Genomic DNA, 1,153,433 nt, shown 5'->3' on the forward strand with positions numbered 1-1,153,433 from the left:
ATAAATTTTCAACACGGAGTAAATCAGCTTTAAAATTCGATTTTCGGAAATTTTCTTAATCTCCCAACTTCAGCTTCTTGAGTAGATGCGGTTTATGCAAAAAACTCATTTTCAAAAAAAATGGTCTTTAGACCACTCTGTTCCGCAACGGCTCAATTATCGATGTGTTAACACGCGCTGTAATGATCATACATCAATAATTTATAAAGGAAAAGTTGCATTTTCAATCATTTGAAAGTCGAAAGTCAATTTGACGCATGATTATCCTTTTATGCATATCAAAATTTATTATATTCCGGGCAATGAGAAAGTGGACACTTTGGCTGAGCTGGGCGCAACAAACGGTGATATTTACACAGACCAATAGCCTACAATGAATTGTTAAAATTTTCACGTCAGAATACACTTATCAACTGGCAGGCCTCGTGAGATAAGGGAGAACTGGGGAAGTGGCTACACAGCATCATTCCCAAGGTTTCAACCAAACCTTGGTTTCGGGGGTTGGATGTAGGACGAAATTTCATTCGCGTGATGTCTCGGATTATGTCCAACCACTACGGGTTAGATGCACATCTCCATCATTGCGTTTGTGGATCGGGGTATCAAGACATTGAACACGGTTTGGGTGTGTGCTGAATTCCGCGGCGCCAGATCTCTACTTTTGGGTACCCTCAAGGCCCGAGGAATACAGCCCTATGTGCCAGTTCGTGATATCCTCGCTCAGCGAAACTTGCCATACATGCTACTTGTTTATAGCTATTTGAAGAGCATAAGGTGCCCATTTAACAGCGAAACGAATCTCGGATAAAAAAAAAACATGTTAGTTTTAGTAATAGATTTAGTATCAGCTCGTAGTCGGCAGCGAGGATAAAAAATTTGCCTTGAGCTTATAAGATTTTTTAGACCATAAGGCATTAGACTCCGTAAAACATTAATTTGTATTGTGCCGGGTCAAATAAATGTTGTGTGAACAAAAAAAATATTAGGGGAACTGCTCCATTATTCATCTCATTAAGCCGATATACGCGAAGAATGCACGGATTAAACACCAAATTTTCACGAAATCATTTAACAAATAAACTAAATATGCTTACGTGCTCTTATGGAATCGTTTAGCATTGTATATGGGTCATTCCATGTCAAGTGTCCGAGGAAATGCATCGACCATCACCGATTTCGACCAAAATTTGTGAGTCGATGTATTTTGGGCCGGAACTTATAAGTACAAAGTGTTGATTGGTGAACCCCTCGGCCAATGGGACTGCCTTCCCTTTTTGCGAATTTAGCAAAACACCTTTTTTATTTTGTGAATAACTCGGGACCCTGAAGAGCTACAGGTGATATTGACATATTATTTTACAGAATTTGAGACGTAGAATCGAACTACGTAATCAATTTTTTCCTGCAGTGTTGCCAACATTGCATTTTTTTCGATTCAAAGCTTAATTTGCAATTTCCTCGAAATGCCCCCTCTTCGATTCTGATTTTGACCACGCCAATATGTTAAGCAGACGATTTTACATAGGAATCACTTATCAGCAAAAAAACAAAATGTAGCGTTCCAGAGATACAGCATTTTCAAAATTGCGAGATTTTGGATTTTGTCTACGCACGAGAGCGCTTCTACATAAATTGCTGCTATCTCAATGGTATCCTAGCAGGCGTTTGTGTAATCGAAGAGATGGAGGAGATGAATGGAGCATCCGTTAATGATGTAACGCATAAAATCCCGTTCTAGAATCATTTTCACGGAAAGTTACAGGACAGTTTTGTGATAAGTGATTCCTATGTAAAATCGTCTGCTAAACATATTGGCGTGGTCAAAATCAAAATCGAAGGGGGAGGTATTTCGAGGAAATTGCAAATTAAGTTTTGAATCGCAAAAAATGCAATGTTGGCAACACTGCAGGAAAAAATTGATTACGTAGTTCGATTCTACGTCTCAAATTCTGTAAAATAATATGTCAATATCACCTGTAGCTCTTCAGGGTCCCGAGATATTCACAAAATAAAAAAGGTGTTTTGCTAAATTCGCAAAAAGTGAAGGCAGTCCCATTGGCCGAGGGGTTCACCAATCAACACTTATAAGTTCCGGCCCAAAATACATCGACTCACAAATTTTGGTCGAAATCGGAGATGGTCGATGCATTTCCTCGGATACTTGACATGGAATGACCCATATTTAGTTGAATTAGTTAGATTTATCCTGAATTTTGTAAAGCAAACCATTTTTCACAACGCTTCCATACTGCCGGTACCCGCATACTGATTTTGGTCACTTTTGAGTTATCATCGGGAATCGACTTAACTGTTATCATATTTTCTGGAAAAAAATTAAAATTGATACTTTTGTATGGAAAAACATGTAAAAAAATACCAAGTTGTTTTTGTCCCATATTGAAAGAACCCGCATTACAGTCCCACTGCATAGTGGTACAAACTGCAAACATATAATTTTGCTCCAGATTAGTGTATATCGGATTATTTTAGGCATATAGAAGTATGTCATTTAATTAACTAGACTAATGTTGTTTTTCTGTAGTACAATCTACGTTGCCAATGATACTGCCGGTTGCTGATTTAATTTATATGTGATGGGACAAAATATGCGAGTACTTTTGAAATGTACCCGCATATTTTGTCCCATTTTGTCTTTTTTTTTTTCAAGTTATATAACGTAAAACCAATTCCATCCATGGTTGTTTGTTCTCAACGATAAACTTGTGGTGCCATGAAACTGTTATGGTCATTGGTTTTGAATGTAATTGCTGGAAATCCGAGAATTAACGGATAATATTAAATCGCGTTTTTTCAACATGTTGTTTTTCATTATGGGACAGTTATCCGGGTACCGGCAGCATATCCATCTCAAAATTTGAATCACTGCCCAATTATTCATCTCACGACACCCCCATATTCATCGCACTGTTAATCATGAATGCAACACATTATCATGAATGAACGTAGCCGCAGCCCGTCGTAGTAGGTTACCTAGATATCCGCTGCAGTTGTTTACGTGCGAAATTGGTAACCTAGGTAACCACTACAGTGCTGTAGATTTATGTCAATTATATCGGAATAATTCAACATTTTCAGTATGATTTTTTCGTATTAACAGAAACTGATTTGGCAACTTTTGATTTTCTTCAACGCAGTGAAAGCAGATGAAAATACATACAGTTGAAATTTAAGAATTGTAGAAATTCATCTCATATATTTTTGCTAATTCAAGCTTGTTTTAGGAAATTTGAGGTGAACATTTCAAAGATTAAAGTATTCTTAGTGTAGGGAGTGATTTTGTTTAGTGATTTAAATAAAAAGTGGTCCGCTAGTGATGAAAAAAACTTTGATTGGCTGTTAAACGAGTCCCGTTGTAGCTGTATTGAACAATGCGCGGATTTAGATTTCTGAGGTAGGTGATTGAATTAAATGAGTTTTCGAGTGCAGATGCCCGACTATAATATCAAATTTAGTGCCTTCAAGTGAGTTTTTGAGGATTATACTTTATGAGGAATTTAAAGTGAACTAAGAAGAATCAATTCCATGCATTAGCAGATTGGTTTAGGAAGAAAATATGCGTTTTTTCCTGTTTTCAATTGTGTTTTCATGTTTTATGAGATGAATATATGGGCTGAGATGAATAATGGAGCAGTTCCCCTATTATCTTTTCAGGGTTGAATAAATTCAAAATACAGCTATTCCGTAAAAACAACAATTGATAACTTGTCAAACTTGAGGCCTTCCGTGACATCGTGGCTCAGTGACACACACCATATGGCTACTTGAACACCAACGGACAAAAACATAGAACCACTGATCAGAAACAACATGTTAACATGATTTAATTAGATTCAATTCTAGCTCGTAGTCGGCAGCGAGGATAAAAAATTTGCTCTTAGTTTATAAGATACTTTATAAAGTAAGACACTAGAAATAATTGGCTCTGTAAAACATAAATATGTATTGTGCCGTGTCAAATAAATGCTAATTGATTAAAAAAAAAACTTGTCAAACTTCAACGAGATTCTCGGTGATATTTTACCGAGATACTCATGAAATAATTCCCAAACTCGTTTTAATATGCATAGCACTAGGAAGTTTTAACAGTCAATTTATATCGAGAAATTCAATATCCATTACTCTGCAGCTTCTATCCTGCGCAGCGAGTCGACAATTTACAGAATCGAGTAAAAAAAATCATCATTTTCTTTTATTGGGTTGAGTCATAAGTAATTTCGGTTTTGAACAAAAGATTCCTACACTTGTATTTTCAACCAACTGTCTTCACTCCAACCATCTAACCATTCTAATACCATTCGGAAGTAGACACTTCAATTGTCTTTATCACAATACAAATAACTGAATCGATTCAGTAGTGATCATACAACAGTGGCTGAAGATGGAATAGGAAAGTGAGGAATATCGGTATGTTCTATTGTTCTATTACCGAAAGGGGAAGAACGCAGTACAGGTACATAAAATATTGTTCGATGTGTACGGTGCAGACTGCTTAACAGAACGCAAATGCCAGAATTGGTTTGCCAAATTTCGTTCCGGTAATTTTAATGTAAAAGATGCGCCACGTTCAGAAAGACCAATTGTAGCTGAGGACGACAAAATAAAGGCAATAATCGCGGCAAACCGCCATTACACGACACGAGAGATGGCAAAAGATCATCGACAAAAATGGAGAATACATAATTGAATAAAATTATTTCCGTCTATAAAAATGTTGCCTTTGAATATTATAGAAAAACCGTAATGACTTATGACTCAACCCAATAAGTTTGCTGTACACTTCATATCACGAGTAACAACCAGGGTAACCAAGTTAGCAGATTTGTTTGCAAAACGTAGATTTTTAGAGTCTATGCGCAGATTTTTGATTTTTTTTATGTGTAATGACAAGGACGGTAACCTGCTTACTCATAAACCGACGGTTGCCAGATGGAAGGAGCATTTTCAGGCACTATTGAACGGTGTGGAGCCGGATGAGCAGAGCAGGAACAGGATGAAGATTATGAGTGACGAACAAGCTGTGGAACCACCAACACAGGAGGAGATGAAAAAGACGATTAGTGAGCTAAGAAACGGCAAGACCGCTGGGAAGGACAGTATCCCGGCTGAATTTCTGAAAGCGCGAAGCGACTGGCTACACTATGCAATCTATCAGATAGTATAAGAGACTGGGTGAATGAACAAATGACGAACGACTGGTTGGAACGCCTCATAATGTTTGCGTTAAAAAAATGGACAAAATTTGACGATTTTTCATGAGTTCACCTTTACACGCACTGACGAAACTACGCATGTTGTATCAATCATATTAATCCATGAGTCAGCAGAAAAAATTGCTCTATGCATCGAACTCTAACCGTGATGGCGAAAACAGTGAAACTACTCCATTCAGAAGTGTGCGCGTTCAAAGAACGGTACCATTTCGCGTCGAAAAAGGATATCGTTCGGCAGCTCATAGGCACCGAATATGCCCGTTCCGGACGGCCGACGACCCTGAGCGACAAGAAGCTTTAAAGGATGCTAGAGAGGAAACCCGAGGGAAGAGTGCCTACATCGCTGCGTGCGCTCGGCCAGGAGGTCGGTGCAACCGGCTAAACAGTTAAACAGTACCTGGCGAACATGGAGATACATGTCGGGAAGCAGCTGTCTCACCCTGGATGGCAACGACTAGCACTTCGTATCTACCTCACCCACGAAGGAAGTGAGCACCGAGCTGAAGTTTAGTTCACACACCAAATTCCCCAAGAAGGTGTTGCTGTGGCTGACATTTAGCGAGAAAGGGATGTCAATGTTACTCTTCTTTTGCTCCGGACTGGCCGTGAACGGAAAAAATTATAGTACGAAGTACCTGCCGAAAGTTGCGTCGTTCATCAAGAAGTACCAAAAGGCAGAAGACGCGGTGTTTTGGCCGGATCTGGCGTCGGCCTACTACTCGAAGTGATCGTTGGAGGAGATGGAGCTGCTGAATATCGATGAGGTACCAAAGTTGGTGGACCCGTCCAACGTCCCCCTTTGCGTCCCATCGAGTATTTCTGGCCAAGCCTGATGTGTAAGATCTACTCCAACAATTTTGTCGCGAAAACTGAAGAGGAATTGGTAAATGTATCGTCGAGAAAATAAAAAAAAACATACCTACATGCATGTTTTCGTCCGCCATGGCAAATGTTCCGATTAACTGCCGGAAGACCGCACGCAAGGACGTAAAACTTTTTTGCGAGGAAGCTAACATAATTACCTTCCATCGAGGCATTACGTTGCTCAACTCCGCATATAAAGTGCTCTCCCGTGTCCTGTTCTTCAGATTGAGACCGTTAGCGGAATCCTTTGTAGGCAAATACCAGGCTGGTTTCCAACAGGGGCGTTCCATTACGGATCAAATTTTCACCCTGCGACAGATCCTCGATAAGTTCCGGGAGTATAACCTGCAGACCCATCATCTGTTTATAGATTTTAAGGCGGCATACGATTCAGTGAAAAGAAACGAGCTGTGTCAGATAATGCTGGAACACGGTTTTCCGACGAAACTATCTAGGCTGATTCGTATGACGCTGGAGGGATCGAAACAATGCGTGCGGATAGCGTTAGTAACATTAGATGGACTAAAACGGGGGGATGCGGTCTCTAACTTACTATTCAACTTCGCCCTTGGAGGTGCAGTATGAAGAGCAAACGTGCACAGAAATGGTACGATCATCACGAAATCTCACATGCTCCTTGGTTTTGCGGACGACTTTGATATTGCCTTTCAAGAGGGATGCAGCGAGATTGGGACTCGTCATTTACTCTTCCAAAACAAAATACATGGTAGCTGGTAGGGAGCGAGGGAATTCCCGTGGTGTTGGTGCTAAGGTGGAGATAGATGGGGAACGATTTGAAGTGGTTGATGAATTCGTTTATTTTGGTACGCTTGTGACATGTGACAACGATATGAGCCGAGAAATGAAACGACGAGTTGCAGCTGCAAACAGGGCCTTCTACGGACTACGTAATCAGCTATGGCCCCGTAGTTTGCACTGTATAGGACGCTGATACTCCCGGTGGCACTTTACGGACATGAAGCATGGATGCTGGAGAAAGCTGATCGACGAGTGCTCGGAGTTCTCGAGCGTAATGATCTGCGGTCGATACTTGGCGGTAAATTGGAAAATGGAGAGTGGCGCAGACACATCAAGCACGAATTGTACCAGGTATACAAACATGCTGATATAGTGAAGGTAATACAGCGGGGCAGGCTTCAGTGGGTTGGACATGTAGCCAGAATACCTAACGAGAGAGCCGCCAAAACTATCCTAAGTAGAGAACCATGAAGAGGCCGTCGACTCCGTGGTAGGCCTTGCACACGGTAAATGTGCGCGGTGGAAGAATATGCACGATCTGCTGGTGTACGCGGAGACTGGAGAACGGCTGTTCAAGACAGGAGAAGCTCTACATCTTCAATTCGTTCGGCAACATAGAAAAAGTAAAGTAAAGTAAGCACAGATTTTTGATGATTCGCAGATATTTACAGTTTTTCACAAGTTCTGCAGATTTTTGTCAGAATCTTCATATATTCTCGCAGATTTCCTCAAAATGTGTGTAGATTTTTACAGACGAGCGAATTTTTTTGGAATCACGCGTAGATTTTTTTCAGATTTCAGGCAGATTTTTCCGGTTTTTCAAGCAGTTGCAGACAATTTTCGAAAACATCTGGCATCTCTGGTAACAACAACACATTGTGATTTTCATTTGCGGGATACTTGCCACGAAATTTACAAAATTGAAAAAAATATTCTTAAAAGTTTTCCCTGCGGCGTAAAAAATCATTCACTATAAACGATGTACGATAAATTATTTTTGACAATTGGTCGTCGTGCGACCAGATCGAACCAAGCGCCACTTTTTTGAAAATTGAGTTTTTAACGCCAGTGGATGTCAAAATTGATAATCTATCTTTCATGAAAAAAATGAATTCATTTGAACAGTTTATAATGGTATTATAACATAAACTCTCTGCAGCAGCTTGCAGGAAACATACGGGGTGGTTAAACTTTGATCGCCGATTACTAGAAATAATGTTTTTGGCGCTTGGTTCGGTCTGGTCGCACGCCGACCAATTAGAATTCGACTTTTTTTACGCTGACATTGTAATAATTATCTAACTAAAACAAATCTCCTTCATATCCGTGATACTTGTGGAGTGTGCAGGGGTATATTCGGCCTCTTGTAGCAACAAGTATCGAACTAACTTTCCTTTCCTTCCTTCCTTTGATCTACAGGTCCCCACGATTATGGATCACTTAAGAAGATGTATGAATTCAAAAAATCATTTCTGACCAATTTTATTGTTTATAAGTAATCTCTAAATGTTTTCAGTCACAGAAATATGTAATCTTTCACTTCATTGAGCTATACTGTTTATTTTCGTCCAAAGGCAGGAGTGAATTCAAAGCTATTAAACATACTGCAAATTTCTAAAGACCTGACGAAGGGGTACAAGGCCGTGACCGAAATTTCCAAGGTCCGACCTAACAAGCTCCGTGTCGTGGTCAGTGATCTGGCACAGGCCAATGCTATCGCTTGCTCTGAGCTCTTAACACGCGAGTATCGCGTTTACATACCCGCACGAGACGTGGAGATCGACGGTGTCATAACCGATTCGAGTCTGTCTGTCGAGTGTATCCTTAAAAGCGCAACCGGTTGCTTCAAAAATACCGAAACACAGGCGAAGATTTTGGATTGCAAGCAATTGCGGTCCATGTCTCTCGTCGGCGGTAAAAAAGTTTACACTCCGTCAGACTCGTTTCGCGTTACGTTTGCCGGATCTGCACTCCCTAGCCACGTCTCGATCGACCGGGTTCGTCTGCCTGTGCGATTGTATGTACCCCGTGTTATGAATTGCACCAATTGCAAGCAGTTAGGCCACACAGCCGCCTACTGCTGCAATAAGGCACGATGTAGCAAGTGTGGGGAGACTCATGCGGAAGATTCTTGCAGTGTTAATGCTGAAAAATGTATTCACTGTGGGGAAAACCAGCATGAGCTCTCCACATGCCCGGTGTACATGCAGCGCAGAGATAAAATCAAGCGGTCACTTAAGGAGCGTTCAAAGCGTTCTTACGCTGAGATGCTGAAGAAGACCGTGACCACTTCTACCATAACATCGAACCCCTTTGATCTGTTGCCCTCCGATGAAACCGATTCTGACGATTCATCAGCGGGAACATCTTATGCCAATCCTGGGGAGTCTAGGAAGAGGAAAAATGTTTCTTCTCCTAAACTTCCCCGTAAAGGTCCTAAGATTTCCCAAAGTGTAATGAAAAGTACCAACAAACCAAACAGTGCTGCGGAAAAACCGAAGCAAACTCCTCCTGGGCTTGCAAATTTAAAGTCCCAGAAGGAGTTCCCAGCACTGCCAGGAACATCTAAAACCCCAGTTGTTCCTTTTGCACATCCAGTTGATGAAACAAACTCTGGATTAGTGAAATTTTCTGACATTGTGGACTGGATTTTTGAAACTTTCAATATACCCGATCCAATTAAAATTTTTCTTACAGCATTCCTCCCAACAGTTAGATCATTTTTAAAGCAGTTGACTGCCCAATGGCCCCTCCTTGCAGCGATTGTATCCTTCGATGCCTAATTCAACTGCGTATATGAAGGATTCTATCTCTGTCTTACAGTGGAATTGTAGAAGTATTTTACCAAAAATTGATTCGTTTAAAGTTTTGATAAATAAAAACAAATGCGATGCATTTTCCCTTTGTGAAACTTGGCTTACTTCAAATATTGATCTCAACTTCCATGATTTTAATATTATTCGCCTTGATCGAGACACCCCATATGGAGGAGTACTTTTAGGGATTAAAAAGTGCTATTCTTTCTATCGTATTAACCTCCCCTCGATTCCAGGCATCGAAGTTGTCGCATGTCAAATGACAAAGAGGTAAAGAGCTTTGTATTGCCTCAATATATATTCCTCCCAGAGCACAGGTTGGGCAACGGTTGCTCTTTGATTTAATAGAACTTCTTCCCTCGCCACGTTTGATTTTGGGAGACTTCAACTCTCATGGCGTGGCTTGGGGTTCCCCATACAATGATAACCGCTCCTCTTTAATCTATAACCTTTGCGATGACTTCGACATGACTATTTTAAACAACGGTGAAATGACACGTATCCCGAAACCTCCAGCGCGCCCAAGCGCTTTGGATCTATCCTTATGGTCGACGTCGCTACGGTTGGATTGCACATGGAAGGTAATCCTTGATCCTCACGGTAGCGACCATTTGCCTATTCTTATTTCAATTAATAACGGGTCGACTCGCATGCGACCAATTGACATTCCGTATGACCTCACACGGAATGTCGATTGGAAGTTATACGAGGAAATGATTTCAAAAGCGGTCGAGTCGATTCAACATCATCCACCACTTGAAGAATACAACCTCCTCGCGGGCTTGATTCTCGACGCCGCGTTGCAAGCCCAAACGAAAAAATATCCCGGCGTAACGATCAAAGAACGGCCTCCCACTCCGTGGTGGGACCAAGAGTGCTCAGATGTCTACACGCAAAGATCCGACGCGTTTAAGGCCTACCAGAAAGGAGGTATACCTGGCGACTATTTACGGTATTCGGAGCTTAATACCAAGCTTAAAAGTTTGGCTAAAGCAAAGAAACGCGGATATTGGCGTCGGTTCGTGAACGAGACGTCGAGGGAGACATCGATGAGCACTCTTTGGAACACAGCCCGAAGAATGCGGAATCGCGTAACGGTCAACGAAAGCGAGGAGTCTTCAAGTCGGTGGATATTTGATTTTGCCAGGAAAGTATGTCCGGACTCTGTTCCTGAGCAAAACATTGTTCGCGATGCGTCTCCGGGCCACGACGCGATAGAATCACCTTTTACGATGGCAGAATTTTCAGTTGCCCTCCTGTCCTGTAACAATAACGCGCCTGGGTTAGATAGAATCAAATTCAACTTGTTGAAGAATCTACCCGGCAATGCCAAGAGGCGCTTGTTGAACTTGTTCAATAAGTTCCTGGAGCAAAACATTGTACCGCAGGATTGGAGGCAAGTGAAGGTGATCGCCATCCAAAATCCAGGGAAACCAGCTTCTGATCACAACTCTTATAGGCCGATTGCAATGCTATCCTGTATCCGGAAATTGATGGAAAAAATGATACTCCGCCGTTTAGACCATTGGGTCGAATCAAATGGTCTACTATCAGATACTCAATTTGGCTTCCGCCGTGCCAAAGGGACGAATGATTGTCTAGCGTTACTTTCAACAGATATTCAGCTGGCGTATGCTCGCAAAGAACAAATGGCGTCTGCGTTCTTGGACATTAAGGGGGCTTTTGATTCCGTTTCTATTGACATTCTTTCGGGTAAACTTCACCGACAAGGATTTTCTCCAATTTTGAACAATTTTTTGCACAATTTGTTGTCCGAAAAGCACATGCATTTTACGCACGGCGATTTGGCAACTTTTCGCATTAGCTACATGGGTCTTCCCCAGGGCTCATGTTTAAGCCCTCTTCTTTACAACTTTTATGTAAATGACATCGACGAATGTCTGGCAAATTCATGCACGATAAGACAACTTGCAGACGACAGTGTAATCTCTGTGACAGGAGCCAAAGCTGCCGATTTGCAAGGACCATTGCAAGATACCTTGGACAATTTGTCTGCTTGGGCTTTACAGCTAGGTATCGAATTCTCTCCAGAGAAGACTGAGATAGTAGTTTTTTCTAGGAAGCATGAACCTGCTCAGCTTCAAACACAATTAATGGGTAAAACGATTTCTCAGGTTTTGGTACACAAATATCTTGGTGTCTGGTTCGACTCTAAAGGCACCTGGGGTTATCACGTTAGGTATCTGATGAAAAAATGTCAACAAAGAGTGAATTTTCTTCGTACAATAACCGGACAATGGTGGGTAGCCCACCCAGGAGACCTTATAAGGCTTTACCAAACAACGATATTGTCTGTCATTGAGTACGGGTGTTTCTGCTTCCGCTCCGCAGCAAACACACATTTGATCAAACTGGAGCGAATACAATATCGTTGTTTGCGTATCGCCTTGGGTTGCATGCAGTCGACCCATACGATGAGTTTGGAGATCTTAGCTGGAATACTACCATTGAAAAACCGCTTCTGGAGCCTGTCTTCTCGTATTCTAATCAAATGTGAGGTCTTGAACCGTCCCGTGATTGAAAATTTTGAAAGGTTAATCGAACTTAATTCTCAAACCCGTTTTATGACATTGTATTTCAATCACATGTCCCAAAATATTAACCCTTCTTCGAATATTCCAAATCGTGTCGACTTATCAAATACTTCTGATTCTACTGTGTTTTTCGATACATCCATGATAGAAGAAACTCGTGGAATCCCGGATCATTTACGCGTGCAGCAGATCCCTAAAAATTTTTCCAAAAAATATCGAAACATCAACTGCGACAATATGTACTACACTGACGGATCACTTCTTGATGGGTCCACTGGCTTCGGTATCTTCAATAACAATTTAACCGTCTCCCATAAGCTCGATAATTCTGCTTCTGTTTACGTCGCAGAATTAGCTGCAATTCAGTACACCCTAGGGATTATCGAAAAAATGCCCACGGACCATTATTTCATCTTTACGGACAGTCTCAGTTCCATTGAGGCTCTCCGATCGATGAAAGATGTTAAGCACTCTCCGTATTTCCTGGGGAAAATACGGGAATATCTGAGTGCTTTATCCGAAAAATCTACTCAGATTACCTTAGCGTGGGTCCCTTCTCACTGCTCGATACCGGGTAATGAGAAAGCGGACTCTTTGGCTAAGGTGGGCGCAACAAACGGTGATATTTATGTAAGACCAATTGCCTTTAATGAATTTTTCGCATTTGTACGTCAGAATACGATCATCAGTTGGCAAAATTCTTGGACCAAGGGGGAACTGGGAAGGTGGTTACATTCCATAATCCCCAAGGTATCGATGAACCCGTGGTTCAAGGGGTTGGATGTAGGTCGGGATTTCATTTGCGTGATGTCCCGGCTTATGTCCAATCACTATAGATTTGACGCGCATCTCCGTCGTGTTGGGCTCGGGGAGAGTGGTATCTGTGCCTGTGATGAAGGTAATCACGACATAGAGCACGTTGTTTGGTCATGCCCTGTACACCGTGACGCCAGGTCTAGATTAATAGCTTCCCTGCAGGCCGAAGGTAGGCAGCCGGCTGTTCCTGTTCGTGATGTCTTGGCGAGCCGTGACCTATCCCACATGTCCCTTATATACGTTTTCCTGAAATCCATCCACGCCCCAGTTTAGTCCTATCCCCTTCCGCCTACATCCAACGACAAGAACACGTTAAGACCCCGGAACACGACAAGAACACGTTAAGACCCCGGATCCGGAAACAGCAATCAGACCCGCACGATACTCTCAAGGCCCGATGGAAACAACCCAATATGCCAGTCCGTAATATCTTGGCCCAGCAGCGGAACAAATTTAATATGCTGCTTACCTATGGCAATGAAAACCATCAAACAGCAAACCTGTGCTTTTAATGCAAAATATTCTAGCTTTAAGTTAGATTTAGTTTCAGCTCGTAGTCGGCAGCGAGGATAAAAAATTTGCTTTTAGTTATTAAGATACTTTAAAAAGTAAGCTACCAGATATAACTGGCGCCGTTAAACATTGAATTGTATTTGTGCCGTGTCAAATAAACTATAGATGAAGAAAAAAAAACTTACCAAATACACAATTATGGATCACTTTTGAGAGCGGTTCTAATTATGAGACAATTCGCATCATATTATGGATCAGCATAATAAAAACAGCTTTTGGCAACGAATTTATCCAATAAACCTTATTCAAATTATTTAATTTGAAGAAATATCATATTTCAAATCGTATTAAAGATCCCGCATGGCCTGGCCACATTTTATGTGGCTTTTGAAGTTGCAGTTAGATCGAGAGTCCAGGTCTGTCGCTTCCGAAGATAGCAATGAACCATTGTATACGATACATCATAACAGTTTCCCGCTTTACGCAGCTTTCCTGACCCTCGTGCCTTGGAAATAATATTTTTCAAAGGCTCAGCACTGTTAAGCTTCCGTTTAGAGCTCGAAAGAAGTTGAGAGGGTGTTGTAATTGGTGAAAATCACATTTGAATCGAAGTGATCCATATTTATTGAGAACTGTTTTGTCTCGGTCCTTATTATGGAACACTTAAAAATAACTAGTTTCTACAGAAAAATCGTTATCAACCATCAACATTTTGATGAATCGTGAAGAACTTACCTTGATCTTTGTGTATGAGTTATTTTTTGCACGAGAATTAGCGATAACATCACATATGAACCTTATGAATGATGAGTGTGCTACTTACGCTGATTGAGAAAAACGACAAATGTTTTGATAGATTCGCTTATGAAAAACAAATCAATCTAGGAATAAAAACGATGTTTTCTGGGTTCAAAGCTAGCAAATATGGCATATTTTACTGCAAAAATGTTACATGCCTTTGAACCGTTAGTTTAACTGAGTTAAATAACATGAGACACAAAAGTGATCCGTAATTGTGGGAGTTCCATAATTGGGGGGGGGGGGGAGTGTACGTTCTGGACCAGCAGGCGTTGGTACTGATCAGCATGCAGGGATCACTAGAGATGCAAATCGAATAGCTAAATCCCAAGCAATAATTGATAAAATCGATTTTTCACACTTTTTGTATTCCGATCAAGCCCTCTTAAGTGCAATCCCTTCTGATTTCACTGACATGTTCCTAAATTGAATCTTGTTTTTAAATAATCATTTAATATTTCACTCATTTTTACCTAAAATAAAATGTTCAATGCAAAACTGGCATGACACATTCGGTGAAAGCCTAACAGTAGCAAAATTGAGCGACTAGCAGACACATAATATGATTACCGGATAGAAAACTTCTATTTTAACCAAAAAACCTGTTTTGGAATTCGGAAAGCTCCTGATTCCACCTCAAAAATTATCCGAACTAAAAGGCTCGTACTTGATTACTACAAAGTAGTCATTTTCCCGTCATCCCGTCACACACGTTTTGAAATTGAAATTAATAATCCACTAATCAGCTTATATTTACTGTAATACGCATTTATCTCCACCATGAAATTCAATACGAAAATATTTTGTTTGTACTCAAGACATAATAAACGTGTCTGGTGCTGAATGAACTCTGCAATTACGTTTTACATTAAAGTAAATTGGACTGACTATCTTTGCGTTCCTTGTCTTTCTCCGTTGCTGTTTTCTTGATTCTAATTCCGTAGACGTATATGTGAAAGTGGAAGCCCTTGCCGTACTGTCCTGCCACATCGATTTTAGCCCAGTTGGAACCCATAGAATTGTAGGCTGGAACACCTCCAGAGCCGTCGCGAATTTGGTCTATTGCTCGCACACAGGTGATGTTTACTGGTGCATCGATGTAAATCTGTAAAGCACAGCACAACCGATTTTATCTATTACACAAGGAAGGAGTCCAGTTTGAGACAGGCCTACCTCAAGCGTTCCATTCAATATGCTTGGTCCGGAGTTCTCAATTAGCGTATTATCGAAATAGATTAACTCACCCGGCTCTGAGCAGTCTCCAAAGACTAAATCATTGCCGGGAACTGGTACAAACTTTTTCGTAGTGACATCGACCCATACATAATCATTATTCATTCGACCACTTTCAAGAAATGCTGCCACTTCATTCTTAACCTCGGGTTGATTACTCGGGCTGCCACCACTAATGACGTTCACTTGACGTTTAGCGACGTGTTTCAATACATGCTGAGAGTCTGCTTCTCCTAATTCCAAGACCGGTAAAGACCGACTGCAGTGAAGACTCAGTATGACGTAACAAAGCGAGCACAACAAATAACCGAAAAACGTCATTGTTGATAGTTGTCCACTCGAAGGTCCGAAGGCACGTTCTAACTCAACAAATTCATCTGCTCAACTGATCTAGTTAGATTGCTTAGAGCTAACGGGAGAAAATAGAGCCAAGTCGAGAGAGCTCACGGCTACTAGAACGAACGAAAACATCGCTGATACGGGAGATAATAACAGGCCATTTCATATTTCCTTTACGCGTAAACTTGGTGATTCTCACTTTCACGACAGTTATTTAACGAATCCACCGAAACAACATAAAGCAAGAGCTGATAGTGTGCAGGACGGGGTCAAGACCAGTTGACTAATTGAACGCCGTGCACTTCAACTAGAACGGCTGAGTGTTTCCATACCAAAATTAGAAACCCGAAAAAAAATCATCAATGATCTAAAACATGATTTCTGTCATTTTAATAATAGTGCAAGAAAAATCAAGTGGGTAAAATTTCATCAACTCATACGGTAGGATTGTTGCAATTCATGCTGGCAACCGTGTTCGCATACTCCATGGATGTGACATATAATAAATCATTTTAATAGCAATATTTCCTCTAGCATCGTCGAAACGGCAGTAATCAGCCCGATTTCTTTTCAAGATTGTATGCCATTGAGATTGCTCTCTTTAAAGATGAGATGATGGCAATAATAGCAGTAACAAAAGTAACAATAAATAGGCCGGCACGATTTCTACCTCGTTCCCTAGCCTTTATGGATTGGGACGCTAATCAGCGTGCGGCAATTATGTTAGAACTTCCGTCGTTCCCTTCGGCACAAGCGAGTCACCATTGAATTCCGTTTTCAGCACCGCATGGATCCACCTGAGGAAGGAGCCGACGCGTACGTACACTCCAGGGAGTCCTTCGCTGTCAATTTTAGACTAAAACGTTAAAAAATCAATACAATTGCGACCATCTTAACAAATGTAACAATTAACCTTAGCTAGCGCGTACGAATTCAGGCCTACAACGTGATACCGTCCACTGAGCTTCGTCATTAGCGGTCCCCCGAGATCGCCCGTACAGTTATCTCCCGTTTCGTCCCAAGCACAAAATTCCTTTGTGCCCAGCTCCGCCTTGTGCCGCTGGAACAGAATATGACAATCCGTTTGTGCTAGTGACGTCACGGCCACCAGTTTACTGGTCGTATTAGCCCTATTGAGCTCGGATCTCTCTTTCTTGCAAACATGGAAATACAGCTCAGTATAATTGTATCGATCGGAAGTCGGCAAACATACTGGTCGCACTTTTTCGGTAAAATTCACACGTTCGGCTAGCCTGATTACGGCAATATCTTTTTTCTCGTGCAAAAACACATTTTTAATAGGCACTGACAAAACGTCCCGTTTTTTGGCTTTAATCTTTTTGCCACCTTCCACAAATGCCCACGTTGGAGTATCACCTAGACGGACTCCCGTCACTACCCAGAACGGATACGAATTGTGGATGCTGGAGATTGTCGTCAAAACGTGGCGCTCATCAATAAGTACGCCCTTGCTCAATGTCTTTTTGCGCACATCGTCATCCTTGGGACTTGTATGCTCCAAAACCGCAATCCATGGAATGTCATCTCCGTTAAGCTCCCCACAACCCGGCGCTGAAAGTTTTCGCAGTTTTGTCTTCAACGTAGTTAATGTAAGGTTTTTGGTTGGTACCGTAACAGTTACCAGTTCGGCTGCAAACGTTGTGCTACTGGACTCTTCTTTACTGTTTGGTTGAATTGTAGTAGATGTCGCCATTGTCGTAGATCGAGTACGCTTCGATTTCCATGTAGTCTTTGTTGGTATGGTCACTGCAGGAGCTGCAGTCGTATCCGTTTCAGTTCCGTTTATCTCTGTGACAAAAGTTTCTGTAGTAGACCAGATTCTCAAATTGAATTTGCTGCGCACAAATACGGGTGCTTTTTGACTATCATCATCCGGTGGTGATGCACTATCCTCAGCGAGTACTCTGAATTCTATTGATAGAAAAAGTATGTTCAATAAATTCCACTCACTCGTTATCCGATTGTTATTGTCAAACTTACGGCTAGATCCGGCGAGTAGTATTGAAACTGCCAGCAAATATAGAACATGCATTTCCAAACCGATCCAAGATCACGCACAAGTAGAACTGATTAGAGCGCGGGATACTGCAAGCGAACTGATAGAAATTAATACCGGCAGAGTTGGCCAATCAAAACATAATTCATTCACGGATTTTTTTCCGCTATCAATGAATGAGGTTCAAACAACAAAGAAAATATAAACAACGCACGCATCGGCAGATTATGTAAACAGGTTGGTAGTTTGGTTAGGAATTTCTTCGTCATGCGGTTTTGGATTGTATATATGAGCAGTAAATTACACAAAACATTGTAATCTTTTTTAAGTTTTCAATTTTAAAACTTTTCTCACCATAGAAAAAGTTTAAAAACAAAGCTAAACCCAGACTGACAATTTTGTATTCATCATCGACGATGCCAATCAATTAGGAGATTTGGCGGACCTCCACACAGAACACAGGCGGACACAGGAGTCTTTTCCAGACCTACGAATTGTATCCAGATTTAGGCAGTTGGTAGTGATTCCTAACAGAATCCACCATGTCACTAAAAAGTTTCGCTAGTTTTGTTATGAACTACCGGACTTAAAAAAAAGGTAATAATTACAGATTTGTTCAGAATGTTCCATGGAATTTATTTATGGAATAATTCTTGAGCATAATTTGATACTGTTTAAAAAGTTTATGATCTTATAGATTTTAGAATATAGATTTTTAGAAAAGAATTTCTTGTATGCGAAACGTTTTTTTTTATTATTTTGAAAAGAAAAGTTTCATAGTGACTATTTTCCCAACTTTGCTTTTTCACAACTTTGCCACAAACTGACTCGGTGAATTGAAAATTGAACATCAAAACAAGAACGATTTTGTGTTTCATATTAATTGATATTTTTCGGAGAAATTAACGATGACTAGAACAAGATACCTGACTTCCAGTTTTTTGTCCACTTGTTCCATTTTGTCCACGACATCTTTACAACGGTTAGTGCTGCCTGATGGCCTGATCTGATGGCTTAAATGCGCATAAAACTGGTCATTACCAAAATCAATTTATCGTGCATAATCCACCAAATAAAAATGAAAACTCGATGGCAGCACCATATAGGGATATTGAAAATTAGATGGCCGCACCGTGCAAGGATATTTAAAATTAGATGACAGGACTGTACAAGGATATTGAAGGAAAAATGGACAAAAATTGCCCATTTTTAATGAGTTTACCTTAACCCTATCCCCGCGGAGAGAAATCAGTTTTTTCATCGAAAAATAACATTCAAACTCTTATCACTCAGCAACCGCATGCATAATTGGCACAAACTATATTGCATGTTGAAGATCAATCTGCTTACAATATTTTCATAGCAAAACATTTCAAGTATAGTTGTTAAACTGTTATCAAAGGTAATATGCTAGATGATGCCATATGGCATCACCCGCCCTTCTAATTTTCAAAAAATCGATTTTTTTATTGCATCATCTCAAAGTACAACATCTGGAGAACAGCTTTATAAATTTTAATAAAGATCTGGGTAATAGGAAGTAAGTTAGAGTAATTTGCAGCGCGCCTCGCCACAGCCGCATAAGCTAAAGTTAAAACTTTATACGCGGGAATGGTGTTCCTCACAAAATGACTGCCGTGTTTACGATTGCGGTGAAACTACTGAATCGATTTTCTTTATCTATTTGTGTGTGTATGTGAAACTTTTTTTTTTCACTCACTTTTCTCAGAAATGGCTGTACCGATCAACCTCCCCAGCTGGTCTCGGGGTAACAAGCCAGTCGTCGTAGGTTCGAGTCTTGACTCGGGAGAGATTGTTAGTGTCAGTTGGATCGTAGCGCTAGTCCCGCAATTGTCCTGTATACTTAACGGTTGGCTGCGAAGTCTGTGTATTGTAAACAGAAGGTCAAGTTCCGAATCGGAATGTAGCACCAAGGCTTTGCTTTGCTTTTTTTGGCTGTACCGATTTTCATGAAATTAATTGCTAATGAAAGGTCTAGTTGGGCCATAGGCTGAATTTCATTGAAAACAGATTTTTTAGTTCAAAGGTTATGTATCAAAATGTAAAAATCACGAAACATCAATATCTCAGAAACCACCGATTTCTATCGAACTGGTGTTGAATGGACGAGCTGTCTCCAAAACCCTCAACATATAAATTTTGTAATGATTAAACATATGGTTCAAAAGTTATGTAAAGAAATGTTATCCAGAGGCTCACTCATTTTTCTCATAGATGGTTGAATCGATTTTCACAAAATCAGTATCAAATGAAAGGTCTAGTTGGCCCATAGGTTGCTATTGAATTTCATTGAAATCGGACTATAACTGTCCGTCATTAATAAACATGTGAAATCACGTTATAAAAAGAAACATATTCCAAAGACTGCTTCCTCAGAGTTGGCTGAACCGATTTTCACGAAATCAAGAAGCCGTAATTTCGGAAGTTGATTGCCGGCCTCTACCTGAAAAACCCGCAGGACAATCATAAAAAAAAAATTCGTCCAATATATTCGGAACATTATTCTTCAAATGTATTTTGTATGTGCGTGTATCTGTACATGTTTATATGTGTGTTCATGTGCGATGTTTAGTTGAAAATGCTTGGTATAATTGTGCTGTTGGCGACCCAATTTTATGATTTAGAGTAAACTATGAATCCAGTAGAAATTATCAAGATGTGATTTTTTTTCGATTTTTTTTTTTAATTTGTTTCAACTCGCCGCTAGGTGAATTAATTCGTGTTTTTTCGGGAAAAAACGTTCACGTATGCACTGAAAATAAAACACTTATAAAAATGATCGTTTAGATACCCAGCACACTTCTTACTTTACTTTACTTTACTTACTTTTAAGGCGACAGACCGATTGTCGATCCAGTGCCGAATCCAGAATACGTCGCAATGTCCCTCGGTCTTGGGCTGCTATCCTCCAATCGCCCCTAACACCTATTTCGCGTGCATCCTCACACATCCAACGAGTGCGGGGTCTACCCCGAAGTCGACGACCTCTATCGGGATTCCTGCTAAATATAGCCTTGTATGCCTGGTACACTTCATTGTTCATGCGTCTGCGCCAAACACCATTTTCTAGTTTGCCGCCAAGGATTGAACGCAAAATCCTACGCTCAAAAACACCAAGAGCTCGCCGATCAGCCTCTTTCAGCGTCCATGATTCATGGCCGTAGAGAGCCACCGGAAGAATCAGTGTTTAATAGAGTGCAAGTTTAGTACGGATTTGCAGACTGCGGGACCTTAGCTGGTTACGTAGTCCGTAAAAGGCCCTGTTTGCGGCTGCTATCCGCCCCTTTATCTCACGGCTAACCTCGTTGTCACATGTCACTAATGTTCCCAGGTAAATAAATTCGTCGACTACTTCAAATGTTTCCCCATCTAGCACCACCGCAGCACCAACCTCCGACGGACTACCACGCACTCTGCCAGCCACCATGTATTTCGTTTAGGCAGAGTTTATGACAAGCCCTAATCTCGCAGCTTCTCGCCTGAGAGGTCCGAAGGCCTCTTCCACAGCTCTACGGTTGATACCAATGATGTCCATATCGTCCGCAAAACCGAGAAGCATGTGCGACTTCGTAATGATGGTGCCGCCCGGCACACTTCTAAACTAATAAAATAGTATGAGTTTTTTTTATTTCAGTTGATCTGTTGCGTCGATATCGTAAACATTGCAAACCTCTGCAAAAAAAAGAAACGGCCATCACTCTCCAAATAATTGGTATTTCTTACGAGCAAACGTGTTTTGTTGTTGTTGAATAACTGAACTTTAAGAAAATAACTGCTGTTATACAATAAAAAAAGGTGCTACACGCTTAAAAAAATTCCAAACTTTGCTCTTTTTTATCGAGCAGAGAGGTATATAACCCCTTTAGCCCTATTTAGAGTTCCAAGCGAAGTGAAAATCTCATACAAAATGTTCATTTTTTCACGCTCGTGAAAAATGCAACCTGCAAAAATTTCACTTCGTTTGGAACTGTAAACAAATTTGATCCAGCGAAATCGAAGGTTGTGGATCTCATCTTTTTCACTTGGGTTTACTTTTTTCAGACATGCAAACGCTATTGAAAAAAGCAGCAGCAAGCGAAAACTTGCGTGCGTTTATATTCTGTCAGTTGCAGCCAATTTTCATTTCGCTCGGAGTGTAAACTCGTGAATTTCACTTTATTTAAACTGTAAACTGCAGGCTGGTGAAATACCTGCGTGTTCCACAAACGGGTTTTCACGACAGATTTCGCAAGCGAAAATTTACGCTTTTTCACTTATCAAATTTTTCACTTCGCTTGGAACTGTAAACTATGCTTAAACACGCACTGATGAAACTAAACATGTAGCATCAATCATAGTAACCCATGAGTCAGCTGAAGAAAAAATTGATAGCTTTATCAGTCGAACTCTAATCCTGATAGCGAAAACAGTGGAAATACTCCGTTCAAAAGTGTGGCGTTCAAAGAACTATACCCAGTCGCTTCCAAAACGGACATCCTGCGACCCTTTTTGAACGCCAGGTGTATACGTTCCGGCATCTACAAAATCATGACACTATTGGAAATCAATCAGAGCATCGATAGGAAACCCGGTTACGGACGGCAGACGACCCTGAGCGACAAGAAGTTCCAAAGGATGCTGTAGAAGGAGACCGAGAGAAAAGTGGCTATATCGCTGCGTACGCTTGGCCGCGAGGTCGGTGCAACCGGCCAAACAATGAAAAAGTACCTGGCGAACATGGACATACATGACAGCGAGCGGCAGTCCCGAATCACGATTCGGCGGTGATGATGGACGACGAGACCCATCTTACCCTGGATGGCAACGACTGGCAGGGCACTTCATATTTCATTTCTCTCTTTGATGGCGAACAAAGTAGTGCATGTTATTTTGTGGTGATATTTAATTGAAATAGTGAAGTGATTCCCGGTAGATATATTCTAACGTATATCGGTAGTCAATCTACACAAGGCTAAGTTCAAAAATAGTTGCTTCAACAGCTTGTGCGCATAAAAGTTTGATTAACATAAAATCACTCCAGCGCAGCGGTATCGATACTTTGCCAACGATACTTTAAAACGATACCGATACCACCGATGCCTTCTATTGGGGATAGGCGATACCAGTATCGGTACCAACGGTATCGATACTTCGACCAAAATTATCGAGCACGTTGGCATCGATACTTTCTATACCGATACCACGATACTTGGTATCGTTTTGTGCAAAAATATTCGAGTACTCAGGTATCGATACTTCAGACAGTATCGCCCATCCCTAGGAATGGCAATTGGGTATTCTAGGGGTATATATATTATTATTTGATTTGATAGAAAATGTCGAAAAAAATACATATTTCTTTGACCGTTTTTTATTTAAGCAGCAGAACTATTTAAAAAAGCAATTTCAAAATTTAACAACCAAAAGTAATTTTAAGACAACTTCACTCTGTAGCTCCATGGCATATTCTACCTTAAACCAGACTACACCGAATAACAAAGCAACCATCATTGCACAGGTAATCGGCTGATTTCTTTTGACAAGCCCTGATCGAAACATTTAATAAATTCAACTGAGAGATTCGCAAGTAAGCTTGCCGTTTTTGAGTTTATTACATTTAAAGAATGTTTTATGCATGAAAATCGTAAGATGATCGAGTGTTGTGTTGTGAATTGTTATGTGAGCAAAATTTAGTGGCCAGCTATTCATTTCTTTGCGATGCCGCAGGAACCGGAACAGAGAAAAATTTGGCTGCGGAGAGCAGGACTATACGCGGAAAATCCAATGCCTGAAAATCTGGCCAAACAACGCCTTCATGTGTGCCAAAACCATTTCGATGTAACTGGACAATACGTGAACAAATAACTGGAATAACTTGTTGTTTTTTCTTGACAGTTAATCGACTTCAAAATAGTAACCGTGAAGGCCGGCAATTATTCACAACGATACATTTTAGGTAAAGATATTTTGCCACATAAGCATTTGCCGTATTACTCAGGTAGCGTAAATAAATAGCTACTAACATAATAGAGTCCTAACAATTCTTTTCTTTTAAATGTTTTATAGGTTGTGAAAATTATTTTTTTAATACCGGTGGCGAGGAAAAATCTACAGAAGGTATAAAAGGGCACTAAGCTTAATATTATTACCAAAGCGCACTATTTTTCATCTTTTAGGAGAAGTGAAAATAACTCAGGATATTCCTGATGAGGATATTCCTATTGAGGATATTCTAGCCGTAAACTATGATGTGGGTGTTACAGAAAACGGTAATCTGAGAGACAAGGCAACATTGACCGACATCGTTGGTACAGTTCCCGTGGCCGTACAGTGTAGAGCTATTATGGTCAGCAAAGAGGTACAAACAAGCAGAGCCCTTAACTTTCATCAGAAACTTATGACGTCTCCTAGACAAACGTCTGTAAGTCCAAGAAGTGAGTTGTTTAAAAATAATTTACCATAATAATTGTACGTACGCAGCTATTAGTTCTACTCTATCCAACTAGGTAAATGTGAAAATTGCTCTTTTCGTCTTATTTGGCGAAATTTTAACTCTCTTCTTCCCATAGTTCCATAGGTGATTCACTAATTTTACGAGTTTCTCATGTTTGCCAACCAACTGTTAAGCAGTCAATAGTTATATAAACTTACTTTATTGAGACAATGGAAAATACTTTATGTTCAAGCTCTTTTCATGTCAGAGCTATTTTATTATTCTAATCACCGGAAAAAGTTTTGAAAATTAGCAGTTTAAGAAAAAAACAAAAAAAAAGGATTTCTGTATTTGATTGGATTGATTAGGGTTAACAGTACGTACGACAATACGGCCAAGTACAGACTAATGAAATTGTTGTCGGTTGTTTCCAGGTCATACATGCTCATCTTTGCTTACATCATCTTTCCTAGCGCCAACGTTCCGCGAGTACATTCCAAACCATCAAAGTGACCTTGAATTTGAGGCTGAACTAAATCGAACTGAGAATAAATTTCGATATGTTGCTTTTAGCAACAAGTTGATGAAAAAGCATCCTATGCGATATCTTGGTGTTCCGGATGACAGCCTGTATGTATTGGACGCGGTGGCTGAGGCCACTAAACTCAGTGAGAGGGACATTATGATTGTTTTACGTAAAATCAGAATGAACGAGTCCTTCGATATACTTTCCGATGTATTCGGATTGAGTTGTTCCAGAATTTCTCAAATTTTTAACAATTCCGTTCCCATAATCGCTGCGGAAATGAGGGACTTGTGTTTTGGCCAATGTCCGAGAATATCAAGAAATTTCTACCAGTTGCATTTTTACAAAATTACAGCAACGTAGAGAGCATAATTGATTGCTTCGAAATACAAGTACAAAAGTCTTCAGATCCTGTTATTCAATCTGTAACCTACTCTCTATACAAGTCATGCAATACTGTGAAATACTTAGTGTCGTGCACTCCATGCGGGTTGATTAACCTTATTTCAAAAGGATTCCCTGGGCGTGCGAGCGATCAAAAGATTGTAAACAAATCGGGATATTTGAATCGTATCCGACCTGGAATGGGCGTACTGGCTGATAGAGGTTTCAAGAACGTGGCATCAGATGTTTCTAAGAAAGGTGGTATATTGATTAGACCCCAAAGCGTCTCCAACGAAGCGTCTCTTTCTAAAGAGGATGCTATTCATGCGAAAGAAATTGCGAGTGTTCGTATTCACGTGGAACGGCTAATTAGACGGTATAGAGAATATAGCATGGCTGCCTCGCATGCTGAGCTGCCCATTCTGTTCTTCGATAAATTGGACGATATCATCGATATCATCACAGGAGCAGTGAATCTGCAAAGTAAATAAATCAAATAATCTAAGTTTTGAACACTTGCACCAGATTTGTGATTATATACCTAAGAAACTCATTTTATAATACCAAATATGTGTGTATATGAAAATGCTATAATCATTTGAATTAAACCAAGGCATTCCCAATAGTATTTAAAAAAACTCATTTTGCAGTTTCAGTTTTGAAACATTTTTGAGTGTTTATTTTCAAGTTTATATTGTCCTCCGGTTTTTTCACTTTCAGATTCAAAATAACAAATATAGTATTAAGTAATTTGTTTGAAAATAATGTTTAAACTAGGGTAATCTGAAACTAAATTTTAGTCATTAAAACTTTTCAAATAACTTATCATATACATTTGCTGCCCAGAATTTATAACTATCCTTCATGACACATGTGATGTAGTTCACGTCTTGTTCTTCCTCGTGAAATTGTACAAACTTTTCTGGTTTCCTGCTAGATTCAAACCCAGGAAGCACTAATACCAAAACTCCTTTGCCTCCATTGGCAATAATCATTTGCAGCTGGATTTGCGACTTAACCTTATCCGTTAATTCATCCGCATCATTGATGTAGTATGCAGTGTTTTTCTTCTTGCTAGGGCTCTTGATTTCAAAGACAGTGGTTGCGTTAACGGCGTCAGGTAATGCTCCAAATGTCGGATATATGGGGTTCAGGAAAAACCCGCACCGCCTAACGTTAGGATAGTGCTTCTTGATGATGGTAACCACCTTACCTTCTAAGCGCAGCCCTCTTCGCATCGCTTCGGTTGAAATCGATAACTGCCCCAATATGGAACAAACTAACGACCGATCCGGAGTTTTACACCGCGAGGCTTCATAAATTTTTGAAGCAGAAACCCGCCCAAATTTGAGAAGATGCCATTTCGAACAGGCACTCTGATGTTTGGTAACCGATTCTAATTCTGCGCATACTGCATGTACCATCCTGGATTTACAGTAATCGACAAACGCTTTGCAGCTGTATGAAGGTTGACCAGCTCGCTTAAAATCAAGAATCAAGCAGTGCATAGCGTAAGATTCCACTTGCGGATACGACTGATGGTATTTTAAAAATGTGTTTGTTTGAGCTTCCGGACACTTTTCGAGAAGTAATTGCAAAAACCTTCCGCTGTCATTTCCTGTTGTTTTTACCGCTGTTACTCCAGATCGATTGCATTTCGCCAAGTCAAAGTTATCAATATTTTCGTCCACTTTCGCAAGCTGCGGGATTTTCCAAAGACAAGATAATTCCGTTGGCGATGGCTGATTATATTTATCGTAGAGGAAGAATAAAAACGCGACAGCGTGCTTGCAACCGCCTGCAGCAGCTTTGCAGCCATCAGATTCACTTTCACAATACACGTCGATTACTTCCTCATCAGCCGTGTTGATGATGGCCACTACACTATATTGTCGCTTCGTCACCTTGTGCTCCGGGACAATCCTGGCCCTGATGGTGTATATGCTTCCGTCGATCTTATACTGGACTTTTCCTACAGCGGATTTCAAATAATCCGGGTTTTGCGATCTAGGTACAGAATGTCGGATTTAAGAAACTTTCATGCTTCTCCACAGCGATATTTTGCATACCTTTCAATCTTTCCTTTCTCGTTTGCATTTCTGAACTTATCACTTGTCGCCAGAAACTGTTGAACCATAACAAAGTCAACTTTAGGAAGAGCATTTATGTCGGCTTTCGTATAACCAGGATTCATTTTGGAAGTAGTTTAGACGACCACAACCAACGACAGTGCGAGACGTCAAAGTTGGCATCCGTCATGACAAACATCCCTGTCATAGAGAAATACTACAAGGTATACAGCCCTAGGGGTTGTATGAAATGGTGACGTAGGACTAAATATTTAATATTTACTTTTACGAACTAATTTTATTTTTTGTCATATTGACTTACATTTTAAGTTTTAGTAAAGCGGGAAATGTATGTAGTTTCGCGGGAATGCGAAGATGAACGGGAATAGAAGGTGTGACTAGAATTAGAAAAACGGGACCCGTCTGGACGAGGGAAATTTTTTTCTAATTCTAGTCACACCTTCTATTCCCGTTCATCTTCGCATTCCCGCGAAACTACATACATTGCCCGCTTTACTAATATTTAATATATGCTAAACTAAATATTATTATATGCTGCGCTTAACTATTCATAGGTAACACTACCGTTTATTTTTGATAGTCGTTATTTTAAAACTAACGATGCATGAATACATGAAAATTTTACACAAGTAGTAGTTGCGAAAATTCTCATAACTCTTATCTTCAAGCATCTATAGTTCTGAAAAGAACCGATTCCATAATATTCAGTTAAAAATTCGTGCTACAGAACGCTGATAATCGCACCATGAATATTTTGAGTTGACTCGTATGCAGCTCTCGTTTCTCAATGTCGCGTACCTTTAACAGCTGCACTGCTCTCGCTTATGTGTAACGAACTAAACTGAAGCTGAATTTTCTACACGCAGTCTTTTGTATCGAGTTCAGAGCAGATTTTTGCAATTAAGGCGTGGCTACGTAGCTTCGAGAAAGAGGAACAAACCAAAACACCTTCGATACTACTGAGTGATTTTCATAAGCATCAAAAGAAAGGTTTTGCTTTCCCGATGCGCAAATCACCCTGGTTCTTAGATTAACTAATTTTCGTTTCTAACATTTGACTGATAACGGTGTTCGAGTGAACACAAACAAACAATTAAACCGGAAAATCACTCAATTTAGCAGTGAAAATTTTTGAAATGAGGGTTATGTTTTGTTGTGATAAACTATTCATAGGCAACACTACCGTTTATCTTTGGTGCGCCCTGGTCGTTATTGTAAAAATGATTATTGAGAAATAGATGGACATTTCACACTAGGAGTAGTTGTGAAAATTCTCGTAACTCTTATCTTCAAGCATTTATAGTTCTAAAAAGAACCGATTCGATAATCTTCAGCTCGAAATGTATGCTACAGAATGCTGATAATCACACCACCACCGGTAGCATCGATTATTTTGTTGGCCGCGTATAAAATTTGCTCTCCGCTGTGCCCTACAGCAGCTGTGCCAGCAAAATATCCTGCAGCGTACAATGGTTATTATTGCTGCCGTGTGCAGAATACAGGTAACATGCTCCGCGGTGCCTGGAAGTTGACTCGTATGCAGCTCTCGTTTCTCAATGTCGCAAAGCTTTAACAGCAGCACCGCACTCGCTATTGTGGAACAAACTAAACTGAAGCTGAATTTTCCACACACAATCTTTTGTATCGAGTTCAGCGTCGATTTTTACCATTAAGGCGTGGCCACGTAGCTTATAGAAAGAAAGAGAAACAAACCAATACATCTTCAATACTACTGAGTGATTTTCATAAGCACCAAAAGAAAGTTTTTGCTTTCCCGCTGCGAAAATCACTCTGGTTCTTAGATTAACTAATTTTCGTTGCTAATATTTGACTGATAACGGTGTTCGAGTGAACACAAACAAACAATTAAACCGGAAAATCACTCAATTTAGCAGTGAAAATTCTTGAAATGAGGGTTATGTCTTGTTGTGATAAACTATTCATAGGCAACACTACCGTTTATCTTTGGTGCGCCCTGGTCGTTATTGTAAAAATGATTATTGAGAAATAGATGGACATTTCACACTAGGAGTAGTTGTGAAAATTCTCGTAACTCTTATCTTCAAGCATTTATAGTTCTAAAAAGAACCGATTCGATAACCTTCAGCTCGAAATGTATGCTACAGAATGCTGATAATCACACCACCACCGGTAGCATCGATAAAATATAAAATTTGCTCTCCGCTGTGCCCTCCAGCAGCTGTGCCAGCAAAATATCCTGCAGCGTACAATGGTTATTATTGCTGCCGTGTGCAGAATACTGGTAACATGCTCCGCGGTGCCTGGAAGTTGACTCGTATGCAGCTCTCGTTTCTCAATGTCGCAAAGCTTTAACGGCTGCACCGCACTCGCTATTGTGGAACAAACTAAACTGAAGCTGAATTTTCCACACGCAGTCTTTTGTATCGAGTTCAGCGTAGATTTTTACCATTAAGGCGTGGCCACGCAGCTTAGACAAAGACAAACAAACCAAAACCATTTGTTGAGTCAAAATATGTAGGCAGTGGAATTTATTTCGTCCATGTTATTGTTATCTGTGCTTGGGAAGCAAGCCAAGAACAAGGGAAATGTATGGGAAAGCTTGACCTTGGAACTTTTCACCTTTTTCGACCATTAAGCTGTAAAGCAACAATGTTGAACATAATATCAAAAAATTGTTACACATTTTATCTATCCACCGAAATATAAATGACTAAGATGCATTAAGTCGTTCGCTTGCTATAACCGTTTGAAATCTGACGCAACATTTGCCAGTTTCATTTTCATTTTCACAAAGTGTAATCTAGTATAGAAAACAAAGACGTAGTCCTACGTCAAAAATGACGCATGACCAGGGTTATGTTTCTCTTAGGCATACCAGCTGTCATTTAATAAAAATGTCACTTTGTACACTACTTGCCAGTTAGTGAAAATTTAAAAAAATGTGATTTTGCAATTTTAAAATCAGAGAAAATCGTAGAGATATAAGAAAAATTACATAGTGCTTACTGAAAGGCAGGTCATCGATTACTTAAAGAAAAACCAAGTATTTTTTTAAATTAAAACCCCCTATTGTCCTTTCGGATTTGATGTTGAAATGTGTGGGCTTCAACTGTACACGTTTGTTTCACTACAACTGTACTGGACTTACCAAGGAAACGGCAAAGATTATAACAGATAACGATAATCTTTGCTTCAAGTGTGATGAATGTTTATCAAATCAGTGTTGTGTACAGTCCATATATTTACAGTATGGCGGAGTGGATTTGGGAACCAATTTAAACTGTTATAACGGAAACCAGCCGTATAGAATCTCCATTGACTGGTTCCCGGTTTAACAGTTTAAGTTGGTTCCCGAATCCACTCCGCCAGACTAGTAAATGACTATAGAGTTGAATGTTGATGTTTTTGATGACGACGTAACTTTTGCGGAAGTCATTAAAAGACACAGTAAAGGCAAAAAAACGAGTACAAGTCAAAATAAAAGTAATATTAATAATTGTTTTAAACCGGTCAAACCTAAGACCGGTTATTAAACCTAAAGAGTCCAAACAAGCTTGCGAGGAAACTAGAAAGTTTTTTAAAACTACACATCTAAGTACACGTCTACTGTTTTGAAATTCGTTAATTGATTGAACATAAACAGAGTGCGTAAAATGAACCCTGATGTCAACCATGCCGCATTCAGTTCAGAATGCATGATTTATAGAAGACGTAATTTATTCAAAAGGAAAGCAGCGTGCGTTTCAATAAATAGCAAACATTTTCCAAGATGACCATGAATCATATTGATTTTCTGTATTTTAATATTGCGGGGTTGACAACAAACTACGTTGCATTACGTCAGTTTGTTGAAGATATACGTCCACTTATAGTGTTCTTATCAGAGACTGTCGATACTGAGACTGTCGATATTGAAGCATTTGATCAATATAATATCGCGGGTAGCAACAAAAACGGCAGCGGATAGTTGCAGTGGCAGAAAAGTTAATACAGTTCTTTTTCGATTTCATCACGGTCTTCACAAAAACGGTTGTAAATTCGACTTCATCTCCATGTCTCCGCCTCAGCACGAACTGATTTTTTTCCTTCAGCAATATGCAACACCCACGGGGCGCAATAAAGTAAAATGCTACATAACTGAGTGCTTCCTCTTCTATCATCTGCTTCCATAAGACATAAAAACGCATAAGCAAGCCTTGAAAATTGTCGCAAATAACTGTAACCATTTTTAGTAGGTCGAATTTTGTCGAAACGCAAATTTCGGTTGCTCTGATTGAACGCTTATGTCGAATTCGTTTTTACGGTAAGACTATACCGTCCCGGACTACACTTTGCAGCTGAAAAAAACACTTTCCGAGCAGTTTCAATGGTGCGCGTGATACCAGAGGTAGCTGTTACTTTGTTTTGTTTTGGTCATTATCGCCATTGTCTATGTCATTGTCGCGTTTGTGCTACTGTATGAAAAATTTGCCAATTCACTGAAAAATGATGGAACTTAATATTAATTTGCAAGAATTTGCATTGGTAGTGAACGATGATGGTACGGTGTAAAAATCAATAATAATCAAAGCAAACCGATTTTGACACATACGTGTGAATGTGTTGGTGTGTTCAAAACTGCACTCTGTTTCATTCGCGGATTGTCCGGGACAGAAAAAGGGTAGTCCGAGATAGTCCGGGAAATGAAAAAATAAAAACATTCATAGGACAAAGTTTAGTCCGCGGTGTAGCTACACCGCAATAATGAAAACGACATTAATGATTGCTTTCCCTAACACAGTTGACAGAATTTAATACCTAGTAAACCGGAAATGAACTATTTGGGCTATGTAAGTCCAGCTTCTGCTCAAACGATTCATTTTACTAGTGTATGACCACTAGGACGGCCCTAACTAAATATCAGCGGGTCCCGGCAGCGGCACTATTTCATACTCTAGTAAAAAGTTGCCCTTGTACGTTAGCGGCAACATCAACAGTAGGTGCATTGCAGCAAACAGCTTTCCACTGGGTTATCAGAATAATGCCTTATTCCCACTGTCGGAGATAGCACAGCGATGCGATCAGCATCATATCTGATATTTAATGAAAGAATAACTTTTCCTTTTGACGACAAATTGAATTGAATACTAATACTAATACCGTTTTGAATCTTTTTTTTTTGTGTCATCACATTATTTCCAGAGAGTTATTTCATTAGTTCTGGATAGAAGTTATTGTTATTGATGCAATGCAAGTAATGTAACAAACAACCTTATATGGTTCTATGTCAAACTTGCGGTCGTGGATTTGTGAACCACCTTTCTATCTTTTATTGAAGACCTCGAGTAAATCATAGAAAACACAGAGTAAAACACAGTCTAGGTGCTTTTCTAGGTAGACCATCTCACCGAGTCTCTTTAACCTCGCTTTTCTGACAGTTAGTGGTAACCTTGTTTACGTTTTGAACTTTTTGTTTTGTTTTCTGGTGGAGCAATCGTGTGCGTAGTGGAAATGTTTCCCAATTAATAATTGTTCTTAGTGTACTAGCACCTCTTGCTTAACATGTAAAGGGCACTGTGATCAGTTCAGAATTGGTTTGTTATAATTGAGAACAAAACTGCATCGACTGAAGGTAAACAAAGTTACCAGTAGCTGTCAAACTCAGATGCGTGACGTCACCGTGCGATGGTCTTTATGTAAAAAATAGCGAACTTTTGATGTTCAATTTCGTTTTGACAGAAGCAAAAAAATACTGACAGTGTGGTAAAAATCAACAGAAGTTCAGTAAAACAATTATAGGGTTTTCCGCAACATCCAGGTAAATGCTGATAGACCATCAGATATTCAATGAATTATACAAAAAAAAAACAGTTTCTATTTTAGTTTACAGAAGAGCTCAGTAATGTAACTTTTCTATAACAGCAAATTTCGAGGAAATTACAGAATAATCAGCTGGATGATTGAATTTATTTAATATGGCCGTAAAAAAATTACCGAACAATTAAGACGCTTTTAATTGGTTTCGCAATAGTCTTTGGTAACTCTGGTCGCATTCCGTTTAATCATTTAACATTCTAATTAGGATCTAGATGACAAGTGAATTACAATAATGTACAGGTCTGCGGTGCAGGTTTCAGTTATTCTTCCGTATTAATTTTATTACCGTCGTACCTCAGAGGCCTGGTTTTTTGTTACGTTCTTTAATTTAGATTGCTTTGTAAAAAAGCTAAAAAAGTTTCCTAAATCAGATAAAATCAATCGGCTATGTTCAACATGGAAGCTTCAGTGGAAAGACGCAAAAAACGGCTTTTTGAATTGTGAATCTAATGCAAAATACAAAAAAAGGGTTTTGAATCAGCAGTGTTTATTGATTTACCTATCTCTTCAAGTTATTTTTAACCAGCTGTCTTTGGATTGTGCTTCGTGTAATAAGTGAATGTTATATTTTTTTAATAATAATGTACTTAAACTCAACATTTTATTACATAACAATGACTTATAGCAAAAAATAGCAGTACACTGCTATTAAGATAAAAAAAGAATATTATTAAATGTATATCACCGCCAAAAAGACCGGGTTTTTAAATACAATAATTTTCAATTTAATTATTTTAGAACACATCTCATATCCACAAGTTTATTGCACGACTCTTAACAATGGATTAATAATTAATCCAGTCTTAATATTTTCAGCTACTGTGGAAACGATTTCACACATTGTGTGTTATTTTTTCTCAGAGGTAAGCTCGCGTAAAGTGCTGTTATGGGTCAGCATTAAACTAAGCTGATAATCGTGTTACAAATCACGAAATAGTACCGCAGAATGACTTTCTTTCTAGTCACTTTCCATCCAATTACTAATCCAGAACACATTGTCAAGAACACCACAAGTTTTTGTTTCACTTTTTTTGTAGAATAATACTCATTTTTTTAAACGTTACGATCTTTCTACCGCTTCGTTTTCCTCCTGATGCTCCGTAACCGGTGCTGGCTCTCTGAGTTGCACTGGGTTAGATTCGTCGACAGCTATTGTCGCAGGATCGGTACTCGCTTCCTCTTCCGTGTATTCTGTTGTCGTTTCCAATCCCTCGTCAGCAGACGGGTCAGTAGAATGACTTGAGGCAGTCGGTAACGGTCCAGCCGGAACTACTACGGCCTGTCCTCCTGGTAAGTAATGAATTGCAACAGCTGGAACTGTCTGAATATGAACGGAGCCCACTGATGCCGGCACGAGCGCTTGAAAGGCTTTCCCTTCCGAGATGCTGTAGTCGTATTTACCGCCCAACTGCTGAATATTGACCACCGGTGGAATGTCTTTATTGGGAGCACGAACCCACAAAGGAGCAAGCGGAATCCACGAACACACGACAGTATTACTAATCGAACCGATCGTTACTATCGCTGCAACTATGATAAGACATTCACGCATTTTGACTGGCATCAATATCACAGTTATACACAACAAAGAACTTTCCTTAAAGCTGCGTACGCGAGGCGGGCACTGAACAAGTGCTGTGGGACAAGAAATTATCCTCTATTTATAAGCAGCTTAAAATGCGAGCAACTCCACGCGGATTGCAATAGATCCAGAGCTACTTCCAGATCGGTTTGTAATATATTCTGTAAGTCAGGCTAATCTTACAGATAACAACCGCAAAGTGCGCAAAATGATACGGCACAGATCACGTACAGATCATTCGAAGTTTAACAGACGATAATCAAGTCCTTAACAGCAACCTCAAGAATAGTACCGCGTCATTTTACCATCTGTGGCACAGAACCAGACGAATTGTTGTCATACACTACTGTTTCGTCATCCGAACAACTTTACAAGTTTCCTGCATAAACTGCTGCCTACATCAGAGGGGTATAAAAATTTGCGCCAGCACCGACTGACAACGATTCCGGTGGCTAGCATTTGTCTCATTTTTCATCGAACCAAATCCAGTTAGAATGTAACCATGTGATCCCGAAGCGCAAACGGGTTCAGATGATCTGACAACGTTTGCCCAAAGGAATCACCGTAAATATATTGTCTAGTGCCAGGGTAAGAGGAACAATGGCAGGCGATCTACGAGTGAATATGAAACCGACCCTTTTCCATATATTATCAATTCAAGTAAGATGCGGTTTGATAATCGTTATTGCGATTGCAATCATTGATGTGCCTTTTGTCATTATAGGTTGGATCCCCAGGGTTTGACGTTGAAAACCTGTTTGTTAATTTGTTGTAAGTGATGAAGGTACCATGGTTTGAGAAACTCGAAAAATATTACTGAAAAACGAATTTCTAGAAAATATTGCACGGTGTCCGTTCGATTATTTCGTTCAATGCTATAAAATAACACTAAAACGTCGCACACGTCCAGTTTTTACATCTTCGCAATCCAATCAACATAAAATATTCTAAATCCTAATATTAATCATACGAAAACGCGAAAACTTTTGAAGTTTCACAAAATGTCGCAATTTGAAATAAAAAACATCTTTTGTAACATGATTTATGAGTAAACTCAAACAACGAATGGATCTAGTTTCAGGAAAGCAATCATCAGTTGACCAGCCTGGAATGAGGAGGTCTCGACGAATTTTCAACTGACCGAAAAATAAATGAGAATAATGAAGGGTATTTTAGGAGTTAGGAACAACCTACGCAACTAATTTGAGCATGAGAAGAAGCATCATGCAAAAAATAGCTTCGTAGGCTGTTCCTAACCTTTGAGATTTTATTTTAATCACTGACGAAAATACCATCTCTCACCCTGATATCACAATAAGCAGTGCTTTTGCTTAAGCTCAGTTATCGAAATTCAAACCACAAACTATTCGCACCCTCACAAAAAAAAACGGATTATTAGGTGCGAGATAAATTCGGATACGAAACCTTGAAGTTGGACGCAGTCATACGCCAAAAACATTCAAACAATGAACCGAATTAACTAAAAACATAATATGCGTGCGTTAGCAGTTAAAATATTATATTTTACTAGTCCTGTGCGCCGCCACGCCGCCGATGATTTCGAGTCGGCGCGCCGCCAAGGAAATTTTTATCGCGCCGATAGTCATTTCTTTGCTGATTATTAAATTGTTTGTTTACTTGATTCCTAACCATTCTTATTTCTTTTTTTGACATCCTGTCAAGCAGGATGAACATACTTTTAATTATTTGTGTTGAATAAAAAAACCGAACATGAGAGTGTACACATTACACGCATTATTTTAGAATTGGTAATTAGTGTCACGCCGGTACACGCCGCCGCCGATAAATACCATCCGGCGCGCCGATCGCCGCCGAGGTAAAATGTTTTCTACGCCGCCGCCGCCGATGATATGGTCGGCGCACAGGTCTATATTTTACAAATAGAAAAAGTTTCTAATGAATTGAACTAAAAATTCAATTGCACTTTTTATAGTAGAATTCAATGAAAACCTTTCCAATTTTCAATATTAAATACAATTCTACTGGAACACTCAATGATAAATTATTTTTGATGTTATAAATTATCCCACGCAACTGCTGTGATATGTTGATGTTCTTGATGTATTGTTAAGATTCTCGTAGATATGAACTGATTCCAATTGAAAATTAGGAAAAAAATAGATCGACATGATGAAAAGTAAAAAAAATAGCAGACTATATTATTAAAATCAAAAACGCTAAAAATAAGTCATTTTTTTGTAGAGTAAAAGTTACGCTTCTTTTAATGTTTTCATTGGTCTATCTGGCTAAACGAAAAATCTAGAAATTTCTTAACTGCGACTGAGTGAAAAACATTTGATGTCATCGTTACAGGGCTGTAAATAAGATATTCACCTCGTTGGCAAAATTTTACGCTAAAACGGAGAGTTCTCATCGCAAAATATACAGAGTGTTCGGGAAATTTTTAAAGAAATTACACCACCGGTTTTGAAGCAGCTTTAATGCAGCTCAAAAATTTGATAGTTTTTTCTTCCGCTCTTGACACGATTGCAATGAGGATTTTTCAATAATTAATTGTCAATGTTCCGACACGAGTTATTCTAGTCACGACGTTTGTCTACTATTCTAGTCACTAGTTTAAGAAACTTTTATGTATTTATTGTGTGTTGTCTTCAGTATTTTATAACCAAATGTAACCAATTTTAAGTAGCATTCAATAATTAGCAAAGCACTATCTGTGAGTATAGTTTTCTACTATTTTAAGTATTATTTTAATCTTATTCCACGGTAAATATAGGCAAATTGAAAAAATATTCTAACCGACACGTTTCTGCTTTTTGATCGCTATTGTTTTAGATGTAAACACCCAACGACGACGCTGCTATTGTAGACCGGCGTCGCATAGATCTAGCTTCTATCACTTCTCACTCTATATCACTTTGATCGTGAGTACAGTAGATGCTCGGTAGGTTAACACACCCCAGCCCGTAACTCCGGTACCCTTCCTTCAGGAGTTCCGGATTTACCATGAACCTCCAGCACTGCAAGATTGGCTACGCCACGGCGAAATATGCCACTCATTGTACGAACATCTGCCTGCCGAACTCTGCCATCCGATCCTACGATTACTTTTTCGACTATTCCTCTAACCCAACTTTTACGATTCTGTCCATCCACAACGAAAACCAAATCTCCCTCCTTCAACGACCTACGTTCAGCAAACCACTTGGTGCGCTTGTTGATTGTCGGTAAATACTTTTTGTACCAACGCCGCCACATCTGGTCCGCCAAATATTGCGAACGTTTGTATAGATCGCGCAATGCTTCACCGTAGTCTGTTGACTTATCCACATGAACATCGACTGGCTTGAACATACCTCGGAGGAAATGGTTCGGTGTTATCGCTTCGTAGTCCGCTGAATCTTGGGGAACATAGGTTAGCGGTCGAGTGTTCACCATGTCTTCCGCTTCGGCCAAATTAGTCAGCAATACTTCATCCGTCAGTCGGCTTCCGTCATCCAGTACTTTCATCGCTTCTTTAACAGAACGAACCATCCTCTCCCAAATACCTCCCATGTGTGGAGTACCAGGAGGATTAAAATTCCATTTGAGTTGGCTACTAACTACTGAATCGGCACATTCCAAATTAATCCTTTTCACCCACGAAATCAGCTCCTTACTGGATCCTTTGAAATTTGTGCCGTTGTCGGAGAAGATTTCGTCTGGAGCTCCCCGTTTACAAATGAATCGTCGAATGGCCATTAAACAAGCTTGCGTCGACAATGCATGCACCACCTCTAGATGCACTGCGCGGATAGCCAAGCATGTGAACAGTGCTATCCACCACTTTTCTCTTTTGCGACCCACGATAACCACTGGCCCTAGATAGTCGATACCAACAGCACTGCATGGCCGAAGAGGTTGACTAATTCGCTGAACCGGAAGGGGTCCCATCATCGGAATTTCTGCATAACAACGGTTCACCTTGCACCAGATGCAGTCAGCTGCGACTTTCCGGATTTCAGTTCGCAGATTTGGAACATAGAACTCCTGCCGAAGCTCATTGAAGACCGTTTCCCGGTTTGCATGGCCAAACTTTTCGTGGTAATGTTGTATTAATCGCTTAGTTACTGCATGCCCTTTCGGTAGAATAATGGGAAACTTCGTGTTGAAAGATATTGTCTTCGAATTTGCCATCCTGCCTTCCATCCAAAGCACACCGTTCTCGTCAACGATCGGAGTAAGTTTATGCAATAAGCTCCGTTTTCCGATCTGCATTGGTTTCCGGTTCTTTTTCGATAAGTCGTTTCCCAAAGGCGTTACTACCTCATCCGGAAACGCCTCTAGTTGTGCCTGCCTCCATAAAATTAATTCGGCCTTCAGGAACTCGTCTTGCTGTAATGGTTGTAGCGTTGCTTTATGGTTCGACTTTAACAACTTCTTCAGCTTCTGAATTGCCTGCAGCGTACGTATTGGAAGTCCCTTCACTTTGCGACGGAGATTGTCAATGAACCTAATGACACACGCACCGATTCGCAATAGTTTACGCCAGCACCACGTCACTTCCACGTCGATTACGGACTCAGAAAGTTCCTTCATTTCGTGGTGAACAGGCATGCTTTCATTTCGACTTCCGTATTAGATTGCGGCAGTTTCTTTGTTGGTCAGTTTTCTGACGATTGATACAGAAAACTTGGGCCATTAAACCACTCTGCATCGGAAATCAACGGTGGTCCTTTGCCCCATTTTGTCAGCGTATCTGCGATATTGAGCCGAGACGGAATCCAGCGCCAGTCAGTTAATGAGGTTGTCTCCAAAATCTCCCCAATTCTGAAGGCGACGAATTGTTGATATTTTCGCTGATCTGACCGCAGCCAACTCATAACGGTTTGAGAATCCGTCCAGAAAAAGCGACGATTGATGGGAATCGAATGAGTAGCTTCGACAGTTTGTAGCATTCTTGCCCCAAGGACGGCTCCTCTCAGTTCCAACCGGGGAATGGACTGCTGCTTAAGAGGAGCTACTTTAGATCTGGACATTACCAACGATCATTTAACTCGATCGCCATCTGTTGCACGAAAATACGCTACGCAACCATAAGCGTTGATGCTGGCATCGGTGAATATGTGCAGCTTAAGATTGTCGATTTCCGAAGAGGGCGTTTTGCTGAAGTATGGTCGCGAAATACGAATCTGCTCCACAAGCGGCAACAGCTCTATCCACTTCTTCCATTTAACCAAACTCTCGTCGTCAATATCCTGGTCCCATTCGCAGCCAGTACGCCACAAATCCTGTATCAGCATCTTTCCATGCACAATAAAACATGAAAGAAGTCCCCTTGGATCAAAAAAACCCTTGACACAACTCAGGACGATGCGCTTGGTCGGGATCCTGCGGCCCTGCGAATAATCTTGCATATCTTTACGTTACTTACTTTACTTTACTTTACTTTTTTGGCTAACGGACCGTTCACCGGTCCAGGGCCGAACGAATTAGAGATGTCCATCTTCTTCTGTCTTGAGCAGCCGTTTTCCAGTCTCCCCGTACACCAGCAGATCGTGCATCTTCTTCCACCGCGCACATCCACCGCGTGCGAGGCCTACCACGGAGTCGACGGCCTCTTCCTGGTTCTCTACTGAAGATAGTTTTGGCGGCTCTCTCGTCAGGCATCCTGGCTACATGTCCAGCCCACTGCAGCCTGCCCCGCTGTATTACCTTCACTATATCAGCATGTTTGTCTACCTGGTACAACTCGTGATTCATGCGTCTGCGCCACACTCCGTCTTCCAGTTTACCGCCAAGTATCGATCGCAGAATTTTACGCTCAAAAACTCCGAGCATTCGTCAATCAGCTTCCTTTAGCGTCCATGCTTCATGTCCGTAAAGGGCCACCGGGAGTATCAGCGTCCTATACAGCGCTAGTTTTATGCGAGTTTGCAAACTACGGGACCTTAGCTGGTTACGCAGTCCGTAGAAAGCCCTGTTCGCAGCTACAACTCGTTGTTTCACTTCACGGCTCATATCGTTGTCACATGTCACAAGCGTACCAAGATAAACGAATTCGTCAACCACTTCAAATCGTTCCCTATCTATCTCCACCTCAGCACCAACACCACGGGGACTCCCACGCTCTCTGCCAGCTACCATGTACTTCGTTTTGGCAGAGTTAATGACAAGTCCCAATCTCGCTGCTTCTCTCTTAAAAGGTACGAAGGCCTCCTCCACGGCCTTACGGTTGATACCGATGATATCGACGTCGTCCGCAAAGCCAAGAAGCATGTGAGATTTTGTGATGATCGTACCGTTTCTTTCGACGTTTGCTCTTCGTACTGCACCCTCAAGAGCGATGTTAAACAGTAGGTTGGAGAGCGCATCCCCCTGCTTCAGTCCATCCAACGTTACGAACGCGGCTGATGTCTCGCCAGCTATCCGCACGCACGATTTTGATCCCTTCAGTGTCATACGACTCAGCTTTATTAGTTTCGCAGGGAAACCGTGTTCCAGCATGATCTGCCACAGCTCGTTTCTTTTCACTGAGTCGTATGCCGCCCTGAAGTCCACAAAAAGATGGTGAGTCGATAAGTTGTACTCCCGGAACTTATCGAGGATCTGTCGCAGGGTGAAAATTTGATCCGTCGTGGAACGCCCTTGTCGGAAACCAGCCTGGTATTCGCCAACAAAAGATTCCGCTAGCGGTCTCAATCTGAAGAACAGGACGTTACGTTACTCGGTCGAAAAGGATAAAACGATAAATTGTATTCCAAATGATACCAAGCACCCGCTCGTTTCCCGTTTCTTTGTCCTGGTTAAAATGTATTGTTTGGACGGCGCTCGTTTCCCCAAGACTGCTGAGAACTACTCCTGAGTTAGAAACCCAGTTTCGAATTTCAAATCCCCCTTTGGAATGGATGAGTTATACCTGCTCTGCGCGCTGAACCGCTTCTTCGATGGTATCCACACTGTCGAAGTAGTCATCGTAGTAATGTTTCTCAACGATTGCTGCAGCGGCTTCCGGATATTGCACTGCAAATTCCATCGCGTGTTTGTTCTTGACGAACTGGGCCGAACAAGGAGAACTCTTTGATCCGAAAATTGTCCATCACGTAGATACTAGGTTCGTCCTTGGTGCTCCGGCGAAACAAAACCGTTGCACCCTTCTGTCCGCCAAACGAATTAGCATCTGATGGTACATTTCGCGGATATCACCTCCAATAGTGATTGGTCGTTCCCGGAACTGACAGAACACCGCCAGAATGGACACAAGAAGATCAGGACCCGTGAGGAGTAGAGAGTTTACCTCTTAGGCTAGCTGCACACATAATACGAACTTTTCCGGGCTTTTTGGGATTGACCACGACGTTGAGTGGAAGATACCACGCTTTGCCTGGTTTGGTTTCAGCCAGTTCTTCAGCGGTCGCAAGGTGCGCGTAGCCCTTTTGCTGGTACTGCTCAATCTGGTTGCATACGTTCTCGAACAGAGCGGGATCCTTCAGAAGACGTTGCTCTAAACATTTCATCCTCTTGAGAGCCATCGGATAACTGTCTGGAAGCTCAGCATCTTCGTCGTCCCATATCAACCCCGTTTCAAACCGAACCCCAACCCTTCTAGTGGTCCTTTCCATAATTTCGCGGGCTCTACGATTCTCGTCCGATTCTGGTAGCTTCACGGCCACGGAATTCTCTAGAGAATAATGACTTCTCAGCAAATCGTGAAGGTCTTGATTGCTGACTGGAAGTCCCCGAAGATTTTTCATACGGCTGATTACCTCGGAAGCATCGAACGATTGCTTTGGAAGCAACAGCTCTTCGACTGTTCTGACTGCGCTGAGTTGATGTTTCTCCGTACTTCCTCGTCTGGATATCAGCAAGCTCATACGCCGTGATTTTTTCTCAACGCGCATGATGTCAGCCGTCCATTTAATAGTCAGCTTTTCCTTCGTACCTTGAGCACCGAGTTGCTCGGCTAAAACATTTTCGATGAGGGTTACAGACGCACCTTCATCCAGGAACGCCAAGGTGTCAACTGACCTTTCACCGCAATATAACGTCACAGGAAGCATACGGAAGAGAATGGTTGTGGTACTCCGAAAGTGTGCGTTGATTGCCACGGACTTGGTGATGGAATGAAGAAGAGGATTGTGTCGCTCTCTGCAGTTGTCAATGTTGCAACGAATTTTGAACTTTCACGGAGCGTTACCGTGATCGTTCAAGCAAATAAAACAGAGTTTACCCTTTTCGACCAGTTTCAGACGGTCCGACTGAGACACCGCTTTGAAATCTTGGCAAAATCTGAGACGGTGATCAGTCCTTTTGCACGCTCTGCATGGTTTGGGATGATTCCCACTGGGTAGAGAGTCATCGGTTTCGTTTCCGATCTGAACTCCATCTTCACGTTGGCTTCGCAAGCTTCTGGGACGATTTCCGATACAAAGTCGGTGAAAGTACGAAGATTCACTATCTTATTTCGGTTTTTAAAACGGACCCATTCACGTTTGTCGTGAGCCGGGAGTTTATCGACTAAGTCCTGGATAAGAATAGGATTGATCAGATGTTGCTTCATATTCGCTGCCTCTAGATGGTCGCACAGCTGCTCTACAGCATTACCAAACGGGACATACGTTCCCAATTTGTCTGCCCTCGGGGCATCTAAGCGCCGTACCTTGTCAAGGTTGCATTGCAGGAGCTGTTCCGGGCGCCCATACAGCTGGCGAAGTTTGTTGACGACTTTTGGCACTGATTTTGGGAACAGCAACTGTCCCCGAACGCTTTCCAAAGCTGACCCCTTTAAGCTATCTTGAAGCCTAACAAGATTTTCCACATCCGTGAAACCACAAGCCTCATTCGAAGCTTGGTAACACCCAATAAAAAGCGGCCAATCTTCCGGTTTTTCGGAAAATACGGGAAGTTTTTTACATATTCCATTCCGAGCTGCCAGTTGTGCTTTAGAAGGAGCACGCCCCTGTCCATGCTGTGTCCTCGGCTTTTCTGACTTAAACTGCTTCTTGAGCTTATTCTTCTTTCTCCTGTCAGTCAGAGTATCTACTTTCGGCACGTCTTTTGAGCTTCCTTGTACAGGTGTATTTGCTTGTGTAACAGCTTTCAGATTTGAAATGTCGTGTTCAACTTTATCCATTTGGTCCTGGTACAGCCCTCGCAATTTCCTCAATCGATCCAAATGTTCCTGCTTTTCGCACAACGCTTTCTACAGTAATTGTTCTTCCTGCTGCAGTTCAATGGCACGAAAGTCTTTCTCCATCTGCATTCGCTGCTCCTGAAGGCTCCGTTCTATTTCAATCCGTTTTTTCCTCAGAATTCGCTCATTTTTCATCTCCAATTCCATCCTTTTGCGTTCCCTGTCTAACGCTTTTAATTCCAGTTCCAAAGATGAATCTGATTTTCCGTTGGGTTTTTTGCTCGACTTATCTTCTTTTTGGCTCCTGTCCTGGTAGCTTCTTCTTCCAGCTTCTTCTGGTTCTGACAAACTTCATCAGGACAATACCAATTTTCCTCATTCTCTACTGCTTCAGTGACGTCTACGCAGCGGAAATGAAACCAAAGATTGCAGTTGTAACAACCCACCATGCCTTCATCCTCCTGGGATACCAATCCACAGAATCCGCAGGGGGTACTTGTAAGATCCACTAATCCTTTCATCGTTTTGAGGTTAGATCCCTATCTCCTATCAAGTTTTTGAGAATGTTCGGGAAATTTTTAAAGAAATTACACCACCGGTTTTGAAGCAGCTTTAATGCAGCTCAAAAATTTGATAGTTTTTTCTTCACCTCTTGACACGATTGCAATGAGGATTTTTCAATAATTAATTGTCAATGTTCCGACACGAGTTATTCTAGTCACGACGTTCGTCTACTCTTCTAGTCACTAGTTTAAGGAACTTTTATGTATTTATTGTGTGTTGTCTTCAGTATTTTATAACCAAATGTAACCAATTTTAAGTAGCATTCAATAATTAGCAAAGCACTATCTGTGAGTATCGTTTTCTACTATTTTAAGTATTATTTTAATCTTATTCCACGGTAAATATAGGCAAATTGAAAAAATATTCTATCCGACACGTTTCTGCTTTTTGATCGCTATTGTTTTAGATGTAAACACCCAACGACGACGCTGCTATTGTAGACCGGCGTCGCATAGATCTAGCTTCTATCACTTCTCACTCCATATCACTTTGATCGTAAGTACAGTAGATGCTCGGTAGGTTAACACAGAGCCTACAGAAACTCTCCGCTTTGGTATGACATTCACACCAAAACACAGTGATCGAAAAATTATGGTTGACGGCCAAAATTGTTTTCTGGTGTCAAATTGTTGGTTTTCTAGTGTTCATGATTTTGTCATATGAGAGAAATGTTGTAATGACAATGAGCTGCCCATAAACTATGTACGTAAACTAGGGTACCGCGCCCTTATTCTGCACGGCTCTTAATTCTGCACACTTCGTTTTGAAATGTTTTAACATTTGAAATTTCATTTAAAAGCTGATTTTCATGTTTGGTGTTTGGAAGTGATTTCCTATATATTAACTGTCAACTTTCTGCTTATATCCTTTTCTACTAAACGGCATCAACATTTTGATACAAATAGCGCAAAATTAAAAGCCGTGCAGAATTAGGGCGCCGCACGCTAAATATTATATTTTTTCGAAAAACAAAAATAACTCGTCAATATAAACAAATGAATAATTATATTAATTATACGTTTTCTCAATGTGTTTTGGACAGAATTGTTATAAAATTTTGTTGATAAGTCCCCCAAAAAAGAATTTCGTCCCTCAAAAATTCAAAACTTGCAAAATAATGAAAATTTTTCAATCATCTCTTTTTACAAAAAAATGCAAACGAACTATGAAAAACATAGAATTTTGGAGGACACAAGTAGGACTCTCTGGTAAACTATCAGGAACTGTGCTTGCACGTGCTTACATTTGATGTTTTTGATGGTCGAAATTATGAAAATTTCACATATTTTCTACGTGGCTTACGGCAGACTCTGTAGGACTAACTAATATAATAAGCTCTTAATTTTATGCAAGCATACCATAACAGTATAACAGATGGGTTTTTTATGTTCCAACATGTTCAGAAGAACTATTTTTCTTCATTTCTGAAAAAGATAACTTTGGAGGCGTGTTCCAACATGAACCGTTTCATACATCAAAGTTTCGTCCAGAAATTATGAAAATATAGATAAAAAACTACCAGTAAGTAGAAATGCTCCCGTTATGCGGCGCTCGCATCACTTACAAACCAAGTACTGATATCGATAAAATATCGATACGGCAATATTTATGCAGTGCAACTGGGGCACCACCAGATAGATGTCGTTAGCGTATTAACGTATTTTGACTCAATTTTTTACACACGATTTTCAAATTGCTTAATTTGAACATAAATGTCTGTTCTCTGTGCTGCAACTGCTATCCTGTGAAGCGATTCATTAACCGTCAAAACTGAGTAAAGAAAGATTTAATCGTTTTTTTTTTCTAGTATTATTTACAATAAACACATAAGATCTGAGAAAAAATAGTGTATTTTCACTCAATATTTTAGCACAGACAAACAGACGTGCCACTCGATGACGATTTCATCGACCTAAGAAATAACGGTAATTTTGAAATTGTGCTTAGTGGGCAATAATGCCGCTAGCGTCACTATAAGCAAGCATGCCTTTTCATTATCAAAGACAAAAACCATCAGTAATGCCGCTTGTGTTGATTTGAGTAAGCGTGCACACCCATTAGCAAAGACAAATACCGTTTTACGAAAACAAGTTAGTAGGCAAATCAGCTCACATGGTGGCGCATGAGTGTAACGTTTCGAATAAGGACAACAAATTTAAGGATAACAAATTTACGGTATTCTAGTAAACACATTCGGTTTCCGATTTCTCAGTTATTTTTTTACGAAACAACGGTAAATGAAAATATTTTTAAGTAGTTCGATATTTTACTTTATCGAGAAAACAGTATGCAGTTAAGTGTGTATAAATGTAGCGTAAGCGTACGTAATAAACATGAAAGTACCTTCGTCAGAACTGTCAAAATTGTTACAGATTTCTATTCGTATACATAACGTAAGATTTTGAAAGTGAACGCAAATCAATCGTACAAATAAACGCTGTATCATGTGAGTAGTACGAAAAATTAATAAGCTCACGCTACTACATTATACGAAATCAAATATAACAGAACATCCATGTTCCTCATTCGTACGAAAGTACATTCGTGAATTGTACAAATTATGCGTAGTGTTGCGATTCTATTCGATAACATGCAATACGAATGTTCTATACAATCAACAAAAGTGCTGTACTATCTACGAATTCCATGTTTGCGAAGTGTGCGTGTGTGGAAAAACGAAAAAATATTTTTAGTGTATTTATAATAAAAAAATACTTCTTTGTGAGGTTTCCTTTGCATAATGGACCGGAGCAGAACAATCCGCACAATTACACTAAAGCAGGTATTAGACGAAGCAAATATTTGCTATTTTTGGTACGGATTTAATTTTGTGCAAATAAAATACGTAAGAAAAATAGCAAATATTTGCTTCGTGTAATGTCCGCTTAAGGCTAGATTTCTAGCCTAGAAGAAGAAAATACCTATAAAGGAATGATCCTTACTTGAACCTATCTGCTAAAGGTTGATATGTATACGCCTGAATGTTTCCTAATGATGCAATGTATTTTGAACAGCGATTCCGGCGAAAACAATGCGTTGCAGCGTTACTCCAGATTAATTCAGTCAGACAAAAATCAACGCCTAATTCATAGAGGGGTTTTAACTCAATATGTCTTCGGTTTGGTTTGGGTGTCGGTCAAATGTCTTGCGTTTCAAGAATATTAAAATTCCAAACTTTCTCACTGAGGCAGCGCTTGACATATATTTTACTAACTGATGTACTTTCGTTGTCAACTGTTTACAACTGTTTGAACTACTTCTAATGCATAAAAATGGAATTGGGTTGTTTAGCTATATCAGTTTTTATGTCATCTGAAAGAGCTGCGTTTTCTAAGCAAAACGCGGTTTTCAAAAATTTTCTATCATTGTCATCCAATTTTTAAATCACGAATTAAAACTGCTCGAAATCGCTACAATGACAGTTCGCCCATATACCAACTGTCATTGTAGCTATTTGGAGCGATTTTTATTTTTCATTCAAAAATCGAATGACAATGATATAAAATTTAATAAAAAATCCCACTTTTATATAAAAATATAAAAATATATAAAAATCGAAAATCCGTGAGTAGCTAAAAAACCCAATTTTTTTAATGCAGTTGATCTTATTGATATCATTCCCTCCGATTCTGAGGTGCGCAGTAATCACCATCATCTTAAATCGTACTAAATAAAAAAAATAAGCGGTGACATGTAGATTTTTTTACATGAAAATGTTCGTAGATGTCGAAGAATCATTTGCGAAAAAATTTTCAATGAATTTTTAAAATTGAAATAAAAACTGGAAAATAAACAAAAATATTTCCGTTCTTATTTTTTAAATGCGGGTATTGAATAGAAGAATCTCTTAGCTGAGAAAAAATGAAATTGCAGCCGCAATTTTTTTTTCTATAAACAGAATTGCTTAAGGGGGCGGTCTTACACAGCTTACCCCTAGTACTTTAGGAAAGAAGAATCAAACAATTACAGGCATTCAATAATTCATACATAAATCTAGTGAGACATCTTTACAAAACATTAGATGCTTTTTTATTATAGAAATTTTGATTGTTTTATGATAATTCAAACCACAAAGTGATGGAATGATCGTCTTAAAAACTTATCTGAAATAAATTCTCAGCAAATGAAAAACACAAATCTGCAGGAACCGATCTCCTCACCATGCGATTCGCCGAGATCGTTCAATTTTCTCTAGCTTCTTTCGCAAAACCTACAAATGCTGTGTTATTTCACTCAGTTAAATAGGTAAAAAATGATTGCAAACCTGATTTGCGATGTCGATTTGGCGTTGCTTCTTCTTGCGGTTGACAGCTGCACTTGTAGTACGAGAAGAATTAGTTACCGGCTAAAAGGGGCAAATCAAAATCAAGTGTTTATGAATTATCCAAATTAACAACTTTACCGTGCTGATTGGCCCCGCATTTGACTTTGGCATGGTTTTCAAGGTTGGTTTTGAAGTCATAATCCTTTGCAGCAAGAGCTGATTGTGTCTTTCGATTTCACGTACACGGTCCTTTGTAAACGACATATTCTGCGTGCTCTTTGCTTTGCCGGAAATAGTTTTACTGGACGAGGATAGGGAAATGTCACTCAAACTGTTTTTTATAATGTCCATGTGAAAAAGATGTCCACTTTCGTCGAAATCTTCTGGCTCGGAACTTAATAAATCCACCTCAATGCCGCTGTTGTCTTCTGTTCCAAGCGTTTTCCCTCTTTGAGAGAGGTATTCACCACGCAGCGATGACGAGGATGAGCCGGATATCGAGCTTAGTGCATCATCGTCGTGTGAGGTGAGTTTTTTCGCTTGGAAAGAGTCGTATTCTGTTTTATCCCAGCTGCTACTGGTACTACCGGAACATGAGCTAGAATCCGGAAGTAACGAATTGGTCACCGAAGTGCACTTGTCGAGATTTTTGCTGCGCGAACTCATCGTTCACCTGGCGGGAGGTGAGTCCGGGGTAAACTTCAAACAATAATCAGAACACCGCAGATAACCTACCAACCTATCTTGACCGGCAAACGTAAACAAACCGGGAAACGTTCGAAGGATCTTGATAAGGGAAAAGTTTCTTTCTTCCGTCAGGAACCGCAAACGCTGTATAAAAGTGTAACCACAGGGAGACAAACAAACGATTGTTTCTATGCAACGTTACTGTGACTTTTTGTTTTGGGGCGTTGCCTAGCAATCGAAGGAGTTTGATATGGCGCGAGAATAGACAGAAGTACTGCGTGACCATCAGTAGAAACACACGTGTGAAAATGTGATCGTATGTGGTATTTAGAATGTGATGTGTGAGAAATTTATAATAGGGGTCTTCACATCGAGCTCGCATACGAATACCGAGCCGTAAACTGCGTATCTTTCATTACTCGTCAATGGAGGTGAGTATTTTTACTGCTGGGTATTTGTTTACGAGCTCGACATGAATCCCCCTAATATGTTATGGTAAATATTGTTTTGGTATACTGACTACGTAAAAAATACTTTTACTGAAATTCGTCATACATTTCGTAGAAACTAAAATCGGTATGTAACGTTTTAGAGGTTGAAGATTACAAATGCTTATAACTTTCATATAACTGTTCACAACGTAATAGTCAATATATCTATCTGTAGATAGCAAAAATGTAGGTGCAAGATTTTAATGATATGATGAGTCATGAGCTTTTTCAAATTTGGTACCTGTGGGGGAACCAGGAACTTCGTCGAGCCTACGTTTGTGCACCTAAACACATATCCATATCCTTAGTTTGCTTGTCTTGTAATTCGAGATTGATTCTATATTTTTATCGCTATACAGTCGACTCTCAACAGCTTAGAAATCAGTGTTTACAATCAAAAAATTGCAAGCTGCAATCTAACAAAAATTAATAATATTAGCAATGATTTGTAATTATTGAAAAAATCGAAAATTGTTTGCAAATTGACATCGTATACAATACAAAAAGCGATGGTCTGGCGAAACTCAACAATTACTGGCGCTATTCTGAGCATGTCTACTTGCTGCCAGACGATGTCGAACAACTGCTTTGCAATTACTACTTACCCAAGGTTACATATGCTTACTAATAGCTTGCCTAGGGTACCACTAAAATGTATATTGTGCATATATCTACTCAACATAACCCCGTAATGATTAACGTGATAAGTACAGTTATCCAACATAAATGATTTCAATCGCTTCAGTGACATTTTGAGTAAAACCCGTGCGAAAACATGTCCAAAACCCAGAAAAATAAATAAAAAAGAGTTAGCCATCGGCAAAGTTTTCTTCATGTTTACAGACAGCAATACATTGTAATCGATGATTGACCGGTTAGCAACAGTAGGACCATATCAACACACGTAAATCGGCTGTGAGTCGCTTTGGACCGTGCCGTGCAGGGTCTGCGTCGTACAAAAGAGCCACCAGCACAAGAGGGGCTAGCAAGTAGGGACGGCAAAGGGAGGGTATCTCTCGAGTTAAACCAAAATCGCAATCCTTTTGCTTCAGTCTGTCTCGAACTTGTGCCGCGTGTGTTTCTTCCAAAGGTAAACTCTCGGCCTGAACCGTGTTTGTTGTTTTGTTTCGGAGCATTTGTTTTGATTCGACCTTTTCGACTGGTAGTGCGTGAAACAATCATAATTATTGTCAGAGTGGAGTGATAACCCAATAATGTCAGTGGTACGAATTGTTTGAGGCTCACTATTAACCGACGACGCACTGTCTGTGCTAGTGCTTTTCCATTTGTGCAAAAGCGGTTGCTATAATTGCAGTACGGCAGAATTGCATTGCTGACTACACTTGCTGCGGGCGTCGTTGAATATGAATGTGAATCGAGAGACACAGACGAAGATTGTTAATAGTTGGCTGTTAAACGATCGTTGAAATCAGTGGAACATTTTTTTTTTAGTTCACACAACATTTATTTGACACGGCACAATACAAATTAATGTTTTACGGAGCCAATTAAATCTAATGCCTTATGGTCTAGAATATCTTATAATCTAAAGGCAAATTCTTTACCCTCGCTGCCGACTACGAGCTAAAACTAAATCTAATACTAAAACTAACATGGTTTTTTTTTGTTTCGCTGTTAAATTGGCACCTTGATGCTCTTCAAGTAGCTATAAACATGTAGCATGTATGGCAAGTTTCGCTGAGCGAGAATATTACGAACTGGCACATAGGGCTGTATTCCTCGGGCCCTGAGGGTATCCAAAAGTAGAGATCTGGCGCCGCAGAATTCAGCACACACCCAAACCACGTGTTCAATGTCTTGATACCCCAATCCACAAACGCAATGATTACTGCTCGCCAGCCCAATACGCAAGAGATGTGCATCTAGCCCGTAGTGGTTGGACATAATCCGAGACATCATGCGAATGAAATCTCGTCCTACATCCAACCCCCGAAACCAAGGTTTGGTGGAAACCTTGGGGATGATGCTGTGTAGCCACCTCCCCAGTTCTCTCTTATCCCACGAGGCCTGCCAGTTGACAAGTGTACTCTGACGTGAAAGTTTTAAAAATTCATTGTAGGCAATTGGTCTGTTGTAAATATCACCGTTTGTTGCGCCCACCTTAGCCAAAATGTCCGCTTTCTCATTGCCCGGAATGGAACAATGAGAAGGGAACCACACTAAGGTAATCTGAGAAGATTTTTCTGATAAAGCACTCAGATGTTCCCGTATTTTCCCCAGGAAATACGGAGAGTGCCTTACATCCTTCATCGATCGGAGAGCCTCAATAGAACTGAGACTGTCCGTAAAGATAAAATAATGGTCCGTGGGCATTTTTTCAATAATCCCTAAGGTATACTGAATTGCAGCCAATTCTGCGACGTAAACAGAAGCAGGATTATCGAGCTTGTAGGAGGCGGTAAAATTATTGTTGAAGATACCGAAGCCAGTGGACCCGTTGAGAAGTGATCCATCAGTATAAAACGCATTGTCGCAGTTGATGTTTTTATATTTGTTATAAAATATTTTAGGGATCTGCTGCACGCGTAAATGATCCGGGATTCCACGAGTTTCTTCCATCATGGATGTATCGAAAAACACAGTAGAAACAGAAGTATATAATAAGTTGACACGATTGAGGGGTGTGAGGAAGGATTTATACTTTGAGACATGTGATTGAAATACACAGTCATGAAACGGGTTTGAGAATTAAGTTCAACTAGCCTATCGAAATTTTCAATTACCAAGGGGTTCAAAACCTCACATTTGATGAGAATACGAGTAGTCAGATCCCAAAAGCGGTCTTTTAATGGGAGAACGCCCGCCAAAACTTCCAAACTCATCGTATGGGTCGAATGCATGCAACCTAAGGCAATACGCAAACAACGATACTGCAATCGTTCCAGCTTGATTAAATGGGTGTTTGCAGCGGAGCGGAAGCAGAAACACCCGTACTCAAGCACCGACAATATCGTTGTTTGGTAAAGCCTTATTAGGTCTCCTGGGTGGGCGCACCACCATGATCCAGTAATTGTCCGGAGAAAATTCACTCTTTGTTGACATTTTTTAATCAAATACCGAACGTGACATCCCCAGGTGCCTTTCGAATCGAACCAGACACCAAGATATTTAGATACCAAAACCTGAGAAATCGTTTCACCCATTAACTGTAAGTGGAGCTGAGCAGGCTCGCGCTTCCTAGAAAAAACTACTATCTCAGTCTTCTCCGGAGAGAATTCGATACCTAGCTGTAAAGCCCAAGCAGACAAATTGTCCAAGGTATCTTGCAATGGTCCTTGCAAATCGGCAGCTTTGGCTCCTGTAACAGAGACCACGCTGTCGTCTGCAAGTTGTCTTATCGTGCATAAATTTGCCAGACATGCGTCAATGTCATTCACATAAAAATTGCAAAGAAGGGGACTTAAGCATGAGCCCTGGGGAAGACCCATGTAGCTAATACGAAAAGTTGCCAAATCGCCATGCGTAAAATGCATATGCTTTTCGGACAACAAATTATGCAAAAAATTGTCCAAAATTGGTGAAAATCCTTGTCGGTGAAGTTTGCCCGAAAGAATGTCAATAGAAACGGAATCAAAAGCCCCCTTAATGTCCAAGAACACAGATGCCATTTGTTCTTTGCGAGCATAGGCTAGCTGAATATCTGTAGAAAGCAACGCAAGACAGTCATTCGTTTCTTTGGCACGGCGGAAGCCAAATTGAGTATCTGATAGTAGACCGTTTGATTCGACCCAATGGTCTAAACGACGGAGTATCATTTTCTCCATCAATTTCCGGATACAGGATAGCATTGCAATCGGCCTATAAGAGTTGTGATCAGAAGCTGGTTTTCCCGGTTTTTGGATGGCGATCACCTTCACTTGCCTCCAATCCTGCGGTACAATGTTTTGCTCCAGGAACTTATTGAACAAGTTCAACAAGCGCCTCTTAGCATTGCCGGGTAGATTCTTCAACAAGTTGAATTTGATTCTATCTAACCCAGGCGCGTTATTGTTACAGGACAGGAGGGCAACTGAAAATTCTGCCATCGTAAAAGGTGATTCTATCGCATCGTGGCCCGGAGACGTATCGCGAACAAAGTTTTGCGCAGGAACAGAGTCCGGACATACTTTCCTGGCAAAATCAAATATCCAACGACTTGAAGACTCCTCGCTTTCGTTGACCGTTATACGATTTCGCATTCTTCGGGCTGTGTTCCAAAGAGTGCTCACCGATGTCTCCCTCGACGTTTCGTTTACGAACCGGCGCCAATATCCACGTTTCTTTGCTCGGACCAAGCTTTTGAACTTGGTCTCAAGCTCCAAATACCGCTTAAAGTCGTCGGGTTGACCTTTCACCCAAAAGAAGGCCTTAAACGCGTCGGATTTTTCCGTGTAGACATCGGAGCACTCTTTGTCCCACCACGGAGTGGGAGGCCGTTCTTTGATCGTCACGCCGGGATATTTCTTCGTTTGGGCTTGCAACGCGGCGTCGAGAATCAAGCCCGCGAGGAGGTTGTATTCTTCAAGTGGTGGGTGATGTTGAATCGACTCGACAGCTTCTGATATCATTTCCTCGTATAATTTCCAATCGATATTCCGTGTGAGGTCATACGGAATATCAACTGATCGCGTGCGAGTTGAACCATTATCAATTGAAATTTGAATAGGCAAATGATCGCTACCGTGGGGATCAAGGACTACCTTCCATATGCAATCCAACCGTAGCGATGTTGAACATGAAAATAAATCTAAAGCACTGGGGCGCGCTGGAGGTTTCGGAACGCGTGTCATATCCCCGTTGTTTAATATTGTCATGTCGAAGTCGTCGCAGAGGTTATAGATCAAAGAGGAACGGTTATCATTAGAAGGGGAACCCCAAGCCACACCGTGAGAGTTAAAATCTCCCAAAATCAAACGTGGCGAGGGAAGAAGTTCCATTAAATCACAGAGCAGCCGTTGCTCAACCTGTGCTCTGGGAGGAATATATATTGAGGCAATACAAAGCTCTTTACCTTGTATTGTCATTTGACATGCGACAGCTTCGACGCCTGGGACCGTGGGAAGGTTAATACGATAGAAGGAATAGCACTTCCTAATCCCTAGAAGTACTCCTCCGTAAGGGGTGTCTCGGTCGAGGCGAATTATATTAAAATCATGGAAGCTAAGATCTACATTTGAAGTGAGCCAAGTTTCACAGAGGGAAAATGCATCGCATTTATGCTTATTAATCAAAACTTTAAATGAATCAATTTTGGGGATGATACTTCTACAATTCCACTGCAAAATAGAGATAGAATCCTTCATCTCAGCCGATGAATTAGCCATCGAAGGAAACGATCGCTGCAAGGAGGGGCCTTTTAGCAGTCAACGGCTTCAAAAACGTTTTAACTGTTGGTAGAAATGCCAGCAGAAGACTTTTAAGAGGATCAGTTATGTTGAAATTTTCACGAAAAAGAAGGAACAGTTGGGTTTTTTGATGTTCCTGGAAGTGCCGGAAACTCCTTACTTGAATTCAATTTTGCCAATCCCGGAGGAGTTTGCTTCGGATTTTCTACAGCACTTTTTTGTTTCTTAGTATCAGTCACTTCAGATGGAGACCTTCTCTGTCCTTTCCTAGGAAGCCTAGGAGAAGAAAGGTTTTTCCTCTTTCTAGATTTCCCGGGTTCAACAAAAGAAGATTCCCCAACTGAATCGTCAGAATCAGACTCATCGGATGGCAAGACCTCGAACAGATTCGGGGAAACCAGTTTGGTGGCAGCGGCCTCTTTGAGCATTTCTGCGAAAGTGCGCTTAGAGCGCTCTTTCAGAGACCGCTTGATCTTGTCTTGGCGCTGTTTGTACGCGGGACATGCAGACAGCTCATGCGGAGTCTGCCCATAATAAAGGCACTTTTCAGCACCCTTATTACAGGCGTCATCCGCATGTTGCTCTCCGCACTTGCCACAACGTGCTTTATTGCCACAGTGGGAGGCCGTATGGCCCAACTGTTTGCACTTGAGGCAATTCATTACCCGCGGTACAAACAAGCGCACGGGCAGACGCACCTTGTCCACGAGCACATAGCTCGGCAGAGCAGACCCGGCGAAAGTCACGCGAAAAGAGTCTGAAGGGGTGTAAGTTTTTACACCCTTGTCGAGCGATACTGAATGTAATTGCTTACATTCAAGTACCTTGGCAGGTTCAAGGCTAGAATCCTTGAAAAGGCCTTTTCCAGCCTTCAACAGGTCCTCGACAGTCAAACTCGATTCGCTGACCACACCGTCAATCTCAACTACGCGAGCTGGAATGTACACGTGGTACTCCCGCGTGAAGAGCTCACAAGCAGCAATCTCGTTTGCTTGCTTGAGGTCGGACACCAAAACACGCAGCTTATTCGGGCGTACTTTGGTAATTTCAGTCACGGCTGTAAACCATGCCAGATCTTTACATATTTGCATTGTGTTCAATGCTTTCACTTTCGGCCGGAAAAATACGGCCCCAATACCAGCTTCGCCCTCCGGATACTGCTTAAGCCGATGGGTAGCTTCCTGCGGTGTTCCATTCTTAACCCTTGGAACTTTGTATCCGGGAGGGCTAGGCGGTAGAACGAGCGGGTTTTCATCCCCGCGTTCGTCGTCCATGTTGGACGCGTAAGCCACACACGCAAAATGCCAATTAACACATAATATTGTAGGAAAAAAACCAAGAAAAAAAAACTACTTATCTTCTGCAGCCGCTCTCCACCGCAATCAGCGCACGGGCGATGCCAATCTCCAGTCCTTCACACAAGAGTCCGGTAGCAAAAGCTGCAGCCGCTCCAGCCACACAGCAGCACCAGTACAGCCAAACAGCAGTACGCCGGGTACTGGATCTCTCGCAGTAGCGACACAACGTACAGTCTGTGGCGTACGGTAGCAATAGGCGATGATGCGTTCTTTTGTCTTCAATAGACGACGGTAACGAGCAGCAGTGCACGCAATACAATGCACGGTGACCTTGAAGGCGATTAACTGGTCGGCACTATCGAGATCGAAATGAAATTGCGACCGAACACGACGAGAGCACAACTCGGAATGAGTGGAACATTTTTCTCAACCGGGTTTCACTCGGAATGCAAAATTAACGATGGTTTTTTTACGCGGATTCCGGAATTTACGCGGTTTTTTTTACGCGTATTACGGAATTTACGCGGATTCCGGAATTTACGCGGTTTTTTTACGCGGATTCCGGAATTGCGGTTTTTTTACGCGTTTTTTTGACGCGGCACGTATCCCCCGCGTAAAAAGCGACTTTATTTTTTTTTCTTCATCTATTAAGAAAAAAAGCGACTTTAGTGTATTCATATTTTACCCACATATCAGTTCGAACAATATCATTGCAAACATGGAGTATTATTGCTAAAACATTACACGATTTCCCGTTCTCCAAGGAAAGCTCTTTCACAAATGCTATTCCGGTGTTTTGAACTAATATATAAATAAACTTTTTTATATCGATCGATATCGATACAATCAAATATGATCTTCCGGAAAAATTTTTGTTCAAGCAGGATGTTATGAGTAACAATAAAAATGGAAGAATATTAGAGAGATTTTTTATTTCAAAATTTTCACTTTCTCTTTTGAATTTTAATTTGTTTCGAGAAGTTCATGAAAATGTGTTTCCAAGTGATACCAAAAATGTTACGAAAATGCAAGACATTAATTTCTGACAACTTCATTGATGGAAACTTTAAACATTCGTAGAAATATTTCTAAATGTGTGTAACTGTCGTTCCCCTTTAGAGATTTTTATCTTTTGGAAAAATTATTACGAAAATGTTTGCTTTTTGATTAAAACCATCCTAACAAGTAAATAAAACCTTGTAGTATCATCAACTTTAAGGTGTTCTATATTTCTTCAATATTAATCCTCATTTCTGTGAGTTTTGATTGGCTGTTCTCTCTTTCACCGTAGTTTCTCTCTTCTAATTAATTTTGACCCGTTTGATGGAGCAGATAATGGCGCGCTGTACCTATCGCTATCAAGCAGATCCGTACCACAAACAACACAAAACGTAACAGATTAGATTACATTTTCAGTTCAAATATGACCTTTATTTACCTCGACTGTTGATTCGCACTCGCATCTAATCATCTTAACTTTGTGAATTGTTTATTATCAAAGCATATAAATGTTTGAAAAAAACATCAATATTTTTTATTCCAGGTAAGGGTCTTTTATTCATGAATTTGCAACCATAATTTCCCTGAGTTGCCGCCAAAAGAAAATTTATTTTTTAAACATTTAACTGAAAAAAAAATTATTATCAACTTAACAAACGTTATTTTAAATGAAGAAAAAAAAAACAAACGTTATGTTAACTAATTAATACATTAGGATTGTATTCCACCAATTGAGTTTGACTGAAGATTGTTTGAGATTAGCATAACATTGGACCACTAGATTCTGCTTAAGATCCTGTTCGGTTGCCTACTGAGTACTGATACGATAATATCGAAATCTATTTTGGAGATAGATCCATCGAACGGTGTTTTATGTGGCATTAAGGTTGTACAGAATTTAAATCCACACACACAAAATGAATTCCCAAAACTAAGGTTTATACCCGATGATTATCAAACTTTGAGCTTAACCGACCACACAATTTGTAACTGTTCCTCCGTGATGGATCTGAGATAGTAAAGTTGTAAAAATCATTAATTTCACTCATTCATATGCCCGCACTTTTGCCTTCACCCCAGCCATAAAAAATTACACAACCTCGAAATCGGCATTCTTCTTCGTATTTACGCACGCTTTCTTCATGTTCTAAACTATCTTCACTGTTCAGAATGTTTCAAAAAATGCTCCTTCGTAATGGCCCAGGATTTCTCGATTAATCGCAGTTCCGGTGTAAATTTTCGGCACGAAATCGACAATATTCGTATTCTTTGTGAAGTGGCATGATGCCAAATCCGGGTCATTGGAGCGTTATGAGCCTACAAGAGAGGGAGAAGCCGCTTTCGGAGACACTTCTCCAAATACACCATAGTGCTTGAGGTAACTCCGCTTTTCGCAGGAACTAATCACTTACCAAATCGAGAAATTCTTGATGAACTTCGACATCTGCATTCGGAAGTTCTCTAGAATATCTAACTTATCCTTGGCAGCAACTTTTATGGCCGCCTTGATGGCCAAGTTAGGTCCCAGTGCCTCACTCACCTTCAAGGAGTTGGCGATCACGATGAGTTCCTCATCTGTAACCCTTACCTCATCCTCGATCTCGGCACAGCTGCCGTACCTCAGTGATTGGATGTTCGGCAGGTTGGCCGACCATCCATGGTCTTTGTCTGAGATACTGGATCGTCGGACGTGAGACTCAGCAGCCGGAGGCCAAGGATTTGGCTCGTGGCGTGGAAAGAGTCCCTCGATGGTGCACTCCAGCATCGCTGGTGATTGCTCCACAGGCGCTAACACGCCTTTGATCTTGACTATTACGATCCTGTAGGTGTTACCCCAGGGATTCGCACTTTATAGCATTCTTAGGCTGTTTTAAGTCCGCCTTAACATCAGCGATGGAAAAAAATCAGCTCAAGTGGCTTTGAATACATATGAAGCAATCCTAAGATACGTTCACATCGTTGTCAGTATGCGAATAACAAAGTACCGGTGTTGGTGCACTCTCTTTGCTTTCCACCTAACGATATATTTCTTGTTATTAGTGCACACCACAACACGTGGTTCTCAATGTGCACAATTTAGTATATGAAGTTATTCGTCCGAAGCACACAAAGCGAATACACTCGCTTTTTACGCGGTTTTTTCACGCGGGTTTTTTTTACGCGGATTCCGGAATTTACGCGGTTTTTTTACGCGGATTCCGGAATTTACGCGGTTTTTTTTACGCGGATTCCGGAATTTACGCGGTATTTTTTTTGTCCGGATTTCGGTTTCGTTTCACTCTGAATGCAAAATTAACGATGGTTTTTTTACGCGGATTCCGGAATTTACGCGGTTTTTTTACGCGGATTCAGGAATTTACGCGGTTTTTTCACGCGGATTCCGGATTTCACGCGGTTTTTTTACGGGGCACGTATCCCCCGCGTGAAAAGCGACTTTAGTGTAGTTCTTATCTATTCGCACTCATTTGACTAATGATCATGATTTTTTTTATAAGGAGAGTAAATGACAGTGTATGCTCTCCTACTCTCGCATAAACTAAACCCCAACCGAAGTACAGGTCGGACTCGATTATATACAGTCTCCGAAAAATTTTCACTATATATAATCGAATCCTGTATATAATCGAATCAGAAAAAAAATTTTTTTTTTGTTTATTTTGCATGAACATTTTGTTGTTTTTGAATAAATAAATAGGATTTTATTGACTAACCCCCTTAAAGTCGCTAAAAACCTTTCTTACAAAAATATATGTATATATAATCGAATCAGAAAAAAATTTTTTTGTTCATTTTGCATACATCTTTTGTTGTTTTTAAATAAATAAGTAGAATTTTTTTGACTAACACCCTTAAAGTCGCAAAAAACCTTTCTTACAAAAAATCATGTATGTATAGATTTCGCAGTCATTCTTTATGTTATTGCAGTCAGCCATGGCAAGAACACTACACCGTGCTGCACGTGTGCCACTTTTGCATAGAAACACTACACGGCGTGTATTGCAACTTGCACAGCGTGATGTGTATCAGCTAGATTAGCGATTTGCGTATTGGGAAGATAGTAGTGGCGTCGGGTTCACCTGTGCAACATGTGCACTGCACAGGTACCCGTTTACCTAATATCCGAGCATGTGAAATTATCGAAATATTATAACCCATAAAAACAAGTAAGCATACTAGCGAAACCCTTCAATTAAAAGCGTCAAACACTTTGGTTAGATTGTCTTATTTCACGCGCCGCTTCTGGTAGATAGTATTTAGATTAGCTAAAAACATTGCCTTTAATTTATTTAAATTTTTGCTCACCAGTATTGATTTCAACTTCATAAAAATAAGTATTTGAAAAGAGTCAATCTCTATCACCTCAACCTTAGCATTGAAATAGTAATATTAGGGTTCATTCAAATTTAACGTGACATAAATATTGGACTTCCGGAAAACCCTCACCAATTTGTCTAGCATGTTTCCAATACTCAGCACAACAGGCATAAAAAATTTCCTCAGCCCTGCTTGCGTTATGTAACATTTGAACGGACTTTTATTAATCAATTAGGAAGCGCTTATTTATAACGTAACGCAAGAATAATTATTGTTGATCTCCTTTCCCCCTTTGCCATACTTTTTGTTTAAATTTTCCGTATGGGTTGCAACACTTTGCCAACCCAACACTCTTCCCCGTTACCTGAGCGTTACATAGTTTGTAAACTTTCCCTCGCGATATTTCTGTTTAATATCAGCTTTACTTTACTTGAAAAATTATGGCTCAAACGTTTCCACGTTTTGAGTCAAAAAATGTTGCGTTACGTCATATTGGACTGAAGGGAACGTCCATTAATTACGTACCGTAAATAAAAACTATTTTCGACCCCCTCTTTAGAGATGGTAGGGTTTCGGGTTTTCAAACCCGAAAACCGACCCGTACCCGTCGGGTTCGGGTTTGAAAATTTTTGGAGGTGTCGGGTACGGGTCGGGTTCGGGTTTGGTGGGAAAAAAAATTCGGGTTCGGGTTTAAAAAAGGTCGGGTTTAGGTCTGAAAACCCGTAACCCGACTATATCAAATAAACATTTTTGTAAAATAATGATGTCTAATTTCATGAAACTGCAAAATCACTAACATTTCAATACCATTTGAGGCTCAAAGCTTCAGGGTAACCTCAAATTGGTAAAAAAAACCTACCCCTAAAAAAATCTCGGGTTCGGGTCGGGCTCGGGTTTCACAAAAATAAAATTTTCGGGTTCGGGTCGGGTTCGGGTTTGATCGAAAAAAAAAAATTCGGGTTCGGGTCGGGTTCGGGTTTCAACCGAAAAAAAAAATCGGGTACGGGTCGGGTACGGGTTTGAAAATAGCCAAACCCGACCATCTCTACCCCTCTTTCCTCTAGAAAGATAGATCTTCAAAATTTTTAGTATTGATTGCGACGTTTTGTCAGATCTCTACCTCCCCCTAAGCGTTACGTATTTTTGGACGATCCCTATACGACATTGCTGCTTTAGGTAAGTTATATTTATATTTAATTGAAAAAAAGAATTTTTTTTATGATCAGATTATATACAATTTTATATATAATCGAATCATATATAATCGAGTCAATATATAATCGAGTCTGTATATAATCGAGTCCGACCTGTATTCTCTTTCCCCACACTTTCCATCTCACCGCACTATACCTCTGCTGTAGTTTTTGACTTATTTCGAACAGATGCGTTGGATTTTTGGTTAAAAACTTTAACTTCTCGCTTATGATCCTTGTCACTATACAGACGTCTTTTTTCCCAAATCTTGGCGATTGGCTCCTAATCAGGCTTATAAATGGTCATGGTATTTAGTACAATTATTCACTACAATAATCGACTTCTTTCTCTTCTGATGTTGGCAAAGCTCGCTGTGTAAATACATTCTTGAACAAATATGTCAAATAAATATTTACCACAACGAGTTTTTTTTTTCAAAACCTATTTTGACATTTTTTCTAGAAATGAGAATTACGTAAGTTGCATGCGGAGATATTCCTCAACAGAAATACAATTGAGTAGACGAAAATAAAACAAAAAAAAAAACATTGCCAAACGAATGACAGTATGCATCCAATCGCATGCGCTAATGTCATATCACCATTCGGTCTGTGTGCGAGAGCCGACGGTCGTTTTAAATTTGCGAGCGAAAGCCAACTGGAATGCACACTCACTAAGCGAATCAAATAAAAGTGTTGACTGTTTACGAGTCCACTCCTAACTGTATTGTATGGAGGTACTGATAAGAATAGATCAAAGTCAAAAGTCAAGTGAAAAAGAAATTGAAAAACAATGACTTTGGAAAAAGCAAAGCCTTGGTTCTACATTCCGTATCGGAATTCGACCTTTTGTTTTACTATGCACAGACTTCGCAGCCGACTGTTAAGTGTACAGGACAATTGCTGGACTAGCGCTACGATCCTATTGACACTAACAGTCTTTCCCGAGCCGGGACTCGAACTTACGACGACTGGCTTGTTAGGCCAGCATCGTACCTAGAGACCAGCTGGGAGATTTGCCTTTATATTTGTTCGAAAATCGTCTGCTCATCAGAACCATTTCTATCATATCTTTGAAAGAATAGGTTTCACCAACTAATTCCAGTTGCGACTAAATTCTTAAATTTTAAAAAAACCTGATGTTATGTATATTGGTTAATAACGGATGACAACCAAAGTTTCGGCATTTTTTTTAGGTCTGGTTCCTAAAATTAAAACCAATAGCCCAAAATGGCCCATCTTTTGCCCATAAAAACGTCTCTGAAAAGTTTCAGCCAAATCAAAAAAAGTCGATTAAATTGGTTGTCCTTTTTTTCCGTGGAATTGCACAATTGTAAATTTGTTCATTCCACGATTTATCAGGTAATTAAAAAACTCTTTCTTGGAAGCATCGATTACCTTAAAATCTGAATCTTGCCGCTAGGCAGCCTTTTCGTTTCTCCTCAAAGAATCACTAGAGTTCAGGAGAATATATTTCACTGCGGAAACAACTATTCTCGCACTCACGTGTGAGCACGTGCTTGAAGAGAACATCATGTGTATCTGAGCAGTTTGCAAAAAAAAACCTTGGTGGAATCTGAAATATCTCTCCTGAAAGATAATTAACTGAGGTTAGCTTTCTCACACAAAAGGGACCTTACGCACAGTAACTATTCAACAAGGCTTTGATAGTGAGTCTCTAGAGCATGTATGAAATGAACGGAGCATCTGGGTAGGAAAGTAGATTGCGTTTTTTGTAGAATTTGCTGTACATCTCAAAACAGAAAAAAATCCATATGCAGGTTTGCAGATTATACATAGTCGAAACTGGGAGATTTTCGTTTCTAGAATGAACTTAGAACTGTACAATGTGCTTGCGCAATGGTTATTGTTACGGGGCCATTTTGAACAGAGAAACAGAACAAAAAATACTTGTATGAAGAAAAGAGAGAACCCTCACATACAGATACGCAAAAACTAAAAAAAAATTGATTTCTTCCTGATCGGTTTTCATTGTTTAGATAATCTTTGCAGTTTTTATTAAAAAAAATATTTTTAAAAAACGAGCGTTTTAGATAAGTAACTTTCAATTCTTCTTTAAATTTTTTCTTAGAAAAAAAAAATAATTTTTTCTCGAGTGTATATAATCGTTCTGGCTCTCAAAATATTTGTAATCATCAATACCTTCACAAAATAGCATTTTAAAATTACTTCTCAAAAATAGGTCGTGTTCTTAAACATTGAACCAATAGCCCAAAATGGCATCTTTTGCCCATAAAAACCGCTTTGCAAAGTTTTGGTCAAATAAAAAATAACGGTTAATGAAATTAGACCCGGGACATTCTCTTAGCAGTGCTCAATTGTGACGAATCTGGCTTGTTTTTTAAATGACTACTCGAGAACCATTAACTCAATCGGGAGTTTTCGTCGGTTCATTTTCGGGGGTTTGATGATTTCAATGCCATGCTCGAAAGTATTTTGGGGCTCATAAATCACCGTTATTGCTAGATGGAAGATCAGGAAAGCATAATCACTACGAAAATATAACGATTCCATTCCATAACGCCTGGATGAATCGAAAACTTTTCAGTAATTGGTTACAAGAATAGTTTGTTCCTCAAGCTCGTGAATTTCTTGCTCGACGGGTTGATACAAGCCTCTTTTTCTACCACCGAATGTTACATCGATTGCTCAACTGATGAGCCAATATTCAATTGATCTATCACAAAAAATTAGAAATGTTAGTACAGTCGAACTCGATTATCCGGAGTTTTGAAAAACATTTTGCTCCGGATAATTGAATCCTCCGGATAATCCAGCCATTTTTTATTTTTTTATTTTTAATATCTCTCATTTAAAACAGTGAGTTTTCTATTATAGTATGTTGTACGCAATACATGTGCCGACGAAATTAATTTAAAATTGTCTTTAGACTGTTTGTCGGCGTTTGTTATACATATATACGTAATAATAAATTATGTTATATTGATTATCTCGAAGATGTAAAAACCAAATAAAATAAATCAAAACTACCATTAGAAAGACAGCTTTTGCTTCGAGAGATTAAAGGAAATATTTTCCAAAAAATATAATAGAATTTGATTTGATTTTGGTAATTATCTGTTTTATTATCTTAAATATTACGAAGAAGAATTGAGTTGTTACATATACAGGCCCTGTTCGATTTTGACAACACTCATGATTTTTTTTTCTATCTCTTAAGTGACCTATAACGACCTAGACGCTCGATATGGCCATTAATGGACTACTTTGCGGATTTCAAATCGTTATTGATTTCGCTTGTTTAATTTTGGTTCAATAATCTACACGCAAAAGTTGGATGGTGCGAAACCAGTACAAAATTGTGCGTTTTTAGAGCAATTGTTGATGTAATTCGGAACCAGTACAATGATTGCGTGTTGGGCATAACGCAATCAATGCTCTAGCGTTGTATTCGGCAGCTCCAAACTACTACACCTAAACAGTTCAAGCAGCATTGCAAAGCGAGCGAGAAGCAAAACCATTCTGTCTCGCTCATTTCGTAAAACAAAGAGGTATCGCCCTGCGCGTCGCAATCCGAACCGAAAGAGAAGCGAAAGAGCAACCTGCAAATTGTATGTGACGAAATTCTACGAGCGAGAGAGAAATTTCCCTCGTCGCTTGCACTGCACTTGCTGCTTGCACTGTTCCATGAGTAGCAGTCACTAATACACTCGACGTGAGAAATAAAGTGTCGGTATATGATATATATTCTGATTCCATTCTATGTCAATGTATTCGCAGTACAACTGTTGCGTTATGCGTTTCACACATTTATTGTGCGATTTATGTGCAACATTTGTGCGAATCGGGAAGACACAATGATTGTACAAGACTTCAACTTTTGCGTGTAGTAGTATCCGAAACACCACCGAAACACGCCAGCTTGTGGTTCTAAGTACTGCATTGATCATGGCCATTAAATTACCGAAATATGTTCCGGCCATTTATTCGAAACCGGTTGACCAATAGTGGTTGTCCTCATCGGCAACAAAAAACCATAATACCTTGCTTTTGGAGGTTGTTGAGTAAGAATTGGTTGAAGGAACGACGAGATAACTGCTAAAAACTAACTACCTAAACAGAACGGGGCATTGTTGTTACCATTTTGAACAACCCCGAAACTCCCAATGACCCGAAAGACAAAAGTACATTATAGAGATACAGAAGAAAAAAAAATACTCCGGATAATCGAGCCAGTTTCTCCGGATAATCGAGCCCCGGATAATCGGGCCCCCGGATAATCGAGTCTCCGGATAATCGAGTCCGACCTGTAATGGCGAGTTCAGAAACCCTAAATAACGCACAGAAAAATTAACATTGAAACCTATGGTGTTTCAACCCTATCAGTCTTGGCAGGACTTTTTTGTCTTCCACGATCATAATTACAAGTTCTCTATATTGTCAATGAACAATCAGAACGTTTCAGCGAGAGCAACACCAATAACGAAGAGGATGATGAATAAATAATGTCAGTAGAAAAAGGCCATTAAAGGGACATTAACAGTATTTTTTTCTTACGAAAAATACGTGAAATAGCCATGAAAAAGTTTTTACATCAGTAGTTCTTTGAAGGTATTATTAACCCTATCCCCGCGGAGAGAAATCAGTTTTTACGTCAAAATTTGACATTCAAAATCCTATTACCCAGCAACCACATGCACAATTGGCACAAACTCTATCGTATGTTGAAGATCGATCGGGTCTCTAACCGTATTGAATAATTTCATCCTTAAAAAAAATAAAGTATATTTGTTAAACTGTAATCAAAATTTAGATGTCATATGGCATCACCTGCAGGGAATGGTTTAATTTCGATTAGTTGAAAAAATATGTTTGTATTATAAACAGCTTAAAATATGCATGTTCATTAAGCAGACAATGTGTGCAGCAGGAAATATGATACAGATTCGGAAAAAATATACCGCATCCCGACGGGTCCCATCGAAAAATATGCATATTTCAGATACAAATTTTTGTGTGGTTCAAATATAACACACAAAAATTCTTTTTGAACGTGATATAATATTAAAACATCACACAAAAAAACAATTTTTAAAAATCCAAATTTTTTATCAAAAAACTACAGAATATAAACTGAACATTAATAGTTGTTTAAACTTGGAATAACAAAAAATTAAAAAGGTAAAATTTTTTTTTATTTTTTTACAGCGTATATTTTTGGAACTACAAAATTCTTCTTTAAAACTTAGTTGAAAGCACTATGCCGATCAAAGAAGCTTTTTCGTTAATGGGCACCCGCCTCATGAAAAATTCGTGGATTTAGATTTTCCGTTAGCATATAGAACGTTGTGTTGACATAATAAACGAATTGATTGCCGAGTTAGAGAGTGGGATTCTAGAGAGATTTAATGTATAATTTGTGTTTCTTACTTCTTGTCTGAATCCTGGCTCAAGCCTAATTAGTTGACTAGAATCAAGAGATGCATTCGAAAAGTCGACATGGAGGGCGTGCATCGGTCTTATGCCGGCATTACCATTTTTTATCCTATTGTTTTTAATATTATTTTCGTTTGAAATGAATGAATCTTCATTCATTTTTTTTTCTAAGTGTATTCACTTTTTTCGACAGTGTTAGAAAAAAATCTAAGTTCTTAGTCGTCACCCGTTATTCAAAGTTTCCTTGATTAAAATTATCGAAGATTTGTCATAGTCAATGTTATGAATGAATGTGGTAGCCGTGTAAGGAAGGTATGCATTTCCAGTGTAAACGGTCCAATGTTTTTGTTTTCGCATTGATATTGTGAATAAAAAATGTTTAGATCCCTTAAAACTCATGGAATTAAACTGAAGTAAAGAAAAACTACTGGAGCGGTGTTGTTTTTTGGTTGATAATCGATTAGGAAGCAGTTTTTTTTATATTTTTATTGACTAATCGAATTGATGGGCCCGAAATAAGATCGTTGCTATAATAGCGATTTTCGACCAGAGCAACCAAGCGCAAAACAAATTGTTTTTATTTGAGAACTGTTTCTTCGTTAGTGACCACTGTGAAGCATTAATTTTTTTTTTCATTAACAGCTTACAACACGTTAAGGTGTTTTCAGATACAAACAGCCGGCGGTCATAGTTTAAGTTTGGTTTTTATTATTCATTGATCAACGGCAGAGTTCATTAAAGTTTTTAGGCTAACACAAAGGACCAATAGCAATCCTTTTCGCTGGCTCAAGTATTAGATAGGTATTAGGTAGGTTTAGATAAGTATTAGTAGGTTTTAAAACTACGTTGAATACCGTCACCCACTTGTCAAAATTAAATCAAAGCAAATGGGCACACGACGTACTGATCGAAACATTAAACGACAGTGTTTTTGATTCTACCCTTGAAACGTCATACCGCACAGATACATAATTACTTCCAAGCAGATCAACTAATGCCTACCTGTGATTAGATTCTTTTAAGACAGTTCATGCGAGTTGAAAGCACACATTCATCAATCAACGGGTGCGTTGGATCTGGACATTCATGATATGTACTTCCTATTTACATCTAGAGCGAAACTGGTACCAATACGTTGCTCGGACTTATTAGCACAAAACAGTAACGTTCCAGCAGGTGCCTCGACCGGTAGTGATTAATTAACGCGACGTACAAAAACTGAAATTAATACAAAGTTACAGAGTGTAAACCGCGTAGCAAAGCGGTGCCAGTGCTAAAGCTCAAGAACTCGGTTGACCGATTCAGCCGATTGTGTGATTCATCTGTCACAGGACCCAGCCAGACTAGAATCCGGTAGCCATGGGCAACAATTGCTCGAGCAACTCCAAAATCCAATCACCAGTGCCCGGGTAAGTTTTTTGACATTTTTTATCTTCCATATTAAAATTAAATCTAGTAATCAACAACTTAAACTTACTAGTAGAACATTGTAAACAAATGTTTTCTAGCGTGTAAGCTGATGTTACAACTGAGCAAATGCAGTAACATTAATTCTTGCGTGACAATAATTAGTCACACATCATGCATCGATTCACGCCATGCCGTTGTTTTCGATCCATAAACGATTGGCGCGATTCAAGGTTGAAGGTTTTTTTTCTTGCCCAGACAATCAAGAGTTGCTGAGGAGCAACCTTCCAAAGTTCGTCATTGGAAATCCACACGTCGCGAAGCTGCTTCGATAACTTATAAAATCACTCTGATGATATATATAAAACGGTCATGATACAATTTTATGCTAACACTGGCGCTTATGTTGTATCAAAGACCATTTTAATGTTCAACTTAGAAATCAGTGCTGAATATTATGAAATATACAACGCTACGTCATAAAATTGAAAGATTGTAAAATCTCGCCCTCTTGAAATTTACGATATACGGAAATAGGAAAGGTAAAACCCAGGTCTCTTTATTGTCCTTCTACTCGAATACGCGAATTTTATCCGTTATCCGCAACTTGCCTATCCTCTTAAAAGCCATCGAAGGCTGTGTGAAACGGAACAATCCTGTGCGACCCTGCAGTCGGCAATAATAATAATGATAGTAAAAACTACAAAGCTAGAGGGAAAATGAACTCCTCTAGGCCTGAGTCGGCATCCACAGGAAGCTGTGTCGTGACTGTTGCGCTCGACCCGCGGTGTCCTTGTGCAGATCGAACATTACACTATCTACCGCTAGACTCTGCTGCTGTCACGCAGGTTGACGTGTGTTGAAAAGCACCGACTCAATGCGTACCTATATACACAATTCATGAAGTAACCTTTTATGTTACATTTATTTCACACAGTACTATAAACACATCGAACCCCCTCTCGAAATTGGATCACACCATAGCAGCGATACTTTTGCCCGTAGCTGAGGGATTGTTTTTAGCCATACCGATTCTTAGACCATACCATACGACATTGTTAACATGGCAGTTCTAAGCATTTTTCTCTGAGCGTTATGTTGTTAATTTATATTTCCAATGATCGCTCTCTGTTAATATATAGTTAATATATATTTTCATGAAATCCATTGACGTCACTCCCTGATATTTTTGTAGCTTTTCAAGTGTTAGTTGCCGTTGAAATAACGTTGGGCCTATTTTTGTGCATATAATTCCATGTACCACTTTCTCCTAGTACGCCAGACTATACTTTTGCCAGCTAAGCTGCAGTCGAAAGTTCAAATCTAAGTCGTAGCTATTATTTATACGTCATAATACACCAGCCATAATATACTAATCGTAGGCATACGTAACACGTGATTGAACACACCGGGAGCAGTGAATACGATCACACTGCACTACACGTAAAGCACAACCGCAAGATCAGTGCATAGAACGTTTGCACAAGGGTACGGCCAACAGTACTGCAATCCTTCAAGGTGCAATTGACTCTGCCGCGGTCAGGTGACACGTTTCGTGAACATGTGATCATCATCTTCACTTTCGAGGTGCTATCTTTCGAAAGCAAACTACATTGACCTTTGCGTTGATGATGGGAAAATTTCGAATTTCACCTTTTTGCTTATCAGCTTTCGTGTTAGTCGTCACTCCGCGAATATAGGTCGCTACAGAGCGAAAAAAATCGGCGCATGAATGTGCATCATTGTAGTGCGCGTGCAGTGTCCTGATAGACGCTGCGTTAGGTACGAGTGTACTATTGCAAGGAAAATGTGAGTTAGATGTGGTCTACCAATAATTCTGAATGTATTAGAGTTCAATCTAATTCTTTTTTCATTGAAATTGAGTTTACAAACATCGATTATTTGTAGGAATTAACAACAAAAACTTAGTAACAATTCATCAGTTTTTTTATGGTATGGAATGATCATTGTTGAAAATTACATTTTGACGTAGGACTATTTTTATTTTTTTTTTTTTGTAAGATTTGGACCACTGCGACCATTATTTTGATCTTTTGTGGTATACCTCTTCTTTAGTCTAGGTACTCGTGGCAGACATACCACTATTGATGGAAGTGATCGTCGTTGTCCTAGGACTACGTCTTACCGCACTATATTGAGATACATTCTGCGGAAACTAAAAACATGGTGTAACGTTGGAATGAAAGATTTCAAACGGTAATACTGATGTAATCACATGATGGATCACAATAATCAATATGTCGTTGGATTGATAAAATAATGGATAATTTTGTGATTCTTCAGTTAACATTATCACTGCATTGTTAAATAGTGAAAATTTTATAAAAGTTTCAAGGTCGAATGTTCACGAACAATGTACCAATTACATGCGAGCACACCTGGCACAGACTTTATGATTTCCCCTACACAGACACCAACTGCCTGTGTAGGAGAATTGTGGGTAAAATGAACAGGGGTGGTAAAATGGACACCCGTTTAAATCTCGACTATTACGTTGAAAAATAGTACAAACTTCTTCGGCACCTTATCTTAGAGGCACTAGGAGCTATTTGAGACAAAGTATGCGACATGAAACAGTAGAACAGTCAAAATAATTCACATAATTAACGGATGCTCCTCTAAGGTACATCTCTTCGATTACACAAACGCCTGCTAGGATACCATTAAGATTGCAGCAATTTATGTAAAAGCGCTTTCGTGCGTAGACAAAATCCAAAATCTTGCAATTTTGAAAATGCTGTATCTCTGGAACGCTACATTTTGTTTTTTGCTGATAAGTGATTCCTATGTAAAATCGTCTGCTAAACACATTGGCGTGGTCAAAATCAAAATCGAAGGGGGGTATTTTGAGGAAATTGCAAATTAAGTTTTGAATCGAAAAAATGCAATGTTGGCAACACTGCAGAAAAAAATTGATCACGTAGTTCGATTCTACATCTAAAACCCTTCAAAATGATATGTCAATATCACCTGTAGCTCTTCAGGGTCCCGAGATATTCACAAAATAAAAAAGTGTCTTGCTAAATTCGCAAAAAATGGAGGCAGTCCCATTGGCCGAGGGGTCCACCAATCGGTACAACACTTTGTACTTATAAGTTCCGGCTCGAAATACATCGACTCACAAATTTTGGTCGAAATTGGTGATGGTCGATGCATTTCCTCGGACACTTGACATCGAATGACCCATATAGTTTTCATTGAAAACTCAACCATTGCACAGTGTTTTATTTTGGCGTTTTCGTTCGTTTAATTGAATAGTGATTCAAGCTATAACCTATATTTATATATTTTTTATGCTAGTAAACAACGCATCTTTTAGTATAGAAAAATGAGTGATCAATTCACCTCAAAGTTAGATAGAAAATTTCCTTCTTCATTTTATTGAGATAGACGCATAGTGTCTTAAGCAATAATCTTACATATTACGAACCATATGAAGTTTTCTTTCAAAAGGCACTAAAAATCCCAATTTTCGTTTTAGCTTTTTCCCACATTTTTCCGAATTTTTAAACCTCCAACAAGGTGTATGTATGAGATATGTATGACACTAACAGCACAACTTCACAGTTTTATGCAAACACTAGTATCTAACTTCCAGAGGAGGGAGGGGTGTCAGGTTACATTGACATATTTCTTACTCCTATAAATCTCACCATGTCAAATTTGGTTCCATTTGCTCAATTCATTTTCAAGTTACGCAAAAGTTTGTGTTATATTCGTATGGGAGCCCTCCCTTTAAAAAGAGGGAGGGGTCTCGAGCTACTCTAATAAACTTTTCCGGCCTCAAAAATCCCTACATAAAAATGTTCACACCGATTGGTACAGTAGTTTCCATGTCTATAAGGATCAGAGAGACAGACAGACAGATAGAACTGCTTTTTCATATGATTAGATTTCTTGTAGTAATTTAAAACGCTTATTTTACGCATTAAATTATTGGTTTACCATTTTTTATAACAAAATATTAATAAAAAAAAATTCCCGATTTTATCACTTTCCCTATTTTATCACCCCAAACATCATCAAGGGGGGTGTAATCGGGTGATCACTGTATTTAGGTATTTTCAATAATTATGTGCGGGTAAAATGGACAGCCCATGGTGATGGTGAAAAAATTGTGTTAATTTCTATTGAAAAATCTAGATGCTTCGTGTTTATATCAGAAAAACGCAAAGGTAAACTCGGACCGATGAACAGATGACCGCGGCTAAACGTACCGTTGAATGCGGAATGTCCGTAAAAAAAGCTTCCGCCATTTCTCAGTTTCTTGCGGATATGGTCATGTATTGTTATTAATTCTACGACAAACGGTGAAAATTTAACTGTTGGTGAATTCATAAATGTGTCACGTGCTATGGAGCAACATTTTACTATCTGTAAAAGGATAATTAATGTTCACGCCCAAGGTGTTCATATTACCACCTCCATTTACCCACACGTGTCCATTTTACCCTCAAAAAACTGCTTTCGAAAATACTCATGAAAACTACGAAAAATACTATATTTGAGTACTTCTTCTTATTTTTTGTATATCATTGACTCAGTTAATGTGCGCTATCGACTCATAGTTGTAGTGTTAAACTGTGGAGAAAATTGGGAAATGGATTTTTTCCCTTGTAGGAGCCTATGACCACTGCTACCATTAGTTAGATATATTGTGGTATACTCCGCGTTACTTTATATGCACTGTCAGTTCGTTCCATCACAATGGGTATCAGTGATAGTCGCCCCCAGACTTTGCATTTCACCCCAAGAAGGTATGGCTTCTTTGATGAAGTTCCTTACCTTCGTAAGTTCAGCAGACCATATCTCGTTAGGCGTAAGGACACCTTTTCCAAGAATACGCAGTCTTCGCTGAATCAATGCGCGGCATTGGCATAGTAAGTGTTCCGAGGTTTCTACTTCAGAATTACAGAAACGACATATGTCATCTGTCACTCTACCTATTGTTTTAAGGTGATACCTACTCGGACAGTGTCCAGTCAGTAGGCCAGTTAACGTACTCAGACCAGCTTTATTCATACTGAGTAGGTTCCGTGTGATTCTATTACATGGTGTAATGAATAGTTTAGATTGTCTTGCTTTGGAGTAAGCCCTCCAGTTAGCATCAATCATCATTGATTCCCAGCCTCTGAGCTCAGATTTCAAACAGGATGAAGATACCCCACAGAATGGCTCCGTCCCGATGAATTCAGTTGACGAAATAATTCTTGCTAAGAGATCGGCTTTTTCATTACGTCCTATACCACAGTGACCAGGCACCAAGTATAGATTAACGTTTGTTGCAGTTAGTTGTCGTAGGGATTGAATACAATCCCATACCAACTTCGACTGGCATGTATATGCTTTTAATGCATTGAGGGCTGCTTGACTATCTGAGAGAATACAGATATTGGCATATTTATATTTCCTAGCTAAGCAAATATTTGTGCATGTTAAAATAGCATTTATTTCAGCTTGAAAAACTGTGGGCCACTGTCCCATTGGAATTGATACATTTATTCCTGGTCCAATGACCCCAGCGCCTGTAGACTCGCCCATTTTAGAGCTATCTGTATAAAAGAATGACTGATCCTGGACGAACTTTAGGACTTCCTTCTTCCCATTCGGTGCGATTGGATTCAATCACTTTTAAAGGAACACTGAAGTTAGTCCTAGAGTCCATCCGATCTTCATTCATGGTTACTAAGGTGTTCAGTTGGAAATTTTTGAGGATTCGTAAATGTCCCTGTAGATCTCCTCCCTGAAAAAATTTAACACGTTTGAGCCTAAGAGCACCTTTTTCGGCTTCAAGTTGTACATATTGATGCAAGGGTAGAAGATATAAAAGACCTTTTAAGGCTTTGGATGGTGCACTGGCCATTGCTCCTGTTGTTGATAAGCATGCCAGACGTTGTAGTTTATCTAGCTTCTTCTGAGCTGATATTTGCGTGGTTTTGGACCACCACACTAGCGAAGCATATGTTACTCTGGGTCTCACTATTGCTTAGTATATCCAGTGGATCATCCTCGGCTTGAGTCCTCACTTTTTGCCAAATGTGTTGCTGCAAGCCCAATGAGCGTTGTTTGCCTTTGAGATTGCATACTCTAGATCAGGCCTGTCCAACCTCTATAAAGCGCGGGCCAAATTTCACAATCCACAATAGCTGTCGGGCCAAAACTTGGAAAACTTTGAAATTTCTGCTGAATTTTAGATTATTTGCAAATATATGTTGAAATATCATGCTGGTTAACTTTGATTCGATACAAAATTAGTCCGTTTTAAATTCAGAAACAAATGTTGTTATCAGTTGGGGCTTACCACAATAAAAGTAACTTTACAAGCCACAGCTATAACAAATAAAAAATACAAATAATGATTTTTTGGAATTTTTTCTATGGTGTAACAGGGTTTATATTTATTGTTGTCAGATTTTAAATTTACATGAGTTTGGTGAATTAATGAGAAACTTGAAACTGTTGGCTGTCTTCTAGAACACGAGCCATGTTGAAATCAAAATCTGATACCGAAATCCGCAAACATGATTCTAAATTTTCGTCTGATAAAGATGAACGACAACTATTTTTAACTGCCTTCATTTTTGAAAACAGCTGCTCACAGAGATATGTACTTCCAAACAGCGAGAACATTTTATTTGCATGCTTGCGGAGAACAGGATAACTTTCTTCGTTCAAACAGTCGCGATAGAAATTGATGAGAGAACTCTCCTGAAACTTAGATTTGAGCGCATCGTTACATTGAAGATCGATTATTTCTAACTGGAATTTGTCTGGTACATTGTTCACATCAACGGCAAATGGCGTTGAAAAAATTGTAATTTCTGTGCTATGCTCTATCAAATCTTTGAAACGCCTAGCAAACTCTTCTTGAAGGGTTTGGATTTTGTGAGAGTATTTATTAAAATTGCAAGGAATTTTCTCCGCAAGAAGAGGAAATGTAGCAAGTTGCCAGCTTTCACTTGACTGTGCCAAAGCATTAGTTTTGTTTCGAAAGCTTTGACGTGAGAAAACAGCAATCCAACATGCTGATCTTTACCTTGTAGTTTAGTATTCAAATCGTTGAGATGTTTTGTGATGTCCGCCAAAAAGGCTAAATTACACACCCACTCAGGGTCATTGATTTCGGAAATAATTTTTCCTTTCTCTTGCAGAAACAATGCAACTTCCTTACGTAGTAAATAAAATCTTTCCAACATAGTTCCACGGCTTAACCAACGAACTTCACAATAATACAACAAGTCGCCGTATTCAGCTTCAATTTCTTTCAACATCGATTGGAACTGGCGATGGTTAAATCCTCTGGCTTTGATGAAATTGATTGTTTTGACGACTAACGACATGACCCCAGGAATGTTAAGAATTTTCGCGCAAAGGGTCTGTTGGTGAATAATACAGTGAATCGGAACAATGTCACCACCTTGCAATTGTTTCTCTTTCCTAATTAGTGCCACAACACCAGTGTTTTTCCCTGTCATTGATGGTGCTCCGTCAGATGTTAAACCACTTAGATTTGCGAGAGAGAGTCCGAAATCCTGCATGCAGATCATGACTGCTTCCATCAGGTCTTTCCCAGTAGTAGTTCCTTTCATTGGGAACAAGGCTACCAATTTCTCAGTGATTTGGAAATTACTGTCGATTCCTCTAACAAAAATAGCGAGCTGAGCTGTATCTCTCACATCAGTGCTTTCATCGATTGCTAGCGAGAAAAATGTAAAGCTAGATATCCATTCACGCAATGTTATTTTCAGATCATCACCGAGAACTTTAACTCTTCTAGCCACCGTGTTCCGCGATAAACTGATGTTATCAAACTCAGCTTTTACTTTGGGGCACATTATGTCAACGACCGCAGATATACACTCCTTTATCAACTCTCCGTCTTGGAAAGGTTTAATTTTTTTAGCCAGTATTTTACTCACAAGAAAACTGGCACGGACTGCATTTTCACTTTTCGTGTTTTCCCGAGAGAACAAGGTCTGCTGCTTTGATAATCCGCTGTTCGACGAATAATTTGAATCAATACTTGATATGAATAAAATTTTCAGAAAACACATACCTCTTAAACTCGTCAAACTTCTGTTTTCTTTTCGATCCAGTGACACAGTCGTACTTATGTCGTTTTCGTTTTTGCGGTGTAGCTACCCCGCGGACTACACTTTGTCCTATCACTGTTTTTTTTACATTTTCCGGACTATCCCGGACTATCCTTTTTCTGTCCCGGACAGTCCGCGCAAGAAACAGAGTGCAGTTTTGAATGGCACCAACACATTCACACGTATGTGTCAAAATAAAAAAAATGTGTCAAAATCGGTTTGCTTTGATTATCGTACTTCGCGTGTCGAACATCAGGTTGAATTTTATTTATTTTATTTTGTTATTTTGTAATTTTTCAGTAAATTGGCAAACTTTTCGTACAGTAGCACAAACGCGATAAAAGACAATGGCGATAATGACCAAAACAAAAGTGACAGCTGCCTCTGGTATTACGCACACCATTGCAACTGCTCGGAAAGTTTTTTTTTCAGCTGCAAAGCGTAGTCCGGGACGGGATAGTCCTGCCGTAAAAACGAATTCGACATTAGTAGAATGCTTCGTTTCGTAATGCCGCCTGAGGTTGTACTCTTTTACTACAGAAATGCTTTCTGAACAAACCAAGCAAATTGGCTTTTCTTTGTGCAGTATAAATAAATACTTCTCCTGCCATTCTTCATGAAAAAGGCGGTGTTCCGCATCAATCTTTCGTTCTCTGGACATGCAACACTTAGCCAAACTACTTCCAAAATACAGCGACAGTTCTTTCCAAAATTCGTCAACAAGTGCAATTATGCAAGTGTAAACGTCAAAAACGAGCATACTACTGAATAATATCAGCAGGGATGCCGTTTTTGTTTTTGTTATGTAGAAACAGATTGGAAGTTTCAACACACTAAAAATAGAAAACCATTACTCGTGTAATATAAACTTATACAAAGGTTTTTTTTATCACAACAAATTTCAATCCGAATACATCGGAATACGAATACATGAATACGGGGGCCAGATGCAAAACGTGTTTCAAAACTTAACGCGGGCCGCATGAAATGAAGCCGCGGGCCGTACGTTGGACAGCCTTGCTCTAGATGGTCGTTCCAGTTGAGCTTATGGTCGAGCATTACACCTAGGTACTTAGTGCTCTTGGATAGCACACCAACTGTGTTTCTCCCAACTTAAGAGTTGCAATATTATATTTTCTCTTACCTGTAAATGGGATTATGACTGTTTTAGGAGGATTGACGTTTAGTCCTTCAAGCTTGCACCTTGCTTGAAGTATTTGAGTACTTCTTCTTATTTTTTGTATCAACCATTAATGACTCAGTTAATGTGCGCTATCGACTCATAGTTGTAGTGTTAAACTGTGGAGGAAAGTGGGACATGGCTTAGGGTGTCCTTCCCCTATAGCAGTGGCAAAAAAAATTGACAGAATCTCTCCGTCCCAATAGGTCAACTAATGTTTGCTTCCATAAGCCTAGACTATTTTGATGTCTTGAAGATGAAGCTTTTTCGGAGAGTCCGTAACCACCTTTACTACTCTGCTGTTAGAATGTTATTGAAACTGATGTCTTGGAGGAAAATCTGCAGGCACAGGCAACAGTACTGCACCGAGCAATGTATGAATAGAGCGCTGGCCACTCGTCATCTACCAGTGCAGAAGAACTCGATATTCATTTGTGTGTAGCCAAGCCAAGTGAAGACTACATTGCCACTGCCGACGCACAGTGAGGCGTGTTCCCGACCAACCACTCTTTAAATTTCTTCATGAAACGAGAACGATCGCTATCAATTGGTTTTGAACCTATATCGATAGATTTCAGTTGTTGTCGTTTCATAAAGGTGCATAAAGAGTGGTTGATCGGGTTGGGTTAACGGTAATCGAATTGCCTTTTGAATTGTCTCCTTCTTCTTTTTGTTTCGTAGAGTAGCAAATATCAGTACTGCTTTGATCATGATCATTATATTACCGAAACATGTTCCGGTCATTTGTCAGGAACCGTTTTAACGATTCCGGTCATCCGATTCGGCAACATAAAGAACCAAAATACCTTTCTTTTGGAGGATATTGAGCTTAAATTGGTTGAAAAAATCAAGAAAACTAAGAAAATGTGATCAAACATAATCGATTGTTTTTGGCAGATGTGTGCCAAAATCGAACCGTGCCAAAAGTAAAACGAGCTCAAATCAAACAAAGCCTCAAAAGGAAATATAAAACTATTGTAGTCCTAAGTCAACTATGCGGTCGTGTCTTGGATACCACCCTCCTTTATTTTTATCAGTCGATGATTAACTGTACCGTAGATGGTTCTAATAGTAGGTAACTCACTTTCTTATTAAGATTGATCGTTGAACGCCTTTCTAAAAATTTTCTTCGGAGTTTCAAGTCAGAAACCGTGTTGTACTGCAACATCTATAACATCACATGGTTAATGGAAAAGTTAATAATTATAGCCTCGTTCGGTATGAAAAATATTTCCGTATTGAGAGAATGCTTCGCCAGGAGAACTGTGTATTGTTAAAAAAACATATTACGTTTGCTCACATAAAATAGAAAATGATTTCACCAATGTAACAACAAAATTAACCGCACGATCTGTCGAAACTAATATTGTTTACCTTTGTTTTGGCTAGAAACCCAGCAGCAGACCCCGAATGGGACTCAAATGGAAAAAATGCTTCATCACCTTAACCACAGCACGAAACTTCGTAGTAATTGCTATGTTCGACATTTTTTTTTTTTTTAAGGGGGGATTTGTTAGTAGCTTAAGTATTTATGATAAATATTAGTAAAGAATGAGTATGTGTGTCCAATCACAAATGGTGACTTCTCAACACTGTTAGAAATTTGTAATTTTAATTGTTAGGATTTGTTTGCTTTCGCAATTAGGACTTATCATTCGTAGGGATTTAAACCTACTTGTCAGAAAAGGGGAAGTAAACTTACAACTAACTTAATTGCTAACTTATTGGCTATAAAGAGAGCTTATCGTAGCAATTGAGGATTGCAACGATTTTTGTCGAAAATTGTTAATAATTTTATTTGACATAATTTCTAATGGTTCAACACCAGTAAGTCTATGTAATTCGAGTGTACCAAACCAAGGAGGACGCTTCAAAATCATTTTCAGAATTTTATTCTGAATTCTTTGGAGCGTTTTCTTCCTAGTTGAACAGCAACTTGACCAGATCGGTAAAGCATAAAGCATTGCTGGTCTAAAAATTTGTTTGTAAATCAAAAGTTTGTTCTTTAAACAAAGTTTAGAATTCCTGTTAATGAGAGGATATAAACATCTCGTATATTTGATGCACTTGGCTTGTATACTCTCAATGTGCTCTTTGAAAATAAGTTTTTTATCATAAATTAGTCCCAAGTACTTAACCTTGTCGGACCAACTTAAAATAACCCCATTCATCTTGACAACGTGATTATTGTTTGGCTTGAGGAAAGAAGCCCTAGGCTTATGCGGAAAAATTATCATTTGAGTTTTAGAAGCATTGGGAGAGATTTTCCACTTTTGCAAGTAGGAAGAAAAAATATCTAAACTTTTCTGCAATCGACTGCATATGACACGAAGACTTTTTCCTTTTACGGAAATGCTTGTGTCATCGCAGAACAATGACTTTGTGCATCCTGGAGGCAAATCAGGAAGATCTGAAGTGAATATGTTGTACAGGACTGGACCCAAGACTGAACCTTGAGGCACACCTGCTCTGACAGGAAATCTATCAGATTTTGAATTCTGATAGACAACCTGCAGAGTTCGATCAGTAAGATAATTTTTTAAAATTTTGATTAGGAAAATTGGAAAATTAAAAGTTTGCAATTTCGCAATCAAACCTTTATGCCAAACACTGTCGAATGCTTTTTCTATGTCTAAAAGAGCAGCTCCAGTGGAATAACCTTCAGATTTGTTAGCTCGTATCATATTAGTAACTCTGAGCAATTGATGAGTTGTGGAATGCCCATGGCGAAATCCAAACTGTTCATTTGCAAAAATTGAATTTTCGTTGATGTGTGACATCATTCTGTTAAGAATAACTCTCTCAAACAGTTTACTTATTGAAGAAAGCAAACTGATTGGTCGATAACTTGAAACTTCAGCTGGGTTCTTATCCGGTTTTAAAATGGGAGTAATTTTTGCATTTTTCCATAATTTGGGAAAATATGCAATTTTGAAGCAGCAATTGAAAATTTTCACTAAAAAATCCATTGTGCTCTCAGGGAGATGTTTGATTAGTATATTAAAGATTCCATCGTCACCAGGTGCTTTCATATTTTTGAAATTTTTAATAATTGATTTAATCTCATTCAAGTTAGTTTCAATTATTTCTGCAGGTAAAAAATTCTGGGAAGAAATTAAATCAAATTGACGTGTGACTTCATTTTCAATTGGACTCACAAAATTCAAATTTGAGTTATGAACACTCTCAAACTGCTGAGCAAGTCTTTGAGCCTTTTGTTCATTGGATACAAGAAAACGTTCACCATCTTTTAAAACTGGAATAGGCTTTGAAGGTTTCTTAAGAATCTTCGACAGCTTCCAAAATGGTTTTGAATATGGTTTCAATTTTTCAACTTTAGTCTCAAAATTTTGATTTCTCAGAAGAGTAAATCTATGTTTAATCTCTTTCTGTAAATCTTTATAAATAGTTTTAAAAACAGGGTCACGAGAACGTTGATATTGACGTCTGCGGACATTTTTCAAACGAATTAGAAGTTGAAGATTTTCGTCAATTATTGGTGAATCAAATTTCACTTGGGCCTTTGGAACAGAATAATTCCTGGCATCAACAATTGCACATTTTAATGCTTCCAAAGCGGAATCAATATTCACTTCGTTTTGCAAATCAAGCTCATTATTGAAATTTCTCTCAATATAATTTTTGTATCTTTCCCAATTAGCTTTGTTATAATTAAAAACAGAGCTCATAGGGTTTAAAACTGATTCATGTGATAAAGAAAAAGTTATTGGAAGATGGTCAGAATCAAAGTCAGCATGTGTGATCAAATCACTACATACATGACTTTGATCTGTCAGCACCAAATCAATTGTTGAAGGGTTTCTTACAGAAGAAAAGCATGTAGGACTATTCGGAGACAAAATAGAATAGTATCCTGAAGAACAATCTTTGAATAAAATTTTGCCATTGGAATTACTTTGAGAATTATTCCATGAACGATGTTTAGCGTTAAAATCGCCGATTATGAAAAATTTCGAACGATTTCTGGTGAGTTTTTGTAAATCAGTATTAAAATAATTTTTGAGCTCGCGTGTGCATTGAAATGGTAAATATGCTGCGGCAATAAATAAAATCCCAAGTTCAGTTTGAACTTCAATTCCCAAAGTTTCAATAACTTTCGTCTCAAGATGGGGAAGAGCACGATGTTTGATTCGGCGATGAATAACAATTGCAACTCCACCGCCGGAACCCTGAATCCTATCATATCTATGAACCACGTAATTGGGATCATATTTTAATTTTATGTTAGGTTTCAAAAATGTTTCAGTAATAATTGCAATATGCACATTATTTACTGTTAAAAAATTAAAAAGCTCATTCTCATTGGCCTTCAATGAGCGAGCATTCCAATTTAATATTTTAATTGTTTTATTTAAAATCATTGCTAAATTTTAAATTAGAAACAATTTTAATAGTAAAATTTGTGCCTATTTGAATGGCTTCAAACATTGATTTTGCCTGCAACATGGCGTTCATAAGATCGAACATTGCCTGTTGCAAAAAAGAAAGTTTACCTGCCGTAATAGGCCCCAGGCAGTTGACATTAGAAAAAATATTATAATATTAGCTGGAGTAATAGGTGTACAATTATTTTCTAGCGTGTTTTGCTTACCCATATTAACGGTCATTTTCGAACTACCAACACTAGGCGGTATAATGTTCGAACTACCTGTAACCTGTGCATAAGTTAAACGGGTATGCAAAGGAGTAGGTAAACTATGCGTCACTGGTACGCTTGGAGAATTTTGTTTTGAAGTTGGTTTTAATTGAGAAATTGAATTTTGTTTACCTTGCCTTGCCTTAACAATTGCTAAACGGACTGGGCATTGATAAAAATTTGACATATGGTTGCCGTTACAATTCGCACAGCGAAAATTTTTACTCTCTTTCACAGGACATGTGTCCTTTTTGTGAGAAGAGTCTCCACAATTAAGACATTTTTGGTCCATGTTACAGAATTTGGAACCATGGCCATAACGTTGACAAGTACGGCATTGGGTGATATGCTTTTCACCTCCGCCATACTTCCTATAAGTTTCCCACTTTACACGCACATTATACAAAGCATGTGCTTTTTCAAAAAATTTTAAGTTGTTAACCTCATTGCGGTTAAAATGAATTAAATAATTAACAAGGGAAATTCCAGTTCTCTGACTGTTTTCGCCTCGTGATTTTTGTTTCATTAGAATTACTTGGGTAGGGGCTATGCCAAGTAATTCTGTTAAAGTAGGTTTGATCTCATCAACGGTTTGATCGTTGGTGAGACCTTTCAAGACAACCTTGAACGGCTTGGCGTTCTTGGTGTCATATGTAAAAAATTTGTACATCTTGTCAGTAAAATACTGAACAAGACGATCACGACCCTTTACTGAGTCGGCTAATAAGCGGCATTCACCTCTACGGCCAATTTGATAGGTAACTTTAACGTCAGAAACAAACGTTGAAAGTTCCTTTTTGAATATATTAAATTCAGAAGAAATAGTTACCACAATAGGTGGAACTTTCTCCTTTTTTAAAGATTTTATATTTTGTATAGTTTCATTATTGGTAACTTCCATTTCACCAGCTTCTTGCTCAGGCAAAATATCAAAAGGATTGTCACTACAGACACTCGATGTGTCAGAAAGAGATGCCTCTCTTTTCCTCCCCGCAGCGATGCGAGGTTTCTTTTTCCGTCCAGCCATTTCAGGTGATACGAAAAAAGTTAAAACAAATGTTAAATTCAAAAGTAGGTAGTCTTGAGAAAGACTGATGGGAAATAACTTTCAGGTAGTCTTTAAAAGACACACTGACAAAACACAAACTTTGAAGCTATAGGCAGTCAAAGACCAGTCCACAAGCAACCGAAAAAACGTCTGATCTGTAGGACAGTTCAAGACGCACTGCTATGTTCGACATGTTTTGTATCCAAAAACCAAGGTGTGTCTTAAGCGGGTATTAGACGAAGCAAATATTTGCTATTTTTCAATACAGATTTTACTTTGTGCAAATAAAAATCGTACCAAAAATAGCAAATATTTGCGTCGTCTAATACCTGCTTTAGACAGAAAGTATTAACTAAAAACATAAAATCATCCAATTTACTGTCGAAGTGGCCATCTCATGAATTAAATGACTTCTCCTAGCGCACTATTAAATTATACTGCTAGTGCTAGTGGATGGATTTCATAATTCGCTTGATCGATGCGTCTTAAGTCGTTAGAAGTTCTCAAAGGCACTAACACCATCGAGATTGGTACCTAAGACGGCAATACTGCACGGCAATCTCGTCATTAGCCGTGACAGTGATTAAACACCGCGATCACGCCTTTACCTTATCAATGCACGACCGCGTGGATGCTCGCGTCAGTTTCGACCGGCTTTTCGACAGACTATACCACAGTTAGGCTTATCATATCATCAGCTGTTTTACCGAATTCATCCGTTAAAAACCGACTGCAGTGTAGCCAACGGAATCAGTCCTTCTTCGGGAGCCATCCTACAAGGAGCTTATAGAGCTTTGCAATTTCCGCGAGTTAATTCTCGGAAAACCTAATTAAGTTGCGTTGATCGCAGCATACGACTGTTGATCAGTTTCTACCTAAGTTAAAAGTTAGTGTTCTAAGTGAGTGAAAAATCAGTTCCAGAATGTCCACTAGAGTGTACAACTATCCCAGCAGTAAAGGCTTGCAGGGGTAAGTTTCCAAAAAATAATGACAGCCAATAGCGGCAGGGAGATAGCGAAAATGCAAGTCATTTTGGCTTCGCAATTTACGTCGCACTGCCCCAGACGAAACGAAAAGCGAACGAAACCTTGAACGAAAAGCGAACGAAACGCGAACAGTTGTAAGCGAAGAGTGCTAAAGTTTTGCACGTTGCTGTGAAACAGCGTTTACCTGAAGAAGGTCAAAATTAAATAACTTTGGGATAACGTAACATGGGTTTAGTTTCTTAATAGTTGGTACACCCTTAGGCATAATGCAGAAAGCTAAACGTAGATCGAACCAAAAAAATTATATATAGAATTGTCAAGGTTCGATTAGTGACAAAATACAAACTTTTTAAATTGCAAATATCAAACAATAAAATAACAGTCGAAACACATGTCGGTGATGCTCCTAGTTGTCATCAGACAACCAATCAATCATCAACTGATACAGAGTGTGAATGTTCAATGCGTGAAGACTGATGATCACGAACGAATGAGTTGCGCAGGACGTGTCCTACGACCGCATGATCGCCGGCATGTCTGCCGTACGACGATTTTTAACAATGCGAATTTCATCAGAAAACGAAGCAGAAAATCCACAGTTAGCAACAAACAAACAAACAGATGGTCTCGAGTTTGCACCACTCACACTCCTGTGCGTAGCGATGCCAGCTGGGTTACACGCTACTGATCATAAGCAAAAATTTTACCAATACGATACCGCCACTCGGGTGGCGTGATACAAGCGCGAGATCATCGCATATCGTCGGTTTCGTGCAACACTGGCACAACTCAAAATTCAGAGTTTCGAGAAAAATCTGAAAACCGATGATAAAATAATTGTTTGCATTTTCACAATGACATCAATTTTTAAATCCATTTTATTTTATTTATCAACAAAAATTGAACAAAGCGCTGAATTTTAGCGCTTTTTTCAAAAAAAATAAGTTGTTCCCAATATCATGCAAAACAAAAATATTGGTTTTGGGTTGTAAAAAAGAAATCTTTTGAGTACAAATATTTGTGTTTAAACATCAATCAAACATCAGAAAATCAAAACTGAAAAAATATATGATTTGTGAAATAAATTGATTTTGTTGACCTTTCTTCTTATTTTCCGGAGGTTAACATTTGGTGCACAATGCTGAGTATAAATAATAAGGATTTTTTTTGGTGTGCTTTTACTGTTTTTTTTTTCTTTAAGCTTTTTTTTGCCTAATGAATAAATGTTGCCTATCCTCGCTAAATTTCGTGTTTTCGTTGGCAGCTGGTTTACATCGCAAGTTAGAAGACTTATTACGCGCTTAAATTTAAGTCTAAATCAGTTATTTGATTCACACACGTTAAGATATGATTTCGCATAACAGCGTGTTATCTGCTAAAGAAATAAAACATCAATCAAATATTGTACTAATTTCACACAGTTTAAATGTAATATCGTATTATCAAACAAAAACAATAATATCAGTAAAATCAGTAATAACCAGATACGTTAGTACACAGGATGATTATTGGAAGGAAAAAATGCGAAAATTCAAAAAAATAACTAAGACAGATAATTGAGTTTGATAAATTTCCCATGAAAGGTAAGTATGTTAACTTACTCGCAAAAAAAATCTACGATCTTGCGTGCGGCCTTCTAGTAGTTAACCAGAACATTCGCCATGGTGGACGAAAACATGCGTGTAGGCATGCTTTTTAATTCTTGTTTCGTTTTATTTATCAATTTCGTAGCCGCATCTTAGTTGAATTCAGGCCATGTCAACGGACTTGAGCATGGGTTTGTTCTCAGGCTCCCCACTAACCCTTCCTTTAAGTTGAACTCTGCAAAATCTCGACAAACACCTCTTGACAAAAATAAATTTCTATAACAATACAACTGGCCAGACATTCAAATGAAAGCTCTACGGGGAATTGTAATTGGCGATAATATTGGCCGGAGGCAATGAGATCCGGAGTAGTGAACGTAAAAAAGAAGGGTGAAAAAACATACACACAAGCAGGAATTATAATAAAAATGTCACTTGCTCTCAATAGAGATAATGCTAATGATAGAAGTGCGGAATACAGAAAACACCCGGGCGATATCACAGAAGATCAAACGTTTCTGTCGCAGTGATGAGTCCTTACAGTAAAAAAAAATATTTTTATTATAATTTTTGATTCGGCTGAAACTTTGCACAGATGTTTCTGTGGACTGAAGGATTAGTTTTGTGCTTCTAGTATTTTTTTTGAAATCACGGCTAATTTTGCAGAAAGGTTACAGATAACAACTACCAGAATGGTTTGTTTGATCGGAGAGACATCTTCAACAAAACTGTAGATTGTAATTCGTTCTATAAAAAAAAAGGAGTCCGTGAAAAAAGTTTTTTTAGAAAAAAATATCAATAAAAAATAAAAATAACCTATCTGAACAGGCTCATTTTTCAAAAATCTAATCTTTTTTAGTAAAAACTACAAATAACTAGCTAAACAATGACAATTGTCCGATCATGGAAAAATTACTCAAAAAACCTTTTTTTAAATTGATTTTTTTCTACTAAAAACTAAACAATGAGCTTTAGCTTGACGACCGCCCATTTCGTAGTTGCTCCACCGTGATCGATCTGAGCTAGTGAAGTTGAACAAGGAACCACGTATACTGCCGTGGGCTGGCGTTTTGACGTAAGCGCCAGAAACACAAAATCGCTCCAGAAGCATCGAAGCACTCCTATCTCATCGTCATTTCTATACAAAATGGCGCTAACGTCACTTCTTGTTTTTGATATTTCTCAGCTATTTTTCAATATTTTTAAAAACGGCAACTAGCATTTCGAAGTGGGTTGTTTATACTATAGTATTACGTAAAAAAAGAAAATTTGAAAGCTTGGCGTTTACGTCAAAATCCCAGCCCACGGCAGTATATGCCTACTTGGGATTTGTTTGCCATCTTTAGTGTACAACAATTCAGTAGCTTCCGCTTTGTATAGATCGATAAAGGCGCCGGCCACGTCCTCGCGGTCGTTAGGGTAAAGAAGGATGTTGTAAGGAAGGAAGTGTAACAATCGTTGTTGTCGGAGACCGCGTTTACCTCTGCATCTCCACGACTGCGACGAAAAGGTAGAGTTTGGTCACCGTGATAAGTGACGGACTTTTCTACTAAAAACTACACAATGTTAGCTAAAGTTAATTATTGAAACTTGGAAAAAAATTAAATTTGAAAAAAAAATTGTTAGTGTACATTTTTTTAATAGGATACAAAACAGTTCTTTAAAGTGTAAACAGAAAAGGCAATGACGTCATTCGTATCGTCAAAATAAACAGTATTTTAGACCCATATGCATATTAATGCAAGCCACGTACTGGTGCATCTGCAGAGCCAATTTTCACTAACCGGTACTTCATTCGCAACTATGTAAACTATGTTTTCTTCAATCATTTGCGTTGAATACCGAATAGCAGTACAGATTATGTATTATATTTAAAATTATCATCATTCAAGCCACGTGGTAATGGCTTTCCGTAATAGCAATTTACATCGCATTAGCTTTGATTCGTTTATTCAACGACTCAGATGACGACAATAAAAATGACCGTTCTGGAGTAGCTAGCCTTGCTTTTGTGAGCCACGCTAACAGACCAATAAGCCTTTGAGCTTTTCATTCGAGACATCAAATTAGTGGAAATCAGAAACTTATGGAAGCAAACATTAGTTGACCTATTAGGATGAGGAAATCCTGTCAAGTAGACTTTTAGTGTCTACTTTTGACGTCTGTGCTGGCACGTGATTAATTTCCATAACTGAGCAACGAAGAAACGTCAATTTCTGTACTATCATAGCAAGTCATGCAATGCACATGCTGTAAAACAAAATTAGCTATATTGTAGTAAAGTTGATTACTTAAGAATAGTTGTAAGGATGAGTGCGCCGGAAAAAATGTGCTGTACGGTATTACCCACAGGTACGGTATCATGTTTTCAAATCAACAGATTCCCTGAATTGGCGCGCAATCTGCTTATAAGCACCGATGGAAAAAAATCGCTTCTAGCGACTAATGAATACGTATAAACCAAGCCTATGATGCGTTGACATCGTCGTCAGTGTGCGAGTTATTGTTATTCTTCGCACATTTGCAAACAGAACTCCATGGTAGGTGAATAACGAAGATCACAAAAGAGCACCATATAAAAAAATCGTTACTGGTGCACTCTCTCCGCCTTCCTTCTTACGATGTACTTTTCATCGTGGGAGCACGCAATATATGTTATTCTCTATGTGCACAGCTGAGAATATAAAGTTAGTCGCGTTATGAACAAGAAATGAATAAGAGAAATTGGATCGTAAATATTTACTCAATGATGGGGATTTTTTTTCAAGAAAGAGAGTTCGTGTTTTCCTACTCTCACTCAACTCAACGGGTTTTTTTTGGTGGTAGCTGGTAGGTGCAAGCGCAAGTGCAAATTGCTAGTTGGTTAGAAGCTTTTGTCGGTATAAGGCGTCAAGATGGACAAAGGGCTAAGAAAAAATAATGTATCCGAAAAAGTTCGGCAAATGTTTGTGGCGGAGAATGGCAATTTCCGATGCACGGCGGTGGAAAATTGTAGCTATCGGCCAAAAGTCATTAACGTTACGAACTGCCATCGTAATATTTTCCATGATCAGACAACAAATATTTAGCTAACCGTTTATAGTGTTTACATAACAAAAAATGAGATTTCGGAAATATTAACTTAAACAACTTTTTTAACAATTTTAAATTTTGTGTATTGATAATGTAAAGCAATGCCTTGCTACATTCCGTCTTGAAATTTGAACTTCTGTTTATTATACACAGACTTCGCAGCCAACTGTTGAGTGTACAGGACAATTGCGGGGCTAGAGCTACGATCCTTCTGACACTATTAGTTTTCCCCGAGCTGGAGAGAGAGATTATTTCAAATAAAGTTGTTCCTTGATCATTGACAAAATTGATTTTTTTGACGTAGAATACGTCTTACGGCAACATATATAGGGGTTCAACTTCAATACAGGGATCCAATTTCGAAAACCGAAAACATGGAGAGCGTCACGAAAATTGTCCAATTTCAAACGTTCTAAACTCAGTCAGTTTTCAACCGATTTCCGTCATTTTTGCAGCAATCGATTGGAAAATCATTTAAGCAACCGTCCAAATGCAGAAAATTGTAATCTGACTGTTCGAACTCTTGTACTATTGATAATTGTTGAACCTTGTCGAAACGTAAATGTCGACCTTTGATTGGTTGCTTGCTGCCTTTGCCTAAAAAGGACGACAGAATGGAGTACCTAGTTAGCCAGGAATGCACTCGTTGGGCTATATAAGAGACTTCTTCTCCTCAAGCAATCTCAGTTTACTAGCAGCAGGCAGCAGCGGCGGACAGTAGCAGCGATGGCAGTGGACAAACGCGGCGTGGAGCAGCAGCGGGCAACAGCGGCGGCGGTAGTGGTTAGCTGCAGAACCTAACTTTTTCAGTTCGGCTCCCTTTTTATCTGAGTTGGACCCCACCAGTGGTAATTCAATTCAGATATCGTTGGGTGAATACAGCTAGAAATTAAATGAGACTCGCACCGCCAGGTGGTTTGAGAAGCCACCATCTTCCAGGGTGTATATATATATAGGGTGTGTGCACATATATAATGTGTGTGAATATTTATAGCGTGTGTCGCTAGCGTGCGTGGCTAGCTATATAGCGCAGGCATGTCTATAGCGTGCGTGGCTTGCGTGTGCATGGTTATATAGTTTCTGTGCTTGTCTATAGCGTGTCTGTGCATGTTTATAGCGTGCGTGGCTAGCTATATAGCGTCTGTGCATATCTACAGCGTGCGTGGCTAGCTATATAGCGTGCGCGACTAGCAGTATAGCGATAAAAATTATCATATATAGTTTCAAATAAATCATCTCATGTTGATTTTACACAGTAAATCATTCAGAACTAAATCAAAAATTTGCCATGTCAAAAAACAATATTCAGTTGTCAATAAATGGCATTGACAAACATTATTAACCTCTTTTGACTTCAGCTAAGCCTCAAAGTTTACTGAGTGTATTTTAACATTTATTTGAAGAATGTTTGCGCCAGTGAACCTGAATCACATAATTTTTCGCTCAAGTCCTACTATTTGCAGCGATCAGTTTTAAAATTATCTACGCTACTGCAAACTGCAGAAAATTGTTCGTATTAAACCTAGGTTACCGGGAATGCACTATTGGCCCTCATCGTAGCCACTGCCTAAATTAAGTTTTCTCAGTGCAACTTGATACAAAAGACAGCCACAAAACAATACAATTTCATTCTTGTTTTGGATATGGCGTCAAGTGAAACTGCTTAGCTGCACATAGCTTCTGCTGTTGTTCTTTGTCGTTACCGGTGCCGTCTGTAGAGGTAAACGTCATCTGGAACAGAGAGACCATTAAATTGATTAACCCCATTGAGTGTATTCCCAAACCTATTGCAAGAAATACATTGACTTAAGACAGGCTGTCGTATTCTAGGTTAACTCTGCGGTCGTGTCTAATAAACAACCCCTTCAACTTTTTCACGATGGGTAATTCCTTACATATAATTAGTTGGTGTTAAGTCAGATTAACATTTTAATATAAACAAATTCTAGATTTACTACTCTTTGAATTTCGAAGTTTTCAAGCTTTTGTTCAAGTTTTGATGTTACGGGCCCGTTTGATTTATCACTAACAGCATGTTTCTCCTACTTGACCCATTATGGCCAAACAACATCTGTCGTTACAAACCCAACCAACTTTTCAGAAACAAACCCCCTGTGGTCAATGAAAGCAAATAAATATGTTACCAAAATCGAACCATCGAACCGCACTGTGTCAACAGGGTGTGTTACAACTGATTCAATTGTGACGTACGGAGAACTTACAAAACAAATTTCTTCTAAATATGTATTAAGAATTTTTTCCTTACTGTTACAAGTGTATACAAATTTTAATTACAGTTCAAATATTCCCAAAACAAATAAAAACAAAGGTTCAAACTGTAACTGTTTTCAGTACAGAGCATATAGCTCTGAAACTAACCTTATAATCGTTGTGGCAATGCTTTTCGGTCGGAGGGCTGTGGAATGAGCGCGAAGCCTTTTAAGACCACTATTGTTGGCCCTAACTAGTGTTTCTTGAACTGGTACTCCGCGAACATTCGACTAATTGAAATCAGACCAATCAGGAAAAAAGCTTCGATGAGCTTTTTATCATACCAATTGTTTCTCCTCTATGTTTTTTGAACTGTTGTAAAAGATAGAAAAAGTTTTAATGATTTGCAAAATATTGCAGATTTTATCAGGTATTAATCAGGCATTAGACGTAAAAAACACTTGCCATATTTTGTTAGGATTTAAGTTGCATAACATTTTTACTAGGGTAAATATGTTTGTTAAATTAGCCGTTACAAATTTGATCTGTAAAAACTTTATGTCATTTGTACTCAGAAATATAGAAAATTGAAAAGGAAGGGAAAAAAAGATCTGAGTTGTTATGCTTATATTCCAAGTTCCTTGTTGAATTTAGTATGAATAAAAAAGTCCAGTGATAATAAAAATGTCGTTGCCAGCATATGTTTAATAAGAATGATAATTCTACAAACCTCTACAAAATTTTGCTAAAGATTTTGCTAAAGAAGCCTTATTTTACCTCTCGGTGTTATTTCTGTACTTCTGTACAAATATATTCGGTTCAACACAATTGGCATACAGCACTAAAACCTGAAAATCGCAGCATTGAAACGTGAAAATGCAGTATCAAAATCTGCAATAATGCATCCAAAACCAGTTCAAAAGCAAGTCAAGCATTATTCAAAGATTTTCAAAACTCCATCCCCTCTCACTCTTCCATAACGTTACTACCCAAATCAGTATGAGGAAAATATTCCATTCACTAATCATAACAAAAACTAGTGAGTAATGTCATTGACGAAATCGCAACGCAATACAACAAACGTATGATTTCTCGGTAACAAACATAGCACATTTTGGTATCTGTTTGGCTGCTATAGAAAACCTGCTGAAAAAAATACCATCCGAACTACTTACTCTCCCTCCCATCATCACCGCACCGCATCATCGCTGCTGCGTCACTGCGATGCGAGATGCAATCCAACCAACATTTATGGGACTCTCAATTATTCTTTTGCTTGTTAACAATTGATTAATTGCTATCGTTTTTTTCCTACGATGCGCCACGTACGAAGAGAGAATTACAACGGAGCAACGCGCATCACTCTATTCTCAGAGTTGTATGTATAGTCAACTGTTGTATTTGTCATCTCCGAGTGACCAAGGAACCAACATTTTATTACGTATTGAGAGGATACAATTTTAGTCATGAACTGTGCACTTCATGATGTGCACAACTCAAGATGAAAAAACAATCAGCTCAAAATCATTTCATTTCCTTCACTGCTTATAAGTAACAATAGAACAAGTTCAACAGTTCCATTACTTGTATCCCATGTAATTTTTTGACACGCTCATGTTTCCGATCTTGTCGTCAGCAATGTTAGAACATCGTCCTGAAACTATAGAATATCTGATCTTCACAGATAAAATATTTAACGATTCATCGTACACGAAGACCCATTATTCTATCTTCGATGCGTTTTACAATTCTCATTTCGTATCACAGTGTTTTAGTAGTTGAAATGTTCGAGTCACGCAATGCGTTTGGAACAGTTTTTCAACAATACACGAGCAAATACTGATAACTATACACCAAAAAAGTTAATAATTCTACCAAACAAATGTAGTTAAAGTTAATACCCTATGTATCGAACAGCGGCACTTCTCTGGCAGAACGAATTTCGTCACAACACATGACGAAGTGTGGTGAAACGATGACGTTTCGCCAATTTTCAACCAAAATAAAACCACACATAGACTGTTTATTTGGTAGAGTATTCATAACCGTATCGTTGCGACGTATTCATTATATCAGCTCCATTCTGGCTGGTTACACACACATTCACATTCATTGAATGAAGAAGATATGCGCGCTTATTCGATACTCCTATATCGAACATATGATTGCTGCATACTACTGAACAGTGCACGAGCAAATTGCAAAGGGGGCATGCATTCGTGCTTGATTTTTGCTAAATGCATTTGATAATTTGATTTACAAGAAATGTTATGTTTAGTCGAAAAACATTTTCAGAAAATACTAACACTAGGGCATTCAAGGATGCGCAGATTTTCATCTCTAACTACGACGACATGAGAGCACAGAGTGATAACTTATCAATCCATTGTTAGCATTTGTACATAAGCATACTTAGACGAGAAAAAAAGAGGGAAACTCAATGGGAAATGCGTAAATATCGAGTGCTCATTGTCAGTTTATTATTGGAAAGAAGGCAGGGACGAATGACGTCTTCCAAAAGATTTGGAAACTGGTGATATAACTCATTTTTTCGCCTCATTTGAAGCAATCCGGTTGGACGTGCAGTTCAGTGCGACTTAGTGCAGTGCATTTGAAGAATAATAAAGTTCTATAGATTTATCGAAAATGTTGCAGAAATACGGTAGACTAATTCGTTCATCTTCCCTTTGCCAACCTTTCAGTGGTAGATACCAGCCTGAGAACGCTGGCAGCGAAAAAACACACACCACGCCAACCTGCATGACCAACGGCATCGGCAGCCTGAGCACCATAGCCTCCCGTAATGCAGCAGTCTGTGGTGAACTGTCAAACGGCAAAGAAGCACTCCGAAGTAAGTCGGCTACAGCAGCGGGCAATACCATCTGTAACACCAGCATGAGTGAAGCAAGTCGTGACCGTCTTGGCCAATGGCCAGTAGAATCCGACGCCGAGGTGGCCGGCGGAGTGCCCGGATTTGCACGTCTACGCAACGGACGCTTCAACAAGGTGAGTACCATGGACTTCCGGTTTTCTGCGTCCATTTGTAGGATGTACAGATATTTGAAATAAGGGGTCGAAATCAAATTTTACTGCTCAATTGGAAAAATTGTTTCGAACGATGAATTTCGAATAGATTAAATTACTTGGATGTTTGTGTACTGACGTTAGTTTCCAGTGGAAAAGTGTACAGTCATCTTCGGTGACACACAATGATGGATCGCGTGTTCCAATCGATAACTACACAACCGTGTCTTTTAAAATTCAAATTGCCAGCCAGTTTAAACTGGCCGAAACAAATGTACTCTTTGATCTTCACTTGAAGCGAACCAGTTCCAGTTGTTCCGTTCTAACCTCAGGACACCTTGACCTTGACCTAGTAGTAAGGTTAGCAAACTCTGAAATTTCCTTAGCGAAACCTAGAGCAGCCATTAAACGAATGCTAACTACTAACAAAACTTTGGCAACATCAGTATTTTCACAACATTTGCTACTAGTATTGCGGAAAATTTAGATCAATCAGGCCACTGGCCAGACAAGCTAGTTTCGTCACGATGTTTTCATTTTCCTTTTGCGCTCACGCTGCAAAGTCCAATGAGTGCGATAAAATGAAATGGAATCCTCGCTCGATTAAGGGGTTATTTTTTATTATTTTCGTGAATGCCCGTTGTGGTACCTGCGCAAAGCGTCGTTCCGTCAGCGGGCTGATTGTTTGTGTATTCGTCCGACTACCCTGCTTCCGCACTCTACCAAGTCTATGATGAAATGACATTTTTCAATTTCTTTGCTCTCATTTCTATACACAGATGTTTTGTCGTGTTGAATTTAATGCATTTGAATAATTCCTTCGACAAACTTACGATCGCAAAGTACAATAAAGTTTCGAATTGGTATTTCTTTGCTTATCATGATAATTCTTAACGCACTCGAAGCCTCGTAATGACAAAATAATGATGAATCAGTGTAACAGCTGATTGGAAGAGATTTGCCCAACACTGAAGGTCAAGATAGTGCTATCAATCTTTTTTCCGCTTTGGTGCCTGTTATCGGAGCTGCCCTGCTGGTACCGTCATCCCATTAACTTATTCAAACAGTAGATGAGAAATTTTCGCCAATTGTGTCCGATGATTATCTTGTTAGGCGAACCTAACCACATTATGTTATCTCGAAAACCGATTAGCCACTTGAGAAAACAAATCATTCTTGGTGCTAGAGTCTGGACAAATTGGGAAACCAAAGTGAATTTGGCAGTAAATAACCTACAAATGATCTTGAGCAGATGACCGAGATGGAAAACGCACAAGCTCTCTGGGTCGCAACAGCGATCATATCGAGTCGTGCGTCCGCGCGCGTTATTAAGGTGCGCGCGCGAGAAAGGGATTGCTGTGCTAGCGATACGATCAAAAAGACAGAAAGGAAAAATTGTTGATCTTTTGTTTATGGCCCTTTTGAGCATATCGTTTTTGATCCATTCTCACAGTCAAAAATTTTATAAATAGAATCAGAATAGTCTTGATTTTCAAAATTCTGGCATTCGGCTGAATTACAGCTGTAATATTTACAGATAGAAACTACAGGCACAAACCCAAGAATATTGATTTTATCATGCGAAATGTACCGAAAAATCACATTACGCGTTTAAAATGGTAGTTTTTGAATAATATTTTATTTGGCTATTGTTATGCACCGTAAAATATCGAAGCTATTGGAGAAAAAATAAAATTATTCCTTAATATTTAACTGGTGGCCATAGTCGTCTGGTAATTATCAATCAATGAGAATTCATACCTAGAAGTTCTTTCAGAACTGTAAGTGTAGAACCAAATGCAAAATTCGTTTCGGGCTGAATTATTCCTCAGTTTTTTCTGCCGAATTCAGCACTTTCACCAAATGATTGTAAAGTAGCAGAACTGCCTCTCACTATGCGAAGTGACTAAGAGAATGGAGCCCCAAATCTAACCCACACCATAAACAACATTCAAAATGTCTAGTTTTCATATGCAATGACTGCAATAACTTTGGATTAAACTTTTACAATTGATATACAATTTTACCAGAAACAAAAATTCGAACATGATTACAAAACTTCAAGTTCATTTATGGTACGATATGTCCAACAGTTAGACTGTCACCAAATCTAGCTTATGACAGGAAACACCAGCACAGACATGACCTTCATACAAGGAAGGTTATAACAAATTACAGGAAATATTAATTTTTGAACTTTTTTACGTTATATTTTTCTTTTCTATTTATTATACTAGACCAACTAAAAAAGGTCGCTTTGGTGCCTGTTATCGGAGCTGCCCTGCTGGTACCGTCATCCCATTAACTTATTCAAACAGTAGATGAGAAATTTTCGCCAATTGTATCCGATGATTATCTTGTTAGGCGAACCTAACCACATTATGTTATCTCGAAAACCGATTAGCCACTTGAGAAAACAAATCATTCTTGGTGCTAGAGTCTGGACAAATTGGGAAACCAAAGTGAATTTGGCAGTGAATAACCTACAAATGATCTTGAGCAGATGACCGAGATGGAAAACGCACAAGCTCTCTGGGTCGCAACAGCGATCATATCGAGTCGTGCGTCCGCGCGCGTTATTAAGGTGCGCGCGCAAGAAAGGGATTGCTGTGCTAGCGATACGATCAAAAAGACAGAAAGGAAAAATTGTTGATCTTTTGTTTATGGCCCTTTTGAGCATATCGTTTTTGATCCATTCTCACAGTCAAAAATTTTATAAATAGAATCAGAATAGTCTTGATTTTCAAAATTTCGGCATTCGGCTGAATTACAGCTGTAATATTTACAGATAGAAACTACAGGCACAACACCATGAATATTGATTTTATCATGCGAAATGCACCGAAAAATCACATTACGCGTTTAAAATGGTAGTTTTTGAATAATATTTTATTTGTCTATTGTTATGCACCGTAAAATATCGAAGCTATTGGAGAAAAAATAAAATTATTCCTTAATATTTAACTGGTGGCCATAGTCGTCTGGTAATTATCAATCAATGAGAATTCATACCTAGAAGTTCTTTCAGAACTGTAAGTGTAGAACCAAATGCAAAATTCGTTTCGGGCTGAATTATTCCTCAGTTTTTTTCTGCCGAATTCAGCACTTTCACCAAATGATTGTAAAGTAGCAGAACTGCCTCTCACTATGCGAAGTGACTAAGAGAATGGAGCCCCAAATCTAACCCACACCATAAACAACATTCAAAATGTCTAGTTTTCATATGCAATGACTGCAATAACTTTGGATTAAACTTTTACAATTGATATACAATTTTACCAGAAACAAAAATTCGAACATGATTACAAAACTTCAAGTTCATTTATGGTACGATATGTGTCCAACAGTTAGACTGTCACCAAATCTAGCTTATGACAGGAAACACCAGCACAGACATGACCTTCATACAAGGAAGGTTATAACAAATTACAGGAAATATTAATTTTTGAACTTTTTCACGTTATATTTTTCTTTTCTATTTATTATACTAGACCAACTAAAAAAGGTCTGAGCTGGTTATTTATTCATCGATAACACTTACAAAATCATGCCTACGTAAAATATAACCACACGAAAAAATAAATTACTTCGATGCACCAGCAGCGCTAAACATTAAACCAATCGCGAACAACGCCTACCTGTTGCAGCACCTACCTAACCTTTCAATAGTTGGTTAGTTTGTGCCATTCTAAACGCTCATTTCTGCTGGTAAGTAATGGAGCTCAATCATGCCGCCCCTTAACAAGCCTATTTAATCTAATTAGATTTGCTGCTAAACAAGGTTGATAATTTTTTGTGATTTGTTGGTATTTTCGTGATTTGTTGGTATTGCGAAAAAAATCTGACACGCCCAACGTGGGGCTCGAACCCACGACCCTGAGATTAAGAGTCTCATGCTCTACCGACTGAGCTAGCCGGGCACATTCCTTCGAACACATGGCATTGAGTATCGCGTGAAATAATTTCGACCGCAGCGAATCTTCTCACTGACCTTGCACAGCTTGTGTGCATGATTGTACCTTTTGCCTGCACCTGATCAGCGTCATTATCGCGACTAACAGCGGTATGAATGAAACGGATCGTTTGATCTGTGAGCCATCGTGCGAAATCGCGCACAGGGGGTAAGCTTTTCAAACACGCCTGTTATTTAGTCATTTTCGGACTTTGGTAAAGCGTCAAGCGTGCCATTCGTTCACACTTTGTTATCATTTCATATTTTTTTTATACTTGATCCTTTCTCTTGGCTGGTATAGTTTCAAGTATTTCAAACCACCTGTAGAGTTGCTAAGTCCAATCACTCTCGAAGCTGGTGACATTCTACTAGTTGTAACTAAATCTATGATTTAGAGAGGTGTTCGCGCACTGGATGTATTTTTATTGAATAATTTATTTTTATTTTATGACATCTGCTCTAGCGAGCATACCATTTCCGCGATAGTCGCAGAAAAATCAAGGTTTATATTCTTGAAATTATATGAAACTAGAAATTACGTTGTCGATAATTTTCTACATTTTAAAACATACATCATCTTTTCTTCGTATTCGTAACAGCTAACTTTAAACAAAAAATAAAAGTTGAAACAATGGCTCTCATACTTATTTTCGTACGAATCATGTGCGGAAGCATCAAAAATTCGCATTCCTATTTACGTGCGAAACAGTTTGAACGTTCGCTCAAAAAGAAAAAAAAAATTCAAGATCAACGTTTCAATAATTCAAACGTTTTTTGCCTTTCTCCTAGTTGCCTTTCTCCTAGAAAGGTATAGCAATCACTTGCAAAACCGAATGTATAAAAGTGCTCCAAAGGGCCGGATGGCATATATCACTCGACTCAGCTCGACGAGCTGAGAATTTTCTTTATGTGTGTGTGTGTGTGTGTGTGTGTATGTGCAGTTTTTTTTTCTCACTCACTTTTCTCAGAGATGGCTGGACCAATTTTCATGAAATTAAGTGCAAATGAAAGGTCTTGCTGTCCCATAAGACCCTATTGAATTTTATTGTAATCGGATTTTTAGTTTAGAGGTTATGTATCAAAATGTAAAAATCACGAAACATCATTATCTCAAAAACTACACAACCGATTTGAACAAAATTAATTTCAAATGAACGGGCTACCTAAAAAACCTTAACTTTTGAATTTTATGAAGATTGAATTTGTGGTTCAAAAGTTATGAAAAGAAACGTGTTCTGAAGACTGTTTAATCTCACTCATGTTTCTCAGAGATGGCTGGACCGATTTTCATGAAATCAGTGTCAAATGGAAGCTCTAGTTGCCCCATGAGACCCTATTGATTTGTTTTGCAATCGGACTATTACTTTGCCTGTTATGTTTAAAAATGTGGAATCCAGCTATGAAAAGAAACATATTCCGATGACTACTTGGACTCACTCACTTTTCTCAGAGATGAATGAACCGATTTTCACTAAATTAGTGTCAAATGAGAGGTCTAGCTACCTCATAACACTCTATTGAATTTTACTATGATCGGACTGTAACTTTGTTTGTAATGTGTCGAAACGTGAAAATCACGAAACTTCATTATCTCAGAAACTACACAACCGATTTGATCAATATTATCAATATTATTATCACATGAGCAGGCTAAGGGTTAACTGATGAATTATGATTGAACACGTGGTTTCAAAGTTTGGCTGCCCTATACGTTCCCATTTTATTTGATTATAATCGAACTTAAGCAACCGTTATATATTGAATTGTTAATAAAACAACTAAAGTCTATTATCTCAAAGACTACATGACTTATTTGAACATAACTAGTGTCATACGAAGGAGTCATCTCTCGAACTTACAAATAACAAACTTCATAACAATTTGATATGTGGCTCAAAAGTCATGGAAAGAAAAGAAATTCGAAGACTATTTAAAACTATACCTGCTTTGATCGATATATGTGGCCTCAACATAATTTAAATGTGGTATCGTACTATTTGAACGTTCAAAATTCATTGATTCCTTGCGATATGTTAAAAGTTTGCAAATGCACGACGAATCGGCCATAGGATATGATCAAAGTCGAATAACAAATCGTTTGAAATGATTGGGTTTATCGAAATGACAATATCCTCGATTTTTGGCTTCTGTACATCGCCCTAATTCTGAATATATTCATATTGGGTGGTGTTCGGTCATTTGCAGCAGATTTTCTGGTATCAATCTGCACCGGAAATACACATATTGGGAGGTATTTAGTCATTTTGGTTGTTTTCCAGAAACTTAAAATTGGTCGTCTTTAAATTCAAAATGGTGTCCAGGGTCAATGTTTGGTTTCTATGCATCATCTCGATTACGGATATATCCATGTTGAGTATTATTTGGTCATTTTCGACTGCTTCCTAAAAGTTGCCATTTAGCAATTCAAAATGGTGCCTGAGGTCAATTGTTAGCTCTTTGCATCATTCTAGTTCCAGAGATACTCATATTGGATGGTATTTGGTTATTTTAGGCTGTTTTTCACAAACCGGAAGTCGCCATCTTGGATTTCAAAATGGTATTTAAGATAATTTCTAGCCTCTGAGCGTCATTCTGGTTGAAGAAACACCCATATTGGGTGTTATTCGATAATTTTCGGCTGTTTCCCAGGAACCGGAAGTCGCCAACCTAGAATCCAAACTGGGATGTGTGGACGATTTCAGCTGCTGTAAATCATTCTAGATCCGGAGATACTCATGTCAGACGGAAATCGGGCATTTTTGGCTGTTTTCCAGTAACCAGAAGTTGCCATCCTACAATTCATAGTGGTGTTTTTGCAACATTCTGGCTCCGGAGATACTCATATTGGGTGGTATTTGGTCACTTTGGGCTGTGTTTCAGAAACCCAAAGTTGTCATTTTGAACTTTAAAATTGCCTGTGAAATAAATTTCTGTCATCTGTGCGTAATTCTGGTTCCGAAAACATTCATATTGAATGGTATTTGGTCATTTCCGGCTGTTTGCCAGACACCGGAAGTCACCATCTTAAAATTCAACATTGTGTCTGTGATCAATTTTTTTGCTTCTGTGCATCTTTCTGGTTCCGGAGATACTCATATTTAATGGAAATCGTCCATTTCAGGCTGATTTCCAGAAACCGGAAGTTGCCATCTTACAATCCAAAATGTTGCCTGAGGTCGATTATGGAACATAGTTGATACCACTAAAACATTCACCTGACAAATTTGGTTCTATTTAGTTGGTTAGCTCTCGAGATGTGCAGAAATTTGTGTTTCATTTGTATGGCATTCCTCCCTTCCAAAAGAAGGAGGGGTGTCAAAACATTATGGACATATTTTTTACCCCATTTTACCCATCTACATGCCAAATTCGGTTTCATTTGCTTGGTTTGCTACCTGTTGCAGCACCTACCTAACCTTTCAATAGTTGGTTAGTTTGTGCCATTCTAAACGCTCATTTCTGCTGGTAAGTAATGGAGCTCAATCATGCCGCCCCTTAACAAGCCTATTTAATCTAATTAGATTTGCTGCTAAACAAGGTTGATAATTTTTTGTGATTTGTTGGTATTTTCGTGATTTGTTGGTATTGCGAAAAAAATCTGACACGCCCAACGTGGGGCTCGAACCCACGACCCTGAGATTAAGAGTCTCATGCTCTACCGACTGAGCTAGCCGGGCACATTCCTTCGAACACATGGCATTGAGTATCGCGTGAAATAATTTCGACCGCAGCGAATCTTCTCACTGACCTTGCACAGCTTGTGTGCATGATTGTACCTTTTGCCTGCACCTGATCAGCGTCATTATCGCGACTAACAGCGGTATGAATGAAACGGATCGTTTGATCTGTGAGCCATCGTGCGAAATCGCGCACAGGGGGTAAGCTTTTCAAACACGCCTGTTATTTAGTCATTTTCGGACTTTGGTAAAGCGTCAAGCGTGCCATTCGTTCACACTTTGTTATCATTTCATATTTTTTTTATACTTGATCCTTTCTCTTGGCTGGTATAGTTTCAAGTATTTCAAACCACCTGTAGAGTTGCTAAGTCCAATCACTCTCGAAGCTGGTGACATTCTACTAGTTGTAACTAAATCTATGATTTAGAGAGGTGTTCGCGCACTGGATGTATTTTTATTGAATAATTTATTTTTATTTTATGACATCTGCTCTAGCGAGCATACCATTTCCGCGATAGTCGCAGAAAAATCAAGGTTTATATTCTTGAAATTATATGAAACTAGAAATTACGTTGTCGATAATTTTCTACATTTTAAAACATACATCATCTTTTCTTCGTATTCGTAACAGCTAACTTTAAACAAAAAATAAAAGTTGAAACAATGGCTCTCATACTTATTTTCGTACGAATCATGTGCGGAAGCATCAAAAATTCGCATTCCTATTTACGTGCGAAACAGTTTGAACGTTCGCTCAAAAAGAAAAAAAAAATTCAAGATCAACGTTTCAATAATTCAAACGTTTTTTGCCTTTCTCCTAGTTGCCTTTCTCCTAGAAAGGTATAGCAATCACTTGCAAAACCGAATGTATAAAAGTGCTCCAAAGGGCCGGATGGCATATATCACTCGACTCAGCTCGACGAGCTGAGAATTTTCTTTATGTGTGTGTGTGTGTGTGTGTGTGTATGTGCAGTTTTTTTTTCTCACTCACTTTTCTCAGAGATGGCTGGACCAATTTTCATGAAATTAAGTGCAAATGAAAGGTCTTGCTGTCCCATAAGACCCTATTGAATTTTATTGTAATCGGATTTTTAGTTTAGAGGTTATGTATCAAAATGTAAAAATCACGAAACATCATTATCTCAAAAACTACACAACCGATTTGAACAAAATTAATTTCAAATGAACGGGCTACCTAAAAAACCTTAACTTTTGAATTTTATGAAGATTGAATTTGTGGTTCAAAAGTTATGAAAAGAAACGTGTTCTGAAGACTGTTTAATCTCACTCATGTTTCTCAGAGATGGCTGGACCGATTTTCATGAAATCAGTGTCAAATGGAAGCTCTAGTTGCCCCATGAGACCCTATTGATTTGTTTTGCAATCGGACTATTACTTTGCCTGTTATGTTTAAAAATGTGGAATCCAGCTATGAAAAGAAACATATTCCGATGACTACTTGGACTCACTCACTTTTCTCAGAGATGAATGAACCGATTTTCACTAAATTAGTGTCAAATGAGAGGTCTAGCTACCTCATAACACTCTATTGAATTTTACTATGATCGGACTGTAACTTTGTTTGTAATGTGTCGAAACGTGAAAATCACGAAACTTCATTATCTCAGAAACTACACAACCGATTTGATCAATATTATCAATATTATTATCACATGAGCAGGCTAAGGGTTAACTGATGAATTATGATTGAACACGTGGTTTCAAAGTTTGGCTGCCCTATACGTTCCCATTTTATTTGATTATAATCGAACTTAAGCAACCGTTATATATTGAATTGTTAATAAAACAACTAAAGTCTATTATCTCAAAGACTACATGACTTATTTGAACATAACTAGTGTCATACGAAGGAGTCATCTCTCGAACTTACAAATAACAAACTTCATAACAATTTGATATGTGGCTCAAAAGTCATGGAAAGAAAAGAAATTCGAAGACTATTTAAAACTATACCTGCTTTGATCGATATATGTGGCCTCAACATAATTTAAATGTGGTATCGTACTATTTGAACGTTCAAAATTCATTGATTCCTTGCGATATGTTAAAAGTTTGCAAATGCACGACGAATCGGCCATAGGATATGATCAAAGTCGAATAACAAATCGTTTGAAATGATTGGGTTTATCGAAATGACAATATCCTCGATTTTTGGCTTCTGTACATCGCCCTAATTCTGAATATATTCATATTGGGTGGTGTTCGGTCATTTGCAGCAGATTTTCTGGTATCAATCTGCACCGGAAATACACATATTGGGAGGTATTTAGTCATTTTGGTTGTTTTCCAGAAACTTAAAATTGGTCGTCTTTAAATTCAAAATGGTGTCCAGGGTCAATGTTTGGTTTCTATGCATCATCTCGATTACGGATATATCCATGTTGAGTATTATTTGGTCATTTTCGACTGCTTCCTAAAAGTTGCCATTTAGCAATTCAAAATGGTGCCTGAGGTCAATTGTTAGCTCTTTGCATCATTCTAGTTCCAGAGATACTCATATTGGATGGTATTTGGTTATTTTAGGCTGTTTTTCACAAACCGGAAGTCGCCATCTTGGATTTCAAAATGGTATTTAAGATAATTTCTAGCCTCTGAGCGTCATTCTGGTTGAAGAAACACCCATATTGGGTGTTATTCGATAATTTTCGGCTGTTTCCCAGGAACCGGAAGTCGCCAACCTAGAATCCAAACTGGGATGTGTGGACGATTTCAGCTGCTGTAAATCATTCTAGATCCGGAGATACTCATGTCAGACGGAAATCGGGCATTTTTGGCTGTTTTCCAGTAACCAGAAGTTGCCATCCTACAATTCATAGTGGTGTTTTTGCAACATTCTGGCTCCGGAGATACTCATATTGGGTGGTATTTGGTCACTTTGGGCTGTGTTTCAGAAACCCAAAGTTGTCATTTTGAACTTTAAAATTGCCTGTGAAATAAATTTCTGTCATCTGTGCGTAATTCTGGTTCCGAAAACATTCATATTGAATGGTATTTGGTCATTTCCGGCTGTTTGCCAGACACCGGAAGTCACCATCTTAAAATTCAACATTGTGTCTGTGATCAATTTTTTTGCTTCTGTGCATCTTTCTGGTTCCGGAGATACTCATATTTAATGGAAATCGTCCATTTCAGGCTGATTTCCAGAAACCGGAAGTTGCCATCTTACAATCCAAAATGTTGCCTGAGGTCGATTATGGAACATAGTTGATACCACTAAAACATTCACCTGACAAATTTGGTTCTATTTAGTTGGTTAGCTCTCGAGATGTGCAGAAATTTGTGTTTCATTTGTATGGCATTCCTCCCTTCCAAAAGAAGGAGGGGTGTCAAAACATTATGGACATATTTTTTACCCCATTTTACCCATCTACATGCCAAATTCGGTTTCATTTGCTTGGTTTGCTCTTGAGTTGTGCAGAAATTTATGTTTCATTTGTATGGGACCCCTTCCTTCCAGAAAAGGGAGGGGTCTCAAACTATCATAGGAACCTTTATCGGCAGCAAAACCCCTACATACAAATTTTCACGCCGATCGGTTCGGTAATTTTCGAGCCTAAACGGATCAGACAGACAGACAGACAGACAGACCGGATTGCATTTTTATATGTATAGATTACAACATCAATATTTTTTAAGAGTGAATATACATTCATTGGACATTTCTTCCCAAAACATGCTAAAATATGCTATAACTTTATAAGAAAAAGTCCTGGAGATATATGGTCTTCAGTAAAAATGTGGGTTTTATGTGCCCCTAAAATTCCTATGAACAATGTTTTTTTTTGTAAAAGGCAAATAACAAAATTTTAAGTACCATGGAACGTGGTGAAATTGATCAATTTTTATAACAATTTCCAATTAACTAGCTTCATGTACATTTTTCCCGAAATAGTATAATTTTAAAACAAGTACTGGTATGTGCTCCAGTAAACCTCCATGGCTATTGGTGAAATGTATATCGTCTACTTCATGAAATAAAATCGATAATTCTATAAGGCACTATGAGGTAAATTGGGGTGAAATTGATCACCATTGAAATCCATACATTCTTTTGGCAATGTGCTTTTTTTCAATATGCTAAAGATAAATGATGATTTCTGTACTAAAAAATATCATTTACAGCTAGTTTGGACACGAAAATAATGATATTTCAAGTTAAAATTTGTTTACTTTGGTTCACGAGCTGCTTGTTGCTAAATTTGCTCTTATTTGATCGTCGTTAGACCGATTTCAATTCGGTTTGTTGCAAAAGCTCAAAAACTAGCTCTGAAAATCTTTATGGTTTCCTGCGAATTCATCAGTATTTCTTTAATGGTAAGGAATGATCATTGTTGAAAATTACATTTTTTGAGCTTTTATCAAAATTTACTCACTTCTCCAAATTTAACGTAATTAACCCTCAACTAAGATTACTTTAAGTAAACTTAATACTTTTTTTTGTTATTTAGAAACTTGTTTGATCAAATTCGATTGAGTTTTGACTGAGTTAGAAGAATTTTTCGAAAATATGGAAAATTGCACCGGGCATGCAAGGGTTAACTTTGACTGGTATGTGAATCATGCGAAAGTTGCGTTTAAGGATACGTTAACATTGCCTAGTGTTGTAAGAGCAATATCTTTTGATTAGTATTTTTTATCACGAATTTTCAGGTGATCAATTTCACCCCACTGATCAATTTCATCCCATTCCACGGTAACTTCTTTATAATATACTTTATTACTTTGTACTCAATGAGGATAGAAATTTTGTTGGTTCATCGAAGTTTCATATTTTTTAATCTTCTACAACTTTGCCAAATAAACCATTCCTTTATCTCTTAACACAAAAAAGTTAGTTTTTTTCTTTCATTTTTCAGTTAATTGTTATGCGGGTCATTCATATATACAATTGTTCCGAAGACATCATCAATCAATACAATCTTTTTGAAAACTGCATTTTGGTTGTGAAAAAAAGAATTCTGAAAACTATTAAATTTCTGGAAAAATTATAAAATTGTATTTTTTAAGTTGACTACACCCTGCAAAGATTTTTTCTCATCCTGTTAGTCGAAATTTTGTTAACTTAAAAACTATACTTACTTACTTTACTGTTTGCTATTTTTGGCAACAGTCCTTATAATCCAATGCCGAGCGAATAGTAGATGCTAGCGTTTGACGGTCTTGGTCAACTATTCTCCAGTTTCCTCGAAAGTCAGCAGCTCGTGCGTCTTCCTCAACAGCGCACAATTACCGGGAGCGAGATCTACCTCGGCATCTACGGCCTCTTCCTGATTCTCTGCTGATTATAGTTTTGGTGGCTTTTACGTCATGCATCCTGGTTACATACCCGGTCCACGGTATCCGGCCGCGTTTTTTCACCTACACTTGGTACAACTCGTGACACATGCGTCTGCGCCACACTCTATCTTCTAACTTGTCGCCAAATATTGAACACTAAACCTTACACTCAAACCACCGAGCACTCGTCTATCAACTTTCTAGCGCCCACGATTCATGGCCGTAAAAACAATCGGGAGGATCAGCGTTCTAAAAAGCGCTAGTTTTGTGCGTGTCTGGAACCCTTTTGGAAGCGGCGAGACATGATGAGTGACGTAACCTCCAACCCCACTTCGATATGCCGTGAATCTTCTTGAAGATATCCGGCTGTCACGCTGGCCTTTAGGTATGCCTTATATTCTTGCTATTTTGTTGTTTCAACTCAGTGTTACGTGTTTACGTGATCTAAATGGGTGAAATTCCTCCTTTCATCTGGCTGCTGGGTTGCTGAATTTATACGACGGGGTACAGGCGAAGTAAGACGGGAGGGGCGGGTCTGGTCATCGGAGGATTTCATCAGCTTATCTGGATACCATTATAATGCTCGTCTGTTGTCTTCCGCGTATACCCCTTCGCGCCTGGTTTTTGGTCCTGTCAAAAGGTTCGGTGGATGCCAGTGGTCCCGTTGTACAATGAAGTCAGTAGCTTGATGCCCTTGACCGACCGTGCAGGGTTTCAAAAGACCCGCTTCCATTACTTCGCATGTCGGCGATCCAATAGAAATAGTATTTTGTGGGTCGTGGCGCTCTGATCGTTTAGGATTTTGGTTTTTCATGCTTAGTTTCCCCTCGAAGATCGCTCTTACGTCTTCTAATAACGAGGAGAGATCTCATTCCTATAACCTCAATTTGTATCGCCTATTAAGTCTGCGCAATCGTTTTTCAATTCATACCGTTCGACACTGTGTTGAAGTTGTGGCGGAATTGCCTCCGTCTGATCGTTACATGTGTAAACTCGACCTCGAGCTGTGCTGCCTTCGGCCTAAGCTTAGGAAAATGACTGGAGAGCGACACTATACTGACGACTTTTCTCTCTCTTCACTCTAACAGCCTCATGCATGAGCTATTCAAGAGAGCTCACATACAGCTACAGCTTAAATAAGGCAAAGAAACTGTCTTGTGTTGCGTACGACAGCTCATTCTTGCGCATGTATTTTGTTCGTTCGGACATGACAGCCTAGTTTGCTCATTTTGAGGATGTCCTGTTCCTGTTGACAGCCTGCTGATCGGCTGCGGCTGTCGTCGACTTGCATTTTTTCGTTTCTCCTTTTTCACAGGCCGGTGGCATATTGAATACAAAGCAAACCGTTTCCATTGTTGATATTATTCCCCACGTAAGAAAAAACGTGCTTCGCACCATCTCTCTTTCATTCTTTCATCGGCCTTACTGTCGTGATCATAATCACCTGACATCCCGCTCGGATTCGTGTTGAAGGATGTCGGAAGATTACAGGCTGTCATTCGCGACAGCATGGAAACACCAACAGACATATGAAGATGAAAAATAACAATCCGTATGGAGTTGCATGTGTGCTGTCGTCAGTTGCTGTCGAACTGTTCACCGAACGTGTGGGGAGCAGAGAGCGCTGTGCAATACAATGAGAGCCGGATCAGTTGAAAATTTGCTGTCATTGTCTTGCAGTCATTTTCATAACACTGCTTCGGCCTACTTCTAGTCTTCTTCTCTGCTTGTCCCCTTTTTCGACCGTCGACAACCTATCGTACAACTCCCCGCAACAGCCGCTTTCTTCTATGATTTATACTGTGACCGGCGTTCTACAAAACACTCCCCTCAACTTCGCTTCGGAAATCACCGGTCAACGTTTTTTGGAGTTTTAGCCCTAAACACTCGCGAAATTCGGTTATCTGTCCTATGTTTTACTTAACTAAATGCCCGCAACAGGTTCATAATAACCATAGTTCGTGCGATGGAATTGGTTCAAAAGCATCGAAGAGGGCCTCAGCATACGTTGAGATGCACGGAAATTCATCAATGACAGCATCTTCGGGGAATCCAGTTCAGCGTTTAGAATCTTGGCAATGCATACAGCCTGTTGTACTTTGCGGCGGTGCTCTAGAGTGTCAAGTCCTAGCAAGCGGCAACGATCCGGGTAGGGTGGCAGATTTGTAGGATCACGCCAAGGTAGTTCATTCAGGGCCAATCGGATGAAACGTCTCTGTATACGCTCGAGGCGCAGGTTCCATGAAAGCTGGTGCGGACTCCAAACCACACTTACGTTTTCTAGTAGGGGTCATACAAGTGAGCAGTATAAAGCTTTCAGACAATGGGGATCCTTGAAGTATTGGCCGTTCAATGCGGTGAAAGGTTATCACTTCACATTTTGTAGTACTTAAAATTAGCGAGTTTAGTTTACACCACGTCACGAAAGTATTTAAAAGTGATTGTAGACGATAACAATCCACGATGGTGCGAATCGTCAAGTAAATTTTTAAATCATCGGCGTAAACTAATCTGCAACCAATCCCAAGTGCATCAGCAACGTCATTGAAGAAAATAATAAAAAGAAGCGGTCCTAGGTTACTACCCTGTGGTACACCAGACTTGTTCGTGAACGCAGACGATACACCTGATCCAAGCTTAACTTGCAAAATTCTATTGCACATGAATGATTCAAGCCATTTAACGAACCGTGATGAAGCACCAAGACGGGAAATTTTGTTCAGCAGTATTCGATGATCAATTCGGTCGAAGGCAGCTTTGAGGTCAGTATAAATAACGTCAACCTGTACGTTTCGTTCGAGTTCAGAAATGCAATTCGACGTGAAATCCATCAGATTTGTTGTTACAGATCGCCCAGGAACAAAACCATGCTGGTCCGAAGAAATGTAGTTGCGTGTGCAATTCAATACAATAGAGCTTACAATGATCTCGAACAATTTAGACGCAGCTGACAGATTAGTTACTCCACGGTAGTTTTTGACATTTCGTCGATCACCACTTTTAAAAACCGGAAACATATAGGAGTGCTTCCATACCTCAGGAAACTTCCCTTGAGCCAAAGATTGGGTGAAAATTGTGCAAAGTGGAGCAGCCAGAATATCAATACAACGGCACAAAAGAACGGCCGGTATTCCGTCAGGACCAACAGTGTACGAACATTTAAGTTTCTTGGCGGCGGTAGTAATCATGTCATTTTTGTTTATGTATTATTTCAATCAAAGAAATAGTTATCGGTTTCCGTTATACTCTACTAAATTTTTTGGAAATAAATATTGAAATTCAGTCCGCAAATATATATTTCGACTGTGACTTACAGTCTTCCTCAGTGCTTATGTGGACTGGTAAAGAGCAAAGCGTAAATCCTGTTTTTTTATTTGTAGTAGGTAAAAATGAAAATTTAGCACCCTTAATTGGAGTTAGGTAGGGAATTATGCGGTCGATTGTTTACCGTACCATGTCTGGGGTTTTTGGGAAGCAGATTGAATAGCCATGAGGGGTGATTACCTGCGTCTTTATTGAGAAGCGTGCATGAGTGTTGTTTATAAATTTCTAAACTTTCAGCTACGTCTAATTTCCATAAATTATTAACGGGGCGGAGGAGGTGAATGTTATCCGAAGTTAGTGGATGTTCCTCGTTAAAAATATGTTCAGCCACTTTTGATTTGAAATTGTGTGGTGGGGCATTTGTTGAAACTTTACTTGCTTTGGTCACTTCTGCGAAATGTTCTTTGAGACGTATCCCTAGGTTACGTTTAGTTTGTCCAATGTAAACCATGTCACAGTGACTGCATGCAATTTTATAAATTCCAGCTTTGTTCAGGGTATCAATAGGGTCTTTGGTAGACCCTTTCTATGTGAGCTCTTCATGGCAAATATAGAAAGTACATTAGAGAAGAGGAACATCTTACCGTTTCGATGGTGGAGGTATGTGGATGATATTTTTTGTATTTTGAAAAGGGCGGATCTTGAAACTTTTTTCATATCCCTTAATAATACCCGATACCCGATAAACCGATAACTATTTCTTTGATTGATCTCAATCACTCTGCTGAGACGCTCGTTATAGATTTTCTAGATATGTATTATTTGTTTTTTGGATTTGCAAACATAGCATTTAATTATCTATTGATATTGAAGCTTTTATGATATTGGATGCTCAATGAATCCATTACGTTACAAATATTCTCTGTGTTTTTTTTTGTCTCAAATGAAAAATTCTTTTCGGAACTTATCCGATTTTCGTTCATGTTATCTCACCGCTGTCGCCACGAATGTATTCAACAACTTCGAAGATTTCCCCATCTAGCTCCACCTCAGCACTAACACCACTAGCACTCCGACATCTTTGACAGTTACCTGCTACCATGTCATCCGCAAAGCCAAGAGGCATGTGAAATTTCGTAATGATGGTGCAGTTTTTTTCCACGTTTGCTCTTCATACTGCACCTTCCAAGGCAATGCTGAACAGAAGGTTTGAAAGCGCGTCCCCTTGCTTCAATCCATCCAACGTACGCATGATGTAGATCCCTCCTGCGTCATTCGAATCAGTGTCATCGGAAAATCGTTTTCTAGTATTATGTGCCACAGCCAAGGATGAAAATTATCACTCGCGCTCATTTTTTTCACAAGGCGATAGCTCATTTAATAAGCAAATTTTTGAATTACTTTGTATGACGAATTTGAAGTCCTCAAGTAGTACTACAACTTTGTCGAAGAGAGTATTGCTTGTAGTCAAATACCGGAGCCGTGAGAGCTCATTTAAGAAAATTATCGCGATATTTATCGCGATAATTTAAGAGAATGTGCTCTCATAGTTTAGATGTTTGATAACATTTTTCGAATCTCGTTTAGCAGTTAGGTGCAAAAGTTTTGTCTTTTTCAGCCATTTCAGCGCAATCCAACTTGGGGAGGTAGTGCATCAAACCGGTCAAAGTTTCACTTTTTCGACTTATATAGAAAAGCACAGATAGTGTAGTTCATGAATTGGTCGATATCGAAAAAAATTTCTTCGATACCAAATATCCTAGAAATGCATAAAACGTCGAGATCTGGTGTTATCTTGAAAAAAATCGACTGACAAAGTAGCAACTGAAGTTAATACCCTGTCTCTAGGCATCATTCATACTAATTATACTATATACTTCCTAGCTGGTCTCGAGATACAAGCGGAAAATCGAGCATACGACGACTGGCTGACAAGCTTCGATTTACCACTCGGGGGAGACTATTAGTATCAATAGCATTGTAGCGCACAATCCTCCAAAATTAAGAATTGGAAAGTTTTTGTGCTGTTCTATTTCAATAAATAATAGATATGCAAAGAGAAAGGCCAAATCACAAATGTAGTACATACTTTCCGACGTTCATCGATTTTTTTTTTTAAAAACGAATACGTGATTAGAAGTACATTTTCTCCTACATTTGTTTATCTTGCCATGTTTGAACAAAATTTCAAAAAATATGTTTTTTGGAAAAAATGCATCTCGTTTATGTTAAAATTGTTTAAAAAAAAACATTAAAAGCTTTTCCTAAAAGACGAAAGGATGCCACCAGCATTGCAATGATGTAAAATCCCCCTAGTGTAGAAAGCACAGAGCTTTGTTTCTTGTCTTCGCGGTGTCACTTCGAAAGGGATCTGAAATTATCACTCTGACACTTGCATGATTGGCAAAATTTAATTTATTTTACAGTTTGTCGAAATAACCGCAAACAAACAATTTAGCGATTTCTTGTAGGCTTGCCCCAAAACAAATACAAATTTTATCTCACCCAACAATTGAACGATTGTCAAAAGTTTACCCTGGACACGTAAACATCTTGATTTTATGGAAACAGGTAAACTTGAAACTTGTTCTAGCGTTAGCAACACTAGAAAACTACATCCAACCAAGTATCGAATGGCGAGTTCTACGAGGTGTCAGAACAATGATGATACAAGCCGCACATAGCAAATACACATTTTTTTATTCCATGTAAATCTGTTTACGATGATTTGCACAATTAGCCATATATTTCCTGGTGAGACAAAGTGATACCAAGACGCTACTGGAAATTATCAATTCCATGTGTATTGGAAACTATCCACCTTTCGCTGTTGCTAACTTCAGATTGCCTTTTTGAATAGCCGTTGACATGATTGCACCTTGCGCCGATTATTCTGTAATTATTATTCATTTTTACCAACGCATTGAAAACCACGCAAGTTGATAGCTATAATAAAGTCATTATCACTTAGTTTATCGCTGAGTGATTTTATGGTTCACGTTATGCTTGATTACTATAATCAGAACATTGAGCTGCAAACGAACGCAGGATGACACTAGCATGGTTTGCTCTGGTAGTGCGTACGGCTGATCGTCAGGTGACGGATTACGGTGCCCCTGTATAATTTTATTACCTGTTAATGATTTTTCACAATCATTTTAAATTTGCATCGGTAAACTTGCCCTCAAGCTACAGCGCGATTAACAGCTTTAATGGTGAAGTGGCCACTTGGGTAAAAATTGCCGTAATGTTAAAATTTTATCAGCCACAATCGCTGTAACATCAACTTTGGGTCAAGGTCGTTACGGTGCATACTTGTCCGCACAAAAGGTAGCAAAAATAAACAAAACGCCGTTTCAGTTTCGTGGCGAAGCTGATTTCTACTGTGAGCAGCGCCTACGGTGCAACGCTGATTTCATAATAATCGATTTCTCTTTCCTCTCTTTCCCAGGGTCTTGCGTTTACGATCGAAGAACGGCAACTGTTAGGGATCCATGGTTTACTTCCTGCCAACGTTCGCTCCGAGGAGGAGCAACTGAAGCACTGCTTGATTCTGCTGAATCGCTACGAGAACGATCTGGATAAATACATTTATCTGGTTAGCCTGATGGATCGTAACGAGCGCCTGTTTTACCGGGTACTGGCGTCGGATATCGGCAACATGATGCCACTAGTGTACACGCCAACCGTAGGTTTAGCTTGTCAGAAATACAGCATGATTTTCCAGCAGCCGAAGGGCATGTACATCACAATCAACGATAAAGGACACGTGTACGATGTTCTGAAAAACTGGCCTGAGACGGACGTGCGTGCCATCTGTGTTACCGATGGTGAGCGTATCTTAGGCTTGGGAGATTTGGGTGCCAACGGTATGGGAATTCCCGTCGGAAAGCTTGCCCTCTACACAGCTCTGGCGGGTATCAAACCCCACCAGTGTCTACCAATTACGCTGGACGTGGGAACCAATACGCAAAGCATTCTGGATGATCCGCTTTATGTTGGACTCCGGCATAAACGTGTCACTGGGGAAGCTTACGATGAGTTCATCGACGAATTCATGCAGGCTGCTGTTCGCCGTTTTGGCCGTAATTGCTTGATTCAATTTGAAGATTTTGCCAACTCAAACGCTTTCCGATTCCTTGATAAATATCGTGACAACTACTGTACCTTCAACGATGACATCCAAGGGACGGCATCGGTCGCCGTCGCTGGACTGCTGGCATCGTTGCGCGTGACCAAAACTAAGCTGAGTGACAACAAGGTTCTTTTCCAAGGTGCTGGAGAAGCCGCTCTCGGTATTGCTGAACTATGCGTCATGGCCATGCGCAAGGAAGGCATGTCCGAGCAGGAAGCCCGTCAGCGAATTTGGTTAGTAGACAGTAAAGGTAAGTTTTGAAAGCAATCCAATAGCGTCGAACTAGTTTATTTATTCTATTACTAATCGTTCCAGGTCTGATTGTGAAAGATCGCCCGAAGGGGGGAATTTCCGGCCACAAACACCGATTCGCACATGAACACGCTCCTGTCGATACATTGGCTGAGGCCGTTAAGGAATTGAAACCGACAGTTATCATCGGAGCGGCAGCAATTGCTGGCGCTTTCACGCCGGAAATTCTTCGTTCGATGGCCGAAATCAACGAGCGACCGATTGTCTTTGCTTTGTCCAATCCCACAAGCAAAGCCGAATGTACTGCGGAACAAGCTTACGAAAACACCGATGGTCGCGCAGTCTTCGCTTCCGGATCGCCATTCGCTCCAGTAACTTATAACGGAAAAACTTACCACCCAGGACAAGGCAACAACTCATACATTTTCCCTGGTGTTGCTCTCGGAGTGATTTGCGCTGGTGCAGCAACCATTCCGGAGGACATTTTCCTCATCTCTGCTCAACGCTTAGCAAAGATTGTCACCGAGGCTGATCTGGAACAAGGCAGCCTGTACCCACCGCTGGAAGCAATCCAGGATTGCTCGATTAAAATTGCCGTCCGCATAATGGAGTACGCGTATAAAAATGGTCTTGCCTGCACAAAGCCAGAACCGAGCGACAAGGAGGCTTTCGTACGTTCCCAGATGTACGACTTAGGCTACAAGTCATCTCTGCCTGCGATCTACCCGTGGCCTAAGTTGTAAACTACACAGGTTATCTTTTTGTGACGTTGTTTTTCGTATTTTGCCTAGCAAACAATTTCAAACGCGGGTTCCACATCTGTGAGCGATAAGTTGGTTTATTTGAGGAAGATTGTAAGAAGAAACACTATTGTATATTGTTTTAAGAGTTGTAGGCTAATTTAGGTGAAATGATTTCTGTCAGATTTAAATGAACAAGTACTAAAATTGTAGCGTTCGTCTTTTGTTTCTCATTTAAATTCTGTTGTATTATCATTCTGTTTTGTTTTTGTCATTGTACGCATCTGCGTACCCCCTGCATCACGTAAACCATAAGAAAAGCTTCAAACCTGTAATTTATTCGATTCAACCTATTTCGTAAGATAATATCTGCTGATGAATAAACTGTAAGATGTATGGTAGAACGATGAGTAACTAAATGGTATCACAAATAAATGTATAAATGGCTATTAACTCGGTAGATTGTAGTGTTTTCATGGCGCTATAAACACGGATTTGAAACTTTCCCAAACCTCTCAGGATCGTTGATTCATGTTTATTCGCATGTTCCAGGATAGTCTCTTCGTTTAATCTGATTAAAATGTGTTTGAGAAGATCACCAACCGGGAAATTATTTTTGGTAACAATGAGAGTAGATAGAGCATAGAAATTTTCAAAGGGATACATACGAGAGTAACTTTTTTTTCACAACATACGCTGATAAAAACATTATTGAGAAGGTAATAATATCGAACAGTCAACAATTTAATGTATACTCACGGTAAACTCCAAGCGATTATTCCAAAACATCCTCGTTAACGATGCTACTCATCGGTCTCAGTGCAAACAAACTCATCTGTTCTTTAGCGGCAAGGAAACCACGCATATCATCATACCGTTGTTCATTTTTCCTAGACCTTCTGGCTTCCTCTCCCTCATCCTCCGAATCACTACCGTCAGCCAGGTTTCTTGTTGCAGCAATTTCCTCCATTTCTTCATCCAATCTGTTCAAATCAATACCTTTGTCTAGTAAAACTCGCTTTTCGCGCTCTCTAAAGTCCGCCCCGATAGGTTTTATCCGTTCACGAAGCTGTTTCAGTACCGGTTTGAAGTGCCTCTTAACAATCTTTGCGTTAATTCCTTCCAGATCATCTAGGAAACCAATCGATTCACGCCTACCCTCACACAGATTTGGCTCGGTACCATCGACAGCAAAAAACTCATCTCTCAGTACTGGTTTATCCTGCTCGGAATAAACTTTATCTTCGCCCTCTTTATATTCTGATGTTGCTTCCGGTTGGCTCAACGAGTCTAAGTTCCCCTGTACACAATCTTCCTTGTTTATCAGTTTCCTCACTGTAACAAGTAAACGCTGACATTCCTCACTGGATCCTACAATATCGTTTGCGATGCATTCCAAAGGATTTTCCAAAGTTTCAAGGGACGTCACCAGAATCTGCTGATCACAGCGGTTCAAACTATCTTCCAGTGTCTGATCCATCGTGCTAAACTGGTGGACAACATTGAGTAGCTTAGCAAAAACCTCCAGCGACAATGTCCTCAAATTGGACACTTCAGGAGGCAACTTTTTCCTACAAGAACGCACTCGTGCTACCCGTTGCCGACCGTTCTCGACAATGATGCTCAACTGTCTGAGGCAGTCATTTGTTGTCTTCGAAATAATGCACGTAAGTTGTGGCAAATTGCATATGAATAAATTGGAAGCACCACTTGCAATACTAAGGCCCAACCGAGTCAGGTATTGAGATTGCACATAAGCGAAAACGTTGTAAATATCCTAAAAATCTAACTATCAAAATATATTCTCATTCAACTGAATGAAGTACCTTAATGGTTCTCAGATTTAGTTGACTCATATCGGTATTTGCATCAAACAAGTCACAGTCCTCTAGTTCTTCCATTGGCACGTATAAGTGACTGAACTTATCATCAAGCTGCCAACAATTTTCCAAAGCTTTCAGGGCAGTGTGAATAGATTTGATGATTTCCTTCAAACACCGAAACACCTCTCCCGCGTAGACTTTGTCTTCTGCAACCTGAGGGGTGTTGATATATTGGCTTTCATGCAGAAAAAGAATATTTTTTCTGATTGCTGCCTCAAAATTATTAAGTGATTCAATTAGTTCTGTAACCATTCGATGCTGTCGATTGTAATGCCATGTTTTGATCCAATTGTAAAAACAAGCACTTCCGCAGGCCACAGTAAGTCCCAGAAGAGAGAAAGTCCACTTAGAACGGTTTATGCTGGAAAGCCAAACAGCAGCCCCTGATACCGCACTAAGCCAAATGAATGTGGTTTCTGTGCGGTGTGCGTTTGCAACTTTTGTATTGTATTCATAACTTTCTAAACATTCCTCTAATATTTCTACATGATCAACCAAAAGGCGCTTCGAGTTAAGAATTTGTAGAATGGTATTAACTTTGAAAAACTGTAAAGAGCAATAATTTAGCTACTTTTCTCTAGACTTAGGAATAACTTACATTTGCATCTTTTGTGCCGAAATCAAACAGCATCTTAACGTAAAACTATGAGACTTTATTAACTTAAGCAAATCATAATTATAAAGTGAATTTTCTCACCGAACGTTTGCCGGTTTTGCTTTCAGAAGAATGCAAATATAAACAAAGGAACGGTGACCAGACTGAATGGTTACCAATGCAACAGTACTCCTCTGATAATGTGTCCAAGTAGGAATGAACAACGAACGAACGTTTTTTTTATTTTGTTCACCCGAGATGTATTTTGCGGTGAAAACAGTAAATGGACAATGTTTTTTGTTGCAACCATTAAAAACATGGTAATTCTACAGTAAGCTTGCAAACGTTTTTTGTCATTACATGTTCTAACAACGTTTTTTGACGTAGAATACGTCTTAGGGCAACAATTACAGGGACCCATTTTCAATACAGGGATCCAATTTCAAAACCGAAAACATTGAGAGCGTCAGAAAAAATGTCTAATTTCAAACGTTTTAAACCCAGTCAGTTTCCAACCTATTTCTGTCATTTTTGCAGCAATCGATTGAAAAATCATTTAAGCACCCGTCCAAATGCAGAAAATTGTAATCTGATTGTTCAAACAATTGTAATATTGAAAATTGTTGAGCATTGTCGGAACGAAAATGTCAACTTTTGATTGGTCGCTTGCTGCCTTTCCCTAGAAAGGACGACAGAATGGAGTACCTAGTTAGCCGGGAATGCACTCTTTGGGTTATATAAGAGACTGTTTCACCTCAAGCAAATCAGTTTACTAGCAGCAGGCAGCAGCAGCGGACATCAACACCGATGGCAGTAGGCGAAGTGGATCAGCAGCGGGCAACAGCGGCGGTGGTGGTGGTTAGCTGCAGTTCCTACCTCTTTCAGTTCGGCTTTCCTTCGATCTGAGTTGAACCCCACCAGTGATGATCTAATTCAGATATCGTTGGGTGAATACAACCCGACAACTGAATACAACTGAAAGAGACTCGCACCGCCAGGTGGTTTGAGAAGCCACCATTATCCAGCGTATGTATATATAGGGTGTGTGCACATAACGTGTGTGAATATCTGTATCGTGTGTCCCTAATATATAAGGTGTGTGGCTAGCGTGTGTGGCTTGCTATATAGCGTGTGTGGCTAGCGTGCGAGGCTAGCGTGCGTGGCTTGCTATATAGCGTGTATGGCTAGCTGTATAGCGTGTGTGTATGTTTATGGCGTGTATGCATGTCTGTAGCGCGTGTGTGCATGTTTATAGCGTGTGTGGCCTGTTATATAGCGTGCGTGGTTTGCTGTATAGCGTGTGCATGTCTGGCGTGTCTGTGCATGTCTATAGCTTGTGTGGCTTGCTATATAGCGTGTGCAGTGCATGTCTATAGCGTGTCTATGCAGCGTGTTTCTTGCTATATAGTGTGTGGCTGGCTATATAGCGTGTGGCTAGCATGCGTGGCTTGCTACATAGCCTGTGTGGCTTTCTATATAGCGTGCTTGGTTAGCTGTATAGCGTGTGTGTATGTTTATAGCGTGTGCATGTCTGTAGCGTGTGTGTGCATATTTATATCGTGTGTGGCTTGCTATATAGCGTGCGTGGTTTGCTATATAGCGTGTGCATGTCTAGCGTGTCTGTGCATGTTTATAGCATGTGTGGCTTGCTATATAGCGTGTGTGGCTAGCATTATAGCGATTGAAATTTTCATTTATAATCTACTATATAAAAATGGAATTCCGTAACGCTTGATCTTATTGATATTATTCCCTCAGTCTCTGTGGTGCACAGTAATCATCATCATTTTGAATCGTTCTAAATCAAAAATAATAAGCGGTGACATGTAGGTTTTTTAACATGAAAATGTTCGCTGATGTTAAGGAAAGACATTAGTTATAAAAAAATAGTTATCTAATTACTAAAACTTGAGATATTATTCACAAAACTACGTAAAACTTGCAAAATTATGACTTTCTGTGCTAAATTTGCCTCTAAATCAAAATTCAAAGCGATGACATATGATTCTTTTTTCACTAAAATGTTTGTTAATGTTCAGGGAAGACATTCGAGGAAAAATAATTAGTATCTGATTACTAAAACTTGAGATATTATTCACAAAACTACGTAAAACATGCAAAATTATGACTTTTTATACTTAGTTCGTCTCCAAATCAAAATTCAAAGCGATGACATGTGATTCTTTTTTCATTAAAATGTTCATTAATGTTTAAGAAAGATATTTGAGAAAAAATAATAGGTATCTAATTACTAAAACTTGAGATATTATTCACGAAAATACGTAAAACACGCAAAATTATGACTTTCTGTGCTAAATTTGCCTCTAAATCAAAATTTAAAGCGTTGACATATGATTTTTTACACTAAAATGTTTGTTAATGTTCAGGGAAGACATGTGAGAAAAAATAATTAGTATCTGATTACTAAAACTTGAGATTTTATTCACAAAACTACGTAAAACAAGCAAAAATATGCTGAATTTGCCTCTAAATCAAAATTTCAAGCGATGACATGTGATTTTTTTGCATTAAAATGTTTGTAAACGTTGAGAAAAGACATTTGAAGGAAAGTAACAAGTATCTGTTTACTAAAACTTGAGATTTTATTCACGAAACTACGTAAAACTTGCAAAATTATGACTTTTTATGCTGAATTTGCCTCTAAAACAAAATTTAAAGCATGTGATTCTTTTTTCATTAAAACGTTTGTTAATGTTTAGGAAAGACATTTGAGGAAAAATAAATAGTATATGATTACTAAAACTTGAGATATTATTCACAAAACTACGTGAAACATGCAACTTTATGAATTTTTATGCTGAATTTGCCTCTAAATCAAAATTTAAAGCGATGACATGTGATTTTTTACATTAAAATGTTTGTAAACGTTCAGGAAAGACATTTGAAGGAAAGTAACAAGTATCTGTTTACTAAAACACGAGATTTTATTCACAAAACTACGTAAAACTTGCAAAATTATGACTTTTTATACTGAATTTGCCTCTAAAACAAAATTTAAAGACATGGCATGTGATTCTTTTTTCATTAAAACGTTTGTTAATGTTTAGGAAAGACATTTAAGAAAAAATAAATAGTATATGATTACTAAAACTTGAGATATTACTCACAAAACTACGTGAAACATGCAACTTTATGAATTTTTATGCTGAATTCGCCTCTAAATCAAAATTTCAAGCGATGACATGTGATTTTTTTTACATTAAAATGTTCGTAAACGTTTAGGAAAGACATTTGAAGGAAAGTAACAAGTATCTGTTTACTAATACTTGAGATTTTATTCACAAAACTACGTAAAACAAGCAAAATTATAACTTTTTATGCTGAATTCGCCTCTAAATCTAATTTCAAAGCGATGACATGTGATTCTTTTTTCATTAGAATGTTTATCAACGTTCAGGAAAGATATGTAAGGAAAAATAATTAGTATCTGATTACTAAAACTTGAGATATTATTCACGAAACTACCGAAAACACGCAAAATTATGGCTTTCTGTGCTAAATTCGCCTCTAAATCAAAATTCAGAGCGTTGACATATGATTTTTTTTCACTATAATGTTTGTTAACGTTCAGGAAAGACATTTGAGTAAAAATAAAATGTATATGATTACTAAAACTTGAGATATTATTCACAAAACTGCGTGAAACATGCAAAATTATGACTTTTTATGCTGGATTTGCCTCTAAATCAAAATTTAAAGCGATGACATGTGATTCTTTTTTCATTAAAATGTTTGTTTATGTTAAAATATAAAATGTATGTTTGAAGATGATTTTCTGTATACAGCACAACAATATTGCAGCCTTCTAATAGCGCTCTCGATCAACCAGATTAGTTGAGAAAATTCGTTATCGATATTGTTTTAGCACATTTTGCATGTTGTAGGATAAGAACAACGATATCCCGTGCCCCAGAGCTGAGTCGAGAAAAAATGCAGTTCGAAAAGATTCTCGACCTGATCGGGGATCGAACCCGATATCACAACCCTGTGGGAGCGAATCGACATCGCTAACCACAGAGCCACGAGGACCATATACAGCATACAGAATACAGAAAATCACCGAAAAATTTTTTTTTTTAATTTATACGTTTTTATACGATAACATGCGAAACTTTGACTTTTTATGCGCAATTCGCCTCTGAATCAAAATTCAATGATTTGTTTTTTTTTGCAATAAAATGTTCGTTGTTCTTTCATCTACAATTTTTTTTGCAGAATAACCCATATCTCGAGCATGAGCATTTTACATTTCTGATGTTTTCGTAGTTTTGTGAATAGTTACATTTTACGGCATTCGATTTACTTTTGTACTTTTGAATTTGAATTTGATTTTTATTAGAGAGCTTTTAACCAGAAGGTCATTCAGCTCTTAATCTTACTGTTTTACTTTTTTTGCGTTAATCCAAACTAGAACTCACATCTAGCTGCAGGAAAGGTTACGATTCATTTGTTTGAATATCGATTAAGAGGCAGCTTAAGCATTAAAAATCTTTTACTTTCTTATTTTCTACAAAGTTTTGTGGATTAAAAAATGGCGACTTCCGGTTTCAGGAAAATAACCTAAAGTGATATATGGCCAACAATTTCAATACTTCCGAAAGTGGACCTCCATACGTCATTTTATAGCGATGACACATTTTTTTTTCATTAAAATGTTTGTTAACGTTCAGAAAAGACATTTGAAGAAAAATAACAAGTATCTGATTACTAAATTTGAAATATTATTCACAAAACTACAAGAAACATGCAAATTTATGACTTCTGAAGTGATATTTGGCCAACAATTTCAATACTTTCGAAAGTGGAACTCCATACGTCATTTTGAAATCCAAAATGGTGACTTCCAGTTTCTGTAAATCAGCCCAAAATCACAAAAAAACAATCCAATATGGGTATTTCCGTTCTGCGCGTTCTCAGAATATTGAAGTAGGGTATCGAACGTCTTCGTCAGTGGTTTTCTTCGGTAGTTTTATTGGCGCAATCTTATGCAAAAAAGGTCCGAAGAAAACCACTGACGAAGACGTTCGACACCCTACTTAAAGTGATGATGGAAGTATAAGATGTAAATTATATTTATGAAGTGAGTTGAGCTAATGCAGCAATGAAATATAAAAAAAAATCTATCTTTGAAACCTTTGATCCCGAGCATCGCCGGGAATGTTCAACTAGTTGCTAATAAATCACCTCATGTAGAATTTTATTATCACTGTAAATCATTCAAAACTAAATAAAAAATTTGCCATGTTGAAAAAAAAAATTCAGTTGTCAATAAATGGCATTGACAAACACAATTAACCTCAAAGTTTATCTGAAGAATTTCTGAGCTAGTGAGCCTGAATCACATAACTTTTCGCGCAAGTCTTACTAATTGCAGCAATCAGTTGTAAAATTATCTACGCTATCGTAAAATGCAGAAAATTGTTATTTGAACTGTTATATCATAGATGGGGAATGCACTGTTTGCCCATGTATATAGCCTCTTCGTAGCCACTGCCTAAATTATGATATCTTAGTGCAACTTGATACAAAAGACAATTTTCACTAACTGGCAAGTAGTGCACAGAGTGACATTGCTGTTGCTGGCTTTTGGGGAATATAACCCTGATAGTAAGCAAAGTGACATTTCTGCTGCTGGCTTGTGGAAAATATAACCCTGGTTTACGTGTCATTACAGGGATGCCAGATGTTAAGACATGTCCTAATATTGAAAACATTTGAGCGCGTGTGAATAAGTGGAAGCCTAATAGTCGGTTGATTAACCGCACTCGATTTAATGTGTCACTGGAAGTTTGTAAACTTTCAACGGGGACCGTGTTCACAGATTTCCTATGTATAAAGACATTGTTTTGTGGAGTGTGAAGATATTTGAAAAATGACCTGGCCTTCCTGTATCATGATTTCTTGACGGTAGGGTATGTCTTAAAACCACTTACAGTTGTTAAAATTCGAAATCGATTTTTTCAATAGTTTCGCTGTTTAAATTAAAAAAAGTCAGTGGAATATATATTTCTTTTGACATTCCTTATCAAAAGAAAATATAATATACATACCCCTAAAACACCCTACTGAGTGTGTTTCCAAACCTATTCCAAGAAATACATTGACATAAGACAAGCTGTCGTATTCTACGTTACCTCTGCGGTCGTGTCTTATAAACAACCTCTTCAACTATTTTTGTTGTTGAATCTACCAACGACAATAATTTTACCACATACATAAGACATACGTAACACCCAGGAAGAAATCTTCTAAAAAAGTTGGTACAAAATGATTTACTCGAAAGTACCAACCTCTGTAAAAAAAACCTCTGTTTGAGTAGTTTATGGAGGTTGTGTACGTGCGCAGCCCTGCATTTGTCTCGTTCCCACTCGAAAAATGCAGCATTGATTTTGTAAACAACTTTTTGACAGTTTCGTAAGGGATTTTGTTAAGGGCTCGAGTAGAGCCGCGATGAAGAAAATTCATTCCGTTCATTTTCGTCGAGCAGTTCATACTGGTGTTGGTACCGAGTGATGTAGGGCAAAGAGTACCAAAAAAAATCGCCAGTGTTACGTATGTCTAAGTATGTGATTTTACCATGAAAAACAGTGTCAGTGACTTCTAAATGTATGGGAAAAATGCCTGAAAAAATGCTGTTAAGATACATAACAACCCCCCTTTTTCATGGTAAAAATGGCAAAAACAATAGGGGTCTTCACATCGAGCTCGTATACGAATACCCATCCGTGAACTGTGTATCTTCCATTACTCGTCAATGGAGGTGAGTATTTTTACGGCTGGGTATTTGTTTACGAGCTTGACATGAATACCCATAATGTTTTTTATGGTTCTAAACAATGATATTCAATGTAAAATTGATGTATTTACATTGAAAAACATAGTATTATCACATACATAAGACATACGTAACACTTAGGAAGAAATCTTCCAAAAAAGTTGGTACACAATGAACTACTCGAAAGTACCAACCTCTGTAAAAAAACCTCTGTTTGAGCTGTCTTTGAAGGCAGTGTACCTGCGCAGCCCTGCATTTGTCTCGTTCCTACTCGAAAAATGCTGCATTGATTTTGTAAAAATTTTTTTGACAGTTCCTTATGGGATTTTCTTTGGGGCTCGATTAGGCCGAGAAAAATAAAATTCATTTTGTTCATTATTTATCGAGCAGTTTGACAGGGCGAGGTGCGTAGTACTATGGGGCAACGTGTACCAGAAAAAAACGCCAGTGTTACGTATGTCTTATGTATGTGGTATTATGGTATAACCACATACATAACACTCAGGAAGAAATCTTCCAAAAAAGTTGGTACAAAATGAACTACTCGAAAGTACCAACCTCTGTAAAAAATAAAACCTCTGTTTGAGTAGTTTATGTAGGTTGTGTACCTGCGCAGCCCTGCATTTGTCTCGCTCCCACTCGAAAAATGCAGCATTGATTTTGGAAACAACTTTTTGACAGTTTTGTAAGGGATTTTGTTGAGGGCTCGAGTAGAGCCGCGATGAAGAAAATTCATTCCGTTCATTTTCGTCGAGCAGTTCATACTGGTGTTGGTATTGGGTGATGTGGGGCAAAGAGTACCAAAAAAATCGCCAGTGTTACGTATGTCTAAGTTTGTGGTATAACCACATACATAAGACATACGTAACACTGGCGTTTTTTTTCTGGTACACGTTGCCTCATAGTGCTCCGTACCTCTCCCTGTCAAACCGCTCGATAAATAATGAGCCAAATGAGTTTTCTTTTTCTCGGCTTTATCGAGCCCCAAAGAAAATCCCATAAGGACGTGTCAAAAAGTTATTTACAAAATCAATGCAGCATTTTTCGAGTAGGAACGAGACAAATGCAGGGCTGCGCAGGTACACTGCCTTCAAAAACAACTCAAACAGCGTTTTTATTCAAGGTGTGGTACCATTCGAGTAGTTCGTTTTGTACCAACTTTTTTGGAAGATTTCTTCCTGAGTGTTACGTATGTCTTATGTATGTGGTATAACTATGTACAATTACAGCAATTTTCCAGGTTATTTTGATGTAATTATTTTTTTCGGGCAGGGATACCAGATTTGTCTTTTAGAGTTCCTGTACAGTTTTAAATTGATTTGCAGATATTTGAGTTTTCTACGCAAACGGTTACCAGAGTCTTTGTCTTTGCGCAGACTTTCCCAAATGTGTGCAGATGTTTGTAAACTGTCAAAGGGTGGCAAATATTGTGCCGTGTCAAACGAGGGGTAAGACAGTGACTAAATTTTAGGTTTTCCGAGTTTTGCTGAGAAAACCTTAAAAATTAAAGAGCAAATCTGAGTAACTCTCGTGTCTCTAAATATACCTCGCAGAATCAATAACCATAAAACGTGCCTAACAACTAGTTCGGAATATAGTCCCGACTGTATGGGGTATCGTTAAACCACATACATAAGACATACGTAACACTCAGGAGGAAATCTTCCAAAAAAGTTGGTACAAAATGAACTACTCGAAAGTACCAACCTCTGTAAAAAAAACCTCTGTTTGAGTAGTTTATGGAGATTGTGTACGTGCGCAGCCCTGCATTTGTCTCGTTCCCACTCGAAAAATGCAGCATTGATTTTATAAACAACTTTTTGACAGTTTCGTAAGGGATTTTGTTATGGGCTCTAGTAGAGCAGCGATGGAGAAAATTCATTCCGTTCTTTTTTTTACTCGAGCAGTTCATACTGGTGTTGGTACCGAGTGAAGTGGGGCAAAGAGTACCAAAAAAATCGCCAGTGTTACGTATGTCTAAGTATGTGGTTAAACCATATGTATTGTCAGCCGTTTATGGTTATTGATTATGCAGGACATCCTTAAACCATAGACAAACAGACGTATGGATTGATTTCCGTGGATCAAAATAACGGTCATTTTAAATGAGTTTCAGTTATGCGGAATATTCCCACCGCAGCGGTGGTGTCGCTGATGTGCCTTTTCCTTTGAACTCAGTTGACAGTATTCGAGCACCGTGCTGCCAAAATCAGCAGAAAAGCTGAAAGTATATCTTTTGCGGAATATGTCCAGTAGGTGTCGCACAAGTTAGTCGGAATCACAATTTCCTTAGAATTTTGTATGCAGTGGTACGTCTGTTTGCCTGCGATTTAATAAGCTGTAAATCAACAAAATGTTTGCTGGGTACGTCTAATGCTTATCCTCAATACAAATATAATAATCTTGCATTTACACGATTTTGAACTACACTTTTTCGGGTTCTTGCCACTTTCCACGAATCTGTACTACATGGCTACCGGCTTGCGTAAATACCTGTAGGTGTCACGGATCTTGCTGATGATGATGTAGCTTTTATTAAACTCCAAGTGAACCGTCAAATCGAGGCTTCAAGTGTGCAAAGTAAACAAACTCAGTAGTGTTACTTTTCGTACAGAATGTGTATTGCAATCAGTATAAATGTTGTGAATCACGTGCAATTGGGTTGTTTAGCTATATCAGTTTATTATATCATCTGAAAGATCTGCATTTTCTGAGTTAAACGTGATTTAAAAAAAAATTCTATCGTTGTCCTTCGCTTTCGAAATCAAGATTTAAAAATGCTCGAAATCGCTACAATGACAGTTCACCCTAATACCAACTGTCATTGGAGCGATTTGGAGCGAATTTCAATTCTTCATTTAAAAATCGAAGGATAATGATATAAAGTTTTAAAAAATCATGTTTTGTTTAGAAAAATACACTCTTTCAGATGATACATAAAAATCGGAAATCCGTGAATAGCTAAACAACCCAATTATGGTTTGAACGGAAAATGTGTTCGTTATGCTCGTATTATGTTTGATGCATTGAACATTAAAAAATTGTATGAACAAGCTTTGAAACTTAGTAATATATTCTTACAAAGTTTCGGAATTTCATTACACTTTCTAGTGCATATGAAAAGTCATGCGAAATTAAATGTGGTTGCCAGATTTTTTCCGGAATAGAATATTAGCAACGGGTTGCCATATTTATTGCTTTTCTCTTTGCGTATCTCTTTATAACACAGTCTCTAGCTCTTACGTGCGTTTTGTCAGCGGTTCCGAGCTTTCTGTCAAAATTTCACTCATGAATTGAGTTCAGAAACGTCTCGTAAAATGGTCTATTGCTGCCAGGGGGCTCCTGTGGCTGTCAAACTCCATATATTTTCCATTTACCACTCATTGATTCTGGTACCAGCGTTTCTGGTACCCACTTTTTGGTTGGTTTGCCCTAAAACAAGTGAAATAGAGTAAACGTCCCATTTTGTCGGTAGACTTATTCTCGAGTAAATGTCGTTTTAGATGCGAAAAAACAAGAGCTCAACATTTGTTTTTAGTACAATGTGCACATTCAATGAATAAGATAAGTTTTGTAAGCATTTGAAATGAAATATTACCGCCGTGATGAATTTATGAATGGTGGGCAAAATGTTGACGTTTATAGGCCCCTGATTGCTGCTTCCTGTATGTTCGCCCGTAACCAGAGATGCTGGATGTTTTTGAAAAATGTCTGAAACTGCTCGAAAAACCGGAAAAATCTGCTCGAAATCTTAAAAAAATTTGCTCGTGATTCGAAAAAATTTCGCTCGCGTAGGCAAAAGTCTGCAAAAATCTGCACACATTTTGAGAAAGTATGCGCAAATGTACGGAGACTCTGACAAAAATCTGCAGAAACTATGAAAAATCTGCAAATATCAGCGAATGAATAAAAACCTGCGTTTTGCAGACAAATCTGCACATCTGCAATCCCTGCCCGTAACACGCACAAATTTGATCTGAAAAAATGGCGGCCAACTTATTCTTGAGAATGACAGCTGTATTGCCGAAACACGGCAACGAGCAAAATTCGTGCCGAGATACCAGTAATATTTTTGCTGACGTCGGCATCAACAGTGTTTAACGATAAATTCGGCAAAAAAATATAGACGAAATTGGTCAAACTTAGTTCTTTTGGTGAAATCTCGTCAAAATGGTCTATTATTGTTTAAACCTGATTTCTCAAAATTTAATATCATTGTCCTTCAATTTTTAAATGAAAAATAAAAAATCGCTCCAAAACGCTACAATGACAGTAGGTATATGGGCGAACTGTCATTGTAGCGATTTCGAGTAGTTTTGATTTGTGATTTAAAAATTGAATGACAACGATAGAAAATTTTGAAAACCACGTTTTGCTTAGAAAATGCAGCTCTTTCAGATGACATAAAAAAACTGATATAGCTAAACAACCCAATTATAATAAACACTTCCAGAATATGCTGGTGCTTTCATCACGATGTGCTTTCCATCTATAGCGCCGATGCAATGAGGAACATTCCATCTATTCATGAAATTATCAGCTAATTCCAGTCAATTTTCTTCAGTTGATGGGAACTATGACATAAATAACATCGGTAATTGTTGAGCTGGAAGATGTTTCAGAGAGTTTTACCTTCAAAAAATCAGGCTTCAAAGTTTTGTATAAGTGTGTATATTGCGTCACAAAGCTCGGGAATTCTAGTTGATATTGTTGAATGTGGGATACGAAAGCGATATTGTAGCGACATGAAAATATTACCTGTTGCCAGAAAGCGCAGTGTGAGAGCTAGCCTTCCGCCGGCAGAAAAAGCTTCTCGCATATTGGAATCCTGCTTTTTGACTAATGGAGATACCAATTCCAAAAGTGTGTGAAAATCGTCTGCGTTCATACGCAGAAAGTTCTGATATAACAGCGGCATCTCATCTTTATGTTCTCGAAGAAGTTGATTTTAAGCACGCACCCACACGCTACGAATGTGACGTTTCCGATTCTCACCATTTTCAATAGTGAATTGGCAAGCATGACCATAAACGAAAACCAACAACGAATCTTCTTCTTCAAAATCAGCCATTCTCACTTGAAACAAAATACATAATGTCGGACTCTACCGTTATTGAATCAAAACGCGGAAATAATGTTTTCGATTGACAGTTGAATTGTTGTTCCGCAAATGAAAACTAGATTTGCTTCTGATTTTTCGCAGTTTATATTTTGAAAATAATTCGCATCGTGTAATAGCATAGCAAATATATTTACCATAAAATTAACCAAGAGACTTTGCTAGCATTCAAGCAAGCGGGTTTTTAAGCAAATATTTGCTGTAGTGTAATAGCACAACAAATATATTTGCTCATAGAAAAAAATTGCACAAATAAATCTGGTATCAAACATATCAAATACTTGCTTCGTCTAATGTCTGCTTTCTCTGCTTTAGTGCGGCCGGTGAACCGGTAAGCCATAGATTGAACACACTGATCAGCAGCTTATTCATCCACCTGAGAGGACTCTTTTAATTAGTTCATTAGTGAATCTATTTGAACGAGGAGGCTCTGTAGAATTTTTCACTGACAGAGATTGCTTTATCATACATGACAATTTGGTCTTAAAGCTTTTTATCATTTTCGAATATCTACAGACCATGCTTAATTATTAGTGCCGTACATATCTTGTAGAATACATTATTCGAATGGTGCAAAAGCATGGAATTCGTCGTTCAATTTTAATACAACTATCACCATCGAAGTCCAAATCAAGAAAGAACCAAGAACAACAACTAGCTTCACTGTATATTAGTTACCTGCAGTGCTGATACTAGACAACAATTGTTTACATTATTGGTTTGCAAGGCTACTTATGTCGCTTATTCGTTTCTTCTGCTTCAGTGATTCATTTTGAGTACGAAGAAACCAATCAAACGAAGATTGCGCACGTTTCTATCATTATTCCTTTCCACCGTAGATCGCATTGCAAATGGTTTACATTAATGTTTTCAGCGAATCACCGATTATTAAAACAATCATTGGATGGAGTTCATTCATGTTTGTAATATTAAACGATACTTCAAATCATATTCTCAATGCGCGTGCGTGATAATTTCAGTCTGTTAAAAGCATTCTTTTGAATAACGCACTTAACTTGCACCGTTCGTTTAATGCCGCAGAAGAAGATAAAACAATTTTGAGGGATGTTTATCGAATTTTCACTATTGCTGGTGATCATAGCAAGGTCAGGGACAAAATCTGAGAGTGTAAATGATCAGCCTGTTATCTCTGCAAGTTTGCAACAGTTCCACAAAGAGTGGAGTTGCTTCCGAAACGCTAGTGATTGCAAGTTAGAAGTGCTGGTTAACTATCAGGAACGAAACACCGAATATGCAATATACTTTAATTGCGCCGAAGAACCGAGATTTACACCATACTCGAACAAAGTGTTTAGGAATGTAAAAAGTTACAAATTGATTGGCAGCGGAGCGGCTCTGGACGATGTGGGTGTAAAATATTTACATTTTCCGGAGAGCATTGAACGTTTAGAAATCTGCCAGTTTTGCTTGCATAAGATTAGTACAGGAACTTTTTCGAGGTTTGTGAAGTTGGGATTGTTAGCTTTAAAAAATAGTTTTGTGAAATTGTTAGAAGATGGTAGTTTCGGCGGGTTAAGCAACCTGCACACGATGATCATGGAAAACTTCAGTGTCGAGGCAGTTGAACCAAATACATGGCAAGACCTTTCCAGTCTAGCTCGATGGTTAGTTTCAAACAGTAGTCTACCAGTAGTAAACTTAAGCTCTTTTGAAATACTATCAAATATAACAATCATAAATTCATCTGTTGGAAATATTACTGCCATGTTAAGGAACTTACCATTAAATGTAGAAGTTGTTTATATGTATAACGTTAGAAGTGAAAATTTTGCAAGTATTGACTTGATTAATAACCAATCGAATGCAAAACTGTTGGAGTTAATTGTGAAAAAATCTCATATAGAAAAAGTAGCAATATACAATCAAAGCTCTGTAGTAACAATAAATCTGATGAAAAATCGATTGAACGAGTTCAGGTTACAACTTCATTTTCTTACAAAACTAAAGTGCATTGACCTCAGTTATAATGAATTTACAACACTTAATCGCTTTAATATCTATGGTTGTTGTAATGTGGTTGAATTCAACATCAGTAATAATAATATTTTGAATTTTCAAGGTAACGTTTTTGATAGCCTAGCTGCGTTAGAGTTACTCGATGTTTCGAATAACAAATTAAAAACATTGGCCATTTCACTGGATTCAAGGGCAGCGATTTTACAAGTGGATCAAAATCCATGGGAATGCTTATGGTTACATCGAGTTATTGAAGAACAGCCAGAGCTTTTTTCGCGCTTCAAATATTATAAAATCCATAACAGCCTAAGCGCACGTGGTTTACCTTGTATTATTTCACCAATATATAATAGCTCTACCACAACACTGAAAATACCACCAACAACTACATTTCATCCGCATCACCCAGAAGGTCTCATACAACAGCATCCGAAGAAAACCATAGTTGAACCGTTCTACATCCCTTCTAAGTTCAAAATATGTCTCGTAACTATAGCAATCGGAATATTTGTATCACACATCATTTTACTATTGTACAATCGGTACAAACAGAACCACTTCACCCCGTTTTACCGCCAACTACCGAAGGAAACCAACATCGTGAATATTCGAGACACAATAACGACGCGAACCGATTCGTTTTTATACGAGGTTCCGGTGAAAGAGGAAAACTGTGGTGAAGGGCTACCGTTGAACAATATTTACGAAGAGATTTCAGATGAGCGAGCCGCAGAGGAGTCCACGTACGATCACCTACAGTTTCAGCTATTCGACATTGATCAGGACGTAGTTGATGTTTGAAACGTTTCAGTTAAAATAAAGAAATGGTGATATAGGGTAGGCTTTTGTAACTTTGTAGTTTTCTAAATATTAAAAACTCTATTCTAAATGTAATTTCAAATGTAAAATTGTCCAAAAGTAAATTTAGTCAGATCAAGATGAAAAAAAAATATATGTATGCTGAACAAATATGTGCTAATCTTAAAATTTCTTTCTCAAAACAGAAAAAAAGAGACTGTAATGAAAGAACAAACTTAGTTTTCTATCAAAAAATGATTATGAAATAATGTTTTATACATAGAATTTGACACATGTTCAGTGGAAAAATTTTCGAAAAATCGTACGTATTTTTAGCAGGTTCAGTTTTATTAAACCCTCTGATTTTGCTTTCTTTCAATTGTATGTAATATTTCTCACATGAAAAGTTTTGTTCCCTGTCATACCCTGTATGTTTAAAAAAATGTTTTACAGTGTGTATTTTTTGCGGTAACCGTCTCTTATTTCTGAGAGTGCTGATTTTCGTTTGGGGGCTCGAGGATGCATTTTTGCATGCTGCAAGAAAAATTTATCCAACACCGAACAACCGAATATGGATAAACCTAAGACAAGACGTGACAGCTGGCCACCGTTACATTCAACCAATTTGAACCGGCTGCTGATTGGCTGAATTCGATAACGCAATCGTCACGTAGAAAATACAACGAGGTTACTTTTCACTGTAAAGCAGTGATACTGGAGAGTCATAATTTAGCTATTATAATTGTTCTTAAATAATGATGCAAAAGTATGCAAGGTACATGATATTACCGAGTAATGTATTTCACTGTTATAACTTCAAAAATGAATTGATAAATCGTTTATTACTATTTCGGTCGAAGTCCAAGAAACTTAGAAAGAAAAAATTTGGGTACCAAGAAACTTAGGAAGAAAAAATTTGATAATAGAAGTATGCTTTATTGAACATAAAATAATATATAAGAATTGAGTTTTATTCGCCTATATATTGCAATTTTAATTTGTTTTATTTGCATTGACCTGCAGAAGTTATTAAAAATAATTATTCTGGCATCAACGGTATGGAACGTTCAAAAAAATTTCGACGGGGATGACGGCCGTTACGAAAAGAAAAATAAGAAGCCAGCTGTCACGTCTTGTCTTAGGGATAAACGATTATAAGGAAAACCCGGGCAAACAAAGAAATAAATAATTTGCATTTGAGAATGATGGTTTTCCTCAAGCAGCTTCTCATGTATTTTATTATTTCATTTACTTTTCGAACATCATTGGGAAATAAAAATAACACTCAATCGAAAATTAATCAACAAAAAATCTAATTTTACGATTTAAACGATGTAAAAAAACAATGAATTCAACAACAAAATTAGAAGCAAAGTTCTTCAAAATGCACGTTTAATGCCTTGTTCGGACTACGCCGGATATCACCTGATATCGCCAGATGATATCGGGTATCACCTCGAGCGTTCACACTACAGTGAGCTGATATGATTTGACATTTGCTTTGGTAATTGAAAACAGAAGAAAACAAAAACAGGTTAAAGCTAAAACAAGACAACAAGAGAAAAGGGATTAGGATAGAGATGTCAGTTAGTTGGCTCGCACCAACGGGAACTCTCATATGCAATTGTCAACATGTGCGGGATGAAAATAGCAAAAATATTTCCTTCCCTTTTTCTCGCATGCAACGCGAAGTGCGAAATTAGCAGGGTTGCGTCAAATGTCTGTTGGCCGTGTTTCCAACTGCTTGAAATGTGGTTATTATTGGTTTTCGAACATGATATCCGCGATAGCATGTAGCCGAGGTGATATCCGTTGACAGCTCGATTGTATGGGATATCAGGTAATATGGATGGTGATATGGCCTCGACAGCACGAATCGCCTGATATCAAGTGATATGCGGTGTAGTGTGAACAGGGTATAAGCCATTCTGCTTCCATTATCTTCGATCGCAGTGCATTTAAGCGGCAGATTTCGACAAGATCATGCTTCATGTAGTGAAGCAAATAATCACTGATTTCATTGCATCAACAAAACCTGTATTTTCTGCATTAGTATCAGAAGCATTTAGAGTGTTAGCTACGTCCGTTGTGTCTTCCAGCCATTTTTGTTCATCTGCGATTGATCTTTATTCAGAACTGATGACACAATTTCCTGCACCTCAACCAATCTGGGTTGAGGTCTACGTCGTGTATCTGGTCATTGATCCACAGATTAATTTCCGGGTCCGATGTTTTTTTCCAGCCAGATTATCGATATTGAACACCAGTGCTTTGAAATCGTCATCGTCTCCTGTCGAATCTTCATCACGAAGTTCAACTGACAAACCGTCGAGTATTGTGGCGCCAGCACTAAATTAAAGTCCGACCTTACAAACTTCCGACCTAACAAACACATAGAACAACTGCGTATTCACACAACATGAACTGCAGGAATGATTTCTCGACTACTTTGTGATAAGCTCGTATGTCTAAACGTAAACAAAACGAGTGAGAGTTATATTCCTTGTACTTTAAAAGCACAAATCATCTCTCACTCGTTTTGTTTACGTTTGGACATACGACCTTATCACAAAGTACTCCAGATTTCAATTTATTTGTTTTTGTATATTGTCCTTTCACAAAAAAATTAGAATGCAGGGTATTTTTAAGAAAAAGAAGAAGCAACACCCGCAACTGACAGACATCTCAAACACTGGCAAAAAAGTGCTGTAAGGAATAGCACTCGATACACGTTCAACAGGAGATAGTGAAATGTTCGTAATTGAAGTACAAAAATATCCGAATAAGTTTTATTCTCTACACCTCATTAGTTAATTAGAGTCTTTTTATTTGTTTCTTAGGTTTTCGTTTGTCTTGATCGAGCAAAGAATATCATATTCATCATCAAAGGCATGTACGATTTATTGCCATCAGCGATGGGCACCATTCCGTCTATTTTTAGATCGGTTAGTGAATATGACACGACAACATCGGGTACGGGTTTGTTAAAGTTCGCATGCTTTTGGCGATTTAATGTATTTATCACAACAATGCCATGATATATAAAATAAAAGTCTTGGGACAACTATGTCTATAAAGCTCAATTTTGAAGATGCAGGAGACAGACATAGAAACGATGCGCTGTACACTTTTGCGGTACTGGAAAACATATATGTTATCTCAGGAAACAAATTTTCAAAAAAAAGACTTTCTGAAGCATAGGAATTCTCAAGCTGGAACCAACAGAAGTTATGGGGAAACTATGCCTTCGAATTTCGTTTAGCGGTAGGGCTCAGAAGCTTCGGTTTTTCGAAAAATGTCCTCAGTGGTAAAAATAAATTAAAGCTGAGAGAGTTTCCCAGCTGAAAAATATATAAATATTTTTTTTTTACCACAAAAGATCAAAATAATGGTCGCAATGGTCCAAATCTTACAAAAAAAAACACTAGATTTTAACGTTTATTGCATCTCAAAAGAATTTGGCATCACAATTTTTATTTTATCGAACATTTTTTTATTTATTAAAAAGTATAATTTTACCCGCACGACTTCCCGTAGTCCGATTGTGCTGAAATTTAGAATAGTGACTTCTTTCGAGAAGACGAAACTCTTGAGCCGTACCTCTTAATTTCTGAACGAAATTCAGAGGTCTTTTTCCCATATATCTCATCGACACATTTTTTTGTTGAGGTTTTAACCGGCGGTCATTCACCAGTCAATGAAAACTATGTTATATTGCATACTGTTTAAGCAACATCAAATAATGGATTATAACTAGTTTATTCGTAGAACATTCCGATTGCAAACCATATCAATGTGGCTCTGCTGCATAGTCGAGGGCAAGGAATCAAGGCGGCTTCAATGCTATCCAATTTCAATTGAAGTAAATTAAGAGTGCATACGCTTTGACAAACAAGTTCATGAGTCGCATTTTTTTCGGTGCTGTCTGAGATTGTCATTTTCGGTTGTCAGTTAGAGCGCAAAATTCTAATTTTTCTCTGAAATCACAATATTCCGGAGTGACAGCGCAGTAGCGGCTGAGATGGTTGCAGTGTCTGAAGGGAGCCTGACTGCCAGTTTATCAGCGACGTTTTAATAATTTTTATTTAAATGCACAATAACTTCTTCCACGAACTACGTATGGTTTTGTCAGAGATTTCCTCCCAAGAAGTAGTCAACCATGAAATGCACTAGAGAAAAGAAATTCAAGATTCCATTTTCATAAAATTTGTTTTTAAATTTATGGAACTTTTGGAAATAAACCAGCTAAAATCATTTGAAATTACCTCCAGTGCTCGTTTCCCGGAATCAATGCAAGGATCAACTTTCTTTTATATTTTCGCTTGATCGCATTTATCACCGTTTGATCCATCAACTGACATTCCGCAGTCACATTTGGAGGAGGGTAGATAACTTGAATAAGTCCATCGTCGCTTTGTAGAGGTTCGACAACATCATAATGATTGGTGCAATTGTCAAGAACCAGCGATGCCAGCCCATTTTCGGTTTAAAATTTTCGAATTTTATTAGAATGAAAATAGGAGGTTGTATCCAAGACACGACCGCATAACTGACGTAGAACTACGCACACTATTAACAAATGCATTGTTGTAGGTGTTTCATTAATGAGTCAAAGTCTACTAATGCTTGCTTTGTGCTGCCTCAACGGTGGGGTAATAAAGACACTGAAAACATGAGCTGTAAAAGCTGTTTCACATTCTGAAATTAGACGGCTGCTACAGATTTAAATTGCTACTATCCATCACAGATTGCTCGCTTGAGTTGTCAAAAAATTATTAACCTTCAAATATTTGTTTATTTGCCTTGAGAAAAGCATTTTTCTGCCCAAAATTGGATTTGCTGATGGCAACGGCAGTCTGACGACACACGCTGAGAAGCGAGAAGAACCGCGCTGCTCCTGAGATATGGTCTAACCACAGGGCAAGTGCTTAATTTGAAGGCAGCCACAGGCTCGACCCGCTGCTATGGTCTGTTACTGCAACTGCTGAGCATGCTTGTCTCTTCTCCTCAGTAAACCTCTAGAGTGCAGGAGAACATCTTGCACTGCGGAGACAACTGCCGTCACACTAAAGAGCAAATCAATACGCTCATGCTAGAAGAGAGCGACAAACGATTTTTATCTGTTGAGCTACCTGAACGCACTGCGGTGAAATCTGAAATCTCTCTCTTGCGAGACAATGAACTATGGTGTACTTTCTCACACGTGTGGACATCACGCACAATAATTACACTGCAGAGCTATCTGCGGTGCGTTACACAGTTGGTTTCTTGAGCATGGCAGAAGAGGAAAAGAGATTGGGAGGAAAAAAAAAATAGACTGCGCTGCTCGTGCCGGCCGAATTCACTCTGGTGGAATTCGTTCGTAGCTACACGAGGACTACATTTTTACCCGGTTGGTTTTTTTTTTCACCTTCCCGACTACTCGCCAGTGGACACTGTTGTGCACTTCTGCTTTTTCTCTGTAGAGTGATTCACCCCTCTTGTTTCTATCAGATGTGGGGTGAGCTGGAAGTGTGTTTGTCTCTCTGTAAGCTGGTTGAGACACTTTGGAGTGAGAAAGAAGCAGTGTGGTGAAAGCATTTGCTACACGCAGGCACATACTGGAAGGGAAGTGCGCGGTGAATTTTTTCTCCTCTCCTTTCACATACTGAGGAGAATGACAAGCATGCTGCTGAGTGCCGATATCTGCTGCTACTGCTGTTAACGTTGTGGACGGTCCATCCAGTTCACCTTCCGACTAATGAATGTAGCTAGTTTTCCCAGAAACACTCTTTTATAGCCGAAGGGTTCTACGTAATAGGCCACGCCTTTCAGTTGTCTAATTCTCTAATATTCTTTAGACGAATTATTCCACAATTCGCATTTGATATTTGTTTCCAGCGAATAAACACCGATGGTGCTCTCACACACGCAACGGTTTTAACCCGTATCTTATTGCGGTTTGTAACATCAAGCGATTTCGTTTGCTCGTTGTTGCGTGTTGCATCATGTTACAACTTGGCAGCTGGGAGACGACAAAATTCTGTTAATGCTGATTGATTGAATCGACTTCATATTAGATCTGCATATTCGAATTAACTGCCTTTGTGAATGCGTTCTAACAGGGCAGTTTGTTATTCAAAATCGGTTATGTTGATCGCAGCCTTTGTGCTGTCCCAACAGTGGGGGTATTAACTAAATAAACTACACACTTAAAACTGGATCTCGAGCTCGGCATAAAAACATCCGAGTTCACTCGGCAACTTTGGATTCAACCGATACTTCAGCAAAAAAAATGCTGGTTGCCGAAAGTCGTCAGATCATTTTGCCGAGACTCCGTCCAAAAACTAAGCTTGACGAATCTCGTCTCTATTTTTTGCCGAACTTATCGTTAAACTTTGTTGATGCCGAGGTCAGCAAAACATTACTGATATCTCGGCATAAATTTTACTTGTTGCCGTGTTTCGGCAATACAGCTGTCATTCTCATGAACGAGCTGCCGCCATTTTTCTTAGTGCAAATTTATGCGTGTTACATGTGAGCAAACAGGAAGCAGATACAAGTTTGACTGAAATTTGTGCAAATTACAAGTGTTTACGATCCGGTAGCCGAAAAAAATGTAGTTCAGATTGGTGGGAAGTGGCTGGAACTAAAAAAGTGTAGTTTCAAATCGTGTGAATACAATATCGTATTTGTTTTAAGGATAGGCATTAGATGTAGTTTTAGACTAGATGTTTTGCTCAATGCCCTACTGGCGAGCAAGATAAAGATAAGTATTCAAGATTTAGTATGAATAAATTTCTTCACTTACTAAAACTCATCGAGCTTATAATTTATCTTTTGAAAGAAAACTACCGAATTCACAGCGAAACTATTCTCTGCGATTGGATTCCACTGAATAAAACGGCTCTTCACTGTGCCGAACATTCAGCTTCTATAACCGAAAGGTCGTTAGACTGGTTTTCCGCTCCTCGGCTGGATTTGCCGAGAGCACAGTCAACTGTGTACCGCGATTCTCGGCATAGGATGACATCTGTCAAATATTGGTTTTCCGAGATTCTCGGCAAGAGAGATCCAGCCGAGATGGTTGCCGAGCACTCGGCTGTCCAAATCTCGGCACAAACAATGCCGAAATTTGGCGAAATATTTTAAGTGTGTACAACAAAATTTGATTGCTAGGATCCCGCGAAGAATGTTTGCTTGTGTTGATGCTAGGAAATTTTCACCCTTCAATTACTTGTTTATTTGCCTTGAAAAAAGGCATTTTGCTGTCCAAAATCGGTTGCTGATCGCAACCTTGTGCTGCCCCAACAGTGGGGGAGTTAAGATACACGGACAACATGCACTGTGGAAGCTATTTCACCTTCTGTAAATTAGACGGCCGCGACAGATGTAACTGCTAGAATCCGCACAGAATGCTTGCTTACGTTGTCAAAAATTATTAACTTTCAATGACTTGTTTATTTGCCTTGAAAAAAGGCATTTTGCTGTTCAAAATTGGAATTGGTGATGACGATCTTTATGCTGCCCTAACACGGGGGAATAATGGCAGTCTGGCGACACACGCTGGGACCAACCACAGGGCTAGTGCTGCTGCTAAGGAAGGACGACTGCTGTTGACAACTTGTCGCTATCCAGAACTATTATGAGCGGCTTCGGCTGAAACAGGCTCTTATATAGGCCAAATAGCAAGTTTTCAATTGCAAGGTATATGATTCTGTCGACCGTGCTTGGGAAGCAATCATAAAACGACCAATCAGAGGACGTAATTTTCGTTTAAACAAGGCTTGACAATTATCAATAGTACAATAGTTTGCATAATCAATCAACAATTTTCTACATTTGGGTGAATGCGTGTATAATTTTCCAAACAATTGCTGCAATAATGAAGGAAATCGGTTGAAAACAAACCGATTTATAAGCATTTAAAAAGGGACATATTTCGTCCCCTTTTCGTTAATAGTTTTTTTATTTACATCCCTATGTGGTAGGCTAAAGAAAAACGTAGTTCTACGTCAAAAAGACACGAGAAGATCTTCGACGTCGAATTCCTGCGGTTTGGCAGCAGTTTCAATGGAATACAACGGAAGCTAAGAGACCCGTCTATGTTGGCGTAAGGCATAAACAGGGTGGCGAAAAAGTTTTCGAAACCAAATTCCCTCATTTTCCCTGATATTCCCTGAATTATAACAACAATTTCCCTGATATTTTTCTGCATTCGGCGCAAAAAAATTAATCGTAGATTAACTCAACTCTAAAATCATAGTGACAAAAGTATTCAATCGGATATGAAACAGAACCGTAGAGGTCGCGAATCAGCCTTTTACGCTGAAAAATTAGTTTTTGCCCTAGAGAGTCGTTCAAAAAATAATCGCGTTTCGGTTAAAAAAATTCCATGAATATTTTTCAGTTTTCCTTGATTTTCCCCGATTTCCCTGATCGAAAAATGAATTTTCCAGGTTTTCGACACCCTGATAAACGGGTACCTCCTTTTGTTTTGCTTTCGTCATATATAATAAACAAGGCAGACTCATCAGCATTACAGATTGGGGATATTGAGGACTGCATTTACTGATTTTTTTTTTACAGCCGAACCGTTTTAAACTTTAGGTACGCTCCAACAATTTGCCTTTTAATCTGCTACAGCTTCGACGCGCAAAGCCGTTCCTTGAAGCAATGCATCCAGCCGCCCAAAGAAGCAAAACTGTTCACCGTAAAGAGTCTTCGATCCTGTAATATTTTGAACAACAGCTCCGGCTTTGCCTTAAAAAAAGCAAAGCCTGGGTGCTACATTCCGGTTCGGAAATCGACCTTCTGTTTATTTAAACACAGACTTCGCAGCTGACTGTTTTAGTGTACATGACAATTGCGCGGCTAGCGCTACGATCCTCCTGACACTAACATTCTCTCCCGAGCCGAGACTCGAACCTACGACGACTGGCTTGTTAGGCCAGCATCGTACCTCGAGACCATCTGGGAGATATCTTACCTTTGCCTTAGGGACTGTCGAAAATTGGGAAGCTGCTACTGCAAAATCCAAATTAAAGAGCTTCTTCCAGCACAGGAAACGTTTGCTCTTTTAGCGTCTTTCGATTAGTTACTCCCTTATTCTTTAAATTTATCAGTCGCCCCACAGCCGCCAACAGTGTAAGATCCTATTCCATTGTTCTTACCAAGATAGTCATGGGTACCACCCCCTGCTTCGAAATCTTCAATAACATGAATCTTCTCCACGAGTGTCTAGAAATTACTCTTCCATTCCGATGAACGTTTGACCTTAATCAAAAACATCATATCAAGAAGACTGGGAACTCTGCCTGAGATTGAGCGGCAGTTTTGGCAGCGCAGTCTTCTGAGTTAAAGTGGAACTGACACATGCTAGTGTGTGTGCTGGCGATGCGAATGCAAGCCGAACGCATAGGCTGGACCACCACATACACACACTCTGTTTTCGCAACGATGTAATTAGCAGCACTTTTATAGCAAACTTCCACCTTTAATAGATGGAGTGCGCTGTTTGATTTGACGCTTGCCATTTATATGGGATCGATTCAGAGAGGCCGTCTTCTTGATATGATGTGTTTGCCTTAATCCATCCATTTCTAATTCGGTTATCAATGTGTATTCTTAAACTGCTTAAAATTCGCTCTGAATTTATGAAACAATTTAAACTAAAAACGAAAATGAACACCGAGGAAAAAAATCAAACAAACATCGCTGCGTTTACATATAATATCAACCATTACACCAACAAACATCGGTGTGTCCCTCCATCAATTTGCAACTTTGACAAATTGGGTTGTTTAGCTATGGGATCAATCAAATAATACATAACGCGCTCAGGATTGGGGGGGGGGTATTCAGCGAAGCGTTATATTGCGGGTGACAAACATGAAAAATTGCGTTACATGGGGGTGGGTGAGTATTGAAAATTGCCAAACTCCGCGTTACGTAATATTTGAATGGTTCCTATTCACGGATTTCTGATTTTTATATATCAGGTAATAGAGTGTAATTTTTTGAGCAAAACGTGATTTTTTAAAATTTTATATCATTGTCCTTCGATTTTTAAATGAAAAAAAAAATCGCTCCAAATCGCTACAATGACAGTTGGTATATGGGCGAAATGTCATTGTAGCGATTTCGAGCAGATTTCAATCAGATTTGTGATTTAAAAATTGAATGACAATGATAGAAAATTTTTCAAAATCACGTTTTGCTTAGAAAAAGCAACTCTTTCAGATTACATGAAAACTGATATAGCTAAACAACCCAATAGGGTGTTTTAGGGGTATGTATATTATTTTTTCTGTTGATAAGAAATGTAAAAATAAATCATATTCCACGGACTTTTTTTATTTCAAACAGCCAGACTGTTGAAAAATATTCGATTTCGAATTTTAACAACTGTAAGTGATTTTAAGACAAACCCTGCCGTCCAGAAATCATGACACAGGGGTGCCAGGTCATTTTTCAAATAACTACTTCACACGAGCTCTAATGTCTTCGAAATTGAGACATGTCATTACATTTGGCATCCCTGTCATAACACGCGAACCAGGGTAATATTTCCACAGGCTAGCACTATTAATGTCACTTTGTGCTCGGCCAGGGTTATATTTTCGAGCAGCAGAAGTGTCACTTTTAAATCTAATTTTTCAATTTGAAAATTAAAGAAAAATCGTAGAGATTTAGGAAAAATACGTAGTGCCTACTAAAAGGTCGGTCATCGATTAGTATAAGAAAAAGCAGGTATTTTTTTCAAACCCCTATTGACTAATAACTTACGTAGACCTACACTATAAAAAATCGACACGTTACTGCCAAGTGGATTACACTTACTTCTGTGCTAATAGATGAAACATTTTATATCTACGTGGAATACACTTGCGTTTTAGTGCACAGCATAAAATCAAGTGTCTTACACTTCGTTTTGCCATGTCATGCATCCCAAAATCAATCTTTTCACACTCAGATCTCAATGCTAAACCACGTCAAATGCTAAAACACGTCAAAATATCGTGGATTCAAATAAAAATCAATATGGGTCGACATGTTAAAATGATTGGGTTTGTTTATTGTTATTCATGTGCAACGAGCATTTGTTATGAGCGTGTGATTTTTTTTTTCAGTGTAGGGAGAGATATGCAAAGAGAATGTTGTGAGCCAAACGAACATGTAAAAATCTGAGCCAAACGAACAAGAAAGGTAACACTTGAAAGCTATCGCAATCAGGTACAATAAAGGATATTTTTTGTTTAACACGTTTTTCATGTTCTGTTTCTGAGCAATGAATTGGGAATGCTTCAAAATTGCTTTATCACAGTTATTTTCAATTGGTGGTTCATAAACCTTTTGTATGGTAAACAATACAATAATAAATTAATTATTAAAGAAAGTATATAACATTAAACATAAACTTTAACACCTTCACGGTTTTCGTGATGCACTTCATTATATCCCAGGACTTCCACCGTCACCATCAGTTATACGAGTCGAATGAAAAAGCAAGTCAACATTTCCGCATAATCAATAATCTTAAAACGTGCCTAACAACTAGTTCGGGATTTAGTCACGACTGTATGGGTTATCGTAACACCATATGTATTATCATCCGTTTAAGTTTTGCAAAGGCCTAAAGCCTGTAGTACACTCTTTGTCTAATGGTCAAATATTTGACCTTCTGACATAATGGTCAAATTTATTTGACGTCATGGTTGTTGTTTGCTCGTGTTTGCCCCATGTCAAAATCGGAGAGTGACAAATAATTATCTTTGACCAAATTTTTATCTGTCAAAAAGAGACAAATATTTGACGCTCGGTCAAAGAGTGTACTACAGGCTTAAGCAAAATCGATACGTTGCGGCTGCGTTTGCAGCAATTTGACAGTTAGCCCATACATTTTCGTTCAAATTGACATCAACGCAACGCAAACGTATGCATTGTGTTTGGGCCACAAGAGACTGAGTTATTGCGATTTCTATTCGATCTTTTGTTGTCACTCTGGTTTATTCTTTCAGCTGGAATTGGTGATTTAACGCAAAACTAAAAACAACCGTGCGACTTCTGGATTTGAACTCCAGAACTAGAAAAATGAAAAAATCTAAATTTTTAAAGTTTCCCGCTACGTAAACTTGTGATAACTCACTGCAAATGGAATCTTGATAGATTAAAATGGTTAAAATGCTGCCTACAAATCATCAACAAAATTTTTACTGCAGCGCTAGCTGTCAGTCGAACAATCATTTTAATTGCCCGTAGTGATACATTTTTATTTATTTTTGCGCCCAAATCGCGACTTACTCCAGACATACTTGCAAACTGATCGAAAATTCGTGCAGATATAAAAATTCACCTACAATTTTAACTGAGCGCACTGTTACTGTCAGATTTTAGCTGCTGAAAGCAAAGCAACGAAAACAGTTTCTGTCTCTGTACTTTAAAATAGTTTTTCGCAGAAAAAGTGAATCAAAATGGTGAGATAATAATGCAAATACTAGTAAAATGTGCTTTCAGCATGAAAGTTTTAAATGATAGTTCAGTTACCACAGCTTACAAGGATTCGAACGCTAAAATTAAACTTTTTTGTGCCGGGTGTCATCCGGCACTCGCCTGTAGCTACACGTGAGGAAGTTTAGGAACATTTTATTATGGCCGATAAAAGCTTTTTTATTACATTATTGTCTAAATCAATTCAATGAACTGTGGCCAAAACTAATTTTCACAAATAATTGGTTCTAGCCATAAGTAGGGATAAAAAACATGTTAGATTGAAAAATACAAACGAGGTTATGTTTCCTCAGATGAGTAATCTTGTTTCTCGATCGTTTACCTTTTTTTTCGTAGGTGTCGTTGAATCCAGTACGTATCTTGAAAAATGAAGCCGAGGAGGAAAAAGGCGAAATTGCTCGTTTATCATCGTTTGTGGGTGCAATAGCAATCGGCGATCTTGTCAAGAGCACACTTGGTCCGAAAGGAATGGATAAAATTTTAGTCGCTCACGGTCGCAGCGCAGGCCAAGTTGTGGTTACCAACGACGGAGCAACGATCCTGAAAGCCGTTGGGGTGGATAACCCTGCAGCTAAAATTTTGGTTGACATGAGCCGCGTTCAAGATGATGAGGTTGGCGACGGTACCACTTCGGTGACGGTTTTGGCCTCGGAGTTGTTGCGGGAAGCGGAGAAGTTAATTGAAATGAAGCTACATCCGCAGACGATTATTGCTGGATGGCGGGCTGCCACTCAGGCGGCGAGAAGCGCCTTAATCTCAGCTGCTCAGGATAATTCGCAAAATGCGGAAAAGTTCCGGGAAGATTTAATGAACATTGCGCGTACTACGCTGAGCTCGAAGATTTTGTCGCAGCACAAGGAACACTTTTCCAAATTGGCTGTCGATGCCGTACTGCGATTGAAAGGTTCTGGCGAGTTGACTGCTATTCAGAGCATCAAGAAAACCGGTGGATGTTTGGAGGATTCCTTTTTGGACGAGGGCTTTTTGCTGGACAAAAAACCTGGAGTACACCAGCCAAAGCGGGTTGAAAACGCAAAGATACTGATTGCTAATACACCGATGGACACGGACAAGATTAAGGTGTTCGGTTCAAGTATTAAGGTGGACTCAATGTCAAAAATTGCCGAACTGGAGGTGAGTGTCTGCTATGGAACATTTTGTTCTATTATAAACTTTTTTTTGTTTTATAGGTGGCTGAAAAAGAAAAAATGAAAGATAAGGTCAATAGGATTTTGAGCCACAACTGTACCGTGTTTATTAATCGGCAGTTGATTTATAACTATCCAGAACAACTGTTTGCCGACGCTGGAGTGATGGCCATCGAACATGCAGATTTTGATGGCATCGAACGTTTGGCACTGGTTACTGGTGGAGAAATTGTGTCCACCTTTGATAATCCGGATATGGTAAAGCTAGGTCGTTGTGATCTGATCGAACAGGTGATGATTGGGGAGGATACGTTGCTGCGTTTCAGTGGAGTTCCCCTGGGAGAAGCTTGTACGATTGTCATTCGTGGTGCTACGCAACAGATTATTGATGAAGCAGAACGTTCACTGCACGATGCGCTGTGTGTGCTAGCTGCAACTGTGAAGGAATCACGAATTGTGTATGGGGGTGGCTGTTCAGAAACATTGATGGCCACAGCTGTTTTCAAGCTAGCTGCCGAAACACCTGGCAAAGAGGCAATGGCTATCGAATCGTTCGCTCGTGCTCTTCTTCAACTGCCAACGACTATTGCTGACAATGCTGGTTATGATTCTGCACAGCTGATTTCGGAGCTACGGGCCGGTCATTCGCAGGGTAAAGCCTCCCTTGGGTTGAATATGACCGAGGGTAAGGTGGGTTGTATGAAAGAGCTTGGTATAACCGAATCGTTTGCCGTCAAGCGACAGGTGCTTCTGTCGGCATCGGAAGCGGCTGAGATGATACTACGCGTGGACTACATTATCAAGAGCGCCCCTAGAAAACGCGTGCCTGATCGTGGCTACTGCTAAACATGTATTTTTTTGTTTTGCTTTTTACTGTAATAATCGTTTAGTTGGTAAACTTCGACACACGGTTTTCTTTAGATAACCTACATTTAGCTTCTGCTATAACTTATCACAAGCACACTTATTAAAAAATTGTATCATCATAACAAGCACGCTATTATCGAAATTGTGTATCATCGTTACCTGTCTATTCCGTTCTAATAACACGCTAATTGAATGAATTATATTCTTCAGTGAATAGAAAGGTTTGATATACATTAGCTGTTCGTTATAACCTTTTTATCCGAAATCCGTAATGGAACATGTATTGTGTCCTCGTTAAAAAACGTTTTGAGTCATCGAGTGATGAATATATACATTGGTAATAACAAACTGTGACATCAAATTATGTACTTATTAATCATGCACAAACAAGGCTAAGTGTGTTATCATTTTTTTTAAAATTTATTTTTAATTTAAAAATATGTAACATCAAGTTGATTTGACAAACTTTTTTTTCGTATACATCAAAAAGCTTTGTCATCTTGTGTTGAAGAGCAATCAATTTTAATGTAAAATTAGGCACACCTTTGGTTACATTACCATTTTTGAAGCAGTATCCTCGGTAACCTAGTGTTTTTGAGTGGAAATCACAATTGGAGTACATATTTGTTTGTCAATTGCATTGTTCATGATATTGAGTGTGTTAAAAATTGCTTTGTAAATTTTTATTAAAATCAAAATGAAACATAGAATCTAAAAAGTATGGGAATATTTTTCTGCTGAAAATAGCGAGCCTTTGGCATCCCTATACCGAGTAACAGTGAATGACAATGAACTCATGTCCTGGGCACAAATTAATTTGTGCCCGCTGTCAGCAGTAAGATAAAGATGTATGAAAAGAAGCGGTAATGTGCTATCTCGTTTACACATATGTTGAGATGTTAGCCCTTGACATATGGCGTTGATGCCAAAGGGGTGGAAAATAGCGAATGAATGGCTAAAAGTTTATTCAATTGTAAAGAATTTTTATGTTGTTTCTTCGGTAGAGTTTAATTAAGACGGCATTCTATTTGTATATAAAGAGCTCTATTACAGAAGACGAGTCGACTCGACTTGCATGCCAAGTGCAAGTTTCTAACAAATTATTCAATGAGATGTTATGAAAGTAGAAAAAAATATAACATCTGTTACATACTGTTTTCCAAAAAAAATATTTTTATTTTGTGTTTCGTCCCCTGACTTTGTCTATTTTTTTGTTTGCTTTTTCTATTTTTGATTAGGATAGAACTTTGATGCGTACACACTATATGTACAATGTACATGTACAATGTACATACTATAATCATCAGACTGCCATTTGAATTATGGGTTAACTCCGGGGGGAGCTCCGTAGCCGCAAGGTTACAGAGTCCGCTTTGGTAAGCGGGTGGTTGTGGGTTCGAATCTTAGTAGAATCAGGCCATTTTGGTTGTCAAAGGACTTTAAGCATGAGTTTATTCTCAGGCTCCCCACCACGTACCCTTTCTTCAATCTGGATTCTACAGTACCCCTGGTGACTCTCCTCCTTACAAAAATAAGTCCCTATTATAATAAAACTGGTGTGAGTAACATATGAAAGTTCTCTCCAGGGAATTTTAACTAGGCGATATTGTTAGGATGGACAGAGGCTCGGTATAGTAGAGCAGTAAGCTTGAAACGGAAAGGTAATTACACACAAGCACTGATATGAATGATAATGAAGCGTATCACTTACTTCAATAGTGTTACTGCTAATAATATGAAGTGCGGAGTACAGAAAACACCTGGGCAATATCACAATAGATCTAAGCTCTGGTCGCAGTGATGAGTCCACACAGAAAAAAAAATGGGTTAACATTAAAACACGTTGGACTTTAGCGGGCAATGTGGGTGAATCATCAAAATTTATTAGCGGAGTCGAGAAAATTATTTTTCAAACGGAAGTAAACAGTATTTGAATCGAAATGCGAATTTTTTATAGTGTATATAATATACATGTGCTGCAGTTACCAGCAAATCTTGGTAGCACGCGACAGGCGAACGTTTGACAGCGAGCACCGAAAAGTCATCGACGGCCAGCTCATTGCTTTCGTGTCTGTCAAAAGGAAGCGCATCAAGCAAAAGTTCGGTGTAATAAAAGCAGATAACTTTCATTTCTATCCAGCAAATAAAAACAAAATTGTGGTATATCCTCACCGATTGAGTGTCGCTTTTGGAGCCGAGTAGTATCGTTTAGTTATATTTAGGTTCATTTAAGATGAATAGCCTACTAAAAGCTGTTTTGTTGTTACTGTTCGGTGTGTATCAGTCGCAAGCGATTATGTTTCGACTGCAGCCAAACTTGCAAAAATGTCTCAGAGATGATATGCAGGGGAATCAGATCGTGGCCGGTGAATACGAGGTGACCGGGGCGCCCGGGCAGAAAATCAACTATGTTGTAAGTAGGCAGAGTACGCGGGTTGGCGTTGTAACGTACACAATGATATTTAATGCATTCCCTCAGGTACGGGACAGTAAAGGACACATTATGTCCCAGAAAGAAGACATCAGCAAGGGGAAATTTACGTTCACTTCGGAAATGTACGATACATTTGAGATTTGCTTCATTTCAAACGTTCCCCCAAGTAAGATAAATATGAGCACATGCAAACATTTTGTTCCTGACGTTTCACTGTTTCAGCACATCGCGGTGTGGAGCAGGATGTTTCGTTAGATATCAAGAAGGGTATCGAGACCAAAAGCTATGAAGGTGTAAGTACCTAAAACTATTTTTTTTCTTTCTCAAGACTGGATGGTATCAGGATGCTTATCTAGTTTTTTCTTTCTTCTTTCTTCCTCGATTGGTGTCACCTCTTGGGGTTTCTTGTTATTTTTTATCGTACTTGAACAATCCAACTGATAAACAACTGTCGCATCGTTTTTGTATATACATGCGCTATCAATCAATGTGCCATTTATTTCAGTTTATGAGTGCAGTAAGTTCCGTTTGACGTTGCCATTTCCCGGATTTTTTTTATGCTTGTGTTTTAAATAGTTTGTGTATTTATTTGAATATGCGTTGATGATTTCTGTATTTTGGTGTAATTCAAACACAAAATTCAATAATATCTAGATGTGACAGACAAAAAGTGTCCAACAAAGTTGTATAAAATACCAAACAGTTGAAATACTTTATTCTTTTTGATCAATTTTATGAAACATAACTCTAACATTGCTACATTTCCACAGTCACCTCACCAAATGAGAGCAAATTTGCGAATATCACGGTCACTCAGTGATTGTTAACTAGCTCTTGCCAATAAGGTGCCTGTGAAAAACGGGCTCACCAAGTTATAAAAACTACTTTTTTGTTAGCCGCTTGCGTTTGCTGTTAAGTTTTCTTTTAACCCACTAACACAACCCGTCAAAATTTGCTGTTTAAATCGCACACACGCACCTTCCTCTACTTCAGATTGGCGAGGCTGCTAAGCTCAAACCCCTGGAAGTGGATCTAAAGCGTTTGGAGGATCTCTCCGATGCGATCGTACAGGACTTTGCGCTGATGCGGAAGCGCGAAGAGGAGATGCGTGATACCAACGGTAAGCAGAGGTTTTTTGTCTAACATTGGAAAACTATATTGTGTTTTTTTTTTGTTAATTCCGTTACAGAGAGTACCAATAGCCGTGTGCTGTTTTTCAGTATCTTCAGCATGTGCTGTCTGCTCGGATTGGCCACGTGGCAGGTGCTGTACCTCAGAAGGTACTTCATCGCCAAAAAGCTCATCTAAGATCGCGGTTGGTGCATCGGCCTGACCGGACGCGAGTCGAATCGTATGAGTATGAACTGGACCTTTGTGTATAAGCTATCGAGAGTGTGAGAATGGTGCGTTTTACCGATCGAAAATACATCGTGAAAGACCACACGCATGGGATTCACAATTTGAACCATCCTTCAATCTGTTAGAATAATTGAACAAACACTCATGAGTCTCACGACTACCAGGTTTTAGCAAAATACGCATTAAGCAGAATACTTCTCAAATTGCGTTTGTATTTAATTGGTTCCGTTTTTCCTGAAGACTGGTGCATGTCCAACAGTGCTATATGCCTCGATATTTCCTTTTTCGAAACAGGAATATTTTTTATAAAATTTCGTTTGGTTACCTAACACCAGGTAGGAACGAAATACTTAAAAAAAAACTTCGATACTATCAGTTAGTAAGCTCAAATATTTTTTTTGTTTTCGGTTTGCAATAATGAAATATGTTTTATAGGTAATTTAGGTTTCAGCAGAATAGATTTGATACACGCCAACACTCAGCGGTTCTTCTGATTTAGTGCTTTCGAAATGTCCTCGATTTTCTCAGGGTAAAATGTTTCTTATACTTCTTTTGGTTTTCGCTAGAATACAAGAAAAGTTCCTTTTTTCTTGTTATAGTTGTTGTAGTAAGGAATGTACCTAAAATGAATGAACTTAAAATACAGTGTTACGTACCGCGAACTGAAAAATTTAACATCGCTAATTACTAAACGTAAAGCGTCATAGGGCTTGTCTCGTCTTCCACTTGATCGGACCACCTTGCTCGCTACGCACCTTGTTACAGTCGGGCCGTTTTCGAGAACCAACAGCAGCTGATGCAACGTCTGATTCATCCGCCTCAGTCATGATCCATCTTCCATCTGCACTCCACCACAGACGGTACGCAGTATCTTCCGAAAGAAAACCCCAAAGACGTGCCATAAGGCGTCTCCGTCATCTTCTCAAGGGTTCGTACTACGATGTCTATGTTATCGACGAAGCCAAAGAGCTGAACAGACCTCCTGAACATCGTATCACTCGTGTCGATACCCGCCCTTCGCATTGCACCTTCCAAAGCGATATTGAATAACAAGCACGATAATCCATCACCTTGCCGTAATCCTCGTCGAGAACCGAAGGAACGCCAGAGTGTCCCTGAAACTCGAACTACGTACATCACCCGATTCAACGTCGACTTGACCAATCGTGTCAGTTTATCCGGAAAAACCGTAATCGTGTATACTTAATCTGCCGTAGCTGATCACGATCGATTGTATCGTACGCCGATTTAAAGTCGATGAACAAATGGTGCGTGGGCACTTCATATTTACGGCATTTCTATATAACTTGCCTTATCGCGAATACTTGGTCCGCGGTGGCGCGGACACCCCTAAATCCCGCTTGGTAGTGCCCCACGAATTCCCTCGCAAACGGTGATAGTCGACGGCACAGAATTTGAGAGAGTACCTTGTAGGCGGCGTTCAGCAACGTGATCGCGCGGTAGTTGCAGTAATCCAACTTGTCACCTTTTTTGTAGATGGCGCACACTGTTTCTCCTAATACGGCTAGATAAAAAGATTGATTATTGAGAAGAGATTTGACCATAATACGAAATCATGTTTCAAGCAATCGTGTATCATTCATTGGTAGGGATACCATCTGGTCCGAGCTTAAAATCAGGACACCTTCAATTTTGGCACAAATTTTTATATTAGATAAACTAGCAAACCGGCTCTACCAGGCGGGATTCATGGGTGCACGCGCCACCACGGATCAGATATTCGTGGTTCGGCAAGACATACAGAAATGCTGCGAATAGAACGTGCCCACACATCATTAGCTCATCGATTTTAAATCGGCGTACGACACAATCGATCGAGACCAGCTATGGCAAATTATGCACGACTACGAATTTCCAGACAAACTAAGGCGGTTGGTCAATGCGATGATGGATCAAGTGATGTGTGTAGTTCGAGTATCGGGGGCACTCTCGAGTCCCTTTGAAACCCGAAGAGGTTTAAGGCAAGCGTATGGTCTCTCGTGCCTACTGTATAACATTGCCCTGGAAGATGACACCCCGTTAAGCTTACAGACGCGGGGCATACGGACACGAGGCATATGGACGCGAGGCCGAATGGACGCAAGGCAGTATGCCTCGTATCCATTATGCCTTACATCCATTATGCCTTGCGTCTGCATGCCTAGCATACTATGCCTAACATCCATATGCCTAGCGTCCATATGCCTCGTGTCCCGCCCAACAAACAATTTTGTTGAATTATAGCTTGTTAAGTTGCTATTCGGTGGATTTTGGCTGTACTGAAGCTTAATAAGCCGTCTACCGCCCTGGAAGGTGTCATTAGAAGACCGGGACTTAACACGAGTGGCACGATATTTCAAAAATCGGTTTAACTGTTTGGTTTCGCCGACGATATCGACATTGTGGCTCGGACCTTTGTGAAGGTGGCGGATACGTACATCGGACTAAAGCCCGAAGCCAAACGGATTGGACTGGTCGTCAATGCATTGAAGACGAAGTACATGAATGGAAGGGGCTCACGAGAAGACATGCTAACCTCCCACCTCGAGTTCAAGTTGATGGCGATGAAATCGAGGTGGTCGATGAGTTTGTGTATCTGGGCTCACTGGTAACTGCCTACAACGATACCAGCAAAATAAATTCAACGGCGCATTACGGCAGGAAATCGTGCATACTTTGGTCTCCGGAGGACGCTCCGATCGAGTATAATTCGTCGCCGCACCAAGTTAGCCATCTTCAAGACGCTGATCAGACCGGTAATCCTCTACGGGCATGAGACATGGACTATGCTTGTGGAGGACCAACGCGCCCTTGCGTTCTTCGAGCGGAAAGTGTTGCGTACCATCTTCGGTGGAATGCAGATGGAGAACCACGAACTGCAGGAGTTGCTTGGGGAACCATCTTTCACCCACACCGCTAAAATTGGCAGGTTGCGGTGGGCTGGGCATGTTGTAAGGATGTCGGACGACAGACCGGTAAAGATGGCACCATCAGTTATACGAGTCGAATAAAAAAGTATAGTCATCATTGCGCTTTTTGAAGAGATCTGGCACCTCTGACATGTGAAACCTGGTTGCCAAATTGGTGGTTTTTTCATCGCTTATCTCTCTCTCTCTCTCTCTCTCTCTCTCTCTGAGTATCTCTAGTTTTGATTAATTTGTCAGAGATACCAGATGTGCAGGTTTGTCTGCAAAGTGCAAATTTTTAGAGTCGCTGTGCAGATTTTTATTGATTCGCAGATAATTACAGTTTTTCCATAGTTTCTGCAGATTTTCGCAGACTTTTGCCTGCGCAAGCGCAATTTATTCAAATCACGGATAGATTTTTTTTTAGACTTCAAGCAGATTTTGTCGGGTTTTCGAGCAGTACATTTCTCAAAAACACCTGGCATCTCTGTAATATGTAGATATCCGCAGTATTTTCCGAGTCCCTGAAGATTCTGCCGTCTGTGGTGACTACCAGGTTTTGTATACTGCTGTCGCTCCATCTTAAAAACAGGACCAATCGTTCCAAGAGTCATCGTGTGAATAACACAGTGCAATAATTTTTTTGCCTTGGCTTCTATGCATGATTTTTTATGAAGTTTAATGCGAAAATAAATTTCCCCGAGTTTGAACATATTTCAACTTAAGGGGCAACAATGGCGCTATTTTGAATTTTTGAGAAACCGGAAATTTCCGATGTTTTTTCGACGCCATTTTGTTTTAAGACCAGATATCAAAATTCTAAGAGTTTGTCCACATACTAGCATCTTCTTACCCATATTTTAAAAGAAACAGATCTTAAATCGGACAAAAACTGAGCTCAAAACGGTGACTCTACGAAACCGGTTTTGGCATGGTTTTAGCACATACAAAAGACATACGTGACAATCAGGAAGAAATCTTCCAAAAAAATTGGTACAAAATGAACTACTCGAAAGTACCAACCTCTGTAAAAAAAAACCTCTGTTTGAGTAGTTTATGGAGGTTGTATACCTGCGCAACCCTGCATTTGTCTCGTTCCCACTCGAAAAATGCAGCATTGATTTTGTAAACAACTTTTTGACAGTTTCGTAAGGGATTTTGTTGAGGGCTCGAGTAGAGCCGCTATGAAGAAAATTAATTCAGTTCATTTTCGTCGAGCAGTTCATACAGGTGTTGGTACCGGGTGATGTGGGGCAAAGAGAACCAAAAAAATCGCCAGTGTTACGTATGTATAAGTATGTGGTTTTAGTATATTTCACAAAGCAACATTTTACCACATACTTAGACATACGTAACACTCAGGAAGAACTTTTCCAAAAGAGGTTGATACAAAATGAACTACTCGAAGGTACCAACCTCTGTAAAAAAACCTCTGTTTGAGTAGTTTATGGAGGTTGTGTACCTGCGCAGCCCTGCATTTGTCTCGTTCCCACTCGAAAAATGCAGCATTGATTTTGTAAACAACTTTTTGACAGTTTCTTAAGGGATTTTGTTGAGGGCTCGAGTAGAGCCAGGATGAAGAAAATTCATTCCGTTCATTTTCGTCGAGCAGTTCAAACTGATGTTGGTTCCGGGTGATGTGGGGCAAAGAGTAAAATCGCCAGTGTTACGTTTGTCTAATATGTGATTATACCGAGTATGCCTGAGCATAAATGGTCATGCGCTAATATCTAAAATTGGTAGTCAAATTATATCTAATATCGAGTAAAAAGTCTCAGGGATCGATTGGTAGGTGTCTGATCTACGTAAAATGTCAGCAAAATGTCGATTTTGTCCCAATTCCCCTAAAATACTTAAATTGGTTTATCTCGACGTTAAATTAACTTATTTAAAATCTGTTTGATGTAATATCAAGAATGTAAGTGATACTTAAAGATACAGTAACAATTTGTCTTCATATAATCCTCCCATGTTTATGATTTGACCGGTCCTGGCCAAACATGCAACTCCCTCCCGCAAAAGGAGGAGGATCATGTAAAGACAAATTGTTATTGTATCTTTGAGTATCGCTTACACTCTTGATATTACATTGAACAGATTTCAAATAAGTTAATCTAACGTCGAGAGAACCTAATTTAGTATTGTAGGGGAATTGGGGCAAAATTGATATGTTGCTGACATTTTACGTCGATCAGACACCTACCAATCGATTCCAGAGACTTTTTTACTCGATATAAGACATAATTTTACTTAAACTTTTAGATATTAGCGCATGGTAATGATGATGCTCATACATATTTGATATTATTTTGCTTTGTGAAATATACTAAAACCATACCAAAACCGGTTTCGTTGAATCACCGTTTTGAGCTCAGTTTTTGTCCGATTCAAGATCTGTTTTTTTAAAAGGTGAGTAAGAAGATGCTAATATGTGGACAAACTCTTAGAATTTTGATATTTGGTCTCAAAAATTGAAAATGGCGCTATTGTTGCCCCTTAAGTTGAAATATGTTTAAACTCGGGGAAATTTGGTTTTGCATCAAAATACACAAAAAATTATGTCTCTAGCTTTCCACGAGCGGTAATGGCGGACAGTGCACGCAGCCCTTTTTGACGTTTTCTGTAGGTCAGGGAATTTTCAATCGCAGTAACGGAGTAGAAAATATCACAACATCGTAACGTAGCGTAGCAACTTCAACAAACAATGGGCGTTTTGTTATTTTAATTTCGTCGTGCGCATGCTCGGATCATAATAAACAAAACTGTTCATTAAAGTTGCTATGCTACGTTACAAAATTTTTATGTTTTCACTCCGTTACTGCGATCAGCGTTGCCATTGTGCCAGATAAATCTGGATTTTGCCAGATTTCTGTTTGCGCGCCAGACAAACAGATAAACCTCAGAATCTGCCAGATATTTGTAAATGAGCCAGATATTTTATCCGATATAGCCAAATTTTATCCGCGTCGTCTCGCAAAAAGGTCATTACTGCGAGATGGGCCGTGCCTGGCCATCACTTTCAATTCTGCCAGGAATTTTATCCAAAAATGAGTGAAAGATTTTTGCCAGACTTTTTATTTTCGTTTTGCCAGATTTCAGAAGTTTTTCGCACGCTACGCGATCTTTCGCCATTCTCGATTCGTACGAAAGAAAGAGTTCGACACATGCGAAGAACGAAGAATACGAACTAGTGGACTGAAGCTACCTCTTCCTCACGTAACTCTTCGTGTTTGTTGGTTTTCCTTTGTCCGAAGTACACACTTAAAATTTTTTGCCGGGTCTCGGTAATTTATTGCCGAGAACGGCACCACCACATACATAAGACATACGTAACACTGGCGTTTTTTTCTGGTACATTTTGCCCCATTGTACTCCGTACCTCGCCCTGTCAAACTGCTCGATAAATAATGAACAAAATGAAATTTCTTTTTCTCGGACTTATCGAGCCCCAAAGAAAATCCCATAAGGAACTGTCAAAAAGTTATTTACAAAATCAATGCAGCATTTTTCGAGTAGGAACGAGACAAATGCAGGGCTGCGCAGGTACACTGCCTTCAAAGACAACTCAAACAGAGTTTTTTTTACAGAGGTTGGTACTTTCGAGTAGTTCATTTTGTACCAACTTTTTTGGGAGATTTCTTCCTGAGTGTTACGTATGTCTTATGTATGTGGCACCACTGAGTGCTCGGTTAAAAAAATAATGACAGCTGTCACATTTTTTCGTGAATCTCGGTGCACCTAACTGATATTTCGGCTCGTTAATATTTTGTGCCGAAACTTCAGTTGGGTTGAACCGAGATTTTCGAAAAAATGTGACAGCTGTCATTTTTTTTTCTAACCGAGCACTCAGTGGTGCCGTTCTCGGCAAAAATTACCGAGACCCGACAAAAAAATTTAAGTGTGTAACACTTTTTTTAGGGGCTTATTACGGGAGTCACTTCACGGTGAAGTGACAACCGGAATGGGCACGGTGAAAGTGATTCCCATTTGATTTGCACGCGTCTTTTTTCACTGTGAGATTTTTTTACTTCGTTCTCACCGTGAGATGACATCCGTAATTTTTTTTTTCTTCATCTATAAGACATCCGTAATAAACCCATAAACTTCCGTTTTCGAATGCATCATGCTCTGAGACTGAGAATGTGAGAGTTATCGAAGGCTAGTAGGCACAACATATCCAGGGTGATATGCACTTGTATACATATGACGATAAGAATTAGAATAAATGTATTTAGATGCAATCGACTTTAAAGGATTTGTACAGGCTACAACTTTTCAAAACACTTATCATTGTTCAGAAACACCAAAAAACTGTAAATGTTGTGAAATCCTCCGTATATTTGACAGTGAGTAAGATTTCCTTAATTTGTCTCACAAAAGGGTCATCACGTCAAATTCTGCATCAAAATTTGCAATTGGATATTGCATACTATAAGTCGGGATGAAATTATGTCAGGTACGCATACATTCAACCGATGACACGTCAATTTCAACAAGCAGTTTTGTCGGGCAACAGTTATACAGTTTATAAATGTTCAGTTTGTACTACAGAATGGGTGAAGTTACAAACAAATACATGAATATTGTGGGGTGATATTCTTTATAACAATTTATAAAGACAAACAATAATCTGCTGAAACCATGGTATTAAACTGAATTAATTTTGTTTTTATTATGATAAGCTACAGACCCTTTATGTGAAAGTGCATGAAATTTAGATGTACTAATTTAAGTTACATACTATAAGCTATTTGAGACATTCCATTTGGATATAAACTTTTGCTCGTATTTATCACTCTCTAATTTAGAACATCATTCAAGTAAAATAGTTCTTTTAATATCATTTGTGTTCCATGTTATGAATTTATATGGTGTTAAACTTGAAGCATTAGTTTCTTTAAATCTTGAGTATTTTCAGTTTTCCACAATCTTTCGTCGGGAGACAGTTTATCCCAGGGGCTCTTGTGGCTGTCAAACTTCATACATTTTCCATCTACCACTCATTGATTCTGCTACCCACTTTTTGGTTGGTTCGCCCTAAAACAGTTGAAATAGAGTTAACGTCCCATGATTGTTCATTGACTTATACTCGAAAAAATACGTTTATAGTTGTGAAAAATCAAGACTCAACGTTTGTTTTCAAAACAATGTGCATTTTCAATGAATAAGATATTTTGCGTAAGCATTTTAAATGAAATTTGGACACATGATGAATTCATGATTGGTAGGCAAAATTTTGACGTTTATACTCCCCTGGTTTATCCACATTTTTGCAGGTTCTATTTGTAACCTGGTGGCAACCCTGCCCACTAAGAGCAAGCCCACCAGTGACTAAATTGAAGTTTCTAAAGCTAGTTTGGCAACTCCCACCATAACGCGGCAACCGCACCGGGCGTTGCCATGTTGGTTTGGGAAATAACAATCCTCACCTCGGATAGAAGCGAGTTATTAAATTTGGCAACGCGATAGCTACGAGCCGAATCGTTGCTATTTGATGAAATGTCAAACTGTTGTTTTTTTGTGCTCGATAGTGAATGTTCGTAATAATATTACGAAGATGATGAGTGTTTCGAATGCGGACTCAATTGGTCGGCCTCGGAAGACGAAGCGTTTTTGTTAAACACGTCGTAGGACGCAAGTGTCGGCGTGAACCACTACTCAATTTTATTTCCGATTGAGCTGAAATTTTGGACAGGGTGTTTTTTCGGGCAGGTAAACATTTTGTATAGGTTTTTTATTGAGATGGCCATTTTGGTTGGCATTTTGGTCTGCAACCTACACGATGCGGAAAGCTCAAATTCTCACAAGATTGGCCAATATTATTCAATAAACCTGGAAGGTTTGAGCAAATCTGCTCGGGAGTATTACCAACTATTTTCCCGTTTCGTTCGGTCGTTTTATAAATAAACATTTTTCTCCTTTACCGCTGTTTCAATCTTCAAAAATAACCTAAGATGCGTTCGAAAGCGGCGTTGGAAATGGTCATCGGTATAGACCGGTGTTTCCGATGAAAACATTGTTAAAACGCTGGATGGCACCTTCCTCCGCATGGACGCCCCGAATCTTTCCAAAAACCATTTTCTTAATCGCGTATAAGAGAATTTGTTCTGCGAAATCATTTTCTCCATCACCAGAATCAACCAAATACTCGAAAACAATTTACGCGTTCTTTATTTAAGTTTTATTTTGGCGGAAAATTTTCAAATATTAATAGCAAACTGTGGGAACCGAGACAGCATGAAATACAGAAATCAACTAATGACAGTTCGCCAGCTTTGAGTAGAATAGTCATTTAAGCCAACGTTGCGGGACGTGCCCAGTTTTCCGGAATTACTTCGAATAAACATATAAGGATGAAAAAATCCATGTACGCACAGGTAAAAAAAAACCTGCAAACGAATTATGCTATCGCTAACTTGGGAAAACGGAAACAAAGTTAAAACAAAGTTTCGTGAAATGGAGGGAACATTTTATGAAGTAGAAAGAACGTAGCTCATTCTGGAAACGATTGACTGACGGATAAGTTGGTTTTTACTAGATCCGCAAAAAATATGCGAAATACATCACAAACAAACATTTTGCCAACGCTGGCTAGTGACGGTCTTCAGAAATTGGCAACTGCCGGTGTGAAAAAGAAATAGTGGAATTGGTAATCCCCATTAGAGCAAGCCCACCAGTGGCTAAATTGAAGTTTCTAAAGCTAGTTTGGCAACTCCCACCCTAACGCGGCAACCGCACCGGGCGTTGCTATGTTGGTTTGGGAAATAGCAATCCCCACCTCGGGTAGAAACGAGTTATTAAATTTGGCAACGCGATAGCAACGAGCCGAATCGTTGCTATTTGATGAAATGTCAAACTAATGTTTTTTTTTGTTCTCGATAGTGAATGTTCGTAATAATATTACGAAGATGATGAGTGTTTCGAATGCGGACTCAATTGGTCGGCCTCGGAAGACGAAGCGTTTTGTTAAACACGTCGTAGGACGCAAGTGTCGGCGTGAACCACTACTCAATTTTATTTCCGATTGAGCTGAAATTTTGGACAGGGTGTTTTTTCGGGCAGGTAAACATTTTGTGTAACGTGTGCAAACGAGTAGGTGTTAGGACTGAATATATGTTTATTGCTTGTGTTGTGATACAAGATAGATAATGTTGTAAGGTATGTCAATAATGATATTTGATAGTACATGTACGTTACTACGTCACATCTTCCTTCTTCAAAAGCTCAATAATACTCAAAATCTTTATATTTGAATGGCCTGCTAATTCTGCCGGAGCGTGTTGTTTGCGGCTGGACATCGCCCGGTGGTGGTTCGGCTATTGCCGCTGGTTGAGCAGCACGACAGTTCCCGGTAATGTAATTCGTTGCATCCGCTTCGTCCTCTTGTACTAGTTCGTCTGACCCATCTGCTGTTCTTGTAGATCGCAAATGATGAGTGTTTCTCCTGAACACCTTATCTCCGTCATTAACCGCGTATGATCTGTCATCTACTTGTGTTAGAATAGTTGCTGGTCTCCACGTTTTAGTGTTGTTATCTTGCAACAAAACTGGATCCCCTTCATTAAAGTTTTCAGGCTTAATGGCACCACGATCTGCATAAAACTTTTGCAGCTTCCGCTCTCCACCGAGCGCCTCAGTGACCCCTGTGACTAGCTTTGGTTGTAGACTCCACCGTGATGGGTAAGTTGCTTCGAAGCAGCCGACCCATTAATCTTTCACTGGATGCCGGTAGCCCATTCGACCGTGGAGTATTCCTGATATGCAACATCGCTAGGTGAATGTCTGATCCATCCTCGGCACACTTCTTAAGCATAGCTTTGGCGGTTTGTACGAATCGTTCAGCCAATCCGTTGGCTCTCGGAAACATCGGGCTAGACGTGCAATGATCAAAGCACCACTCTTTTGCAAACAACTTAAATTCTTGGGACGAGTACTGCGGACCATTGTCTGACTCTAGAACTCGAGGCACTCCATGAATAGAGAACCATTCTTTCAGGCACTGAATAACATTACAAGAATTGGTGTTTGATAACATCTTAAATTCAAAAAAAACTAGAATAACTGTCCACTATCAGGATATACTCTCTTCCATGGAAGTGAAACAGATCAGTGGCCACTCTTTCAAATGGCAATGAGGGAATCTCTTTTGATAAAACAGTGTGCTTTACATTACTACGCGCGTGCTTCTGGCATACATGACATGTATCAACCATTTCTTGGATATCCGTTGTCATGTTTATCCAAAATAGTAGCTGTTTAGCCCGTCTGATACTACTCTGCAAACCTGGATGGCCACTGTGTATTATCGCTAGCATTTTGCGTCTCAATGAGCGCGGTATAACCTCTTGATTCGCTTTAAAAATCAATCCTTCGTATACTGCGAGTTCGTCTCGAAAACCCCAGTATTTTCTGAGCAGTGGTTCTACTGACTCTCGTTTTTCTGGCCAGCCAAGCATGATTACCGATTTCAATAGCTGCATTTCCTGATCGTTATGTACGTGCTCTCTTAGTTCGTTGGCTGACTTTTTTGACATTTGCAAAACAATGTGCACTTCCAGTTCCTCTTCATCTTCTGAATCGGCAGAGTTCGCTATATCTCGAGAGAGCAAATCGGGAATCGGAATATATTTCCCTTCAACGTAGACCACTTTCGGGTTGTACTGTGCAACGTCCAGTCTTATTCGCTTCAAACGTGGAGGAGCTTTGTCGAGAGGCTTGCGAAAAATTGACTCAAGAGGCTTATGGTCGCTTTCTATTGTTAAATCTTTACCGTATATGTATTGGTGGAACTTTTTACACCCAAATCGTATAGCAGCTGCTTCTTTTTCTATCTGCGGATAGTTTAGCTCGGATTCCGAAAGAGATTTTGAGGCGTAAGCGATCGGTTTTCCTTTTTGCATCAATACAGCCCCCATGGCTTTGGAGCTTGCATCAACTGATAATGTTACGGGTGCGTTAACGTCGTAGAACGCTAAAATGGGAGGAGAAGTCATTAGTTGTTTGATTTTTTCAAACGCTTCCTGCTGTTCTACATTCCAATTCCAAGCAATGTTTTTTACTAAAAGCATTCTTAGAGGCGCACTTATTTCTGATAGATTGTTGATGAACTTACCGAGATAATTAATCATTCCCAACGCTCGCTGTAATTGTTGCTTGTTCTTAGGCGTCCGAAGGTTTTTTATTGCATCCAACTTCTCCTCATCTGCCCTTAAACCTTTTCGAGAGATTACATGACCCAAAAATTTCACTGTGGACTGGTCAAAGAAACATTTTTCTCGATTAAGCTTCAGTCCCGCAGCACTAATTCGATCTACAATTTGTTTTTTTATTTCTTGTAATTCCTGTGAATTTTTCGCGTGGATCAAAATGTCGTCCATTGAACATTCAACGCCTTTTATATCGCCTACCGTATCCTGCATCACGCTCTGGAAGATCTCAGGCGCTGATGCCAGCCCGAAAGGTAGCCTCTTACAACAGTAGCGTCCCCACGGAGTGCTAAATGTTAAATACTTCGACGTTCGCTCTGTAACTTTAATCTGCCAGAAGCCTCTTTTACAGTCCAAGATAGTAAAACGGTTGGAGTTTTTCAGACGAGCGGCAATTTCCTCAATCGTTGTTAATGGATGGTGCCTCCTCAACAAATTCTGATTGACCTGCGAGGGATCAATACAAATCCGCAGCTTTCCATGTTTTCGTACGATAACCTAGCATTCACTACTGGTGTGGGCTCATGAATTTTTGCTATCACACCCAAACGCTCCATGTTCAACAGTTCCTTTTTAACGCTATCTCTGATGCTATACGGTACGTTTCTGGAAGGCCGTATATCCCATTTTGGACTATCTACGAGGTCAATGTCGTATACAAAATTTTTGAGACATCCCAGTCCTTCGTACAGTTTTTCCTCATGATCGATTGCATGAACCCTTGCTATTAGTTGGAAATCAGTGCAGGCTTTCCGCCCCAACACAGGTGTTACATTTTCTTTAACTATTTTAAATAACAGTGGACTGCATCTACCTTTTATCCGACACATTGGAATAATTTCTCCAAGCACCGGTATTTTATGACCATTATACGTTAACAGATTTTTAGTGCTTGATGATTTTAACGCAACGTGTATGGCTCGAATAACGCTCTCTGGGAGTACATTACACTGAGCACCTGAATCTAATTTCATTGATATTTTTCTTCCTTGAACTTCAATGGTCTCGAACCAGTCTGCTTCGCCATTTGTTTCCACTGTGTGCACATAAAACTCTTCTGCATCTTCGGAATTATCGTATTCGTTTATTTGCTGTAGCTCATTCACTTTCTTCTCTTCTTTTCTTTTCTCTGTCAACCTTTTCGCAACGCACATCACCGCAAAATGACCCTTCATTCCGCACGAATTGCACGGTTTATTATAAGCTGGACAAGTAGCTCGTCTGTGTTTCCGCCCGCAACGTTTACAATCGAACATTTCATCACTTATCTGTCCAATATTTCGTTTAAATTCTTCTTGCTTTTTACCCGATTTGATCACTTCAACTTTCACTGTTTTGCTCAATTCCTTCGATTGCATCGACGTCAATTCAAAGTTGCGGCATAACTCTATAGTTTTCTGCAGCGAATGCTCATCGTTAAGTAGCTGTGGCACCAACTTTGTAAACTTTGTGCCAATAATTAATTTGTCCTTAATAAGTGAATCGTGTAAAATGCTGAACGAGCACTTTTTTGCTTGTTCACGAACTCGCGTAGCAAACACATCAAACAATTCATCTTCATTTTGTTCAATTTTGTTGAATTGGTACCGTTCATATGTTATGCAAGATTTCGGAGTGAAGTATTCTGTGAGTGAAGTATATTAATTTTGTCACAATCACATTTATATCTTCTTCTTGTTCCGCACGTAGTCCGAAAGTGTCAAAAATTCTGATACAGTCAGCACCAACCGCACCAACCTGGTTTTTCGCACAGTTACGTTGCGATGGAAAACCATTTGAATTGGCGATACCATTTCGCCCACTGATCGGCCATATTGTCACTAAGCACGAGTGGTTTCGGTGGCCTCAACCCCGATCCGACTGAATCTATCGCAGCCGCCATCTTGTAGACCTGTTTCAATTTCAATTAATCACTTCTATTTTCACATAAATTGCCTGTTTGCGCCTTGCAACACACGGCGACTCTTGTTTGCTGTTTGATGTCGACAAATAATCATATTTTTGCACTCGCGATAACCGCAATGCACTCAAATTTCTTTTCTGACACCATGTAACGTGTGCAAACGAGTAGGTGTTAGGACTGAATATATGTTTATTGCTTGTGTTGTGATACAAGATAGATGATGTTGTAAGGTATGTCAATAATGATATTTGATAGTACATGTACGTTACTACGTCACATTTTGTATAGGTTTTTTATTGAGATGGCCATTTTGGTTGGCATTTTGGTCTGCAACTTACACGATGCGGAAAGCTCAAATTCTCACAAGATTGGCCAATATTATTCAATAAACCTGGAAGGTTTGAGCAAATCTGCTCGGGAGTATTACCAACTATTTTCCCGTTTCGTTCGGTCGTTTTATAAATAAACATTTTTCTCCTTTACCGCTGTTTCAATCTTCGAAAATAACCTAAGATGAGTTCAAAAGCGGCGTTGGAAATGGTCATCGGTATAGACCGGTGTTTCCGATGAAAACATTGTTAAAACGCTGGATGGCACCCTCCTACGCATGGCGGTCAATATTTGGCTATTTACTAGGCTGAGAGCCACCCCGAATCTTTCCAAAAACCATTTTCTTAATCGCGTATAAGAAAATTTGTTCTGCGAAATCATTTTCCCCATCACTAGAATCAACCAAATACTCGAGAACAATTTACGCGTTCTATATTTAATTTTTTTTTTGGCGGCAAATTTTCAAATATTAATAGCAAACTGCGGGAACCGAGACAGCATGAAATACAGAATACAACTAATGACAGTTCGCTTGCTTTCAGTAGAATAGTCATTTAAGCCAACGTTGCGGGACGTGCCCAGTTTTACGGAATTACTTTAAATAAACATATAAGGATGAAAAAACCATGTACGCACAAGTAAAAAAAACCTGCAAAAGAATTATGCTATCGATAACTTGGGAAAAGGGAAACAAAGTTAAAACAAAGTTTCGTGAAATGGAGGGAACATTTTATGAAGTAGAAAGAACGTAGCTCATTCCGGAAACGGTTGACTGACGGATAAGTTGGTTTTTACTAAATCCGAAAAAGATATGCGAAATACATCACAAACAAACATTTTGCCAACGCTGGCTAGTGACGGTCTCCAGAAATTGGCAACTGCCGGTGTGAAAAAGAAATAGTGGAATTGGTAATCCCCATTAGCAACGACCGGTGCGAAAATCGGTTGCTATCCAAAATAGCAACGGCCAGCGTTGTGAAAATAGCAACTCAAATGGCAACTCATCGGTGCGCTTGCTCTAATGCAACTACACCGAAAATGTTTGTAAATCGAAACATGTTCTGTGTTGTTGCAGTGCCAAGTATGATGACAGTTCTTCAAGGTATGCTACATTTTTGTCTATCCACGCACACAAACAAATCTCGTTATGAAAAATTTCGCGTTTTGTATGGAATTCAGAACATTTTTGGAAATTTCTCGTTTTATGTTGTTTTATATCTGATTTTTTTGGTTGGAGAGTGAATCTCCAGTTAAAACACACTAGAAATTTATATTCATTTAGATTTAGTGTGAAAAATTGCGACAATATGTCGAAATAAAATAAATAAAAATGCTATATTTCTAATAGTTGGAGCATAATCTTAGTCATTGTCATAGTTCATGACTTTTGTTGCTGTATGAAACATAAGCGACTCTATTTAGAAGCGCTATTAGAGTACAAGAAAAAAACGAAAAGTGCAAAAAGGTTACCGGCAAATTGATGAAAAACAGCATATTTTACCTAAACCGCAGCATGTTTATGTATTCCCCACAAATAAAACATGTTTCAACATCATTTCTATAACTTTTCAGGAAAGTATGTTTTATAAGTTTAATTTAAAATGTAAAATCATTTCAAATTTCATACAAAATTGGAAAAAGTTCATAACGATCACTAATACTGATGCATCGACGTGAATAGCATACCTTGTAGAACTGTCATCATACTTGGGTTGCAGTGTTGCACCACCCCAAGAACGAAAACGACATTAGTAAACGTCAGCAACAAATTGATAAAAATAATCATCTTAAATGTAAACAACATTAATTAGTTATAATTCGGTGGTGTCAATTGCCCACTTAACGTATATCGAACCATCACTTTTTGTTGATATTATTAATCGATATAATTTGTTAGTTCAGTAGTATCAAGTAAAATGCGTAAAACATGGGTCAAACGGGACAACATCTACTACAAGCCGTTTTACAAACAAAAGCTAAAGATGACCTTGCTAGGAGTGTTGCTGATGGCCGTTGTCTTCTTTGGTTACCAGTTTTTCTACATCAGTCAGTTGCAAACAGAATCGGGCACGGGGAACATTGTCCGGGTGGAGGCAGACCAACATCAGGCTAATAATCAACGTGTTAATTCAATAGGGAACGACGCTGGTTCGGAAGTGGACGGAATTCGGGACGAAGGTGGAGGACTATCGGCCAGCGTTAACCAGAGTGGCAATTCCAAGGGTCCATCTCAGGACAGTCGCTACGTTTTCGTAGAGAAGGTAGGCAACTACGAAAAGAAGATACTCAGGTAGGTTTGGAAAACAGTTCTTTTCCATAACCAGTGGGTTTAATAGATTGTATCTATATTAAAGGGGCATTCGGTTAAGTGATTTGGACCTATACTCAGAGCGTTCGCGGTCATCTTTTCGTTGCTTGCAAGGAAAAAGTCGGCTAATCGATTGGGAGAGAGTTAATGATGATTATTGCGACTGTCCAGAAGACGGAAGCGACGAACCGAGTACGAATGCTTGTGCCCAAGGACGCTTCTACTGTCGATTCCAGAAACGGCACCTAACCGGACGAGGTGGCTACACTTCGATACCTAGCTCCTGGGTGAATGACGGTATTTGCGACTGCTGTGATGGATCGGACGAATGGCTGCGGAAGCAGAATGATGGCATTATGTGCCAGAATATTTGCAAACAGAAGTTTCCATATTAGATGGCAGAAAAGTTATGTCTAGAACTGATTCGTGATTAGTAGGCATTTCGATGAAAATATGCGTATGCGAGAACTGGTGCGAAAGGATGTGAGTTTTTCCTACGTTAAACAATAAATTAATTTAGTATCATATATTTACGAATAGTATCTACTCGCAAATGTTGATGACACGATCCTGCCTTTCTTTATATTCTATCGGATTAAAAGACGCTGTAAGATTCAAACGTGACAAATCGCTTACATATTCGCAATAAAATTTCTTTTTTTTTTTAGCAAACATTACTTTTGACCATTCATTCGAAAAAATTTAAATTTTGTTTTGATTGTTTTATATTTTTAAAATCTGTTTTAATTTCATCAAGATACAATTTTAGATATTCTCGAATTAACAAGATGCATCTACACCTAATGAAAAATAGGTTTAAGCTTCGGAAAAAACTTTTCTGGCTTTTCAAAAACTTTGATCCAAAATTAATACTTTGAATTTTGTTGCTATTTTTGTTGTGTTTGTTTTCACTGCTTAACTTAGTCAGAAATATCGATTCCCCTGTGAACTCACCAACGTTAGCTAGTTTTGGCTAGTAAGTTGTTTAACATAAACCTAATATCGTCCAAAAGAAAATTATATCAAAAATATATTATCATACGCCTCTCACACGATCCTGCATTTTAAAGTATCTTTAAAAAAAAAATATAATCTATACTCCGGAAAATACAATCTGTATTGACAGATATTCACGCAAAATAAATGGCATGCTAGAAGAGTTATACCGATAGCATTAGCTGTACAATTGCTAGATCACCTAGTACAGCATACTAATGGAGTTTGCTGCGTGATCCGTTTGCCTGTTTTTACCGACGTAACTCAAATAGGAAATGCTGCTGGAGAAAATGACTTGGTTGGTAGAGAAGAGTGAGCGATCCTGTAAGTACATAGAAACGTGTTGACGATGAGGCCGAAGTTAGCTCGCTACTGAAATGTGTTAGAGTTTAAACTTATTCAAACATTTTAAATTCATAGCTGACAGAGGTATGTTATGAGTAGGACAGACTTGAATTGAATACAGTAAGTAAATAATTGTTATTAAACATTACAAGTTTATCATTGCATACTTAAGACTGAGGCATTACGAAACTGGGATGAATAAAACTTTTGATGAATAAAAACATATACTGAGGTGAGAAGGGTGTGAAGAAAGAACGTAATCGAAACCAAAGAACCTTACGGGTGGCCTCTTGCAAACACACGACTGATTATCTGGTTTCGTAGATTTACTATCACTAGTTCGAACGAGTGACAACAGTTAAAAACAATAAGCTCCTCAATCGAGTTGTCGGCTTTTTGTGAAAAAAATAATTGTAGGTATAATAATACCATCAATTTCGTCACGAAGTTCTTGTTCTTGCAGTTTTAAAACAACTAAATTCTGCAATAATCGTTACTTAAAAAACAACTTTTATTAAGGTGAAACGGGATTGTGGCCTTTTCCTATACAATTTTGAGGTTAGAGTTCTTTTTACTTCTGTATTTTGATCGTAAAAAATTCGGCTTCCACTAAATAAACAGCACTCAAATTGCTACTTCGGGCATGCAACAGTTGTGAAAACAATTGATCAAAGTTTAATGTACGTAGTCTTCATAAATCAAGAAAAAATTAGATTGCAAAATTCGAGTTGATCGCGACCACGTCCCGATTCATCTTAAGTAGCCCGTAAAATGTAGAATTACTCAATTTTCCGAGATCATATTGCTTCTGTTTTTGGTAAAAAAATTGGAAAAGGAAGGTCCCAAACTCAATAGTTTATCCGTACACAAAAGAGGGCTTGAGTGGCGAATGACCCCAAGGGTTAAAACCACTATAAAAAAGGTGGGCTTGTGGAGTTGCGTGATGATCAACTAAAACAACAGTTACTTTAAATGTATGTATTATTATAACCGGCAATCTCGAATTGATACAAAACGAACACAGCTGCGATTTCATTCAATGTAATTTTCACTTTTATATATCTTATGCTTTAACAAAAAATGCAATGCACACGTACGGGCTTAAAATTGAAATTTCAATAAAAGAGATCTATTACAAATGTACACATGTAGAGTAATCAAGTACGTTTAAGTCAAACTAAAAGGTTTAAATGAAAACATCATAAAAACGTGATTTTCAATATCGATCTCGTTATCATCGATAGCCCTTGCATAAGCATGAAACAAAGGAGAAATTTAAAACTTTCGTTTAAATCGAATGATTCAATATCATTGATTAAAACAAGTTGGATTCGGTTGGGGTACTCTGATTGACCTACCTCCGAGAAACGCTCATCACTGGAATCACATACATTGGGAAATACGATTCACTGGCCTCGTGCACCGAGCATTATTCACTTAGAGCCGTTCTCCTCATCATCGTCGTCCGTAATCTTGTCATCGTCAATGTCCGTATCGTTACCGGTAATCATTTGCACGGGTTCGCTAGTTTGATCAGTTTCCTCGTGGCTAACCAGCATAGCCTGTGGCTGCGGTTGCCCATGCACGCTGTCTTCTTCAGCTGGTGAAGCCGTCGTTGACAAGTTTGTAGCGGTTAGCTGCTGTTGCTGCTGTAGATGCTGTTGTGCGAAAACGTTGATCTGGTACTGCCGGAATCGGTTCAGCACCTCGAAGTGCGTGAACAAATTGGTTGAATTGGCCTCGCTGGGGTAGAGGTGGCGATCAAAGGGCGCACCAAGACGTTTCAGCAGGTCAGTGAACGCTTTCTCCTCTTTCCGTATCCAGGGCCGGTGGTCGTCTTGGATCTGATATGGCGTAACGTGCACGTGGACACTGATCCCCAGCCGGCACAGCGTCTCCAGCAGACTTCGTGACGTGATCCAAGTGTTTTTCCCACCCCCGTGACCGCCGTCCAACCAATACATGTCCTTTATTCGTGAAACCAACCGCATCATTGTGCTGTCGTCCGGTGTCAGTGTTTTATAGTAGTGAAACTCGTAGATAAACTGATTGAGGACGACGCAGCCCTTGCTGAAACCCATTAATGCGAGGTTTGCCTTATCGAGGTTTAAATTTTCTCGCCACCACAGAATCTCACTGATGTCCGCTGCGCTGGCATTGCTGCTGTTGATGGCTGAGGTCGATGTATTGGCTTCCGACGACGCTGTACTATTTTGCAGATCGGACTATAAAAGAGAAAAAGTAAAAAAAACTACATAAAAGCATTTGTTCTGCAGGCAACGTTACCTGTAGAACGTCTACATCTATTTCCTGACTACCATCTAGACTCGTCCCACAGAGTGTTGAGTTTGTGGCTGCTATTAGCTTATGCAGTAAGTCCGGTTCTAACACAGGCTTTGTCAGTTTTTTCGTTAAATTGATAAGCAATCTAAAATTTCAATGAACAAGCTTTGTAAAACAAAGAATATATTTAAAAAATGTTTTCTCACTCTTCTAAATGTTGCAGTGAATAGTGCATTGGTGTATGATCGGGAATGCCTGCATTGTTTCCGCGGACAAAATTATCAAAACAGCTAAAAGTGCTATACTCCATGCGCATCGGCCGTACGACTACTATGTGCGCTCTGGGAAACGAATCTCTCAACAGCAGGGCAGTGTTTTCCAGATTCCATTTGATGTAGTTTTTGTTGTCCCGGTTGGTTTCCATTTTTTCCGGGATATCCTAGTGCAATGAATAAATATTGTAGAACTGATAAAAATTAGTCGCTACCATTACATGTCAGACCTGCACATCACCACCGAAATAGACGACCGCCGTACATTCATCTTTGGAGCGTAGCAGCGGTGGACAGTAAATGATATGGTTGGTTCGGTTTTGGTAGCCTTTGATACCGTTGAGCCGAACGGGACCTCCTTTTGGTAGTTGTGACCCTGGCTGCTGCTGCTGAGGCTGAAGCGGGGATTGCTGTTGAAGCTGAAGGATTGATGTTCCTGCTATACCGGCAGTACTACCGCCACCTGTCACCGGTCCTCCACCGGCAACACCAGCAGTACTTCCACTTCCACTGGTTATGGCACCTGCGGCGGTAGCCGTTGTCGTGGTCGTGTCGCTACACCTCAGCGTATGCATCGCACACACGCCTTCTGGTGCTGGAAGCTCAATGTGACTATTATGCGGTCAAATCTAGGGACGGAATAGAGAACTGAGCAGCTTTAATTATTTTGAAAAAAAAAAATGAATTGAATATTTCGAACGGAGTATTAGAGCATTGAAACACTATTACATGATGTTTAAAGTGAAGAATGCTGGATCACATTTCGATTTCAGTCACGTATTATTTTATTTAGATTTTTTTGTCGAAAGTAGTACTTCAAAAGTCGATCGCCTGTTTATTCAGACTTGCTTTAGTACTACTAGAATGTCGAATGTATTGATTGCTTTCTATCGAATGTATAAAAAAATCGTGAACAATCAGGTATTAAAAATAAAGCAAAACCATTGCAAAAGAGCATCGAATAAATCAAGCAGATTGTAGATTTCTGTCCTCCCAGTCTGGTCCCGAGGTACGATACCGGGCTAACAAGTCGTCGTATACTCGGGTCCCAGCTCAAAACTAGACTGTTAGTATCAGTAGGATTGTGTAGCACTAGTTTCTGTGGACGCTGCTGACAAATGCTCTGGAACTCTGCCCCCTCTATCTTTCTACTTGAGTATAGCCTTCAAAATCCGATCAATCGGCCCTTGATAAAGACAGTAATCAACCTTTTTAACGAACATGACACTATTATCGGAAAGCCATAGCAGAGTATATTTGAAGTAATGAGCCATTGCCAAGTTTCGTCAAATTTTTCGGTGTAAATAGACGTTCTCTCTTTCTCAAGGATTTTTTATTCCCATATCGTATAGAACTGTGGTCCTGGCAATGTTTTATAGTCTAGTTTTACATAGGTCTCATCATCCATTTTTACATCATTTCAGTGAAAGATGTCGTCAAGCGAACTTTCCTTCCTCTTGGTTTAATCGATGCTCCTTGTTTTGAATTTCTTTTCGGCATACGTTGCTTCGTGTATGTCTTCAGGCAAAGTCTCTTCTTAGCACGTACAACGTTCGATACAAATGTACCTTTTTCGCCACATCACGTACAGACGCTGAGCTTTTACGCATGGATGCCAGGTTATTTTTTCAAATATCTTCACGTACCGAGAAAAAATATCTTCACGTGTCTTTCAACCCGAGATGGCCCGTTAAAACCTAAAACCGACTGAAGGTTGCGAAAATTACCGGCATATCGAAAGTGAGCAAAGGAGAAAAGGTCACCACCTCTGCAAAATGCGGGTCGTAATCATATTTTCAATGTCTTCCATCTTCACACATTTTTGTCTTCACACACAATGATGTCTTCACCACTGGGTAAATGTCTTCGGTTTGAAGACTGCTTTTACGATCAAACATTTCCTTGATTTTCTAGTCAATTTCCAGACACACAGTACCACGTTTTTGACCACTTTTCGGTAAATCCTGGAAAGAGTTCTCTTCAGCATACTTGCGGCTTTGACGCTTACTCCTTTATCTTTCGTCAACTTTCTCAGCGACAGTCCTAGCACACTTCCCCATTTGTGCACGATTTTTGTTACATTCCTTGGCTTACAACAATCTTGCATGCACAAATCACAATGTCTAATCAATTGTTAGATTAAATTTATTGTAAAGAAAGAACCAATAACAGCTCCAGGGGAGGTTTCTATTTGGCAAACTATCCTTGCATCAATTCGCTGACCTTTTCTATCATGACTTGCACTTGGAGTGGTTTTGCTTAAGGATTACCGGCAGCAGTTTTTATGTTTGAGACGGCTCACTAGCAGTTCCAATCAAAACAAAGCCACGCGCATCCCAGAGAACCGATGCCATGACGATTCCAGCGAATGGGACTGTGGAATCCATTGTTTAAATTGTTCATTCTCGGGTGTTAAATGATAGTCCCAGGGTTTGTTTATACCTTACCTTACCAAACAGTCCCAAGCCGTGGTGTGGCCTTTAGTGTACGTAAGAGTCGTCTCCATTCCACTCGGTCCATGGCAAATTTTTTTCGTTAGCTGTTTTAGAATATTTTTTCTTTTTTGCTATAACATTCAAGTGTCTAAATCCAAAATTTGGGCGCAATATCATGAAATCTGAATTTTTTATGACTTTTCAAAGCTTGGCGAACTGACGTTTTTTGTCTTTTTTTTTTTTTGAAAAAAGTACATTACTTTGAAACGCTCGGTAGCTTCAATGATAGCTTGGATTTTTTTGATGTCAAAGAAAAAGTTGTTGTAAATATTGTGCAAAACAAACCCTGCAAAGATATTGTAAAATTTGGTCATAATAGGCCTGACACTAGAAAAAAATTGAAAAAAACGTGTTTTTTGTAGAAAAGTAGCTTAAGAGTTTAGTTGCCGCAGTTTGCCACGGTTGTGACTACATTCAATATTTAGGTAAAAACGTAAGCTTTCAAATGAATACTGTCCGCTGCTGCGCAAAACTGCGCAAATTGCCACTTTAGTGAAAAAAGCGATAGCAGTTCTTTTAATTTTTTTTTGAGGTTGAAATTTCATCCAGGATTAATTTTATACATAACCATTATACCCTATTAATGGAAATTTATGATATCGAACTCAATCCGTGAGAATAAAATAAAAATTTGGGCAAAAATTACAAAATTTATCAATTAAAAGTTATAAAATAAGTGTTTAATAAGAAATAGTAAAAAAATCTTTATGAAACTTTTAATTATGTCAAATTTTATCGCTTTCTGCAAATTTAAAACAATATTAAAAACATTCAGCCCTTTTCAATTTATGATCATGAAATTCGCTAAACTGATTGAAGTGTTGAATACTAGCAGCAAATTCATACCATCAAACTCCGGCTAACAATAGCCCGTTTGAAGATTGCTTTCGCTTCGCACTCGTTGGCATACAAAAGTAAAGCACACATTTTGCTTTACGAGAAAAAAACAAAAAACAGTCGTCGCCCTCCGCATCTTTTCGTATTCATTTAGAACGTTGTGTCATTCCAGTGTCTTGGCTTTCAAATTTATAAATTCGTTGAATTTTATTATGGAGCCTTCAACTTCAGCGGCACCACCTAATTCAATGTCTAGTAAGTTGTCAATTCATGGTGTTATACATGTATTTAAATGTCCTCTTCAACCATAGAAACCGGATTAGAAAGATAACATATATATGAAACAATAAAACATAGAAGAAATGAACATTGCAGCGGAAGACATTTTTCCTGCTGATAAGTATAATGAACTTCAAATTTTCTGGAAACAATTCAACACGAGATTTAAGCGATCACAGCGGAAGATGATAATGCTGATGATGATTTTTTCAATTTGTAATTAGTTTGTATTACTTATGTTGTTTTAGTTTATTTAAAGAAATATATATATATATATATATATATATATATATATATATATATATATATATATATATATATATATATATATATATATATATATATATATATATATATATATATATATATATATATATATTTCGGCAAAATTTGTTTAGTTCAAGGGGTTGTCCATAAATTACGTATTTTTTCAATGGGAAGGACGCCCGGTGGCACTACTTGTGGTCAAAGATCATATAATTCTATAAAAAAGGAAAAAAGGGCCAAAAAATATTAAAAATTGGATTTCGTGCTTTATGGACGGCCCCAAACAAAAAATTGATGCCAAATTCGTGTTCAGCGCCCCAAAATTATGTAAATACCAAGTTTTTGTCGCATTTTTCGACACTTTTTTTGCTTGGCCAGCCTTTGTATGGAGTCGCCCCACTGTGCAAGGGTGCATTGGTCCTCCACAAGCATAGTCCGTGTCCCACGCCCGTAGAGGACTACCGGTCTGATCAGCATCTTGTAGATGGTTAACTTGGTGCGGCGACGAATTCTACTCGATCGGAGCGTCCTCCGGAGACCAAAGTATGCACGATTTCCTACCATAATGCGCCGTTGATTTTTTTGCTGGTATCGTTGTCGGCAGTTACCAGTGAGCCCAGATACACGAACTCATCAACCACCTCGATTTCATCACCACCAATTTGAACTCGAGGTGGGAGGTTAGCACTGTCTTCTCGTAAACCCCTTCCTTTCATGTACTTCGTCTTCGATGCATTGATGACCAGTCCAATGCGTTTGGCTTCAGCCTTTAGTCCGATGTACGTATCCGCCATCTTCACAAAGGTCCGAGCCACAATGTCGATATCGTCGGCGAAACCAAACAATTGAACCGACTTTTGGAATATCGTGCCACTCGTGTTAATCCCCGCTCTTCTCATGACACCTTCCAGGGCAATGTTAAACAGTAGGCACGAGAGACCATCACCTTGCCTTAGACCTCTTCGGGTTTCGAAGGGGCTCGAGAGTGCCCCCGAAACTTGAACTACACACATCACTCGATCCATCGTCGCTTTGACCAACCGCGTCAGTTTGTCCGGAAATCTGTAGTCGTGCATAATTTGCCATAGCTTGTCCCGATCGATTGTGTCGTACGCCGATTTAAAATCGATGAACAAATGATGTGTGGGTACTTATATTCGCGGCATTTCTGCATAACCTGCCGAACCGCGAATATCTGATCCGTGGTGGCGCATGCACCTATAAATCCCGCCTGGTAGTGCCCCACAAAGTGCTTCGCAAATGGTGATAGTCGAAGGCAAAGTATTTGGGAGAGTACCTTGTAGGCGGCGTTCAACAGAGTGATTGCCCAGTAATTACAGCACTCCAGTTTGTCGCCCTTATTGTAGATGGGACACACAATACCCTCCATCCACTCCTCCGGTACACGTTCTTTCTCCCAAACCTAGACAATGACCCAGTGCACGGCTCTAGCCAGTGTTTCTCCATCGTATTTCAAAAGCTCGCTGGGAAGTTGGTCCACTCCAGCAGCTTTGTTGTTTTTCAGCCGATCAATCTCCTTCTCCACCTCCAGAAAATCGGAGGCTGGAATTCTGATGTCTTCTGCTCGCGCACCAAGATCAGTTGCCATACCGTCCTCGCGCTCTACTGCATCGCCGTTTAGATGCTCGTCGAAGTGCTGCCTCCACCTTTCGATCACCTCACACTCGTCTGTAAGGAGGTTGCCGTCCAAGCTCCTGCACATATCGGTTGTGGCACGAAGCCTTTACGGGAGCTGTTCAGCTTCTTGCTGGCGCTTCTTCCTTCGGAGGACTGAGTTTTGGCTGTTCCGTGCCTGTCGGTATCGTTCCACGTTCGCTCTCGTACGGTGTTGCAGCATTCTCGCCCGTGCTGCATTCTTCTCCTCGACTAACCGTTTGCATTCGCCGTCAAACCAGTCATTTCTATGATTCAAGGCCCTTGTACCTAGTAGCGCTACAGCAGTGCTACCTATGGCGGATCGGATGCTCCTCCAGCCATCTTCAAGGGTAGCTGCACCAAGCTGCTCTTCCGTATGTAGCACTGCCTCCAGCTGCTGCGCGTACTCCTGTGCAGCCTCGGCGTCCCGCAGTTGCTCAATATTTGGTCGCGGCGTTCGAGTTCGGCGGGTGTTATATACCGTCGATAGTTTTGAGTGCATACACACAGCTACAAGGTAGTGGTCCGAATCTATATTCGCACTGCGGTAGGTGCGAACGTTGATGATGTCGGAGAAAAACCTGCCGTCGATTAGAACGTGGTCGATTTGGTTCTCTGTCTGTTGGCTGGGTGATCTCCAGGTGGATTTGTGGATATTTTTGCGGGGAAAAAAGGTACTTCGGACTACCATACCACGGGAGGCCGCAAAGTTTACGCACCGATGGCCGTTATCATTAGACACGGCATGCAGGCTATCCGGTCCGATTACCGGTCTGTACATTGCCTCCCGTCCTACCTTAGCATTCATGTCCCCAATAACAATCTTCACGTCCCGTCGCGGGCAGCTATCGTAGACCTGCTCCAGCTGCGCGTAGAACGCTTCCTTCTCGTCGTCTGGGCATCAAATGGTGAGTTGACAACCTGGAAGGAGCGTCAAACAAAGCTTCGGCCATCACAAGATCCTATCTCACACCTCCACGAGTCATATGCTTACACTAGACTGCCGGTTGAAACATGGATACAACTGGTTGGTGTTGCCTAGGCAATGTTGTCATCCGACAATAGCTAAGTGAGGAGGTGCGACGCGATCTGCAATAACTGGTAAAATTATTCAAAGATAGCTTTTAATAAACGGCGATGGAAGAGTTCAATCACAACAAAAGATAACTTAGAATTTAGAGCTTTTTATTATTTAAAGCTAGAAGGCTCATTTGCAAATTGTTTTGTAAACAGGCGGAACTACATTGTTTTCAAAGCGCTGCACACTGGGAAAAAATGAACCCAAATTTCCACTAATTAGATGCCGCTGGACTGGCATCCTGAAATATAGCATTTCTTATGTAAAATTAGTCAATAAATCGATTGGTGATATTTTCATTCTGTGCAGGGCACGGAAAAGGGTCTATATTTCAAAAAATACGCAAAAATAGGGTGGAAAGGGACAAAATAGACCATTTCCTGTGCTTCGCCCAAAATAACACCATCACCAATCGATTTGTTGACCAAATTTTACATAAGAAATGCTATATTGTATTTTTTGGAATATAGACCCTTTCCCGTGCCCTGCACAGAATGAAAATATCACCAATCGATTTATTGACCAATTTTACATAATACTATATTTCAGGTTGCCAGCCTAGCGGCATCTAATTAGTGGGAATTTGGGTTCATTTGTTCCCAGTGTGCGCTGGCGGATTTATAAAGGCTAAACCAAATAAAAAATGATGACCAGGTCACGGTGCTCCTCTGACTGTTGTGATAAAAAAAAATACCATGAAAACGGTGAACGTTAGTTTTTTTGCTATGTGTTCTACGTCTACGGGTAAATTTTCAAAAAAATTGTTGGTATAATTTTGAGTCATGTCCATTTTTTATGTTAAAATATTCGATATCCTTAGAGAATTCATACCAACTTGACCAGCAATTCGTCTTAGTCTCTCAGATTTCAATGAAACATTGTAGGAATAAATATTTTGCCTGCCGATAGGCCATTTGTATTGCAATAAAACAATTCTAAGCTTCGAAAAAGACGTTGATTATATAAGTTTTATTTACATGAAGAAGTTCTTCATGCAAATGAAGCTTATAAAATCTAGCGGTAAAAAGTTTTTTTTTTTTTTAATTATGATACGGTTACTTCAGTAAAACTCTGAATCGTAGTAGTCGTAAAGACTTGACAAGAATGTCAACAGCTTGTTTTCGGTGTGGTTTGGTGTGGTTTCATCAACGCTAGCATCGGTTTATTGAAAAAGTGTGGATAATAATGAAAACAATAGAAGGAAGGTTTGTGTTCGGTGCTTTACTCAAAACAAAAAACGTAAGACCAATTCCTATCGAAACGAGGAAATTGAAAGATATTTTTTTTTCACACAACATTTATTTGACACGGCACAATATTTGGAAGATATTGATACGCGAAGAAAATATCATCCCACATCGATCTGTCAAACATGTCGAATCAAGTGTAAAAGTGCTAGTGAAATGATGCAGTTGTACATATATCAGTATGATAATAGACAATTCACGAGGTCTAATGATTCCGGAAGTTGTGAAATTTGTTAGGCAGCCAATGTGTTCATTGGCAGAAATTTACCGAACCCAAAAAACTTGAAAAAACTTGTCCGATGAGGCCAACACCATCAAAATTTGCCTGACAGCAGCATTCATGCGGAACGTTTCGAAAATTTAGGTAATATCCTGAAGGATGATTCGTCGAGAGCAAAGATGAAAATCTACTCAAAAAAGGCATAAATGACGAAATACTTTTTTTTTAATTTTTTATCATGCTGGAGATAGCTTTGAAGACAGGCTTTTTCCAGATTGTGGAAATTGTAGCAATTTATCTCAGTTTTTTTAGGGGGGGGGGGGGATTTGTTAGTAGCTTAAGTATTCATGATAAATATTAGTAAGTAATGAGTATGTGTGTCCAATCATAAATGGTGACTTCTCAACACTGTTAAAAATTTGTAATTTTAATTGTTAGGATTTGTTTGCTTTCGCAATTAGGACTTATCGTTCGTAGGGATTTAAACCTACTTGTCAGGAAAGGGAAAGTAAACTTATAACTAACTCAATTGCTAACTCATTGACTATAAAGAAAGCTTATCGTAGCAATTGAGGATTGCAACGATTTTTGTCGAAAATTAATAATTTTATTTGACATAGCTTCTAATGGTTCAACACCAGTAAGTCTATGTAATTCGAGTGTACTAAACCAAGGAGGACGCTCCAAAATCATTTTCAGAATTTTATTCTGAATCCTTTGGAGCGTTTTCTTCCTTGTTGAACAGCAATTTATCTCAAATAATAGTTTTCCTCAAAAGCCGATAAAAGTTACGCAGTTTATGAGTACCATTTGCACGATAATTTAAATGTGTTTCATAACACCATTTGAAATAGGTTCCATAGCACCAAAAGTTGCCTTTAGCATATAAGATATTTTAAACCATAAGGCATTAGATATAACTGGCTCCGTAAAACATTAATTTGTATTGTGCCGTGTCAAATAAATGTTGTGTGAACAAAAAAATAGTACCAAAAAATTACTTTCATTTTCAGTTTTTCCAAATTATTAAAAAAACTCAACTCGTTTTTTCTTTTTAGCGTGATTTTTGCAGGACGATAAAGCGAGAACTCGCAGAGAACATCCCTAGAGAAAATAATACAAAGTTAATCGGCAAGGGAATTGAGGAAGCAAAAAAAATAGCTCCCTCCGTGACAATGACCGTTCGGTCATTGCCGTGACCAGGATTCGAACCTGGGTTACTACGGCCACAACGTAGGGTCCTAACCACTAGACGATCACGGCTATCGGAAGACCTGTAGGAAATGAATTAAATAACTGAATAAAACCGCGAACTTTCAACGCAGTCCAGATAGCGTGAGCAAACTTAACTCTAGGTCGCTCATGAAAACGAAATTTCACACAAATTGATATTGTTCTTCAATTTACTGCAGAATGTCAGTGAATTTTGTTTTCGGAGTACTTCATAAAATATATGTTTTAAATAACATAATAACTACATTACATTATCCACATGAAAGCAGCGAAGAGCCTTGCTGGGCCAGACCTGCAAGAGATAAGGCATTTCGTTTTCCAAGTGAATGTATAATCATTCTCAATGAAGTTACTGCTTATTAGAGTGGCTTTTCGATTAAAAAAAATGTGTTATTTATTTGGGATAAAAATCATAAAAATCTTCCATTTTTAAGATGCAAAAAGTGCACTCAAGGAATTAGGCTACTTATAATTAACTAAATCTGAAAAAGTGCTTCGAGTCACTCTATTGTTCAAAGCAAATTGTGCCTGAGTAACGTACTCCTACACAGACTGAAATCGAATTTATTTTTAGCTTGCGTTCGTTTCACTGCCAAACCAGTTCGATTCTGCCTTTCTGCTTACATTCATCGCGATATGACTGGACTACTATTCGGCGAACGCTGAATGGTCACTTTCCAACGCTAGCCCACCTGACGGTGCTCGAACACCCGTACGTAAGTAGACCAGTGTGAAACATGACTGATTTGGTGTTTGTTTACGGTGCTTCAGATAAGGCCAAATATAAACAAGCGAACGTATTCGCGATTGGAATTCTCGACAGCAGCAGTCAAGACAAACGCTTTAAAAAATCATCACAGAAATTGCGTGGGAGGCCCCACAGTGCGAATCTGATATTGCTTTTGTCTGAGAAAACAACGAACTCAAGAATCATTGTGTGATAGACAGTCCCATCTTTTTCTAGCATATTCCTATTCATGAGAAAATTCATGTGTCAATGAAATTTTCTTCAAAAAGTTCCCTCCGTGACAATGACCTCCACAGCTCCGGGTCGGAGTTATCGGTCATTGCCGTGACCAGGATTCGAACCTGGGTTACTACGGCCACAACGTAGGGTCCTAACCACTAGACGATCACGGCTATTGGGAGCGCTGATACAGTCAACAAAATTACTCAACTACCTAAGTGATATGACAGTAAGTGCGCTTCAATATACTTTGTTTATATGTCGTCTGATACTGGTGCTGTAAGTACAGACTCTGCAAAAAAAAACAAACAAGCCAAAAATCAGGCTTCAAACGAACAAAAGTAATGAGCCGAAGTTTCAAGTGAACGTTTTTGCAAGGTAAGTATTGCGATCTTGAGCATGTTATGCAAAGTAAAATATTGAAAGTTGGAAATACAGTCATCCCAGTATTATGGGCCAACCAGTCAATAACTATGTCAATAACTTGTAATTGTCAAATTTAAGTTTTGGGAACGTTGTTCACTAAACTTAAGTTCGACTATTGAAAGTTATTGAAATATGTTAGAAACCAGTATAAACTGTAGACTGGCCCATAATACTGATTAGCCCATAATACTGGGATGACTGTAAATGAATCAAAATTTAAGTGTATAATCGACTGCTTTTTTGTTACGTCTCCCTTCTTATAACAAAATGAATTCACTGTTATCGCAGCCAATTGTATAACAATCTTTGAAAATATTAAATTGAATTGCATTCAGCACAGACTGTCTGTGATCTAGTCTGTTTCCTTTAACTACAAAAGGGAAATTATTTGGTTATGTGGATACACAAATACCCGATCTGTGTAAATCTTCTGCAGCAAAATACTAGGAAATTGTTTCCATGGAGCCAATCATGCTTCAAAAACTGCGTAACTTTTTGTCATATTTATAAAACAAACCCGGATTATCAAAAATGGAGTCCTCGATTTGATTCCAACAATTTTCATTCATTGCTGTTAGCAAATTATTATATTTGCATTCGTTGCAATTCGTTTTGCAGTAGTCTTCTAAATCATCAATGCATAAAAATGTAACGGTTCTAAGATTTTACTTTGTGGCACTTCCGAATAATATTTACATTCACACCTAGTTGGTCTCAAAGTACGACGCTGGCCTAACAAGCCAGTCGCCGTAGGTTCGAGTCTCGGCTCCGGAGAGACTGTTAGTGTCAGTAGAATCGTAGCGCTAGTCCTTCAGTTGTCATGTACTGCAATGTTGCAGAAGCGATAGTCATCACACACTTCCGAAGTTTTGAGGTGATAAAGATCAGGACAGTGTTCTACGTAGATGCGTACTTAACTACTAGTGCTGGGACTTTTAACCGGATATATTCGTGATCCGGTTATCCGAAGCTCGGATCACGGATGTGTAAACGAATACTATTCGGATGTCCGGATATCCGGATACGGATAATCGAATAGTCGGATATCAGGATATACTATCCGGATTTTTTTTCTGTCTTCTAGGCCCGTTCGAATGAAATGTAACGCGAAAAATGGCTTTTTCCACAATCCCCCATCCCCTCCTAAGTAATTATTTACATAATTCTCATTAAACTATGTTTGGATACAATATCCGGATATCCGACTGTCCGAAAATCCGGATATCCGACTATCCGAAAATCCGGATATCCTGTCGGATAATATACGGATATCCGGTTGATCCGGATTTTGGATATTTGTCGGATATCCGAGGTCAGATATCCGGATATTTTAATCCGGATAGTCCCAGCACTATTAACTACCTCTACAGGCTTTGGAGAGATAAACTGTGCAGGTTGTCTACAACTGTGTCTATTGTTTCGGTTCGGTTAGCTATTTCTAGCATTCTTCGAACTTAAAGCGCTTGACAGTGGATTTGGAGGTTCACGAGATGGTTCAGGTCCTATGAATTGCCGTGCTGACTGTTGTCTTACGAGGTAATTTGGCTGTCCGAGAAGGTACCAATTTCTGCATGCCTTTAGTTACATTTGAGACATATCAGATGAGTGTACCATACACTTTTGCTATATTCCATATATGGTAGACCAGTTATCGGACTCGTGAACTGCGGAACCACTATTTTTGAAGCATCTGTTTTTAAACACATACTACCTAATGTAAGGACCACCCTACTGATTTCACTTAGAACCATTTTTTATGAAACAGTCAATTTACATCATATTTTTAGAACAATGTTGTTGCCTTTATTTACTATTCCGAAGACTAGCTACCATTGACACCAGTTACGGCTTGGAGATATCGGTTATTGCCGTGATCAGCATTCGAACCTGAGTTACTACGGCGACAATGTAGGATTCTAAGCAGCATACGATCATAGCTATCGAGAGCGCTGAATCAGCAATGAAATAAATCCATTAAGTGTTCTTTTGATATGGTTAAAAGATGCAAAGCTGGTTTGTATATCACCTGACTGCTGCTAATGCAAGTTGAGCAAAACGTGTTCTAATTTTATATTGAACTATTCTAATTATAAGATGAGACATTGATTGAATGGTTTCACAAGGAAAAGCATTTCCTCTTAATCATTTGGGTAAAATTTCATTCATTTTTCCAACAGTGTCTATTGACAACGTTGTAAGAATGCCGGACAACAATCCCGCAAAAATGGTGTTCGCCTGGTACAAGACGTAGAGGCGCGCAACGAGCTACCCAAGCAGCACACATTGTTGCAATGAAGCAAATGCAACTCTCAATGCAGCATTCAAAGATTGTAATAATTCGCATCCGTTACTTTTATTCAACTTGTAAATAACCGAAAAAGCGCAAGAGGTAGAGCCTGTATGCAACTATCAGTGCTATGTAAAATCATCATCTGCATCGATAGCCGCTGCAGTATAGAAAGAAAAGAGAGGAGAAATAAAATTTAGTTTGTTTACCTTTCCTCTCATTACTCTTCGGTGATGGTGTCGCGAAGTTTCATATATCTACAAATACATCGAATTTTTCTCTACTTATACGCTTCTGATAGGCATGTAATTCTACCTGCGATTCAAAATTTACCGTGCAAAAAATGTTTTTACTTCGTGATTATTAACGCGCCTTTTTATAAAGTGTTGTAAAAGAAATTTCATGACTCAAACTCGCCAAATTATAAACAATGTTTTGGGAAACGATAGTTCAGAAAACCTTGCTCAGTGAATATGCAGTGTTAATCATGCGAAATATGGATTAACAAAACTATATTTCCAACTATAATCATTTATCATTCATTTATATTAAAGATGGCTGTTTACTGTGGGGTAATTTTAGCAAATACATGGTTTAACAAGATGTTGCTTTACATTTTCATCACTAGTTTGCTTTCCTCAGAAGAAAACATTCTTGAAACAACAATATGCAACATCATGTGACATTATCGTTATTCAATAGCATCATGAAATATGCAGTTGGAAATAGATTGCAGAAAACTATTGAGCAATTTCTAGTGTTCAGTTACGAGAATGATACACGTAAGTAACAAAATGTTGCTCAATTCTTTTAAATTTCTTTAGAATAACCGGAAAATTTTCTTGCACCGTTAAAAAAGTTTTAAAACAACAAACATTGAGTTGTGTCATTCGAAAACATGTTGCAAGTGCTGCTTGGGTAGGTGGTTGGACCAAGTGGAGCAAGATTTCGGAAATGTAGGACGCCCATGGAACAAGCTGCCATGGGCCGAGTGCGTTGGCGTAACATTTTGACGCTGGTGGAATCCTGAAGGAAGTTTCATCAGGATAGTAAGTAAGTCTATTGAAAGAAGGCTGATTTGCCCAAGGGTTGATAAAGAAAAAAAAATCAATACGAATTGCGAATGGGTCAATATAAAGACAAAACAGTTTCGCAGTATTGATTGTTATGTTATGTTATGTAAACATAGCAAATATATTTCAATTTTAAAGTTGCCCAATTGATGGAAAGCGACGCATTTTTATTGTGTGTTTCCATTTTATGGAATATTAGTATCTCATTCTGGAATGCACTGACGTCTTCTTCGGTTCTTATTTTCACAAAGAGCTTCATATCGTCTGCCTGTATTAATACTTTTAGATTTTTGAAAATGTCGTTCATGTAAAAATGAGGTACTTCATCCAAGCCGTGAGGAACACCAGAAATGGCTTGCATTGGATACAAATTTTGTCCGTTGAATTTGAATATTTGTTAACAATTAGTTAAATATGATTCAAATCATTTCCCGATCCTAGGTCAATACGATTTTTCGCCATTTAAAACGTAGTATTGGTACGTCGATGAGATTAAATGCCTAGCCTAAAAACCGTCAAGAACTTCACGCAGTTTGGCGACATCCATAAACTACGCAACGCAAAAAAAAAACACTTTTCGCCCTCCCATATGTAACGAAACGTAATGCCAACAACTGCCCCCCATAAAATTACGTAACGCTGTTGAACGATTTGCTTGATGAAAATGCTCGTTTTTTGAGTCTCTCTGGAGGTTTTTTTGTTATGTAACGCTGAACTCACCCAAGGACATCCCCCTCCCCCCCTATGAGCGTTATGTAATTTATGGATGCCGCCTTTCCTTCAAGTATATTTGGTGATGTTGAACGAGCTTTGAGAGCCGCACTGGCGTTCCTATGCGAGATTTTGATGTTGCATAGATATTGCAAAGATTTCTTCGATTAAACAATCCTGGCTGCTGATTAGATGTTTATAAAACAGGGAATCACAGAGAGAGTCAGGTTGGGAGGCAGGAAGTTACTTAAATCAACTACTATCATGTCACCAAACGGCATTAGAAAAACTGGCGCGCTCACATCACTTACTTCAGTACGGGTTGCGTTGAAGTAGAGAAATGAGTGCGAGACAATATTGAAGAGAGAGTGTAGAAGAGAACAACTTAGGAAATGAAGTGTTTCTCTGCTATTATTAGCGATGCCACTTACCGTGCAACGCACGTGCTGCTTAAATTAACTGCTTTGTTCAGTCAACGATTATTTCGAAAACAACATTCAAAACAACTTTTCGTTTCGTTTAGCTTTAGTTGGTTCAAAAAATTTTTTCTTCTCACAAAAAAGGCCATGCAAAATTCCAAATCAGTCTTGCGACAGCCTTTTTCCCAGAGGTAAAGTCACAAAATTCCATTCACACATTTAGACCTTGTAACCTTCTGTTGCATAGTCTAAAATAGTACACTAAGATCGTTTTTTACGCGGGGGATGCGTCCCAAATGTGTATGGGCCCGCGTAAAAAACAACTTTTTTGAGTTACAAATATAACATAGAAAACCGTCCTTAAACGTTAAAACCTCCTTTGAATATGATAGTGGCCAATCTAGAGACCAAAATTCAATATTTTAAATTTTGAGTATTTACACCAAAAATTGTGAATTTTTTTGAAAACTGATATATGATCACTCGTGGCCTAGAACGGAAAACGTGACTGAAATAAAGTCGATATCTTGTACCGTTTTTGAGTAATGGAGGAAACCAACCCGGGTAAAAAAACCGCATAAAAACGACCTTACTGTATACTTTTCCGACATTCATTCGCCAAAATAATGTGCTGATACTAGACGGGAGAAACAACGATGACCGCATGACAGCGCAATGGGTAGGCTATAAAAAAAAATGGCGGTAAATTTTTCAAAGCCAAAAAATAAAAAGTTATAAAAGGACAGGCGAAAAATTTGGAAAAGAAAATTGTTTCTTTTCAGAAGCCTTTGCAATTGGATTTCCGGAAGTCGTGTCTCAAAGCGGTTAAAGCTTTACTTTTTTGGCCGATAAAAGCATAAAATTTTTGATATCGAAAAAGTTGTTAGTGCCAAATGTCTTAGAAATGGATGGATCGTCGAGTCAGTAGGTTTTCAAACTGGTAGACAGAAAGCCAATTTCTTTTTCTGACACTACACCAGATCTCGAAGAAAAAGAGTTCGGCTTCGATAATTTCATATCGACATTTTTTCGTCAATCATATGAGAGAAAATTTGAGGCTACAATCCTGAATAACCATTAGGTCGAAATTTTGCACTTAATCTTATTCGAGAGGACGAAGCATTTCAACCCTACTGCTAAAGCGGGAGTGACTCGTCCATAGGTGCAACCTGTAAATTGCACATGGGAACGCCAGACAAAAAATAAATTTCAAATCCAAACTTATATTCATATTTTATTATTTTATAGTGATGTTTTTAAATAGTAACAAGAAGAATAACTTTCGTTTTTTCGCGGACATCATTGTGATTATTTCCCCAAACTGTGATTTCCAGAACTTATAATTGAACAGGCAGATCAAATGCTCTGGAAGGAGGAGGGGGTTGAACCATAGCCCCCCTCACCCCGTTTGGTTACGCCATTGTACTGACTGCTGAATTCAATTCGCGAAAAAAAATTTAAAATGAAACAATATGTGCAAGCTTTTTCAACAAATTTTCCAAAATACTTCCAGCTGAGATCTATTTAACTTTATAGTTTTCATTTGAAGTACAAAATAAAAACAAATAGTTTTCTCGAGTGAAGTAGCATATTTTTTTAAAATTTTTTTGAAACTTATTGGAATCTTTCAAGAATTTCAGGTAAAATAAAATGTAATTCAAAATCATTTTTTCAAAACCTCCTGAGGCACTTTCAACTAAGCTGTGAGCTAAATTTAGAATCTTTTGCCTTTAGTATCATCCTATGGAATCTCTTTTAGTTATATTTGGAATTAGTTTCTGTTTTGCCGTTTTCCTTGATTTAGAAACGTGCTTCAAACATGAGACTGATTTTGAATCATTTTTTGGCCTTTTCCTCTCGTTAGAACTGCTTTATAATTTTATACCAAATTTAACCCTCTAGTGCCCAAGTTAATTTCTAGACAAGCTTCGGTAAAATCAATATGAATAAATATGAATGAACACTTTTTAAGTATTTATTGAAGCTTTTTAGAGATTTTACTGAAGCCCGCCAAATGGCGGCATTGGGCCCTAGAGGGTTTAGATTATGTTTTATTTTTGGTTCTTTATTTTTGTGAATTCCAGGAGCCTTTCCAACCATTTTCAGTCGATTTGGAATTTTTAGTTTGCTTAACCCTTTTTTCAAAGAAAGTTTTTATTTTATTTTAATTTGATATGTAATTGGTCATGACTTCAAATCTTAATAGAATCAGATCGTTCGGTGTCAGAGGGACTTTTACGCATGGGTTTATCCTCATGCTCCCTCCCGTCCCGGTACTTGACTCTTCCTTAACACTAAAATTCTAGAAAAAAAGCCACACACAGTTAAATGAATACTTCACCAAACAGTTATAATTGCTGATACTCGGCATGGTAACTAACGAGGTTAGGTAAAGATCAGTAGAGTCTATATATGAAGGTGTAGAGAGAAGGGTAGAAGAATTTTTAATCCGTCGTTTAGCACGGTGACAAAGTAACCTTTCTTTCCGTTATAGTTGATAGAGATGCAGAGGTAAACTCGGTCTCTGGCAACAACAGATGTAACGCTCCCGTCTTTCCTTCACTAACCGACCGTAAGACGTAGTAGCCGGCACCGTTATCGTTCTTTACAAAGCGATAGCGATTGAATTGTTGTAATCTGAAGAAAGTAAATTAAACGTAAGCAGAGATAGACTTAAATGTGCTCTTAATCTAACCACAATGTGGTGTGAAAAAGAGGAACTATAGATAAATCCAAAGAAAACTAATATTATTCCATTCACACGCAGGAAGAAAATTTAAATCCCTGATTGTTATCTCAATGGAACGAAATTAGAACTTTCTCTAGAGGTAAAGTACTTAGGAGAAACCCTAGATATCAAATTAAATTGGAACTTACACACAGACAAAGTAATAAGTAAGGTTACAAGTGCCTTATGGATTAGTAAAAAAAAAACTTTTGGTAATAAATGGGGATTAAACCTTGGCTGTTAAACTTAAAATTGTATCGTGCCGTGTCAAATAAACCATATTTAAATCATAAAAATGGGGATTAAGGCCGAAAATGATTCACTGGATCAATACGGCTATCGTTAGACCCAGAATAACATATGCCTCTCTAGTTTGGTGGCCTAAGATAAATGTTATATATGCTCAGAAAAAGTTGGAAAAGTTGCAAAGACTTGCTACGATTTCCATCACGGGAGCAACTCGAAGTACGCCTTCGAAAGCATTGGATGCTATGTTAAGTATACTTCCATTGCATTTATTTGTACAATTAGAACCTCTTTGAAGGAGACCTTAGGGGACACCTTAGTGTTCTTTCAAGATCAATGCGCTGCTAACTCAGGAAGACTGGATGGATAGGTAGTATAACTTTGAACGACTATTCCAAGTGACTGAGCCAAGTCGTACTGAATGGAAATCAGGAGGGCCTAGTATTCAACCAGGCTCAATAGTAGAGTTGGGTAACAGGTCCCGGAGTCAACATATCTATACCGATGGGTGAATGGCCAACTGTGTTTCATGCAGAAATACAAGCAATAATTGAATGCGCTATAGTTTGTTTACGACGCAACTATAGACATGCAAATATATGTATTTTTTCGCATAGTCAAGCTGCTCTAAAAGCACTGAAATCCGCTTCCTGTACTTCAAAGTTGGTTTGGAATTGTATTCAATTAATACAACAGGTAGCTAGAAATAGTGAAGTGGGTACCTAGACATTCTGGTATTGAAGGGAATGAAAGAGCTGATCTGTTGGCGAGAAATGGATCAACGCAACCATTCATAGGACCAGAACCATTTTGTGGAATCTCAGAATGTGCCCTCAAAATGGAACTCAAGACATGGGAAAAATCAACAATAGATAACATCTGGAAAAACAATGAACCAGCTCGACAGTCGAGGAGATTTATATCACCCAACAAAACAGTAATTTAAAAACTACTCAATATCTCCAAAAAAAAATCTTTTACCTTCAGTGGCCTAGTGACGGGTTACTTGAAGCAGATAGGTAAGTTGCAAGATAATGCCTGTCGCTTCTGTAACCTAGATAGAGAAACATCGGAACATTTACTATGTGACTGCGATGCACTCTTACACAAGAGGAAGAAATTTTTTGATAAAAACATATTACAACCATTAGATGTTTGGATGATTTCTCCAACTAAGACAGTGAAATTTATTCGTTCAATAATACCTTATTGGGACGATGCCTAAAACCAGCAAGTGGAAACCACTCAATCAAATAGTGGTAGGACACCCAGATGAGGCTAACATCAAACGGGACCCGCCACAATAGATCAAATAACTGGTCGCAGTGGAGATTTTTTGATAACCTTCACTAGCATGATCCATTACGGAGGAGCAATTACGAAATGTACGGTCGTTTAAGCATAAATTTTGATCCTACTTTATTTTGACGTTTTCTGTCAATTTAAAACATTTTAAACTATTATTTCTAACAAAAGATTTTTCTAGCCTCCAGAGACATTATTCAATTGTTTTAAGCTGAATTCGGAATTCATTCTTTTTTATTCTATCAAGCCTTTCGAAGTCTTTTCAGATGTTTCAAGCTACATATACGAGAGTTTTCAAGCATTTTAAATTATGTTTGATTTAGTTTTTTTCTTGAGTTTGATATTTTTTCCGGTTTATACTTACTTAAACCACCTGTTATACTGAGCTACAAATGAAAAAAAAAACATACAAGAACTTCTGAAGCGATCTGGTGTAGGTTGCAGGTCTTGTTAGTTTCAAACATCCCTAAAATTTGAAATTATAGTCAAAATACTGTTTTTTGGACCGAAGCGCATACATTTTTTAGCTCTGTTATTTCTTGGCCGATTTTAAAACTTTTAGCAGTTTTGAAAAACAGAAAGATAGAGCTTTCAAAATATATACAAGTTTGTACAATTTTGATCAAAATTTGAGTTTAAATCTATTTTTTTTATACTTTTAATTGAATTTAGCCGCTTATTTTTGTGAGAGAGTACTACAAATACGAATCAAATAAAAGTTGTTATATGAAAATCGGTCGATATTTTACTAAATTATAAAACAGATTTTTTGGCTACAATGACAAATTTATTGTTGGTCTGTTAACACGATCATTTTTTATCCGATTCTTCATATATTGGCCGCTTTGAAAAAAGGAAAAGAAAGGGCTTTCGAAATATACCGATATAACTATCGACTTTATCTATATGTAATGAACTGTTTTCAAATAAATAAGATGTTTTGTTTTTTCTTAATTTTTTCGCAATTTTTAACACACTTTGTAACGATTATGCCACAGTTATACTGAAATATTGAAAAAAAAAACATTCAGATCTGAATACAAAAACTGTTGTTGTACGAAAATCGGCTGAGATTTGGCTAACTTCTGATATTTTTCTGATTTTTAGGCTTTAATTGCACAATTGCTCTGTCCAATAACGTTTATAATAATTTTTTTAATTATATATACACTGAAACCAATAGATGAAAAACAGTTATAACAAATAAAGTTAAACCAAGATGCAAGTAAAGGTAACAGTATTAATAAGATCAACTATGGTTTGCTCAATTCATCATGGCTTACTATCAAATCAAGCTTATCTAAAAAATAACCAATTTAGAAATGCTTACTCGATCTGTCGCGTTTGTAAGTCGTTACCGAAGTGTCATCTTGAAGAAGCCAGTAATACCATACTGCACCATATTTCGAACACTTAAGCAATAGTGTAGCTTCTTGCAATAAAAATGAATTTCCTCGTTGATCTTAAAGGTTTAACATGTTGGTTATTTTGTTTTTGTTGCAATTAAGTGCTATTTATATAGATTTGGACATGTTTTGTGTATGACATCAACAATAATTTAAAACTCGACTTTGACTCAAATTCCGAAACACTTCAATGTAAACATTAAGAGATAGATAAGCAAACCGTCTAAACACTGACTGTCACCTTTGCCAACGCCTGCTGTTCTTAGGAAGTAGTTCTATAGTAAAGAGCTATACATCAAAGGGTAAAGGGCATTCTAAGGAACAAAATGGTTTATAATCATACTTTACATCACACTAGGTATAATAATTCGACCTTTATCGTGAAGTGTTCGAAGTTTGAGTCAAAACGGTAGTTTGCAAGCATTATGGATTCACTCTTACCTTAACTTATTTGACTCAATAAAGTTGTATAAGAAAATCAAGTGGTCCGCTCCAAAGGATTCAGAATAAAATTCTGAAAATGATTTTGAAGCGTCCTCCTTGGTTTGGTAGAACCATTAGAAGCTATGTCAAATAAAATTATTAACAATTTTTGACAGAAATCGTTGCAGTCCTCAATTGCTACGATAGGCTCTCTTTATAGCCAATAAGTTTGCAATTAAGTTAGTTATAAGTTCACTTCCCCTTTTCTGACAAGTAGGTTTGAATCCCTACGAACGATAAGTCCTAATTGCGAAAGCAAACAAATCCTAACAATTAAAATTACAAATTTTTAACAGTGTTGAGAAGTCACCATTTGTGATTGGACACACATACTCATTACTTACTAATATTTATCATAAATACTTAAGCTACTAACAAATCTCCCCTTAAAAAAAAATCAAGTTTTCTGATATAAATAGATTGCATATAGTAAAAGTAACTACTAGAAAGCTAGAATAATATAAAAACAGCGTAACTAAAAGCAGTTTTTCCGGTCATTAAGTAAAATGCTCATAGAAATTTCGATTTTACTACCACTACCACTACAGCGCCATCTCTTAGCATTGAACATTGTTTCGGGTGTCCCATTATCCAACGAAGTTAACAAATTCTACAAATCTCCTAAGAACGGCACCACCTGATCCTTTTTATTCGAGTCAGTTTTCTCCGATTTGCGAGAAAATTAGTCCGCTATTTCCGAAAAATATTTTTTTTTCAAAATTCCCCACGTACAAGCATAGAATACGCGCTTGAAAAAAGTTGGTTTTTTTTTGTTTTAATTCAACTCAATGAAAAAGTTCCAGATGTGGTTTTCATCTATTTTATTCCCGCAAAACTTCAATCATTTGATGACTCAAGGACTAATTACAAATGCGTTTCAGAACCATGTATACCACGGTCACGTGAAAAGAAATTTCGTCAGCGAAAAACAAACATGACGACGATTTGAATTTCATGATTCCGAAAGAAATTCCTGATAAATCAGTAGTTTGTATGATTAAGTCAATAGATTGTATAAATAATAAGGAAGAACTATCTAAAAGAGTTCCCTATCTCTTCTAGATTATCCAGCAATTCCCTTATTTACAGCAATGCACATAATTTAGGGTTAAAAGTTGAAAATTTCATTCTCACGCCCAGAAACCTGAACCAAACAAACTCATGTAATTTGACAAGACTGGTCGTAAATCATCTCAAAACCATTGTAGTACAAGCGACGATACTGGAAGGCAAATTCAAGGGTAAGGATGTTCTCAATTCGAAAACGATTTGACTTTTGAGTTTAACGTGATGTTTGGATTTGGAATGTCTATTTAAAAATGGCAAGGTCAATCTTTGAGAATGTCTGGAATCAATTTAGAATTCCCATGCTTTTCACACGTCCTGTAATATATTGGAAAATCTTCCTGTTTATTTATTCTTTAAAAAGGTCGTCTTCCAACTGAACAAATTCAATTTGTTTCTTTCTATGTGATCTTAAAAACTGTGTTTTTGTGTGTAAGCAGAAGAAACTGTTTCTTTTCAATAGCTAATAAAAAAACCTCGAATATTTGAAATGAAAACATGTGGAATCGTGAACGTTCAAAATTAAATAAAAGAAAAATAGGTGGGACAAAGTCTGCCGGGTCAGCTAGTTCTAGTATTAAAATGATTAGCACAAATGGTCGGCGTGCGACCAGACCGAACCAAGCGCCAAAAATATTATTTCGAGTAATCGGCGATCAAAGTTTAACCACCCCGTATATTTCCTGCAAGCTGCTGCAGAGAAATTTTGTTATAATACCATTATAAACTGTTCAAATGATTTCGTTTTTTTCATGAAAGATAGATTAAGAGCGCCGACCAAATAACAAACTTGAAACTGTTGCTTTCAGTAATAAAAATAAGTTCAGCATCAGTTTTTTTCGATATTCATCTACTTAAAACCACCGTCACAATTCCGTCGTTCTCGTAACATACTTCGAATATTTTCCTTCGTGTTTGCGCGGTCCACCCCCCGACGTCACTTTTAGTTAATTAGTTATGACCGCAAATGCAACAGTTATTAGCACTGGTAATGGCGACTAGTAGACGGGAGAACGGGGCAGGAAGACTTCGAGCAGACAAAAATCTCAAGTGGTGGAAACTTCGCTCGAAATTTTATTTGCTCTGCTCATCGCTGGTAGAAACGTGGTGTATCACACACGCGCACACTGATGTATAGGCACGAGCGGTGAGTTTCACGCAGTTCAGCACGAAACCTATTGCTGCGAAAACGCGTTTTCCTCATAGCTCGAACGTAAGAAGATCGTCATTAGTACCGAGTACCTTCAAAAGTGGAAATATCGCCAATCTCCGGAGCTTTTCTGCTAATGTTGCTAAACTGATGTGATATTCGGGTTAGAATTCACGATTGTGACATTTGATTGCACTGAACGCGCTATTGATGACCGAAAAAGGAACAAATGTTGAACCTTTTGACACAAAGTGACAGTTCAGTTTCATGACGGAGAATTTAAAACCGCGAGTGTGAAAAGTCGGAGAATGAGCGCAGCCGTAGATATCGATGAGAGGAAAATCAAACGATTGTAAGCGCTTTGGAGAGTGGGAGAAAAACTACGCTGAGCGAATCGTTAGCGCGTCCTAACTAGGCAGATCGAAATGGGTGGAAAATGATGATCAAGGTGGAAAGAGCGACATATGGAAATTGGGCCTTATGAAAAAGTCTCAGTCTTGTTTGCATTTATAATTAGTGGTGGTGAGAAAGCACGCAGAGTCCAGAGGCAGATCAGGCGGAATAAACAAATTAGTGGGAAAAGTGAAGGCCGCAAGTTTGAAGATGAATCGTCAGCGGTCGTCGGTACGGAGTAAAGGCTCTTCTTCGACCACCACCAGTGATCCGCGCGAGAAGGTGAAAGATTGCTGCCGCAAGTTTATTGCGTTTATGTGCACTCAGGTCGGCGTCGGAGGATTAATTGTTGTATACGCTCTGGTCGGAGCGGCTAGTTTTATGTCTATTGAGACTCAGGAACCAAATCCATTGATAGAACATGTCGCTAATTTGCGGCGAAATTGCGCTGCCGAACTGTGGGATGTAACCGAACAATTGAATCTGTTCAATAGTTCCATTTGGCATATAGAAGCGGATGTGGTGCTGAAATACTATCAGGGTAATTTTACTGAAGCCGTACGCCGCGGCTACGATGGACGAACACCGGAAGAGACGTGGAACTTCCCAGCCGCGTTAATGTTTTGTTTGGCTGTGTTTACAATGATCGGCTATGGAAATATGGTACCACGAACGGCTTGGGGTAAAGGAGCAACCGTAATTTATGCCACCTTTGGTATACCGTTGTACATTTTGTACTTCATGAATATGGGAAAAGTCCTCGCTTCGACCTTTAAGTGGCTCTACACGTGGTTGCACGAATGTAGCCACGATCAGGATGATGATCTCGGAGTCGAGGATGGTAGCGGGTTGGCGCAACGGAAGCGGATCATAGTCCCAACGACGGCCTGTCTTTGGGTGATTTCGATCTATATTGCCACCGGTACAATCATGTTTGCGGAATGGGAAAAGTGGTCCTACCTGGACTCAGCGTACTTCTGCGTAACCAGTTTGTGCAAAATAGGGATCGGTGATCTTGTGCCCGGAGCGAATATTCTCGACTCGCAGAGCGGAAAACCTACCAAGCTAGTAATCAATTTTGTTTACATGCTGCTCGGCATGGGTTTAGTCGCCATGTGCTACATACTAATGCGTGAGGAGGTGCGGATAAAGATGCAGGAAATAAAGGAAGACACCCGGCTTTGTTTAGAAGACATGAGCTCCAAGTTCGCGAAGTGCTTCGGCAGTAATAAAGATTCCCAGTACTACGATTGAAATTCCAACAATAGCAGAAACGTAACTACTATAAAACTAATAATTTTATGTGAAATTTTTTTTTCTATCCGATACTTAGTGGAATTGTTGTCTTAAATTAAGTGAGGAGAGTAATAAAGTTCGATATCTACGAAAAAACGGAGTATGTAAATTCGAAGAGAAATTTATGAATTGTTTACATTCCAGCCGCCGGCCGGCGGAAACGGTTGAATACATCGGTCAGTTGACGTCTCGTGCTAGCATTGTTCATTTAGATTTTGTAGATGTAATAATTTTGGGCAGCGGGGCGGATTTATACGTGCTTTAGAAGCAGTTTGTGAGTGGGTTATGTCAGATACGTCGAGTGAGTGACGAGTAATACAGCGGATTAGTCAAGCTAAGGAACTTACTAATTGCACTCTTTTATATCAACTGAAACTACGTCAATTGCGACGTACAGCAAGTTTTCAACAGGAAACGTAGAAACTCATGCGCAACATGAGCCGCTTTTTCATTCCGCAGGAAATTAGATCGGTTCAATTGGATTACGTTGTTTCAGTGCAGAGGATAGTGCCTTGTAGATATGAGCATTAGTTCTAGGGGTTTTCAAATTCCAACATTCTTGTTTGTTCGGAGTTTAAAAGAAACAAATCGGTAGTTTTGATTTTTATAATAAACTTTTTTTTGTGTGCGAACTGAAGAACCTTTCAATGTGAAAATAAGGCAAAACGAATATGATATAGTTGTTTTTGTTTTCCACTATGGGTAGCAATCTTTGAAAGCGAAAATAAAATTGCTTTCATCCAATTTTAAATGATATAAACTGTTGAACCACCTACTGGGCTGCAATAAACTATAAGTCATGAGATAAATAAAATGTAGAGCAATGTTGTGACACGTTGGTTATTATTATAACTTCATTGCTTACCAGTGAAAATTAATGTAAAGTTTCAGCAGGTAAAAATTATGGAATAATTACATTATAGTAAACGTTTCATGCAATCAAAATTAAAACGATGGAGTTATGTCGGTTCAACTGTTTTTTATGGTCACCAGCCAATTATTTTTTTGCAGGTTTGAATTGATTCATTTCGGTGATATTAAAAAACCTTTTAATTATTTCTTTAGAATAAGAATTTTTCGGCCTGAAAAGCGTGGTAGTTGTTCCGTAAAGTTTTCAAAAGCAAATTCCCTGATTTTATCTGAAAAACAACATTGATTTCCTTATATTCTTCAGCATTCGGCACAGAAAAGTGCAACGTAGATAAACGCAACTCTGAAATCGCAGTGAAAAAACTCTTCAATTGGAAAGGAAAAAAACCGTAGAGGGCCCGAAATAGCCTTCTATGCTACAATAATCAGTTTTCGCGCTAAAGAGTCGTTTAAAAAACAATCGCGTCCCGGTTAAAAAAATTTCCCTTTTTTCTGCACTTTTCGTAATTCTGTTCAATTCCCACATTTTTATGTATATTTTTCAATTCTGGAGGGTTATTTTTGATTTTTTGCATGGTTTAGTTCAGCATCACATTTAGTTGTTTGACTCACAGATTCGATATCACAAATAAGTAAATTTTGTCCACAATTTTTAGAAAAATCCCTTCAAAACACATATATTTTTTTTCGGTGTAGAACTGATTTTTTTACTGCAAAGCGGGATTCATGACGGAAATTTGCATGTAAGAAGATCCTTGGTATCTAAGGGGGGGGGGGGGGGTGGAGGAGGACTGAGATATTGGCATTTTCATGTGTGATGAAAAACTAAGCATTTTTACAGAAATGTCAAATAGCATTTTTATTTTGAGAGATAAAACATAATGTTCAGGAACAAGTACACAAAGGTCGCTTTTTACGCGGATTCCGGAATTTACGCTTTTTTTTACGCGGATTCCGGAATTTACGCGGTTTTTTTTACGCGGATTCCGGAATTTACGCGGTTTTTTTTTGCGCTGATTTCGGTTTCTTTTCACTCGAAATGCAGAATTAACGCGGTTTTTTTACGCGGATTCCGGAATTTACGCGGATTCCGGAATTTACGCGTTTTTTACGCGGATTCCGGAATTTACGCGGTTTTTTTTTACGCGGCATGTATCCCCCGCGTAAAAAGCGACTTTAGTGTACATGTTTGAATGCCTGATAACTTACTAGAACGTTTAAAAGTTTGAAAAAATCTGTGAAAATAGTTAGAACGAAAATGAAATTTTTAGTGCATCCTCATCGAAAATTTAATATTGTTCGTAATATGTAAGAGATAGAATTATGATGTTTTCGGTTTCTTGTTTTGAGATAGAGTAGTGAGGGGCATAAGTACGCATTGGCCTTTTCGAAGCATACGAGCGAAATAAACTGACAACATTGTATGAATTTGCAGTATTATAATGTCAGTTAATCACACATGTAAACACTCCGTTTAAATGGGACGAAGCTATGAGGAAAGTTGTGTTGTGAGCTGTTTTGATCTAATTTTCTTAGTTTTGGGAACTATGATTGACATATTCGGAAACTACAGAAACTCGAAAACAACAGAGTCCAAAAACTCTTGTATAATTGTGGTTTGTAGGGTGAATTTGTTTGGCCGGAAATATTTTGATGTTTGTCTTAAAACTCAAACCAGTTGGAAAACTCATTGTGGGCATTGTACGCAGAAACCGCGGAGCAAAAGTACGCACTAAGTGCCATTAACCGTAATTAAAAAATGTGTTTAATAACGATGTTTTTGTACGGAAATTACTTAAAAATAACTAGTGATATGCAATGTGCTCCGAAACTGAAGAATATTATGGTTTTATGATATTTGAAATGGAATCTTACAACCATTTTGATAGTTTTGTTGATATGCTTTTAGAATGGTCCTTCCGGAATAGATAGGGGCTTCTAGAAGCCAAAGAAACAATGAAAAATACAAGGCCAAATACCATTCAATATTTATTTTTGCAACTGTGATGATGTCCACAGATCGGAAAATGGCTCAGACGCCATTTTGAATTTCAAGATGGATACTTCCGGTTTCTAGAAAGCAACATAAGATGGTCGAATACCCTCCAATATGTGTATTTCCGTAATCGAGATGATGTCCAGAGACTGGATAACGACCCCAGACACCATTTTTGATTCCAAAAGGCGACTTCTGGTTTCTGGAAAACAACAAAATGTGATCAAATACTAGGTAATATGAGTATTTTCGGAATCGGGATGATGCTCTGAGACCATTAAATGACCCCAGACGCCCAGAGACCGAAAATCGACTTCAGATGCCATTTTCAAATTCTAGATAGTGACTTCTGGTTCGTCTGATGTCGTATTCAGGTCTTTTGGCATCATACTCATATGCGAAGGTATTTGGTCAATTTTGGATGTTTTCCAGAAACCGGAAGTCACCATCTTGTATTTCAAAACCGCGTTTGAAGTTTATTTCTGGTGTCTGCGCTTCATCCTGATCCCGGAAATACTCATATTGGTATTCGGCCATATTAGGTTGTGTTCCGGAAACCGGAAGTTACCATCTTGGAACTCAAGATGGCGTCTATTTACCGCAAACCGGAAGTCACCATCTTTAATTCAAAAATAACGCCTGAAGTTGATCTGTGATCTCAGAGCATCAATTCGATTCCGAAAATACCAGTATTGGGTGGTATTCAACCATTTTTGGTTGTTTTTCGGAAACCGGAAGTCGCTTTTTTGGAATCTGTGTATCACCCCGGTTCCGAAAATAAATTTTATTAATTTGTTTCTATGGCCTCTAGAAGCCCCAGTGGAATCTCTTCTGGAAGGTCCATTTTTGGGATAATCACCAAAACACCCAAACATATCCCCAGAAAACCGAATTTCCGGAAGTAAGAAAATTATTTCGGGGCACTGCTCTAACGCAGCTAAAAAGAATCAGTGCAAAACCAGCGAAAAACAATTAACTTTTTTAAGCATAGTGTAATAAATACACTGTTCATACAGTGCGAACTTTTGCCCTGTAAACTGCGTACTTTTGCCCCGCATGCTGGGTAAAAGTTCGCATCTGAGTATTTTTTCTAAAAAGTGAAATTCTCATGCTACAAACAAAATTCGAAAAACTCTGGTAATACATTTTGAAGGTGAAAGGTACATGTACCGCTTGGAAACAAAACCGAATTTTATGATAATTGTTTGCAATAGTTCTGTTGCAAAAACAATTAAGTGCGTACTTTTGCCCCTCACAAAAAAAACTACTAAAAACTTATGATTCAACATGGTAAAATTAATACCATCTTTAAAATGTCATGCTGATATGTATAACTTGTTTGTATTTAGCTTAAAACGCAGGACAGTTGACTTACTGCGGCCATGTTTAGGAATGATGCTGACCAAAAATGTTGTTTGGAAATTCTTATATACAAAGGTAAAATGCTCGTAGCACCGATATTTTCTCGTTGAAAAGAGTATGATTATGACGAGTAAAATTCCTGTGAGACATAAGTTAGACATAAAAAGTGAAAATTGAATGACGAGATTTTAGAGATGTGGGTTTTTTTTTTTTTTCTTCACATAACATTTATTTGACACGGCACAAATACAATTTAATGTTTAACGGCGCCAATTATATCTGATGACTTAAAAACTAAAGCAAATTTTTTATCCTCGCTGCCGACTACGAGCTGAAATTAAGTCTAACTTAAAACTAGCATGGGATTTCCAATCAGTGTTTTGTTGTTCAATGGTCGTCTGATAATCGTCGAATGGCATGTATGGATTCGTTCTGCTGAGCCACGATGTCGTGAGTTGGGACAGAGGCTCGTAGTCCTTGGGTCCTGGTTCTATTGTGCGGGGTCTGGTTGCTGGTTTTGTGCTTAAGGTTCAAACGTGTTCTTGTCGTTTTGTTGGGTGTAGACGGAGGGAAACGGGACTAGACTGGGGCGTGGATGGATTTCAGGAAAACGTATATAAGGGACATGTAGGATAGGTCACGGCTCGCCAAGACATCACGAACAGGAACAGCCGGCTGTCTACCCTCGGCCTGCAGGGAAGCTATTAATTTAGACCTGGCGTCACGGTGTACAGGGCATGACCAAACCACATGCTCTATGTCGTGATAACCTTCACCACAGGCACAGATACCACTTTCCCCGAGCCCAACACGACGGAGGAGCGCGTCAAATCTATAGTGATTGGACATAAGCCGGGACATCACGCAAATGAAATCCCGACCTACATCCAACCCCTTGAACCACGGGTTCGTCGATACTTTGGGGATTATGGAATGTAACCACCTTCCCAATTCCCCTCTGGTCCAAGCATTTTGCCAACTGATGATCGTATTCTGACGTACAAGTGCGAAAAATTCATTAAAGGCAATTGGTCTTTCATAAATATCACCGTTTGTTGCGCCCACCTTAGCCAAAGAGTCCGCTTTCTCATTACCCGGTATCGAGCAGTGAGAAGGGACCCACGCTAAGGTAATCTGAGTAGATTTTTCGGATAAAGCACTCAGATGTTCCCGTATTTTCCCCAGGAAATACGGAGAGTGCTTAACATCTTTCATCGATCGGAGAGCCTCAATGGAACTGAGACTGTCCGTAAAGATGAAATAATGGTCCGTGGGCATTTTTTCGATAATCCCTAGGGTGTACTGAATTGCAGCCAATTCTGCGACGTAAACAGAAGCAGGATTATCAAGCTTATGGGAGACGGTTAAATTGTTATTGAAAATACCGAAGCCAGTGGACCCATCAAGAAGTGATCCGTCAGTGTAGAACATATTGTCGCATTTGATGTTTCGATATTTATTGGAAAAAATTTTAGGGATCTGCTGCACGCGTAAATGATCCGGGATTCCACGAGTTTCTTCTATCATGGATGTATCGAAAAACACAGTAGAATCAGAAGTATTTGATAAGTCGACACGATTTGGAATATTCGAAGAAGGGTTAATATTTTGGGACATGTGATTGAAATACAATGTCATAAAACGGGTTTGAGAATTAAGTTCGATTAACCTTTCAAAATTTTCAATCACGGGACGGTTCAAGACCTCACATTTGATTAGAATACGAGAAGACAGGCTCCAGAAGCGGTTTTTCAATGGTAGTACTCCAGCTAAAACCTCCAAACTCATCGTATGGGTCGACTGCATGCAACCTAAGGCGATACGCAAACAACGATATTGTATTCGCTCCAGTTTGATCAAATGTGTGTTTGCTGCGGAGCGGAAGCAGAAACACCCGTATTCAATAACAGACAATATCGTTGTTTGGTAAAGCCTTATAAGGTCTCCTGGATGGGCTCCCCACCATTGTCCGGTTATTGTACGAAGAAAATTCACTCTTTGTTGACATTTTTTCATCAGATACCTAACGTGACAACCCCAGGTGCCTTTAGAGTCGAACCAGACACCAAGATATTTGTGTACCAAAACCTGAGAAATCGTTTTACCCATTAATTGTGTTTGAAGCTGAGCAGGTGCATGCTTCCTAGAAAAAACTACTATCTCAGTCTTCTCCGGAGAGAATTCGATACCTAGCTGTAAAGCCCAAGCAGACAAATTGTCCAAGGTATCTTGCAATGGTCCTTGCAAATCGGCAGCTTTGGCTCCTGTAACAGAGATTACACTGTCGTCTGCAAATTGTCTTATCGTGCATGAATTTGCCAGACATTCGTCGATGTCATTTACATAAAAGTTGTAAAGAAGGGGGCTTAAACATGAGCCCTGGGGAAGACCCATGTAGCTAATGCGAAAAGTTGCCAAATCGCCATGCGTAAAATGCATGTGCTTTTCGGACAACAAATTGTGCAAAAAATTGTTCAAAATTGGAGAAAATCCTTGTCGGTGAAGTTTACCCGAAAGAATGTCAATAGAAACGGAATCAAAAGCCCCCTTAATGTCCAAGAACGCAGACGCCATTTGTTCTTTACGAGCATACGCCAGCTGAATATCTGTTGAAAGCAACGCAAGACAATCATTCGTCCCTTTGGCACGGCGGAAGCCAAATTGAGTTTCTGATAGTAGACCATTTGATTCGACCCAGTGGTCTAAACGACGGAGTATCATTTTTTCCATCAATTTCCGGATACAGGATAGCATTGCAATCGGCCTATAAGAGTTGTGATTAGAAGCTGGTTTCCCTGGTTTTTGGATGGCGATCACCTTCACTTGCCTCCAATCCTGCGGTACAATGTTTTGCTCCAGGAACTTATTGAACAAGTTCAACAAGCGCCTCTTGGCATTGCCGGGTAGATTCTTCAACAAGTTGAATTTGATTCTATCTAATCCAGGCGCGTTATTGTTACAGGACAGGAGGGCAACTGAAAATTCTGCCATCGTAAAAGGTGATTCTATCGCGTCGTGGCCCGGAGACGCATCGCGAACAATATTTTGCTCAGGAACAGAGTCCGGACATACTTTCCTGGCAAAATCAAATATCCACCTACTTGAAGACTCCTCGCTTTCGTTGACCGTTACGCGATTCCGCATTCTTCGGGCTGTGTTCCAAAGAGTGCTCATCGATGTCTCCCTCGACGTCTCGTTCACGAACCGACGCCAATATCCACGTTTCTTTGCTTTAGCCAAGCTTTTAAGCTTGGTATCAAGCTCCGAATACCGTAAATAGTCGCCAGGTATACCTCCCGTCTGGTAGGCCTTAAACGCGTCGGATCTTTGCGTGTAGACATCGGAGCACTCTTGGTCCCACCACGGAGTGGGAGGCCGTTCTTTGATCGTTACGCCGGGATATTTCTTCGTTTGGGCTTGCAACGCGGCGTCGAGAATCAAGCCCGCGAGGAGGTTGTATTCTTCAAGTGGTGAATGATGTTGAATCGACTCGACCGCTTTTGAAATCATTTCCTCGTATAACTTCCAATCGACATTTCGTGTGAGGTCATACGGAATGTCAATTGGTCGCATGCGAGTTGACCCGTTAGTAATTGAAATAAGAATAGGCAGATGGTCGCTACCGTGAGGATCGAGGATTACCTTCCATGTGCAATCCAACCGTAGCGACGTCGAACATAAGGATAGATCCAAAGCGCTTGGGCGCGCTGGAGGTTTCGGGATACGTGTCATTTCACCGTTGTTTAAAATAGTCATGTCGAAGTCATCGCAAAGGTTATAGATTAAAGAGGAGCGGTTATCATTGTATGGGGAACCCCAAGCAACGCCATGAGAGTTGAAGTCTCCCAAAATCAAACGTGGCGAGGGAAGAAGTTCTATTAAATCAAAGAGCAGCCGTTGCCCAACCTGTGCTCTGGGGGGAATATATATTGAGGCAATACAAAGCTCTTTACCTTGTATTGTCATTTGACATGCGACAACTTCGATGCCTGGAATCGAGGGGAGGTTAATACGATAGAAAGAATAGCACTTTTTAATCCCTAAAAGTACTCCTCCATATGGGGTGTCTCGATCAAGGCGAATAATAATAAAATCATGGAAGTTGAGATCAATATTTGAAGTAAGCCAAGTTTCACAAAGGGAAAATGCATCGCATTTGTTTTTATTTATCAAAACTTTAAACGAACCAATTTTTGGTAAAATACTTCTACAATTCCACTGTAAGACAGAGATAGAATCCTTCATATACGCAGTTGAATTAGGCATCGAAGGATACAATCGCTGCAAGGAGAGGCCATTGGGCAGTCAACTGCTTCAAAAATGATCTAACTGTTGGGAGGAATGCTGTAAGAAAAATTTTAATTGGATCGGGTACATTGAAAGTTTCAAAAATCCAGTCCACAATGTCAGAAAATTTCACTAATCCAGAGTTTGTTTCATCAACTGGGAGTGTAAAAGGAGCAACTGGGGTTTTAGATGTTCCTGGCAGTGCTGGGAACTCCTTCTGGGACTTTAAATTTGCCAGCCCAGGAGGAGTTTGCTTCGGTTTTTCCGCAGCACTGTTTGGTTTGTTTGTAACTTTCATTTCACTTTGAGAAATCTTAGGACCTTTTCTGGGAAGTTTAGGAGAGGAAATATTTTTCCTCTTTCTAGACTCCCCAGGATTGGCGTAAGATGCTCCCGCTGGTGAATCGTCAGAATCGGTTTCATCAGAGGACAACAGATCGAAGGGGTTCGAAGTAACGGGAGAAGTGGTAACGGTCTTCTTCAGCATGTCAGCGTAGGAACGCTTTGAACGCTCTTTGAGAGACCGTTTTATTTTATCCCTGCGCTGCATGTACACCGCACATGTCGAGAGCTCATGCAGATTTTCTCCGCAGTGAATACACTTTTCAGCGTTAACACTGCAAGAATCTTCCGCATGAGACTCCCCACACTTGCCACAACGTGCCTTATTGCAGCAGTAGGCGGCTGTATGGCCTAACTGCTTGCAATTCAGGCAGTTCATGACGCGGGGCACGTAGAGCCTCACAGGGAGACGAACCCGGTGGATCGAGACGTGGCTTGGTAGTGCAGTCCCGGCGAACGTAACTCGAAACGAGTCTGACGGAGTGTATACTGTTTTGCCACCGATGATCGATGCTGACCGCAATTGCTTGCAGTCGAGCACCTTTACTTCGGGACACGTTTTGTTCCTAAAGCACCCTTTGGCACTTTGCAGTATACACTCGACGGACAGACTCGAATCGGTTATGACACCGTCGATCTCCACGTCTCGTGCGGGTATGTAAACGCGATACTCGCGTGTGAAGAGCTCAGAGCAAGCTATATCGTTGGCCTCTTTCAGGTTACCGACCACGACACGGAGCTTGTTAGGCCGGACCTTGGAAATTTCGGTCACGCCCTTGTACTCCTTCGTCAGGTCTTTAGAAATCTGCAAGAGGTTCAACTTTTTCGATTTCGGTCCTGCCTTTGGCCGAAAATAAACAGTATAGCTGCCCTGGGCTCCGTCTGGGTAAAGCCTGGGGCGAGGGGGGACTGAAGAATGAACAGGGGAGGGGGTAACAGAAGGGTCAGGGTCAGAGGGGTTCGGGGATGGTGGCGCGGGAGGCGAGGGATCTACATCCATCGCGCTAAGTCTAGCGCACTAGCGCTGACAAGAACACGTACCTTTTTATTTCTCCCTTCCAGTAAGGTTGGTTGTCCGATCGTTCGAAGTAGCAGCCGTTACAGCCAGCAGCACCAATACAGCAGCACCAAACAGCCACCAGCAGCGAGCCAGGTGTGAGATCACTCCACACAGCGATACAACTCGCTGACACTGATGGCTTCTTCTTTTTCCTCGTTTGTGTCTCGTCCACTGCTGTAGCACAATCCAGCCAGCAGCCAAATCGGCTTACGCACCAGCTGGCAGTCACGATGCGAAACAGTTGCACAAAGGCACGACCTTGAACCCGGATTTATTTCACTCGACCAGGCAAACAATGCCAACACTTGTTCACACGTCTTTTGTTTTATACTCTGTCGGACCGATCACCAAACACGTCCAGTACTGATGCGTGTTCGGCACAGAATGAGAGATGTGGGTTGAGAGGTTCGATAAATACTCAAGATATGAAAAGTGATGGATAACCATTTAATCCCGTATATTGTCGGAACATTCAACAAGTAAATAATAATTTTCGTGAGTTGCAAACCATAGGAAGTTTTACTTAAATTTGCAGAAAATCTTGTTGAAAATAATTCGAAAGGACGAGATAGGTTTTAGCTAGAGAAAAAAGGTTATTAATACGATTAGGTATGTCAATTATCAATTATATTTTACATTTATCATATATCAATTTTAAATGTTTACTTTTATCCTTGCAAGAATAGTGTTATGAAAACTACGAAAAATATTTCTCCTTCAAAAATTTTTCTTCCTTTAACTGTTTATCGACTTTAGCAAATACCTTCATAGAGACCTCCTGCACAATTTGCGCCCTTTTCATCTAAAAATCGTTGACAATCTTCCTTCTGCTTTTTCTCTCTGTCAACCTGCTCTTGAATGCCAATGGAATTTATGGAAAAAAATTGAACATCGATCATTTTACATTAGAGCTTAGACGCAAAATTTGTTCTCAAGCGAACTTCGGGAAGAAGAGCCTCAAAGTGACCAATGGAAAAATTCACATGGAACTGTTTTTTTATGGTAAATATGATGGAAATTCATAAAACGTTGAGATCTGTCATCACGAAACATTTTTTTTTGTGAAAAGTTTCGATTCTGAAAAGAATGTTATTCAAAACAATCGGTATAAAACGCGAATTTTCCTGAAAATCCGCATGATAAACCACGAAAATTCCGAAATTCGCATTAAAAACTGACGTGAAAAAAACAAACCAAAAACTGCGTAAAAAGCAATTTTAATACATTTTTAAACGAAAGCATGACAGTTTTTCAGGAATTCAATAAATTTGAGCTCCTTTTTTAAAACAGTATACAACGAAATCGTCTTTAAAATTCTAAGATATATCAAAAAATTGTATTGTCAAAATAGTTTTTTAATGACATCAATTTTAGATCGTTATAAATTGGAAAAAAATAATTATAAAAAAAAAAAGAATAATATTCTCTTTTAATCCGCAATGTATATATTTTCCAGATCTAGGAATTAATTTGCTACAACTTTTTCATTGGCAACATTAATAGAAGACATACAGGAGGATGATTTTCCTGATGTGAAGCCTAATTTCCCGCTTTTCCCGTCTTTTTTCCGGTGATTTGAAATTCCCGTCTTTTTCCCGCCTTTCCCGGTAGAGTGGCCATAATTTATTAATGTACGTAAACATTTTTGTAAACAAAGCTTCAAACGACGATTTGATGCAACTGTTAAGAAGGCGTCTCAAGGTACGATGCTGGCCTAACAAGCCAGTTGTCGTAGGCTCGAATCTCGGCACGGGAAAGATTGTTAGTGTCAGTAGGATCGTAACGCTAGCCCCGCAATTGTCCTGTACACTTAACAGTCGGCTGCGAAGTCTGTGAATAATAAACAGAAGGTCATGTTCCGAATCGTATTGTAGCACCAAGGCTTTGCTTTGCTTTGGTAGCTTTGTTTACTTTTGTACCTAAACAAACAGTTTGAAATTAACAAAAAATAAAACATCAACAATATTGGATATTTGCATTTTAAACAAATTTGAGATTTTCAAATAGAGAAGTTTTTGTTAGAAAATTTTTTTTCTTAAGGCCGTTACAAATTTTATTTTCATTTTATGTCACCCCCCTCTTCAAAAATCTTGAATATTGGAAGGGGAAGAAAAAAAAGCTCAAACCGTTTTGTTCATTTTATTGGTTTTCCGACAGCATAAATGCTTATTATAGCAACAAACAAGTCCAGTGGCAACGAGAGTGTCGTTAATAGGCAAGCGAAAAAAATAATAATAACAATAAAGGGTTATTTTTCAACATTTATTTGAGTGCAAGTTACAAACGTCATAACTTGCATACAAACTTTGATCGAAGATTTTTCTTTTTTTCGTCTCGGTGTTATTTATTTTTTGCCACCCCCTTTGCTAACTTTGATAACCTTGGACATAAAAAGAATTCGAAATTTGTATCAGCCTGAGAGTGACCATGTTGAAATGTTCAGAAGAGTTTCAATGAATGATCAATGAATTTCAGACAGTTTTCAATACGCCAGCACTTTTCTCTAATTCTTGTCATTACTGACGTCGATGAGACGCATGTGATTTAAGAACTCGTTAAATTAAAAAGTAATATATACGGTTATGGGTATTTCCGAAATCAGGATGACCTCAAATCGACCCTAGACGTCGTTTTGGAATCCAAGGTGGCAACTTCCAGTTCATGAAAATCAGCCAAAAATGGGCAAATACTACCCAATTTGAGTATTTTCGGAGCCGGGATGACATTCATAGGCCGTAAATCGACCACAGTTGCCATTTTGAATCTATTCAGGACCACCACATAACATCCAAAGAGTTATGTTATTAGTGAAGCCCCAGTAGAATCTTTTCGGAAAGGACCATTTTGGGGGCACGTAAGGGTGTTTTATTGTGGAGCACATAACGGTTACGATGAAATTTTGTCAATATTTTCAAATGGAAATTCAGACAACTTTCTCAAAGTCATTCCTTGATGACTTTTTTTCTCTAGTCATTATCCAGATATATCGATTTACAAAAAAACTTCAGTTCTTTTTGAATGTAAGTCTAAATAATTTTTAAAAAAATCACAGGAGGGTTGTGTGCAAAGCCACGACCGCAAGGATGAAGTAGAATACTTTTACAAGAAAACCCGGCTGCTTGCGTGTCAGTCATTTTTTAATTTGTTGTTCAATTCAATATCAGATAAGATACCGATCACATCTTGGCGTTATCACTGACAGTGCGAATAAAGTATTCCTTGTGATGAAATAAACAGTGAAAAGCTGATTCAACACTCAAAACTAGACGGCTCATGTGTTGTCAAAATGAGTCAACTTTTCATTGAATGCATTTATAGTGCCCGCTATCGCACAAAGACTGCATTTCACTAAAGTGCCTCACTGCATCAGCTGCTATCGATGCTAAACCCGCTGCAACTGCTACGCTATCCGTGGCCATGCTAATGTTTTGTTCCATCTATGCTGAGATCCGCTGCAACTAGTGCACTATCCATTGCCATGCCACAGCTGTGGCCGCTATCCGGCTGGTATCCACTTGTCGCTGTATAGAAATATTATGAGAGGCTTCGACTGAACAGGCTCTAATATAGGGATGAAAAACCTATCGATAGTAGTAGGAAATCATCGCTAACTATCGATAGCCATTTCAATCGAAAATTCCCATCCTTAGGCCTCTGTCATAGTGAACGCAAACGCGAGCGATGGGGCGAGAAACTTGCCGTAGGTAATTAAACAGCTCTCTTTACGGCTGTTCATTTACCTACGGCAAGTTTCACGCTCCATCGCTCGCTTTCGCGTTCACTATAACAGAGGCCTTACTCTTATACTGACAAATAGCAAATTTGAAATGGCAAGGTCTATGATTCTGTCGACCGTGCTTGGGAAGCAATCATATTAACGACTAATCAGATCAGTCAAATTTCGCGCTCCAACAAGAATTGACCAATCTTAATAATATAGTTGCTTGTCATGATTAAAACTTGATAATTTTTGAATTTTGATTATGCGAAAAATTAATTTTTATGCTGATAATGAAAACTTTTCGGATGTTGTAACGGAGATGAAACCAAATACATATATATCTGTTCCAAATTTCTTGAAAGTGTAAATTGATTTAAGAGAAAATATTAACTCTTCAATTAGGTTTTTATTTCATCCTGAAAAGGACAATTTGTTGTTTAATTCAATGTTTGATAAGATGCCGATCACATCTTTGCGTTATCACTGGCAGTGGAAAAAAGTATTCCTTGGGGGAAAATAAACACTGAAAAGCTTTCCAGAACGTTCTGTTCATTGGATGCATTTGCGAGTGTGCCTGCTACCGCTCAGAGACAGCATTTCACTAAAATGCCACACTGCATCTGCCGCTGCGCTATCCCCGTTGCCACAGTAGTGGACGCTTCCGTTGCCATTGGTATCCGCTGCCCTGCACCACCTGGTCCTGCTATCGATGCTGAGACGCGCTCCGCTATCCGTTGCCATACCACAGCTGTGGCCGTTGTCCGCTGCACTGCTACTGCTGCTGTATCCACTGTTGCTGCTAAGGGAGGACTGCTGTTGTTGCAGTCTAGAATTATAATGAGCAGCTTCGGGTGAAACAGGCTCTTATATAGGCCAAATAGCACATTTCAAATGGCAAGGTCTATGATTCTGTCGACCGTGCTTAGAAAGCAATCATATAACAACCAATCAGAGGCCAAAGTTTTCGTTTCGACACGGCTTGACTATTTTCAATAGTACAATAGTTTGAAAAATAAAATTACAATTATCTGCATTTGGGAAGAATCTTAGAAGATTTTCCAATCTATTGCTGCAAGAACGAAGGAAATCCATCGAATACTAACCGATTTATTAGCATTTGAAATTGGACATATTTTTCACTTTTTTCGGTTTTAGATTTTCATTTCACATCCCTATGTAGCCGAACTTCCTGAGAGAAGTATTCTACTTCAAAACAGTATATGCAAAGTTGCTCAGTTTAGTAAAGTCTACATACTAGGATGCCAACCAAAATGGTAATTTTAAGAAACCATATACAAAATTTTCACCTGCCCAAAAAAACACCTAGTGAAAAATCGAAAAAGCGATTGAAGTTTGGTCTTTAAAAATCCAAAAATTCACCCAAAGCGTGGGTTGGCCGCATGAATTTTCGGTTTTTGAAAAAAAATTTGGTGTCAGGTACCTTAAAAATGCATGAAACGTCGAGATCTGGTATCATCTGAAAAAAATCGTGATTTTTGTGATTTTTAGGATTTCTCGAGGTCTAACTTCATTTCGCGCCACCCCATTTTGAATCCAACGGAAATTTTGCACCGGGTGTAAACATTTTGTATAGGGTTTTTGCCTAAATTTTTTTGATTACTTTTTTCTCATACAAGTGATTGGCACCCTACTACACACCCACCATGTTTCATTGAACTCTGAAAGGGTGCTGCCAGCCCCTCAGTCAATATCCTGATTTTTAGGTAATTGAAAGCAGGGTTGCAAGGCTTTCCGCAAAATCCGCGCCATGGAGTAGTAAAAACGCGCCAAATCCGCAAAAAACGCAAAATCCGCAAAAAACGCGAAATCCGCGCCGACTGTAACAACCCTGAAAACGTCAAAATAAAACACTGTGCAATTTGAGCTTCAAGGGCATTTTTGTAAATATGGTTAGTTTTCCATCACATGTAAAACTACCAATATCTCAGCTCCCCGGCAAGATATCAAGGATCTTTTTGCCTTTCTTATAGAAAGGTATAGCAATCGCTGGCAAAACCGAAGATATCAAAGTGCTCCAAAGGGCCGAATGGCATTCATCACTCGACTCAGCTCGACGAACTGAGCATTTTCTGTATGTGTGTGTGTATGTGCAACTTTGAAATCTCACTCGCTTTTTTCAGTGATGGCTGGACCGATTTTCATAAAATTATTCTCCCTATTAGACCCTATTAAATTTTGACGTGGGACTACGTCTTTGTTTTCTAAACTGGTATGCATTCTGTAAAATTAGAATTGGTAAATGTTGCGTCAGATTTCAAACGATAATAACAGCATAACCACAAAATGGAAAATAATAACCAATATGCTGGTGGATAAATAAAATGGTGAACAGCTAGTTATCATTATTTTTTCATCGCGAAGCGGTGAAAATCGATAAAAAGTGTCAAGGACAAATTTTTCGCGAACAATGAACCAATCGGATGCGGGCATTCCTAGCACAGACGACATGAATACCAACCATTCCCTGTGATATTCTTTGTATCAATATCCAAAAAAAATTGACAAAGTCTCCCTGTCCCAATAGGTCAATTTATGTTTGCTTCCATGAACCTAATTTGGTGTCTCGCAGGTAAAGGTTTTTCGAAACCCCTTTTCTTGAACAATTTCTAAACCTTCTGTCGAAGCGTAATAAAAACTGATGTCTTGAAAGAAAACTGGTAAAAGCAACAGTACCGTAGAGTATATATGGAGCAGAGCGCCGCTAGTTTCTCGTCGTCTATGATTGCAGCGTGCACGACTTCTATTCGCGTGCAATCAAAACTGCAATGCTGCGTCTGATGGTGATTGAAGGTTTATCTCATGAATATGATTACCATAAAAACCATAAATTACTCAACAAGAATTGAACATTTTTGCAACGGTTATAAGTTAATTTCATTTATTTTTTTTACCTTCGATATTCACCAAATAATCGTGACCGACATAATATCGAACGAGTAATGTTCCTAGAAATACTAATTTATAGAAGAGTAAGAGCCGGCGAGTGCTTATGAATTTTTTGTTCGTTTATTAAGATCTATTCAGAATCTTTTTTTTACATTTCAATATTGTTAGATATTTTTTTTTATTATTGACTTATTGAAATAAAATAATTTACTTATATTAGCTGTCTTCGTAATACAGTATGTAACAAACTTGTGAAAAAAAGAATGTTTTTAAACTTTAACTTCGTTGTAATTGTTGAATGTTGTTTCCACAAAAAAAAAAAAACATTACAGGCACAACATCACCAGATGTAAATGAAGGGCTTTCGAGTGTAATTGAATCTGAAAAAATGAAGGGAGGGTGAGAACAAAAATACGTAAATCACTGAACAAACGAATATATTGTGTTTGTAATTACAGTAATTACACCGTTTCATACAACCCTAGGGCTGTATACCTTGTAGAATTATTGTAATCGGATTTTCAGTTTGTATGTTATTCATCAAAATGTGAAAATAACGAAAGTTCATTATTTTAGAAACTACACAACCGATTTTACCAAAATTGGTTTTAAATGAACGGGCTACCTAAATACCCTTAACTTTCGAATTTTATGAAGATTGAACATGTGATTCAAAATTCATGGAAAGAAACGTATTCTGGCGACTATTTAATCTCACTCATGTTTCTCAGAAATGGCTGGACCGATTTTCATAAAATCAGTGTCAAATGGAAGTTCTAGTTGCCCCATAAGACCCTATTGATTCGTTTTGTAATCGAACTATTACTTTGCCTGTTATGTTTAAAAATGTGAAATCCAGCTATGAAAAGGGACATATTCCGAAGACTACTTGGACTCATTCACTTTTCTCAGAGATGGCTGAACTGATTTCCACAAAGTTAGTGTCAATTGATAAGTCTAGCTGCCTCATAACACCCTATTGAATTTTACTGTAAACGAACTGTAACTTCGTCTGTAATTTACCGAAATGTGAAAATCACGAAACTTCATTATCTCAGAAACTACACAACCGATTTGATCAGAATTAACTGATGAATTATGATTGAACACGTGGTTTCGAAGTTTGGCCCTAAACGTTTCCATTTCATTTGATTATAATCGAACTTAAGCAACCGTTATGTATTGAATTGTTAATAAAACAACGAAAGTCTATTATCTCAAAGATTACATGACTTATTTGAACATAACTAGTGTCATACGAACGAGTCATCTCTCAAACTTACAAACAACAAACTTCATAACAATTTGATATTTGGCTTAAAAGTTATGGAAAGAAAAGGAAGTTCAAAGACTATTTGAAACTATACCTGCTTTGATCGATATTTGTGGCCTCAACATAATTCAAGTGTGGTGTCGTACTATTTGAACGTTCCAAATTCATTGATTCCTTGCGATGTGTTTAAAATAACACCCATATTGGGTGTTATTCGATCATTTTCGGCTGTTTCCCAGGAACCGGAAGTCGCCAACCTAGAATCCAAAATTGGGGCTGTGGTCGATTTAAGCTGCTGTGTATCATTATGGTGTTTGGTCATTTCCGGCTGTTTTCCAGAAACCGGAAGTTGCCATCTTACAATTCAAAATGTTGTCTGAAGTCGATTTGTGGCTCCAGTGCATCATTACGATTCTGGAAATACCCATATTGGGTGGTATTTGGTCGTTTGCCGCTGTTTTTCTGAAACCGGAAGTCGCCATTTTGGATTTCCTAATAGCATTTGGAGACAATTTCTGGATTTTGAACGTCATACTGGTTAAAGAAACACTCACATTGGGTGGTATTTGGTCATTTTCAGCTGTTTTTCAGAAACCGAAAGTCGCCATCTTAGAATTCAAAATGGTATCTGTGGTCGATTTTAGCTCCTGTGTATCATTCTAGATCCGGATATTATTATATTGGGTGGAAATCGGCCATTTTTGACTGTTTTCCAGAAACCGCATGTTGCCATCTTACAATCCAAAATGTTGCCTGAGGTCGATTATGGAACATATCTGTTACCACTAAAGACATTCACCTACCAAATATGGTTCCATTTAGTTGATTAGGGACCATCCACATACCACGTGGACAGTTTTTAAACAATTTCAACCCCCCCCTCCCCCCCCCGTGGACAACCGCTTATATATATTCTGAAAATTTTGTATGGACCGTGGACATTACACATACCCCCCCCCCCCCAAAGCTGTCCACGTGGTATGTGGATGGTCCCTTAGTTCGCGAGATGTGCAGAAACATGTGCTTCCAGAAGAGGGAGAGACGTCGAACCATTGTCGACATATTTATTACCTCTAAAAACATTCACATACCAAATTTGATTGTATTTTCTACATTGGTCCTTGAGCTGTGCGAAATTTGTGTTTCATTTGTATGGGACCCCTCCCTTATAGAAAAGGGTGGGGTGTCAAACCATTTTGCACATATTTGTTACCTCTAAAAACATTTACCTACCAAATTTGGTTCCATTTAGGTGGTTAGTTCTCGAGATGTGCAGAAATTTGTGTTTCATTTGTATGGCACCCCTCCCTTCCGAAAGAAGGAGGGGTGTCAAAATATTATGAACGTATTTTTTATCACTAAAAACATTCACCTGCCAAATTTGGTTTCATTTGCTTGGTTTGTTCTTGAGTTGTGCAGAAATTTATGTTTCATTTGTATGGGACTACTCCCTTCCAGAAGAGGGAGGGGCTTAAACTATCATATGAACCTTTTTTTTCCTGTATGGACTTCCTCACTGCGTCCAGAATCGTAGATCTATTGTGAGATATGCCCGGGTGTCTGCTGTATCCCGCACTTCTGTTAATAGCAATACCGCTATTGAGAAGTGGCATGCTTCATTCTGTGCCGAACACGCATCAGTACTGGACGTGTTTGGTGATCGGTCCGATAGAGTATAAAACAAAAGACGTGTGAACAAGTGTTGGCATTGTTTGCCTGGTCGAGTGAAATAAATCCGGGTTCAAGGTCGTGCCTTTGTGCAACTGTTTCGCATCGTGACTGCCAGCTGGTGCGTAAGCCGATTTGGCTGCTGGCTGGATTGTGCTACAGCAGTGGACGAGACACAAACGAGGAAAAAGAAGAAGCCATCAGTGTCAGCGAGTTGTATCGCTGTGTGGAGTGATCTCACACCTGGCTCGCTGCTGGTGGCTGTTTGGTGCTGCTGTATTGGTGCTGCTGGCTGTAACGGCTGCTACTTCGAACGATCGGACAACCAACCTTACTGGAAGGGAGAAATAAAAAGGTACGTGTTCTTGTCAGCGCTAGTGCGCTAGACTTAGCGCGATGGATGTAGATCCCTCGCCTCCCGCACCACCATCCCCGAACCCCTCTGACCCTGACCCTTCTGTTACCCCCTCCCCTGTTCATTCTTCAGTCCCCCCTCGCCCCAGGCTTTACCCAGACGGAGCCCAGGGCAGCTATACTGTTTATTTTCGGCCAAAGGCAGGACCGAAATCGAAAAAGTTGAACCTCTTGCAGATTTCTAAAGACCTGACGAAGGAGTACAAGGGCGTGACCGAAATTTCCAAGGTCCGGCCTAACAAGCTCCGTGTCGTGGTCGGTAACCTGAAAGAGGCCAACGATATAGCTTGCTCTGAGCTCTTCACACGCGAGTATCGCGTTTACATACCCGCACGAGACGTGGAGATCGACGGTGTCATAACCGATTCGAGTCTGTCCGTCGAGTGTATACTGCAAAGTGCCAAAGGGTGCTTTAAGAACAAAACGTGTCCCGAAGTAAAGGTGCTCGACTGCAAGCAATTGCGGTCAGCATCGATCATCGGTGGCAAAACAGTATACACTCCGTCAGACTCGTTTCGAGTTACGTTCGCCGGGTCTGCACTACCAAGCCACGTCTCGATCCACCGGGTTCGTCTCCCTGTGAGGCTCTACGTGCCCCGCGTCATGAACTGCCTGAATTGCAAGCAGTTAGGCCATACAGCCGCCTACTGCTGCAATAAGGCACGTTGTGGCAAGTGTGGGGAGTCTCATGCGGAAGATTCTTGCAGTGTTAACGCTGAAAAGTGTATTCACTGCGGAGAAGATCTGCATGAGCTCTCGACATGTGCGGTGTACATGCAGCGCAGGGATAAAATAAAACGGTCTCTCAAAGAGCGTTCAAAGCGTTCCTACGCTGACATGCTGAAGAAGACCGTTACCACTTCTCCCGTTACTTCGAACCCCTTCGATCTGTTGTCCTCTGATGAAACCGATTCTGACGATTCACCAGCGGGAGCATCTTACGCCAATCCTGGGGAGTCTAGAAAGAGGAAAATTATTTCCTCTCCTAAACTTCCCAGAAAAGGTCCTAAGATTTCTCAAAGTGAAATGAAAGTTACAAACAAACCAAACAGTGCTGCGGAAAAACCGAAGCAAACTCCTCCTGGGCTGGCAAATTTAAAGTCCCAGAAGGAGTTCCCAGCACTGCCAGGAACATCTAAAACCCCAGTTGCTCCTTTTACACTCCCAGTTGATGAAACAAACTCTGGATTAGTGAAATTTTCTGACATTGTGGACTGGATTTTTGAAACTTTCAATGTACCCGATCCAATTAAAATTTTTCTTACAGCATTCCTCCCAACAGTTAGATCATTTTTGAAGCAGTTGACTGCCCAATGGCCTCTCCTTGCAGCGATTGTATCCTTCGATGCCTAATTCAACTGCGTATATGAAGGATTCTATCTCTGTCTTACAGTGGAATTGTAGAAGTATTTTACCAAAAATTGGTTCGTTTAAAGTTTTGATAAATAAAAACAAATGCGATGCATTTTCCCTTTGTGAAACTTGGCTTACTTCAAATATTGATCTCAACTTCCATGATTTTATTATTATTCGCCTTGATCGAGACACCCCATATGGAGGAGTACTTTTAGGGATTAAAAAGTGCTATTCTTTCTATCGTATTAACCTCCCCTCGATTCCAGGCATCGAAGTTGTCGCATGTCAAATGACAATACAAGGTAAAGAGCTTTGTATTGCCTCAATATATATTCCCCCCAGAGCACAGGTTGGGCAACGGCTGCTCTTTGATTTAATAGAACTTCTTCCCTCGCCACGTTTGATTTTGGGAGACTTCAACTCTCATGGCGTGGCTTGGGGTTCCCCATACAATGATAACCGCTCCTCTTTAATCTATAACCTTTGCGATGACTTCGACATGACTATTTTAAACAACGGTGAAATGACACGTATCCCGAAACCTCCAGCGCGCCCAAGCGCTTTGGATCTATCCTTATGTTCGACGTCGCTACGGTTGGATTGCACATGGAAGGTAATACTCGATCCTCACGGTAGCGACCATCTGCCTATTCTTATTTCAATTACTAACGGGTCAACTCGCATGCGACCAATTGACATTCCGTATGACCTCACATGAAATGTCGATTGGAAGTTATACGAGGAAATGATTTCAAAAGCGGTCGAGTCGATTCAACACCATTCACCACTTGAAGAATACAACCGCCTCGCGGGCTTGATTCTCGACGCCGCGTTGCAAGCCCAAACGAAGAAATATCCCGGCGTAACGATCAAAGAACGGCCTCCCACTCCGTGGTGGGACCAAGAGTGCTCCGATGTCTACACGCAAAGATCCGACGCGTTTAAGGCCTACCAGACGGGAGGTATACCTGGCGACTATTTACGGTATTCGGAGCTTGATACCAAGCTTAAAAGCTTGGCTAAAGCAAAGAAACGTGGATATTGGCGTCGGTTCGTGAACGAGACGTCGAGGGAGACATCGATGAGCACTCTTTGGAACACAGCCCGAAGAATGCGGAATCGCGTAACGGTCAACGAAAGCGAGGAGTCTTCAAGTAGGTGGATATTTGATTTTGCCAGGAAAGTATGTCCGGACTCTGTTCCTGAGCAAAATATTGTTCGCGATGCGTCTCCGGGCCACGACGCGATAGAATCACCTTTTACGATGGCAGAATTTTCAGTTGCCCTCCTGTCCTGTAACAATAACGCGCCTGGGTTAGATAGAATCAAATTCAACTTGTTGAAGAATCTACCCGGCAATGCCAAGAGGCGCTTGTTGAACTTGTTCAATAAGTTCCTGGAGCAAAACATTGTACCGCAGGATTGGAGGCAAGTGAAGGTGATCGCCATCCAAAAACCAGGGAAACCAGCTTCTAAACACAACTCTTATAGGCCGATTGCAATGCTATCCTGTATCCGGAAATTGATGGAAAAAATGATACTCCGTCGTTTAGACCACTGGGTCGAATCAAATGGTCTACTATCAGAAACTCAATTTGGCTTCCGCCGTGCCAAAGGGACGAATGATTGTCTTGCGTTGCTTTCAACAGATATTCAGCTGGCGTATGCTCGTAAAGAACAAATGGCGTCTGCGTTCTTGGACATTAAGGGGGCTTTTGATTCCGTTTCTATTGACATTCTTTCGGGTAAACTTCACCGACAAGGATTTTCTCCAATTTTGAACAATTTTTTGCACAATTTGTTGTCCGAAAAGCACATGCATTTTACGCATGGCGATTTGGCAACTTTTCGCATTAGCTACATGGGTCTTCCCCAGGGCTCATGTTTAAGCCCCCTTCTTTACAACTTTTATGTAAATGACATCGACGAATGTCTGGCAAATTCATGCACGATAAGACAACTTGCAGACGACAGTGTAATCTCTGTTACAGGAGCCAAAGCTGCCGATTTGCAAGGACCATTGCAAGATACCTTGGACAATTTGTCTGCTTGGGCTTTACAGCTAGGTATCGAATTCTCTCCGGAGAAGACTGAGATAGTAGTTTTTTCTAGGAAGCATGAACCTGCTCAGCTTCAAACACAATTAATGGGTAAAACGATTTCTCAGGTTTTGGTACACAAATATCTTGGTGTCTGGTTCGACTCTAAAGGCACCTGGGGTTGTCACGTGAGGTATCTGATGAAAAAATGTCAACAAAGAGTGAATTTTCTTCGTACAATAACCGGACAATGGTGGGGAGCCCATCCAGGAGACCTTATAAGGCTTTACCAAACAACGATATTGTCTGTTATTGAATACGGGTGTTTCTGCTTCCGCTCCGCAGCAAACACACATTTGATCAAACTGGAGCGAATACAACAATATCGTTGTTTGCGTATCGCCTTAGGCTGCATGCAGTCGACCCATACGATGAGTTTGGAGGTTTTAGCTGGAGTACTACCATTGAAAAACCGCTTCTGGAGCCTGTCTTCTCGTATTCTAATCAAATGTGAGGTCTTGAACCGTCCCGTGATTGAAAATTTTGAAAGGTTAATCGAACTTAATTCTCAAACCCGTTTTATGACATTGTATTTCAATCACATGTCCCAAAATATTAACCCTTCTTCGAATATTCCAAATCGTGTCGACTTATCAAATACTTCTGATTCTACTGTGTTTTTCGATACATCCATGATAGAAGAAACTCGTGGAATCCCGGATCATTTACGCGTGCAGCAGATCCCTAAAATTTTTTCCAATAAATATCGAAACATCAACTGCGACAATATGTACTACACTGACGGATCACTTCTTGATGGGTCCACTGGCTTCGGTATCTTCAATAACAATTTAACCGTCTCCCATAAGCTCGATAATCCTGCTTCTGTTTACGTCGCAGAATTGGCTGCAATTCAGTACACCCTAGGGATTATCGAAAAAATGCCCACGGACCATCATTTCATCTTTACGGACAGTCTCAGTTCCATTGAGGCTCTCCGATCGATGAAAGATGTTAAGCACTCTCCGTATTTCCTGGGGAAAATACGGGAACATCTGAGTGCTTTATCCGAAAAATCTACTCAGATTACCTTAGCGTGGGTCCCTTCTCACTGCTCGATACCGGGTAATGAGAAAGCGGACTCTTTGGCTAAGGTGGGCGCAACAAACGGTGATATTTATGAAAGACCAATTGCCTTTAATGAATTTTTCGCACTTGTACGTCAGAATACGATCATCAGTTGGCAAAATGCTTGGACCAGAGGGGAATTGGGAAGGTGGTTACATTCCATAATCCCCAAAGTATCGACGAACCCGTGGTTCAAGGGGTTGGATGTAGGTCGGGATTTCATTTGCGTGATGTCCCGGCTTATGTCCAATCACTATAGATTTGACGCGCTCCTCCGTCGTGTTGGGCTCGGGGAAAGTGGTATCTGTGCCTGTGGTGAAGGTTATCACGACATAGAGCATGTGGTTTGGTCATGCCCTGTACACCGTGACGCCAGGTCTAAATTAATAGCTTCCCTGCAGGCCTAGGGTAGACAGCCGGCTGTTCCTGTTCGTGATGTCTTGGCGAGCCGTGACCTATCCTACATGTCCCTTATATACGTTTTCCTGAAATCCATCCACGCCCCAGTCTAGTCCCGTTCCCCTCCGTCTACACCCAACAAAACGACAAGAACACGTTTGAACCTTAAGCACAAAACCAGCAACCAGACCCCGCACAATAGAACCAGGACCCAAGGACTACGAGCCTCTGTCCCAACTCACGACATCGTGGCTCAGCAGAACGAATCCATACATGCCATTCGACGATTATCAGACGACCATTGAACAACAAAACACTGATTGGAAATCCCATGCTAGTTTTAAGTTAGACTTAATTTCAGCTCGTAGTCGGCAGCGAGGATAAAAAATTTGCTTTAGTTTTTAAGTCATCAGATATAATTGGCGCCGTTAAACATTAAATTGTATTTGTGCCGTGTCAAATAAATGTTATGTGAAGAAAAAAAAAAAAAGTGGCATGCTTATTATTATTTTTGATCAGTGCTTGTGTGTTATGTACTTCCCCTCGTTTTTACACGCTTACTATTCTTCTATACCGAGCCTTCTTCCTCCTGCCAAATATCGCCAATTATAATTCCCTGGAGAAGTTTCGTCGTGCGTCCTTCTGGCCAGTTTTATTGATAAGAGGGACTTATTTTTTGTTAAGAGGAAGTCACGCAAAGGTATTATAGAATTCAGCGTAAAGGAAGGGTAAGTGGTGGGGAGCCTGAGAATAAACTCATACTTAAAGTCCTTTTTGACATCGAATGGCCTGATTCTACTAAGATTCGAACCCTCGACCATCCGCTTGACAAAGCGGACTCTGTAACCTTGCGGCTACGTAGCTCCCCTCATATGAACCTTTATTCGGTAGTTTTTGAACCTATATGGATCAGACAGACAGACAGACAGACAGACAGACAGACAGACAGACAGACAGACCGGTCTGCATTTTGATATGTTTAGATTACAACATCAATTTTTTTAGAACCTAAAAAGTGAATATACATTTATTGGATTGAAGCGTTCGTGTAATCTATTTTCATGAATAATAAGTTTGAACGAGAAAGGCTGGGTCTGACCGCTAGGTGGATTAATTAAGGTTTTTATTTTCAACTTTACAAATAAAAAAAAAAAATACTTATCTTAGCTGTCTTCGTAATAGCGAATGTAATTGTTGGCAAATGTAACAAACTTGTGAAGCAAAAAATAAAGAATCTTTTAAACTTTAACTTCGTTGTAATTGTTGAATGTTGTTTCCACAAAAAACACTACAGGCACAACATCACCAGGTGCAAGTGAAGGGCTTTCGAATGTAATTAAATATATTGCTGAAAAAAATGGAGGGTGAGAATTAAAATACGTAAATCACTGAACAAACGAATTTATTATGTCTGTAATTACAGTAACTACAGTGTTTAGTCCCACGTCACCGTGTCATACAACCCTAGGGCTGTATACCTTGTAGTATTTTAACAAAATTGGTTTTAAATGAACGGGCTACCTAAAAAACCCTTAACTTTCGAGTTTTATGAAGATTGGACATGTGGTTCAAAATTTATGGACAGAAACGTATTCTGGCGACTATTTAATCTCACTTATGTTTCTCAGAGATGGCTGGATCGATTTCCATAAAATCAGTGTCATATGAAGGTGTAGTTGCCCCATAAGACCCTATTGATTCGTTTTGTAATCGAACTATTACTTTGCCAGTTATGTTTCAAAATGTAAAATCTAGCTATGAAATGAAACATATTCCGAAGACTACTTGGACTCACTCACTTTTCTCAGGGATGGCGGACCCGGTTTCCACAAAATTAGTGTCAAATGAAAGGTCTAGTTGCCTCATAACACCTTATTGAATTTTATTGTAAAGACTGGAACGCGCAAAAAATGGTCGACTTCAAATTGGTGTATTTCTGTTAAAAATGCATTAAAAAAACCATGTAATGTTGCATTTGAAAGTTGAGTGTATATACAATGGATGCTAAAATGAGTTTTCACCAGTTGCTCTCCAATTTTTAAAATGGCGTCCAAGCAAGAGGAACAGCGTGTCAAAATTTTGCTCGCGCAGCAAGAGAATCCGACATTCTCGCATCTCAAATTGGAATAATTGCTGGATGTGGCCAAATCGACCGTAACATATATCTTAAAAGTGTTCGGGGAGCGTCTGTCGACCACCAGGAAGCCTTCAAGCGGCGGCAATCGTAATTAAGACGCGGCAGTGACGATGAAGAAGGTGGCAGCGAATCATATGCGGAATCCTAATCTTTCCATCAGGTACGTCACTGGCAAGCTCATTGTCTCCCATATATATGTGCAGCGGGCTAAGAAACGAGCCGGGTTGTCGATGTTTAAGACGGTGAAGGTGGCGAACCCAGATTTCGAACAAAACACCTCGGCAAAGCGGTGGTCCGGAAAACTGTAATCTGCTTACAAAGTTCGACCGTGGGTGACGAAACTAATGCGAAGGTTGATTTACAGCAGCTTCCGGGACAGGAATTTCATACCGTACCACGAAAAGGGAAGGTGGCCTAAATTTTTAAAACCATCAAACTATCGAAGTTCCCGAAAAAATACCTCGTCTGGCAGGCCATATGCACGTGTGGTCTAAAAAGCAGCATTTCCATTACTACGAAACCGTCAATCAAGAGATCTACGTCCAGGAGTGCCTGGAAAAGCGGCTGCTACCATTCCTAGAGCAACATAACAGGCCTGTGCTGTTCTTGTCGAACTTGGCAAGCTGCCACTATGGGAAAAAGGCAATCGAGTGGTAGGATGCGAACAACGTGGTTGTGGTACCCTAAGACCACAACTCTCCCAACAGCCCAGATTTCCGCCCCATCGAACAGTATTGAGACTTGGTCAAACAGAATATCAAAAAAACTAATAAATCCATCAAAAACGAGCAGCAGAATAAATCCATCTGGCGTTTGGCGACGAAAATGGTCGATAAGACCACTGTACAAAATTTAATGAAAGGGGTTAAGCGGAAGGCACGGCAGTTTGGATTTGGCATACCAAAATAATAAACGAATATTTTTTCCTTGAAATATGTGAGTTGAACTATCAACATAGAAATAGGAAGATTTTTGTATCACGAATTTTGACTGAAAGAAACCATTTTTTTGTCGACCAATTTTTGCGCGTTCCAGTCTTTAGTCGGACTGTAACTTCGTCTGTAATGTATTAAAATGTGACAATCACGAAACTCCATTATCTCAGAAACCACACAACAGATTTGAACAATATTGATATCAGATGAATGATTGAACACGTGGTTCCAAAGTTTGGCTGGCCTATAGGTTCCCATTTCATTTGATTATAATCGCACTCATATTTCAACCGTTATGTATTAAATTGTAAAAACAACAAAAGTCTATTATCTCAAAGATTACACGACTTATTTGAACATAACTAGTGTCATACGAACGAGTTATCTCTCAAATTTACAAGTAACAAACTTCATAACAATTTGATATGTGGTTCAAAGTTATGGAAAGAGAAGAAATTCAAAGACTGTTCAAAACTATACCTGCTTTGATCAAAATATATGGCCTCAACATAATTAAAATGTGGTATTATACTATTTGAACGTTCCCGGCATTGCTCGTGATTAAAGTGTTCGAAATTATGAGTCCTTTTTTTTATTTCACTTTTTCTTAAGCACTAACATTATGTAAAATTTCATATTTTATACTTCAAATATTACTTCAGAAACAACATCAACATTTTGGAACCTTAAAAGTGAATATTTTGTTTGCAGTAAAAGTTTCAGTTCCTTACTGAAAATTTTTTTTTGTGTGTTTTGAAGAGCTTTATCTGAATCTGATAATTTACGAAAATGTTTGTTGGTGGAAACTTTTCTGTAAATTTATAGGCAATATACGAAGCTGCTAAAAAGTCAGATAAAACAATCATTATTAAAAGTAAAAAGTTTTTGTTTGGATATTCGAATTGTAAGAAAAAATCTACTAAAAGGCTAATTTTGAAATTGTGCATGTGTCAAGGGATATATTTGCAAGATACTTTCAGCATGATTTTGCTACGGTATTTCAACAAGTTATTCTACACGATACGGAGAGTAATCAAACAAATCCACAAACTTAAAGCGTAATATTTCAAGTATACATACTGTATTTTAAACGTTCGTTGGAAGAAATAATACGCAAAGTTATAATCTTTAAACAGATTGGTCGTTTTGATCGAGATGTGTGCTCTAAAGTCGTTACAAATCCAATATCTGAATTCATAAAAATTCGATCCAAACTCTATCCGTAATTTTCGATTTCGACAAACATTCATATACGCACCTAGTGTCTGATGACTGTGTGATGTTGAAAGTAATAACAAAAATCACTGTATTCTGTCATAAAAGTGTTATCTAAATTATCTCAATGCACTCACAAGCTCTTATTACTCAATAATTACAAGCATAATTGGTAGAAAGTGTTTTGCGTATATGTTGTAGAATAAAATTAAATCCTTTCCCATGAATGAAGAAACCAAAAAAAAAAACTATCATGTTTCCGCCCGGGATCGAACCGGGGGCCTTCCGCGTGTTAGGCGGATGTGATAACCACTACACCACGGAAACACTGCCTGAGCAAGCAAAAGCTATCAGCACATGTAATGCGAGTAAATTTTTTTTTCTTTTCGTCTGCATCGGGTGAAATATCGTATACGTGTTGCATGAGTGCGCGGTGCAGCAATCATGTTTACTAACGGATTTGCTTCATTTTCGGGATTTACGTTTCCTTCTAATTAGGAAAAAATATAAATAGGACAACTGTCTTTTTAAGTACAACACAAGAAACGCAGTTTCATACGAACTTACGTTTCGCCGCATATATCAAGATGGCTTGACAAAGTAATTTTTTTCAATTCTTTTATCACCAATATTTAGTGGTTAATTTGTGAGTTCGAAATCCAATTTGTGGTAATTTGTGGTTAAGTGGTTTCCGAGAAATTTTCAAAAAACTGAGTCAAGCCATCTTGAAACATGATTTTTCTTCAAATGAATCGGACAACGATGATATATACATCAATCGAAAGCTCTTAATTTGTGGTTCACGAAATGTAAATTTTAAAGTCATAATTACTAGTGTTTGTACAGAAATTTGTGTTTCATTGTTCACGTAGTTCTACCACAGAGAACAGACATTAATGTTCATATAAAGAAATTTGAAAATCATGTGTAAAAATTTGAATTGAAATACGTTAATATACTAACGACATCTGTCTTGTGGTGCCCCAGTTACACTGCATAAATATTGCCGTATCAATATTCTAACGATGCCAGTGCTTGGTTTGTAAGTGACAAGAGCGCCACATAGCGGGAGCATTACCACTTACTGGTAAATGACGGTTGCAAGTTTTTACACATCTTTTGAAAATAAGATGAACGTCTGTTCTCTGTGGTTCTACGTTTTGTTTATTTGTTGATGACGCTGCTGGCCGCTAGTGGCGTTGGCTGTTTGCGGTGTTTGTCATTGCCATACTGAGCGTGCGTGTGGAGAATATGGTAAATATCGATATTCGAGAAACTTAGCCAACACACTTGCTACTACAGGTAGCCCAATAGGCGCAGAATGGATATGTGTAAATTTGTTGTCAAAAAGGATACCGGTAACGAAAATGTACTTTCGAAGGAAAGCAATCTAATTCGACGGATTATTTTTCAGAACCAGTACAGTAGGAATGGCGAACAACAATTATCCCTTTTCATCGCCTAGATTCTGAGAAATGTTTCGGAAATATTCAAACAAATGTTCAAATAAACTGCCGGGATCCAACTTAATGTTGCTCCTCTGTTATTTTTTCATGCATATGTGCTAACTTATGAGTAAAGTTGTAAAGAAGATGTCTGCTGTCCGCGGGTCTTTTAAGTTACTAGTGGCAACGTCGCACAGAGGAGTACATAGAACAAAAATCTGGCCAAAATGAGAAAAAAAATTTTGTCGCTTTTTGGTGCCGCTATTTTTTTTTCTGCAGCTTAAATAAATGCTTCACAATATACCATCACTCGATTAACGTTAAGCGGTATTATCATATTCTGTGAGCGCTGTAAACATTGACAAATTTTCAAGCATTTTTGGGAATCGAACCAAGCTGTGCCAGGCGTTAAAAAATGACAATTGATCAATATTATGCACCAAATGAATTCTTTATGCTCAATGCTAATAAACCGGTTGATAAAAATTTCGATGTTAAAATTTATAGCTACTCTTAAGAAGTTTTCGAAATTGGTGATTTTTACGTATTTTCGAGCGTTTTTATTATTGAAAGAATTATCAAATCTCGCGGGATCCGATCATATAATCATCGGGGGAATGGAAGTTCCACGAGGCATCATATAATCTGTGAGCAACGAATTTAAAAATACAAAATGAAGATATTTTGCTACATCATTTTTCTTGTAAATTCTCTGATTTGTTTCGCAGCCCGTTTTGCGAACACAAATTATACGAGCGTATTTCTTCATCTATTCAATAACATTAATGAAGCCACATAGGCTATGTAATTGTAAACACCAAGTTATGTGCGTGATATTTAGAGTTACTCTTTGATACAATACTCGAAGCAGCCACTTCCACTTCTCACTCAAATATTTTCCAACATATTACTAAACAGTAGCGAAAATAATTTTGGCCAGGTTTCCACTCGAGTTACTTCTCTGTGCGCTCGAAAAATAATCCGTCGAATTTGGATTGCTTTCCTTCGAAAGTACATTTTCGCTACCGGTATCCTTTTTGACAACAAATTTACACATATCCATTCTGCGCCTGTTGGGCTACCTGTAGTAGCAAGTGTGTTGGCTAAGTTCCCCGAATCTCGATATTTACCATATTCCCCACACGCACGCTCAGTATGGCAATGACAAACACCGCAAACAGCCAACGCCACTAGCGGCCAGCAGCGTCATCAACAAATAAACAAAACGTAGAACTACGTGAACAATAAAACACAAAGTTCTGTACAAACACTAGTAATTATGACCTTAAAATTACATTTTCGTGAACCACAAACTAAGAGCTTTCGATTGATGTATATATCATCGTTGTCCGATTCATTTGAAGCAAAATCATGTTTCAAGATGGCTTGACTCAGTTTTTTGAAAATTTCTCGGAAACCACTTAACCACAAAGTGGATTTCGAACTCACAAATTAACCACTAAATATTGGTGATAAAAGAATTAAAAACAATTATTTTGTCAAGCCATCTTGATATATGCCGTTTCGCCCACCTAAAATCCCCTTTAGATAGGCACACAGTCATTATAAAAAATTAACTACCTTCGTTTTTACAAATTAAAATTTAAATAAACATTCGTGTGTCGCTCGGTTCGAGATTTCTGCTGCCAGGGGAGTGTTTTGGTTCGTACCGGATTTCGGTCTCATCCATGCCAGCTGAGTACACAACACAATCCGTTCTCCGCCGGAGACTTCGAGGCAAGAGCAGTGAGATTAATTCCCTCGCGGTCGGTTGCTGCACCGTAAAATGGCATAAATTAGCCACCATCAAACCACGGTAGCATCGCCACCAGCGTTTGACTCTGGTGTGTCGTTTGTCGAAACTGCACCGGCCCCGGGAATGAACCGATTTCCGGTGGTGATGTTCTCTGGCAGAACGGTTGTGTAAATACAATTTCGCGTTTCCCATCTTGTTCCCATTCTGTGCAGGAGTGCACTTAGTTTACCGTCGAAGATACTTCCGCCATTACCAGTGTCTAGGCGAATTCGGGATGCACAGTATGGTTCAACGCCACCTGGCGTTGCTCGTTTTCTTGCGCTCGACGTTGACGTTGCTTCCCGAGTGCCGTGCAAAAGAAACCAGCAAGTTTGCTTTTCTTTTCGCGCTTGATTTCCAAGTCTAAATCCCTATTGTTATGCATATCTTTCTGCGGGACCGACGGATTCCACCGACTGTTGGGATGCAAATTGTTTGTTTTGCCTTATAGCCACCCCGAATGAACAGTCGCTTTCTGTTCTAGGTGTATTTGCATTATGGAACCATTTTTATTCTTGCTGCTGTCATCAACCATTTGAATTCGAGGCAACAACATGAGAATTCGATTTTCGAAAAAAAAACTTCACTACTTTATCGAATCGCTTTGATGAAACGAAAATTATCTTCTGTGAGTAAACTTTTTTTAAATATAAGAAAGCGACAACGCATTGTAAACGATTTAGACTGATTGTTTGCTCTTGTTGGCATAATAAGTACAGTACTAATTAGAATAATAAACAAGAATTCTAATTCCACTGCTTCCACATGGAAAGTAATGACGGTTTGTTGCTGCGGTTACTTTTTTCCATAGTTACTAAAACAAGAGCAATAATTTGAGAACTAGCTAGTTAATAACATGTTGTGAAATTAAGACAGCACTCTAGTTAAAGTTGATACAATCGGACAAGAAGATTTTTGATTCATTCATTTTGAATAATATTAACAGTTTAAATAACGGAAACAAAAACACCGTTTATCACAGAGAAATCTTTGAGTGAACATCAAATGAAAATACTACAAGGTATACAGCCCCAGGGGTTGTATGGAATGGTGATGTTGGACAAATATAAATATTGATTTTAACTCTTGTGACGAACAAGAATGAAGCTGAATTTTCTACACGCAGTCTTTTGTATCGAGTTGAGCGTAAATTTTTGCATTGAATGTGTGGCCACGCAGTCTCGAAAAAGAGAAACGAAACAAAACACCTCCGATACTACTGAGTGATTTTCATAAGCACCAAAAGAAAGTTTGTGCTTTCCCGATGCGAAAATTACTCTGATTTTCAGATTAACTAATTTGCGTTATTGATATTTGACCGATAATGGTGTTCGAGTGGGCACAAAGGAACAATTGAACCGAAAAATCACACAATTTAGCAGTGATTTTTTATTAAAATGAGGGTTTCATCTTGGTGCCCTCGTCGTTATTGAAAAAATGTTTATTGTGAAATACATGAACATTCACACTAGTATTAGTTGTGATAATTCTCATAACTCTTATCTTTAAGCATTCATAGTTCTGAAAAGAACTGATTTCACAATTTACAAATAGAAATGTGTGCTACAGAACGCTGAGGATCGCACCTCCGGTATCATCGAATATTTTGCTTGGCCGCAGATAACAAATTTGCTCTCCGCTCTGCCCTCCGGTAGTTGTGCCAGCAAAATATCCTGCAGCATACGATGGTGCCAGTTGCTGTTGTATGCAAAATAAAGGTACGGTACTCGTACGCAGCTCTCGTTGCCTAATGTCGCGTACCTCTAACAGCCATACTCATCTCGCTACCGTGTCACGAACAAGAATGAAGCTGAATTTTCTACACGCTGTCTTTTGTATCGAGTTGAGCGTAGATTTTTGCGTAGAAGGTGTGGCCACGCAGTCTCGAGAATGAGAAACGAAACAAAACACTTTGTTAAGTCAGAATATGTAGGCAGTGGAATTTATTCGGTCCATGTTATTGTTATCCCTTGAAACTTTTCACCTATTTTCACCATTAAGCAGTAAAGCAACAATGTTAAACTTTATATCAAACAATTGTCATACATTTTATCTATCCACCGACACATAAATGACTAAGATGCGTTAAGTCGCTCGCTTTCTATAATCGTTTGAAATCTGACGCAACATTTGCCAGTTTCATTTTCAATTCTACAAAATGTATTCTAGCATAGAAAACAAAGACGTAGTTCTACGTCAAAAATCAACTCAAATTGTTGCCATTTATGCGCCATTCGGGTGCTGAGGAAACTCCCCTGAAAAACAAAGGCAACATTCTTAAAATAGGTTCGGGGTGCTAAATCAGTTTTGTAAACTGGAAATAAGTGATAGATAAAAATATATTGAAAAATTTGATATACTTATGTTTGTATTTCTCTTTACACATTTAGAGTATTTCGTCTCAATATACAGAAGGCAGCATAGGCAGCTCAAGAGTTTTCCCACCCTATATATGTAAATCAATTAAAATATTAAATTCTATCAATAACGGATAAAGCTAAAGGATCATAAAAAAATTTGTCTTGGTGGAATGAATTGAAGTCGTGCATATTTATACATCAGTATTAGGTAAGTGTTCAGTAATAATTAATTTGCAAATAACTCATTCTGGAAATGAACAACGTAAACGTTTTAACATTGTGTTCTGATCTTTGTCAATAGTTGCCAGTGCTACTAGCAAATTTTGCTCGCATTTTATGTTCTGATCGAATTTTATGAATTAGCATGTCAGCATCATCTGGTGAGTCTCAACAGTTTTTATCAGACTTTTAATATTCCATTTTTTCGTTTTTGTTTGCTTCCTTGGTGAAATTCATTTTTCGGTAGATATTCTTTTAGTGAAAACTTCATCCGGTACCGGCTAAAAGTCGGCTCATAGAGCGCGAATTAATGCAACTTGAATGTGGAATTCTGTTTGACCATCAATTCAAAATGACAAATGAAATGTACTTTGAATTTATGAACGACTCGACGGTAGCAATTGCATTCTTAGGTCGGTAGGTAACGGCAGAAACCAACTCGTTCGAGTGGGACTTCGCCAGTTCTAGCCCATTATGTCGGACCGAGCCGCCCAAGTGCTAAGCGAAATGGAAATTTATTCATAATCGCAATACTGTACAAGTTAAACTAGGACCCATCACCATCAACATCGTCGTCCGGAGTCGTTGTACGTTTTATCAGAATTTGCTTTGACGAAACGGGGGACTAGATAGCAGAACTGGAATGAGCTTTTCGCGGAATGGATTTGTATTTATGTAAATTCTTTACATAAAAAGTGACGCCGAATGCACTGTGGTCACCGTTCAGAGTAAAATATGAAAAAAATTGACTGTGAAAGATTTCAATAAGTTTACTTCAAGATTATCAGATAACTGTCAATGGCGCAAACGTTTAAATTAAATCACATTAATCGCAAGATTACAGTGGACACAAGAAAATTTTATTGCGTTATTTCTAAATAAAGAAATTGTTTCTGGATTCAGCAACTTTACTTCGTCTTGCGTTGGTAATGTCTGTGTCCAGTACAAACTATTATCTGTGGTTAACAATGACAGGATTATGCTGCTTAACAATTCCTTTTATTGTGAGCTTTTTGGAGGAAACATTTAATCTTGCAATAGGCTTTTCCACGTCCATGGATGAAGTCGTATCCAGCACCACTGACGATTATGGCAACGCACCCGTCTTGCCGGACATATTTCGCATCTCGTCATCGTGGCGGTAGCATTTGTCGTGATGCTTTTTTCGCACTGCTGCAGATTTAGCATACTAGGAAAAATATGCAAAAACAATAGAGGCGGCACATTTCTTCCTTTGCTCGCTGGTTGCACCGCTGCGGGTTGCATTGAATTCTGTGTCGTTAAACAACGGCGGAATCTCAGGATCCGGCAGAAGTTATTCCCAAAGTTGTACGATGGAATTTATGGCTCAATAAACCTGCAGCAAAGTATGGAGAGATAACATTACGTTCAGAGGATGAGGACACGCTTAATGAAATTGAATTCCAGCGCGCGACTGTAATGGGAAAACAGCCACAACTGAGATGAATGAATGCAAGGTCATACTGGAGATTTTTTGTCCACACTAAACGATTATACATTTTTCTGCGAGTCTGTAAATCGTTGATAAATCCTCAAAGCGAAATTGGAGGAGAGTTTGAAACATTGTAGGAATGACCGTGAGTAAACTGTGTTTTTTCTTTGGAAGCTTTCATCATAACTCGCTTCTAAACCACGTGGTCATGTTAAGATCAGTATCGTAAATGTTTTAACTAAAGTGCATGCAAAATAATATACGTGCATTCCAAAAAAATTTTATGCGTCTTGTAGAATGAAAATTAATATTGTCTTTTACAGCAAAGCTTATACATAAATCAACATGATTTTTTTTTTATTTGCCCCATTTAAAGATATTAACCTTTGAAAAGGGCGTATTTCGAAAATTAAAACATCAACTTTTTACCCGTATAAAAATTCTTGAAAAATTTAACCACCAAAAGTTATTTGAATTTTATTTGAAGACAAATTTGAATTTAGAAAAATAGAGCAAAAAACTGGTTTATTAAAGCCATCCTACGCAAAATTGCTCTAATTCAGCCGATTCAAGAGCTACAAAAAAGTATTCTTCCACAAAGTTGCTCAAATTAACCCATTCACCGCGGGTGATGCAATATGGCATTAACTGACGTTTAAACTTTGAGTATCGTTAGAGAACAGATTGATCTTCTATATGCAATACAGTTTGTGTCTATTGGGCATACAGTTGATTAGTAATAAGAGTCTTTTTTAATAGGGGGAGATGTTTTGTTATGAATTAATTATTTACTAATATTTGTTTAGAATTTATATTGTGTGTTCTGCCACAAACGGTGACATATCAACACTATTACATATATTTTAATTTTTATTTCATTAATTAGGAAAATTGTAAACCTACTTGTCAAGAAAAAAAATGAATTTAAAATTGAACCTTAGCCTATTCTTACACCTATCTTACTGACTTTGAAGCATCGTCTTTCTGGTTGTACAACAACTTGTCCAGATGGGGACTGCATATAACATAGCTGGTCTAAATATTTGTTTGTAAATTAACAGTTTATTCTTGAGACAATGTCCAGAATTTCTGTTGATAAGAACATACCGTGGAATGGGGTGAAATTGATCACCTGAAAATTCGTGATAAAAAATACTAATCAAAAGATATTGCTCTTACAACACTAGGCAATGTTAACTTGTCCTTAAACGCAACTTTTGCATGATTCACATACCTGTCAAAGTTAACCCTTGCATGCCCGGTGCAATTTTTCATATTTTTGAAAAATTCTTCTAACTCAGTCAAAACTCAATCAAATTTGATCAAACAAGTTTCCAAATAACAAATAAAGTATTGAATTTACTTAAAGTAATCTTAGTTGAGGGTTAATTACGTTAAATTTGGAGAAGTGAGTAGTTTGATAAAAGCTAAAAAAAATGTAATTTTCAACAATAATTCGTTTCCAAACTAGCTGAAAATGATATTTTTCAGTACATAAATTATCATTTATCTTTAGCATATCGAAAAAAAAGCACATTGCCAAAAGAATGTATGGATTTCTATGGTGATCAATTTCACCCCAATTTACCTCATAGTAGAATTATCGAGTTTATTTCAAGAAGTAGACGATAGAAATTTCACCAATAGCCATAGAGGTTTACTGGAGCACATACCAGTACTTGTTTTAAAATTATACTATTACGGGAAAAATGTACATGAAGCTAGTTAATTGGAAATTGTTATAAAAATTGATCAATTTCACCCCGTTCCATGGTACAAACGTTTTATATATTTATTGCACTTTGTTTGGATATTCTTAATGTGCTCCTTGAAAGTAAGATTTGTATCATAAATTAGCCCTAAATATTTAACTTGGTCAGACCAATTTAAGATTGCACCGTTCATCTTAACAACATAATTATTGGTGGGTTTGAGAAAAGAATCTCTTGGTTTATGAGGAAAAATAATTAATTGTGTTTTTGATGCGTTTGGGGAAATCTTCCACATCTGCAAATATGAAGAAAATATATCTAGACTTTTTTGCAGCCTACTGCGTATGACACGAAGGCTTTTTCCTTTTACGGGCATGCTTGTATCGTCACAAAACAGATTTCGCACATCCTGGTGGTAAATCAGGAAGATCAGAAGTAAAAATATTATATAAGACTGGGCCCAAGATACTTCCTTGAGGTACACCAGCTCTAACAGGCAATCTATCAGATTTACTATTCAAATAGTTAACCTGAAGAAATAACTTTGTATCATTTTTGTGATGTAAAGAGGAAATCGGGAATTGGACATTTTAGCTATCAAATCTTTATGCCAAACACTGTCGAATGTTTTTTCTATGTCTAGAAGAGCAGCTCCAGTGGAATAACCTTCAGATTTATTAGTGCGAATCATATTAGTTACTCTAAGTAGGGTGTGGGGGGGGGGGGGGGTAGTCGAATGCCCATGGCAAAATCCAAACTGCTCATTTGCAAAAATTTAATTTTCGTTAATATGTGTCATCATTCTATTAAGAATTATTCTTTCAAAAAGTTTGCTTATAGAAGAGAGTAAACTAATTGGACGATAACTTGATGCTTCAGCTGGATTTTTATCAGGTTTTAAAATTGAAGTGACTTTGGCATTTTCGCATTTTGAGAGAAAATATGCTAATTCAAAGCATCTGTCAAAAATTCTCACCAAGAAATTTGAAGAGCTTTCGGGAAGTCTCTTGAGGAGGATATAAAAAATCCCATAAATGATAATAGTTCTTATTTCATTCAAGATTGTTTCCAGTACCTCTCCAGGAAGAAATTCTTGAGTGGTGACCTGATCATACTTTTGTGATACTTCATTTTCAACTAGCTGACCCGGCAAACTTCGTCTCGCCTATTTTAGTGTTTAATTTAATTATTTTAAACAATTCAAATTTATTGATTCCTTGCGATTTGTTTATATCGTTTGAAATGATTGGTTTTATCGAAATGACAACATCCTCGATTCTTGGCTTTTGTACATCACCTCTAAAATGGTGTCCAGGGTCAATGCTTGGCTTCTATACATCATTTCGATTACGGAAATATCCATATGTAGTAGGGGCCATCCACATACCACGTGGACAGCTTGACGGGGGGGGGGGGGGGGTTGGCTAATGTCCACGGTCCATACAATTTTTTTATAATTTATATGGGCAATTGTCCACGGAGGGGGAGGGGGGGGGTCAAAATCGTTAAAAATCTGTCCACGTGGTATGTGGATGGCCCCGTAGTATAAGGCAACCCACGAGACAGTTGCGATCAGCTGATTTCAGTTTGTTTTCATCTTTTGACATCTTCACGTTTGTACGAACGGTCGCAACTTGGATGCAATGCGGATCGAAAAGCGTGAGAAACAACAGTTGTCCGATTGGTTGCTCTAGTATTGCGTGGGGCAATCCTTTACCCAACAATTCGCGTTGACTGCACTGTTTTTGACGTTTCGTGTGCGTGAAGCCAGTGGTAAACAAACGGTTCATATAATTATTAATTTTTTGCAAGGTTTTGCTCGTTTTTCAGAACTTTTTGATTACAATGGTAAGTGAAAATCAATTAAGGAACTCCCGTTCAACTTTCTTGTAGTGTTTACCGAATATTTTCTATCAACGATAACGTGAAATTGCCATCAAAGAAAAGTGTAATTTTCTATTTCGGAAATTTGACCCTGCTACTGGATTAAAAAACTTGATTAAAATTAATTATTTGGAGCTTTTTGTTTGGTGCAATGTAAAATCACAACCTTTGGTTATGATAATTAAGTGAAATACAGTTCCTGTGATGTTTCGAATGTATAAAACAGGTGAATGAAAATTGCTTCTTTTTCTCAAATTCAGGCATCTAACGATGAAATCCATTCGACGTGCGCGGTGAAAATACAGCTCGCTGACATTCTTCAGTATGTCGCAGGAGGAAGCAGGCTTATAATCGAAGGTGAACGGGTATTCAAAGCCAACCATCTGCTTCTCGTGGGAGTTCAAACTGTGCATGCGGACGGCCTATCCGTGTTTGCAACTTGCTTGAAATCATCTTCACCCAAGTCAGACCCACACAAAATTTCTATCCGGACCAGGCCGGTATTTCAAAATTGGTCCTTGCATTGCTCATGTAAGGCCGGGATGGGAAAGTGTAAGCACGTCATGGCTGTTTTAAACCACCTATTAATGTAAGTTCCATAACTTTGTTAAACAAGCCTTACAATATTATTGAAACAAATTGCGTTTCAGGTTTCCTTCGATTCCTTTACTAACTACAACAGACGTGCAGCAGAAATGGGGTAAAATTGCCGAAAAAGTTGCTGCTGATATATACAAGGCCACTATGTTAACTTCATTCTGCAAGAAGTCGAAGATAACCGAAAATCCGTCTCAAGCTCATACTTCTATGGCATCGGCTGCTGCACCAATGGATTTAACTAGAGAAGAAAAGGCCAATATTCTCCATATTTTTGTAGATAGTTAGATATTAAAGCAATAATCAAAATTGTGTGTTAGATGTAACGCTTCATCAAAAATTTTAGGTTTCCCTGAAAGTAATTTAGCATATGAAATGAGAGGACGACCGGAAATAAGAAAAAAAGAGAAAATGGATGGAACTGAGAATGAATCGAATGTTTTGCATAACCTGCTTGGTTTAGATAAACAGAATAACTTGTCAACTGTTTCGATGGTGTCATTGATTTCCGTTGAAGAAGACCTAGTATCCTATTTGCTGAAATCGTTTTTAAGGAGATCATTTTCTTCGGATAATTTCACGATGATTGACAATGAAATAATGAAATTCGTTGGCCCACTGGAAGAGAACTTGCATCTTTATTTCGAAGTAAACGTGAACGTTTCAGAACACGAATCATTGAATATTTGTACAGAAACTGTCAACCAGAGTACGTCATCGAAGTGGAAAGAAGAGCGTGCTCGTCGGATCACTGCATCTAGGGCTTATTTTTTGTATACATATTATAAAACTCAACCCGAAAAAGTCAAGGATTGGAAAAGGAAAATAATGAGTATGGTGATACCTAGACATGTTTCAACACCTGCAATTGAACATGGTCTCCGATGTGAAAAGCAAGCAGTAGCAGCATATGAGCGAGATTTCGGAAAAGACGTTCTGAGATGTGGTTTTGTTATACCTCCTCATATACCATGGTTGGGGTGTTCTCCAGATGGAATCATTGTCGATGAAGAAAAAGTGATCGAAATCAAATGTCCGGAAGCCGGTAAACATAAATGTTTGAACGATTTCATTGGCGAGCTTCCCTATCTCACGAAGCTCTCATCTTTAAGGAAAAGTCATGCGTACTACGCTCAAGTCCAGCTAAATATATTCATTTTAAAATGTAAATCAGCAGATTTTATAATTTATTCAGCATATGAAGATAAGTGTTACGTCCAAGAAATCAAATTTGACACGGAATACGTTCGATCATTGACGGCAGTACTGAAAGAAGTTTATTTTAATGTTTTTCTTAAGTACTTATATTCTGCTACTTTTGAGGGTTAATGAATGTACATGTTTATTAATTAGAAATAAAAGCAATTTTAAACATTTTTAAAACCGTACATTAGACAAAATTGGCTTCGAAATGTTCACTATTCCACAAGCAATGTAAACAAGATCGTCCAATACAGGAAGAAAACGTGTATCTATTTTGTTGTTGAATATTTCAAAAATTTTAATGCGTTGTATGGCCCTTTCAACATGCACTCTTGCCGCTGCTATAGATACGTTTTCGAACGCATCCGTGGTGCTCAACTGATACTGTGGTGCCGTCAAAAACGGAGGTCGCACGAGCTTCACCCCGAGGGCTTTACATTCAGCGTCAATGCTGAAACCTTTGTCGGTCATTACTGCCTCTCCTATATTCACCATCTCAAGCATTTTTTCCTCCGCAACTATCTGCTTATCAGAAGCCTTTCCGCCGTATCCACGACTAACATATGAAATCGTCCCACCAGGGGTAACTGCAATTAAATACTTTGCAGTCTCGCGTCCTTTATAATGCGAATATGCGTTAATTCTGCAGTGGAGACAGGTTGGTTTTTTTATCGCCATTTCAGTGCAATCGAGCACTGTGACAACATCGGTATAATTTGGCCGAAAATAATGCGGCATATTACGTCTAACATTTTCCAGCGATGGCCATGGTATCAAAGCAGTGCAGATCATCTTCAACTGCGGAACTGTCCGGTAAAATACTAACGAAATAGTCTGATATTGCAAATTGAAGAGGGTGCTCATGCAAGAAAATGACAGATTCGTTTTCATTTTTATAAGTACAACCAGCACTTCCTCTTCAACAGAAACAGTAGAATGTGGTCGCTTCTTATAAGTAGCCAACGAGCTTAAGCTTTCAACAATGGTACTCAGCATTTTGAGAGATGCTAGTCCAGTCCATGAATTTAACTCCCGGTCACGTTTAAACCGCACAGACATTGTTCTCCGACGACCGACAAAAAGTTTATCTAAGTTCAAAGTATCAACCTGGACAGCTGCTTCCATTAATACAGGTGCTTGGTTCACTAGGTTTTTATCCCCAGTAACCATACAGATGGGCATCCGAATGCCTTCTTGAGTGTCACTTCGTTCACTTCGTTCACGTCGCCTATCCGCTCGTTCGGCACGATCCATTGCAGCTTTATCCTTTTTCGGATCAATAGCTGGACGGGGAAGGTTGATATCCGGTACAGCTGTACTTTTTAATATCATTCGATCGGTGCACCGTTTCGAAGCTAAGGCGAAGATGTTGCACTTCACTATTTCAATAAGTATAATTAAACCGAATAGAACTCACTTGGACTAATAAAGTTTTCAATGCTGAAATGAGAACTGCAAACTCTAGACGTCGAAGTCGGCTCAAGCTTCAATCGCAGTTTCGCCACCCACGCATTCATTCTCTTTTTATCTTTTTTCTTTGGGAATGTGTGGAATGAAGCACCTCGACCATAGCGTTGATTGCATCCAGGAACTATGCACACCGTTCTATTCGCCTTTGTCTGGGTGGACACAATTTGGTCATGGTCTTCGCATGGGAAATTTTCTTTAAAATCGGCCATATTTCCTCATGAAACGTATTCTAAAATCATCGAAAAAGTAACGAAATTTTTCTTAGGATAAAGTTTTGCAATTTTGTTGATGAAGAGTAGAGATGTATCGATAAATTCTGTTTAGAAGCTTCAATTCTTTCGACTTTCTATCAGTTTTTTTTATCTGTTAAAGTTACCTGCAGAACTAGGTCATGAAAGAACGTCTAACTTTTTGCCGTCTGCACACTATGGAATCAACTCAAACTGCTTCAGTTTCGCTGGAATCTGATTCCTGGAGCTCACACGACAGTTATATGCACACTTTTTGTTGAAAAGTCAAATAAATACTACTAAAAATCGAAGCAGGAATTTTCACTTTTTTCCGATTTCTGTTTACATTTCAATCACGCACAGAGCAAACTATCCTAGATGGCAGCACCGTTGCTCTGTCATAGCGAATAGAATACAACTTTAGATTTACTTTCCGACACTCAAAGGTCTCGTGTTCGGTTGTGTTTTGGTTTTGCAACTTGAAAAACAACAACAATAACAAACGTACAAGCAACGGAACGTCACCCGTGGATTGCCTTATTCGGTTATTTTCGGCTGTTTTCCAGAAGTTGTTATTTTACAATTCAAACTGGTGTCTGAGGTCGATTTTCAGCTCCTTGCATCATTCTGGATCCGATGATACATATATTAGGTGGTATTTGGTCACTTCAGGCTATTTTTCAGAAACCGTAAGTCGCCATCTTGGATTTTAAAATGGCATTTGGAGACAATTTCTGACCCCTGAGCGCAATTCTGGTTCAAGAAACACTCATATTGGGTGGTATTTGGTCATTTTCGGCTGTTTTCAAGACACCGGAAGTCGCCACCTTCCAATTCAAAATGTTGTCTGAGGTCGATTTGTTGCTTCAGTGCGTCATAACAATTCCGTAAATACGCATATTTAAGCGCTGTTTTTCGGAAACCGGAAGTCGCCATCTTGGATTTCGAAATGGCAATTGGGAACAATTTCTGGCCTCTTAACATCATGCTGGTTAAAGAAACACTCATATTGGGTGGTATTTGGTCATTTTCGGCTGTTTTCCAGACACCGGAAGTCGCCATCTTACAATTCAGAATGTTGTCTGAGGTTGATAGGTCGATTTGTGGCTTCAGTGCATCATAACAATTCCGGAAATACCCATATTGGGTGGTATCTGGTCATATGCCGCTATTTTCGGAAACCGGAAGTCGCCATCTTGGTTTTCAAAATGGCATTTGGAGACAATTTCTGGCTTCCGTACGTCATTCTGGTGTAAGAAACACCCATATTGGGTGTCATTTGGTCATTTTCGGCTGTTTTACAGACACCGCCAGTCCATCCACCATCTTACAATTCGAAATGTTGTCTGAGGTCGATTTGTGGCATCAGTGCATCATAACAATGCCGGAAATACCCATATTGGGTGGTATTTGGTCATTTGCCGCTGTTTTTCGGAATTCGGAAGTCGCCATCTTGGATTTCAAAATGGCATTTGGAGACAATTTCTGGCCTCCGTACGTCAATCTGGTTAAAGAAACGCTCATATTGGGTGGTATTTGGTCATTTTCGGCTGTTTTCCAGACACTGGAAGTGGCCATCTTACAATTCAAAATGTTGTCTGAGGTCGATTTGTGGCTTCAGTGCGTCATAACAATTCCGGAAATACCCATATTGGGTGGTATTTGATCATTTGCCGCTGTTTTTCAGGAACCGAAAGTCGCCATCTTGAATTTCAAAATGGCATTAGGGGACAGTTTCTGGCCTCTGAGCGTCATTCTGGTTAAAGAAACACCTATATTAGGTGGTATTTGGTCATTTTCGGCTTTTTTCCAGACACCGGAAGTCGCCATCTTACAATTCGAAATGTTGTCTGAGGTCGATTTGTGGCTTCAGTGCATCATAACAATTCTAGAAATACCCATATTGGGTGGTATTTGGTCATTTGCCGCTGTTTTTCAGAAACCGGAAGTCGCCATCTTAGATTTCGAAATGGTATTTGGAGATATGTCAGAAGAAGGAAGGGTGTCGAAACATTATGGACATGTTTGTTACACCTAAAAACATTTGCTTGCCAAATTCGGTTATATTTGCTCCATTGGTTCTCGAGCTGTGCGAAACTTGAGTTTCATTTGTATGGGACCCCTCCCTTATAGAAGAGGGAGAGGTGTCAAACCATTATGGATATATTTGTTACCCCTAAAAACATTCACCTGCCAAATTTGGTTCCATTTAGTTGGTTAGTTCTCGAGATAAGCAGAAATTTGTGTTTCATTTGTATGGAACCCCTCCCTCACAGAAGAGGGAGGGGAGTCAAACCATTATGGACATATTTGTTACCTTTAAAAACATTCACATACCAAATTTGGTTGATTGGTTCTCGAGCTGTGCGAAATTTGTGTTTCATTTGTATGAAACCCCTCCCTTGTAGAAGAGGGAGGGGTACCAAACCATTATGGATATATTTGTTACCCCCAAAAACATCCACCTATCAAATTTGGTTCTATTTGCTTGGTTAGTTCTTGAGATGTGGAGGAATTTGTATTTCATTTGTATGGAACCCCTCCCTTCCAGAAGAGAGAGGGGTGTCGAACCAATTTGGACATATTTGTTACTCCTAAAAACATCCACATGCCAAATTTGGTTCCATTTGCTTGGTTGGTTTTTGAGATGTGCAGAAATTTGTATTTCGTTTGTATGGGACCCCTCCCTTCCAGAAGAGGGAGGGGTCTCAAACCATCATAGGAACCTTTCTCGGCCCCTAAAACCCCTATATACAAATTTTCACATGATCGGTTCGGTAGTTTCCGAGCCTATATGGATCAGACAGACAGACAGACAGACAGACAGACAGACAGACAGACCGGACTGCATTTTTATAGGTAAAGATAGGACTCATTACGTTAAATTTGAAATTATGAACACTCTCGAACTGCTCGGCAAGTTTTCGAGCTTTTTGTTCATTCGTAAGAAAGTAATGAAAGCTTAAAGTTTGTTTTTTGAGGTAAAAACAGATTTGTCTCCGCCGGTAATGGGTTAACGTGATCTACAACTTTACTGAAAACAATATATGTACCATTTTTGAAGTAGAATACTTCTCTCAGGAAGTTCGACTACATAGGGATGTGAAATGAAAATCTAAAACCGAAAAAAGTGAAAAATATGTCCAATTTCAAATGCTAATAAATCGGTTAGTATTTGATGGATTTCCTTCGTTCTTGCAGCAATAGATTGGAAAATCTTCTAAGATTCTTCCCAAAAGAAGATATTTGTAATTTTATTGTTCACACTATTGTACTATTAAAAATAGTCAAGCCTTGTCAAAACGAAAAATTCGACCTCTGATTGGTCGTTATATGATTGCTTCCCAAGCACGGTCGACAGAATCATATACCTTGCAATTGAAAACATGCTATTTGGCCTATATAAGAGCCTGTTTCAGCCGGAGCCGCTCATAATAGTTCTAGACAGCGACAACAGTGCAGTGGATACCAGCGATGGCGGAAAGCGGCCATAGCTGTGGCGTAGCAATGGATAGCGAGCGGATTCCAGCAACGATAGCAGCAGGGCCAGCTGATGTAGGGACAGTGGATACCAATGGCAGCGTATAGCGGCCACAACTGTGGCATGGCTATGGATAGCGAACTAGTTGCAGCGGATCTCAGCATCGATAGCGGCTGATGCAGTGATGCTCTTTAGTAAAATGAAGTCTCTGTGTGATAGTGGGCACTAGTAAATGCATTCAATGAAAAGTTGACTCATTTTGACAACACGTGAGCCGTTTAGTTTTGAGTGTTAAATCAGCTTTTCACTGTTTATTTTTTTACAAGGAATACCTTATTCGCTCTGTCAGTGATAACGCTAAGATGTGATCGGCATCTTATCCGATACCAGAATGAATAACAAATTGTCCTTTTTAGGATGAAATAAAAACATGATTGAAGAGTTAATATTATGTAATGAGTTAATTCACATTTATAAATTTGTAAAAGTAATAAATTTTACTTTATCTCCGTGTCTCAAAACGTACTGAATTATCTTTTCCTTCAGTCATGAGCACAACATCCGAAAAAAATTCATCTCAAAATTTAAAAATGGTCAAGCGGTCAAGCCCCAACCATGACAAGCAACTTACTATATTTTTAAAAATTGTCAATCCTTGTTGAAGCGAAAAATTTGATTGATCTGATTAGTCAATGTTTATTTACTAGAAAAAATGACTGACACGCAAGCAGCCGGGTTATCTTTCTTGTAAAAGTATTCTACTTCAAACTTGCGGTCGTGGCTTTGCACACAACCCTCCTGTGATTTAACACTTTTTTTTCAAACAAATATTTCATTTTTTTTTTTATTTCGCTGAATTTAAGACCACCCTAGTTTTCATTTCAATTGAAATGTAGACCTACTTATAAAAAGCAACTTCTTCATAGAAAGTATGGCTCTAAAATCACAAGAAAAAATCGAAAATTCCATTTCCGCCTAAATTGTCGTTCTTTACCACTGTGCAAGGTACTAAAATAATTCTCTCCCCCTCAAAGCTATTGATCTTTTTTTTTAATATTGGGGTTCTTCATTACTTTTTATTAGGGTGCCAATGGAATGTATGTAAGCTTTGTCTTTTCGAAAAAAGTCCTCATGCAACTACGTGTTTTAGAAATACATAAAACTTCGAGATCTGGTGTTGTCTCAAGAAAAAAATTTCTGACTCTTAAAAAGATTATTCTAGAAAGATAATTTTTAGAGACAGCATTATATCTCAACGATGCATATAATTCTAAAACGATTAGCATATAAAAGTTCATGCCTTTTTTTCATATATCAAAAGAATGAAACTTTAACAGTTTTGAGAAACGACTTCCGGAAATCCGATTACAGAGGCCCCGAAGGCCTTTGCCAGAGACTTGCGGAGAAAATACCGACCGGCCTGAAGAGCAGGAATTCTCTTTTGCGATTTATTTATTTATTGCTTTTTTATTTCTTTGTTCTGTTTTTCTCACCAGGAAAGAACACTTTATCGCTATTCGTTGTTTCTCTCACGGGAAACAAGATTTCTAGTATCAGCAGAATATTCCGGCGAATGAATAACGGGAAAAAAACCTTTTATCAGACTACGCAACAGAAGGCTGCTTCGAATGTTTGTCTGTCTATGGGAATGGAATTTTTTAACTATACCTGGTTCTGGAAAGAAGGCTGTTGTACGATAGAGTTGGAATTTTCATGGGGGCTTTTTTCGAGAAGACAATTTTTGGTACCTACCACTAAACGAAATTTGAAAAGTCGATTTCCACTGGCTTCCTATTGTACATACTGTGTTGTTTTTGAATTGACCATTGATGGAACTATGCAACGGTTTATTTAGCAGCACGTGCGTTGCACGGTAAGCGGTATCGCTAAAGACAGCAAGAAAACACTTCATCTTTTACGTTATCCTATTCTCTCTTTTTATTATTCTCCCGCATTCATATATCTACTACAACACAACTCGAATTGAGGGTAAGTGATGTGAGCGCGCTAAACCACTGATTTTTAAATCCCGTTTTGTTACAGTTCAGTCATGGATTTAAGTCACTTGCTCTTCAACATTCTCAAAATTCTCACTTGTTATCAAAACCTCCCCCAGAAAAAATTTCTGGCTATACCACTGGTGCAATCCATGATACGAGTGTATAGAATTACAATAGTGGGTTATAAATTTGTTTGTGCACATCATGGCTTCACCTAAAAGTAAGTTCACCAAGTCATGCACACTGAAAACGATTTGCTACTCTCATGCATAATTTTGACGATTCTTTGTGCAATTTCAGCTATCATGAGCATGGCTCCACCAAAGTAGGTGCATCGTAATTTCATTCTACCAGCCTGAAACGAACTTTTGAAATTTCCGAAATCCACGGTTCTAAAACGCTCAGAAAAAATTACTGCCTTTTCTGCAGAAGAATGAGTTAGAGCAGCGGTTCTCAACCTGGGGTACGCGTATCCTTAGGGGTACGCGAGAGAAAAATCGGTAATGGCGGATAAAGCAATTTTTTTATAATACTTTATTTGTTGTTCAAACTTCCTCCTAGAACACGACTGTAGCAATAAAACAAATCACAGTTCAATTTTAAACCTAAACTAGACTACCAGAACATGATCTACCACTACTCTCTCCCACTCTGCGAGAACATTCTAAGCCAGGGGGTACAATTGATTTGGGAAATATCGCCAGGGGGTAGGCGGACAAAAAAAGGTTGAGAACCGCTGAGTTAGAGTATCTTTTCTGGTAGGACATGGCAAGCTCATATAACTCCAATTCCAGTAAACACAGGTAGTTAAAGAGTCGTTCCCCGACTACTCTAAAACTGAACTCAACAGAGGAATACTGATCAATTGTGAAACACATACTAAAGGAAGAGTGGAACTGCAATCGAACTGAAGGTTTTCAAAGCAAAAGAAATTCGGCAGTCGAGCAATTGAGAACAAGGGTCGTGCAGGAGATGACCGACCGTGTACATAGTTCAAACAATGGTTTGTGTTCTGTGTTATCACTAACACCTTCTTATGTATCTCATTGCATTGAAATATGGAAAATAATACAATTTTTGAACCTTAACATGGTATTCGTGTCCGGATTTTTTCGTGTTTAACCTTTAACTGTTTTCTTAGTAAGCATGAAATATTTTTTCATTGGCTAACACCTTGAAAAAATTGAATTGAAAATTTTTGATAAATGTCTGAGAGTATTTCTAGATCAAATAGCAAAGTTGAAAGCGATTGTCGTCGATCCGGATTAAATTTCGACTACACACTTAAAAATTATTCTAGAGCTCGGTAAGGAGACGTGGATAGAAAAATCGTGTTTTCAGAATCAGCCATATGGCATCAACCGCGGGGAATGGGTTAAGAAGCCCCAAAGATAACTAGAACAAGATACCTAACTTCCATATTTTTCATACATTTTGAATGCGACTTTTTTCCGACGGTTAGTGCTGCCATCTACTGACTGAAATTCTCATAAAATTGTCACTATGAGCAAAACCGATTTATCGTGCATAGTGTGTCATCGATCGTTGAGCTGTTCAAGATTGTATATGAAAATGGTGTAGCAGTTTGGTCAGCTCGACGCTTAAGATAACATGCAGATTAATGATATTACCATTTTTTGCACTTAATGCTATTGTCATATTTTTTGCACATTCAAAGTACGAAAGAAAAGTGTGAAATTGACTGTCGGAGTGGGGGTTTATATTGAGGGGTTATATTTATTTTCAGGTCCCATTCTACCAAAACTTCAAGTTTGATATGTCGCAAGCCAGGTTTCAGCATTGTGCATATGGACAGGTTCACCGGGGCACCCGATTTTTGCTCTTAACCTCTGCAAGAGTGGAAAACTTGGCTGTAGAGCGTGCTCAGAGCGGTTATCAGGAATTTCTGATGGTACGCTCAATTTTAAATGATGCGCTGATTATTCTTGATTCTTCCGGAAAGTTCCATGTTTGAGAACTAAACATTCGTACACATCATTATCATTTTTCGGATGGCAGCACCGAACTTCGTCCATGGATACTGCAAAAATTGTTTCACCTTTCAGCAGTCATGTCTTGGCCTTGTCGTCAGTTGATTTTGACGTTATGTATACATCATATTAACAGTGTATAAATTAGTTCGACTTTTACTCACGACAATCATGTCCGATGAATTCTGCAAGAGTCAGGTATTTTGTTATAGTCATCTTTGGAAGCCCTCACAATACAACGGAAAAGTACAATTTTGATTATTTTCGACGGAGATCCATCCCTGCAGGGTAACTGTAAAGAACAATTTTATTCGATGCATTTTATTTTCAAAAATTCATAACTTTGAACCAGTTGATCGATGTTCGATCTTTTTGGATCAAATTAAAGATATTTTTTCTAGTTTCAAAAAAAAATTAATCTATGTGCTTTTCCATGAAAAATATATAAAATTATTACCGTTTTTGTTATGTTTTCGAATTAAATTTACTCAAATATAAAAAAGCATGTTTTAAAAAAAAATTCCAAATATAGAGTCAAATGTGCACTTTAAATTGAGACCTAAAGATATTTTTTATGTTTGCCTAAAAAAAAATATTTTTTTTATGGAAAACAATTGTCCTATTTAACACAAAAAAAAAAGATTCGAAAATTATCTCCAGAATAGCTCACAGCAGAACTCTATAAACCAGAATATCTGTAGATTTTTTGTTATAAGCCAAACACTTTATCAGGCTCCAACTATTAATATTTTTTTTGCAACTCCACAATAATCTCAATAATCTTTTGAATCCTTTCAAAATTTGATAAGCTTGAGCGGTTTAATATCTTGATGCACAGAAACTATCATGAAGCTTCGTAACCGGAAGGTTAGAAAGTCCGAAGTGGGTGTCCAAAATAAATTTTCAGTTCGTTGATTTCTTGAAGTATAACTACTCTCTCCTCTCTTTTGATGGCATCGCAGAACATCGGCTAGTGTACAAAGCGTGATCAACATCTGTTTTCTGCAACACAAAATCACACCTAATTACAAGTTCACTCTTCTGCTGCCCCAGTGCACTGCATCGAGCTGCACGTGCTTTTTCAAATGCACTATTAAGCGTTAATCACTACTTGCAGAACAACCACGAACAACGATTATGTTTTTGCTGTGGCAATGTCATGCGATAGCCGCCGTTCAGCAGCCCATCATTAGAATGGTTCGTTTGCTTTGCTATACAATCATAATTTGAACCACCGAACCAATCTATTCATCAGATGATGACACCGATTCTTCTTTTGCTGCCGATTGGTTTCGTGACAACTATAGGTAATTTATTTTCACGAAACAATGCGACTTTTCTTCAGGAAGAAAAAAACAAAAAGACGTTTTGCTTAAAACGCTTTTGCAACGATTCCATTCATATCCATTAGAAAACTCCGACCGTGCTGCTGTCTCCGTGCCGGTGGCGCCCGGAATTTTATAAACTTCGTTAATCGTCAGTACTTGACTCCGAGGAAAGCTTCCAATTTGTTTCCTCCTGAAAAGGCACTTATCAGACTTCCGAAATGAAAAATTATACATCGCCACAGGCTGTCCGTTTCGCAACTATGATAAATTGTAAAAATGATTTCTGTTATTTAAGTCAGCACGCGCCTTTTCTAGCAAATGGAATAATTGTTACTTCCTAGATCTGCTCGACACAATGGGAGGGGGCGTGGAGAAACGTTTTCCTTCCGATTGCACCTTGGGAAGAGTGACATGAGAAATGACTTCAACGGTTGCCCTGCTCCGACCGGGACGCGGTGGACGGACGCAAAAGGCTTATTAAATAGAACAATTTGCTTGTTCGGCAACAACTTCAAATGTGCGCACGCTGAAAGCATTATGTTTTTCCGAAATTAACATAATTAATGCAAATGACTTTTGCTCACTTCCTTTTCGAAAACTGTCGTTTGTCATTTCAGCGGATCCGGATGCTTCAACGTGCCTTCGGCGTAAACTTTCCGGTACAGCTTCGCAAAGTGTGTGTTGTAGAAACAGACCCCAGTCGACTGTCAGTCTCAGTTCCCGGCGCGTAGAGATCTGCATTCGAAATGTTTTAATCGGTACATTAAGTGCAGTATCGTTTTTTTTTAAACCTTTGAGTGACTGGATTTATTTGCTGACGTTAAAAGATAACAGTCGGAAAAAAGTTGGTTGATCCTCAGAAAAAATACATATTATTATCAATAATTATTAGGAATTGATTACAAGATGTCGAGTAGTGAGAATTGATTTAAATTATTTGCAAACTGTGAACAAAATCTTAGGATCAAATTTAAATTCGGCATTATTTTTATGATTTTTTTAAAATTTCATGAGAAACGGGTGGCAACTAAAATTTTGGATTTTTTTCTACTACTGTCAAAACATGTTAGATTTTTGAGAAGCAGACATTTGAGAAAGGTTCGTAATCGGTTTTCGGATGAAACCTCTCCATGGTGCTGGAGCTGGAGCGGTGTACGAGCCTCACGTCGACTTTTTGTTATTTTCCAGCTATTTTTGTACACCAAGGAACTCAAAACCTCGAAAGAATCCCGGATTCACTTATATAAAAATTTGATTTATGAGCTATTAATTTTTAAATACAAAGTAGGTACCTGAAAAAATAGAAAAATATGGTGGAACGGAAAACCTTTATTGCAGAAAACGCTTTTTTATAGGTTGGATAGTAGTTTTTAAAGTTATGACATGCAAAATATAGTTGTTTTGACTTATAATATAGATCATAAAACTTGGTCACTCTATCACTTGTTGCTAAAAATACACTCCCCGATATCAAAAACAGGCAGTTCAATTTATTTAGAAAAAAATATTTTTTCTTGTGTTTTCATTAAAGAGGCTTAAAGCTGGTGCTCCTCGAAAAACTTCGTAAAATAACTGTTGCGAAAACGTTCGGAAAGGTCCTGCAGAATAATGTTAAATGCGAAAAACGTTATAGTTAGTTTTTCAAATATCAAAATGGTAACAAAAATTTTATACTACTAAAAACGTTTTGCTCTACAGTGAATATTTAGGCACCATTTAATTTCCAAAACCCGTATTGCCCGCATAACAGTCCCATAAGATTTATCATTAATTTTTAAATTAAATTAATTAATTATTTGTACTTTCTATAAAAAAAAAACATTTTTGTACCTTAATGATGTAAATAAATCAAAAGTTGTCAATGCCATGTTGCATTTGAATTTATTCGATATAGAAAAATATGCAGTTGTTTCATCTGCGTTTTATTTAGCTGTACGTAGGTACATAGGTTTAGCAGTAATTTCTTTCTATATTCCACTATGCATATCAGCATAAAATAATAGCAAACAGTAATTGACTAAATTGAAATCGTGTTTATGCCGATTGTGTAAAATGTGTAACGGTCATGCCGACCATAGTGATATTATGTTGTCTTTTAGTCCTTCGCAATTTTCAAGACAGTCATTTGCAACACTCCATTTACATTGTTGATGTTCCTAAAAAATACTGTTGAGTTTGACTAACACCGAATTTCACTGTCCAAAATCGTCGAAGTGTTAGACTAATTTAATTTTTCCTGAACTAAAAAGAAAAATGAAGAAGATTTATTTAGTTGGTGGCAAATCAATATCATTTATGATTTACTAATGTTGACCCGAATATGTAGACTTTATTGATTTCATATCGCTATTAATTTTACACTGGTGGACATGGCATGTCATATTCTGAGCGATATTTGAAATAAATAAATATATTCAAATCCAAGAAAATGATGAAACTGTTTGTGACGACTTGTTGAGCTTGCTACCTTGTGTAAGACACAATCTATTCAAACTGCTTCTGTTATTAGCTGTCGTATTATTAAAAACTGTTTATTGAATTAATTACTGATACATGTGTAATAGTGCTGTGTCAAATAAACTATCTAAACTAACTGATACATGTTGTCGTTTGTAACTCTCATTAAAACTACTGGTTGCTAAATTTCTGTTAATAAAAACAATAAATGTTTGGCGAGTAGGGAGAAATAAAGCGCTCGTTAAATTGTCCACTGATTTAAAACAGGATAGAAAAATATTCATTTGGACTAGTTTAACAGGTAAATTATACATGTTCAAATAGCGGCTACTCTCTTTCATTACTGTAAAATTACTTAAATAAACGGCTTACGGTTCACAATGTTTTTGTAAACATTATATTTCAAACCATCGCTTTTAGTGCGCTCAAAGAATCATGATTAATTATCGTGAACCGTTCGCTTGCTCATTTTCTATGAACCGGTTCGGCTCGTGAGCCGCTTGTCTACATATTCTTAATGTAAACAAGGATTTTGATGTTAACAATGGCATGATAAAATTACTCATTTGCAATAAACTCAACATATTACTTTTAACAGTGTAGGTATATTAGAATTTCAACTCAAGCACTGTAAAAACAGTTAACTTGCGAATATTTCTATTTTTTTGCAAATTTTATATTTTTTTGTATCGATATACAAAAAATTTCTTTCAAATATCGAACAAAACAAACTCCAACACATTTCTGTTTCGTTTCGCAGGCAAGCATTGTCAACAGCAAAGTTATACACACAGTCAGCAACCGCCATCGCGGTGGTGGTCTGTGCATGTCTCCACTGTAAACTTTTTTTTTGTACTCCAAGCCTTCCCCGCCGGCCACAATCACCCAGCCGATTATTGGCAACAGCCTCCAGGAGTCCAATAACTTTGCACTTCGGCCTTGAACATTTCCAGGTATTCATACGACTGTGACAACTCTTCTACCGCGCTGTAAGAATTTTGCATCGCCGCTAGTGTATTTACAAACAGGCGCTCATTTTTATTTTGTTTTGCTTTCTTTTGTTTTCAGAGCACACAGCACAACAAAAATGGCTTGTGTACTTTTCGAGGTTAGAAATTTTCCACCTCCACCGACGAAAACGAAGCGACTTTTTACTCACGGTTTTTATGTTTTGGTTGCCGCTTGCAGTTCGTTTGAAGGCGTGAAATCCACAATTCTGCTGTTCCTTGGTGTAGCACTCACTTTCCGTCGTAGAAAATACACATTTCCACCCGGTTACCGTTGAATTTTATCGAGAAAATAACGCGCACAGATTTCCCCCTTGATTTCGCGTATACACAAAATAATCGCGAAAAAGCAATTTTCAGACAGAACGCTGTTATGTTGATATTGCGCATACACTCGGTGTGTCGTCTCTGGACACATACATTGGAGTAAAAAAGACTGAACGATAACCGCTACATTGGAGCGACGAAGATAAACGACCATGCTAACAACATAGACCCACGTGGCGAAATTTGACAGATTCATGCATGTATTTTGAAAAGGGCTAACCGATAATTATTTGATTAATGATTATGCGGAACTAATGTGTTCGATGTTTGATCATTTGGTACATAGGGTTATTCGCGTTGAAAGAGATTTTGAAGGCTCGCACCTACGTGAACACTCATATGTAATTGTCAAAATGTGCGTGATGACAAAAGCAAAAATATTTCCTTCCTTCTTTTTCGCATGCAAAAACCCAACAAATATCAACAACAAATACAACGCGAATTGCGCACTTCTCACCAAAATGGACTGCACAGTTTGAAGGTGCAACAACCAAGGGGATGGCAACAAAGAAGTGTGCATCAGAGTGCTCATTGATACTTATGAATTCGTTTTCACGATGGTACTACACCGTTCCCGGAATTACAAGGTGAAAAGTGTAACACGAGTGTAGCTACACCACAAAAACGAATTTACCATCACCCACCATACTTTTTGACAGCTTGCTTTCATTCGTGTGCGGCAGTGCTGTCAAAATACATGATTAGAAAAAATTATAAAAATATTGGAAATTTTAAAACTCTTGTTTGTGGTTGTAATAATTTATTCATGTACGGGCATCTAATAAGTGTTACGCAATACATTCAATAAATTCCACTCTTGATTGAACATTGAAATAAATTGGTTAGAGTTTGAACACATACATAAGACATACGTAACACTCAGGAAGAAATCTTCCTAAAAAGTTGGAACAAAATGAACGACTCGAATGGTACCACACTCTGAATAAAATCACTGTTTGAGTTGTTTTTGAAGGCAGTGTACCTGCGCAGTCCTGCATTTGACTCGTTCCTACTCGAAAAATGCTGCATTGATTTTGTAAATAACTTTTTGACAGTTCCTTATGGGATTTTCTTTGGAGCTTGATAAAGCCGAGTAAAAGAAAATTCATTTTGTTCATTAATTGTCGAGCAGTTGGACAGCAGGAGGTACGTACGGAGTACTATGGGGAACGTGTACCAGAAAAAAAAAACGCCAGTGTTACGTATGTCTTATATATGTGTCATTATGTTGTTTGAATCGGTATAAGATAGAAGTTAGATTTTTGTCCCTAAACATTCTAGAGAAAGTTGCTATTCATTCCTTACACAGGAAATAACTCTGGCGCTTATTCCAAATGCTTTTACACATGAACGTTAATGAACTAGATCAATCATTTATCCATATTGACCCCTTTCTGTTTTAAATGAAATCCTCGGTACTTTAACGTGTTTTGGCATTGTGATCTATATTTACCCATTAACGGGTATACCGATCAAACGTCAAAAACTGGTACAATTTTACTCATTTTGAGAAATAAATTTTCTCAAGAAAATGGGTGAAACTTTACCCATTATTAAATAAATGGTGATTTTTTAAGAATTTGGTTTTTCTTTAAAAAAAACGGCTACGTTTTAAATGGTCCATACGAAAAGTTCAATTTTGGGTCACTGTTTCGAGCATTTCGGCTGGTATATGTAATGTTGTCTTCCAAGGCTGGAATTGTTGTTGGCTCATCCGCATAGACGAGAGACTTAACATAGCCCCACAAAAATAATCTAGCGGTGTTAAATCGCATGATCTAGGCGGCCAATTCACCGGTCCATTTCGTGAGATGAATTGCTCACCGAACTCATTCCGCAATATGTCCATTGATTCGCGCGATGTGTGGCACGTTGCTCCGTCTTGCTGAAACCACATATCAACAAGACCCAGCTCTTCCATTTCCAGCAAAAAAAAAATCAGAAATCATCGTGCGATAGCGAGCGCCGTTGACCGTAACGTTGCGATTTTGATCATCTTTGAAGAAGTACGGACCAATGATGCCTCCAGCGTGTAAACCGCACTAAACCGTGCATTTTTCTGGGTGCATTGGCGATTCTTGTACTGCCTCTGGTTGCTCTTCGATTCAAATGCGGCAATTTTGCTTATTAACATACCAATTTAACCAGAAATGAGCTTCGTCACTGAACACAATTTTTCGGTAAAAAAGTTGATTTTCGGTTAGTTATTCTAAGGACCATTCACCAAAAATTCGACACTGCGGCAAGTCGTTCGGCTCCAATTCTTGTACGAGCTGTATTTAGTAAGGCTTTACACCAAGATCCTTTCGTAAAATCTTTCATGTAGTCGAATAATACAAGCCCAATTGCTGCGAACGGCGTCGAATTGACATTTCACGGTCTTCCACTAAGCTGGCTGATACGTCAGCAATATTTTCTTCTGTACGCACTCTATGTATACATGTTGGTGGGTTTATGTCTAACAGAGTAAAACTGGTTTGAAATTTCGTCACAATAGCTTGAATAGCTTGCTCAGTAGGTCGATTATGACGACCATAAAATGGTCGTAATGCGCGAAAAACATTTTTCACAGAGGACGAATTTTGGTAATAAAATTCGATTATTTGTAAGCGTTGTTCAGGCGTAAGTCTGTTCATGGTGAAATGGCAAACCAAACTGAGTACATTAGACTTTGACAGCTGTCAGAATTCCCGCGTGAACTGTCAAATCTGAATACACGAAAAACCAAATAGCAAAAAAATCACCCTTTAAAAACTGCATCCATGCAAAAACGGAAAATTTGTGATTATCACTCAAAAAAGTGAAAAGAAGTAAAGGGGATTTCAATTATATTTGTTTATTTGCAAATGTAGAAAAATAACTCTTATTTACGAATACAGGAGTATTTTATCTGCTATCATCAATTGTCAGAATCGCAATTCTCTGCAAAAAGTTATTGCAGCCAGATAGTGGACATTCTATACTTAAAATATTTTTCACGTTATTGTTACGTAAAATTTCCTGTACTTATTTATTTTCTGTCATTTTGCATGATTTATGTGACAAACATAACATCTACGTGAAAATCACATGCATACTATGTTTTATCACGTAACACTGTGGGGCAGAACCTAGAAAAGTCGCGACAAAACTAAAAAAAATGAAATTCAGTTTTCATGCCTCATTTTATTTTCTACTTGCAGTAGACATGTTATCGACTAGAAATCATGATAATTCACTTTGAAAAATAATTTAGAAAATGTGCTATAATATTGTAAAAGTGAGGATTTACAAGGCTTGTAAAATGGAAGAAAAAATTTTCTCAGATATTTTCCAGTAGGGCATGCAAATACTTAGAAATTAATTAGCTAACTCATATGATCCTCATAAAACAGAGTATAAACTAATAGGTAATGTGATATTAAGACAGTTTTGTTAAAAATAGGTTCGTAGGAGGCATAGTATGTAAAACAAGTTTTTTTTGTAATTTTTCCTCATTTTCGGCAATATGAAAAACATAAAGTTCTACGTTGTTCTGCTATGACACTATTATTGTAGTACTAAAATACAAGGTATTGGCTAGTACTAAACCAAAAATTAGCTGCTACTAGTTGCGACTTACCGAGTAATTCGAGTTTTCGCAACGATTGTTTTCATGTCAATTCATGTAAAAAATCGTCATTCAGCAGTGTCCGTATCGATGTTTTTCCTACAATAGGCTTTGCTGAATGCCGGTGTATGCAACACGACCATGATAATGTTCGGGGTTCTTTCGAAACTGACGTCCAGTAGTATTAAGACCCTTCGGAAATGATTATCAGTACTAGGAAACAGTTTGTTATTGGGTGAACAGTGTTTTAAACAAAAGTATGCGTTTAGTATTCATGTTAAATGGTATTAAATTAAACAAGAGGAGCTCTTAGAAAGGGAACATGACCAACTAATCTTTAATTGAACAAAGTTCCTATTTGTAACATTTTATCACAAACAATAACATTGAAATTATATTTTATATTCTTTATTAAATATGATGACACATCATAGGTTGACAAAAAACTATACAAAGGCAACTACGAACCTTCAATAATTCATTTCATGATGACTCGAAAGTTCGAATATATCTGAAATTGAAATAAATGTACTTAAGTCCCAGTTATAATTCATTACTGAAATTTTGGGTTTATAAATAAGTAAATTAATTTTATCTCGTTAACGGTCAGTCCTACAGTTGTAATATGTTCGACAACTTTATGTCAATTGATGATATGAACAACTTTCCCGAAGAAACAAAATGGCTAGCACCATTTATTCAAAAGATAGATGCCAGCGCCATCTGTAGAAAATAATTAAAGCTTCCTGAATACACTTTTCAAGAAGATGTTTTTATGGTGAACAACATTGCCAAAGATATGAACACTGTGAAAACAACTGTTAAGGAGTTATGAGGTTTTGTCACGCCAACGGACCAATTTGCCCCACTGTGCGTAGCTACTCCGTTTTGCGTGGGGGGGGCAGAGAACTTTTATTTAAGAAAATGTTATTTTTTTAATTTTAGTTTAAAACCGTCATGTGCTCGACCAAAAAAAAGTACTTTTACACTCAAAATATTTTTTACGTTATGATTCCCGGTAAAGTTATGTGAATATTTTCGCTACACAAATTATTAATTGGTGGGCAACCTCGTGCCAGTGTGCCTTGTGATCAGGTTTAACGTATTTACTGAACAGCTCCCGTGTAAAACGAAATACGTAACCGAAGGTGACCTATCTGCATCGATAAAGACATTTGTGTTTTACATGTGAGCACCGGGCGGAAAGAAGTTTAGTTGTTCGATTCGCGCCGCGATCGGTAAAATAGCAATCAAATCCAAAAGGTACGTCTCGGTGCCCTAAATCGGCGTGTGCGAACATTTGCGTCGACTGCGATTATACAAAGACACCTACTAAAGATGGCTACCAAAAATAAGAAGCTGAGGAAAAAATTTACTGCACGTAGATCGGCACTGTCATCACTTGAGACAGTTGAAGCATTCATCGAAAGCTACGAAGAAGAGCGCGATTTCCAGCAAATTCCCGTGTGGTTAGATCTAATCGATCAGGTGTTTCGTGAAACTATGAAGATACAGTCGAAAATCGAAAGACTGGATAATGGTGATGCTCCGTTGGTGAAACACTTCCAAGAAAGAAGAAATTTTGAATCCAGGTACTGTGCTGCAAAAGGGTGGTTGATGAACCTAATAGCTTCCACCTACGTCTTCCAAAAATTGATTTGCCTAAATTTGATGGAGACTATTCTCGATGGTTGGGATTTAGAGATACGTTCAAGTCAATGGTTCACGAAGTGCCCGAAATCCCGTTGGTAGCGAAATTGCAATTTCTGCTTCAAGCATTGGAAGGTGAAGCACGTAAGCCATATGAAACCGTTGATATCGAGTCTTCCAATTACATCACCACATGGGAGGCTCTCCTCAAACGGTATGACAATCAACGGTTCCTCAAAAAGCAACTGTTCAGGGGACTGCATGATCTAAACCCAGTCAGAAAAGAATCCCCCCAAGATATTCATTGTCTTGTTGACGACTTTCAACGTCATGTCAAGGGTTTGGCTAAACTGGGCGAAGCAGTCGAAACGTGGGACACTCCGCTTATATGTTTGCTTTCCTATAAGCTTGATTCAGCAACCCTCAGAGCGTGGGAGGAACACGCATCTAAGCTCGAAACAATCACTTACAACACGTTTGTAGAGTTTCTTTATCAGCAAGTTCGAATTTTGCAAACGGTTTCGTCAGAAATTCAGCATCGCAGCCAAATGACACCGGCCAAGGTGGCCGGGCCAAATGCATTATTGGAAAGGTCTTTCCCAAGAACGGTAGCCCATCCAGCAGTTTCTAATTCCCGCTTAGACCCTCCAAATTGCCATTCATGTTCGGAAAAACATTTGCTAGTTCAGTGTCCAACATTCCAGAACCTGACGGTTGGACAAAGGCGAGAACTAGTTTCCCAAAAACGACTTTGCTGGAACTGTTTCAATTCGTCGCATATCGCTCGAAATTGTGACTCAAAGTACAGGTGCCGTAATTGTCACGAGCAACATCATACACTGCAAACCCATCCGCTTCGTCCAAAGGGACATCCAGCTTACCATTGAAGCAGTCCATCACTCATACCCCGGGACAACCCTCAACCAGCAGATCGACGGAAGTCTGCATGGCAGCGCAAAGCTCGCCTCATAGTACGATTTTCTTAGCCACGATCGAAATTCGGATTGAAGATCGTTTTGGTAATTTACACTCCGCTAGAGCCTTGATCGACTCTGGTTCACAATCAAACTTTGTCTCCAAGAAGTTGTCACGTCGTCTGTGCTTGCATCCTAGAAGAGTTAACGTTCCCATTACCGGCATTGGGGAGGCAACAGTCACGGCAACACAATCGATCAGTTCTACCATTTATTCCAAAGATAAGGTGTTCTTCAGCGCCCTGGAATTTCTCGTTCTTCCAACACCAACAGCACAGCTTCCCTCCTCGAACGTAGATGTTACTTCCTGGAATATTCCCGAAAATTTACCGCTTGCTGATACGAAGTTTAACGTTTCCGGAAGTATCGATGTGCTACTTGGTATCGATCAATTCCATGAGTACCTAAAGGATGGCAAAATAATCGGTAATAGTGTATCTTCGTCTCCTATCTGCCACACAGCCATTACCAAAAATACATTAGAGTCTGCAATGGAAAAATTTTGGGAGCTGGAGGCTCTTGAGTTTGATCGATTTCTTTCACCGGAGGAAGCGTATTGCGATGCGTTTTATAAAAAGACAGTTAAACGTAATTCAAGTGGGCGTTATGTTGTCCGCCTACCTCGGACAAAGAATCCGAAAGTTATACTTGGCGACTCCAAGGGCATCGTTGAAAAACGTCTGTTCAGTCTAGAATGCAGGCTTAATCGAGATGAAACTATCAAGGCTGCCTGTCAGGAATTTTTGGACGAATATATGCAACTTGGCCATATGCGCCAAATCGTAGACACTTGTTCAGAAACAACCCCAAGTAGTTATCTCCCACACCACCCGGTTTTTAAAACAACGAGCAGCACGACAAAAACCCGGGTCGTTTTCGACGCGTCCTGTCGCACTTCATCCGGTTATTCGCTGAATGACACCCTTTTTGTCGGGCCAGTAGTGCAGGAAGATCTTGTTTCCATAGTGATGCGGTTTCGGTCCAAGGCAATTGCACTTGTTGCGGACATTGAAAAGATGTACCGCCAAATCGGAGTTCATCCAGACGACCAACCCCTCCAGAAAATTCTTTGGCGAAAAAACACATCTGATCCAATTGCCACGTTTCAGTTACAAACCGTAACGTATGGAACCGCATCCGCGCCTTTTCTCGCTACCCGCACACTCGTTCAACTCGCCGAAGACGAAGGCGAGGCATTTCCTTAGGCAAAAAGGGGTGTGCTGGAAGATTTTTACGTCGATGACTTCATCAGCGGTGCAAATGATGTCTCAACTGCTCGTGTTATTCGTCACCAAACAAGTTTTTTACTTAAGTCCGGAGGATTCTCATTGAGAAAATGGGCGTCTAACTCATCAGAGGTGCTGGCAGATATACCCGCAGCCGATTTGGGTATGCGACCGTTCTACGATCTCTCTGACAACCAATCTGTAACTACCCTTGGTTTAATCCGGGAACCTGCATCAGATACGCTCCGTTTCAAAATCCAAATACCACTACCAGCAGCAACCCTCACGAGGAGAAATGTCCTCTCATACATCGCACAGATTTACGACCCATTAGGGATAATTAGCCCAGTTATATCCACCGCTAAGCTTAAACAGCAACGTTTATGGTATTTAAGGACATCCGACGGGAAAATGTATGCTTGGGATCAACCCTTACCGGAAAAACTACAACGAGATTGGAGAGTATTTCACGCAACTGTAGACATGCTGAGTAGTATCCGAGTTCCAAGATTTGTGTCGATGATTGGATATTCCAACGTCCAACTACATTTTTTCTCCGACGCGTCGGAACACGCGTATGGGGCATGTGTTTACATGCGGTCTGAAAACGTAACTCACGATGTTTGCATTCAACTGCTCGCGGCTAAGTCAAAGGTCGCACCCCTTAAACCCGTCACAGCATCGCTCGTCTGGAGCTTTGCGGAGCACGTCTTGCAGCGCTACTGTTTAAAAAGGTAACCTTGTCATTAAAAATACCTGTTAGTGCTTTTTTTCTGGGTAGATTCTATGACGGTACTTCAATGGTTGAACTCCTCACCGTCTTGTTGGAAGACATTCGTGGGAAACAGGGTGTCTCAAATTCAAGAACTGACCACTGGAAATCCTTGGAATCACGTGGCTGCTAGGGAAAAACCGGCTGATGACATATCGCGTGGTCTAACACCATTACAACTCGTGCAAAACTCACGCTGGTGGGTAGGTCCAGAATGGCTCCGGCTCAGTAGCGACAATTGGCCAAGTCGTCCGTTAAGCAGCGAAAAAACATTACTCAGCGAAGAACGTAAAGTTTGCCTGCCAGCGATAGCAGCACCAACCAACGTTTTCGGGCAGCAGCTATTCAATAAATTTTGGTATACTCTTTAACATTTGAATCGTATACTTATCCGGCGGAACGAGGGTTTTCTTTCATAGGCGGTGACGGAGTTGACGAAAGTCAAAACCGTTCGCAATGATAACACCTCTTATGCTTAAAGCTATTCCGGTGAGACGAACTGGAGTAGACCAGTCGCTGCGGAATGCTCATTGATAAATTCTCTCGCTTTATTGAAAATCATTCGCTTTTATAGGCAAATGCAATTGCCAAAATATTTAATTCTATGTTTACATGTGTAGCCAGCTTGGGCCCCTACTGGAAAACAGCTGGAGAGACGAGCATTAAAATTGCAACGCTGCATTTTGCGTGCTGTATGAGTCAGGCGCCAAACGTTGCGGTACACTCGGCATGGCATGGTAGCGAGTGTGCTGTAACGCTTAGGCTTTCAGTGAGTAACGGAACTTACTTGCGTGGGTCAGTGGTTTGAATCGAAATTTGTTTGTTTATGGTTTACGGTGCCGTACAAAAGAGTTGGTATACGACACCATCCCTCTTTACGAGAGCAATTTTATGAAAAATGAAATTGCTCTAAAAAAAAGTTTAGACGTCTGTCTCCAGTTGTTTTTCACAAATTTTGATAAGTTTGATAAATTTGTATAATTTTGTTTTGTAGTTCATGAAATAACATATAAATACTTCTTAATATGTAGGTTTTTTGGTTCTATTTAATTTATCTAATAATAATTTGATTGTGTTTGTCATACTTGAATCGAAAGATTTTGTTCATGTTTTGATTAGCCTGTTTTTGTGTACAATTACTGAGGTTGTTGTTCTTGTATGTTGAATTCTGCAATTGGGGTCTAAAATTTCTTTTACTATATATGGACCTTCGTAAAATGGCTCAAGTTTTCTTCTGTTTTCTATTTTTAAATAAACTGTGTCATTGATTTTTACATGGATTGGGTTATAATGTACATTGGAATTTTCTGTTCTTTGTATTTTATGCTCGATTAATTTAGTTCTTGCTATTTCGTTTGCTTTTTGCAGCTTAAATTTCAATTCCTTACTGTATTGATCGAAGTTGTATACGGGGTCTATCTAGGGTGGTTTACCGGTAAAACAAAAACCGGTAAAACCGATATTTTTTTCAGTACCGAAATACCGGTATTGGAGAGGCGAAAAAACCGGTATTTTTGGTATTTTTCTTTAAATTGAAATAAAAAAACTTGTCACAACATTCATAAATCATTGTTAGGCTAATGAATGTTACTCACTTAGGTAGGCGTTACAAATCACATGATGATGTATACAGGGTGTAAGGTAGCTCACTTTCAATCAAATCCTTTAAGGGGTGGTTGAGGACCCTATTTGCTGAAAAAAATCCTTCTGCGCATATGGTCAAAATTTAACTACTGAAGAGTTATTCTCTTTTTCTAGTTTTCGGTTATGTTCATCTCAACGAGGTCTATCACAAGAAGTATGATAGCTAGCTCAGTTATGTTGGTTCTTTTGGAGAGCTGAAAAAAATTTCGTAATCAATAGTGTCTCAAAAATTCACAATTTTCTGCTCGTTGAAGGCAAACATAACCGAAAACTGAAAATAGTGAATAACTCTGCAGTAGTTGAATTTTGGCCACATGTGTAGAAGGATTTTTTTTCTTATCAAATATGGTCCTCTATCGCCCCTTAAAGTATTTTATGTGAGCTCCCTAACATCCTGTATAATAAATACATTTAGACAGAAGCAACATTAAATATTAATCAACCCTTGCCTATGTATCAATTTTTGTTATTTTCTAACAATCTGCTCGGATTCAGACGATGTGTTTGTGTGTATCGATAATATGTCAAAAAACTTCATATCAATAAAGCAACACATTCATTGTTTAAGTATAACAGCTAATCTTTTTACACATTCATACTCACAGAGGCAACGCGTGGGTTTTAAACCTACCAGTTAAACTACAAATTATGAAAATCATAGTTTGAGGCAGTAATCACAATCATGTCAGCGAAAATACGCAAGTCATTATTCATTTTGTGCTATTTAAAAATAATAAATAAATATAAATAAATAAATAAAATTTGGATTAGGAATTTATTTTTGTTGATACAAAGTGTTCACAGGATGAAATAATCAACCAATGAAGAATTTCATCCTAAAAATTACTGCTCCTTGAAAAAGTGAAATTTAAATAACTGTAGCCTGTAGCATGGTCAAAGCTTCTTCGCCCGTATCGCAGCGGCATCTAGCTGAATGAATCCGGCCTTACTCGTGTAAAAGTTTCTGCTTTTTCTATCATTTTCTATATTTTTATATATTTTTTACCAACCTCTCATTTCAAATATTTATTTCTATTTCAGTTACAAACTTGTTCATATGCCACATTTTTCGTTTCTCCATCAGGAGCTAAAGTTAATAAAATAATTATAATAATAAATAATTTGGACGAACTGTTTCAAGAGCATCGAGCAGAATAAAGAAGTATTTACCTTCGATTCATTCGGATTCGTGAAAAGTAAATTCTGGTCTGATCGTGATTTCTTTTTTTTTTTTACTTCATTCATATACTCTTCTCAACAGTTTCAAATATTTTTCTACGAATTTTAAAGTTATTCACTAATTTGAAACTAAGTTTTGCGATGCGATAAAAAGTTAAAATAAAAATCTGCATGTTTTTTTTTGTTATTACATGAGTTTTGAAATTATGTTCTTCGTAATCATATCACTAGATTCATTCATTGGAGTTTTTCAAACGCTGTTATCCAGTGTTGTATCTGGATCGTATGCCACAAGAGATCAAAACAATGGTTGCAGAGGTCCTAATCTTACAAAAAAAATCTGGATCGTAATGGAGCATAGATACTCATAAATGCAAAAACATAATCATGCAGCGACACGTCCATACATAGATGCAACCTAAAACGCTAAGCAATAAATAAATTTCAAAATTAAATTTATGTAGGTAACGTCTTCGGCAGTGGCTTACTTCGGCAGGTTTTTGCATAAGACTGCAGCAGAAAACCGGCCAAAGAAAACCACTTCCGGAGACGTTCGACACCCTTTAATTATTTTTCAGTTTTATTTTTAAATAGTACAGAGTTTTTTTTTCGAAGACAATCATCATTACTTCCCGAAACGTAAGAATTAAGAATGTTGTGTTGAAAAAGTAGGTTTAAAGACCATGAGTCACCCCTGGTTTGTATTAATATGAAAAAAATAAAAATACCGGTTTTTTACCGGTTTTACCGGTTTTTATTTTTATGAATACCGAAATACCGGTTTATCGAAAAGTCGGTAATACCGACCACCCTAGGTCTATCCCTTGTTTGAATATATCCTGAGGTAACTTTATTTCATTTTCAAAAACGAGTTCGTGTGGTGAGTATCCGTGGTCTGAGTGTGGTGTTGAATTGTAATCAAATGAATAAAATTTCCACCATTCATCCCAGTCAGATTGATGTTCGTTGACAAAGGATCTCAGATATTCGTTCAAACATCTGTGATTTCTTTCCAACGAACCAATTGTCTGTGGATGATAAGCTGTGCTAAATTTTTGTCTGACTTTTAACATTTTGCATATTTGTTCCAAAATTTCATTGTTGTATTCTGTTCCTTGATCTGATCGTAAGATTGAAAATGTTCCGAACGTAAGTAAGAAATCGTCAGCTAAGGCTTTGGCTATTACGTTAGCTTCTTTTGTAGGTACAGGGATTAGTACGACATATTTAGTTAAGTCGCATTGGATGCTAACGGCATATCTATTGTTATTATTGCTTTTTGGTAGTGGTCCAATGGTGTCTATTGAAATAATCTCGAATGGGTGTGAAGGTGTGGTTGTTATTATTTCTTTTTCCTTAGTGTGTTTTATGACTTTGTTTCGTTTGCATAATTCGCAGGCCTTTACGAATTCTGCAATCGAACGTTTCATATTATTCCACGTGTATATTTCTCTTATTTTGAGGTACAGTCGGTGCTGACCGATGTGTCCTCCTGTAGGTGTATTATGAAAATCGTGTAAAATTTTTTCGTATCATTTCTTGTTTTGTCACCTTTGTTGAGGATCTGGCATTCCTGCTGCCGTGTCATGTCGCGTTTTTAGAGGTGGTGAAAATGGTTCACTATAGTGAGCGGATCAGAGCGGTTCCGCTCACTAAGATGAACTAGTTCTTTTTAACAGCTCACTCGCTCTTTTCGTTCCTACATAATTTTTGGTTTTTATCAGTGTAGCTATTATCCGACACCGCAAGCGAAAGCCAGGTGAAAGCCTTACACCCGATTAGCCAAGCGCAAGGTCGCGCGCAAAACTACAATAGAACTCCCAGAAACAAGCTGCCACCAAACGTCTGCCCTGATATGCATAACCTGCATTTCTCATCACCCAGCCACCAGCTAGTCGCAAAAGCATGCAAAAAAAAAAATTGCAACAGTCCATACACAGGTACACGGGTTGGCTAACGCCGACTACGCACACGAATGTGGAACGAAAAGAACGAAAGAACTGATTCACTGATCTTCTGGCAATCCAAAAGACTCAGTTCTTTGAAAGAGCGAAATCTTTCGCTCTCAAAAGAACTGGTTCTTCCGATGGCTCTTTTGTTCAGCTCGCAGGCAATCCGCTCGCGATCAGAAGATTTCGATCTTTTAAAGAACTGATTTTCTGATCAGTTCACGAGCGGATTGTCTGCATAGATTCAAAAGATCAGTGAACCAGTTCTTTCGCTCTTTTTGTTCCACTTTTCGGGTGCGTCCCGGCGTTAGCCAGCCCGTATGCTGTGTGTGAACTGTGGTAAGAAGATTTCAATTTTTATTCCCGCGGCTGGTGGATGGTTATGCCGGCACGTTCATCGTAGTGCTCTGAGTGTCACACCAACCATCGACGCGACGCAGATAGTGATGATGATGATGATGTTGATGGTGACGCCACAGTACTCCCCTCCTAGACTAGGTTCCATCAGCGGTAGCGAAGCGGAATAACAACTTGTCGACCCGAACGAGTGACCCTAGTCGGTGGATCCGTAGTGGGTGTTGTAGCGGCTGTGCCAGGAGAATTTGTTTGTTGTTGCTCTTCCGGTGTGTAGGCGGGTTTTAGTCGATCCACGGAAACGTTGACTGTCCGCCCTTTTATATTGACTTTGAAGAACTTATTTGATCGGCTTACCACCTCGAACGGCCCTTCGTATGGAAGCGATAGTGATGGTCGCACTGTATCGTTGCGTACAAAGACGGTCTTGCACGACTGCAGGTTCTGATGAACAAAAACTTTTCGACTACCGTGCCATGCAGTCTCTTTCGGGCGCAAATTCCGCATCGCTTTGCGCAAGTTAGCGACGAATTCAGCTTCGTTAGGTTTCTCCGGATTGTCCACGAAAAATTCAGACGGTATTCGAAGAGTGGTTCCGTAAACCATCTCGACAGGCGACGCCTTGATGTCCTCTTTATAGGCGCACCGCAGACCAAGCAGTATCACTGGCAGATGTTCGCTCCAGTGATCGGGATCGTGACAAAGGATTGCAGATTTTAAAGTCCTGTGCCACCGTTCGATGATGCCATTTGATTGTGGGTGGTATACTGTCGTGCGTAGGTGGGTTGTTCCAAGCAAGCGGTTTAGCTCGGAGAACAAATTTGACTCGAACTGTCGTCCCTGGTCGGTCGTGACGTAGTTTGGGGTGCCAAACCGTGCAATCCACTTGGTGAATAAAGCCTCAGCTATAGTTGGAGCAGTCATGTCCGGAATTGGGAACGCCTCCGGCCAGCGAGTGAACCTGTCGATGGCTGTGAGGCAGTAGCGGTTGCCCTTACTTGGAGGGAAAGGTCCAACAATGTCGATATTGATGTGTGAAAATCGACTGTCGGGCGCTGAGTACCGAGTCTCAGGTGATTGTATGTGGCGAGTCACCTTCGAGCGTTGACACTGCAAACAACTCCTGGCGAAAGAAATGCTGTCTTTCCGTATGCTCGGCCAAACGAATCGCTCTGTCATCAGTTTAGTCGTTGCACGCGTGCCAGGGTGAGAGAGGTTGTGCGTTGCTTTTAGTGCGGTATTACGAAAGCGTTTCGTAACGTATGGGCGAATACGATCGTCTAAGCAATCACAAAACAGTTGTTTTGCACTGCCTGGAACGGTAAAAGCTTTTAGCTTTAAGGAAGATTTAGAATTACCTTTCAAAATGTTTTGAAGTTCATCGTCGGTCCTCTGGTCATCGGCTAGGGCGCTGAAGTCGAGCGAAGGCAAGGCCTTGATGGCTCCGATGCGGGACAGCAAATCTGCGACGATATTCTCCCTGCCGACAATGTGCCGGATATCCGTCGTTATTTGTCCGATAAAGTCCAACTGGCGAGCTTGGCGGTCGGAAGCCTTGTCGGACTTTTGGTGAAACGCAAAGATGATCGGCTTATGGTCGGTGTAGATGTGGCAGTTTCGTCCTTCTAACATAACCTTAAAGTGCCGCACTGCTAGGTAGATCGCAGTCAGCTCGCGATCGCATGTACTGTAGCGAAGCTGAGTTTTATCGAACTTTTTGCTGAAAAATCCCAGCGGCTGAACTTCACCATCGACGATTTGGTGTAGCACTGCTCCTGCTGCAATGTCGGAGGCATCGGCCCAAAGGGACAATTCAGCGGATTTGGAAGGGTGCGCTAATAGAGTTGCCTGAGCGAGTTGTTGTTTGCATCGCTCGAAGGCTGCGATATTTTCCTCTGTCCAAACTAGCGGCGAACGATCGTTGCGTTTGTTGCCCGGGGTCATTTTCAGCAACGGGATTTGGGCTTCGATGGCGTTGGGAACAAATCTTCGATAGAAGTTTATCATGGCCAAAAAACTCTTTAATTCCTTCACTGTAGCTGGTAACTTGATGTTCTGAACAGCTTCTACACGTCCCGGCAAGGGTCGGATACCTGCGACGGAAACGAAATGTCCCAGAAACTCCAGCGAGTCCCGTCCGAATTCGCACTTGGCGACGTTTATCGCAAGATTGTACTGTTTGAGCCTTTCAAACAGTTGGCACAGATGTTCTCGGTGCTCTTCGGAAGATGACGAGGCGATGAACAAGTCATCGATGTAGGGAAACACGAAATCCAGCCCTCGGACGACCTCGTGGATTAGCCGTTGGAAGGTTTGGGCTGCATTCCGTAAACCAAAGGTCATGAAGGAGAACTCGAACAGACCGAGCGGCGTCGTTATGGCTGTTTTCGGGACGTCGTCGGGGTGAATCGGTACCTGGTGGTAGGCCTTCTGCAAGTCAACTTTTGAGAATATTGTTTTCCCTTGCAAAATGGTGGTGAAGTCCTGCAGGTACGGTAAGGGATAGCGATCCGGTACGGTTTGGGCGTTCAGGGCACGATAGTCTCCACATGGGCGCCAGGAGCCATCCGCCTTCTTCACCATATGGAGTGGGCTGGCCCAGTTGCTGCTGGACGGGCGACAGATTTCCAGCTTCATTAAATGCTCGAATTCGGTACGAGCGGCGTCCAGTTTGTCCGGCGCGAGACGTCGGGGCCTGGCATAAACTGGTTGACCGGTCGTTACAATCCGGTGCACGATCGAAGATTGGCTAACTGTTCCCGTAGGTGCTAACCGGGTGATACGAGAGAATTCTGCCAGTATGCTGGCATATGGTGACACGGCACTAAAAGTCTTTATTGAATAGTCGCTAGTGAGAGTGAGGGAACCGACCGACTCGAGGCGAGTAGTATTGTCTATAAGGCGGTTTCGTTTCAAATCGATCAACAGATCAAAGTTGCATATAAAATCTGCTCCGATTATGCCCGACGCAACATCGGCGATAATAAAAGTCCACAAAAACTCGCGGCGGAGACCGAGATTAACTTTAATCAACACCTCACCGTACACTTCAATAGCAGTCCCATTTGCGGCGTACAATTTAACTGCTGATGGTTCCACTTTGTCTGATTTCATATTTATCGGCACCACAGACACGTCAGCGCCGGTATCGATGAGAAATTGCATAGATGTAGAAGAGTCTGAAATTTTTAGGCGATAGATTGCGGCTGTGTTGGAAACTTCACTAATTTCCCCCACAGGACCAGCAATATGGCGTCATTGCTGGTTGGACGAGGACTGCCGGCCGTTGGAGCAGGGTTTGCGACACCGGCGGGCATCGTTTCCGAACGTTCGATGGTACCAACACAATCCTACTGATGGTTCTCTCTCGCGACAAGAATTTCGCTGCTCAGCTACACGAGAATGTGAACGAGACCGACCGCGAGCATTCCTCTGACCGGGCAGCACTTTTTCGAGTCGTTTGGTGAGCTCAGCGATCTCACGTTTCAACTCTTGGATCGGATCGATGGCTGCAGTTTCCATAACGCTGGAGGACGCCATCGCTGAATTTTGTCCATTGTATTCGACGACGTTAATTTTTCGTAGGCCCATTGAATCCACAATGGCGTCGGCGATGGTGGTTTTGTCTGCCGCGTTTCCCTTTGAAGCGACTACCGCAGCTTGTGCATGTGGCGGCAGTCTGGGCGCCCACAGGTCTAGCAACACCTTGTCCCCGAGGGAATCGCCAGCCACCCGTTTCATCTCATTGTAGAGTTGACTGGGTTTTAGATCCCCCAGAGGCATGTCGGACAGAACACGTTGCAGACGGCGTTGCTGACTATCGGCAAAGTACTCGATCAGCTTCGCTTTGATGTAAGTGTACTTCTCGGCAGCAGGAGTGGCCTCGATAATCGACCGGAGCTCGGACAATTTGTTTGGTGGCACTTGTGCCATCACGATATTATACTTGCGGGAATCCTGCTGAGGATGGGAACCGATTCCCGATGCAGCGAACCAGAATTCGAGCGACATGAAATATGTCTCGATGCTCGTGTCGGCCATGCTGGGCGGATTGAGCCGCGGCGCGTGTATCGGCTCAACGATGGTTTTATTGTCCTCCGTCGTCATTTTGCGTTTGCACTAACCGACCGTAAAACTACTTCGACTGGCGATTCTCGGTACCCGTTGTCAAAAAGAAAGATCAGCGATTTCGTGCCCTATCACGTCGGGGTCACCACTTTAGCGTGCTATCAGATTGGTTGGGCAGTTTCTCATAAAAAGATGTGCTCCGTTTGAGTAGCAGGCTAAGACTAATTGGTTTGGATTTATTAAATTATATGAGTGTACAATAGATTGGTTTTGTGTGTGGATTGGTAGAAAGAATATCGAATGATATAAACGGGAACAATAGTGTGTCCTATATAAAAAGAATGTAGCACGTTCATCGTAGTGCTCTGAGTGTCACACCAACCATCGACGCGACGAAGATAGTGATGATGATGATGATGATGTTGATGGTGACGCTACATCTATATTCCATTCAGACGGACTGAGTCTAAATTGAAAAGTTTTTAAGATTTTTTTGTACCGAGAGAAATTTTCCTCTAATTGCTGTTTCTTGAGCAGAATATTTTCAAGCGTTCTGCTTCTGTGTTTGTTTTTCTTAAGGTTAGAGTATTCTTTTTTGATATTGTGTTCAATAGTTCTTAGTTCTTCCATTTAAGTAGGAAATTGGTCGAACATGTTTGTGTTTGATGCTTAAAAAAAATTTTTACTCACGACATTATAATATATTGTTTCTCGGTCATTGTTATTTATTTGGTTGCTGCTGTAGATGATGATGTTACTGCTGCTGCTGTTTGATGACGCTGCTTCTGCTATTGCTGTCTGCTGCTTGTTGATGACGTTGCTTCTGCTGTTGCTGTCTGCCGTTGGTACCGTATTCTTCTTGCTGGGTTTCTTTTGGCGCTTTTTAGCCGTCTGACAAGTTCCTGTATGCGGTTTATGTCGAGCACTTGACGAATTCCCCACTGTTGCTGTGTTGATTGGCTTGCTCGTTGATGATGTTGTGGTTGCTGTTGTGGAGATAGCTTTTGATCGATTTGTAGAGGCTGCTGGTGCTGTCGATTGTTCTGTTGCAAATGCTGTCGCATTGTTGCTGCTGTTAGTTTTTTTTTCTCTTTTTTTTACACTTTTTATCTCTTCAGTGGGCGAGATAGATGCCCTTTAATGTTCTTAAGCACTGCACTTTACTTGGTTTGTTTTCGGGAACTCGCATTTTTCTTCTTTTGGTAAGGAGCAACTTTGGAAATAGTTTATACTTTGTTCTCTATGCGCGTACTTTTCGCGGACATTTTTAGTTCATTATTTCGCGATCACCTCGTTAAGCACAGCGACAGATCTAGCTGCTTTCAAAGCGTTTTTACGTTCGCGTGCTTTATACAGTATGATTATTAACTGCATAGCAACCATTATTAGTATTACCCGTAACAACAGGTTGGTTTCTTCATGATAGGCGGTGTGCTGTTCCTGGTTGTTTAATATTAGCACTTGGGGATCACCAATAATTTTTCCGTTTTACTTTGTGATTTACCCATTTTCGTGGCGCTGTTACAATGCTTTCATGCGAGTATTATTATTTTGTTTGTTTGTTTGCACAATTTTCACGTGTTCTTGAGCACTGTACATAGTGAAGCTGTTCTAACGCCGTCTTCACCTAGCTCACTTAGGCGGTTTTTTACTGTTTAATTTAGTCAATCAAGTTTGATTCTATATAACGACATTCACTTATGTTGAATTCGTTTCCGCGTTCTGCTGCACTACACTTGGTTTTTTTTGTTCCTTTTTAGTTCATCAGCACATTTCAGTTTACTGTTGAAAGCTTTAGTAACTAATATCACTCTAATTTGTCTTCTCTTGATCGGGGAAAGATCGCGTTCACTGTTTTTACTATCGCGAACTTCTGCAATCCGATGATTGCAAGTTATTTCTCACGGTCGCCATTTGGTAAACTCTTTAACATTTGAATCGTATACTTATCCGGCGGAACGAGGGTTTTCTTTCATAGGCGGTGACGGAGTTGACGAAAGTCAAAACCGTTCGCAATGATAACACCTCTTATGCTTAAAGCTATTCCGGTGAGACGAACTGGAGTAGACCAGTCGCTGCGGAATGCTCATTGATTGATTCTCTCGCTTTATTGAAAATCATTCGCTTTTATAGGCAAATGCAATTACCAAAATATTTAATTCTATGTTTACATGTGTAGCCAGCTTGGGCCCCTACTGGAAAACAGCTGGAGAGACGAGCATTAAAATTGCAACGCTGCATTTTGCGTGCTGTATGAGTCAGGCGCCAAACGTTGCGGTACACTCGGCATGGCATGGTAGCGAGTGTGCTGTAACGCTTAGGCTTTCAGTGAGTAACGGAACATACTTGCGTGGGTCAGTGGTTTGAATCGAAATTTGTTTGTTTATGGTTTACGGTGCCGTACAAAAGAGTTGGTATACGACAAAATATTCGTCTTACAATAAACTGCATAGAGTTGTCGCGTATTGTTTCCGATTTATGCACAAGTGGCACCAATATACAGCCAAAAAACGTCCTAACGGGGCATGTGCGGCATCACCCAAAGCCTGGAATGAACCACCTGAGTACCTTACTGCGCTTGAGGTACAGACTGCTGAAGTGATTTTGTGTCGACTGGCTCAGAGTGACACTTGTCCTGAAGAGCTGAAAACATTAAGAAGAAATCAGTCAGTTGATAAAAACTCTCCGATGAAATGGCTTAAACCGGAAATTTCTAGTGACGGTCTAATCAGAGTCGGTGGGCGCATAAGGCACTCTGAAGCTACCGAAGCGACAAAGCATCCGATCGTTATTTCCGGCAAGCATCGATTGGCACAGTTGTTAGCCGACCACTTTCATAAGAAGTTGCTGCATGCAGGTCCGCAGCTAATGATGACATCCTTGAGACAAAAATTTTGGATACTGAGTGGCAGAAATCTACTTAGACAAATATATCATCAATGACACACTTGCTTCCGTCGAAAACCAATACTGCTTCAGCAGACTGTAGCAGACCTGCCCAGTTCCAGAGTAACACAGTCAAGGCCATTTGCGGTTTCCGGTGTAGATTACTGTGGTCCAATTTATTTGCGAGGTGCTCATCGTCGATCTGGGCCTGTAAAGGCCTATATAGCGGTCTTTGTTTGTTTTTACACTCGTGCTGTCCATTTGGAACTAGTTGCAGATTTATCAACAACGGCATTTCTTGCCGCGCTGCGGAGATTTGTCGCTCGACGCGGCAAGGTTCGAGAATTGCATTCAGACAATGCTACAAATTTTAAGGGCGCCGCAAATGCGCTACATGATCTATACAAACTACTAAAATCTGATGACAACTGTCGTAAACTCCTTTTCGATTGGTGTGCCAACGAAGAAATCACTTGGAAGTTCATTCCACCGCGCGCTCCCCACTTTGGTGGATTGTGGGAGGCGGCGGTGAAATCTGCAAAAAATCAGCTGCTAAAGCAAATCGGCAACACCGTAGTTACCCAAGAAGAAATGCAAACACTTCTCACCCAGGTCGAAATGTGTTTAAATTCTCGGCCACTTACCGAACTATCCAGCGACCCGTCCGATATGGAGGCTCTCACCCCTGGCCATTTTTTGGTTGGGACTAATTTACAAGCGATACCCGAACCTGACTGGAAACAAACTGCGGACAACAGGCTAACCCGCTGGCAATTGATGCAGAAGGGGCTCCAGGCTATTTGGAAGCGCTGGCAAATCGAGTATCTGCAGCAGTTGCAGGCCCGGTCGACAAGAGGGCTCAAGTCAGCTGTAGATATCTAAATCGGCAGACTGGTCATCATAAAGGACGACAATCTTCCTCCAGCTCAGTGGATGTTGGGCCGAATCACAAAACTTCACCCTGGTCGAGACGGCATAGTACGTGTTGTGTCATTGAAGACTGCAGGATCCAATGAGGTCATTCGTCCTGTGGTTAAAATTGCTTTGCTACCATCCTGTTAAGAATACAACTTTGCAACGAAACTGATTCAATATAATATAATTTTGTTTTCCTGTTTTCGGCAACCTGCTGCGAGCTAGATACCTACTTATATTAAAAACAAATAATACATAGAATTCAGACGATAGGAATAGACACTTGTAGACGTATTAAATCAGCATAGCTGTTTTAAGGTGGCCGGAATGTTCGGGCGAAATACCGAACTATAATCATTATAATATTAAAACGCAACACACTGATATACTACACATTATAGCAAGAAACAAACACCACATCAAAAGTTATAACATACAACGTTTAATTTAGTACGCATTGATCACTCGAAGAATATAGTTCTAGTTCACTATCGCTGCGGTTTTATTTCTTTGATTCCGAGTCCAATTCCACTCCAAGGCTGGCCGTGTGGAATTTACTGATCCATCTCCTTGGCCAGAACAACGGTTCTGGAAGCCCGATTTCTTTAGACCAGTTAGTGTCCGCGGAAGACGGGAGTGAAAACCTCCACAACGACTGTGAGTTTGGGCGGCTATCATTGGCAGAGACCGCGTGTCGTTAAGCAATCCTTCGTTAACCGGCATTTAATGTTACGATCTGAATATCTGAGAAAATTTTTTCTTCCATTTTACAAGCCTTGTAAATCCTCACTTTTACAATATTATAGCACATTTTCTAAATTATTTTTCAAAGTGAATTATCATGATTTCTAGTCGATAACATGTCTACTGCAAGTAGAAAATAAAATGAGGCATGAAAACTGAATTTCATTTTTTGCCTTTCTCCTAGAAAGGTATAGCAATCTCTGGAAAACCCAAAGGTATAAAAGGGGTCCCAATGGCCGAATGTCATATACCACTCGACCCCTTTTGACGAACTGAGCATTTTCTGTATGTATGTATGTATGTATGTGTGTGTGTGTATGTGCAACTTTTTTTTCTCACTTATTTTTCTCAGAGATGGCTGGACCGATTTTCATAAAATCAATTGCAAATGATAGGTCTAGTTGCGCCATAGGTTGCTATTGAATTTCATTGTAATCGGATTTTTAGTTTAGAGGTTATGTATCAAAATGTAAAAATCACGAAACATCAATATCTCAGAAATCACATAAGCGATTTCAATAAAACTGTTTTCAATTGATCGGGCCTTCTCCAAAACTCTTAACTTTCAAGTTTCGTTATGAATGAACATATGGTTCAAAAGTTATGTAGAGAAAAGTTATCCTGAGGTTGTTTAAACTCACTCATTTTTCTCAGAGATGACTGAACCGATTTTCACAAAATTAGTGTCAAATGGAAGGTCTAGTTGCCTCATAGGTTGCTATTTAAATTCATTATAATCAGATTGTAACTTTGTCCGTTGTTCGTAAAAATGTGAAATCACATAATGAAAGTAAACATATTGACTTTCTCCTAACGATCACTGGATAATTAAAAGGTAGAAAAGTGATCCAAATGGCCGAATGTCATATACTACTCGACTCAGTTCGACGAATCGAGCATTTTCTGCATGTATAGGTGTATATGTGTGTGTGAGTGTGTGTGTTTACGTGTGTATGTGCATCTTTTTTTCGCACTTACTTTTCTCAGAGATGGTCTGACCGATTCTTTCTATCTTGGTGTCAAATGAAGGGTCTATTTGCCGCTTAGGTTGCTATAGAATTTCATTGTAATCAATGTTTAAGTTTTGGCGCTGTGTTAGAATCTGAAAATCGCTCTTATATCTCAGAAGCTATGAATATAGTTGAATTCAAATTAATGGGCTTTTAAACCCTTAAACAACGAATTTCATAATGTTTAAACATGTGGTTTGAAAGTTATAGAAAGAAACGTAACCCGCAGACTCTTTAAAACTACAGCTACGAAGTTGAAATTAAAAGCCATGATAGAAACGGCATCATGGTCACTTTTTGCCGTTCTCCTAGAAAGGTATAGCAATCACTGCAAAAACTAAAGATATAAAAGTGCTCAAAAGGGCCGAATGTCGTATATCATTCGAATCAGTTTGACGAGCTGAGCATTTTCTGTATATGTGTGTGTATGTGTGTAACGCTCTCTCAATTTCACTCGATTTTCTCAGAGATGGCTGAACCGATATCAATGAAAATAATTGCAAATGAAGGGTCTAGTTGCCCTATGAGACCCTATTGAATTTTATTGTAATCTGATTTCTAGTTTAGAGATTATGTATAAAATGTAAAAATCACGAAACATCAATACCTCAGAAACTACACAACCGGTTTGAACAAAATTGGTTTCAAATGAACGGGCTGGGCTACCTAAAAAACCCTAAACTTTTGAATTTTAGAAGTTATGGAAAGAAACGTGTTCTGGAGACTATTTAATCTCACTCAAAATCCGTGTCATATGGAATGTCTTGTTGTCCCATGAGACCCTATTAATTTTTTTTTGCAAACGGATCATTACTTTGCCTGTTATGTTTAAAAATGTCAAATCCAGCTATGAAAAGAAACATATTCCGAAGACGACTTGGACTCACTCACTTTTTCTCAGAGATGGTTGAACCGATTTCCACAACATTAGTGTCAAATAAAAGGTCCAGCTGCGTCATAACACCCTATTGAATTTTGCTGTAATCGGACTATAACTTCGCCTGTAATATATCGAAATGTGAAAATCACGAAACTTCATTATCTTAGAAACTACACAACCAGTTTGAACAATATTAATATCAGATGAACGGGCTAGTTAAGGGTTAACTGATGAATTATAATTGAATACGTGGTTTCAAAGTTTGGCTCCCCCATACGTTCCCTTTTCATTTGATTGTAATCAAACTTAAGCAACCGTTATGTATTAAATTGTTAAAACAACGAAGGTCTATTATCTCAAGTATTTCACGACTCATTTGAACATAACTTTGGGAACCACTCGCTGATTGGTTGAAATTGAAAACCCCGAGAGCGTTAAAATTTATTATCAGGCTTGCTAGCAGTGTTGCTGAACAACATTTTTCGTTGTTTTGATTTATGGTTTTCTATGATGTCACCTGTTATAATCTAAAACAATTTCAAATGAATATTAAAAAAAAGTACAAATATGGGCGTAGTAAGAGATCCGACTTGGATCATCACTAATATCAATTACCAAAAGATCCAAAAGAGCGCAAGGAGTTATTACGGTTTTGCATGAAGCATAAGAACAGCATATTGAGCAGCGGCAATGTCGGGAGTAAATAGTGTAGTGTGAGCTTATTTCTACTTTTGAATCCGTTTTGGATTAAGTTTGGAACATACCTGTTGCGGCATATTGCTTGTGCGGAAAGTACAATTCAGATGGGTCAATGGATGGAGCATAATCATTGCTGACACGTTCGATTTTAAGTATATTAAAGATGCAGATTCTCCGGTAACCCTCAGACGGTAAAACTATCGCCTGCAGGAGGGATTGTGCATAATGGTGATAAAAAGCATTAAAACATTCAAGTATTTTCCGAGTGAATGGCATCACTTACGAAAAGTACAACAGGGATCATCGAGGTGGATGAGGAAGAAGAGTAAGAAGCCAGATGTCGCCCCTTAGGTAGGCGCTATAATGAAGAGTGGGAATATGTTACCCAACTTTTTGAAAATTCTGCTTACGTCAATTGGTTGGTGAATGGCTGAAAACGTGTCACTTGAGACTTTAATGTGGTCATTAACCTCTGTCCAGCAACTCGTATCCAACCTCCACGAGGTGCTGACCGGAATATGAGTAATCTTAGCGGAGATCGGGTAATCAACCTCCGGTGGAAACTTTGGTCGTATGCTGACTGGAAAGGGGGTCGTACGACAGTGTCTGTCCCAGAACGGGCGACTGAATCATTGCAATGCTGTATCCCGCCAGCTACACCCAATATGATAGCCCCATCAGCAGGATGTAGGTATCGCGACTATGGAAGGTAGCATACCGAAACATCTCCTAACCACGAACAACGAAATTAGAAACATGGCATCGTTTAAAATCTGTCCACGTCGTGGATGGCCCAATACTACGCATCGGTTCAATTAACCCATAATTGGTCCTTGAGGGCAGGATGTGCAACAAAGTATGAGAGCGAGTATTGCGGCGCCATATGTTTATGTCAAGAAGACCCAGTAGAGTATGACAGTCGATGAAGTTCAACTGAGAAGAGGCCTTGGAAACGATATATGAAACGTGTTCCTTGAAGGTCAGTTTTGAATCCAGCAGCACTCCGAGATCTTTTACTGTCGTCTCACGCTTCAGCTCAGTGCCGAATAGCCAACAGTTGTGGTGATGAAGAGTGTGCTTACGTCCAAATGAAATTGCTGGGCATTGAGTCACACTAAGAGACATCCGGTTGATGCGGCACCAGGCTCCAAACAAGACGGAGGATGCAACGCGCGCATTCCGACGAGCAAAGAGAGGAACGCGGTGCCGCATTCAGATCCGCTAAGGCAACGGTTAAGAGCGCAATCAGAGCCAGTAAACGAGCCTGTTTCGAACGACTATGCGCCAGTGCCAATTCGAACCCGTGGGGTGACGCCAACAGGATCGTTATGACCAAGACTAGAGGTGCGCTAGCCCCGGCTGAACAATCACCAGCGATGCTAGAAACGATCATTCAGGGCCTCTTCCCAAGCCACGAACCAAGTCCCTGGCCTCCGGCCGTCACCGCCAACCGTGAGTGACGGCAGTCGTGCAGAGGCAGACGATGCGGTAAGGGTGACAGCAGACGAATTGATCGAGATCGTAAACTCCCTAAAGATAGGCAAGGCACCGGGACCAGATGGAATCCCGAACTTGGCCATCAAGACGGCCATTAAGGAAGCCCCCGGGTTGTTCAAGGCGGTCATGCAGAAATGCCTTGACGACTGCCTCTTCCCGGACGTGTGGAAGCGCCAGAGGCTGGTGCTGTTGCCGAAGGTCGGGAAACCAGGTGACCCATCGGCATACATACCAATCTGCCTGCTGGACACGGCGGGCAAGGTGCTTGAGAGGGTAATCCTCAATAGACTGGTGAAATACACAGACAGTGAGAACGGTCTATCAAGCAACCAGTTCGGTTTTCGAAAAGGTGAGTCCACGGTGGATGCTATTCTCTCCGCCATCAGAACGGCTGAGGTTGCAATCCAACGTAAAAAGAGGGGCATTCGTTACTGCACGATCGTCACGCTCGACGTGAAGAACGCGTTTAACAGTGCCAGCTAGGACTCCATAGCCTTAGCGCTACAGAGCTTCAGAGTGCCGGCGCCGGTGTACAAAATTCTGGGTAATTACTTTCAGAGAGACTTTCAGAGCCCGGTACTGTGGAATGCCATGTATGACGACGTGTTGAAACTCCCTCCAGGGGTGGTGATTGTGGGCTTCGCCGACGATATAACTCCTGAGGTCTATGGCGAGTCAATTAGAGAGGTGGAGTTAAAGGCCACGCTATCCATACGCGTAGTGGAAGATTGGATGCCTCCAGAAAACTGGAGCTAGCGCACCATAAGACAGAGGTTATCGTTGTTAATAACAGAAAGTCGGAGAAGGAGGCATCGATCATTGCTGGTGCAAGCACTATCGCCTCAAAATGCTCATTGAAGCTTCTGGGGGTTATGATCGACGACAAGCTCACGTTCGGGAGCCGCGTCGATCATACCTGCAGGAAAGCTTCCATGGCTGTAGCGGCGCTATCTCGCATGATGACAAACAGCTCGGCGGTCCGTAGCAGCAGGCGCAAAGTCCTTGCTAGCGTGACATACTCAGGTATGGAGGGCCAGTGTGGTCCAAGGTATTGGGTACCTCGTGCCATCGCGGCAAACTCGAGAGTACGTACAGGCTAATGTGCTTAAGGGTCGCGTGCGCATACCAAACAGTGTCGTACGAGGCGGTTTGTGTCTTGGCTGGCATGATGACCATCCGCATCATCGTCAAAGAGGATGTACACACTTAAAACTGGATCTCGAGCACGGCAAAAAAACATCCGAGTTCACTCGGCAACTTTGGATTCAACCGGTATTTCAGCAAAAAATGCCGGTTGCCGACAGTTGTCAGATCATTTTGCCGAGACTTCGTCCAAAAAACTAAGCTTGACGAATCTCGTCTCTATTTTTTGCCGAATTTATCGTTAAACGCTGTTGATGCCGAGGTCAGCAAAAACATTACTGGTATCTCGGCACAAATTTTACTCGTTGCCGTGTTTTGGCAATACAGCTGTCATTCTCATGAACGAGTTGCCGCGATTTTTCTTAGTGCAAATTTATGCGTGTTACGGGTGAGCAAACAGGAATCAGATACAAGTTTGGCTGAAATTTGTGCAAATTACAAGTGTTCACAATCCGGTAGCCGAAAAAAATGTAGTACAGTTTGGTGGGAAGTGGCTGGAACTCAAAAAGTGTAGTTTCAAATTTTGTGAATACAATATTGTATTTGTTTTAGGGATAGGTATTAGACGTAATTTTAGATTAGATGTTTAGCTCAATGCCCTACTGGCGAGCAAGATAAAGATAAGTATTCAAGATTTAGTATGAATAAATTTCTTTACTTACTAAAACTCATCGAGCTTATAATTTATCTTTTGAAAGAAAACTACCTGATTCACAGCAAAACTATTTTCTGCGATTGGATTCCACTGGAAAAACGGCTCTTTACTGTGCCAAACAGTCAGCTTATATAACCGAAAGGTCGTAAGACTGGTTTGACGCTTCTCGGCTGGATTTGCCGAGAGCACAGTCAACTGTGTACCGCGATTCTCGGCATAAAATGACATCTGTCAAATATTGGTTTTCCGAGATTCTCGGCAAAAGAAATTCAGCCGAGATGGTTGCCGAGCACTCGGCTGTCCAAATCTCGGCACAAACAATGCCGAGATTCGGCGAAATTTTTTAAGTGTGTAGAGTGCTTCGACCAACGCGACACGAGGGGTATACGCAACACCATACGGTCATCTTCAATGGCTAGGTGGCAGCGGGAGGGGTTCAACACCACAAAAGGTAGATGGACACACCGACTCAGTCCTGAGTTAGCATGCTGGATTAATAGGCGCCATGGGGAAGTAACCCTCCATCTGACACAAATCCTGTCAGGCCATGGCTGCTTTAGTACCTGCATAGGTTTGGGTACGCCGGGTCCCCTATGTGCCCCGCATGTACGGGTGAGGAAGAAAACGCGGAGCATGTGTTCTTCACATGTCCGCGTTTCGAGCGGATAAGGTGCGAAATGCTGGCAATAAGTGGGACAGACACCACGCCAGAGAATATTGTGCGCAGGATGTGCGAGAATAGGGAAATCCGGAGTGCGGTCATCAAGGCCGCATCACAGATCGTAAATATTTTGCAGGGCACCAATCGACGGGAAGCAATGGACGTGCCCCAGTTAGTTAGTAGTTAACTAACTGGCCTGAGTAGGTTGCTCTTCAACCCGTAGAGGTAAGTGGTAAAAAGCACGACTGGTCCTCTCCTTGAAGTAATGCCTAACGGCGGTCCCGGGGAGACCAAGGGCTTAGCTGTCCAGCTTAAGGTACAGTTTACGTCGTTCATATGAAGTGGGAAAAGGAAGGAACCGAGTTGGCTCCCTTGAGGAACTCCAGATGTGACGGAAATTGGCTATGAAATAACATCACCAATCTATACTGATATGTTACGGCCTAAAAGGTAGGAGCGCGACCAGGTCAACAAGCTATTGTTGATGCCTATACGATCAAACTTCGCCAGTGCTATTTCGTGGTTCATCTTGTCAAAGGCTGTGAAGAGATCGGTATAGATGGCGTCTATCTGATGTCCATTTTCTATTTCTCGCATGAGGAATGACGTGAAAGTTGCTAGATTAGTCGTAGCTTAGGCATGCTGTTCCGGCGAAATGTTATGCGAGTACCATTGGAATAATGTTTCAAGAACAATAAGCTCGAAGAGCTTAGAGGTAGCACTCAATGTAGCTATACCGTGAGAATTCGAAACCCTGCGTTTGCAACGTTTCTTGTGCACAGTAAAAATAAAAGATTCTTTCCAGCACGTAGGAAAAATGCCAGATGATAACGACAGATTGAATACAGTTGTTAGCGGTGTAGTGAGCGAGCCAAGGCAGCGTTTCAAGATTGGCGACGGAATTTCATCTGGGCCGCAACCTATCGAGGATTTGAGCTGTTTACCTGCCTTAGTCACCATTTCGCTAGTAATGAACATTGGTAGACTAGGATAAGAGACTCTAGATACATTATTAACGGTAGGAACGAAGGGGAGCTGCGTAGCCGCAAGGTTACAGAGTCCGCTTTGTCAAGCGGATGGTCGTGGGTTCGAATCTTAGTAGAACCAGGCCATCCGATGTCAAAAAGGACTTAAGCATGGGTTTATTCTCAGGCTCCCCACCACTTACCCTTCCTTTACGCTGAAATCTACAATACCTTTGCGTGACTTCCTCTTAACAAAAAATAAGTCCCTCTTATCAATAAAACTGGCCAGAAGGACGCACGACGAAACTTCTCCAGGGAAATCATAATTGGTGATATTTGGCATGAGGAACGAGTATCGGTATAGTAGAACAGTAAGCGTGTAAGGAAGAGTATCACATTACACACAAGCACTGATGAACAATAATAATAAGCATGCCACTACTCAATAGCGGTATTGCTATTAACAGAAGTGCGGGATACAGCAGACACCCGGGCATATCTCACAATAGATCTACGATTCTGGTCGAAGTGAGGAAGTCCATACAGGAAAAAAAAACGATATCTTCAGTACTAGGGATCTCACTTAAAAATACGCTGCTAAGCTGCGAACGAAAAAGGCTAGCGATACCAGGGTTGAATTCGCTTCATTTGTACCGTTGGTCATGCATGAAGGCAATCCAGATTCCTTTTTTTGTTCGTTCACGTGATACCAGAAGTTTTTCGGGTTGGACTTGAGGCGTTGCTGAGAACGGAAACTAGCACTGTAGAGGACGCTGAAACCCCCGGCCCTTCACGGACATGAAGCATGGACGCTGATCGACGAGTGCTCGGAGTTTTTGACCGTAAAGTTCTGCGATTGATACTTGGCGATAAACTGGAAGATGTAGTGTGGCGCAGATGCATGAATCGCGAGTTGTACCAGGTATACAAACATATAGTGAAAGTAATACAGCGTGGCAGGCTTAAAAGGGCTGGACATGTAACCAGAATGCATAATGAGCAAGCCGCCAAAACTATCTTCAGTAGAGAAACAGGAAGAAGTCGTCGACTCCGTGGTAGGCCTCGCACTCAGTGCATGTGCGCGGTGGAAGAAGATGCACGGTCTGCTGGTGTACGAGGTGACTGGAGAACGACTGCCCAAGACAGAAAAAAAGGACCCCTCTAAATTGTTTGGCCCTAAACCGGTAATCGGTCCGTCGGCCAACAAAGTAAAGTTAGTAAGCTTACGTCAGTTTTTAATGTATTGTAAATAAAAGCAAAGCCTTGGTGCTACGTTCCGATTCGGAACTTGACCTTCTGTTTATTTATACACAGACTTCGCAGCCGACTGTTAAGTGTACAGGACAGTTGCAGGGGCTACGATGCTACTGACACTAACAGTTTCTCCCGAGCCGAGACTCGAACCTACGACGACTATCTTGTTAGGCCAGCATCGTACCTCGAGACTATCTGGGAGACAAAATGTATTGTAAATATTAGATTCATTATTTACATTAGAGAACCAATTATTCTGACAACATTTGTGTCGCTAAATTAACCTCATGAAATCCGAAAAGTTGCTTTCCCCACTAAGCAAGTTTAATAATAAAATATATAATAATAAGATCTACTAATTCAGCACACCGTAGCTCATGAAATAATGGTAACTGTTCTAACTTATTTTTGACGCTGATTGCAGATATTTAATATAACAATGGTTTGGGAATCTTCATTAGTACTTACCCATTATCTTCGCCGCGTTCGACTTGAAAATACTTAACCCTCGGAGTATTTCTCTAGCTGAAACAACGTCTTCAAACTACAAGTCGTGTTTTTAACGGGATCGTTCAAATCAATACAATCAATCAGAGGACAAAAAGATCAATCTAATAAAACAAAAGTTTGCTTGCGTTTTTTAATTCTGATTCATAGTTTAGCTCGGTTTTACGTAGGTTAAAACAAGACTGGGAATTATTTTAAAATCTGTTTATTGTTAGTTTCTATTGTAAATTTCAAAAATAGGTTTTCGTTATATAGTTTTTTGTTTTGTTTATTTGTTTTGCATAAATGTATACGAATTTTTGTTTTCTGCTGTAGCGCATCACTTCGGCTATGTTACGAATCGGTTAACCGGTTGTCTGACTGGGGTGGGAAGAGTCGGCCAACGGCTCGCTTTAATTTTCAAATATTTCACCGAAAGTTGCTTCAGCTGGGGCAAGAGTGATGACAATTCTAGAAGGGGTAGAAAACTATTTTATACAAAACATATCAACGTCAGGCGTTTTGAATCGGGTTGGGTTTCCATTAATCGATTACGCCGGATGCTGATCGTTCGCCGTTTAATCACACGCCGCACTCCTTGTATGTGCGGGGTGGTCATGACTTACTTTTGGTTGGTTTCATCCTTTGCTTTCATCTGCTTGTCAGTGGTAATTTTTTGCGAAATCTAAGGTACACCTTAAGATAAAAAATATCACATAAATTTTTCTCCAGTACATCAAAACATGTATATTCTTTTCCTGTGTGTGCTTTCTTTTTTTACTTAATATATGGTTTACTCGTACAGTCTGATCTGGTAGTTAGTGAACAGAAACAATACTTTTTTTTTAGATTAGATCTCTTTTCTTTTCACTGTGAAGCTGATAAGTCGATTACAAACTAGAAAATTGAACTGTTTCCGCGATTCCAGCTGGTCTGCTTTTCTCTGCCATAAAATTTGGAAGGAATGGTAGAAATTTACTTTATTTTTACATGCTTTTACTAGTTCTTGTGTAATTTTAGATTTGCCTTCCGACAGATGCTAAGAGCCTAACCTCACTTGTCCTAAAGTACTAGTGGAGGCCTTGAATAGTTGAAATGGAGAAGAAAAAAGTTGCCTACTGATATACTGTGTTGAGTGATTCATAGATTTCATTCGTTCTGTACGCATACTAGTGTCCTGGTTTATTATTTTTTGGTTTGTTATAATCTAATAAGAGCAAGATTGTTGAAGTTGAGAAGAGAATAACTTGTGTCTTTGATTTTCTACGTGTATTGATAAAAATATCTAGCTGTTGTTTTTTTTATACAGGAGGCTTATTGAAATATACGCTCGTTTAGTTTAAAACTTCTAAAATTTCTATGCTTAGAGAGGTTCTGTTCAAATCAGTTTGATTCTAGTTGCGAACTTTTAGATTGTTGCTTTCAATGATGGAAATTCGGATTTTCCTTTTTACAATGAGAAACGAAACCTAAATATACCGTCCAGTTTACTACTTGATTTTTGCCGTTCAGATGCAATCAGTTGGTGAGTGATTTTCCGACTAGGACCTCTTCTATTAGTTTCATGTGTGTACGTGTCACTCACACCAAACGCCGCCCGTTCGTTGTTATAATATCGTCCGGCTAACTGTTTCAAACTGGACGACCGCCGCTCGTCAAATTTGGGATATATGATTTATAATATTTGCATGGTCTCGAGCGGATTGATACTACACCGGGATCCGCGGGAGATTTGATACTAGAGTTCTCACAGAGCTTTGATGATACCAGTTCATGGGTGCGGTAACCAGAGATGTCTAAATCCCTGTCCGCAAATATACACGTGTTTATGCATGTTCGTGTGTGCGAGTGTGTCTGTGTGTTTGTGAGATAGTGAGTAAAATGGCTGGTTGAGGGGTGGGGAAAATATGAATGATGGAAGAGGTGGGGGAAGAGGTGAAGCATATCAGTCGGTCGATTCAACCAAATAACATGATTGACTACATTTCCAGCTAATGCAAGTACAAATTGCAGTAGGCCGTTTAAAAAATTATCTAGATAAGCTCATGTTTCGTTGGAAACAGTTCCACTCGAAGGTTTGGCCCTTCGATCATCATTGTCCACAGGAAAACAAAAAAAAAAAAACAAAAAAAAAAACGATCAAACAATGATTTGGACGCTCGTGTGACTTTATTTATAATAGTCTGGCTAAGTGGTAAAAATACTAAAAGTGAGTAGAAAATATTTTTTGTTTTGCGCGTGCACGTGTTCACTCACGAACAATATATTTGTATATGTACAGTAACTTAACTTAAATGACTACTTTGAAATAAATTGCAATGTTCGAACCTGGTTGGCTAGTAAAAATGATTCATCAAAAGCCTAAACGTAATAAACAAGCTTATAACTACGCACCCGTTCTTGTTTTTTTGTGTGTTTGATTTCTTAGCGGTTAAAAGTTACTTTTTACCTTACACTGTCTGCTTCTACTGTCATTTTAAATATGCGTTTATGGTTTATTTCCTATTAATATCTGCTCGTAAACTTAGCGTCCCTAAAGGAAGAAACAAATTGAACTTAAACAGCATTCGGCATTAAGGAATAAACCACATCGTTTGCTAGTACATAACCTATGAGGGAAAAATGCAACAAAAGGTATCGAAAAATAATAACCTGATAAACTTACGTCCTATTAGTACAATGGTTGCTTTGTGAGTGATTACGTTTGCGTGTGTGTGTGTTGTTCGCGCGCAGCAAACACACCATTTTTTCTGAACGTGTAAGGTTGTTTGCAGTAGTATTCGTGTACGAACGAGACTTGATTGCGTCAACTTGAGCCGCAACTCAACAGCCGGTGAGTTTTGAGTAGTTCTTACATTATAGGTAACATTTTCAGGAATTTCTTGTGGATTTAAACCGAAACAATTGTTTAATGTTAGAGTAGTAGTTTTTTTTAATAAATGGAGATCATTGGTATTCTGCAACTGCGCTATTAGTTGGTTAAATTTTGACAAAATAAATTATGCTAAATGCTTGCTTCTCGCTGATTCGTCGAGAGTGAGCCTATAGGTAGAAATAATCGATAGAGAGAGTATACGCTCACAGTTTGCTGTACACTTATGCATATGGCACTTGTGGAAGAGACTTGTCACAGCTTCTTGCGTGAAATAGAATGACGTTTTTGTAATATGACTGACGAATGCTCGGAAATGGGTCAGACAGAGGGAAAGCTACACATTCGGAGTTAAAAACATTTTCAGGAGTAATTTTCATTGCTCGACATTTTTAAAATAATTCTGTTGTATTAGAAGAGAGATTACGTTTCTCTTCCTTAAACTAGGGTACATTTTGAGAGCACGAAAATGACCAGGTAACGTTGCGAGAGGTACATTTTAAGTGCCAATTGCTTTCATACAACTGTACGGAATGTAGTGAACAATGTTTCTTTACATAGCTTAAATGTACAAATTTGTGGTATGAAAATGATCACTAACTTGTTTTTACATGACGAAAATTGAGGAAAAGTTTTGAAGCTGAATATTCCCATACTTTTTCCATACGATCGGCTCATTTTCCTAACACAGACTTCAAAAAGTTAGACCAAATGATATTTTGAACATTATGTATAGTATGCAGATGGCATCTTCTCGTCGGCTCCGTGTAGTTGTGTTTGGCCAGACATTTCTACTTTTTGATGAAACAATATCGATGGGATTTTATTTTGAATTGTGATTTAAAATAATGCGCTGTCTGTATCGTCGGTTAGTTCTAACTTCAGTGAGTATATGCTCTATTGCAAAATTAAAATCTATTGTGAAATAAAAGGGTTCCAAAATCGGCTCGAAGGCAGGCGCCATCCGTGCGAGTACAGAAAAGTGTAACATAGGCGATAAAATCAGTAAAGCATACCACCACTGGCCGCATTTATTGCCATTATTCATTTATTCTATTCGCTTGATTTGTGGTTCAATCAACCGTAAATATCATATTATTACCGATCAAATAAATATGACCGGGTCGCATTCGGAAGCAAGCCGAAAAAATATCACTCCGTCAAAATAAAAGTGGCCAGTCCCAGCTGACGACAGAGTGGCAGTACATATTTGCCATGTCACCTCTGTACTGCTCCTCGGCCCACGGCTCGAGTGCACCAGCGGCTCGATGATAATGATATCCAATTGAATGTTTAATTTGGTCTCGGTTGACCTGCTCCTCTTCACTTCGCGTTAATATCACTCCATTTGGAGAAAGAATTATTGATTGATAATTACCCTCCCATAAAAAGCGAGTGCAAAAAAACAAAACGAAATGGGAAACCAATTCTACAAGTGCATACACGGAAAATATCAATGGCGTGACTGATGGTCTTTCTTTCCCATCCCTTCTCGAATGTATCGGTTGTCCGGTGGAACAATTTACATTTCCGGTGCTTCCGTTTCCAAAATTCGGTTGCAAACGTGTACGAGAGGATGGAAGCGATAAATTTTGGATAAAATATCGTAAAAATTATAGCCAACACCCACTTTGGTGTTTATGGTGAGTTTGAAAATGATTTGGGGTTATTCTTTTGACTTTTTCCTAGAGAAATTTGCATTCATAAAATCATTAGAATTTTGAAAGGAGAAAAATCTAGTATTAAATATTGTTCATTCTATTTTGAAATAGAAACGAAAGATAGAAATTTTCCAGAACGGTAGTTCATAGGGTTTTCGGTCACGTTGCAAGGCGCGCAAAATTTAGTCTCCCTAAAAACACTTTGATAGTTTCCGATGGGGGGGCAGTTACTGTGCCAGTGCTATTTGTGACGAATAGGAAACTCTTGGGATCTGTTCTTTAAGCTGAGTAACTGAAACTCAGCACGTTGTAAGCAGCACACGCATTCCAGCTTGTCTTTTTTCCATTTCTGATAATCTGAATTAAGCACAGTGTTACCGTTACCGTAATCTGTGATTGCTAATTTTTTGCGCATTGCGATTTTTTTGTGATTCAACTTGACTATTTGATTTTAAGTATTGAGCAACACAGAAATGGTTGCATTTTTCGACTTGTTTACTACCAGCTAAGGTTTAAGTAAGAGTCAGTTATAAGCCAATAATAATCCAAAGTGAAGGTGCAGGGCAGAGCTGTCAGCAGGGTTGTTAGGTTTCAATAAATTCTGCGAAACACAGATAAAAAACCCGGCAGCACAGACTACAGACTTAACACTGGAACCTAGCTTCAGCGCCACAAAAAACGATCATTTCAAATTTCCAATTGAATAACAATCATCGCGCGATAACGCTGTCTGGGGCGCTATCGTGCAATCTCTTACATATTTTGTAGTTCCCAATTTGACACATGCACGAACGCTAGCGCTGATGTCAAAATACAAGACGCAGAGCGAATACGACAGCAGATGGTCTTAGTGTTATTAACGTAAAGTACTGATATCACCCGAACGATTTTATCGAAAATTAGTTTATACCTTTCTGCGAGATAACGCGAAGGGAATCTGGCCAATTGTCAATTATCTAGAAGATTTTAATGTTTATCCGGTGCAAATGTTTCACATATTCTCATAATATTGCTGATATAAATTTGTTGTTTTTCATTCAATTTTTTGAAAAATTTCCTTTTCTGGTGAAATTTTGTGTTCGCTGCAAGCAGAAAAATATTTATAAATGTGTATTTGCCACAGTGCTAAGAAATCATTTGCACATGCGAAATTCTTCGAGAATAGCAACCAATTTTTTTTTCAAATTTTTTGTTCCAATGAACGGAGCATTTCTTGTAGCTGTCATTGAAATGTTGAGCTGTCGATGAAATGTGTCACGTGCATCGCTCACGGTCACGCAATGAAATTGGCTGAAAATCCAACCAAATAATCTTTTTCGTTTCTTTGGTAAACCGAGAACTAAAATCAGACTGTAAGCCAGGCTTGCCAGATCCACCGATTTCTTCGTAGTTCTAAAATCTACGATTAGTTGAAAATACCTCGTTAATTTTCAGATTTTTGCAAATATCTACTAAAATCTACGGATTTTTTCAGTTCGCAATTCCGGGATGAATGTATTTTAAAAATTTAAAGAAAATTCTCCCTCGATCCCGTTCGAAAAATATGGCTGTTAGTGATAATAAAATTATGTATTTCTTTCTTAACATTTCATTCGAAATTTTACTAAAATGAAAAAATCCGTAAAACGGATTTACACGAATTGTTCTGTCGTTTCTGCTGCGTTATAAAAATGAAAAGCCAAAGTTGATCCGTATTTTCCCCATCCGAGACTAGACTCGTACCGTACACAAGCCGAAATTACAAAATTACAGTTTACATAACAAAACTCAGAGTATAAAACTTTTTCAGGAAATTTGTAACGATGAAAATCAAATGAACCCGGTTTCACTGCGGCTGACACTTGACTTTATTTGATGCAGAGATGCCAGATGTTTTTGAAAAATATCTGCAACTGCTCGAACCGGAAAAATTTGCTCAAAATCTGAAAAAACCATCTGTCATTCGAGAAAATTTCACTCACATCTGCAAAAATCTTTACAGATTTTGAGAAAGTCTGCGCAAATATAAAGAGACTCTGACAAAATTTTGCAGAAATTATTAAAAATTTGCAAATATCTGCTAATCAATAAAAATCTGCACAAGGACTCTTGAAAACCGGCGTTTTGCAGACAATTCTCGACTACTTTGTGATAAGGTCGTATGTCTAAAGGTAAATAAAAGGAGTGAGAGTTATATCCCTTGTACTTCACAAGCACAAATTATCTCTCACTCGTTTTGTTTACGTTTAGACATACGACCTTATCACAAAGTACTCCAGAATTCTGCTTATCTGGTATCCCTGATGTGATGGAAAGCAAAGGCAGAAACAATGAACATTTCATGATAGTGAAATATTTCTCTGTCATGATAACACTGGTAACGCTAATAGCTAGGACGAGCAATAACAAGACACACAACTCCTTGCATGTGACTGGAAACAAGGTCGAAACGTCCTCAACGCGTCCAAGAAACACCAACTGTGTCTGTTGTGCGTATTATCGGTTTGGCACGTTCGACAAGACATTTCTGTAGTTGTTAGTGTCAAGCTCGTATTCGATAGTTTATGCACACATCCACCATTAATGTTTCTAGGAGTCGTTCGGGGGCGTCACATTACTGGAAGTTGCAACTATTTGCCATATTTAAACAAGCCAAATTTTCTCGTTTTATGATTATTACAAGTATAATCTACTCTTGCCAATAGGTTCCGATGATTGAAGAACTTTATTTCAACTAAACAATCTTATTAGAACGAGTAGATTAAGCTTGTATTCATTGAAAAATCTGAAACTTTGGGTCCTTTTCACACGTTTGGCGAGGAATATGCAGCAGAGGTAGTGACCATTTGTTTGCTCGACATCTTTCGATTTCCCGGTATTGATTCTACAGGGTGAGGAATAATTATCCGTGTTTTTTGTTTCAGTGTATAACTAAGATTTGACAGATGTTGAAATGAGCTTACCAATACAATTTTTAACCTTGGCTATGTGTAAACAAAACCACGAAATCTCCTTTGAGACAGTTAGCATTAAGTGTCATAATGAAGTCAAGTCCATTACGCAGTGCGGTGATCGAGTTGTATAAACTAGGAAAGCGTCCAGTAAGTATCGCTAGTATGTTAAAAATGCCTATACAAACCATTAGAGACGCTATAAAACGATATAATGAGCTGGGAAATTTAGAGGACCGTTCAGGAAGAATCAGAAAAAGAACCGATAGAACCGATCGCCGGATTAACCGTGATTCTAGAAGGTCAATTCGAAAAATGGCAAAATCATTGAAAATTGACCCAAAATCTGTACGAACTATTTTTTACAAGGATTTAGGATTACGTTGTTACAAATTTTCAAGAAACCATTACCTAAATGACAGTATGAAAGAAAATCGGTACCGAAAATCGAAGATTCTGTTGAAAGAATTCATCGATGGACGCCATCGCACAATTTTATTCACCGATGAGAAAATTTTCACTGTGGAGTGAAGCAATTTTATAACCACCAAAATGAGCGTCAACTTTTACCTAAAGGCTCTAAGCGTATGAACGTAGCTTGATCACATCATCCAGTTTCGGGAATGGTTTGGGCGGGAATTACGGCCGCCGTTAAAACCACTTAATATTCATTGAAATGAGTGTAAAAATCAATCAATTCGTGTACCAAAAGCTTTTAACCGACATAGGGGCACCTTGGGCATGTGTACATTTCGGTAAAACTAAATGGACATTACAACAAGATTTGGCTCAATCGCATGGAGCGAAAAAAAAAATCAATGGTTATGATTCATTCATTGACCCAACTGCATTGTACTCTCCGCTCAAGCAATATGCCTCAACAGGTGTATTTCAAACTTAATCCTGAACGGATTCAAAAGTAGAAATGAGCTTACACTACACTATTTACTTCCGACATTGAGCAGCGGTATGCTGTTCTTATGCTTTAGGGGCCATCCACATACCACGTGGACAGATTTTTAACAATTTGGACCCCCCCCCCTCCCCCTCCGTGGACAACTGCCCATATAAATTCTAGAAAAATTGTATGGACTGTGGACATTAGACAACCCCCCCCCCCTCAAAGCTGTCCACGTGGTATGTGGATGGCCCCTTACGCAAAACCGTTTTAACTCCTTGCGCACTTTTAGATCTTTTGGTAATTGATATAAGTGATGATCCAAGTTGGATCTCTTACTTCACCCGTATTTGTACGCTTTGTACTTCATTTTGGATATTCACTTGGAAATATTTTATATTATAACAGGTGACATCATAAAAAACATCAATTAAAACAACGAAACATGTTGTTCATCAACACCGCCAGCAAGCCTGATGATAAATTTTAACGCACTCGAGGTTTTCAATTCACCCATGGTTCCAAAAGTGGATGCAAATCTATACCCAGTTGTCTCCCCTTAGGTCTATACCGCTTTGATCTGTCTGTCAATTCAGTAAACGTAAACATTACAACCAGGGGTGCCAAATGTGAAAACATGTTTTCATTTGGATGGAATTTGAGCTCATGTGAAGACGTTTGATTTTGTTAAAACCTTTTGAAGCCATTCCACTTTGGAGTCTATTAATAGACCATTGTACGAACTTTCGAGCTTTCTGTCAAAAAATTCACTCTTGAATTGAGTTTAGAAACGTCTCGTAAAATAGTCTATTGGCAACGAATAGTACGAGAACAGTGTTGCCGAGTCGATAGATCTTCTCTATGTGCGACTTTATATAAACATAGACTCTGATTTGAAGTGTATCTGCCGTCAACTTATTCGGGATTACGCAGCTGCTGATATTTGTTTGGTTTGATGCAAAAGAACATGAAGGTAGTGAATAATTTTGCTTTTGTCACCACGCACATTTGGATTATCTTTCTGAGAGATTACGTTAGTGCGAGCAAACAATAAACAATATAGCACGCTAGCCTGGGGGACTAATGCGGTCTGGATTAACTAGATTAGTTGAGAGAATTCGTTATCAATATTGTTTTCGGCACATTTTGTATCCAGCTTTAAACGCACCATAATGGCGGTCGCTATAATTTGATTGGTTTGATTTGATTGAGATTTGGGATTTCTACAAAATTGGCAACACAAATGTTGCCAGACATATTTTTCTTGTGATAAAATATATGAAGACTTCATATTGACGTAAGCAGAGTTGTCAAAAGGGTATGTAATTTATTACGAACTTTGCATTATAGCGTTCGCCATTATGGCGCGTACAAAGCTGCATATTGTAGGATAAGTACAACGATACACCGTGCCCCAATGCGGAGTCGAGAAAATTTCAAGCTCGAAAAGATCCTCGACCAGATCGTTTGTATTCACTCGCAAAAAGGGCATCTCGTTTGATTATACCCAACATTTTGAAAATTGCCAAATTCCGCGTTACCAGGGCCGGATTTGGTTGTTAGGGGAGCCGGGGCAGATACTTTCGTGGAGCCTTCTTTCAGAACATTTAGAGCAAAAGCAGGCCTTCACTTTGTCTTCCAATTTGTTATATCTCCAGTTTCCCCCGTTGACCCCCCTCCCTACTGAATACGGGCCTTGATGTAGCAAAGACGAACAGACTTAACACTTTGATAAAATTCCCAATAAATTCATCATTCAAATAATAAGAGTGCTTTACGCAAGTTACACCAATTGAAACAATTGATTTACTGTTGCATTTTGCTGGACCCAGGAAGAAATATCTCCCTGGATATCATGTTTGTGCTCAGTACCGCAGTATTTGCTTTCTCTCTCTCTAACCTTTGTTTCGCTCGTGACAGTCATATTATTACGTTTTTGTTTTGCTTCGAGAAGTATTGCAAACATAAAACTGCAGCCAATTTGGCTGACGAATTAAACTAGTGTCTGTTTTTCTAGGTGATGTTGAGGTGTGTGAGTGTGTGAGTGAATGATATGCCGCCCAACGAAGCTTCCAAACGATGATTGAAGCTTTTGTTGTTGTTTTTGTTTTTAATTTACAAAGGAAATTAATTCTAGCTCTTCGAACACTGTCACAAACATTTTCCAAACTACAAATGCTGTGCTGGTCGTTGCAGACATGACTTACCGCGCTCACAGCTCTTAGTTATTTGGTAACACAACAAACATTCAGCAACATTACAAGGCCAGTTGCTGACCAGGCTTGAACAGCATCATGTTGCTACGTGGAGTAGTCAGATAGTTTAAAACGAAACTAAAAGCCTTAATTAGGAACTTGAAAACATAATTTCTTATGGCATCGCTAAGCTAGGCTTTATGGTTTGACATAGAAAACGATATAATTTTAGTGCTAGCGGAGATTACGTCAAACATGTACCATGATGGGCCAATCAAACGGTGTTCTCTCTTGCGGGCTGTAGTCTTGTGACAGTGCGAGTCTTTGATTGGCAGATCGTCGAAAATACGTAGTTTTGTGTATGATCGGTTTACACAATAGCGTCGTCTTGTTCCCTGTAGTGATCCGGTTTATCTCGGTGCAGTTTACATCTGCATCTTACAATTGGTTGGCGTGCCGAACTTGGGTGCGTTCAACCGATCGGCATGCTTTATCCGTAGGTGCGAACGCAGCGTATCTATCCGGCTGTAGGAAGCTGGACAGTAGGGACAAACGGAGCGCTGCGGGGTATGTGAGTGGAAGTGATGCCATCGGTTTGTAACTTCCTTGCCACACGAGCGGCACCGCCAGGCCGTTCCAGGTTCCCGCGACGGAGTAAACATGTTATGGTAGGACATCTGGTGATGCATCGGATAGTGAGGATGGTGCGCCAGTTCGCCACCTCCGCCGTCCGGCGATGCCACGAGACTTGACGAGAGAATGCTGCTGGCGTGACGGGATAAATGGTGCTCATAATGTCCTCCCCCCGGCCCTGCAACCAACAGAGGAACAAAAACACACCGATATGGGCAAAGAAACGTGAAGGCCCCTTGGTAACTTACTACACTCGGTTGTGTGTAGGTGAGGGTGATTGGGTTCATGTTTATGTGTGTGTTTGCGGTGTATCTGTAGGTGTGAAAAGGCTGATAAGGTAGATATAGCGGGATAAAGCGGTCCGAGGATCAGATTGCATGTAGCGTTAATGGTCTATGAGTGACGCTAATGTAAAATATGAGAAACAAAAACGAATGAATAAAAAAGCGGATGAACAATGACAAAAACATGGCTAGTGATTTTGGTAATTTAGGGTCTGTCATGAGGATTTTCACAAACTGAAACCCGAATCGGTATCGATTTGATTATTGCAGAGAGCGAACGCTCTGCTATACATAACATAAGACAGATTTTGTTTTTGGACAGAATATAGCATTTGAAATTCAAAAAAATAAATAAATCAATCGAATTGAAAATGATTATAATGAAAATGATTACAGCAGGTGTTGCATGAATATTTTCCTCTGAGAAAGCTTATACAATCTATCGCGTGCGCCACATTTAGTTGCGTTTTAATTCTCGAAATATGATTATCTTCTGAGTGGAAAACACAAAACCGAATGAAACTGATAACGATGGTATCCTAATACGTGCCACGCCATTTTTAAACTTTACGCGGTTTTGCTGGTTGACATGTGTTTATGCTGGTTGGTCGAAGGAACTTAAAAACTAACGAAAACACTGGGGGGAACGATAAAAAAAGTGAATGGGATGGGCGACGTTAACACTCGCTGTATGAGTGAATCAGCATTTGCTGTAAAGCCGGGACTCCAGGGTACGGAATTTAAACTGAAACTAAGCCCGAGTATTACTTTTGGATGTTGTCGCTAATGTGGATAATATGTGGTATTCTTGGTAAAATTTCACAAGAGAACAAGAAACTATTTTTAGAGATAATTAACTGAACATACAAAAAATTGTGAAAGAAAGAGAGGGTAGAATGTAGTTTACGAATTAGTTGGTAAAAAGGTGAGCAAATAGAGCATAACATAGTGGAAGTTTAGCAGAAAAAAAATAACAAAAATAGCTACAATTAGCATAGAAAAATGAAATTTGGTTGCGGAATTTAGTGATATCAAACTGGTCTACGTCGGTTGGCAGGATTTTCTCAGTACAATGCGATAAAATGAAACTAAACAGAATTTGTCCAATTGAGGAGGATGAGCGCAGGCTTGGTGGTTCTGCGATGCCTTTGGAAGTGCGATCGAAGTTTTCGATGTTAACTCGATGGTATCGTTACTTACTGCTTACGCAACTGAATTGGTCTAGCGCCATCTTTCCTTCAGTCTGCGAGGCTACGATCTTTTGCGAATGAATGCTAGTGAGTCGCCCGATAACATTCAAAATTTGATGTTCTTATTACCTTTTTAGAGAAAAACGCTAGTTCACATTAATAAGACAGAGATGGCGCTGGTACCGTGGCTTCGCAGTTTGATTGCATTCACTTTCTACAACTATTTTACGATCATCTTTAGCATTAAAATGTAAGTTTGTGGAGATTAAGCAGGTAGCAAACGGAAGTTAGAGTAAATTTTAGAAGTTGTTGAATAGTGCAGAATTCACTGAAAACTAAAGTTGAACAGCAAAGAATAATAAAAAAAAAAACAAAGAGGAAGAACAATGGATGAATTTTGTATTACTCGATAGTATGAGAGTGGTAGTGAGAGCGAATGTAAAGTGCACTAAAGTTTGACTTGTAGTTCAATTTTGTCCGTTTTGTTTACTAAGCGAGAGGAGCTGGGCCGGGAGGCATACTTTTCCGGTGTACAGTACAATTTTCGTAGGTGGTCATGTTCGCTTCGTTTAGCGTTATTATTTTATGAACAAGAGCTCGCGGTTATGCATTCTACTATCGCGTCCGGGTTGCCAGAATCATCTTCACACATTTAGCTCGGGATGTTTGGAGCGACAGTGCATTAGCAGCGTGTCACTGCGTGTATAGACAGCTGTGCATAAGCTGCAGGCATATTTGCCAGGAAAGTGCACGTAATAGTGGTTCCGTACGTTGCACACAATTTTCCCGCACAGCAGGCAGCGCTTCCGTTCGTCCAGCGAGTTCACTTTCTCGAATATCTGCGCAATTCGAAAGGTCTTCAATTCTGCAAGTGTAACAGGAGAAAATGACAGAGACGCACACACGCACACAGACAAAGAGAGGTGAAACTGCGAGCCGGAGTGTAGCTTTTTTGACGTTTGGTTGTTGTTTCAATTTTTGCGATTGGTCTTTGGTGGGTGATTGGTTCTGAAAGGTGGAGGAGGAGCAAAAGGACGTCAAAAAATCCTAGCGCTAGTTTTTTCAGCTCGGGATCCGGATGATCGTATCTTCACTGCCGAGCGAATATTACTTTTTTTTCTTATTAATGTGAAAAGCGTTTTTCTGAAGGGCCAAAAGGAATAAAACTTGATAAGACTGGCAAGATTATAGAGATCGTAAATACTGAGCAAACACTTTCCAATACATGAGCGGCACGTGGAAATGGTTTCTGGTTTAAGTGAAAAAGTGATAGATTTACTGAAAAGTTGGTGATGAATATAAGATAAAAAGAGCTTATTGTATGCAGCAGTCGAAAATACTTTGCTGTTGATTAACCTAAAATCGTTTTTAACGAGAAAAAGGCAAAACGGTAATGAAAAAAATATTGAAATAGAATAGAGAAATAGATAGATTGGAATAACAGGAATACAAAAAGTATAGAGATCATGAACAAATTTAATATGCTTGTTTATATATTCACACGAATTCGAATCAATTGGGTTTCGGCGGAGTTTAACCAAATTTAGTGCAAATTGTTTTTCGAATCTTAGTTCTTTTTTTTTTGGCTTCCGTTAGCCAGACTGTTGTAGTAGAATTATAGATGATCATCGAGAAAAAGTAATTTTCGTACCTAAAATCTGTAATGATTACCGAGCAAGCAGAAATTTCAAACCAAGCAAAGTTTTGTTTTGTAAACAGTTAAGTAAAAAAATTTGCGCAAGTGTAATTATTGCCAAACAAAATTATACAGATTTAAATCAAAATGTGTACTTTAACAGAAAGAGTTGGTTCAGTTTTTTATTGTTGATACCCTAACATTAACGGTTTTGATTTCAACCCGCTGACAGTTAAACGAATGTTTATATCAGCATTTTTTCTAGTAACATTTATATGTATCACCAAAATAATTCTGTAGAAGTAATGACATCATTTCACGAGTTTTGACCAAATACACACACGCATATAACCGAATACTACTTTTCGCAGGAATCATGCAATCACACTTGCACACAAAATTGTTTCCGCTGCAATTAATTCAATCGAACTTCAGCTGCTATACTTTCAGCAGTATTTAAACGGAATTCAATCCCATCGCCAAAAATAATAACGCTTGATTTATATCCGTCAGTTGAAATCTACTTTCGAACATGTCTGTTAGCAGTGGAATGAAGTAATACGCAAAAATACTGACTGGACTGTTTTGCTCGGGAAAAGTTTTCTTTTCCCAAGTGCTGACCATAGAGACGCGACTACTTAAATCCTAGCAACACTTCCTCCACATTCGGAGCTGTTGGAAAACATACTAAACCACGACGGTAACGGTTCTATTTTTATTTGACGAACCCAAAAGCAAGTGCCGACTACTTTTACTTTCTTTTGCCGTTCTTCTGTTTTGGACAAACAATCAAAACAAGGAAAACAATGAAAACCATATTTTGCGCCAACAAGTTTTCTTAGTGGCGCCACCAGAATGAATTTCTCTCAATGACTTGTTGTTAGTTTTATTAATTAGTGGCGACTGTATTTTTTGTCAAACTATAGAAATAAAAATATATTTTTCTCATTAATTGTAACATAAATAATTTAAAGAAATGATTATTAAAAATAATCACCGACTTCTATTTTTTTAATATAATCACCTTAATACGATAACACTATCTTCAATTAAATGTAAGTCAGGTAAGTATTGATTAATATCAAAGAAATAGCAATTAATTTATTTAATAAATTTTGTAAAAATACAGCGACTAAGAAAACATTACACTTTTCATTTTCAATATTTTTATTTTTTTATCATTCATTTTTTTTACTGGTTTAGCAGCTTTTGCCTTCATTCTATTAGTAGTTAAGGAGTTCACATTATTTGTTTTTCTTTCCTCTCTTTTTATGTGTAACCAATGCAAGTTATTTCCAATTTTCTTGGGATGGAGGGTAACATAAATGACGATCGGCTTGTTTGTTTGCTTTTTTTGTTCACAATTACTAATTACAGCTAGCGGAGCTGAGCCGACTCCACTCAGCTGAAGTATCTCGTCCCTAATTTGTGTTTTTCACCTGCATTATAAATAATCATAACTAGTCAATATTGCACGTACGGTTTCTTCGAATGGGTTTCTGTTTTCTTGTGTTTTTTACCATTATAACTTACATTTACACGTTTTTTTATCGTTAAGGTTTGCCGTATTACACTCATTCAATTTTCATTGTGACATTTATACTCATATTAACTTCTTTCTGCCCGATTGACTGATCAATCTGTACTCACAATTCATCTTAATTTTCGCATTTAGCACCATCATCCGTTCGTTCTTGCTTTACACAACACCATCATATTTTACTTTCAATTGCGTAGATGTAGTTACGGTACATATTAATCGCTAAAATCACTCATTGGCTTTCCTAACCAGATTTGCTGTTGCCCATACGTGATTAATTGTTCGAGAACCATTAGAATCGAGAGCATAACACGATCGGGTAACAAATATGATATTTTAAACATCAAATAATTTTCCTATCACACGCGTTTTGTTGTTTGTTTGCCCTAACGAACGAGCAGAGCATAATTTCGAGAGCAAAATTGTGCTTCTCGGAACAGTTTGTCGATTTTCGATTCGCTGCTGCGGAAAAGCTGACTGATTTCATATTTAACGTTGATGTGCCGGCGCGAGTAAAAACATATAGTAAAATATATGACATGAAGAGGACGCTTGGGTATCAATGGATGTAATATAATGCCAGAGATTTTGCCTGTTCAGAATTGTATTAAATTCTATTGTCCTTTGAAGTTAAAAACATAATTTAAAAATTAAAAAGAACGAGCCGTCTTCCAATTAGAAGCAAACTACTTCTCTCCTATTCTTTCGCAATATCTTGCGGAAAGCTTTCATTCGACATGTCGGAACTGCCCACGACAACAACGCTGGTGGCGGCGGCGGCAATTAGTTTGCCGCAGCCCGATAATTAAAATTCAAACGTCTTTCGACCGTACATTTGATTTCTGACCCGCTGCACAATTACAACTTCGGAATACTAATTCGTACCGGAAAACCGCATCCACCCTGGTGCTGTCATCAGCGGATAAAGTCGAAAAGTTTTGCTTGTCCAACCGCAGCAATTATCTTCGGACTGTGTCGCCACGATTGAGCTCTGCGGATTTTTTGGGGACTTATTCCAGAGTGTTCCAGTCTAGTCGGGTTAGCAAGACGTGCAAAACCAACTGCGACTGGTTTACGGCAAAAGTAGTAAGTTTTCGCCCAAAAGAGACCCTGCTGCTTCGTTGCTGCTAATTGTTCACGGGGAAAACAATTATCGTCCGTGCGGTTGAAGTATTTACAGCCGGTAGGGAGGTCTGCCGCTGGCAGAAACATCGCCACTTAATCCTGCTGTTGCTTCGAAGCTTTTGGACGGACATGAACTTGAACAATAAAGGTTCTGATACGACGAGAGTATATTTAATAATGCGGCCTTCAAAAGTATTGTAGACTATAGGATTTTCTATATCGTTGATCTAGTCTTAATTGAGTTCAGTTACTTATAGGTACAATCAAGATTAACTGAATAGAATCGAATTCATCAGTTTGATTAGCTTAAAACTCGGCTTGCATTTCGTTTGTTGCATGCTTCGTATGCAGTGGTGGGCACCGCTAGCAAAAAAAAAAAAAATAGTGGCAATAAACGCTAATCCCCTCGAATTTTAGCGGGGCTTTCGCTAATCGTTAACCCATTATTATGTAGATTGTTATATAGTTGAATTTATTGCTCACTAAACATAATAAAAATAATCACTTTTGAGTGCGGCTCAAAATTCACAAAATGGTTTTCATACTTGAGGGTTTTGTTAAAGATGGCTAGAGCAAGATTAGTGACTTCGAGTTTCTCTATAAATTTTAGTCGCGACCACCTACCGTTTCGGAATCAAAATTTGTAACGAAGCTAATCACCACAAAAGTTAGCGAAATCGATAGACCGCTAACTGAGAATTAGCGCCGCTAGTCAGACCTCAAATTGGATCTTTTTTTTTTCTTTATTAGATAGGCTTTCAGCCTTTGGCTGGTTCGCATCCCAAAATTGGATCATTTATTACCCAACGAATAGTTATTGTTCAACTTTTCGTTCTGTTTTTAAAAATTATAGCAGATTTTTATAGACATTTTGAGTATTTTGGTACAGGTGGCATCATCCATTTTAATTGTGACAACATTTCAAACCACTCATTACAACATAAAATCAACTCATTTAGCCGCATAATTTACAACCAGTTAAGGAGTAAAAAATTACCCCTATGGCATCACGCCATGTTTCAAGGGCTAACATCTCAACTTACGTGTAAACGAGATAGCATATCACCGCCTCTTTTCATACATCTTAATCTTACTGCTGACAGCGGGCACAATTTAATTTGAGCCCAGGACGTGAGTTCATTGTCATTCACTGTTACTCAGTATAGGGATGCCAATGGCTCGAAAAAAAAACAAAATTGGAATTAAATTTCGCTTATCGACAGCTTGTGTTGATTTTTTTCTTTTTTTTCTGGATTTAAGTACTTTACAATACGATTGTTAAATTGTACTATATAATAGCACCATTTAATAATACCACAGAGAACAGATGTTTATCTTATTTTCAAAGGAAGAGTAAAAACTTGCAACCGTAATTTAACCGTAAGTGGTAATGCTTCCGCTATGTGTCACTCGTGGCAAACCAAGCACTGATATCGATACGGAAATATTTATGCAGTGCAACTGGGGCACCACCAAACAGATGTCGTTAGTGTATTATCGTACACACTTAATTTATCTCGGCAATCTTCGCTACTGCTGATCGAGCTCGGCGAATGTAACAAATGAGCCGTTGCGGAACAGAGTGGTCCATGTATATAGATTGGTGTAATACCATCATGTAATATGTAACATACTACATGTCACATGTGATTTGTGATCTGTTTCGGACGAAAATTCAACATGGTATAAATCAGTTTAAAAGTTTGGTCTTTTGAAATTTCCATGATATCCTAACTTCATTATTTTGAGTAGATGTAACTTATGCATAAAACTTATTTTTTTTAAAAATGGTTTATACACCACTCTGTTCCGTAACGGCTCAAATATCAACTATATATTCCGTTCCGACGAACATTCAACAGATATATCGATCTACTGTAAACCAGTAGGTATCGACACTTTGTTTGCCGAAGTTCTTGAAAATTCAGCCGAAAACTTGCACAGCATTTTGCTAAATTTTTAATCTGTTGAGTCCTCGGTAATAAAATCTAAGTGTTTATTTTGATTCAAATTTTTACAGACGATTTTCAAATTTTCTTTTATTAACATAAATTTCTGTTCTCTTTGATGATACGAACTGAATAATATCAACTGCAATTCAATTATACTCGCTTTTGGGCTACATTCAGTATTCAAATAATGTACCAATATCTCTGCGATATGAGTTCGAGAAACATTGCTTGAGGTATCAGTGGATATAAGTACCCGACCAACCACTCTTTAAGTTTCTTCATGAAACGAGAACGATCGCTATCGATTAGTTTTGAACCTATATCGATTGATTTCAGTTGTTGTCGTTTCATAAAGGTGCATAAAGAGTGGTTGATCGGGTAAGATATTAAGCTACTCTCTAATAGGTGTGATTCAGAACTAGTTCTTGTACGAATTCCATCGTACAAATACAACTCAATCTAAATGGATTTAAGAATATTCATTCATAGGAATAATCCAAAAAATAAAGGCATTAACTAAAGGTAAACAACATTTTACCACGATACAGAATATCACCGATATTTACCCAACAAATGAAACATCCGCACTATCTGGTGCGCTCTTCGTTCGACTGCAGCGCCAGCGTTTGTAGATGTGTCAGATTGAGAAACTGGTGCCCAAACAGTGTTATTGCTCGATGACTGGCATTTGGGTGCAAATTTTAAAGAGTAATTTTTTATTGCGATGAAGCAAAAAAAATATTTTAGGGTAAAATATTTTGTGAAAAATCAAGGTAATTTTCAATTGCTTTCAATGGAAACTAATGAAACAAAATCCAACCGAGCGCAAATAGCCTTAACTATTTGGAACGTTGTTTTCAATACCTTTGCAGTAAAGCCACCAGTTATTTTTTGGCCTAAAAAGTAATTATAATTCAAAGATGTTATTTAACAGATTTTAGAAAAACGGTGTTCGAGATATTTGTGTAAAAATTATGCTCAATTAGTTTTAACCTTGCTTTCCACGTGATGCGGATAAAATCTAAAAAAAAAAATTATTTCGAATTGTTTTTTCCAAAAACCTGTGATTCAGAATTTTCAATAACCAAAACATAAAAAGCTTCCATTATTTCTCCACAATAGAAACAGCAAATTGCAGCACATGTTAAGAACGAAACAGCCTACTTTGGTTTTCGATTTGTAGCCTCAAACACAATCGGTGTCGGTTCTGCTACCTTGCAGTAATTCGACGGTGTTATCGTTAAATTTAAACTCTCGGGCAGTGGTGGGCACCGCTAACCGAAAATTTAGCGACGCTAATCGCTAAGTCGCTAACCGGAAAATTTAGCTCGATAATCGCTAAACGCTAAACCCACATTAGCGGAACTTTCGCTAAACGCTAATCGCTAACTTTTTAATATGTAAATAGTCATATCGCTATATTTATTACTCGTGTTCTGTAAGTTTTGGACCACTTTGATCTGTTTTGGTTAAACAAACGAAAACAATTACTTTTTAAAGCTATTTACAGTAAGAGGTTCACGAAACGGTATTCATATTTGATTTTGTAAAAACAAGAATAACAAAAGTTATTTAGCTTGCATTGAAAATAGATACTCTTAGGAATGTTTTCATGAAAATTCAATTATTATCTGAATCGAAAAAGTAAAACCAAAGTTGTCATAATTTCAAGCGCATTGCAATTTACCAAAGTTCTTGGTGTGCCAAAAATTCAATCTAGACCTTGTGCTTGTTCTTCAAAATGCTCCTGTGGCTTGTACTGGAACTCCATTCTAACTGGAACTCCATTCTAGGGTAAAAAAACTGACAAAAGTAACTTTCGCAGTAAAGTATGTTCATCATCTTAGCGAATTAGCGATTAGCGTTTCAAAGGCCAAAATTTAGCGACGCTAACAGTTTCGCTAACCAGTTCAAAAATAAGCGAAATCGCTAAATCGCTAACTGAATTTTAGCGTCGCTAATTAGCGAATTAGCGAATTAGCGGAATGGTGCCCACCACTGCTCTCGGGAATGTAGAAAAACCGTTTTACTAGTTGGGTTAAATTCAACCACACCAGCCAAAGGAAAATCAACCTGTTACGTATATTGCTTAGGTTTTTGATAACTCTTGGTTGTTCCGAAAGTCGGAAGTTGCAGTATAGAAGCACTTAGTTTTTTAACGGAAAGTGAGTGATTTATCAGAATTCAGAATTCCCGGTTGATAAACGGATAACAACTACTGTTATTTGCGGTACTATCCTCTATAGCATGTGTTTTACGACTTTACCCTCTTTCTCTCTCTTATTTCTTCGTTCTCGATATTTTGTCGGCTCTGCCGTGCTTGCGAGTGTTCACTCTATTGTTTTTTCCTCTCTATCGATGTGAGTGTATTACACTTATAACTTTCTGTATAAGTAGTTGTTGTGTGGTAATGAAATACATTATACTGCCAAGCTCAATTCGAGTGTCACCGTCGCCACTCTCGCAAGGGAGCGAAAAGCAAGAAAAAAAAAATCAAAAATAAAAAAAGAAAGAAAAACGAGAGTGAGATGACGATGGCGGCACTAATACTTTCGCCTATCGTTCCCCTCGAATGGGACAACAGCATCGAAATTTTCTTAATCTCTGGTTCTGTAGACTGTACGCGATAATGAACTCTTAACATTTAAAGGTTTAAAGAAAATTCAAGGAAAACAGATCCTTTCGAATGAAATAGATAAATAAACGAAAAACAAATATTGCATAAACCTAATAGGAATAATTATTTACAATAGCACATTGTGACAGCCGTATAAATGAGGTAGTATTCACACAAAGTTAGGTTTTTTTTACGTTTCTCGCGTTTCGTTGAATAAGTTAAGAAAAAATTAAGAGCGAGTTGTGTCTTTTGAGAACAACTAAAATCCTAAACAAACTTAACAATTAATATGTGTAACACAACGCTGATGCTTTTTAAAATGAAGCTAAAATAAAAAAAAATGGTAATTATATCATATTGCACGTTGTTAGTAAAAATAATCAGGTTGTCTGCTATACAGTTATTCCTTAAACGTATGTAATTTAATCATTAACGACTGAATGCTTGCTCTCGTGAGCTGTGTCAGGGTTGTCTCCTAATGTCTATATTATTCTGAGTATGTAGCTCTCTGTAAATGCCTTCCTTTTCACGTCTTATCTGGCCTTTCGGGTGACTGGTTGTGTTTGCTGTGTTTGGGAATGGTTCGCTTGTGTGTGTGCTTGTTTACCTTACTGTCCTCCCCTGCCCGCTATCAGACAGGGGAGTTGGCGGCAGTAGAATGTATTTCATGTTGTATTTAGCTAGCTTAACTCTAACGTTACTTGTGTGGTTTGCCTTAGTCAAACAACTATGTACAATTCTCAGCTTTGTTCGGGCCCAAAATTTGCGTTTTCTTTGATCTTTTTGTTTTTCATTAGTCAGCTCAGTTTGTAGTAAATATTTTTCCTTTTTTTTCATAAATATTTTTTTTTTCATATTTTGTTGCCTTTTTATAAATATAAATATATTACTTTTACGCCTTTTACTTGTGTTAGTCAGCTGCTAAACCTACAACTCATTACGTCCATTTTAGTGTTTTTCTTTTGCTGGGGGGTGGAAACGAACAATTTTCCATCGTTCCGAAACAAAGTAACCTTTACTGTTTGTTTAGTCTATAAATCGAATTGCTCGGGTGATTATAAATAATGAATAAATTATTACAACTGTATAACTTTTGTCTATCCATTAAACTGGGTTTGTTGCATCATTTTAACTCAACTAATTCCTAATATGCCCGCGTTTCAACAGTCAATCGAACTGCAGAAGGGAGTCGAATTTTTTTTTGACTGGCGTGTGATTGAGGATGTAAATGCTGCTCCAAAAAATTGTGACACCGTTTACACTTGCGCATCGCAAACGCAAACTGGGTTTTTATCTGGGACAAGCTGCTACGGGAAGGCTACGAATATTTCGAATTGAAATGTAATAACCCTTGAGCAGCTTTATTTACTGACTAATTGCGCTCCGTAGACATTTGAAAAATTAACGGAAAAAAGTGATCTACTTCTTGTGCAACTGAACTACGCATTAGCACGATTGCGTCCTACCGTATATCCTAATGTCGACAGCGTAAATCAATCGATACAGAATATAGCTGTGTATGTGTGCATCAGGTTCCCTTTTGTATATTTACGACCCTGTTGTAACGGAAAGTAACGAAGCCGAGGCACACACTTCTGCACCGATCGGCTCGATCATAGATTCACAATGCATGGAGTAGAGTTTTGCTAAATAAACGAAGCTCGCTTTTTCTTGTTTCCTACAGGCTGAAACTGTGACTTGTGGCTGTGTGCAACATAACCTCAAATGGTGTCTCTCTTTTTTCGTGCCTAAACGCGACCGACCTTTTAAACTAGAAAAACTCTAGAGTGTAGCTTGCGCACATAATGATCTAGGTTAGCAAATATAAGAAAACTCTGTCTAGGTCTACAGTCTAGTATCTCAGTAGGGTTTTGTCCACCAAAACCGTAGGGCTGGGACAAAACTGGATACAAAAATTGTGGGAGCTTCGTTTAGAGTGTGGAATGGATTAGAGAGAGGTCAGAACGAAAACGTGAGCTATTCGTCATTTGTGAGCAATCTCTAGATGAGCTCGCCACTACTACCGATAGAATGTTATTTTGCTATACTGGCTTGTCTAGTTATTGGTTAGTGTATGGTTTGCTAGATTAAGTGTATACAGATCATTATGTTTCTAGTATTGTACGCGGCTCTAGATTTGTTTGATCTACTAATCAGCAGTGCGGCCGATTAGCGGGTGTGCTTGGTGGACGTTAGTTGAGCACACAGTTTGGGAAGATCCATTGTGAATTTCTGAGTGTCCAATGAAGGGAGGGGACGAAACACGATTGTTTCGCTGATGACACCCTGTGGCACAGTTTTAGTGGTTTAGCGCACAGTTTCCAGTACAATTTCGCGCTGGCTGGTAAACGATATCAAAATTTTTCCAAGCCTAATTTGACCTTTTATAACAAAAGATATAAGTTTTTCTTTTATTGTGTGAGTATAAAATCTATTAAAATAAAACAAAAAGAAAAAACGAAAATCTAAACGTAAGTAAAATTACAAAACAAGCAAGGCCTCTGTTAAAAAATTAACAAACATAATATTTAGTGTGGCTGTATCAGATTTTCTTCCCGCGAGAAAAGCTAAACTCATGATTCCAATTAGTGTTTAAGTTGACCGATACGTTACGTTACGGTTTGGTTGGCTATCGTACCCCATCCCGTTCTCGGACTCCGTCGGAAAGAACGGGCGATGCAGCGGGTTGCGCCGGAAGGTCCGGCCGCGGAGAGCTGGCCAGGTACTTGGAGCAACCGCTGCCTCCAGGGTGTCGATCGGGGTTCCGTTTCGGTTGGCAGCTGTAGTCTGGCCGGTCGTAAAAATCATCGCCACTGTTCATGCTATTAGTATACAGATTCCCAACGCTACTGCTACGCCTACCGTAGAGACCATGACCGTTCTCGAGATTCTTCCAATTGCCGCCGAGGTCAGTATCGTCGCCGCGAAGACTGTCCAGATAAGACGGTGAAATGCTAGCCGCCAACATGTTGGTGGTGGTGGTGGATCTTGCGACGGCCATCCGTTCGCTAACAGGTACATTGGTTGTTGCTACCATGTTGGTATATTGGTTGGTGACTACTGCAGAGGAACTATCTATTTCTACGCTGCTATCACTAGCGTACTGAATGTGATTACTACTGTGACGTCTACTGTATTGTTGTGATGAATGATACTGCTGTTGTTGTTGCTGCTGCTGCTGCTGCTGTTGTTGGTAGTAGCCATAGTCGGCTGAACTGCCTCTGCTGGAGTGAGATTGGCCGTAGGCGGGAGGCCAATATTTTCTATATCAGTCGGACGTTCCACTTTGCGAGTTTACACCCGGAGACGAGGAAGCCGCGGAAGCTGCCGCCGCCGCTGCTACTGCCGCCGCGGCCGTTGCATTCGGAATGGGAAAGTCGGCTTTGAATGGATTTAGTCCGTAGTTTGCATTGGCGGCCGCTGCGGCAGCCGCTGCGTTCAGCTCGGATTTCAGACTGTTCGCCACGGCGGCTGCCGCCGAGAAATCGGACTTGAAACTGTTGGCAGCGGCCGCAGCCGCCGAGATTGCGGCAGCCGCTGCAGCCGCCTGCGACGCCATCGCCGGCGACATCATGTTATCGAACTTGCGCGTGTCCGGATTAAACATCGGATGCTTAAATTTGCAGTGGGTTCGCAGGTTGTCGCTTCTGGTGTACGTGGCCCGGCACAAAGGACACTCAAAGCGGCCCGGAAAGTGGACGTGATAATGGTTGCGTATGTGCGTCACTACTTTACCGCACAGCTTACAGCGATGCAGATTACAGCCGCCCGAGAGACGTTCAAAGGTCAGCCGCATATGCCAGGCCTTCGAGCCTGTTGGGAAGATAACACACAAAGAGACGGGGACAGCAAAACAAAGAGAGAGAAGAATGTCACACGCAGTTCGACTGGTTCTTATTCTGATGTAATAGTAGTTGTAGTAGTAGTAGTAGTGGTTTTTGTTGGTTTAGGTTAGATTGTTGACATTGGTTGGCTTTGAGCGTACGATGTCGAGCATCCCGAAGGAAGGGCTGTGCTCTACTCGGACTTGGATTTGAAGAAATAGAAATAAGGCAGGAACAACAAAAACATACGAAGAACAAAAAAAAGTTATAACGAAACACAAACATAAAGAAACAACAAAAAAAAAATACATGAATTGAATATGACAGAACAGTAAACAAAACCATAGCTTAGAATGAACGAAAAAGTGAAAGGAAAATAGGAAAATGAAAACAACCAAAACTGTACAAAAATTACATAAACAGGTTAGGTGTTGCTCGTTCGCGGGGAATGCAAGTTTGGTTGTTTGTTTAAACTAGGTTTTAGTTCGTTTTAATATTTCGCCGGTCTCGTAGGGCTTAATTTGCAGTTCTGCGGCTAGAGAGGTGTTATTAAATACATCGTTTTCTAGTTTTGGTTTCGTTGGCAGATTAGAGCGTAAGATATGAATCCAATTAGGTACAAAATACACTTAGAGAAGGAAAAGTAATATGTAATACGATATGTTTTGGGCGTCAGTTGGCGAAAGGGAAATGTATAAATTAATAGAGAGAGTAATTGTTCTTTTTTTTAGCAATACACTTATTCCGAAAACAACATAACTTTGGTTAAAGTACATTATGCGGACGCAAAGAATAGAAGAATATCGGAGATCAAACTATATTGCTTCATTCTTGCACTGCCGATTTAGTAAATGTGTATGTGTGTATAGGTATGTGTATGTGTGTGAAGGATGAGAAATCTTTAGTATTTGTTTCTTCTTAGGAATAAATAAAAAATTCACCAACCAGCACCAACGTAAAAATAGTCAATCGATAATTATATAAAATAATAATTACAACTAAACGCTGAGGCACACGCTCGATTTGTTTTTGGTTAAAAATAAAATAAAAAACTGCACAGATGATCGTGACAAAACGAAAGGAAGAAAAAGTCAAACCGAAACATTGGTTCACATTTTGCTAAAAGCAAAGTACACATTTATAGTATTAGTTGTAAAAAAATATTATTTACACAGATGAATATATTAAATATGCTAGCAAAGAAACACTTAGAACGGCTTGTTTTTTTTTTTACTTCTGAGGTAACAACAATTAAAAAAAAGTTAGGGATTACCCGCTCCCGCGTTCAGAGTAGGTACAGCTGGCGCCCTGGAACGTGAATGTGTTTTCCCGTGACAGACGGACAGAGCGTGTGCGAGGGGGACCGGCCAGCAGGGAGCAAAAGAGACAGATAGAGTGGAGTGGTGGGGGAGGGCGGTTGGTCCGGACAAACCCTTCGTATTGTTTCGGCGTGGAGGGGGAGAGAAAACAAAGAATTTGACAGGAACGGCAACTAGTTTACGCTATAGAAGAAACAGAGCGAGAGAAAGGGACACATCAGCGAGAGAAGGGGAAATCAAACAGAAGAGATAACATTTTTTTTAATGAATAACAGCAATAAGATTCATATTATGGGTCGATTGTGAGCTTCACATTTAGTGTGTAATCATTGGAAGAATAATAAACACGACATCAAGGTGTTGAATTTCTGTTTTGATTGAGTTTGATACAGCCATGCTTTCGATCAGTAAAACTGTGAACGGAATATGAACCCATAAAAGAACAGAAGAAAGAAAGAGAAACAAAACAATGGAATCAAATATACTGAATAACGGTCGCCATGTTGTTCAGTGGTTAGTTTGACAATCGCTCATCAAACGGTGGACTGGCGATTGCGGCCATTTACTTCCATATCAACTGTGCCACAAAGTGAACCTGGTTTGGTTTGGTTTGATTTCGATGAAAACAACACAGATCAACTTAGCGAGTGGATGCCGGGTTTTACCGGGAGAAAGATTTCGATGTCACGGGGATTTCCGTTGCACTGCGTTAGCATATACAACTTTATGTTACTATTTTACAATAATTATTATTTTGTATAGTATGATTACTCCTAATGCCGCTGGACTACTGTTTGTTTTTGTTCCTGTACACAGTTTTCTCGTGGTTCTCTCTAATTTGGGTTTCCTGTTTTCTTTACATGTGTTGTCACCATATTTCATTATTCTTTTTTTTTATAAATATAGTTTTCTATATAAAAAATATATCTATATTTTAATCTACTTATATTAGTCTACTGTGTATATGGTTGTTTTATTTTTGATCCTAGGTTATGTTTATATTTTGTATTGCAAAAATGGGAGACTATCGAAAATCAGGACTAGAAGTAACATTCAACTGATTCAACTACGAATTTCCAAACCGAGTGTTTGAAGTCAATTGAATCGAACGTCGTAGATAGTAGCAAAAGTTGGTTCTACATTTGCTTGCAGAGTAATCTCTAATATACAGTCCATCTACCGTTGCTTGTTTCAAACAAATACTACTGGCTGTTGCACTAGTGTGGGTGGTATAGTGGCATCGCTATGCGATTGGCCAAAAGGTAAGTTTTCTAAACATACTTGACTTGCTGGAATCTCTCGTAGACGAGAATTCGCTAGGTTAAAAACAGAAGACAGGACGCTATCGACTAGAGCATTATTCTTAGATAAAAGCATTTTTCTTATACTTTAGCCGCTGCTTGTTTCTGGCGGCGTTTAATCACATATGTACGATGTGATTGTAGAACCGATCTCTAAGCTCGGGATGTTTGACCTTGCAGTGGGCTTTCATGTTATCGCGGCGGGTAAACTTTTGGCCACAGACAGGACACTCGTGGCTCTGTGGTCGGTGAATGTTTGCGTGGTGCCAGCGGTTCGAGACCGTTTTGTGACAGCTGACGCAACTGTACAGCGTTGGGAAGGTCCCGGTCAGCTGAATAAACAGGGACGAGTAGTCAATGTTGTGATCGCGACGCGTGGAACTCGAAGAGCGACTGTTTTCATTGCTGGAGCCACCACCCCCGCCAAGAGCGGACGACGATGAGGACGACGTGGGACCGGAAAGGCCCCCACAGTGGCCCCCGCCTGTGGCACCGGTGGAGCTGGCACTTGGCGGTGTGCTGGAGATCATAGACGAGCAAGTCGGTTGTTGTTGCTTGCTAATGCCGTTCATACGATGATGATCGAGTAAACTGCTCGGACCACTGCTGATCGAACTTCCATTGCCGACCATGTGGATTCCACTCCCGGGATCGTGATGCAACAAAGTCGGATGGTGCCGGGAGGCCATCGCTAGGCGCAACATTCGGTCACCTGTAAAGCACACAGGCACACAAGAACTGGCGTCACCGGTGCGCCTCACCACAAACGCACACACACAACAGAGACAAACAGAAATATGCAGTATTTTGTGGGCTTTCAACTACTACTTGATAGTCGTTCAGGCGTCAACTAGATTGTTTAGCATTTATATATATAGATATATGTATATATGGTGAATAGAACGATCACTATACTAAGTTTGATGCTTGCTGATTTCGGTTGACGTTTTGGGTGTATTTTTTTAACTTTCTTAGGATTGATATTGCGTACTTTTGAACATTGGCGTTATTCAATACTTGGGTTGTTGCATTTTTTTTTGGTTTTTGGTGAACTCGGATGCACTAACACTCAGTAAATACTTCCAGTAATATTTGTAAATAAAAATCAAATCAAACGAAAAGTTTTTAACTCAACTAGTAACTCATAACTGTCTAAAAGTTTAATAGTTTGTTTTTATCTGGCACTAGGGAATGGTATGGCCACACTGATTCATTAAAAGTATGAACAAAATATTGCTTCTTACAGCTGAATTACAATGTAGTGGTTGAATAGGCTAAGTGTGTGTGGTCCAAGGAGGCGTGAGGAGAGAACTAAGGACGGTACAGTGGAATTGTGCCTTCGAAAATGTCAGTCAGCGCTTCTAATGAATTTACAATTTTGTTTAGGAACTATGCTAACCTATAGCAGGTAAGACGGTTTAAAGCGTTTCTGATAATAAGGTTTTATGGTCTAAAACAATCTAATTGCAGGACGGGAGTATGAGGAATGTGTGAAATTGCATCTAGTATGGTCTAAACCATACACAACATCTGATATTGCTTAGTTATTTAACAAAAAAAGTTGCTCCAGTTTTGCTTGGCTAGTACATTGTTTTACAAAAAAATAAATCAATTCGCACCATTAGTTCGGTTCTTTTTTTCATAATTCAACACTAAATAACGTAAGGTATTGTTTGTGTTCTGATTCATCCATCAACACAAGCTTCAAATCAAAAACAAACGATCAAACGAACGGAAAGAGGACCAACGAACCAAATCAGTCTGGAAGCAGAAAATGTTCGTCGTGCAGGATGATCAAGCATCCGGCACTGTGGCACGCATTAGAATGTGACCAGTCGTGAAGTGTTCCTAATACTCGTCAAAAACATCCCGCACCCCTGCCTTCAGCTATTTTCTCCACAACAAGCAAACGAATCGCGGAACCGTTTACTGCGCTGCGAAACAAACAAAACTACCGGCAAAAGGGTAATCTTCACCCGATTCCCCCAGCAGACAAAACAACCGTTCTGCACACAAATGGAACGCAAATTTACTTTCGGCAAACTAAACTTCAATCCGTGTGTACGGGTAGAATCGCGTGCATGCAGGCAGACGGCCAGGTTTCAGCGAAACTCCCGACCTCCGCCTTCAGGCACACTGCACACTAAATTATTCATTAAATGCATAAACCAAACCAACTTTCTCAAACTCCCAGGAGCGATTTGCGCTCCTTCATCTCCTTCAGTGGAACGCAAATCGGGGGAATCCCTTTCGCTAGTCGTTTGTCCTCGTCATCATCGTCGGTACCGGTTGCTGGTTGCTGGCTGGGCGCCCTCTGGAGACGAGACAATTTCAATTATATAATTACACCATTCTGGCCGTCTGCCTGCTTCCTTCTCGCCTCACCATGATCCGGTGCTTTTATCTTTCGCGTTCGTTTAAAGGGATCCTACTTCCTGCTGCTGCTGCCATCATGTTTCGTTGCAGGTAATGATGATTCGATTATTTACGAACGTGCTCATCTTTGCATCCACACGCACGTGGGGCTGAAAACACAGTTTCTTATGGGGTGTAATTTTTGGGCGCCACTTTCAGGGCGAGTGTGTCAGGCAAGTTCCACGTTCGACACAAACAGCAGCACAAACAACGAACGACGTGGTCACGTGTCACCTCTAGTGGCGTCGACGGGATTTATATTGATTTCTTATTTTCAAGATAGTTATGTTTACTAGAGACGATTACGAAAGTGATAGTGATTGAATTCAAGTGTGCAAACTGCAACAATCGAGCATTGAAAAACATTCGACATGGCTGAATGTGAACATGTCTGGAGTGTAAGCAGGATATCGCTAGTCCGTTCATCGAAACAGTACGTGGAGACCGCTTTACTTCGATTCGACACGGCCAGCACGGCCATGCGAATGAAAGCAGGAAGAAAGAGACAAAACTTGCTAAGTATTCCTGGATATTCTTTTGTATTATTAGATGGTCGTGCGATGTATTTGCGAGAGCGACAATGACAGCAGTCCGGCAACATAGCTTGCGTTGACATAAAGTTCCTTGTGGGATTTCCAATAGGATTTTTTTTTAACTTGTTGCATTGGTGCTGGTGAAAGATGATGGACGTGATGCACAAATGATTGCTTCAATTTTGTTGTATTGTAGGTGCTTTGTTTACGACACAAGTATCATAAGGATTGCTGCCAAACGCGTTTTGTGCTGTTATCTTGTTTGATTTTTCTAGCTTTTGAGCAGATGTTTCATATGGACATTTTTATTATTGATTGGGATCATAACTGATTATGACTAGTTTGGCAAGAGTGTCAAAAATATGGGTTATATTTTGGTACACATGTATATGGTAAGATTTATATTGGACAATGATATGTCGTGTATTTCTATATATTCATTTCATCCATTTTATTTAAGCACAACATAACGGACACTTTCCATACATTGAACAAAACTAGATAAATTTTTCATATTCCGCCATACAAACATCATTGCATAGTATTATTATATACGGGTCGATTTCTTTGATACGGAAGTAACATCAAATAAATCGAAAGTCTGAACACAATAGCAGAATCCCAATGACTCTACTATTGTTTTCGGGCGGGGCTTGCCGACGGGAAAAGGATTTCGGAATGCGCTGCAAGTACTCAGTCATTCTGTCATGGATCTTTGGAAAATCGGTAGAGCTAACACCTTCTTGATCCCGAAACAAAGAAAATTGCAGAAATGAAATTATACTGCAGCTGTCTTTGTTTAACATTATCACTGCCAGACAGTGGGAGAGAGATAGGTTCCACACACACAGTTATGTTTACTAGAAACGTTTCTTACTCCAAAAATATGCGCGGATTTCAAATTTGACAATTTCATCGTGTTTTTGAAAAAACTTTTCTTGAAAGACATTTATCACTCAGAGGTATTATAAGCAAAACTCGAGTTACAGCATTTTCAAGAAATTTGGTCAAATTTACTCTGATTTACTTTTAATTTCTAAGCCTCTTTTGCTAAAATCTTTGTTTTAATTGTTGCCTTTCTAGATGACGAATTTGAAGAAAGTTAGCCAAGGAATACTGAAAATATAAAAATTTTGACCGGAAGTGTTGCCAGGATATCCATAAAAAACAATTTTGTTTTATTAATTTGGATTTTTCAAGTTTTAAGCTTAACAAAGTTTTTTTTATGGATGAAGTTTTTTCTAGTAAAAGTTGTTTTTCATGATATAAATGTTTTTTTCAATTTTGGCAGAGATTGTGTTAAAATATTCTATTGAATACTAGTTGAACCAGCAAAATTCGTCTCGCTAATTTTTTTTATTTATATTATTCAACATTCCTAATTGATTCCACATACAACTGAAGATTGTCGTTCAAACTCAAAAGACAGATCGTTTGTAATTATTGGTTTTATCAGAATGAGAACATCCTCGCTTTATTAGTTTCTGTGAATCACTACGATTCTGAAAATATCCATTTTGGGTGGTATTTTGTCACTTTCAGCTGTTTTCCAGAAACCGGAAGTCGCCGTCTTGTATTCAAAAATGCCATGTGGAGTCCATTTCTGGCCTCTGGGCATTATTTTGGTTGCAAAAATATCAATATTTGGTGTTAAAAAACCTGAAGTTATCATCTTGGATTTCAAAATGGCGTATGGAGTCGATTCTTGGCTGCTGTGCATTATTCCGATCATTTTATGCTGTTTCCCGGTAAATTGGTTGAAATATCTGATTTGTATTGGAGCCTACTCTGAAAGGGGGAGTATGGTGGGGTGTCAAACCATCTTAGAAACTTTTCTTGCTCCCAAAAACCTTCACATGCCAAAGTTTGTTTCATTCGCCTGATTAGTTCTTAATGTGTGCAGAAATGTGTGTTTCATTCATATGGAGCCCCTTCCCTCCAGAAGAGAGAGGGGTTGTGTAGAAATTTGTGTTTTATTTGTTTGGGCCCTTCTCTTCCAGAATTGGGAGAAATACAAATACAAATTTTCACGCGGGTCGGTTAAGCAGTTTTAAAGTCTATATGGATCAGACAGACAGATAGACAGATATAATTTTTATAAATTTAGTAGATTGATGAAACATCATTGTTCATCAAACATAAAACAGCAATTGAGAGCCTCTATAGTAATCGTTTGAAACATACTTCAATTCATTTAAATCGTAAGTATTTTTGGCAATATAACCAAAAGAAAACTAGGGAATTTCACCGAAACTGAGAAATTGGAAGTTATTTACTGTAGATGCTATATCGCGTGTAAAAATCAAGACTCGCATTGTAAAATAAAACTTCAAGGTTCGAAAGACTATTCCAAATCAGAATTTTATTAATAAAAAACTTTACTTTGTGATGTTAAAACAATAACTTAAAAATCCAAACTAAACAAATCTTTTTTTGTAGATATCCAAGCTGGTGACAATTCCGGTCAAAATTTCTATATTTTAAGAAACCCTTGGAAAATTCCTGCAAATTGAATCATCAAAACTATAACCAAAATACAAACAGGAACAAAAAGCAAATTTGACTTTTTTTCTCAAAAATACGAGCGATTTAATACGAGCTTTGCTCATAACACTTCTGAGTTAAATGTTTTCAGAAACACGAAAAAATTGTCAAATTTGAAATAAGAATACATTCGTTTGCCAAAAACGTAATTTAATTTTTTTTCAAATGCAAAAATAATGTGAGGTAAATATGTATAAAACGCCCCCCCCGGGGCATAACGCCCCAGTGCATTTATTCGGAAACACACAAAAAATAAGACATGAGACTATTGGGAATCCGTAGTGGATCATAGGACAACCTTCTGTGCAAGTTTGATGATTGTCACTAGCAGCAAAAAATAAACACAAATCAATTTTGATTTGAGCTGCTTCAGATCTAATTTCTTGCAGCGTTTCCGTAACGTTTTTTCACTAATGTATAAAGTTCATTACCTGGTTTTATACTCATATATCTCGTATGAACCTCTAAGCAGCTGTATCTAGTGAAGAAACGATGAAAGTTGTATAATTTGCTTAAGTATTCAATGCTTTCTGCTACACTGCAGCTCCCGGGCAATATGCCCCACCGCTAGCCCGGCTGATTTGTTCATTGCTTTAGCGTTTGCTTCTGAGACTTCAAGCGCTGTTTCATTTCGCATGCTGAGCTGGCATATGAAGCTACTGCATGGGGCATATTATACTGCATCTGGGGCGTTTTGCCCCGGTAGATTGGAAAGCTTGCAATTTAGTCACATTTTTTAATAAAATTATGGCATTTTTGTGTAACAGTAATTACAAAACAAAATAATAGCAGTGCATTACCAACTAAATAGTGTATCCAACTGCATGAGAGATTTGTTGTTTGTAATAAACATAGCTACAATATTGACGATGTTCCTTGGGGGGGCGTATTATACCTGTTTACCCTATCTGGTAACACTCCTGTTTTTTTGTGTCTATTCCTTGACTAATTCCCTTCAAAATTGAATTTTCGGAATGTTTATTGATATAAAATATTGGCAGATAAAAATAAACATAGAATAGAAGACTGCTTAAAACCAGAGAAATTAAGACTTTATTTTTTAAAAATACTGTAACTCGAGTTTTGCTTATAATACCTCGGAAGGATAAGTGTTTGCTGTGTTAAATTTTCTCAGGAACACGACGAAATTATCAATTTTGAAATTAGAACATATGCATTTGCCAAAAAAATGTAACTTAATTTTTTAAGTGCAAAAAGAATATGTCTGGTAACTCTTGCGCCTAAAATTTTTATTGGTTTTGAAGCCCTTGATTAATTTTCTTCAAAAATAACGTTTTAGCTTATGCCAAAATTATTGACGCAAAATGGCACTTTAGTCAAAAATGGGACGGTCCCACGAGGCTTTTTATACCCTTCAATATTTGGAAAGAGCGGACTGAATATTCACCGCTCTCTTCTTTCCCAGCGCTGCGTGTAGCAGTTCTGCTTTGTGCAGTGTTTCTGCTGCACGCAGAAAAATCCATACACTTGTTGCTTACACCACAGCTGAGCGAAACAAATGTGGTGAATCACTCTAGTGAGAATACAAAGAAGTGAACCACGGTGCACTCTGCTGAAATAAATTCGATAACATTCGAATAGCAAACATGGGTGACGGGCGGCTGAATTTTTTCCAGTCAAGACATGCAAAGAAACAACGCAATCTACTTTCCTACCTAGATGCTTTTCTCATTTGATATAAGCTTAGGAGACAAATAGTAAAAGCACTGTATTGAGCTTTGTTGTGTAATTATAGAGCGTAATCGAATGAGAAAGTGTTTATTTTCTCTATTTTAGATTCCAGCTCTTCAGATACACAAAGTTCGCTGCTCTCTCCAAGCAAGTGCGTCGCTTTAGTCACTATAGTGAGAGTAGTTGCTTTCTCATTGAAAGATATTCTCCTACAAGCTAGTGATTCTCTGAGGAGATAAGACAAGCCTGGATTCTTCGATCAATCGACACCAAAGTTGGGATTTTTTGCATAGTGAACTTATCTGAAAAATTCTCTAATGTTTAAGATGCTCGTATATTTTGCACACTTGGAAGGAATGGAGTGACTCATATGCATACCATAGACTAACAGGCGTAACACTGGAATCTAGCGCCATCGCCACAAAAAACGATAATTGGTGTTGTCATGTGATAATTGAATAACAATCATCACATAATCACGCCGCTGTCAGACAATCTCATACATATTTTGTGCTTCCCAATTTAACACATGCGCGTATGCTAGCGCTGATGTCGAAATACAAGACGTAAAGCAAACACGGAGGCAGATGGTGCTAGCGTACGCTAGCTAACGTACTAACGTCTGTGTGCATATATTGAATGCAAATTAAACATTTATAGAAAAAATCTAATATTTGGTATTATTCACTAGTGGGTGTATCATCTAACATTACATTGACATGGTATGAAACCTAACTAAATGCTTTTCTAACTTCAAAAATTGCTAGAATTCGTAGTATCATGTAAAATCACTGATGTATTTTTTTTTGTCGTTTCTGTGATTTGCACCAAAGATTTCTAGAACAAGATACCTGACGCTTGCAGTATGCAGCGGACACGATTGTCGCTGCGTGTGAACGAAAGTCGAACTAATTTGTATACTGGTAATATGATGGAATTTTCTTTTAATATCCTTATATGGTCCTGCCGTCTAATTTTCAATATCCTTACCCGGTGCGGCTATCTAATTTTCAATATCCTTATACGGTGTTGCCATCTGGATTTCATTTTCATTAGGCAGATTATGCACGATAAATCGATTTTGCTGATAACCAGTTTGCTGTGCATTTAAGTCATCAGATGGCAGGACTAACCATTGTAAAGGTGTCGTGGGCAAAATGTATGAAAAAACTGGAAGTCAGGTATCTTGTTCTAGTAATCTTTGTTTGCACTTTGTATCGAATTTGTATTTTCACTTGTTCCATTTTTCTGCGTGGCGAACAATGAATCAGTTGCAGTTACATGATTTTCTTTTTTGTATAGTTATTTTTTTCTGTTTTTCATTTGTTTATATTATGTTATTCTTCGCCGAAGCTATTCCGTTTCCCCCGCTACTTTTATTTTCAGGTGTTTTCTATGTTTTATTTGTTCCATGGTAAGTTGGTGTTTTATGCATGTTTGTTTTTTGGGATTTCCTTTTTTTCTTTAATTTTATAATTTCAGTTTCCAATCTATGCCTTTTTTTACTATTTACTGGTTTCGTTATCTTTGGGTTCACTCTATGTTCCTTTTCTGTCTCCTTTTAAAGTGAATTTTTTAAACATCTTGTTTCTCATTTTCTATGTTTTCAGATTTTGCAACATTGTATTGTTTCGGATTTTTCTTTTTTTTTAAATTTTATTTCATGTTTTACAGTGTCTTAGTTCATCCCTATTTATTTTTCTGCGGTTCATCCGCTTTTTTGTTTCTATATCTATACATTCTATGTTTTTTTGTTTCATTCGTTTTGCTTAGCATTATCCATACCAGCACTTTTTTCTTCGTTTATTCGCTTGTTTTTATCTTTTGTTTGGTTTCTTCACTCGATTATGTTTTTTTGATTCGCTTTTTTGTGTGTGTTATTCTCTCTATTTCTTTAATTTTTTCATATTTCGATGATTCAAACTTTGTATTTATGATGCTCTATATATGTTTTCTTCATTAATCCACCTGCTTTGTTTTTTTTGTGTTTGTTTACAGTGAACGGTTTTTACTTTTCTATATTTACACTTTCTGACTTTCTGGTTCTTAGTTTTCAGTTTATTCGGTATGCTCATTCTATTTGATTTTTTTTTTCAGTTAAGTTCTTTTTGGTTTTGTTTTTTGTTACGTTTTTATTCATTTTATTTTTCTATTGTAATGTTTATAATGTTGTGTATTTTTTGACGTAGGATTACGTCTTACGACAAAATTGTGGGATATAATGTTGTGTATTTTTTGTCGTAGAATTACGTCTTACGACAACATTGTGGGATATTGGTGCAAATTTGAATACTGAAATCATCTAGACTCTAGAGCGTCACGAAAATCGTTCAATTTCAAGTGCTTATAACACAGTCAATTTCAAACGGATTTTTTCATTTCGCAGTATTCAATTGGAAAATTAGCTAAGCGACCACTAGAATGTAAAAATTTGTGATTTTGTGATGTACTTTTGAAAAGTGTAGAGTCTTGTTTTGATTTAGGCTGGAAACGAGGCCAAATACCATTTTATATGGGTAATAATAATATAGTACCGTGACGATACCCAGAGGTTGAAAATTGACTTCCGCTTTCTGTAAATCGACTTAACATGGCCGAATTCCACCAAATATGGATATTTCTGTAACCAAAATGATGCCCAGAAACCAGAAATCAACTTTAGAAGCTATTTTGAAGTTCAAGATGGTGACTACCGGTTTACGTAAAAGTTTAGCTCAGTTCAAAAAGACCAAAACTCCCTGATGTGAGTATTTCCGGAACCAGGGTGATATCCAGAGGCCGTAAATCAACCTCAGATTCCATTATAAATCGTTTTAAGGCCGCCCCAGATCAGATAGTCTATCGTAATCTTACCGTTAACCTTGCAATCGTGTCTTATACACAACCTTTTCAACTTTTTTTTTGTTTCTCGCATTTTTTTTTAGTCACACTTCATGTTTTTTTCTCGTTTTCTCTTCCGTGTGTTCTGTGTGTTTTCCTTTTTTATAATTTTTTTTATGTCATATTATTTTTCTGTTTTCTGTAACTTATGATTAATTCACAGACAAACAGACGTGCCACTCGATGACGATTTAATCGACCCGAAAAATAACGATTATTTTGAAATTTTGCTTAGTGGACAATAATGCCGCTAGTGTCGCTATAAGCAAGCGTGCACATCCATTATCAAAGACAAAAACCATCAGTAATGCCGCTTGTGTTGATTTAAGCAAGTGTGCACACCAATTAGCAAAGACAAAAACCGTTTTATGCAAATAAGTTAGTAGGCAATAAGCTCTCATGGTGGCACATGAATGTAACGTTTCGTAAAAGGACCAAGATTTTTCAGGATTTTTGTTCGAAAAGGCACGTCTGTTTGTCTGTGATTAATTCATAACTTTTTATTTAATATTTTGTATATTCCATTTCCTGTCGACTATATTTTTGCCTGTAGTTCATTTTTGTTATTGTTAATTGTTACGTGTGTTTTTTTGTTTTGTTTTGCTCACTTTTCATATTGCAGCATTTTCGGGATATTCATATTTTCTACTACCTTCGTCTCTTTCTCAGTTTAGGCGTCATCCACTAATTACTGAATAATTTTTTTAAACATTTTCAACCCCCTCTTCTGTTATAATCAGGTTTTGTAAGATTTTTCATTGCCCCCCTCCGCCCAACAAATTTTTATGTAACATTTTCTTTCTATGTAAAATGTTTTTTAAAAGAACATTTTTTTATATAAAGTATATTCGCAGAGAATAAAAACAAAACAAGTTAGCCAATTTAGTTTATATCATGGTAAAGTGAATAAAAGTAAAAATTAAGTAAACAAATTAAATTACATATTCATTCAGCTAAGGTGGATTCACTGCTTTTAGGTTTAGCTGTTAGAATTCTAGCGGGAAATATTTGTAACTTGTTTTAATTTAAGATTTTTGAAGCTTACGCAGGATTTTCTCGAAAACCCCTCTCTCATTTCGTAAGCATTTGTAAAAAAAATGGATACTTCCCTCTCCCCCTAAACCCTTACGTAATTTGTTGATAACCTTTTATTGATTAATTATTTTTTAGTCAATTTTTATGCTATGCGAATGAAAGAAAAAACTGGTTTAAGTCCAAATGGAACAACTAATTGGGTTACTTTTTCGAAGTGTAATGATGCGATCTAGTTATTTTCACGAATACTTGTGGAGTAAATATTCGGTAAACAAATAATTAACCAGAATATAATAATTAAAAAAAAAAATCAGGAGCCTTCACATCAGAATTTATATTACATACACAGACATAGACGCACATAAATGTGCACGCGAATTAAAGAATTGAATTCGTTTTTTTACGGAAAACATTTTTGACGAAAAAGATCCCAGACGGCTTCCCTGAGCAACACCACCCTTTAGGACAGGTCAGTATTAGACCAGGTCTAATGTTTTAGTATGCAGGTGGCGTTTTATCAGCCTAGCCTAATTTGATAGTAGGTCTGAATATCTTATTAAAAAAAAACAGTATTGAATTAGAGGATAATATTCCTATGCAACTTTTGTTTGCATAATGTCACCTGACGAAAATGTGCAATATTTGAACTACATCAAATTCAGACGGAATTCTTTTGGATGGTAACATAATTAATGCTTTCCTATTTTTTTTTTGAAAGACTAATTCAAAAGAACACCAACGCTCATCCCAGACCTAGCGCTCATCAAAACAGATTTGTTCATCATTAGCTGCAGAATTTACTGAAACCGCATTCAATGGTCTCTTTCATTACTGGCAGCGGTGTCGTAACAGACACGCAATCATCATTCGCCTCCAGGGCGCGGAAGGAGGGAGGGGGATGGAGGTTCCCATCTGTTGTGAAGAGACCTTATTTGCGAACCCTTTTCTAGTGCACAGTTTCAAATACACTTCTGGGATCATTCCGAGCTAGCGGAGCTGGCGGAAATCCTAATTGATTAAAATATGAATAATTAATTCTGCACTCAAAGGTATCTGAGATGCCAGACAGTTCGCAGAGCAATTGCATGGTGGTATTTCGAGTGAAGAGAAAAGCCGTAATCAAGCGACAGGTGACGATGCGATATTTTCCGCCAGCTTAGTCGAACGTGCGCCAGCCAGCTTCGGAGGGCGGAGGGTGAGGGCTGAGTGCAGCGGGGTTTGTTGATTTGCAACCGTCGCGTCGCTCTTTCATGTTGCTGCCCCGTTGTAAAATGGGCGCCGATGTAATGCTGGTATCAGAGTCTAACCAGTTGACAAGCCCAATCCCGGGTGCTTTCAGCCAAATCCAGCTGCAATCGGTTCTTACAGACGGATTTAGCTTGCTGTCTAGATGGCGATGTGGAATAGCGCAAGCGGAACGGTTTTGCTGCATATAAGGTTTGTGCTAGCGGTTCAGTATAAATATTTATACTGACTTACAGTGCGAGTTCTTTAGAGCAAATTTTTTTCTCTTCAGCAGTATGGAATTAGCTGAGATTTTAGAGCATTTTCACCGCCAGGTCAACAATATCTCTCTTTTTTCCGGTTTGGGGCACCTTTGTTGACCAGTATAATCAATTAATATTTTTTCTAGAGATTGTGGATTTTCATATATTTTTGTCACGATTTATACATCATTATTTCTGTCTAGTGAGTTTGTTTCAAGAAATACATGTCATTGAATTACAAAAAAGTTTGTAAACAAGGTTTCTGATTCGTGAAGTATAGTTTTTGATATCATCGGTATTGAATTCATACAGGAGTATTAACGCTGTTACTAAAGCAAAGCAAAGCCAGCGCTGTTACTATTACATATTACAAAAATAAAATAAGCCTTAATCTTTAGTGTGTTTCGTTATCAATAATTCACGAAATCGTCTAAGACTCGTTTACCACAAACAAAAAATTTATAATAATTTATATCTACTGAAAATGATGAAATTAGCCATTTTTGATGCATGGACCCATCAAGTAACATATCTATTAGTTTTCTGTGTATATAGGAGTGTATCCTTGAATTATTCCACATCAAACAGATTTAGTGTCAAATAATCATAATTTGCGGGAAATGGTAATATTTCTTGTTTTATTCAAATAAAACGGCGGCTGAAGCGCATTGAGAGTTAAAAAAGTATGAGGAAACGCTGTTCTAAGTGAAACAACGGTTCCGTCCAAACGGTCCAAAACGGTGGCTCAAAAAGAATTTGAGAACACTGAATTGGAGGAATTGCTCGCTAATTGGGGATAGATCCCTGCTAAATACAGGAACAGCTTGTTTCGGTATAAGGAGTTACCTCAGGAACAACTGCCAGAGCAGCAAAAATGAAGAAATTTTATTATCGCATCGTGATCGGGGATGAAAAATCAATTCATTACAGTAACTCAAAGAAAAACAGTCATGGGGATTGCCCGGTCATGATTCTACGTCGTTGGCTCGGCCGAATTTACACGCTGCGAAGGTTGTGCTGTGTATCTGGTGGGACCAGGGCATTTATTATTAGCTATTGAAACGGAATGAAGCCATCACTGGGGAACGGTGTCGACTTCAATTGATTAAGCACTGGGTTAAAAAGGACGAAAATACGAGCAGAAGCACGAAAAGTGATTCTACTGCATGACAACACTCGGTCTCATACGGCCAAAGTCGTTAAAATTTACATTGAAACACTCAGATGGGAAGTACTATTCCTTGGGTATTGCGCTGTCCAAGCCGTCCAATTGCTTGTTTCGGTTGATGGTACATGAGCTGGCTGATGAGCAGTTTCGTTTACATGCAGACATCGAAAAATGACTTGATTCGTAGACCCAAAAGACGAACACTTTTATCGTGACAGTATTCGAGCTTTGTTGAAAAGGTGCGACCAAGTTACAGCTAGCAATAGCCAATACTGTTTTTTGTAAGTTTTTTTTAAAGAAAAAAACAGCGACAACTTGTGCACCTGAATGAATAAATACCAAGAATGGATCCGGAGATGTTTTAAATTCAAGACTTTGCTGAAAGTGTATAACAATTCGAGGTCACTAGATTTGGCAGTCTTGTGAGAGAAGATGTCTTTAATAATATAAACACTTAATTGACGGTGGTCTATTCGATAATTTAGTTGGCATTTCTTTGCAAAACAAAATAAAATAAATAAATAAATTAAATAAATTTTTACATTCGCTGTATTACGAAGACAGCTAATATACGTTTATTATGGTTAAGCTTAGAATAATAATATATCATCTAACAATTTTGAAATGTAAAAAGAGATTCTGAATGAATCTTAGCAAATAAACAAAAAAATCACAAACGCAGGTTCTTAATCTTCTATAAATGTATATATTAAGGAATTTACTCTTTCGATAATATCTAATATTATTTAGTGAAAATCGAAGATAAAATTAAATAAATATCTGTTGCAATCATAGACCACGAGAGACCTGCGGTTCTTTACTCCAATAATACTGTTGCTTTTACCGGCATGTTTTCTTCCAAGACATCAGTTTTTATTACGTCCTGAAAGCAGGTTTAGAAATTGTTCAAGAATGGGGACTGTTTCAAACTTTTTGGAAAACTTTTACTTTCGAGACATCATATTAGTCTAAGCTCATGGAAGCAAACATAAGTTGACCTATTGGGACGGGGGGATTCTGTCAATTTTTATTTCGATATTGATACAGAGAATATCACAGGGAACGGATGGTGTCCATTCACGTCGTCTGTGCTAGGAATGCTCGCATGTAATTGGGTCATTGTTCGCGTAAATTTGTTATTGAAACTTTTTATCAATTTTACCGCTTAGCAATGAAATTAGAATGATAACTAGCAAATTAAAAAATTGTTACACAATTTTTGTCTATCCAACAACATATTGGTTATTGTTATCCATCATGTGGTTATGCTGTTATTACCGTTTGAAATCTGACGCAACATTTGCCAGTTTTATTTCCAATTTTACAGAATGCATTCCAGTATAGTAAACAAAGACGTAAAAAAAATTACTCTTCTCCAGGTGAAACTAATAATATGGAAATTAGGGTAGCGAACGGCTTCGGTACGTTTTCTGCAGCAATCTTATGCAGAAACTTGCCGAAGTTTAAATATAGTTTTAATTACCTAAGCAACACTATTTGAACGTTTAATTTTAGCAAAAGTTTAAGCATAGGTGTCTCAACGAAACTTTCTGACACGTTTTGTGTTTTAACAATGTTTTGGAAGTAAGCAAATAGGAAACCTAATATTGCTTTATATAGTTTAAACGCATTATAATCAGCAGAACTTTTCCATAAATTATTATTTCTAAGGGTAACTGTACTTAAGCTATTGCAAGCATTAAAACTGGAAATTATGCTTTATGTTAAAAATCATAGAATACTAATTTGGCAAGATTTTCAAATAATAAAACTCGAAGTATTTCCTTTAAAAATTTTTGAAGAAACAAATGTAGTAATTCCTTTATTATTATTTTTTAATTATTTTGCAAATTCCACTTTCGTTATAAAATAGCATACGTCCGCTTTGAATATAATTAGAATTTATGGCCGTGAAATTACGATTTTGCTACCAGGAAATGATTTTTTTTTGCAATATAAGCAGCTTATATTTTATCATTTCTTTCTAGTTATCGCATCTGAAAAGGTTGAAATAAAAAAAAGGATATTTTTCGGCGTTTGGAAGGTAATATTATGTATACTATTTATCATCCGAAACATAATGTGAAAAACTAGTTGATCATTGAAAATATGTACTTAGTTTGAACCCAATCTTTTTGACTCTTTTATCAAAAATTTCATGATTATTAGATGTTGTAAATACGAAAACAAATAACATTGGTTTTATTTTTAAACATCACAAAAATACAAAATTATAAATCCATTACAAACTCTAGACTGGAACAACTTTACGGAAAACCATGCGACTCCGTTAAGCTCTCATGTTAAGCAGATTATCATCCGCCTCCATGTTAAGCAGATTATCATCCGCCTCCATACAACGGTGACCTTTTGGTGTATCCCGAACTACGAATTTACCTCGCATACGATAGTAACCAGTAGTATAATTGAAACCAAATTAAATCCGAAAAGCACAATTTAGGGTTGGCCGCCCGCATGAACGAGAGCCTATTACAAACGTTGAAATACCTTTATGCCTAGTACATAGTATCCTCACAATCAACCTAATATAATGAGTTGTTTGAGTGCAGAATAATTCCCAACAATAAACACAATTTAACGGTCCCCACGATTATTAGTAATATTACAGCAATTTTTCGCAATTCCCTGTGAACTTGCAATCTCCGCTGGTGAATTGGTAATTTGAACCATTCATCGAAACGAACGAACGGAAAATGTACTCGAACGACCACACACACACACACATACCCACGCACACATACCATCACTTGCCCGTCTAAGCACCAAGGATGCACTGATTGCTGTAATTTCCAGCAATCGAGCGACTAATGAAATAACTGCCCACGGTGCCGCATTCGGAATCAATTTCAGTTTTTCTGCTGAAAAACTAATGTTTACCCTCTCGGCTACCCCCGTTCCGGCTCGCCGGTTAAGCACGCCCCAAAGCTTGTGCTTGCTGGTTGTGGTTGCGTTTTTTGTTTGTTTTTTCTTTTTCTCAACAAGGAATTTTTAATTGCCACCGTCGTCGTGTGTGCTAGGAATGCATTTACGTGAAAATTACATAGATGGGGTACCGGATTATTTGTTTTTGTTCGCTGGTTCGGTGCTGTCGGTGCGAATAGGATGTTCTTTTTTTTTCGTTCGCTACTGCCATGTCGTGTTGGTTTCACTTATCGTAATTGCAGGTGGTGCTGGCAATCAGTAAAGGTGGCAATTTCCAGATTTGGTGTAATGTGCGGTGCAAGCGATTAGTCGGTCTCAAGCGTCCTTCGGCCACTGGTGATATCGTGTTTTGAGCGAAATTGCAATCCTTTCGATCCTGAGTCAGCGCCGGAAGGCTCCATTTTCAGACGGTAGCTATGCATGTTTAGTCGTATAAGTGAATACCCATAAATCCACTTGGAACTTTGGTTGAAGTTCATTACACAGGGTAGGACAAAAAAGAAACCCGTATGTGATGATATGGTTGCGAGAGGCCATTAATCATTTCTTATTGCTCCTCGGCTTACGATTCTGCTGGACGCTGCTGCTCTCTTTTTTTGCTTTGTAGATGAATACGTGTATGCATCATAAGAGCTGGAACGTCCGAGGCCGAGTGTATGGCACCGGCGGCACTCAGTAATGTGAGATCACCGTAAGGAGCACTTCATAAGCACCCTTACGGCCCGGTGGATGACCTTGGGAAAGTGTGAATGAATAAGGAAAATTGCACTATCAGCCACAAATCACTTCGGTGTCACCTTGCCGAGTGGAGTGCATGAAGCCTTACTTAGCGGAAAAATGAATATGCTGACTATTTCTGCTTCCAACTCTAGACAGTGGAAGATTATTCCACCAGCTTGAAGATGGAAAATTCAGTTCGATTAGCGGGTGAAGATTTTGTGTACGCGATATCCGGTTCAATTAAAAGTTTAGCCGATGGCAATGCACCGGGAAAGGTTCGTGCTCGAAAGAAAGAAAAACTTCTTCAACCCTGACAGCCGATTTTTCTTATCGATACAGTTTGTCGTCGGCTTCCGATGCGAGGACGTTTAATTGACGCAAACACGTAAAACTTGCTTTTCAAATGCATTCAGCTTTTTGGCACAGAAAGTTTTGTGATTTTCCCGCAGCATCACATGACTTCAACTGACAGTTCTATTAACTCGCATCGCCTCTTCTCGATTGTCTGTTTTCCATACGAGAAAGGACGCGCGGTCCAGTACGTGAGAGAGGAGCGCACTGCTCCAGGGTATGATCAAATACGAAATTCGCCAAAAACAAGGAACAAAACCGAAGTGGAAAAAGAAGAGTAGCAATGGAAAGTAAAATGGCTAATTGACGCAACATAAGCAAACAAACAGAAAAGAAAGAACCACAAGCAAAATCAGGGCGGAACGCATGACTGAGAAGGAATGAAATCAGAATCAAAGAAGAATAGACAGAGGGGGACTGAAGAACTAAAAAATACGAAAGAATACTTGCGTAAAGTAGCACTAGAGAAATGGAAGAAAAAACATTCACATTCACATTCACAAACTGTCTCTACTACTAGCGCGGTAAGGCTAGGGGAAGCGTAGAAAGCAATGCACACGATGCAGCGCAAACAAATGAACAAATGGGCAGAAAAACAACACTAATCAAACAATCACAGCACATGCACATGAATCACAGAGAAATCTGGCCGAAGAGAGAGTTTGCAGACGGTCGCCAATACGGTGAGCCGATTGCGCGGTACGATTATTGTCGGCATGTCGAATTGTGTGCAACGCTCTCTCGCTCTCCCGATGTTGCAATTTCTGTTCGTTTTCTCTGAAGTAGGCGGAGCGCTATCGGTTCTGGTCTACTTAATCTATTGTGTGTTCGGTAGGGATGAAGTGAAGTGGAGATAGCATGCAGAGATATTTTGAATGATGTAAAGATAATACTATTTAAGAAAAAACACCAAATTACCCACATTTTTCTTTTGATTCAACGGTTTTTTTGTTTTTTTTTTGTACACTTTACCGCGATAACCTTCAACGGCGCAATCGTATCTACACTACAGCTTTTGGTTTCTCTAGGTTTTTTTTCGCTTGGTTTTGGAATATATTTACATTAGACAGGTTTTGTTTTGTTGTCAACAAAAGGAGAGGGATTCAAAACATAACGGGTTACGAACCTACCGGGAAGCTTTCTGGTAGCGGTTCGCTCGTGAAGCCCGTTGCTTCATTCGCAACCGACGATCAGAACTACGGAAGAGACTCTAGGGGTAAAACATATTTAAAAATGTGCGTGGCGAGGCGTATCAGATTCATTAGGCTTGCGGTTTTTTTGGAGCTTACGAGAGATAAGAGTTAGTGCAGTGGTTGTTGTTGTTTTTTTGCTGTTTGGTTTATTTTAGCTATAAAGCGGTGCGGGTGTAGTTAGGTCGGATGATTCAAGCCTTGAGTAAGAGTCAGGTGGGGCTTTTACTGTGGCACAACAGGGGCACCGTAAGAATGTGGATGAGGGGGTGGGCAGGGGTTGAACAAAATGTACAGAGAAGAAATCAATCGTTACCAATTCAAACATGTCTTTACAGCGCGGAGAAAAGTGATCGAACAGCGGTGTTAATGATTTACTAGATTATTATGGTTTTAGACGACGAAATTCAATCACTTTTCCGCCCATATGGGGTTAGGTAATTAACTCAAACTTACGGAAATTATAGACAAATTTGTAAAAATTTCTTAGGAAAACTCAAGTTGACCGATGCGTAATTTTGTATAGTTTTGGGGTGAATAAACAACGAAAATGACGATATGTAGATGATGAGGTAAACAAATTATAAAAAACATATGAATAAAAACGAAATGGTAGAAGAACTGAAAAGATACGGAAACGAAGAGATGAAAACGGGGGAAGATAGACGATGCTTTCGGTGGGACAATAGAGAATCGAATTGTTGAAATATTGAAAAGTTTAAGGGTGTGCATCGTTGTTACTTTGGGACAGTGGCGGGGGAAAAATACACTTGGGACAAAATATTCCGATTAGGATTGTTGGGGAGAGGTTTTGCAGTATAGAAACAAGAGAGTGAGGGAGTGAAAGAACTTGTAGCAGAGTCAGGGAGATAAGTAAATAGTACTACGGAAGGGGATAATACTGTTGGAATCATTTCGCTCACCGTCGATGTTGTCCGGGTGGTCCGGGTGTGAGAGGTGGCTCTCCCCGTCGCCTGACTCACTCAACGGGGGCATGTTACCCTGCGCTAGCATGCTGCTCATCTCCTCCGAGTTCAGATTCATTGGCATGGGCTAGAAGAGAGTGGGTAAATGATTGGTTAAGCTGGGTGTGGTATTATATGATTATTTTTTTATCTAAATTTATTAAGAAAACGCTATCAGAAAAATCGAACAAAGTATCAGACATTATACTACATAATAAAAAACAAATAATAAAACTGAATTTAAATACTAAAAGTGATTATACTTTACTGTAAGTGAGTTATCATGAGGCTGTAAAAAGCATAGCTTTTAGCTAAGCTATTAAATTCTTTATCTATACTGGTCAACACAGGTTCTGCTCTAGAGCTTAAACTGGAAAAATAAACGTTGTAGCTTTTTAACCGTTCCTGTGATTTTTTGGTACTGCTAGTTAGCCCAGAAGTGCGACAAGTCTTCAGAGACCTCAATGAAGTTTTCCCTTAAATCAAAAGAGAAAGGACGACACCAAAACTCACAGGAACGGTCAAAATGTTACAATCTTTCAGGTTTTTCTAGTTCAAGCTCCGGTGGTATGGGCTGTTACCGAAACGCGCTGTTTGTGTAGTGCCGCCACGAACGTCTGCATAGAAAACATCTTCTTTCTTTTACATTCGCTATTCCGAAGACATCCTGCAAATAATGCCGAAATTCATTTTTCATTTTTTTGTAGTGTTCTGTTACCAATACGTTTTTAATGTGATTACTCGACTGCTGGCGCGGGTAGCTGTTACAAACACGCAGCAACATAAAAAGTATTTTGAGGAGACAGCAAAAAAGGATGTACTTCTGGAATGCCTGATTACCTCTAGCGAGAACGTTCCTATCTCAACTTTTGCATGCTAACTGGGATACGAGTAACCTTAGTACAAAGCGGTTCCTAACCTGGTGAGAGCTTTGGTCGTATGCTGTGCCTTGTAGCGTGAGAACGATCCGGAAAGCAGCCGTGATGACTGCTCTCCAGGTGCTCTCGTCGTTGCACATCCTTCTCACTGAAGTAGTATCCGACCCACTCACTGTCAACATTTCGCTTTTTACCGAAACTTTTTACCGAAACGAGGACATACGAATAGCACATGCTCAGCTGTTTCCTCCGTACCCGCACATTGTGGACACATAAGTGACTCCGCGTGCCCAAACTTGTGCAGGTACTGCCTAAAGCAGCCACGGCCTGACAGTATCTGTGTCAGGTGGAAGTTAACTTCCCCATGGCGCCTCTCGATCCATCCGGCTATTTCCGGGATAAGTCGGTACGTCCCTCTACCTCTGGTAGAATTGGAGCATTCCCGCTACAACCTAGCTATCGAAGTTGAACCTTTGGTGATTCGTATGCCTCTTGTGTTACGTTGGTCAAAGCACTCCACATACTCTTTAACAATGATACTGATAGGCATCATGCCAGTCAGGACGCATATTGCCCTGTATGACACTGTTCAATACGTGCATGCGACCCTCAGGCTCATGTGTCTGTAAGTCCTTTCCAGTTTTCCACGGTAACTATAAGTACCCAACGCTTTCGATCACACGGGTCCGCCATACCTGAGTATGGCCGTTGCCACACTAGCTAGCAGCTTCCGCCTGCTGCCAAACATCGCCGAGCAATTTGACATCATAATGCCGCTATAGTTGTGTAAGCTCTCTTGCCGGCATAGTCGACGTGGCTCTCAAACGTGAGCTTCAAAGATAGTTTTGAGGCCGCCTTCTGCTCCGATAAACAGTTGTTCACTATGGTGACCTCTGTCTTATGATGCGCTAGCTCCAGTTTCCTGTGGTGCATCTAATCCTCAACCACGCGTATGGATAGCACGGCTTTCAACTCGATCTCGCTGACTGACTCGCCGTATACTTCTAGAGTTATGTCGTCCGCAAAGCCCATAATCAACACTCCCGGTGGAAGCTTAAGCTTCAGCACACCGTCATACATGGCACTCCCAATACCGGTCTCAAGATGAAACCTTGTGGTACCCCTGCGGTTATCGGGACGCATTGCTGACCCCCGTGTGTGTTGTAGACCAGCACTCGATTCTGAAAGTAACTTTACAGAATCTTGTACAGTGGCATCGGCACTCTGGAACTCCGCGTAGGCACGTTGGCTATAGAATCCCAGCAGACGCTATTGAACGCGTTTTTCAAGTCTAGCGTGGCAATTGTGCGATAGCGAAAGCCCCCCTATTCTACGTTGGAGTGCTACCTTGGCTGTCTCGGTGACGGAGAGAATAGCATCCACCGTGGACCTACCTTTGCGGAAGCCGAACTGGTTACTTGACAGACCGGTTTCACTCTCGGTGAATCTCCCAAGTCTGTTGAGGATTATCCTCTCAAGCACTTTGCTCGCTGTGTCTAGCAGACAGATTGGTCTATATGCCGATAGGTCACCTGGAGGTTTCCCGGCCTTCGGCAGTAACGCGGGAACTGCAGTCGTCTAGGCATTTCTGCATGACCGCCCTGAACAACCCGGGGGCTAGCTTTATGGCCAGGTTCGGGATTTCGTCTGGTCCTGGTGTCATGCTCATCTTCAGGGAGTTTGCGATCTCAATGAGTTCGCCGTCCGTTACCCTTGCCGCCTCCTCGACCTCTGCGCGGCTGCCGCTGTTTGTGGTGACTCAGCAGCCGGAAGCCAGGGGTTTGGCTCGTGGTGTGGGAAAAGTCTCTCAATGATCCGCTCCAACATCGCTGGTGATCGCTCTGCCGGGGCTGACGAGCCTCTGGTCTTGGCCGTAACGACACTATAAGCGTTCGTATTTGCAATGTCGCAAAGTCTATTGAAACAGGCTCTTTTACTCGCCTTTATGGCGCTCTTAAGCGTTACCTTAGTGGATTTGAATGCTGCCTGGCGCTCCGACCTTTGCGCATCGGTGCACGCGCGTTGCATTCTCCGCCTCGCACGAAGGCACGCACTGCGGAGGTCTATCGCGTCGATCTAACAGAATACTCGAGGGCCTTCTATTTCTAGGCTGACAAGACCTAGGCGCGGGGGCGTCGCACGCCCGCGATATTGTAGCAACAAGTTGGTCCGCACTCAGGGGGGTCCTCTCCCTTTCGAGATCCCAACTTATTACTTCCGCAAATACATCGGCATCAAAATGCGATGTCTTCCAGCCGCGAATGGTTGGGGTATTGGCCCTACCCGTCGCTTGCCGCCTCGTGTCCACGCTATAGCTGATCGACTGGTGGTCGCTACTAGTGTGGCCGTTGTCTAGCCTCCAGTTCGTGATCAGTCCCGGGCTGCTGAACGGCACGTCGATGATCGATTCCACACCGTTTCTGCTGTAGGTACTTTTAGCACCGACATTGGATAGATATAAGTTGAGCTTCGTCAAAGCTTCCAACAGGATCTGGCCCTCTGGTTAGTGTAGCGACTTCCCCGTTCAACAACTCAAGCGTTGAAGTCACCCGTCACCACCACTGCACCGGCTTCAGATCCGTTCGTTTCACGGTTACAACAATCAGCGTCTGGAGCCGACGAATGGTATGAGAAATACGTCGCGAGGCAGGCAAGGCAGTATGCTGAAAGATCCCTACGAGGAACAATTCAATATTGGAAGCTCGCTACTTGGAACATCAGAACCATTTCTCGAGCCGATACGCATCTTAACCAGGGAACTGCTATGACTGAAGGTACCATTAGGTGAAGGCACGTCAATGACCGCTTATGCGTGTTGAGAATTATAGGCAGATTCTTGAACCCGATGTCGTGAAGAGGGAGTTTTATGATCTCCTCGATAAATCCTCGAAATTTGAATTTTGAAAAAAAATCAATGTCAGTTTCCGAGTGTAAAAACACTGCCTTCAAAACTTCAACTTTTTCTATGGTTCGCACTGTGAAACAGGATTTACAGGAGATAGAGAAAAAATTTCTTCTAAAAAATTGTGCAATATGATGGAGCGCACATTTTCCAGAAATCACAAATTAGGGTTCCAAATTTTCGATGAAATCGAAATCTAACTTTCTTATCTTTGCAGATAGTGTTATACGATGTTCTACAATGTTATAGCCTCGTCAATTTTGCGCAACTTTGTAGAGAAAAGTTTTTTTTTCTATCTTTCAAAATAACCCATTTAGAGTTATTTTAGAAAATCACTAGAATAAAACTACAAGAGCGGCTCTTCACCCCAAACTGGAAAAAATTGCAAGATTATACCTGTTTAACAGTTCCTGTGAGTTTTGGTGTCCCTAGCCATCATCAAAACGCGACAAAAGTTCCCCCCACTCCAACGCGAACGTTAATCGTGCGCCTGCTTTCACTGTTGAATCGGATGAGACGCCTAGTACATCGTTATAGGGAATAGGTGTAGGGGGAAATTAAGATCTAGAGCTCGACAGTAATATTAAAGAGAGAAACTTTCTTCTACAAAATTGTACAATATGATGAAGCGCATATTTTCCAGTAATCACGTATTGGGGTGACCCAAATTTTCGATGAAATCTAGCATCTAACTTTCTTATCTTTGCAGATAGAGTTATACGATGTTCTACAATGTTGTTGCCTTGTCAATTTTGTGCAACTTTGTGGTGGAAAGTTTGTTTCTATCTTTTGAAATAACCGATTCAGAGCTATCCCACTAAATCACCCGAAGAAAACTACGGGTGCGCTTTCAGAGCTTAAACCGGAAAAAAATTAAAGATTGTAGCTTTTGAACCGTTCCTGTGAATTTTGAGGCTCCTAGCCAGCTCGGAAATGCGTAAAGTCTTTAGAGACTACAATGAAGTTTTCCCGTAAGCAAAGGTAGAAGCGATTAACCCGAAGAGCAATTACTCTTCCGAGTTTGCTACAGGCACCAAAATTCCCAACAACAGTTATAAAGCTATAATTTTATTTATTTTCAATTTGAGCTCTAGGGCAATTTTTTTTTTTCACTTTTGCCAACCATTAAAATAATCGAGATAAAAATAATATTTTTTGGTCTTTACAATCTTCTCTCAGGTAGGTTTCTTGATTTTGCATAAAGTATTCTTTGTATCGATATCTTTCAGAAATATAAAATAAATCTGTCAAATAAACGCGTCAACTTAAGTCAAAGTGTCTCTTGCTTGCCGGGTTCGTTCCTTCAACGTTATGTTTACGAGAAAACTTATTTGAGTGTCTGAAAAAATGTTGGAAACCAAGGGCGCTTAATTTCAAAGGGATGGTTAAAAAGCCATAATCTCTCATTTTTTCCAGTTTGAGCTGTGTTGACCAATGTTATGAGAGACCGTGTGATGATAACGCATTATTGGTGAAGTCTGTTACATGGTCTTACAGTGAAAAATATTTGCACACTAAAATAAAATAAAAGCATAAGGGTCGAAAGTTCAAAGAGAGTTTTTGGGCTTAAGATAAAAAAAAATATCACTCTCATATGTGGTAGACTTAAAACTACTTCAAAACAAGCGAATAGTTGCATGAATTATCTTAAACTTCGTGAATATTGGAAATATGACAAATTGATTTCGTATTTGATTCAAAAATCGCAGTTTTCGTGAAACATTTTTGCTGAGAAACATAATATTTTACATTATTTCTATATTCTAACCAAAAAATATGCATTTTGCACTAATTCACAGGTGCTTTCTAATAACGAATAATCAAACAGCAACATAATTATAAATTATAAGTATGAAAAAAAAATCACTTCGAACATCGAGCAACATGCAGTGCGAACAATCGAACGAAAGGCAAATAGTTGCACGCTTCGATTCCAACAAAGCAAGTCGAACAGAAATAAAAGAGGAAAAACACTTGAAGCAAAAGCAAAATCGCGTAAATTTGTTTCCGCTCAGTGGCATCGTATTTACATGTTTCGACTTGTAGCGGATATGGTTCAGATGTGGGTGTGACGAATGCGGAGGCGGTGGTGGGTGTTCGTTTCCCGGACTGGAGGGTGTCAATAAGCTGGACATCTCCTCCGCGTACATTGGCATCTTAAGGGGCTAGAAAGAGAGAAAGAGGTAAATTCGTGAGAGGGCGGGCGGAGTCAGCGTCAAAACGTGCGCGGATGAAGGGAAGAAGGGCGGTGCAAACGCATGGCTGTTCACAGTGAATAGGCAGGGAAGTTAATTTGTTTTGAAAATCGTAACATAACTCCAACAACACAAATTAAATAAACATGATTTACTCGTTATTTGTACAGTGAGTAATATGAATCTGCTGTTGTTTACCGCTTTAATATGAAACGATAACCTCAATTTATAGATAAATTGCTGATTGGGTGGAGGTATCATCAATTTTGCCGATTTCTGCTGGTCTCAAAATTAGCTTTACAATGAGTGCCAGTGTCTGTTACACAGACCTTCATTCATTCAGACATTCACCTCTTGGACCTTCATCTATAGTCGGGTCACTAATAAAGAATTAGAGTGATTATCGTGTGTATGGTTGAAAAGTAATTAGGGATAAGCTCACTCGCGTGAATGAGAGAAGGGTTTTCAGCCGCCTAACGTGTGAATGTTGCTAATTTTAAACTTTTGATCGGGTCAATGCAAAAAAGGCTTCTCACCACAAGTAGCGTAGAAATAATCTCACACTAATTTTACATCTAGTCAATCTGGTAGAAAAAAAAAAATAGATAAGAAAGGACAAAGTATGCAAAGCAACCACCCGTTTTCAATTGCAAATATTAATTGCTCAACAGTTTGAGCTATTTAAGTTTAAAATACAATAAACGCGCCCGCCGCGGTCCGCTTCGACCGACCTTAGAGTAGTTATTCATTCATGCTCATCAAGAATTTCTCACGTGTTCCGCAGAGTTTATTCATTATACTTCTCTCCAACTATTTGCTCTTCCCGTTTTCGTCCTGACCACGGACCACGGACCTGCCGTCGGGCGATCTTCCGGATGAATTTTTGTCCGCTGCCGCTTAGAGTGGCACCTTCGTTTCGCTTCTTCGCTTATGTCCTGAACGAGCGGCTGACAGTGTGAAAAACCGCCACCGAGATAAAAGCGACAACAGGAATGTCCGTTTTTCTGTCCTCACTCGTGCATCGTTAGGAATGTTCCTCCCTTGCACCGTCGCCATCTGCTGACACTGGAGCAAGTTAAGCAGGAACGAGTTTGTAAGCCGTTCAAACTATTGAAAAAGTGTAATTTATTATAATTAACATGAAAGGAATGTGTTTGCTCGGATCTCTTCTTCTGGCCCTTATCCGCCTGGAAGAAGGAAGACAGAATGGAGCCAACCACATCCCGGAAGGTTACCGGCAATCGGCAGGTTGAGCGTTAAATTGGACAGTTGGTGTGTCACCGCACACAGCTGGAATGAACCGCACTTAGACTAGAGATTTTATGGTTTTGTCATCCGTGCAGGCTGTTTGGGTTGGGGAAGTGTCAGCAGCAGATCATTCGAAACTTTCTCGTAACAGAAAGATGGGAAAGATACCGATTGAATGTAAACAATAAACTGAAAAAAAAAGAATCCACGATCCACAACACAAATATTCGACTGCACGGGGACATTTTTTTTCTTAGTTCCCAAAACAGAATGTGAGAAAACACTTTCATATAGCAGAGATAATAGCGAATAAACCAGATTACGAGCAGGTGTTTCTGTCGATAATCGCTCCTTAGAAATCTAGCGTCTTGTTGCTTCAGCACACTTACATCTTGTATTTGAGCTGCCACTAGTGCTAGGAACTTTTTTTTGTTTGTTCAAAAGATACTGTTTCTAACGGGATGTGGTACAATGAAGAGAAAAAAAGGAACCCGAAAGCTGGAGCAAGTATCCAACAGCGTATTACGGTGTATTACATCCTATCGTTAATCAAAGAGGATTGGTGGATTGAATTGGACTGGGCTAAAAAAAGGTAGAAATATCTACACCATGTTTGTATAAACAACTGTACAGTGCAACAGGTAAAGCAGAGATTTGTTATGGGGCTTCATGGTTTTGTCCATGCTGGGCTTCGTGACTGGTACTTTATTTAAATAATTTCAAACATTCCAAATTATTTGATTCCCTGCGATTTGTTTATAGTCTGCAAATACATAACGACATTCTGTGCCGAACACGCTTCAGCATCGGTTGTGTTTCGAATTCGCTCCGATAAAATTCAAAACGTGTGCACAAGTGCTGGCATTCTTTGACCGGGCCCGGTGTCTTTTGTTTAGATTGCTGTTTCGCATTCAAGGTCAAGTGCCTTTGTGTAACTGTGTCGCTTTGTAGCTGCCTGCTGTCGAACGATTTGGTGGTGAGTGCAGTGTACTCCTGTGGACGTTTATCCAACACGAAGGAGAGAAGGAAAGGAAGGTACGTGCTTCTTGTCTGTCCCATCGGCGCGCTAGTTTTAGTGCGATGGATGTAGATCCCCCACCTCCCGCACCTCCATCCTCGAATCCCCCCGACCCTGTCCCTCCTGCCCCTCCTTCTACTGTTAATTCTTCAGCTTCCTCACGTGTCAGGTTGTATCCAGACAGATCGACGCTTCCAGTGGCAGTTTACCTCAGGCCTAAAGCAGGGCCGAAATCGAAATCATTGAATATATTACAGATTTCGAAAGACCTGACGTCGCACTATAAAGCTGTGACTGAAATTTCTAAAATCAGGCCGAACAAGTTCCGTGTTGTGGTCAATGACCTTAAAGAGGCCAACGATATAGCTTGCTCCGAGCACTTTACACGGGAATACCGTGTCTATGTACCCGCTAGAGATGTGGAGATCGACGGTGTCGTGACCGATTCGAGTCTTTCCGTGGAGTGTATATTGAAAAGTGCTAAAGGGTGCTTCAAGAACAGCACATGTCCCGATGTGAAGGTGCTCGACTGCAAGCAATTGCGGTCGGTATCGCTCGTCGGTGACAAAAAAGTTTACACTCCGTCAGACTCGTTTCGAGTTACGTTCGCCGGGTCTGCACTACCAAGCCACATCTCGATCCACCGGGTTCGTCTCCCTGTGAGGCTCGACGTGCCCCGCGTCATGAACTGCCTGAATTGCAAGCAGTTAGGCCATACAGCCGCCTACTGCTGCAATAAGGCACGTTGTGGCAAGTGTGGGGAGTCTCATGCGGAAGATTCTTGCAGTGTTAACGCTGAAAAGTGTATTCACTGCGGGGAAAATCTGCATGAGCTCTCGACATGTGCGGTGTACATGCAACGCAGGGATAAAATAAAACGGTCTCTCAAAGAGCGTTCGAAGCGTTCCTACGCTGACATGCTGAAGAAGACCGTTACCACTTCTCCCGTTACTTCGAACCCCTTCGATCTGTTGTCCTCTGATGAAACCGATTCTGACGATTCACCAGCGGGAACATCCTATGCCAATCCTGGGGAGTCTAGAGAGAGGAAAAATGTTTCCTCTCCTAAACTTCCCCGAAAAGGTCCAAAGATTCCCCAAAGTGAAATGAATGGTACAAACAAACCTAAAAGTGCAGCGGAAAAACCGAAGCAAACTCCTCCTGGGCTTGCAAATTTAAAGTCCCAGAAGGAGTTCCCAGCACTTCCTGGAACATCTAAAACCCCAGTTGTTCCTTTTGCACATCCAGAGGAAAAATCAAATGCTGGACTGGTGAAATTTTCTGACATTGTGGACTGGATTTTCGAAACTTTCAACGATCCAATAAAAGTTTTTCTTACAGCATTCCTCCCAACAGTTAGAACATTTTTGAAGCAGTTGACTTCTCAATGGCCCCTCCTTGCAGCGATCGTATCCTTCGATGCCTAATTCATCTGCTAATCTGAAGGATTCTATCTCTGTCTTACAGTGGAATTGTAGAAGTATTTTACCAAAAATTGATTCGTTTAAAGTTTTGATAAATAAAAACAAATGCGATGCATTTTCCCTTTGTGAAACTTGGCTTACTTCAAATATTGATCTCAACTTCCATGATTTTAATATTATTCGCCTTGATCGAGACACCCCATATGGAGGAGTACTTTTAGGGATTAAAAAGTGCTATTCTTTCTATCGTATTAACCTCCCCTCGATTCCAGGCATCGAAGTTGTGGCATGTCAAATGACAATACAAGGTAAAGAGCTTTGTATTGCCTCAATATATATTCCTCCCAGAGCACAGATTGGGCAACCGCTGCTCTTTGATTTAATAGAACTTCTTCCCTCGCCACGTTTGATTTTGGGAGACTTCAACTCTCATGGTGTGGCTTGGGGTTCCCCTTACAATGATAACCGCTCCTCTTTAATCTATAACCTTTGCGATGACTTCGACATGACTATTTTAAACAACGGTGAAATGACACGTATCCCGAAACCTCCAGCGCGCCTAAGCGCTTTGGATCTATCCTTATGTTCGACGTCGCTACGGTTGGATTGCACATGGAAGGTAATCCTCGATCCTCACGGTAGCGACCATTTGCCTATTCTTATTTCAATTACTAACGGATTAACTCGCATGCTACCAATTGACATTCCGTATGACCTCACACGGAATGTCGATTGGAAGTTATACGAGGAAATGATTTCAAAAGCGGTCGATTCGATTCAACATCATCCACCACTTGAAGAATACAACCTCCTCGCGGGCTTGATTCTCGACGCCGCGTTGCAAGCCCAAACGAAGAAATATCCCGGCGTAACGATCAAAGAACGACTTCCAACTCCGTGGTGGGACAAAGAGTGCTCCAATGTCTACTTGCAAAGATCCGACGCGTTTTTGGCCTTCCAGAAGGGAGGTATACCTGGCGACTATATACGGTATTCGGAGCTTGATACAAAGCTTAAAAGCTTGGCTAAAGCAAAGAAACGCGGATATTGGCGTCGGTTCGTGAACGAGACGTCGAGGGAGACATCGATGAGCACTCTTTGGAACACAGCCCGAAGGATGCGGAATCGCGTAACGGTCAACGAAAGCGAGGAGTCTTCAAGTCGGTGGATATTTGATTTTGCCAGGAAAGTATGTCCGGACTCTGTTCCTGAGCAAAACATTGTTCGCGATGCGTCTCCGGGCCACGACGCGATTGAATCACCTTTTACGATGGCAGAATTTTCAGTTGCCCTCCTGTCCTGTAACAATAACGCGCCTGGGTTAGATAGAATCAAATTCAACTTGTTGAAGAATCTACCCGGCAATGCCAAGAGGCGCTTGTTGAACTTGTTCAATAAGTTCCTGGAGCAAAACGTACCGCAGGATTGGAGGCAAGTGAAGGTGATCGCCATCCAAAAACCAGGGAAACCAGCTTCTGATCACAACTCTTATAGGCCGATTGCAATGCTATCCTGTATCCGGAAATTGATGGAAAAAATGATACTCCGTCGTTTAGACCATTGGGTCGAATCAAATGGTCTGCTATCAGATACTCAATTTGGCTTCCGCCGTGCCAAAGGGACGAATGATTGTCTTGCGTTGCTTTCAACAGATATTCAGCTGGCGTATGCTCGCAAAGAACAAATGGCGTCTGCGTTCTTGGACATTAAGGGGGCTTTTGATTCCGTTTCTATTGACATTCTTTCGGGTAAACTTCACCGACAAGGATTTTCTCCAATTTTGAACAATTTGTTGCACAATTTGTTGTCCGAAAAGCATATGCATTTTACGCATGGCGATTTGGCAACTTTTCGAATTAGCTACATGGGTCTTCCCCAGGGCTCATGCTTAAGGCCCCTTCTTTACAATTTTTATATAAATGACATTGACGAATGTCTGGCAAATTCATGCACGATAAGACAACTTGCAGACGACAGTGTAATCTCTGTTACAGGAGCCAAAGCTGCCGATTTGCAAGGACCATTGCAAGATACCTTGGACAATTTGTCTGCTTGGGCTTTACAGCTAGGTATCGAATTCTCTCCGGAGAAGGCTGAGATAGTAGTTTTTTCTAGGAAGCATGAACCTGCTCAGCTTCAAACACAATTAATGGGTAAAACGATTTCTCAGGTTTTGGTACACAAATATCTTGGTGTCTGGTTCGACTCTAAAGGCACCTGGGGTTGTCACGTGTGGTATCTGATGGAAAAATGTCAACAAAGAGTGAATTTTCTTCGTACAATAACCGGACAATGGTGGGGAGCCCATCCAGGAGACCTTATAAGACTTTACCAAACAACGATATTGTCTGTTATTGAATACGGGTGTTTCTGCTTCCGCTCCGCAGCAAACACACATTTGATCAAACTGGAGCGAATACTATATCGTTGTTTGCGTATCGCCTTGGGTTGCATGCAGTCGACCCATACGATGAGTTTGGAGGTCTTAGCTGGAGTACTACCATTGAAAAACCGCTTCTGGAGCCTGTCTTCTCGTATTCTTATCAATTGTGAGGTCTTGAACCGTCCCGTGATTGAAAACTTTGAAAGGTTAATCGAACTTAATTCTCAAACCCTTTTTATGACATTGTATTTCAATCACATGTCCCAAAATATTAACCCTTCTTCGAATATTCCAAATCGTGTCGACTTATTGAATACTTCTGATTCTACTGTGTTTTTCCGATACATCCATGATAGAAAAAACTCGTGGAATCCCGGATCATTTACGCGTGCAGTAGATCCCCAAAATTTTTTCCAATAAATATCGAAATATCAACTGCAACAATATGTTCTACACTGACGGATCACTTCTTGATGGGTCCACTGGCTTCGGTATCTTCAATAACATTTTAACCGTCTCCCATAGGCTCGATAATCCTGCTTCTGTTTACGTCGCAGAATTAGCTGCAATTCAGTACACCCTAGGGATTATCGAAAAAATGCCCACGGACCATTATTTCATCTTTACGGACAGTCTCAGTTCCATTGAGGCTCTCCGATCGATGAAAGATGTTAAGCACTCTCCGTATTTCCAGGGAAAAATACGGGAACATCTGAGTGCTTTATCCGAAAAATCTTCTCAGATTACCTTAGTGTAGGTCCCTTATCACTGCTCGATACCGGGCAATGAGAAAGCGGACTCTCTGGCTAAGGTGGGCGCAACAAACGGTGATATTTATGAAAGACCAATTGCTTTTAATGAATTGTTTGCATTTGTACGTCAGAATACGATCATCAGTTGGCAAAATTGTTGGACCAGAGGGAAACTGGGAAGGTGGTTACATTCCATTATACCCAAGGTATCGACGAATCCGTGGTTCAAGGGGTTGGATGTAGGTCGAGATTTCATTTGCGCGATGTCTCGGCTTATGTCCAATCACTATAGATTTGATGCGCATCTCCGTCGTATTGGGCTCGGGGAAAGTGGTATCTGTGCCTGTGGTGAAGGTTATCACGACATAGAGCACGTTGTTTAGTCATGCCCTGTCAACCGTGACGCCAGGTCTAAATTAGTAGCTTCCCTTGAGGCCGGAGGTAGGTAGGCCAGCTGTACCTGTTCGTGATGTCTTGGCGAGCCGTGACATACCCTACATGACCCTAATATACGTTTTCCTAAAATCCATCCATGCCCCAGTCTAGTCCCGTTCCCCTCCGTCTACACCCAACAAAACGACAAGAACACGTTTGAACCTTAAGCACAGATTTTGGAATCAGCAACTGCACCTGACAACCCGAGGCCTTCAGTGATATCTTGGCTCAGCGGCACATACCATATGGCCACTTGAACACTAGCGAACAACAACAACGAACCATAACCAGCAACTAGACCCCGCACAATACTTCCAGGACCCGAGGATACAAGCCCCTGCCCCAGCTCATGACATCGGCCATTCGAAGAGCACCAGACGACCATTCAACAACAAAACACTGATTGAAAAAATCATGCTAGTTTTAAGTTAGACTTAATTTCAGCTCGTAGTCGGCAGCGAGGATAAAAAATTTGCTTTTAGTTTTTAAGTCACCAGAAATAATTGGCGCCGTTAAACATTAAATTGTATTTGTGCCGTGTCAAACAAATGATATATGAGGAAAAAAAAAATACATAACGAACCAAATATTGGATGCGATTAAACTCAAAAGACAAATCATTAGCTCGATTTTGGAAATATCCATATTTGGTGGTATTCGGCTGTTTTCAGCTGTTTGCTAGAAACCGCAAGTTGTCATCTTTTAATTCAAAATGGTGAGTTTACAAACTGGAAGGAGCCCCAAACTTAGCTCCGGTCGCCACAAGTGTCTATCCCACGCCTTCACGAGTCATATGATACAATAGACTACCAGTTGAAACATGGACACAACTGGTTGGCGCTGCCTGGGCAATGTTGTCATCCGATAATAGCTAAGTGAGAAGGTGCGACGCGATCATTGGCGCGTAAACCATGTTCCGGCGGTAGGGGAAATGCTTCGCCAACCCGAGCGTCTGTTCACCAAGATGAGGCGGCTCAAAACAGTGTCAGATCTCCATGTTAGGAGCGGCTGACCAACGTCCTGCCGGCATCGTGGGGCTCTTAACAGAACTTACACGATGGTCCTCCAGTGAGACAAGGAATCGGGGAAGGCCCAACGAACCGCCCGGAAAACAACATGCTACAAACAACGTAAGAGAGAATACAGATCGGAGCAATCGGCATGGACCTAGGCAACGAAATATAGACTACGGTTGGAAACATGGGACATTGAACTGCAAATCGCTCGGCTTTCCAGGATGCGTCAGGATAATCTACGACGAGCTACATTCACGCAACTTCGAAGTAGTAGCGCTCCAAGAACTTTTTTGGATAGGACAGAAGGAATGGAAAACGGGCACCGGGCGGCTACTTTCTACCAGAGTTGTGGCACCTTCAGCAAGCTGGGAACCGGCTTCATAGTACTGGGCAAGATGCGCCAACGCTAATGAGGTGGCAGCGTATCAACGCAGGGATGTGCAAGTTAAGGATAAAGGGCCGGTTCTTCAACTACAGCGTGCACTGCCCACATGAAAGAAGACCCGACGACGAGAAGGAAGCGTTCTACGCGCAGCTGGAGCAGGTCTACGATAGCTGCCCGCGACGGGACGTGAAAATCGTCATTGGGTACATGAATGCTAAGGTAGGACGAGAGGCAATGTACAGACCGGTAAGCGGACCAGATAGCCTGCATGCCGTGACTAATGATAACGGCCATCGGTGCGTAAACTTTGCGGCCTCCGGTGGCAGGGTAGTCCGAAGTACCTTCTTCCCCAGCAAAGGTATCCACAAATCCGCCTGGAGATCACCCGACCAACAGACAGAGAATCAAATTGACCACGTTCTAATCGACGTCAGGTTCTTCTGTGACATCATCAACGTTCGCACCTACCGCAGTGCGATTATAGATTCGGACCACTACCTAGTAGCTGTGTGTATGCGCTCAAAACTATCGACGGTGTATAACACCCGCCGAAGTTAGACGCCGCAACCACATATTAAACAACTGCGGGACGCTGAGGCTGCACAGGAATACGCGAAGCAGCTGGAGGCAGCACCACCCATGGAAGAGCAGCTTGGCACAGCTACTCTTGAAGATGGCTGAAGGAGCATCCGATCCGCCATAGGTAGCACTGCTGTAGCGCTCCTAGGTACATGGGCTCCGAATCATAGAAATAACTGGTTTGACGGCGAATGCAAACGATTAGTCTAGGAGAAGAACGCAGCACTGGCGAGAATGTTGCAACACCGTAAGAGAGCGAACCTGAAACGATACCGACAGGCACGGAACAGCCAAATCTCAGTCCTCAGAAGGAAGAAGCGCTAGCCAGAGGACCGAGATCGCGTAACGATGGAAGAGCTGTACCAAACAAACGACACTCGGGAGTTCCACGAGAAGTAGAACAGCTCCCCTAAAGGCTACGTACCGCAAGCCGATATGTGCTGGAGCTTGGATGGAAACCTCTTTACAGACGAGTGTGAGACGTTCGAAAGGTGGAAGCAGCACTTCGACGAGCATCTAAACGGTGATGCAGTAGGGCGCGAGGACGGTATTGTAACTGGTCTTAGTGCACGAGCAGAAAAGATGTTGAAATGATGAAGATGGAGGAGGAGATTGATCGGCTGATAAACAATAAAGCTGCTGGAGTAGACCAACTTCCCAGCAAGCTATTGAAATACGGTGGAGAAACACTGGCTAGAGCCGTACACGGGGTCATTGTAAAGGTTTGGGAAGAAGAGCGAGTACCTGAGGAGTCAATGGAGGGTATTGTGTGCCCCATCTATAAAAAGGGCGTCAAGCTGGAGTGCTGCAACTATCGGGTGATCACTCTGCTGAACGCCGCCTACAAGGTACTCTCCCAAATACTCTGCCATCGACTATCACCATTTGCGAAGCAGTTCGTGGGGTACTACCAAGCGGGATTCATGGGTGTCCGCGTCACCACGGATCAGGTATTCGCGGTTCGGGAGGTTATGGAGAAATGCCGCGAATGCAACTGTTCACACATCATTTGTTTATCGATTTCAAATCGGCGTACGACACAATCGATCGAGACCAGCTATGGCAAATTATGCACGACTATGGGTTGGTCAAAACGACGATGGATCGAGTGAAATGTGTAATTCGAGTATCGGGGAACTCTCGAGTCCCTTCTTTCGAAGGGGTTTGAGGCAAGGTGATGGTCTCTCGTGCCTATTGTTTAACACTGCCTTGGAAGGTGTCATTAGAAGAGCGGGGATTAATATGAGTGGCACGATATTCCAAAAGTCAGTTTAACTGTTTGGTCTCGCTGACGATATCGACATTGTTGCTCGGGCCTTTGGGAAGATGACGGATACGTACATCATCGGACTAAAGACCGAAACCAAACGGATTGGTCTGGTCATCAATGCATCGAAGACGAAGAACATGGAAGGAAGAGGTTCAGGAGAAGACAGTGCTTACCTCCCACCTCGAGTTCAAGTTGGTGGTGATGGAATCGAGGAGGTCGATGAGTTCGTGTATCTGGGCTCACTGGTAACTGCGGACAACGATACCAGCAAAGAAATTCAACGATGCATTATGGCAGGAAATCGTGCGAACTTTGGTCTCCGGAGGACGCTTCGTTCGAGTAGAACTCGTCGCCGCACCAAGTTAACCATCTATAAGACGCTGATCAGACCGATAGTCCTCCACGGGCATGAGACATGGACTATGCTTGTGGAGGACCAACATGCCCTTATGGTCTTCGAGCGGAAGGTGTTGCGCTCCATCTTCGGTGGACTGCAGATGGAGAACGGAGTGCTAATAGGGCGAATGAACCACGAACTGCAGGAGTTGCTTGGGGAGCCATCTATCGTCTACACTGCTAATATCGGCAGGTTGCGGTGGGCTGGGCGTGTTGCAAGGATGTCGGACGACAGCCCGGTAAAGCTTCAAAATAGAAATTAGGAACAAACAGAAAAAAATATTTCGGATAATCGAATCCGAAATTCCAGATATTCGAATACCGGACAATCGAGTCCCCGGATAAAAGAGTCTCCAGATAACAGAGTCTCCGGATAATCGAGTCCGACCTGTATTCGGTTGTTTTCCAGACACTGGAAGTCATCATCTTGTATTCAAAGTGGCATGCGAAGTCAACATCTGGCCTCTGGGCGTCATTCTGAATCTTATCGGATAGTATTTGGTGATTTTCGGCTATTTGACAAAACCCGGGAGTCGCCATCGGGTACATTATCCCGATTACGAAAATACCCGTATTTGGTGGCATTCGGTCACTTTGTGCCGTTTTTCAGAAATCGAAAGTTTTCATCTAAGATTTCAAAATGGCATGTGAAGTCCATTTCTGTCCTCTGGGCGTCATTCTGGTTTCAGAAATATTCATATTGGAAGGTATTAGGCCATTTTCGGCTATTCTACAGAAAGCGGAAGTCGCCATATTGGCTTTCAAGGTGGCATTTGGAGTCAATTTCTGGCCTCTGAACATCTGTTTGGTTACGAAACACCCATATTGAGTAGTATTCGGTCATGTTTGGCTGTTTTCTAGAAACCGGAAGTTTCCATCTCAAATTTAGAATGGTATCTGGAATAGGTTTTAGGCTCCTGTGCATCATTCCGATCATTTTAGACTGTTTATCGGAACCAGACATCCGCTTCCGGTGCTTTGAGGGAGGACATTAGTTCTGGACCTGCGGGGGGCCCGATGCTGGTTATGCAGGCGATGTGGAGGTGCAGGCCATAAAGCAAAGGACTGTGGGGAGTCTCCCAAGTGCATGGTATGTTCCGGGAAACGGGACGCCAAACACCTTATGGGAGCCCCAGGTGCCCGGTAAGCCGGCTACGAAACAACGGGCGTAAGAGTGTCGCAACTGAACCTGAACCATTGCTTCACGGCCCAGAAGCTGCTACACCAAGCAGCCACTGAGTCGCTGTCGGACATCGCCATCATATCAGACCCATATCTTTCGTTTCTTTCCCGGAAGAGGTAACGGGGTCGCGGTTACGTGTGGCGGCGACGAGCAAGTTCCCGGTTCAGGAGGTTGTTTCAATCTCAGAAGAAGGATACGTAGTTACCAAGGTGAACGGAGTGTTCTACTGCAGTTGCAATGCTCCGCCACGTTGGTCTACCGCCCAGATAGTCGACCTGTTATCCATGGAGCTAACGGGCCTAACGCTGTTGGTGGTGGCGGGCGACTTCAACGCTTGGGCTGTTGAGTGGGGAAGTCGCTTTACGAACCAGAAGGGTCAGATCTTGTTGGAGGCCTGGGTAAAGCTCAACCTGGATCTGGCTAACGTTGGGAACAAAAGTTGGCTCCACCCGACTACTGATGAACTAGTTGCCATGCTACCGCGGGCGTGTGATGCCACCATGCAGAGGATTCACCAACCTAGTAATGGGAAGCCACCGGTTTACTGGTGGACGGACGTGATAGCCGACCTTCGCAGTGCGTGCCTCCGTGCAAGACGAAGGATGAAGCGTGCGCGAAACGAAGAAGACAGAACAAAGCATCGCGCAGCATTCGGTTCTGCAAGATCGATGCTAAAGAGTGCGATAAAGGCTAGTAAGGGGCCTGCTTCGATAGGCTATGAGCGAGTGCAAATACGAATCCGTGGGGTGACGCCTACAGGATCGTAATGGGCAAGACCGTATCATCGAAAGACTCTTTCCGCACCACGAGCCAAGCCCTTGGCCTCCGGCGGTCGAGTCTCACTTCCGACGTTCCAGTATCTCAGACATAGACCAGGGATGGTCGGCCAGCCTGTCGAACATCCAATGCGTGAGCGACGACAGCCGTGTCGAAGTTGAGGAGTAGGCAGGATTACGAATGAGGAACTCGTCGTGATCGCCAAATCCCTAAAGGTGAGCAAGGCACCGGGACCGGATGGTATCTCTAACCTGGCAATCAGGCTGGCGATAAAAGCGGCCCCGGGCTGTTCAGGGCAGTCATGCAGATGTGCCTGGATGACTGTCTCCTTCCGGACTGGTGGAAGCGGCAGAATTTGGTCTTACTGCCGAAGGCTGGGGAACCGCCAGGGGTCCCATCGGCATATAGGCTCATCTGCCTGTTGAACACTGCGGGCAAGGTCCGAAGTACCTTCTTCCCCAGCAAAGGTATCCACAAATCCGCCTGGAGATCACCCGACCAACAGACAGAGAATCAAATTGACCACGTTCTAATCGACGTCAGGTTCTTCTGTGACATCATCAACGTTCGCACCTACCGCAGTGCGATTATAGATTCGGACCACTACCTAGTAGCTGTGTGTATGCGCTCAAAACTATCGACGGTGTATAACACCCGCCGAAGTTAGACGCCGCAACCACATATTAAACAACTGCGGGACGCTGAGGCTGCACAGGAATACGCGAAGCAGCTGGAGGCAGCACCACCCATGGAAGAGCAGCTTGGCACAGCTACTCTTGAAGATGGCTGAAGGAGCATCCGATCCGCCATAGGTAGCACTGCTGTAGCGCTCCTAGGTACATGGGCTCCGAATCATAGAAATAACTGGTTTGACGGCGAATGCAAACGATTAGTCTAGGAGAAGAACGCAGCACTGGCGAGAATGTTGCAACACCGTAAGAGAGCGAACCTGAAACGATACCGACAGGCACGGAACAGCCAAATCTCAGTCCTCAGAAGGAAGAAGCGCTAGCCAGAGGACCGAGATCGCGTAACGATGGAAGAGCTGTACCAAACAAACGACACTCGGGAGTTCCACGAGAAGTAGAACAGCTCCCCTAAAGGCTACGTACCGCAAGCCGATATGTGCTGGAGCTTGGATGGAAACCTCTTTACAGACGAGTGTGAGACGTTCGAAAGGTGGAAGCAGCACTTCGACGAGCATCTAAACGGTGATGCAGTAGGGCGCGAGGACGGTATTGTAACTGGTCTTAGTGCACGAGCAGAAAAGATGTTGAAATGATGAAGATGGAGGAGGAGATTGATCGGCTGATAAACAATAAAGCTGCTGGAGTAGACCAACTTCCCAGCAAGCTATTGAAATACGGTGGAGAAACACTGGCTAGAGCCGTACACGGGGTCATTGTAAAGGTTTGGGAAGAAGAGCGAGTACCTGAGGAGTCAATGGAGGGTATTGTGTGCCCCATCTATAAAAAGGGCGTCAAGCTGGAGTGCTGCAACTATCGGGTGATCACTCTGCTGAACGCCGCCTACAAGGTACTCTCCCAAATACTCTGCCATCGACTATCACCATTTGCGAAGCAGTTCGTGGGGTACTACCAAGCGGGATTCATGGGTGTCCGCGTCACCACGGATCAGGTATTCGCGGTTCGGGAGGTTATGGAGAAATGCCGCGAATGCAACTGTTCACACATCATTTGTTTATCGATTTCAAATCGGCGTACGACACAATCGATCGAGACCAGCTATGGCAAATTATGCACGACTATGGGTTGGTCAAAACGACGATGGATCGAGTGAAATGTGTAATTCGAGTATCGGGGAACTCTCGAGTCCCTTCTTTCGAAGGGGTTTGAGGCAAGGTGATGGTCTCTCGTGCCTATTGTTTAACACTGCCTTGGAAGGTGTCATTAGAAGAGCGGGGATTAATATGAGTGGCACGATATTCCAAAAGTCAGTTTAACTGTTTGGTCTCGCTGACGATATCGACATTGTTGCTCGGGCCTTTGGGAAGATGACGGATACGTACATCATCGGACTAAAGACCGAAACCAAACGGATTGGTCTGGTCATCAATGCATCGAAGACGAAGAACATGGAAGGAAGAGGTTCAGGAGAAGACAGTGCTTACCTCCCACCTCGAGTTCAAGTTGGTGGTGATGGAATCGAGGAGGTCGATGAGTTCGTGTATCTGGGCTCACTGGTAACTGCGGACAACGATACCAGCAAAGAAATTCAACGATGCATTATGGCAGGAAATCGTGCGAACTTTGGTCTCCGGAGGACGCTTCGTTCGAGTAGAACTCGTCGCCGCACCAAGTTAACCATCTATAAGACGCTGATCAGACCGATAGTCCTCCACGGGCATGAGACATGGACTATGCTTGTGGAGGACCAACATGCCCTTATGGTCTTCGAGCGGAAGGTGTTGCGCTCCATCTTCGGTGGACTGCAGATGGAGAACGGAGTGCTAATAGGGCGAATGAACCACGAACTGCAGGAGTTGCTTGGGGAGCCATCTATCGTCTACACTGCTAATATCGGCAGGTTGCGGTGGGCTGGGCGTGTTGCAAGGATGTCGGACGACAGCCCGGTAAAGCTTCAAAATAGAAATTAGGAACAAACAGAAAAAAATATTTCGGATAATCGAATCCGAAATTCCAGATATTCGAATACCGGACAATCGAGTCCCCGGATAAAAGAGTCTCCAGATAACAGAGTCTCCGGATAATCGAGTCCGACCTGTATTCGGTTGTTTTCCAGACACTGGAAGTCATCATCTTGTATTCAAAGTGGCATGCGAAGTCAACATCTGGCCTCTGGGCGTCATTCTGAATCTTATCGGATAGTATTTGGTGATTTTCGGCTATTTGACAAAACCCGGGAGTCGCCATCGGGTACATTATCCCGATTACGAAAATACCCGTATTTGGTGGCATTCGGTCACTTTGTGCCGTTTTTCAGAAATCGAAAGTTTTCATCTAAGATTTCAAAATGGCATGTGAAGTCCATTTCTGTCCTCTGGGCGTCATTCTGGTTTCAGAAATATTCATATTGGAAGGTATTAGGCCATTTTCGGCTATTCTACAGAAAGCGGAAGTCGCCATATTGGCTTTCAAGGTGGCATTTGGAGTCAATTTCTGGCCTCTGAACATCTGTTTGGTTACGAAACACCCATATTGAGTAGTATTCGGTCATGTTTGGCTGTTTTCTAGAAACCGGAAGTTTCCATCTCAAATTTAGAATGGTATCTGGAATAGGTTTTAGGCTCCTGTGCATCATTCCGATCATTTTAGACTGTTTATCGGAACCAGACATCCGCTTCCGGTGCTTTGAGGGAGGACATTAGTTCTGGACCTGCGGGGGGCCCGATGCTGGTTATGCAGGCGATGTGGAGGTGCAGGCCATAAAGCAAAGGACTGTGGGGAGTCTCCCAAGTGCATGGTATGTTCCGGGAAACGGGACGCCAAACACCTTATGGGAGCCCCAGGTGCCCGGTAAGCCGGCTACGAAACAACGGGCGTAAGAGTGTCGCAACTGAACCTGAACCATTGCTTCACGGCCCAGAAGCTGCTACACCAAGCAGCCACTGAGTCGCTGTCGGACATCGCCATCATATCAGACCCATATCTTTCGTTTCTTTCCCGGAAGAGGTAACGGGGTCGCGGTTACGTGTGGCGGCGACGAGCAAGTTCCCGGTTCAGGAGGTTGTTTCAATCTCAGAAGAAGGATACGTAGTTACCAAGGTGAACGGAGTGTTCTACTGCAGTTGCAATGCTCCGCCACGTTGGTCTACCGCCCAGATAGTCGACCTGTTATCCATGGAGCTAACGGGCCTAACGCTGTTGGTGGTGGCGGGCGACTTCAACGCTTGGGCTGTTGAGTGGGGAAGTCGCTTTACGAACCAGAAGGGTCAGATCTTGTTGGAGGCCTGGGTAAAGCTCAACCTGGATCTGGCTAACGTTGGGAACAAAAGTTGGCTCCACCCGACTACTGATGAACTAGTTGCCATGCTACCGCGGGCGTGTGATGCCACCATGCAGAGGATTCACCAACCTAGTAATGGGAAGCCACCGGTTTACTGGTGGACGGACGTGATAGCCGACCTTCGCAGTGCGTGCCTCCGTGCAAGACGAAGGATGAAGCGTGCGCGAAACGAAGAAGACAGAACAAAGCATCGCGCAGCATTCGGTTCTGCAAGATCGATGCTAAAGAGTGCGATAAAGGCTAGTAAGGGGCCTGCTTCGATAGGCTATGAGCGAGTGCAAATACGAATCCGTGGGGTGACGCCTACAGGATCGTAATGGGCAAGACCGTATCATCGAAAGACTCTTTCCGCACCACGAGCCAAGCCCTTGGCCTCCGGCGGTCGAGTCTCACTTCCGACGTTCCAGTATCTCAGACATAGACCAGGGATGGTCGGCCAGCCTGTCGAACATCCAATGCGTGAGCGACGACAGCCGTGTCGAAGTTGAGGAGTAGGCAGGATTACGAATGAGGAACTCGTCGTGATCGCCAAATCCCTAAAGGTGAGCAAGGCACCGGGACCGGATGGTATCTCTAACCTGGCAATCAGGCTGGCGATAAAAGCGGCCCCGGGCTGTTCAGGGCAGTCATGCAGATGTGCCTGGATGACTGTCTCCTTCCGGACTGGTGGAAGCGGCAGAATTTGGTCTTACTGCCGAAGGCTGGGGAACCGCCAGGGGTCCCATCGGCATATAGGCTCATCTGCCTGTTGAACACTGCGGGCAAGGTGCTTGAGAGGATTTACCTCAACAGACTGGTGAGGTACTCGGAGGGAGTACACGGTCTGACAAGTGACCAGATCGGCTTCCGAAAGGGCCGGTCCACGCTGGATGCCATCTCCTCCGTCACCAAGACGGCGGAGGTAGCACTCCTGCGCAAGAGAAGGAGAATACGCTTTTGGGCAATCGTCACGCTCGACGTGAAGAATGCGTTCAATAGCGCCAATTGGGACTCCATAGCGCTCGCGCTCAGGAGCATCCATGTACTGGTGTCGCTGTACAAGATTCTGGAAAATTACTTCCAGAATCGAGTACTTGTTTACCACACGGAGGAGGGTCAAGAGGAGGTTCCGTAAGGTTCTATCCTGGGTCCGGTGAAGTGGAATGTCATGTAATTTCGTAAGAGCGAGGAGTGACATGATGGCTGTGAGCGGGTCTGCAACTACTCCGGACAATCTAGTCCGGAGGATGTGCGACGACCCGGACATCTGGAGCGCGGCCTGTGCGGCCGCCTCCCAGATTGTCCTGGAGCTGCAACGTGTGTGGCGGGTGAACAGCCAGCACGCCAGAGGTAGCTAACTACCAGTCTCCAGCTCTTGTATCCGAATAAGAGGGTGCATCACGCACAAAAGCCATTTTCCGATGTAATACTTAGCCGTCTGTCCGGGAAGACCAGGGCAGGAGACTTGAGGGATTTTAATGGGTCGAAACAAGGATCAGTAGGTGTTTGGGGGAGTGTAACTACCTTAGCATACCTCCCCTCTCACCTTAAATCTCGAGTTGTGCTGAAATTTGTGTTTCATTTGTGTGGAACCCCTCTCTTCCAGCAAAGGGAGGGGTGTATGGCTACCATATAATTGTTTCATGCCTTTCAAAACTTTCGCGTGCCAAATTTCGCTCTATTTAATTGATTAGTTCTCGAGGTGTGCAGAAGTTTATGTTTTATTTGTATAGGACCCCTCCTTTACGGGGGAGGAAGGGGTGTTGAACCACCATAGACATATTTGTAACTCCTAGAAACATGCCAAATTTGGTTTTATTTGCTTGATTGGTTCTCGAGTTGTGCTGAAATTTGAGTTTCATTCGTATGGGACCTCTCCTTGCCATAACAGGGAGGGGTCTCGTACTATCTTAGTCACCTTCCTCGGCCCCTAGAACCCCTATATGCAACATTTCACGCCTATCGGTTCAGTAGTTTCCAAGCCTATATGGATCAGACAGAGATAAAAATGGTAAATTGAAAACAGCGCTATAAATGTAGTTTTTCAAATAACGAGAGTTGAATAATCGGATTTTTTTTTCAAAACGGTAAGCATGCAGACAAAAAAAATTGTACTTCACTTTGAAGTATTCGCGTCGTACAAATTTAGCAAATTTTAGTACTTTTATTTTAAAACTATATTCGGTGTTCGTAAACTTAAATTTGTGAAACGTCAGTAGGTTTCAATGCCTTCAAGAAAGAATCCTCCAATTACCAGATGAATCATGGCTTGACTGCCGATCAAATTTAATCTAAAATCAATTGTGACGGTCCGCGTAAAAAAAACCGCGTAAATTCCGGAATCCACGTAAAAAACCGCGTAAATTCCGGAATCCGCGTAAAAAAAACCGCGTAAATTCCGGAGTCCGCGTAAAAAAACGGCGTCCTTAGTGTATTTCAAAAAATGCAAATACTATACTGAAACATGCTCGACTACCGAGAAAAATATTACTCTTTGAAACAAAACGCTACAATTTATTCAATTGACAATCTTCGTTTCGATCCGCACAATTTAGTGCAGACATCAATATATGCATCAAACTGGATGCAGTTAAGCATAGCCGAAATTATACCGATCAATCCGTGTGTGCTCTATCGAAGCAATGCACCTGTTTGGTTGATAACAGCAAAACAATTTCAGCCCGAATAAACTGCAAAAATTTCCGACAACGAACAGTTGTCCCACTCAAATCTTGACATTGATGAACGGTTCCATTTTATTGATTTATTCCTCCCCGGAAGCGAGAATTGGTTCTTCGAATCCACTTCGCAAATGCTGCTCGAATTCGGCAGGTGCACAGTACGGAAAATGTTTTATTTACTTGTTTTTAATGCAGATGGAATTCAAAATTGGCAGCAATTTTTATTTCAGCTTAGTTAGGTATAAATCTTTGATGTTAGAAAATCTAAAATTTTAAATACCTGTTCTAATTTTTTTTGTGAACGGTGTCGTTGCGAAACAAATAAAAGACCCAGCATCTGTTTTCCAAACCATTCCTTCACAGCTAATCCCTTGCTTCCGGAACTCGGCACTGTCGGCTCGGCGGAAACCGGGGATCCAGCAGCGGATAGTCTCTTTTCGTTGCTATTGTTTTAATTAGTTTTTTTTCTGCCCAACTACCGCAACGGCACGGTCCCGGATTCCAGCCGTGACAATACGCTTACTTAGGCCCGAATGAAGAAGCATGGCGCACTTGACAGCAGTTTTGACTTCCACGCTCTGCGTCGGAGTTTCGCCGGCAGTCGTCTTTTGCGACGCTGCTCGGGCACTGGCTGTATCTTTGCAGTCGCCGAGGGACTTAATTTTGCCGGTGTCGGCATCCGTGCTTTCGACGGCAGTCGGACGGACGTTACGGCAGAGATTTCGTTCCCCGTAGGAGGGCAAAAGACTAAGGCTCCGAGCAATGTAAAACACGTCTTACTCGGCAGTTTCAAGTTCTCATAACATAAATTCTGCAAATCCACCCTTAGCAGCACGGCGAGAGTGATGTCAGAATCACACACGTTGGGGTGCACGAGAATTTATAAAAAAAAATGATTTTGGAGTTTAACCCAACTCCTGCTAACATATTATTTCTTTAATTTCGAAACTTGCGTTAAAGATGACGTCCCAAAACAATATACACCCTCCAGGAAGCAATCCTATTTCCCCCCCCCCCCCCCTCAACCAAGGAACGAGACCAGCCGAAACAGCAACGATGGAAATTTCATATTTTAAAAATCCTCGTCTATTCTTTCTGTTCGCTGGCTCAATGGAAATACGGCATTTTCCATCCACAAACCTGCGCTGCAAAGCAGCACTGGCACGTGTAGTAGCGCAAAAAAAAACACAACCTTCACGTATTCGAGACTCTTGTTGATTTTCGCGTCAGGTCTTCACAGAGCCACTTGCACTTGATTATAATATCTGCAAATAAAAAAAAGCTTGTCAGCTCGTCGCTCTTTTGCGGGTGGTTACTCGTGTGACCACGCGAACCGTGAGTCTGAATGGAATGTGTGGAGTTGTGTGGCCAAAATTTCAATACCGCTCTCATTACTGTGCTTTTTTTCGATGTCTTGAACATTGTAAGTTGACATTATCAATTATTTTTGATAGAAACAAATCTAAAATTCTATATCTAAAATCATTGTTTACAAAAAAAAAAACTCAATCGTCCGTTTCGCGACAATTTTGGAACCCACTTTTAACCCAACACTCGCAACCCAAAGCTCACAGTGACACAGCAGCATATGGTAGAAGAACAACAGCCGCGGCAAGTAGATAGAAGCAATTATTACCACGATTCATACGGTACTTCAGCGGTTACTGGTTTTGATTTCTTTCTCTGTATGTTTTTTTGTTCCGCAAGAAGTCATGCGCGAATCATACTTGACATGTAATCCTATTTCAAAGCATGTTCTAGTGTTTTGCGGGAAAGTAAAGTACTATAAAAATAAAACAAGAAGCTCGACCAGCACACGAGAAAAAGAAAACGTTCCACGTGGCTGCACTGGCTTGTAGCAGCTGCCTGATGCCTGGCACCACCTACAGCACCCAACTAAATATGTGTGTGTATGTGTGCGAGAAGGGGGAGAAATTAACTTTTTAAACTAGCTGTCGGGAAATCCCAAGCGGCGATTTGTTCACGGCTTATGGGGCGTGTGACAGAAACAGCCACGATGTGCTTGAAGGTAAGTGGCATCTTTTTTTTCGTTGCAAGTTTCTCCCCAGCATGTGTAATCAAATATTCATGAACGATCGTGCTGTATGAAAATCAGCGGTTCGAAAGGACTTCCCTGTGGAACACCGATTTAGTATTTCCGATTTCGAAAAGTGATCTGAATAGCAAGCTAAGCTCGCACACATTTTTCCTCAGCTCTCCAATGATGGTGTCAAATTTAAAATCGGTGGTTGCAAACTTACCCAAACACACGTTTCTCTGATAAAGATGGCGAACAATTTTTTCTACTTCAAATGAAAGCTCTATCATTCCTCTTCAAAACTACTGGCCGTTTGTAGAGGGTTTATGCAAAATTTAAGGGAAATAGATCATGAAAAAATCAAGAATTACTCAAAATGCTACTTTTTAAAACACTTTTCGATCCCGGTGTACGAATGAACTAACCAAAGTGGTTTTCTCATTTCTTACACTTTTTTTCAATCGTTTAGACCCAAAAATATCCTTTTTGAAAGACCTCGTGTCACCAGTGGGACGCACAGTGGACCAATGAGGCAAAAAGTGGAACTTTATTCCATAGCGCCTTTCACCTTCATCTTAGCTTAATAGTGTTTTTGGAACAATTGCTTGGGTAAATGACCCGCATAATCGTAAATTGTCAAAAATTATGAAAAGTTTACTATTCTAAAAATAAAAATAAAACTAACTTTATTGTGTTAAGAGATAAAGTGAAGGATTATTCACGAAAGTTGTAGAAAATTCAAAAATATAAAACATTGTGGAATAAATGAAAATCCTTTCTTTAATCGGTACAAAGTTGTAAAGTATATTATTTGGAACTTACTTAAAATTTAGTTTTTTTGTACTCAAATTTTGTCAGTTGCATTTTACACGAAAGTGTTGTTCAGAGAAATTATCATGGCATACAAACACACATTTTTGCAAAAGACCATGCATCTCCAGGACTTTTCCTCAAAAAGTTATATCATATTTTAGCTTATTTTTTCGATTACTCCAAGAACATATAGGTTAAAAAAGGGCAATCATGATGTCAATATTTTTTCCTGAAGTTGAGCTGAAGTACTTTAAACTCTCGTAGGTTCCATTTGTTCCAATCCACTCATATTAGAGTATCATTTATTAAAATATATTAAATATTAGTATATTAAAAGTGCTAACTTTTTTGTGTTAAGAGATAGAGGAACGGTTTATTTGGTAAAGTTTTAGAACGTGCAAAAGTACGAAACTTTGCTGAACAAATAAAAATCCTATCTCCATTAGGTACAGAGTTACAGAGTATTTTATTCAAAAGTTACTTAAAAGTTAGTTTTTTGTGCTTCACTTTTGTTAGTTACGTTTTACAAGAAAGCGTTGTTACAAAAAGCATTTGAGCATACAAAATACACGTATTCGTTGGAGACCACACATCTTCAGGACTTTTCCTAACAAATTCCTTATAATATGCCACTAGCTTACTTTCCCGATAACTTCAGCAACGTACAGAATAAAGAGTGGATCGATTGGGACGAGTGAAACTTATTATAGTTTTGGGTACTGCTAAACTTTGAGAAAAAGTATTGACATCATGATTCAGCTGACCACTTTTTACTTTATACGCTTTTGAAATTATTGAAAAAATAAGCTAAAAATGCTACAACTTTGTAAGGAAAAGTCCAGGAAATGTGCGATCTTTAACAAAAACTTGTATGTTCTATGCTCAAATGCTTTTTAGAACAATGTTTTCTTGTAAAATGTAACTAACAAAAGTTAGGTACAAAAAACTAACTTTTGAATAAAATACTCTGTAACTCTGTACCCAATGAAGATAGGAATATTAGTTGTTCAGCAAAGTGTCATATTTTTGCACGTTCTAAAATTTTTCCAAATAAGCCATTACTCTATCTAATTAAATTTAGACGCTTTGTTTAGTTTTTTGTAACTTTTCCAAATATTTCTAATAAGGTAGCGAGTAGGAAACTATGATAATAATAATAGGGGAAATTCGACGACTTACTTAGTGAAAATAGCATGACGAGAATAGGTAGATTACACGATGTGATTCGCAAGCCTTTTTATTCACCATATAATAGCTTTTCTTTTATAGAATCATTAAAAATGTGGCAATTATAACAATTATAAGAGTAACTAGTGTCGAAGCCCCTTTGAAAATAACACAATCTATGAAATTTTCAAAAACTAAAATATTTATTTAATCCACACAATCTAATAGAGCTATATTCATATATAATTTAGAGAATCTCAAGAATCGATTAAAACAATAAAATTTATTAAGAAGGATTTCGTGCCAACTGGACTGAGGGAATGGCAGCATCCTCTCAGAATACAATGAAGCTTTGTGGGTGCGTAGGAAACTTTGCATATTTTGCTTTTTGAAAATTTATCTGTACCAACATTTGAAAAGGGCTGCTTTTTGACGTAGAACCGCGTTTCTCAGAAAGTTCGGCTACATAGGGGTGTCTAATCAGAAGATTAGTTTTCAATGAATTTCCTTCGTTATTGCTGTGATCGTTCGATAAATCATCTATGCATCCGTCCAAATGCAGAAAATTGTAATTTGGTTAATCGAACTATTGTATTATTGAAAATTTTCAAGCCTTGTTGAAAGGCAGATTTTGATCTTTAATTGGTCGCACGGAGCTTGCTTTCTCTAGTACGGTCGACGGAATTATATACAGACCCCGTTCGTTTTTGACACGTTTCGTTAATGGCACGGTTCAATTTTGGCAGCATAAAAAAACTGGACGTGTTACCAAGAGAAAATGCCAAAAGCAACCATCCAAGCGTTGAATTGAATTTTCGCTTCAGTCCGGTAGGCAACGAACAACACCGGTTGGATCGGCTATTGAGATTTCTCGTAGTCCGGAGGCATCATAAAATATTAAAATTTGGACGTGTTGCCGAAATCGAACGGGACCTGTACCTAGTAAACCAGAAATGCATTCATTGGGCTATATAAGAGCATGCTTCAGCTATAACCAAACATTTTACTAGTTGATGGCCATTAGGACGGTCCTAACTAAGCAACATCGGGTAACAGATTGTTGCAGCATTTGCATTGTTGCATTCGGGAGTGATCACGTATATTTTAAATGAGGAGGATTACGATAGACTATCTTCTCAATGTTAATAACTTTTATTACGTAATTTACGTAATTTGTGTACGACGCCTAACAAGTCTGTAATAATCGATTTTCAAATAATTTTCTTTGCAGAAAATATTTTTCTGGGTCCCGGGATTTGAATAGAATCACCCGGAAATAACTTTTTCTTCAAGTAACTTAAATTTTCGACTGGAAATGATGTATTATTTAAGGGATTTATATTTCGGCTTGCAGTCTAATGAATTGCGTTGATTTCTATCTGCTCATCACCAACGTTTCGGTCCTTCTATGGGACCATCATCAGGGCCTAAAATATATTTCACATTTTACGTACAAATTGATTTACATTAGGACAATATTACACTATATGACATTGAAAAACTCCTCACTCGAAAACAGTAAACAACAAGTTGAAAAGTTTGTGCAAAACATAAAAAAGTCGGCTCGTAAAGGGTTTAATGCCGTACATCCGAAGCGCAGATTAAAATTTGGTTCATTTTGGTGAAAAAAAAGGCTCGTTGCGCCTTATAGTCTTCAGAGGAGTTTTTCTTCGGAAAATTCCCAACAATTATAATGTGTCGATATATTTTTAGAAGCCAACTGGACATCTCTGAAGAATCAATTTTGAAAAGGTGAATTTTCCCAAATAAAATCACATGGAAATTTGAAAAAATTGCTCTTTCGTCATTATGTCATTATGATAATAAGAAATTGTATTCGAATTTATTATGCACAGTGAAACGGCGACAACTCAATGGAGCATTCAATTTTATTCAATTTATTGTAGTAAAAGTAGATTGAACAAGTTTCATAAGCTCTCTTCTTGTCATCGATTTCAAAGAAAACTAAATTTTGTCGAAAATAAAAACGCGTCTGCCAATGATAGGACTAATAGTGTCAGCTTTACAAATGGTGAGTTGACCACCTTCTTCAACTTCAGTTCTCACAAGTCATCTGGCGTCCCTCAAGGAAGCAAATTGGGCCCATTGCGTTTTGTACTATTTTTTAATAAAAGTGAAGCGAAATAAAATCTTGCAAGAGTTGAGATTATATATCAACTATGTTAGTTAAGTTAACGATAAAATCGATGTTGAAGCAATAAATTTCCATTTTCAATGTGAAAGTTAACTATTTGTAAATAATATTCTAAGATCAGATAAATGAACTAACATTATTACAAGAAAAAAAAATGGTGTGACGATACTTCTTGCGAATGGTAGAATATTCTTTTATGCTGACGATTTGAAAATCGTCCTTAATATTCGAAATGAAGTCGATTGCAGGGAACTTCGAAAGCTACTGGATAACTTCGGTCATTGGTACAACTTCCTCGAAATTAGCGTGTTGAAGTGTTTCGGGTCTCTTATCGGCGACTCAAAAGATCAATTCTCTACAACTAGGTACGTCATAAATGATTAGGTGTTTGATGTGATGAAGTCAAAGACCCTAAGGTGTTACTGGATACCAACTCTCATTCAAGCAACATTATTCCACTATCATCGTTTTTAAAATGACAAACGACTTCAGTGACCCAAGCAGCTTACGAGCCGTTCGTTACTCGCTAGTTCGAGCAACGCACGGATTTGTCTCGGTCTTTTGGTCATCATATGAAACTTTGTAGATGATATTTGAAAATTGTACTCGAATTTATTATGCACAGTGGAACGGCGACAACTCAATGGAGCATTCCATTTATTGTAGTAAAAGTAGATTGAACATGTTTCATAAGCTCACTTCTTGTCATCGGTTTAAAAGAAAACTAAATTTTGTCGAAAATAAAAATGCATCTGCCAATAAAAGGACTAATAGTGTCAGCTCTCCCAGATGGTCTCGAGGTAAGATGCTGGCCTAACAAGCCAGTCGTCGTGGGTTCGAGTCTCGGCTCGGGAGAGACTGTTAGTGTCAGTAGGATCGTAGCGCTAGCCCCGCAATTGTCATGTACACTAAACAGTCGGCTGCGAAGTCTGTGTATAAATAAACAGAAGGTCAAGTTCCGAATCGGAATGTAGCACCAAGGCTTTGCTTTGCTTTCAGTGTCAGCTCTACAGATGGTGAGTTGACCACCTTCTTCAACTTCGGTTCTCACAAGTCATCTGGCGTCCCTCAAGGAAGCAAATTGGGCCCATTGCTTTTTGTACTATTTTTCGATGAAAGAGAAGCGAAATAAAATCTTGCAAGTGTTGAGATTATATATCACAGAATCAAATACATCCAGCACAAGTTTATTCGTCGTGCGTTGAGAAGACTGTCGTTCAATCAAGCTGTCGTTGGTGCTAAAATTTTGCAGGAAGAAATCGATAGTTCCATCTTGCTGGAGGGCATGAGAATTTACGCCCCCTAACGAGTACTACGTCCACGACAACTTGTTCTAATAGAACAGAAGAACGCCGTATATGTTAACAAGGATCCAGTACGTACCACGCAGCCACAAGTAAGCAGACGATTTCAAGAAGGTTATAACGTTATTCGACTTCAATGTATCTTGTGAAAGTTTTAGGCAACACTTGTGGACTGTATTTTAAGTTTTGGACTAATTTTTGGAGTATTAAATGCTAAATGTCGAAATTCCTATCACACTCCTCCTCGTGATGTAGCCTGGGCAACGTTGTCAATGTGGCAATAGCAAAGTGAGGAAATGCTCCACCAAACCTGAGCGTCTGAACATCAAAAAGATGCGGCTCAAAACAGCGTCCGTGCTTCATGTTAAGAGCGGCTGATTATCGTCCTTGTAGCAGCTTGGGACTCTGAACAGAGTTACCACGACGACCCTCCGGTGAAACAGGAGGTTGGGGAAGACCCAACAAGGAGCCCCGGGAAACAATATGTATATTACTAAAAAAACTAAAGAATAATACGAATCGGAATAATCGGCATGAACCTATGCAACGAAATAAATACTACAATTTGAAACTCGGTACATGGATCTGCGATGGTTGCGACAGAAAATCCACGTGACTTCGAAGTCGTGGCGCAGCTGGAACTTTGTTGGACAGGACAGAACTAGTGTGTTTTTTTTTCTTAAGTAGATTTTTCCAATTTTTCCAACAGGATGGAACTATGAAACTTTCGATTCACTTTTTTGTAATCCCATCGGGCCGCCACTGCACAAGAAATAAAAGAAATTTATTCTCGTACTCTAATCTGCTGAAAAAACTCACTTCTTTAATATTTTAAACTTAGTTCAGTGATCATTTCAATAACATGTCTGGTAGAATCCCATTGTCTAAACTCAGTCGTCCAACCGGTTAATCGATTCTCTTGACTGCTGCTAAAACCGTCTAGTAGACGGATTATCCCTGTGATGTGTCCTTGCTTTTCGTTATCATAATTCTTCGAAACAGGATGTGTGATGCGTCGTGACATCTGGGGGTACGTCACCTTAACCTTCATAACGAGCTACCAATGCCAAATCCTGGTCCCTCTCCTCATCAGCGGTCCCTCGCCGTGAATACATCAGACCGTGATTACAATCCTCAACCGCAGCGATTTCCCACTCCCGACATCATTATAAATGCATAACTCAATCCATAAACAAACAATCGAAATTACATTATTTGAAACTGTTCATCCCCATGCAAAACAGGCTATTGCGCCACACCGAATCGCACATCGGCAGACGTGAAACGGGCGCAAACGAGTTGCATGTTTGCTGCAATCATTTCTCATTTCACAGCTTGTTCACCGGGAGGACGCGGTTCCGACTCTCCGCACTCGGTGGCACTCGTCGTCCTATCCCCGGTTCGTCTCCAACTTCAACTCCATCGCAACGTGCGCCAGTAGAAGAACGAAGGATAACGATTGTATGCTAATAATGGTAAAAGGCAGTGGCGCGCGCTAGGATTCGCTTTTTGCGGATGCAAATCGGCTCCGGTTGCCGCTTCGATTGAAAGCGAAAATTCCAGCCTGGTTGTGACGAACCAAAACAACTGCACTTTACGAGATTTGTTTGGAACTTTCCCTCGCTCCCGCCACTGCCCGGTTCGATTGGTTTTTCGGCTCGCAGTGCGAATACTGCGAATTGCAATCGGCGTTGCATCTGAGACGTCCGACTGTGATGCACCAACCGACGTCAGCGACCAAATATTGCCAATTCATGCCCAGCTTCGTCGGTCATATGGCTACTCGATTCGGTCGCCATCGAATCTGATTTGTGATAAATGGGTATCGCGAAGCAGGACGGACGAAATGGACACGTGCTTCGCAGATGGTGGCAAACTTTTCTCCTCGCCCTCTGGGCGAGCAATGTGCTGGGGTCGATTTTAGCCTGCTATCGCAATAATACGATTATGCTGAATGGAGGATGTGACTTTCAGACGTGGTATCGGAATGATTGCGGCATAAGAACACCGGTACAAGCGTATGGACAGCGTCTTGTGTTGGATACGTTTGCCAAATTCAGTTTAAAGTGAATTATGATTGGCGATTGTTCCTATTCTGTGTTCTCCCAGCCAGCCATCCGTGATGCATTGTTTAATTTGGGAACAAGGACAACGTGTATCCTAGTTTTTTTTAAATTCGATTTAATTATTGAATGTCAGTATTCGTTTTCAATTGCGTCATTATTGGTGGCATCTGTATCAATTCCGTCGCTTGAAACCATTCACAAAAACAGATCTCGCGCTCGCAGTAATATAGGCTTGTGTGACGCGAGCATTATGCCAGCTTTAGCACGAGGGAATCCGTACCGTGGCACGGGGCAAAATGACCAGACAGTTTACTTGCACAACCCGTTGCCCCATCATCGCCAGAGGCCACCTCGTTTGCACTTTGGTTGACTTAATTTTCGTGAAAAGGGATTATTACATCATTCCGCCGAGGGGCCTTTTCGCGGAACAATTATAATTACGTTGATAATAATTGTCGTTTAGTCGGCTTCCAAAGGCGGGCTTCGGTGGTCCCTGTATGCAAACGTACATGCAATGCAGTGAAGGGCGTATCGGTGTTTGCTTGGCGGTCCGTCACCGAAAATTGATGACTGGTGTGGATAGGGTGATGGTAATATGTTAACCTCGCGTGAATTCTTCCGGTCATGAAGCACTTTCGTGCAGTTCATTTGTTTATGACGTTGAAGTGTGATTCTCGATGATGAATTTTGGTTCGATTCAAATTATTTTGTATTCTCTCACTATCATGTTAGAAAAAAAACGTCATGAAACTTGGTGTTTTCATCGATGACATTTCCAAGTAACACACGTTTTTATGGAATAGTTGACATCACCTACTCCATGACATCTCTATCACCAGAAAAGCGCAAAAATTGAAGGCTATTAGAGCAACTACCGATACTACAGTTGAATCCCTCTTAAACGACATTTTTAATAGCGACAAATCTCGTTATAGCGACATTCTCAAACGCGCCTCAGTTTTATACTAAAATTCTTCGTTTTATTGCGACATTTCGCTATCACGACCTTCCTCTAAAACGGCATACCAAAACTTATACTTGTCATTCTTTATTGCGACAATACTGCCGTGGGCTGGGATTCTGACGTAAGCGCCAAATATTCAAATTTCGTTTTTTTACGTATTACTATAGTAAAGCTAGCCCACTTCAAGATGCTTGTTACCGTATTTAAAAATATTGAAAAATAACTGAGAAATATCAAAAATAAAAAGTGACGTTAGCGCCTTTGATATAGAAATGACGATGAGATAGGAGTGCTGCGATGCTTCTGAGCGATTTTGTGTTTCTGGTACTTACGTCAAAACGCCAGCCCACGGCAGAATAGTATATTCGAATCTCTCTATGACGACATTGCTAAATCTATAACGACATTCTCAACGGTACCTTCTGTTTTACATTACAAAAATTCTTCGTATTATTGTGACATTTCGCTATAACGTCAGTCCCTTGCGAAGTCGCTATGAAGGGATTCGACTGTATATGAAGTATTACATGACTGCCTGAGAGCAAGCCAACTTGATAGAATGAAGTGGCAAATTACATCTCGAATACTAATACGGCAATGCGCAAATCTGTTTCTATGACAACTGTTAACAAGCGCAGTTTTTTCTTTCGCTTGAATATTAAAACTGTTTTCGCATAGTTTCAACGTTATTTGGACATAAAATCTAACAAAACTAGAAAAAGTTTTTAGATATAAAATAACAAAAATTGGAGTGATATTGGTAACACGTATTTTTGATTATTTAAATTGATGGAATTGGTGGCAGATTGTAATTGATGTAACATATTAGTGTTTACATTTAAGAATAAGTGAAACTGTGATTTGGTCGTTTGGGTTTCCATTGATTAAAGCTCGGAGAATTTCTGGCATATTGCGTTGAGAGGCGCCATTTTTTGTTTCAATCCGCGGTAATTGTGTGGAGAGGTGAAGCAGAGAGCATTTCAGCGTGTACCACCAGACCATCCTACATCAGTGGAAATTAGAATTAAAAGAATGAAAATAGATTTAGGGCCGATAGGGGGGTGACAAAAACCAAGAACTAAATTTGTAACTTCCTAATTATGTAGTGTAAATTGACAAAGAAGATATGCTTCGCTCGCCATTCGTATACGCTCTCAGTTTTTATGCCAAGTGAACTGCAGTATTAGTAAAGTAAGAGTAAAGTTGACAGTTGAGCTTTGTTGAGCTTTGTGCGTAACAAAAAACCTTTTTTGCATCAGCTGTTTCTGTTGTTGTTCGTGCGATGCTGCTCGCAATAATACCATAGTCCACAGGGCAGACATGAATCAGAAGATAAGTATTGGTGTTGATGATATATAACATGCTCGCATCGCATGGGGTTTGAAATGGGATCGATAAACGGCCGATTTTAGGATCCTCTCGGTCGACCACCGTCTCGTATGCACAATAGGATGATATCGGTAGGAGAAGATGCGTTAAGCAAATACCACCAACTGGTATTTTTTTGGTAGACCTAACAAATAGGGCGTTATAATCTTTAAACACGCTAGACAGACAGAACTGACAGTTACACAATATAGTTAAAAAAACATCAATAGAGCGCGACAAGTATCTAATCATATCGCCTTCCACGGTGAGTCCTGACCGGGCGGTTACGGACATTTCACATAGTTATATGCTCTTGATTTATGATTTTCCTAGCTTTTGGACAAATGTTAATACACATAAACAATTTTAATTTAATATGGGAAACCTTGTCGGTCGGCATGACAAAAGACCATAACGGCTGAATTTTGACTGAGATTGTTTTGTCAGTTTTTGTACTCAGAAGGTGTCTTCGGCCCTGATGAGTTTTGCTCAACAACAGGTTTTCGGAATTTTGTGACTTTACGATACACCTATTTTATTTATTCATTTCTCAAAGTAACCGTTCAGTCGACAAACATGAAAAAAAAACTATAAATAGGGGAACTGCTTCATTATTCATCTCATTAAGCCGATTTTTACGAAAAATGCACGGATTAAACAACAAATTTTCATGAAATCATTGAACAAATAAACAAAATACGCTTACGTGCTCTTATAGAACCGTTCAGTATTGTATATTTAGTAAACTTAGCTAGATTTATTCTGAATTTTGTGAAACAAACCATTTCGCACAACGCTTCCATATCCATCTCAAAACTTAAATCGCTGCTCAATTATTCATCTCACGACGCCCCCATATTCATCATACTGCAGTGCACTGTTAATCATGAATGAATCACATTATCATGAATGAACATAGCCGCAGCCCGTCGAAGCAGGTTACCTAGATATCCGCTGTAGTTGTTTACGTGCAAATATGGTAACCTAGGTAACCACAGCAGTGCTGTCCATTTATGTCAATTATGTCGGAATAATTCAACATTTTCAGTATGATTTGTTCGTATTAACAGAAACCGATTTGGCAACTTTTGATTTTCTTCAAGGCAGTGAAAACAGATGAAAATACATACAGTTGAAATTTAGGAATTGTAGAAATTCACCTCATATATTTCTGCTTATTCAAGCTGTTTTTAAAAATTTGAGGTGAACATTTCAAAGATTAAAGTATTCTTAGTGTAGTTAGTGATTTTGTTTAGTGATTAAAATAAAAAATGGTCCGCTAGTGATGAGAAAAACTGTGGTTGGCTGCTGAACGAGTCCCGTTGTAGCCGTACAGAACAATGCGCGGATTTTGTTTTCTGAGGTAGGTGATTGAAATAATTGAGTTTTCGAGTGCAGATGCCTGACTATTATATCAAATTTAGAGCTTATAAGTGAGTTTTTGAGGATCCTACTTTATGAGAAATCTAAAGTGAGCTAAGAAGAATCCATTCCATGGATTAGCAGATCGATTTAGTTAGAAAATATGCGTTTTTTCTGTTTTCAATTGTGTTTTCATGTTGTATGAGATGAATATATGGGCTGAGATGAATAATGGAGCAGTTCCCTTGTCATAATTAATCTAACGACTACGCAACATACATATACATCCGTTTGCCTTCGAAATAAGTTAATTTTGTGCGTAAATTTGTTCGATGCGTCACTTACCATGGTGATCAAACCCTATCTTTCCGTCGCAATTGTGGAGATACAGAGGTCGGTTTCCGACAACAACGACTGTGGAACCTCCTTCTCCTTCCTTACTCTAACGACCGTAAGGACGTGACCAGTGCCGTTATGGATCTATACAAAGCGGAAGCTACTAAGTAATTATACATTGAGAATGGTAAACAAATCCCAAGTAGCCTTATCCCAGTGAACTATAAGTAAAGTAAGATAACATTTCTCAGGGCATCTGAATAACAAGACTTTTTGGGTATCACGTCATGTTATTATTTTGTTGTCTAACTTTACTCGGGACACGTGATTCTCTGTGCTATTTAATTAGCTCAGGTGCATCACGGCGGAGAAGGATGAACAAGGGCTGAGGGTGTGATTAAGAGTTAGAAAAAATTTCCCTCGTTCAGACGGGACTAAACTAAAACCTAAAATGTAAGTCATAAGATAATTGTAATTAGTTTATGAAGTAATGACATTGGTACTGCTCGCAGATTAGCAGTAATAGTAATGAGTTTCACTTTTCATTTTATTCAAAGAAAACAGCGACTGAAGCGCATCGAGAGACGATTGTCACTGCTTGTGAACGAAAGTCAAACTAGTTTTGATACTAGTAATTTGATGATGGCAGCAAGGTGGCGAGATGTGAAGTATTTTTTTTTCAATATCCTTGTATGCCATTGAATTTTCCATTACTTTGCACGGTGTGGCCATCTCATTTTCAATATCGTTATATGAAACTACCATCTAGTTTTCATTCTAATCTGGCGGATTATGCACGATAAATCGATTTTGCCAATAATCACAATTTTATGCATTTTCAGTCATCAGCACTAACCGTTGTAAAGGTGTCGTGGGTGAAATTTATCTTTGTCATCTTTGATTACAGCAACCCAAAGGTAAGAACGTGAACATCTGTCCGGTCATGCTTTTAAGTAGTTGGCTAGGGCGATCATACACACTGTGAAGATTATGTTGTGCATTTGGTAGGACAAGGTCGGTATTATTATGAAAAAAAAAAAAGATTCTACTACATGACAACGCTCGGCCTCATACTGACTAACCGTTAAAACTTACATAGAAACGCTCAAATGAGAAGTCCTATCTCACCTGACATATTCCTCAGATATTGTGCCGTCCGATTACTCTGGTTTATCTGCATTTCTGCTCATATAAAGATATCGAAAAATGAGTAGATTTGTAAATAGTTTCAAAAGATGGACACTTTTATCGGTATTCGAGTTCTACCAGAGAGATGGAACGAAGTTGCAGCTAGCCAAACACCACCGAATATGGGTATTTTCAAAGTTAGAATCAGGCTAAGAAGCCAGAATTCAATTTAAGATGTCAGTCGAAATCCAAGATGGCGACTTTAGGTTCTTAAATACAGCCTAAAATGGCACACTATCACTATGTCTGGATAATTTTTGGAAGCAGGATGACGCCTAGAAACTCAGTTTAAGATACCTATCTGAAGGCTTCTTTCGGTTTCTGGAAAACACTTTAAAATTGATGAATAACTCCGAAAGTTTTTTTATGTAGAAAGAGGGATAATGATCCAAAGACGCCATTTTGAACTCAAATATGGCTATTTCAGCCTGATATGACCAAATACCAATCAACACGGGAATTTTACGGAGCGGAGCTGAATTTTTAAATCCAAGATGGCGACTTGCGGTTTCATAAAAACAACTTAAAATGGCCTAATGTTACCCAAAATAAACATTTTCGGAAGCGAGATGCTGCCCAAAGGATGGAAATTGATCCAGAAGGCCGAGGACGTTCAACTAGTTTTGAATATTTTTTTGAATGACTAGATAATAATATACATATTCATATTCTTGTGTTTATAACATAATAATTGCGATAATGGGGAGGGAAGAAACTTTTGTAAATAAATATATATATATAGTAGTATGATTATTATACAATGTGGTAAAAATTGAGAAAAAGTTTCAAGATCTAATTATTTCAACTGGTTTCCTTACAAGATTGATTTTGTTAGGATCTAACTGTTTAGTTCATAATACCAGTGTTGAGAATTATCAACCAAAATTTGAGCGTCGCTAATCACTTATCCACTATATGAAAAATATAGTGTCGATTACCGATAATCGCTAATAATCGCTAAACGTGATAAATTTAGTTTTTTGTATCAAAACTCCTATCCTCTGAATTGTTTTTAGGAAATTGTAGACAGTCTGCAGTAACTGCGGATTGAAATATTTGAAGGAAAATCACGATAATCAAACTTTTGCGTGTTTTTTAATAAGGTAATATCGATAGGTTACTTACACAGCTTCGATCATAACACGAATATATTCCAGAAGTTGTTGATTCAAATTGCAGGTTCCTTTATATATTATAGCATTATTTTACACAATTCGAAAAATGTTTTTTTTAAGTCTCACGCTTTCACAAATAAAACTTGCCTCATTTTGTAACAGTGTATCATATTTACAGGAATATTCATTGAATATATAGGGTATCGAATGTCTTCGGCCGATTTTTGCATACGCCTGTCAAAGACGCACGACACCCTATTATATATAAGTCAAGTATTTGAAAAACGTAATATTGAAATTTGATAACAGAACTACAAAATAATCCAATTAGCCCGAAAAATGTGGCAGTAACCCTTTATCACAAATTTACATCGTTATGCTGCCCAGGATTGGCGGACCGTGTTCATGCAAAAACCGAAGCAATAATAAGTGCACTATGAATTATAGCCCTCTTCCGGGGCTCTAGGGAGCTGACGGGTCGTCCCAGTCCGAGCCCAAACTTTAAGCTAGGTTTTAGCGATCGATTAGTGTTTACGGAATTGGTCAAACCCCTGACCCTGGACCGTACCTTCCGACCGGCTGGACGGAAGAGAGTAATTTGATAAATTCAAACATAATTAGCTATTGTTTTGTGAGAGTGGGCCCGCATCGGTCTGGAAGGCCAAAGTACCGATACCGCATGCGTGTGTTTGTATTAGGAAGCGAGGTTTCCCGAAGTTGCAAAAGCGCAAACGGCGCTGTGTGTGTGTGCGAGTGGGCCATTGCACAGATGAAGAGCTTAATTAAAAATGTAAATGCTGCTGCTGCTGCTGCTGGCTGCGGACATGTGCCGTATTGCCGAATGCATTGGTCTCAAACGGTTGAGCAGTGGAATCGTGCAAGAGCTGGCTGTGAAGGGATTTATTTGTCACAGGCAACGCGGACCAGATTGTGACAAATGACGGCGGAGATTGACGGATAATTAGTTTTTACTAGCCGGAAGGGCTAATCGTTTTGGAAGTTAATTGGTCAATTAGGGTGCTCTCCCGGGGCCGAAAGCCTCGATTTTCCTCCGTAGTAACGTGATCATTAACATGCGTTATGTTTATTACATCTTTTATTACATCATCTGTCCATTACATCCATCTGTTCTCTTCTCGCAAAATATATGATATTCTCTCTAATCACTAATGAAGATTGAAAGTATTTCTACAGCTCTGTCTCTTCTACGGTTAAAACAAAAACACTTTATGGACTTTATCCCTTCCGCAGAGTAGAAGCGGACGACTAACACTACTAACTAGCCTAATCTGAAAACGCCAGCATGGTTGGCGTGATGGCTTCCACGGGAACGGGTTTGCATTATCACAACACTTCACGGTCTTCTCGGCGGTCTTACCGCTGCGTATAACTCAGGACGGCGCTAGTCCTCCACCATCCGGGCCGACATCCATGCGAGACAACTCCAGTTCACGGAGCTCACGTTCCTTGCACAGCCGGTGCGCCTTGCAGCGGTCGTGATGGTTTACGATTTCCAACCGGAAGTTAGAATTACCTTCGACGAAAGACGTCCGGATATCCGGTATGTCGTTGCTCCAACGGCGGCAGAAGGCACAGTACATGTAGTTCTTGTCCTCGTCGTATTTTAGCCAGTCGAACTGATCAAGCCAATTGGGTCGGAAACGGCCACCCTTTCGGGATGAAGTAGCTGCCGGGGGAGCTCCAGTAGAATCACGACCCCGGCCCACTGTTGCGACTCGCGGATGGCTTTGCGGTTTTGCGTGGGGCGCCGGCGGTCGAATGATCTCTGTCAGCAGGGATTCATCGGAGATATTATTGGCACTGATTGATCCACGGTTCGATTGCTGGTGTTGCTGCTGCTGCTGTTGCTGTTGCTGGAGTAGATAACGATGAAGATTCGTTGGATTGTTCCAGTCGGAGAAGTTTCTGGTTGCAGCAGCGGCATTCGAATAAATTGAAATTGTACTTTGCGCCAGCTGAAGCTGGTTCTGGACAGAGGACTGCTGCTGCTTTAGCTGTTGCAGTTCTGCGAGCGACGACAGAAGGCTTTGCTCTTGTGGTTGGTGTTGGGGTTGCTGCTGGCGGTGATGATGGTGAAGTTGTTCAGAGGGAGACGAGGAAAGGGATTCTTCCTTAATGGCAGTCGTGAGTGTAATCGCCAGGTTGCCGGATGTCGACGGCGAGGATGACGATTGCGAGTGCGGGCTTGTACTGGGAGGAGCTTTGCCTGCCGACGACGATTCACCGCCCCAAACATTTTTCTGTCAAACATAGGAAGGGAAGGATTCAATGTATCATTGCCGAGTCTGTAAAGTGTGTATTGTCCGACAAGCGGAGCGTCTTCGGAAATGTGATCAAAGCGTTTACATCTACCGACAAGTGGTGGGAAGGGACAATGCATTGTTGAAATCTGAACTGGCGTTTGTTTATTTTTTTGTGTTTGTTTTGGCGATACAGGATGCGTTGAATTCTAGTACGTTTCGCAAGGGGACAATGAACACATTGTTTAGATTTTTTCTTTTGCACAGTCGATTCTTAAGAATGGTTTATACATCAATTTATCAATAAGATATAATTTTGATCGATCCGCATCAATTCCTTCATCCTTCGAATGAAATGACGAGAAAAATGTTTGGCATCAACTCAGGATACGTTTCCAGTCACTTGTTATTATTATTTTTTTGTTTCATTTCTAACACTTTTGAATGCCGATGACAGTGTTGACAGATTTTTTTTTGTTTTCGTGCTTTTGAAGCAATATTGGGGGTAGTACTGTTTGATAAATTAAGACCGAAATTATATATAAAAAATATGATTGCTTCCGTTTTTTTAATGGAACCAAAAGAACCGGCTCAAAGAAAAAACCTAGACAAAGTTCCAATTGATGAGAAAACATATGTACATAAAACAAGATATTAAGGGAAAATAAGTATAAGGTAGAAAAGAGACTTAAAAGAAAAGTTTTCAGCTTCACAAGCATCTGAATTATAAACACCAGCCGTCCAATAAATCACAGATGTTAGCTCTAATTCAGATGCCGGCTTGTCAGCTGAAAACATAAGTAAGTAAACCATACACCTAAACCAGAGTTAATATAAGAAACAGGCAATTATTAGAAACGTGGGAATGACGCAACTGCTTAGATTAAGGTGTTAAGGGAGTGATATCTAGCAAATAAAAGGGATTAGAACTCACCTGTAGTAGCTCTGGAGGTAGCGAGTGATGGCGGCCGGGCAGTTCGGGCAACTCCTGTTTAATACTAGACTGAATGATCGGATGACCGGTCAGCGTGTGCACCGGGGCCGGCGAACTGTCCTTGAACTCGTCGTCTGGCTTTGGACTTAGCTTGAAACTACTGTGTGATGACGCCTGCAACGGGAGGGGAAAATTGATTTAGAAAAAAAACATCTTTTTCCTCGAACCCTCTTTCACGGTAGGCGCATAAACAAACTGTTAGGCAGTCTACTGCTGTCGCCTATCGTTATGCAACACTCCATCACGACAAAGTGAGCAATGGCTTCTTTATTCACGAAACCCTCAGGTGAAATTATGACGAAACTGGGTGAGTTGGTTGCATTTTATTATGCTCTTTTTGATGCACTTAGTCTGGCCAAGATTTTTTTGTATGTGTATATGCCCTCCATTCAGCCAGAGCCGGATTCAGAATGGAGAGTAACTACTAATTATTCCGTAGCAACAAAGTGTCTCGCTAGACTCGTCAAACACAAGAGTCTGGAGGGGAATATTCGGTAAACCTTAATCTAACACTGCCATCCGAGTGCTAGGCTGGCAACTAAGGCCAGTGATAATCTAACCGGTGAACGGAAGTAGCGGAAGCAAGCCTGAAATGAAGGCTTCTTCTGTACGCTCCGGTGATGAAAGTTATTCATGTTTATGTAAATATCATCGCGTGAGCTCTCGTTTTGGCAGTCCGACAGGGGATGGTGGATTTTTTTTCTACTTGCAACACCCCTTGCAGGGATGCAGTGTTCGTCGTTTCGTCATTCATAATTTGTTTCTTTGCAAGTGCAGAATGCAGGCACAGCACCAGCCTCCTGTCGGAATGTATAGAGGGATAGAAAGTTTTACCCAACGCCGGAACAAGAAAAGCTTAAATGGAATTTTAATATATTTGTTTGTGGAAGCGCAGCACAAGTGCTGTTGAGTTTTTTTTCTTCTGTCGAGAGGCTGTGAGATGTTTGCATATCTCGTCACGACACAGTGAACAAAGATTGCTATGAACAGTAAACTTGCCGTAGTTTTGGCGCCTCTTATGGAGAGAGAGGACCTCAACTCACCTGCGATTCGTATCCGCCTTGCCGATCGTTGATCAGGCTCGGTGTCGAGGGCAAAGAATTATCACAGATGCTGGACATTTTACGTTTTTTCTTACTGTCTACTGTCATTTCTCGGTCGTCCGAGGGCGAGTAGTCCCGTTCGTCGGCGCCCATCGGCGTCAGCAGATCGGCACTGGCGCTGCGCTGCTGTTCGCGCACCTGGTGCTCTCGTTCCCGTTGCAGCTCTCGCTGAGCCTCCCGCCGTTCTCGGTCTCGCAGCTCTTCCCGCTCGCGAAGTTCCTTTTCCCGCAGCGACGGGTGGTGAAGAGTATTGTTGTTGTTGTTGTTGTTATTATTATTATTGTTGTTATTGTTGTTACTGCTGATTGTGTTGTTGTTGTTGACACCAGCTGGAGGTACGGAGTCACGGCCATCGCGGGAATCGCCCCTCGCTCGGTCCGCTCTGTTTTTGTCAGACTCGGACGAATACCTATCGGCGCTGCTTTCGGTGAGACCCCGCACCTGTGTGGATTGGCAACGATTAGTTCCCGATTGTAACGATCAATCAACAAGGCGAAACTTACCTTTAAACTTTCCGCCGTCTTGAGAAAGTTCTGCAGATTGTGCTGACCAACGTTCACCTCGCCCTGGTACATGAAATCGAGCAGTGCACGCATTTCGCTAACCTCAACGTCGCGCAGGTAGATGATGGGATGCGGGTGTTTGTTCTCAACGAAGATCTGCTCGAAGTAGGGACTGCACGCGGACAGTATCGCCTGGTGGGCCTGAAATGGAAGGGGAGAAAAAGCTGGTTAGTTACTCGGCCCATGGGTGAAAAATTAAAACAAATTATTGAATTTTACATCTCGGTTTTTCGTACACTAAAACACCAGATACCATGAGTCTCCATCGCAAGCAAGCTTTTTCCCGGTTGTAGGCTTATTTTCATGTGCTTCTAGTATCGTTTAGGTTTACATTTGCTCTTTTGTCATGGTTTTAAAGTCAAGTTGTTTGGTTTTGTTTTCCCGTTAACATATTTTATTAGAATGCTCTCGCCGTTTGTGATTATTTATTATTTTATATCATTTGTACACCTACTATGCAATTGAGCAAATTTAATCCTACTCGGGAAAAAATTAAATTATTGCAATTAAGTAGAGCTCGCCAACGAGCCTAGAAAAAAATTAAAGGCCTTGAAAATGTTCTACGACTCGTGAAACTTATAGATTTCTAAAATATGAGCTCCAGGATGATTTGAGTAGTTCCACTTACACTTCTGCATATCATATGATATGACGAGATCCATTGGAACTCTGTAGTAATAAAGTAGAAGTTTAATCGTTATGTACTCGCCAATTTTAACATACGTGACGTAAGTACTCGGCCACCAAAATGAAATGCTTCTTACTTCTTCAGATCTTGAACGGTTTTCGATCTTGACCCATCAAAAGATTGGAAAATTTCATTATACGGGACCTACAGAGCCATTGGTCTCCATATGGTTCCCGTTAATCCGGACCTTCGGGGCCATGTTCAAGATCGGGAATCTGCTCCGAAATGGCCATTTCAGACAACTTATCAAATGGACTCAAAAGGAATGAAAACCTACTCCTGGAGTGGATTAATGAATTTTGATACCAATGTTGGTTGGTTTTATCGACAATTGTACTAATTTGTTGCACCAGAACATGCTCTCGAAGATCTGGATTTACAAGAACCAGATGTGATCGCTGGTTCATGTCGGTCTCGGGTTCTAGAAGTAGACAGATTTTCCAAGTTTTTGACAGGCCAAGATCGAAAATCGGCCAAGAAATGAAAAAGCAAGAAGCATTTCATAATGTCATAACCTCGACGCAAATTCCTTTTCTATCGTTCTGAGAATGACAGTCCCTGTGGTAGTATAGGTTAGATGTTGGCAACACGTTCCCGGGATTTTCAAACCGCTATCCACATGCTACTGTCCGGGGAGCTAGTCAACGAGAACCGTAACAAAGTACATCCACACCAAACAGATAAAAAAACTGAGAGTTTCTTGAGATGAGATTTCCTCCTACGATCGTCCAGCAGACAATGAGAAGCGCTGGACTTCATGTCTTCAAGGTAAGAAATGAACCCACTGCATTAAAAGCGGACGCCAAGGGAGTTATCCATCATGGAGCTTACGTCGATTCCTGGATGTTCGGAAAAAAGGTCGACGAATTTGCCAAGAAATACGCAACGGCCGGCACCATCAACGGTCAAATATATAAAGAAGACAGGAAGGTGACACTCTGTTTTGGCCGGATCTGGTATCGTGCTATAACGCTAAACCATTGATGAAGTGCTACGGTGCCAACGATGTTGTTTTTATGCCGAAGGAGGCAAAACCACAAAACTCGTCAGAACTTCGGCCAATTGAAAAAAAATCTGGGCAATTATGGAGGGCAAACTCGCGAAAATAGGCAAGTCTGGTAGGTTGCGTAGCCGCAAGGTTATAGAGTTCGCTCTATATCCTCTACAAGCGAGTGGGCGTGGTTTCGAATGTCAACCGACTTAAGCATGGGTTTATTCTCAGGCTTCCCAATAAACCGTCCTTCAAGTTGAATTTTACAAAATCTCAAAAACCTACAAATACCTTTTGACAAAAATAAGTCCCTTTTCACAATCAAATAGTGTTAATGTCGTATCTATACACACCCTAAAAAAGAAAGAAGATGAGATGACCCTTAACATGAGTGTCACTGTACGACTTCAACCTTAGTTACAACAACAACATAAACAAATGAGTCAATACCCAATATACCTAACCCACCGTATGAGGTCCTGTCACGGTCGCCATGTAAATGTTGTATCTATACACACCTCAAACTAACATCTCGGGAGCATCTGATTATTTTGGGACTTGTGATACAGCTTTGTAAGTAAAGACTTGTGATTGCGAACAGCTGTGTGTTGCATAATTGGGTATTGACTCGTTTATGTTTTTGTTGTAATGCTGATGTCGTACAGTGATTCTCATGTTAAGAGTCACCTCAATAGGCCACAAGGACATTCAGTTGTAACCTCTCCAAGGAATTGTCATTGTTGAGGCAGCGAGGCTCGGAGTAGCAAGCGTAAAAAGGAAGGTCTTCCTTCCATGGAAGGGAGTTTCTTGGGATCAACACCAACGGAAGCGTTCTAAGCAACGCAGTGTTCATTCCTAGTTCTGGTAGTGCCCGGGAATTTAAACTTTTTATGGCACTACGATGGTGCTCCTGAGATAAAGTGGGGTTGGTCGCTGGCCTTGCAAGTCCACATAATTTAAACAAACAATAGCAATGAATGCAATGACGTTACGGACCGGAACATTTGTCTAGGACCTAGGCAACGAAAACGGACTAACGATTGGGTACATGGAATATGGAACTGCCGATCTCTCAACTTCCTAGGAAGTACCCGCGTCCTTTCCGAGGAATTGAGGACCCGCAAGTTCGACACCGGAGCGCTGCAGAAGGTATGGTGGGAAGGAGCGATGGTGCGTACGTCCAGAATTGGTCATATCAGAGTTGTAGAAGCATACGAGCTGGGAACAGATTTTATAGTGATGGGCAAGACACAGAAGCGGGTGATCGGAAGGTGGCTGATCAGTCCTAGAATGTGCAGGTGGAGGAGTAAAGGCCGTTTCTTCAACATTAGTATCATTAACGTGCATAGCCAACACCTCGCAAGTACCGATGACGACAAAGACGAATTTTTCGCGCAGTTGGAGAGTGAATACGACCGTTGCCCAAAACATAATGTCAAGATCATAGTCGGAGATTACAACGCATAGGTTGGCCAGGAGGAATGTATACCAGCTGACAAATGAAAATGGCCTCAGATTAATCGGCTTTGTCATCTCCACGAACATGGCCATACTTAGCATCTTCTTCCAGCATCCAGCAAACAGAACAGAAACACAAATCGACAACGTTTTAATAGGTGGTCGGCACGTCTAGGACAGTATCGATGTCAGAGCACATTGAGGCGCTAACATCGATCTGGACTACCTAGTGATGGTTAAAATACGCCAAAAACTATCCGTTCTATATAATATATGGTACCGTCATCCGCCGCGGTATAATCTCGCGCGACTGAAACAACACGACGTCGCAGCACAGCACACGTCATCGTTCGAAGCTGCGCTGCCCGAAGAAGCCCGTCTAGGGGATCGTTGAAACGCCGTTAAAACAGCTATAATCAGTGCTGTGGTGAGAGTCCTGTAACACGTGCGACGTAACGAGTGATTTGACGAAGAATGCTGGTAGATATTGGTGGAGAAAAACTCAGCGTGAGCAACGATGCTGCGTAGAGCCACCCGTCAGGATGTGGAGTGCTATAGACTGAAACGAAGTCCAACTCTTCAAGGAATGGAAAGCGCCGCCAGAACGAGGAGGAATGCGAAGAACACCGTACACACGAAACACGAAAATTTTACCAAAAACTCAACGTATCCCGCGGAGGTTTTGTCCCAAGAAGCCGAAATGTGTAGGGATAAAGAAGGAAGCATTGTGAGAATGATCGTGATGTGATCGAAAGGTGGGAGCAGCACTACGATGAACACCTCAATGGCGTGCAAGCAAGAGAGGGGAGCAACAGGAGCGGAAAAGACGTGGTCGGTGCAACGAACGACGAAGATGTGCAATCCTCATCAATAAGCGAAGTTAAGCATGCTATCCGACAACTCGAGAGTAATTAATTGGCCGGAAAGGACGGCATCGTGGTGTAACCTATAAAAATGGTCCCCGACAAATTGGCCAGCTCGTTGCATCATCGAGATCTGGGAGATAGAATAGCTACCGGAGAAAATGGAGAGAAGGGATTGTCTGCCCCATCTACAAAAAGGGCGGTAAACAAGACTGCGAGAGCTATCGAGCGATCACAGTCCTGAATGCTGCCTACAAAGTGTTACCCCAGCTCATCTTCTAACGCCAGTCACCATTATCCAGTAGATTTACAGGAAGTTACCAGGCTCCAAGGAAGGACGGTCTATGACTGACCAAATCTTTACACTGCGGCAGATCCTCCAAAAGTGCCGCGAGTTTAGAGTCACTACACATCAACTTTTCGTCGATTTTAAAGAGGCATACCTACAAAATAAACCGGCAAAAGTTATGGAGAATTATTGACGAACATGTCTTTCCGGGGAAGCTGGCAAAGACTGAATAAGGCTATAATGGAGAATCCGAAGCGTTGTGTGAGGATTTCGAGTGGAACGTCGGATTTTTTCGAGTCCCACAACGGGCTTCGACAAGGTGATGGTCTCTCTTGCCTAATTTTAACCGTCGATTAGGCATTATGGTAACTTTCGACGGGGGTGCGTTCGAGGTAGTCGACGAGTTTGTGTACCTCGGTTCTATTATCAGAAAAAGTCGTGCCTACTTTGGACTTTATTAAAAACAACGGTCGCAAAACCTGAGTCTCCGCACCAAGTGTATTCGGTACAAATGTTAGTGTGACCGGTCGTTTTTTTATGGGCATGAGACGTAGACTATGCTTGAGGATGACTTGCGAGCCCTCGAAGGTTTTGAACGTCGGCGTTGTGCAGAAGACGAAGTCTGGGGTCGTGGGATTAACCACGGGCCTACGCGCCTCTCCGGCAAACCCAGTATTCAGAAAGTAACTGAAGCAGGAAGAATACGCTGGGCAGGGCATGTAGCTAAAATGCTGGATAGCTACTCTGCAAAATTTGTGTTTTTTTTTAAATTTTTTTTTATATTTTTTTTTATTTATTTTTAAATTTTTTTTAAATTTTTTTTAAATTTTTTTTTATTTTTTTTTAATTTTTATTTTTTTTATTTATTTTTTTTATTTTTTTTTTGTGTTCGCTTCAAATCCGGTAGAAACGATAAGATGGGGCGCACAAAGAGGGTTGGACCAGATGGAACACGATCTGCAGAGCACCGGGTGCCCGGGGAATTGGAGGACGGCAGCCATGGACCGAGAAAATTGGTAGAACTGCGTTATACATGCCATGTCTTAGGACGTGCCTTTCAAGTAAGTAAGTAAGGATGAAAGTGTGTTAGAAATATGACCTAGGAGAGGAGCTTGAATAAATTCTAGCTTTGCAAAAACATAGCTAATATGTGTTTATTTATTTGCTGGGAGTTTCATTGGGGGATTTCACTGATCACTTAGTCTAGAATCGATTTCAGGTATCATCCCGGTTTTGACAATATCCATATTGGACGGTTATTGGTCATTTCAGAGTGGCCTCCAGGGAGTCGGTTTCGGTATTATGGAATTCAAAATGGCTTCTGAAGTTAATTTTCGGCTTCTGGTTATCATCGTGGCTTAAAGACGAACGTTGGAGTGCTGGCCTACTTTCATCATCCATCCGGGTCCAGAGATTCGATTGGTTTGATAGTATTTGGCAATTACAGGCTGTTTTCCGAATACCGAATGTCGCCATCATGGATTTCCTAATAGTCTCAAGGCATCATTCCGGTACCACAAATACCCATATTTTCAGAGACCGGAAATCGCCATGTTGAATTCAAAAATGACGTCTGGGGTCGATTTCCAGTCGATGGGCATTAATTCAAAATGGTAATCTAGAGTAGATTTTTAGTCTCTGGACATTATCCCGGTTCCGCCAATACCTATAAGTATGATAATCGGCAATTTCAGGTTGTATTTCAGAAACCAAAAAATCGCCATCTTGAAATTCAGAATGGCATCTGGACTTGATTTTTGTCCTCTTGGTATAGTTCTGGTTCAGGAACTCTAGAAAAAAAAAATGGATTTCAATGTTTCACACCGCTCTAAGACTTTTCAGCGTATACATTCTTCAATGGATTCTATTTTGCCACCCACGTAGGTTTTTAAAGTAGGACTATGTCTTAAATTAGTAAGCCGGCATACTGTGGAAAGTGTGACGAAGCCAAGCCCTCTAAAAATGCAAATTATGTTACCACCTATAAACGAATTTGAAACGCTGTTGTCTTAATCGAAATTATTCAAAATTATTCAGAAATGAAGTTGAAAATCAATCGTTTTTGGTTTGTTTTTGCAGCATCCTTTAATTACCAGTTGGCTTCTATAACTGGGGAATCGCAGGTGCCATGGGCCGTTCTGAAGGCATGCATTCTAACTTTCATCAAACAGATCTTGAACGCCAATGTCTCAATCGATATGTAAAGTTTTCTTCAAACTTTTTGTGTAATAATTAGCATATCATACACCTTCCACTTGGTCTCGCGGTACGATGCTGGTCGAACAAGCCAGCCGTCGTAGGTTCGAGTCTCGGCTCGGGAGAGACTGTTAGTGTCTGTAGGATGGTAGCGCTAGCCCCGCAATTGTCCTGTACTTTTAATAGTTTGCTGCGACGTCTGTATAATAAACAAATGGCCAAGTTCCGAATCGGAATGTAGCACCAAGGCTTTGCAAAATTAGCATATCTTTTCAATTGAAAAACAGTGAAGAAATGAACTAAAAATCAATAAGCAAAGAAGCGGCTTATCAATTACAAGGTCGCTTTCTGTTCGCGATATTCATTTCAGACCCATGTTGTGAGTGGCCCCATCTTTTTTTCAAGTTACGTCATTTCTCCAGTTTCGCAAGACGTAAACAGTTTTTATTCCGTAACAAGAATAATAACACGCTGTATCCTGTTGGGGATTTGAAGGAGGCAAATGCGCTAGTACGTGTTGCATCTTGCGGCTGCCGCTGGAGGATAACGAAATTCAGTTTGCTGTGAAGTCGAACTGGAACCGCCTTTCTTGGGACGTTTTGATATTTTATATGAAGTGTAATGAATTTTCAAAAATGAAGCTAACATTGTTTACAGAAAATGATCATCACTTTCGGAAGCAGCCATTGCCATTTTCATCCAAATAAATAATAAAAACGGTCCTTATTAGTTAACAATGAGGTCGCTGCTTGAATTTGGCAAGTTATTAAAAGGTGCTCTAAAGGACTCTCTTACACGTTTCAACAAGTTGAACCAGTTTTGGAACTTTGAAATAGAGAATTAAGGGATTTCAAGCTCAAGACCATTTATTTACTAAGTATTTACTGTCTGTATTTGTACTTCTTTTCAACTTGAGTTTGCTTTCACTTTTTTGCGTTGATCATCACTGTTTTGCAGTTTCATTTCCTGATTTGACGTTTTAGTGATTATAAAGCTTGATCCATTTGATATTTGGTCGCACAAAATGGGACATATCTTCGTCAAAAACACGTAGAAAAAATCAGCAAATTGATTGACCTTCAAAGGACAAATATTCATCTGAGTTTCGGATGAATTCCCGCACTTTCCGTTTTATACCGTCCATTATCTACTGCACAGTGGAACTTTCAACTCGATCCGCCATTTTGTTGTGTTTTCTTTTGATGATGTTTTTATGTTTTAGAACCTTTTTTGGTTATTTTCCATTATTGCATTCAATACTTATTTGAGACATTTTCCATGATATGTTGGTGCAGTAGTTTTCTACCAAATCACTCAATCGAATATTGGGTAATATATACCAAACGGGAGTACGTCTTTACGAAACTTCACCTAGCTTTTTACGTGCTATAATGGCGGAAACTATAACGCAGCTTCGTAAGATAACGACTACTCAGTTCTGATTTAACATGTATTTTGGAAATCAGTAATTTAAACTAAACAGTTTTTAAAAAAACTTATGACGTAAGCAAAACAAATTACATATTATAAACGCATTTTATGGAGTCCGCCATTGCAATACGTGAAAGCTGGATAAAAATAGCTTCTAAACTTAACATCTAGGATTTCGGCTACCCCTTAATCTAGTGATACTTTCAGTAAAACAATCCTTCCCACTCATTTCTCCCCGTTTGCCGATTAACTGTCATGGGTACTTACTTTGACGATTCCCTTGTCGCAGGCGAGCGTAACGTCACACAGTTTCTCATCTTGCAGCAGGGTTGTTAACACGGTAGTCAGATTGGACTGATGGTTGTTCCAGCGTAAACAGTACTGCTGGTCCATTGTTCCTGTGTCAGTGCTGTTCCTGTAATGAAAATGCAACATAAAAAAAAACATCTGTTAGTTTCGATGCAACTCGTTTACTGGACGCCTGGACTCGAGACTGATACATCTGTGAAAACAAGAATCAAAGAACGAATTACGGCCTACGGCCTGCTTGGATGTGTATAGGTGTGTGTATGTGTGTATAAGCTTGCTTCGGCTGTCTATTCTCACGACACTGTAGAACTTTGGCACGATGCTTATGGCAAGCGGATGGAACTCTTATTCGGAGAACCAGAAAAGAAGCACTTTCACGCTTTTACTGCTTGGTTCTGATGGGTTGCTGGTAAACAACCGATTTTTTGTCGTACCTGTCCGTCTAATTTGTTTGCTGGTTTGTGACAGAAGAAAACAGAGGTGATTGATGTTGGTTTCCTTTTCGTTGAGAATAGATCGAGAGAAATGGTTACAACAGTTGAAGGCTTCGTTTCTGTGAAGCTGGCTCTCGACTGGTTAATTTAAACTCGGAATGCGATGTCCGAAATTGGGGGAAACGTGATGACAAATTAAATACACCTTTCCGGCCACAACATTGGGGTGTCTAGCAACCATCAATCGAAAATAATGCAAAGTCTGAACGAGTTAGCAGAGGATTCATTCGTTATGCGGAAGGCGAAGCAAAAGTCGCGGTAAAAACGAACAGATTGGGGTACGGGTAGAACCGAGAGGATAAGAACAAGATGCTCAGAATTCTGCTGACGAAGCCGTAATCAGGGCCAATTGCAGATATTGAGGACCCGGATGACTGTTTGCATGTGACACTCTTCGTTGTGTAAATAGGTGAACTAGTGCTCATCCTCTAGCTGGTTCTTGTCTGCTGCTTAAGTGGTCGATGATGGTATGTGAAAGACGAAACCCCCTGCTGAAGTGCGAACGGTGCATGAGGTTCAGACGGAACGGTCTGGAATGCCAGACTATTCAGTTTCTGTCAGGTCATAGATTGCGGAAAAGTACCTGCCAAGACCTGGGGCCCTAGCTTTTGCGTCGGCCACAAAGAAACTAAAGCAAATCAAACATGATTTTTAGTGTCTTAACAGTCAGTTTTGGGTTTGTTTCAAAGTACTTTGTGTTGGCCAAAGGCAAATATCTTAACTTTCGGTTGGCTTTCAAGGATTTCGTTTGTCTTCGGCACATTGGAAATTGTCTTTTCTTTTGACTTTGATGTGGGTAACTAACCGACCTTGGCGAATTTATGATTTAGTGAATTTGGAAACTTTTCCCAATATTACATTTGATAAATTACCTATTAATTCATGCAGAAATATTCTTCATCATTTAGTCATGTATTCATTATGTTTTGCACACGCAGTTAGTGCTTCCCGTTTCACAAATGATGCTCCGTATAGTGCTGTCCCTCTGCATTTCAACAGCTTTCACACGAAACATAGGCTGTCAAAATGAATAAATTTACTCTCGCTGCTGCTCGCAGAGCCGGCCTTAACCTAAAATTCGAAATGTTAACTGTAGCAAAGTATAGCAGCAAGCGTGTGTTTGCAGAAAAATAAAACTTCCTATGTAGTCCACTTTGGCTGGCACGGCAAACGGCGTTCAGAATTCAGTCAATGTCAAACTCCTGTCAATCGGTGCGTTTGGAAAAGGGTTCGGTTTCTATCGCGGCCGACCTTGGCCGATCGTTTGGGAAAGGAGTTGTTTTTTTTTTCGCGAAATCCACCGTGACACGGCACATGACCGCCAAGTTCGTACGAGTTTTATTTTTATTTTGATACGGTGACCAACAAGCACACGGAATAACTGCGAAAGGTGACGAAGGTTGATAACTTGTACACAAACAAGTAGATCGGGGTTGGTGTGAAAAAAAAGGTTTTTTTTCTAAGCAGTCAAGTAGAGGACGGATGATGTAGCTGTTGATCGGAAGGCAATTGATTGCATAATTGAAAATGGAGAAAAATAATTTGGATGTATGCTATTCTGCAACTACAACAGATATGTAGACATCGGCAGCAAAATACAAATCCAGAGCAATTCGGCATTAGTCGAATTGAATGGGGTTTTAATCATATTTTTACAACAACAACACTTGCTATACGAGCGGCGAATGACTCAAAGTTAAAGTCACTTTAGTTAGATAAAAATAAGAAATACCTGCTATCTATTTATATGCCAATGGTGACATCCATAAATGAGGCAACGTGATTTTTTTAAATAAATATTTTATAAGCTCAAGAAAAAAATGATTGCTTAAATTTAGTGTTTGTTCTAACATTTCGAAATCCTTTCATTAATTCCTCTGCTCATTCAGCCTTATTGGATTTCGAAAATGGGTTTGGGGTCGAATTTTGCCTTTCAGCTTCCTTTCGATTCAAGAAATATTCATGTATTTCTCACTATTAAATGTAGTGGATTCCAAGCCACCACATTCAATAGTGGAGTCAATGGGTAATTTTTGGCCTTAGGATGGATTTGGTCATTCTAGGCTGCTTTCAGAGACTGAAAGTCGCTATCTTGGAAATCAAAATGGCATCTGATGTTTATTTGTGGCCTATGGGCGTCATACCGGCTACTTTCCCATAATGGAAGGTTTTTAGTCGTTTTAGACTGTATTCCAGAAACCTTGAATCGCCATCTTGGATTCCTAAATAATTCTATGAAATCTACATTTCGGCCTCTGGGCATCGTCCTGGTTCAAAAAACAGCATTTTCAGGCTGTTCTCCAAAAACCAGTAGCCGCCATTTTCAATTTAAAAATGGTGTCTACGGTCGGATACTGACCAAATTTTATTTTTTAAATATTTTTAAATGACAATTTCCTAAAAAACATTCCTTGACAACTTTTCTCCAACTCTTATCATTACCAAACGGTCTTGAAACAAATGGGCGTTCTGAAGCAAAAAACATGAAACTGCGTTAAACATGAAAAACTTGTTGTAACGAGAAACATTTTTTTCCGCTTTAAACTGTTTTAATCTGAAATGATTTTTTTTTAAATAACTTTTTTTAATTTTTGTTAGTGTCTCAAATTTAATTTTGAAATATATTTTTGTACGATTCCAAACAGTTTTCTAAAAGTCATCCTTTGACAGTTTTTCTCTATCACTTGTCATTATTCAGATATGTCGATTTAAAAACAAACTTCAGCCCTTTTCAAATGTTAGTACCGATGAAGTTTCAAAAAAATATGAAAATTTGCTTATAGTAGTATGGCCTCGTACACGAATTACGTAACGCTAAAAATCTAGATTTCGACTCCCTCCTCCCCTATGTAATGATAGGTGACGTTCGACATGACCTAAAATTACGTAACGCTGATCAGCCTGAGCTTCTTCGAAAATTTCGAGTAAACATCACAGTTACGTAACTGTCTCTATTACCACCCTTCTTCCTACGTAAGAATAAGTAACGCAGACTCAACCTACCACTCCTTCTCCCCTTCATGCATTACGTAATCTGTTTTCGACGCCTAAGGCTTATTCACTCACCAAGTTTTGGCAAATTTTGAGAGGGTCCTGCCAACATATTAAAAAAGAACAATGATTTCAAATACTTGTGTAAAAATGAGTTTATTTATGAGTTTAATTTATTTTGGGTATATCAACCATTGTTATTATTGAAAAAATATTGAAAAAGTAGGCCAGTTGGCTTCGAGGGTTTTTTAGGTTATTACCGCAACTACCGCAACTATGAAAATTGCCAAGCCTCGTTAAACGCAGATTTCGGCCTCCGCACACTGTTTCCAAAGCTTCAAGAACGTGATCGATAATATTTTGACAAAAAAAAAAAATTTCAGAGCCACAGTGTCTTCAGTAAAGTTGTTCCATTGATTATTCTCCATGTTATAGAAGTTGCAACTTTGTGATTTATCCAAAAGGATAGTGAGGAATGAATTTTTGCTTTTCTCATTTTGAAGTATAAAAATCCACTTTGTTCAGTAAAATTATAGCACATTTTGAAAGAAACAACTTTGTTGAAGACGTCATACGTCTATCTACCTATTCAAATGAACTTTGTGGAGTTTTCTATAGCTCACCCATAAAAATCAGTTGTTTTTAATTTAACTTTCTATAGTGATTTTCTACATCTTTTCAATGTTCTGCAATATTGTTTACTATACCGAAACAAACAGTTTCTTTGAAAGAAGTTAATTTTTGTACTACATATTTTTTTGGTTATTGACGATTTTCTTGAATAATGCACTAATTTATACGAACTAGTTTATACTCAAAAAAAAATTAGTTTGGAGCAAAAATATTTTGTTAATTATTTTCCATTTTATAAAAGTTAGAGTACTGTGATTAATACACCCAACAGTGAGAAACGAATTTTATTTTATTCAGTTTTGCATATAAAAATCTACTTTGTTGAGTAAAGTTGTAGCCCATTTTATGGGAAAAACTTTGTCAAAGACACCATACTTATATCTGCCAATTTAAATAAACTGAAGTTTTCTTCAAAATGACCCTTAAAATCTTTTTTTTGTGTATAACTTTTTTTGTGATTTTCTAAATTTTTTTAGTGTTCTACTGTCTTGTTTACTATAATAAGGCATACAAGTTCACTGAATAAAGTTTAATTTTATCCATTAAATTTATTTAGTTATTGAAGATATTTATCAAAATAATGCACTAATTTACTAACAGATATCTACACAGGAGACAGCGAGAGACAAATGCGTATATCTGGATTGAACGATGTTTTGCTTATACTTTACTATAGAAATCGTTTTGTCTGCAGATGTTTACAGATTTTGTAGATATTTGTAAGTAAATTAAAGCATTATTTCAATTAAAAACCGTCAATAACCGAATAAATATGAGAGGTAAAAATAAACTTTCTTCGGTGAAATTGTTTGTTTTCTTATAGCAAACAACATTGTACAATACTGAAAAATTGTAGAAAATCACAACTAAATGTTATATTTAAAAAGTTGATTTTTAGTGACAATCTGTAGGAAACTCTACAAGAGTCCATTCAATTCAGCGGATAGAAGAAGCATGGTGTCTTTGACAAAGTTGTTTATTATAGAATGTGCTACAACTTTGCCTAGCAAAGTGAATTTTTACATGCAAAAATGAAAAAAGTAGCGTTCGGTTCTCACTGTTTAGTGGATTATTCACAATATTGCAACCCAGATAAAATGGAGAATAATCAATGGATCAACTTTGCTGAAGGCACTAGGTTCTAAAACCAAGTTTTTTTTGGGTCAAAATAATTACGATCACGTTTTTGCAGTTTTGAAAACAGTGTGTTTCGATTGATTGCATAATACTCGCTTCTCTAGCAAGGACGACAGAATTATACACCTAGTATACCTGAATTGTACTATTTTGACTAGTCTACTTCTGCCTAAATCATAATATTACTAGTGGATGGCGACTGGTCCTAATTATGCAGCAGCTGTGGCAGCGAATAGAGATGCGATCAGCATCATATGAGATGTCAAAGTAGGCAACAAACCGTATTTTCCAAAACAACCAAACAAATGAATGGAAGATATAATATCTTCTCGGTTTATTAAGGCCACATAGTGTTTCTTTCATTCTTGTTTAGTAATGTCGTATTTACAAGTGCAAATTGAAATTCGGTAGCACTTCAACTCCACTTTTACATAAAACTTCAAAAATATTCAATACAAGTAATGTAACAAACAGCCTTATGAAGTTCTACGTCAGCCTTGCGGCCGTGGCTTTGCGTACAAGCGTTTTATTATATTGTTTTCGAAATAAAACTGCAATCGAACGTATTGCGAAGAATCTATTTCTGATAACATTTTTGCATGGAAACTGGTAAGGATTGTAATTTAATAATTCTTATAACTCAAAAAGTTATGGAAATCAAATTCTAAAACTAGTTTTTTTTTGTACGTAATATTATAGTTTTAGTTGCATTAGAATGTTACAATAATTGTTGTTTAGAGGCTGTTAGATCAATTTGTACAAAAAAGTAATGGCCCAAATCACCAAAAAATATTTTTGTCAATATTTCTATGAGAAACAAAATGTACTTGACAAATTCGTAAAACCGTTTACCTTATGACCCCGGTAATAACATTGCCAATCCAACCGCTCAAATCGCTGTTATGATCGCTACATTAAAACATATTGCTGTATTAAAGCGTAAACGTCGGCGCTCCACTCTGGTCTGTGCACCGACCGGCCTGCAAAAGCTTCTTCCGACGACGGCGATGGATTCGTTCTTGCTCACCACTGGTCTCTCGACTCCGGCGTTCGTAGAGAATATATTTTACCGCTTCATTACCGAGCGATGGAAGTATAAATTACTGCTCAGGTAAGGGCTTGAAATATTAATAGGTTAAAATGCTGTAATAAATATTCCCCGGTGTTTCCCGGTGTCTGACAGCCGAAGAAACGAGAAGAAGAATAGCCCGGGTCTCGCTCCGGGTGCATCCGCTTGGCTAGGAGGAAGTCAATTTGCGAATGCACAAACACTCGGGCTGCTGTGAACGAAAATAAGTTTTGCCGAAGCCCAACAGATTACCTAAATTTCTGTAAAGTATAATTTTTTTATTCTATCGGACAGTTTTTGGTGAAGATTCCGAACCGATTTACGAATTCTTATTTTGATTTTTTTGCAATAACATTCTACCATCACAATGAGATGACGCAACCAGGGGAGGACCCCCTGGAAGAAGAAGCGTCCGGCTAACTTCGTACAGTGAAGTGCAGTTCACACAGGAACAGGAACAATATAGAGTGTATCCTTCAGGACGTTCAATGAAGTGTGAATCATTGTCGCTACGGTATCGCCATACACACTTGCGAGAACCAGTTCGAGTCGATAGCGACAGGAGAAGAAGCGAGTGTACCGTCCGACACTCTTAACATCCTTGCCGGGCAGGAAATAAGCAATTCCTGCACGAAGTCAAGCATACCGGCTGCCAACCGGCTAAACTAACGTTATCGTAGCGTGGTTTTGCTGTGGCTTTTACGCCATCATGGAGTTTATACCGAGGACGATGCTAAGTACTGCAAGAAACTACTGACGATCAGTTAAATTGATGAAGTAAATATTTATATTCGCTACAGAACTAAAAGCATTTTAAGAGAGGTACGGGAAAAGTTACAACCAGAGGCTGATCAATTTTGAGTGCAAAATGAAATTATTTCAATTATTCCTAGGTCATTGTTGTTACTCCGTCACAATTTTAGCTGTAAACTTCATACAATTCAAAAAAGCTGACATAGACTGTAGCGTGGATTGTTAGTCCAACCAAACTGCTCAACAGGACAATTCAAACAAATAGAAGAGTACATAACCAATCGGGTGTCAAACTAGTTCAAAGCGCGCTGCAAAGCTCTTCTACCAATACCAACTTAGCATTTGGTCGCGCGTTGGCGAGTAGACCTGATTCCGTGTTATTTTAACTAATCGCCAGAATGTCCCAAGTGGCCCACAAAAAAAAAACACACGCACTAATACAGTGTCACGGTTAACCAGCTCGAATGCTGCGGCAGCAGCAGCCAACTGCCAGACTGAAATTTGAATTTCAAACATTTCGAAGGTCAAATTGTGTGCGAATTTTTTTTCGGCATTCTCACATTCGCACACACCATCCAGCCGGAGCAGGCCGAACCGGGCGTGATCGTCGCGGAAGGTTTTCTGGTTAGTAGTACACACAATTTTCGCGTCGCTTCTTTCTATTATTTGTTCCTATATAAACACAGTTTAGAATACAGTGGTTCGTGTGTTGTATATATTCTGCATGCATTTGTTTTTTTTTTTCATTTGTAGTTCCTCGTCCATCTGCGACGGCCATCGGATCGAATGGAAGTTAGCGAAAGAAAGAAATTAGGACACAATTGTTGCTGTTGTCTCTGATGTGTGCAAGATTAATTGCTGGCTATTAAAGTTCACCACGGGGAATTAGATGAATTCGGTGGCTGGCGGCCGCGGCTGCTGATGGGCCAAATACTTTTAACTCTGCTGTGTGTTTACTGGTGCGATTGTTGCGCTAACTGAGCCGCTCACAGCAATCGGGGACAGTTTTGTTTTTCATTTTGGCCAAGTGAAAGGACATTTGTTGGGCACTTATTGGCGGAAATTTATGTTTTTCTTTTTTCGGTTCGCTAATGGATTTCTGCCCCTGACTTCGTTATCTGCTCTTCGGTGCCATTGTTGGAATGGGAACTTCGTTACTGGCTGGTTTATAGATTAAAGCGAAAATCAAATGAAAGTTTTGTTTTGTATAATTAGTTGTGGGTAACAGCCTTGTTGTAATTGGGAAGGTTTCTTTGGGTTGCCAAACAGGTCTATGTCAAAATTAGTGCTTGATCTCTCGAAAGATGATCGCAACTAAACAACTGTTTAGCGGCTAGCAGATTAATCAGCTTGAGTGGTTGCGTGATAATTACCAGTTAAATATTATCCACTATCGATTAAATATAGAAGCAGAATTTTCTTATTTATATTTTATATAATCTATAGTGAATTAATAAAAAAATGAAACTAAGACCGCCACAAACAATGAAGTCTTGTATTGAAACAGATAAAATATCTAATTTAGTACCATATATAATATAAAATTAGTGATAAACGTTTTTTTGTTCATTTTTGTTTATCTTTTCTCAAAAATTATAATGATTTACTACGAAATAGCTATGAAAAGAAATATGAAACATAACAAATTATTTAGAAACGCTTCTTTTGTCAAACACAAAATAGCACCCGTGTGGAAATAGAATGGGACAATTAACTGGGAATTCACGATTGTACGAGACAACATAATCGTGTTTCTGTATTTAAACTTAAAGCTATAGTAAGCATCCTGATAAAAAAATAGATACAGTAACCTACAAAAAAAAAAAAAAAAATGTAATTTGACCGTGTCTTTTTGTTTTACCGATTGTCAACAAGAATGAACACAGTCTAATGACATTTTAACGTAAGCAAATTGTTACTTTGAGAATAATACCAAAAATGCATTCTATTGCAATAAATTTGTCATTAGAAAGCAATAAGAATCACCTTCGTTCAAATCACAACACATACTATCGTATATTTTGCACATGTTACTATTTTTTTTTTTTTTTTGAAAAAGGAAATGAAATGCATTCGAAGTTTGGCATATATTAGTTTTTTTCCTTTTCCTAGATTTTTTCTTCACTAGATTTTTTTTTCTTTTTAAACTTTATCGTGATAAAGACTCGTTAGAACTTGTTCGATTATATGAAACTCGTGCCAATCTAGAAAAAACATATTCGCTTTTTCAACGATATGCAATGATAACTGACAACTCCGGTTGAAACGAAATAGCTTTTTATTTCCAATCGGTAAACAGTGAGGTGAGCTATTGAACAAAACACTGGCGTTCAACATTTGGGGTTGGTACGCTGCGGAAGAAATTCTGACTTTGGGTTATAGGTTCTCCTGTAGAAACACATACAAGCGTGTAGCTGTAATTAATTTTGTTACCTTAAGTTTGTTACTTTTTGTCTAATGTGCGGTCAGAAGACACAAATAGTAATAAAACTCAAAAGCAACATGCTTCCAGTGGTTTTATTAACTAAAAAACAGGTTGTTCTAATATATGTTGTCGATCTGCCTAAAAGCGTTCGTTTTGAAGACATTTGAATTTTAGTTCAGCAAATTTACCTTATTCAGAAGGTGTAGCTAGATAGATATAGATTTCCGCATGTCTAATTATGAAAATCTTTCGGAGAGGTCTTAATTCTGCGAATCATTGATACTACGCTTAGCTTTTGATATAACGCTAAAGTTGAATGGTGAGAAATCACATCAACATTGTGCAAAATAAGCGCAACTTTTGATCAAGTTTGAAACCCAGATATCGAATTTGTCTCAGCTATAACGCATTATATGTACAATCAAGATTTTGTTCTCGACAAAAAATACTTAAATAACAAAATGTTCACCAGTATCGTGTTACTTGTTTCTACCAAGATTTACCATTTAATTTGCAACTCGCGGAAAATACATTTTTTATTATTTATCGTCCCGGAAATACTGTTATCTATAACGAAATTTTATTTTTATTTTCGCTTATTTTGTGCCAATCATCGACGCCTGTTGAGGCGATTCCACCAAGGACCCTAACTTACGACCCATTGATTAACGAACCGGCGATGACACCCCGTTAAGCATACAGACACGAGACATACTGACGCTAGGCATAATGGTGGGTAGGCATACGATTCTGCTGAAATTCTGTGTATGTTTTCTACTGGTGGATTTTTACTCAAGCACTTCGAACAATTTTAACTCTAATTTAATTGAATTGGATTGTCTGAAGCAGTATATTTCAATAATAATTTTCTTTAACTCTCTTTAATGCTCGGATTACGAAAGACTATCTTGTATCAGTTTATGTCAGTAACTGTTATCCAACACTCACAAAATAACTCTCTGAAAATTATGTAGCGACTCTGAAGAGATTTAGGAAGATAACTGGGATCCATCAATAGCCTCTGAATATCATCCCGGATCAGGAAATACTCATATTGCTCGGCCATTTTAAAGTGTTTTTCAAAAACCGAAAACCGCCATCTCCTGTGCATCATTTCGCTTTCGGAAGTACCTTCTCGTATATCAGAAACCGAAAGTCGTCATCTTGAACGCCAAGTTGGCTTCTGGAGTCCTTGGGCATCTTCTCGGATCCGGAAATATCCATATTGGGTGCTTTTGGATCATATTTAGCAGTTTACCAAATATCCGAAACCACCATCTTAAATTTAAAAATGGCGTCTGGAGTGGATCTCTTGCCTCAGGATCATATTAGGTGGTTTCCGACCATTTTAGACCGTTTTCCAAAAGCCGAAAGCCACCATAATGGAATTCAAAATGGCGTCAGGAGTTGATTTTCAGTTTCTGGGCACCATTATGGTCCCAGAAAATTCATCTTGGGTGTAAGGTTTGCAATCCCGAAAACTATTTTTCGGGAAATAGCTTTTCCTGAGGTTCCCGGATCCCGGGAACAGGAGTTTTGATTTTTGGGATCCCGGGATTCCCGATTCCCTGTAGATAGGAAAATATACTACATGATACATGAAAACAGCATTGCGAAAAGGGCCGTTTCACCCCATTTGGCGCACTTGGCTTATACATGAAATTAAAGCTCTTGAGTTGCTCTACAAAACTCTATATTCAGATATTTTTTCTAGCGAAGTTGAGAAGAGTAGAAAGATCCTAAAAGTTGACAATTTTTAAACGGAAAATGCATTTTTTTCGTCTTGTTACCTCTTTGCCATATACTGTTACCATTCGTTTTGAAGTACTCTTAGTGAAGAATAATAACACAATTTTTTCGAAAAATTTATCAAGTTTAGCACTATTGAACATTATGTGATTTGGACATTTTTGGACATATCATCTTTAAGGACCGTTTCACCCCACTTAACCTTGATGAAAAAAATTGGTAGAACTTTCTACTTTGAATAGACAAAAAAAGGCCAAAAATTTCAGCTCAGTCCGAGAACATAAAAACAACGTCCCTCAGAAAGGTGGTCGCGCCTCTCGCGAACTGCCTCTTAAGCGAAGTTTTACAGAAGGAAATTGCATTATTTGGGCTTAATGTAAAATTGTCACCGGATCTGAAGCGATTGTTTGACGTCATGAAACCTTCTCTTCTGCAAATATTCGCAACAAAAATCTATCGCGAATTTCTGATGTGAACTTGAATATGTTTTGTTTTTTTTTTTTCAATTCGTTTTCTATGCGAATTGATTGTGAAATTATAAACGATTTTTTGTTACTTTCTATTAATATGCTTTATTTTGAACCACATTTTTAAGACTGAGTTATAAGTATTTGAAATTGGACAATTTACGTGACGCTCTCAATGTTTTCGGTATTTCAAGTTGCACCCCTATCCCAAAATGTTGCCATAAGACGTAGTTCTACGTCAAAAAAGCGCATATGCCTTAGTAGGTTAAATCTTTCAAAAATGGTATTTCAATGTTGTTTATTAGGGTACTGTCAAATTTCTAAAAACCGTTACATGGTCGGTTTTTTTTTGTTTATTGACCCGAAATAATGATCTGTGCAAAATTTCAGCTCAATTGGAAATGATTTAGGGGTACCTAAAAGCGGTCATAGTTGTGATTTTTTGATCCTCAAAAATCTTCTAATTCTAAACGAAAATTCTAAAAATTCTACTTCTAAATACATAAAAAACACATTTTTTCTCAAAAAAATTACAAGGGTTGTATGCAAAGCCAAGACCGCAAGTTTAACGTAGAACTACATAAAGTTGTGACAGTCCAAATAAAGTTGTTTGTTGCATTACTTTTACTGAATAAGTTTAACCCTTTTCGACCGAGCCTACACAATTGTGTAGGTAAAAAAATGACGGATAACAGAACCTAAGCCGAAGCAAAAAATATATAAAAAAAACCCTTGCTTGCTCCGGTTTTTAATTTTTTGTAGCAGCTGCGATGTTAAAATTAGCAATAAATTACTGAGTACGACGTTCAAAAAGCGAGAGAGAAAGTTTTGTTTAAGTCACCTTCTACCTACGCTATTATATGGGTCCGGTCAGAAAGGGTTAAAGTTTTGTGCAGAAGAGAAATTGAAGTGCTACTGAATTTTAGTTTGGGCATACATCACTGAACAGGAATGAAACAAACACTATACTGCTCATAAAAGCATAACTGTCCCATAAGAAAAACATGGAGAGCGAGAAAATGCGATTTAAATGTTAGACTTACATTCACATTTCATGTTCTTCAAGAAGAGAATTATAATACTTTCTTTGAGGATAAAACTACCTTATTCAGGAATTTCTAAGATGGGACTGTTATACATTTATTCATGGTCGCCAGCTGTAAAATAAATACATGTCAGTCCCAACGGCATTTCATTTTGATAGATGAGAAGTGCGTTTAGTTTCAAAATATAACACTTGAACAGTAGTAGTGTGAAAGTTCGGCAATATCATTATCTTATAAAAGTGTAACATAAATATTATTGGTATAGGGTAACCGCTCCTATATTCATCTCAGTACCTATATTCATCTCATCACGCCTTTTTGATCAATGTATCGTCAAATTTTACCATATTTTCTACGTAAAACTTTTAGCCACTTGAGAAAATCGAGAAGCAAATAGATTTACTTTCAAAAATTTGTAGAAATTTGACGGTAAATTGTACAAATGAGAGAAATAAGATGAATATAGGTGCACCAAACTATTGAGATGAATGATGGAGCGATTACCCTAAATAAAGTTAATTCAGCAACATGTGTCGGATTTGGATACAGCCAACGAAGATTTTTTGGAGTTTGCAAATAATTTCATGAAACAATATTCGGCAGGATATTATTTGTTGTCAAACAATGAAGAACAAGGCGATGGTTGCAGTACAAATTTTAGTGGAGGTTTTTGCGCCGATGCAGTGACAAAAACAGTCCTGCTGGAAGCAATTTTGCCGGTAATCGCTTGAAATAAACGTGTATTTTGGGAAGCACTGTCCGTGATGGGCAAGCTCCAAAACCAACTTTTGCAATTATTTTTGGCTCTTCAACGTGCAATAATGATCTTATATAATATTAAACTTTTCTGATTGCTTAATTCAGAAAGAAAATGTTTATAATGGGCTGAAATCAATATGGTACTGTTATGCATTTATTCTCCATATGGGACAGTTCGGGTGGTATGTTTTTTCGAAAAGTTTTCGGATAAATCCGATCTAAATTTCAGTTTTTTCGGTGGATTACGATGTAAACAAGCTACTTTTATACTTAACTCAAAATCGATAAAAATCCAAATCGTCAAAATACGGCAACTTTTCATTAGAGAAGGTGCCGACTAATGGTGTTCTGAGGCATAGAGATGAAGTCAAATTTACAACTGTTCCATCATCTGAAGGTGTAATTAATTAAAGAGAAATTATTACTCGTTTAATGAGTCATTTATTTTATCCTGAAAAGGGCAATTTGCTGTTGAATTCAATATCGGATAAGATGCTGGTCACATCGTTGAGTTATCATTGACAGTGCGAATAAGGTATTCCTTGCGATAGATAACACAGTGAAAAGCTGATTTAACACTCAAAACTAGACTGATCATGTATTTTGAATGCCAGCTTTTCAGAACGTTTGCGTGTTGTCAAAATAAGGCAACTTTACATTGGAGGCATTTATACTAGTGCCCGATATCGCACAGGGACAGCATTTTACTAAAGGAAATGTCCTATTGCATCAGCTGACCCTGCTACTATCGATGCTTAAACCCGCTGCAACTGCTGCGCTATTCGTTGCCATGCCACAGCGGTGGCCGCTATATGCTGCCATTGGTATCCGGTGCACTGCTGCTGCTGATAAGGAGCACTGCTGTTGTCTCTGTCCAGAACTAATATAAGCGGTTTCGACTGAAACAGGTTCTTCTATAGGCCATTTCAAATTACTAGGTAACTCTGACGACTGTGCTTGGAAAGCAATCATATAACGACCAATCAGAGGTCGAACTTTGCGTTTTGACAAGGCTTGACAATTGAAATTGGACATAGTTTTCACTTTTTCTGGTTTTAGATTTTCATTTTACATCCCTATGTAGCCAAGTATGTAGCCGAACTTCCTGAAAGACGTAGCTCTACGTCAAAAAATGTTCGGTTGGAAATCGACTTTCTGTAGGGTGTTTGGAGACAGGGAAAGTTTATTCATTTCGTCAATCAGAAGTAGGCAATATACAATATTCTAATATTCTAATACAATGTTTACTTACAAACTATTTTTTATTCCATAAGCGTTGCGATTACGTATTGAGCTAAAAAAGTGTTCAAGTTCAAGCCGATACATTGTAAGATCAATGGTTTCGCAGTATTGATTGTAAGTGGCCATCATACGATTCAAGGGTCCAAATTTTTTATAATTTGTGCGGTAATAATTGGTGGCAAACGTGTTTCGATGTTGAAGTTGTCTAATAGGTGCGTAGAAATGGAGCTTAGATAAAAGTGTAGCTGAATCAATGCGCTGCGAAACGATGTCGTTTACAAATGACACTATTGCAAATTCACGACGCTCTTTCAATGATTGTATGTTTATGAGCATGCAACGTGCTTCATATGATGGAAGAGGAAATGATGTCCAATCTAATTTACGAAGAGCATTTTTTTTCCTGTGTAGACTCATCACTGCGACCAGAGATTAGATCTATTGTGATATTGTTCAGGTGTTTTTTCTGTACTCCGCACTTCATATTATTGGCAGTACCACTATTGAAGTAAGTGATACGCTTATCATTCATATCCGTGCTTGTGTGTAAGTTCTACCTTTCCGTTTCAAGCTTACTACGCTACTATACCGAGCCTCTGTCCATCCCAACAATATCGCCTGATTACAATTCCCTGGAGAGCACTTTCATACGTTACTCACACCAGTTTTATTATAAAAGGGACCTATTTTTGTTAGAAAAAGAGTCAACAGAGGTACTGTAGAATTCAGATTGAAGAAAGGGTACTTGGTGAGAAGCTTGAGAATGAACCCATGCTAAAGTCTTTTGGCAACCAAATGGCTTGATTCTACTGAGATTCGAACCCACGACCACCCGCTTACCAAAGCGGACTCTGTAACCTTACGGCTACGGAGCTCCCCGAAGTTGTACGAAGAGCATACAATAGAAATTGCTTTAGTACTGATTCAATTCTTTCTTCGTGCGTGATTGTACAGGGTGACAACACAATGCTGCAGTATACCAGTATTGACTTTACATAGGCTATATATGATGTTTTGATGATATACGGATCCTGAAAGTTGTAATAATAGCGCTTTATAAATCCAAGCATGTTACTAGCTTTGTGGATTATTGTGTTGTAGTGGTCATTGAGAGTCAGTTTGAAGTCTCAGACAACTCCTAAGTCCCTATCTCTTTCACAATTTGCTACAGTTTGGTTTCCTAATGATATTGTAATGTTCGGTGTTGTTCTTTTTCGACAGAATGATATGTAGTTGCATTTTTTTACATTTAACTCTAGTAAGCTTTTTTTACACCATGCGTAGAATATGTATATTCCATTCTGGAATGCATTGATGTCTTCTTCATTTCTTATTTCCAAAAAGAGCTTCATATCGTCGGCATGAATTAACACTTTCAGTTTTTTAAGAATAAAGGAAATGTCGTAACGTACAAGATGAAAAGAAGAGGTTCTAAATAAGTGCCTTGGGAAACACCAGAAATAACTAAAATCGGATTTGAGTTTTGTCCATTAAATTCAACTATTTGTTGGCGATTGGTTAAATATGATTCGAGCCACTTCAGGAGTTCTGGCTCATTTTTGCAATTTGAAAAGTAGCATTGATATGTCTATGCGATCAAATGAAATCTGTGTAAAGAGCTTCTACATGGTTTTCATAATCCATTGCATTCAATGAATAATTTATAAATTCAAGTAAATTGGTCGACGTTGAACGGCCCTTGAAGAAGCCCTGTTGCTTCTCAGTAATTCGGTTTTTAATTTGGAAAAATAGTTTTTCATTTACAATTGCTTCGAATAGGTTAGGAATCCAAAAAATAGGACTATTCCACGATAATTACGTATGTAGGATTTTCGGCCTGATTTGAAAATAGGCACTAGAAACGAGCTTTTCCAATTTATCGGGAAGCGCCCATATCCCAGTGACATGTTGAAGAGCCAGAACAATGGAGCAGTAAGTTCCGTTGAAAGATTTTTCAAAAATACTGGCGGGATTCCGTCAGGTCCAGGTCCTTTTGAGGCATCCAAGCTGTTCAATGCCTGAAAAATATCCTGCACATGAATTTGGTTTACACCAATAGCCCTCGAGAAGTTTGGATAAATTGCAAAATAATCGCGGTCGCGATCCTCTCTAGTAAATGTTTTAGTTTAGTTTTCACGTAACTATAGAAATTCTTCGGCAGGATTTTATTTCAAGTTCAGTTTTTGCATTATATTCATCAATCGCATTACTGATGGTAAGATTAAGTTGATCGCATATATCCAAATAGATTGCTAAATTTTCGCTACTGTTGTGTCTTTTATTGGTTTTATGTGCTTGTTGTTTACGGTTTTTCAAATTTTTCTTATGACTATTATACCAGACAGGATTTTTTGTATTTCCAGTACCTACTTATGATGGTTTGAGATCACACCCTTGTCTGTAAGGGAGGGCTCCCATACAAGGGAAACACATATTTTTGAATAATACGAGAACTAATCAAGCGAAAGGAACCCAATTAGTCATGTGAAGCTTTTTGAGTATTAGAAATGTTCCTATGGTAGCTTGAGACCCTTCCTTGCTCTAGAAGGGAGAGCTCTCATACAATTGAAACACAAATATCTGCGTAACTCGAAATCTAATCATGAAAATGGAACCAAATTTAGCATGTCGGTGTTTTCGTATGCAAGAAATATTGTTGTGGTAGATAGACACCTCTCCCTTATCGAAAAAGTAGGGCTCCCATATAAATGGAACGCAAATTTCTGCATCACGCGAGAATGGTTATTACTCTTTGTGTATAATGCGCGTTCATAAGACACAATAAATAAGAAAAAGTTGCTCAAAAGTAACAAAATCTCCCCCGTTTGTGTTGGGTGCAATAAATATGGGTATTTTTGAAACCGAAATGGAGCACAGAAACCAAGAGGCGTGAATGTTCTCGTTCCGGTAAAACCAATCATTTCAAACGATTCAGCTTTTGAGTTTTAACGTATCCGATATCCGATTCGTCATGCATTTGCAGACTATAAACACATCGCAAGATCAATCATTGAATGTATGTGGGAACAATTTAGAACGTTTATAATTATTGAAGTAAACGAAAAAATGGGCGGGACGAACTTTGCTGGAACAGCTAGAAACATTTATAACGCTTTCATTACAGGTAATACAAAAAAAAATGTTTTGGGGGCATCAAAATGCACAGGAATGGTTAAAAAGCTATAATCTTTCATTTTTTCCTGTTTGAGCTTTATGGCCACACCTGTGTCGAACAGTGTTATGCTTGGCCCTTCAAGTTTTTAATTTAAAAAAAAAATTGTTACCTTTGATCGATTTTCTATTTTTTGCCGTCAAAATTAAGATAATGATGTAATTAAGCCTTTCCAGCTGGGGAGCTGCGTAGCCGCAGGGACAGTGGGTTCGAATATTATGTCAAAAAGGACTTCAAGCATCGGTTTATTCTCAGGCTCCCCACCAGTTACGCTTCTTTTTCTTTACGCTGAAAACAACAATACTTTTGCCTTTTACCTTTTTTCTACTTCTCCAGAGAATTATAATTGGTGATATTTGGCAGGAGAAACAAGGCTCGGTATGGGAGGTAGCGTGTAAAAGGAAGGGTAGCACATTACACACAAGGACTGACAAAAAAATTTCAAAATAAGAATGCCACTTTTCAATAGCGGTATTGATACAGCAGACACCCGGGTATATCTTATAATAGATCAACGATTCTGGTTGCAGTGAGGAAGTCCATACAGGAATAAAAGCCTTTCAAGGGTAAATACCAAGCTGTACCTTAAGTAACGATAACTGTGCCAAAGAAATGGTCTAATCGTTTCAGTAATGATTCATTGGCTTCCGCAACTCATATTACATACAATAAACACATATTAAAAGGTTTTTCGTATTGGGGATAGTAATACACTAAGGTCGCTTTTTACGCGGATTCCGGAATTTATGCGTTTTTTTACGCAGATTCCGGAATTTACGCGGTTCTTTTTTACGCGGATTCCGGAATTTACGCGGTTTTTACGTGGATTCCGGAATTTACGCGTTTTTTTTACGCGGCCCCGTGTATTTTAATCTTCAGTACCTAAATGAGATGCGTCTCCATCAAGCATTACAGTTACCAAGCGCCTCCATCAAAGGGTTATCTTTATAATGGAGGCGCTTGGTTGCAGTGCAATACTTGATGGAGATGCATTTGATATACTACCCGGACGAACACATACGATTCGCATAGATTCTCTAGGATTCCACACATTGGATTCGTGAGCGTCCTTGAAAAGGATTCCTGAAAAAAGAATCCTCAGGAATGCCCTGTACATGACTCTAGGATTCTTGAATAAGAATCCTTAGTGGGAATCCTCCGGATCGTGTTTGCGATTCCTTTCACGATTCCGTCACCGTGTTAATCGGTATCCTGGGGATTCTTACTCAGCATTCTCTGCGTGTCAGTAAGGGTAACGATTAAAATATTTCTACCCAAATTCAATTTTGTGTATAAAATGCGCTGAGGAATCCAAAAGAGGTAAAACGATAGAGTCTCTTAGTTTTTCATCCCTCTAAATAGCAAATTATGGTTTGTATCATTCTTTTGATACATCCATTATCATTTTGAATTACTTTCTAGTATTCTTCTTTGAAAGGCCTAATTGACGGCGAAAAATTGAAAGTCGGTTAAACTGTTGTAAAGGTAATTTATTTTTAAATTTGAAAATTTTGGAGGTAGTCGATTTTTTGGACCACTCAAAGAATGTCGGCCCCAAGAGTCAAAAAAAAAAAATCCGGTTTGTAACTTTTAGGTAAAATCAACTAATAGCGATTTTAAGCATAATTGGAGAAAATAACTCGGATCGGATTTTTTGCTGCTTATTTGATTGCAAAAGATTATTTCTCTTTCTTCACATATAAAAAAGCAGCACTCGGGGGTGGTGACTGTTGGGCAGACCCCTTCAAAACAGAATAGAGAAAGGCTGAGTATTAAAATTGATAATTCAATTATCAATTTAAAAAGAGTAAAAACGCGTGATGCCACGAGGAGGTTGTAAGCGTTTTAAACTCAAGCCGTTCGCCAATCCGCAGTCGGGCCCAAAATACTTTGTTTCATTTTTCTTTAGTTTAGATCAACAAAAAGTTTAGGAGATTAGGTTGAATGTTTAAGAATGCTTATTTTCTTAACTTTGTTCACCTATTTTGATTAAGAAAACAAGAAACTCACGATTTACAGTAAGACCAAATGCATATATCAGGTTAGAACTAACTACTTTATCATAGTTTGGCGCTACCTTAATGAATCTGACCAACATTACTCCGAGTATTCACGCATTTTCATACGTTACCATAAATTAACGCGGCTCATCGCCTACCCTCTTAAACCGTATCGAATGATAATCCTTAGCCAGTGTCGTTAACCACTGGCTGAATAGCTACTCCCCCGCTAGGTGCCAACGCATTGCACACGATGCTAAAGAGCCATTCTCGTACTCGGGCTTGAACCACACGGTTGGCCACAGCAACCATAGCCCGAAACCTGCCCGTTTAGAATCCACCGCAACAATCAACGTTTTACTTGTCAAGATCTACCGCACAGCCAGGAAAGCGTTTACTACCATCAAAAGACCATTCATGGATCCAGCCGTCCGTAAAACGGGTGCACAATGGGCGCATTATAATGTTTGCAGAGCTGAAGCTTCCGAAATATGTGCCCCTCCCCCCACTTCCTACTCCAAAAAACATCAAGCAACAGGTACCGCAAGGTACTCTTATACGGTCGTATTTTCGAGTTTCGCAAGTCGTTCAAATTATGTCCAACCATTTGATTCCGGCTTTAGCGTGTGAAGTGGGACTGCATTCGATTAGCTCCCACCGTGCAAGCTTCGTTCCCGTTGCAGACGATGCCAAGTGGTTTGCACTTTAAACGGATCCGGTAGCCGCGTGAGGTGTGCGGTTCAGTATGTGTGGTATGCGTGTGCATGCCTCGGATGCAATGTGAGTTCGTTTGCTGCCGTCGTTGCTGCATATGGGCACAGAGAACACAGGGATGTGAATTTATATGTGTATAGTTTACAAGTCCAATGAGCGGAGGTACGTACGGGAAAGGATCTCTGAAAGATTTTTTGCTACAGAAATCTGGCAAATTGAAACTCATTTTGAATGCCTGAAATAGAGTGTACCGGTTGATCTGAGTTTAATTCGGTTGAGCTTGTAGCTAAGTTCATATTACAGACCATTCAGTATGAATTCGTTGTGTGATAAACGAATGGAAAACCATGGAAATATTAACGAGGCAATGGAGGCTGCGAAGCGGAGAAACATTTCTAATCATCAAAGGTTTCGTGTTGAATTGTTTTGCCACCGCAACTGCAACGATGTTCGACAACATTTCAACAAATATCCAATTTTCGTGGTTTAGCAGGGAATGCTGAATTTATTGCCTTTTGATTAATTCGATGAGGCTAATAGTTCGGTTTCAACAAACTAGATCTCTTCGAGTGGTTGTCATCAGCTTCAATCTCAAGGATTCATTCAATGACATTGGCTGTTATTAGATTATTCGAAATTCAAAGTTGACTTCTTCACACAATCACGTTTGGCAAACACAAAAGGATATGAAATCAACTCACGTTCAGAATTGTTTCCAACACTCCACCTGAACACATCGAATGAATGACTTTTACATTTTTCTCAACACTTTTCTCGTTTGGAAGTGTGGCATGCCAACCTTCGTTTAAATTAGAACATAGTCAAGAAATCAATTTTTACGTACATACTCCTTCACAGATATGGTTCATCAGATCAAATCAGAAACACTAGAGTGGAGAACGAATGCCGTCCTACCGCTGTCCATCCCAGAGCACGGGCTGTCACTCCGTTCGAGTTGAGGTCGGAATCCATTTCCCCGTTCGCTTCCTAGTTGTGAATTTCAAGTTGAACGTCAATCGTTCGGGTCAGGGTTTCTCAAGTGGGAACTTTGTTTGCACGAAACAAAATTATGTAATCTCAGCGAAAAAGTTGAATATGTAAAGAGCAGACACGTTCGAACACGAGCGCCACTATTGATACAGGTGACGAGGAAGATCAATTAGTGGATGGCTGTCAGATAATTTTTGGCAGTAAATAAAGCAACCAAGCCAATTTACGCCTTCATCGATGCACGCACAAAGTATACTTTAGGCAATTATCAATGCACTTTTTGTCATTCGTATTACAACTTGGAACTGATTTTAAGTTACAACCGAGAAACATATTTTTCTCGGTTGATTGACTGTATTTAATTATTACAATTGGGTAAATTATTCATTCAATCTGTTTACTGGTAACAAATGAATCGTGTTATATTGATCATGCATCTCATGCTCGTTGCTCGAGAACTACGAAGAACCTACCAAAAAGGTATATTTCTACATTTTCCAACCTTGTTTTGGAGATTTTTTTTGAAGTGTTCATTTTTTACAAGGCATTATTGCTTCTCTACAACTCATTTGTAGGCAGTTTTCTGAGCTACAATGCTGGGAAATGAATTGAGAAAAATACTCTTGAGTTTAAAATAATGCCTCCACTTGTAAAAAATAATTAGTCAAATACGTGGGCATTCAAACAAAAAATTGTCAATTGAATTTTTGCGTTTTTTCAGATCATTTAGAGTGGTTTTGTTGTTATACATCATATACCAAGCGTCTCCATCGCAACGATTCCTTTAATGCGTTGTCCGCTGATAAGAGCGCCTAATTATAGCTATAACTTGGCTTGCGCAACAATAACTGTCACACGTCAAATTGTATGCCAAAACATTGAAAAGTAATCAAACGATAATATATAACCACTATGCTAGCTCAAGCACGATGAACACAGTTTGTTACAAAATACTACAAGACTGTAATTATTTACCAACATATTTTCTATTTACTCATTCTTCTCAGCTAATCTTACCGAACAATTTACACACATACACAGCTCGAGCCGTGTTAACCCGCTGATCACGAACCTTGTCCTGTTTGTGACTGCCACCGTAATGTACAATAAACCTTTCTATTTCAACCAGAAACACGTGCTAGCGCTAGTGTATTTCCTAGTTTCATTCCTCTAATCAAACGAACTAACAAAAATACCCACACCAAGCGTTTTTTCAAGGCATAGCGCGGCGAACACTTCGTTGTCGTACCGGCCGACGCTACAGAACACAACAATGATCGTTCAGTTTCCACAGAATTCGGCACCTCCATCCAGGGCCCACTTGATCATTCGTTGTCTCGTTTATCGCACCCACCCGTGTGCGCTACGAGCCGCGCCCGCTGCCCTTGATCTACACACAGTTTCGCGCATTGGTCGCGGTTTGTTTATTTTTTATTTATTTACTTATGTCTATCTGCTGACGCGCTCTGCTCCTTCATCACACCAGATGGAGAGCGAGAGGGAGAATGCTTCTTTCTCGTTGTATCGGGTTCCCCTCTTGCGCGCTCCTAAGCTTTGAGCTTCGCGTTCGTTCGAAGTTCGAACATATTTTTGGCAACTCGACTTATTGTTATTATACAAGCAGTTAACATGTTTCTTCTGTATGCCATCCATACGATCTAACTAAACGACCGTGTGTGTATTTGAGGGGGGTGTGTGCGTATATGTTGGGTCGCGAAATAATGCAAATACAAAATAATAACAAATCATAATCCGGAAGCGACGAAAGAGGAGAGAGAGAGAGAAACAAAGCAAGAGCATGAGTTCCCCGGAGAGAGTCTCTCCCTCCGAACGCTCGCCCGTTCGTTCGATCGCGAATTCTCTTACGTTCTGTTTCGCACAAGGCAGGCGTTAGGTGCAGGTTTTTCGGGGGTTTCGCGATGTGTTTGGATGTGTGAGCGAGTGTGTTGTCGAGGTCACAACGGTGCAGAATTCTTTTTTCTTTACTTTGGATCTTGTGCCCTTTCGAAACCGTCGAAGTGAATGCGATCCATAGTGATGAACATCCCTTGACCGACCGTCCGTATTCGCGGTGTGGGCGTCCGTTCGTATCGGATTAGAGCGTGTGGGCGAACTTCCTTCCAAATGTTTTCGCTAAAAAGTCATAAATGAGAAATTGGGCTTATATTGGCAGTGTGCCTCCCATACCATCACACCGCTTATGCCTGCCTGGGTAAGGCAGCACTCGGTTGTGCCTCGTCTCTTTTTGGCAGCTTAAACTTTTTGCTCTGTTCGCTGGAACTGTCGTGTAGTTGTTACTTCGCCAGGGAGCGTCCGGCATCGAAGCATATCATCGACGTCATGATTTAATAATGAAGTGTTGGTATAATATATTAATTGGAGATATTTAAACAATTCATGATTCCCTTCACCCCGAACGGGTGCTTCGGTTTTTTTTGCGCTCACTGCATAAATATTTGTGTGTCATGCATACCACGAGCACAACACGGACCTGCAGATAGTGTGGGTGTGGGCCAATTTTAGCACTATTTAAAATTGATTCGTCCGAATGGAAGCTTATGCGATCCGATACGGTCGTGCGATTGCTGCTGCTGTCGCGTTCTCGGACTGGAATTACGAAAAAACTCATTTAATGCAATTGTTTTGTTTGCGTGTGAATGTCAAATGGCAGGCGGAGAATTTAAATCGATCAATGAATATTGCAAATCGTTTGTTAGCGTTTTGTTCACTCGAACCCGAGATTGCTGATTATTGACGAAAGGTTTAACTATTCTGGAGTGATAAATTAAATTATAATGTATCATGTTATTGAAATATTGAAGATTAAGAATAACTAAACTTCAGCGATATCAGAAGTTGAGGGTGATATCAGGGTGCTCAGAAATTGAAAAATTTATACGAGCGCTAACATGCAGTTCAAAAAGAAAATTTAGATAAACATCAGAAAACTAAATAAAACAAGTATAAACCATACAGAAAATTGAAATAAGCTTCAAAATTGAATAACCAAGGTGTTTGCAGTGGAACAACTTTTGAACGCGACAGAGCGGTTACAGCAAACAGCCTTAAATGAAAATAGTAAGGTTATTAAAATTAATCATGCGTTAGGAAACAGAAACTTAAACTAAAGCGCGGAGAATAAATTAAAATTTGCTTAAACTGAACAGATTAACAAAATGGTAAATGAAGTCATCAAAAATTACCGAAATTGGCATGGAAGGCTAATGGTGAAAATTTGGTTTCATCATTGTTCTGATAGAAAACCAATGCATAATTTCCAAATAAATGTGGTACTAACTCAGATTGGTTGAAGCTATAGATGGTTCACATGTCTCTAACTTAACCAAATTTTAATTTAGAGATATCTCAAATAAAAACGGATTCAGAAGTCGATTACCAAGAGCTTCTGGATTTGTACGACAAGAATCTTGATACTTCATTGAAATATTAAGGAGAAATTGATCTGTTTTGAAATGCAAAATTGGGTGCCTGTTATAAATATAAAAAAAAACTTCGTAGGTATATTTTTTTCGTGTTAGACAGGTTTTCTACACAACCAATAGTCCTTATACAAGTTTTAAATAGAGTATATGCTAGAACGCTTCTGAATTATTTATCCAATCTCTATGGTTGCAAACTGTGAATTGATATTCGTTGCTGGAGCATTTTTACAAAATTACTAAAAAAATAACTAGAAAAACGATAAAAAATAACATTGATTTTACAATGGTTTGCAATGTTGGTTTTTTGGTACTTTTTGCTTGCAATCATTTTAAAAGTCTATTGTTGGTAACTGTTCAGTGTAATACTGTCTAATGATCACGTTATATTGCTCCTACAAATTTATTAATTTGTGTTCTCGCAGTTTCTTTTAACAAAAATTCAACTGTATTCTGAAAAAGCATGCAATCGCTTGGAAATAGTCTCCTCGTTCCGGAGCAAGCTGTTCCTGCGTTTGGCATGGATCCGTATCGAGCAATGTGTCCATTTGAGCGTTTTTGAAGGTTTTTGGCGTTTCTTCACGCGGACCGTCTTTAAAGCGATGACGGCACATTGTTAAACTCAGAGCAGCGTTTTCGTAAACTTTTTTCAACTCTTTATTACTTAAGCCGCCGTTTTCTCTGAATAATATGAGGTAATTTCAACATTCGAAAAAACCACATGGAGATCACCTAACGAACGTACAGCAACCCGGTTTTTAATAGCAGTCATTACCATCGTACGCATTAATCGCGCCGGAAATTGGCGACTGTGTACCACGTATGGCGTAGCCGAACTCCGCGGGTTAGCATTGAGCATCTCCGGAACTCCCACTCTACGGAGGAATACGCTCATCAGCTAGAAGCGGTATTATCCTCGGTGGACAAGCTTGGCGCATCGCCTCTCGTCGACGGCTGGTGCAGGATTTGTACAGCTATCAGGGATATCGCAACGGCGACACTTGGAGTGGAGGCATCGATCGGCAGAAACAGCAGCGGTGAAAGAGAAGAACATGACCTGGGCAATATACCTGGGCAAGTCAACGAGTGAGAACAAGGCCAAGTTATACCGGACACGGAATTACATAACAACGACAAAAGAAGTTGACCCTTGATACGTGAAAATTCTATGGCAAGGTGGGCCAGTCTCGCAGGAAACTCCGACGAGCACCTTAATGGCAATAAAGCAAGCAGAGGTCGAATTTTCCTGAACTATCGTCGTCGAAAAACCTGGGACCGGGACGCAATAGAGTTGGTATTATGGAAGCTCTCGATCCTCCCACTGCAGTCGCGCCTTTTCTGCCAACGACCTGTAGCCGTCCCAGACCTGCGCGTGGGGATGGAGAAAGGGTCTTCCAGCATCCTAATCAAGGCAAGCACGATTTTGCACCGTACCCGACAAGACCCGATCTGCCTATTTCTTATAGCGTTTCTCCGTTGCCGCTTGCCGTAGCTCATCCGCCTTCTGAATTAATCGAGTTAGGACGTCCTGAAGCTAATACACGAGAGCTACGAATCTTCTACCAAAACGTACGCGAACTTCAGACAAAAAACGACACCTAATTGTTCTAACGGAAAAACGCCTGGACGAAAGCATCTTATCTCCGCAGCTTTTTGGGAGCTCATTTACCGTTTTTCGAACGGATCGCAGTAGAGTGAACAGTCGAAAGACACGTGCTGCTGGAGTCTCAAAAGCCGTTGCCTCGTTGCTGCTGCATCGATCTAGCCCCGATAAGCAACATGCTCCGGCAACTGTGGGTGAAAATCAAACGGGAAAGTTCATTTGCCACCCAATCGGAGTTATCTGACTCTATTGAATCTGTCCTAACACACTTGAATCTACATGACATTGCTCTTTCATTTGGGGATTACAACCATCGCGAACTGCACTGGGTACCATCGGAAGGAAGTGGACTTTCCGGGATACTAGCAGATCACGTTGGACCGCAGCTGGGAGTGCCCTGTACAACGCATTCTTTCTCCATGGTTTGACGCAAACGAATACCGTCGAGAATTCTCGCTCTAGAATCTTACCCGAATCATCCTGTTCTGGACGTGACGGTTGCCGAAAAGGCCACTTCCAAATTACTTTTCTTGTGACCAACAAGAATTTCACTCAAGAGATCCGTCAGTCGCTACAAATCTGTCACAGTTCTGTTCATTGTGTACTCATTCAATGGATGCGGGATTGCAAGTGGATGCTGTGTACAAGGTAGCGATCGATCGTGTAAATCAAGACATCCTTCTCCGAAAACTTAATAAACTTGGGCTCTCTGCCGTGCTTGTGAGATGGTTCCGATCCTACCTGACTGATAGAGATGTATATGTTGGTCGTCACATTCTGAGCCATTTATTACTTCTTCTGGAGTGCCGCAAGGAAGTAATACAGGCCCACTTTTGTTCTCACTCTTCAAGTCGTTCTGCTATATCACCGCTGGGTACACAGCTCCTCTTGGCGGAAGATGTCCAACGCACAAGTCATTTTCGTAGCAATGGTCCTGACCAACGAAACTGATTCGCCTGCTATTCACGCGGAATTGAGCGTGTTAAGACGAAACATTGTCAGATAAAATTTCAAATATAACATAACAGAATATAACTAAAATTGGAACAGGAACTGACCTAGGAGCAGCAGTAGCAAATCCGAAGCCGAAGAACAACGAAGCCACCGGCAAAGACGGATTGCCGAACGAGCTCTTCAGGTAGGGAGACGAGGAGCTGGCTAGCACGCTCCAGGATCTTGGTAGAAGAGAAGCTTTTAGACGAATGGATAGAGGGATTCGTATGCCTCATCAACAAAAAGGGTGACAAGTTGGAGGTAACGCAACTACAGCAACATCTCACTTATCAATGCCACCTGCAAAATACTCTCAGGTCAGTAGCAAGCGGTCTTTATGGGAGCCCGCGTCACCATAATTCCGAACTTCTCAATACGACAAGCTCGGTTCAGTTTCGTGGTTTCGCAGATGACTTTGACATCATTGCGCGTAGCTTTGCGACAGCGGAGGGAGCCTATGCCAGACTAAAAGCCGAAAGCAGACGAATCGGACGGCAGTTAAATGCGTCGAAAACTCAACACATGCGAGCGAGAGGCTCCAAAAAGACTGGCATTAGTCTCCCAACTCGGTTTTCTGTAGTTGGCGACGAACTTAAAGTAGTCGACGAGCTCGTGTATTTTGGGTCACTTGAGACCGCCGACAATAGCATCAGCAAAGAGATCCAAAGACGCATCCAGGCTGAAAATCGTACCTGCTTTTGATTTCGGACGACGAATCGAGTGCGTCGACCCACGACCAGTAGTTCTCTACTGAATTGAGACAACAACTCTTCTTGCGGAGGATCTGAGCGCTCTTAGAGCATTCCAATGGAATGTGCTACGAACTACCTATGGCAGCGGTTCTCAACCTGGGGTACGCGTACCCCTGGGGGTACTCGAAAGCCTTCAGGGGGTACGCGAGAGAAAAATCAGTAATGGCGGACAAAGCAATTTTTCTCTATAATAGTTCATTTGTTGATCAATCTAGCCCCTAAAACATGACTGTAGCAATCAAACAAGCTACAGTTTGATTTGGAACCCTAACTAGACTACCACAATATGATCTACCATTACTCTCGCCCACTCGGCAAGAACATTCCAAGCCAGGGGGTACAATCGATATGAAAAATATCGCCAAGGGGTACGCGGACAAAAAAAAGGTTGAGAACCGCTGACCTATGGTGAAGTAAATACAGTGGGACGATGTAGAATGGCGAAGACTAATCCTGGTGAAAGTCAATAGATTGAGGTGGACCGGACACATGGCGAGGATGGCGGACGACAACCTGGTGAAATAGCTTCTTTCCAGTAACCCGGAAACAAAGGGATGACTGCACGATAGCTTGACCACATCGAAGAAGACTTGCGGTTAATGAGACACCTGTGAAACCAGTGAAACCAGAGCCCAGAACCAAGCACAGCACGAGCCGCCACGGCATCCATTTAGTTGGTAAGATAATCTCAAAACGTCCTCCAAAGTTGTGTTAGAAGTTCTTGGAGTCTAATTCCCGAACATCAATAAAGAATATGATATATTTCAAAAAGTGGTTTTTTATTGCAGTTTCAAATAGGAATAATATAAATTTAAAAAAAAAACACAACCGGAATGCCTAATAATCAGACAAATAAATACTAATTTCTAATATTTTTCAACTTTTACTCTGAACTTTTCCAACAAATTGGGATATCAGAGATCAATTGCCGCAATATTAAATCTCACTTTTAGGGTCTAACCTAAGCTAATCAATAGCATAAAGTTCGAATTAGTTTCGTCCGTGATCAGCTCACTGCGTCTCCCCAACCAACAAACTGGCGAACCGGCTTTGTTGCATCGGCATTTGGTACTAGCGAAGGTATCAGCGAGAAGCAAAAAAAATTCGCAAAATGGCAAACTTGCTTGTTAGCAAAAAAAAAAAAACAGAAAAAAATGAAAAACTTTATTTTTAGCAGTGACTCAGTTACTGATGCGTGCACACATCCAAACCTACTCATATGCCAGTTTAGGCTAGTTAGTATATAATGTATGCACGAGGTCCCGCTCAGAGCCGCGCGTCATTAAGAGGATAAAAATCCGAAAAAGATGTGAAATAATGCGAAGGGAAACAGGATCCCATAACTACACATCTTTTGGGACAAACAAACTGCGCTGTTCGGCAGTTAGTAATCTGCCGGGCCCGGTTTGGCCAGCAGAAATTTTGGCGGACAGAAACGAAAAAAATCGCACTTTTCCAGTTCGTGGGTGCTAACAAGTAATGGCTGCAGATGGCCGCCACCACACGTGCGGTGCGGTCCCTTTGGAAGTGAAGGGGGGTTTCTAATGCCGAAGACGACAAATTCATTAGTGTGTGTGTGTGTGTGTGTAGGAAATATTCAAATTTTCAACCGAAGCGTGTGTGGACTTTCTCTGTCTTTTTTTTCTCGTATGTATTTTGCATATTTTAGGTTAGATAATGACTGACTGAAATGACTTTTTAAGCAGGATTGATTTCGCTCCGAGAGGTCTACCAGGATATCATATAGCATTCAAATTTTATATTATAATCTTTGAAGGTATTGGGAAAAGGATTGGATAGCTTTATGCGAAGATGAAACCGCCTTAAATCTGTAGATCATAGGCGAAGGAACAACTTTAAGCAGTCGGGGCTGATGAGACTAAATAAAACATGATATCGTCTAGCTCTGGTAACTTCCTGGTTATCAGGAATATCAAAGCAGTCGAGTGAGTTTGCCGTTTATTCGTATCGAAATATATTTCTCAACCGTTTACGTCCAACGGAGCATGTTCATCTATATATAGTGTCCGCAAAAGCCTACCTTCTGGGCATCAAAATTGCCGCAAAGCATCGCGGTCACTCGAGCGCTTTTCTGCGCCAGTAAATCATCAGCTAAATATTCACCACTTTGTACGTCATGAGCTGGTCGAAAATAACCTCACTCACGAGGCACCCTACCACGCTAGTCGTAATGAGGCAGCAACGGAAAAAATATCTAATCAAATCAAATTAGCGATTCCTTAAACCTAAGCGAGCATAACACACGGTGGTCATTTCCTAGTGCATAAGTTAGCTTGAAAGGAAAGAAATTGTAACATCCGTTCGTCATTAAATTGGCTAAAGAGTCTCATATCACAACGAAACCGGCCCAAAAAAACCGGCTGATCAGCAAGCTAACCGACTGTCAAAATCCGCTACCTGCTGCTAGTTTGCTCTGCTGTCGGTCAATGCTAGACAGGGCCCCCAACCAAACCAAGTTTGGTTATTTGATATTAATTCACACTTACCGCACTGCCAACGAGCCAAACATGGGTGCCCTGTTTTAGTCGCTAATTATATTGCAATCATAAAAATTTAATGGCGTTTTTTTTCTGCCGAGTTTCGCCAATCTCGTTGTAAGCTAGCAGCCACTACTGCAGGTTTTGCCCTAGGGAATCCAAAAATGAAAGAAATAAAAAACGAACGAAAACCGCAGGCAATGGCAACTATTCAATTAAATCCCTTCTTTTTCTTTCTCGAAATGAGGGAATCGAAAGCGGTTTAAATTTCGAGGAATTCCGTCTTCAGCATTCTGGTATTGCCAATGTAGGACGAAATTATGTTTGCTATGAGAGTTTCAGAAAGCGCTTTTATTCTGGTCCACTTTTGTGACCTTTATAAACAGCATTTGAATAAAACAACGGAATATCAATTTACGAAACGGGGGGTTAATAGACAAGGCGTTAGCTAGAGTTTACTCTGCACGTTTTTTTTGGAAAAAAGGTTCTGATCTACAAATGACAAGGCCCGTGTATGGAATAACATGTGTATGGTAACAATGCTGGTGTGATTCTATAATTCAAGATGGCGAAACATTTTTGTTAATAATCAATATCTTTATAACCGTTATTTATACAACCGGCATGATTTTTCAAAAGCTGGATACCCTACATCTTTTTTCAATCTATGATAGAGGTAAATGAATATTCACCTTTGAAACTAAAAGACAATTTTATTTATTATGATCCAAAATGCAGTGCAAAATGCTAATTTTTGTTATCTTGAGATAAATTTTCAACTAAAATAAATCACTCAGATGTAATTCCGATTTACACAAAGACCTGGTTACGTGATTCACTGTATATTAATGTCATTTTCTAAACATTTCAGAAAGCTCAACCTCCATTGTTCGATTTTCTGTGAACCAATCAATGGACTCATCAGAACGACCAAATATAAAATTCACAGGATTTATCCGCGTTTGTGCTCACGCTCTTTCGAAATCGAGGACAAAAATTTCCAAAATATCATGTAGAGAAATGGTTCCAAAATCACCTGACTGCCAAAACTAACATTTATATAAATATACTGAATTTCAACCAAAAAATATTACTTAAATTAGAAAACTTAAAGGCAACTCTCAAAAAAAAAAAAAAAAAAAAACCTGCAAATATCATTAAAATGCAAAACTACCACGTTTAAGGGTGAAACTTCATGCAAGCTTTATTTTTAGCGAAATCGCTGACACTACTTTATGTCACTATATTGTTGCAACACGGTACCAGTGGCGTCCAGTGGAGCCATGTGCCGGCTATCCAATCACGGGCTCGTTTTCTGTTTACGATATTTATTTGGTTTTTGTAAGTGGCTCTACCTTTTTTTCAAGTTACGTCATTCCCCCGGTTCACAAGACTCAAAGTGATTTTATTTCGTAACAAAAAAATACAACACGTTGTATTCTGTTGCAGCTTTGAAGAAAGACATATAAGTTCTTCTCATGTCGGATGTAAGCAGATCGCAGCACTCTCAGCCTTGCAACAGTATAATACGCTATTGCGTGTTCCATCCTGCGGCTGATGGATATCGAAGTTGTGTTCTGAGTTCGAAGTACTGCTGTGAAGTGTGCTGTGTGTGTCTTCTTTCTTAAACCGCTTCAAATATTTCGAGTGCAATGAATTTTCCGAAACAAATTCAACGTTTTAGTAAAACACGCCAACTTTTGATTGACATCGGATTAGCTTTGTGCATGCCGCTGTTCAGCTCGTTATACAGAACAAAGCGGTGTGTGGGTGGGGGTGGCTGCTCCCAGCTAATATGTTGTAAAGGTTCTCAATAAACATTGCCTCAATCACGATTGACTCAGACAGGAGTATTATTTTTTAACGCATTTTTAAAGTGTATTCGAACTTATTGAGCACCCTGTATACGTTTTAAATGAAACTTTAACAGAGTTCGAGTTGTTACGTGACTCGTGACTATCGAAAATAGTGAGAAATATTCCTGCAATCATCGTTGGAAAATTGTAAACAGCACTTGGAGAATTAAATATTGATGAGAAAAACCGGCAGTTTTGAAGTTTTTACGTTGAGGGTAAATTCAAATGAGCAATTTTGTAATATCAGTTGCTGTTGTGCTTAAGTATCAGTTCTGTAATAAACAATTGCATGTAGGTCGAGTATCTTGGAACGGGGTGAAATTGATCATAGGGGTTAGGTTGATCACCCGAAAATTATTGATAAAAAATACGTACGAAGAACTGAATCAAGTTTGATAAACGCTGAACAAATATAATTTTACCATACCACACAAATGTCAATTCCAAAGCTAGATTTTGACCTTGCGTGATAACCCGAATCGAAATCGGTCGATTGATGATCAAATGAGAGCAAAATTAGTAAGTTTAATCTCGTGAGCTACTGTAAAGCGATTTGAAAATCAAATAACTTTTTTTTCGTTTCCAAAGTAGCTGAGATTAAGACTTTTCAATTTAGAAAACATTATTTACCGTGCGAACAATAGCACATTTTGAATGTAATGCAGGGATCGACATAACAAAACAAGTAAGGGTGGAAGGTTGCTTATCCTCAGTAGTAAATGTAACATCTGGTGTGCCACAAGGATCTCATCAGATCCACTACTATTTGTTTTATTTGTAAGCGACGTAGAGCATCTTTTAAGTGCATTGAACGTTTTGATACCCGCAGATGACCTGAAACTTTTGTATGTTTTACGAAAGCTAGTTTGGACTATTTTACTTTTACCGACTTTATGGTCAATTTAAAATTGACGACAAAATGGAATAAAAAGAAAATAAAATAAGTTAAAAAAAAAAAGAATAGGGTAAGGAACGGCTTAAGCAGTGGTGCCCATTTTAATCAGTCAAAATATACTTCTGAATGATGTTCAACATCGACAGTTTCAATGATGAGAACGAAAACTTTGATTAACTAGCTGTCTTACGAATACATAAAATTCTGTTCAATACAGAAAAATCTTCGAAAAAACATCAAACGAATAAAGTTGCAGATATTCAGGCGCTATTTGGGTGCTGAAGAAAATCCCCTGCAAAACAGACATAATAAAAATATAAAAAAATACAATAAAAATAAAATAAATATAGAATAAAATAAAAATAAATTGGAAATAAAAATAAAAATAAAATGAAAACAAAACAAGAATAAAATTAAAAATAAGTAAAAATGAAATAAAAACAAAATAAAAATAAAATAAAAATAAAATAAAAATAAAATAAAAATAAAATAAAATAAAATAAAAATAAAATAAAAATAAAATAAAAATAAAATAAAAATAAAATAAAATAAAATAAAAATAAAATAAAAATAAAATAAAAATAAAATAAAAATAAAATAAAAATAAAATAAAAATAAAATAAAAATAAAATAAAAATAAAATAAAAATAAAATAAAAATAAAATAAAAATAAAATAAAAATAGAATAGAAATAAAATAAAAATAAAATATAAATAAAATAAAATAAAAATAAAATAAAAATAAAAATAAAATAAAAATAATATGAAATTAAAATAAAATAAAATAAAAATAAAATAAAAATGAAATAAAAATAAAATAAAATAAATCTCAATCCGTTTTCATGTGAATGCCATGTATGCGGGTTATCAGGCTTGTTATTCTGCTCAATGTGAAAAGAGTAGAGAGAATATTCACCGCTCACTTCTTGCTCAATATGAGCGCTGCGTGTAGAATTTTTCTTTTGCACTGAACTTTTTGCCTTTGCTTTGTGCTGTGTTTGCACTGCTCGCAGAAAACATAATTCACTTGCTGTTTACACCACAGCTGAGTGAAGGAAGATTGGTGAATCACTCTAGTGGGAAAACACAGAAGTACACCGCGGAGTGCACTGCTGAGATAACTTCGATAGCAATCGTATAGCAAATATGCGTGACGGGTGATTGGATTTATAAATTCTCGGTTGCGAGACGCAAAGTACACAATGCAATCTACTTTCATATCTAGATGCTCCTCTAGTTTGATATATGCTTAAAAAAAAACACAGTAAAAGCATTGCAATGAGTTCTGTTGTGTAACTATTGAGCTTAATGTCCCTTCGTGCGAGAAAACTCACACCAGTTATTATCTCTTTGGAGAGATATTTCATATACCACCGCGGTGTTTTTTGCAAGATCCTCAGATACACAAGATTCGCTGCCCTCTTCAACCAAGTGCAAGCAAAAAGAGCAAAAAAAAAAGATTTTCCAGATTGATTTTGGAAAAAAAAACGCAAAAACACTACGGTCGTTTTTTTTCGCGGGGGAAGCGTTTCAAATTTGTATGGGCACGCGTAAAAACGACTTTTTTGAGTTGCATATATAACAAAGAAAACCGTCCTAAAACGTTAAAACCTCGTTTAGAAATGATAGTGGCCAATCTAGAGACCAAAATTCAATATTTTAAATTTTGAGTATTTACACCAAAAATTGTTAATTTTTTTGAAAACTGATATAAGATCACTTGTGGCCTAAAACGTGATTGAAATGAGGTCGATATCATGTACCGTTTTTGAATAATGGAGGAAAGCAACCCGCGTAAAAAGCGACCTTACTGTACAATGTAGATATCGACAGGTTTACAAAGTCGAGTTAACACAATATCAGTTCTTTTTAATTTTGTTAGCAACTAGTGGAATTTGTATCAAATTTAACGAGAAAACAAAACTTCTACTTTCATGGTTTACGCGTAATTACTAAACATAAGACTAATAATTTTGTACATATTACCATCCCGTACAATCTTGAGGGATGCACATATAGATTTTTTTTATTCCTAGTTAATATGAAATAGTTACATTCATTCCAAAAACGTCTGTAACACTCAGTACGCACTCTTCGGAAATGGGTCAAATTCAATCATTCATAATACTACGAAATTTCGAATAATACACCAAAGTACAGATTTTTGGCTCACGAACAGTTTGAATAACTCCGAGCAGCCTGAGGACTGCACTTTTACTTCACCAGTCGAGTGAGAGTAAAACTAACTTTTCCCTTGCCACGAAGTGAATCACGATGAATCCCTGAATAATCTACAGGAAAAAAAAAACCAAATGCGAAAAACTAACTCGCGCTAGAAAACTCCATAAAACCACGTAAAGTGTTAGATCACGGCCACGAGCAAATTCAGACCTTTTGTCGCAGCCCGTCGTTCCTTGCGATTGAATGCAAACCACCATTTCGAATGTGAGCGCGGTTTAGTTCGTGCCATTATTTTGATGTTTGTATTATCCAAATATTTGCAAGCATCTCATCGCGAATCAGCACCGATTTCGGGTGATTGATACAGGCAAACGAGGCATCGCACCTCTGGTCCCCGCATGGTTCGATCCTGCCGCACCCTCAGAACAGCGAACCGAAGGCGCATCGAGGCGAAACGGCTTTAAAAGTTTGCAAATGTGCAAAAATTTGCATTGGAGCGATGTGTTTAGCTATAAAATCGAAGGCGATTTTATGACCCCCAAAACTGATCGTTTCGCGGGACAGAGCTGGCATTTCGGAAATTTGCGCGATTTTTTGCCTGGTGGTTTTCGGCTGGTGCGATTAGATTTCACACTTTTTTGCAGCGCCTGTTGGATATGGAGATTGTAAAGCGGGGCGCGATAGCAAAGCAAGCCGAGGTTCGGTGATAGCAATTGCTTGTGGCGAGCTTAACTCCCCCCTCCCGCGCAAAACGACCACGTAACCAATCGGTAGGCGAAAATGGCTGGGATGACTTTAAGATCTGTCACCATAAAGCAGCGAACCAGCTGGATGATTAGTTGTGCAGAATATGAAATGGGTAGAAAGTTGCCCCTTGCCGAATTTAATCAATGACAAGCGATGTTGCAAATCCCGCCCAATTGAGCAAGCGTCGTTGCGACGCCACAGTGATGCCGAAAGCGTGGGCGGGTAAGCGAGGTTAAGATGTGTTTAGGACGTTTATGTTAATCGGACGCGATAATGCGAAATGACTGCAGGTAGCAGGAAGTTGCAGGCCGCCATCTCTGCACATAGAGTGTAACTTTCTAATCAGATTGCACCAATGAATTGGCAATTGCAGCGGCACGTTTGAACCGGCGGTGATTTGGAATGCAAGCGGCAGAAGCCATCTTGGCTTAAAATAAACTTCGGCTAGACAATCGCAAGTGGATAGATTACAAGATTAGAGGATAGTGTGGGATTGCAATTCAATGCTGTTGGAAGCCAAACCGCTGAAAATCGATTATGTTCTTCCCGAACGTCGACATTACGTCTGTCAAATGGACAATTTACGATCCAACTCGATCTTCGCTATAAAACATCTTATTTGCGATTGCAATCTCATACAGCGTTTTCGTTGCTGGTCTATTCCATAATAGTTGATAAGTGTATTTTGATTATTTCTTCGATAATTACGTGTAAATTTGGTATTTAATCGAAAGATGAACATCGTTATACGAACAAAAGACGGCAGTAATAATTTTAATTCCGTAAAGAAACATGAACGCACTGAAAATTTGCATTTACAGAGAACATCAAACGATCAATCATTGTCTCATTACTAAGGCGAACTTTCTAATCGAGCGAAGGAAAGCAGCTTTTCAAGCGGCCATCGACCTCCCGGTTCTAGACGGTTGACAAAGAATCACATTCACAGTGGGTTAAGTCTTTCCATCAACAAGAGACTCATTAGCTTACTCAAATATTTATCGGTTCGGAAGACTTAGATTGGTCTTCGCGAGCCAAACACGCTCCAAGCTATCGTGCGTTACCTCAACTGAGAACTCGGGCTTCGTACGTACACTAGCAGCAAAGCAATTTTGCGTATGAGAAATGAATTAACTGAAATAATCTTTTAATAGTTCTTTTCGTTTCCTCGTTGTGCGTTGAACGTCCCTTTTCAAAATAATAACATAAAACAGAACCTTCCATCAACCTTCCGGCGTCCAGCTGAACGGCCGCTAGCAATCTGCTGAGTCATCCTTGCCTCCTACGCTTTCACAAGGTATAGCTTTTATTGGCCCTGATCCGAGCCCGCCTGCCGCTCCGCTGTTAACGCTTCGAAACTTGTTCCCACTGAGGTGCGGATTTCTTACCACGTTCGACGGCGGACCCTCCTGGCTGACTGGTTCACCAATTAGGTGGCCTCGAAGGGAAGAACCAGAAGGTGAAGGTAATGAGTGCGTTTGCCAACAAACGGCTTGTTTTCAGCTTGAGCTTACACCAGTGAAGATGAGATCATTATTGCGTGCTCGCACGGCCCCATGGACCAGGTTCACCTGATGACGCGGTCTAACTGTGCAAATTACGATGCCTGGGCGCAGGTGTTTGTGTGGTGCGGCTTATGAAGCGGGTCACAGAACGAGCGTTGACAATTTGGCAGATCTGGATCCGGGTGAGTAGTGCGGGGTTTAGTTGGTGTTAGTGACGCACTTTGGCACTCGAAATTAGAATATTTCAGGAATTCAAATTTTAACTTTTTAGGTTTGGATATTCAATGATTCACAATCAGTACAAATTATCACTCGTTTTCAAGAAGCTGGGCACTAAATTAGTCCAATTTGATATTTCTCTCCAGACTAAATATGGTTTTGCTCATTATTGCGATTTAATTAGTATTTTTAGGTGGGTTAAAGCTTACTTTGGCTGTTTTACATTGGATTATACTTCCTAGAATTTTAAATAGTTTCAAGCTCATTTCTGCCTTGAGTGCCTTGTTTCACTTCTTCTCGTAAATTAATGCTCAACTTACCGCTTCTGTCCAATTTTTTTAAATGATCCTTCGGAGTTAATTTGTGTTTTTGCTTTGCAGTTTGAGACGCCATTTAACCATTTATATTTTAATAATATACAGCGGTGTCGTATCATTTTCTTACTTTCCAAAATCATTAAAGAATTTTAGCTATACGTGTTAAAAGTTTTGGCTTTTCTTCTTTTAGCGAAACGAGATATTATCATAATATTATCACAAAAAAAAAACACACAAAACAAAATTCAGCGCTTCGCTTAGTTATGACGCTTGATAGAAAAAAGTGGTCATAAATAAGAAATAAGTTTTGAATTGAATTATCAGGGATATGAACTAGACATTCTATGAAACTCTTTCATTCATCGGTATCATAAATTCGCGACCTCAGACCCACTGAACTAGCATAAAAAAAACCAAACAGTGCGATCGATAAGAAACATGGGTCTGCAAGAGATAAGCGCGTATTGAACAGACAGTTATATGCCTATTTTGTACACAGTAAAACATTCTGAATGTTACACGTCACGTAAAATATTTCCTCATTTAAATTTCAGTTGACTCTGACTTGAATCACGATTTTGTTTGAAAATTAGGTGCAATATCATTCAAATTCCAGTTGCTTCTGACGTAAACCACGGTTATGTTTGAAAATTGTGTTCAATATCATTTAAATTTGCGTGGAATATTATGAAATTTTCTATCATAAGCGATGGAAGCACATGCGATTCGACATAAAGTTTTCTTACTGTGTAGTCCCGACTATGCAAGATAACTATTAATAGAGATTAATAGAAAACACCGCGATGAAATATCTTTCCAGAAAGATATTGAACTGGTGCGAGCTCTCTCACACGAAAAGACATTACGCACAATAACTACACTCACAGAGCCTCTTGAGTATATATCAAATGAGGGGAGCTTTTAAGTAGAAAAATAGATTGCGTTGATTGCTCTGTGTCTCGAAACTGAACTAAAAATTAAAACCAGCCGCCCATCACGCATCTTTGCTCTTCGAATGCGATCGAATTTGTCTCAGCAAGTGCGCACCGCAGTGTACTTCTGTGTATTATAACTAGAGTGTTTGTTTTGCTCAACTGTAGTGTGAGCAGCAAGTGTATTGTTTTTTCTGCGAGCGGCAGAAACACAGCACGAAGCAGAAGCTGTGGTGAAAAATATTGCTATGCGCAGCGCTTATGCTAGGCAAGAAGTCGACGGTTAATATTCACTCTGTTCTACACACATATTGAGGTCTGTAAAGAGCTGTCATACACCGATAAAATAATTTGTTTTTAATGCTACAGTTTTTGACGTAGAACTACGTTTCTCAGGAAGTTCGGCTACATGGGGATGTAAAATGAAAATCTAAAACCGAAAAAAGTGAAAAATATGACCAATTTTAAACACTAATAAATCGATAAGTTTTCGATGGATTTTATTCGTTCTTGCAGCAATAGATTGGAACACCTTTTAAAAATCCTCCCAAATGCAGAAAATTGTAATTTCATTCTTCGAACTTTTGTACTATTGAAAATTGTCAAACCTTGTCAAAACGAAAAATTCGACCTCTGATTGTCGACAGAATTATAGACCTAGTGATTCGGGATGCTGAAACTGCAGTATAAGTAATGAAACAAACAACCTTCTATAGTTCTACGTCAACCTTCCGGTCGTGGCTTTGCATACAACCCTTCTGATTTTTCAGATATTCTCGAAATCTAATTTTGAGAACTAGTGTTATATATTAATAGCTACACATTTGCTGAAGACATATTTTTTCTAAAATGCAAGACTGAAACTTTTTATTTTGCAGCGCCACTAGCGCCGGAATTCCGAACTAAAACTTATCTTTCTTTGCGGCTTTTTTATATTAAATTTCTTCTGAAAATATTGTTTCAATAATACTGGTATTTGGAGAGTAAACGACATATGTTAACGATTTTATGCTCATTTTTTGACAATAACTGGGTCTGTGTAAAAGCTGTCTTTCTTGCGTCTTCTACAAAGCTGTGTTTGTTTTATTATATACAAATTTATGCCGAACATTGTTGCCTTTTAAATGCTACATTTTAGTTTTACATATTCAAATTGAATGAATTGTAAGGACTAGGGGAAGCGTACCAGTTATGGCAATACCAAAAAAATGCACCAGTTATAGCATGAACCAATTATGGCCTATGGAGTTTAAACGGAGTAGTGCCATAATTGGTACCGTTGAACTTATACGATATAACTGGTGCACTTGCCATAATTGACTCATCTACCCTAGTCATATATGAAACGATATATCTTTAAAACGAGTAAAGTAAGAAGCAAAAGTTTTCTGCAAAGTTTTTTGTGACACAATCATCTACAACTTTGCTAAATACACCATTCTTTTCTTCATTTCTCTAAAGTGTAAAACTAAAAAGTTAGATATTGCAGCGACACCAGAGGCAGAGTTCCGAAATAAAACATGTTGTCATTCTATGTGGCTTCCTATATACTGAATATCTTCTGAAAAAAGTATGTCACCAAAACCAGCACCAGGGTGGTAATTGAAAATAGTTCAAGATTTTCAGCTCTCGTATAATTGTGCATTGTATGTGTTTCCGGCTGAAAAGTCCCAAAAAAGTAGAACGACCAAATTTTTTATTGTCCGACGTTTCGTCACCGATCAGTGACATCTTCAAGGGAAACTGCGGAGATTTCATCACTGATCAGTGATCCCTGAACGTCGAACAGTAAAATAATAAATAGTCCTACTTATATGAGACTGCTCAGCCGAAATTTGATTTAAAAAACTACCCGAATCGTTAAAAATCATTGGAATTAAAATATTTTGAATTGCATATTTTTTCAAACCATTTGTCTTTCATTTCTCCATCCTGGACCTTCTACCAAAAGTTTTGTTATAATTTCCAGTTTCTTTAGAAAAAATTTTTTTATTCAAACTCTTTCTTTTGTAAGATAAAATGTTGTGCTCATTTTGAATTTTTCGTTGCACAAAATTTTGCTCTATGACGTCATCCATAAATTATGTAAGGGCTTTTTTCGAAATTCTCGACCCCCCCCCCTTTCTTCTCATAATAAGGCTTAGTAAGATTTTGCATTAGCCCCATCCCTCCCACGAATCTTACGTAAGATTTTCTTTAAAGAAAAAAAGAAAATATATTTTCGAAGATGAAACATTTTACAAATAGCGTATTCATAGAAGATAAAAACAAAACGAGGCAATTCAGTTTATACCATATTAAAGTAAATAAAATTCAAAATTAAGTAGAAATGAAGTAAAGTACATAATTATTCAGCGACGGCGAATTTACTGCTTCCTCAAGGCTTAGCTGTTAAGATTGCAGCGAGATATAATTTAACCAATTTTAATTAATTTTAGTTTCGTGATTTTTTCTTTTAGTTTCTTAAAATTTTTCAATCTTACGTATAATTCTCTTGAATCCCTCTCTCCCCCTGAACGCTTACGTAATTTGTTTATGACCCCTATATATGTTTTTACAAAGAATAATTAATTCCCTTAAATTCATTCATAGACTGTTTTTTCTATATAAACAAAGGTTTCTAAGCTGCAATGCTTCAAAATAAACTTATGCGAAATTGCATATGCCCTCATAAAAAGTAATTAGTTATAATGGTCATCCGCGAAAAATACTCAGTTTGCTAAGTCAGATAGGCGTGTAAAATTTCATTTTAATGAAGGCTGTTTGAATAATTTTTCGGGTATTTTCTGATCATTTGGCGTGGTTTTACTTGTAATTAAAAAGATTACTAAATATGTACGTACAAGATCAGTAAATTGTTTATGAATTGGTTTTATCAATATTTCATGGTAGTTTTATCAAAATATTACTGAATGTAATAAGTTTCATATTTAATTTTTTTTAAGTTTTTTCTAAGTTTAATCATATTTTTTTTAATGATTTTTTTAATCAACAGTTCTCAAGAGAACACTTGAAGAATACTTCACGTAATGACACAATGGACGCCTATGAGTGGAAAACGAACGGATTGCGTCTTCAACTCACAAGAAATTTATATCCAATTTATTTTTTTAAGTATCTTAATTTATTTTTTTAAGTATTTTTTTTTTTTTTTAAGTATCTTAAGTATTTTAAGATATTTTTTTAAATATCTTGTCCATTGTGACCAGGGCCGGATTTAAACGGGCCCGGGGCAGATTTGTTTGTGGGACCCTCTTTACTAAAAACATTTAGAGGTAACGTTCTGGAAGGTGACGAGCAAAAAAAAGTCGCCCCAGGACTAAGAGGCCCCTCGAATCGGGAGGCCCGGAGGATTTGCCCCCTTTGCCGCCCCCCCCCCCTCAAATCCGGGCCTGTTTGTGACTGAATAAGTTTTAGTTGCTATTAACACACTTCACGTATAATGATCAATTTTTTTTTGTAAGCAGTTCGGCTAAGTTTTTTCCCAATATCAGAAATGAAATTATTAACTCTCTACAACCCAGTGCCGCTTTTAGACGGTCTGAAGATTCATAGTGATTTTTTCGAAGTCTTATTACAAGTTTCAATTGGTTTATTAGGAGCAGCTTTAACATTATCATGTGTTTGATAAAAATGGCAGCGATGAAATAAGCGGAAGATGCTCACTCATATCACTGAAGATAGTGTGATCTTGCAGTCTCGCAGTACGGAATGGTTTTCGCTAATGAAAAATGAGCGTCACTAATTACTGAATTAGCGATGTTGAGGAATAGCGTACACCTCTGGAAACAGTTTATAACAAGGGTAGCTAAAAATAATCGACAATCTACAATCGTGACTTGTTTTCAATTCAGTTTTTAATGTGAAGGTGGCATAACGTTTAATTTATTTCATCTTAAGCTAACTTTTGAGAAGTGTAACGTTATGAATTAGACGCGTTCAAAGAAGAGTAGAAAACAATCTTAAGAAAAAAATGTCGAGGTTCAGTAGAACTTGAATCCACAGCGAACCAATCTCATTCAGAACTGAATCAAGAGGCCTCGACAATGTTAATGCAAAATACCTGCGACAAAAGGGTATTTTACATGCAACGCTTGTTGCACCCGATAGATCCTTTCCAAGAACGCCTAACCGTCGGCAATCACATCGCGATCCCGTCGATCAACGGCGATGGCTAAGGCGGCGGCTCCAATGCCGTTCATGCGACCATAGATCACCTAGCGACGGCATCGGTACGGGGGAACCGGTCGAAGAAGCGCTCCATCATCATTGCTCCACGAGTCCCCGCCTCGGAAATGTCTAGCCTTGCGAGTGTCGATCATCGTTCGCCTGTTTGCGCTTCGTGGGCTAGGAAGGCAAAACAACGCGAAGGAGGAGAAGGATGGCAGATTCGCAAAATTACTGGCAATAAAACCAGTCCCAGTTTAGGAGCAGTTAGCGAATTTTCGGCAGCGGCGTTCATCACCATCTTCAACACCGTCATCATCATCATCATCATCATCAAAGTTACCATCATTTTCAACGCCTCGAGCGATGTTAAAGGAGCTGAACCTATTGTCGCTTGGTCAAGCTCTAGAGACACCGAACAAACATGATCCAGATCGGTAACATCGGGTTAAACCCTGCAGAATTAAAACTAGTAATGATACAGAGAAAAAAAGTGAATTACCTTCAGCTTTACAACAAAGTTTATCTCCTCAGCTTCTTTCTGCTTGCTGGCTGCTATCTGCCACTGGGGTGGCCTCGGGTTGTGTCGATGGTTTGGCAAATTTTTTCCTCCAGTCGCAGTCGCCCCCTTCGCTTTGGGTTGTGTGTTGTGAATGTAAAATCAGCCAAAACCAACGTGGTGAATAGAAAATAATACGTTGACAGCGACGACGAAAACGACAGCCAAACGGGTAACGAAACAAAGAAGCAAACGAAAACAAGAAACACACCAAAACGCGTCGCTGTGACGCGACGTGTTCGTTACACGGCTGTGGCTGGGTATGCAAGCGAGCGATCGCGGCGCGTTTTGCCGCCGCGCGCGTCGTTTTCGGAGGTAGATTTTGGTGGTGTTTTCAAACGTGTGATTCGAGCGAAGAAGCCGCCCTCTGTGTGGGTCCGGCACCAGCGTCCGGAGCGGGGTAGAGACGGAGCGATTACAAGTTTGCGAAAAAATAATATGTATAATCCAAGGTTAAACTTTGGGTTCGTCGTCGGTGTGCTCTCTGCTGCGTACACCCCCGTAACCGTTTCACGCACCACCGCACCCGTAACGTTCTATATGGTTAGCCGGTTACGCTGAGCATCCGCTATTTCACTCGCACTAACGTCTGTCTCATCGCGCACTATTTTTATCTTGTTCTCCTCTTCTGGGTTCGATGACGGTTTCGAAGGTTTGAGGTTGTGTCACTTTACCGACTCCCGCTCTGCCACTTGTCCCCGTTGGGGATCGGGGAGCACGGGGTCTACTAACTTCGCAAGTTGAACTGATGTTTTATTTATTTTCTTCTCGCTTCTCTCCGCTGTGGTAGCGTCCGGGCAGAGGGTTTAGGCTGATCAGCAGAAAAATAACATGCAGAACGACCGCCGGAACTCGTCGCCGGGACTCGAAATGCAGTATATATTTATATTGATAACTATTAGAAAGATGGCCGAGCTGGGCTGAACACTGATGTGTGTGCACTTTTGTTACTACAGTACAGCATATCACACCGCTCCGATGGGTTAGCTGATAAACTGCAGATCCTGTGGGAAGACAGTTGCGTTGGGGATTGAGAGTGTGTATTTTTGTGTCTATGGATTGGTGTGAACAGAGCACTTTTTTGCACGGACACGTGACAGCTGCGGATAAAAAAATCCCAGAACAACGGGAGGCTTGCCTGTGTGTGACGTGGGCTCGCGGCGGAGAGAAGATCCTACGTGATGATGCGCGATCGTTTGGGGCAGCTTTTCTGCCTTCGAGTGGCCAGGGCGGACAAGTGCAGTCGGACAGTTGCGCGTGGGACAAGCAGGAGAAAAAAAATTAGCACGGATGTTTGTTCCGAGCGATGTAAGCTGGATATTCGGCCTGAAATAGCGCGATCAGATAAAATAGCAGAGTAATGCTGGTCAAGCTAACGGATTTTGTAATATTATTCGTAGACATGAAAAATAAAAATTAGTGAAATATTTGTTTCAATGGAGCGAATATTCCAAGAATTATAAAAAAGGGAGTAGCAAATACAACAGCAAAAACCGCAATTAGAATACAGTGATGATAACAGAAGTTTCATAACTAAGCTAACGTAGATGCGCTTGTGTTCCGGCGGTATTTCTTAAGATCAACAAAAGTAGCATACTTTTGATGTAGCGAACAAAAATGTTAATTAATTGCTGACGTTTTTGTTATGCCGGATAAATTAAAAGCTGTTTCGTGTTGAACCGCCATTGTCCATTATCTGTACGTGGTCATACATTCAATAAATCAGTATCATTGCATTTAGCTATGAGTATCATATACGATATTTCACTGAATCGCTAATTAGCTGTGACAATTTCCAGTTAGTCAATCAGCGATTACGCTAATCAGTGATCGCTCTTTTGAAGTAATGCTTGAGAATAAAGTTCTTCAAACGCCAGAAGAAAATTCAAGTTTCCTTTTGTCGAAATCATAAACTAAGTTCATGTTTCATCACTCAGCGATTTTCCATTGGAACTGTCAATTTGCAACAACGTGACAATGTACAGTGGTACGAGTGCTCAAAATCGTGCACATTTATCATTTCCTCACCAAGTACTGGTTTTCTTGGAATACTATCTTCAGAAGAAATTTAATATATTAAAAGCCTTAAAGAATGACAATAACGTTAAGTTCGGAACTACACCGCTAGTGACGCTGCAAAATCTAACTGTTCGAAAAATTATAGAAAATGTTATCACGAAAAACTTTGCCGGAGACACTTTTTTCCTAACTCCTCCTGTTTCAAGATAAAAAGTTTTTTATTAGATTGGACCTTGAGATCAAATTTTTCAAGTAAAAAAACTGTATCTTTTAGAAGGCAACAATGTTCAACATGTAACATGTACATCATCAATCAAAAGAGATAGCTTCTTCACAGACGGATTTTTTGTACATTCCCACATCACATTTTTGCCAAAACTGGCAGACAAAACATGCATAGGATGAATTATTATTATAATCACTCTGCGAAATTGACTGAATTGTTTGTCCTTCCAGTATCTTAATCGCCTAAGTTTCGTTTAATCTTAGCAATGCGTTAATTTTACTCCTTGCTTTTAGTGACATTGCCCTCTTCTTTTTTGAATAGTGCGAATCCGTTCTTGTTTTTTCAAAAACTGAATATTGGTATTTGTTATCTATCGATAAAAAATTGTAAACAAAAACTTGCATTTTAAATGATTAAAATCCATGCATCAATTTAACGCTAGCATAAGTCTATCTTTCCAAGGTTGAAGAAAGCCTTGTTTTACTTTTTCGAAGGCAACACACGACAAAACGTTGGCCAGACTACTAATCACAGCAGGCTTTTCTTTCGTCTGTTGCATTGTAACAACAATTGAATTACCTATATTTTTATATATCAATCTATTACATTAATTTGTATATTAAAAATAAGTTGGAGTTCGCAAATCACGATTTAATTCAAAAACAGATCAGCGGATCGGAGTGAAAATTTGTACGAACAGGTTCCTGGGCCCGAGGAAGGTAATCATGCTGGTTTGAGGTCCCTCCCTTTTCTAGAAAGGAGGGCTATCATACAAATGAAGCACACATTTCTGCAAAACTCAAGAAACAATCAAGAAAATGGAACCAAATTTGGCATGAGGGGTTTTTTGGAAGCAAGAAATATTTCTATAATGGTTCAACATCCCTCCATTTTCTAGAAAGGCGGGGTCCCATTCAAATAAAGCACCGATTTTCGAGAACTAATAAAACAAATGGAACCAAATTTGGAATGTGAGGATTTTAGAGTAGAAGACATGTTTCTATAATGATTTGACATCCCTCCGTACTCTGGAAGTCCGCATTAAAAAAATTTCGCTCGTAAAAAGTTGTCTGCTTAATACTTTCGAAGAACTACGGCTTTTCGGTAGCGCTGTACACCACGTAAAGTGTTCCATGTAACGTACAAAAAATGTCGTAGACGTTTTCTCAAAATATCCACTGATTCACTCCACTAAACTTAAAATATAATTGAGAGTCATTATGTGCTTCATGTTTTCTGCATATTTTACATCCTTTTCAATTTATTTTGAGCAACAATTCTTCGAAAAATTTCTGCCATTTCAGACTTCCAGAATTTATTGCACCGCTTCAACTAAACTGTTTAACAGTGATTTGATGTTGGTGACTTTCTACTCTTTTTGGTATGGTTTTTCTGCACTTTGTGAAGTCAGTTTTTGCTTTTTGAAGAACTCGCAATATATATTCATTAATGATGAATTTAACTCAGAATCATTTTGAATGCTGTTGAGCTCAACGACAATTCTTCGTATATATTTTCTATCATTTCAGATCTCGAAAGTTTCATCAACTGTTTTTATGATTTCTTCCGGATGTTAGCTGATTTAGAGTGATGATTTAAAAATGAATCAAATTCATTCGAAATTATTTCCACTAAAATAAAAATCTAAGATGTAGTTAAGGATTAATATATAGAATTAATTTTAGAATCTTTTTCGGAATTTCTGATTTTCTGCAGATTGGAATTCGATGAATTTAAGTTGAATTTGTATTTTTAACATTTCTAGCTTTATTTTCCTTTCTCTAATTCCAATCCTCATAAAAAATACTGCCGAAATTCCGAAATTCGCGTCAAAAACCCGCGGGAATTTCGAAATCTGAGGGCGAAAAAACACGTTAAGTCCAAAATTCGCGTAAAAAATGCATAATTTCCGAAACCCTTATAAAAAAACTCGGATATGCCGAAATCCGCGAATAAAAATGCGTAAATTCCGCATAAAAAACGGGTAAATTTCAAAATCTGTGTAGAAAAACCGCGTGAACTTTGAAATCCGCGAAAAAAATGCGTGAAATCTAAAATCCGCGTGTAAAAACAGCGTAAATTCCGAAATCCGTGTATACAAACCCTATAAATTCCGAATTTCGCATACAAATCCGTGTGAACTCTGAGATTCGCGAAAAATGCGAAAATTCCGAAATCCGTGTAGAAAAACACGTGATTTGCGATATCCGCGGAAAAAATACGTAAAGAATACCGCGTAAATTTTGAAATTCGCGTAAAAACGCGAAAATACTAAAATCCGTCTAAAGAATGCGTAAATTTCGAAATCTGCGCGCGAAAAACACGTAGTTTCCAAAATTTACGTAGAAACTCTGTTATTTTCGAAATCCGCGTTAATTTCGAAATCCAAGTAAATTCTAAAATTCTCGTAAAAAACTCGCATAAATTCTAAAATCCGCGCACACAACTCGGTAATTCCGAAAAATGCCTAAATTCCGAATTGCGCGTAAAAAAACGGGTGAATTCCGAAATCCGGGCGTATGTTTCGAAATTCTCGTAAAGAAAACTGCGTAAATTCGGAAATTCACGTAAATAATTCGAAACCCGCGTGAAAATATAACGTGAATTTCGAATTGCGTGTGAAAAATTCGTGATTTTCGAAATCCACGTTTTGAATGTTTTGAATCAATTCTGTTAAATATTTTCGAAAAAAAAAATCAATCAAAGAATAATATCAAGTAGGGTGTCGAACGTCTTCGTTAGTGGTTTTCTCCGGCCTTCTTTTGCATAAGATTACTGCAGAAAAACTGCCGAAGAAAACCACTGACGAAGACGTTCGATACCCTAATAGGATTAAGTAAAATAAAAATGAATGAACGGTTTGAAAATGCAAATACATCAAAACATACCGGGTAAAAACCGGCATTCCGGAAAAATGTGCGTTATAAAACGCGTGAATTCCGAAGTCAGAGTGGAAAAACCATGTAAATTCCGAAATCCGTGTAAAAATACCGCGTGAATTCCGAAATCTTCGTAAAAACCGCGTAAATTCCTGAATCCACACAAAAAACGCGTAATTCCTGAAATTCGCGTATAAAAACCGCGTAAATTCCGAAATCAGTGAAAAAACGCGAAAATTCTGAAATTAGCGTAAAAATCCGTGTGAACTCCGAATTTCGCGAAAAAAATGTGTAGATTCCGAAGTCCGTGCAGAAAAACGCGTGAATTATGAAACCTTCGTAAATTCCAAATGCGCGTGGAAAATTTATGAATTCCGAAACACGCGTAAAAAACCGCATACATTCCGAAATCCGAGAAAGAAGCGTAAATTTTGAAACCTACACGCAAAAGTTCAAGCTTACATCAACCGATGTGTCCTCTCAAAACGCACATTGAATGCTCTGGCTTTGCACAACAAATGTGTCAAAAGGATAACGCAACAGTTGCGTAATGAATACATTGGCCATTGGATTGGCATTACATTGGCCACCAGAGATCGAAATTAGAATATGGGTCATTCCATACGAAGTGTACATGCCACTTGGACATGACCATCACAGATTTTGTTCAAAGTTGGAGGAATTGTTCATTTACTGTCTCTTTTGAAAAATCCCAATTTTGGTGTCTAGCACCCCCCTCTTTATTGCAAAGTCGCGAAGTTTACAACTTTTTTTCGTAAAAATTTTATATCTCGAGATTGACTCATATTACTTCGGGATGACAGTTTCTTATGAGAAATTTTCCATGAAAAACGATGAAATTATCAAATTTAAAATCAAAATGGCTGCATTTGCCGAAAAATGTAAATTTAGTTTTCAAATAGAAAAATAATTTATCTGGCAACACTTCCGTTCAAAACTTATATTTTTTCTGGATTCCTTGGTTTGTTTCCTTCTAAAATTATCTATCAGTATTTTTCGGACATCTTACGTCTATGAATTGTAAGAAAAAGGAAAAAGAGGTTTTGAACAAAAAATGCGTGACTTTGCAATAAACAGGGGGGTCCAACAGAGCGGGGGGTATTCCAATCGACACCAAATTTGGGATTTTTCCAAAGTGACAGTAGATGAATAATTCTCCCAACTTTGAGCAAAATCTGTGATGGTCGTGTCCAAGTTTGTGCTTTTTCGTGGTCACTTCGTATGGATTGACCCATATGTAAAATACACACAAAATCGTCGTGTTTCGGTAGACTTCGGTTTTGGGCAAACGATCAGTTTTGGGGCGCTCGGTTACTTTTGCGAGTCGGTGCGTATCAAAGGCTCGTGCATCCCTAATCAGCGTCAGCAACCGAGACAGCCAATAGCGAGCCTTGTTGCAACAGAATTTACTGACACTGGTGCCAAAAACGTGGAACCGAGTGCATATGAATAAAACCAGAATCGTCGTTAAATGCAAAATGTTTGGAATAAATCCAATGTCTCTTTAATTGTTATTGATTCGATGCTGTTTTTGAATGACCGGATTCATGATAGTGAACCGATCAGTTCATATTTGCATTAACCTAGTCAGTACCAAGATCATCAGTGCTGATTACTGCTTGCACTGCCTTAACGATAGCAGCATTCTGAAAAATATTACTAATACCAGTACAAATCATCATGGCAATACTAGCAAAAGTGATTTGATTTTCAGCCGTCCAATACATTGAACATGCGCTAGAACAACAAATGCGTTATGAACAACACACATTCCTTGTGCTGGTTCCGAAACAGTACAAAAAATGTTGTAACAAGACGCAATATTGATGTGGTTACACATAGTCCAACTTTTGCGTGTACGTTGAAATAAAGCCGCATAAATTCCGGAATCCGCGTACAGAATACCGCGTAACTCCGAAATTCGCGTAAAAGCCTGCGTGAATTTCGTAATCCGCGTAAAAAACTCGTTCGAATTCGGGAATCCACGTGCAAAGAAAACACATAACCTCCGGAATCCCGGAATCCGCGTAGAAGAATGCCTAAATTTTGAAGTGCGCCTAAAACCCCGTAAATTCTGGGATCCGAGTGAAAAAAAAAATTTCTTCGTTAAAGGTTAACCGCAATTTGTTTTGTGTTTCCTGACACCGAAATGAAATTTTATTTACAATAATTAGAACATATTATTTTAAAATATAATTCATAAAGGCCTTAAAATGTTTTGCTACCGGAACTATTTTTGCCATTTCAGACCTCAAATTGAAATTTGATTTCTGCTGGTTCCGGCTCTAGAAACATTTTTATCGAAGATTTTTAACAAAATTGCAGCATATTTTCCTTCGTGAGTCGTCTTTAAACTGTAAACATTTGTCTACTCTGCTATCTAAACTGTCCACGGAGGCCCTACGAGTACTACGTGCAGTCATTGTGACATAACAAGCATGTTTATCTCGATTTCCTGATCTGAAAGATCAACAGGTTAAAACAAACAGCTTTGATGATGGAATCACATTAATGAATTGACTCTCTGCAGAAATGGCCTATAGGACAGTTTTGCGATTAATTGAAAATGAAATGTCCCAGGCATAACACATCTTTTTATATAATAAAAAATAAGTTGAAGTCCGCAAATCACAATTTAACTCAAGAGCAGATAAGTGGATCAGCGTGAAAACTTGTACGTAAGGGTTTCTCGGGTCGAAGACGGTTATTATGCTGGTTTGAGACACCTCCCTCCTCTAGAAGGGAGAGCTGCCATACAAATATAACACAAGTATCTACAAAACTTAAAAACTAACCAAGTGAATGAAACCAAATTTAGCATGGGGAAGTTTTTGGAAGCAGGAAATATTTTCATGGTGATTTGATATCTCACTCATCTCTGGAAGGGAGGGGTCCCATACAAATGAATCACAAGTGGTTTTTAAAAAGATAAAAAAAAGTTGGTGTGTTGATAAACCCTTAGCTTTTTATTATTTGGCTTCAAAACAAAATGGCGTCGAAAAAACATTGAAAATTCTCGATTTCTTAAAAATTCTAAATAGCGCCATTGTTGCCTTTTAAGGTGAAATGGGTCCAATTAGAAAATTTGTCTTAACATCAAAATACATAAAAAATCATACAAAGAAGCCGAAGCAGAGGAAAAACTAAATTTTTTTGCACTGTGGTATTATTTCATAAACTTTGAATTTAATTTAAAATCATTTTCAAAGCTTTTGGTCACCAGTTTTTGGAAATAATTTTCAAATATTCTTAGACGATTCCAAGCATCTGTTACTATTTTCTCTGATTTTCGCTTGTTTTTCGTCGTTATAGTTCCGCAGCTTTGAGATCAATTACCGACCATTAATCTTCCCCGGGCCTTGTTAGTTTTTTGATAGCGATTTGTAACCTAAATCGCTTTGTTTTTTAAACACTTATAATAATATTGTCTAGTTCTGGCTTTGAATTGTTCAGAATAATTTCATGTCATTTCAAGAGTACAACTATTTTCACATAGATTCGTCACAGACTTTGCAGCCAACCGTTAGTGTACAGGACAATTGCGGGGCTAGCGAAGTGTGCATTGACTCTAACGGTCCCTGCTAGAAGAGATTCGAACTTATGACGACTGGCTTGTTATACCTGCATCTGATTTCGAGACCAACTATAAAGTGCTTGGAATCTTCTAGTATTTGTAAGATAGTAGAACATGTATGAAATGAATCAAAAATAGTATTTCAATGCAACATGATAAATTTCCCGGTTCTGTACGAGCTATGAGTCACACATGTTTTATGGAGAAATAAATTGCAAGTAATGCTTTAAAATATTCACCAAACGGCGCCAATTTCTTGATAGGGGACTCCTAGAACCTCGGAAAATATAAGCTAGCTCTCCGAACAATGTTTTGAATTTTATTCGCTGCATAACACCGCAATGGGACAATGCCATCAATTGCAATGTTAACTAATAAAACAGAAGGTAGTTGTCTTTACAAGAAAAGGCTTAAAGCTAGCAATAGAGAACCCACCACAATAAATCAAAGTACTGGTCGCAGTGGTACTCAATATCTCACTAATTAAAAAATGTCTCAAAAAAAATATTTTAATCACTGTATGTCATTTCGCCTAAATTTCTCTTCGATGCTGGATCGATGTTGACACATTTGAAATGACTTTTCTAAGTGATGGTTTCGATTCCTACCGAGTCGAGCGTTATTCGAAAGCACAACAAGTCCGAATTTGGTTTTATCACTGTTGTAGTTTGTGGCCAATTCCAGGATAAAAAAGTTACTAGATTAACCCACAAAATTTCCCAGTTAACACTATGTTTTCATCATTTATCATTTATTAAACCTATCTATATCAATAGGAATGAGAATTGAAATTTTGCATGCATTTCTGCGTAAAAAAACCAATAATTCATAGAAGAATCTGATACATCGAAAAAAAACCTACTTGCTCTCGGGAAATTCACGGTTAATTTGACTGACTTTATAAAATTTCATTAGTTTCACATTTATTCACATTTCATTATCAGATTATAACCTGCAATTTTTCTAACTTGAGTATGTAAACTTTACGCTAAAAAAAAAACTTCAGAACCCGCCGCACCAAAACTGGCGAAAGCATCGGCAGCTTACATCATACAGACAAACTGTTGATAAAGGTTGAACCTTTTCGGGGTGTACGTGAAGCGGCAAAAACTTTCGAGCGGCCGTTTGCCAATCTTATCAGGGCTCTTCATTTACGTAAACTGACAAACCCAAGATAATGCGACCTTGCGGTGCAGATTTTTTTCTCACAAAGCCCTGCTGCAGATAGATTCTATTTTTGTGCCCACAGACACACAGGGTCGAGCTCAGCTGGAAGTCGCAATTGAATGCGCAAATTGTTCCGCCAAAGATCTGAACTCAGCGCGTGCCGTTATCCTGAGCAACACCAAACCTAGCCATAAATAGCCGGACGGATGTCATAGTGGATTCCGTCGGATTCGCAAATTGTTTACCGCTTGGCGGATATTTTGGGCGAACAACGGCGGCCCGGCCCTGCGTGTCCCCGTATACTTATCAATTGTTCGCTTCTTGGTTTACTCACATGCCGTGATCGTTAGCTTGTTGTTTTGCAAAAGCAAAACAAAGTGTGAAAATTTCCAAATTTTTCCCCCAGAACAAGCAACTGCCGGCGGCCTTCCGGCTCACTTGCTCGCTCGCTTGTTTGTAGACTTTAGTGGGTCAACCGCGGCGCTCTGATCTATCTTTCCCAAGCATCCTGTGCGCTAATCTCCGCTGCTGCGCCGCTTCCTTGCTTCACCCGAATGTGCGAATGTTTTGCGTATATGTGTACGGGGTCTGCTCGCATAATCGCTGTCGTTGTTTTCTTTTATCGCTCAGCAAACCTTCTGCGATTCGCGAATGTTTGCCATTTTCTTCGCTCCGCGTGACGCGTTCTGTCCGTCGCATATCATTTGGCCTATTCGTTTGTCTTAAAGTTTTCTTCGGGTTTAGCGAATAAAGGGAACGGTTACTCCCGTCACCCCAAACCCGCTTCTCGGTTCGGCGGTTGCTGGGTTGCCTTCAATCCAACGGGCAACCAGTTTCGCGAAGGCGAAGGGAATAGGCGAAATTGGACGATAAAATAAACTTCTTTTACCCCGCGCTGTTGTGTGGCTGCTGCCGTTCCTTGGCCCCCGCAGGCAGGCAGGTCCAAGTTGTCGTACTTTTTTTTGCTGCTCCGGCCATTCCATCTTTGGGCTGTACGATTATTTTTTTCTTTGGGCTGTACGATTATTTTTTTCACGCGAGTAGTTCTGCTCGCGGGTTGTAAAAGCGCAAAAATCCGTTAGGTTCGAGTGCGAAGAAAACTTGTTTTCGCTTTTTTATTATATATATATTTTTGCGAGCGAACGTTAGAGCGGCGCACAAGTGGACCCCTAATCCACCACCAGGAGGAGCAACTTCGCACTAAGGCCACTTTGGGTGGAACAAGACGAAGCAGAAACAGTGGAGATTGGCGATCGAAAACTAACCCCAAACGATCGCAGAGATTGTGAAAGACCGAGCGCAAAAAAGGGACTTAAACCTGCTGGGTACATACTAACACTTGTCACGAGTTCTGGGCTCTTCTTGAATGTTTGCTTTTTGTTGAGTTTTATTCCAAAGACTGCACACTTGTGGCTCTATTCAAACGTCCACCGTTGAGATTCCACACGGTTCAGTCCCGTAATCGAGGTAGATTGTTAGTTTCACTGTGGCACTTGTACTAAAAACGGGTTTCAACTTAAGTCTATGTTCCTAAGAGAGAGGTAGTTGTTTCCGGGGCAGGTAGCCTTGAGGGTTTCTATTCACTAATTACTAGTAAAAGGGCTCTCTTCAAATGACTAATCACATCTGGACTAATCTCTACAAGGGAACGCGCAAAATGACCATCCGCGAGACGCGCAACGCAAACTAAAACTGTTCGAGAGCGATCAAGTGAGAGTGCCGATTTTGCACATAAGGGTCCAACCCCGGCTCAAATCGCCGCCACCGCGAGATATTTCGCACACCGAGCACAACTCACAGAGACTTGATCACATAGCCGGGGGTCGCCCCGCGCGCAGGAACTAGACACACATTTTTGGTTGATTTTTTCTGTGTGTGCTGTGTGTGTACATCTCTAAGACACCAAAATCGCATATCGTCCCTTCCTGCTTACACTAACGGTCCCAAGGCCTCTCTGGAGAGCTGCTGTGCCCTCGATGTCACGATGAATACGAAGATAACGAAGATGAGGGGCCAGTTTGCCGATTTTTTACTGTGCTGTCCTTTTTGACAAGTCCCGCGCGATTAGACGCAGCGGGCGAAAACGAGACGGGTTGATGCCCAAAATTTGCAAACATTACGACGACAGTCTGCTCCACCGCAAGCAAACAAGCACGCACGCACACACAGAATCCTACGCGTGTGAATGCACATGTAACCGTGCACGGGATTGTCACTTTGGCCAAACACTGCCGAATATGCGAGCACACACGTGATCGCGCAAATTCGTACACCAAAACTGGTCGCAGAGTTCGCAAATGGAATCAAAGCAAATCCCATGGATGCATGCAACTACGTAGTTAAGCGAGATCTTCAACCTTGACGGTACTTAGGCGCTTCGATCGGTCCCTCCGAGTACAATCGAGAGCGCCCACCGTTTGACGGTTCAAGGTGACACAACTACACTCACTTCTCTTCGTCGCACGATATTGAGCGCAAAAAACGTTCACGTCACACAAAACCCGAAACAAACCAAAAAAAAAAAAAAAGATTAGAACTCGCCGATTCTAGTGTTCTACGGGTGAGCGAAAAAAAATTGCACTTCTCCCGTTGCTTCTGCGCGCCGGTTCTTCTCGCGTAAATCGCGGAAAACGCACGCCACCGCCACCGGTTTTGCAAAATTTTACGATCTTCCTGGCCAGCACTTTTTTGTTATATTCTAGTTGAACGCACAACTCTTCCTGCTTTTGCGATTGCCTCGAACTTATGCCGTGCCGGGCCCGCGGACGTTCTGCTCGGGACTGATTCGGCAAATTCCCGTGCGCAGTCAGATTAGGTCCCGTGCTGGTTGGTACTCTGGAGGAGATCTGTTTGCTGCTTCTGCTAACCACCACCGGTAGGTAGGCTGCTGAGGTAGTGGTGGTGGCGGTGGTGGTGGTGATAGTTGCGGTAGCGGTGGCTTCGGGGTGGCAGCCGGGAGGTTTACTTGGTTTGGTTTGATAGGTCTGCCTCCTACCCCGTGTACACGCGGGCGACCGTGCCTCCTTCGATTGATCATCGGAGAGATTCCACGCGGTTCCTCTCCCTTCTGGTGCTCGTGCTCTCGCTCTCGCGTTCGCTCACTCGCAACTCAGTTCGCTTCCATTCCGTCCCATCGCATTCAAATTCTCCTGCCAACCCATCCATCCACCCACCATGAATGGCCCTTCCACCGACCGCGCCGGTTTATGCTGACGGTAGAATCATAAAAATAAATGCGAACGAAAAAAAAGAAAAAAAATCTGCTGCCGGTTTAGCATTTTTTTTCGCGCATTCGTGCTTCTAATACCAACAACGCATTTAATCGCCGTGCGTCATCGGTGCCCATTCGCGCAGCGACATTTTCTCTCACCACAGGGAATAAATCGCGATAGTAATTGCAGGTCGCGCTCGTTCGGTCGCCTGTGACTTGTCTAAAATTTTTGGCCTCCGAAATATTTTTGTGTGTGCGAGCGCGCGCGTGTTGTGCACTACGCGGAAGGGAAGGGGAGAGATAACCGAATGATAACGATTGGGGCCTCAGTGTGTGCGCAGCTGTCTTTTTTTTGTTTTTGGAATCTGATGCACTGGAGTGCGGCAATTTTCAACGCTACCGTTTCCCCGCCTTACCCCGTTCTACTCAAAGCGACAGATTCTCCGATATCGGTCAAACTATTAGCTAATTTTATAAGTAATGTTACAGGACTCTTTCTAGCTTAAACCGTCAAATAGTATATCGTACATGTTGCGACGAAGGAAAAAAACGGTTTCACCAATTATGATTTCGCAACTAATAAAAGCAGCTCAGTTGAGAAGCGATTTTAGATGTTAGGTTGATCGACGTTCGGCGGAAACGGTTGCTTTTGGGGTTAGTCGAAAAAACACTTCACCATCTATCGGGTTGAAGATTGATTTTTTTTTGCTGACAACTTTATAAGCTCTCCGGTTGCTCTGTTGAAATATTTTTCGAGGACAGACATTATTGTTAGGCTATAAACTGCGTTGTGAATGTAGCATTAATGTGCTGATGGCACAATAAAATCCAAGCTGACGAGTCTCTGGTTAACAAAACATTCGATTCATTTTTGTAAATATATTAAAAATCAAGAAGAAGCATTACCACTGTATTAGACTCTATGTCCTAAAGGATTTGAATTGTGGCTGGCAACACTCCTAAACATCTCCAAAAGGGAAAAGACGTATACATCCTTGTGTGGTGCATCGCACATGATGAAACAAGTTTCTACTATTAAAAAATGCTGGCCCAAGGCTCAAAATATTTGCCTGAGAAAGATTATAGCTTTCAACCAGTCTTGTTATTATGGTGCCTCTAGCCAGTGTAGGAATCCGGCAACTTACGTCAAAGTGTCGCATAGTAATTGCTCGCCGGATTCGTCGTTTCAACGTTATATTTACGAGGAAACTCATTTAAGTCTCTGGAAAAATGTTGGTGGCTACAAAATGCACAGAAATGGTTAAAAAGCTATAATCTCTAATTTTTTTCCAGTTTGAGGTTTAGGGTCACACCTGTGTTGACCAGTTTTAACTACTTTAAAAGCTTATTTCGAAAAAAAAAATCTGAGATCACCGATATTTTAAAATCTCTTTGTTTTTAAAATAAGTTTTCAGTGTATGATTTCAAATATAGCTTTTTCAACAATTTCATACAATTCTTGAGGACCATTGACAACTTTATTCTATTTAATCAATCTAGTCAATATTTAGATATATCGATTAAAAAAATGTTTGAAAATTTCAGACTTTTTCAAATGTTACTCCAGATAAATTTTCATTAAAAAAGATATGCAAAGTTTTTAGGGTAAAGCCTATACACCCACAAAGTTTTATTAAATTTTGTGAGGGTGCTGCCAGACCTCTGTTAAGTTGGCACAAAATATGTTATATATTGTGTAAATCTACCCTTGTGTAAAAATTAAACCAAAAAAAAATTGACCAAATACCATCTCATATGAGTTATTTCGGAATCGAAATAAGGCCAAGAGACCTGAAAACGATCCCAGACGTCATCTTGAATTCCAAGATGGTGACTTCCGGTTTCCGGAACACAACATAAAATGGACGAATACCAATTTGAGTATTTCAGGGATCGGGCTGATGCGCAGCCACCAGAAATAAACTCTATTGGGGGGTACTCGACCATTCTGGGTTGTTTCCTAGAAACCGGAAGTCGACATCTTGGGATATAAAATGGCACCTGGGGTCATTTAATGGTCTCAGAGCATCATCCCGATTCCGAAAATACTCATATTACTGAGTATTTGATCATATTTTGTTGTTTTCTAGAAATCGAAAGTCGCCTTTTGGAATCAAAAATGGTGTCTAGGGTCGTTATCCAGTCTCTGGACATCATCTCGATTACGGAAATACACATATTGGAGGGTTTTCGACCATCTTAGGTCGCCATCTTGAAATTCAAAATGGCGTCTGGGCCATTTTTCGATCTGTGGACGTTATCTCAGTTGCGAAAATAAATATTGGATGGTATTAGGCCTTGTATTTTTCATTGTTTCTTTGGCCTCCAGAAGCCCCTATCTATTCCGGAAGGACCATTTTGAAAGCATATTAACAAAACTATTACAATGGTTGTAAGATCCCAGTTTCGAAGCACATCCGCATACCACTAGTTATTTTGTACAAAAACATCGTTTTTTTCTTCACAAATCCTACAAAAACATCGTTATTAAACACATTTTTTCATTATGGTTCATGGCACTCAGTGCGTACTTTTGCCCCGCTGTTTATGCGTACTTTTGCTCCACAATGAGTTTTCCAACTGGTTTGAGTTTTATGACAAACATCAAAATATTTCCGGCAAAATAAATTCACCCTACAAACCACAATTATACCAGAGTTTTTTGGGCTCTGTTGTTTTCGAGTTTCTGTAGTTTCCGAATAGGTCAATCATAGTTCCCAAAACTAAGAAATATATATCAGAACAGCTCAAAACACAACTTTCCTCATAGCTTCGCCCCATTTAAACAGAATCTTATGTGTTTACATGTGTGATTAACTGACGTTAATCACATCCCTGTCACGAACGTCATTCCCATACATTCTACTTGAAGCCGTTTTTCTCTGGCTCTCTGGCTCGATTATACGTCAAAAGGCTGTCAGTACTCGCGAAACAGCCAGATAAGTTCCATTCATGCGAGATCAACTGTTGCTGCAAGTGGTATGTAGAAATGCGAAGCGTCAAGAACGTTTGTTTCGTTTCGAAAGTTTTATGGATTTTGTGCAAGACATGAATGGTCACGTTCAAATATGTTCTAACACGTTCCGAACAACCCTACATTCAATATAATTAGAAGCACTCAAAAAAACCATGTGTTACTGATGCGGCACAATGAACGGATCTTAAGACCATATTTTTAACACTAGCGCCATCATCGTCAGCGGCGGCTTCAGGAAACAGTTGCCATGACATGGATCTGGTTATAATACTGCAAATTCATACAACGTTGCCAGTTTATTCTGCACGTATGCTTCGAAAAGGCCAATGCGTACTTTTACCCCGTGCGTAATTTTGCCCCTTACTACTCTATATTTACTAGTTAATATTCCAGTTTTGGTTGTCCAAATGTCCACCCACATTGACTTGATTTTGAATTATAGGTTAGTTTTGAACGGTGAGAGTTTAGTTCCTTTATAATATTTTAACTTTAAAATTTATCGTTATTTTCAGATATTTTATGAGGTTTAAGTCTAACTTTTTATTTATTTTTCTATTTTCGTCATTTTTTGCTTATTTGGGATGCGATTCAAAAGTTACAGCTAAAAGTATGGGATCATCTAGGGAGTATTAGCGGAGACGTTTTATATTGCTCTGTTCAAACATTGCACGCGCATTTTCTGCCCAAATATATCCTATGAGTAACGTTTAGTTGGACCCAAATTTACAAATATATTTACACAGACATATTTAAACCCAAATACACGTGGTCCCCGTGGTTCTGTGGTTAGCGATGTCGGTCAGCTAGCTCTCCCACACGGTTGTGATATCGGGTTCGATTCCCGATCAGGTCGAGGAACTTTTCGAGCTGGAAATTTTCTCGACTCAGCACTGGGGCACGGTGTATCGTTGTACTTATCCTACAACATGCAAAATGTGCCGAAAACAATATCGATAACGAATTCTCTCAACTAATCTAGTTGATCGAGACCGCATTGCCCCCCCAGGCTAGCGTGCGATATTGTACATATATTTACACACACATATACGCAAAGTGCAAGAAGCACCAGGTAATAAAGTGCACTGAAAATATATATTAGTTTATTCCACGAAAACGTGTGTATTATGTACAAAACATTTTGTTGTTTCCTGCAACGAAACCAATGCGTAATAAATATGAGGGTACTTCCGTCAGAAATGTTAAAGTACGTATTCGTAAACGTAACGAAAGGTTTTAAAAATGAACGCAATCATTCGTACAAACAAACGCTGCATAATGTCCGGAGTGATTCGCGATTAGGGCTCAACTAACAATATGTAAACAAATGGTTTTATTACACTATTGGTTTCGAAAAGACTTACGAAATTCATGGCAAGAATCCTTTCTTTGGTATAAATCGATAAAATTATTTAAATCAAGCTTTTAGTGAAGGGCGATAAAGCAGTTTACCCAAAACAAAAGATACTTTGGAACTAGGCCCTTTACATTGTTTTGAGGCGACGGGCTCATTTGCGAAATATTTCGTAAACAGGCGACAGTAAAGGGCGGATCAACTTTTGTTTTCAAAATAAAGGCGCATTTAAACGGGCGCAACTGGAGAAAAAATAAAAACAAGGCGAAAGAAAGATGGGCGTATCTCGTTGTCAGAATGCTTTAAGGCGAAATAGAGGTGGGCGAATCTCGTTGTCAGAATACTTTAAGGCTCAATAGAAAAAGGTTAGAAGAAAAGTGCAGATTTAAGCCATAAATGCACAAATTTAATGTAGTATTGTTAGGAAACTATAAGCCAGGTATATTTTATGTCGATTTTTGGTATTGATTTTAATGTTAGTCACTTACTTTGAAATTACGATTTGAAAATGTACTTGCAAATTTTCAAACTGATATTCCCCAATGTTTATCTTTTGCAGTTGCGCTCTTATCGCAAATCACTCCGGATGTAAATAGTACGAAAAATTAGTAAGCCTACGCAATAACATACAAAATATACATTTTACGAAATCAAAAATAACAGAACACAAAAATTTCGTTCAAGTAAATAGGCGTGCTTTCGTTTTTTTGTTCGTTGTTATTCACGTTCGTACGAAAGTACATCCCGGAATTGTACAAATTTTGTGAAATGTTGCAATTCTATTCGATAACTTGCAATACAATCTACTTGCAATATAATCTACGAATTCCATGTTTACGAAATGTGCGTACAGAGAATAACGAAAAGATATTTTCAGTGTGTACGAAGTTTATTGTAGATTTTTGATTGTTCATACACACACAAACACACACACACACACACGCGCACACACACACACACACAAAGTGTGGTGAATCGAAGAGGATAAATCAGCAGTATTTGTGCACTTGCTGATTTGGTGTTGATTATTTTGTTGTCCGGTTTTTCGATCGCGTGTATTTCATGCGGTACGTTTCGCCATTTTTTTTAAATATTGTACCAGATTCATATTCGGCGACCTTGGAAATAGTAAGTAACACATTTCTAGACAATTATTCATTTATTCATTTATTATAGTATAATCGTTGTTTAAAACTCTAAACGCGTTTTTCTCGGAACCATATTTTTTAACCAGTTTTTCTCGACATCTACTGAGCCGATTTGGCTGATTTTTTTGTTCAGCATGTCAAAATAAATTATCTAAATTGTTACGTAGCCGTTTTTGCGATATTTGAGTTTTTCAATGCTTTATGATTTTTGAAATAGTGCATTTTCATGAAAAAAAAAACAATTTTCACTAAAATGGCCGCCAAAACGGCCATCGATAATTTAACGAAGAATGTACCACGTCGTTTACAAATTACGTAACGCTAAAAATCTAGATTTCAGACCCCCTACACTCTATGTAACGATAGGTAACTTTCGATATGTTTCCCCCCTCCCCTAAAATTACGTAACTCTGATCAGCCTGACCCCCTCCGAAATTTTCAATTTCGAGCAAACATCACAGTTATGTAACTGTCTCTACTAAACCCTACGTAACAATGAGTAACGCTGACTACGCCCCCCCATCCCCTCCCTTCATGCGTTACGTAATTTGTGTACGACGCCTTAGGAACTGTAGCATAGAGGCATCTACGTTCCCAGCTGCCATCAAATTGACTATATTGCCATATTGGCTACCAGATCCTGACAAAGTTCATCAGGTGGTAATGATGCTGTTAACCGTCGCTTTCAATTGAAAAACGTTTGTTTCATTTTCGAGAACTTTCTGAGTTATATGAAAACTGCTCGAATACTCTTTCGTTGAGTTTGACAGTTGAAGCAAATAGGAAAAAGTGATTTTCAACGGAACATTTCACGACCTGACAGAAGACAATGGTTTTGCTGATATTGGTGTTCAGTGCTGATAAAAGTCATTTTCCCCAGCAAAATTCTTCGAAAATTACAGCCAATCATTTTCAATTTTTACTCTTTCAGATACACTAGATTTTCGTCCTAGTAACGTGCTGTTATACTCATATGAAATAGATCGCGCGCATCGTTCACGGTTACGGAATAAAATTTGACGACAACCCAACCAAATGATCTTCACTTCATTGCGAAAAAGAAAAACAAACAGTCCACTCAACCAAAATGAACCACACCGAAACACTTTTTCACTGACACTGACCGATGCTTTGAGAATCTTCGTTAACTGATAAACTGATTTTGTTGTCTTGCTTCCATGGCATGAAATATAATGAGGTGTTTTGACAGTTCACTTCCATGCTAAAAGCGGGAAGGGAGAACTCTGAAAGGATTGTAAAAAAATAACGTTTATGGATGCTTTTTTTCACTTCCACTCAAGAGTGTCAACAAATATCAACCCTGTTAGAGTTACTTTTACGTACGATATGGTATGGTTTTTATTCATAAACGTCTCGTAAAATGGTCTTTTGAAAGCTAAGGTCACTGTCTCCTGACGATTGTGAACTGAAAATGATTTCATACAATATTTCACATATCCAAACGACAAGAACACGTTAAGTCCCCGGATCCGGAAACAGCAACTAGACCCGCACGATACTCTCAGGTCCCGAGGGAGACAACCCAACATGCCAGTCCGTAATATCTTGGCCCAGCAGCGGAACATATTCAATATGCTGCTTACCTATGGCGATGGAAAACCATCAAACAAAAAATCAGTGCTTTTAATGCAAAACATTCTAGCTTTAAGTTTGATTTAGTTTCAGCTCGTAGTCGGCAGCAAGGATAGAAAATTTGCTTTTAGTTATTAAGATACTTTAGAAAGTAAGCTACCAGATATAATTGGCGCCGTTAAACATTAAATTGTATTTGTGCCGTGTCAAAAAAATTATAGCTGAAGAAAAAAAATAAAAATATTTCACATAGAATGTGGAAATCGGGACGATATGTGACGTAACAGGGAGGTACCGGGATGTAATAAAAACTGCATGACGTCACATGAAATACGTTTAGAAATCAAAACATAGATTGGGAAAAATATTTTATTTTGACTCAAAAAAAATGATTATAGAGACAGAGTGTATTCAGTCACGTTACTGAACGCTTGGGAGCGTACCAGCAGTACACCCTAGTACGGCATGAAATAGACCCCAGTGTGTCCCTAGCATAATGCCCAGCAACTCCTATCCCTACCTCCACGTGGTACCGACTGGGATACGAGCAACCAAGGGAAGATCGGTGAACCGGTGGAAACTTGGTCATATGCTGACAGGGAAGGGGGAGTTGTTCTCCTTGAAGAGCAGCTTGCCTAAGCGTCTGTTCCCCTGGTTATGGGCGTCTCAAACAGCGACTGAAATGCGGTGTCTCGCTAGCTACACCCACGACGACAGCCCCGTCGAGAGACTAGACATCGCAGCCCTAGTAAGGTAGCATGCTGACATTAACATATTATGAGCAATCCAGAGAATGATACGAATCGGAACAGCCGGTATAGGCCTAGTCAAACGAAAAAGAACAGCGATTGGAAACTTGGCACTTGGAATGTTGGGACTCTGCTTGAACCGGCACGCTTGGGCATCTTGCCAGAGAGCTACGGAAGGCAAAAGTGGAGGTAGCAGCGTTGGCATGGAACCTGAGAACGTGAATTCCGAGCGGCTTATCCGACCGCGGGCACTTCTTTCAAGTACTACATCTACTACATTGGCGGCGACAGAGCGGACTGGGGCGTCGGTTTCATGCTACTCGATAACCAAATGAACCGCTTTTGCGCATTGAGGATAAAGGACAGATTCTTCAAGTGCAGCCCAATCAACGTGTACACGCCGACAAACGATAAAACCGATGGCGTAAAGAAGGAGATCCTTGAGGAAATGAGTGCCCACAACACGAAATAAAGATCGTCATCGGGCGTTCTTTCGTCCCATTATTGGTAGGGAAAGCCTTCACTTTAACACCAACGACAACGACTTGAGGCTAGTGAACTTCGCCGCGGCCAGGGGAATGGCCATCTGTAGTACCCATTTCGCAAGCCTGAACATTCGAAATTACACTAGGAGACACTCCAATGAAGAGGTCAACTTCTAGATCCACCACATGCGGATCAACGGCCGGCACTTTTCGGACGTCATAGATGTGCGGTCCTTTCGAGAGCCATACATCGACTGGGATCATTGTCTCGTGGTAGGCAAGATTCGCGCCCAGTTGCCCAACGTATTTATATCGAGATCGGCGAGGAAGACACCTCTGGACATCCAGAGGTTATCAGCGGAAGGAATTGCTGCAGAGTATAGTCGGAACAATCGGCACAGACCTAGGCGACGAAATAAGGACTACGATTGGAAACTCGGTACATGGAACTGCAGATCGTTAGGCTTTCACGGCTGCGACAGGATCATAGATGATGAACTAAATCCACACAACTTCGAAATCGTAGCACTGCAAGAACTTTGCTGGTCGGGACAGAAGGTATGGAAGCAGCGGACATCGAGAGGCTACCTTTTATCAGAGCTGTGGCACTACCAACGAGCTTGGGACGGGCTTCATAGTGCTGGGTATGATGCGCTAACGCGTGATCGGGTGGCAGCCGATCAGTGCGAGTTTGTGTAAGTTGAGAATTAAGGGCCGGTTCTTCAACTACAGCATCATCAACGTGCACTGCCCACACGAAGAAAGAACCGACGATGAGAAAGAAGCGTTCTATGCGCAGCTCTAGCAGGTGTATGATAGCTGTCCGCAACGGGACGTTAAGATCGTCATCGGTGATATGAACGCTCAGATAGGACGGGAGGCAATGTACAGACCGATGATAGGGCCGATTAGCCACACGCCGCATCAAATGATAGCGGCCAACGATGTGTGAGCTTTGCAGCCTCCCGCGGTAGTCAGAAGTACCTTCTTCCCCCGCAAAGACATCCACAAAGCCACCTGGAGATCACCTGACTTACAAGTGGAGAACCAAATCGACCACGTTCTAATCGATGGTAAATTCTTCTCTGACGTCATCAACGTTCGCACCTACCGCAGTGCGAATATTGATTCGGACCATTACCTTGTTGCAGTATGCATGCGCTCAAAACTTTCGACGGTGCGAAACACGCGTCAAAGTCGCCCACCGCGACCAAACATCGGGCAACTACGGGACGCCGAGGTTGCACGGGAGTACGCGCAGCAGCTGGAAGCAGCATTGCCAACGGAAGAGCAGCTTGGCGCAGCTACTCTTGAAGATGGCTGGAGGGACATTCGATCAGCCATAGGTAGTACTGCTGTAGCGGCGCTTGGTACTATGGTTCCGAACAGGAGAAACGACTAGTTTGATGACGAGTGCAAACAGTTAGTGGAAGAGAAGAATGCAGCACGACCGAGAATGCTGCAACACCAAACGAGGGCGAATATGGAGCGCTACCGACGCGCACGGAACAGGCGAAACTCGGTCTTACGGAAGAAGAAGCGCCAGGATGAAGATCGAGATCGCGAGGCGATGGAGGAACTGTACCGTGCGAATGACACACAAAAGTTCTACGAGAAGCTGAACTGTTCCCGCAAAGGCTATGTGCCACAAGCCGACATGTGTAGGAACCTGGGCGGAAACCTTCTCACGAACAAGTGTGAGGTGATTGACAGGTGGAAGCAGTACAACGGTGAGCACCTTAATGGCGATGTAGCAGAGGTCGACGACGTAGTGGTAGTAGATCTCGGTGTACGCGCAGATGACGACAGAATCCCAGCCCCTGACCTCCAGGAGGTTAGAGAGGAGATCGGCCGGCTGAAAAACAATAAAGCCGCTGGAGCTGACCAACTCCCCAGCGAGCTGTTAAAACACGGGGGTGAATCACTGGCTAAGGCGCTACACTGGGTTATTGCCAAGATTTGGGAGGAGGAGGTAGCACCGGAGGAGTGGATGGAGGGTACAGTGTGCCCCATCTACAAAAATGGCGAAAAGTTGAATTGCTGCAACTACCGCCCAATCACGTTGCTGAACGCCGCCTACAAGGTACTCTTTTAAATTCTGTGCCGTCGACTATCACCGTTTGCAAGGGAATTCGTGAGGCAATACCAAGCGGGATTTATGGGTGCCCGCGCCACCACGGACCAAATATTCGCGGTACGGCAGGTCCTACAGAAGTGCTGTGAGTATAACGTGCCCACACATCACTTGTGCATCGATTTCAAATCGGCATACGACACTACGTTCGAGACCAGCTATGGCAGATTATGCACGAATACGGCTTTCCGGATAAACTGACACGGTTGGTCAAGTCGACGATGGATCGGGTGATGTGCGTAGTTCGAGTTTCCCGGACAGTCTCGAGTCCCTTCGAATCTCAAAGAGGGTTACGGCAAGGTGATGGATTATCGTGCTTGCTATTAAACATCGCTTTGGAAGGTGTGATACGTAGGGCTGGTATCGACACGAGTGGCACGATTTTTAGAAGGTCTGTTCAGCTCTTTGGCTTCGCCGATGACATTGATATTGTAGCACGAACCCTTGAAAAGATGACGGATACGTACATCAGACTGAAGGCTGAAGCCGGACGAATTGGACTGGCCATAAACGCATCGAAGACCAAGTACATAAGAGGAAGAGGTTCCAGAGAAGACAGCGTCAACCTCCCGCCACGAATTCATATTAGCGGTAATTAAATCGAGTTGGTAGACGAATTCGTGTACCTGGGCTCACTGGTGACTGTTGACAACGACACCAGCAGAGAAATTCGTCGACGCCTTATGGCAGGAAATCGTGCCTACTTTGGACTCCGGAGGACGCTCCGCTCGAATAAAATCCGCCGCCGCACGAAGTTAACCATCTACAAAACACTGATCAGACCGGTAGTCCTCTACGGCCACGAAACCTGGACTATGCTCGTGGAGGACCAACGCGCCATTGGGGTTTTCGAACGAAAGGTGTTGCGTACCATCTGTGGTGGAGTGCAGATGGAAGATGGATCATGGCGAAGGCGGATGAACCACGAGTTGCATCAGCTGCTGGGAGAACCACTCATCGTACAAACGGTGAAAATCGGGAGACTACGGTGGGCGGGGCATGTCGTTAGGATGTCGGACGACAACCCGGTGAAAATGGTTCTTGATAACAACCCGACTGGAACAAGGCGACGGGGCGCGCAGCGAGCAAGGTGGCTCGATCAAGTGGAAGACGACCTGCGGGGCCTCCGCAGACGACATGGCTGGCGAGCTGCAGCCATGGACCGAGTCGAATGGAGACGATTTCTTCGCACAGCAAGGGACACTTCGGCCTGGAGCTCGCTGGTAAGGTAAGGTAATAGTCGGACAGTTGATAGACGGATCGGTGAACAAGCTGGAGTGAGCCTGAACGAGCAGTGGAAGCACATACAAGATGCGGTTAGTGCAACAGCGCGAGAAGTGATAAGCATGACAACGGGAACCCCGCGTAGTGAGTGGTTCGATGCTGAGTGCCTCGAGGTGACGGAAGAGAAGAACAGAGCCAACGCCAACACGTAAATAGCAGCTAATCGAGTGACGCGTCACATGCGGGAGAAATACCGGGAGGCAAGATCTGCCGAAAAGAGGCTTCACCGCCGTACGAAACGTGAGCACTACGATAGCGTCCTCGCGGAGGCAGAGAATCGCTTCACCAGGCACGACACGAGGAGCTTCTACAGAACGATCAACGGAATCAGAAACGGGACCGTGCCAGTACCAGCCATGTGTAATGACAGAGAAGGGAACCTGGTTACCGATAAATCGCAGGTGGCCAGGCGTTGGAAGCAACATTTTGAAGTGGTGTTGAACGGTGAGGAAGGCAGGAGAGTCGTCGAGTGGAACAGGATAGAACTTGGGAAGGACGGACAAACTGTGGACCCACCAACATTGGACGAGATGAAGGATGTTTGCAAAGAGCTGAAGAACCACGAAACCGCTGGGAAGGACGGCTTACCGGCCGAGCTTTACAAAGTGTAGTGCAATTCACCAGATTGGTCATAGGAACAACTACCTACGGACTGGTTGAAAGGACTCATATGCCCTTTTACAGAAAGGAACATATGCTCGGCAGTAGTAATTATCGAGACATAAACCTCCTCAATTCCGCTTACAAAATTCTCTCCCGTATCCTGTTTCAGCAATTGAGGCCGTTGCAGGAAGCCTTTGTTGGAGAATACCAATGCGGTTTTCGAGTGGGACGATCTACAACGTACCAGATGATTATCTTGAGACAGATCCTCGACAAGTTTCGGAAACACAACTTGCAGACACATCATCTGTTAATTGACTTTAAGGCGGCGTACGATGCAGTAAAACGCAACGGGCTGTGGCAAATAATGCTTGAACATGGTTTTCCAGCAAAACTAATTAAACTGTTACGTGCCGTCGCACGGTTTCACATCATGCGTCAGGACAGCGGGTGAATTTTCGGACGCGTTTGTGACGTTAGAGGGTCTGAAGCAAGGTGACGGGCTCTCGAACTTGCTGTTCAACATAGCTTTGGAAGGTGCAATACGAAGAGCAGGTGTGCAAAGGAGCGGCACCATCATCATGAAGTCCCACATGTTTCTAGGTTTCGCGGAGGACATTAATATAATTGGTGGTAGCCGTAGAGCAATTGAGGAAACCTTTACGGCTCTCAAAAGGGAAGCTGCGAGAATTGGACTCGCCTCATAAGCACTGCCAAAACGCAGTACATGGTGGCTGGCAGAGAGAAGTGGTCGACGAATTTGTTTATCTTGGTACTTTAATGACATTTGACAACGAGGTGAGTTGTAACAAGTTGTAGCACATTTTATAATAAAGAACTTTGCACAAGACGCTATACCTTTATTCGCCTGTTCGGTGAAATTGTATGTTTTGTTATAGTAAACAACATTGCAGAACATTGAATAATTGTAGAAAATTATTATAAAAAGTTATGTTAAAAATAGATTTTAGGGAGCATTCTACAGAAAACTACACAAAAGTTCATTTAACTAGGCAGATAGAAGTATAGTGTCTTCGAAAAAGTTGTTTGTTAATGAAAGTACCACAGCTTTTCCGAACACAGTGGATTATTGTATGCGAAAATAAGAAAAACAAAATTTGTTCCTCACTTTTAGATAAATCAATCACAAAATTGCAACTAAAATAAAATTGGATGATAATGGATGAACGCTTTTTTGGTCAACGTTTTGTCATTAGTTTGAAATGAACCAACGAACACCAGACAGGAAAAAAATTGTAATCAAACCCGTTTGAGAGCAAAGATTTTAATTGTTATTCGATGACAGTAGCCGAAAGAATCAAATGAAAATGAAACTGTTTGATTCAAAAGAGATGTGGAGCCCTATTTGTTACAATGTTTTAGGACTTAAGAATTTCATTGCTTTGTTTTACATGACTTTCATTGCATCATTTTTATTGACTTAACTTTTTTCTTTTGGGTACTTCTGTTTACTCGTTTTGTTCAATAATCCTTAACACAGCATTACGAGTGTCTGTACTGCTTGAATGAAAATTTTAATGACATAAAAGTGAATTCAAGACATCATTCAACGATCACCTGAGATTATTGAAAAACCTGCGTTTTTAGGTAGCCACGAAAACAGACACAAAAATATGTGAATATAAATTGTATGAATTGAAATTAATCTGCGCTTATGTCTTTTACAAAACTAATAACTTTGATGGCAGCACGGCACCGCTGTCAAATCTTATATATTTGCTGCGTATCCACGGTTCCCCTGAAAAAAGTCTTGCGAAAATTCCATTCAACTTGAAATGGTTGCAGGAATAACTCTTCATTCTCACATTAGAAAAAGATAGCATATTATCACCCTCTTGGTTAAATGCAACCTACAGCTTTGTCATCTGATGCTCCTGTCAAAAACGTAAACATGATCGTTCCGTCTGCAACAAGATGTTCTGGTTGTACTTTCGAAGTGAGGTCCTTACAAAGTTCAAGAATCATTGAAAACAATTCCCGGGAGTCGCTTATTTAAAATGTTCATCAATTCTTTTCGAGCATTGAACAATATAGACCAATTCTGCATCTCAGTATAATGCATTTAATTTCATATATTTCGGAATTAGGGGGCTGTGATAGGCTGACTGGTTGTTGAGTTGGAGCTGCAACGGAAAATACTCCGAAACTTTTAGTGACGTTCGCGGATTGATAATTGGTGTTTGATTCCCCAGACTGTGAAACCCCTCTCAGTTCAAAAGGGTCTACCTATGTGCGCAAACCCTAGCTTACAGCCCCGTCGGTCGATGATCCGCAGGGCATGTTCTAGCTCATTCGCCCCAAATGGAACTAATTAACAAGATAAGTGCAAATTTGTGGTTTTGAAAATCAGTCGGCTTTATGAGCCTAAGCAACTATTAACGAAACGGATCTCCCACCCAGCGCTTCACGAGAAGTGTTCGAACCTCCACGGGACAGCTGTCAGCTCGGTGTACTTCATCTTCGAAGATATCTCCGTTCGGTACATAAATTGAAGTCCGCCAGCCAATTAGGCCAGCTTTCGGCACAGTTGATAATGGCGGCAGTTACATGAACATTTGACAAGCAGTAAAAAAATAGAACAGATAAATTTGACTGCCTGCATATTTTTTTCCACTGGACTACGAATTAATTCTATGATTCCGCAACCGTAACCCTCTAAATTTGGTGAGAAAGATTTATAGAAATATTTATAACTGTGCCTGTGAGCCTCGTGGAGCCGCAAAGTCGAGGGATCACAAAAACAGTTCGCGCGCCGAAAATAGAGAACAATTAAGTGATTCTCCCGCCAGCCTTCCTCTTTTGTGCCTTTGCAGCCCCGGTTGTGTTTTATGCCCGGAATGGTTATAGCTAACTTTTCAAAGCTTTTTGGCTAAATTGCGATCGCTGATAATATGTTCTGTTTTTTTTTGTTACTTCTCGTTGTTACTCGGCGTGGCTTCCCTCGGTATAGTAGTACTATTAATACTTTTGGCACTTGGCTACTGGAGAATGGACTTTGGTTGCGGCTTCAAGAGTGAAAGGTTTCGGAATTTCGCACGCTTAACGGTACTCTCAATGGTTTCGAATAATTAATGGTGGGTCAAATATAAAAAATAACTCACCATCATTACACCTTGGTCGCACTTGAAGTCGAACGAGGAGCAGCCACATTGCATTGCGTAGAGAACATGAAAAAATACTGAAGAAGCTGCCACAACATAGACCAGCACCAGTTGGCCAGAAAGACAGCGGAGCATCACCGATTGTGCGGAAAATTTTACTGCCTGCGATAACGAAGTGTAATTTCGGGGTTTTGGCTACCGGCTTGGCGGCGCTGTGGACTGTAGTTACAAATTCCAAGACAAATGTGCTAATTGCGAAGGAAACTAATGCCTGCTAATTAGTTTTGATAAATTGAGTCGATTTTCGGGCCAGGCGAGCTGAGCTGCGCTGGCCGGCCAGTTTGCGCCAGTTTGGCTGTAATTGCTATCTTCTAAGAGACTCTCCGCATGATTACTGTATTTGTCGCAAGTGAATGTTTTTGGCGGGCTTTTCACCAGCGGGTGTGCTTCAATGGGCCGGCCGCACGATTACACTTGGAAACTATAACTATACAACTTGGAAACTATGGAAATTGTAAGAACTCACCTATTATTCCGTGATAGCCATTTTTTGTAAAGCATGAAAAAAATAAATAAAAGTAATCATTAGAAAAATATATTTTATATTATATTGTGTTGAAGAAGATAGCAAATTATAGTTTTCAGCGATTCAATTTTTTATGAAATATATTCCAATTTAAACGAGTGTATAACGCAATATTTTCGATCAAATCAAAGGGTATTGGCATAGATAATCTTCCACTAAGATTTAAAAATATAGTTTATCTCTAACTTTACCTACCTAACGTACATTATTTTTAAATATTGTTATTAAAACCTCAGTATGTCCACAAACCTGGGAAGAGCATAAAAAATCCAATGGAAAAGCAAGGTTACTTCTATAACTAATCTGTGCCCCAGCCTTCTGACGCAGTATCAAAATTCTTAATTTATCAATGACAACAACATGTTACATCCAATTCAACTTGTTTTTTTTTGCAATGAGTACGAATACTGCTATGACCATGGAGCATGATGATATGGCGATCGTAATCGACAATAGGGAAGGAGTTGTTTTATTGCCGATCGACATTTCTAACGCGTTTGATCAAGTTTCTCATTGTAAACTGATCAATACGTTGATGCCAACAATATTGCCCCTTGCATGACTATTTAGACCTCTGTGATAATCATTCATTGCCCAATTTCTTGTTTCGCTCTCTTGAACTGACACCTTAGTGGCGCAGTGGTAGTTTTATTTTCTTAATTTTTTGTTTTTTTATTCATTTGCAACATTTAATATGTATTTTTGAGCTTGCTTTAGTTGACAAATAAATTTTACAAACAAAACAAACTTAAGTGTTACATGATTGATTGGGTGATACTGAGTATTGATACTTTTGAATCACGGTACTTTTTCAATTATCATTGTGTCGATATATCGGTTTCAAGATTCAAGTATACTTCATGGTTTCAAGTATACTTAATGCTTTATGTATCAAGCACTGAGCATTGCTGGAGTGATTTCTTATTAACCTACTAAGGTAGAGACAGTGGTAATTTTTTTTTTTTTTTTTTTTCTTCACATAACATTTATTTGACACGGCACAAATACAATTTAATGTTTAACGGCGCCAATTATATCTGATGACTTAAAAACTAAAGCAAATTTTTTATCCTCGCTGCCGACTACGAGCTGAAATTAAGTCTAACTTAAAACTAGCATGGGATTTCCAATCAGTGTTTTGTTGTTCAATGGTCGTCTGATAATCGTCGAATGGCATGTATGGATTCGTTCTGCTGAGCCACGATGTCGTGAGTTGGGACAGAGGCTCGTAGTCCTTGGGTCCTGGTTCTGTTGTGCGGGGTCTGGTTGCTGGTTTTGTGCTTAAGGTTCAAACGTGTTCTTGTCGTTTTGTTGGGTGTAGACGGAGGGGAACGGGACTAGACTGGGGCGTGGATGGATTTCAGGAAAACGTATATAAGGGACATGTAGGATAGGTCACGGCTCGCCAAGACATCACGAACAGGAACAGCCGGCTGTCTACCCTCGGCCTGCAGGGAGGCTATTAATTTAGACCTGGCGTCACGGTGTAAAGCACTCAGATGTTCCCGTATTTTCCCCAGGAAATACGGAGAGTGCTTAACATCTTTCATCGATCGGAGAGCCTCAATGGAACTGAGACTGTCCGTAAAGATGAAATAATGGTCCGTGGGCATTTTTTCGATAATCCCTAGGGTGTACTGAATTGCAGCTAATTCTGCGACGTAAACAGAAGCAGGATTATCGAGCTTATGGGAGACGGTTAAATTGTTATTGAAGATACCGAAGCCAGTGGACCCATCAAGAAGTGATCCGTCAGTGTAGTACATATTGTCGCAGTTGATGTTTCGATATTTATTGGAAAAAATTTTAGGGATCTGCTGCACGCGTAAATGATCCGGGATTCCACGAGTTTCTTCTATCATGGATGTATCGAAAAACACAGTAGAATCAGAAGTATTTGATAAGTCGACACGATTTGGAATATTCGAAGAAGGGTTAATATTTTGGGACATGTGATTGAAATACAATGTCATAAAACGGGTTTGAGAATTAAGTTCGATTAACCTTTCAAAATTTTCAATCACGGGACGGTTCAAGACCTCACATTTGATTAGAATACGAGAAGACAGGCTCCAGAAGCGGTTTTTCAATGGTAGTACTCCAGCTAAAACCTCCAAACTCATCGTATGGGTCGACTGCATGCAACCTAAGGCGATACGCAAACAACGATATTGTATTCGCTCCAGTTTGATCAAATGTGTGTTTGCTGCGGAGCGGAAGCAGAAACACCCGTATTCAATAACAGACAATATCGTTGTTTGGTAAAGCCTTATAAGGTCTCCTGGATGGGCTCCCCACCATTGTCCGGTTATTGTACGAAGAAAATTCACTCTTTGTTGACATTTTTTCATCAGATACCTCACGTGACAACCCCAGGTGCCTTTAGAGTCGAACCAGACACCAAGATATTTGTGTACCAAAACCTGAGAAATCGTTTTACCCATTAATTGTGTTTGAAGCTGAGCAGGTTCATGCTTCCTAGAAAAAACTACTATCTCAGTCTTCTCCGGAGAGAATTCGATACCTAGCTGTAAAGCCCAAGCAGACAAATTGTCCAAGGTATCTTGCAATGGTCCTTGCAAATCGGCAGCTTTGGCTCCTGTAACAGAGATTACACTGTCGTCTGCAAGTTGTCTTATCGTGCATGAATTTGCCAGACATTCGTCGATGTCATTTACATAAAAGTTGTAAAGAAGGGGGCTTAAACATGAGCCCTGGGGAAGACCCATGTAGCTAATGCGAAAAGTTGCCAAATCGCCATGCGTAAAATGCATGTGCTTTTCGGACAACAAGTTGTGCAAAAAATTGTTCAAAATTGGAGAAAATCCTTGTCGGTGAAGTTTACCCGAAAGAATGTCAATAGAAACGGAATCAAAAGCCCCCTTAATGTCCAAGAACGCAGACGCCATTTGTTCTTTACGAGCATACGCCAGCTGAATATCTGTTGAAAGCAACGCAAGACAATCATTCGTCCCTTTGGCACGGCGGAAGCCAAATTGAGTTTCTGATAGTAGACTATTTGATTCGACCCAGTGGTCTAAACGACGGAGTATCATTTTTTCCATCAATTTCCGGATACAGGATAGCATTGCAATCGGCCTATAAGAGTTGTGATTAGAAGCTGGTTTCCCTGGTTTTTGGATGGCGATCACCTTCACTTGCCTCCAATCCTGCGGTACAATGTTGTGCTCCAGGAACTTATTGAACAAGTTCAACAAGCGCCTCTTGGCATTGCCGGGTAGATTCTTCAACAAGTTGAATTTGATTCTATCTAATCCAGGCGCGTTATTGTTACAGGACAGGAGGGCAACTGAAAGTTCTGCCATCGTAAAAGGTGATTCTATCGCGTCGTGGCCCGGAGACGCATCGCGAACAATATTTTGCTCAGGAACAGAGTCCGGACATACTTTCCTGGCAAAATCAAATATCCACCTACTTGAAGACTCCTCGCTTTCGTTGACCGTTACGCGATTCCGCATTCTTCGGGCTGTGTTCCAAAGAGTGCTCATCGATGTCTCCCTCGACATCTCGTTCACGAACCGACGCCAATATCCACGTTTCTTTGCTTTAGCCAAGCTTTTAAGCTTGGTATCAAGCTCCGAATACCGTAAATAGTCGCCAGGTATACCTCCCGTCTGGTAGGCCTTAAACGCGTCGGATCTTTGCGTGTAGACATCGGAGCACTCTTGGTCCCACCACGGAGTGGGAGGCCGTTCTTTGATCGTTACGCCGGGATATTTCTTCGTTTGGGCTTGCAACGCGGCGTCGAGAATCAAGCCCGCGAGGAGGTTGTATTCTTCAAGTGGTGAATGATGTTGAATCGACTCGACCGCTTTTGAAATCATTTCCTCGTATAACTTCCAATCGACATTTCGTGTGAGGTCATACGGAATGTCAATTGGTCGCATGCGAGTTGACCCGTTAGTAATTGAAATAAGAATAGGCAGATGGTCGCTACCGTGAGGATCGAGGATTACCTTCCATGTGCAATCCAACCGTAGCGACGTCGAACATAAGGATAGATCCAAAGCGCTTGGGCGCGCTGGAGGTTTCGGGATACGTGTCATTTCACCGTTGTTTAAAATAGTCATGTCGAAGTCATCGCAAAGGTTATAGATTAAAGAGGAGCGGTTATCATTGTATGGGGAACCCCAAGCCACGCCATGAGAGTTGAAGTCTCCCAAAATCAAACGTGGCGAGGGAAGAAGTTCTATTAAATCAAAGAGCAGCCGTTGCCCAACCTGTGCTCTGGGGGGAATATATATTGAGGCAATACAAAGCTCTTTACCTTGTATTGTCATTTGACATGCGACAACTTCGATGCCTGGAATCGAGGGGAGGTTAATACGATAGAAAGAATAGCACTTTTTAATCCCTAAAAGTACTCCTCCATATGGGGTGTCTCGATCAAGGCGAATAATATTAAAATCATGGAAGTTGAGATCAATATTTGAAGTAAGCCAAGTTTCACAAAGGGAAAATGCATCGCATTTGTTTTTATTTATCAAAACTTTAAACGAATCAATTTTTGGTAAAATACTTCTACAATTCCACTGTAAGACAGAGATAGAATCCTTCATATACGCAGTTGAATTAGGCATCGAAGGATACAATCGCTGCAAGGAGAGGCCATTGGGCAGTCAACTGCTTCAAAAATGATCTAACTGTTGGGAGGAATGCTGTAAGAAAAATTTTAATTGGATCGGGTACATTGAAAGTTTCAAAAATCCAGTCCACAATGTCAGAAAATTTCACTAATCCAGAGTTTGTTTCATCAACTGGGAGTGTAAAAGGAGCAACTGGGGTTTTAGATGTTCCTGGCAGTGCTGGGAACTCCTTCTGGGACTTTAAATTTGCCAGCCCAGGAGGAGTTTGCTTCGGTTTTTCCGCAGCACTGTTTGGTTTGTTTGTAACCTTCATTTCACTTTGAGAAATCTTAGGACCTTTTCTGGGAAGTTTAGGAGAGGAAACACTTTTCCTCTTTCTAGACTCCCCAGGATTGGCGTAAGATGCTCCCGCTGGTGAATCGTCAGAATCGGTTTCCTCAGAGGGCAACAGATCGAAGGGGTTCGAAGTAACGGGAGAAGTGGTAACGGTCTTCTTCAGCATGTCAGCGTAGGAACGCTTTGAACGCTCTTTGAGAGACCGTTTTATTTTATCCCTGCGCTGCATGTACACCGCACATGTCGAGAGCTCATGCAGATTTTCTCCGCAGTGAATACACTTTTCAGCGTTAACACTGCAAGAATCTTCCGCATGAGACTCCCCACACTTGCCACAACGTGCCTTATTGCAGCAGTAGGCGGCTGTATGGCCTAACTGCTTGCAATTCAGGCAGTTCATGACGCGGGGCACGTAGAGCCTCACAGGGAGACGAACCCGGTGGATCGAGACGTGGCTTGGTAGTGCAGACCCGGCGAACGTAACTCGAAACGAGTCTGACGGAGTGTATACTGTTTTGCCACCGATGATCGATGCTGACCGCAATTGCTTGCAGTCGAGCACCTTTACTTCGGGACACGTTTTGTTCTTAAAGCACCCTTTGGCACTTTGCAGTATACACTCGACGGACAGACTCGAATCGGTTATGACACCGTCGATCTCCACGTCTCGTGCGGGTATGTAAACGCGATACTCGCGTGTGAAGAGCTCAGAGCAAGCTATATCGTTGGCCTCTTTCAGGTTACCGACCACGACACGGAGCTTGTTAGGCCGGACCTTGGAAATTTCGGTCACGCCCTTGTACTCCTTCGTCAGGTCTTTAGAAATCTGCAAGAGGTTCAACTTTTTCGATTTCGGTCCTGCCTTTGGCCGAAAATAAACAGTATAGCTGCCCTGGGCTCCGTCTGGGTAAAGCCTGGGGCGAGGGGGGACTGAAGAATGAACAGGGGAGGGGGTAACAGAAGGGTCAGGGTCAGAGGGGTTCGGGGATGGTGGCGCGGGAGGCGAGGGATCTACATCCATCTTAAGTCTAGCGCACTAGCGCTGACAAGAACACGTACCTTTTTATTTCTCCCTTCCAGTAAGGTTGGTTGTCCGATCGTTCGAAGTAGCAGCCGTTACAGCCAGCAGCACCAATACAGCAGCACTAAACAGCCACCAGCAGCGAGCCAGGTGTGAGATCACTCCACACAGCGATACGACTAGCTGACACTGATGGCTTCTTCTTTTTCCTCGTTTGTGTCTCGTCCACTGCTGTAGCACAATCCAGCCAGCAGCCAAATCGGCTTACGCACCAGCTGGCAGTCACGATGCGAAACAGTTGCACAAAGGAACGACCTTGAACCCGGATTTATTTCACTCGACCAGGCAAACAATGCCAACACTTGTTCACACGTCTTTTGTTTTATACTCTATCGGACCGATCACCAAACACGTCCAGTACTGATGCGTGTTCGGCACAGAATGAGACAGTGGTAATTCGCGGCAAAAAAATTAAAAATTCGCGAGTGGCAAAATAGAAAATATTTAAAATTCGCGGGTATTTCGCGGCAACCTTCTTCTCAGGAAAACCCAAAATCAAGGAGGAATTTTTTTGGAAGAAACGAGGAACAACTGTTTTATTTAATTCAATATAAGGTAATTTAACCGTACGATTCATGATTTCTTTGTATCTTTGTCAATATAATAAAATATTTCTGTCAAACGTTTCGATATCGCTAGTATCGATACCTATCGCCCATAACTGCGGAATCGTATGCGAGATTCGACTGTGATAATCGTTACGGGATAGTCTTAACTGCCCCAACTAACACGCTGAGAATCCTGCGTAGGAATTCCCAGTTTTCCTATAACGCGGTGACGGAATCGTGAGAGGAATCGTTTCTGCGATACGGACAGAATCTATACGAATCGCATATGGAAAACCTTCTCAAGAATCCTTCAGAATCCAAATGAATCGTAAGAGGAATCGTTTCTGCGATACGGACAGAATCTGTTCGAATCGCTAATGGAAAACCTCAAGAACCCAAATTTAGGAATCTCGGCGACTCGGCGACAGAATCGTGAGAGGAATCGTCTCCACGGTCCGGACAGAATATTTTTACGCGGGTTTTTACGAGGATATTTTTTACGCGGTATTTTTAGGCGCGGGATTCCGAATTACCGCGGTTTTCCAACGCAGATTTGATTTCCGCGTATTTAACGTGGTTTTTTACGAGGTACGTATTCCCAGCGTAACAAACTGAGTGTATAGCATAACACTGAGGAAAACGTGTCGTAATGTGTCTATCTCTCTTTTCCAAATGAAACTGAAGAATCTAACCAACATCATAAAGAATATTATACACATCACGAGAGACGGTAAACTTGCTCCTGTTTTGGACCAAATTGCGTTTCTGGGTCTGGAATTGATATTGACCAAACAATCGTGTAACTGATGGTTAACAAATGAAAATTTCTCTCTTAAAAAGATTCTTTTTCAGCAGTCCACATAAGCACTGATGATGGTTTTAAGTAATAACCGAAATATGTATCTGCGGACGTTTTCAGCGGTATTCGATTTTTTGTAGTACTATTAGAATTAAATGGAAACATTGCATATTCTGAATATCTAATTCTATTCTACTGAGACGCTCAATGAAACATTTATTATATTTCAGCCAAACTAGACTCCCCTTTTTTGGTTTCCTCTGATCTGAACCTCAAATGATATGATTCAGAAAGACCAGAAATCAAACATATATGAGTATCACCAAAGTAAACTGAACACTGCGACTGTACATGGACCTTGCGTCCTTCTAGCATCAAGCCGAAGTTGTTTCAACCTATTAGAATGCGAAAGAAACTTCTTTGAATATGCGAACAGAATTACAAATTTGAACAACTGACTTTAACGAGGACAGACTATTCGACATAACTGACGTCCCGGTTAGAATAAACCCATATATACGTTAGTCGCACCCATAGGTTTCGCATAGATTCCCTAGGATTCCTCACATTGGAATCGTTAAGCGACCGCTATAAGGAATCCTGACGAAAGAATTCTCAAGAATGCCCTGTATATGGAACTGGGATTCTTGAGTGAAAATCGTGTTATGAGAATTCTTCGGATAAGAAACCTTTGACTTTAACCGTTTTATGCTCGAAATTATTATTTCTGTTGTGATTTTCATTTGATTTCGATGGCACCAAAAGATCCAGTAACCTACCTACTTTGAAATTAGCGTCAGCGGTACCCAAGAATTCTCTCATACCCGGAAATTAAATATTCCGAAAACCAAGGAATTTCATGAACATTTAGACAAAATTAACAATTATTGGTTCAAGATACATAAAATTACTTTAAAAGGCCATTTGTAAGATTTTGGGTATTTTGGTCTTTCCGGAATTTACATTTAGATTACACTGGCGCTTCTAGTGATCATACAAACAAATAAATAAAACGAGGTCAAATACCATCCAATATTGGTTTATTCGGAACCGGGATGATGCCCCTAGACCGGAAAACGACCTCAGACGCCATTTTGAATTTTGAAATGGTGACTTCCGGATTCTGGGAAATATAAATATCTGGTCGAGTACCTCCCAATATGAGTATTTCCGGAATCTAAATGATGCACAGAGACCGAAAATAGACTCCAGACGACATTTTAGAAATCAAAATGGCGTCTGGGTCGTTTTCCAGTCTCTGGGTATCATCTCGGTTCCGGAAATACCCCTATCGGATGATATTCGGCCATTTTAGGTCTTTTCCAGAAACCGGAAGTCACTATATTGAATTCAAAATGGCACCTGGAGTTGATTTCCGGTCTTTGAGCATCATTACGCATCCGGAAATACTCATTTTGAGAGGTATTCGGCCAGATTTTGTTATTTTCAAGACACCGGAAGTAACTAATAAAGAAAACAAAATGGCGTCTGAGGTCGTTTTCCGGCCTCGGCGCATCATCCCGGTTCTGAAAATACTCATCTTTGATGGTATTCAACCTTGTCTTATTTAATAGTTTTTAACGGCAATACAAGCCCCTCTGGAATCTATTCCGGAAGGACCATTTTGAAGGCATATCACTTAAACACTCAAAAGCTAGCAAATGACCTGTGGAAGTAATTTTAAGAACTTTGAACCATTGATTGTAAGATAAAGTTCGAATATGCATAAAATTCCCCAGTTTCGAAATATATCCCTTACAAACCGGATATCCGGCTATGAGAGATTTTTTTCGGGGCACTTTGAATTTATTTGAAACCCCTCCAGGGAATCGTAATTGACGATTATTATATTGGCAGAAGGAACGAGGCTCAGAACAAGAAGCGTAAAAGGGAGGATGAAAGCATATACACGAGCACGGATAACAATTACCACATGTCATTTGCTTCAATAGAGCTAATAACGGAGGTGCGGAATGCTGCAAACATCCAACAAGTTTGTTACTGGTCACAGTAAATAGTTCACCTACCACAGCGATTCACATCCTTTTTTGTCCGCGTACCTCTTGGCGATATTTGCCAAATCAATCGTATCAATTGTGGCATGGAATGTTCTCGCAGAGTGGGAGAGAGTAGTGCCAGATCATGTTGTGGTAATCTAGTTTAGGTTTCAAATTGAAATTTGTTTGATTGTAACACATGACTGTTACAATTTAAGAACAAGTTTGAACAACAAATGATGTATTATAAAAAAAAAATGCTTTGTCCGCCATTACTGATTTTTCTTTCGCGTACCATCACATTCTTATTGTCACTTTGAACTCTGTATTTGTGATTCCCAAAACTGTATTGTACCGTATCTTGCTTGTTTTTAAAATTTAAGGATTAGTAGGTACCTGGGCTTTGCCTCCGTATACTTCTGAACGCAAAAATGATCAAATAATAAAAAAAAATTGAGTCCTATGGAGTAGTGGGCCCCGTGGTTCTGTGGTTAGCGATGTCGGTCGGCTAGTTTTCCCACACGGTTGTGATATTGGGTTCGATTCCCGATCAGATCGAGGAACTTTTCGAGCTGGAAATTCTCTCGACTCAGTACTGGGGCACGGTGTATTGTTGTACTCATCATACAACATGCAAAATGTGTCGAAAACAATATCGATAACGAATTCTCTCAACTAATCTAGTTGATCGAGACCGCATTAGCCCCCAGGCTAGCGTGCGATATTGTTATTGTCCTATGGAGAGTTGACAATCGAGAAGGACCATCAAACTTACAGAGTACAGCAGATAAAAATGCGAAAATGTAGACTACTTCTCCCAATCCCATTTCCAACTACTTTAAGCAATGATATCAAAATTTCCGAGTTCAGCTATCTTTATTAGGTTCTTACAAACAAATGTCCTCGATGTGTCCTTCTTTCTATCAATGACATCCACAAGACAACGCCGGAAGCAGGCCTTTCGAACGCAGCTCTCGGGTATCGCTAAACACATGCGCGTTATGACAGACTTCAAAGTCTTCCAACAAGGATAAAATATTTTACATATGCCCTAACTAAATAATCAAACGGGTTACGGTCCGAACCTATTGGAAGCCACAAATTTCTCGACCAAAACGATGTCGATCAGCCATTGTTGGGTCCGCTTTGACCCGTGACGTGGCACTATTGTGAAACCACGCATTGATCCTCAGGTAAGTCGGATTTCACCCTGAGAAGCACTTGATTCTTTGAAATAACGATACAGACTACGGTATTGATTCTAACAAAAGCATCAATAAAAACATGCAACATTTTCAAACCGTTGGACACCACCTAGCCAAACATCATTGAGCTCGCTAGATATTCGATTTTGAATTTAGAAATCACTTTCTCCGGATTATCCTCGACTTTCGACAGTGAAAAGAACCGGTATGTGTTACTATAGGACACAACCTCTGAAGCTTGTCGTCGAAAAACGCGATTATCATTTCAACCATTTACAACAAAAAAGCATTCTCTTCGAAAGAGTCACTCGTAGCTCCATTAACCGCTCCGTTATGAAGTGGTGTTTCATGCTCTGGAAGATACGTGAAGTCTTCTATGATGATTCTTCGCATTGATTTTACAGAAGTGTTGGCTTTCTTGGCAAGTTTTCAGGTGGAACGTACCGGATAGTGAGGTTGGATCACATTCAGCGTACGTGCAAATCGCTGGCCACCACTTTCCAGATTCCGCTGCTTAGGACAATCCTGAAGAGACTTCTTGATGCAATAAACTATGACCAAATAACCATTCTGAAAACCTCTTTCGGCTTCTTCTGGGCGAGCACTGAGCTTTTGCAATGGAATAATTGTGATGCTCTGAGGCACCAATTTCATTAAAGTTTGCTTCATTTTAAATTGGAACAAACTTTTGCTCATATTGTGGATCTCCTGGTGGACGGATTTGGAAGTTCATTGCGCGCACATGTCGGGAACTTTGTTAGCTTCATCTATGTTTTTTTTTGACATTCCGCAAACCGACCCTATTGTGTAAACAATCAACGTGGAAGCCGGAAAAAGGGAAAAAGTTGTGCATAGTTATTTGGAAAATCTATTGTGGGCTAGCTAAAAAAATGAAATGACCCAGAAATGCCGTTTTCAAACAGTATAAAAAAACATTGACGACGATTCGGAAGCTTCGAGCCAATCATCGCAGTGAAACTATCGACCGGAAACTGCGTGGTAAGAAGACCATCCGAAGGAATCCTACTCTGTCGTACTGTTATTTGGCCAGACAATTCGGTGTTGCCCATAGTACCATAAAGAGAATTCGACTACGGAAAGGAATCAAGTCGTATAGAGCTAGCAAACAGCCAAATCAGACCATAAAACAGAGTAGTGTGGCTAAAATCCGCGTCCGGAAGACCAGGTGCTGACCAAGTTCGACGGGTGAAGATACCCGATGGACGATGAAACCTTTGTCAAGGCTGGCTTCGGGGAAATCCCGGGTCGAAAATTTTACTTGAAAACGGCTCAGGGGGAGATGTTCCAGCCCAATTTATAATTTGTTTTCGCCGACAAAACTTTCACGAAAATTTCTGATTTGGTGAGGCATTTGCAGCTGTGGCAGAAAAACGAAAGCAGACAGTTTTTTTTAAACGAATTAGACAACGACAACGGAACTGTACCAAAAAGAGTGCTTGCAAAAACGGTTTTTGTCGTTCTTTCGATCCCACGACCATCCCGTGATGTTTTGGCCAGATTTGGTGAGCCGCTAGCACACGTACTCGTTCAAGAATGGTATGCAGAGAAAGGGCTCCAGTTTGTTCTGAAAAATTTTAACCACCGTCTAATGAGCCGTATTAGAGAAAAAGTTCGAGAATTCCTTCGAAACCGTAATAAGTAATTATATCCGCATTTTTTCTTCCAAGTATGAAGGAAATGCTGCATTTATGTGAGAAAAAATCTTGAATCCAATAATATATAACTAAACTACACGCAATTGTTTTTGTTCCAATATTATTTGAAGCAAGCTTCATTAACAAAAATAAGTCATTGTGACACACATCAAATAATATTTAAGTTTAAATATTTTCGCATTTTTTCCTGCCGCACCCTGTAGCTCGAGCTATCACTAGTTCCAAGGCTGCCAGCTTAAATATGGATTTTTCTTTTCTTTGTGGACTCATTACTGCGACCTATTGTGATGTTGCCCAAATGTTTTTTTGTATTACGCGCTTCATATTATAGGCAATATCACTATTGAAGTAAGTGTTACTCATATCATTCCCATGCTGAATAAACCCATGAATAAACCCATGCTGAAGTCCTTTGACAACCAAATGGCCTGATTCTACTAAAATTTGAACCCACGACTACCTGCTTATCAAAGCAGACTCTGTAACCTTGCAGCTACGAGGCTCCTCCAAAAACATGGATACAGTTGGTTGGCGTAGCCTGGTCAATGTTGTCAATCTGGCAATAGCTAAGTGAGAGGGTGCGACGTGATCTTTTTTTATAAAATTTGGATCACCGTGACCATTGTTTTGATCGTTTGTGGTATACCTCTTCTTTAGTCTAGGTACTATTGATAGAAGTGATCGTCCTTAACATATCGCACCGCACGTGATCATGAGGGCGTTAATAATATTTCGGCGGTAGAGAAAAAAAATGCTTTGCCAACCCGAGCGTATGTTCACCAAGATAGTGCGGTTTAAAACAGCGTCTGATCTACATATTAGGAGCGGCTGATCAACGTCTTGGTGCCAGCGTGGGGCTCTAAATATTGCTGTCACGATGGTTCTTCGGCAAGACAGGAAGTTGGTTCAAGCTGTAGAAGCCAGCCGTAAAAATGATCATTCATGCTGTTTCTCATCATTCACCGCATTCAAACCGTCAAGAAACCGTCTTCATAAGGTTCTGCACAGACGCTCTTTCAACGGATCCAGTCTTTCAGGAATTTTTCCACTGTATCTGCTGCTCTGAAATGTTTTTTTGAGGTTTGCCTTCACTAATGCCAAAATTGGGCGTATTTTCGGGCAATTTGGCGAATTCATGTGCTTTGCCACAAAAATGACATCGTTGTCCTCAAATCATTTCTGATTGACTTTCGCATAGTGGCAGGATGCCAAAATAGGCCAAAACACTACTGACCCTGTATGGTGACGATGGTCGCGGTCTCATCATCTGTTATAATGCAGTCATCCTTTTTGCAAAAGAGGTCTTTTTTTTTATTCTCGCTTATTTTCCGTCGGTCTAGTTCCGCCACTGTTGTGGCCAATCACCGACGCCCAGGGAGGCGACACCACACCCAGGACCCTAACTCACGACCGTTTATCAACGGACCGGCGCCAACGGCTTTACTTCCTCATGCGATGGAAGGCGTGATCCCAGAGATTTTTCGCCTCAGAAAATCTCCCGGTGTCGGCTAGGATTGAATCTAGACCAGTCGAGTTGGTTGTGAGTGGATCACGCCACCTCACAACCATCGACACCTATGTAGGCGGTGGGATTCGAACCCAGGCATCGAGCGTGGTTGGCGGAGACGTTACCAACCACACTAGGCCCCCGCTCTTGCAAAAGATGTCGTCGTACAACTTTTCTATCTCTTGGTTTGATCGATGCTGCTTGTTTTGAAATTCTTTTCAATATACGTTGCCTCCTTAAGTCTTCGGACCAAGTCTCTTCTTAGCACGTACAACGTTCGATACAAATGTACCCACTTTTTACGCCACATCACGTAGAGACGCTGAGCTTTTACGATCAAACATTTCCTTGATTTACTTGTCAATTTCCGGACATGCTGGACCACGTTTTCGGCCATTTTTCGGTAAATCCTGGAAAGAGTTCTCCTCAGCATACTTGCGGATCGCAGTACGAGTAGCTTTGACGCTTACTCCTTCACAGTACCTCATTTGTGCAAGATTGTTTTTTTTTTTTGCATTTTGTAACTAGACTGCCGGCCTACAAACACTGTGTCCGCAGGGAGATGACAGAACTAATGTGAACAAACATACGCAGCCAATTCGAAGCACTGATCTTTCACGTTTGAAAGGCGCTTTCTGAACCATACTTACAGATACCATACTTACAGAACAGCTGTCGGAGAAACGGAAGTAGAGAGTTACTCGCCAAATTGTGTAGAAGGATAACAAGTTGGAATAATAGTACTACCAAGCGATCAAGATTTTCAACGCTGCCTACAAAGTACTCGCCGTCTCGTTTTTGTGGATGGACGATTGACAACGGACCAAATCTTTACGTCCGATTCTCCACAAGTGTCGCGAATATTATTATACGAAAAATTTTTGACTAAAATGGTTTCCCTGAAACCCTGATGGTGTACAGTGTTTTGTAAAGATTCCGGAGGCGTTAGCGAACGCACGCTCCTGCTCAAAATTAAGCTTATAAGTGTCATGAACCGTGCCACCTTCAACATGCGGGGCACAATATTCAATAAATCCAGTCAGTTTATCTGCTCCGCTGACGGCGTGGAGCTTGTCTGAAGGACGTTTCAGATGGTTGCTGAACAATACACGGGTTGAAGCGTGAAGGAGAAAAGGTTGATTGAGAGTAAATACGTCGAAGACCAAGTATCTGCTAGCAGCGGAAACCGAGCGGGATAGGGCTCGCATAGGCGAGAGCATAGTAATCGACGGAGATCAGTTCGAAGAGGTTGACGAATTTGTGTACCTCGGATCATTGGTAACCTGCTGTTTACGCTGTTCTTCAAAGACGTTGTGAGCACGAGTGCAAAAAGGATTCGCGCTGCTTGTGTTAAGAAATTTTCCGTTGCATGACCCGATTAACCTGCCTCCATATTCTGATCTATTTGGCATTGACACTTTACACAGGCGCAGAAAAGTTCTTTAAGTGGTGTTCGTGGCAAAAGCTCTAAACTCCAAAATCGACCCGAAATTATTTTTCTTAAAAGTGCCTATTTCCAAATGTTCAAATAGTTTCAAAACATCAGCCCTTTTCAAAAGTAAGTCCAGAAAATTGCTTAGTTTAGTAAGGTCTACATACCCTCTAATTTCATTGATTTAATGTGAATTATGATATTGAAAAACGGAAAAAATAAACACTCGAGGCTCACTCTTTATGACCAACATTTTTTGGTATACGAACAAATCTTCAACTGCTTCAAAGCGAAGCTTTGTCATGAAACGCATCGCGTAAAAATGCTCGAGCCACAACTTAAGGTGCGAATCAATTGTCACCGGTTTGTTGCAAACACGGGAAGGCAAAAACTATAGGTACTTGAATCAGTATTACTTTTAAGCAATTCACTTTCATAGAATCGCTTCTTTGCAAGATTTGTATCACAAAGCAGGATTACCTTTGACTGTTATTTATTGTTTGTTTAGTTTTTGACATTACCAAGTTGCACATAATTATGCAGAAATTTTGTGATGTAACAAATAGACGCTTCACGACTTTTTTGATGAATTAAAAAATATTTTTTTTTTTTAGTTTATTACTGTCAAAGTATCTAAGTAAGAACTTTGAATGGTTCTCAATTTAGCATTTCAACTCCAACTCAACCTGTTGCAAAATATGACGATAGAATGGGAATCTTTGGAACCCGGAAATCCTTGCAAAAAATATCATAGAAACCAGAAAACTCACAACTAACGAGAACTTGCACTGCCGAACAAGTTCTCTGACCTCACAAATAGACCCTCACTAAATTCGCTCCTTTGTAGCGACCCAAGCGTCACAGATGTTTTCCAAAGTGCACTTAATAAACCATATGTACGAAGCATGTACGCAAACATCCGTGTACACCCGCATAACTGACGGTCTAAATTGGTTTCAAGACCATAGCTAGTGTAGTACGCGATAATCACCACCCGGTCCGTTGCGTCAATACAGCCAGGGAAACCCCTGAGCTGTTGCCCGATCGCAATCCGACCCCGGTTAATAGTAATATTTTCTTCTATAAATCGCGGTATTGCGCGAAAACTGCCCAAATACCTACATTCAAAGTAGAACCAATTTCCATATAGCAGTAACTACGAGAAACGCAGTTCCGCAGCGATCTGGTTGGAATGCTCCCGTACGATATGGGAATAATTACTTCCATTAAAACCTATTTGTTTTTCACACCTGTGAGTAAAAATCCGAAAAACTCTGCTTGCTCTGAGCAACTGGAAAAGCACGCAAAAACGTTGGACTAAATGGATGCAATTATTTGGAAGCCCCCAATAGATGCGATGATTTGGCGCGTTTGTACGATCGCTCGGACAAGCTTGTTATTTGTTGAGCGCGAAACACTCCGGACAGTTCCTTCTGTTGTGTACCGACGGAACGCCGTCCCCGTTGCCGTCTTCCTTCTACGCATACTACTGCTGCGGGGTAGACTTTCATGCCGCCTTCTGCCTGGATCATTATCAACAGTTGCAAGCGCATTCCAACCGCAACGTGAACGCTATCATCTGTTATCTTTCGCGCGTTTGTGCTAGGGGTAATCGGTACCGATCCCACAACCACCTACCCCATCATTCGTTTCGAGGATCGCTACAGGGGACGGCGCTGAAAAGCGTCCATTTTCCAACAGCTATATATTCACGCGAGCAGCACTGCATTTTCAAGTCCTGTTAGCACTAATAAGAGGCACGCTTTCGAAAAAACAACCATCCAAAAGAAGCTTAATTTGCCTTCGTACGGCACTCTGTGCTCTCGGTAGCCAAGTGCCTCACAGAGGCAAACGCGGGCACCGGTCTGCAGTTTGAAGCAAGCAAGTGCCTCTTTCTCCACCCCTGCCAAAATACCAACGACTAGGACCCGCAGCTCGTGACAAGTTGAAGTCAGCGCGGATGCTCCAGATAAGTAACCTGCGGTCTGAGCACATATACTTGCCATAACCGCCGACTCAAATACGATCGACTAAAACAAAAAGTAAGCAAATTCGACCCTCGATGCATATTTGATCCCGGTACATAACGTTTGGACGCAAGTTCGGTACAAGTGAAGTGCCAAAAAAAACATAACTCAACTGTAAATATACTTCCCTGAAAATGATAAGAAGCGAATAGTTTGCCGAACTTTTCCAGTGCCAGCCATTCTTCGCTGCCGGTTTGCGTGCGTACGTAAGAGGTGGCCTCAGAGCCTGCGCCAGCAAGCAACCAGCAGCCGTCGGCCGCCCGACCATCATCATCACCATCCTCATCATCTTTCGTTATTACCATTATCTGCTTCCCGCCCTGTACTAATAACCGAAACCTGCTCGTCTGCCTGCCCGCAAGCCAGCCGATATCGGAATCGGATATCGGAAGGCGCATCAATCCATCGGCGTTGGCATTGGCGCCCTCACTCCTGCCGCGTGTTGCGCCGCGTGGCTTTTGCTCGCTCTCTGCGCACCGGTACGGCAAAGGAAGACGGCAACCGGGGACGGGAGCTGCCGGCGGAGAACACGCATTATCGCGAGCAATTTCAGTACATTTGAATAGTTCTATTGAGCTTTTTAACTTAATTTCCCCCTTTCTCATTCGGCTGGCCGGAGGACCATGCAGCGGCGCAGCGGACTGGGGCAGGCGCAGTGGTGAAATATCGGAACTGCTGCAGCACGGCCGACGGAGTAGTCCGGAACTGAAAAGTGGCGGCACACGAGCGCACCTGTTCGTTCGTTTGAGATCAAATTTTCATTTCCTCCGACGGAATTTGGCTCGTCATGGTAGCGAACGGAAGGTGCGCGGGAGGTGTCAGCGACGCACTGGTGACAATTCTTGCGCACGATGCGGTTGCATCGCAGAGTGGGGAATGGGTGGATTGTCAACACCGATGCTTCGTGGTTCTGGGCAGTTAACACATTTGACGTGTTGAATGATAATTAGGAACAGTTTCGAGAGAAGCTGTTTGCCAATAATACCGATGGTGTTCTTCTATATTCTTATACCTACATTCTTAGACTTTTTATTACTCTGGTAGAAGAAACCTTGATACGGATTGAATTATAATCAAAATTAGCAAATTCATAACCAATGCTAAAATTACCTAAAAAAACCCAAATTAATCCACCTAGCGGTCAGACTCAGCCTTGCTCATTCAAACTTATTATTTGTAAAAATAGATTTACATGAATGCTTAAATCCAATGAATGTTTATCCACTTTTTGGGTTCTAAAATATTGATGTTTTAATTAAAGTATAAAATATGAAATTTGACGTAATGTTAGTACTTGAGAAATAACGAAATAAAAGCAATGACTCTTAATTTCGAACAATTTAATCACGAGCGATGCCGGGAACGTTCAGATAGTCCGATACCACATTTAAATCATGTTGAGGCCATATATATTGATCGAAGCAGGTAAAGTGTTGAATAGTCTTTGAATTTCTTTTCTTTCTAAAATTTTAAAACAGCATATCAAATTGTTATGAAGTTTGTTATTTGTAAGTTTGAGAGATGACTCATTTGTATGATACTAGTTATGTTCAAATAAGTCGTGTAATACTTGAGATAATAGACTTTCGTTGTTTTACAAATTAAAACATAACGCTTGTTTAAGCTTGATTACAATCAAATGAAAAGGTAACGTATGGGGCAGCCAAACTTTGAAACCACGTGTTCAATCATAATTCATCAGTTAACCCTCAACTAGCCCGTTCATCTGATATCAATATTGTTCAAATCGGTTGTGTAGTTTCTAAGATAATGAAGTTTCGTGATTTTCACATTTCGATACATTACAGACGAAGTTACAGTCAGATTACTGCAAAATTCAATAGGGAGTTATGAGGTAGGTAGACCTTTCATTTGATACTAATTCTGTGGAAATCGGGTCAACCATCTCTGAGAAATATGAGTGAGTCAAAGTAAGTTGTCTTGGAATATGTTTCTTTTCATAGCTGGATTTCACATTTTTAAACATAACAGGCAAAGTAATAATCCGTTTGTAAAAAAAATCATTAGGGTCTTATGGGGCAACAAGACCTTTCATATGACACTAATTTCATAAAAATCGGGCCAGCCATCTCTGAGAAACATGAGTGAGATTAAATAGTCTCCAGAACACGTTTCTTTCCATAACTTCTGAACCACATGTTCAATCTTCATAAAATTCAAAAGTTAAGGGTTTTTAAGGTAGCCCGTTCATTTGAAACTAATTTTAATCAAATCAGATGTGTGGTTTCTGAGTTATCGATGTTTCGTGATTTTTACACTTTGATGCATAACCTCTAAACTAGAAATCAGATTACAATAAAATTCAATAGGGTCTTATAGAGCAACTAGACCTTTCATTTGCAATTAATTTCATTGAAATCTGTTCGGTCAGACCATCTCTGAGAATAGTGAGTGCGAAAAAAGGTGCACATACACACGTACACACCCACACACAAACATATACACCTATACATGCTTATATGCAGAAAATGCTCGATTCGTCTAACTGAGTCGAGTAGTATATGACATTCGGCCATTTGGATCACTTTTCTACCTTTTAATTAGCCAGTGATCGTTAGAAGGAAGTCAATATGTTTACTTTCATTATGTGATTCCACATTTTCATGAACAACGGACAAAGTTAGAATCCGATTGCAATGAAATTCAATAGCAACCTATGGGGCAACTAGACCTTTCATTTGACACTAATTTTGTGAAAATCGGTTTAGCCATCTCTGAGAAAAATGAGTGAGTTTAACAATCTCAGGATAACTTTTCTTTACATAACTTTTGAACCATATGTTCAATCATTACGAAATTCAAAAGTTAAGGGTTCTGGAGATAGCCCGATCATTTGAAACCAATTTTATTAAAATCGGTTGTGTGGTTTCTGAGATATTGATGTTTCGTGATTTTTACATTTTGATACATAACCTCCAAATTAAAAATCCGATTACAATGAAATTCAATAGCAACCTATGGCACAACTAGACCTTTCACTTGCAATTAATTTTATTAAAATCGGTGCAGCCATCTCTGAGAAAAGTGAGTGAGAAAAAAAAGTTGCACATACACACACACACACATACACACACACACACACATACACACATACATACATACATACAGAAAATGCTCAGTTCGTCGAAAGGGGTCAAGTGGTATATGACATTCGGCCATTGGGACCACTTTTATACCTTTGGTTTTTCCAGTGATTGCTATACCTTTCTAGGAGAAAGGCAAAAAGGTGACTGTCGACTATATTTTTAAATTTTGGTTTATCTAACTTTTCTAAATAAAAAATAAATTTGGATCACCAGCGATAATTGTGTTAATGTATTGGAAACGAGTATACAAATTGCTCTCAAATTCGTTAGATATCCAATGTGGTATGTTAATATAGACCAATCTTAACTAACAGAACTGAGAAATATCGTTCTGTGCAGACAACAGCTACTGTACTACAATACTGAGTAGAATTATTCCTTCATTTCAATCATAATTTAACTTAAGATTTTTTGATATTCTTTGGTTTAAAATTTTGGTGAGAGTAAATCTTCAGTTGAAACACAAAAACATGGTTCATTCAGCAGTGTTATTATAGTACAAAAACAATGAAAAGTGAGAAAAGCTTGCAGACAAAATGATTGGAAACAACAACGCCAGTTTGATAACTTTTCAAGAAAGTATATTTTGAACGTTTCCATCGACCGGGCGGATACAAGTTACGGAGTTGTTTACATTCAGTTTTACCGTTTTAATTTTTTCTCTTCGATCTTCTAATATCGTGATAGTTTAAACATCATAGACAGTTCATTCAACACTACTTTGTAGAATAGTGAGAGGCAAATGTATGCATTGGCCTTTTCAAATCATACGAGTAATATAAACTGGCAACATTGTTTGATATGCAGCATCAGCTGATGTTATAGATCACACATGTCAACACAAACAATTTCGCTCGTGTGGTGCGCAGTTATGAGGTGAGTTGTGTTTTGAGCTGTTGTTATCTAATTTTCGTAGTTTTGGGCATTATAATTTTCCTATTCAGCAACTGAAGAAACCCAGAAATAGCAAAACCTAAAAGTTTTTTGTGTAGGTATGGTTTGAAGTAGAGAAAGTGCGCACTAAACTTCTGCAACCGTAAGGAAAAAATGTGTTAAACCATTTTAAGTGACGATATTTTTGTACAGAAACTACAAGGTACTCCGAAATCGAAATATGTTTGCCGCATAAATTATGCGAAATTCAGACCATTGAAGTGATTGTTGGCCATTTACAATCAATTGGCTTCACAATGTCTCGGCATGGACTTACATGTTCTTAGCTCAATGCGCAATCGCAACGCTATTTAACACGGTAGTATCTTTTGATAGATTTCCTTATCGAAATATGTTCTTCTGTAACCAATTGTTGCCCTTATCTTTAAAGAATTTTTTTTTATTTATAACTAGTGATATGAAGAAACTTGAAAAATTGCAAAGGGTGGCCATAAAATGCTTCAGTATTCCAGTATTGATCTCACATAGGCTATATATAGTGTTTTGATGGTAGGGTAATCGCTCCTATATTCATCTCAGTACCTATATTCATCTCAACACGCCTTTCTTATTAATTTATCGTCAATTTTTACCAAATTTTCAACGTAAAGCTTTCAACCACTTTACAAAATCGAGCAGCAAACAGATTTACTTTCAAAAATTTGTAGGAATTTGACGGTAAATTGGACAAATTAGATAAATAAAATGAATAAAGGTACAGCTAGCTGTTGAGATGAACAATGGAGCGATTACCCTATAAGAGACCATACTTAAATGAAGTAGCATTTATGGGGGGAGGGGGGATATCATCATTTTGTGACAAGCTGTGACAAGGGGGGGGGGGGGGGGGGGGTTGTAGTAAAATCGACGTAGCATTTTTTCTAAAGACTGATTTTTTTGCAGGAAAAATGTATTCTGAAAATACACTAAAATATTGCACAAAGAATTGCAGCGAGATCTGTCGAAATGTTTTTATCTGTGGCATTCTGAAATCTTCTAAAAGCTCTGCTACATAAACAATCACTTGGATTTCCAAACACACAATCTGTTTTGAATACAAAAATTGTTGTTTTTTTGTGGCTTTTAATAGTGAAAATACAAGATACTCGTTTCATTTCCGGACTATTTGCTGTGTTTTCTGCAGACATGGATCATACTAAGTTGTTTAAACACCTTTAGTAAAGTCCTTTACTCCTTGTACCAAAACACAAGCCCTTCGAAGCAGAAGATGCAGTCACGAGTCTATAAGTTGTGAATAAATTGAATTACGGCTTTTTTTCAAGTATTTTTTGTATGTGTGTTACTACAGTCAGGTTTTTATTACGTACCTCGTAAAAAAACCGCGTTAATTCGAAAATCCACGTAAAAATCGCGTTATTCAAAAATCCGCGTAAAGTGAACCAGTAAGATGGGCTTAGAACAAACCCGAGACGCTCTAGAACCAGTATTTAAAATTGTCCTCTTTGACGGTCATTCCGGATCTTTCGGAGGGCGGTGGGTATTTTTTGGACTAAGTCTTCTACTAGATAAACACTTAAACGTTACTGGTTCCAAACCCACGTTAATTCGAAAATTCGCGAAAAAGTTCTTGAATTAGCGCAGTATCGCGTAAAAAAATCGCGTTAATTCAAAATCCGCGTAAAAAACCGCGTTAATTAAAAAATCCGCGTATAAAAACCACGTGAAAAACCTAACTGCACGTATTTCCGTAGGTTTTTCAGAAGCGGAAAGGGGGAGAGGGGTATTCGAATGCTACGTTTTTTTTCAGGGGGGGTTTAGGTTTTGTGACAAAATGCTACGAGGAGGGAGGGGGGGCTTAATCATGAAAAAAATGCTACGTCATTTAAGTATGTTCCCTAACGGCCCAGGCTTGTAAACGGTCAATACTTTCATTTGATTTTACCTCGTTAGCGCGCGTCGCAGTGGGCTTCCGCTCGTAAATAAAAAACGACCGTTGGCTCTCGTACAAAGAACAGGTTGTCAATTGACATTCGCAAATCGAAAAGATGCACACTTTTATTTGGTCGGTGATATTATTTTCTTTTATTTCTATCTACTTAATCCTTTTTTAGTTGAGAAGTATTGTTACAAGATCAATGACATAAGTAATTCCTAAAGATCCCGCATACAACGTGCGTAATTTTCACTTCTACCAAAAATCTCAAAATACGTTTAGGAAAAAACATCTTGGTGACGAGTAGTCATATGACATATTTGTTCATGAATGTATTTAGACAGTGAGCCTTGCCACCGTCAGAAGCAAAAGAAGAGAAACTGCCCAACCAATCTGATAGCACGCTAAAAAGGCGACTATCGCAGTGAAAAATCGCTCTACCGCGACCTTGTACAAGCCTTGTTATTAGCATTGTGTATTATTGTGTTGTAATGGTCAATGAAGGTTAGTTTGGAGTCTAAATCCCTAACTTTTTCATAATTCTCTGCAGGTTGATTTCCTGAAGATATTGCAATGTTTGGTGTTATTCTTGTTCAACTGTTTTTAGGTTAAAATTAGGTTTCATTTTTTACATGCAGTTCTAGTAAGCTTTTTCTGCATCATGTGTGGAATACGTGTATTTCATTCTGGAATTCATCAATGTATTCTTTAGTTTATTTTTCAAAAAGAGCTTCATATCGTCTGCATAAATTAAAAATTATAAATTTTTGAGAATAGAAGAAATGTCGTTATCGTACTAGATAAAAAGAAAAGGTCCTAAATAAGAGCCTTGGGAGACACCAGAAGTAGCTAGAATCGGATTCGAGTTTTTTTCGTTAAATCTAATAATTCGTTGGCGGTTAGTTTTTCGATTAGTTAAACATGATTCAAGCCATTTCAAAAGCCCGGGTCTAATTTTTGCAATTTGAAGAGTTGCACTGGTATGTCGATGCGATCAAATGCCTTGCTAAAGTATGCATAAATGTCTTCTACCGGGTTTCCGTTATCGATTGTATTCAATGAATAGTTTATGAATTCCAATAAATTCGTCGATGTTGCACGGCCCTTGAAAAAGCCATGTTGCTTCTTAGTATTTTTGGTTTTTGAACTAAAGAAATATAGACCGCACCAAAGAGTATGGGCACACTTAGAAAAAACTGAATAATTGGTATTTTGATTCCTATGTTCAAATTTCATAATGCAAACATTCTATCTAATACTGCTTTATGCTGTTTCTCGTCATTTACCCTATCCAAGATGGCGGACTTTTTTTTACCAGTCTTTATAAGGTTCTGCAAAAGTTCAAATGACAAAATATTCAAACGTCCATAACTTTTTTGTTTTTCATTTTACCATCACCAAATTTTGACAGACAGTAATAAATATTGTCGTCTTCAATGTGTAAAAAATTAGATTTTTAAAATAGGTACTTCTTGAGATATTTTGGATTTTGTGACAGTTTGGAATATTTGGCCCAGAATTTTTTTTCCAGAAATTTTTCTTCAGTGTATATATTTCTTTTAGAATCGCAATTTTACTACCTACAACTTTGCTGTAGACACCATTTCAATCAAACAAGTCGTTTTTCTGATACAAAATATTTCATTCATCAGTCACATTTTTGGATAGGCCCTTTTGAAACAGCAGTCGTGAGTCTACATGAAGAAGTGATAGTATAGAATGACCCCTTTACCAACTGGAAACAACTGTGCAATGTTTTGGAAGAAATCGGAAATGGTCGATCAGAATCGATTTGCGGAGTAGCGTGGACTTGCTTATATTGCTTGTCATACCATAGCGAATTTTCCGGTGTAAAAAGATTTGTCATCCTCAAGGGTTTATCCTTTCTGTACCGTATAGAACTGTTGCCCAAGCAAAGTTTTATAATCCAGTTTTACGTAGGCCTCATCATCCATTGTAATACAAGCATCATTTTTGCGAAAATTGTCGTCGTATAACTTTCTGGCTCTCGGTTTGACCGATACTGCTTGTTTTGGACTTCTTTTCTTCTTGTATGTCTCCAGAACAAGTCTCTTATTAGCACGTACAACGTTCGATACAGATGAACTCACCTTTTCCACCCCATCACGTACAGATGAGCTTTTATGATCAAACATTTTCTTGATTTTCTTGTCAATTTCCGGACATACTGGACCATGTTATCGGTTACTTTTCGGTAAATCCTGGAAAGAATTCTTCTCAGTATACTTGCGGATCGCAGAACGAACGGCACTGACGCTTACTCCTTCATCTTTCGCCAACTTTCTTAGCGACAGTCTTAACACAGTGTGCACGATTTTCTACGGCGTTCTGGCGAAAGTCCTCGCATTTTGAAACTAAACCGGAAAAAACACTGTGTACGCACGGAGATGATTGAATTAATATAGACAAACGTACGCAGCCAATTCGAAGCACGGAGGTCGACTCACGTTTGACAGGCGCCATTTTTTCAGTGTGCCTATTCTTTCTGGTTCTACAATTTTTCGTTCACAATTGCTTCGAATAGGCACGACAAATTTGTTTTTCAAGTTTCTGGCCAGACTTGAAAATAGGCACTTGAAATGAGATTTTTCAATTTTTGGAAAGTATTCATATTCCTATGACATGTTGAAAATAATGGATCAGCCAGTTTCAAGATTTTTCATAAACACTGGAGAGATTCCGTCAGGTCCACATTTTGAGGCAACTAAATTATTTGATGCCTGTAAAGTATTCAGCGATGGAAAACAATCACCTCTAGTGATTTTGAATACATATAAAGCAAGCCTAAGAAGCGTTGACATCGTCGTCAGTATGCAAATAACAAAGTATCGGTGTACTTTTTTTGCTTTCCTTCTTACGATATATTTCTTGTGATTAGTGTACACCACATTCTAAAAATGATTTTGAAGCGTCCTCCTTGGTTTGGTACACTCGAATTACATAGACTTACTGGTGTTGAACCATTAGAAGCTATGCCAAATAAAATTATTACAAATTTCCACAAAAATCGTTGCAATCCTCAATTGCTACAATAAGCTCTCTTTATAGCCAATAAGTTAGCAATTAAGTTAGTTGTAAGTTTACTTTCCCTTTTTTGACAAGTGAATGATAAGTCCTGATTGCGAAAGCAAACAAATCCTAACAATTGAAATTACAAATTTCTAACAGTGTTGAGAAGTCACCATTTGTGATTGGACATACATACTCATTATTTACTAATATTTATCATAAACACTTAAGCTACTAACAAATCCCCCTCTTTAAAAAAAAGTGTACACCACAACACGTGGTTCTCAATGTGCATAACTCGGTATATGAAGTTACTCTCCCAATTACACAAAGCGAATAGATCGTGTTATATTCGTTCTCATTTGAATCATGAATAACATTTTTTGTCAGAAAAAGAAAGAAAATGACAGTGTATGCTCCCCGACCCTAGCTCAACTCAACCGTTGCCGAAGTAGTCCCTTCCACCACACTTTCCCTTTCACCACACCAGGTGACATGATATTCTCCTGTTGCTATTTTTTCTTCCCCTAACGACCGGCGTATGGAGAGTCAAACACAACGAACGAATCGCTGCTCAGAGCTGATGTAGTCTAATCATGTGTCTGTTTTCTCCCAGAAACCTATACACCATCATCATCATCATTTCATTATGAGTTGAGAGGATTCGAGTTTAGTCGCGGTCTGTAACACGTCAGGATCTGGACAAATCGAGATTAAACGACGATTGCATCATATTCGTCTCATTTCCATCACTGATCCTCCATATGAAATTTGTTTACGCCAATATCCCTGAGAAGCTCTTCATTCGACTCGTTTAATTAGTAAAAACCGTGGAGGTGTTGAATTTTACGTTTATCATAATTTTTATGAATGATCATTTGAGAATCACTGGAATAATGGGATTGTGGAGCATTTGTAATTCATAATCTAGCAATAGAAAAAAAAAATTGAGTAAGAAATAGAAACGTTATCTCTTTTGTTGGTTTGGCTAAGATTTAAAAATTCGTTTCACAACATTCTCACCGCAAAGTTGCAAAACGTCATCGGTTGGAATGAAAACGAAAGGTTGTTTTTTCGACCAGTTTCTCATTAAACGAAATGCAATGAGAGGCAATCGGCTCAGTCAGTCAGCAGTATGATGCAGTGGTGATGGGGGAGATTGCTTTTTAAAAGAAATAAATCCACTTTTTTCCAAGCATTCCTTTAATTCAACTGCGTCGCGTCACTAACCACAATAATGACAGATTTTAATGACAGTGTTTCTAGTAGTTACAAGCCACACAGCGAAACCATTTGACTAATAGAACGACTGCGTTTGATTTCGAGTAGTTCAAAAAGTCATTGAAACCCTGTTGGTGATTAAATTGACCGAATGAAGTTGTCGACTATGACATCACTCGAAGTTAAGGGACTTTTTCAATCGAAATCATAGAGAAACTCGTTTAATCTTTACATTGTGATCGGCTCAAAAATGTTTGTGTCGAATAAAAATCCAATTTTCACCAATTTGTTGTTTCGAAATGGTTTTGAATTTAACAGGTTTATTGCAATGTTTAATAATATTTTCTATACCAAATTGGATTAAATGAGATGTTATCAAAGAGAGAAACATCAGCAAACCTTGTAAGTGCTTACATAAGTGTGAAAATAGTTAAACGATACCCGCAAAGAGGCGCGTTGTCTTTTCTACTGTGGTGTTTAATATTTATTTGATGATTATCTCAAAAAACTAATAGATAGAGGCTTTGTACTAGTTAGATTCACTGATGATATAGTCATTATTGTTCAAATGCAAATTGCGCTAAACATTATTTCCTTGGGGTGCGATAGGGATGGCTTAAATATAAATCCTTCAATACACGTTCGTTTACTGAGGGGCGAACACTTAATCAATTAGGAAAATTATAATCTGAATTAAAAATGAAAAAACCTCTCAAAAACTTTTTCTAACATGTTTCGCATAAACGTTGTTCAGTTTGATTGGGCACCACCAACTGCAGCTAAGTTCAGATGTTTTGTCGCATCGATCGCTGCACGCTTTCATAAATCGCCAGAGCATGTAATCTGCACAAATCAGTAACAAGCAACTCACATACAGAACACACAAACCACAAACACCAGCAGTATACCAAGACGTGCGCGGTTGGTGATCGAGACTAAAATCGACAGCCACGGCACGCTACCGCTCTCTTCGCTGCTGATGATGATCACATCGGGTTATATTTTTTTTTTGGCAAACAGGCCTCCGCCGACCGCCACCGACAGTCACTTGGCCCTTTGTCTCTACGTTGACGTTGTCTCTATATAAGGTCACATTTCGCAGTTTCTAAACCACGCACAAAGACGAATACATACAGCCACATTTCGGCGCTCCGAGCTACTACGGCACTGTGCAAGCTTGGGGTATACATTTTATACGTTTGACCTATGGTCGTCCTTCTATATTAACCAATTCACAGCTTTAGCGAATTCTGCCGCCAAGCTGTTCCCTTGCCACCCTTTACCGTGTCATCGAGCCGAACCGGCTCCACGCGCAGTCGGACCTATTGCGCCCTCGAGTCCTTCGCTAGCTAAACGATCATTAGTTCCATATTGGTGACTGTATGAGTGAGGAGCACAGAGCAAGCGGATCACGTAGCACAACAGTTGCGAAAACAAAATTGCGAGCTGTGAATTTAGGAGATTGCATAACTTAGTCAAGCCAGTATTTTTTTTTCGTTTACTCATTTTTTGGATCCCTCCGCTGCGCGCTTGCACTCCTCATCTCACCGATTTTATTTTGGAGAGTACTAATTTGCGGGTTTGGCGATCACTTCTGGTCTCACTCACTCCTCGGGGCTCTTTATGGATCATGGCGCGGGTTTCCCTTTGGTACCCAGCGGCACCTTCTTGAAGTGGATTTTTTTTTCTGCCAAGTTTCGGTGACTGGTTCTGTATAATCTTTATTTTTGCGGATCCCTTTCTCTTCGTGTTGATGTCGTTGAGATCCACTTCTCAACTTATTGAAGCTGTTTTACAAACAAAAGAGCTAGGCACACTGTGGCTGAGTAGGATCTCTAACCCTTTCCCACGATCGCGCATTTGCGGGCGGAGGGCCCCGGATTCGGATGTATGAACTTACCGGCGGCTGAGTCCAATTTTTGCTGGGTTCGCTGTATTAATTGGACGCGCGAAATGAGACGATTTATGGATTTCCGGTCAACCCTGTGAAAATCGGTGTACCCTCCACCGTTTGGCGAAATATTTTACGGTGCAATTTCCAAGGTTAGCCCCGATACAGGTGCTGTAAGCCAGCTAGCGATGCGCAATCTAGTTTACAGCCGCACTATCGGGCACCGAGCGGAACGTTTGATAGCACTTGATTGAACCAATCTCGGAAGGCTGGTGGCGTATTAGTTACATAAAACAGCGCTCTTTTGGCCGGCAGCCGTTTTTGCACTTAGGATGTAACGGCTGTACGGTGAGGTTAGGGAAAGTCAACATAGAGTAGAAAAAATCTCACGGCGCAATTTGGGTAATTGGATTGATAACGGGACAGGGGGTCCCAGGCGGCGACGTATCACCCGAATTTTCACCGCCGCTCATCGTACGATCTGCTGACCATGGTTTGGATGTCTTATATTTTGTTCGATTTCCAAAAAAAAAAAAAAATCGTAAAGCCCAAGAATCAGCCGGTCGAAGCAGAAGCAGATCACTGGAAGTGATAGGACAACTTTCGAAACTACTTTGGATGGCACTATTTTTTGTTATTTACAGCATAAAAGATTACTTTAGCAATTATGTTAATTTGTCACTAAATATTTTCCGACCCAAAAAAAAATCGGTGCGGCGCATCTTTTTCATGTAGTTTTTATTAACCTCATAAGTGACCGCCATATAATATTTTTGCACAGTATTGATCTATGTTTTACTTTACTTACTAGTACATGTTACTTTTATTCAATGGCTGATAATTGGTAGTATTGCTTCGAGTTAGTTGCAATTTATTTAAAGGATGTTTCGCATCAAACTACACTACGGAAAAACACCATAGAAAATTACCCATTGGGTATTTTCCTTTGAAAAGTTGGGTAAAAGTAGTTTAAAGTGTATTGTTTACACTATATTCTTATGACCGTCAGTTTTTCGGAAATTGGAAAAATTGCGTAACCCGAAAAGCAATGTCGCGTGTTGATTTTGTGCAAGCACCTGGAAAATCCTCAACTCGGAATTGTGCAGTCAACAGTTAGTCGTGTATTTGAATATTACTACGAAACTCTTATCCCAAAAAGTTGAATCGGTCCAAGCAGCGGCGCAGCCAAGGGGGGGGGTTAGGTTCCACCTCCCTCCCCCGGAGCCTTTGATCTTAATTTTTTTACAATATTAGAGAGTGGGAGTGTAAACATTTGACCTACAAATTTCGTTCAGCAGTAGAGTTCAAATGTATCGCCTTCTCGAAAAAAATCCCCATGAAAAATTTCAGCCCAATCAACCTTCGGGATGTGGAACTTTAAAGCGGTTTCACTTTTCGATCGATGTAAAAATAGACAAAAAAAATTCATAAAACAGTTTAATTGTTTCTAGTAAAATAACCGAAATCGATTTTTTTTGAAACCGAATGTCTAAGAAATGCATAAAACATCAAGAATTGGTGTTGCCCCAAAAAATATGTTTTGGAAAAAAATGACTCTCTGGGAGAGTTTTACAGTTCAAAAATTTTCTGATTTCCAGAAAAGGCTTTCTTTGAAACAGTTTTTTTTAGAGACAACAGCAGACCTCGAAGTTTCGTCAATTTTCAAGACATTTGGTGTCAAAAAAAGGATCGGAAATCGAAAAATTCATGCTTTTCCGGAAGCTTCCGAGCTCAAACCTTGACGGCGAAAACAAAGAAGCTACTCCGTTCAGTAGTGTGCGCGTTAAAAAACGGCACCCCGTCACATCGAAAATGGACATCGTGCGGCAATTCGTGGACACTGGATACGCCCGGTCTGGCATCTACAACATCTTGGCACTATTGGACAGTAAACAGTGCATTGAAAAAAAGCCCGGTTCCGGACGGCCGGAGACCCTGAGCGAAAAGAAGCTCCAAAGGATGCTGGAGAGGAGGACCAAGGGTAAAGTGGCTACATCGCTGCGTGCGCTTGGCCGGGAGGTTGGTGCAACGTACCAAACAGTGAAAAAGTCCCTGGCGAACTGGGACATACATGCCAGGAAGCAGCAGTCATGTCCACCAGTGTCAATTGGTGATGAAACCTATCGCACCCCCTGGATGGCAACGATTGGCAGGGCACTTCATATATTACTTCCCCCACCAAGGAAGTGAGCTCCGAGGTGAGGTTTATTTTACACATCAAGTTCCACAAGAAGGTGCTGCTGTGGCTGACAATCAGCGAGAAGGGGACGTCAAAGCGACTCTTTTTTGCTCCGGACGGCTGTTAATGAGGAAATTTATAGTACGAAGTGCCTGCCGAAAGTTGCGTCGTTCATCAAGGAATACCGTAGGGGCGAAGACGTCATGTTCTGGCCAGATCTGGTATCGGCCCACTACTCGCAGCGATCGTTGGAGGAAATAGAGCGGCTAAATCTCGATGTGGTACCCAAGTAGGCGAACCCCCCGAACGTCCCCAAGTTGAGTCCCATCGAGGATTTCTGGGCAAGCATAAAGCGTAAGATCTGCGCCAACAATTTTGTCGCGATAACTGAGGAAGAATTGATAAATTGAACGAAGAAAAAATTAAAAAACATGCCTACACGGATATTTTCGTCCGCCATGGCGAATGTTCCGGTTAACTGCCGGAAGACCTTCCATACCTTTGATGGGAAATTTATCAATCTCAATTATCTGTCTTAGTTATTTTTTATCACCATTCGAAAAAAAGTCCATTTTTGTAATGCATACGTTATGTGGACAAACTCTTAGAATTTTGATTGTTGCCCCTTTAGGTGAAAAGTGTTCAAACTCGAGGAAATTATTTTTGTATCAAAATACATAGAACAATCATGCATAGAAGCTAAAGCAAAAAAAATGTTGCAATGTGTAAACTCGCTCTGGTTTCAGTCCAGTTTCGTTTTTTTTCAGCTCAGTATTAATTTAGTTTCAGCTCAGTCTCAGTATCGATTCAGTTGAGTTGCAGTTCCGTTTCTGTTCAGATTTGATTCGATTTACCTTCAATTCATGTTCAGTTTAGTTTAAGTTTTGTTTCAATGTTGTTTTAACTCAGATTCAATTCATTTTAAGTACAGTTTATATTAAGTTTTGGTTTAGTTTTAGTTAAGTCTCGGTTTAGTTTCAATTTATTTTTTTTTCTTCATCTATAGTTTATTTGACATGGCACAAATACAATTCAATGTTTAACGGCGCCAATTATATCTGGTAGCTTACTTTCTAAAGTATCTTAATAACTAAAAGCAAATTTTTTATCCTCGTTGCCGACTACGAGCTGAAACTAAATCTAACTTAAAGCTAGAATATTTTGCATTGAAAGCACAGGTTTGCTGTTTGATGGTTTTCTTTGCCATAGGTAAGCAGCATATTAAATTTGTTCCGCTGCTGGGCCAAGATATTACGGACTGGCATATTGGGTTGTTTCCATCGGGCCTTGAGAGTATCGTGCGGGTCTGATTGCTGTTTCCGGATCCGGGGTCTTAACGTGTTCTTGTCGTTTGGTTGGATGTAGGCGGAAGGGGATAGGACTAAACTGGGGCGTAAATGGATTTCAGGAAAACGTATATAAGGGACATGTAGGATAGGTCACGGCTCGCCAAGACATCACGAACAGGAACAGCCGGCTGCCTACCTTCGGCCTGCAGGGAAGCTATTAATCTAGACCTGGCGTCACGGTGTACAGGGCATGACCAAACAACGTGCTCTATGTCGTGATAACCTTCACCACAGGCACAGATACCACTTTCCCCGAGCCCAACACGACGGAGATGCGCGTCAAATCTATAGTGATTGGACATAAGCCGGGACATCACGCAAATGAAATCCCGACCTACATCCAACCCCTTGAACCACGGGTTCATCGACACCTTGGGGATTATGGAATGTAACCACCTTCCCAGTTCCCCCTTGGTCCAAGAATTTTGCCAACTGATGATCGTATTCTGACGTACAAATGCGAAAAATTCATTAAAGGCAATTGGTCTTTCATAAATATCACAGTTTGTTGCGCCCACCTTAGCCAAAGAGTCCGCTTTCTCATTACCCGGTATCGAGCAGTGAGAAGGGACCCACGCTAAGGTAATCTGAGTAGATTTTTCGGATAAAGCACTCAGATGTTCCCGTATTTTCCCCAGGAAATACGGAGAGTGCTTAACATCTTTCATCGATCGGAGAGCCTCAATGGAACTGAGACTGTCCGTAAAGATGAAATAATGGTCCGTGGGCATTTTTTCGATAATTCCTAGGGTGTACTGAATTGCAGCTAATTCTGCGACGTAAACAGAAGCAGGATTATCGAGCTTATGGGAGACGGTTAAATTGTTATTGAAGATACCGAAGCCAGTGGACCCATCAAGAAGTGATCCGTCAGTGTAGTACATATTGTCGCAGTTGATGTTTCGATATTTATTGGAAAAATTTTTAGGGATCTGCTGCACGCGTAAATGATCCGGGATTCCACGAGTTTCTTCTATCATGGATGTATCGAAAAACACAGTAGAATCAGAAGTATTTGATAAGTCGACACGATTTGGAATATTCGAAGAAGGGTTAATATTTTGGGACATGTGATTGAAATACAATGTCATAAAACGGGTTTGAGAGTTAAGTTCGATTAACCTTTCAAAATTTTCAATCACGGGACAGTTCAAGACCTCAAATTTGATTAGAATACGAGAAGACAGGCTCCAGAAGCGGTTTTTCAATGGTAGTACTCCAGCTAAGATCTCCAAACTCATCGTATGGGTCGATTGCATGCAACCCAAGGCGATACGCAAACAACGATATTGTATTCGCTCCAGTTTAATCAAATGTGTGTTTGCTGCGGAGCGGAAGCAGAAACACCCGTACTCAATAACAGACAGTATCGTTGTTTGGTAAAGCCTTATAAGGTCTCCTGGGTGGGCTCCTCACCATTGTCCGGTTATTGTACGAAGAAAATTCACTCTTTGTTGACATTTTTTCATCAGATACCTAACGTGACAACCCCAGGTGCCTTTAGAGTCGAACCAGACACCAAGATATTTGTGTACCAAAACCTGAGAAATCGTTTTACCCATTAATTGTGTTTGAAGCTGAGCAGGTTCATGCTTCCTAGAAAAAACTACTATCTCAGTCTTCTCCGGAGAGAATTCGATACCTAGCTGTAAAGCCCAAGCAGACAAATTGTCCAAGGTATCTTGCAATGGTCCTTGCAAATCGGCAGCTTTGGCTCCTGTAACAGAGATTACACTGTCGTCTGCAAGTTGTCTTATCGTGCATGAATTTGCCAGACATTCGTCGATATCATTTACATAAAAGTTGTAAAGAAGGGGGCTTAAACATGAGCCCTGGGGAAGACCCATGTAGCTAATGCGAAAAGTTGCCAAATCGCCGTGCGTAAAATGCATGTGCTTTTCGGACAACAAATTGTGCAAAAAATTGTTCAAAATTGGAGAAAATCCTTGTCGGTGAAGTTTACCCGAAAGAATGTCAATAGAAACGGAATCAAAAGCCCCCTTAATGTCCAAGAACGCAGACGCCATTTGTTCTTTGCGAGCATACGCCAGCTGAATATCTGTTGAAAGCAACGCAAGACAATCATTCGTCCCTTTGGCGCGGCGGAAGCCAAATTGAGTATCTGATAGTAGACCATTTGATTCGACCCAATGGTCTAAACGACGGAGTATCATTTTTTCCATCAATTTCCGGATACAGGATAGCATTGCAATCGGCCTATAAGAGTTGTGATCAGAAGCTGGTTTCCCTGGTTTTTGGATGGCGATCACCTTCACTTGCCTCCAATCCTGCGGTACAATGTTTTGCTCCAGGAACTTATTGAACAAGTTCAACAAGCGCCTCTTGGCATTGCCGGGTAGATTCTTCAACAAGTTGAATTTGATACTATCTAACCCAGGCGCGTTATTGTTACAGGACAGGAGGGCAACTGAAAATTCTGTCATCGTAAAAGGTGATTCTATCGCGTCGTGACCCGGAGACGTATCGCGAACAAAGTTTTGCGCAGGAACAGAGTCCGGACATACTTTCCTGGCAAAATCAAATATCCACCGACTTGAAGACTCCTCGCTTTCGTTGACCGTTACGCGATTCCGCATTCTCCTGGCTGTGTTCCAAAGAGTGCTCATCGATGTCTCCCTCGACGTCTCGTTCACGAACCGACGCCAATATCCGCGTTTCTTTGCTTTAGCCAGGCTTTTAAGCTTGGTATTAAGCTCCGAATACCGTATATAGTCGTCGGGTATACCTCCCTTCTGGAAGGCCAAAAACGCGTCGGATCTTTGCGTGTAGACATCGGAGCACTCTTGGTCCCACCACGGAGTGGGAGGCCGTTCTTTGATCGTTACGCCGGGATATTTCTTCGTTTGGGCTTGCAACGCGGCGTCGAGAATCAAGCCCGCGAGGAGGTTGTATTCTTCAAGTGGTGGATGATGTTGAATCGAATCGACCGCTTTTGAAATCATTTCCTCGTATAACTTCCAATCGACATTCCGTGTGAGGTCATACGGAATGTCAATTGGTCGCATGCGAGTTGACCCGTTTGTAATTGAAATAAGAATAGGCTCATGGTCGCTACCGTGAGGATCGAGGATTACCTTCCATGTGCAATCCAACCGTAGCGACGTCGAACATAAGGATAGATCCAAAGCGCTTGGGCGCGCTGGAGGTTTCGGGATACGTGTCATTTCACCGTTGTTTAAAATAGTCATGTCGAAGTCATCGCAAAGGTTATAGATTAAAGAGGAGCGGTTATCATTGTAAGGGGAACCCCAAGCCACACCATGAGAGTTGAAGTCTCTCAAAATCAAACGTGGCGAGGGAAGAAGTTCTATTAAATCAAAGAGCAGCCGTTGCCCAATCTGTGCTCTGGGAGGAATATATATTGAGGCAATACAAAGCTCTTTACCTTGTATTGTCATTTGACATGCGACAACTTCGATGCCTGGAATCGAGGGGAGGTTAATACGATATAAAGAATAGCACTTTTTAATCCCTAAAAGTACTCCTCCATATGGGGTGTCTCGATCAAGGCGAATAATATTAAAATCATGGAAGTTGAGATCAATATTTGAAGTAAGCCAAGTTTCAAAAAGGGAAAATGCATCGCATTTGTTTTTATTTATCAAAACTTTAAACGAATCAATTTTTGGTAAAATACTTCTACAATTCCACTCTAAGACAGAGATAGAATCCTTCATATACGCAGTTGAATTAGGCATCGAAGGATACAATCGCTGCAACGAGGGGCCATTGGGCAGTCAACTGCTTCAAAAATGATCTAACTGTTGGGAGAAATGCTGTAAGAAAAAATTTAATTGGATCGGGTACATTGAAAGTTTCAAAAATCCAGTCCACAATGTCAGAAAATTTCACTAATCCAGAGTTTGTTTCATCAACTGGATGTGCAAAAGGAACAACTGGGGTTTTAGATGTTCCTGGCAGTGCTGGGAACTCCTTCTGGGACTTTAAATTTGCAAGCCCAGGAGGAGTTTGCTTCGGTTTTTCCGCAGCACTGTTTGGTTTGTTCGTACTTTTCATTACACTTTGGGAAATCTTAGGACCTTTACGGGGAAGTTTAGGAGAAGAAACATTTTTCCTCTTCCTAGACTCCCCAGGATTGGCATAAGATGTTCCCGCTGATGAATCGTCAGAATCGGTTTCATCGGAGGGCAACAGATCAAAGGGGTTCGATGTTCTGGTAGAAGTGGTCACGGTCTTCTTTAGCATCTCAGCATAAGAACGCTTTGAACGCTCCTTAAGTGACCGCTTGATTTTATCTCTGCGCTGCATGTACACCGGGCATGTGGAGAGCTCATGCTGGTTTTCCCCACAGTGAATACATTTTTCAGCATTAACACTGCAAGAATCTTCCGCATGAGTCTCCCCACACTTGCTACATCGTGCCTTATCGCAGCAGTAGGCGGCTGTGTGGTCTAACTGCTTGCAATTGGTGCAATTCATAACACGGGGTACATACAATCGCACAGGCAGACGAACCCGGTCGATCGAGACGTGGCTAGGGAGTGCAGATCCGGCAAACGTAACGCGAAACGAGTCTGACGGAGTGTAAACTCTTTTACCGCCGACGAGAGACATGGACCGCAATTGCTTACAATCCAAAATCTTCGCCTGTGTTTCGGTATTTTTGAAGCAACCGGTTGCGCTTTTTAGGATACACTCGACAGACAGACTCTAATCGGTTATGACATTGTCGATCTCCACGTCTCGTGCGGGTATGTAAACGCGATACTCGCGTGTGAAGAGCTCAGAGCAAGCGATAGCATTGGCCTGTGTCAGATCACTGACCACGGAGCTTGTTAGGTCGGACCTTGGAAATTTCGGTCACGGCCTTGTACCCCTTCGTCAGGTCTTTCGAAATTTGCAGTATGTTTAATCGCTTTGAATTCACTCCTGCCTTTGGACGAAAATAAACAGTATAGCTGCCCTGTTGAGATCCGTCCGGGTAAAGCCTGGGGCGAGGGGGGACTGGAGAATGAACAGGGGAGGGGGTAACAGAAGGGTCAGGGTCAGGGTCAGGGGGGTTCGGGGATGGTGGCACGGGAGGCGAGGGATCTATATCCATCGCGCTAAATGTAGCGTACCTATTTACTTCTTCCTTCCAGCAGTGGTTGTCCGATCGTTCGAAGCTGCACCCAAAGCAGCCAGCAGCACCAGTACAGCAGCAAAAATACAGCCAGCAGCAGTGAGCCGGGTGTGAGATCACTCAGCACAGCGCACGACTCGACTGTCAACTGATGGCCTTGAATTAGAAAGATCTATTCACTGTGCACAGATTGAAACTGCAGCTGGTATTTTGCACCAATAAAGCCAAAGTTGCGAGCCGGGTACAGAGCGTAGCGACACAACTCACAATCTAGTTGGCCTTTAGCGCGAATAATACACTCTTTTGTTTGGCTATTCGTACACACGGACCGGATTGTAATAGAACGACCACTTTGCACGTCCGTTTCGGTCGAGTGTTCGACGCGGAATCCAGTTTCAATTTAGTTTTAGTTCAGCTTCAATTTTACTTCAGTTCCAGTTTAGTTTCAGTTCACTTCCTGCTCAGTTCAGTTTAGTTCTGATTCAGTTTCAGCTCAAGTTTTGTTCAAGTTTCAATTTGAATTCAGTTTCGTTCCTGATCAGTTTCAGATCAATTTAGGTTCAGTTTCAATTGAATGCCAGAAATTTTTTAGTTCGGTTTATATTCTAATAAATAAATAAACAAGATGAAGGTAAAAAAATCGGTTTCAGTTTAGTTTAGGATCAGTTTTAGTTCAGTTTCGGTTAAGTTTTGGCTCAGTTTAAGTTCATTTCCAGTGAAGTTTCAGTTAGTTTTAGTTTAATATTAGCTGAATGTACCCGGCTTCGCTCGTGTAAGAATTTCTGCTTTTCATATATTTCCATATATTTTTTTGCAACCATCATTTCAATTAATATTTCGATTCTAGTTATAAACTTGCTTATATACCACCTTTTCTTGTTGACTAGCTATCGATACAGAGGCATTCCAGCTGGGTCAAGTGAGTTCAGAAATTCTGTTGGAAAATGGATTGCCTCATCAACATCTTCGACGGTACCGATTGACTTACAATAAACTCAAATTAGACTGAAAATACATAATCAATAGCCTAAGCTCACCTCTGATAGTTAAAATTATTGCTTACTATGCCCTCTCGTTTTACTATTTTGTGTAAACAATATCAATATCATTCTTATGGTTGAACATTAGTCTTCATGCATTAATTAACAATTTGAAGATAAGGTAACTAACTGCCCATATTCCTCAAGTTTTGAATCACTTCCAATGCAGAAAAACAACCCTCACTATACCAAACGTTTGGACACCAATTTTCGGTTTTGGGGAGTCAGCTCTGACCTATGAACCTAATTCAGGGAGTATTTGAATATTTTTTTTTTGAATTTGAAAATAGTTTTGACAACGGGTGTCGTCATTTTCTGAACATAGTTCTCTTTCTAGAAATATTGACAGTATTTAACCATTTAACTTAGTTTTACACAGCTAGACAGAAAGCAGAAATCGCGGAATTCACTTCAAAACAACGTTTCAATATTACGTCCAAGTCTTCTTCTGTATTCTAGTAAACTTTCCAGAAAATGCAATATACCATGTACGATTTAAAAATTCGCGCCGGACATGAATATTTGGATTGTGGACGTCATCTTGATATCGAAAATATACAAATTGCAGAGTATATATTCGTTTTTCACAAAATTCTGAAACTGGAAGTCACCATATTGAATTTAAAAAATGTAGTTGGACTTCTATTTCTGGTTTCTAAAGGTCATCCTGGTTCCGGAAATACCAATGTTTGGAGGTTTGTAAACGTTTTCTACTGTTGTATACAGTTTCTCAGAAACCAAAAATTGACATCTTTGTTTTAGAAAAACATCGGACATCATATTCCGGTCCCTAGACATTAACTTCTGACCATGACCGACCGAGGGCATGAAAGTTATCGTACCTTTTCAAGAAGTTCCCATAGGGCACTAAAAGACCTGTTTTTCTCTATAAATTAAGACCCCCTCCCTCTTTGATAGCTGCCCCTTTCTCTTTTCGACATCATGTTTCGGTCTCTGGAAATCAATTTTTGGTCTCCAGACATGACCAAATGCCTAAAAATTATCGTATTCATTCAGAAAGTTCCCATAATGCATAAAAAAACTTGATTTTCTGACCAATTAAGACCCCCTCCTCCTTTGCTCCTTTCTCTTCCCAATATTTCTATGACCACTTCCTCTGTACAAAAAACACGTATGCCAAGTTTAGTTGAGAACGGTTCAGGCCTTCGAGAGTTATACTGGAACATACATACATACATACATACATACATACATACATACATACATACATACATACATACATACATACATACATACATACATACATACATACAAAACTTCTTTTTTATATAAATAGATAGAAGATTAGTGCTTTTTCAGTTTAGTTTCAGTTCAGGTCCACTTGAGTTTCAGTTCAATTTCAGTTCAGTTTCAGTTCATTTTCAGTGAAATTTCAGTACAATTTCAATTTGATTTCCGTTCAGTTTTCGTTTTAATATCAGTGCCTTTCCAGTTTAGTACCAGTGCAGTTTCAGGTGAGTTTCAGTTTAGTTTCAGTTAAATTTTAATTCAACTTCAGTTCAGTTACAGTTCAGTTTGAGTTAAGTTTTACTTCAGTTTCAGTTCAATTCTGGTTCAATTTCAGTTCAGTTTTGGTTTCTTTTAATTAGGTTTCAGTTCATTCTCAGTTCAGCTTCATTTAAGTTATAGTTCTGTTTCTGTTAAGTTTCAATTCAGTTGTAGTTTATTTCTAATGAAGTTTCACTTCATTTTGAATTAAGCTTCAGTGTCGATTCAGTTTAGTTTTAGTTGGTTTTTAATTCATTTTAAGCTCAGTTTAAAATAAGTTTTAATTCAGTTTTAGTTTAGTTGCAGTTCAGCTTTATTTGTGTTTCAGTTCAGTTTTAGTTCAGCCTCAGTTGACATTCAGTAGAGCCTCAGTTGAGTTTCAATGCAGTTGCATTTCAGTTTCAGTTAAGTTTCAGTTCAGTTTCAATTGCGTTTCAACTTAGTTTCTGCTTAATTTCATGGCCTTTTCAGTTTAGTTTAAGCTAGGTTCCAATTCGGTTCCAGTGCAGTTTCAGTTCAGTTCTGGTTCAGTTTCAGTTCAGTTGGGGTCCAGTATTATAAATTCTTCTTATTTCCACTCCCATTTCTAGAGTAGTTCCAGTTAAATTTTAGTTCAGTTCAGTTATAATTCAATTTTGATTCAGTTGAGTTTCAGGTCAGTTTTAGTTTAATTTCAGTGCAGTGTCATTTTAGTTTCAGAGCAGTTTTACCTCAGTTTCAGTTCAGTTTCAAATCAGTTTCAGTTCATCCTCAGTTCTATTTCAGTTCAGTTTGAGTTCCGTTTCATTTCAGCTTTAGTTCAGTTTCAGTTCAGTTTTAGTTCAATTTCGACTCAGTTCCAGTTCAGTTTTATTTCAGCTTCAGTTAAACTGTAATTCAGTAGCAATTCAGTTTCAGTTCTGTTCCAACTCAGTTTCAGTTCAGTTACAGTTCAGTTTCAGTTTGGTTTCAACTGAGTTTCAGTTGAGATTTAGTTCAGTTTCAGCTCAGTTTCATTTAAGCTTAAATTCAGTATACATTCAGTTTTAGTTCAGTTTTTATTCAGTTTAAGTGTATAGTTAGGTTTATCACAGACAAACAGACATCCCACTCGATGACGATTTCATCGACCAGAAAAATAACGATATTTTCGAAATTTTGCTTAGTGGGCAGTAATTATCAGAAACAAAAACCGTTAGTAATGTCGCTGGTGTTGATTTAAGCAAGCGTGCACACCCACTAGCGAAAATAAAACCGTTTTACGAAATAAGTTTGTAGGCAATCCCGAGCAGGAGAACATAGCAAAATCATAACCTATGAATAGCATGTTTTGTTATGAGATCTTATCGTGCTATTATAAAGATATTCACGTTTCCAACACGCATATCAAGGGAATATCAAACTTTGATATCATATCTTTTTATACCTTTCATAAGATATTCGAACTTATTTTATATATCTCGTTGAAGATACGTTTTAAGTAAAAATAGTTTGTTATTGATTATTTATAACATGTTCAGTTAGGCGTTCGATGTTCAATAATTGAAATAATAATTCAAAAATTTCGGAACCGGCTATTTTCGCGATTTTCAATGCAAGCTATTGGTTTGCTATTCACAATATCATGATTTGATATTTATATCGTCTTGGAGGAATGATATATTGGTATTAAATTTTGCTATTCTACCAATTATATCAACCTTATCAAGATCAAAATGAGGTGTTGTGACATAGAGTTTCCAATGTCTGATTATGATATTATGATGCTATTTTCTTCTGCTCGGGATAAGCTCACATGGTGGCGCATGGGTGTAACGTTTCGAATAAGGACGAGAATTTTTCAGGATTTTTCTTCGAAGAGGCACGTCTGTTTGTCTGTGGGTTTATGTTCACTTTCAGTTCTGTTTTGGTTCAGATTTAGTTCAGTTTCAGTGGTTCAGTTATAGTTCAAGTTTTATTTCACTTGCAGTTAAGTTTTAGTTTAGTTTCACTTTACTTTCAGTTGCAGTTCAGTTTTAGTTCATTTTCAATTCAGTTGCAGTTTAGTTGCAGATCAGTTTCTGTTGAGTTTCAGTTCGCTTTCAGTTAAGATTTACTTTATTTTCAGTTTAGCTTAAGTGCCGTCTCAGTTCAGTTTAGTTCAGTTTCAGTTCAGTTGTAGTTTCAGTACCGTTTCGGTTTAGTTTCAGTTTAGTTTCACCTCAGTTTAGGTTCAGTTTCTGTGCCGTTTCAGCTGGTTTTAGTTCACTTTCAGTAACGTTTTAGTTCGGTAGCAATTTAGTGACTTACGTGAGAGTTCGCATAGTAATGACTCGCCGGGTTCATCGCTTGAACGTTATGTGTACAAGAAAACTTATTTAAATTTCTGAAAAAAAAGTTGGTGGCTAGGGACACCAAAATTCACAGGAATGGTTGAATAGCTACAATCTTTCATTTTTCCGATTTGAGCTTTTGGAGTGCACCTCTGTTGACCAGTGTCATTAGCAATACAGGTCGGACTCGATTATCCGGAGACTCGATTATCCGGGGGCCCGATTATCCAGGGCTCGATTATCTGGAGAAAATGGCTCGATTATCCGGAGTATTTTTTTTCTTCTGTATTTCTATAATGTACTTTTGTCTTCCGGGTCATTGGGAGTTTCGGGGTTGTTCAAAATTGTAACAACAATGCCCCGTTCTGTTTAGGTAGTTCGTTTTTAGCAGTTTTACTGAACAACCTCCAAAAGCGAGGTATTATGGTTTTCAGTTGCCGATGAGGACAACCACTATTGGTCAACCGGTTTCGAATTTATGGTCGGAACATATTTCTGTAATATAGTGGCCATGATCAATGCAGTACACTAAGGTCGCTTTTTACGCGGGTTTTTTTACGCGGATTCCGCAATTTACTCAGTTTTTACTACGCGGATTCCGGAATTTAAGCGGTATACTTTTTACGCGGATTCCATAATTTACGCGTTTTTTTTACGCGGATTCTGGAATTTACGCGGTTTTTTACGTGATACGTATCCCTCGCGTAAAAGGCGACTTTAGTGTACTTAGAACCACAAGCTGGACTGTTTTGGTGGTGTTCCGGATACTCCTGGACTATTGAACCAAAACTCATCAAGCGAAATCAATAACGGTTTGAAATCCGCAAAGTAGCCCAAAGGTCACTTAGGAAATAAAAATCACAGGAAGGTTGTATGCAAAGCCACGACCGCAAGGTTGAAGTAGAATACTTCTACAAGAAAGATAACTCGGCTGCTTGCGTGTCAGTCATTTTTTCTAGTAAATAAACGTTGACCGTTCATTGGCAGTATTGTAATTTCTTTTTGTTTGATATTTTGAATGAAGTTCATTGAATATTTTTTAATTTTGTGCAAATGAGAAGTTGAAGTGCTGCCGAATTGCAATATGCACATTTAATACGACATCATTAAACGGGAACGGAACAAAGGCTATGGTTATGCAGAACGCGAATGACGGCGCGATTAATTATAGCGCAAAACGAGAAAATATTAACTCTTCAAATATTCATTTTTGTTCTTCAAATTTCTGTTGTTCAATTTACTATCCGATGAAATGTCTGTTTATTAGCTGATAAAGTTCTTATATAGGCCAAATGATGCATTCCCAATTTACTAGGTCCATAACTCTGCCGACCGTGCTTGGGAAAGCAATCGTATAACGACCAATCCGAGGTCGAATTTTGTGTTTTGACAAGGCTTAAGAATTTTCAATAGTACAATATTTCGAATAATAAAATTGCAATTTCATGCATCTGGTAGAAATCTTAGAAGATTTTCTAGTCGATTGCTGCAAAAACGAAGGAAATCCATCGAAAACTAACCGATTTATTAGCATTTGAAATTGGACATATTTCTCACTTTTCTCAGTTTTAGATTTTCATTTCACATCCCTATGTAGCCGAACTTCCTGAGAGTAGTATTCTACTTCAAAAAAACATGAGTGTTGTCAAAATCGAACTGGTTCTGTATATGTAACACCTCAATTCTTTTGAACATTTAAGACAATAAATCAGATAAATACCTAAATCAAATCAAATTCTATTATATTTTCTGGAAAATATTTCCTTTAATCTCTCGAAGCAAAAGCTGGTTTTTACATCTTTGAGATAATCAATATAACATAATTTATTATTACGTATATATGTATAACAAACGTCGACAAACAGTCTGAAGACAATTTTTAATTCATTTAGTCGGCACATGTATTGTGTACAACATACTATAATAGAAAATTCACTATTCTAAATGAAAGATATTAAAAATTAAAAAATAAAAAATGGCTCGATTATCCGGAGGATTCGATTATCCGGAGCGAAATATTTTTCAAAACTCCGGTTAATCGAGTCCATCACCAATTACAATTTTCTGGAAAGGTTCCAAGTGAATATTCCTCTGGTCAGTTTTATTTGTAAGAAGAACTTGTTTATGTGAGGGGAGGGTTAGTAGTAGTAGGTGCGTAAATCCATAAACATCGAATGACCTGGAGTAGAAAAATTGTGAAATTTTGAGTCCAATTCAATAGCCCAATATATGTGGTTTAGAAGAGTTTGTCTCAGATTTTTATTTGATTTTTTGGCTGAATTTTTTCTTCATATCTATTTAATATCGACACCTCAGCCACCAGTCGATGGCTGTGTCGTAACGGACGGGAAATGCCGGTGGGAGGTGAAAATCTCGCGAAGGAACGATCTTAACCGGGTAAGCGCCACCGCACTAGCAAAAGCAGCTTGCGGGGCGGAGCAAAAGTGAAGTGTTTTATGAAATTGAAAACCATATGCGTACAGCACCGCGCACTTTCCGCCCGCTTACTCTAGATGATACAGAACCGCTCTGAACAGTAGAAGCGCCCGTCGGCCGGAACGGGAACGTTGCAGCGAGCGGGAGTCAATTATCCGAAGAAGATTACCACCTTCTGGAAAGCCTACTGGAGATGCCCAGTAACAACGAAATCAATATACACACCTAATAGAGGGTAATTAACGAAACAACGTACACTCTTACGTGCGAAACAGGTTCAACCGAACGACGCAACTGTCAAGTGTTGCTTGATAGGCGCGATGAACCTGCTCTCGTTGAGCGGCCCGGAAATTGGGAGCGCCAGCTAGAAAATTATCGTTCAAACAAAGTAGAGTTAATCTGTTTAAAACCGATACGCAATGGTTGTACTCTAACGTGCTCTCTTATTCTCTAAACTGCTCGATATTTACTCGGATGTTTGAATCGCTGCTAAACTTTGAATACTCAATTAACAAAACACGACCTATAACCAGGAGCGAGTAACTTCTAAGCCAACTACCGCATCGTATCGTTAGATGAAACCGACGGTGGGTAAGGGAGAGAGGCAATGAAACAAACAAAAAAGGTGTTAGCTTTTTCCGGGACTATTAGCGCACCTGTCCAGCAGAGACGGGAAACTGGCGCCGGACTGCAGTGCAACCGAGGCGAAAAGGTGTTAATACTCTCCCAATATCGGGGCAAAGTTGCGTTATCAGTAATCCAGTTGTCATTGAACTCTCGAGCTCCGATTCAGATAAACGTCCATCTACGTACGGCGCGGGCTGATTGGAGCAAACCAGGAGGGGGTGCTAACGGATGCTCGGAAAACCATTCGAAAAAAAAAACATCATCGTAAGGAGATATAATTAGAGGATCGTTATCTCATTGCTTCCCTGGAAAAGTGGAATAGCGCCAATTGGAAGCAGAAACAGCAAATAGAAACTTAAATGGTAGCAAATTTTGTACCTTCCGTTGTAGGGCAGCTCAGCTGCAGGGAGGAGAGTGACAATTGCTGGGTTCAAGCGCAATTCTTTGCAACTCATTTTGGCCTACTGAATCGTACGCCGCTTTGAGGTCTATAAACACATTTGTTATAAACCATAGTAAACTAGTAAATTTGAATAATTGTGATCTCCATCAAACACTGTCTCAAAGGTCTCAAAACCCTTTTAGGTTTGTGAAGCAAAATTTAACATTTCTTTTTAAAAATTAAGTCTATTTTCAGCAGTTATAGTAATGCAAAATCTACTCCAGTTGTGGCGCAAAGATCCTCGAAAAAAATCACCTTTCCAAACTTGCGCACTGCTTTATGAATTTTGTCAGTGACAGTCCCTTTTTCACAATATTTGCGGTTCCGGGAAAAGTTCTTTCATTTCGAAAATTAACGAAGAAAATTACTAACTTACAAAACTAATGTCAACAAACGAACGCAGCCAATCTGACGCACAGAAAATGATTCGTGGTTAAATGGTAGCGTTTTTCAGTGCGCCCATACTTTCTGATGCGGTTTATCTTACAGCTGACAGACACCAGGCAGAATCGGCTGGATTTGTTTAAATAATTAAATATAGCTAACAAGTTTTAAACTAGTTTAGGCTAGTTTTGAACATTTTTTGTAAAAAAGCCATCTGTAAAAGTAAACAGTGCCACTAATAAATTTTTATCTTAAATTTGTTTCTTCCAACATTAAATAAACAATGTTTGAGTCTCTCCTGTTATTATTTGTTGTTATGATCTACAATGATCTTCAACTATACGTCATATTGAATGGAATCTGTCAATAAAAAGGCACGTTGTCTCATTGATAATACGAACAAAAGAAAGCTTATCAATTAGGTGAAAATGGCTACTTTTTGTTTCAATTCAAAACAGTTCATTTAATGCATTAATTAAAAGCAATGAACAATTACAATAATTAACGCCAAGCATATATATTCTCACGATGAAGTGTTCCCATAAGAACGACACTCGAGGGATGAATCAAACACTTCTGAGTATTTTCTGATATCAGAGCAGGAACTTTACGAAGAAACTAACCAAAATTGCTCGGCAATCTTCTTCCTAATATTACATTTATATCACTCAGTCAATCCTCCTCGCAAGCAAGCCAGAATTTCTGTTTTCGCCATTTAATAATCCGGAAATTCTTTGTAAAATTTCGATGCAAACATTGATTTTGCCTTAGCGTGTCGTGACGGGTGGAGAATATGGCTAAGGGAAAAAATAAATAAATTCCATTTACCTCGAGCCTGTTTGACAGGGCAAGGGCCTGTTAGTTAAACTATGTGGGGAGGCGAGAGGGTGCCACCCGGTGGTGGGGTGGTTGTAGGTAGCAAAGTGCCAAAACACGCTGATGTTGTTAGACGGTTCGCTAACTGGCCCCGGGAGAGGCTAAGGGTTACATGATTGTGTGCGTTGGCGATCGTTGATCGTTGATTTCGGGTTTTTTTTTCGGTCGCTGTTTTGTTTTGGCTGTGTGTGCTCGAGAGCTCATGGAAGACAAGTTTTTAAACTAGCTGTTCATTCGCGATTTTTTTCGCCAACTTTACAGCAGCAACAGCACTCTGCGCCCTGCTTCGCGTTCGTTGCTGGTTTGTTGTTCTTTTTATTTTCGCTCGCCCGAGAGACATGACGCGCGTAGGTTTTAGAGAAGGTCTCGCTCGTGTTTTTTTTCACGAATGTTTGTCTAAATGTTGGCTGCATTTGTATGTTTGCTGGCTCTTATCGCCTAACGCTGTTTTTGAGCGATCGTTGTTACGATTTTTTCTTCTTCTTCGAACGTGTGTTCGCTAAACTACTGCGCGCATTTGAGTGTGTATTTTAACACTGATCTACGGGAATGTGCGAATATATATGCCGAAGGTCTTGGTGTTTTCAGTGCTTTTGAAAGATGTTTTTTTTTCATATGTGCTAGTTTCGCGCATTTTTGGGACAGTCCTTGAAAATCTATTAGTCGCTGTGACATTTTAATGAATCGGAATGGAAATTTCTTTCGTTCGGTTGCCGCAGCCAATTCGGTGGCCGATTTTTGTATACTGTTATGATGCTGGTTTCTGAATAAAACTCCTGCAGTTCGAATAATTTTGATGACAGGCATTGGAAATAGCGTTGGTACGTATGTTTTGATATATTTCCTATAAATGGTTAATTCAATGAGAAGCACAAATTTTTGAAAGAATCAAGAAACTCGCTATACATTACTTTAACATCTAAAAATTCAAAACACAGAATTGGATTCTGTGTTATCAAATTATGCGAAAAATAAAACATGTTATTAACCGTGTTAATAAGTTGTGGCGGTTAGCAGAAAATAATCGATCAAAGAAGATTGGACGTTTTGAAATGCTTCTCGTAAAATATTTGCAAGTCTAATGATCTCTGCAAGCAGCAGCACTACCCGCTTTAAATATTCCCAAAATATATAGCTGCTGTCTGCCAAATGACCAAATAGTTATCGAAATTTGATTTCAAAATGTCGTTAGATGTTACATTTCGGTTTTGACGTCATTTTGGCTCCGGGAATCCGGCATATTGAAGAATTTTTGAGTATTTATTTCAATTTATCCAGATTTCCAGAAAACGGAATTCACCGTCTTGGATTCTAAAATTTCATACATCGATATTTGGTTACTCTGGCATCGCTCTCTGCTCACTCTGGCATCCCGCAAGGCAGCCACGTCGGGTCATTGATTTTTATAATCTACCTGAACGATGTTAACTTCCGGCTCTAAGGCTCTCAACCGTCATTCGTTGAAAATCTGAAGCTATTCGAAAAAGTGAAGGTGCGTTCTAAGAGCAGTTGGACGTCAACGTTTTCAAAAAAAAAAGCTTAGCCCAGTGACATTTGATTACAACATGTTAACCACACCTCTACGACACACACATTGCGTCAAGGACTTGGTAGTAGTAATTGACTCTGACCTAACGTTCGAAAAACATATGATATTCACTGTTGTAGCTAAAAAAATTTCAGCGATATTTTTTGTTTAAAATATTGCACTTCAGTACGGTCTAGCTTAAAATACTGTGCTTCAGTGTGGAGTCCCTACTATCTGAACGGCGAAAACAGAATCGAGTTAGTGCAACGAAGGTGCGTACGCCTTGCTCTCCGAAGACTACCGTGGATTGACCCCTTCCAACTACCATGATACGAACTGAGTTGCAGACTTACCGATTAAGGCACCCTGCAAATTTGTCGGGATGCAGTCAGAGCTATGTTCGACTCGGGCATGTTGACTTCACAGGTAGATTGTCCTGCCTCTCCTTTCTCGTGCGGAGTACGTGAACAAACCACAGAAGCTTCGGCACGATAACCGGTCTACAGCGTCATTTTAAGGGGTTATATACCTTTTTGGTCGAGAAAATTGAGGAAAGTTTGAATTTATTTTTCAATGCATAGCACCATTTTCATTGCATCAAAGTGGTATTTTTCTGAAAGTACAGTTTATCAACAACAAGAAAATACGTTTGATTTTGAGATATATCAATTATTACTGGAGTAATGGCCGTTTCCCCGAAACGCTATTTTTTGCAGAGGCTTGCGGTGATCCTGATAGAGACTCAGCGGATCAACCGACATCAAAAAACTCATATTATTTCATTAGTTTGGAAGTGTGCCGGGTCCTTGAACGATCGTTTTTATGAGTATTTTGTTTCCAGTGCAAACGGGAACGTTTTTCCCAAAAAATGCACGTTTTGAGCGCAAAAAATTGCATTAAAAATTTTTTTGCGGCAAAATGTAACTGTATGTTTCAAAAAGCGATCATTCAAGGACCGGCGAAATTTGAAAAAAAGAATGAAGGAAATCGGTTTAGTAGTTTTCCCGCAATCAGGATCACGGCAAAGTCATTTTCCGGAAAAAAACTATTCCGAGATAATCGCGTGTAAAGTTTCAAGTTTAGCTTATGCGGCCGTGGCGAGGCGCGTTGCAAATCGCTCTAACTTTCTTCCTATTGATCAGATCTTTATGAAAATTTGTGGAAATGTTCTCAAGATGTTGTATTTGAAGATAATGTAATAAAAAATTTTCCGGTATATAACCTAAAAAGGTATTTAACCCCTCAACAATTCCATGCCATTCTTCGACTTTGGCGCTAGCCGCGAGAGACTGATGAATCGGTTTTCAACGCTAGCACGTAGTTCTTAGATTAAGGAAATCAGGTGGGCCACAAGGCATATTGATGAATATTTTCACAAATAAACACCCTACACGGTTGTGATGTCGGGTGCGATTCCCAATCAGGTCGAGGATCTTTTTGAGCTGGAAATTTTCTCAACTCTGCGCTGGGGCACGGTGTACGTTGTACTTATCCTACAACATACTAAATGTGCCAAAAAACAATAGCGATTACGAATTTTCTCAACTAATCTAGTTGATCGGGACCGCTATTATCCCTCCAGGCTAGCGTGCGATATTGTTTGTCACCGTCTTTGGCTGGCAGATCCGGTTCATACACCAATGGGTCACCTGGTGGTTTCCCAGTTTACGGCAATAAGACCAGCCTCTGTCACATTCACCTCTAAGGGAAGAGGCAGTCGTACCGGCTTTTCATACGCCCACGCTAGTCGAAAGTCGGCCACTTGGGTCCCCACTGGATCCTTTCGGAGACGGATTAACTCAGTGGTTACCTTTACCCCGCACTTCTCTTTGAGGGCTTGTGCAACGTCGCACCCCTTGCTGATTTCATCCAAGTTTTTAAGCTGGAGACCCACCTCCGAGATGAGTGCCCGAGTCTGCACATTTTTGCCCTGGAACTGCTCGGTTATCGCCTCGTAGGAGCGCCCTTACTCTTCACATCCATTCGGAGCTCAAGAGTCATCCCATCTCAGTGTGAAATCGACGGATGCTTCGCGGATCCACTCCTAAATCCTTGATTCGGGTTTCACCCTTCTTTTAATAAAAACTTCAGAGTAGATTCACCAGTCTTGATATGAAGGTGTTCCCATGTTTTGCGCCTTCTTGACTCTTGGTGTCGCCACTCCGTGTTGGTGCTTCCTGCCTTCCTGGCGCCCTTTTCCTACCACGGTAACCCATGGATTGCTCGTAGCCGCCGCTCCAGTCGACTCTTCGGCCTTTGAGCCTGCCGGTGTGCTATTTCGAGCTAGCCCTCAACCTGCTGCTTCTTCACATTCTCGGGGGCCGCTTCTTCCGGAGACTGTCTTATTCGCTTAGCGACCTGCCCCGTAGAGCAGATCGCTGCAAACTAGAATGCAATGGTTAGAACCGTTTTTAGATTTTGTCACCCTCTTAGTCCTCTCCTCCTTTTCAAAGCCTTCTGCCCGAGCTAAAAGTTCAGCTTTGCTTCAGATCCCTGGCGATATTACTCTAGTTCGCTCGAGCTCGATGATTCAATCGAGCTGTTCGGACTGCGCCGCAAATCTTGGCCGCTTGTTCCTACTCTTTTCGATTGCCTTGGCTAGTAAGAAGCCGTCGACCGTTATGTCCGGTGTGGAAACTGGCATGTTAGCCTTTACACCAGTCACGCGAAAGGATTTGGTAGTCCCTCCGCACCCGACACTTGTTTCCTATTCGTTGGATTCATTTTTGTTTAATGGGTCCCCCTTCCAGCCGCTAACCTTGTACATAGTGGAGTAGTGGCCTATGCGGTCCCATGGTGGTCTATGCCGGAGCTATGAGGTCATGGCTAGGGTAGGCCACCGTAGCGCCTTATAAGCAATTATGACGCTCTCGTCCGGCGTAAGTTAAGGGAAAGAATTTGGTTCTAAGACTGATTCCCACCATCTCATCCTTCTCTTACCCGATTCCTACCAGGTAATGAACGCGGAACGTACTGGAAGGCCCGCCAGGTTTTACGGGACGGAGACCCCTGCACCGCCACTGTCACACGGCTTTACTAGGAAGCTTGATGCGGATGCCAGTCCAGAGACGTGGTACCATAACCGAGTCCACCTCAAGTCCGTTTCTACGTAACCAGTTACAATAATTGGGACTTTACTCGCATCGGTCCCGATGGACGAGGTAATGCATTTTGGTCGATGGGAGTGACACTACTCGCTCCGTCAAAGATGCTTTCGGGTACTTGTGGCTTTTGCGAGGAATCTACTGTTCAATGTTCGACCTTCACCACCCCCAAGCGATCTCCCGCTGCTGGTCCGGGACTATCGGGTACTGTCAGTGGTCACACACATATTGCTTGACCTCGGCGATCGCCATGCGCCGATCTGTGGGGGCATGCAGCTTTGGTATTTTTTTTTTTTTTTAAGGGGGCTGTGATATCTGCGACCAGACACCTGAGAAGAGAACTCAGGGTGTGGGGATGAAACTAGGGGAGAGATGCTGGGGTAGTTACACTCCCTCAAACACCTGCTGGTTCTGTCCCGACCCACTAGAACCCCTCCAGTCTCCAGCCCTGGTCTCCACGGAACGACGGTTAAGTATTATGTTTGGGAGTGGCTTGTGTGCCCTCTTTACTCGTATAACCTCCTAGCTAACTACCAGGAGACTGGAAAGATGTCCGGGTCGTCGCACATCTTCCGGAATAGATTGTCCGGAGTAGTTCCCGCTCACAGCCATCCTGTCGCTCTTCGCTCTTACGAAACGGGAGCATACGAAGAAGATATGTTCAGCAGTCTCCTCCGCCTCCACGCATTCGGGACACATGAGGGACCCCGTGTCCGAACTTGAGTAGATATTGCCTGAATCAACCGTGGGCTGACTGGATCTGTGTCAGATGGAAGTTCACTTCACCATGGCGTCTCCCGACCCAACCGGATATCTCCGGAATGAGTCGGTGTGTCCATCTGCTCTTTGTGGAGTTAGACCATTCCCGCTGCCAGCGGAGCATCGAGAATGACCTTCTGGTACCTCGTATGCCCCTTGTGTCACGTTGGTCGAAACATTCTCTGTCCTCCTTGATGGCGATGCTGATAGGCATTATGCCGAATAAAACACAGATTGCATCGTATGACACCGTACGATACGCACTCGCAACTCTCAGGCACATGAGCCTGTAGGTACTTTCCTGTTTACCACGGCAACTGTTAGTACCTAGCGTCCTGGACAACACTGTCCCGTCATACCTAAGTATGGACGAAACCGCGCTGCCAAGAATTATTCGCTTGGTGCCATAAATCGCTGAGCTATTGGACATCATACGAGATAGTGCTACAATAGCCGATGAGGCCCTCCTACAGGCATAGTCGACGTCAGGGCTGGAATTCACCTCAGTGCAGACAGAACCACACAAATTTATACACAACACATTTGCCATCAAACCGTGCGTGCCTCTCCCGATATTTCGTTTGTGTTCTCTTCTCCCTATTCGCTCTTTTGTATTTCTTTCGCACCGAAAAAATGCGATTGAGTACACTTTGTACATTTGCCCAAATGTGCGACACCACACATTGTGTCTTACTTTGTGTGTTGCTTGGGGCAATGATTATCGGATTTGACAAACGAGCGATTATAGTATTAATTTTTTTTTGGTTTTTGCAACTTCATTCCACTCCTACTGAAATAATTAGGAGCTTATTTCCAGTGCTGCTCAATGGGTTTTGTTTCAAAACTAAAAATGGTCTTTTTCCGGAGATAGCCGCAAAATGTCTCGTACATGAACAGTAGGGTGGCAATAAAAATCGACTTTTCGTATTTCGTTTAGAAGTAGGGCTCAATAGTTTCGTCTTCGAAAAAAGTTCCCATACTAAGCTTCAGCCTAATCTGACTTCGGGAACACGAAAGCATTATTTTGTGACCAATGAAAAAAATGCACAGGTAGTTAATAAATTTCTGAATATCAAAAAATTCTGTTGCCAAATGTCTTAAAAGTGCATGAAACATCGAGATCTGGTGTTATCCAAAAATAAAAAAAAATCGATAGGTTAAGGTGAAACGGGATTGTGGTCTTTTCCTATACAATTTTGAGGTTAGAGTTTTTTTATTTTTGTAGTTTGAGCGTAAAAAAATCGGCTTCCACTAAATAAACAGCACTCATATTGCTACTTCAGGCATGCAACAGTTGTGAAAACAATTAATAAAAGTTTCATGTACGTAGTCTTCATAAATCAAGAGTAAATTAGATTGCAAAATTCGAGTTGATCGCGACCACGTCCCGTTTCACCTTAAAGTTTCACTTTTCGACTGAATGAACTTCTAAATGCGACGAAGGACAATTTTTTTTCATACAAGTCATTACCACCCTAATGAACGATATCAGTAGTGAATGCATGTACCGATTGTATATGAATAACAGAGCAGAAACATGTCTGGACGTGCGTAATATGTCCTAAGAAACTCGTCCACGCCATTGAGAATCGTGTTTAAATGAATTCTCAAAAATGTATATGGTCCTTTCTTGGTTCCTTTGCTCTGCTATTTTTTCTACGCAACGCAAACTGCTTAAACTGAAGCTCTTTGTTCTCACACAATGTGTCACAATAAGCAGCACAAAGTGTTGTTCCGTTCTCCCTCTCTTGAAATATTTCTCACTTGGTGATACCTTTCATAGTCGTTTCGTTTTCGCTCTTTCTCTTTGGGCCTGTTGGTTGTCAAAATGTGTAAGTACCGTTCTCGTTGTGCCTTGACGTAAAATTAACACACTGAGCGCAATGAGTGTGCGAATGCCAGCCCTGGTCGACGTGACTCCCGAACGTGAGCTAATCGTCAACCATAATCCTCAAAAGCTTCAGAGATCGCTTTGAGGTGGTGGTGCAGTTTCCGACTCTGACCACCACCTTTTGCTCCGATTTACGGTTGTTCGCAACCGTGACCTTCGTCTTATGATGCACTAGCTCCAGTTTCCTGGAGCTTCGGTGTGGAAAGAGCGAATCGCTCTAGCATGGCTAGCTATCGCTCTGCAGGTGCCAACACCTCTTTGATCTTAACCATTACAACCCTACGGATTCGTATCGGCACTCGCGCATAGCCTCTTGAAACAGGCTCTCTAGCTCGCCTTTATCGCACTCTTAGGCCGACGTCATAGTAAGTGTGAATAGCGTTGCGAAGCGATTCACCTTGCCGTAGTTAAATGTACAGCTTTGCTTAGGGCTGTACGTTTACCCACGGCAAGGTGAATCGAATCGCAACACTAACCGTGCTTGCTATGTCATCGGCTTTAGACATCAATTTTGCAGATCCAAATGCTGCATCTATGTTCTTCAGTATGCGCATCTTGCATCCTTCGTCTTGCACGGAAGTTCGCTACCGCGGCAAACCACCAGGATGTGATTATTCTTATAATCACAGTGTGTGATAAAAGAAATCTAAATAAAATATATAAGTTTCCCCTGATGAAGGCACCAACAAGTGCTAAAACGTTGGGACGAGTAAAAACAATTTCGTTCTGAATTTTAGAGATTGAAAACTGCTAAGCCGGAATCATTAAATAAAATATTTTCAATCGTCATCCAAATAGGAGCTTTTTAGAAAAACTCATTCAAACATTGCCTAATCATTTGTTATAAATATTATAACTTGGAATGTTCAAATTCGTTCAAAATAGGATGTTGATGACAAAGTTGCAAAAACTAGAATGTTCTTTTAGGAAAGAAATAAAAAAAAATAAGAAAAGTTAGAAAAGTTAATCCCTATAACTTTCTGATTGCAAATAACTGCTAAAATCGTTTAAAACAATCGAAATACGAATGTTCTGTCATTCCTGAAATCGCCTCAATTAAATTACATTAGCCGTAGCCAGCAACGTTATTGATCAATTGAAAGTAGAAAGGTCTAGGGCTAAGTGCACAAACGCGGGCTCAACGTGGGCCTACGGATAATATAACAGGGTGGCGAAAAAGATTTGCTGTGAAGGTCGTACACACCTTGAACGTTACCAGGAATACTGCCCACTGACAAAATTTGCCCTCTACGAAATTGCTTTATACTATCGAAGTGTTTTCAGCTTCTTCCAGCATTTACCTTTGAATATTAAGTCTTTAACACACACGCTAACAAATAAAGTTTACTACAAAGGCTGTGCAAATCCGTATGGGCCAGCAGGAAGATGTCAGATGATAAAATTTGCACAATTTAATGGCATTTGCACTTCTTGCTTGTTTCAACTGAATCCAGTGGTGGATTGTTGCCTACTAAATCGGATTGTTAGTTCTTCACTGCACCAAAAAGCAGTAGTTCTACGTCAAAAAAGCAAGTTCATTAGATGTTTGCACAGACCATGTGAAATCTCAGCTATAATTTGTCAAGCAGTATGCTTTTACTTGACACTCTGGTTGTTGATCACAATATGACTACCTGATTTTAGTATTCTCAAATGAGCATTCAATTGGAAATATTTTCTCCCGAAAATTATTTATATTTGTTAAACAATAATATCATAATAAGTCCTAAACAGTCTTGCTCCACTACATCTATACACCAGCCACCGCAGCACGTTTTGGCTGACCGTGCGAAACAGCACCGTCCACGGATAGGCATTTCACTTCCGAGTGACAGCTCGACAGAACACTAGTAATCTGTGATTTCGCTAATTGCATTAGATCTTAATGAGCCATTGTTGTAGCTGTCCAGTGGACCATGGTGGGTCGACTCCGGCAACCAAGACCTAGCATCTATTGGACTGGGAATGTTACTATCGTTCGCATTCAGTTCAGTGTCGTTCCCAGGTGAGTTTAAGCATGGGGCTTCAAGTAAATAACGCTATAAAATCGGGTCTAGTTTGTTAACAACACTACACAAGAGGAACAGCTTGTTCTGGCTAAAATTGCATTTTATAGCCGTCTCTCCGTTCAAAAATCTTTAGCAGACACCTGTCAGCATTTCAATTACTCTGACTTGTGTCCCAGTCCCGTTTCCCATCATCTGCCTGCTGCCCGCTGCGTCTCTCCGAAGGTAAAAACCTTTCTTCCGGTTGGCGTTTTCAACTGACCAACCGCAAACAGGAAGATTGGTGGCCAGCGCGCGCACCTCTGTAATAAGCGGTAAATAAGTTAATTTTTACAATAATTCATTTTTCATTCGCCCGTTTATTTTCTTTTTATTTTGTGCCTCACGATGTGCGCGATTTCCGTTCTTTCTCTTCCCCCGAGAATGACTCTGTGCCTGGGTTTTGCGAAGAAAAACCTTCACTTGCATCATTGGGCGAATCTTTGTTGCAGCTTCCGCACCTCTGCCGCCTAGGCTGGCTGGTGGCGGCGTCAGGCGAAAGACGTCAAAAGCAGCACGCCACAGCGAAGAAACCCGTGTAGAGCGCAGAAACGGATCCCCAGCACGGCAACACTCAGCAACAGGCGTGCCGGTTGCATTAAATTAAAGGGGGTATGAATTTGCGTTTAAATTGTTACAAATTGCTTTCAATGCTGCTGCGTCGAATCGAGCTCCCCACTTTCCGCGGTGCCGCTCTGGTGCACCTCCCACAAAATTTTTATCAGTTTTTTTTTCTTCTCCACTGCCAGGAACTGTGTTCATCACTCTATTCATTTGTCATGCGGGTTCGGGGTGGTACAGTTGATGATGGAATTTCGGCGCCCAATTTGTCAAACTTTGCCTTGTTTGGTTTCTGGTCATGTTTGATTAAAGTGACTTTCGATCAGATGGCCAACCTGTCGCAGCAATCGCGGGTCAAAGTATTAAATTTAATTAGGATTCTATATCATAGATTTTGCATTATGAAAAATTATTTTTTTACTAAATGTAATAGTGAACTTTGAACTTAATATGTAATCAAAATAAACGTTAGTAGAACAATTACGTGTATTAAAAATTAAAATCTCATGAGAAATTATATGCTGTGAACAAATAAGCTTTTTTTGATAAGCCGAGCAGGCATTTAAAACAAAAATGTTGTATGATCTTAATGCACAATATTGGCAATAGCCTATCAGATTATTAAGTTATCATGTATAAGAAAATTTAACGGAATTGTTTCGAAGCACATTGGATTCATTATAGTTATTAGGTTAAAAACGGTTCTCTTGAAAATTTTTGATTTTGCACGAACAAAGTGTTTTCGATAATAGATTACATAATCTTTTAATTTAAAACATAAAACAAAGGACTCATTGTAAACCAGCGCAGAATATATAAAAGTCTAGTTGTTACGTAAACTTTTCATGCAAAATCAAATATTTTTGTGAGTATCAAAGTGGCAATGGATACTCGATAAAATTTTTCACGCTTATTTTCCGTCGGTCTAGTTCCGCCACTGTTGTGTGCCAATCACCGACGCCCAGGGAGGCGACTCCACCCAGGACCCTAACTAACGACCCGTTGATTATCGGACCAGCGCCAACGGCTTTACTTTCTTATGCGATGGAAGACGTGTCCCAGAGATTTTTCGCCTCAGAAAATCTCCTGGTGTCGGCTAGGATTGAAGCTAGACTAGTTGGGTTGGTTGTGAGTGGAGCACGCCACCTCACAACCATCGACACCTATGTCGCCGGTGGGATTCGAACCCAGGCGTCGAGCGTGGTTGGCGGAGACGTTACCAACCCCGCCACGTCCCCGCTTTGATTTGGCATTTTAGAAGTTATTAATTATTTAAAAATAAAAATAATTTTGGAAAATATAGTTTTTCTGAAATGTGTAACGTGGTATTTTTTCTGGTAGTCTTTCAAAGAACAATATTCTCCTCTCTAAATTTAAGCAAAGTATTCTTTACAAGGACAATACTGAAATAAAGTATAAAACATCTAATAAAAATAACGTTTCTTTACATTTCAGTTACAATTCTGGAAGCCGGTTTAGGCGCTTTAGAGTTATGATGGAACAAGCCAAATTAAGTAGGCATAAAGATACGCATCGCTTGCCTTCGTGAAGAGTTAACATCGCGCGTAACATTGTTTGATTGCATCACTTACTACGGTGACACAACTATTCCTTACCATCGCAGTAATGGAGATGCACAAATAAACTCGGTCTCCGACAGCAAGAATTGTTACACCTCGTTCCTTTCATCAATCTCCTTTTGAAGTAGAATACTTCTCTCAGGAAGTTCGGCTACATAGGGATGTGAAATGAAAATCCAAAACCGAAAAAAGTGGAAAATATGTCCAATTTCAAATGCTAATAAATCGGTTAGTATATGATGGATTTCCTTCGTTCTTGCAGCAATAGATTGGAAAATCTTCTAAGATTCTTCCCAAAATAAGATAATTGTAATTTTATTATTCACACTATTGTACTATTGAAAATAGTCAAGCCTTGTCAAAACGAAAAATTCGACCTCTGATTGGTCGTTATATGCTTGCTTCCCAAGCACGGTCGACAGAATCATATACCTTGCAATTGAAAACATGCTATTTGGCCTATATAAGAGCCTGTTTCAGCCGGAGCCGCTCATAATAGTTCTAGACAGCGACAACAGCAGTCGTCCTTCCTTAGCAGCAGCACTAGCCCTGTGGTTGGTCACCACGTCTCAGGAGCAGCGCGGTTTTTCTCAGCGTGTGTCGCCAGACAGCCATTATTCCCCCCGTGTTGGGGCAGCATGATGATTGCCATCAGGAAATCCAGTTTCGGAAATCAAAATGCCTTTTTTAAGGCAAATAAACAAGTCATTGAAAGTTAATAATTTTTGTCAACGCAAGCAAGCATTCTGTGTTGCATCCTAGCAATTCAAATTTGTCGCACCCGTCTAATTTACTGAATGTGAAATAGCTTCCACAGTGCATGTTGTCCGTGTATCTTAATTCCCCCAATGTTAAGGCAGCTCAAAGGTTGTAATTAGCAACCGATTTTGAACCGCAAAATGCTTTTTTCAAGGCAAATAAAAAATAATTGAAGGTTAATAATTTTCTGGCATCAACACAAGCAGACATTCTGTGCGGGATGCAATCAAATTCTGTTGTAGTTGTCTAATTTTTACTTTATTTAGTAAACTCCCCACTGTAGGGGCAGCGCAAACGCTGCGATCAGCATAACCGACATTGAATAATAAACTGCCCTGTTAGAACGCATTCACAAAAGCAGTTAGTTCGACTATGCAGAGCTTATATGAAGACGATTCAATCAATCAGCGTAAACAAAATTTCGTCGTCTCCCAGCTGCCAAGTTGCAACATGATGCAACACGCAACAGCGAGCAAACGAAATCGCTTGATGTTACAAACCGCAATAAGATACGGGTTAAAACCGTTGCGTGTGTGAGAGCACCATCGGTGTTTATTCGATGGATACACTAGCATTGGCCGATATCGTATCGATACTTGCGGTATCGATACCTCGGGGCCTGAATATCCTTATTTTTTATCGATACAAGCGACTTTGATATCAAGCTGGATCGATACTTTCACCCCGATATTTTTTCGTTAGTGAAGGGAAACTATAAAATCGGAAAATATTGTTGATTGCTACGAATTGTCTAACGGAAAATCCTTGGAGAAGTGCGCGGATACGGTCCATCGCGTTAAAGTCTGCAGAAACTTGATTTGTGCTCTTTTTGTAAAAGACGCCAACAGGATTGAATATACCCGCTCATTTCTAAGGCGGTATTTCATGCCTCTTGCAAAAAAAATTCTCCCGCATTTGATAATACTGTCTGTGCAATGCAAAATCGGAAGCGCCGAGTTTTTGCAAAAAGGCAGACAATAAAGAATAAGAAGCCAGATTTTTCGTGCTGCCCCATATTTCTAATAAGGCCGTAGACGCGCTTATGCTATTGCATTGATTTGTGTGTGTGTGACATATAATCCTGTCCCACCGTGGTCCCATTAGATCTATTGACCACAGGGATACAAAACGCAGATTTTTAGAGTCGGTGTGCAGATTTTTATTGATTTGCAGATGATTATATTTTTTCTAGAGTTTCTGCAGATTTTTGGCAGAGTTTCCTTTTATTTGCGCAGACTTTCTCAGCATCTGTGAAAATTTTTGCAGACTTTCGCCTGCGCGAACGCAATTTTTTCAAATCACAGACAATTTTTTTTCAGACTTTCAGCAGATTTTATCAGTTTTTCGAGTGGTTGCTTACATTTTTTAAAAACACCTGTCATCTCTGATTTCCCGTATTAAAGATCAAGAAAAAGTGGTAGCTTTTCATAGACCTGTTTCAAGTAGCAGGCAGGGTATCGATACAGCTGGTATCGATGCTCCGCCTTCGAAATCAGCCTGGTATCGATACCATCAGGGAAAAATTATCGATACTCCAGTATCGATACTTCTGCAATCTTTGGCCAATGCTAGGATACACTAACTACTGTCTACTAAACGCAATAATCTGCTTACATGCGACACGGGGACGGGAACATATTCTTCAACCAAGCTGCACAACACGACACAAAACATGTTATTTTGTTGCTTCAATGAGAGTGCTATCGGTCCGGCTCGACAAGAAATCATTTTTGTGCATCCGTGCTACGAAACTGAGGAAAAACTTTAGAAACTGAAAAAAGAGGTGGAGCTTATCAAATGATCGCTCTGAGCCGGAATGAAGTCACACATATTTTGAAGTAGAATACTTCTCTCAGGAAGTTCGGCTACATAGGGATGTGAAATGAAAATCTAAACCTGAAAAAAGTGAGAAATATGTCCAATTTCAAATGCTAATAAATCGGTTAGTTTTCGATGAATTTCCTTCGTTTTTGCAGCAATCGATTAGAAAATCTTCTAAGATTCCTACCAGATGCATGAAATTGCAATTTTATTATTCGAACTATTGTACTATTGAAAATCCTTAAGCCTTGTCAAAACACAAAATTCGACATCTGATTGGTCGTTATACGATTGCTTTCCCAAGCACGGTCGGCAGAGTTATGGACCTAGTGAATTGGGAATGAATCATTTGGCCTATATAAGAACTTCATCAGATAATAAACAGACATTTCATCGGTTATTAACTTGAACAACAGAAATTTGAAGAACAAAAATGAATATTTGAAGAGTTAATATTTTCTCGTTTTGCGCTATAATCCAAAGTTAATTATCTTCATCTACATGCATACTCTGACTATTGTTACGTGTTACGTGCGTCGCTTAGTGTTTGGCTACGGTTATGCAGAACGCAAATAACGGCGCGATGCGATTCGGCAAGACGAAATGTGTTGAAATGTATAGCTCTACTTCGCCTTAAAAAGAGCTGTACATTTCACCACGGTAAGGCGAATCGCATCGCGCCGTCATTCGCGTTCTGCATAACCGTAGCCTTTGTTCCGTTCCCGTTTAATGATGTCGTATTAAATGTGCATATTACAATTCGGCAGCACTTCAACTTCTCATTTGCACAAAATTTAAAAATATTCAATGAACTTCATTCAAAATATCAAACAAAAAGAAATTACAATACTGCCAATGAACGGTCAACGTTTATTTACTAGAAAAAATGACTGACACGCAAGCAGCCGAGTTATCTTTCTTGTAAAAGTATTCTACTTCAACCTTGCGGTCGTGGCTTTGCATACAACCTTCCTATGATTTTTTACCCTAACGACCGTAAGTACGTAGTCGGTGCAGTTATCGATCCATACAAAGCGAAAATTACTGAATTGTTGTATATGGGTCAGAATTGTAAAACGGGTCACTAAAATCGCAATGTCTAATAGTTTTCGAAACTCTCCAGATTTTCCAGTTTTTATTGAATTTGAGTTGGTTTCCAAATTGTTACTGTCCAATATGTTAAAATGTTTTTTCAATAGTGACTATTTAAAACAATTGGAAGTTGTGGGTTCGAGTCCCACCTGCTGAACTATATTTTGACGTGGGACTACGTCTTTGTTTACTATACTGGGATGCATTCTGTAAAATTGGAAATGAAACTGGCAAATGTTGCGTCAGATTTCAAACGTTAATAGCAGCATAACCACATGATGGATAACAATAACCAATATGTTGTTGGAAAGATAAAATGTGTAAAAATTTTATAACACGCTAGTTATCATTATTATTTCACTGCTCAACGGTGCAAATTGATAAAAAGTTACAGGGAAACTTACGCGACAATGAACCAATTACATGCGAGCATTCCTAGCACAGACGACGTGAATGGACACCATCCGTTCCCCGTGATATTCTCTGTATCAATATCGATATAAAAATTGACAGAGTTTCCCCGTCCCAATAGGTCAATTTATTTTTGCTTCCATGAGCTTAGACTAAAATGATTTTTTTTTTTGTTCACACAACATTTATTTGACACGGCACAAAACTAGACTAAAATGATGTCTCGAAGGTAAAAGTTTTCCGAAAAGTTTGAAATAATCCCCATTCTTCAACAATTTCTAATCCTGCCTTCAGAACCTAATGAAAACTGATGTCTTGAATAAAAACATGCCGATAAAAGCAGTACCAGTACCAGTGGAGTAAAGAACCGCAGGTCTCTCGTCGTCTATGATTGCAGCGGTTCGCTTCTTTTCGTACATTTCAGCGGTACACTTCTATTCATACTGCAGCGGTACTATTCGTATTGCAGTGGTACACTTTCGTTCGTACATTTCTATTCGTGTGCAATCGAGGAAAAACTGCAATGTTGCTGTTGATGGTGATTGAAAGTTTATCTCATAAATATGATTACCATAAACTATTCAACAAGAATTGTAAATTTTTGCAACGGATATTTATTCAATTTTATCTTCGATATTCACTAAATAATCGTGACCGGATAGTATCGAAAGAGTAAATTCCACATATACACATTTATAGAAAAGTAAAAGCCTGCGAATGCTTGTGAATTTTTGGTTTATTTACTAAGATTCATTAGAATTTCTTTTGACGTAGGACTACGTCTAACCGCACTATATCGTGATTCCGCGAAAACTAAAACCAAGATGTAACGTCGGAATGAAAGATTTCAAACGGTTATACTGATGTAACCATATGATGGATCACAATAATCAATATGTCGTTGGATTGATAAAATGATGGACAATTTTGTGATTCTTCAATTTTTATTATCACTTCATTGTTAAACAGGGAAAATTGAGTAAAAGTTTCAAGGTCGAATTTTCACCAACAATGTACCAAACATATGCGAGCACGCCTGGCACAGACCTTATTAATAGACACCAACTGCCTGCTGTGATATCCTGTATAGCAGTGGCAAAAAAAAATTTGACAGAATCTCCCCGTCCCAATAGGTCAACTAACGTTAGCTTCCATGAGCCTAGACTATTTTGATGTCTTGAAGGTGAAGCTTTTTCGGAAAGTTCGTAACCACCTCCACTATCAGACAGTATAACGTTCTGTTGTTAATAAATATGTTAATGTTAATAAAACTGATGTCTTGAAGGAGAATATGATGGCACAGGCAACAGTACTGCACCGAGCAATGTATGAACAGAGCACTGGTTACTCGTCGTCTATCAGTGCAGAAAACTCGATATTCATTTTTGTGCAGTCTAGCCAAGTGAAAACTACATTGCCGCTGTTGACGCACAGTGGGGCGTGGAACACAATCGAATTGCCGTCTGAATTGTCTTCTTCTTCTTCTTGTTTCGTATAGCAGCAAATATCAGAATTCAATATGATTTTTCGGGTGCTGCAAAATAGGCTGCGCCGCCGGGGACAAGAAAATGCGTTGTTTAATTTTGAACTCTACACTCTTTTTCAGATTTATTTAAATAACTAAATATAGGGTATTAAAAAGACAATAGAAAACCAAAATGCTCCGTACAGATCCAATCAATAGTCCAATATGACAATTGAATTGGCATTAAAAGGAAATATTATTTTCCATAAACTTACTTGTAATTGAACAACGCTATGCAAACATTAATTGCTGAGGCTAATGTTGTGCAACACTCTAGCCCAGTTTATTTTCGAAGATACCAGACATATAACTTTCAAATATGGTATCTTCGTTGTTTTTTGGTATCTTGAAATTGATCAATTTTTTTCTAAGTGATTTTGTGTACTGATAAAATTTTTAAATTGACCTGAATTGAATGTTCATAAAATTCTATGTCAATTTCAAATTTTCTGTGAATATACATTTTTTACTAAAACTGTACTTCGTTATCGATATTTTTTCCACGAGCTTGTAACTGCAGGAAAAAATTCATGTGACATCTTTGCCGCTTTGTGATCGGTGAGTGAGTCATCTTCAACAAGACAATTAGATATTGAAGGAAGTTTAATTCTACTAAATCGTACTCAATTAAATATTTTATTGAAGGTTGACTTTTCGCGTAGGTATTAAAGAAAATTCGCTGTATTAGAATGAAAGGTATTCATCAATAGTCCAGAAACCAAATTTAGGGGGAAATTTGGATTTAGAGCTCTATAGCAATATTTTAGAGACACTTGAAAAAGTATCTAAAATTAGGGTGATCAAAATTTTCGATGCTATCAAGTATCTAACTTTTTTTTTATTTTTGTAGCTAGAAAACCTTGTTCTACAATTTCATAGCTCCAATAATTTTAAGTTACTTTGTAAAAAAAATTTTTTTCTCTAAAACATTGCTATAGAGCTCTAGACCCAAATTTCCCCCCAAATTTGATTTCCTGACCATTGTGAATGTTAAAGAGAATATTTTTTCTTCTAAGATAGAGTGCTGCAAAGAAATAATCAAAATACAGGCCCATCGATTTTGGCAACACAAAATCGAACCATGCCAATAATGAACGGTTCTTTTATCATGACTTTTTTGACTTTTTAAATGATCAAAGACGACCTTAACAGTAGAACGGCCATCAATGAACTAGTTTTAGTTCCAAGTCTTTTGAGTTGTCGCTTGATGAATTTGGCCTGACGACCTAGATACTTGATATTACCGCCCGAACCAAAATACCTTCCTTTTGGAAGATGCTGAGCTTAAATTGGTTAAAACAAATCAAGCAAACTACAAAAGTAAAACGAGCTAAAATCAAACTTACTTACTTTTACTTTTTTGGCTAACGGACCGTTCACCGGTCTAGGGCCGAACGAATTAGAGATGTCCAGCTTCTTCTGTCTTGGGCAGCCGCTCTCCAGTCTCCTCGTACACCAGCATATCGTGCATCTTCTTCCACCGCGCACATCCACCGCGTGCGAGGCCTACCACGGAGTCGACGGCCTCTTCCTGGTTCTCTACTCAAGATAGTTTTGACGGCTCTCTCGTCAGGCATCCTGGCTACGTGTCTAGCCCACTGAAGCCTGCCCCGCTGTATTACCTTCACTATATCAGCATGATTGTATACCTGGTACAACTCGTGATTCATGCGTCTGCGCCACACTCCACCTTCCAATTTAGCCAAGTATCGATCGCAGAACTTTACGCTCGAAAACTCCGAGCACTCGTCGATCAGCTTCCTTCAGCGTCTATGCTTCATGTCCGTAAAGGGCCACCGGGAGTATCAGCGTCCTATACAGCGCTAGTTTTGTGCGAGTTTGCAAACTACGGGACCTTAGCTGGTTACGTAGTCCGTAGAAAGCCCTGTTCGCAGCTGCAACTCGTCGTTTCACTTCACGGCTCATATCGTTGTCACATGTCACAAGCGTACCAAGATAAACGAATTCGTCAACCACTTCAAATCGTTCCCCATCTATCTCCACCTCAGCACCATCACCACGGGGACCCCCACGCTCTCTGCCAGCTACCATGTACTTCATTTTGGCAGAGTTAATGACAAGTCCCAATCTAGCTGCTTCTCTCTTAAAAGGTACGAAAGCCTCCTCCACGGCCTTACGGTTGATACCGATGATATCGACGTCGTCCGCAAAACCAAGAAGCATGTGAGATTTCGTGATGATCGTACCGTTTCTTTCGACGTTTGCTCTTCGTACTGCACCCTCAAGAGCGATGTTAAACAGTAGGTTGGATAGCGCATCCCCCTGCTTCAGTCCATCCAACGTTACGAACGCGGCTGATGTCTCGCCAGCTATTCGCACGCACGATTTGGATCCCTCCAGTGTCATACGACTCAGCTTAATTAGTTTCGTAGGGAAACCGTGCTCCAGCATGATCTGCCACAGCTCATTTCTTTTCACTGAGTCGTATGCCGCCCTGGAGTCCACAAACAGATGGTGAGTCGATAAGTTGTACTCCCGGAACTTATCGAGGATCTGTCGCAGGGTGAAAATTTGATCCGTCGTGGAACGCCCTTGTCGAAAACCAGCCTGGTATTCGCCAACAAAGGATTCCGTTAGCGGTCTCAATCTGAAGAACAGGATACGGGAGAGCACTTTATATGCGGAGTTGAGCAACGTTATCCCTCGATAGTTGCCACAATCCAATCGATGGCCCTTCTTATAGATGGGGGAATAGGAGGCCTTCCAACCAGTCGTTCGGCATTTGTTCGTCCGCCCAGATTTTTAGTATTATCTGGTGGATCGCATAGTACAGCCGCTCGCTTCCCGCTTTTAGAAGTTCGGCCGGGATACCGTCCTTCCCAGCGGCCTTGCCGTTTTTCAGCTCACTTATCGCCTTTTTCACCTCCTCCTGTGTCGGTGGCTCCACAGCTTGTTCGTCACTCATAATCGTCATCCTGTTCCTGCTCTGCTCATCCGGCTCCTCACCGTTCAATAGCGCCTGAAAATGCTCCTTCCACCTGGCTGCAACCGTCGGTTTATCAGTAAGCAGGTTGCCGTCCTTGTCATTACACATGACCGGCACAGGGAAATTCCTGCTTCTGACTCTGTTGACAGTTCTATAGAATCTCCGCACATCGTTTTCAGCATAGCTGTCCTCTGCGCTGGCGAGCACCTCCTCCTCGTACTCGCGCTTCTTCCGACGGTGAGTTCTATTTTCGGCAGCTCTTGCCACCCTGTACCTCTCTCTGTTCTGACGCGTAGCCGCAGTGAGCATGCGGCTCCTGGCGAGGTTCTTCTCATCTGTCGCTCTCTGGCACTCAGCATCGAACCAGCCGTTAGGCTGTCTTCCACGCGTCGTACCAACCACCTCTCTCGCAGTCGTTTCGATGGCGCCGTGAATACTGCTCCACAGCCTATTTATGTCTTCCACTCCTTCCTCCTGCTGTTCTGCGATCCGTTGATCCAGCTCTCTGGCGTATTCTGCTGCCACGCCATCAGCTTTCAACCGCTGAATGTTGAAACGCGTCGTCCTCTCTGTACGAGATTTCAGCACGTTCGACAACCGTGCGCGGATCTTACAAACGACGAGATAATGGTCAGAGTCAATGTTTGGTCCCCGAAAAGACCTAACATCAGTAACATACGAAAAGTGCCGACCGTCAATCAGTACGTGATCGATCTGGGAGCAGGCTTCTCCATTTGGATGCCTCCAGGTGTGTTTCCAAATATTCAAACGTGGAAAATAGGAGCTACATATGGCCATTCCTCTGGCCGCGGCCAAGTTTATCAGCCTCAGACCGTTTTCATTGGTTGACGAGTGGAGGCTATGCCTTCCAATGACCGGACGGAAGAATTCCTCCCTCCCAACCTGTGCGTTTGCGTCTCCGATGACGACTTTTACGTCGTGTTTTGGGCACTCGTCATAGATTCGCTCAAGCTTGTCATAGAACTCATCTTTGACTTCATCGGATTTGTCGTTTGTCGGTGCGTAGGTGTTGATTAAACTGTAGTTGAAGAATTTGCCCTTAAACCTCAACACGCATATACGGTCATCTACGCGCCTTCACCGGATGACTCTTGTTTTCTGATTTCCCAGCACTACGAAACCGACACCCCGTTCCGCTGCTTTGCCGCCACTGTAGTAGATGTGGTACTTGAAAGAAGTGCGTGCAATAGGGTCTACTGCACGGAGTTCCCTTTCTCCGGAATTTGGCCACCGAACCTCCTGAATCGCTGTCAAATCAAACATAGCTTCAAAATAAAAGTTTAAAATTATTGTAGTCCTACGTCAACTATGCGGTCGTGTCTTGGATACCACCCTCCTACTATTTACATTTCAAAATTGTTAGATGATATTATTTTATTCAAAGCTTTACAATAATGAACGTCTGTATATTAGCAGTTATCGTAATATAGCGAATGTTTTTTGTTAGACATATCTTCTTATGTTTGCCAATTAATGAACCATTGTAAGGGCTTCTATATTATTTTGAAAGTTAGAACCATATTATAGATTTGATTTAATCAGAGTTAAATAAGACAAAACTATTTATTATAATAACGTAAGCATTATTGGAAAAGGTTTTCGAGGATATAGAGTTAATTCTGACTTTGACGCATTACGAGAAATTCTTGGTGCTTTTTCAACAAGAATGATATGCTTGTGCCTTGTCAAATACATGTTGTTTGCACAAAAAAATACTACAGGTTAATACTAATATCGGCAAATATATACGATATTCTTTCGAGTGTTGTTGAATATATTTCAAAAATTGATTTCCAGGGGAGGCTGAAAATAAAAATACGTACGGCCGCTGAGCAAACAACTTGATTCTGTCTGCAGGCTCTGTATATTTTGTAACAAGAGATCCCCTAATTACAACCCTAGGGCTGTATACCTTGTAGTATTTCGTAGTTTCTACAATCATATTTTCAGTTAGTTTAATTTTCTATCTTCCTTACTACATTTACTCCTTAAATTAAAACAATATGTTGAAAAATTAAGTTCTTGGGCACTGAAAATTATGAAAAAAATCACAATTATTTTTGACATAATTTAGAAAGTTTCCTAAAAGTTTCGAGTTGGTATTATGTTTTACATAAAATGCTATAAGGTTTCAACTTTGGTACCGCAACGTATTTCTGAGCGAGAAGCGGGCAAGTGGTAGTACCAAACTCAACAAGCCTTTTTAAGTAAATTTTTACTGCAATCCGGAATTGTTGCAGAAAACTTAAGCACAGTTTTTTTTCTGAAGAATATCACACTCATTAGAATATAGAACAGTAAAGAGTGAAATTTCGCATTGGGTCCTTTGAAGCATGTGAGCAAATATACTGGTAACAGTGTATGAAATTCCAACATTATAACGAAACGCGTGTGTTCCTAAAATATTTCATTTGAGTGGTACGCAGTTATGAGATGAGTTTTTTTCGATCAAATATTCTTAGTTTTGGGAATTGCTTTGCCAAAAATCTCTTGATGATTATCATAAAAATCAAACTTTTTGAAAACTCATTGTGGGGAAAAAATTCGCACTTAGTTTCTGCAGCTGTGAAGAGAACATGTGTTTAACAATTTAATAAAACGATATTTTTGCACAGGAATTACTATAGAATAACTAGCAGGGCGACTCATGGCTGTTGGACCTACTACTACTGTTCAACTTAAAATTTTGTAAAGTAAAGCTTGGGGAGGCAGTTACAATCATGTCCGCGAAAAAAAAATTGTTTTTTGCCTGGCGTCCGCACCTATGAATGAGTCGCTCCTGGTAACTAATAGAAAATCTCAGGAGCAATGCACACCAAAGATGTTCGTTACTAACTGGCTCAGGACATATGACAATAAGCTGCGGAAACGAACGGACGTGAAAGATTGTCGTGTAACAGTTATCAGAATTTCGGTTGTGCTGTGCGAAAATTACAAGTAATCAGACAAATCGTACTGGTCAACTGATCAGGTTTTTTTAAGCGTTATACTACGTCCGATCAACCTGCGTTTAAGACCTTCATGTTCATGTGTAGCTGTTCATCGAGAATGGCCGCGTCGTTTTAATACTGGAATGCTGTGGGTCGCATAAAACAAACTTCGGTGAATTCTCACTTTAACACAATAAAGGAAACGATAAAAGGTCGAGTGCTAAGAGTGCTCCTGCGTACGTAACTTTAGCGGGCTTAAGACCTTCCAACTAAAGAAGGGTTTATAACGTAATTAAGGCCAAAAAAGTTTAGCGTTAACCTGAAGGATCGACTGGGCCATACATTGTGTTTTTCCGACCCGAAGGTGATGCAATAAATTGAATGCAAATTTCACGGGATCTGGTAAAACCTTATCCAGAAATGCAGAAATTTTTACAATCTGCTCAAACAAATTGTGTCTTACTACCGCAGCCCAGAAGCAAGCAAATGAGTTGTCTGGTTGTGAGATTTTCATGCAAGAATACCGCGTATACGGCCCTGCTCACGCCAACGACGGTGCTGTCACAGAGGATCAGCTTGTTAAACTTTGGCGTTAGTCGTTTTGAAGACGCCATCATCGACTCTGCGTTTTCTACAGATATTGACGTGAAAATGGCTCGTTAATCTGTGGATCTTTTTACACCGCTTAAATTGCATATATTTTCTCTAGAATCGCAATTCTATTACCTACAACTTTGTTGAAGGGACCACTTTAATCAAATAAGATGTTTTTCTGATTTAGAAATTTTTATCTAACAGTCACTATTTTGAGTAGGCCCTTTTGAAGCAGCAATCGTGAGTCTACATGAAAGACTGTTATAAAACGACTTTTCTATCAAAAAAGAAAACAACCGTGGAAAGTTTCAGCGAAATCGGAAATGACATGCAAAAAAAATATTTTTTTACCAATTTTCCATGGCACTATATCCGTAATCGTAATGAAACACAGAAGCCAACTATTTTAAGCTCTGGTGACTTCCGGTTTCTGGAAAATGGAATGGCCGAATACCACCCAATATAAGTATTTCCAGAATAAAGATAACAGAGGTTAGAAATCGACTCCATATAGCATTTCGAAATCCAGGGCCACGACTTCCGGTTTCTATTGGGGGATTTTCGTAATCGGGATGATGTATGGAGACCAGGGATCGACCCTGAACATTCTAAGATGGCGACTTTCGGTTTTTAGTATTTCCGGAATCAGACTGATGCTCAAAGGTCAGAAATTGACTCCTCACGCCATTTTAAAATTCAAGAAAACAGCCTTCTGGAATACAGCCGAAAAAACCCGAATACTACTCAATATGGGCATTTCCAGGATCTAGGTGATGAACGGAAACCGAAAGGTGAAGATGCTCTTATTCCGATAAAACCAATCACGATTTTTCTTCTGAGCATGAACGTATTTAATATCCGATTCGTCATGCATTTGCTGACTAAAAAAAATCGCAAGGCCAATCTTTAGACGTATGTGGAATTGATTAAAAATGATTAAAATATACAAATAAAGAAAAAATGGGCGTAACGAAGTTTACCGGGTCAGCTAGTATAATATAATAATCAGACAACTTGGTTACTTGATCCCGTTTTTTAAAGCGTTTCACTAAGACCAATCAACTTGCTCTTAAGACCTTTATATTGAGTAAAATGCTGTACATTGAATAAGACAAACTCAGTGGATTCTCGCTTCTACACAATAAAGGAAATTAAAAGAGGTCGTTCTGCGTTCCTGACTTTGGCGGGCGGTCAGCGTGATGGAGGTGGACGAGTGCTTAAGCCAGTCCAAGTCTGTAGAAACATGCACAAAGAAGAGTTTATAATGTCATTAAGGCCAAATAAGTTAAGTTTTACCCAGAACGATTGACTGGTCCATACGTTGTGTTCTTCTGGACTGAAGGTAAAGTATTAAATTTCACGGGATCTGATAAAATTTTATCCGGAAAAGCAGGAATTTTCAAAGTCTGCTCCAACAAATTGTGTGTTATTACCGCAGCACAGAAGCCAATAAATAAGATGGCTGTGGCTGTGAGTTTCGTGTGGCTGTGTGCCCTGCTCACATTCTAGAAATCGATGGTGCTGTCACAGAGGGTTTGACAGTTGAGGGGCTGTTGGGTTTTGGCGTTGGTCGTTTTTAAAACGCCTCTATTTAAGTGATGAATATACTAGACCATAAGCAGTTACTACACGTTTCATGTGGCTTTCGCCGAGTCTGCGTTTTCTACCCATATTGACGTGAACAGGGCTAGGAAACTTGTTAGGCATTTCGTACCGTGGTTTAAAAACCTGAAGTAAACTTCTTTAGAGTTAATAAATTTGAATTCTGAAACGGAGTTTGCATCACTCCCAGGAACACAAAAAAATATAGTGGCCGGGATTTTCGAAACTTTCAATCTCTTTATCCTCCTTAAAATCTTCTACCTCTCACCGGTTCTAGGTATAGAAGTATCAAAGCTCAAGCGTTGGGAGGAACACAAGGTGAGTTGGCTGCCAAAAAGTGTGCCCAATTTGAGAGAGCCCAATTTAGCAGCAGCAAGTAGCGCCAGTATCAGCTGGCTTTCCGAATTTTCTTTTGACTTAAACAACGGTGCGGTAGCAGTAAACGTTACGGTTTGCCTGTTGAGGGCTTAGGCCTTTTCCCCGCGATGAAGCTTTGCTCTATTTTGGCAACAACACAAGCAAACATTCTGTGCTGGATAATGGCAATCAAAATCTACCGCAGCCGTCTAATTTTCTGAATGTGGAAAATGCTGGTCAGAGTGCCTTTTTTCCCTACTGTCGGGGCAGCACGAAGGTTGCGTCCAGCATCAAGTTCATTTTTGAACAGCAAACTGCCCTCCTTAGAGTAACTAAACAAGTAATGAGTTTCTAGATTTAAGCAAGCAATATGACATATGACATATGACTTAATGACTCAATTAAGAAGCTCTCTCAACAATGCGTTTGTTGATAGTTTGCGTAGTTTTATGCTAGTTATGCGGTCGTGTCTCGGATAGAACCTCCTGCTATTTTTTTTCTTCGATTTGTTCTTACTTTTTGCAGAGCTTGCAAATTTTCTCAGCGAGAGAGAGAGAGAGAAGAGTGGTGAAAAAATATGTATACCCAGAGAAAAGATAGTTAGGTTAAAAATGAGAATAGACTGTAAGGATGATAAGTAAAAAAAAGGTAAAGTCAGTTCATTAAAGTCGTGTGGTGGTCCTTACACCTGGTAACAATACCCGTCAATGTGGTGTTACCTTTCTTGTTCGTTTGGCTCCGAATTGACGGTTCGTTTGGCTGACCGCTCGTCTATCCCTCTGAGTATTTCTAGTGTTATTTCATTACAATAGCATTTTGTCGAACGATGAAAAATCCATTTTACTGTCAACACTTACGATTAAGAATAAATTAATTGTACAAGTGGTCGCAATTGAAACTCTCTTCCAATAATTATCGTCTTGTTATTCTTCTCTCCTGTATTGATTTTTCGCTTCTATCAGTGACCAGTTCGTAAAGCTATTGTAAATTCAATTTTTAAGAGAAATATCTCAGCGCATCTCTGAATTCGTTCACTTGAAGTGATATTTACCACAACCGATTGATAGACGAAGGTAATTCACATACTGAAAAAGTTCGAACAGTTATCGCCGGCCACCAATATTGAATGTGGATAACACCAAAACAATAAATATCGTGCATTTGGAGAAAACATTTCACGGTGCTCCAACAAACCGTTTTAATAAAAAGATACATCAAAAGATCTGGCACACCTTCTCTATTCTTTACTGCATCTCTGGTAAAAACTTCAAAAACTGACGTACAAAATGTGATATGAAAACGACGAAACACTGAAAAGCACATATTTCAACCACTATTTCATGAAAAAACTTCCAAACCAGTATCTACACATCCTAAGTATTTATGATATTTATATCTAGATGAAAGATTAAGAATGCCCTAATCTGAATTAGTTAGAAAAAACAATACGTTTTTGCCAAAACCCTACACGTGAAATTTGTGAGTAATATATTTCTATTGAAGCTGGTGAACAGTGAACAAGCTTCAGAGTCCAGAGAATAACTTTCTGCTGAATATTATACCAAGATTAGCGATAAAACTCAAACTTGTTTGAGGTCTTGGCTGTTCAAAGTACTACAAGAATCTTTCAATAAATTATCATCAATCTTTCTTTTGTGGGTGAGCTCATCGATTGTAGCTTCTTCATACCATTCAAGCAACATAACAGGCGGCAGAAATAACATTCAGCTCCCACTACCCACTTTTCGCACCTTTCATCATCAAACGCATAAAAGGGTGAATAAATAATGACAAAATGTTCGGATTTGATACAAAGTTGCAGACGTAAAGCTCTGTTACGCTATATTAACCTCCGCTTTGCGTGTTAATTTTGACTTGCTGAACTTTTCGTTTAGATAATTTACTTAGTATCAAGTCAATATTGAAATCATGATTCGAAAACATTGTTTTATTTTAATCTATGGGCAATAATGCATTTTTTGTATTTATCCAGCTCCGGTAGTTTCCAGTAGCACTTGCTGCGGTCCGAGATCAGGGATCCAATCTTTATCGATCAGTAAGCCTACAACACCGTTTAACTGTTTGCTTCCTAGCACACGGGTTGGATAATAAAGGGGCCACTTGCGAATAACCAGCCAATAAATCAATATCCGCTAGCCGTCACCACACAACTGCACCATTCGGAGGCAACTTTCAGCTCATTAGGCATCAATCTATTAATATCCTAATGCAGTGTTGTGCTGGGTTAGGTTTCGTTAGCCACCCGAAGAAATTTTCTTCGAGAAATTAACACCCACCCCCTTCCCCATTAAGCTGTCACAAGCCCTCGAGCGTGGGTCGCTCATGGCCAGGATCCACAAACAGTCTCCGGTTTGGCTCGGGGCCAGCAAACCCGTTCCACAACGGGTGAAAAACTTGATATCAAAATCAGTTTTGTTCATGCACAATCCTCTGCATTTTATTGTTGGGTCCGAGTCCAGTTATTTTCGCTGCAAACAAATCTTCTCGCAACAGGTTCTGTGAAGGCCGGTTCTAGTCCGAATAAGCGAATAAGCTAGCACGCATTTGCTGAAACAGTGAAACATCGTTGGAGCAAGGCGAAACTAATCAGTGGTCATGTCATATTATAAGTTAGGGTGGCTTTCAAAGTAAGTTATTTATAACCAGGCTCAGCCGTTGCCACCCTAACAAATCAGTCCCGGCTGAAGAAAACATCTATTTCGCGACACGAAGATACCTAAGTGCAGTTTCTTTCGACCTTTGCTATTTCTTGTGATAAACTTCTTTCTGGGTGGCTGGCCCTGAATTATGCAGGCAGACGATTGCCGAGCGGGCTGCCTAACTGGGTTAACCGAAATTTGAATTTTAAATTTTTTGCATAGGTGGACAGCGCGATGTGGATGTGTTGTTCGTACTTTGATGAGTTATGACTGTAGAGACGGGGCGATAGGCACATATATAGGCAGAAAAATATATTTGGAGTTTCGGTCTGACTGAAAAAACTTGTTCAGAAAAAAAACAGAAAGTAAAAATAGAAATAAAAAAAATCATAAAACAGAAATAAGGAGACAAAAAATAAAACGGAAAATTGAAAACAGAGAGTAGTTGATTTATCTTGAAATATAACAGATCTATTCATACTAAAAACGAGTTTAGTATGTATAGTACATAGGTTTCACCATTACTCATGAATGCTTGAACCGATTCACTTAAAAGTTGGCATACAAGTTCCTTTAACAAAGGAGGTTGTCATAGATTTCATGCATTATGACATTATTATTATGACTTTCAGGCCTCGGAAATGTCTAGAGGCCGAGAGTTAATGTCCAGACATCATTTCTAAATCCAAGATGGCGAGTTACGATTTCTAAGAGTCATATAAAACAGTGAAAAACGATTGCAAACCCCTCAATATTGGTATTTCTGGAACTAGGCCGACGCTTACAAACCGTAAAACAGTGTCCGATATTTTGAAAATCAAGGAGGTGGTTTCTGGTTTCCGGAATTCTATGAAAGTCGGATCTACAATATAAGTATTTTCGGAATTGGGATGACGTCCAAGGACGAAACATAGATGTTCGACATTATTCGTTTCAGGAAAGCCAAGTAAAACTAAAGAAAGTGTTACATTAATCAATAAATCGATGCCCAACGACGTTTTGAAATTCAAGATTGAAACTTCTTTTTTCAGAAAATCCACTGAAAGAATTCGTAATATTTTTTTTTTAATTTTTGTTTCATGACAAAATTTACATACCTTTTTATTTATTTCTGCTAATTTAAACAATTATTATTGCTGAATTAACATTGTGTAGTTTTCGTAGAAAAAAAAAGAAACAAAAAACAGTTTTTTCTTTCTGAGATATTGTACCTATAGTAATATTTTTTTTAAATATTTTACTGTGTAACGGTGTATATTTACTAAAAGGATAAAATAACTGTGTCTGTTTTCGCCGAAGACATCATACCAATTATTATTTTTAGAACTTTAACATATTTGTTTTTTGTTTCCACACAGCACTTATTGACACATTCTCTGCGAAGCTACACCAACAAACCAATTTTTGAAATGCATATTTCAGCAATGCGAATAATTTTTCAAGATTCTTTAGTGTTTGAACCTTCCAAAAACGTTAATGTCAAATTTATAGTGTTTGAGAAACTGTAGAAAACTAATTGCAAAGTTCATGTAAAATAAACAAAAAACAAGCGTTTTTAATTACATATTTTTGAAATGGTTACAAATGATCAGGAGTATGTATTTATAATACATTTTTTATGTTATATGACTGTGAAATAAGTGCTTTATTCGATGCCTAAAGGGTTTCGAAGTGAAATTTAAAATATGTTGATCTTAGGCCAATATGACAACAGGGGTAATTTAGCGTTGTAACGTCACGAAAAAAGTACAGTTTTTTACTTCATGGGGACTCCTTACATTTAATCAAAGTAATATTTTGTTTTTTTCTTTTTACTCAAAAATACCTTTAATTTGATACTAAAAGATCGCATCTAGGTTGAATACAACTTGAGTTACAACCGGGTTTAGTTTGCGTTGTAACGTCACGAATTTTTTTTCTCTTCTTATATAACATTCGTCTATGTTTAAAAACATACTTGATGCGTCTAAATTAGTTCACGTTACATCTGTCATATAACAGAGAATAAATTTTGTAAAATGGATTAATGTTTTTAATTATTAAACTATGGGTCATCCATGAGTAACGTTACATTCTAAAAAAAACTAATATTATTCTATTATATTATATTACAATGCATTGCGTGAGGGGGAATTGAAAATTGTCAACTTCCGCGTTACGTAACATGCGAATTTTCCTTAAGAGAAAAACTATTGACGCAAGGTAACCGTATTAATGAAATGAATTGGTACTTCGTCCGCATCGCTCAAGCCAATCTTCCGAATGTGATGGTTATCGCAATTACGGGAAGTGACATCACCACATTTAACGATGAGAAGAACATTTTTGAACGACCAACACTATATCGTGGAATAAGCCAGCTATTTATTTTTGGGGCAAGTCTAGATGAAAAAATCTTCAGCGGCAAAAATGCACTCGAATTTTCTTGAATAAGTAGTGTCAGGTTCAAAAAATCAAGGAAATATTACGGGAGCGAAAAAAGCTAACAAGCGGCATTTTTGTGTTATTATTATTATTTTTGAAAGGTTTCTTGTATTTATTGGAATTAAGGACACATTTGTAAACTTAAGGACACATTTGTAAACTTTAATATAAATGCTGAATAAACTGCTAACGTACTCTAACATTGTGAAAAAACTACAATAAAAATAAATTAATATGTTTTACACATAATGTCATATAAGACACTTTTGAGAATATTTATGATGCATATGTCACTTATGAAAAGAATTGATTTGATCATAACTCACATTCCTTCACTGAAAATCTCCAAGTTTAAGTTTGGTTCTTCATTACCAAACATTAAACGACAAAGTAAATTTGTTACGTAATTTATGGATAACCCCACAAACCAAGTGCATAAAGTAGAAGTAGAAATATATAAAATCAGATATTGAACTATTTCATATGAAAATATCTAAGAAATATGTGATAAATAATGGATATCGACTGATTCATATTTTCGTGACGTTACAACGGAATGAGAATACCCCTTGCTGAAAAATGAGCGTTGTAACGTCACGAAATATAAAAGCTTCTCAAATATAGATGTTACCAGTTATAGGCACTCTAAACATGGCAAAATGTTCGATTATTATTTGTTATCAAATCGTGGAAGAAGGAAGGAATCGTGGAAGAATTATTATAAAATTCCAAACAGAGCAGAGTTTTTGACTTTTGTAAGAAAAGCCCCGACACCTCAATTTCTCGCGCGTTGTAACGTCACGCTACATTTTTACTCCCCAAGGTAATATAAACAAAGTAAACAAATATCTTATGCATCATTCTTGTAGGAAATTTTGTCTACTTTCCGAATCTGTAATAATATCAAAGGGTTTCATGAAAAAAATACATGTTAGAATTAAAATGATGCCAACAGAATAGTCAAAACGTTGTAACGTCACGGTAGAATGTGTCTATTAATAAGTTACCCTTTTGTAGTTTTTTTCACATCAAAACTAAAATTTTGAAAAAAATGCCTTTTGAAATATTTAAATTTCAATTTGTTTTTGTTTTTTCAAATTTTTTGGATATTTTTTTGGAAACACTAAATTATTATATACAACTTTGCCGGAGATGCCACACCGATCAAACAAACGGCTTTAAAAACATTTGGCAAATTCAATACCATTTTTCAATTTTTTTTCGACGAACAGAACTTTGTCTTCCTTGCCACAAAACAAACTGCTATAATATTGCCATAAAACTGCAAACTATATAATTAAAAATGCGCATGCTTTTCTCAAAATCAACGGAGAAGACTAACGCAAAAAAGGCGGCGCGGTGTAGGTGATAGAATGAGGGAATTGAAAAAAGAGGATGGACTGTGATGCACACTGTGTGTAGGCATAGCCAAATTAATACTTCCGTATATATGCTGTACCAGGAGAGTAAGTCAAGCACGCTGGTTCCGAAACTAAAGCTGTTATGAAATACACTACTTTGAAATTGTTTCATTAAAGGAGCTCGTAGCAGTAAGCGTATCTAAGGGAGGAAATACAAGCACGGATACATAATAAGCATACCGCTTTTCAACAGTGGTATTGCAAATAATAGAACAAAATACAAATTACAAATTATAACTGGCTCTTCTCCGGGTCACAAACACACCCTTGAAGCAATGTTGAATTTTATTATCTTACAAGTTATGCAAGATTCGACCGCATTTCTTAATTTTTTCCGAGTGAATTAAAATAAAGGGCGCTAAAAGTCCTTGAAATAGAATTGTTCATACCTGAATGCGATCAAATTATCGAACTAATTTGAATTATAAAACTTTATAACGTAGATTAAATCATTAGTTTCATGCAATGACTAGACTCGGAAAAATCGTAGAATGAAAAAATGAAAAAAAAAAAAAAAAAAAAACAAAAAATCGATAATTATTCCGCGTCAAATGCAAACGGTAAGCCGCATTGCCCAGAAAGTTAACAAACTTGCCGAGCGCTACTTTTCGAACAATATCAATGACGCATCTAAGCACCCCAAATCTATTTCATTGTGAAGCAGTAGATGGCTACAATGTTCAGCATATAATGTGCATATAGTTCATTGAAATACACAACTTTTTAGAAGACGCAAACATGATAGCTTCTACACAGACTGAGTTATTGCCAAAAATGAGATCAAAATCGTGTTTTATTTTCATTTGCTCTCAAAATACTGGTTTCATTGACATAATACCTGTGGAAGATATTTAATAAATAACTTAAAGAATGACAACAAACTTCAATTTGGAACTCCACCACTAGTGGATTTAAACAATAAAATAATCCTCAAAAGTAGATTTTTTCAAATATCCATAATAATGTAGTATTTAGAAGGCAACAATGTTTAGCATATATTTGTTTATCATTCATGCACACAACTTTTTAGGAGACACTTAAAAAAACTTCTACATGTTATTGCCAAAAAATATAAAAATAGGGGAACTGCTCTATTATTTATCTCAGCCCATATATTCATCTCATTTCAAACTAAATCGATCTGCTAATCCATGGAATGGATTCTCCTTAGTTCACTTTAGATTTCTCATAAAATAGAATCCTCAAAAACTCACCTGAAAGCTATAAATTTGATATAATAGTCAGACATCTGCCCTCGGAAACTCATTTAATTCAATCACCTACAGTACTGGACATAAAAAAGTACGCACCCACTATCCTAATGTTGAACTTCCTGTATCTCTTTTAATATAAAGTATATGAACTCGATGAATTCGGATAAGTTGTAGTATTTCTAATATACTAACGATTGGTTTTATAATTTTGTCAAAGAATTGCATATTAAACTCGCACTTCAGCATAATTGTAATTAAGCTCTATTTTCGCTTGGTCAAAATAAAGTACGCATTCTTTATATCATCATCAGTTTACTATTTCTCAGCTCGGACGGAGCCGTAGCTACTCCGTTTTGCGTGGGGGGGCAGAGAATTTTTTTTTAATAAAAAGTAATTTTTTGTGGAGCAAGCAGTTTAAAACCGTTATGTGCTCGACAAAAAAAAGGATCTTTACGCGTCCAACGGAGTACCCGGGTACTCACAAATTAAAATTCTAATACCGTTTGCAGCTTTCGTCCAATTTCGATTGTTTTAGCACCTAAAGATTCAGAAGCTAATTTATTTTCAAATAAGCGTTAGGGGTGTCCCGTAAGAATTTTCTGATTCCCGAAAGTCCGGTTTTCCAGGTTTATATTCCGAAAAAAAAAAACGAAACTGCGAATGTGCGTATAATTGAAATAAAGCAGGGATATAAACTTTATCATTTCTGTCTAACAGTGGTGAGCCAGCTTGTGGTTAAAAACCTCCTTATTAAAGAAAAAAAAAAACATCTACAAATTTTAATGAATTTGCTAACTTGAATGAGCAGGTTTACATTGTGTAATTGAGTTTCAGGGGACCAATTTCTTACGCAGGTTCAGCTAATTTCACTCTAACTTAGTAAGAGCTTCGAACATTAATTTTATATTCATACCGAGCTTGTATTCAAATACCCAGCCATAAAAAACTCACCTCAATTGACGAGTAATGGAAGATATACAGTAGGGCGCCAGTGAGATATATGAAAAAAGGTCTTTCGAATATCGTTTAGCGGTAGGGTTCAAAAGTCCCCATGCAAAATTTCAGCTAAATCGGCCTATGGGAACACGTCCCTCAAAGCGATCAATGTTTCAACTTACTGGCTGATGAAATGCACAGGTAAAAGTTCATGAAATCGTCGATATCGAATTTTTTTTATGCCAAATGTCTAAAAGATCTGGTGTACCTTATCGGGAAAAAAATTTTTTGGATGTTTTTTTTTCGAGAAGACGAAACTTTTGAGCCCAATCGTTAAACGAAATTCGAAAATTGATTTTCATTGGTACCCTAATACACAGGTTACGGCTAGGTATTTGTATTCGAGCTCGACGTGAAAACCGCTATTGATTAGCGTAACTGTGTATCTTTTGGTTCAAGGAGTAAATGTAGTCAAGAAGGTAGAAACTTAAATTATCTGAAAATATGATGGAACCCACAACTTCCAAACTGTGTATCTTCCACTTAATTTTTTCAAATGTCTTGAAGGTGCGACCATGTGCGATCGAAAAACTAAGAACTGAAGAGAGTTTTTAAAAGTTCTACTCTGAAGCAACAAATGCATTGAAGGAATTACAGCGTTATAAAGCCAGCTTCGGGATTCGCCGATCGATGTCAACCAACGATACTGAGAGAATCTTTTCGCGAAGAAATACTGATAGAATGGAGCGATTCAACCGTCAGCCCAAATTCTAAATTTTATGATAAGCTTTGTTTGATCAGTGTTTACCATCAGACCAGGTAGAGTGTGGAATGCCTAGTCCAAAGTCCGGCCAGACTACAATTTTTATAGTCTGATTTTATTTCGGACCGAACCGGAACAGAGTTGTCCGGGCCAGGTAACGGTCTGAGTTATGCTTCCGGGATGTGGAAAAGTCTGGCCACAATATATTGAACTGAATATGAACATGAATCACAAAATCATATTGCAGGAAGTTAGGATACTGGCTCACCAAAAGATTGAATAACTTATCCTTTTTGGCATATTTGCTCGACCAAAAAATTGACTGATACCGTAAACATTGAAAAAAATGGTGACTATTCAATAATGCTTATTGCTAATATTTCCGATTTTTCTTTTGGATTTTTTCACCTAGTATCAATCACATACATGAGAAAATTGCGTGGTGGGGCAATACAAACGCGTGGGGGGCTAAGCCCCCCCGGTACCTACGGGCCTGAGCTCAGATAATTTATTTTTTATTGTGTCCTACTCCTCGTAAGTCCAATAAGATTCCTATTGCTGCAGAGAAACGTCGAAACAATGTGTTTGATTATTTGTTTATCATTATTAGTGCGCGGTACAATCGGATAAGATGGGGAAAAAGCAAATTTCCGTAGATATCCGTAAACTTATAGTTAACAACCGTCAGGAAGGTCTTTCTTATAGAGAAATAGCTCGAAAATACGATTTAAGTGAAGCAGGAACACGAGAAATATGCAAAAAGCATGGAGAACTGGGAAGCGTAGCCGATCGGACCGGTAGAGGAAGGAAGCGGAAAACTACAACTAGCGATGATCGCCGAATTTCTCGAGAAGTGGCAAAAAATCCTTTCGCTACCAGCCGAGTGATTCGTGAAAACGATGATTTAAATATCTCTGAACGAACTGTGCGCAGAAGACTACAGGAAATGGGTTATAAGAGTGGATTTGCCCAACGACGACCTTTGATTCGAAAGGTTAACAGGTTTGTTTACTTCGTATTCAGCATACATTTTTGGCTGAGATTTATTTCTGCAGGATCAAACGCCTCAAATTCGCTCAAAAATACATCGACAAGCCGATAGAGTTCTGGAAACAGGTTATCTGGAGCGATGAAAGTAAATTTGAACTCTTTGGCCACAAACAACGAGCACGAGTTTGGACGAAACCTGGTGAGAAACTTGCCGATAAAAATATTCAGAAGACGGTCAAGCACGGAGGTGGCAGTATCATGGTGTGGGGGTGCTTTGCTTGGTCGGGTGTTGGTAATATTGAGAAAATTGATGGCATAATGACGGCAGACTATTACATCAGCATTTTAAAGAGAAATCTTACAGAGTCGGCGCGAAACGTTGGCTTAGAGAAGAAGTTCACTTTTCAACAAGACAATGATCCTAAGCATACCGCCCACAAAACCACTGCGTATTTCCGTGCTTCACGTATCAAGCTATTGGAATGGCCATCACAAAGCCCGGACTCAAATCCGATAGAAAATTTGTGGTCGATTTTGGATCAAAATGTCGACAAGAGAGATGTCACCAACCGCGACAAACTGATTGAAGCTTTGGAAAAAGCTTGGACAAATATCGACTCCCAACATATTAAAAACCTCGTTGAAAGTATGCCTCGACGCCTGCAATCCGTGATTGAAGCTAAAGGTGGCCAAACTAAATACTAAAATAAAGAAAAATCAGTTTGAACGTTGAATCACTATAATGCGTACCTGATTTTGTCCACAAGAAAAATGACAATTTCCAAATATAAGCTCTTTTTATATGTCGTTCTCATGTCGCTTTATCTAACATTTTTCGAAAGTACAACTCCAGTTCACACATGCAAAAGTTTGTCTCTGCAATTTGTTATTAACAATAGCAAAGCTTGGAATAACGAAGTACTGTCCTCTTTTAATCATTGATAGGTAGTTCAAACCCCTTTCTAATACTCTGACATGACTTTACACATGATAAATTACGCGCATGAAACATCTGTCATCTGTCAATAATCCTCATTCCATCACCAAAATTGAGAATTTAATGTCGATATTCCAAAATATCTTAAATCAAAATAGTTGATCAGATTTTACATAATGTTTAAATATAATGACCAACAGCTTAACCTGATCCCGGCGGAGAGAAATCAGTTTTTACCTCAAAAAATGAACTTCAAACTCTTATTACTCATCAACTATATACACAATTAACACAAACCAATCTGTTCTTTAAACTTACTGAATAATTTCATCGTGAAAATTTTCAAGTATAATTGTTGAACTTTAACCAAAGCTTGAATGTCACCCGTCGGGAATGGGTTTATCTCATACTCTAATTTTTTTTGAAACAGCTAAAATTTTCACGTATCAGCAAAATAATTATCCCTTTCTCCGTACATCTTGAACGTCGTAGTATACTTAAAGAATTAATTTGAGGTACAATATGTGCAGCATGTCTTGTGTAGGTTAAATGTATTTTATATTTTTAAAAATATCGAAAAATATGTATTGCTCTATCTTTAAGTATAACTGCTTGAGAACATTTTCGTAAATTTTGCTAGAGCTTTGAGTAATAGGGAGAAAGTTGGATAGATTTCAAGTGCGGATTGTTACGCGCCATAAGCTAAACTTAAAACTTGATATGGTGTTTTGCATAAAATGGCTTTGCCGAGTTACAGCCGGTTATCTTCAATTTTTTATAAATGTTCGTTATTAACGTCTTCGGTCATAATTGATTTTTTCAATAAACAAACAACTTTTTTTGCTATCGGATAACTGTTCTCTTGAAAAATTACAGTTTCAATGCATATAAAAATTGCTACACACTTAACAAAAATCCAAACTGCTTATTTTCTTGCGCATCATGTTCCTGACTTTTTTATAGTCTATCCTCAATGAATTACAACAGGTACAGCCTTATTCCATCACTTGACAACCTAATTTTAATAACAATGCCATGACATTACAGAACTTATTGGACATGCAATTATGAAGTAACGTTCATAATCAACTGCCAGTGGTTTGGCTAACTTTAGATTTCATTTACATGCTTGATATCTTTGATACTATGTCTTTCTTACATCATGAAATTGGCTTCCGCCCTTTATTACGTTTTTGGCGGTTTTTGCCGATGCACCTGCATCAGAACCTATAGCCATGTGCTAATTTAACACGTTTTTCGAATATTAGTTAAGACGCAGTTAGCTTTGATTTCCTTACGACTGACTTCATACCAGGCGAGAGGAGGTGAGTGGAGGACTAAAAGCAAAGGTAACTTGTAGTCAGAACAGGAATATTTGCGTTGCTACACTTACAAAAATGACAATCTTTAGTGTATCTCAGGTTCAGAATTTGCTTGGGAAAAAGGCAATTTGAGTAACTTTCGTTTGTTGTGCGCGTGACTGAAAGACAAGCAAACTATATATATTCCGATTTCTACAATTCCTAATTTTCAACTGTATGTATTTTCATCTGTTTTCGCTGCCTTAAAGAAAATCAAAAGTTGCCTAATCGGTTTCTGGTAATACGAACAAATCATACTGAAAATGTTGAATTATTCCGACATAATTGACATAAATGGACAGCACTGCCGTGGTTACCTAGGTTACCATAATTGCACGTAAACAACTACAGCGGATATCTAGGTAACCTACTACGACAGGCTGCGACTACGTTCATTCATGATAATGTGATTCATTCATGATTAACAGTGCACTGCAGTGTGATGAATATGAGGGCGTCGTGAGATTAATAATTGAGCAGTGATTTAGGTTTTGAGATGGATATGGAAGCGTTGTGCAAAATGGTTTGTTTTACAAAATTCAGGAAAAATCTAGCTAAGTATACTAAATATGCAATACTGAATGATTCTATAAGAGCACGTAAGCATATTTTGTTTATTTGTTCAATAATTTCATGAAAATTTGTTGTTTAATCCGTGCATTCTTCGTGAATATCGGCTTAATGAGATGAATAATGGAGCAGTTCCCCTATGTCTTTTTAAATTGCATATCAGGCAACGAAAATACTGGGAAAAATACTGAAAAGGACAATAAACTTCGTAGAGTGATTATGATAGTTTTTCATCCTATGCAGGTTTTGTTTGCTAGTTTTTGCTTAAATTTGATCTGGGAATGAACAAAAAATTATATTTATTTTTATTTTTTGGCAATAACGCGGTCTTTGCAAAAGTTATCTTTCTTGTGTCTTCTACCAAGTTGTGTGATTCAATTGCTTTCTAAATGTTACAGTTCTTTAGATATTATAAACAAATTGAATTTTAGGACTAGTATGATACGAAACTGTGTGTCTCCAGAATCAGAGAAGATAGAAACAAAAAGTCTTTAGCAAAGTTTTTGCGACAATATTATCTACAAGTTTGCTGAAGACTCCATTTCTTTAAAGAGTTAGATTGAAAAGTTAGACTTTGCAACGCCACTAGCGGCGAAGATACAAACTGAAACTTGTCATTTTTGAGAATTTTTATGTAACAAGTATCATTTGCATACAGTAGTAAAACCAGCATGTGGCGAGTAGATGAAAAACCGGTTTGAGCTCTGGTACTACTTTGCACTCACGCGTTTTGCTATATTTTGTTGTCTATTCACTAGCTGTTAAGGACAACTTAGCAGCTAATAAACTACTGAAGCCGAGATAACAACAGAACAAAAATCACTCCACATATCGTGCAGAAGACATTCTGCAACGAAGAGAAAATAGCTTCTTAGCAGCCCAAAATCATTTGAATGTAAAGTAGTTGAAAATTTTCTGCCACTCGCGCATTGTACCCTAACTTTTCTTCTCAGTATTTAGTTTTCGATTGCGCTTTCTCTTTCATTCTGTCGTCTGGGAGGCACCTCCTTATTTAAGAGTTTTCTACAAAACCTGGTACAGTCAGTTTTTTTTACGCGGTTTTTTATACGCGGATTTTTGAATTAACACTGTTTTTTTACAAGGATTATTGAATTAACGCGGTTTTTTTACGCGATACCACGCTAATTCCCAGCTTCCTGTCTCCAGCTGTCTCCCAGCTGGCCTCGAGGTACGATTCTGGCCTAACAAGCCAGTCGTTGTATGTTCGAGTCCCGGCTCGGGAGAGATTTCTTAGTGTCAGTAGAATCGTAGCGCTAGCCCCGTATGAGTTAACGCGTTTTTTACGCGGATTTTTGAATTAGCGCGGTTTTTTACGCGGATTCTCGAATCAACGCGTTTTTTTACGAGGTACGTATCCCCCGCGTGAAAAAAATCTGACTGTATTAAATCTAGCAAAAAAAAAAAGAAAAATTTTTACTCCATTTCTAATTTTAAGACAGTACCAGTACCAACGCACATAGGAGGATTTGAACCAAAAAGCTGGCCAAAAGTCCAATTTGCTCTATTTTGGTAGTAATTGTATCTATTTATATCAAAAACGTGTTATTTTCGTATAATCAACCAATAAAACTAGAGAAAGTACAAAACAAGGTGATATCCATAAAGTACGTCACGCAAATTTTGATCAAAATTCATTTTCACGTTTTGTCACATATTAATAACCCCTACCAAAAGAACCATTTTCATATATATATATGTTCATTTATCAAAATGTCAATAAAATAAAAAAGAGGAACCAGGAGAAAGATTTTTCTTTCCGTAAATAGTAAGTAGGATTTGACCTTTCCTTACTAAATCATAAAATTAATTTTACAATATTATGGATTTTTCGCGGTCGGCTTTCACTATCACTTTTTTCGTAAACAATCTGGGATTGTTTTATGCATTTAACTTTTGAAATATTGCAAAATATTCTACTTATGTTGTACATTATGTCCCTTGAGAGAAAAAAAACTATTTAATATAATTTTTCAATTTATAGCACGTATTTTTCAAACTGATCAATTACCTGTGGAATAACTCTGGAATATAACCGTTTGGTGTATGTGATTAGGCACCGATGGGTTCTGGGATAGCATGAGGGTATGTTTCAACTGAAATCAATACAAAATAATGGAAATCATGTGTTTTGTATGTCGGACTTTTGGTCAGCTTTTTGAGTCAAATACTCCTATGTGCCTCCCCAGCTGGTCTCGAGGTACGATGGTGGCCTAACAAGCCAGTTGTCGTAGGTTCGAGTCTCGGCTCAGGAGAGACTGTTAGTGTCAGTAGGATCGTAGCGCTAGCCCCGCAATTGTCCTGTACACTCAACAGTTGGCTGCGAAGTCTGTGTATAGTAAACAGAAGGTCAAGTTCCGAAACGGAATGTAGCACCAAGGCTTTGCTTTTACTCCTATGTGCAACGTTAAGGTCTGGTCACGACAATCAGAGTAATTTGTTTTGTATTGAAGCGCCCGTATATCTGCTAGCTGTTATGAAATACTTTGTAGCTGAGAAAGTTCTGAAAGTGATAGAAAATAAGATAACAACAGAACAGAGAATCATTAAGGTCATATGCGAATGGTGATTTGCAATTACGAGAAATTGGCCAGAATTGACGCGTAGCACACACCACTGGCGCTTCTTAGGGCCCCAAAATTATTTACCTGTGGAGTAATTAACAAAATTTATGTTGCTGTTAAACTCAATTTTATCTTCAGCACTTCATTTCTTTCCGATTTATTGGAAATTGATTTTAATCTATTAAACCTAGATAGGTCAAATGAGGATGGGATGTTTTCATTTTTTTTGGAAATTACTTTACTGTACTTACTTACTTTTATGGCGACAGACCGTTAAGATCCTATGCCGAATCCAGAATACGTTTCCACAAAACTCGCTCTTGGGCTGCTACTCTCCAGTCTCCCCTTACACCCACTGCTCTGGCATCCTCGTCGATAGCACACAAGCGCGTGCGCGGTCTGCCTCGAAGTCGTCGGCCTCTATCCGGTTCTCTGCTAAATATTATCTTTGCCGGTCGCTCATCCGCCATCCGTGCTACATGGCCAGCCCACTGTAACATACCATGTTTCATCAGCTTGACAATATCAGCGTGTTTGTACACTTCGTACAGCTCGTGAGTCATGCGCCTGCGCCACACCCCGTTCTCTAATTTGCCTCCGAGTATTGATCGCGATCGATTGATCCGAGGATTCTACGCTCGAAGACCCCAAGTGCTCGTCGATCGGCCTCCTTCCACTTCCACGATTCATATCCGTAGAGCGCCACCGGGAGGATAAAAGTCCTATAGAGCGCAAATTTCGTACGGATCTGTAGGCTACGGGACCTAAGCTGGCTACGCAATCCGTAATAAGCCCTATTCGCCGCCGCAATCCGCCTCTTCACCTCGTGGCTCACCTCGTTGTCACATGTCACGAGAGTACCAAGATAAACAAATTCGTCGACCACTTCGAAAGTATCCCCATCCATCTCTACCGCAGCACCAACACCCGCAGAACTACCACGCTCTCTGCTAGCCACCATGTACTTCGTTTTGGCAGTATTTATGGTGAGTCCAATTCTCGCAGCTTTTCTTTTGAGAACCGTAAAGGCCTCCTCAACTGCTGTACGGTTAACACCAAATATAACAATGTCGTACGAAAAGCCTAGAAGCATCTGAGACTTAGTGATGATGGTGCCGCTCCTCTGCCCACCAGCTATGTTGAACAGCAAGTTCGAGAGCCCGTCACCTTGCTTCAGACCATCTAACGTCACAAACGCGTCCGAAAATTCACTCGCTGTCCTGACGCATGATGTGAAATCGTGCGACGGCACGTAACAGTTTAATTAGTTTTGTTAGGAAACCATGATCTAGCATTATTCGCCAAAGCTCGTTGCGTTTCACTGTGTCGTACGCCGCCTTGAAGTCTATGAACCGATGATGCGTCTGCAAGTTGGGTTATCGAAGCTTGTCGAGAATCTGTCTCTAGGTAAACATCTGGTCCGTTGTAGATCGCCTCACCGAGAACCGCATTGGTATTCTTCAACTCTTCACCTCGTCCAATGTTGGTGGGTCCACAGCTTGTCCGTCCTCCCCAATTTCTATTCTGTTCCCCTCGATGACTCTCCTACCTTCCTCACCGTTCAACACCACTTCAAAATGTTGCTTACAACGCCTGGCCACCTGCGATTTATCGGTAATCAGGTTCCCCTCCCTGTCATTGCACATAGCAGGTACTGGCACAGTCCGGTTCTTGATTTCGTTGATCGTTCTATAGAGGCTTCTCATGTCGTGCCTGGTGAAGCACTTCTCCGCCTCCGCGAGGACGCGGTCGTAGTGCTCACGTTTCTTACGGCGATGAAACCTCTTTTCGGCAGCTCTTGCCTCCCGGTGTTTCTCTCGCATGTGACGCGCTACACGATTAGCTGCTACTAACGTGTTGGCGTAGGCTCGGTTCTTTTCCTCCGTCACCTCTAGACACTCAGCATCATATCATTCACTACGCGTGGTTCCCGTTGTCATACCTATCACTTTTCGCGCTGTTTCGCTGAAGGCATCATGGATGTGCTTCCACTGCTCGTTCAGGCCCACTCCAGCTGGTTCACCCGTCTATCAACTTTCCGAGTATACTCTGCAGCAACTCTTTCCGCTGATAACCTCTGGATGTCCAGATGTATCTTCCTCGCCGATCTTGATTTGAATACATGGACAACCGGGCGCGAATCTTGCCTACCACAAGATAGTGATCCGAGTCGATGTTTGGCCCTCGAAAGGACCGCACATCTATGACGTCTGGAAAGTGCCGGCCGTCGATCAGCATGTGATCGATCTGGAAGCAGGCCTCTCCATTGGGGTGTCTCCAGGTGTGCTTCCGAATGTTCAGACGTGCAATATGGGTACAACAGATGGCCATTCCCCTAGCCGTGGTGAAGTTGGTGGTAGAGTGAAGGCTTTCCCTACCAATAACGGGACGAAGGAACTCCTTTCGTCCGACTTGTGCGTTCGTATCTCCGATGACGGTCTTTATATCGTGCTGTAGGCACTCTCCATACGTTTTCTCGAGGAGCTCATAAAACTCCTCTTTTACGTCATCAGTTTTATCGTTTGTCGGCGCGTACACGTTGATAAGGCTGTAATTGAAGAATCTGCCCTTGATCCTCAATACGCATAGACGGTCATTAATAGGCCTCCATCTAATAACACGCTTCATTTGGTTTCTAAGGAGCACGAAACCGATGCCCCGTTCCGTTCTATCGCCGCCACTGTAGTAGATGTGAAACTTGAAAGAAGTGCCCGCGGTCGGATCTTGGAAATGTAAATGGTAATTTCCAACAACAATTTTCAAACCCGTTATCATCGAGGCTATAAATTATGAGTTATTCCAGTTTCGAGGGAAAACGACGATATCTCAATATTGTGTTGTGACAGTTACACATTAAAAAATTATCGCCAATTCTCGGTAATTTTTGCCGAGAACGGCACCACTGAGTGCTCGGTTAAAAATAATGACAGCTGTCACCTTTTTTCGTGAATTTCGGTTCCTAACCTAACTGAAATTCCGGCATAGAATATTACCGAGCTATCACTACCGAGAGTCTCTGTTTATAGCGACACCAGCAACATTACTGACTATTCTTGTCTTTGCTAATAAAAATGCGCGCTTGCTTCTAGCGACACCAGCGGCATTACTGCCTACCAGAAACAAATTAAAACCTTAGTTTTTTCTTCTGGATAAAGAATTCGTTTACGAGTGGCACGTTTGCTTGTCTGTGCTATAGTTCTAGTATCAATTTTTTTTGGTCAGCAATTTCGATCACATTTTTGCAGCTTTAGAAACAGTGTGCAGCGACGTTACTGACGTTTTTTGTCTTTGCTAATGAGTATGCACGCTTGCCTATTGCGACGCCAGCGCACAGTGGTACAATGAAGCAAAAAGTGGAACTTGATTCTATAGCGCCGTGTCTTCGGAACAAACTTCGAGATAAAGTATTGACAGATGTGTGGCCTCCAACAAAAACATGTGTTTTGTATGCCCAAATGCTTCTTCAGAATAACGTTTTCTTGTAAATGTAACTAACAAAAGTTACGCACAAAAAAACTAAATTTTAAGTTACTTTTATATAAAATACACTTTAACTCTGTACCCAATGAAGATAGGAATTTTGTTTGAACAGCAAAGTTCCTTATTTTTGCACGTTCTAAAACTTTGCCGAATAAACTATTCCGCTATCTCTCATCACGAAGAAGTTAGTATTACCTATACCTATACCTTCTGTAACATATGCTCGCCGTACTCTAATATGAGTGGATTGGGACAAATGGAACCTACAAGAGCTTATAGTACATTAGCTTAACTTCGAGGAAAAGTATCGATATTATGATTCCAGTTGCCCCTTTTTAACATATGGGTTCTAGAAGTTATCGAAAAAATAAGTTAGAATATGATATAACTTTGCAAGATGTATGGTCTTTGACAAAAATGTGTGTTTTGTGTACCCTAACAATTTGTCCGAACAACTCTTTCATGTAAAATGCAACTAACAAAAGTTAAGTACAAAGAATAAAATTTAAGGTAAGTTCCATTTAATATATTTTACAACTTAATACCCAATGAAGATAGTATTTCCATTTGTTCAACAAATTTCCATATTTCTGAATCTTCCACAGCTTTTCTGAATAAACCATTCCTTCACCTCCTAACACAAAAAAGTTGTTTTTTTTTATTTTTAGTATGGTAAACTTTTCATATTTTTTGACAATTTGAGATTATGCGGATCATTCTTACAAACAATTGTTCCGAAGATACTATTAAGCTAGGATAAAGGTGAAAAGCGCTATGGAATTAAGTTCCACTGTTTGCCTGATTGGATCACTGTGCAGCGACATAACTGCTTACTAAACGAAATTTCAAAATAATTGTGTTTTCTCTGGACGGGAAAATTGTTATCGGGTGGCACGTCTGTTTGTCTGTGCTTCTAACATTTCTGGTATTTGTGACATTTGACATTTCATACCTCACTTTTATTGCTATTGCTTTTATTGCTATTAGGATATATTCGACTCAATTTTCGGTTATTAATCTTTTCATGGCCCGAATTTTCACATTCTTCACTTTTTAAACCAAAACAGAAACGAAAAGGAAAGCCTCCGTTGGTTTGTAAATTTAAGGCCAATCTGCAAGGAAATCTATGATGGTGAAACAGTTGCAAATACAATTCAAAATTTACTAGAACTCTCAACTGGTCTCTTGTAATCTTCAAGGTGACATTAATGTGTTTGTCTTTTCCAAATAGTGCTCAGGTGACCTTAACCTAGTTTATTTACTAATTCGATTGAATTGTGTCAGTCATTCTATTCACATGAAACAGTTTGAATTATGGCTCTCTTGAAATGAAAATAACAATAATAATACAAAATTGCAAAATTTTTCGCACGTGGCTCGATATGTTAAAGTAGATGTTTCACAAAATTAAACACAAAATGATAACAGAAAAAAGTGTGAAAATTCAAATTACTTACCAAATTTTGGCAGTCAGTTGTTCCGTACTTATGATTGTAATTCTCCAAAACCTGTCGAAATTCGGTTTAACCCAAATCCTACTGAAGGCTCATTTACACCTTGCCTGAGCATTCTTGGCTGTATGCATTCTCAGCACACTGGACGCACATTCCGCGAGGCGCAAACCAGAATCCGCCATCATTCGGCGACGTTCCGTTCGTTCGTGCCTTCCCTTTCCCCCTGCTATGGCAAGAACGCGGAAGGAAAATTGCTAAACTGACTCCAATCGGAGGCAAGTTGGAAGCGAAAACCGGGCGGCTATCCAGGAACATATGGATGTCTGCCAGTCCCTCCCAAGCAGCACCCATCCGGAGGCGCCTGATTTCCCTTCCCTCCACCCATCCTGCTGCTGATTGTGGTGTAAGTGATGGCTGGTGGAAAGCTAAGAACATCACAACGTGCCTGTAGCCGACCGGCCACTCTTCGAGAGTTTGTGGTTTGTGGTACTGCATCAGAAATGCTTGATAGCGGTGTGGAGATGATTTAAATACTTCCTGAAATTCCACCGGCCCCCGTCCTGGCCTTACTCTGCTCGCCTTTTCCAGCCTGATTGCACTGAAGTTATTGCACGGGGAAGCGGAGCTGGCGAACGTTCTCCCTTTAATTGGAGGCAAAGGTAACGCTTTTTTCTAGCTTTTCTTCGATCTCTTTCTTATCTTTTCACGTTTACACAAATGCCCAAAACAGTTGGATGTTTATATACATGCTGCCGTCGGAGTGCTGTTTTGGTCTCAGCAACTCTGTGTTTGGTATTTAAGATTTCGAGTAGCACCGCAGAAACGCAAGAATGGAACCGTGCAGCATCCGGTCGGCGTTAAATATATGCGCGTTACCTGCGGATTCTGTTGCTCTTTTCGGAAGTGAATGCTTCCGGTATGCCATTAAAATCGGTGCTTGATTGCCGAACTTGCAGGAACTGAACTGGTATATAGATTGTAATTGAACCTGTGATAATTCCACTTTGCAAAACATTTTCGTTCTACTGAACTGTCTGGAAGAAGTTTAGCCGTGATTGCACGCACCATATTGCAGGTACACCGCAGGAATAACGATAAATGTTGCGCAGCCTCCAGCCCGATCGAAGCCTTTCGTGCTTCGGAGGTTAGCGCCCCGGGGCAATTTTCGAAGGAACTGCCAATAATTGCCTTCATTTTGACCGGGCACTGATAACAGGGATCGTTACACCAATCAAGCACTTAGCAGGAAAACCCATTAATTTGCAGTACGACTACCGATGTAGGAAAACGCTGCTCGAAGAACGATTTGCACCAAGTGAGTGCGGTTTGTAGGTTCTCTTAATCAATTTCTACGTAGGCTTAACATTTTGAAATATACAGTTGTTGAAATGAGCGATCAAAACTAGATTTTCTGTTGTGTTTAAAAAATGATTGTAACTAAAACTTCAACCAGAAGCTGGATGTGTCTAATTAGGCTCTGAAAAATTCCAAGCCATAGCGCTTACAAGATTTGGGGCTTTGAAAATTCTTCTATTCTAAAAAAAAGACAATACCCATGCCGTCGAAAGGAGTGCAAACGAAACAGGGCAAACCATTTACCTATTTATAATTCTACCGGACCCGGCACCGGAAGCGCACTAAACTATTCAGAGCTTCAACCTTCGACCGACCATGCCAGACCAAGGTCAACCCACCAGAGAGTGCGCAAGCCGTCAGTCTGTGCATAAACAGGAACAGAGGGCGGAGTTACGCATTCATTCATAAGGCTCATTTCATTCAGTCAGACGCCCAGCTCGCATTTTAAGACGAACACCAGCGCCGTTCGAGAGAATGAGGTGCTGCCCGTCGTTCGATGGTATTAAAAACGCCCCGGCCGGCTTGCGTAGGTACTGATAATTAATGGATTTAGGGCCATTTTCGGTAATTGAATATTTCCGAACTTTGTATGAGTTAAGTACTGGAAGTGCACCTGCAATGCGAGGAGAGGTTTTAGATCGGTTTTCAAATCGATAAAATTTTTGAGGATGAGAATAAGCAGTCCTCATTTCGTGTATGATTTCAATATCTGTTCTTGTTGTTATGGTGGTTTAGAAGTTACAGAGGTCTGATTGGTTGAGTTCTAAATTTGATATTTTGTTATTATTGTATCTATAATACCAGAGTAACAAAGTAAAAACTTGAATCTAACTTCATCGCTCCAAAAAAAAAAACGATCATGTCAAATTTACAATCGAACAACAGACTTTGTGGTTCCATATTTGACATATGCACGTACGTTAGCGCTGATGTTGAAATGCAAGATGCAGTGCGAACCCGATAGCAGATGGTGCTAGTGTTACCAAAGTCGAAAATGATAAAATATCGAAAATGTCGGAAATGACAAAATTGCTAAAATGCTAAAAATGACGTAAAGTTTCAAAAAGTGATAAATACCAAAAATACCGAACCCGTCATAAACATTCAAAATGTCAAATACCATGGAACGGGGTGAAATTGATCAATTTTTACAACAATTTCCAATTAACTAGCTTCATGTACATTTTTCCCGAAATAGTATAATTTTAAAACAAGTACTGGTATGTGCTCCAGTAGGTTATTGGTGAAATTTCTACCGTCTACTTCATGAAATAAATTCGATGATTATATGAGGTACTATAAGGTAAATTGGGGTGAAATTGATCACCATTGAAATCCATACATGCTTTTGGCAATGTGCTTTTTTCGATATGCTAAAGATAAATGATAGTTTCTGTGCTTAAAAATATCATTTACAGCTACAGGGTGACAAAAAAGTTCGGTCACGCAGGAAAATCTCAATATTTCAAAGAATAAGAAAAAAATCTGAATCTGGCTTTCATAGCTTTATTCAGTAACTCATAAAGATACTTCACAGACGGTATCTCGGAATCACACCACCTTTCTCTGATCGAACCAGCTTCAGACGTCTCGGAGAGTCGTCGCAAGCGGCGCGCACGTGCTCCATCGGCATCTCGTCCCAGATTCTCGTGATAACTCGCTTAAATTGCTCCAAATTTGTTATTTTATAGTCGTTCAGCTTCGACATCATGTAACCCCTCACGAAATAATCCAGTGGATTCAGATCCGGAGACGACGAAGGCCATTCAAGAAGTATTTCTTGAACCGATGCTTCGTTCCGACCACGACGTCTGGAGGTAGTGTTCGAAACATCAACAAACATGTAACCGTGGCGTGAACGCTTCCATGCGATTTTGGGTTGATTGTAATCACCAGCTATGATAATGATGTCGTTCAAACTAGCAGCATCGCAGATCTTCTGCGATGCAGCCGATATGAAGTTTCATAAGCTCATGATCTTTATTTTTCTCGGGTGGTAAGTAAAAACATCCAACAAAGAGTTTCAAACCATTCAATTGAATTGTAATGAACAGTTGTTCGAGAGCAGCACAAAATCCAATATCACAGGAACAGGAATCGAGAGCTTTTTTAACGGCAATAATGACACCACCACCTACACCGCGAAGACTATTCAAACGGTTTCTATCGATTCTGTACACTTCGTACTGGTTACCGAACAGTTGAACAGAGTTAATTCTGCTGTCGAGCCAAGTCTCAACTAGCATGATTACATCATAGTCCTGATCGATGCATGAAAGGTAGAAGTCAGCTATTTTAGTCTTCAACCCTCTTACGTTTTGAAAGCAGAATTTCAATGAATTAATGACGTCATTAGCCAACTGCTGATTTTGATGCACACTGGGACGGTTACCATCAGTAGACAAAGCATTGAATGATGAATTATGCGAAGAAATCGGGCTGTGAACGAGACTAGGCTCAGGATTTGTAAAAGCTCTACTTGTCATGTACTTGCCCGCATAAGCAGGTTGGGAGACCCCTTCGCATGAACCCAACGCAGGGACGGAACGACTTGAAAGGCAGGAACATACAGCTGCAGCACATGAATGGTGATACACGGCTGTATTGGGTTGCTCAGGGGTTCCCATTTTGCTTTGTAACATGCGTTCCGTTGACGGCGTAGGAGTAAGCGGTGCGGTAGTGGAAACTGGGTATACTTCAGTGGGTGAACTATGAAGCAATTGTGTGCTTGGAACGAAATCAGATTCAGGAAGCGAAGATACTCTAATATGTTTGTACTTGCCTGAGAGAGCAAGTTGAGAAACCCCCTCGCTTAGACTAGACACAGGAACGAAACGACTTGGATGGCCGGAACCGGAACGAACAGAAGCTGAAGCGCTGTGGTAGTGTCTGACGGTACGTTGATACTCGACTGTGTCTGAAAGCTCAGGGGTTCCCATTATGCTTTGGGACGTGCGTTTCGTTACCAATGAAGATGCGTGCTGAAGACTGTGACTGTTCAATCCATGGGTGTAGCTACAATTTTCGGTGTTGATATGATCCTTGAGGGGGTTGCACCATCGATCCGAAGTATTTTTGTCGGTCCCCAAAAATATTGATATTGAATATTGATGTAGTACCCAAATCGGCGAACCCGCTCAACGTCCGCCAGCTGCGTCTCATCAACAATTTCTGGGCAAAACTGAAGCGTAAGATCTACTCCAAAAGTTTTGTCGCGCAAACTCGGAAGAAATTGATCAATGGCGAATGCTCCGGTTAACTGTCGGAAGGCCACTCGCAAGGGCGAAGAATATCCAGAGGCTGTCAGTGAGTGGAGTTGTGGCAGACTACAATCGAAAAGTTGTTGACCGGATCGATGAACCAGTTGGAGTGGATCTGAACGAGCAGTGGAAACACATCCACGACGTGGTAAGTGAAATAGCGTGAGATATGATAGGCATGGTGTGGCTCTACGTAGTAGTGGTTGGTTTAACACTGAGTGTCTTGAAGTCACGGAGTAAAAGAACCGGGCCTACGCTAACACTTTAGTAGCAGCAAACCGTGTGACACGTCAGATGCCAGAGAAATACAGGGAAACTAGAGCTATCGACCCAGGTCAGAAACAAAACCATGTCAGTTTCTGCCATGTGCCACGACAGAGAGAAGAACCTGATTACCGAAGTCGTGGAGCAAGTGCAATTTTAATTGCTTTCTAAGTCGCCGGGAAGAAAGAACGGGCTTCAGCAAGCAGGTCTATAAGATGCCGGTCTTCCAAGTTCTTACCGTCTGCTCTCATGCTGTTGCAATGTTGATAACAGACTTCCACCTCTCCAACAAAATTGTCAACTTCGTAAAAAATTACGAAAACTCGGGTTTTGCGCTTGAACACGACATGCGTACTACGTTAGCAGGATGCAACATGGACAATGCGTAGGCAGGTGCACTATCTTCACTGAACCGTGTTTTAGTGAGGTTATTAGAGAATCAAGGTAAGGAGTTGTCACAGCTCGGTTCCAATACTCCGAGCTAGTTGATGCAGGCGGATTTGCCCAGTACTTTTGCCGCTACAATGTCCTTAGTGAGTTAAATAAAAAACCTGTGCAATTTCACGCAATATAGGGCAAGCATTTCATTCGGTGGTGAGACGTCTTCATTAGTTGTCTGTGACCTGACGCTTACACATAAATATTTGATGTTGATTTCACCTTCTATGCATGAGATATCTGGAATAAACGGGAAGCATTTGTCTATGAGTAACAAGCGAGCTAGAGTGTTTTATTTACGATGTTTCAATGGGCTAAAAATATCGTTTTGTGCTAACGTATATGTTAAAAAATAGACTTTTTTCGGATGGTGGTAAAAAAATAACTAAGACAGATAATAAGGTTTGATAAGTTTCCTATGAAAGGTAATTGTGCTAGCTTATCGCTTAAATTTATCTTGGAGGCTTCCCCGAAGATACTATGATCAAAAATCACACTTTGAAAATTAATTCCACGCGAAATTATTCCTCATACTTAAGCAAGCCTGCAATAGCAGCATGCTGTAGCAGTGTTGCTGGAAAATTTCGATTGTGAGCCGTCCGTCAGACATTCAATCAGTTTGGGGTGAATAGCTGTTTCTACAAGCATCGTAGCGCCCTACGGTCTTCAGGAGAGTTTTTCCCAGGAAAATTTCCTATAAATATCATGTATCGATATATTTTTAGGACCCAACTGGGAATTTATAGAGAATAAGTTTTGAAAAAGTGAATTTTCCCATATAAAATCGTATGGAAACTTTAAAAATCGGACGCAAATCGGGCGTTTCACCGATCGATCTGAAAATTTACACAGATGTTATGGGACACATAAGGAACACGAAAAGTGCATGGGAGCTAACATTTATTTTTTGTCCCACCCTAATGCGTCTCGAATAGAACATGGACATTTCACCTTAGTGCTTACTTCTTTCGTGGGGGAAGTAAAATACAAAGTGCCGTACCAGTCGTTGCCATCCAGGGTGAGACAAGTCTCGTCGTCCATTACCACCGCCACGTCGTGAATTGCCGGGAAAATCGATTTGACCATCTTATTCAGGTGCTGCCGCTGCGTCATTGCTTGCAGCTCCGAGACTAGTGAAAGGGACTGCTCCCTGACATGTATGTCCATGTTCGCCAAGCACTGTTTGGTCGGTTGCACCGACCTCCAGGCCAAGCGCAGGCAGCGATGTAGCCACTTTTCCCTCGGTCTTCCTCTTCAGCACCCTTTGAAGCTTCTTGTCACTCAGGGTCGTCGGCCGTCCGGAACCGGGCTTCCTTTCAATGCTCTGATTGTTGTCCAATAGTGCCAAGATGTTGTAGATGCCGGAACGGGCGTATCCGGTGTCCACGAACTGCCGCACGATGTCTGTTTTCGACGCGGCGTGGGTACCTTTATTTAAACAGGCAAATCAATTTTTTTCTGATGACTCATCGGTTAATATGCTGGATGCTGCATGCGTAGTTTCGTCAGTGTATGTAAAAGTAAACCCATGAAAAATTGTCAATTTTTGTCCATTTTTTTAGCGCAAACGTTATTAGAGTTATTGAAAACAAAATACTGCCCCAATGCCAACAATTAGGGGGAGGGGGCAACGGTCCCCCTCTGGCTACGCCTATGTATTAAACTCTCTCTCAAATCCTGTTCCATTGAATGAGGCCAATGTAAGAAGCCAACACAGAAACATCATCTGTTTATAGACTTTAAGGCGGCGTACGATTCAGTCAAACACGAGCTGTGGTAGATAATCTAAATAGCTTGAATATTGGTTCCCAACAAAACCGATTATACACATGAAAATTTGGACGGCTTCACATCATGCATTTTCGGACTGAGAAGCTATGAACATTTAAGTCCAATAATCGTATCGCACTCCATTCCCGCTTGGAGGATAGAATAATTGGGAAACATTTTTCACGCGCAGAAGCGTCTGCTGTAGCCAACCTTTTCCTTTTCAATTTAGTATGGTTACAGTAATTTCATGAAGAAAATCAAGAATTGAGTTTCGGTGAACCGAGTTTTGACGAAAAACGAAAGGTCTACAAAAAAATTATGATTCCTAGTTGACGGAAAGTTCATCAATTTTCATACTCAAATGAAGTTCCATTACTTGTCAACAAAGCTTTCTAACTAAATAGAGACTGATATTGCTCGGATGTTAAAATATTACATCACACACGTCCACAGAAAGAACATCATTAGTAATAATGCATACGGGTCATACCATACGAAGTGTACATGCCACTTGGATACGACCATCACGGATTTGGCTCAAAACTGGGGGAATTATTCATCTAGGTTCACTATGACAAAATCTCAATTTTGGTGTCGATTGGAATACCCCCCGCTCTGTGGGACCCCCCTCTTTGTGACAAAGTCAGGCAATTTTTGTTCAAAATTCCGTTTTTCTTTTTCTTACAATTCATAGATGTAGGATGTCCGCAAAATACTGATAGATAATTTTTAAAGAAAATAAACCAAGGAATCCAAAAAATATATAATTTTTGACTAGAAGTGTTGCCAGACAGATTATTTTTGTATTTGAAAACTAAATTTACATTTTCTGGCAAATGCAGCCATTTTTATTTTAAATTTGATAATTTCATCGTGTTCCTTGAAAAATTTCACGTAAGAAACAACTATCAGTCCCTATTTTATTACAAAAGTTCACATCAATCGACAACGTAATTCTTATTCCCTAACAACAAAAAACTATCATCCCGAAGTAATATGAGCCAATCTCGAGATATAACATTATTACGAAAATAATTGTAAATTTCGTAATTAATTTATTTTATAGTTTATAGCCGTAAGACACCCGAAAAATAGTGATGAGTGAATTTTGAAGAAAATAAACCAAGGAATCTAGAAAAAATATTATTTTTGACCGGAAGTGTTGCCAGATAGATTATTTTTCTATTTTGAAACTAAATTTGCGTTTTTCAGCAAATGGAGCTGAGTTTATTTTAAATTTGAAGGTTCATCGTGTTTCTCGGAAAATTTTACGTAAGAAACACTTATCACCCCTTGGTAATATGAGCCAATCTCGAAATATAGCATTTTTAAGAAAAACTAATAACGAAATTTAAAACGAGATTGGCTTATATTACCACGGGGTGATAAATGTTTCTTATGTAAAATTTTCCGAGAAACACGATGAAACCTTCAAATTTAGAATAAACTCAGCTACATTTGCCGAAAAATGCAAATTTAGTGTTAAAATAGAAAAATAATCTATCTGGCAACACTCCCGGTCAAAAATAATATTTTTTTTTGGATTCCTTGGTTTATTTTCTTCAAAATTCATTCATCACTATTTTTCGGGTGTCTTACGGCTATAAACTATAAAATAAATTAATTACGAAATTTACAACTATTTTCGTAAAAATGTTATATCTCGAGATTGGCTCATATTACCTCGGGATGATAGTTGTTTCTTACGTGAAATTTTCCAAGGAACACGATGAAATTATCAAATTTAAAATAAAAATGGCTGCATTTGCCGAAAAATGTAAATTTAGTTTTCAAATACAAAAATAATCTATCTGGCAACACTTCCAGTCAAAAATTATATTTTTTTTTTTTGGATTCCTTGGTTGATTTCCTTTAAAAATCATCTATCAGTATTTTGCGGACATCCTACATCTATGAATTGTAAGAAAAAGGAAAACGGAATTTTGAACAAAAATTGCCTGACTTTGTCACAAAGAGGAGGGTCCCACAGAGCGGGGGGTATTCCAATCGACACCAAAATTGGGAATTTTTCATAGTGTACCTAGATGAATAATTCTCCCAGCTTTGAGCCAAATCCGTGATGGTCGTGTCCAAGTTTATTCTTTTCCGTGGACACTTCGTATGGAATGACCCATACAACATTTTTAATCTTTTAATACTTCAATTCATTTAATACTTTCGAGCTTAGAAAAACTTACTTAGATTTTCGATCTGATTTAGCACGAAAATTGTGAAAACAGTCTGACGATTCAATTGCTGGCTCAAATTGTGTTATTATAGTGGTTCTCACCACTAGGTAAGATACAATAGTAATCCAGGTTTGGATCGTGAGAAAAAATTGATCCAATAAAATATTAAATGTTGTCAAGAAATTCATTGAAACGATTACCAGTTTTCGTTCAATTTTTGTATCAATATCAAAAAGAAAAAACGAGACGAACCCAGCTCGACATTCCCCACCCAGAACTGCAACTGTTATGCGTCTCTCATCCCACCGCCGCTGTCCGGTGGCTTAACACCAGCCGACGACCACCAACGCATCAAACTACTTCCTCCGCCATTTTTATTTTCAACTTTTTCTTCTTCTGGCCCATTCACGCGGCCAATTATTCTACCGCACACAAAGAGCAGCTATAATTTTCACCACCTCCAATTGATTCAACAGTCGGCCACCACCGATTCGCCGCCCGGTTCAGTCGGGCTCTGCTTCCGAGGCTCATCATTCGGTCGATCGGTGCAAATTTTCTTTCCTTTCCCTTCTTGTTTGCTGCTCTTTTAATGCCTGCCTCGCTTCCACCTGAGGTGCGTTATGATAGTTGTTGTATTACGATAGTTCTAATTATTTCACTTAAATAATTCACCAGTTCGTTTTGCACCATTCCCTTGTCTTCCCGGTTTCGGTTTGTTGAATGATACTTTCTTGTTGTTGAAAAGTGGGCCCCTTAAATTTTGAAACTGCTTCTGAATGAATTGTATTGCAGGTTAAATAATTTCACTTCCCGTATTAGTGGGTTTATACTGTTGGTACCTGTAGCATGTTCGCCATGGTAAAATTCTGTACTGCTGGCAAATAACCTACATACTCCTACATAAGGCCACTTAGTAAAGCGAGAATCACTGCCACTGCACAGAATTCGGAAAAGTACCATTTTAGCCGTTCGCTCTCTGCGGAAGTGTAAATGAGGAATAATCAGTGCTCCGCATTATGCTTGTAGCTGATGCTAAGATACCAAGGCAGCACAGCCGTGTGCACGGGGCTGATTTTTGGGTTTCTTTTCGATAATCATGGTAAACAGTGTGAACATATTATTTTTCTTTCTAAACAGTCCGTAAGGTGTGACAATGAAACCATTTGTAGGTATTCATTAGCTCATGATCTGACAATTTATTTGGATAAACCCTAAGCAACACCCCCCTTAAACGAAAATTCTACGCACGGCTCTTACCGGACGATATGCAGATGATTCGCGAGCCCTCTGTCAGTCCCCGTTCGAGGTAAGCCAGAGAATTTCGAACTCCGACTCGCTTCCGCAAGGGAAGTGCCGCTGCCACAGTTCAATTTGAGGGAATATAAAAACATTAAAAACAGCTTAATTCAGCAGCTATTTTCTCAGTTCTTCTTGTCGATTCTTTTTCGATTCGATTTTCAGCTCGCTTTTTTGGAATCACCAAAGGCAGCACATATGGCGAGTTGTGGTGCGCTGCCTGGTTGCGTTTGAGTTCAAAACTGTGCAGCTCCTTCCGCCAGGAAGAGTTACCAGTTAGCCCTTTGCTATGAAAGCTGTCACCAGCCTTTAAAGTACGCTTTCTACATTAACAGCCAACCTGAAATGATGCAAAAATAATCACCATAAAGATACACCATCTATCGATGCGAATCTACATTCCAGGAGCTTGCTCCTGCCACTAGATAGGCTTTCGCCAATAAACCCAGTTCCGGACCTCACTGCGTGCACGGACATATTAACGGCGTTTTCCCCTGCCTCCAGTAGTTTGCCTAAGGAACCACACCGCATGCCCCCCAATCTGCCGAGACAATATACGGTTCATCGTGAGCATATATCTTCCATCTTTAATCAATACAATAATATAATTTGAATGTTGTTTTCTGCGAACCGACCCGAACCACATCATCATCCGCACAGCAACAAACTAGAGACCTCCGCCGCAGCTCAAAAGGCAAAAAAGGGCAAACAGAACTTGTGTGACTGCATAATACACGCTCCGGATGAAGGCCCACTATCTTGATCTTAGTCAAACGGCGAATCCAGTAGGTAGTGAGTGTCGGATTTTCTCTTCGCTTTTTTTTGTTGTTGCTGTTATTGCAATAGTGGTTCCTGTTGTAGTCCACCGTTATCGCAAACAACAACGGGCAACAGGTTGTGCGTGTCAGACCCTTGCCAAACAGAGGGGTGCATATTTTTTGCCGCATCGACCTTGTCTACTGGTCTGTTGCATTCCGGAAAAAATAAACAGCCAACAAACAAGGATTAAACGATGTCAAACTGGTTAGGCTTGGGGCACGGGAACACGCGGTAATCGGAAAGCTGATTTCGCCAGACCGCACTGTACCTGGGTGCCATCAGACGGAAAGCCGAAAGATTATAACGTGTAATTTTTCCCGGTTGGTATTCTCGCGGTACAGCGAAACTGTGTTTTGTTGTCATTTACATTCATTATTGCACTTTACAAGGTGTTTCGAATTATAGAGTTTAAAGTGTTCGTGATCATATTTTGGTTCTGATTAGTATTGAATGTTCAAAATATTTGTAATTTCATTTCTCAGAATTCGAGTACATAAATGTTCCGACACTTTAGCTCATAAGCTACTGTTATTATTATGATTGTGTAGAAGATATTCGTAATTTTTTTGGAGCATTTTTCCAAAATAACTCTAATTACCCACTCTATGTAAGCAGACTGTGCAAGAAAAGCCATTTTGCTATTTCACAATTATTGAAATTAATTTTCATTGTGAGTTCATGCAAAAGAGCTTTCTGACAGATTCGTCTTACACATTACTTTCGGTTGTTTGCGTCCTAATAGACCATTTTACGAAAAGTTTCTGAACTCAATAAATGAATGAAAATTTGACAGGAAGCTCGGAACCGTGGACATAACGCACGCAAAAGCATCATCAATATCAGCAGGATCCGTGACATCTGTCAGTCTATTGATAATTTATGATTCACTCTAGTGGATAACAAATCGAAACATAACCCTCTTTTTGTTGTTCCGTACTTGAAATCAAATATTCATGCTGAAAGACACAATCCAAAAAGAATCGCGCAATTCACGTGGAAATAAGCCTAATTTCAAGTCAGCAGAAGAACAAAATGCTTCGTAATCAGTGCATGAATTTTGAAAACACTTTGTTCGCTTCATTTTCGATTTGACTGTCACCGTGTAAAGCGCACCAATACAAACATTATTGGATAGCTTTTTAAATTAATGATACTGTCACTACCAATATCACCAAAACGGTGATAATATTGAATGTATGAAAGTCACTGCGGAGCCGGGGGTCGGTATGTGTGAAACTGTTGATTGTCTAGAAATTAATTGGATGCTGAACATTTTCTGGACTAGTAAAAAACGATTTCTGTCAAACTTCCTATTTTAAATGCTTTGTCACTAACACTGACTGAATAAACCAAACTACATAACGTTTGCGGTAAAAAAAATGGACAAAAATTGCCGATTTTTCATGGGTTTACCTTTAATCGCGCTGACGAAACTACTTAATCATAGTAACCCATGAGTTAGCAAAAAAATTGACAGCTCTATCAGTCAAACTCTAACCGTGATGGCAAAAACAGTGAAGCAACTCCGTTCAGAAGTGTGCGCGTTTAAAGAACGGTACCTCGCCGCGCCAGAAACGGACATCGTGCGGCACTTTGTGGACGCCGGGTATGCCCGTTCTGGCATCTAAAACATCTTGACACTATTGGACAACAATCAGAGCATCGAATTAAAGCCCGGTTCCGGACGGCCAACGACCCTGAGCGACAAGAAGCTTCAAAGGATGCTGAATAGAATAACCGAAGGAAAAGTGGCTCAATCACTGCATGCACTTGGCCGGGAGGTTGGTGCATGCGGTACATGTCAGGAAGCAGCAGTCCCGTCCACTAGTCTCTGCGCTGTCGGTAATCACGCAACGGCAGCGCCTTAATAAGATGGTCAAGTCGATTTTTCCGGCAAATCACGGCGTGGCGGTGGTTATGGACGACGAGATCTGTCTCACCCTGGATGGTAATAACTGGCAGGGCACATCGTATTTTACGTCCCTCACGAAGGAAGTTAGCACCGAGGTGTAGTTCATTTCAAACATCAAGTTCCCCAAAAAGGTGCTGATGTGGCTGACAATCAGCGAGAAAGAGATGTCAAAATTGCTATTCTTTCACTCCCGACTGGCCGTGAACGGGGAAATTTATGGTTCGAAGTGCATGCCTCAAGTTGCGTCGTTCATCAAGAAATACCAAAAGGCCGAAAACACTGTGTTTAGGCCGGATCTGGCGTCGGCTCACTACTCGAAGCGATCGTTGGAGGAGATGGACCAGCAGAATATCGATGTGGTACACAAGTTGGCGAATCTGCCCAACGTCCCCAAGTTGCGTCCCATCGAGGATTTCTGACCGAGCCTGAAGCGTAAGATCAACCACAACAATTTTGTCGCGAAAACTGAGGAGGAATTGATAAATACAACGACAAAATAATTAAAAAATATGCCTACACGCATGTTTTCGTCCGCCATGGTGAATGTTCCGGTTTACTGCCGGAAGGCCGCATGCAATGACGGTTTTTTTTTTGCGAGGAAGCTATCATGATTATCTTCCATGGGAAATTTATCAAACTCAATTATATGTCTTAGTTTTTTTATTACCATCCGAAAAAAGTCAATTTTTTAACGCATACGTTATATACAGTTTTGAACTAAATTTAATAAAATTACATCGTATTCGCTCCACCGAAGCTTTTGCCAGGCTTCCAATACCGATTTTGAAGCTTGGAAAAAAGAATGGAAATTTAACGAAGACTGCTTAGCAGGATTAAGTCCCATGTAAATTACCGCAAATCAAAAAAATTATATCATAATCACGTTCGAGGTTCCTCAAGGTTTACATTTGCGACCGCTTGTTTTTATTTTATATGAAAAATACATGTCTTTGTTTTTAAATACTCTCTACATTGTATATTCACGAGTTATTCTTATCTTGAAAATAGGGAATAATACTAGGCGGTAGGCTGTTGCAACCAAGGATGGAAAAGGTCGCTAATCATTCGGGAATTGTATATGTAAGTGCTCTTAATAAGTATTTGAATTCAGTAAACCATCAACAATGAAAACATTTCTACACAAGCAAGAGACAAACTGAAACGAAATAATTAGGTATGGCGGCATTCTTTGATGTATGTTTCAGCATTGCTTGTTCCCCGCAGTCCGATCAGTGTATGGCGAATGTTTCCCAGAAGAATCGTGAACGATTGCACTTGCGCGATCACCACGATTCTTTCAAATGTTGTTTGCAGGTAGGCAGGATTTGTCTACTCCAAATCGTGCAATTTCCGTTAGCATTGACTATAGCTGTTTACTTCGGTGAGCAAATAATTGAACGCAATTCCACGTTTATTAGGATTCATAATTTTTTATCATCGGCGATAATTTTTCGCAGATTTACGCGATACTGTTGAATGCAAGCAAACATGAATACTTTTGATGTTATCGTGCTTGAATCATCCATTCTTCTTGCATGGTTTTCGGAACAATCAAAAGTGAAAAACAATCAGTAGCGTTTCTCTGTAAAACTTGTACGCGAGTGAGAATGATTGAACGATACGTGTTGAATCAAAGAACACATTTGCATCAAATATTGCGAGCGAGTGAAAATTTCTATGCTTGGTTTCAACTGAATTCAACAAGCAAGCAAACGTGCAGTTTTAAGCAGAAAGTAAGGCACACCTAGTGTTTAAATGTTGTTGAAAATCGATTTTATGACAATTATGTAAATAAAAACAATTTCAAAAATAAAAAATAAAGTTGAGATTGTTCATGAGACAGGGTCGCAAGGTTAACAAAGAATTACGACAGCCAGTCTTATGTCGCTAAGATCACAATAGACTACCTTGTATCAACATGTTTATGTCAGTAATTCTTATAATGTTGAAAAACTCTCATCATTTTGACTCCGAAAATATCCATATTGGAAGGTATTTGACCATCTTAAGCCGTTTTTCAGTCACCGGAAGTTGCCATCTTGAACTTCAAAATGGCATCCTGGGTCAATTTCTGGCCTTTTGATATCATCCCAGTTCCGAAAGTACCTATAGTGGATGGCATATGGCCTAGTTTTGCAGTTCTAATTGGTTGAAATCCGTATTAAAAGCAAGGCTCTTCATTTTTCATTAGTATAAAATCACAATTTGCCGTATTTTGGATGACGCTCAGTTAATTTCACAATCAATTGCTGTAAAAAATGAAGCAAATCGGTTGAAAACTGACTGGGTTTTAGCATTCCAATTTGGACAATGTTAGTAACGCTCGCAGTATTTTTGGTACATATTCTAATTTACACCCCTATACCAGATTGTTGTCATAAAACGTAATTGTACGTTAAAAATGCAACTTATTAAGCAAAATTAACCCGGTCCGATGTCAATTATCCTGAATTAAGTTTAAACTTGAAAACGCGGTGAAAATCTGAAAAATAAAACAACATACAGCCTAGACAAACATTTCATAATACAGAAACAGAGAAGTCTGAGAAAAAATACAACTTTTCACAATCAAAGTTTTGCTGCTAAAACGAATTAGGGTTAATAGTATAAGACCGCTCAAAAAATACTTTCCAGTTCAGTTTGTACACCTAAATCAAGACCAAAGGTTCTATTCTGCTCTTGGATGTGAAAAAATGCTCACTCTATTAGGATCGAGATCAACGCAGTGATTAAGAGAGTAAGCGCCGAATTTTCATATCAAAGACATGTCAAAGTTCCCTTGGGGACTTTTAAATCAAACTTTTTCGACGTCCTTTTAACCGAAATTTTCAAAAACGTTTCAAAACTGAGAAACAGTTTCAAAGTCGTTTACCGAACATCCCAATCCTAAGCTCTGGCTTGAATAAGGTCATATTTCATACGGAACTCGTCTCATGGCTCATAACCCAGAGCTTTGAATAGTTTTTATATTTCACGTCGTTTCCTCCAGGCCAAGTTTTTGTCTCTAGCAAGTCCGCTTTCCCTTATCGTAGCCCGGACACAAAGTGCCGCTGTCGTTAAGCTTTTTCCTATCATAAATACCAAGCATTATTGCAAAGATGACATGATAATAAGTCACCTATCATCAGCGTTATTCCATCATTTACATAAACAAAAACCTAACTCTATTTCAAGAACATCGCACTTTAAAAGTTGCCGTTCCTATCCTAGTCCCCAAGGCTGGAAGAATTTCACGTGGCAGGTTGCCGCTGTTGTTTATTTCTGCGCTGGATTTAGCCAGTCCCTGGAGGCCATCTCAACATGGAACCGGTTCCAGTTGTTGTTTGGAGGCAACAAGTGGCCTAACTAACTGTCACTGTGCTCTGTTCGTCCGTCCATCGCGTCCGTTCCGGCCGAAGCCGTTGCTGCTGCTGTCGCTGAAGTAAAATGTGTGAGGGTCTAGCAAACGGACGGATGGCGTTGCCTCGGTTCCGGTTCTGAATTCAGAGATGCAGCGATTTTCACCCGCTGACAGTTAACCTCTCGTGCGGGAAGGGTGCCCCTGGGGAGGACACCAGCAGTAAACAGCAACGTTTAGAGAAGCAGAATGAGAGACAGAGAGATAATTTTGTTTTTACTATGAGCGCAGTGACACTCACGCATTGAAACTTTGATAGGATGTAATTAATGTGCCTCGATCAGGGAACAACGTTGGCGCTAAACAGGAAAGACCGCAGTGGATTTGCTGCAACAGGTGATCATCGGTCACTGCTGTCTGCCGAGAAGAAATTAACGGTAGTTGTTATGCACTTTTGTTGCTATTTGAAACAGTGCGGATTGATTTAACGTGTTTTTTTCCTTCGAATAACCTCTACTTGTCATAACTCAAAACCAGCCATTAATTATCGTTCGTAGAATTCGGCAACTGATGAGTCTGCGAACTTTTAAACGAGCCACTTAATTGATGTTTACCGGGGAACCGTCAGGTTCGCAGAAGACAAGGGGAAAATTCACCAACAACCCATAGAAGTACCTTCCGCTAGCTTCATTGTTATGCTCCGCACACGAGCACAAGTACTACGAAAACTGGCACACCTACCTTGAACTAGTCAGGGCAAAGCAGCTTCAGACTATAGTTTGTGGGCTCTGCCAGTACGACGGGGAGCAACAAATCGGCATTCATGAAAAAAAATCAGCAAACCAACTGTCAGTTAAAGTTAAGATGCTTTGGAGCCGTCCGTTCGTAAACTGCAAGGTTTTATGTTTTGGCATCTAGCGCGAAATGGCAACACACATACTCAGAGAGAACATTCGAGCCCTGCAGGGGTTATCTGATGGTAATAGCAGTCACCTGCGGACAATGTGAGATGGAAGAGCGGAAGGGATAAACCAAAGATAATGATCACCCTTCCAGTGATGCTGTGCCCCGACCTGGAATTGTTTGCCATCTTTAGGCCCCAAAGCGAACTGATGATTGTATCTTGTACTATCGGACGGATCGAGCCTGAAGGTAGCGGCTTTCCTAACTGGAGAGGCCCAAAAATTCAAACCTTCGATAGGGAAGCGGGCAAAAAAAAAGGCCCGGAGGGGAAACTGTCCGCTTTTCGCCAAGGACTGGAGGAGGTAATAGGTAACACTTGATGTAACCTGTTTCTCTAGCCGTTGTTGATGTTGTTGCTTTCTGGTGATTGGCAGTACCCTTCTTACCCTGTTGGCTCTGACAGCGCTATCTGTTCCATGGCAGCCTCAGTAACCGCGACGACGATGATGCTGTTATGCTGTACGTATAGTTTATGCACTAGCTAGAGTAGCCTCTTACCTGGCACTTGACGAAACGACGTGCCAAACTATAAGTGGAGTTGCCGAGTTTAGGGTAGGTAAAACAGTAACTTTAGCCAGGGTCTGCTCCGGCAGTAGGGTCTGGCTGCCGACGTATTTTACCCTGTCGCCGTTGGTCTCATTCCTGCGCACAACCAAGTGCCAGATTTAACTGATTTGATTAGAAGTTACCTACTTATGCTAAAGAGTTGCGGTCGGTCCAATTAGTGGATATCCTCTGAACAACAGGTTCCGGCTCTATTACGCCCTGGAATGTTCGTCCACGCGGGCACCGCTAAAACGGCAAAACTTTTGATATACTTTGTCAAATTGATTTATAATCGTGCGGTACACAGTGTGAATTGCGCTTCTGTACATTTTCGCGTTTAATTGAAATCTAGATTGATATGACGGGATTCATCGGAAGCTGCAGAAAAGCTTAACACTACAACCTGGCACCAAGAAACTCAAGGCAGTTTAGTGAAAAAAATACCAAGTGATCAAATCACAAGACAGCAATAGAGATAGAATTCGGTACCTTTCTCGAGTTATCTTGCTCTTTCGCTGGCTGGAGCAGACCGGACAGCCAGGCGTGAAATTTACGGACCAGATTACACCACAGGATTAGCGCCTCAATCCGGTGAACGGTTCATCAGGTAGGAACCGCTCGGTTATACCCGGCAGTGCACAGTTTCTGCGAATGAAACTAGTTTTATCTCGGATGCTAATCACACTCGGTACGCGGGGAAGAGCGTCCGCTATAAGCTCCCGGAGGCATCGCTTTGAAGGGTCTGGGTTTGGATTTGAGTGGTGAAAATAACAGTTAAGTGAAATGAGTTGTAGCTGGCTTGCTGCTTCCAGCGGATATGTAAAACTCGCTGACAAGAAAGGCTGGTTAGATAATGTGAGTTTAATTTTGTTGATATCTTTACGCTTGAAGTTATTCAGATGTAGAATTGCGAACTTCACAGAATCCATCACAGTTTGTCACAATGATTTTGATCTTGTTTCATAGTTATCATACTAAGTCGAAATAAAATTATTTAATTTATGAAGATTAAATTTTATTTGGGATAATTCCAAACCACAAACTTGAATTGCTTGTTATATTGAAAAAAAAAAAAAAACAAATAAAATATCTCATACACATTTAATTATAAAGAAATTTTCTACGCATGGGTACACCGATCTCACTACAACTTTTCGGATTCGGAATAAATTTAAAAATTAGCAACAACTTTCACAGCTTTTTTCGAACTAAATTTCTATTGTTAACAACGGCTTCTACTCGTTAACATTCAAGTTCATTAAGCAGACAATGTGTGCAGTAGGGAAAGCGAAAAATAAACGAACTGGAAATATGATACAGATTTGGAAAAATATATCGCATCCCGACGGGACCTGAACCCGGAATCTACCTGTCTCTGGCATGGTGTTTTGTCCAATTAAACTACAGGGGAACGGTGGTGCTGTTCCACAATCTGGAGAGGCCCGCGGAAGCGGGAAAAAAAAGGCCCGGAGGAACATTTACAGCCTTTAAAAATTAATAATCTTTGAGATCTAATAAACTTGCAATCCAGCCATCCAAGAAACTGAAATACATAGTTCAATTTAGTTATTTACACCTACACTTGCGGAATGGTAAAATGTTTGATCCAGTAACTCAAGATTATGGTACCGATAATTTTTTAAATATTTAAGTACGTTATCCTGTATATCGTACTAAAAGATCATCCATAAATGACATAGTTTTTTTTTTGGGTTTTTTGGAATCCCCCATCGTAGCACTTCGTCACAAAGCTGCAGACACCCTCTAGATAATTATGTAGCTATATAACAACCCACCTCCCCGTATACCTTTTTTGTTCCAAATTTTATTATCAAACAAAAACCTTGTATCATAATGAACACGAAAAGACTAAACAGACAAAACAGTGATAAAAAAGAACAATTAGAGAACAGCCAAATTTTCTTTTTGGTGTCATATTTGCTACGTAACTTGGCTTGATCCCCAACCCTCTCTCTCGTCACATTTCGTCACATAACTGCAAACTAACCCCCCCCCCACGCTTCGAATGATACGTCATTTATGGATGTTGCCTAATGTAAATTAAATACTGCTCATTTTTAGTTACTACTACTTAAATATATATAGCTTTAAGAAATACAACTGTCAAATTGCGCAAAGGCTGTGATCACATCCTCTAGCCATCCACCAGGATCAGGCTCCCAAAAATCCTAAAACTCTTTGAATAATTAAATTATAAGATCTTTGAATCTCGAAGCCTTACCATTCCAAACCCTTAACATCTTAAATTCTAACATCACGAAATTTTAAAATCCTTAAATCATTGAAAAATGAAATTCTATAAATCTAACATTATAAAACCATAACATCCTTAACTCTATAATTACTAAATTCATAAAATCTAAAATATCAAAAACCTTTAAATACCAGAATATGCTATGTAAAAGTCTTTAATCCTGGATTCAACAGATTTCGAAACCCTAAAGCGATCAAACATTAAAAGCCTCGTATCTACAAATCATACCATCCTGCTAAACTAGAAATCTAACACCCCAAAAACCCATAAAAAATTAAATGCTCAAAAAGCGAAATCTGGCAATTTTAAAATCCTAAGATCCTTAAGTTTTAAAATACTAAAATCGTTACATATCAAAACGCTACAAAAAAAAATCCAAAATCATAGCACCCTCCAGTTCAAATCATTGCAGGGTTATGTGGCAGGACCGTCATCATTTAAAATTCCTAGAATATTAAATCTTAGAGTCCCAAACATCAGAGTTTTCAATATCCCGGAATTCCTAAATCATAAAGTTTCAAAATCTCTTTAAGCCTGGAATCCAGTAATCCTGGAGTCTTGAAATCCCCAATTCCCAAAATCCCAACGTGCCTTTAGCCTAAGACCATAGGAACCTAAAATTTCAAAACAACTAAAACCTGACTCAATAAAATCCTAAAATCCCCTAATCCTGAGATTTCAAAATGCTTTATTTTTGAAATTCGAAATTTATAGAACCCGTAGAATCATAGAAAGTTTTAAGTACGAATATCCAAGACTAATTTCCTTGTATCATTATATCATAAAAATTCTAAAAACTCAAAACTCCTGAGCTTTGAGACCCTAACTACTACTAAACAACTCAGGTTTTAGAATACTAAAATTCTAAATAACAAAAATTCTAATATCTAAAAATCCTTTATATATTCATATCTAAAAGAAAAATTAGGTTCTGAAAAATAAAATTTCACAATCCTGAAACCTTAGAGTTGAAATTTTCTAAAATTCCGAAACCGTGGTATTCCCAAATCTCAGGAACCGTAAAATCCTCAACTTTATGTTGTAAAAGCAGAGCATTGGTGCTACATTCCAATTGGGAACTCGACCTTTTGTAACTTTATATTGTAAAATCCTGAAAATCTTGAGTCATAAAATCCAAAAATTCGTGAATTCTCACATTCTGAAGTCCAAAAACTATGAACTCTAAAAATAATAAAATCGTATAATCTCAAAACCTGAACGCAAAATGTTAATATCTTAAAACGCTAAAATACTAGGAACACAATATCTTAAGATCTAGCAAAGCAAAGTCTTTGGTGCTACATTACGTTTGTTATACACAGACTTCGCAGGCAACTGTCGAGTGTACAGTACAATTCCGGGGCTAGCACTACGAATCTACTGACACTAACAGTCACTCCCGAGCCGGGACTCGAACATACGAAGACTGACTTGTTAGGTCAGCATAGTACATCTAGACCATCTGGGAAAATCCTAAGATCTAAAATACCTAAATCGAAAAATTCTAATGGCTGTAAAATCCCTCAATACCTAAGTCCTGAAGTGTCCAAATCCCACAATGCTGCCAACCTAGAATTTTGAAATTCTCAAGTCCCGAAATACTCAAATCATGAGATTTTGAAATTTCAAAACAGATCCGGAAGCTCCAAAATTTAAACCTTAAAGTCTCAAAATCCTAGTTAAAAGACACCAAAAAGCCAATAAAATCAATAAATCAAATAAATCAATTCCTGAATTTTTTTATAAATGATATAAAAAAATTCTTCAAAATTTTCTTCAAAATCCTAATCTTCAGTACAAAATCATAAAACATTTGTTTTTTAAATTGCCAAAATCTGTTCATTCGCATTTATGTTAAGATGAGAAATCCGCGAATAAATATTTGATTACCTGATGTAAATTTCTATATTTACACACTGTTTCCAACAAGAGTTCGAGTATCATTCATAACTTACACTGGAGTTTGAGACTTCTGCACACGTAATTTTTTTAATAATTATCAATTGTTCCTCAGAACAAAGTATTATGCGTTCTATCCAAAGTACAAATAAAAAGGTTATGACATTGATGGAATCATAACCTTTTTATTTGTACTTTGGATAGAACGCATAATACTTTGTTCTGAGGAACAATTGATAATTATTAAAAAAATTACGTGTGCAGAAGTCTCAAACTCCAATGTAAGTTATGAATGATACTCGAACTCTTGTTGGAAACAGTGCGTAAATATAGAAATTTACATCAGGTAATCATAATCCAAATATCCAAATCGATGAAAGAAAATCATCTTCAAACTACTGAATTCATCTCTTCTAAAAATTAAACATCCTGAAATCTCAAAACCCCAGCATATTTCAAATTCCAAAGAATTAAAAACAAATTCAGGACTTAAATACAAAAACCTAAATCTTGGAATCTCAAAACTATGAAATTCTAATACCACAACACCCTAAAAATCTGAAGTACCTAAAACCCTCATATCTCTGATTCAAAATTTTGAAAAATCCAAAATAGTGAAATATATAGCTTGTAAAATCCTGAAAGCATGGAATCCAAAATCCATAAATCTCATTATCCTTTTAGCCTAAATTTCTAACATTCCAAAATAACAAAATTCTGAAATGCTAGAATCTTGTAATCTAACCCTTGAAATCATCCTGATTCTAAAATCCTCAAATCTTCGGATTTTGAAATCCAAAAATTCAGAATCTTAAATGTTTAAAATACTAAAATTCTATTATTTCAATATCATAGAATCTCAAAATCTCTGAGTATCACAACCGTACCATACCAACCTACAATCCTAAAATCCCAAATACTTAAAATCGTAAAATCCTGTAATCGTAAAACTCTAAAATCATACAATTCAAAAATACCAAACCTTTAAAATCCCAAAATTTGAAAATCCTAATATATTCAAATCCCAAACTTCTGGTATCTCAAAATCCTGCAAACTAAAAACTTCAATATTCGAGACTCCCAAAAACCTAAAATCTGAGGATAATCTTATTATACCAGTATTATAAAATTCTGAGGTATTGGGATCGTTAAATCCCACAATCCAAAATAACAAATACTTTTAACTTTTAATTTTTGAAAACTGAAATCTTGAATTCTTTCAATCTCCACATCCCAAAATCCAATGATCCCATGATTCTTAATAAAAAATCCTATTGAGCTGGAAACTTTAGATCCCATGCAAAATTTTTTATCAAAATTCAAAAACCTTGGAATCCCAAAATCTTAAATTCTAATATGCTATAACTCCTAAAACCTGAAAACCTACAATCCTGTTCAACAAAAAATCTAAAATCGTGAAAATCCGATGTACCGAAAATCCTACAATGTCACAATCATAAAATACAGTAGTACAAAAATATTGAAATCCTAAAAATAAAAATCACAAAACCCTCATTCCTCAAAACTCAAAAATCTCAACCCCAACCCAAAAACCCCTAAAGTTATAAAAGCCTGAAATCCTTAGATACCGAAATCTTACAAAAGTTATATCTCAAAATCCTGGGATACTGAAATCATAAAGTCGTGAAATCCCAAACCTCACATTAATTATTATATTTTAACAAAAAATCTTGAAACCTTTGAAATTCAGAATCTAGCGATCCTAAGCTACTGAAGTGGAAAATTCTTGATAAATTGGAATCATTAGATCTCAAAATCCTGAAGTCTTGTTATCCAAAAATTTTAGAATCTCAAAGTATTTGAATACCAATGCGAAAAATTCTGAAAATTCTTAAGATAAAATCGCGAAACTTTAACATGCCAAATTACTACATCCTCAAATCCTTCAGTCCTGAATAACCAGAATCATAAAACTCTGATAAAGTGAGATCCCGTAACAGAGCCCCGGATAATCGAACCTCCGAAAAATCGTGCCTCCGGCTAATCGAGTCCAATTTATATTAACATCCCTCAAAACTAATATTCGAATAATGAAAGCTTGAAATATTTTATTCCTGATCTCCTGATTCATCAGGATTCTGGAGCCCCAACAACACAAAACCTCGGAGCTCAAATACTCTGAAATCTTGAGCACCAAATACCAAAATTTAAAAATTCTGGGATACTAAATGATGAAATTCTAAAATACCAAACCCCAAAATTTTTAAATACTGAAGGCTTGAAATCTTTGAATTCCTAAATCTTAATATCTTGAAGTGAAAAATTCTTCAAAAACTGAAATCTTCAAAGCTTTAAATCTTGTAATCCAATAATCCTTGAACCTCAGAGTAAGTCTTAAAATCTTAGACTCTAATATGCACAACGTGTAATGTCCTAAAATGCGACGTAAGCAATAACCACAATCCCAAATTCATAATATTCTGATATGCCGGAAACCTCAAAACCCATAATCATAAAATTCTACAGCTATACCGATCCGAAAATACCAGTATCTCGAAATCTCAGATTTGAAAAACATAGAACATTTGATTATTTTAATCAACAACTTCTGAAACCAAAACGTCCCAACATTTTGAAATCCCAAAGTTCTTGAATCCTGAAATGCTGAGACACTGAAATGCCACAATTTTACAATATTTATACCTTAAAATTCCAGGTTACTGAGATCATTGAATCCCAAACTATAATTAATTGTACCTTTCAATCCAAGAATCTTAAAATCCAGAATCATACTATCCTAAAATGCTGAAGTGAAACACTCTTGAAAAATTGAAGAAAAATACTAGAGTCTTGCTATCGAAAAATCCTAGGGCCAAAAAGTATCACAAAACTAGTTACAATATCTCGAAATACTAAAATTGAAAAATTATAAAATCTCGAAATTTAAACATATTAAATTCCTATATAACCAAAATCCTAATGTAATAAAATTTTGTTATGGTAAGATCCTTAAATGCCATAAGAATGAAATCCAACTTTCCTTGAATTCTAGTCAAAAATTCAAGTCAAATTTTAAGATACCAGAATACCAAAATCTAGAAATTCTGAAATAGTAAGGTTACAAAATCCCAAAATAACAAACTCCAGAACTGTGCGATACTGAAGTCTAGGAATATTTAAATTCCTAAATTTCAAAACGCAGTGATTTCAATATCCTGAAGAGAAAAATTTCAAAAAAACTGAAATCTTGTTATTCAAAAATCCTAGAACTTCAAAGTATCAAAATTCTTAAGTTCTGATATCCTCAGAGTCTGAAATTTTTTAGATTCCAAAATCCCCAAATTCTAACATTCCATATTCCTATATACTTAAATTTTACCATCCCGAAATCCTGTAATCCTTAGTAACCAAAATCCTCAAATCATAAAATTCTGATATGTTGAGATCTTAAAATCCAATAGCTATGAAATCCAACTATCGAGATTTATGAAAATATTCAAATCCTTAAATCCTAAAATTAGAATCAAGAAAGCATAAAAAGCTTCAATCTACAATCCTGAAATTCTAAAAATCAGAGCCCCATTCTTGACATCAGAAAGTCCAGTTGAGATCTTAAAATCCAATAGCTATGAAATCCAACTATCGAGATTTATGAAAATATTCAAATCCTTAAATCCTAAAATTCGAATCATGAAAGCGTAAAAAGTTTCAATCTACAATCCTGAAATTCTAAAAATCAGAGCCACATCTTGAAATCAGAAAGTCCAAATATACTGAAATCCTAAGATCCTGAAATACGCAAATCTTAAAATACTAATATCTTGAAATCCCAGAGTACCAAATCTGAAAAGTTTCTATATTTTGTTTTATAAAATAGCTTTTTTTCTCAGGAAACAAAACGGTGGCTCGAAGTAGACCATTTGTGGCTTCAACACCGTTGCACTTTAAAAAGTTGTTTATACAATTCCTGAAGATCCATGTCTCTGAAGAATACTTTGAAAACGATTCAAGAATTCGCAGAAAAAAACACTGCACTTACCAGCTTCGAGAACAAAAGAGTTTTTGTAATTTTTACTACTAAAAAAAAGCGGAAACTATGATTTTTGTTAAAAAAAACGGATTGTGACAAAAACACAATCCGTTTTTCGAAAACAAAAATCAGATGCAAGCGGTTGTTTATATGCTAGCCCTGCACAGTGCAACAAATGAAGAGATATGAACAGCTCTGGCTGCAGAGCTTCGTGCAAAGTTCTAGTGTATATTTTTTCTGTAAAACCAATCAGTTTGTCACAAACCGATGAAAACTTCCCCCCATTAATGCTAACGTCATCGAATATGCTCCCAAATCCTAAAATATGTTATACTCCTAAAGTTTATAAATCCTTCAATCCTTTATAACCAAAATTCTAATATCATAAATTTCTGACAAGCTGAAATCCGTAAAATTCTACAAAAAGACAAATCTTGTCTATAAAATACCAAATTATTTAAATCCCTAAATTCTAAAATTGTAAAACCACAAAATATTTTATTCCTACCCTTTTAAAATTCCAAAATATTGAAATCCAGAACCACCAAAATACCAAAATCTTCAAATTACGGATTAACTTTGCTGCAACATATCGAAAATCTTAAATTCTGAGATCCTAAATTCATATAGTAATTTAATCTTAAGATCTCAAAATTATAAAGGCCCAGATTTCAAAATTCCACAATTATAGAATAATCAAATTCGTAAAATCCATTATTAAAAAATTTTTGAATCCTGAATCTTTAAAATCCTCATTGGTTAGAAATTTTATACCGAAAAACTCTAAAAGCCTAAAATCACAAAATTCAAAAATCCCAGAACCCTTGAATATTGTTATTTCAAAATCATAAGTTCAAAAATAATAAAACATCACAATCCCTAACATGAAAACCCTAGAATACGAATATCTCCAAAATACTAAACTCACAATAATCTTAAACCTTAAATTCTGAAGTCAAAAAATTCATAACGCTGAAGATATCAAAATGATAAAACTTGAATTTTTAAACTCTGAAATCCTAATATTCCTAAATGAAAGAAAAAATCCTAAACTCCTTAAAAAAGGAAACTTGCGATCATGAAGTCCTAAAATTTCGAAATCCCGTACTCCCATAATCGTCAAACTTTGAAATTCCTAATCTCAAATCTTGAGATTCTGGAATTCCAAATATCCTTTCAAACTTAAATCCCAAAATGCAGAAATCTAACAGTTTTGAAATTGCGATATTCTAATTACTTTTAATATTATTAATATATCATGATGTCTCAAAATCCTAAATTCTTCAGTATCTCTGAGTCTCAAAATCCAAAAATCCTAAACTGTGACTATCTTCAAAACATAAAGTGTGGCATAATATCCGGAGCTCAAAAGTTCCTAATATAATTTTTTTTTCTCTTTTGTTAATCTAAGAAGCCTCATTCAAATCACAGAGCAGTTAGATAGATAGTTAAGGCTATATTAATTAGACATGAGTTGAATTAGAATAAGTAACAAAAATATATTTATTAAAAATTTATAGTAATTTTACTGGAGTACGCCCAAAGGTTGGCTTGGGAACTACTGAGTTTTATTAAAAACTTAATTTAATTCTTAATTTCTGAAATATAAAAAGAAATTCCAAAATTATGAAAACCTAAAATCAATTAATTCGAATACTTAATTACAAAAATCCTAAAATATTCAAATCTTACTTTAGTTTTTGGCATTTGACATCTGTGCAACGTATGAACTAACTTTACTTGCACGACCTGCACGCGGTAAGAACGATAAGTGTTGTGTCCTGTCTGGCGTCGCGTCGTGTAAGTCTTAAAATCTTAAAATAGGAAAATTCTGATAAATTGTCATCCTAATATCCTGAAATATTACCCTAAAGAGCCCAAGTTATTTTTCAGACGGACCTTGGTAAAACCACTATGAATCTTTACTTACATTTTTAAGGATTTATTTAAGCTTTTTAAAGGTTGAACAGAAGCGTGTCTAAAAGCAGCACTGGGCACTAGAGGGTTGAGTTCTATATTGGGATTTTAAAATTCTTAGATTTTTAAATCTTCTAAATTCCAAAATATTAAGCTCAAAAATTACCTAAAATACTAAATTATTAAAAGTCCTTACCCTATTCTGGCAAAGAGAAATCAGTTTTTAACTCAAAAAACGAACTTCTAACTCTCATTACTCAGCATTACTATATGCACAATTGACACAAACTGTATTGCATATCTGAGATCAATCTTTTCTCTAACCATACTGAGTAATTTCATCGTGCAAATTTTCAAATATAACTGTTCAACTTAAATTGTTATAGAAAGCGTAAGACTAACTACAATTCGTTGTTTAGAGTGCAACAATGTGGCCTAAAACAGTGTAATGAATTCTGAAAATGTAATGTGTTACTTTGTTTTCGCTAAGGAAAATGCCTACACATAACTGAAAACCTGACTCCCAGCAAGCCATCCCGTAACCCTACAGCCTCCGCAGATGTTTCCCAACCCACCAGCATCTCAATTATGCACCAATAAATAGTCGTCCCTTTCCCGTACGGCGGAGAAAATCCCACCTACCCCTTTCAATAACCACTATCGCAACACCTTGCCGCCGCCGCCGCATGGATTTAGCCCCGCTCGACACGGGGGAAAATAAATCATTATAACGGCAAATCAGTGTGTTTTAGATTCTCGTTTTGACCTAATCCGGACGATTGTTGAGCCGTCGATCCCGGTTCGAACTAGAGAACGACGACGATGACGACGCCGACGGACGGTGGATTTACAGAGGAATGCTTCTATGTTTTATTGCCCGCCTTCCCTTCGGCTGTCTTTTCTTTTGCTCTTTACCATCGTTCGCGGAGTGGTTTTGCATCAGCTTTGCTGCACCTGACGTGAAATCCGCGTAAACCGGTTGGATTAGCAGCACGGTATGGCAGCGTGTGTGCAGAAGAGCTTTTTGCAGTTTTTATTGCTCCCGCCCCGGGGGGGAGCGACAAATACCCTGCTAAACTTCTAGTCAGGATTGGGGCAACAAGTGCAGAGTGCCGCGACTGCCCTTTTTAGCAGTAGGTACAACTTTTCCCCGCGGATGTATGCTTGGAATGTGTAACGGGTCATGAAAGGTAGTTTGGCTGCTGGCTGGAATTGATAGGTTTGGTACGTTTCGATTTGTTCGTTAGCAAAGCGTTACGTTTGTCGAATGCGTTGTGATACTAGTGGCGAAGCACGTGTTAGGCCTGGAGATGGGGCGTAATCACGAGATACGGTTGGAGCGGAATTCTCATAGCTGAGCGCTCTGCTGTGAGCGTGCGCAAGAGAGTGAGTGTTGCATGCGCGAAGGAGAGCATAGAGCGAGTGGCTCTCCAGCACGCAGCGTGAGATGCTTGATAGCTAAGCGGTGAATGAGTTCTAAATGGTGCTAACGTTGGTGTGTGCTGGGGCCACACATTCAAACAGAATTAGGTTAGGAAAAATTTTTTTTCCAAGGAGAAGGTTATCGATAGTTATTTTGTTCCTACATTATCCATAGTCATATGTTACTTTAAATTTTGTGAAAGCGCAATTTCGTTCTACCGATCAATCTCTTTGGCAAAGCAAGCACAAGCAGAAATTATAATCAAAATTTGTATCGATTGTTGAATTGACAGTTGAATCACAATCCAGCAACCTCACTTCAATTAAAGTTTTAGCAAAATATGTGGACATAAAAATGAGATTCAAATTAGGTAGTTTGCGAAATGGCTGAGAAGTGTTTAATCTCATTGTTGACATAAACTTCATAGAAGACCCTCGAAAATGTGCTATAACTAAAAAAAAAAAACTGCTGCTTAGAGTCTATATAAACTACTTCTTTCAACAAATTTCAAATGCTTATAACTTTCATACCATTGCATAATGGTCCAGAAACCAAATTTAATTTTCCCATTAATTCGGTTTCTGGACTATTGTGCACAGTTGGATGGAACCAAAAAGAGAATGAGTGTGTGAGCAAAATGAATTTAGAAACAGCCGCCTGCTTTCGTGAAAATGTGTTGAGCGATCTAAAAAACTGACAGAAAACCTCTATACTAAGAGATAGCAATATACTTTCTTCTGCAAATATATGCCAACTAACATTCGTTTTAACTTTGCAGAACATTCGACTAATGATAAGGTAAGATAAAAAAGCTATCGCGTAAATACGCATTTTAGGGGATTCCTTAACCTTATACCCTAAAAATTCATCAGATTAAAAGATATTATTTTTCAGTCTTCTGCAAACTAGCAAACATTGTGGAACAAATTGTTTTGATTAATTTGTTCTACAATGTTTTTCTAAACCATATTAAAGCATATATTGGAGCGGAATTGTCATAGCTAAGCGTCATGCTAGATAGTGCTCTCTCACTTCAAACACACTATAGTGAAGTAATCTTGAAAGCGAATAGACAGCTAGAACTTATATTTAAAATCTCCGTTGAATTGAAGGATCCAATATGCCTTCGATCCCTATACTGCTCTTTAGACCGATCCATCCTCGAGTCAAGTGTTATTGCCTGGAGCCCATATCATGCTAACTGGATTACTAGGCTCGAAGCAGTTCAGAAGAAATGTGGTCGCTACGCTCTTCGTGCCCTTCCATGGAATAACCCTTCTAATCTGCCACCTTATGAAGACCGCTGCCAGTTTCTCGGACTTGATACACTGCAACGACGTCGCTCTATCACACAGGCAGTTTCTGTGGCAAAAGTGCTAAAAGGCGAAATCGATGCCCCGAACATTCTTGCCGAAATTCATCTTTACGCTCCTGAAAGAAATATACGCCAACGGAATTTGCTCCATCTGAGATCGCACAGAACAGAATATGCGCAACATGAGCCGATTAAATTCATGTGTAGTACCTTCAACACTGTTTTTGAAATCTTCAACTTTAATATTACTACTAAGTGTTTCAAAAACCGACTCCCTTCAAGATAATAACTATATCTTCGCTGTTTTTTTTAATTTTGTTGTTAGTATTGTTGAGTAAACTAGTTATTAAGGCTTTTTATCTTCAATCAGATAATCGATGTCAGATGAATAATATGAAATAATATAATATAATATAATATAATATAATATAATATAATATAATATAATATAATATAATATAATATAATATAATATAATATAATATAATATAATATAATATAATATAATATAATATAATATAATATAATATAATATAATATAATATAATATAATATAATATAATATAATATAATAATTTAAAATATTGCATTTTGGTCTATAGATTGACCACTATCATATTCAAACGAGTTTCTAACATCTTAGGAGGGTTTCCCTCGTAATATTTGCAATTTGGAACGCATCCCCCGCGTAAAAAACCTTAGTGTATATATTATCATCGTTAACAAGATCATTGTCAGCGCCACTAATAGAAATATTAGCAGAATTAGTTATCCAACCCAATCCTTCAAAGAGTAAAAATCAATTTTTCAATTCAAAATATTTCTACGACAAACCTAGGTTTGTGCTGTTAAGCGCATACATTTATGGTTTTAACTGTGAAAAAAAAAAACAAATAAAAACTGGCTTTGCGCCAGTAACTCTAAAAGTTTGTTCAGTTTTTGTATCACTAGTCTCTTTTTAGACGCTATTTTTCATCAGTTTCTGCCACCTGTTTCTGCCTTAATCTTGCTATATTAAGACTATTTTGTGCAACCACATTGTTTCTGGCTATCATCAATCATAAAAATCATGAAAAAAAATTCGCTAGAAGCATCCGGTTTTGAAATATTTCGAATCAAATCTCATCACATTTTATTGATCTACACACTGGCCTCGAGGTACGATGGTGCTTTAGCAAGCCAGTCTCCGATTCTCGACTTGGACGACAATCTATGTCAATAGAGAAGCAGCACGTGCCCCGCAACTTTTGTGTACACACTAAAAATTTCGCAGAACTAATTTTAGAAGATTTTTAGAAAGGTTTATCTCTCTTTTTAAAATGTTTTCACAGATCTTTTACTAATGACTAGAGAACAGTTCGACTCCATAAGCCGGTACTTCGAATCCGAATTGGTGTCGAATAATTATTCGCGAACAGATAGGTTAACTATCACTTGTACACCACCACCTAGAAAGCATTCGGTTTGACACTCTCTCTCTCGTACGGTCACCACGTGCAGTACGCTACCACTCTTACTGTGTATTGTTTTGTTTCTGTGCTAATTGTAAACGATGTGTGGGTGCTTCGAGACGTCGCTTCTGTCAGCTAGACTGTTTTTGGTTTCTCTGGTGTGCGCGAAAAATGATTTATCTAGTTCTAACAAACAAACAACAACCGGCCGAATTGAGGACGGTGGCCTTTTTCGCGGCTGTCAGTACCTAGGAATGTGTTCCGTAGTGTAACCAAACAACTAGATCGGAATTATCGGAATGGATGAGAAATCGATCGCAGTATCTTTTATTGCTGGATATATCGATTGCACGCGCGGTTGTCATTGATCCGATAGCCTTGACTTAAGTATAGATTTAGTCGGAGTGGACAATGCAGTAAACGGTTAGCTTCCAGTTTTGTTATTGGTCAGCAAATGTTACAAAAAAACAATGAAATTTCGCAACTGCATAATCGATGACAGGTTGACAGTTGACAGCTTATCGAGATTTAAGTATGAAATTGTGACGTTTCAGCGTGTTATGGTGGGCACGTCAAAGCAAGTCAAAAAAAAAACCGTACTTCATTTACGCCAGGGGGGTTAGAATTCCGGTGTGATCTGCAATGTGTGCTCGATATTTTTTTCGCTATTCTAAAAATTTTATAGACATAATAAAACAGTCTCACGAAAAAGACGTCAGCGCAACGCGCAGAACGGACATTTGACGAAGCTATCTGTCGCGGTACAATGTTTTGACTCGGTCGGTGGTGGTACTAAAAACCTACAAACATAATAACATTGTTGACTACCGGAGATTAGATATTTTTGGCACTCGCTGCGTTTCTATTTCTTGCTGCTCGATACGGTGAAACGGGTTACGTAAAGTCGAGCGCGACGCGTTCTGTCAACAGAATCTGTGATAAATTGCAGGAAGAAGTTACAATAGACAAAAGCGAGGTCTGGCCCTTATCGCTTGCCAACTGTTGAGGGCTGTTGAAAATAAATCTATCTATTCGTTTCTTTGTCCTGTAGTTGTTGAACTAGATTAGATAAGAAAATTTGCAGAGCAATGTCTTAAATGATTACAAAATTGCTTAATAAAAATTTACGTGAAAATATTGCATCATGTAAACCGTAGAATAAGTTCACCTTAGGCCCTTCGACTGGAATTATGTACTTGAAGCAATTCTATCACCACAGTGAATAGACTTACCTGTAAATTATCCATTCCATCCAGATAGAAGAGTGCATGTGAAAATTGATAGAAAAAAAATCGATTAGATTATTTGGCAATCTATATTTCGTATTTCTACAGTAATACAGTAATTAATGTTTACAAGAAAGAATTTTCAAATATATCGCTACTCGAACACCTGAAACTAGTGCCAAAAAAATACCCGGGTGTGAATTTATTTTTCTTTCTGTCATACTTGCCCCGGATAAAGCCGAAGAGTTCCACCCCATTAATATGTTGCACACATTAGAGAAAATTTTAGAACTAGTTGTGAAAGGCCAGCTGATGGATTATTTAAATAGTATGATTTGCTAATCCCAGAGCAATCAGGTTATCGAGAGGGTCACTCTTGTGAGTCTGCTTTGAATCTGGCGCTTACAAAATAAAGTTATGCGATTGATATTAAGATGTAATAGATACACTTCCTCGAGTTTTATGCTGGACGCATTGCAATGGCTTTCTGTGAAGCAAAGAATAAATTTTCTGACAATGGTGTTTCTATATAAAATTTTTAATAATATGCTGCCTCGATATTTGTGTAATCGAATTGATAGGGGAAGTGATTTTCATAGGTACAACACTAGAAACGCGGATTATGCTAGAAAACAAAATTTTCTTTTTGGAAGATCACAGAACTCTCTGTTGTACAAAGGAATATTTTTTTTCAATTCGATGCCAAGACAGGTAAAACGTGCAGCAACAATGGCGGAGTTTAAAAGGCTTTGTATTTCACACATAAAGTCTGTTTTGTAGACAGATTATATAGAATTTTTTGTAAATTAATGACGAAGATTGTAAAATTTATGTATTTTTTCTAATTTATTGGGTAAACTAAGCTATTATGTTCACTGATGATGATGGATTTTTGTTTGAATTAGTTGTATAATATTTAATAGTAAAGTTAAAAAAAGAGTCGGCTACACATGTTTGAGCCACGCGCGCGTAGACTGACATAGACAATCTGGATATTGCGTACATCAGGATTAAACCCCTGAAATTGAAACAAAAAGCATATCGGGTTGGAAAGTTGCTTTTTGGTATGAAATAGCATATATGCTGTTATTCTGATTTTTGATATTTATCTGTTTTTACGATTTTGAACTAGGGTTGGGAGAAAAAACTGAAAAGGCTTGGGTTCGCCTGTTGACTGTAAAGCTCGTTATCGAGAACTATAGTATCACAGGATCTCTCTCGTAGTTTTGGATCGTTATCCAGAATCAATTCTGATTAGTTATCGCTTCTAAATGTTAGGTTCAATTCCTAACCAAGTCCAGATAATTTTCGGATTGGAAACGTTCTGGATGAGCCTTGGATCCATGATGGTATTGGAAAATCGTTTTTTTATACTCATTGTTAAATTATTGGTATTCTTTTGAAGGGTTACTATGTCTGTATGAATAACCAGTCCGTTATTTGTTTGCCAACTGGTTACATTGTATGACTCTATATAATATCTTACTTAGATGAATCGACCAGCTCAAACCGATGTAGGGGTATGAGGTGGGACCATCATCATCATCATCATCCACCAACGACTGAGATAAAAAATTTACTTTTCAATCAGATTAAGATAGACGCAAGCTGTCTTCGAAAAAAATTTAGGTTATATTAAAACAAGAAACTTTGCCGAACACATCATGTTTCTATCTCTTACAAACTTTGAGTAACATAAAGTTTTCTATTAGAAGGCAGTAAAAACCACAATTTTCGTTCCAACTTTTTTCGAAGATTTTTCCGTATTTTTAAACCTTCTACTAAGTTATGAACCATCCAAAAATGCATTTGTTTTGAATATTGTTATTTTTTATCTCACAAAATAAAACAGTTATTCGACATATTTGTAAAAACGCATCGTTTTCGTTCACTTATAAAAATACCAATATCTCATTCTCCCGATAAGATATCAAGGATCTTTTTTCATGTAAATTTTCGTCATAAATCCCGCTTCGCAGTAAAAAGTTCAGTTTCTGATCAACAAAATTTCTTATATGTGCGTCACTTACCACGGTGACGCAACCCTTCCTTCGTCGCAGTCGTGGAGATGCAGAGGTAAACATGGTCCCCGACAACTACTGCTGCAACTCCTTCCTTACAATCTCCTTACTCACCCTAAAGACCATACGGACGTGGCCGGCGCCCTCATGGATCTATACAAAGCGAAAGCTCCTGGATTGTTGTACATTTAAGATAGTAAACTAATCCCAACTTGCCATATACGTGGTTCCCTGTGCAACTTCATTAGCTCAGATTCGTCTCTGAGTAGCAACTACGAAAGGTGCGGTCGTCAATCTCAAGCTCAAGCTGAACAAATGTGAATTTTACTTTTCCTTATATATTCCACCATTGATTTTTTTTTTTGACTTCAATTAGAATTTTGCAATTCAAGTTTATTATTTTGCAATTTCCTGAGTAATTGTAGCGCGTTCATATTTGTAATGTTTCTACATTTTGTATGGTTGTGCGTGGCTTCATTCAACACTTCAGTTTTGTAATGTTTTTCAGCCAAAATACATGCTAAACTTGTACATTTTCTTGTACATGTTGACGAAACGAAGAATTTTGCATCATTTAGCATAAGCTATTTTCACTAATCCGTGCATGTCAGAATCAGTGTTGTTAGTCTCAATCATATACAGAATGCAACACCTCAAGTGAGGCCGATATCATACGCTGGAGTATTCTCCATTCAAGCTACTTCTCGTTCTTCCTCGCTGTCTTCTTTGCTCGCATTCGCTCCGACATCATATGCACTAACACGGGCCTACTCAATTACTCGCGTGTAAGGGGACTACGCAAGCACAACCAGCCGAGTACAATTGTTTCAAGATGCACTACGATAGTTGCGGAGGGACAAAATAGTAGGAGGGTATAGTAGACACGACCGCATGACGTTGACTACCGTATTCTTATATTCCATTAAAACAAATAGTAGAGGGAAATGCAACGCTTCTTTTACAAAACTTCAAGGCACCAAAAGGTACAAGTTGCCGATTATTCTTGTTTACTGGTTAGTCCGTCCAGAATTCCAGTCATTTTAGTATTTTGCAGTAGTCACTAGCATTACGGGTGAAACCGGCACGAGATGACCGGTACTGTTTTGTTTTTCCTCCCTTCAGCTGCTAACACCTAGCGTCCGTATGTATTCGGTACGGTTTAGTAATGAAACTGATGAGGTGAAATGTTCGAACGGTACGTTTTATACCAAGGCTTCGTTAGATAATTAAAAAGAAGGAGGGGCTACATAGATGATGAAATGGTAGAGACAAATATTTCTTGAAAGCTGCGCCGGCCGCTGTCGTAATATTAACACCAACACAAACATGCATTTTTGCAAGGTTTTTTCCGCTTCCGTTTCGAGGCACCAAAAGGTACCAGTTGCCGATTATTCTCGTTTACTGGTAGTCCGTCCAGAATTCCAGCCATTTTAGTTTTTGCAGTGCCATTTATTACTAACAGCCACCAGCATAACGGGTGAAACCGGCACGAGATGACCGGTACTCTTTTGTCTTTCCTCCTTTCAGCTGCTAACACCTAGCGTCCACATGTCACTGGTGCGGTTTTGGAATCAAAATTATGGGGCGCCGACCGCTCTCGTAAAATTAACACCAACAAAAAGATGCATATTTGCAAGGTTTTATCCGCCAGCAGCAGCATTTTGTAAAACAGAAAATTCAATTAGCCGCTTCTATTACACAATTTCGAAGCACCAAAAGGGGCCAGTTGCCGAATATATCCTTGTTTTTGGTTAGTCCGTCCAGAATTCTTTCAAGGTAGCGTCCGTATGTAACCGGTACGGTTTAGTAATGAAACTGATGGGGTGAAATGTTCGAACGGTACGTTTTATACCAAGGCTTCGTTAGATAATTAGAAAGAAGGAGGGGCTACATAGATGATGAAATGGTGAAGACAAATGTTTCTTGAAAGCTGCGCCGGCCGCTGTCGTAATATTAACACCAACACAAACATGCATTTTTGCAAGGTTTTTTCCGCTAGCAGCAGCATTTGGTAAAACAGAAAATTCAATTAGCCGCTTCTGTACCAAAATTACGAGGCACCAAAAAGTGCCAGTTGCCGATTATATTGTTGTTTTCTGGTTAGTCCGTCCAGAATTCCAGCCATTTAAGTGTTTTGCAGTAGCCATTTACTACTAAAAGCCACCAGCATTACGGGTGAAACCGGCACGAGATGACCGGTACTCTTTTGTCTTTCCTCCTTTCAGCTGCTAACACCTAGCGTCCACATGTTACTGGTGCGGTTTTGGAATTAAAATGATGGGGCGCCGACCGCTCTCGTAAAATTAACACCAACAAAAAGATGCATATTTGCAAGGTTTTTTCCGCTAGCAGCAGCATAAACATCGGAAACAGAAAGTGACAACAACAATAACAACAAAGTCAGATCGATTGTATCCGTTAGTGTCGACTATGCTTGGGAAGAGAGGTAGTGATTGGCTGCGCGGTATGATTTAGACAATCGATATTGATTACCAATTTTTCAATAGTGTATCTCAAAAAATAGTTTGTTTTTGTTACATAAATTTACCCGTGAAAGAATTTCTGATCGATTGATGCCAAAACCTCGAAAACCAGATTATAGATGACTGCAAAATAAGCCTTCAAAACCTGACCACTTTTCCCTGGTTTTCCCTGGTTGAATTACTAGATTTTCAAATTCAGAGGCCTAACTTCGATAAAATAGCGAATAGGGTAACGGACTACTTCGGTAGCGGTTTGCTTCGGCTGGTTTTGCATTAGTCTGCTATAAAAAACTTACCAAAGCAGTCCGATACCCTACACGTTCCAGTATGTGATACTTCACACATTCTTCCCCCACGGTTGGCTGTCTGTGCACGAAGCAAAACCGGGTAGATGAAGAAAGCATTTTCGTTTTCGAGCACAGTTTTTCAAGCAATCCTTCTTGTCGAGCAATTTTAGTCGAGTACTCCTACTCGCTAGCAAGAACTCGCGTACTCTTTTACGGCCGCTGAGTAGCAACACAAAAGAGTTTTTGCACGTCGGTACGTGCTTGCTACTACTCAGGAGAATGAGTGAAGAAGAAAGAGTATCTAGAAAGCGTGTGAAAAGACTAGAGAAGCTTAGCATATGTCTCGATATCAAGCAGAAAGCAGGAGAAAGGTTTTGCTTCTCGCTCGCTTTGCAACGCTGGTCAGAACACGATTAAGTTTTACCAACCGTGCGCAGTTTTATCAAAAACTCAAATTTGGTCATCATTTTCATTAAATTTGAGTTAAAGATTGTTATTTTTGTAAAAATAACGGTAAATTTTTTGTCAGCCATATTTTAAGGTTATGTTCTAGTTTGTATGGTACGAACCTACCGATAAAATTCCGAGAAATTTAGTATAGTTTCAAGTATGCAGTCAAAGGGCATTTTTCAAAAGAAAATAAATTTATTTAAGTAGGGTAGGGAACATATTTTAAGCATCTTAAAGAACCGCCTGTGTATTGAGACGAAATACTCGAAATGTGTTGGGTGAAATTTAATCAAAAGTAGTTCCATCTGTTCTCTATCTTTTTCTCTGTCAGAACTTGTTTTTAGATTGTGAAATTAAGTTAGCAAACTTTAACAATAATCAATTAAAGTTACCAATCGAGGGACACCATTCCAATCACCCCGAACCTATTATAAGCAGTTTCCATCTGTTTTGCATGCGTTTTTTTTCGGCACCCGAAGTGGCTCCTGAATGGCTGCAATATAGTTCGATTTGTTCCGATTATTGTACTCACTTTTGTACAGAATTTTATTGATCTTTTCAACTATCAAATGTGGTCAAACAGCTTTTTGACCGTAATATAAACCTGTCTCTTGTTCCTCAATGAGCTCGACCAAAAAAAATCATTAATGTTGCATACATATTTACTATAAATCCAAGTAAAAATTGTTGGATACTATTTTTGACAAATTGTCAAAAAAAATACTCAGTCACAATGATCTTTTCTTTATACAGGTATACTGCCCATAAATGCATAACAGTCCCATGTGAGTTTTCATCACTTTTAAGATAAACCTTAGAAACTTCTTTACATTACGTGTGCTCTCGAAAATTTACAACAAAAGTTAGGTTTGTTGCTAAAATGATGAAAAAAATATTGATTTTGGTCAGTCCCACGTTACGAATAAACGCATAACAGGCTCAGAGCTAAAACCAATTAGCAGAAAATCATGGTAACTTTTATTAAAAGACCAAATAAAGTGTACTATTCGGAACAACAATAACCTTATTGCATATAAAAGTATTCTGCACAAATATATTTACCTCGGGTGAATGCTTATTTTAAATTTTTGTTTCTTTGATTGAATACATAGGAACGAAAAAATGCTAGGGTTTACCTGCGTCTACTGCGTTTTACACAGTTGTACGTTTTTGGCAGTGTGACTCTTATGCGTTTATGGGCAGTATACCTTGATGAATTTCTAACTCTTCAAGTTTCAGAGATTTACGAGTTTTTAATAAAAAATTCTGAATTTCACTTATCTTGTGACAATTTTATGAGTTCACCAAAATTATTTCTTTACAAATTTTTCTCGATAGAAATTGAAAAATCACGTCATTCGATCTCTACTGTTGTCTTAACATAAATATTAGAAAATTGATGTATCGACTTGAAATATAAATAAACTACTTCTTTTGTAAAGTAAGGTACATAAAATTTTTAGAATAAATTTTCAAAAAATATCTAATTTTGATGCTTTTAAGAACTTCGCAAACCGACGAAGAAGATTTTTTTTGTAAGGTTTGGACCACTGCGATCATTATTTTGATCTTTTGTGGTAGACGAAGAAGATAGTAGGTAGGATTTTTTTTCTATTTTTTGGAAAAAAACAAATTATTGTACATTTTTGGAATTTAATTTCTGACGTAAAACTACGTTTTTCAGGAAGTTCCGCTACATGGGGGTGTCAAATTAAGATCTAAAAACGGAAGATGGGACGAAACCTGACTCGTTTATATACTTATAAGTCGGCTAGTTTTCAACGAATATCTTTCGTTCTTGCAGCAACCGATTGGAAAATCATCCACGCTTCCCCCTAAATACAGAAAATTGTAATTTCATTATGCGAACTATTGTACTATTGAAAATTGATAAACTTAGTTGAAACACAGATTTCGACCTCCAGTTGGTTGGTTAACACATACTTACCTAACACGGTCGACGGAATCTTATACCTAGTTAATCGGTAATGCGCTCTTCGGGCTATATAAGAATTTGCTTTAGCCCAAAAAAATCATTTTCCTATCGAATGGTGAGACTGTCGGACATAATTTAGCAGCAGCGGATACTAACAACGGTAGTAGTGGCCAAGGATGGAAAAACTCGTATCGCATAACAATTATTCGGGTATCATTTCTGAACGTGCTATTTATAAGCTTTCACACCTAGCAAACCATCGCTATTAAAAGTTACACATTCTCAAGCTTGCAAGAGAAAACTTAGAGCAAAGAAATAGATGGTACCTAGCTTTCTTTGATGATTTTGTTTCAGTATTGCCTGCTTTAGGCGGAGCGACCAACATATAGCGAGTGTTTCACGAAAAAATCGTAAACGATTGCACTCAAGCGATCGCAATGATTCTTTCAAATGTTGGATGCTTGTAGGCGTAATTCGGCTACTCCACGTCGTGCTTTCACCGTGATATACCACGATGATTCTTGGTGATTTCAAGTATCAGATGCTAATGCACCATGCTACAATTTCCGTAAGCATTGATGATACCCATTTGCTCCGGCAAGCAAACAATTGAACGCAAACTAACGTTCATTTGGATTCATAATTTTGTATCACTGGCGATAATATCTCAAAGCTTCTCGCGATAATGTTGAATGCAAGTGAACTTGGATACAATAAATACTATCTTGTTTGAATCATTCAGTCTCTTTCTATGGTATTCGGAACTCTTAGAAGCGAAAAACAATCAGCAGCATTTCTATGGTAAACTTGTACGCGAGTGGAAATAGTTGAACGATAACTGATAAATCAAAGAACACATTTGCATGAAATATTGCTAGTGAGTGAACTTTTCCATGCTTGGTAGTGACATCTGTAGCGGTAATGGTAGATTTTCTGAGTCTGCCTTCGACTTAAAAAAATAATCTTATTATAATCTTGGGCCAGACTACCTCTTCGGTGGATCTCTGCCTTGTTTTTCAACAACACAAGCATTAAAATCATTAAAAATCTGTCCACGTGGAATGTGGATGGTCCCTTAGGACAACCAAACGAATGATTAAAACGTTGTTAAGTAGTTTTACGTGAACCTTGCGGTCGTGGCTTTGCACAAAATCCCTGTAATTATTTTTATTTGTAACAGAAAAATGCTCTTTGTAAACACATCCCTAAGTGTAGTCATTCTCAAGATCTGTCAAGCAAATAAATTATTTACTCTAAATTTTCTTACATTCTTCCTTTCCATATTTTTTTCATATTATTTCCCAGAGATCTTGAAAGTTTTAATAAGAGATTGAAATTTCGAAAAACAAAAATACAGCGAAAATTTGTCCTTTCAAATAGTTGAAACTTAGTTTTTGCTCCATGTTACGACAAGTTTCAAGAGTTTTTGGATGAGATCAAAGTCTCTTAAAAAAACAGATATATTGTCATTTTTGGAAATTAACTATCATTAAAGGAGTTAACCGAAATTAATTACCAATATCGTCTTTGTCTTGAATAAGGGTACTACAATATAGACAACCATAAGGTTTCAGATCAATTGTTTCTTAGTGACTGGATGCCCAGTTAATGTGGAGTATCAATTTTGTGCTTCTATTATTGTAATAACGAACGCACCACCAACCTCCATGAATCAGTGCTTTCCCACCAACCTTTCTCTGATACTTCTTGCTAATGTAGATATAAAAATAACAATCCCAAAACTGCTTACCCAGTTGGTCTGCTCTGGGCGTTACAATTTTTTAAATTATCAATAAGGTAGATAATTGAAAAAATTCAGTCATGAGTTGTCCATTGAAAATAGTTGATTACTACGAGGCATCTGAAAATTGACAATTTTTTTTACCATTTTCTGGTAAATGTGTTCTAGTATTGATAACTAGTCGAGCCGGATCAGCCAAATATATCAGAATTATAACATATCTTGATATTTTTTCACAAACTGCTTTGTTATCAACTCGCGTTCATAACTCATAAAAATATCAGAAATGCTTGTTTTTGTGAAGAAATCCTTTTGAACATTCAAGTGTATGATAGCAGAATTTGATATAAATCTGTACATATGATTCTTCTGGTAAATCAAAAATATTATATGTTTTGCAATTTATATCGACTTCACATATATTTGTGCTATCATTTTGTTATGATCGGGAAGCTTAAAAGGAGAAAAAAATTATAATATAGTGTTTCAAATTTTTCATCAAATTGCACACTTGATTAAAAACAACCTTGTCGCTAGGGCAAAGTTAACATAACTCAATCCGACAGAATAGTTTTCCAGTCCAATCGGTTTTCCCGCTGCCTTACCGGGCAAGTGATGTAATGGAATATTTCGACGCAAAGCTCAAGCTCCAGCACCGGGAAAACGGAAACCGCCCTTTCGTAGGTCCCTTATAGCTTCATAGCTGCTGTGGATCCGAAAGCGAAACGAAGACGTTATCCTTGCCGACACGACGCGACGTAGACACCCTTTTCCGGAGAAGCTGCCTTCCGCCCACCACCGCCGCCCAAGCCTGGTGGCTTTCGACAGTTGGTTCTTCGGAAGCCCACCCAAACGGTAGGGTGCTATGTGTGCTATTACTGCGGTGCTTGCGTTCTCGGAATTCTGCGCCATCGTCGCCGCGTTCAAGGTCGTCTGCACTGGTGTGAGGATTCTATTAATGTAATACCGGTGCTGGCTGCAGGGAATGATGGCGGCGCCGGTGGCGACGCTAGAAGCTGTCGCGTTTGCTGCCGCGTTGCCACCGTCTGGAAGCGGGGCAGCAGCCAGTCAGCAGGCCGGCCGACCGACCGAGAGAGTCAGAGTCGCGGCGCAATACCGTCCAAAATGTCTACACACTCTCAATTTCAGACGACTGTAGGCAGCTTTGCACAATTGGCGGTTGGTGTGTTAGAAAAACTTCAGGATCCGTTTCCTTTTAACCAGCAGCAAGATGTAGGTTTTTGAAACGACGGAGTTTGTGGAACGATAGAAAAAAATATTCGTATCAATTTGCCCATTCTCCAGTCCCAGTGTGCACAACCACTGTCGTCAGTATCTAATCACAGCCAACCGAGCGCAAACGAGAGTGAGAGTGAATTTCGTTTTGCCCTAGATTTTGCCGATCGCAGACCGCACCGTCCTTGCACTCCACACCGGCTATGATTTACCGGCCGGCGCAGGCAAGCAGCCAGCCTCGTTCCGGATTCACAGCCGGCGCGCCTTTCGTCTCTGATAGGGCCAGTTACTGGGAAAGGTTCGGGGTCGGCCGATTGGTCCGGCTTTTACTGCGAAAATATTATCAAGGAACTTTGAAGGTTACATCGCTGCTGTTGCCTCCCTGTGCTATTTTTTGGCCCGTGTCTACCGCTGCCGCGCTGCTTACATGTGTAAGTGTACGTGTGACTTTCCGTGTAACCTGCCGGGTACCCCCGGGTGCGTACGGGGAAGCAATAGTGTGCGTACCAGAGATGCCGGAAAATCAATAGCGGATTTATTTTCGGGAGAAGACCGGCAGCCAGTTGCTGTGCTCCGATCCGATGCTGGACGGTTGTACCCGATTTGCGATATCAATTGAACGGTAGTTCTAGGATTGCACCTGTTGATGATGATGATGATGATGATGGTCCCGCCACATACCCCTACAAAGGTTTGAGCTGGACGATTTATCTATAGATAATTAATGTGATCACATTTTAATCAGTTATACAAAACAAAAAAAAACCAACTGATTTTACCTCCAGATATAAACTTCTTCAAAAACTGTATACTTAATTCATAGAGCACACAAAACTAGTACAGGGTTTTCATGACCTTCAGCCAGACCAACCACAACTATTTCATGATTTTCTCTAAGCATTCAAATAACAATTTTATTTTGCTAAAAGAAATCATTTATATCTGAAAACCGCGCGCGAGGCTCAAGCTTTTGTAGTCTCTTTCTATTATTTTTAAAGCTACAACAACAATAATGAAAAGAAAAAAAAAACCATCATCATCACCGTGACAAACACAGTAGTTTTGTTGTTATAAATTTAGAAAAGTCAAATTTAATATAAACATATAAATAAAATTTTACAACACAATCAGATCCGTTCGTATAAAACTTCGTCATTTACAAGCTTCAATAAAACAATCAATATATGAATAGAAACCAAAACAAATAGTACATCTAAAATAAATCCGTTTGTTAAAACTTCGTCATTTAAGATCCGTTTGTTCAAACTTCGTCAGGTAAACTCTACATCATTTTGAAAAACTTAGTATCGTTCTATACAATAGAAACTTTCACGTGTGAAATACATTGTCTCTTGAACTCCGCAAGTGTTGGTGCACGTTTAACATGTCTTGGCATCGAATTGAAAAAATTTATACCTTTATAAAACAATGAATTTTGTGAAGCTCTCGTTAGAAAGAAAGGTGTTCTTATTTCATCCGTGGTTCTAGTGTTATATCTATGAAAATCTCTTCCTCTTTCAATTCGATCACTCAAATATTGAGGTAGCAAATCATTAATTATTTTAAAAATGAACACCATAGACAAATAAACAACTCGCTGCTTCACAGATAGCCATTGCAAAGCGTCCAACATGAAAACAGAGGAAGTTAATCTATCACAATTTAAAAACAAACGCATTATTCTATTCTGCAAACGCTGTAACCTCAATAGTTGTGTGTTATTGGCTAAGTATAAAAAAGTAGGGCAAAAATCCAAATGTGGAGAGATGATTGCCTTGTATAGCTGTATTTTACTACTAATCGTTAATTCGTTTTTCAGACGGCATAGAATTCCATACTTTTTGGCAATTTTCTTGATGACATTGTCAATGTGAGCGTTGAACTTTAGATTGTCATCAATAATCACGCCAAGATATTTAATCTCCCGAACGCGACCAATTGCCTCATCATCAATCAAAACAGAGACATCATCATTTACAACGGTGCGCGAGAAAATCATAAATTTTGTTTTTTCAATATTCAATTTCAATTGCTTATACTTCAACCATCTGCTTAGAGAACGTAAATCTTCGTTCAAGTGTGAAACGGCTTCTTCTACATTCTTAGCTGCAATGAATAATACGGTGTCATCGGCAAAAAGATTAATATCACAAAAACGTAAAACTCGTAGCATGTCATTTGTATACATAATGAACAAAAGGGGCCCTAATACACTTCCCTGTGGAACTCCAAGATCATTCTCCACGGGACTAGAAACAGAATCATTAAAAACAGTCCGTTGAGTTCTGTCAGACAAGTAGCTTTCAAACCATCTGAATGCAGTACTCGAAATTCCAAAGCGCTTGATTGTGTTCAACAATAAGGGCCTAGAAATTGTCTCAAAAGCGCGTTTTAGATCCAAAAAAAACAGCAAATATTGTGTCTCTATTTTCTAAGTTATCTTTCCATTTTGCTAGTACTAAGTTTAACGCGGTTTCACATGAGTGGCCTTCCCGGTAGCCTGATTGTTCCGGAATTAGCAACGAGTTACTATTTAAATATTCTAGAAGCTGGCCTTTACTAGTTGTAGTTCTAATATCTTTTCTAATGTGTGTAACATGTTGATGGGACGAAACTCTTCGGCTTTAATCGTTCCAACAACCTTTTGAATCGGAACAACCAACGATTCTTTCCACACTTTAGGCACGTGCCCAGTTAGCAATGATTCATTAATAAGGTTCAGCAGAGTGTGACCAATGACATTGAAGCAATCTTGAATAACTCTAGCATTTACATTATCTACTCCAGCCGTTTTACCCAATGAAAAACAAATTTTTCTCAGTTCATCTAACGTGATTGGGTGAAAACCATCAAATGTACAACTACTGTTAATCGGCTGTTTTATTTCGTCGGGTTCCTCGACCAATTCAATGGATTGATTGATCAATGAAACACTATTGACAAAATAATCATTAAATCTAGATGCAATAATTTGTTCTGAATGTTCTAATGTGCCTTCAAAAGTTATGGACCGCGGTTTACAATTACTAGGTTTTAACAAAGATTTCAAAATTTTCCATAACTCTTTGCTGTTATTTTGATGTTGAACAATCTTTCTCTGGATATATTCACAACGCTTCTTTTTAATCGCTTGTGAAGATTTATTACGCGCGAACGTGTACTTAATCCAATGATTCTGATTGTTTGATCTACAAAACTTTTTGTACAGTTTATCTCTCTTGCGCTTTAGGCGCAAAAGATCCAAACTATACCAGCTATAGGGGGCTATACTTGTTAGGGGAAACGGGCTAAATTTTATCGGAGGATATTGATTTCAACACCCAGCTCAAGTCGGACATATTTGGTCTCTATGAAAAACTTACTAACCCAATGAAAGGTGCGCATCGATCATAGCCTTTGAAGTGTAAAATGTGATGACCATCTCATAGTGACTTTATTGAGTTGCTGCTTCCGAAACCTGTTTGGGGTTGTCTAATTTATTAATAACCATTGTACAGTTTTTGTTATATATGCTGACCATTTTTCCCACGAATTCGTCGGCTATTTTCGCTCTTTGAAAGCTCATTGGACTCCATTATATTCCATGACGGAAATAAGTCTTGAATTAATAAATCAAAGAGCTGAAGTGGATGTCCCAGAATACGACAGACGTAATTGAGATTCAAACAGGTCTTGGTGGCCATGCTACGGTTCGAGTCAGTCAACATTCGTCTTAACCATTTTTTGTAGTTTGTGTCAATCGTGTCAAATTTGAATCTTTTTTCGTTTAAAAAAAAATAAAGGACACATAGCAGCAGTAAGTTTAATAAATTACTTCAACGGAACGTTATTCTAAAGCATTCATTGAAAAATTTGGAGCAAGATTTCACAAGATTTTGACTCGTGGTTTGTTTTTCTAAATTGTTGTAGAAATAATTCTAGAAAATTATAGCAATCACTGTGAAAACTGAAGTTTTAATAGAATGAAATAAGCGAAAACTGCCCGACTCAAACACTATTCTCTCAGAGATGTCTTGACTTCTTTGTATCAAGCTAATGTCAAATTAATGGTCTTATATGAACGCGAAAGTTTCGAATTTCATGAAAATTGAGTATGTTAAAAGTGAAGAGAACAAAGAATCTAAATCTGAAGATTGTTTGAAAGCATATTTTTCAAAACAAGTGAACTATTAAAAAAATATATTTCCAAATGCAACCAAACTAAAAATCAACATCAAAATTAGATGATACTGTCAAGACTACTGATAATCGAAGTCTATAAAAAACAAAAAAGACGTCCATTGAATGAACTCAAACAAGTTTTAAATATCATCAAAACATCAGAAGAATAAAATCCTACCCACTCCATACTGAGTAAATCTCAATACTGGTCTACTCTAAAACTCAGATAGTACTTGTTCAGTTGAAAACATAAAGAGATTCGAATACAGACTGGTTTACGTTATGCACACGATTTACACGATTTAATTTCAGCCTATCCTTCCCAAAATAGTTCTTTTGATGTTTAGACAATATTTTGAAATCATTTAATTTAGTTTTACGGACAGAAAATAAGTTTCTCTGCGGTTTAAATAGCCTTTTTCATGGCAAAACGGACATATTTCCAACGTTAGCACTAGCTAGCGTCCCAATGAGTACGGTTATGAGCTCATTTATGCAGAATGAAGTGAGATGGTGAGCAAAAAAGATTACGGCAAGTCAATTTGATAATAATTTATCCACCTGATTTCATCTATATATAAATTTTGGCCTCATTATTCCATTATTTATTCGTAGAGAAAATGACATGACGTGAAATAACACATTTTATGACATAAGGCATAGTATAAGCATAGAACCACCGGTTTGCCAACATTTATAGATAAAGTGAAACTCGTATTCTAGAATTTCTTCTCGTAATTTTTTATATGTTCTCATGTTGTTCGACATTTTGAAAATTCTTGAAAGTCAACTTCCGACTCCATTTTAACCCCCTGAAAGCTCGAAAGCACCGCCTAGCGATCGAGTTTCAAGTTTTAATATTTACAATGTAAAAATCACCTCCTATTTTTGTCCACGCTAATTAGATAAAATTTTAATTAAACCACTGAAATCTTATTAAAAGGTTATTAAATTTACAATCGAATGGCATCATCAGATTTTGCAAACAGTGTTGCCAATATTAATATTTTTACGTTCAAAAACTAAAACTTCGTTTACCTCAAGACACCCCCAATTTTTGCCTTTCTCCTAGAAAGGTATAGCAATCACTTGCAAAACCGAAAGTATAAAAGTGCTCCAAAGGGCCGAATGGCATATATCACTCGACTCAGTTCAACGAGCTGGGCATTTTCTGTATGTGTGTGTGTATGTGCAGATTTTTATTCTCACTTACTTTTTTCAGAGATGGCTGGACCGATTTTCATGAAATTAATTGCAAATGAAAGGTCTTGTTGTCCCATAAGACCTTATTGAATTTTATTGTAATCGGATTTTTAGTTTAGAGGTTATGTATCAAAATGTAAAAATCATGAAACATCATTATCTCAAAAACTACACAAACGATTTGAACAAAATAAATGAATGGGCTACCTTAAGAACCCTTGACTTTTTAATTTTATGAAGATTGAACTTGTGGTTCAAAAGTTATGAAAAGAAACGTGTTCTGAAGACTGTTTAATCTCACTCATGTTTCTCAGAGATGGCTGAACCGATTTTCATAAAATCAGTGTCAAATGGAAGGTCTAGTTGCCCCAAAAGACCCTATTGATTTGTTTTGCAATCGGACTATTACTTTGCCTGTTATGTTTAAAAATGTGAAATCCAGCTATGAGAAGGAACATATTCCAAAGACTACTTGCACTCACTCACTTTTCTCAGAGATGGCTAAACCGATTTTCACTAAATTAGTGTCAAATGAGAGGTCTAGCTGCCTCATAACACCCTATTGAATTTAACTATAATCGGACTGTAACTTTGTCTGTAATGTGTCGAAATGTGAAAATCACGAAACTTCATTATCTCAGAAACTAAACATCCGATTTGATCAATATTATCAATATTATTATCAGAAGAGCAGGCTAAGGGTTAACTGATGAATTATGATTGAACACGTGGTTTCAAAGTTTGTCTGCCCTATACGTTTCCATTTTATTTGATTATAATCGAACTTAAGCAACCGTTATGTATTAAATTGTTAATAAAACAACTAAAGTCTATTATTTCAAAGACTACATAACTTATTTGAACATAACTACCCGGTCAACATTGAATGTAACACAATGTTGCTGTTCTGTAACACAAAAGTAACATTGTTACGTTACAAAGTTATCTAATTGCAACATAACTGTTACTAAAAAAATGGTAACATTGTTATGTAACAGAATTTAACGTAACTGAAATGTAACAAAAATGCTTTACTTGTAATGTAACGAAATATCCTTTTGGTAATGTAATTGTTACGTTGCGATTGTTATTAATTTGCACATTTCAAGGTTATCAAAATGTAACGTAACATTTATCTAAACTGATAGTAACATTGTCAAGTTGGTGTTCCATTTCAAGCGCATCAAAATTGTATTTAAAATTTAAAGTATAGTAAACACAGTCAGGTTTCTTTACGCGGGGATACGTTCTAAATTTGTATGGAACTGCGTAAAAAAAGAATAAATAGAGTTAAAAAAATAACGTAGAAAACCGTCCCAAAACGTGCGAACTTTGATTGAGTATGTTGGTAATCAGTCAGGGATATTCAATATTCAAACCAAAAACTGTGATTTTATTATTGAAATCTTTGTCCTAAAACGGAAAACGTGATTGACACGAAGTCGATATCTTGTACCATTTTTGAGTTTTTGAAGAAAGCAACCGCGTAAAAAACTTGACTGTATAATAAAAACATTCGAAGCTGCCGAATACCGCTGGATTCCTTACCATACAGACAATTTTTTTTGGCGGTTATATACGTAAAGAGACACAATGATGAGTAGACTGCTACGAAAAAAATGTAACATTCGTTAGTTTTATTTTGTTGAAACCGCGGGAAATTTCAAAAGCGTGCGGGACACTCTTGATGAACGTAGAACATTTCTAGGCGGGTAAGTTTGTTCAAACGCGGAACTATTCCGCGAAACGAGAGACTTCTGGTCACTTTAAATTATGAGCAATTTTTCTCATGGTCTGAGATTTTGAAATGTGAACGTATAAACGACAAACCGGAAGAGGTTCGACGCTACAGATTACCGTAATATAGATCCATTTCAAACATCTTTTCAAGGGGCGGAGAGAAGCTTCTCAGTAATACGGCGATTGAAAACGGAGCTCTGAAAGGTCAGCACGCAGGATCAATTTTCATGTCTAGCTCTCCTCAATATTGTTTGCTTGTATAATTTTTTTCTTTTAAAAAATTCATTAGAAAAAATTAGAAAAATCCTGGAAAGCTCCTTTCCGCACCTTGGAAAGATGTTTGAAATGTAATAAAAATCGAATTATTATAGTTTGTGTTATCAAAAATATGATTATTATATACCATTTTGTTCCTTTAATGTTCTTTACCCAATGATGTGTAACCATAGGCGCCAACTTTGGCAAGTGCAAGAAGTAACATTATAGCTTATTTGCTCAAAACTTGATGCAATACGGTATATAGAATACAACTATTCTCTGGAAAATTCTTGGAGGCTAAAAAAACTTGTGTGAAATGGGAGCGCTCTTTGCGACATTTGAAAGCTCTTGTATTCGAAAGCGAAATAAAACAATTTTTGGCGATGATTTAATGTTATTAAAATGAGCAATACAGCAATGGACTAAAAACATTTTGTTTTGCTTCGCTGAAAGAGGTTTGCTTTGAGGCTGTGGTTAAGATTTTCAACACATTAGTTCGGAGAGTCAATCTCGCTTAAAGTGATCTTTTTAGTTGTATTTGTTTTTTTTTTTTGTTACGATACTATACTGCACAATTAAAAAAATAATAAGCGTCGACGAAGTCATAAATGCAATTTTTCCAATCAAGTCAAATGCGTGTGGACCGGATAATATTCCAATCGCGTTTATCAAAATTATGTTGCCTTGGATCTTGCCAGTTATTAATCACTTATTTAACACTATCCTGTGCACTTTAAAGTATCCCAGGGAGTGGAAGTTAGTGAAAGTAAATCCTTTAAAAAAGAAAAATAATGTATCCGACATCGCGAACTTGAGACCCATTAGTCTTCTTAGCGCACTATCTAAAGCATTTGAAAAATTGATCAAAGCACAAATTACGGATCACATTCAAAAAAGGGTTTGCTCAGTCCTTTTCAGTCAGGGTTTCGGAAACATCATAGTACTGAAAGTGCATTACTTAAGGTTCATAATGACATTGCACAGGCGGTAGATAGAAAGGGGATCGCTATTCTACTTTTAATAGATTTTGCAAAGGCGTTTGATCGTGTTTCCCATAGTGAACTCTTAAATAAGCTATCATCTTCATTTGATTTCTCTACAACGGCAATCAAGTTAATTAGGTCATACCTTACGGAAAGATACCAAGCTGTTTTCTGTAATCATGTTCTGTCTTCTTTTCAGCCAAATTTATCTGGCGTCCCACAAGGACCCGTCCTTGGTCCACTTTTATTTTCGCTTTTCATTATTGACTTGTCTACTAGCCTAGATTATTGCTCGATTCACTTGTTCGCGGATGACGTTCAGGTTTACTTTTGAACTAACCATAACTATGACAATAATGATGTTGCTATAAAAATAAACCACGACTTGAACAAAATATCGTTATGGTCGAATACAAACCCCCAGAACCCCCAGAAAACTAAAGCTATACTGTTTTACAAAGCTTTACTCACTCCTCCACAATTATATTTTCAGGGTGAGCATATTCAATTTGTAGATAAGGTAAACAACTTAGGAGTTATTTTCACACGTCAGCTTAAATGGGATGCCCACATTAATGCCCAGTGTGGAAAGATTTATGGCGCGTTGAAACGTCTGAATTTAGTTACGAAACACTTACATATTACAACAAAGCTGCGGTTATTCAAATCATTAATACTCCCTCATTTCATTTACGGTGATTCCCTTTTCGCTAATTTTGCTGTGGGTGTTTTAAATAAGCTTCGTATGGCTCTAAATGCATGTGTAAGGTATGTTTATAATCATCCCAGATATTCGCATGTTTCACATCACAATGCAGCTCTACTAGGTTACAGTTTCTCACATTTTTATAAATACAGATCGTGTCTTTCAATTCTTAAAATCAATATGACTAATAGCGAATTTCTTTATTCCACCAGCTCACCTCGTTTTGACCTGAAAGCGCACTAACTGCTGTCAAAACCCTTCTTTATTCGCTTGATATTGACCCAGTTTTGACCTGGAAGCGCCTGCAAAACAAACAGGTTCGCACTGTGATTTTTGTCAATTTTGCGAGTGGGTTCACCAATACTATTACATCGTATCTGTCAAAACACGCGGGTGATGCTGAAAACAATAGAAAAATGTGTTGTCGTCTGTGCAGTGAAATCATGGAACGCAGAGAGAAATAATTGCTGCAGCAAAGGTATTTGTTATGGAATTATTGGGATCGGATTTAGATTTGGATTCCGATTCCGATTCCGAGTTCGAAAGTGCTTCAATCAGAATTTTCAGTAAGCCATCAAAAACAAGCAGGAGTCGGGTGGCGAATTTTGTCATCGACGTAGTGGAAAAATATAAGGATGCGTTTGTTATTGTTGCTGTTTTTCAAGCTGCAAAACCAAAACACGACCAAAACAGAAATCTTTTAATGTCGGCAATAATATCAAAAATGATTTGTTATTGTTGTATTTAGAATTGGCATCCGCTACCGATCGGATAACATTTGTTTTTCCTTCAAGTTGCGACCGATCGAATATACGTAAAGCTGTCATAAGTTGAAAACAGACTGAAATCAGCTGATCGCAACTGTCTCGTGGATTGCCTTATTTATGTTTACATTGCACATGGTCTCACGCACACCAACGCAAGGCTTTAGATCGTGAATCGAGATCGTTTTTTTATTCCACCCGAAAGTTGGCACTAACCCCATGGAATAAAGAAATTCGCTATAAGAAACCTGCGTATCTTTTTTCGAACTTGACGCCTGTAAAAAATCTCCGAACAAGAAACTTTTCTGTACCGCGTCATAGAACCTGTGACTATGGCTCAGCACTTTTTGTTAGAGGCATTGTTCATTGGAACTCGTTACCGTCTCCAATCAAATCTATTACAAACTTAGCAGTCTTCAAACGCAATTTGCTGGCATGGCTTAACAGTACAAATTAAATTAAAGAATTAAAATAAGAGGAAACACAAAATAAACTAATACAAATAAATAGTTTTTCAAGTTGGAAGCTACATGAAAGATAGACAGCCAATCAATGATAAATCTTTTTGTAACATATTAAAAGGCATTGCCTTACGTTACATATGTTAATAAATAAATAAATAAATAAATAAACAACCGCTTTGGATATTTTTTTCAATCAAAAATAAAGAAGAATAGAGCTCCCCTAAGATTTTTCTTAGTTGCGCCTATGTGAAAATTATATGACTGTAGAGTATCTCATCTACGAAAAAAAGTGCAAACAATATCAGCAAAAGAAAAACTTTACTAATAGTTAATGATAGTTTTCCTTACTGATAACTATAAGTAGTTACTGATGGTATTCCCATCCCAAGCATAGTGCATTCTTCATTTCGCTTACGCCCATTACCAACGTGGCTTCAGTCGCTGCTGGTGATTCGACATGCAAATAGTCGCAAGATAGTTCTTATGGTGCACCTCGAGTGCCAACTTTTACTAACCGGGACTTCACCCTAAACGAATCAAACTAAGCAGCTAATTGAAATCGTGTGTAAAACTCCTATGTTTTAGATCTGTCTCTCTCGCGATGGATGTTCTATTCTTTGTCAGTCGGTAGTCGGCAGTGTAACAAGGCCGCAGGAACAATTAAAATATACAAGGGAACAAGTAGTGTAGTGTAAAGAATATTCACGGTCTTTTTACACGATTTTTCTTACTTTTACGCGGATTCTAGAATTTGCGCGGTTTTCGGAATTCACGCGGATTTTTCAGAAAAGTTTTTCATTTTCAAATCTCTTATTTATAGACCGTCCGAAAAGTTTACTTAATTTAATTAGGTACTAAAGGTTTACTGATTAGGCCTAACCTGTTTATATTTTTCCTTGATATTTAGCTCGATCTACAGGGAAATAGCACAGCTATTGATTCTTTTTCGAAAGTATTCAGTAGAAATCATTGAAAACTTAGCAAAAAAAGATTTTTTGAAGCATATTGCGGACATATAAAACAATGTTCCACAAAACAGGAAATAATCATCTAATTTACATAACACCTACATTAATGACGTTACATAACATCAATATAAGTATTGTTACGTAACAAAAATAATCGTGTTACATAACGTTACATTGCTTTAATATAACTACAATATTACAGTTATGTTACCCCAATGTAACATTGTAATGTTACAATGTTATGTAAAAAAGTGGGAGATAGAAACCTTCCACATTACATAACATCAATATAAGTATTGTTACGTAACAAAAATAATCGTGTTACATAACGTTAAATTGCTTTAATATAACTACAATATTACAGTTATGTTACCCCAATGTAACATTGTAATGTTACAATGTTATGTAAAAAAGTGGGAGATAGAAACCTTCCACTTACTTCCAGCTAACGTATAACTAACATAACGTAACACTGTTACGTAACAATCTATATAATGTTACGTAACAATGTTGACCGGGTAGTGTCATACGAACGAGTCATCTCTCGAACTTACAAATAACAAACTTTATAACAATTTGATATGTGGCTCAAAAGTCATGGAAAGAAAAGAAATTCAAAGACTATTTAGAACTATACCTGCTATGATCGATATATGTGGCCTCAACATAATTTAAATGTGGTATCGTACTATTTGAACTTTCCAAATTTATTGATTCCTTGCGATGTGTTAAAAGTCTGCAAATGCACGACGAATCGGCCATAGGATGTGATCAAAGTCAAATAACAAATCGTTTGAAATGATTGAGTTTATTGAAATGACAATATCCTCGTCTTTTGGTTTCTGTACATCGCCTTAATTCTGAATATATTCATATTGGGTGGTATTCGGTCATTTTCAGCAGATTTTCAGGCATCAATCTGACACCAGAAACACCCATATTGGGAGGTATTTAGTTATTTTGGTTGTTTTCCAGAAACTAAAAGTGGTCGTCTTTAAATTGAAAATGGTTTCCAGGGTCAATATTTGGTTTCTATGCATCATCTCGATTACGGAAACATTCATATTGAGTATTATTCGGTCATTTTCGACTGTTTCCTAAACGTTGCCATTTAGCAATTCAAAATGGTGCCTGAGGTCAATTGTTAGCTCATTGCATCATTCTAGTTCCAGAGATACTCATATTGGATGGTATTTGGTTGTTTTAGGCTAATTTTCACAAACCGGAAGTCGCCATCTTGGATTTTAAAATGGCATTTGGGAACAATTTCTGGCCTCCGTGCGTCAATCTGGTCAAAGAAACGCTCATATTGGGTGGTATTTGGTCATTTTCGGCTGTTTTCCAGACACCGGAAGTCGCCATCTTACAATTAAAAATGTTGTCTGAGGACGATTTGTGGCTTCAGTACGTCATAACAGTTCCGGAAATACCCATATTGGATGGTATTTGGTTATTTTAGGCTGTTATTCACAAACCGGAAGTCGCCATCTTGGATTTCAAAATGGTATTTAAGATAATTTCTAGCCTCTGTGCGTCATTCTGGTTGAAGAACACCCATATTGGGTGTTATTCGATCGTTTTCGGCTGTTTCCCAGGAACCGGAAGTCATCAACATAGAATCCAAAATGGGGTGTGTGGTCGATTTCAGCTGCTGTGTATCATTCTAGATCCGGAGATACTCATGTCAGACGAAAATCGGCCAGTTTTGGCTGTTTCCCAGAAACCAGAAGTTGCCATTCTACATATTCATAGTGGTGTTCTTGCAACATTCTGGCTCCGGAGATACTCATATTGGTCACTTTGGTATTTGGTCACTTTGGGCTTTGGTATTTGGTCACTTTGGGCTGTTTTTCAGAAACCGAAAGTCATCATTTTGGACTTTAAAATTGGCTGTGAAATCAATTTCTGTCATCTGGGCGTAATTCTGGTTCCGAAAATATTCATATTGAATGGTATTTGGTAATTTCCGGCAGTTTGCCAGACACCGGAAGTCACCACCTTAAAATTCAAGATTGTGTCTGTGATCAGTTTTTAGCTTCTGTGCATCTTTCTGGTTCCGGAGATACTCATATTTAATGGAAGTCGTCCATTTCAGGCTGATTTCCAGAAACCGGAAGTTGCCATCTTACAATCCAAAATGTTGCCTGAGGTCGATTATGGAACATATTTGTTACCACTAAAACATTCACCTGCCAAATTTGGTTCCATTTAGTTGGTTAGCTCTCGAGATGTGCAGAAATTTGTGTTTCATTTGTATGGCATCCCTCCCTTCCGAAAGAAGGAGGGGTGTCAAAACATTATGGACATATTTTTTATCCCTTAAAACATCTACATGCCAAATTCGGTTTCATTTGCTTGGTTTGTTCTTGAGTTGTGCAGAAATTTATGTTTCATTTTTATGGGACCCCTCCCTTCCAGAAAAGGTAAGGGGTCTCAAACTATCATAGGAACCTTTATAGGCACCAAAAACCCCTACATACAAATTTTCACGCCGATCAGTTCGGTAATTTTCGAGCCTATATGGATCACGACAGTGAAAATAAATGGTGTGTTCAATAGGTTTGAGTTTGAAAAATAAGTGTACAGCTGAACATCACAATCGATTGCACTTAACGCCGTGAGAATGGATTTTGTTCAAACTTCGGTATGGTGTTCAACGTTTGCAAACTATATGCGGAAGCCATGGAAAAAAAAGTTTGGCCAATATTTCGCAGCTAGACAGAAACAATGCTGCAATCCGCTGAATTGCCATGGCGGTGCTCGTAAGAAAAATTTAAAAATCATTTCGTCACGTTTTCATGACAGGTTTCAGGAGTTATATCAGGAAATAGTAGAAGTTCGAAAGACATGCATCCAATGTAATGCAGCACTGAGAGCGGAGGTTGTAAGGATTAATTCGCAAGATAGAATGATGGATCAGGAAACAGGTGTAGCGATCGATAAAAATAGTAGGGTAATGTATCATGATCCGACCAATTTAGACTAATTTCAAGGTACATCACTTTTCATGTCACATTTTCACCATTAATATTACATGTAATCATTGGGATGGCGAGCAGTAATCATTGCGTTTGTGGATTGGGGTACCAAGACATTGAGCACGTGGTTTGGGTGTGTGCTGAATTCCGCGGCGCCAGATCTCTACTTTTGGATACCCTTGCTCAGCGAAACTTGCCATACATGCTACATGTTTATAGCTACTTGAAGAGCATCAAGGTGCCAATTCAACAGCGAAAAGAATCTCGGATAAAAAAACCATGTTAGTTTTAGTAATAGATTTAGTTTCAGCTCGTAGTCGGCGAGGATAAAAAATTTGCCTTTAGATTATAAGATATTTTAGACCATAAGGCATTAGATTTAATTGGCTCCGTAAAACATTAATTTGTATTGTGCCGTGTCAAATAAATGTTGTGTGAAAAAAAAAATTACATGTAATCATAAATAAAATATATTTATTGGAAAAGTCTATCGGTTCAGCTACAAAAATAACGATTTATAGCAAATTTGACGTAAATTCATTTAAATATATCGTTTTTCCTGACCATAGAATTTGTATGATGATCGAACCAGTGTGCTTCTGAGACTTCAAGCGATTTTCCCCTTCGCGTACTGGGCTTTACTTGCATGGTGTTTGGTTAAGGCTTGATATTGATAAACTAGATATTTTTTCGTGATTGTAAAAATATTTTCAAACATTTTACATATAATTGCGAAAAAGTTATGAATTATATTTGAGTTTCAAGTACGACAAATTTGCTTGTTTAATTTGTGGGTGTTTTTTCAATTTCAGTTTCGTTTTACCGATAGCTGACTCCACCAGCACAATTTTGAGAAACGATGTATGTACAAACTTGTAGTCCCCAAGTAGTACTACAAATTTCCGAATATTGCAATGCTCTAACTTTAATGCCTGAAGTGCGATATTCAGTTAATGGTACTTGTTACGGAAGTTACCTCACGGTGAAAAATATTGCACTCTCACGCTCAGGCGCGACTTATTGCTTTTAAAGTGAAATAGCAGCTAAACTAATAGAGCTAGATGCTTGATGTCAGAGAACAACTTATAAAGTGGATTTCAATGTTTAATTTAGTCAACAAGAAAATTCATGTTTATCACACATTTCAGAGAGAAAATTGCTGTTTAGTTCTCAAAAAACATTTTATTTCACATTTGTTTCTTTCTAAGTGCTTCTTGTTTTCTCTAGTTGGACGTTTTTAAGACACTATTGATCACGAAATTTTCTCAGCTTCCCAACGAAATCAACAGAAATGAGCTAGCTCTCACACTTCTGGTGATAGACCTCGTTAAAGGCAAACATAACCGAAAACTGAAAAAGTGAATAACTCTGCAGTATTTTGCAGAATTTTGACCATAGGCGTAGAAGGATTTTTTTTCATCAAATAGAGTCCTCTATCACCCCTCAAAGGATTTTAAGTTAGTTACCTTACACCCTGTAAATTGAAGAAGCGCTGCTAACAATGCGATTTTAATTTAGTGAGATCGGCCATCTCTTCACGAAAGCACTATCTGTCATTTTTTCAAAACTGATTTATTAGTGGTTATCGCATCTATTTGATATAGTTATTTAAAAGAATAAAAGGTATTATTTTTTACTTATCAAAACTCGAATCAAAGTTTAAGGTACATTGGCGAAAGTTATCGGTGCTATGTCATAAATCTTCTTGTAGAAACCTAAGTCATATTCGTCACTGTATTGGACATCTAAGACCGTTTTCATTAAGCTTAACATGTTTGAGATGCCTCGTCGAAAGCCATGACAACCAAACATTCACAAATATTAATTTTCATATTTTTTAATTTATAACTCTCTCGTAAACTGTTCGAAAATTCGCGGGAAGAAGTGCTTCCTAAATAAGGATAACACTGAGTTATATTTTCTCTATTTGAAGCATAGTGGGCTCTTAATAGTGAAGTTTTAAATAATTTTGCTTTAGTTTGCGAACCTTACATCGTTTTTGAGAGGTTAATTCATAAATATCATTTTTATTCTGTTCCAATAAATTAAACGTGAATCCTTCATTGGGTATATCAAGCATAAGTAAAGTGAAGCAATGATGTCTCAGAAGTAAGTTGGTCCGATCATGGTTCAATGCTGGTCCAATCATGATACAAACCCGTCTTTTGCGTTTCACCAACAATTCAAACTTTTAAGCAAATATTTCATATAAAAAGTGTTCCTACATTAAATTTAAATGTTACAGAAGCATATTACTGGAAAGTATACTGCAATATTTAAATATTTGATTCTAAAATCACTGCTTGAAAACAAGACTTGGTAACAATTGTAAAGGCAAATTGCGCTCGAAAATAGACCATTTTTAAAACTTTTTTAACAATAGCAATATTTAAGTAATCTGAATGAAACCTTCTGAACCTCACCAGAAGAAGTTTTTTGATGATGCGTGTACATATTTGATACAGTTTTTTATTCAATATTTGAGAAATCTCTCATATAAAAAAATGGTCCGATCATGGTACATTTTCTGACTGGTCCGAACATGATACAACACCCTATACCTCAGCACAAGTAATGTTACAAGCATTATAGTAACATTCATTATGTTCCTTGATACTGGTGAGGTGGATCATTTAGCTGAAGAATTGGAAACTCCGCATGAGCTGAGTAAAAGGATTTTTCACACTATATTCTTTACAACATGAAAATGTTGGAAATGAAATGATTAGCTCGCTTCAGCGATGTCATTATTGTTTTGTTTTATTTGAAATTGTTTTGAACCTATTTTAGTTGTTTACGTGTATAGTAAAGACACAGCTGGTTTGCCTTAACACGGTTTTGCAATCTCTTGGTCAATCACCCGTTAGTGAGTCGAAGGTTAAACGATCAAATAAATACAGTGGAGAAAAACTGCTCAAGGCATCAAAAGCTTAAAAAAATCTTTTGAGGCTGTTTCTAGTCAGCAAAATGATTGTCTAGAGAGTGCTGGATAGGAAATGGTTAGGCAACCCAAAGAAAAATTTAAAATTTGTAATAAAACGAGCGATAAAATCCGCCAGTTGTCAATGCTGTCAGGTTTGATTCAGTTAAATCTGTTCCGGGGAATGCATTCGGCGACACCTCTAGCTGACGAACCATTTGAATGAAGACATTGTCTTCATTTCAATTTAACCTATTTCAATTTAACTCCAAAAATTAACAAAAATAGTCACGTACTACAAAAATCAAACGTTTATTTCTGACAAACGTGTTAAATAAATTTAATTTATGAAACGCACGTTGTACTTTAAGGGGTTATATACCTTTTTGGTCGAGAAAAATGAGGGAAGTTTGGATCTATTTTTCAGTGCATAGCACCATTTTCATTGCATCAAAGGGGTATTTTTCTGAAAGTACAGTTTATCAACAACAACAAAATACGTTTGATTTTGAGATATACCAATTATTACTGGAGTAATGGCCGTTTCCCCGAAACGCTATTTTTTTGCAGAGGCTTGCGGTGATCCTGGTAGAGACTCAGCGGTTCAACCGAAATCAAAAAACTCATATTATTTCATTAGTTTAGAAGTATGCCGGGTCCTTGAACGATCGCTTTTATGAGTATTTTGTTTTCAGTGCAAACGGGAACGTTTTTCCCAAAAAATGCACGTTTTGAGCGCTAAAAATTGCATTAAAAATTTTTTTGCGGCAAAATGTAACTGTATGTTTCAAAAAGCGATCGTTCAAGGATCGGCGAATTTAATAACGAAAATTAAAAAAAAAAAAAGATAAAGGAAATCGGTTCAGTAGTTTTCCCGCAATCAGGATCACGGCAAAGTCATTTTTCGGAAAACACTATTCCGAGATAATCGCGTGTAAAGTTTAAAGTTTAGCTTATGCGGCCTTGGCGAGGCGCGCTGCAAATCGCTCTAACTTTCTTCCTATTGCTCAGATCTTTATGAAAATTTGTGAAAATGTTCTCAAGGTGTTGTATAATACAATAATTTTTTTTCGGTTTTTTGAAAACTAAAAAGGTATATAACCCCTTATCCCGGATTTGCGTTCTAAGAAGAATAGTAATCTGATGTTGATGCTGATATTCGTAGTATTTAGTTTCAACTGAGAATCTATCACTGACAGTGAAAATTTGCAACCCTGATTGAGGAATCATAAATTTTAAGTTTTTATCTTTTTTTTCAAAGTTTTTTACTTTCTAGTTCTACTTAGTTACAGGATACTTGTTAATTCAGTTCTGAAAGTATACAAAACCTATGTTTGGTAGCAATAATAACCAAACACTTCGTTATAATACAATTGGACTTACATTAGGACAAAATTACACCATACAACAATGAAAAAAAAAATCTCACTCGGTAATCAACAAATTAAAAACATTCGGGCAAACATAAAACGGCCGTAAATCGTACATCAAGGGCTCAGAAAATAGAATAGAATTCAACTGGTTGTTTCTCTGGCCAGTTAGTTTGTAACATGGAGATATATTTTAAACCGCGGATACCAGCTTATTGAAGCGCTGTTTCCTTTGCTCCGTATGAATGCGTTCGTAAGAACGCATGCAATCAATCTCAAACAAGCACGGACGACACACGGCACAGACACGGCCCGGACTCAGCCCGGACTCAGCCCGGTCCCAGCACGGAAGCAATGGGGATAGCACTTAAAGCTGACTCTGACTTTGCGGCTGCGAAGCTTCCACTCGGAATCTCTGAAAGTAACGGCTACTAAGGTTTGCTTTTCCAATGGGAACTCGTAGATTGGCACTTTGTCCAACAACCACAAAGAGACGTAATTATGTGTAAAACAGTACATAACATTATCAGTTTACTAAAAAAATAATGCTGGTAGAGATGGCAACTTACTGGCACGTTTCTATCTCTCACACTGAGAAGTCATTCCAACTTCCACTGAGGGTGTTGAAACAATAGCCAGCTATAAATAATAGTCTCTACTGAGTAAATGTACGAAGTGCGAGGATTGGATAAGCGATACAAAACTCGATTCTAGAACTACGCCTTTACGTTCTACGGTGGTGTAACGGGAACACATCTGACCGGAGATTGGAAGTTGTGGGTTCGAGTCCCACCTGCTGAACTATATTTTTCGTAGTTTCTACAATCATATTTTCAGTTAGTTTAATTTTCTATCTTCATTACTACATTTACTCCTTAAATTAAAATAAAAAATAAAATAATAAAATAATAAAATGTATGCAAACTAATTTGTTGGGCATTTGAGTATTTACGTATTATAAGCCGTTTGTTTGAAACTAGGAAATATTCCCGGAAACATTAATATCTTACACCATGATAAATTTTCGATTCTTCTGTTGCTACTAGATCGGGTTGATTATTGCTTATATACCTCTTGGAAATGATTCGGTTTCAATGTTAAAAAATCTTGACTCCTTAGCATTGTAAACCTTATTTGAAGTAGTTTTAAATAGGAAATATAAACATATTGATGAATTATTCGGATAGAACATTTCCGAAACAATTTTGGCTACCAATTGGAACGAAGTTTCTCCATTCAGGTAAACTAAAATCAGCTTCTAACCAGTCAAGAATGAAACGGCCAGTGGAACAGAAAAAGTGCCAGAACGGGAGAAGATCTGCCAAACTGTTGGCATCGATAATTTACCACTCGACCCCGTTCCGTCAAAGCGCATTGGGCCGAATTATGCAATTTCGCCACAGCATAAACAAATCTACGCACATTACTTGCCCAGTCGGATGCGATAATTGTGCTATAACGCCTACTTACAAAAGGCTCACGTAATGCACATACAGCACACAAGCACAGCAGCGCTCCGGCTGGCCGCCAACCTGCCAGCTGTCAGTCTGAACTGAACGATTCTCCGTTGGCAACCGTCTGACCGGCCGTCGCACCAATACAAACACCCGAGGAAAAAACCCTCTCCTGTCCCCCACCAACCTAACGGAACCAACACAAATGAACGGCTATTTAGTAATTACAGTCTCCACGTGGAAAAGGGCGGCTGGCGACGAAAGGCGACGTAAACAAGAGCAGAAAAAAAAGAATCACAACATGACAGATGAAAAGTAGAACTTTCCCGACCATCCCAGCAAACTTTTCCGTTCTGCCGGTGGCCTTGGACAAAAGGACACAGGCAAGCTTCGTTCCACTAATTATGTAGTAAATAAAGCTGTCGAAAACATCATGCAAATAACAGCCCATGCCCGAGCAACGCAGCGATAATTGGCTAAGCTTAACTTACATTTTTACTGATAGCTGCCCACTTCGCCATTCACACCCGATGTTTGAGGTAGTTTTTTTCGCCACTTTCCCTGTTCCTTGCACTGGGCACTTCAGATGAGGAAAAAAATCCGCTATGCAACTGTTTAGCTAGAGCAAACCTCAGGAACCTGCACTGGTCACTGCGCGCACCGGTTATTTTTCGCACTGCTGGAAACTTGATCTTACTGTGCGCGTTCACCGTAGGCCCGCTTTGTGGACCGAACCCGAAGCCCCGTCGCTCGAACTTACTAATCTTCACCTTTAGCGATAGGAGCTTAGTTGCGGCTGCTGTTGCTCGGCTGCTCGCAGAAATTTTGCCATCAAACCAGGTTAGCCGACCCCTAAATTTACTTAACACACAACCGAAGTAGGCAGACTGGCAGGCAATGAGTTTAGATCGGTACTTCGCTTCCCCGGTTGCTATGACGGGACGGGCGTACAGCAAATAGGTACGTACCTACGTGTGGATGGACTCTGCTGGCGAAAAAGACACCACACACGTACGTCACACACAAAACCGCTCACCGCCGAGCCAAACTCGAGTCCAAACCGAATCAAACACAACGCACAACATACAGCACGGCACAGCAGATACCGACGAGAATGGTTCGCTGCCTCACCACGTGTCCTCCTCGGGTGCCTAACCGACGACGGTGCCCTTCCTGATTCTCAATCCGCCACCCACCGCAAGCCCTTTGTTGGCCAATCGATTACAAACGACGGCAATCGTGTGGTGTGGTGTTACACACATATTAGGGCAAAGTCGTTCGAAAGTAAGTCGATTGTCGGATCTTTTCAACCCACCCCCCAGCCACCAGCAGCACAGCCGTAGCCATCCCGGTTACGCCACCCGCACGCCCTGCATGCGAATTCCGATGAACCCTTCCGAGCAGAGCAGAAACCTGTCGTGTACATCAGCACAGTTCGGCGGCTGGCAGTACAGCGTCGCTTTCGCGCCTGTTCCTGCCGTTCTTTTTGTCGCCGCCGCCGCCGCCACCATCGTGACAGTTAGTGAAACTCGAGCTCCTTAGTGCCCCCAAGCGCGTTAACCGGGGGAATCGAAAGTGATCGACGATTCTGTTGTTGCTCCTGCGGAGCTGCCGGAGAGTGAGAGCGATTTGTTTTCTGTTGCAAGGTTGCCAACTTGATGATGTTGTTTTTGGTTTTAAATAATTGCTTTAAAAATGTGTATGCTTAAGGCAAATCTCAAGTTATTTTAGACGGAATCAAAATAAAAACGCTTCGAAACAATCGTACAAAACTTGGGTCTGATTATTGTTTTATGAATAGTTTTGTTGTTGTTGATTGTATCCATATTTTACAGCAGGTTATGTGCTGAAAAACCGATTTGTACATGTACTATATTGAATTTAAATGAAATTCAATTAAAACGTTAGGTGTTATTTTCATATTGACAACACTTTGCAACAAGAATAATATTTTTTGTCAAAAGTAACTTTTTAAAAGGACGTATCTATGGAAGATTTTTTTTGGGCTTAAGTTAAACTCTATTCATCCAAAAACTACGTCAAAGAAAATCAATTTTCAGATAAAAATTACACTGAAACATCACAAAAACAAAAATAATTAGGTACATGTAATTTTTCTCTACAAAAACCATCTCTGGACTTACCCTAAAACCTGACAGAAAACTAGCGCATTTTATCAAATTTAGAAACCATACGGTAGGATTCTCTTTGATCTCAAGGTTTAATATTTTTTATTTTTGTTCATTTTTGTAGAAAATTGTTTAAGTGTAAGCCTATTGAAATGACAGTTATTTTAATTTTTCCTTGAATGATAATATAGAGTTTTTGAGGCAACGAGGTGAAAAATTCGATGATCTATTTATTATTCTGTTGATTTATGGTCCAGACTACCAGTTTTCATGTTAAAACATCCTACAAAAGAAATCAATCAAGACTGTTCGATGCAAAAATAATTGTCCCAAATGATAGAGGGAGTACAGCTTAAAACCCGCAAATAACAGTGCTGCGTAATAGACGTCGAGAGTCATGTTAAGAACTCCAAACAAATTCCAAGGAACCTGTATTTTACTGCTAAGGATAAGTTTGATGGTCTACATAGAAAATGTCCAAGTTCGCCAAGAACTATTTGATTTGGAAAGCGTTTTGCTGATTTCACGCCGAAAGTTATTATCTCCCCAATTGTTCCGAAGCTGCACTCAATCGAGAAATACTGGGCTACCATGAAAGAGCATCTTCTGAAACTTCCTGAAGATGTGAAGACATTTGAAGAACTGAAGAAATCATAGGTAAATATGTGGAAAATGGTCGATTCTGAGGACTTACAAACCTTATGGCCAAAGTGCGGGCACAAAAGCACAAAAGCAAAGTTGCGAGAGATTATAGTTTTTTAACCATTTTTGTGAATTCTGGTGCCCCTAGCCGTTACCAAAACATATCAACTTACGTGAGAGTGTCGCATAGTAATTGCTTGCCGAGTTCGTCGCCTCAACGTAATGTTTACGATAAAACACATTTGAGTCTCTGGGAAAATTTTAGCGGCTACGGGCACCAAAATTCTCAGGAATGGCTAAAAAGTTAAAACCTTCAATTTTTTTAATTTGAGCTCTAAGGTGTGGCCTGTGTAGACCAGTGTAATCAATAGAAGCAAAATTAACTTAATTGTTGCATTTTTCACCCTGAATATTTGATGACAATCCGATGAAAATCTTATTTAAATTAGTTTCCTGCAAGAAGTCCACCGCAAAGGTCAAGTTTGCTGTGTAGCATCGTTTAAATAGAAAAAGCTATTGAAATTCGCTTTTATTCCACTGAAGCTGCTCTTCTAGACATAGAAAAAGCATTCGACAGTGTATGGCATAAAGGGTTGATAGCTGAAATGTGCAATTTCCGTTTTCCTCTTTACATCACAAAAATGATACAAAGTTACTTGACAGACCGCACTCTTCAAGTTAACATTTTGAATAGTAAATCTGATAGGTTGCCTGTTAGAGCTGGTGTACCTCAAGGAAGTATCTTGGGTCCAGTCTTATATAATATTTTTACTTCTGATCTTCCTGATTTACCACCAGGATGTGAGAAATGTCTGTTTTGTGACGATACAAGCATTTCCGTAAAAGGAAAAAGCCTTCGTGTCATATGCGGTAGGCTGCAAAAAAGTCTAGATATATTTTCTTCATATTTGCAGAAATGGAAGATTTCTCCTAATGCATCAAAAACACAATTAATTATTTTTCCCCATAAACCAAGAGTTTCTTTTCTCAATTTCACTAATAATCATGTTGTTAAGATGAACGGTGCAATCTTAAATTGGTCTGACCAAGTTAAATATTTAGGGCTAATTTATGAATTAAATCTTACCTTCAAGGAGCACATTGAGAATATCCAAACAAAGTGCAACAAATATATAAATTGTTTGAATCCTCTTATCAACAAAAATTCTAGACTTGTCTGTCTCTAAAATAAACTGTTAATTTACAAACAAATATTTAGACCAGCAATGTTATATGCAATCCCCATCTGGACAAGTTGTTGTACAACCAGAAAGAAGATGCTTCAAAGGATTCAGAACAAACTTCTGAAAATGATATTGAAGCGTCCTCGCTGGTTTAGCACGAATGAACTACACAAACTAACTAATGTGGAAACAGTAGAAAATATGTTAAACCAAATTATCTATAAGTTCCGCCAAAATTTGTTGCAATTCTCAATTACAACGATTAGCTCACTTTATAGTCAGTAAGATAGGTGTAAGATTAGATTCACGTTTAATTTTAAACTCCTTTTTTTCTCTTGACAAGTAGGTTTACAATTTTCCTACAATTATATTCACTTAACTGTGGAAGCAATTACAATCTTTTAATGAAATAAAGCTTAAAATATATGTAATAGTGTTGATATGTCACCGTTTGTGGCAGAACACACAATAAAAATTCTGAATAAATATTAGTAAACAATTAATTCATCACAAAACATCCCCCCCTATTAAAAAAAATGAAATTCGTTTTTAAGTAACTGATTTAACGACTCATATACGCTTTGACAAATGGAGTTTGCCGTTCGTGACCAAAGGCACCATAAACAATGAGAACTACAAGCTGCCTCCAAAAACGGCTCTGGTTGTTTTTATACAACACGATTAAAAACCTCTGTTTTAGCCCGATTTGTTAATTTTGTGGCGAAAGATATAAGCCAACCTAACTGTCCTGAGCTCCATGGTGGAAGACAAGCTTGAAACCTTTTTTTTTTTGCACTAGCTTTATTTTAATCGAATGAGTAGACAACAAGTTATACACGAATATGTTCTACGGTAGACAAAACTTTGAGTGGTTTTTATATAGAATAATTGTGAGGTGAATTAAATTAATGTAACAAATACAGTAGCAACGAGGAGAAGGAAAAAAACAGAGGAAAACCAACTTTAGCAAGAGAGGGATGGGAATAATGAAAAAGATAAGAAACTGAAAACTATAGAAAAAATGAGACATTCAAATGACAAAAGGACGCTACATATAGTGAGTGCTAAATACTACATAAGCAAGTGCCACGACAAGAATGGAGGCAGGCCAGAGTATGAACGGTGCCGCAGAAACCAGAAGCAACTGCCTTGTGGCTGAAGGATGTGACTCGATCACTTGTGCCTTGGCCGAACTAGTTGCCATGGACATGAAAGACATTCATCGTCCGGAAACCTTTCATGTATTATCCCACTTAAGCGCGGATTTTAACGACGAACAGATAAAAAGCCTCATAGAGAGCCGAAGTAACGGTATAACCACGAAAAACTGACAAATGATAAACCGCACAAACGCCGACAGACATGCCGGATGGACAACATACATGGATGAGGAATCACTACAGATTTTAGCTGAGCGCCACTTCATGATAAACTTCCGTTTTGGCGAAACGCAACTCCGAAGAATGGAACAACTACCACGTCAGACCTCTAAACCGAAGGAAAAGGAGCCCGCATGCACTGATCTCACTACCGCCCAGTGATTCGATAGCAGGATCTAGCGGTGCCAAATTGGTGGCTCCAAGACCAGGTCCTTAGGACTGAATTGATGGCGACAGAAAAAATCGATTAGTGGAGAACGATAACAGCTCCCTACGGAAAGGAATTTTTGACTCTGCCCCGCCTAAAAGACATGAGGAGCAGACTCAAAGTAACAATGGAACCAATTCGCTAAAGGTGCTTCCGCTTTTGTGTGAGAGGTTCGAAAAAGACATGGTGGACATGGCTCTCATTTAGGAACCATGGTCCAATAGAGGCAAAATACTCGGAATTAAATCAAACAAATGTAAGTTATTTTATGACTAGAATCAAAGTTCATCTACAACTGCTATTCTCGCTAATGATACACTATAATGTTACCCTATTACAGAGTCCATCAAAAGCGACAGAGTAGCGGTCATGGTTGAGGTCCCAACCACCAGAGAACGGACTTAGATCATTTTGGCCTCAGCCTACTTCCCGGGTGATGCTCCTGAGGTCCCTCCGCCTGAGATCGCAGCGTTCGTCCACTACGGGCGTCCATCATTTGCTGTGATGCCAATGCCCGTCATATCACACTATCACACTGTAGGGAGAAGTACCGACATCAAAAGAAGAGGTGAGAGTTTTTTTGATTATCTTTTATCTGACACCGATGACATATATAACACAGACCGACTTTTAAACCGATTTTTTTCGAACGCGATCAGAGAAGAAGTTCTGACACTATGCAGTCCTGAACTGGCATGTCTCGGACGTGCTCTCCAGTAGCTGTGCCAGCAAAATATTCTGCAGCGTACGATGGTAACTGTTGCTGCCGTATGAAAAATAAAGGTAAGGTGTTCCGCAGTGCCTGGAAGTCGACTCGTATGCAGCTCTTGTTTCTCAATGTCGCGTACCTCTAACACCTATACTCCACTCGCTATTGTGTGAAAAACTAGACTGAAGCTGAATTTTCTACACGCAGTCTTTTGTATCGAGTTCAGAGTAGATTTTTGCCATGAGGGCGTGGCCACGCAGCTTAGAGAAAGACAAACGGAACAAAACACTCTGTTGAGTCAGAATATATAATAACACAGTACAACATTTTTTTTGCCTTGGCTTCTATGTATGATTTTTTGATGAAGTTTGCTGCGAAAATATATTTCCCGGAGTTTGAACATATTTCAACTTAAGGGGCAACAATGGCGCCATATAAAATTTTTGAGAAACTGAAAATTTTTGAGGTTTTTTCGACGCCATTTTGTTCTAAGACCAAATATCAAAATTCTAACAGTTTGTCCGCATATTAGCATCTTTTTACCCATCTTTTGAAAAAAAAAACAGATCTTAAATCGAACAAAAACTGAGCTCAAAACGGTGATTCTACGAAACCGGTTTTGGCATAGTTTTAGTATATTTCACAAAGCAAAATAATATCGATTATTTCTGACTATTAATGGGTATTCGATAATATATTAAAGTGATAGTGAAATTATATCTTATTTTGAGTGAAAAAGTCTCAGAAATCGAATGGTAGGTGTCTGATCAACGTAAAATGTCAGCAAAATGTCGATTTTGTCCCAATTCCTCTACAATACAAAAATAGGTTTATCTGCTGACATTTTACGTGGATCAGACACCTACCATTCGATTTATGAGACTTTTTTACTCAAAATAAGATATAATTTGACTACCACTTTGGGATACTATGTATTACCAATAATGCTCAGAAATAATCGAAATTGTTTTGCTTTGTGAAATATACTAAAACTATGCCAAAACCGGTTTCGTAGAATCACCGTTATGAGCTCAGTTTTTGTCCGATTTAAGATCTGTTTTTTTTTTCAAAAGATGGGCAAAAAGATGCTAATATGTGGACAAACTGTTAGAATTTTGATATTTGGCCTCAAAACAAAATGGCGTCGGAAAAACCACAAAAATTACCGGTTTCTCAAAAATTCAAAATGGCGCCATTGTTGCCTCTCAAGTTGAAATATGTTCAAACTCGGGGAAATTTAGTTTTGCATAAAAATACACAAAAAAAAAAAATATAGAAGCCTAGTCAGAAAGAAAGTCAATTTTTGTTGCACTGTGTAATCGCTATAATCGTTTGAAATCTGACGCAACATTTGCCAGTTTCATTTTCAATTTTTCAAAATGTAATCTAGTATAGAAAACAAAGTCGTAGTCCTACGTCAAAAAATTTCATATAGCTCGTAATATGTAGGAGATAGAAACATGAATTCATTGGCAAAGTTTCTTGTTTTGAGATCACATGAAACTTTGCTGAAGACGCTATGCGTCTATCTCAATCTAATGAAGAAGTAAATTTTCCATCTAACTTTTAAGTGGACCGATCACCCATTTTTCTGTATCAAAAGATGCGTTGTTTAACAGCTTAAAAATTCTATGAATACACATCATGGCTATAGGTAACATTTGAATCACTATTCAACTTATCGAACGAAAACGCCAAAATAAAACAATGTGCAAAGGTTAAGTTTTTTATGTAAACTATACTGCCTTTTTTCGCATATCAGTCCCATCTGAAAAATCATCGAGTTGTAAAAACAGCGCTTGAAGATATTTTTCTTGTTTTGGGTATTTCACCTGTTTGGAGTGGGTTATTCTTATTTTTCGACATAATGCAATGAAATTGACCTTAATCCTAACTCCTTCATTAAGGAATCACCTTTTTCGTGAAAACTACAATCAAAAATAAGGAAGAGACTGATATGCGATTATTTAGGCAATCGAGTAGCAGAATAATCGCATTCCAGTCTCACTTATGTGGGCAAACGTTTATGGCCGCAAACAGCTTCTAGATATGCTGCATGGAGAATGGCGGAGACGTCCACCTTTCACTTGTACCGACCTTAAGGTCGTCGTTGAATAAGCAAAATATAAGATTGATGTCTTGGATAAGCTACTGAGAAATTTCTCTTTTTACTTTTTCAATGTTTCGCAATACGTGCTGAATAAAATTATTCCGCATTAGCCCGTGCATATAGCATTTTGGATAAGTGGTACTGAGAAAGGATAGCTTAGCTTAGCAACTAAAAACGATTTCCTCTGAGCTCTGGCAATTTTGAAGAGAGCGGATCATCTACAGAAAATTAACCCCTTACAGAAAGCAGCATTGTTAAAGGCCACTGTTGTCCCACTGATTGACAAAACCAATAACCTTTCGGGGACGAACTTTCAGAAAAAGTTGCAGTTTCAGTGTCTACTCAAAATTAACTTTTATGTGGAATTTATCTAAAACAACCTTGCGTTTATTGATTATTTGATAATTTTTTAACAGTAAAAAGCTTGAAAAACAGCCCCAAATATTTCTTGTATGAATTGAAGAAAAAAATTTGGCCATACTCAGGAAAAACATTTGGTGGGACTAATATGCGATTATTTTTAGGATGGGACAATTTGATCTCACATTTTTTCTGATATTTAATTCAAAAACGATGAAAATTCATATGGGATATGGATTATAGGCAATATATCCAAAATGGTGTTATTCTACACAGAGTTGTGTCGAAGTACTAAAATATTGAATATAAATAGAAATCAGTTCATCCAGACATTTTTTTCATTAAATGTTATATGATGATAAAATCAGGTGAAAAAGGTAATAAAATCGGGGGCCGGTAAAATGTGTATAATAGTGACTTTAGTTATTGAAATTTATGTATTTATTTTTTGTTACTTTGCAAGAGTAAATGTCTAAAATAAGGTTAATTCTTCGAAAATATATTTCTTACTCATATAGAGTGAGAGTTTACAGGATAAAAAAAAATTTACTTCTAGACGAAATCTTTGAATCAATAAGAGTGAAAAATATTGTCGAGGATATCTGCGACATTGAGTTTTGTATTATAAAAAAGTATCGTTCTAATTGAGGGAACAGTTATACCTACAACATTCTTTAATTCTAAACACAAAAGTCCTAATTATTCGTTAATAGAATTTCCAAAATCAAATCCCTAATAGCAAATAAATTATCTTGATCTGCCAACCCAGTCGGGAGTAGGAAATCGTTCTGTAATAGCGAGAGCGATGTGGAGCTTAGCAATGGGCAAGATCGATCCGATTTTTGCAAAATCGATCTTTTCTGGTCGATTCATCGATTTTTTGAATCGATTTCTCTGCGCGCGATCTTCTGCTGAATCGATCCTTTGGATCGCAAGATCGTTTTCTCCGCCTGAAAAAGAAATGTGTGCAAAACGGATTGAAAACAATAGTGATTGCATTTATTATTGCTAACGTAATCGGCGGCCGAATTCCGAGAACACTTTTCTTTGAAGAGTAGAAAATTTCTTTATTGATAGTATACGAAATTTTTTTCTTCTCTCTGAAGAAGTGTGTGCTCGGAATTCGGACACTGATTTGAAAAATGTGTCAATTTTTCACCGGGATGTCCATAGTTGAAGAATGGGCTAAAATTCGATAGACATGAAACCGAGAAAAACGCATTTCAAATGTTTTTGTTGGTTAAAACATTTTTTTTACGTCCATGACAACTTTTTTCATGAGTATGTCACCATCCCCATATCCAGCATATACAGCTTTTCACGAACGGTAATGGCGGATAGTGCACGCCGCCCATTTTGACGTTTTCTGTAGGTCAGGGAAGCTGGATAACCTTGTCGTCGAGTTGAAAAAGAGCAATCCGCAGCCAAATTAAGTCCCTCCAGTATTTTTAACGCAGTAACCATTTTTTGCCTTTGTAAACGCGACATCAATAGACAAACCCGTATGAAATTTGGCTAATACGCATGCGTTGTGAAATATATCAAGGATTAGGGGTGGGTGAAACGGCTCTTCTGCAAGAGCGGCTCTAAACCGACTCATGGTTCACAATGATTCACGAGCGTTGACAGTTCGTGTTGTCTCGGTAAACTTCGGGTTCGCGCGAACCAAACAGTTCTGGTGCACCCAAAGAACCGTGGTTCTTTTTCGTGAGCCGTTCGCCCATCCCTAGCGAGGATGAAAAGAACGACGAGACAAGTTTGCACCTCGAACTGAATATAAATTACCAGACCACAAGACCGCCTCGAAAGTTTGACATATATTGTATACAATCATTACTATCTGATTGGTGTACATTGGGGTGGCAATGGAAATTGACTTTGACAGTTTTATTTAGAAGTAGTGTTCAAAATTTCGCCTTCACGAACAGTTAGCAAAATTTCGATTTTTTGGATAACACCCGACCTCGACGTTTTATACATTTCTAATAACCAGTTCACATGATGTAATATCGCCCATCTTGATTTCAAATCCAATACCCCAAATTTTCCGTGAAAACTAGATGTATATATGTTTCAAGATAGACGATATCACGTGATATCTGCTATAGTGTGAACAAGGCATAAGACATTTGGCACAAAAAAAACTATTACAAACTGTGCTTTTCTTCATAAGTCGAGAAAGTGAAATTTAGACCAAATACTCCTGAATTCCGATTTGCTGAAATTTTGCATTGCATTGGATATTGAATTCACCATTTTGGATATTAGCCAACATTATTTCATATTTGCTACCTCTGCAAGTGCACTTTTTGAAAATTGGCTTCCGTAGGGACGTTGTTTACTATCGTTGTGGGTGTTTACTATCAAGCACCAATTTTTTGATTTAGGTAGAAAAGGCATATTCGTTCTGCGGATGTTACGTTTTTTTATGAATTGGGTTGTTCAGCTATATCAGTTTTTCATATCATCTGAAAGATCTTAATTTTCCAAGTAAAACGTGATTTAAAAAAATTCTATCATTGTCCTTCGCTTTTTAAATCACGATTTAAAACTTCTTGAAATCTGCTCGAAACCGCTACAATGACAGTTCGCCCATCTACCAACTGTCATTGTAACGATTTAGAGCGAATTTTTATTTTTCATTTAAAATCCGAAGGAAAATGATATAAAGTTTTAAAAAATCACGTTTTGCTTAGAAAATTACACTCTTTTGGATGATATATAAAAATCGGAAATCCGTGAATAGCTAAACAACCCAATTAGAGTCAGGTTTTTTTAAGCGGTTTTTAATACGCGGATTTTTTTACGAGTTTTTTACGCGGATTTTTGAGTTAACGCGGCTTTTTCACGTGGATTTTTGAATTACGCGGATTTTTGAATTAACGCGTTTTTTTTTTCCGCGACACCGCGCTAATTCAAAACAATTTTCGCGAATTTCCGAATTAACGTGGGTTTGGAACCAGAAACGTTCAAGTGTTTATCTAGTAAAAGACTTAGTCCAAAAAATACCCTCCGCCCACCGAAAGATCCGGAATGACCGTCAAAGAGGACAATTTTAAATACTGGTTCTAGAGCGTCTCGGGTTTATTCTAAAGCCCTTCTTGCTGGATTACTTTACGCGGATTTAAAAAAAACGTGTTTTTTTACGCGGATTTTTAAATTAGCGAGGTTTTTTTTTACGCGGATTTTTGAATTAGCGCGTTTTTTTTCCGCGACACCGCGCTAATTCAAAACAATTTTCGCGAATTTCCGAATTAACGTGGGTTTGGAACCAGAAACGTTCAAGTGTTTATCTAGTAAAAGACTTAGTCCAAAAAATTCCCCTCCGCCCACCGAAAGATCCGGAATGACCGTCAAAGAGGACAATTTTAAATACTGGTTCTAGAGCGTCTCGGGTTTATTCTAAAGCCCTTCTTGCTGGACTACTTTACGTGGATTTAAAAAAAACGTGTTTTTTTTACGCGGATTTTTAAATTAGCGAGGTTTTTTTTTACGCGGATTTTTGAATTAGCGCGTTTTTTTACGCAGATTTTCGAATTACCGCGGTTTTTAATGCGTTTTTTTACGAGGTACGTATCCCCCGCGTAAAAAAAACCTGACTGTATACAAGTTTGGATTGCTCTTAGTGCATCCGAAACAATAGACCATTTCACGAACTGACAGGTGTCACGGATCCTGCTGATGTTCTTGATGCTTTCACGTGCATTATGTCAGCGGTTCCAAACTTTCTGTGAAAATTTCGTTCATGAATCAAGTTCCCAAACGTCTCGTGAAATGGTCTATGGGATGAGCGACAACGAAAACTTTTAGTAGAAAATAAAAAAAAACGCTAAGAGTACACGCGGTAAAAGAAGATGGCAATAAACTAAAAAAGCCGTATCGTTAGTAGATGTTGTGTACGAAAACTCGTTGAACATGATTAATAAACCAGAAAACGCAAACAAAACAAAATCTCCATAAATATAGCCAAAAAAAGTCGTAAAAAGCTTATACCGAACAAAAATCGATATTTTGTTAAATCGATTTTTCAGGCTCGATTTTCTTATGAACCGATTTTATTGATTTTGATTAATCGATGCAGGAGAATCGATTTTTGTTCAAAGATCGCCCATTGCTAGTGGAGCTTCACTAAACTCAAACCAATCTGCCAAACAGCTGACCAACCGCCCGCACACACATATACACACGCACACTAGGCTCCCCCCAATGAGACAAGAAATCGTCGAGTTAGTTTTAGGACGCGGTAGCGGTGTGGTATGCAAAAGAGAAAAAGAGTAACCGCTAGGCGGAATGGCAATAATAGCTGCCCTACTGGTGGTGTGCGAATATGCTTTTGATGTGTATACGTGTGCACGCGAATCGAGCTCAACGAAATAATTCGCTCCAAAACACGTGGATCGGAAGGGAAGCCTGGCTCTGCCTTGTGGTAGGCTGTTTCAGCCGGCCCGTCATCGTTTGCCGACCAGTCTTCCCCGGTCGTGCTGATTACATTTCGCCAAACACACATAGAGACGAGTTGCTTAGCTTGTTCGGAAGTCGAGCTGCTGATGTAGGCTGGTGCGTTGAGATGTAATAAGAGAGCTCACGCGGTTAGGAGTTGAAGAGAACCAAACGGCAAACATGCGATAAAAGCACACGTGCAAAAAAAGACAACTATCCGATCTGGCAACGATAGGCCCCGCTGGGTGTGAGATTGCCAAAAACAGATGGTACAACAATGTGGGTATGGGTAGGCCCGGCTGGCGATGGGAACGGAGTGCGTTACGCATTAAAGTGGAGACTTTAATCCGAGTGTAGAGTATAGAAATGTTAAACGAAGAAAAAATAGCAAAGCTCTACGGTGGGCGATTGCGGAGCTTCAGTGTGGCTCAAAGACGTCGAAAGCTCCGCCTGCGAGCGTTACTGGAGGCCTGAGTGCTGATCGATACAACGAACGTCGTTTTGTGAAAGTTTGTTCGGAATTATTCTTAGTAGCTCAATGGCAGTTTTTTATAAAAAATATTTTTCAACACGGCTGTTCCTAGGCCATGTGATCGGGTTGTTTTTTTTTTTGTTGTAATGTTTTTTTTTTCAACAAAAAGTCAATTCGATAAGTAATAAACAACAATAATGTCAATACTAGTCAAATGTCGAGAAGGTTGCTACTCAACTTCGAAGAGTTTTATTAGTTAAGTGAAAATAATCAATGTTTCTAATAAAATGCTGAAACAATATTTTTGGAAAAATGCTATAACAATAATATTGCAGCTATTGTTACCCTGTCGAAAAACCCATTTTCAAAATATCTATCTTAACCTTTCATTCCGACAATTTCCATCACCTTAGCATAATTCCTTCGGCACGATTGCAACACCTTCAAAGTGAACCTTATTTATCACCTCATCCGTTGGCACTCTCTATCACTTGCTCCCATCGTCTCAAGTGCCATTGCGTCACCCGGTCCCAGCAGGGGAGGACGATACAAACGCAAGTATCCTGGGTGAGCAAAGTGCATTGAAAGAATCCGTGGCCGAGTGAGCGACATAACAACAGCCCCAGTAGGGAGGAGCTGAGGACGATTCGTGTCTGGCCCCGTAACTTGCTAACCTTGCCCTCAGCAGCTGGTTGTAGCGGAGGCGAATTTTTTTTTGCAACCTACTCTCTAGCTCTGGTCTTATGGATTCACCACAACGATATCGTACCGGGGACACCATGGAAACTAGAGATGGTCGGGTACGGGTATTTTTACCCGATACCCGTACCCGACCCGTACCCGACGGGTTCGGGTCGGGTTTCGGGTAACACCAAAAAATATTTTTCGGGTTCGGGTCGGGTACGGGTAATTTAAAAACCAAGGCTTCGGGTTCGGGTCGGGTACGGGTTTGAAAAATTCTCAACTGGTCGGGTACGGGTCGGGTACGGGTAATTCGATTTTCGTGCATTATGAGAATTTAATTATTAACTTTTCTAGCCAAGGTGTTTTAGCATAGTCTTGGTCTGGGAGGGAGAAACGGATACGACGCAGCACAAAGTTGCATCGGTAACGGTATCATTGATTTCTATAGAAGAATGATTGCATTTTTCTTGACCGTGGACTTATTCGAAAAATTCTTATTATGTAACTATAACTCCATCACAAGTAAAGCAAATAGTATGCTGGGCTTTGCTAAGCGGTTCATCCACAATTTTCAAGACCCGTACACTATCAAACTATTGTATATTGCATATGTTAGACCTATTGTAGAATATTGTAATCTCATATGGATCAGTCCAAAAACATTTCCTTCTTTACGCGGTTCGCAACTTGAATTGGACTGCATTTCCTCTGCCAACGTATGAAGCACGTTGCATGCTCAATAATCTGCAAACACTTGAACAACGCCGCGAATTTGCAATGCTATTCTTCGTCAATGACATTATTTCAAATCGTATAGATTCATCTGCATTACTATCACAACTCAGCTTTAATACACCTTCACGGCATCTTAGAACGAGAGAATTTTTTTCAGAAAAGAATTGCAGAACAAATCATGCAAAAAATGGTCCCATAAATCGAATGATGTGTCAGTATAATCTACATTGTAAAACCATTGGCATAACAATATCAAAAAAAAAAAAAATCAAATTAAAAACTGTCTGAAATACACTAGAAATATCGTACTGTAACAAGAACATTGTAAACACTATATATAATAACTTTAATGAAATGTTTATGTAGTCTACATTTGCTTGACGAAATAAATATAGAATAAAAAATAAAAAATAACATCCACACAAGCAATGAAATTAACAATATTTTTTGAAACATAATTTTTCTGTCCTTTGGTAAGCTACGAGTATTGAAAGTTTGCCGATTTTTTTAAAAGCATTTTTGTTGTTTAAACGTGTAAGCAATGTTTGCAAATAAACTATTTTCGGCAGACCTCCTACGTAATTATTACTCGGGTATCAAAAAAAAGTCGTTTGGTAATAGTTTCGAACTATACACTTCATCACGGTTGAGTCTCCTGATTGCTAAGATGTGCACATAAAACTCGTCGCTTAATTTAAGCTCTACCATACATGCATTTTTCACCATTCTCCGTGTTGTGCTAGTAGGGTAAATTAACAAAATAGAAATTTTCAGCAGTTTATATGAATCATACGTATGCATACGAAATAAATAATTGAAATCCCTGATTAATTTTAATATGAGGTATCTAATGGAACCCAAATTCTACGTACACAGTTATGAATAGATATTTGCTGCGTGAAAAAAATGATCAAATTTTTCAACATCAGAAAAGCGGACGTTCTCAGTGACAGATGTCACGCTGGATTCTGGGAGCACCAATACATCGCCTGGAACTCTGGTTCATTAAAATTCGTTCACATGAACACTCGGGTCTAGTCCAACTCCAGCCATCATCTCGAGAAACCACACATGACAATCAGTGCATAAAATATGCGAGGTAATCAGGTATTTAGAAAAAAAAAATAAAATAAAATAAAAATCCAGGACGGGTCGGGTACGGGTCGTGTACCGGCAATTTCGAGGTATTTTTCTTTCGGGTACGGGTCGGGTACGGGTACTTTAAAATAAAATTTTTCGGGTTCGGATCGGGCACGGGTATTTCAAACAAACCGGACTTCGGGTTCGGGTCGGGTACGGGTTTGAAAATTCTCGATGAGTCGGGTACGGGTCGGGTAACAAATTTCCCATACCCGACCATCTCTAATGGAAACCTATCCTATCTGGTGCGTTGATGCCAAGTGCTATGGTCGAAGGGAGTACACTTTACACGTGTCTGTCTCCAATCATGTGCTGGATGGGTATTATTGCGCCCCGGATTGTAGAAAACGGAAGAACAATACTCGCTCAAGTAACATTGCAGTCAGATAAAAAGGAAAGCTTTTATAGGTTTCGGTTGTAATTTGACTATGTAAATTATGGGGATTGGAAACGTTCGTAGTCGGAGGACGCTCAGTAAAATATTTCTTAGGTAAAATGACCTATAATTATAATGCTTTGCAGACACTGTTCCGATTGATTATACAGTGCAACAAGAACTTACTATTTGTTCTGCCTTGGCTTCTATGTATGATTTTTTTATGTACTTTGAAGCAAAAACAAATTCCCCAGAGTTTGAACACATTTCACGTCAAGGGGCATCAGCAACGCCATTTTGAATTTTTGAGAAATCGGAAATTTTCGATGTTTATTCGACACCATTTTGTTTCAAAGCCAAATACCAAAATTCTAAGAGATTGTCCACATAGCAGCATTTTCTTACCCACCTTTTAAAAAAAACAGATATTAAATCGGACAAAAACTGAGCTCTAAACAGTGATTCTACGAGAACAGTTTGGCATGGTTAATATCGAGTATGTATGAGCATTAATGATAATGCGTTAATATCTAAAAGTGGTTGTTAAATTATGTCTTATATTGAGTAAAAAAGTCTCAGGAATCGATCGGTAGGTGTCTGATCCACGTAAAATGTCAGCAAAACGTCGATTATGCCCCGATATCCCTACAATACTAAAATAGGTTTATCTCGACGTTAGGGTAGCTTATTTGAAATCTGTTTAATGTAATATCAAGAGTGTAAGAGATACTCAAAGGTACAATAACAAATTGTCTTTACATGATCCTCCTCCTTTTGCAAGGAGAAGTCGTAAACAAAGAGAAGTGAGGTTAAAAATATTCGGTGAGGTGGTCTATAGTATCAAACCTTATGTTTAAATTTGACATTTGCTTTTCAGTTGTGAAAATGGTTGCTTCGACGCATCAATTTTTGCTCGAACTACTCCGCCGAATCAACTGTCACCAACGCAAAAAAGTGGTTGTAGAACATTTGTCAAACACATCGTGATAAGCAAAACTAGTCGGCCAGACAACGATCGCGAAAGTGGTACGTGAAGATGCTGACGAAGTTTGATTGCATGGTACAGGATGATGAAACTTATGTCAAGGCAGACTTTGAACAGATTCTTGGACAAGAATATTACACGAAAACTGGAAGAGGAAAGGTCGCAGAGGTTTGCAAATGCATTAAGCTGTCGAAGGTGGCAAAGAAATATCTCGTGTGGTGGGCCATCTGATTCTGTTGTTTGAAGAACAATATATTCATCGCGAAAGTTTCCGTCAACCAGGAAATTTATGTTCAGAAATGCCTGAAAAAATGTCTTTTGCCTTTCCTTTAGCAAAACAGTTGTTCCGCTACATTTTAGCCCGTGAACAACGTCCAGGTGGTGCCGAAGGACATGAACCTTCCAAACATATGAGCCGTTGAGAGCAAAAGTGGTACATGTGCCATTAAGTAAATTTTTCACGAAAATACTCAGATAGTAAATTATTTCCAACAATTTTTTTTAAACACAACTGCACTAAATCATTGCTGGAAAGGTTTCAAAAGACGGTACATGAAAGCATAACGAGTTCTGGTTGAGAAACAAACTTCAATGGAAAAACATGTACCACTTTTGTTCTATGAGAAAAACAATGACAACCAGAAAACGTTGAGAGCAAAAGTGGTACATGTCCAGTGTGAGCATGAAGGATGCATTATAGCTCTCTAATCTTAGGACATAGAACATTCATGTCTTCAGCAGGGTTGTCCAAGCGATTGAGTACTATAGAATGATGATCTGTTTGTTGAGCAATTCTGTCTCTTCGTGGCGCTGGTGTATATGTATTTGGTAACTGCATACGAGTCGATACTGAAATAGGTAAAATGCTTTTTGTTACAAAATAGTCACGGGTACACTAGCACCACGTAGTGAGAAAATTCCAAAGCAGACAGATCTTCATCTGAAAGTACTCAATCTCTTGACCAACTTTGCTGAAGACATGATTGTTTTATATCCTAAGATCCTCGACTTACAAGTCATCTAACATGCACAGACTGGACATGCACCACCTTTGCTCTTAACGAAATGGTGATTATGTTAATTACCAAAAATTGTGTTGGCTATAATTTTGGTTTAGGTTATCAGATCTCGGTTTTTCTTGGATATTCTAGTACATTATTGCATTCTGCATCAATTTATGCAAAAAAACCCAAAAAGTGTAAAAATGGCACATGTACCACTTTTGCTCTCAACGGCTCATATCAGAACTGCGCCTCATAGAAAAATACTGGGCTAACGTCAAGCGAATCCTCAAGAAGTCACGAAAGACAGTTGTCAACGAGTAGCAGTTCAGGGCTCACTAGCGTTGTGTGGCGAATAGTGTGAACGAGAAATCTGTACAAAACTTGATGGAAGAGAAAGATCCAACAATTCGCATTCCCCAAAAAGGAAGCTTAAGTTAATATACGAGTACGAATTGAACTTGACAAAGAAACATGATTTTTATTTTTACACACACATACACAATACTGTTGTTGGTGTTACAGAAGTGGAACCATCATCGCTTTACGCAAAAAGTAGGACAGATGACACAAATCCGATCGAGAAAAGATTGATCCCATGATAACTGCTTCCGTTGCTGATCCCACCAGCCCAGTGTCAACAAACCTTCCGACACAGAATTTATTTCCGACAGCTGTAGGCAATTCGTTACCTACCTATCTCTAACAGTTAATTCTAGAACATAACATTAATATTATCGTACCTAACTGACGCGACAAAATCGTTCACAAACGAAAAAACGAGCTAATTAATATAATAGCTAATTAATATAAACAATATAGGGTGATAGTGATGAAAGTAGTTGTCATGAAACTTTGGACAGATGTTTCTATAGGCAAGAGATGCCATATTATAATATTGTTTTTTTTTTTTCGAATCACGACTCTTTTTGAAACTACAAATATTCTCTGAGCCAAAACGGTTCGTTCGATCGATGTGTTCTTACAGAAAAAATATGCATTAAAGGATAAATCACAAAAATGAAAAATAAATTTAAATTCTTATAAAAACTCACCTGCTATGAATATGTTTTTTTTTTTTCTACAAAAACTACACGCTGTAAGCTAATCAATAGTGGTTAATTCAACTTTGAGAAATAATTCATAAAAAATGATATACCTATGTAATACATTTTTTTTTCTCCAAAATTGAAAAAAGCAAAACCTTGGTGCTACATTCCGATTCGGAACTTGACCTTCTGTTTATTATAAACAGATTCCGCAGCCAACTGTTTGATGTACAGGACAATTGCGGGGCTAGTGCTACGATCCTACTGACACTAACAGTTTCTCCCGAGCCGAGAGTCAAACCAACGACGACAGGCTTGTTAGGTCAGTACAATACTGACCTCGAGACCAACTGGAAGTTTTTTTTCCAAAATTACAAAGAACAAAATTATTATCCACAAGTTTGTCGAATACACTAAACCAATCAAACAAACCGTTTAGATGGTAAAAATGTTTTTTCATCAATTGACACCACTCCTCAAACATTAGTTGTGATTCAGAAAAAAAAATAACTTTTGCTCATAGAAACATCTTATGCAAGGTTTCATCCAGATCAAAAATGGCCGAAAAATGGTTGCCCGTTTTTTATAGAATTGCTTCCATTGAAATAATAACAAAACATGCGCCCAAATGCAGAAGATTTGCAATTTAACTAGGGTAATTGTTCCATTATTCATCTCATTAAGCCGATATTCACGAAGAATGCACGGATTAAACACCAAATTATCACGAAATCATTGAACAAATAAACAAAATATGCTTACGTACTCTTATGGAATCGCCCAGCATTGTATATTCAGTAAACTTAGCTAGATTTATCCTGAATTTTGTAAAACAAACCATTTTTCACAACGCTTCCATATCCATCTCAAAGCTTCAATCACTGCTCATTTATTCATCTCAAGACGCCCCCATTTTCATCATATTGTTAATCATGAATGAATCACATTATCATGAATGAACGTAGCCGCAGCCCGTCGTAGTAGGTTACCTAGATATCCGCTGTAGTTGTTTACGCGCAAAATCGGTAACCTAGGTAACCACTGCAGTGCTGTCGATTTATGTCAATTATGTTGGAATAATTTAACATTTTCCGTATGATTTTTTCGTATTAACAGAAACTGATTTGGCATCATAGCATAAGCCCAGCAACTCCTATCCCTACCTCCACATGGTATCGACTGGGATACGAGTAACCAAGGGAAGATCGGTGAACCGGTGGGAACTTGGTCGTATGCTGACAGGGAGGGGGGAGTTGTTCTTCTTGGAGGGCAGCTTGCCTGATCGTCTGTTCCCCAGTTCAGGGGCGGCTCAAACAGCGACTGAGCCGGAGCGGACGGATGAACTATGAAATGCGGTGTCTCGCCAGCTACACTCAAGACGGCGGCCCCTAGTAAGGCAGCATGCTGAAAATAAACATACTACGAACAATCCAGAGAATGATACGAATCGGAACAATCGGTATAGACCTAGGCAAACGAAAAAGGACAACCATTGGATACTTGGTACTTGGAATGTTAGGACTCTGCTCGAACAGGCACGCATACAAGAGATGCGTTGGCCTAAAACCGGAGAACGTGAATTCCGGGCGGTTGATCCGACCGTGGGCACTTCTTTCAAATATCACATCTACTACAGTGGCGGCGATAGAGCGGAACGGGGCGTCGGTGCTACTTGAAAACCAAATGAAGCGTGTTATTAGGTGGAGGCCTATTAATGACCGTCTATGCGTATTGAGGATCAAGGGCTGATTCTTCAATCACAGCCTTATCATCGTGTACGCACCGACAAACGATAAAACCGATGACGTAAAGGAGGAGTTCTATGAGCTGATAGAAAGATCGTCATCGGAGATACGAACGCACAAGTCGGACGAGAGGAGTTCTTTCGTCCCGTTATTGGTAGGGAAAGCCTTCACTCTACCACCAACGACAACGGCTTGAGGCTAGTGAACTTCGCCGCAGCCAGGGGAATGGCCATCTGTAGTACCCATTTTGCACGTCTGAACATTCGGAAGTACACCTGGAAACACCCCAATGGAGAGGACTGCTCCCAGATCGACGGCCGGCACTTTTCAGACGTCATAGATGTGCGGTCCTTTCGAGGGCCAATCATCGACTCGGATCACTATCTCGTGGTAGGCAAGATTCGCGCCCGGTTGTCCAATGTATTCAAATCGAGACCGGCGAGGAAGATACGTCTGGACATCCAGAGGTTATCAGCGGAAGGAGTTGCTGCAGAGTATACGCGGAAAGTTGATAGACGGATCGATGAACCAACTGGAGTGGACCTGAACGAGCAGTGGAAGCACATCCATGATGCGGTCAGCGAAACAGCGCGAGAAGTGATAGGCATGACAACGGGAATCACGCGTAATGGGTGGTTCGATGCTGAGTGCCTAGAGCTGACGGAGGAGAAGAACCGAGCCTACGCCAACACGTTAGTAGCAGCTAATCGTGTAACGCGTCAGATGCGGGAGATATACCTGGAGGCAAGAGCTGCCGAAAAGAGGTTTCATTGCCGTAAGAAACGTGAGCACTACGATCGCGTCCTCGCGGAGGCGGAGAATGGCTTCACCAGCTTCTATAGAACGATCAACGGAATCAGGAACCGGACTGTGCCAGTACCTGCCATGTGCAATGACACGGAAGGGAACCTGATTACCGATAAATCGCAGGTGGCCAGGCGTTGGAAGCAACGTTTTGAAGTGGTGTTGAACGGCGAGGAAGGTAGGAGAGTCGTCGAGAGTCGTTGCAGGAAGCCTTCGTTGGAGAATACCAATGCGGTTTTTCGAGTGGGGCGATCTACAACGGACCAGATGTTCACCTTGAGACAGGTTCTCGAAAAGGTTCGAGAACACACCTTGCAGACGCATCATCTGTTCATAGACTTCAAGGCGGCGTACGACACAATGAAACGCAACGAGCTTTGGCGAATAATGCTAGAACATGGTTTCCCAACAAAACTAATTAAACTGTTACGTGCCGTTGCACGATTTCACATCATGCGTCAGGACAGCGGGCGAATTTTCAGACGCGTTTGTGACGTTGGATGGTCTGAAGCAAGGTGACGGGCTCTCGAACTTGCGGTTCAACATAGCTTTGGAAGGTGCAATACGAAAGGCAGGTGTGCAGAGGAGCGGCACAACCATCACTAAGTGCTCCTGGGCTTTGCGGACGACATTGATATAATTGGTGTTAACCGTAGAGCGGTTGAGGAGGCCTTTACGGCTCTCAAAAGCGAAGCTGCGAAAATTGGACTCACCATAAACACCGCCAAAACGAAGTACATGGTGGCTGGCAGAGAGCGTGGTAGTTCTACGGGTGTTGGTGCTGCGGTGGAGATGGATGGGGATACTTTCGAAGTGGTCGACGAATTTGTTTATCTTGGTACTCTCGTGACATGTGACATCGAGGTGAGCCGCGAGGTGAAGAAGCGGATTGCGGCGGCAAATAGGGCTTATTACGGATTGCGTAGCCAGCTTAGGTCCCGTAGCCTACAGATCCGTACGAAATTTGCGCTCTATAGGACTCTGATCTTCCCGGTGGCGCTCTACGGACATGAATCGTGGACGTGGAAGGAGGCCGATCGACGAGCGCTTGGGGTCTTCGAGCGTAGAATCCTGTGATCAATACTCGGAGGCAAACTAGAGAACGGGGTGTGGCGCAGGCGCATTAATCACCAGTTGTACGAAGTATACAAACGCGTTGATATTGTCAAGCTGATGAAACACGGCAGGTTACAGTGGGCTGGCCATGTAGCACGGATGGCGGATGAGCGACCGGCAAAGATAATATTTGGTAGGAAACCGGATGGAGGCCGACGACTTCGGGGCAGACCTCGCACGCGCTGGATGTGTGCTGTCGACGAGGATGCCAGAGCAGCGGGTGTAAGGGGAGACTGGAGAGTAGCAGCCCAAGACCGAGTTTTGTGGAGGCGTATTCTGGGTTCGGCATAGGATCTTAGTGATCTGTCGCCATAAAATTAAGTAAAGTAAGTAAGATTTGGCAACTTTTGATTTTCTGCAACGCAGTGAAAATAGATGAAAATACATACAGTTGAAATTTAGGATTTGTAGAATTTCATCTAATTTATTTCTACTAATTCAAGCTTGTTTTTGGAAATTTGAGGTGAACATTTGAATGATTAAAGTTTTCTTAGTGTAGTGAGTGATTTTGTTTAGTAATTAAAACAAAAAGTGGTCCGGCAATGATGAAAAAACATTGGTTGGCTGATGAACGAGTCCGGTTGTAACCGTATAGAACAATGCGCGGATTCTGTTTTCTGAGGTAAGTGATTGAATTAAATGAGTTTACGAGTGCAGATGCCCGACTTTAATATCAAATTTCGAATCAAATGCGTTTTTTTTCCTGTTTTCAATTATGTTTCCATGTGTATGGGTTGAAATGAATAATGGAACAGTTCCCCTATGCGAATTATTATACTGACGCAAATTTCGACCAATGAGAGCTGATTTCATTAATGTTTTCTCTGGCACGGTCGACTGATTGATCTTTGAGTTATCTAAGAGCTTGCTTCGGATCAAACAAATCATTTAACTTGTGGACAGTGCGACGGACAGTCACATTTTAGCAGCCGCAGCAGACTTCCTTTTTCTGTCAGTGTCGGCGAGCTCTTATGGAACTATATGAGAGTCTGCTCTAGGGATAATGCCCAGAAAAGAAAAAATCATCTCCCAACGCCGTTTTGAAATACTAGATGGTGCCTTCCAGTGTCTGTTAAACAGCCTGCAATGACCGAATACTACTCAATATGGGTATTCCCGAAACCGGGATTATACGATTTTGAAAATTTTTAGGCCACCACATCGTTTCCAGAGAGAGTTATTTTATTAGTGTTGGACGAAAGTTATGCACACAAACTTCAGAATGGGGCGTCGATATATGAAAAAAATAAAACTTGATAGCACAAAGCCAGAACGAAGTTTGTTCTATTTGAGGTCCCAAACAATCATAAAACGTTTCGTCTAACCCATTTTGAGCTCTCTAGACTCGAAAAGGCAAACAAGTTGATTCTTCCATGCAAGTTCTCAGACAAATTTGAGATGCAATTCGCCAAGCGGAGACAAATCCAATCGACTTCCGATAAGTAAGGAGTCACTTTACCCTCATAAGCATATTGATACAAAATAATCTATTGTTATATTAGCGCTTTCTTTCAATGAATTGCGATCATTCTCGAATGCACAATCAATTCTATTTTCTCAAAAACCAAAACCAACCAAATCTCTCAAATTCAACAATACGTACGTTATCATAATGAATGGTTTTGTCTTATTTAATTCTGATTAAATCAAATTTATTATATGAATCTGACTATGAGAATAATTTCGAAGCTGTTACAGGAAACATAAAAAGATGTATTGAAAAAAATTATCAACTAATTCCAGCAAAAAATCGTAGTAATCATCAATTACAACGGAGTTAAAGTTTAAAAAGATTAATTTTTGTTCTTTGCTCGACAAGTATTTTTCGTTTGCCAACATTTAGCTAATATTCGTATATTATTTGTTTAGTTAAAAATGAAAAAAAATCATCTAACAATATTAAAAGTCAAAAAAAGATTCTCAATCAATCATAGTAAATGGACAAAAAATTCACAAGCATTCGCCGGCTTTTACTCTTCTATAAATTTGTATTCTTAAGAATTTACTCTTTCGATGTCATGCTGGTCACAATGAACAAGATCGAAGATAAAATGAAACTAAAACAACTTATAGCTTATCCCCATTGCAAAAATGATCAATTCTTGTTGAGTAATTTATGGTTTTTATGGTTACCATATTCAAGAGCTAAATTGTCAATCACCATCAGCATCAACATTGCTGTTTTTCTTTGATTGCACACGAATAGTAATCGGGTACCACTGTAATGATAGACCAGCGGCGCTCTGCTCCAAATGTTCGAAATTTCATCTATCCAACAACATATTGGTTATTGTTATCCATCATGTGGTTCTGTTGTTATCATCGTTTGAAATCTGATGGAGCGTTTGCTACTTTGATTTACAGTTTTACAGAATGTACCCCAGTATAGAAAACAGATGTATACTGCAAATAAAAGCATAAGAGTCGCACATGGAAATGCTCACAATTCAGAAAATTGCAAATGAAGTTCTAATCTTGAATTGATGGCAAATAACTATTATTTCAATCAGTTTTAACATCTCTAGCTTATTCCTTATTCTTAATTAAACTTGCATACATAATGTTTTCATTTTATTTAAGTCAATAATTTTTGATTCTCACACTTTTGTTTTAATTACCACAAGAGATGTGTTTAAAAGACAATTGAATATATACTAAGGATGGGACTCGTATGCTTTTATTATCGAAATTGTTTCAGTCTTCATTTAAGTCTGTCAAAAACATGAAAAATGCATTTTAAGCATATCTCTTCAATAGTGGGATCTTGCTATAATATATAATTGAATAAAAATTACATCGATAAGTGCATCAACGGTTAGCTAAGGCGTCGTGCACAAATTACGTAACGCTAAAAACCTAGATTTCAGACCCCCTCCCCCCTATGTAACGATAAGTAACGTTTGATATGACTCCCCCCCTAAAATTACGTAACGCTGGACAACCTGTCCCCCCCTCCAAAATTGCATTTTTGAGCAAACATCACAGTTACGTAACGATCTCAATAACCCCCCCTCCCCCCCTATGTAACAATAAGTAACGCAGACTTAACCCCCCTCCCCCCCCCCTTCATGCGTTACGTAATTTGTGTACGACGCCAAATAATATAAAGCATAAAAATAGAGTCTGTGGAGGAGGACCAGTAAATTTTGGTTCGTTTTATCCAGATTTGATTTTTTGACAGATTTTGAGACTTTTATTTTCGAAAGCAGTTAATGCGTTTCCTGTGAAAACGCTATTGTATGTTTGCTTCACCACAGAAAACATAAAATATCGTTTTCACAGGTGACGCATTTACTATCACCATGTCTTGTGCCTTTGAAAATTCGAAGTAATGGTTCAAGGTCGGCCTTCAACATAGTTTCACCTTATTCATTTGCCTTTTTACGACACTCTCACTACTGTTGGACTTATTTGTTGCCATGTTGTGTATACATCATGGTTTGTTGCTATATTCAGTATAACGGGTAACAACTCTAATTTTGGATATTTTTGTAGGCTCTCTTTCTCCATAACAAACACGGCTCAGTGAGAAATAAGAGTACTTACTCTAAGCTCTCTCTCTCTCTCTCCTCTTCAAAGCAGAATTTTTTGTTTTGTTTATGCATGGTCAGTTCTGTTCAAAATGGCTTAGAAACAAGGAGACTTGTGCAAGCGCAGTTCCAACTGAACTGTACAAAAATTTTGGCAAAAAGTTCACGGTAAACCATTTTAAAAGCGAAAATCTTCCGGTTTCGACTGTGATTAATTTCCTGCAAACCTTAGCAACAATTCGCCAGGGAAGTATCGGAAGACTTGCTAAAGTAATGGACAAAAAAGGACTTCATTTTTTATAGTACATACCTATATTTCATAACAGCAAAAATTGTTTCATGATTAGTTGACCTTATGAATTATAAAGTAACTCTAAATTGGTTGTTTTGAAAGATAGAAAAAATAGTAGAAGGGTGGTATCCAAGACACAATCGCATAGTTGATGTAGGACTACAATAATTTTTTTATTTTCTTTTGAAGCTCTGTTTGATTTAAGCTCTTTTTACATGTGCCAAAAAACGAGCGGTTTCTTGATTTATATTAAACAATTTAAGCTCAACATTGTTGCCGAAGCGGATAACAGGAATCGTTAAAACGGTTCCGGAGATATGAAAGAATATGTTCCCGAAATATAATGATCATGATCAAAGCAGTACTATGCCTCTAACTACTCGGGTGGTAATATCAAGTATCTAGGTCGTCAGCCTGAATTCATCAAGCGACACCTCAAACGACTTGGAACTAAAACTAGTTTCTTCTACTGTTAAGGTCGTCTTTGGCCACTTAAAATGTCAAAGAAACCATGGAAATAGAACCGTTTATTTTTGGCATGGTTCGATTTTGGCAACAGAAAAAATTTTGGCATGTTGCCAAAATCGAATGGGATCTGTATTTTGATTATTTATTTCCAGCATTTTATTTTAGAAGAAAAAATATTCTCTTTAACATTGATGAATACCTTCCATTCTAATACAAACAATTTTCTTTGATACGCGAAAAGGCAACCTTCCATAAAATAATAGATTGAGTACGACTTAGTAGAAATTAAACTTCCTTCTATATCTGTTTGTCTTGTGGAAGATGGCTAACTCACCGATCACAAAGCGGCAAATATACTTTTTTACCTGCACTTACAAGCTCGTGGGAAAAATATCGCACAAGTACAAGTAAGGTTATGGAAAGTAACATTTTCCTGCAGATAATGTAGGTAATGCAAAAAAAAATTAATTGAAAAACACAAATATAAATATTGCAACTTTAATATCAAGACGAAATGAATTTGGGTTTTCTCTATACCGTCACCGCGGGATGCAATTAGGATTGTCATATTGAATTCATTTAGCTATCAAAATATAATCATCAGTACAGGTCGTTTCACTACCTATTCAAAGATCTGTACGAAGCATTTTGATATTCTATTGTCTTTTAAAAACCCTGTATTTAGTAATTTTTTTTTTACAATGCACCAAATTTTTATACCCTGCTATCTGCCTCTACCGACACGTACAGAATTTTTTGGTCCCCGGCGTAGTTCTTCTGCACTGATAGACAAGCGCTCTATTCATACATTGCTCGGTACAGTATTGTTGCCTGTGTCAGTATATTATCCTTCAAGACATTAGTTTTAATAACATTCTAACAGCAGATCGGTAAACTGTCTGATAGAAGAGGTTGTTACGAGTTTCCCGAAAAAGCATTACATTCAAGACATCAAAATAGTCAAGGCAAGCAAACATTAGTTGACCTATTGGGACGGGGTTATTCTGTAAATTTTTTTTGCCACTGCTTACAGTACATCACAGCAGGCAGTTGGTGTCTACTCATGAAGCCTGTGCCAGGCGTGCTCGCATGTGATTGGTACATTGTTCGTAAAAATTCGACCTTGAAACTTTTTTGAAATTTTCACTGTTCAACGATGAAATGATAATGATAACTGAAGAATCACAAAATCGTCCATCATTTAATCAATCCAACGACATATTGATCACTGTGATCCATCATGTGGTTACATCAGTATTAACGTTTGAAATCTTCCATTCCAACGTTACACCTTGGTTTTAGTTTTCACAAAATGTATCTCGATATAGTGCGGTTAGACGTAGTCCTACGTCAAAATGAACAGAACAGTTACATTGTAGAACAATTTTAAATTCTATCTACAACGATACGAAAGTTAGATATATGATTTCAAAGACAATTTTCGTCACCCTTATTTGTGATAACACAAAAATAACGGCCCCATCATATATAACAAAGAAAAAAGTTTTTCTCTAGAATATTATTATCGAGCTTTCCGCACAAACTCGTTCCCTATACAGTAAAAAATTCTGAAATACAGGTCACATACATTGTTTTCTCACTCAAATTTAGGTTGCTTCTGACGTAAATCGCAATTTTATTTGAAAAATATGTGCAATATCTTTTAAATTTTTTGTGAAATATTATGGAACATTCTATCGTAAACGATGGAGGCAATTCTTTACATCCGATTCGACAAACAAACAAAACACAAACAAACAAAAAATTTAGTACTTTTTTCTAACTATGTAGAACGCTGTGGACTGGTTAATATAGCGTCTCCACCGCTTCAACATTGAAAGGAGGCGCATGGCTAACGTTCTCGTTGGAGTAGGTGGGAGCGTTTTCGAAATGACAAGGGCAACAAAATTCACAGCAAATGGTTAAACAGCTATAATCTTTCATTTTTCTCCGATCACGATAAACCACTTTACTACCCGCAGATATGTGGTAAGTTCATACATGTAGAAATATTTTATATAGTATTTCTTGCGGGTCAATTTCGTTCTCCTGTGTTTGGTAGGAATTACCCTTCGATTTATGAAGTGCAGCAAGTACTTGTTTTGTATAAATTATCATGCATCTCCATCGTTTCCCTTCAACTAACATTAATAGATTTCGAAGCATATTCTCCTCAAAATTCGATTCATAAAGATGGACCAATAAAGTGCCAAATTGAAATATTTCAAAAAACTAGAAATATTTGAATGATTCGTGCCGGGGCGTACGAATTGCACCGAAACCACACTCGAATTATACTCCTTGTTTGGTTCGAATAGAACGCTGCGGAGGCACCTTCCAACTGGGCAGCCAGCGCTAGAACTACTGTAGTAAAGCCGCAGTCGAGCAAAAAACTTTTCCATTTTACCGTTACTATAAAACTGCTGAACCATTCAATGAAACCGGCGGCTCCGAGTTGGCAATTGCAACTGCTATCTACTTTTTCTCTCTCTCTCTCTCGCTCCCCTTTTCTCTCTTTCTCGAAACGTGAAATGCTTACCCAATGGATCGTGCAGCCGTGAATCGTGTGAGGGCAGAACTACAAACGAAAAACCAAGCGAATTACACTGCTGGATGGTGATTCCCTTTTATGAAGGAAAATTTCATAGCCTACCATAAAGAGCGGAAAGTTTCCGTTATGAATAGTAAAACTGCAGGGTGCGCTATATTGATTTTACTTGTAAAGATTATGAAGATCCAATTGTCAATTGGCGTGCTGAAAGTGAAATTACTTTCGGCGTTTCGAAGTGTGGATATTCATTCCGAAGATTTTGTTTTTGTGAAGATAATTTTGTTGTTCCTGGTGTCATCTTCCTTAAATGTGAACCCGCTCAACTGTTGAGTGCTGCTATTTGTTTAAAGTAAAGAGTTTGATTGATCAGTTTTGTCGCAGCAACGCTACTAACATAACAGAAATAGCACAATCGCCTGCTAGACAGCATACATTACCTCCAACTTACAGAAAGTTTTTTTTCCCAATCCATAGATACATGTGAAATGAATGCTATTTTACTGCTGTAGAATGGTAAAATAGGAAAATAAAAAAACTTTTCCATGGTTCTGTTTTCCCGTTACTACAGGATGCTTTTCATTTGCCATTGAAATAGTCGATCTCTTTTTCTAGCCGGTAAAAGTTATTATTCAGATTGAAACGTGTACTGACGCTTCAAAATGGAACTTTTCGATAATTACTGGTGGCACAAGCTTAAAAAACTTTTTATTAATAGATTATTATTATTATTTTGCTTTTCATTGGAAATTGAAAGTTGATTAAACAAAAAATGAATGAATGGCGCTGATTTTGTTAGAGATACCATAGTTTATCAAAATTCTACCAACAAAAATTTAAGCCTGTAAAATTAAACATCTAACAAATGAACAAGCCTTTTCCAGCTGCACAACTGCAACGTTTTCAGTGTTGATGGCATCACGCCACACCGTGACCGTTTTCAATTTCAGTTTTCAAGCGGCGGGCGAACAATTCTAAGCGTACCTATAATTAAAAGACAGTCACGAGAAGCGTTGATAGTTTCCACTCACAGTACTAATTGACAGATAATTTACTCGACATCAATCGTCGTCGAGCTTGATGCTCCCCCTGGCGCTGGAAGTAATTCTCTGCACTCTTAGCAATTTGCCCGGCAGGGCAAATTCTTCTTCAACGCATGCACCACTGCAGCCGGGTAAATGCAAATTCACACCCACGCCGCTTCACGTGTTGCAATCGAACCCTCTGACGAATGCAACGTTATCGGCAAAACAAATGTAATCCCAGCACGCAAACCACGTACACCCCATCAGGCAGAGGGCACAACTCGTGCTAGCGAACGATATCGTTTTCTAATCCGATCCGTCGTCCTGACCGTAAGCTTCCACCGCCTTGCCGGCAGCCCACCCGGGAGTGACACCACTATTTACATGTCAATTTAGTGAAAACACATTCATCTCTCTCGCCCGTGCGCTTCCTGACTGTCGGATAGCGGATGGACAGCTGGACATGCGGAAGCAGTAACACCAACAGCGAAAAAAAGAGTCTGCGAGCTTTGTTAATTCGGGTCACTTCGCCATGTAATTAGACCAAAGTCACTCACTCAATCCGGGTTGCCGTACACGGTAAACTAGCGGTGCACATGTGCTACGATTGTGGAATCCTGACGCTAGGGATGGTCACTTCCATCGATGTCATTGGAAGCTGGACGAAAGAGCGATTGAAATGCCGGCGTGCTTTGAAAACTATCCTAGCATGGTGATAGCTTCGGAACTTCAAGTATGTCGATTTTGTTTTGGACATATTCTAGACAGAATCGGCTTGTAATCCTGAAAATGGCCCCTCAAAAAGAGAAATAAGACCCCGCCTTTGTACACTGAACGAATAAATAAAAACTAAAACATACCGTAGTGACAGTAGCGCGAGCCTCTTGAGGTTGTTGCGCACCAGAATTACTGCCTATTGCTAGCCCCAACAGAAACTTTCTGCTACATTTTTTTCGACCAACCATTTTTCATTCAGTGCATCTGTTTTAGCAGCACTGCATTCATGCGACAGCATCAACAGACGACCGCATGGAGAAAGGAAGCCACAGCAAAACAACGTCCGTTGTCCAAAGCAATAAAACAAACATGAGAGACGCTCCCAATCTCTTCAGGCGACATTCATCAATCCTGAACTCTGTTTCTAGTCCGGAAATTGCATGGCCAAAAACACGTTGGACCGAAATTTAAAAAAAATGAAAAAAAGCCCTCCATCTCAAAGAATAAAAATAGAACGGAACGCTACTGCTGAAAGTATATTAACTGGTAACCAACTGAAAGTGGCCCCCGAAAAGCTTTTGCATTTTTTACCAACAGTCTGCACTAATTTCCGCTGGAATGCATCACAATTGGCGCATAATTGGCAGTAAACTGAGAGTTACAACACTGCTAAAACCAAATACTAATGACCATGGTGAGAGAAGTGTGGATGGGTGAACCGCAAACTCATGCTTCCTGCAGTGGAACACAGCTTCGGTAGCTGCACAATATAATACCCACTAGCAGGGCACTCCTGGTCTGGCAACTGTTTTCGTTCACGCTTTTCTGTGCGTGGGGTTCTGTTTACGTGGTGTCGTCTGCTAGGAGAACCCGATAGAGGTAGTGCTTGGCTTAAAGCTGATGATGACGGCAGCTTACGACAGAAGTATAGGGATAAAGCCAGATTAATGTGCGGACAATAAAAGGCACGTCTCGTTTACACGGGTTGTTCTGTGATGTAACCGAGCAGTGGAATGTGAATTTGTGTCGGTCTCTTTTAATGAAGAAAGATCATCCGAAAATTAGTTGATTAATTGAAACACCTGGAGCAGTGTAATGTGTAGGTGTAGACTGTTGGACACATCTATCTTTCCGTTTATCCTTTTTTATCTATAAAAATGAATGCATGAAACTTGCATGTTCCGTCATCATTCCAAAACGCCTGAATCGATCTGCACCAAGGTGTGAGGTGAGTGATTAGGGTAAGTGCGTGGTAAGGACAGTAATGGGGTAGGTGGTAAAAAGGTAATTTCTTTTACCATTTTCACAAAGTATCATGTTTACATATCCAAAGTATAAAAATAACTTACTTCGCCTCGATTGGGTAAAAGGGTGTATCATTTACCTAAATCGATTGAAGAACAAGCTATTGAAAAGAGTGGGGACGATTGTTTTGGGGAGAAAATAGATCAAAAAGAGCTGATCAGGTAAGCATTAACACATGTGGTTTGCGATTATTTTCTTTCTTTACAGAAGAAATAATAAATTCCTAAATGTATTTGAACAATTGTTAGAAGAAGAGTTTGTTTCAACTGTATAAAAAGTATAAACTTCTTCCTCTATTCTAACTAGAAATACTCATATAGAACATATACATATAGAACATGTACATATAGAAAAAGAGATAAGCGACAAAAAAAACGCCAATATGGCAACTGGGTTTCTCATGTCAGAGGTGCCAGATCTCTTCTTAAAGTGCAGTGCTGACTAACTTTTTTATTCGACTCGTATAATCAGTGGTGACGATGAGTGAATAGTGAGGGCATCGCAAACACCGTGAAGATGTTAAATTTTTGGGTAATGTTTAATGGGACACTCGAAACAATGTTCAACTCTAAGAGATGGCGCTGTAGTGGTAGTGGTAGTAAAATCGAAATTTCAACGAACATTTTGCTTAATGACCGAAAAAACTGCTAATAGTTACTCTGTTTTTATATTATTCTAACTTTCTAGTACCATGGAACGGGGTGAAATTGATCAATTTTTATAACAATTTCCAATTAATTAGCTTCATGTACATTTTTCCCGAAATAGTATAATTTTGAAACAAGTACTGGTATGCATACTTGTCTTTTCTCCTCAGTAAACCTCTAGAGTGCAGGAGAACATCTTGCACTGCGAAGACAACTGCCGTCACACTAAAGAGCAAATCAATACGCTCATGCTAGAAGAGAGCGACAAACGATTTTTTCTGTTGAGCTACCTGAATGCACTCCGGTGAAATCTGAAATCTCTCTCTTGCGAGACAATGAACTATGGTGTACTTTCTCACACGTGTGGACTTCACGCAGAATAATATCACTGCAGAGCTATCTGCGGTGCGTTTCACAGTTGGTTTCTTGAGCATGGCAGAAGAGGAAAAGAGATTTCGAGAAAAAAAATAGACTGCGTTGCACGTGCCGCTCGTACCGGTCGAATTTACTCTGGTGGAATTCGTTCGTAGCTTCACGAGGACTACATTTTTCCCGGTAGGTTTTTTTTCACCTGTGATTCACCCCTCTTGTTTATATCAGATGTTGGGTGAGCTGGATGTGTGTTTGTTTCTCTGTAAGCTGGTTGAGACACTTTGGAGTGGAGAAAGAAGCAGTGTGGTGAAAGCATTTGCTACACGCATCCACATACTGGAAGGGAAGTGCACGGTGAATTTTTTCTCCTCTCCTTTCACATACTGAGGAGCATGACAAGCGTGCTGGTATGTGCACCAGTAAACCTCTAAGGCTATTGGTGAAATTTCTATCGTCTACTTCATGAAATAAATTCGATAATTCTATAAGGTACTATGAGGTAAATTGGGGTGAAATTGATCACCATTGGAAATCTATACATTCTTTTGGCAATGTGCTTGTTTTTCGATATGCTAAAAATAAATAATGATTTCTGTACTGAAAAATATCGTTAACAGCTAGTTTGGAAACGAAAATAACGATATTTCAGGTTAAAATATGTTTATTTTGGTTCACGAGCTGCTTGTTGCTAAATTTGCTCTTATTTGATCGTCGATAGACCGATTTCAATTCAGTTTGTTGTAAAAGCCGTAAAAAAAACTAGCTCTGATATTAAAATCTTTGTGGTTTGCTGCGAATTCATCAGTATTTCTTCAATGGTATGGAATGATCATTGTTGAAAATTACATTTTTTGAGCTTTTATCAAACTTTACTCACTTCTCCAAACGTTAACGTATTTAACCCTGAACTAAGATTACTTTAAGTAAATTCAATACTTTTTTTTTGTTATTTGGAAACTTGTTTGATCAAATTTGATTGAGTTTTGACTGAGTTAGAAGAATTTTTCGAGAATATGAAAAATTGCACCGGGCATGCAAGGGTTAACTTTGACAGGTATGTGAATCATGCAAAAGTTGCGTTTAGGGAAACGTTAACATTGCCTAGTGTTGTAAGAGCAATATCTTTAGATAAGTATTTTTTATCACGAATTTTCAGGTGATCAATTTCACCCCACTGATCAATTTCATCCCATTCCACAGTACTTACTTTTACTATATTCAATCTATTTTTATCAAAAAACTTGATTTTAGGTAAAGTAAATAGTAAAAGTAACTATTAGAAAGTTAGAATAATATAAAAACAGGATAACTAATAGCAGTTTTTCCAGTCATTAAGCAAAATGCTCGTAGAAATTTCGATTTTACTACCACTACCACTACAGCGCCATCTCTTAGAATTTAACATTGTTTCGGGTGTTCCATTGTTAACACTTTCACCACAATTGATCATTATTCTTTTAACCATGCAAAAGGTTTGTGAACCTCCGATTAAAAATCACTATGATGATCCAATTTTGAAGCATTTTTAATTCATTGTTTAGCAATAGAACAAAAAAAAAAACGCATGAATAGTTGTTACTTTTCTTGTTCGTTTGGCTCAGATTTTGACAGTTCGTTTCGCTCACAACATTCTTTTCGCATATCTCTCCCTCTGAGTATTTCTAATTCTGACCATATTTGACGTCGCCTCTTTACCTCAAATCTACTTCGCAATGGTTTGATTCGAAAAAATATAACCCACCGAATTGTCCCCAGCTGCGGACGATTATATGTTACTGGATAGTTGTAAATGGCATACAGGAAAGTACAGTATCATGGGACACAGCAGAGTTAAAGAAAAATTTGCACTCTGTAGAATTTAATGATAGGTGTCAAATCTAAGGTACATGCATTCTACAGAGAGGTTTGCGATGGTAGGTGTAATACATTGATTTGAAGTGCAGGCGGCGCTGGTGTGTTTTTATATTGATTAATCGAATTAGTAACAATTGAAATACTGCGCATTGATTGGATAATATCTGAATATGGATAATAAAAAAATAATAAAATAATTAAATCGCAATCAACCAGTGTTTTACATTTCTTAAATAATAAAGCTGTAATATAATCAATTGTATACATGGCCAGGGTTGATATTTGTTGACACTTTTGAGTGAAAGTGAAAAAAAGCATCCATAAACGTTATTTTTTTACAATCCTTTCAGAGTTCTCCCTTCCCGCTTTTTGCATGGAAGTGAACTGTCAAAACACCTCATTATATTTCATGCGATGGAAGCAAGACAACAAAATCAGTTTATCAGTTAACGAAGATTGCCAAGGCATCGGTCAGTGTCAGTGAAAAAGTGTTTCGGTGAGGTTCATTTTGGCTGAGTGGACTGTTTGTTTTTCTTTTTCGCTTTGAAGTGAAGATCATTTGGTTGGATTCGTCGTCAAATTTTATTCCGTATCCGTGAACGATGCGCGCGGTCTATTTCTTTTGAGTATAACAGCACGTTACTAGGACGAAAATCTAGTGTATCTGAAAGAGTGCTGCGATCATTGGAAGTGAAAATTGAAAATGATTGGCTGTAATTTTCGAAGAATTTTGCTGGGGAAAATGACTTTTATCAGCACTGCATGGCGCACATAGAATAATCAGACGTGTGCTGCGATCTTTCTTTCTTACTAGAACTTCCCATCTCACGTGAAATTTATGAGGGCACGTTCTTTTGATTTAGTAACATGTAATAAAATCCCTTAAGCCTGGTCGCTACTCACTAACAGAGGTAATTTGTTTTCGTTAACAAAGCATTTTTGGTGAGACCAACTAACAATTTATGCACTTGCTCATGCTATGCTGTCTTCGCAAGGAATTTAAGTCGTGGAGTTGGACTCCGAAAACCGGTTTTTTCTGTTAAAACTAAGAACATAACCAGAATTTGTTGATAAACGTTATTTGCAGCAAGAAACAAAGGATATGAAATGACTCATAACCATAGCAATGAAACCGTTGGAAATTATCTTATACTCTAGAAACAGTTTGCATTACCTTTTCAAAAGAGTCGCAATAACTTAGATGGCAATATAGGTTTCCATTTGAGTTTTAACTACTTTGCAGTATGAGACCGAGCATTGTAATGCAGTACAATCACTTCTTCGTACCTCTGCTCATTTTGCGCGCGGTGCTTTGCTTAATCGTATCAATTAAAGTCGAAACCATTCCCTAGTGACGGTTTGGTATTGTTTCAACCGTTCATAAAACGAACAAATACGGTCGACGACGTTTTGTTTTTCTCTGTGTGGACTCATCATTGCGTCCAGAGACATTTTGATCTATTGTGATATTACTCAGGTGTTTTCTGTACTCCGCACTTCATATTATTGGCAGTATCACTATTGAAGTGAATGATACGCTTTTTCATTTATATCCGTGCTTGCGTGGGAGAGTTTACCCTTTCGTATCAAGCTTAGTGCTCTACTATACCGAGCCTCTTTCTATCCTACCAATATTGCCAAATCACAATTCCCTGAACTGAGGCCACACCTAACGTTCCTCTCTTGTCAGGTTTATTCTAAGAGGGACTTATTATGTCAAGAGGGAGGAGTCTTATCAAAACCTCGTTCCTCGTGCCAATATCGCCAATTACAATTCCCTGTAGAGGATAAATACTCCTGAGATCAGTTTTATTATAATAAGGACTTATTTTGTCAAGAGGAAGGAGTCTTATCGAAACCACGTTCCTCCTACCAACACCGCGTCAGAGCTGTATCGTTTTTAGGAAACGCTGCGGTAGATGCTCAAAGAGTGTTGCGAATATCAAGTCCGCAACCTATTCTCCGATTTTAAGGCCGCTTACTATTGACCATTGACCATACTATTGACCATATAGAGCCATGAAAAATTATGAACGAAAATGGTTTCCACCAGATGGAAGCACGATAATGCTTTTTGATATTACGCTACAAGGTGTTGTAAAACATGCGACTTTTAACACGTCTGTATATCTCGGATTGTTAACGTCAGAAAACAACTGCTGCAGAGAAATCCGTAGACGTGATGTAACTGAAAGTCGTGCGTACTATGGGCTCCACGGGACCATAAGGTCTGATAAACTTCGCCCCCGTACCAAGTACCCCATGTACAAAAAGGTTGAAAGACCAATAGTCCTCTACGGGTATGATGCATCAATATTGCTCGAGGAAGACTTGCAAACTCTGACCAATTGCGAACCTTCAGTGGAGTATGCAGGGATAGAGTATGAAGGTAAAGAATGCACCACGTATTGTCACAACTCTGCGGCAAACCAAGTATTCATAAAGCTAAAAGCTGCCATTGATCAAGTACTTTGGCGTAATATGTAATGCAGGTGAAATCCTGGAGAACTTTCCACCAGGAAACTGGGTAAGTAAGTTAGAAAATACCTATCCAGATCCAAAGATGTTGATTCAGAATCTGAAACAATGACAAAAGATAGAGAAACCTATTCCAATCCTTTGTAGATTTTGGGTGCAACAATCCAATGTCAACTGTATTCCTTAACGACATTCCAGATAATTACTTCAGCTTTCAAAATAATTTAGCAAATCATTATTCTGTCGTCATTATAAAACCTTCCCCAATTCGCCAACGCAATTTGTCACACTACAAATTGACATCCTGGGCAACTCAATCCATTGTTTCAGATTTCCGCGCCTAAATGCATGCTTTAATTCATACCTCTTCGATCGTTACCCACCTGGCTGACTGTATGCTCAAATCATATCACATATGCCAGCCATATTTTGCCGGCGTATTTCAGTGTATGGGAATGCCAACATGTGAATGTGAGCGCAAAGTTAATGTGAAACTGATAAGTTCACTCGGTTGTAAAATCTCTGGCCCACGGATCCCTAGATTCGTGTCCCCTGGCGCACTGTGGTGTACCTTAAAACTGGCAGCCACAAATAAAGCCTAACCAAAGCACACAGGAGTGTGGTGACCTCTGGTACTACAGAACCAGAAGCGGTAGTCGGTTTCGGGGAAACGCGGTAATACGCCATTTCCGGTTCATGCTTGCATTGTGCGTAAAACCCAAAACTGGGCCAACTCAGTTGGAACTAATGCGAGGGCCGCCGTGTGAACTTTCACAGGGATAAGCGTTACTGCGCTCATTTACGTACGACAAACCTTGTTAGTGAAGAACAGTGACTTTTTCACCTTTGTGAAAGTTTGCCAAACTCCGCTGCTGCAATGAACAGGCGTCGAACAGCAGAAAGACAAATAATCCGCACGGAACCTCGCTGCAAACAGCGCGTCCGCTCGTTTATCGCTCTAATGAATAGGGAAAAAAGGGTTTAACTATTTTAATCAATTTCCTGTTTCCGTCCGCACTCTATTGAAAGGATGTCAATGGCGGCAGGTAAATAAATTTGCGCAAAAGGGCATGTTTTGTTCATCCTCTGCGAGAGGTAGACTCTCGACAGTGTCGCTGCCGGAATAATAAACAAAATTGAAAATAGTTTTCCACTTTGCGCATCCGTCGTTCCTGTTACACCGCTCGACAGATGGTGACGTCCGTTGGAATCGTTTCGCTAGGACTGTACCTATCTCATATTCTGTATTATTAAGTTTTGTTCAATTCAATTTGAGCTAGCGTTACTGGGTCTGGTGCAGTTCAAGCGGTAACTAGCACTAAATTTACATTATATGTTAGTGAACCACTAAAAAAACAACAGAAAAAACGCATCAACCGATTTGTCAAACGGTGTACAGTTCCAACAAACAGACGAGTTCGATTTTCCATCTATTCGCGGGCGGAAGGTGGTGAAAATGCGGTATCAATTCGAATGTTCTGCTATAGATTCCATTTGGATGTTTGAAAACGTAATTTTTTTTTACCAGCGCTTGGTTATTCGGCAGGTGTTCTGTTACATCCATTAAAAGGCGTTCTAGCAGCAATCGGAGGATGATTGAATTGAATGTCTTGAAGTTTTCTAACTTACAACAGGTGCCGTTGAAGAGGATGAAAGGTCCAGAAAAAAGTTAGTAGGCCAGTTGCAACAACAAGGCAGAAAAGTTAGTGAGGGTCGCTTTACAAATTGAGTTTACAGACGTCACGAAGCAAACTTAATGTTGCCAGTTTTTTCCTTCAACTCAAGCCGGTGGGAAATAACGGGAGGCTTTTGTCCGCACATATTTATTTGTCGGAGCAATTTCGCTTGCTTGATACATCTCGGCACGAAAGTTTATCCTGAAGTTCACAGTTTTCCGCGAATTTTTGTGGTCTCTGAACGACAAGTCAGCGTTTGACAGTTGAATAAAATGTAACTACTTTCAAGGTAATAGGCTCAATTGTGCTGTTTTACAGCACGTAAGGCCATATTCTACTACTGAGTACTGACTTTGGACAAAAAATGGTTGTATGATCAGCATTCATCCCATTTCTTACCGATGGTTGTAACTCTTGTCGATTTTTTTATTTATACCAATTACCAAATTAAGCCAATTGAGCCTCGATTTTTCTGGCCTGTAAGGAGTTTTGTACTCCATATATTTCCAAATTTAATATTCGTTTTTAAAGGAAACAAACCAGTAATATAATGTATGAAGAAGAAAACCCTAAAAGACTAATTATTATTTTTTTGACGTATTCAAAATTTTACGCGTCAAAATTGCAAGATTTTGAGTAAAATTTGATGTTATAACCATTCTAATTATTGCATATTCAATTTTTAGTAAGAGGGTTCTGTATTATTGTTTTTTAGGATGCTAGTATATGTGGCATGACGAGGGATGGAAACCCGCTCGTTTCACCGTCAGGCCTGGCCTATAAGGGTCGGAAATGGAGCTTCGCACGAATCGACCCATTGTGTAAGGCAGTATCCGGAGGACAATCGGGGTATTGGGGTTGTGTTCTCCCGGCCCAAAGTAAAGGCATTGAACACAATGCAAATTTGTAAGGATCTGTAATGGTTTTTAGCCGTGACTGACATTACCCGAGTACTTCCTAACAAGCTGCGAACAAGATTGCTGGTTGTAAACTCTCCACGCAGGAGTATAATGTGTACATTCCAGCTCACGTAGTTGTGATTGACGGCGTGGTAAGCTAGTCGAGTCTGACCGTCGAGGACCTTCTGAAAGCTAGAACAGGCTGTTTCAAAAATTCCAGTCTTTAACCGGTAAAGATAATGGATTGCAAGCGATTGCATTGTGTATCGCTTGACAAGGGTTATAAACTTACAACGAAGCAGACTCTCGCGTGCCGTTCGCCGGGTCAGTCAAAGTGAAAGCCCTTTCTGATTGGTCGATTTTATTTAGCGCACTGTTAAATTTGATTATTACTCGGTACGGATGGCCGTGCTGCAAAAATTTTCTATATTTTTGGTTTACACTGTTTCTGCTTATCAAGTGGATGGACTGTGTTTTGTTCAATAACTTTTCGAAACTTTTTCATTCAACATTGTGTAATATCTGTGAAAATCAACATTAAAAATATTGATCATGTTTTTGAAACTACGTATGATGAACAATTGCGATTTTATTTCATGAAAAGCAAGAGGAATCTGGAATAAGTTGAAATTATGACCAGCTCGAAGAAATCCAAAATATATCTTTAAATCAATTCAAGATTCATTTAGCAAACTTTATCAAAAAAATTAATTATAATTGAAACCCAGTACTCGAAAAACCCTAGAAATTTATTAAATATTTTTGGCGACACTGGCAAGCGGCCTGCCGAAAAATTCAAAAGTTTCATGAGAGCAATTTCAAGCGAAAAGAAGAATAACTAAAAGCCACTTGTAACGTCCTGTCCTAGGTCAGAACTACTGATTAACCAGATTATTCAGCATTAGACGTAAGAAATAATAATCGTTCTACTTAATGCTCAGTAATATGATGGATGAGGTAGGACTTTCTATTCGAGCATTTCTATATTGATTTGTCTGGTATCTTAGAAACTAAGCAAAGTATTGCAGAACATTGCAATATCATCATCAACAGGACAAACAGCTGGGCTTTGTTAAGCGATTCATCCACAATTTTCCACACATTTTTACACATCTTCTCTTTTTCTTCGCGGTGCGACACTTCATAGAGATCCTATGCGGAATCCATAATATGCCTCAATAAAACTCGGTCTTGGACTGCTCTTCTCCAGTCACCTCTTACATCACACTACGGCTTTTGAATCTATTGTGTCTGGTCAAAATAATTCCGATCACGGTTTTGCAGTTTTGGAAATAGTGTTGATGGAGCTCTTAGCCACGCAACGGGGCTACAAGATACAATTGCGGGGCGTGTGCTGTTGTCGCCTAGACACTTTTGCTGCCGGACGTTGTTGGTAGCACGTTTTGCTGCCGGACGTTGTTGGCACAGGAGTAATGATTGGCATCGCCCGGGTGCTGACTGTGGAGGAAAGCGGCTACAGATGTTAAGTAGTTTTTTTCTTGTTTTTTTTCGGCAATATGGATGATTGCTTCGTCCAACATGGACGACGAGATCAGTGAGACGAATCTGACCGTCGAGGACCTGTTGAATGCTTAAACAGGCCGTTTCAAGGATTCCAGCCTTCAACCGGAAAGATACTGGATTGCAAGGGATTGCATTCAGTGTCAGTCGGCAAAGGTATAAAAACTTATAACCAATCAGACTCTACCGTGACTTCCGCCGGGTCTACTCTGCCGAGATATGTGCTCTTGTACAAGGCATTACATGGTAAATGAATTCACAAAAAATATTTTTTTTAGCATATCATTTCCGATTTCGTAGAAACTCTGTACAATTGTTTCTTTTTGATAAAAAGGTCATTTTATAATGTCAGCTCTTCAAGTATACTCACGACTGTTGTTTCAAAAAAGCATATCCAAAATTGTGACTGATGGATACAAATTTCTGTTTCAGAGAAACGGCTTTGTTTGATTGACATGATGTCTTCAGAAAAGTAGTAGGTAATAAATTTGCAGCTCTAGAAAAAATATATACACTGTAAAATTTTTTATCTGACCAAATTTTACAAATTGTCACAAAATAATAAATATCTTGAAGGTAACTTTCTAAAATAAATTAACTTATTTTTTACACATTGAAGATGGCAATATGTACTACTATATGTCAATATTTCATGATGGTAATATGGACAAAAAAATCAACGTTTGTGTATTTGACATTTTCACTCAGATTTTTTTAGTGTTTTTCCAGCCTTAAATTCCATATATTGTTAAAAAATTATTACTAAAAGCATGATACCAATCCAACACGCAACCTTCTGATAACAAGTTTCGCCGGTGAGTTACGCATATTTTATTTTAAAAAGGTCAGTTAAAAATTGTACAAAAACAGCGCGTTGGATTGGTATTATGCGCTTAGTGATAATTTTTTAACATTTTAATATGTAGCTAGGAAAAAGCACTCAAAGAGTTCTGAGTGGAAATGTCAAGATACTCCAACGTTAATAAATTTTTTGTTTTTCATTTTACCATGACCATATTGTCATCTTCAATGTGTAATTTTTTTTCAGATTTTTAAAAAAGGTACCGCTTATGATATATTTAATGTTTTCTGATAATTTGTGAAATTTGACCAATTTTACAATTTAAATACAAGTCCTCACATAGATCGTCGTTACACACCGTATACTTGTATTTGGACACAAAGTAAAACTATCACACGATTTAAAGAAAAATACAAACCAGGATCGGATGAATGACATCAGCAGCATTACAATGAGCTCAGTTTCAAATAAATGAACACAAACGAATTTGCAAAAGTAAATTTGATAACAAGAAAAGGCTACTAAACCATTCTGATGCAAACAACTCATGAGATTTGAAAGAAAAAAAAAGAAGAAAAAACCGACACAGTATTAAATAAAATAATTTCTGCATCATTCCTTTCAAAAAGGGAGGTGTTTACATGCACTACTTTTTTAAATCAATAAAACTGTTTGCTTTTCGGGACAACCAGATTGGAATATCGCATTCCTTCTGTGAGTTATGCCAATGGACCTGTGGTATGAAACTGAGGCACAATAAACACTTTTTTCCAACTCAACCTGTACGGTTAATATCGTACGTGACATTTGCCCTGTTTAAATGAATAGGTGCTTTCACTGAATAGTTTAATCAGAAACCAACCACGAGCTAGCTTCCTGTTTGCATACTGTAAATAGCGGTAACACATGTTATAATATTATTTTTATCTGCTCATAATCATGCTACCATTGAATTGTTTTCGAACACCAATGTCTTCTTGCTAAAAAATATTTTAATGAAAAGAGTCACCTCGCTTCGCGATGTTAATTTCATACCCATATCGTAAGTGGACCTGGCTTTTTTTTAAATTATGTCATTCTTTCAGATTCGCGAGGAGCGTAAGGTGCGAGCGTACGGTCATGGTATTGAAGTTGAATTTAAACTAATATGCCAAAAGCTGACTAATGGGTTTTATTTCACTGTTTGAAAGTTTGAAAAGGATCGATCAACTAGGTAATTTTCTACAGCTTTTTTCCCCTGTTGCAATTTGATGTGAGACACCCTTTAATAGGAATGAACGAAAAACCAGAGAGAGAAGATAAAGCAGAGAGACGACAAGCTGCTCACCGTTATGGTAAATGTCACATCAAAACGGAGAGTACCGTAAGATTTTGCATGGACGGAGAGTCCATTTGAATGTGACATTTACAATAACCTTGTCACATTTTAACCGATAAAAAAATGCACAGATAGTAAGTAGTTAATGAAATTGTCAAAACAGAATTTTCTGAAGCGAAATATCACAGAATGCACAAAACTACGAGATCTGGTGTTATCACGAAAAAAAAAACATTTTTTTTTAAACCGACTTTCTGCTCAAAAACTTTCTGACTCCAAGATTAGGGTTTGCCATCCCGGGAATGATTTGCCGGGAAATACCTCTTCCCGGGATTCCCGGATCCCGGGAACAGAAATATTGATTCCCGGGATCCCGGAATTCCCGAGTCCCTTGAAAAATTCCGCTATATTTACTATAGTTTCCTATGCTAAAGTGTAATAGCACTAAATACTCTCTCAAAACACGAAACTGACGTCGCCAAACTGTATAGCAGCACTAAAGTGGGCATTACACGAAGGAAACATTTGCTTGAGATGACGATCAATAATTGTTCGCCTTGTAATATTGAGTTAATTGCTCCAATTTTTTGTCATTATTAAGAGCAAAGCCTTGGTGCTACATTCCGTATCGGAACTCGACCTTCTGTTTATTGTACACAGACTTCGCAGCCAACTGTTAAGTGTACAGGACAATTGCGGGGCTAGCGCTACGATCCTACTGACACTAACAGTCTCACCCGAGCCGAGACTCGAACATACGACGACTGGCTTGTTAGGCCAGCATCGTACCTCGAGACCAGCTAGGAGAGAAACCGAAAAATCAGTGCGAATTTTTAAATTGATAAAAAATATACCTGTAAATTGACAAATAATTTTGACACCCATAGAAAACTAGGAAATGGTGAAATAACGTTCCAGTTCATCAATCTAAATTCTTACGCGGAATCCTACTCTCTAGTCAATGGTGAGAGCAACTTCAAATAACTTTGAATGTGCTTAGAGGCTTTGCTACCATTCAAGCAAACAGAGTTTTGAGCGAATATTTGTAACAGTGAAATAGTATAGCAAATATTATCCCGAACAAATATTTTGCCCAAAAAATGCCGTACCAAACATAGCGAATATTTGTCTTAGCTGCCTCTCTGCCTAACGCTAAGTTTTCTCTTCAACAAAGTGAAAGAATTGGACTTTTCAGTTTTTAATAAACTTCAGTAAGAGCTGAAATCAGTGATTTAGAAGTATTCCAGAATTCAAACACCAGCGGTGATTTAACGGACTTAAGAAAAATTTTACAGAATAAACTACATTTTGTTGGTTTAACATAACATTGTCAGCGAATCTAAAGCGATTGCTTGACGACATGAAAATCCTCTAACCTCTTCTTGTGCAAATATTTGCAACAAAAGTCGATCGCAAGATTCTGAATTTAAATATGCTTTGTATTTTTTTTTTCAATTCGTTTTTTATGCGAATTGGTAATGAAATTGTAAACGATTATTTATTTGCTCCCTTTTATGAATAAACTTTATTTTAGATCCCTTTTTACTAAGATTTTTTTCTATTCCCGGTTCCTGGGAATTCCCGGGAAGTGAGATTTTTTATTCCCGTTTCCCGGGAAATCAATTCCCGGGAATATTGCAAACCCTATCCAAGATATTCGATAAAAATAAGGGACAACACCAGATCTCAAAGTTGTATTCATTTTTCAGACATTTGGAACAAAAAAATATTTTTCGTTGCCATTTTTCATCGGTCAAAAACACGAAGTTTTCAATATGAGGCATGATTTCCGGAAGTCTGGTTTCAAAGGCTAATCCGTAATCCATCAGACCTTTCCTAAAAATTTGCAATTCACAAGTACGGGGACGTGCGTAGAAAATAACGACCGCCCGGAATCAAATCTGTTGATTGATTACATTAAACATATTATACTTTAACCTAACCCAACCCTAAGGCAAACCATTCTCTTTTCTGGCTTTTCTCTCTGTCCTTCTCTAGCTTCTGAATTCTTGGCTTTGTAGATACCAAGAAAAGAAAATATCGCTATTTTGTATTGTCTACTTTTTTCGTCACTATGCGGCCGCCATAGTTTCTGCATTGGCAAAGAAGGTGAAGGTGTAGTATTAGCACATTATTCCGGCGAAGGAATGTGCGGAAAAGTATTATTTTATAATACGGCCGCCATAGTTTCTGCATTGGCAAAGAAGGTGAAGGTGTAGTATTAGCACTTTATTCCGGCAAAGGAATGTGCGAAAATGTTTTATTTTATGCAACGAAAAATTGTATCGAAAGTCTGTCCTTCTGGGGTAACACAATTTTTTGACACTAACAGTCGTTAGGTTTATTTAACACCAATCCTCAAAAATATCCAACAGTTTTTGCAGCTTTTGGCATTTCCAACTGCCAATGGCCATGAAAATCTTTAGATCATCAGCATAGAACAGCTTACATCCTCTTTCAAGATGGGTTGTGACATCATTTATAAACAACACAAAAAGGAGCGGTTCAAGATTACACACTTGAGAAACGTCGGTGGTGTTTGTAAATCGTTGGGATGTGTAGGATCCAAGTTTGACACTTAGGCTTCTATCACTTTGATACGATTGCAACCATTTAACCAGGTCTTCGGAGGCAACCATTCTAGTGAGTTTGTGGAGTAATATTCAATGGTTAATTTTATCAAATGCAGCTTTCAGGTCTGTGTATACATCCACCTGTTTCCCGTTTTTCAATATGAGCGATACAGTCCGAAGTGAAACAAAGCAAGTTAGTTGTCACAGAACGACCAGGTTAAAAACCATGTTGTTCACTAGAGATAATGTGTGAAACAGCAGGTAATCACTTAGAATCATTTCAAATAATTTCTAGCAGGCGCCTAGTGATATTATACCTCGATAGCTACGAACAATTTGTCTGTAGAACATCTTTTTATGTATCGGAGGAGAAATATACGAGTTTTGTCAAGAAGTTGGGAATTTTCCTTGTCGTAAATACCAATCAAATATTTTTTCTAGTGGATTGGCAAGCTCACTTATGCATTTTTTCAATACGACAGCAGGGGTACCATCAGGTCCTGGAGCATTGGATTAACCGTTGTGTATTAACCGTTTCGCCGCCTCTAGTAGCGCTTCCTCGGTTATCTCAGGAACGTCAGCCGAAATTATGTTTGTTTGGATATCGGAAGCGGCAGGTACAGTTCCATCAGTAGCAGCATTAGTTGTATTGAAAACAGTAGAAAAATGATCAGCAAACAATTCACATAGAATCAATGGGTGGATTTATCTTCTAGAAAAACCCTTGGCTCGGATTTCATTATTATTCCTCTGCTTCTTCTAACAAACTGCCGAAAACTCTTTGGGTTTCGCAGCAGATTGATTTGATTAGTAACGTACTGTTTATACAATCGCTCGGGGACCTGTTGAAAGCGGGAAGAGGACGTTTCAAGGATTCCAGTCTTCAACCGGTAGAGATACTGGATTGCAAGCGATTCCATTAGGGTGCAAACTGGTTATGTCATGTGATAAACAAAAAGTCGACTATTGTTCTCGAAATGAGCATTGACTGAATTTCGCAACGTCGTATGAATGGTGAGAATGAGTTGTGTGTCGACCTGGCAACGCTGTACATTATAGCCATTGATTTAGGTTACTCTAAAACTCAACCTACAATTTTCTCCAGTATTCCTAAAATTCACATTTTTTTATTAGTTTTGTTATTTTTTTGTCGGAGGCGACACAAAGAAGACTCTTTTGCATATATTTAAAGGTAAGTTTAGACACGGAAAAAAAACTGACGAAAAAAAGTGGCGGACTTTTTATCAGCATGTTAAAGAAATGTGGAAGAAATAAATGAATTGGTGTTCGACAATAGCACACTACAGCTGGCGAATCTGAGTGGTTCCGCTTATTGAACTGCTCACTCACTCAATGACTTCGGTCGTTTGAGCCACCTTCTCCATCGTTCAATTTGCAACGTCATTTTGTAACGCATGTAAAAAAATGAAAAGTAGAATTGTCAAAATTATAATGTATCCACCGATTGTCGTTCCTACACACCAAATTTTCATTGCTGGAAACCAGCAAAATTTTGCTGATTTTTGGTGGGCTGTGTTTCCAGCAAACTGTTCAGCAAAATGAAATTTGCTGATTATTCAGTAATGCCCAATTGCATAAAAGTGACAGATCGTTTGCTGTATGTTCAGGAAAACAAAATACAACTTGCTGGTTGTCAGCTATGACAATTTGCTGTACATTCAGCAAAGCATAAATCAATTTACTGGTTAACCAGTTAGTTCAAGGGAACCATGTTTCCCTCAGCCACCGGCTTCCATACGCCCATCGGATCATAGCCAAATTACTGTTGAACTAGAGATATATGATTATCATGTCAACTTTTAAGTTTATCTAGTCCAACAGTGACTTAGCTATGGTTTGACAGCTTGACGTAAAATCTTTTGACATATCAATTCTTTCGCTGGATTCCAGCAAACATTCATTTACTGTTTTCTGTTCAGCAAATAGTTTTGCAGTAAATTTATCAATGAAATACTGGTTTACTGCAAATATAAAATTACCAGTGGTGGGCACCGCTAACCGAAAATTTAGCGACGCTAATCGCTAAGTCGCTAACCGGAAAATTTAGCTCGATAATCGCTAAACGCTAAACCCACATTAGCGGAACTCTCGCTAATCGCTAACTTTTTAATATGTAAATAGTCATATCGCTATATTTATTGCTCGTGTTTTGTAAGATTTGAACCACTTTGATCTGTTTTGGTTAAACAAACGAAAACAATTACTTTTTAAAGCTATTTACAGTAAGAGGTTTACGAAACGGTATCCATATTTGATTTTGTAAAAACAAGAAAAACAAAAGTTATTTGGCTTGCATTGAAAAAAGATACTCTTAGGAATGTTTTCTTAAAACTTCAATATTTATCTGAATCGAAAAAGTAGAACCAAAGTTGTCATAATTTCAAGCGCTTTGAAATTTACCAAAGTTCTTGGTGTGCCGAAAATTCAATCTAGACCTTGTGCTTGGTCTTCAAAATGCTCCTGTTGCTTGTACGATAACTGGAACTCCATTCTAGGGTAAAAAACTTACAAAAATAACTTTCGCAGTAAAGTATGTTCATCTTTCGAAGCCATTTACGTACGCCACCAGCAATTCATAGTATTCCTTAATATTTCTATTGTCGCTTCTCTACAAAATTTAGCGAATTAGCGATTAGCGTTTCGAAGGCCAAAATATTAGCGACGCTAACAGTTTCGCTAACCAGCTCAAAAATTAGCGAAATCGCTAAATCGCTAACTGAATTTTAGCGTCGCTAATTAGCGAATTACGAATTAGCGGAATGGTGCCCACCACTGAAAATTACTGAACGAAATTCAGTAAATTGCAGAACTGAATTACAGCAAACTTTTGAAAAAAATGCTGTCATTCAGTAAACAAATGGTTTGCTGATACACTTTCAGCAATGTGCTTTGCTGAACCATAAAGACAAATTTTGGTGTGTACATCAACACTGTGTTGGTTCTGGAATACATCTTATCCTATCGCTTCTATTTTTGTCAAATCTTCCTTTCAATTATACTACTTAATCAGAATGATGTAAACAATAAATATATTTATTAATCTATTTTATGTTGAAGAAATAGCGAAAAAGTTGCAAAGATTGTACCCTATATTTAGTTCATCAGGTAAATAGTAAAAGAATTCTGCGAGTTCAAATAATATGAATGGTACAGATCACGCTCGGCCCGGCCAGTTTTTGCCAATGCGAAAAAAATGGGCGTAAAGTAAATTAATACCATGACAGAACGCATTCATAATATTCATTACACATCTATTTCGAATAGCAATTTTCAACTGATCATTCAATTTCCACCTATTCAACAACAGAACGTGCAAACATAAGCTGTTTATTTAGTCACACACGTACACACGCACGTGCAGAGACTGCTATATATTATGGTTGCAGCGGTCCTGAGCCACTAGTGCTCAGGCTGAAAACAACCCACAATCCATTTAGTGTGCCATCCGTTTAACCGTAATAAACATGCAATTGTAGGCCTAAATAACCTATTGGAGTGATATTTACCGACACCTTCCAGCTAGGCACGGAACACTACATCCCGTCCCTCCTCTCCCTCCACCAATCTTCATCCTTTCATCCAGTCACTGTGACCCTAGCCTAGTCCACGAATAAAAAATAAATTTGATGGTGGTGGCCATTCTCAGGTTTTTCACGCTCGCTACCGGCCGGCGGTCGATGGAAAAATTCGTTCCTGTAAAACAATATTGATTAAACAAAACAAAAACCAATGAATTCCGTTGTTGATTTTCTCGTCTGGTTGTAGTATGGTGTGACTAAAAAACGATCGGAACCACCGGGGCTCGGATGCGGAAGAAGAAAAAATAGGCCGATGAAATAAGCGAATAATAACCTGCCATTGTCAGTCAGGAATGTACTGTCATTGCACGGGCTGGCCCGGTGCGTTCAGTCTATCCGTAGCGTTACCACCACAGCAATGTCCTTGAATGAAAACCCGACCGATAACGAACCCTTCTAAGGCGATCGCTTCCCCTGCACTTAGACCAATTTAGCGTTCTCGGTGCGAAGCGTGCCCAATTTCTGGTTGTCTATCAAGATTCACTCAATCCAGCGTCGACCGCAGGTTGGACGAAATTTCCGAACCGGACGACGGGAGTGGGGAGTTGGAAGCGGTCCGTATTTGCCCTTTTCGCAAGCTAACACGTATCATCATTGTTCCCACCAGGTCCTTAGCTGACAGCAGCCAGACTGGCATGCCATAATGGCACTGTGTGAATGTAAGTGAAGCGCAGCTGACTGATGGGATTGTTCACACTTCGCCGGGCCACTATTAGAACAGCAAATAGGCAGCCCGGTGGCAGCCACAATCGAGAGACTCATGGCATGCGTGCCGAACGATTTGATCCCGGTCAGGCTGAAATTGGAACCGAGTTCCAGCTGTACGTTGAGAAAGCTGCGGCTGAAAAGTGCGTGCAATTTGAAAAGTTATTGAATGCCGTAATAAGTTATTTAATTTTATTTGATTGAGACAGACCTGCGTGCGGCTAAAAATGTTGTTGAAAAAATGAGTGGCTAGTCTCAGTACTGTATTATTTTTTTTTAATAAATGTCATTATATTTCACTTTAGTTCTAATTCAGTTTCAGTTCAGTTCAGATTCAAGAAGAAATCAGATTTACACCGCAACCATGAGTGCAGACTAAACAACCAGAGAAATTATTTTAACCAGGAACATTTTAACGATGTTGTTATCTGCGAAATGTTCCCGCATAATTTCACCCTCCATGATCCACTCGAAGTTTAATTGGTACACATATCCATCCCTCGCTATGTAACTTTATGTTCAACGCGGTGTCAAACGCGACCCGCCTCCGCATTATTAAACAGTTACACTGCATACTGTCTGTCAGTGTGATGCACAGATTATCGGTGCTGTTCAAATTACCATCGAAGACTAGCCGAATTGCGCTCTATTGATTTTTCACCCGCTCAGGCAGTGGAGGAACCGACCCAAACGGTCACGAATCAATCGCCGTGGCACCAATCAGTAGAACAGCTGGCCTGTTAGAAGGGCCACAGTAATCCAACGCGTCAAATATTTACCATAGAAATCGATCCGCAAACAGTGCACCGGAGAACAGCGTGCTAGTGATTTGACACGACCTGCTTTGCGCTAATTAGTTTTCCACCGGCGATGGATGTTCACGGGCGGCATTTTTTAATTCCATCGTTTTCCATCAGTGTCATCATTTGCGTTGGCTCGAAGCTCGTGTATCTTCCCGAACGATCACCACTGGATAGCTACTTTCGGTTGATCAGTGACGGAGCAGTTTTGCTGTTGCATTTCATCTATCTAGGCAGTTCCATCGACACCTTCCTGGGTTAGTTGTGTAATGAGTTGAAGAAATCCTCTTACTTCTAGTGCTTCAACAGCTCGACCTAATGATGGCTATCAGCTTTTACTTGATGTGCTTGGCGCTCCGGTGGCATCCGTCTATGCTCACATTCAGTTCTGGTCTTCGGTTGTGGGCAATCACTACATGTCGGTCTGTGCCGCGGATATCATCCTCGAATACGCCACGGTGTTACTACAGCCACATCAACACGGCTTTCCGCTTCACAGCTGGAGACGCTGGACCGCCCTACTGGCAACCATTCTACTAACACTGCTCAATTGCTACAGCATCCGTTGGACCACTACAACGTTCGCTATTTACATGAAGTCTCTGTTTATGAGTTTTTGGATGGCAAAAATATGGATCAACATCGCTCCCATACAAGCTGTCGTTGCCAGTATAGGGCAAGACTTTACGTTGATAATGTGCTTGACGTTCGTAGTTATAGCACTACTGGTGGCCGTCAAAGAGTTCGACTGCTTCCCACGAGATGTCGTCTCGGCAAACCAGACTGTACTGCTACCCCTGTACGAACAGCTCGTAGGAGTTTCAATCCCAGAGTTACCGGTTATCGCTGCCTGCTACTATTCGGGCTCTCTGAACAGTTTCTTTCTCACGCCAGAGCCTTTTATCAAAGCAGCCCAAAGTGGACAGCTGCCTTTTGCTGTATCGTTATGTCACGGGAAGACCAATTCTCCGATCGTCTTGCTGCTGCTAAAAAGTGTAATCACTGCAGTCGCTATTGGATATCTGAACGATGATCTGCAACTGCTGGGTTCAACCTGGAATTGCCTGCTGATCGCCGCGGCCATTCTGTTCGACATAGCAATGTTACGGGCAAACTATATTCAACTGGGTTGCCGGGAAGCCAGCAAGGTGCAAACAATTGCTGTGTGTATATTGCACGTCGGATTCCAAGTAGCGAACCTTGGATGGATCTATCATCGTGTTACAGGATTTGTCGACATTGGTAGCACGCTACTGTTTATCTCTTCGGTTACGATACTAGCGTTCAAACTGGTGCAAAGCGATACCTTTGTCGAGTTTTGCTGCAACCGGTGGAAGTTGACGTGCTGCGTAGAGCTGGGAATAACGTCCAGCAACATGACGAAAGCCAAGGTTGCCAGTGTTGACAGTTTGGCTTAGTGTACTAAGTCAGTCAAGTTTTTGTTTTGCTTTTTGATGTTCTTCCAGTACAATATACAATTACAATACAAAGTTGAATCGTCGAATCACTATCACTGTAAGTGGAAAACACACCATAACGGTTTTGGAATTAGGCTTTTCGAAGTATTTTACTAATCACTAACAGATTTAGGGGCAAATAACGATTAAACACATTGCAACTTCACAAAACACATTGCAAACGGCTTCTAGTTTCTAAACTTAACAACATCCAACATACAAGATGTTGTTCGGACAATGTCCAGAATAAACTTATTGCCGCTCCCAGGAAAAATGTTTTGAAAAAAGGCTCAATCGGGCTTCGGTAAGTGGACCAGGGATGTTACGGATTTGATTTTCTAGATATCTGCAGATGCGGATGCGGATATGTGATTACGAATGCAGATGTAGATGCGGATGTCAATTTTCATGCGGATGTTCCGCATTCGCGGATGCGGATATCCGTAGCATTCTTTGTGTTTTATTTTGCTTATTTTACATGACCATGTCCCTCCCCAGTGCAAAAGTTATTTTGGCGAGCAGTAAATACACCAAGGAAAATTTTTCTATAAAATTTAATGGAGCGATTTTTTTTATATTACCCGCATGGTATGATGCGGATGCGGAGGCGAATGCGGACGTCAAGTTTCATGTCGAATGAAAGGGTTAGAATGCAATTGCTGAGATATTCATGACAATAATTGTAATCTATTACATTTGTGATATGTCTTCATAGTCGTTAGTTTATTTTCCATTAGGGTAGTTCATTTTGTTGTAAATTCAAGAAAAAATAAAAAAAAACAACAAATTGAACAATGTGGGCGATTATACAGTTGAATTATTGAACGGAGTTTTGGGCCAATTTTCGGACTCTGTGTATAATCCTTATTCTACACATACCCGGAAACGTCATGTTGAATTTCGAAATGGCGTCTGAGTTGATTTTATACCTCTAGAAATATTTTTTGCTGCTGTTATTCAAAAAGCAGATCGCCATCTTGGAATTTGAAATGACTTCTGGAATTTGGTCTCTGAGTGTCGGAAATACTCATGAGATATATTTGGTTATTCTAGTTTGATTCTCAGAAGCCGGAAGTCGCCATTTTGGAATGCAAGATGACATTTGAACCTCGCTGGGTTGGGAGAGTTCGGTAGCAGGTATTCCTTTACTGACTGTACTGTTACAGTCTTCTTTGGCCAGTCAATCTGTTCTTGAAAACATGGCGTTCCTATAGTTTGGACAGCGTTATTAAATTCGAAACAACTTAGATCGTGTATTCTCCTTTAGTAGCCATATCACCCGCCTCTCTGCTTCATTGTGCTTCGTCTACCACCTGTATTATTCCACGAAAATAACAATCTCACTGAACATGACTTTCGTCATAAAAAATACGATACATTGAACAACAAGGGGTTCAATGAGTTCGAATACAACTTTTCATCGTTGTTTAGGCAATTATTATTATTGTTATTCTTTATTTCCATCTGGCTTTAAAATCAACATGAAATAGGTGATGGGAAAGAGTCAACAATTAGGTGAAAAACCACATATCTTTTGACGTAGAATACGTCTTACGGCAACGTATACAGGGGTCCAACTTCAGTACAGGGATCCAATTTCGAAAACCGAAAACATCGTGAGCGTCACTAAAATTGTCTAATTTCAAACGTTTTAAACTCACTCAGTTTCCAATCGATTTCTGTCTTTTTTGCAGCAATCGATTGAAAAATCATCTAAGCACCCGTCCAAATGCAGAAAATTGTAATCTGATTGTTCAAACTAATGTACTATTGAAAATTGTTGAACCTTGTCGAAACGTAAATGTCGACCTTTGATTGGTCACTTCCTGCCTTTCCCTAAAAAGGACGACAGAATGGAGTACCTAGTTAGCCGGGAATGCACTCGTTGAGTTATATAAGAGACTGATTTTCCTCAAGCAAGCTCAGTTTACTAGCAGCGGGCAGCAGCGGCAGGCAGTAGAAGCAAAGGCAGTTGGCAAAGGCGGCGTGGAGCAACAGCGGGCAATAGCGGCGGAGGTAGTGGTTAGCTGCAGTTCCTACCTTTTTTAGCTCGGCTCCCCTTCGATCTGAGTTGGACCCCACCAGCTGTATAGCGTGTGCATGTCTACACCGTGTTTGTGCATGTCTATAGCGTGTCGCTTGCGTGTGCATGTCCATAGCGTGTGTGGCTTGCTATATAGTGTGTGTGCATATCTGACGCATTCTACCGTGACGTTACAACGTTTTGACTATTCTGTTGGCATCATTTTAATTCTAACTTGTATTTTTTTCGTGAAACCCTTTGATATTATTACAGATTCGGAAAGTAGACAAAATTTCCTACAAGAATGATGTATAAGATATTTGTTTACTTTGTTTATATTACCTTGGGGAGTAAAAATGTAGCGTGACGTTACAACGCGCGAGAAATTGAGGTGTCGGGGCTTTTCTTACAAAAGTCAAAAACTCTGCTCTGTTTGGAATTTTATAACAATTCTTCCGCGATTCCTTCCTTCTTCCACGATTTGATAACAAATAATAATCGAACATTTTGCCATGTTTAGAGTGCCTATAACTGGTAACATCTATATTTGAGAAGCTTTTATATTTCGTGACGTTACAACGCTCATTTTTCAGCAAGGGGTATTCTCACTCCGTTGTAACGTCACAAAAATATGAATCAGTCGATATCCATTATTTATCATATATTTCTTAGACATTTTCATATGAAATAGTTCAATATATGATTTTATATATTTCTACTTCTACTTTATGCACTTGGTTTGTGGGGTTATCCATAAACTACGTAACAAATTTACTTTGTCGTTTAATGTATGGGCATGCAGAACCAAACTTAAACTTGGAGATTTTCAGTGAAGGGATGTGAGTTTTGATCAAATCAATTCTTTTCATAAGTGACATATGTATCATAAATATTCTCAAAAGTGTCTTATATGACATTATGTGTAAAACATATAAAATTTATTTTTATTGTAGTTTTTTCACAATGTCTGAGTACGTTATAAGTTTATTCAGCATTTATATTAAAAACAAGTTCACAATTGTGTCCTTAATTCCAATAAATACAAGAAACCTTTCGAAAATTATAATAATAACACAAAAATGCCGCTCTTTTGTTTTTTTCTAATACTAATTTAGACGCATCAAGTATGTTTTTAAACATGTGTGTGTGTGTTTTTACAATTCATCTCCCACTGGCCGGCAGTGCTTTTATGGAAAAAACCTATCTGCATCTATTTCTATTTAAAGTTGATTTATTTTTTTTTTTGATTTTTAATATATTATATAATACAAAGATGCAAAAATTTTTAGCCCTGGAGATGAAAGGTGACAGCTCTAGTGTTCATCCAACGACCCATTTCAAGAATGCCTGGTAATACACGTACATTCTGAGATCGTCTTCACAAACACTAAGCCCCGCATGAATACGTTGTTATATCTATTGGACATGACATTGTATTCACACTTCCAGACTAATTTACATTAGTGGCTCGTATTTAATATTACTTGATAATACAGGTACAGTCCAGAACGATCTTACCAACGTCTTATTGAAGAAATTCTTCGCTATTAGTGTACAGATTCGAATCTGCCCACGTTTTCCACGGCAGCTCATTCGTTTACCCGCCACCGAACGGCGGTGGCGCTGCGAGCGTATCAAATTTTACTTCTTGGTCGATGAGTTTTGTGGCTGGTTCAAGTGCTCCTCAAAAACAAAACACTTCGAAAATATAGCGATACCTATCCTGCCCAGAGCGGTCCGTTGATGCTCTTCTTCACTTTTCTAGATATCAGAGGAACCGGAACTTCGCGATTCCACTTCACTTTCATTCCGCGGGAAACTGCCTTTATCACTAAAATTTTACGTTGAGGTAGAACGCGCAAAACACTCAGTTGGCCTTGTTGCCAGTCCAGTCTACATCAAGTATGTTTTTAAACATAGACGAATATTATATAAGGGGAGAAAAAAAAAATCGTGACGTTAAATTAAAATTAAACCCGGTTGTAACTCAAGTTGTATTCAACCTAGATGCGATCTTTTAGTATCAAGTTAAAGGTATTTTTGAGTATAAAGAGAAAACGAAATATTACTTTGATTAATTGTAAGGAGTTTCCATGAAGTAAAAAACTGTACTTTTTTCGTGACGTTACAACGCTATATTACCCCTGTTTTCATATTGGCCTAAGATCAACATATTTTAATTTTCACTTCAAAACCCTTTGGGCATCGAATAAAGCACTTATTTCACAGTCATATAACATAAAAAATGTATTATAAATACAAACTCCTGATCAATTGTAACCATTTAAAAAATATGTAACCAAAAACGCTTGTTTTTTGTTAATTTTACTTGAACTTTGCAATTAGTTTTCTACAGTTTCTTAAACACTATAAATTTGACATTTACGTTTTTGGAAGGTTCAATCACTATAGAATCTAGGAAAAATATTTACATTGCTGAAATATGCATTTCAAAAATTGGTTTTTTGGTGTAGCGTCGCAGAGAATGTGTCATCTAAAGTGTGTGTGTGGCTAGCAGTATAGCGCTTAAAATTATCATATATATATAGTTGCAAATAAATCACCTCATGTTGATTTTATATATCACAGTAAATCATTCAGAACTAAATCAAAAATTTATTGAAAAAACAATATTCAGTTGTCAATAGATGGCATTGACAAACATTATTAACCTCTTATGACTTCAGCTTAGCCTCAAAGTTTACTGAGTTTATTTTAACATTTATTTAAAAAATGTTTGAGCCAGTGAGCCTGAATCGCATAATTTTGACGTAAAACTACTTTTTACTTTAGCATACCACACAGGGATTCAAACTGAAAAACTGGGACGAAATTTGTCCCTTTTCAAATGCTTATAGGTCGGTTGGTTTTCAACCGATTTTCTTCATTCTTGTAGCAATCGATTAGAAAATTATACACGCATCTGCCCAAATGCAGAAAAATGTTGTTTGAATCTAAGAGCTATTGCACTATTGAAAATTGTCAAGCCTTGTTGAAATAAAAATAACGTCCTCTGATTGGTCGCTTGCTTGCTGTGTGTGTATGATATGGTATGATGTGTGTATGATATGGTATGATGTGTGTATGGTATGATGATATGGTATGATGTGTGTGTGTGTGTGTATGATATGATATAATGTGTGTGTGTCTATGATATGGTATGATGTGTATGTGTTTGTATGATATGGTATGATGTGTGTGTGTCTATGATATGGTATGATTTGTGTGTTTGTGCTGTGTTTTTAACTCGGTACGTTCTGCTAACTGCTGAATCCGGTTCACGAAATTCACAACCCTTCATTAGTAGACATTATAACTCATTACCCAAGTAAAAATATTGGTTTTATCGAAGTTTTATAGGGCTCAATAAAGCCAAAAAAGCGCTATAAAACTTCGATAAAACCAGTTGTGTTACTAGGGTAATGAAATACTCAATGCATTTGTTAATAGTGTACGTAGTTCTACGTCATTTATGCGGTCGTGTCTTGGATACAACCTCCTACTTTTTTGCTCAAGTCCTACTATTTGTAGTAATCAGTTGCAAAATTACCTACGCTACCGCAAACTGTAGAAAATTGTTCGTATTAAACCTAGTTAACCGGCCATGCACTTTTGGCCCTCGTCTATAACCTCTTCGTAGCCACTGCCTAAATTAAGCTATCTCAATGGAACTTGACACAAAAAAAAAGCCTCAAAACAATTCAATTTCATTTTTGTTTTTGATGCGACAGCAAGTGAAACTGTATAGCTGTACATAGCTTCTGCTGTTGTTCATTGTCGTTACTGGTGCCGTCTGTAGAGGTAAACGTCGTCTAGAGCGGAGAGATCATTGAATTGATTGAATACAAAAAATACATTGACTTGACAGACTGTCGTATTCTACGTTAACTCTGCTGTCGTGCCTTATAAACAATCTCTTCAACTTTTTTACAATGCATAAAACATTCAAAACTTAGTACTAACATAAAACAAATCTTATTGTAGTTAGTGATGAAAAAGTGTTACAGTCTTAATTCTAAACGAGAAGTCGTATCGTAGTCAAGGTTTGAATGTAAAATAATCACAATTCTTGAAGCAGTTTATGCCGGAATAGTTCAGCTTTCTTTTCAAATTAAAAAAAATTAAAATATTCCTTCAATACCGCGTTCATCGAATGTAGAGAGTGTATTCTGAAGATATTCAGTTCCAGCTAACGGACGACGAACGCCTGACTTGGACCAAACCAACTTCCGTTGAATACTCTCAATTCTCCTGATTCAAATTACGTGATACGGTGACCAAATGACTGCAGAAAATTCCAAGCGAATCCGTACCAACGTAAAATATAGTGATCGAAGGCATAGCGGACCATCGAACTCCTGGGAGATTTTAAAGAAGCTGTCGATTTGCTTTATTAATCACAAACTACAGATGCTGTGCCGACCGGGATACGAGTAACCTTAGCGGAGATCGGGTACCCCATCCCCGGTGGAAACTTTGGTCGTATGCTGACTGGGAAGGGGGAACGTACGCGGCTGTTTCCCCATGTTAGGGGCGGCGTAAAACAGCGTCTGATCCGGAGCGGGCGGCTTAGTCATGAAACGCGGTGTCTCACCAGCTATATCAAAGACGGCAGCCCCGTCGCGAAACTAGGTATCGCAGCCCTAGTAAGGCAGCATACCGAATAGTAAATACTACGAACAATCCAGATATAAATACGGAACGGAATAATCGGCATGGACCTAGGCGAACGAAAAAGGACAACGATTATTGGAAACTCGGTACTTGGAATGTAAGGACTCTACTCGAACCGGCACGCGCTAGAGAGCTGCGGAAGGTGAATGTGGAGGTTGCTGCTATCCAAGAGGTGCGGTGGCCGAAATCGGGAGAACGCGAATTCCGGGCAGTAGATCCTATTGCGGACACTTCATTTAAGTACCACATCTACTATAGTGGCGGCATGAAAGCAGAAAGAGGAGTCGGTTTCGTGCTAATTGGAAAACAGATGAAGCGTGTCATTAGATGGAGGCCGAACAGTGACCGTATACGCGTGTTGAGAATTAAGGGCGAATTCTTCAACTACAGCCTAATAAATGTGTACGCACCGACCAATGAGAAACCCGATGACGAAAAGAAGAAGTTCTATGAGCTCCTGGAAAAGAGATACAATGAGTGCCCAGGAAACGATATAAAGATTGTCATCGGAGATGCACATGCACAGGTCGGGCAGGAAAAATTCTTCCGCCCCGTAATTGGTAGGGAAAGCTTCCACTCTACTACGAACGACAATGGCCTGAGGCTTGTTAATTTCGCTGCAGCTAGGAGGATGGCTATCTGGAGCACTTATTTCGCACGCCGGCACATACGTAAGCACATCTGGATGCACCCGAATGGAGAGCTTTGCTCTCAAATTGACAACGTTCTGATTGATGGACGGCACTTTTCAGACGTTACAGACGTGAGGTCGTTCAGAGGACCGAACGTTGACTCGGATCACTATCTCGTAGTAGCCAAAATCCGTGCCCGGCTGTCCAACGTGTTGAAATCCAAGGCAACGAGGAGGATGCAGTTGAACATCCAGCGGCTATCAACTGAAGGAGTGGCTGCAGAGTACTCGCAGAAGGTTGATGAACGGATTGTGGAAAGAGTTGAAGGGAACCTGAATGAACAGTGGAGGCACATCCACAGTTCGATCAGCACTACAGCGCTAGAAGTGTTGGGTACAACTGCGGCAGCTGCGTCCAATGAGTGGTTTTAGCAGAAATCCCGATAGAGGTCGTCGACTTCGGGGTAGACCCCGCACTCGTTAGATGTGTGCTGTCGACGAGGATGCACGCGAAATAGGTGTTAGAGACGATTGGAGGATAGCAGCCCAAGACCGAGGGACATGGCACTGGATCGATAACCGGTCTGTCGCCTTAAAAGTAAGTAAGTACTGATGCTGTTGAAAGGATAGTTCAGAGCAGAGGTGCGAAATTGCGAAACTACAATGGATGGATGTCAAAAAAAAGAAATAAGAATGGTTAAGATTCAAATAGACAAACAATTTAACAACCAGCAAAAAATGACTATCGGCGCGATAAAAATTTCCTCGGCGGCGCGCCGACTCAAAATCATCAGCGGCGGCGGCGTGTGTAAATGTGTCGGCGGCGGCGGCGCGGCGTGGCGGCGCACAGGACTAATGTGGACTGTATGAGATTTGTCTCAACTAATCTGCCAGGAATAAATCCATGTTGCTCTGTTGAAATATATTTACGACAGTTAAACATAAAAAATCGCTAGCTATTAGCTCAAGCACTCTAGAGCCACCACAAAAAGACGTTATATCTCGATAGATTTCAATTAAATGCTTTTTAACCTTTTGAACACCGGAAACATGAACGATTTTTTTTCATTCAGAAGGGAACTGAGCTTACTGCTTCGAAAGGTTTATAATTTACCAGAAAAGGCTCACAAATTTCAATATACAGTATAAAGCGGGCCGTGTCGTAGTGTTCGTGTGTTTTCGCTTGGAGAACTCTATAGGCTTAACGATACGCATGGTGTCGACTTGCAGTCATTCGTTGTTTGTTTACCGACAACGATGCATTATCCAGTAGTTAAAATCGCACGGGATAGAGCGGAATTTCATGTATACCACCATTCGGCGAGGACGTAAGCAGCCATCAAGGTGATGAGGGACCGGTTCGATAAATGAACCGCTCGATCCGGAACCGCTGCTGAGCTGGATGTGTTGATTGGGAATGCCCACATCTCCTTCCGGCCACAAACTTTTCGTGGGTACAGAGCGCTGCGTCGGTGATGGTTTGGGGGGCTGTATCCAGGGTGTATATAGAGAAAAGCGTACTATATTACACTAAAAAATCGAGGTTCTGGAGTAGGTTGTGCCCCCGGCACTTCGGTTCCTCTACGGGAAGAATCATTACGTCTTTCAACAAAACGGCGCACCGGCCCACACGACGAATATCGTTTAAGCGTGGTGCCAGGAAAAATTTACAAATTTTCTGGTCTGATTTGTGGCCTTCCAACTCGCCGGACTATTATCTCTTGGACTCATATTGGCCGAGCGGAGCGAACATAAAGTTAGCACTATGAACCAATTTAAGAAGCTCATTTCTACAATTTCGGGGGAGATGCCGATGGACCAACTGCATGCCACGAGTGATTCTTTAAAGAAACAGCACAAAGGGTCGTGCTCCCAGTTAATATGTCATAAAGGTTATGGTCTATCGTGCCTACTGTTTAACATTGCCCTGGAAGGTGTCATTGGAAGAGCGGGGATTAACACGAGTGGTACGATATTCCAAAAGTCGGTACAACTCTTTGGTTTCTTCGACGATATCGACATTGTGGCTCGAACCTTTGTGAAGATGGCGGATACGTACATCAAACTAAAGGCTGGAGCCAAACAGATTGGACTGGTCATCAATGCATCGAAGACGAAGTACATGAAAGGAAGGGGTTCACGAAAAGACAGTGCTAACCTCCCACCTCGAGTTCAAGTTGGTGGTGATGAAATCGAGGTGGTCGATGAGTTCGTGTATCTGGGCTCACTGGTAACTGCCGACAACGATACCAGCAGAGAAATTCAACGGCGCATTATGGCAGGACAGGAATCACGCATACATTGGTCACCGGAGGACGCTCCGATCGAGTAGAATTCGTCGCCGCACCAAGTTAACCATTTACAAGACGCTGATCAGACCGGTAGTCCTCTACGGACATGAGACATGGAATATGCTTGTTAAGGACCAACGCGCCCTTGCGGTCTTCGAGCGGAAGGTGTTGCGTACCATCTTCGGTGGACTGCAGATGGAAAACGGAGTGTGAAGAAGGCGAATAAACCACGAACTGCAGGAGCTGCTTGGGGAGCCATCTAACGTCCACACCGCTAAGATGGGCAGGTTGCGGTGGGCTGGGCTTGTTGTAAGAATTTCGGACGACAGCCCGGTAAAGATGGTTCTTGAAACCAATTCGTCAGGGACGAGACGGAGAGGCGCACAGCGGGCAAACTGGATCGATCAGGTGGAAGACGACCTGCGGACCTTACGCAGACTGCAGAGCTGGCGAACTGCAGCCATGGACCGAGTGGAATGGAGACGACTCTTACGTACTGCAAAGGCCACACCACGGCTTGGGACTGTTTGGTAAGGTTATTGGTAAACAATTCTTCCGCAATAGTTGACTCAGAAAAAGATTATCTTGTATTTTGAAATTATTAACACTCGTTCAAGGTGTGTGTGTGCGAACTGATTGAACACCCTGCAGTTGATGGCCGTGGTGGATTGGTTAGAGATGATACCGATACTTGCTTCAACCGTGAAGCGCTGATCATTTGAAATTGGGGCAATTCATTTTGACGTTAGCGGCACTCCCAGTGATCGGATTTGCAAACTTTGAACTGCGTTTAGTGGTTTACGAACAAATGTATACAGTTTATCTTTTTCGTAGCATAAAACTTACATGTTGCCGTGAAAAACTGTCACTTCCAGAATCCATCAGCGTCGACTCTTGAGCTAGCAAAACAGGTAAGTATTCCTAAAAGTACTATGGTGCGAGTGAATGAAAGATATACGAAAATTCTCACGACTGCCCGCAAAATAGAAATGAAGCGTCGGAGTGGAATACGGTCGAAGGTTATACAGAAGTCATCCTCTCATCTCGGATAACGGTTTGGCGAAAAAAATTTATAAGGCACTAGCTTGCGGTAAAGTTTCTAACAGATGCAACTTTGTTTTCGCGGACAAATTCACCATAAACTTTATGATCAGGTAAGGAATTTGCTCATATGGCAAGAAAACCATGAATTCAGATATTTACGAAAAGCAGTTCCTCCAGAAGCAGATTTTATCCATGTTTCATGAACAGGAACAACGTACTGTTATAGTACAACAACAAGTCGGGTTGTACTACACGATTCCGTAAATGGTTGGAGGCATACCTTGTGGATAGACAATGATTCGTACAGCTTGGTAACCCATTCCTAAGACGCTCTGGTGTACCTCAGGGGTGCTTGCTTCTGAACGTGGATAACTATTATGTCATCAGCTACTATCGAACCAGAGGTGTAATCTGCTTCAAATGCGAAATTTTTTGAGTAAAACTGAAGAGTGTAAGCCAGATAAAAGAACTTGGAGAGCAACAATTTTTAACTGGGCATAGACACGCTCAACAGACGGAGGCATGACGATTGGAAACCCGGGAAGTGGAACTTCCGATCTCTCAATCTCCAACGTAGCATACGATCACTCTCCGAAGTATTAAAATCCCGCAGGTTCGACGTCGCATAACTGCAGGAGGTGTGCTGGAAGGGCTTAATTCTACGTACGTTCCGGGATGGTCATGCCATCCACCAAAGTTGCGGCAATGCACATGAGCTGGGGAGAGGGCAAGATGCGGGAACGGGTGATTGGGTGGTGGCCAATCAGCTCTCGAGTGCAGATTGAGAATCGAAAGCTGGTACTTCAACATCAGCATCGTAAACGTGTACAGCCCTCTCCTCGGAAGTACCGAAGACGACAAGGATTAATTTTACGCGCAGTTGGAGCGTGAGTACGACCACTGCCCAAAACATGATATCAAGATCGTCATCGGGGATTTCAACGCTCAGGTCGGCCAGAAGAAGTAATCCAAACGGGTGATTGGAACGCGCTCCATCTGATCAACGAAATGGGTTAAGACTGCTCGACTTTGCCGCCTCCAAGAATATGGCCGTGCATGGTACATGCTTCCAACACAGCCTTCTATTCAAGCACAACTGAAGGTCACCAAATCAGACAGAAACACAGATCGGCCACACTCTGATTGATTGTTGGAACTTCTCAGACACCATTGACATCAGATTCTACAGGAACGCCAACGTGGATTCTGACCTCTACCTGGTGATGGTTAAGATGCGCCGGAAACTCTCTGTTATTAACAACATTCGGAACCAACGCCCGTTCTGGTTAGATCTTGCGCGACTACGCGCAATCGCTCGAAGCTGCGCTACCGGAAGAAGACCAGCTGGAGGAAGCTCCTCTCGAGGACTGTTGGAACACCATCAAAACAGTTATCAACAGCACAGCGGAGACGTCATCGGGTATGTGGGACGAACCCAAAGAAACGGAGAAAAAGCGCCACCTGGAGGAGGAGGAGTATGCAGAGCTGGAACAGCTGCATCATTGTCAGGAAACGCGAAAGTTCTACCAAAAACTCAACACAACCCAAAGAGGCTTTGAGCCGCGAGCCGAAATGTACCGGGATATAGACGATCGTGAGGTGACCGAAAGGTGGAAGCAGCACTTCAACGAACACTTGAATGGCGCCCAGACAGAGGACCATGGCGGCGAAGAGAGCGATTCCATTGGTGCGACAAACGTAGAAGACGTGCCATACCCAACGATAGGCGAAGTTTAAGATTCCATCAAGCAGCTGAAAAGCCATAAATCGATTGTTTAGAATGGCCTCGGAGCGGAGCTTATAAAGATAGGCAAGGAAAAGCTGGCCACCTGTTTGCACAGGCTGATTGCAAGAATTTGGGAACAGTTACCAAAGGAATAGATGGATGGGGTTATCTGCCCTATCTATAAGAAAGGTAACAAATTGGACTGTGGGAAGTATCGTGCGATCACCGCCCCGAATGCTGCCTACAAAGTGATTTCCCCAATCATTTTCCGCCGGCTCTCACCGCTAGCCAACAGATTTTTGGGAAGCCATCAGGCCGGCTTCGTGGACCAAATCTTTACCATACGGCAGATCCTCCAGAAATGCCGTGAAAATAGGGTAACATTATTGTTTTAAGCAAGTTGTATACGGGTCATTTCATACGAAGTGTACTTGCCACTTGGACACAACCATCGAAAATTTTGCTTAAAATTAGAATTATTCATCTAGTGTCACTTTTGAAAAATTCCAATTTTGGTTTCGATTGGAATAACTCTCGCTCTTTGGGACCCCCCTCAGGTTGCGTTAAATTATTCAGGTACACCCACAATAAACGGGGAAGATTTTATTACTTTCGGGTAACTTTTTATTACTTTTTGTATCTTATGACCGCGCATTAGACACAAAAAGTAATAACCAAACAGTAACAAAACATATGACGGCCATACGCTTGTATGTGTTTCTGCAGGGATCATACAACCAGCGTCGCCAGGTATCCAGATTTAGCTCGATTATACAGATTTTCGAACATGTATCCAGCTAGACAGATTTGATGTCCAATTATCCAGATTTTTCATGAATGATCCAGATTTTATCCACATTTTATTTTCTCTGTTCCCAAAAAAGGTCATCACTTCAAATTTGGCGCGAAATTTTGCAATTTTGTCACCTCAAATTTTACGTACCCCAAGACTTTTATCCGAAGAATTAACCTTTTACCCCACGAAATGACTTCCAGATTTTTTCCAGATTTTTTTTTTGCCTTTTCCAGATTTTTGAAAAAATTACCTGACAACGCTGCATACAACCAAAAGCCGTAATGCATGTATTAGCAAGACTTCAATCGCTGCATTTGTATTAATGCAGCTGTCAAGTTCATTTCTGTTCGCTTCATTCACACATAAGCAGAATCTCACCGGTCAACCTCAAATGTCTAATTAGAAACATCACTGTTTTGTTTCTCACGGTCGACTTGAAAATGAAAAATGATCAGAGTTGTTGGAGATGTGAATATGGGATTTCTGATGAGTACGTGTTTTGTATCATCGAACAGATCTCAATGCGGTTCCATAAAGCGATGAGTGTGTGTCTTCACCATGTCTTGCATCCGCTAGCTAGAAAGGAAATGTGTGTGCTTTTTTTCAAACGCAGTTTTCTAATTGTGCTATGATTGTAGGACGCGAAGTCTTTGGAATTATCTACGTTTCCTTTCTGTATGACGAAGAAAAACAAAATGACACCTGACAGCTCTCGTCATATTTTCCCTACTCCGTGTGCGTATGACGAATAAACTAATATACACGCTCCGGATGAATTGGAGATGCCAGAAACTAGTATGCAATAGTATGTGTTTTTTGTTGACTGGCGGTGAATATTATTAGTAATAAATTTAAAAGAAAGAGGAGCATTTTTCGTTTTGGTTTCGAAGAAACAAGCGACAATTTTGCGTGTGGTTGTAACGGCCATAGTTATGATCTCGTACGTAATAAAATCGTAATTTAAAACTATTTTCGTAGAAACGTCGTATCTTGAGATTGGCTCATATTATCTTGGGGTTGTAAGTGTTTCTTACGTAAAATTTTCCGCGAAATACGACGAAGTTAACAAATTTGAAATCAAATCGGATTTTACCTATCTACAAGTTGACAAAATATTTATTGCCATAATATCTGACAAAAAATTTTGTATGAGGACTACCATCAAGTTTTCACGTGAAATATGAGTATCATGCGTGCATATTATTGAGTGAAAGTACAGATTTTGAAAATATGTTAAGTACAGAACCTTTACGCTATAAAATACAAATTTTTTTTTGAAGAGCTGCAGTCCGAGATTTAACATTTTTGGAACGAGTTCATCTTTCAACATTGGAACAATAGTGCCAAATGACCGATCGACCATTTTCGTAACATAACAAGCTTTGTAAGAAAATTGTTCAACATTTTAGGTTTTCGAGTGATGCTGCTAATTCGATTAAATCGTATCGTTTTCAGGCAGTCTATAACAATAATCATCCATCAAGTTTTTTATTTGTATCTTCTGGTGTGCCACAAGGCTCAATCCTTGGACTTTACTGTTCAAGTTGTACATTAATGGTCTGCCTAGAATTCGCAAATATTGTAAAGTACACATATAGGCTGGTGTACAATTGATTTTTGACTGCTGTTTTGAGACTTTTGCTCATTTGAGACCATCGCTTCCTTAAGCAATGAAGATCTGAGCAGCATATTAACTGGTAGTCGAAAACTCTTTTTCTTAAAATGTGAATCAAACAATCGCTATGATGATAAACGAAAATAGCCAGTTGATAAAACCAAAACTAGTGATGAATAATACAGAAATAATATTTGTGCAGAGTGTTAAGAATTACAGCTATAAAAAATTTCAAACCTTGAATAGGATGATTATGATTATTTATCAGGTCAGTGTGGCAAAATATATGTATGATACTAGAAAACTTGCAGGTAAGAGTGAATTTTCTTAACAATGAAACAAAATTAAAGTTATTAAAATGTTTAGTTGTGCCTCATTTTTTTGAATGCGATATTTTACTGCTTCAAACATCTGCTCGTTCCTGAAGCAAATTAAGGGTTGCCGTCAATGCCTGTGTTAGGTTTGTCTTTAAATTAAAACTTTTCTAAGCTACAACCGCAACTTATTGGTTGTTCCACGAAAATTTCTGTAAATTAAGATGCTGTTTATTCATTTTCTGGTTTATTGAAAGCCGCAAACCTGCTTGTTTCTTAGATAAACTGATTCCTTGTAGAAGTACGCGAGCAAGAAAACTTCATATTCCCACACACAGTACTGTTAAATATGGCAACTCGTTATAAGGTAGCTATAAGGAATTCACTTTTCGATGGTTTAACTATAGAGAGATCGGCGACAGTTTTTGGAAGGGGATGCATTGACCACTTGAATACAATTTAAAACTTTGTTATATAGGGGAACTGCTTATGATTCATCTTATTAAGCCGATAATCATGAAGAATACACAGATTAAACACCATATTTTCACGAAATCATTGAACAAATAAACAAAAAACGCCTACGTGCTCTTATAAAATCGTTCAGCATTGTATATTTAGTAAACTTAGCTAGATTTATCCTGAATTTTGTAAAACAAACCATTTTTCACAACGCTTCCATATCCATCTCAAAACTTGAATCACTGCTCAATTATTCATCTCACGAAGCCCCTATATTCATCACACTGTTAATCATGAATGAATCACATTATCATGAATGAACGTAGCCGTAGCCCGTCGCAGTAGGTTACCTAGATATACGCTGTAGTTGTTTACGTGCAAAATTGGTAACCTAGGTAACCACTGCAGTGCTCTCGATTTATGTCAATTATGTCTGAATAATTTGACTATAAACTATAAACTATACTTAACTATAATTTAGTATGATTTTTTCGTATTAACAGAAACTGATTTGGAAACTTTTGATATTCTTCAACGCAGTGAAAACAGATGAAAATACATACAGTTGAAATTTATTTTTTTTGTATATTTGTCCTTCATCTTCGATAATATCGTACAGACTGGTTTTCTTACGCTACATTTTTAATTCTATTTTTAAAACTATATTTGGTCATGTTAAAATCAAAAAAATCACAAACGTCGTTGAATCCTCGTAGGCAGGAACTGAGCGGATTGTTATAGCCATAGCATGTCCTGTGGCCTGGTATGGAAATCATTGTTCTGTATCGCAACTGGCGCTGGGGAACGTTTATTTGAATTTGCAGGAGAAGCTCTGAGCAGTCAATGTTATTTGTTAAGACGTCGAATACGACCAATCTTTGAAGTTTTAGACGCCTAATTGAGAGTAATTCCAGATCAATTAAGCGACATCGTTGCGGGTAGTCTGGCAGATGTACAGGATCATTCCACGGTAGACGACGAAGAGCAAAGCGTAAAAAACATTTTTGAATTCGCTCAATCCGAATAACCTGAGAGGTATGGTACGGGGCCCATACTGGAGCAGCGTATTCTAGAACACTGCGTACTAAAGCACAGTACAGTGCCTTGAGCGCATACACATCAGTGAATTGTGAAGCATTGCGGCGAATGAATCCGAGGATCGAGAAAGCTTTGGCACTAATGGCGGAGATGTGTTGGTTGAAACGGAGCTTAGAGTCGATAATGACACCCAAGTCGCGAATAAACTGCACACGGTCCAGTGGAGTAGTGTCGATATTGTACAGATGATTGATCGAATTATGACAGCGACTGAAACTGATTACTTTGCATTTGTTGATGTTCACGTGCATCCCGTTCTGCTTGCACCACCGTGAAAGAATATCGATATCTATTTGTAAACTTATGCAATCCAACATGGACTTAATAACTCGGAAGATTTTTAGGTCGTCGGCGAACAGCAGCTTACCAGAAGAAATTTGTTGGCACAAATCGTTGATGAAGAGGACAAAAATCAGTGGTCCCAATACGCTTCCCTGTGGAACTCCAGACGGGATGTCGAATTTTCTGGAGCGTGCAGAGTTCACTTGGACGAATGCACTTCTTCCGGTCAAGTACGACATTAACCAGTCGGATATTCAATTGGGAAGCCCATATGCCTCAGTTTCTCAATTGCCAAGGTGTGCGGAACGGTATCGAATGCTTTTGAAAAGTCGATATATACCGAGTCCACTTGATTACGACATTCAATTTCACGGAATGCACGTGTAGCATAGCAAGTTAGTTGTTGTAGAGCGATGCGGGACAAATCCGTGTTGATGATTCGATATGATCGATTTCGCTGCAGAGAGCATGACCTCATGAACCATAGATTCCAGGAGCTTTCCTAAACAACAGAGAATTGATATTCCGCGGTAATTTTCCACTTTTCGTGTACTCCCTGATTTGTGAACGGGTATCATTTTGGCCGTTTTCCATAAGGTCGGAAAAGTTCTTTCGTTTAGTGATCGATTAAACAACAACGTTACCGAACCAACCAGCGACTCGGCGCACTTTTTTAATACAATAGGAGCTAACCCATCTGTTCCAGCACTTTTCGATTCTTCAAGTTTAGTAAGCGCTATGAACACATCCTCATGAGAAAAGTTGAAAATGGTAGACTGATGTTATGAGAAGGTACGTGCTGAAAACAACCAGGGTGGGGTTGGGGCGGCACTGTGTTGAACACGCTTTCAAAGAAGCACGAAAAAAGGTTAGCGGAATCTTCGGGTGTGCTGGCAGTAGCTGCTCCGTAAATCACATCGTTCGGCACGGGATTACTAGCCCTTTGCTCTTTAACAAATTTCCAAAAAGCAGTAGGATTATGCTTCAGGCTCGACTGCAGTTTATTTAGGTGACCTGTGTAGCATATTGTTTCTGCAGTTTCTGCAAGGCAAAATTTAGGAATTGAAAAAATTCATCTCATATATTTCTGCTAATTCGAGCTTGTTTTTGGAAATTTGAGGTGAACATTTCAAAAATTATAGTATTCTTAGTGTATTGACTTAGTGAGTGATTTTGTTAAGTGATTAAAATAAAAAGTGGTCCGCTAGTGATGAAAAAAACTTTGGCTGGCTGCTGAACGAGTCTCGTCGTAGCCATATAGAACGATGCGCGGATTTTGTTTTCTGAGGTAGGTGATTGAATTGAATGAGTTTTCGAGTGCAGATGCCCGACTGTAATGTCAAATTTAGAGTTTTTTAATGAGTTTTCGAGGATTCTACTTTATGAGAAATCTTAAGTGAACTAAGAAGAATCTTTTCCATGGATTAGCAGATTGATTTAGTTAGTAAATATGCGTTTTTTCCTGTTTTCAATTGTGTTTTCATGTGGTATGAGATGAATATATGGGCTGAGATGAATAATGGAGCAGTTCCCCGTTGCAAATTGAAAACTGCGATCTTTATTTTTTTACTTGCTAGTATGGCCACTGGACCCCAACCATCATTTTTATTTATTATAACATGAAAAAGACATTGTTCTAAGTTACTGATACAGAAACGTAATGATAATAAAAATAATTATAATAATAATAATGGTAAAAAGAAACTTCAGATCTATGGACTACCATGTGAATCCATTCCGATGGTATCAATGGAGCTGCCTTGCACTACAAACTCGAAAGATCAGAAATAATTAGTGCAATGACTTAGTAGTCATTGTAGTAGTTGGAGTAGTTTGTACAGCGAAAACTCAGTATATTTTATATTGAAAAAGACCAACAGAAAACCAATGTATTTACCAATCACGTGCCGCCTATCAGATTAACTGCAATATGCGAGGTCGACAACGTTCCGCATCCAATTGTGGCAGAGCAAGTAAGTTTAGAAACTCCGTCTGTTCGAACCCGCAATAAGCTCTGGAGGCAACAATGCAAGGAACACGCAAGCAAAAAAATTCGCCCATAGAGTCAGAAAAAGCAACCGAAAGTCAAACGTGTTTTGAACCACTTATCTTTTCGCTGTTCTTTGTACACACCGTGTGCTGCGGCGGTATCCTTGTCGAATCATCCCTGCCCGATGGCGCGACGTAGCTGTTTACCCCCGCAAACGCCTCGAAGTTGATGCGAAAGCTCGGATGCTGTGGATAAATATACTCTTTCCGCCCTCCCACGCCGGAAACATTACACATCGTGATGGATGCGCTTCCGAGTTTGGGATAAAATTGAAAAGTAATTTCGTCAATCGAACCGGATTTGATCTATCCCATCCTTTTTCGTGCCCTGCTCTGTCGATCCGTGACGATGTCAATTCATGGTGGTAAAAGAGTGTCAAATCGTCCCCTAAAGAGCTATCACACTTCGGAAAGAAAGAAATAGGGAGGAAAAAAGTGGTACGCTTTCACGCCAACCGCTCTTCGATTCGACTGACGGGGGAATCACAACAATCGAACCGATCTTCGTAGTTGCTCGGTGTCTGAATAGAATAATAAATATTTGCCTTGCACCTTCGGAGCTGCTGCCAGGTCGACCAGTCAAGTGCATTGCGAAGCTGACTGAGTCGAGTCAATTTCGGAAGCATACGTTTTCGATTCCCGCTGGAAGAGTCTCTCTGCGGCATGCAGCGATTCCCGCTCGAAGTTGATTATGTATTCCCAGTGATGTTAAACAGACGGTTCTTTTCTTTTTTCACATCGATTTCTTCTTGAAGGCGGTTCTACTGCTTCAGAGGATGAACCACAGGAGTTTTGTTTGGATCAGTTTCCAAAGTACAAACACAGCACGCACACAGTTGCCATCGTCGTCGGATCAATCTTTCCCCAAGCAGCGCCAATTTCAATTGACAGCCCAGATATGTTGGATGGATGTTGATTTGTGTGCACTCCTGAACTCCGTTATACTGTTTGGTGGTCGTTCAGTGTGAATAAGAGGTGCTCATGTGGAAAATCTTTTACCCGCCAATCCAACTTGTCCGCGGGTTTGTTTGAGCACTCCGATTTCCAGGATCGCCCTGCAACGATGGGGTTCCATTTGGACAAACCACTTGATGTTTCATGAAAGTCATGATTTTAATTTGAATGAATTGAGTGGAATTGTTTCCCAATCACAATATGTTGAACACGAAAATTAATCCATGCACAATAGAGCAGTAAAAGATCAATCAAAGTATGAGAATGATACAACCGAGCATTTTTTGGTTTGATTTCATTTTGGGAACCAACAGGTCAAAGTCCAAAGTGAAGGAGAAAATATTTCTCAATTAATTTCTCTAGCTCCAACTCACAGGTGCCGTCTTAGTTCGTTCATATTGTTACCAGCAGGTACTTTAAAGTACCATTTTGTGTGGGCAAATCACTATCGGTACTCCTTCCTTCATCACACAGATGTGCGCTGCTGTTTATCACGGTTTCCAGTTTCTCATATCAACTACCGGAGAAAGTATCCGTCAATCTGGGAGTACTGATTTTAGTATCAAAATTATTAGTTGCTTTTAGTTAATTGAATTATAACAGTACAGTATCAGCAGCATTAAATAATTTTCAATTGTAATAATAACAACAACATTTGTAAAACGATGAAAACCCCAGTTTACTGGCAACACTTGGAAAGAATGGGAAACGATTCATTGTTCAATCTTCTCTCGCTTCCAATAATATTTCTCTCGCGATTCTTCCCTCACTCATGCAGCGGCGTTTTCACTCATTAATGAAGCAGCATCGTATGATAATTGTCACTAATGTCGTCTGATTATCTCACAATAGATCTACGATTCTGGTCGCAGTGAGGAAGTCCATACAGGAAAAAAAAATGTCGTCTGATGGACGAAGTTGACTCAAACGCTGAGGAAGATCGAATGTTTATTATTGATTTTAATACCTATCATTAACACTGTAAGTGGGCTTAAATCTCTACGAATGATTAGTTTTTTTAGACAACTATACTGAATAAATAACTCTCGTCACTGTTTTTTGCTTAGCTCACAATGGTGACAAAGATTACACTTTCGAGAGTGTTTTTTCTCTTACGCTCGGTTCCCAATCGGAACGGGCACGAATTGGGAGACACTTTGCACACAAAGTTGAAATTTATAGCATCTTCAATCAGTGGCAGGAATGCTTACTCTGAATAGTCGTCTCATCGTTGTTGTTTTTTTTTTCTCTCGTAGTCATTCGAATAGTTTTTCAATGCTTGGTGGAAGCCCTTCTGCAGGAACCGCTGCAGGAAATTGAGGTACTGCATGGAATGCTGTAGAATGTTAACCGAATGATGCTGCGGAAAATCTGGTTCACTTAGTTGAATGGACTTTTACTTTTTGCTAATGAAATTCAATTGAAGCTAGGCTGCTTCCTGCGAAGCTAAAAAGTGTCCTACGAAGGGTTTGTTTTTGTAAAGTAGACAGACCCAAATTGTAACATGTTCTTTAAACAATTCGATTTAGGTAAAGGATGGATAGCATTTCCTTTGCAATAACAAGAAAAAGAAATGTCGTTGAATAGTCTCTTTCATACTTCCATAATGTCAGTTTTACTGAAGCATCAGGTAACACATATCAAAGTCATATTATCTACCTAGTTGATTCACGAGATAGAAATACAAATTACACACTGACAAAATTATGATACAAAAATTCAACAACAAAAAACAAGAATGTGTACGAAAAATGTGTTTTTTTTTATAACAGGCAAATGTTTGATTGGTACTTCAGTAGCCTAGAGCCGTGGTTGCAACAATTTTCCTTCACTCAACTTGATCTTAGTCTACTCATCGCCAATTCACCAGGCGTCTCTTTCTGATGCCGGTGGGGTTCTTAGAGAAAACCGCGCTGTTGTCCGACATCCTCATAACATCTTACGGAGCCTCCCGACCTTCGTCAGGTACACAATGGCAATCTCTCCCAGTAGGGCCTGCAACTCTGTTAACCTACACTTTTAGTCTAATTTATATTGCCTCTTTTTATTCTAATAACGTTTTGGTCGTCTCGTCTGCGAAGTCTTCGAATCGACTTCCTTTACTAAACATCATATCTCTCGTTTCGAAGCCCGCTAGTCAGGTCACACCCTCAAGAACAAAGTGCGGGTTAGTCCTTCTTCGGTCTCAACCCTCTGCGCGTTTCGAATGGATTCGAGAGTGTCACCAATACACACAAGTAACACATCACTCGGTAGTCGTGCACTATTTGTCATAGCTGGTTTCAATCGACTGTATCATACGCTGCCTTAAAATCCACGAAGACGTGATGTGTTTTTAGGCAGCCCAAGGCTAACTTTCCCTCTGCCTCCTCTCATCACTCCGCTATTGACATGCTCGTTGAAGAACAGATTCCGCCTGTCGACCACCTCGAACTCCCTTATCATCAAGTTTCCCTCCACATATCTAGATTTGGTGTGTCGCCATCACGGGGTTGGTTTACCTTATATTCAGAAGCCACAGGCGATAGTAAGATTTTTTTTTCAATCTCATTTTTATCTCCATCGCTTGCTGGAACTTACCGTGAAATCAGTCATTCTGTCAGCCCGAAGTTACCTCACCAGGTGCCGCGGTTGCTTTTTCTCCGATGGCCGAACGCAGCTTGCAACGTTTATTGTTGAGATTCGTAGCACTTAGTTACTTAATGGGAAACAGTTCCTCGTCACGTAGGTGCGCGGAGTTGCGTCGATGAGAACGTGCACATCAATGAGAGAGTGCTCAGAATAGTTCGTCTAACTTTACACTATACCATTCTGTTCTCAGCTATAGAAGTGAGTGAATGATAATGATAGATTTTGAAGCCAACTTATCAATTTACTACCTTAATATTTTGACAACTTTCATACCATAAGTTTGAGTCAACCTTTCATTTTTTTGTGTTTAACGTCCGTTCAGTGCTGGAAGCGTAACATTTATTACAAGAAAAAACATTTTCGTTGCACTTTCCACTGCATGACGCCTTACGAAAGTAGGACGTATTCCTACGTCAAACTTATTACTCTCGAATAAAACAATGCAGGCAATGTAACAAATAGCTTTCTGTAGTTTCAGGTCAGCCATGCGGTTCTATTTCAGGCAAGCGCGTTAGAGTTCACTCTCATAATGGGCAATTTACTTGAGGTTTCGTGTGCACTACTATGATTGTGCCCAGTTTGACATTGAAAATGCCATAGCACTGACATTAAAATACCACACGATGTAATAAAGCCTTGGTGCTACATTCCGATTCGGAACTCGACCTTCTATTTATTATACACAGACTTCGCAACCAACTGTTGAGTGTACAGGACAATTGCGGGGCTAGCGCTACGACCCTACTGACACTAACAGTATCTCCCGAGCCGAGACTCGAACCTACGACAACTGGCTTGTTAGGCCAGCATCGTACCTCGAGACCAGCTGGGGAGGCATATTATTACACGATGTAATAGTGCTGGCCTTGTGCTTAGAGACTTGGTCCACATTATTGTGTTCACGTCACTAGTTACACGAGCGCGTAAACTATTATATGACGAGCAAACCTACGCGTTATATTTTTGTTTCTATAGCGTTCAGTGTACGGCTACATACTACATAATATTTCACATGTTACATTTTCCGTGTTACATTACGTGTAACATGTTACATTTCACGTGTGACATGTACAAAACAAGTGACATGTTACTTATCACATGTAATATGCTACATCTTACGTGTTACAAGATAGTATTACACCCATTTATGTACATAGACCACTCTGTTCCGGAACAGAATGGCCATTCTGTTTCGGACGAAATTTCAACACGGTAGGGGAACTGCTCCATTATTCATCTCAGCTCATATATTCAACTCATCGAACATGAGAACACAATTGAAAACAGGTTAAAAGCACATATTTTCTTCTTAAACCAATCTGCTAATCCATGGAATGGATTCTTCTTAGTTCACTTTATATTCCTCATAGAGTATAATCCTCAAAAACTCACTTAAAAGCACTAAATTTGATATTATGTTCGGGCATCTGCACTCGAAAACTCATTTAATTCAATCACCTACCTCAGGAAATAAAATCCGCGCTTTGCTCTAAACGGCTACAACGGGACTCGTTCAGCAGCCAACCATTTTTTATTTTAATCACCAAACAAAATCACTCACTACACTAAGAATACTTTAACCTTTGAAATGATCACCTCAAAATTCCTAAAAATTTGAATTAGCAGAAATATATGAGATGAATTTTTACAATTCCTCAATTTCAAGTGTATGTATTTTCAACTGTTTTCACTACGTTGAAAAAAATCAAAAGTTGCCAAATCAGTTTCTGCTAATACCAAAAATCATACTGAAAATGTTGAATTATTCCGACATAATTGACATAAATCTACAGCACTGTAGTGGTTACATAGGTTACCAATTTTGCACGTAAACAACTGCAGCGTATATCTAGGTGACCTACTACGACGGGCTGCGGTTACGTTCATTCATAAAAATGTGATTCATTCATGATTAACAGTGTGATGAATATGGGGGCGTCGTGAGATGAATAATTGAGCAGTGATTAAAGCTTTGAGATGGATATGGAAGCGTTGTGAAAAATGGTTTGTTTTACAAAATTCAGGATAAATCTAGCTAATTTTACTAAACATACAATGCTAAACGATTCCATAAGAGCACGTAAGCATATTTAGTTTATTTGTTCAATGATTTCGTGAAAATTTGGTCCCTGCATTCTTCGTGAATATCGGCTTAATGAGATGAATAATGGAGCAGTTCTCCTATAAATCAGCTTTAAATTTCGATTTTTCGAAATTTTCTTAATTTCCCAACTTCAGCTTCTTGAGTAGATGCGGTTTATGCAAAAAAAAACTCATTTTCGAAAAACATGGTCTTAAGACCACTCTGTTCCGCAACGGCTCATATTTCTGATGATCTATCGGTAAGTTCCAATGAGCATTACACAGTGCAACCATTTTCTTGCCTTGGCTTCTATGTATGATTTTTTGATGAAGTTTGATGCGAAAATAAATTTCCCGGAGTTTGAACATATTTCAACTTAAGGGGCAACAATGGCGCCATTTTGAATTTTTGAGAAACTGGAAATTTTTATGATTTTTCGATGCCATTTTGTTTTAAGACCAAATATCAAAATTCTAAGAGTTTGTCCACATATTAGCTTCTTTTTACTCATCTTTTAAAAAAAAAAACAGATCTCAAATCGGACAAAAACTGAGCTCAAAACATCAGAAAAATGTCGATTTTGCCTCAATTTCCCTACAATACAAAAATAGGGTTATCTGCTGACATTTTACGTAGATCAGACACCTACCATTCGATTACTGAGACTTTTTTACTCAAAAAAAGATATAATTCAACTACCACTTTAAGATGTTAGCGAATTACCATTAATGCTCAGAAATAATCGATGTTATTTTGCTTTGTGAAATATACTAAAACTATTCCAAAACCGGTTTCGTAGAATCACCGTTTTGAGCTCAGTTCTCAGTCCTGTTTTTTTTTTTCAAAAGATGGGTAAAAAAAGCTAATATGTGGACGAACTCTTAGAATTTTGATATTTGGTCTTAAAACAAAATGGCGTCGAAAAAACATCGATAATTATCGGTTTCTCAAAAATTCAAAATGGCGTCATTGTTGCCCCTTAAGTTGAAATATGTTCAAACTCGGGAAAATTTAGTTTTACATAAAAATACACAAAAAAAAATATATATAGAAGCCAAGGCAGAAAAAAAGTCAATTTTTGTTGCTCTGTGTTATCACTATGTAACCAGAAACATTCCGTTGTTACGTTCAACGTATAACCCTTCCCGTAACTCGGGGCAAAAGGACTTACCAATTTTTTGCTTACATTTCATCTCGTGTCCAGCAATGTTCGAAAGTTCAATCGGCGGTCATGGATTGGTGCTAGAGGCAATCAAAAACGGTATTTCCAAAAACCGTGCCGCTCGAGTTATTTCAGAGCAAACCATTTGGTCATTATTCATTAGATAACACAAAATGAGCCGTACCGCCCCAATATTGTAGTGCATTGATGGGGTGATCCTCCTTTGATGGGGTGCATTTGACCTCATTTGCATGGTTCTTCTTGTCCCTTCGTTGCGGTGCATTTTACCCCAGCAATGGTACATTTTACCTCGTTCGGTGACTTTTCTAAATTATTACACTCACTTAAAACAACGCGTGTTATGCCTTTTCTATAATGTTTCATCATCTGATGCGAGTTTGAACTATTAAAAAAGGGTTTAGATATTTTGAGCAGTAGGAATCAGAGACCAGCGCTACAAACCTTCACTGTCATGAAAAGATTTTCAGTTGAAATTGAAACCTTCGAATTTCAACTTTCAACGAACGATCTAAGGATGAAAGAGACTTTTAGCTGCAATCAGTTGACAATGATAGCAGCATTCCTGTGATTTCGCACACGCTGTGTTGCTTTAGCGATGTTTAAGCGGTTGAGAATGTAGATGCTTATATAACTAGTTCATCGACTTCATGTAATGAATTGGCTCAAATCCAATAATTTCGATATTAAATCGGACATCTCATTTCTTTCAATGAGTGGACTTTCACTGACAATTGGCACCGCTGACGCTAAAGGTCGTTTCAACTTGAGATATTGAAAATGCGGTTTTTGTCACTTTAGTTTGCAGTGTCGAAAATTTGCAGCAGAGCAAGATCGCGCCAAATGACCTATGGTCGAATATCGACCATTTTTGATTTGAATGAAACTTTGCACACGTATTTGGCTTAGCAAACTGATCATTTTTCACAGATGGAGAGATTTTTTACACCCATGAGTTACATTCTAAAAGGGCGTATGCCTTTTGGCATAGGTTTTATTCGAAGCATTGTAGCCCAGAAACCGTTGGTTGTAAAGAAAAACTGGCTGAGAATGAGTTGTAGCGAATCGAAAATGCATCATAAAAAAATATACCCTGTACAAAAAAAATTTTTTTTGACCAAAAATTTTTTTAAATAAACATTGAATTTCAATTAAAAAAAAAAAAGCTGCATTTTTTTTTTTATTTTTTTTTTCAAAGAAACTTGACGTTAATACGCAACTTAAAAAAAGGCCAAGATGGAGCATTTGGGCTTGGTGTATTCCAATTTCACTTTATTCATCTTCACAAAATGCAAATTGTTACTAACACATCTGGAGTAGTGCAATCGTATTTATATACGAAAACAGATATTATAGGTAACCCAGTAGTTATTGGTTGCGTACTTCACAAACAGTTAATATTATAGCAGTTAATATTAGTAAACAAGTAGGTAGTGTTGCACGACAAACATATTTTTTTATAAAACATTCGGCAAGGGGGAACGTGTAGGTAACTTTGCACACGTATTTGGCTTAGCAAACTGAGCATTTTCCACAGCTGGAGCGATTTTTCACACCCATGAGTTACATCCTAAAAGGGCGTATGCCTTTTGGCATAGGTTTTATTCAAAGCATTGTAGCCCAGAAACCGTTGGTTGTATAGAAAAACTGTCTGAGAATGAGTTGTAGGGAATTGAAAATGCACCATAAAAAAAATATACACTGTACAAAAAAAATTTTTTTTGACCAGAAAAATTTGAAATAAACATTAAATTTCAATTTAAAAAAAGAGTTGAATTTTTGTTTTATTTATTTTTTTAAAGAAACTTGACGTTAATACGCAACTTTTAAAAAAAAGTACAGGATGGAGAAATGAAAAAAAAAATTTTTATGGTAGATTAATTTTTTTATAAAAATTCAAGTTTGAACATTTCCCAAAATATTTGTATTCTGATGACCTTAAAAGATGCAGAGAGTCATTTTGAATCAAAAAGCTCTTGGTAGTAAACATTCTTGGTAGTAAACATTTTAAAGACATCGGTATTAATATTTCGGAAAATACACGTTTTTTTTAATTTGTCCTTGGTTCTTCAGCAAAAACCATACGTTCATTGGAATGCTTGATCAAAAATAAACAATTCATTCTTTGACAACAAAACGATTGGGCGAACGGTTCTCAAGAAAAGAGTTAAATGTTCTAAGTGATATAAATATATATATAAGAATCAAATATTTATTTTCGAGTTTTATTATCTTAGGAACATATTTTTTTTATGACATAGATACTTTGCAGAACTAGTTTCACCTTATATTTTATATACATCATAAGTTTGTTCGAATGTTTTATAAAAATGTTTTATAAAATAATATGTTTGTCGTGCAACACTACCTACTTGTTTACTAATAATAACTGTGAAGTACGCAACCAATAACTACTGGGTCACCTATAATATCTGTTTTCGTATATCAATACGATTGCACTATTCCAGATGTGTTAGTAACAGTTTGATGATGATGTGATGAATAAAGTGAAAATGGAATACACCAAGCCCAAATGCTGTAAACCCTTTCCTGATCATCGGTGCTCATCAAGCTTACGCAAATTGAACGAAAACGTTATTGCAAAATTAAAAATATTGAACAGTCAAGCTCATTTTAATACGTCTTTATTAATTTGTGATTCGTGTAGTTATTGGAATGATAGTCAAGTCACCATTCATCCCTTCGTTGTTTACTATTCAGAATCTGGAACACTTAAGAATATCAGCTTCATCATAATATCGGAAGTACTCCATCATGATACTGTTGCGGTTCAGGTGTTCATTGCCAAATTAAGTTTTTTGAAAACAACAATAGAGTTGAAAAAAGCGATATTAATGTCTGATGGAGCTGCCTCACAATACAAAAAATAGAAAAAACTTTGCAACAAAATATAACGTCGATGCAGAGTGGCATTTTTTGCGACTTCTCATGGTAAAGGCCCATGCGATGCAATTGGTGGCATATTGAAACGAATGGCAGGAAATGCAAGTTTAGCTAAAGAACATGAACATCCCATTACAAGCGCAAAAGAATTGTATGATTGTAATAAAAATTCATCAAAAATGTCATTTAGTTGGGTATCATATGAAGAATATGAACAAGGAGTAACAGAATGGAGCAATATTTTCAAAAAATCTATAATAATAGCTGCCACACAAAAGTATTGCTCTTTTGTTCCGATTTCAGAAAATAAGATACAAACGAAGCTGTTTTCAAAAGATGATTTACTTATGATGCATATAAAATATGAGGTGAAACTAGTTCTGTAAAGTATCTATGTCATAAAAAAAATATGTTCCTAAGATAATAAAACTCGAAAATAAATATTTGATTCTTATATATATTTATATCACTTTGAACATTTAACTCTTTTATTGAGAACCGTTCGCCCAATCGTTTTGTTGTCAAAGAATGAATTGTATATTTTTGATGAAGCATTCCAATGAACGTATGGTTTTTGCTGGAGAACCATGGACAAATTAAGAGAAACGTGTATTTTCCTAAATAATAATAATTTTTCGAGCTTAAATTAGAAATAACTCGAAAACCAATGACTTTATAATGTTTACTACCAAGAGCTTTTTGGTTCAAAATGACTCTCTGCATCTTTTAAAATCATCAGAATACAAATATTTTGGAAAATGTTTAAATTGAAATTTTTATAAAAAAATTAATCTACCATAAAAAAAAATATTTTTCATTTCTCCATCCTGGACTTTTTTTTTTAAAAGTTGCGTATTAACGTCAAGTTTCTTAAAAAAAAAAAATGAAAAAAAATTCAACTCTTTTTTTTAAATTGAAATTTAATGTTTATTTAAAAAATTTTTTGTACAGTGTATATTTTTTTTATGGTGCATTTTCAATTCCCTACAACTCATTCTCAGACAGTTTTTCTATACAACCAACGGTTTCTGGGCTACAATGCTTCGAATAAAACCTATGCCAAAAGGCATACGCTCTTTTAGAATGTATCTCATGGGTGTAAAAAATCTCTCCACCTGTGAAAAATGCTCAGTTTGCTAAGCCAAATACGTGTGCAAAGTTTCATTCAAATCAAAAATGGTCGATTAAATTTTCGCGTATTTCCAGGCGATTCGAAATGATTTTGCTCAGTTACAGAAATAAACTCCCACCGGGCAGTGTGTGCAGTTCATCGTTGGCGTGCTGAGATAGGGGAACACAATAGTAGAGGGTGATTCGACTTTGGTTTAGAACTAGTTATACCTTTCCCAGTAGTTTAATTGGCTAAAACACCTTGCCGGAGACAACGAAGATTGCGGGTTCGAGTCCCGTCTGGACGAGCGAAAATTTTTTCTAAGCCTTAAAGTCACACCTTCTATTACCGTTCATTTTCGCAAACTGCATACATTGCCCGCTTTACTAAACTTAAAATGTAAGTCATATGACAAAAATAAAATTCGTTCGTAAATTATTGATCGACACTTGCGTGACGTATTGATTGGATGCCATTGCCGTTCCAACTGCGTCTTGCAGTGCCAGAAAACTATCATCAAACGACGCGATACAGTGCTAATTTCAACTGACACGCTGAAGTAACTCTCCGTCAATTGAAACAGTCATCAGTTTCATTCGAAATGATACGATGAACAAAAGACGCGAGATTTGAGGTTATGCAAGTCATTCATACGCACAATGGTTCCAAAGACACAATAAAGTTAGGATGAAAATGAAAGGCGCTTACTTTTTGCCTTTGATGGACCACTGTGTACTCGTGATTTGTTTGTTTTTTTCTAAAGGGACTTTAACCCCAAACGGTCATAGAAATATTTCGAAAATCATGGACAACAGTGGCGTATTCGGTTGAAAAGAGGTCTCCGCAGACCCTTCTGGTAGGGATAAACTCAAATGTTCGTTAATTTATTAGGCAATCACGAAATGGCTATATAATTTCGATGATTAACGATGTACATATAAACGAATAAAAATTATATCTCAATTAAACTAATGATGCAATTGTTTTTGTTTTTTCAAAACGGATTTCGTCGCGAACAACCCTTGAGAAAATTTGCCAATGTTTTATATCACATACTATTGCTAATAAGCTCTAAAGCTGTTGCTAATAAACTATTTGATGAATGAAAAATAATTATTAGTAGGAAATAGATAACAAAGACTCGATATTCACAGGAAATAGCTAAGAAATAAGTGTTTCATCGCTCAGCAAACCCAAGGCGAAACATGTTTCCCACGCAATAAAAAACCCACCCAAAATTAACCGGTACCGCGTACCAGTTTCAGTACTGGAGCCCTGTTCTTTGGTTTGATCATCCATTTCTAGCCCGGTCCCAATTCCGTTTGCCGTGAAGTGAAATCAATTAGATTTTTTGGCGATAGCGAAAAATGCCAGTGCGGTGCATTCGCTAGTTGCGAACCGATGAATAATAACCAAACACGTAGGCAAATGGTCTGGTAAAATAAATAGAAATGTGTATTGTTTTTGATTTTTCTTTTATCTTTTTTTAGTGCAATTTGTTCGTCTCGATGGTTAGAAAAGCACTTTTCCTCTGGGTGCTTAGAAATTGAGATCGGTGGCTGTCGATGCAGCGTACACCTGCCGCTAGTGATAATCATCACTGGACAGGAGATTGGTCTAAATAACGGTATGTGCTGTTGTTTTTTTAGTGTGTCTGTTTATTTTTTCTTTTGCATTAATAAACCCACGGATGCCGCAACCAAAAATATCATGTGATATTTATGATGCAATCTTTAATTTGCATTGCGTGTTTATTTTCGCTCGGGGCTTCTCATAGCTCTGACGTTATAACGACAGGTTTGGTGCTTAGCAGTTATCTATGAGAAACGGCCACCACTGGAAGTCCCGTTATCCTCCATACTGTAAATCTCCTCCGGTAAACCGTAAACGGTAAACTCAACCGGAAAAACTTCGTCGCAATCGAATTTGACGAATGCAGCGGCGAAACAAAACCTGCATCTGCACATTCCGATGCAGGCTAGTTTAAAAGTTAACGGACGACAAATGCCATTCCAGCTTCGGATAAAAGACATAAATTAAATTTACAAAAATTCGCACGAAGCTGTGCTTTTATAGCTGCAAGTACATATTTCTCTTATAAAAATGTTAACATCAAGTTTGCGCGCCGTCAGCGACTGTGCAGTTTAGGAAAGCGAAAAAAAAAATAAACGGTCCCAACCGCCAGCCAAACCCTGGCAAAACGCAGCACGATTCCAGGATGAAATAAAGTTAGCAGAATAAATTTTCGTAACGAACCAGCCAACTAGCAATTTTGCACACTTACACCTCCCCCTGCTGGCAGTTCTAGTCCGGGGCGGATTTGCCGTACCATACTGAATGCTCGGGCGACAACATTAGCTAAACACATTTGGAAAAATATTTTGCATTCTTAATTGAGCTACACGAAGAGTGATGTGCAATGGTGGAGAAAAAAAATGTGGCAAAAGAATAAAGCGTATTCACATATTCATTTAATGGAACGTGGTGCGCTGTGAATGTATGCAGGCATGCGAGGCCGCGACGACTACGAGCAGGACGACGCTGACTGCATGTCCTGGGCGGGCAATTGGAGAAGCAGTGAGCTCTAGAATGTCGGGAGCGACCGAGAAAAAACGTGCTTGCTACTAAGTGCCCACGCTTTGCCTGCTTGTTCAGGATTTTCCGCTACAACATTGGCACTGGTTTGCGATAGACAGGGGAAAATCGGAAGTATCCGTCGCTGTTTGATGGCCAGCAGTGGTTTGGGTGGTGGGGGAACGGGCTAAGTGCGGGTCGTGTAATTGAAAGATATTCCAGTTTGCCAATGCGTTTCTCTATGGTGTTGGCCAAATATTTAGAAAACAAGTACCATTCTACAATGACTCTTTCTGATTTCACTGGATCTTCGTGCATATGCTGGCTGCTACCCAACATTGCCTGTATAATCCCGATATGGTCAATTTATGACGAAAGCAATCGTTTGTGATGGCGCATCCACAATCAATGAAGCTTCTTAAAATTGCAACTAAATTAATCCACCCAGTGTAGAGTGGTTTATGATGCGAAAAACATGATCACACGCAATTTTTTAACCTCCGAGAATAACATTGGAACTTTCTTTTGACGCAATTGCATCCGCCTGTGTTTAAAGTAAATGATAGGCGATCTCCCGCGAAGAATGGTTTAAAACCCGTCACATTACTTGACGACTTCCAGGATTTTTTTTTTCAATCATATGCTACAATAATCGATTAAGTTTATTTCCAGACAAGTAGATTACCTTGAAGAGAATCAACGAAGCGAGATAATTTCATCCCAAACATCTGACATCATACCGAAAGATGCAGTGCTAGCAGTTAGCTCCTTCTATGTGGATGTAAATTTGTAAAACCAGGCGTTTTATTGCCAAGGTTTAGCCACACCATGTGCTATCGATTGACTATGGCTAAAGACAGTCTTACTTCCCTGATTAATATGCTGGATTTACTTTAAGACTTTGACTTGCGTTCGCTTTGCCTCTACCAAGAGAGCCTTTTTAGACATGAAAGGTTACTATAGGTTTCCAAAGGTCACCACAGGTTGACAAACGATCAAAATCTAATAACTCTCATCTCCGGTGCAAGGATTCTGTCCGTTGGCTTCTTCTCGTTGGCCATTCGAGTGCTCGGAGGAGGAGGAGAGACGTATTTAATCCGATAGGCACTGGCTTTGCCCTTCCGTCCGGCTGATTATCGCTACGGCTATCATTGCAATTGCAAACGAAGAACCTGACCGGGATTAGAGAGAACAAATAGAACACCAGCGAGAGAGGAGGGAGCGTGTGAGCTCGATTAAAATCGAAATTGAATCGATTGTCCTTGCCCACGTAGAACCCGGACGGTCGTTGGGCTTGCAATTCCAGGCATACAATAATTACGAATTTACAGTGCAATTACCATCCCCACTAATAATCAATTAGATACAGATTACGCTTTCATATGGATCTAGGTTCCATAATTCGACTGGCCGGAGATTGAGATCCACTGTATTGGATTGGGTGTTCGCTGCCAGAAAAGTGGCGCTGGATTTACAACGAAGATGGTGTAACCATTCAAACGTTTTTGGTCGAAAGTTAACCATGCCTTTCATTCGTTTCATTTTAGATTGCCGTTCGATACATGCATACTGGCAACACTCGGAACAAAAAATGGACAACATCCTGCTTTTCAAAGCAGAATGCGCTATGGATATTTAAAATAGTAGAGCAATTCCACAAAAATGTCCCAGTTTCAGTATTTTTTTAAGTTGTCATTTTTGATGCGGCTTGTTTTTGAGAAGCTATTAAAAAATGCTATTTTGGGAAGGTATACAGGAAAAAATATACACACTAAAAAAAATTTTTTTGTGAAAAAAAGTAAAAATTAAAATTAGAAATTTATCACCTTAAGTTCGTTTTTTAAGAATCTAATTTTTTATAAAAAGCAAAGCCTTGGTGCTACATTCCGATTCGGAACTCGACCTTCCGTTTATTAATACACAGACTTCGCAGCCAACTGTTTAGTGTACAGGACAATTGCGGGGCTAGTGCTACAATCCTACTGACACTAACAGTCTTCTCCCGAGCCGAGACTCGAACCTACGACGATTGCTTGTTAGGCCAGCATCGTACCTCGGGATCAGTTGGGAGAGAATTTTTTTATTAAAACTACAAAAAAATATCTAAACAATGAGACCGGTCCGATCATGAATAAATCAAGAAAATTTTGATTTTTTTTTCCATGGGAAATTAAAAATATTTCTACAGCCAAAACAGTTTGTTTGATTGACATAGTGTCTTCGGCAAAATTGTAGATAACAATTTCGTTCTCTAAAAAAAAGCCCCTCAAAAAAACAAAATAAAAAAAATTCCTTTTCAAAAAATCATAACTTTTTTTTCTTGATTTCTCCATGTTCGGATCGGTTTCATTGTTTAGGTAATCTTTTGTAGTTTTAATTTAAAAAAAAAAACTACATTTTTCAAAAACGAGCTTTTTTAGATAACTAATATTTAGTTTTTATTTTAACTTTTTTGCACAAAAAATGTGATTTTTAAGAGTGTATATTTTTTTCTGAAAACAAAATTGGTATCTACAACTTTGCCAAAGACGTCACACCGATAAAAAAAACCGTTTTGGCCCTACAACTATTTGTGATCATCAATACCTTCCCAAAATAGCATTTACCTGCAGTACACTCGTACTAGTTGGCATAAAATAGACCCCAGTGTGGTACATAGCATAATGCCCAGCAACTCCTATCCCTACCTCCACGTGGTACCGACTGGGATACGAGCAACCAAGGGAAGATCGGTGAACCGGTGGGAACTTGGTCGTATGCTGACAGGGAAGGGGAAGCTGTTCTCCTTGGAGAGCAGCTTGCCTGAGCGTCTGTTCCCCAGCTAAGGGGCGGCTCAAACAGTGACTGATCCGGAGCGGACGTCTGAACTATGAAATGCGGTGTCTCGCCAGCTACACCCAAGACGGCAGCCCCGTCGCGAGACTAGGCATCGCAGCCCTAGTAAGGCAGCTCGCTGAAATAAACATACTACGAACAATCCAGAGAATGATACGAATCGGAACAATCGGCATAGACCCCAGGTCGAAATGAAAAAGGACAACGATTGGAAACTTGGCTCTTGGAATGTTAGGACTCTGCTCAAACCGGCACACGTGGGCATCTTGGCCAAAGAGCTACGGAAAGCAAAAGTGGAGTTAACAGCCATACGGGAAGAGAGAGAGAACGGGACGGAACGGAGCGTCGGTGCTATTTGGAAACCAAATAAAGCGTGTTATTAGGTGGAGGCCTATTAATGACCATCTATGCGTATTGAGGATCTAGGGCAGATTCTTCAATTACAGCCTTATTAAAGTGTATGCGCCGACAAACGAAAAAACCGAGGACGTGAAAGAGAAGTTCTATGAGCTCCTTGAGAAAACATATGGAGAGTGTCTACAGCACGATATAAAGATCGTCATCGGAGATACGAACGCACAAGTCGGACGAGAGGAGTTCTTTCGTCCCGTTATTGGTAGAGAAAGCCTTCACTCTACCACCAACTTCGCCACGGCCAGGGGAATGGTCATCTGTAGTAGCCATTTTGCACGTCTGAACATTCGGAAGCACAGCTGGAGACACCCCAATGGAGAGGCCTGCTTTCATTTCGACCACATGCTGATCGACGGCCGGCTCTTTTCAGACGTCATAGATGTGCGGTCCTTTCGAGGGCGAAACATCGACTCGGATCATTATCTCGTGGTAGGCAAGATTCGCGCCCGGTTGTCCAACGTATTTAAATCGAGATCGGCGAGGAAGATACGTCTGGAGATTCAGAGGTTATCAGCGGAAGTAGTTGCTGCAGAGTATACTCGGAAAGTTGATAGACGGATCGGTGAACCAGCTGGAGTGGACCTGAACGAGCAGTGGAAGCACATCCATGATGCGGTCAGCGAAACAGCGCGAGAAGTGATAGGCATGACAACGGGAACCACGTGTAGTGGGTAGTTCGATGCTGAGTGTGTAGAGGTGACGGAAGAGAAGAACCAAGCCTACGCTAACACGTTAGTAGCAGCTAATCGTGTAACGCGTCACATGCGGGAGAAATACCGGGAGGCCAGAGCTGCCGAAAAGAGGCTTCATCGCCGTAAGAAACGTGAGCACTGCGATCGCGTCCTCGCAGAGGCGGAGAATTGCTTCACCAGGCACGACACGAGGAGCTTCTATAGAGCGATCAACGGAATCAGGAACCGGACCGTGCCAGTACCTGACATGTGCAATGACAGGGAAGGGAACCTGATTACCGCTAAATCGCAGGTGGCCAGGCGTTGGAAGCAACATTTTGCAGTGGTGTTGAACGGAGATTAAGGTAGGAGAGTCGTCGAGGGAAACAGTATAGAAATTGGGGAGTACGGACAAGCTGTGGACCCACCAACATTAGACGAGGTGAAAAATGCTTGCAAAGAGCTAAAGAACCACAAAGCCACTGGAAAAGACGCTTACCGGCCGAACTTTTCAAAGTCGGGAGCGAACGGCTGTGTAGTGCAATTCACCAGATTATTAGGGTATGGTCTGAGGAACAACTACCTACTGTAGTCTATCCCAGTCGGATAAGACTCTACTTATATTTCTGACCTCTCTGGGTCGACAAACGCGCTAGGGAAAACTCACTTGAAACACTTCGCTCGGACAAGATCACCACCTGTAAAACAATAGCTTTGGTGCACATCAGAAAGTGATCGCAAATCGTCCGAAATAAAAATCGAAGATTCTTGTAACTAAATTCCCTTTTTTTTATTTAAACACTTTTAACGGAAAAATATATTCGACTCACTGACTGCGGCTGCGATGAATCCTACGGGTGGCGAACGGCGAGAGCTTGCAGGTGACGGTGGCGGCGGAGGCGATGATGGCTTTGGAGGTGGCTACGACGGAGGCGGTGGAGGTGGCTGCGATGGCGGTGAGGCTTGTTGGAAGTGGTGCACGTGGCTCTCCAGGTCCTTCGCTCGTGAAACCTAACACGGTCCAGGAGCTCCTTTCGCGGATAGCTGAGGTGGCCGAAGCTCTAGGCGATTGGTAAACTTTCCTACAGCACCGGCGGCACTAAATCACTCTGACTCACACGCGGACTTACTCGGCACTTTGGTATTAGAAGTATTAGCGCAAAATCTAACCAGGAAAAACGTCGTCTGGTATTACTTGTTTAAGAAAATAGTGAAACTTGACCAATTACCTTGATGGTTTAGAACGGTCTCTCTTGTCCCACGTTGGGATCCTCCTTATATAACCGTTGGAATGTTCTGGAACCTCATCCCGATCGGGTTCTCTCCAGCCTACGTCACACTGAACCTCGCACCTTCGGCTGACACCAGTCTCTCTGGCTTTGCCGATCACGCTGCCTACCGAACAACGACGATTTGCGCGCCACCATAGGTTGTTGTCCTGACTTATCGCCGATGAAAGTTGCAGCAGTAAGTCGCCTAGCATCCCTACGGTTACTCTTTTCGGTAAGCTAACTAGCTCCTGATTGGCCGCCCGTAATAGTGAATGGTCCCATTTCAGGGCACATCGAATCTTTTTGCACTGGTGTCTCTATCGACGTGGTAACGACTCACTATTTCGGAGGCCTCTAAATTTCGAGCATATATTTAAAATTAGATCGGACTTTAATGGTTCTTTATTTATAGTTATATAATTCAAACAGTTTCTGGCATGGGGATTTACATTTACTGACATTCGGTCTGATTATAGTATAGCAACACTGTCGCCTGAGCATTGCTATACGGTGGAACCTTTTCCAAATGTTACACTACGGACTGGTTGGAAGGACTCATATGCCCTATCTACAAGAAGGGATATAGACTCGAGTGTAGTAATTATCGAGACATAACCCTCCTCAATTCCGCTTACAAAATTCTCTCCCGTATCCTGTTCCAGCGATTGAGGCCGTTGCAGGAAGCCTTCGTTGGAGAATACCAATGCGGTTTTCGAGTGGGGCGATCTACAACGGACCAGATGTTTACCTTGAGATAGATTCTCGACAAGTCTCGAGAACACAACTTGCTGACGCATCATCTGTTTATTGACTTTAAGGGGGCGTACGACACAGTGAAACGCAACGAGCTTTGGCGAATAATGCTAGAACATGGTTTCCCAACAAAACTAATTAAACTGTTACGTGCGACGCTTGACAGTTTCACCTCATGCGTCAGAACAGCGGGCGAATTTTCGGACGCATTTGTGACGTTAGATGGTCTGAAGCAAGGTGACGAGCTTTCGAACTTGCTGTTCAACATAGCTTTGAAAGGTGCAATACGAAGAGCAGGTGTGCAGAGGAGCGGCACCATCATCACTAAGTCTCACATGCTTCTGGGCTTCGCGGACGACATTGATATAATTGGTGTTAACCGTAGAGCAGTTGAGGAGGCCTTTACGGCTCTCAAAAGGGATGCTGCGAGAATTGGACTCACCATAAACACTGCCAAAACGAAGTACATGGTGGCTGGCAGAGAGTGTGGTAGTTCTGCGGGTGTTGGTGCTGCGGTGGAGATGGATGGGGATACTTTCGAAGTGGTCGACGAATTTGTTTATCTTGGTACTCTCGTGACATGTGACAAGGAGGTGAGCCTGGAGGTGAAGAGTCGGATTGCGGCGGCGAATAGGGCTTATCACGGATTGCGTAGCCAGCTTTGGTCCCGTAGCCTACAGATCCGTACGAAATTTGCGCTCTATAGGACTCTGATCCTGATGTGGTTCCCTGATGAAACACGGCAGGTTACAGTGGGCTGGCCACGTAGCACGGATGGCGGATGAGCGACCGGCAAAGATAGAGGCCGACGATTTCGAGGCAGACCTCGCACGCGCTGGATGTGTGCTGTCGACGAGGATGCTAGAGCAGCGGGTGTAAGGGGAGACTGGAGAGTAGCAGCCCAAAACCGAGATTTGTGGAGACGTTTTCTGGATTCGGCATAGGATCTCAACGATCTGTCGCCAACAAAGTAAAGTAAGTAGTAAATGCGTTCTTCAGATACATCACTTGGGCTAGTAATGATTTTTTGGACTTGTTACTATAGTATACTACACATAGTTTTTAGAAAAATATTGCTTTACACTGGGGTCTTTTTTACGCGGTTGATTGTACCGCGTTAAACATAGGAGGTATCCACGGTTGTATCCATGACACGGCCGCATAACTGACGTAGATCCACGCACACTATCAACAAAAGCATTATTGAGAGTGTTTTTATATAGAGTCAAAAAGCCTACTCTTGATTGCACAAATCAAGAAACTCTTTATAACTTATTTAGTTACCCTAAAGAAAGTAATTCGCTGTTCAAAATTGAATTTGATGCTGATCGAAACCTTCGTGCTGCTCCGACAGTGGGGGAATAAGGCACTCTGAAAAACACACACTGTTGAAGCTGTTTTTACACTTAATAAATTAAGATTAATTGATTGCTTTGGAATGAAGCTTGCTTTTGTGGTCGAAGCCCACAACTGGTTAATCGCAACGTTTGCTGTTTTCGCGCTGCATGCTGCTTAGACCAACCGGGCTAGTGATTTGCTTAAGCCAAAAGCAAATCCGGAAAGCCAGCAGATACTGGCACAGCCCATTACACTTCTGTTAATATAGGACCGTGCGTTCGTCCCACCTTCCAACAAAAGAATGTAACAGAGTGTGGAAAACCTGGAAAATCAGGGAAATCAATTTTCGATCAGGGAAATCAGGACAGGGAAATCAGGACAGGACATCAGACTGAATACTGAAGACAATCAGGGAATTTTTTTCTAAACGAGCCGCGAATTTTTTTCAAAAGGTTCATGAGCGCTAAAACGGATTTTTTCAGCATTAACGGTTAAAACGGGACTTCTACTGTTTGGATTTGAATCCGATCGAATAGTTTTTTCACTAGGATTTCAGAGTGGCATCATTTTCGTTGCACTTTTTTGTACTGACTGCTGAAAAATATCAGGGAAATTAATGTTATATTCCAGAGAAAATCAGGGAAAATCAGGGAATTCAATTTTGGAAAATTTTTCGCCGCCCTGATGTTATTAATTTGGCCGGAAGCACTTATTTATATTCGAAGGGTGCTATGAAACAGGTTACGCCTTTTTTGCTATATTTCACCACATTTTCCTCGGCTTAGAACATCAAGCGGTTTTTTTTACACTCACTGTTGCGTGTTGCATCATGGACGCGACAAAATTTTGTTCATGCTGATAGATTGAATCGACTTCCAATTATTTCTGCAAAGTCGAATTAACCGCCTTTGGTAGGGCGTTCCAACAGGGCAGTTTGATGTTCAGCATTGGATGTGCTAATCGCAACCTTTGTGCTGCACCAACAGTGGTAGAATTAAGGCATTCGCGGCAGATTTTGATTGCTAGGATCCAGCGCAGAATGTGTTAATCACGGGGAAGAAGGCCGAAGCTCTTAACCGGCTAATCGAAACGTTTGCTGCTGAGATTTGTGACCAACCGGTAAGCGATTCGTTTAACACTGGAAAGATAGTTTGCGTCAATTTGACTCCTCGCTCTTAGCAATGTCGCGCTCTTTTCGTCTTACAGTGCGACAGTTTTTTCTCAATCAATAAATAAATTAATTAAAACATGTGTTAACACCGTGATGATTATTCATCGATATTTCATTAAGAAAAAGTTGCATTTTCAATCATTGATTATCATCATTATCCCTTTACGCATATCAAAATATGATTATCTTTTCAGGGTTAAGCCGCATGCAGATTCGGAAAGCCAGTTGATACTGCCGCTTTTCACCACGCTACGATTAACTAGGTAAACTATAACGTCGACTTTTTTAGGGAAAGCCAGTGAGCGACCAATCAGAGGACGTAATTTTCGTTTCAACGAAGCAATTTTCGTTTTCCTGCATTTGGACGGATGCGTGTATATTGCTTCAAACGATTACAGCAAGAATGAATGAAATCAGTTAAAAGCAAACCGATTTTTACGCATTTGAAGAGGGACAATTTTTTGACGTAGGACTACGTTTTTGTTTTCTATACTAGATTAAATTTTGTGAAATTGAAAATGAAACAGGCAAATGTTGCGTCAGATTTCGAACGATTATAGCAAGCGAACGACTCAATGCATCTTAGTCATTTATATGTCGGCGGATAGATAAAATGTGTAACAATTGTTTGATATAATGTTTAACCACAGACTAACAGACGTAACACTGGAACCTAGCTCCATCGCCACAAAAAACGATCATTTCAAATTTCCAATCGTTTAATAGTCATCGCGCGACAACACCGTCTGGGGCGCTGTCATGCAATCCCATACATATTTTGTAGTTCCCTATTTGACACATGCAGTAACGCTAGCGCTGATGTCGAAATACACGACGCAGCGCGAACACGGCAGCAGATGGTGCTAGTGTTACTAACGTAAAGTACTAGAATCATCCGAACGATGATTTTATTGAAGATTTGTTCAAGGTGTTATGTCTGTTAGTCTGTGGTTTAACATTGTTGCTTTACTCTTTAATGGTGAAAAAAAGTGAAAAGTTCCGAGATCAAGCTTTCCCATACATTTCCCTCGCTATTGACTGGCTTCCCGAGCACGGATAACAATAACATAGACGGAATAAATTCCACTGCCTACATATTTTGACACAACAAAGTGTTTTGCTCCGTTTGTCTTTCTCTAAGCTGCGTGGCCACGCCTTCGTGGCAAAAATCTACGCTGAACTCGATACAAAAGACTGCGTGTAGAAAATTCAGCTTCAGTCTAGTTTGTCACATAACAGCGAGTGTAGTATAGCTGTTAGAGGTACGCGACATTGAGAAACGAGAGCTGGATACGAGTCAACTTTCATGCACTGCGGAACATGTTACCTTTATTTTGCATACGGCAGCAACAGCTACCATCGTACGCTGCAGAATATTCAGCTGGCACAGCTACTGGAGGACACAGCGGAGAGCAAACTTTATTACCTTATTAAGCTACCGTTGGTGCGATCATCAGCGTTCTGTAGCACGAATTCCTAACTGAAGATTATTGAATCGGTTCTTTTCAGAACTATAGATGCTTGAAGATAAGAGTTATGAGAATTTTCGCAACTACTACTAGTGTAAAATTTCCATGTATTCATGCATCGTTAGTTTTACAATAACGACTATCAAATATAAACGGTAGTGTTGCCTATGAACAGTTTATCGCAGCATACAATATATACATTTAGTCCTATGTCACCATTTCATACAATTCCTAGGGCTGTATACCTTATAGTATTTTCCCCTTTTGTTAATAGATTTCCAGTTTACATCCCTATGTGGTAGGCTAAAGAAAAACGTAGTTCTTCATCAAAACCTGCGTATGAAAAACGCGTGATTTGAAATAAGCGCGTAAGAAACTCTATTCAATAAATAGATCCAACTAAATATCTGTTAGTGAATTAGTGTATTGTTTTAATAAAAATCATCAATAACCAAAGAATTATCTTCTAAACATATAAAAATGCAGTCCTGTCTGTCTGTCTGATCTATATAGGCTCTGAAACTACTGTACCAATTGGCGTAAAATTTTGTCTATAGGGGTCTTAGGAGCCGGGAAAGGTTACTAAGATAGTTCAAGTCCCCTTCCTCTTTTTGAAGTGAGGGGGCCTATACAAATTAAACACAGATTTCTTCACATCTCAAAAACTAACCAAGCAAATGGAACCAAATTTGGCATGTGCATGTTTTAGGGGTAACAAACATATCCATATTGATTCAACACCCCTCCCTTTCCTGGGTTCTATACAAATGAAACACAACATCATGATCACCAACTCCTTAAAGGTGAGCAAGGCACCAGAACTGGATGGAATCTCGATCCATCCCATCGGTATGGCCATAAAAGTGGCTCCGGGGTGTCCGGGTGGCCATGTTGAAGTGTCTTGATGATTACCTCTTGCAGAGTGGTTGAAGCGAAAGAGAATGGTTATATTGCCGAAGGCGGGGAAACTGCTGCGGGACCCATCGGTATATAGACCAATCTGTCTGCTGGACACTACCGGCGAAGTGCTTGAGAGGCTTATTCTCAACAGACTAGTGAAGTACACAGAGGGTGTGTAAAGTCTGGCAAATTACCAGTTCGGCTTCTGAAGAGGCAGGTTCACGCTGGATGCTACTCTATCCGTCACCAAGACGTGGTAGTCCAGTGCAAGAGAAGAGGCATCCGCTATTGTGTATTGACGTTAAGAGCGCGTTTAATAGCACCAGCTGGGATTCCCTGTAGGGACTATAAAGTTGATGGCCGCGGACTGCCTACGCCAGGCCGAGGAATGGATGCACTCTAGGAAACTGGAGTTAACGTACCATAGTATGGAGGGCACGGTTGTGAAGAATCGTAAATCAGAGCAACAGGCGATAGTCGGAGTTGGAGACTGCACCATACCCCAAAGCGAACTTTGAAACTCTTGGAGGTTATGGTTGACGACAAGCTCACGTTCAAAAGCCACGTTGACATAGTGAGAGGGCCACAACGTCTGTTGAAGTACAATTTTGAATTATGTCGAATCATGCTTGTCTTGTTCTCCTCAAAAAACCTCTAGAGTGTAGGAGATACGATTTTTATCTGGTGAGCTTCTTGAAAGCACCGCGGTGAAATCTGAAATCTCTCTCTTGCGAGACAAAGAACTATGGTGTATTTTCTCACACGTATGGACATCACGCATTATAATTACCCAGCAGAGCTATCTGCGGTGCGTTTTACAGTTTGTTTCTTGAACATGGCAGAAGAGGAAAAGAGATTGGGAGAAAAAAAATAGACTACGTTGCTCGTGCCGGTCGAGTTTACTCTGGTAGAATTCGTTTTCGCAGTGTAGCTACAAGGGGACTACACTTTTGCCCAGCAGGTTTTTTTTTCACTTTCCAGACTACTCGCCAGTGGACTCTGTGGTGTACTTCTGCGTTTTCTCTGTAGAGTGATTCACCCCTCTTGTTTCTATCAGATGTGGGATGGGCTGGAATTGTGTTTGTCTCTCTGTAAGTTGGTTGAGACACTTTGGAGTGAAGAAAGAAGCAGTGTGGTGAAAGCATTTGCTACACGCAGGCACATACTGAAAGGGAAGTGCGCGGTGATTTTTTCTCCGCTCTTTCCACATACTGAGGAGAATGACAAGAATGTGTCGAATAGATCAATGGTGTACCGTAGCAAGCGGAATCTTCTTGCCAGCGTAGTTTCGCCCATAGTTAGGAATTGCGAGCCAGTGTGGTCCAAACCGCTAGGTACTAACACTCATAGTGGTAAACTGGAAGGTACCTATAGTCTCATGTGTTAGAGGGTAGCCAGTGAGGATATAGAGTGCTTCGATCAACGTGACACAAGGGGATACAAGGTACCAGAAGATGACAGCGAGAATAGTTCAATTCCACAAAGGGGGTCCGAATAAATCGAGAAGCTTCTGTAGTATCTACACATGTTCGAGCTCGCGGGGTGATCCCTGTGTCCCGAGATCGTGGATGTTAAGGAGTCTGCTGATCATATCTCTTTCGTATGCCCTTGGTCAATGCGTGTGACAAGCGACATAATGGTAGTGAGCGGGCCAGACACTACTCAGAACTACATAGTTCAAAAAATACGCGAAGGCACGGACATCTAGAGTGTGGTTTGTGCAGCCGTCTCTCAGATAGTCCCGAAACTGCAACGTGTGTGGCGGGTCAACCACCACCACCTACCAGCTTCCAGGTGGTTAGCTATGAGGTATGAGAGATAAGAGGGTGCATGAACACAAAAAGGCACTTCCCGACGTAATATTTAACTATCGTTTCGGGGAAATGAGGGCTGGTGGGCTCGGTTGATTTCAACCCCACCTTCAAATCGCATGATCTTGGTGGCCAACCTACAAGGCCAAAACGAGAGTTAAATTGCTCACCAAATTTATTCCTTAAAATGTCAATTGTTTCGCGTGCTAACAAGTGGCACCGTCCTTGTTGAAACCACATGTCAACTAAGTTCAGGTCTTCCAATTCGGGAAACAAAAAGTCACAAATCATGGATCGACATGGTTCGTCGTTGAGAGTAACGTTTTGTCCAAGTTCGCCTTTAAAGCAAAGCTGTTGTTTTTTTCTGGATGCATATATAATTCTTGTATAACATCTGATCACAAAAAAATTGGTAATTCCATCTCTAATTGTGGTTTCACTAGGTCGCGTATGACGACCACAAAATGTATAACAGACTGAACAACTTCGACTTCGACAGATGACCGTATCTTCATTTCAATCGTCTTTTAAAGTCTTTGCAAGACTCACGTTTGCGATCCAGTGTATGTAGTTTCATCTGTACTGAGCTGGTAAAAAAAATTCGATCTACACCTACTATTTCCAATAAAAGTCTGTACCAAAATTTGTACTCTTGAATCACAGTTATTAATTTGGTAAATTTGTAAAAAAAACATTTTTAACAACGCTGATTAATTGGTTTAAGAAAACTATGACTGCATTGACTCGGTCTATATTGGTTTTGAACTACTATACCAGCACCATCTACTGCCGTGTTCGCGTTGCGTCTCTTATTTCGACATCAGCGCCAGCGTGCGTCCATGTGTCAAATTTGGAACCAAATATATGTGTGAGATTGCACACATCACAAAGCGAATCTCGAGAAAGTAGAAGGGTGGTATCCAAGACACGACCGCATAGTTGACGTAGGACTATAATATGTAGTTTTATATTTTCTTTTGAGGCTTTGTTTGATTTCCGCTCGTTCTACTTTTGGCATGGTTCGATTTTGGCACACATGTGCCGAAAACGAGCGATTGTGTTTAATCACATTTGTTTTTAGTTTCTAGAATTCTTTTTAACCAATTTAAGCTCAACATCCTCCAGAAGAAAAGTATTTTGGTTCTTCATGTTACCGAAGCGGATGACCGGAATCGTTAAAACGGTTCCTGAGATATGACCGGAACATTCCGGTAATATAATGATCATTATCAAAGCAGTACTATGCCTCTAATTACTCGGGTGGTGATATCAAGTATTTAGGTCGTCAGCCTAAATTCATCAAGCGACACCTTAAACGACTTAAAACTTAAACTAGTTTATTGGTGGCCATATCTACTGTTGATGTCGTCTTTGGTCGCTTTAAAAGTAAAAAAAAATGTTATGAAAAAAAAGTTCATTTTTGGCATGGTTCGGTTTTGGCAACAGAAAAGATTCTGGTGTGCTGTCAAAATCGAACGGTGTCTGCATTTTGATAATTGATTTGCAGCACTCTATTTTAGAAGAAAAAATATTTTCTTTAATATTGATGAATACTTGTCACTATAATACAGTCCATTTTCTTCAATACGCGAAAAGGCAACCTACTGCACAGATCTAAATTGAGTACGATTTAGTAAAAATTAAACTTCCTTCTATATTTATTTGTCTTGTGGAAGAGGGCTCACTCACCAATCGTCAAGCGGCAAAGATGTCATATAAATTTTTTTTTACAGTTATTAGTTCGTGGAAAACATAACGATAAAGGATTCCAGTTTTTAGATGAAAATGTATACTCATAGTAAATTTTTAAATTGACATAGAATTTTATGAACATGTTAACATCCAATTTATTACAATTTAAACATTTTATCAGTAAACAGAAACAGAAAATAGGAATCAGTTTCAAGATACCGAAAAATAACGAAGATGCCATATTTGAAAGTCATATGTCTGTTATCTTCAAAAATAAACCGGGCTAGAATGATAAACAACATTAGCCTCAACAATTAATGTTTGCATAGTGTTGTTCAATTACAAGTAAGGTTATGGAAAGTAATATTATCTTGAAGATGCTAATGTAGAAAAATATTTCAATTGAAAAATACAAATACAAATATGGGAACTCTAATATTATTATGAAATGAATTTGGTTTTCCTTTACGGAGCTATATATAGTTATTTTAATAAATTTGAGAAAAACAGAGTGAAGAGTTCAAAAATAAACAACGCATCTTATTTGTACATTGCACCAAATTTAAATATCCTGCTATCTGCCTCTACCAATGCGTACAGAATTTTGTTGTCCCCGGTGGCGCAGTGTATTTTGCGGCACCCGAATAATCATATTGAATACTGATATTTGCTACTATACGAAATAAGAAGAAGAAGAAAATTCAAACGGCAATTCGATTGTGATCCAGATCGCAAAACGACACCTACGCGTTAATCTTTTGGCTTGGCTGCACACAAATGAATATCGAGTTCTTCTGCACTAACAGATGACGAGTGACCAGCGCTTTATTCATACATTGCTCGGTGCAGCACTGTTGCCTGTGCCAGCATGTTTTCCTTCAAGACATCAGTTTTTATGACATTCTAACAGCAGAACGAATAACCATCTGATAGTGGAGGTGGTTACGAACTTTCCGAAAAAGCTTCACCTTCAAGACATCAAAATTGTCTAGGCTCATAGAAACAAACATTAGTTTGACCTATTGGGACGGGGAGATTCTGTCAATTTTTTTTTGCTATGCTATACTGGAAATCACAGCAGGCAGTTGGTGTCTTCTCATGAAGTCTGTACCAGGCGTGCTCGCATGTGATTGGTACATTGTTCGTGAAAATTCGACCTTGAAACTTTTACTCAATTTTCACTGTTTAACAATGAAGTGTTGATGATAACTGAAGAATCACAAAATTGTCCATCATTTTATCAATCCAACGACATATTGATTATTGGGATCCATCATGTGGTTACATCAGTATTACCGTTTGAAATCTTTCATTCCAACGTTACACCTTGGTTTTAGTTTCCGCAGAATGCATCTCAATATAGTGCGGTTAGACGTAGTCCTACGTCAAAATGCTTAGAAATGGAAGGTGAAAATTTATCTGGGAGCAACCATGCGACCTTGAGCTTGCCAGCTAGAGAAAATAAAATGTCGAAGAAACTAATTATATACTAGTTTGGTTGAAACCATATTCAATTCAACATAACATAAAATTTGAAAAAAGTTACTCTGATTGCAAGAGCCATCTTTTATTTTAAATCATCTCATGGTGATTATAAACAAAAAACCTCTTGTTTTATGTGTTCTCCGGCCACTGGAAATCATTAAAATTTGAGTTGAGCTAGTAGCGATTCGCTACGGCAATGATTGAAAGAAAAGCTTCTCAACAAGTAGCAAAACGATTAGTCATGTTACCTTTCTACGATTGTCTGTAACTATTAACAACAACAAGTCAGTGCTCCAGCAAATTTCAACTAGCAGAAGAACACCGAAAAGGTTCATCGTTTTCAAAACCGCCGCTGTCGCTCCAAATGCACGAAACTCTGCCTGCTTCAAAATGACAATTGAGCAGTGTCATGTCGTGTCAACAACAACAGCAACAACAACAATCTCAGAATCGTGACAATCGTGACATACAAGTGCAATTCATTTGCTTTCCACGAAAGCAGTCAAAGACCGCCAAACCTTGCGAACTGGCTTCGTACGGTGGCCCTTTGCAGCAACTGCACCGCGGTTGTTTATGATTTGGTTGCCACCGAAAGGGGTGCATTTTCCATCGTATATTTGCCTACTTTCGAGCAGCCAAACCGCCATGTTTTTGTCACCGTCGTCTTCTAGATGAACGTTCTGGATTGAAAGGAAATGGTATGAGTGGCTCTTCGTTCCACCTAAAACACGATCATACAATGGCAGTTAAAAACGAAACCAGTTTGATGTTGGAACAAAAGGCTCCATTCCTATTGGATCGCGTTTCGGCCCTATTTTGTTGATTGGACAGATTGGATCGACCTCCCAGAAATTACCGTAAAACAGCTTTGTCTTTCCAATAACCTTTAATTTTAGAAAACAATCAGAATGATAATGCAAATCGGGATTATTAATATTTATATGCCAGTCCAAAAATACCACACCAATGGACAACCAATAAACCGAACACTTATCGATATTGCTCCTTTCGGTCTCCAGCTTCACACCAATTCACATCCTTTTTGTTTTTCTTTCCAGAAAAACGAGAAAAAATTCAACCAAGCCAGAAGCAAACGGAAGTGTCTTTCGTTAAGCTTCCGACTGCTGCAATCTGCTGCTACTCATACTCTCTCTCTTTCCTCGTTCGGGGAACAACTGACTAGAAGACTAGTCGGCATGTCACTGACGCCACTCCGAACTATAGGAGAGGCTAGGTTCAACCCCACGATTACAACCGAGCCAAAATTTTCATTTGAACCAATAGAAACCAACGTAGGAACGGCACTGATTACCGGTAACGATGTGACTGACGATTTGCATGTCATAAAAAGGATGCATTTCCGAATCGAGAAAGGCAGAATAACACAAAAAAGCCTGGGACCATCTCCAACAAGCGTCACCTGCCACATCACAACAATCAACTGCAGCAGGTTTGCTGCTGCTCGTGTTGGCCCCCGCTTTCCTTTTTGGTTCGTTGTTTATTCTCCGCAATTTGAATGTAAGGGTACTCTTTTATTCGGCAAAGCAACAAAAATACTCAAAAAACACGAGGGTGCTCGTCATCGTCGTCGTGGAAGGACCCGCTTGCATCGTTTGAGACTGACTCTTGCTTGCTTTCCTGTTACTCGAAATTACACTTTTTGAGTGCACTTTCAACCTGATACCTATCTGCCTACCTTTAGCTCCTTGTGGATGGGTGCAATCGAGGACACAAGTGTTGCTTTGTAGGCAATTCATCACAACGGAAACGGTTAGGAAAGGGTTGCTCTCTTCGCGACGATGAAAAGATTTGGCGTGTTTAACCGACGGCGTAACGGAAGCGATTTTCGGGGTGACGAGTGTCGTCACCTCATTAATTATGGATGTTGAAAAGAGTGTTTGCTTTGTGATTATTGCGGTAAAGTGTTCGTGTTTTACCTTGCTTGGAGTGTCCCAAATTAGGACGGCGTTCGTGTTACACGATTTAATCTAGGACCACTGCGAAACGTTGTAACATAGATTTTCGGTTGGTTGTGTTTTCTGAGAAAATTTTTAATTAATTTATCACGGTCTTCACGTGAAATTCACGTACTTGCGACTGAATGGATTAAATGTGTATTATGCATTACGTTAGGCTACAAATGGTGAGTTGACAACTTAGCTCTAGCCCTCACAAGTTCCTTTCTCACGCCTCCACGAGTCATATGATACAATAGACTACCAAATATGGACACAACTGGTTAGCGTTGCCTGGGCAATGTTGTTATCCAACAATAGCTAAGTGAGAAGGTGCGACGCGATCGTTGGCGCGTTAACCATATCTCGGCTGCAGATGAAATGCTTCACCAACCTGAGCATCTGTTCACCATGATGGTGTTGCTCAAAACAGCGTCTGATCTCCATGGTAGGAGCGGCTGATTAACGTCCTGGTGGGATTTTAGGCCCAAAAAGCCGCCCCGCAAAGCACCAAACGTTGCAAATATCGAAGAAGTAAATACGGATCGGAGCAATCGGCACAGACCCAGGCGACAAAATAAAGACTATGATTGGAAACTCGGTACATGGAGTTGCAGATCGTTAGGCTTGCGGCTGCGGTATGATCATATATGATGAACTCAATCCACACAACTTAGAAATCATAGCACTACAGGAACTTTACTGGTCGGGACAGAAGGTATGGAAAAGCGGACATCGAAAGGCTACCTTTTATCAGAGCTGTGGCACCACCAACGACCTTGGGACTGGCCTAATAGAGCTGGGTAGGATGCACCAAGGCGTGATCAGGTGGCCACCGATCAGTGCGAGGATGTGTAAGTTGAGAATTAAGAGCCTGTTCTTCAACTACAGTATCACCAACGCGCACTACCCACACGAAGGAAGACTGTGTGATAGCTGTCCGCAACGAGACGTTAAGATCGTCATAGCTGATATGAACGCTCAGATAGGACGGAAGACAATGTACAGACCGGTGATTGGGTCGAATAGCCTGCACGCCACATCAAAATATAACGGCCAACGATGTGTGAACTTTGCAGCCTCCCGGGGTATGGTAGCCAGAAGTAACTTCTTCCCCCGCAAAGGCATCTACAAAGCCACCTGGAGATCACCTGACTGACAAGTGGACCAAAAATGTTGCAGTATGCATGCGCTCAAAACCTTCGACGATGCGAAACACGCGTCAAAGTCGCCCACCGTGACCGCGATCATCGGGTAACTATGGGACGCCGAAGTTGCACGGGAGTACGCGCAGCAGCTGGAAGCAGCATTCTTGGCGCAGGTACTCTTGAATATGGCTGGAAGCACATTCGATCAGCCATAGTTAGTACTGCTGTGTGTGGTACAATGGTTTTGAGCAAGAGAAACGACTGGTTTGACGACCCGTGCAAACAGTTAGTGGAAGAAAAGATTGCAGCACGATCGAGAATACTGCAATACTAAACAAGGGCGAACGTGGAACGCTACCGACGCGTACAGACCATGCAAGACTCGGTCTTACGGAAGAGGAAGCGCCAGCAGGAAAATCGAGATCGCGAGGCGATGGAGAAACTGTACCGTGCGAATGACACACGAAAGTTCTACGAGAAGCTGAACAGTTCCCGCAAAGGCTATGTGCCACAAGCCGACATGTGCAGGGACCTGGACGGTAGCATTCTCACGAACAAGTGTGAGGTGATTGAGAGGTGGAAGCAGTACTACGATGAACACCTTAACAGCGATGCAGCAGAGGACGACGACGGAGTCGTAGTAGATCTCGTTGTCCGCGCAGATGACGATAGAATTCCAGCCACTGACCTCCAGTAGGTTAAAGAGGAGATCGGCTGGCTGAAAAACAACAAAGCCGCAGAAGCGAGCTATTGAAACACGGTGGCGAATCACTGGTTAAAGCGCTACACTTGATTATTGCCAAGATTTGGGAGGAGAAAGTAGTACCGGAGGAGTAAATGTAGGGTACAGTATGCCCCATCTACAAAAATGGCGAAAAGTTGGATTGCTGAAACTACCGTGCAATTACGTTGCTGAATGCCGCACGGTGCTCCCACAGACCGTTATTATGAAAAATGCACCAAAGAATCTGAGTACACCATTCGATTCGTTATGACATCCAGAATCTCTGGTTAAAATTTCAAAATAATCGTACGGTACATTTTTGAGTAATGCCCTTTTGAAGGCCGTAAAGTACAAAAAAGTGATATAAAAATGACGAAATACTTGTGTAAAGCACGTTTTTCAACCACCATTTTATGAAATAATTTCCAAAATAGTTTCTACACATTCCAAGTATTATATTTCAAGACATTAATAATTGGTGAAAAGATTTATTTGAAAATCCCACAGTGCACAGTGGTCTAAATTCGAAAAATTTTGATCGCTTTAGATTTGACTGTGAAAAATTGATTTTATGTCAAAGTCTTCAGCAAAATTGTTTCATAGAAGAAGACCTTACTTTTGGCGTTTCCGGTTTTTGATCAATCCACCTAACAGTCAGGTAAATAAATATTTTTTCTAATTTTCAATATATCAGATTGCTTCCTTAAGCTAAGTTGTGGAAAAATATAGCAGAAAAACAATTGCTGAACACTGTGATGTCCTATCTGTACGTTGGACACGACAAAATAGAGTTTTTTTTAAACACCCCTCCTCAAAATCATTACACAGAAATGAGGCATATTCACCTGATTCAAAATAAATTCGTCATGCATTTGGTTCACGTATGAAGACTCATGATTTGACGTTTATTGAAACCACATCGTAGCTGATTGCATACAAGTCCAATAGGTAAGATACTTCACTTGTATCCTCAACATTACATGCAAACCGATCATTTGTTCAGTGATTTGTCCATGTTAATTCACAAGCTTCCCGTAAACCCTTCTACATGATACATTCTACAATACCCGAATGAATTTCATTTCCACTTCTCGATATTGTGCTTGTCGTGGTTGTTTAACGAGCACTAAGAATTTCACTACAAAACGTTTATCCAGAATAGTTTGAAGCAGAGCAGACAAAGTCATTTTCAATTGACAATTATCAGGTTATAGTGACGCTTTGACCCGTCGCTTTCAATTGAAAAGCTTTTGCATCATTTTCGAGCACTTCATGAGTCACATGACACCCAGTCGAAAGGTCTTGCTGTGATTCTGATAACTGAAGGGCTTGAAATTGATTCAAAAACCACGCGATGCGGTGCTAATTTCAATTGAGACGCTGAAAGAAAGGAAAGAGTCTCTCTCTCACGTCACTCCGTCACTCACTCGTCGATTGAAATAGTCATTAGTTTCATTTGAAACGATCCGATGAACAACCAGGGCTATGCTATAAACGTCAAATCCGATATAAAAGTCGCGTTACCAAATTTTATAACCACTGACGTTGTGGTACCACTGACAGCAAGACACGACAAAATTTGCCAGTAATGACAATCATTATTGTGATAATTTTGGTAACACCATTTACACGTTAATATATCTTCATGTAGAAACTGCACTGTGGTCGAGAAAAATCATAGTTTTCAAGTTGTTTACTGAACAAATGACGCCATCTTGCATTTAGATTTTGAATACGGGATACTCATCAAACGTCAGACTCCTGTGAACAACAGACGGGAAAGAGAGAAAGAAGTGATTCGTTGACAGTAGCCGAAAGGAATCAAGTGAAAATGAAACTGTTTACTAACTGACGTTTGACCTGCGACGTTATTTACACACTAAAAAAAGATTAATCGATTTGGATCAACAAGAATGGTATTTATTGAACGCTATACAAAGAAATTTAATTCAATGAATTTGTGCATATTTATTAGGTGTTGAAATTAAAAGTGGAATCTTTCAGATTTAGTTATTATCAATATTCAAGTAAAGATAAACTTAACAACAACAACCTCAAAACGAGTTTCACTTTCTTTTCAGTGTACAATGATTGTTTTTGTTTGCATTTTGTTCAAGCATGTTCGAAGAGGAAAACGTTTAATTTTGTTGATGAGATACAAAAAATGGACAGGTAATTGATTATTTTCCTTTTCATTCAATCGATAACGATTCAATGTCGATTTACAGCTCACAAGTTGATGCAGAATACGAAAACATTGACTTCTTGGACGAAGTAGTTGATTTCGGCGAAACTGATTTGACTAACGACAATGATACGAATCAGAATTGTGTTCAATCAGATTACGTATACCCAAATGGAACCTCTTCAGATCATCTGTTCCATTTTGAGGCAACTTTTTGTCTAAAGCAATTCAGGAATCAGCTGCGCCCAAAATATTTTGCCACCAAAGATGTTTCTGGAAATACTTTAGAAGATATTTTACACTGCATCTGGGATATAGCGATGCCGCGAATCAACCGAAAAGTTGTATTTACTGACAATGTTCTGCGATGGTGTGAAAAAAAACGACCTGATTTCAACGATATGAACAATTTCATCACACCACAGAATCAAACGAAAAAAAAATACTGTGTCTGCTATTACACATCGAATACTGCAATCATGGCGGGATCGGTCGATGAAAGTGTTTGTTTATGTGTACCCAGTAAATATAGAAACAAACGCTGAATATCAAAGTTTGTTACGTACACTAATAACACCGGAAAATCCGGATCGCTCGCGAGCTCATTCAACTCGAGATGATGCTGCGCTTGCCGAAGAACTGTGCACGAATCACCCGGACATTGAAGGACATTACAGTTCCTGGCACATAAGCAAGAACAGTTAAAAAGGGCTGCTTCATCCCCATTGGAATTGGCAAAGTACTTCAGATGGGCCGCAGTGTCGGAATCGGCAAGGCTTCAGGCGATGCATCGAGGAATGATAGTGGCTAACGTTGTGAATGACGGATAGGTGAACAAGATTTCTATAATAAAAACCGATGTAAATTTGGCTTTGAACATACTACAATCGGTCGCTGGTAGACGGTCATACGGTCATCTCCAATGGCTAGGTGGCAGCGGGAGTGGTCCAACACTACAAAAGGTAGATGGACACACCGACTCATTCCAGAGTTAGCATGCTGGATTAATAGGCGCCATGGGGAAGTAACCTTCTATCTGACACAGATCCTGTCAGGCCATGGCTGCTTAAGGCAGTACCTGCATAGGTTCGGGTACGCCGAGTCCCCTATGTGCCCCGCTGGTACGGGTGCGGAAGAAAACTCGGAGCATGTGTTCTTCACATGTCCGCGTTTCGAGCGGATAAGGTACGAAATGCTGACAATAAGCGGAACGGACACCACGCCCGAGAATATTGTGCGTAGGATGTGCGAGAATAGGGAAATCTGGGATGCGGTCATCAAGGCCGCATCACTGATCGTTAGTATTTTGCAGGGCACCAATCGACGGGAAACCATCGACGTGCCCCAGTTAGCTAGCAGTTAACTAACTGGCCTGAATAGGCTGCTCTGCTACCCGTAAAGGTAAGTGCGAAGAAGCACGACAGGCCCTCTCCCTGAAGTAATGCCTAACGGTGGTCCCGAGGAGACCAAGGGCTTTAGCTGTCCAGCTTAAGGTTGCTCAGCATGGGTAAAGCAGACTGAGTGCAATGAGAGAAAGAGGAGCAGCTGGGTCCGAACTATTTACAACGATAGAAACGTCCAGGCAACCCCAGGAGAGTGAACTCAGCCAAGTTTTGTCATCTAGAGTAGTAGATTGCGAAGACATAGACCACGTTTGAGAAGCCTTTGTATTGCAAAAAAAAAAAAAAAACAAATGGAATATATCGGTTACGAATGAATTTGTGGATGTGTGAATGTGTGTATGTACGAATGTATGTGTATGAATGCGTGTATATGTTTTTTATGAATGTAAGTGTGTTTGTATTATAAAAATGTTTACCAAATTATCTTGAAAACGAGTGAATTGATTCATTATTTCTGAGATAAAAATAAAAGATTTCATACGTCTAATGCCTTTTTGTCTGTTTAATAAACTAATTACACTAGATTTTCTTTCTCTTTTAATTCAATTACATAGGAATAATATGAAAGTCCATCGTCTTATGATCTTGGCTAAGGCCTTTTTCAGGTAGAAAAGTCCCTCCTGCCTGATAACAACAATGTTCAAAAATTGTTTTCGCTGGATAAGATTTTAAGTAATTTATAGTTTCGCAAACGTCAAGCAAGAAAGGACCAGACTCCCGATGGTGTCTGCGAAGAAATTTTTTCATCAAACCAAATACTATTTCACTTCGGTTAAAAAACGGACAGTAGGGTGGAAGGAATATGGGTATTATGCCTACAGAACGAAGATAACGAACCATGTTGCTATCGCAGTGCATTTTGGCGTCATCCATTATCCACACAGAATGGAATCCAGGATATCTTTGAACACATGTACTTTGCAGAGCGAATTTCTTACAGCAATTGAAGAAATGCGCTCTGTTGAAAGTACCATTTGTCCAAAAGATTTCGACAATTCCATTCAATCCCAAGAAGCACAGGAATGACACGCGCGGTTTCCTACAAAATGTTCCTCGAAAACCAACCTTTTTTCCGACAACTCCGTACCCTTTTCTTCTCAGCAAATCACAATCACGAATCTGTATGGCTCTCCGTTCAATAGATTTTCATGAAAATCCAAGTTCGTGTAAAATTACACAAATAGATAAAACGCTGATGCTTTGGTGGAAATGGAGCTTAAGTTTCTCCTAGCCTCGTCAAGGAACAAAATTGGATCTCTTCGGTACAATTGAATAATCCAGTAGCGCTTTTCTGTTCCAAACATTTTATAAACTTGCTGGCGCTGTTTACGATAATAAAATCCATGTTTCTCGTACTTCGAAATCCATTCACAAATGGTTGAAAATGCCTTGTTGTATATTTTTGCCAAATCTTTTCTTGGAATTCCCAAAAAGTAGGACCCATACAACGCAAGATATACGGTATTGGAACTTGCATCTTTTCGACGAACATTATTTAGTATGTTGTTATCCATTGCTCACAAACTAACTCCAACACTAATTATTTAGTTTTCTCAAATGAAAATTTGGCGTCCTTCCCAACTGTTTTGAATAGCAAAGAAAACGAAATGGAGTTTATTTTGACATTGACAGTAAAGTCGCTCACAACTCTAGTCGCGACTCCGATTTCGTGCTGCGACGGCAATATAAACTCTAGCTGTTGCGATCTAGTTTTTACATTCAATGAAATTCCGTTTCAAATAGGTACATGCAGAGATGCAAAAAATGCCAGTTTGTGAAGATTGTAATAAAAGAATTATTAGCGAACGCGACGATAGAAATGCTGACGAAACCGTCAATTGCTATAAGTCTAAGCAAAATACTAACCCCAGTTCTTGGTTTCGTTCGAATCACATTCATACGAATGTTGTCAGAAATTCGTATTCCCATTTTCCTCCATTAATTGGAACGCTAGAAAATGTGAATACACTTTCGCAGTTCATTCGAATCGAACCATTCGTACGAGAATTCGATACGACCGAAGGCAAGAACAAGAGTTCGAAAGCCGAGAAAACATAACCTTAGATGATATTCTAATTCGACAAACGATCACAAATCATGACAAACCCGTTACAGGTTCCATTAGGAACCATTCAAATATTACATAACGCGGCATTTGGCAATTTTTAATAACCACCCACCACCCCGTAACGCAATATTACATGTTTGCCACACGCAATGTAACGCTTCGCTGATTACCCCCCGACCACCCCTGAGCGCGTTATGTATTATTTGAGTGATCTCTTACCCCACCCGCTTTCAAAAAAGGTATGTTCTTAGCTCAAGAATGATCTCGGCAGATGCCGCATAGAACAGTTACTCACCACCACTAGAAAGAAAACAGCAAACACTCCGCCCGTCATCGAAATGAATGATTGTTTGTTGATTGTTGTTTGATGCGAAGGGTTTGATTGTTGATTGTTGATTGCTGCATCCCGGCGGTTGCCGTTGCTCGATGATCCTTCTCCGCGTGGAGGGTTGTTTGTTGATAGTTCTTCTTCTTCTTCTCTCTCTGTTGCGTGACAGCCCTTTGGCTGTACACTTTTGACGTTCCACCTTCCACACGTCAATCTGGTTGTTGATAGTTGGATTGTTTGATGATAGCTGCCGCTGATGTTGGCTCGTTCAGAATTGATTGATGAGTTTGACGTAAGCGGAAGTGTTGCCGGCACGAGCAAGGGAAACATCGCCGCCGAGCTTAGTGTGGTTATTTGATATGGTTATTTTTGTAATTGGTGTTATTAGTGTTGCTGTTATTATTTCCAGTAGGAATGTACGATAGGGTTTATTGAATCGACCGATTGCACGCTCGTAATGGTAACAGGGTTTAGTGTTTTTCTCCTCCTTTTTGCGATTGCTTTGATTTACAATAGTTTAGGCTAGTTAGTCTATGAATCATGTTAGTTGATTTTACAGTGTGGGAATATCTGTTCACTAGATGTATTTCTCCATTCTTGCTTTGGTTTATCTAATTTTGTTTTGTACTCGGAAACTCTACGGATCATTTACATGTCTTGTTTTGCGTATTATGTCATTCGATTGGATTGGACTGGTTAGTGGCGAGTTAAGGACTACCTACTGGAAGCATCACTACTGATTTAATTCATGTTTAAATCTCTACGGAAGCAAGCAATTTATTGGGATATAAGTTATGATTATAGTATGAACGGTGTCAACCCGTTTTGTTTAACTTTTTTACACGGTTCTTATTCACTGGCAAACAACCTGCAGGAACAGTACGAGGATATGTCTTCAGTTGCTTATATAATGTATTATTTACTCACTTACTAATACTTTTAACTTTTATTGCATGTGCTCTTTGATTAGGATATTTAACCTGAATTGCCTCTGTTGCGGAAGTTATTATCGGTATTTATTATCATACTTGCTTATTAGTTGTTTGCTTGATCTCAAAATGTACAGCATACTGTTGATGGTTTGCAAATTTTGACTTTATTCACTTTGATTACAGGCTAGCCTACTTCCGTTTGCGTTTGATTGTTAATTAATATGTTAAATTATTGTGACTATCATAGTTTTGACTGTTTTGGTTTGATTACATATGTATGTTTCCCTTGATTCAAGCTCGCATTGTAAATGTACAAGATTTTGCGTGATGTTGCATGTAAATAGCGTGATCGTTGACGGTTTATTCCGTTAAAGAATTAACGCATTGCGCAGCTGGACCATCGGTGGCCATTTTTTTCCTATGGAAAGCCCAAACATACCTGCGGAGCGATTCAACCTTACGGAAATCGAGCGGCTCTGCCGGTTCTCCGTTCATAGGCGGATAACCATTAGGTGCCGGATATCGACCCGAGTAAATTGGTATCGCTGGTGACGAAGACATGTTGCGGAGCACTTGTTGAAAAAGTTTACGAGTGCTGAAAATAGAGAAACATAAAAAAATTATTAACACTTGTGCATTGCTTATTGTTGCATGATAACGAAAATTAAGTTATTACACACTTGGAATCATCAATCGAGTAAATCACTGTGCTAAATAAATATGTGCTGTTCATAATAATGTATTACGAAACGATTGGTTCTAAATGATAGCTGTTAGTTACATGTTTGCGTTAATAAACATGAATTTCTAATCAATAGTACATGACATACAGTGTGTGAAAAACTTTACCACTCTGAAAAAATTACTGATTTTCCTGATTTTATCAATAAATCAACTTTATCAATAATTTAATCATACTGTGAATATCTCGACAATTTGTTCGCAAGCAACTCTCCATACAAAAAGACCGGGGTTAAAACTAGCGGATACGGAACAGGATAAGCGAAAACGTTGTCGTGGCGAAAGAGCACTTTTTATCCGCCATATGCAGCCGTTGGCCTTGATTTTATTGTTCAATCGATCCCATGACCTGCAATAATATTGATTTTCAATTGTTTCAAGACGTTCAAGGTAGTCGATGACTATTTTTCCTTGCGAACGTAAGAAAAACTACCGACCATCACTATTGCGCTTCTGGAAGCTTCGGAGAACTTCACCATGGAAAAACCACTCTGTCGATTGGATTTGGGAGTGTGGTGGATCCATGTTTCATCTTTTGTCACGAATCGCGACCAAACATTGAGCAGTTGCGGGATTCTTAAAGACGGATCGAGAGGCACATTCGAATGGTACAATTCCGCGAAGGATAGCTGTATGCACCGGCTTACTCCGGTGGTATTTAGATGGAACGAGAGGCTCCATGGAGAAGTGAACATCCAACTTCTATACAGGTTCAAGCACACGGTCCCGAAGGCGTGGATGCGATGGAGACCGCTGAGCATGTCTTCATTGTATGTTCTCGTTATATGCGTAAGGCGCAACATGCTGGTAGTAAGCGAGCTAGACACTACGGGGTGTAAACGGTCCGGCAAGTATCCAGTTCGGCTTCCGGAAGTACCCTTCCGGTCGACGCAGGAAGCTATTCTCTCCGTCATCAAGACAGCAGAGGTTGCACTCCAGCGCAAAATAAAGCGAATTTGCTATTGAGCAATCGTCAAGCTAGACGTGAGGAATACGTTCAATAGCGTCAGCTGTAACTCCATAGCTCACATGCTGAGGAGCATCCATGTACCAGTGTTGCAGGGTTTAATCCTGAACCCTAGTTCCCTGTAGGGGTTGGTATCGTCAGCTTCGCGGACAACATAACGCATAACGCGGCCACGTATTCTATACGCACCTGTCTGACCTGAGGAGATACTCAAGTTCACAGACGAACGTAGCAACATATCGCAAGACTTAATACGGAGTCTTCTGTTGCTACGTATTGAAGTGTGGTAGCGATTTGGACAACGATTACGATGAGTAAAACACGAGATTGTGGAGCGTATAAAAATACAACGTGGTTTTATTCAGTATAAAAAAACTGGTGATTGGCTATTGGATAAAAACGAAAGTAAACAGTACTAGACAAAGACGTTGTCGTAATACTCCATTAAGTAGGGGTGGAAACAGGGGTGTCAACTCTTAACACGCCCGCTCAAGCACTGCAGTCAGCCATTCCGAGACTGACTCGCAACTTTCGAAACGCTAGTACTGGAAGACTTTTGGTAAAAATGTCTGCCTGCTGATCTGCAGATAAAACGTAATCAACTTTGATACAGCCACTTTCTATCAGATCTCTTACGTAGAAAAGCTTCATGTCGATGTGCTTCAAACGACCTGAATCCTTAAGGTTTAAAACTATTCGTTCAGAAACGCCATCTTGACGTCCATCTGATGAACGAGTCAACACTACTCGCAACGTATTCAGACGAGCTACTGGGGAGTAAGTTTTCCTTACAATCAAACCCATGATTCTGATTTTCACCGGGCTTCATTTTAAATACCCATTTACTTGTAATAACGCTCCGTCCTTGTGGGAATTCCATCAAAGTCCATGTTTGGTTTCGTTCCAACGAATCCATCTCTTGACACATTGCCTGCTGCCACGAATCCCAATGGCTTCTCTCTCTCTCTCTCTCTCTCTCTCTCTCTCGCAATTGTGATAACGATTCTGGAAGCTCCTCCACGAACGACAAAGCATTCAGCGCAAAACTTGCATTCACTTCGTAATCTTCATCCACACGGGAGCACTACGATTGCGAGCCAGTCGGCGAATAGAACTTTGTTCGGCCTTACTCTTCGGTTTCACTTTTGTGCTCAATCAAACTTGTATACTGTTCATCGTCTTCATCATCATCATGTCCGTCATGAAGACTATCTTCTGTTTCTTGATCGATATTTTTTTTTTGAAGTTTCTTCGAACCAGCAAAACAGATGCATTCGCGTCAGGGAGAAATTTTATACCTTTTCCCCGTTGCTTTATTTTCTCATCCAATAACCGACATTTGACAAATTCCAAATTTGGATTGTCTTCGGGTCCTAACGACGATGTTATAAGTCAGTCCCAATGTAAGCAAAAGATGACAAATCACATCTAGATCATCCATAATTGCTCTCGTTCTATGATATTGTCTAACTAGACCAGCGGTTCTCAACCTGGGGTACGCGTATCCCCGGGGGTACTCGAAAGCCTTCAGGGGATACGCGAAAGAAAAATCAGTAATGGCGGACAAAGCAATTTTTCTTTGTAATACTTTGTTTGTTGTTAAATCGTGCTCTTAAAACATGACTGTAGAAATCAAACAAACTATAGTTCAATTTAAAACCTGAAATAGAAAACCACAACATGACATATCACTACCCTCTCGCACTCTGCGAAAACATTCCAAGCCAGGGGGTACAATCGATATGAAAAATGTCTCCAAGGGGTAGGCGGACAAAAAAAAAGGTTGAGAACCGCTGAACTAGACGATCGAATTTTAGAAAATGATCCTGTAGATTACCGGACTCAAAGCGGAGCAACAACATTTGTCGCTTAATGTACATTCGGTTTGCGATATTTTTACGTTCGAACACACGGGTTAAGGAGTTCCAAATCGCCTTGGGTGTAGCGAGATCCTGCACGTACTCCAGTTGAAAAGCGTGGATCCGTGACACCAACGAGGATTTACACTTTCTATCCTGTTTAGTTCGTTTATCACGGCCGCCTCCATCTGTATTTTCACCGCTGCTGTGTCCCCCTGATCATCCGTCAGAGCATCTGTAGTCATGTTGGTGAATTTAATTTGCATAATTATTCTTCGTTAATTTTAGAATTTATAGCTGATCTACTATAAAGATTATGGATAGCTGGCTAACCAGGCGCCATTACACCTTGCGTACGAGTTAGCCGTTTGAATATTTGCTCTTCTATTAACCTCTCATTCGCGGTGACGCAACCCAAAATCTCCAGCACGAATCTGCGACTTACTTACTTGTTCTTATTGGTAAAATCCCAGCCAGCGCAGGTCATTAAACTCGGGAAATGAAATGGTTAGATGCATGAATCTAATGGGAAAGGGAGATATAAACTCGGGTTTGAATTCGCCGTGGAAGTTCGTTCCAAAATTTCCGGTTTCAAACCAAAATTCTCGTTTGATCTGAGGATTACACCAAGCTCACTTTGATCGGATCTATTTGAACAGTGACCGAAGGCAGAGTGCGTGATTTGTGTTTTGTTTCGCGATATTTGCAGGTTTGTCTTAACGTGAGATGTTCTTTAGGTAAGCTAATTATGTTTAAATGTTACTTTGTTAATAGAGTTAGCGCAGTTAGGAGAAGTTACGTGTGGAGGCTTTGCAAGCAAGTGTAGGAAATAGTGAAGGTATAAAGACTTTTGGGTTTTGGCTAATAAAATTTGCTAACCGCGTCGAACAGCCGTTCGACGGCTTTTTATGTCAGTTTTTAAAGCGCCTGGCGAAGCTACTATACCCGCCGCCAGCAAAGTTTATCCGCCCTCCTACCACGCCCTACTGGACTTACGGTGCACTAGGATTCGAACCAGCCGTCCCGTTCTTAGAGATGTGTCACATATACACCACACAACACGTAGAAAATAAGAGAACGGACAACGCTGGTCTAAACACAGCATATGCCTCCCTTCTAACTCAGATGTCAAACAATAGTCCATCTCTCTCTAAAAATAGCTCAAACAGCAATAGCCAAGATATTAATTCCCAATAGCCAAAAGTGAACGTAGCCAGTTAGAACAAACACAGATTTTTAAATAGCAAAACAGAATAGCAGTAAGAAATATTTAATTTAAAACCACAAACAACAGACTAAACCACATAATTTCTCATAGTTAGCCAAATCATCAATGTCAGAATTGGTCCAGTGAGGAGAATCACGAGCTCGGTGTTTGAGGCTTTAGGATTATTTTCGCGAATTTCTGCAGCAATTTCACGTCGAGTTTCGGATCGAAAGTTGAGACTGAGTATCTTGGTGTAGAGCACCTGCCTTCGTAAATTTAAAGTGTTGTAGCGAATTGGACAACGATTACGCGAGTAAAACACGAGATTGCGGAGCGTAGAAAAATACAACGTGGTTTTTAAAAAGCAAAGCCTTGGTGCTACATTCCGATTCGGAATTTGACCTTCTGTTTACTATACACAGACTTCGCAGCCAACCTTTAAGTGTACAGGACAATTGCGGGGCTAGCGCTACGATCCTACTGACACTAACAGTCTCTCCCGAGTCAAGACTCGAACCTACGACGACCAGCATCCAGCATCGTACCTCGAGACCAGCTGGGGAGGCGTGGTTTTTATTCTGTATAAAAAGCTTATGATTGGTTACTGGAGAAAAATGGAAGTAAACAGTAATAGACAAAGACGTAGTTGAAATACTCCATTAAGTAAGGGCGCAAACAGAGGTGTCACCAGATATTGCATTTTTAACACGTATCCGCATCAATGGTACAAGAATGCAATTCGCTTAAATCTTGAAGAGGACCGAGGATGCGGGAAGGCGTGCGCAAGCGACAGCAGAGAAAGCGATTTACAGCGCAATCTCGCGTATAGGCGAAAAAGCGCAACCGCTTCCAAATGCGTGCGAACGAATGTACCAACCTTTGCTGAGGTTTGCTCCACAAAGAGCACTAAAAGCACTAAGAGATGGTTTACAAAGCTAGACTTAGAGGACTAGCTTATCAACTGGACCAACTCAGCCCACGAATGAGAAGGGTGAACCTACGGGTAACGGTACATAGACTACCGTAGTAAACACGAAGTGACTCTTCAGCTTAAGAACCTGAACGAGATTACCGAAGGGTGTGACATTGCTCAAGCCTTCGACAAGCAATGTGGAGTGGTGGTTGCAACCGAGGTTACAAGCCTCCACAAGAGTCCAGCAGAGACTCAGGCAGCCACCATAAACTCCTATTACAGGAAAGCAACCAAACCCTGAAAATGGTCAGACTAAAGGTTAGCTGGTCGGAAAGCCTCCTGGTTTCTTCTACAGCTCGATGTCAGCTTCAGACAGGTTCCCGGTGCAGGAAGTTGTGACTACCTCGAACGGGGGTACGTAGTGGATAGAGTATTCTACTGCAGTTGCTATGCTCCGCCGCGTTGGTCTATCGAAAGGTTCACCCAGACCAAGATTCAATGGAGTTGACGGGCCGTACTTGAATTGTCGAGTGGGAAACGGGGAACTTGAATCTGGCCAACGATAAATGCACCTCCAGCAGCAACGGTGGGGAGTCGATTATTAATGTGACGTTCTGCAGTCCGAGACTGATCACGAACTAGACGGTAGGCGACAGTCATACTAATAGCGACCACAAGCCAGTGCGCTATAACGTAGACAATGCGAGGCGGCCGCGACAGGTAGAACCAATACTCCAGCTACCCGTGACTGGAAGACATCGCACTTAGATGCCGAGTGCTGATCAACTATTTGCTATACTATCTCGAGCGTGTGACGCCACCATGCTTAGGATAAGGCTACTGGTGGATCGGTGCGGAGGCAGAGCGTGACTTCAAGCGAAGCGGAAACTGCAGCGTGCAAAACGAGCAGCTCAGTATCGCATTTGCATCTGCGAAAGCTACGCTCGAGAGCGCAATTAGGGCAAACAAACGATCCTGCTTTGACAGACTATGCGCTAGTGGCAACACGAATCCGAGGGGTGAAGTCTCCAGGATCGTAATGGCCAAGACTAGAGGAAGGTCAGCGCTGGCCCGAAAATCACCAGCGATGTTAGCGCGGATCATTGAGGAACTATTTTCAGGAAATCACTGGCCTCCGGTTGTCGAACCACCACAAAATGTGGGTGACGGCAGCCGTGCAGAGGTTGAGAAATGGCGAGGGTTACAAATGAGGAAATCTTTGATATCGCAAACTCTTTGCAGGTAAGCAAGGCTCCGAGACTAAACTAAATCTTGAACCTAGCGGTTAAGACGGCCATAAAGGTAGTCCCCGAATTATTCAAAGCGGTCATGCAAAAATGCTTAGAGGACTGACTCTCACCGAATAAGTGGAAGCGACTGGTCCTGATCCCGAAGGCCTGGAAACCATCAGGTGACCCATCAGCATAAAGGCAAATCTGTCTGCTAGACACAACGAGCAAGGCGCCTGAGAGCATTATCTTCAATAGACTTGTGAGATTCACGGAAGGTGAAAATGGTCCATCAAGCAACCAGTTTGGCAAATCGGAGCAGGAGGCGGGAATCGGTGCCAGTGGATGCACTGTAACCTCAAAGCGATTATTGAATCTCTTAGGTGTGACGGTCGACGACAAGATCGCTTTCAGGAGCCACGTCTATTACGCCTGCAAAATGGTTTTAACGGCCATCGCGGTAGTACCTATCTCGTATAATGACTAACAGTTCAGCGATATAGGACAGCAAACAAAAGTTGCTTGCCGGTATTGAGTTATGGAGCACCAGTATTTGTGGGTTGAGGTGTTAAGTACTAGTAATCGTCATAAAAGTAAACTGGAAAGTACCTTTGTCAAGTTCAATTTGTACAGAATAATGGAAAAATATTGACTCAAGTTTTCTATTTAGCGAATGAGAATTGCAGTGGTTATGCAGAATTGAATCTTGGTCACTTTACTCGCCGCAGAACGCCAGTTTTTTCTATAGAGCGGAGGTCATGTCCTTTGGCACTACCTGGGATGAAAATGTTGCTCTTTAAACCACAGGAATAGATGGCCTGCCATACGTAATATTTCATTGCTTCGAGAGTTTTACGTGTTTGAAAATCTCTATCACCATTCCTCTTCCAGTTGCCGTATAATATTCCTATCCAGGAAGCTGTTTAAAGTATGCCTCGACGTAAGTTTCATCATCCTGTACCACACAATCAAACTTCGTCAGCATCTGCACGTACCACTTTCGGGATCGATGCCGGACCGACTTGTTTTGCTTAACGTCGCGGTTTGGAGTCACCACCTTTTTGTAAGTCGACAGTCCGGCTCGTTTGTTAGCTCGATTCACAGTTGTAGACGACACTTCCTTTGCGACATTTGGGACGGAAAATTTGAGATTCCGCTTGAAACTGGTGTCGTTTTTAGGGCTGTTCGGGAGTAGTAACGCCACCCATATCTTCAACCCTGATGACAAATTTAGAGATATCACAAACTCTCATCCGAAACCGTACGCGAGAACGAAGAAGCCGATTATCATCCCAGCTAGGCCACAGGAGAGTCATCGCAACACGATCATCAGGATCAACTGTTAGACGCCCGTGGGAGGATAGGAGAGGATGGGAGCTGATAAGAGATCATTCCGATACTCTTAACTCCAAAATCGACGATCGGATAACATCGCCGGAGAAGCATTCAGCTGCTGTTGGACCTATAAATCTGATCGAATAAAAATCTGAGGAGAGTCGCATTCCACCTCGCCAGCAGAACGGATCGCTGAAAAATTATTAAATTAAACCTAGTGTAGTAACCTAAAATTAAGAATAAACCTAAATTAAGCATGCAGTAGTTTCCCTAAAATAAAGTGTTCTTAAATCTAACTGGCATGCATTTTCCTAGAAGCTAGACTAAAATTAATAAGGGTGTAGTGATAAAATAACGCGCGTTTGGTGATTTTATTGGACATTCTCCGAGTGGGACCTTGGATCTCGCTCAAACTGGATACTATTTTCCGCGTCTTCCACCGAAGCCATTCCTACGAGTGTTGGGTTGGAGGCCCTCAACGCTATCGAAGAATTAACGGAAGGTAACGGACCTGTACCCAACATTTTGGTCCTTCGAACCGGATGACCGATGGTGGGACCATCCGCGTGCTTCGGAAACTCGGTTGCAGTTGGCAGTTGGCATTGGGCTGACTTTGGACGCTTGGATTGGCGCTACTTCCCGCCATCGCGATTCTACACCTTTATTAAAATTCACCATCGCGCTTCGCAACAATTGGAAGCTGGGCTTTGCCATCTTTGGACTTAGCTTGGCTTGGGATTTGATCGCCATCGCGCTTTTACTATTGTCATACTGGATTGACAAACGGATTGGTTGCTGGAATCTCGCATGCTGGGACGTTATAGCAACGCCTATTGGAGTTTTACGGTTGAGACCGTTCAATTTATTCAGTTTACTGGACCGCTGGACAGGCGCAACGGTTTTTTCATAGGTAAATTAAGAAAGTTCAGTGTATGTCCAGTCGAAGCGATCTTGCTAAATACTAACGCTATACAATACTTCTGTCTTGGAACTGGCGACTTGTTTCCTACTGTTTCGGAGGCGATTTAATGCTGATTTGGTGTACGCGACTTGGATTTTGACGCCATTCTCATCCCCACGCTGCGCTGGAGCACCTCTTTCCATCGGCGCTGACAGAGGCAAGCGAATAGGTAATTTGCTTTACTACGACATTCTGGCCTGAAGAGGTAGTGCGGTTAGCTGTTTTCCTGGGTGAGTGAACATTTTAGTATACTACCGAAGCTAGGATTACAGAAATACACAATTTTGATTGGAAATATTTCCTCTTCAATTTGGCCACAAAACCTCTGAGCCCTCAAGCCTGTTAGGCTGAACATCATTTTGATTGCGAAAGTTGGACTTCGCCGGGATTATAGCTCAGCTGCTGGTTTCTCTGGGTGAGTTTCCACAGTATATGCCCGGCCGAAGCCAAGGTTTTTGGATATTACACCACTCTTTCCTCTTCAATTCCTTTGTCGACCGAGTAATTGCTCCATTTGGATAATTTGCCGTGACGTCGAAATATCAATTATACCTTCTTCTACCAGTGTTTTATTTGGAGCGTCACCTGTAGTTTTCTCGGGTAAATTTATGCAGTATATGCCTGGCGAAGCTAGGCTCGCTTGCGGTATACTACACCATACCTCTTTCCACAACTCATTGTTCGGTGTAAGGCAACACAATGGCTACCCCTGCAACAACCACGGTCAAGAAGTCACCAGCTATGAGAGCACTAACTGCCAGGTTGAAGGAAATACAGCTCTCCTTCAACGATATTTGGCGATTTGTGCAAAAGTTTAAGGAGTCCAACACAATTACCGAGGTCCAAATACGCTTGGGTAAGTTGGACGAGCTTTGGGAAGCGTTTAGTGGCACCTTAGTCGAAATATTTTCCCACGATGACTACGATGCTGAAGGAAACGCGTTTGAAAAGGAGCGAATGGAGTTTAGTGACCGTTACTACGAAGCCAAATCCTTCCTAATGGATAAAGCTAGAGAACTGCAGGCGCCTCAAGTCCTTGAGCAATCTAGCAGTGCTAGAGATTCGTCAATGCGGAATGGCACCGACCATGTTCGCCTACCACAAATTCAACTGCAGACATTCAATGGAAACATCGACGAATGGTTAAGCTTCCGGGATCTTTTCACCTCACTCATTCACTGGAAGGAGGACCTACCCGAGGTGGAAAAATTCCATTATTTGAAGGGGTGTTTGCAAGGAGAACCCAAGAGCCTGATCGATCCGTTGCAGATTACAAAAGCCAATTATCAGGTGGCGTGGGATTTGTTGTTAAAACGGTATAACAACAGCAAATTGTTAAAGAAGCGGCAGGTTATCTCGTTGTTCAAGCTGCCAATGCTCTCTAAGGAATCCGCAATGGAGCTGAATGCCCTGGTGGAAGGGTTCGAGAGAATTATACAGACTCTCGATCAGGTGGTGCAATTAGCCGATTTCAAGGACCTTTTACTTGTTAATATCCTTACGGCACGGCTCGATCCCGTTACTCGGAGGGGGTGGGAGGAGATGTCGGCATCACGTGAGAAGGATTCTTTGGTAGACCTGCTTGATTTCCTTCACCGTAAAATACAGGTTTTGCAGTGCCTCCCACAGCGGCCCGTGGATAACAAGGGAATTCAGCAGCACCAACCGCAGCAAAAACAAAGAGCGTTGATGACCAGGACAAACTGCAATTCATCTCAAGTGTCTGGAGGACGCTGTGTAGCTTGCTCGTCGAACCACCCTCTCTACCAATGTAATACTTTCCAACACATGAATGTGGCCGACAGAGATGCTTTACTGAAATCTAACTCGTTATGCCGAAACTGCTTCAGGGCAGGTCACATGGCTAAAGATTGCCAATCCAAATATTCTTGCCGTAATTGCAAGAGTCGCCACCACACATTGGTCTGTTTCAAACCGGAAAGGAATCGTGATGCAAAGGTTTCAGCTGCTTCTCGTGCTGACAAGCCAGCTATGCAGGACGAATCATCTCAAGTGGCAAACCTGGCTGCCACAAACGTGTTCGTTTCGGGTGCAGAACATCAATATTCTGCTAAGGTTCTGTTAGCTACAGCTGTCGTCATAATCGAGGATGATGACGGTAACCGGTATCCTGCCCGCGCTTTACTAGATTCTGGATCGGAAGGCAACTTCGTCACTGAACGATTGAGTCAAAGGCTGAAGGTGAGCCGCGATCGAGTGGAAGTCTCAGTCCTTGGCATTGGACATACGACTACCAAGGTTAAGCAAAAAATTCGAGCTACGATACGTTCCCGTATATCATCATTTTCAAGGGAATTAAGCTTTTTAGTACTTCCGAAGGTTACGGTGAATCTTCCTACCAGCAATATAAATACGGAGCGGTGGGAGATTCCGAACGGAGTGCAATTGGCGGATCCGACATTCTTCGAGTCTAAAGCGGTGGATTTGGTTCTGGGCATAGAGGCATTTTTCGATTTCTTCGAGACTGGTAGAAGGATTTCTCTGGGACAACATATGCCAACACTCAGTGAATCCGTTTTCGGTTGGGTTGCCTGCGGCGGGCATACACATCAAACACAGTCTCTTCAAATCAAATGCAATCTTTCAGCGGTTGAAAGTTTGGACAAATTGATCACCCGGTTTTGGTCTTGCGAGGAAATAGAGTCTGGTAAGGCTTTTTCATTGGAGGAAAAGCGCTGCGAAGAGCTGTTTTCGCAAACGGTCAAACGTAACCCTGACGGTAGGTACACCGTCTCCTTACCAAAGGATGAAGCCATTCTCTCAAGGTTAGGCGAGTCACGGGACATCGCATTTCGGCGGCTTCAAGAGACGGAGCGTAGATTGGCCAGAGACGAGTCACTACACGAACAATACACAAACTTCATGCAGGAATACTTGCAGCTCGGGCATATGCGGAAGGTCGAAGAGGGTGAGGTGGATACAATTAAGCGATGCTACCTACCTCATCATCCGGTGGTCAAGGAGTCCAGTACCACCACCAAGGTTCGAGTGGTCTTTGACGCGTCCTGTAAAACGACTTCTGGGGAGTCGTTGAACGATTTGTTACTGGTGGGGCCAGTGATCCAAGAAGATCTCCGGTCCATAATACTTCGTAGTCGAACGAAGCAAATAATGCTGGTGTCCGACGTGGAAAAAATGTTCCGTCAAATTAAGGTGTGTCAGGAAGACCGCCCATTGCAATGTATCCTGTGGCGCTCGTCTCCAATTCATGATGTTGACACCTACGAATTGAATACCGTGACGTACGGTACCAAACCTGCACCATTCTTGGCGACCAGAACGCTGAAAAAACTGGCGGTAGACGAGGAGGATAATTTTCCGTTCGCTGCAAGGGCTATTATGGAGGATACATACATGGACGATGTAATAACAGGGTCGGATGATCCGGAATCGGCACGAACTTTGCGGGTTCAACTAGATTCGATGACGAAGAAAGGAGGGTTCAGGTTACGAAAATGGGCATCAAACTGCTCTGATGCATTGAGTGGGGTTCCAAAGGAGGAGCTAGCAATCCAATCATCGGAAGAGATCAACTTGGATCCCGATCCTTCGATAAAAACTTTGGGGTTGACTTGGATGCCAGTTACCGACACGCTTAAATTTCAATTTAAGATTCCAATTCTCAACCCTAGCGTACCGCTTACAAAGCGAAACATTCTGTCGGTCATTGCTACATTATTTGACCCTTTGGGTTTGCTGGGAGCGGCAATAACTTCGGCAAAAATTTATATGCAGCTGTTGTGGACACTTCGTGATAAAAACGGGCAAAGACTGAATTGGGATCAGTCACTACCCTCAACGGTGGGTGAGATTTGGATCAAGTACCACCAACAATTGTCTATGCTTAATACCATTCGCATCGAGCGTTGTGTAGTCATTCCCAAGGCAGTGTCTCTTCAATTTCACTGCTTTTCGGACGCTTCGGAGAAAGCGTACGGCGCGTGTCTCTACGTGAAGAGTTGGAACTCAGACGGTGAGGTATGGGTACGATTACTAACCTCCAAATCACGGGTTGCACCTTTACAAGTGCAAACCATTCCTAGGCTGGAATTATGCGGAGCTCGTCTCGCTGCCCAGTTGTTCGAGAAGGTTTCTCGGTCAATAAAATTTACTGCACCAGTATATTTTTGGACGGACTCCACCTGCGTCCTGCGTTGGATACGAGCAACTCCAGCTACATGGACAACTTACGTGGCCAATCGGGTGGCCAAAATTCAATCACTTACCGAGATTTCCCAGTGGAACCATGTTCCCGGAATCCATAACCCGGCCGATCTGATTTCCAGAGGGATTGCGCCGGAGGACATCGTTCACAATCCGTTTTGGTGGCAAGGACCGCAGTGGTTGGCGAAAGAAGAGGATGAATGGCCACGTTTTCCAGAAACTTCACGGGCAGCAGAAGAAGAAGCAGAGGAAAAACGTCGCACCGTATATGCCGGAACGGTTTCATCGGTCACCGAGTTCAATAACGCATACCTAACCCGCTTTTCGTCGTACACAGACCTAACTCGTCGAACAGCTTACTGGTTGCGTTTGAAACGGCTTCTGCGCACGAAGAAAAAGAAGGATTCCTCTTTCTTATCTACCAAAGAACTAAAGGAAGCGGAAACCGCACTGATCAGTTTAGTCCAACAGGAGGTATTTGTTGAGGAGCGTAAGGCATTAATGAAAAAGGAAGCGGTTTCCAGAAGGTCACCATTACGATGGTTTAATCCATACCTGTCGGAGAATCAGGTAATCCTCTTGGGAGGGCGTCTTAAGCACGCATTAGAATCAGAGAACGTAAAGCACCCAGTAGTTCTACCAGCCAACCATTACTTCACGCGTCTGCTTTTACGATATTACCATGAACGCCTTTTGCACGCTGGGCCTCAATTGCTATTAAGTGTTGTTAGACTTAAATTTTGGCCATTAGGAGGAAGGAGTGTTGTGAGACATATCATACACCGCTGTATGACCTGCTATCGGACTAAACCTACCACAGTTCAGCAATTGATGGGCGACTTACCAACAGCACGAGTTACCGTTTCTCGTCCATTTTTGCGAACAGGTGTGGACTACTTTGGACCCATTTACGTCAGACCCGCTCCGAGACGTCCAGTAGTTAAAGCCTATGTGGCAATTTTTATTTGCATGTGTACCAAGGCCGTGCACCTAGAACTCGTCACAGACTTGTCAACCGATAAGTTCTTACAAGCCCTGCGACGATTTGTGTCGAGAAGAGGCCGCTGCGCAGAAATGTTTTCCGATAACGGCACCAACTTTGTCGGAGCACGAAATAAACTGCAGGATTTTCTAAAACTGCTTCGGAACAGCAAGCATCACGACATCGTTACCAAAGAACTGACAGAGGAGGGAATTCAGTGGCACTTTAACCCACCTAGTGCACCCCACTTTGGAGGCTTGTGGGAAGCAGCAGTTCGTTCAGCTAAAACCCACTTATTAAAGGTGGTTGGAGAGAATCCCGTGTCCCCTGAAGATATGACGACGCTATTAGCTCAGGTGGAAGCATGCCTTAATTCTCGCCCTCTCACCCCCATGTCCGATGATCCCAACGATCTGCAACCTTTAACGCCTGCACATTTTCTGGTAGGAGAATCACTCCAAGCATTACCAGAACCAAATTTGGAGGATCTACCAACCAACCGATTAAATCACTGGCAGTTAATGCAGCGAAAATTGCAAGTTTTCTGGAGGAGGTGGCGCAGAGAATTTTTATGTCAACTACAGGGGAGAACTAAGCGTTGGAAACCAGCTGTTCCGGTCGGCATAGGTCAATTAGTCATCATCCAAGATGACAATCAACCCCCCATGCGGTGGAAAATAGGAAGGATAATTCAAGTTCATCTTGGCGGTGATGGTACGATAAGGGTGGTTACATTGAAAACCGCCAGTGGAACCCTAATGCGCCCAGTAGAGAAAATCTGCATTTTACCATTTGCGGACAACACCGAGCTTCAAGACGCAACAACCGACAGTCATCAATCCTGATTCCCTTTCCCATCCCGTCGAAGAGGTTTTCTTTTTATTTACAGAAATTGCTGGAATTTCTGGGTGGGTGAGGATGTTCGGGAGTAGTAACGCCACCCATATCTTCAACCCTGATGACAAATTTAGAGATATCACAAACTCTCATCCGAAACCGTACGCGAGAACGAAGAAGCCGATTATCATCCCAGCTAGGCCACAGGAGAGTCATCGCAACACGATCATCAGGATCAACTGTTAGACGCCCGTGGGAGTGATAACAATCGCTGATAGGAGAGGATGGGAGCTGATAAGAGATCATTCCGATACTCTTAACTCCAAAATCGACGATCGGATAACATCGCCGGAGAAGCATTCAGCTGCTGTTGGACCTATAAATCTGATCGAATAAAAATCTGAGGAGAGTCGCATTCCACCTCGCCAGCAGAACGGATCGCTGAAAAATTATTAAATTAAACCTAGTGTAGTAACCTAAAATTAAGAATAAACCTAAATTAAGCATGCAGTAGTTTCCCTAAAATAAAGTGTTCTTAAATCTAACTGGCATGCATTTTCCTAGAAGCTAGACTAAAATTAATAAGGGTGTAGTGATAAAATAACGCGCGTTTGGTGATTTTATTGGACATTCTCCGAGTGGGACCTTGGATCTCGCTCAAACTGGATACTATTTTCCGCGTCTTCCACCGAAGCCATTCCTACGAGTGTTGGGTTGGAGGCCCTCAACGCTATCGAAGAATTAACGGAAGGTAACGGACCTGTACCCAACAAGGGCCTTCGAATTTTGATTTCTTCCCGATTCTGTTTTCCTGGCAGTTGAGAAAACACTTTCATTACGTTGGTGACGATTGATTTGGCCACATTCAACATTTTTACCAACTTGGCGAGTAGTTCGGATTTTCGCGATGCGTAAGCAAAATTTTTTTTGCGTTGCTTCACTTGCTTCGATGTCATTTTCACAACTGAAGAGCTAAAGTCAAAATCAAACATAAGGCATGATACCGTTCAGACATACCTTTAAAATGAAAGGTGTTCAGGCAAATTGGAATTTTGACCGTAAGACCTCTTATAAGTACATAAAAATATTCTTTTTATTCTAGAATACGACGATATGACTGAATTAAAGAGTGACTTTACAAACAACAAAATGATGTTAGCCATGTTGAGGTAGTTGAAAACGCATTAACCGTTTTTGTATGTTATACTTTCCTTTTCAGCTGAATTTTACATAATTCATTAAAAAAATAAAATCTTCAAGTATATTTGATAATATAAAAATAAATATGCATAAATGAACAAAATAACTGAAAAATAAAAAACGTCCATATAATTGATTGAGTTTTTGATAAAAAAGAGGAATGGTTATTTGAGGTAGATGAACTTTTTCTATATACTGTACATAATTATCATGCTATATAAAAATAAAATAATACAGTTCGCATAATTTACGAATGAGAAAGTTATATAAATGTGTTCGCTTTGCCCTATAGCGAAACAAAAAAGGTTCAGTTTCAAATGTTCACACCATCGATTTCTCCAAAGTACAGAGCACACAAAAGCATCAGCGATAGCGTCCAAAGGAGCACATACCGGTAAGAGATATATGTAACAAAGCGCTACCGATCAGAAGCGTTGTATCGTTTACTGCACCAGCCGTGACAACAGGACCCATAATTAATAGTTCGCTATCAATCTGCTTGCTAGCAACCGGATGCCGTCACATGTCCCGCCACGAATGTTCCCGCTAACTACGTGCAACTTTGAATGATCGTTGTGTGTGGTCTGGCAGGCTGGAAAGCTCCGCGGCAAAAGTGAAAAAGAGCTGGAATTACAACGGCCTTTGTAAACGGCCAAACCGGGTGGGTTTGGACGATGCTTGTGTGTATAATGGGGCCCATAGAATCGCCATAAAATTAAGCTGTTACTATGACTATTCCGGTAGGTTTTCGGAACAACACATTGCGAGCAATTTCCGAGTAACATAAAGCTTCCCTCGAAAATAGCAACATGCGGAATCTCTTTGGACGACGGTGAAATTTTGGTTTTGTTGATACTGATTTCGTTTAGTTGGAATCTACCTCAAAGACTCTGGGCTGGCAGTCCTACATCATTTTAACGTGTGTAACAATAGCGAGTATTCTATCAACCTAGGAATGAGAATTATAACAATGAAAACATAACGGTGATGCGCTATTTTGCTCGCTTACACACAAACTACTTGATTTTCATATTTTAGAATGAGGATTTTGATGTATTCATTTAGATTTTGATTTTTAAGCGACATCCATAAATTACGTGACACGAAAAACTCAATTTTTCGCATTTTGATTTCCAATTCTCGTTTCAAACAATGAAGTTGTTGAACGTTATTCAAGTTCATTGAATTACAACTATAGTACGCGCCAAGTTTTATAAAAACAGCATTTAAATTCTGTTGTGTTTGTCCAGTCCTATACTTGTTTCTGCCTTACTTAGCAAAACTACTATTTTAACTTCCATTAGGTTATTTTTTCAGCGTCTTAATCCACCAACTTAGAGCAGACTTGTGCGAGCAACAAGTTGCTTCTACATCTTCAACACAAATTTAGAGATAACGTGGTACGATTCGATGGAAAAAAAATCCTTTTCCTTCCAGCTTTGCACCCGTTGACTTTTGGTTTTCTTGTTCGTTTATTTTTCCCCACACTAGCGCTCTCCGTCGTCCGACAACCAAAGAAAAGACTAACTTCCTCAAGCTGCTGGCGACCGTTGGGCGCATCAATCTTCGAAACAATCCACTCCGAAGCCCCCCGCACGCGCCGCCCACGTTCAACTTCGGGAGAACTTCTCGAGACAGGAAACAGGAAATCAGATCGAAAGTAGAACTCGCAAGCTGCACGACTGCATCGAAACGAAACAGATCTGCTCCGCTGGGTAACCTTGTTAGTGCTATCGTTTGCCAGAATCGGAGGAAATGTTGGACAAGAAGAATAACGTTACAAGACGACAGCTTTCGTTTGAAAGTACATTGTTCTTCTTTGTGCTCCCTGGAGAACAATTGATAATTCATTAGGATGTTTGAGTCATTCGAATAAGGATGATTATGTTATGGAGTACGGATTGAAAAAGTCGAGAGTGTTTCGCGCGTTTATTAAATAAACGTGTATAGTGTGTTTTTATAGAGTTTAATGGAAGCACTACAACTTTTGAACTGTGTGCTACGAAGACCACTCTAGAAAGTAATAACACTCTTCAAATAAGTGAGAATAGAATGTAGTGAATTAAACATTTGCAAGCTTAATTTCTTTGAAAACCGTCAAAATTACCATTACTTAAGGGTTATGTTATTTCGAGGATTCCAAATTTCTCGGATTGGTAAATTGCAATTCTCAGAACTATGTACATTAGATCGCACCACTCAAACAAAATCATTTGTATTCACAGGAGTGATCAACTGACGTTATGATTATTCATATTTATACAGCGCTGCCAGATTGATTTGTGTTCGTATGTTTTAAAACGCCAATGTGAACAGTGAGCCTCTACCCCACCGTCCTCTAAATGGTATTACAGTACAATGCCGAAAATGGACAGAATTACAAGAATGCATAGCATAGCATAGCATATTTGATCGCCCGTGTGTTGCCGCGATTGACCAGAATCAGCTGAAATTGAGGACAGAATTACGAGAATGAAGGAAAAATTGAAAAGAATGTAAAAAATAAAACGAAGGGAATGAAAACAATGCAAATAATAGTTAACAAAATGAATCGATGGAAAACAGGAAGTTTCTTTTAACAAACTTTCGGCAACATATTATCACATCCATAAGACATACGTAACACTGTCGTTTTTTTTTCTGGTACACGTTGCCCCACAGTACCCCGTACTCCGTCCTGTCAAACTACTCGACAAATGATGAACGAAATGAATTTTCTTTTTTTTTTGGCTTATTCGAGCCTCAATGAAAATCCCATAAGGAACTGTCAAAAAGTTCTTTACAATATCAATGCAGCATTTTCACTGTTTGAGTATTTTATGAAGGCAGATACACTGCCTTCATAAACTACTCGAACAGTGATTTTATTCAGAGGGTGGTACCATTCGAGTAGTTCATTTTGTACCAACTTTCTTGGAAGCTTTCTTCCTGAGTGTTACGTATGTCTTATGTGCTATTATTTAGGTCAAATTCACCGAAGTTCATCATTTCATCAAACATTCACGAGAGAGTAAAACATCAGAAAACACAAGTACTACACTGCGTTTAAAAAACCTTGAGCTTACGTATGTACCATGGCGCCACCGAAACACCATTTCGAACACTTGTAATATGCTTGTCACCCTTCATCACCATCCCCATCCCACCGAAGATATCGTCCGGGCATCGATTTCTCTATAATAGCCAATTTTCCGCATAGTTCAGTACTGGTCGAGTGGCACAAGTTCGCTTCATTTGAGTTGCTTTTCATCCGCCTGATTTCACATGTCGCAATGGCACCATACTTGAAAGGAAGAGAATCAGTACACAATGTGTAGCGCCGAGCAATACCCCAAGGCGAAATTCTTCCAACGTTACCCCCAACACCGAAAAAAAATTGTCAACAATAGTTACAACAGCTCTGAACTGAAAGGTTAAACCAGAAGGACCGAATTGGCATGTGTGTGGCACATACCAGCTTACAATTGGAACCGTTGGAGTACACGATCTCTTGGTAACAAACTGCAGCCAAACGATGATGCTTCCGGTTTCCACTGTTGTGGAATTGTGCGCGACAGTTGGTCTCTTTGGACTTGACACCGGTGTATCGTAACGAACCGGTGTGCATGGGTTTTCATTTGGCTTCGCCTTCGATACCAAATGAATCTTCAGTTCATTTCGATGTTTGGTCGAGCTTGTGGTCATGGAAAAATATAACGATTGTGGATTTAAATTACTACTTATACAGAGTGTGATAATTTTGGATTCTGAATACCAATGTTTCCAAGGCCCTTTCGGTAACAAACTTAATTTCACCGCAATTCGCAAGTGCAACAAGTGACACCGTCATGTCAACACATGCCTAACCAGTTTTGCTAACCTTGGCATGCCAGCTTTTGACAGCATCTAGCTAATAATTTTAGCGAGTATCCTCTTTAGCGAGGTTCGGAACGATTATTGCTGCAGTTTTCGGTTTCCACCCTCAGGCGCTCTCAATGAGTCACAGAGTCAGTTTGTATATAGGGTGTTGTATCGTGAGCGGACTAGTCCGAAAATGTGTGGATATTGGAATAATTATTTCTGAATTTCTCCGGGCAATGTTCAAAAAGTTTCATTAGAAAAAAAAAAATAACCAAAGTCCTGTTTTATAGCTTTAGTTGAACTTCTCACTTCCTGAGAATTCACCGCTTTACTTCGTCTCTTGGGCTGCTTCCTTGATAAGTTTCACGGGCAGGTAATTTGTCCATGCCAAAAGATATGAAATTAGACAAAAACTCAATCCACCATTTCTGATTAAAATGATTATAACGTATTTCGCTTAGCTAACTGAGTATTTTTAACAGGTGGAGGAAGTTTTTTTTTATTCTAGAGAAATTTTCTAAGGGGGGTAAATACTTCAGCATAAACTTTATTTAAAGCGTTGTAGATCAGAACTCTTTGACTTTATAGAAAAGCTTTCTAATAACAAATTAAAGGGAACTGGTAATGCTTTGCAAAAAAAGCACTGGTAAACAAAATCTGTTTCAGCAAAAACACACATCTCATCACATCAACCTGCGCAGTTACCATTTCTACATTTAGTGTAACATTATCCCGATTGTGGGTAGTGCTGTAAGAGCGTGTACACAACATGACAATTGCTGACCCGATCAAACGAATATAACAAACGGGTAACACAAATCTGGGCTTGATAGAAATAACAAAGCCTGTAATATTCTTGATATGCCAGAATTATAAAAAGTCCAGAATTATATCAAATTCTGTTATCATACACTGTTCAAAAGTGTTTTTTTTTAAAGCATATTTCTAACAAAATTTGTTATTCCATCAACAAAATATTGTACATTCTAGCTAATTCTGATCTTTATCTGCCAAAAACCTCACAAAACTTACTATTATTTGTAATAATCAGTTAGTAATTTTGATATTTTTAACTATTAACGAGGCCTAGTTTAGAACACAAGTTGATACAAAAAGTTCCTAACGAAATATCAAGATTTGTTATAATCCTGATATTTTTGACTGATCGGGGATTGGACTTCCACCGTCACCATCAGTTATACGAGTCGAATAAAAAAGTTAGTCAACATAGCGCTTCTAGAAGAGATCTGGCACCTCTGACATGTGAAACCCAGTAGCCAAATTAGCGATTTTTTTCATCGCTTATCTCTCAGAGTACCTTTACTCATCACTAGTCGCTTAATAAGGCAGTCCACAAGACAGTTGCGATAAGCTGATTTCAGTTTGTTTTCAACTTTTGACAGCCTCTTTTTTTTTTTTTTTTTTTAAAGGTGGCGGGGAAATTTGCAAACAGACACCTGAGAAGAGAACTCAGGGTGTGGGGATGAGACTGGGGGAGAGATGCTGGGGTAGTTACACTCGCCCAGGCACCTACTGATCCCTGTCCCGACCCACTAAAACCCCTCCAGTCTCCAGCCCTGGTCTTCCCGGAACGACGGTTAAGTATTACGTCGGGGAGTGGCTTTTGTGCGTGATGCACCCTCTTTACTCTTATAACCTCCTAGCTAACTACCTGGAGACTGGTAATTAGCTACCACTGGCGTGTTGGTGGTTGACCCGCCACACACGTTGCAGCTCCAAAACAATCTGAGAGGCGGCCGCACAGACCGCGTTCAAGATGTCCGGGTCGTCGCACATCCTCCGGACTAGATTGTCCGGAGTAGTGCCAGGCCCGCTCACAGCCATCATGTTGCTCCTCGCTCTTACGAAACGGAGGCATACGAAGAAGACATGCTCAGCAGTCTCCTCCTCCTCCACGCACTCGGGACACATGGGGGACACCGCGTGTCCGAACCTGTGCAGATATTGCCTGAAACAACCATGACCTGACAGGATTTGTGTCAGGTGGAAATTCACTTCACCATGTCGTCTCCCGACCCAGCCGGATATCTCCGGTATAAGTCGGTGCGTCCATCTGCCCTTTGTGGAGTTAGACCATTCCCGCTGCCAGAGGAGCATCGAGAATGACCTTCTGGTACCTCGTATGCCCCTTGTGTCACGTTGGTCGAAACACTCTCTGTCCTCCTTGATGGCGATGCTGATAGGCATCATGCCGGACAAGACACAGATTGCATCGTATGACAACGTACGATACGCACTCGCAACTCTCAGGCACATGAGCCTGTAGGTACTTTCCAGTTTACCATGGTAACTGTTAGTACCTAGCGCTCTGGACCACACTGGCCCACCATACCTAAGTATGGACGAAACGACGCTGGCAAGAAGTTTTTGCTTGCTGCCATAAACCGCTGAGCTATTGGACATCATACGAGATAATGCTGCAATAGCCGATGAGGCCCTCTTACAGGCATAGTTGACGTGACTCCCGAACGTGAGCTTGTCGTCCACCATAACCCCCAAGAGCTTCAGGGATCGCTTCGAGGTGATGGTGCAGTCTCCGACTCTGACCACCGCTTGTTGCTCCGATTTACGGTTGTTCACAACCGTGACCCCCGTCTTATGATGCGCGAGCTCCAGTTTCCTGGAGCGCATCCAGTCCTCGACCTTGCGTATACAGTGCGCGGCCGTCAACTCGACCTCCTCGATAGACTCGCCGTAAACCTCCAGCGTTATGTCGTCTGCAAAGCCGACGATCACAACCCCTACAGGGAACTTGAGTTTCAACACTCCGTCATACATGACATTCCACAACACCGGGCCCAGGATAGAACCTTGCGGAACTCCTGCGGTAATTGGGACGCACTTCTGACCCTCCTCCGTGTCGTGAACAAGTACTCGATTCTGGAAATAATTTTCCAGAATCTTGTACAGCGACACCGGTACATGGATGCTCCTGAGCGCGAGCGCTATGGAGTCCCAACTGGCACTATTGAACGCATTCTTCACGTCGAGCGTGACGATTGCGCAGTAGCGTATTCCCCTTCTCTTGCGCTGGATTGCTACCCCCACCGTCTTGATGACGGAAGAGATTGCGTCCAGCGTGGACCTGCCCTTCCGGAAGCCGAACTGGTTACTTGCCAGACCGTGTACACCCTCCGTGTACCTCACCAGTCTGTTGAGGATGATCCTCTCAAGCACCTTGCCCGCGGTGTCCAGCAGGCAGATAGGCCTATATGCCGATGGGTCCCCTGGCGGTTTGCCAGCCTTCGGCAATAAGACCAGTCTCTACCGCTTCCACCTGTCCGGAAAGAGACAGTCATCCAGGCACCTCTGCATGACTGCCCTGAACAGCCCGGGGGCCGTTTTTATCGCCAGCCTGATCGCCAGGTTAGGGATACCATCCGGTCCCGGTGCCTTGCTCACCTTTAGGGATTTGACGATCACGATGAGTTCCTCATTCGTAACCCTTACCTCCTCCCCTGCCTCGACACGGCTGTCGTCGCTCACGGATTGGATGCTCGGCAGGTTGGCCGACCATCTCTGGTCTATGTCTGAGATACTGGAACGTCGGACGTGAGACTCGACCGCCGGAGGCCAAGGACTTGGCTCGTGGCGTGGAAAGAGTCCCTCGATGATACGCTCCAGCATCGCTGGTGATCGCTCTGCAGGCGCCAGCGCGCCTTTAGTCTTGGCCATTACGATCCTGTAGGCGTCACCCCACGGATTTGTATTGGCACTCGCACATAGCCTATCGAAGCAGGCCCTCTTGCTGGCCTTTATCGCACTCTTTAGCATCGATCTTTCCGAACTGGATGCTGCGCGGCGCTCTGTCCTCTCTTCTTCGTTTCGCGCACGCTGCATCCTCCGTCTTGCACGGAGGCACGCACTGCGAAGGTCGGCTATCGCGTCCGTCCACCAGTAAATCGGTGGCTTTCCATTCCTAGGTTGGCGAGTCCTAGGCATGGTGGCGTCGCACGCTCGCGATAGCATAGCAACTAGTTGGTCAGCAGTCGGGCGGAGCCAACTGCCCCCCTTGCGCTCCCTTCTTATTGCCTTTTCGAATACCCATCAAAGTGCGATGTCTTCCACCCGCGAACGGTCGGAGTGTTGGCTCTACCCGTCGCTTGCCGCCTCTCGTTGTTGTCTACACTATAACAGACCGCCTGGTGGTCGCTATTAGTGTAGCCATCGTCTACCCTCCAGTTCTTGATCAGTCCTGGGCTGGAGAACGTCACTTCGTGATCGACTCCGCACCATTTCTGCTAAATGTACTTTTGTTCCCAACGTTGGCCAGATCAAGGTTGAGCTTTGCAAAAGCCCCCAACAGGATCTGGCCCCTCTGGTTCGTAGAGCGACTTCCCCACTCAACAGCCCAAGCGTTGAAGTCGCCCGCCACCACCAACGGCGTTAGGCCCGTTAGCTCCATGGATAGGAGGTCGACCATCTGGGTGAACCTTTCGGTAGACCAACGTGGCGGAGCATAGCAACTGCAGTAGAACACTCCATTCACCTTAGCAACTACGTACCCTTCTTCTGAGGCTGAGACAACATCCTGAACCGGGAACTTGCTCGTCGTACATATGGCCGCCAAACTGGACCTCCGGGAGGGATGCGGTAGGGATCCGATATGGCGGCGATGTCCGACAACGACTCAGTGGCTGCTTGGTGTAGCAGCTGCTGAGCCGCGAAGCAATGGTTCAGGTTCAGTTGCGTCACCCTTACGCCCGTGGTTTCGCAGCCGGCTTACCGGCTGGGCACCTGAGGCCTCCCATGAAGTGTTTGGCGTCCCGTTTCACGGAACATACCATGCACTTGGGAGACTCCTCACAGTCCTTCGCTGCACCTCCACATCGCCTGCACAGCTGGCTCCTATCGGGCCCCTTGCAGGTCCAGGACTTATGTCCGCCCTCGAAGCACCGGAAGCAAATGTCTGGTTGCTGAAGTATGCCCAGAGGACATACAGACCAGCCGACCTTCAACTTGCCCTCTTTCAGGGCCAGGTTAGCGTCCGCCGACGGTAGTCGGAAGGTAGCTATCTGGGTCCCCGCCGGACCTTTGCGGAGGCGGATTGACTCCTTAGCCACCTCCACCCCGCACTTCGCTTTTAGGGCTTGTGCAATGTCGCACCCCTTAGTGATTTCGTTCAGGTTTTTCAGCTGGAGAGTCACTTCTGAGGTGAGTGCCCGCACTTGCACCTCCTTCCCTAGGACCTTTTCAGCTACCGTTTTGTAGGTAGCCTTGTTCTTGGCGTCCTTCCGGAGCTCAAGTATCATCTCGCCAGTGCGAGATCGGCGGATACTCCGCACATCCGCCCCCAAATCCTTGAGCTGGGTTTCCCCCCTCATCTTCTTCAAGACTTCTGAGTACTTCGACCCATCCGTCTTGAGTATGAGGGCATCACCCCTACTCCGCGCCTTTTTGACCTTTTTTGGTCCTCTGGCCGCTCCGCCATCATGTCGCGTCGCACCTTCCCGACGCTTCCTACCCTCTACGGTAGTCCAAGGGTTGCCCGTAGCCTCCACCTGTGCCTTTTCCGCGGTGGACCTTGAACCGGTTGGCGTGTGTTCCCGTGGGACCAATCGTTTCTTGGTGTTCCCGGGGGCCGTTTCCCCCGGGGACTGCCTCGTTCGCTTAGCGACCTGCCCCGTGGAGCAGACCGACGCGAACGAGGGGGCGTCTGTCTGCACCTCTTTAGATGCAGTCGCCCTCCCGGTCCTGGCCACTTTCTCGGCCGCCTTCACCCGAGCTACGAGTTCTTCGTGCTCCTTTCTTGCTTCATCAATGGTGCTCCGAAGCAGGAGGAGGCTCTGCTTCAGGTCGCCAGCGATGTTTCGCCTGTTCGCCAAGAACTCGATTATGGCATCGAGTTGTTTAGACAGCACCGCCACTCTTGGCCGCGTGTCCATACACCTTTCGACGGCCTTGACTAGCAAGGGACCGTCTACCGAGATGTCTGGTGTGGACACCGACGGATTCGCCGTTTTTCCACCTCCAGACTTCGCCGCATCCGTCTCAGCCTTCTTCTGCGGAGACCGCTGGATGCCACCTCTTGCGAAGGGATTTTGTAATCCCTCCGCACTCGTCTCTTTCGTTTTGAATGTGTCCATCTTGATGTTAAATGGGTCCCCCTTCCAGCCGCTATCCTTGTCCATGGTGGAGTAGTCGCCTATGTGGTCCCATGGTGGTCTATGCCGAAGCAGTGAGGTCATGGCTAGGGTAAGCAGTCATAGCGCCTTATGGGCAACTATGACCCCACCGACCGGCGCAAGTCAGGAACAACCATCTGATCCTACTCCTGCCTGATTCCCACCTGGCAATAGACTCGGAACGTACTGGAAGGCCTGCCAGGTTTTATGGGACGGAGACCCCTGCACCGGGTACCACCTCGCCATTTCAAGCCGTTGTCACACGACTTCACTAAGGGAGCTCGATGCAGTTGCCAGCCCGAGGATGCGGTACCATTCCGAAATCCAGCTCATATCCGTTCACTACGCTGCCAGTTGCCATAATCGGGACCTTACTGGCATCAGTCCCGATGGGCGGGTAAGTGCTTTTGGGTGTTGGGAGCGGCTCTATTCGCTCCGTCAGAGGTGCTTCCGGGTGATTGTGGCTTTTGCGAGGAGTCGACCGTCCCTGGTTCGACGCTCACCACCCCTAGGCGACCTCCCGCTGCTGGTCCGGGACTGTTCGGTACTGTCAGTGGTCACACCTGTATTGTGCGCCCTCGACGATCGCCAGACGTGATGTTTTTACGTGTTAGGACAGTGAATCGCAACTCAAATGTTAGTAGATTGATTTTGATGTGTAATAGATGGAAATATCAAGTGTTTGTCATTTGACTTTGTGCTGCATGAGAAAGCATGCGAAGATGAAGTGTGAGCTACCTAGGTTTAGCGAACCTTGAAGTATACAAAATGGCGGAGAGTAGTGCAAAGGAATGCTTGCTACGCAAAAAATTAGTGAAGTACGGCTTGCCTCAGAATATTAGCGTCATATTAATCCGTAAGTCTGTTTAAAATTAAAAAAAAAATAATTTAACTAATCTACTCATTTTGGGACATCGAGTTATTGCTGGAAATTTTGCAGAAGTGGCTGAATTGCTAGTCAAACTGCAAACTCGCATAGAGGACAATAATGAACAAACAATAATTATAAAATATGAGCAAAATATGAGTTATGGAAACATGTCCCACGAGGTTATTACACAACAGTACAATCGTAGCTTTTGTTCAATGCACATAAACTACTACTCATATGTTATATATTTTAGATTGATCGGTTACTTTCCATATCAAATGTTCAGGAAAATTGATTGTAATTAATTTTTGCAAAATTATTAGCCTTATACATGCGAGACGAAAATCACTACTCGACGAACTTAGCGATCAATACTGCAATGTTGGCTTACAAGCAATCAAGTCAAATTAATTCCTGTCAAGTATATTGAATGATTCGACTTCTTGGATGTTCCTGACTCAGCGATCAATTCTGCTAAGTTTAAGAAGACTATGTATTTGATTTTGTAATAAGCGCACATTACTGCAAAGATTCAACTCTATATTAAAGGATTAAAGTGAAGACCAATTAATAGTTCACGTTTAATGATAGCGATATTTGGTTAGGCAAAAATGTAGTAAAAGGAGAAAATTATTTGTCAAAACAATTAAACTGTTTTACTGTTGTTATGCAACCTAGGCTCCAATTTATTTTCATCTTTCTGCATTACCACTTTTATCATTCATATGCAACAACGTACGAAAATTATCTTTCTGCATTTAGCTGTCATATGAAAGATCTCGGAAAACTCAACAGAAAGAACATTTAACTGTATTGGCAGTACATTTCATATTTGAAGCAACATCTTCAAATATTAATTGGTATCAACATTGATGTTGGTGCTTACGGAAGTCACTACACGGTGAAATTAGAGTGAAGTGAATACAGTCCTATTACGGGACTCACGTAAGTGAGAAAAACGTCGCAAAGTGACATCTGCCGTGAAATCTGGGTTATTGGTGCTTATTACGGGAGTCACTTCACGGTGAAATATATTTCACTCTCACGCTCACTTCACTTTTTTAGACCTATTCCCGATTCCACCTCAAGTGAGGTGACAAAAATCACCTCCGTGGAGTGAGATTGACAGTGAAGTGAAATTGAGAATAGGAAAAGTGAAATGAGATTGTTTCCCAGCTCAAAAATCTCTAATTCCCAGAAATTCGTTTTTTTCGTTTTTTAGATAACACCAGATCTTGACGTGTTCTGCATTTCTAAGACATTCGGCATAGAAAAAAAAAAGTTTTTTTCGGTATCAAAAATTTCCTGAACTAGTTTACTTTTTTTTCTTCGAGCAAAAAAAAAAAAAAAAATTGACCGCCTTAAGGCACGGATCAAATTCTGATTCGTTTCGTTACTAAAGAATAAATCCAATATTAACCATTAGATCACAAATCAATCAACTTTAAGACTTATGGCATCTTCGTGGAATCATTTCACCATTCAAAATGGTCGTGAAATAATTCCACGCGAAACGTCGCTTTTTCCGTTCTCACATCACTGATATGACACTCATAATAACCCAGATTCCGCGGCAGATGTTACTTTGCGACGTTTTTCTCTCCTACGTGAGTCCCGTAATAGGATTTTGTTAACTTCACTCTGGTTCCACCGTGAAGTGACTCCCGTAATAAGCACCATTATGAGTGTCATATCACTGAAGTGAAAACGGAATAAGTGACGTTTCGCGTAGAATTATTTCACGACCATTTTGAACGGTGAAATGATTCCACAAAGAAGGGATAAGTCAGAAGAATTGATTGAATTGTGATCTGATGGTAAATATTGAATTTTTTTCTCAGTAACCAAATGAATCAGAATTGGATCCTTGCCTCAAAGCGGTCAAAGTTTCAAGTTTTTACCGATGAAAAAAATGCACGGTAGCTCATGAAATTTTTCGATACCGAAAAGAAATTCTGATGCCAAGTGTCTTTGAAATCCAGAAAACGTCAAGATCTGGTATTATTTACAAACCCTGATAATTTGACTTTCTGGGACTTAAAAAGTTTTGAGCTGGGAAACATTCTCATTTCACTTGTCCTATTCTCATTTTCATTTCACTGTAAATTTCGCTTCACGGAGGTAACTTTTGTCACCTCGCTTGAAGTGGAATCGGTCGAAGAGGTCGAGAGGTGAGCGTGAGAGTGAAATATATTTCACCATGAAGTGACTCCCGTAAAATACACCCCAGGTATATGTGACAGTTCTAGTAGAAGGTGTAGAGATAAGTGACTTTTCACCTACGCACACAAGTAAACGTGTATACTCGTGTAAAATTGCTTTTGTTTCTTCCAACCTGTAAATCATCGCATCTCGTTGCATCTATATATATATATATATATATATATATATATATATATATATATATATATATATATATATATATATATATATATATATATATATATATATATATATATATATATATATATAAATATATATATATATATATATATATATATATATATATATATATATATATATATATATATATATATATATATATATATAAATATTTATATTTATATATATATATATATATATATATATATATATATATATATATATATATATATATATTAATATATATATATATATATATATATATATATATATATATATATATATATATATATATATATATATATATATATATATATATATATATATATATATATATATATATATATATATAAATATTTATATATATATATATATATATATATATATATATATTATATATATATATATATATATATATATATATATATATATATATATATATATATATAATGAGTGTTCAACTGAATTTTTGTCCTGCTGCAAAAAAATATCATTGCAAACAAAATAGCTATTTATAAATATTTTCCCCAACTAGTGGCACTAACACATTCGTACGTAAAAAGGTCTATACTACATTTTTGTCTATCCACGCACACAAACGAACCTAGTTATGAAAATTTTCGCGTTTTGTATGGAATTCGAAACATTTTTGAGAATTCTTCGTTTTATATTGCTTTATATTTGATTTTCTTTTTCTTTTTTTTTGAAGAGTGAATCTCCAGTTGAAACACACTAGAAATTTATATTATTCGAGATTTGGTGTGAAGAATTTCGACAAGATGTCGAATTAAAATATATGAAAATGCTATATTTTTAATAGTTGGAGCATAACCTTAGTCATTGTCCAAGAAAAAAACGAAAAATGCAAAAAGGTTCCCGGCAAAATGATGAAAACAGCATATTTTACCTAAACCCCAGCATGTTTATGTATTCCTCACAAATAAAACATGTTCCAGCATCATTTCTATAACTTTTCAGGAAAGTATGTTTTATAAGTTTAGTTTATACAAATCATTTTAAATATCATACAAAATTGGAAAAAGTTCATAACGCTCACTAATACTACTGCATCGACGTGAATAACATACATTTTAGAACTGTCATATATACCTGGATATACACCACTGTAATGGATGACACGTGAATATTATATGTATATGATGTTTCCCTTTCAGAAGCTAGTGAAACCTAGTTGCCAAATTGGCGTGTTTTCGTCGTTTATCTCTCTTTCTCAGTATCTCAACACTGGAAATAAATCGCACGCTAATCCCTGATGCTCTTTACATATGAATGTCAATAAATGAACCTAATCATTATATTATGTCGACCCATATCGATTTTTAATGGAATCCACGATATTTTAAAGTGTGTTGGCATTTGAAGTGTGTAAGCATTGAAATCTGAGTCTAAAATGATTGATTTTGGTATGCATGACATGGCAAACCGAAGTGTAAGACACATGATTGTGTGCTGTGAACAGAAACGCAAGTGTATTCCACGTAGATATGAAATCCCTTACTAACACGCAGAGAATCCTGAGTAAGAATCCCCAGGATACCTTTAACTCGGTGACGGAATCGTGGAAGTAATCGCAAACACGATCCGGAGGATTCCCACTCACGATTCTTATTCAAGAATCCTAGAGCCATATACAGGACATTCCTGAGGATTCTTTTTTCAGGAATCCTTTTCAAGGACGCTAACGAATCCAATGTGAGGAATCCTAGAGAATCTATGCGAATCTTATGTGTTCGTCCTGGATGCTTCATCTATAAGCACAGAAGTAAGTGAAATTCATTCGGCAGTAACGTGTCGATTTTTTACAGTGTAGTTCGGACTTTAGCACCGATGTAAGTGAAATCCACTTCAGAATGCTGTGTGTATTATTTCCAGTGTAGTATTGCGAGTGGCAGTATTTAACACAACAAAAAATGCCATATTAGGTTTTTTCCGACAATCAAAGATTCGGTGTGTTTTAGTTTTGCAACTTGAAAAATAACAACAATAACAAACGTACAAGCAATGAAACGTCACCCGTGGATTGCCCTATATCGCTCTCGTAAATTGGTTCATTTTCGTTCATTTCTTCATTAGTGGACGATGTTGTCGCGTTCGATAGGTATAGTTTTTTGTCATGTTTGTGGAAAAAGTTTAGGGTTAGATAGGCCGTGATTTTGCTCTAGCTGTCGAATACCAGTGATAAATAGGACGTCTCGGAGGTTTCGTTTGGTCAACAGAGGAGGCAGCCATCGTGGGATATTCAGTTTAACCTAGACTCGACCACCGTGTTTGCTCTGTTTAAATGCGTGTTTTAACTGTTTTATTTTACAATTTGTGTCTCGCAAAAGTGAAGATTGCTTTGCTTTGTGATGTGTAAGTCCAACGAAGGTTGTTCCGTTGGCCCGATAGTTGAGTGCTACGTGCTGTGTTTGCTCGCAGAAAGAGTAGGCAAAATTATGAGCTACCCCCGGTTAGATGGCAAGAAGCAGGACCGCCCCGCCGAGGACAGTTACGACCGGAGCAGAAAAATTTCCCGCCGAAGCCTGCTGCCTCCGCTACGTATGGAGCGATTCGGGAATTCAGCACCGATAACAAGAGGAAAAGTAATAATCTGATGAGTTTTGTGTTTTATTCGTTTTTTTTTCGTAGTTTATTGTTGTGGTGAAAGTCTGTTACAGGTAGGTACTTTGCCGCCCTGTGAAGATTTTGCCGGGCAATCTAAAATTTGCACAGGGTTACCCACTGTTACAACTTCCGATGTTATTTACGTGGTGAAAAGCAGTGCGATGTTTGGTTACAGCTCCCATGTGGCCGGAAAGGACTTAAATCAGTGGCCGGAAAGGACTGAAATCAGGGCGAAATTAATAACTACTAAGGGTTGCCTCCTAGATGACCGATGTCTTCTCAAAAGTTGATCCTGAAACTATTGGCCAACTTTTGGTAATGGCTATGTAGTTCAAAATTTCACCACTAGGGCGGCGCTATCGCTAACTTCTCAAGGAAGCAAAATAAAAGGATAATGTCTAAAGAAAGTTCGTAGAGAATAGTATTTTGAGAAACTCTTCCTTGGATATGAAGTTAGTAACTGATGTATTTTTTGAGAAATTTAGCAATTAATCTTAAAAAACATGATTAACGGCTACTTATAACATTTTTAAGAAGAAAAACCCCAAAAATCTCGAATTTCACGATCCAGGTGAATCAAACAAAGTTAAGGTATGCGTAACGGCTATTAATATTTAGGTAGTTTGAATTTTAATTTTATGAATGGCGTTCTAAGCTAACATTGCATGCTAAAAAATGGCCGCTTGCGCGTCGCACGCTCGTTTTTGTTTTTGATATTGTGAACGTTGTGAACACGAGGGAATGTAAAGTTAGAGTGCCAAGTATTTCATTATACTTATTTTGTGGAGGGCTTGTTTCCATGAAACGACTTTAAAAAGGATATCTGAAGTTGTTAGAATGCTAGAGTAAGGCTATATAATCATTTCGAAACTATTATAACATTCATTACTACTTCTGCATTCTGTAATAAATAACCTGGGCAAACAACGTGAAAATAGAGAAGTCGTGAGTGAACAAGAAGCCTACTTTCTCAACTATGTTGAATGTATGACAACATTAATAATGCGAACATTCTGATGATTTTTCACCAGCTTAAACCGTGCACAAATTATTCCTGAAGAGGGTTTGCTCGATGCATTAAGTTGAAAAATTGACTTTTTTCCGACTATATGCAGTTCCAGACCACTGTGTGTAGGTCGCCTTTTACGCGTTTTTTTACGCAACTATTTGTACGCGGATTCCGGAATTTAGGCGATTTTCTTTTACGCGGTACATATCTCCCGCGTAAAAAGCGACTTTAAGTCCTTTAAGGAAAGCATAGTTTACTACGCTTTAGGCATGCCTGCAGATACCTGCCCAGGTGATGTAGCAAACATGTCTGCTTGGAAAATTGGAAGGCGAAGATAACCAACCTGATCGTCTTAGTGCACCAAGCTCTGTTTCTTTCTTCATATGTAGATATAGAGACGGTAGGTGGAGCATCACTTCTAAGAGAGCCGTTGGTGTAGAGCGAATCACGCTGGTAATGAAGAACAAGACCAGTCTTCAAAGTTGAATACCAGACAAGTTAGTATATCAACCACTAGCGACTAAAACAAGGAAACTGGATGCCTTTTGCCACTGAAACCATGATCGAAGCATCTTCCAATGTAACAGGTGACAACTATAATTTTGGAATTGTTTTGAGGCTATCCTACTCCACAACAAACACGATAAGACAAAAATGAAAGTATGTATATGTAAGCTCTCGAGTTGACGGCCGCGCACTGTATATGCAAGGTCGACTGGATGCGCTCCAGGAAACTGGAGATAGCACATCATAAGATGGAGGTCACGGTTGTGAACAACCGTAAATCGGAGCAACGGGCGGTGGTCAGAGTCGGAGATCGCACCATCATCTCAAAGCGAGCTATGAAGCTCTTGGGGGTTATGGTTGATGATAAGCTCACGTTCAGGAATCACGTCGACTATGCCTGTAAGAGGGCCTCATCGGCTATCGCAGCACTATCTCGTATGATGTCCAGTAGCTCAGTGGTTTATGGCAGCAAGCGAAAACTTCTTGCCAGCGTCGTTTCGTCCATACTTAGGTATGGTGGGCCCGTGTGGTCCAGGGCAGTAGGTACTAACAGTTACCGCGGTAACTGGAAAGTACCTATAGGCTCATGCGCTTGAGAGTTGCGAGTGCGTGTCATACGATGTCATACGATGCAACCTGTGTCTTGTCCGGCATGATGCAAATCAGCATCGCCATCAAGGAGGACAGAGAATGTTTCGACCAACGTGACACAAGGGGAATACGAAATACCAGAAGGTCATTCTCGACGCTCCGCTGGCAGCGGGAATGGTCTAACTTCACAAAGGCAGATGGACGCACCGACTTATACCGGAGATATCCGGTTGGGTCGGGAGGCGCCATGGTGAAGTGAACATCCACCTGCCACAGATCCTGTCAGGCCATGGTTGGTTCAGGCAATATCTACACAGGTTCGGACACGTGGAGTCCCCTATATGTCCCGAGTGCGTGGAGGCGGAGGAGATTGCTGAGCATGTCTACTTCGTATGCCCCCGTTTCGTAAGAGCTCGGAGCGACATGATGGTTGTGAGCGGGCCTGGCACTACTCCGGACTATGTACGTCACCGTCTGGCGTATGTTGTAGGTCAAAGTCTGCTATATAAAACGTGAGAATGTGGGAGCCATAAAGCGACATCTGGCGGCAGCCTGGGATAAAGGTTTATCATACGAATGATTTGATTATTTTGATCTGACAAATAAGTAATTTTTGAATTACGAATTATCGAGATGAAATTTTTTTATACTCGAAAACGAAACATTAAATAAGATTGAGAAATCTCTTGACAACACAAATCCTAGTGGTGATGTATATCAACTAAGATCCGGCCCGTCAGGGGTGAACTTGTTGATTTCTTCCAGAAAACTTTTCGTTTCTGAAAATTGATGAAGACCTATTATAAATTTTAATTATTTGTTTTGTTTATTTGATACATTACAATATACTTCCCATGCATCTACACTTTTACTTAACAAACGTTGAAATCACAAATTCCTCTACTAATAAACCTTTCCAATCGTGCATGTATTGGTGCACTTTACACGGTATAAGTCGGATGGAATATGGGACAAACAAAGTGCAGACAAACAAAGACTTACAAAATGAACATTTGATTTCTAGTACCGAGCAACTCAAAAAAGACTATACACTAAAGTCGCTCTTTACGCGGGGGATACGTGCCGCGTAAAAAAACGCGTGAAAAACCGCGTAAATTCCGGAATCCACGTAAAAAAACCGCGTAAATTCCGGAATCCGCGTAAAAAAACCGCGTAAAAAGCGATCTTAGTGTATTTTTCGATTTGCTTGACCCCGGTGGAGTTAAACAAGACTCATTTATGAGGCAAATAACCCGAATTTAGTGTTCACGAGCTGTCCGGAAGCTCTATTACCATCATTTCAGACAAACCAATACTATTGCAGTCAAACACCAAAACAAATCGATGCTGCACCTTGAAAATATTTTATGTTGGTCCACTTATGATACCTAACCCTATACAATCACCAACTGAAGTGCTGAACCATGAAAGGAAACAAAAGAATAAAAATGGTGCTTCCACTTCTACTTTCGTTTCCCTTCTGATTTACGCTCTCAGAATTTGGAGAAACTTTGTAAATGTAACGTAAATTGCCCTTACGTTGTGCACCAAAAAAGTACCAAGTGAATTAGTAGATTGAACACATTACTAGTATTATCGCTTTCATATATATTTTTTGCTGTAGTTGAGGAAATTGTCTAGCCTAAATTAAGATATAAAACTATTGGAGTCAGGAAGCAAATATGAGACAAAAAGCGTGATACGATTACACGCGCGCACCGATGTTGTCAGTCTGATTAATTCCACCGACAGAATGTTAGACTCCTCCTGCAGCAGTAACAACTCACGAAACAAATGACCATCGCCGGTAAGGAACGTTCGTTGATTCATTGCTTCGTTCACTGGCTGTGCCTATCGTCCCCCGCTTCCCACCTTTGCTTGCGGTCAATATTAGTCGGTGGTGATTGCACAAATTAATGCCCTATTTGTACACCATCAACGGCACTAGAGCGCTGGGAACGCAGCAGCGAAAGGATATGGCTGTAATTGCTGTTGAATTACACAGCTCGACAACGAGTGCGGCTCTTGTTCTGCAACAATTGTGCTCAGGCCCTCTCTACATGGTTTTTCGATCGCCGTTTAGCAACGACGACGGCGACGGCAGCCCATGGTAGACCACCAGGAAAATCGTTCAGTTGGAGATGACGATTGTGCGTGAAGTCAGGAGCCGTGTTGAAAGCTGCGTACGAGGACTCTCGTTCGGTACACCCTCCACGGAAGCAACAGGCGCCAGCGTTCGACCCAGTAAATGGAAATCCCGGATCAGCTTAGCTTTCAACCGTCAAGAGGGCTGCGTTAGCCTAAACGCTCACCATCGAAGGTACTTCAATTAAGTTTAACACAAATTACCAGCCTGAGTACCTAGCTTCCATTCGTTCCGAGCCAATTTTCGTTGCCAGCTCGGTTCGCGTATCCCAACGGGTGTTGCATGTCATCCGATAATAAAAAGATTAATTTGTGCTGATAATAATACCGTATCTCTGGTGAAAATTAAAATCAAATTCGTTTGCTGTGTTTACTGTTACCTTAATCGGAATAAAAAATCTGTGGCGTGCCACAGCACATTTCCGTTGGTTTAAGTACTACACGATATTGAATTGCTCAATTAAAAAGCAAATTAATCCTTTGAAGAAGACTGGTAGTCACGAACTGATTGGACCAGTTCACTTCCGGTACAAAACGGGAAGCCTGTTATCCAGATTTTCAAACGCCATTGTACGTAGCGAAAGTTGTACGAACGATTATCTCTGCTTGTGCTGCAACCTGTTACTAACGCACCAGCACTTGAAAGTGCCAGCCGCAACGAAGTTTAGTAGATTTTCAAAGTGAGATAACATCGCACTGCCTTTTGGGTTGCTCGTTGACTGCAAAACTTCGCATCGCAAGTACAATAAACCGAAACGCTTGTGTTCTGAGCGTTTGAGTTTTTTTCTTGTGGCAGCGTCAAAATTAGCTGCCAAAGATTCTAACCTTGGAAATCTCCTACCAAATCGAAAAAGCAAGAGGAAAGTTGAACAGTCAAAGTTGACTTTATCCTGGATGCACACTTTACTACTTCACTAGAGAATTGGGTCTGAGTGTAGGTTACTTAAAAAACCCTGGACTTGGTTTCAGAAATAAATCAGTTTGAGATTTTCATCGATTTTAGCTTGTACTTTTTTGGTGCACAGCGTAAGGGTGTCAATTTACGTAACATTTAAAAAGTTTCTCCAAATTCTGAGAGCGTAAATCAGAAGGGAAACGAAAGTAGAAGTGGAAGCACCATTTCTATTCTTTTGTTTCCTTTCATGGTTCAGCACTTCAGTTGGTGATTGTATAGGGTTATGTATCATAAGTGGACCAACATAAAATATTTTCAAGGTGCAGCATCGATTTGTTTTGATGTTTGACTGCAATAGTGTTGGTTTGTCTGAAATGATGGTAATATAGCTTCCGGAGTCAGGAAGACTCTATACTCATTGAACATAGAAAGTGATAGCAAAATCAGGCGGATGAAATTTTGACATGTCTAAAACAATTGCAACATATGGTAAACAAACCGCTTTCACACGTTTAACACGTTTGCGGGAAATGTTACTTATCTCATTTCATTCGCAGAAAACGAGAGTTAGGACAATTTACGAAAGCGCTGCTCTATGTAAAACAACTTCTCGTGAATGGTAACGTCACTTTTAAGACGGTAATTTCGATTTTGACGACTTTCCGCGTGGAGCAAGGTCGAAAATCTTCGAAGACGCTGAATTGGAGGAATTGCTCGATGAGGTTCCATGCCAAACGCAGGAAAAGCTTGCTTCGATATTGATTGAAAAACAAGGAATTCGGGTTGCTTATGATTCGGAGCTAAGGGACGTACAGCGTCATTTTTTTACTTGTAAACAACTGCTTCACCAACAGGCAGAGGCAGGGTGAAACTGCAGGTTACAAAGAGTTGATTCAATTAAATATTGATATATCATGTAGCTTAAAATGAAATAAGTATATCCAAATAACAAAGATTTTTTGGCAAGTTTCAGTTTCTTAAAAAGCATCGTACTCTTAGATGTTTCACAATTTTCATCACGATAATTTGAAGGCAGCATCAAAGCAATTATATCATGTGGCAACCAATGCATTATCTTGATGAAGATTATAGAATATAAAATTCACCTTGACAGCGGATGGAACTGCCTTCGCTGTCGATGACAATTTGACACAGAATTCTTCTTTTGTTCAACTTTAGAACATTTAAACCTACTTGTGTACTTTCACAATGATGTTGATAACTGAGTACTCTACGGCACTAAGTTGCTAATTGAAATATATTCCAGGGAACGAATCCACGCGAAATAATTCATTCCGATGGCGCAGGAGACATACCCAAAAAGACCTGTCGGTTTCATGTTTCATCAAATCAAATCCAAGGGTAGGGCGGTGTGCACATCCATTTTTCGCACCAAATGCGTATGTGTTTACCCGCGTCCAGTCCAGATTTGGCTGCGTAAATATCAATTATTATTGCAAAATCAAATCTGACAAACGCGAAACCCACTCCGCAGTGTCTTCTATGCGGCATCGAAACGGTTGCATTGGATCCAAACCGAGTCGGCAACAAAAGGTGGACATTTATGATCTGTCAGTTTCGGAGCTTTGTCAAATCACACAAACAATGTGTCGTTGCCGTGCGGGACTGTACGCGATTGCGAGGGTTTCTAGTTTACGTACTGCACCCTGTTTCGAATCTAAATGAATTTTCCAGGAAAAAAATGTAACATCAAAACGTTATTCAAGACAAATGGACGTTCTGATTTGACTACGGTGGTTCACCTGATTTAGAGTTACATTCACTGATTTCATTTGAAATAAAAGTTTAAAAAACATTCAGAACCACCCTGATGGTAACTCTAGTCGAACCGTCAAAGAAACGATTGAAAAATGTGTCGAAAGAAAAAAGTTGGTCGAAAGGACAGCTCCCGATGTAGTGCCGTGTCTCGCGCTCATACACGGCAGGAATAAATTTTCATCACTCTCGTTTCAATAAAGCTATCAAAATATCAAAACGACATCTATTTGACGAGCGTCAGGCTGGCTTCGGTTTGTTTGAATTGTAAACGATGGTGCTCTATTTTTAAGAAGCAGCGATGTCCAGTGGGAAACATGCAATGCAATACCTGCGCTATGAAAATCCGGCCTTCGAGGATTGAGAGTGTTTTGGAGTGATTGCTGACAGATAGGTAAAATTATAACATAGATTCATTTGGAAGAATAAGATACTCCCCTCCAAAATGTAGGATATTCTAATTGTGTAAAGCTATGATTTGGCGAGCGAGGTGATAAGGCCGTTACAAATTTTGTTTTCATATTATGTAAACCCCCATCGCTCACAGGAATGTTCAACATTGAAGTGATATATTGAAAATATTCCTTTCATTTTCCTCGATGTTTGTTTTTGAAAAATAATAAAAAGTAAATAAACAGGTGCACTCCAAAAGCTCAAACCGGAAAACAATGAAAATAGCTATTCAACCATTCCTGTGAATTTTGGTTTCCATACTGCCGTTCCAATCATAGTAGTCCCATGTTCTACACAAACCTTATGCACGCTGGGACAACTTATTGGAACGGCAGCATAGCCATTACCATTTTTTCAGAGACCTAAATGAGTTTCCTCATAAACATTACGTTAAAGCGACGAACCCGGCGAGCAATTTCTGTACGACACTCTCACCCTAAGTCGATGCGTTTTGGTAATGGCCAGGGCCCCAAAATTCATAGGAATGGTTGAATGGCTATAATCTTTCATTTATTTCTGGTTTTAACTTTTGGAATGCACTTTTTTTCATTTTTTCGATCAGTGTAATCAAGCAACCCAATAAAGGAATTTCGTAATAGATTGAAGATTCTGGTAACAGTGACTGTCCTTACAGGAATAAAGCAAGCCATGTTGAAATAAAAATAACGTCCTTTGATTGGTCGCTTGCTTGCTGTGAGTGTATGATATGGTATGATGTGTGTATGTGTGTATGATATGGTATGATGTGTGTATGGTATGATGATATGGTATGATGTGTGTGTGTATGATATGATATGATGTGTGTGTGTGGGTCTGTATGATATGGTATGATGCGTATGTGTCTGTATGATATGGTATGATGTGTGTGTCTATGATATGGTATGATTTGTGTGTGTGCTGTGTATGGTTTTTAACTCGGCACGTTCTGCTAACTGCTGAATCCGGTTCACGGAATTCACAATCCTTCATTAGTATTACCCAAATAAAAATATTGGTTTTATCAAAGTTTTATAGCGCTCAATACAGCCAAAAAAGCGCTATAAAACTTTGATAAAACCAGTTGTAACACTAGGGTAATGAAACACTCAATGCATTTGTTAATAGTGTACGTAGTTCTACATCATTTATGCGGTCGTGTCTTGGATACAACCTCCTACTTTTTTATGTATTTTGTTTGTAAACTCATGTAGCTTTACATACTATTCACAAAAAAAAGTTATAAACACTAAGAAAATTTGTCCAGACAAATATTAAAAATGGGTCTAACTAGCAGCACTGATCATTTCAGTTAGAGCTTTTCTGTTCAAAAGAGTCTAACTGAAAATTGGATTGTAAAACAGTTAGACCCTTTTTTGTAAATCACTTGTTGTTTTGATTACACCTTCGTTCACAGCTGAATTAATAGGAAGTTTGTTGCAAAAATTTATAATTTTTTTATATTTCACAATAGCTGTTGGCTAATGCTAGTAGAGCGAGCATTTGTAGCATTTAAGAAGATTTTCGCTTTTTTGACAATGGAGTACAATAACGAATGTAATGTAGGACTGCATATGTTGTTAGGTGAATATAAGCTGAGGTTATGTTTGAATTAAGCAGGGATACCAGATGTGCAGATTTGTCTGCAAAACGCAGATATTTAGAGTCCGTGAGCAGATTTTTATTGATTTGCAGATATTCACAGATTTTCCATAGTTTCTGGAGATTTTTGTCAGAGTCTCCTTATATTTGCGCAGTTTTCCTTAAAATGTGTGCAGATTTTTACAGACTTTTACTAGGGCGAGCGAAATTTTTTCGAATCACGAATAGATTTTTTTCAGATTTCAAGCAGATTTTTCCGGTTTTCCGAGCAGTTGCAGACATTTTTCAAAAACATCTGGCATCTCTGGAATTAAGATAAATATTTTTGTATTTTAGAGGCAGCAGAACTCATCAGGAATGAGAACAGAAATGCTGAAATAGGGGTTATTTGTGAAACTCCGACTGTAGTGAACTATGAGGAAGTGCCCACTGGCTTCTCAATGTCAGAAAGTTGTTCCTGGAACACAAGTGGTCGAGCATACCTTTCTTTCGCCAATATAGTCGCTTCAACACCAATAAGGGAATCGAGGAATCCGGCAACATTATCAGCGCTAGATTTGTCTTCGTCTTATATGGAAGAATCGCCACCAAGAGGCAATCTATCATACAGGAGCAATGAGCCCTGTATGATTGATATCCCTTTGAATTTAGCTCCCGTTAATCGCAGCGAGAAAACTGAACCTGTCAGAGGTAAGGCCTGTGTTCCGTAAAATCTAGCTGCAACGAGTAGAAGCGCATCTGCACAGTCTGTGTTCCATCCACCTATAAGCGACGTTTATCTTCGTAGTCCTCTTTCTCCACTGGACATGAATAACAATAAACTTCAAACAGGCTTATCGACAGGCTCCCTGCACGCCGCCTATACACTAGGGTGTCCCAAAATTGCACAAGTCTGGGGCTCACCCTCCAAATGATAGGAAATGATGTTACGAACAAACTTTTGTTCGGCGGCAGCTCTAGAAAATGATGTATTCAACTGGCCCCGATGACTTATTTGAAAAAATCGGTTTTTCCTATGTTAAATCCAAAAAACATGTCCAGTTATTCAATTTTTCATGAAACCTAATCCTTTTATATTTTTTACAGGATCCTTAGGGTCCAAACTATAAGGAAAAAATTCGTTTCGGATTGATTATCTTCAATTTATTTTACTAAAAAAAATCTATCGTTTGGAAAAGAGATTTTTAAAGTATACTTTGACATTCAATCAATAAAAGTGGGTATTGAACCTAATGCTCTCGCCAACTGAATACCATTAAAAGTTGGGAAATTTTATGGGGAAGAACATTGCCAAAGACGACATGGCTCTAAAATTACTTGATTTTGAGTTATTCGTGATTTACTGTGAAATAAAAAGTTGAATTTTAATGTTTTCCTACAATAATCAAGGTCGAGTGAAGAAATTGAATAAATATTATCAAGTTTACTAAAGGGGAAGAAATGTATGTAATTTAACGAGGATGTGAAAAATGAACATGAACAGAAAGTGCGGCTTAAAATTAGAAAAAAAAACTTATTCAGATGGGTCTCGGACCCGCAATCTCCGATGACTTCGGTACGGTGCCGGGTCTGCATACTGCATTTGTGGTATCTTCAGGAAGTTAGCCTGGTATTTTTCGATAAAAATGTGAATGATGACGAAGAGGAAGGTGGTACAAAACTTGAAAAAGGTGAGCAGTGAAAACGACAATTCAAGAGTGAAAAAATTTTCATCTGTAAAAAACTTAGTGGACTCACAAAGAAGTTACTAAAGTTATTTCGATAGACTACGGCTTGATATCAAGTTTTTTTTTATTCAGGAAGATCCCAAGGCCTGGATAGAAAGAATTATCTTGAAGCCAAATCGAAATGTTGAAGCTTAACAATTATCAATGACCCTGAAGAACGGGCCATTTGAGTAGCAGGAGATTTAGTTGTAATTATAATACTATATGATACGGCAAATGAACATTTTAGTATTGGAAAACATCAAAATGTAACTTTTTATTCCACAGTTAATCACGAATAACTCAAAATCAAGTTATTTCAGAGCCATGTAATCTTTGGCAATGTTCTAACCCATAAAATTTCCCAACTTTTAATGGTATTCAGTTGGTGAGAGCATTTGGTTTAATACCCACTTTTATTGATTGAATGTCAAAGTATACTTGAAAAATCTCTTTTCCAAACGATAGAATTTTTTTTAGGGAAATAAATTGACGATAATTAATCCGAAACTAATTTTTCCCTTATAGTTTAGACCCTAAGGAACCTGTAAAAAATATAAAAGGATTAGGTTTCATGGAAAATTGAATAACTGGACATGTTTTTTGGATTTAACATAAGAAAAGCCGATTTTTTCAAATAAGTCATCGGGGCCAGTTGAAAACATTATTTTCTAGAGCTGCCGCCGAACAAAAGTTTGTTCGTAACACCATTTTCTATCATTTGGAGGGTGAGCCCCAGACTTGTGCAATTTTGGGACACCCTACTATACACCGATGGATCAAGAGCAGCTTCCAGTTGTCAATAATCAATGTCAACCAGGTACATCGTCCAAAAAGTTCAAGGCTGTCCATAATGATAATATGTCTTTACACGAATCAACGGAAACAAGCAATGAAGCTCGGCAAATGATAGATGAATAATTCAATTCCGGAAGCGACGATGAAAACGACTACGACCATGACCCTGACAATGTCGGTGATGCTACGATGTTGAACGAATTCTCATTATACGAATATTGGGGACAAAGATAAGTTTACCAACGAACAGGACGATGAACGTGTTGCTCATGAAGCCGGTAATTTCTGTTGAAGTGTTTTAATTTCTTATTATTGACCATAAATTCAACTAATAGGTTCATCTTCTGCAGTAATAGATCCAGGTTTCGAAGAATTGGAAAAAGAAAACGTCGTAAATCGTCCAAAATCGTCATACCGCAAAAGAATGGAAAACAAGATTCGAAAAGAAAAGGGTCTACAATATAATCGTTACAATGGTACCAAGGTTCCAGCACGTAGCTTAAAGAAGGCATGCTCCTGTTCGAAGCTTCGTTGTGGAGATCAATACCCAGAAGATATACGACAGAAAATTTTGAAGAACTTTTGATGCTTTCAATTTCCGGACAGAATCAGTTTCTTAGTTCTCACATGGCAGTATCGCACGTGACTGGTCACACAGTGAGTACGAAATTTTTCTTCTTTTGCTAGTCACTTGAGGTACGGCAACTCGTTGTTACTTGTAAGGTGATTTTTGGGCTTATACATTATAAGCCCAAAACGATACAAAACACATCAATGTGGGTATCTTTTCACTTCAAAAATTCCTTTGAGTTGAGGGAAGATGAGTACATATACGCCTATGGATGGATTAAAGCGGGTTTTTATTTCGCTTTCTTCTAGGTAATTAATTAAAGAAGGGAGTACTCAGTGCGATATTTTCTTCCTGGAGTCGGCGGCATGGTTCGAGTTTGCAATGCAATGATTTTGGGAACCTTGGATATTACTTCCAAAAAAATGCGATGCATCACTGTCAAAAAAACTGGACGGTTAGGGATCAGCGCCGACGACAAGCGCGTAGAAAATTGCAACAGAAATCCAATTGACATTGAAGCGAAACAATACATTGAAAGCCATATTCTGTCATATCCGGCTTACACTTTCCACTACAATAGGGAGAAGTCATCGAAATTGTATTTGTCGAGTGACTTGAATGTGACAAAAATGTACGAAATGTACAAATCCAAATGTACTACCGATGGTATGCATCCTGTTCACTATAACAGTTTCCGTCTCATATATAAAACATTTAATATGAGCTTCCGCAAGCCGAAAGTAGATACTTGCTGCGAATGCGATAAGATTAACATACTTATTAAGCAGCATGCTGGTACAGATAAACTAGAAACTCATAGAGCTGCCCAACGTGCACATCAAGAATAGGCACAACGTGTGTATGCAGCGAAGAAAAATGATGTTCAGGATGCTAAGAAAGATCAAACTATCTATACCGCTTCATTCGATCTACAAAAATGTCTGCCAACGCCTCATCTCCTGTGTGGTCAGGCATTTTACAGCCGGCTGCTCTATACTCTAAATATGACTGTTTTTGAGACGTATCAGGGCCGAAGCTCTGCACGGTGTTACTTGTGGAATGAGTCAATCGCTCGCAGAGGGTCACAGGAAATTGGCTCGTGCCCTTTACAGAACCTGCGGTTCCTACTAACCGATGAATCATTCTCAAAAGTTCGAGTTATTAATTTATATTCTGACAGGTAATTGTAAATTTATTCATAATATCTGGAACATCAATTAACTATCGAGCCTACTACCACAGAGAACAGACGTTCATCTTATTTTCAAAGGATGTGTAAAAACTTGCAACCGTCGTTTAACCGTAAGTGGTAATGCTCCCGCTATGTGGCGCTCGTGTCAATGACAAACCAAGCACTGATAGCGATAAAATATCGATACGGCAGTATTCATGTAGTGCAACTTTTTCACAGGTTTTTCATTTTTTTTAATGAACATGAATGTCTGTTCTCCATGATACTTCTCTTTAAGCCCAACTTCCCACCTGTTTCCACATACCGATCTGCTCTAGTATCTCCTATCTCTATAATTAAAACATTATACTCCTGGACAGATGCGCCGGCCAAAATCATAATTTTACGATCTGCATGATGATAGCATACTTTGTAGAGGAATGCATACGAGCTAATCGTGAAATGACGAGCCACATGGAAGTGGATTCGGTACACGCCGCAATCGAACGAGCCAAGAAACTAAGTACCAAGGATATTGTACCCCAAGAGATTGGGCTGTCTCTATATCGCAGATCAGGAGAAAAATCGCGTTTGATGTTAAAGAATTGGAACAATGCGATTTTCTCGCTTTGGAATCACTTGAAGAACGATACAAGCGACCGAAGTATAATTCAGCTGGAAAGCCAATCAAATTCCAAAAAATCATGCAATTCGAGTACCGCACCGCACCTGTTATCCCGGCGTTATTTTCTACAAAATGGATCATGATCAAGAAAATTCTTCAAGTTTCTCTTTGGGCGAGGAGAAATTGTTTGGAAACAAACAGTTGCCTCTCCCTCTGCTAGTCCCAATAGAAAACGAACCAATTCCACTACCTCAAGAGAAGTTAGAGGACCTCAAGAAGTTAATGCCTTTCATCAAGAACAAGCAGTATTATGGAACAATGCTTAAACACTTGTGGTTCCAAAACGAGGCAGGAAAAGAAAACATAACGGGCAAGACCACTTCGATGCTGATTTGGATACAGAGGAAGACTGTCCTGTGGAGTATCTGGAAATGGAAACAGTTATTGATGAATGTCCAACATAGTTAGGTATCATTCCATAATTTGCTTACATTTTATTTCTTGTTACATGTTATAGGAAATTCTCAGAGAAATGTAAATAAAACACAGAGCAATAAATGTTTATTCAATGATTAAACACTCTTGTCCTTACAAAAACAAATTTTGAATAAAAAACTTTCTTTATGATATGCCACAGTTTTAGTTCCTAACACCTTGATCACCACTTTTTCTATTTGAACCAGTTTGAACTGTACTCGTCACACTTTTCACTGTACTGCACGTTAAGCAGAGCGTCTTCTCTTTCACCCGTATTTATATAATGAGTGAAACATGAACCATCCAATCCATTTTCAACTCTCAGCACAAATACAACCTTTTGTTCCGTGAAAACCGCTCTCTACAGTCTTTTCCAAATTCTGGTCCTTGAAATCCTAGGATTTGTAGAGAATGACACTAACGGGTTTCACATTTCAAGATGCTGAAATTTATAGGATAGAGTCAGATTCCTACACAGTTCATATTATTGAATAAAAAACCTACCATTTCAATTATCACTCATCGTAGAAGCCAACTATAGTACCAATTATTATACATTCGCATGGGGGTTTTACTTGATCTCTTGATCGATACAATTTACACTGAAAACTACTCGGTATAAAACTGTTTTGGCTTTTTCTAAGCAAACTTCAGTTTACTTTAGTCGGATTCAAAAAACCTAACTAAAATGACAATCTAGCAAAGGGTACATCTGAAATGAGCTAACTCAGAATCAAAACAAACATTGAATCTAACAAAAGGGTCTAAGTCTATTCTACAAGCTTTAAAGGTACTATTCATAATTCAGTTCGTAAACATCCATTTTTTTTTCAGTAATATTGATGGGTTTTCAACGAAAATATTTAAATATATTAAAGTTTACATGTTCGTAATTATTTCTGCGTTAAAAAAAATAGAAAATCGCTTTCAATTGTTAAATGGCATTTAAAAAAGGGAACTAAAACTTCGAGGTTGATTTTCTCAAAACTATTAAATCCGAGATAGATCCTTTTGACATGTTGCTCTAGTAACTTTATTAAGAGGCTGTGTTGCCAGATATGGTGATGCGGTGAACATGGTAGCTTATATCACAGAGATCTTATTTTCAAATGATTGAGTATAAACTAAGTGGTATAGCTCTCGCTATGAAGCACTCGCGTCACTGGCAAACTCAACACTGATATCGATAAAATATATAATATTTATAATATTTATGCAGTGCATCTTGAGCCCCACAAGACAGATGTCGATAATTTTAACGTACTTTGATTCAAATATTCACACACGATTAACAAACTTGAACATGAATTTCTGTTTCATGTGCTTGCTTCACACACTAGTGTGTGAAAAGCTTTTTTTGTGAAATTAAGTGATTTAGCGCTAGTGATCCAACGGAATATCTTAATGGATAAGAGGAGTGTCCTTGAATAATTTTGATTTATTCGGCTTTTTATTGATTTAATTTGTGCCAGTGCCGACTGTCGCGTCTACGCAAATATCTAAGGTTTTCTCGGTCAGATATTGGTAGCACCCTCTTAAAATTCAATGAAACTTTATGGATGTGTAGGCCTCACTATCCTAAGCAACCTTGCATATTTCTTTTTCGGATATGTATCTGCATCTGCAACATTTGAAATAGGTTCAAGTTATTTTTATAAATCGATATATCTGAATTATGACAAGCAGGGGTGGGCACCGCTAACCGAAAATTTAGCGACACTAATCGCTAAGCTGCTAACCGGAAAGTTTAGCTCGATAATCGCTTAATGCTAAACGCTAAACCCACATTAGCGAAGCTTTCGTTAATTGCTAACTTATTAATATGTAAATAGTCATATCGCTATATTTATTGCCCGTGTTTTGTTAGATTTGTACTACTTCGATCTTTTGTGGTAAAAGAAACGAGAACAATTACTTTTGAGAGTTATTTACAATAAAAGGTTCACAAAACGGTGTGCATACTTGCTTTTGTAATAACAAGGAGTAAAAAAAGCAATTCAGCTTGCATAAAAAAATAAATACTTTAGGAATATTTTCATTAAAGTTCAATTATTATCTGAATCAAAAAAAATAGAACCAAAGTTGACATAAATCCAAGCGCATTGCAATTCGCAGAAGTTCTTGGTGTGCCGAAAAATTCAATCTAGACCTTGAGATCAGGGGCGGATTAACGCGTAGGCGAAGCAGGCGGTCGCCTGCTCGTCAATCATCGAGGGGCGGCAAACAGACGGCTAATGCGTGTGCTTATTTTTTAAGCGACGAGGAATTTTTTTCTCTCTCTAGCAGGATTTCTATTCACGTGCGACGCGACCATCCACATTTTAATGTACTAACGTTGTACTAACACTCCACATGCCACAGTCTTCTTGCAAAATTTCAGCTCAGTCGGACTTCGAAAAGTGGTGCCTCGAAGCGGTCAAAATTTCACTTTTTCGGCCGATAAAAAATGCACAGGTAGTTCGTAAAATGTTCGATATTGAAAAAAATGGTCTTATAAAGGCATGAAATGTCGAGATCTGTCATAATCTCTTAAACTAATTATCTTAAACTTTTTTTGTAAAAATCAATTTTTGTAAAAATCAATCCGTTCCATGCAGCAACCAATCTTGTTGTTAGCGATGGTGCCAAGTCATGTTTTGATGCAGTAGACTTTTTCAGTGTCGTGCAAGAAATTTTCAACTTCTTTTCTGCTTCAACTCATCGTTCAAAAAACACATTACTTCTCTTACGGTAAAGCCTCTGAGTGGAACGCGTTAGAAAAGTCGAATTGATGTTGTCACTCCCTTGAGGTTTATTATAGGAGAAATGTATTATGCCCTATATGAAGCAATCGAGGATCTGAAGCAAGATGCGTTTGCAAGAAATACTGCAAAAAGCCTAGCAAAAAAAAATAAAAAAATCAAATTCTTATGCAGTTTAGTAGCTTGGCATTCAATTTTGTTCAAAATCAATTTAGTGAGAAAGTACCTTCAAAAAATAAATAGCAGTCTCGAAAACACTATAGACTTGATAGGCAGCGTTTAAAACTTTTTGAGAAATATGAGAAATGAAGGTTTGAATAGCGTCATTACTGATGCTTTAGAAGTAAATCCGGAGTTTCAAACAGAAACACGAATTCGGCCGAGAATGATAAAGAAACAGTTTGCATACGAACAGTCAGATGAACCAATTACATCGAAAAAACTCTCTTTCAAAGTGAATTTCTTCTATTCTGTATTGGATGTAGCTATTGCATCGTTCGATGATCGATTCCAGTTAATGAAAAATCACAGTGACAATTTCAGCTTCTTGTATGATATTCACAGTTTAATGGGTTGTAGTACAGGTCAGATAGAGAAAAGTTGTCTACATTTACAGAAAATCCTCACACACAAGAAAGAGTGTGACATCGATGGACATGAAATGCACCAAGAACTTGTTAGTTTATCACTCTATTGCCAGCTGAGACGACTCCAATGAATGCGTTAAACTACATCACAAAAATCAACTGATTGATACTTTTTCAAATGTTTTTGTATCTTTGAGAATTTTACTCACTTTACCCATTAGTGTAACAAGTGGTGTTCTTTGAGCTCCTGGAAAAGACATACAATGAAAGCGCAGGAGACACATCCACAGTTCGATCAGAACTACAGCGTGAGAAGTGTTGGGTACAACTGCGGCAGCTGCGTCCAATGAGTGGTTTGACGCTGAGTGCCAGCGAGTGACGGAGGAGAAGAACCGCGCCAGGGGTCACATGTTGGCCACGGCTGTGACTCGTCAGAGCGTGGGTAGATATCGAGATGCTAGAGCCGCTGGAAAGAGACTCCATCGCCGGAAGAAACGACCGCATTGGGAGCGTCTTCTTGCGGAGGCGGAAGGTTGCTTCTCCAGGCACGATGCGAGGAGCTTCTACAAGAAGGTCAACGGAATTAGGAATCGAAACGTGTCAGCTCCTGTCATTTGCAACGATAGGGAGGGGAACCTGATAACCGATAAAACAGAGGTGGCCAGGCGTTGGAAGGAACACTTCAGTGTGCTGTTGAACGGTGAGGGAAACAGTGGAGTCGAAAGGAGCAGGATGACTATTGAGGATAATGGTCAAGCTGTGGATCCACCATCCATGGACGAGGTGAAGAAAGCAGTGGAAGAGCTGAGAAACTGCAAGGCAGCTGGGCAGGACGGCATTCCCGCCGAACTCGTCAAAGTCGGGAGCGAACAGCTGTATCGTGCCATCCATCGGATCATGCTGAGAGTGTGGTCTGATGAAGAATTGCCCTCGGACTGGTTGGAGGGTCTCATATGCCCGATCTAAAAAAAAAGGTCATCGCCTGGACTGTAGCAATTATCGGGGCATAACTCTTCTCAATACCGTGTACAAAATTCTCTCCCGCATCCTGTTCCACAGACTGAGGCCGTTGCAGGAGACCTTTGTTGGCGAGTATCAATGCGGTTTTCGAGGGGGACGCTCCACGACGGACCAAATGTTTACCTTGCGACAAATCCTCGATAAAATTTCGAGAATTCAACTTGCAGACGCACCATCTGTTCATAGACTTCAGGGCAGCGTACGATTCAGTTAAAAGAAATGAGTAATGGCGGATCATGCTCGAACATGGCTTCCCAACAAAGCTGATTAGGCTGATACGTGCCACCCTTGAAGGTTTTACATCAAGCGTCAGGATAACCGGTGAGATATCGGACCCTTTCGTGACGTTAGATGGTTTGAAGTAGGGTGATGGGCTGTCGAACTTATTGTTCAACATCGCATTGGAAAGTGCTATACGGAGGGCTGGTATGCAGAGAAGCGGCACCATCATTACGAAATCGCACATGCTTCTAGATTTCGCGGATGATATCGACATTATTGATATCAATCGTAGAGCAGTGGAATAGGCCTTCGGACCTCTCAGGCAAGAAGCTGCGAGATTGGGGCTTGTCATAAACTCTGCCTAAACGAAATACATGGTGGCTGGCAGAGTGCGTGGTAGTCCGTTGGAGGTTGGTGCTGCGGTGGTGCTAGATGGGGGAACATTTGAAGTAGTCGACGAATTTATTTACCCGGGAACATTAGTGACATGTGACAACGAGGTTAGCCGTGAGATAAAGAGGCGGATAGCAGTCGCAAACAGGGCCTTTCACGGACTACGTAACCAGCTAAGGTCCCGCAGTCTGCAAATCTGTACTAAACTTGCACTCTATAAAACACTGATTTTTCCGGTGGCTCTTTACGGCCATGAATCATGGACGCTGAAAGAGGCCGATCGGTGAGCTCTTGGTGTTTTTGAGCGTAGGATTTTGCGTTCAATCCTTGGTGGCAAACTAGAAAATGGTGTTTGGCGCAGACGCATGAACCATGAAGTGTACCAGGCATACAAGTCGGCGGATATAGTCAAGCAGGCAGGCAGGCTTCAGTGGGCTGGGCATGTAGCGAGAATGCCGGATGAGCGTCAAGCGAAGGCTATATTTAGCATAAATCCCGATAGAGGTCGTCGACTTCGGGCTAGACCCCGCACTCGTTGGATGTGTGCTGTCGACGAGAATGCACGCGAAATAGGTGTTAGGGGCGATTGGAGTATAGCAGCCCAAGACCGAGTGACATGGCGACGTATTCTGGATTCGGCACTGGATTGATAATCGGTCTGTCGCCTTAAAAGTAAATTAAGTAAGTAACAAGTGGCGAGAAAAGTTTCTCAAAATTAGAACTTATAAAGACGTAACTACGATCGACCATGTCGCAAGCACGTTTGTGTGGCTTGGCGATAATATCGATAGAAAGACAGGTGCTTCAAGAAATTGATATGTCAGAAACGATAAAAAAATTTTCAACATTGAAAGCATGAAATGTTCATTTTTGAATTGTTAACACAACACATGCTGTCTAATCAAATTTTCGAGTCTAAAAAAAATGCGTTTAATATAAAATAAAAATTTAAGGGGGGGCGGCAAAATCAGTCTTCGCCTGCAGCTCAAATCAGCCTTCGTCCGCCCCTGCTTGAGATTGTTCTTCAAAAAGCTCCTGTGGCTTGTACGATAACTGGAACTCCATTCTAGGGTTAAAAGACTGACTTGCGCTTGTGTCGTCAAGAGAGGAAATCTAGACAATTAAGACAATTGAACGTTGTTTGATTGAAACATACATTTCAAAAGTAACTTTCGTAGTAAAGTGTGTTCATCTTTCGAAAAAAATTTACGCACGCCATCAGCAACTCACAGTTTTTCTAAATAGTTCTATCGACGCTTCTCTACAACATTTAGCGAATTAGCGATTGGCGTTTCGCAGGCCAAAATTTTAGCGACGCTAACAGTTTCGCTAACCAGCTCAAAATTTAGCGAATTTGCTTAACCGCTAACTGAATATTAGCGTCGATAATTAGCGAAATGGTGCCCACCACTCATGAAAAGAGATAGAGGAAAGTAGTGTATGAAAGTAAACAGACGTATTATTTTTCCGTTCATGCTGTACTGTGAAAACAATCGCCAGCAGGGAAGTAGCTGATTCAAGCTCCGCTTGATGTCGGCACTGAGACAGATAAGTAGCACAAGATACATCTTCGCAGACAGCTATTAAAGGTATTTTTTTCTGATTTCTTTCTACGATGTCAGCTGTATATTTGGGCCTGCGGTTTTAACTCTCCCGTCCAATATGGGCGAAGAAGTAACCGACTCGTGCGATTCTGGAGACGGAATTTATATCGATTTGCCGTCCGAAATAAGCGGGTACAAGGTGTCGTGGGTCGGAAAAGCTGCCCCACAAGACCTGACCCACCGAGCACACTATACCCGGATAGATATCCGGGCCCCCGGGTTGTCTTCTTTCGGGCCAAAGCAAAGGTATTAAATACAATGCAGATTTATAGGGATCTGGCACGGCTTTCATCCGTGAACGAAACCACTGAAGTTCGTCCAATTTAACTACGTGTTTCAGTCATGTCTCAAGGCAGCAAACGATATTACTGTTTGTGAGCTTTTCACGCTGGAGTGCCACCTCGCGCAGTGTAAATCGACGACGTGGTTACCGACTCGAGCCTGACCGATCTGCTGAAGGCTGGATTGGGCCGTTTTAAGGAATTCAGCCTAAAACTGATAATGATACTAGATTGCAAGCAATTGCACTCAGTATCGCTTGACAAGGGTGTAAAACCTTACACTCAACCAGAAACTTTTCGCGTGACTTTCGCCGGGACTGCTCTGCCCGTGCTCTTGTTTGTACCGCGGGTAATGAACTGCCACAAGTACAAGCAGTTGGGTCATACAGCCACCCAATTGGGAAAAAAAGGACGTTGTGGCAAATATTGTACCGCAGGATAGGTGACAAGTGCGAGTGACCGCTTTCCGCTTTGAATAGACCGATAACGACACTGGCCACGTCGTTAGGGTAAGGAAAGATGTTGTAAGGAAGGAGGTATAACAGTCGTTGTTGTCGAAGACCGAATTTACCTCTGCTTCTCCACGGAAAGGAAGGCTTGCGTCACCGTGGTTAACGACGAAATCGAACAACGTTGCGTGCGAAGTTAACTCATTACGAAGGCGAGCGATTAGTATCTTTTTTTTGTCAAACACCGCGAATCAATGCGAGCGGCATGCACGAAAACCATTCACCAATCTAAGATTGCAAGTGCTTAAATATAGGGTGTTAAGGTCTCCACTTATAATTTTTAAGGTGCGATAGAGGACCCTATTTTGTGAAAAAAAAATCATTCTACGCGTATGGTCAAAATTGGGCTATTGCAAAGTTATTTACTTTTTTCAGTTTTCGGTTATGTCTAGCACAAGAAGTGTGATAGCACGCTCAATTCTGTTGGTTTCGTTAGAAAGCTGAGAAAATAGTTATCAATAGTGTCTTGGTTACGTCGAATTAGAGAGAATAAGAAACATTTAAAAAGGAACAAATGTGAAATCAAAAGTTTTTTGAGAACTGAGCTGAAATTTTCTCTCTGAAATATGTGTTAAGCATGGGTTTTGTTGTTAAATAAATTAAGCATTGAAGTCTACTCTACAAGTTGTTCGCTTGAAGGCTTTTAAGTCAGCTCCCCAACACCCTGTATGTTTCAGTGTTCATAGTATCAGTTGTAATGAAGAGCTGAGAGAATTTACCACACTCGCATATTGCTTGCCATACCACAGCCTTTTTCCCAAATTTTTCGGCGTAAATCGTCGCCTTCTCTTTCTCAAAGGTTTTTCCTTCAAAATGAAGCGTCTCTGTATACGCTCAGCGCATTTTCTTCATAAATCACTTTTAAGCAACCTGAAAAGAATTTTTTAGAAAGTGAAGATGTTCTACAAAAATACTCTAAATAACATTACTTTTCAATTTAGAATTGAGCACGTTGACTTTTGCAACATTGACGGTCGTACTTCTCCCTTCTGCCACACTCGTGTATCAATGAACGAAAATAATGCAATGAGCAATAACCAAATTTTCGGACTACTTTCCGAAACTATAAAACACAAGCCACCACACATGTAACCTGTTATTTAAGTTCATTAAAACTTCTACTTATCCCTTGCTGCTTTGGCCTACTTTGGGAAGTGTTCGCACAGTTCATTAAAAACAAAAACAATTTTTCAACATAAATACCTACTCTATTATACCATTGTTAAAATCTAAGTGTCTATTTTAACATACACCGATCGATAATGCAATATATTGAAAAATATCCTAGAAATATTGAAATTTCTACGAAGTACTAAAAACATATTTTGGTCCACCAAATTTTTACTTTGGCCCACCTTTATATCTACAGACGTGTATAGAAAAAGTTCAGACTAATTATATTTGAGATCATCATCTGTATTTTTAGAGCAAAAATAGTGAGGAGAACATTTTTCTGCTGTGAATTTTTGTAAATTTTAGGCAGCTAAAAATGAAATGATTTGGCTTATAGCGGTTTGACAGGCATTCTCATCTAATCGTTAAATGTGATAAATTAAGAAGTACCTGTAAATTGTCACAAGCTGCTTCTTTGTTCACGTGCAATGACCGAACGGTAATTAAAGAGATGTCAAAACTTGGCAGGGCCAAATTATGTTTGCTTCAGAAAAAGGGCAAACATATTTCGGCTATGCGTTCAACCACTTTATCAACTTTTTCCAACATGTTAGAGTATACAAACTGTTTCTATGACATTTTATTGATGTTACTACAACAACGAATTGTTTCAAAAGCATACATATTTGTTACAATAGCTTCCGGACGTTGACTTGTATATTACCACTTCCTCTTGACTTTGGGTTGACTCAGCCATGACTTTGAATATGTATGAACTATTTCCAAAATAACACTACCTAGAGCCAGTTTTTCGCCGAAAATTATCTTCCAACCTTTCTAACAATTGAGATTTTTATACTTTTATTTTTATTTAATGCATCAAACCCTGTCTTTGATATGTTCAAATATGGAAGCTATTTTCATAATTTTTATAACTGAAGGTATGTCCACAGACTAACAGACATAACACTTCGAAGAAATTTTCAATAAAATCATCGTTCAGGATGATGCCAGTACTTTATGATAGTAACACTAGCAGCATCTGCTGCCGTGTTCGCACTGCTTCTTGTATTTCGACATCAGCGCTAGCGTGCGTGCATCTGTCACATTGGAAACTACAAAATATGTATGAGATTTCAAGACATCGCCCTAGACGGTGTTATCGCGCGATTATTGTTATTCAGGGGGGTGGTGTTGAGCGAAAATTTCATACCTAGCATCAAAATCATCATGGCGTCGGAATAGCATTTGTTTTGATTGTATCGGTACGGTCGTGGCAGTCGTGTAATTTGTGTAGTTTGTTTTGGATTTTAAGTTAGGGTTGATAATCAAGATTAGTTGAGCAAGTGATATCAGCAACTAGTTGATGGCACATAATACCATTGTGCCAAACGGATTTGAATACAGCCGACGCCAGGTTTTCCTCTTCCAGGTAAGGTGGATTTTTGAATTTGTGTCTCCAATATGTAAAACTTTCTGGTGTTCTTCAGATTTTCTAACGACAAAACAAGATTCCGGAAATGGTGCCACGTCTTGGAAATTATCGAGATTTCAGTGCCGATGAGCAAATGAAGAAAATTGAATATACACATTTGCTCTCGGTACTCCCGATACGACGAACCACCGACGTTTCTATACAATTAAAAACAATTTCAATTTCAAATTTCAATTAAAAGTAAAAAATAACTAAAATTTTGCAAAAATTTATTTGGTCACTCTAATTTGAAGAAAATAGTAACCATAAGAGCCAAATATTTGGTGCCTATCGGTAACGCACCAAGTATATGGGTTTTGACAAGCTCACCACCTTCCTGTTGTTATTCGATTGGAAATATGAAATGATCGTTGTTTGTAGCGGTGGAGCTAAGTTCCAGTGTTACGTCTGTTAGTCTGTGGTATGTCTATACTCAAATTGTGAGTATAATGAAGAATAAATTATTTTTGATGAAGAAATCAATTACACGTCGGACTCGATTATCCGGAGTCTCGATTATCCGGAAACTCGATTATCCAGAATTCGATTATCCTTAATTTAAGACACGATTATCCGGAATTTTAGTTTTTCGGTGTCCATTTTCAATCTTTTATTCCGGAATTTTGCCTTTACCATCCCTTCGTTACCATATTCGTTACCATTTAAGTCACTTCCGGCATGTTTGGGACATGTTCGAATTAAGTGAAAATAATCAATGTCCAATTTATTTTTTTGCTTCTCAAGAGTTAACCGCTTTCCGCCTTGGAAATAATTTCTGGTTACGTCACTGCATCATACAAGTGAAATAATGAAAAGAAATATTTATTTTATGTTCGTTAATCGCAAAATTTCAGTATTTTTTGTGCGATTCGATTATCCGGAAAGTTCCATTATCCGGAATGAAAATTTTTTTGATGTTCCGGATAATCGAGTCCGACCTGTACTTGAAATTAAAATCAGGGAAAAAACGAAATTATCATGGTTTGCCTGAAATTTTTCCATTTCAAGTTAGCTCTGACATGAAGCTAACGGAAAATAATTGTAATGGCTTTCAAATTGCGACTCCCTTTCTCAATTTAACCATGGTATTTAACTGACCATCCAGCAATCGTTCGGTTGTTAGGTTTATTTTTCGACCACACAACGCCGGTCTAGTCTGTCAGGGCTTTTCAGCTGTCGTCCAACTTGAAGTTTCATGCTGCTAACAATGCAGCAATGAAATAAGGATTAGAATATAAAAAAAGAACTTTTTTGACGCTGATGTACCGTTTATCAGTTGACTGTACGTTCGCGCTCCCATTTGCTCTGTGCAGGAAAAATTTGATGGACTAGAATGCCAGAACAACAAGTGACAGACAGTAGCCGCAGAAACGATAGTGTTTATTTATTCTGCGTTGGCCGCGCATCTGTCAACCACATTTGCCACAAGGTGTAAATCGGTGGCGAACCGGCACGAGGATGTTTGGTTTGGTTTGTCGAATACAGTGAAGCAAGACAAGTTGACAAATGGTTCTCCGAACGACTGCACCGTGCAGAGCGGGTAAATCCGCGGAACCCCCTGCAAGTGGGCCATGCATTAATACTCAATCAATGCGCTGTCGAAGCGGCCAACGACGGCCTAATTCTGGGACACCACTGAGTAAATATCGAGAGGTAAGATAAAACGCATATGCTGTTCACAAGTGCGCCATCAAGCGCTCGCCGTTGTACGGTGAGGATGGGTGCTCGCGAGGACCAAGAAATCCTGCAACGTTGGCTCTTTTTTTGCTCAGTAGTGCAATCTCTTGTGATCGAATGGGATTCGGAGGTAATAAGAAATGGAAGCCATTAAATAGGTGGATGTATGGACGGGAGAAGATTATTATTTTTACTTGGGCGAACGTGCACTATCGCCGTCAAGGAACTAGGCATTTATTATGTCAATGCTGTTGCGAGTGCCGTGTTGCCAGGTCTTCTCAGATAGTATGGTGTAATTGATTTGAAAGTTTTTGTAGCACCAGCAACACTGTTCCATCTGATTGTTATCGTTGCCTAAGTGCGGAAGGGTTGATTTTCTTACTTCCTGGTCCTGACAGCAATACACTAACAGTAACGTTGGTGACTTCAAGCTTCCACAGTACAGTGGACTGCAACAGTGACCAACGAAGTGCGGTTACGTTAGAGCTCCATTATCTGAGCTAGTGAACGAACATTGAATTAAGATGTTCTCACCAGTTTAGATTTTGTTGGTGTCTTTCTGTAAGCTTCTTTTATTTTTTTCAGGCATTCTCTGAACGACCTGTTGTTGATGCGAAATTGCAGTGAAAAAAAGTGCAGCTTCAACTAGGATGGCACCACACGTGCGAAGACGAAACAACGCGTGCTTCTCGCTCTATATTGGACGATCCGGGCAGTCGGCGAGCATCTCACCAAGGACGGCACGATGAATTGTGGGAAGAATGGCAAAGTAATTCAATTATGGGTTCGAAGAAAGCTTTATCCTTGCGTTGTTTGCTTGCATGAGTTCTGCTGTTTTGCAGTGTCGCCAAGACGACCAACAGCCAGGGGAAGAAAATGATGTTTGACAGATTTATAAAGGATTTACAGGTTTTTTCTCTGCTGTGTCTTCCTGCCCATCAGAGAGGCTGAGCACGCTTCCTCCCTATAACGCTTGTTGGATCCGAACATGGGAATATGGGACACGAAGGATGGGCTCGAGTCACATGACCTGGTAGGTATTATTTTAGCTATATTTAATCCCATTAGCACAGCTATGATTTATCTATTCCTTAGCTAAGATTAGACTGATAGTCAATGATAGGCTTTGGATACGTGCAACTTTACTAGTTTTTATATTTAACAGGTGCCTTAACTCAAGCGTTCTAGTTTAATCCATTGCATCCATTACTCTTATTCGTCCACTCTACTGATTAACACAAAATACATTGTAATATTTTTAAAAGTAGTTTTCAAAAGCTTTTCTGTTCCACAATTTAATATTATAAGCAATTTTCAATCATACCGAATTGTGATTGGACACCTATATATAAAACTCTAGTCGAAAGATTATTCAAAAAACAAATTATCCCCACTCCACTTCTCGAAATAAAATCCAATAACACAAACTGAGAATCATAACGATTTCCTTCCCTGGTTGCAAACCAGAACTCATCAACATCGTCATAACTCTGTAAATCAAAATAATTGAATTTAACAAAATTATTTTGATTTAATTTACATATTATTAGCTAATAGCGCATCCACACTCGTGCCTTCCCCCGTAGCTTGCAGGCATAATCGCCGCTTGTAATGCATCCCAAATGCCACTTCGCGGTACACTGTTTCCATCGCCTGTTAATGGACAACAAAGCTTGCAGTTATTGTATGCCCCATGATCGCCCCCCTCCTGCTTTTCCACCGGGATGAAGCGCAAATAAACGAAACACCCGCTAAAATCATCAGCGGCTCTCCGTTGGGCTGAGACTGGCAGGACAAGGAAGGCCGCGACGGTCTAAATTATCGAAGCCTCTGTAATCTGATTAATTATAGAATAATTGTTTTGTTATCATTGCTCCCGGGCAAGGGTTTCGGCTGGCTGAGCAGCGAAATTAGTGAATGTTTCACACGCTTCCGGATACACTAAGTACATGTATCATCAAACTAATGGATGCATTGGGAATTAAATTTAAAGGATCCACAAGGTAACTGAGAGTTTATGTTCATTGTTGGTTTATCGGAACTGCCACAGGTTTGGCAGAGCAATCCAGATTCGCATGACATTAACTCCTTGATAAATGGGTTTCCCCCACAGATTAAGTGCGAGAAAAAAATGCACCAGACTAGTGATGATTTATACGCTTATCTTCTTCCAAGAGAGGGAACTATTCGAACTCCAAGAGAGGGAACTAAGCCTTCAGTTAGTAAGAAAATATTAAAAGTCTTCTCAGCCAGCAAGAAGCGCCTGGAATCCCATCTGCATAGCAAAGCAGTAAATTTTATTTATTCGAGGACAAACAACACATAAACTTAATCTAGCCGACGATGTAAACAACACATCAGCCAGCCCAAAAATGAGCTTCCTGACAAGGTTTACTCGAGCAAAAATCCTCTCCTGGCAACGATGTGAGCAATTTATTGCTTTTAGCAACACCCCACCGTTAGTTAGTTATTCTGGAGCACCTCTTCACCCCATCCTCTAACAAGTGGCGGCCCAAACTCAACAGGAAAACTTTCGGATACAAATTTTCAGCTTCTTGAACTCATCTTGCCTTAGTCCTACCAACTGCACTCGTGTTAGAGCACACATAAAATGATTCATTATCTTATCAGCAGGGAAAAGTATCCACACACTTTCCAATTTTGAGCCACTCTCACAATGTGGCACAATTTGTATATCAGCAAGCATTGTTAATCAGCTTACCGGCACGCTACCAGCTAGAGTTTTGATAGCTACTCTCTACAGCATACTTCCCCTCATAAGCACCGTGAGAGTTCAGCACCAAGAAAAATAAGCGTCTTTTTTAGAAACAAAAATTCTTAGTCACACATCTATTTTTCATAACAGCTTGAAAACAGTGTTAAAAAATTCGGCATTTTTCTCCCACCCATTTTTCACTGTGCAGCTTCCTTCCCAATGCGGAAATGCAGGATCAGAAACGAGCCAAAAACTTTGCATGTAATAACCGTCGCCGACGACGGTTGAAAATTGCAACGGGCAGCAGAAGTCAGTGGCACTTGCGAACCGGAGGCGGTCCTGCCGCAATCCTTCGAACAGAACGGATAAGTTACTTGGCGTAATTGTTTCGGAATTGAGCAGAAGTTCAATCTTTTGAGTAGGTGAAACTGCATTTCTTGAGGAAGTTCGCCGAAGCGACATTGTTGCGCTTGCTATAATGAATTTCGACAGGCGAAAGATCTGCGTAACTTTTTCGATACTCATCTTCAGCTGGGTTGATTGGATAGGTAGGTCGCACAAAAGGTGATGAATTAAATAGAAGCAACTGTGAAAATGCTATTTTTAACATCTCGGACATCACCATCCTTTTTGATACCTCCTAGAGTGCTTAGAGTTATGTACACACCATGAGCAATACTTTCATAAGTGAAATTGTAACTTCTAATCGTTTAATCGTTTTCGTTTACACTGTTGCACTGTGTTTTTTTTTTTGCCTTGGCTTCTATATGTGACTTTTTATGTATTTTGATGCGAAAACAAATTTCACCTTAAGAGGCAACAACGGTGCCGTTTTAAATTTATTATTATTGTTTGAAAAATAAATATCAAAACTTTTAGAGTTTGTCAACATAATAGTATTTTCTTACCCATCCCTTAATAATTATTAGATCGACAAACAATGGTTAGTTACCAACCTCATATTGCGAAGTTTTTTCACTCATTAATGTAAACAAAAACAGTTACTTTTGTTCAAAATTTTCAAAAAAAGCCTTTGAACTAAAATACTATGGTTTGTAAACTGAGTCTTTATTTTACCAATAATTGCGCCTTTTAGCTTAAAAGAAACTTCGGCGAGATGGATCCACTCAGTAAGATGGTTTCAATCACTGTCAAACGACACGAATAAGAAACAGAAGAAATCCTAGCATCGGAGGAGTAAATAACAAAAAAACGAAAATAGACTGAATCGAACCGAAACCAAACGTTTCGTAGGCGATTTGATTCATCAGCGAAGCGATGTGATGAAGCTTCGTATAAAGCTGTTGCCAGAGCTGCTAATAAAACTTCTTAACAAACACAAAACAATCGTAAATTTCGTGCTTTTTTTAATACATTGAGGTTGAAATTTTCTGACTGTACAGAGCTTCAAAAAGAGGCATTCATTGAAACAACTACCGTACTCTTGTGAAAATTACAGTGATTACTGAGAGCATCCACCAGATCATCTAAAATTATAAACCTAACTATTTATATTAATTTGGAGTTATTTGTAGTCCGTAGATAATCATTTTTGGTAATATTTTGTTTGTTTTTTTCTGCGTACTAACGGGTGACAACTAAAATTTGTTTCTACTGCTGTCAAACAAAGGTTAATGAACTTAGAGAAAAACTGATTTATTCCTCATGAAGATACATTCATCATGAATTGACAAAATTATAATTAAACATTTGAAAAAGGTCCGTTGCCGGTCTTCCGACGAAGCTTTCTTAAGATGCCGAACAAGAGCATTGTGCGCCCTTCGAGTCCGCTTTTCAAACGCATCTCTTGATTCTATTAATCAACTGTTCGCAATTCGTTGATCTCCAGTTATTTTTGTACCTAAGGAACTCGAAATCACAAAAAAATCTTCGATTGGACGACACTAAGGTAATATTTTGCATATTTTGGGTACAAATAGAGTCGAGTGGTTGTCCAGAAAGGTTTGTGTGTTTTGACGTGATGTGATGATATTTTATCTGACCAACCCGAAAAAACCAACATCAAAAAACCTTAAAAGTTGCTCTAATTGTGCATAGTTTCACCATAATTTAACTATGTTTTTCATTGTAAATACATTATTTTTACATTGAATATCATTATCCACAACAATAAAAATACATTGTTTTTGCCATTTTTACCATGAAAAAGTCACTGACAATGTTTTTCATGGCAAAACTATTGTCGGTGGTAGATTCAACAACAAAAAACATTGTTAAAACATGGTAATAAGAAAAAACGTATGCAAAGTTACTGTAAAAATAACATGTTTTTATGGCTACAATACACAATCAATCCATTTACTGTTCTCACCACAAAATATATCGTAATTTTTTTTCGGGAAAACACACACTTTTACCATTTTCAACGGTATGATTTTTTAGGAAAAATTGAATCATATTGCTGTTCAAACCTTCGTTCTGGTATACATTTTGCTTGATAGCCAAACGACTACAATCATGGTTTAGATAAAAAGGAAAAAGTCTTTTTCTGTCCACTACTCTGGCCGGTTTTCCAATACCTACCTGGCGGATTATAAATGAGGATTGCAGGAAATCATACACAACAGAACTGGAAGATTTTCTGGTTCGGAAAATCGGAATGCTCCTTGTTTCGACGCCATTTTGAAAAGAGCTGGACATGCTTGAACAAAGCAAAAAATACCAGCATAAAGAGGAGAGAGAGAGAGAGAGAGAGAGCTTACATACAGTGATGACGAAAATAAGAAATACACTTGCAGTGTTGCGTCAGATGAAAATGAAAAATTTATGGCAGCACCATATAACGATATTGAAAATCAGTTGGCGAACCATAAAAAAATTTTGAAAAAAATTGCTTCATCTTTCGCCACCTTGCCGTCATCATCGAATTACCAGAATACAAAGTAGTTCGACTTTCGTTCACGCGCAGTGACAATCGTGTCCGCTGCATACTGCAAGAGTCAGGTATCTTGTTCTAGTCATCTTTGATCTAAGGCTTTCGACGAAGCTCTTTTCATTACTCCTGTAGCTGCATTACAAATTAGCCTTTGCAACTTGCCAAGCTTGTTCTGCGTTGACCGTTTTTTCGTTTAAGGCCACTACCAGGGGAAAAAATGTCCGAACGATGACATTTTTTAGATGACATCCGAGAGCGTCCCTCTATGACAGTGTTGGTTTTGGCAAAATGAAGACAGCCGACAGACAAAATATATTGCGTCGCCGTCTAGCTCCCCATACACGAATATTATTTTCTTTTCTGTTTACCTTATTCCCATGTCGACGATAGCATGTATGATTGCATAAAACATTCGGTATGCGATACACACATTCTTCAGTGCACAGCCACTCTGTTGCCGAGTTTGCTTCTCTTTGCACGAAGGCTGTCAGCAAGTTGCTGACCAGTCCTTACGCTTCTTCTTACCACAACCTTTTTTAACAGCCGTCACTCGACATCCATCGTAAGCAAATAAAAAAAGAAAGGAAAAATGTCTCCGGTGGACTCGGGCTGTTACCGACACGCGCTGTTTGTGTAGTGCGGACACGACCGTCTGTATAAAAAACAGCATCTTCTCTTATCTACATTCGCAATCCCGAAGACATCATTCTAATAATGCCGAATCGAAACACGGAGTACATTTTTCGTTTCCTTTTGTGATGCTCTGTTGCCAATACGTTATCAATGTAACTATCGGACTGCCAGCACGAACAAACAGCAACAGTGAAGAAAACCCTTAGCAGACAGTAAAAAAAAGACTGTAGCATGCATTGGCATGCCTGGCCACTACACTCGCAAGGCATATGTTATTCTTGGTCTTATTATTGCCTGGTATAACCAATAAATCATACTTCCTCTAACTTTTTGACCGTTGGGTAGAATTTAATGAAAATTTGGGTGGATTTAGTTCATAGTGCATTATTTACATCCTGCAAGTTTTAAAGTCCTGTGATCAAAACTCGCGGAAATGGAGTCGAAAGAACAGCTCGTGCGTGATAAAATCTTGCGCATTCATCACGAGAACTGTCGCGAGTGATTAAGCGGTTCGAGGAACGATTGACCACCGATCGGAAGCCCAGAAGTGAAGGAAAAAGTATTCCGTACTACACCAAAAATCACAACCGCGTTGTTTGGGCCTTCAACCGAACCGTTTCAACCGTTTTGTCTAGAAGGCCAAAACTAAGGCTGGGCTTCGAACGTTCAAGGTACAAAAGGCCCCTAATCGCGACGAGAAGCAGAACAAGTCCGCCAAAACCCGTGCCAGGAAGTTGTACCTCAGCATGCTGACGAAAGTTGAATGCTGCATCATGGACGACGAAACATATGCGAAGGCCGACTTAAAACAGATCCCCGGCAACCTGTTTTTCACGGCCAAGGATAAGTTCAGCGTTCCGGAGCATGTCCGCACTCAAAAGATGTCCAAATTTGCGAAGAAATTCGTGCGGGAAGCGGAGTGCACCTTTCGTAACCCAGGACACGATGAACGGACAGGTGTACATGAAAGAGTGCCTCCAGAAGCGGCTGCTTCCTCTCCTGAAGGCCCACAACGTCTTCTGGCCGGATTTGGCCTCATGCCACTACTCCAAGGACGTGCTGAAGTGGTATGCGGACAATAAGGTCAATTTCGTGCCGAAAATGTTCAACCCTCCCAACACTCCGGAGCTCCGCCCCATCGAAAAGTACTGGGCGATTATGAAGCAGCACCTTCTTAAACAACCTAAGGTAGTGAAGACAGTCGAGGAACTGAAGAAAGTATGGGTTTACATGCAAAAAACGGTTGATTCACAGGTTGTGCACAATCTTATGGCCGGGGTTAAGGCCAAGGGGCGGGCATTTGCATATGGACTGTAAACAAAATACAAGTAAAATGGTAAAATGAAGTTTAATAGTTATTTTTCAATCCCTGAAAATTTGATGGCAATCGGATGAAAACTCGAATTTTGCGAATCAATTTTGTGTGTGGCAATTTCATCGTGGACACCCTTTATAAACCACCACTCTGACAGTCAATTTCACACTTTACTTTCATACTTTGAAGGGCAAAAAAAATGACAATAGCATTAAGTGCTAAAAATGACAATATCATTAATCTGCATGTTATCTTAAGCGTCGAGCTGACCAAACTGCTACACCTTTTTCATATACAATCTTGATCAGCTCAACGATTGATGACGAGCTATGCACGATAAATCGGTTTTGCTAATAGTGACAATTTTATGAGAATTTAAGTCATCAGATGGCAGCATTAACCGTCGGAAATCGGTCATGTTCAAAATGTATGAAAGACGCCGCGTTGCAAGCCCAAACGAAGAAATATCCCGGCGTAACGATCAAAGAGCGGCCTCCAACTCCGTGGTGGGACAAAGAGTGCTCCGATGTCTACACGCAAAGATCCGAAGCGTTTTTGGCCTTCCAGAAGGGAGGTATACCCGACGACTATATACGGTATTCGGAGCTTAATACCAAGCTTAAAAGCCCGGCTAAAGCAAAGAAACGCGGATAATGGCGTCGGTTCGTGAACGAGACGTCGAGGGAGACATCGATGAGCACTCTTTGGAACACAGCCCGAAGAATGCGGAATCACGTAACGGTCAACGAAAGCGAGGAGTCTTCAAGTCGGTGGCTATTTTATTTTGCCAGGAAAGTATGTCCGGACTCTGTTCCTGAGCAAAACATTGTTCGCGATGCGTCTCCGGGCCACGACGCGATAGAATCGCCTTTTACGATGGCAGAATTTTCAGTTGCCCTTCTGTCCTGTAACAATAACGCGCCTGGGTTAGATAGAATCAAATTCAACTTGTTGAAGAATCTACCCGGCAATGCCAAGAAGCGCTTGTTGAACTTGTTCAATAAGTTCCTGGAGCAAAACATTGTACCGCAGGATTGGAGGCAAGTGAAGGTGATCGCCATCCAAAAACCAGGGAAACCAGCTTCTGATCACAACTCTTATAGGCCGATTGCAATGCTATCCTGTATCCGGAGATTGATGGAAAAAATGATACTCCGTCGTTTAGACCATTGGGTCGAATCAAATGGTCTACTATCAGATACTCAATTTGGCTTCCGCCGTGCCAAAGGGACGAATGATTGTCTTGCGTTGCTTTCAACAGATATTCAGCTGGCGTATGCTCGCAAAGAACAAATGGCGTCTGCGTTTTTGGACATCAAGGGGGCTTTTGATTCCGTTTCTATTGACATTCTTTCGGGTAAACTTCACCGACAAGGATTTTCTCCAATTTTGAACAATTTTTTGCACAATTTGTTGTCCGAAAAGCACATGCATTTTACGCACGGCGATTTGGCAACTTTTCGCATTAGCTACATGGGTCTTCCCCAGGGCTCATGTTTAAGCCCCCTTCTTTACAACTTTTATGTAAATGACATCGACGAATGTCTGGCAAATTCATGCACGATAAGACAACTTGCTGACGACAGTGTAATCTCTGTTATAGGAGCCAAAGCTGCCGATTTGCAAGGACCATTGCAAGATACCTTGGACAATTTGTCTGCTTGGGCTTTACAGCTAGGTATCGAATTCTCTTCGGAGAAGACTGAGATAGTAGTTTTTTCTAGGAAGCATGAACCTGCTCAGCTTCAAACACAATTAATGGGTAAAACGATTTCTCAGGTTTTGGTGCACAAATATCTTGGTGTGTGGTTCGACTCTAAAGGCACCTGGGGTTGTCACGTGAGGTATCTGATGAAAAATTGTCAACAAAGAGTGAATTTTCTTCGTACAATAACCGGACAATGGTGGGGAGCCCACCCAGGAGACCTTATAAGGCTTTACCAAACAACGATACTGTCTGTTATTGAGTACGGGTGTTTCTGCTTCCGGTCCGCAGCAAACACACATTTGATCAAACTGGAGCGAATACAATATCGTTGCTTGCGTATCGCCTTGGGTTGCATGCAATCGACCCATACGATGAGTTTGGAGATCTTAGCTGGAGTACTACCATTGAAAAACCGCTTCTGGAGCCTGTCTTCTCGTATTCTAATCAAATGTGAGGTCTTGAACCGTCCCGTGATTGAAAATTTTGAAAGGTTAATCGAACTTAATTCTCAAACCCGTTTTATGACATTGTATTTCAATCACATGTCCCAAAATATTAACCCTTCTTCGAATATTCCAAATCGTGTCGACTTAACAAATACTTCTGATTCTACTGTGTTTTTCGATACATCCATGATAGAAGAAACTCGTGGAATCCCGGATCATTTACGCGTGCAGCAGATCCCTAAAATTTTTTCCAATAAATATCGAAACATCAACTGCGACAATATGTACTACACTGACGGATCACTTCTTGATGGGTCCACTGGCTTCGGTATCTTCAATAACAATTTAACCGTCTCCCATAATCTCGATAATCCTGCTTCTGTTTACGTCGCAGAATTAGCTGCAATTCAGTACACCCTAGGGATTATCGAAAAAATGCCCACGGACCATTATTTCATCTTTACGGACAGTCTCAGTTCCATTGACGCTCTCCGATCGATGAAAAATGTTAAGCACTCTCCGTATTTCCTGGGGAAAATACGGGAACATCTGAGTGCTTTATCCGAAAAATCTACTCAGATTACCTTAGCGTGGGTCCCTTCTCACTGCTCGATACCGGGTAATGAGAAAGCGGATGATCATTTGCGTGATGTCCCGGCTTATGTCCAATCACTATAGATTTGACGCGCATCTCCGTCGTGTTGGGCTCGGGGAGAGTGGTATCTGTGCCTGTGGTGAAGGTTATCACGACATAGAGCACGTTGTTTGGTCATGCCCTGTACACCGTGACGCCAGGTCTAGATTAATAGCTTCCCTGCAGGCCGAAGGTAGGCAGCCGGCTGTTCCTGTTCGTGATGTCTTGGCGAGCCGTGACCTATCCTACATGTCCCTTATATACGTTTTCCTGAAATCCATCCACGCCCCAGTTTAGTCCTATCCCCTTCCGCCTACATCCGACCGAACGACAAGAACACGTTAAGACCCCGGATCCGGAAACAGCAATCAGACCCGCACGATACTCTCAAGGCCCGATGGAAACAACCCAATATGCCAGTCCGTAATTTCTTGGCCCAGCAGCGGAACGAATTTAATATGCTGCTTACCTATGGCAATGAAAACCATCAAACAGCAAACCTGTGCTTTTAATGCAAAATATTCTAGCTTTAAGTTAGATTTAGTTTCAGCTCGTAGTCGGCAGCGAGGATAAAAAATTTGCTTTTAGTTATTAAGATACTTTAGAAAGTAAGCTACCAGATATAATTGGCGCCGTTAAACATTGAATTGTTTTTGTTCCGTGTCAAATAAACTATAGATGAAGAAAAAAAAATGTATGAAAAATATGGAAGTTAGGTATCTTGTTCTAGTTATCTTTGGATTGAGCCGTTCGTCTGATCTTTGAACTGGTGATGCTTTCAATTTGTTCACACATTAATCCCCATCCCCTCCTGCGCGATTTTTTTAATTTCTTTATTGTATTCCGTAAGGGACTCTCTATAAGCATTCCAATTTGAGGTTAACTTGGCTCTGTTGAACAACCTTATACTTAACTTCCTTAGTTTTACTAGATTCTTGTTCCACCAAGGCGTGTCTTTGTTAGATACGCGCGTCTTGGTCGGACCATTGGTACATTAGTTGATCGTCAGCTGTCAACACGCACATCGTTAAAGTGGTACGGAAGACGAACAGCAAAAAAGCCAAATTAAGACTTCCGCACGATTGTTATTGCCTGGCGAGCTAACCAAGTAGTCTAAGTCCGAAGCTGAAGCTTAACTAAAGCTGTTACGAAATACACTAGCTTGAAGTAGATTGTTTCATTCCTGCTGTCAAGTATAAATTACAATCGGCCCTTCTCAAGACCGCAAACACCTTTACTGAGCAATGTTGAATTTTCATATCTTGAAAATATGAAATTTGTGACCGCAGCTCTGCAGGTATCCCAAGCGATCAAAAAATAATTAAAATTTAAATTTAATTAAAAGTCCTTGAAATAGTATTGTTACTCACTAAATGCGATCATATTCTGATTATCGAGTTAGTGTGAATTATTTAAATAGCGAATCTGTAATTGGGTTATTTAATAATATCATCCGTTTGGCGTCGTACACAAATTACGCAACACATGAAGGGGGGGGGGTGGGGCCGGTTTGAGTCTGCGATACTTATTCTTACGTAGGGGGGAGGGGGGGGGGGGTAGTAGAGACAGTCGTAGCTGTGATGTTTGCTCGAAATTGAAAATTTCGGAGGGGGTCAGGCTGATCAGTGTTACGTAATTTTAGGGGGGGGGGGAGTCATGTCGAAAGTTGCCTATCGTTACATAGGGGGGAGGGGTCTGAAATCTAGATTTTTAGCGTTACGTAATTTGTGTACGACGCCTTTCATGGACGGTGGCCTCACGCAGTATGACAAACATACTCAGCAATGATGTGCAATGCCAGTTTCCTCTGTTGGTTTGTTTGCTTGAAAGGCTGCGATCGAATGGAATGAACAGGTACAAACACCATGCAAAACGTTTTTGCAATCGTCGCCTGCTCAGTTTTGCCGCGCTGAAAACAGCCGCTTGCTAACCAAACCGTTCTCTTGCTGCAGTAATCGGTTATACAATCAAAGTCTAAATTTCTGTATGCTAGTTGTTATACTTGATCACTGAGAGTTATACCTATACTATTGTTGTGTATTCCATCAAGCAAAACAACAACAACAACAAATTATTTAGAAAGTCAAATCGTCTGTATTCTTCAGTGTTGTGCTGGGGATGAAAGGTAGTGATTGATTGTTTAGTATAATTTGGACTGAGACTCAGGGTTTCATCTGATATTTAGCCTTGCTTGCAGCTCTGATTAGTCTAAATATGCGTTTAACAGGGCTCAACATTTATTCACGGTTAACGCAACATAAACATATTTTTCCACATTTAATTGGACGCATAGCTGATTTTCCAATCGATTGCTGACTAACTGAATTTGTAGTATTAGAAAGATGACAATTTTGTTTATTCTACGCCAGAACGAAGACATTCGCTAAAGAGATTTTCGGCAATCGTAATTATAGTAGTATTTGATTTACGATCAGAGCGAAGGTGATTAGTGGGCTTTCCAATAAAAAATACAAAAATGTAGTTAAAATTACAACTACTGTTCCTAAAGAACGATACAAACCTTATTGCAGAGTTGCAGTAGCCTTTTCAATGCGGGCGATTGGCTACCGCAGTGCTTAATGGAGCACCTGATATATGGATTATTCCATGCCAAGTGATCAGATAAATAAAAAGTAGTTTTACAATACGCTCCAAAATGAATGAAATAACTTGTTTAAGATCGTTACTAAAAATCTAATATTTCATGTCATGCGGACAACCCCCTTTCGATTGCGGGGCCCATAATTTTTCCATTTTTTGTAAGAAGATAATTTAGATTGTTGAATAAATATCGTATCTCAAAGGCAATAAAATCCACAGACAATACAATAACAAGGGTTTGGAAACTTTCAATCGAATGACATCATTAAATTTCACATAGAGTTTTGTTAGTATTAATATTTTTGACTTTGAACACAGAATTTTCCTTTTTCTCAAAACACCCGCATTTTTTTCTAGATCTGGTATCAACGTGTTCAGCGGAAAATTTAACGTAAGAATCATTTATACACGAAATGCAATATTTACCGTTGCGAAGATATTAAACGTTTAACCCTCTAGTGCCCAAGTTAATTTTCAGACGAGCTTCTAAAAAATCACTATGAATCTTTAAAATCATTTTTTAAGTATTGATTGAAGGTTTTTAGAGGTGTAACTGGAGACCGTCTAAAGGTGGCACTGGGCACTAGAAGGTTAAGGTATCAGGTTGGTTGAATTCAAACGTTACGCCAAAAAAGTGGTACGTTTTATTGAAACGCAAACGAAAAGAAAGCATCGCTCAAAATCACTAGCATTGTTTTCTTATGGCCTACTTGATGATATGTAAATTAACAACCACAAAAAAATACAACTTGCATCAAATAACACTAAATATCAGAAATTTCCGTTTGTTTCTTGTAGTACGTGACGAATTTTGTTTGACTTCAATAGTTAAAAAAAATATGTATGTAGGTATGGAATATGTCATTATAAATAAAATATCGATAGACTCTCCGGGTTCAAACCCTATAAAATGGCAAAATACAGTTTGTACCATTCTTTTGGCATAACTGTCATTATTCAAAGTACCGTTTGGTTTTTTTTCTTGAAAGATCTACTAATTGTCTTCAATTTGGCGGGAAATAATTAAATTGGTCTAACAACTCAAGAACAAAAATTTTTTGAAAGTTTTCAAAATTTTGAAAAAAAATTTTTTTCAGACCCTGCCGAAAGAGTTATCCTAACGGCCGAAGACGGGTTCGACAAAGTACAACTATAACGATTTTGATTATAAATAAATCGGATAAGACTTTTTTCAAAGAATTGCTAAATATATATTTAAAGATTGGTATTAGAAAATAGAAAGCATATCTTGAGCTCATTTTGTCCTAAAACAACTTTATGTTTTCAAATTCATGGCAAGAAAAAATCACAAAATTTTCTGGAAAAAAATTCAGAAAATGGCAGACTTTTGAAACTTCTTTCGTAGAATGGAGAGAAACCAATTGGTATAAAACAATAAAACAAAAAATTAGATGGAAGTAACCATTCGTTGGCCAGTTGGGAAGGAAATGTTTTGTCGATTTTTTTAAATGCCGCATAAATATTTTATAAATTTTCAACAACTTTCATTACACGCTTTGTGCCAGACCTTAACCAGACGGATCGACAGGCCGTATGGTTGTTTTTTTCCGGCTTAAAGCATCTAAATCAAAATTGTTAAACATTCTGCAAATTTCAAAAGATTTGCCGTCGCCTTTCAGCACCGCGAAAGTTAGACCAAACATGTTCTGTGTTGTTGTGAATGCACATTGTTTCCAAAGATGCAAACATTAGAAAATCACTACAAAAACCTAAAATTAAAAACAATTGTTTTTTAGGGGTGATCCATAAAAAATTCCACAAAAGTTCATTGGTTCATAGAAGTATGACGTCATCAACAAAATTGTTTCTCTTGATATGTGCTATAGCTTTGCCGGACAAAGTGGATTTTTAATTCGAGAATGAGAAAAATGAAATCCGTTTCTCACTCTTAAGTGGATTACTCACAAAATTGCAGTTTCTATAACATGGAGAATAATGATTTTCACAACTTTATATTTTTTATCAAAATAATTTCTCCTAATCACGATTTTGCAGCTTCGCAAACAGTGCGCAGAATGGTCTGAAACAGGACAACAATATAGATTGTTCCAAAATCTTAACACGCGAGTAACGCGTGTATGCCGCATGAAACGTAAAGATCAATGGCGTCATAACCGATTCCAATATTTCTTTCGAGTGTATTTTAGACACCGGCAGCGGCTGCTTCAAATACACTGGTTTACACAATGTAAAGATCCTGAACTGCGAGCAATTTCGGTCCTTGTCGCTCGTCGGTAGTGAAAAATCATGCGCGGTGTACATGCAGCGAAAGGATGAAATTGGGTAGCCTTTTAAAGTGCGTTCAAAGCATTTTTACGCAGACATGCTTGAGAAGGCTACCACAACGTCGGTTATTGAAAACAGATTTCCAAAAAACTGGCTCCGGGAAATCATAGATTAAGATTCAAATTTATTGAATGATCATTATACACACTCTACAGTGACATGCGTTCGTTTAGATGCACCATGTTTTTCATAGGTTTTTTTTTTTTTCAAAACTAATTGGATCGTGCCAGTATGGACTATAACAGTTAGGGCCATCGAGGTTAATTTTTTTCTGATGAGAATTAACCTGTTACAGTCAATACTTGCACGTTTTGGCGAAATTCAATGTCACTTGATCCATGCGAAATTTTGGTGGAGGAACGGCTATGGTATGGGGAGAATTTTCTAATGACGGGAAGCTTCCTATCTGCTGGATCACCACAAAAAGGAATTCCAGCAACTACTGTGAGCTTCTGGAAGACGTTTTGGTTCCATACTTGAAGAATCATATGGATAAATCTGTTGTATTTCAGCAAGGCAACGTTTCTATTCATGTTTCCCGACAAACCAAGGCCTGGATTTCTGAAGAAGACATCATCGTACTTGATTGGCCAGGATGTGGTCCGGATTGCAACCCGATCGAGAACCTCTGGGGTATTTTGGCTGCAAGAGTTTACGCCTATGGACGCCAGTTCAACACAGTAAATAACCTTGAATCATGCATACGTTCATGGTGGCAACAAATCTCTGTAAATACTCTCCATAACCTTGTCAATTCAATGCCCAGAAGAGTATTTGAAGTCAATGAGAATAAGGGATGAGCTACAAAGTATTAGCCAACTAATTGACTCAGAAAATTTGAGCTTTTACTTCATTCACTTGAGGTGCGTCTTAACGGATGCATCAGCTTATGTTCAATTTTTCGAATTTTTTATTCTATCAAATACACTTTTTTTCGAAGAAATGATGCTGTTTGTTTTAGTTTATGATAACGAATACAAATCAGTGATGACATCCAAAATCCAATTTGTTTTGGAAGGAAAACCTATGAAAAACATAGTGCGTCTAAACGAACTCATGTCATACCATGTCATCATGTAAATACCTGATTTGATTGAAGCAGTAAAAAAAGAAAATTTGATTGATTCCACCACAGGTATTGACAAAAAAGATTCTAAATTACTACCCTGACAAACCCCTGATGCATTGGGTAAAACCTTAGAGCTCTAATTCCCACGTTATGCAGTTGCTCTAAAATAGCCGAAGGATCAGCAACGCACAAATTCAGGTCTTTTCCACCTGCGAAAGAATAGACATGAATTTGTGCGTTGCTTTGTTTAAACTAAGAGTTCAACCATACAAAAACGCAGTGAAAAACGAGGCGTTCAACGATTAAAGGGTTGCCAGAGAAAATTTCTTTGAAGCGGTCGGAACTCACCGGCATGTTTTGAGTGTTTCGTGATGTGGAAGAAGATTGACGCTGGATATGTAAACGATATAGTACTACATTCCTTCGGGTACTTTTCTTTTTGTAATGCAGAACGCACACACTCACATAGTGTGGAACGGAAAACTTACATCTATAGTCGTCACCGCACAACTGGCCAACCCGACTCTCAAAAACGCATCAAGACATCCTGTCGCCGCGTGCATCAAAATTACGTTATTATACCATTTATTTTTACATTCCCGACTCTATTCAACTTCAAGTGCTGTCTTACCCCGTTGCATCGCGCTTTCAACTACCCTTGTGCAGTGGTGTGGGTGAAAGTGACTTCTAGAAGAAAAATGTACTATCTGCCGCATCATCCTTCTACCCGTGCAGCTTCACAACTTGTGCAATCCACTCGGACTCAGTCACTATTAATCTTTTCATCGCATTTTGTCTGGTGCCAGAGTGATTCGTCCAGTTTTTTCTCGCTACCACTGCTGTTGTTCAAAATCCGCAAGGATAAGTGGTTCTGTGTTCGTCTCCACAGAACAAATGGCTACGTTTTGGACCCGGAAGAGTAGAATATGGAGCTTTTGCTAGAACTTCTACACTCGACAACGCGTCACAGTTCAACTATTTATAATATTACATGACAAATAAAGAGCAATCAAATAAAGCGATAGCCCCGCTAACTCCCTTCCTCAATCTTATCGTGGTCAGAACGAGTCGACTTCCGGAAAATGTGTGTAAAGCACTTCCGTTGCTTTGAACGTGGGGCGAATCTACCTCGTTCGCTGTTGGAATGGCTACTTAGGGAAGCTTCAAACAAAAAAAACGTTACATTCGTGCTCGGAAAACTTGGTACCATAGTAATAGCTTTCGGTGCTTCCGTTACACATTTTTCAGGACAACCAAGGTGAGAAACACGTAGGAGAGCGGAATCTCTAAATTTCGTGCCCTAAGCTCTAGGTGAATAGAGTCAGGCACTTACTTTTGTCGCTTTGTCGCTTGAAAGATTTTTGTATAGTTTCATTTTTTAAACTTATGAATAGGTTGAATACTCTTTCATTTTTGATGTATTTTTCTGAGGTTGCTAGTAAGAGTCGAGTTTTAAAAAGGTTAAATTAGCCGACGTGATTCAACGAATCATTGATAAAGTAGAGGAATAATGGTAATAGTAACTGACGCAACAAATTATCCTTCAAAACAACAAACTCCAGGCGCCAACTGTTTCTATAATAATACACATATATTTTATAAGAATTGCAATTTCTCTTGGCTCAACATTAATCCTTCTCGAGTTCGAACGCAATCCACCAACAAATGCTGGTTCGCTGCTTGCGTTCGAACATCCGTGAACCAATCTCTGACCAGCGGCCTCTTCTGCTATCTAAATTTCATCCTTAATTTCGAGACCATTGTCTGTTAATTTTCCACAATCACAAACACTCATCGCAGCTTTTCGCGGACTGCCGGATTATTAGTACATAGAACGGTACACAAAACATCAAACAATCAGCTGCAAGTACCGATCCAACCAGAAACAACAATCTGCTTCAGAAGCATCACAGAAACCGAAAAATTACCCACACCTCGGCGCCCGGCTATTCGATGCATCCGAGTGGCAATGAACTTCGCCAAACATTCAAAAGACCTCGCCAGAAAGAAAACCTCTTCACACAAAAAAAAAACGGCGCACTGCTCCAAACAAGCGGGAAATATTCCGCAATCCTACCACCAATGTGTCTGCATGCCCGGTGCCCAAACCCGAATACCAATTGCCGAAACCCGGAAAATAACTGTGGTGGAAAATTACTCGCAGAAGTAACACGCCAAGCGGTGTGCATCGGGTTTTTAACAATCGGCCAGTTGTTCGCTCCGGGGGCCCAACACTGCCACCGATCTGACAAACCTGAACCCGAAATGGAGCTCTCGGCTTGCCGCAACGATGGCACAAGACGGGAAGCCGTGGTAGCGAGAAGGAAATTAAAAATCCATTGAGCCGTATGAAGCTGGTCAACGACGCCACCGCCGTCGCCGTGGTTCGCCACAACCGTACAGGATTTGTATGACCGGGTGGCTCGATAAGTCAAAGAACCCACCCGAATGGAGCGGCAGCCGATTGTGTCCGTCCAGTACTGTACCTGCCCGCAGGGAAAATTTTTCGTTCATTTACATTTTCGACATTCTGTACCACACTCAAACCCCTCCCACTTTCACCTACGCATCCGCTCCTTACCTGGTTGATGAGCTCAGTTGACAATCGCCATTGCCCTTTACGCTGTCACTGCTAGTGAAGAAGGGGTTGTTTTCCTGCGTGAAAGGAGGAAAAAGAAAAACCGGTTAACTATGAGGTGAGAGAAAAATTCAATAGTTTCGTTCGGTGAAACTGAAAGGGCAATCATGTCATCACCAAAAATGGACGGCATTGTGAATCAATATGCTCTGTCAGATGTGGGGATAACGATATAAAAAAGAAAACACACCACTGCAAAATTGAACGTTTGCCTCATTGAGTGAGGTGTTAATTTTGGATGCAATTACTTTCACAATTATTTTGTGATGTTGATGGGCATTTTAACTTTGCTGTATTTTTAATGTAAAACCATCAAAAAGCATAAAGGGTTCATATAAATAGCTTCGGCACTTGTTTCATTTACAACACCAACTACGGAGCTTGTTGTTATTTGAGACCACATTACGATGGCAAAGAATGTGAACAATGTCTTTCATTTGCTGACTTCGATTACCTGCGATTTCATTCACCCGTGTCTCTAAAGATTTGTATCCAACTGCTTCCGGAACTCCTGAATTGGATAATTTTATGTTCTATAGATCATTGCACACAAAAAAAACCTCACGTTTTTGGCACTTCCTGCAGGTTTTTTTCCATTCATCGTTTAGTGATTTTGTTCTGTTAGCAGTGAAAATGAATTTTACGAGTACGAAATGCTATACTGAAAAAATCTGGTTTAACGGGTACGTGGTATTCCCGATTGGGGAATGTATTTCAAAGGAATCCAATCATCATAAGCGATGATTTTGGCCGGTTTCCCGAAAATCGTCATATTAGAAATGGTTTTATTTCTAAATATCAACACACTCTAAAATGTAGAGAACAAACATATTTACATCTCCACTTAAAGCTTTCTTCCTCATCGCATCGGGCATCGAATCAAATTTTCCTTCGTTTAGCACTCAGATTGTTTAGGTACCGGTTGTGGTAATTAAATGGAAAGTTAAAATAACTGTAATCTTTTGGTTTATCATTGGAAACGGAAACACACTTCCGCATTTTAACTTGAACTGAAAAATAAACTTGTAATCCATATGAACAAACCCCTTGCAATTGTCAAATCTCTTTCTTCTTTTTTTCTGTGACGTCAAAGTGCAATCTATTCTATTATCATCGAGTAACTTAGTTTTGAGTAGTAAACTACACCATTTTATTGTTGAAAATCCAAATCCGACCTTTCTCCAACATTTCCGCATAGTCATTCAGCTTTATTTTTGTTGCAACCCACGCCAATGGAAACTTTCTTCAAATCATCTGGTCATCATCACCAATCATCAGTTCCTGTTCATCTTAATATCCGTTTTATAGTGCATATCGTGCCAATAGTGTTACCAAATGTTCGGTCCATCAAGTTTGGCTCTTCCCAGAAAAATTAGAGCGGCTCTGCTCATGTCGCCCTATCAATTCGGGGTTTTCAAGTTATTTCAAGGGCCCACTTGTGGAGAGTACCTACTCGTTGTACGCAACGTGGAAGCACCAACTTCTCAGGGATTGGAAACACTGTTCTTTTCTGCTGCACTGCAACTCTACGGTTTCTTCGTTTTCCGCTGGGGAAAGCTTCCTTTCATTTCTCGCCGTTGTTAAAGTAACCTCCAAAAGACTGTCTCGCTCTTTTTCTCATTCATTAGCATTAGAACTCTGTTCCAAATTTGATTTTTTTACCGCTTCTTTCAAAAATCGTACCTGTGGATTTTAAATAGAGTATTCCCAACAAACAATTTTGTTGTTTAACAGCTTAATAAGCTATTATTCAGTGGATTTCGGGTGAACTATAGCCTAACAAGCCGTTATCCAACCAAATTGTTTGTTGGGTAGTCATAACTGGTACTATTGCAATGATGTGATAAACCAGCTCACCTACCATAATTTGCAAAAAAATATCAGCTAATTATTTCGTATGCACCTTAACCCTTACCACCTCCTAAAGATACTACGTTTTATTGCATAAGTAAAAATCAATGAAATTTTGGGTAAAACTAGTTCAGAGTATAATCACAGACTAACAGACAAAACAGATAACACTTTGAACGCATTTTTAATGAAACCATCGTTCGGATGATACCAGTACTTTACATAAGCATCAATAGCACTATCTGCTGCCATGTTCGCGCTGCGTCGTGTAAGTATTTCGACAGCAGCGCTAGTGTACGCACATGTGTCAAATTGGGAACCACAAATGCTGAGTATGAGATTCCTTGACAGCGCCCTAGATGGTGTTGTCGGGCAATGACAGTTATTCAATTGGAAATTTGAAATAATCGTTTTTTTGTGTCGATGGAATTAGGTTACAGTGTTACGTCTGTTAGTCTGTGATATAATGTTTACATTTACGAAATTTAGTCACATTCTGTTAAGTTGTTATTGAGACAGCTTCCAAGCAAATCCCGAAAGTAGATCGCGAAACAGTTCTAAATCGACCATTTGACCGTGTCCCGTGTGGTAAAATCGTTCAGGAAGACTCAACGGCAGGATGACAGTCGAAAAAAGCGAAGTCGGCCGATAGAGGCAAGAAAGGTGAAAGATTACTTCAAGTGCAACCCGAAGCTCTCCATTCGGAACGTAGCCGAGTAGATATATTCTTTTGTGAATGAATATGAATACGGTAGCCAAATCCTGCGCTAGGAAACTGTACCCCGAGTGGTTGGTGCAGCCGAAATGGATTGTAATGGACGACGAGACCTACGATGAACATTTACGCCAAGCAGAATCCCGACGTAAAGTTTTTCGTTGGAAAGTTACACTTGGATGTTCCAAAGAACTGGCAACAAGGCCCGCTAAGTGTTGTGCGTGTTTTATCTCTGCGTGAAATTTAGCTTATTTAAGCTGTTTCCCCCCAAATAATATTAGTATATTCAGTGAATTTTACAAATTAGGTTCTGCTGGATGCCAGGACATTCTAAGCAAGCTAAATAACATTTTATTTTGAAAATATGTTGCTTGTTTTCGAGTCGGTTATTCGAGACGCACAAAAAACACCGATGAATAAAGTACGCTCGCAGCGCCGTCTGTTAGCGGATAGGATAGCGAGAGGTGTACATGGAAAAGTTGCGACCTGCATATTTTTCACTCATATTATTGCGTGCGTGTTAGGCAACTCCATTTTACCATTTTACGAACTGCTAGAGTAGGATACACGGTATTTGCTGTTCCATGTTTTCTATGAAAATATTATTCATGAATTGAGTTCTGAAACGTCTCGTAAAATAGTCTATAGCAGTGTAAGGTCGTTTCTGTTTCACTCAAACTGTGAATCGTCGCATCACGGTACTCCAATTTTTTCACTTCTTGCCGATAACGTTTGTGGTTGTGATAAATGCGTGAACGTGTGGATGATTTATTTAGATGATTTTACGCGATGAATAGTCGTAGAAAAAAGCGAAACGTCTGTGCAAGCGCGGCAGTGTTTTTGTAATAACCTATTTCAATTAATGTTTGCAGCCACTGAAAGGAGCACAACAACAACTATTGATATGTCATGAAATAGTCTAAAAAAGTCCATCACTCTTTTTGAAAACACAATATAACGGACACTTTTTATATGTTTTTCGAATCCGTTTAAATTATTTCTTTTTGCGTTTGCACTTTAAAAATTTGAAAATTTCAGCTATGAAAGGCAGTCAACCGAGATTATCTTCAAATGCCTCTTGTTGTATTTTATAATAAATTTTTAGGAATCTCACATTATACATGATCATATCTACAATGTTTAGATGACTTTATACGGTGAATAGTTGCGATGCAATGTTGTTGTAATAATTTATTTCAATTAATGTTTTCAGCCGCCGGAAGCAGCACAATAACTACTATAGAATTGTCATGAATTAGTCTAGTATAAGTTCATCTATTCTATTTGAGCACAACATGACGGATCATTTTCATATGTTTTTCGAATCTCTTTTCAATATTTCTTTCGCGTTTTCTGCGTTAAACATTTGGATATTGCAGCTATGCAAGGCAGCCAACCGAGATCTTCTTTACATGCCATATTACTTCTTATTGTATTTAAGAATTCATCTTCATTAATCTCACATTATATGTATATGATCATATCTATATTGTTACATTAATCCAATTAAATCATGGTCATATCACTTATCAAAGTGAATCCTGATCAAAAACTCACCCCACTAACAAAAACTCCCTTCCGTGGTGTTTGTAGGGATGCAGAGGTATACCTGGTCTCTAATAAAGCAAAGACTACATTCTAACATTCCTTCCTTATTGAAGGCATCGTGCGATACTGGCATAACTCGAAGTTCAGAGTTCCAAAAGAAACGGGATTGAAAAGTTGGCGTTTAAAATTACCCTTATTGTCTCCAAGAAATCTATGAGCAAGTTAAAAATTTTCAAAGACACATCGACTTTTAACTCAGTTTTTTTTTTGTGGATTTTGAAACAAGTCTTTGTGAAATACAAGTTAACCATATTTGGTATCATTTGACTGCAACATGGAAAACTTTTGAGTTGTGCCGGTGTTGCACGAAACTGACAATATCCCCACCTGACTGTAAGGACGTGGCCGGCGCCGTTATTGGTCTATAAAAAATCGGGTCATTGAATGATGCACTGTGAGAAGGAATTATCACTCCCAGTCGTTCTTTCAGTTGACTCATTGTGCATCTTGAGTGGCTCGGACCCATCACGGAGTAAACCTCTCATCGTCGGCTGCAATGCCAATTCGCACCACACAATCTGGGGCAACTCGGATGTCAACACACGAGGTGAGTAACTACTTGAATACCTTACTCCTAACAATGTTAATGTATGCAATGTAGGGAACGATCCAACTTCTAGTAATACAATTAGACAAGAGGTTTTAGATCTCTCGCTATGTAGCGTCTCAATAACGGAGAACGTCAAAAACTGCCATGACTATAATGAACCCAGTTTATCAGACCATAGACACATCAGAGTTGACGTCGAGGCTACCCCTCTCACAAGAGAACACTTCAAGAATCCAAAGAAAATCAACTGAAACTGTTTTAAGGAACACTTGGTTAACATATGCCCGATCTACAAAAAAGGCCATCGCCTGGACTGTAGCAATTATCGAGGCATAACTCTTCTTAATACCGTGAACAAAATTCTCTACCGCATTCTGTTCCACAGACCGAGGCCGTTGCAGGAGACCTTTGTTGGCGAGTACCAATGCGGTTTTCGAGGGGGATGAGATATCGGACTCATTCGTGACGTTAGATGGTTTGAAACAGGGTGACGGGCTGTCAAACTCATTGTTCAACATCGCATTGGAAGGTGCTATACGGAGGGCTGGTGTGCAGAAAAGCGGCACCATCATTACGAAGTCGCACATGCTTCTCGGTTTTGCGGACGATATCGACATCATTGGTATCAACCGTAGAGCTGTGGAAGAGGCCTTCGGACCTCTCAGGAGGGAAGCTGCGAGATTAGGGCTCGTCATAAACTCTGCCAAAACGAAATACATGGTGGCTGGCAGAGTGCGTGGTAGTCCGTCGGAGGTTGGTGCTGCGGTGGTGCTAGATGGGGAAACATTTGAAGTAGTCGACGAATTTTTTTACCTGGGAACATTAGTGACATGTGACAACGAGGTTAGCCGTGAGATAAAGAGGCGGATAGCAGCCGCAAACAGGGCCTTTTACGGACTGCGTAACAGGCTAAGGTCCAGCAGTCTGCAAATCCGTACTAAACTTGCACTCTATAAAACACTGATTCTTCCGGTGGCTCTCTACGGCCATGAATCATGGACGCTGAAAGAGGCTGATCGGCGAGCTCTTGGTGTTTTTGAGCGAAGGATTATGCGTTCAATCCTTGGTGGCAAACTAGAATATGGTGTTTGGCGCAGACGCATGAACCATGAAGTGTACCAGGCATACAAATCGGCGGATATAGTCAAGCGGATAAAACACGGCAGGCTTCAGTGGGCTGGGCATGTAGCGAGAATGCCGGATGAGCGTCAAGCGAAGGCTATAATTAGCAGAAATCCCGATAGAGGTCGTCGACTTCGAGGTAGACCCCGCACTCGTTGGATGTGTGCTGTCGACGAGGATGCACGCGAAATAGGTGTAAGGGGCAATTGGAAGATAGCAGCCCAAGACCGAGGGACATGGCGACGTATTCTGGATTCGGCACTGGATCGATAATCGGTCCTGTCACAAAAATATTTGAACTCCAGCTAAACTTGACATCGCAGCAAGTGACCTGCAGTACAAGATCACAGAAGCTTTTACGTCAAACTGTTCGTTAATAAAACGAATAATTTGCCGTGATGTGAATGAAACTCTGAGCATCCTTCGTCGGGAAGTCAGCCGCTTGTTCAACAGGGCTAAAATCACGCTCAACTGGAAAGCCTATGGAGCATCCCTCACAAAATATAACGCTGAGCTACGCAAAGCCAGAAGGAGATCCAGAGTTCGATACTGTGAAGGCATTGAAACTTCGCCTGAGACAACGCGACTGCATAAAGCGATGTCCAAAGATCATACCAATGGTCTTGGACAATTGAGAAAGGAAGATGGAAGTATGACTGTCCCAGCCAGAGAAACACTGGATGTTCTTACGCACGTTCACTTTCCCGGCTCGACAGTGACCTCCGAGACAAACACTGAAGAGCTACAGAGCCTCGGATCCAGACGCATAACGTCGCGTGACTCCGCAGTGCTCGCTCATCGACTGTTCAGGGAGACTTCTATCAACTTAGCTATAAGCTTTTTGAAATCTTCAGAACTGGATGGCATTCTACCAATCTTTCTGCAAAAATCGGACGAACTCATCATGTCCAAACTCATCAGTCTTTTTCGAGCCAGTTTTACTCTGGGACATATCCCGGTCAGCTGGCGAACGTTAAGGTGGTGTTTAAGACGGGGAAAAAGACAAAATGTTGCCCAAAGTCTTCAGTCCTTTAAGTTTGATTTCAGCTTTTTTCAAGTTGATGGAAGAAATCACGGATAACTATATACGCAGCGAGCTTCTAAAAGAGTTACCCTTGCATACTTAAGCATCAATATGCTTATCAACAAGATAAATTTATTGAAATCACTTTGCATTGCCTAGTGACGAAGATCAAGAAGTTACTGAAACATAAAGAGACAGCGATCTGCGCTTTTCTTGATATTGCGGGAGCTTTCGTCCTTTGCATCAATTAACGCGGCTCTGCAAAATAAAAGAGTCGACAATACTACAATGAGGTGGATCCAAGCAATGATTTAGAGCAGGAAGATCACAGTTGCATTGGGAGATACGTCTGTTACAGTAGAGGCAGGGAAAGGGTGTGCTCAGGGAGGAGTTCTCTCTCCACTGCTATGGTCACTGTGGTAGACGTTCTCGTTAACGAAGCTAACACAGTTAGGCTACGAAGTCTTTGGTTATGCGGATGATATAGTCCATATTGTTCGGTACAAAAGGGATGCAGCTCTTTCTAGACGTATGCAAACGCCTCTTAACACCATCATCTCGATTTCGATAATATCCATATAGGCTGGTATTTGGCCTTGTTTTCAGTTCTGATTGGACGAAACCTGCGTTCAATGCGATGTTCGAGCAAATCAAATAATGCTTGTATGTTAAATGACGCAGATTTTCCACATTCTCTAGTTACCACAGGTGTCAAACTAATATTTCTAAGATATTTTTTTTAAATAGTTCTAAATTAGGCCTGGCCAGGTGAGATTACCAGGATATCATTGTACACTGTCACTGAGAAAGGCTTAGGCGTCGTACACTGATTACGTAACGCATAGAGGGGGGAGGGGGGTTAAGTTTGCGTGACTTGTTGTTACATATGGGGGAGGGAGGGAAGTTGAAATAGTTACGTAACTGTGATTTTCCTCAAAATCGAAAATTTTTGAGGGTTTATCGTTACGTAATTTGAGGGGAGGGAGTCATATTGAATGATACTCATTGTCAGGGAGGGAGGGGGTAGGAGGTCTAAAATCTGGATTTTTAGCGTTACGTAATTTGTGTACGACGTCTTACTACGCACATGCATCATTTTAACGGTTGTTTTAGGCAATTGCAACTAGATTGGACCAATCACGTCCAACTCACGAACATCAAATATAATTATGTCATGCTACAGGAGTATCATGATTAATAACAAAAATAAGCAACAAATATACATGTTCGTACTTGGAAATAACTTGAAGTTCTAGAGATTCCGTAGTTGGTTCTGCCAATACTACAGTCCATTATTTAACCCTGTCAAAGTACTGCGATAATTAGCTACACTCTACGGAATCCCGCTACGGGGGGCTGGTGGTACAAATGAAGGATGCCCCTTCTGTCGTAACCACCTTTTTAATTATGTAATGCATTATTAATTCGCGCCAATTTATCGGCAGGTTCGAATCAGTACGCATTTTAATTAGCATGCTGGATGTTTCAATCCAAATTGACACCCTCGAGTGAGAGGGTGCAAGAGTAGATAAAGCAAAAATTGGCAGTGTAATCCCGTTTTTATTTATGCCAAGTTGGCCATTTTTTGCGTCGATCCACGCCAATCATGTCCCGGAGGAAAGCGAGCGGAAGTGTCCGCCCATGTTCAACTGCATAAAGGGGAAACCTCACCACCAGGGAAACAATTAACTATTAATAGCACATTAATGATACATTATTTCAAATGTTTTGATAATTGTGTAAATAATACACTCACTCAGCATTACACTTTAATGCATGATTCTCGCTTTAACCTTTGTTTATCAAAGGTAAATATGAATTTGATCGTTCAGTGACTACCTTCTAATTTTACAATCCAAATTTTTGATCATAAACCAAACTGGTTCTTTTGCGAAACATTTTTTATCAGTGCACGAAATCGCTCCCAACCAGCGTTGCCATTATGCCAGATAAATCTAGATTTTGCCAGATTTCTGTTTGCGCGCTAGACAAACAGATAAACCTCAGAATCTGCCAGATATTTGTAAATGAGCCAGATATTTGCCAGATTTCATCCGCGTCGTCTCGCAAAAAGGTCATTACTGCGAGATGGGCCGTGCCTGGCCTTTACCCACCTACACCCGGCGAAAAAGGTCATCACTTTCAATTCTGCCAGAAATTTTATCCAAAAATAAGTGACAGATTTTTGCCAGACTTTTTATTTACGTTTTGCCAGATTTTATTCAAAACTTAGTGGCAACGCTGTTCCCAACACTGACTAAGGGTCAACCCTGCAGTAATGGAAGTCAAGCAAAGTCCGAATGCGAGGTGTACAGCTGTAAAAGGTATTGGCCTTTTAAGCTCCGAAATCAACCAGCAATCGCAATTCCTGCGGTTTGTGGTGGTCACTGGTGTGTGGGCTGGATTTTTTCCACTCTCCTGCTGCTGCTCTTGCCGGTAAAATTTGTTCAAATACCGACGGCGGAGTCCAGTGCGGGCGCGAAGCTATCAGCGGTAATGACAGAGTCGCGACCGACCGCGTGAAATGTTAAATATTTAAAATAAATATACCGATTCAATTTTTGACAGCTTCACCCATGCCGTGTCGTTTTTTTTTCGCTTCCGATCGTGGAGCCGTGGCACCTATGCCAACATATGCCTGGCGAGTGATTGCGCGCTAGGTGTTTGTGCGTGACGCAGAGGAGCGAAACGGCCATTTGCCATATGCCGATTGTGGTTTTCATTCAGTGTGTCCTGCGGAAAACCGCACCCGAATTAACTAGACGGTCGGTGTGCTCACCGTGTGACGTTTTAGGTGCGATTATCCACTCGGGTGCACCCACGGACACTACTTATTGGCTCATTCAGCAGCCAGAATCAATATTTAACTACTCGGAGGATTATTTACTATTGATATGGAAAAAAAATCGAGCGGATTTTCCACCACCAAATGAAAGGTATCACGAAACAGTAATTTATTTACATTTACCTCTAATGAACTTTATGAGTAAATAAAAGCTCCGTTTGACAAGTAGCTGACGCTGATGTGAGAGTAGTAATAGTTTTATTTTGAACTGTCAAAATACAAGCGAATTTGTGACCCATCTGAATTGAGTTAGGAATGTGCGAAAACTAAGTTGTTTCAAATTTCACAATGTTCTACTGCAGGTACAATACATCTCGTATTTGAAACCTCTCTTCTCGTGTGACGACAGATTCCCGTAGATGAGACTCAACATTGTTTGCAGGTAGTTTTGTAGAAGTTATTATTTTAACTGGTTTAGAAATCAGGTATTTCGCTGCATTGATAGATGATGAATTGCTCCACATGACTTGTACCGACAGTGCGCTGCCAATACCAGACATAGTAAATATTCAAGAAGGTAGGTCATTAAGTTGATTGAGAATGGATATTTTCAAGAATTTCTCACTAAAGCGTTGCCTTCAAGACATCAAAAATGAAAACATCAGTTGACCTGTTGAGACGAGGGCATTTTGACAAGTTTTTTATTGAATCAATAGATATCACAACAGAAGTTAGGTTAGGTTAGGTAAGGCTGGGCTAGGTTGGTTCGTCGACAGAGCCAACACGGCTCACAAAGAGAAAGAAATACAGTGAAGCTATGGCTGACAGAAATTGAATAACCGTTGCAGACAAAAAAACCGGCAAAAAAGGAAAGGCCAAAAAGCGCAAAAAATGTGCGAATTCGCAGAAGCCGAATAAGACAAGCAAGGGCGATGCGCTCCCATCAGGCTTGAGATGGGTCCAAGTGCTCAGAGGTCGTGAAAACCATGAGAAGCAGGCCCAGGTAAAAGATCTTGGCGCGAGTGTTCGTCTATCTCTTTTCTGGCGAGATGTTCTCGGAACTCGTCAACACGCGAAGGGAAAGGAAGCTACCTACAAAGAGCTAGCCGAGCAGTTATAGAGGAAGAACGTGCAAGTTCGGGTCCTCATCCGGAGGTCCTAGCTTAAAAGTCTGGACGACATCACCAGAGATTGCGACATTGCACAAACCTTCGGAAAGGAGGGTAGAATCGTGGTAGCCAGCGCCGAGGCAATTAGTCTTCGCAAAGGCCAAGCTGGAATCCATGTAGCCATCATAAAACTCTCGGTGGTAGATGATGCGGCACATCAGCCGTTGCAAGTTCATGGAATCAGCAACTTCACGAATTATTAGAGGCAAACGGTTTCAAGCGAATTGATCCCTGCCTGTATACTAAGCAGGCTTAGTGGTGTTACGTGGCCAGTTAGTATGAACGTCTGCTCGATGCATTGAAACAAACACTTGCTAAGAATTTTCTTATCAGTAGTCTCAGGAACATCAAGTTTTACTTGGGCGTTTAAAGTCGAGCGAGATAACTGTGAAGATTTTCTTATCAGTCGTTGGAAGTACATTGATGATGTCGTATGTTCTGTTTACAGGATGCAAAAGTTTTAACCGTGCCAATTGATCCTGGATATGACAAGATAGAAGAAGATGAGCTCTCGTTACCTAGCAATCCACAATACCAAAAGGTGGTTGGTCAGTTATTTTATATTGCAGTCTACAGCAGGCCCGATATCGCAGTGACGATTTCCATCCTTAGTCATCAAATGAGTTGCCCAGCCCGGAGCGACTGGAACGAACCCAAACGAATGGTTTGCTACCTGAAGAGGACTGGTAGTCTGAAGCTTAGACGGAGCAAATCTGCCGATGCCGACTGGGCAGAATTTCGTAGCGATCGGAAATCCAACAGTGGATATATTCGTAAGTACAGCTGTACAGTTTCATGGATGTATCGAAAGCAGAAGCAGAATTTGTAACGCTTTCAGAAGCATCCTAAGAAACAGTTTAGCTGCATAGGCTGTTACATGACCTGAGAGAGAAAACCGACGTTGCATTATTCGGAGATAACCAGAGTTGTTTGAAAATGTTAGAATCCGACTAGTTTAGTAACCCTACAAAACACATATCGGCGAAATTCCATTTTGCCAAAGATTTGCAGAATAAGGAAGTTGTTAGACACAAATACTGTCCCAAAGAGCACCTGACAGGAGATCAGCAGACAAAATCACTATCATGAGTACGTTTGGAAGTGCTTCGACAGCAGTGTGGCTTACAAGTCGCAGCGTTGAGGAGGAGTGTTGCGAGCGCAGAATTTTATCTGGATAAATGAGCCTTCGTCCCACGAAGTGACTGCTAGATTTTTTTCAGTTTTTTGTTTTGTTTTTCCAGATATTGACGAAATTGCCATACTGTCGCGGTGTGTGACGCCATCATGCCTAGTTCTTTTTAGCCTAGGAATGGAAGGCCACCAGCATACTAGTGGACTGACGCAATTGCTGACCTTCGCAATGCGTGCTCTCATGCGAGACGGAGAATGCTACGCACACCTACCGATCCACTGTGATACCTTTCAAGTACGCAATAGTGCTAAGTAAACGGGCCCGTTTTGATAGACTATGCGCCAGTAGCAACACAAACCCACATACAGGAAAAATGCCCAAGACCAGAAGTGTGTCAGCCCCGACAGAGCAGTCACCAGCGTTATTGGAGCGGTTCATTGAGAGACTTTCTCTATGCCATGAACCAAGTCCCTGGCCTCCTTCTGCTGAACCATCACAAATTCTGAGGAACGATAATCGTGCAAGGATAGAGGAGGCGGTAAGCATTACGAACAACGAACTCATTGTGATGAATGGAATCCCGAATTTGGCTATTTAAACGGCCATCTTTCCAGATAGGTGAAAGTGACATAGATTGGTGCTACTGCCGCAGGCTAGGAAAGCGCCAGGGGACCCATCGGTATATAGGGCCATCTGTCTGCTGGACACTGCTGGCAGGGTGCTTGAGATGATTAACAACAGACTGGAGATGCACAGGGAGGAGGCAAACGATCTGGAAAGTAAGCAGTTCGATTTTTGGGAGGGTAGTTCCAAACTAGACACACTTGCAGACGACATAACGCTAGAGGTCTACGCAAGTCGATCGAGTTGACAGCCACGCACTGTATACACAAGGTCGAAGATTGGATGCACTCCAGAAAACTGGAGCTAGCGCATCGTAAGACGGTGATCACAATTGTGAATAGCCGTAAATTGGAGCAAAGGTTAGATTCGGAGATTGCGCCATTACCTCGAAGCGATCTTGGGGGTTATGGTCGACGACATGCTCACGTTTGGAAGCCACGACGATTATACCCTATCGACTATTGCAGCACTATCTCGTATGATATCCAATAGCTCAGCGGTTCATGGCAGTAAGCGTGGACTATGCTTTTCATCGACTGTTAGTTTACTCAGAAGAGTTTCTTTGGGCTTTCTTTCTGAATAAGCGAAGACTCCTTGCCAACGTGGTTTCGTTCATACTCAGATATGGTGGGCCAATGTGTTACAAAGCGCTAAGTACTAACAGCTACCGTGGTAAACAGGAAAATACATACAGGCCCATATGCCGAAGAGTTGCGAGGGCGTACCGTAGTCTCATACGATTCAATTTGTGTGTTGACCGGCATGATGCCTATAAACATCGCTATCAAAAAAGGACAGAGAATGCTTCGGCCAACGTGACACAAGGGGCATAGGAGGTAGCAGAAGGTCATCTTTGATGACCTGATGGCAGCGAGAATGGTCCAATTCCACGAAGGGTTGATGGACGCACTGACTTATTCCGGAGGTATCCGGGTGGATCGAGAGGCACCATGACAAACTGAACTTCCACTTGACACAGATCCTGTCAAGCCATGGTTGCCTCAGGCAATACCTGCACAGGTTCGGACATGCGGATATGTGTCCCAAGTGCGTGGATGCGGAAGACACTGCTAAGCTCGTCTTCTTCGTATGCCCGCGTTTTGTACGTGCAATATGATGGCAGTGAGTGGGCCAGGCACTATTCCGCACAACCTATTTCGGAGGATGCGTGATGACTCACGCATCTGGAGCGCGCCTAGCACAGCCACCTCTCAAATTGTCCTGTCGTGTGTGGTGGGTCAACCACCAACACACCAGAGGTAGCTAGCTGCCAGTCTTCAGGTAGCTTGTGAGGAGGTTATTAGAGTATAGATGGTGCATGAAGCACTAAAAACCCGACATAATATTAAACAGTCGTCCCGGAAAAATGTGCAGATTTTCCCGCCACCTTGGGATAAAAGGACGCCCTCAAGGTAGTCCCTGATCTGTTCAGGACGGTAATAGAGAAATACCTAAATGACTGCCTTTTCCTGGAAAAGTGAAAACGACAGAGACTAGTCTTATTGCCCTAGAACGGGCAATTCGACATTTAGACCAAATTTTTTGCCGTGCCAGGCCTGTCAATCTGACAAAGCTGGCAAAGCGCTTGAGAAGGTAATCCTCAACAGACTTCTGAGATTCACGGAGAGTCGAACCGGCCTGTCTAGAAACCAGTCCGGCTTTTGTAAAGGTAGGCCTACGGTGCATGCTATTCTCTCCGCCTCTAGAACGGCGGAGGTAGCACTTTCGCTATCGCGCAATCACCACGCTAGACGAGGGAAATGCGTTAAACAGTGCTAGTTGGGAAACTATATCCTATTCGCGTCGCAGTCTTAGAATACCGGTACCAACGTACAAGATTGTAGAGTGATGGTTTGCGGCACACATGAGAGTCGGAAATGCGTCCCAATCACCACAGGTGTAACGCAAGGTTTCATTATGGGTCCGAAATTGTTGAATCTATTACCGATCACTTAACAAGTTCGTGGAACACCCGCCGATTACCAACCTGAAAATAAAAAAGGTCTTTAGAGCCTACCCCGAAACGTGCAGACCAGACGTTTGGGTTCAAGTCGTGGTTCCCAAGGCCCGACTTGTAAACGGTAACAACAAACGAGAATATGTACTGGAAAACCACCACGGCAAAGATTGTTCGCACAAAAATTGTTTCAACCGATAAATAACCGCTAACTCAACGCACTCCTGACACAACGCCGGGGTATCTGGAAGCACGAGAAAGATTCGTCAACATCGCTGCATCTGAATTATGGAAAAGATAGAGAAAAGGAAAGAAGGTTACAGACGGTGGAGAGAAGATCGTTACTAGACCTGTATTCGGAAAAATGCACAATCCGTGTGTAACTTTTTTTCCGTTGGTAAAAATTGATGAAAAGCTTGGTATAACTAGTTTAAAGTGTATTATTCACATGTGCAAAATTTCATAACAATCGATTCAGTGGTTATTGAGATGTCATCGAAACAAGTAGAAAATAGCCAAAGAATTTTGCGCGCCGTCATAGAAAATCCGACTGCGACTATGAGATGGCTCGGAAGACAACTGGAAATCACCCAGACCCCCCTAGCGACCGAGCGGCGGGATGAAAGTGAAGTGAAGACCCAGGAGGTGTTAAATTATTTCAAAGTGTTCCATCTGGTTAGTTCAGCAGACCATGAAACGAGCTGGGCTCCGTGTGTTCAAGGTCAGGAAGGCACCAAACCGGCGTGATCAACAAAACAAGGCGGCCAAATCCCGTGCAAGGAAGTTGTATCGAGAATGGTTAACAAAACCGATGTGTGTGGTTATGGATGACGAAACCTACATCAAGACAGACGCAAAGAAAATACCGGGACTGGGGTTCTACGTTGCCAAATCACGGTTTAATGTTCCAGAAGACATAAGGAAAAAGACAGAGGACAAATTCGCCACAAAATACTTGCTCTGAGAGGTCATATGCCAATGCGGTAAACTGAGTAAACTGTACATCCCAACGGGCACTCCCTCCTCCTGCATGTCATCGATGAACCTCAACGCGTCGGAATCGGTACCGCAACGTGATATGTAAACACGAAATAAATAGTAAAATGAATCTTATCCTTATTTTAAATACGAGTCAATCCCTTTTTTGCCAGAGTCTTTCGTTGGTCCGCTTCGTTTAGAACACGCTACGACCCTGAGAACGTAAGGATGAGTCACCTGGGCAGTGTGAAGCAACTCACACTTACAAATAACTATTGTGGAATTTGCGGACGACTTCTCTACGCTGAGTCAATCAAAGAGGTACAGTTGAAGGCGGTGCTATTCATACACGTGGTTAAGAATTGGGTACGCTCCAAATGCTTATCGTGTATGGTGTCAAGTAGTTCAGCGGTGTATGGCAGCAAGTCGAAGGCGTTGGATACTTCCTGTAACTGCAGCAAACTGAAGAGCGTGCGCGTACCGTACCGTGTCATACGAAGTAAAAGGCGTCTCGGCTGACACGGTGCCTATCAGCATCATCGTCAAAAAGAACATAGAGTGCTTCACACAAGAACTATACGTAACACCAGAAAGTCATTTTCGATGGCCAGGAGGGCAGCGAGAATGGTCCAAATAGGTAGATGGACGCATCGAATCATCCTGGCGATATGGAAAAGTAAGCTTCTATCTAAAATAGATTCTGTCAGGCCATGGCAGTTTCAGGCACCTGCAAAGGTTTGGACACGCGAAGTCCTCCATAAGTCTCGAATGTGCGGGTGCAGAGGAAACCGCAGAGCATGTGCTCTTTGTTTTGCGCAGGCGAAATTTTGGCAGTAAGTGGGCCAGATACTATTCCGAAAAATATATTTTAGAGGATGTGCGCCGCTGCCTCCCACACCGTTGTCGCATTGCAAGTATCAATCGACGGGTTAACCATCGAAATACTAGTGACAGCTAACCTTTCAGGTAGCTATCTGAGAGGTTTGAGAAATAAGAAGGTGTATTAAGAACAATGACCTCTCCCTCATACAACGCCTGATGGTACTCCGCGGACTGGCAAGTTTTTGTTGGTCGGGTCTGTAACAAGGTGTCACACTGTTGTAAATTTTAATCTGCCTGGCGAAAACCTCACTGGGCAGCAAAGTACCTCCAACGGACTTTCATGCCCCATAAGGGTTTCACCGGCCAAATTTACACTTACAACAGAGTGACACCTTGCTGCAATTGGGCTCCACGTCGGGCGCCACCTATTAATGGAGGTTACCCCACACATTATCACTCACTAACTGCAGAAGGCAGCTAGCTTCTCTTCGGGTTGCTTAATTTGCCTGTCAGACTCTGTTTTACAGCACAGAAAAAAACCAACAAAATCAAAACCTTATCTGCGATTTTTTTTTTCCTTTGCGGTGCCAGTGATGGCTTCTGGTGACGACGTCCCAACAATTATTACACAAACATGACATGAAAACGTGAACAATTTTCAGCGCTAGTTGTGAGCAGTTTTCATGTTGGGTACACGCTCTCACAGCAGTATTTGTTGAAGGTTTCCTGAAGCCGAAGTGATTCTCCACAAGCATAGGCCGTACGGTGGAGTCTTTCCTGCAGCAGTGACCGGTACCGGAGAGGACGTTGAGCCACACGAAAATTCAGCATGGAAAGTAGTCGAGGGAAGCCAACTTCTCCACTGAGCAACTTCGGGACGAACGACGCCTGTTGAATTTTATGCCTTTTTTTCAAGTGTATCCATGTTCAAAAGTCTACATCTGTATTCGTATTTAGGAAAAACTAGAGGATTTCTCCAAGCAAGGTGACGTATAAATCTTCGCTGAACGCATTTAATTCTACCGATCCAGCATTTATCTACAGGATTCCAGCCAATACAAGCGGTCTCAAGAATTGGTCTCACCAGCGCACAATACAAGGACTTCAAGCATTATGGATCATTGAAGCCTTTGGCGAATTTTCGAAACGAAATCAAGTTGTCGATTGGCCTTGGCAATTATCGAGATGAAGTGGTTGTTGAATGATAGTATTGGATCCAGGACGACTCCCAAGTTATTCATTTTCTCAACCCTTCGGAGTGAAGTCCCGTCAATGCAATAATCATATGAAATCGGTTTTTTATTTGAGCGATGAAACGTTATGACGAATAATTTTGGTACGCTCACGATTAGTTTAATGCGAGAGCACCAGTCCGTGAACAGATTCAGCAGGTATTGCAAAAAGTGGCAGTCTGTAAGTAAGCGAATCACCAAATATATTTTCAACAACAGTGGACCTAAGTTGCTGGGGCACTCCTGATGAATTGCAGAAATTCGAAAATACACAGGAGTCAACTTTAACACGAAGTTCACGAGCAGTCAGATAAGACCTAATCCACGATACAAGCCGCGAAGAAGATTCAAGACGAGACAGTTTGGCCAACAGTATATTATGATGGATTTTGTCGAATGCCGCCTTCAAATCTTTGTAAATGACATCGACTTGAGGTTTGTTCTCCATTGCAGTAACACAGGTGCTGGTGAAGTCCAACAAATTCGTGGTAACAGATCTCCCAGGCATGAAACCATGCTGATCATTAGAGATAAAGTTCGATGTAGTCGCCAGCTTTGAACACAAGAAACATGAACGATTGCTTCCAAACGTTGGGGAAAACTCCATCGTTGAGTGAAAGGGTGAAAATGGCTGTGAGTGGCACAGCGACAGAACATCACCGACGGTATACCGTCAGATCCCGGAGAATTTGAACTTTTCAGTTTTTTGGCAGCAGAGATAACCGTTGCAGTCCAAAGGAACGTCTGATGGAGCACACTCAACTTCGATTTCAGAGGCAGGAGTTTCGTCGGAGCGAAGAGCTCGCAAGATTCGGCAAAAGATTTTGCTTCAACATTATCCAAGACCACGTTGCACGGCACCGCAGTATCCAAATCAGAGTATTTTTTACCTGTACACGCTCCTGCCGCGGTACCCAAAATTAGGGAAATTTTCCACTCGAAGCTAAAATTGCACCCTCACAGGTTACAGCATTTACAAACTCAACCTCATTCCTTAAGTTCTCATCTCTGGTGCCTGGTTACAGATTTCTAGCTGCCTTGATAAAAAAAACTAGGCTAGGGTAGGTTAGGTAATACCAGCTTAGGTCCGCATTCTTTCAACAATTGACCATATTGAAACTACTTCTAAAGTATTATGTTAAAAAAAACGCTTACATATTTGTTTTTCTAAGAGATTTTGAAAACTTGGCATATGCATTCACACCTGTTTTCTCATACGTTGCAGCAAAGCAAATCTTGAAGTTTATGATTCGTTTCCATAAAAAAGAAACATTTCCAACAAAATTTTCGGCAACATTCGAAACAAAGCAAATTAAAGCACTGCTGACTTTCGCAATATTTTGGGAAGATATAATGAATTCCTACCTATATAAAAAAACATTACATAGGCCTTGGCATAGATTTTGATTCCAACAACTTCAGTTGGTTGACATAGATCAAAAAAAAAAATCTTACAACAAGTTGAGCTCGTATGAGTTCCGGCGAACAGCCGTAATTCCAATTTCTCCAAATCAGTACAAATCAATCAACGTGGAATTATTATTATACATAATTGCAATCAACTTGCATCATCATCAAATTGTGTTATAGCGAAATATTAAGGACCACTTTTTCCCGTACTTTATCTGCCCTTTCATACGACCATTCGCCTCCGCCGTTTCCCATGTGGCTTTTATTATTCCGATTGAAATTTATTGGAATGTTGTTACATCCAATCATCCCTCGATGCTGCGTTGGTTGGGTTTTTATTGTTGTCAATATTGGTCGGACGTGTGTTCACCTCTTGTCATACATAAATATATGTGTACTTTGGACGTCTCCGGTGACGTGATTTTTATAAAAATGTCATTAAATCCTTTCTTCCGAATTGCTTCTACATCCGGGCCTTTTTTCGTTTCGTCCAAAATGCAGTGGCTGGTATGGGGTTGAAAATCGCCGGAAAATCAATTTTTCACGAGGTTCAGTTTTCGGGATACTCAAAAACAAAAAACAACGACAGGCATTAAAGTTAAATTTGCGCCCTGCTTCAATGATTGAAACTGCCATCGACGGTGGTAAATATCGAACTGCTAATTTGGGGTAGAATGCCGGAAATAGATTCCCTGGATGGTACGAGTGTTATGGCGATCTGTTTTTTAGAATTTTCTTAGGAGAAAATCAACGTAATTATCTTTAAGTTGTTGTCAAAAGATATCCACTCCAAATAGGATGTGAGTAGTGCAGTGGATACTTAAAGCTGGACAACAATGGCACCCTGTACCCCAACCGACCGGAAAGTGGCTGTCGCAATGAGTTTTGGGTGTCGTTTTTTTTTTTTCTACCTCCGATCACCACTTTTTGTTACATGTTTCCTGTCGAAAATTCGAAATTTTCAAACATTCAAATGCGATTTTGAGTCATCAATTGGTACTGCCAGGCGGGATGGGTTAACAGTGAAGGTATAAAAAACGTCACTGTGCACCCGCGTCGAAGCAAGGTAAAACACACGTGCCCCTCCCTTCTTATTCTCCCCTGCCTACATATAAACAACGCGGAAGCCATCAACTTGGAATATTTTCATAACTCACTGAGCACGTGCCTCCCCGGAGGCAAACGCGGGCAGTGGAGGGGGACTAGAAAATCGCGCCAATACGCTGCCGATGTCCCGCCGTCGACACAATCATGGCCAAGTTAGACCCGGCCGCGCGGGGTGTCGGAGCGGTATTCCGATGAATTGGTTCCTGGCGGTTTCGCATTCAAGCGGCGGGGGACCACGAGCGCAACGGAAGGAACTGACAACACAAAAATATGCTGAAAATGCTTTTGAAGGCTGATGGTTTTCGGCACAGTATCGAACTCGCCACGCCAGTAGACAGTGGATGCCCCACTGCTGTGGTGTCGCCTCTCACCTGGAAATGTGAACAAAAATAGCGATTGTACGGTGAAAATTGCTAGTTTGGCGGTCGGTGGAGAAGGGAAGGAACGCGTTGACAAGATCAATGGAGTTCCCTTGGATGGTATTACGTTAGAGGCCGTGAATTTAATCAAACTGCACGGCTTTGTTCATACTTCAAGTTAACTTTTAATTTAAAAATATTGGCGTTCGACGTGTAATTCTGAACCGTTCCATTTGGTGATAAAACATTAAGCGATGTCCACTGCAGTGGATGATCGATTTGAATCCCATGAATACATTTAGAACTTACATTGTGTAAATGGGAAAGAAACTCTCGCAGCCCAGCTCGCCACGGCGCAATGATTGCTACAAAAAGTAAAAAACGGGAGCGAGAGCTCCAACGAGATAGGAAATTTACGGTCTGACCATTTGTTCCGAATCAGGTACAAGCAATGTGTTTTACACTGATGCACTTGTTACTAGCTCATGAGAGTCGGAAATTGGAAATATCTTTTCCGCATCAAATATTCTCCTCCACCTTCAACAAAATGGCAAATTGGATTCGTTTCGCCGTGCCACTTCGGGATGAATTAAACCCAAGCCAAAAGGGAATAGGCGACACAAATGCGACCTTTTGAAAGAAAAGGAACAACCCGGACCGAACTGTGGATACAGCTGGGAACTAAATCTGACAGTGCAGAGCAGAGTAGGTATTTGTCTTACATCCCGGTTCGGTTTATTTGACACTCGGGGAAGCCAAAAGGATTGATCGGTCTGAATTTCCATTTCATCTTCTCCGTGAAAAATAGGATTGATTCATTTCGTCTAGGAGGAGTGTCCTAGGTTATATCCACTAATTAGCTCACTCTGTTTCAAGCTTTGAATGAAGCTATCAGTGGTAGGTGTGCCACTCCTTGCAAAATTCCTACGAATAAATAGAAAACCCATGTCACCTAACGTGAGTTTTAAAATTTTAATTCGGAACGTTGGAGAAAACTAATTTCGAGAAAGCTACTAAGGGGCCATCCACATACCACGTGGACAGTTTTTAACGATTTCGGGCGTCGGGCGGCTACTTTTTACAAGAGCTGTGGCACTACCAACGTGCTGGGAATCGGTTTTTTTATTCTCGCATATTTTCCGTCGGTCTAATTCCACCACTGTTGTTGTGTCAATCACCGACGCCCAAGGAGGGGACTCCACCCAGGACCCTAACTCACGAACCGTTAATTAACGGACCGGCACCAACGGCTTTACTTCCTCATGCGATGAAAGGCGTGATCCCAGAGATTTTTCGCCTCAGAAAATCTCCCGGTGTCGGCTAGGATTGAATCTAGACCAGTTGGGTTTGTTGTGAATGGATCACGCATCCCCACAACCATCGACCCCTATGTCGGCGTTGGGATTTGAACCCAGGCGTCGAGCGTGGTTGGCAGAGACGTTACCAACCACGCTAGGCCCCGGTTTTGTAGTACTGGGTAGGATGCGTCAACTCGTGATCGGGTGGTACATCCTAGTGTAAACTGAGAATTGCGGGCCGTTTTTTTCAACTGCAGCATCACCAACGTGCACTGCCCACATGGGGCGAGACCCGACGACGAGAAGGAAGCGTTCTACGCGCAGCTGGAATGAGTGTATGTCGGCTGACCTAGGTGTGACGAGAAAATTGTCGTCGGTTATATGAATGCTCAAAACTCTCGACGGTGTATAGCACGCGTCAAATTTGAACGCCGCGACCCGACATCGACCAACTACGGGATCCCATAGTTGCCCAGGGATACGCGCAGCTGCTGAAGCGGTACTACCAACGGAACAGCAGCTTGGTGCTGGCTCTCTTGGAGACGGCTGGAGGGACATACGATCCGCCATAATTAGCATGGCTATAAAGGCAGTCGCTTCTTCGAAGGAAAAAGCGCCAACAGGAGGAAGCGATACCTATACATACATACCACAAGCCGATATGTGCTGCGACCTGGCAGGAAATCTCCTACTGTGCGAGTGGGGATGATCGAAAGGTGGAAACAGTACGGCACGGTAACTGATCTAGGAGTACATGCAACAGGTTACAGGTTCCCGGCTCCAAGCCGAGTACAATCGCGTCGGCTCTTAGATACAGCAAAGACCACTCAGGCCTCCGTCTGATTGGTAAGGTTAGTAACCTAGTAGCTGTGTGCTTGCGCTAAAAACTCTCGACGGTATATAACACGCACCGGAATCGAACACCGCGACCACATATTAAGCAACTGTGGGACGCCGGAGCTGCACAGAAATATGCGCAGCAGCAGGAGGCAGCGTTACCCTTTGAAGAGCAGCTTGGTACTGCTACTCTTGAAGTTGCCTGGAGGATTATTCGATCCGCTATAAATAGCACTACTATAGCGCTACTAGTTAAAAGAGTTCCAAATCATATAAACGACGGGTTCGACGGTGAATATGAACAGTAAGTTGAGGATAAGAACGCACGGGCGAGAATGCTGCAACATCGTACGAGAGTGAACGTGGAACGATACCAACAGGCACAGAATACCTGAAACTAAGTCCTCCGAAGATAGACGCGCCAACAAGAGGACCGATATCGCGTAGCAATGGAAGCTGTACCAAGCTAAATTCTACGACTAGCTCCCGCAAAGGCTACGTGCTGCAAGCCGATACGTGCAAGAACTTGAACGGCAACCACCTTACGAACGAGTTTGAGGTGATCGAAAAAGCAGCACTCCGCTCAGCATCTGAACGGCGATGCAGTAGAGCGCGACTGAAAAAAAAGGTGCTGGATTGGGTCAACTTTCCAGCGAGCTGTTGAACGCCGCCTACAAGGTACTTTCCCAAACACCTGTCGTCGACTATCACCATCTGTGAAGCAGTTCCACCACGGATCAGATATTCGCGGGTTGGAAATTATGCATTACTCGAAATTCGAAGTGGTTTAAGGCAAAGTGGAAGTTTTTCGTATCTACTGTTTGATGTTGCCTTGGAAGGTATGTTGAGATGAGCGGGAATTAACACGAGTGCAACTGCTTGGTTTTACCGACGACATAGATATTCTACCTTTCTAAAAATGGCGTACATCGGACTAAAAGCCAATGCCGAACGGATTGTACTGGTCGTCAATGCAGCCCACCGGGCCTAAAAGTTGGTGGCGGTCGACGGGTTCGTGTGCCTAGACTCACTGGTAACTGCCGACAACAATACCAGCAGAGAAATTCATCAGCGCATTATCGCGCACCTCATATTCTCCAGAGGACACTCCGATCAAGAAGAATCCTCTACGGCCATGAGACATGACATGCGGTCTTCAAGTGAAAGGTTTTGCGTACCATCCTCGGTGAACGTAGAGAAGGCGTATGAACCACGAACTTCAGGAACTGCTTGGGGAGTTATCTAAGGCCTGTACTCGAAAAAAAAAACCGACATGGACGAGACGGAGAGGTGCACAGCAGGCATGGTGGATTGATCAGATGGAAGGCGACCTACGGACCCTGCGCAGACTGCAGAGCTGGCAAACTGCAGCCATGGACCGACTGAAATGGAGATTACTCTTACGTGCATCAAAGGCCACACCACGGCACAAAATTATTATCTAGAACTTTGCCAATCTAACAAACCATTTTGACTGCAATAGGATTTTTGATTACCAATAGCTTTTAAAAAATGAATCGTGTTTTAGAACCAATAGCACAAAATAGCATCTTTTGCCTACAGAAACATCTACGCAAAGCTTTAGCCAGATAAAAAATGGTCGATAAATTGGTTGCCCTTTTTTTTTGGAAAGACACTGCTGTAAAGGTGATAAATATTGTGATGAATGTATTGTAAAATGTAGAAGTAGAATCCTGCGTTGAACACACTGTGGATAGTTGGAGTTGGTGTGTAACTCAGGAACATGAACCAAGCATACCAAAATGACGTAAAGCTCTTAGTCGACTTCACAAGTTACACCGATTTATTGCGGTAAATAAACCTATCGATGTCAAGCGTCTGTTTATGATGATACGTGTCTTATTGTTAGCTACTATCTTTTCCTCCATTGTTTCACAACTTGAGTATTACAAGCTATTAGCGGGAAAGGGCTTAAGTTTTTACAAGCAAACTATCTTGACTGTAAAACATCGACAGCAAAACAGTCTGAAAGTTGTCCTTCACAATGCGCTCATGGTACGCAAATCGTGCCGCTCTGAATCTCACTACAACATAAGATGAACTATTTTCTCACGAAGAGGATAAAACGAGTAATTATTCATGGGTTTCTTAAAAAGATAAGCCATTGTTCTTCGAAGCTCTCAAAAACTATAACACTAGCTTACCGCGGTGATAACAGACGTCTGACTGACTGAAACTGCAGTGTTTTGTACTCCAAACTCTACCCAAGAACCACGAGATTTGGCTCCACTATCACCGATGCTTACTACTGCTAGTTTGGTTTTTTGTTCTGTACCGTGGTACCGCACGGTTGACAACTTGTAACGATTTTATTATGACTGTTATTATGATTACTAAAACACCGTTTCTCAAGTAGTCGAGCAACTGTTTCTTCGCGCTTTAAGTATAATCCGAGCACAGCTCGAGCATGGCAACAGCGAACCGTTCGCCATAAACAATCGCTTAATTGGTGATAATCATCGTCCTCTTTCACTAGCACCCACGCAGTCGTGACTCCCTCCTGGCGTCCATTGGGGTAACCGTGGGGATCCCAAGACAGCCAGAAAGTAAGCGCTTCCCAGATAAAGTGTGCGAAGGATTCGGGTGGTTCGCTTCATTATAACCTCACTTCACTGCTCCCACGAGGAAGGATAATTTTTCTCACCGCCGGTGTAACAAATTTCGTTTCATAACTTACCCTTCCCGGGTGCTGGCGCCGGTGCTTCGATAGCAGCGTGAAAGTTAGCTCGCAACCGAAAGTGCTTCGCATAAGCTGAAAAGCGAGAAGATTTTCTTGCACTGGTTTCGCCCGAGATGCCGAGACGAGAAAGTTTCAAGTGTTTGTCCTGCAGAGGGGCGGCAGGAAAACTTTGCCAAGCATGTGTCGGTTCTAATATTTGCCACAATTCATTCGTTGGATGCATCACTTTAAAGTAACTCAGAATAAGATGCAGAAGAGATGAATTGCCTCTTGGAAGTGGTTCATAGAATGTTGTAATACAGTCGACAATTGTCACGTATGTCAACAAAAATTTTAAAACTGTCGTTAGTGAGAGTGGACAATTGATAGAAAAACACATTCCGGCAGACACTGGAAACGCATTAAAAATGCTTGAGACCTGCAATTGAATAGAAAAAGTTGTAACACTGTAATGTCTCGTACTGCAGGTAGGCACTTCAGTCCTTTCGACTTTACCTTTTCTCCCAAACAGACTGGGTTACCTGGGGTAGAATCGCACCACATGGGGTGTTGTTCGCAACACTCTGTTGACACGTAAACGCCTCAGGCGGCATCACTTTTATTCCTATCTCTTGTTGATGAGCACAATTCTAGAGGTTCGGTCCTTGAGTTACCCACTTACCGCAACTTTTCTAGACTTGTAGGTAATTTGAAAACATAAACCCCCAGTGGGCGAATGGGGTTGTAGTACAAATTGAACCGGACGCGTAAAATTAGTTTCAAGTGTAGTAATAAAATAGCACGAACTCACCACAGCAAAATGGCCTGATGGGGTAGCGAGATAGCAAATGAGCGGCAAACCACGGGCAGACGAGTATACGTATTATAGACTGTTCCGAAAATTATAGATACATCTTCTTTGGGCCAATCTTTTTTAAATTTTTAAACATTGTCCGCTGGTTTGACATATTTCCTCAGCTTTGCCTTGGTCAAAGCCCAAAAAGTTTCAATAGGGCGAATTTCAGGGCAGTTTGGAGGATTCATCTCCTTTGGGACACATGTGACATTATTTGTTTTATACCACCCTAGTGCATCCTTAGAGTAATGGCAGGAAGCAAGATCGGGCCAAAAGATTGGAGGATTGTTATGCTGCTTAACCATGGGTAACAACCTTTTCTGCAAACACTCTTTTACGTAAATTTTACCATTCATTGTGTCATTCGTAATGAATGGACAAGATATTTTCCCACATTCACAAATGGCCTGCCAAACCATTACCTTCTTGCCGAATTTTTCGGTGTAAATGGCTTCCACTGGTCCAGGGACATCCTTTCCCTTCGGTGATGTATAAAATTGCGGTCCTGGCAGAGTCTCATAGTCCAGTTTTATGTAGGTTTCGTCATCCATGATAACACACCCCATTTTTTTGGTCAGAGGTTTGTCATAAAGCTTCCGAGCTCTCGGTTTCACAGATTCAGCTTGTTTTGGATTTCGTTTTGGCTGCTTCTGCTTCCGACGGGTCTGCAGACCCATTCTTCCCTTGGCACGCATAACGTTACTCGCCTAGGTTCCAAGCTTTCTCGCCACATCTCGTACTGATACTGAAGGATGCTGCTTGTAGTATTCCTTAACCTTTTTGTCCATTGTGGGATCAACAGACCCGGGTTTTCTACCACGTTTTGGGGCATCAGTAAATGTGCACTCTTCACAATACTTCCGCAATGCGGTTTGAACTGCTCCGACACTGCTCAGACCACTCACGGTGCCCCATTTGTGCCCAATTCGCTTTCTATGCTCGGGAGAAAGGCCACGCATTTTCAAAATTTCGCACTAAATATTAGAAAAAAAAGACAGCATCTGTTTCTTTTGGATGTAAACAACAGGACGCAGCCAACGTTTGGTTGACTACTGCACGTTATTTGAAATGACGGTTGATCGTAAATGTATTTATAATTATCGGAACGGTCTATATGCACTATGCTTTATGAAAAAGCACGCGTTGGTAACCGATGTTGATAAAATTTGCCTCGTTCAAATAGAATAAAAGAAATGTGTCTATTTACCAAGCGGCGTGAACTGGCTTTTCTCAAACTAATTTCTTTATTTGGTAAAATAGATTACCACGACACGTCAGTTTATTGTTTTATGTAAGCATCTTTTTCGCAAATAGACTATCTGCGCAATCAGACGGCGTCAGACGGCGTCATCAGACGGACCAGCAAACGGCAAAGCAATTTATTCCACCGAGAAAAACATTAAAACTCAAAGTTTAATAAGTAAATGTAGTAAATTTGGACATTCACGTGGAGATCAAAGACAAGTACTTTTAAGGAACCGTTAAGGATCATCGTTCGGATTATAACTGTGTTTTACGTAAGTAACACCAGCACCATCTGCTGTCGTGTTCGTACTGCGTCCTCTATTTCAATTGCAGCGCTACCATACATCAATGTGTCAAAATGGGAACCACGAAAATGTATCAGATTTTGCGAAAAATGGCCGACAAATGTTTAAATTAGGGTTATGTTACCAATCTTAGCCTATTTATTTTATCTAAACTTTTTTGATTGCAGTCTTCAATATTTCTTTTTTACTCAAACAATAGTATTCAACATTTCTACTACATGGGCTGGAAAATCTTTGACATAACACAGGGTTAGCGTTAAAATCAAACTCTTTGACATTCTAAAAACACCCCGATCAGAAAGACAAAACAAAAATGTAACAGAAGCTGTTAGTTAGTTATGTGAAAAATCATTTAGGTTGTGTGTTAAAAAATAACAGATATTATAACAAAAATGATTCTATTATAATTAAACCCATATCACACTTTGTTACTAACGTATTAACCTTTGAACAAAATAAGATAGAATAGGCACAGACTAACAGACGTAACACTAGAACCTAGCTCCATCGCTACAAAAAACGTTCATTTCAAATTTCCAATCGAATAACAGTCATCGCGCGACAACACCGTCTGAGGCGCTGTCATGCAATCTCATACACATTTTGTAGTTCCCTGTTTGACACATGCAGTAACGCTAGCGCTGATGTCGAAATACACGACGCAGCGCGAACACGGCAGCAGATGGTGGAATCATCCGAACGATGATTTGATTGAAGATTTGTTCGAGGTGTTATGTCTGTTAGTCTGTGGAATAAGGTTAATAACAACCATTGTTAGTTAAAACGTTCTCTGATAGAGACGAAATATTTGGTAGATTTGGTTCAGAATCACACCGTTTCAAGTTTTATTATCTTTTTGTTATCAAAAGCGTACAGGAAAATACAAAATCGTATCAAAATATATTTTTTGTATCTCATTTAGATAGAGCTTCGAAATTCTTTTATTATGCTCTTCTGATAAGGACATTCACAAGTTATTATTCTCTAGAGGACAGTACTTCTATTTCTTGTTACCATGGAAAAGACTGAGGTTAGCAAGTTTTGATAAGGGAACATCCATAAATGGGGCAAGGGGGGGGGATTTGCAGTTTTGTGACAAAATGTATAACAGAATCTGATCCGGAGCGCGCCCGGTCTGCTACAGTGGCGGCGACAAAGATTACCAAGACGTTGGTTTTTTCATACAAGTGACCCAATGGCAGATTCTTCAATAACAGTATGATCAATGAATGTATACGACTGACAAACGACAGATCCTATGACTTGAAGAAGGTGCTGCATGAGGTCCTAAATAAACACCCGAAGAGTACCCAAAACATGATATAAAGATCATCATCGGAGACGCAAACGCACAGGCTACGCAGAAACCTCCAAGATACCAGTGATGAAAATGACCTGAGGCTGGTGAACTTCACGGCAATCACAGGTATGGCTATTTGTAGCACATACTTTGCACGAAAAGATAACTGGAAACTTACATGACAAAACCGTAATGGCGAAGCCTGTTCTCAGATCAACCATATTCTGGTTAATGGTCGGCATTTCCCAGACGTCATCGATGTGCAGTCCTTTCTAGGCTTGAACGTTAACTAAGCTCACAGTCTTGGGATCGGAACGATTCGGAACGACACGATTCGACATCCAGAGATTGTCAGCTGATGGGGTTATTGCCGAGTCCACTGCTAAGAATTGGTGAACCGATTGGAGACCTGAACGAACAGTGCGGGCACATCTGCGATACCGTTAGTAATACAGTTCGAGAGGTGTTGGGCGATTGCAGGACCGAAATGCCACACGTGGCTCGAGGTGGAGTGTCAAACGTGCCCAATGAAAAGTCTCGGCCAATGATGTGGATAGCAAATCGTGTGGCATGCCAGATAAGAGAGAGTTACCAAAGGGCTAGAGCGGCCGCGCCGAAAAAAGCCACCCCTAACGCGAGAAACGCGAACACTGCGGAGGCGGAGGTATGCTCTTCCGGGCCTAACACGAGAAGTTTCTATAAAGTGATAAACGAAGTCAGGAACCGGACGCTGGCTATCCCGGGAAAGTAACCTAATAGCTGAGAAATCATAGGCGACCATGCGTTTGAATTAACGTTTCAAGTCGTTTTTGAACGGCGAATAGGATAGAGCCGTCGGCAGAATCTGGAGAGAAATTAAAGAAAATAGACAATTTGTTGATCCACCTAGCTTGGGCGAGGTCAAGGAAGCTCACAAAGAGCTAAAAACCACAAAACAGCTGGAAAGGCTGGTTTTTCACTCAAGCTTTTTAAAGCCGGGAGGCAGAAGCACCTGTGCACCTTATCGGCTTATCTTGAAATTTTGAAATAAAGACAAAGTACCAGCAGAATGGTTGGACGGACTCATTAGCACAGTACACAACTGACTCGATTTCGAACTATCGAGGTGTAACACTCCTCAATTCTGCTTATAAGATTCTCCCCCACATCCTGTTTAATAGAGTTAGATCGTGTGGTTTCCGGGACCAAATGTTCACCTCATCAAACCCTTGACAAATTCACAGAAGTTAATTTGCACAGAACCGCTACTATTATACGCTTCTCGGCTTTACGGATGACATTACCATCGTTAGTATTAACCGCAGAGCACTGGAAGAGACATTCGTGCCTTTTAAGAGGGAAGCAGCGAGAAGTGGACTTATCATAAACTCCACCAAAACAAAGTACATGGTAGCTGGTCGAGAACTTTGTACAGAGATTGTGACAGAACGGGGAATCTATGAAAAAGTCGATAAACTTCAGTGACGTGTGACAACGATGCTAGCCTCTGAGCGAAAAGACAGATAGCAGCGGCAGTCAGAACCTTTTACGGCTGAGGTCCCTAATTGTGCATGTTAGCTGGAAATCTGCACTCTACAGGACGCTGACTCACCCAGTGGTGGTGGCCAACCGGCAAGCACTTGAAATTTTCGAGGATAGGATCGTTTTCGGGCAGTCATGTAGGGTTGCCTAGATGAATGCCTCTTCACTGAGAGGTGGAAACGACAGAGATTGATTTTACTCCCAAAGGCTGGGAAACTGCCAGGAGACCCATTGGCACACAGGCCTTAAAGGATTATCCGCAACAGACTGGCAAAGTACACGGAGGGTGTAAACAACTTGTTCACAACACGAAGGAGTCAGAAGTGCGTCCCAATTACCACAGGAGTTCCGCAAAGTTCTATACTGGACCCGCTGTTATGGAATGTCATGTATAACGGAGTATTGCAACTCAAATTTCCTGTAGAAGTTGTTTTCGTCGGCTTCGCAGACGACATAACGCTAGAGGTCTACGGCGAGTCGATCGAGACGGCCGCGCACTGTATACGCAACTTTGAAGACTGAATGCACTTCAGGAAACTGGAGTTAGCGCATCATAAGACGGAGGTCACGGTTGTGAATAATCGCAAATCAGAGCAACAGGCGGTGGTCAGAGTCAGAGACTGCAGCTCGTGAAGTGCAATGACAAAAATTAAATCAAGACGAAACGGCTGCATATGGCGACGAAAAAAGTGCTCTTTCGCCAAGACAATGCTCCAGTTCATTTTGCTCGCGATACGACCGCACATTGAAGGAATTGCGCTACGAACTGGTTTCCTACCCTCCGTGTTCGCCAGATTCAACCCCGAGTGACATGAAGAAACATAGTTCAAAAAGAAATGACTATGAGGTCCGGTATAATAAGTTCATTACTCTAGATGGAGACCATGTCAAAGAATAAAACAGCTTTTTATAAATTAATCGGTTTTTAGATAGCCCAAGTAGTACGAGTGAATTACTCAAACGAAACGATCTGTAGTATTCTATACTGACGGATCAAAACTCAACAGTCCAGTGGGAGCTGGAGTAACAGGTCCCGGAATCAATCTGTCAGTCTCTATGGGTGGATGGCCAACCGTATTTCCGGCTGGAATTCAGGCGATTATAAAGTGTAGCACTGTTTGCTTAAAGAAAAAAAAAAAAAAACAAGCAAATATTTGTATCTTCTCTGACAGCCAAGCTGCTCTAAATGCGTTAAAATCATTTACATGTACGTCAAAACTGGTGTGGGAGTGTATTCAGCTGCTTCAACAGTTGTCTAATCAGAATACATTGAATCTTCACTGGGTTCCGGGACATTGTGGAATAAAAGGTAATGAAAAAGCTGATGAACTAGCCAAACTAGTATCTTCTAAACAGCTTATCGGCCCGGAACCGTTTTGTAGTATCTCTCCATGCTGCAAAATGATGATAGATTCAAACTGGAAAAATACTATCACTTCCCGGCAATCAAAACATGCCACATGGCAATCAAAACATGATGCCACATGCACCAAACACACACAAAATTCTTGCTCTATCTAAAAAAGACCTATGCACCTATATAGGTCTAATTACAGGGCATTGTTCACCCAAATATCATCTGAAAATGATTGGAATTGGATTGAATCGAGTTTTCAGCACATTTATTATGTATTTGTCCAGCACTTTACAACAAAAGAGCAATGTTTTTCAATAAAGGACTGTTACAGCCCTTTGAAATTTGGCTGTCTCGTCCTAATAAGATAGTGCAGTTTATACGGCACATAATACCTAATTAAGATCATACCTAAATCAGGGGCTGAGAGTTACTTTTCATAGTAATGTTTCACTCTGATCACAGGTAATAAAAAGCTGGGGAATGCTACAATAGATCTAATTTATGGTCGCGGCAGCTAAAACCCAACAAAAAAAAGCACTCACCGGATTTAAAATGAAGAAAACAAACATGATTTCGTCCATGGTAATCAGGAAGTGTAAAAACTAGAATCACCTCCATCATTCTACCGAAACCAAACGACTCTTAATCAAAAATCGAACATAGTGTCCCAAATATCTTCAGCAAATACTCAACTGCATAGAAAACTAGAAGAAACGGTAGAGAAACGGATTCGATATGATTATTGTTTGGTCGGTTTGAAGCGTTAAAGTCGTTCAAACTCGATCCACAACTCAAACATTTTCCGATTAGAAGTTTCATCCATAGAAAGCCCTCGTCCACTCTCGTCGTTGCATCATCGTGGTGGAAACTTTATCCAGCACACCAACCGGTTTTCGATTCGGTTTCAATGATCTTTATCTGCGACCATTTCATCGATCTCCTTTTGGGTACAAAGTAAATACTCTTTTAGTCAGTATTCTCCGTTGGGCGGCACTCCTTGAAATACCAGACGACGCCGTCGCCACGGTTATTCGTTGCGGTGCGTTGTAAACAGAAGAAATGTTCCGCTGTAATGTTCACTCGGTAGAAACTCTCCGCTTTTTATGATCTCTCCCGCCGTTTTCTCAATCAAATTGTGTTCATGGGTAAACGAGGAAAACTTTTTCCTCCAGTATCCGCAAACCCTCAAACATATTGCACGGGAAGAAACCAGCTTCTGGGTGCTGCGGCTACATGGAAAACTCTCCCGGTTACAGAAAAAAACACCCTTTCAGCGCTGGCGGCGACTGCAAGCGGAAGCGATGACTGCAAAAATATACCTTGAACTTTATCGTTCTGTTTGTGTTTTCTTCTAACAACCTGTGCTGACGGTGGGGCACACAAATACATAAACCCACACACTCGTCCGTCACAATGGCATTTGCCGCCTGAATCGCAAACAGGTTGGTTTACGAAGACATCCCAGCAGCAGCAGCAGTGATGAAAAAAGGAGGCGGATAAAGTTAAACTTACTTCCCTTCCACAACATCAAACTCCAGACCGGATTCTTTCTTTCGTTTCCTTTTGCCTTCGCTTTGCCCTCAGGCACCGATCGGTCAAGCAGCGTTACTACCTTCTACTGAAATACGATTTATTCTTGTTGTTTTTTGTTGGATTGTTTGCTGGCGCACTTTGGCATCCAATTGACATAGTTTTTCGCTCGGGGCTTTGCGATGCGAAAGGAAAATGCATTTCCACGTCTTACATCGACTTAAAATGAGAAGGACATTTATTGCACGTGTCATTAGCCGGTGAATTATGACTGGCAATGCCAGGGCCATGCTATAAACGTCAAATCCGATATAACAGTCGCGTTACCAAATTTTATAGCGGTGCCACTAATGCCAGTAAAGACCATTATTATTGTAATAATTTCGGTAACATCATTTACATGGTAATACATCTTCATGTAAGTACCTACTATTCCAATCCAACAGTCAAAAGTATTTTCATCATAGTTTTAACATTGCTCATGTTCGATTGGAACGATTTCTGACAGTTCGATTGGAGCATTTAGTGACAGTCGGCCAAACTTTAACACTAGGCCTTTAGTTTCATTATGTCTGAGCACGATTTTGACAGGCCCCTGCTCAGTCCGTATGACGTTTATACAGCTGATCTCCACTGTGTGTTATTGTTTACAGTTCAACTGAGAAGTCTGTGTATTGTGAGCGCCATTTTGTCACTTTCATGACAATGCGAAGCATTTCCCTGAAAAAGCGTAAAATGATAGTGAACAAATGGTGTACTAGCCCTGACGTTTCGAGGGACAAGCCGAAATCTGGGTAGAAACCAGGTCCTGTTAACGAAACTTTCGACTGGAAAGTATTGCGTGCTTACATCAGTAAAAAGAGTGCCTCAGTTCGGGATGTGGTCAAAGAAAAAGAGTCACCTCTCAGCAACGTCTATCATGCCAAGGTAAGATTACCTCTAAAGACATATAAGAAGCTGAAAAACCGAAGCGGAGTCAAAAACAAGTTGCATCCGTCAACTCAAGAGCACGAAAGTTGTATGATCAACTGTTTTGTGGATAATCGGTGTGCGTAATAATTCACTATGAGACCTATGTCAAGTTTGACTACAAAACATGAAGGTTCTCGTGATAGTTTGAAACCCCTCTCTTCTCTGGAGGGGAGAAGGGAAGGGAAGGGATTTAGATTTTATTCACAAAACGGTAGATTTAAACTAAGAAAATGCAATTCCAACACGCTATGTACCTACCAAATCCTGTAAAAACATAACCTCAAATTAGAAACTAAACTGGATCCAATATACTTTCAATTTTATATATATTTTCTGGACAGTATGCAGTCTACTAGATGCTGCTGAAAGTTGCTAACCAGTTGTATTCTTCTTGACGCCAAGAACATCCATTTTACGCAAATATCGCACGAAAAACAGTCCCCTGTGTATAACAGCCTTGACTAAAAATTAAATCTATCATCATATTTCTAGTTCTGAAGTTCAAATCCAAAAGTCGCACAGTCGTTTTTAGTTTTGCGTTAAATCGCCAATTCAAAGTAAATTTTAACTGTATTGTTATATTTACGTCTAGTGATAGTTATGCTGTTCGTTAATCCGTTTTTGTTTCCATTGTGCGTTATATGTGTTTGTGTTTTAGTTTTGTGAGAAATGAATCGTAAAAAGCGTATTTCAATTACCATGGAGCAGAAGTTACGCATTATTCGAGCAAATGAGAAAGGAGATCAATCAAAAGCTCAAAAGCGTGACGTCTATTACCTAGCCTATGGATCAAGGCCTCATACAAAACATCTTATTATTATACAGAGAAAAATTGGAACTACACACCTAGGTTAATTATTCGTGAACTTTCTCTCTAATAATTCATGAAATTTCTTCCGATATTAAGGTTCAGACGTTGCCGTAGTTATGAACAAAGTGAACCTAAAGGATATTATATTTTGGTTATTCGAATCTTGGAAAGCTGTGGGTGATAAATGTATCGAAGGATTTTAGAAGAAACTTGGGATCATTGATGGCGACCGATTCATTGACAAAGATGACCTTCCTTTGATTGAATGGCTTTGAATATCAGACTGTGACACAGAAAACATTTCTGCAGAATACGAGGAGGATAAGCTCTGCAAAATGAGATTGACGGATAGAGAAATCATGAGAAAAGTTTCAGGAGAAGAAGAATCAAACGACGAATCTTTAGATGATGTTGATGATGCTACTGTCAGTGAGTCTCCGATTGAAATTAGTAAAATAAGATGCTGGTGAATCTTGCAATTCCACAGTTTCACATAAACAAGCATTAATTTCACCTAACTATGCTGTAAAATGGACAGAACACAATCAAATTAACATTGAATATATAAATGCATTGAGGAAAATTCGTCAAAATGCTATGGGGAATATTATTATAAACTAATTTTTTTATATAATGTATCTCAAACTTATAATGAAAACTATTGAACTATTGAAGTGCGTTATTCTACTTGAAATATTATAAATTTTGGTGGAATCCAACAAAAATAATCTCGATTTTTTTCATTTCGCCAAATTCACGGTTTCGCCAGATTCATGGTAAAAATTTTTTTGAGCGTGATAAAATCGAAAAAGCACTGTACTATGGATATTTCATTTTTTACCTAAAAAGATCGAAATTAAAACTGGGTTAGAATGTTCCATTGATTTTTATTTTACTTCTGAGTCTCCAAACGCTTTTCACTTCACGTGCTGATTTTTGATAAGGGCATATTAGCCTTCTATATTAAAACATATTGACCTGGGTTGTGGTACGTCTTGACCACGAGCTTGTTCGGTAGCAATGGTAATTTTTATCAAAAGAAACATTGGAGTTGGGTATTTTACGAAAAACTTCGTCAGAAACATACATTGTATAGATTCTACAACTATCCTACACGTTCAATGTCGCTTAAAAATGATTAGAAGATACTAGCTGCTAACAAGTTTGCACCGCTGGCTGACCAAACTACCGGGAAAACGGAAAAGAAGGAGAAAATGCCGCCTTTTTACGTAAAAGGTTGGACTTAGGCAACACTTCAATGAACTTATCAGCAAAGGGCTGGTAGCTACCCTGAGGCTATTCACGGACGGCTACAAAATTGTCGTTCCATCCACCCCACATTACAAGGCAGTAGAGGCTTACCTGAAGCAAACAAAAGCGGAGTATTTCACTCACGATATTGCAGCTACAAAACCTTTCAAAGTTGTACTGCGTGGTTTACCGGAAATGGAACTGGACGAGTTAAAAACGGAGCTTGTCGCTTGCGACCTAAAAGTGGAAGCAGTATACAAAATGATAAGACACAACAAAGCCATCAAATATCGTGATCAGTTATACCTGATCCACCTGACCAGGGGGTCAATTACACTAAGCACAGTGAAAACAATCACCGCCCTATTCAACATCATCGTGCAATGGGAGCGATACAAACCGATTCCTCGCGATGTCACGCAGTGTTCCAACTGCTTGAACTATGGACATGGCACAAAGAATTGCCACATCAAGAGTCACTGCATGAAATGTGCAGGTCCGCATCGAACAGTGGATTGTCTTGTTGAGGAAGCCGAACAAATCAAGTGTCTCAACTGTGACAAAGAGCATGCTACGAACAGCCGTTCCTGTCCAAAACGAGCAGAATTTATCAAAATTCGAAGTGAAATTGCCAATCGCCAGCGACCGTCGAATAGAAAAAGTGTACAACCTAGCGTTACACCAACCCTGCCAGCGACTTCAAGTACATTGCCGTTTCCACCTCCTCCAACTGGAGGTGTTCCTAGTCGGGACCCCCCGGATTTTTGAGTTATGCACAGGCTGCCAGCATGCCCCCAGCAAGTAGCAATTTGTACTCGATGGAACAGCTAGCTACGCTTTTTCTTAAACACGATCAGCAAACAAAGGCTTGTCGCACCAATCAGGAACAGATTGCGGTCATGAGTACTTTTTACTACCGTCATGGATCCATTCTCTCGAATCCTTAACTGGAATGCCCGCTCTGTGGCCAACAAGAAGTTAGAACTTCTACATTTTCCGAACATACACCACATCGATGTCGCTGCAATAACCGAAACACATTTGAAGCCGAACATAAACTTCTGCCTGCCGGAACACTCGATAGCCAGACTGGATCGCACAACCTCAGCTGGGGGCGGGGTTGCAATCGCCATAAGGAGAGGACTACCATACAAATCACTACCGAGTTTCAACACAACCTTTGTCGAAGCTGTAGGAATCGAAATTACCGCCACTGATGGACCACTCACATTTATTGCGGTCTATTGGCCGAAGTAGTCTCGATGGGTAAATGGAACTATGGTGAAATTGAAGAACGACATATAAAAGCTGTCTGGAAGAGGAGGCAATTTCGTCATCACAGGTGATCTCAATGCTCGCCACTCGGCTTGGGGTGACTCCAGGTGCAACTCAAATGGTAACATCATCGTAGAAGATTCCAAAGCTGGATATTACTATCCCGCTCATCCGGAATTGCCAACTTACATCTCCCCTGTTGGTGTAGACTCCAAGCTTGACATTTTTCTGACCAACATCACCGATCGATTTCGATTCCGAAAACCATAACAGAGCTCTCCTCGGATCATCTTCCGGTCATCGCTGAGATTGGTGCTAACGTAGAACGGCGCCAAGTTCAACAAAGAAAAAATTACCATCGTACAAATTGGGTTCAGCTGCAGCGGTATGTTGAAAATCATCTTGATGCGGACATCACTTTGAACAGCACTGGAGACATCGACTGTGGAGTACAAGTCCATGATAGACGTCATTCAGGAAGCAGAGTGCCGCTACATCCCATCTGTTCCAGTGACACGTAAATTTGCGCAAATCGACGATAACACTAAGCGCATAATTACCTTGCGAAACTCGCTGAGAAGGCAATATCAACGTACCCGCAACCCTAGGCACCGATTCTACGCTAGACAGCTGACAAAAATCGTTCAAGAACGTCTGGAGAAAGTAAAAAACAGACAGTTTGCAACCGAATTACGTAATTTGTCCAACTGCTCACGGCCATTTTGACGTGTGGCTAAAGTGTTAAAGAACAAGCCAAAACCCATCCCGCTGTTAATAGTGAATAGTGAAACTCTGCTCACTTCCCGCGAAAAGGCTTGTGCTATCTCTCAGCATTTTGCCGCTTCCCACAATCTTGGTCGTGATATTGTGAATGGAATCGAACCAGCTGTCAGTTAATCGATAGTAATTCTGGCGCACACACCGAATATCTTACCACCTCATCAGCGGATAACAGTGGACGATGTACAGAACAACATCAAATTCTCTCGGAACATGAAGGCTCCCGGATTTGACGGAGTGTTCAGCCTTGTGCTCAAAAACCTCGGACCAACAGCCTTGTCTGTGGTGGAAAAAGTGTTCACCCGATGCCTTGAAATGGCGTACTTTCCAGCAAAGTGGAAACTGACGAAAGTGCCAAAAACCCAAAACCTACCGTCCCATCAGTCTGCTTCCTACCCTCAGCAAGGTATTCGAACGATGCATCTACAGCCGTATTCTGTGCCACGCAGAAGTGAACAACATATTTCTGGACGAGCAGTTCGGTTTTCGCAGAGGCCATTCAACAACATATCAACTGCAGAGAGTAATAAAACTCATCAATCGGAACAAGGAGCTATCTAAAACAACTGCCATGGCCTGCCTGGACATAGAAAAAGCATTCGACAACGTGTGGCACGACGGGCTTATCTACAAGCTACAGCGCTACAACTATCCCGTTTATCTAGTGAAAATTGTGCAAAACTATCTTACGCTGCGCAAATCTCAGGTCTGTGTGCTGGGTGGCCTGTGTGACCCATACGACGTAGGAGCTGGTGTTCCACAGGGCAGCATCATTGGTCCTGTTCTGTACAACTTATTCACATCAGATATTCCTGAACTACCCAATGGAGGCATCCTGTCGCTGTTTGCTGATGATACCGCCATTATGTACGAGGGCAGACAGATCAACCAAATAGTTAAAAAGCTGCAAACTGGGCTCAACGTCTTTGTGAATTACCTCACCTCATGGAAAATTTGTGTGAATGCAGCAAAAACTCAGACCATAGTCTTCCCACATCGGAATAGTCAACGTTTGGTGCCGACAACAAAGATTCGGTTGAACAATGTGGATATTCCCTGGTCGTCAAATGTTCGCTACCTTGGTTTGACCTATGATCATAAGCTACTTTATCGCCCCCACATTGAACAAACAGTAACGGAAAGCTTAGTGCTAATGAAGAAGTTGTACCCGCTAATCAACCGAAAATCGAAATTATCCGTCGTGAATAAATTGACGGTATACAACAGGTCATCCTGCCGTTGTTCCTATACGCCTCGTCGGTCTGGAGAACCTGCGCGAGAACCCACCTGCAGAAGATTCAACGGATCCAGAACAAGCTCCTGAAAATGATCTTGAACGTGCCCTTCGGAACCCGAACATCAGAGGTGCATCAAATAGCTGGTATCGATATGCCCGAAAACATAATCTCTGTACACGCTGAAAACACTAAAAACAATACACTTAACTCTAGTGCGGTGCTGATTCGTGAGCTTTATTTATAAGTAGCTAGGTATATTTATTTAATTATTAAAACTCTAATGCCGAGCATTAAAATTTAAATCATGTACGTAGAAAAGGAAAAAATAGTAACACTTATAGTACATTAAAAACATCAGAATTGAAAAGTTGATAATATTGAATCTCCCACAATGTTCAAAAAAAAAAACAAATGTAGGGTAGGGAACATATTCTAAGCAGCTTTAGAAACCGCCTGTGTATTCAGACGAAATACTTGAAATGTGTTGGGTGAAACTCAAACAGTAGTATATCAATCTGTGCTCTATCGTTTTCTCTGTCAGAACTTGTTTTCAGATTGTAAAACTAAGTTAGCAAACTTTAACAATCATCAATCAAAATTACCAATCGAGGGACACTATTCCAATCACCAAGAACCTATTTTAAGCAGTTTCCATCTGTTTTGCAGGCGTTTTTTTGCACCCGAAGTGGCTCCTGAATGGCTGCAATATAGGTCGATTTGTTTCAATTGCAATTGTTCACAGATTTCTTTGTGATTTCCGGTGCTTCTTATATTCGTAAGACAGCTAGACAATTAAAGTTTTCGTTTCCATCATTGAAATTGTCGATATTAATCAAAATGCAGGAGTTTGAGGCCTATTTTCTTCCACTGATTAAAACAGGCGCTACTGCTTAAGCGTTCCCTACCCTGTAATGAAAATACCATAAGAAAAATAAAGAATATTGAATCCAAAAAATTAAAAATGATAAGAATTGTGCAAATGTTTAACTGGTACGATTTGTACAGTACTCCCCCCAAGTCCATTGAGAGTTATCTGCAACAGCTGACACTTCTGTGTGGGATGAGACATTCCTTTAGTCGCAAAAATACCGCCTACATAGTAGTGTATGTATGCGTCCCAGTAGCTTGATTGGATAAAACACAGTGTCGGAGACAACAAGGTTGCGAATTTTTCCATGTTGGTATTTTAATTTTCGCTTCGTTAACTACGAATACGGAAACGAAAACTTTGATTGTCTAGCTGTCTTATGAATATACGAAATACCGTTAACCACAAAGAAATCATACAGAAATCACCATTCGAAACAAATCGACCTATATTGCAGCCATTCAGGAGCCACTTCGGGTGCTGAAAAAAAACGCCTGCGAAACAGATGGAAACTGCTTAAAATAGGTTCGGGGTGATTGGAATAGTGTCCCTCGATTGGTAATTTTAATTGATTATTGTTAAAGTTTGCTAATTTAGTTTTACAATCTGAAAACAAGTTCTGACAGAGAAAAAGATAGAGAACAGATTGATATACCTTTGTTTGAATTTCACCCATCACATTTCGAGTATTTCGTCTCAATACACAGGCGGTTCCTAAAGCTGCTTAGAATATGTTCCCTACCCTAATCCGAAAAAAACACGGATTAAATTTAAAACGCAAATCAAAAAATTAATTAAGAAAAAAAAACTGCCGCAACTTTCCAAACATGCTTTACCATCAAGACATCAAATAAGGCTAGCCACTTGGAAGCGTAAAAACTAGTTGACATGTTGGTACGACAAGGTTCTGTTGGTTTTTACGGGCACCAAAATAGGTTGATATCTACTCTCAACATCTTTACATGACGGTCGCATACGTCAGCGATTCTCATCCTTTTTTGTCCGCGTACCCCTTGGTGATATTTTCCAAATCAATAGTACCTCCTGGGCTTAGAATGTACTCGCAAAGTGGGAGAGAGTAGTGGTAGATCATGTTCATGTCATGGTAGTCTATTTCAGGTTTCAAATGTTTTTTCGGCAAAATAAAACTTTGTGCATCAATAAAAGATCATAAAATGACCGGCGATGTTAATAAAGAAAATCGGCTGAGTAGTTTTTAGGCAATCGTAAACACGGTAATTTTTTTTTTTTTTGCAAACCACCACTCCGAGATAACCGCGTAAAAAGACTTAAATTTAGCTATTGCCACCGTGATGACGCGTGCTTCAAATCGCTTCAACTTTAGGGATAAATGTAATGGATAATGTAATCTCCATGAAAATTTTTTTAAAAATAGAGCGATAAAAAATTTGTTTTTTTTTTCTAAAAACAATAAAGGTATATAACTCCTTAAGTCAATTTGGTCCACGCATGGAGCAAGAAAATCCGTTTCATTCTAGCACACTCTATTAATTTTCTTGTGCCAACGTAAGAACAATCACATACCGCGACGACGCGAGACAGGACATAACACTTATTATTCTTACAAAACATAAAAAAGGGTAAATTTACCTTTTTCGTCGACCGGTTTCGGGCTACGATCTTGCCCATCAGCTGGACGATGTCCGACACAATTATCGAAGTTCGATAGTTTCATGAGAAGTGAGTACTCAGTTTACTATATATACCATAGTAAAAAGTAATTCCACGTCTAAACCTATTACAGTTCGAACGTTCCTTTCGGGTTGTTTTCCCTGCGGTAAAGTACAACTACATTTAAAATTTTATCGCACTGCATGGTCTGGTGCAGCGAAGCTGCTAAGACCAACAACCACAATTAAACGTATATGCACAATTGAGCAAATCTTGATAGTTCCTGTTCCAGTTCTCAGAGTCCTGATTCGGTGGCTCCTCCAATATAGCCTTCGTACATGAAGGCAGCAGTAGCAGAGCTGCACAAGCAACGCTGATTACGCGAGATGCAACATTCCGTGTCCCATGCTGCAGCCACAGTTATTAACTTTACAGTTAATATGGCCTGCTGTTGACTTGAACGTTGCCATACCTCGCTCTCTCCGTTCCCGCCGGCTGGACTTACCGCCTTACATGGCATAGGGGATGGAAATTGTAAAAGTAAGCGGGTCGAAGTCATCACAGCTGAAAATCGGAACCCTCGGTGGCCCTGGTTCTTGGTTTAATAACGGCTGGCTTGCGAGGGAAAAGTTCCTTCATCATCACATCTGCTTTTGCTGCTGATGTTGCTTGCCCGGACCGGCTGGCGTTCTGCCAAAACACACATTTATTAGTTTTGGTGGAGCCAGTGTCGAATTTACCTAGCAGGTGCTGTTCTGTTAAAAAAAAAAAAACTTTCTAGGGTAAATTGTTATTATGAATTGGCAATGGAACCAATTGGTGTTGATTTTAATGAAAAATCAAATATAATTCATAGTTTGGACTCTCATTCCTGCTCTGGATGTGGATGTTTTATCTTCCTTGGACACTGTTCTCAGGATGGTTCCCTGGATGCTTTTTACAACGCAACTGTCCTTAAAATCGTAACAGTAGCAGCAATCGCAGCAGCAGTAGCAGCTATAGAAGCGCTGGCCATTATCAAGTTACGGAATTTCGCTTGGTTTTACGATTAAATAAGAGCACACAACAGTGCCCGGATTCGAACATGATACACTGGCTCGGTTGCTCCTTACGAGACCCTAGCTTCCGGGTTATACATGGGCCTTGGGCCAGCCATCGGTATTGGCCATTTGTCGTTCGTTCTTCGCCCATCGATGACGGTTGGCACAAAAGGCGAAACTTCGGTGCCCGAACTCGGGAGTAGGTTTGGTTCATTTAGTGCTTTTTAAAATTTTCGTTACCGTTTCCGTGCACCAACGTCACCTTGTCCCTTCGTGCGTCTGGCGTCACCCTCGTCGTAACGAGGACAGCGCAGTTACTCTCAGTAGGACTTTTACGACACAAGCAATTTACCCATTGACGGACGGGACGGACTGTAGACGAAGCGCTCCCCAAAACGGACGCTATTAGCCGGTCCAGAGTAATAATACTTCCGGAGTAAGTCAGTTTGATGGCTTGCCTGGTGTTGTGGATGATAGTGCCGGGAGAGAAAAAACCCTTGCAGAGCTGTGTGTTTTGTGTGGTGGCAATTCCAGTAACTATGACACGGTTCAGTGCGCACTACTGGTAGCAGTGCAATGAGAGCGTTGAGTTTGATAGGTTTTCCGGCACTTGACACGGAATCGAGATTATTTATTCTCTAGTGAGTCATCGGTGTAAAATTATTTCTAACCACATAACTTTACCGTAAGGTTCTGGTTGTTTTATTTAGCTAGTGGTCCTTTGAACCTGGTAGAGTCCCGAAAGCTCTGCCCAAGAAAGGCCCGGTTCAATTTCGAGAACTGTAAAGTTGAGTATGATGAAATTCACAGAAAGAAAATCGTTCACCCGCACTGTTACAGGCTATACTCTCTTTCCCTCTCTCTAAATCATGTATAAATTTGTAAGTTGGTCTCTCTCTGTCAAGATTTGAACATGGCTTGTTAAACCAACAGCATACCTCGAAGCCGAAAATATAATCGGCATAAAAAATCGAAAACAAAACAGTTCAAATATTGCTTTTGCAAGAATTTACAAAATACGTTTCGATTTTATCACGGTCGAAAAAACACTTTCCAGTGAATCTAGCAAGACTGTGGATTCGAGGAAACGATGGAAGTTAGTATTAAGTGCAATAAATATATAAAATGTTTGTATCCTCTTATCAACAGAAATTCTAGACTTTGTCTCAAGACTAAATTAATTTACAAACAAATGTTTAGACCAGCTATGTTATATGCAGTCCCCATCTGGACAAGTTGTTGTACAACCAGAAAGAAGATGCTTCAAAGGATTCAGAACAAACTTCTGAAAATGATATTGAAGCGTCCTCGCTGGTTTAGCACGAATGAACTACACAGGCTTACTAATGTGGAAATATTAGAAAATATGTCAAACCAAGTGATCAATAAGTTTTGACAAAAATCGTTGCAATCCTCAATTACAACGATTAGCTCACTTTATAGTCAGTAAGATAGGTGTAAGATTAGATTAAGGTTTAATTTTAAACTCCTTTTTACAGCGATCGTCAAACCTGGGTAAGTTAGAAGGGTTCATATTAATAACAACAAGATTACCGCAGCATATCTGAATATTGAGATTTATAAACGGCCGGACAATTGTAACTTGAGACCCCGATTTGGTCAATCATCTCCTATCCCAACCATTCCAGCAGTCCAGCAATTCCTATCTAACCTCCACGATGTGCCGACCGGGAGACGAATAACCTAAACCGAGATCGGGTAACAAACCCTCCAATGAAAACTTTGGTCGTATGCTGACTGGGAAGGGGGGTTGTATGCGACTCATGTGCGTACCCATGTTTGGAGCGGCGTACAACTGCGGCTGACCCGGAGCGGGCGGCTGAATCATGAAATGATGTATCCCACCAGCTACACCTAAGATGGCAGCCCTATCAGTAGGATGTAGGTATCGCAGTAAAGTAGCTCAGCGAAATCTCTCTTAACCACGAACAACGGAATTAGAGGTACGGAACGGAACAATTAGCAAAGAGCTAGACTATGAAAACGGAAACAGTAAACGGTACACGATTGGTAATTGGGTACTTGAAACGTCCGATCTCTCAATGAACCGGTGCGACCTGGTTTTCTTGCTCGAGAACTACAGCGGCAGAAAGTCGAAATCGCAGCGATTCAGGAGGGTCAATGGCCAAATTCCGAAGAAAGGGAATTCCGTGCAGTAGCCTCTATTGCACACACTCCTTTCAATTGCCACCTCTACTACAGTGGCGGCAAAGCAGCAGAACAGGGCATTAGTTTCTTCAGGTGAAGACCCGAAGATGGCCGTGTATATATGTTAAGGATTGAGGGAAAATTCTTCAACTACAACACCGACAAACGACACCGACAAATGAGGGAAAATTCTTCAACTACAATACCGACAAACACACCGACAAACGACAAATCCGATAACATCAAAGATGAGTTCTATAAAAAGCTGGAATGAACGAGTGCCCAAAACACGACGTATAAGTCGTCATCGGAGATGCAAACGCGAAGCAATTCTTCCGCCCGGTCATTGGACAGCATAGCCTCCACTCGTTAACCAATGAAACCTTACTTGCGGCTGATAGACATTGCCGCAGCTTGAGGAATGGCCAAATGCAGCTCCTATTTGCCACGTTTAAATATTCGGTAACACACCTGGAGACATCCAAATGGCGAAACCTGCTCCCAAATCAATCACGTACTGATTGACGGTCGGTACTTTGCGAATGTTACTAATGTTCGGTTTTTTTTTTTTTCGGGGACCCAACTCTGATCACTATCTCGTCGTTTGGAAGATCCGCGCACGGTTGTCCAACATGGAACGCGTGTAAGACAGCGTAACAGCTTGCTCGATGCTGAGTGCCAGAGACTGACGGACGAGATAAATCGTTCCAGGAGCCGCGTGCTCACTGTGGCTAGGCGTCAGAACAGAGAGAGAGATACAGGGACCCAAAACTACTAAATATGGAGTCCACCGTCGAAAGAAGCGCGGCAGGTGCTCGCCAGCGCAAAAGACACATTCACTGAAAACGACGAGCGGAGCTTAATGAATCTATAATGAACAGTCAGTAGAATCAGAAGCACCAACTTCCCTGTGCCGGTGTGATAAGGTCGGCAACCTGCTTACGAATAAACCGGCGGTTGCGACCAGGTGGAAGGAGCATTTTCATTAAACGGAAGGAGCATTTTATTGAACGGTTAAAAGCGAGAGGAGTAACACAGGAACAGGATGAGGATTATGAGCGACGAACATGCTGTGGAGCCACCAACAGTGGGCTTAGCTGGAAAACGGCAAGAACCCTAGGAAGGATGGCATCTGTGGAAGGTGAAGGTGGATGAACAAATACCGAACGACTGGTTGGAAGGCTTTATATGCCCAATCTACAAGAAGGGCCATCGACTGATTTGTTGCAACGATCGGGGCATTACGTTGCTCAACTCCGCATGCAAATTGCTGCCCCGTATCCTGTTCTGCAGATTGAATACCAGGCTGGAAGATTTTACCCTGAGACAGATTCTCGATTAGTTTCGGGAGTATAACTTGCAAACTCACTATCTGCTTGTAGCTTTTAAGGCGGCATCGGCATACAACTAAATAGAAAGAGATGAGCTGTGGCATAGTATGCTGGAACACGGTTTCCCGACCAAACTAACTAAGCTGAGTTGTATGACGCTGGAGGAATCGAAATCACGCGTGTGGATAGCTATCGAGACATTGGTCGCATTCGTAACTTTAGATGGACTAAAGCAGGGCGATGCGCTCTCTTACTTACTGTTTAACATCGCCCTTGAAGGGACTGTACGAAGAGCAAACGTGTAAAGAAGCGGCACGATCATCACGAAATCTCACATGCTCCGTGGTTTTGTGGACGATATTAATATCATCGATATCGACCGTAGGCGTAGGGGCTATAACTCTGCCAAAACAAAGTACATGGTAGCTGGCTGGGAGCGTGGGAGTTGCGGTGGTGTTGGTGCTAAAGTGGAGATTGATGGGGAACGATTTGAAGTGGTTAATGAATTCGTTTATCTTGGTACGCTTATAACGACGATATGAGTCGCGAAGTGATGCGGGAGTTGCAGCTGTGAACAGGGCCTTCTACGGGCTATGTAACCAGCTAAGGTCCCGTAGTTTACAAACTTGCACTAAACTAGCGCTGTAGAGTACGGGAGGATTCCCGGTTGCCCTTTACGGGTATGTGGCATAGACGCTGAAGGAAGCTGATCGACGAGTGCTCGGAGTATAGGAGCGTAAAGCTCTGCGATCGATCCTTGGCAGTAAATTGGAAGATGGAGTGTAGTGCAGATGCATGAATCACGAGTTGTATTAGGAATACAAACATGCTGATACAGTCTGGACATGTAGTCAGAATGCCTGACGAGAGAACCGCCTAAGCTATATTCAGCAGAGAACCAGGAAGGCACCGTCGACTTCTTTGTTGGCCTTACACGATTGTCCATATGTGGTAACTTATTCGTTCGACAGTTGGGTCACAAAAGAAATTGCCACTGGTATTTCGGATAGATAAAATGCTAGTTAACAGGTCGGTTGGTGGTAAACTGTAACACGGAAGCTGATCAGAGTCGTTAGTATTGCTAGAAGTTAAATATTTGAACGACTCTGATGGCAGGAAACAAAACTATTTCGTAGCGCGACTGGATCGAGCGAAACGGGGGCTCCCATGATGCGACAAGCAGTGCGTACTTATAAACTCGAGGTTAACAAATTCCGGATAAGGAGATTGACAACCGTGGTTCTGAGGTTAGCGATGTCGGTCGGCTAAGCTCTCCCACACACGGTTGTGATGTCGGGTTCGATTACCGATCAGGTCGAGGATCTTTTCGAGCTAGAAATTTTCGCCTCTCAGCACTTGGGCACGGTGTATCGTTGTACTTATCCTACAACATGCAAAATGTGCCAAAAACGATATCGATAACGAATTCTCCCAACCAATCTAGTTGATAGAGATCACTATTAGCCCTCCAGGTTAGCGTGCGATATTGTATTGAGGTTGACAGCAGCTGGGACTCCGGAGCAGACAACACATTGATGAAAGGTGTATTTATACGAGCGGGTAATATTGCCGTCACTTGCCACTTTATTGCCGTCAACTTGCCAATTTACGGTTTACTTGCAGAGCTTTCGTCATGACGCCATTTACGAGGCTGAGACGATACGACTTCAGATACGACGTTTGCAGTGAAAGACGCGATTCGTGTTGATAATTCAACAATTTGCTGACCCTGCTTAGCTAATTATTTTGGACCTCGGCTTGTGCGATAGCCTGTTGCCTGTGTCGTTATAGACATGGTACGGTAAACAACTGACCGCATAATTCACTAACTGAGGAACTTCAATTAAGAGGGTTAAATTGCATGTTTTACCTACTACGAATAAAAACAGGGTTTACGCTTTGCTCTTTATCAGTCCACATTAGCATTTTTGATGATTGTATGTGGTAATCGAAATACGTATCTGTACGGACTAGTATTTTAATATTTTCAATATTAACTTCTCGAATTTCTAGTAGAGTTTATTGGAAACATATTTTTTTTCTGATTTCGTAAATCATTTTACTAAGACGCTTAGAAAAATATTTTCAAAAACCAATGATCGCGCACGGCCCTACGTTGTGTTGAATTTCGCCCTTTGGCATCACGAATGGGGCAATTAAGGCCCAGGGAGAAGTTTTCTTTTGCCCGACGACACAAACGCAAATCTTCACTATGCTACTGTACAACTTTATTCTATACCGTACAATATTTACAACGGGGCAGCGTGACGGCGCTGCCACCGTACGATTATCTACAAACCACTAACGACTAACAGAAAATGAACACTAACGCTGCTGTGAAGAGCGCTTTTATAGGCTGCCTCTCGAACGGCAGCATTGTCGAGCCAGAACAAAGCTTGAAATAAGCGCGCACAAGTCGGCGTCGCTTGGGCCTCAGCCTGTGTGGTGGTGTGGTGGGCGACTTACAGTCGTGCCCATCTGAGGCGGGAGTTTTGGCGCGAACAACCAATTTCCAATTTGTTATAAAATTAATCGCACTATCAAAATTCGAGATGGCAGTTTTGAATTGACCGCAATTCCACAGTTAATCACATATATAGCACACCTATATCAATGTTCAAAAATCCCTTGTTCAACTTCTTACTAGTGCATTTTAAATGAACCATTCTATCGCAGAAATCCATGCAGGATGCGGATTATTCATCACCTTTTACTGATTTAGTGCAACGATCGCAAGCGTTTATGTCTACCGCCTAAAAACTCGCATAAAAATGAACCTAACCAAAACAACAGATGAAGTTGCTCTTATAAAGAAGAGTGGGATTCTGCAGTGCGTTCTATAAATTTAGCACTTAGACGCTTTCGAGAGTTGTAGCTGGAGTCGGAGTATAGAAAAATCTAAACGTAGAAGACGCACAATCAGTTCCAAGGTTGCTAACGTCATGCGAGCTGGGACTGGAGTATTCGTCGATCTGATACCTTGCTGCAGAAGTGATGGAATTTGCGGGGAACACTGCTAGAGATAAAAGAATGAGAATCATCCTGCGAATTGCAATTCGCAACGACGAGGAATTTAATAAGCTTCCCAGAGAGATGTTCTTCCGATCCAGGGTGTGCAATTCGTCGTAGGTTCGAGTTTCGGCTCGGAAGAGAGTATAAGTGTCAGTAGGATCGTCAATTGTCCTATACACTTAACAGTTGGCTGCGAAGTCGGTGTATAATATTTTTTTTTTTTATTTATTTATTTATTTCGTCAATCATATATGTAGACTGGTTACAATAATTTCTAAACTATACACGAACATAGAACAGATTAATTTTGTGTCCTAAGCCTCAAGGACTTGAAATACTGTTTTAGTTCATACCGGGACATCGTAAAGTCAATGGCTTCGCAGTGTTGATTATAAGAATTCATCATACTATTTATAGGTCCATTTTTTGCGTATTCCGTACGATGATGGTTAAGAGCAAATAAACTACGGTGTCGAAGTTGTCGAATGGGTGCATAAAAGTTCAATTTAGAAAGTAGTACTGCTGAGTCAACGTTCTGCGAAACGATATCGTTTACAAATGAAGCCATCGCGTACTCTCGCCGTTCTTTTAATGTTTGAATGTCAATCAACATGCAGCGTGCTTCATATGACGGAAGACGATGTGCGGTCCAACCTAGCTTACGAAGAGCATATAGTAGAAATTGCTTTTGTACTGATTCTATTCTTTCTTCATGTACGCCAGGACGAGGAGACCACACAATGCTACAGTATTCCAGTATTGACCTCACATAGGCAATATACAAAGTTTTGATAGTGTACGGGTCTTGAAAATTGTAGCAGAAGCGTTTGATGAACCCTAACATGTTGTTTGCCTTGTGTATGATAGTGTTATAGTGGTCGATGAAATTAAGTTTAGAATCTAAGATTATTCCTAAATCCCTAACTTTATCACATTTCTTCACATTCTGATCCCCTAATGCAATTACAATTTTGGGCGTTGTTAGTTTTCTGCTAAAGGATATTACATTGCTTAAGGATATTACTTACACCAGATGTAAAATGTGTGGATTTCATTCTGAAATACATTGATGTCTTCTTGACTTTTTATTTCCAAAAACAGCTTCATGTCGTCGGCATATATTAGAACTTTAATATTTTTGAGGATGAAGGAAATGTCGTTTACGTACAAAATAAAAAGAAGTGGTCCTAAGTGGGAGCCTTGGGGAACACCTGAAGTAACTTGAATGGGATTTGACTTTTTTCCATTAAATTTTATTATTTGTTGCCTGTTTGTTAAATATGATTCAAGCCACTTCAGGAGACCAGACTCAATTCCAATTTTTTGCAGTTTAAAAAGTAGCATTGGTATGCCAATACGATCAAATGCTTTGCTAAAGTCTGTATAAAGAGCTTCAACATGGTTCCCATTATCCATTGCATTCAATGAGTAATCTACGAATTCAAGTAAATTTGTGGATGTAGAGCGGCCTTTGAAGAAGCCGTGTTGTTTGTCAGTTATTCGATTTTTGACTTGAGCAAATATCTTTTCATTGACAATTGCCTCAAAGAGTTTAGGTATGCAAGAGATAATAGCGATTCCACGATAATTACGTATGTCAGATTTACGCCCAGATTTGAAAATAGGCACTAGAAATGAGCTTTTCCATATATTTGGGAAGACTCCAGTTTCCAACGACATATTGAACAGCCAGAACAAAGGAGATGTAAGTTCCTTCGAAAGATTTTTCATGAGTGCTGGAGGTATTCCGTCAGGTCCAGGTCCTTTGGAAGGGTCTAAATTTCTCAGACCCTGCAAAACATCCTGTACCTGAAGTTGGTTGACACCAATGTTTCTTGGATATTCTGGATAAAATGCAAAATAATCGCGGTCGCGATTTTCTTCGGAAAATGTGGTATAGATTTCCTGGAAAAATTTTGCAAAGAGATTGCAATTTTTCTCCGAGTTATCACCAACATGTTCATCGAGTTGCATTATTGATGGAAAATTGTCTGATTTTAGTTTTGTTTTGACGTAATTGAAGAAGTTCTTTGGACAAGACTAAATTTCTAGTTCAGTTTAGGCATTGAATTCTTCAAATGCATCACTGATTGCAAAGTTCAGTTGATCACATATTTCCAAGTAAATTGCTAGATTTTCACTGCTATTGTGTTTTTTGAAAATTTTGTGGGCTTTTTGTTTGCGGTTTTTTAAATTTTTTATTTGTTTGTTAAACCAGACTGGATGTTTAGTGTTAGCGTGGCGTCGTTTTTTTCTTCAATGGCATCTCTTGAGAGATGATGTTGTACAGAATTTTGTAAAAGACGATAACAGATGATTCGACATTTCCTTCATCTCTAAAATTTGTTGCCAATTGACACAGTTTAATTTGTTTTTAATATTTGCATAGTTCGCGAGTTTGAAATCAAGGACTTCCTCATACTCACAGTCGTTGGGTCTTTGATATTCATGTAGAAATAAAGAATATTCAATTGCTGTGTGAAAATTTTCGTCTTTCCACAGTGGGTTAACTGATTCGGTCACACAGAAATCTTCATGGATATTCGTTAAGAGTAGGTCCAAATAGCAATTTTCACGGTTTCTTACATGGTTAATCTGGTTCAAACCTAGTTTAGCAATTTCGTCAAACATGAAGTGCAAAGTGATGTTATCTCCAACGACTGGGAGTAGGATGCTTTCGTTTTCAGGGTCCAAGATGAAGTCAGCGGTGTTTTGATTGAAGTCCCCATAGATGTGAACTTTCACTTCTGGAGGTAGTTCAGATAAAAATTTTTCTGCGCAATTAAAAAACTTTTCATACGTAATTTTATTAGCGTTATGTGGAGGAAAGTACACAGAGGCGAATACGTGTGTTTCACCTGCTATGTGCGATTTTATCCAAATGTGCTCGAATTCTTTGAATTTAGGTGCAGCAACAGTTTCTGAATTAAAATTCACAGAGACCGCTATGAGGACTCCTCCGCCTGACTTCTTTTCGGATTCTTGAAGATTCCTGTCATTCCTGAATACATTAAACATATTTCCAAAAATTTCTTCACTTTTGACACTTTCATCCCAGTTTGTTTCAGTCGCCAATATGACTGAAAAGGATGAGCCTAAAAGATTGTTGTAAATTTGTTTCATTTTGGCTGGGCCTTTCATGCGATTGAAATTTTGACAATAAACATTGACATTGTGTTGGTGAAGAAATTTTTGGGGATATGGTGGTTGACGATGTTTGAAGGTTGGTGAGTGTTACCTGTAAGTCTTCTTCTTTCTCATCGAAAGGGGTCGTTATTTCCGAAAACTCGGTTTGTAAAATTTGTCGGTGCTTTCTCTTAGTTGTTGTAGGCGGTGTGTTCGTTCACTGGATAACGATGTCCGATGAGACTGCAGGTCTGCTAAAGCGTCATCGCGTGATATTCCCAGTTCTTCATGTACGTCCAGGAAAATTTCACGTAGCAGGTTTAAGTCAGTTGGTAGTCCTTCAGCTGCCAGCATCACCGATGCACTAATTTTGGTGATTCCTCGAATGCATACCGTTATTGGCTGATCATGCAGGAAAGCAAGGAAAGTTCGTACCGTATCCATAATTTTGTGATCACGCAGGCGTGCTTTCAGATAGCGTTTGTCACCAGCAGCGGATTGCTCCGTTAGTCTGACAATCGGTGGACGCATAGGATCTAGCAGCGGAGCAGTATTTTCCGGTTCTGACTGTGAAGTAGTGCTCTGTGTTGTACCTTTTTCAGATCGATACGGGATGATAGTTTCTCCTTTCCTGAAGTTGATGAGTTTTGGAGCAGAAAGTGCAGCTATCGGATGGTCGGTTGATAAGGGTGGCCCGGCGAATTGAACTTTTGCTGTGGCTAGTAATTCTTTGTCTGATGCGTTGATACGTTGATAGTTTTGCGTACCGCTGTGCTGGTTGTTTTGTTTACTGGTATGAGTGATTTGTTGTTTTCTTTTTTTACTGTTTCTTTTGGCTTTTTCGGCAGCTTTTTCTTGTAGTCTTCGAGACCGTTGCTTGGCATCATAAGTGGACCAGTCCTGCTTCCATTGCCATTTGTTACCCAGAAATCTCCATCCTGGAGATGTGTGGTCCGCTTTCGGGTAGTAAGATTTTTCAGCTAGTTCTTCCTGAAGATTTTTTTGAGGTTTTGTACTGCATGTGTTGGTCACCTGAAGATTGGAGACAGTCCCTGAGACAAATTTCACCTCCTCGAGTATTTCAGTAAGCTTTGAGTCGTTATTTGTATGAGGTTTCAATGACTCAGCCTCTGCGATTGAACTAATAAAATTGCTAGTCAGGCTTGAGAGCCGTTCGTCAAAATATTTATGTATTTTTTGTGGCATCGTTGAAAACGACTCGCTGATGCCGGTCAATGTCGTGTGCAATTTATTGTCACACGACTTTATGTGCTGCCCGACCGCACTGCACATGTTTTGATTGCTTTTGTTAATCGCTGACAAAGTTTCTTTGACATCATTAAGCAGGTGCTCAATACTGTCGAACAATTCTGACACTAAGCAGATTTTTTTCATATCCGCGGCAATTCGATGATTGGCGTCCGGTCACGGTCACGGTCAGCAAAACGACACGACACGGTCAGCAAAAACACGCGACGTTGTCAAGGTGTGAAAAAAAAACAAAAAAAATGTATACTATACAAGTTAATTGCGGAGCGAAAAGCAAACGCGTCCGCGCCCGATGACTGTTCGAGGCGATAAAAATAATAATAAAATAAACAGAAGGTCGAGTTCCGTAACGGAATATAGCACCAAGACTTTGTTTTGTTCTGCAATTCCGAATTGCACAAATCAGAATCCATATGGGACATTTTATTAACAAGTTTACATAAGTTCACGTCAGTTACGCGGTCGTGTCCGGGATACAACCACCTACTATTTTCCATTGACGGAAAATACTTAGTGTTCTAAGTCAAATACGTGAGGAAAGTTTCATTCAAACATAAAATGGTCCTATGTTTGAGTGTTTTTGGGCCCAATTACAATTTTCTGCATTTAAAGTTCTGTCAAGTTAGAATCCGAAATGTTGCAGCGGCACGGCAAGTGACCGCTGCAAGAGTTCTTTTTCAGCGGTTTGTTTATCTAGGCGTCCACTTTCTGTGATATAAATTCCACGGTATTTTGTGTAGTGAGTCAAAAGTTATTCCAGATGGAAGCCGAGAGAAGATAGAAATTCTGCACACCCACACTGATAATCCTGTGTGGTACGCAATAAAATCGCAAAAACATTGAAAATCGCCAAATCAACGTGTATGATGTGCTCAAACGTTTCAGGGAGCGAAGATCGAGTGCCTCAAGGTGAGCGTCGTAGTGGAACATATGACCGCATGCTGAACCAGAAGATGTTGAGAACCGTCAGAGCAAACCCTGGACTATCAGATAATGAAATCGCTCAAAAATACGCTGCCGGATATCGTTCTAATAGAACCAGCATGCAACCAAACAGGTCGTTACAGCAAAGTTTCGTCACTGAAACTCGAGCTTGGAAATTGTACCAGCGGGTTTTGATGAAGTACCAAGGATGCCTGCTCATCGATGTTGAAAACTACGTCAAAATGAATTTCCGGCAGGTTCCTGCATGGCGGCGGCATGAGAAGATGTTCCTGCGAAGTTTAAGTTTGCTTTTATGGACAAATTTTCCAAAAAAAATGATGTGTTGGCTGCGGAGCAAAGTCTAAAGTGTTCGTGACGAATGTAATGATGGACTTGAACCTGTACAAGAAGGAATGTCTGAAAAATCGCGTACCTACTACCTTTTATTAAAGTCCGTTAAGATACCGTGAAGTTTTAGCCAGACTTTGCGAGTTGCCACTATAGCCGGGAAATCATCCAGTGGTCGCGACTCAGATGACCAAAATGTGGAATAAATGAGCCAAGGAAGTTAACTCCGGAGGTGTGCAGCGTTTGATGGGTTAAATAAAGAAGAAAGTGCTAATTTTCATTATAAACGAAGAGAAATGATTGGTATTGATATTTTTTCCTCGAAGTAAAGTGAACAACCTTTGTTATGATGTGTTAACCTTATTTTTACATCAATCCGTTACCAAGATACAGATGATTTTATTATTCCGGATGTTAAATGTTACTAGCGTTCGAATGGTTGTTTAGCTAATTTTTCAATCGATTTTTGCAAGAAGCATTTCAAATTGGACAAGGTTTCTGTAATATCCCTATTACGTAATTTAAATCTTCCTTTCAGAGTTGATTAAGAGAATATAAAAACATGAGTATTGTTTACTCATTATCACGTAAACGGAATTAGCGTGCACTTTCTGAAGTGTCACTCTAATAAATAGGCTGTCGATCTGATAGAGTTTGTCAGTGTTGATACGCCAAGTGAACGAGCAACAACTTAGCATCTTTACATTTATCCATTGAAGACATCCCGTTAGGATCTGCCTTTACTTTGTCCGCTGCCAGTTTCCCCGGTCTGGAAGATATAATAAGTGGCGACGAGGATTAAAAGCGAACAAAAGGCCATTGTCGGCATCAAACTTTGAATGCCGAAAGGAAAGGAAAGCTGGTGGACATACCGGCAGCTGCGGTTAGTAATTCGAAGGCAAAAGTAGTGACGACCCAAAAAGGATCAAGAAATAATTTGCAAATAATAAATCCCTTTTGCCACGGATAAGCTGGTGAGTCATTTCATTTCTTTTTTTATAAATTACATGAGCAAACGTTGACAGATATTATTTTGTTTTTTTCCCTTGCTCGTAATTATATTTGTACCGATTTTTGTCACGAATTAAAAAAAAAAAAAAAAAGAATAGTGATAAATTGTGTTGGTTAATTTTGAATAATTTTTTTTGATATTTTTGAAAAAGTGAATGCAAAATAATTTGGTTCTTAATTGTTTTATCAAATTTAAATTTTGTTGAACTTCGTGGAACATTGTTTTTTAAATTTGCTGAATATATCGAATTATTTTTTTTTTACAATTTTTGAAATTGAATTCCAAATGTCTTCAACCTTATCTACAATGATAGAGCCTTATCAGAAAGGCACTTCTTTCACGCATTGGGTAGAAAGATTGGATTTTTTCTTCATGGCTCACAAAACTCCAGAAGAAGATCGCAAAGCTCATTTCATCACATTGGGAGGACCTCATATATATGCGGAACTGAAACTTTTATTTCCCACTGGAAATTTAGTAGATATCCCGCTAGCAACAATGGTGGAGAAACTTAAAATGCGAATAGATAAAACGGCTTCTGGTATATGTCAGCGTATTTCTTTCAATCAGCGGGTACAAAAAGCTGACGAATCAGCTGAAGATTTTTTATTAGCACTAAAGCTCCAGGCAGAGCTTTGCTCTTACGGTTTATTTAAAGATACAGCAATACGTGATAGATTGTTGGCAGGTTTGAGAGAAGTTCCTCTTAAACAGAAGATTCTCAATGAAGCGGATCAGTCGCTTAAGTCGGCTGAGAGAATAATTCAAACTTGGGAAGCAGCAAAGAATAATGTACAAAGTTTGTCATCGGGAATTAGTTCTGCTATGTCTATAGAACAGGTAGCAGCCATGCATAGACCTGGTGATCCAGTCGGCCCAGCTATGAAAAGAATTTTAAACTTGAATAAACTGATAAAAGAGCAAGAAGAGAAGGATAAATTGCCAGTCAAACAAAGATTAGGTTTCCATGGGCCAAATAGAAAATGGAGTAACAACAAAGCATATACCGATCAAAAACGTTTTCAGTCCGATAAGCGCTGGAATTCTACAAATTTTAAACCAGCTGGGTTTAGGGAAGTCTATAAAGATTTTCGGGTTTGTGATTTTTGCGGAATAAGAGGACATCTCAAGCGACGATGCTTTAAGCGTAAAGATTTAAAAAGGGAAGCTATCCACTTAGTAGATCAAATGAAACCAGGAACTTCAGGAACCCAAAGTCTGGCTGACTTCATAAACACCAGGCGATCGGAAGAGACCGACAGTGATTCGGACGAAGGTAATTTGGAGTGTATGAATATATCCTCAATTAACAAAATAAGTGAACCATGTCTTGTATCTGTTTTAGTTGAGAATAAATTATTAGAAATGGAGTTTGACTGTGGTTCCTCTGTTTCGGTTATAAATAAAACACAGTATTTCTCTCTTTTTACAAATTCTTTACAAAAATCGACTAAGCAATTGATTGTTGTCAATGGTGCTAAATTAATTATTGAGGGAGAAGCCAAGGTTTTGGTTACTTTAAAGGGAAAAACTGAATTATTAAAACTTCTAGTATTGAATTGTGAAAACAAATTTATCCCCCTATTAGGCAGACCATGGTTGGATGCTTTTATACCTAATTGGAGAATTTTTTTCTCAGATTTTCTTCAAGTAAACAATGTGACTGATAGAAGCGCTTGTTTAATTGTTCAAGAAATTAAACAAAATTATAGTCATTTGTTTGAGAAAGATTTTTCTAAACCGAACATCGGCTTTGAGGCGGATTTAGAATTGAAGACTGACAGACCAATTTTTAAAAAGCTTATGACGTTCCCTATTGCTTGAGGGATAAAATTTTGTTGTATTTGGACAAACTGGAGCGGGAGAAAGTTATTACTCCTATACAAACCAGTGAATGGGCATCTCCAGTAATTGTAGTAGCAAAAAAAAATAATGATATTAGACTTGTAATAGATTGCAAGGTTTCTATAAATAAATTAATGATTCCAAATACCTATCCATTACCTACAGCACAGGATCTTTTTGCTGGGTTAGCTGGGTGTAAGGTTTTTTGTGCTTTAGACTTAGAGGGAGCATATACCCAGTTATCCCTTACACAAAAGTCGAGAAAGTTTATGGTGATAAACACTATAAAGGGTTTATTCACCTATAATAGACTGCCGCAGGGTGCTTCATCCAGTGCGTCTATATTTCAGCAAGTGATGGATCAGGTTTTGAAAGGTTTAGAACATGTTTATTGCTACTTAGATGACGTATTAGTCGCTGGAGCTAACTTGGAAGATTGTAAAGAAAAGCTTTTTGAAGTTTTGAAAAGACTGAGTAATGCAAATATTAAAATAAATTTTGACAAATGCATATTTTTTGTTACAGTTCTTCCATATTTGGGACATATTATAAGCAAAGATGGGCTGATGCCTTGCCCAGACAGAATTGCCACAATTCTGAAGGCAAAAATACCAAAAAATGTTTCAGAAGTCAAATCATTTTTGGGTCTGATAAATTACTACAATAAATTCATTCCTCATTTATCTTCAAAATTGTATGATTTGTATAATCTTTTGAAGAATGACGTAAAATTTGTCTGGACTGATAACTGTAACAAAGCTTTTGAGGAAAGTAAAAAAGCTTAATTAAATGCAAATATTTTAGAGTTTTATGATCCAAATAAACCTATAGCAATTGTTTCGGATGCTTCAGGCTACGGTTTGGGAGGAGTAATAGCTCATATTATTGACGAGGTTGAAAAACCTATATGTTTTACTTCGTTTTCTCTCAATTCAGCGCAAAAGAACTACCCTATTCTTCATCTTGAAGCTTTGGCTTTAGTGTCAACTATTAAAAAGTTTCATAAATATTTATACGGGAAATATTTTTATGTATATACAGACCATAAGCCTTTAGTAGGAATTTTTGGGAAGGCAGGTAAACATTCAATATATGTGACCAGATTGCAAAGATATATTTTGGAACTTTCAATTTATAATTTTGAAATAAGGTATAGGCCGTCTGCTCAGATGGGTAACGCGGACTTCTGTTCTAGGTTCCCATTAGAACAGACAGTTCCTAGTGAATACGATAAAGAATATATCAAAAGCATAAATTTTGGTGGTAGTTTGCCTATCGACTACAAGAAAATTGCTTCAGAGACAAGGAACGATAAATTTCTGTAGCAAATAGTTATTTATATGAAACGTGGTTGGCCTAAACGGCTTGACAAGCGCTATGCTAATATATTTCCAAATCAGCAGGATTTGGAATTATTCGACGAATGCTTACTTTATAAAGACAGGGTAATCATACCAACAGCAATGCAGAGCGATGTTTTGAAACTTTTACAGGCCAATCACGGAGGCATAGTAAAAATGAAGCAATTGGCAAGACGATACATATATTGGTGGGGTATAAATGGGGACATAGAAAAATTTGTCGCTAGTTGTGATGCATGCAACGGTATGGCGATAGTTCCCAAATCAAAAGTACAGTCTCAATGGATCCCTACTACAAGACCCTTTAGTCGAATACATATAGATTTCTTTTATTTCCAACACCACACTTTTTTAATTATCGTCGATAGTTTCTCAAAGTGGGTGGAAATAGAATGGATGAAGAAGGGAACAGACACAGGTAACACTTTGAGAAAACTAGTAGCATATTTTGCTCGATATGGTTTGCCTGATGTTCTGGTTTCAGACGGTGGACCTCCGTTCAATTCGCAGGCTTTTACAAATTTTCTTGAAAGACAAGGCATTCATGTTTTCAAGAGTCCTCCATATAATCCTGCCAGCAATGGTCAGGCGGAGCGACTTGTAAGGACGGTTAAAGAGGTATTAAAGAAGTTTTTGCTTGAGCCGGAAGTTGCCGAGTTGAATTTAGAGGACCAGATTAATTTATTTTTATTTAATTATCGTAATTGTTCGACGGTTGATGGACAATTTCCATCAGAAAGGATTTTTTCTTTCACACCTCAAACACTAATAGATCTAATCAATCCAAAAAAAAACTACAAACAATACTTAACACAACTAACAAAGCATGAACCACTTGAACCACCAGATGATGAATTTAGCACTAAGAATAATAATGCTATAGATGTAGCGGATTCTTTAAATAATCTGATGGCTGGTGATGTGGTGTGGTATAAAAACCATAGCCCACAAAACCATGCCAGATGGATAAAAGCAACTTTTCTAAGACAACTTTCTAAAAACGTCTTCCAGGTGGAAATTGGAAGCGTTCCAATAAGCGCCCACAGGAATCAGCTTAGGATGGTGGAGTCGGACCGGTTAGTTCGTCCAAATGTAGCTTTTCCAGCCAGAATGACTGGGATCACGAAACAACCTGGAGAGAGCAGTCGAAAGAGAAAGCTCATCGATATATTATCTCCCGTCAGGAGATCAGAAAGAAGAAAAATTCCGAAACGAGATCAAAACTTTGTATATGATATTGATAGTTTGTAAAATTATAAATATCATTTGTACAATCAAACATTGTTATATCTTAAGGAGGAAGAGCTGTAATATCCCTATTACGTAATTTAAATCTTCCGTTCAGGGTTGATTAAGAGAATATAAAAACATGAGTATTGTTTACTCATTATCACGTAAACGGAATTAGCGTGCACTTTCTGAAGTGTCACTCTAATAAATAGGCTGTCGATCTGATAGAGTTTGTCAGTGTTGATACGCCAAGTGAACGAGCAACAACTTAGCATCTTTACATTTATCCATTGAAGACATCCCGTTAGGATCTGCCTTTACTTTGTCCGCTGCCAGTTTCCCCGGTCTGGAAGATATAATAGTTTCATCCCCTGTTCCGATTTAAGATGTTTATTTCCACCCCATAGACCCTCTCAAAGACGTAGCTCTACGTCTAAATGCAACAAAACTTTGGTGTGCATTACTTTCGGTGCTTAGGGTTTTAATTATCGTACAGATTCTTTGGTAGCAGAAGTTTGTGGGCTAATGAACGAAATTTTTTTCAGAAAAACATAAATGAATTTTGTCGATTTGTTTGAACAAATATTCTCAAGGTAAAAAAATAAAAAATAAGATAGCCGTAAAAAGTATTCCCTCGGAGATGGGAATTTTCTTTGCTATATTGATTTTATTTATACCTTCAAAACCATTAAGTGATAAAAGTTTTGGGATGTAGGGTAAGGAACGGCTTAAGCAGCAGCGCCCATTTTGAAGAGTCAAAGAGAACAGGCCTCAAACTCCTTAATTTTGGTCAATATCGACAATTTCAATGATGGAAACGGAAACTTTGATTGTCTAGTTATCTTACGAATATAAGAAATACCGTAAATCACAAAGAAATCTGTGAACAATCACCAATTGAAACAAATCGACCTATATTGCAGCCATTCAGGAGCCATTTCGGGTGCTGAAAAAAAACGCCTGCAAAACATATGGAAACTGCCTAAAATAGGTTCGGGGTGATTGGAATAGTGTTCCTCGATTGTTAACTTTATTTGATTATTTGCTAACTTAGTTTTGCAATCTGAAAACAAGTTTAACAGAGAAAAAGATAGAGAACAGATTGATATACTACTGTCTGAATTTCACCCAACACATTTCGAGTATTTCGTCTCAATACACAGGCGGTTCCTAAAGCTGCTTAGAATATGTTCCCTACCATATGAAATTTTTTTTTAAAGAAACCACCCGGACGTCGTGACTTTAAAAATACGGAATTTATAATCTGCAGAGTAATTTACGGAAATTACACTGGCTGCTTTTGGTTCTAAACCTTCAAATGAAACCCAATAGACTCGGATCGGGCCGTAAACAACCTTAAGGGCTCATTCCGATTTTCGTTCGAACAAAAAATCGAATCAAACTCGTAGTCAACTTTTCATTTCGATAGAGATCAGTACTTTTAACTATTCCTAACTCTAGAAACCAATGCACATTAGACTCGCTTTTTAGAAAAAAAAATCTTTGGTGTAGAAAAACAACAACAGAACTTCGTTACGCCATTCAGTAAGTCAGCAAATAACTCGTAACATTATGCTGCATCCAACAATTAGCCTTTTGCCTAGTATTGCAATTATTGTAAATTGAATCTCCAGCAAATCTACAGCCAAGCATAAGCTAATTATTAAATATGGCTGCATCTTACCATGTCTACAAACCCGATCAGCACACAAACACACACACACACACACCCATCCTATCCATCCCATCCTGAGCGTAATGATCATGCTCTAGTTCGCTCTTCAGATCCTATCGTCTTGGCACAAGACGCTGCTCGCCGTGCTCAAGGCACACTCGAACCAGCGAGACGAACGCGTGACGATAATATCGCACCCGCGCTGTCGGCGTCCGAGAGCAGCCACTCAAGGAATCCTTGTCGGAAAGCCAACCAAACCGTAAGGGCTAATCTGGCCTCCACCTTTTGCTACGTATGCGAAGTTCTCGCTCTTTGCCGCTTCCGGTCTGCCCGACAACAATAGCGCTGAGACGAACGGCTTAATTTTTCCTCGGTGCGTCTGAGAACCAGCGGACCGGTAGGGTGTATCATCCGGTTGATTGCGCCAATCGCCAACCCATCCATCGTACCACCTTCCGTCGAATGGTGTTTCAAACCAGTCATTAGAGGTACTCGAGAAAACTCCAAACAAGCGAACCACCCTAAGACCTCTGACTCTGCTTATAATGTGTAAACTAAATTATCATAATAAATAGCCGAGGCCAACCGCACCATTACTCTATTAATTTTTTTCTTCCTCATCTGTGCAGAAGCTTGATTCTTTTGGACCAGCGAGCCCGGTCGCACGGTTTTTGGAATTCATATCCTCCACCTGGTGCTAGAACTGAGCAACTTATGTGTAAACCATTGCCGGTTGTCCACTTGAAGCTGCAAGAGGGCGATGAGCTTCCTATTTCTCACCCTCACCCTTGTGCTGCAGCACAGTACCAGCTCGGTTTGCGTTTTCGGCTTTCCCAGCAGATTCTAGCCGGTAGCAAAAGATTGAACCAACGATTGTGTCCGGAGTAACAAGTTTGCTTCCGAGCTGCCTCGTACCTTCGTGTTCGTGTTTCGTGTACATTTTTTTTTGTTACTACTTTTTTGTGGTACGCCGATTTCGAAGCGGGTTAATAGAGTCATCTTGCAGGCTCCAACAGATGTGTCTCATTATTTCCCGTGACCGCAGATTTATATGAAATAAAACCTATGCGACCGAGGATTTGGCAAGCGGAATGAGAAGGTGATAATACTTTCGTTTTGTTCGTGATTGCGAAATGGATAGGCCAATCGATCAAACTTTGAACTATTTTGAGGATTTCACACCAAGTAGAATTGGTAATACCGACGGGCAATGGATGACGAGTACAAACTAAAATCTAATGACGGAATTTTTTCAACAGCAAAAAAGTTTTAAGCTGATTTGTAACTAAGGTTACATATACGTCTTGCGGTGGTGTAATCGGAAACGCATCTGACCGGATGTAACTAAGGTTACAAGACTGAGAACAATTTTGGTGGTATGAGAAGTTTGTTTTCACCCAAAACTTTAAGAACTTGGGGTTTCAAAAGATATAGTTGATCGCTAAAGTAACCTTACTGTACTGCTCTTTGGTTGCATAATCGGTGTAAGAATAAAATTATTTAAACCCTAGTAGAGATACCAGATTTTTTCGAAAAATGTTTGCAACTGCTCAATCAACCGGAAAAATCCGCTTGAAATCTGAAAAAAATCTATCCGTGATTCCAAAAAAATCTCACTTACGCACTCATAAGTGTGAGAAAATCTGCACACATTTTGAGAAAGTCTGCGTAAATATGAGGAGACCCTGGTAAAAATCTGCAAAAACTTTTGAGAGTCTGCAAATATCTGCGAATCAATAAAAATATGCACACGAACTCTGAAAATCTGAAAATCCACTATTGTGTTCGAGACAAATCATGTTGCACAAAAGATCCAAGCACTAGAGTCGATTTATCACGATTCGAATTGAAAATTGCTATAAGAAACATAATCTAGTAGACCTACCACTATTTTGAGCTTTCTTATGTCAAAAATATCATATCAATGAGACTGGCAACTCTGGATCTATCCCATACAATCGACAAGCGTCAAACCGCACAACGCACTCCATCTTTTAAAGGTGGAAGCTTATTATGAAAGGAGCGGTGATTACATAACTACGGCGATATTGTGTTCAATTGTGATGTTCCTGTCTGTGCGTTCGGATTACATTCGCATCGCCAGCACATACACTAGTATGCGTTAATTCCACCTTTACTCAAAAGATTGCACCGCCAAAATTGTCGCTCGAATTCAGGCAGAGTTCCCAGTCTACTTGATATGATGTTTTTGCTTGGAGGCCAAAACTGCCACAAGAAAAATAGGACTACACTGAACCAAAATGCTCGCACATAAATGTATTATCATTGCTTGACCTTAGCCTCATAACGATTGTACCTCATTTTAGAACTGATTATCTTTCTTTGCTTGCGCAGTTTGAACAAAAAAGGAAAAGTATTCTTTTCAGAAGGAAAATATACACTTAACAGTTAAAAATAGCATGGTTTTTATTAATTATGGGAAAGATTAAAGATGAGCACATCGAAAGTGAAACGATGTGAAACTAAATCGTAAGACAGTTCATGTTTGTATATGATTTTCTTAATGGGGCTACCATGGATGATTTTCTTTCACATATGTGTTTGAATTCATGCTGTAAATAATCGTCAAACATCACTCAAAATATAAATGCAAATGCAATTAATTGATAATAATATTTTTTTATCAGTGTGCATAGCGAATTATATGATTTGACGTAAATGATCAGTGCTTCGATCAAACGATTTTTTGATCAGTATTTCAAACGATTTTGTGAATTTCACCCGTCTGATACTTCTGAATAATGAATCATCTAATAAAGGGTCGACGATTCCGTTCAGTGTAACGACGTTTGACGTTACGTTCCCAAGAAGATCAACTCTATACATAAGCTGTAAAAATCCAGCGACAATACTCTCTAGGGGCTAAATAACAATTTTACATGTAACATCCAACACCTTCCCTGCGAGTAAAACGCATTTTTCATACAGTGCAACTTTATAGAGATTGTTAATAAAATGGAAGCCGCATGGATTCTACGGTTCTATTCGTGTTAATGAAGACAGTTTAGGCGTCGTACACAAATTACGTAACGCTCAAAAATCTAGATTTCAGACCCCCTCCCCCTCCTATGTAACGATAAGTATCGTTCGACATGACTCCCTCCCCCAAAATTACGTAACGCTGATCAGTCTGACCCCCCTCCAAAATTTTCAATTTCAAGCAAACATCACAGTTACGTAACTGTCTCTACTACCCCCCTCTCCCCTACGTAACAATAAGTAACGCTGATTCAAACCCCCTCCCCCCCCCCTTCATGCGTTACGTAATTTGTGTACGACGCCTTACATGTATTTTTTCGTAAATCTTTCGCATAGTTTGATGTAAGGGACCAGGTATGCTTACAGTCTCCAAATTTACAATCTGGCTGATAGAAAATCATGCGATCTGGCAACCGTATAATTTGATCAAAATAGTTGGCGTTGTTGCAGTTTTTGTTCAAATTATTGAAACGTTGAATATTAAATATTCGTCTAATTGTTGGTCTTATGTAAACTGTTGCTTTGTAATATAACCTGAAATCAAATATAAATAATTTAATCTGTACACAACACACAACAGCTAATAATATTCCTCAAATATAATTTTAACTATGTCCTGAAGACTTGTTTGTCGTCTTTTATTTTGCTATCCAGAACATCAGGTTGTGATAAAAGTTCACATGTGTGATTTGCTTTCTCTCATATAGTCTCTGTATCAATATTGAAATAGTTGGAATTTCTTTCTGGACCATTGTGCAATAAAATATATGAGAAAATTTTGACCTTCGGATTTCGCTTAGAAAAAAATGCAAAGCCTTGGTGCTACATTCCGATTCGGAACTTGACCTTCTGTTTATTTATACACAGACTTCGCAGCCGACTGTTTAGTATCTAGGACAATTGCGGGGCTAGCGCTACGATCCTACTGACACTAACAGTCTCTCCCGAGCCGAGACTCGAACCTACGATGACTGGCTTGTTAGGCCACCATCGTACCTTGGAGATAATTTCGCTTAGAAATAGGGCACAAAAGATTCGTCTCCTCGGAGCAAGAACCCATGCAAAATTTCGAATCAATGGGACTTTAGGAACACATGCCTTGAAGCGATCAAAGTTTCACTTTTTCGACTAATGAGGAAAAACCCAGGTTAGTACATGGAATCGATGATATCGACACGTGTTTTTTGATGCGAAATGTCTTAGAAATGCATGGAATGTCAAGATCTAGTGTTACCGTAACAAAAAAATATATCTAAAAAACGTTTTTCTGGGACTGTTCAAGTCCTAGAAAGTCGATTTTCAAATATATATATATATATATATTTTTTTTTTTTTCAAGATAACACCAGATCTCGATGTTTCATGCATTTCTAAAAGATTTGGCATCAGAAAAACATTTCGTTATCGACAATATCATGACCTACGTGAAATTTTCATCGCTTTGAGACACGTGTTCCCAAGGTCCGATTGAACTGAAATTTTGCATGACGGCTTTTTTTCGAGAAGACGAAACTTTTTAGCACTACTTCTGAGCGCAATTCGAAAACTCGATTTTCATTGCCAGCATAGTATACTTAATTCCTGCTTTACGCAACAGTTTTCAAACACCTCTGGCGCTCCACAAGGTAGCAACTAAGGACCTTTGCTGTTCGCGGTGTTCTACAAAGAAGTTTCCCTACTGCTGGATGTTGGCTGTGAACTAGTATACACAGATGAGCTGATGATACGCTCTATTGACGACTGTCGGTGGCTACAAGGGCTTTTGGATAAGTTTGCTTATTGGTGCCGTAAAAACTGGTTGACGTTTAGCATGAGTAAGAGTCAAGAGTCAAGTGACCTTTCACCACAAAATAAGGCCTATTGTTTTCAACTATCAAATTGATTGTTAAGACCTAACAAGAGTTGACCACGCTAGTGACCATGGAGTTTTAATGGATACTTAACTTACGTTCAATCTACATCGTACTAACGTGACTTAAGCCACGAGACAAATTGCTTGCGATGTTATGTATCCCCATTGCTTGAAGCGTTGTGCTCACGTTCGGTGCCCCCAACAACTAGTCTGAAATTTGCGACCTGGGCGAGTGCAAAATAGATTGCGGATAGTGTTAAGAAATCTACCGTGGTGTTATACGATTAACCTGCCTCCATATCCTGGCTGATGTCGTCTACTTGGGATTGACACACGGCAACGACGTAAAGAAGCTCAACAAGTGGTGTTCGTAGCAAAAGTTCTAAACTCCGAAATCGACTCACCAAAAATCCTTTCTAAAGTGAATATTCGAGCCTTACAACGTAATCTTCTGGATTGCTACAACCTATAGCCACAGACTAACAAACGTAACACTGGAACCTAGCTCCATCGCCACAAAAAACGTTCATTTCAAATTTTCAATCGAATAACAGTCATCGTGCGAAAACGTCGTCTGGGGCGCTGTCATGCAATCTCATACATATTTTGTAGTTCCCCATTTGACACATGCAGTAACGCTGGCGCTGATGTCGAAATACATGACGCAGCGCGAGCACGACAGCAGATGGTGCTAGTGTTACCATCGTAAAGTAAAGACTGGAACGCGCAAAAATTGGTCGACAAAAAAATCGTTTCTTTCAGTCAAAATTCGAAATACAAAAATCTTCCCATTTTTTTTTTGGTGGTTCAACTCACATGTTTAAAGGAAAAAATGTTCGTTTATTATTTTGGTTCGCCAAATCCAAACTGCCGTCCCATCCGCTTAACCCCTTTCATTAAATTTTGTACAGTGGTCTTATCGACCTTATTCGACGCCAAACGCCAGTTAGATTTATTCTGCTGGTCTTTTTCGATGAATTTATTAGTTTTTTTGATATTCCGTTTGACCAAGTCTCAATACTGATCGATAGAGCGGAAATCTGGGCTGTTAGAAGGGATCTGGTCTTAGGGTACCACAACCACGTTGCTCGCATCGTACCACTTGATCGCCTTTTTCCCATAGTGGCAGCTTGCCAAGTCCGACCAGAACAGCACAAGCCTGTTATGTTGTTCTAGGAATGGTAGCAGCCGATTTTCCAGGCACTCCTGGACGTAGATCTCTTGATTGACGGTTTCGTACTGATGGAAACGCGCTTTTTAGACCACACGTAAATATGGCCTGCCAGACGAGGTATTTTTTCGGGAACTTCGATAGTTTGATGGTTTTGAAAATTTAGGCCACCTTCCCTTTTCATGGTACAGTATAAAATTCCTGTCCTGGAAGCTGCTTGAAATCAACCTTCACATAAGTTTCGACACCCACGGTCGCACTTTGTAAGCAGATTACAGTTTTCCGGACCACCGCTTTGCCGAGGTGTTTTGTTCGTAATCTGGGTTCGCCACCTTCACCGTCTCAAACGTCGACAACCCGGCTCGTTTCTTGGCTCGCTGCACATTAGTATGGGAGATAATGAGCTTGCCAGTGACGTATTTGATGGAGAGGTTAGGGTTCCGCTAATAATTCACTACCACCTTCTTTATCGTCGCTGCCACGTCTGAATTACGATTGCCGCCGTTTCCAGGCTTCCTGGCGGTCGACAGACGCTCCCCGAACGTTTCTAAAATATATGTTACGGTCGATTTGGTCATATCCAGCAATTTTGCCAATTTGGCGTGCGAGAACGTCGGATTCTCTTTTGACACACTGCTCCTCGTGCTTGGACGCCATTTTGAAAACTGGAGAGCAACCGGTGAAAACTCATTTTAGCAACCATGTGTATACAATACACACTCAACTTCCAAATGCAACATTTCATGTTTTTTTAAATGCATTTTTAACAGAAACACACCAATTTGAAGTCGACCAATTTTGGCGCGTTCCAGTCTTTACTGGAATCATCCAAACGATGATTTTATTGAAAATTTGTTCGACGTGTTATGTCTGTTAGTCTGTGCTATAGCCTTAACACTCCTCAATTCTGTTTATAAGATATTGTCCCGCATCATATTCCATAGACTGAGGCCGTTACAGGAAGCCTTTGTTGGAGAGTACAAGTGAGGTTTCCGGCAACGAACAACAGACCAAATGTTCACCTTGCATCGAATCCTTAACAAATGCAGATAAATAAACTTGCAGACTCCTCATAAATTAGAAATCAGTTAGATTTCAAGGCGGCATATGATTCAGTCGAGCGCAAAAAGTTACGGCAGATTATGGCGTTCGTGACGTTGGACGGACTGAATCAAGATGACAGGCTCGCGAATCTTACCTTGGTTGGTGTAAGACGAAGAGCTGGTGTGCAAAGAAGCGGCACCATTGTCCCGAAGTCTCATCAAAGGCCTCTTGCTTTTGCGGATGATATTGGTATCGTGCATCGGTACTACCCAGAGGTCGATTAAAGAGGCTGACTGGCGAGTACTGGGAGTCTTCGAGCATAGGAACCTGCGTAAATTATTTGGCGGAAAACTGGAGATTGCGATGTGGCGTAGGCGCAAGAACCATGAGGTGTACCAAGCATACCAATCATCACACTGATAAAATACGAAACGCTACAGTGGGCTGGCCACGTATCACGACTGTCGTAGGAGAGACCAACGAGTATAACATTCCGCAGAAACCCGATAGAGATCGGCGACCCCGTAGTAGACTCCGTACTCGTTAGGTGCTTGGTGTGAATGAGAACGCCTGATCGGGGGGAGTTAGGGGTTTTATCTCTGCATGCCTGAAGGGCACTGGGTACTGAAATGCCACTGCGACATTCTTGCTGATTGTCTTTTGTGGCGGGCCCCGATTGCTGTGCACAGGTTACGGATTGTTCGTACTCATTGATGGAGTAGAACTGTTTTGTTGTAAACCTGTACCCCAATTAGGTACAACATAGTTGATGAAACTAATGACCTGCTTGTGATTGGAGCTCCATGCTTGGTATGGAGTTAAAAGGTAACTTCCTAACAAGTTGTACCTAGAGGAAGCAAGAGCTTCGCAAGAGCAAAGCAAATGCTCTGAACTCTCTGGTTCAGATTTGCAGAATCGGCAGGTGTCGTTTTTCTTTAAATGATAAAAAGCGGGACAGTGTCCGGTGAGGAGTCCCGTGATTATCCGTAGGTCACTACGATTTAGACTAAGTAGCTTTCTGGCGGTTCCAGGGTTCGGATAGATAAACTGTTTGCCTTGTCTACAACCCTGTGCCTGTTGCCATTGGGATACTATTTCTAGTCTTTTCCAAGTTAGTAGTTCGCTTTTGATAGCGGAAATGGACGTACCCAGAAACGGCTCGGGGCCAATAAACCGCTGAGCTGATCCCTGTCTTGCTAGGTAGTCAGCGTGTTCATTATCCTCGACTCCGCAGTGTCCGGGCACCCAAAACAGAAAAACTGAATTCTGTCGGGAAAGTTCCCGTAGAGTTTCAATGCATTCCCAAACAAGTTTGGAAGCGCATTTGACGGACTTAAGTGCTAGTAGTGCTGCTTGACTGTCCGAGAATATACCGATTTTCGCATGTCTATAGTTGCGTTGCAGACATATGTTTGCGCAGATATATATGGCATATACCTCTGCTTGAAAAACGGTGGGCCATTTTCCCAGGGAAAACGTTTCCCTGATACCGGGACCGTATATACCAGATCCCGTTAGGGATCCCATTTTCGAGCCGTCCGTATAAAAACTGACGATGCCAGGTGGAAGATTAGGCCCTCCATTGTTCCACATAGAGCGGTTTGTTTCAATCACTCTATATGGAATATCCATGTTGGTCCTAACGTCCATCCAGTCGGAGACTGTGGTTAATAGCGGAGTTAGTTTGAACTCCCTAAGTATGCGAAGGTGGCCGATTTGGTTCCCTTCAAGTATGGTTTTCCTCCTTTGCAACCTTAGAGCGCTTCCTTTTTCACATGAAGATGTAGAAGTAGTAGGCAAAGCATAGCTTCCATGGCTGCAGTTGGAGTTGTTCGCATAGCGCTGGTAACCGAAAGACATGCAAGTCAACTTTTTTGAGTTTGGCTTGCGCAGTCACTTCGTTCACCTTAGGCCACCACACTAGGGCAGCATAGGTGATTCTTGGTCGGGCAATGGTCTTGTAAGACCAGAGTGCGAAGTCTGGTTTCAGTCCCCAGGTCTTACCAAACAGAGTTCTGCAGGCCCAGATCGCTGAGATCGCTTTCTTAGCGGCATGATCCAGTTGTGCAGACCAGTTCAATTTCTTGTCCAGAATAATTCCGAGATATTTGACTTCATTGCTGAAGCCCAGTCTAACTCCATTCAGTATTGGAGGAGTGATGGAGATCGTCCTTCGTCTGCCGAATGGAATTATGACTGTTTTTAAGGGGTTTATGTTAAGACCCCCCTGTAAACACCATGACATGGTGGTATTCAGAGCCGTTTGCATTCGGCTCGACAGAGTTGCGACATCTTTACCTCTGACGATGAGGACGATGTCATCGGCGTATCCAATGACCTCGTAACCAAGCTGTGAAAGCTTGTTGAGAAGTGCTTTGACAACTAGTGACCATAACAAGGGCGAGAGAACTCCTCCTTGCGGGCATCCCTTGATCACTGACATTATTACAGACAAATTGTTACAGACAAGGTTGCTGTGATCACTCTGCTAGAGAGCATTGCTTGTGTCCAGTTCCTTGAAGTTTGGTCGATTCCCTTATGAGAAAGAGCCGTATCAATTGATGCAAAGGACGTGTTATCGAAGGCCCCTTCAATATCAAGAAAGGCACATAGCGCCGTCTCCTGATAACTCAGGGACTTTTCAATCAACGTCACTAAGCTGTGAAGAGCAGTTTCTGTTGACTTGCCGTTTTGATAGGCATGTTGGTTCCTGTCCAGCGGGGAGTCTTTAAGAAACTCATCACGGATATATTTATCCATTATTTTCTCCATCAACTTGAGAAGCGATGAAGTCAGACTTATGGGTCTGAAAGTTTTAGGTGGGGTTTTGTCCTTTCTTCCAACTTTGGAGATAAACACTACCTTCACCTTCAGCCAGTTATCCGGAATATGGCCCAGGATAAAGCTGGCTCTGAAGAGATTGATGAGTTCGGACATGATAACTGCGGCCGATTTTTGTAGAAAGATGGGTAGTATGCCGTCTGGCCCAGGAGACTTCATAGGGTCGAATGAGCTTAAAGCCCAACCTATTGAAGCTTCCGTGAACAGTCGACGGGCCAGCAGGATGGACTCCCGAGACGCCATATGTCTCGAATTGTCCTGCCGCGACCCATCACTATTCAGTTCTTCGGTCTCTGTCGATCCAGGAAAGTGGGTGTTTATATGAACCTCCAGCGTTTCCTTGGTAGTGACAGTGAGGCATCCATCCTCTTTCCTCACCTGTCCTAAACCGTTAGTATGGTCTTTGGACATCGCCTTTTGGAGCCGCGTAGCTTCCGGCAGAGTTTGGATTCTTTCACAGAAACTAACTCTGGATTTCCGTTTAGCCTTGCGTAGCTCGGCGTAGTACTTAGTGAGGGACGCCCTGTAGTCGTCCCAGTTAGACGTGACTTTTGCCCTGTTGAATAACCGCCTAGTTTCCCGACGAAGGTCACTGAGTTGATCATTCCACCAGGGTACGTCACGGCATACTGACGCTGTGTTAGTGGACAGTTAGCGTCGAAAGCATCCATGATTCTGTTTTGTAGATCATTTGCTACCGAACTCAGGTCAACTGAATTTCGAATGTTGCTGTAACTGAAGGTTCGTGAATCGATCAGGTGTTCCTTAAAGGATTCCCAATCAGTATTCTTAGACTTTCTGTACAGCTCTCTTTTCAGAGGGTTAGCCTCTATATTAAAAACTATGTGTCTGTGGTCCGACAAACTAGGTTCATCGGAGACATGCCAATTTTTAATCCTTTCAGAAATAGAGGCGCTACACAGAGTGAGATCAAGGGCCTCCTGTCTGATAGCGTTGATAAAGGTGGGGTTATTCCTTACATTACATACATTGACATCGTTAGAAGTAAGGTATTCAAGTAGGTACTCACCCCTAGTGTTGATATCCGAGCTGCCCCAGATCGTGTGGTAAGCGTTGGCATCGCAGCCGATCAGAAACGGCTTGTTGATGGCCTTGCAGTACCGCACGAGCGCAGCAACTTCGGGTGGCGGTATATCACCTTGGTCGCCCGGGAAGTAGGCCGACGCGACAACCATTTCCTGCTTTCCTCTGGTTGTCGGTACTTCAACTGTGACGGCAACGACGTCGCGTTGGATAAATTCTGTAATAGGTAAAAGTTTTAGTTCTCTATTTAGCAGGATTGCAGTCCTTGGTTTGGACTTCGTGTCACAGTAGATTAACCTACCGTTAGGAGCGTTAAGTCCGAGAACTTTGGATTCGTTGATCCACGGTTCCTGGATGAATGCAGCCGCTAGCTGCTCTTTGGCGAATCTCCTGCAAAGAACACCCGAGGCGCCTTTTGCGTGATGGAGATTCGCTTGCATGCAGCGAAGGCTGCTCACTTTGCAGTGAAGTTGCCGTCTTTGTCCGGATCGGAAGATGATCCTGGTATTGGCTGACGGGTTCCAACAGCGGTTTGGCTGGTTGATGGAAGCTGCTCTTCCTCACTGTTCGGCTTCGGTTGCAGCAGTCGATTGGCAACAGAAGGTCGTCGCGCACACTGTGGCGGTTTTTGACTCCGGGGGGTGCGACTTTTCGGTGGTTGATGCTTCACACTCTTGCGAGTCTTCGGCGGAACCGTCCGAGCAGCTGCGGGGTTGCGTTGTTTGGGTGGTGACAGGGCACTCACGGGGGAGCATCCTGCGCGTACCTTCCCAATCGCAGGGTTGCGTTTGGGTGGTTGTGGGGCACTCCCGGAGGAGTTTCCCACGTGAACCTTTAGCCCATTCGCAGGATCGCTTCGCCTGGGTGGTGGCAGAGTACTCCCGGAGGAGTTACCCGCACGTACCTTCCCTGACATTGCGACGGAGTCTTTCCTGCCTGTGACGTTCGGCCTTCCGCTTACCTTTCGGATGCGTGCTTTGCCGAAGCCGTAGTGCAGTTCATTATTACTACTCTCAACGAGTTTGGCCGATTCTTCGTCAATATCCAGAACTAGTTCGACCAAGGTCTTTACCAATTTGCGGTTACAGACTCGCCACATTTTGGTAGAGAGATGGTCGTTCTGATTCTGGAGTGAACGAAGAATCTTCTCGTCCGGAGAGTTCACACTGTCCGCGAAGTAACCGACATACCGTCTGGCCTTCGGCAGATCCTTCATGTGGTATACACGAAGTTGTGCTCCCTCCCATGGTACGAGAGAAGGTACCTCCCTTTCCAACCACTGCACTGTGTCGTTGTCGGCACAGACAAGTTGCAGGAAGCCATTTTTAGATGGCAACCGTTAAACTTGGGCTTGGTGGTTGGATTTTCCTGGTCCGCAATGTGATCGAGGATGGAGGTCCGGACAGCCTGAAGCTGGTCCGTTGTGAGTAGGGAGCTGGGGTGGGTAGCAGAAGTAACCGCAAGGCTTATAGCTCCCACCATGTCCCTATATGTGGCCTTCGGGAGCGGCTTCGATCCCGATGACCCCAAACCAGTGCCGTTCCGCAGTTTTTTAGGCTGTGGACACTTAGTACTGGTGTTTGGGGACACCAAGTCGTCCGACCGCTGTCGCTTGACGGCGACTTGGTTCGATTGAGCAGGCTGCTCTGTTGGAAGGAGGGCCAGCTTCCTGGCTTCTTCGTACGAGAGACCGGAGCGAAGATTTTTGCTCAGTCGCCGCCTTTGCGCATTTGAAAGTCGCTTGACAAGGGGTGCCGATGATTCGAGTTTCCCTCCGTCATCGGGCCTTGTCTGTGGACCGGGAACTAAGTCCATTTGACTTTCGTCATTCCCTTGTGGAGAAAGTAGGATTAAGGATGAAGCAGAGGGTCCTCCGTCCAGCGATTCGCTGCCGAGGTTGAAATCATCCTCATGCTCCATCTCCTCCGTTCTGCCCGGTGCGTTTGTTTTTATTGGACTACGCTCCGATGAGTCCATGGGTTCCGGCAAAGGTGGCCGAATTTTGTGGAGTTTTGTCGTTCATAAAATTCCCACGAGTCGCTGGGTAAAGAAGAGTCCGCTGCATCAGTGACCCGCGTGATGCAGTAAGGGCTAATTACTGTGAAGGGTTCCCTGGTACTCCACAGGCTCCGTTAGAGGCTGGGTATTTCTTAACCCCCCCCCCCCCACGTCATCCATCGGCACGGGTCGCATAACACCTTAGCCTAGGGGTTTTAACCATTGGATTTTACGCAACAGCCATGGTTAAGAGCTGTTGCAACCATCCTCCTTTACAGGGGCTTTGGACCCTCTGCTACAGTTCTCAATAATTCAAGTCTATTCGTAAAGGCTAAACTGAACCAAGAGAATCGTAACAGGCGGAGTTATTAAGTTAGGGGTGGTTGGAGGAAACTGGCCCACGATCGAGGGGTCGTTAACGACTTGTCTCCTCAGAAGTAAAGTAACTAACCAAATATTTCAATCGTGTAGAATTGACAAATTGTAGAATGAAGCTGATGATTAGCGAGTCACGGCTTTCCATTACCTCTGCTCTTATTATCTTATTAACATTTTTTAATTGTGTTTGTAGAGTCCAGGATTCTTAAACGGGTATGGAAAATCACCTTCAAAAATTCAACGTGCTTTTGACAGGAGGAATACTGCACGGGAATCGGCCCGGCATGAGGAAAATTAGTACACGCGACAAAAGGGTTCCAACGGTGAGATTAATTATCAGTTAGATGGAGATCGAGGTGAACCCCTCCCAAGTAACAAAACTGGTTATATAAAAGTTTTATAGCGCTTTTTTGGTTGTATTAAGCACAATAAAACGTTGATCAAACCAATTTTGTTACTAGGGCCTGAAAATTGAATAAATTGGTTCCTAAGAACATAATCTCAACCAATTTTTCGAAAATGGATAGATTTAGTGCAATTGAAAACGAACGCGCTAGCTAGTGCTACGCCACTGCTGTTAGCCCAAACATTTTCTGTTGAATTAACGATAGTCTGCGTCAATTTGACTCCTCGCTTTTAGTGACATTGCCCTCTTTTCTTTCAAATAGTGCGAAAACGTTCTCGTTTTTTCAAAAAACTGAATTCTGGAGTTCGTTATGTATCGATGCATTAGCACCGTAATGATCACTAATTATAAAATTTCGAATAAAAACTGGCATTATAAATCATTCAAAATTCTGCATAATTTTATCGCCTAAAGAAGATTATCTTTCCAGGGTTAAAAAGTTTAATTGAAATGATTACTGGCTTAGTTTCTATCTCTGTCATATCTTTTTGAATTTGTTCATTTTTTAGAAGCATTTTTTATCTCTTCAAAAGTGGAACAAAATAGATAACTGTTCTGTCTGTTTATGTTCAATCAAGGGACAAGGAAACAAAATATATGACGGCTACACGCTTATATGTGTTTCTGCCGGAGAACATACAACCAAGAACCGCAATGCATGTGTATCGAGACTTTACGCGCTGCATTTGTATTGATGCACCGATCAGATTCTGTTTTGTCCCCTTTATACACACATAATCAGAATCTCAACTGTCAACCTCAAATGTTTGATTAGAAACACCACTGTTTCGTTCCCCACTGAATACTTGAAATGGAAATATATGATACCATGTGAACAGAGTTGCCGGAGTTACGAATGTTGTTCTAGACGTGCACGAGTTTTGTATCTTCAAACAGGTTCAAATGAGTTTCCATGAACCAATGTGTGTGTGTGTTTTAGATAGCTTGCGAGAAGGCAAATGTTTGTGTTTTTCTCTAACGCAGTTCACAGATCGTGATGTGATTTCAAGACGCATTTAAAGTCTTTGAAATCATCAACGTTTGCATCAGACGGGATTTGTCCGTCAAACATCATGTAACCAACATAGTTGGCAACATGTCGTCTGTTTGTTTTAATTTTTGTTTTTTTTGGGCATGAAATTGATCGATGTGAAATATTATAGAACTGGAACGTTCTTTTTATCAAAACTCGAGAAATCGCGGAAAACTTTTATGAATAATGCGTTGTGTAGTGATTTTTTTCCCATTATTGTTTATAGTTACGAACACCATGGACCAACAAACGTCATGGACCAGAGTTGATCTGCGATAACGCACACATATATGAAATTTGACAGCAGTGAATCCCCTCTGGTTTGCATACTGTATGACGGGGAAAAGTGCTGCTCGGCAGCTCTTGTCATATTTTTTCTCTACTCCGTATGCATACAACCCTAAGACAAGACGCGACAGCTGGCTTCTTATTTTTCTTTTCGTAACGGCCGTCATCCCCGTCGAAATTATTTTGAACGTTCCATACCGTTGATGCCAGACTGATTATTTTTAACAACTTCTGCAGGTCAATGAAAATAAAACAAATTAAAATTGCAATATATAGGCGAATAATACTCAATTTTTATTTATTATTTTATGTTCAATAAAGCATACTTCTAGTATCAAATTTTTTCTTCCTAAGTTTCTTGGTACCCAAATTTTTTCTTCCTTAGTTTCTTGGACTTCAACCGAAATAGTAAAAAACGATTAATCAATGCATTTTTAAAGTTATAACAGTGAAATACATTACTCGGTAATATCATGTACCTTGCATACTTTTGCATCATTATTTATGAACAATTATAATAGCTAAATTATGACTCTCCAGCATCACTGCTTTACAGTGAAAAGTAACCTCGTTGTATTTTCTACGTGACGATTGCGTTATCGGATTCAGCCAATCAGCAGCCGGTTCAATTTGGTTGCATGTAACGGTGACCAGCTGTCGCGTCTCGTCTTAGCATACAACGAGCGAACTAAAACACGCACACCGGATGAATTAGAGATAGAAGAAACTAGTAAGGCCTGAAGCATGCTGAACGCCAACGCGAGCGATCGGGCGAAATTCTTGCCGTAGGTTATTGAACAGTTCTACCTACGGCTGTTCTCGCCCGATCGCCCGCGTCGGTGTTCAGCATGTTTCGGGCCTAACATGTTTAACATATGCGACGTTGTATGATTTTTTTTGTGACTGGGGAAGAACTTTATTGCCTTTAAAGTAACAGATTTGTCACCTAAAGGGCAAGTTTGCGCTATTGCTTCTAAAGCAGTAAGAAAAAGGTTTGCGTGTAGTATCATGAAAATTGCAGAAATCGGATTTGTCACTTTTTAACTAAATTCCACAATATTCTAAACAATATATCAATATACATACAGTTCATGAAGTAACGAGTAAGGTTGAGCAAATAGACGAAAGATTTGCCCGGTAGCAGCAGGTAGTCTTTTTATTATCATTTTCCCAATCCCTAAAAAGAAGTTATTTTTGTACAGCAGTTTGATTTTCAAACATATTTTTATATTACAAACATGTTACAATAATTATATATATATTCGTTATTCTTGGGCTATCGTTAAAAAAGTAATTTAGAATTTACTACTCATTAATCTGGCAACTTTGTATCGATAACGATTGAGCAACAGACCATCGCACGGTGACGTCACGCACCTGAGTTTGACAGCTACTGGTAACTTTTTTTACCTTCGGGTGATGCAGTTTTGTTCTCAATTATAGCAGTTCATTTCAATTGTGACCAAAACGACCTTTAAATGTTTTGCGTGGGGTGCTAGTACACTAAGAACAATTATAAATTAAGCAGCATTTCCGCTACGCACATAAATGCTCAGTCAGAAAAAAGCAAAAAATTCAAAACGTAAACAAAGTTACCACTAGCTGTCAGAAAAGTGAGGTTAAAAGATTCAGTGAGATCAAGGGGCTCTTGTGGCTGTCAAACTCCATACATTTTCCATCTACCACTTATTGATTCTGGTACCAGCGCCTCTGGTACCCACTTTTTTGGTTTGCCCTAAAACAAGTGAAATAGAGTAAATATCCCATTTTGTCGGTAGACTTTTTCTCGAATAAATGTCGTTTGAGATGAAAAAAAAAAACAAGAACTCAACATTTGTTTTCAGTACGATGTGCACTTTCAATGAACAAGATAAGTTTTGGAAGCATTTGAAACGAAATATTGACGCCGTGATGAATTTATGGTTGGTAGGCAAAATGTTGACGGCCCCTGGGTGAGATAGTCTATAGCTTCATAGCGTTACGAAATTGGTGTGTGCAAAAAATGCTTCCATTCATTTTTTTTTCTCCGCAAAATATTTGGTTTCGGATCGTTTTTCGCGGAAATTATTGTTATTTTTGTTATGCGGGACGTTGATATGAATGGAAAAACAAGTACTACTTGTTGTGAATATTTTCGATCGGCATTATAAAGACATTTAATGCCGTAAGAGTAAATAAATGCTGAGACACGTGGCTGACCTACACATTGACAGGCCATCATCGTCGTCAGCTCTAGTTGCTGACGGTGCCATTAACCTTGAACTTCGAATCATTTCTACGAATTTGGAATGTATTATGATAATGACTATAATGATTTCGAATTATTTTTATTAATGAAGAAAGCTGACTCTCATGATTCACACGTCGAATTTATGGCCGAATCCAAGTAATTTTTTTACATAGAACAGCACAACTGGAGGCACGGTGATGATCTTGGTAAAAGAGCAGTTACGTAGTTAGTAGTAAAGTTGTTTTGAGGTAGAATTACGTCTTACGGCAGCATGTGCAAGGGTACAATTTGAAAAACCAAAAACATCGAGAGCGTCACAAAAATTTCCCATTTTCAAATGCTTGAAACTCAGTCAGATTCCAACGGGGTTTTTCAATTCTTAAAGCAGTCAATTGGGAAATTATTATTCATGCGTCCAACAAAGTGTGAAAAATTGTGATTTTGTGATGCTAACTATTGTACTATTGATAAATGTTGAGCCTTGTTGAACCGGCAGGGCAGCAGCGGATTTTAGCTCAGCAAGGCTCAGCAGGCGGCTCATTTGAAAGCAGCGTGCCACACGAACCATCCTGCGGACCGCAGCAGTGCATAGGATTGCTGAACATGTCCGGCATGTTTGTAGTTTTGTCCGGATTTTTCGCGTCGCGCTAGCCTTTCTGGCCGCTGCTAATAGCCGTGAGTGTGCCGGCAGTGTGTGTTATCTATAATATTCGCACGTGCCATCGATAAATAGCAATCCAAAATCAATAATTCTCTTCAAGGTTACCAATCAATTAATAAAAATCGATAATTGAACGAGAATTATCACTAAAATTTATCGCTTCAAATCACTGAATTGATTAACCCCAATCGAATGTACTCCCAAATCTATTGCAAAAAAGACAGGCTATCGTAATTCTACGTAAATCTTGCGGTCGTGTCTTATAATTAACCTCTAAGTTTTTTTTGCTGAATGCTCAGAATATTAAAGTTAAATTGTGATTGCTCTATAATTTAAGTCGAAAGCCATCACGAAGCACACTAGTGGCTCTATGAATACTAGTTTAAGCAGTAGATGTTAGTCAAAGTTGCTATCATTTCGTGTACTCCGATGAAATTTGCTGATATCTTGGACTTCGATCGATTTCAAAAATGGCTCTCCACAGCGATTGTATTTTGATCCCATGCCCAATTTGTAATAACCAAATGGGCTGTCCAATACAAACCGGTTACTTTATCGACACAACTTAAATGGTATCAAATATATAGCAGTGCCATTCATAGCAACACAATAGACCAAGTGATTCCGCCATTGTGTAACAAAAGACGCATTTTGTGCTGCTTGCGTTGTTTCGTACACAATATGTGCGTAAAATAAGCTATCAAAATATAAAAACCTCCTTTCCGTTGTTGTTGTATACCAGTATAATGAAACTTACACAAATGAAAATGGATATCGAGTGCTTCGTGTCCACCTTTCTTTTACAATCTCTGTAATGGTTTTTGCGAGCAGCGTGTACCACCGCACTTGTTGGAAGTGCTTCTTGCTTATGAATTGATTTACGGAAATATAACGCAACGTCTCCCGTCTCGCATGTCGAGACTAATGATGTCAGCACTTGAAGGGTGAAGAGCTGCAAGCATTAGCTTGAGTTCTGGCATTAAAATTGAAAAGTTCTGCCTATACCTAAATCGGAAATGTGTTTTTCTAGGGAAGAAAACGTTTCCTGCGGCCGCCAGCCGTTGCACTTTCTTTTTTACCGTCGCTGGCGTGACAAGAGTGGCTTCTGATGTGCTACCAACACTTTTACTTTCTAGATTATAACTTACTTCATTTGTAGGATTTACGGTTTTATTATAGCAATTTTGGTCATGAGTTGCTTACAAACACGTTTACTTTTTGTCAGGCCAACGATTCGAAGATATATTCCCTAGTCACCAGGGCAAAAACAATTAAAACAGGTTGTTTTAATGGTTTTTACCCTGATGACGAGGAAATATATCTTCGAAACGTTGGTCTAGACCAAAAAGTGCCATCATAAAACGAAACTACCAATAGCTAGATGATTTACTGGTAGGCTTCAATATTAGAGGCAACCGAAAAAGTTTTTCACTGAAACTAGCAAACAACTGCGAATCCGTTGTAAAACTACAAAAAATCTCCAGTGGGAAATCTAGTAAGATTTTCTCACTGGCGGAATTGTTTATTCATAATGATGTGCTTACGGATCCGACAATCCAAGCCAAACTCAGAGCAAAAAGTCCACCGGGACCAGTCACTTTTGGCGCTCGTTTAATACGTTACCGGATTCCCCAGGAAGACCGCCGCTATTGCGAGACTAAATCACTGCAGAAACGTGGTGCCACCACTCGGACGACTCGTCTCATGGATATCGTTCATGAACCGAGCAAAACGTTTGCCCTTGGTCCGCTTCGCATACAAACCACTGAAATTTGGAAGTAACTTTTCGCCTGCTCGGTAGCGACACACGAGGCTGTGGGATGGCGCCGCAGTTTTCATTCTCCCAGAAAGCGAATGTTCTAAGGCGAACGATTCAGGCGGAGAAAGGATAGTCACAAGCAGCACGCTTCTTCGGAGTGCGAAGTGCGCCCGCCTGCCTTGGAAGGAGGCATACACCGGGAAGCGCTTACGAAAACAATGCATCACACCGTAACCGGATGGGAATTATCTGGTAAGTGTTAATTTTCGCACGTCCGGAAGCTGTCCGATGCTATATGATCATAAACGGTGAAGTGGCACGTATCAGAACCGACCAATTATCCTCATAATTTGAGGGTATCGATACAGGATGAAGCATTAAAAAATTTTGGAATTCGGGACATTTTGGTTAAAATTTTTCAGCGCTTTTGCATGAAAGCGAAAAATGCCTCCGTAAACGGTAGTGTTACCATGACAAGGAAATATTTTACTTTTATTTTCTCTTTCTTCGTGATTTCATTATTCGATAAAAGAAAGTCAAGTCATCCGTCAGTCACAACGAAAACGTTTTGGTTTGGTTTTCACCGTTTCAAATTTTCTGGGAATTCCATTCCATTGTATGAATGGTTGTTTTGTAAATTCGATTTGTGTACTGGATAGTGGCATTACGTGGCTAGTGATGGATGAGAAAAATACTACCCCGTGAGAACGGGATCTGGTATATACGGTACCGGTATCAGGGAAACGTTTTCCCTAGGAAAATGGCCCACCGTTTTTCGAGCAGAATTATATGCCATATATATCTGCGCAAAAATATGTCTGCAACGCAACTACAGACATGCGAAAATCGGTATATTCTCGGACAGTCAAGCAGCACTACTAGCCCTTAAGTCCGTCAAATGCGCTTCCAAACTTGTTTGGGAATGCATTGAAACTCTACGGGAACTTTCCCGACAGAATTCAGTTTTTCTGTTTTGGGTACCCGGACACTGCGGAGTCGAGGGTAATGAACACGCTGACTACCTAGCAAGACAGGGATCAGCTCAGCGGTTTATTGGCCCCGAGCCGTTTCTGGGTACGTCCATTTCCGCTATCACGAGCGAACTACTAACTTGGGAAAGGCTAGAAATAGTATCCCAATGGCAACAGGCACAGGGTTGTAGACAAGCTAAACAGTTTATCTATCCGAACCCTGGAACCGCCAGAAAGCTACTTAGTCTAAGTCGTAGTGACCTACGGATAATCACGGGACTCCTCACCGGACACTGTCCCGCTTTTTATCATTTAAAGAAAATCGGCGTAGTGTTGAACGACACCTGCCGATTCTGCAAATCTGAACCAGAGAGTTCAGAGCATTTGCTTTGCTCTTGCGAAGCTCTTGCTTCCTCTAGGTACAACTTTTTAGGAAGTTACCTTTTAACTATGTTGTACCTAATTGGGGTACAGGTTTACAACAAAACAGCTCTACTTCATCAATGAGTACGAGCAATCCGTAACCTGTGCTCAGCAATCGAGGCCCGCCACAAAAGACAATCAGCAAGAATGTCGCAGTGGCATTTCAGTACCCAGTGCCCTTCAGGCATACATTAGACCCCGTGAGAAACCAGCTCCGGAAAGTTTTCTCTGGGATCAATGCTGGTGTTTAATTTTGATTGCTGTTTGATTTTTATTTTCGTTTTACCGAAGTAATGGTGAATATAATTTTGTTGGATTTTCAGCAAATTTCATCGCTGTAGGGGAATCGAAAATCTAGTTTTATGACCGTGTGCAAATCGAAAATCTAGTGAAGGGTGCTGCATTCATTGGATGTGAAAATTGGAAAAGATTGGTTTCAATTTCCAAAGAACTCTGGAAGTGGAAATAATTTTGATCAACAGTGATGATAATAACAAATTGGGTTAATAGTTCCAATTTCTCAAAGTTTACCTAATTAGGTATTTGCAAAGAGGTTACACTCCATTCATATTAATGTATGACAGAATTCGTACCAAGCAGCAAATGTTTCTCTGTTATATTAAAAGGGAAAAATAATATCAAAACTTCCTACAAGATAATAAAATAACACATTAATATATTTTAAGTTGGTTGGCAAATGGTAACTTGAATGTAACGTGTAACTTGAGACCCTAATGTGACCATTCACCTATGTCCAGCAACTTCTATCCCAACCTCCACGTGGTGCCGACCGGCATACGAGTAACCTTAGCGGAGATCGGGTAACCAACCCCCGGTGGAAACTATGGTCGTATGCTGACTGGGAAGGGGGTCGTACGCGGATGTATCCCCATATTAGGGGCGGCGTACAACAGCGTCTGACCCGGAGCGGACGGCTGAATTATGGAATGCTGTATCCCGCCAGCTACACCTAAGATGGCAGTCCCATTAACAGGATGTAGGTATCGCGACCCTGGTAAGGTAGAATACCGAAACCTTTCTTCAACTACGAACAACGAATTTAGAAATACGGAACGGACCAATCGGCAAAGACCTTGGCTGCGAACACGGAAAAAGAATAAGGTAAAAGATTGGAAATTGGGTACTTGGAACGTTCGATCTCTCAATGAACCGGCGCGGGCTGGCTTGCTTGCTGAAAAACTACAGCGGCAGGGAGTCGAAATCACAGCGATTCAGGAGGTCCGGTGGCCAAATTCCGGAGAAAGGGAATTCCGTGCAGTAGCCCCTATTGCACGCACTTCTTGCAAGTACCACATCTACTACAGTGGCGGCAAAGCGTCGGTTTCGTAGTGCTGGAAAATCAGAAAATAAGAGTCATCCGGTGGAGGCCCGTAGATGACCGTATATGCGTGTTGAGGATTAAGGGCAAATTCTTCAACTACAGTCGAATCAACACCTACACACCGACAAACGACAAATCCGATGAAGTCAAAGATAAGTTCTATTGCAAGTTTGAGCGAATCTATGACGAGTGCCCAAAACACGACGTAAAAGTCGTCATCGGAGACGCAAACGCACAGATTGGGAGGGAGGAATTCTTCCGTCCGGTCATTGAAAGACATAGCCTCCACTCGTCAACCAATGACAACGGCCTGAGGCTGATAAACTTTGCCGCGGCCAGAGGAATGGCCATATGTAGCTCCTATTTTCCACATTTGAATATTCGGAAACACACCTGGAGGCATCCAAATGGAGAAGCCTGCTCCCAGATCGATCACGTACTGATTGACGGTCGGCACTTTTCGGATGTTACTGATGTTAGGTCTTTTCGGGGACCAAACATTGACTCTGGCCATTATCTCGTCGTTTGTAAGATCCGCGCCCGGTTGTCGAACGTGCTGAAATCTCGCACAGAGAGGACGACGCGTTTCAACATTCAGCGGTTGAAAGCTGATGGCGTGGCAGCAGAATACGCCAGAGGGCTGGATAAACGGATCGCAGAACAGCAGGAGGAAGGAGTGGAAGACATAAATGGGCTGTGGGGCAGTATCCACGGCGCCATCGAAACGACTGCGAGAGAGATGGTAGGTACGATGCATGAAATACAGCCTAATGGCTGGTTCGGTGCCGAGTGCCAGAGAGTGACAGATGAGAAGAACCGTGCCAGGAGCCGCGTGCTCATTGCGGCTACGCGTCAGAACAAAGAGAGGTACAGGGTGGCAAGAGCTGCCGAAATTAGAACCCACCGTCGGAAGAAGCGCGAGTTCGAGGAGCAGGTGCTCGCCAGCGCAGATGACAGCTATGCTCAAAACGACGTGCGTAGATTTTATAGAACTGTCAATAGAGTCAGAAGCAGGAATTTTCCTGTGCCGGTCATGTGTAATGACAAGGACGGCAACCTGCTTACTGATAAACCGAGGGCTGCAGCCAGGTGGAAGGAGCATTTTCAGTCGCTATTGAACGGTGAGGAGCCGGATGAGCAGAGCAGGAACAGGATTACGATTATGAGTGACGAAGAAGCCGTGGAGCCACCAACATAGGAGGAGGTAAAAAGGCGATTAGTTGGCAAATACGAAACTAATTAAGCTGAGTCGTATGACGCTGGAGGGATCAAAATCGTGCGGGCGGATAGCTGGCGAGACATCAGCCGCGTTCGTAATGTTGGATGGACCGAAGCAGGGGGATGCGCTCTCCATCTTACTGTTCAACATCGCTCTTGAGAGTGCAGAACGAAGAGCAAACGTGTAAAGAAACGGCACGATCATCACAAAATCTCACATGCTTCTTGATTTTGCGGACGACATCGATATCATCGATATCGACCGTAGGGCCGTGGAGGAGGCCTTCGTACCTTTTGAGAGGGAAGCCTCGAGATTAGGACTTGTCATTCACTCTGCCAAAACTAAGTACGTGGTAGCTGGCAGGGAGCGTGGGAGTCCCCGTGGTGTTGGTGGTGAGGTGGAGATAGATGGGGAACGATTTGAATTGGTTGACGAATTCTTTTATTTTGGTACGCTTGTGACATATGACAATGATATGAGCCGTGAAGTGAAACGACGAGTTGCAGTCTCGAACAGGGCCTTCTACGGACTACGTAACCAGCTAAGGTCCTGTAGTTTGCAAACTCGCACAAAAATAGCGCTGTATAGGACGCTGACACTCCCGGTGGCCCTTTACAGGCATGAAGCATGGACGCTGAAGGAACCTGATCGACGAGTGCTCGGAGTTTTTGAGCGTAAAGTTCTGAGATCGATACTTGGCGGTAAATTGGAAGATGGAGTATGGCGCAGACGCATCAATCACGAGTTGTACCAGGTATACAAACATAATGATATAGTGAAGGTAATACAGCGAGAAAGATTTCAGTGGGCTGGACATGTAGCCAGAATGCCTGACGAAAGAGCCGCCAAAACTATCTTCAGTAGAGAACCAGGAAAAGGCCGTCGACTCCGTGGTAGGCCTCGCACGCAGTGGATGTGCGCGGTGGAAGAAGATGCACGATCTGCTGGTGTACAAGGAGACTGGAAAACGGCTGCCCAAGACAGAAGAAGCTGAACATCTCTAATTTGTTTGGCCCTAGACCTGTGAACGGTCCGTTAGGCAACAAATTACAGTAAAGTAAAGTAAAGTAAGTATATTTTTAGTTTGATCACAGATAACAGACATCCAAGCTAATTTTGCTTCATGTGTAAAAAGATGCAACGGTTTTTAGCATGTCGCAATACGCAGTATGGTGGCGCTAAGAACACTTAGTAGTCAATGATACGATAAAACCGAAACAAAACAAATTTAAAGCGATGACATGTGATTATTTTTTCATTAAAATGTTTGTTTATGTTCAAAAAAGACATTTGAAGAGGAATAATTAGTATCTGATTACTAAAACTTGAGATATTATTCACAAAATTACGCGAAACATGCAAATTCATGATTTTGAAGCGATGATATGTGATTTTTTTTTTCATTAAAATGTTTGTTAACGTTCAGGACAACATTTGAGGAAAAATAATAAGTATTCGATTACTAAAACTTGAGGTATAATTCACAAAACTACGTGAAACATGCAAATTATGACTTTTTATGCTGAATTTGCCTCTAAATCGAAATTTGAAGTGATGACATGTGATTCTTTTTGAAGTAGAATACTTCTCTCAGGAAGTTCGGCTACATAGGGATGTGAAATGAAAATCTAAAACCTAAAAAGTGAAAAATATGTGCAATTTCAAATCCTAATAAATCGGTTAGTATTCGATGGATTTCCTTCGTTCTTGCAGCAATAGATTGGAAAATCTTCTAAGATTCTTCCCAAAATAAGATAATTGTAATTTGATTATTCACACTATTGTTCTATTGAAAATAGTCAAGCCTTGTCAAAACGAAAAATTCGACCTCTGATTGGTCGTTATATGCTTGCTTCCCAAGCACAGTCGACAGGATCATATACCTTGCAATTGAAAACATGCTATTTGGCCTATATAAGAACCTGTTTCAGCCGGAGCCGCTCATAATAGTTCTAGACAGCGACAACAGCAGTCGTCCTTCCTTAGCAGCAGCACTAGCCCTGTGGTTGGTCACCACGTCTCAGGAGCAGCGCGGTTTTTCTCAGCGTGTGTCGCCAGACAGCCATCATTCCCCCCGTGTTGGGGCAGAATGAAGATTGCCATCAGGAAATCCAATTTTGAACATCAAAATGCCTTTTTCAAGGCAAATAAACAAGTCATTGAAAGTTAATAATTTTTGTCAACGCAAGCAAGCATTCTGTGTTGCATCCTAGCAATTCAAATCTGTCGCACCCGTCGAATTTACTGAATGTAAAATAGCTTCCACAGTGCATGTTGTCCGTGTATCTTAATTCCCCCAATGTTAGGGCAGCTCAAAAGTAGTAATCAGTAACCGATTTTGTACCGCAAAATGCTTTTTTCAAGGCAAATAAACAAATAACTGACGGTTAATAATTTCCTGGCATCAACACAAGCAGACATTCTGTGCGGGATGCAATTAAATTCTGTTGTAGTTGTCTAATTTTTACTTTTACTTTTTTTAGTGAACCCCCCACTGTAGGGGCAGCGCAAAGGCTGCGATCAACATGACCAACTTTGAATAACAAACGGTTAACGTTTATTCACTAAAAATTCATCCAATTCAAAATAAATTTTTGTCTGAGCACAATAATTTGCACAAAAAGACATTAAAAATTTTACCGCATTATCAGACGCGTTTCTCCAGTCATGCCTCGTGAACGTGAAGGTTCCCTATCACAGACATAGATTTCGTGCTCCAGCACGTTACAACACGTGGGAATTGTCTTTTGAAGTAGAATACTTCTCTCAGGAAGTTCGGCTACATAGGGATGTGAAATGAAAATCTAAAACCGAAAAAAGTGAAAAATAAGTCCAATTTCAAATGCTAATAAATCGGTTAGTATTCAATGGATTTCCTTCGTCCTTGCAGCAATAGATTGGAAAATCTTCTAAGATTCTTCCCAAATAAATAAATTGTAATTTTATTATTTTATTCAAGTCTTGTCAAAACGAAAAATTCGACCTCTGATTGGTGGTTATATCGTCAGTTGAATTCAAAACTGGCACAACTCTAAATTTTGCAGTTTTGAGTTATTGATGGCAAACGATGCCAAATAGTATGAAGTTTCATCTCACAAAGACCCGTTTCAAAATTCACAATGTTTACAGAAATATTAGTAGAATTGCCTTTATTGCACTAAAAAGACAGAAAAATGGGGTTACAATTCTTATTACTTGCTTATTACATGCACATGATAGACCCAAACAAGTTCAGTAAATATGGGAAATCTTAAGTTGGATTTTTTCACGAAAATGAAAAAAAGAAATTTTTGATGCAAATTTTTAAACGCGTTTTTCTCGAAACTATGCATTTTGAGTTGTGCCAGTATTGAATTTAACTGACGATATGATTGCTGATTGAAAATATGCTATTAGGCCTATATAAGAGCCTATTTCAGCCGAAGCTGCTCATAATAGTTCTAGACAGCGACAACAGCAGTCATCCCTTAGCAGCAGCAGTAGCAGTGCAGTGGATACCAGCGATAGCGGCCACAGCTGTGGGGTAGCAATGGATAGCGTACCAGTTGCAGCGGATCTCTGCATCGATAGCAGCTGGGCCAGCTGATGCAGGGACAGTGGATACCAATGGCAGCGTAAAGCGGCCACAACTGTGGCATGGCTACGAATAGCGTAGTAGTTGCAGCGGGTATATCTGACCATGAAACATTTATGCAATAATTGAATGAAAATTGCAATTGCAGCAATCGGCCTTTTTCAAGGCTACTTAATGGTTTTGGAAAAGCATAATGAATAGTTATTAATAAACTGCAACTGAGGTTTGATGCTGCTGCAAATGCACAGCAGTGTGATGTTTATTAAGATTTGTTAATACTGTGCTTACCAAGCGGTATATACGAAACAAATCCGATTTCAAAATGACTGACACGCAAGCAGCCGGGTTATCTTTCTTGTAAAAGTATTCTACTTTAACCTTGCGGTCGTGGCTTTGCACACAACATTCCTGCGATTTTTCATTAAAATGTTTGTTTATGTTCAAAAAAGACATTTGAGGAAAAATAATTAGTATCTGATTACTAAAACTCGATATATTATTCACAAAACTACGTGAAACATGCAAATTCATGACTTTTTTTTGCTGAATTTGCCTCTAAATCAAAATTTCAAGCGATGATATGTGATTCTTTTTTCATTAAAATGTTTGTTTATGTTAAGAAAAGATATTTGAGGAAAAATAAAAAGTATCTGATTACTAAAACTTGAGATGTTATTCACAAAACTACGTAAAACATGCAAAATTATGACTTTTTATGCTGAATTTGTTTCTAAATCAAAATTTAAAGCGATGACATGTGGTTCTTTTTTCATTAAAATGACATTTGAGGAAAAATAATTAATATCTGATTACTAAAACTTGAAATATTATTCACAAAACTACGTGAAACATGCAAATTATGACTTTTTATGCTGAATTTGCCTCTAAATCGAAATTTGAAGTGATGACATGCGATTCTTTTTTCATTAAAATGTTTGTTTATGTTCAAAAAAGACATTTGAGGAAAAATAATTAGTATCTGATTACTAAAACTCGAGATATTATTCACAAAACTACGTGAAACATGCAAATTGTTTATGCTGAATTTGCCTCTAAATCAAAATTCAAAGCGATGACATGTGATTTTTCATTAAAATGTTTTTTTTATGTTCAGAAAAGACATTCGAGGAAAAATAAACTAAACTAAAACTTGAGATATTATTCACAAAACTACGTAAAACCTGCGAAATTATGACTTCTTATGCTGAATTTGCCTCTAAATCTAATTTCAAAGCGATGACATGTGATTTTTTTTTCATTAAAATGTTTGTCAACGTTCAGGAAAGACATTTGAGGAAAAATAAAATGTATGTTTGATGATAATTTTCTGTATACAACACAACAATATTGCACGCTAGCCTTCTAATAGCGTTCTCGATCAACCAGATTAGTTGAGAAAATTCGTTATCGATATTGTTTTTAGCACATTTTGCATGTTATAGGATAAGCACAACGATACACCGTGCCCCAGAGCTGAGTCGAAAAAAATTCCAGTTCGAGAAAATTCTCGACCTGATCGGGGATCGAACCCGATATCGCAACCGTGTGGGAGCCAATCGACATCGCTAACCACGAGCCACGAGGACCACATACAGCATACAGAATACAGAAAATCACTTGAAAATACTTTTTTTTTAATGCATACGTATTATACATTTATACGTATACATGCGAAATTTTGAATTTTTATGCGCAATTCGCCTCTGAATCAAAATTCAATGATTTGTGTGTGTTTTTTTTTTTTTCAATAAATTGTTCGTTGTTCTTTCAACATCTACAATTTTTTTTTGCAGAATAATCCATGTCTCGAAACTAAACATTTTAAATTTCTGATGTTCTCGTAGTTTTGTTAATAGTTACATATTACGGCATTCGATTTACTTTTGTACTTTTGAATTTGAATTTGATTTCTATTTGAGAGCTTTAAACCAGTAAGTCATTCAGCTCTTAACCTCACTTTTTTACGTTAATCCAAACTAAAACTCTTGGGACTTTTAACTGGAAGAACGGTTACGATTCATTGGTTTGAATATCGATTAAGAGGCAGCTTAAGCTTTAAAAATCTTTTATTTTCTTATTTTCTACGAAGTTTTGTGGATTAAAAAATGGCGACTTCTGGCTTCAGGAAAACCTAAACCTAAAGTGATATTTGGCCAACAATTTCAATACTTCCGAAAGTGGAACTCCATGCGTCATTTTATAGCGATGACATGTGTTTTTTCTTTTTCATTAAAACGTTTGTTAACGTTCAGGAAAGACATTTGAAGAAAAATAACAAGTATCTGATTACTAAATTTGAGATATTATTCACAAAACATGCAAAACATGCAAATTTATGACTTCTAAAGTGATATTTGGCCAACAATTTCAATACTTTCGAAAGTGGAACTCCATACGTCATTTTGAAATCCAAAATGGTGACTTACAGTTTCTGTAAATCAGCCCAAAATCACAAAAAAACAATCCAATATGGGTATTTCCGTTTTGTGCGTTCTCAGAATGTTAAAGTACTTTAAGTGATGTTGGACGTATAAGATGTAAAATATTTTTGAAGTGAGTTGTGCTAATAATGCAATGAATTATAAAAAATGATTCCAAATTTTGAAACTTTTGATCCCGAGCATCGCCGGGAACGTTCAACTAGTATATAATAATAATAATGTATAGTCTATTATTGTATTTCTGACAAACTTATTCATTCTTCCTTCTAGAGGTAGTTGGAAAAGTTGTTCTCAACTTTTTGTCATATGCGAAAATAGTGAGGATGAACATGTAATTGAATCTTTTAATACATGGTAATAGCCATATTTACCTCAACTGAAAATGAATAATTTCAATTGGAAACAGTCAAAGTGAAGTATTTTAGCTCATATTTCACTACTAAAATGAATCTGTAGCTAGAAGGAACAGCTAGATGGAAACGTAGGACGCATGCTAGTATCAGTTAGCCGAAACAGTAATAAAAAAATCTCAATAAACCATTACAATCCACGTAAGGACACGAACGATTTCTACACCTCGCCATAGTTTAATCTATAGGTGCAATATCGAAAGCGATTACCTTCCAATTGAATCCGGGAGTTCCAAATCGCTGCACGCTATCAATTGTAGAGCTAACCATCCAACCATCCTGGCAGTACGATACGTATCGTCCGGCCGATAGAACCGCAATATGAAAAGCAGTATAAATGAATAAAAAAAGAATTTATATTCATCTGGAATTTTACATCTCCTCGACTCACCGACGCGTCCTTGCACCTTATCGAGAGTTGTAAACAACGGATCGCTCGCTCGGATACCGAGCCCCGTATAATCTATCCCGGCGGAAATACGGTACCAGAGAGGATAGTACAGTACTGTAAAAAAAAGTCCTGAAAGACCATCGGGAGCGCCTTTCGTGACGCCTCCCTCCGGGTAGGAAATGCATTCATATTATATGGTAATGTTTACTCCCCGGTCGCCGACTGGCTCCTGGCAGCATGTCGGGGTCTCCTCACTGGCAGCAGTAGTTGTGTTCACTGCTAGCACAATCCTTGATTTTATGCTCAATATGTTCCATACAACGGTGGAATCTGTTATGGTTTGTTTGAATAATGATACAGGTTTTCCCCAGACTTGTAAGGTACAAGCAATCCAGCTGCCAGCAGTAGTTCTCAGACGTTGTGTGAAATCTTCGGCAAGCTGTGGTAGGGATACTTGTATAGCTGAGCTGAGCACCCGTTTAGCGGAGAACGCTGTCCTTTAGCATTTGTCATAATTATGCTATTCGGTTTCGCGAAGGAAAACAATAACCCTTTTTCATGAATTACGGAGCCTTATATTAGTGGTGCAAATTTTGTTTGAATTTTGGAAATCATCAGCTTTACTAATATAGCTGAGCTTAGACATTTAAATTGCAGCCCACAAAATTAAATTGTAGATATACTATAACTGTTTACTTTTCTTGGAATTCTGTGCGTCTGTTTTGACCCGCGTATTTATACGATGAAATTTGTTACTGTTTGTGGGAAGCTGATCACTCAAATTACACTTACCTAATCAATAAATATTTAAATATAATCTAATCAATAATATCAATAAACATTTATAGGAAATTTTCTATCTTGTATATTTTCTGTTGGCTTAACAGCGCCATCACTGATACTTGGGAAAGCGACTCAACCATTTTCTTCATCGTGATATGAAAGGCATGAGATTCTGGAGATTTTTCACCTTCGCAGATCTTTCGGGTATCGGCTAGGATTAATTCTAAACCAGTTGGGCTGTGAGGGAAACACGCTACTACACAATTACAGACTTCTTTCTCGGCCCTCGGATTCCAACTCAGGCCACAAGCGAAGACGTTAACATCGACGTTAAGCAGATGCCATTTAAGACAGGTCATATGAGCACTGAATGGCAACCAAATTTAATATAAATTTATAAAGCGTATCTAACATCTTCGGCAGCTTCCCTCCAACAGTCTTATGCTAAATTAGCATAGGACTGCTTAAGAAAAGCTGCCGAAGACGTTCGATACCCTTTTCTAAAATCATTTTTGGTATTGTGTGTAATTTGTGTTGTTGTAAAAATACACAGTTGATTTAGCCTAGAAAATACAAATCAAATATAAATTAATAAATATTAGGTTTTGCCCTAGATCTCAAACTGAAAAAAAAATTGCTAGCTTTGTAACCATTCCTGTGAATTTTAGTGCAAAATTAACTTTTACAGCGATATAAGCACGGGGATGGCATCGCTGTCAGCTACCATACATATGACGCGTTACCAACATCACTGGCACTGGCACCCGAAAAATGGTCAGTTTACCCTTTTCATATGTTGATTCGGGTAAACCGACCAAATGTTGACTGCAATTACCAGATTGTTTTGAGCAATTTCTTAATTTTTTTGCATGTTATTCGATATTATAAGTGATATTTAGTACATGATTTGTGTCCCAAAACAAATTGAAGCAAATTGTAACGGCAGAGAGCAAACTCGGCGAACACTAACGGTGAGGCATTTTGACGCACTTCTTCATAAACTAGGGGCTCCAAAATTCATAGGAATGATAAAAAAGCTTCAATCTTTTTAAGGCAACTATTTGAACTTAAGGGCAATATTTTTACTTTTGTCGACTAAAGAAATTTTTGAGCCTGGACTTAAGAAGGCACTCCTTATGTAGGATAAATAGTATTTTTTGTAGCCAAAACTTTCACTTACAAAGACTTTGAGATCGCTGAGTGCATTATATAGCAACCAAATTTTTAACCGAATTTCATGAGAAAAATACATATTGAATAATGATAAAGTTTAATATTCTGAACATTAGTGTAGACTAGAGTAGACTAGATAAAGTTTCATATTCTAAACAAACAAAGAGAGAATAGAGCAGAGTCCAGAAAAGTTTCTGAGGAACTCTGCACTGTCATTATAAGGTTTGGTGGCTGCTAAATCTTTCTAGAAGAAAGACAAACATCACCAAGAGGATGTTGTTAAAATTGAAATTATAAAAATGTTTATCCTTAGGCGTGGTACACGGATAATCTAGATTTTAAATCGCTTCCTTTCTCCCTATGTTACAATAAGTGTTGGAAATAAGTAAAGAAGAATTCCTTCGTTCAACCCTAATATCATAAAATCACGCACTGTATTCCAAATAAGTTGAATATAAGTTTTCATGGTAATCGTTTTCGAAGGTTCAACGTTCACAATCTGCACAATGCAGAACATAATCTACCCTTTGGAGGCAGAGCTGGCAACATGGTCAACTAAGTGCTGTGCGCGTACTGCCTCTATGGAAAATTTAAATCATAAAGCCTGTTTCCCGCGAAATAAAATGGTGTAACTAGTGAAATCGCTAAGTTCAGGTTGCCCTGCTATCTAGAATAGTGAAGAAGTGAATCACCGGACCGATAAGTATCGTTATAATTTGAAAGTCTTTTGCTTGTTTTGTGATCAGTTATACCATGTAGTAATAAAGACGATTCCCCAAATTAAATTGATATTCTAACACTTTCTTTTGTATTGAAGAGAAAGAAGAGCAAATGGTTGCAAATACACTAAAGTCGGGGAATACGTGCCGCGTAAAAAAAACCACGTAAATTCCGGAATCCGCGTAAAATAAAACCGCGTAAATTCCGGAATCCGCGTAAAAAACCGCGTAAATTCCGGAATCCGCGTAAAAAACCGCGTATATTCCAGAATCCGCGTAAAAAAGCCGCGTAAAAAGCGACCTTAGTGTATAATTTTTCTGGTATAAATACGACATCAATTGAGCTCTTGAATCATTCCGCTTTTGAACGTCGGCGAGGACAGTCGGTGGCAACAAGGAGCCCCATCAGCAATACGAACCAGTGGCAACAAGGAGCCCTTTAATCGATACGAATAGGTGGCATCCGGGAGTCCCCGGCAAAATAGAGCATCCACAAATCGTCACGCCCGTCGATCGCAACAAGGAGCGATCGATAGAATCAAAAAGAAAAGGATGAATTTATTCTTTGTAAACTCCAAAGTACTATTGAAATCTGAGAGACTAATACCAATAACTGGAACAGCGTGTATAAATTTCCTAAGAATATCGACCATTGTAACATAAATTAGGCGTAACTCAAAAATGCTACCAACGATTTTTTCAAAAATTTACCTAGAGATGAAGGACATCATAACGAACAAACTGGCGTTCACCGTTTTGATGGTATTTTTTGTTTGATACCGTTATCCGTTAGACCGTTATCTGTGGGAGCACTGCACCGTGACAACAGACCAGTCACAAAAAAAAACACCCAACGGGAAGTGAAATTGGGCACGCTTGCAGTGCCGCCGCCGTTCGCTCGCGGGTAGACAAACTAGCCAATAAAGCTGCTCATGAATTAGATGGGAGATGAATAGGAACAAACCAAAATCTGTTAGTTCGGTAATGCTCTTTGCTTATATGTCAATACCCAAGTAACACACGATGTTATAGAACAGTTAAGATAACTCCTCCAACACAACCTTCGGTTATAGATTTCAGTTGACATTACCTTTTCCATGACATCTCTATCACCAGAAAAGCGCAAAAATCGAAGGCTACTAGAACGAGTACTGGTGCTATATGAAGTATTATATAACTTCATGAAAGCAAGCCAACTTGCTAGACTGAAGCTGCAAAATACATGGAAAACACGTTATTTTCAATTGTAATTACTAACTAATAAAAACATCGTTGACGCAAGCATAAAACTTCAAAATAGAAATATTGTAGAACAACGCTGCTTTATCATTCTGTGCCGAACACGCATCAGTACTGGACGTGTTTGGTGATCGGTCCGATAGAGTATAAAACAAAAGACGTGTGAACAAGTGTTGGCATTGTTTGCCTGGTCAAGTGAAATAAATCCGGGTTCAAGGTCGTGCCTTTGTGCAACTGTTTCGCATCGTGACTGCCAGCTGGTGCGTAAGTCGATTTGGCTGCTGGCTGGATTGTGCTACAGCAGTGGATGAGACACAAACGAGGAAAAAGAAGAAGCCATCAGTGTCAGCGAGTTGTATCGCTGTGTGGAGTGATCTCACACCTGGCTCGCTGCTGGTGGCTGTTTGGTGCTGCTGTATTGGTGCTGCTGGCTGTAACGGCTGCTACTTCGAACGATCGGACAACCAACCTTACTGGAAGGGAGAAATAAAAAGGTACGTGTTCTTGTCAGCGCTAGTGCGCTAGACTTAGCGCGATGGATGTAGATCCCTCGCCTCCCGCGCCACCATCCCCGAACCCCTCTGACCCTGACCCTTCTGTTACCCCCTCCCCTGTTCATTCTTCAGTCCCCCCTCGCCCCAGGCTTTACCCAGACGGAGCCCAGGGCAGCTATACTGTTTATTTTCGGCCAAAGGCAGGACCGAAATCGAAAAAGTTGAACCTCTTGCAGATTTCTAAAGACCTGACGAAGGAGTACAAGGGCGTGACCGAAATTTCCAAGGTCCGGCCTAACAAGCTCCGTGTCGTGGTCGGTAACCTGAAAGAGGCCAACGATATAGCTTGCTCTGAGCTCTTCACACGCGAGTATCGCGTTTACATACCCGCACGAGACGTGGAGATCGACGGTGTCATAACCGATTCGAGTCTGTCCGTCGAGTGTATACTGCAAAGTGCCAAAGGGTGCTTTAAGAACAAAACGTGTCCCGAAGTAAAGGTGCTCGACTGCAAGCAATTGCGGTCAGCATCGATCATCGGTGGCAAAACAGTATACACTCCGTCAGACTCGTTTCGAGTTACGTTCGCCGGGTCTGCACTACCAAGCCACGTCTCGATCCACCGGGTTCGTCTCTCTGTGAGGCTCTACGTGCCCCGCGTCATGAACTGCCTGAATTGCAAGCAGTTAGGCCATACAGCCGCCTACTGCTGCAATAAGGCACGTTGTGGTAAGTGTGGGGAGTCTCATGCGGAAGATTCTTGCAGTGTAAACGCTGAAAAGTGTATTCAATGCGGAGAAAATCTGCATGAGCTCTCGACATGTGCGGTGTACATGCAGCGCAGGGATAAAATAAAACGGTCTCTCAAAGAGCGTTCAAAGCGTTCCTACGCTGACATGCTGAAGAAGACCGTTACCACTTCTCCCGTTACTTCGAACCCCTTCGATCTGTTGTCCTCTGATGAAACCGATTCTGACGATTCACCAGCGGGAGCATCTTACGCCAATCCTGGGGAGTCTAGAAAGAGGAAAAATATTTCCTCTCCTAAACTTCCCAGAAAAGGTCCTAAGATTTCTCAAAGTGAAATGAAAGTTACAAACAAACCAAACAGTGCTGCGGAAAAACCGAAGCAAACTCCTCCTCCTTACAGTGGAATTGTAGAAGTATTTTACCAAAAATTGATTCGTTTAAAGTTTTGATAAATAAAAACAAATGCGATGCATTTTCCCTTTGTAAAACTTGGCTTACTTCAAATATTGATCTCAACTTCCATGATTTTAATATTATTCGCCTTGATCGAGACACCCCATATGGAGGAGTACTTTTAGGGATTAAAAAGTGCTATTCTTTCTATCGTATTAACCTCCCCTCGATTCCAGGCATCGAAGTTGTCGCATGTCAAATGACAATACAAGGTAAAGAGCTTTGTATTGCCTCAATATATATTCCCCCCAGAGCACAGGTTGGGCAACGGCTGCTCTTTGATTTAATAGAACTTCTTCCCTCGCCACGTTTGATTTTGGGAGACTTCAACTCTCATGGCGTGGCTTGGGGTTCCCCATACAATGATAACCGCTCCTCTTTAATCTATAACCTTTGCGATGACTTCGACATGACTATTTTGAACAACGGTGAAATGACACGTATCCCGAAACCTCCAGCGCGCCCAAGCGCTTTGGATCTATCCTTATGTTCGACGTCGCTACGGTTGGATTGCACATGGAAGGTAATCCTCGATCCTCACGGTAGCGACCATCTGCCTATTCTTATTTCAATTACTAACGGGTCAACTCGCATGCGACCAATTGACATTCCGTATGATCTCACACGAAATGTCGATTGGAAGTTATACGAGGAAATGATTTCAAAAGCGGTCGAGTCGATTCAACATCATTCACCACTTGAAGAATACAACCTCCTCGCGGGCTTGATTCTCGACGCCGCGTTGCAAGCCCAAACGAAGAAATATCCCGGCGTAACGATCAAAGAACGGCCTCCCACTCCGTGGTGGGACCAAGAGTGCTCCGATGTCTACACGCAAAGATCCGACGCGTTTAAGGCCTACCAGACGGGAGGTATACCTGGCGACTATTTACGGTATTCGGAGCTTGATACCAAGCTTAAAAGCTTGGCTAAAGCAAAGAAACGTGGATATTGGCGTCGGTTCGTGAACGAGACGTCGAGGGAGACATCGATGAGCACTCTTTGGAACACAGCCCGAAGAATGCGGAATCGCGTAACGGTCAACGAAAGCGAGGAGTCTTCAAGTAGGTGGATATTTGATTTTGCCAGGAAAGTATTTCCGGACTCTGTTCCTGAGCAAAATATTGTTCGCGATGCGTCTCCGGGCCACGACGCGATAGAATCACCTTTTACGATGGCAGAATTTTCAGTTGCCCTCCTGTCCTGTAACAATAACGCGCCTGGATTAGATAGAATCAAATTCAACTTGTTGAAGAATCTACCCGGCAATGCCAAGAGGCGCTTGTTGAACTTGTTCAATAAGTTCCTGGAGCAAAACATTGTACCGCAGGATTGGAGGCAAGTGAAGGTGATCGCCATCCAAAAACCAGGGAAACCAGCTTCTAATCACAACTCTTATAGGCCGATTGCAATGCTATCCTGTATCCGGAAATTGATGGAAAAAATGATACTCCGTCGTTTAGACCACTGGGTCGAATCAAATGGTCTACTATCAGAAACTCAATTTGGCTTCCGCCGTGCCAAAGGGACGAATGATTGTCTTGCGTTGCTTTCAACAGATATTCAGCTGGCGTATGCTAGTAAAGAACAAATGGCGTCTGCGTTCTTGGACATTAAGGGGGCTTTTGATTCCGTTTCTATTGACATTCTTTCGGGTAAACTTCACCGACAAGGATTTTCTCCAATTTTGAACAATTTTTTGCACAATTTGTTGTCCGAAAAGCACATGCATTTTACGCATGGCGATTTGGCAACTTGTCGCATTAGCTACATGGGTCTTCCCCAGGGCTCATGTTTAAGCCCCCTTCTTTACAACTTTTATGTAAATGACATCGACGAATGTCTGGCAAATTCATGCACGATAAGACAACTTGCAGACGACAGTGTAATCTCTGTTACAGGAGCCAAAGCTGCCGATTTGCAAGGACCATTGCAAGATACCTTGGACAATTTGTCTGCTTGGGCTTTACAGCTAGGTATCGAATTCTCTCCGGAGAAGACTGAGATAGTAGTTTTTTCTAGGAAGCATGAACCTGCTCAGCTTCAAACACAATTAATGGGTAAAACGATTTCTCAGGTTTTGGTACACAAATATCTTGGTGTCTGGTTCGACTCTAAAGGCACCTGGGGTTGTCACGTGAGGTATCTGATGAAAAAATGTCAACAAAGAGTGAATTTTCTTCGTACAATAACCGGACAATGGTGGGGAGCCCATCCAGGAGACCTCATAAGGCTTTACCAAACAACGATATTGTCTGTTATTGAATACGGGTGTTTCTGCTTCCGCTCCGCAGCAAACACACATTTGATCAAACTGGAGCGAATACAATATCGTTGTTTGCGTATCGCCTTAGGTTGCATGCAGTCGACCCATACGATGAGTTTGGAGGTTTTAGCTGGAGTACTACCATTGAAAAACCGCTTCTGGAGCCTGTCTTCTCGTATTCTAATCAAATGTGAGGTCTTGAACCGTCCCGTGATTGAAAATTTTGAAAGGTTAATCGAACTTAATTCTCAAACCCGTTTTATGACATTGTATTTCAATCACATGTCCCAAAATATTAACCCTTCTTCGAATATTCCAAATCGTGTCGACTTATCAAATACTTCTGATTCTACTGTGTTTTTCGATACATCCATGATAGAAGAAACTCGTGGAATCCCGGATCATTTACGCGTGCAGCAGATCCCTAAAATTTTTTCCAATAAATATCGAAACATCAACTGCGACAATATGTACTACACTGACGGATCACTTCTTGATGGGTCCACTGGCTTCGGTATCTTCAATAACAATTTAACCGTCTCCCATAAGCTCGATAATCCTGCTTCTGTTTACGTCGCAGAATTAGCTGCAATTCAGTACACCCTAGGGATTATCGAAAAAATGCCCACGGACCATTATTTCATCTTTACGGACAGTCTCAGTTCCATTGAGGCTCTCCGATCGATGAAAGATGTTAAGCACTCTCCGTATTTCCTGGGGAAAATACGGGAACATCTGAGTGCTTTATCCGAAAAATCTACTCAGATTACCTTAGCGTGGGTCCCTTCTCACTGCTCGATACCGGGTAATGAGAAAGCGGACTCTTTGGCTAAGGTGGGCGCAACAAACGGTGATATTTATGAAAGACCAATTGCCTTTAATGAATTTTTCGCACTTGTACGTCAGAATACGATCATCAGTTGGCAAAATGCTTGGACCAGAGGGGAATTGGGAAGGTGGTTACATTCCATAATCCCCAAAGTATCGACGAACCCGTGGTTCAAGGGGTTGGATGTAGGTCGGGATTTCATTTGCGTGATGTCCCGGCTTATGTCCAATCACTATAGATTTGACGCGCTCCTCCGTCGTGTTGGGCTCGGGGAAAGTGGTATCTGTGCCTGTGGTGAAGGTTATCACGACATAGAGCATGTGGTTTGGTCATGCCCTGTACACCGTGACGCCAGGTCTAAATTAATAGCTTCCCTGCAGGCCGAGGGTAGACAGCCGGCTGTTCCTGTTCGTGATGTCTTGGCGAGCCGTGACCTATCCTACATGTCCCTTATATACGTTTTCCTGAAATCCATCCACGCCCCAGTCTAGTCCCGTTCCCCTCCGTCTACACCCAACAAAACGACAAGAACACGTTTGAACCTTAAGCACAAAACCAGCAACCAGACCCCGCACAACAGAACCAGGACCCAAGGACTACGAGCCTCTGTCCCAACTCACGACATCGTGGCTCAGCAGAACGAATCCATACATGCCATTCGACGATTATCAGACGACCATTGAACAACAAAACACTGATTGGAAATCCCATGCTAGTTTTAAGTTAGACTTAATTTCAGCTCGTAGTCGGCAGCGAGGATAAAAAATTTGCTTTAGTTTTTAAGTCATCAGATATAATTGGCGCCGTTAAACATTAAATTGTATTTGTGCCGTGTCAAATAAATGTTATGTGAAGAAAAAAAAAAAAAAACGCTGCTTTATATTAGGAACTACAAAGGAAAAAAAAGTGATTATGGCGTATCGAATATTCACCAAAAATAAACAATAATATTAGACCAACTATTTGACGCTTTAATTACAAAGTTCTACGTGCGCGTCAAATTTCACAGTGAAACATTGCATTTTACTTCTGAAAAAATCATGCGCCATTCATTGGATACGGTTTTCTGTTTGTAAATCAATGGAAAATAGATTCATTTAATTGCGAAGAGTCTCAATTTAGCCCAACACCACATGAGCTTAGTTCGTAAACAATTATCTGGCATCTCTTTCTTACTTGCCTAGTAAATCGCAATGTCGTTTCTTTTTTCCTGGGTTGATCTGCACTGACCTAGTGGAATAAAAAAACTCGCGCATTCGTGGGTTAGAATTCGCCACACCAGCGCGCATGCATGTATTGTTACGCGCAGTGCAGCTTGATCTAAAATTGTGTTCGTCAGCCGCACTTTTAATTTATAATTGCTGATAAAAACAATGTTCAACCTTTCAAAATTAATTGTTTCTGTCACTTGAGTATTAAAATTGTTTTCGTATAGTTTTAACGTTTTTTAGACATAAAATATAGCAAAACTAGAAAACGTTGTTAGATATACAGTACCGAAAATTAGCGTGACATTGGTTGCACTGCAAGCGTTATGTTTACATTTTCATAGCGCATTTCGATTCAACTCAAATAGTTTGAATAAAATCACTTAAATAATTTTAATAACAATATGATCAAGTTATTGGCTGCTGAATACTAAGACCAACCGAAGAAAAAGCACTTTGAAGGTACGTAAATTATTATTGGACGTGTAATATTGAAGTGGCGCGGCTGCCTCGGCTGGAAATTTTTACGCAGTTGTTATAAACATCTGGAAGACATCTTGAAAACAAGTGCCATTCATGTCAGTTTTTGTTTGCTGAAATCATGTTATTGAAAAACATCTCCAAAACCAGGCAGTTTATATTTATTAATCTATGAAATACACTCATGATATAGAATAATATCTCCAGAGCAAGAAAATAACAACACAAGTTTTCGAATGCGCTTATAGTACTCTTATATGACTACTGTCATTGAGAATTATTTTCTAACATGTTCTGTGTGTTACTTGGGTAGGTAGTTTAGGTGCGTAGTCAATCATTTATTTGTGGAGAGTGAGATTGAGAAATAAATATTCTTTTGCTTTTTTTTGCCAATTTATCATTTCTCTAGCTTTTGGACAAGCTTATTTTTTAATTTTCGCATTTTTTTGATTGATTGATTGATCATGCTGAAACTTGTATGTGAACATGACACGAGTTCATGTCTCGGATTTTGGTTAGTTTGGTGTTTTGTGAATAAATTTTATACTTTGGTAAATTTCGAAATGTTCCCTACTGTCCCAAAAATTATGATAAATTTGTAATCTTGTGAAAAAGGTTCGATCAAAATCAGTTCATCTTGCGGAATGATAGGTAAAAGAATTTTCATTTTTTCGACTCCGGAGGCTCCCGACCGGGTACGCAAGTGTTAAGGGGACGATTTACTCTACGGTACTGTTGTTTTCTCTCAAGACATCAATTTCTATTAAGCTCTAACAGCAGGTTTAGAAATTGTTCTAGAAAAGGGGTTGTTTCAAACTTTTCGGGGTTGTTTCGGTAAAGGTTTTACCTTCGAAATATCAAATTAGTCTAGGCTCATGGAAGCAAACATAAATTGATCTATTTTTTGGATATTGATACAGAGAATATCACAGAGAATGGTTGGTGTCTATTCATGTCGTCTGTGCTAGAAATGCTCGCATGTGATTGGTTCATTCTCCGTGTAAATTTGTCCTTGACACTTTTTAACTTGACACTTTGATAACTAGCATATTACAAAATTGTTCAACATTTCATCTATCCACCAACATCTATCATGTGGTTATGCTGTTATTATCGTTTGAATTCTTACGCAACATTTACCAGTTTCATTTCGAATTTGACAGAATGCGTACCAGTATAGAAAACAAAGACGTAGTCTCACGTCAAAATATCTATAAAAAATTAAAGTGGGCCCTGGCGCACATTTCATGAATTTGTAATGACTAGACTAAGATGATTTGGTCAGACGAGACGAAAGTAATACTATTAGGGTCTGATGGTATCACAAGAAAATGGCGGCGAATCGGTGAAAGTTTGGAAAGCATGGCGGTGGTGAGTTACTTAATCAACATTGATTTTTCAACGAACTGAGCATGACTTTGATTTTTTTTCTGCAGGTCGAGTCATGTTGTGAGGATCCCTTGCTACATCAGCCGTTGGCGAGCTTGGATTCCATTTACCAGTGTCTGCAAGAAAGCTAATGTTGGGGTACAGATATACGTTCCAACAAGATGGAGATCCGAAGCACACCTCCAAGCTGGTTTCGCAGTGGTTCAAGGAATAACGTATCAAGGCTATGGCGTGGCCAGCACATTTTACCGACCTTAATCCGATCGAGCATCTCTGGTCAGTTTTTAAAATTGAAGTCCAGGAGCAAAAACCACCAAACATCCAGCAATTAACCCCGGAACGAGCAGTTATTGAAGCCGAAGTACTAAAATTATGTGAGCCAGAGGGGTGGATATACTTTTTTACGTTATTTTAAACTTTTTTTCAACATCACTTGTATATGACGCTTTATCACGAGCATTCACAAGCATTTTCACACCAAAATTCACAGGAACTATTGAAAAACTATAATCTCTCAGCTAGAACTCCACCACTTCGACATCGTTGCGCTTCAGGAGCTTTGCCGGAAAGGAGAGAAGGTATGTAGGATTTGTGGCCGCAAGGCACAGTACTACCAGAGCGGCGGCACAACCGAATAGCTGGGTACCGGTTTTATAGTGCTGGGCAGGATGCAGAGTCGTATGGTCAAGTGGCAGGCGATCAGCGACAGGTTGTGTTTGTTGAGAACAAAAGGTCGGTTCTACAACTACACTGTCCTTAATGTGCACTGCCCTTACCAAGGATGACTCAATGTAGAAAAAGAAGCTTTCCACGCAGAGCTGGAGAAACTCTACGATAGTTGGTTGCGTAGAGACACCAAGATCGTCATTGGGGACATGAACGCTCAGGTCGGCACGGAAAACATATACAAGCCGGTGATCGGCCCGCACAACCTGCACACCGTGACGAACGCCAACAGACAGCGATGCGTCAACTTCGCAGCTTGTCGAGGACTGACAGTTTGAAGTACCTTCTGGAGGTACCACCTGGAGATCATCTGACCAACGTACAGCCAACCAAATTGACCATCGACCGATTCTTCTCAGACATTACGCACCAATCGCGGTGCGAATATTCGCATCGAACCCTACCTAGTTGCGGTCTCTGCGCTCAAAACTGTCGACCGTATATCACGCGCGACTTCGCCGAACTCCGTGGCATTCATGAAGTTGTTTGTGAGAATGAGAAACTGAAGAACAACAAAGCTTCAGGCAAAGGCGAACTCCCGATCGAGCTCTTCAAACATGGGAGAGAGGCGCTGGATAAACCGCTGCAATTGGTCATTTCCAGCATATGGGAGGAGGAAAACTGCCAGACGAGAGGATGGAGAAAGTCGTCTACCTCATCTACAAGAAGAGCGACAAACTGGAGTACCGCAACTACCGCGGTATCTCGCTTATCAGTGCCGCCTACAAAATATTCTCACAGATTCTGTTCTGTCATCCAACACCTTCAACCAGGAGATTCATGGGCCAGTACCATGCGGGTTTCATGGGAGCCCGTGGCACTACGGACCATATTTTTTAAAGCTAACTTGGCAAGCTACACCATAACCGCACCGATCATTACTATTTTGGCTCGAGAAATAACAACCCTCCCCTCGACAAGCAGCGGGTTATTAAATTTGACAACGCGATGGCAACGAGCCGATCAGTTGCTATTGAATCAAATTAAATTTCGAACCATTTTTTTTTTTTTTTTTTTTTAAGGGGGGATTTGTTAGTAGCTTAAGTATTTATGATAAATATTAGTAAATAATGAGTATGTGTGTCCAATCACAAATGGTGACTTCTCAACACTGTTAGAAATTTGTAATTTTAATTGTTAGGATTTGTTTGCTTTCGCAATTAGGACTTATCATTCGTAGGGATTTAAACCTACTTGTCAGAAAAGGGAAGTAAACTTACAACTAACTTAATTGCTAACTTATTGGCTATAAAGAGAGCTTATCGTAGCAATTGAGGATTGCAACGATTTTTGTCGAAAATTGTTAATAATTTTATTTGACATAGCTTCTAATGGTTCAACACCAGTAAGTCTATGTAATTCGAGTGTACCAAACCAAGGAGGACGCTTCAAAATCATTTTCAGAATTTTATTCTGAATCCTTTGAAGCGTTTTCTTCCTTGTTGAACAGCAACTTGACCAGATCGGTACAGCATAAAGCATTGCTGGTCTAAAAATTTGTTTGTAAATCAAAAGTTTGTTCTTTAAACAAAGTTTAGAATTCCTGTTAATGAGAGGATATAAACATCTCGTATATTTGATGCACTTGGCTTGTATACTCTCAATGTGCTCTTTGAAAATAAGTTTTTTATCATAAATTAGTCCCAAGTACTTAACCTTGTCGGACCAACTTAAAATAACCCCATTCATCTTGACAACGTGATTATTGTTTGGCTTGAGGAAAGAAGCCCTAGGCTTATGCGGAAAAATTATCATTTGAGTTTTAGAAGCATTGGGAGAGATTTTCCACTTTTGCAAGTAGGAAGAAAAAATATCTAAACTTTTCTGCAATCGACTGCATATGACACGAAGACTTTTTCCTTTTACGGAAATGCTTGTGTCATCGCAGAACAATGACTTTGTGCATCCTGGAGGCAAATCAGGAAGATCTGAAGTGAATATGTTGTACAGGACTGGACCCAAGACTGAACCTTGAGGTACACCTGCTCTGACAGGAAATCTATCAGATTTTGAATTCTGATAGACAACCTGCAGAGTTCGATCAGTAAGATAATTTTTTAAAATTTTGATTAGGAAAATTGGAAAATTAAAAGTTTGCAATTTCGCAATCAAACCTTTATGCCAAACACTGTCGAATGCTTTTTCTATGTCTAAAAGAGCAGCTCCAGTGGAATAACCTTCAGATTTGTTAGCTCGTATCATATTAGTAACTCTGAGCAATTGATGAGTTGTGGAATGCCCATGGCGAAATCCAAACTGTTCATTTGCAAAAATTGAATTTTCGTTGATGTGTGACATCATTCTGTTAAGAATAATTCTCTCAAACAGTTTACTTATTGAAGAAAGCAAACTGATTGGTCGATAACTTGAAACTTCAGCTGGGTTCTTATCCGGTTTTAAAATGGGAGTAATTTTTGCATTTTTCCATAATTTGGGAAAATATGCAATTTTGAAGCAGCAATTGAAAATTTTCACTAAAAATTCCATTGTGCTCTCAGGGAGATGTTTGATTAGTATATTAAAGATTCCATCGTCACCAGGTGCTTTCATATTTTTGAAATTTTTAATAATTGATTTAATCTCATTCAAGTTAGTTTCAATTATTTCTGCAGGTAAAAAATTCTGGGAAGAAATTAAATCAAATTGACGTGTGACTTCATTTTCAATTGGACTCACAAAATTCAAATTTGAGTTATGAACACTCTCAAACTGCTGAGCAAGTCTTTGAGCCTTTTGTTCATTGGATACAAGAAAACGTTCACCATCTTTTAAAACTGGAATAGGCTTTGAAGGTTTCTTAAGAATCTTCGACAGCTTCCAAAATGGTTTTGAATATGGTTTCAATTTTTCAACTTTAGTCTCAAAATTTTGATTTCTCAGAAGAGTAAATCTATGTTTAATCTCTTTCTGTAAATCTTTATAAATAGTTTTAAAAACAGGGTCACGAGAACGTTGATATTGACGTCTGCGGACATTTTTCAAACGAATTAGAAGTTGAAGATTTTCGTCAATTATTGGTGAATCAAATTTCATTTGAGCCTTTGGAACAGAATAATTCCTGGCATCAACAATTGCACATTTTAATGCTTCCAAAGCGGAATCAATATTCACTTCGTTTTGCAAATCAAGCTCATTATTGAAATTTCTCTCAATATGAGTTTTGTATCTTTCCCAATTAGCCTTGTTATAATTAAAAACAGAGCTCATAGGGTTTAAAACTGATTCATGTGATAAAGAAAAAGTTATTGGAAGATGATCAGAATCAAAGTCAGCATGTGTGATCAAATCACTACATACATGACTTTGATCTGTAAGCACCAAATCAATTGTTGAAGGGTTTCTTACAGAAGAAAAGCATGTAGGACTATTCGGAGACAAAATAGAATAGTATCCTGAAGAACAATCGTTGAATAAAATTTTGCCATTGGAATTACTTTGAGAATTATTCCATGAACGATGTTTAGCGTTGAAATCGCCGATTATGAAAAATTTCGAACGATTTCTGGTGAGTTTTTGTAAATCACCTTTAAAATAATTTTTGAGCTCGCGTGTGCATTGAAATGGTAAATATGCTGCGGCAATAAATAAAATGCCAAGTTCAGTTTGAACTTCAATTCCCAAAGTTTCAATAACTTTCGTCTCAAGATGGGGAAGAGCACGATGTTTGATTCGGCGATGAATAACAATTGCAACTCCACCGCCGGAACCCTGAATCCTATCATATCTATGAACCACGTAATTGGGATCATATTTTAATTTTATGTTAGGTTTCAAAAATGTTTCAGTAATAATTGCAATATGCACATTATTTACTGTTAAAAAGTTAAAAAGCTCATTCTCATTGGCCTTCAATGAGCGAGCATTCCAATTTAATATTTTAATTGTTTTATTTAAAATCATTGCTAAATTTTAAATTAGAAACAATTTTAATAGTGAAATTTGTGCCTATTTGAATGGCTTCAAACATTGATTTTGCCTGCAACATGGCGTTCATAAGATCGAACATTGCCTGTTGCAAAAAAGAAAGTTTACCTGCCGTAATAGGCCCCAGGCAGTTGACATTAGAAAAAATATTTTCGGCAGCAATATTAGCTGGAGTGATAGGTGTACAATTATTTTCTAGCCTGTTTTGCTTACCCATATTAACGGTCATTTTCGAACTACCAACACTAGGCGGTATAATGTTCGAACTACCTGTAACCTGTGCATAAGTTAAACGGGTATGCAAAGGATTAGGTAAACTATGCGTCACTGGTACGCTTGGAGAATTTTGTTTTGAAGTTGGTTTTAATTGAGAAATTGAATTTTGTTTACCTTGCCTTGCCTTAACAATTGCTAAACGGACTGGGCATTGATAAAAATTTGACATATGGTTGCCGTTACAATTCGCACAGCGAAAATTTTTACTCTCTTTCACAGGACATGTGTCCTTTTTGTGAGAAGAGTCTCCACAATTAAGACATTTTTGGTCCATGTTACAGAATTTGGAACCATGGCCATAACGTTGGCAAGTACGGCATTGGGTGATATGCTTTTCACCTCCGCCATACTTCCTATAAATTTCCCACTTTACACGCACATTATACAAAGCATGTGCTTTTTCAAAAAATTTTAAGTTGTTAACCTCATTGCGGTTAAAATGAATTAAATAATTAACAAGGGAAATTCCAGTTCTCTGACTGTTTTCGCCTCGTGATTTTTGTTTCATTAGAATTACTTGGGTAGGGGCTATGCCAAGTAATTCTGTTAAAGTAAGTTTGATCTCATCAACGGTTTGATCGTTGGTGAGACCTTTCAAGACAACCTTGAACGGCTTGGCGTTCTTGGTGTCATATGTAAAAAATTTGTACATCTTGTCAGTTAAATACTGAACAAGACGATCACGACCCTTTACTGAGTCGGCTAATAAGCGGCATTCACCTCTACGGCCAATTTGATAGGTAACTTTAACGTCAGAAACAAACGTTGAAAGTTCCTTTTTGAATATATTAAATTCAGAAGAAATAGTTACCACAATAGGTGGAACTTTCTCCTTTTTTAAAGATTTTATATTTTGTATAGTTTCGTTATTAATAACTTCCATTTCACCAGCTTCTTGCTCAGGCAAAATATCAAAAGGATTGTCACTACAGACACTCGATGTGTCAGAAAGAGATGCCTCTCTTTTCCTCCCCGCAGCGATGCGAGGTTTCTTTTTTCGTCCAGCCATTTCAAGTGATACGAAAAAAGTTAAAATAAATGTTAAATTCAAAAGTAGGTAGTCTTGAGAAAGACTGATGGGAAATAACTTTCAGGTAATCTTTAAAAGACACACTGACAAAACACAAACTTTGAAGCTATAGGCAGTCAAAGACCAGTCCACAAGCAACCGAAAAAACGTCTGATCTGTAGGACAGTTCAAGACGCACTGAAAAATTTCGAACCATGTTTTGTAGAACAAAAACTCATGAATCGTTTGTATTGAGAAGTAATAAATTGTAACAACCTGCACAAAAATAAGTTAGCGTTTGGCTGTTAGCGAGCATTTCGTTAATCCAAGATTCAGCAGCGTTTGTGGATTAGAAACGCTAATGTTTTTGGTTTCTGTTGCCTACCATTGCAGAAATGAAATGATTGAATAAAAACATATGCAAACGCAATAATCGACCCAGTTTTTGATAAGTATTAGATTTGTTTTCTGAACTTCCAAACCCGCTGAATGATGAAATGTACGAAAATTTGCACAGTTCAGTTCCTTGGAATTTACGTTCCTCTCGAAGAAGCTGCCAACAAAATCTCTCTTTCATGTGCACCCAAACCCTGCAGCAAAAGCACAAAAAACAGCTAACAGGGCCACCGCGTGGTAGAATCACTTTGCGTCGAATTACATTAGCAACTGTAACAGTAGCGGAAATAAGTGATCTTTCAAATCAACATCATATTTTATTTTTCTCTATCGCATAGACTTGTTTGTAATAAGTATAAGCGGATTTCGGTGATCGCAACGTAGAGTATCGTGGTCCGCCACAGGGAAAAAAACTCTTCGCAAAAAGATGGCACATCCTGGCCCCACCAAGTGGTCGCCATTCGAACATCGACACATCGGAAGTTAATGGAGCGTAAACCTTCCGCAATTCATAACTCTTGGCTTGATGCGCTTTCGTGTAACTGCCGATTTACTGCATTCTGCCTTCCGGCTTGACTTGTAACCGAGCCGCCCCGCGCGTTTAAGGTTATGTTTGGTTTATTTCCAAAACCAGCCTTCTGCCTGCCAGCCAACCTTCCGATGCACTAGCATTTTCTGCCCCGGTTTGGGCCGGCGAGGCCGACAAAAACAATGAAATAAATTTTCCTTCATCGCCCTCGCAGAATAGTAAAACTTTTTTTTCTTCCTTGACCTCGCCTCGAAGCCGGCACGTTGTTGACTTTTCCGACTGCGTAGGCCCGGTAGGGCAAATGAATTACATTTACAAGTTGCGCCACGTTCGGAACTCCTGCACCTCGGATGCACCCGGTCCTGTCGTGGCATATGTTATGTGACTGGAATGGCCTTCAAATAGTAACGGTCCTTCGTCAGACCAAGCGGACGAAGAATCCGCATCGAGCGGGTCGCATCCTTCTTGGCAAGTGTTTCTTACGAGTTTTTTTTTTCATCTTCGGGAAACGATGTTTTTTATCGTTCTTGTGAAGGTTTCGCGGAACGGTTGCAGTCGGGTATTGTATCATGATGGATCATTCTGCTGTCATGTCCCGATCAGAAGAGGAGGTGCATTCGAACCCGATCCAAACCCGATACCACACCCTACAGGTTCGCTATGAGGACCAAACATCAACATCAGCTTAGGCGAATTCACTGCACCCTAACGGTGCTGTGCTGCTGCAAACGCACCCGAGAACTCGCGTGTTTTCTAGTTTTATGCTCCATTGGTTTCGCTTTTATAGCCGTGCAGTATTAAGAAGGAAAGTAACCCCATAACCGTACGGATAGATGGAAAGATGGCCATAAAACCGGAAGAAATCGTGCTACACGAAATCTGAGCTGCTGGGAAAAATAAGAGCGCAGATAAAATCGCTGTAAATCGATTAGCGGGTCAGATTCGGTAGCGGAGAATTGAAATGAATTGACGATAATAAAAGATGCCGGTCTAGGGCGGAGTTTTGTCATATGCTGATGAAATCCGGGTTCGGGTAAAATTTCACAAATTAAAGCATCCAGCTCGGTAGCCCAGTTGTACTATACTGTTCATTTGCAGTTAAAGTTAATTAAGAGTAGGAACATTACAACACGCAAATATAAAAAAATTACAGAGTAACACAAATACTAATACATAAAGTGGTCCGGATATGTTGTAACAGATGAAGAAAATTTCTAGTCTGAATGACTTAAGAATACACAATATTTCTATCGAACTTTTTGATTTTAATTATGCTTTGCATACGTACCTATTTGACTTAGCAAACTGAGTATTTTTTACAAGTCGAGCACAAATAATTAACGTTTTAGTTGAGTTAAAACAAGGCTAGAGAGAATAGCATTAGCAAATGGATACAAACGCCTGTAGGACTCCAATGGATGCACTGCACAGCTTCATCGTAAATTCCTGGAACAACCCTTGACGATCCGGAAATAGCAACGTGAATGGCCACTCTTAGAACGGACTAAATAAATAAATCGCTTATCAATCATAGCACATCGCTTTACTGCTTGCCCGACGTACGACAGACAGTAGCCAGCCTTGGTGGCGCCGCCACCGACGCTGGCTGTCACTGCGTTTGGACAAAATATAAAAAAAAAACATTCAAGCTTCTGTAATACCAAGGCTATCCTAGCGGAACGCATCCGTATACTAGAAAAGTAAATGTTTAGATTTTTTCCTTTTTCTTTTTTTTTTTGACTCAAAGCAAAGTTTTGCTATTTTTTAATTTTTGGTTTTAGGGAGTAAATGTAGTAATGATGATAGAAAATTAAACTAACTGAAAATATGATAGTAGAAACTACGAAAAATATAGTTCAGCAGGTAGAACTTGAATTCACAACTTCCAATCTCCGGTCAGATGTGTTCCCGTTACACCACCGCAGAACGTTGAAGACGTAATTCTAGAATCAAGTTTTGCATCGCTCATCCCATTCTCGCACTTCGTGTTCGTACATCTACTCAGTAGAGACTATTATTTATAGTTGGCTATTGTTTCAACACCCTCAGTGGAAGTTGGAATGATTTCAGTGTGAGAGATAGAAAACGTGCCACCGAGTTGCCATCTCTACCAGTAGTAACATTGACTTGCGTCGTTGTGGGTTCGAGTCCCACCTGCTGAACTGTATTTTGCGGAGTTTCTACTACCATATTTTCAGTTAATTCAATTTTCTATCTTCATTACTACATTTACTCCCTAATGTTTAGAATTCAAAAAAAAAATTATTTTTGCACACTTCGAAATGCACTGCGGTGTGTTACGATATCGATAATCATTATCGATACTACACGAGGGGCGTGACAGTGCTAGTGTCTGTAAGTTTTCGCGAGACCTAGTCACTCCTAAACTTTAAAAATATATTATTTCCAATTTATACAATATAGCTTTAGCAACGGCTCTCGAAAATAAAAGATACTATCGATAATATCAAAAAACAATAAAATATCAACAACCCTACATCAAATCACCATGTTCATCATCCAGCGGCTGACTCCAGGAAATATTATAAAATCACCCGACAAATCCCAACAGACAAAACGTAGTTTGTCTATCTGCCGGACCAATGCTTTTTTTTCTCACTCAGTTTCCTCGATGCGGTACCGACATCCGGTCATCCTTCGAACGGGCACCGAGGTTTGTGTAACACAAAGTGACACAAAGAAGCAAACTTCCTGCCACCCGCCTGTTGTAACATATGAAACGGTAACCGCACCAAGGCACAGTGGGGAATCGCTGGCCATCAGCCAAAAAAAAAATTTTTTCGTTAGCTGTTTCATAATATTTTTCCTTTAGTTCTACAACATTCAAGTGTCTAAATCCAAAATTTGGGCGTAATATCATGAAATCTGAATTTTTTATGACTTTTCAAAGCTTGGCGAACTGACGTTTTTTGTCTCTTTTTCGAAAAAAAAGTACATTACTTTGAAACGCTCTGTAGCTTCAATGTTAGCTTGGATTTTTTTGACGTCAGAGGAAAAGTTGTTGTAAATATTGTGCAAAACAAACCCTTTTCATTTGATATTGTAAAATTTGGTCATAGTAGGCCTGACACTAGAAAAAATTTAAAAAAAACGTGATTTTTTGTGGAAAAGTAGCTTAAAAGTTTAGTTGCCGCAGTTTGCCACGGTTGTGACTACATTCAAAATTTAGGTAAAAACGTAAGCTTTCAAATGCATACTGTCTGCTGCTGCGCAAAACTGCGCAAATTGTCACTTTAGTGAAAAAAGCGATAGCAGATTTTTTTAGTTTTTATTTTTGAAGTTGAAATTTCATCCAGGATTAATTTTAAACATAACCATGATACCCCATTAATGAAAATTTATGATATCGTACTCAATCCGTAAGGATAAAATATAAATTTGGGCAAATATCACAAAATTTATCAATGAAAAGTTATAAAATAAGTGTTAAACAAGAAAACAGTAAACAAATCTGAAATTTTAATTATCTCAAACTTTATCACTTTCTGCAAATTTAAAACAATACTAAAAACATTCAGCTCTTTTCAATTTATGATCATGAAATTCGTTAAACTGATTGAAGTGTCAAATATTAGCAGCAAATTCATACTATCAAACTCCGGCCAACAATAGCCCGTTTGAAGATTGCTTTTGCTTCGCACTCGTTTGCATACAAAAGTAAAGCACACATTTTGCTTCATGAGGAAAAAAAAAGGAGAGTCGTCACCCTCCGCATCTTTTCGTATTCATTTAGAACGTTGTGTTATTCCAGTGTCTTGGTTTTCAAATTCATATATTCGTTGAATTTTATTATGGAGCCTTCAACTTCAGCGGCATCACCTAATTCAATGTCTAGTAAGTTGTCAATTCATGGTTATACATGTATTTAAAAGTCCTTTTTCAACCAAAGAAACCGGATTAGGAAGATAACATATATATGAAACAATTAAACATCGAAAATTACTAGAAGAAATGAGAATTGCAGCGAAAGACATTTTTCCTGCTGATAAGTATAATGAACTTCAAATTTTCTGGAAACAATTCAACACGAAATTTAAGCGATCACAGCGAAAGATGATGATGCTGTTGATGATTTTTTCAATTTGTAATTAGTTTGTATTACTTATGTTGTTTTAGTTTATTTGAAAAATATATTTATTCAGGCGAAATTTGTTTAGTTCGAGGGGTCGTCCATAAATTACGTTTTTTTTTCAATGGGAAGGACGCCCGGTGGCACTACTTGTGGTCAAAGATCATATTATTCTATAAAAAAGGAAAAAAGGGCCAAAAAATATTAAAATTGGCTTTCGTGCTTTATGGACGGCCCCAAACAAAAAATGGATGCCAAATTCGTGTTCAGCGCCCCAAAATTAAGTAAATACCAAGTTTTTGTCGCATTTATCGACACTTTTTTTGCTTGGCCAGCCTTTGTATGGAGTCGCCCCACTGTGCAAGGGAGCGGGAAAAAGTGAGAGCAACAGCACCCGGGAAAAAATAAAAGTTTCGTGGTCTCTGGCCGTGCGGCTGGATTCGCCACAAACGGTTGAATTTGGTGTTGAATGGACGGTTTAATTGTGAGTATATTTTTTTTATTCGGTAGTACATCTCGGAGTCTCTTTGAAGTAATATTCCATCGGTACTGTAACCAAAGGGATGTGTAAATCCAGACAAACCATTCGGTTGTAACGTTTTCATTAGCAAGCAGCTGAAGCAGTGGTTCCCAACCGGGGGTCCGCGAGATATATCTAGAGAGACCGCGGAGCTTTCGGTAAATTTGACAGGTAATTTAAATTTTGTCTAGGTGTCACTGTAAAAGCGGATTTCGAACTCTTCTGCGATCAAGACCGAGACGTGAAACAAATTAGAGTTGAAGGTCGATAAAAGACTGAAAAACGTAACCTCGCATTGCTAAACTTGCTTCAGATTTTCATTTGGAGGCCACGGAGCTCTTTATGCTTAGCGAAAGGGGTCGCGGAGCCCGAAAGGTTGGGAACCACTGAGCTGGAGTTTTACAGAAAGACACAGTTTGAACTATTTCCTCTTCGGATCCCGGTGGATGTGTCTTTGTTTTTCAATTCCAAAACGACTAAAATATATACAGCAAGGTCGTTTTTTACGCGTTTTTTTTTTCGCGGGTTGCTTTCCTCCATTACTCAAAAAAGGTACAAGATATCGACCTCATTTCAATCACGTTTTCCGTTTTAGGCCTCGAGTGATCATATATCAGTTTTCAAAAAAATTCACAATTTTTGGTGTAAATACTCAAAATTTAAAATATTGCATTTTAGTCTTTAGATTGGCTGCTATCATGACGAGGTCTAGTCAGTGGCTTCCAGTAGTACTCAAACTTCCTAAAGTGGGTGAGCACTTAGACACTGCACCAGACATCACAACCCAGTTGCTAAGCTTAAATGCGATCTCACTAGGAAAACGAAAATTTCTCTACGATTATGTTATGGTTATGTTACTTATAATTATGTTATTATAAAATTCCTAATAATAAAAGTACAAAACAAAAAACAATACAGGAACTCACTGAAATGTTGACATCTACATGACATGCTCAATTTGTTTTAAATCAGGAATAAATCATTCTTTTCCCGACGGTTTGAGCTTCCAGGGATTCAGGAAACAAAAATCTGCTTTCCGATTTCACGACAAATCCCTGATTCCGGTTAGTGAGAAAAAACGGCGAATTATTTATTTTGCATTTTATTTTTGCAATACAGGAGAAAAGACTGGCAACATGATTCATTGACTTCCTCCAAACTGAATAAGGTTAAGTGCACTTTACATTTTACACGATCATGAAATTATTTATTTATTTCGTCTTGCAAATGTAGACTAAAGTTTTGAACTAAATACAATTATGAACAAAAGTATGAAATTTTCACATCCTTCGAAGCTATAAATAGAGGCTTTTTGTGAAAACTTTTATATTACAGACTAGATTATCAATAAATCAATCAAATCAATTGTAGTTTTACCGACTAGAATTTTGTTAAATTTTCAATAAAAAGTTTAGCTTTGATGGAGTAAAACAGAGGTTATGGACACTACATCAAAGGACCGAGTGTTATATATGTCAATCGACTCAGGTTGACGAACTGAGAATTGTCTGTTCGTGTGTGTATGTGACGCTACAGACGTACATAAGTTTAAAGTCGCAAATAAAAACTACTGAACTCCCCAGTTTCACAGTTTTCTTCCAAAGTAACGAATGAATTCTGAAAACATTGTAACTTATTTTTAATCTAAATGATCGCAGTTTCAGAGCATTTTAAACGATTTCAATCTTGACAATCTCGAATATTCTTGCAATTTTTTGTAAATATTGAGCACTTATTTTAAAAGGTCAATTGAGTTATATGGGCCAACATGTACATGGAATTTTAGTTGCAAGTTATATAAAATTAGGGAGAGTATAAATTTCAAGATATTTTATTTTTATTATCGCTTATTTTCCGTCGGTCTAGTTCCGCCACTGTTGTTGTACCAATCACCGACGCCCGGGGAGGCGACTACACCCATGACCCTAACCTACGACCCGTTGATTAACGGACCGGCACCAACGGCTTTACTTCCTCATGCGACGGAAGGCTTGATCCCAGAGATTTTTCGCCTCAGAAAATCTCCCGGTGTCGGCTAGGGTGAAATCTAGACCACGTGGGTTGATTGTGAATGGATCACGCCACCTCGCAACCATCGACACCTATGTCGGCGTTGGGATTCGAACCCAGGCCACCAGCGTGGTTGGCGGAAATGTTACCTACTACGCTAGGCCACCCGCCTTTAAATTTCAAGGTATGTTGCTTTCGAAATTTATTTATTTATTTTGTCAGGCAGCTGTAGACCACATAGCGCCTATAATGTAGACTACATATAATATTCTTTGTGCAAAGAAGATTATACTGACGCATCATGCGATTTATACACAGTTATAAAAAAGTGCAAAAAATAATGTGGAATTGTATATAAAAAATTGCCTTCATTGCTTTAATAGAAAAATCAATGATATTTCACGCAAATTTAAATGATAGTGCGCAAAGCTTTTGAACAAAATCGTGGTTTACACCAGAAGCAACTGAAATCCTCTAGTGCCAAGTGCCGCCTTTAGGCGGATTTCAGTTGAACCTCTAAAAAGCTTCAATAAGAACTTAAGAAATGTTTATGAAGCTTCATAATGATTTTTTCGAAGTCCGTCTAAAAATTAATTTGGGCACTAGAGGGTTAAGTGAGAGAATAACTTACGTGAAGCAGGGCTCTACATTTTCGAAACAAAACAATGAAACTGATATACTCGCGCTGTCATTTCGATTCGAACAGTTTCATTTTCCCTTGATTCCTTTAGGCTACTATCAACGAATCACTTGTCTCTCTCTCTCTTTGCCTCTTTCTTCTTTCGGATCATTTCAAATGAAACTAATGACTATTTAAATCGACGGAGAGAGTGACGGAGGACGAAAATTTAGAAATTAGCACTGCATCGCGTCGTTTGATGGTAGTTTTCTTATACCGCAGGCCGTAGTTAGAACGGCAATGGAATCCAAAAAATACGTTACGCAAGTCTCGATCAAAATTTCCTTCCTCTTTCCTTTATATATACTGTATGGAAGCCTTCTGTCTCCGTCAGCGCTCATTGCCATTTTCAATTGAGATTCGTCATGTGAGAGTGATAGTGATAATCTTCGCTTTCAATTGAAAAGCGTTTGTATCAATTGAAGGCCCTTCAGTTGTCAGAATCACAGCAAGAGCTTTCGACTGTGTGTCATATGACTGACAAAGTGCTCGAAAATGATACAACAGCTTTTCAATTGAAAGCGACGGGTAGAAGTGTCACTATAACCTGATAATTGTCAATTGAAAATGACTTTGTCAGGCTCCGACGTGAAGAGTAATGTTAAGATTATTAACTGTAAAGGAAAATTTTTTGCAAATTTTTTGCGAAATAGCAAGATTGGAACGTTTTTGAGGTTTAACGGTAAAACCTAATATCCAAAATGACTAAATTAAATGCTCTGGTGCTGGTTTAGCAGTTTCACAATAAATAATTGCAAGTTATTCGAAAAATGAGGCATTCCGGAAATGATAAAACAAGAGAATTGATTTTTTCTATCGAAAAACATAAAAGAAAAAATCAATTTTCTTGACATAAAAGAAAAAATCAATTTTCTTGACAAACAATTCTAATAACGAGATGCAACATGATTTACAGTTTAGGTAAACAAAAATAACTTCACACGGCTAGTGTGTGTAGGTACAAATGTCTCTTATCTCCATAGTTGTAAAATCTATTTGATATCGATGATTGCGATATTTCAGTTCGGGACTACGAAGCTGCTGATATTTGTTTGTTTTTTTTTTTCTCAAAGAAAAATAAAGGTAGGTAATATTTTTGCTTTTGTCATCACGCGTATTTTGACAAATCATACGTGTATCAAAATGCGGTTGACCTAAATATTGAAATCCTAATTTCAATTTACGATGCCATTTTTAATTGTTTTCTTTTTTATCAGTTGAGGTAGCACTATTCACCCTTTGGGCCATTCCTGGCGGCTTTGATTACAGTTCAACAATGATACTTGAAATCTTTAACGATTAAACTATAGTTGGAGTATAGATTCGATGGTAAATATGCAATACAACGTGTGCTAATGGTACATGGCTTCTTTTGACATAAGAGGGTACTTTGGACACGTCAGTTTTATTATGTGTTCAGCAGAAATACATTACAAAGTTTAAACATTATTTTCTACAGAATGATAAAATAATGTATTCTGCAACATTTAATTAGCTGTTTACAAAAATCACTCGCTCGTGATTGTCAGAACATGATTAACATGAATTGCTTAGTGCTTTTGTAAGTCGATAACTTTACCAAAAAATCTATTCCTTTTTCATATCTTCCCATCAGTTTTATTAGATTTGAGTTGAAGATTGTTGCTTTAGCAAAAATATTGTAAGCGATAAATTTTTTTTTTTTTTTTTTTTAAGGGGGGATTTGTTAGTAGCTTAAGTATTTATGATAAATATTAGTAACTAATGAGTATGTGTGTCCAATCACAAATGGTGACTTCTCAACACTGTTAGAAATTTGTAATTTTAATTGTTAGGATTTGTTTGCTTTCGCAATTAGGACTTATCATTCGTAGGGATTTAAACCTACTTGTCAGAAAAGGGGAAGTAAACTTACAACTAACTTAATTGCTAACTTATTGGCTATAAAGAGAGCTTATCGTAGCAATTGAGGATTGCAACGATTTTTGTCGAAAATTGTTAATAATTTTATTTGACATAGCTTCTAATGGTTCAACACCAGTAAGTCTATGTAATTCGAGTGTACCAAACCAAGGCGGACGCTTCAAAATCATTTTCAGAATTTTATTCTGAATCCTTTGAAGCGTTTTCTTCCTTGTTGAACAGCAACTTGACCAGATCGGTACAGCATAAAGCATTGCTGGTCTTAAAATTTGTTTGTAAATCAAAAGATTGTTCTTTAAACAAAGTTTAGAATTCCTGTTAATGAGAGGATATAAACATCTCGTATATTTGATGCACTTGGCTTGTATACTCTCAATGTGCTCTTTGAAAATAAGTTTTTTATCATAAATTAGTCCCAAGTACTTAACCTTGTCGGACCAACTTAAAATAACCCCATTCATCTTGACAACGTGATTATTGTTTGGCTTGAGGAAAGAAGCCCTAGGTTTATGCGGAAAAATTATCATTTGAGTTTTAGAAGCATTGGGAGAGATTTTCCACTTTTGCAAGTAGGAAGAAAAAATATCTAAACTTTTCTGCAATCGACTGCATATGACACGAAGACTTTTTCCTTTTACGGAAATGCTTGTGTCATCGCAGAACAATGACTTTGTGCATCCTGGAGACAAATCAGGAAGATCTGAAGTGAATATGTTGTACAGGACTGGACCCAAGACTGAACCTTGAGGCACACCTGCTCTGACAGGAAATCTATCTGATTTTGAATTCTGATAGACAACCTGCAGAGTTCGATCAGTAAGATAATTTTTTAAAATTTTGATAAGGAAAATTGGAAAATTAAAAGTTTGCAATTTCGCAATCAAACCTTTATGCCAAACACTGTCGAATGCTTTTTCTATGTCTAAAAGAGCAGCTCCAGTGGAATAACCTTCAGATTTGTTAGCTCGTATCATATTAGTAACTCTGAGCAATTGATGAGTTGTGGAATGCCCATGGCGAAATCCAAACTGTTCATTTGCAAAAATTGAATTTTCGTTGATGTGTGACATCACTCTGTTAAGAATAACTCTCTCAAACAGTTTACTTATTGAAGAAAGCAAACTGATTGGTCGATAACTTGAAACTTCAGCTGGGTTCTTATCCGGTTTTAAAATGGGAGTAATTTTTGCATTTTTCCATAATTTGGGAAAATATGCAATTTTGAAGCAGCAATTGAAAATTTTCACTAAAAAATCCATTGTGCTCTCAGGGAGATGTTTGATTAGTATATTAAAGATTCCATCGTCACCAGGTGCTTTCATATTTTTGAAAAGTTTTAATAATTGATTTAATCTCATTCAAGTTAGTTTCAATTATTTCTGCAGATAAAAAATTCTGGGAAGAAATTAAATCAAATTGACGTGTGACTTCATTTTCAATTGGACTCACAAAATTCAAATTTGAGTTATGAACACTCTCAAACTGCTGAGCAAGTCTTTGAGCCTTTTGTTCATTGGATACAAGAAAACGTTCACCATCTTTTAAAACTGGAATAGGCTTTGAAGGTTTCTTAAGAATCTTCGACAGCTTCCAAAATGGTTTTGAATATGGTTTCAATTTTTCAACTTTAGCCTCAAAATTTTGATTTCTCAGAAGAGTAAATCTATGTTTAATCTCTTTCTGTAAATCTTTATAAATAGTTTTAAAAACAGGGTCACGAGAACGTTGATATTGACGTCTGCGGACATTTTTCAAACGAATTAGAAGTTGAAGATTTTCGTCAATTATTGGTGAATCAAATTTCACTTGAGCCTTTGGAACAGAATAATTCCTGGCATCAACAATTGCACATTTTAATGCTTCCAAAGCGGAATCAATATTCACTTCGTTTTGCAAATCAAGCTCATTATTGAAATTTCTCTCAATATAATTTTTGTATCTTTCCCAATTAGCTTTGTTATAATTAAAAACAGAGCTCATAGGGTTTGAAACTGATTCATGTGATAAAGAAAAAGTTATTGGAAGATGGTCAGAATCAAAGTCAGCATGTGTGATCAAATCACTACATACATGACTTTGATCTGTCAGCACCAAATCAATTGTTGAAGGGTTTCTTACAGAAGAAAAGCATGTAGGACTATTCGGAGACAAAATAGAATAGTATCCTGAAGAACAATCATTGAATAAAATTTTGCCATTGGAATTACTTTGAGAATTATTCCATGAACGATGTTTAGCGTTAAAATCGCCGATTATGAAAAATTTCGAACGATTTCTGGTGAGTTTTTGTAAATCACCTTTAAAATAATTTTTGAGCTCGCGTGTGCATTGAAATGGTAAATATGCTGCGGCAATAAATAAAATCCCAAGTTCAGTTTGAACTTCAATTCCCAAAGTTTCAATAACTTTCGTCTCAAGATGGGGAAGAGCACGATGTTTGATTCGGCGATGAATAACAATTGCAACTCCACCGCCGGAACCCAGAATCCTATCATATCTATGAACCACGTAATTGGGATCATATTTTAATTTTATGTTAGGTTTCAAAAATGTTTCAGTAATAATTGCAATATGCACATTATTTACTGTTAAAAAATTAAAAAGCTCATTCTCATTGGCCTTCAATGAGCGAGCATTCCAATTTAATATTTTAATTGTTTTATTTAAACATTGCTAAATTTTAAATTAGAAACAATTTTAATAGTAAAATTTGTGCCTATTTGAATGGCTTCAAACATTGATTTTGCCTGCAACATGGCGTTCATAAGATCGATCATTGCCTGTTGCAAAAAAGAAAGTTTACCTGCCGTAATAGGCCCCAGGCAGTTGACATTAGAAAAAATATTTTCGGCAGCAATATTAGCTGGAGTAATAGGTGTACAATTATTTTCTAGCGTGTTTTGCTTACCCATATTAACGGTCATTTTCGAACTACCAGCACTAGGCGGTATAATGTTCGAACTACCTGTAACCTGTGCATAAGTTAAACGGGTATGCAAAGGAGTAGGTAAACTATGCGTCACTGGTACGCTTGGAGAATTTTGTTTTGAAGTTGGTTTTAATTGAGAAATTGAATTTTGTTTACCTTGCCTTGCCTTAACAATTGCTAAACGGACTGGGCATTGATAAAAATTTGACATATGGTTGCCGTTACAATTCGCACAGCGAAAATTTTTACTCTCCTTCACAGGACATGTGTCCTTTTTGTGAGAAGAGTCTCCACAATTAAGACATTTTTGGTCCATGTTACAGAATTTGGAACCATGGCCATAACGTTGGCAAGTACGGCATTGGGTGATATGCTTTTCACCTCCGCCATACTTCCTATAAGTTTCCCACTTTACACGCACATTATACAAAGCATGTGCTTTTTCAAAAAATTTTAAGTTGTTAACCTCATTGCGGTTAAAATGAATTAAATAATTAACAAGGGAAATTCCAGTTCTCTGACTGTTTTCGCCTCGTGATTTTTGTTTCATTAGAATTACTTGGGTAGGGGCTATGCCAAGTAATTCTGTTAAAGTAAGTTTGATCTCATCAACGGTTTGATCGTTGGTGAGACCTTTCAAGACAACCTTGAACGGCTTGGCGTTCTTGGTGTCATATGTAAAAAATTTGTACATCTTGTCAGTTAAATACTGAACAAGACGATCACGACCCTTTACTGAGTCGGCTAATAAGCGGCATTCACCTCTACGGCCAATTTGATAGGTAACTTTAACGTCAGAAACAAACGTTGAAAGTTCCTTTTTGAATATATTAAATTCAGAAGAAATAGTTACCACAATAGGTGGAACTTTCTCCTTTTTTAAAGATTTTATATTTTGTATAGTTTCATTATTGGTAACTTCCATTTCACCAGCTTCTTGCTCAGGCAAAATATCAAAAGGATTGTCACTACAGACACTCGATGTGTCAGAAAGAGATGCCTCTCTTTTCCTCCCCGCAGCGATGCGAGGTTTCTTTTTTCGTCCAGCCATTTCAGGTGATACGAAAAAAAGTTAAAACAAATGTTAAATTCAAAAGTAGGTAGTCTTGAGAAAGACTGATGGGAAATAACTTTCAGGTAGTCTTTAAAAGACACACTGACAAAACACAAACTTTGAAGCTATAGGCAGTCAAAGACCAGTCCACAAGCAACCGAAAAAACGTCTGATCTGTAGGACAGTTCAAGACGCACTCATAAATTTTTATTATCGGCCATATTGCAAGGTTATATTTGTGCTCTCTAGATTCTAGAATAATACGAACCTACCGAAAGCCCGACCAACCACTCTTTAAGTTTCTTTATGGAATGAAAACTGTTAGTTTTAGTCGATGTTATTGTAGTTGTTATTGTTTTCCTAAGGTGTATTGAGAATAGATGATCGGGAGACCAGTACTCTCAGGAAATATGCGGTAGTTTAAGGCACCTCTTCACGGAAATATCTCAACAAAGTTAAAACCGGAGACATGTCCGTCGCGGACACTGCAAGACCAAATGCAGCCGGCAGACTAGCTACATCAAGCTCCACGATTCGCACTAAAGAGAACCAAAAAATTTGTTTAGAATAAGTCGTTACATTATAACTTTAAAAATGTCATTTTTATACCGTCCAAAGTATTCCCCAGCCGGGACCAACAAACAACTTTTTACTACCTATATGAATATTTTTTTATTTTTCAACGAATTCAACTGAAGTAATCCATGTCTATTACATTGACTTTCGCTCCAAATTAAATTGAAATTTATTGAGTTTCGTTTATTTGAATGATAATTACAATTACATAATGTAGAAAAACTTGGAAAAAGTGTCAGAAAAAGCCTCGCCCAACGGTGATAAGATTTTGAATTTATTTTTCGAGGTAAAATCTGATTTCTCTCGACGAGAACAGGGTTAAGACTTCGTCTCAAATGGTATTGAAGTTATATTTGCTTGGAAAATTTTTTTTACTATATTTTTCGACCAAAACGGGTAACTTTAATTCTTCTCAAATTGTTTCGAGTGAAGTTAGCTAATTTGATGACTTATTAGGAAAAATCACGGGTGAAATTCGCATACACTCAATAGACATAACTAACGAACAAAAAACTACACATTTTATTTGTAGTATTATCAAGCTGCTTTCAATAGAAAACATTGCAGTGTGAATTTGCGTGGAACTATTATTTTATTTGCTTTCCTGAATATGAAGGAATTTTTCATAAAGTTTATTTGACACTTTTTTATATACTTAAATGATGAAATACTTCCCCGAAGGTATTAAACCCTAATACAAAATTGGGAGTTGCACTTAAAAAAAAACAAAATTAATCTTACTCCAAGGATTTCAAGGAAAAGTGATTCCTTGAAATCTTCAAATGAGTTCATAAGTTAGGAATAAGTTCAAATAGAATCTAATATTTTTGAATCAAATCTTGAATAAATTGCCCCATAGTTCCGTCGTTGGGATCTGTGAGCAAGTGATTTTTAATAAAAACCGAATTTAAATGAGAGCCTTTTTTTCCTGTATGGACTTCCTCACTGCGACCAGAATCGTAGATCTATTGTGAGATAAATGAGAGCCTTAGAAGTTCTATGGTTTTTTTTTCACACAACATTTATTTGACACGGCACAATACAAATTGATGTTTTACGGACCCAATTAAGTCTAGTGCCTTATGGTCTAAAATATCTTATAAGCTAAAGGCAAATTTTTTATCCTCGCTGCCGACTACGAGCTGAAAATAAATCTATTACTAAAACTAACATGGCTTTTTTTATCCGAGATTCGTTTCGCTGTTAAATGGGCACCTTGATGCTCTTCAAATAGCTATAAACAAGTAGCATGTATGGCAAGTTTCGCTGAGCGAGGATATCACGAACTGGTACATAGGGCTGTATTCCTCGGGCCCTGAGGGTATCCAAAAGTAGAGATCTGACGCCGCGGAATTCAGCACACACCTTAACCACGTGTTCAATGTCTTGGTACCCCAACTCACAAACGCAATGATTACTTCTCGCCAGTCCAATACGCAGGAGATGTGCATCTAACCCGTAGTGGTTGAACATAATCCGAGACATCATACATCCAACCCCCGAAACCAAGGTTTGGTGGAAACCTTGGGGATGATGCTGTGTAGCCACCTCCCCAGTTCTCCCTTATCCCACGAGGCCTGCCAGTTGAAAAGTGTATTCTGACGTAGATTTTTAAAAATTCATTGTGGGCAATTGGTCTGTTGTAAATATCACCGTTTGTTGCGCCCATCTTGGCCAAAGTGTCCGCTTTCTCATTGCCCGGAATGGAACAATGAGAAGGGACCCACACTAAGGTTATCTGAGAAGATTTTTCGGATAAGACACTCAGATGTTCCCGTATTTTCCCCAGGAAATACGGAGAGTGCCTTACAGCCTTCATCGATCGGAGAGCCTCAATAGAACTGAGACTGTCCGTAAAGATGAAGTAATGGTCCGTGGGCATTGTTTCAATAATCCCTAAGGTTTACTGAATTGCAGACAATTCTGCGACGTAAACAGAAGCAGGATTATCGAGCTTGTAGGATTAGCGGTAAAATTATTGTTGAAGATACCGAAGCCAGTGGACCCGTTGAGAAGTGATCCATCAGTATAAAACGCATTATCGCAGTTGATGTTTTTATATTTATTATAAAATATTTCAGGGATCTGCTGCACGCGTAAATGATCCGGGATTCCACGAGTTTCTTCCATCATGGATGTATCGAAAAACACAGTAGAAACAGAAGTAACTAACAAGTTGACACGATTGGAGGTGTATGAGGAAGGATTAAATTCTACGGTTTGTACACTCCTATCCTTTATGTTAAGTCAATAATTTTAGATTGTTTCCGTTTCCTGATACTATTTCAAAGTAATTTCATTCAGTTTGACGACTCTTGAGTTTTGAAATTTTTTTGTGGTTTACGACTCTGATACTTTCAAGACCATGGTTAGTTTGAGAATATTAAAACAGTTGAGTAAAGTAGGGTATCAGCTCTCTCTCTCACTTTTTTGCAGCCTGCATATACCTACATATGACACGAAGGCGTTTTCCATTTACGGAAATGCTTGTATCGTCACAACACAGAGACTTCTCACAATCTGGCGGTAATCAGGAAAATCAGAAATAAAAATGTTATATAAGACTGGGCCCAAGATAATTCCTTGAGGTACACCAACTCTTATAGGCAATTTATAATATTTACCGTTTAAATAGTTAACCTGAAGAGTGCGGTCAGTCAAGTAACTTTGTATCATTTTTGTGATGTAGAGAAGAAAACGGAAACACTGTCGAATGCCTTTTCTAGGTCTAGAAAAGCAGCTCCAGTAGCATAACTTTCAGTTTTACTCTGAGTAACTGATGAGTCGAATGCCCATGGCGAAATCCAAACTGCTTATTTGCAAAAATTGAATTTTCATTGATATGTGTCATTATTCTATTGAGAATCATTCTTTCAAAAAGTTTGCTTATAAAAGAGAGCACGGTGCCCCGCTGGACCATTATTATAAAAAAAAATTGTCCATCAAATCCAAGTATGAGGGTAAATTCTTGAGGTCATTTTACACCTCTGGTTAAAATTTTAAAAACACCTACCGATCGGATCTCGAGAAATCTCGATTTCAGGGTGTTAGTTAATAAAATTCAAAATAATCCGTATTCGATTCATGCAATATCACCGAAATTCATCCAAAAACTTGCCCAAAGCATTTTATGCCAAAATATACTTGTTGGTGTTGTTATAATTATGATAATTCACCACTGATTTAACTCTCCAAATTGACTTAAGTGTGTTATTTGTATGGCTCAGTGGCTCTATTTCAATTTAAATGTTACGTTCTGTGAATTGAATGGGAAAAAAAATAATTTAAACATGTTGTGTTTCATACAAACCCACACACCAACGCACACAAACACGCACACAAACACGCACACACATACACACACAAATACTCACACGCGTATACATATATATTACACACAAATTTTGAAAATTATGTATTATATTTTCCTAATTAGAATAAGTGATTTAAAAAAAACCTCCTTCTCCTGGCTACGAATAATACGATTTTTTTAAACAATTGCATTTCGCACGGAGTAACCAATAACGCAGTTTTTAATATTTCCCGAATGTTTCAGAACATAAAAGTTTTTTTTAGTGTGTATTATTGTATTTATTTTAGAATAAGAAAGTTAAGTATTTATTTTAGAACAAGAAAGTCAACAAAAAAGTGCATTTTGGACTATTGGCTTTTATGTCAACCATGCAAGAGAGGCAGTATAGGCTAACACATGTGATTACTGTTATACTCAATCAAGGCACTTAATAAGCGATCGTTGTAAATCTGGAGTTTTGTTCAGTTGCCAAATCACGTTGAAATGAACAGGCTCGGAAGCTTGTTCATTGTGATGGCCAAGACCTCTTCCAGTGACTCTGCAGAACTCTTGTACAGGATACTTACTTAGCACTGGAAAGATAATCTTATTTTGACGTGAAATTGATCCATAAATTTCAAATCATTTAAAATGCAAGTTTTTATGTAAAATTTAATATTGAGTGTATCATTATGGTGGTAACACATCGATACATAGCAAATACCAGAATTCAGTTTCTTGAAAAACGTGAACATATTCGCACTATTTGAAAACGAAGAGGATATTGTCACTAAAGCGAGGAGTCCAATTGACGCAGACTATCTTTTTAGGGTTAGTGATGTGTTATTTTGAAAAGAACGGAAGTTGTAGCTTTTCGCAGCTGCTGGCAAAATCAGAAATTGTCTCTTTGAACCCATACTCGAGACAAACAGAAAACCATTTATTATACACTGTTCTTTCACTATCCAGAACTTGGAATCGCACTAATAATTAAAAATTTGATAAAGTAGTAGAAGCCAAACATTTAGCAGCGCTTGTTTTTCTAATAGAGAAAATATAATATATAATTTTCAAAATTTGCGTGTTTATATGTATACGTGTGTGAATATTAATGTGTGTTTGTGAGCGTTTGTATGTGGATTCGTAATAAAACACAATGATTCATTTTTCCCCATTCATTTCATAGAGAGTAACATTTAAATTAAACTGGAGCTACTAAGCCATACAAATAACATACTTAAGTCAATTTGGAGAGTTAAGTCAGTGGTGTATTATCATAATTGTAACAACACCAACAAGTATTTTTTGGTATAAAATGATTTGGGCAAGTTTTTGGATAAATGTCGATGATATTGCATGAATCGAATAAGAAATATTTTGAAATTCATTAACTTACACACTAAAATTGAGATTTCTCGAGATCCAGTCGGTGGATTTTTTTTTAATTTAATTAGAGGTGTAAATGACCTCAAGAATTGACCCCTATACTTGGGTTTGATGGGAAATTTTTTTTTATAATAATGGTCCAGCGGGGCACCGTGGAGAGTAAACTAATTGGACGATAACTTGATGCTTCAGCTGGATTTTTTAGGTCTTGAATTGAAGTAACTTTGGCATTTTCTATTATGAGGGAAAATATGCTAGTTCAAAGCATCTGTTAAAAATTCTCACCAAGAAATTTAAAAAGCTTTCGGGATTTTTTTTGAGGAGGATATAAAAAATCCCATCGTTTCCTGGTGCTGTCATGTTTTTGAGGCTCTGGATAATAGTTCGTATTTCGTTCATGTTTGTTTCCAGTACTTCTTCAGAAAGAATTTTTTGAGTGATGATCTGATCATACTTTTGTGTCAAACCTGTTTCCGTGCGACTCCTTTTTGTGCGAAATTTATTTTGTGCGACTTTTATATGCGATAATTTTTTTTTTGTGCGACTGTTTTTGTTTTTTTTTTTTAAAGGGGGGGGAATTGTTAGTAGTTTAAGTATTTATTATAAATATTAGTAAATAATGAGTATGTGTGTCCAATCACAAATGGTGACTTCAAAACACTGTTAGAAGTTTGTAATTTTAATTGTTAGGATTTTTTTGCTTTCGCAATTAGGACTTATCATTCGTAGGGATTTAAACCTACTTGTCAGAAAAGGGGAAGTAAACTTACAACTAACTGAATTGCTAACTTATTGGCTATAAAAACCGAATTTAAATGAGCGCCTTTTTTTCCTGTATGGGCTTCCTCACTGCTACCAGAATCGTAGATCTATTGTGAGATAAATGAGAGCCTTAGAAGTTCTATGGTTTTTTTTTTCACACAACATTTATTTGACACGGCACAATACAAATTGATGTTTTACGGACCCAATTAAGTCTAGTGCCTTATGGTCTAAAATATCTTATAAGCTAAAGGCAAATTTTTTATCCTCGCTGCCGACTACGAGCTGAAAATAAATCTATTACTAAAACTAACATGGCTTTTTTTATCCGAGATTCGTTTCGCTGTTAAATGGGCACCTTGATGCTCTTCAAATAGCTATAAACAAGTAGCATGTATGGCAAGTTTCGCTGAGCGAGGATATCACGAACTGGTACATAGGGCTGTATTCCTCGGGCCCTGAGGGTATCCAAAAGTAGAGATCTGACGCCGCGGAATTCAGCACACACCTTAACCACGTGTTCAATGTCTTGGTACCCCAACTCACAAACGCAATGATTAGGGGAGAACCGTACAAGACGCACCAGTTGGGTAAGATGGCCCATCCTATTAATTCCCCAAAATACTTATACATATGGCTTTATATGACGAAATTCTGCGCTTTTCTCATGAAAATCCAGCTTCTCTACAGTTCTCATATAAAAAAGTGTGCCATAATGGCTAAAATACTCAAAAAACTGTGCAATTGGCTGTGGCTCTGTCCAACATGTAATTATTTATGAATTTTATTTAAGCTTTTATGAATAACTGACTTGTAAATTATACAAAAAACTATGGTTCCCCTAACCTTTACACTTTTGGAGTTTATAATGCTATGAGTAGTTCAAATTAATTCACCAACGTTCGTCAATTTTTACCTAAAAACAATCAACATTAAAATTGGGGCAGAATGCACTACGAAGAGCTTGCAGGAGATTGCTTGACAACTTAGAGCGTGTTCCATTATTTTTGATTTTACTTTCGAGACATCAAGCGCTTCTCACTTCGCGTGCTGATTTCTGCTAGTGGCATATTAGCATACTGCTTTGGAGCATACTGACCTTTGTTGTGGTGCGTTTTGGTCACGGGCTTGTTTGGCGGCAATGGTAATTTTTACCAAAAAAGACATTGAAATCGAGTATTTCATTGCAAACTTTGTCATATACCATACAATAAATAGATCCTACAACCATACTACACGTTCAATGTCGCTTTGAAATGATTTGAAGCGCTGTAAAACGCGTAAATGCTTAACTGGTGCGTTTTGTACAATCCTCCCCTACTTCTCGCCAGTCCAATACGCAGGAGATGTGCATCTAACCCGTAGTGGTTGAACATAATCCGAGACATCATACATCCAACCCCCGAAACCAAGGTTTGGTGGAAACCTTGGGGATGATGCTGTGTAGCCACCTCCCCAGTTCTCCCTTATCCCACGAGGCCTGCCAGTTGACAAGTGTATTCTGACGTAGATTTTTAAAAATTCATTGTAGGCAATTGGTCTGTTGTAAATATCACCGTTTGTTGCGCCCACCTTGGCCAAAGTGTCCGCTTTCTCATTGCCCGGAATGGAACAATGAGAAGGGACCCACACTAAGGTTATCTGAGAAGATTTTTCGGATAAGGCACTCAGATGTTCCCGTATTTTCCCCAGGAAATACGGAGAGTGCCTTACAGCCTTCATCGATCGGAGAGCCTCAATAGAACTGAGACTGTCCGTAAAGATGAAGTAATGGTCCGTGGGCATTGTTTCAATAATCCCTAAGGTTTACTGAATTGCAGCCAATTCTGCGACGTAAACAGAAGCAGGATTATCGAGCTTGTAGGATTAGCGGTAAAATTATTGTTGAAGATACCGAAGCCAGTGGACCCGTTGAGAAGTGATCCATCAGTATAAAACGCATTGTCGCAGTTGATGTTTTTATATTTATTATAAAATATTTCAGGGATCTGCTGCACGCGTAAATGATCCGGGATTCCACGAGTTTCTTCCATCATGGATGTATCGAAAAACACAGTAGAAACAGAAGTAACTAACAAGTTGACACGATTGGAGGTGTATGAGGAAGGATTAAATTCTACGGTTTGTACAGCCCTATCCTTTATGTTAAGTCAATAATTTTAGATTGTTTCCGTTTCCTGATACTATTTCAAAGTAATTTCATTCAGTTTGACGACTCTTGAGTTTTGAAATTTTTTTGTGGTTTACGACTCTGATACTTTCAAGACCATGGTGAGTTTGAGAATATTAAAACAGTTGAGTAAAGTAGGGTATCAGCTCTCTCTCTCACTTTCTTGCAGCCTGCATATACCTACATATGACACGAAGGCGTTTTCCATTTACGGAAATGCTTGTATCGTCACAACACAGAGACTTCTCACAATCTGGCGGTAATCAGGAAGATCAGAAATAAAAATGTTATATAAGACTGGGCCCAAGATAATTCCTTGAGGTACACCAACTCTTATAGGCAATTTATAATATTTACCGTTTAAATAGTTAACCTGAAGAGTGCGGTCAGTCAAGAAACTTTGTATCATTTTTGTGATGTAGAGAAGAAAACGGAAACACTGTCGAATGCCTTTTCTAGGTCTAGAAAAGCAGCTCCAGTAGCATAACTTTCAGTTTTACTCTGAGTAACTGATGAGTCGAATGCCCATGGCGAAATCCAAACTGCTTATTTGCAAAAATTGAATTTTCATTGATATGTGTCATTATTCTATTGAGAATCATTCTTTCAAAAAGTTTGCTTATAAAAGAGAGCACGGTGCCCCGCTGGACCATTATTATAAAAAAAAATTGTCCATCAAATCCAAGTATGAGGGTAAATTCTTGAGGTCATTTTACACCTCTGGTTAAAATTTTAGAAACATCTACCGATCGGATCTCGAGAAATCTCGAGAATTTTTTTAAACAATTGCATTTCGCACGGGGTAACCAATAACGCAGTTTTTAATATTTCCCGAATGTTTCAGAACATAAAAGTTTTTTTTAGTGTGTATTATTGTATTTATTTTAGAATAAGAAAGTTAAGTATTTATTTTAGAACAAGAAAGTCAACAAAGAAGTGCATTTTGGACTATTGGCTTTTATGTCAACCATGCAAGAAAGGCAGTATAGGCTAACACATGTGATTACTGTTATACTCAATCAAGGCACTTAATAAGCGATCGTTGTAAATCTGGAGTTTTGTTCAGTTGCCAAATCACGTTGAAATGAACAGGCTCGGAAGCTTGTTCATTGTGATGGCCAAGACCTCTTCCAGTGACTCTGCAGAACTCTTGTACAGGATACTTACTTAGCACTGGAAAGATAATCTTATTTTGACGTGAAATTGATCCATAAATTTCAAATCATTTAAAATGCAAGTTTTTATGTAAAATTTAATATTGAGTGTATCATTATGGTGGTAACACATCGATACATAGCAAATACCAGAATTCAGTTTCTTGAAAAACGTGAACATATTCGCACTATTTGAAAACGAAGAGGATATTGTCACTAAAGCGAGGAGTCCAATTGACGCAGACTATCTTTTTAGGGTTAGTGATGTGTTATTTTGAAAAGAACGGAAGTTGTAGCTTTTCGCAGCTGCTGGCAAAATCAGAAATTGTCTCTTTGAACCCATACTCGAGACAAACAGAAAACCATTTATTATGCACTGTTCTTTCACTATCCAGAACTTGGAATCGCACTAATAATTAAAAATTTGATAAAGTAGTAGAAGCCAAACATTTAGCAGCGCTTGTTTTTCTAATAGAGAAAATATAATATATAATTTTCAAAATTTGTGTGTTTATATGTATACGTGTGTGAATATTTATGTGTGTTTTTGAGCGTTTGTATGTGGATTCGTAATAAAACACAATGATTCATTTTTCCCCATTCATTTCATAGAGAGTAACATTTAAATTAAACTGGAGCTACTAAGCCATACAAATAACATACTTAAGTCAATTTGGAGAGTTAAGTCAGTGGTGAATTATCATAATTGTAACAACACCAACAAGTATTTTTTGGTATAAAATGATTTGGGCAAGTTTTTGGATAAATGTCGATGATATTGCATGAATCGAATAAGAAATATTTTGAAATTCATTAACTTACACACTAAAATTGAGATTTCTCGAGATCCAGTCGGTGGATTTTTTTTTTAATTTAACCAGAGGTGTAAAATGACCTCAAGAGTTGACCCCTATACTTGGATTTGATGGAAAATTTTTTTTTATAATAATGGTCCAGCGGGGCACCGTGGAGAGTAAACTAATTGGACGATAACTTGATGCTTCAGCTGGATTTTTTTAGGTCTTGAAATTGAAGTAACTTTGGCATTTTTCTATTATACGGGAAAATATGCTAGTTCAAAGCATCTGTTAAAAATTCTCACCAAAAAATTTAAAAAGCTTTCGGGATTTTTTTTGAGGAGGATATAAAAAATCCCATCGTTTCCTGGTGCTGTCATGTTTTTGAAGCTCTGGATAATAGTTCGTATTTCGTTCATGTTTGTTTCCAGTACTTCTTCAGAAAGAATTTTTTGAGTGATGATCTGATCATACTTTTGTGTCAAACCTGTTTTTGTGCGACTCCTTTTTGTGCGAAATTTATTTTGTGCGACTTTTATATGCGATAATTTTTTTTTGTGCGACTGTTTTTGTTTTTTTTTTTAAAGGGGGGGAATGGTTAGTAGTTTGAGTATTTATTATAAACATTAGTAAATAATGAGTATGTGTGTCCAATCACAAATGGTGACTTCTCAACACTGTTAGAAATTTGTAATTTTAATTGTTAGGATTTGTTTGCTGTCGCAATTAGGACTTATCATCCGTAGGGATTTGAACCTACTTGTCAGAAAAGGGGAAGTAAACTTACAACTAACTGAATTGCTAACTTATTGGCTATAAAGAGAGCTTACCGTAGCAATTGAGGATTGCAACGATTTATGTCGAAAATTGTTAATAATTTTATTTGACATAGCTTCTAATGTTTCAACACCAGTAAGTCTACGTAATTCAAGTGTACCAAACCAAGGAGGACGCTTCAAAAGCGTTTCTTCCTTGTTGAACAGCAACTTGACCAGATCGGTACAGCATAAAGCATTGCTGATCTAAAAATTTGTTTGTAAATCAAAAGTTTGTTCTTTTAACAAAGTTTAGAATTCCTGTTAATGGGAGGATATACACATCTCGTATATTTGATGCACTTGGCTTGTATACTCTCAATGTGCTCTTAGAAAATAAGTTTTTTATCGTAAATTAGTCCCAAGTACTTAACCTTGTCAGACCAACTTGAAATAACCCCATTCATCTTGACAACGTGATTATTGTTTGGCTTGAAAAAAGAAGCCCTAGTCTTATGAGGAAAAATTATCATTTGAGTTGTAGAAGCATTGGGAGAGATTTTCCACTTTTGCAAGTAGGAAGAAAAAATATCTAAACTTCTCTGCAATCGACTGCATATGACACGAAGACTTTTCCTTTTACGGAAATGCTTGTGTCACCGCAGAACAATGACTTTGTGCATCCTGGAGGCAAATCAGGAAGATCTGAAGTGAATATGTTGTACAGGACTGGGCCCAAGAAAGAACCTTGAGGCATACCTGCTCTGACAGGAAATCTATCAGATTTTGAATTCTGATAGACAACCTGCAGAGTTCTATCAGTAAGATAATTTTTCAAAATTTTGATTAGGAAAATTGCGACTGTTTTTGTGCGATTTTTTTTGTGCGGTATATGAAAAAGGACCACTTCCCACAACATTTTCAGCCATTTGATTTTTCCGATTCTTGGAATGAATTTCAACGCATTACAGAAGTTTTGCGTCCAAAAATTACTATTTGAGCCAGTTTCACGTGGGAAAAGTCACGAATTGCGTGCCTACGAAGGAAAGCGGTTGAAAGGATAAGTATGTTTAAAAAAGTTTCGCTTATCAATCCGATGTTTTAAAATTGTTCTTATAGGTATTCTAATTCAGAATCAACAACTTTCGAGTTATTTTTACTGAGAATTTTTTTTCTATGCGGTCCCTACCCCATAAAAAAGTTTTTTTTTCTTTCAATAATGCTGTGGAAATATTGTTTTGTAGCTGCACGTGAAGTTTCAAATGATGTATTTAAGCGACTTTTTTTTTGTGCGGTCCCTATTCCTCGCACAAAAACAGGTTTGACTGTACTTCATTTTCAATAGGACTCATTCCGTTCAAATTGAAATTATGAACACTCTCGAACTGCTGAGCAAGTTTTTGAGCTTTTTGTTCATACGTAAGAAATATGTGGTTACCATCTTTGGGGACTGGAATGGCGTTTCTTAAGAACCTTCAAAAACTTCCAGAAAGGTTTGGATATGGTTTTAGTTGTTCAACTTTTCTCATGAAATTTTCATTTCACAAGAGAGTGAATCTATTTTTAATTTCGTTTGAAAATCTTGAGAAATAACTTTCAAAGCAGGATCAAGATATTTTTGCTATTGTCGTTTCCGTATATTCTTTAAACGCAAGAGAAAGTTGATGCTCGTTGTCAATAATTGGTGTGTTAGATTTCATTCTAGCATTAGCAACTGATAAGTTTCGGGCATTGAGAATAAAACTGCACAAATCATTTAATGCTCCGTCAATGTCAGCACTATCGTGTAAAACAATATCACAATTCAAGCTTTCTTCGATTGTGGTACGATATCGATCCCAATCGGCCTTGTGATAATTAAACACAGACCTAGTGGAATTTAAAACAGCTTCACGGGATATGGAAAAAGTTATAGAAAGAGGATCAGAATCAAAATCAGCATGGGTTAATTAATCACTGCATGAATGACTTTGATTCGTTAATACCACATCAATTGTGGATGGATTTCTACCAGAAGAAAAACATGTAGGACCATTTGGAAATAAAACTGAATAAAATCCAGCCAAGCAATCGTTAAACAATACTTTTCCATTAGAATTGCTTTGAGCATTATTCCCCGATCAATGTTTTGCATCAAAATCACCGATGATAAAAAGTTCAGATTTATTTCTCGTGGGTTTTTGTAAATCTCCCTTGGAATGATTTGTCATTGAAAAACCTCTCCTTCAATGATGTTCATAAGAATGTCAATGAAATGTACAGACAAAATTCTAGGAAAATGTCCCCATGAAAAATGTGAGCTCAATCGTACTTTGGAAAGTGGTGCTTCAAAGCGCTTAAAGTTTCACATTTTTTACCGATGAAAAAATGCACGGGTAGTGTTCATAAAGTGTTAGAAATCGATATTTTTAAGGTCAAATGTCTCAGAAATGTTTGAAACGTCGAGATCTAGTGTAATAAAAAAACATAAAATAACAAAATTTTTGGGTAGAGTCAGTATCCAGATCAAAAATCAATTGATTGATTTTCTTCGGTTCTTTTTGTCAATTTTTATTTAATAAAAAAGCACTATCTTTAGTAATCGTACTTTTTGTTACATTTGATGTTTTTTTTTTTTTTTTTCATTTTAAAGAAAATTATAAATTTCTGTATAAATAAATATGATTTGAAAATATTAGCAGAAATATGAATCTAATATTCGAAAAAATAAATATGAATCTAATATTCGAACGGATCCAATCGGACCGGACCCAAATCGGACCGGAATGAGCCTGTTCGACGTTGTGTTTTCGACCGGACCCAACGTTTCGTTCTGAAGTCGAGCACTAGATAGTGTCATATTTAGCGAGAAATTTTCAACATAAGAGTCCAAGAAATTTAGAAAAAAACGTCGGTGACTTTCAAATTTCGCCTGCTGCAAATTTCACAAAATTAGTATTTTTTTCTCATTCTTTCATTGTTCGCTAGGTACGACTTAAGAAGCGGACAATAATCATGAATTTTAGATTTATTGTTCTAAGATTAAAAAATATGATCAACACTTCGTCAGCTCGCGTTGCCTGTCACATGGATGCTGGATGCTTACATACACGGTGCTTTTCGATTTTATCAACAGTCGTTTTTATTAAAGTACATCGTTTTATAAAAGTTCATAGTTTATGGTGCTCTTATTATTTCAAAAAAGGAAATCATTTTTTATGCCTTGATATTCACATAAATATTACAGATTCAACACGATTAAAATTATCGATGAAAGTTTTCGAAATCAGAAAATTTTTTTTCTGATTGTTGGCGCTGTAAAAAAATGTGAACATTTTCGACAGCCACCGTCATGACGTTCTATGATTTTTTAAGCATTCGTGCCACATCAAATATTTGGGTAGATTTTCAAAACAGGTCTAACCTTTCCCTTTTGGTGGACATGGTGAAAAGAATAATCATCAATTTTTATTCTGTGGCATGCTGTTTAGATTTTTATATATTATTCAACAAAACTCTCATAGCTTCAGTCTCTTTTAATGATTTATTATATAACATGTTTTGCTGCACTTAGTTAAAGAGAATGATGATTTGTTGGTCCATGCACACTGTTATTTATGTAATTTTTCAATAGATAACACTCTTTTCAAACACTTTCAACGCCCCAGTTTTCTCCTATTTAATTTAATTTTTTTCTATTTACTTTTTTTTATTTTTCAACCATTGAGGTTGTAGTATTGTGATGTCCAAGTTTCATAGTAGCTTGAAACATATTTTTAAAATTTTGTTTTAGTAACGTTATGTCATCCCAATTTATTTCTAAGTTGCTAACACTTCACACTTTAAACACTTCATAGTTTTTTCCTAGTTACCTTATTATTTTTTTTGTTCCTACGTGTTTATCATCTGCTAAATTCTAATTTTTTAATTACTGTTCACACGTTGTTCTCACTGCTTTTAGCATTTCATTTATCAGAACAAACAACTAACCTCCGAATATATGCTTCAAATTGCCAGTTATTAGCGTCGTAATTATTCTTGGGGTTTTCGCGTAACAACGACTCCTCTAATACTCGAAATGATGATTATTATTTTTCACTAAATGTTTATTTACCTGTCTTAAGCACCCTGAAAAATTGTATACATTTCCGGCTGTAAGTGATATATTACCATAAGCTATGATAATTTTTTTTTTTGCATGTTGCACCTCAGAACTCTAATGAATTTTCCAAGTTAATGACTGTGAGTTTTATATAAACTTTAGTGATGAAACGATTTCATAACATCAACTGAAAAAAATTCATGCGTGTGCCTACGATTTGAATATGTGAAAGCATGAAAGTAAATATCTTTCTACTTTCATTTTCGTAATCAAAGTAAGCTCATAATACCAATGGTATTTTTGTTGCAATTGATAAATCATCCTACAGAATGAATAAAAATATAGCAGCACTGTTAGTAAAGTGCAAGCTTCATGGTTGTTTTGCGCATTACGTAGCACCCAAGCAAATTGAAATTTACTATTGGCGCGAATTCCATCGATTATATTTAATAACAATTTATTATCAATTCTGTTCAGATTTTCCTGAACTAACCACGCTCGATTTAGTGCGTTAAAAATTGCATTCCCCAAATTGATTGTCCTGCTGCGAAGCTCGTTTAAATTATCCGACTCGCGAACCATGACTGGAGCGCATACTGGCCGCAAAACATTGTGGCCTGCGAAATCGCAGCACGTCCTTTCGTTACAATGTTCGCGTTACAACTAGCCTTCGCTTCGACTCTCGGCAAGGTTGCGAATTGCAACAAACTCGACCTTCGTGCGGTCGGCCACCGTCGTTCTCGTCGTCGGTATCGTCGCGTCGCCATCGTTCCAAGCCCGAAAACTCTGTCTGTAACCGACGACGATAACGTCACCGTCACCGAATGCACTTGCCGCCAGAGATTACCCCCTGCCCTTAACGGTACCGTCAGTACCGTCAATGCAATCCTGCAAGGATTCTGGTTACTAGCTTCGCAGAAGGGGGTTGAACGATGGTGTTTGGCTTCAATGACAGCCACCGTCTCCTGTCTGCCTCCCAAAAACTGCCTACCCGTCAGGCTGAATATTTACACCAACGGACGCTGGCTTAAGGATTGCTTATTCTAGGAACGGGCCATAAGGACGAAAGGAGGAAATTACTTTTTACATTCACAGCACCACGGTCTTGCTGGATGCAACTGCTGAGTTGCAACCGAGCCTGGCCATAGAAAATACGGGCTTTGAAAGGCACGGCTCTTCACCGCACTTGGCGGGCTCGGCTGGCTGCAATTTCGATTTTCCTACGTATATGCAGAAGGAGTCTATCCATGCACTTACCTGGCCCTCGCCGAGAACTGCTCTAGCCGGCGTTGATGAATTCACGGCGGCTGTATCGACGTCAACGACGACGAGGTCTTCCTCGGTCGCTTTCTTCACTGGAATGCCCTTGCGGCGGTTCTTGTGGGGCTTTATTTTCACGGGAATTTTTCGTTCACTTGCCGCACGACACTATTGCAAAGACCGGGCGCACTCTAAGGATACTTGCTGTTTTGCTGCACAGAAGGGCACACTTGTTAACGAAATTACAGTTGTTTGCCGCTCTTGTATTTGTGTTCGAACAATCGTCTAGCAATTGCCTATGTTTCGGGCGTGATTCACACTGCTTCTATTGTTGCTGTTTTTTGAATATTTGTTTGTTTTAAATCTAATAGAGTCTATATTTAGAGCGGATGGTGTAATTATTTCTACAGATAATTGTACCTTATTACAGGGGTGGGAAAATAGCACCAAGATGAACTTTCGCGGGGACACAGCGGGAAAATCGACACAGAATGAATGGGAACACAAACCAACACAGACACCGGCACTTACTGCAGCGACGACGGAATCTCGATTGGTGCCAACTTTTTTTTACCATACACTTCACTATGCTCCAGAAAAAGTCATCGGCAGTTACACAGTCACCGGTTTTGGGTTTCTTGTATCAGCGAATCACCCTTTACTGGAAAGAGCTTGCACGGTTGACCAGTGCATCGGTTGACGACCAGACAGGAAATGCATATACAATGCTGTCCCAAGAGCTTTCGGAGCTGCTGCAGATTTGTAAGCACAGACCAACCTCTTTAACTAATCAGTACACACGGTTACCGGCTAGATCGGGTTAGATAGCTGTGATCCCGCGATCTGGACAATAGTAGGAAGATCTCGACCTTACGGGTTGGAATCTCGCACTGCACTAAATAATGACGACGACACAACATTACTTTAAATGTACTGCGAAGTTGCCCATTTTACTAACGGCACACTCCGGAACTCCTCGCGGTTGAACGTTGCATACCGTGCGGCGCTCGCCCGACGACGCCGGGCTGTATGTAAAAGCACTGTAGCAGTCTACAGCCAACTACTTCCTCGTTTCGGATCACACTCAACACACCAGCAGCGGGCGCTGGAAACCGATTGGATGCTCTCGCTCAATCGTGCACTCTGGCAGGACCAAAAAAAGCGGCTGCACATAAACATCGGGAGTCCTACATGGAAGCAATCGGGAAAAGCGCACACAACAATTACAAAAGTTACCAGAACGGGGGACAGGTGGCAGAGCAACAGCTGCTGTTGTGCAGCCCTATTTACTAACTCACTCACTCGTTCACTCACTCACACAGTGAGCCGAACGCCTACAGTCGAGCGATCAGTGCAGCAACGCCAGCAACTACTGTAAGCTTTCCGATGCACATGGTTGTCGATGCTTACCTCTCAGTTGGCACCCTTCCCAGTTACCACTCAGCAGCACCCCAAACCACTGTAAGCATGCCAAACGAAGCAAGCTTCCCTCCAACAACAACAAAAACACAAACTTTCCACAGCATGACACTCGGTTTGCCTTAGCCAACAACTACGGGAACGAAAACTTCGACAACTGCAACAAGCACCAAAGGAAACGATGTGCCCATTGCATACCACCCAGGCGCGGTCCCACAACAAACGATTACGGCCGAGCCATTGCACCGACTGCAGCCGAACGGCTTACGAAGGTGCACTTCCTCGTGCAAGCTTACCGAACCTATCGTTCCACCACTCCACACGACCCCTTCACGCAGCACTACTTGCATCCTTTTTTTACTTCCCAACCTGCTCTTCCCACACACAGCCCGATACAATCAGTGTACATTGATGTCTATTAAAAGTACATATATTATAACCCCAGCACAAGAAGCCACCCTCCGTTCGCCCCCTCAATTCTGTCAGCCCATAGCAGATGCAATCAGGAGTTCCTGTTTACATGCGCACCAGACCGGCGGTAGACACTCATCGGGTGCCACTCAAACCGTCTGCTGCAGCCGCCAGAACTCCAGACCTATCCCAACACACACTCACTGTAACGGCACCCATCGAACGCAAACGTCACTCGCTCTCGCACCACACACTCACTTACTCACTCTCTGTTCAGTTCGCTGAGATGCTTCGGAGTGGCGAACTCTCAACCCAAAAAAAAATTTTTCTTCATTTCCGCATACTCACCTGACTGCAATCAGGCTATTGATAACAAACCAAAAATTTCCACCCCAAAAAAAGGTAAACATTATACACATTTCACCGAGCAACAGCTTTCTCACATCGACCTAACGGCAGCAAACGATGTCACGTCACGATCAATAACTAAGCACTTTCAGTAACCGAGACACCCGTCGAAGCAAACGTCAAATCCTGCTGACCCTGAATTGCGAATTGCTGCTGCAGTGGCAGACTTCGTAACTTGGAATGTTATCAGTAATGTAGTATGCACCACACGCGCACCGTCCGAGTCAGAAGGGCCCGACCGACAGGACACGGAAATGCACTCACAGTTAGTTACACACTAACACCACAGTAACACGCGGGGCGCAGGGTTGGGTTACACGATGATGATGATTATGCTACTGCTGGTGCTGGTGCTGGCGATGATGGTAGCCTTCGCACCCATGCCCATTAGGAGAGCAGCCGGTACATAGAAGCAGGCAGTGAATGCCCCCCACCACCATATTTCCTTGCAATTCGAGTGTTTGCATCGTGCCGAGAGGGCCCTCCACGGGAGGCTGTGTATTTTTAAACCTTGCCTGGGGGTTGTGTGTTGTGACGCGTAAGCAGTCTCACTCCCGTCCCGAGTGAACCGTTCGCTCGCTGAAGTATGTCATCGTCGACTGGATAACAGTAGTAACAGGGCATTTTAATGAGCTAAGTTTCCGAGTTAGGACGCGTAGGGCGTGAAGCAGTTGAAATTCTGACTACTTATCGCCTTACCACCTTCGCAGTAAAGGTTGTACATTCGCAGAAAAGTACCATTACGTACCGTAATATTCTTTGGGCGCGAATATTTTCAAGATGACGATGCTTGAAAGGCTCTTTTCCTCTGTCCCCTAGGTGAGTAGCAAATGCTGTGTACAAATAACCCTGATCTTATATAACAGAAAATTGGTTTTTGATCCATTATTATTTGGATTACAGTCATGGCGAAAATAATAAATACACTTGCAGTTTTGGTTAATTTTACATATTTTGGGCACTGATTTTAGTTGTTATATGATGCTATGATACGCCATTACGATCTGCATTACGAAAACTCAAAAATGGTTTTCAGATGAAAATAAAAAATTGTTGAATTGGCCGGCACAGTCTCCTAACTTGAACCAGATCAAAAATCTATGGAAGATTGTGACAGTCTAGGTTGCAAAGCATCATCCAAAGAATAAAACAGACTTATGGAACGTCGTACAGGCAGCGCGAAATGCTGGTCCAGCTTCCACTCGTGAAAAACTGATTGAATATGGTTTTACAAAACAAAGGGCAGGCCACAAAATATTAAAAGTGAGCTTTGAACGAGAATGGTCACTTTGCTAACGCTATGTAGAGAAATAAAGCTGATTTGGAATGTTTTGTATATGTTTCAATAGTGTATTTATTTTTTTCGCCACCTTGAAAACAACAACTTACACAAAAAATTTTCGAAATCACCGACACCAGTTATTTCTCCGTTCCTCTTTGAAATAGAGTGTCTGCAGATCGTAATGAAGATACATAACATCATATATCAACTAAAATCAGTGCCCAAAATATGTAAAATTAACCAAAACTGCAAGTGTATTCATGACTGTATTCTCCAAGACTGTATATTCAAACAAAATTTGTTAGCGGTTTGGATCGTATATTGAATATTGAATATATTGATGAAAATTAGAGAAATATTATTAGGGTACATAAGAGTAGCCATTTTTGTAACATTATGCGATTTCAATAAGCGCCCATTTTACTCCAATAATAAGCCATGAAAATTTAAAGTAGATCCGAGTTCATTAAATGGACCCACAAAAAGCTTTTATTCGAAAAAATAGATGCTCATAATAATTGCTGATTTTTTGAAGTTGGCATTCACAGTTCTTTTTCACTCAACACAAGATTCATGTCAAAAAACGTTTATTGCCTAAAAAATATTTGATCCGATCATTGACTATTAAAGAGTTAAATCTAACATTAAAACTAACATTCATATTTCTGATGTATTTCGAATGTACGAATGCTATTCAATGTCCTAATCAAGTTATGAGTTTTCTACGTGATTCTTTGGTATATGACAAAACTGATAAAATGCCATTCTGTGCCGAACACGCATCAGTATCGGACGTGTTTGGTGATCGCTCCGATAGAATATAAAACAAAAGACGCGCGAGCAAGTGTTGGCATTGTTTGCCTGGTCGAGTGAAGGTTCAAGGTCGCCCGCCTTTGTGCAACTGTTTCGCATCGTGGCTGTTTGCTGGTGCGTAAGCCGATTTGGCTGCTAAGTGATTTGTGCTACAGCAGTGGACGAGAATCTCAACACAAAGGAGGAAAAAGAAGAAGCCAACAGTTGACAGCGAGTTGTGTCGCTGTGCTGAGTGATCACACACCCGGCTTGCTGCTGGTGGCTGTTTGGAGCTGCTGTATTGGTGCTGCTGGCTGTAACGGCTGCAGCTTCGACCGTTCGGACAACCAACCCTGCTGAAAGGAGAAGTAAAGAGGTACGTGTTCTGTCGGCGCTAGTGCGCTAGATTTAGCGCGATGGATGCCTCCCGTGCCACCATCCCCGAACCCCTCCGACCCTGTCCCTCCTGCCAACCCTTCCTCTGTGAACAGGCCTTCCAAGAAATTAATAAGCATTTTTGATTCTCATAAACTCTTGCATTACATTCCCATGGACAGGAATATTCTTGTCCATGCATGTTTCTTGAATTAGGAATAAATCGCGACATTTCGTTCTCACAGACAGGTTCTGAAATAATAGTCGCGCATGTATGATTAATAAGCATTTCTTAAAGCACTCAGCAATTCTACTAATTTCAAGAGAACGATACTTTATTATTTTTCTATAGCATTCGAAGTCGAAATGCGACGCTCCGTTTCCGATGAGAACGAAACGATGACGGCCACATGGCAAATAACCTAAAATAATAATAATAATAATAATGAATACCGAACGATTTTCGATTGAGTAAGAGACGCCTGTCCGCGAGTAAATTGAGCGAGACGGAAGATACAAATGCATAACTAACTAATTAAAAGTGTTAGGATTAACAAGGACAGGACGAAGAATCGGACAAGAGAATTGTTTCTCTCCGGCTCTTCTTGGTAGGGTAGAATTAAGTTTGAAGTTAATTAATAAAACATTCGATTTCCAAAGTAGATTCAGTGCGGATGTTTTAATTCCCTGCACTTACAGGGACTCATCGTGCTTATCACAAGTCCCTGGCAAAGCTAAGTCTTTGCATTTTATGGTGTCAGAAGTGGGGTGTAACCACTCTCTGAAGTTCACTCAACAGTCAGTTATTTAATCAATTGTTATTATGTGTGCGCGTTGAGTGTTCTGTGTTTGAATAATAGTGATCAGTGGTTTCTTAACGAACAAACAAAAAAAAAATTTATAAACTGAGTGACATTCCTAAGTGACAAAAAGATGACGCAGCTAATTTGGGGGCTCGTATTGATAGGACCAATTATGGCCAATCTGGAAGTCGAGATCGATAGACTACCCAACTCCCTAATTGTAAGAGGCAAGTACACGATAGAGATAACTTTATCTCTCAACACTATCAATAAAGAAGAAAGCTTCCTGAAAGATGCAGAACAAAAGTTCCGTACGACGTGCAAGGAACTGGAGGAGAAAATAACCTCTATTAAATGCATGCGAGCGACCCAGCATCTCCGAGGAACGTTGGAAGAAATTTACAATAAGGGTAATTTTATAAAAACATATTTTAATATTAGAGAGCGAAAACGCAGCATATGGTCGGCGTTGGGAGCAATGGACTCAAATGACAGAACTAGATTAGACTATGACATGGACCAACTTAGAGGCAACGAAGAAAAATCAAGAAACGGTTTAATCCACCAGGCAAACGTGCTGCAAAGCACATATAATTTTGTGAATACTTCGGTTTTGAACATGGATACACATTTGATGGCCATGAAGGATAAAGTTGAAAAACTAAAATTTGAAGTGGTCAAGTACGCAAACTTCACCCAAAATATCGAAAATATTATCAACCTAGAAACCAGACTATTAGAAATGGGTTTATGGTTAAATAGTCTCAGCAGCAAGCTGGAGAAAAAGTTAGATACACTCGTTGCGGCTTTAACACAGCATACATCAGCAAATAATATTTTGAGAGGTCTAGTTGCACCGGGTGCTCTAATAGACAAGTTAAAACTATTAGAAACCACTATAGACGGAGGATTATCATTTCCGCATGACAAAGACGGACGAATTACGATTGATATGCTGAACAATATCAATTATGAGCATGAGCTTACAGACAAAGAACGAATAAATTTCAAGTTCTACGTACCGCTTGTAGGAACAGAATATTTCGAAACACGCCGAGTTGCAATTATGCCTCAATTGACAAATTTTACAGTCCTCATTAGACATATAGAGGAAAATATAGTCATGTTTAAATATGAGAGTGATTGGGGGTACACTCTAACAAGCGACGAATACACTAAATGTACTAAATTAAAAGGCGTCACAATATGTGACATTAGCACGGCCCAGGAAAATTTGAAAAGGGCCCAAAAATGTGCGACTGGAATTATTTTAGAGAAAAATACGGTGCGGTGCCAAGCAAAAGCAGTGGTGACTAACCACACTATGTGGTTCGCGACTAGATCTAGAAATAATTGGAAATACCTTGCACCAATGAAAACAAACATTACAATTGAAATAAACGGAAACATGACACAGCAAACCGTAGACGGTGCGGGCATTATAAGATTGACCCCGCATATGGTAGTACACACTGATTCTATACGACTAGAATACTACGAGACAAATTATGAATGGGACACAAACGTTACATTACTACCAGACAACATAAACAGAATAGAAACACAGGACGTGGACTTAAGAGAAGTCCCAATTTGGAATGGAATTGAAAAAGTATATTCCTATATAAATCAAAAAACCTTATTTGACCTCGGGGTTGATGTACAAGACATTAAAACAAAAGGCTACGGTTTAAAGAATCTAACTTATGCCCCATTGAAAAATCCGTGGACAAGCATACCAGTAGTGATAGGGATCACTGTAACATTTAAAATAACCCTGTGCCTATACAAAGGTAGAATTTCATGCTGCGTACGCAGAACAACGATAGAAAATTTAACAAATAAACGAACGGAAGAGAGAGAAAAAGTATCACGGCCAAGGATTAATGACCGTGCAAGTACAACTAAACAAGACATATTTAAAATGGACAAACAAGACATTGAGGGTAGCGATCACAGTGAGCGGGAAAAAAACGTCGAAAGGGAAACAGAGCCTCACAAAATAGTGATGGAAAAATTGGGAATGTCCCAGGAAATAAATACACCAGTTAGTAAGGTGATTTGGGAAAATGAAAATATTAAAGACGCCAAGACGACTAGAGCAAAAGCCACCGTCGCAGAGAAAGAAGGACGACACTTTTCATTACACAAAATAATAAGTAACAGCAAGGAAAGTAACAAAGCTCCGAAAAGGCCCATACGGCTCGGTATCATAACAAAGTGAAAAAAAAAATAAACACGAGACATAAAAAGGGAAAGATGAAAAAAATGACATACAACTATTAATTAGACGACAAATAAGACAAGGAATGACATTTTCAAATAGAAAGTTTAACCTTCCAGAAGTAGGGATACCAAGACACGACTTTTCTATATTGTTATGTATGAGAAACAAGGGCCGCCCGCCCGGAACGTACAAACGAATAAATCAGGTGCAATAGCTGAGGGAGTGGGCACTCCCGGTATGAATGAGATGAAAGTGAGAAATTTTCCCACCTTTTTCCTTAACCTTCTTATCTTACAGGTATTTCTAAAACGGGTGTACGCACCTTCGGACGGAAGGGGGAGAGGCATATGCAGCAAACTGCATAATAGGAGATGTGTAAGTAGAATGTAAGTATGACAAAAATACACACGGACCGAGACAGCAGTATAACTAAAGAGTTTTTTTTTGCAAATCTCCCAGTAAAGGAGTGACATAATTAAAGTGGCCTAAAGAATTGTTTGTAAATCGGATAAAATAGTTGTGAATCCGATAACAGAAAAGAAAAGTCGCAATGAGAAAAAGAAATGTTTAAATGAAAAGAAAAGAGCCACGACGGGCAACAAAGATTAACAGAGAAAAAGAGATAAAAAAAATAATTTGATAGCGGAATGTACTCTGCACGAGAATTAGAAAAAGAATTGTTTGTAAATCGGATTGAGTTCAAGCATAAAAAAAAAATGAATTGTGAAGTAAAAATTCGTTGAGAATGAATAATGCAAACGTTAGTTAACCAATAGCATCCGATAAATTAAAAAAAAATATAAAAAAATGAAAAAAAAATATATATATATTGTACACTTTAGTAGGAAAAGAAAAATTATGTTAACCGAAGAAAAAGAAAAACGGGCATAGTGTTTAAGTAAAAGATTAGGAGAAATAATAGAACATAAGAGTCCGTTCGCGAGTGTAATTTATATTAAACAGCAAGTTGGCCTACAAAAAAAAAAAAAAAAAAAAAAAAGAATTTAAGCAAAAAAAAAAAAATATAACAGCTTGCTTAGTAGGAGTAGAAACTAAGAAGTGATACCATTCTGAATTCAATAATCGAGACGGAGCGAGTTATCCAGGAAGCAGCCGAGAGGGTTCCCTACAAAACTCTCATATATCACAAAGAACGAGGAGTCGGGTACGGGGAGTTGGACGGTCGGGTGTCGAAGGCTGAACGGTTTGAACAGCATGACGAGGAGAGAAGGATGACCAATACCGAGATGGATGACGCATATCGAGGAAGCGAATTGTGACGAGAAGGAAGTCAACCACGACATGGCCAGAATCAACACAGCCCACGGTCGGGCTAGATATACACCAAATTTTGAGGCAAAGCCTAATGAGTGAAATGCGAGCACATACCTATCAAAACATGGGCCGCAATCACTAAAAACCCAACGAGCAAAACATCGTACACAGTTTTGCATCGTTTTAACGACAATGTTTTTTCCTTTCGCGCTGCTAATCAAGATGCGCGCATGAATGGAAGCTAGTTATTCTACAAGCAAGTCATTTGCAACCCCGTATAGTCGGCCAAGTCAAGCCAGCTGACTATCACCATATAACGAAACCTGTGGCAATCAAGAAACGATTTTTGCCACTTGGTTTAGGAGAATGTTTTTTCGGCGGGCGTAATACGATTATATAGCCAATACACTTTGGAGAGAAGTCCGCCAGCCAACAAAGTTCATAACATACGAGGTTTGGACGATATAAGGAGCAAATAAGACGACTCCACTACCAGGCGCAAATAAGACGACTCCACTACCAGGCGCAATAAGACGATTTCACCACCAGGAGCAATAAGACGATTCTACCACCAGCTGATGAGAACCTTGTAGGCCAGACACGCCCCTCCCGTTTAATTTCTCCGGCACCCCAACTCGATGCATCGATTCGACGACGAGACCCTGCAAGCATTTTCACGAACTCCACAAACGACGATATGATGGGAAACCAGGAAGGATGGCGAAATCATTCCTTTTAAATTTTGTATTATACATATGCCAGCAGCAGACCGACGTAAGTCATCTCTTCTAGATGACTCACGGCTCTTTGAGTGGGAGGAGATGAACAGGCCTTCCAAGAAATTAATAAGCATTTTTGATTCTCATAAACTCTTGCATTACATTCCCATGGACAGGAATATTCTTGTCCATTCATGTTTCTTGAATTAGGAATAAATCGCGACATTCCGTTCTCACAGACAGGTTCTGAAATAATAGCCGCGCATGTATGATTAATAAGCATTTCTTAAAGCACTCAGCAATTCTACTAATTTCAAGAGAACGATACTTTATTATTTTTCTATAGCATTCGAAGTCGAAATGCGACGCTCCGTTTCCGATGAGAACGAAACGATGACGGCCACATGGCAAATAACCTAAAATAATAATAATAATAATAATGAATACCGAACGATTTTCGATTGAGTAAGAGACGCCTGTCCGCGAGTAAATTGAGCGAGACGGAAGATACAAATGCATAACTAACTAATTAAAAGTGTTAGGATTAACAAGGACAGGACGAAGAATCGGACAAGAGAATTGTTTCTCTCCGGCTCTTCTTGGTAGGGTAGAATTAAGTTTGAAGTTAATTAATAAAACATTCGATTTCCAAAGTAGATTCAGTGCGGATGTTTTAATTCCCTGCACTTACAGGGACTCATCGTGCTTATCACAAGTCCCTGGCAAAGCTAAGTCTTTGCATCTGTTAATTCTCCAGTCCCCCCTCGCCCCAGGCTTTACCCGGACGGATCTCAGGGCAGCTTTACTGTTTTCTTTCGGCCAAAAGCAGGACCGAAATCGTAACCGTTAAACATCCTGCAGATTTCGAAAGACCTGACGGAGGGGTACAAGGCCGTGACCGGAATCTCCAAGGTCAGACCCAACAAGCTCCGTGTCGTGGTCAGCGACCTGGAACAGGCCAACGCTATTGCTCGCTCCGAGCTTTTCACACGCGAGTATCGCGTTTATATACCCGCACGAGACGTGGAGATCGACGGTGTCATAACCGATTCGAGTCTGTCGGTCGAGTGTATCTTGGCAAGCGGTTTTGGCTGCTTCAAAAATGCTTTGTGTCACGACGTAAGAGTAAAGATCATAGATTGCAAGCAATTGCGGTCTGTGTCTCTTGTCAACGGCACAAAAGTGTACACTCCGTCAGACTCGTTTCGTGTTACGTTTGCCGGATCTGCTCTCCCTAGCCACGTCTCGATCGATCGGGTTCGTCTGCCTGTGCGATTGTATGTACCCCGTGTTATGAATTGCACCAATTGCAAGCAGCTAGGCCACACAGCCGCCTACTGCTGCAATGAGGCACGATGTAGCAAATGTGGAGAAACTCATGCGGACGATTCTTGCAGTGTAAATGCTGAAAAATGTATTCACTGCGGGGAAAATCAGCATGAGCTCTCCACATGCCCGGTGTACATGCAGCGCAGAGATAAAATCAAGCGGTCACTTAAGGAGCGTTCAAAGCCATCTTACGCTGAGATGCTGAAGAAGACCGTGACCACTTCTACCATAACATCGAACCCTTTTGATCTGTTGTCCTCTGATGAAACCGATTCTGACGATTCACCAGCGGAAACAACTTATGCCAATCCTGGGGCGTCTAGAAAGAGGAAAAATATTTCCTCTCCTAAACTTCCCCGAAAAGGTCCTAAGATTTCCCAAAGTGAAATGAAAGTTACAAACAAACCAAACAGTGCTGCGGAAAAACCGATGCAAACTCCTTCTGGGCTTGCAAATTTAAAGTCCCAGAAGAAGTTCCCAGCACTGCCAGGAACATCTAAAACCCCAGTTGTTCCTTTTGCACTCCCAGTTGATGAAACAAACTCTGGATTAGTGAAATTTTCTGTCATTGTGGACTGGATTTTTGAAACTTTCAATGTACCCGATCCAATTAAAATTTTTCTTACAGCATTCCTCCCAACAGTTAGATCATTTTTGAAGCAGTTGACTGCCCAATGGCCCCTCCTTGCAGCGATTGTATCCTTCGATGCCTAATTCATCTGCGTATACGAAGGATTCTATCTCTGTCTTACAGTGGAATTGTAGAAGTATTTTACCAAAAATTGATTCATTTGAAGTTTTAATAAATAGAAACAAATGCGATGCATTTTCCCTTTGTGAAACTTGGCTTACTTCAAATATTGATCTCAACTTCTATGATTTTAATATGATTCGCCTTGATCGAGACACCCCATATGGAGGAGTACTTTTAGGGATTAAAAAGTGCTATTCTTTCTATCGTATTAACCTCCCCTCGATTCCAGGCATCGAAGTTGTCGCATGTCAAATGACAATACAAGGTAAAGAGCTTTGTATTGCCTCAATATATATTCCTCCCAGAGCACAGGTTGGGCAACGGTTGCTCTTTGATTTAATAGAACTTCTTCCCTCGCCACGTTTGATTTTGGGAGACTTCAACTCTCATGGTGTGGCTTGGGGTTTCCCTACAATGATAACCGCTCCTCTTTAATCTATAACCTTTGCGATGACTTCGACATGACTATTTTGAACAACGGTGAAATGACACGTATCCCGAAACCTCCAGCGCGCCCAAGCGCATTGGATCTATCCTTATGTTCGACGTTGCTACGGTTGGATTGCACATGGAAGGTAATCCTCGATCCTCACGGTAGCGACCATCTGCCTATTCTTATTTCAATTACTAACGGTTCAACTCGCATGCGACCAATTGACATTCCGTATGACCTCACATGGAATGTTGATTGGAAGTTATACGAGGAAATGATTTCAAAAGCGGTCGAGTCGATTCAACATCACCCACCACTTGAAGAATACAACCTCCTCGCGGGCTTAATCCTCGACGCCGCGTTGCAAGCCCAAACGAAGAAATATCCCGGCGTAACGATCAAAGAGCGGCCTCCAATTCCGTGGTGGGACAAAGAGTGCTCCGATGTCTACACGCAAAGATCCGACGCGTTTTTGGCCTTCCAGAAGGGAGGTATACCCGACGACTATATACGGTATTCGGAGCTTAATACCAAGCTTAAAAGCTTGGCTAAAGCAAAGAAACGCGGATATTGGCGTCGGTTCGTGAACGAGACGTCGAGGGAGACATCGATGAGCACTCTTTGGAACACAGCCCGAAGAATGCGGAATCGCGTAACGGTCAACGAAAGCGAGGAGTCTTCAAGTCGGTGGATATTTGATTTTGCCAGGAAAGTATGACCGGACTCTGTTCCTGCGCAAAACTTTGTTCGTGATACGTCTCCGGGTCACGACGCGATAGAATCACCTTTTACGATGGCAGAATTTTCAGTTGCCCTCCTGTCCTGTAACAATAACGCACCTGGGTTAGATAGAATCAAATTCAACTTGATGAAGAATCTACCCGGCAATGCCAAGGGGCGCTTGTTGAACTTGTTCAATAAGTTCTTGGAGCAAAACGTTGTACCGCAGGATTGGAGGCAAGTGAAGGTGATCGCCATCCAAAAACCAGGGAAACCAGCTTCTGATCACAACTCTTATAGGCCGATTGCAATGCTATCCTGTATCCGGAAATTGATGGAAAAAATGATACTCCGTCGTTTAGACCACTGGGTCGAATCAAATGGTCTACTATCAGATACTCAATTTGGCTTCCGCCGTGCCAAAGGGACGAATGATTGTCTTGCGTTGCTTTCAACAGATATTCAGCTGGCGTATGCTCGCAAAGAACAAATGGCGTCTGCGTTCTTGGACATTAAGGGGGCTTTTGATTCCGTTTCTATTGACATTCTTTCGGGTAAACTTCACCGACAAGGATTTCCTCCAATTTTGAACAATTTTTTGCACAATTTGCTGTCCGAAAAGCACATGCATTTTACGCACGGCGATTTGGCAACTTTTCGCATTAGCTACATGGGTCTTCCCCAGGGCTCATGTTTAAGCCCCCTTCTTTACAACTTTTATGTAAATGACATCGACGAATGTCTGGCAAATTCATGCACGATAAGACAACTTGCAGACGACAGTGTAATCTCTGTTACAGGAGCCAAAGCTGCCGATTTGCAAGGACCATTGCAAGATACCTTGGACAATTTGTCTGCTTGGGCTTTACAGCTAGGTATCGAATTCTCTCCGGAGAAGACTGAGATAGTAGTTTTTTCTAGGAAGCATGAACCTGCTCAGCTTCAAACACAATTAATGGGTAAAACGATTTCTCAGGTTTTGGTACACAAATATCTTGGTGTCTGGTTCGACTCTAAAGGCACCTGGGGTTGTCACGTGAGGTATCTGATGAAAAAATGTCAACAAAGAGTGAATTTTCTTCGTACAATAACCGAACAATGGTGGGGAGCCCACCTTATAAGGCTTTACCAAACAACGATATTGTCTGTCATTGAGTACGGGTGTTTCTGCTTCCGCTCCGCAGCAAACACACATTTGATCAAACTGGAGCGAATACAATATCATTGTTTGCGTATCGCCTTGGGTTGCATGCAGTCGACCCATACGATGAGTTTGGAGGTCTTAGCTGGAGTACTACCATTGAAAAACCGCTTCTGGAGCCTGTCTTCTCGCATTCTTATCAAATGTGAGGTCTTGAACCGTCCTGTGATTGAAAATTTTGAAAGGTTAATCGAACTAAATTCTCAAACCCGTTTTATGACATTGTATTTCAATCACATGTCCCATAATATTAACCCTTCTTCGAATATTCCAAATCGTGTCGACATATCAAATACTTCTGATTCTACTGTGTTTTTCGATACATCCATGATAGAAGAAACTCGTGGAATCCCGGATCATTTACGCGTGCAGCAGATCCCCAAAATTTTTTCCAATAAATATCGAAACATCAACTGCGACAATATGTTCTACACTGACGGATCACTTTTTGATGGGTCCACTGGCTTCGGTATTTTCAATAACAATTTAACCGTCTCCCATAAGCTTGATAATCCTGCTTCTGTTTACGTCGCAGAATTGGCTGCAATTCAGTACACCCTAGGGATTATCGAAAAAATGCCCACGGACCATTATTTCATCTTTACGGACAGTCTCAGTTCCATTGACGCTCTCCGATCGATGAAAGATGTTAAGCACTCTCCGTATTTCCTGGGGAAAATACGGGAACATCTGAGTGCTTTATCCGAAAAATCTTCTCAGATTACCTTAGCGTGGGTCCCTTCTCACTGCTCGATACCGGGCAATGAGAAAGCGGACTCTTTGGCTAAGGTGGGCGCAAAAAACGGTGGAATTTATGAAAGACCAATTGCCTTTAATGAATTTTTCTCATTTGTACGTCAGAATACGATCATCAGTTGGCAAATGCTTGGAAAAGAGGGGAACTGGAAAGGTGGTTACATTCCATAATCCCCAAGGTGTCGACGAACCCGTGGTTCAAGGGGTTGGATGTAGGTCGGGATTTCATTTGCGTGATGTCCCGGCTTATGTCCAATCACTATAGATTTGACGCGCATCTTCGTCGTGTTGGGCTCGGGGAAAGTGGTATCTGTGCCTGTGGTGAAGGTTATCACGACATAGAGCACGTTGTTTGGTAATGCCCTGTACACCGTGACGCCAGGTCTAAATTAATAGCTTCCCTGCAGGCCGAAGGTAGGCAGTCGGCTGTTCCTGTTCGTGATGTCTTGGCGAGCCGTGACCTATCCTACATGTCCCTTATATACGTTTTCCTGAAATCCATCCACGCCCCAGTTTAGTCCTACCCCCTTTCGCCTGCATCCAGCCTAACGACAAGAACACGTTAAGACCCCGAATCCGGAAACAGCAATCAGACCCGCACGATACTCTCAAGGCCCGAGGGAGACAACCCAATATGCCAGTCCGTAATATCTTGGCCCAGCAGCGGGACATGTGCTTACCTATGGCAATGAAAACCATCATACAGTAAACCAGTGCTTTTAATGCAAAATATTATAGCTTTAAGCTACATTTAGTTTCAGCTCGTAGTCGGCAGCGAGGATAAAAAATTTGCTTTCAGTTATTGAGATACTCTAGAAAGTAAGCTACCAGATATAATTGGCGCCGTTAAACATTAAATTGTATTTGTGCCGTGTCAAATAAATTATAGATGAACAAAAAAAAACTGATAAAATCGTTTCAGACGCTGTAATTAAAAGATGAAGAATTAAAAGATGAACTTGTGCTATTTCAGATCAGAATGAGTTGGATTGGCTTATTTAGCGAAGGATTCTTCAGTAACTTTTGTCGAATATAGCACAGTGTACAGTTATTACCCAAGTAGTACACATTGAAGCAAATGCAACTCTCAATGCAGCATTCACAGATTGTAATAATTCGCATCTGCTACTTCTATTCAACTTGTTAGTAACCTAAAAAGCGCAACAGGTGGAGCCTATATACAACTAACAGTGCTTTGTGAAATCATCATCAGCATCGATAGCCGCTGCAGCATAGGAGGAAAAGAGAGAAAAAACGAAATTTCATTTTGTTTACCTATACTTTCATTGCTACAGAAAATCTGAATCATTCAAATATATTGATTTTTTCTCTATTTTCTGATAGATATGAAATTCTATTTTCGATTAATTTTTAATCGTGCAGAAACTTCTAAATTATTCATGTGCCCGTTATGAAGCGTTTCAAAATAAATTTTATGATTCGAAATCGGCAAATTAAAAACAATGTTTTTGGAAAATATAGTTCAGAACCATGCTCAGAGAATGTATACACTGGTGGAAATAATTATAACGCCACCTCTAATGTCGTGCTTTTTCATGAAGTTCTTAAACAAGAATATTATGTTGTTATATTTCCATGACCTATGGACGATTACCTATTATTTTGTGCCAGTTGATTATTTGAATATCAATTCTTTACATAACGTGTTTGATCATTTCATTATTTTAAGGAAATAAATATAGCACCGTTTAAACAAAAGTTTTTTAAACAAATAATTTTAGATAAAACTCAAAAGTAAATATAATTAGTAGTTGTTACGCATTTTTTCTGTATAACCTCTTGAAGCCGCCTTGATAGTAATGAATAAGAGATTCTAACTAATTGGGAGTAATTTTAGCCTACTCCTAGATGATAGCTTTTTCCAGCTGCTTAGCAGTTTCGAATTCCCTGCCCTGTGCAAATATATTTACGGATAAAATTCCCCATTCATCCTCAAAAGGATTCTAGCCCGCACTACACAATGGAAACCTATTATAGGTTATTTGGTGTTACCAGCAGTCTGAAATAAAGCAATATACTGCTGAAAAATAACATTTTCTTCCATAACTTTTTCCGTGAAAGAAATCAAATCTTCCTCTTGTCATACCCAGTACTTCTCGAAATTTTGGTTTATATGAAGCATATTGAAGTTTCTCTAGTGTTATTAATGCATGCTCAAACCATTAAGGTACCTCCTCCGGTTCTCTCGACTCCAAAAATATCGGAATTGTCAAGAATAAACTTTTTCATCGCTGGAAACCTTTCTAGACCATTCTGCATATCAGAATGGGTATTTCTCGACGGATTTCAATCGTTTTTTTTTTGTATGCCGCAGAGGAAGTTGACTGCTTTCCTGTATGAAAAGTTTGTATCGGATTGAAACTTGTTGGACGTCGACTGGCGCCTAGAATGTTCATTTTGTGCATTTATTTAGGCTGATGAAGGCTAAACAACAACAGCAACAGCAACAACATCAACAGCAAGGCGCTAGACTGTCGTTTGTCTCTACCCTTTAGGCATGAACGTCCACTAGAACGTTTCCTTGTAGCGTATTGAGCACCAAGCCAGACATAATTTTAAACGACATTCTTACTCCTATTAAGTCTACAAGCAACCTCGACAATAGAAAACCCTTCTTTATTTTCGTTTTTCGTTAAAACCGTTCCCTGTAGCATGGTCCTTAAAAATCTGGGAAATTGCATTATTTTAAAGTACGTATGCCTTGAGTTATATCTTATAATTTTCAGTTAAGCTGGCTAACAGTTATTTTGAATAATATTGGAGTCAGACGCCCATGATTGTCACGATCTGGGAAAATGAGACGTTACTGGATGAAATAATGGAAGAAATCGTGTTTCCCATCTACATAACAGACGACAATCTTGATGGTAAGGTTTGTTCCATTTGGTGTTTGGCCGATTCCTTTTATTTGCTGCAGCGCCTCTAGTTGTCGTGCCGAGAAACTAATGACAGCGTTTCGATCTGGAAGGTTTGAATTGTACCACAAACGTACCCCAGTGTCGTTCTATCGCAGATTTTTCGGTTTATTGAGTTCCCTGGTGTAGAAGGACAATTGAACGATCGAAAACACAAAGGAACAAATTAACAGAATCAAAAACTGCACCCGGAAAACCAACAGAATGTGCAAATTGCGGATAAGGGGCCGTTTCTTAAATATTAGCATCAATAACGTGCTGCTTCTCATGTCGGCCAGGAGGAGGAATCCAGATCGGTTATTGGGAAACTCAGCGCACATCGGCTCACAAACGAAAACGGTGTCCGACTAATTGATTTCGCCACCTCCAAGAACATGACCTTACGAAGTAGCTACTTCAAAGCATAGCTTTTCATATCGGTACATCTTGATATCACCACCCGTGCTGAGAATATTCACTGTCATGATATTCGAAAGCAGCGATTTTCAGTCTTCTTTATGTTGATACTCATACGACCCATGCGAACAATGATATTCATGATGCCAAACAACCGATGAACACCGACCGAATGAACTTTAACACTCGTGTCGTTATTTTGAACGTCAACAATAAAAATCATTTCAGAACTGTGAAAATCAAAACAAACTCATTCGACAATTTATACTATTTACCTGTACCGTGCGGTGTACAGTGTCTGAACAAACTTTCACTACTTGGATTGATAATTACCGAAACTTCTCTGAATATAATTTACAAGGTTTTTGAAATTCATTCCACTGTTTTGTCATTGATTATGGTAAACGAAATTCATGCATTGTCGCAGTGAGCATTGGTTACTGAGTTGCACAAAAAAATAAATGTGCTGACACTGAGAATAATTCAATTCATCAACTCGTGAATAAACACCGATAATCTAAGGCACTGCATGTGGTGATTCACCACAACAGACCGAATTGCGAGTCGATCATGTTTTGATTGACGAAAGGCAACTCTCAGATATTAGCGACATCTGAACCTATCGTGGCGCAAACGTTGATCCTTCTACTATCCCCTAATGCTCAAAATGCACCGGAGACTTTCGGTTGTTAACAACATCTGCTACCGTCGCTCGCCACGGTATAACTTGGACCGACTTAAGTACCCCATAGTCGTCACTGAATACACGCAAAGCCTCGAAGAGGCGTTATTGAAACCTTTCTAGAGGACTACTGGAATAACGACAAAACAGCCATTAACAGCGTAGCGGAATCGACGTAACGGTTAGTTCAAAGAAGAGTGTCGGACGGGCATCGATGCTGCAGCAAAGGACCCATCAAAATGTGATGCTGACATAAACAGAAACGAAAACAGCAGACCCATCTTCTCCGGGCAAGAAGCGCCGGTTGAAAAAGCTAGAGAAATGGAAGCAGCTGTATTGTTTCGTAAAAACGGGTAAGTTCTACAAGAAACTCAACGCAGGAATCTTGACTGATGAACCCGAGCAGATCGACAGCTGGAAGCAGGACTACAATGGACACTTGAATAGCGCAGAGGCAGAAAACCAACATGGCAGGAAGAACGACTTCGTCAGCACGGTGGGTGAGAGACACACCCCGCCCCCACCGTAGGTGTAGTTAAGACAACAATTGAGCTGGAATAATAGTATCTCGGCAGAGCCTATTAAGCGGGACCCGGCTAGGTTTGCGTCCTTTCTCCACCAGCTAACAGTCAGAATTTGGGATACAGAACAGCTCCCGGAAGAGTGGATTGAAGGAGTAATGTACCCAATATACCAGAAAGACGACAGGTTGGAATGTGGGAGCTTCCGTGCGATTACCATTCTCAGCACATCCTACTAAATGCTCTCCCAGATCATTACTTGCCGTCTCTCCCCGAAGGTTTTATAGACGGGCGATCGGCAACGGACCAAATCTTCACGATGCGACAGATCTTCTAAAAGTTCGTGAATACCAAGGCACCACCGATTCATCGATTTTAGAGCCACCTACGACACTATCTACCGTGCAGAGCCATGGAAAGTTATCATCGAAAATTGTTTCTCTGCGAAACTGACAAGACTGATCAAGGCCACAGTGGATGGTCAATATTTCTCTTGAAAGTGTTATGAAACGTGCGGCCTTCGTTCATCTGCTTCGCGGATGAATGGTTGCTGACAAGTACACCAAGCTAAAACGTGAAGCAGGACAGATCGCATTGAAGGTAAACATGTCAAAGCAGCTGAAAGTAGTGTCTGCTACGGACTCCCCAAGACCTTGAGATCTGGTAAACTTTGTCCGTACCAAGTACACCATGTACAATGCGCTTGTAAGACCGGTAGTCCTCTACGGGCACGAGACATTAACAATGCTCGACAAGGACTTGGAAGCACAGGTCGTTTTCGAACGACGTGTGCTGAGGACCATCTTCGACGAAGTATGCGAGGATGACGTATGGAGGCGAAGGATGATCCACGAACCGGCGCATCTCTACGACAATCCCAGTATCCAGAGAATCGCTATTGTTGGAAAGATACAATGGGCGGAACATGCGATACGATTGCCGGACAGCAATCTAGCAAAAATGGAGTTCGTCTCGAATCCGGTACAAGAAGTAGAGGTGCGCAACGAGCTAGGGGGTTGGACCAAGTTGGAAATGTGAAACACACATGACACTGTAGACAAGCTACCATGGAGCGAATACGTTGGCGTAACATTGTGACGCAGGTGAAAACCTTCGAGTGTCTCTCAATGATAAAAATATTTCTAGCATCTATACAGCTTGTTTGATCGGTATAGTGTCTCAGGCAAAGTTTCAGATGATAATTTTGTCTTTCCATAGAAATTGCAAAAAAAGTGTTGTTTTTTATTTCTCCATGATCAAACAAGTATCAATGTTTAGCTTTCCTTTTTAGTTTTTGAATGAAAAGATTGTTTTTTGTTTAAAAAAAATTTTTACAGCGGTAATTTTGGAAAGAGATAATTGTAATCTACAACTTTGCCCAAAACGTCACTCTGATCCAACTAACGGTTCTGGCTCTAAAAATATTTGTAATCATCGATACTCTGTTGCCATAAACCCTTTTTACAAATCAATCGTGATTCAGAATTGCTCAGAAATGTCTTTTTAAAGGTGACCAGTAAATATTATCTCACGCGCTTCCTAAAAAACCGATGCCGCTATCATGTCAGGGTTATGCCAGAGAGAGAAAGTAACCTAAATCAATAACTGTATCATATAGCAGAACGGGATTAGGAAAAAGGTTGGTTTAGTGTGATCACGTCGCTTACTCTCAATATGGGTTGCCTTGTAGTAGGGTTTTGAGTGCGGGAGAGTATTCAAGAGAAAGAATAAGAGAGAACGACGTAAAAGATACAGTATTTTCCTGTTATCATTAGCAATACCGCTTACTGTGCAACGCACGAGCTGCTTCAATGAACCATTGCGTAATTCAAGCAACGGTCAACTCGCGAACAATATTCGAATTGTTGTGTATTCGCCTGACATAAACAGTAGAGTACTAATGGAAATCGAGTTTCCGAATTTCGTTTATCGTTCAGTCTGAAAAGTTTCGTCTTTCCGGGGAGCTAGTAACTACAAGGTTATAGAGTTCGCTTTGATAAGCAGATAGTCGATATTTCGAGTCAGTTTAAAAGCAGGCCATTTTTGGTTATCAAAGGAGTTAGGCATTGGTTACTTTGAGGTTCCTCACCACCCTATAACTGCGCTTTCTCACGATGGGGTAGAGAATATTCAGCTCAGCAGTCACAAAAGAAAGTAAACTGACATATTTTATACTGAGCAGCTCAAAATAAGTCGTTCTACTTTCTTTTGTGACTGCTCATCCGAATGTACAACCACCACACATACAATTTAAACAGTCGAAAACTCGCCTCCATTTGTAGAGAATATTGGTATGGTCGCTGTCGTCCCGATAGAATCACGTACATAGACACTCATCATATTTTCCCGACATTCCTTCGCCGGAATAAAGTGCTGATACTAGACACCTTATTTCCCACCCATAGGAAACAATGACGGCCATGGTAGGCAACAACAAAAAATAGCTATAAGGTTTTCCTTCTTTGGTGACTATAAGTGACAGTAACAAAGCCAAGAATTAAAATGCATAGATGGGACAGGGAAAAAAAGGCTTCTCAGCAGGTAAGGAACAAGTAGAATTTGTTTAATAAAATCAAACAATTCTTAGCGGACTTTTCTCTTGGTGGTGCTTTTAAGCTCCACCGCCAAATGAATTTCGAAGGTCAATTTATTCCATACATTCCATTGGCACTCTAACCCCAACGCAAAACACTACCTAGAATCCCGCCTCCTCTTGGCTACGTCACTGATTCATCATATCATCGAATAATTGTCTCAACCAAAAATAAATTAATAGAAAATATTGATAAAAATAGTTTGTTAAAACTTACAAAAGTTTAAATTACGCCAGGGCTGCGAAATTTCGAAATAAAGATATGAAATTGATTGATAAATAATTTCAGTGTAATAATTTATTCACCCACTGACCACCTCCCGCAATCAAAGGTAGCTATGAATATATGATAACCATTTCATTGTCTTGCCTTTTTTGTTTTGATTTACATTCTTATCACTGTCAGCACACTTGGATCTAGTGAGTTAATTCTCAATTATCAATTGACAGCCACTCTAAGTGAAATAGAAAAATTCATATCTCTCGGCAGTGACGTGACATTTTCAACATAGAATTTTTTCCATCGTTTTTCTCAGTCAAAACGTTTATAAAAGGTAAGTTCAACACATGATACTAGAAACATCTATATTATTGAAAGTTGAATTCCAATGTATGGTCCAGAAAATATTATGGCTCCGGATAGTTTTAATCGGAAGGGAACCAAACGCTCATTCATTGATATAGCGTCATCATTCATTTTACGCGACGGCACAAAGGCTATGTGTAATATGGAACCAAATAGTGATTGCGTTTATACGCAGGTCAAATATGATCCCGGCAACTTTATCCGCCACATTCGATTGCGACATGGAGAAGTAGCCAACGCAAACGGCCTTTTCAAAGAATATGTACCACCAGTCAAGAAGCCACGCATAATTGCAAAACGCCCGATTGCGATAGACCAGCAGCTGTTGGTTAGTTGCTCAGTCAAATTGATTGCCTTTCACAAACTACCTTTGTCCTGTTTCGAATGGGAAGGGTTCAAGGAACTACTTGAGCCGATACTGTCTGCCGTCGGATGCACTTTGAACCGTGATAATATAAAAAATTATCTTGTTTTTATGTCGAAGCGCATAAAGGAAATTTTAACGGAGGAAATGAAAAACAAGTTGATCTGCGTCAAAATTGATTCCGCTGCGTGCCTTAATCGGCATATTTTGGGCATAAACGTCCAATACGCTATTGGGGACAAAGTTGTTAATCGCACGCTTGGTAAGTAAAGTTTTAATGCGTAATGTTTGATATAGCTGGTATCTAAGCTCAAAGAAGGGGCTTTTCTATGAAATGTTTTGTTTCTAGGGATGCTGGAAGTGAAGGAAAGCCAAACGGCTGCATTTTTAAAAAGTAAAATTCTGGATACGCTAGCAGAAATCAACGTTCCAATAGAAAATGTGTTTTCTGTTACATGCGATAACGGGGCTAACATGTTAGCAGCCGTTAAACACTTGAAAACAGAATTGGAAATGACACTTTTCGAAAAGTTGGAGGACGGCGACATGCTCACAGACGCAGAATCGGGACGTGACATAACTGCAGAGCTGTGTAACGAGTTCAGCGAACGAAGCAACCTCGTTCGCTGTGCGGTACATACTCTGCAGTTGGCGATTCTTGATGTGGTGGATAAGTCCAACGAAAATATACAAAAAATCACTGAGATTGGCAAAAAATGCAAAAAATTGAAATACCAAACCAATTTTGCCCATCATGGTGCAACTCATCCGCCGGTATGGAGCCAAACTAGGTGGGCCGGGATCATCAAAATGCTGGAATCTTTTGTCAACCAACGACAATTTTTTGAACAACTTGCCGACCAGTTCCCTGAGCTCGGTAGGTATAGGAATTGTGAAAATGACATCTATTGATATATTTTCCGAATTTTCAGATCTTTCCATGCATTGGAGTTTCATAAAAAACTACTACGATGCCTTTCGACCATTATAGGGGAAAGTAGGTAAAGACGGACACCCTAAGGTTTAATCTAAATAATTACTTAGGTATTGCTATTTAGATCGCAGTAGTCATACAAATTGAAACTCAAGGTCATTTGTTTTCATAATCATTTTTGGTATTAGTGAACTTCCTTCAAGTTTTATGGGTTTTGGGTCTTCAAAAATAAGACGATAAATTGCTGTTTTTTGACATGGTTGGGAAAGACGGACACTTGGGGTGGGTAAGATGGACACTACGAAGGTAAAGGTGGATACTCACAAAAAAGATGTAGTACGTTAAGTATTCTTTTGATTTATGTGTTAAGTGATGGCCATACATTACTCTACGTTATTAGAGTCCATCTATACATCACGTGCACAGTTTGAGAGGATGGGTTCCGATGAAGGCGAAAATTCTCCGCCTAAATGGCTTGTTCTAACTGCTAAGTGATTAATATCTGCTGGTTTCTCTCGCGGGTGTACTTTGTGAACATCTGTAGTACACAACAGATGCTACATGTGAAAATTCTTGAAAAAACCGTGTGTCCATCTTTCCCTACCATAGTGTGTCCGTCTTGCCCGACCTGGTTGTAAATTTTTCAAACGATCGTAGCTCTTCATCGGAACATCGAAAATCTGCTGGATTTTCACTAGAAAACCGAGGAAAGACTAATTAATCACTTTACTATTGTGAACAAATGAAAACACGTAAGTTTCACGAGTTTTTCACTATTTTCCGTGGAATAAAAATTACATAGAATTGCGCGTTCAAGAAAATATTCTTTGTTTTACTCACAAATTTGACAGATTGCTTGCTGAAAACCGATAATGCAACTCAAAAGCATTAACACACTATAAAGAAGGTATTCGCATCACTCAACTATCATAATACATTCTAGTTTGTGAAATATTAAAAGTGTCCATCTTACCCGCAGTGTCCGTCTTTACCTACTTTCCCCTATATATGCACAAAGAAAATGCAAGAGGCACACGTTTCGTTGCCAGATTTCTACATGGCGTGGTTGATGGCAGTTACCGAAGTGCAAAAGAACAAGGAAAATCCATTTGTTCCCGATTTGACGAAATCACTTATGGATAGATTGGCGAGTCTTCGCGGCTCTAGAGCATTTAAAATGGCCTTGTACCTCGATCCGCGTTTCAACTATCGCGCGTCTAAGGTATTTACGCCTGACGAGAAAGCTGAAATCCAGGTGGAGACTATTCATAGAATCTCCAATCGGTTCATAATGACTATAATAAACTACTTTTAATATCTGATAATGATGAGATATAATATAATTGGGTCACAAGGCCCAACCTTAGCTTATTAGGATTCCAGAGAACCGTTTTTTTAGAAACATGATGGAATTTTACAACTTTCGTCTCTGATTGCAGGAATTCATTATGGAAACGTGGCAGTGAATTCGCCTACTAGAGTCGCCATCACTATCCCCGCTCTCTGACGAATCACTTTCGGAGTCAAATAACGGTGATGAATTTGATCTAATTTCAATTGACATGTATGGTGGATCGGTTAACATAGAACACCAAGCAGATGAAACAAATTTCCTGCAACAGATACAGTCGTTGTGCTTAGAGCCAAGACAAAACCACAACTACAATGTTTGGGATCATTGGTTGCGACGGAAAACCTCCCACCCTGAGCTGTACGCGGTTGCAATGGTTGTGTTAGCCACGCCATCCAACCAGTTGTCCGTCGAAAGAGCTTTCAGTGCGCTTGGTTTGGTTCTCTCGAACCTTCGGACTGGCCTCGGAGAGGACACTTTAGCAAACATCCTATTAATAAATTTAAATAGGGATTTGTTCCAACAGGCTATCTCAACGGCCAATAATTGGAAAGAGGGAAACAATGTAGGCGAGGGTCGAAAAATTAACGAATTAAAAATAATATGAAAACTAAAACAACGGATTTCTCTTTAGTTTAACTGTTTGTTCTTTAAAATGAAATATACAAAACTTTGCTTTTTATATTTTATATGACTCAATAGCTGGTACAACGGATGAGACGTAGAAAAGTAAAAACATTCCAGTATTCACTTAAAATCTATCCAATGTGTAGATCACCTGTTTGATTTTTTCTTCGTCACGGCATGAGTCACAACGCAAGGACATTACAAAAGTCGCGCACTGTTTTTCTTGCCTGCGAAAATCTTGGATGGGCGCTGATTGGATGGGCGACACAGAACTTATGCGAAATTAACGTAGAACCTTACGGGTTCTCTCTGGAACAGTTTTCTGTTTCTGCCTATCTTGATGCGATCAATATAGTTTCGCACTGGTTTTTTCACTGGTAAAGACGAAAGTCAAATGTCCATGCAGTAATCCTGGCATCCTGCTGCTATATAAAACAGAGATTATTACGATAAGAATACTGGACTCTGCTATGGATGTGTTCCAAACGCATCTTAATTCTTACCTTTCTGGAATCTGCACAAAAGTTTCTCCATCAAGCACATAATTTGTAAATAAACATTAAGCATATTAAATACTAAATACTAAAATCACTACAATCACTTGACTGAAAACGTATTGATTGTTAACTTGTTTCTTAATGTTGTAAAGACACAGGAATGACCTTGATATCGATAGTGACAGAATCTCATTGCAATATTTTACGAATGAGTGCGAGGAAGAATAAAAGAAAAAACAATTGAAAGATCGGTTACTGTACTATATCAAGAAGAAAGACTCGGTTCATTTTACATGCACTATAGAGCAAAATCATTTCAAATCGCCTGGAAATACGCGAAAATTTAATCGACCATTTTAGATTTGAATGAAACTTTGCAAACGTATTTGGCTTAGCAAACTGAGCATTTTTCACAGGTGGAGAGATTTTTAACACCCATGAGTTACATTCTAAAAGGGCGTATGCCTTTTGGCATAGGTTTTATTCGAAGCATTGTAGCTCAGAAACCGTTGGTTGTATAGAAAAACTGTCTGAGAATGAGCTGCAGGGAATTTAAAATGCATCATAAAAAATACACTGTACAAAAAAAAATTTTTTTGACCAAAAAAAATTAAAAATAAACATTAAATTTCAATTTAAAAAAAAAGAGTTTTTTTTTTTTAATTTTTTTTTAAAGAAACTTGACGTTAATACGCAACTTTTAAAAAAAAGTCCAGGATGGAGAAAAAAAAATAATTTTTTTATGGTAGATTAATTTTTTTATGAAAATTCTAATTCAAACATTTTTCAAAATATTTGTTTTCTGATGATTTTTAAAGATGCAGAGAGTCATTTTAAATCAAAAAGCTCTTGGTAGTTAACATTCTAAAGGCATTAGTTTTCGAGTTTTTTTCTAATTTAAGCTCAAACAATTATTAAAATTCAGGAAAATACACGTTGTTCTTAATTTGTCCATGGTTCTCCAGCAAAAACTATACGTTCATTGGAATGCTTGATCAAAAATATACAATTCATTCTTTGACAACAAAACGATTGGGCGAACGGTTCTCAAGAAAAGAGTTAAATGTTTTAAGTGATATAAATATATATATAAGAATCAAATATTTATTTTCGAGTTTTATTATCTTAGGAACATATTTTTTTATGACATAGATACTTTACAGAACTAGTTTCACCTTATATTTATATACATCATAAGTAAATGATTCGTCATCTTTTGAAAACAGCTTCGTTTGTATCTTATTTTCTGAAATCGGAACAAACGAGTGATACTTTTGTGTGCCAGCTATTATTTTAGATTTTTTGAAAATATTGCTCCATTCTGTTACTCCTTGTTCATATTCTTCATATGATACCCAACTAAATGACATTTTTGATGAATTTTTATTACTTTTCTGATTAGCCCAATCATACAATTCTTTTGCGCTTGTAATGGGATGTTCATGTTCTTTAGCTTAACTTGCATTTCTTGCCATTCGTTTTAATGTGCCACCAATTGCATCGCATGGGCCTTTACCATGAGAAGTCGCAAAAAAATGCCACTCCGCATCGACGTTGTATCTTGTTTTGAACTTGCAAAGACTTGCAAAGTTTTTTCTATTTTTGTATTGTGAGGCAGCTCCATCAGACACAAATATCGCTTTTTTCAACTGTATTTTTGTTTTCAAATAACTCATTAATTTGGCAATGAACACCTGAACCGCAACAGTATCATGATGGAGTACTTCCGATATTATGATGAAGCTGATATTCTTAAGTGTTCCAGATTCTGAATAGTAAACAACGAAGGGATGAATGGTGGCTTAACTATTATTCCAATAACTACTTTGAGCTGCATCTTGAAGAACAAATGAATAGTTTTCTGAGAAATCACACACTATAACAACTTCACCATCTTTCAAATTATTTTTTGCTTCTCTCATGTAAGTCGACTGTTCAGTCGAATGGAGCAATATTTTCAAAAAATCTAAAATAATAGCTGGCACACAAAAGTATCACTCGTATGTTCCGATTTCAGAAAACAAGATACAAACGAAGCTGTTTTCAAAAGATGACGAATCATTTACTTATGATGTGTATAAAATATAAGGTGAAACTAGTTCTGTAATGTATCTGTGTCATAATAAAATATGTTCCTAAGATAATAAAACTCTAAAATAAATATTTGATTCTTATATATATTTATATCACATAGAACATTTAACTCTTTTCTTGAGAACCGTTCGCCCAATCGTTTTGTTGTCAAAGAATGAATTGTATATTTTTGATCAAGCATTCCAATGAACGTATGGTTTTTGCTGGAGAACCATGGACAAATTAAGAAAAACGTGTATTTTCCTAAATTTCAATAATTGTTCGAGCTTAAATTAGAAATAACTTGAAAACCAATGCCTTTAGAATGTTTACTACCAAGAGCTTTTTGATTTAAAATGACTCTCTGCATCTTTAAAAATCATCAGAATACAAATATTTTGAAAAATGTTTGAATTAGAATTTTCATAATAAATTAATCTACCATAAAAAAATTATTTTTTTTTCTCCATCCTGGACTTTTTTTTTAAATTGCGTATTAACGTCAAGTTTCTTTATAAAAAAATTTAAAAAAATTCAACTCTTTTTTTTTAATTGAAATTTAATGTTTATTTTTAATTTTTTTTGGTCAAAAAAATTTTTTCTTGTACAGTGTATATTTTTTTTATGATGCATTTTTAATTCCCTGCAACTCATTCTTAGACAGTTTTTCTATACAACCAACGATTTCTGGTCTACAATGCTTCGAATAAAACCTATGCCAAAAGGCATACGCCCTTTTAGAATGTAACTCATGGGTGTAAAAAATCACTCCATCTGTGGAAAATGCTCAGTTTGCTGAGCCAAATACGTGTGCAAAGTTTCATTCAAATCAAAAATGGTCGATATTCGACCATCGGTGATTTGGCGCGATCTTGCTCTATAGTTTGTTGATAGATGAATGTACTGTTGTTACTGGTAACGCATATTCAGTTATATGATAGTGAGCTTTCGCAGCTCTGTTACGCATATCTCAAAATATTCAAGTTTAATATTTACCATAGAGTACTTTGAGAAAGTTTATTAATGTTTTTACAGACAACTCGTACGTCTGAGAGAAAAAAAAATTGAAAAATTCAATAAATTCTCCTGCAACTAATGTAAATACTAACTCAACGTTTTTAAATTGCATAAGCTTCTACCGAGGTACGAAACGAAAAGCGATAGCTATCACAGCCCTTGAAAAATGAAAAACTAAACCATAATAACATTCAGCACCTGAAAAAAATGAGCACAGAGGTGTGAAAAAGTGCTACGTCCTTTCTTCAAAGATCAAAGCAAGCATTAAAATCAAAACAATAGACCGAGCTGAGAAACCGCCCGACCCGCAAACAAACATTTTCTTCGCATGGCAACCTGCACGGGTTACATCACAACTTCCGCCCCTGCCAGGGCTAGGTTCTCACTCGGCTGGCTATGACGGGGCTCTAGTAACCAGAGACACACATACTCTTACCATCCGAAATGAGGACAGCCGGGATGTAACTCATCTGCAGTTTGGCCTAGATCCCGTCTCGGTTGGTAAAATGTCTCGCCACGTCCATCAATCGTTTCCCAGCTCGACCCCCACCCTTTGAAGCCTGGCGGCACTGAGACCAGTGAATGGCAAAGTTCAGCAACGAGGAGCACGTCAACTGCGAATCGAGAAGATTAAATTCACAGAACGGGGAAAATAGAAAGCTCGAATATTATAAAATATAGAGTTGAAATCTGATGCCTTGAATCCTACTATCTCCTATTGGTCCTGAGATTTCTCTATCCTCTAAACATGGAAAGTGACCTTCGAACTGACAACCGAACGACACGTGGCAAGCTACTATCTCACCCCTCGTGCCAAAGAACGCCCTATGTACAGGGACCAGTGCACTGCTTCGGTGATCCTCTTCGGGCAGAAACAACAACGATGGCAACGGCTATATGTAACGACGCTCACCCGACCGACGGCTTTTACATGGAAACCAAAACACACACCCGACACTTCCCCTTGGGGGAAAGCGAAGGAGAAACGTGTGGCAGGATAGCGTCGGTCCCTCGTTTCGCCTGTCGTTCACTGCTGACGACTGTTGACTTCGTAGACGCGGGAAAGTGAGCCGTCAACGGGAGCGCGTATTTCTTGCGTCTCTGTTTTGATTCCGCTGTTCTAAAAACTGTCTCCAACGGGGTCGAGTGACCATACCCGCCAATGACGGGCGATGACGATGATAGCACATGCCGATGGGGTGGGTTAGCACTGGGCTGGCAATGTAAGCTGTTGCCATCGGTTGTGCTCTGGTGGGGAAAATTTTATTCCCAGACCGACTGGGTGGATTTGCTTTTTTCTTTCCCGATGACGGCTTTCGATGCAGTTCAGTGGATGACTGGCAGATGAAAATGTAAACAGGGCACTTTGCCCGTACGCATGGAAGTATAATCGTAATCGCTGCTTTAAGGCTTGGAATAGAGAAGCAAATGCTATTGGTATGATTTTGTTTTGTTTTTCTCAGTGTAATTCCGCTTGAGAACAAGCGTGGATAATAACATCTCAAGTGTGCTGCTGAACTCTGAAATATATGTAGGCTTCGCTTGGCGGCTCATTGGCTAATGCACTATAGAATTCATCCTAGAGCTTTCTCCAAGTAGCGCACTTAAACTATGAGCCCGTCTTAAGATCCATAGGCAAACTAACTGCACTATAACGCTAAGAAAAGACGAAGGTAGGTATTATTTCCAACCCAAGGCCATGCAAACACCGATTATGATTATGCACTCGCAGTTTCCCCAGCACACCGTTTTCGCCACACCACTTTGCATCGAGTGATTTTAATACCGTTGCCAGTCTCCACCGGGTGGTCTCACCTTTCATAGCATAATCCTTGTAAATAAATAAACACAAACACGTGTAATTCCTTCTTATTTATCATCGCCAAGAGATACTGCCCCAGGGTCAGAAATTGCAACAACTGCATCGTTCTGGTCTCCTGTTCAAAGATCCTTCCCCCAGCTCTGAGCTTCTCAAGGTGCATAATTCTTCGGCTGGGCCAGTAAAGTGAACCGTCCTATTATACCTCCGGTGAATTGTGCTTGCCCAAGCAGACTTTCCATTACCCATTTTCCAGCGAAGTGATCAACTAGAAGTGGGAATAGAGAGCATCGGAAGAGAAAATAATAAGCAATATAATGCCTTTGCTCCAAAAAAACCTTTAAAACTGGCGTACAATATATTTGTCATTTCAGATTTTGATCAAATTATCAAAAATGCTATAACGATTTCAGTTGTATGGATACAAATTGAAATGCTTTGAGTTATAATTTTGGTATTCCTATAAAAACATATGCTATATTTCTGATGAATGCTTATATCTGTATTTTTACACCAAAATCAAAACTAATTTCTACAAAAAGTAAATAATATTGCATTCAGCAACACTGATGTGGTCTGATGACATGTACACACACCCTCGTGTGTGCGTGAAGTACGTAGGAACGCATTACCCAAGTATGATGACAGTTCTTCAAGGTATGCTACATTTTTGTCTATCCATGCACACAAACAAATCTCGTTATGAAAAATTTCGCGTTTTGTATGGAATTCAGAACACTTTTGGAAATTTCTCGTTTTATGTTGTTTTATATCTGATTTTTTTGGTTGGAGAGTGAATCTCCAGTTGAAACACACTAGAAATTGATATTAATTTAGATTTAGTGTGAAAAATTGCGACAATATGTCGAAATAAAATATATAAAAATGCTATATTTCTGAAAGTTGGAGCATAATCTTAGTCATTGTCATAGCTCATGACTTTTGTTACTGTATGAAACATAAGCGACTCTATTTAGAAACGCTTTTAGACTACAATAAAAAAACGAAAGTGCAAAAAGGTTACCGGCAAATTGATGAAATACAGCATATTTTACCTAAACCGCAGCATGTTTATGTATTCCCCACAAATAAAACATGTTTCAACATCATTTCTATAACTTTCCAGGAAAGTATGTTTTATAAGTTTAGTTTAAAATGCAAAACCATTTCAAATTTCATACAAAATTGGAAAAAGTTCATAACGATCACTAATACTAATGCATCGACGTGAATAGCATACCTTGTAGAACTGTCTTCATACTTGGACGCATTACGTCCTAGTTTCGATTTTCAAGAGGGAAAATAATTGAGTAAAGTTAATTTGAGCTAATTTTTCTCAGAGATTCATAGGTCTCAGACGAATTTTATGCGTATCGACTCATTTAATTTAGCCTATTTGGTGGTACCTATTTGAGTGATATTTGAAACTGACGAAGTTTGGCATGTTTTTGGGAGCAATATATACATTTCTATGGTTTATATATTTCTATGATGGTATGACATCTCTCCCTACTATGAAGGGGGGAGGGGTCTCTTACGAAAAACAAAAAATCACAGGAGGGTTGTGTGCAAAGCCACGACCGCAAGGTTGAAGTAGAATACTTTTACTAGAAAGATAACCCGGCTGCTTGCGTGTCAGTCATTTTGAAATCGGATTTGTTTCGTATATACCGCTTGGTAAGCAACAAATCGTAATAAACATCACACTGCTGTGCATTTGCAGCAGCATCAAACCTCAGTTGTAGTTTATTAATAACTATTCATTATGCTTTTTCAAAACCATTAAGTAGCCTTGAAAAAGGTCGATTGCTGCAATTGCAGTTTTCATTCAATTATTGCATAAATGCTTCATGGTCAGATATACCCGCTGCAACTACTACGCTATTCGTAGCCATGCCACAGTTGTGGCCGCTATACGCTGCCATTGGTATCCACTGTCCCTGCATCAGCTGGCCCAGCTGCTATCGATGCAGAGATCCGCTGCAACTGGTACGCTATCCATTGCTACCCCACAGCTGTGGCCGCTATCCGCTATCGCTGGTATCCACTGCACTGCTACTGCTGCTGCTAAGGGATGACTGCTGTTGTCGCAGTCTAGAACTATTATGAGCAGCTTCGGCTGAAATAGGCTCTTATATAGTCCAAATAGCATATTTTCAATCAGCAATCATATCGTCAGTTGAATTCAATACTAGCGCAACTCAAAATTCATAGATTCGAGAAAAACGCGTTTGAAAATTTGCGTCAAAAATTTCTTTTTCTCATTTTCGTGAAAAAATCCAATTTAAGATTTCCCATATTTACTGAACTTGTTTGGGTCTATCATGTGCATGTAATAAGCAAGTAATAAGAATTGTAACCCCATTTTTCTGTCTTTTTAGTGCAATAAAGGCACATCTACTATTATTTCTGTAAATATTGTGAATTTTGAAACGGGTCTTTGTGAGATGAAACTTCATAGTATTTGGCATCGTTTGCCATCAATAACTCAAAACTGCAAAATTTTGAGTTGTGCCAGTTCTGAATTCAACTGACGATATAACCACCAATCAGAGGTCGAATTTTTCGTTTTGACAAGACTTGAATAGAATAATAATATTACAATTTCTTTATTTGGGAAGAATCTTAGAAGATTTTCCAATCTATTGCTGCAAGGACGAAGGAAATCCATTGAATACTAACCGATTTATTAGCATTTGAAATTGAACATATTTTTCACTTTTTTCGGTTTTAGATTTTCATTTCACATCCCTGTGTAGCCGAACTTCCTGAGAGAAGTATTCTACTTCAAAAGACAATTTCAACGTGTTGTAACGTGCTGGAGTACGAAATCTATGTCTGTGATAGGGAACCTTCACGTTCACGAGGCATGACTGGAGAAACGCGTCTGATAATGCGGTAAAATTTTTAATGTCTTTTTGTGCAAATTATTGTGCTCAGACAAAAACTTATTTTGAATTGGATGAATTTTTAGTAAATAAACGATCACCGTTTGTTATTCAAAGTTGGTCATGTTGATCGCAGCCTTTGCGCTGTGGGGGGTTCACTAAATAAAGTAAAAGTAAAAATTAGACAACTACAACAGAATTTTATTGCATCCCGCACAGAATGTCTGCTTGTATTGATGCCAGAAAATTATTAACCTCCAATTATTTGTTTATTTGCCTTGAAAAAAGCATTTTGCGGTACAAAATCGGTTACTGATTACTACTTTTGAGCTGCCCTAACATTGGGGGAATTAAGATACACGGACAACATGCACTGTGGAAGCTATTTTACATCAGTAAATTCGACGGGTGCGACAGATTTAAATTGCTAGGATGCAACACAGAATGCTTGCTTGCGTAGACAAAAATTATTAACTTTCAATGACTTGTTTATTTGCCTTGAAAAAGGCCTTTTGATGTTCAAAATTGGATTTCCTGATGGCAATCTTCATGCTGCCCCAACACGGGGGGAATGATGGCTGTCTGGCGCCACACGCTGAGAAAAACCGCGCTGCTCCTGAGACGTGGTGACCAACCACAGGGCTAGTGCTGCTGCTAAGGAAGGACGACTGCTGTTGTCGCTGTCTAGAACTATTATGAGCGGCTCCGGCTGAAACAGGTTCTTATATAGGCCAAATAGCATGTTTTCAATTGCAAGGTATATGATCCTGTCGATCGTGCTTGGGAAGCAATAACGACCAATCAGAGGTCGAATTTTTCGTTTTGACAAGGCTTGACTATTTTCAATAGCATAATAGTGTGAATAATAAAATTACAATTATCTTATTTTGGGAAGAATCTTAGAAGATTTTCCAATCTATTGCTGCAAGAACGAAGGAAATCCATCGAATACTAACCGATTTATTAGCATTTGAAAATATGTCCAATATTTTTCACTTTTTCTAGGTTTTAGATTTTCATTTCACATCCCTATGTAGCCGAACTTCCTGAGAGAAGTATTCTACTTCAACTAAAAAACAATATCGCACGCTTAGCCTAGGGGCTAATAGCGGTCTCGATCAACTAGATTAGTTGAGAGAATACGTTATCGATATTGTTTTTGGCACATTTTGCATGTGTAGGATAAGTACAACGATACACCGTGCCCCAGTGCTGAGTCAAGAAAATTTCCAGCTCGAAAAGATCCTCGACTCGATCGGGAATCGAACCCGATATCACAACCGTGTGGGAGAGCTAGCCGACCGACATCGCTAACCACAGAACCACGGGGACCACGTCTCTTACGAATAAAACAAATATTTCAATTTTCCCGGAAAATAACTTTAAATGATGGGAATAATGCACTGAAGCCAAAAATCGACGAGAACGCTTGTGAAATTGCAAAAATTGAAATTCGAATTACTCTCATCTGATAGCGGCTTTCTTCCGTTCTCAAACCTGGAGACGATGCTCGCTAAAAAGAGATCAATAAAGAAATGTTCGTTAAAAGAAAGTGTACAGAAATCACTACCAAAATCAACTCTGTTTCAGATTGATCGTAGTGCTAAACAAATCTGTTTGTAGTTTTGTAGTCGGCACCAACAGGAAGTGAACAAATACCAAACTGCCCGATTCGCGTTAGCGGTGTTGCTGATACTTGTTTGGTTTTTGCGTGCGAGAGAAGTAGGAGGTTGTATCCAAGACACGGCCGCATAACTGACGTAGAACTACGCACACTTTTAACAAATGCATTGTTGTAGGTGTTTCATTAATGAGTCAAAGTCTACTAATGCTTTGCTTTGTGCTGCCTCAACAGTGCGGTAATAAAGACACTGAAAACACGAGCTGTAAAAGCTGTTACACATTCTGTAAATGAGCTGGCTGCTACAGATTTAAATTGCTACTATCCAGCACAGATTGCTCGCTTGAGTTGTCAAAAAATTATTAACCTCCAAATATTTGTTTATTTGCCTTGAGATAAGCATTTTGCTGCTCAAAATTGGATTTGCTGATGGCAACCTTTATGCTGCCTCAGTAGTGGGGCAATAACGGCAGTCTGACGACACACGCTGAGAAGCGAGAAGAACCGCGCTGCTCCTGAGATATGGTGACCAACCACAGAGCAAGTGCTTAATTTGAAGGCAGCCACAGACGCGACCCGCTGCTATGGTCTGTTCTTGCAACTGCTGAGTGCCGATATCTGCTGCTACTGCTGTCAACGTTGTGGACGGTCCATCCAGTTCACCTTCCGACTAATGAATGTAGCTAGTTTTCCCAGAAACACTCTTTTATAGCCGAAGGGTGCTACGTAATAGGCCACGCCTTTCTGTTCAGTTGTCTAATTCTCAAATATTCTTTGGACGTATTATTCCACAATTCGCATTCGATATTTGTTTCCAGCGAATAAACACCGATGGTGCTCTCACGGTTTAACCCGTATTTTATTGCGGTTTGTAACATCAAGCGATTTGCTCGCTGTTGCGTGTTGCATCATGTTGCAACTTGGCAGCTGGGACAGGGCAGTTTGTTATTCAAAATCAGTTATGTTGATCGCAGCCTTTGTGCTGTCCCAATAGTGGGGGTATTAACTAAATAAACTACAACAGAATTTGATTGCTAGGATCCCACGTAGAGTGTTTGCTTGTGTTGATGCTAGGAAATTTTCACCCTTCAATTACTTGTTTATTTGCCTTGAAAAAAGGCATTTTGCTGTTCAAAATTGGATTTGGTGATGACGATCTTCATGCTTAACGGGGGAATAATGGCAGTCTGGCGACACACGCCGAGAGAAACCGCGCTGCTCCTGAGACGTGGTGACCAACCACAGGGCTAGTGCTGCTGCTAAGGAAGGACGACTGCTGTTGACAACTTGCCGCTGTCCAGAACTATTATGAGCGGCTTCGGCTGAAACAGGCTCTTATATAGGCCAAATAGCATGTTTTCAATTGCAAGGTATATGATTCTGTCGACCGTGCTTGCAAATATCTTAAATACCAATATAGTTCACTTACGTGAAATTATGAAGACAAATTGAAAATGAAAGAAGCGTTAGTCACCTTTCCGACCGCTAGGTGCGCCACTTCTGATTTTGTTCTACACGACATGCGAAAAAGTGTAACTTTTGACAATAATATTACCCTAATGGGTATACTGAAAAAAATGCACATATTATTGTGAAATGGATTCGGCCGAATATTTTATAATAATAAAGTTCGCCTATGTATGGGGCAATCCAAGGGTGGTGTTCCACGGTTTGTACGTTGGTCGACCTCCGACAACATTTTGAGTTGTAAAATGGCGACTTCCGGTGACTGGAAAACTGCCGAAAATGACCAAATACCACCAAATATGGGTGTTTCTTTAACCAGAATGACGCTCAGAGGCCAGAAATTGTCTCCAAATGCCATTTTAAAATCCTAGATGGCGACTTACGGTTTCTGAAAAATAGCCTGAATTGACCAAATACCACCCAATATGAGAATCACCGGATCCAGAATTTAACTCAGGCACCAGTTTGAATTGTAAAATGGTAACTTCTGGGAAATAACGGAAATAACCGAATACTACTACATATGGATATGTCCGTAATCGAAATGATGTAAAGAAGCCAAGCATTGACCCTGGACACCATTTTGAATTCGAAGATGACCAGAACCACTTTCAGTTTCTGGAAAACAACGAAAATAACTGAATACCACCCAATATGAGTGTTTCCGGAATAGAGGTGATGCACTAAAGGCAAAAGTCGAGTATATTGTCATTCCGATAAAACCAATAATTTCAAACGATATAAACGAATCGCAAGAAATCAATGAATTTGGAATGTTGAAAATTATTAAATTAAACACAAAAACAGGCGGGACGAAGTTTGCCGGGTCAGCTAGTAAATACATAAATATGCTGGTCAAAGCATAGCTGCAAGTGACGAATACGAAGATTAGAACTCGAGAGCAAAAAATTCAGAGGGATGAAAAAAACAAAAAAATACTTTCAAAACGAAGAAAATTAAACAATAAATAATTGTTTTTGCATAACAGTTGTTATCACAAATTATGTTTGTTTTGTTAAATATATTTTATATATAATAAAATAAAGCTTTTAAACCAATTACAACATTACATGTATCCATACTTAAATTGTTAAATTGATAGAACATTCAAGTGTTATCTAAGCTAAAAGTTGCATAACAACCATATACGACAATTGGGTTGTTTAGCTATTAACGGATTCCCGGTTTTTATATATCATCTGAAAGAGTGTAATTTTCTGAGCAAAACGTGATTTTTTAAAACTTTATACCATTATCCTTCGATTTTTAAATGAAGAATGAAAATTCGCTTAAAATCGCTACATGACAGTTGGTATATGGAAGAACTGTCATTGTAGCATTTTCGAGCAGATTTCGAGCAGTTTAAAATCGTGATTTAAAAAGCGAAGGACAACGATAGAAAAAAAATTTGAATCACGTTTTACTTAGAAAATGCAGATCTTTCAGATGATATAAAAAACTGATATAGCTAAACAACCCAATTGACAACCATTGTGCGGTTTCTCCTTTTATCTTTTCCACGAGGTAATTGAAACATTCATTTAATTGTACACTTCGTGGCCTGATTATTGAGCTTGACCTTGACTGCCGCACATTTCGTAGTTGCTTCCCGTGATGGATCTGAGCTAGTGAAGTTACACAGGGAACCACGTATATAGCAACTTGGGATCAGTTTACCATTTACACGACGTGGCCTGATTATTTGAATATTTTTTCTTCGTGCCTCGATAAGCTACATCTATTATATTATCAATATTCAACTCCCGGAATGGCGTTAGTTTTACATACAAAAAATATACGCACGAAATCTGCAACATATTTTTTTCTGTGAAAGTATAAAATTGAGGTAACTAAATCTAAAATTGAGTAAATTTAGTTTCGTGTGTGCGAATGTCACACGCTCACAGAAATTCAACAACAATGCACAGTGGTACAGTGAGGCAATGTAGGCGGACATAAGTTTTTCGATGCGATTTTATGGAGTTAGAGTAAAAAATTTTTCTAAGAACTTGTTTCTTATATTTAGTCTTTTTTTATGTGCAAATGAAAATTAGGGTGGTCCTGAAATCTACTAAATAAAAAAACTAACTTTTTTATTTGCAGAAATAAATGTATGCATTCATCGGCACAGTTGTAGATCAACTAATTTTAAGCAACTTTCGGTATTTCTTCACAATATTTATACAATATTTGTTCTTTCAAATGATACCAAAATATATTATTTTATTTGCCCTTAACGGAGACATCAGTATTTCAAAAGGGCCTATTTTTAAAATAGAAATAGTGAAAACTTTTCATCTGTACAATATATCGACAATGTTTTTTCGTCAAAATTGGCGTATTTTTGATTCAAGTTACCGAAGAAAATTTTGTTTTTAAATATAAATTGAAAAAATAGAGCGAAAAGACTGTTTTTGGAAACCAAATTTAATGTCTACAAAAAAGTTTTGTTTTTACAAAGTTACTTAAAATTAGTTGATCTACAAGTTTGCCAAAGAATGTTTACAATTATTTATGCAAATAAAAACAAGTTAGTTTGTTTTTATTTCGTTGATTTTAGGACCACCCGAATTTTCATTTGCACATAAATAGAGGACTATGTATAAGAAACAACTTTTTACAAAAACTATAGCTTTAAACCGCAAACCAAAATCGCAACGAAAAGCTCATGTCCGCCTAAATTGCCTTACTGTACCACTGTGCAATGAGTTGAGTTACCTTTTTCACCACAAGAGGGGGTGTTCCCTGTCTGTCTTCACGGAAATATATGGGAAATTCGAGAGTGAACTATATTGTTATTTTAAGATATTTGGTGCTTGGGAAGCAATCATATAACGACCAATCAGAGAACGTAATTTTTGTTTAAACAAGGCTTGACAATTATCAATAGTACAATGGTTTGCATAATCAATCAACAATTTTCTACATTTGGGTGGATGCGTGTATAATTTTCCAAACAATTTCTGCAAAAATGAAGAAAACCGGTTGAAAACAAACCGATTTATAAGCACTTAAAAAGGGACATATTTCGTCCCCTTTTCGTTAATAGTTTTCCTATTTACATCCCTATGTGGTAAGCTAAAGAAAAACGTGGTTCTACGTCAAAAGAAGGAAGGAAATATTCTTGCATTTGTCGCACATTTTGACAATTTTGACCATGACATATGAAAGTTCACGTAGGTGCGAACAGCCTTCAAAATCTCTTTCAACGGGAATAAACCGGATAGTGAGGACAGACCTAGAAACGATTTCACAGAATCGATGATCGATGGATCTTTCCAAAGGGCAATTTTAAAGCCGGATAAGAATCCTGCTGAAGTTTTAAGTTACCGACCAATCAGTTTGCTTTCTCCAATAAGTAAACTGTTTGAGAGAATTATTCTTAACCGAATGATGTCACACATCAACGAAAATTCAATTTTTGCAAATGAACAGTTTGGATTTCGCCATGGGCATTCCACAACTCATCAATTGCTCAGAGTTACTAATATGATATGAGCTAACAAATCTGAAAGTTATTCCACTGGAGCTGCTCTTTTAGACATAGAAAAAGCATTCGACAGTGTTTGGCATAAAGGTTTGATTGCGAATTTGCAAACTTTTAATTTTCCTATTTTCCTAATCAAAATTTTAAAAAATTATCTTACTGATCGAACTCTGCAGGTTGTCTATCAGAATTCAAAATCTGATAGATTTCCTGTCAGAGCAGGTGTGCCTCAAGGTTCTGTCTTGGGCCCAGTCCTGTACAACATATTCACTTCAGATCTTCCTGATTTGCCTCCAGGATGCACAAAGTCATTGTTTTGCGATGACACAAGCATTTCCGTAAAAGGAAAAAGCCTTCGTGTCATATGCAGTCGATTGCAGAAAAGTTTAGATATTCCTTCTTCCTACTTGCATAAGTGAAAAATCTCTCCCAATGCTTCTAAAACTCAAATGATAATTTTTCCTCATAAGCCTATGGCTTCTTTCCTCAAGCCAAACAATAATCACGTTGTCAAGATGAATGGGGTTATCTTAAGTTGGTCTGACAAGGTTAAGTACTTGGGACTAATTTACGATAAAAAACTTATTTTCAAAGAGCACATTGAGAGTATACAAGCCAAGTGCATCAAATATACGAGATGTTTATATCCTCTCATTAACAGGAGTTCTAAACTTTGTTTAAAGAACAAACTTTTGATTTACAAACAAATTTTTAGACCAGCAATGCTTTATGCTGTACCGATCTGGTCAAGTTGCTGTTCAACAAGGAAGACAACGCTCCAAAGGATTCAGAATAAAATTCTGGAAATGATTTTGAAGCGTCCTCCTTGGTTTGGTACACTCGAATTACATAGACTTTCTGGTGTTGAACCATTAGAAGCTATGTCAAATAAAATTATTAACAATTTTCGACAAAAATCGTTGCAATCCTCAATTGCTACGATAAGCTCTCTTTATAGCCAATAAGTTAGCAAATAAGTTAGTTGTAAGTTTACTTCCCCTTTTCTGACAAGTAGGTTTAAATCCCTACCTATATAAGTCCTAATTGCGAAAGCAAACAAATCCTAGCAATTAAAATTACAAATTACTAACAGTGTTGAGAAGTCACCATTTGTGATTGGACACACATACTCATTATTTACTAATATTTATCATAAATACTTAAGCTACTTACAAATCCCCCTATTAAAAATAAAAAAAATCTTCAGTCAGTACAAAGTTATAAAGTATGCATTGCATTTTACACGAAAGTGTTGTTCGGAGGAACTTTTTACTTATTTTTTCGATAACTTCATGAACGTATAGGTTAAAAAAGGGCAAGTGAAATCATGAATACTTTTCCTTGAAGTTAAGCTGAAGCACGTTTGTAGGTTCCGATTGTCCCAATCCACCTATATTAGAGTACGACGAGCGTATGTTACAGTAGGTTTTCGTATATTAAAAGTACTAATTTTTTTGTGTTAAGAGATAGAGGAATAGTTTATTTAGAAAAGTTTTGTGCAAATATCTGAAACATTGCTGAACAAACGTTGTTCTAAAAAAGCTTTTAGGCATACAAAACACACGTTTTTGTTTAAGACCACACATCTCTAGGACGTTTCCTTACAAAGTTATAGTATGTTATAGCTTATTTTTTGATAATTTTAACATCTTTTCAAGTTTAAACTAAAATGGTAACGGTATAGGCATGTAACTACTACATTTCACATTTAACTATTGAGACAAAACGTAGCGCATTTGAAAGTTAATGGCTTCTTGGTCATGTTTCTTTTTGCTTAAAGAAAAACGACACTTTCGATCTAAAATCGATCGTCAAAAAAGTACCTCTCTGAATTCCAGTTTTTCCCCTTATTTGTAATATCCTTTTAACTTTGGAAGTGATTGCCATTGCTCAAGTTTGCTCTTTCAACCGGCATTAGAATTTCGAATGATACCTTTGGAACCAAGAGTGAGCAATTTATCGTACATCTGTCCCTTAATTTTATGTATAACACGTAATTTATGTGCAAAACACATAAAAGATTCCTGGATTAATGATGTCAAAATGTTAGGCAATAGTAAACCGTATATAAACATAATTAGAAGGAAATTAAATAAAAATAATAATAAAAACTAGTTGTGATGGCATTTAGGTCACTTTTTCATCGCCTTGAAATTATTTCAATATGCTTTTCAAGCCTTTTATCTCGGAATGGATAATATTGTGGGAAAATTATAATTTTATGCGTCTGTACAAAAAATGGCGTTTGAGACATTTTTGGAATTACGTATTTGACATTCGCCAATTATGCAAATATTAGCTCTCATCGGCACTAAACGTTTTTCGTGTCACACAAATCGAAAAAAAAAATTAAAATGGCTGTTTTGATTTTTGTCCGCGTTCCCATACATTCAACGCACCATGCCTGTCGTTCTCCTCAGTATGTGAAAAGAGAGGAGAAAAAATTCACCGCGCACTTCCCTTCTAGTACGTGCCTGCGTGCAGCAAAAGCTTTCACCACACTGCTTCTTTCTCACTCCAAAGTGTCTCAACCAGCTTACAGAGAGACAAACACACTTCCAGCTCACCCCACATCTGATAGAAACAAGAGGGGTGAATCACTCTACAGAGAAAACGCAGAAGTGCACAACAGTGTCCACTGGTGAGTAGTCCGGGAGGTGAAAAAATTGTAGATGTTGAAAGAACAACGAACATTTTATTGAAAAAAAAAACACATCATTGAATTTTGATTCAGAGGCGAATTGCGCATAAAAATTCAAAGTTTCGCATGTATACGTATAAATGTATAATACGTATAAATTTAAAAAAAAGTATTTTCATGTGATTTTTTGTATTCTGTATGCTGTATGTGGTCCTCGTGGCTCTGTGGTGAGCGATGTCGATTGGCTCCCACACGGTTGTGATATCGGGTTCGATCCCCGATCAGGTTGAGAATTTTCTCGAACTGGAATTTTTTTCGACTCAGCTCTGGGGCACGGTGTATCGTTGTGCTTATCCTATAACATGCAAAATGTGCTAAAAACAATATCGATAACGAATTTTCTCAACTGATCTGGTTGATCGAGAACGCTATTAGAAGGCTAGCGTGCAATATTGTTGTGTTGTATACAGAAAATCATCATCAAACATACATTTTATTTTTTCTCAAATGTCTTTCCTGAACGTTGACAAATATTTTAATGAGAAAAAATCCCATGTCATCACTTTGAAATTAGATTTAGAAGCAAATTCAGCATAAAAAGTCATAGTTTCGCAGGTTTTACGTAGTTTTGTGAATAATATCTCAAGTTTTAGTTTAGTTTATTTTTCCTCAAATGTCTTTTCTGAACATAAAAAAAAACATTTTAATGAAAAATCACATGTCATCGCTTTGAATTTTGCTTTAGAGGCAAATTCAGCGTAAAAAGTCATAATTTTGCATGTTTCACGTAGTTTTGTGAATAATATCTCAAGTTTTAGTTATCATATACTTTTCAATTTTCCTCAAATGTCTTTCCTAAATTTCAACAAACATTTTAATGAAAAAAAAGTCACATGTCATGGCTTCAAATTTTGATTTAGAGGCAAATTTAGCAAAAAAAAAGTTATAAATTTGCATGTTTCACGTAGTTTTGTGAATAATATATCGAGTTTTAGTAATCAGATACTAATTATTTTTCCTCAAATGTCTTGTTTGAACATAAACAAACATTTTAATGAAAAATCACAGGAGGGTTGTGTGCAAAGCCACGACCGCAAGGTTGAAGTAGAATACTTTTACTAGAAAGATAACCCGGCTGCTTGCGTGTCAGTCATTTTGAAATCGGATTTGTTTCGTATATACCGCTTGGTAAGCACAGTATTAACAAATCGTAATAAACATCACACTGCTGTGCATTTGCAGCAGCATCAAACCTCAGTTGCAGTTTATTAATAACTATTCATTATGCTTTTCCAAAACCATTAAGTAGCCTTGAAAAAGGCCGATTGCTGCAATTGCAATTTTCATTCAATTATTGCATAAATGTTTCATGGTCAGATATACCCGCTGCAACTACTACGCTATTCGTAGCCATGCCACAGTTGTGGCCGCCATACGCTGCCATTGGTATCCACTGTCCCTGCATCAGCTGGCCCAGCTGCTATCGATGCAGAGATCCGCTGCAACTGGTACGCTATCCATTGCTACCCCACAGCTGTGGCCGCTATCCGCTATCGCTGGTATCCACTGCACTGCTACTGCTGCTGCTAAGGGATGACTGCTGTTGTCGCTGTCTAGAACTATTATGAGCAGCTTCGGCTGAAATAGGCTCTTATAAAGGCCAAATAGCATATTTTCAATCAGCAATCATATCGTCACTTGAATTCAATACTGGCACAACTCAAAATTCATAGATTCGAGAAAAACGCGTTTGAAAATTTGCGTCAAAAATTTCTTTTTTTCATTTTCGTGAAAAAATCCAATTTAAGATTTCCCATATTTACTGAACTTGTTTGGGTCTATCATGTGCATGTAATAAGCAAGTAATAAGAATTGTAACCCCATTTTTCTGTCTTTTTAGTGCAATAAAGGCACATCTACTATTATTTCTGTAAATATTGTGAATTTTGAAACGGGTCTTTGTGAGATGAAACTTCATAGTATTTGGCATCGTTTGCCATCAATAACTCAAAACTGCAAAATTTTGAGTTGTACCAGTTCTGAATTCAACTGACGATATAACCACCAATCAGAGGTCGAATTTTTCGTTTTGACAAGACTTGAATAGAATAATAAAATTACAATTATCTTATTTTGGGAAGAATCTTAGAAGATTTTCCAATCTATTGCTGCAAAAACGAAGGAAATCCATCGAATACTAACCGATTTATTAGCATTTGAAATTGGACATATTTTTCGCTTTTTCTAGGTTTTAGATTTTCATTTCACATCCCTATGTAGCCGAACTTCATGAGAGAAGTATTCTACTTCAAAAAAACGGCCGGGCAAAAATGTAGTCATCGTGTAGCTACCAACGAATTCCACCAGCCAGAGTGAATTCGACCGGCACGAGCAACGCAGTCTATTTTTTTTTCTCCCAATCTCTTTTCCTCTTCTGCCATGCTCAAGAAACCAACTGTGTAACGCACCGCAGCATATAGGAGTATTTCAGTCAAATACCTGGCCAAAATACGAAAAAAATAATTCAAGTGTTCCTTGTGCTATTGATTCTTTTTGGATTCTCTGATACTTACTACTTCGTTTGCAGGCCATCTTGAAATTATTTGAGTTGTTTACAAACTCACAGTACCAAAAAATGAAGTTTACAGCTAATACAAATGAATGCACATGTCAGTTTCTAGCACATAAAGTGAAAAACATATACAATTTCACACCGTTAATAATGCACAGTACAGAACCGTTTCAAACCATGTAAATTTATACGTTAAGTGATGTAAACTTGAAGCTTTGAATATAAATATGCATGCAAATTAACAATATATTCATTTTTATTGCATGTGAATATAATGCCACACGGAATATTACATGGTTTCTAATGCTCCATTTATGTGCATTTAAAAAAATGTAAATTTTTTTTACTGTGTACTATAATTATCATAACCTTGATATTAGTTAGAGCTCATGAATAAGTCACGAATTGTTGCACGAAAACTATAAACTATCACTCATGTTATTATAACTTTAAAGTGATTCTTGATCGTAAATTTAATATGGGCGGTAACAATAAAGGTACGTTAAGTCAATTTGTGTAGGTAATGTGCTGTATAGGTTGAAAAAACCTGTTCAAAATAAGGCATTGCCATACACGTGTTTTTCAGTTTTTTTCGATCAACAAATTTTATACAAAAAAGGATTTTTGTTTGGGTTCCCAGCAAGTTCCAGCAAAAATTCGCCCACCATTGGAAAGGTTATGTGTTTCTCAATAAGTACCAGAAAAAAAATATCTGCCCCATGCTCACCCATTCGTAATTGCGGTCAATGCGAAGTTGGAACATTCAGATTTGCTGAAGTTTTGTTTTTATTGAATGGGTGCATTTATCATGCCTTCGTCATACATCGATTGAAAAAAAATGATTAGTTTCTTCAGATTTTGTGATAACTTGCCGAGAAATACCCTATTCGGGTTGATTGCGCAATGCTATAAACATTCGATTGTTAGAAAGTTCCTGATTCTCGAGGAAAAACGTAAAGAAACGCTCAAATGTTATCACAAAAGATCAAAACAATGATCGAGTGGTAAAAGTCTTACAAAAAACCTCAAATGTCTTCCAGGAAGCACTCGATCTTAAGATGTCAACAGAGTCGCTTCAAAAGTTAGTTTATATTAAATTAACAGCTTCGAAATATGACAAAATTGGTATAGCTTAACCATAATGTTGTGAAGTTGGTCGGATGCTTTGCATTCATGTCGTCCAAGCAAAGGATTGATGGCAGTAATCGCAGCAAGAGACGCAAAATGCAAAGGCTAAGAGAAATTGTACCATTGGATGAGTTGAGTTACGCAGTTCCCATGACTCAATGATCTACTGGGAGCACTGCGGTTTCCAACATTATTAAGACCATATCAGACGATCCTTTGAAAGCGAGTGATTTAAAAGACACTTTAAAAGTAGCAGATAACAGATATTATTGACGAAAAAGTATTCACCAGAAAAAGCTCTTGCGGAGTAATAGCAGAGGAAAGTTGATATATCACTGCTAGGTGATTAGATCTTGATGAAATCTTGTTAACAATAAGTTTTTATGTCCTAAATACGAAACTTAATAGAGATAAATCCACGTTATGACACATTTGCTATCCGTAAACTCATTAAAATAATTTTGGCCAGGTTTTTGTTCTACGTACTCCTATGTGCGCAGATAGCTCTGCAGTGTAATTATTGTGCGTGATGTCCACACGTGTGAGAAAATACACCATAGTTCATTGTCTCGCAAGAGAGAGATTTCAGATTTCACCGCAGTGCGTTCAGGTAGCTCAACAGATAAAAATCGTTTGTCGCTCTCTTCTAGCATGAGCGTATTGATTTGCTCTTTAGTGTGACGGCAGTTGTCTCCGCAGTGCAAGATGTTCTCCTGCACTCTAGAGGTTTACTGAGGAGAAAAGACAAGCATGGATGACAGAATACCAGCCCTCGATGTTCATGAAGTTCTTGGTGAGATAAGCTGCCGAGCGAGTTCTTTAAACATGTGAAAGAGGCACTTGCTAGAGCGCTGCAATGGGTCATTTCCAGGATTTGGGATGAGAAAAAACTGCCAGTCGAGTGGATGGAGGCAGTCGTCTGCCCCATCTACAAGAAGGGCGACAAGCTGGAGTGCCGCAACTACCTCGGTATCTCGCTAATCAATGCCGCCTACAAAATACTTCCACAGATCCTGTTCCGTCGTCTATCACCTTAAACCAGGAGGTTCGTAGGCTAGTACCAAGTGGTCTTCATGAGAGCCTGTGCCACCACGAACCAGATCGAGAACAGCTATGGCAGATCATACACGACAACGGATTTCCGGATAAAATTATTTGACTGATCAAGGCTACCATGGCGCAAGGGATGTGCTACGTGCGTGTTTCGGGGATACTCTCGAGCACCTTTGAACCGCGCGGTGGGTTAAGACAAGATGAAGAACTTTCATGTTTGCTGTTTAACATCGCCCTTTATGGTGTGATCCGGAAGACGGGCATCGTCGCGAGGAGCACGATTTTCACAAGATCTGTTCAGCTTCTGGGTTTCGCGGATGACTTTGACATCATAACAAGTAACTTTGCGACAGCGGAAGAAACTTACGCCCGACTGAAAGCCAAAGTCGAGTGAATCGGACTGTGAATAAATGTGTCGAAAATGAACAATATCAGCCTTCCATCTCAAGTCTCTGTAGACTGCGACGAGCTTGAGGTGGTTGACGTGTTCGTGTATTTGGGGTCACTGGAAACCGCCAACAATTACACCACATGGTACACGGTATACACGGTAAACAGTTGACGCTGTACAAAACCCTGATAAGACCGGTAGACCTCTACGGAATCGAGACAACAACCTTGGACTTGGCGACCTTGGACTTTTCGAACGGAAGGTGCTGCGGACTATCTACGGTACGCATGAACCACGAGCTGCACGCCCTACTTGGAGAGATTCCCATTGCACACCTGTTGAAAGTCAATAGGTTTCGGTGGGCAGGTTACGCCGTTAGGATGCCAGACGTCAACACTGCGAAATCACTTCTCTCCAGCAACCCTACCGGCAACAGAAATAGCGGCGCACCGCGTGCACGATGGCACGATCGAAGGAGATTTGCAAGTGATGAGACTCCTGGGAATCTGGCGAAGCACAGCCCAAAACCGAGCAGCATGGCGACAACTTCTTGATACAGCACGAGCCACCACGGCTCTTGTCTGATTGCAATGCAAATGCTGTGCGACTCGTCGCCTCGTTCCAATTGTGCGTTTGGGCGATGAGTAGTTTTCCTAGTAGCTGATACTCTTCGTGGCTTACCCCTTCCGGCACGATCCATTTTCCATCAGCAGATGCTACGCAGCACTTTCCCCAAGGACGTATGGTTTCTCCACGAGCATGGTTCAAGTTTCGTGGCTGTAGAGGATCACCGGTCTGATGACGCCTTCCAAAGTGATGTTAAATAACAAACACAATGGTCCATCACCTCGGATCAATCTCTTCCTGTTTCAAAGGGAACCGAGAGTGTCCCCGAAACCCGAACTACGCACATCACTCGATACATCGCCGAATAATTCAACCGTGTCAGTTTATCTGAGAAACCGTAATCGTGCATAATTTGGCATAGCTGATGGTGTGGGGGCACGTAATATTCACGGCATAACTACAGGACTTGCTATCTCACGAATATTCGGTCCGTAATGGCGCAGGCACCCAAGTATCCCGTTTGATATTGTCCAACAAACTCCCTCGCAAACGGTGATGTCGTCGCAGCAATCCAGCATGTCGCCCTTATTGTAGATTGGGTAGATAGTACCCCCCATTCCTCTTAACTTCTTGGAGATTCGGAGCTGAAATTCTGTTCTTATCCGTGGGTTCACCACAAACATCTGCCACTACATTGTCGCCCTTTGCTACATCGCCGTCAAGGTGCTCGTTGTAGTACCGCTCCCACATATCAACCATTTCACGCTGGTTCAAGGCTGATCAGCACGGCTAACGGTCAGTACATTACCTTCCATCCTAACTGAGCATATATATCACCGATGACGATCTTAAGGTCTCGTGAAGGACAACTATCAGTAGGTACACGTAAAAGTTGGATGGTGCGAAACCAGTACAAAATTGTGCGTTTTTAGCGCAATTGTTGATGTAATTCGGAACCAGTACAATGATTGCGTGTTGAGCATAACGCAATTAATGCTCTAGCGTTTCTCCAATGTATTTGGCAGCTCCAAACTACTACACCTAAACAGTTTCAACTGGTATCAAGCAGCATTGCAAAGCGAGCGAGAAGCAAAACCTTTCTCCTCCTTTCTGCTTGAGGACGAGACATATGCTATGCTTTTCAAGTCTTTTGCACACACGCTTTCGAGATACTTTTTCTTCTTCATGCATTCCTCTGAATAGCAGCAAGCACGCATCGACAGTATGAGTGAGACTAACAATACTGGCATCTAGTATGTACAGCACGGGTGTCTCGCTCATTTTTTGAAGCGACGAGACATCGTCTTGCGCGTCGCAACCCGAACCGAAAAAGAAGCGAAAGAGCAACCTGCAAATTATATTCGACGTATCTAGTCTCGTCGCACGTACATGGAAAATCTACAAGCAAGAGAGAAAGAGCAGTCACTAATACACTCGACGTGAGCAATAAAGTGTCGGTATATGATACATATTCTGATTTCAATCTATGTCAATGTATTTGCAGTACAACTGTTGCGTTATGCGTTTCACACATTTATTGTGCGATTTCTGTGCAACATTTGTGCGACTCGGGAAGACACAATGATTGTACAAGACTTCAACTTTTGCGTGTAGGCCAACCGGTCCGAAATTTCCAACTAACACACCCTCGCACTGATCGGCTGACACCCGATCACGCATCCTACCTAGCACTATGAAGCCTGTCAAAACTGCAGGTTCGGTGTTTTCCGGGGTGGCTAATTAGGCCTTTCGAGGTCTCGCCGGGCGACCATCGTGTCATCTCTGTTTAGAGTCCCACGGTGACACTTGGACGTTGATCAGCCCCTCCTAATATGAAGATTGGACGCTGTTTTGAGCCGCACCATCTTGGCTCGGATCTTTCGATTGTCACTTGAGTCGATGGAGAAGTTGAAGTAGCTAAGGTAGTAAGCTGGGCGTCAACACTATGAAATACATATATGAAATTTATGTAATATTTGAAATCTATAAAATTTTTGAAAGCCAGTAAATGTATTAAATTCATGATATTTCTAATGTTATTTCGCGTTTACTAGAATGCGGATAATTCTGTTTTTCATTGTTTGAATTCTTGTTCCCCCATAACTGAACACAATTCACCTCATACTCTCGGTAACTTTTAATTTGAAGCTCATGTTTTATGTTTTTCTTCTCCTGCGAAATAAACTCATTTCATGCGTTAATTTCGAAACTCAACGAAATTTTTCTAACGAAAGCTACTGCATCTACAGGGAAAAGGATACTTAAGCAACGCTTGGACGGTAAAATTTATTTGCTCCACTTGAAAACTTGTAACTGGTGTAATAGCTTATACTTGTGCTGTGTGTAATGTGTAACGAATGTTCGCTATCGACATGAAAAGGTGTTGTAATGGGCCTTAGTGTATTCGAGCATGTGGTCGCTCTTTGGAAACAACTTCATGCTAATTAGGATTGTTAATTTTGCAAATGTTGAAATTTGTTAGCCGCCTCTGTAGCTCGGTCGTCCCGAATTAAACCAAAAGCTAAGAGTAAAGATTTTCAAACACGCATTCAACCTTAGGCAACGCCTTCAGGCGCATCAAACGGCCCCGAATTATCTCAGAGCCTCGGCTAAACGGCAAATAACTGCTAATTTATGACATCGATAATTACGACCACAGCCAAACGACCAGTGAAATTACCAATTACCAATAATTAATTTGTTGACATTACCCCGACCAATCCTTGGCACGCCGTGAATTGCGTTGCCGTGATGAGTACGAATTTCATGCTTTGCTAGCAAATCGGCCATTCCGGGGCTGGCGAAGGGAACTTCGAAAGAGGGGACACAAATACTTTAAGATTTACGCTTCGAGTGGCTCGACATTATTAGAGCGCATTCCGGTAAGTACAGAAGGCTGCCTGCTGACTCGGGCTTTCGCAGCAACGCGTTGTGGCCAGGATTGGCATCGTCGGCATGTAATCGTTATACACCGTGGCAGCCCCAAGCATACCAGGCCAGAGTAAGCTTGTGTATTCTGTAAGCTGCTTTAATAATAACTACCATCAAGCTGCAAGCCGATTAACACAATGGATAGCGGAGTTCGACTGTTTCCTAAGTAAAATGGCACCCCAGAATGGCTGATCCACGGTGTTTCTCTAATCGTTATTGTAGACAAAATATCAGTAGGTCAGTCGTAAAAAAAATATTGGATATACTTTTGATTCATTTCAACTTTTGTTTCAGGAGCGAATTCATCGTATAAATTAACCAAACCTCTTTAATTCCTAAACAAATCTAAATTGTAGTACGTATTGATGTTAATATACTCAAATTAAGTGACTTTAAAAATGTGTCAAAATTGTGCTGAATGTGTTTTTTCTGAAATTTAGCTCAAAGCTATGCAAATTAGTTGATACTCACCCTTATTGATGTATTTTATCCCATAATAATAGTCAGAGAAACACCGTATGATCCTATTCGTGTAGGACGCAATGAAGATGCAACTTAGTTAGCTTACTGAGCGTTATACGCTGGTAAACAATAATCCATACAGATAGAGCATGTTTATGTTAAAGGGGAGCAAATGATTGCAAGGAGCGCACGCTGGCAGGAAGTGAATTCCGTTGCTTATTCAAACGCTAGGCAGTTAGGTAACCCAAAAATAGTCCCACGACAGCTGCGCCACTTCGCAACTGGCAATCTTCACGAATTCAATTTTCTCCCTTTTAAGTAAATGAATTATTAAAATTTCCGAAACATTCCTGCCCCGGAGCAATAATAAGCTTTGATAATCTGAAAATTGCTCCCTCGTAAGCAGTTCATAGATGAAAACCACCCGCCAGCAGGCGAAGACCAGCGATGCGAACCGGTTCCGGTTCTAGCAGCCTGGTAGATCTGTTGTCGGTCGATGACGGAGACGACGACACTATCAAAAATGCATAACGTTTGCTCAAGGAGGCAGCCTTGCTTGCATGAGTAATGAAACTACTGTGCGGTTGCCTCATGACTGAAACTGCAGTTTTCCTCTCAAGTAAGCATACCAGAACACATGGGGTTTACTTGTCGTTCGTGGCTCGCAACGTTCGTGTATCACCCTGATCTTAGTAGATATAGAGGCCAGTAGGCCTAATCCTATACCACAAAATCTATAAATTATCTCTTGGAGTTTGTCTGGAGAAGAATTGATTTAAAAAAAAAAAATTCATCAGACTGTGTTAATTGGAGGGTACTTTGCACACACATGAAAATTCTAGTTCAAGCCTAGCTTCACTGCAGCGTACTAACTAACTTTCTTAGTAGGTTGCAAAAGCTGATGGCTAGCTAGTCTTTCACTATGCTAGCAAGAGCCAAGAATAAAGGCAGCATCCGTGAAGTGTTAGCTGCATTCCTCAAGAGCAGGCCCCGTTTTCAAGAGCATCTGCGTCTACACTCCGTCAAGTTGCACTTCGTCTATTGGGGACAGCTCGGGGCATTATTTGGATTACAGCAGAACTGTGACAATTGTTGGTTCTAGGCGTAGTGCGTTCCGTCGGTGTTAGCAAGATGGAAACGTTGAAGTGTGACAAACGTTCCGGAACGAAAGCACTTGAAGGGAAAATGAAGGATATGTACCCTCGAGTAATGAATGTTGTTTCTCGGAATGTACGATGCCGGCTATCAATTATAATTTTAACGAAATCGTCTTACAGTAAAGTTCATTGAAACTGCGTGTTCCCTGAGCACGCTTCACACATTAGCCTAAAGGATGGTTTCGTCGTCGTGGCGTCACTGTGGGTGTCCTATTGTCTTTAAATTATGCTAGTGATGATATACGCGCATTCATCAATCAGTCCAGAACAATTTTCACCAAACTAGCAGAATTTTTTTTTTACTATTGTATCCTGTTCAGGGCCGGCGTTTCATGTGGGTAATATGGGTAGTAGTACCCACGCGGAAAATATTCATGTGGGTACTTACCCACACGGAACTATCGGACAAAATAAAAAAAAATGTGATGTTGCGTGCGACAGATTTTTTTATGGATATCGTTCAGCGAGAGGTTATAAATCTGCAGATTTATGTACAGTTGTAACGTTTCTTAGAGAAAAGGATTATTTTTTTAATTGTTTCATTTACGATAGAGAGTTTCATTTACGATAGAGTTCCAATGTTTTGTTTTCTCGTAAAAATTCCCTATGCCGAATTTGAGCTCAATCGGACTTCGGGAAGTAAAACCTCAAAGCGGTCAAAGTTACAGTTTTTCAATCGATGAAAAAAATGTTCGAGCTGGGAGTATTTCTTGTGTGTGTTATGGTGTAGCTCGAATTTTTGTTTTTAAAACAAATTTTAATGAAACAACATCAGATCTCGATGTTTATTCGTTTCTGAGAGATTTGCTATAAAAAAATCCATTTCGGAAACTTCAAGATCTACACTTGTGCATTTCCAGGTTGGTCAAAAATGTAATACTTCCACAACTGTAAGTGAAACCTTATCAGAAATTTGATTAGGCTTTAATTTTGGATGAAGACTTTTTTCGAGAAGACAAAATTGCTGAACCCTAACGTTTGCATTAAAGAAATGCTCAAAAAATACCGATTTTTCATGAGTTTACCTTTACACGCACTGACGAAACTACCCATGCAGCATCAATCATAGTAACCCATGAGTCAGCCGAAAAAAATTGACTTGAACTCTAACCGTGATGGCGAAAACAGTGAAGCTACTTCGTTTAGAAGTGTGCGCGGTTAAAGAACGTTACCCCGCCGCGTCGACATCGTACGGAAAAGGGACGCCGGTTTCGCCCTTTCCGGTATCTACAACATCTTGGCACTGTTGGACTACAATCAGAGCATCGAACGAAAGGCCGGTTCCGGACCCGACGACCCTGAGCGACAAGAAGCTCCTAAGAATGCTGAAGAGGAAGACCGAGGGGAAGGTGGCTACATTGCTGCGTACGCTTGATCGGGAGGTCGGTTCAACCGGCCAAACAGTGGAAAAGTACCTGGCGAACATGGACATCAGAAAGCGGCAGTCCCGTCCAATTATCTCGAAGCTGCAGCCGATGACGCAGTGTCAGCGGCTGAATAAGATGGTAGAGTCGATTTTACCGGCGAATCGCGACGTGATGGTGGTGGTCGATGCCGAGAGCTATCTCACTCTGGATGACAAGTACTGGCATGGCACTCCGTATTTTACTTTCCCCACGAAGGAAGTGTCCTCTGAGGTGAAATTCATTTCACACATTAAGTTCTTAAAGAAGGTGCTGCTGTGGCTGACAATCAGCGAGAAGCTCCGTTCTGGTCGTGAACGGGAAAATTTACAGTACGAAGTGCCCGCCGGAAGTACCATAGCGTCTTCGCGGTGCTCTAGCCGGACCTGGTGTCGGCCCACTACTCGAAGCAATCGTTGGAGGATATGAAGCGGCTGAAAATCGATGCGGTATCCAGGTCGGCCAACCTCCCCAATGTCCCCAGCTGCGTCCCATCTAGAGCTTCTGGACAACCAGAAGCGTAAGACCTACTCCAACAATTTTGACGCGGAAGTTGAGAAGGAATTGATAAATAAAACGTAAAAAAAGAATTCAAAAACTTGCCTACAGGCATATTTTCGTCCACAATGGCGAATGTTCCGATAAACTCTCGAAAGGCCACACGCAAGGGCGTGGAGTTGCTTTTGCAAATGAACCTATATAATTACCTTCCGTGGGAAATTCATGGGAAAAATTACTGCTGAACGAAATTCGAAAAACTAATTTTTCTTGAACATTGCATTGGCACACTATTGTTGATGCACTGTCGATTTTTCGTAAAATTATCTTCAGGTATCAGTAGGTCGCCCCCCCACCCCCGGCTACGCGTTTGTCACCCATGAACCTTTCCTATTCCCTACTACCCACTCGGGAAAATATCGTGACGCCGGCTCTGATCCTGTTCCTAGAACACCAAGATCAACCACACACATTACCTCGTGAAAGTTATGTTAATATCACTATATCTACGATATTGATGTTAAGGGAAATTAATTTCCCTGTATCTTTCGTCCTCGTTTATAATTCGCATCCTCACGAAAAAAAAAATACATTGCCCGCTGTACTAAACTTAAAATGTAGTCATAAGACAAAATAAGAAATTAGTTTGTAAATTAATGTCAGCATAACGGGGCTCATCAGACGTTTCTTTTCACTGAGTCGTATGTCGCCTTAAAATCTAAAAGTCTGCAAGTTACACTCCCGGAATTTACCACGAATCTGTCGCAGGGTAAAAATCTGATCCGTCACCCCTGTCGAAAATTAGCCAGGTATTCGCCGACGAAGGATTCCGTTAATGGTTTTAATCTGAAGAACACGATACGGAAAAGCACTTTGTATGCCGAGTTGAGCAACCTAATGTCTCGTTAGATGCAACAATACTGTAGATGGCCATTTTTGTAGATTAGGCATATGAGGCCTTTCACATTTGTTCATCCACCTAGATCCTCAATACGATCTGGTGAATCGCATAGTACTGCCGCTCATATTCCACTTTTAGAAGTTCGGCCGGGATACCGTCCTTCCCAGTGGCCTTGCCATTTTTCAGCTCACTAATCGCCATTTTGAACTCCTCCTGTGTTGATGCTGTGTGATCCTCATCCTGTTCCTGTTTTGTTCCTTTTGTTCTTCATCTTTCAATAGCGCCGAAAAGTGCTCCTTCCACCTGGCTGCAACCGTTGCACAGTGCGTTGCATGCTTGTCTTTTCTCCTCAGTAAACCTCTAGAGTGCAGGAGAACATCTTGCACTGCGGAGACAACTGCCGTCACACTAAAGAGCAAATCAATACGCTCATGCTAGAAGAGAGCGACAAACGATTTTTATCTGTTGAGCTACCTGAACGCACTGCGGTGAAATCTGAAATCTCTCTCTTGCGAGACAATGAACTATGGTGTATTTTCTCACACGTGTGGACATCACGCACAATAATTACACTGCAGAGCTATCTGCGCACATAGGAGTACGTAGAACAAAAACCTGGCCAAAATTATTTCAATGAGTTTACGGATAGCAAATGTGTCATAACGTGGATTTATCTCTATTAAGTTTCATATTTAGGACATAAAAACTTATTGTTAACAAGATTTCATCAAGATCTAATCACCTAGCAGTGATATATCAACTTTCCTCTGCTATTACTCCGCAAGAGCTTTTTCTGGTGAATACTTTTTCGTCAATAATATCTGATATCTGCTACTTTTAAAGTGTCTTTTAAATCACTCGCTTTCAAAGGATCGTCTGATATGGTCTTAATAATGTTGGAAACCGCAGTGCTCCCAGTAGATCATTGAGTCATGGGAACTGCGTAACTCAACTCATCCAATGGTACAATTTCTCTTAGCCTTTGCATTTTGCGTCTCTTGCTGCGATTACTGCCATCAATCCTTTGCTTGGACGACATGAATGCAAAGCATCCGACCAACTTCACAACATTATGGTTAAGCTATACCAATTTTGTCATATTTCGAAGCTGTCAATTTAATATAAACTAACTTTTGAAGCGACTCTGTTGACATCTTAAGATCGAGTGCTTCCTGGAAGACATTTGAGGTTTTTTGTAAGACTTTTACCACTCGATCATTGTTTTGATCTTTTGTGGTAACATTTGAGCGTTTCTTCACGTTTTTCCTCGAGAATCAGGAACTTTCTAACAATCGAATGTTTATAGCATTGCGCAATCAACCCGAATAGGGTATTTCTCGGCAAGTTATCACAAAATCTGAAGAAACTAATCTTTTTTTTCAATCGATGTATGACGAAGTCATGATAAATGCACCCATTCAATAAAAACAAAAATTCAGCAAATCTGAATGTTCCAACTTCGCATTGACCGCAATTACGAATGGGTGAGCATGGGGCAGATTTTTTTTTCTGGTACTTATTGAGAAACACATAACCTTTCCAATGGAGGGCGAATTTTTGCTGGGACTTGCTGGGAACCCAAACAAAAATCCTTTTTTGTATAAAATTTGTTGATCGAAAAAAACTGAAAAACACGTGTATGGCAATGCCTTATTTTGAACAGGTTTTTTCAACCTATACAGCACATTACCCACACAAATTGACTTAACGTACCTTTATTGTTACCGCCCATATTAAATTTACGATCAAGAATCACTTTAAAGTTATAATAACATGAGTGATAGTTTATAGTTTTCGTGCAACAATTCGTGACTTATTCATGAGCTCTAACTAATATCAAGGTTATGATAATTATAGTACACAGTAAAAAAAATTTACATTTCTTTAAATGCACATAAATGGAGCATTAGAAACCATGTAATATTCCGTGTGGCATTATATTCACATGCAATGTAAATGAATATATTGTTAATTTGCATGCATATTTATATTCAAAGCTTCAAGTTTACATCACTTAACGTATAAATTTACATGGTTTGAAACGGTTCTGTACTGTGCATTATTAACGGTGTGAAATTGTATATGTTTTTCACTTTATGTGCTAGAAACTGACATGTGCATTCATTTGTATTAGCTGTAAACTTCATTTTTTGGTACTGTGAGTTTGTAAACAACTCAAATAATTTCAAGATGGCCTGCATACGAAGTAGTAAGTATCAGAGAATCCAAAAAGGATCAATAGCACAAGGAACACTTGAATTATTTTTTTCGTATTTTGGCCAGGTATTTGACTGAAATACTCCTATGTGCTGCGGTGCGTTACACAGTTGGTTTCTTGAGCATGGCAGAAGAGGAAAAGAGATTGGGAGAAAAAAAAATAGACTGCGTTGCTCGTGCCGCTCGTGTCGGTCGAATTCACTCTGGCTGGTGGAATTCGTTCGTAGCTACACGATGACTACATTTTTGCCCGGTCGGTTTTTTTGAAGTAGAATACTTCTCTCAGGAAGTTCGGCTACATAGGGATGTGAAATGAAAATCTAAAACCGAAAAAAGTGTAGAATATGTCCAATTTCAAATGCTAATAAATCGGTTAGTATTCGATGGATTTCCTTCGTTCTCGCAGCAATAGATTGGAAAATCTTCTAAGATTCTTCCCAGAATAAGATAATTGTAATTTTATTATTCACACTATTGTACAATTGAAAATAGTCAAGCCTTGTCAAAACGAAAAATTCGACCTCTGATTGGTCGTTATATGCTTGCTTCCCAAGCACGGTCGACAGGATCATATACCTTGCAATTGAAAACCTGCTATTTGGCCTATATAAGAGCCTGTTTCAGCCGGAGCCGCTCATAATAGTTCTAGACAGCGACAACAGCAGTCGTCCTTCCTTAGCAGCAGCACTAGCCCCGTGGTAGGTCACCACGTCTCAGGAGCAGCGCGGTTTTTCTCAGCGTGTGTCGCCAGACAGCCATTATTCCCCCCGTGTTGGGGCAGCATGAAGATTGCCATCAGGAAATCCAATTTCGGAAATCAAAATGCTTTTTTCAAGGCAAATAAACAAGTCTTTGAAAGTTAATAATTTTTGTCAACGCAAGCAAGCATTCTGTGTTGCATCCTAGCAGTTTGAATTTGTCGCACCCGTCTAATTTACTGAATGTGAAATAGCTTCCACAGTGCATGTTGTCCGTGTATCTTAATTCCCCCAATGTTAGGGCAGCTCAAAGGTTGTAATTAGCAACCGATTTTGAACCGCAACATGCTTTTTTCAAGGCAAATAAAAAAATAATTGAAGGGAAATAATTTTCAGGCATCAACACAAGCAGACATTCTGTGCGGGATGCAATCAAATTCTGTTGTAGTTGTCTAATTTTCACTTTATTTAGTAATTTATTCGTTTATTCGCTCGATACAAAAATCAAATGCGAATTGTGGAATAATTCGTCTAAAGAATATAAGGAAATGGTAAACCTGAACTGAAAGGCGTGGCCTATTACGTAGCACCCTTCGGCTATAAAAGAGTGTTTCTGGGAAAACTAGCTACATTCATTAGTCGAAATGTGAGCTGGATGGACCGTCCACAACGTTGACAGCAGTAGAAGCAGATACAGCACTCAGAAGTAACAGCGGGTTGCGCCTGTGGCTGCCTTCAAATTAAATAAATCACTTGCGCTGTGGTTGGTCACCATGTCTCAGTAGCAGCGCGGTTCTTCTCAGCGTGCCTCGCCAGACTGCCATTATTCCCCCACTGTTAGGGCAGCATAAAGATCGTCATCACCAAATCCAATTTTGAACAGCAAAATGCCTTTGTTCAAGGCAAATAAACAAGTCATTGAAAGTTAATAATTTTTGACAACGTAAGCAAGCATTCTGTGCGGATTCTAGCAGTTACATCTGTCGCGGCCGTCTAATTTACAGAAGGTGAAATAGCTTCCATAGTGCATGTTGTCCGTGTATCTAAACTCCCCCACTGTTGGGGCAGCACAAAGGTTGCGATCAGCAACCGATTTTGAACAGCAAAATGCCTTTTTTCAAGGCAAATAAACAAGTAATTGAAGGGTGAAAATTCCCTAGCATCAACACAAGCAAACATTCTTCGCGGGATCCTAGCAATCAAATTCTGTTGTAGTTTATTTAGTTAATACCCCCACTGTTGGGACAGCACAAAGACTGCGATCAACATAACCGATTTTGAATAACAAACTGCCCTGTTAGAACGCATTCACAAAGGCATTTAATTCGACTATGCAGAGCTAATATGAAGACGATTCAATCAATCAGCGTAAACAGAATTTCGTCGTCTCCCAGCTGCCAAGTTGCAACATGATGCAACACGCAACAACGAGCAAACGAAATCGCTTGATGTTACAAACCGCAATAAAATACGGGTTAAAACCGTTGCGTGTGTCAGAGCACCATCGGTGTTTATTCGCTGGATACAAAAATCAAATGCGAATTGTGGAATAATTCGTCTAAAGAACATAAGGAAATGGTAAACCTGAACCGAAAGGCGTGGCCTATTACGTAGCACCCTTCGGCTAAAAAAAGAGTGTTTCTGGTAAAATCAGCTACATTCATTAGTCGGAAGGTGAGCTGGATGGACCGTCCACAACGTTGACAGCAGTAACAGCAGATATCGGCACTCAGCAGTAACAGACCATAGCAGCGGGTCGCGCCTGTGGCTGCCTTCAAACTAAACAAATCACTTGCCCTGCGGTTGGTCACCACGTCTCAGGCCTCTGCCAGGCTGAACGCCAACGCGAGCGATCGGGCGAGATTTTTGCGGTACCCGGCACTTCCTCTAATGGAAGAGTAGGATCATTTTGTTTAGAAGAATATTACTGTCGGTAATATTACAGAGAGATGCGATTGCATCATATCCGATATGGAATTGAACAATTGTTCTTTTGAGGACAAATAAAACACTTAATTTAAAGAGTTAATAGCTTTGGTTACCAGTAGCAGTATGGTAACAGCCTCAGCGGTAGGTGCAGCCGCTACTTTCCTAAGGCCGATGTAATAAGGAAGTAAATGGAAGCGGCACGGCGAAACAGTTCGGGTGTTCTTAGACGCGCGTCATTTTTCGTACGATAGCGGCGGTATTAGCGATAGATGCATTTGCCAACACTTACTCCAGTAAAGCCGTGTCTAATTTTCAGTGTGAAAACACCTTTCTATTGTGTTGGCCGTGCGCATTAGGCCTCGACCAGGCTAAACGCGATAAGCGGCGCGAACCGATACGCCGGCCGTAGGTTAATTTACAGCCGTAAGTAGAGCTGTGTAAAAGTATTCTACTCCAACCTTGCGGTCGTGGCTTTGCACACAACCCTCCTGTGATTTTTCACCTCCCGGACTACTCGCCAGTGGACACTGTTGTGCACTTCTGCGTTTTCTCTGTAGAGTGATTCACCCCTCTTGTTTTTCTATCAGATGTGGGGTGAGCTGGAAGTGTGTTTGTCTCTCTGTAAGCTGGTTGAGACACTTTGGAGTGAGAAAGAAGCAGTGTGGTGAAAGCTTTTGCTGCACGCAGGCACGTACTGGAAGGGAAGTGCGCGGTGAATTTTTTCTCCTCTCTTTTCACATACTGAGGAGAATGACAAGCATGCGGTCATCTACTGCTGGTGCCCCTAGGTCAGTTCCTGCTCCACTTTTTTTTACTGTATCGCCATTCAGGTGTCCATCAAAGTACTCCTTTCAACTGTCGACCACCTCGCTGGCATCCGTGAGAAGGTTCCCGTCCGCATCGTTGCACATGTCGGCTTGTGGCACATAGCCTCTGCGAGACTGGTATACCTTCTTATAGAACTTTCGCGTATCACCGGCACGATACAGCTGCTTGATCCTCTTGCTGGCATTTCTTTCGTCTTAGAATCGTGCCCATGTCGTTCCATGCCTGTTTTTAACTGTCCTTATTCTCTCTCGTTGACCTGCCCAGATCCGGTTCTTCCCATTCACCGCTGCTTCGCACTCCCCGTTATAACAGTCGTTTCTGTCATTTGGTGCTTCTACTCCTAGTGTTGTCGTTGCGGTCTTCCCGATAGCTGTGAGAATGCTGCATCAGCCATCTTCGAGAGGCGATGCGCCAAGTCCCTCCGCCGTGGGTAGTAGCGCTCCGAGCTGTTGCGCGTATTCCTCCGCAGTCTGGGGGTCCCGGAGCTGCTTGATATTAAGCCGCGGGACTAGGCGATGTCGCGAGTGGTATACAGTCGACAGTTTTAAGCGCAAAACTGCCGCAACTAGTTAGTGGTCCGAGCCAATATCCGCACCGCAATTGGTACGTACGTTAGTAATGTCTGAGAAGAACCGACCGTCGATATGAATATGATCAATTTGGTTTGCTGTACGTTGGTCAGTAGGGTGGAACAAAAAATAAATGTTAGCTCCCATGCACTTTTCGTGTACCTTATGGGTCCTATAACAACTGTGTAACTTTTTAGATCGATCTGTGAAACACCCGATTTGCGCCCGATTTTTAAAGTTTCCATACGATTTTATATGGGAAAAACCACTTTTTCAATACTTATTCTCTAGAGATGTCAAGTTGGCTCTTGAAAAAATATCAATACATGATATTTGTAGGAAATTTTTCTGGGAAAAACTCTGAATACCGTAAGGCGCTACGATGCTTGTAGAAACAGCTATTCACCCCAAACTGACGGCTCATCATTGAAATTTTCCAGCAATACTGCTACATCATGCTGCTATTGCAAACTTGCTTGAGTATGAGAAATAATTTCGCGTGGAATTAATTTTCAAAGTGTGATTTTTGCTCATAGTATCTTCGGGGAAGCCTCCAAGATAAATTTAAGCTATATCATTTCTCATCACATGGTTGAATTTGCAACATTATCTAGTGAAATTAAATGGTGAGCCGTTCTTCAGATATTCAATCAGTCTGGGGTGAATATCTTTTTTCACAAGCAAGGTAGCGCCTTGCGGTCTTTAGAAGAGTTATTACCAGGAAAATTTCCTATAAAAATCATGTATTGATATATTTTTAGGACCCAACTGGTCATCTCTATAGAAAAAGTTTTGAAAAAGTGGTTTTTCCCATATAGAATCGTATGGAAGCTTTAAAAATCGGGCGCAAATCGGGCGTTTCACCGATCGATCTGAAAAGTTACACAGTTGTTATAGGACCCGTAATGAACACGAAAAGTGCATGGGAGAGAAAAAACAACACCATCGCTTTTTTCCCATATAATCGTGTCCCAGTCTATTGGTCAGGTGTTCTTCAGGTGGTTTTGTGGATGTCCTTTCGGGAAAGGAAGGTACCGTAAAACGGGGTAACATTGATAATTTTTTTCACTTTTTCGTGAGTATTTATATATTTTACAACTGAGATTACAGGTTTCATATTTTTTTAAAACCAGTACTGGCATCCTTGGAACTTGAGAAGTAAGTTTTCAAAGCCCTTCGAAAATCCTGAACATTAAAAACATTTTTTTTTCGTCATTGTTTCAATTTTCCTTATTTGGGGTAACTTTGATCAGTTTCAATTTTGAATAGTTTTGAAACCTTTTTGAACTAAAAATGTTAGATAATGCTTTGATAACATGTTTAGAGACGCTTACCGTTCTCCTTGACTGCTTTTACTGCGGAGGATAGTCCTGTCCTTGCATTTAGCCGCGGTATGTACTGCGAGGCATTTTTATGCCATATGTAATTTTACCTTTTGATGATGAAAAACGTAAACGTTGGTCGCGAAAGTTGCTAGAAGTATTTTGTAAGTCAACAATCGTAAAATTTTTGTGTTCAGAAAACGTATGTTGATCTTATATGCATGGGCGCAACTAAGGAAGATTTCTAGGGGGGCTAGTTTTCATCTATGTCATTTAAAAAAAAAAAAAGAGTTTAAATATGCTTATTTAATAAAGCCTAAAATAGTATCGTAAAAGCAGAAAAAATCACTTCGGGATAGAATCTCCGAAGATGGGCTGAATATCTTGAACACAGCGTCAACGTCAACCTCTTTCAGCAATATTGATTCGATATTGAGGAGAACTAGGTTTGGTAAACGGCTGGGCAGTGCTTTTTAACAGAACACCCGTACTAGTTGGAATAAAATAGACCCCAGTGTTGTTTAAGGCATAATGCTCTATTCCTACCTCCACGTAGAACCGATTGGGATACGAGCTACCAAGGGAAAACCGGTGAACCGGTGGGAACTTGGTCGTACGCTGACAGGAAGGGGTAGTTGTTCTCCTTAGAGAGCAGCTTGTCTGAGCGTCTACACCACAGGCTAGGGGCGGCTCAAACAGCGACTGATCCGGACCGGACAGTTGAACTATGAAATGTGGTGTCTCGCCAGCTACATCTCTGGCGGCAGCTCCGTCGCGAGACTAGGCATCGCAGCCCTGGTAAGGCAGCATACTAAAATAAACATACTGCGGAGAGTCAAGAATTCAGAACGAACCGGAACAATCGGTAATGACCCTCCCGACGAAATAAGGACGACGATTAGAAGCTCGGTATATGTAACAGTAGATCGCTTAACGCCCCGGATGTCGACCGGATTCTGCTGGACAATCAGCGACAGGTTGTGTTTGTTGAGAATGAAAGGCCGGTTCCACAACTACACTATCCCGCACAGCTGGAGAAACTCTACCATAGCTGCTCGCGTAGAGACATCAAGATCGTCATTGGGAACATGAACGGAAGGAAAGAATTGTATAAGCCGGTTATCGGCCGGCACAGCCTGCACACCGTGACGAACGACAACGGCCAGCTATGCACTAACTTCGCAGCTTCCCGCGGATTGGCAGTCCAAAGTCCCTTCTTTCCTCGGCCAACGTACAGCAAAACAAATTGACCACGTTCTCATCGACGGCCCCTACTTCTAAGACATTACAAACGTACGCACCAATCACGGTGATGATCGGACATGACCACCTCAATACAAAAAACTGCAAAACCCTGATATAACCGGTAGTCCTCTACGGAAGTCCTCTTGGTGTTTTCGAACGGAAGGTACTATGGACTATCTAAGGTAGAGTACAAACGGACGACGGATAATGGCGACAGCGAATGAACAAGCGCTGCTTGGAGAGAACCCCATTGCACACCTGGCGAAAGACAATAGGTTGCGGTGGACTGGTCACGTCGTAAGGATGCCGGACGACAACCCTGTGAAATCACTTCTTCTCAGCAACCCTACCGGCAGCAGAAATTAAGGGTGCAGCGTGCATGATGGCTCGACCAGATCGAAAGAGACTTGCGAGTGATGGGACGTCTGTGGAACTGGTGAAACACAGCCCAAAACCGAGTAAAATGGCAACAACTGCTTGATACAGCACGAGTTACTACACTGCCGCTCATAGCAAGTCCGTCCCATTTGCTTTTTGGTGCTGACGAGAAAACAGCAATTGAAAATCGTAACGCTTTAAGTGAAATTTTTCACCTAAATGCTTTTTCAATCGAGACCATTAACAGAATTTAGTACTGCAATGACAATCTAACACTATTGCATCATAAAACTTGCTTAAACACTGAAATTTTGTCAAAATTTGTTAAAAATCATAAGCTGGGACTCACATGCGATTACTTTTACGGTACGTAGCCAGAATGATAGCAAGTCAGTCCCATAGCCAGCTACGACCGGTGATGAAAAACCAACTAACACTGCAAATCGATGGCGGTGCTATAGCTTGCGTTTGAAATGAATCCATCGCTGGTCAATTCATAAATGACCTTCTCTCGTGCTTCATTAAACAAATTTTTTGTGAGAAGCATAACACAATGTACCAACTGCGCCGCTCAAAATAAAATAAGATTTTGTTTTTACATTTGATACTACTGATAAATTCAAAATCAGTTTAGGTGTAGGAACTTGTTCTAAATTTCCCTGAGAGCGGTCACACGTTCGTGACGGCGGACAGCTTCCACGTAGCAGTGGAAGCAAATATGAGAAAACACCTATAGCTTAGGAAAATGTTTGCTCCGTTAAAAAAACAGCTAAGTAGCGTACCGAAGTATTTAGTATAACTGACAAATTCTTCAAAACGAAATTCACGACAATGATTGAACAATACTTAACCACATCTTTACATAAAATACGGATAAAATACGAGAAGTAGTATTTACTGAAGAATGCTTTAACTAACAATACAGTGACACACCTAAAGCGTTAACTGTCAACAAACAACAGCTGAAGGAATCTACTGGTGGAAACTTTGTTTTGAAGGAAACATTGTACTATCAGCTAGAGCCACACGATGTAGAACGCGTAAAATTCAATCAAACCTCCTATCGAATATCACTTGGTACATCCAATTCTAAACCTGAAGACCATAAGTTGTGGTAAATATCACATTTTTCATAATCATTATTGGCTGTTGGGTTAAATTGCGAAGGTTTTTTCAATGGGACCGACTTGCGATCACTTTTGCTATGGGACAAACCGACTTGCTATTTTTTTCATAGTTCCTCAGAACGAAGTATTCAAAAATACCTGTTTTATCGAAAGCAGATATAAAAAGGAATTGATTCCATAAATAAACTCAAAATTGATAAAAATGCAATTGGGACGGACTTGCCATGAGCGGCAGTACAGCTCTCGTCTGACTGGTAAGGTGAGTAAGAGAGCAAGGGTTGAGAATCGATCCTGGGTGCAGAACTAGTTCTTAGCCAACGAATGACATCTCAATTTGTGTTGATTTTGATGCTCTGATAGTATGGAATGTATATATATATTGAATACAATCATTCTCTGGGAAATTCTAGGGGGGGGCTAAACCCCCCCCCCCCCGAGGTTGCGCCCATGCTTATATGCAAGGCCTTTTCAACAACGGAAGTATCAATAGGCTAGCTCCAGCCTCTTACGTTCTATGCTCTAGCCAAGACAACATCCTGGCGTAGGGCAGGATGTTGTCTTGGCTAGAGCATAAAACTGTACTTTCTTAACAAATATAAACTAATTAACATTGAATGTAATAAATTTGACTAAAAATTCTTCTGGTTGGTTGAGAAAATTTAATAACGAATTCGGAAAACATGTCAATGAATACGAAATACTCAATATTCGACTAGTATAAATATAACGATCGAATTAATTTTAAAGTTTGGTCATCAAAACAATTGAAAATTTCAACCAGTACAATTTTGTTTGGACCTCGAATGACACAAGTCTAAGATGTTATACTCTATTTTAGCAAAAGTAATCACGGAGCAGTTTTATTTCAACTAATCATGAGAAGGGTAAAACTGATCAATGTTACCCCGCTGATCAATGATACCCCGTTTTACGGCACTTCAGATTGCCAGTTCTTGGGGGGAAGCTGTGAAGTTTACGCATCGCTGGCCGTTGTCGTTTGTCACGGTGTGCAGGCTGTGCTGGCCGATCACCGGCTTGTATATGTCTTCCCTACCTATCTGAGCGCTTATGTCCCCGATGGCGATCTTGATGTCTCTACGCGAGCAGCTACCGTAGAATTTCTCCAGCTGTGCGTAGAACACTTCTTTCTCTACATTGGGTCTTCCTTCGTAAGGGCAGTGTACATTGAGGATAGTGTAGTTGTAGAACCGGCCTTTTATTCTCAACAAACACAACCTGTCGCTGATTGCCTGCCACTTGATCACACGACTCTGCATTCTGCCCAGCACTTTAAAGCCGGTACCCAGATCAATAATTGTGCCGCCGCTCTGGTGGTACTGTGCCCTGCGGCCACAAATCCTCCTTATCTTCTCTCCTTTCCGGCAAAGCTCCCGGAGTGCAACGATGTCGAAGTGGCGGGGTTCTAGCTGATGCAGCAGAATCCGGTCGCCACCCGGGACGTTCAGCGATCTACAGTTCCATGAGCCGAGCTTCCAATCGTTGTCCTTATTTCTTCGCCTAGATCGTTGCCGATAATTCCGGTTCGTATTCAATTCTCGATTGTTCGTAGTATTTTAATTTTTTGGTATGCTGCCTTACTAGGGCTTCGGATGCCTAGTCTCGCAACGGGGCTACCGTCTTGGGTGTAGCGGGCGAGACACCGCATTTCGTAATTCAGACATCCGCTCCGGATCGGACGCTGTCTAAGCCGCCCCTAACATGGAGAACAGACGCTCAGGCAAGCTGCTCTCCGAGGAGAACAGCTCCCCCTTTCCTGTCAGCATACGACAAAGTTCCCACTGGTTCACCGATCTTCCCTTGGTTGCTCGTATCCCAGGGGGAGGCAGGGGTAGGAGTTGCTGAGCATTCTGCTTTGGACCACACTGGGGTCTTTTTCATGCCAACTAGTACGGGTGTACTGCTGGTACGCACTGCCCAACCATATCCAACAATAACATAAATAAATAGATTTCATGAATATAGTAGATTTAATGGAATTGATACGTTTTTAATATTTCTTTTCAATTTTATGATTTTTCAACAAAAGTTTTGCCGAAGAATATGAACATCCCATCGCAAGCGCAAAAGATATACTTGATTGGACTACTCAGAAAAGTATTGATAATTTCCTTATTTATACCTTTTATGGCAAACAGTCCTCCTAGTAGTCTAGTACCAAACAAATAGTAGGGGGGGGGGGAAGAAAAACTTTCTATAAAGCGCTAGCTTTGTGCAAGTTTCCACACTACAGGACTTTAGCTGGATATGAGCAGTTGTGCTCTTTTCACTTGACTGAGTCGTACACCGCTTTGAAATCCACAAATTAACGATGAGTCTTCAGGGTAAAGATTTGATCCGTCGTGAAGCGTTCGACAGTGCAACGTACCATAGACAAAAATCAAAAAGTAAATTGCTTATTAAACCAGTTCAACATATGGATATGTTTTTTAACTGTAATGATATTAATAACCGTTTTCGTTGCTGTGGTCTTTGCCGGTTGATCCTTCCTGTATCTTGTTCGTTATTCGTGTTGTTATAGGATCCGATATGCTTCCTCACCAGGGCCGCGAAACGTACATCTCGTGGTGAGGTTGCTACTTACGCTGACGAGATGCAGCGTTGTAGTCGTTCAATCGTTGCATAAGAGCGTTATCCAGGTGAGACCACATGGGGTCACACTACATCACTCCCCACTCCCCCTCTTTTTATCTTTCTGAATAATCTTGTACACTAAAGAAAAATGAATTTTGTAATGCCTCCAGAATTCAAGATACGATATTCGTGGCCAGCCTACGAGGAGCGAGGTATCAACGAAAGAACCTGATTACAAGGTTCAGTTGGAGCATTTTCGGACACACACGCTGGAGTTTTCGAAGATGAGCTGAATTACTTCTAGCATAGCAAGGTACATTTGCCGTTGAAGGACGAAGCAACTGTAAGACTAGTTCGCTAATCTAAGGCAAGCAGATTGTCGTGGAACGCCGTCGTGATTGCTGAATACCATCAGCCGGGGTGAGATTGTGCCATCCAACCTGTGACTTGTTAGCTATCACTTCCGGGTCTGAAACTTATTCAAGAAAGTTTTAACTTATGATCGCCATGAAGTGGCTGGCAAACAATGGGTTTGTATGGCACAATCTCACTCCGGCTTACGGTACGTGGAGTCTGGTGATTGGTCAAAAGGAAAAATTGAAAGTTCCGCATCGCAAACGAGATGAGCTGAATATTGAAGAAGGAGTTCTGATTTGCAAAACTAAAACGGTTTCTGCTGAACAAGCCTTATTTTGTCCATCTTGAAATTATGAAGATGAAGTTAAATTTGAAAAATATTTACTGAGCGTCTTGGTAGAATGATTTGAGGAATCAGAATAAAGAATTATAAATTTCTTTTGAACTCTATTAGAAATTTGAGAAGTAAATATTGAAAATATTACTATAAATATTACATGCAGTCATCACTATCAGTGCTTATGTGGACTGGTGAACTGGTTGACCAGATATAATTTTCGGCATCCTTCACTGGACAAAGAGATCAATTGGATGCACAAGTTGCACTTCTTGCAAATACCAAAAAGTGCAACTTGTGTACTAAAACCAAGCGGAATAAAGTGATCCAATTTCTCCCTTTCGTACGCATGTACATTATTTTTTGTTCTAAGGAGCTGAATATTTGTTGGACAGCTAATGCCTGTGGATCGAAGCACAAACGTTAACCGAGAAAAACCGGAAGTCAGTGACATTTACTTACTTTCCTGGTGAAACATCCCGCATGATTTCACCTGCGTTACAATGTTAGGCCAATGCACTCGGTCCATGGCAGCATGTCTCCAGTTTACGTCTACTTTTCTTACTGACCAGATCCGAGGCGAACACCATTTCTGCGGGACTGTTGTCCGGCATTCCAGCAACATGCCCTGCCATTGTACCCTTTCTGCTTTAGCGCTTTTCTGGATACTGGGCTAGGCGTAGAATTGCGCCAGCTCATGGTTCATACTTCGCCTCTATACGCCATATTCACATACTCCGCCGAAGATGGTCCTAAGCACACGTCGTTTGTTAGTGCCTCAAGTCCTCTTTGAGCATTGTCTATGTCTCGTACCCGTAGAGGACTACCAGTCTTATGAGCGTCTTGTACATGGTGCATTTGGTACGAGGGCGTAGTTTGCCAGACCTCAACGTCTTGTGGAGTCCGCAGTAAGCACGACTTCCAGCTACAATACGTCTGCGGATTTCAGTTGTTGTCTGACGTTACCAATGATCCGTGGTGCATAAATTCCTTACCCACCTCGAACTCATCTCCGTCGATCACTACGCAACTGCCTATGCGAGCCCTATCGCTACCAGCAGATACTTGGTCTTCGACATATTCATCTTCAATCCAACCTTATCTGCTTCACGTTTTGGCTTGCTGTGCTGTCCAGCAACCGCCTTGGTCCTTCCGACAAGCGAAGCAGATGGACTGGCTGGATTTATTGACGATCGTACCCCTTGAAGGTCTGGGTCTCCACTTATAGTAAGGGGCAGTGTATCTCCTTCCGTCCGCTGTGCTGACGAAGTCGCTCCTCCTTCTGTATTAGTTCTCTACCTCTGCCCCATTCAGATGTTCATTGTAGTGCTGTCGATCATCTCACGTTCCTCCGTCGAGATTCCTTCATCTTTATCCTGTTGAGTCCGACTCTGAACCAACACCAATAGTTACTAAAGCAACGTTTCCTAAGAAACGTAATATAATATTTAATCCCAATAAAGAGAAAAATTTGTTCATTCGTTATCAGTTGCTTGAAGCGACAACACGTTCATTTCTTGTTCTCCGAAATCCATCACTCAAGTCCAGATACTTGTAACAGGTTATGGTACCCAGTGTATTACGCGAGAAAGATTAAAGTAAAATTTGAAAATCTTGAAGCGAAGCTGTTTTTTGGAATACTCTCGAGAATGGAATTGGCAAGAATAGCGAAGTTGAACAATGGCAACTATCCCATTTGGTCCTTCTCGGTCCAGGCCCTACTGCGGCGGGAACAAACATGGAAGTACGTTGATCCAGGAATTCCACCAGCACCGTTAACAGATGCCTGGAAGGATGGCGACGAACGGGCGCTAGCTACAATTCAGCTCATGCTGGATGAAAGTCAGTTTGGTGTAATTAGAGGAAAAAACGACAGCGAAAACGACATGGATGGCGCTTAAGGAGAAACACAATAAAACGTCTCTAGGCCAAAAGGTAACGTTGTTAAAGCAAATCACGAATCAAAACTATAAAGATGGCGAAAACATGGATGTGTATCTCGCTGAAATTGAGAAGCACTATGCTCGATTGGAGAACTCCGGTTTCGAGATGAAGGAATGTCTCAAAGTTGCGCTGATTTTAAGAGGACTGCCAGATTCGTTCGACCCACTCACAACTGCATTGGAAGCTAGGAATGAAGACGAACTGACGCTTGATATGGTGAAAGTTAAACTCATAGACTTGGCGGATAAGCATCGGAAGCAGCAGAACGGATCGGAAGAGCAGGTATTAAAAATTGGCTACAATCAACACAAGGCAATTGTGTGCTACAACTGCGAAAAGCAGGGTCATTGGAAGAAGAACTGCAAGACGATGTCAGCAGAGAAAAGTGTTAGTGAAAAGAAAAAGCTGAAAGAAAAAGCTAAAACAGTGCGCGAAATCGGCCAAAAAGAGTCGTTTACGTTTATGGTCCGACACGGTGAAACGGTTTCGAATGCATGGGTGATTGATTCAGGTGCGACATCACATTTGGCTAACAATATTAAGTCATTTGTTCGATTGGATACAAGTATTTGTCCAGTGATTTCAACAGCCGACGGGAAACCTCTTTGTACCAAAGGAATTGGTGACTGTTTGATCGAATGTTGTGACGATGCTGGAGAAAAAATCACTATAACTTTGACGGACGTTATTTATGCTCCAGAGCTGGAAGGCAATCTTGTTTCAGTTACGAAATTGGCAAAGAAAGGTGTTTGTACGAAGTTCGATGCTGATCATTGTAGGCTGGTGTTTAATGGTAAAATAATAGCGGAGGCGGACAGAGTTGGCGGTCTTTATCGGTTGAACTTGTATGGAGAAAAGCAGCAATTATTGATGGTAGAACAGAAGCGTCATAATGAGGATTGTCAACACATTTGGCATAGAAGATTTGGACACAGAGACCCAGATGTTATTGGAACTATTGAGCGCAAGAGCTTGGTTTCAGGTATGAAAATTAGAAACTGTGGTGTTCTTCAAACCTGCGAGTGTTGTGTTGAAGGAAAAATGGCTAGTCCTTCGTTTCCGGTTGCAGCGACAAAGAAATTTGTCAATGTATTCGATCTGATCCACTCTGATGTAGCTGGTCCAATGACGCTAACACCTGAAGGTTGCAGGTACTATATGACGATGATAGATGACCATAGTCGGTATACGATAGTGTATTTTCTCAAGAACAAGTCCGAGGTAGCAGATAAAGTCCGTGAATACGTACGGTTAGTTCATACTCAGTTCGGAAAGACGCCTAAGATTATTCGGTCAGACAGAGGAGGCGAGTTTACTTCAAGCAGTCTTCAGAAGCTCTACAAAGAAGAAGGAATTAAGGCTGAGTACACCGCCGGTTATGCACCACAACAAAACGGTGTGGCTGAGCGAAAGAATAGATCTTTAAAAGAGATGGCTCTTTGCATGCTACTAGATGCACGAATGCCACAACGATTTTGGGCGGAAGCAGTCAACACAGCGACATACATTCAGAATCGACTACCTACAACAGCGATAGAAACTACACCATTTCAATTATTGTTTGGGAAAAAAACCAGATTTGAAGCACTTGAAGGTGTTCGGTTGCCTATGTTTGGACACCTACTCAGAAGCGAAAGAAGTTTGATGCAAAAGCCGTTAAAATGACTTTCGTTGGTTATTCTTCCGAGAGCAAAGCCTATAGATGTCTGGATATTAAAACTGGACAGATTGTGATAAGCAGAGATGTCAAATTTTTGGAAACCATGAATGAAGGTAAAGAGGCTGGTAGGAATGAAGGTAAAAAGGTTGGAAGAAATCCTGACGAATCTGGTGAAATTGCAGTACTTACTGAAGTTCCAGTTTCTTCAGCCGAAAAGCAAGAAAATGAAGATTCCCCAGACGAGTTTTATTCCGATAGTGAAAACGAAGCGATTGCTGATGAAAATGTGCGTCAGTCGAGTCGTGCAAATTTTGGCGTAGCACCGGAAAGGCTAATGATTGGTATTTGAGCAAGTCCATCTACTGATCCAAAAACATTTGCTGAGGCTTTGGTCAGTGCAGATAGTGATAAATGGAAGGTGGCTATGCCAGAAGAAATAGCATCTCTTCGTGAAAATGAAACATGGGAGCTAATCCAACTTCCTCCCGGTCGAAAGGCAATAGGGTGCAAATGGATTTATAAACGGAAAGAAGACGAGTCTGGAAAAGTTGTACGATTCAAAGCAAGACTGGTAGCGCAGGGTTTTTCTCAGAAGTTTGGAGCCGATTATGATCAAGTATTTGCCCCTGTAGTCAAGCAAACTACTTTCCGTACCGTTCTTATTTTGGCAAGTCAACAAAATATGCAGGTGAGGCACATAGACATCAAGACAGCCTACCTGTACGGCAAGCTTCAGGAGAAGATTTACATGAAGCAACCGCCAGGGTACACTAGTACGGATCCAAATGCTGTTTGTCGATTGAAACGAAGCCTTTACGGTTTAAAGCAAGCGGCTAGAGTTTGGAATGAACGAATCGATTCAGTACTCCAGGAAAATGGATTCAAACGTTCCAGTGCAGATTCCTGTTTATATATTCGACGATCAAAGGGATTGAAAATGTTCGTGCTCATTTACGTTGATGACATTGTTGTTGTTTGCACTACTCAAGGAGTATAAGCTTTTCGTTGAAGTTCTAAGCCGCAAGTTCAAGCTATCTGAGTTGGGAAATCTTAAATATTTCCTTGGAATACATGTTCGGTTGGAAAATAATGTATATATTCTCAACCAACGAAACTACATACAGAAAGTTCTTGTGCGATTTGGATTGGAACAATGCAAACCCTCAAAAGTTCCAATGGCTACAGGATTTTTACAACAAAAGGAGGAGAATGGTGAAAGTCTTCAGGATCGAGAATCTTTCCAGAGCTTAATTGGGGCTTTGTTGTACATCGCTGTTAACACCCGTCCTGATATAGCTATAGCGACATCTATTCTTGGACGCCGAGTATCAAACCCAACCAATGCGGACTGGATTGAAGCAAAGAAAATGTTACGCTATTTGAAAGGCACTATAGATCATGAACTGCATTTGGGTAACAACGACACGAAACAAATATTAGAAGGTTTTGTGGACGCTGACTGGGCCGGTGAAGTAAAAAATCGGAAATCGAATACTGGTTTTCTGTTCAAGTTTGGTGGCGGGCTTATTGGATGGTCATGTAGAAAACAAACTTCTGTTGCATTATCCAGTACTGAAGCAGAATACGTAGCATTAGCAGAATGTTTGCAAGAGTTGCAGTGGTTACTTAAATTAATGAACGATGTAGGAGAAACACTAGATCTACCAATATTAATTCACGAAGATAATCAAAGCTGTATTGCACTGACTATCGCCCTGGTAACAATATTGGTTTTATCAAAGTTTTATAGCGCTTAATACAGCTAAAAAAGCGCTATAAAACTTTGATAAAACCCGTTTCGTTACTTGGGCGGTGACAGGAATTCACGAAGATCAAAGCATATAGATACAAAATATTGTTTTGTGAAAGATTTAGTAGATACTGGCGTTGTGAACATTCAGTACTGTCCTACAGAACAATTGGAGGCAGATATTCTTACCAAACCGTTAGGAGCAGTTAAGCTTCAACAAATGTGTATTTTAATTGGAGCTAAACCATCTGATGTTGAGGAGGAGTGTTGAGTCCGACCCTGAACCAACATCAATAGTTACTAAAGCAACGTTTCCTAAGAAACGTAATATAATATTTAATCCCAATAAAGAGAAAAATTTGTTCATTCGTCATCAGTTGCTTGAAGAGACAACACGTTCATTTCTTGTTCTCCGAGATCCATCACTCAAGTCCAGATGCTTGTAACATATCCCGACACAATACTCACGATACATAGCCTGTATTTCTTGAGAACAATACAGCTGCTCCATTTCTTCACATTCCAGCTCTCCTGGGCGGCGCTTCTTGTCTCGGTAGAGATGAGTCTGCTGTCTTCGTTTCTGTTTGTATTGACTCACATTATGACGGGTCATTTACTGCAGCATCAATGTCCGCGTCTAGAGTTTCACGCTGGCAGTCAGTGATGTGGTAGCTGAATTCGTACCTGAAGTTATATCGTGCCACTCAGCCACATGCCGATCGGGTATTTTGTCCTAGAAATTCGGGTGGAATTAGTTTGGAGTGTATTGTTTACACTGTATTTTTATCGCTGTCAGGTTTTCGAGAATTGGAAAAAAATGCCGTTACCCGAAAAGCAATGAAGCGAATTGATTTTGCGCCGTCACTTGGAAAACCGTCAACGCCCCCATCGGGACATCGAAAAACAACTTGGGATCGTGCAGTTAATAATGAGTTGTGTGATTAAACGTTACTAAGTAACTCTGAGCATCGAACAAAAGGAAAAATGCGGTGAGAATGGATGCTCATTAGTGATCAGGATCACAAGCGTTTTATGAAAGCGTTTATGCGGAGTTTCAATGTTTAGGCCAGTAATGTGCGCAAAAAGTTTAGTCTGCCTAAGTCTTCCGAAAGCTAAGAACCAGGAGGGACTACATACGTACAAAGTGCAGAAAGCTCCAAATCGCGACGAACGGCCCGGACACTGAACATGCACATGCTGACGAAGCCTCATTGTGATGCGACTTAGGTCAAGGTGGACTTCAGCAGCTTCCGAGGTTAGTGTTCTTCACTGCCCAGAAGGTAAGGAAGCAGAAACTTTCAAAGTTCGCCGAGAAATACTTGATTTGGCAAGCGAGCTGCTCATATGGCAAAAGGAGTGCACTGTTTGTGACTACCGAGACTGTAAACGGGGTGATCTATCTCAAGGAGTGTCTACAGAAGCGTTTGCTTCCTCTGTTGGAGCAACACGAGAGACCTACGATATTCTGGTCAAATCTAGCTTCGTGCCACTATTCAAGTTATGTCTTGGAGTGATGCGAAGCCAAAGGGGTTACTTTCGTATCCAAAGGCATGAATCTCCCAACGCACCGAAACTAAGACCTATCAAAAAATACTGGGCTATTATGAAGTAGGCACTACGTAAACATCCCAAGGAGGTTGAATCTGAGAAAAACATAAAGAAAAAGTGAGGTTCCGTACAGAAAAATCTGCAGCCAGATGTTGTACAAAATTTAATGAGTGGAGTCAAGCGTAAGATGCGGGCGTATGGCTATGGCATTGAAGTAGAATGAAATAGATAGGCCAAAAGCTTACTGATGGGTTATATTTTATTGTCTAAAAGTTTGAAAAGGATCGGTCAACTAAGTTATTTTCTACATCGTTTTTTCCGTGATGCAATTTGATGTGGAGCACCCTCAATACAAACGGATGTTGGGAAGGAAGAAGCGAATCTGGTTCGACAAGCTCAAAGTTAACCCTGACTCCTGAGCGATAAAGATTACAATGTTAGGAAGAATAATTTGGAGTAGAAAGAAGTGTAAGCAAAAATAGTTAAGAAGATTGGTGTTGCACTATACGAGTGCGGTTCTGGTTTAGTTAGGAACAGTGATGAGAATGAGATGAATATGACGTAATCGTTGTTTTACCTCGGTCTGCACAACTCATGATGTGTTCAGACAGCGAGTGAACCTAAATCCTTTCAACCCGTAATGAAATGATGCTTTGGTGCATTTGTTTCTGGGAGACAACAAACACATGATTAGACTACATCAGCTCTCAGAAGCGATTCGCTCGTTGTTTTTGTCTCTCTGGAGAGTGTTTGTGGCATAATACGTTCCACACATCAAGTGTGGCATCAAAGCACGTCGTTGGTCATTAAATCATAGTAAACGTAGTTGATAAGACGTTCTATAAAAAATCTATCTTGTTCTAGAGTTCAATCGAACTGAATCCAAAATAACTCGAAAACGGATACATTTAGAGAGATAACTACCAAAAACTTTTTGATTTTAAATGATTATGATAATCGTTTAACTTCATTGGAATAAATTTTTTCAAACGTTGAAATTAAAAAGATGCTTTTAAACTAAACCCTCAAAAAATACCATAAATTGTTTCCATCCGGAACTTTTCGCCAAAAGATTTGTTATAACTTCAAGTTATAACTTAAGGAATGAGTACATAATAATGTGAAACAACAGGTAAAATATGCATATCATTTAAAATTGGAACGAAATTTTGTCCATATAAGACAAAACAACGTACTAAATCGGTCCTAGACAGACAACAAAATCAAAGAACATTCTCATCTACGTCTCTTGTTTCCGCCTGCCTGTCAGTGAAGACGTGTAAGAAACAGCTTCAGTTTCTTATGTGAACGCCGCATAGAAAAACCTTCCAACAACAGTGATATTAATTCACTTCAGACCGGTGAATCACGCTTCATCAATCATCGTAAAATCGGATTCAACCATTCACGAGGCAGGAAAATTTTACCGATTCCAAAACTAATAAGAAGGAAACCAATTCCGCTACCTTCACTTAGAAAGGGGAAAAGATGTGCGGTTCAAAATAGCTTCTTCGGCTCCTCCGTCCAGTCCACTCCACACAAACCATCTTATTCTTCTGTTCGCATGACAAGCAGGCTGAGTCCCAGCGACGACGGCCGGGCTCTAGTGGCAAATGATGCGATGATGATTTTGATGAGAGTGCATTTCAATTGTTTGCAAATAGAATGCACCCTCGCCAGTAGATAGTCCGCTCCGCCACTCGGGCGGAACTTCAAACTTTATTCGGGACAGACAGTCAGACATCAGACAAAGTGTCTGTCTTGAAGCGTTTGCCCGATCGCACCAAGCAGAGCAGCGAAGGGTCTAAAAGCGTCTAAGCAAAATATTCATTATTACTCGCAAAAATTACCAGCTCTCTTCCTCCGCACATACACAGGATATTGTTTGCTTTCTTCGTTCCAGAAGAAATGTGATAAATTGTGATAAATTATATTCGTCGCTGCGAGGGCAACAAAATCGTCAAGTTCTTCGCCGATATGTTGCCGCCGCCGCCGCCGGGTGTTGCGAAGTTGCAATGAAATGTGCAATTTGTAAACCATCAATCATGTTCCTTCCGTGTACCAGTGCCATACTGGCAGCAGGGTGCACTCATTTAATGCACCGCGGAGAATTTGAAGTGCGTGCAAAACGGTGCGATCAAACCCCAATTGCTTGATTAACCTGGTGAAGATTACAACCTCGGTATTTGAACGAATTGATTAACTATCGCTGACGAGTTTTGATTGTTTTTTCTTTGTTCCTTGTCTTCAATTCAATCTATTAATCCATTCTCATTGATTGGTTCCGAACACTTCTCCAGTTACACTTTCTCCTGCATATTTGAAATGCATTTCTCTCCACGGCACCGAGGCGGAAAATTCAACGATCCAACCCAAATTAAAGCTGCCCCTTTGCGAACTCTTGTAAATGACCGCCATTGTCTAACCGATGGAAAATTGTCGCTTCCGATTCGTTCCGCTTGCTTCTCATATTCTTTGCCGAGCTTCTACGGAGAGAAAATGGAGACAGCTTTCAAACCGCATTCATTACGGAAATTAGTTAATTTTTCTTTTCACACATTTTCTCCGCCAGGACCTTTCCCTTTTTTGACACTACCAGGGTGCAAACCGCACTTTCCATTTGTAGTAGACACACACCCAGCCACGGAGACACGGGTGCGAATGCAAGTTTCCTGCGGAAAACGGCAGACAAGTGGCAAGTTAGGACTGTCTTTTGAATTTTCTTTCAAACAAGGTTGAATTTTTATCGCCTCTTTTCCGCTCATTTTCAGAACAAAAGTTTTTTTTATTAAATTGGAAGGTAGAAACTATCGAAGAAAAATTATTTAATTTGGCGGTTCGTACGACTGTCTCCTGTCCGCATGACGAGCGTGCTGGGGTGCAACCGTATTGATTAGGGGGGAATCCGGTTCGAAAAGCGACGACATAAATCATCTACAACAGTTCGAAAATGAACGATCTGCGGTGGGAAAGTTCTATGGCCGTTTTCGATGGCAAACGGAGCACGATCTGTCACCGAAAGCAGGGTAACTCATCTTTCGTTGTTATCTTGGCCATGTTTCGAAATGCGTTATGACAGAGATTTATTTGTTTGACCTCCTACCACAAAAGCTATAGAGCGTTTTTAGACTCATTGATTTCAGCTACGATCCGTATTTTCACAATTAACTGTTGAGTCTATGGAACCCGAACTCCTGTAAAGCGCAACCTTGCCTTACTCGTGCTGGCACGCAGAATGGAATAACGAGGGCGTGACATTTATTTATGTAAACAAATCGGAAAAGTGTCACACGCTTTGCAAACTTTCGTGCACATCGGATGGAAGATGGGGCAAACTTTTCCGTTCCGTTTCGATTGTTAGCGAAATGTGAAAGCAAACCGGCACGGCTGAGCCAACTTCGACGCCAGTTTGAGCATCCGGGAAGAAACCGAATTGCCTTTCGTATGGCTCTAGCCAGAATCCTAGCAGCAAAAAGTGAAACGTCCGGTTTGAGTACAGGCAAAGGAATCAAACCCTCAAGCTAGCGGGCGAAGAACAAAGACCATTCGGCATGCATATTAAAATCAATCAGCCCGATTTAATTGCACTTCACCGAAAGTGCATCGACTGCCGGAACATCCAATTTCGTAGCTGGAGGCAAGCTTCAAACCGAGCATCTATTAGTGAGAGGGCGCTCAAGGGTATCCATTAGACATTACAGTTGGCAATCAGACAGGGCAACTTGGAAACCAATAAATAACGGACCCTATGTTCCAAACAACCTTGGCTTCCCTGCAGTGCATCGCAGTAAAGGAGAACGAGGAAATTTATGAAGATTCCCTCAGATTGTATTGTTTTACAAACAGGTTGCAAATTTCACCGATAAATTTTACTCTGGGTTATTAAAGAAGCTAAACAATAATAATCATTTTGGTTGCTTTTACATGTGTTTTAAACTTGTTTTGCGATTTATCGTTATTATTCATTTCATCTCATATCATGGAAAACACTCAAGCGTCACGTAAACCTAATAAGGCAATCCACGAGACAGTTGCGATCAGCTGATTTCAGTCTGTTTTCAACTTATGACAGCTTTATATATGTTCGATCCGTTCGATCGGTCTCAACTTGGATGCAATCCGGATCCAGAAGCGTGAAAAACAAGTGTTATCCGATCGGTAGCTCTAGTATCGCGAGTGCCAATCCTAAATACAACAATATAAAATCACTTTTGATATTATTGCCGACATTAAAAGATTTCGGTTTTGGTCGTGTTTTGATTTTGCACCCGTGGATTGCCTTATTCACCTCACCAATTCATTTTTTTTTTTGCTAAAATGTTGCTTGCTTCGAATGATAGCATATGTTGACCAACAACAGTAGATTTGGTATAGGTTTTATTCAAAGCAATGTAGCTCAGGAACCTGGGAACTAATGAGGCCTTGTGTGAAAAATATACACCGTAAAAAAATTATTTTGAATACGAAAAATTCGAAATAAAAACAAAATTTTAATTTACAATAGAATAAGTTGATTTTTTGCTAAGTATTTTTTTCTGAAGAAACATGAAATTATGATGAAACTTTTATAAAAAGGATCAGAATGGAGAAATGTGTAAGCGTTGGTAGCCTTCGCTTAGAAGGTTTAAGAGATTGTTCGCGTAGATTTATTTCGCAGCCACCCACCCATCAGTTTAGTATATCCTACCACCAGAAGACGGGTGAAATAGAGCCGAGAGAGATGACTAAATAGGATCTGGCGGGAGAGAGATCCTTTTCTGCTTGGCGAGGGCAATGACCGTTGGCGTAGGGCAATAACCTGTTGATCCGATCGAGAATCGAGTCTTGATCACTCTTCAAAAGTCGATAGATCGAAGCAGACCGTGATACCGCGAGATAAAAAAGTTGAAGGGTATGTGCTTGAGTGGGCAATAGGGTGGGGAATCGTTATATGGAAAAAACGAAACTTTGTAGCAGAAAGCCAGAACCAAGTTTCTTTTGTTATACTTGAGGCCCCAAACAATCCTAAATTTATCGGACGTCGATTGGTTTTGTCTTCGCTTGACGCATTGCATTTCGAGTTTATATGGAGATTTGTATGGAAAAACCAACTTTTCTGCATTTTCCATTCTAAAAAACTCAAAATTGCCCAAACCATAGGTTTCATGACTTAAAATGGTAGGTTTTTTGATGCCTAATAACTTGGCCGAAGGCACTTAAGAACTAGGGTGTCCGAAAAAATACTAGAGCTGTTCAAACTTGAGTATGTCGAAATTTATGTTACAAATCATTTTTTCTGCCAACACTGCCAGTGTATCGGCGTCAGTCAGATTTCCATCAGAAGTAACCTCTGAAACACGTTGTAGATTTTACCTACGCCTAGAATACGAACCTGAATTTGTTTGCTTGATCCAGCTGAGTGTATAAACTCGTTACGACAGGTTACTTCTGATGGGAATCCTACTGACGCAGGTACATTGGTAATGTTGGCAGCAAACAAGATTTTCTGCATTTAAATCGGCACTTTTCCCCACCCGGTTTGGTTTTCAAAATTTTGGTAAGTCTCCAGAACGGCTTTCCACGGACTGAAAGGGAGCGAAGATGTTGAGAAAAATGTTTGTTTTTTAAATCCTCCAACCTGGCTTTGATGATTTTGTTGAGACGATTGATATTGGTCTTCAGGTGATGCAGGCCAGAGCACTGGTACTGGCCGAGCTGGAGGCCACCACGGGTCGACGCCTGGCGATAGCAGCGATTAGTCCCGGACCGGCAGCGGGAGCTTGCCTAGGGAGTGGTGGGGTTTCGGGCATTGGGCAGTCGATTCCCCGTAGAAGCCACGGCCACCCGTAAGCAGCTTCGACGGAGCGTGTAGTGCCGCTCCCATCACCCAAATGCACTAACCCGCCTATTGGGGTAAGGTAAGGTTCCAATTATGGTGTACTGGTCGCTGAGTTTTAGATTTTTGAGAGGGAATACGGTTTTATACCACGACGTTGGGCTGGCACCTGCACCAAGCTCCCTTAGTAAAGTCGTGTGACAACGGCTTGAAACGGCGAGGTGGCATACGGTTGCAGGGGTCTCCGTCCCGTAAAACCTGGCAGGCCTCTCAGTACGTTCCGCGGTTATTGCCTGATGGGAATCAGGCAGGAGTGGGATCAGATGCCCTTTCCTGACTTACGCCGGTCGGGAGGCGTCATAGTTGCTCATGAAGGGCTATGACGACCTTCACTAGCCATGACCTCACTGCTCCGGCATAGGCCACCATGGGACCATATAGGCGACCACTCCATCATGACCAAGGATAGCGGCTGGGAGGGGAACACTATGAACCAGAATGAATTTCTTTAAAATCGACGAGGAAGCGAAGGTAGCGGAAGGGGCGGACGGGTTAGTAAACCCGTTTGCCAGGCGGGGCATCGTGCGGTCTCCACCAAGACTGACGGATGTTGGTAAAGGCGGCGCACAGGTTGGTACACTTTTTGCGACACCGACAGGGGAGTTCCGAGTTGGGACAAAGGCGGGCACGCCTAAGCCAGCACCAACCGGAACGGCGAAGACTGGCGGCAAGGTGGAAACACCTAAGACCGCCAAGGAGCGGGAACAGATATCTGGGGCTATGTTACTCTCTGCGGTAGAAAACCACACGAACAAGTTCCCGAGCGTAGAGGCTGTGTCTGAACACCTTGATGAAATACTCAAGTTCACGGACGAACGTAGCAACATTTCGAAAGATTTTTCTGTTGCTACGCATGAACATTTGCAGTGCGAAATTCGAGTTGTCGGAAGCCCTTAAGCGGGCTAACGATGCCGAAAGAAAGGCACTCGCGCTGGAGGCAAATACACACAAACAGCTGCAGCATCGTTTGCCGAAGTCTGTTCAACTGAATCGATCGGCGAGAAGCTCTCCGGTGGAATCGGCCCCCAGGAAGCAACGAAGGCGGTTGTTCGGAGACAGCCAGGATGCTGGCCCATCAGTCCGGCCGAGTAAAGAACCGACAAATGGCGAAGCCACGGGTTGGACCACCGTGGTGGACAAAAAGCGGCAGAAGCGGGAACGACGCGCGAAGCGCGGCGACCTCAATAAGAAGACGCAAGGGGCGAACAGGCGGAGCAAGGGCGACGCGCTCATTTTCAAGACGGGTGCGTCTAAATACGCGAAAGTTATGAAGGCCATGAGAGGCGAGTCTAAGCTCGAAGACCTCGGCGCGGATGTCAGGTCAATTCGTCGGTCGCGCACCGGCGAGATGATCCTCGAACTCCGCAAAGAGGCAAAGGGCAAGGGCTGTGCCTATAAAAAGACGGCCCAGGAAGTTCAAAGGTTCAAATCCGAGCCCTCACTCCTGAAGTGACTCTCCAGCTTAAAAACCCGGACGAGATTACCGAAGGGTGCGACATAGCACAAGCCTTCTAGCGAGAGTGTGGAGTGGTAGTGACCGCGGAGGCAGTTCATCTCCACAGAGGCCCGGCCGGCACTCAGGTTGCTATCATAAAGCTTCCACTAGCGGAGAGTAACAAGACCCCGAAGAAGGCCACGTTGAAGGTGGGTTGGTCGGTTTGCCCCCTGGGCACCTTACAACAGCCCGGCGTTTGCTTCAGGTGCTTTGAGCGGGGGCATAAATCCTGGTCGTGAAAAGGGCCCGACAGGTCCAATTGATGCCGCCACTGCGGTGGCGCAGGCCATAAAGCACGGGACTGCGGTGCACCTCCCAAGTGTCTGGTATGCACCAGTAAACGGGACGTCAAACACGCCATGGGAGGCCCCAAGTGTCCGGCTGCACGGCCGGCTACTAAGCCGCAGGCTTGAGAGTGATACAGTAAAACCTGAACCACCGCTATGCGGCGCAGCAGTTGCTACACCAAGCAGCTGCTGAGTCGTTGTCGGACGTGGCCATCGTCTCGGACCCATACCGCATCCCAACCGGAAACGGTAACTGGGTATCGGACAAGTCTGGGAAGACGGCCATTTGCACGACAGGCAGGGCTCAGGAGATTGTGTCGATCTCCAGAGAGGGATACGTGATAGCCAAAGTGGACGGAGTATTTTACTGCAGTTGCTATGCTCCGCCAAGTTGGTCTACCGAAACGTTCGCACAGATAGTCGATCAAGCAACCGTGGAACTGACGGGCCTATGGCCGTTGGTGGTTGCGGGTGACTTCAACGCTTGGACTGTCGAGTGGGGAAGTCGCTGTACAAACCACAGGGGCCAGGTCTTGTTGGAAGCTTTGACAAAGCTCAACTTAGACTTGGCTAACGTTGGTACGAAATGCACCTACAGTAGGAATGGTGCGGAATCGATTATCGATGTGACGTTCTGCAGCCCGGGACCGATCACGAACTGGAGGGTTGACGACAGTTACACGAATAGCGACCACCAATCGGTCCGCTATGAGGTAGGTGTGCGGAAGCAAGCAACGAGTAGGGCCAATATTCCATCCTTCTACGGCTGGAAAACATTGCATTTCGATGCAGATGTTTTTGGGCAGGCAAATAGATGGAAGCACGAAGGGGGTGAACCACTCCCGGGTGTGGACCATCTAAATTCGATGTTGTCATGGGCGTGCGACGCTACGATGCCTAGGTCTCGTCCGCCTAGAGAGGGTACCGACATACTGGTGGAGCGAAACGATGGCAGGCCAACGCAGTGCATGCCTCTGGCAAGACGGAGGATGCATTGCGCGCGTTCCGACGAGCAAAGAGCGGGACGCGGTGCCGCATTCAGATCCGCTAAGGCAACGCTTAAGAGCGCAATCAGAGCCAGTAAACGAGCTTGTTTCGAACGACTATGTGCCAGTGCCAATTCGAACCCGTGGGGTGACGCCTACAGGATCGTAATGACCAAAACTAGAGGTGCGCTAGCCCCGGCTTAACAAACACCAGCGATGCTAGAAACGATCATTCAGGGCCTCTTCTCAAGCCACGAACCAAGTCCCTGGCCTCCGGCTGACGAGTCACCACCAACCGGGAGTGACGGCAGCCGTGCAGAGGCGGACGATGCAAGACAGAAGATGAATTGATCGAGTTCGCAAACTCCCTAAAGATAGGCAAGGCACCGGGACCAGATGGAATCCCGAACTTGGCCATCAAGACGGCCATCAAAGAAGCCCCCGGGTTGTTCAAGGCGGTCATGCAGAAATGCCTTGACGATTGCCTCTTCCCTGACGTGTGGAAGCGCCAGAGGCTGGTGCTGTTGCCGAAGGTTAGGAAACCACCAGGTGACCCATCGGCATACAGACCAATCTGCCTGCTGGACACGGCGGGCAAGGTGCTTGAGAGGGTAATCCTCAATAGACTGGTAAAATATACAGAAAGTGAGAACGGTCTATCAAGCAACCAGTTCGGTTTTCGAAAAGATAGGTCCACGGTGGATGCAATTCTCTCCGTCACCAGAACGGCTGAGGTTGCAATCCAGCGCAAAAGGAGTGGCATTCGTTACTGCGCGATCGTGCCGCTCGACGTGAAGAACGCGTTTAACAGTGCCATAGCCTTAGCGCTACAGAGTCTCAGAGTGCCGACGCCGCTGTACAAGATTCTGGGTAACTACTTTCAGAATCGAGTGCTAGTGTATAACACAAACGAGGGTCAGAAAAGCGTCCCAGTTACCGCAAGGTTCCATCCTGGGTGCGTGTTAAAACTAACACTCCCTCCAGGGGTGATGATCGTGGGCTTCGCCGACGATAAAACTCTTGAGGTCTATGGCGAGTTAATTAGAGAGGTAGAGTTAAAGGCCGCGCTATCCATACGCGTAGTTTAAGACTGGATGCACTCCAGGAAACTGGAGCTAGCGCACCATAAGACTAAAGTTAATTTTGTAAATAACAGAAATTCGGAGCAAGAGGCATCGATCAGTGCTGGTGCATGCACTATCGCCTCAAAGCGCTCCCTGAAGCTTCTGGGGGTTATGATCGACGACAAGCTCACGTTCGGGAGCCACGTCGATCATACCTGCAAGAAAGCTTCCATGGCTGTGGCGGCTGTGGCGGCTGTGGCGGCTGTGGCGGCTGTGGCGGCTGTGGTGGATAGCAAACAGCTCGGCGGTCCGTAGTAGCAGGCGCAAAGTCCTTGCTAGCGTGACCACGTCCATACTAAGGTATGGAGGACCAGTGTGGTCCAAGGTATTGAGTACCTCGTGCCATCGCGGCAAACTTGAGAGTACGTACAGGCTAATGTGCCTAAGGGTCACGTGCGCATACCGAACAGTGTCGTACGAAGCGGTTTGCGTCTTGGCTGGCATGATGCCCATCAGCATCACCGTCAAAGAGAATGTAGAGTGCTTCGACCAACGCGACACGAGGGGTATACGCAACACCATAGGTGGCAGCGGGAGTGGTCAACACTACAAAAGGTAGATGGACACACCGACTCATTCCAGAGTTAGCATGCTGGATTTATTAATCCATGGCGCCATGGGGAAGTAACCTTCCATCTGACACAGATCCTGTCAGGCCATGGCTGCTTTAGGCAGTACCTCGGGTACGCCGAGTTCCCTATGTGCTCCGCTTGTACGGGTGCGGAAGAAAACGCGGAGCATGTGTTCTTCACATGTCCGCGTTTCGAGCGGATAAGGCACGAAATGTTGGCAATAAGTGGGACGGACACTACTCCAGAGAACATCGTGCGTAGGATGTGCGAGAATATGAAAATCTATGATGCGGTCATCAAGACCGCATCACAGATCGTTAATATCTTGCAGGGCACCAATCGGCGGGAAACCATCGATGTGCCCCAGTTAGTTAGTGGTTAACTAACTGGCCTGTACAGGCTGCTCTGATACCCGTAGAGGTAAGTGCAAAAAGCACGAGTGGCCCTCTCCCTGAAGTAATGCCTAACGGCGGTCCCGGGGAAACCAGGGGCTTTAGCTGTTCAGCTTAAGGTTGCTCAGTATGGGTAAAAACAGAGCGCTGGTACTGTCGTCTTACAGTATTACGGAATTGGATATATCGTTTGGTTGTGTTGTCTAGGTTCAGAGAGTTACTCACCAGACTAGAAGCCGGTACATGTAGATCCCGGGCCAGGGATAATGCCCCATCGATGGACTGAAGACACTGGTCGATGTTTCCTGAGGACCGTAAACTGGGGTGACTTTGATCACCGGGGTGACTTTGATCAATGTACCTCTTTTCTGAAAATGTGGTAAAAAAGCGCTCGTAGTGCTTGGGATTTGTCGTAATCTTCACTGATTGTGCGGATATATGTTCGCATTGCTACTATTCATGCATTTCCTGCTATTTAAAGAGTGTTTTTCATGCTAAAATATTATTTGAAAATAAAGTGTATTTTTGGCGATTTTTGTTGCATACAAACAATCGGTTCAAGCAGATTCAAAACAACAAGTTGCAATACGTAAAGTGTTTTTATTTTGTTCCCAGATTAGTTCTTAAGATGAATAAATATTATAACAATACATTTTATTGTTATTTTTGCAAGTTTTTCCTCGACGGCAATGTTGAGTCCCAATTTTCTCCACAGCGTATTACATATTTCTTCTTAACAAAAACCCAAGACGTGAAGTAACATGCAAATTTGGACCATTTCATAAATCATATTCCGCGTGGACTAGTTTTTGATGATTTTAGACCACCTTCTCTCTCAGTGAATAATCATTCATATATATTCTAAAAATTTTGTATGAATCTTGGACATTCGCCATTATAAACTATTCACGTAGAATGTGAATGGCCCCCAAATTGCTTTCCATATTTATTATCCCGATTAAGTCGTTTTAGGCTGGTAGCAAAGTGTTACTCCAAATTCATCAAAACAATGAAGTGATCAAAGTCACCCCGGAACGATTATTGGTGTAAAATTTTTAGAGCACATTTAAAAACAGCAAAATTGTTGCTAAACTTTTGAAGTATAGACTGAATCTTTTCCAATGCATGCCAGTACTTATTTTGAAAATATCAAAGAATATTGTTTTCAGTATATTCTGAAAATATTTGAGATACAATCAATAAAGTGATCAAAGTCACCCCAGTTTACGGGACTCAAGCTGGACGCTCTAGTCTATTGCGTTGTCCACACATCGCTGGAACCGCGCCCAATCGACTCGATGGTAGTTACGCCGAGAGACTTGGAATCGGTTATCAGAGGATCCAACTTCGACTACCACTGGGGAGTGGTCCGAGCTAAGTTCTTGGTGTACAACCGGGTCGCTGATGTTTCCCATATTGGAGATGAAGAGGTCGATGGTTGCGTGTTCTCCGGATCTGCTCAACCGGGTGGGAGCAGCCGGACCTAGGATGTTGTAGTGGCATACTTGTAGGTCGTTGAAGAGGATCAGGCCGTTTTGGTTGCGTCGACTGTTGTCCCAGGCTTGGTTTTTTGCGTTGAGGTCACCTGCAATGATGAACTGCCCCTGTCTCCGAGTCAGTCTGATGATGTCGCTTCTTAGGGCCCCTTACGTTGACTTGCTTGGGACAGAAGGCTGCGATGATGGTAATGGGATCGACTCCAGTGGTTACTTCCAATCCCACGGCCTCGATGACTTTGAGTTGGAAACTCGGTAGCAGATTAGAGCATATTTCACGCCGGAGAGCAATAGCCACACCTCTTCCAAAAGGATATGCTCGATCCAGTCGTACAAATCGGAAGTCGGGGAGGAAGATGTTCACCTCGGGTTTGAGATGCGTCTCCGTGATGATTGCAATGTCTATTTTGTGTACGTTGAGAAAGTCAACAAGCTCGTAACTCTTTGTCCTGACGGAGCAAGCGTTCCAGTTAGCAATCTTGATGATTTCACGGTCCATATTTGCAAGCGATCATCACCGCAGACTGCATTTGTTCAACTCTACTTTTGCAAGTACGAAAAGTGATGATGCATTCCAGGACCAGTGAAACGTTTTGCTCCATGATGAGCATGGGTTCGTTTTCAGTTGTGCTAGTTGCAGCTTGGGAGAACTTCATTGCGGACGAGTTCCCTTGGAGACCTGGTGGGGGTGAACGGCTACCGGATCTCGTTGCTTCAGCATACGTAGAGGCAGCTGTGACTGGTTTTGTGGTTGGATTCAGCGGTAGCGGGGCGAGCAAAGGTATGGGGTGCCGGGAGCCAATGGCAGGGAACTCCTTTGTGTTGGTTGGGGGCACCTTTCGGCGACCTGGTGGATTGTTGGTGGAGGCCCGCTTACGAATCTCGATGAACTCTGCGCGTTTCGGGTACGTTCTACTGGTTGCTTTGTGGGTAGCCCCACAGTTGGCGCACACAGGAACGGCGGTCTCCATCAGCTGGCAGACATCGGGGGCGTGTGTTTGGCCCCACCTGATGCAACGGTACGCCATATGGTAATTTTAGTCTCGTGTCCAAACAACAGGCAGTTAGAGCCTGGTTTGTAGCGCTCCCAGGCTACGATGATGTGAAAAAGTGCTCGGATGGACTGCAGGTCCGCCAGGCACGTTGAATTTTTCTCCAGTTTTACGAGATAAAATTGATCACGGTACTTCCAAGTTTTGTTGTGACGCGTTATCTTATGGATCTGTATTGGTTTGAGTCCTTTTGCCTTCAGTTCCTCCAACAGGGTGTCAACTTCCATGTCAGGAAGACCGCGGGGAACAACCTCGGGGGGTTTTTCCGCTTCGATATCGTGGGAGAAAAATTCCACCTCATGTTTCTGCAGTATCACTTGCACAGCCTTGTAATGATTCAACGACGGAACCATCAGTGCATATGCGGATGGTGCATTTCAGTCCTTTGTCAATATAAAACACTATTGCTTCACGTAGGCCTTCTGGGAAGCCTTTCACATAGGAAGGCGTGATATTCTCCTTCTTCACTACTTCGGGATCCGTGGCGTTTTCCAGGACAGGGAATCTGTTGTTGGCCAAAAGATTTTTAGCCGCGGGATCAGGCGTATTGTCAGGCCGAGGCCGTTTCCCCGTACTGGAACTGGTTTTCGATTTACCCATATCAGGGTCCACCGTAGCGTCGGTTTCCAACGCGAACACACGAACTTACGAACGAACGAACAAAGCGAACGGAGCGAAAATAAACTACTGTACAGCTCAACAAGCTAGCAGAGAATGATAAGATCAATCATGATCTTCTCTCAACACGGAATATCCTTTTATAGCGTCACGGGGAACTTGGGTGATTGGGGGAAGAACCAATCACGTGGAAGCATCTCTGCTTTCTTTCTTCGTCGCCTACGTTGGGTGATGAATGCGACGCCAATTGGCTGGCATTGCTAGCCAATGACTGAATGCGTGAAATCATTTCGTTTATGTTTTTGAAGTCTGCGTTAGGGAAATATACCAATCGTATGAAAAATGTATGTGGATATTCGACCTTCAAACTTTTCCGCAATTTTCACAGAGTAATAAGAAAATGGTAACTAAAAATATCATGTTATACAAATCTTGTATATTTTAGCTTTCCAACGGTATATTAACTATTGAAATAGGAACAGTTGTTTGAGCGCTATTAGCATCTAGAATCTTCCATTCCGCCAACCAAAAACGTTACATGTTCAATCCAGTTTTCACAGAATGTACCTGATGAAGCCAGCAGCGTACCTCAGATCTGGTCAATGTGTATACAGAATGTACCTTAGTATAATGAAGAAAGACGTAGTCCCACGTCAAAAAGCAAACTAAAAGCGTGATGGACTGAAGCAGGGGGATGCGCTCTCTAGCTTACTATTCAACATCGCCCTTGAAGGTGCAGTACGAAGAGCAAACGTGGAAAGAAACGGTACGATCATCACGAAATCTCACATGCTTCTTGGTTTTGCGGACGACATCGATATCATCGGTATCAACCGTAGGGCCGTGGAGGAGGCCTTCGTACCTTTCAAAAGGGAAGCAGCGAGATTGGGACTGGTCAAAACTCTGCCAAAACGAAGTACATTATAGCTGGCAGGGAGCGTGGGACTTCCCGTGGTGTTGGTGCTGAGATGGAGATAGATTGGGAACGGTTTGAAGTGGTTTATCTTGGTATGCTTGTGACATGTGACATCGTCATGAACCGTGAAGTGAAACGACGAGCTGCAGCTGCAAACAGGGCCTTCTACGGACTACAGTTTGCAAACTCGCACAAATCTAACGCTGTATAGGACGCTGATACTGCCGGTGGCCCTTTACGGACATGGAGCATGGGCGCTGAAAGAAGCTGATCGACGAGTGCTCGGAGTTTTTAAGCGTAAAGTTCTGCGATCGATACTTGGTGGTAAATTGGAAGATGGAGTTTGGCGCAGGCGCATGAATCACGAGCTGTACCAGGTATATAAACATGCTGATATAGTGAAGGTAATAAAGCGGGCCAGGCTTCAGTGGGCTGGACATGTAGCCAGAATGCCTGACGAGGGAGCCGCCAAAACTATCTTCAGTAGAAAACCAGAAAGAATCCGTCGACACCGTGGTAGGCCTCGCACGCGGTGGCTGTGCGCGATGGAAAGAGAGGAACGATCTGCTAGTGTACGAGAAGACTGGAGAACGGCTGCACAAGACAGAAGAAGCTGGACATCTCCAATTTGTTCGGCCCTAGACCGGTGAACTTTACGTTAACCAACAAAGTAACGTAAGTAGAATAAAAAAAATATCGAAATGTGAAAAAGATTCTGAATAAGTCTTAGTAAATGGACCAAAAATTCACAAGCATTCGCCGGCTCTTACTCTTTTTGTAAATTTTTATAATTGGGAATTTTGTCTTTCGATATTATGTCGATCACAATTATTTAGTGAATACCGAAGATAAAATGAATTAAAAATAACTTATAACCGTTGCAAAAATGTTCAATTTTTGTTAAGTATTTTGTGGTAATCATATTCATGAGATAAACTTGTAATCACCATCAGCAGTAGCATTGCAGGTTTTCCTCGATTGCACACGAATAGAAGTGTACCGCTGCAATAAGAATAGTACCACTGCAGTATGAATAGAATACGCGTAATATGGTCGTTGAAACTTTTTATCAATTTTTACCATTCGCAATGGAATAATAATAATAACTAGCGTATTACACAATTGTTCAAAATTGTATCTCTGCAACAACATATTGGTTATTGTTACCCTCATGTGGTTATGCTGTTATTACCGTTTTAAATCTGACGGAACATTTGCAAGTTTAATTTCCAATTCTACAGAATGCATCCCGGTACAAGAAGCAAAGACGTAGTCCCACCTCAAAAGCGAAGCCTTGGTGCTACTTTCCGATTCGGAACTCGACCTTTTGTTTATTGATACACAGACTACGCAGCCAACTGTTTAGTATACAGGACAATTGAGGGGCTAACGCTACAATCCTACTGACACTAACAATCTCTCCCGAACCGAGACTCGAACCTACGACGACTGGCTTGTTAGGCCAGCCTTGAGACCATCTGAGAGACTTCTTAACAAAATAAGTCCCCCTCATTATAAAACTAGCCAGAAGGACGCCAAACGAAACTCCTCCAGGAAATTATAATTAGCGATATTTGGCAAGAGAAACGAGGATCGGTATACTAGAGCAGTAAGCATATAAAAAGAAGGGTTAACCATATTACACACAAACACGGATAAATAATACAGACAGACATTAGCAGATAGTATATCTCACAATAGATCTAAGAATCTAGTCGCAGTGAGCAAGTGCATACAGAAAAAAATCATCAGTCGCGTAAGGTTAAGGACAAAGATTGATTTATGACAATTATGTTTCGTTTACCATAATGCTCATCTTCCACATAGCTTCATGTAGTTAAAGCTTTTAGAAAGGAACGGCCACATCTGCAAACGCTGCAAGGTTGTTTTTCATAAGTCCCTAATAAATTTGCTTGTTCAAGCGCAACGAGCGTTCGGTTCCAACAACTAACAAAAACTCCCTTCCTTGATGTTAGGAATGCGAAGGTACGCTCAGTCACTAACAGAGCAAATATTTCTTCCATATCGTCGGCACTGGCACAACTCAAAAATCACAGTTTCGAGAGAAACGAACATTAGTGTTTGTTTCCAGAAAAACTTTGAATTTTAAGACTTTCCATTCTCATTCAGAATAGTTGGGTCAATTATGGGCATGTTATCAGTCATAATTTTTATAGTTTTTATAATCTTTTTAAAATGTTTTCAATTTCAATTGCAAAGGTTTATCTACTAATCACTCTGCAATTGTTGTGAAATTCTTCTCGAAAGTTCGAAATTCTGAGTTGTGTAAGCATTACGCGAGGATATCACTATGAACGATGCCCGGTGAGAAGGAATGACCACTCTCAGCCGTTGTAATAGTTGACTCTAAATGCATCTTCAGCGCTCGGACCCATCACGGAATAGCAACCATTATATGTACAGTCAGACCTAAGCTAAGCTTCCGACTACTGGACTTTGTATTTTTTTTTATATTTCGATAATTTACTTCTTGACTTTTTGACTATTTAGGTTTTTATGTTTGTAAAAAAATTAAATTTAAAAAAATGGTTATATAAAAAATTTTATACAACCATTTTTCCTTACAGCTTACCTGCCTTCATTCGCTTGTGTCGGCGGAAGCGTCCGAAGCGAATATTTTATTGGCCAACTAAGCCGTGGTAGAACCAATTTCAACTGCGACAAAAATCTTCGTTTGTATTTTTAATTTGTCGTACTATCCTTCTAATACGTGCTCCCTTAGCGCTGGTGCCCGGAAGCTGCAAGCAATTCCTTCGGTTTGTTCCCGCTTTATTGAATTTTGACGCTTCGTGCCGTAGTAGTAAAATAAGCTTTCGCCCTTTTGTTTATTTTGCATCGTATGTTGCATTTTGCTGCAAAGACAAAGTGTGTGTGTGTGTATGTAAGAGTATATCTTGTCCGAGCGTGAGGTCAGATGCAGCTCATTTCTATGTCCGACCATTTTCTCACTGCAATGACCGTTATACACAAAAGAGTGAGCTGGACCCGGGTACTGCACCCGAAGGCGATCAATTTTAATTGAAGGTGTAAAGCTCAGGAATGGAAATGATCATTCGCATGGTTGCCCTGTATGGTTACTGGATGTGCTGGAGGGTACTTTCAATGTGCATTTTACGCCAACTTTCTCTAAATCTCAAGCAGTTGGTCTGTTGTCTTTTCATTATGCGCCGCTTCGGAGCAGAGCCAAGAACTCTAACTGTCCATCCATGCTGATGGAAACTGTGGTACAAAAGATGTTAATAAGCCCGAATGAGATCTTTTTCAGACTCCCAGTGATTTAGACGCTCAGAGGCACAAACGACGGACGAAATGAAACAAAAACATTTGATTTTTGTTCTTTCGCAATACGACAACACAAAAAATATATATTTTTGTTTCTCGCCCAATCGTCACGACCCTGGCCAGCTGGAAAAACTGTCGCTGATGCAGCTGTTACTGTATTATTTGATTTTCATGATGTGCCCACCTTCCCCCAACGCAATCGTCGACAGATCAACTAAGCATGATCGCGGAGCTTGACTTTCTGCACTACGCTACGGGAACGTGATTTGAATGCAGTGCAGAATTGACTTTTCTTTCTTGTGCCCGCCTGGTGGACTGTCAACTTCCAGTCTCTGAGAGCTACCGTAAAGACGACGACGACGACCGTAGAAAGAAAAATCAGTTAATGCTGTAAGAAGCTGACGTGCTTCTGACTTCGGAATTGATTCTCTGCTAAGCGGAAACCGGCAATCGGGAAGAAGACAAAATGTGACGAAAAACCGGGAAAGGAGCTGATTTGATAAATCGGATTATTCGCCATTCGCGCGAAAGGATTTGTTTTCAAACGTTAGATTTTCTTTTTGCTGGTTTCTGCCAAGAATTCTCACTCAGGCGTGATGTGTTTTTTTCGTGCGTTTTCCATAATAACGCTTAATTGCGAATTCAAATCAGTTTAATCAAATCGATTGCCAGTCTAAGAGCAATTGTATGAATAATTGTGCTTGAGTTTTTATCACTTCAGATGATTAAAAAAAATGCCACATCGGTAATTTATAATAACCCAGAAACTTCCAAATACCACAAATTTACTAACGCGTCTCCACCGGTAAACGTAAAGCTGACGCATGGTAGTTTTTTATATTTTATGTTAAGCGGTGTTTGACCAATAAATAGTTAATGGGTTCAGTGATGGCAATTTCGGTCACGGGTTTCTTTAAAACACGTTTTATTATGTCAAAGCCAACGTTTCAAGGAACGCCCTGAGGACGAGGAAATATATCCTTGAAACGTTGGCTTTGACATAATAAAACGTGTTTTAAAGAAACCCGTGACCGAAATTACCATCACTGAACCCATTTATATTTTATTGCAAAAACTGATCTAATAGACAGTTAATATAGAACATACTTTAACTGCAAACATAAGTTCTCGTATTGAAGGACCGATTCCGAACCAGAGCAACTCAAAATACAAAGGAAATAAGATTCTGAATTCGAATTTACCAATGTAGGTTTACTATACATAGGATAACATCAACGTGTTTCAAAGAGCCACAAATTCCAGCCTCACTTGGAGCATAATTTCACCGATCTCTACATCTTTTATTTGCAGCAAAATCGCCGTACGAAAACTTTACCATTTGTGTCCGGAAGGCACACCTTCATTTTCATACCCAATTGCAGGATAGAAGATGCCTAGTACCGATGAAAACTTCTGATATGTTAAACGGTTCCCGATCTTCTCCTTCCCCCGATTCGATACGATTCCGGCCCGGAAACTCGGCACAGTCCGGAAAGTCCATCATTGAAACTATCTCTAAAACCATCCACTATCAGCCGACGGGAGAAGTTTGTGGCATTCGCTTCAGGTGAAATTTTCCAACTCAGTGGCAAAGGGAAGGTCAGTGTGCAAAGAAAAATAGTTCTGTCGATAGCGAAACCAGATACAGCAAGCACCAATAGGTTACTTTGAGGTTGAGCACAGCTAGAGGTCATCAAAACAGATCCTGTTCTTAAATGGTTGCCTTTGATTTAAATTTATACTAATTTGTCTGTCTATTCATAACTACGCATTTCATTGATATCGTCCCCTTCGATTGTAATGAACCAAATAATAGATTCAACGAACCTATACACTAAATTTCAAATGGTTTCATAATCAAGTTCAAGCATCCATATGAACCATGAATAATGCCATTTGTTTACGATTCAAAGGATCAGTTTTTACCTCATAACAGGAAATAGCATACAAAAATCAAACTTCACCCCGATGACTCTTGAAGTCGGTGTCACAGCACACAAATCGTTGGCCCGGAGGTATCCTTTTCTGCGATGGACAGGATGAGATTACCAGCAGATAATCCCGGCCGAGTCGGAAAAGGGAAACATACCAGGGAGCAGAAGAATGCCTCGGTGGCTCTCTCAGGTACCGTGATATCGGCGAAAGGAAAACATTTTCCCCTTACCGGACGGTAGTGTAAAATCCCGACAACGAAGGAAACGATAATAAAGCAATAAAATCTATCTTATATTAATGGCCTTGGTAAAGGCTTTCCCGTCGGTTTCCGTTCGTCGGTTCCATTGTCTTGGTTGGGATGTACCACCGTGGGGAAATGCGGTCAGTTACTGCGAATTATTTAGGTATTGGCTCATTTATATGAGTAGAAGATCAACGAGATCTAGCAGAAAATATATTTTGCTCGGGAAAAACAATCCTTATTTTTAGCGTCCATGAATCCCAGATTTCCACCGCAATCGAACCCTATACCAAAGTCCTAGTAAAATTTCTTTCTTCGCATGCAAAAGAGCCACACAGTAGCAAAGGGGGATTTCAAGCCAATTCATTATTTCAGATTTCAAGCATCAACAATTTGAGCAACTTTGCATACTTAGAATCTTAAAAAAAGTCTTAAAAAAATCTAAACGTTTTTCCTAACTTTTTACTCAAAAACTGTAGGATTTGAAAAAAAAAATAGTTGAAGAAGTTGTTTATAAGACACGACCGCAAGAGTAACGTTGAATTACGACGGCCTGTTATTTGCAGTAGGATTGGAAATACACTTGGTTGGAGTTAATCAATTTGACATGTTCAGCAATGCTGTGCAGTGCTGCGATCAGCCGGTTGATCCATCTGATGTGGAACGCTGAAATCGAATGAGTCGCCTGCTCAGCCTTGCTGCGCTCAAACTAATTGCGAGCTGCGAGTCAAACCAGTAGGGGTCCTCTTGCTGCAGTAATCGTTTATACAATAAGTACTAAATTTCTGCATGCTATCTTTTATACGTGACTACTTAAGGTCAAACTTTCGGTAGACGTGTCTTAGTCGACTAGAGTGAGTAAAACAAAAACAAATCGGTTATAAATCGTCGGCTGTGCTGGGAAAAAAGGCCATGTTTCAACTCAGACTATTCGAAACATGCATTCAACAAGGCTCTAGATTTTTCAATAATACAGTAGTTAACAGTTCCCTACATTTTGGCGGACGCAAAGCCAATTTTTCAATCGACTGCTGTAAGAATAAAGGAATTCCGTTTGAAACCGGCTGAGTTTTAAGCTTTGAAACGTACACAATTTTCGTAATCTGCCCATAATTCAAAAATTGGCTAATATGCCATAGGCATCAAATCGAGAAAAACGCCTTTGAAAGTTTTTTATCGGTACAACATATTTTGACTGCTCATGACAACTTTTTTATTGAGTATGTCACCCTTCATATATGCTGGACCCTTGCCGTTGAGTTAAAACAGAGAAATCTGTAAAAAAATTCCATCCGCCACGTATTTTCAACGCAGCAGCCGTTTTTTTTTTTTCAATTATAAATGGAAGGTCAGTTGACAAAACGGTGTGCAATTCGGCCAATATCCATACGATGTGAATTATATCGTACTCGTTGGTGATGCAAATGGTTTTAAATTCAATAAAACAACACGTAAGCACAAGTGAGGATGAAAAGGACGACGAGACAATTGTTACGTGCGGCAATATAATAATATAACGAAAATATTATTATTCATGGTAATCTCACAATCCACTTTCCTATTTTTTCTCATCAAATCCAAAATGAAATCTGAATCTTATCTTTATTAATAATACTCCAAATCAAAGAGCTAAATATTATTTTTTTAAATGTAAAGGCTTATGACAGAAGGAAACAGTCACACGTTTTGATCATTGGGTTTCGCAGTACAACAAATAAATTCTTGTAGCATCAAATATTCTTCGTGAAAAAGTCAAATTTGATGCAATGGCCTTACGATCGCTCACCTGTCGCCAGTAACCACCAAGCTACAACACACTTTCGAAAGTTAGAAGAAACACAGTTCAGTAATAATACACTGGTTCGTGAACATGCCACAGGTTCATATTGGATATTGGATATTAGCCAAATTCTCAATTATTCTGGATATTAGCCAAAATTGTTTCACGTTTGCTGCCTTCCCAAATGCATTTTTAGACAATCGGCTTCCGTAGGGACCTTGTTTAGGGTATGTACCATCACGAGAAACTGTTTTCTCGATTTTGGTAAAAATGGCATATTAGCCAATTTTTGAATTATGGGCAGTAATGCTTTCGATATTTCCGGTTCTTCAATTTGAATCCCTGTTTAGGTTGCTGTAAGACGTAATTCTACGTCAAAAAATTGTTTTGTTTTGAAGTAGAATACTTCTCTCAGGAAGTTCGGCTACATAGGGATGTGAAATGAAAATCTAAAACCGAAAAAAGTGAAAAATATGTCCAATTTCAAAAGCTAATAAATCGGTTAGTATTCGATGGATTTCCTTCGTTCTTGCAGCAATAGATTGGAAAATCTTCTAAGATTCTTCCCAACATAAGATAATTGTAATTTTATTATTCACACTATTGTACTATTGAAAATAGTCAAGCCTTGTCAAAACGAAAAATTCGACCTCTCTGATTGGTCGTTACATGCTTGCTTCCCAAGCACGGTCGACAGGATCATATACCTTGCAATTGAAAACATGCTATTTGGCCTATATAAGAGCCTGTTTCAGCCGGAGCCGCTCATAATAGGTCTAGACAGCGACAACAGCAGTCGTCCTTCCTTAGCAGCAGCGCTAGCCCTGTGGTTGGTCACCACGTCTCAGGAGCAGCGCGGGTTTTCTCAGCGTGTGTCGCCAGACAGCCATTATTCCCCCCGTGTTGGGGCAGCATGAAGATTGCCATCAGGAAATCCAATTTTGAACATCAAAATGCCTTTTTGAAGGCAAATAAACAAGTCATTTAAGTTAATAATTTTTGTCAACGCAAGCAAGCATTCTGTGTTGCATATTAGCAATTTAAATTTGTCGCACCCGCCTAATTTACTGAATGTGAAATAGCTTCCATAGTGCATGTTGTCCGTGTATCTTAATTCCCCCAATGTTAGGGCAGCTCAAAGGTTGTAATTAGCAACCGATTTTGAACCGCAAAATGCTTTTTTTTAAGGCAAATAAAAAAATAATTGAAGGTTAGTAATTTTCTGGCATCAACACAAGCAGACATTCTGTGCGGGATGCAATCAAATTCTGTTGTAGTTGTCTAATTTTTACTTTATTTAGTAAACCCCCCACTGTAGGGTCAGCGCAAAGGCTGCGATCAGCATAACCAACTTTGAATAACAAACTGCCCTGTTAGACCGCATTGACAAAGACAGTTAGTTCGACTATGCAGAGCTAATATGAAGTCGATTCAATCAATCAGCAGTAACAGAATTTCGTCGTCTCCCAGTTGCCAAGTTGGCAACATGATGCAACACGCAACAGCGCGCAAACGAAATCGCTTGATGTTACAAACCGCAATAAGATACGGGTTAAAACCGTTGCGTGTGTGAGAGCACCATCGGTGTTTATTCGCTGGATACAAAAATCAAATGTGAACTGTGGAATAATTCGTCTAAAGCAGCGGTTCTCAACCTTTTTTTGTCCGCGTACCCCTTGGCGATATTTTTCATATCAATTGTACCCCCTGGCTTGAAATGTTCTTGCAGAGAGGGAGAGAGTAATGATAATTCATGTTGTGGTAGTCTAATTAAGGTTCCAAATTAAACTGTAGCTTGTTTGATTGCTACAGTCATGTTTTAGGGGCTAGATTGAGCAACAAATGAAGTATTATTGAGAATAATTGCTTTGTCCGCCATTACTGATTTTTCTTTCGCGTACCCCCTGAAGGCTTTCGAGTACCCCCAGGGGTACGCGTACCCCAGGTTGAGAACCGCTGGTCTAAAGAACATAAGGAAATGGTAAACCTAAACTGAAAGGCGTGGCCTATTACGTAGCACCCTTCGGCTATAGTAGAGTGTTTCTGGGAAAACTAGCTACATTCATTAGTCGGAGGGTGAACTGGATGGACCGTCCACAATGTTGACAGCAGTAGCAGCAGATATCGGCACTCAGCAGTAACAGACCATAGCAGCGGGTCGCGCCTGTGGCTGCCCTCAAATTAAACACTTGTCCTGTAGTTGGTCACCACCTCTCAGAAGCAGCGCGGTTCTTCTCAGTGTGTGTCGCCAGACTGCCATCATTCCCCCACTGTTGGGGCAACATGAAGATTGCCATCAGGAAATGCAATTTTGGAAATCAAAATGCCTTTTTCAAGGCAAATAAACAAGTCATTGAAAGTTAATAATTTTTGTCAACGCAAGCAAGCATTCTGTGTTAATACCACAATATATCTAACTAATGGTAGCAGTGGTCATAGGCTCCTACAGGAAAAAAAAGCATTCTGTGTTGCATCCTAGCAATTTAAATCTGTCGCACCCGTCGAATTTACTGAATGTGAAATAGCTTCCACAGTGCATGTTGTCCGTGTATCTTAATTCCCCCAATGTTATGGAAGCTCAAAAGTTGTAATCAGCAACCGATTTTTAACCGCAAAATGCTTTTGAAGTAGAATACTTCTCTCAGGAAGTTCGGCTATATTGGGATGTTAAATGAAAATCTAAAACTGAAAAAAGTGAGAAATACGTCCAATTTCAAATGCTAATAAATCGGTTAGTTTTCAATGGATTTCATTCGTTTTTGCAGCAATCGATTAGAAAATCTTCTAAGATTCTTACCAAATGCATGAAATTGCAATTTTATTATTCGAACTATTGTACTATTGAAAATTCTTAAGCCTTGTCAAAACACAAAATTCGACCTCCGATTGGTCGTTATACGATTGCTTTCTTAAGCTCGGTCGGCAGAGTTATGGACCTAGTAAATTGGGAATGCATCATTTGGCCTATATAAGAGCTTCATCAGATAATAAACAGACATTTCATCGGATATTAAATTGAACAACTGAAATTTGAAGAACACAAATGAATATTTGAAGAGTTAATATTTTCTCGTTTTGCGCTATAATCCAAAGTTAATTATCTTCATCTACATGCATACTCTGACTTTTATTACGTGTTTGCGTCGCTTAGTGTTTGGCTACGGTTATGCAGAACGCAAATAACGGCACGATGCGATTCGGCAAGACGAAATGTGTTGAAATGTATAGCTCTACTTCGCCTTAAAAAGAGCTGTACATTTCACCACGGTAAGGTGAATCGCATTGCGCCGTCATTCGCGTTCTGCATAACCGTAGCCTTTGTTCCGTTCCCGTTTAATGATGTCGTATTAAATGTGCATATTACAATTCGGCAACACCTCAACTTCTCATTTGCACAAAATTTATAAATATTCAATGAACTTCATTCGAAATATCAAACAAAAAGAAATTACAATACTGCCATTGAACGGTCAACGTTTATATGCTAGAAAAAATGTCTGACACGCAAGCAGCCGGGTTATCTTTCTTGTAATAGTATTCTACTCCAACCTTGCGGTCGTGGCTTTGCATACAACCTTCCTGTGTTTTTTTATTTAAAAAATATCATTAACACCCGTGTTTGTTCTACAGATAGTTCATATAATATTTTAAAAACCGTTTATACCTTGTAAGAATAGCATTTTTACAAAACTGAGTGATGGTCAAAATGGTTAGAATACGTTTGATTTTTGACATAGGACTATACCTTTACTCTTTTTACTGGAGTACTGCTCCGTGAAAGTGAAATTGCACATGGCTAGATGTTAGGTTAGATTTTAAATGGTAATAACTGTTAAGCCACTATATGGATCGTAATCATCTGTGTATCGTTGAATATGTTAAATATAGAACAATTTTTTATATGATGCTAACACGGTGTGTATGGAGAACGAATTCATTTTAAAAAAAATGGGCATCGCCAAAGTCTTCACCATTTGAAAACATAGCTTTTTAACTTTCATTTGGAACCCTCCGGATAATCATCCGTCGCGGGCTTTCGAACAACTTTTTTTTAAAGTATTCTGACAGTGAATCGTCTAACTACCGAGAGGATAGTACACTGAAAATAAATCGCACGCTAATCCCTAATACTCTTTACATATGAACATCAATAAATGAACCTAATCATTCTATTATGTCGACCCATATCTATTTTTATTGGAATCCACGGTATTCTAACGTGATTTGGCACTTGACGTGTGTAAGTATTGAAATCTGAGTGTAAAATGATTGATTTTGGTATGCATGACATGGCGAACGGAAGTGTAAGACACTTGATTTTGTACTGTGAACTGAAACGCAAGTGTATTCCACATAGATATGAAATGCTTCATCTATTAGCACAGAAGTAAGTGGAATCCACTTGGCAGTAACGTGTCGGTTTTTTACAGTGTACGGTACTACAAACACAAATACAAAAAATATGCAAGAAATTTTGAAGTGACGTAGTGTAGGTCGTAGGTTTTGTCGAATGCTACTTTCGTTCATACCAGAAATTTTCCAAACACCTCTTAAAGTTTGAGATTATGGTCAAAATACCGTTCTTTAGACTGAATATGGTAACTTTTTCGTTTAAATTTCATACTTTTTACATAGTTTTTTAGAAGGCGTGTGGTACATTCAGCTCAAATTTAAAATTTGTTCTTAAACATTTGTCTATATTCGAATTTTGATATTTGGTGCTGAAATACGGGAGTTTCTTGAGAAAATACCAATTTTTATTTTTTGAAGTTATTCCCGAAGAATAACGTAAGAGAAGAAAAATCAAACTTTGATCGCTTCGAGGGTTTACTTTACGAAACCAGATTGTGCTTAAATTTCGCATAGGGACTTTTTCCGAGAAGGCAAAACTTTTGAAAGCTGCCGTATTTTGAAATTCAATGGTCAAATGGTGCATAATAATGACAATGCCAGAAAATATAAGCAAGTTGGATGACGGCAGGCCCAAAAAGGTTTGTTATAGTCGAAAAACACCTAATTCTGTCGATTTCAATAATTTTCAAGAGCAATACTGTAAAAAAATGATTTATGACCACCCTTGCCATACAGTTCGAACCACTGTGCAGTGACCTCTGGATCGAACTTCGAAGAGCTACAGCATCTCGGATTAAGATACACGGCGTCACTGACTCTGCAGTACAAGCTCGTTGACTGTTCACGGAGACATTAATCAACTTGGCACTAAGCTCTTTTGACCATATCATATCAACCATCATGCTAAAGGAATAATATAGAGCCCATACGTGGTTCTTAGCAAATTATTAGCGGCTTTAAACGGCGTCTGAACTCCTGGTTAGGGGCGGCCTCCTTGTGCCAACGTGGGACTCTAACCAGTGTTGTACACGATGGCCCTCCGGCGAGACAGGGACTTGGTGTGCAGGCCTTACAAGGCGCCACCGTAAAACACTTATAAGTATTGAACGAGGAGCAAAAAAAATTCGGACTAAAACATTCGGCACAGACCCTCGTGATGAAAACGGACTAACGATTGCAAACTCGGGACGTGGAACTGGCGATCTCTCAATTTCCAAAAAGCGCACGAGGGCTCTCCGAAGTATTGAAAAATCGCAGGTTCGACGACGTAGCACTGCAGCAGGTGTGCTGGAAGGGCTCAATGGTACAATGGTCATGCCATCTACTATAACTGCAGTGACACACATGAACTGGAGGCGGCTCTTGAAGTGGTGGGCAAGAAGCGGAAATGGGTGATTGGGTGGTGGCCAATCAACCCCCGGATGTGCAGGTTGAGAATCAATGGCCGGTTCTTCATCAAGATCGTTATCGGGGATTTCAACGCTGTCAGCCAAGCGGAGGAATACAAACCGGTGATTGAAAGCTTTAAACTTATCGACTTTGCCACCTCCAAGAACTTAGCCGTGCGTAGTACCTGCTTCCAGCACAACCTTCTACACAAGTACACTTGGAGGTCACTAAATTAGACAGAAACGCAGACGACTACGTTTTTACTGATTGTCGGCACTTCTTCAACATCATCGACGTCCTACAGGAGCGCTAACGTCAATTCGAACCACTACCTTGTGATGGTTAAGATACGCCCAAACCTCTGCGTTGTTAACAACATTTCAACCCGCCCCGGGTAAATCTCGCGCGGCTTGAGTAGCCTAACGTCGCCTAACTACGCGCATTCGCTCGATGCTGCGCTGCCGGAAGAGACCAGCTAGAAGAAGCTCCCCTCGAAGACTGTTGGAACTTCATCAAAACAGTTATCAACAGCCTAACGGAGAACGTCATCGTACATGTGGGACGAACCCAACGAAACCAGTGGTTCAACGATGGATGTAAGAGGGTATGTAAGAGGGGAACCATTTGAATCTTGCCATGGGCTTCGACAGGGTGATGGTGATGGGCTAGTTTAAGAGTTTGTCTATCTTGGCTCACTGGAAACTGAGGACAATGACACTAGCCGTGAGATCCGGAGGCGTATTATCAACGGAAGTCATGCCAGCTATGGGCTCCACAGGCTCGAACAGACTAAGCTCCCGTACGAAGTGCAATCTGTACAAAACGCTTATAAGACCGGTGGTTTTCTACGGGCATGAAACGTGGACAATGCTCGAGGAGGACCTGCGAGTGCTCAAAGTTTTCGAACGATGGGTAGTAAGGACGATCTCAAGCGGCGTGCAGATGAAGGAAATATGGAGGCAGAGGATGAACCATGAGCTTGCGCAACTCTCCGTTAAACCCAGTATTCGAAAGATGGCTATTGCTTGACGGATACGCTGGGCAGCGCATGTTTCAAGAATGCTTGAAAACTCCCCAGCGAATTTGCTTCGAGTCCGGTAGGAAGAAGATGACCAGGGGGCAAGATGGGTAGACCAGGTGTAGCGAGATCTTGCGGGTAGTACACGGTATTCCAGAGATTTTAGAGCGGCAACCAATGACCGTTAATTGAAGAAACTTTGTGAATCAGGCCATGACGGAATGCCGAATAAATAATAATGCCCGAACTCATAACCTTTTAACGTCTTTACTCTGGGTCATATTCCGCACAGTTGGTAGAAATGTGATGTTCATACAAAAGTTGGATAAAAAGGACAAAACATTACCAAAATCATTCAGACCTATCTGACGTCAACTCTTCTCAAGTTGATGAAGAGAATTACGGCCAGCTCCATCTGCAGCGAGTTTCCTATGGACTTACTCTTACACAAGCACCATTTGGCATATCAACAGGGTTAATCTACTTAAACCGCTCTGGATTGTTTGGTGACGATGATCGAGAAGTCGCTAAATTATTAAAGAGACAACGGTTTGCGCCAACGGTTTCTTGATATTAAGGGTGCTTTCGATGACACATCCTTTGCATCGATTCACATGGCTCTACAAAATACAAGAGTCGACAATGCTACACTACGTCTATCACAGTAGAGATAATCGACGTTTTATACATTCTTTCCCTAACCTACGCAACCCTCGTTTGGTGGTTTTAATTCTATTATTGATTTACGAAGAGCTCCGAGAAGTTAAATCGAGCCTACGAATTTAGTTGTAAAACATTGCCTCCCGAAGTCTGTCATCGACCAGCCAATTTATATTTTCGCCAATATTTGTATTGCTTCGTCACTGTTGAATCACGCCGTCGTTCGGAGTATAAGTGGGATCCTGACGCCATCAATTCCACATTCTCCACGGTAAACTGTGCGTTTTCATTTTGATACAAGTTGTTGCCATTTTCTTGATTACAGAACCACAAAGAGAACAAAAAGAAGAGAATTCGAGCACGAATAGTGCTTTCATATTTACCGCAAAAAATGTTTGAGTTAGGATATATAAAGTTTTTGCAATCAAACAATGACTTCATATGTCATACAGTGTAGTAAAAAAAATCAGGCACGTTTTGTAACGTGAGCAATTACCTTATGTTATGGTATTTCAATACTTTGAATGCAAGGTATATTCAGAATTTTTCAAATTAATAATTTAAATATTATGAAAAGTATGATTTTAAACAGTTTTTACATTTTCCCGTAGCTTTCGAATCATCCGCTCGAACTTTATGGATTTAACTTGTTAAGTGCTTGAAACACAGTCCGTTCATTTGACACGAATTTTGTTCAAATCGGTAACCGAAACTGCGAAAAAATAGAGTTTTGTTATTTTCACGTTTTCGAGTAGTTTATGACGTTCGGCATGTTGGACCGTTTTTTTTTTTAACTTCCGTTTTGACAGTGATTAGTCACCTTTCTTTAAGAAAAGCAAAAACTTTGGCATTTGTCAAAAATTAGATATTTTTAAGATTTTCAAACCACCAAAATTTAATTAACATCTAAAAGTTGTTGTCCGCACAACTCCATGGAACGATTTTCCGTAAAATCCCTCTATATCATTTTCTTCGCAGCTCAGTTCCGTTCGTGTTTCTGCACCAGCAGCACAGCCTGCACCGCTCCGATACTAGCAGAACCACCAAGATAAGCGAACAAATTCAATTTATCTTGAATGGTCCAGAAAATGCAAATGCTACTGCGAAAGCAACAAACCGGTAGCAACAAGATCTTTTCCTGCGGGCCTGCTCTTCCTGCGATGGCTGTTTATTTTGATAGTATTTATGCGCGCCTTTTTGCCCCTGTTTACATTTCGTTTCAAAAACATTTTCTAACTATTCGCTTCAGTACCTTCGCTCTGTGTCAAGAATGCAGCGCCTGGCGGTTCTTCTTTCGCAGTCCGATCCCGTGGTCCCTTCAGGGACCAGAATCCAATTTAGCTAACTCTCCGAAGGAAGAGGAAAAACAATTTAGAAGTTATTACTACCTGAAGCGAACGTTGCTTTACGCTGCTGGCGAATTTGAAAGCTTTGATGATTTCGATTGATTCAGCGATGAGGTTGATGATGACTTATTTGTCGAGCTTGAAAGCTAGCCATTGTTCGGGATTCTTTGGCGATAGCCGCTGCACCTGAAAAACAGAAACCATTGAAATCTTGTTTAACCACGACAATGACAATCCATAAATATTAAGTAGCAAACAGAGTAGACAAGTCATAACAATTCTCGAGATAACACACATTGTCTGTCTCCAAGGGTGAACCAAACGCAAACACATCATAATGTGTGCAGGAATAAGGCTCATGGCAGCAATGAACCGGAAGCCGGAGAATCTTATCTGTTAGCAAAATATGAAGCGGCGTTGTCGGGCTTACACTCCTTTCAGCACGAACTAGGAAAATCCAACGAATGAATCGAATTTTTAGAAAGTTGCCACTTCTTTCCAATGTCGTAGAAATGGACCCGCAACAGAAGGCCGCAACCACATCTGCCTCTCGGAAGAGACGAAACGGTCCACCAGCAGCTGCAGTGGGAAACATATTTTCCAGAGGCTATTTTTCTTTGCGGTGGTCGCTTCCTGAGAAGATGAGGTGTGCAATGTGTTTTTATGACAATGCTGGTGCACGCGGTTGGGAGTCTTCTAGCCACCAGTACGGACTGTGGAAAACTTTCACTTCTTGCTTGCACCTTCACGGCACGGCAATCCGGCCAAAACAGCGGACTTCAACCCACTACCGGACAAGTATAGTGAAGAGACGTTAATTCTAGTGGCCAAGATAAGAAAGTTGTCACACCGAAGACTGTTGGTTACGATGAGCGTCCCTCAATTAGAATACGAGGCCGGCCTACGCCGCAGGCGGTGGTGGCGCCTTGCAACTGGACAGCCGTTTGTTTGAATGTATTACGGCTATTTTCTAATAAACTTGGATAGGTAACTCCCGTGAATCGATTGTTGTTATCGTTTAGCATGGAAAAATCCATATTAAGAAAAGTATTGTATATAGTGGAGGAAACGGACCATTATACTTCAGTTTTTTTTTGTGAATTTTATATATTGCAAAAATGCTCTGATCAATTTGTACTTATAAATAATGTTGGAGTACTTAATAACAATTAAAGCTGATTCAACAAATTTCTATTGGTCAAATTGCAGGTTTTTACATTAAACAAACTTAAACACCTTTTGCCGACAGCCATTGGATTCGTAATTTAGCAGTTACTGTTACTTAGGATACTCGAGTAAATTTTTACATAAATCAACAATTCAGAGCTACCGAAAGATTAAACCGACGAAAAAACGCTATCGTTACAAGAAACGTGAGCACTGCAAACGATCTCTCAAAGAAACGGAGGTATGCTTTGCAGACACGTCACGAGATGATTCTATGAAGCCGTCAATAGTATCAGGTACCGAACGATACCGATCCCTTGCATGTGAAATGACAAAAAAAGAACCTGATTTAGAATAAATATTTCAATTTAAAAAACGATATTTAGAAAACCAGCAACACTGCTTGTCGATCACGAATTGCATGCAACATACTGAGGAATACCTTTTTTTTGACGTTCAACCCAAAGGAAAAAAACAGTCGAGAGTGAACACTATACAAAGCCGACAAGACGCTCACCGTGAATGTAAACGTCACATAAAAATCACAGGAAGGTTGTGTGCAAAGCCACGATCGCAAGGTTGAAGTAGAATACTTTTACAAGAAAGATAACCCGGCTGCTTGCGTGTCAGTCATTTTTTCTAGCAAATAAATGTTGACCGCTCATTGGCAGTATTGAAGTAAATCAAAAGTTTGTTCTTTAAACAAAGTTTAGAATTCCTGTTAATGAGAGGATATAAACATCTCGTATATGTGATGCACTCGGCTTGTATACTCTCAATGTGCTCTTTGAAAATAAGTTTTTTATCGTAAATTAGTCCCAAGTACTTAACCTTGTCGGACCAACTTAAAATAACCCCATTCATCTTGACAACGTGATTATTGTTTGGCTTGAGGAAAGAAGCCCTAGGCTTATGAGGGAAAATTATCATTTAAGTTTTAGAAGCATTGAGAGAGATTTTCCACTTTTGCAAGTAGGAAGAAAAAATATCTAAACTTTTCTGCAATCGACTGCATATGACACGAAGGCTTCTTCCTTTTACGGAAATGCTTGTGTCATCGCAGAACAATGACTTTGTGCATCCTGGAGGCAAATCAGGAAGATCTGAAGTGAATATGTTATACAGGACTGGGCCCAAGACAGAACCTTGTGGCACACCTGCTCTGACAGGAAATCTATCATATTTTGAATTCTGATAGACAACCTGCAGAGTTCGATCAGTAAGATAATTTTTCAAAATTTTGATTAGGAAAATTGGAAAATTAAAAGTTTGCAATTTCGCAATCAAACCTTTATGCCAAACACTGTCTAACGCTTTTTCTATGTTTAAAAGAGCAGCTCCAGTGGAATAACATTCAGATTTGTTAGCTCGTATCATATTAGTAACTCTGAGCAATTGATGAGTTGTGGAATGCCCATGGCGAAATCCAAACTGTTCATTTGCAAAAATTGAATTTTCGTTGATGTGTGACATCATTCGGTTAAGAATAATTCTCTCAAACAGTTTACTTATTGAAGAAAGCAAACTGATTGGTCGGTAACTTGAAACTTCAGCTGGATACTTATCCGGCTTTAAAATTGGAGTAATTTTTGCATTTTTCCATAATTTGGGAAAATATGCAATTTTGAAGCAGCAATTGAAAATTTTCACTAAAAATTCCATTGTGCTCTCAGGGAGATGTTTGATTAGTATATTAAAGATTCCATCGTCACCAGGTGCTTTCATATTTTTGAAATTTTTAATAATTGATTTAATCTCATTCAAGTTAGTTTCAATTATTTCTGCAGGTAAAAAATTCTGGGAAGAAATTATATCAAATTGACGTGTGACTTCATTTTCAATTGGACTCACAAAATTCAAATTTGAGTTATGAACACTCTCAAACTGCTGAGCAAGTCTTTGAGCCTTTTGTTCATTGGATACAAGAAAACGTTCACCATCTTTTAAAACTGGAATAGGCTTTGAAGGTTTCTTAAGAATATTCGATAGCTTCCAAAAGGGTTTTGAATATGGTTTCAATTTTTCAACTTTAGTCTTAAAATTTTGATATCTCAGAAAAGTAAATCTATGTTTAATCTCTTTCTGTAAATCTTTATAAATAGTTTTAAAAACAGGGTCACGAGAACGTTGATATTGACGTCTGCGGACATTTTTCAAACGAATTAGAAGTTGAAGCTTTTCGTCAATTATTGGTGAATCAAATTTCACTTGAGCCTTTGGAACAGAATAATTTCTGGCATCAACAATTGCACATTTTAATGCTTCCAAAGCGGAATCAATACTCACTTCGTTTTGCAAATCAAGCTTATTATTGAAATTTATCTCAATATGAGTTTTGTATCTTTCCCAATTAGCCTTGTTATAATTAAAAAAAATTTAACTTCTTTTCTGCTTCAACTCATCGTTCAAAAAACACATTACTTCTCTTACGGTAAAGCCTCTGAGTGGAACGCGTTAGAAAAGTCGAATTGATGTTGTCACTCCCTTGAGGTTTATTATAGGAGAAATGTATTATGCCCTATATGAAGCATTCGAGGATCTGAAGCAAGATGCGTTTCTTGCAAACTGCAAAAAGCCTAGCAAAAAAAAATAAAAAAATCAAATTCTTATGCAGTTTAGTAGCTTGGCATTCAATTTTGTTCAAAATCAATTTAGTGAGTAAGTACCTTCAAAAAATAAATAGCAGTCTCGGAAACACTATAGACTTGATAGGCAGCGTTTAAAACTTTTTGAAAAATATGAGAAATGAAGGTTTGAATAGGGTCATTACTGATGCTAAAGAACGTGCCGGTTTAGAAGTAAATCCGGAGTTTCAAACAGAAACACGAATTCGGCCGAGGATGATAAAGAAACAGTTTGCATACGAACAGTCAGATGAACCAATTACATCGAAAAAAACTCTCTCTCAAAGTGAATTTCTTCTATTCTGTATTGGATGTAGCTATTGCATCGTTCGATGATCGATTCCAGTTAATGGAAAATAGTACAGATCAGTTAGAGAAAAGTTGGCTACATTTACAGAAAATCCTCACACACAAGAAAGAGTGTGACATCGATGGACATGAAATGCACCAAGAACTTGTTAGTTTATCACCTTATTGCCAGCTGAGACGACTCCAATGAATGCGTTAAACTACATCACAAAAAATCAACTGATTGATACTTTTTCAAATCTTTTTGTATCTTTGAAAATTTTACTCACTTTACCCATTAGTGTAACAAGTGGTGTTCTTTGAGCTCCTGGAAAAGACATACGATGAAAGCTCAGGAGACACATCCACAGTTCGATGAGCACTACAGCGCGAGAAGTGTTGGGTACAACTGCGGCAGCTGCGTCCAATGAGTGGTTTGACGCTGAGTGCCAACGAGTGACGGAGGAGAAGAACCACGTCAGGGGTCACATGTTGGCCACGGCTGTGACTCGTCAGAGCGTGGGTAGATATCGAGATGCTAGAGCCGCTGAAATAAGACTCCATCGCCGGAAGAAACGACAGCATTGGGAGCGTCTTCTTGCGGAGGCGGAAGGTTGCTTCTCCAGGCACGATGCGAGGAGCTTCTACAAGAAGGTCAACGGAATTAGGAATCGAAACGTGTCAGCTCCTGTCATGTGCAACGATTGGGAGGGGAACCTGATAACCGATGAAACAGAGGTGGCCAGGCGTTGGAAGGAACACCTCAGTGTGCTGTTGAACGGTGAGGGAAACAGTGGAGTCGAAAGGAGCAGGATGACTATTTAGGATGATGGTCAAGCTGTGGATCCACCATCCATGGACGAGGTGAAGAAAGCAATGAAAGAGCTGAGAAACTGCAAGGCAGCCGGGAAGGACGGCATTCCCGCCGAACTCTTCAAAGTCGGGAGCGAACAGCTGTATCGTGCCATCCATCGGATCATGCTGAGAGTGTGGTCTGATGAAGAATTGCCCTCGGACTGGTTGGAGGGTCTCATATGCCCGATCTACAAAAAATGCCATCGCCTGGACTGTAGCAATTATCGGGGCATAACACTTCTCAATACCGTGTACAAATTTCTCTCCCGCATCCTGTTCCACAGACTGAGGCCGTTGCAGGAGACCTTTGTTGGCGAGTACCAAGGCGGTTTTCGAGGGGGCACTCCACGACGGACCAAATGTTTACCTTGCGACAAATCCTCGATAAATTTCGAGAATACAACTTGCAGACGCACCATCTGTTCATAGACTTCAGGACAGCGTACGATTCAGTCAAGAGGAATGAGTTATGGCAGATTATGATGGAACATGGCTTCCCAACAAAGCTGATTAGGCTGATACGTACCACCCTTGAAGGTTCTACATCAAGCGTCAGGATAGCCGGTGAGATATCGGACTCGTTCGTGACGTTAGATGGTTTGAAGCAGGGTGACGGGCTGTCGAACTTATTGTTCAACATCGCATTGGAAGGTGCTATACGGAGGGCTGGTGTGCAGAGAAGCGGCACCATCATTACGAAGTCGCAAAACCGAGAAGCATGGTTTTGCGGACGATATCGACATCATTGGTATCAACCGTAGAGCTGTGGAAGAGGCCTTCGGATCTCTCAGGAGGAAAGCTGCGAGATTAGGGCTCGTCATAAACTCTGCCAAAACAAAATACATGGTGGCTGACAGAGTGCGTGGTAGTCCGTCGGAGGTTGGTGCTGCGGTTGTGCAAGATGGGGAAACATTTGAAGTAGTCGACGAATTTATTTACCTGGGAACATTAGTGACATGTGACAACAAAGTTAGCCGTGAGATAAAGAGGCGGATAGCAGCCGCAAACAGGGCCTTTTACGGATTACGTAACCAGCTAAGGTCACGCAGTCTGCAAATCCGTACAAAACTTGCACTCTATAAAACACTGATTCTTCCGGTGGCTCTCTACGGCCATGAATCATGGACGCTGAGAGAGGCTGATCGGTGAGCTCTTGGTGTTTTTTAGCGTAGGATTTTGCGTTCAATCCTTGGCGGCAAACTAGAAAATGGTGTTTGGCGCAGACGCATGAACCATGAAATGTACCAGGCATACAAATCGGCGGATATAGTCAAGCGGATAAAACACGGCAGGCTTCAGTGGGCTGGGCATGTAGCGAGAATGCCGGATGAGCGTCGAGCGAAGGCTATATTTAGCAGGAATCCCGATAGAGGTCGTCGACTTCGGGGTAGACCCCGCACTCGTTGGATGTGTGCTGTCGACGAGGATGCACGCGAAATAGGTGTTAGGGGCGATTGGAGGATAGCAGCCCAAGACCGAGTGACATGGCGACGTATTCTGGATTCGGCACTGGTTTGATAATCGGTTTGTCGCCTTAAAAGTAGAGTAAAGTAACGTAAGTAAGTAACAAGTGGCGAGAGAAGTTTCTCAAAATTAAAACTTATAAAGACGTAACTACGATCCACCATTAAGAAATTCAAGAAATTGATATGTCGGAAACGATAAAAAAAATTTGCAACATTGAAAGCATGAAAAGTTATTTTTTGAATTGTTAACACAACACATCTGCCGCTCATGGCAAGTCCGTCCCAATTGCATTTTTATCAATTTTGAGTTTATTTATGGAATCTATTCCTTTTTATATCTACTTTCGATAAAACAAATATTTTCGAATAGTTCGTTCTGAGGTACTATGAAAAAATAGCAAGTCGGTTTGTCCCATGGTAAAAGTGATCGCAAGTCAGTCCCATTGAAAAAACCTTCGCAATTTAACCCAACAGCCAATAATGATTATGAAAGTTGTGACGTTTACCACACCTTATGGTCTTCAGGTTTAGAATTGGATGTACCAAGTGATATTCGATGGGAGGTTTGATTGAATTTTACGCGTTCTACTTCGTGTGGCTCTAGCTGATAGTACAATGTTTTCTTCAAAACAAAGTTTCCACCAGTAGCTTCCTTCAGCTGTTGTTTGTTGACAGTGAACGCTTTAGGTGTGTCATTGTTTTGTTAGTTAAAGCATTCTTTAGCAAATACTACTTTTCGTATTTTATCCGTATTTTATGTAAGGATGTGGTTATGAATTGTTCAATTATTGTCGTGAATTTCGTTTTGAAGAATTTGTCAGTTATACCAAGTACTTCGGTACGCTACTTAGCTGTTTTTTAACGGAGCAAACATTTTCCTAAGCTATAGGTGTTTATTTTTTTTATATTTACTTCCACTGCTACGTGGAAGCTGTCCGCCGTCACGAACGTGTGACCGCTCTCAGGGAAATTTAGAACAAATTACCCCCCTGATTTTGAATTTATCAGTAGTATCAAATGTAAAAACAAAATCTAATTTCATTTTGAGCGGCGTAGTTGGTATATTGTGTTATGCTTCTCACAAAAAACTTGTTTAATGAAGCACGAGAGAAGGTCATTTATGAATTGACCAGCGATGGATTCATTCCAAACGCAAGCTATAGCACCGCCATCGATTTGCAGTAGTTGGTTTTTCATCACCGGTCGTAGCTGGCTATGGGACTGACTTGCTATCATTCTGGCTACGTACCCTAAAAGTAATCGCATGTGAGTCCCAGCTTATGATTTTCAACAAATTTTAATCAAATTTCGGTGTGTATGCAAGTTTTATGATGCAAAAGTGTTAGATTGTCATTGCAGTACTAAATTTTGTTGATGGTTTTGATTGAAAAATCATTTGAGTTCAAAACTTCACCTAAAGTGTTACGATTTGTGATTGCTGTTTTCTCATCAGCACCAAAACGCAAATGGGACGGACTTGCTATGAGCGGCAGACATGCTGTCTAATCAAATTTTCGAGTCTATAGAAAATGCGTTTCATATAAAATAAAAACTTGAGGGGGGGGGGGGGGGGGGCGGCAAAATCAGTCTTCGCCTGCAGCTCAAATCAGCCTTCGTTCGCCCCTGGGTATATGATACATATTCTGATTTCATTCTATGTCAATGTATTCGCAGTACAACTGTTGCGTTATGCGTTTCACACATTTATTGTGCGATTTCTGTGCAACATTTGTGCGAATCGGGAAGACACAATGATTGTACAAGACTTCAACTTTTGCGTGTATCCGTCTAGATTTGGCCACTTTCTGGATGCTGGGTTCATCGTAGAGTTGCGCGAGCTCATGGTTCATTCTCCGTCTCCACACTCCGTTCTCCTGTACACAATCGTTTTGATAGACATTTTTCGTGGAGCCCATCCCGATCAAACAAAAATATCAGGATCAAAACAAATCTTGATATTTCGTTAGGCACTTTTTGTATCATCTTGTGTTCTAAACTTGGTCTCGTTAATAGTTAAAATATCAAAATTACTATCAAAATTACTTACTGATTATTCAAATTATTACAAGTTTTGTAAGGTTTTCGGCAGAAAAAGATCAGAATTAGCTAGAATGTACAATATTTTGTTAATTGAATAGCAAATTTTGTTATAAATATGCTTTAAAAACACAATTTTGAACATCCAAGTGTATGATAACAAAATTTGATATAATTCTGTACTTTTTATCATTCTAACATGTCAAGAATATTACAGGCTTCGGTATTTCTATCAAGTTCAGATATATTTTTGTTACCCGTTTGTTATAATCGTCTGATCGGGATAGTAGGCACGACTCTTGCTGATGATTCGCCTCCTAATCTCACGGCTGCTATCGTTGTTCTCAGTTGAGCCAAGGTACACGAACTCATCGGCTACCTCAAACTCATCGCCGTCGATTATCACAACACTACCTAGGCGTGCCCTGTCGGGCTCAGTACCACCCGCTAGCACAACGAAGCACTCGTTTTAGACGTATTTATATTCAGTCCATTATTCTCTGCTTCAAATTTTAGTCCGGTGTACTGATCTGCCACCGCCTCAAATGTTCTTCGGACAGTGCCTATGTCATCCGCAAAGCAGATTAATTGACCAGGTTTAACGAAAATCGTGCCCCGTGTGTCTATTCTCGCTCGTCTCACAACACCTTCTAGCGCAATATTGAATAGCAGGCAGGAAAGACCGTCCGAAGAATCCGAATGGGTCTGATAGACCACCCGAAATCCTCACACAACACTGCACATTCTCCATCGTAGCATTTATCAGGAAAGCTTCCCGTAAAAGCCGTTTTCGTCGAGAATTCTCCATAGCTCTTCACAATTAGTCGTGTCAAAGGCGGCTTTGGAGTCGATGAAGAGATGATGCGTGGGGACTCTGTATTCGCGGCATTTTTGAAGGACCTGCCGCAGAGTCAATATCTGGTCCGTTGTGGACCGACCCTCCATGAAGCCAGCCTGGTAACTTCCCACAAATCTGTTGATTAGTGGTGACAGCCGCTGGAAAATTATTTGGGATATCACTTTGTAGGCGGCTTCAGTTGCTTCAGTCGCGCGAGATTATACCTTGGCGGGCAACGGATAGTTTTTGGCGTATCTTTACCATCACTAGGTAGTGGTACGAGTCGATGTTAGCGCCCCGATGTGTTTCGACGTCGATAATGTCTGGATAAAGTCTGGTTAGGTGATCTCCAGGTGTACAGATATTGGAGACTATGCTGAAAAATGGTGCTACGTATGGCCAAGTTCTTGGAGGCGGCGAAGTCAATTAGTCTTAGGTCATTTTCATTTGTCAGCCGGTGTGCGCTAAGTCGTCCAATTATCAGTCTAAATTCCTCCTTCTGACCGACCTGAACGTTGTTATCCCCAATGACAATCTTAACATCATGTATTGAGCAGCGATCGTATTCACGTTCCAACTGCACGTGGAATTCGTCTTTGTCGTCATCAGTACTTCCGAGGGCTGGGAGGGCTGTGCACGTTTATAATGCTAATGTTAAAGAATCGACCCTTGATTCTCAACCTGCACATTCTGGAGTTAGCCGGCCACCACCCGATTACTCGCTTTTGCATCTCTCTCATCACTATAAAAGCTATGCCCAGCTCATGTGTGTCACCACAACTCTGGTAGATGGTGTGTTCATCTCTATACGTACGCACCGTCGTCCCTATCCAGCATACCTCCTGCAGCGCTACGTTGTTGAATTTGCGGTGTTTCAATTCTTCGGAAAGTATACGGGCACTTCCTAAGAAATTGAGAGAACGGCAGTTCCATGTTCCGAGTATTCAATCGTTAGTCCGTTTTCGTCGCCTTTGCAGATTATTCTGGGTCGAATTTTTTCGTTATAGCGGTCGTTGCTTTTGTTTTTCGCGGAGGACCAGAAGTAGTGCTACCGTTTTGAGTCCCGAACACAATCAGGACTTGGACATAACGCTTGTGGTTGCGTCACTCAGGGCGCTTGTGATGGCGTTAGTTGTCCGAAAAAATTAGTCCCATCGAGGTTGGTTACCCGATCTTTTTACTAGTTACTCGTATTCCGGTTGGCACCAGCGAGGAAGTAGGGGTTCGGTAGTTGGAAGGCTAATGTTTCGCATGAGAGAACTATATTGTGCCTTTGGTCTAGTTATTTGCCAACCAACGAACCCGATATTCTCCTTGAAACAAATGCTAGACAAGCTTCGAGAACACAACCTGCAGACACACCATTTGTTTATAGATTTCAAGGCGGCGTACGATTCAGTAAAATGCAACGAGTTATGTCAGATTATGCTTCAACATGGCTTCCTAACAAAATTGATTGACTGATACGAGTGACTCCTGACGGTTTCACATGAGGCGTCAGAACAACGGACGAAATTTCGTACGCGTTTGTGACGGCGAAATGTCTGAAGCAAGCAAGGTCAACATAGTCCTAAAAGATACTTTCAAGGGACAGATGTGCAGAGAAGTGACACCATCATCACGAAGTCTCACATGCTTCGAGGCTTTGTTCGACCGTGGATGAGGCTTTTGGGGTTCTCAAAAGGGAAGCCGCAAGAGTTTGACTTACAATAAACACTGATAAAATGAAGTACATGATAGTTCATGGTAGAAAGCGTAGTAGTTCTACGGGCCGCGGTGGTGATGGAAGTGGTTGATGAATTTGTCTAACCTGGTACACTCGTAAAGTGTGATAACGAGGTGAAGAGACGGATCGGCAAACAGGATGTTGCGGCAGAACGCAGTTTGTCGCAGTTTCCCGGCCGGTGATCAAATTCATTTATTCTGTACTACAACGATCATGAGTAAAAGACAATTAAGCATTTCTAGTGAGTTCACTCGCTGCCACCGCCGCTGGCGGCTGGTCGTGCTATCTGCAGCAGCTATTGTTTTATTTTATATCACCGTTCTGTCTTTGTGTTCGTTTGCTGCTATGGATTGTAACAACAGGTCTGATCGTGCGCGATCACAGGACTTTTTGCGGCCCATCGGCGAGCGCTTGGGATTTTCGAGCGTAGAGTCCTGCTCAAACTACAAATTGAGGTGTGCCCAGGCGTATAAATCACAAGCTATACGAAGTATACCATCACGCTCATATTGTCAAGCTGATGAAACACGGCAAAAATGAATGATCTTGAAGTAATTGATCTTCAACGAGAGGGTAGCGTCAGAAAGAATTGTATCGAAATCATTTTATAAATATGCAAATATGCATTTAAAATAAGAGATACACGTATGAACAAGTCATCCCGATACACCTGAATGATAGTTGTTGGATTCCTCATACAGTATTCCTCCTCGTGTATCAATTAACCACATCAAAAATTAAGAGTTTCGCGTCTAGCTTTACTAGAATGGAAAGACTTTGTGCACAACCATTTTTGTGCGATGTGTTGAAACTGTTGTTTTAGGTATTTGCGGTTCACTGATTCTGAAAGACATTTTTGAATTATCTGCTCAGTTAATGGAATCATGTTGGAAATATTTTAAACAAGTAAACCTTCTTTGAAACTATCGTCATCACAAAGGTTGAACCACATCCGTGAAAACTATCATACAAGCAATAGGTACATTTTTCTACTCGGACCCCCAACAAAAGATAAAAGATTGCAGTTTACCATTAAAACGCGACAATAGAGCTCCAAGGTAGCTTCAAAACACCGTTTCATCGTTGTTAGACCGTGACTTAGCAGGAGGAAGAGACGTATAGGTCGCAAAAAGTTAAACAAAAAAAATTTACTTCTTCATCATTTCGTTCCTTGCAGGCAGAATGGCCAAAAACCGCAAACGATACTCCAAGGAAAATGGCTGGAAAATGGTAGCAGCTCGGTGCCTTTCGCTGAACCAATTGCTGGAAGAACCAAATATTTGGTTTAGTTGAACTTCCGGAAAAAATATTACATTCGATTGCTTTCGTATACAAGCCGGAGCCATTCCCCGATAAAGCGCGGTTTTCCAGTGAAATCACTGGTTTGCAAGTAGCGCTCCGCCAGAGCCGGTAGCCAAAGGAAATAAAAATACGAACCCCCAAATGTATTATTATTGAGGAAAAATGTACGTATGAAAACTATTCCTCCGGTCGGCGACGACGACGCCAGAGTACAAAATCAAGTGGAGAGTGCCGGAGCCATTTGGACTGGAAGCTTACAACAATCACGACCGTTTGAAGGTTTTGGGGGGCTCGACGGTTAGGATAAACTGGTTCAGAGCTTGTACAAAAAGACAGCGTTCCAAAAACTTTACAAACTGGGCCCCTCGTTCAGATGCGAAAGTCGTACGCGGTTTAAGGTTTGCCGCGGCAATTGAAGTGTATATCAAATTTTCGATGGACATATGAGGCCCCAGAAAGTACTATTCGGGAGCGTCATGAAACCTGTTTTTTTTCGCGTATGAAAGCTTTTCTCCCGAGCGTTCTTCATCGGAACTGTCGGAAAGTACGTCTTTCAAATTGACCGGTTGCACACCAAACAGCGAGAATGTACTCGATAATTTATATTTCTTCATTCCTGTTGGGCTAACTTTTGCCACATATGATATGATGCCAAGTGAAATCGGGATGGAGTATTTAAAGAAAGGTTCGTATCACTAACAGGAGAAATTTAATATAAGTTTGGTGTTATTGTCCTCAGTCTGATAAATCTGTGCTCTATTAACCTTGAGGATATGCGATGAAATAGGGTTGGTATCATACTAGTATAAGTTTATATATGAGGAAAATTGAAAAAAAAAACTATATACTCTCACTTAAAATCAGTCAAAGCCCAATACAAAATCAATTTATATCCAATTGAAATTCAATTTGAATCTTATAACAATACAATCCAAATCCAATCCAAGTTAAGCCCAGTTAAAATCCGAAACCAATCCAGATACAATCCTATATCAATTCATATCCAATACAAATTTAACCCTCTAGTGCCCAGTGCTGCCTTTAGAACGTCTTCAGTTAAACCTCTAAAAAGCTTCAATAAATACTTAACTTGTAAATAATTACTTGTGGTTCCCGCGGTTCTGTGGTTAGCGATGTCGGTCGGTGAGCTCTCTGGCACGGTTAAGATGTCGGGTTCGATTCTCGATCAGGTCGAGGACCTTATCGAGTTGGAAGATTTCTCGACCCAGCACTGGGGAACGGTGTATCGTTGTACTTACCCTACAACAAGCAAAATGTGCCAAAAACAATATCGATAATGGATTCTCTCAACCAATCTAGTTGATCGAGACCGCCATCAGCCCTCCAGGCTAAAGTGCGATATTCTTTTTTAATACTTAAAAAATGTTTATTCATAGTGATTTATTCGAAGTCCGTAAACACTTGGGCACTAGATCCTAGTACAATCCTAAGCCAATTCGAATCCAACCCGAATCCAATTCAAATGCAATCCAGATTCAATCCAAACTCAATTCAAATCCAATTCAGATCCAATACAATTCCAGTTCAAATCCATACCAAATCCAATTCGAATCCAATCCAAAATCAACCCATATCAAATCCAAATCTAAACGAAATCTAACCCAGATACAGTGCCTCCGCAATTATGGGTCAGCTACAATTATGAGTTACTTTTACGAAACTACGTCTATTCTTACGAAACTGAGTAATTTTCATTAGCCATGATATTTTTTCTAACTCAGTTGTAACCTTATTTATACGATTCAAATGATTTAAACTTGCAAATGTCACAAAAGATAATAATTCTATCCGGTGCATTAAACTAAGTGAATCACAACTGTAATAATGTTATATTTTGCGGTGCACAATCGTGGGTCAATCCATATTTTGGCTATTTGTATTACTTTGGCATTGAATTATCAATAATAAGTTGTTTATACGACTGAATAAAACAACTTATTATTGATGATTTTTTTTTCTTTTCAACCGATTTACACAACTCAGCTGAAGTAAAGCTAATTGTTGATCGGAATAGATAGATAGTAAAACATTGATAGTTGATAACTTCTTCGATTTTATATTGATTTTTGAATATTCAGACAACCCGTTGACTGACTTTTAATTGTAGACGGACTGTACAATCCAAATCCAGTTCAAATTTAAATCAAATCCAATCCGAATCAAATCCTTTCCACGTTCGGGACATAGTTGCATATACATCAACCGTACGCGCGCTCGCTATAAAATCTCAAAATTTTATGAAATCTCAAACTGAAGGTAATCGCTTTACGACTAGTAAATCAGTTGGTCGTTCTCGTCAAGGTTCTTTGATATGCCGCATGCAAGATTTCGGAACCATTCCCTGAACCGATTCCCGGAACTCGTCCAGTAGTGGCCAAAGCACGTCCTAGTGGCTAAATACCGATCGCCAACAGTGTTGTTTTGCGAAAACTTAAAGTTTGATATGTCACAAGCAAGGCTTCGCTACCGTTTTTAATCTAGCCTGTGTCTCTGGAAGAGTACTTTCCCCGGAATAACGGAAAATTTCAAAATGGCCCCTACTGTCCCAAAAGCTATGATAAATTTGTGATCTTTTGAAAAAGGTTCGAATTCGGTTTAGATCTTGCGGAATGGCAGGTAAAAGTATTTTCATTTTTTCGGCTCTGGAGAGGTCAGGTACGCAAGTGATATTGTTTGCGGGTCTAATGTTGTGATCTATCAATTGTACACTGCGGCGATACCCGAACAATAGGAGATTTTAACGGAAGGTTTATTTTTGTGCTCGAATAGGAAATTTACCAGGGCAAAAAATTAGATTGAAAAATTACAATTTTGCACACGTTTACAAATTCGACCGTTCTTTACTTGCCTTACGATGACTAGCACGTGCAAGTCTTGTCAAACCGAAATCGGCGATATGGAACTCACTTGCCAAGGCTTTTGTAATGCGGAATATCACCCTCGATGCGGCGGAATTTCTAAATCAGTCTTGGAGGGAATAAGCATTTACCACCAGTTATTCTGGCTTCGCAAATCGTGTGCTAATCTGATGAGAGATATGCATGTACGTTGCAAAGTTAGTTCTGCCTACGAATCTGGTCAAGAAGATATTTTCAGTAAGCATAACGGAATTGTTGAAAGTCTCAAGTCGGAGATCTTAAATGAGCTGAAAAATGAGCTAAGGCACAACTTTACTGCGCTCATCAACTCAAATTCATTAAAGCCCATGTCACCGAAGCCTACTGTCAATGAAAACGTATCTGTTCGTCGTCGACTATTTGGCAAACCTGAAGTAAAAAAGCCCCCGCAACACCCTCTTGTGTGCGGCTCTACCGAGTCAGTATCCCCATCGCTTGGTAATTTGGCGGCTGTAAATCAAGCGTCATGCGAAAAATTTTGGTTGTACTTGTCGCGCATTTCTCGCGACGTCACCGTGGAGCTCTAGCTGTGCTTCGCCTTGGCACCGACAACGTGGAGGTCGTTAGACTTGTGGCGAACGGAAAAGATATCAGGTCTATGTCTTTCATCTCTTTAAAAATTGGTCTGAACGATGATTTTAAGGAAAAAGCTCTTCCTTCCACAACTTGACCAAAAAGAATCTACTTCCGGGAATTCAAAGAAACCCAATCTACCGCAAATTTTTGGAAACCATGTCAAGTTTCGAATCCCGCCTGGGCTGGAAATGGAACGTCTCTAGCAATTCAATTAGTATCAGGAAACGGCGTTATGGAGGAGGATTAGCAGAACAGCTATCGACCGTCACTAAAACAAGTCTGGGACGAATGTCACTAAGCATTTTGGAAGCCATGGATCCACCTAGCCCTGTCGGTTCCTGTCACATCGTAGCAGCTCATCCTTGCCTTCCCGGTCGTCCCGGCCCTGAGTCTAGTGTCGGAGAGAAGGCTCTCCTAGCTGCCACCCTAGGCAAGTATCTTTCTTTCTATGACATTGCTCGCCCTGATGCTGCTTTCAATTCTATTATATTGTTTGCTCTTGCCTATAGTCGTCATTCTTCTAATGGTGTTTCCAGTAGACGGACTTCAAACGTTGACTCAACAGCTACTACCAAAACGTCTTGAGTCTGCGAACTAAGATCGATAACTTCTTCTTGGCTCGACTATCACCATCTGTGAAGCAGTTCGTGGGGCACTACCAGGCGGGATTCATGGGTGCCCGTGCCACCACGGATCAGGTTAAGCAGAATTGCCGCGAATACAACGTGCCCACACATCATTTGTTCATCGATAATAAAACGGCGTACGACACAACCAATCAAGACCACCTATGGCAAATTATGCACGATTTCGGATTTCTGGACAAACAAACGCGGTTGGTCAAAGCGACGATGGATCGAGTGATGTGTGAATCTCGAGTATCGAGGGCACTATTGAGAGTCCTTTTAAAACCCGAAGAAGTTTAAGGCAAGAGGATGATTTCTCGTGACTACTGTTTATCATTGCCCTGGAAAGTTTCATTAGAAGAGCGGGGATTAACACGGGAGGCACGATATTCCGAAAGTCGGCTCAACTGTTTGGTTTCGCCGACGATATCGACATTGTGGCTCGGACCTTTGTAAAGATGGCGGTATGTATCCGGACGTATCGGACTAAAGGCCGATGCCAAACGGATTGGACTGGTCATATAGACCGTTCCGATAATTATAAATACACTTACGATCAACCGTCATTTCAAATAACGTGCAGTATTCAACCAAACGTTGGCTGCGTCCTGTTGTTTACATCCAAAAGAAACAGATGCTGCCATTTTTTCTAACATTTAGTGCGAAATTTTGAAAATACGTGGCCTTTCTCCCGAGCAAAGAAAGCGAATTGTGTACAAATGGGGCACCGTGAGTGGTCTTTCTATAAGAAAATTAGCCAGAGAAGAAGGTATAAGTGTCGGAGCAGTTCAAACCGCATTTCGGAAGTATTGTGAAGAGTGCACATTTACTGATGCCCCAAGACGTGGTAGAAAACCCGGGCCTGTTGATCCCACAATGGACAAAAAGGCTAAGGAATACTACAAGCGGCATCCTTCAGTATCAGTACGAGATGTGGCGAAAAAGCTTAGAACCTCGGCGAGTAACGTTATGCGTACCAAAGGAAGAATGGGTCTGCAGACCCGTCGGAAGCAGAAGCAGCCAAAACGAAATCCAAAACAAGCTGAATCTGTGAAACCGAGAGCTCGGCAGCTTTATGATAAACTTCTGACCAAAAAAATGGGGTGTGTTATCATGGATGACGAAACCTACATAAAACTGGACTATAAAACTCTGCCAGGACCGCAATTTTATACATCACCGAAGGGAAAGGATGTCCCTGGACCAGTGAAAGCCATTTACACCGAAAAATTCGGCATGAAGGTAATGGTTTGGCAGGCCATTTGTGAATGTGGGAAAATATCTCGTCCATTCATTACGAATGACACAATGAATGGTAAAATTTACGTGAAAGAGTGTTTGCAGAAAAGGTTGTTACCCATGGTTAAGCAGCATAACAATCCTCCAATCTTTTGGCCCGATCTTGTTTCCTGCCATTACTCTAAGGATGCACTAGGGTGGTATAAAACAAATAATGTCACATGTGTCCCAAAGGAGATGAATCCTCCAAACTGCCCTGAAATTCGCCCTATTGAAACTATTTGTGCTTTGACCAAGGCAAAGCTGAGGAAATATGTCAAACCAGCGGACAATGTTGAAAAATTTAAAAAAGATTGGCTCAAAGTGGTAAAAATGGTCGGAGAACACACCGGCAAAAGCTTATAAGTAGTGTTAAGAGAAAAGTTAGAGAACTCGCGTATCCTACGAAAAATAATCCCAACTTGAATTGAAACTGGAAAGAAAACACTTATTATCTATATTTCAGAATAAAATGACCCGAAAAATCCTGTATTTTTTGTTTTATTCAAGAAAGAAAATATATTTATAATTTTCGGAACAGTCTATAAATGCATTGAAGACGAAGTACATGAAAAGAAGTGGTTCACGAGAAGACAGTGCTAACCTTCCACCTCCAGTTCAAGTTGGTGGTGATGAAATCAAGCTGGTCGATGAGTTCGTGAATCTGGGCTCACTTGTAGCTGCCGACAACGATACCAGCAGAGAAATTCATCGGCGCATTATGGTCCGGAGGACGCACTGATCGAGTAGAAATCGTCGCCACACCAAGTTAGCCATCTACAAGACGCTGATCAGACCGATAGTCCTCTACGGGCATGAGACATGGACTATGCTTATGAAGAACCAACGCGCCCTTGTGGTCTTCGAGCGGAAAATGTTGCGTACCATCTTGGTGGACTGCAGATGGAGAACGGATTGTGAAGAAGGCGAATGAACCACGAACTGCAGGAACTGCTTGGGGAGTCATCTATCATCCGCACCGCTGAGATTGGCAGGTTGCGGTGGGCTGAGCATGTTGTAAGGATGTCTTAGAACCAAGCCGTCAGGGACGAGAGGTGCACAACGAGCAAGGTGGATCGATCAGGTGGAAGACGACCTGCGGACCCTACGCAGACTACATAGCTGGCGAACTGAAGCTACGGACCACGTGGAATGGAGACGACACTTACGTACAGAAAAGGCCACACCACGGCTTGGGACTGTTTGGTAAGGTAAGACTAAGGAAACTTCTTCCCGGCTGCTCCGGACTCTGGTTTCAATGTCATAGTCCTTACCGAAACCTGACTTGACGACCAGATTCTACCGATACAACTGTTTGGTAACTCGTACACTGTTTTCCACAATGATCGTAACCCGAGAAACAGCACAAAAGGTGGGGGAGTTCTCATCACTGTTTCTGCTGATTTGAGTTGCTACTTAGACCCTACTGTTGTCTGTGAAACGCTTGAACAGCTATGGGTTAGGCTTAAAACATCAACTGTAAGGAAATTATTCACGATAATATCTAATTTGGATGTCTCTGACAACGCGATTCTATTTGGAGACTACAATCAGCCCAATTTGGTCTGGTCAAGTTTACCGACTGGGCTCCCGATCATCAATGTTCAGCAATCGTCTTTCTCAATTAATAGCTCTATGTTATTGGATGGATTCAGCTCAAACAGTCTTACACAAATCAATGTTGTAGCAAATCGTAGCAATCGCGTTCTTAATTTTGTTTTAGTTGGTGACAAAATTGCCAGTGGGACCACCGTGTCTATCGCTCCGGAGCCACTTACGGTTCTTGATCCTTACCATCCTGCCCTTGAAGTCACTGTGGAACTACTGCTTTCTACAGTATTTGAAAACATCGTTGACTTGCAAAGCTTGAACTTCAACCGCGCTGACTTCGCACATTGAGTGAAACAATTCTTGGTATATTGACTGGCGATCCCTTGAGATGGCTGCCTGTCTAGACGATGCAGTCAGTTTTTTTTAATGAAAAAGTCAACCAAACGATTATTAGCTGTGTTCCTTCTCGACGACCTGTCCCAAAGCCGCAGGGTCGCTCCCGTTGTCTCACTTTGAAGCGCGTATTTAGTCTTGCGAGTAACCGTTATCGGCTTAACAGTCCTCCCACGATTCTGGATCACTTAAGAAGATGTATGGATTCAAAAAATCATTTCTGGTCATATTTATTGTTCATAATTAATCTATAGTCACAGAAATATGTAATCTTTAATTTGATTGAGTATTTGTTTCCATGTTTTTTATAAATATTTCTCAGAAAGTACATTTATTTATGACTCATCGAATACACAATTATGGATCACTTTTGAGAGCGATCCCAGTTACAAAACAATTTGCATCATATAATGGATCAATATAAAAAAACAGTTTTTGGCAATGAATGCAATCAATGGACCTTGTTCAAATTATGTAATATGAAGAAATAACATATTTCAAACCGTATTAAAGATTCCATGAGGCTTTCAGGGTTGCAGTAACATCGAGAGTCCAGGTCTGTCGCTCCCAAAGGTAGCGATGAACCGTTGTGTATGGTGAATCATAACGCTTTGCCGCTTTACATATCTTTCCTGTCCCTAAGCACTGTTTAGCTTCCGCTTAGAGCTCAATAGAAGTTGAGATGGTGTTAATTGGTGAAAATCACATTTAAACCAAAGTGATCCCTAATTATGAAAAACTTACCTTTTCTCGGTCCCTATTATGGAATTCCTTAAAAGTAACTTATTTCTACAGAAAAACCGTTTGAAAGAACTTATTTTAATCTTTGTGTATGAGCTATTTCTTGCACGAAAATTAGCGATTAGTTATATCACATAGAAACCTTATGGATTAGAGGCGTTACGCTGATTGAGAGAAATGACAAATATTTTAATAGGTTCTCGACAACAAAATTATATGCTCACAAAAATTGCATCAATCTAGGGATAAAAACGATTTTTTCTGTGTTCAAAGCTGGCAAATATAGTATATTTTATTACAATAATGTGATGTGACTGATCAACATGGATTACATCCGAAGCGGTCTGTCTCTACCAACCTTGTTCAATTCCTCTCCACGCGCTTCAAAACCATGGATACTGGTGTCCAAGTTGACGCTGTTTACACGGATCTAAAAGCTGTGTTTGATCGAGTGGGTCACGGTATCTTCTTGGCAAGATTGGAGAAAATCGGCGTGTCTCCCGCTTTCGTCACCTGGTTTAGATCCTATCTATCTAATAGAGAGCTGTATGTTAAAGTCGATTCTGCCCAATCTCAGACATTTTCCAATCCTTCTGAAGTGCCCCAAGGAAGCAATCTTGGACCATTGCTATTTGTACTTTTTATAAACGAAATCGATACAATACTTCCATGTGGCTACCGAATTTTTTACGCGGATGATGTTAAAATTTATAAGATTATCAAGAGCTTTGCAGACTGTGTCGAAATTCAGAGGATGGTGCACTGTTTTGTGGAATGGTGTCTTCGTAATCACACGACTGTCTCATGAACAGTTAACAGCCGGTTGCGCAGTCTGTATATAATAAAACAGATGGTCAAGTTCCGATACGGAATGTAGCACTCACGCTTTGCTTTGCTTGGAATTTACTAACATGTCTTTCTGGCTATGTCTGGTTTTGTCGATTTGTGTTACGACTACCAAACGTCTTCGTTAATTTATCAACCTATAATCAGGTTTTGTATTTGTTTTTTTGCTTCGAATCTGCAGCTATCAAACCTGTGGGAATACTAAAGGCTTTGGTGCGGATAATTGGAAAAATAAATTTTTATGACAGCCACTAAAATTTCATATCTTAGCCTGCGGTCCATCGTTTTTCGGTTTTCTTGCTTCCGCTCGCAACACCAAACAAACGGCTGTGACCGCTGCTCGGAAGAAAGCCAGAGACTGCTGCTGACCGCCGTCAACTGGATGGGACCTGTCAAATTGAGGTTATACTGAAAACAAATAGAATTAAGAAGCATTGGACAAGGCTCGAATTCGAAATGGGTAAGCATTTCGGAGACAAATTCACGAAAGAAGTTTATCGAGAGAAGGCAAAACGGTCAATTTTTGGGTTTCATTCAAACGAAAATCGCCTCCGGCTGCTCGGCTCTCAGTTAGTTGAGCGTCGAATGTGCTTCGAATCTGCTAGCTTGGATGTTTGTGTTGTTGGCGCAACCGGATGTGGTGAGGGATGCATGGTCCAGGAAAAACCAAATGTGTCGCCGTTGTGTGAAACAAGTAACTCCACAAGTCGGGTGCCGAATGAAGTGGCACTGCAATGCACTGGCACGGTGCTGCCTGTGGAAGCAGCAGCACCAGCAGTTCTGAGGTAATGTTCATTTTCTTCAACATTATTAAATATCACTTTGGATTTTCTTCAGTTGCAACCGCACTCGTTCGGTGCAGACTGGCGGGAGTAGCTGCAGGGGAAAACTTTTTCCTTCAAACTTTTTTGCGGCAGCCCACCGTGCATGTGAGCGGAATGCAGGCTGCCAACGGAAGCCACAAGCTGTCACCAGATCCAAGATGTGTTCGTTGCACAAGTCGAAAAGTTTCCGAATTTACCAATTGACAAATTGCCATAATATGACTTTCTAATAATCGAAGTCATTGAAAAATATAAACCCTCCGGAATAACTTCTCTGTTTATACAGTATTTTGTGCTTTGTTTTCGAACTGTGCATCATTATCATCACCGTACGCTCTATCCGGTTCGTGCCGGAGCCGGAAGTCGAAATTAAATTGAGGACGTAAAGAGTGCAGAAAGTTTCCTCGTAAGCACTTGCAGCCTGCGAAAAACCGCCCCACCGTCATTCTGTTTCAGCACAAACCATGGTGGATCGGTCATAGGGTTCGGCGGCTGCCGTGCACACATGTAACAAGCCGCGTCACCGTCCTGGCCAGATGTGAACGGAATGCCTTGGTTGGCGGATAGCTGACCGGTGCAGTTCGGGAAGTCTCTCCGAGGGCATGGCTGAGTGAGCAATCGGTTTCTCCTCCGGTGAGCACATCTCGATCTCGCATAATCTAATTATCCATCATGAAAGTTGGGCCAGCAGATGATAGTACCGGGTAATAGGACGGCTGTAACTAACATGGCGTAAAAGGATGACTACTCGGATTCAGACTGGTTGCTGAACGATTTCACGCACGTATGTGTGCACTTAGGCTGCCAAAATGTCAAAAGTTTGCCGGGGCGTGAAATGTGAACGGTAACTGGCGACGATAACTTCATAGCGGCAGACGTCATTGGACATGGCATTGGCTTTCGATTTGTTAATGCTAAGATGATGGACCAGTTTGGATATATGAGATATTGTCTACAAGCTACAAGCGGAACTCGGGAAATTTAACTGTCAAATTATTACGAGAACTTCGGTAAAATTTACTGAAGTACGTATTTGCGTTTTTTTTTCAGATAAACCCAGAATATGATCAAAACCGCTTAAATATACAAATAAATTTATTATTTATCAAGTCAACTTGTTCATGATTGATAAACAGAGCATTAGTGAAAACGGGACAGTTGCATTGCTTCCAGGAAATAAAGTAACAACTCTCACTCTGCAACTTCCATCCTGCGAAACGAGTTTATAACCTACAAAATTGAGTGAAGAAAGAATTGTATTAATCCTTTGTCTTCGAATATTCTTCGCAGCAAAAAAAAACAAAATCTAAAAAAAAAACAGTATACTCACTCAATATTTAAGGTTAATCTGCAGATTTTTCCAAAATAACAATCAGCCGCAAAACCTGCTCGTTTTACATGTACACCGAAACACGAACAAAACTGTTAGTGAAGCACTCGTTATTTTGACAGTTCTGTTTTTCGGAATCTTGGTTAGAGCTTTTTTGTTCGACGAAATCTCGCAGTTTACTCAACTCGTAAATTTTCTGTTTTACGTTTTTTTCGGTAAACAAATTTACGGTATTCCGGTAAACACGTTCGGTTTCCGTTTTTTCAGTATTTTTTTTTACGGAACAACGGTAAACTAAAAAGTTTTCAAGTAGTGCGGTATTTTACTTTACCGAGAAATAATTGAGCAGTTAAGTGTGCTCTTCATTTGGTTCTTTAGTAGCACGAAACCGACGCCTTGTTATTAAAACTCAAGGTATTTTTTTCTTTTTAGGCTCAAACATATTTTTCAAAATTGTTTTTGCAAAAATAAATCCATTCTCTACAAATAATTTTTAAACAAGCTGTTTCCTTTTAATTTAGCTTATGTGTTTTTTTGTACAAAAGAGATAGTCATGGCAATATGAAAAAGAAAAAGGAAAATTCGGAGACCTTCAGGAGTCGAGAAAGCAATGAGAAATTCCTGAATGAACTCGATGATTTTCCGGCACTCGGTCATGTTTAGAGGTCGAAAACTGATGTCCAAAGATCGGAATGTAATGTACCAGTTTCTATAATATGACGAAAACTGCTTTACTAGAACCGTACGACGCTTAGAAACTCTAAATCGATGTTCAACGACATTTTGAAATTCAAGACGGCGTCTTCCAGTTCTTGGAAATTTTCGTAAATCGAGTATATACTATGTAATACGCGTATTTTGAGAACCAGATAGACGTTTTGGTTTCAGGATTGCTGTGAAAAATTAGAAAAACTAATCAAAACCCAATAAATATTTCAGAATTTCCAGAATCATGATGGCGTCTAGAAACCGTGAATCAATCTCCGACGACATTTTTAAGTCGAATGTTATTACCATGGTATATCAAAATTTATTATCATGGTATATCAAAATAAACCGACAACACTGCCCGTTGTTACATCGTAGCTTTTCTCGGTCGTGTTATTTTATCTGATATTTCGTGTAACTCGCAGTACAATTGTTTTAATTCGTTATCCCGTAATCAATCAACGTCGTGTGTGAATTTTCTACTCAATTGTGCGATTGTGCGCTGCTCCGTTTGGGCCGAATTATTAATTTCGCGAGTGTATGAATTTTGTATTGTTTTAAATCAACAAAGGGCTACTACTCTTCACGCCGATTTTTTCTGCCGAAGCGACATCTGTCGGCAAATATTGTGAACTTCTACTGCTCGATTTTGGTTCGTGTGAGCTTTTCCTCCGATTGAGATATTTGCAAGCACCGCTTGAAGTCTACGCTAAGGCGCACGATGGCAAAGCAATGCATGAAATGCTCAGCAGCTATAACTGGCATCGAAATTGTTTTCTGCCGCGGCTACTGTGGAGGCTTTTTCCACTTGAATGAATGCTCTGGAGTAACACGCGCGATGCAATCATATCTCACATCAAGTAAGAAAAATCTTTTTTGGATGTGCGATGGTTGTGCTGAACTGTTCGCGAATTCGCATTTTCGTGCTATTTCGTGTCAAGCCGATGAAAAATCACCACTTAATTCGCTGGCATCTGCAATTACTGAACTACGCTCGGAAATCAAACAACTGCATTCTAAACCAACAACTCACGCCTCGCCAGCAGCTAGTCCTCGTTGGCCCACTGTCGACCACCGTAGAGGTGTAAAGCGTCCTCGTGTATTGGAATCAAATGCGCGCGCATTGGAAGTCTGTCGCGTGGGTAGCAAAAAGCCGCTTGACAACGTTATGTCAGTACCTGTTTGCAAAAATGAAGCAGACCAAAGATTCTGGCTTTATCTGTCACGGATTCGCCCGGATGTTACTGTGGAGGCTGTTTGTGAGATGTCGAGAGCCTATCTCAATATAGAAAATAATCCAGTAGTGGTTAAGCTTGTACCAAATGGCAAAGCCATTGAATCACTTTCCTTTGTGTCGTTCAAAATTGGACTGGACAAATCGCTCAAGCAGAAAGCTCTGGACCCTGAAACATGGCCTGAAGGACTTCTATTTCGGGAATTCGAAGACTATGGAACCATAAAATTTCACCTCCCAAGGCCGGCAAACGTATTTGCGGCCCCTTTATTACTCCACCAGGCGGCATCATCACCAATCACTCCCATCATGAACTGCTGAATGCAACCACCAGCTTCAGACAGCATACATGCTACACCTCTCAATTAATCGTGGGATCACCGATGGATGTTTGTGTCCAGACAACGCTTATTCCAGCCGAATCATCGCATGAAGACTTATCCACAATCAACTTGACGAATTCAATCGACGACCAATCTGTTTTATTTGGATCCTGCCCGGGGCGCGCCGAATTATGCAAATTGGAAGGCTCCATCCGCTCATCACAGTCGCGCCACTGCAGCCAGCGCTCATCAGTCGTCCCGGTCCTGTGTTTGAGTATGGAGAAGGGGTCTTCCAGCTTGCTAGCACTGGCAAGTATTCTACTGAATTTAATAATTCAACACCTGATATTTCCGCACCTTCCAGTCATCCACCGATAAATAAACCGGCACCAAAAACAGGCTCGATTTTTATTGAAGCCCCACCAAGACGCACGTTATACAGCAACCAGGAAGTCTCCAACTCTCCCGACTCAGTCGTATTACCACTAGCACCACCGCCGTTTTCAACCATCAATTGTTCCAGCCATCAAAGACGTCTTGCTCCTGATGTCGTGGTAGAGGAGGAGGTCTTCCGAAATCCCCCCACAGGCGAATATTCAGTGGCTGAAACGCATACTCTGCCTAATCGATCTTCCGGTTTCAGCCGTAATGACGATCGTCAGAGCTATAACCGATTTGCTGCCACCACCCGTGCTGCCGCTGTGAGCAAACATCTTCTGACAGTTTACTACCAGAATGTGAGAGGCCTACGAACCAAGACGAAAGATTTGAAGGTGATGCTCTTCAGTTGTGACTACGATATTTTGGTGTTCACTGAAACCTGGCTCCGACCCGACATACTCGATTCAGAGCTGTCGACTGAATACTGTCTGTTTCGATGTGATCGCAATGAGTTAACCAGCGATTTTTCAAGGGGCGGTGGAACACTTGTTGCAGTAAAATCCAATCTTAAATGTGTTTCAATCTCAATACCAGATTGTGATCATCTTGAGCGAATGGTTGTTCGGATCGATTTTCGTACTCGCTCACTTTATCTGTGCTCCGTTTATTTGGCTCCAAACTCTGCCGTTGATTTTTACAAGGCTCGCTGTGCGGCAATCCTTGACGTCTCTGATCGTTAAAAAGACGCTGATATTCTGATGGTTTTGGGAGACTATAACTTACCGAACCTCGTGTGGCAACTTGATGAAGATCTTCATGTTTATTTACCCATTAATGCATCATCCGAACATGAATTAGAACTCACTGAATCACTGCTTTCTTACGGACTTCTACAAGTTAACCAGTTTACAAATTCAATGGGACGGTTGCTTGATTTTGCTTTTGTTAACGTACCTGATGAGGTGGACGTGTTTTAACCCGCTGAGCCACTCCTACGAGTTGATCCTTTTCACAAGCCGTTAGTCGTTTTGCTTGATGTTGACAATGATGTTTTCGAGGAAAGTGAGCAAGAAACTGGTTTTATGGCGTTAAACTTTAAAAACTGTGACTTCGATGCTAAATAACGTCATTATGTCTATCGACTGGCGCCACTATCTAACAGCTGATTCAATTGATGTGGATGTGTCTATCTTCTATGAAAAACTGTTGGAAGTTCTGACTGAAAATGTCCCGCGTAAACGAAGACGTCTTTCCAGCGTTCCAATGCGTAAGCCTTGGTGGACAGCTGAGCTTCGCCAAATGATGAACATGCTTCGTAAAATGCGAAAACGTTATTTTAAATCCAGAACCACAGAAAATTGCAACTCTCTTCGTGACATGGAAGCTGTATATAAAGAATGTAGAACAGAACTTGAGGCAGAATCTGAAGTCTTTTTGGAAACATATCAAGTCTTTGAAGGCGAGCCCCAGTATACCATCTAATGTTGAACATAACGGGACAAGTTCTAACTCCAATTACGAAGCGGCCATCCTATTTGCCAATTTCTTTGTAAGTGTTTATAGCACAGTGACACCCGCTTTGCATCCAGAGTCCTTTCAGTGAGTACCAACGTAAGACATCAATTTCCCAGTATTTACTCTTTCAACCAGCGAAGTTCAAACAGAACTCGAACACATTGACCCGACTAAAGGAGCAGGGGTCGATGGATTACCGCCACTGTTCCTGAAAAATTGTGCATCTTCATTGGCTTTTCCTGTTGCTTGTCTGTTCAATCTATCGCTTTTAAATAAGACTTTCCCAGATATCTGGAAATTCTCCAGAATTGTGCCTATTCATGAGTCAGGCAGTACTCATCATGTAGAAAATTATCGTGGAGTATCAATCTTGTGTTCACTTGCAAAGGTATTCGAAACAATGATTCAAACTGTACTCTACAGAGCTGTAAAATCTGTGATATCAGAGCACCAACATGGGTTTATGCAGCACAGGTCAACAACGTCTAACCTAATGTGTTACATGAACTACTTATTTAAAGAAGTCAAAAACAGAAAACAAGTTGATTCGGTCTATTTCGACTTTTCTAAAGCGTTCGATGTTGTTTCACACAATTACGCCATTGAAAAGTTCAAGCATATGGGATTACCAGAACATATCACCGAATGGCTACACTCCTACCTCTTAAATCGAATAGCATCAGTCTGTGTTAACTCAGCGTACTCCAGAGAATTCGCCATCACTTCAGGTGTGCCACAAGGGAGCGTGCTTGGTCCACTTATCTTCAACCTGTTCGTAAATGATGTTTGTTCCCGACTGAGGTCTCCGAAACAACTTTTTGCAAACGATCTAAAACTATACCGAGTAGTCTCACCCGAGCTGGACTGTTTAGCCTTGCAAAGCGATATAGACGAGATCTCATTGTGGTGTCGTGAAAATGGAATGAACTTGAATGTTACTAAATGCAAATTGATCACATTTACTCGTCGCCTAGATGCAATCAATTATCCATACCGCATCAATAGCATTACGCTGGAACGGGTCCAATCCATTCGCGATCTAGGAGTCACAATTGATTCTGAGTTGCAGTTCCACGATCACATTTCAATCGTTACAGCCAAAGCATTTGCAATGCTGGGGTTGTTACGAAGGCAAACATCCGACTTCACTGATGTCTATACCCTAAAAACGCTTTTCTGTACCTTGGTTCGCAGCATCCTAGAGTATGCGGTTGCAATCTGGGCACCGTATCAGGTGACTCTTACTGCTAAAATTGAACGAATACAAAAAAAAATTGTGGATTATGCATTACGCAGACTTTCATGGAGGGATCCTATGGCTCTACCTGATTACTCAGCACGCTGTATGCTTATCAGCTTAGACACTTTATCAACTCGTCGGATCAAGCTCCAGCGGATGTTCATATTCGACATCATCGAAGGGAACATCGACTGTCCGGAACTGTTGCAGCAAATCAACTTTAACATCCCTCGACGTAATCTTCGAAGCTTCTCAGCCATCAATCTTCCCGTACATAGAACTAATTACGGCCATTTAAGTCCATTTAGCTCCAGTTTCAGAGCATACAATGATGTAAGCAGTTTCCACGAGTATGGTATGTCAAAAACGTCTTTTAAAACTAGGATTAGACACATAGTTTAAGATTTAGTCTGTACGATTTTACATCGAAGACGAAGAAACAATAAATAAATAAATAAAATTTGGGTCATTCTAGAAACGAAATCGATGTCTAGCACCTATCTGAAAACTTCCGTTTTCTAAAAAGTGGGTTAACTGGAGAAAAATGTATGAATATTCCCTAACATTGGTATTTCTGCAACTGACAAACAGCAAATCGAGAATCAACTCCATTTTGATATCCTATTTCCCGGTTTTAGCTAAACAGTGTAAAACTAAAAACTGTTCAAATACTCCTCAACACTGACATTTCTAGAACCGAAGCTATGGCCAAACATCCGATGTCATTTTGAAATCTAAAATGGCGTCTTCCAATTTGCGGAAAGCTTGAACGCACGAATAACGGTATTTTCGTGAACAGAATGATACCTAAAACTGAGAAAATTATTTGAAAGTTCGAAAGGGGTGTGGTAGACAAACTTGGACTTGAAATTTGAGTTGAAAAGATTTCATAACAAATACACAGATGAAGACCTGCAACTGACTCTCGCCATTTCAGGACCACATGTAATTAGATAAAAGTAATTACAAAATAATAATTCCAATGCCTTGGGAAGAAACTTATTTTTCTCGTTTCAGCTGTCATTCCCATTTTGTGTTGCACTACCTCTTACATTTCTCACCAAAATCAAACGATCAAATAGCAATATAAACTTCTTGGATAGGTTTATCTCGCCTCACTGAGAAACTCCGCAATTTTGGCCAACAAAAAAAAAACAGAATCGTATCTATCTTCCGGCTCCATTGTCTGTTGAGCACCGGCAGATGCATATACATTTCCAATTTGAATATAAATATTCTGTTTACAATATACATCAGCAGCAGCAGCAGCCGGTGGAAAGACAGGAAGCGGAAAGCACCCGGTCGGAATCCTTTTTCCTGTGCTCGCGATAAGCAGCGGTGAAGCACTGTTTATTTTATCGGATATTTTTCTTCCATTTTCCTGTTCCTAATATATGCTATCTTCAATTTTTTGCCGTCCACCTAACAATGCAGCGCTGCCGGTTATTGTTTCATTGCCGATTATATAGATTTTGAGCTGCTACCGGTACAAAGTGGCTCCCCCCGCAGCATTGCGAATAGCCAAATTGGAAATATATTCTTACTGCATTGCCCTGCAGGCAACTGTTTCCTTTCCCGCGTTTTATGGCATTGGTTGTCGTATGAAATGACGCCAGAAACTGCAGGCAGCGTCCAAATCAATTCCTGTAGCTAGCAACGTTCTCCCGCAAAAAAGGAGTAAATTAATTACACCAGGAGAACACGTTCGTCTCTGTTACCATGTTACCAACCGTATCTTTAAAGTCCTGTACTGTCTGTCGGGAGACAGATTCGCCCACGTAGGTTTCATCTCATGAATATTTGATGATGTAGTGGCGTCTCACTCAAGTGAAACTGAAGTGGAGAAAGTTAAAGGCCCCGATTACTGCTCGGGGTATTTCAACCTTTAACACTGCAGCGTCTCCTTCAATGGTAGCGCGTGGTACTTTTCCAATAGAATCAATTAATTTTATTTATGTGTTGTTACAACTGGTGAGACAACTCAAATAAACCTGTAACAGTAATGACAATAGTCGATTAAAATTACTTCACTCAACTGATGCTGTCTACGCTCCAGCGGATTAATTACATACTCGTATCCTGCGCTATAAATCACAAAGCACGTGTAAACTCGTATCTCCTCCACACAGTTGCACGATTTGCTCCCGTAGGAGAACCTCTTCCGCTATCAGGCGAACAATGCCACTTCGAAACAATTCTCGCTTCCGTTGCTGCCATTATTTACATACACAAAGCTTGTAAATATTTAATCATAGATGTTAAATTAATCGAATCTCCTGCGTGGTACTTGCGCTGAAATTCCTCCCAGCAGTGGTAATGCCCTTCGTTCGAAGCAGACCGGGGCGTGTTTCGCGTGTTCCGGTGCCACCGAATAACAACCAGCAACGGCTGACAAAGTTCCTGTGAACTTTGGCACAGGAATAGGTTATTATTTTGTCATCTTGTGGTGTTTTTAACTCCGACGCCGACAAGTGCCACGCTGACAGCAGCGAACACACACACAACCACACAATAGTAAATACCCACGGAAGCAAGCTTCGGTAGAGTTTACCACTTTGGATGATGGTAGTCAAACCTGAGGTCAGTGCTGGTGAATGATCGAAGAATCGTTTGAAACAATTTGTCAAAGACGCAGGTTCTAAGACATAATCGTTATTATTTACTCTTAAACGGTAAAATAATAATTCACTGATTGGGGCGGAATTGTTTCAAGGGTGAAAAGAATGGCATCACCATCGCGTTTGATTAAACCCATAGCCGTCCACTCCTGATGATGATGGAGACCGTGTGTGTCTTCCAGCTGCTAGCTGGAAGTTTTTTCGTTGACATCATCCGGTTTCTCATGCTACTTTCCTCTTTCTTGCTTGTCTGTGAGTCAACATCGAACGCAAACGGCGCCACTGTATCGATGCATAAACAATCATTACAAAGTGATTAATGGTCTTTTCTCTTGTTGCTGCGTACTGGGTTGGAGGAAAATTTATTACTGCAGCCATAACCGTTCTAGTGCGGAAATATTACAAATCACAGTACATATAGTACATTGACATCTAGAATTATCGACGATTAGAATATCAACAACTTTTTCTTTTTTTAGCTCGATACACTCCGTGCACGATGGTTGATAATTTCGATACTGTGTTCACAGTGTAGTGCGTTAAACTCCTCAAAAACAACACCTTATATTTAATCAAATGAGGTCGGTTTTTCTTGACTCCAAAATTCGCATAGTACTCAGCGCTAAATGTTTTACCTTTAAAAGGTTTTTCATCATCATCACTTGACAACCTATTTATATTTTTTTTATTAAAGGGGGGATTTGTTAGTAGCTTAAGTGTTTATGATAAATATTAGTAAATAATGAGTATGTGTGTCCAATCACAAATGGTGACTTCTCAACACTGTTAGAAATTTGTAATTTTAATTGTTAGGATTTGTTTGCTTCCGCAATTAGGACTTATCATTCGTAGGGATTTAAACCTACTTGTCAGAAAAGGGGAAGTAAACTTACAACTAACTTAATTGCTAACTTATTGGCTATAAAGAGAGCTTATCGTAGCAATTGAGGATTGCAACGATTTTTGTCGAAAATTGTCAATAATTTTATTCGACATAGCTTCTAATGGTTCAACACCAGTAAGTCTATGTAATTCGAGTGTACCAAACCAAGGAGGACGCTTCAAAATCATTTTCAGAATTTTATTCTGAATCCTTTGGAGCGTTTTCTTCCTTGTTGAACAGCAACTTGACCAGATCGGTACAGCATAAAGCATTGCTGGTCTAAAAATTTGTTTGTAAATCAAAAGTTTGTTCTTTAAACAAAGTTTAGAATTCCTGTTAATGAGAGGATATTTGATGCACTTGGCTTGTATACTCTCAATGTGCTCTTTGAAAATAAGTTTTTTATCATAAATTAGTCCCAAGTACTTAACCTTGTCGGACCATCTTAAAATAACCCCATTCATCTTGACAACGTGATTATTGTTTGGCTTGAGGAAAGAAGCCCTAGGCTTATGCGGAAAAATTATCATTTGAGTTTTAGAAGCATTGGGAGAGATTTTCCACTTTTGCAAGTAGGAAGAAAAAATATCTAAACTTTTCTGCAATCGACTGCATATGACACGAAGACTTTTTCCTTTTACGGAAAAGCTTGTGTCATCGCAGAACAATGACTTTGTGCATCCTGGAGGCAAATCAGGAAGATCTGAAGTGAATATGTTGTACAGGACTGGACCCAAGACTGAACCTTGAGGTACACCTGCTCTGACAGGAAATCTATCAGATTTTGAATTCTGATAGACAACCTGCAGAGTTCGATCAGTAAGATAATTTTTTAAAATTTTGATTAGGAAAATTGGAAAATTAAAAGTTTGCAATTTCGCAATCAAACCTTTATGCCAAACACTGTCGAATGCTTTTTCTATGTCTAAAAGAGCAGCTCCAGTGGAATAACCTTCAGATTTGTTAGCTCGTATCATATGAGTAACTCTGAGCAATTGATGAGTTGTGGAAATCCAAACTGTTCATTTGCAAAAATTGAATTTTCGTTGATGTGTGACATCATTCGGTTAAGAATAATTCTCTCAAACAGTTTACTTATTGAAGAAAGCAAACTGATTGGTCGATAACTTGAAACTTCAGCTGGGTTCTTATCCGGTTTTAAAATTGGAGTAATTTTTGCATTTTTCCATAATTTGGGAAAATATGCAATTTTCAAGCAGCAATTGAAAATTTTCACTAAAAATTCCATTGTGCTCTCAGGGAGAGGTTTGATTAGTATATTAAAGATTCCATCGTCACCAGGTGCTTTCATATTTTTGAAATTTTTAATAATTGATTTAATCTCATTAAAGTTTCAATAACTTTCGTCTCAAGATGGGGAAGAGCACGATGTTTGATTCGGCGATGAATAACAATTGCAACTCCACCGCCGGAACCCTGAATCCTATCATATCTATGAACCACGTAATTGGGATCATATTTTAATTTTATGTTAGGTTTCAAAAATGTTTCAGTAATAATTGCAATATGCACATTATTTACTGTTAAAAAATTAAAAAGCTCATTCTCATTGGCCTTCAATGAGCGAGCATTCCAATTTAATATTTAAATTGTTTTATTTAAAAACATTGCTAAATTTTAAATTAGAAACAATTTTAATAGTAAAATTTGTGCCTATTAGAATGGCTTCAAACATTGATTTTGCCTGCAACATGGCGTTCATAAGATCGAACATTGCCTGTTGCAAAAAAAAAAAGTTTACCTGCCGTAATAGGCCCCAGGCAGTTGACATTAGAAAACATATTTTCGACAGCAATATTAGCTGGAGTATTAGGTGTACAATTATTTTCTAGCGTGTTTTGCTTACCCATTTTAACGGTCATTTTCGAACCACCAACACTAGGCGGTATAATGTTCGAACTACCTGTAACCTGTGCATAAGCTAAGCGGGTATGCAAAGAAGTAGGTAAACTATGCGTCACTGGTACGCTTGGAGAATTTTGTTTTGAAGTTTGTTTTGAATTTTGTTTACCTTGTCTTGCCTTAACAATTGCTAAACGGGCTGGGCATTGATAAAAATTCGACATATGGTTGCCGTTACAATTCGCACAGCAAAAATTTTTACTCTATTTCACAGAACAAGTGTCCTTTTTGTGAGAAGAGTCTCCACAAATGAGGCATTTTTGGTCCATGTTACAAAACTTTGAACCATGACCATAACGTTGGCAAACCCGGCATTGGGTGATATGCTTTTCACCTCCGCCAAACTTTCGATATAATTCCCATTTTACACGCACGTTATATAAAGCATGTGCTTTTTCAAAAAATTTTAAGTTAATAACCTCACTGCGGTTAAAATGAATTAAATAACTTACAAGGGAAATTCCAGTTCGCTGACTGTTTTCGCCTCGTGATTTTTGTTTCATCAGAATTACTTGGGTAGGGGCTATACCAAGTAATTCTGTCAAAGTAATTTTGATCTCATCATCGTTGGTGAGACCTTTCAATACGACCTTGAACGGCTTGGCGCTCTTCGTATCATATGTAAAAAATTTATACATCTTTTCAGTTAAATACTGAATAAGACGATTCCAATTTTTCAATGTTTGGGCCAGTAAACGGCATTCGCCTCTTCGGCCAATTTGATAAGTAACTTTGACGTCGGAGAGAAACGTAGAAAGTTCTCTTTTAAAAATATTAAAGTCAGAAGCAATAGTTACCACAGTAGGTGGAACCAAGCATGGAAAAGTTCACTCACTAGCAATATTTCATGCAAATGTGTTCTTTGATTTATCAGTTATCGTTCAACTATTTCCACTCGCGTACAAGTTTTCCATAGAAACGCTGCTGATTGTTTTTCGCTTCTAAGAGTTCCGAATACCATAGAAGGAGACTGAATGATTCAAACACGATAGTATTTATTGTATCCAAGTTCACTTGCATTCAAAATTATCGCGAGAAGCTTTGAGATATAATCGCCAGTGATACAAAATTATGAATCCAAATGAACGTTAGATTGCGTTCAATTGTTTGCTTGCTGGAGCAAATAGGTATCATCAATGCTTACGGAAATTGTAGCATGGTGCATTAGCATCTGATACTTGAAATCACCAAGAATCATCGTGGTATATCACGGTGAAAGCACGACGTGGAGTAGCCGAATTACGCCTACAAGCAACCAACATTTGAAAGAATCATTGCGATCGCTTGAGTGCAATCGTTTACGATTCTTTCGTGAAACACTCGCTATATGTTGCTCGCTCCGCCTAAAGCAGGCAAACAAAATCATCAAAGAAAGCTACCATATATTTCTTTGCTCTAAGTTGTCGCTTGCAAGCTTGAGAATGTGTAACTTTTAATAGCGATGGTTTGCTAGGATTGAAAGCTTATAAATAGCACGTTCAGAAATGATACCCGAATGATTGTTATGCGATACGAGTTTTTCCATCCTTGGGTGGAACTTTCTCCTTTTTTACAGAAATTTCACTTTGAATAGTTTTACTTTCGAACATTTCAATTTCGCCGGCTTCTTGCTCAGGCAGAATATCATATAAATTTTCACTGCATAAGCTAGTTTCAGAAAGAGATGCCGCTTTTTTCCTCCCCGTAGCGATGCGTGGTTTCTTTTTTCATCCTGCCATTTCAGGTGATACGAAAAAAGTTCAAAAATAATATCAAATTGCAAGTATTGAGAAAGAAAGAAATAGGTAGTCTTGAGAAAGACTGATGTAAGTTAACTTCCAGGTAATCTTCAAAAGACACACTGACAAAACACAACTTTGAAGCTATAGGCAGTCAAAGACCAGTCCACAAGCAACCGAAAATACGTCTGATCTGTCGGGCAGCTCAAGACGCACTGATTAAAAGGTAATAATTGAAAGTTGAGGCCACTGACTCCGAATTTTGGCAGTAAATTTTAATAATCTCGACTCGTCGTTGGATCGTGTATCTTTTCATTTTAGAAATTGCAAAACATACTGAAGAGATTCAACAACTTACGATTGATTTTTTCTTTCGTAAAATTGGTTATTTTGGCTTTCCAGTCATCTGCTTATCAAAACGAACGAACGAAAAAAAAATTTTTTTTCTTTTTCCTAATCCTTGAAAAAGATTACCAATTTTACTTACTGAAAAGAAATGTCAAGAGAGCGGGAAAAAATATGGCGTCGTTTGCTGTCCCTATCGATCTACTTTTGCAGCGCTCTTATTGAAACCCCCTTTGGGTTTAAATGTCTGTCAAACATGTACAAAACATCGGAGTATTTTAAAACTACAAACTACATACATGCAGCTAGCACCATCTATGAAACAACTTCTTGGACTTCTTCTTTAAATGAAATAACAATTCGCTCACTTACCTTACTTTACCCAAGTCTTGATGTGGCCTTTGCTGTAGGTAAGAGTCTGCGCAGGGTTCGTAGGACATCTTCCACCTTGGCGATTCATCTTGTCTGCTGTGGACCTCTCCGTCTCGTCCCTGACGGATTGGTTTTAAAGACCATCTTCACCAGACTGTCGTCCAACATCCTTACGACATACCCAACCCACCGCAACCTGACAATCTTAGCAGTGTAGGCGATAGATGCCTCTCCAACTACCGGTCAGATCAGTGTCCTGTAGATGATCAACTTGGTACGGTGGCGAATTCTACTCAATCGGAACGTCTTTCGGAGACCAAAGTATGCGTGACTTCCTGCCATAATGTGCCGATGAATTGCTCTGCTGGTATCGTTGTCGGCCGTAAGTACACGAACTCGTCAACTACCTCGATTTCATCATCACCAACTTGAAGTCGTGGTGAGAAAATAGCACTGTCTTCTCGCGATTTCCTTCTTTACATATACTTCGTCTTCGATGCATTGAAGACCAGTCCAATCCGTTTGACTTCGGCCTTTAGTCCTATGTACGTATCCGCAATAAGGGTCCGAGTCACAATGTCGATATCGTCGGCGGTTTGGCTTCGTTGAACCGACTTTTAGAATATCGTGCTACTCGTGTTAATCCCCGCTCTTCTTATGGCACCATCCAGGGCAATATTGAACAGTAGACACGAGTTTCGAAGGACCTGGAGAATGATTCTCGAACAAAACACATCACTCGATCTATCGTCGCGTTGACCAACCGACGGCGTTCAGCAGAGTTGCAGCACTCCAGCTTGTCGCCCTTTCCGTAGATGGGATCCACAATACCTTCCATCCACTCCTCTGGTACTCACTCTTCCTCCCAAATTTCGGCAATGACCCAGTGCACGGCTCCAGCCAGTGTTTCTCTACCGTATTTCAGCAGCTCTCAGGGAAGTTCGTCCACTCCAGCAGCTTTACTGTTTTTCAGGCGGCCAATCTCCTCCACCACCTTCAGGAAATCGGGGGCTGAATGTTCCGTGCCCGACGGTATCATTCCACGTTCGCTGTAGTACGGTGTTGTACCATTTTCACCCATTCTTCGTTCTTCTCCTCGACTAACTGTCTAATCGGTTTAATGATGGCAATTTTGGTCACGGGTTACTGTCAAACACTTCTATTTTTTGTCTAGGCCAACGTTTCGAAGATATATTTCCTCGTCATCAGGGCAACTACGGTTTATAGCGTACAGCTCACAATAATTAGTGACATGAAATATTTCAGTAATAAATTAGTGATGGGAAACTTATCGATAATATCGATAAATGCTGGACATCGATATTATCGTTAATTTTTTGACGTTAACGATAATTATCGATATTATAAGGGTGAGCACAAGTCAGTGCGGCTGGTTACTGGAGGAGACCCAAAAGAAGAAGACCTCACCTACCCTACCCCAGGAGTTGCTTTTGCCGCTAGGTATTTGTTGGGTGCTGCTATTCGACAAGATTTATTGTCGATGCAGCACTACTCTGCAATTCGCTGGTGAGTCCAGCGACGCGAACATTTCTAGCGATGTCATTTTGTATGATTATTTCTCGCACAGTACAATGCAGTTTTATTGTTCTTTTATTAAATTGACATAGTTTTGCGACTAGAAAACAATCAAAACTATTAGAAAATATTACAGTCGCAGATTTCGAGACATTTCATGTTGAATCAAAGACTACATTATATTAAAATACTACGAAATTCGCTGGAAAATCCTTGTCAGGCGAGCGACTCGTCGCTTCCGATTATTCTCTGCATGCACAATAGCATCGTTGGGGGTGGTGTAAAGGTTCTCCCCGGGTGTCACTGAGTTTCTGAGAAATAATGGTAACTAATAGGGTATTTATAGTTTTTAGTTTCCTAAGAACAGATGAATTCGACAACTTAGTACTGGAGAACTTTAAAAAAATATCCAAACTTTCTGCATCATCTCATAAAAAGCAATGATACGAAATTGTAATCAAATGCATTTTCTTTGGCTTGCCAACTCTTATAATATGATGGACATGCATAGCGTCAGTCTATTGGTAATTCTCTGGTAATTGTTTAGTTTAACTTGGAACTGTTTAAGTTCAAAGTAGAAAGTGTGATTTATACAGGGGGTAGACAAAATAATTGGGATAAATAAAATTTCAAATGGCCAGAACTTTACGAAAAATGAATCAATTTTGATAACCGGTTTCATTTCACTGGAAAACAGTATTATATTAGTATTACTTGGGAACTTGATGTGACCAACCTACACCGAAAATGTTTCGGATTTCAAGAATTTGTGTCAAAGTGTACATTTTTGCAACGCATAGCACGTTTTAGGTAACTAAATTGTCTATCTAAAATACTTCATTTGAAAAAATCTGAGATCACCGATATTTTCTAAAATCATTTTTTGTTTTTAAAATTATATTTTTTTCAGAGTAGGATCTTAAACTCATATTTTTATATTTTTGAAGGAAAGTTCAGAAAATTTTTACTAAGATATATTGATTCATAAGAAAAAGGTTCAAACACAGTTAGGTTTCCTTACGCGAGGGATACATGCCTCGTGAAAAAACCATGTTAATTCAGAAATCCGATTCATTTTTCGGGAGCTTTTGGCCATTTAAAAATTGGCAGAATTTTGCCTGCTTCAATTATTTTCCTTATTATACAACCTTCAAAATATACTTCGGCTTGAAACTATTCCATAGAAAGCACTCCCGGCGTAAAACTCGAAGACTTTCCTAAACAAACTGTGTAACTCGTCCGGTTGTTTGAATTTTCATTCGCAGTATCGTGAGATTTGTCATTCAAGGCCTTAACACAATGGATACGTTGCGGCTGCGTTTGCGGCAATTTGACAGTTAGCCCATACATTTACTGTCAAATTGACGTCAACGCAAACGTATCCATTCTGTTTGGGCCATCACTGTCTCTGTTTTTAACAAATTTATATAGCAAAATTGCATTTGTCGAATAACGTTTTCGGTAAAAAAATGGACAAAAATTGCCGATTTTTCATGGGTTTACCTTTAATCGCACTGACGAAACTACTCATGCATCATCAATCATAGTAACCCATGAGTTAGCAAAACAAATTTGATAGCTCTATCAGTCAAACTCTAACCGTGATGGCGAAAAAAGTGAAGCTACTCCGTTCAGAAGTGTGCGCGTTCGAAGAACGGTACCCCGCCGCGTCAAAAACGGACATCGTGCGGCACTTTGTGGACGCCGGGTATGCCGGATCTGGCATCTATAACATCTTGACATTATTGTACAACGATCAGAGCATCGAAAGAAAGCCCGGTTCCGGGCGGCAAACGACCCTGAGCGACAAGAAGCTTCAAAGGATGCTGAAGAGGAAGACCGAGAAAAAAGTGGCTAAATCGCTGCGTACACTTGGCCGAGAGGTTGGTGCATGCTCTAAAACTGTAAAAAAGTATCTGGAGAACATGGACATACATGCAGGAAGCGGCATTCCCGTCCACTGGCCTCGGAGCTGCAGGCAATGACGCAGCGACAGCGGTTGAATAAGATGGTTTAGTCGATTTTCCTGGCGAATCGCGACGTGACAGTGGTGATGGACGACTAGACCTATCTCACCATGGATGGCAACGACTAGCAGGGCTCTTCGTATTTTACCTCCCCCACGAAATAAGTGAGCATCGAGGTAAAGTTTATTCCACAGACCAAGTTCCCCAAGAAGGTGCGGCTGTGGCTGACAATCAGCGAGAAAGGGATGTCAAAGTTGCTCTTCTTTCGCTCCGGGCTGGCCGTGAACGGGGAAATTTATAGTACGAAGTGCCTGACAGAAGTTGCGTCGTTCATCAAGAACTACCATAAGCGCGAAGACACGGTGTTCTGGCCAGATTTGACGTCGGCCAACTACTCGAAGCGATCGTTGGAGGAGATGGAGCGGCTGAATATCGATGTGGTACCGAAGTCGGCGGATCCGCCCAATGTCCCCCACCTGCTTCCCATCGAGAATTTCTGGGCAAACTTGAAGCGCAAGATCTGTTCCAACAATTTTGTCGCGAAAACGGAGGAAGAATTAATAAAAAAAAACGAAGAAAGAGCTTAAAAACATGGCTACACGCATATTCTCGTCCGCCATGGCGAATGTTGCGGTTAACTGCCGGAAGGCCACACGCAAGGACGTAATATTTTTTTGCGAGGAAGCTAACATGATAAACCTCCATGGGAAATTTATCCAACTCAATTATCTGTCATAGTTTTTTTTCATCACCATCTAAAATAGTTTATTTTTTTCATCACCATCTGAAATTTTTTTTTTACCGCAAACGTTAGCTGTCAAATTATCGATACTTATCGATAATATCGATAAAATCCCCGGAATTATCGATTGTTATCGATGTCCGTTTCGGGCGATATTTCCCATCACTATATTAAATCACTTACAAATAATTAAAACAGGTTTTCGTCAAGAGGTTGTGGATAACTTACGTCAAAAAGATATACTGAACTACACTGTGGATGTACAAAGAGTAAGTTATTTGTTTAAACTTTTTTAAATTTGAATCAACGGATGAGCCTCGAAACAAACACAGTATCTTCCAACACACATCACCCACGATTAAAGCCGTCAGAGAAATGTTGCAATACAGAGATAGAGTGTACCAGAGACTATGGTAATCATGCCAGCCAAAATGGTCATCTCGAAATTCAAAAAAAACCAATACAAAATGTTCACCTTCTCGAAAAAACACCCTGTGCAAATTTCAGCTCAATCGGACTTAAAATGGGGTGGCGCAAAGCGATTGAACTTTGGCTTTTTTGAAAACCGAAAAATCACCCAAGGGGGGTACGTGAAATTTCGGTTTTCGAATTTTTTTTTATGCCAAATGACTTAAAAACGCATGAAACGTCGAGAATTGGTGTCATCTGAAAAAAATTTTTTTTTGCAAAAATCTGCTCTCTGGGACTTAGTCGTTTTTTCAATTGTGGAAGGCAAAGTTCAAAATGTTTAGAATTTTTCTTTGGAAATTGATCACTAGTCTCTCGAAATAGCTTGTATAATGATATACCCTATAACTAGCATCGAATACATTATGTTTCATTAGGGTGGTTCGGCAAAGGGGGGTTCATAATATTGTGAAAAATGAGTATAAAATAAAAAAAAGCACTTCGGTTCGTTTGATTGGTGTGACGTCTTCGACAAAGTTGTAGATAATAATTCGGCCTTTCCAAAAAAATTACATTAAAAAAATTATTCGCTCAAAAGTTAGAAGAAAGAATAAAAATTAATTATTCAAAAGGGCTCATTTTTAAAAAACTTGATTTTTTAAACCCACGAAAGATTACCAAAACAATGAAACCATTCCGATCATATAGAAATCAAGAAAAATAAGTTATCATTTTTTTTTTTGAAAAAAAAATTATTTTCAATTATTTTTTTTAAAGGCATATTTTTTTGAAAGAACAAATCTACAACTTTGCCGACGGTTTATTTGATTGGCATAGTGTATCTGGCAAAGTTGTAAATAATAACTTCGTTCTTCCAAAAAAATGTACCCTGAAAAAAAAAATTAAAAAATTATTTAATTATTATTCATTAACTTTTTTTCTGATTTCTCCATGGCCGGTTTCGTTGTTCAGGAAAACTTTCGTAGTTTTTATAAAAAAAAATCGGTTTTTTAAATGGGCTGTTTTCGATAATTAATTTATAACTTTCTTTTATTTTTTTTTTAATTAGTAATTTGTTTTCAGAGTGTATATTTTTTTTAAAAAACAAAACTATTATCTACAACTTTGCCGAAGATGTCACACCGCTCAAACGAACCGTGTTGGCTCTAAAAAAATTTCTAATCATCAATACCTATCCGAAATAGCATTTTCCAATTGCTTTTCAAAACTGAGTTGTGTTTCAATAAATTAAACCAATAGCACAAAATGGCATCTTTTGCCTATAAAGAGGTTTATGCAAAGTTTCAGCCAATGCACAGTGGGGAATCGCTGGCCATCGACCCAAAATTGAAAATGTGAATTTCATCTCAATTATATTTTTCCTATAGTTATATACTATTGAAGTGACAGAATCCAAATGTTTAGAGCATTACGACAAAAATGAATTTTTTATGATTTTTCAAAGTGTACTGAGTCAGCGTTTTTTAGCGTTTTTCTTGAAAAAAATGCAATGTTGCGAAATTTGCTGGAGCCCCAGGAGTAACTTGAATCTTGATGACGTCTAAGTAAAAGTTGTCTATAAAATAGTGGAGAATAAATCCTCATCATTGGATAATGTATAATATCAATGTAATACTCAAAATAAATTGACGGAATCAAAAAATTACGTATTTTTTGCATAAAACAGCGTTTAAAGTTTAGACGGCAGGGTTTGGTACTATTGGCACTAGTTTTAAAAGATAGCTTGGAAAAAATGCCTTAAAATGCATCTAGTCCGATCTTGCGCAGAGTTGCGCAGAGTACCTTTCTTTCGAAGAAAAACAACGAGTGCTCGGCACATGTCGGATTTCAAAAATGTAAATTTGAATTGCACACTGCAAACCGTCTACATAATAACAAATGGCTCATATTAGTCTGATAATAACAACGTTTTCAAACAAGTTTCAGTATAATTAATCACACTATTTGCATTATTACAAGTTTAACTGATCTATATTTCGATAATTAACGAAGTATCAAAAACTAGTTATTGTATATGTTTTGGATCACCAGCACTGACTACCAAAATCATGTTTTAAGTTTATATCATACCAGTCACATGTAAAAACAATCATGTAAACATAAACCATGACATAATACATCGCCTGCTAATTTCTACAGAGCAAATAGTGAATAATTATTTGACGTTAGAAACTGCATTTCGAAAACCCTTCTTGAAGATATTAAAACTGTATTGAAAATGAACACCAAAATGAAGATGAAGATGGAAGTGAATGGAAAAAATGCAAATGGAGAAAAATGCGAATGCGATAAAAAGAATCAATAGTCACTTTGAAAAAAAAAAACAAGTCATAAGTGATTTTCAACACGAAGCATATTTTTCATTTTTTTTTCTTTTTCTTAATAACTGATTAATATTTTATGTTTTTATGGCATATGAAAGTCTTTCAAGCATCACGCATTTTATTTTCCGAAAGATTGAAACCGACGTACGATTTTCCTCATATAATATATATAAGAAACATGAAATTTCCCCTGGCGTCAAAAATACGCATTTTCATGCAAAAATAATATCAAATTCGGACTCAGCGTCCCAAAATTATATAAAAATCATGTATTTGCCATTATTTAAAGATATTTTTTCGCTTGGCCAGCATTTGTATGGAGCCGCCCCACTGTGCAATGGGCTCGTTCACGTTCTGATGATGTAAACTTGACAGAAAATGTATGGTCGAACTGTCAAAACGACGCAAACCCAGAAACAACGAGTCAAATGCGACTCTCATTATCACTGAATAACATCGATACAGTCTTTTGTCCGATTATATATGCCAGAGCACTGTGTGTTCAATCATTTGTTGGCAAAGGACATTATTGTGGTAAATAAAACGAATAAATTGTCTGGTACAACATTCGAAAAACGAGTGCAAGTGTCTTAGAGAGTAGATTTTTCAAACAAAGTAATATAACATATTCCATCAGTTTCCACCGTTCCATTTAAAGTTTAAGACACTTGGAATCGGAAACTTTTTTCAAATATTAAAACTCCATGTACCTCCCGTGTGTGATTTTGCAAATGACATGAAAGCATTCAACATTTTCCACGAGACACAATCTTAATTTTGGTTTAGATAATTTTTTATTTTTTTTTTTTTTTTTGCACAGAGTAGTTTGATACATTTTGTAAATTTGTTTTGTAATATTTTGCCATTTTACTTATAATTTTTCCAATTCAACATTGCCACCCTAACGACAATGATATAACAAATATTATTTTTTTTTATTCTCGCTTATTTTCCGTCGTTCTAGTTCCGCCACTGTTGTTGTGCCAATCACCGACGCCCGGGGAGGCGACTCCACCCAGGACCCTAACTCACAAACCGTTGATCAACGGACCGGCGCCAACGGCTTTACTTCCTCATGCGATGGAAGGTGTGATCCCAGAGATTTTTCACCTCAGAAAATCTCCCGGTGTCGGCTAGGATTGAATCTAGACCGGTTGGGTTGGTTGTGAGTGGATCACGCCACCTCACAACCATGGACACCTATGTCAGCGGTGGGATTCAAACCCAGGCGTCGAGCGTGGTTGGCGGAGACGTTACCAACCACGCTAGGCCCCCGCTCTGTAACAAATATTATATTTTCAGGAATTTTTCTATTGGTATTCAGTGAAAAGTGATTTTTTTCGTTTAATACTCATTTTTACAAAATATTATGAACCACCCTATGTCGAATAAATGAACCACCCTAATGAAACATAATGTATTCGATGCTAGTTATAGTGTATATTATTATACAAGCTATTTCGAGAGACTAGTTGTCAATTTCAAAAGATAAATTCTAAACATTTTGAACTCCGCCTTCCACAATTGGAAAAATGACTAAGTCCCAGAGAGTAAATTTTTGCAAAAAAAAATTTTTCAGATGACACCAATTCTCGACGTTTCATGCGTTTTTAAGTCATTTGGCATTAAAAGAAAAATTTCGAAAACCGAAATTTCACGTACCCTCCCCCCCCCCCTTGGGTGATTTTTCGGTTTTCAAAAAAGCCAAACTGCAATCGCTTTGCGCCACCCCATTTTAAGTCCGATTGAGCTGAATTTTGCACAGGGTGTTTTTTCGAGCAGGTGAATATTTTGTATAGGGTTTTTTTTTTTTTGAAATTTTCTGGTCACTTTTTTCCATACGATGATTGGCGCCCTAGTAATCACCCTAGTGAACGGGGAAATTTATAGTACGAAGTGCCTGACAGAAGTTGCGTCGTTCATCAAGAACTACCATAAGCGCGAAGACACGGTGTTCTGGCCAGATTTGACGTCGGCCAACTACTCGAAGCGATCGTTGGAGGAGATGGAGCGGCTGAATATCGATGTGGTACCGAAGTCGGCGGATCCGCCCAATGTCCCCCACCTGCTTCCCATCGAGAATTTCTGGGCAAACTTGAAGCGCAAGATCTGTTCCAACAATTTTGTCGCGAAAACGGAGGAAAAAAAAAAAAAAAAAAAAAAACTTAAAAACATGGCTACACGCATATTCTCGTCCGCCATGGCGAATGTTGCGGTTAACTGCCGGAAGGCCACACGCAAGGACGTAATATTTTTTTGCGAGGAAGCTAACATGATAAACTTCCATGGGAAATTTATCCAACTCAATTATCTGTCATAGTTTTTTTTCATCACCATCTAAAATAGTTTATTTTTTTCATCACCATCTGAAATTTTTTTTTTACCGCAAACGTTAGCTGTCAAATTATCGATACTTATCGATAATATCGATAAAATCCCCGGAATTATCGATTGTTATCGATGTCCGTTTCGGGCGATATTTCCCATCACTATATTAAATCACTTACAAATAATTAAAACAGGTTTTCGTCAAGAGGTTGTGGATAACTTACGTCAAAAAGATATACTGAACTACACTGTGGATGTACAAAGAGTAAGTTATTTGTTTAAACTTTTTTAAATTTGAATCAACGGATGAGCCTCGAAACAAACACAGTATCTTCCAACACACATCACCCACGATTAAAGCCGTCAGAGAAATGTTGCAATACAGAGATAGAGTGTACCAGAGACTATGGTAATCATGCCAGCCAAAATGGTCATCTCGAAATTCAAAAAAAACCTATACAAAATGTTCACCTGCTCGAAAAAACACCCTGTGCAAATTTCAGCTCAATCGGACTTAAAATGGGGTGGCGCAAAGCGATTGAACTTTGGCTTTTTTGAAAACCGAAAAATCACCCAAGGGGGGTACGTGAAATTTCGGTTTTCGAATTTTTTTTTATGCCAAATGACTTAAAAACGCATGAAACGTCGAGAATTGGTGTCATCTGAAAAAAATTTTTTTTTGCAAAAATCTGCTCTCTGGGACTTAGTCGTTTTTTCAATTGTGGAAGGCAAAGTTCAAAATGTTTAGAATTTTTCTTTGGAAATTGATCACTAGTCTCTCGAAATAGCTTGTATAATGATATACCCTATAGCTAGCATCGAATACATTATGTTTCATTAGGGTGGTTCATTTCTTCGGCAAAGGGGGGTTCATAATATTGTGAAAAATGAGTATAAAATAAAAAAAAGCACTTCGGTTCGTTTGATTGGTGTGACGTCTTCGACAAAGTTGTAGATAATAATTCGGCCTTTCCAAAAAAATTACATTAAAAAAATTATTCGCTCAAAAGTTAGAAGAAAGAATAAAAATTAATTATTCAAAAGGGCTCATTTTTAAAAAACTTGATTTTTTAAACCCACGAAAGATTACCAAAACAATGAAACCATTCCGATCATATAGAAATCAAGAAAAATAAGTTATCATTTTTTTTTTTGAAAAAAAAAATTATTTTCAATTATTTTTTTTAAAGGCATATTTTTTTGAAAGAACAAATCTACAACTTTGCCGACGGTTTATTTGATTGGCATAGTGTATCTGGCAAAGTTGTAAATAATAACTTCGTTCTTCCAAAAAAATGTACCCTGAAAAAAAAAATTAAAAAATTATTAAATTATTATTAATTAACTTTTTTTCTGATTTCTCCATGGCCGGTTTCGTTGTTCAGGAAAACTTTCGTAGTTTTTATAAAAAAAAAAATCGGTTTTTTAAATGGGCTGTTTTCGATAATTAATTTATAACTTTCTTTTATTTTTTTTTTTAATTAGTAATTTGTTTTCAGAGTGTATATTTTTTTAAAAAAACAAAACTATTATCTACAACTTTGCCGAAGATGTCACACCGCTCAAACGAACCGTGTTGGCTCTAAAAAAATTTCTAATCATCAATACCTATCCGAAATAGCATTTTCCAATTGCTTTTCAAAACTGAGTTGTGTTTCAATAAATTAAACCAATAGCACAAAATGGCATCTTTTGCCTATAAAAAGGTTTATGCAAAGTTTCAGCCAATGCACAGTGAGGAATCGCTGGCCATCGACCCAAAATTGAAAATGTGAATTTCATCTCAATTATATTTTTCCTATAGTTATATACTATTGAAGTGACAGAATCCAAATGTTTAGAGCATTACGACAAAATTTGAATTTTCTATGATTTTTCAAAGTGTACTGAGTCAGCGTTTTTTAACGTTTTTCTTGAAAAAAATTCAATGTTGCGAAATTTGCTGGAGCCCCAGGAGTAACTTGAATCTTGATGACGTCTAAGTAAAAGTTGTCTATAAAATAGTGGAGAATAAATCCTCATCATTGGATAATGTATAATATCAATGTAATACTCAAAATAAATTGACGGAATCAAAAAATTACGTATTTTTTGCATAAAACAGCGTTTAAAGTTTAGACGGCAGGGTTTGGTACTATTGGCACTAGTTTTAAAAGATAGCTTGGAAAAAATGCCTTAAAATGCATCTAGTCCGATCTTGCGCAGAGTTGCGCAGAGTACCTTTCTTTCGAAGAAAAACAACGAGTGCTCGGCACATGTCGGATTTCAAAAATGTAAATTTGAATTGCACACTGCAAACCGTCTACATAATAACAAATGGCTCATATTAGTCTGATAATAACAACGTTTTCAAACAAGTTTCAGTATAATTAATCACACTATTTGCATTATTACAAGTTTAACTGATCTATATTTCGATAATTAACGAAGTATCAAAAACTAGTTATTGTATATGTTTTGGATCACCAGCACTGACTACCAAAATCATGTTTTAAGTTTATATCTTACCAGTCACATGTAAAAACAATCATGTAAACATAAACCATGACATAATACATCGCCTGCTAATTTCTACAGAGCAAATAGTGAATAATTATTTGACGTTAGAAACTGCATTTCGAAAACCCCTCTTGAAGATATTAAAACTGTATTGAAAATGAACACCAAAATGAAGATGAAGATGGAAGTGAATGGAAAAAATGCAAATGGAGAAAAATGCGAATGCGATAAAAAGAATCAATAGTCACTTTGAAAAAAAAAAACAAGTCATAAGTGATTTTCAACACGAAGCATATTTTTCATTTTTTTTTTCTTTTTCTTAATAACTGATTAATATTTTATGTTTTTTATGGCATATGAAAGTCTTTCAAGCATCATGCATTTTATTTTCCGAAAGATTGAAACCGACGTACGATTTTCCTCATATAATATATATAAGAAACATGAAATTTCCCCTGGCGTCAAAAATACGCATTTTCATGCAAAAATAATATCAAATTCGGACTCAGCGTCCCAAAATTATATAAAAATCATGTATTTGCCATTATTTAAAGATATTTTTTCGCTTGGCCAGCATTTGTATGGAGCCGCCCCACTGTGCAATGGGCTCGTTCACGTTCTGATGATGTAAACTTGACAGAAAATGTATGGTCGAACTGTCAAAACGACGCAAACCCAGAAACAACGAGTCAAATGCGACTCTCATTATCACTGAATAACATCGATACAGTCTTTTGTCCGATTATATATGCCAGAGCACTGTGTGTTCAATCATTTGTTGGCAAAGGACATTATTGTGGTAAATAAAACGAATAAATTGTCTGGTACAACATTCGAAAAACGAGTGCAAGTGTCTTAGAGAGTAGATTTTTCAAACAAAGTAATATAACATATTCCATCAGTTTCCACCGTTCCATTTAAAGTTTAAGACACTTGGAATCGGAAACTTTTTTTAAATATTAAAACTCCATGTACCTCCCGTGTGTGATTTTGCAAATGACATGAAAGCATTCAACATTTTCCACGAGACACAATCTTAATTTTGGTTTAGATAATTTTTTATTTTTTTTTTTTTTTTTGCACAGAGTAGTTTGATACATTTTGTAAATTTGTTTTGTAATATTTTGCCATTTTACTTATAATTTTTCCAATTCAACATTGCCACCCTAACGACAATGATATAACAAATATTATTTTTTTTTATTCTCGCTTATTTTCCGTCGTTCTAGTTCCGCCACTGTTGTTGTGCCAATCACCGACGCCCGGGGAGGCGACTCCACCCAGGACCCTAACTCACAACCCGTAGATTAACGGACCGGCGCCAACGGCTTTACTTCCTCATGCGATGGAAGGTGTGATCCCAGAGATTTTTCACCTCAGAAAATCTCCCGGTGTCGGCTAGGATTGAATCTAGACCGGTTGGGTTGGTTGTGAGTGGATCACGCCACCTCACAACCATGGACACCTATGTCAGCGGTGGGATTCAAACCCAGGCGTCGAGCGTGGTTGGCGGAGACGTTACCAACCACGCTAGGCCCCCGCTCTGTAACAAATATTATATTTTCAGGAATTTTTCTATTGGTATTCAGTGAAAAGTGATTTTTTTCGTTTAATACTCATTTTTACAAAATATTATGAACCACCCTATGTCGAATAAATGAACCACCCTAATGAAACATAATGTATTCGATGCTAGTTATAGTGTATATTATTATACAAGCTATTTCGAGAGACTAGTTGTCAGTTTCAAAAGATAAATTCTAAACATTTTGAACTCCGCCTTCCACAATTGGAAAAATGACTAAGTCCCAGAGAGTAAATTTTTGCAAAAAAAAAATTTTTCAGATGACACCAAATCTCGACGTTTCATGCGTTTTTAAGTCATTTGGCATTAAAAGAAAAATTTCGAAAACCGAAATTTCACGTACCCTCCCCCCCCCCCCCCTTGGGTGATTTTTCGGTTTTCAAAAAAGCCAAACTGCAATCGCTTTGCGCCACCCCATTTTAAGTCCGATTGAGCTGAATTTTGCACAGGGTGTTTTTTCGAGCAGGTGAATATTTTGTATAGGGTTTTTTTTTTTTTTGAAATTTTCTGGTCACTTTTTTTCCATACGATGATTGGCGCCCTAGTAATCACCTGTTCAGCGTGTGAGGGACCGTAGCAAGCCGTAGTAACCAATGCTTAAATTATTCGTGTCCGTTTTATAGTTTACTGCGAATCTCTAATATCTGTAATGCATGGGTTCTGTCGATGATGACGCTAACGTTCTCAGACATAATCGTCATTGTCAAAGACGATATCTACTGGACGCATCATAGCATCATTAGATTTATCATTTAGATGCAATTGAATTGCAAATATGGCAATGCCACATACCTTTCTATTTATATTCGTGTTTTAAAAAGTACCTCACGAATTAAAACAATTAAAACTGAGACATTAACATAAAAATAAACAAACAATATCCAAAATGAAAAAAAATCGCCTCCTCACCCCGTGCCAGCTTATTGATCAGGTCGGTACACCATTCGCAACCACAACAGACAAAACTGACATAAAACCTTAATGAGATGATAACGTCTGATGACTATCGTCATCGCCAATAACGTTAATGTTTGAAGAGGCTATCGTCATCGTCAATAACGATACCAGACGTTATCGGTATCGGAGATGACGATTTTCAACGATAATCTATCGTATTGACAACCTTGATCCTGACTGATTACGACAAGTCCGTTTCGCACTTTGCAAACCATTGCCACTCGTCGACAACTTCTTGTCAAACGCGTGGAAATTAAGTCGATCTATCTGTACGGGACTCCAACGTACGACGTGTACATGTCTCAACCAAAAGTCTAGAACATCCGGAGAGATGTGTCACCTAAAGAAGGGCTTCTACGGGTTGAAGCAGCCCGGACGCATTTGGAATCAAACAATTGACTACTGTTTTAAGAAACTAGGTTTCATCAAATCGACCACTAATGCGTGTCTTTATGTGCAAGAACCAAGTTTTCATCGTATTATATGTGGAGGAAATGCTCATCGTGTACAAAACGAAAGCTGAATATAATGCTATCCTAGCTATGCTATCAAAGCAGTTCATGACGACATCTCTCGGTGACGTGCGGCATTATTTGGTCATACATTTCGAACGTGCAAATAATGGACGTTTTCTGTTGAATCAACAAAGCTACGTCCAGTGACTATCATCGTAACTCGGGTTGGAAAGGGCAAAACTATCTCTGATCGCAATGGACACGTGGAGATATTCGTGGATGCAGATTGAGCCTCTGATCACCAAGACCGAAAATCCAACAGGGGTTACATAATATCTTTCGGTGGCGGTGCGATTTGCTGGGCAGTCAGAAAGCAAGCCTGCGTTGCATTATCATCTACCAAACCTGAGTTTATTGCTGCGGCTGAAGCGTGCCGAGAACTGCTTTGAATCCAGAAGTTGATAAAAGACGTAAACGAGCCGGGCAAACTATTCTGCTGTACGAAAACAACCAGAGTACCATCCGGCCGCTGGATGCCGAGCAGCTACATCAATGTTTTTTTTTTCTTCACAAAGGCTACATCAATGATCTAACTTCCAGTTTACCAACGACCTCGAATTGCCGGACCTTTCTCTTGACTCTTTCCATCAAGTTTTGTACAGCCATCTTGGTCACTTTGTTCGCCGCAGAACGCCAGTTAACCTTGAACTGCATCTCACTGACAACTGTCTTTCATGTATTTTTGAGGTTCTGCTTGACGATAGCCCAGTGTTTTTCCATAGGGCGGAGCTCTGGTATACCACTCCTTGCCTTTTTTCGTAATGGTGAGATGTCAAATCTGGCCAAACAGAACGGAACAACTGTGTTGCTTGAGGGAAGGAAACAGACGTGCACATAAATTTCCTAGTTGATGGAACCTTTCGCGATGAAAATGTTGCTCTCTAAACCACAGAAACAGATGACCTGCCACCCGATATATTTCATTACAAACTTCGACAGCCTAATGTGTTTGAAAAACTCTGCTACCTCTCCTCTTTCAGTTGCCGTAAAATATTCTTGTCACCGCTTTCTTAAAGCCAGCTAAAAATGATTGAATGGGTATTTCAAGAATCAGCAGTTGATGCAGAAATACTTTTTTTTTAATTTTTGAGAAATCGTAAATAAACATAAAAATGTTTTTTCTATGTTATTTTGTTTCTGCGATGATTCTGTCTCATAATTGATGCGAGTTTTTAATGTTTTGACTGGTCCTGATCGCAAAATGGGGGAGGATCATGTGAAGACAAACTGTTATTGTATCTTTGAATATCGCTTACACTCTTGATATTACATTAAATAGATTTTAAATATATTGATTTAACATCGAGATAAACCTATTTTAGTATTGAAGCGGAATTGGGGCAAAATCGACATGTTGCTGACATTTTACGTGGATCAGACACTTACCAATCTGATTTCTGAGACTTTTTTACTCAATGTAGAACATAATTTGGCTACCACTTTTAGATATTAGTGAATTACCATTAATGCTCTACATACTCAATATTCTTTTGCTTAGGCGGCGTACACAAATTACGTAACGCATGAAGGAGAGGGGGGGTTGAGTCTGCGTTTCTTTTCGTTACGTAGGGGGAGGGGTGGGGGTAGTAGAGTTACGTAACTGTGATGTTTGCTCGAAATTGAAAATTTCGGAAGGGGATCAAGCTGTTCGGCGTTACGTAGTTATAGGGGGGGAGAGTCATATCGAACGTTACCTATCGTTACATGGGGGGAGGTGATCTGAAAACTAGATTTTTGGCGCTACGTAATTTGTGTACGACGCCTTAGTGAAATATACTGAAACCATGCCAAAACCGTTTTCGTAGAATCACCGTTTTGAGCTCAGTTTTTATTCGATTCAAGATCTGTTTTTTTTTTTCAAGAGATGAGTAAGAATATGCCAATATGTGGACAAATCCTAAGAATTTTGAGATTTGGCTTTAAAACAAACTGGCGTCGAAAAAATATCGAAGATTTCCGATTTCTCAAAAATTCAAAATTGTGCCTTTGTTACCCCTTAAGGTGAAATGGGTCCAAACCATGGGAAATTTATTTTTGCATCAAACTACATAAAAAATTATAGATAGAAACCAAAGCAAAAAAAATGTTGCACTGTGTAACTAATTCAAAGAAATATTGAAAAGGAGAAAATTGTTTCGAATTTTCGAAAGACTCACTTGCGATCACTCTGGAATGCAACAATGCATTCAAACTAACAACCAGCCTTACGTAATTCTACATCATCTTTGTGGACGTGGCTTGCACACAACCGTTCTGATGTTTTCTTATAAACAGTAAGAATAGCTTCCAGATATTGCTTGTTTTAAATACAGCGAAACCACCAGAAAAATTTATTTAAATAATTTCCCCTAATTTCCCCTTGGAAAAACATTAAACTGTCAAGAATATGTTATTTAGGCTATCTTCTCGAAACAATTGTTAGCGATTAGCAAAGTACCAATCGAAATTTTCGGTTGATGGATTTCGATCCCAGCATATTTCTGACGAAATAGAAACACTTTACAATATGCTCCCGAATATCGTTCACAATCATGTGAACCAAGATTGAGTACACTCGTAATTCTGGTGACGAAAAACAACGTTATCGTCAATTTGAACTCTTTATTATAGTAGATTGTAAAAATAACCGTGAAGAAGTAACCAACTATCCAACAAGCCATGCGTTGAACCTGAACCAGCCAAAATTATGTAATGAGACGAGATTTAAGTAAAGCATCTAAAAAACAATACATTACAAGCAATAATACTTTAAGGTAAACTCTAAGACGAGGATGTTCTCATTCCGTTAAAACCAATCATTTTAACCGATTTGTCTTTTGAGTTTGAACGTATACAATATCCAATTCGCCAAGCATTTGCAGACTACTACCAAATCGCAAGGTCAAACTATGGCTGTTTACAAATAAATAGCTAAAGCAAAAAAAGGGGGTGGGATGAAGTTTACCGGATCAGCTAGTAACTAATGAAAACGGACTTGAAACTTGGAAAGCAAAATGTTTTAACTATTATTGTTTACAAATGTTGCCGATATGAAACCCGTCACTGGAATACAGAATTAATACTCTTTCATTTTCTATGCATATTGATATTGATACACGAGCTGCCTAATTCTAAAGCAATTGTGTTCTTACAATGTCTCGCAATATACCTGCCAAAGCAGATTATCGAAATCCAATCAAACTGAACATCAGAGGCGCATGCAGGAAAAAAACTACCCCTTCTCCTATGACCCTGAGTTTGACATAGTAATACAGCACGAAATATACACATGGACAACACACAGTCACACGCCACAGAAACATCTCTTTGATATGAAAATCGCCCGAAAACAAAAGACTATTTGTCCATTCTCGCACAAACAAACACTCGCCCACAAAGAGCGACCTGTTCCAGAGCCAACATATGCTAATTCAATTAATTAACTGTCACATTCAGTTCCAATTCAAAAGCGATTTCCCCTGTGGAATAATTCCGGCTGCGAGCTTCCGAACCGAAACCACCGACACTCTCACACAAACATAGCAATCCACCGCCAGTGCTACCACGCGCAACCACACCGCACGCCGCCGTTGTCTGCAGTTAGCATTGTTGTCTATTGTGTCTCTCCATGTGATTGCCATTGGGCAGAAGTATGGCCAGCAAACGCTCGAACCGATGATCCCTTGCCTACGAAACCCATCCCCAAGAAAGCGAACCGAAGGCATTCACTTAATCAAACACCAAATCGACAGCCACGATGAACTCGGGTTCGCACGCAGCCAGGTTCGCTCATTTCCGACTGTTGTCTCCTGTCCCGAGACAGTAGAATTGCGGCTCAATGGCAACAACAGCAATTAAATTACAATCAATTCACTTACAAAAGTTGTACCGAACCGAGTTTACCGCCGCTCGCTGCCACTACTGCGCTGGTCTGCAACACTGTATCAGTTTTACGGTTTTATCCATTACAGATGCACATAGATTTTTTTTTTGTCTTTTATAAGACCCCAATAATAGTAATTATGCACTCCGCAATAGGGCCGATACAAATTTTGAATTGTTTTCATGTCTAAGGTTATCAATTTTAGCTAATTGGGAAGGGCAAGAAAAATATTTAACACCGAGAAGAAAACAAAGGAATATCTTTAAAGCAAGCTACGACGTTTGTAACTTGCATGCAAATGAATGGTGAAAAATAACACATTATTATTTATTATTCATTTGGCTTGCCTTTTGATGACACTCTCACTTTCACTGGATTTTTTGTTGCTGTATTGATTGAATTTTGTTTTTCCCCTTTTATAAAATAAAAATAAAATTCGTAACGGCCTAAACTGAATTTAGCAAGATCGTTTTCTCATTTAAACATTCAAGAGTTCATGTTCACATCACAGCTTATGTGAGACTGATTTGCCTGCAAATTGCATACCTATACTATATAACATCAAAAGAAGTCATAAACAGTTCCCTTGAGCTTCGTGAAGATTCTGAACTGTAAAAGAGTCTTGCACAACTTACATTCTGACTGCGTAGCCGGTTTCAACGACCTTTCGTATTAGACAACGATTCGCCATAATTGGCAGATAAAAGGGTTAGAAAATGTTGCCTATGTGTGCTATCAGTAAACTATAAGCTAAGTAAAGTTGCATGACTCAATCTGTTTTCGCATCATTTGAATGTCTGCTTTTATTGAGCGGTGTAATGTGGTACACATACATTCAGTAATGTTTAGCTGATAGGGGAACTGCTCCATTATTCATCTCATTAAGCCGATATCCACGAAGAATGCAGGGACCAAATTTTCACGAAATCATTGAACAGATAAACAAAATACGCTTACGTGCTCTTATGGAATCGTTCAGGATTGTATATTTATTAAATTGAATTTTGTAAAACAAACCATTTTTCACAACGCTTCCATATCCATCTCAAAACTTGAGTCACTGCTAAATTATTCATCTCACGACGCCCCCATAATCATCACACTGTTAATCATGAATGAATCACATTACCATGAATGAACGTAGCCGCAGCCCGTCGTAGTAGGTTACCTAGATATCCGCTGTAGTTGTTTACGTGCAAATATGGTAACCTAGGTTACCACTGCAGTGCTGTCCATTTATGTCAATTGTGTCGGAATAATTCAACATTTTCAGTAAAATTTTTTCGTATTAACAAAAACTGATTTGGCAACTTTTTCAATTTCTTCAAGGCAGTGAAAACAGATGAAAATACATACCGTTGAAATTTAGGAATTGTTAAAATTCATCTCATGTATTTCTACTAATTCAAACTTGTTTTTTGGAAATTTGAGGTGAACATTTCAAAGATTAATGTATTCTTAGTGTAGTGAGTGTTTTTGTTTAGTGATTAAAATAAAAAGTGGTTCACTACACGCAAAAGTTGAAGTCTTGTACAATCACTGTGTCTACCCGATTCGCACAAATGTTGCACAGAAATCGCACAATAAATGTGTGAAACGCATAACGCAACAGTTGTACTGCGAATACATTGACATAGAATGAAATCAGAATATGTATCATATACCGACACTTTATTTCTCACTTCGAGTGTATTAGTGACTAGACTAGACACATCACATACAATTTGCAGGTTCCTCTTTCGCTTCTCTTTCGGTTCGGATTGCGACGCGCAAGGCGATATTGCTTCACGAATGATTGATCGTTGCTTCACGAAATGAGCGAGACACCCGTACTGTACATACTTGATACCATAGTGTTGTTAGTCTCACTCATACTGTCGGTGCGTGCTTGCTGCTATTCAGAGGAATGCATGAAGAAGAAAAAGTATCTCGAAGCGTGTGTGCAAAAGACTTGAGAAGCGTAGCATATGTCTCGTCCTCAAGCAGAGAGCATCAACAATTGCGCTAAAAACGCACAATTTTGTACTGGTTTCGCACCATCCAACTTTTGCGTGTAGTGATAAAAAAAGCTTTGGTTGGCTGCTATACGAGTACCGTTGTAGCCGTATAAAACAATGCGCGGATTTTGTTTTCTGAGGTAGGTGGTTGAAAGAAATAAGTTTTCGAGTGCAGATGCCCGACAATAATATCAAATTGAGAGCTTTTAAGTGAGTTTTTGAGGATTCTACTTTATGAGAAATCTGAAGTGAACTAACAAGAATCCATTCCATGGATTAGCAAATTGATTTAGTTAGAAAATATGCTTTTGTTCCTGTTTTCAATTGTGTTTTCATGTTGTATGAGATGAATATAAGGGCTGAGATGAATAATGAAGCAGTTCCCCTATTTGTTATATTTGAGCAATTCTCGCTGAAACTAGGCCACCAGGTACACAAGGTTTTTTGAATTTGATATTAATGCACATAGTTATCAGAAATAGAGGAAAACCCATCTTTTTGTTAATATCAATCATGCTACACTAAACTCAAAAAAAAAAACAGTAGTTGCGTACTATTTTTTTTCTTTATCTATCTAGGTGTCCGATAGGTTTTTTGTGGGTAAAAAGATTCTACTTAATACTGTTCAATAAATCGAACACCTGGTCCGTAGAGGGTTAAGAAAGATAATTCTTTCCATAATAAAACTTGAAGAGCTTAACAACGATTCAAGATAAGATTTTTAAGTCTTCTAGGAAGTTTTTCCTCACGAAATTCTCCATCTTTCTGTGGTACGATATGGTTGCTAGAGTAAAGTTTGGTACGTTTTTTAAAGGTTTAATTTCAGAAAACATTAAAATAAGAATTTTCAGAAGAGCTAAAAATTTGTAACAACGAAATTTGAGTCACAACAAGCTGTAACATTTTTTTCTCTTTGTTTGGACTCCGAGGATTGCGCAAAAAATATATTTGAGTTCGATTTTACAGGTTTTTTGAGTGATAAAAATTTTTTAAATAAAAAACGTGAAAAATTAGCACGTCGACTAAATATTTTCCAGAGATGTCACCATACAAAAGTTTTTTTTGCTACACCATAACCAATCATTTTCCGGTTGAGCCCCCAGACTATTTGACAAAACGTTATTTTGGGACACCCTAACCAACAATAATAAACCCGAAGAATTGGAATAGGCGCCGCAAAACGGTCGAAATTGTATACCAAAAATAAATTTGGCGCCAGCACCAGGAAATTATGCAAAAAATTTGTCACTATGGCTACTATGTCACTATCCTGAAGACGAAAAGCGTGAAACGTTACTTGTAACTTACAAGTGAGTATCCAGACCAAACAACACGAAGAAGCAGCTGCAGGAAATCGCAAGAAAGTGTCGAAATTTATGTCGTGCTTATAAACAAAATGCCCATACGTATCCCAGGCATGGCCAATCGAATCGTTTGATGCCATACATACTGTTCCACTTGATGTCTGACAATGGTTGAGTGGCCGCCACAGCTCAACAACTCAAATTCCGTATCATCAGATGTGCAAAATAGTGGACCACAAAGTGGTCCAAACAATGATAGCGATTGTTTCAGAAATTGGGAGATTCTACCTAATGATACACTTGAGCTTACTTCACTTTACTTTGATGGCTAACGAACCGTTCACCGGTCTAGGGCCGAACGAATTAGAGATGTCCAGCTTCTTCTGTCTTGTGCAGGCGTTCTCCAGTCTCTTCGTACACCAACAGATCGTGCATCTTCTTCCACCGCGCACATCCACCGCGTGCGAGGCCTACCACGGAGTCGACGGCCTCTTTCTGGTTCTCTACTAGAGATAGTTTTGGCGGCTCTCTCGTCAGGCATTCTGGTTACGTGTCCAGCCCGCTGAAGCCCGTTGTATTACCTTCACTATATCAGCATGTTTGTATACCTGGTACAAATCGTGATTTATGCGTCTGTGCCACACTCCATCTTCCAGTTTATCGCCAAGTATCGATCGCAGAACTTTACGCTCAAAAACTCCGATCACTCGTCGATCAGCTTCCTTCATCGTCCATGCTTCATGTCCGTAAAGGGCCACCGGGAGTATCTGCGTCCTATATAGCGCCAGTTTTGTGCGAGTTTGCAAACTACGGGACCTCAGCTGGTTACGTAGTCCGTAGAAGGCCCTGTTCGCAGCTGCAACTCGTCGTTTCACTTCACGGCTCATATCGTTGTCACATGTCACAAGCGTAGCAAGATAAACGAATTCGTCCACCACTTCAAATCGTTCCCCATCTATCTCCACCTCAGCACCAACACCACGGGGACTCCCACGCTCCCTGCCAGCTACCACGTACTACGTATTGACAGCGTTAATGACAAGTCCTAATCTCGAGGCTTCCCTCTTAAAAGGTACGAAGGCCTCCTCCACGGCCTTACGGTTGATAACGATGATATCGATGTCGTCCGCAAAACCAAGAAGCATGTGAGATTTCGTAATTATCGTTCCGTTTCTTTCCATGTTTGCTCTTCGTTTTTGATCCAATTTGATCCGTCGTGGAACGCCCCTGTCGAAAACTAGCCTGGTATTCGCCAACAAAGTATTCCGTTAACGGTCTCAATCTGAAGAACAGGATACAGGAGAGCACTTTATATGCGGTGTTGAGCAACGTAATGCCTCGATAGTTGCCACAATCCAATCGATGACCCTTCTTTAAGATAGGGCATATGAGGCCTTCCAACCAGTCGCTCGGAATTTGTTCATCCGCCCAGATCCTTTGTGTTAATTGGTGGATTGCATAGAACAGCCGCTGGTTTCCTGCTTTTAGAAGTTCAGCCAGGATACTGTCCTTCCCTGCGGCCTTGCCGTTTTCCAGCTCACTAATCGCCTTTTTCACCTCCTCCTGTGTTGGTGGCTCCACAGCTTGTTCGTCACTAATAATCGTCATCCTGTTCCTGCTCTGCTCATCCCGTTCCTCACCGCTCAATAGCGACTGAAAATGCTCCTTCCACCTAGCTGCAACCGTCGGTTTATCTGTAAGCAGGGTGCCGTCCTTGTCATTACACATGACCGGCACAGGAAAATTCCTGCTTCTGACTCTGTTGACAGTTCTATAGAATCTCCGCACGTCGTTTTGAGCATAGCTGTCCTCTGCGCTAGCGAGCACCTGCTCCTCGTACTCGCGATCTTGCCCCCCTGTATCTCTCTCTGTTCTAACGCGTAGCCGCAGTGAGCATGCGGCTCCTGGCACGGTTCTTCTCATCTGTCGCTCTCTGGCACCCGGCATCGAACCAGCCATTACGCTGTCTTCCACGCGTCGTACTTACCACCTCTCTCGCAGTCGTTTCAATGGCGCCGTGAACTGCTCCACAGCCCATTTATGTCTTCCGCTCTTTTCTCCTGCTGTTCTGCGATCCGTTGATCCACCTCTCTGGCGTATTCTGTAGCCACGCCATCAGTTTTCAACCGCTGAATGTTGAAACGCGTCGTCCTCTCTGTGCGAGATTTCAGCACGTTCGACAACCGTGCGCGGATCTTAAAACGAGATAATGGTCAGAGTCAATGTTTGGTCCCCGAATTAGGTCTTTTCCAACAACATCCGAAAAGTGCCGACCGTCAATCAGTACGTGATCGATTTGGGAGCGGGCTTCTCCATTTGGATGCCTCCAGGTGTGTTTCCGAATATTCAAAATAGGAGCTTGGAAAATAGGAGCGACATATGGCCATTCCTCTGGCCGCGGCAAAGTTTTCCAGCCTCAGGCCGTTTTCATTGCATGACGAGGGGAGGTTATGGCTTCCATTGATCAGACGGAACCAACCTGTGCGTTTGCGTCTCCGATGACGACTTTTTTGTCGTGTTTTGGGCACTCGTCATAGATTCGCTCAGCTTGTCATAGAACTCATCTTTGACTTCATCCGATTTGTCGTTTGTCGGTGCGTAGATGTTGATCAAACTGTAGTTGCAGAATTTGCCCTTAATCCTCAACACGCATATACGGTCATCTACGGGCCTCCACCGAATGACTCTTGTTTTCTGGTTTCCCAGCACCAGGGATCGTCTAACTACTCAGAGCTGTGCAAAAAATCTTCGTGCGTCTCGCAGATTTTTGTGCACGTCTCCAATATTTGGAAGGAGTAAGAGACGAAGGAGAGCGAGATTTTATACTTGAGAGTCAGGGATCGGGTGCTACTCATTTTTTTGCGTGCAAAGCACACGCCGTTGGGAGACTGCACAATAATTTCTAAAGAGACGAGTAAGAGCAGTTCGGATTGCACTGTACACTTCGTTTCCAAAGAGACAAGTAAGTGCAGTTCGCATGTCACAGCACTCTTTATCCGTCTCTTTCCGGAGATGTCTCTGTCCAATTTTGTGCAATGAAAGCGTTCGAAACTTGCTACGAATGTTGCAATAAAATCTGTGTAGGGGGATGAGGGGCATAATAAGCACACGGGGTGAAATGGGCACCCCTTTTATATGCGAAACTACGCATTCTTTAATACAATGTGGTACAGTCAGGTTTTTTACGCGGTTTTTTTATACGCAGTTTTTTACGAGGTTTTTCAGGTGGATTTTTGAATTAACGCGGTTTTTTTTACGCGAATTTTTGAATTAACACGGTTTTTTTCACGCGGATTTTTCAATTAACGCGGTTTTTTTACGCGATACCGCGTCAATTCAAAAAAAATTTCACGAATTTCCGAATTCACGTGAGTTTGGAACCAGAAACGTTTAAGTGTTTATCTAGTAAAAGACATAGTCCAAAAATACTCTCCGCCCACCGAAAGATCCGGAATGACCGTCGAAGAGGACAATTAAATACTGTATTAAATACTGGTTCTAGAGTGTCTCGGGTTTTTTCTAAAGCCCTTCTTGCTGGACTACTTAACGCGGATTTTTTAAAAAGCGTGGTTTTTTACGCGGATTTTTGAATTAACGCGTTTTTTACGCGGATTTTTGAATTAGCGCGGTTTTTTTTACGCGGATTTTCGAATTAACGCGGTTTTTTTTCACGAGGTACGTATCCCCCGCGTAAAAAAAACTGACTGTATGTGGCTGTAACTGTTCTGTAGTTACTACAGTATATCTTGATGTAGAACAAAAGAGATTTGTCTGTTTAAAACATGGAAATATACTGAAAAAGTCAACTTGGTTCCCGGATGTTGGAAAAATTATTATTATTGCGCACTACAAAATAAGCATATACGGTCGTGGCTCAAGTATGTAGACACATCGATATGACGTATGGGTCGTACCCCAGATTTCACCCTCATTGACGTTTTGATTTTAAGCTATAATTAGTGTTAAAATCTCATATTAACTTTAACTAATTCGATAGGAGCGAAATGGTCACCTAGAGTTGGGGTGAAATAAGACAAGGTGTGTTGTCACATAAATTTACCTGAAATTCATCTCAGTAGACTTGTGAGACTTGTTCTGTTTCCATAGTCAGTGTTTGTTCACAGTGATGGTGCGAACATATATTAGAAAATCTTTGAAGCCGAATCCGTCAGAAAAAGGGACTGCAGGCAGAATTGCCCGAAAAAAAATTTACGATGTATTTTGCGGTGAAAACAGTAAACGGACAATGTTTTTTTATTGTCCCCGTAAAAAAACACGGTATTTTTACTGTAAGCTTGCAAACGATTGTTGTCATTACCATGTTTCAACAACGTTTTTTGTTGTTGAATCTACCCCCAACAATAGCTTTATCATGAAAAACATTGTCAGTGACTTCTAAATGTATGGGAAAAATACCTGAAAAAATGCTGTTAAGATACATAACGACCCCCCTTTTTCATAGTAAAAACGGCAAAAACGAAGTTTTTTATTGTTCTGGACTATGATATTTACACTAGGGTCTTTTTTACGCGGTTTGTTTTTATGTGTTTTATTAGAAGCGATTTTTTTACAATAACACGGATAATTTTTACGTGATTTGTAAGACTATTTGTACGCGGTAGCAAATAAGTTCAGTGTAAGTACATCTAATCTCACCCCTAAAAAGCGGTTCAATCAACCGCGTAAAAAACGACCCCAGTGTAATGTGAAATTGATGTATTTACAATGGAAAACATAGTTAAATTATGGTGTAACTATGTACAATTACAGCAACTTTAAAGGTTTTTTCAATGTTATTTTTTTCGGGTGGCCACCATAAGGCGCGACGGGACATTTACGAAACCAGCCGCCAAGTATCATGGCATCTCGCGACAAACGTTGGCCCATTAGTTGTACTTCTACACAGATATATTCTATAAGAGTGCTCATTATGCCCCAGTGGGAAGCTCATTGTGCCCCACACATCGACTGATTGCTAGTTTTATAAGCATGAATCTAATTTGTGTTTTTCACCATTATACGATAAACTTTTCAATTTGTGAATAGTGTACCTTTAATTATAAATAGTCAATTCAAGTTTTGCACTGAAGACAGCCCTTAAATTTTTGTCGTTTTCCATGCTTAAATCAGCAACCGAATTAGGAGCCCTTTATGCCCCTATTCCCCCTACGAGTCAGCAGGAAGCCGCAAACGGGCAAAATTTTCACACAGCACAGGCATAATCAGGGTTGCCACTCACATTTTTAAATACATTTTACTACTGCACAAGAGCGGGGGCCTAGTGTGGTTGGTAACGTCTCCGCCAACCACGCTCGACGCCTGGGTTCGAATCCCACCGCCGACATAGGTGTCGATGGTTGTGAGCTGGCGTGATCCACTCACAACCAACCCAACTGGTCTAGATTCAATCCTAGCCGACACCGGGAGATTTTCTGAGGCGAAAAATCTCTGGGATCACGCCTTCCATCGCATGAGAAAGTAAAGCCGTTGGCGCCGGTCCGTTAATAAACGGGTCGTGAGTTAGGGACCTGGGTGTGGAGTCGCCTCCCTGGGCGTCGGTAATTGGCCACAACAGTGGCGGAAATAGACCGACGGAAAATAAGCGAGAATAAAAAAAAAAACTACTGCACAAAAAATGTGAAGCTAGCTTAATTTTGTTGGTTTCGTTGGAAAGTCGAGAAAGTTCGTAATCAATGATATCTTTAAAACGTCGAAATATAGAGAATAAGAAGCACCTAGAAAAGGAACAATTTCCTCTCTTAAATAAGTGATAAACATGGGTTTTGTTGTTAACTAAATTAAATTTTAAAGTCTACTGTACAAGATGTTCTTTGACACCTCTTTATGTTTAGGTGCTATTTAACTTCAAAAGCATTAAGCTGTGCCTTCATTTAGTGTTGTAAGATCAATTTTCTTCAATCTGTTGTTCAACATAGAAGCATACCTTTCAAAACAATAATATGCGTTGTACGGTTCATTTTTCACTTATTGAAAAGGTGTGATCCACAGCCTCATACAACACAGATAATCGTTATGCGTGAAAATGTCGAAAAATAAAATCTGTATAACTACAGATTAATCTGAATATGTGGCATCACTGGCTGTGATCAAAAACTCTCTCAACAAGGAGGCACACGAAGCCCAAGAAATTTTCTGAGGTAGAAACTACCGTGACTGCGGGTAATTCTGCGCAGCACGTTTTCCGCGCACTCATATTAAAAAACTATTTTTCAAAAGTAAATTTTACTAAAACACAGTTGATTTGTGTGCTTTAACAAGTGCATAGCATAGTCTGCTATAATAGTACAGAGATTAGGTATGTTTTAATAAAATTTACTGTAGCAAACAGTTTTATAAGCTGAGTGCGTGGGAAAATGTGCAGCGCAGAATTACCCGCAGTCACGGTACGTCTTTCTGCACTATACTGGGGTAAATTCTGTGAGGTCTCCTGAACGACACGAAAGGGATCCGAACTGCTTTTACTCGTCTCTTTGGAAATTGATGTGCAGTATCCCAACATCGTGCATTCTACTCGTAAAAAAAATGAGCACCCGATCCCTGAGTAAGGGACATCTCCGGAAAGAGACGGATAAAGTGTGTTGTGACATGCTACCTGCACTTACTTGTCTCTTTGGAAACGAATGTACAGTGCAATCCGAACTGCTCTTACTCGTCTCTTTAGAAATTTATGTGCAGTCTCCCAACGGCGTGTGCTTTGCACGCAAAAAAATGAGTAGCACCCGATCCCTGCCCAGCACTACGAAACCGAAGCCCCGTTCCGCTGCTTTGCCGCCAGAGCGGCGCCAGTATAGAGATGTGGTACTCGAAAGAAGTGTGTGCAATAGGAATTCCCTTTCTCCGGAATTCAGCCACCGAACCTCCTGAATCGCTGTGATTTCAACTCCCTGCCGCTGTAGTTCTCGAGCAAGCAAGCCAGCCCGTGCCGGTTCATTGAGAGATCGGACGTTCCAAGTACCCAATTTCCAATCGTTTATCTCAATCTTTTTCCGTGTTCGTAGCCTAGGTCTTTGCCGATTGATCCGTTCCGTATTTATAATTTCGTTGTACGTGGTTGAAGATAGGTTTCGGTAGGCTACCTTACCAGGGTCGCGATACCTACATCCTGCTGATGGGGCTGCCATCTTAGGTTTAGCTGGCTGGATACAGCACTTCATAATTTAGGCGCCCGCTCCGGGTCAGACGCTGTTGTACGCCGCCCCTAATATAGGTATACAGCCGTGTACGACCCTCTTCCCAGTCAGCATACGACCATAGTTTCCACCGGAGGTTGGTTATTCGATCTCCGCTTAGGTTACTCGTATCCCGGTCGGCACCTCGTGGAGGTTGAATAGGAGTTGCTGGACAGAGGTGGATGACCACAATGGGGTCTCAAGTTACACGTGTCCAACCATTTGCCAAGCTAGATGTATTACTTTTAAATTACTTCTTGAAACATAGTTTAGAGTTCCAAGCGAAGTGAAAAATTTGACAAGCAAAAAAGCGTAAATTTTCGCTTGCGAAATCTGTCGTGAAAACTCGTTTGTGGAACATGTATTTCACCAGCCTGCATTTGAAGCAGAATTTACGAGTTTACACTTCGAGCGAAGTGAAAATTGGCCGGAGCTGACTGAAAAAAAAGCACTGAAAAGTCGAGATTTCGCAAGCTGCTTCTTTTTCACGAGTTTTTGCATGCGTGAAAAAAGTAAGCCCAAGTAAAAAAGATACGATCCACAACCTTCGATTTCGCTGGATCGAATTTGTTTACAGTTCTAAGCAAAGTGAAATTACGACAATTTGAAAAAATGAACATTTTGTGTGAGATTTTCACTTCGCTTGGAACTCTTAACAGGGCTTTAACAAAACAACGTCAGTGAAATTTCTTTGCCCCACCACGCAAAACGGATTAGCTAGAGCTCTGCATTCGGGTCAGACGCTGCTGTGCGCCACCCAATATGGGAAAACATCCGCTTACGGAAACCATTTTAAATTAGCAGACAACCAGTGCTTCCACCGGAGTTGTAACCCAATCTTTACCATAGTTATTCGTAACCCCACGAGAAGGTTGAAATAAGTACCGTAAAACGGGGTGAAAAGAAACAGTTTCCGTTATACCCTGCAGGGTACAAAAAATACTGTAAAGTCTAGAACAAATATAAAAAGCAAAGCAAAGCCTTGGTGATACACCTTCCGATTTGAAACTTGACCTTCTGTTCGTTATACACAGACTTCGCAGCCAACTGTTTAGTGTACAGGACAATTGCGGGGCTAGGCGCTACGATCCTACTGACACTGACAGTCTCTCCCGAGCCGAGACTCGAACCTACGACGACTGGCTTGTTAGGCCAGCATCGTACCTCGAGACCATTTGGGAGAACGAATATAAAAGCTTTTAAATACGAGTCTAGCCTTTCTCTATCAAGGGTGTAAATACCATTCTGATGAATGAATAATTTATTCTTTTATTGAAAAAAAAGTTGCATGTTGCGGGGCGAATAGAAACACTCAACGACTGACTGCGTTTTTCTTGTTCTGATGAAAGACTCGATTTTTATTATGGAGAAAAAAACAATTGCATTATCTTTATCGGAATGAAGTGCAAAAAACTTCAAAAAGTATTTAAATAGCGAAAATGCTCGGTTTATTACTTTATGTACGTCATCCTTATGTACGGATATCTCCTAACAGAGTTAGAAACGGAAGATTTAGGAGTACAGGGTTAGGCATTTCTACCAATTCAGGATCTATTTGTACTTCATCTAGACACGGCGTCCAGTAACACTTTGTACTGGTAGAACCGGAATCTTGGCCTGTGTTTTTAGGGATGTGGATGTCTTTGTCAATTCATGCAGCAAATGAACCAGGTTATCATGTTTTTGGCTAATAGCTTGGTTATCTGCTCGCTAGGGTTCTGATGGTAACTGAGGCAGTTGATTTCATATTTCGTGGCCGCTTGACGGAGGGACAGTTTTTTATATGTAACATTCTTGCAACTTACATCAAGCAAAGTGGGTCCGGTTTTTTGTACGTTTTTGTATCGTTTTGTTTGTAAATCCTGGCCAAGATGGAAACTGAGAAAAACATCATTTTACAAAAAATATGATTGCATTTCTTACAACTGCTTGTTTTTGTGTAAAAGTATTCGCTATACCGTTGTTTCTATTCACCCCTTAAATTTGCGTACTGGGAGTTTTCAATGAAACATAAGTAAAAGCTTCATAAGTACCTTAAGGCAATCTTAAATCCACTATGAAAACTTAAAATACTTCACTACTGACCCAGTACAGCACACAAACAAGCTCAAAGTGGAACAAAATGGTTTCCATAGGTAAAGTTTTTTGACGCTCAAAAACGCTCTGAACATGAGCCTCCATTTTGTGATATTTTTTAACAAACTGATAGTAGTGCTTATAACCAATGAATGGGCTTGGAGAACTTGTTTACTACTGAACTATCCGAGAAAATTCTTTTACATGATTTTTTTATGTTATCAATGACTTGTAATAACATTTTTCAAGCTCAGAAGTTTTGTTTCTATTCGCCCCGCTGTTTCTGTTCACCCCGTTTTACGGTACTGGACGGATTGTGTTCTTCAATGGCAGTTGTCAAAATTTGTCTGCAAACTAGGGTAACGGGGGTATTTTGACCAGCTTTGGGAAGTGATCGCACACTGTATTGAAAACAAACACAATTTTTCAACATAAATACTTACTTGTTTATACCATTTTCAAGAGCTAAGTGTCTATTTTAACATACATCGTTCAATAATGCAATATATTGAAAAATATCCTAGAAATATCAAAATTTCTGCGAAGTATTGAAACATATTTTGGTCCACCACATTTTTATGTTGGGCCACCTCTATATTTAGAGCCGTGTATGGAAATATTTCGGACTAACTATGGGTATTCGTGTCGAGCTCGTAAACAAATACCCAGCCGTAAAAATACTCACCTCCATTGACGAGTAATGGAAGATACACAGTTTACGGCTGGGTATTCGTATACGAGCTCGATGTGAAGACCCCTACTATATTTAAGATCATCACCGGTATTTTTAGAGTAGGAATAGTAGGTTTGAGGAGGACATCCTTCTACTGTGAATTTTTGTAAATTTTAGGCATCTAAAAATGAATAGGCATCTAAAAATGAAAAGATTGGGTTTGAATGCGGTTTGACAGGCATTCTCAGCAAACTGCATATTGTTGAATGTGATAAATTAAGGAGTAATTACCTGTAAATTGTCACAAACCGCTTCTCGTTTAGCGCGCAACGGCCGAATGGCTGTTAAAACTTGTTAAAACTTGGCATGGCCAAAATATGTTCGCTTTAGAAAAAGACAAACATATTTCAGCCATGTCCTAAACTACTATTTTAACTTTTTCCAACTTGTTAGAGTATACAAACTGTTTCTATGATATTTTATTGATACAACAACGAAATGTTTCAAAAACATACAAATATGTATAATACAATAGCTTGCGGACGTTGACTTGTAACTTACCAATTCCTCTTGACTTTTGGTTGACTCAGCCATGACTTAGAATATGTATGAACTAATTCCAAAACAATGCTACCTAGAGTCAGTTTTTGCCGAAAATTATAGTGTAGTATGATTGTTAGGTGTGTCATTTCAATGATGCATGCATAGTTTTCTTATATTCATTGAATTTTTCAGATAAAATGCGTGAAATGTTAACGGGTGGGCCAAAATATGCATGTAGGCCAAAATACCCCCGTTCCCCTATTCAAATTGTTGTACGTTTTATGTGAGGGTATATCATTGATATGCTCGAAATGCTTGTAGCTTCGAACACAAAGCATATTCTAATTACGCTAAACTAAGATGATACGCAACGTTTATAGAGAAAAAGATTGATTATGAAAGCCTGCTTCCAGGTAGGTATCTAAAACAACACCAACTCATATCACGTCCGATATCATCGAGAATCTTCCGACGCACGCTCTTGTGTGTACACAAATATCAGGCCGTCAACATGGTAATTGAATCATGCCGGCCGCGGCTGCAGAAGTATGTGTTACTCACGATAAATCACCCCAAGATCAACCGAAGCAAATCATCGCAAATTTGCGTACTGAAATTGATACGTTCCCCCTTCGTTATCCGTTGCGGCCTTCCAACTCGTTTGCAGTGTGGAACGACGGCGATGGAAATTGTTTTCCACGTGCCCTTCCACGCTGATAAATCCCTTTGATCTGGATACTCTTATCCCGTAGTATGGATATCTACGACACATTCAATCCATGGCAGTCAGTCCGAAAAGACAAACGTATGTTAGGCAGAATATATTGAATTTTGTCCCTGGCCCCGTCATCGTGCGATGCACATAGTTAGGTCTATTATTACACAGAAACGGCTCGTATTGAATGTGTGTGACCTCCAGTCGGCACAGCGCAACGTGCAACAGCGGGTAAACGGGTGTCCAAGCGAGTTGCAGAATATTCACAGCAGAATATGCATTTTTACTGAAACAGTACACCCCTCGCGACCGTGTGCAATGGTGCATCATTGATGGCACGATGCACCGCTTTGAAAAAGGCGCTGAAAATCTATTAGTCGCACTGGAGTACTCTCTTCATCTCCCGGAAACCGGCCACGGAATATCGCACGTCAAGCGACCAGAGATCATCCAGCTCGAATGTGCCACTTTTTGAACAATTTAGTAATAAACAATCACTTGAGCGATGACCCTCGCTCTTCACGTTTTTCCGTAGCGTCGTACCAGGTCTGCCATTTGAGATAGCGATATTCGATATATCGAGTAGTCACTTTGAATATAATAATTTGAAACAATAGGTGCCCAATCTTGCCAGCCGAGCTCGCGGTTATACAAGTATGAAAAGGTTGCGCTTGTTCATCTGCTGTCATATAATTTGTAGGGGCTTAAAAATCGACACCTCATATATCCAGGGTGGATGTGCTAAGATTCCCAGCTCGACAACAAATTTCATGTCCTCCTGCACAGTTGTGATTGAAACAACACTGAAACACTTCATAGAAACAAATTGTTTACATGGGTCTAGTAACCCTAACCAACCGGAAAAAATAGGCTAATCGTTAAAATGTGTAAAATCCTGACAATGTTAATAGAAACTATCATCGGACAGTAATAACAGTTCGCGCGACAAACTCCGGCTTATGGTTGATTGTCGGTTTCGGGGCAGATTGATGGGCAGAGAAGGACACCGGAGAATATGTGATTAGTGCACGCGAACGCGAAACTCGTGAAATGCCCAAAACCGCTCACTGGTTGTGTCACCGAAGGGACGGGACGGCACCACCCATCGGCAAGGCGGGCAAAAACATTCCATCCCACCGAGCCGTCATTGAAAATGTCGGTATCAAAATTTTATTAAAATTCAATTGATTTGATGTGCCGGCGCGGTTGACTTTTTGCAGCGTAAAATTCGTACTTTGCCGTTATCAATTCGGAGCTCCACAGTGCTGGAGTCCTAGACTGCATTCTGGTGTGGGTGAGCCAGTTCAATCGACAATAGTGTAGCTGGTGTTCGGAATCCGAAATCGGCGAATCTCTACTATTTAAAATGAATTATACTATCAATTTTTGATTAAAATTTTATCACGACTACCTACTTGACCACGGCGCGCGAGTTTATTTCAGCCTCTCGACTTCCGGTGCACTGCACCGATGGATACGCACTTAGCTGCGTACCAATGAGCAAGTACTCAAGGAGTAGCCGATAATTTGATTTTTATGGAATACTAGCTGATGGCCCACATTGCTGTTGGAGCGGATCTACGTTTTCGATTGATCTTCGAATAGAAATTTCCATGGGATGAATGTTATCCCATAAAATGATTTCGATGAAGTGAATATTATCCCAATATTTAAGCTAGGACGAGTCATAAATTATTGGTTTTTGAGGATTTATCGACTTGCTGTTTACAGTTACAGTTCCCTCCTCCCTCCATCTATCCTTCGCTTTTTAGATGCAACGGCAAAAACAAAACTATATCGCACTCTAGCCTGGGGGGCTAATGCGGTCACGATTAGTTCGATATTGTTTTTGACACATTTTGCATGTTGTAGGATAAGTACAACGATACAGCATGCCCCAGTGCTGAGTCGAAAAGATCCTCGTCCTGATTGGGAATCGAACCCGACATCACAATCGTGTGTGGGAGAGCTTGCCGACCGACATTACTAACCACAGAACAACGGGGACCACAATATGTAACTAAAACCATGGATTTAGAGGCTACCGTACTTCATAACAAACAGGCTCGAAAGAAATGAGAGTATGTATATGAAAGCTTTTTCTCCTCTTTATGCCAGTATTTTTTGCTTTGTTTATGCATGCCCAGGCCTGTTCAAAACGGCGTCAAATCAAAGAGCATTCCGCGAGCGCATTGTACCGTTCACTATGAACTGCTCAACAATTCTGGCAAAAAGTTTACGATAAACTAACCAAGCGCAAATCTTCCGGTTTCTATTGTGTATTGATTCCTGCAAACCTCTACAGGTTTTTTTAGTTTATCCACCATTTTTTGGCAGGAGTAGAAAAAACCCAAATTTTTAGTTATCATACGTTATTCCTAGCTTTGCCCTCACTATTCGTTCTGATATTTTATTATTATGTTATCTTCAATAACTCCGCCTGTAACGATTCTCTTTAGTTTAGTTTAGCCTGTACGAGTAGACTTAAATTATTCAGAACAGAAGCAGAGGGTCCTGAGCCCCTGGATATTATTGTGCCGTGTCGAATAAATGTTGTGTGAACAAAAAAAAATAAGCCTCTGGATGGTGGTTATAGCTCTTAACCATGGCTGTTACGTAAAATCTAATGAGTAAACCTCTAAGCTAACAAATTCCCAGCCGCTAACGGAGCCTATGGAATACCTGGCGCCCTTCCTCTACTAGAAAAAAATGGAGTTAACTAGCTCCATGGCGTGCAACTTCACAACAGGCGAAACTGAGCAGATGCTGTAGGACTTCAACCTCGTCGGCAAGTTGCTGGGTAGAGGGCCTTCGGTTTCATCACTAATCCTAATAGCAACGACGGCACCTGAAGAGACTGCTAAGCCAAAGCCACTCACGCGAGAAAGTCGGTAGCTTAGTACGCCAACCAGTCGACCGAACTGACCGCTCAGGTCAGGTCGCAAACAAGCGACAACCGTCGACTGAGACAGCGTCGCGAACACGAGCGCTAAATGCCCGAACAGAAAAAGCTCCGGGATTTGGCTTGACTGGAGTAACTTATAGGGAGATGCTGGGGGCCACCAACATGTCAATCACATCGATCGACTATGCAGTCTCCCTACGTACTCCTTTACAGTAAATACTGTTCGCGACGTCATCCTGGACTCCATTTCGGACCAGGAATCACCTGCCATTAGGCCCAAATTTAGGAGCTGCCGCCTAAAAAACGGTATCCTACAGCTTGATTGTGCACAGTTAGGTGGCTGGAGACTACGGCGTCTTCTCTCCAACCGTGGGAGGCTCTAAGATTCATAGGGTACTTCCAGGACAGTGTGGACACAACAAACGAGAGAATGCTCCCTCTACTTTTAAAGCAGAGCGACGGTTTTTCCACACGTGCATCGCGAGTATATCATTGTAACGATACTGGAGGACTGTCGAACTTATGGTGGAACGGGACCAGCATTCTGCTAACCTAATAGCGGCACAGAGCTTCCTGCTGAACTACAAGTACGGCAAAGCACGCAGGTTGGCAGAAAGTCCTCTAACACAGGCGCAAAGGGCTCTTGTGCTAAGGCAGGGAAGGTACGTTCGGAGACTTTCTCAGGGAGTGCACCGCCACCACCTGCACGATGCACTCCCGCGTTAACGAAGAAGGTCCCGACGAAAAATCGAAAGAGGAATAAGTGTGAGCATCTGACCAGTCGCTACCCTCAGTGCCGCATATTTACTTACTTACTTTACGTTACTTTTACGGCGACAGACCGATTATCGATCCAATGCCTAATACGGAATACGTCGCCATGTCACTCGGTCTTGGGCTGCTATCCTTCAAACTCCCCTAACACCTATTTCGCGGGCATCCTCTTCGACAGCACACATCCAACGAGTGCGGGGCCTACCTCGAAGTCGACGGCCTCTATCAGGATTTCTGCTAAATACAATCTTCGCTGGTCGCTCTTTCGGCATTCTAGCTACATGCCAGACCCACTGCAACCTGCCGTGTTTTATTCGCTTAACTGTATCCGCGGATTTGTACACCTGGTACACTTCATGGTTCATGCGTCTGCGTCAAACAGCATTTTCTAGTTTGCCGCCAAGAATTGAACGCAAAACCCTACGCTCAAAAACACCAAGAGCTCGCCGATCGGCCATTTTCAACGTCCATGCTTCATGGCCGTAGAATGCCACGGGAAGAATTAGTGTTTTGTAGGGTGAAAGTTTAGTACGAGTTTGTAGACATCTCTCATCCTGATATCTTTAATCTTCCTGTAGAAACATCTCGCATCGTGTCTTGAAAAGCAACCTTCCACTTCTGCAAGAATACGTTCCCAATGCTGTCGCTTCTTCCGGCGATGGAGTCTTTTCAGTCTCAACAGCTTTAGCTTCCCGGTATCTTCCTACGCTCTGGCGAGTCACAGCCGTGGCCTGGTTGATATGCCTCCACTGTTCATTCAGGCTACCTCCAACTTGATCCTCGATCCGCTCATCAACCTTCCGCAGGTACTCTGTAGCAACTTCTCCAGTTGATAGCCGCTGGATATTCAACTGTATCCTCCTTGTTGTCCTGGATTTTAACACGTTGGATAACCGGGCGCGAATCTTGGATACCACGAGATAATGATCCGCGTCAACGTTTGGTCCTCAAAACGGCCTCACGTCTGTAACGTCTGAAAAGTGCCGACCATCAATCAGAACATGATCAATCTGAGAGCAGGCCTCTCAATTTGCCCTTAATTCTCAACACGCATATACGGTCACTAATCGGCCTCCATCTAATGATACGCTTCATATGTTTCTCTATGAGTACGAAACCGACTCCCCTTTCTGCTTTCACGCCGCCACTGTAGTAGATGTGATACTTAAATGAAGTGCCCGCAATAGGATCTACTGCCCAGAATTCACGTTCTCCCGTTCTCGGCCATCTCACCTCCTATGTTGCAGCAACTTCCACATTTGCCTTCTGCAGCTCTCTAGCCAGGATACCTGCACATGCCGGTTCGAGTAGAGTCCTTACATTTCAAGTACCGAGTTTCCAATAATCGTTGTCCTTTTTCGTTCGCCTAGGTCCATAGTTTCCACCGTGGGTTGGTTACCCGATCTCCGCTAAGGATATTCGTATCCCGGTCGGCACCTCGTGGAGGTTGGTATAGGAGTTGCTGGACAGAGGTGGATGACCATAATAGGGTCTCAAGTGACACGTGCCCAGCCATTTACCACCTCAGAGCCGCATACGCGCATACGTGAGAGTCGCACTTCTGTTACCTACCGTCTGCTGCAACGGAAGCCTGTTGCTAAGGTTACGCGGTCAACCCAACACAGCATCACCGCTGATGGCAACGGTCCACCAACCGGAATTTAACTAGATCCGATGAAGGACGCGTCGTTAAGATCGTGAGCAGCATACGCTGCGTTCAGGTGAATCTCCATCGCGCAAAAGGTGCCTCTAGTGTTCTTTGCAGAAGATTCACCAAGAATCAGATATCCGTAGCGCTGATCCAGGAACTATGGATCCGCGACACCAGGATTCTTGGCTCTACCAATTGCAACCAACAGTCAATCAGTCAATTCCTAGGACTGCAATTCTGTTGTACAGAACTATTAAAATTGTTCCCATTACATTGCGGTGGAAGTCCCAACGATTAACTGCACTCAAAAGATGGTCGTTTCCGCCGCTTACTTCCCGGGGGACGTGGACGAATCACCACCATCTAAAGTCACAGCGCTTGCCAAAGCATCAACAATCCACTCATCGTCGGCTGCGATGCCAACGCGCACCACACAGTCTGGGGCAGCTCGGATGTCAACACACGAGGTGAGTACTTGCTTGAATACCTTACTTCTAACAATTTTTATGTATGCAATGTAGGGAACGAGCCAACTTTTAGTAATGCTATTAGTCAAGAGGTTTCAGATCTCAATCCATGTGGCGTCTCGGTATCAGAGAAAGTCAAAAACTGACATGTTTTTAGAGGGGTAGCCTCGACATCAGATTTGACTTCGAAAAAGAGAACACTTCAGGAATCCAAAGAAAACTAACTGGTACTGGTTTAAGGAATATTTGGTTAAGTCGAGAACATCCTGTCACAAAAAATAATTCGAACTCCAGCTGAACTGGACATCGAAGCTAGTGACCTACATTACAGGATCACGGAAGCTTTTACGTCAAACTGTCCGATTATTAAACGAACACTCTGTCGTGATGTGCTCTGGTGGAGCGAAACTCTCAGCATCCTTCGTCGGAAAGCCAAACGTTTGTTCAACAGGGCTGAAATCACGTCCAACTGAGAAGCCTATAGAGAATCCAGAACAAAATATAACGCTGAGCTAAAAGGAGATCTAGAGTTCAATTCTGTGAAGACATTCAGACTTCTCTCAACTGGGCACTAAGCTCTTTTTAGCGCATGAAGTCTTCAGGGCCGGATGGCATTCTATCAGTCTTTCTGCAAAAATCGAACGGACTCATACACCTTTTTCGAGCCAGTTTTATTCTGGGGCATATCCCGGTCAGCTTGCGGAACGTTAAGGTGGTTTTTATACCAAAGCCGAGCAAAAAAGACAAAACATGGCCCGAAGCCTTTAGATCCATTCTGACCTCAACTCTTCTCAAGTTAATGGAAAAAATCACGGATAACTATATCCGCATCGAGTTTCTGAAGGAGTAACCCTTTTATTAGCATCAATATGCTTATTAATCTACTGAAACTGCTTTGCATGGCCTAGTGACGTAGATCGAGAATTCACTGAAATATAAAAAGATAACGATCTGCACTTTTCTTGATATTGAGGGAGCCTTCGATAACACGTCCTTTGCATCAATTTACACAGCTCTACAAAATAAAGGAGCCGACGATACTAGAATGAACTGGATCCAAGCAATGCTTTCGAGCAGGAAGATCACAGCTGCATTGGAAGATACGTCGGTCACAGTTGAGGCAGTAGAAGGGCGTCCTCAGGGAGAACCGTTTCTGGGTGCCTCCAACCCCCCGCCATTAACCCTCTAGTGCCCAATGCCGCCATTTGACGGGCTTCAGTCGAAGTTCTGATAAGGATCAATTAATACTTAAAAAGTGTTTATAATGATTCATAGTGATTTTACCGCAGTCCGTCTAGTAATTAACTTGGGCACTAGAGGGTTAAAGGCGAACTAAAAACATGAGAAAAGCTAGAAATAGCATCTAATTGGCAACATGCGCAGGGTTGCAGACAAGCTAAAGTTATCTACCCTAACCTTGCGGTTACCAAATGGCTAATCAGTTCAACTCGTAGTGAACGCGGGATTCTTCACTGGGCACTGTCCTGCTTTTTATCATTTAAAGAAAATCGGCAAAGTCCCAACCGACAATTGCCGCTTTTGCAACGTTGAACCTGAGAGTTCAGCGTATCTGCACCGAGGTTCTACTTCTTCGGAAGTTACCTCTCAGCTCCATACCAGGTATGGATAACCAATCCCAAAACTAGTTTCATCAACTATGTAGTTCCGAATAGGGGCACAAGCCTACAACCAACTAGCTTAACTCCATCATTGAGTTCGAGCATCTGTGTAAATCCATCAGGACCAGCCATAAAATACAATCATTCCTGTCGCCGTGGCACTTCTGCCCAGGCCTCAACAATTTCGAATGAATTCTCAACAGAAGAATATGAAAACCCTCTCTTTCACCATCTGCTATTGATACTCCGAACATTCAATTCGGCTGGAGTTTGTCGAAGAGAGGATGAACACTCTTCGGGTTCTACATGACTATAACAAAAGTAAACTTTCGCTCTCTCCTTTTCCTCCCTCTTTCGCTTGCAAATCACAAATTGCTTCAGTTGACGAATTAACAGGACGAAGTCAGTTTTTTTTAATCGTCATCGTCTGTGCTGTGTCATTCTAGAACTGAAACGATCGAATTTAGTTTCATTGAAATCGTCACTGAATATGGATCGTGCCGGAGTTAGTACTATTGGCGGACAAAGCTCTGTTGCTGCTGTTGCTGGTAGCAGAAAGCGCGGTTGTGTGACGATGAGCGAAATAGCAATGAACTATGTGATGTCGAATGGCGATAAAGCTATTTGTTAAGAGTGGGGGTGTTCTTACGTTCAGAAGAAATTGGATATGAACAATTTCATAAGGCACATTCGCACCAAACATGCTGCCCTTGCTGATAAAATTGGCATAGTTATCGAATCGCTAATAATATTAGTAACGTATCATCACCTTCCATTGTCATGTTTTGAATGGGAAAGAATGAAAGGACTCCTAGAACCTATGTTATTGATAACAATATTATAATAATAATTCTAATGCTAATAATGACAATTGTTACGGTAAAAAAAAAACAATTATGAGAACAACGATAGCAATAATGATGATGATAATGATAATAATGATAGTCATAATGATGATGATAATGATAATAATGATAAAATTCGATTTGATATTAATATTCATAAAAATTATCACAATAATAATTATAATAATAATAATAATAATAATAAAAATAATAATAATAATAATAATAATAATAATAATAATAATAATAATAATAATAATAATAATAATAATAATAATAATAATAATAATAATAATAATAACAATAATAATAATAATAATAATAATAATAATGATAATAATAATAATAATAAATATAATAATAATAATTATAATAATAATAATAAAAATAATGATAATAATAATAAAAATAATGATAATAATGATAGTATCACAAATAATGATTTTAATATTAAATAAAATAATTTTAATAATAAATAAAGTAATTTTTAGTTTTTCAATTTTTTGTCATTTAATTTTTTATTTTCCTGTTCACATCATTGAAAAAACAAAAAATATAACCAATGATACAGTATTTTATTTTGTTCCAGAAGTTTGATGATCAGCCTTTCTAGCTCAAAACTAAATTTTCTAAATTCACCGTGCTTGACAAAAACATATATTGAAAATACGATTCCTAATACACTTGACAACGTATCTTTGCAGAAGCTTTTCATAGTTTAAACTATTAAAAATACATTGGTATATGAGTTTCATAAATTTTTATAAGGTATCTTCTAATTGAAATGCATTTAAATAAAATGAAATTGCTTCCAATCAGCAAAGCGTTATCCAACAATTTAGAAAACTCATAGAATGTGCAACAAGGTTACGTATTTTCAAAATCAGTTTCAATCTTGATCCGAATTTGTATCATAAACTAAGGTTTCATCTGAACAATGTCCGTATTAATTTCAATTTCCTTATAATAGTCTTCATGAGTCATGCCTATAGCCAGATACCTACCTCACTTTGCTATTGAATGAAATTCGCTTGCCTTCGGCGCAACAATACCTACAACACCTTGCTTCGGTTTATCGTCGTCATGCAGTTGAAAGTGAATTTGGAAGCATCAAGCGCCGAGCAATGTGCTCGACATTTTTTGTGTCGCTGCCGTCTTGAACCCAAAATTCGAACAGTTCATTCCGAAGTGACGAATACCAACAACACGCAGGGAAGCAATGCAACGTAGCGTACCGAGAGAAAGACGATTTTTGTGTTAACTGTGAGAGAAGGATCGGTGTGAAACGAAGCAGGTATTCAATCGGGCCGAAGTCGAAGTTATATTGCATCATCGTCGCTTGAAGATTCACTCATGAAGGTGACGATTCAAAGGTCTGCTTCTGCCCAATCTCCTTCAGCAAGCATGGAAATTTTCACTCACTAGCAATACTTCATGCAAATGTGCTCTTTGATTCATCAGGTATCGTTCAATTATTTCCACTCGCGTACGAGTTTTCCATAGAAACGCTGCTGATTGTTTTTCGCTTCTAAAAGTTCCGAATACAGAAGCAAGTAGGTATCATCAATGCTTACGGAAATTGTAGCATGGTGTATTCACATGTAATATTTGAAATCACCAAGGATCATCGTGGTATATCATTGTGCAAGCACGACCTGTAACAGCCGAATTCCGCCTACAAGCAACCAACATTTGAAAGAATCGTTACGATCGCTGGAGTGCAATCGTTTACGATTCTTTCGTGGAACACTCCCTATCTGTTGCTCGCTCCGCCTACAGCAGGCGATACTGAAACACAATCATCAAAGAAAGCCACCATACATTTCTTTGCTTTAAGTTGTCTCTTGCATTCGTGAGAATGAGTAATTTTTAATAGTGATGGTTTGCTGGGATTGGAAGCTTATGAATAGCATGTTCAGTAAAGATACCCTAATGATTGTTATGCGATACGATATTTTCCATGCTTGTCCTTCAGGCATACCAAAAGCAAACATTTCCCTATATCTTCATTTTTTGGTATTTTTGAATTTATTGTATTTTACTATAGGTTTGGATAACGGATTTTTAACCTATATTTTCCAAAACAAAAAAAAATAAAATGAAGGGAAATTCAGAACAAATTGTACCAAACAATAAGATTTTTATGTAAATTAATTGCAAAATCCTGCAAACAACGATTTAACCCTCTCCCGCTCACGAGGTTTTTCATGATTTAAAAATACTTTCCAGGTCAATTTAGGCAAAATACTTTGCAGGGTAGTTGAAATCACTGTAAAACATTGTATTTTGAAGAAAAAAGCGAATTTTGAAATGGTGCTCCAGAGCACCTATGAGCACAGCAGGGACATTTTTAAAAACACGAAAAAAAAACATTTTTCTGATACTTTTTGAAGTATTTATTCAAATACAATAGAAAATAATGAAAACAACGTAGTTTTCGAAAAAAAACTTAGTTTATGACTATTTGATGATTCATTTTTTATTGAGTAAGAAATTTTCTAGGCTAGAAAATTGGCTCTCACTGCATCGATGAAAGGACGAATTTTGAAGAGCTTGTCATATCCGAGCTCTCCTCTTTTCTTCATCTCTGAGTTGTCATGTACCTAGATTTTGGCTAGCAGCTTTTCCCAGAAATGGTAAGTTTTCGTTTTTGGTCCGCTTTCAATGCGTTTAGACCCACTTTTATATCTTTCTTGGCCCGTTTTGCTGGTGTCTCTACTTTTGCCTCGTTTGTCTCGGAAAAATACTCATGAACTTCATCTGGTAATGGATCTATCGCAAACATAGCGACTCCATCTTCGATGTCGCTTCCCATCTCATCAGCTTCTGATTCATCCCCTTCTGGAAACACCACGTAGTGAGAAGAACGGCCATCAAAAATATGTAATCAGATATATAGTTTATTTAGGGCCATCGGCTTTTTTTGTCTCCTGTATGCCCAGTGGTGCTCTGAAGCACCATTTAAAAACTTATTGAACAAGTGAACAAGAACAAAAATTGTTAATTTTATGGACCGTTACACTCAATGAACAATAGATCTACGTAAAAGTTATTTTTATTATAAAAACGAATAATGAAAGTTATAGAAAAACAGTTGCTAAAAACACACATTATTTTTTTATCGTAAAATTCGGACTTTCTTCTGTAGTTTCCTTGATAACAGTTCAAACATTGAATCAAGCTGACATTCGATATGCCAAGTTGAAAGTACATTAGATATGCAAGATTTTGTAGAAAAAAGAATTCAAAATAATTTATTTTTTGTCGAGGTATAGTCATTACAATTCTTGGTGCTCTAGAGTCACCATGAGCGGGAAAGGGTTAATTCACACAGAAATGCTCTTGGCGGGAATGTGTTCACTGTGTAGTCGTTTTGTTTATTTTTCAAATAATAATGCCTAGGTTGAAACGGTCCAAATCTCTATGAAATACTACAAGGTATACAGCCCTAGGATTGTAGGAAATGGTGACGTGGGACTAAACACTGTAATCACTGTAATTACAGACACAATAAATTCGTTTGTTCAGTGATTTGCGTATTTTAATTCTCAGCCACCTCTTCATTTTATTCAGAACTATATTTAATTACACTCGGAAGAACTTCATTTACGCTTGGTGATGTTGTGCCTGTAGTGCTTTTTTTTTGTGCAAACAACATTTAACAAGCACTCGCCGGCTCTTACTCTTCTATAAATTAGTATTTTTAGGAACTTACTCGTTCGATATTATGTCGGTCACGATTATTTAGTGAATTTCGAAGATAAAAATAGATAAAAATAACCGTTAATCGTTGCTAAAATGTTCAATTCTTGTTGAGTAATTTATGGTTTTTATGGTAATAATATTCATGAGATAAACTTTCAATCACCATCAGTAGCAGCATTGCAATTCCGATTGCACGCGAATGGAAGTCGTGCCCGCTGCAATGATAGACGACGAGAAACTAGCGGCTCTCTGCTCCACATATACTCTACTGTACTGTTGCTTTTACCAGCATGTTTTCTTCCAAGGCATCAGTTTCTATTACGCTCTAACAGCAGGTTCGGAATTGTTCAAGAATAGGGGTTGTTTAAAACTTTTCGAAAAACCTTTACCTGCGAGACATCAAATTAGTCTAGGTTCAGGGAAGCAAACATAAATTGACCTATTGGGACGGGGAGACTCTGTCATTTTTTTTATATTGATAAAGAGAATATCAAAATAAAATGGTTGGTGTCTATTCATGTCGTCTGTGCTAGGAATTCTCGCATGTGATTGGGTCATGGTTAGCGTAAATTTGTTCTTAACACTTTCTATCGATTTTTACCGCTTTGCAATGAAAAAATAATGATAACTAGCATATTGCAAAATTGTTCAACATTTTATCTATCTAACAACATATTGGTTATTGTTATCCATCATGTGGTTATGCTGTTATTATCGTTTGAAATCTGACGCAACATTTGCCAGTTTCATTTCCAATTTTACAGAATGCATACCAGTATAGAAACAAAGACGTAGTCCCACGTCAAAAATAAAGTCAAATAAAATCATGAAAAGTCAAATAGTTTTTAAACTTTCGATTCTTTAATTTCCATCAGTAAGAACTAGTGAATATGAAGGTTTGCATTCTATGCCACCTACCTACAATCAAGTGCAAACAAACTCTATCGAAACAGAAATTTTCTTTCATTAATCATTCTGAAAATCCGAATTTCTGTTAAAAATATCATGCATCTCTAAGTACCAGCAAAGCATTGAAAAATGCCACCACACCGGCGGGGAAGAACAAATTCCTCACGAGTGAACGGAAAACCGCCTGCTTAGCGGAGGTACTTTTCCGCGTGCATTCGGAAGTGCAACAACGCTACATTCGTTGCAGATGTTTCGTTTGCGGCGTTGATAGAAGAATTTTTGATCCGACCTACGACCACGCAGGCATGCATGTCAAAATTTATGACCCTCTATGCATTATAACCGAGCTACACCGAACCCGGAGGCCCCGACGTGCGCAGTACAGACGGTCGCTGCTTTGTGATGAGACCAGGCCCTAAAGTGCGTTTCCGACGACTATCGATGCACGCGATGAACCGGGTTGATTTCTGGAGAAATTCCGGGGAAACACGCAGCGGAAGTCGCAGGAAAAACGGCACCCCATAGGCAGGGAGGAGTAATAAATTATTTATTTTGCATACCGGTCTCTGTCGGAACAGCATCCCGATACAGGGCAGAGGTCCCGCTTCCTGCCAGAGTCGATGGCAACATCAGGAAGGCATCTCTTCGGCACAAATGATGAATAGAGAAATTTGAATATTTTTATATCCATGGCGGAAAACAAAAAAAAAACCTGAACTGTGTCTCGACCTCAACCTATGGATGACAGGCAGAGCAGCCTGAGTCGAAACGTTGTCGGACATGTATGAACAACAGAAACTAGATTCTGCCAAGCCCACTGGTAGCTGAGGACCGGAACTACCGAAATCAGTGCCGACAACGACGGTAACGACGATATGAGACTGACGCCGTTGGTATCGATATCTTTGTATACCGTGGTACTATCTTTTTCTCTTTACCGTTCTAAGGGAAGTTTGCCATTTTTCGACAGAGTTTAGCAGGATCGCCCCCCGATCAGGTAGATTTGACACTGTGTCAACAGATTAGGATCACACGCCCTGCAGAGAAAGTGTCAGTTTATTTCTACGCAAAAATGTTTCTAGCACATACACAAAAAGATTAGAAGATTTATAACGATGATGAAGTAGTGCACATCTATTAAAAATTGAAGTCTTTTGTAGCATAAGTGCACACAATTACCTATTTATTTATTTCATCTGTAAGAAAGTTAATTCCATGCACAACGTGTGAATTTCTGGGTACAAACTGCCACTACAGTGCAAAGCGCATCAATCACTGCAGTTGCAAAGGCTAACTGAGGTGAGATGCTGCATTAAAGAAATTCATAACCTGCACTTGGCTTGGTCATCCGTCACCCGAAACGGAGCACCGTCAAAATGGCTACGTGACATCGTACTTCTCTTTGCGTTTTTTTTGCTTTCTCGTGGGTGATACCAAACGGCGCGCCAATTCTTTGCCTATCCACCAGACCGGGAGGCCTTCGGTCGCTAACGAGCTCCGGAAGAAATCGATCATTCGGAAGAGCTGAAAAGTAAAATTGATAAACTAACTCATGCATCTTTTCTGCAATCATCATTCGCAGCTCAGCGCGCCGGTTGCACTGGAATGCTCTCCAAAGAGCCAAAGTTGAACGTATCGCGATTTCCATGGCCCTTCAGCTGCTGGTCGAACCGGGCAGTACTCCTCTCACAGGTTTCGAATGTCTTCAAGTTAAGTTGAATATCGTTAGTAAATCTTGTTTTGTATTCATAGCATTTCTGTTAAGCAGTTTGCACCTTTGCTAACCGGGGATTAACGTGAAACGGGACGTTTCATTTTTTCATTTAAGCATTATAGGACCGATGGATTCCTCCTGCATACCACCGCATCTCGGGATTGCCTCATATAATATCATTAATTTTGCAATTAACCTGCAATTATTTATTGTGAAACTGCTAAACCAGTATCAGAGCACCTAATTTAATCAGTTTGCACACTTGGATTTGAAACTTTGAAACGATTCAATGTAACCATTTTTCACATCACTAATTTTTCTCTCTCGGTATTGTTTAAATTTTCACGCCGCTAGCGAATAGAACATTTTCCACAAATACCGGCACGTAAAAGTCGCGTAACCATTCAAACTAAGTGTACTTTTCTCTTCACATTAATAAACAGCGCGATCGTAACTAATTTCCATGAGAAATCGGCCGAAATGTGCTAAAATTTGCTTCTAGTTTAGTAGCGCCTTCTATCAAACTAATTTTACAAACCTTACAGAATTTTTGCATATAACTGAAAGTGGGATTGTCCATAGTAGTACTGCTCACTTGCTTCTCGCTAGAAAATGCGTTGCGGCACCAACTTTCAAAGCCCATATCTTTTGATAAAAAAATAACACCACCGTGAAATTTTCAGAGAAGTTTCGAAATTTTGTCAAAAATACTTGTGATTTTTTTCAGATTCTTCAGTGCCCCAGAACATAGATTTTCACCATATTGTTTTAAATAGTTACTATTAAAAAAATCTCCAAAAAAATATTTCCGTAGAATACAACTTAGGATGCATCTGCCGGAAAATTTCATCAAATTCGATGCAATATTTTTAAAACTATGTCTATTTAAAAACAATTTTGACCTAAATTTCAAATGACAATAACAACTTGAAAACTTACTCAAATTCAATAAAAATTGGAAAATCAACTTCCCAAGTAAAACTCTTGAAGTTTTTAAAACTCATTTGAAAAAATTGGACATCGCGATTTTTAGTGATCCGTTTCACGAATTCTGACCCTATAGCAATCACTGCAAAAACTAAAGATATAAAAGTGCTCCAAAGGGCCAGATGTCGTAAATCACTCGAATTAGTTCGACGAGCTGAGCATTTTTTGTATGTGTGTGTGTATGTGTGTGTGTATGTGTGTGTATGTGTAGATTTTCATAATCACTCACTTTTCTCAGAGATGGCTGGACCGATTTTCATAGAATTATTCTCAAATGAAAGGGCAACAACATGAGACTCTATTGAATTTCATTGTAACTGGATTTTTAGTTTAGAGGTTATGTATCAAAATGTAAAAGACACGAAACATCTCAGAAACTTCACAACCGATTTGAACAGAATTGGTTTTAAATGAACGGACTGCCTAAAAAACCCTCAACTTTTGAGTCTTATGAAGATTGATCATGTGGTTCAAAAGTTATAAAAATAGTTCTGGAGACTGTTTAATCTCACTAATGTTTCTCAGAAATGGCTGAACCGATTTTCAAAAAAAATAGTGTCAAATGGAAGGTCTAGTTGCCCCATAAGACCTTATTGATTTGTTTTGCAATCGTAAGAGTTTACTTTGCCTGTTATGTTTAAAAATGTGAAATCTAGCTATGAAAAGGAACATATTCCGAAGAATACTTTAACTCACTCACTTTCCTCAGAGATGGCTGAACCGATTTTCACAAATTTAGTGTCAAATAAAAGGTCTAGCTGCCTCATAGGTAACACCCTATTGAATTTCATTGTAATCGGACTGTAACTTTTTTTGTAAGGTATCAAAATTTGAGAATCACTAAACTTCATTATCTCACAAACCACACAACCGATTTAAACAATAATTATTTAATTATTGTTTAAATCGGTTGTGTGGTAATTATTTTTGTATTAGACAACATACATCTCTAATTTTAACATGTAATAAGAAAGAAGAAAGAAATTCATTATTAAAGATTAAAGATTATTAAAGAAAAACGAAAAATTTTAAAAAAGTATTGATTTCCAGTTAACGGGGGGTCCACCAATTTGATCAACCAAATGCAGTTTCTTTACTTGTTCAACATGGGCTTCCAAAAAAACATAACTTGAGTCATTTTCAATACCATCATGTAAATAGTGGGCCGGTACTAATAACATTGACTTTAAAATTTCCTATCCCCGTCCGTTTCTAGATTTAGCCCCATTGTGGTGTCTGTTTGTGGGCATAGAAACGGAAACGTAGTGTACGCGTCAGTCTTGGTGCTATAAAGAGCGCACAAATGCATGTAAAAATCGGTAACTTCAGTTGACCATATATTTGAAACTCGAATAACCCAATGTAGTTTTTTTTTTTTTTCTGTTAGTCCAAAAGGTACTCTATCGGATGGCTTAATAGAAGCTCGAATTCGTTTGCGCCTTTTTGAGTTTCATCTCAAATAAAAAAAAGCCTTTAAAAACACCTTTTTTCAGTTTTTATTCGTAAATATTGTATATAATAACCAATATACTTACTTTTACTTTAACTTACTTTGTTGGCTAACGGACCGTTCACCGGTCTAGGGCCGAACGAATTAAAGATGTCCAGCTTCTTCTGTTTTGGGCAGCCGTTTTCCAGTCTCCTCGTACACCAGCAGATCGTGCATCTTCTTCCACCGCGCACATCCACCGCGTGCGAGGCCTACCACGGAGCCGACGGCCTCTTCCTGGTTCTCTACTGAAGATAGTTTTGGCGGCTCTCTCGTCAGGCACTTGGCTACATGTCCAGCCCGCTGAAGACTGCCCCACTGTATTACCTTCACTATATCAGCATGTTTGTATACCTGGTACAAATCGTGATTCATGCGTCTGCGCCACACTCCATCTTCCAGTTTATCGCCAAGTATCGATCGCAGAACTTTACGCTCAAAAACTCCGAGCACTCGTCGATCAGCTTCCTTCAGCGTCCATGCTTCATGTCCGTAAAAGGCCACCGGGAGTATCAGCGTCCTATAAAGCGCTAGTTTTGTGCGAGTTTGCAAACTACGGGACCTCAGCTGGCTACGTAGTCCGTAGAAGGCCCTGTTCGCAGCTGCAACTCGTCGTTTCACTTCACGGCTCATATCGTTGTCACATGTCACAAGTGTACCAAGATTAACGAATTCGTCAACCATTTCAAATCGTTCCCAATCTATCTCCACCTCAACACCAACACCACGGGGACTTCCACGCTCTCTGCCAGCTACCATGTACCTTGTTTTGACAGAGTTAATGACAAGCTCCAATCTCGCTGCTTCCCTCTTAAAAGGTACGAAGGCCTCCTCCACGGCCTTACGGTTGATACCGATGATATCGATTTCGTCCGCAAAACCAAGAAGCATGTGAGATTTCGTGATGATCGTACCGTTTCTTTCCACGTTTGCTCTTCGTACTGCACCCTCAAGAGCAATGTTAAACAGTAGGTTGGAGAGCGCATCCCCCTGCTTCAGTCCATCCAACGTTACGAACGTGGCTGATGTCTCGCCAGCTATCCGCACGCACGATTTTGATCCCTCCAGTGTCATACGACTCAGCTTAATTAGTTTCATAGGAAAACCGTGTTCCAGCATGATCTGTCACAGCTCGTTTCTTTTCACTGAGTTGTATGCCGCCCTGAAGTCCACAAACAGATGGTGAGTCGGTGAGTTGTACTCCCGGAACTTATCGAGGATCTGTCGCAGGGTGAAGATTTGATCCGTCGTGGAACGCCCCTGTCGAAAACCAGCCTGGTATTCGCCAACAAAGGAATCCGTTAACGGTCTCAATCTGAAGAACAGGATACGGGAGAGCTTTTTATATACGGAGTTGAGCAACGTTATCCCTCGATTGTTGCCACAATCCAATCGATGGCCCTTCTTATAGATAGGGCATTTGAGGCCTTCCAACCAGTCGTTCGGCATTTGTTTATTCACCCAGATCCAAAGTATTATCTGGTTGATCGCATAGTACAGCCGCTCGCTTACCGCTTTTCGAAGTTCTGCCGGGATACCGTCCTTCCCAGCGGCCTTGCCGTTTTTCAGCTCACTAATCGCCTTTTTCACCTCCTCCTGTGTTGGTGGCTCTACAGCTTGTTCGTCACTCATAATCGTAATCCTGTTCCTGCTCTGCTCATCCGGCTCCTCACTGCTCAATAGCGCCTGAAAATGCTCCTTCCACCTGGCTGCAACCGTCGGTTTATCAGTAAGCAGGTTGCCGTGCTTGTCATTACACATGACCGGCACAGGGAAATTCCTGCTTCTGACTCTGTTGACAGTTCTATAGAATCTCCGCACGTCGTTTTGCGCATAGCTGTCCTCTGCGCTGGCGAGCACCTGCTCCTCGTACTCGCGCTTCTTCCGACGGTGGGTTCTATTTTCGGCAGCTCTTCCCACCATGTATCTCTCTCTGTTCTTACGAGTAGCCGCAGTGAGCATGCGGCTCCTGGCACGGTTCTTCTCATCTGTCGCTCTCTGGCACTCGGCATCGAACCAGCCATTAGGATGTCTTCCACGCGTCGTACCGACCACCTCTCTCGCAGTCGTTTCGATGGCGCCGTGCATGCTGCTCCACAGCCCATTTATATCTTCCACTCCTTCCACCTGCTGTTCTGCGATCCGTTGATCCAGCTCTCTGGCGTATTCTGCTGCCACGCCATCAGCTTTCAACCGCTGAATGTTGAAACATGTCGTCCTCTCTGTGCGAGATTTCAGCACGTTCGACAACCGTGCGCGGATCTTACAAACGACGAGATAATGGTCAGAGTCAATGTTTGGTCCCCGAAAAGACCTAACATCAGTAACATCCAAAAAGTGCCGACCGTCAATCAGTACGTGATCGATCTGGGAGCAGGCTTCTCCATTTGGATGCCTCCCAATGTGCTTCCGAATATTCAAACGTAGAAAATAGGAGCTACATATGGCCATTCCTCTGGCCGCGGCTAAGTTTATCAGCCTCAGGCCATTTTCATTGGTTGACGAATGGAGGCTATGCCTTCCAATGACCGGACGGAAGAATTCCTCCCTCCCAACCTGTGCGTTTGCATCTCCGATGACGACTTTTACGTCGTATTTTGGGTACTCGTCGTAGATTCGCTCAAGCTTGTCATAGAACTCATCTTTGACTGCATCGGATTTGTCTTTTGTCGGTGCGTAGATGTTGATTAAACTGTAGTTGAAGAATTTGCCCTTAATCCTCAACACGCATATACGGTCATCGACGGGCCTCCACCGGATGACTCTTGTTTTCTGATTTCCCAGCACTACGAAACCGACGCCCCGTTCTGCTGCTTTGCCGCCACTGTAGTAGATGTGATACTTGAAAGAAGTGCGTGCAATAGGGTCCACTGCACGGAATTCCCTTTCTCCGGAATTTGGCCACCGAACCTCCTGAATTGCTGCGATTTCGACCCCCTGCCGCTGTAGTTCTCGATCAAGCATAGTTCCAAGTACCCAATTTCCAATCGTTTACCTTAATCTTTTTCCGTGTTCGTAGCCCAGGTCTTTGCCGATTGATCCGTTCCGCATTTCTAAATTCGTTGTTCGTGGTTGAAAGAAGGTTTCCGTATGCTACCTCACTGAGAGGAGAGACGATCATGAGTGGAGAAAAGATCTTTTTTATATTAAATATAAGAGATAAATCAGTTGATACTAGTTGCTCGAACAGACCTGACGTGCCTTATCAGTTGCCTGACATCCGAAACTCCACTTGTAGTTCTTTCGGTCACGACAGACCTGGCAACGAGGATAAAGTTCAGAGTTTGAATACATAGTAAGCGAAAAGTTCGCGAGTGGGAGGTTTCCTGAATTTTGTTATAGAGCCGGTATTTAGTAAAACGTGGCAGCCACATGGCGACTCCAACGGGAAGTAACGATAGCAAAGTTGCAGTAACGGAGAAAAGGGTGAAAGGAAAATTTCCTGTGTATGTACCCGGGCTGAATGTGAACTCGTATTTGCAAACCGTCGATATATTTTTTGCATTAAACAAGACACCCGATGAAGAAAAGGCGCTCGAGTTTATCACGAGTGTAGGGCAACAAACTACAAATCGGATAATTGGCAGTTTCAAACCATATAAAATCGTTAACAAAACTTACGATCAAATAGTGAATAAATTCAAGATATTGCATGAGGAAAATAAAAACGTGTTTGCGGAACGCCATCGCCTAATAGAGCGGAAGCAAGTAGAAGGCGAATCTTTGGATGATTTCGCAATAGACTTACAGAACATTATTGAACATTGTAGTGTTAGTGTCGAAACTGAAGCTACATTAGTACAATCAGTGTTCGTGGCCGGTATATTGAACGGTAAAACTAGAGAAGCCATGTTACGTGAAGCAAACCACAATATGAATCTAACCCAACTGCTAGAGAAGGCTAAAACAGCAGAAATAGCAGCATCAGAGTCACGAAAAATGGCAAAGCACCCTGCCAGTAATGGGTTAGCAGAGAGGGCGGTACAAACCACAAAGGCGGTGTTGGGGAAAATAATATAGGGGGAGGACTTTTGTTCATCTTTGCAGATCGACCATGAAATCAACAAATTTTCAAACGCCAACTACAGAGGACAAAATAGTACCAAACGAACGCATTTTTTCTTTTGTACCACGATCAGAGATATCAGGGCTGAGACGACCTACAACCTTTGCTGAGAACCCTACGGAACAAGATGGCGTAATAAAAATAAACAGCAAAATAATTTACATTTATAAATCAAATGGAAGAGCAACGAGCTTAGAAGGAACAGTTATGAAGAAAATATCAAATTTTGCATATTTAATAGAGGTAAACGGAGACGTTCGGAAAGCTCATAAAAATAGCATAGCATAGCATAGCATATTTGATCGCCCGTGTGTTGCCCGCGATTGAGCAGAATCAGCTGAAATTGCACAAAGAACCGTCAAAATGGTGCTTAGGAGTAGCAAGCCATTTTCAGTGTACAATTCCTGGTGATCTTTCTTTTCACTGATCAATAACGTAGCTGGCCACGCCCAATGCAGATCAATCGAGGAAGGGATATCGGGAATGTTAGTTTAATACTTGTTGCTACTAGAGACCGAGGAATCCTCTGCATCATCCACAAGTATCAAAGGAAGGAATTAGTGTTAGTGGAAAGGAATTGATCTGGATCCATCGAGGTTGATGGTGCGATCTTTCCTACACAAATTCGCGCACGATATGGTTACTTCTCGGTCTCTGGGCAACCGGCCACCAGGAGACGATATAAATAGAACCACGCCACGATCGCTGCATCGGCATACAGGAGAATTGAAGTTTCTAGTTATCTTCGGCAACCTACCAATCGTTAACAGTTTGTATCACACTAAACTTTGCGTTTCATCCTGTGAGCTTTTTAAATTTACCTTGAAACGAATGGATTTCGTAAAACGCAACAACCGCACGCCAAACGCAAACTACTGGTACCAGTGAAAAATATCATACCGCGTTGTTTCGTGACATGATGGATAAGCGCTCAAAAACCCGACAAAGCGCGTAAGGGGGAAAAGTCTCTGACCAAAGAACCAATACGAGGCACACCCGAGCGTTGTACGATGTAAGATCATTGATGCGTGGTTATTGGACTTCGAAACCGATGTATGAGGATAGTCACACTGAGCGCGGTCAAAATACCGCGCGCAAATCCTAATGTAAAACTAGGTTACTCATGCACCATTCTTGTCTTGAGTAATAATGCGGTTCGGGGAAGAAAACCGACCAGGGTTACCGGCTAAGAATATTTGCCTAAAAACGTGGACTTCGCGGAAAATTTTATATAAACTATAATACCTACTGAGTATAAAAACTGGCAGAGTTGCATGCCTTCAAAGCAAGAAAACTTAGAAAAATGCCAATATGCATATCAAACAAAACAGAGTTAGAAGTTCATTTACAAAATGCCAAAACAATCGCTATCAACATTCAGTCGCATGGTATGATGTTATACCGACCAACGAGATTTTCAAAATAGATTTAAAAAATGTTGTTCAGGTTTTGCACCATTCGTCCAAAAGCTAGTTAAATCATAAAATTGGAGCGTACCATCGAATAGAATACACGTAAAGACTTGGAATGGATCAGATAGCTTGAATTTGAGCTTGATCTACTGAGCTTGAGCTACTGATCAGAATCAGTCGCAATTGTACATCAGATAATAATTTTTTCGCGCCTGCATGCTAATCAAAACTGACACCTGGCGGTCAAATAAAGGAAGCAAATGTTAGATCAATGCTAGTTACTACTAGTTACTACAAGTTTATAAAAAGGCAAATATGGATACGAAACAAAGTAGAGTTCTAAGTTTATTAGCAAAATACCAAACTGATCACAAATGAAATGCGGTTATCATGGACGGCGTTTGTATGTTTCCAACTTAACTATTCAAAAAAGTGTATATGTACAAATATTATTTGACCGAACTAAGCAAAGCTTTTTGACAAAATGTTAAACTAATAACGATTAGTTGGTGTGGTCAGTGTGGACTCATGTTGGCCCGACTCACACGAATTGAACATAATCATCCAAGAGTACACTATTCGTTCAAAAGCTACGAAATCATAAATTGAATTTTAGTTTCAGGTTCATGAAAAATGAAAATAATGAACAATCCTATTGCGCACGCATGCCGAGCAAATTGTTGAAAACACGGCAACACTTCGCATCGACTTCATCATGTTTCGACACACACACACACAAGCAAACTTCAATCCAAGCAACCATCATCTCTCTTCACGCCTCACACGCAGCCAACACAAATGTACACGAATGCACTAATCACCACGCAGCACAAAAGGCAGAAAAAAACAAATTCTCTCTCGCTATGCTGTTCAAATCGAATGGAAGAAAAGTTGTGTGCTTTAACATAGGTAGACAGGCCTGAAACACGTCGAACGCCAAAGCGAGCGATCGGGCGAGACTCCCGCCGCAGCTCAATAAACAGCCGTAAGTAGATCTGTTCACCAACCTACGGCAAGAATCCTACCGGACCGCCCGCGCCGGCGTCCAGCATGTTTCAGGCCTCACAGTTTCACTGTAAATGTAAAATATTATCAACACCAATACTTAGCTTCTGATTCCTGTCTCTCCAGTTGCATTTTACGAGCCAGCTGAAGCAAAAAGGTTTGCTCTTTGCTGCGTGCAAAGCTCAATGGGGGATAAAAAGAAATAAACAAACACAATCCTATAATCGATGTCAGGAGAGGACGTATGATAGAGCCCATTTCTTCTCAATTTACGGCTTCCACTTCCCTCTCAATTCACTAACACTACCGTTCACTTGGTAGAAATGAAAGCGTACACGAATGGCGAGCGAACTATATCTTCTGTGCCAATTTATACTGCATAATCAATTCCATTTTTGATCTTCTAATTTTCACTCCACTATAATTAGTTTGTATCTTACACACGCGACACTCCATAAACTTGAGATTTTTCAACTTTTTATAACTTCCAGAGCGAAAATACAAGTGAATTTTATGAAAAATTTACGGACCGATTTAATGTGCGTTTGTTTTGTTAGCCATGTTGCCAATCCTTCTACTTTTCCTGATATGTTTAAAAATGTGAAAACCAGCTATGAAAAGAACCATATTCTGAAGAATACTTAAGCTCATTCACTTCTCGCTGAGATGGCTGAACCGATTTTCACAAAACTAGTGTCGAATTAAAGATCTAGTTGCCTCATAACAACCTATTGAATTTTACTGTAACCGGACTGTAACTTCTGCATTATATCAAAATGTTGAAATCACGAAACTTTATTATCTCAGAGATTACACAACCGATTTGAACAACACTGATATCAGATAAACGGTAATTCGAGTTAACTGATGAATTTTATAATGATTTAACAAGTGGTTCGAAAGTCGTGAAATGAAAGTCATATTTGAAAGAGTAAAAAAATCCTACTATAAATATTCGAATCTAAACTGATATTTTATCGAATGATATAAAATCGAGTCTATGTATAATCGAGTCAAACCTGAGTATGAATATAGTGACGTTTCGATTTAACCACGCTCAAAAAAAAAAAATTCGTGTCATATATTTGAAATATATTTATTTCATGTTATTTGCATGTGTTAATGTATGTTCATATGTGTTTGACTGCTTTCACTGCTAGCTACCAAAAATTTGTTATTTAGAGTGGTGATGGTGAATAAATCCTGCAAGACGTATGTTTTTCTGAAAATTGTTATGTTTGTGTAAATCTATTTAAATAAATAATAAGTTTGAATGAGAAGGGCTGGGTCTCACCGCTAGGTAGATTAATTTGGGTTTTAAAGTAACTAATGCCTAATAATTCAAAGTTTTTTTACAAAGTGTCCGGAAAATCTGTTGAAAAAATACTCATATATCTTGATGTATTTTGAAATGCACGCTACACACTGTTTCGATTCAAACCTCGAACACCTTAAAACAAAATTTTGAAATAAATGTAAATAAAATTCAATAAAACCCAAAATAATCCACCCAATGTTATGTTTTAAAAATCGGTATAGTTTCACTGCTGGCTACCAAAAGTTTGTTATTTAGAGTGGAAAATAAATCCAGCAAATATTATAAAGGTGTATACTTTTCTGAAAATTGAAGTGTTCGTGTAAATCAACTTAAAAAAAAAGTTTGAATGAAAATGGCTGGGTGGATTATTTGGGTTTTTATTATCGAATTTACTTATATTTATTTCACATTTCCATTTTGAGGAGCTCGACGTTTGAATCAAAACAGCATGCAACATGCAACTCAAAAATAACCAAAACATATATGTAGTTTTTCAACAGATTTTCCGGACACTTCAACTTTGTACAACAACTTTGAATTAATAGGCATTAGTTACTTTAAAGCACATCACACGTAAACTGTTTCAAAATAAACTTAACAATTGTAAGATGTCAACAGGCTCAACGACAACGACTAGAAACAATTATTGTTTTATTGTTATTTCATTTTCAATTAGACATTGATTGGTTTCACTTGACTCGGACATATTCCAAACATGGCGAAAGGTAAGGGATATATATATATATATATATATATATATATATATATATATATATATATATATATATATATATATATATATATATATTATATATATATACATATATATATATATATATATATATATATATATATATATATATATATATATATATATATATATATATATATATATATATATATATATATATATATATATATATATATATATATATATATATACATAATATATATATATATATATATATATATATATGTGTGTGTGTGTGTGTGTATATATTTTATATTTACTCATTTTATAAATACATACCGTGCAAATCATTTTGACACTCGACAGTCATGACAGTCATCGCAGGTCTGAAAGCAGAATACACAACCTTTTATTCCAACAGCACTAACATACACGTGTGCTATACAAGAAAGGAAAAGCGAAACTGAAAGTCTCTCAGATTAAACAAGGAAGCCACAAAACGATACCATGGGAAATGCGATTACGAAACCAGGAAACACGGTGCCTACACTCATGATGTTCGAGTTTAATTCAATTTTCTTTTTAATATTCAGGAAAAAAATATTTAGAACCTTTTATCAAATTTACTGTATCGTCGCGATCCCAGCTTAATTTACGTTTCATCATCACAATGATTAATAAAATTCTCCACAACCATGCACTAGATATGATCGAGTATGGAAATTTTTGGTACTCGAACCCGACTCATTGAAAATTTTTCAAACCCGCACTCGATCCAACCCCAGAAATTAATTTTTCGATCGGGTAAAGGTATCTAACTAGATCCAACCAGAATCGTTTTTTTTTGTTTGTTTTACCCGAACCCACCGGGTACATCCATGTATAAAACGACCCGTGTATAATCCATGTGTAAAAAACACTAGTTATTACATTAGATTTCGTATGTGGCGCATGTCAAGTTGAATAGACACGGAGCTCCACTTTCAGTATCTCATTTATCGCACCAAACATGGT

General features: G+C 39.9%; 24 protein-coding genes, 5 non-coding genes and 1 pseudogene across 52 annotated transcripts; 13 read left to right on the forward strand and 17 right to left on the reverse strand.

The window, feature by feature from the left end:
• Nucleotides 1-15,099: 15,099 nt before the first annotated feature.
• LOC129730919 (uncharacterized) lies at nt 15,100-15,992 on the reverse strand. Its single transcript, XM_055690556.1, has 2 exons — nt 15,526-15,992; nt 15,100-15,457 (listed from the first exon to the last, which is right to left on the reverse strand). Exons 1-2 carry the CDS (start codon nt 15,904-15,906, stop codon nt 15,221-15,223), a joined length of 618 nt encoding a protein of 205 aa, XP_055546531.1. The 5' UTR covers nt 15,907-15,992; the 3' UTR covers nt 15,100-15,220.
• A 380-nt stretch (nt 15,993-16,372) lies between these two features.
• Nucleotides 16,373-18,686, reverse strand: LOC129718693 (CLIP domain-containing serine protease B4-like). Its single transcript, XM_055669733.1, has 3 exons — nt 17,926-18,686; nt 16,838-17,856; nt 16,373-16,780 (listed from the first exon to the last, which is right to left on the reverse strand). The coding sequence occupies exons 1-3, from the start codon at nt 17,975-17,977 to the stop codon at nt 16,643-16,645; spliced, it is 1,209 nt and encodes a 402-aa protein (XP_055525708.1). The 5' UTR covers nt 17,978-18,686; the 3' UTR covers nt 16,373-16,642.
• A 2,052-nt stretch (nt 18,687-20,738) lies between these two features.
• Nucleotides 20,739-118,692, reverse strand: LOC129718691 (uncharacterized). 3 transcript variants are annotated; one of them, XM_055669730.1, is made up of 4 exons: nt 118,547-118,692; nt 117,892-118,494; nt 116,825-117,842; nt 20,739-21,634 (listed from the first exon to the last, which is right to left on the reverse strand). In XM_055669730.1, exons 1-3 carry the CDS (start codon nt 118,577-118,579, stop codon nt 116,841-116,843), a joined length of 1,638 nt encoding a protein of 545 aa, XP_055525705.1. In that variant the 5' UTR covers nt 118,580-118,692; the 3' UTR covers nt 20,739-21,634; nt 116,825-116,840. The 3 variants fall into 3 exon arrangements, with proteins under 3 accessions (XP_055525705.1, XP_055525706.1, XP_055525704.1); XM_055669731.1 differs by lacking the exon at nt 20,739-21,634 and adding an exon at nt 116,236-116,761; XM_055669729.1 differs by lacking the exon at nt 20,739-21,634 and having other exon boundaries at nt 116,758-117,842.
• Nucleotides 23,505-33,689, forward strand: LOC129718694 (uncharacterized). Of its 2 annotated transcripts, none has more exons than XM_055669735.1 (5): nt 23,505-23,779; nt 23,837-23,939; nt 24,008-24,058; nt 24,118-24,375; nt 32,538-33,689. In XM_055669735.1, exons 1-5 carry the CDS (start codon nt 23,660-23,662, stop codon nt 32,561-32,563), a joined length of 558 nt encoding a protein of 185 aa, XP_055525710.1. In that variant the 5' UTR covers nt 23,505-23,659; the 3' UTR covers nt 32,564-33,689. The 2 variants fall into 2 exon arrangements, with proteins under 2 accessions (XP_055525710.1, XP_055525709.1); XM_055669734.1 differs by lacking the exon at nt 32,538-33,689 and adding an exon at nt 24,809-25,806.
• LOC129718692 (uncharacterized) lies at nt 26,001-27,488 on the reverse strand. The gene is made up of 2 exons (XM_055669732.1): nt 27,354-27,488; nt 26,001-27,291 (listed from the first exon to the last, which is right to left on the reverse strand). The coding sequence occupies exons 1-2, from the start codon at nt 27,476-27,478 to the stop codon at nt 26,088-26,090; spliced, it is 1,329 nt and encodes a 442-aa protein (XP_055525707.1). The 5' UTR covers nt 27,479-27,488; the 3' UTR covers nt 26,001-26,087.
• LOC129718695 (uncharacterized) lies at nt 33,683-34,854 on the reverse strand. The gene has a single exon (XM_055669739.1). It carries the CDS (start codon nt 34,774-34,776, stop codon nt 34,273-34,275), a length of 504 nt encoding a protein of 167 aa, XP_055525714.1. The 5' UTR covers nt 34,777-34,854; the 3' UTR covers nt 33,683-34,272.
• LOC129716798 (uncharacterized) lies at nt 37,726-39,372 on the reverse strand. The gene has a single exon (XM_055666633.1). The coding sequence runs from the start codon at nt 39,370-39,372 to the stop codon at nt 37,726-37,728; it is 1,647 nt and encodes a 548-aa protein (XP_055522608.1).
• Nucleotides 48,483-49,552, reverse strand: LOC129718696 (protein hemingway). Its single transcript, XM_055669740.1, has 4 exons — nt 49,456-49,552; nt 48,855-49,314; nt 48,717-48,797; nt 48,483-48,662 (listed from the first exon to the last, which is right to left on the reverse strand). Exons 2-4 carry the CDS (start codon nt 49,065-49,067, stop codon nt 48,609-48,611), a joined length of 348 nt encoding a protein of 115 aa, XP_055525715.1. The 5' UTR covers nt 49,068-49,314; nt 49,456-49,552; the 3' UTR covers nt 48,483-48,608.
• Nucleotides 68,641-116,525, forward strand: LOC129718690 (NADP-dependent malic enzyme). Of its 2 annotated transcripts, none has more exons than XM_055669726.1 (4): nt 68,641-68,871; nt 94,426-94,729; nt 114,390-115,323; nt 115,389-116,525. In XM_055669726.1, exons 1-4 carry the CDS (start codon nt 68,822-68,824, stop codon nt 116,066-116,068), a joined length of 1,968 nt encoding a protein of 655 aa, XP_055525701.1. In that variant the 5' UTR covers nt 68,641-68,821; the 3' UTR covers nt 116,069-116,525. The 2 variants fall into 2 exon arrangements, with proteins under 2 accessions (XP_055525701.1, XP_055525703.1); XM_055669728.1 differs by lacking the exon at nt 68,641-68,871 and adding an exon at nt 84,612-84,837.
• Nucleotides 98,595-98,667, reverse strand: Trnak-cuu (transfer RNA lysine (anticodon CUU)). The gene has a single exon. It is a non-coding gene; the product is annotated as a tRNA-Lys (tRNA).
• Trnak-cuu (transfer RNA lysine (anticodon CUU)) lies at nt 102,304-102,376 on the reverse strand. The gene has a single exon. It is a non-coding gene; the product is annotated as a tRNA-Lys (tRNA).
• A 26,880-nt stretch (nt 118,693-145,572) lies between the features above and the next one.
• On the forward strand, nt 145,573-147,973 carry LOC129717455 (T-complex protein 1 subunit beta). The gene is made up of 3 exons (XM_055667355.1): nt 145,573-145,688; nt 146,059-146,856; nt 146,913-147,973. The coding sequence occupies exons 1-3, from the start codon at nt 145,686-145,688 to the stop codon at nt 147,714-147,716; spliced, it is 1,605 nt and encodes a 534-aa protein (XP_055523330.1). The 5' UTR covers nt 145,573-145,685; the 3' UTR covers nt 147,717-147,973.
• A 1,815-nt stretch (nt 147,974-149,788) lies between these two features.
• On the forward strand, nt 149,789-152,007 carry LOC129717456 (transmembrane emp24 domain-containing protein bai). Its single transcript, XM_055667356.1, has 5 exons — nt 149,789-150,150; nt 150,217-150,337; nt 150,394-150,464; nt 151,165-151,291; nt 151,361-152,007. The coding sequence occupies exons 1-5, from the start codon at nt 149,971-149,973 to the stop codon at nt 151,477-151,479; spliced, it is 618 nt and encodes a 205-aa protein (XP_055523331.1). The 5' UTR covers nt 149,789-149,970; the 3' UTR covers nt 151,480-152,007.
• A 15,598-nt stretch (nt 152,008-167,605) lies between these two features.
• LOC129724420 (uncharacterized) lies at nt 167,606-168,710 on the forward strand. Of its 2 annotated transcripts, XM_055679319.1 has the most exons (3): nt 167,606-167,921; nt 168,012-168,165; nt 168,230-168,710. In XM_055679319.1, exons 1-3 carry the CDS (start codon nt 167,792-167,794, stop codon nt 168,576-168,578), a joined length of 633 nt encoding a protein of 210 aa, XP_055535294.1. In that variant the 5' UTR covers nt 167,606-167,791; the 3' UTR covers nt 168,579-168,710. The 2 variants fall into 2 exon arrangements, with proteins under 2 accessions (XP_055535294.1, XP_055535284.1); XM_055679309.1 differs by having other exon boundaries at nt 167,606-168,165.
• Nucleotides 168,695-253,492, reverse strand: LOC129724396 (mitochondrial protein C2orf69 homolog). 3 transcript variants are annotated; one of them, XR_008727918.1, is made up of 6 exons: nt 253,240-253,492; nt 172,310-172,727; nt 172,014-172,246; nt 171,811-171,952; nt 170,883-171,749; nt 168,695-169,501 (listed from the first exon to the last, which is right to left on the reverse strand). XR_008727918.1 is itself a non-coding variant. In XM_055679283.1 (5 exons), exons 2-5 carry the CDS (start codon nt 172,652-172,654, stop codon nt 170,958-170,960), a joined length of 1,512 nt encoding a protein of 503 aa, XP_055535258.1. In that variant the 5' UTR covers nt 172,655-172,708; nt 253,240-253,492; the 3' UTR covers nt 170,488-170,957. The 3 variants fall into 3 exon arrangements, 1 of the variants encoding a protein (XP_055535258.1); XR_008727913.1 differs by having other exon boundaries at nt 172,310-172,708; nt 253,240-253,491; XM_055679283.1 differs by lacking the exon at nt 168,695-169,501 and having other exon boundaries at nt 170,488-171,749; nt 172,310-172,708.
• On the reverse strand, nt 176,077-193,001 carry LOC129724427 (uncharacterized). Its single transcript, XM_055679332.1, has 2 exons — nt 192,884-193,001; nt 176,077-178,711 (listed from the first exon to the last, which is right to left on the reverse strand). Exon 2 carries the CDS (start codon nt 178,419-178,421, stop codon nt 177,702-177,704), a length of 720 nt encoding a protein of 239 aa, XP_055535307.1. The 5' UTR covers nt 178,422-178,711; nt 192,884-193,001; the 3' UTR covers nt 176,077-177,701.
• On the reverse strand, nt 181,350-181,421 carry Trnah-gug (transfer RNA histidin (anticodon GUG)). Its single transcript has one exon. It is a non-coding gene; the product is annotated as a tRNA-His (tRNA).
• LOC129724433 (uncharacterized) lies at nt 182,204-238,229 on the forward strand. The gene is made up of 3 exons (XM_055679344.1): nt 182,204-182,587; nt 237,584-237,912; nt 237,974-238,229. Exons 1-3 carry the CDS (start codon nt 182,582-182,584, stop codon nt 238,206-238,208), a joined length of 570 nt encoding a protein of 189 aa, XP_055535319.1. The 5' UTR covers nt 182,204-182,581; the 3' UTR covers nt 238,209-238,229.
• Nucleotides 182,460-182,531, reverse strand: Trnah-gug (transfer RNA histidin (anticodon GUG)). Its single transcript has one exon. It is a non-coding gene; the product is annotated as a tRNA-His (tRNA).
• Nucleotides 195,654-197,429, forward strand: LOC129724414 (TWiK family of potassium channels protein 12). Its single transcript, XM_055679294.1, has one exon. The coding sequence runs from the start codon at nt 196,261-196,263 to the stop codon at nt 197,302-197,304; it is 1,044 nt and encodes a 347-aa protein (XP_055535269.1). The 5' UTR covers nt 195,654-196,260; the 3' UTR covers nt 197,305-197,429.
• On the reverse strand, nt 226,710-226,782 carry Trnav-aac (transfer RNA valine (anticodon AAC)). The gene has a single exon. It is a non-coding gene; the product is annotated as a tRNA-Val (tRNA).
• On the reverse strand, nt 239,298-241,168 carry LOC129716799 (uncharacterized). Its single transcript, XM_055666635.1, has 3 exons — nt 240,970-241,168; nt 240,541-240,822; nt 239,298-240,478 (listed from the first exon to the last, which is right to left on the reverse strand). The coding sequence occupies exons 2-3, from the start codon at nt 240,800-240,802 to the stop codon at nt 239,298-239,300; spliced, it is 1,443 nt and encodes a 480-aa protein (XP_055522610.1). The 5' UTR covers nt 240,803-240,822; nt 240,970-241,168.
• Nucleotides 253,493-258,341: 4,849 nt separating the features above from the next.
• On the forward strand, nt 258,342-259,540 carry LOC129716800 (uncharacterized). Its single transcript, XM_055666636.1, has 2 exons — nt 258,342-258,595; nt 258,706-259,540. The coding sequence occupies exons 1-2, from the start codon at nt 258,342-258,344 to the stop codon at nt 259,538-259,540; spliced, it is 1,089 nt and encodes a 362-aa protein (XP_055522611.1).
• Nucleotides 259,541-259,599: 59 nt separating this feature from the next.
• Nucleotides 259,600-260,832, forward strand: LOC129716801 (uncharacterized). Its single transcript, XM_055666637.1, has one exon. It carries the CDS (start codon nt 259,600-259,602, stop codon nt 260,830-260,832), a length of 1,233 nt encoding a protein of 410 aa, XP_055522612.1.
• Nucleotides 260,833-270,006: 9,174 nt separating this feature from the next.
• Nucleotides 270,007-270,858, reverse strand: LOC129716802 (uncharacterized). Its single transcript, XM_055666638.1, has one exon. It carries the CDS (start codon nt 270,856-270,858, stop codon nt 270,007-270,009), a length of 852 nt encoding a protein of 283 aa, XP_055522613.1.
• Nucleotides 270,859-293,216: 22,358 nt separating this feature from the next.
• LOC129724438 (sex determination protein fruitless) lies at nt 293,217-951,592 on the reverse strand. Of its 17 annotated transcripts, none has more exons than XM_055679471.1 (11): nt 951,347-951,591; nt 949,166-950,355; nt 808,033-808,106; nt 731,363-731,518; nt 386,983-387,130; nt 378,740-378,940; nt 378,177-378,677; nt 377,074-377,247; nt 338,325-338,459; nt 332,473-332,602; nt 293,217-295,981 (listed from the first exon to the last, which is right to left on the reverse strand). In XM_055679471.1, exons 4-11 carry the CDS (start codon nt 731,482-731,484, stop codon nt 295,596-295,598), a joined length of 1,797 nt encoding a protein of 598 aa, XP_055535446.1. In that variant the 5' UTR covers nt 731,485-731,518; nt 808,033-808,106; nt 949,166-950,355; nt 951,347-951,591; the 3' UTR covers nt 293,217-295,595. The 17 variants fall into 17 exon arrangements, with proteins under 17 accessions (XP_055535446.1, XP_055535455.1, XP_055535464.1 ...); XM_055679489.1 differs by lacking the exon at nt 293,217-295,981 and adding an exon at nt 295,998-298,142; XM_055679389.1 differs by lacking the exon at nt 293,217-295,981 and adding an exon at nt 299,983-309,960.
• LOC129716803 (uncharacterized) lies at nt 740,835-746,147 on the forward strand. The gene has a single exon (XM_055666639.1). The coding sequence runs from the start codon at nt 740,835-740,837 to the stop codon at nt 746,145-746,147; it is 5,313 nt and encodes a 1,770-aa protein (XP_055522614.1).
• Nucleotides 865,336-868,937, forward strand: LOC129724528 (uncharacterized). Its single transcript, XM_055679501.1, has 2 exons — nt 865,336-865,797; nt 868,739-868,937. The coding sequence occupies exons 1-2, from the start codon at nt 865,347-865,349 to the stop codon at nt 868,783-868,785; spliced, it is 498 nt and encodes a 165-aa protein (XP_055535476.1). The 5' UTR covers nt 865,336-865,346; the 3' UTR covers nt 868,786-868,937.
• Nucleotides 951,593-972,501: 20,909 nt separating the features above from the next.
• On the forward strand, nt 972,502-975,042 carry LOC129716804 (uncharacterized; annotated as a pseudogene).
• Nucleotides 975,043-1,022,839: 47,797 nt separating this feature from the next.
• LOC129716805 (uncharacterized) lies at nt 1,022,840-1,023,187 on the forward strand. Its single transcript, XM_055666641.1, has one exon. It carries the CDS (start codon nt 1,022,840-1,022,842, stop codon nt 1,023,185-1,023,187), a length of 348 nt encoding a protein of 115 aa, XP_055522616.1.
• Nucleotides 1,023,188-1,153,433: the final 130,246 nt, after the last annotated feature.

The sequence above is a fragment of the Wyeomyia smithii genome, chromosome 1, assembly GCF_029784165.1.
Source record: "Wyeomyia smithii strain HCP4-BCI-WySm-NY-G18 chromosome 1, ASM2978416v1, whole genome shotgun sequence".
In the NCBI taxonomy this organism is placed as follows: domain Eukaryota; kingdom Metazoa; phylum Arthropoda; class Insecta; order Diptera; family Culicidae; genus Wyeomyia; species Wyeomyia smithii.

Bases quoted from the DNA above. Each gene is read 5' to 3' on its own strand.
- LOC129718695 (XM_055669739.1), bottom strand. From the start codon at position 34,776: ATGCCAGTCAAAATGCGTGAATGTCTTATCATAGTTGCAGCGATAGTA.
- LOC129724528 (XM_055679501.1), top strand. From the start codon at position 865,347: ATGTCTATAGAACAGGTAGCAGCCATGCATAGACCTGGTGATCCAGTC. The intron at 865,798-868,738 runs GTAATTTGGAGT...AACGTCTTCCAG, and splicing joins CGACAGTGATTCGGACGAAG to GTGGAAATTGGAAGCGTTCC.
- LOC129718696 (XM_055669740.1), bottom strand. From the start codon at position 49,067: ATGGACATTATAAAAAACAGTTTGAGTGACATTTCCCTATCCTCGTCC. The intron at 48,798-48,854 runs GTAAAGTTGTTA...TGCCCCTTTTAG, and splicing joins ATGCGGGGCCAATCAGCACG to CCGGTAACTAATTCTTCTCG. The intron at 48,663-48,716 runs GTTTGCAATCAT...CAGCATTTGTAG, and splicing joins AAATCGACATCGCAAATCAG to GTTTTGCGAAAGAAGCTAGA.
- LOC129716803 (XM_055666639.1), top strand. From the start codon at position 740,835: ATGGCTACCCCTGCAACAACCACGGTCAAGAAGTCACCAGCTATGAGA.
- LOC129724438 (XM_055679374.1), bottom strand. From the start codon at position 731,484: ATGTCTTCGTCACCAGCGATACCAATTTACTCGGGTCGATATCCGGCA. The intron at 378,941-386,982 runs GTAAGTACCCAT...CTTCCATTTCAG, and splicing joins GCGACAAGGGAATCGTCAAA to GCCCACCAGGCGATACTGTC. The intron at 378,678-378,739 runs GTAAGTTTCGCC...CAATCCACACAG, and splicing joins AGACGGCGGAAAGTTTAAAG to GTGCGGGGTCTCACCGAAAG.
- LOC129717456 (XM_055667356.1), top strand. From the start codon at position 149,971: ATGAATAGCCTACTAAAAGCTGTTTTGTTGTTACTGTTCGGTGTGTAT. The intron at 150,338-150,393 runs GTAAGATAAATA...TCACTGTTTCAG, and splicing joins CATTTCAAACGTTCCCCCAA to CACATCGCGGTGTGGAGCAG. The intron at 150,465-151,164 runs GTAAGTACCTAA...CCTCTACTTCAG, and splicing joins AGACCAAAAGCTATGAAGGT to ATTGGCGAGGCTGCTAAGCT.
- LOC129716798 (XM_055666633.1), bottom strand. From the start codon at position 39,372: ATGCCTGTTCACCACGAAATGAAGGAACTTTCTGAGTCCGTAATCGAC.
- LOC129716802 (XM_055666638.1), bottom strand. From the start codon at position 270,858: ATGACGACGGAGGACAATAAAACCATCGTTGAGCCGATACACGCGCCG.
- LOC129716800 (XM_055666636.1), top strand. From the start codon at position 258,342: ATGGCTACCAAAAATAAGAAGCTGAGGAAAAAATTTACTGCACGTAGA. The intron at 258,596-258,705 runs GTACTGTGCTGC...GTTGGGATTTAG, and splicing joins AGAAGAAATTTTGAATCCAG to AGATACGTTCAAGTCAATGG.
- LOC129724414 (XM_055679294.1), top strand. From the start codon at position 196,261: ATGAATCGTCAGCGGTCGTCGGTACGGAGTAAAGGCTCTTCTTCGACC.
- LOC129716801 (XM_055666637.1), top strand. From the start codon at position 259,600: ATGGCAGCGCAAAGCTCGCCTCATAGTACGATTTTCTTAGCCACGATC.
- LOC129716799 (XM_055666635.1), bottom strand. From the start codon at position 240,802: ATGGCCGATTTTAAAGAAAATTTCCCATGCGAAGACCATGACCAAATT. The intron at 240,479-240,540 runs GTGAGTTCTATT...TCTTCGCCTTAG, and splicing joins TGAAAACTTTATTAGTCCAA to CTTCGAAACGGTGCACCGAT.
- LOC129718692 (XM_055669732.1), bottom strand. From the start codon at position 27,478: ATGAATCCTGGTTATACGAAAGCCGACATAAATGCTCTTCCTAAAGTT. The intron at 27,292-27,353 runs GTATGCAAAATA...TTCTGTACCTAG, and splicing joins GAGAAAGGAAAGATTGAAAG to ATCGCAAAACCCGGATTATT.
- LOC129718694 (XM_055669734.1), top strand. From the start codon at position 23,660: ATGCCGCAGGAACCGGAACAGAGAAAAATTTGGCTGCGGAGAGCAGGA. The intron at 24,059-24,117 runs GTATAAAAGGGC...TTCATCTTTTAG, and splicing joins CGAGGAAAAATCTACAGAAG to GAGAAGTGAAAATAACTCAG. The intron at 24,376-24,808 runs GTGAGTTGTTTA...GGTTGTTTCCAG, and splicing joins AACGTCTGTAAGTCCAAGAA to GTCATACATGCTCATCTTTG.
- LOC129724433 (XM_055679344.1), top strand. The intron at 237,913-237,973 runs GTAAGTTCCATA...ATTGCGTTTCAG, and splicing joins GTTTTAAACCACCTATTAAT to GTTTCCTTCGATTCCTTTAC.
- LOC129717455 (XM_055667355.1), top strand. The intron at 146,857-146,912 runs GTGAGTGTCTGC...TTTGTTTTATAG, and splicing joins CAAAAATTGCCGAACTGGAG to GTGGCTGAAAAAGAAAAAAT.
- LOC129724420 (XM_055679309.1), top strand. From the start codon at position 167,792: ATGCGTAAAACATGGGTCAAACGGGACAACATCTACTACAAGCCGTTT. The intron at 168,166-168,229 runs GTAGGTTTGGAA...TCTATATTAAAG, and splicing joins TACGAAAAGAAGATACTCAG to GGGCATTCGGTTAAGTGATT.
- LOC129718691 (XM_055669730.1), bottom strand. From the start codon at position 118,579: ATGCTGTTTGATTTCGGCACAAAAGATGCAAAT. The intron at 118,495-118,546 runs GTAAGTTATTCC...TGCTCTTTACAG, and splicing joins TCGGCACAAAAGATGCAAAT to TTTTTCAAAGTTAATACCAT. The intron at 117,843-117,891 runs GTACTTCATTCA...TTAGATTTTTAG, and splicing joins TAAATCTGAGAACCATTAAG to GATATTTACAACGTTTTCGC.
- LOC129724396 (XM_055679283.1), bottom strand. From the start codon at position 172,654: ATGCATACGCTGAGGTGTAGCGACACGACCACGACAACGGCTACCGCC. The intron at 172,247-172,309 runs GTCTGACATGTA...TCATTGCACTAG, and splicing joins ATTTCGGTGGTGATGTGCAG to GATATCCCGGAAAAAATGGA. The intron at 171,750-171,810 runs GTAACGTTGCCT...TCTCTTTTATAG, and splicing joins TAGATGTAGACGTTCTACAG to TCCGATCTGCAAAATAGTAC.
- LOC129730919 (XM_055690556.1), bottom strand. From the start codon at position 15,906: ATGACGTTTTTCGGTTATTTGTTGTGCTCGCTTTGTTACGTCATACTG. The intron at 15,458-15,525 runs GTAGGCCTGTCT...TGTGCTTTACAG, and splicing joins TATTGAATGGAACGCTTGAG to ATTTACATCGATGCACCAGT.
- LOC129716805 (XM_055666641.1), top strand. From the start codon at position 1,022,840: ATGACTTTCGTTGGTTATTCTTCCGAGAGCAAAGCCTATAGATGTCTG.
- LOC129718693 (XM_055669733.1), bottom strand. From the start codon at position 17,977: ATGCATGTTCTATATTTGCTGGCAGTTTCAATACTACTCGCCGGATCT. The intron at 17,857-17,925 runs GTAAGTTTGACA...TTCTATCAATAG, and splicing joins ACTACTCGCCGGATCTAGCC to AATTCAGAGTACTCGCTGAG. The intron at 16,781-16,837 runs GTTAATTGTTAC...TTAACGTTTTAG, and splicing joins ATTCGTACGCGCTAGCTAAG to TCTAAAATTGACAGCGAAGG.
- LOC129718690 (XM_055669726.1), top strand. From the start codon at position 68,822: ATGGGCAACAATTGCTCGAGCAACTCCAAAATCCAATCACCAGTGCCC. The intron at 68,872-94,425 runs GTAAGTTTTTTG...CCAACCTTTCAG, and splicing joins ATCCAATCACCAGTGCCCGG to TGGTAGATACCAGCCTGAGA. The intron at 115,324-115,388 runs GTAAGTTTTGAA...TAATCGTTCCAG, and splicing joins TTGGTTAGTAGACAGTAAAG to GTCTGATTGTGAAAGATCGC.
- LOC129724427 (XM_055679332.1), bottom strand. From the start codon at position 178,421: ATGAATGCTAAGGTAGGACGGGAGGCAATGTACAGACCGGTAATCGGA.